The sequence below is a fragment of the Homo sapiens genome, chromosome 3 (assembly GCF_000001405.40).
Source record: "Homo sapiens chromosome 3, GRCh38.p14 Primary Assembly".
Classification (NCBI taxonomy): domain Eukaryota; kingdom Metazoa; phylum Chordata; class Mammalia; order Primates; family Hominidae; genus Homo; species Homo sapiens.
Genome location: NC_000003.12, coordinates 158991275 through 159910534, shown reverse-complemented (window position 1 = coordinate 159910534; position 919260 = coordinate 158991275). Strand labels below are relative to the sequence as shown.

At 39.0% G+C, this 919260-nt stretch overlaps 3 protein-coding genes, 3 long non-coding RNA genes, 1 other non-coding gene and 3 pseudogenes across 46 annotated transcripts, besides 15 other annotated features; 6 read left to right on the top strand and 4 right to left on the bottom strand.

The window, feature by feature from the left end:
• Positions 1-13175: 13175 nt before the first annotated feature.
• On the bottom strand, positions 13176-637291 carry SCHIP1 (schwannomin interacting protein 1). Of its 33 annotated transcripts, none has more exons than NM_001394291.1 (9): positions 178121-178150; positions 172634-172798; positions 145436-146092; positions 44254-44372; positions 24211-24328; positions 22630-22827; positions 21592-21715; positions 18345-18438; positions 13176-13812 (listed from the first exon to the last, which is right to left on the bottom strand). In NM_001394291.1, exons 3-9 carry the CDS (start codon positions 146072-146074, stop codon positions 13761-13763), a joined length of 1344 nt encoding a protein of 447 aa, NP_001381220.1. In that variant the 5' UTR covers positions 146075-146092; positions 172634-172798; positions 178121-178150; the 3' UTR covers positions 13176-13760. The 33 variants fall into 33 exon arrangements, 31 of the variants coding, with proteins under 31 accessions (NP_001381220.1, NP_001381213.1, NP_001381219.1 ...); NM_001394284.1 differs by having other exon boundaries at positions 145397-146092; positions 172634-172748; NM_001394290.1 differs by having other exon boundaries at positions 172634-172748.
• On the bottom strand, positions 13176-841216 carry IQCJ-SCHIP1 (IQCJ-SCHIP1 readthrough). 4 transcript variants are annotated; one of them, NM_001197113.2, is made up of 11 exons: positions 841094-841216; positions 664628-664692; positions 657728-657808; positions 647852-647987; positions 145397-146092; positions 44254-44372; positions 24211-24328; positions 22630-22827; positions 21592-21715; positions 18345-18438; positions 13176-13812 (listed from the first exon to the last, which is right to left on the bottom strand). In NM_001197113.2, the coding sequence occupies exons 1-11, from the start codon at positions 841100-841102 to the stop codon at positions 13761-13763; spliced, it is 1692 nt and encodes a 563-aa protein (NP_001184042.1). In that variant the 5' UTR covers positions 841103-841216; the 3' UTR covers positions 13176-13760. The 4 variants fall into 4 exon arrangements, with proteins under 4 accessions (NP_001184042.1, NP_001401342.1, NP_001184043.1 ...); NM_001414413.1 differs by lacking the exon at positions 145397-146092; NM_001197114.2 differs by lacking the exon at positions 657728-657808.
• Positions 37315-38514: an enhancer, noted in NCBI's record as "P300/CBP strongly-dependent group 1 enhancer chr3:159589810-159591009 (GRCh37/hg19 assembly coordinates)". NCBI's record gives its function as "activates an origin of replication core promoter dependent on BRD2, BRD4, P300/CBP, MED14 and CDK7 cofactors, with strong dependence on P300/CBP, by STARR-seq in HCT116 cells {active_cell/tissue: HCT116}" and the evidence as "EXISTENCE:reporter gene assay evidence [ECO:0000049][PMID:35650434]".
• On the top strand, positions 50534-74455 carry LOC124906299 (uncharacterized). Its single transcript, XR_007096145.1, has 3 exons — positions 50534-50631; positions 51997-52076; positions 74377-74455. It is a non-coding gene; the product is annotated as an uncharacterized LOC124906299 (long non-coding RNA).
• Positions 57361-57655: a silencer, noted in NCBI's record as "tiled region #8585; K562 Repressive non-DNase unmatched - State 22:ReprW". NCBI's record gives its function as "represses a minimal TATA promoter and a strong SV40 promoter by Sharpr-MPRA in K562 cells {active_cell/tissue: K562}" and the evidence as "EXISTENCE:reporter gene assay evidence [ECO:0000049][PMID:27701403]".
• On the top strand, positions 82710-111434 carry LOC101928351 (uncharacterized). 3 transcript variants are annotated; one of them, XR_241608.4, is made up of 5 exons: positions 85082-85257; positions 86182-86257; positions 105607-105824; positions 108030-108273; positions 111151-111434. It is a non-coding gene; the product is annotated as an uncharacterized LOC101928351 (long non-coding RNA). The 3 variants fall into 3 exon arrangements; XR_007096144.1 differs by having other exon boundaries at positions 82710-86257; XR_924643.3 differs by lacking the exons at positions 85082-85257; positions 86182-86257 and adding an exon at positions 96144-96586.
• Positions 101965-102119, top strand: RNU2-31P (RNA, U2 small nuclear 31, pseudogene; annotated as a pseudogene).
• Positions 135030-135575: an enhancer, noted in NCBI's record as "H3K27ac-H3K4me1 hESC enhancer chr3:159492749-159493294 (GRCh37/hg19 assembly coordinates)". NCBI's record gives its function as "activates a minimal SCP1, AML or CMV promoter by ChIP-STARR-seq in naive H9 embryonic stem cells {active_cell/tissue: H9 hESC(naive)}" and the evidence as "EXISTENCE:reporter gene assay evidence [ECO:0000049][PMID:30033119]".
• IQCJ-SCHIP1-AS1 (IQCJ-SCHIP1 readthrough antisense RNA 1) lies at positions 141923-145153 on the top strand. Its single transcript, NR_121669.1, has 3 exons — positions 141923-141961; positions 142036-142231; positions 144792-145153. It is a non-coding gene; the product is annotated as an IQCJ-SCHIP1 readthrough antisense RNA 1 (long non-coding RNA).
• Positions 145866-146443: an enhancer, noted in NCBI's record as "H3K27ac hESC enhancer chr3:159481881-159482458 (GRCh37/hg19 assembly coordinates)". NCBI's record gives its function as "activates a minimal SCP1, AML or CMV promoter by ChIP-STARR-seq in primed H9 embryonic stem cells {active_cell/tissue: H9 hESC(primed)}" and the evidence as "EXISTENCE:reporter gene assay evidence [ECO:0000049][PMID:30033119]".
• Positions 146542-146621: a silencer, noted in NCBI's record as "silent region_14851". NCBI's record gives its function as "represses an Ori minimal core promoter by ATAC-STARR-seq in GM12878 lymphoblastoid cells {active_cell/tissue: GM12878}" and the evidence as "EXISTENCE:reporter gene assay evidence [ECO:0000049][PMID:35858748]".
• Positions 146732-146951: a silencer, noted in NCBI's record as "silent region_14850". NCBI's record gives its function as "represses an Ori minimal core promoter by ATAC-STARR-seq in GM12878 lymphoblastoid cells {active_cell/tissue: GM12878}" and the evidence as "EXISTENCE:reporter gene assay evidence [ECO:0000049][PMID:35858748]".
• Positions 182701-182995: a silencer, noted in NCBI's record as "tiled region #6431; HepG2 Repressive non-DNase unmatched - State 24:Quies, and K562 Repressive non-DNase unmatched - State 24:Quies". NCBI's record gives its function as "represses a minimal TATA promoter and a strong SV40 promoter by Sharpr-MPRA in HepG2 and K562 cells {active_cell/tissue: HepG2 | K562}" and the evidence as "EXISTENCE:reporter gene assay evidence [ECO:0000049][PMID:27701403]".
• C9orf78P1 (C9orf78 pseudogene 1) lies at positions 188295-189185 on the top strand (annotated as a pseudogene).
• Positions 277943-278453: an enhancer, noted in NCBI's record as "NANOG hESC enhancer chr3:159349871-159350381 (GRCh37/hg19 assembly coordinates)". NCBI's record gives its function as "activates a minimal SCP1, AML or CMV promoter by ChIP-STARR-seq in primed H9 embryonic stem cells {active_cell/tissue: H9 hESC(primed)}" and the evidence as "EXISTENCE:reporter gene assay evidence [ECO:0000049][PMID:30033119]".
• RPS2P19 (ribosomal protein S2 pseudogene 19) lies at positions 523102-523779 on the top strand (annotated as a pseudogene).
• Positions 568926-569494: an enhancer, noted in NCBI's record as "NANOG hESC enhancer chr3:159058830-159059398 (GRCh37/hg19 assembly coordinates)". NCBI's record gives its function as "activates a minimal SCP1, AML or CMV promoter by ChIP-STARR-seq in naive H9 embryonic stem cells {active_cell/tissue: H9 hESC(naive)}" and the evidence as "EXISTENCE:reporter gene assay evidence [ECO:0000049][PMID:30033119]".
• MIR3919 (microRNA 3919) lies at positions 627801-627889 on the bottom strand. Its single transcript, NR_037483.1, has one exon. It is a non-coding gene; the product is annotated as a microRNA 3919 (primary transcript).
• Positions 636608-636808: a silencer, noted in NCBI's record as "peak4886 fragment used in MPRA reporter construct". NCBI's record gives its function as "represses an SCP1 promoter by STARR-seq MPRAs in K562 erythroleukemia cells {active_cell/tissue: K562}" and the evidence as "EXISTENCE:reporter gene assay evidence [ECO:0000049][PMID:32103011]".
• On the bottom strand, positions 644228-841216 carry IQCJ (IQ motif containing J). 3 transcript variants are annotated; one of them, NM_001042705.3, is made up of 5 exons: positions 841094-841216; positions 664628-664692; positions 657728-657808; positions 647852-647987; positions 644228-645320 (listed from the first exon to the last, which is right to left on the bottom strand). In NM_001042705.3, exons 1-5 carry the CDS (start codon positions 841100-841102, stop codon positions 645132-645134), a joined length of 480 nt encoding a protein of 159 aa, NP_001036170.1. In that variant the 5' UTR covers positions 841103-841216; the 3' UTR covers positions 644228-645131. The 3 variants fall into 3 exon arrangements, with proteins under 3 accessions (NP_001036170.1, NP_001184029.1, NP_001036171.1); NM_001197100.2 differs by lacking the exon at positions 657728-657808; NM_001042706.3 differs by lacking the exon at positions 644228-645320 and having other exon boundaries at positions 646788-647987.
• Positions 680862-681465: an enhancer, noted in NCBI's record as "OCT4-NANOG hESC enhancer chr3:158946859-158947462 (GRCh37/hg19 assembly coordinates)". NCBI's record gives its function as "activates a minimal SCP1, AML or CMV promoter by ChIP-STARR-seq in primed H9 embryonic stem cells {active_cell/tissue: H9 hESC(primed)}" and the evidence as "EXISTENCE:reporter gene assay evidence [ECO:0000049][PMID:30033119]".
• Positions 724501-724560: an enhancer, noted in NCBI's record as "active region_20753". NCBI's record gives its function as "activates an Ori minimal core promoter by ATAC-STARR-seq in GM12878 lymphoblastoid cells {active_cell/tissue: GM12878}" and the evidence as "EXISTENCE:reporter gene assay evidence [ECO:0000049][PMID:35858748]".
• Positions 847351-847884: an enhancer, noted in NCBI's record as "OCT4-NANOG hESC enhancer chr3:158780440-158780973 (GRCh37/hg19 assembly coordinates)". NCBI's record gives its function as "activates a minimal SCP1, AML or CMV promoter by ChIP-STARR-seq in naive and primed H9 embryonic stem cells {active_cell/tissue: H9 hESC(naive and primed)}" and the evidence as "EXISTENCE:reporter gene assay evidence [ECO:0000049][PMID:30033119]".
• Positions 857941-858131: a silencer, noted in NCBI's record as "fragment chr3:158770193-158770383 (GRCh37/hg19 assembly coordinates)". NCBI's record gives its function as "represses an EF-1alpha promoter that drives an FKBP-Casp9 reporter gene in an ReSE screen in HepG2 liver carcinoma cells {active_cell/tissue: HepG2}" and the evidence as "EXISTENCE:reporter gene assay evidence [ECO:0000049][PMID:32094911]".
• Positions 918966-919260: part of an enhancer, noted in NCBI's record as "H3K27ac-H3K4me1 hESC enhancer chr3:158708772-158709358 (GRCh37/hg19 assembly coordinates)", that runs on past the window's edge. NCBI's record gives its function as "activates a minimal SCP1, AML or CMV promoter by ChIP-STARR-seq in primed H9 embryonic stem cells {active_cell/tissue: H9 hESC(primed)}" and the evidence as "EXISTENCE:reporter gene assay evidence [ECO:0000049][PMID:30033119]".

Genomic DNA, 919260 nt, shown 5'->3' with positions numbered 1-919260 from the left:
CCTGGGGAAACTTACGACAAAGGCCATAGTACATTGCCCTGGTGGGCTACAAGATCATGTGTTCCAGGAGCAGCAACAGCCTGAGCTTTCTATTTCTCTCTGTCACATTCTTAGTTTGCTCAGTGTAAAATGGAATCAAATTCCAACTCTTTATTATCTGTCTTCTCCACTAGTGTGGAGGGCAGCACTTTTGTTTCTTTTATTCTTTGCTGTGTCTCCAATACTTGGAAAAATGCCCAAAACATTTTTTGTGATTGATGTACATGGTGCAATGATGAGGTACAAGTTTGAAGGATACATCTAAAGGTCATGGAAGAATGAGCTACAGGAATGGTCTTTACACTGCAGTATGCTTATCTCAAAAGAGTTTACAAAGACTTTCCATGGATGTGTGGGCATGGATAGCTTTGGGGGAATCAATTTCCAGATCCAGAACTTCCACATGAACAATTTCCCAAAGTTGATCTGTCTGAATGTCCACTGAGAGAGTTGTCCTGTCGGCTTCTTTCCCCTCTTAACTTTCTACACTTGCTCTCCTCTCACTTAAAGAACTAATGAATTTTTTTTTCTAGTCTTACTGAGATGCATTCTCTCAGGTGGTAAAAAGAAACAGAAGAAACCCTTGGTGGTATAGGTACAGGCTTGGGTCAGTAAATGGCTATAATGACTGGCTAATAAGATCCTGCCACTGCACTCCAGCCTAGGTGACAGACCGAGCCCCTGTTGCAAAAGAAAAACAACAAACAAACCCAATAATTTTTGATAATAGATCACAATGTGATTTTGGTATATAATTCAAAGGAAACTCAAAGAATTGATTGACATTGCCGTAGCAAGATTTTTCCCATTTCCATCTACTTATTTTAAAGTTTTCTCAAGGTTTACATCTATAAAAACAAATAATAGAAATAGAATTGATGGAGAACTCTGTCTCATTCTGTCAATAAATAATATTAATCAACAGATACATAAGTGAATTGGAAAGACAATAGGCTTCTTTTTCAACAAAAGGCACATTTTCAATACAGTTTTCCTATTTATTCTATGTAATTTTTATCAAAGTTTATAACGTTGTTATTTTAATCAAGTAATGATTAGAAATTATAATAATAACTCAATATAGAATAATTTTATTTCTTATAACTTTATGGTCACAGAAAATGTTAAAAAATTTAGGTTGATATTTATATTCATATTCTGGTGCAACAAAGTTTGATAGAATGATCAATAAAACATTTCTAAAAATGAAATAAAATTACATTAGGACTAAATTCTGAGGGGGAAGTGGAATGGAAATAAATATGAATTCAAGAATAAAGGATAAAAAATTTCCAATATTTAAATAATAACTCATTTATTCTTTTTTTTAAAAATTGGATATAATGGTCAAATTGCTCTGGTGTTTATATTCCATTGACTATATTTCAAAGATACATTGTATTGGATATATCAGATATCTTTAAAAATTTTCATATTGAGAGTGATCTGGAAATGATATTATTTGCAGTTCTTTAAACGTACGATAAACATTTTGAGGTCAACTTAGAAATATGTGAGTAGTATATGGCTTTGTTTTTTGTTGTTGAGACAGGGTCCAGCTGTGTCACCCACGTTGCAGTGCAGTGGCATGATCATAGCTGCCTGCAGCCACAAACTCCTGGGCTCAAGCAATCCTCCTGTGTTAGCCTCCTAAAGTGTTGCAGTTACAGGAGTAAGCCACTGTGTCTGGCCCAGCATATGGTTTTAAATATTTTTCTTTCTTTTTTCTTTTTTTTTTTGAGACAGAGTCTCACTCTGTTGCCCAGGCTGGAGTGTGGTGGCATGATCTCAGCTCACTGCAACCTCTGCCTCCCAGGTTCAAGCGATTCTCCTGCCTCAGCCACCCAAGGAGCTGGGACTACAGGCACATGCTGCCACGCCGGACTAATTTTTGTACATTTAATAGAGATGGGGTTTCACCATGTTAGCCAGGCTAGCCTCGAACTCTTGGCTTCAAGTGATCCTCCCACCTCGGCCTCTCAAAGTACTGAGATTACAGGTGTGAGTCATCGCGCCTGGCAGTCTTTAAACATTTTTCTGGGGGCTTTGCAAGCAGCAAAGTTTAAAGACCATTAGGCTAATAGTATAAGTGCGGCGTTCTAATCCTGACCCAACTATCGAGCCTTGGGAAATGCCCTTCTTAACCCCTCTGCATCCATTTCTCTTTCTGTAAAATAAAAATCACATCTGCTTGCTTTTCCTTATTCTTAGGAAACTTCTGAGATCATAAAAGATAATGAAATAATGTGAAAAGGTCTAAATTACTTCCTGGGGGCAAATTGAACACCTCTGGGAAGTTTCAATAACTTTTTCAGGCCAACAGGATACTGGTTAGTTCCTCAAAGAGTATAAATGAAAGGTATTCTTATTACTACTTCTACTTTACCACTTCCCATGTTCCCCAGCTTTGACTCAGCCATTGGCCATCCAACATCGTAGAGTTACTCTCTGCATCTCTGCACCATAAGGTTAGCAAGAAGGAACCTAACTGTATTTCAGGGCTAAGCCCAAGAGTCTACCCTGATGTTCACTAAGTTAAACCACAGAATTACACAACAGGAAAGCCAAAAAGCCTAAACTCCCTTCCCAAAGGGCAGTGGGAGCACATATTTCTTAGCACAGAAAATACTGATAGAAGTTCTACATATTGCCACCTATTCAGATAACCAGGAATGGTCAGCCCATATCACATGGGCCTTTTTCAGCTTGCTAGGCCATCTGTCATCTGTCTTGTACTCAATCCCTTTCCTCTTAAAAAGATGCTTATAATTTTGTCCATAATTAATGGACAGTTATCACTTGAGCCTGTCATCTCAGTTTATAAAGCATATTAGGTTCTGATATCTAGCAGGCTTAATACACTTCAGAATTGGCTCTGTTAGAGACCTTATGAGAACATTGAATCTCAAGCGGGGGCTTTGAAGACACTTGCCATCTTGAAAAGACACGGAGTTTTAAGTTGTTTCATAAGGTCTAAGAACTGGTGGAGAAACAGATTGGTGAGGAACTGCGTGGGTAGTGAGAAGCTAGGAGTAGAATTTCTCTATGAGATGGTATTGAACACTTATTTATTCACCACTTCAACATGTTTGTGAGTGTTTATTTAGGTCCTATTAAGTACCATTTTCTGGGCTGGGCATGAAGAAACACAGATAAATGACCTTCCCTGCCCTCAGGGGGTTTATAGTCTGGTTGTAGAAAGGCAAAAACAATGACAATACTACACACTTTCTGAAAGGAGGGCACAGTGGAAGCAGAGAGGAATAAAAGTCTAAGAAAGCAAAGGAAGGCTTTCCAGAGGAGATGGCATTTGAGCTCAAAGTAGACGAGGTCATCTTAGGAACAAAGAATGTCATAGGAAAAGTCCTGGAGGCCAAGGAGAGCTTAGGATCAACAAGGAGCTCAAATTTCTCCTGCTCAAAGAATGAAAAGGAGAGTGCCTAAAGATAGGTTGTACAGGGAGGGAAGACAGAACACAACAAGCCTTGAATATCATACGAAGCATTTGTATTTTATTCTGTGGGAGACAGGCTTTTAGGAAATTGGGCAGGGCCACGTCAAGATCAGACGTCTGCTAGAAACATTACAAGATCACTTTGGCAGCTATGTGGAGGATGGATTGAGATGATGGGATAGGACTATAAGATTAGAGACAACAGTACAGTCAGGATGCTTTCAGTCCTGACAGAAAGTCTATGTAAACTAATTCAAGCAAAATGGAGTATTATTGATGATTATTATAACAAAAATATTCAAGGGAGAAACTGGCTTCAGAGGAAATTCAAGAACTCACAGGGTATCATCAGGGCTCTTTCCTTCTCCTGCAGCATCTCTCAGCTCTGCTGCGGTCCTTGGCTTCTGTTGCGAACTCTCTCTCCTATAGTGGAAAGAGATGACTGCCAAGCTCTTATTTTCTCATTTTAGCAATCCCAGTATCCACAAACCAATTCCAGAGAAGCTTCTGATTGGCCTTGCTGGGGTTACATGCCCATTAATGAACCAATTATTAGTGGAGTGTGGTGGAATTCATGTTCTGATTAACTGCCTGGTTCATACCTGTGATAAAGGGGACAGGTCGCCAAGTCTGATGACAGTCCCAGTGTAACCACATGGGAGCTAAGGAAGAGATCCCCGAGAAAACAAGAAGAATGAGAACACGCATTGGCAACATAAAAACTGTAGTTAACACTGACCATGAGAGCAGAACTTAACTGCAATATGATAGTGAAAATATAGACAAACAAAAGATGTTTGGGGACGTATAATTGAAATCAGGACTTGGTTTTTATTCACTTGATCTTCCAAAACAAATAGATTATTGCCTTTGGCAGTTCCCTGGATGCTTCCCTGGGAGAAGATTCCAGGTGTTGGTAGACAGAGAGGGCTAAATAAATGTATAGATACATTTATAAATAAAAATAAATAAGAAAAAATTTACAAATAGATAGATGGATTTATTTACTTATGATACCTTTCCTGGTTCCCCAAAAGAATTTGAGGCAACTTAGAGAGTTGGTACAGCAAAGTAAGAGTCACATTATCCAAAGCTCTCATCCAACTTTTCATAGGTGAGCTGCAAATTTACTTCCTTGCTTCCTGGAAGCCAGCGCAAGCAGGATAATGACATGATCAGTCAAATAATTTACAATGATAATCAGAGACACTTGACTATTATTGGTATTGACATCTGAAAGGAATATCTCCCTCGGTGCTCATAAAGTTGCCGTTGTGTAATGTGGTAAATATCAGTCTGTCAGTAAATATAATAATGAGTTTTGTGGGGCTCTTTCTTAAAAGGATTTTCAGTGGTGACCAATGTCATATAGATAAAACATTGGTTAATAGAAGTAGTGTATTTTGTATAATAAATCCAGATATTTTGAAATCTTAGAAAAGCCAGGTCAGCCCAGGCCAGATAAGTTGTCAGTATTTACTTAGCAGTGAATCCCTTTTAGTCAGGGCATTTGCTCCTCATCACTCCTTATAGTCTTGCATCCAGCTTGCTTCAGTTATTTGTTTGTATTATCAGTCTGGTCCCTATATGCATTTATATTTGTGACCCATGGAAAGATGTGCATGACCAGGGTCTGTCTAGCCCTTTCCCTCTCTACACTTTTCAGCTTCCATATTAGTACACAGTGATTTCTTTTCCTCTTCCCAGCTGCTTCTGACAGTAGTTTTCTCAAATATTTCTTCCATTCTCTTTCAGTCATCTTTGAGGAAGGAGTGCTCACATTCACTCTCCTCCTGCTCTTGGCTTCAGAACCTGGAAGGTAAAGCCACTGACTTCCTGAAAACCTAGCAGCTCCATTTGCAGTGGCGTGTAAGGTCCATATGTATGGATGGCTTGCATGACTGGCCTGGAAACTGACGCCAAAGGAATTCCCATGAAAATGCTTTTGTCTTGAGCCAAGGAGCCTGGGGTAACTTTGAGTAAAGAATGACCATGACCACTTGTTTCAGAAATTTTAAGTAGCTTTGGCTACTTAAGATTTGGCTTTCATTTTCTAGTGTGATGTGAAAGAAATGCTGCTTGCCCAATTAATTGGTAGTAGAGGAAAATCCATGCAAGCACCTGAAATGAGAGTGATTTGTATGTGAACTTCCTACTTTCTTTAAAATTCAGAATTCTCAGAAGGACGAGTGAGTGCATTTGTCCCCAGCTAGCAAGTACTGATGCTCTAAAAGCATCATGTGAAGTCAAGGCAATTGGGATGTTTTACAGGAGCAGTTAACTATCTCGACAACAACTCTTTGATGATTTTATAGCCAAGAATTCTTGACAATGAGCAGAATTTAGGAAGTGACACACATGTGTGTACTTTTAAAAAAAGGAAGTAGGCATTTTGACTTTTCAGTGGATTGGAGAGGGCATTATTAATACAATATTGGCACACTGTCTGTCTATGTAAATTAGGGGACCGAACTGAAAGAAATGAGAGATTTTGCATGTTCTTACTCATATGTGGCAGCTAAAAATTTAAAAAGTTGAATTCATGGAGATAGAGTAGAATGAGGTTACAAGAGGCTGGGAAAGGTAGTGGGGAGTGGGGGACAAAGTGAGGATGGCTAATGGAGACAAAAATATAGTTAGAATGAATAAGATCTAGTATGCAGTAGCACAATAGGGTGACTACAGTTAACAATAATCTATTGTTTATTTTAAAATAATTAAGAGTGGAGCTGGAATGCTTCTAACACAAAGAAATGATAAATGCTTGAAGTGATGGATATCCCAATTACCCTGGTTTGATCATTACATATTAAATGCCATATAAAATCATTACATATATCTCATAAAGATATACAACTATTATGTACTTGTAATAATTAAAAATAAAAATAAATAAATAAGAAGGAAATAAGAATGAGACAGAGGAGACCGGAAATACAATTTAGATTCAAAACCAAGATGAATTAGCTAGGACTCTTTCTTGTAAGGAGCAAATGAACAACACATTTCAAAGGTGGCCAAAAAAGTATAATTCAAAACTTTCGTGTTTTATTGTTTATTGTTGACTGTGCCCCTTCTCTCCAAACCACATTCATTTATTTACACTTTTTGCATTATTCTTGCTTACGTGTTTGTGGGAAGGTAGCCCCCCAGATCAGCTTGGGAAGTAAGGGAACCTAAAAAGAAGTTTGTAGTTCAGGCTCAGCAGCTCATGCCTATAATCCCAGCACTTTGGGAGGTTGAGGCAGGAGGATTGCTTTAAGCCTGGATACCAGCCTCAGCTACAAAGTGAGACCTCATCTCTACAAAAAATTAAGAAAAAAACTTAGCCAAGCATAGTGGCATGTGCCTATAGTCCTGGCTACCTGGGAGGCTGAGGCAAGAGAATCACTTAAGCCCAGGAGTTCAAAGCTGCAGTGAGCTGTGATCATGCCACTGCATTCCAGCCTAGGCGACAGAGCAAGACACTGTATCTAAAAAAAAAAAAAAGTTTTTATATATTCACATATTGCCCCCTAATTCATTAAACCTCAGGTATTTAGCCCCTTCAAAGCTGCCGCTGACAAATGCCCTGTAAGCCTTAGCACACATGGGGTGGGCCTGGCTCTGAGCTTCACTGGGTCCCACTGTAGTGCCTGAAGAATGTCCTCACAGGAAACTGAAGATTGGTGACAGACGGGCCTGTCAGTGGCTCTAGTTTTTACTCTCATGGAAGCAAAACCCACCAGGCACTTTTTTGGCTAATGGGTTCAAGGCACCAAAATGCATTTAGAGGTGTTGGCCGTGGCAAGGGCTGCAGTGGCGCTGCCAAGTTCTGCAGATGCTGTCCCAGGTCCCCCTGGCCTCTCACTGAGCAGCTCTCCCATTCCTCAGTCCTCATGTTCAGCCAGGTTTCCTCTCCTGCTCTTATGCTGTCGCCCTGAAGGCCCAGCGCTCTCACTTGCAGTGTGGTGAGACTGGTTTGCAAACTCCAAAAAGCCCCATGTCTGTCTTACTCCCACTCTTAGTTTAGCCAGAACTGCAGGGAGATAGATTTATTACTCCCATACAAACATCCCCACACCTAATTATTCTTCCTGAAGCATTCATTACTTCCCTTAAAAAATTACTTAGAGCACCCGACTGGTGTTCTATTCTCAATCTGATTTGCATCAGAGACAATGACACATTCTCAAGTCAGCCTTCTTGAGCAGCAGGGACAAGAGTCCTTCACTTTGATGGAAGGAGGAAGTGGATGCTTTCTGATAAATAGTGAAGCCCTTTCTCCCCAGTGCCTGTAAAGGTCAACATCATTTTCACCTTGAACCCTCACCTCGAAATTGCTCTCAAGGTGAAGTATGGATTCCTGGCTGACTTTCACATGCCCTAATACATGGGGATGTTATGTGACCTAAAAAACTCCTGCACAAGGTGAGATGACACGTCATTACAGACTGTAATTTCTACTGCGAACTAACACACATCTGGAAGGAAGTAACTTTATGAGGCAGAAAATTAAAGCACTCACTTCCAGCTTTGCCTATGCTTTACCACAGTCAGAATACACACCACTATTTTCTGAAAAGCCAAAAAAGCAAATAAGGTATTGATTGAATATAAAAGAAAAGAGAATTTGGTAGTAAATAATAAACAAGAAAGTTTGAATGCCTAGTCTGGAGGGTGAAAATAAAATCACTTTCCCCATAAGTATCACTTTACTACCTTGTACTCTTGTACTGTGGTGCAGGGAAGTGGATTCAGTCGTTTTTAAAACAAGGACTGTGTTACAACCATAGGCAGAACATTGTTCTAGAACAGAGAAATGTACAAAAAGAAGTTTGCTACAAAAAAGAATTTCTTATGACCAATTAGTCTTGGTGAATCATTTCTTTCCAAAGCTACCAAATGAAATGGCTTTAGGATACTCACTCAGAAATTAAAAGGACATTTTCATTTTGCACAGCCAGAACATTAATTCATGAATTATTTAATATAATGTTAATTTATACTGACAACTGACTATAAGCCTCAATTAAAATATCCTGAAAAACTCATTACCCATCAACCTATCTCATAATGAATGTGTCACATCCTATTTAGAAAAAATAAATGAAGACCAGTGCAAATGGTAATTGTATATTGTATTTTGTAAGCATCAGAATTCAGCTGGTGTGGCAGTAATCAAAGTGTGGTCTTAAAGATCATAGAAACTAAGACTTTTCCAGCTAGACACCAAATAGGTTCTTGTTGTCACTTAACAATATTTGTGTTTCTGGCATCATCATAAATTCCATATTCTTGTTTCTGGCATGAATTGTTTGTTCATGACAAATCTCATTTTGATCAACTTCTGATTTCTGTCCTAATGGCTAAAGGAAAAGACAGAGCAGAGGAAAAGATTTAAACTAAACTGAAGAGGTCCATTAACTGATAAAAGGGTCAATCTCTGACCTAGAGATGATTTTCTATAGAAAAGAAGCAGTGTGGCATGGTGGTTAAGAACACAGGGTTTGTCTAACTGGGTCTGTGTTTCAGCTCTTTCTTAAAAGATTATGGCTGTCCTTGTTAAGGACTTGCATTAGTTAGTGTAATGTTAGCTGTTGTAACAGATTCAATGCAGTATAAAGGCACAAATGTAATCATAGTTTATTTTAATCATCTTTTTTTTTCCAGTTTGAGGTGAATCCTACTGGATGGCAGGTAACTCTCTCCATGCAGTGAGTCAGGGACCCAGACTTTTTCCATCTGGTGGCTCTGCATCCCTCTAGGTTCTTGTGATTGTAGCTGGTACAAGGAGAAAGAGAATGGAGAGGGCAAACCCTTTCTTTCAAGCCTTGGCTAGAATTAAGGCACTTCACATCCACTGACATTCCATTGGTAAAAATGTGTCATGGGATCACATCTAGGCCAAGGGGCAGGGGGCTGGGAATGTCTCTCTCTAGCCATTTCCCAATAACAATTTCAAAACTATAAACATGGTGGAGAGGCATGAGTTTTAGCAGATTGGTGGCTAAAAGGGCTGTTTATTAGAGATGACAAATTCTGTGGAAGGAAATTTTTCAGATCTTAGATTTGTGGGTAACTGAGGGATTTAAAAAAAAATCGACCAGTCGTGGGGGATTAAACCTGAGAACAGTGAGATTAAATCTGAAGGAAAGTCAGTCCCAGGGGCTCATCCCTCAGCTAAGAGGAGAGGCATTATACATCAGAAGAGTAGAGTGACACCAGTTAACAGAGGCGTCAAAAGGCAGAGTCCTAATGATTAGAGCTTCTCATTGGGCCAATCTTCAAGGGAGGACTGTCCGCTTGGTTCTGTGCTTGGGGCTACAGTTACAAGGGTGGCTGAAGTTTGCCTCTACCCTCAAAGAGGAAATAGAGAAAAATCTGTACTCCGGAGGCAGAGGGGAGTTTTTGGAGGCTCAAAGAGTGTGTGTGTGTGTGTGTGTGTGTGTGTGTGTGTGAGAGAGAGAGAGAGAGAGAGAGGCTCTAGTTGAAGATGAAAATGTGTTGGTGTGGTCCTCCGATTTCATTGCAAGGAATCAAACTTCTCTGCAATGGCCCCTCCTGGTCTTCCTACCTACCTTAATTAGCTCTCTGTACTCTGAAGTATTTAAGCAGTACCAAGGAATGGTTAAAGAAAAAGTGAGGTAATCACAGAATAAAAGGTATAAATAGATGTTAAGTACAAGCATAATTACTGGATCACTGTTTCTGGTGGCAGAAATCTGAAAAGATTCTTAATGTCCATCATTAAAGGGAATGGCTGAATAAGGTATGTTCCACCAACACTGGGGATTACTACAAAGCTATTAAAAAGAATGACTGGGCGGGTCGCGGTGGCTCACGCCTGTAATCTCAGCACTTTGGGAAGCCGAGGTGGGCAGATTACCTAAGGTCAGGAGTTCAAGACCAGCCTGGCCAACATGGCAAAACCCTGTCTCTACTAAAAATACAAAAATTAGCCGGGTGTGGTGGCACACACCTGTAATTCCAGCTACTAGGGAGGCTGAGGCAGGAGAATCGCTTGAACCTGGGAGGCGGAGGTTGCACTGAGCTGAGATTGTGCCACTGCACTCCAGCCTAGGCGAGAGAGAGAGACTCTGTCTCAAAAAAAAAAGAAAAGAAAAGAATGACTTTGATCTGTACGTCCTGACCTGGAAGGATGTCTATGGATAAAGTAAGCTACAGAGATCCTACCTTTGTATAGACAAATGGAAATATAAAACCCCATGCATGTGTATCTGTGTAAGCATAGAGAGATGTGTTAGAATGCATTCCAAGTTTTAGCACTTATTTGGAGGAGGGAGTGGGACTTGCAATTATTAACTTTTTACTTAAGCATCACTGTTTTGTAAATTAATAATTAATAAACAGGGAACAAAACTACAAGGATGCCTTAAATCTCAGAAACTGGTAAATTCAGAATTTTCCCACCACCTGAGCTCTGATAATTTACTTTTTATTCAACATTTATTTATTCAGTGTTTCCTGGGTGTCAGGTGCCTTTATAAACATTATTCAGTCTTTAGAATAATCTGAGGAGATGGTATTTACAGGTGATGAGATAAGACACAGACAGCTTTAGGAACTTGCTCAGGGTCAAATCTGTGGGAAGATGGAGTAAGCATTTGTGGTCAGTCCCTTCTGGCCCCAGAGCCTGCACACTTTCATCCACACCTCACTCTCTAAAAATGGGGAAGAGAAGCGGAACTTGATTTTTGAGGTTAGTCTAGCATTCTAAGCCTGATTAACTAGTAAAGGTCCTAGTTTACATGTGGAAGGATGATCTAGAGCAGGTAAGAATCCTGTTGGTTATAATCCCAGTCCTTGCTGACAAGCCTAAGCAAAAATACTGGAAAGACTCAATCTTGAAAGAATCCCCTTAGAGAGTCACTTGGTGACATTTCTACCACGGGCAGAGAAGGCTGAAAGGAACACCAGGAAATTGAATATAACTCTCCTCTGAGTATCTCAGGGCATGGTGGGAAGAACAGTTGTACTATTAGCTAGGCTTTGACCCAGAGGTATTCTGAGAGGCCCTTTGTGGGTATAATCTCATTTTCTCTCTTTTCTTCTCCAGTTGGGAGCTATTCGGTTACGATTATGGGCTTCAAACAATTAGAAGAGCTTAGAGGCCATGAATTTCTTCACAACATGCATTTCTAGCCAGAGACTGCATGGCTTAAGACACAGAGAAAACACATTTCTAAATTTTTACCGGAACTGGCAGTTCTGGCAAGGATTTTAAAATGTAAGTCTTTTGTGGTGGGCTGAGTTTTAGCGCCAGGGCTCCAGGTTGTGAGAGTCACCACAGGAAGTTCAGAAGGCCACACTACCTTCTCTTGCTTGGACACAGGCATTTTCCATAGCACTCTTTCCAGCTGTGCTCTCCCCACAGATTGCAAACTAATAGGAATATTATATTTTTTAATCAGAATAAAATTAGATACTTAGAAACATGGTTTAATAAAGCTAAAGAAAAGAAGAAAGTGGAAGGCAATGGTTCTCAACATTAAAATCTCCTGGAGACCTTTAAATGTCTCAATGCCCAGGCTACACCCCAGACCATTTAAGTCAGTCCATGGGGGTGGAACCCAGGCACCAGTGGCTTCTGAAGCTCTCCAGGTGGTTCCACTGTGCAGCTAGAGACAAGAGCCACTGGCTCACTGACCAACATTCTCACCCAGTAGAAGCAGTGACGATGGTCCAGCAGCTGTGCTTGGATTCACAGGGCTGGGATCACCCCAGGAGATCCCTGACAGCTGGTGTGGGAATTCAGGGCTCAGTTAGAGACCTTTGGGCAGAGAGGATTTAGGGCCCCACTCTTTAGCTCAGTAGTGAGCAGCAAGCTGTCCTCAACAGCCAACTCACAAAAACCAAAATATATTTACGATCTGTGTTCTTTTTCTATTCTGAATGGAAATAACTTGTTTGAGGCCCATAAAAAATAACTAGTGTTACAATTTAAGATTACCTATTTTGCTAAACAGAAGGCCGTCTAGGAACACTAGCAAATCTTTTTAATACTTTAGAATACTTATCTGAGTATTTTTGAGAAAGGAAAATGGAGACAGTTCTCTATCTTCAGATTACATCATGGACCTTGGAGTGAAACCAGGTGGTTTGTGGGTGGCTCTGGAATGTTGAATTGTTCATCTTTGCTTTAGTTTATGGTTCCCTAATCACTACATGAACATTAGCTAATTAAATCTATTTTCTGAAACTCTCCACTTATTAAGAAACAGTCTGTAATCTGCTTTAGACTTGGAATCTTCTTTCATGAGACCAACAGAATGGCTAAAAATTTGAAAATAGCAACAATTGGCCTTGGAGAAAGAGTAAGTGTAAACATCATTTGTTCACGTGGTGAATTTACTAAATGGAGTTTGATACAATCATAGTGCCCTAACAAGACCAGCAGCTATTAAATACTAAAGTGCTAAAATTCCAGATGAATCTCTTTAAGCAATAATAGAAGTGCAGGCTCTGATGCTACTGACCTTTGGTGTTCTTCGGATCACTCTCTCACACACACATACTCACAGACACGCACTCACGCTCATAATTTTCTGGGCAATTTGCCACTTGTGTGTCCTCTGGAGCAATTTGTTTTTTCACTGATAAAAGTTTCCTGGTGGGGAATTTAGTTGCAGAAGGGTTAAGCCAGTATAAGCCTTGTTAGTGAGCAAAAAGACATATGATATGAAACAAAGTTTTAATTTTTATTTTACATATTTATACATAAAACTTTCAAGGAACCCTCTGAATCCAACAGAATGTTAATAGCACATCTAAAAAGGAACTTCAGGTAGTCAACATTCACAAAATGTTGAAAACTGAGTAAAATATACATATTACGGAGAGCTACAACTTCACTACGAGGCAGGCATGTATTTTTTGACTTGTATAGCACCGTCATTTACAGTTCTTCTTTAAAACTACAGTGAAGAATGAAAAGTAGTCAATGGGAAAATACTGTTCCAACTTAAAATCTCTAAACAAATAAAAATAAAGTTAAAACTACTCTCTTTTATTAACCATGATTTGTGGTGGTGTCAGTACTGTACATTTTTTGTAACAATATTTTATTAAAATGCCTGATATTAAGTGGCACAAGTAAAAAATTAAAATAAATTAAGAAGCAAAGGCCAATCACTGGACATTAAGCTTCAGACATTATCAATGACTAACACTGATATTTGTTTCTGCGCCACCTTTAGCAACAGCATTTTTACAACCACAGAAGCAAAATAAATTCTAGCTTGTTCTCTGGTTGAATGGCTTCTTTTCACTTTGCAGGCATTTTCTCTGCCATGTGCTTCTGCTGACTTTCAGCATGTCTGTAAAACAATTAATACAATTATTTAGCATCATGTAGAGAGATCCAAACTGCTTTTCAATCAATAGCTACAGCATCCTGCAAACTGAAGTTCAGAGTTACTGACAGTGAAATAGATTAGAATCAAGAAAAAGTACCTTATTCAAACTCTTTGAACTCTGATTTGAACTCTTTAATTTTTACATATTGTGTATGATTCCTTTTATTTAGTAAGCCACTGGATGAATCTGAGACTTTTAGACATTACTACTTTTAAGAAGAAAAGTTCTGTTTGAAAATGAAAATAAATAAACATCTGGGATACTTTTATCAACAAATATTAAATATGTGTCTTCCATGGGTATTTGATGGTGAGCAAGACAGTGAGGTCTCTGTTCTCATGGGGAATATGAGACAAGAAAGGAATAAATAGCAAATAAGGAAATAACAGATGGAAATAAGCACGAAGCCAAAAGTCGAAACATGGTATTATGATAAGAGTAACTGAGTGACTACTTTATCTAAAGACCCATGCAGACACAGACCTAGATATTAACTAAGACTCCTGACAGAAACCTGGAGCCAAAAATCTAATTCACTCCTGCAAAAGCCAATGTCTAACAAATGGCAGGTCTTTGTGGATGTAAAGATATTCCACGTTTGCATGTTTTTCCCCCCAATTAATCCTAAGGGCATGGTCTTGGCAGTGAGGATAGGGTGAGTCTTCTTATTTATAAAGCTCTATTATGGGCCAGGTCCAGTGGCTCACGCCTGTAATTCCAGCACTCTGGGAGGCTGAGGCTGGTGGATCACCTGAGGTCAGGAGTTTGAGACCAGCCTGGCCAACATGGCAAAACCCTGCCTTTACTAAAAATACAAAAATTAGCTGGGCATGGTGGTGTGCGCCTGTAATCCCAGCTATTCAGGAGGCTGAGGCAGGAAAATTGCTTGAACCCGGGAGGTGGAGGTTCCAGTGAGCCAAGATCATGCCATTGCACTCCAGCCTGGGTGACAAGAGTGAAACTCTGTCTCAAAGAACAAACAAACAAACAAACAACCAAAACCAAAAACAAGCTCTATTATGACCTGTGAACCCAAAAATAGGCCAGTGAAGCAGCTAGACAGTGGGGCAGAGGTAGACAGTGGGGCAGAGGGGGAGGAGTGTGGCCAAGCTGTTGACATCACTTGAATGGTCACTTCTCAGAGAATGATGGGGTTTGAAGGCTGCAAAAGACAATGGTTTTAAAGGACGATTTTAGGAAATGATAAATTTGGCAAGATAAAAACATCTAGGGCTGTGGTTTCCAGCTATAATCAAACGTTTAGGAATAGTTTGTGTGTGCTGCCTGGACTTGGGTAGTCAGTGATGTCAAGTTGAACTCACTGGTTTTATGCAGAATGTGTCATATCAGGGAAGACAAACTACAAATACTTTCAGAAACAGGGGAGTGACAACAGTGTCCTTGCTACACTCAGCAGCCCATAAATAAATGGAACTATTCAACTAACAATAAAGGTACTCAGGAAAAAGTACCTTATCGATAGCTCTCCATTCCTTAAAAAATCTGTCCCCTTTAGCAGACCATCTTATAGCCCTGTTGATGTGTAACAAGAATCAAACATTTTCGTGACTAACTCATATGCCTCACTTAAGCAAATCCAGATCAAGATATTTTGATGCCCAGTGAACTTGATTCCACTGTAGCTAATTACAGTTCTCACAGTAATTTTTAAAATATACTACTATGTACATGCTCATGCACACACACTCCTATGCACATGCACGCACATACATCAAAAGGTTTTCTGAGAAGGAAAGAAGAGCAGATGGCACACAACTTCAGAAAATATTGAAAGCTGGGTAATTTTTTGAGACATAAATAAAATAGTGAATTTCATTAAAATTTTAAACAAAGGAGGGAAAGGGTTTCAGTCCATAAAACTAAAAGGTTCTTATCAGCAAGTTATATAAGAGTCCCTATTAGGATTTGTTTCACTGAAGCCCCACCAAAACTCTTTTTTTTTTTTTTTTAAAACAACAATTGCTATTGAGGGCTTACAATGTGCCTGGCAGGCCCTGTGCTAGGCTCTGGGGACACAGTAAAGAATGAAAATGACATCACCTCTGTTTTCAGGGAATTCATAGTCACGTTGGGAGAGACAGCAGACAAATAAAACACAGTGCCACTAGGCTCCACATGACAGAGATGCGATGTTGTTAGGAACACTGAGGAGAAGGTCTTAACACAGTCTTATGATCGAAAGCAGGTCACATAATTGCTGGTGCTGTTTTGTAGACCCACGACATGGCTGTTCATGTTCTGGAAACATGCCAGCATGGAATGACCCTGACACACCAGGGTCAACTCCCTTGGGAACAGTCCTGATTTACATGGAGGTGTAATAAGTTTAATGCACTGACAGTCCATATAAGGGGAGAATGAATGCTAAAGAGCCAAGTGTTTGGAGGTCAGGGAGGGCTTCTCCAAAGAAGCATCATCCAAACCTGTGGTTCTCAAATTTGGCTGTGCGTGAGAATTATCTCAGAGCTTTAAAAAAATTCTCATGCCCACGCTAGCCCACAAGGATAATTAAATAAGAATATCTGGGGTAGGATCCAGGCATCACTATTTTATAAGCCTCCCCACATGGTTCTGTTGTGCAACCCAAATTGAGAACTACTGATTTGAATGGACATCTGGAATAGTAGGAGTTGTACAGGTAAAGGGAAGAGGTGGACCACATGTCCCAGCAGTCCCCACAGCCACCCCCTCCGCCTTCTGAGATCTGGCTGCAGGACTCTGGGGCTGCTGCCTTTAGGGATGTTTAAGTATCCTCAGGTCCCTCCAATGAGGAAAGTTACTTTTCTGCAGCCAAGAGCAGATGTAGAAGCTTCTTCCCACCAAGAGGCAGGCTAGGCAAGGACATCATGCCCCTGGGGCCCATGGTAGGACTGCTCCAATTCAAAGAATGCCTCCAACACCTTTAAATTAGTGACTCCTCTCCTTTTAACTCCATGGTTTTGCCTGCCCTGTTTCCGATGGTCACACCATCTGAAAGTTATAAAAACATACACTGCAAACCTAAGTATTAGCCTAACACTTAGAGAGAAGAGGAGGGGCCTCTTCTTCTTGCCAAAAAAGAAATGACAATACTATTCTGAGAGACAGAGAAAAGATCTCTGCTGTCACAGGTAAATCATAGTTTACAAGAATTTATATATTTTTTTAAAAAAATGTAGGCCCTGATTGTATATTTCACCACCGATTTCCCATAATCTTAACACCTGCATGCAAACTTCTTAAACTAACAAAAAAGGGATGTTTTATAATTGCTGGTGGTGTAGTGCCTGAATACATCTTTAGATGGCAATAATATTATTTGAGTGTTATTGTGATATTTCAGATGCAGGCAAATATGTTCAAAGAGTATGAGAAGGCTTACTGTTTTGTTTTGTTTTTGGCTAGGGATAAGGCAATATAATATGTAAAACATACAAAACAGTGCTGCCCGTAAGTCTTAAAAAAGAAAGCTTAAACATATTTTTCCAGCATTTATTTTGCTACCAAAACTATTTTTTATATCATTGCAGCATTAGACAATTATTTTACCCAGCATTACACATTGAGATGAGGTCTATGGTAGGTGCTGGGAGCATTATTATCACTACATATGTTTTCGAGCTTCTCTGGGATTGTTGTAGACCATGTGGTTAACTCCTTACATCATTGTGCCAAGAGGTGTTCCTTCTTTGGAGAGCCTTCTACTCTCTAAATACTGTTTCTGGGATTAATAGCAATTACTGTCTGTTGGTTTAAAGATTCCATATGGACTGTCTCAGAAAAGATGCCATAGTAAATATGTGCTCATAGGAATGTTTACAGTATTCCAGGTACTTTATATACTTACAGTGACATGCTTTCCTGCAAGGAAATCTACAAAGAAGTGCAAAATTTTGACCAGCATTAGCCTAGTTTCCTTGTCCCCTAGGGAGGGAAGCATTCTTTTTACCTCTTTACAAAGAGGCAGTTGGAGCAAAGCCCAGCTAAAAACTCAAGTCCTGGAGTTTCCCCATGGTGAGAACAATCTGGTGGCACTGTGGCTGTAGAGAGATGCCAGTGTCCCTGCCTTCTGGGCATGGCAGAGGCGATCAAGAACTGGATCATACAAGAGCTTGTGCTTTGGAGAACTCATCACATGGCTGCTTGTGCTGGAAACATGCCAGCATGACATGGCTTATGCCCAGCTTCCCAGGGGACAGTCCTTCAAGGTAAAGTCCTCCAAAACCAGAACTAGACCTGATTTAGGCGGAGATGTGAGAAGTAATGCACTGACAATTCATCACAAGGGGGGGATGGTTGCTAAAAAGCATGCATTTGGTAAGGACAATGGAATTCTGCTTCCCCTCCATCTGAACAGCTGGCACCAGAAAAGGCTAGGTGAGTTATTTATGGAAGTAGAGGAAGAAGTTCTCTTGAGCTAGTTTTTGCCTAATTCTTAGATTTCAGACCACCCTGGGCTTTTCTTCTTTGGCAAGAGTGAAGCCACACTGACCTGGTCAAGTCTTCAATGTCCACCAGCATGGCATCCTGCTCTGTGTGCAGCTCATCTCGGATGAGAAGCAGCTGGACCAACTCTTCATTCAAGCCTGTGGCAAATAACAGAACATTTAAAAACAGATAAAACTGCCTCCAAGTCAGAATGTAAACTAGTTACCAACCAGTATACACACAAACAGCTACCCATAATAGGAAAGATATTTTTGTAAAAGGTTAGACATCGTATGTTGCAGAAACGTGTCTAGTTTGCATAATTATAGAGGTGTGGGAAGAAAAGGAGTAAAGTACGAACTATTTCCAATTACCTTCATATTAAGGTGGGAAAAGAAATTGTTAGCTGTTAGGAGAACAGCTTGTTAGAAAAAGCAGGTTTTGTTTTGAAGAAAAAATGTGAACAGCAAAGCCTGGAGCACATTAAGTTTTCCACCCTTCAGCTTCAGGGTGCTCCTGCCACGCTGACAGTCAGGAGGGGCCCCTCGGAGCCTGACTACTACATTAGATGCCCAGCTGAAAAGGAAGGTATGTCAGGGATGCTCAATGCCTTCACATGGCCCTAGGAAAGGAGAAGCCCTATGTGCAGATTGTTTTAGGAGAAAGTATTATCTGAAGATATTGGAAAGTCAGATTTGTAATATAGTTAGATGTGCAAGACCTGAAGAAATAACCCCTGAAATTTCTAAACAACAGGGTGCCAAGGAAAATATTACTTAAGACTTATACCAGGAATGAAATCTATAGAGACAGAAATCTTTCTTCCCTCCCTCCCTCGCTCCCTTCCTCCCTCCCTCCCTTCCTTCCTTCCTTTTTCTTTTTTTGAAACGGAATCTCACTCTGCCGCCCAGGCTGGAGTGCAGTGGCACGATCTCGGCTCATTGCAACCTCCACCTCCCGGGTTCGAGTGATTCTACTGCCTCAGCCTTCCGAGTAGCTGGAACTACGGGCATGTGCCACCAAGCCTGGCTAATTTTTTGTATTTTTAGTAGAGACAGGGTTTTGCCTTGTTAGCCAGGATGGTCTTGATCTCCTGACCTCGTGATCTGCCCGCCTCGGCCTCCCAAAGTGCTGGGATTACAGGTGTGAGCCACTGCACCTGGGCCCGAAATATATCTAATCTTCCTGAAATCAGTGCACTGGGTTAATTGGGCTCCTGCCACTGAAAAACATGAACAAGCAAAGGCTCTCTCTTGCTTTTTCCCTCAGAGAAGCTAAGCATTACAGCTGCTAGGCCCAGACACATGGAAGAGAGTACCCATTTAGCAAGAGCTCTGGGCAGGGAAACAAAAGATAGAATGGGGGTGATCAGACAGGTCCCCCTTGGAAATGCTTTTAGATATCCTGACTTCAAATGATGCATTTATCTGCCTTTAGGTCAAACTAGTTTCCATTTTTAAAAAGAGAGCCCCCCAAAAAAAAAAATCACACAAAGAGGTCTAAAATTTCATCTATTCCTGAAAAGGACTAGATGGCAATTTCAGTGTTTAAAAGTCTAAGGAAGATGTTTTAGTGGTAAAATATCAGAAAGTGCTTTTAGTCCTTGAAAGAATAGCAACTCTAGTAATTAATTTTCAACTAAAATTAAAATGCAGTTGTAGAATTTTTTTAAAAAATCCTGTGAATCTATGGTTTCTTAATCAAAATGTTTGACCCTTTCTCTTAATTTTAAAACAATATTCAATGTGTTAACTTGGCACTGAATATGTCCAATTTTTTTTATTTGGATCTTGTGGAAAAATTTCATTTTTTCCAGTGTGCTCTTGTGTAGCCTTTTATACTGTCACTTAGTAGAGTGTCTACATATCTGAACCCTTAATGCATAGAATTGTTTTTCCAATATGAAGTTTTAAGCTTTTTATTATGGAAAATTTTCAAACTGCTACAAAAGCAGAGAAAACAGTTTAATGAATTTCCATGTATCCAACTAGCTTCAACAATTATCAACTCATGGCCAAGCTTGAATCATTTCTCTCTCCGACTTCTACTGGATTATTTTAAAGCAAATTCCAGCTATCACATTATTTTATCTGTAAATGCTTCAGTAGGTATCTCTAAAAGACAGAGGCTTTTCTTTTCTTTCTTTCTTTTTTTTTTTTTGAGATGGTGTCTCGCTCTGTCACCCAGGCTGGAGTGCAGTGGCGAGATCTCGGCTCACTGCAAGCTCCGCCTCCCGGGTTCACGCCATTCTCCTGCCTCAGCCTCCCGAGTAGCTGGACTACAGGTGCCCACCACCATGCCCAGCTAATTTTTTGTATTTTTAATAGAGATGGGGTTTCACCATGTTAGCCAGGATGGTCTCGATCTCCTGACCTCGTGATCTGCCCACCTCGGCCTCCCAAAGTGCTGGGATCACAGGCATGAGCCACCGCGCCCGGCCAGCTTTTCTTTTTTAAATTCACATAACTGCAACACCTTTATCACACCTAAAATAAATCAATCCTTACTAAAACATTCAGTTAGTATTCACATTTCCCTGTTTGGCTCATAAATGCTCTTTTCTTTTTATAGTTGGTTTGAATGCATTTGTTTGGCATATCTCTTGAATTTCTTTTAATCTGTAATACCGTATAATTATACAGACTCATTCCTCCCAGGAGCTGAAGAGATTGTGAATTTATCGGCTTAACCACACTGCCTAAGTGAGAATGTTCTCTCTTTCATCAGGACAAGCAACTAACTGCCTATTCTCTGCATGACCAATCACCTTGAGTGAGCACCACTCACCACTCCCTGTGGCCACTTCTGTTAGAGGTCTTTCTTTATTCTGGGAAGAAAAGTCTGTATTTTGTCACCCTGTAATTTTCACATATTGGTTCCACATACTCCACCACCTGGAGTCCTAGGAAATGTGTCTAATTTGATTTTATTGATGATGATGATACCTACGATGAATGTGTATACAACTAAAGTAGAAAGTATACTTGTATAGCAAATGACTTGTAACTACTGAACTGTGTTCCAGAAACAGGTGTTGTAAGTCAGGTACATGCACTGTGCTAGGAGCTGGGGATTTAAAATAAATAGAAGGGACCTATAACTATTGTGAATCTTGAAAAATTCTTAAAGCTTCTGAACATTTTACAGCTAAAACAACAGCAACAAAAAAGAGCCTTGTGATTCTCTTATTTTCCTTGCAATCACACAGGAACCCAATGAAATGTTGTATGAAAAAGTTGGACCAAGGAAGCAGCATTATCCCATAATGTTTTACATTGAATATCCTATTTTCAAGCATATCTTACACTTACTTTCTATCTGGGAATGGAGATCATTGACTATCACTTGTAGCTGCCCAATAGTCATGTCTCTCAGGTCGGTGGGTTTTAAACTTCTTTTCATCAAGCATTCACTTATATGAGGCATGTGTGGCAGCTGAAGATACAAAGGAGAAGAAATGGAGGAGTGAACAGAGCCACAAACACACTGAACGTTAAGACCCAGTTTTCTCTTAAAAGACCCACTCACCCACCCACTGCAATTCAGTGATTAAAAGCTTTCCCAGTCTGTGTCTTTCCCAATGTGGGGCCCTACATCCACACTACATTACCTAATATGCAACTGGCATCAAAACACAACACTACCAGCATCAAAAGCTTTTTGACTCGTCTTTAATATGGGTTGTGAGTCAATGTTATAGCCACAAATGAATTATCAAGGAACATCAATAATATCAATGACATGGAAAAAATTAGTATCAGCTACTATTTAATAATTTATACCATGCTACAAGCACTGTGCTATGTGCTTTGAATACTTTATCTCACTGAATCCTCACAATCATACTCTGACACAGGCATTATCATCCCCATTTTATAGATGAGAAAACTGAGACTTAAGTAACTTGCTTAGAACTTCATAGCAGGTCAATGGCAGAGCTAGACTTAAACTCCAAAGTCCAGGACTCCTATTCACTATGTGATATTGTCTTTATTGAAATATGAGAATGACAATTATAGCAATAGTAAGTTTGCCAAGACCAATAGGTTCTTAGATTGAGATCGCTTCAAAGGAATTTAAATATTCCCGTGGCAGCTAATATTGTTGCTAAGAAACAGTAGACATCAATCAACAGCAAACTTTACTTTTGTGAAATCTATTGCTTCTGTATTTTTCAGTCCTACAGTAGGAAGGAAAAAGAAACAAACTTAATCATTTCTCAATGACAGGACTTTTTACAAACCGCCTTAGAGAAACACAAGTTTGCATAATTCTGGGAAAGGACTGGGACAGTGTCAACCATTTCTGGCTCCCAAACACTTCCTTGCATTTCAGCCTTTGCTGCTTACAAGATCAGCGACGGGAGACTTTTTCCTGTTCTGTTTCTCCACTTCTACTTGCATTTTGGCCATTGGTTTGGCCATGGCAAGGGCCATTTTGGCTTCAGCTTGCAATTTCTTTTGCCTTGTAAGGAAGTCCATGTCATCCAAGGATTCAGACTCCTCTTCAGTAGTGTCTCTATCAGAATAGGAAGAACTCTGTTTGCTCTGCAAAGGGAAAAAGAGCAGCCTGAGCCTTCCATGCATGCCAGCTAGCATCCACTTAGAGATGGGCTACAACATCCTCTGAGCCTTCTCTCAGAGCAGCTCAGAGTTCCCTCCCTCAATGTGACTTGCTACTTGAGTTGATAAATCTCAAGTAACAGAAAAAGGGTCTAGTTTAAAATAGATTTTAGCATAAACAGAGAGAGCAGTATAGTTAATAATGGGAAATATATTTACAACAACCTTGAAATATGTCTTTGATTCTTGGCCTCAAAACTTTCCTGAAGTGAACAGACATAACAAAATATTGACTCGAAGCCAAGGCCCTACGTAGGTTCTTTGCGTGGACAGGATCTCATGTATCCAGTGATGTTCTGATGTCGCACTGCACTCAACGACAACAGTTTCCTCTTTGTTGGTCTTTGGTAAAAAAGGCTATAGACAGACCTCACAGAGAGGAAAGAATTCCAGCAACAGGCACCCATGATTATTCAGCCAACTTCTGTAATGGGAAGGAAAGACATGAGCTAATATTTCTAAGCCCAATAGGGAAGAACTGGATTTAGCTTATTTTCTCTTTATAATTTTTAGAGCATATCTAATTTCTCTCTCTCTCTCTGATATGGTTTGGCTGTGTACCCACCCAAATCTCATCCTGAATTGTAACTCCCACAATTCCCATGTGTCGTGGCAGGAACCCAGTGGGAGGTAATTGAATTATGGGGGTGGGTCTTTCCTGTACTGTTCTTGTGATAGTGAATGAGTCTCACCAGATATGATGGTTTTAAAAATGTAAGACGTGACTTGCTCCTCCTTGCCTTCCGCCATGATTGCAAGGCCTCATTAGCCATGTGGAACTGTAAGTCCATTAAACCTCTTTCTTTTGTAAATTGCCCAGTCTTGGATATGTCTTTATCGGCAACATGAAAATGAACTAATACACTCTCTCTCGTTAGAGACAGGGTCTCACTATGTTGCCCCGGCTGGAGTGCAGAGGTGTCATCATAGCTCACTGCAGCCTTGAACTCCTGGGCTCAGCTGATCCTCCCGCCTCAGCCTCCTGAGTAGCTGGGACTATAGGCACCATGATCAGCTAATGTTTGTATTTTTTTATAGAGACAGGGTTTTGCCATGTTGCCCAGGCTGGTGATTTCTCTAATGGTTTAATATGAAAATAGTTATTAACTTTAAGAAAGCTTATATATCTCTATTTTATTACAACTTTGACTTTTTAATCATTGTCAAATTTTAGGAGCATGCAATTCCAAGAAACTTTTCTTCTTTAATCTCTGAAATGTTTGTTCCTGATTCACCTTACAACAGAAAAGAAGCTAAATGGCCCGGAAATCACAACACCGAGCTTCAGCTGGTGCTGTTTGGACTCACCATGGGAGACAAGGGGGTGTCCAAGCTGGTTTCAGTCTTACTGTCATCAGCATCACTGTCCTTATCACTGCCACTGTCGTTGACAAAGCATATCTGCAAGTTCATCCCACTCTGCAGTCTGGGCAGAAACAAACAGGACACTAGTTCTACTTAGCTGTTTGTTATTTGGCTTCAGCCAATAGAACTGTCTGATTTTGCTAACAGAAAGTAGTCTTATGTGTTCTTCACATGGAGAAATGAGCAACCAATATTACTCTCCACATATAAATAACTCTTAGTAGAGGATTTTCCAATGTTCTGTGAGTTTTTTCCTCGCCAGTTTCATGGTAAGTGAAAAATAATTTAAGGCCCCATGTTAGAGCACCCAGCACAATACCAAACAGATAGTTGGTGCACAATAAAAATGTGTTGAGTCTTTGAGTTTACAGTCCTGTCAATCAAGATGAATGGGGTCCTCGGGCAAATAAGGCTGCGTGGTGTCATCTAGAGAACCCGTCCCAGGGGGACAATCAAAGACTCTCTCACTGGAGCCAGCATCCCAAGGCCACAGCTCTCTGAAGAAAGACTCCTTTTCTCCCAAATAGACAGAATAGGGTCATCTGAAGGAAATCTTTAAGGCAGTTGCCAAAAGCCAACCAAGGGAGCTCATTTATATCATTAAGGAAGGAAAACACCACAGGTTCACACTTAAAAAAATGTAAGGAAGCCCCAAACCCAGGCAGTAAGGTGCAGCCTTAGAACACAGCAAGGTTCTGCAGACCACCTCCTGCACACAGAACCTCAGGGACAGAGACCTTTGGGAAGCCATTATATGTGTGGTGAATCCTGAAGCTCCAGGGCTGATGTTTTTGGAAGCACAGTCACAAAGGGTAACCTGGCCGTGTAGCTGCCACTCGCAGGCCAGGCTGCACAGCCAACTTTTTGTTCTAACCTTCTTTTGAAGTTGAACACATTTCAATACTGTTTGGTGATAAAGCATTTTTAAAGAAGTAGTTTTCCTAGCATCTCTAGTAGCCCCAGTCTCTGTGTAAGCTTAGGGAAAGAAAAGGCAAAAGGAGGTTCCTACGCAAGAAAAGATCCCAAGGAAGCTGACCTAAGCCAGGTTTAGGGCAGAGGATGCTGAATTTCTCTGGCATTATTACTGCCATAGGAAGAAATGCCAAGAACAACTTACCTGAGATTTGACTTTTCAATTCCAATGGTAGGAATGCTTTGTAGAAATTGATCAGATCACTCATTTAAAGTGATTCTTTTATTGAAAACAACACAGAACCCAGAAAAAGAAAATCTGATTTAACACGGGAACCATAATTGTTATGGGTATGCACTGCCACCTATTGTTAAATTCTGTAATTACTGAAAATCCCAGCTTACAACCCCTGTAAGAAAATGCAGCCATTCCCTCAATCTGCCCAGCTCTATTTGCTCCCTACCCTCATGGCACAGGCAAGGGGGAGCCAGGCCCAGAACTAGGGGTTAGAAAGCAACACACCCCACTCTGATCATCTGAAGATGCTTGGAGTGAGCTGAACTTAGGTTCTGAATCCTTACTTCTTTCTCCAGGCACATTACAAAAGCTCTATGACCCTCAGTTTTCCTCATCGATAAAATGGGTTGAATAGTAGCAAACCCAGTGTTATGCAGGAAGGATTAAAATAGTTCATTCAGAGCTTAGTGCAGGGCAAGTGACCTGTACATGTGAGTTGCTCTCCATTCTCTATTTACTGAAAGTCTAAACAAAAGGAACAGAATTTTAGAGGTGAAATGACTCTCTAAAGTCACTTACTCTAATACTGCTTGTCCTGTCACAATAATCCCTGATGTAGAATCAACTCTCTGAGACAACACATGGTCTATTAGGCAGTTTGTTCTTCTACTGAGCTGGGATTTGCCACCTTTTTACTTTTATCCATTGGATATACATACATACATAAACACACACACACACACACACACACACACACACACACACACAGACACAGACACACATATATATTTTTTTCCTGGAGAAATCTAATATGTTCAGGTTACCCTTTGATTCCATGCAGGTTTAGAAATTTTAATGTCTGTCGGTCTAAAAAAATAAAATCAACCCCCTTTTAATAATAATACTCAAGTTCTATGGATTGGAAGATGGTGGGAAAAAAGCTGTTAGCAAATTAAAAACAGACACATTTTAAAGACAAACCCTAATTTGAATCTAGGATTATGTAGCATTTTCTATTTATTGAATAAAGTCTTGAGAAGAAGGGTCTGGCTACTGGATACACAGATTATAAAAATGTAAAATAACCCGCAATACAAAACACAAAGCAAAATAAAGTTTACAATGTCCAGATATATGTATTTTCACTCAGAAGAAAGTCTGATCATAAATTCTGTTGTTCTGCGGCCACGCTGACTTCTTTTTGAAGGATTAACCCAGACTTAAACATCCCATATAGTCTAACTCAGGAAAGGAAAGAAAAAAAAAAGTTGGGGGAGATTTAGTAGTCTGCGTAAAATCAAAAAACGCCGCAGGTAGAAATTCAGAAAATCGCCTTAGTACCACATTATCCCCATAGGAAACTGAAGAGAGCTTCTTATAGGGTGAGACATAATTCCTTATAGTGGTAATCACCAAGAATGTTACTCTCAGGAAAAGGAAATTATATGACATAACAGCTAATGGTTCAGAGGGGATTTTAGTAAAGACATCTTAAAACGAGCTCAGGTTTCAAGAAGGATTTGTTTGCTTTTAGCCTTTAAGCGGGTTTTAAGATGAAGTCAGCTCTCGGTGAAACTCAACCACAGCTCCCAAGCAGCCTGAATGGATGAGTGGGGCCACCTGGTGCTGCTGAAGGCCTCTGTGCCCAGGGTGGAAGAACAGATAACCCCTGTTCCAGGACCCTGCCCACCCTGGGAGACATGGCTGTTCTTGAGGCTCACATCTGAAAACCACAGTTCCCCGGGCCTCTGTCCCTCACACTGCAGTGCATCTGGCTGCCCTCATAACCAGTCTTGCAAAATTCAGGCTGCAGGGTGCCTAATTTACCTAGATCTCTCAAGCACAGTCTGAGGTGAAAACAGAACACGATCCTCATCTTGTTAATTAGAGATATAATTTCAAGGTATCCAATTCAAGGTTACTTGATGTTTCAAGTGGCATTTAGCAGAGCACTGTACAAAGGCTGCTGGAAGTCAGCCTTGCCTGTCGATTTCATTTCTGAAAGGTCTGTCTTGGTTATCCCAGAAAGCTCTTCTCCCTTACACACCACAAGGCAATTAAAAACAACGCTGCTGCCCGGAGCTACTGGCAGGGAGCACCAGGGGTCTGGAAAGAAAGTGTCCTTGACGGAGAATGCCCGGAAACATGGAGAGATAAAGACTAAGTATGTCTTCTGGACATCTCAGTGTGAGCAGGAGTGGCCTCAGTGTGACAGTGCCTACTGGCCAGGAGCAGGAGGGCACTTGGTCGGGAGGCTGCACAGCAACCACGTCTGCTTGGCATTTATAGTGAGGAAGGCTGTTATTTAGAAAACACTGGTGCTGACTTCCAACTACTGTTACCAGGGATACTATTAAAATATGCACAGGAGTTGAGAGGATGGCAGAGACGAAAAGTTTTTAAGTATGAATAGAATATCTCAAAAACTCAGCCAAGTGGTAATATGATTTTATATAAAGGTAACATTTCTTTCAAAATACAGGGACAAGAGCAGTTTATTCCCTGAGAGAAACAATGTCATGGCCCTAAAGTTTGCTGGTGACTTCTAGAGGAGCAGTGGTCATTATGAATTGGGCCTTTGTTCTTGGCTTTGGGTTGTAGTGACCGGGATTGGGCTGGTCTGAGGCCAGCTCTGAAGCCTGGAACTACTTGCTTTTTTCTTGATTTTCTACTTGCTTTTCTACTTGATTTTAGGAATGGGAATCTCCCAGCACCTGCTTAGACCACTAGTATCTACGTATAAATGTTCAAGATTCATTGGTAAGATTTTTATCCCCCTGTCCACAGCACTTTGGTTCACTTTACTTGAACTGTTGCATTGAATTTTAAAGTATGTTCACTTACATTCTCTCCCGGGGCTGTATAATCACCTGTGGATTACAGGCAAGATATAGTTACTCAGAGAAGTCAAATGACTTGCCACAGACCTGTGACAACCTCTTTATAAAAATGATCTCAATTCTTCCTCTCCTTATACCCATCTCCTCTGTAATGTGACCCTGCAGCTTCTCCCATTGAGAAGTGGAGTCTATTTCCCTAGCCCTGGGCTGGCCTTGGAACTTGTCTTTGCCAGTAGAATGCAGAGGAAGTGATGGTATTCCAGTTTCCCCCTCAGGGAGCCCTGCCACCACCCTCAGAACAGGTCCAGGCTAGCCTGCTGGCGGTGTAACTTCGTAGCACAGAGCTCAACCGGCAGTTGTCTCAACTGAAGCCCTAGACACGTGTGAGAGCCCAGCCACCTCGCTGACCGGAGATGACTGAATAAGCCTGTCCAAGCCCAGCTCAGAACAGAACCACCCAGCTGACCTATAGGATCCTAAGGAGAAGCAAAACTTCATCATCGTATGCTACTGACGTGGATGGCTTTTTAAAAAAATTACGCATCATCATTGTGGCAATAGGTAACTGGTACAGGGTCACGAAGCAAGAGGCTACAGGCTGGACTTCTGATTTTAGAATCCAGTGGCCTTTCCCTTATACTACACTTAACATGAGGTTTGAATTTATTAGATCCTTTCTGTATCTGGCAATATAATTTTAAAGGAAATATGCCTCCTATACTTGCTTATAATTTTAAGGCAATTGTATGGCTTTCCTTAGGAAACAGAATGAAAGGGAATGTCCCATATGCCAGGGACTTCGAACATGCATTGCTCATTATCTGCCTACAACCAGTGTGGCTCGAGAGCCATTGGTCCTGCTATGCCATTCATTACTCAATATCCCCAACTAGTTTGTGGCTGGGTCATTAAAATACATTATTTCCATTTATTTTAAAGGATCTTTGATGCATGATTCAAAGATTTTATATATAATGAATAATTGCCTATATTTTTATACTATATCTTTTTCTGTTTCATGAGAATTTCAAAAGTGATGAAACATAAAATATGGATTGTAACTACTCAAGTATCTAAAAACACATTTCATTTTTCTGAGAATCTGTCATGAAGAAACAATGTGAGAACAATTGAGGTTTGGGTAAGCTTTAGATGTACTGCACGTGTGATGGTGTCGCTATAAAATGTGTTCAGTTAGGTTAAAATGAAGTACTGCTACTCCTTGTAAATTGTAAAATAGTTTTCCCATCCGGCAAACTCTGCTCCTTTCCCTTCTTTTCCCTACTGACTGTTCCAGTTTGATATTTACCTTGAGTTACAGAAATGCCTATTACTACTTAAAAACACAAAAAAAGAAACAAAAGGAAAAGTTTCTGCCTCACAATATTTGTTATGAAAATACAATGCTATATTTTAGCAAATAATGCTGGTCCAACAAAAATCATCACACACACACAATGACTATAAATGATTTTTATAACTACATAAGGTAGAGAAAAAAGAGTTACATGTTCATGCACACATTCATTCATTCATTCATTCATTGATGATCAGGCAATAATAGTTCTGTAAATTTCATGGCACCAATAGGCTGGTGCTGAGTAGCTGCTGTCCCCGTCAGCCAGGGCACACACTTTCTAGTTTGCTGCAGTCCCCAGTATTCTCTATTGCTTTTTATCTGCACTACTTCACTCACTTATGTTTCTTTTTGGCTCCTGAGGGCATTTTATGGTTCACGACCCCTACATTAAGTGATGCAAATAAAAACTAGGTCTTCTAACAGATATCAAGTGCTTGGATCATTAAGTCACAATGTATAAATAGAAATGTGGAATACACAGAGCATTGGAAGGGACCTCAAGAAACACTTAGTAGAATCTCCCTGTCTTATATATGGAAAATACTTTTGCTACCTGGACATTAATAAGGTGTTAACCAGAAGAGTGAAAGAGCAGAAAACTGCAAAAGGAAGGAGGTCTTGGTGAACTGAGGTTGGGCGGAATAAATACAGGAGAGAGATAGAAAAGCTGACCCTCCAGTAGTTATGTGCCCAGAGAAGTTATGGGTAGTTTCCAACTATATGCCAAAGAGAGGACTGGGGAGGACATTATGTCTCTTTATATCCTGTCCTGATCCCCACCTTACAGGACTCAGGTGTTCGGCTTCCTCAGCAGAAGCTGATGAAGGCAGCTCCAAAGGTAGTTGGAGTGTGAATGACCCTCTCTGGGTTTTCTCCTCCTAATCTTATGCATACTTTCTTTTTTCTGCTTGCTCTTCTAAGACTAGTTCTGGACCCTTCCATCTGTACATGTTCACATGATGGCTGGTAAGCACACCGGCCATTCTGTGGCACCACATAGCCACAGAATCTCCTCACTGACTTAGGCAACTAATAGAAAAGGGAAACTATCACTCACCAGCTTTTCTTTGGAGAAACATCGCCCCTGTATCCTAACCCGAATCTCCAGAGAGCTATAAATACTTGCATTCCTCAGACGGCTGTTGGTTCTAATTCTACATCAGTGTCCATTTCCTTCACTAATGACCACTTTCATGTAATTAAATTTGGAATTATAGGATCTTAATGTTGGGAAAATGCATTTTCAACTGAAATGTTCTCTAGCATGAATGAAAGACCAGAACGAGGCCTCTTCTGATACGAGGAATAAAACAGCCATCTCTCGTAGGCAGCAAATGTTATCTACTTCCATGTTAAATAAGGCCAAGTAATTTCCAAGTAATCTGTATTCTGAAATTAAAAGTTACTGTTTTTGAGCATCTACTAAGTGCCAGGCATTTTACTATTTTATGTCTAACCCTCAGATACACATGAAGCAGGCACTGTGAACCCTGTTTCACATATGAGAAAACGGCTCAGAGAGGTTAAATTACACAATATCACAACACTGATACTTTAGGAAAGTCCGTCTTGAGATGTCAGAGCACTTTAAAAAGGAGGAAACAAATTCATTAATGGTAGAAAAAAAGAGAAGAAAGAAAAAAAAAAGAAAGAAAGCAAAACAAAAACAAAACCAAAACAAAAAGCTGGCAACAACTTAAATGCCTAATAATAAAAGATTGATAAAGTATATTATGGTGAAATATATGATGGGCTATTCTGCAGCTAGTAGAAATACTAATCTTATGAATAAGATTAGTCCAATATTATTACATTAGATGAATCTTATGAGTAAGCTTAGTCCAATATTATTAGATTGGATGAAAGTTTCCGACTGTTAAGTAAAAGAAAGAAGGCTAAAAACAGTACCTATGCTATAATTCCAATTTTATAAACAAAAATATGGAGATATATGCATAGAAAAAAAGTCAGGAAATACATCTTTTTTTTTTTTGGTGAAAGAGTTTCAGTTGGCTTTGGATTTTCCTCTTTTGAGCACCTCTGAGGTGCTACATATGGGCATTTGGCAGGAATTTATTTATTTTTATTTATTTTTTATTTTTTATTTTTTTATTTTTTTATTTTATTTTATTTTTTTTTTGAGACGGAGTCTCGCTCTGTCGCCCAGGCTGGAGTGCAGTGGCGGGATCTCGGCTCACTGCAAGCTCCGCCTCCCGGGTTCATGCCATTCTCCTGCCTCAGCCTCCCAAGTAGCTGGGACTACAGGCGCCCGCCACTACGCCCGGCTAATTTTTTGTATTTTTAGTAGAGACGGGGTTTCACCGTTTTAGCCGGGATGGTCTCGATCTCCTGACCTCGTGATTCGCCCGCCTCGGCCTCCCAAAGTGCTGGGATTACAGGCGTGAGCCACCGCGCCCGGCCTATTTTTATTTTTTTGAGACAGAGTCTCACTCTGTTGCCCAGGCTGGAGTGCAGGGGTGCAATCTTGGCTCACTGCAACCTCCGCCTCCTGGGTTCAAGCGATACTCCTGCCTCAGCCTCCCGAGTAGCTTGGACTACAAGCACCCGCCACCATACCCAGCCAGCTATCTTTTGCATTTTTAGTAGAGACAGGGTTTCACCATGTTGGCCAGGCTGGTCCCGAACTACTGACCTCATGTGATCCACCTGCCTTGGCCTCCCAAAGTGCTGGGATTACAGGCATGAGTCACTGCGCCCGGCCTTGGCAAGAATTTAAAAAAGAAAAGGAAAGAACATGACCGAGTTGATGATTAGCATTTGTGTGTTGGAGAAAAGGTGAGCAGATCAGTGTTTGATGGCTGGAAGAGGATGGCTGTGTGTCTGACTCAGCCATGTCTATGCAGGGACTTTTGTTTTTGGCAGGGTGCTGGAGGTGGTGGGAGATCCGTGGGCAGCAAGAAACATATTTTCTTATAAGAGAACATTTCTGTGGATGGACTCTGATTCAACTGTTGACATCCCTCCTCAATCCAGTCTTGATTTCATTCTCCTCCTTGGATCTGCAGTAAATTACAGACTCTAACGTAATTGATATAAATTTAACTGTTTGTATTTTTAAAGCCAGGCTGCCTATTTATTCTGCTCAGCTCAGACAGAGTTTAAACACCTATCTACCCCACCTGCTGATGAGTTTCAGCTGTTGAGGCAATGAAGGTTAGAGAAGAAATACTTTTCCCCTTCCAGACCTTTGAAAATGTTCATGCGGACTGGGTAAAAAACATGACAGCGGAGAGTCAGTGCCTGTGTGTGTTTCTGAGGCATATTCCTGAAGTAGGCGAAAATCTTAATTGCAAATTCTTTTATTCTTTTGACCATTAAAGCACTGCTTTACCACTTTTTATGTTCATGTTTAGAAACATTTTGGGGCCACCATTTAGGCTTGGTTCCATGGTAAGCTTCATCTCAAAAACACTGGCTTTCATGATTTAGTTTGTGACTGTTTGAATTCTACGCAGTCGTGAAAAAGAATGCAGTGGATCAATAAGATTGCATTGATTCTATGAAGCATGGTTATTTACATTTTGCAGTCTTTATTTTTTATTCTTTGAAACAGAGTTTCGCTCTTGTCACCCAGGCTGGAGTGCAATGGGGTGATCTCGGCTCACTGCAACCTCTGCCTCCAGGGTTAAAGCGATTCTCCTGCCTCAGCCTCCTGAGTAGCTGGGATTATAGGCGCCCGCCACCACTCCTGGCTAATTTTTGTATTTTTAGTAGAGATGGGGGTTTCATCATGTTGGCTGTGCTGATCTTGAACTCCTGACCTCAGGTGATCCACCTGCCTTGGCCTCCTAAAGTGCTGGGATTACAGGCGTGAGCCACTGCTCCCAGCCTAAAATAGGGATGTATCTCAGCTGCTGTACCTCAGGTAGGTGGTGGCATGATTGCAGTACTTAACTCTATCAGCCCACAAACCAGGTAATAATCCCCAAGGAGGAGGTGGGCACTGGTTGTCCACTCATGCCTTCTGACAAGAACAACAAAGCTCCAGCATCAAACCTTGCAGATGGGGGGACGATGGCTTGGAAGGTGATGCACTCCATCTCCCGATGGCCCAAAAGCTGAGACATGGCAGCTCTCAGGTAAAGTGGTTAAGTGGAGAGCTGGAAAGTTTAGGACTACATTTGCCAACATGTTTCACCTTTTCTTCCTCTTTTTGTGCACAAGAAACATATGATAAAAGCGTATGTCCAAACAAGTCTAAAATTACTCTTTCAATAACTAAAATAAAAACTCTAAGTGTTAAGAAGGCATGTGTCACCGTTTAAATGGCAGTAGTTTTTCTTTTTTAGTGGTACATAAAATAACTATTTGTCTTACAATCAATGGTGTCTAAGAGTAAATAAAAAGGATAACGAAATACTGTAGCAGCACCTACTAATGCAGCACTGACTCTCGTCCAGGCACTCTTCTGAGTGCTTTGCTGGTCTTCCTCACAGTAACCCCATGAAGTAGGCACAATTATTACCCTATTTTACAGATGAGGAAACTGAGCCACAAGTGAAGCCATTAGTAAGTGCTAGTAAGCGGCAGAGTCAAGATTCCAAGCCAGACCCTCTGGTTCCCAATACCCCGCTCCTACCCACCACGCTACACTGCCTGCCTAGTGAACAGACCCGAAACATGTTGATAAGTGAAAAAGCATGGTGATTAACAGAGCATGTGGATACACCACCTCATGATCGATGGTGGAAGAACAAATACAAATCCTGGAACAGTGATTGTCTCTGGTGACAGAAGCAGGGAGACTGGAAGAATGGGGGACAAATATGGCAGGATCTGAGCTTTTTATAGTGTTTTCAATGACACTGATTTTCTAATGCCATACATAAATATTCTGTCTACTTAGAAAACACTTCACAAATTATAGCCATTGGATCTTGTTTTCCTCTTTGTAATCTGTTGATTGCACTAATGGTTTCTGTTCTCATCAGAAATCTCTTTCATGGTTTGTTTTGTTTTGTTTTGTTCTAGAGACAGGTTCTCGCTGTGTTGCCTAAGCTATCCTCAAGCTCCTGGGCTCAAGGGATCCTCCCATCTCAGCCTCCTGAGTAGCTGTGACTACAGGCACATGCCACTGTGCCTGGCTTTCCATGGGTTTTTAATGCGTGCAATAATCTGAATGAGAACAATCCAAGCAGGACAGAAAATTTTACAACAGGATTGAGTAAAAGGATGGTGTTAAACCTTAGATAACATGGCTCACCTGCAGTCAGTTAGAATGTTTTCTAGCAGCAATGAATGCTTTTGTGCACTCTCAATGGAGCACTGTCACGTGAACTGTGTGTGTCTAGACACATGTATAGGACCACTGTCCAAAGAGAATGCAAACTACAGTAATAAAGTCATCATAGCTTGTCAAAGATGATGCACCAATGAAAAATAATTCCTAGAAACTCTTTTAATTAAACATTCAGCTGTCTACTAGAGCCATTTTTAAATATAAAATGCAGCCCTGTGGTCTTTTTCTTCCTGCCTCCCCCTCTTTTGCAATAGCTCAGGCAATTGAATTCTCATTGGTGATAAAAAAAAATTCATAAGACAGGGTACAGCTGGTTATGCCTCTAGCAAGATGTCAAATTCAGCTTGCATAAAATTAATTGCACCTAATTAAACCAGGGTCATTGGTGTTATTGTAAAGTGAGACTATTTATTAGACAAAGAAAATTTCACAAATACCAATTTGCTTTTCTTTCAGGTTTGTGAAGGAGAAGAATTGCTTACATAATTAGATTTGTTTTGCCATTTTAATCTTATTACTCCTCAAAAGATCTACTTCAAATCTTGCTTCACTTTTGAAATTGTGTAATATTTTTGAATACTGGAAGCAATCCTTAGAGGAGGGGCATAAAAAATGATAGTTTTTGTTTTTTTTTTTTTTAGACTACCCAGTGGCCTTTCAAATAGTGAAAAAAAAGAAGTCATCATTAGCTACCATTTGCAATGACACACACCTTGGAAATACTTATATGAAGGGTTTTTAAAGCAAATCTTTAGTATATATGTATGAGACTAATATGAAATGTTAAAGATATGTTGCATGTTATAAATAGGTTGCTACAGTATGCATCTATTATTTCAAGAAAGATGCCACAGACAGGCAATTTCACTGAGTTGGAACTAGACAACCTCTTTCCTCATTAACGCTGGGCAGATATAACCGTTGTGCTTACTTCTTCCAGAAAATCATACAACAATTATTACTGTTAGAGACAAAAGGATGATTGACTTTCTTGGCAAAATGATGCTGGTTCGACCTGTGATTCGTGGCACATTGTATATACAGATTCTCAGTTCCTCACTTTTAAAGTCCCTGTGAATCCTATTTCTTTGAAGTCTCTCTGGATTCACTGTTATTGGTCCAGTTGATAACAGCTCCCAGTTAGGGTGCCCCCCACTCCTTGCCCTCCAGCCCAAACACAAAAGGAGATGGCAGGTGTCCATTATTGGCCTTGTCTCAGCCATTTACCAATAAACCTATAAGGCCAAGAAAGAAATGAGTTTTGATTGGGTGATGTTGGAATGGTTGAGTTAAGTAAACAGTAATCATTATTCAAAGCAGCTGCTCAAAAGTTCTCTGGGGAATTTCTGTTTTTCATAATATTCAGCCTTTGGAGAAAATGGTATAGCCTATTTCAGGTCACATCATCCCATTGCACACTTTATGAAAAAGACTGTGTTTATATGTATATGTATGTAAATAAGTTCTCTCTTGGGGTAAGGTAAGAAGAGAGGTGAGAATCAAATTTATTTCGTGGTTACTCTGAGAAAAGGTAAAAGGAGAAGGCAGAGAAAACTTCCTTCACAATGTTAGGTCAGGTTGTAATGTTTAAAAAATAAAAGATTTCCCAGATATCTATTAATAAAGACTATCTTGTGTTCCCACAGCAGCTAAGCCTGTTTCTATTCCTTTAATTACACTAAGCTATACAAGCTCATCATCTGAAACATAATGCTAACTGATAATTAGTTTGGCCAATGAAAACATATTTTATAGGAAAGTATCATACTAGTAATAATAGAAAAAATGTTTCTTCAAGAATATGACTAACCCTAATATTTCTTAGAAACCTTATTTCAAAAATAGATAATTCATTTTTCTCATTTCATTTTAAGCTTTAAAAAACTTTTTACGGAAACACTTTTAAATAGAAAAAATGACAAAGGTTATACAGTTTCAGTTTGTAAAGGGCTGATAATGTGTGGATTAGCAAATTTTGAAGAAAAAAATGACACTCTACTTGCCACATTTCAGTATAAGTCAAATTTAATTAGTTGAGTTATGAAGCAACATCAAATATTATTTTGCTGCACTATTAGGCATGAAATGTCTTTATGGGATTATTGTAAGCCTAGCTTTCATTTAACAACTTGTCACTCTTAAGAAGTGCTTTAGGAGATAGCAACATCTAGAAAAATCCAGTGGGGCTAAAACCCAACAGACAACTGAGAGGAACTCACGCTCACAGGAACAGTTGAAACTCCAGTCTTCCCAGACCCTCATGTTACTTGATAATTTCTCACATACTGTGCATGGAGTTAGTTTCTACAGGCAAATATACAGCCTTTAAAGAAACATAAACAGAACTCCATTAGTTTGCCAAAGATCCCACTCACCTCAGTAGGCCCTGCCTTAAAAAGTAAGCTTAGCATTTAGGAATCCACTGCTTGGTCAATTAATTTTAAATCTCCAGCCTCATTTAAAATTGGGCATTGAGCTCTTCAGAGTAGTAAATTCATATCAGGTTTACCTGGTTTTAATCTTATTACTCCTCAAAAGATCCACTTAAAATCTATTTCACGTTGAAATTGTGTAATATTTTAGAATACTAGAGGTAATCCTTGGAGGAGGGCATAAAAAATGATAGCTTTTCTGTAAGTTACCTAATGGTTTTTCAAATACTATTATGTGCTCTGGTACATTTTGGAGTACCATACTGGTGAACTCAATGTTCTGACATCCCTCAAGTACTTTTGTAAGTAAGAGGTAAGGTATTTCCAGTTCAATGAAGAATTTCAGGGATAGTGATGCAGCAGAAACAAATTCTAACAGGGATAGGGAGTATGGGTTACACAATTGCAACTGAACATTCTAAAGGCTTTTCTCCTACATTATTACTGATGAGGAGGATGACAGTCAGTCTTTGCAAACTTTAAATTTATAGGGATAAAGTGATATTTCTTAGAAATATGTAGTCTCATTATTAACCATCATTCTGAGAGAGATCCCAAACAGTCATCGTGTTCTCAGAAGATGATCTCATCCCAGAATGTGGAGATGAAAGTATCAGAAAGAACAGGATATAAATAATCTTCCTTATGGTGAGTCAACAAGTGTAGCTTGTTATGAGCTACTGTGAAATACATTTGTGTTTAGATATCCGTGTCTCCACAGGGGGCAGATGACTCAGTGATTTTCAAATTCTGCTTTGCCAGAAGAGTTTCAGGTAGGCTTCAGGGGCTTGTAGGGGAAGGATGGAGAGAGGTACCAAAGGGCAGGCATGGAAAGGGGCAATTAGGATGGGGGACACATTTTCTGGGCAGAGGTATTCCAGTCTCTCTCCTTCAGTCCTCCTGAACCAAAGGAGGACTGCCAAGCTGGGTTTCCACACAGGGTTTTAATCAACATATTTGTGCTATTAAAAACAGTGAAAACCTTCTAGTTAACCATGGCATATTAAGCACAAGTATCTACTCTCACTTCTGAAATCTTACTAAAATAATATTAAAGAAAAAAAGAAGGTACAAATCTATATGCACAAAGAAAAAGGAAATGGAAACAACAGCACACAAGGGATTTTGATGAAATTTTAGAAGATAATATGCAGATGGGTGGGGAGTATTTGACTTAACTACCTCAATCTACCATGTGCCCACAGGGGAGGCTGGTAGAGGAAGCACATGCATTTCTACTGCAGGATCCTCGAAATGCTCAGATACAGCTGAAAGTAGGGGAGTGAAGTAGGACCGAACACAAAGATTGATTTAACACCTGAAAGGACCCTCTTGCCCTGCTATCTGCCCTGACCACCTGTGGCCTGGCAGAATCAGGAAATTTATTGTCTTAAGAGGTTGAGACTGGAGCATGCTCAGGCACAGCTGAGGTGGCAAAGAGATGCTTTACTGAAATCAAGGAAATTAAGTAAAATTTTATATGCTACAGTTCCTATCTTTCCCCTGCTAGAGTCTTAAAACATTGGCAGCCAGGTTTAAAATGCCTCAAGATGAGGTTGGAGGGTTTCTCTCAGTCGCAATTCATAGCCCAAGAGAAAAGACTCCTAGATACTTTCAATTAGATGCATCCCAATGAAAGAGCTGTGTCCTTATTCAGCCATTCTATAGTGAAGTTCACCATTCATTTATTCAACAAATATTTAGTGATTATGTATTAGATACTATTTTAGGCAATAGTTACAGTGGTGAACAAAATAGAGACGAAGTCTTGCTCTCTTAGAGCTTATATTTTAGAGCTAGAGAAAGACAGAACAAAGTATATATACTACAACGTTAGGTTATAATAAGCCCCCCCCCACCCCCCCCAACAAACAAATCAGGGTAAGAAGATAAGCAGGGTAAGACCGGACAAAGTGATGGGTACGAGAACGTTTACTTTTAATAGGGTGGTCAGGGAAGGGCTCTCTAAGCAGATGATGCATGCCAACTAGCCCCAACCACAGTTTATAAACAGCTTTTAGTGTCTTATACTTAGTTATTGGTGGGCAGAAAGCAAAACAAATGAAAAATAAACTCAGAAAAAGTCATGATGGACAGGAAAACATTTTAAACAACTTAATTAAAATTAATACTTTCAGAGAAATGAGAAAACATCATGCCAACAATTTTGAAAACAAACAAAATGGACATATTCCTAGAAAAATATAACTCATCAGACTGATCTGAGGAAATAAAAAGTATGTATAATATTATAACCACTTAAGAAATGGAAGCTGTCGTTAAAGCAAATACACAAAGTAAACACCAGGCCCAGAGAGAAATGAGTCCTACCAAGCTTTATAGAAACAGATCATAAAAATATTATGTAAACTTTTCTTAGACAATATGAAAGAGAATACTTCCCAATCCATTTTTAAGCCAGCATAACCCTGATACTAAAACCAAGCAAAAATGTCAGAAGAAAAGAATACAATAGATTCATGTCAATCATGAATATAAACCTAACAATCCTAAACAAAATGTTACAAATAAAATATGAATTTTATTTATAATTATTTACTCAGATTTTATTTATAATATTAGTATCTGAAAAAATATAATACTCCAACAGTATCTGAAAAAATATAATACTCCCTAACCACTTTAGGTTTAGACTGGGTATGCTAGCATGGTTTAATATTTTGAAAATCTATAAATGTAATTCATTAATTCATATAATAGATTAACAGAGTGAAATTGTACTTTTTCTTCAACTCAACAGATGAAGAAAAAGCATGTGATACAGTTAAATACCCATTCATGATAAAAATTCTTTGTAAGTTATACCTGGGAGGGAACATCATCTCATAAAGAGAATCATTAAAGGAAACATAAAATTAACATCATCTGAAATGGGAAAACAGTAGAAACATTTCATTTAATATGAGAAATTAGCTAAGGATTCCAACTACTACTATTTCTAATCCTCACTGTATTAGGGTACCTAGCCAATCCAATAAGACAAAGAAACCAAAAGCATGAGAATTGAAAATGAATAAATAAAGCTGCCATTATTTGTAGATGATATCATTCTTTAAAAATCCCAGGGAATCTACAGACAACTTTATTAGAAATAATAGGAGAGTAGAGAAGTAATAGGAGTAATAACAAAGTGGCTGAATATAATACTAGTATACAAAGTTAATTGCATTTCTGTTCACCAGCAGCAAATGAGAAAGCATTACTGAAGAGAATTTATCAGAATAGCAAGTATCTAGAAATAAATATAACAAGAGATGTGTAATATGTCTAAACCTTATTAAGAAAGAAATAAATATAACAAGAGATGTGTAATATGTCTAAACCTTATTAAGAAATACCTAATAAGATCTAAATAAGGGGGAGACAGACCATATTCATGGATAGAAAGACAATGAGAAAATGTAATGCTTCCTAAATTGGTCTATAGAATCAATGCAATTACAGTCAAAATTCCAAGAGAGTATTTTGTTGAACTTGATTATATTATTTAAAGTTTATGTGGAGGAATAAAAAAAGCCGTAACAGGCAGCATACTTCTGAAGAAAAAGAATAACAAAAAGGACTTTCCTGTCCAGATATCAGGACTTATTTTGAAGCTATTGTAATTAACACTATAGTTTTGCTGCTGAGATAGAAACAATAATAAAATAGAATATATTTCCATTAACATACAGTATATATGGGAGTAGTCTATAAGATCAGTGAGTAAAAGAGGGATTGTCCAATAAATATGATAAAAAAATGGTCATATATAAGGAAAACGATCAAATTTGACTTCTCCATACCATATCAAGAAATCAACTTTTGACTGATTGCAGACTTTTAAAAACTCAACACTTTCGACTCTTGGTAGGAAATCTAATGAATGTCTATTGGATCTTGGGGGAGAAGAAAATTTCTTACACAAGATACAGAAAGCCATTGACTAGAAAAGTTTGATAAAATTCAGTATAAAATCAACCTATAAAATTCAGAACTTCTGGTCATAAAACACATATTAAAAAAGTGAAAAATAAGTTACAACCTGGGAAATGATATATGCAATACATACAGTGTATTAAGGATTAGTATCATGACTGAAGAACTTCGATAAGTTGATGAGAAAAGCATAAAGAATCCAACAGCAATTTGGCATAGGACCCAAACAGATATTTCACAGAAGAGAAAACAAATACGGCTAATATACACAATAAAAATCATTTTATACCTATTCAATCTTCACAAAAACTTAAAAGAATTGGCAATATCAAATGTTAGTAACGTTATGGATCCACAGGATCTCTGAAACATTGCTGGTAGGAGTATAATCTGTTGCAACCATGTTGGAAAACAGTTTGACATTATATTCTAAGTGTAAACAATCATGTATTTTCCTAGTAATTCTACTCCTAGGTATGCCCCAAAGAGAAACTCTTGCATATGTATAGCAGAAGACATATACAAGAATGTTTATACGTAGCATTGTTTACAAGAGCAAAACCTTTGAAATAATCCAATGCCCATTATCAGGAGAGAGGCCAAATAAATTGTGGTATATTCACACACTGGAATACAAATGCAGAACATGGGGAGAAAGGAGGCAATTCTAATTTCAGGACAAAAAATAAAATTTCTCAAGTAACCATAGTTTACTACGTGGTTCAGTGGGAATAATGCATAATTTACACTTGATCTTAGCTAAAAGGCTGAGAAGCGATGAATAATGCATAATCTTAATAATGTAAACATTAAATAGCTATTTGACTCTAAATTGTGAAATTACTCTAAAGGAAGAATAGAAGAGATGACAGTCTTTGGGAGGGCTGTAAAAAAAGAGCTAAATCACTATCTTTTTATAGCAGGTAGTCTGATGGTTAAAATAAAAACTAAGAAGATAAGCATTTTATTTAGAGATATGTAGGTAAATACCAGAAGAAACAGTTAAGGAGTAAAAAGTTATTTCTTCTGGAGAGTGGCACAAGGATAATATAAATATATCTGGAGTATACATATACACACACACACACAAAGACACATATATATATGTATACATCCATATATACCTATGTACATATACATATATATGGGTTATATATAGGTATGTTACATATAGATTAATATTAGCTAATATATACGTATGTTATATATAACCCATATATATGTATATGTACATAGGTATATGTGTGTGTATATATATAAAAATCATTGATTTATATATATATAAATCATTGATTTATATATATATATATAAATCACTGATTTTCAAAATCAAAACCTCTCATTTGTAACATGGATATGACATTGCTGAACAGAGAGATTGGGCTTCTAAAAGAAGACATTTTGGCACTCTGGGAAATATTAGAGAGCAGTAGCAGAGATCTATAAGATGATATGGTCCAATGCTCTCATTTCACAAAAATGAAGAAAATGAGACATGGTAAAACTAAGTAAATTGTTAAAGTTTCAAAATTAGAAGTGTACTAGGACTAATCCTCAGATCTCCAGGTTCCTAGGCCAAAGCGCCTTCTGCCACATCTGACTGGGAGGGGAAAGAGGTGCTCCTAAGGGAAAGAGGAGGGCTGACCATCCAGTTCTGGAGGGATGTGTAGGAACACAAGGGAATGTTCTGAGACAGAGCTGGCACCCAGCAGAGGAAGAGATGCTGGAACACTGTCTGGTGAAACTGGCACTCTTGTCTTGATGTACTGATCTGCCTGCAGTGCCTCACAAATAGGTGTATATGTGAGCATGTGTCTGCTTTCTGCTTTCCGATTTTTGCTGATTTAGAATCTCTCAGGATAAGATAGTAGTACAAACCTTACTGAAAGCCATATGGAATACAGATAGATATTTTAAAAATGCCTAGTTCCAGGCCTCACATGCAGACATGGAAGAAATATGTTGGTTAAATGGATGCATAAATACTATAATTTGTTTCCAATGCCTAGCTTAAGATGGTAAAATAACTGAGTATTTTAACAGAGTATATTTGCTTTTAGCCAAAAGGAAGACTGAGAGGAAACAGACATTTGGGGAGTGAGGGGAGACCATGAGAATGCTGATCAGTTACTATCATCTTAGTAAAAACATTCTACATGCTTTCATCACTTGGAATACCCGTATTTGTAATGCCTAATTTTTCAGACTGTCTATACTTTCACTAATCAAAGTAGCCTATGGAATGGCAGCATGAATATCACAGCTGGGGCTTCATAGAAATGGAGGATCTTGAGCCCCACCTAGATCTACTGAATCAGAGTCTTCATTTTAACAAAATCCCCAGATGATTCATAAGCACATTAAAGTTCGAGAAACTCTGGCCTATAGCACTGTTTTTTGGATAAAATTATAATTTAAATATCTTACTTGGAATTAGAAGCTACGCAAATGACCAATAATATTCTGAAATAAATTATGATAAAGAGTAATGATATCCTGAAATAAATTAAGATAAAGAAAAACCACCAGAAGGACAGGTTAAGAACTGTAATAAACATTGAATGATCAAAGCGGGAATTGTATTTCTCAGTTACGAGTATTTATTGCAATCAAATGTGTCAGGGGGGTGATTCTGGGTGATCTGGGACTGCTTAATGGGAAATTTGGTAGTCTGCCACATGTCTCTAATCATAAGTCAGCTTGCTTAGGAGTGTGGCTTGATTCCTCTATCAGTGTACAGAATCAGTATTGTGGCTAGAAAAAAAATGGAATATAAAAATCTGACCTCAAGTAGCTGGGAAATGAGCCAATAATAACAACAACAACAACAAAGAAACCGACAAACAAGTGGGGAAGGGTCTGTCTAAAACCCAAATAAAGATGGCAGTATTATGCGAGGGGGAAAAAAAAACTACAGAAGATTTAAAGGCTTTTTTTTATTAGAATAGTCAAGTGACAGAATCCACTGTGTACATATCAGAAATTCAACTCAAAAGAACACTCACCGGGAGGAAAGGCTTGGCTTCCCACTTTTGCTACAGCTGGTATAAATTCCTGGGCCATCATCAAAGAAGCTTCCAAGTGCCAACTTCTGTCTGATAGACTCTCTCTCATTTTTCTGTGCCTAAAATTTCAAGAAAATAAAAAATGCTGATAAGTGGGCAGATATAGCACAACCACAGGCAGTCTAACTTGCTAAGTTTCTTAGAACTGTAACATTAGATGAAAAACAAATAAATAGGCTGCGGCATAAGAGTATTTGAATTATTAAAAGCTGAAATTTTACCAGTCTCTTCTGGCTTGAATTTCAGTTCTTCAGAGCTCATTCTAATCTCTAGTCTAAGTAATCACCATCGTGGTGCTAAATGATTTTCACGAGGATAGAACTAGATTATTTGTCACGTAATCTTTCTTCTTCTTACCTGCTAGGTATAGGTAAAGTTGTGGAGGGCAAGTACTTTCTCCTGAATCAAATCACTTTGATCCCAAATGTGCCCTTTCCCTGATCTTGTCTTCTCTCTGCTTTACACGTCCCTTTAGCCAGCCCATTTTCTCTATGGCAAGAAGAGTAATTCACTTCACCAACATGCAGCCTCTGGGAGCTGGCAGATGCCACAATAAGGCCAGAAGAGAACCCAGGACAAGACAGACATAGCACCTGCCTCCATGCAGCTTACAGTCTTGTTGGGGACTGTTGTTTCCATTCAAGAGCTAGCCTCATCTCACCAGGTTTTAGAATGTGAGAAACCTTGACAATAATGTCCGGAATAGCTGGAGAATTCTAGTTGGGCCCATCTGTTTCATATTTTGAAGGGAGGTCAGGTCAGTGTGCATAGAAAAAGGATTTGGTAAACTACACTACTGTGATCATTTGGATATGTTTACAATGCTTGGCTTCTCATTAAACGCCCCATAAAAACTCACCATGCTGAACTTTTAAACCCTTTAAACAACAGGGGAGAAGATTAAAAATGATTTCCTTGGTTAAAAATGAAACTACTACAAAAAACAAACAACATGAGTCAAAAATCCTGGGCTAAGGATGAAATTTTAGTTTTGTGAGATGACAAAGGCTTTGAGAAGTACCATTTTATACACTGAGCAAGGGGTTGAAGACCACACTGAGCAAACTATATTACAAAATGCAGGTCATGTGACTGGGTGTGGCTACTAAAGGCTTGGTGATGCCTTCATTCTCCCAGTAGGAGGTTCTGGAGCATCACTGTGTCACAATGACAAAAATGCATAGCCTGTGGGAAGGGCGCACTGAAAATAATTTCATTCCCAAGTGAAGGACAGTATACAATAGGTTAAGGCTTCTCTGTCTAATATGGTAGTTACTAGTGTCATGTGGTTATTTGCATTTCAACTTAAGAATTAATTAATTAATATTAAAAATTCAGCTCTTCGGGCACACTACCTCATTTCAAGAGCTCAACCATCACAGGTGGCTAGTGGATACTGTACTAGACAGCACAGAATAAAATACATGACAGCAAAGTACAGCTAAGACAGTGGTTCCCAAGATCCAGCTTCAACAGGCTGCATTAGAATGCCCCAGGCTCTAGTGCCAGATATTTAATTTCAACAGGTTTGAGAACTAGTTCAAAGAAACCTCATCTCTACTCTCCTTTTCTCTCACACTTTTTAATCCTTGGACACCATAAGCATTCTTTCTACTGTACACACTTAGTGATTATCTCTGTCTATATATATAGCACCCCCTTTTAGCATGTATCAATGAAACTGCATCATACTAGGAGCTAGCATATGTGTGTGTGTGTGTGTGTGTGTGTGTGTGTGTGTGTGTGTGTGTAGTACAGCCATAAGGTGAAAGACTACTTTTATACAGATTTTTTGTTTTTTTTACAGATGTGAAAGACTGCTTTCATAGTTCTTATTTTTTGCCGGGCTAGCACAAAACCAAGCTTTAAGAAAGTAACCATAAGGTTATGGAGGGAAGCAAGAATGCCTTTTATTTCACTAACCACTTGCAACTGTACTGCTTGGAACCTTAATTAGGGCAAACCACCTTTCCGAATATGCAAGGCTGGCACTTGGGATGGTCCAGCCAAAACAGAATCACATCACTTGACACCTTTATTTAAAACAAGTTCATTTCAAATCCCCATATCTGCCAGGCAGATTTTGTACAGTCAGTGAACCTTTTTCTCAATCCATATCACAGACAAAAGAGATTCTCACCAAAGTCCTCAACAGGCAGAAAACTGTTGAGTATAGCTGAATATCCAAATATAAAATCAGTAGATAGCAACATGAATTTTAATGATTAATGTTCAACAACATGCTGGCCTGACATTAGCCTAGGGTCTGAAACAGGCTTTAAAGAAAACTCTTATCCCAGGGTATGAATGTGTGAATATACCCTTGATTCCATGTCTATCTTTCTTGATAAACTAGAGCTACAGATATTGGAGGAGACCTTAAAAATATTTCCATTTACATTAATTGCAGTTCTTTACACCCAAATACTTCACTAACAGTTTAAAGAGGACTGTTTTATAATACACTCTCTTTCCCCCTCTCCTTCTCTCTCTGTCTCTGGATACCACTGAACAAATCAAGAAAAGCTTAAAGAATATAAACATCACTCATAATCCCACCACTTAGAGAGACATGATTGCTAACATTTTAGTATATTTCCTCCTAGTTTTTATCATATGTGTGCATTATTTTCCTTTTTATAAAGTTGAGATCATATTATTTATTAGATTTTCAGAATTGCCCTTGTATCCCTTCAAATTATTTAAAAACACAATTTTAAAATCTTTTAAAATTTTTTCCTCCAGAGCAGCCAGAAAGGAAAAAAAACACAATCTTTAATGGTTGCATATCATTCCATCCTATGGAGTTACCTTCTATGGTTAGCCATTTGAGTTGTGTCAAATTAAAAATAACATGGAAGTTAGCCTCTTTTTTTTTTTGGTGAGATGGAGTCTCGCTCTGTCACCAGGCTGGAGTGCAGTGGCACCATTTCGACTCACTGCAACATTCACCTCCTAGGTTCAAGCAATTCTCCTGCCTTAGCCTCCTGAGTAGCTGGGACTACAGGCTCGCGCCACTACGCTCAGCTAATTTTTGTATTTTTAGTAGAGACAGGGTTTCACCATGTTGGCCAGGATGGTCTCAATCTCTTGACCTCGTGATCCGCCTGCCTCAGCCTCCCAAAGTGCTGGGATTACAAGCGTGAGCCACCATGCCTGACCAGAAATTAGCCTCTTTACATAAATGCCTGCCCACATGTCTGATTATTTCCTCAGGATAAGTTCCTGGAAGTGGAATTAGCAGATCAGCTAAGTGTGAACATTTGTTGAGGCTCTTGACACATTTTGTCACATTGCTCTCGAAAAAAGCTGTTCCAATCCACATGCCCGCCAGCAATGTAAGAGGGTGCAGCTTTCACTACATCCTGGCTAACACTGAACATTTTCACTTAAAAAAAAAAGTTTTTTAAAAAATTTCATAGGCAAAAAGTAGTTTTTAAATTTCAATTTATTTGATTACTAGTGAGAGTAAATATTTAAATGTTTTTAGTGACTGTACTTTCTTTTCTCTGAATTACTTATTCCTAGCTTTGCTTATTTTCCTACAAAGGTCTGAGAATTTTAAACATTTTATAGTAGAGTATTTGTCCTTTTGAGTTTCAACTGTAAATGTTATGTAGTTAAGTCAATAGCTTGCTTCATCTGTCATGCTGTCAGTGGCTTTTGTGCTTGGAAAACTCTTCCCAGTCCAGAGGTAAAGGATCTCACTAGGTGCTGGAAGATTAAATGAGAAAACTTAAGTAAATTACTTAGCAGCTGTACCTGACCTGTGGTAATGTAAGTCTGTGATAGATGGTAGCATTATAGTTCATACTCCAACAATTTCTGCTTTGAATATGAGGAAACTGAGGGAGATGAAAGGTTACCATACTGTTAGGCAGGAGCAGTAGGATCCAAGTCCATGCTTCCTAATACCAGATCTTTCTGCTTTTTCTCATCACTTTTCCACATTAAAGAGTAAGGTGTTCAGACTAATAATAATGGTGGGTACCATGCAGAGGATAAAATGTGGCACAAAGACTTATGGGTCTACTTCTTCCCTGAGATGGATGTGATGTTTTCTCAGAAAAAGAGAAAACACTGGCAAAGCATACATACTATGGGCTAAATCATAACCACAAATATCCACAATACAAATATCTTCCCATCAGGACCACTCTCCTTACCATTACTACTCAATCTGAAAATTTAACAATGAGAACCCAATTTTCTTTCAGTTGCCCACATGTGTAAAATATATGTGTGTGTGGTTTCAAGGGCGGTTTGTTCTCTGAGGAATTATACCTGCAAGGCAAATATGTCTTCCACCAGCCCCCTTAATCCAGCCAAGCCCAATACGCTCCAGGGTGAGAAACAGACAAGGGTACAGGAAAAGGAAGAGGCTGACTCAAAACACCACTGTCTGGCTGCACTTATGACAGGCAGAACCATGTCCACTCCTAAAACAGCCTTGGGAAATACCCTCATAAAACAAAAGTACAACATCTAAAATTAGTATTGCTAGCAAAAACAAAGGGCAACTGAGGAACAGGGCTCATCACTATCAGGCAGAAAAGCTATTCAAGCCCCAGATGAAAGTAAAAATGTGATTAGAAACTCACCGCTATTCAGCCCCAGGAAGTTTTTGTCCTCATCTGTTGCTAAATTCCCTACTGCCACCCGCTGTGCCTGAGCAGATGAGGCTCACAATGACTTTCAATGATGCCATGCAAGCCACCATGATCTTAGAACAGACCACTGAGCACTTGCAGACTCTGAACACCAATGCTCAGCCTTTCCTGATGTGCCCTGTTCTACTGCAATTCCCCAATCTGGACAAGAACAAAGAGGGGCATTCAGTAATGAAATAAAGAGCAAAATGTTCAGCATGGGTAGGTATCATCTATCTTCAAATCTAATATGTCCCCAGGACCTTTCCACCCTTTTTTTCGGCATATGGCATGGCCCCATCCCTTACACACCAAGATCATTCCTGCATCCCCTCCCCAGGTTCTGCCTTCCTGCCTCTGGCCCAGCCCACCTTACTAGCAGCATTGTGGTGTCTCTGAAGCAAGAAGCCTTCAGCATGCTAATCTGCACGTAAATTTACAAGTGGAAGATTGGGTGTTTTCTGCATTTTCAAAATCTATTTAATTAACAAACTATATTTTTTGTGGGAAAATCTGGGGGGCCTCTAGGGTTCTCAGGAACACACTTCAGGAAATAACATCCTAAACCTGAACCTAAAGCCATCTGGTGCTTAGGACACAACAAACAGCTGCTTCCTTCTGAGTCCTGCACAGATGATGAAACCCACAGAGCCGGAAAGGGCCTGTCAGACCAAGAGGAAGGGGCTGCTCAAACTCCCCTGAGGATGAATGGATTTAAGGAAACCTGGCCTAGGGAATCAGGGGATCCAGTAGATGAGAAAGGCACAGAAGTGGGAATAAAAGCAGATGTAAGATTTGGAGCAGGGACAGTTGTAGGCCTGGACAAGATTCAGTTGTGGGAAGGAGTGGGAGAAAGAAAAGTGTTTCCCCCAGTTTCCTGTCTTTCTGTTCTTCCCTGGATTGAGCTTCCCCTCCTCCCAGATGCATTTGTTTCTCACTTTTCACTCTTTGCCATGGGAACTGAAATAGACTTTTAAAAATTATCGGATGTACTTGTTTTATAATGCTCACTGTCTCAGTACTAATTCACTAATGACCCCTACAGATACCACGTCTAGCATCCTCTTTTTCACACTGCTAAGTTGTTACCTGGTGCAATGCTTCTCAGGCTTCAGGGTACTTATGAGTCACCTCAAGATCTTGCTAAGATGCATGTTCTAAATCAAAGACAGGGCCGGAGACTCTGCATTTCTAATAAGCTCCAGGAGTTGCAAAAGGTTAGAGGTTTTGCAGGAGATCTTCTCTAAGGTTAAGAAGCCTCACAGGACTTGACTGCTCTTTCTCTGTCTTTTACACTGGTGTTACCTATAGGCCCCAGGAAATGCTTGTTAAAGCAATGAAGTAAATACTTGCCACCAATGCTAAAAAGGAAAACAATATGCCATTGACAAAAAACTTCCTAAGGATTATGGGCTGCATCATCCCAGAAGCTAATGAATACACTGGTCCCCCGTGGCCCAGAAAGGAACTCAGGATGCCAGGGGTTGCTGAGACACTGGTTGGCCAAGTGGAGACCAGGGAGGAGCATGCATGTGCACACACGCAGACAGACAGACAGACAGACACACACACACACGCACACACACACACACACACCCTGTCACACATTTCTTTAAGCCAATAGCACTCAAACTTGATTGACTGTGCAAGAGGATTACCTGGAGGGCTTGTAAGTACACAGTCTATTTTTCTGTTTCAAGAAAGTCTGGGGTGGAGGTGAGAATGTGCATTTCTAACAAGTTCCCAGATGCTGTTGATGATGCTAGCATAGGCACTTTGAGAACCACAGCTTTAAACAAATTGAGAAGATCAAGTAGCTAGATGAAACACAGAGTTGGTTCTTCTGTAATTGAGCACACATCTGTTCCATGTGGCATGGCCAGACTCTGAAGCCAGGTGGATTTCATTTGTAGCAGCCTGGCCTCTGCCAAGGCCTTACCAGGATGCTTGTTTTGAAGCAATTAATGATCCCCTTGCTTCAGTGCAATCTATTGCCTAGTGATATCTGGCATCATCACCATTAGCAGCATCCGCCAGGGAACGTAACTGGGATTCTGAAGCTCTCTGTGGAAAAGTACTCTTCCTTTAGGAAAGTGGTAGTCGCTCTTATTTCTTCCCCCAGCTTATAAGACAGCTTTATTCTAACATTTATAGGTAGCATTACAGTGTGAGGAGTCTGAAGCTCTTAAACATTATGAACCAGAAGTATAGAACTTACTTGTTTGTTATGTAAATGTTATTAATTTTCTTTGAAATGAAAAGGCCAAAAGAAAACCCAAATATACTAATAGTACTTTCTAGTTATTTTCTCACTGAGACAAACCATGAATTTGTCACTAGACCAGAATATAAAAACAGCATTCTAGAAGAAAAGAAATTGTATGCTGTTGAATGTCAGGTGCACAAATTCTTGCACCATGCAGGTTATTTTAAATTCTTGAATCTTATTTTATCCCCTGAGAAGTGCTTTTTAATTGGTAGTGGAAGTAAATATAAGTTAAAAAATAGTATCTTTCAATTGCATCACTGAACGGATAGTAAGTCAGGACACTTTCTTTTCATTTTGTATTTGTGACATTTTCCATTTCAGTCACTTACACTAAACATCCAGAAAGGTCAAGATGAGCTGCCAAATACAGGTTTCCCGAAATGCTGTTGAAATTTCTTATCTTTGCATCCTCGTACCAACCTGCCTAAACATGTTTCCTTAAATAAGTGTCAGCCTGGGCTGCTGGGCAACAGTAAGGCCTTTGGGTGTAAATTGCTCAGGACCTGTACCCACGAGAGAGCTGGCCTCGGATATCTAAAGCCCAGGATGGGCACCCAAGGGGAAGGACTCTGGGGCCCTGTGTCTTCTGACACCTATTTTACTTCAGTATTGGCTGACATCAAAAGAACTGGGATGTCAGTACAGAAAATGCAGATATTTATTTACAATTAATAACTAACTGCATTTATAAATAAATATATTTATAATAACTAACTGTGAGGATGGTTTTGCCTAGTGTTGACTGCATTCCTTCTTATGCTACAGGGAAGTGACATAAACAGAAGCAGGCAGATAGAAATGCCGCTGCGCAGAGTCCACAACACTTGAATATTTCGATTGAGAAGGTAAGCAAAGGTATTTAACAAACACCTAGGGTTAAAGTTCAGTAGCCACTTACAATGGGAACCTTGCAGAAAGTGAAGGAGTCTAAGGTGCAATCTACAAAGATGGCTACGGTAGAGGAGGTGTTTCAACGTTAACTCCTCAAGGGATACAGTGGAAAACTAAATGATTGTCCTCCCCTGTGAGCACCATATCCAAAACACAAACAGCTGGGAACGAACCTGAGCTCATTCTACTTCTCAAATGATTGCCTCCCAGAGAATACTTTTTAGCACAAGACAGTGTTATCTGGCAACTCTATTTTTAACAGGTGCCATTTTAGAAGCCTGGAAACCCATCACAGTCATTCAGTATCACTGACAGGAACACAACAGTCCCAAACACCTACTGCATGGTTATGAAACAGCCAAGCCTTAATCAGCAGCCAGGAAGCTGGTGTCCTCAACCTCCTGTGTAGAATGGACCTAGGATCCGGGGGAGGTGGACACAGACTCATGGCCAGAAAGAAGGTGGGGAGGAGTATTTGGAGTCAAGAAGACCCTGCTTAACATGTTGACTCTGACATTACTACGAGTTACTGAGACTCTTGGAGCCTCAGTTTCTTCTTTTGAAAAAAGAAATAATACCTATTTTTAGGTTGTTTTAATAATTAAATGAAATACTATATAGAAAGTGCTTGGCGCAGTGCCTGGCACAGACAGAAATTTATAAAGTGGTAGCTGTTATTAATATTAAAAGGAAGGGGTGGGGAAGGTAGTGAGAAGAATGGAGAAAGGGAGAAAAAAGGAGCCAGAAATGTCTGGAACAGGTCCATTTATAAATACATAAAGTAAATTAGCGGTTGTCAGAGGCTAAGAGAAGAAAGGATTTGGGAGTGACTCCTGATGGGTACGGGGTTTCTTTTTGGGTTGATGAAAAATTCTGGAATTAGACGATGTGCACAGCCTTATGAATATACTAAAAACCATCAAAGTGTACACTTTAAAAAGGTGGCTTTTATGTATGTGAATTATATCTCAATTTTTAAAAAAGCCATACACACACACGAAAATGAGGAGAGCTGGAAGCCTAAGGCAACTAGCGAGGAGAAGGGAAAGAGACCAAGTAGAGAGTGCTGTAGAAGATGACCATGACATGGAAGGGGACATGTGTGTGCACGTTTGTGTGCATGTGTGTGTGAGAACAAGAATACATCTAACACACTTGCATTTCACCGGAAATTCTAGTTACCTGAAACAGCCCATTCCCTGACCATGCTGGCTAACCGAGGTGTGCCAATGGGGTGATATGATAAGAAACCTGAACCACGAGCCAGGAAGCTTTATATTTATAACATCTAAGACCGACCAGGCTAATTCTTTCTTTTTAAGAAAAGGAGAACCTGGCCCACAAAGCGGAAGAGATTTTTCCCAGGTGGCTGAGGTGGGGCTAGGTCCCAGGCTTCGGTAACTTAACATGGTTCTTCAAGCGTATTCAGCCCTCACAGGCAGGAAGACGTGAGGGTTAATGGAGGTCGACGGCTGTTTTTCCTCAGTAATTGTGTGGGGAGGGCAGAGAGCTTGTCTGGAATGGCAGCTGGCATTCTGTGTTCCTGTTTATTGCAGTTTATCTCAAGCAGTCATTTCCATTCACCTTTTAAAAAAAACATGAGGCGCAGCTGTGGCTTCACTTTAAATATTGTTCCTTCCAGCCTTTTAATTTTTTCACAGGGTCCTCCCTAATCTTTCACCATAATTGGATGCACAACACTAGAGACGGCACCCCTGAGGAACAAAGCGAAGCGAGCGGCTGGCCCGGCCCTGGGCCCACTCACCGCCCTGCTGTCAGCTCCCTGATTCTGTGCACAGTAGCCTAGGAACAGAAGGCAATACCAGATTCCCTGCATTTTCTCTGCTCTGGAACAAAGTTGGAGCCAGTCTTCTGCCATATTCTATATTAAATTTTCCCGATTTCCTTTTCTCTCTCTCCATTAGTGTCATTTAGATCTTTCCCTGCCCCAAGAATGTACACATAAACAACTCTCGTGTTTAAGGTACACATTCCTGGGGCAGGGAAAGATCTAAATGGCTGCACACTTTAGAAGTCCACACCGGCTATCTGGACACTCCAGGCAGCATCAGTTCCATGTAGTTTGTTCCTTTATGTGCCTCCCCCATTGGGACGGTCAGCTCCTGGAGGGAAAGCTCAGTCCCCCTTTGGTGATCCTAGAGCCATGCACAGTGCCAGGAACATGAGAGGGCTCTTGGAAAAATGATGGTGGAATGGATGAGGACACTGACTTAGATGCTGCATACCACGTTGGTCCTGAAGACAATCAGCTCTGTGGTTCTTTATCAGGGGATCAGAACTTGCTCACAGCAGGGCAGGGAAATAATGGGCTGAACACATACACCTCGGATTCTGCTAAGGTCTGCACTTTTCTTCTTAAACACTAAGATATGTTTTCTGTTGAGGGCAGTTTTACTATTACTATTGAATAAACCAGAGGTCCTTAATGAAACATCTTTCTTACAGTCAAAACCTTCCCCACGGAAAAAGAACAGAAGCATAATCTTTTTCTTCCTTTGCTTCGGTGGAATCTAATTTTAGTCATCAGAAAGTGACCTTTCCCCCTGAAGGCTGTTTGTCTGACTTTAAAACAACCCTGTAAAATAATCCCTATACACATGTGGTATTTATTAGTGCAATTGGTTCAGGGAATTCTATGGTACCTAAGCAGGGATGTATCAATTTTTTAATTGTTTTTGACAATTGACCTCAAAATGGGGTGAAAGTACCACAGGAGATAAAAAAAAAATTACAACTTTTACTTATATTTATATTTTAAACATTTTATTCTCTAAAATATCTATTTGTGTATATGTTTTACATACACACATTGTATTTTATAGTGGTGGGTGCTATTTCTGAATAAAATATATGTATATTACAGGCATGGACTCAAAACCATCTTACTGATGAATGCAAGGTCAAAAAAGCCTGCAGAGCCCCACTTTACGGCATCTAATTTAATTTTCTACTTAGCCAACAAAACAGGAAAAATATTAGCGAAAAAATTAGAAAAGGAAGATTCTAATTAGGGAAAGTTATTTTTATACTAGGTAACTATTTTCTTATTCCTCATATTTTTAAAAAAGTGTATGTTGCCCTGTTTCACTAGCTCATAGTAAAATTACAAAGAGTGGGTTTAAAAAAGAAGGATAATTATAATGAAGTCTTCATAATAATCACGATACACATAAACATTTGAAAACACTTTGCCTGAGGAAGGTATTTAAAAGGCCGGAATGACAAGAGAACAACCCTCATGTTTAAGATCCGGAACATAATGAACTGATCTCTGAGCACTCCACACATCTAGAAGTTTCATCTTGCAGTTTTTTTGTACTAACCTATCAGATACTGAAATCATATGCGGCATTCTACTGCCTTTGTTAGATAATGGGTTACACAGTGCAATTCTGTTTTGTTGTTGTTGATGTTTTAAAGCTCCTTGAGCCGTACATGTCTGTAGCTTTAGTCAGCCCTGTCTCAGGTTGCTGGTGTATCACTGCTTACTTATTCCAGGCATCTGGGTTCCCTCTGTTTCTAAGTAGGAAAAAACTAGAACAGTCATGACTTCATTGTTAATGCATTAGCAATGGTATGTTTCATTTTTCCTAAGTGCAAACTGACCTATCCTCTTCTATCTGAGAAATGGTCTGACAAAGGACACCATGACCAGTTCTTTGACACTGAAAATAGCAGAAGTATGAGATGGCTACACTTGTTCTGCAGAGCTGGATAAGCAATCTGACTCTTACGGCAGAGTGTCCCAAGCATCTTTTGCACATCGCTTCCGGCAGAAGCGGACAGCTGGGAAGTGTTAGGGTTATGAGACTCAGCGAACTATCACCTTGGTGCTCATTCCTGTCTTGGGGATCACAAGGGATGAAAAACACAAACGGCAACATGGCAGGTTACTGAAACCGCTTTCACATATTTAAGTTTCAGCTTGTGGAGAAAGAACATAAGCTGTTGTGAACTCCTCTAGGAAGTACAGTATATACTTAAAACAGTCCCCACACTCACACACACACATATATGTATATAAGATATAAACTACCATATTTTACATTACTATACGTAAGGATCTATCACGACAGAAGCTTCTTTCTATATGTCATTCCTGGGAAAAAAGTTAGTGATGTATTTGATCAAATTAAAAATTAAGTAGCAAGTTTTACTGTTCTATCATTAACTGATATTTGCCTCTGAGGTAAAGAGGTCTTCATTTCCAGGCCCATGATGGAAGGGATTTTATTCTTCATGTTATGCCATGTTGTGAACTACACTTGACTTGTGGCAAATAATGAAGAGGGAAGGACATAGTGTGTGTTTTAGGCTTCTGTGGACAGATAAGCATATACTTGTAGTTTAATTTCATGACCTCACCCATATAACTAAAGCTATTTTTACTCGGGCCTGTGATTACCAGAACATTACCATATAAAACATTCTCAAAATATATTTACTGACTTTCAAAAAAAAGGGCAGGGAAAAGATGAACAGATACTGTATCAACTTTTAAAAACCCCAAACATGTTAACTAAAACTTGATATTTTTCATTGCCAATAAAATCAAACAAAAAATTGGAAAAATAGGTTAAACATTCTAGTAATTTTTTTTGCCAGTGAACTGTAAATATATGTCAATAATTTTTAAAAAATTCCTTCACATAAAAAGCCTGCCTAGCAGTTAAATGCATAATAGAATTTTTTCAACTTCAGAATAACAACATGTGTGTTTTAGTTGCTGCTGTAACATATTAATGAACATAAGCTGGGAAAAGCAGAAAGAACTTTCCTAGCTTAATGCATTTGATTCTGTGCATTTAGTTTTTCCTGACTATATTATGGCAATAGCCACTGAGTGTGGAATTTGGCCACTCCTCAAGGGTGATCTTTCTCCAGTTAGAAAAATGGTTCAATTGTTTATAAACAAAAGAGCTCTCCCCCCTTACCTTTTTATAATTCCCCTCCATATCCAATGAGGATTCTTGACTGATGATGTCATCCATTCCATCACTGTCCAAATTCATCCTTTAACTCTTTAGAATTTCACTTAAGAAATAACCTCCCATGAATTCTGATAGGCTGATGTGCCAATTGCCCAGTTCCCTGGTTACTGCTCATACTGACATGGAGAGCTGGCTAAGAGGCTGTGCCCGGCCGTGTGTGTTCTTGCCCCACTCTGTCCCACAGACACTGCCCCGCCCAGCCTCCCTGGCCTTTCCTTGCTCTGGCACCGGGCAGCTGCTGTTTTCTGAGGCTCACTCTGCCCCTGACACTTGGCTTGCTGACTCCGGCCTTCCCACCATCTGCTGTCACCTTCCCCTGAATGATCCCGCCCCAATTCCTCTCCACAGCACCTTTCCTGTTCCCAAGAAAGGAAAAGAGAGGCACTCAGCTTCAGCCAGCTGATTCAACTCCGCGTTCAGGGCCGAGTGTGGACTGGAGCTCTGTGAGGAAACTAGCAATCTGAACCAGGGGTAGATTGTGTGGGATAAAAATAGATGTGAAAACTTCCAGCCCAGCCGACTTCACTACTGAGTTAAAAGCTGGGTATCCCATGACAAAACGGAAACAGTATAATTTAAAGGCTGACCTGTAACACAGATGTTTGCTTTTTTCCCCCTTTAACTGATCATTTCTTAAAATCTCATGTAAAAGTCTCATCTGGTAGGAGCTCCAGGACGAGACTGAAATTCACTTCCAACACAGAGAAGGACCCTTCTGCCCTGGGAGCAGTGCTTTGTTCTATTAATATAGGCAACAGAAAAAGATCCATCAACTTTTCTTTAAAATTCAAGCAGTGGCGGGCTTTTTCACAAAAGCAAACGTTCTTTTCTGCTGCTCTCTTTACACTTTTCCCATGGCTTCTGGTTTTGTTTACAGGCTTTACTAAAGAGAGGGAAAAGGCCCACAGCTGGAGGATGTTTTGGTGCAAGAAGCAGACAAGCAGAAGTGCACATACAAACACACACTCATCAGAATCAGCTTACTACTGTCATAAACTAAAAATTATGCCCAGTGTTTATTTCCAAAAAATAAAGCTACTGTTTGCAGGAGAAATAGGTCAGAAAAGAATTCAAAGGGCAAGCCTTCATTTAGCAACACCATCTTACACTCTGACAAGCTTAGATAAAAAGCAGCAAGTATACTAGTCAATAAATTTTCCAATATAGATTCTTGTGCAACCACAATACTGTTAAGAACAGAGTTCTAAAAGCAAAAAGGCTATTCAAGATAACCTTTTGGCATCTGAACTGCTGCTGACATGCTCACCTTCAGTGTCTACTTATTTCTCTCCACATTTTTTAAAAATTCAATTTGTAGAAGACTTGTGGCATAAATGTGTTTCAAAGTAGTTTATAATAGCCCTACTTCTATAAAGCAAATACTTCCCTCTGTAGCCCCCAAACCAAAGTGAAATCTTCCCTTTACTCCATTCTCATTGCCCCACCTCAGTTCCAAAAAGAATTAATTGCATGTTTGTCAGATGTTACAATAACAAGTTGTCTCTCATGAACCACATTTGCATTTGGGCAGGGTTTTCCCTGGAAGAGATCTCCCTTGTCTTACTCTCCTTCAAACCCCAGGACCCTCACTCCAGATGGGGGTCCCACTGTCTGCATGCAGGCAGCCCAGAATGCTTCCCGGGGCTGTGGCAATGCTGGCCACAGACTGCTGCTCCCAGTGCCCCGTGCAGGTGCTCAAAATACAGGAGAATTCACCAAGGCTAAGACTTTGGGGTTAAAGTATGCTCTAGTTTGAAGGACCCTGTGTATGTTAAATCCTGCCAAAGGAGGTTAGTTAAAATGAAGGAAGCATGCATCTTCTTACCTGGCATATATTAACAGCTACCCTTTATTGAGGGAGGGGTTGCTATGTGCCAGGCACTTTATATGTTCCTCCTACATATGTCTTTAATCCTCTCAATAATCTTTTGGAGTAGATATTACTATCAATTGTGTTTTACAGCAAAATGAAAGAGCTCAGTGAGGTTAAGGAAGATGAATATGGGCTCTCTGCCTCTGTGGCCCACACTCTAACCATCCCACACTGGCTGCCTCTGTAAGAAATAATTGTGCTGAATAAAATAATCAAGTATAGCTTTTATTTATTTATTTAGACAGGTTCTTGCTCTGTTGCCCAGGCTGGAGTGCAATGGCATGATCATGGCTCACTGCCACCTTGACCTCCAGGCTCAAGTGATCCTCCCACCTCAGCTTTCTGAATAGCTGGGACTAGATAGTATAGGGACTATAGGAGTGCACCACTATGCCTGGATAATTTAAAAAATTTTTTGTAGGGATGGGATCTCACTATGTTGCCCAGGCTGGTCTTGAGCTCCTGGGCTCAGGTGATCTTCCTATCTTGGCCTCCAAAAGTACTGAGATTATAGATGTGAAGCACCACGCCCATCCAAGCATAGCTTTTAAAGATTAGAGTTCAACACAGACAAATCTAGTAGAGCTCCAGATATGTGGTTTGGATCTGTGTCCCCACCAAAATCTCATGTTCGATTGTAATCACCAATGTTGGAGGTAGGGCCTGGTGTGAGGTGACTGGACCATGGGGGTGGTTTCTAATGGTTTAGCACCATCCCCCTAATGCTGCTCTGGTGATAAGAGTTCTCATGAGATCTGGTTGTTTAAAAGCGTGTAGCACCTCCCCACTCTTTCCCTTCCTCCTGCTCTGGCCACGTGAAGATGTGCCTGCTTCCCCTTTGCCTTCTGTCGTAATTGTAAGTTTCCTGAGGCCTCCCCCACCATGCTTCCTGTACTGCCAGCAGAACCATGAGCCAATTAAACCTCTTTTATTTATAAATTACCCAGTCTCACGTATTTCCTTTTTTTTTTTTTTTTTTTTTTTTGAGATGGAATCTCCAGCCTGGAGTGCAGTGGCACAATCTTGGCTCACTGCAACATCTGCCTCCCAGGTTCAAGTGATTCTTCGATTTCAGCCTCTCAAGTAGCTGAGATTACAGGTGCCCGCCACCACGCCCAGCTAATTTTCGTATTTTTAGTAGAAACGGGGCTTCACCATGTTGGCTAGGATGGTCTCGAACTCCTGACCTCAGGTGATCCACCCGCCTTGGCCTCCCAAAATGCTGGGATTACAGGTGTAAGCCACCATGCCTGGCCAGGTATTTCTATATAGCAGTGTAACAATGGACTAATACAGCTCCCTGTATAACAATATCAAGAGCTGAATCAACATTTTCCAGATCATACATCTGGAACACCCAGCACGTATTGTCGCATATCTCTTCTGATGAAGCCTCAAGAAATGAAATGGAAGCTACTTCACTGATGTCAGAACCTAGTACGCTATATGATGAATTTTCCTTTCCAGTTTACCTGGTGTCTTTTAGCACCACTGTTGCTTCTTTCCAACAGCCACTGTGGTTGCAAGCTCTTTTCTAAGGGGACAGGGATTTGTCATCTTGTTTACCCCATAGCATGTAGAACACTGCCTTGCACACGATAAGCGCACAATGAAGAGCTGTTGACTAAGTACGTGAACAGAGGAAATATGAACGTGCTGCTTAAAATGTTTCCTCTAAATGCTGTCCACAGTAGGAAACATTAATAGTGCTTTTCAACTGAAATCTTCTGTGGAACTCACATATGTTCAAAAGGAAAAAAGGGTCTGCTTTGATTGAATGAGGAGGGCTACCACACCCCACCTGGATGCTCTATTCTCCTATTATCCCAGCCCCAGCACAGCCTCTCAGGAAAGCTCTGTGGAAAGGAAGCCCTAGGACCCTGCAGACCCCACTCACTCTGCAGACTACAGCTTGAAAAGCTCTAAAGACCATACAAATGGCTCTTTCACAGTAGCAGCAAAGCAGTATTCTGCTCCTGGCTCCATGACTGTACTGATTTCCAGACCTCAGTCCACTGCACTTGGGGTTCAGCTACAATATGAATTTCATTCTTATCTGGGTTAATGTCGTAGTCCACTTAGAAACCTATAATCGATAGCTAACATGGATGAAATTATAATAATTTAGAGACTGCAAGACTCCGTAAGATACATAAAATGATATGCCTGATTACTAGTATCTTTTTACTTTAATTTTAACAGAGTGGGCTTAAATATACAATTAAAATGAGAAAAACTGAACTCTCATGATTATGTATATATACATACAGATTAATATATGTGTACTAGTAATATAGTAATGATATACATACACATGTATATACACATACATTGATAATATATTATCTTTTGGAGAGAGGCACCTCAAAATTCGAGATGGAAATTTCCCAACAAAACAACAGCAACAAGGAATAGTACTGAGAATACTAAAAGACCATTCCACTCCTCTACCTGCTAGCTCCTTTTTTGTCGTAAGTGTTCTCTAATAAGCACTATACAGAGACAAGTGATAGAACATCTGCTCCTGAAACATGAATGCAAGCAGTTGAGGGCAGTTCTCAGTGGTGGTGACATCACTGTGCACCCTCCCTAAAGAAGCTCAGCACGTAGATAAGCTCATAGCCCAAACCCTTTCCAGATGGAGCTGTGCCACCGTTTTCAGGATAGCTTGTGCCAGCTTAAAATATCTGAGAGTTTCCTATTATGTGTGGCATCACTTATCTGTGAAACTTTCTAGAGTTTTGCTACTCAAAGTGTGTTCTCCAAGCAGATTATCAACAGCACTGGGAGCTTTCTAGAAATGTAAGCCCTCCAGTCCCACTCCAGAACCACTGAATCAGAAATTGCATTAAAAAAAAAGAGAGACCCCTAGGATTTTTGAATATACCTTAAAGTGTAGAAGGGTTGCTCTAGAACTTGAAAAAAAAAATCATTATCAGCCATTATCCCTCTATTTCAAACCACATTTCCAGGCAGGGTGGCAAGACCTTGACTACATGCTTGGGATTAACACTGTAATTAATTTCACTTCCATGTGGTCCAAATGAATACAGGAATGGAAAACACAAAATAAAACACCACCTTGGCAGAGACTTGAGCTGAATGTAATGCCTGATGGTTTGCCAGTAGCTTGCAAATGGGGAGACAGCCACTCCTATCCTTCTATGGGGATTGTCTCTGGTACCTCCTCTGCTGCTGCCCTCTCTAGAATGAACTGTCCATGCATAAGATGGGCCCAGATACTAGCGCTCTCCCTTAGAAAACCTACTCACAGTCACTTAGAATCCCTGAGGTTGAAAAAGCCTCTTCCCACTCCCTGCTCTGAATTTCAAGGACTAGCATGAAGAGCTTTGGTTTCCTGTTGAGCCATGATCTGAATTGAAAGGCACATTGCTCACGTGAGTTAATGCTTTTAAATGATCATTATCAGCCATTGGTGGAAATTATTAACTCTGAGAACACTGACCACATTACTGGGAGATCACTTATGCACTGTCAAAAGATTTTCCTATCATACATGGAAACTCGATTTCATCCTGATTAACCCTTCATCTCCCACTGCCTTCTCCTCGGCCTTAACATCCATATTCCATGTATTAGATTTATAACCTCTTTTCAAATAATTTTTTTCTTCTGTGCAAAGTTCATCTAAATTTGGTTTGCTTTTCAATTAAAGTATTCTGATAGCTAGAAAAGCCATGAAAATATGCAGGCCATTTAAAGGACTTTGCTGTATAGATTTTTAAAAAATTAAAATAATGGTATTAAAAGTGTGGGGTGGGGAGGTGGCAGTGCTGGGAGTAGACAGAGTATCACACATTTTCCTACATCTAAAAGATCGTGGGCCATAGTTGTAAATCTTCCTGTCCAACTAAAACCAAGCACGAGAAACTCAACTGTGGTCACTCTGATGACCATCGCACAGCTTCCAAGTGGAACCAATTTTAATGTCCTCATTATGTTTCTCTGTGTGTTCTTTCCCCATTAATGGCTTTCCTACACTGATTGTCACTTAGGCCTCTCTGATGGTTGTTTTCTTTTGAATTCAAGCAGTTTTGTCAAATTACTTTCTATTTCAGGAAGTTTGGTAGTTTCTGATGCTTCTATATAGTGCACAGGGGAATACTAAGTACACCAAGATTTCAAACTTTCCCTTGTTATAGAGAATATAAATAAATAATGGGATATGACTTCAATGGGATAGGGCTCTATTAATGTTGGGCTTCTGTATGTAAAACTGTGATTAGTTCCCCAAGATTTTATATATTTGTGCGTTATGTATGTGCATGAATAGGGTGTCTCTACTTTCAAGCAAGCATCAATGCAATGTGATATTTTCCATAGAGATGCCCCATTTCCTTCCCACCCCCCATCACCACCATCCTTTCCAAGAATAAATACTAGACCTTTGGATTAAAATATGTTTCACATATGTACTTCTTAAAATCACTCGAAGTCTGAATCATGAAGTTTGAGGCCCAAATGCTACTTTAAATAGAAATGATGTGCTTGTACTAAATTTCTATTTCAGATCAGGCCCACAATGAAGCCCTGCTAATTTTTTTTTTCCATGTGGGGCTCTTATCATTGTGCTCCTTTTGTGGTAAAGCATATAAATTAGATTTTCAGACATCTGAGCTAAAAAAAAAATGCATATAAATTTATCTCCAAAATTTTTTTATTGATTTCAAAGGTTACTCCCTCTTTGGAAAAACAGAACTATATCTCAACAAGGCAGACAATAATTATACTTTAAACAGGCAAAACAATGAAGACCAAGTACTCTTCAGCACTATTAACTATAGAAAAAAAATTCCCCATCAAAAAAATCTATAGAATAAAACAGAAAATTGTCTCATTGAACTTATATTTAAAAGCCTCCATCAAATAGAGCACTAAAATGCTTTGAAATTCCCTTTTCCATTCTAATATCTTTTTCCCTGCTGTGGAAGAAACCAGGCTTAAATTGGGTGGAATCTTGAACTCAAATTTGATACTTTGTTTTCTCAATCACAGGAAGAAGGGATTGAGAGACTAGTCCTCACTTGTCCTGGTGTCGATAGGGATAGAATATATTTGCTTTCCTTTGTTAACCATTAATGACCCACTAGAATCTGGGCATAAAAGGCTGTTTACCACTTTCTCCAACAAGAATTTTAAGAATATCATGATATACTACTTAAACTGATATACTCCCTAGTTTTATCACTTAAGAGCAACACAGGGTGTCTTTTATTTTATGTGCTGGGTATGATACCTCAATTGGGCTGAAACATTTGGCCACAGAAAACTTCGGTATTCCATGCGGTGGTAAAATTATCCCTCTATAAGGCAGACGGATGTATTAAAACTTTGCAAAACTCATTATAGTAAGAAAGGCAGCTTGGAGATGAGTACTTGCAAAGCACTTGGGGACAGACCATGAGGTTCATCTTGGGAAAATTCTCTGGATGAAGAAGTAGGCATGGAGGTATTTTCTTAATGCATTGTCTCTGGGAAGGCTGGAATGTCTGTGCATCCCAGTCATTCATTTATTTTGTGCCTTGCACTGCACCCCCAATTCTGGCACATGAGATGTTTAAAGTGCGGGCAACTGGCCAAGAGGCTGAGAAGCCAGGTACATGGACTTCTGAGGTCAGCTTCACCAACTCCTTGTTACAACGTATGGATCTGAGCTTATCTCTGGGGTTACGATGGGAAACCCTGATCCTAGGGACTCAGAACATCAACAATTGCATAAAGTGCAATTCAATCCAACAAACATTTATTGAACACATACTCTGTGTATAAGGCAGAGACTTGTGAAAATTTAAAGAAGGCCCCTTGTCTTCAAGAAGCCTGTTGTCGGCCAGGCGCGGTGGCTCACGACTGTGATCCCAGCACTTTGGGAGGCTAAGGTGGGCAGATCACCTAAGGTCAGAAGTTTGAGACCAGTCTGGCCAACATGGTGAAAACCCGTTTCTACTAAAAATACAGAAAATTAGCTGGGCATGGTGGTGGACGCGTGTAATCTCAGCTACTCAGGAGGCTAAGGTGGGAGAATCGCTGGAACCCGGGAGGTGGAGGTTACAGTGAGCCAAGATTGCGCCACAGCACACCAGCCTGGGCAACGGAGCAAGACTCCATCTAAAAAAAAAAAAAAAAAGAAGAAGCTTGTCGTCTAATGGAGGAGACAGACCTATATGTAAATAGTTGTAAATGGGTTCTAATACAAGTAAAAACAAAATGTACTGAGAAGGAGAAATCTGGACTGAGAAATAAATGGGAAAAGTTTCCTGAAGGAGGTGGCATTTGAGCCTTGAAAGCTGCATTAGCCTGCAGTGGGTGGGAGCAGGTGGTGTGTGGGTAGGAGACATCTCAGCCTGAGGCATTGCAGCTAAGAACTGATGGCACTGTGAAGGCAGGAGTAAAGGGTCTGGAGCGAGAAGCATTTCTGCCTAGGGGTCAGAAACAAATGTCGGGCCTTGAAGGCCATGCAGAGGAGTCTGAAATGTATCCTAAGGAACAGAGGGAAGCATTAAAGATTTCTGACGGTGCTTCTCATGACCTGGTATGTGTTTGAAGAAGGGACTCTTTATGCTCCCAAGGGAGGAAAAAGATGAGTGTTATTCACACACTATTTTACTTTTTCTTCTTCAAGTCTCCATTCCCACAGTAGCTAAGAATGTCAGGGTGTGATCTATATCTGGGGCGGTCATAAGGGAATTTAAGCAATGGCAAGAAAGGTATGAAAGCATGTCATTGTTTTTATATACACACTTATCCCAAAACCCCACTCCAGGAAAGAGGGAAAAAATATTTAAGAGCTTTTAAGCAAAATGGACCCTTCGACCTAAACTTGTGCTTTCAAGTTTACAATATTTCTAAGCTGTCTATCAAAAACCATTTAGAAAAATGTGGCCTCTTGAAGGCTGCCAGGCCTGAAGCTGTGGGCAAGTTTCTTTCCTGAAGAGATTGGCTTCCTCCCAAGACTGGAAAATGGAGGTCGATAGCTCTATCTTTTAACAGGGCTAAGACCACAAATGACAACACATGCCTCAGTAACCTCTTTGCTAACATAAATCCTGTAAGGAAGAAAAGTATATGAAGATGACGACGATGTGAGCAGTTTTAAAAACAAAACAAACAACCATGAAAAATTCTGTAGGAGAATTCCTTCTGTTTATTCCTCCTTGGTTTACGTTGTTCAAAGAACAGTGCATACAAGCCCTTGCTCAAACAGGGGTGTTCAGGCTCTTGGTAGCAGCGAAACTCTCTTTTTCAAAACAAATCATCCATTTAGAAAAGCAATGTGTAAGAATCCATTGTATTTCTACATATTAGCAAGATACAACTGGGAAATGAAGTGAGACACAGTTTCCCTGGGCCGCTGAACAATCCTCACCAAACCCCTGATGTGCTCAGAAGAAATGACACAAGAGGAAGGGGGCTCTTAATTCATGATAACTGACTTGTTTATGCAGAAAGGCAGCCTCTGGCAGGGGACCTGGCAACTCTTATGCCAGGAAGTTAACTGGGAAAGTCTCCATTTCACAGATGAGAAAACTAACAAGAAACAAGGGGATAGATAACCAGCTCACACACAATGAAAACAGTGCAGGTTCATGGTGGGAGGAGGGGAAGGAGTAGGACTGAAAGTCATAAAACAAGAAACCAAAATGCCATAGAATGTTTACAATGCTTTTTTTTTTTTTTTTTTTTTTTTGAGACAGAGTCTTGCTCTGTCGCCCAGGCTGGAGCGCAGTGGCGTGATCTCAGCTCACTGCAAGCTCTGCCTCCCGGGTTCACACCATTCTCCTGCATCAGCCTCCCTAGTAGCTGGGACTACAGGTGCCCGCCACCTTGGCCGGCTGATTTTTTGTATTTTTTTTAGTAGAGATGGGGTTTCACTGTGTTAGCCAGGATGGTCTCGATCTCCTGACCTCGTGATCCGCAGCCCTCGGCCTCCCAAAGTCCTGGGATTACAGGCGTGAGCCACCACGCCCTGCCTTACAATGCCTTTTTTGTTAGTCAATTTTACAAATAGTAGACATATCCATCTGTATTACTTGAGGACCTATTCTAAGCACTGAGAAAGCAGACAGAACAAAGATAAAATCCCTGCCCTCATGAAGTGAGTGAGGGAGCCAGAAAATAGACAAATAAGTAAAATATGTACTATGATAAATGGCGATAAATAAATATAAAAATAAATTAGAGAAGCATGATAGAAATATTGGGATAGGCCGCGCTCATGCCTGTAATCCCAGCACTTTGGGAGGCCAAGGCGGGCAGATCACCTGAGGTCAGGTGTTCGAGACCAGCTTGGCCAACATGGTGAAAGCCAGTCTCTAGTAAAAATGCAAAAATTAGCTGGGCATGGTGGCGGGCGCCTGTAATCCCAGCTACTCAGGAGACTGAGGTAGGAGAATTGCTTGAACTCAGCAGCTGAGTTTGATTGCGCCACTGAGATTGCGCCACTGCACTCCAGCCTGGGCAACAGAGTGAGACTCCATCTCAAAAAAAAAAAAAAAAAAAAAAAAAAAAGAAAGAAATATTGGGATAGAACTGGAGAGCTGGAAGTTTACAGATTACATCCAGATAAGGCTTCACCTAGAAGTGACATCTGAGCAAAGACTCGCAGAAAGTGAGAGAGTAATGGATGGGGGTAGAGGCGACAATATAAGGTAAATATCTATAAGATGTAAAATATTAGATGCCTGGTTGAATGTGAATTTCAGATAAACAGTGAACAATATTTTAGTGTATGTCCCAAATGCTGTAAGTTATTTGCTAAATCTGGCAACCCTACACAGTGGGGCGGGGAGGGGGTGGATAGGGGAGGTGGGGGTGCATGCCAGGCAGAAGGAATAGCAGGTGCAGGGCCAGCCCAGCATGGTAGGAAGGTAGTGGAGGAAATCAGGAATGTAGGAGCGGAGTCCAAGAGGAAGCAGGGACGAGCTGATATAAAGCCCTGTTAGGACTTGGATTTTTACTCTGAGCAGGATGATAAACTAAAATTTTTGAGATATGGGACATGATCTGTCTTCAGTTTTAAAAGCTCATTTTGGAAACTGTGTTGAAAATAGACTATGGAGTGTGGGCAAGGGCAGGGGTAGGTAGAACACATAGAAGGCTATTATTGCTGTAATTATGATGACAATAACAACCACGACAACAATGATGTACATCTATACAAAAGCACAAAAATGTGCATGCAATTTTCAGGGGAATGGCCCCTGAAGCCCCCATTCATGGACTACCCATTAAGAAATCTTGGCATACATCATTTATGGGAGAAAAGGAATCAATATTTCAAATGAATTCTATCAACTGACTAAAAATGCTAATCTAAGAAATTTGCTTTTAACCACTGCAATATCATCCTTAAAAAATAAGTAAGTCCTTGTAAAATGGTGGGGAAGTTTCCGAAAGCCATTCAACTGCAGATATCATCAGTGACTACAAACATCAAGCTAAGGACTTCAAGAAAGCACCTTTTCTGAATCTAGTTGCATGTGGTGCCAGCTGGGTTCTAAAATGAAGGTTTCTAAGTGGGATTAAGATTTGGCTTCAAGGTTAATGTTTCTGTTTTTGCTGAGCTATGTATAAAGAGAGAGCACTTCAAAAGAACATACACATGTAGGTAGTTCTACTATAAAATCCCATGCAGATGCAAAATCTATTGACCATTATTACCCAACCAATACACTTAATTTTATTGTGAAAATAAGCAATAAATACTTCAAAACTATTAAACACATAATGACACTGTTATATATTGCAGCTCATGTAAAATAAAATCAATTTATCTTCCTTTGGAAGAAGTAGAATGCTAATATAACCCCTTCTCTCCAGATGAAATTGCTGATATTTGACCAATTTTCAACCTACAAAAACAATGCTTTTATGTTCAACCTAATGAAAAGACATATGGAATAATCTTATAGTAGTTTGCCCTTCAAAAATAAATAGATTCTTGGAAAAGAGAGAGTTATTTTAATTATTATAGTAATTCAATCACCTGGAGCCATGCCATGTGTAGATTAGGCTCTCTATGGATACTTGACATCCCCTACCCTCAAGTTCTGTATTATGTGTAAGTGACATGTTGGTTTTTTTCTCAGCATCTCTGACCCCTTTCTCGTGGAAAGAATTACTGTGAAGCATGACGCTCAATATTTAGGATCTATGGCCCTAAATGTACCATAAAATGAAAATACTATGAAATAAATCTGTAAGTACAAATTTCTAGTTATTAAGCAAGACAAAGTATATAAATACATTTCATAGGCACACGTTACTTAGCTGAGAAACCACTGCCTTGAGTCTTGTGAAATGTACTATTTTGCCTGCACATATTTACCATTGTGAAATCTGACCTTATGAGAAACACTTGCTTGTCTCAGGTAACCGACCTCACACAAGGAAGAAGCATTGTTAAGTTAGAGAATTGGTCTCTCAGAGATTCTAAACTCAGTCAGTTGAGTAATATCCCAATATTAACTCTCCAAGATTTGGACCAGCCCTGCCTGCTGCTGCAAAGAGCAATTTCTCTGAGAACATTCTTGCTGTCTGTTTTCAACAAAGATACTTTCTATGTTGCCTCAACAGTCCAAGTCCTACCAAGGAGTTACTAAACACTCTAGAGCTGATCTTTTGAAATTGTCTAAGTGTTTAATTCATAACTCCAGTAGCAAATTAGCATACAAATGAATATGAATTACTAAGATTTTTCTATTTGGAGTTTTTGATGCATGTTGATACTTTAATGCTTATTTACCAACCATTTAAAACAACATACTAGTAAAAATAAGTTCGGAAAGACACACAAGTGCAACTTTAAACATCAAGTGCATACTGGCTGATTTTTGAAAATTTCCAAGATTATCAATCGCGACTATCTATTTACATAATTTCTTAAAGATAGTCCTAAAAGCTGGATGTGAAGCAACTCACATCCTATGCAACGAGCAAAAATCACGTTTTTCAGTGTTATCGATGTGAGATTCCAAACAGATTTTCCTCTGAAATTCCCTTAAATTCAAATTACAGTCCAAAGCAATTCCTCTTTTTTGCAGACGTACAAAATATGCAAAGCACATATCACCTCCGTGAATTTCACAAATGCTTTAAAGGCCAAGGAAGCAGTGTTTTCTGCCCCATTACTCCCCAGAAAAGCTAATTACAATTCAGATACTGCACGTGATGAAGGCCAGGCGCGGAAGATGGCAAAATCCCTGAATATCCGGAAAGAGGCAACCTGCTGCTTTGGAAGAGGAAGGCCTCCTCTCCCAAAGGATGCCGGCCTCAGAATCAGGCTTTAAATTTTACCTGATACGAGCAGTTATCCTGATGTACCATCTCAGTGCATCCTAGGGCGCAGACCCCAACGCAGGACTGCTGAGCGAGGCTGCGGAGGGCAGGCGCGGAGCATCCACCGGCGGGCGGAGAGAACGCCCTGGTAAGGCAGGGGCTCCCCGCAGATTAAAATGGATGCTGTTTCGCTGATCAACCTGCGCAGTGGCACTGCCTGTGCCGGGAAGCGCGCAGCTAGCGAGCTGAGCTGCTCTCCAGCCCTCCGAAACCAGTGAGGCAGGCTTAGGAACATGGAGCTGGGACCGGGCTGGGGGAGGGGGCGCTCATCACCCGCACAATCAGCCAATTATATTATAGGCACAAAGAAAAGGATCAGTCTGGAGCTGGTGTGACCTTCTGGTGCTTTATGAAGGCAGTTAACTGATGTGGAAACATTCTAGTCCTCATTAACGAGAAAAAGGCCAGCGAGGGAGAGGGAGAGGGACAGACACAAATCAATGTTGCAGTTGAACATTTCTAACCTCCGGCATCATCCTTCCTACCCACTAAGGCTGCTTGGCTGGTGCTTATCAAAAAAAAAAAAAAAAAAAAAAAAAAAAAAGAAAAAGACCTTAAAGATAATTTTAGAACTTTTAACATGCTAAAGAGAGAACAATCCATTCTGAATACCAACAATGAAAGGATGTTTTTCTATGTTGAGTTTTTGAAGTGTTTGTCAACTTTATAACTAAAAGGTCTTTACTCTTTAAAAGGATTATTTTGTAATTCTTTAAATTCCCTGCTTATTTTTGGCTCCTAGCTTCTTTTTAAGTCAAATAGAAATAAGATAGAATAATTGCTGTTATAAGTTTTTTTAGGGAGAGAGCTTATTAAAATATTAAAGTCACTATAATTTACTTCATGAAAACTAAACTCTTAATTGGAAGGTTTTTTTTTTTTTAATGTAAGGCTTTGTACATATATTATTACCCAACGCTGTGACTTGAAAATATGGACACCCCCCAATGCAGCACATACAATTCTTGGAACAGACCCATCCTCCCTGAGACAGAGTAATTCTGGACTTGCGGACAATACTCAAAGGAAATACAAGTCAGACAATACATGTTTCTGGGAAAAAACTGGGGCCAGTTTCTGAGTGGCTTCAGGGCCACTTCAGGACTTGAGGATACACAAAAAGAAAAAACTGGGCTATAAATTCTTCAAGCTAATGTAATGAGAAAATTAAGGGGGAAAAGTTAAATAAAATTTTCTTATTTATATTCCTCAGTTGCCACAGGCAATTAGTTTTGTTGTTTCTTTTCTTTTTTAGCTTTTTTTTTTTTTTTTGAGATGGAGTCTCACTCTGTTGCCCAGGCTGGAGTGCAGTGGCGAGTGGCGAGATCTGAGCTCACTGCAAGCTCTGCCTCCTGGGTTCATGTCATTCTCCTGCCTCAGCCTCCTGAGTAGCTGGGACTACAGGCGCCCACCACCATGCCCGGCTAATTTTTTTATATTTTTTTTGGTAGAGACGGGGTTTCACCGTGTTAGCCAGGATGGTCTTGATCTCCTGACCTTGTGATCCGCCTGCCTCGGCCTCCCAAAGTGCTGGGATTATAGGCGTGAGCCACCGCGCCTGGCCCATGTTGTTTCTTAATAAAATAGCTCTGAGTACATAAATGGTACTTAACAAAAATGTGACTGAATTTAAACCATCAAATTAAAAAAATCAATAGGGACATTATTTTTAAGCTATTTTAGTATCTATCTGTCCTATGTTCTATTTATGTAGCCGTCTCAAAAACTCTTCCTCTTCCCATTAACCACGCAGTTTCACTGTGCTACTGACAGAGAAAACAAGTACTTTTTGCATGAGAAATGGAATTGACATGTTTGACAAGTTTTCCTATCAAGCACTCTCTTAAAAATGGTGGGAGTTTATGTTAGGATTATTTGCTAATGTAATTTTAATAACTTATCTGTTTTGTGGAATGAGAAAAACCTATTTTTATAAATATTCTTAATTTTTACTATTTGAGGTTCAAGCAGGAGCAAAGCCTGCTATTGCTATCTCAATTCGACTCCCTTGACGCACTCACAAGCACACTCATTTCAGCCTTCCTAGTGAGGAGAACGAAAAGATGGCCCTGAAAACTCAACTCCTGGTATCCTCAGAGGCTTCAATTTCAGCAGCAGGTTCAAAGGAAAAGTACTCTGGAGACTCACCGTGCAGAAGCTCACTGCCCTAATCCTTCCTAGTCCAGGAGAGGGGTGGGTCACATAACACGTGCAGGACTTTCTAGGCCTGCTCACTGGCTGCACAATGAAAGCTTGATGAATAAAGCAGAAGCCTGGGGGTAGGGAATGAGTCAAGATGAAGACAAGAAGATGGAAACTTTTCAGGGATAAGAAACAATAAACAATACACCCCCATCCTAAAACTCCATTCTTCTCTGAGAGAGACTTCTGTGTAGAGTGCCTTGCAATACAACCACCCAACAAGGTTCTGGAATTCTTTTTTTTTTTTTCGGGCGGGGGATGGAGTCTCACTCTGTCACCCAGACTGGAGTGGTGTGATCGGCTCACTGCAACCTCTGCCTCCCAGGTTCAAGCAATTCTTCCGCCTCAGCCCCCGGAGTAGCCGGGACTACAGGGGCGCACCACCACGCCCGGCTAATTTTTGTATTTTTAGTAGAGGCACGGTTTCACCTTGTTGGCCAGGCTGGTCTCGAACTCCTGATCTTGGGTGATCCAACCACCTTGGCCTACCAAAGTGTTGGGATTACAGGCCTGAGCCACCGTGTCCAGCCAAGGTTCTGGAATTCTAAATATGAGCAAAGAAGAGCAGGCCAAAGGAAAAAAGTTCACTTTGCAAGGTAGCAGATAAGATGAAGTGGAAATCTGTTTAATATAAAAAACACTTTCCAAGACAGAACAGCTCTAACTTCAAAGGCAGTTAAAACCTTACTCAAGTTACTACCTTGACAATCTATGACCCTAAGACTCAGGAACATGTTTCCAAGCTGTGCAAAGCTTAAAAAGCTGCTTCCTGGACTCTGTCTTTTCTGAAAACTGAAGACAATGGGATATATTACATAAGCTCCCAAAGACATTTATCATGTGTTGTTAAAAAAAAAAAAGTCTAAACATGATTCCACTCTTCACAGTTGCTGTTCCATAAATAGTGGAAATGACTCAGAGGTGGCTCTAGGGAGAACAGATTTCTGACAATTGTATCCCAAATCCTGTCAAAAAAACTCTCCCAAGAGGTATAAACAAGATGAAAAAAAATGAATATATTAGACAGGCTTCTCTTTATAGTCATTCATTGGAAACAACTTTGTGTTATAATTTGAAGTATGATTTGCTAGTGCAAAAAACTTTAAACAGAAACCAGCTGTTCCAAGAACACTTAAGCTAGAATAGTTTACCAAACTGCAGTAACATTTGTTATCTTTAACTAAAAAATATTGATGAACTTTTTATGTAAAGCATAGTCTTTGTAGCATAGGGATTTTTTTTTTCTTCTCAGATCTTCACAGCTTCCCTTCCCATAAAAAGTATTGAGTTTCAAATTTAGATGGGACCTCAAGAGATCATTTAGCCTGACACTGTTATTGTTCAGATATGGAAACCAAGGTCTAAGAAAGTTGTGGCATGCCCAACAACAAAAAGCCATCAAAGCAAGGAAAACAAAGAAACAAACATGATTTTCTGGGTTCATACCAAATAAGTGTGTTCCATAGAAAACAATGCTCCTATGGTCTGAATGTTGTGCCCTCAAACTTCATATGTGGAAATCTAATCACCAGTATGATGGTATTAAAAGGTGGGGCCATTGAGGGGTGATTAGGTCATGAGGGTGAAGCCCTCACAAATGGGATCCATGCCCTTTTTAAAAGAGGCCCAAGAGAGCTACCTTGCCCCTTCTGCTGTGTGAAGACACAGTAAGAAGATGCCATTGCCATCTATAAATCAGGAAACGGGGCCTCATGAGACACTGCCTTAATCTTGGACTTCTCAGTCTTCAGAACTCTAAGAAATACATTTCTGTTGTTTATAAGCTACCCAGTTTATGATATTTTATTACAGCAGCCCTAACAGACTAAGACGAATACTAACTGAGGACCCACCAGACTTGGAGAAATAAACCCCTTTTGACTGAGCCAACTGAGGCTGCTCTTGAAATCAAAATCTATCATAAAGTAAGAGTGAAGCTGCAGCGTGGGTCTACCTAAAACTCAATTCAAGGTATGTTTTAAGGGAAGAAAAATTAGATTATTTCCTTATTAAAATATTGTTTCTGCCACCTACAAACTATTGTGTCTTTAAATCCAGAAAAGCATTTTTTTTCAATTGTGGCAATTAGCAACAATAGAATGAAAGGGGGTTTTGGACAATAAATATAATAGTAAAAAGTTACATCCTCAGGCCATCGAGCATACAGTTTTGAAAGTGAATAGCCTGGGTCAGGAACTGACCCGGAAGGGGCATAGGAAACTTTCTGGCATAAGCTGTGTGAGTTGATTAAGTGTTTGGCTATACAGGTGTGTATATTTGTCAATACACATTGAATAAAACATTAAGATATGTGCATTTCTTTGTACATAAAATTTACCCCAAAAGAATAAACAAGAATAAACATGAACTCAAATTGATGATATGCAGGCTAAAGTATTTAGGGCACTTACTGATGTCTGCAACTTACTTTGAAGTACATCAAGTAAATGAGAGGAATTGATGGATGGGTAGATGGATAGGTCAATGGAAAGCTGTGACAAAGCAAGTTTATTAAATATCAGTTGTTGAATCTAAGTGGTGCAGCAATGGGTATTTGTGGGAAAAAGTCCACTTGAAAGTCAACTCTTGCACTTAACTCACACGGCTTATGCCAGAAAGTTTCATATGCCCCTTCCAGTCAGTTCCTGACCCCAGTTACTCACTTTTGAAACTGTATGCTCAGATGGCCTGAGGATATGACTTTTTACCACTATATTTATTGTCCAAAACCCCTTCCATTCTGTTCTTACTATGTTGTTACTACTCTGTTCAAATTGAAATGTTAGAAAAAATGAAGTATTGGGGGTGGGAAAGATGGGCAGGGAAGTCACCATCTTAAGTAATAACTTTTAAGCTTTTCCTCAGGAAATTGGGGAAAGCAAGTAGACATATAGCTTAAGTTGTACTTCTTTACTGGGCAATGAAAGAAAAGGAATGACGAGAAAAATTAATACTGTGGATATCAGGGAAACTAGGTCCTTGAATGCCGCACCCAAAGAATTACTTGTCACTACAGGTTGAGTAAACCTTATCCACAATGCTTGGGACCAGAATTGTCCTGGATTTTGGAATATCTGCATATGCATAATGAAATATCTTAGGGATGGTACCCAGGTCTAAACACGAGATTCATTTTTGTTTCATATGCACTTTATACACATCACCTGAAGGTAATTTTATACAATATTTCATAATAATTTTGTACATGAAACAAAGTTTTGACTTCATTTTGACTGCCACCTGTCACATGAGGTCAGGTGTGGAATTTTCTACTTGTGGCATCATGTCAATACTCAAAAAATTTGGGACTTTGCAGCATTTCAGATTTTAGATTTTGGGGTTGAGGAATGCTCAACCTGTATTGTTGCCACCAACAAAACTGGCATCATCTACAGACAATAAACCTTTAAAAATGCTTCGCAGAAACACAAAGTGTTTTCCTCAACATCTTCCTTGATTTTTGTAGTTGAAACAAGCTCCTATCATGTGCCATGTGAAGTAGTGTTTCTGCCCTCGAGAAGTTTGGTAAGAGAAATGAGGCAGTACACAAATGACTAGATATGACGAAGATGAGTTAAATGCCTCCGAATATTTTGTTTGCTCACTAGAAATTCAAGAGAAGAGAACGCTCAGCTAGAGTGAACCAGGAGACTGCAACAATCTTGTTCATTTGGTTATTCACTTATTTAATGTCTGTATTTTGTAGATCTAGATTAATGTGAATTTCCTTAGAACTTACATCTTGGTTGGTTTACTCAGTGCTATATCCCCAATGTCTGACATAGTACCTGGTTCTCAATAAATACTTTGAAACAATTGAATAAATGCATATGACCCTCATGGTAACATGATGAAATGGGAGTAATGTAAAACAGCTCTTACGTACTCAGGAAAGGAAGAGAAATGGATGTTTTCTTCTCCTAATTAAGAACAACATCAACTGTCCAAGGAATAGAGTCCTTTGGAGGATAGAGGAGATCATGGGAATGGAAGGGCAAAGACAGAGGGATGCATCCCAAGACACCAAAAAAGGAACTGATGGCACTTAGGCAGTGATCTACATGGGGGAGTGAGCAAGATAAGGAATTGTGAGGTTTTGAGACCATTACTGGAGTAAAACTGGTGCTGTGAAAAGAAACAGGGAAGTTAGCAGAAGGAACTGATTCTGAGAGGGTTGGGGTAGAGTAAGGAGGTTTAAATTTTCATCATAAAATTCGCAGTTGAAGGTGTAAGAGGCAGCTGGAGCTTAAGAGAGATCAGGCTGACAGGTAGAATTTAGGGGTCTTTTGCACAGAGAGGACAGTTGAAGCTGTAAAAATGAATTAGATTAAGGGAGAGATTGTAGAGACAGAACTAAAGAGAAACAAAGACATCACTGTGGAAGGCACAATAATGTCCCCTGTCTCCTGGGTCAACTGTCTACAACCTAATCCCCAAGCGGCAAGGTAAAATTATGATAAGCAGCTGTCTTTGAGATGGGGAAAGTAGCCTGGTTATCCAGATGAGCTCAATGTAATAATCACAAGGGTCTTATAAAGTAAAAGTCGGGGAGGCATAAGAGAAAGAACCAGAGACGGCAGTATGAGAAAGGCTTGGTCCAATGTTGTTGTTGGCTTTGAAGATGGAAGAAGAGGCCACAAGCCAAGGAAGGTGGGCTGTCCCTAGAAGATGGAAAAGGCAAGGAAACTGATATTTCTCTAGAGCCTCCAGAAAGAATGCAGCTCAGTGGACACCTTGATTTTAGTCCAGTGAGACCCATTTAGGACTTCCAACTTTTGATATTATAATACCAATAAATTTGTGTTGATTTAAGCCACTAAATTTGGAAGACTTTGTTATAGCAGAAATAGAAAACTAACTCAGTAGTCCCTCCTTATCCATGTGGTATACATTCCAAGACCCCTAGCGGATGCCTGAAACTGAAGATAGTACTGAACCTTATACATACCATGTTTTTCCCATACGTACATATCTGTGATAAAGTTTAATTTATAACTTAGGCACAGTAAGAGATTAACAACAATAACAGGTAATAAAATAGAACAATTATAACAATATACTGTAGTAACAGTCATGTGAATGTGGTCTCTCTCTCAAAATAGCTTAATATTTTCACACCACAGTTGACCGATGGTAACTGAAACTAAGGAAAATGAGACTGCAGATAAGGGTAGGAAGCCCACATTTAGAGAGCAAGGGGATGCAAAGGAGACATAGTCAACAAAGTGAGAAGAGAATGAAAACTAACACAGTGAGAAGTGACAAGAAGAGAGGGAACGCTGACAGAGCCTAGTTTCTTCAAATACTGCAGGGACGCGGAGGAGAAAAACAACCAGAAGCCATTAATTTGGACTATTAGGAAGTCACGAGTTATGCCAAGGGAATAATTTCAGTAGTCGTGTGTTAGGGGTGGAAGCTGGGTGGTTGTGGCTAAGAAGTTGAGGGTCTGAGTTGAGAGTTTGTGAACAAGCTTGTTAATAAATCAGAGCATTAGGCTGGTAGCTTGGAGAGGTTGCCAATGTAGCTGATGTTTAAGATGTGGGAGACCCAAATGTCTAGGTGGGCAGCAGGAAAGGAGCCAGCAAAGGGAGAAACTGATGATGGTGAATAGAAAATAAGGGCCAGGTGCTAGAAGAACTGGGTCAGGAGTGTCTGGCAGGCATTCATTCAGTCTTGGGACTGAAGATATGGTGAGTAAAGTTACAAATTAATGTCGAGTAAAGAGGAAGTTGTGGTGGCGATAGGGGAAGATACAGGAGCACAGATGGCTGGGTGGCCTTGATCTGGTCCCTAAAGCTGCTTGGTTGGAGCTGCTGCAGGTTAAAACCCCTAGGGCAAGGATGTGGAATCAGAGGCTGCACCAGTAAGAAATCTCTTTCCAAGAGATTTTGTAGGGGCTTTGTTGTATTATTTGACAACAGTCAATTCTGCTACAGATGAACAAGAAAAAGAAGATGGATGAAACTCATAAACGTGTGTTAAGTATAGATAATGACTATGTAGTAGCTTATAAGACACAGGTGAAATGTATGTGTTACATTTAGATAATGAGTAAGTAAACAGACATACAATCATTCCCCCTTATCTATGGTTTCGCTTTTCAAGGTTTTAGTTACCTGTAGTCAACCATGGTTTGAAACTATTAAATGGAAAATTCCAGAAATAAACAATTCATAAGTTTTAAATTCTGTGCCATTCTTCTGATGAACCCTCGTGCCATCCTACCCAGGATGTGAATCCTCTCTTTGTCCAGCATATCCACACTGTGGACACTCTACACCCAGGAGTCACTAAGTAGCTGGCTCAGTATCAGTTTGACTGTCTTGGTATCATAATGCTTGTATTCAAGTAACCCTTACTTTACTTAATAACGACCTCAAAATGCAAGAGCCATGATGCTGGCATATTGTTATAATTATTCTATTTTATGATTAGTTATTGTGAATCTCTTACTGTACCTAATTTATAAATTAAACTTTATAATAGGTATGTATAGGAAAAAACCATAATATATTGGGTTTGGGACTATCCACGGTTTCAGGCATCCTCCGAGGGTCCTGGAAAGTATCCCTGGCAGGCCAAGGGGGAGACTACTGTAGTCAGAATTCATGAGATGTGTTAAATATCAATAAGTAAGTTAGTAGCAGATTTGTTAAGCCTAGATCAAGTGTGTAGGTGCCAAGCATAGAAAGGGATGAAAAGACTAAAGAACCGCCTAATATTCATGACACACTAAATCATCTGAGCCACATGAGGCCCTCATTCATTAGATTTTATGTTGATTTCCCATTGATGACACCCATTCTGGTCCAATGTGTCCTCTGCCCAAGAAATGTAAATGCAATCCCCAGCTTCTCATCAGGCTAAGAGGCAAGCTACAGAGGAAGCCAGAGGGAATTGGCTCTGTCTCTTACAAAGCAAGTTGTGTGTCACTGGCAGATACCTTGTGTCTAAGTGGAACAGGAATCCTTTCTCAAACCTCAACTGTGGTTCATAACCATATCCTCAACAGGAAAGGCTGTTGTGGCAGAGAGGCTGGACATATAAATATTGTGTAACTCAAGGTCCTGCCATACTCCTGTGCCATATCCTAAGTAGTCAGCTCATCCCATCTCTTTCCCTTGCTTCTTGCCTTGCATTTTAAATAGAGGTAAAGAACTGTGTGATCTGAACATCTTAATTTGGCCTGTGACTTCTGGGATAGAATGTCTGGTAGTGTACTTGCAGGCTACTATTGCGTCAAGGTCATTTCCCACACTATAGATGTGGAACAGAGCCCCAGAAGAGGACAGCTGGTGTCAGGATACTTCTCCACTTCCAACAATACTCTGAGGCCCAAAAATAGAAAGTAAGGGAAGAATAAAAATGAGACAGGTTATAATTTTTTAGCCTTATAATTATAAATAAGAAATTTACCTGAGAGTCTTATAACCTATGTAAATTAATTTACTCAGAAGTTTGGACTATTCTGACCTTGGTTATGCTTATGTTTATTATTTCACATTATATGAAAAAAATAGTTTCCTGAGAAAATTATTAGTGTGAATCACTAATTGGTTGTCACTTTTTCTTCTATTTTCTTAAATACTAGAATTTGCTTTTAAAATGAAAATCAATATGAAAACCAACATGCAAAACAATCAAATGTTTCTATCAGGATAAAATTATTCTGAGTTCAAATCTATATTCATGTGTCTCTCAATGAGAACATGATGCTGTTTGTGATACAAAAAAAGAGAAAGCAGAATTTATAGATGTCAGTTATAATCTTATTCCAGATATAGCTTTACATAGAACTAAATGTAAAGCTACATCTGGAATAAGATTTTGTTTGGTTGTGCCACATCGAAAGAATCCTGTTTCACACAAGTAAGTAGTTGTAAATGGTAATGGTTCTTTTAATGGATTATGTTGCAATCTCTGCGTATTCTTCATTAAACATGTCCAGAATCTTAAAAGCAAAGTAGCAAGAAACTTATTCAAAATTGGTTTACTAACAATATATAGCAATTACTCATATTTCTGATTATAAACAAGATAAGACAGAGTACCCAAACTTACAATAGGTCATTAATCTATAACAGTACCTTCTCATTTGATATATTGGGTGTTTGCTTGTCATTGCACAACCGACTGTTAGGCTTGATGAGAGACTGTGCCAAACAGATGTGCCTGATCCTAACCTGGCACTGAACCAAGCTGGGCCTCTGGGCAACTTGCGTAATTTTATTGCTTGGGCATGCACAGGCATGAATTTTTTAGAAAGGCCAGTACAGAGCTACCACCTTCATGGTCAATGACACATATTTATAAGTTCGTTGATTTTGAGGACTGTGAAAGACTACTTCACCTGGCAGGATAAATTAAATATGCTGACGTCGAAAAATTGGGTTGAGAGAAATACTTTGCACAGATTATGAGGGAATTAAATCATTACAGTTTGGGCTGAAACGTTATATTCTTCTTACCACAGCTTTACAGGACTTTTCTCCAAAGTCCCATAGACTATCTCATTTGTAGTTGTATTCTGAATTATTTTCACATTTCACAACTCTTTAATTTCCAGTTTGATTTTTTTTGGGGGGCTTGGGGATGAGATGTTTAGCCGCTCATATAATAGGTACAAATTAATCTCTAAAAATATCTCCAGCAACCCTGGGTTTCTACAGACACAGTTTGAAATGTAATACATTAGGCAATGCTATAGCAGGCAGCCTCCCTTTGCCTCTAGAATAATGAGATGGTTTTATATTTCAATAGAATCTGCCAGAGTACTTGTTTATTGGACACAATCCTATTATTTTTCCCATAGTATTTTATGCCCAACAGTAACTGAAATTCACATGCTGTAGAAAAACAGCAACTGACGGATAGGTAAATCTGGGTGAAGTCTACATCGTTTCGTCCCCAATTTATGTCAACATTTAAAGACCATCTCTTTTACTCTCTGTTTTCCAGCATTTGGAGTCAGAGAACGCAGTGGCAGAAAAAGTGAAAAGTAGTATAAATTTGCCAGGGCTAAGGCAAGACTTTCCAAATAAAAATAAGTTGGGTTGTCATGTCAAGAAGGGCTAAGCTCAAACTAACACAAAGTTTGTGTGCATGCGTGTATGTGTGTAGGGGAATAAGGGTCATGCTTCCCCTTTATCATTCCAGGTATCTTAGCAGCACAGATAGCCTTGCCTACCAATACAAATGCATTTTGCTAAAGCAGTACATGGAATCTCTGACAATAAAAAAGCTTTTCAATGCTCCGAGGCGATAGTGGCTGATTAAAACCAGGTTAATAGAGTACTGGGGAAGAGAACAGACCGTGATGTTGAAGAAAGGTGCCCTCTAGTGGACTATTGTGTTTTTTAATCTGTTTGGGATAGTATTATGAAAAAAAAATGTCAAAAGTACGATACATTTTCTCATTAACATTTCAATAATACCTTTAATAACTGTAATATAAATACATAAATCTTCAGCTACATTGGTATGTATGTGTATGTGTGTGTATATATACATATATATACGTATATATATACGTATATATACGTATATATATACGTATATATACGTATATATATACGTATATATGTATATATATATGTATATATATATATAAAGGTTACACTAATGCTAATTCATCCAAAGTTGCAATCTAGGCCATCTTTGATGGTTCTAGAGTTGATAAAATTTTGGATCAAATCAAAGACCTGGTTCTGGACTTGACTGCACTTCTTATTAGGTGTGTTTCCTTGGGCTACTGCTTCATAGCTGTCAGCCTCTATTTCCTAATCTACAATATGAATTGAGTTATAAACTGCCCCTGCCGCCCACTTTCAGGCTGTCAGATGGCTGTCTTTTTATATCAATTTCATTTTATATCATGAGTTTTCCACATCAGCAATACAATATAACAATAATATATTATATATAGCATTGGGTGAGTCAACAAAAAAAAATTAGATTTCAATTGAAGGTCTTCCTTATAGAAATTTAATGAGAGTAAAGGTGATGAGTTTGTTTTTTCTTTTTACATTGATCATGGACATTTCAAAAACTAAACACACTAGATCATGAGTTCATTATGAAAATTGAATTTACTATGAAAATCAGAGTTACTATTTAAAAAAATATTTCCAGCGTTTCTATTTTCTTTTTTTTTTTTTTTGAGACGGAGTCTCGCTCTGTCGCCCAAGCCGGACTGCGGACTGCAGTGGCGCAATCTCGGCTCACTGCAAGCTCCGCTTCCCGGGTTCACGCCATTCTCCTGCCTCAGCCTCCCGAGTAGCTGGGACTACAGGCGCCCGCCACCGTGCCCGGCTAATTTTTTGTATTTTTAGTAGAGACGGGGTTTCACTTTGTTAGCCAGGATGGTCTCGATCTCCTGACCTCATGATCCACCCGCCTCGGCCTCCCAAAGTGCTGGGATTACAGGCTTCTATTTTCAAAAAAATTATTTTGTAGGATAACGTAAAATAGTAATGAAAAGAATTTACATAGCATACCTTTTCTGAAAATGTGTTTTCCTGGTATGTCACTGAACACAGGACAGAAACATAAAATTTATGACTAAACTGTTAACATCATCTCTAAGGAGCTATTAAATTTGTCAAGGGTCCCTAAATCTTTTTTCTTTTTTAAATACAGAGGTAGTGCTGAAATGCTATTGCTATTAGTTATAATGAAATTTCGTACTAAAGAGTTTCCTTAGGTCTGTTCTCTGACCAGCTTTTCTAGGGCGAGTTAAGCAGCGACATGGACTGTTCGTACATCCTTTCTCATTTTCATTCTCTCAGAAGAAATATTCAAATTATTTTAGTCATCTGAATAGTAGAAGAAACACTATTCTAAAAAGTTTTCTGAAGTAAAAGAAAAATGTCACAAAAACATTTGAGTTACTTAACTTGCTTTGTCCTAAAGCTATTGAATTAAGAAAGTTTCTCATCTTTTAGAAGTAAATTATTTCAGAATTATAAAGGTACTGATCAGGAAATTATGCTACTCCCAACACATGACACCAGGTAAACTCATTCTCAATGAGAAGGGTTAAACCATCAGTCACAGAAGATTCATACGCAGTAAAATCAATCTGCACATTAATCCCAACTCTTCTAAAACCCTCCAATTTAAACCAGTTTTCCCTGGTGAATAGCAAAGAGAGTCTCTTTCAGACACATAAGTTGGGCCCACAAAGTGTTCACTTGTTGAAAGTGCTGGGGCTTTTTTATTATTTACTAAGAAGGTCAAGATAGAAATGAGCAGTCCTTCTGAGTTTCAGCATCTTAGATAAACCTACCTACCTCATTCCAACATCTCTCTTCTCCCCTTATCTGAGATGATGCTAAGGGACTTTAGGGTTGGTTTGTTTTCACTCTTGACTTTCAATCAAATTTTTAAAATCTAGGAAAATGAACACCATCTACCATGCCCAAATATCCACACTTGCTTTCTTCTCATGGCCTCTGATTTCCAGCGTTAACTGTGAGGAAGAGCAACTGGCTGAAGAAGTACAAATTTGCATGGCAGATGTCAGTGGAAACTTGTACTGATGGTTTAAGCTACTTGGGCTATGTTTTGAGGTTTTTAAAATCAAATTTATTTTCCAAAGGACAGACGGGATTTCTGCAGCAGAACTGTCACTACAACTGAAGCCATCAGAACTTTGACCCTAATTTCAGATGGCACAAATTTAGCCCCACTCACTCACCCGGCTGCCCCTGATTCGATCATTTTGATGGTTTCATGCTCCTTGATTTAGTTCCCAAAGTGATACAAAAAATTAAGGGCTTGCCCTCCATTAAACCTTACCCTTTGTGAATTAAAAATACTTCTAAAAACATAATCAGATTTTGTCACATCTTGGTTTCAAACTCCTCGGTTTTCCACAACATTTAGGATAAAATCCTAAATCTCTAATGCTGTTATCCAGCATTATGTTATTGGCCCTGATCTACCCTCCTGACTTCTTTGCACCTCTCAAAATCTTGCTCACACAGCTCTAGGCACACTGGTGGCCTTTGAGTTTTCTGGAAAAGCCAAGCTCGTGCCTGCAACTGTCTCAGGGCCCTCACACAAGCTGTTTCTCAACCTGTAAGCCCTCTGCCTTCACCTGAGTCACCTCTCTTGCTTAAAGTTGGAGGTTTTTCCTTAGCCCCCTGTCTAAATAAGGTCCTGCTTTAAATTCACTTAGCATACTGTTTTTTTTTCCCTCTAATTTGTGGGATTTGTAACGTTGATTTGCTCCACTAGATTGTATGCTCCGTGAGAGAGCAAGGGCCATATGTATCACGTCAACCATTGCCCATCTAGCATCTGGCACAGTGCCAGGCATATAGTAGGTGTCCAAAAAATATTGGAATGAATGAAATTCTCGAGAAGTTCTCTCACTTTAGGGCCTTGGGATCGAGGGCAGGAGTGTGCCTGTGACCAGCTGTCATTAGTTCTATTGACTACCTGTGGGAAAGCTGGTCAAGTGGCCACTTGCTCACCTCAAGACAATGAATGAAGCTTTCCTGGATGCTAAGTGACTGCCACCTTGTGAGCTAAGCCTGGCAAGACCTTTGGGCTACACTTCCCTCCTCACTGTGAGCTGTGGCTTGGGCAGGCTCAAAGGGGCCCACTCACTCTGCAGATGTGCCTCAGGGACATGGATGACTCTGCCAGCTGCACTTGAGGGCAAAATAATCATTTACAGCTTCCCAGGTAAGGCTAACACTTACTCAACTGCAGTAACTAGATGCCCCCAATTTAATAAAAATTAGTTAAGAAGAAAAAAAAGCCTAGTTTTTTTCCTTTTCTCAATTTGTCACCTTATGTGATAAATCTTTAGTTCCAGAAATAGCCCAGCAAAACAAATAACTTAATATTGCCAACTTGTACACTTCAAAAAAGTCTATTGATAAGTGTAAAAAGTCAGAATTCTTATATCTAAAGAATAATAAAGTATCACAATTAGTTTTCTAATCAGAGAATAGAAGGCAAAATGGCCAGTAGGAAGACAAACTGGGTTTTTGAAAGACATACTTTTAAATTTGCCTGTCTACTATGGGGGTTTAGGTGAGAGAAAAAAAGTAAATTAAAAAGAAAAGAAAAAAAGAGCATATTTGTTTTCTTAGAGGAAAACAAACAAATACAAATGACAGTTAAAACCAAGAAACAACCTACAATTTAGGCTGTCGCTTTCCAAAAAGTATTCTAATGTTTGAAGAAGAAATTGTGGATGTGGTGTGAGTCTCTCTCCAATCCAAATGCTGTCCCTCTAGGAAATATTTGCTGTTTTATATTACAGCATCATTACTGTGATTCCCACATTAAATAACTACTAAAGTTTCAGTACTCCAGGCACTTGGTTGCCTGTCAAGGTGATAAATTAATTCTGAATCTGGGTCAAGAGTACATAGAGTACAGGTCTGGCCCTGCTGAACCTAGAAAGCCCGTGTGGACTCTTCATTTAGCATTAGTCACCATAATCTAAGTTTGATGGCTATATCTGTGTAGGGAGTTTGTTCTTCCCAGCTGGTGAGTGGAATGAGGCCAGTATGCCTTCTGTCCAGATAAATGACAAATGACGATCCAGTCTGGTATGCATGCCTGCCCTGCCCATGTTATTTCTTTCCTCATCTCAAGGCTACACCTCTTGGACATACACATTGGAGGAAACAGATGTCTGCTGTAAAATTAACAAGAGCACTTCTACATCCAGGTAAGAAATGCTCTAAAGAAAGAATTCAATGCTCTGTTTGGCATGAATAATAATAATTCAGTCAAGCTTCACTTGAAGTTAAGAATAACTTTCAGATTTTCAATTTATTAATATGAGGGTTAATGACAATAAATGAAGAATCTTTCTGAAAGAGATGATGTTTTTTCATGCTGAAAAAATAAGATTAAAGGTTGGGCGTTCATAGGGGTTTAGATGTACTCAATTACGTTCTTGTTTACAAAGGATATGGTTAAGGTGTTTTCCATTACTTTCAAAATACCCTTCATCCTGAAATGCTGACACATTAATGGGATGATAAATCAAATTACCTGACTGTCCCGTGGTCATGTTTCACCAGTTACTTAGTTTTTAGGGTTTAGAATGGGCACTTTGCAGGGCTCTGTGCAAAATGAAAATGGGGAACCATTGTTAAAACATTAAGAATTTTAGGGTGGTAACAGCAGAACATTAAACCAAGAGCAGGGCCTTTCAAAGCCTACGGAGGTCACATACCCATGAAGCCTGTCAAAGGTGGGCAGATGGAAGTAGAGAGAAACCAGACATACAGTCATTTATGTCGAGAATTACATAGGTTTTCAGTCTGGGAAGGAAAAGGCATCTTCGACTTTTGGCATGCAAATACCAATGGAAAGACAACTTCCCTTCATAGGAGGGGAAATTCAAGAGGGAGCTGAGGGAGGAGAGGAGGAAACTGACCTCTACCAAGCACCACTGCTGGGACCCACGCTGGCCCTGACATTGTCATCATTTGTCCTTGCTCCAACACTGAGCTCTACCATAGGATTAACTCCACACTACAGAAGAGGAATCTAACTGAGGTCGTTGATGAGTTTAAGCATAACTGCTTCAAGTTTAGAAAAAGCAGGTTAAGAGATGCAGGAACTGTAGGACACCTGAGGGGTATTCTGTAATTTTCGAGGAGGTTTCCTTCATGACCCTCATCCTCTTCATAAGACCACCTACCGCCCATTGCTGTCAGTCCAAAGATCCAGAGATCTTGCTCTAAGTATGAACTCTTCTCTTGCCTCCCACACTAGCACCTTTACGTCTACTGTCTGTCTTGGAGACCCCATCAAGCTTCACCTCAAGGTACTTCTTACTCCAATTTATACTCCTCAACTCCAGGTCATCCCTCATTCACCTCCTTATTCACTCTCCTTTCCATATGGCTCTGTCCAACCCTCTCTGGCCAACTCCTATTCCTCCCCAAGTCCATCATAAGTCCTTTCGGTGGGCCCTCTCTCATAAGCGTTCCTTTCACTGTCTTGCTCTAACAGAGCCTGAAGGCACTGCCTTCTCCTATGGCTCTCAAGAGGTGGCTGTTTTCTCTCCCACCTCCCTCTTGCCAAACAGCCTGTTGGATGAGTAGGTGTCTTCCTTGCTACTCTCTTGCTTGCAAACAATTAATTGTCTGTCCTTCCTAACACCCTGCTCTGAATCTCCTACCTGCAGACTGCTGATACCAACACCAGTTAGCCCTCCCCGTTGCAGCCACCTATTCCTCCCCAGATTACTCTGCCTCATGTCTTGAAGAGTCATTTTCCAGTGTTAGTTCTGTTACTAGGTTGGTGCAAAAGTAGTTGCGGTTTTTGCCATTGGAAGTAATGGCAAAAACCGCATCTACTTTTGCACCAACCTATATAAATCCTGGAAATTTCCATGTCTGTTAGATGGTCCCTGCAAAATTTTGGCCTGTAAATTCCGTCTTTTTCCATTCCATCTCAATTATACCTGCTCCCATGGCCATATCCTATTTTGCCATTACCAACAACTTCATGCCCTCCATAATTTCATCTTCAAGCCTCCCCTTCTCCAACAATCTTGCATTGTCATTCCAGTTCATTCTTTCCAACTATTCTTAATCCAATAATTCTTCCATTGCACTAGGCCTTATACCCCATATACTGTCCACTTTTCACCATTCTGTACTCTCAGGGTGTCCTCTCCTCTCTCTCTGTGTCTTAGATTCCCTTACCTATCATTGCAACCCTTAACTCAATCAATTATTCTCACTTGCCCCCTCACTTCATATTCACTTGGTTAAATCCCACCTGTGGATAAATTCAGCTGTTTGCTACTCTGTGCCTGCTCTCAGCTGACATATGTGGCTGGAGAAAAATATACAGTGTCTCCCCTTATCTGCCATTTCAGTTACCCACAGTCAACAAAGTTCCAAAAACATTAAATGGAAAATTCCAGAAATAAACAATTTATAAAATTTAAATTGAGTGCCATTCTAAATAGCGTGATGAAATCTCACACCATCCTGCTCTGTCCCATGCAGGACCGAATCATCTCTTTGTCCAGTGCATCCACACTGTCTCCAGTCCCTGCCTGTGAGTCACTTAGTAGCTGGCTTGGTGATCAGATGAACTGTCGCAGTATCACAGTGCTGTGTCCAAGTGACCCTCATTTTACCTAATAACGGCCCCAAATGAAAGAGTAGTGATGCTGGTAATTCGGATATGCCAAAGAGAAGCTGTAAAGTGCTTCCTTTAAGTGAAAAGGTAAAAGTTCTTGACTTAATAAGGAAAGAAAAAAAATGAATGCTGAGGTTGCTATGACCTACAATAAAACCAAATCTTTTATCTGTGAAATTGTGAAAAAGGAAAAATAAATTTGTGCTAGTTTCACTGTCATGCTTCGAACTGCAGAAGTTACAGCACAGTGTATAAGTTCTTAGTTAAGATGGAAAGGCATTAAATTTATGGGTTGAAGACATGGACAGAAACATGTTTCAGTTGATGGCAATTGCGTTCAGTACTATCCATGGTATCAGGCATCCACTGGGGGTGGTGGAATGTGCCTCGGTGGATAAGGGGGAATGACTGTATGATCACACTAACTGGTCTCATTTAAATTCATGACCACTAACCTCAAGAGCGCCCTCGGCACTGCCTGGCCCTCTCTACATTTTCCCTGTCTGTTTACTCCCACACTCTCCTAGACAACCACAAAACTCCTTGAAAGACTTGTCCAGACTTGCTGTCTACAATTTCTCTCTCCCCTTTTTTCTCCTTTGAACACTTTCCAATCAGGCTTTTGTCTTCACCATGCTACACCATCCTAAATCTTCCTCAACTAGATCTATGAGCAACGTTCAACATAGCTGGCTTCTAAGACAACGTTCTCCTCTGGTTCTTTTCCTTCATTAAAGGCTTCTCCTTTGCTCATCCCCCATTTCTTCCACTTTTACCCACTGGAGCTGTAGTCACTAACTACATGTGGCTATTTAAACTGAATAAAATTAAAAATTCAGTTTCCCAGTTGCACTAGCCATGTTTTAAGTGCTCAACAGCCACATGTGTCTAGTGGCTGTTGTACTGGACAGTGACGATAGAGAACATTTCCATCTTGGAAGAAAGTTCTATTGTATAACACTACACAATATCCAAGGATTAGTCCTTAGAGTTCTTCTCAATCTAAACTCACTTTCTGGGTAAGGTCATCCATTTTCTTGGCTAGTCACTTGTACCTCTAGCCTAGACCTTCTTCTGAACTCCAGACTCCTTTATCCAACCACCTACTGCTCATTTCCACTTGCATATTTAACAAGTATCTTAAAGGTATCATGCCTAAAAAATAAACTACTGATCTCTCTCAACCCTGACCTCCTAACACTCTTGCACCCACAATCTTCTTTTCTTACTTTTCTTCAGATTTCAGTTACTTTACTTCCCACTCCTATAAACTAAAATTCATTTCATTTCAGACAGACTGAAAGTTAAATATTTTAAAATATTCTATACCATATTGATAAACTCATTTGAAAATACATACATATATATTTTTCTTTAAAGGATCTGTGTGTAATCATAATTTGTAGAAATTTTAATCATTTCATCTCACAGGAAGAAATTATAATTTCAAGTGTTTAGGCTTAGTGTCTGATTTATCCTTAAGTGGAATAAGTTCCTAATACTTATTTTGATTAAGGTAGGGTTGTGGGGGCTGGAGGTGGGCTGTAAAAACACCTTTATTCTAGAATTGGTTCTGCTCCTTTACCCCCCAAATCACTTTAAACTACAGAATTAACTTTAGGGTTGCTCTTTTGGGGCCATAGAAGTCTTTTTTTCAGAATGTTCATCAGGAGTTTGGTCAGAGGGGTGGGAAGAGCCAACAGCAGAGTTCTCCTGGTTGCCAGGTGTGTGAGCCTTGTAACCTTGTACAGCTTTCATTCAAGTCTATGTGATCCCCCCAAAAAACTGCCAGAAATATCTGGCCAATCCCAACCAAGATCAACTGGCTCTGGGAGACATGGCTCCCAGGATCTGGTTACCTGAGCCATCTGGCCTGTGGCTAGGAATATCATGCAGGAATGAGCTGGGGGCTAACCCTCATCCTCTGAGGGCTACGCCTCACCTAAGGGTGACAGGAAGATGGAAGCACCTGCAGAAGAATCTGTGGAAGGGCCCAGGCACCAGCTCAGCCACCTGGTGGCTTCCCTTAGGCTACTGGCCTGCAGTACAAAGAATGGAAGTCAGTCCTAGATACACTGCCTGGTCTAGAGTCAGGGCTTAATCAAGAGGACAAACTATTATTATCTCTACACTTTCCAGTCCCCATAAATTCCTTTGAAAAGTAAAGATTTCTCTGCTATGAAAACATTCCTTATGAAGCAGTTTAGGGAAGGGGAAATGTTTTTTTAACTGGAGCCACTGGTGACCAGAACATGCAAGTGACAGTCAAGCAGATAAAGAGCAGTGCCATTTACTTTTAGTAGTGATGCTGGGCTTTTTTCTTTCTGTTTTTGTTTTGTTTTGTTTTTTGCCTCAGAAGATTTACATATATGGGTTGGGGAAGGTAGGTGGTTTTAAAATACGTCCCTAAATTCTTTGATATTCTTCCCTTGAAAAGGAGAGCTTAATTCCCTTCCCCTTAAGTGTGGGCTGGATATAGTGACTTTATTCTACAGAAACAAAAAGCAGAAGTGACATACCTGCTACCACAGAGGCTAGGTCAAAAGAGGCACAGCAGCTTCATCCATCCATCTCTTTCTTCCTCTCTCTCTCTCCCCCAAGCTCCCACACTCTTTCTTTCTCTCTGATCACCAGCACTGGGGGAAGTTATCTGCCATGTCATGAAAACACACAAACAGCCCACGGAGAGGGCCACGTGGTGAGGAATTGAGGGCTCCAGCCTCCAGTCATGTGAATGAGGAGGACCCTCCAGCAGTTCCAGTCAAGCTTTCAGATGACTGCAGCCCCAATGCACATTCTGCCTAAAGTGTCATGAGAAATTCTGTGCCACAAACACCAGCTAAGCAGCTCTGGGATTCCTGATGATCAGAAATTGTGAGATAGTAAATGTCTGTTTTTTTAAACTGTAGTAAACTATTATTTATACAGCAATACACAACTAAGACAGAGGGTAAGGACCACACAGTTAATTTTTTTTCAATTAAAATTAAGAACTTGGAATATATAATTTTGTTAATCTACAAAAGCCAAATGCTGTCAAAAAGGAAAAGGACCTGTGATATGACCATGGACTAGAGCAGGGCCTCCATGCTGGACACAGCTGACCTTTGCTCTGTGACCTTGGACAGGCTGCTCCAGCAAGTGCTGCTTGCAGTATGAAGGCTGCATAAGATCAGGATTGCAAAGCCCCTGGCACAGCTCCTGGTGCTGATGACAGACAGCATGCTGGTAGCAGGGGCAGTGGTTCCCTGCCCCAGGCTTCCCTACGGTCACACAAAGGCTCTGCTGCGGGCAGGTGGCCCCACTGGCCCTGCAGATTCCCAGGCAGTGCTCTACCACGGCTCCACACTGCCCCTTCCTGGGGAGGATGACACAAAGCTGAGGTGATTAGTAAATCCTCAGAGGGGAGATAGAGGAGAGAAGCTGGTGACAAAATGTCAGGAGGTTTCCAAGTGATCAATGCTGCACTTTGCCTGCTCTTTTCTACTTTGAATCTCAGAGTGTTATTGTCCCCACTTTAAAGTCTACCCAACTATTTGTTTACAGCTTTTCAACCACTTTCTCTCCCCAGAACTTTAGCATTAGGCACAGCACTCTGGGGCCATACGATAAGAGCATAGAAGGTGCTACTTTGATGTAAAATGCCTTCTTCATCTACATCATTTGAGGATGCATGAAATTTCCACACCACAGCAGCTTACTCCTCGATCCACACTCCTGTCCTGCTTGGGTGTAAGATATGCTGGCTTTGTGAACACTCCTTGGCTGATTATTGTGGAGAGGGCTGTTGTCTGACTTGAGGGTCTACCTCTAGGCTTCAGTCTACTGCAGCTGCTGATGGCCTGTCTCACCATTGGATAAATAAAAGGGGACTGCATGTTTATTTTTAAGTTTGGGTTTTGGGCTGTAGCACACTGTAGGTGGATATGTGTAAAAAGGAAAATCAAAACAATGAGGGCCCTAGGGAGGGTCTGGGAAACCTACTTTATTCCCAAGGCCGTTCAAACCAAGGCTTAGACTTAGAGCCTGTGACTGGCGGGTCTTGCACACAGTAAGAATACAGCGACAAAAGCACAATGAGGAATTTCACCAGAAGGTAACAGGTTACACTCCATTCCTTCTCTGTTGTCAGAAACAAAACAAAACAAAAACTCTAGCTGAAAAGAAGTATTAATCTACTCAGTACTTTGCCAAAGGGTCCCATGGGTTAACTTTAATCTAATCTAATTAGTAGAAGAAAGTATTCTTTTTTTTTAGTAATCCATGAAGAAAAACAAGCCAAAGTTCAGGCATTTTAAAAAGTCAGCTACAGAAGTACAGATACGGGCAAACACCCAGAGTGGCCACACAAAAGTGAGGAAACTGCTTTAAACCCAGCTAAGCACTCTAAGTGGTTCTCTTTCATTGGAAACCAGATGCAATTCAGTGTCCAGGTTGCTTTGTACCACAGTGAAGTCATTAGAATCTGCTCAGTGCTGCTGTCATTGACAATGCACCTCTCCTCGACCCCGCCACCCGCAGCCCGCCACCCCACCCCATTGCTTGCTTTTCTCCTTCAGACTTCACCAGCCATGCAAAGCAATCATTCTTAGTCTGCAAAAGAAAATTCTTTACCTAAGTATTGGTTATATTTCTGATGTTGATGGGTCACTATTAGCTTAGTTTTATTCATCATAGGTATTTAATTCCTTCATTTAATCCACGCATATTTATTAAGCGCTTGAGATAAATGCAGGCATGGTAACAGGCTCAAGGAATACAGAGATAAGACACAGTCCCAGCCTTAAGGCAAAGATAGACACATAAACAAAGAATTATACTATATATCATATTTATATTATTTATTTATAGCACAATATATATAATTGGTTAGGGCTCTAATCAAGCCGGGGGGTCAGGAAAGATTTTCTGGAGTGGGTGATGTCTGAGCTCTGCGTTTCAGTGATGAGTAGGAATTAACTGAGCAAGAAAGAGATAGAGTGGACAAAACATTTCAGGCAAAGGGTACCACAAAAACAAAGGCATGGAAGCTAGAGACAGCACGAGTTAGGCAGGTCAGCAGACTGGTTTTGTTAGAGTACAAGGGAGTGGTAAGAAATGAGACCAGAGGTCAGCAGGGCTGATATAGGAGTTATGTAGTGCTGAATTTATGTTAGGCTTTACCCTGAGGAAGTCATTACAGTGTTTGAGAATGAGACACACTTGAATAGGCAGTCAGGTAGGTAGATTAGGGGAGGAGCTTAAAGAGTACAGGATCAGAGGCAGAGGCCGGGCTGGCTCCCCTCTGTAATCCCAGCACTTTGGGAGGCTGAGGCAGGAGGATCACTTGAAGCCAAGAGTTTGAGACCAGCCTGGGCAACAAAGCAAGACCCCCATCTCTATGAAAATTAATTTTTAAAAAGCCAGGTGCTGTGGTGTTTGCCTGTAGTCTTAGCTACTTTGGAAGCCAAAGCAAGAGGATCCCTTGAGTCCAGGAGTTTGAGGCTGCAGTAAGCCATGACTGCACCACTGCACTTCAGCTTGGGTGTCAGGGCAAGATCCATCTCAAAAATGGATAAATAAAATACATTTTAAAAAAGGACCAGAGGCAGGCCGCACAGTGGCTCACACCTGTAATCCCAGCACTTTGAGAAGCTGAGGCAGGTGGATCACTTGAAGTCAGGAGTTCAAGACCAGCCTGGCCGACATGATGAAATCCTGTCTCTACTAAAAGTACAAAAATTAGCCTGGTGTGGTGGCATGCACCTGTAATCTCAACTACTTGGGAGGCTGAAGCAGGAGACTCGCTTGAACCTGGGAGGCAGAGATTGCAGTGAGCTGAGATTGCACCACTGCACTCCTGCCTGGGCGACAGAGAGAGATGCTGTCTCAAATAAATAAATAAATAAATAAATAAATAGGACCAGAGGCAGAGAGACTATGTTGAGGTTGAGGTGACAGTTAATAGCATTTGCAGAACGGGGGTGGCATCTGGGATGGGAAGGGGAGTGATTTGAGACACATTTGGAAGGTAAATTGGCAAGACTTGGTGACTGATGGGTTATGGGAAACGAAGACCAGGTAGGAATCATGGGTGTGTTCCTGGAGACCACCACCATCATGTGACATGGAGAGAACTGGCATAGAAGGGGAGAAGATGATGATGAGTTACTTTTGAACACACTGCACTTGAGAGGGTTTAAATAATTTATTCTCCTACTGTCTTCAAAAGGTAAAGGAGTATATATGGTAAACTTAACTGTGGTCTAAAATGAAGGTGGAGAATGCTGTTGTTAATGGGCGACATCACTAATGCATCATAGCACTCTTATTCCCACAGCCCAGACACACCTTCGGCGTCCTTTTCAACATATCATTTCATCCCCCCAAGGTGTCAACTATAAGTTCCAACACATGATGGCTACTACTGTTCCAAGGGAGAGTGTATGCCTTGGAAAGCCACGTTTCTCCCCAGTCTAAAAGCTTGAGAGAGTAACATTCTTTAAAACATACATGTCTTGAACACAGATTTGGAGGTATCCTTGAGGTAAATTACAGCTTACCAAATGTAAATAACCAAAAACACATCGATCATGAGTGCCAGCATCACTGGGAACTCTTCCGATATTTCTGAGACTCCTAACTTGGTTTAAGGTTAGGGCAGTGCAGACCACGGTAATCAAGAGAGTCTAATTTTAAATTTGTTAACTGTCCATTATGGGATGGGACAGGTCTTCTCAACATGACTCCAGCAAGATCCAGGCTTATTAATGCTCCATGGAGGGTGTCCGCAGCAAGAAGTCTTCCTGATGGGTTCAGATGATTTGGATTACACCCCCTCCTTAAGGAACTCAGAAGGAAAAGCAACATATAAAAGACTGAGAAATCCTCAGAAATCAATTAAACTTAGTTTGGCCTAGTGTCACCCAGACTTACTTGACCATGAAATCCTCCTGTCGCATGACACTCATGAAGAGCCCCTGAAATTAGGATCATTTCAATCCTCAAAGCATACCCATTTTTCAAACGAGAAATACAACTTCTAGAATCACAAAGCCACAAAATTGGCAAGGGAGATCTAAAATCAGATCTTCCGGTTCCAGCTTCAGGGCCCAATTCATAGGACTGCAGCTGAAGAGGACAGTTGGCAGTGAAGATGAGAGCTGATACCTGGGCTACACACCCACTTTACAAACAGAACATCGGGGGCTCGGCAGTATCCCTACTCGGCAAAATGTGCGGCACATGGGCCAGCTACAGCTTTCTGGGGGCTCCCCATCAGGGCTGACAGCTCATCCTGTCTTTTAAAGTCCACCACCATTGCCCTTTTCTTTTGTAGCCACTACAAAACACTACTCTGTTTACTCTCTGCTATACCCGCGAGAGGAATTCTGGCCTTTAGGGCATTTCCTGTTGCCTAGAAACCTTATAGAGCACTGGGTGCAGGAAGCTGACTCTCTGGTAGAGATTCACAGGCAGGAAGTTTATTCAGAGTGCTCTGGGGCAACACCTGTGAGGGAATACAGGCAGTAAAACAGGGCAGAGGGAGAGGCTGAATTCTGATGCAGCTGCAAACAAAAGCCTGACTGATCCAGGAGGATGCTCTGCAACGGGGCTGGGCGTTCAAAGTGGATCCAAGCCGGGTGAAAGGTCCAGGCCTTCATGTCCCAGCATCAACCTGTCTTTGGATATGGGTTGCTACTGCTCCTACCTTGGGCATCCTAGTTCTCCTCAGCCACAGGCAATCCCGAAGAGGGTCTCAGCTGAGCACTGTCAGCTGCCAACATTACCAGCAGCTGAAGAAGGAAGTCCTTCCCTCCTGGAAGCGGGTGGAGGGAGTGTTGTAGATCTGGGCTGCCTGACAACATCTTCTGCATTGCTCAGGGCGTGTTTCCCACTCAACTCTCAGGTCTGGATAGTTGTCTGTTTTCTATAGATGCTGCTAGAATCTAGAGTCTGGGCTGTGGCCTCCATTATATTAACCCTAGCTTTACTATGCTTCATATTAGTTTTATCTTGGTACCTATAAAGCTTTCCAAAAGTTTTATATTTCTCTTGTATCCTAGCAGGGTTTAAGGAAGTGATCAATAATCAATACAGATATAGAGGAAAGAGTAAGAGATTTGGAGCCTGAACTCCTAATTTTACTTCTTCTTCTTCTTTTTTTTTTGAGATAGCGTCTCACTCTGTTGCCCAGGCTGGAGTGCAGTGGTGTGATCGCTCCTCAGTGCAGCCTCGAACTCCTGGCCTCAAGTGATCCTCCCACCTCAGCCTCCTGAGTAGCTGGGACCACAGGAGCACATCACACATGGCAAATTTTTAAAACTTTTGTAGAGACGGGGTCTCCCCAGGTTGCCCAGGCTGGTCTCAGACTCCTGGGCTTAGGAGATCCTCCTGCCTCCTGGGCTCAAGAGATCCTTCCTAAGTGCTGGGGTTACAGGTGTGAGCTACTGCACTCAGCAATCACAGAACTGCCACTTATGGACGTATACAATTACAAACATCACTTAATTTCTGTGAATCTTAGTTTCATGATTTACAATACGGGAATTTTAAAAAGCCCTATTTTACCCAAGCTCCAGTGTTACTGTGAGAATAATAAGATGGTGAATTGAAAATGCTTTGTAAAGTAAAAAAAAACTAGAGCCAGTGTTTCACAATAGTGAGTACAAAATAGATAGCTGCTATGGTTTGAATATGGTCAGCTCCCTCCAAAACTCATGTTGAAGCTTGGTCCCCAACGTAATGGTGTTGAGAGGTGGTGGAACCTTTAAGAGGCATTTGGTTGAGGAATCCACCCTCAGAAAGGGATTAATACCATCTCTTAGTCACTGAGAGAGCAGGCTGTTATAAAGCAAGGCTGCCTCTCATGTTTTGTCCCTTTCTGCACACTCCTGCTTTCCCTTCTGGTTCTCGGCCTTTCTCTGCCATGTTGTGATACAGCATAAAGCCCTCACCTGAAGCTGAGAAGATGCCAGCACCATGCTTCTTGGACTTCCCAGCCTCTGGAATTGTGAACCAGACAAACCTCTTTTCCTTATAAATTACCCAGTCTCTCAGGTATTCGGTTATGGCAACAGAAAATGAACTAAGACAACACCTATTAAAGGAAAAAAATATTGAGCCAATACATGTAAAACTAGGTGTAAATTCCTTTTGCTAATAACACTTATACAAATCCAAGTGAATTTACAAAATATAAACAAAAATAGAATACAATTAATTTCAATTAACAATACTGATTATTGTGCCATGTGACGTTGTTTTATTGGCTTATATACATACGGTACTGACTGTAAGGACAAGGTTCATTTGGACTGGATATGCACGCCATGTAATAATTCGGTTTTCTCCATTGTTTCCACTGTGAAACTGTTCGTTTACACAATGCACCATTTGGCCTTAACATAGAAATATCATTTATGTATATTAAGTACACCTCCACTTGTTTAAATTTTCCATTTTATTTGGTGATAAGAATATGTATCATGAGTTCAATTTGGCCTTATGTATCAGAAAGTCCATATAACAGTGACTTGAAAAATTAGGAACAAAAGAAGTGCAAGACTTATACACTGAAAACTACAGGCCGGGCGCGATGGCTCACACCTGTAATCCCAGCACTTTCGGAGGCCAAGGTGGGTGGATCACTTGAGGCCAGTAGTTCGAGACCAGCCTGGCCAACATGGTGAAACCCCGTCTCTACTAAAAATACAAAAATTAGCCAGGCATGGTAGCACGTGTCTGTAATCCCAGCTACTCAGGAGGCTGAGGCACGAGAATCGCTTGAGCCTAGGAGGCAGGGTTACAGTGAGCCGAGATCACACCACTGCACTTCAGCCTGGGCAACAGAGCAAGACTCTGCCAAAAAAAAAAACAAAAACAAAAACAAAAAAAACTACAAAACATTGCTAAGAGAAATTATAAGAAGAAAGATCTAAATAAAGGAATTGGAAGACTCAGTATTATTAAAATAGCAATGCCCCTCAACGTGATCTATAGATTCAACATAATTCCTATAAAAATTCCAGCAGGCTTTTGGGCAGGAATTGACAAGCTGATCCTAAAATGTATATGGAAATGCAAAGGACCTAGAAAAGCAAAAACAATCTTAAAAAAGAACAAAGTTGGAAAACTTAAGACTTCCCAATTTTAAAACTTACTATAAAGCTACATTAATTAAGACTGTGTGGTACTGGCATAAGGGTAGACATGTAGATCAATGGAACAGAATTGAGAGTCTAGAAATAAAACTTTACATTTATAGTCCATTGATTTTTTGACAAAGGTGCCAAGGTAATTCAATGGGGAAAGGACAGTCTTTTCAACAGATGGTGCTGGGACAACTGGATATCTGCATGCAGAAAGATGAATTTAGATACCTCACACTATACACAAAAATGAACTCAAAATGAATCATATGCCAAATGTAAAAGCTAAAACTATAAAACTTGTAGAAGAAAGCAGAAGATCTTTGCAACCTTAAGTTAGACAAAGAGTTCTTAAACACAACAGCAACAGCATAATCCATGAAAGGAAAAACTGAAAAAATTGACTTCATCAAAATTAAAAACTTTTGTGCTTCAAGAAACATCAGTAAGAAAATGAAAAGCAAGCCACAGTCTGGGAGAAAATATACACAAATACTATTTCTGGTAAAGGATTTGTATCCAGAATATATAAAAATCACTTGTAAGTTAATAATAAGACAAGCCAATTAAAAATGGGCAACAGTTGAATAGGTATTTCACCAAAGAAATATGAATGGCTAATAAGCATTTGAAAAGGTGCTCAACATCATTAGTCGTGAGGTAAATGAAAATTAAAACTACAAGGAGATGCTATTATACTTCGTGCCCAGTAGAAGGAATATAATAAAAAGACAAAATAATTTTTGATAAGAATATGAAAAAACCGTAAGCCTCATACATTGCCGATGGGAATATAAGATAGTGTGCTTACTTTGGAAAACAGTTTGGCAGTTTCTTATAAAATGAAACATAAATTTACCATATGATCTTGCAATTCCTCTCCTGAGAATCTACCCAAGAGAAATGGAAACATACATCTACACAAAGATGTATATGTATTCATGCAACATTATTCATAAGGTCTAAAAAGTGAAGACAATCCACATGTCCATCAACTGGTAAATGGACGACCAAAATATAATACGGCCATACAATAGAATATTATTCAGCAACAAGAAGGAACTACTGTTATGTGCTACAGCATGGAAGACTATCAAAAACAATATGTTAAGTGAAAGAAGCCAGATGTAAAAGATTGGATATTCTATGATCCCATTTATATGAAATGTTCAGAAAAGGCAGATTTATAAAGACAGTGGATCGGTGGTTGCCTTGGCCTGGTAGTAGGAATGAGGATAGACTGCCAATGAGCAAGAGGAATGTTTTGGGAATAACAGAAAGGTTCTACATTTGGTTGTGGGGATGTTTGAACAAAACTATGCTTACTAAAAATCACTGTGCATTTAAAACAGGTGAATTTGAGGCCGGGCGTGGTGGCTCATGCCTATAATCCCAGCACTTTGAGGGGCCGAGGTGGGCAGATCACGAGGTCAGGAGTTCAAGACTAGCCTGGCCAACATAGTGAAACCCACTCTCTATTAAAAATACAAAAAATTAGCTGGGCGTGGTGGCACCTGCCTGTAATCCCAGCTACTCGGGAGGCCGAGGCAGGAGAATCACTTGAACCCGGGAGGCGGAGGTTGCAGTGAGCTGAGATCACGCCACTGCACTCCAGCCTGGGCGACAGTGCGAGACTCCGTCTCAAAACAACAACAACAACAAAAAAGGTGAATTTTACGGTATGTAAATTATATCCCTTTGGTTTATTTTTTTGAGACAGGGTTTCATTCTGCCACCCAGGCTGGAACTCAGTGGTGCAATCTCGGCTGACTGCAACCTATGCCTCCTGGGCTCAAGCGATACTCCTGCTTCAGCCTCCCAAATAGCTGGGACTACATTTGCATGCCCCAGCTAATTTTTGTATTTTTTGTAGAGACAGGGTTTCACCATGTTGCCCAGGCTGGTCTCGAACTCCTGGGCTCAAATGATCCACCTGCCTCGGCTTCCCAAAGTGCTAGGATTACAGGCATGAGCCACTGCACCTGGCTATAAATCATATGTTAATAAAGCTATTTTAAAAATTAGCTTCTTTTTTTTTTTTTTTTTGAGATGGAGTTTTGCTCTCATTGCCCAGGCTGGAGTACAATGGCGCCATCTCGGCTTACCTGATGGTGGGAACATAAATTAGTTCAACCATTGTGGAAGACAGTGTGGCAATTCCTCAAGGATCTAGAACTAGAAATACCATTTGATCCAGCCATCCCATTACTGGGTATATACCCAAAGGATTACAAATCATACTACTATAAATGCACATGTATGTTTATTGTGGCACTATTCACAATAGCAAAGACTTGGAACCAACCCAAATGTCCATCAATGATAGACTGGATTAAGAAAATGTGGCACATACACACCATGGAATACTATGCAGCCATAAAAAAGGATGAGTTCATGTCCTTTGCAGGGACATGGACGAAACTTGGAACCATCATTCTAAGCAAACTATCACAAGGACAGAAAACTAAACACTGCTTGTTCTCACTCATCAGTGGTAGTTGAACAATGAGAACACATGGACACAGGGCAGGGAACATCACACACTGGGGCCTGTTGCGGGGGGTTGGGGGCTGGGGGAGGGATAGCATTAGGAGAATACCTAATGTAAATGATGAGTTGATGGATGCAGAAAAGCAACATGGCACATGTATACCTATGTAACAAACCTGCATGTTGTGCACATGCACCCTAGAACTTAAAGTATAATAAAAAAAAAAAAAAGAAAGAAAAAAAAAGTTTCTTTTTTTTTGAGACGGAGTTTCACTCTCATTGCCCAGGCTAGAATGCAATGGCGCCATCTCAGCTCACTGCAACCTCTGTCTCCCAGGTTCATGCCATTCACCTGCCTCAGCTTCCCGAGTAACTGGAATTACAGGCATGTGCCAATACGCCCAGCTAATTTTGTATTTTTAGTAGAGGGGGGTAATTAGCTTATTTTTTGTATATAATGAAGTGTCTGCAGACAGCCACACCCTGGGCTGGTATAATGAGGGGTTTTTTGTAGTCATTAGAGACCCAGACTCCTTATATCTTTGCCTCCACCACGCTAGTATGTGTTCTTGCCCTCATGGTCATATCTCACCTTCCTTCCTGGCTAGATGAGGAGAAAGACTGGAGAGTGAGAAAGACATTGACCATTGCTTCTTGACCTTTTGTCTGAGATCAAATGTAGCACCTGCTCTTACCAGCTTAATACCTGATATGTCCTCTATCTATCTTAAAAGTCAGCCACTTTAAGGATCTTTCTGGGAAGCCCCATCTAATAGCTCAGATATCATGAGCTAAAACCTTGCCACATGAACATTTGTAACTGCAAGGGAGTCTGAGAAGCATAGGACTATTGCTGATTCCAGGCAAATTAGGGTTCTGTTAGTAAGGTAGAGGGGAAGAATGGATATTGGGTAAATTAGCTTGAAATCTCTGGGGGTTGAGAAACAGTTTTTGGTGTCAATGTAAACACAGATAGAACCAGCATTACTTATATCACAGAGCAGTCCTTGCTTATAAGGTGATGAACCAGAATATGCTTAATATTAATGGGTTCTTATCAAAATAAAAACAAAACAATTGAATTTTTAGTGAAAGCATAAGGGCTCCAGAGAAGCTATCTCTTACTCTGTTGAGAAACACTAAGCTGAACAAATGTTCCTTGTTGTTTGTATTTTTATTTCTAAGACAACAACTTGAGGGCTGAGCCATTTGGTATAGTAAGAAGAACAGGGCTCTTGAGTTAGAAACATCTGGATTTAAAAATTGGCCACACTGTTTAGCTATGCTTTGGGCACACTGCATAACTTAGCTAGGCCTCAATTTCCTCCTCTGTACAAGAGAAGTAGTACCTGCCTTACAGGGTTATTGGGAGGACTTAAGAAGGCAGCAGGTGTAAACACTTGCCTGTGTGTTTGCTTCTCTCCTTCACAACTCACACTGCAGTGACACAGCCCTGTCTCATGCACCAGCAAAGAACAAGTCCTCATTTTTTTCTTGGCAAAATTAAACAGCTGTCCAGCTGTATTTTCCCCACATTTCTCATGCTGAGAATTTTTCCCAAGAGAATTTTCCTACTTAGAGATCATCTATTCAGCACACACACACAAACACACACATAAATTATGATGTGGGGCAGAGGTAGCAAAACAAACAAAACCCACTGAAGATAAAATTAACACATGGAGAACAAAATTCTAAAAATACTCTTATTTTTGTACCCAAAGTTTTGTAATCTTCCTAACAGCTAATCTTTTTACAGAATCAGAGAGATTATGTACTTGGCACATTAAGAAAGGTAGGTGCCTTGTCAAGTGCTTGTGAAAGCAGGTGTGCAGGTGAGTTGGCTGGCATGAACCCCAGGTCATCCATTACTTGCCCGTTTATTCATACATCAGTGTGACTAAGCCAGCGTGGAGCCTCTTCCATCCACTTTCTCCCCGAAGCACAAATACAGGTTAAAACAGGGGACTGTTCAAATGGGTGGACTATGATAGACTTACAACTCTTAAGTGGTTTGCAACTTTAGTAGCTTTTAAAAGTCTCTGTTAAACACTGACTGAACAAAATCCTTATTTCTGCAAGAAGGCGATGTATCCCAAAGAAGGACTCTGAAGCAAAATTGTGAAATCTGTCAACTGAAATGTAGAACTAATATTTATTATCTATGTTTATTCTCTACAAAGTAACAAAATTGTAATAATGACAATCTTGATAACACATAGCATTTAGTTTACATAATTAAGAGACAAGTGCAGGCTGGCAAAACTGATACAATACTTTAGGGCACAATGTTACAGTGTGGTTTTCCAGTCACTCCTTTTCAATGATTGATTTTTTTCCCTATCCCATGACCTACCTGACCGCTATGATACTTATCTGCCCATTTTTCTCCTCCTCTGTGAAAAGGGGAAAAGAAAGATGGTGCATGCCTCCACTCCAGAGCAGGTCTTACAGGCACCACGCGAGTGGAGGGCCCTGCTCAGGAAGCCCCGCAGCTTCTCCAGTGTGAGCAGCAGCCCTGCCTGCCAAGACTGAACAGCTGTCAGGATTTCTACAGCTGTGGCTGCTGCTGTTCCCCAGAACTCGCCTTCAGCTCCCAGATTGAGAAATCCTCTCTGTCCTTTGGTGCCCTCCACAGCTAATGGCAGTTAACTTCTAATATTGGGTTTGTGCAAAGTTTCTCCAATCCTGAAAGCTGCCACATTTCACGCTTGAATTACAAGTCAATTAAGAGCAAAACAAAACAAAAACCTATTCTTTCTTGTCTTGAGTCATTCTATATTATAATTACCATGTTGTTGCCTTTCCTCTCTCTTCCTAACCCAAATCATGAAGCACAGGAGAAGTCCTGTTACCTGCCACATACAGACCAAAGAAGAACCCATTCTAACACAGCTTTGCCTACTGCTCAAAGAATTCACAGTAGCAATGTTGATCTGCTTATAATAAAAAATTCTGCTTTCTCTACTGACCAGATAGTGGGTATTCCACAACACAAAAGCAGCTGCTTAGATGTGTATTTGGGGTTGTTGGAATATTTTCCCATTCGTATAACATGCAGCTTCAAAACACAATTGATTGCTTAGTTGTCCTATTAGGAATACAATTGGCCAGGCGCGGTGGCTCACGCCTGTAATCCAGTACTTTGGGAGGCCGAGGCGGGTGGATCACCTGAGGTCAGGAGTTTGACACTAGCCTGGCCAACTTGGTGAAACTCCATCTGTACTAAAAATACAAAAATTAGCTGGGTGTGGGTGGCAGGCACCTCTAGTCCCAGCTACTCGGGACGCTGAGGCAGGAGAATTGCTCGAACCTGGGAGGCGGAGGTTGCAGTGAGCCGAGATCGCTCCACTGCATTCCAGCCTGGGTGACAGAGCGAGACTCCCTCTCAAAAAAAAAAAAAAAAAAGGAGTACAATTAAGCTGGTAGAGCTGATATTTATAAGAGAAAGCCATGGCTATGGAAGGGGAGAGGAAAGGAGAGCTGAACAACAGTTGGGTCTTTCGTTTACTCATACAAGTGTTTACTAAGCATGCAGGAGTTCAAGGTGAGGAGCTGGGTGTTTTGCACTTAGGCCCCACCCTCAAAAAGCACACCCTCTGTCTAGAGAGAAAGACACACTGTGGATGACAATTTACAGGTGTGAAAAGGACTACAGAGAGTGTTCTGAGGTTGCTGATCAGCAAGGTGAGGGAGGCCTAAGTCTTACAGTGTCTTTGGAAGACTTTCAATTAAACTCACTTACTCATTAAAGTACTTCTAAAGGTTTTAATTTGCTTACAACCTCCTTGTGTGTGTGAGTGTGTCACAGCCGCTGTGATTCTCATGAGAGGTAAACCCATGCCTCTGGATTCTAGAGCCGATGCTTTCCTCAGACACTAGGGGTCAGCAGCTTCCAAGAGTTGTGAGTCAGGCTAGGAGCCCCAGTTCCTTGGGTGCTGCTAGGAGTGGGTTGGAGCTGATTCTCAGAACAGCAGGAGTCTAATAGGCACTGTAGTTGCTCTTCCAACACCACTCTCCTTCTTTTAGTAACTACCTTAACTTTTATTTGAGCACCTTCAATTCCTCCTGCAAAGCCCAGGTGCTTGGGGGAAGTTGATCAGGTGGTAGGGCTTGTGGCTCATTATCCCATCCCCTGGCTCCACTTACGGGTTCAAGGATAAACACCACACCCTATTTGGGCCAATGAGATTGAGGAGAAATCTGCTGAGGATGACTGGGAAAATAGTTCCTGGCTCTTTTGAGAGAGTTCTTGGAAGTGACCATTTCTTTTTCTCCCTCTCCCTAGACAGTGATGAATAAACTCAAAGGAAAGGAAAATCATTTGGCAACCGGAAGGTGTGGGAGGATAGCTGTAAATGAAACTGACGGCAAAAAACAGAGCAGAGAAGTTTAAAGAAAAAAAATAACAGCATTCCTGGTGATGCCCCATTGGGCCAATGAAACAAACACATTCTGAAGCCTTTCCTAACCAGGAGCCAACCAATCTCATCACTGTGAAGCCAGGTTAGTTTGGTTTTCCATGATTTTCATCTGACTGAAGGCATCTCAAGTATACACCGAGGGGACAAAGGCAAGCTTTGGAAAATGTGGTAGCAAGTGATCTGCAAGCTACTATTTAATAAACTTTATGCCAGCTCACCCTACCCTGCAGACATCACAGCAGCAAATAAATGAGAGGGAGGGGACCCAGAATGCTTAACTGGGGAAGAAAAACTGAGGAAGACATTGTATACTCATGGCCTGCCTCTTTTCCAGTTGGCTGAGAAGCCCTTTTTATTAATTTGTTCCATTTCCTTACCATGTCCTTAGCAGTGGAGATATATTTTTTGGAAATGTATTGATCACAATTATATTTCCTTACACTGGGAGGACAAGGAGGCTCCCTGCAACAGACCTTTGAAAGTAATGAACTGACAGAGAGAACAGGCCTCCAGTTCCAGCTCTCTGCTACCAATCTCCCTCACCTGCTCAGCCCAAATCAGTCTCTAAATACTCAGAGCTCTAAAAGAGTGGGATTTCCTATAGTTCATTGTGGGGTTTTACCTCTAACTCAGTAAAGAATCACTGAGAGGGTGAAGGGAGCCCTATTACAACTGCAGGGACCAGGGAAAGTTGACTTGACCTCTCTGCTTTCCTTAGGTCATTATACAAAAAAGAAACATCAAAAGGGTCATTGTACTATTTTTCAAAGGTGTGAGGCCATCGTGATGCAGGGTATGGATTTGGGAGTCCAACAGATCTAAGTTTAAATCTTGGCACATCTCCTTACTAGTTGTGTGACTTTGTTTCTGAGCTTCTAAATCTGTAAAATGGGAATGGATAAAGCCTACCATTCAGGCTGCTCTGAAGCTTAAGTGAAATATACATGTAATTGGTTTGGCATTTAAAAAATTGTTGCTAGAATTATTATTTCAGTATTCCCCTGGACGAAGGAACGCTGTGACAGAAGAAAACAGAGAAGTAGCCAGGTCCCTAAACATTCCCAATGTATACATACACTTCCCTGGGTGCATGCCAATGAAAGCAGCACAAGAACTTTGAAATTCAACCCCCACATGCAGGGTCTGTATCTACGTTAGAGAGTTCAGACTTTCTAATGGAAGTCACAAGCTTCTGAAGTAACTGCAGGTTTGGACTTAGTGCATGATCTAATTCCTTAGGTAGGTCTTATTTGTAGTGAAGCAGTGTGCAAAGGAGCTGCTCAAAAAAATAAAGGATATGGTTATCTTTGCCTTTCTTTTTAAAGATGTGGGCTCCTAACAATTTTTATCATTCACTGAAAAACAGGTGCTCAGAGTTAAAGTTTAGGACTTACACCCACACGTCTGTTCTAGAATTCCTATCCTAGGCAAAGGACTTGGTAGGTATTCTGGAATAGAGGCTGGAATGGAAGTAATCTTTCTATGTTGCATGGTTAACTCGTTTTCATTGATTCTTTCTATGGGATACTTTATTAGTCTTTCCCCAATATATTTTCTCCTTTTTCCTTATTGATAGAACTCCCCCTGCCCTTTGCAACACACACACACACACACATACACACCTTTTAGCTGGGCATATGGATGCTTAGGATAAGAATACATTCTCCAGCCTCTCTTGCAGCATGTGTGTGAGGTCACAACCATGTGACTAAATTCCGGCTAACTGAATTTAAGCAGAGGTGTCACGTGTGACTTCTGGGAAGTGTCCTTAAAGGAAAGGAGATGTGTTCTTCTTCTTCCCTTTCTCCTTCCTACAGTCAATTACAACACAATAGCAGGTCTTTAAGGAGCCAACTTGGACCATGAGGCAGAAAGCCATGTATTGAGGATGAGCAGGATTGAAAAAAGAAAAAACCTTCAGTCATCTTGAACCTGCCTTAAGACTCCTGACCTCCACACTTCTTTTACATGCATGAGAAATAAGCTACTATCCTTTCTGAAGTCCTAGCATTTTAGATTTTCTGTCACTTACACCTAAACCTAATCCAAACTGATACTTTGCTATATCCACTGTTTATGTTTTCTCTATTCATCATCACGACAAGCCACTTACAAATGGAGTATGGATTCATCAGTCATTCCCATCATACTCCCAAAATCCCACTCACAACCTCCAGAATGAATTCCACCCACAGTATAACATCAGAAAGGTCACCTCTCAGACATGGAAAGAAATAGAATTCTTTTTTTTAAAATCAGGCACAAAACCCTTTTGTTTATTTTACAGAAAACCCTATCTATTGAAGATGACTGCTTTCTTCTACTGTAGCTGGCAATTTTATGAAATGAAGAAAATTTGCTCTAGTTGCAAGTGACACACACCTCTTAAATGTCTGCTATCAATTAAAAGTAAAATACTGGTTACTTGCAACTATCAATTAGATACAATGCACTCCAGGAGATCAGGAGCCTTGGCATTCAGACATAGGAGCATTTTTTTGGCTTTGCCATTTACTTGCAATGTGACCTTGGTAAGTGACTTAACCTCTTTTTCAGTTTCTTTATCTATAAAATGAAACCTCATACAGTACCTGCCAAAAAATAAAAATAAATAAATAAGCTAATATGGACAATGCACCCAGCACATAAAGGTGTTACAATAACAAAAGGCCCTCTTTGTTCTTTTGTTTTTTATTGGTATAAATGAAAGGTTATGGATTTTAAGTCCATAGACCTGTGATTTAATAAGGTTTAGTCTCTAAAATTGACTAATTTTATAACCATGGTGGCCTTAACTTCCTTAAGACTTAGTTTCTTCAACTGTCAATCACACTTATAATGACAATAGTGATATTATTAATTGTAGCAATAACAACTGTAAACACATTGTATGGTTAGCAGGTGCTGTGGGCTGCATCAAGTTCTTTTGTTTTTATGATTTCATTAAAATCTGAGTTTTTTTCCTACCTCGTGCAGATGTTTTTAAGGATATAAATAGAAAGAAAAAGTGATTATAAGGATACTGTGTGTACCAGAATTTTAAAAAATTGTAAGGTATATAGAAATATAGAATTTTTATTGAATAAATAACTCCCTTTAAAAGAAGATACTCTGATTTTTAGAAAGTGAAAGATTTTGATTATAACAGGAGGTTAATTTTTTTTCCTTTTCAAAACTTGTACTTAATTTAAGAAGTAATGTAAAATTTTATTATGCCAAAACAGAGGCACACACTTATGGAACTGCTTACCATAAAAGTGATAACAAAATGTCCATGCAGAATAGACTGGTTTTCTCTCTTTTCTACTTTAAATAGTCTTCATCATTTGATTCAGGAAAAAGTATCTGATAATTCCCAAGAAAAGTATATTATGTACTCATATATACTGGGTGTAAGTATGGATTTAATGCATCTGCATGTACTTTCTTTCTTTTACTTACAAACAAATGTTTATGTTCTAGAACACAGGTTTGTAAATTGACTAGACATCAGAAATTTCTCCCCTTAGAGAAACAACATTTATAACCATATCTTACTTACAGTAACTGTTACCATCCCCAACTGAAAATTCTTCCTGATATAAAATACTTGTATACAGAAACTTACTTTTGTATATAGCTTTTCCATAAATTCAAGAAAATTTTGGCTAAATTTGAGTCACTCGTATTTGATATAATGAGAGACTAAAGGACCCAGGACTGGGGAGTGAAAAGGAAGAAAAGCAGATGCCAGCAGTGGACGTTTTTACAAGGCAGCCTTGGAAAAGATAAAGGAAGAATCCAGCCCACAGATGATTAAAAACTGCATATTAAAAAAAAAAAAAAACAGACTTAGTTGCCAACATTTAAATATAGAAATTTTCACATAAAAATCCTATGACCTGCATTTTTGGTACAGCCACAAACAGCTGGCCATGCACAGTGCTATGGAGGTCCTTTTAGGCTGGCCCACTTTCACTCTCCATTTGTGGGGAAGCATCCCTCATTTAGAAATCTGCCTGGATTGTATTAAAGGCATATGAATTTAAGGTATCTGAGCTCGCACACATACCTCTGCCCTGTATAAAAATGAATGTTAGGGAAACTGCAGGTCATGGGCCCTTAACAACAAAAGAAAGATCTGGCATGGTTAGCTTTTCCTTATGTCACTAGGACCTTCACGGGCCACCAGTCAGTAAAGGCCCCATGTGGAGAATCACTGTCATGCAGCCACAGAGCAGCAATTACTATTGAGGTCACTGTTCCTCAGACCCAATGGTCTTGATGCAAAGTTCACGTTCTTGCTCCAGATACCATCTGTGTACCATAAAGCTCATAACAATATTCTGCCCCTTTAAGTGTCTGAGTTTCCGACCCTGGCTTTGAATTGGTTCCCTTCTAGTACTTGTTAGTGAGGGAGGGGGCAGCCCCAAAAAGGGCTGCTGGAGCAGGTGTGACATTATCCTGGTAAGAGATATCCCCAGAGATCTCTGCGCATTGGAGAGGTGGGCCTGAGTAATAACTGCTCAATTACACTCGACTTCTCCTTCTAAAGGTGGGTTCAGGGAGGTGGGTATCAACTTGGTCATAAAATCAGAGTGTTATCTGTGTTTTGTTTACATTCATTTACTCATAGACTCATCTGTGTTTTATGTTGAATGTAGCTCCACTGAGGTAGGGGCTTTGTTTTGTTCACTACCATACCCTTTGAAGTTAGTGCATGGCACATAATAGATACTCAATTAATATGTGGGGAATAAGTGAATGAATGAAAGCACTACTTTCTTCTTCCTGGAAGCCTTCCAAGATCAGTCCTCCATCATCTCTCATCTGGAGGACTTCAACTGGGGGTCCCAACTGAACTAGACCCCAGGCAATGGTGTAGCTACCCCTCAAATCTAATATCTACCTTAAGTTATCTTTCTAGAATCCAAATCTGTTGCATCACTTCTCCACTTAAAATGCTGCAATAAGTTTCTCACTATTCTTAGGATAAAGTCCAAATTTTAAAATGAGGCTGAGAAGGCCCTTTTAATCTGGCCCCAACCCATCCCTCCTGTCCTAGGCAGCCTTACGAAACTTCTGTGTGCCAGGCTCTCTCTTGCACTCCCACCAGACTGTATGGCAAGCTCCTAACTCACTCATCAGGTCTCAGCTTAAGTCTTCCATACGTTCTCACCACTACCACATATTCCCTTATTATCACACTTACACATATTCCCTTATTATCACACTTAAACCTGTTGGATTGTCTGTCAGTTGGCCAGCAGGCTTGTCCGTCTTGTGACAAGACACCTGTATCCCCGGTCACCCGTATCCCTGGCACTCCTCAAGAAGGCAGCAAGGAGACTTTTATTGGATAAACATATATTTTGTGTGCCAGGTTCAGTGCCATCCTCTTTGTAATCCTCTACTTCATTATTTCACAGATGAGAGAGAAGTTGATGCTCAGCGAGGTGAAGTAATTTGCCCAGGGTTAAGATTCAAATGCAAGTCTGGGGACCCTGAAGTCTGCTTCTTTTCACTGTGCTGCGTAGTGGCCTTAGCCTTTCCTTTCTAACAGAGAAGCCAAGACAGCATACCTGTGTCTGAGTGCCCCAGTGGTGTGCACATCTATTACCTCAGGAAGAAAGAATGTCTGAGGAGACGAAATTTGCAAACAGTTACAAAGGACTGCACACACAAATATGAATAAAGCCTCTTGAACACCAGAGTAAAGGAATGTAGGTCAAATAATTGCCCTGTTCAGTGTCTCCCTCTCCCTCTTCATTACCCAACTCCTCTCATTTGCATACATGAGGCCCCAAGTGGAAGATAACTTGGTGGAAAATTCCAGGAGCTTTGCAACTATCATTAAAAGCAAAAGTTCAAGAAATAAGGAAAGAATTTTAAATTCACTTTGTTTTAACTCATGATTATTCTAATTTAAAAGCTCAGATTTAGTAATGTGTTCAGAGCCAACTAGGCATAGAAAACTGTAGCAAGCCTCTGGAAAAATAAGCCTTGTTTGGCTGTTTTTTTTGGTTGTTGTTGTTGTTGTTTTGTTTTTGTTTTTTGAGACAGAGTCTCACTCTGTTGCCTAGTCTGGAGTGCAATGGCATGATATCGGCTCACTGCAACCTCCGCCTCCTGGGTTGAAGCGATTCTCGTGCCTCAGGCTCCCGAGTAGCTGGGATTACAGGTGTGCACCACCACGCCCAACTAATTTTTGCATTTTTAGTAGAGACAGGGTTTCACCATGTTGGCCAGGCTGGTCTCGAACTCCTGACCTCAAGTGATCCCCCCGCTTCTGCCTTCCAAAATGCTGGGATTACGGGCGTGAACCACTGCGCCTGGCCTTGTTTGGCTGTTATGAAAACAAAGTAAATCATGATAATGAAGAAGAAAAAGATAAGGAAAAATAACTAACAGTAATTTTGAGCCAGGTACACACATTGCCATTTAAACCTCCTAAAAAGCCTGTGAAATTAAGTAGTATTAATACTCCCATTTTACAGATGTCAAAATTAAGGCACAGAGATGTCAAGTAATTTGCTCAAGGTCACATGGCTAGCAGAAACAGAAAAGATTAAGATCCAGTCCAGCTATTTCCAAAACCTGCTCTTATTCCGCAAAGCCAGCTTTCCAGTTTGTGTAATACTAATTGTTATATAAAATTTATAGGAGGCCATTGGTTTGAACTGAGCTCCTGTATTAGACCCAACAGACCAAAACCAAAATAGAGTTATTCATGCTGAAGTTCCATGCCACCAAGTTGAAACTAAGTTGTTCATCTGACCTTTCAAGAAACCAGCAGAGAAACATAACAGCCAAATTACCAAACAGGCCAGTTTTAGCTGGCATAAGGAAGCCCCCTCTGCTTTAACCTTTGCAAAGAAAGTAACTGAAACAAACAATCAATTTTCTGCTGCCTCTTCCTGCTTTCCTCCACCCTTTCCTCTCTATAAAGTCAACTTCCTCTGCTCAGCTTATTGGAATACTCATTCTGTTCCATAGAATGAGGTGTTGCCTAATTCTAGAATTGCAAATAAAAACTAAAGATCTTACCCCATCTCTACTAAAAATACAAAAAAATTAGCTGAGTGTAGTGGCAGGCACCTGTAGTCCCAGCTACTTGGGAGGCTGAGGCAGGGGAATGGTGTGAACCTGGGAGGCAGAGCTTGCAGTGAGCCAAGATCGTGCCACTGCACTCCAGCCTGGGCAACAGAGCAAGACACTGTCTCAAAAAAAAAAAAAAGATCTTTAAATTTGCTTGCTTGTAAGTTTGTTTTTTGAGAAATGTAAGTGACATTTTCTAATCATTAGATTTACATTTGTTCCAGAAGATTTTATTTCAAAATATAGCACAGAATTAGACTAATAACATTTCAATCTTACCAATGTGTTCTTCACAATAAGAAACTGCATGAAGTTGGTATCATGCTTAATTCATTTTAAAGTAAAAATGGAAAGGAAGAAAGAAAAATCCTTTAGAGGAAGAATCTGAAGGTAAGACTGAGGAAATTACAAGTGACTGTATAAGCTCCACATTTTAACCTAAGAGAAACTAAAGGGCATTCAATAAAATCAAGTTTTACAGTGATGTGCTAGATACTGTTTCCAAGAGGGACAAAATAAATATTCAAGTTCAAAAGCATGCAACAACCTTACCAACTTATAAATAGTATGCTTTAGAAATGAGTGGTACTGTTGCCTCCTATTAATCTAGAGGATTTTACAAAACAAAACAAACAAAAAACACAGTCCTTTATGTAAAAAATAATTGTGAAGGGTTTGAGGTTGAACATGTAGATGTGGATCTCCTGGGCAACAGAAAGCTTAAGACCAAACATAACAGAAAAAGTCAGTTAGTCATGGAAAACTGTAATAATTCAGTAGCTGGTTAAGTCCTTGTTCTAACCAAATGACATCATCGGGAAGAAAGACACTGTGGTGCTTGTCCAGAAAATTTCAGTCATTTCCCTTCCTGTCATACAGAGTATATGGTTTTAGTTTTACCTCCCTTTCATGACTTTTGCCTTGATACTCTCCAAGGGTGATTATTACTTCACTTCCCCATGGTCAATGTCAGGTCTTTCTGTCACCCCCAAATATTTAATAGGTCAGTACTTTGCTGTAAGACAATGGTTCTCAATTCTTTGCATTGCATCTTATGCCCCAAATCAAAACTCCAAATTTTTTTACCATCATGATCATGAACTAAAAAGTGTCAGGAGAGGGGGGCTGTAGCTAAGCAGATGGCTTTCTCCCTGTCACCTGCAGATGTCATTGCTCCAGTCACGCTATGTTCACATTTTACATCGCTGCTTTCCTCTGGGAAATCTGGGAAGGCTGGGTGCATGATCACTCCTCCCTGGCAGGTCTCCCTTGCAAGCAGCACATCAAAGACTCACTGAGTTCCAAGCAGTCACTTTGTGCCAGCCCAACAACCAACACTCCTCCGATTCCTCAATGCTTCCCCCTTCCCTCTCCCCCTAGCTTCTGATGATTCAACGTGCTTTATATGGCTTGTATTTCTGCTGTTCTCTCTTCTACTGCCCCCAACTTGTCTTAGTTCGGGAGTACCTTTTCTTAAAACTAGTATCTCCCCACTAGAATGCATTCTCACCACCATCAGACACCACTCCCCAACAAACCTCTTTCATTCCATCTTCTACACTGTGTCCAGTGATCTATCTGACCTGCAGTGGCTCTGCCCAAATCCAAGCACCTTAGCATACATAAGGCCTGCTATGATCTACTTTTTGCCTCCATCCTTGTCTGTGGTTCACCTAATCTTAGTTCTTACACATTCATATGGCTTGCTTCCTTTAAAATGCAGTTTGCCAAACTCTAACCTCAGTGATTTTGATTCATTATGCCTGGGGAGAGGCCCAGAATCTGCACATCAAATGCTACTAATATATATCTGATGCAGCAAAACCCTGGAGAAACATTGCTCCACAGCCTCCCTCTTACTATTGGCTTCCGTCAACACATCCTACTCCATGGCCATATGGTCCCCAGAGCAAACTGCTCTTCCTTGTCTCCATAATTTTACACACGTTGTTCCCTCTGCCTGGAATATCTCCTTCCACATCCTCCTGGCAAATTTCTAATTATTTTTCAGGACCCAGCTCAAGATTCTCCTCCTCTAACCTACCCAAATGAAGTGAACACTTTCTTTGGACCACCACTGTGTCTATAGCATAGTTTTACCACATTTATTACTCAGTCCAGGGACTCTTTGCATGTCAGGAACCCCTGTCTGGGTATCAGAGGTATAGTTTCCAGTCCCAGCTCTGACCCCTTACTGGCCGTGATGTCTTGGGCAAGTTACTTAGCATCTGTAAGTCTCATCTGGAAATTGAGCCAACAGAAGTACCTATCCCATTCACCTGTTGGTACTATCCTGGGAAGTACTATTACTAGTGAGGAAACTGAGGCAGAGAGATTAAGTAAATTTCCAAAGATCACATAGCTAGTGAGTGGAAGAGCTGGGATTAGCCTTGAAGCAGTCTGGCTCATGCCCACATTCTTAACCACTGGAGACCTATCTTCCCTACTAGGAAATAGGCTGGCTAGGGAAGGTTAGTTGCGCTGCCAAATGTCTAAGTTTGGTTCTATCCTGCTCTAAGGTCACGGAGAGTCTTTAGCAGACCGTGTTTAGCAGAAGAATTGGAGCAGAAACAGGGAGGGCTAAGGGACTTATTAACCACATCTATATCGCAGCTCTATAGTACAGTTCACCGCTCCTTTACTGAGTCCCTGATTTCTGTCCTGCTTTCTTAGGTCTTCCCATTCTACCTCACATCTACCAAACGCGACACTTCTTCTGTGATAGAGGTCAGAGTCCCCAGGCCAATCAAATCAGAATCTCTAGGAGTGGGTCCCAGATGCTCATGCTTTTTAAGAGGACATCACCCCGCCTCCACCCATCATCCCAACAAGTAGCTAGAGTTGGAAACCACTGCCAGGAGCCTTTCCCCTCCCTTGGGCAGCTTCTTGCATCTGAAGGTCATCTTTGTGGTGAGACCTACCATTTTATTACAATACTATTTTTTGGCCTCTCCTAGGAGCTCCTAATCATTTTTGTGCCATGGAGGGCCCCTTTGGCACTCTGGGGAAGCCTGTGGACCCCTTCTCAGAATGATATCTTACATGCATATAGTAAAAAACAGGATTACAAAGAAAACCAATTATGTTGAAATACAAGTATACTGACCACTAGAGGTGAGTTCTTTGGCCTTGACCTTGAGGTCCGGAATCTAGTCTTTTTGTATGTAGGGGGGTCTAACACACAAAATTCTTGCTGGAAGAAAAAATTCAAGAATAAGCCACACCTACTCCCTGTTGAGAATCACTGCATTAGTAGCAGAAAAGTTCTCTACCTGAGGGAGACTTCAGCAATGCACCATTTCAGCACAATGAGACCCAACTGTTATGCAATCCACTTCTGAAACAAGCTATTAAAGCACCTGAAAATCTAAAAATTGGCAGCCTTTTAAAGAAATCATAAAATTAAAATTCTGAACATGGTATTATCACTTAAGAGACTTTACAAAATCTTCCTCTCTTACCCATCAGAAACTGTAGAGGAGGGAAGCTGTGGCTGACTCAGAGGTTTCTGTACTCAAATGAGAAAAAGTATGGATTTGAATTTTATTCTTGCTCTGGTAGGCAGAATAATGACCCCCCATCCTCCCATATGTTTATGTTCTGATCCCCAGAACCTGTGAATATGCTACTTCACATGGCAAAAGGGACTCCATAGATGTGATGACGTTAAAGACCTTGCTATGGGGAGACTATCCTGAATTACCCGGGTGGGCCGAATGTAGTTACATGGGTCCTCATAAGAGAGAGGAAGGAGAGTCATAGAGGAAACAGGATGACAGAAGCAGAAGTCAGAGTGAAGTGGGGCCATGACCCAAGCAATGCAAGCAGCCTCCAGAAATTGGAAAAGGCAAGAAAACAGGTCGGGCACAGTGGCTCACGCTTGTAATCCCAGAACTTTGAGATACTGAGGCAAGTGGATGACTTGAGGCCAGGAGTTTGAGACCAGCCTGGGCAACATGGTGAAACCCCATCTCTAGTAAAAATACAAAAATTAGCCAGGCTTGGTGGCACACGCCTGTAATCCCAGCTACTTGGGAGGCTGAGGCACGAGAATCACTTGAACCCGGGAGGCAGAAGTTGCAGTGAGACGAGATGACACCACTGCACTCAAGCCTGGGCGACAGAGTGAGACTCAGACTCTCCCCTAGAGCCTCCAGAAGGAATCAGCCTTGCCAACAACCTGATTTTAGCCCTGTAAGACCATTTCAGACTTCTGGCCTTCAGAAGTATAAAATAATAAATATGTATTGTTTTAACCCGCCAAGTTTGTGGTAATTTGTTAATGGGACAATATATAGCTAATACATCTGCCTATATCCAATAGGCAAGAAAATGGCCAACAGACACAATATAAGAGAAAGAACCAAGCACAAAGATTGGCTTTATCCTTTACGCCAGTGGTTTTCAATCCTGATTGCATGTTAAAACTACCTAGGAAGCTGAGAGAGACAGAGAGACAGAGAGAGACAGAGACAGTGCACACACAAGAGTACACACACTAATGCTAGGGTCCTAAATAAATCAGAATCTTATGGTGGGGGATGCGATTTCTTGGGTCTGAACATGTTAAACGCACTCAAGGATTATGATACATGGCGAGGGCTAAGAATCCTGTCGCATATTAACAAAAGTAGGGTAAGTTACAGTTTGTACACAGCTCTTGTCATCCAAGATAAAAATACACTGGTTGCAAACATTTTCATTAACTCTTATAAGACCATTGTGAGTCAAGGAGATGGCAAACACACAATGAAAACAAGCAGAGAGAATAAAACAGGTTGCTTAAGGCTATGAACAAATTCCTGATTCAGTTAAAAATTACATCCAAATTCTTTCTAAAATTTTAATTCAGTACTCTAGCCACTAGAACAGAACACATCTCTACACCCAACCCCAAATAAAATCTCCATTCCAATAAACAAACTATCAACTTGTAAGTAAATATGAAAACCAAAGGCCTGAAAAATGGTTAAAGCATTTGAATTTTTAAAAATTCTCTTGTTAAAACCTTATAAATGACAATCCAGCCACTTCAAATCCTTACTAGAGATGAGCAAGGGAACTGTAGCCATTTCCTTCTAGGCCAATGACTAAAAACTAATAAACAACTAAAATGCCAACTAATTGTGTGAATGAAATACAGATATCTAAGCAAACAAAAACTCTACTATTAAATTTTACAATGACTAAAAAGTCTGTACCCAAACCATAGATGATTATCAAAATAATAACAACATGTTACCATTTATGAAGCCTTTATTATGTTCCAGACAATTGTCAAGTGCTTTACCACATACAATTCTTTAACAGCCTTGCAGTACCAGTGTTCATCCTCACATCCAGGATGAAGCAACTGAGCTCCACAGGGTGAGACTCTTAGGCGGTAGAACTGGAATTCAAAGCCAAGTCTGTCCTATGCCCCAAGCCATGCTCTTCCACACCGCCTGAGTCTCCTCTGCCTCCATACCTTTGAGGCACAGCCTGGCACTTGACAGGCCCCCTAATAAAGACTCATTGAACTGAGCTGAATACAATACAAGGAGGGCACTATCAGTACCAACTCCATTATCTCCAGGAATGAACAAACAAAGGAATTGTACCAAAAAGAGATGCCCATGGAATTCTAATCTTTAGAAGAAAATGAGTCATTTTTTTTCTAGGCCCAAGATAGACACACACAGATGAAAATAATTATTATGGGCACACACGTTCATACCCCAAATAGAACATGACTTTTTAAAAAATGTCAAAAGTTAAATAAGAATATTACCCGGCATTCCATTTTCCAGGATTTTAAAAATAAATTGAGATTTTTCCTCATTAAGATAAAAGTATTTTCTAATAATCACTGGGGAATAATCTGTATGATAATCAAAAGGGATTAATGGATTCCTTTCCTTGTTCTTTATCAGTAACAGATTCCTCTCTCACTAATATTACCCTGTTTTATAGTCAGATAAGTGAATACAACTGATAATAAAGGCCAACAAGGAAGAGGGAAAGCAAAGGAAGCCACGGGCTTCTGCTCTGATGCTAAGACTGTGTGAAGGATGTTTCCCAGGCTCCTTTCTCACCTGGCTCCCTGCTAGATCTTGCCAATGGGAGGCATGGGGGAATGGCCAGCAAGAGGAGGGCCCAACTCCTGTAGGACACCCCTCCAGCAGCTGCAGAAAGCTGGCCCTTGGGCACCCCTGCTGTGACTTGACTGAGGTTGCCAGATGCCCCAAGCAGGACTCTGTCTCCCCTCCCTGAGGGCTATGCCTGAGCCACAGCAGGCACCTGCCGGGAAGGTTCTGGTAACATCGCCTCTTCCCTTTTGTTGTCTTGGTCCCAGGAGTGGTGGCTGCTTCTTGCCGTTACTAGTCTCTGTGTTACCTTGGTTTCCACATTTTGCTCTTTCTGTGTTTTTTTTCACTTGTTTAACTGATTCCTTGCATTAAATCTGCTCCCTGAAATTCTTAGAATGGTTTCTATTTGCTGATGGGCCCCTGGGCTGATATGACAATGAAACTGAGAGGTTAAACGTGAGACTGCACCTCCCTGCACTGAGTGGTTGAATCTACTTATCTGCGCTGAGGTCCCTATTCCTTTGAGGAAGTTCCAGGGCCACCTTATCCCCTTGCCTTAGGTTATCTATTCAATTGTGTTTCATAAGAAGTCCAAGGCAGGCAAGGTGTGAGGGGTCCGCCCAGACTCAGGCCACATTCTGATTTCTCAGAAGCGGTTTTAGGGCCAAACTTTCCATGCTGAGGATAATTGCAGGATTCTAAAAAAAGAATATTAAAATAAATAACATAAACACAACTTTTTCACAACACAATTTGGTTTAAAGGATTAAGAAACAAATCCCATTTTTCATGTAAAAATCTTAAAATAGCAATGATAAAGGCAGAAAGCCAAAGCTTAGGGGAAAAAAATGCTTCTAAGTGGACATGAAAAATTTTGAAAATATGAAATGTATAAGTATTTTTTCAAAGTCAGGTCCTCTCAATGTGCAGAGAAAGATGGAAATAGCCTTTTTGTTTTCTTTTTGAGACAATCTCGCTCTGTCACCCAGGCTGGAGTGCAGGGGCTCAATCTCGGCTCACTGCAACCTCCACCTCCTGGGTTCAAGTGTTTCTCCTGCCCCAGCCTCCCAAGTCGCTGGGACTACAGGTACATACCACCATGGCCAGCTAAATTTTTGTATTTTTAGTAGAGATGGGGTTTCACCATATTGGCCAGGCTGTTCTGGAACTCCTGACCTCAAGTGATCCGCCCGCCTTTCAAAGCGCTGGGATTACAGGCGTGAGCCACTGCACCCAGCTGGAAATAGTCTTTTACAGAAAGATTGTAACTTCACTCAAATTATTACCAAGAAAGGAAACCGAGCATATGAAGGACATACATTAACACATTCTAATGCTGCTCAAGTTCCTCTTTCATAAAAACAGTATAAGTTATATCCAATAAAAAGTTTCTGTAAAAGGTAACATTTTAATGATTCACTAAAAGCATTTCCAATTTCTATGAACTTTGAGCCCAGCTGCTGAGTAGAGTCTGAGGAGCAGAGAGGAGCACTCTTTCAGCCCAGTAAATACCAAAGCTTTCAACTGAAAACATCCATTCCTCCAAAGTTGCCCCTGTCTTAATCCAAGTATAAAGTCCAGGTAGAGGGGGGCCTTGGGCAGGAACTGAGAATATGACCCTTCTGGCGGTGGGAGCGGTTGCAGCAATTAAATCACCTGTTTTGGATCATTGGCTGGGATCCCCAGTTCCTTCCAATTACTGACTGCTCACCTTTCAGTGGAGCTGCCCACAGGATGGACTGCCCCTCCCAGGCTGACAGGATTGTTCTGCTCACCACCGTAGTTTTAGTGCTTATCATAAATCAATAAATTGGCATTGCTATTTTACACATCAGGTTTGGAATCATGGTTTACTGGGTACATCCCTGATAAATAAAATTATCTTTCTTATGATAACAAAATCAGTTTCTGGGCCACGAGGCTAAGGGTCAGACCCTGAATTATGTAATCTTATCATTCTCAAAGTATGATCCCTGGACCAGCAGAATCAGCGTTACCCGGGACTTGTTTGAAATACAAATTTTGGGGCCCAACCCTAGACCTCCTGAATCAGGAGTGTGGAGCCCAGCAATTGTGTTTCAAACAAGTGTTCCAGGGGATTCTGATTCCTGCTCAAGTTTGAGAGCCACTAAATTGAAATGACAGTTATTTGGAGGTGGGGGATTATGGTTAATTTTGTGTCAACTTGGCTAGGCCATGGTGCACAGTTGTTTGTCAATGCCAGGTGAGATGTTGCTGTGAAGGTGTGCTTTCGATGTGATTAACATTTAAATCAGTCAATTCTAAGTAAAACAGATTACTCTCCATAAAGTGGGCCGGTCTCATCCAATCAGTTGATGACATTAAGAGAAAAGAGAGGTCCCCTGAAAAGGACGAAATTCTGCCTCCAGACAGCCTTTAGACTCAAGATTGCAACATTAACTTTTGAAGGAATTTCCAGCCTGCTGGCCTGGACTTGCCAGCCCTCGAAACTGCATGAACCAGTTCTTTAAAATCAATCTCTCTCTCTCTCTCTGTATATATAGATACACACACACAACCTGTATACATACACATATACAGGTTGAGTATCTCTTATCTGAAATGCTTGGGACTAGAAGTGTCTCAAATGTTGGATTTTGTTGGATTTTGGAATATTTGCATTATGCTTACTGGTGAGGCATCCCTAATCTGAAAATCTGAAATATTCCACAGCATTTCCTATAAGCATCATGTCAGCCCTCAAAAAGTTTAGAATTTTGGAGCATTTTAGATTTCAGATTTTTTAATTACAGATGCTCAATTTTATATATATGTAAGGTGAATTATATATATATTATACCCTATTGGTTATGTTTCTCTGAAGAACCCTGACAAATACAGGGTTCATATGTTCATATGTTTAATGCATGTATCCTACATTAGGACTAGGATTTTATCTTTTTTTATTTTTAGCACTGTATGCTCAGTGCCTAGTATGTAGTAGTTAGGCTCTCCATGCATATTTTTGGTGAATGAATGAAGTGTGGTGAACTCACCAAGAAAGGGAATTGGATAATTTGGCCCTGAGAGGGGGCTCTTGGAAATCAGCCAAACCTGAAAATACCTCCACTGAATTCCTTTGGGCAATAAACCTCTCCTCAGGAATCTTCTAGAGTGTGTAGATGAACCAACAGGAAATCACATCCAGGAATTGTGTTGAGTGTCTCTGTATTTAATTTCTTACAAGTGAAAGAACGCTCTACACTCGGCAGGCCACTCTTCAGCTTTGTTTCTATCCACAGGCCATGATTTTAAGTGCAGTGACTGCATTTGGCACTTCTGTAACGCCTTGTATTTAAAACCAGCTTTTAGAGTAGATCCCTATCAGTACTTTGTTTTTCTGGAAAGAGTGAAATTGAAAACTTAGCCTCAAATATCATCTATTTTAGTGTCAGCCCCAATACCTTAATCTAAAGAAGGTGCTTTCCTGAGAGATGGGAGCAGACTTTGAGGCCGACACTCATCTCTACTCCCACGTCACACCCTCTGTGGGGCCAGCTCACTCAAAACAGCAGCAGAGCTTAGTCTCCAGGCTGCGGGGATTGTTGTAATGCTATTGAAGACGGGTCAAAAGTCATCTCGATAAGATTATTTTGAAACCTCTAGGATAGCAATTCCATCTGCTATATGAAATCAGAAAAAGTAAACATTCCTTGGTTAACCTTCATCATTCCCCTACATAAACCTCAATCACATTTCTTTGAAACCATGCCAGATTTTCAGTGCTGGCTAATAGGATTCAGGCTCAGATGAGGGAAGTTGGTCCAAATGTGTGAAGTGGACAACAGTGGCCAGAGGGGAGGACTTAAGGGCCAACTAATGCTTCTTCAACTCAGTAGCCAGTCCTGTTTGAAACTTTGAAAATGCTGTTAAGCTGCAAAGTGTTCCTTCCCTTAGAGAAGGAAAAAACTAAGAATTAGTTTGGTGAATTTGCCCTCCATTTACCTGGCAATTTGCTCTCCACAAATCTGGCATGATTTCAAAGAAATGTGATTGAGGTTTAAGTAGGCGAATGACAAAGGTTAACCAAAGAATATTTACTTTTTCTTATTTCATATAGCAGATGGAATTGCTATCCTGGAGGTTTCAAACACAGAATACAAGGAAAGACATTCATTATTTCACTAGGAATCCATTCCGCTCACTAAGCTCCTACCAGATGCTGGGGCAGCCTCTGGGGCAGGGCCCAGGTAAGGCTGACAGTCATCTAGTGTCCAGAGAAAGAACCGAAAAGCTTGAGCCAAGTGTGTATGAATGTATGTGGGGTAAAGTGTGATGGAAAAAGCCGAGGGAGATGACTCAGCAGCTTCCAGTGTTTACAAAGACAACCAACACCTAAACCAAACAAAAAGGACTGAAGGCTAGGCAGAGGCTCGTATCCTATATTCAGTCCATATGGGAGCTACTTTGAAGTCAATTTTAAATTAAGTCACCTGGGAGTTGGAATTCTAACTCAACCACTTACCAGCTATGTGGAAGTTACTAAATCTTCCTAGGTTTTAATGTTCTCATCTTTTTACTAAAAAGGGGTACAAAGTTTGTTGAGAGGACAAAAATAAGATTACATAGGTCAAATCCCTGGTATCTAATCAGACCCAAAGTCAACCCTCAACAAGTCTTCTCCTTGCCAGTCAATACCAAAGCTGGCCAGTCACGCACCTACTCAGACTCGCTTACTGTGAGTTCTTCTTTGTCTTCAAAACTGTCTTCAGTGCTCACTTTAATTTTTACAAAAATATTCGGCTTTTTAAAGGGGGAAGGGGTTACTCTAAATTATTTGTCTTGTAAACTGAGGCCCCAGGGAAGGATTCTACGTGCTGTGGCTGGTCCAGCTGTGATGCTTCATTTCTATTAACCATCCCTCCACTACACACAGACCACAATCACACCACAAAACACACACACACACACACACAGTGCACACGCGCAGACACACACACACACACACACACACACACACGCTTTGACTCAGAGTCACTTCACTGCTTATCTGACTAAAGGTGCGAAACTAAACTATGATTTATGACCATTCCTTCTCATTTCAGTTTCAGCAGCACGAAATCCATTTCTCAGTACATTTCAAGGAAGAATAGTCATTGATATTTAAGAAGCATTAATGTTTTTGAACAGACATATGCCAATACCTCTAATAGGAATTAATAACAACTCAAATCCATATGAATCCATTTTGGCTCAATTTGAATAATTTGAGAACTATAATAATCTTTAAAAGTATCTTTTAATTTCATTATACTTTGAAGATAGCAATGTTGATGTCCAGATGACCATCACAATAAGGGTATCATAGATGATTTAGAGGTTAGGAAATGTCTATTAAAACTTGCTGGAAAAAAAAGCAGACTTTTTAGATTGCTATATTTGCTGAAAAGGAGACCTATGTTTAAATCATTCTAACCAATAAAGAATTAACAGATTTTGCTTCATGGCACTACAAACAGCTGTTGAGTAAGTCTTCCAGGTATTTCCTGCAGGGTTTAAAAATCTTGGGATAAAAATAATAAGATCTTATAATGAACCTTATTAACAGAAAGAAATGTAATAAAAATTATTATCTTTGATTTTCCCCATAGAGGGAGGGAAAATATCAACTGCATATTTTAAATAGATGTTTAAAACAACAAAAAAGAAAATACACATACAACAAAAATAAGATGTTTTAAAATTTCCCAAACATATATTCATGTCCCCAAAATAAATCTGATGTTTCGACCAGTTTGTTTCATATAAACCAAACAATCGTTGTCTATGAAAGTATAAGCTGCCCCAGTGATGGATAGCTCTTTTGTTTCTACAAACAGCAGCATTCAGTGGGTACCCTGGATGTTTTGCTAAAACTTCTAACTAGCATTCTGTTTATTATTCAGATTGATTAGAAAAATATATTTTTCTTTTGACAGTTGGGTGGCTTTTTAAAGAATTACTTGTTTCAAATTACACACTTCTATTGCAACACTTGAATCTGACACCTCAAGCATAAGCTACAACTTGCTGGCTCCCCATCTCCCAACAGAAAAAAAAAAAAAAAACCAACAAAACTATGGCCCTGAGAGGATGGCTCTGTATTTACATTCAGCATCATATATCAGCATTTACCAGGGTGAGGCCAATGGCTGTCAACTCCTGGCTCTTAGTCAATATTTAATCACTGTTCAGTTATGTAGGAAGAAGGAAACATTCCATCTCCCGATAACATGTCTTTAATATGAAAAAAGCTTTCACTACATTTATGGAAGCTTGGTTATGCTTCTTAGAAAAACTATCAAATTGAGATGTTGCACAACTGTTCTGATATGGCATTTTAAGTGCATTGCCATTGGTAGGTGTATAAAATGAATAATACTTAATCATGATTTTTTAACAGTATTACAGAATTTTGGGTTCACCCTGCAACCTTTTTATTTTATTCATTTGTTTATTTACTAACGGAGAAAAGTGGCTGGAGAAAAAAATGTATGAAATCCTCGTCTAGTTCATAACCTCTAGCTCTGGTTCAGTCTCTGAGCTATGAAGCAAAGCAGCCATACCAAGGAAAAAAATTCACATTGGCTTTTTGACTGTTACTTAATTTAAAAGATTCCACAGTTTTGTTTTTTGATAGAGCTTTGTAAATAATTTCCTCAGACCTAGCACCGTGATTTAAAACCATTTACTTGGGCCAGGCGCAGTGGCTCACGCCTATAATCCTAGCACTTTGGGGGCAGAGGCAGGTGGATCACTTGAGGTCAGGAGCTCGAGACCAGCCTGGCCAATATGGTGAAACCCTGTCTCTACTAAAAATACAAAAATCAGCTGGGCATGGTGGCACGCGTCTGTAGTCTCAGCTACTCAGGAGGCTGGGGCAGGAGAATTGCTTGAACCTGGGAGGCAGAGGTTGCAGTGAGCTGAGATGGCACCACTGCACTCCAGCCTGGGCGTCACAAGACTCCGTCTCCAAAATAAAATAAAACCATTTACTTTTCCATTTATTCTACAGGATAACTAAAGCAGCACAAGGCTTAAGTTAAGGGAAAAGAGCAAACGACTGACGGGAAAGCCCACGTCACCAGGATTCCTTAGATTCCTACCTGACAAAATATTTCATGTTTCTTGTGTAGCACATAGCTATTCTAATGAACTGGTCAGCTGAGCTGGAGATGTTTTTACCATTTAAACAAGATCTACAATGTTCCATAGGGAAGGCTCATGCATTCCTTATAGTGTCAAGATGAAAGAAAAACTGCAGAGAAGGTGAAAGCTGGAAAGTGAAACAGAGTAATAAGTACTGAAAAATGTCTTCGCTCAAAGGCACAGAGTTTCTCTCTTTCATTCTTTCTGCTAACCCATGACCAGATGAACAGGTGTAGACTTGCTCAACGGGATGACATGTGGCAGAAAACATTTTCACTTCAAAGGTGCAAACCATATTTGACATTCAACAGCTTTTCATTGCGGTAGGTGGAAGAGGAAATTAAACTTTACCTCAGCTTGTTACAATTCATTGGTCGTGCTCTGACACGGTAATTATCCTTTGCTCCTAACCAAGACTCCCCAATCCAATCATCACATATGGGATGGAAGGGGGACTGCAGGGGTTTCTCTAACCTCCTTGGACCTGCCTGCAAAGCACAGAAGGGTTTTAGAAAGAAGCCCCGGGGTGGAGTGCTCATGTGGCTGGCATGAGAATACCTGACTTTCTGTTGGCACCTGGCATTACAACGCCTTTACTTCATCTTGGGTTAGTGCGCCTAAAGCTTCAGGTAAATCACAAATAACTCATCAGGAAAAAGGCTGGGACCTCTGTTTTACTATATTCCCAGCTCACAGCTTCCAGTAGACCTGGGAGAAAAACCCTCAAATATGCCAACTACTTTAAACCAAAATACTCAAGAAGTTCCTGGAGCCTTAGAAGTTTAACACTAATTCATTACTGGATTTAAACAGCTTCTTCCCACGTACTTCCCTAAAAGGCTCCATTCTCCACTCCACTCCAGTTCTCCAAGTATAAGAAGTGACATTTCAAGCATTGTGCCTGTTATTAAACTCCTTGCAGCATAAAAATATTTCAAATCAACTACAGGAAAATTGCAAGATTATTTTATTGTGCGCAAGATGGCTTTTAGGACTGGTGGAAAGTTCCACAAATGAAGTGCAGACTCAGATGCCTGGGATGTGTTTGTGAGGTAAGGGAGTGATTTTGGTGAGGATGCTCCTGGTGCAGTTTCCATGAAACTTTCCAAACTCCCTCTTGCCTGGGGCTGGGCAGCTCTTGCCATCCCTTTCACCTGGCTCCCAGAAGCTCTTCAGGTCTCCATTCAGCTGTCAATCCCTCAGCACTGTCTCTGCCTCGGCAGCTGGCCAAGTCAGTCTCCAAAGTCAACTGAATCACTTATCTTGGATGTTAAATAACCAACCTTGGTGTTTGTTTGATGTGCCTCTCCCTCAACAAAATAAATAGACCACTTGGGAAAAAATCCTAGCTAGGTTGACTCCCAAGTATCTAGCAGAGTGCAGCTACTGAGCAAATAAATGACTATTAAGTGAATAAGTAAATGAATGGGTAAAAACATTGCAGAAGGTAGTGGATTTCCCTGTAGCTTGTGTACCCTCAACTTCCCCCTTCCCAACCTTGTCTCCCTTCCTGGTCCTTCGGTGACAGTCTCTTTGCTGGACATGCTGCCGCAGATGAAGCTATCGCTAGATGTGATTTCAGGACTTCTGGGAGGAGAGCTCTCTGGGTGTGTTGAGGTGGCAAGGGCTCCCAAGTCATGCCCATCACAGCAAGGCTGCCTGTAACCTTAGGGATCTATAGTCATATTCTACATATAAATCAATTTACAAGGAGCAGCTAGCTTGATATCAGATGTCAAGAGAGCAGCGCACATTGAATCATCCTTTAACCTCTCAGAGCCTCTGCTAAACCTGAGGATCATTACAATCACTTCCAGCCAATATATAGAATGAGTTTCTAACTGAGACTTAAGATTGCATGGATTTGATAATTACAAGTAAGCACAGAGTGGTGGTGGGAACATTCAAGGCAGAAAGAAAGGCATAAAGCCATGCATTTATGTTTGAATGATTTTTTTTGCAAATTAAAAAAAAGTTTCCATTTATGAAAAAATCTTATATAGAAGTACATAGACATAAGAGGGTATTACATACCAAGAGATAACAGATATTCAGATGTGGCTCTAGCTATTAGCAAAGAGAAACAGCTATTGTGTTATTGTGTAATGAAGGTTACAGAGGCTAACTTCCAGCTATTTGGTATAGTAGTTTATAACTGAAAGTGGAAAGCACACGCACTCTCTCTGTGATTCCACCATAAGCTTCAGTTTCCCTGTCTATAAAATGGGATGAATAGTATTCACCTGCCCCAGTATGGGCATCTAATGAAAAGTAGGTGGCCCAGCACTCTGCCATAGCTTGAGCACCCTCAGCTTCCTCCTACCCAACCTTGTCTCCCTTTTTGGTCTTTCAGTGAGAGTCTCTTTGCTGGACATGCTGCCGCAGATGAAGCTATTGCTGGATGTGATTTCAGGACTTCAGGGAGGAGAGCTCTCCAGGTGTGTTGCCACCTGGTGGCAAGGGCTCCCAAGTCATGCCCATCACAGCAAGACTGCCCGTAACCTCAGAGAACCACAGTCCTATTCTACATATAAATTCAATACATAATAGCTATTATTATTAATTACCACACAATGTGAACATGCTTGCTTTTTAAAATAATTTCTGGCTGTTTTCTAGATTTTTAGTGGCAAGGGTATGAAGGCTACTGGTCCTGTGCCACAGAGAAGCCCTGTCCTGGGAAGGGATGACAAGTGACTCCTTAGGTCAGGTTTAGTGTGTGTCTGTCCACTTCTTGCACCATTGTCACCCTCCTGGGATGCACCCATGTGTGTTGATGTGATTTCTGTCACTCTTCCCTGTGTGACCACAAGCTCCATGACATGACAGCTCCCTGTCAACTTCCACTCCTCTCTGTACTCCATACCTAACACATAGTGGGCATTCAATCAATATTCACTCATTGAGTAAAGTTATGAAGAAAAAATAATGGCATATATTAAGAAAATTCTTGGCAGACATCATTTTGTGTGCTATGCTTTGCTGAAAAGCTTCACATAAGCAATTTAAAAATATAACTTATTGGCTGGGCATGGTGGCTCACACCTATAATCCCAGCACTTTAGGAGGCCAAGGTGTATGGATCACCTGAGATCAGGAGTTCGAGACCAGCCTGGCCAACATAGTGAAACCCCATCTCTACTAAAAATACAAAAACTAGCTGGGCGTGGTGGTGTGCACCTGTAATCCCAGCTACTTGAGAGGCCGAGGCAGGTGAATCGCTTGAACCTAAGAGGTGGAGGTTGCAGTGAGCCGAGATCATGCCATTGCACTCCAGCCTGGGCAACAAGAGCAAAACTCTGTCTCAATAAATAAATAAATAACTCTTGCTCCAAAATGGATTCAGAACATTTACCCCCACAGAACTCAGAGACATGCTACACTTAGAACTCACAAAAACAGTTTCTATAAGATAAGGAATGGTTAGAAAGCAATCTTTAATTCACATTAAAAATATAAAATTTATGCTGTAAAACTAGTTGTTTTTATCCCAATAATCATAAGGAGATGATGATCTGATTCCTGGAGCTGCTGATAACCACCTCCTCATGCACAGTCTCAGCCTCATCAAGTGGACGCATCTGAGCTGGCATCAGAGCACACAGGCACACCTGTGGATGCAGCTAGACGCTGACATTTCAGCTCAGTGTCTGAATCTTGGTATTAACACCACCAGAGTCACAGGTCGAATCCCTATGGGGGCTAGTTAGCTGTGACCCTTTCCAAGGTCACTGGTGCCACCCTAGGTTCTGCCCTGTCATCCCATCCCATTAAGTGGACACTATGGGTCACAGAGGTAAAGGAGTACGGTGAGGGTGTGTGGACAAGATGCCGAGACGAATGAACCCTGATGTCTCTATGTAGGATGCCAACTTGGCATGTTACATTTATGACACTTTGAACATCTCTTTCACTTGGTGTGTTTATTTCCTCACCACTGGAGGAAAGTATAGGGGTTTGGGCCAGATGAGCTTTAAGGTCCATTACACCTTCGATATTTAATGATTGGGCAAGAGAAATGTATTTATTAATACTGGGTCTTCAACTGTCATGGTTTGAACTTGAGTCCTAAGTCAAGAGACTGCCCACTGTTATTAATTAGGGTTCCCGACTTGCAAGCAATTAAAACCAATGCTGGCTAACAAACCCACAGAATCAACAGGAGGCAGACACTGGAGCAGCACTTTGGAAACAAGTAGAAACAAGGTCAGGAAGCAGAAGTCACAGCCATGGTCCCTTCATAGCATGGGTTTGGCAGCAGTCAACACTGCGAGGGCCTCCGACTGTCCCTGAGGACCTTGCTGCAAATGCTCTAGACATAAATTTCCCGGGAGCTCTTCTACCTGCAGCAGAGCCAGGGGAGGAGAAGGAACTGGAGCTGAAGTTCCCAGAACATGAGTCAGCTACTTGTAATTACTCTTCCACCAAAATCACACATGACGCGGAAGAGGTAGTCCCCCAAACGGAAGCTGGGAGCTCTTAGGAAGGGTAACTCATGCTGGGTACCAAAACCCATGAACATCCATCATAGGAGGAAGAACCTAAGAATATAGAGGAGGGTATTTCCAATATGTCCCATCCTCCAGCACAGCATGTAATGAACTTCAAGAGAATATCTAAGTTGAAGGAGCTATTCAAATTACTGTGGTCCAGAAAACACAATTTTCCTGAAAGAAATGTTGAGTTAGTGCTATCACAATCCACAATATATTGAACACATAATTAGTTAAAAAAAAATTAAACAAAAGGAAATTACCGATCCTGTTGGCAAAACCAGATGCTCTATGAGAATTCACTGAGTCATGGGGACATCCTTCTTTTTTTTTTGAGATGGAGTCCATGGAGTCTCATGGACTGCAGTGCCATGGTGCGATCTTGGCTCACTGCAACCTCTGCCTCCTGAGTTCAAGTGATTCTCCTGCCTTAGCCTCTCAAATAGCTGGGATTACAGGTGTGTGCCACCATGACCAGCTAACTTTTTTTTTTTTTTTTGGTAGAGACAGGGTTTCACCATGTTGGCCAGGCTGGTCTCCAACTCCTGACCTCAAGGTGATCTGCCCACTCAGGCCTCCCAAAGTGCTGGGATTACAGGCGTGAGCCACTGCACCTGGCCGGGGACATCCTTCTATTGGCAACAAAACTATGCCTGGTGCCCATTAGTGGTTTAGTTTTTGAAATTCTGACCATTCAATCAGTCAACAAATATTGAACATCCTGATGTGCCAATCTCCCTTCCCTTTTCCACTCCTGCAAGAGTCCCAAACCCTTTTCTATGCCATTTCTAATCTGTTCCTCATGACTTAACCCCAGTCCTTTCACATCCTGAGTGGCATTTGTTCCACAGGTTGCTTACACCTCTGTGAGTTGCCTATAATGTACCCTCTCCCAGGACTTCCACTGGACATTCATAGAGCCTTCACAATTCCACCAGAAACTTAACTTTAAAGAAGTAAACTACCAAGCTGAAAAGTTGTTTCCTACTTTAAAACAATAAAAAATCTGGATATCAGAGAGCAAATAACAAGTGAGAACTTGTGGCTGTCCACAGCCCAGATGGAAAGCAGACTGTGGGCAAGTTTATTTCTACACTTAAGAACTCACAAAACAGCCCCCTCACTGGAGATTCACCCTCCACAGGCCGTGTGTGCACATATTTCTCTCTTTATCTGCCCCTTCACTCCATCTGTCTTCTCCAGAGACAGCACCAGAGTTCCACCGAGGAGGGATAGAGGCAAGGCAACCTGATTGGAAGAGGAGGCTAGAGACTTGTCTTCAAAAGCATTTACATAGCAAATATATTAGCACCATGTTTACTTAAATTTCATGCCTGTTTGGGATGGCTTTATGGAGGGGCAGTGTAGAATGTGGAGGAACCTAACTCTCCCCTCCCTCCTCAAGTCACAGCCTGTGAGGATATATTACTTATTACAGTTGTCGAATAGTTTTAGTATACCCTTTTTAATTTCAAAGGCCAATATAAATCTCAATAAAGTTTGTAGGTTAGGTGATAGTATTGGGTAAATGTTCATTTCTTGAAAAATGAATAGCTTGAAAAATGTATCCTAGACATATAAGATATTAACATAAGGGGAAGCTGCTGAAGGATATTTGAGAACTCTGTGTACTATCTTTGTAATTTATTTGCAAATCTAAAATTATTCCAAAATAAGTTTTTTAAAAAAAAACTAATATAAAAAATGTTTCCTAGCCGGGCGCGGTGGCTCACGCCTGTAATCCCAGCACTTTGGGAGGCCGAGGCAGGTGGATCATGAGGTCAGGAGATAGAGACCATCCTGGCTAACATGGTGAAACCCCGTCTCTACTAAAAATACAAAAAATTAGCTGGGCGTGCTGGCAGGCGCGCTGGCGGGCGCCTGTAGTCCCAGCTACTCAGGAGGCTGAGTTAGGAGAGTGGCCTGAACCCGGGAGGCGGGTGCAGTGAGCCAAGATCACGCCACTGCACTCCAGCCTGGGTGACAGAGCGAGACTCTATCTCAAAAAAAAAAAAATGTTTCCTGTTTTTCTAAATAAAAGTGAATAAACCTCCTAAAATTGTTTAGTTTATTTGGAATCTATGTTAACTTTGTACTTAGAGCCAATAGTTCCAAAGAGGAAAAAAGAGTCCCAACCTTTATATTTTCAACAGGTCCTCCACTGTATTATGTACGACAGCTAAAATTAAATAAAGTCTCAATATGACTGAGCAATATTGAAGTTTCATTAGATTCTGTATAACAAGAAGTTTTATAAAGACTCACCACCACACCTTGGAATTAAGTGGTCTCAGATGAATTTCTAGCAGATGAAACAGCTGAGGCCACATATGTGTGTGTGTTTATATTTCAGATACTCTGTTCTTAAGGAGTTCTTCCCTTTTTATTATTAATAAATAATAAAAAATAAATCATGACACAGTTCCCTGACTACAAATAACAAATCAATTTTTGAACTGCTTTGAAGATGAAAGAGAAAAGTAAATGCTAAGTAATGGGATGTGTATAAAAATTAAGTGAAATAGAGGTGTGTAGTGGGTCTTGTTTTTTTCCTTTGGATGTTATTATTTCTCATTATTTTAAGCATTGAAAGGAGAAAAAAAAAGCTACTCTGGTGTCAATAAATAAGAGCAACACTCCTTCATGGGTTTTCCTCCTTAAGATTTCTTACTTCTACAATCTCACCAGACCTCTTGGCAAATGGTCCCACCTTGCCCCAACTTATCCTCATTTCAGGTAAGACATTTAGCCTCTTTGGATCTCAGTTTTCTCATATGAAAAGTGAGGAGGTTGGATTAGGAGCAAGATGGGTAACTGGTAGCCTAGGGGCAGTATTCTGGACAGCAGATATTTGTTAGTCTCACAAATGTATATGTATGTTTAAAGTTGTTTGCCAATATGTAATAGTCAAGATAGTTCTCATAACATCTCAGGCTTGGATCTTGGGCTTCTCCTGACACATCAGAACACTGACATCATGTTCTGGCATGGCACGAAGTCAGGCGGCAAGTGACAGCAGCTGCCCCTTTACCCCTGGGACATACCTTCCAGGACACCATGGTCCTCTCCCACTGGGCCCACTGCTCCAGTGGGTTATCTATGTGACCTCTGGAAGCATCCGCGTTTACCACCCTTGCTCTGGCCTCCCTCTTAGCTCTAATATTCTCATTCCCAGTGTGATTGTTTACTAAAAAAAGAGAACTTTAATTTGGCTTTCAGCACACTGGAACTCTATAGAGGTTTTAGTCACGTGTTAGTACAGACACAACTGTTCATCTGCTTTGTTTAGAGTTTCTATATGAGACACAAGAAAAATAAATCTAATATTTAGATCACTATACCACAGTAGAGCAGGTATTCAAAATGTTTTAAAGTTACTGCTGCCTAAAGTTGTTCTTCTAGAACGAGCTCTTATTTTAAACGCTATTTGGGTCAGATGATGGGGTCACTGTAAGATGGATAACAACTCTAACAGATTACTGGTTATACAATTCGAGTGTTCAAAAATAAAATGCCAGTGGTCTACTCTCTTACTCCTTGCCGAACCAATTTTAGAGTGGAAACAAAAAGGACAGAGCACTGGGCAACCCATTCAGGTCCCCTTCCACACTGTTGAAGCTTTGTTCTTTCGCTCTTCACAATAAATCTTCCAAAAAAAAAAAAAAAAAAAAAAGACAGAACACTTAAGATGTAGTTGTTCAAAATAAAATGTCAGACTAGGTCAAAATGGACCAAAAATTATGTAAGACTGCATAAAGAAAAAAAATTGTCTGCAATTTTCATTAAGTAGGGTAATTTTTAGCTACTGGTATCATGAAGAGAAAAACAGGAGACTGAATTGGTTCTGAAACTATTTGAAAACATGTTATTTTTATGAGTGTAGATTAGCATTTAGGTTCTTTTCTAAGATGATACTGTACCAGTTTCCTAGAGGTTCAGACTCCTTTTATTTTGGAAATAAGTTTAACACTACTCTTTCTTTAGGTGGGGAAAAGAGGTAAAAGCTATTATGCTGCTGGACTTGACATTAAAAACACCCTGGCATTTCAGAGCACAGCAGCTTTTCTGCTTTTGTTTTTATTTTTTAGTACTCTAACCTCAAATCTAAATTTACAACACTGCCGGAGATCTTAGGAATTATGAGGAAATTACCTCATTCCCTTTAAAATTTTTCAGAAAGCAAAGTTCTCTCCATATATGGCAAACCAAGAAGGAAGCAGAATCCAGTTACATTCATTTAGGAGCTGCCAGGACTTACCAATTGTTTTGTTCCAGGCACGCCTACAACCCACGTGTGAGCAGGCCAACACTGGCACAGCTGGGTGGCTAGGGAGTGCCTGCCCTCATCTCTCCAACAACAAACAGTACAAGAGTGGGCCTGGCAGGGGGTCCTGGCCACCAGAGGCACCCTGTGCTAGATGAGCCACTTTCTTAGGGACTTTGAATTGGTAACCTGCACAGGAGAGAAAGGCGAAACAGGCAGGCTGAGGACCACAGTGGGGAGATCTCAGAGGAGGAAGCAAGGGGTGTGTGCTGCTGAGGGGCAACAGCATGACCCAATCAGCTGGGGTATGCCCAGGGAGGCACAGACAGACCATCCGCTGTCTGCAGGCCTGGCTGGGAGGCTGCAGAGGGTTTCTGCCCTTTCCCAAGCATCCTGAAAAGCAGCTCCAGCAACCTGTGGCAAATGGAGAATCACCTGCCTCTGCACCTGGAAAAGCCCAACCCCACACACTTTCCTGATAGAAGCTTTTTGTAATACTTTGTAAAACAAAAACAAAAAACTAACTCTGTGAATAACTAAGACATTTATTTCTATACGGCAGAGTTTTGAAGGGATCAATCATCTCAGACATGGGCAATAAAACCCTCTTGAATTGATGAATTTGCAGAAATCAGCTGCAGACTAATGCACTGCTTCTTGGAATCCATAAAAATTGAAGCTTTTTGTTTGGGTCTACTATGCTAATATCCCAAGGAAGAAAGATGCACAGTCACTTTCATGAACCATAAATACTAAGAAGAGACTCTGAGAAATGGAAGAAAAAAAAGAAAAAAAATGATTAATGTGATATTGCTGATGATGGATAAGCCAAAGAGGTTATTTGATTACACATACATATGAAATGTTTGGGTGGAGATACAGAGGCATCAGTAAAATGTACAGATACAAGTGGCAATAATTGGAAAATCTGATACACAAAGTCAGACTAAGAAAGTTGGTAACTTTAGCTTTCAGTAAGTTTGGCTTTAATACAACCTCATATTGGTTAGAGGAAGCAAAAAAATGGGTTTACAAGTACCTTTTAAAAAACTATCAACCTGGGGCTGAACAAAACACTGGTTGGGATCATTCCTACCACCTGGGCTTTTCCTAGCCTAAACATCATCTTTTGAACTACCTACACTTTACGGGAAATATACCCCAAGAGTAGGAAAAAAATGAAAATAACATAAAATGATGCAAATATTGAAAAATCGGTCAGTGGAGAGAAAAAATTAGATTAAGTATATGCATAAATGAGAACAGATAAAGACAAGTGATAAGGATCAGTGGAGAACATGCTTGACATAATTATTTAACAGATATATATAAAGGGCAACAATTACTTTTTATTTTATTATTTTTTTATCTTCCATTTTCAGAAGACAGGAAGATAATTATTCACAAAAGGGAAGTAGTAGCCAAAACTAAGACAAAACAAACACACAGACAACAAAAAGAAGCAAGACCATCTGAGAAACAAGGAGAGCTCTTGCAGATTTTAAGAGAGACTTGGTAAGTGAAGGAGAATGATTATTATTACAACTATCCTGGATATGAAACAAATAATTAAGGACAGTTCAGCCCTACAAATTTAACTGGGGAAATACACAAATAAAAATCCAAATGTATTTCCCTGTCCTTATATTCATTTTTCTATTTCTTGCTCTCACCAGGGAACACTCAAAAACACTACAAATCAGCAAGCCTTTTAAATTCTAAGTACAAGTAAGTGGCATACAAGTCGGAATAAGAAGTTCTCACACATATTCTAACTACGCCAGGCATCTTAATCTAGACTATTTTATGGGCTGCTTCTGAACCCCACAAATACTTTCCTACTAGCCTTTTCTTGGTTTTGTTATTTCTCCTTTTGGAGGGTACTCTTTAGATAGAACAAAATCTGTCTTCACTTGTGGGGTGAGCCACACAGAGATCTTCTCTCCGCTAGCTTTCTATCATCCAGGGAGAGCACTGTTCTGTTGCTAGAAATATACACAGTGATGAGCTGAAGTTTAAAAGGAAGAAAGCAATTTTATAATTGTTCTGACAACATAGGTTTAAAAAAAGAAAAAAATCAACAAAATGAAATCTTTTCTATCAAATGATAAAAATTAGAATCTACTTCCAGTTTTGGAAGCTCTTAAATTATGAAACTGGATCTGTACTCCAAATTAAATTTGGGGAACACCCATTCATTTTTAAAAGAAAAAAAAAACAATTTAAAAAGGTGGCATCTGTTGAAGCACTGAAGTGGGGGCACAGGTCATTAAAAGTGGGAATTAGGAGTCGGGTGACTTGAGGCTGGGTCAGGCTTGGGCTGAGGAAGTTAGGTGAAGATGTGTAATCTTCACAGACCTTAGTTTCCTCCTTTGAAAATAGCATTTGATGAGATGATCTCCCAGAATCCCTGTCTATCTCTAAAATCCTATTACCCTTCTATTGAAAATGCTCAATTTCACAATTGACACTTGAATTTCTACAAAGGTTTAGTGCAAAATAGTCTCCCTGTGACAGTAGAAAGTGCATTTGTGCTGAGAGCACAGGGAGCATCAAGCAACTAAGGAAAAGCACCCGCAAACGCCCTTTTCATTAAAACACTAAGGACCGATTTTCAAAAGTAAGAAAACAAGACCATTCATCTCTTCAGCGACAGAGGTCCAGAAATAAAAACAAATTTCTATTTTAAAGTGCAAATGTAGGCCGGGCGCAGTGGCTCATGCCTGTAATCCCAGCACTTTGGGAGGCTGAGGCAGGCGGATCACTTGAGGTCAGGAGTTCGAGACTAGCCTGGCCAACATAGTGAAATCCCGTCTCTAGTAAAAATACAAAAATTAGCCGGGCATGGTGGCTGGCACCTGTAGTCCCAGCTACTCAGGAGGCTGAGGCAGGAGAATCACTTGAACCCGGGAGGCGGAGTTTGCAGTGAGCTGAGATTGCGCCACTGTACTCCAGCCTAGGCGACAGAGCAAGATTCCGTCTCAAAAAATAAATAAATAAATAAAATGCAAATGCAACATCACAGCATTTGGATAAGCTTTTAAGAAAGGACCTGGAATTACTACTTTAGCACTAATAAGAAAGTTTATAGTGTAGCAACTTTGAGTAAATTAAAGAACTAAAGAGAAAGGCTGGCACAAAATACATTAACCAACCAGATAACAACTGTATATAAAATGTCTACACTTCAGGGAATGTGTAATATGTGTTTAAGGGGGAGGGAGGACTTAAGATAGTTGGACTGTTAAGAGACATACCCATAAGAAGACAAGAGAGAATTCAAGATAAAAGTAGTTATGGGCCGGGCGTGGTGGCTCACGCCTATAATCCCAGCACTTGGGAGGCCAAGGCGGGTGGATCACTTGAGGTCAGGAGTTCGAGACCAGTCTGGCCAACATGGAGAAACCCCATCCCTAAAAAGTTAGTTGGGCATGGTGGTGGGCACCTGTAGTACTACCAGCTACTCCGGAGGCTGAGGCATGAGAATTGCTTGAAACTGGGAGATGGGGGTTGCAGCGAGTCGAGATTGTGCCACTGTACTGCAGCCTGGGCGACAGAGCGAGACTGTCTGAAAAAAAAGTAGTTATGATGTCACCAAAAGAGCCGGGAACCAAAATCAGAAATTGATGAGTCTGGCCTGATTTTTGTCAGGTGTAAGATTTCTGTCAGGAATGCCAGCAAGGAGTCTGGAACTGGAAATGCAGGCAGAGCAGGAAGGGATGGAGGGAGGTGAGGTGATGCCAGTGGTGAGTTGTTCAAGAAGCTCTTCAAGTGTGATGAGGATATCTGCCTCTGTTTTTTAGATGTGCATCCTGAAAATTTTCCTGAGGATGTCTTGAAGGTCCACTATGTACAAACTAATTGGTAGGCAAAGATTTATTTTAATCAAACTACATTTTCAAAGACTGTTCTAAAATACAATGCTCCATCCAATAATAACTTAATTGTATATACACATAGATAGCCCCAGAACTAATGGTATATTTTCAAAATTTTAAGAATTGTTTACATGTGGTTTGCCTGCAACCTAATTTAAAAAAAAAAAAAAACAACAAAGACAAAAACCTAACCATATTTCTTTGAAGTCTAGAGTACATGCCAGTAGACAGAGCAGCCTTTGCAGCTCTTAAGCAAAAATCATCATAAATAGGAAAGTAGGCAAAGAACTTTTCATTATAGTACTAGATATTTCAAGGTAAAAGGTTGAAACACAGAATACATTTCACCCTGGTAATTTCCAGTTACAGTAAAAAGAAAAAAAAATTTTAACACTGTCATGTCATGCTCTCTAACTAACAGGAATAAGTGATAGCTGCATTCCACACAGAATGTTTTCAATGCTGTGCCCCAGGCTGCAGAATCACACAACTTATTAAACTTATAAACTTTACTGTATTTTGTAGGAATACTAAAGACATCTTAATTCAGTCTACAAAAACAGACACTTGTGTAATTTAAACATAGCCCAAGTAACTAAGGAAATAAACTACTCAGCCATTCAAGCTACTTTAGTAGTGTGTCATTGATGGGGAAGAAGTAACTGGGCTGTAATTCTTACAGAATAATACATTGAAAATAACCTATAATTAGTACCATTCTAGGAAGAAATGTAGGTAATTTAAAAAGTGTGCTACTAGCTAATAGTATAAACAAATAAAAAGACACATTATTTTCAAGTACTTTGGAAATAACTTCGTCAGAAGAATTTGCTTTCAATTAACGTGTCAATTAAAATTGTTCTTATCTTCTCATTAAATGAGGAAAATGCACCTGTCAGAGGCACTAAAAAATAATAAAACTGCACTTAAAATGTGTTGAGTCTACAGCTAGAGCTCTTCTCTAATTTAAAAATGATTCCTTTCCTTTTTTAAACAACAGGAGTAAAGACTGGTTGGATGTGACAAGTGATCTCCTTGCTCTCTTGTTGTTTTCTCTTAAGAGGGAGGGAGCAGCCACCCAGCCACCTGAAGGGAGGTGTCCTGGAAAGCAGGATGCAGATGGAATAGAGCAATGGGAAAAGGGGAAACCTCTTTCAGTGATTTAAGCATCATGTGATGGCAAAGTAAAATAGTACTTCCTTGGAAGACAGGCAGCTTCTTACACAGGTAAACATACACCTACCACGTGATCAAGCCGTTCTTATTTCTAGTTATTTACCCAAGAGAAATGAAAGTGTATATTCAGGCCCGGCACAGTGGCTCACACCTGTAATCCCAGCACTTTGGGAGGCGAAGGTGGGCGGATTACCTGAGGTCAGGAGTTCAAGATCAGCTTGACCAACATGGTGACACCCCGTCTCTACAAAAATACAAAAATTAGCCAGGCATGATGGTGGCTGCCTGTAATCCCAGCTACTCAGGAGGCTGAGGCAGGAGAATCACTTGAACTGAGCAGGCGGAGGTGGCAGTGAGCCAAGATAGCATCATTGCACTCCAGCCTGGGTGACAAGAGCAAAACTTCACCCCAAAAATAAATAGATAAAGTGTATACATGTGTCCATAACAATGTTATTTGTAATAGCCAAAACCTAGAAACAATGCACATGTATAACAACAGATGAAAATGGTATATCCACAAAATGGAACACTACTCAGCAAGAGTTCAAACGAACCACTGATATATACAATAACATGGATGAATCTCAAAATAATCACTTTCTGAGTTAAAGAAGCCACACAAAAATCCACACATACTGTGATTCCACTTATGTTAATTTTAGAAGGCATAAACTAATCTATAACATAGAAATCAGATCAGTTGGTTGCCTAGGGACAAGATGGTGGTATTACAAAGGAGTGCAAGGATACTTTTGGGGATGCTAAATATGTTCATTATCTTGATGTTCATGATGGTTTCACAGGTGTGTCAAAACACATACATATGCCATACATATGTCAAAACTCATCAAATTGTACATTTTAACTATGTACAGTTGATGTATGTCACTTATACCTTAATAAAGCTATTTTTATTTTATTTTATTTAATTTTTGAGACGAAGCTTCACTCTTGTCACCCAGGCTGGAGTGCAATGGTGTGATCTTGGCTCACTGCAACCTCCGCCTCCTGGGTTTAAGCGATTCTCCTGCCTCAGCCTCCCGAGTAGCTGGGATTACAGGCGCCCGCCACCATGCCCGGCTAATTTTTGTATTTTTAGTAGAGATGGGGTTTCACCACGTTGGCCAGGCTGGTCTCGAACTCCTGACCTCAGGTGATCCGCCTGCCTTGGCCTCCCAAAGTGCTGGGATTACAGGCCTGAGCCACCATGCCTGGCCAATAAAGCTATTTTTAAAGAAAAGCGTCAAAATAGGCTGAGTCTCCAGAGACAGGGAACAGGCTAGACATGGAGGAACACGTCCCATGAAGGACAGGAAGCCTCAGGGACAAACACAGAGAAAAAGATGTGTAATTATATTCCATTTAGGAGGAAGAGTACACTGAGGCAGTGCCCCCCCTCCCACCCCACTTGGCAACAGGTCCACAGAGCCTTTTGAACAGGAGCAAGAGGGCTACAGTGATGCACTAAGGTCCTGGAGAAGCAGAAGAGAGAAAGCCGACTGTTTGTGGCCCGCTCTCATAAGAGGGAAAACTGTCCAGTCCTGTGCACCAGAGTTAGAGTAGGCAAGAAGATAAGAATTTAAGAGAAACATGAACTTCTGCAAGCAGGACTCCTAATCTGACATCAAAGGCACCAACCCCAGAACCTTTCTTTACTCCATCTATGGCCCTTGAATTTATTAAGAGTGTTCACGCACAAGACGGAATACAAGCCCAGGGCAGGACTGTGAGAAGCACACTGACACCAGATGAGCAGGGGCTGCCCATGGAAGGGGCACTTCTGGGAGTAGTTCTGGTTTTTGGGTAGAGCCCCTCACCCTCTCTGCATGTTTCAAGCATTTATTTGTGCCAGGCACAATGCGAACTACTGGGGATATGGCTGTCCCAGGTGATGACATCACAGTGGAGGGCTGGACCAGGTGCTGGAGGTCTGTCTTGAGCCCCCAGCTCTGAGATGGAGCAAGGATCCAGTCACTAGAGTGTTTCCATCAGGACTCCCCAGGCCCTTCCATGCTGTGACACCAAAGATAGTTCCTGACAGCATCCAAGCTCATCATCCTCCACAGATACCAAGAGAGAGATTAGTTTTCTAAACCCATCGCAAAGTGAAGGTCAGTGCTAGGTTTTAAATCCCACCTAAACATTGTGCATTTTTAAATTTGCCTCTCAATCTTATCTGAATTAGGGATAGCTGATTGTCATCCCATTTTTGAGACCTCAGTCATCCTTCTGCGTGCATCACCACAACTAAGAGGAAGGAAAGAGCACTGGATGTGGAGTGAGGAGACATGGATTCTGTCACTACCCTGCTCTGCAGAACCCAATAGTATGTCATTGAAACAAAACAATACAAAACCCTGTCTACAAAAGAAGACTCATAAGTAAGGGGGTTTTGATGATTTCCCAGTTTACTTATGTCCTTAATTCTAAGGAAGTGCAATAAGAGACTTGTCAATAGGAAACCCTTTAAGTTTCAGGGAGGTGGGAGCTCCTTCCTTTCCTTTTATTTCAAATTATTTTAAGCATTAAAAAAGGGGGCGGGGAACTAGTCTGGTGTCACAAGAAAGAACAAAACCCTGTTCATAAGTTTCTCACTGGGTCTGAGGCAAATCACTTAACCTCTCTGGGCTTCAATTTTCTCAACTGTAAAATGGGAGTTGGATTAGGTATGGGTTGTGTTGTTGTCATAAACATTCATTCATTCATTCATTCAATATTTGAGAACCTACTCCATCCCAGGCATGTTCCAGGCAATAGGTTATAGAGTTAAAAAACAGGCAAGAACTCCCGCCTACATTTCAGAGGGACCAAAAATAGAGGACTAAATAAGATAATGTCAGATAGTGACAAGCACTAAGAAAACAATACACCAGGAGTGCTGGAGTTGGGGTGCAGTGCTGTTACTTTACTTTAGGAAGGGTGGTGGGGGACAGCTTCTCTGAGCTGGTGAGAGTTGAACTGAGTCTGGAATGATGAGAAGGAACCAGACACTTGCTTCCAAGCAGAGGTTACAGAAGGGCAAAAGCCCTGAAGTAGGAATAGGCTTACTTGGTGAAGAGAAGCTATCCCCTTTTCATTGTATACCCCATTCCTAGTGGTGTGTATTAATGCCACTTAAATATATTCATACAAGACATTTTAAAGAGGAGTAAAATATCATTGGATTTGAACAGTTCCTTCAAGGCAGGCCTTCTCTTCCACACGGCTCCTTTGTTCTTCTCCGGTTTCTGTCCTCATGGTCATAAATTCCCTTACGTACTCCAGGCAGCACTAAACAGGATTTAAATCAGTGCTTTTCAATCTTTTATAACAGCGACCCATAGTGAGAAGTAAACTTTATGTTGCAACCCACCATACATATAAAACTAAAGTTTTAAAAATTACCAACTTTACTATGACTCCCTGCAATACACTATCATACATTCTATTTTATTTCATTTTTTTAAATGCTAAGGTGATTTCATGGGAAACTTACTGTTTGAAAAACAGTATTCTAAACCAACACTGACTAGTAATTTTGTTCAAACACAAACCAAAACATGAAAAAATCCACCATTAACCTCAAATGCTACCTCCTTCTCCCTTTTTTCTGTATACATCCTTGCTTTGACACAATGAAATCTAAATTTCTCTGTGTAACTTGTAGAGGAAATGACCAGAAGGGGCATTTCCAGGAAAGCTGGAAGTGAAGGAAAGAAACCCAAATATGCAAATATGCAAACTGTTCACTAGGTGAGGATACACCATTGGTTTCAAAGACTGCCCAAGAAGGAAAGATTCATAGTCTTCACAATAACCAGAAGATGCGTTGGGGGTGGGGGTATGAGGTGGTGCTAGGTAAGCCATCAAATTTTAAGTTCCTGGAGGGAAGGCAGTCTGTATCCCTACCCTTCCCTCACCAGAATTTCAGCCCCATGTGGACTGATGTGTAACTACAGCACTCAGAACCATCCCTGGCACACAGCACATACATGGGTGCTCAAAAACAATTTGTTCCACAACTTTTGAATAATGGAGCTCATTGTCACCATCAAACCCTAACTTTGCATGTATACCCAAGTACTAAATTTTCCTGGAATGTATAAATGTCACGCAATAGCAAACTAACCTCCTGCTTATTTCCCACTCATTGTTCAAGCCCAGGTATTAATGAGGTATTTTTCTCAAGCACAAAGTGGGAAAAGGATATTTTCTATTGCAAGGTATAAGAGATAGTATTGACTGTAATGGAAAGATTCCACGTCTGTTAATGGCCATGGTAAACTCCTAAACAGCTGGAATTAAAATGAGTATGCTAATTTATTAAGTAGTTTCCCAAGGGAAACTAACCAGCAGGCTCTGTCAGCCAAGGGCGCTCTCTGATAGAACCATGGCAATTTCTCTGTGAAACACAGTTACCATCCTCACCCCTGAAGTCAGAAGTGCATGCACCCAATTTTCAGGAGCCCCGGGGTCCTGGTGTCGCAAAAATTACACCCGCAAGGCAAGCATTTTCCCACCTGCCACACAGCTGCCACACACAGAAAGCAGCTCCTTTCAACTACGCCCTTCAGCCCTAATTAGGGTCATCATTAATGATTTCAAATTACAACTGTTGCTTTATCTCAAAGCAGTGCTAAACAGGGGAGCTACCTTCATGATGGTTTTCTTTTAAGTCATTTATCTGCTCTTCTCTCAGGGGCAAAAAAGATGTTGAGACAAGTGTGAACCTGCCAGTGCTTCTTATTATAGATGCAGCCCTCCTCTCCTCCCTCCCTCTTTTCCACTCCAGCACCCCTCCCTGTCTGGCTTTCCTGAATTGAGGCAGTAGCCTCCGGGAAGAAACTGTAAGTGGCTCCGTTATCAAAACAAGGAGGGATTCACAGCAGAGGGAGTGAGTCAGGCGACCGAGGGAAGAACCCCTCCCTTATCCTGACAGGTCCATTTACCCCGTTCCCCCAGGTCAACAATAACTCGGGTTTCATAAAGGAAGAAAGTCTTAGAGGAGGAAAATCAACCCATTCAAATACAGGAGCATCTGCTTAACACAAGACGGAACGAACCCCGCTGCCAGACCGGTGGTGTGGGCAGGCGAATGTGTGCGTGTGCATAGGAACAAGCCTATATATGGATGAGACATTAGTGGCAACGAGAGGAGAGCCACCACGATTGACAAAGCCACAACTATTACGATTTGAAATATCCCCCGCAGGCACTGACTTTTGGTGCCAGAATCTCCCCGGATTTATTTTCAGGCAAGTGACTCACAACCTGGTCTCCATAAGTAATTCCATTAAAATGAGTCGCCGGTTCCACTAACCCGACTTTCCGCTGCCCTCTGGCTGCTCCTCCTTCCTCTCCGCCCATCCTGCAAACCCAGACAGCTCACAGACCGAGCAACCTTATCCCCAGGGGAGCAGACGGCAGGCTCTCTGGCCTGGCCCCCACCCTCGAGGAAGAATGAATGGGGCCGCGGGCGGGCGGGAGCGCAGGGAGGGGGCGTGCGGGCTGTGCGCGGGGTGTGTACGCGTGTGTGCGCGCGTGGGCACGCACCCCGGCCAACTTACGGAGGTGGAGTTGGTCCTCGCCTGGCCCTGGTTCCGTACCTCCTGCTCCCGGAACTGCAGCCCGGCCAGATGCTTCTCCAGCGCCTCCCAATCCATAGGTGGCACCGGGGGCTCTTCGGGGACGCACGTCCCGCCGTCTGGGGGCTGAAGGCAGAGCCCCCCAGCCGCCGGGCCGCGGCCACTGCGCCGGCCCCCAGCCGGCTGGGGCTTTTGGATCGCCCGGCGGGGGCCCCGGGAACAGCTCGGCCGGCCAGCCACCACCACGTTGCCATTGTGCCTGAGGTCCTGGGGGTCGTGCTGGTGGAGGTTGCCGTTGGGCACCGGGGGCGGCATGGCGGTGGTGGCGCTCCTGCCCCCGCCGCCGCCGCTGCGGGTCCTGGCGCTTACGTCCCCCGGTTCCCGGGCCGGAGAGCGGTCATCCCGGTACCCTCGCTGGTCGCGCTCGTCCTCCTCTTCCTCCTCCTCCCCGTCCTCCTCCGGCGCCCACTCATCAATCACCTTCTTCTGGTAGACCGGGAAGGGCTCCTCATAGTCCTCCAGGGCAGACACCAAGTCCAGGCTGCCCCCCGGCGACGATGAAGATTTGCACTCGGAGCAAGGGGTCACTTTGGTGGAGTTGGACTGTGAACTGGCGCGGCTGCTGCTGCTGCTGCTGCCGGCGTCACTGCCTAGATCCATCCCATCCTCTCGGTAATCCTAGGGGGAGGAGGTAGAGAGTGAGCTGCTGGGCCAAGCCTGCTCCAGCCTCCCGCCACCCGCCCCAAATGCCCCGGCTCAGTGCCCCGCACCCTGCGCCCGCTGGGTCAGAGGTGCGTCCCCCAAGGAGGCCTGGGGGCGGGAGCCAGCACCAGCCTGAGGCTTCCCTCCTGCCCGCCTTTCCTCTCGCACAACCAGACTTCCTGCCGGTAACTAACCCTCAAATTAGCAAAGGGGTGCCCAGCCACCAGCGCGCACACTTTTCATACAAGGGGCCCCGCGGCGCGCGCAGACTTTGTATTAACCATTTTGCGCCAGGCGCGCCCCTTTACCCCGCCCCAAGGATTCTCCGAGAACCAGACACTTTCCCAGGAAATTATAATTCCCTGGGGGCGGGAACTGAGAAGGGGGTGGGCGGCTACTAATTTCGCATCTCGCTCTAGGCGCTGAGACCACCCCCCGCCCCGGCCCGGCCCGGCCCGGCCCCGCCCCGCCCCGCCCCTTCCCCGCCCGCGGCTGGGAGCCCGGGTCCGCGCGCGAGCTGAGCTTTACTTTGTAAGGAACCGCTGGCAGTCGGAGGTCTCACTCCCGCCTCCGCGTCTCCCTGGCCGGCCCCTCCTCCCACCCGCCGGAAGGCTCGGGGTGGGGGGCGCTCTCGGCCCACGCCGGGCAGGGTGGTCCCCCGCCTCCCCAAAAGGTGTGCCTGGCCGGGGCGCGGCGGCAAGTCGCTGCAGGCGCCGTCACCGCCCTAGGGGAGGGAGGACGCGCCCTCCTGGCGGTGGAGCCGGTCCCGCCACCGAGCATGCCCAGAGGCTGCCGGGCGCGGCGCAGTCCGCAGTCCCGGTTTTCGCGGCGGCAGGCTGGAGCAGGAGGCAGGCTGGGATGGGGTTGGAGGGGCCAAGATAGGCCCAAAAGAAGGGGGCACTGGGCGTTAGGGGCGCAGGTCCAGCCAGTTAGCAAGGGCGGCGCGCTGGGAAGAGTGGTGTATTTTCACGCCGACACCCGTATTTTCTTGGCTTGCCTCAAGCCGTCTCTGCGTGACTCGTTACCCCGCCGAAGCCACCCGGCATCCCAAAGCACGAGCCTGGCGCCTCCTATTCCACGCGGAAGTGCCCGAGTGACCCTGTGAAGGACCTCCCTCCCCTCACACACGCACATACACAAGCCCATGTGGGAGCCCGAGTGACGTGTGCTCGGTGGTCATGCACCATCATTTCCCTTCCACCTTCCTCCTCGCCGCTTCCTCTCCCTCCACCGCGCAGCTCCAGCCGCCTTGCCGCCGCCGCATCCCCTTCCAAGTTCAGGCTGTGGGTGGAACCTGTTGCTTTAGCTCACGTTTCCCTTCCCCTCCGGGCTGCACGCTGAGGATGACCTCAGCGAGGTGTGTGTAAGGGGAATGGAGGGTAAGTGCGAGAAAGGACTCCTGCCTGGCAAGGAGACAGGGGAAGCGGGTAGGGGCGAATGTTCTAAAGGGTTGGGCGAGCCACCAGAGACTCTTTCCGCCACCTCCAATCAAGGGGACCTTAAAGGAGGGGAAGAGGTAGATATCAGGTGAGGGTGCCCTTGGCACATCCGCTGCCTTTGCTTCCTTAGATATTTCAGGTACCTGAGTCAAACCTATGCTGGCGTTTTCAAAAACGTACGGGCTGCCTGAGTCTGGCAGCTAATCTCCTTTGGAAGAAGGTTCTATTAAATGAAAAATACCAACACTTGGAAAAACATAGATGCATCACAGAGCGCCTACTAAGGATTTCCTGTGAACCAACCATTCTGACCTGTAAGAACTGGGAAACTAGGAAATGCCCTTTTCTCTGTGGTGATTGTGAAAAATATTACTTAATTTTATAACAAATCGGAGAGAACCAATTTCTCTGAACTTCCAGATTTGGGCCTGTTGCTAATTGTTCCCAGTGAATTCTAGCCTGGACCAAATGAATTCCCTGGCGTGGCACAGTCCAGATGGAAGAAGAGGGGAATGCATGGGATTCCTAAGTAGGGAGTGGCTGCCACCCTGAGGATTCTTCTAAGCCCTAGTGGGATGTGGTGCTGAGATCCTTTTTGAAGTGATTTCTGTGAGGCACGACTCTCCTGTGCTAGGTAGACCTGAGCCAGGGAAGGTAATCTAACCTTTCAACTCCTCTGGAAGCAGCAATCTTAGGAATAACTGGAAAAGGGGCCTTCCGGTCTGGCCAGCTGTTTTGTAAAACGGTACTGATGATTATTTAAATTGTCTTTTATGGTAACATCTGTAAACAGCCTGTCTTGTGCTCCAAATACGGTTTGATTTTGAGATTGCTGTGGAGCCCTGCCTGCCACTCCAGCGGGGTGGAGGTGGCCCTGTGAGTAGGAAGATGTAAGTAGGAAACATTTGGTGTGCTGGGAATTAGATAGCTGTTTTTCAGTTCACCATATGACATGGCATGGCTTAGATCACAAAAAGCTCCCTGCTCTGTGGCAGGACACAGGTAGACAGATAAGTACTGATCACCTGGGGTGATGAGAGAGAGTTGTGGTTTCATTCCAAGTTTTGAATATTAGGACCTCCTCAGCCACCCACCCAGACTCCCTCTGAGCTCTGGGCTCATCCCCCTGTTGCCCAGATGGTCCATGTTCAGGGAATGCAAAATAAGGCCTAAGAAAAATGTTTGGCAAAGTAAGTCTAGTGCCAAAAATGCATGGCATTTCAAAGCCAAATATAAACATCTTTGAATTACCTGTACTTTTAAATTATTTTCCGACCAGATAATTTCTGGATCAGATGGGAAAGTACCAGGTTTCCCTTCTTTTCTCTTCATGCAAGGTGCCTGGCTAGCCCAGTTTCCTTTCTGTTTCCAGCCTTCCATCTCCTGCCAGGAACCCTCCCACTTTGGAACAGGAAGCCCTGCCAACTCCTAGGCCCAGCAACAGCCTGCAGATATGTCCAGCAGGATAGGGAGATGATTTGCAAAGTGATTGAAAGATTCTGTCTTCCTGTTTACAGGGACATTTTTTCAAGTTAGGAGCTTGGAGCTTTCAGACTTAGATTTGTCTCTTGAAACCTTTGTAAATTAGACATCAGAAGTGTGGGATAAGCACCTTTGTGCTCTGGCTCCAGCACCTTTCCCCATCAATCAACAAGTCCTGTCAATTCTACGTAAGTACAAGATCCCTCTCAAATACACACTGCCCCCACCCCAGTCTAGGCCGCTGTGTCCTGAAATTACTAAAGTTTCCCAACTGATTCCTGCCCATTCTCTTCATGCAGCCAGAGTGGCCTTACTAAAATGCAAATCTGAACAAGTTTCTCCCTTGCTTCATTAACTACTCCCCTACCCACCCAGGTCTACTCACTGCTCTTAAAGGAACTGTTTCTCCTCCTCCACCCCACTTCTTTTGGTAAATTTTTACTCATCCTTCAAGTCTCAGCTTAAATGTTACTTCCTCAGGGAAGGCTTGCCTGATTCTCTGTACCTGCCCTTACTGGGTCGGGTGACATTCGCACGTGCCCGTGACACTCACTGCATTTATCTTATGCACTGTATTGAGGTTGCTGTTTAATTGCTAATCTTCTCACTAGACTCATAAGAAATACTTTTATATCAAGACATAGGCCAAACATTCATATAAAAATATATGCAAGGGAAAGAAAGTTTCATAAAACTCTTATTTTGTAAAATCATATTCGAATTCATGTAAAACTAAATCTGGTCACACCTTACTGCATTGACTTCCCAACCCTTAGATGGGTCAGGGCTTCTAGTGTGAAAAAAATACTCTAAATTCCATGAAGTGGGGGACAATTTCCCTCATTCACGGTAATTGGAATGGAATAGGAGCTTAACAGGTATTTGTTGCTGGAATTATTAACGATAATATCTAATTCATATAATCCTCGATCCTATGAAGAAACTACTATTATCCCCACTTACAGATGAGGAGGCTGAAGACAGTGAGGTTAAGTAACTTGCCAAGTGTCAAAAAGCTGGTAAGGTAGATGGCAGAGCCAGGATTTGAACCTGAGTAGTTTGCATTCAGAATTCTTGTCCTAGTCACTCAGCTTAGTATCCTTTGGTCAAGGTGCATGTGAATGAATTTACCAAGCAAAAATGTCAGAAAGGGTCTCCTTGCAGCTACTTCAAACTAGATCTCAGTCTGCCCTGCAGAGGCTCCTTGGGCAGTATTTATGTCTGTGCAGTGAAGAAGGCATCTGGCAAGAACAGCTGTTCCCCTTTGCTCACATGTACTCAACCTCCTAAACCACCAAGTCTAGCAATATTTAGCAAGTAGGGAGATTTAATTGTATAAAGGAAGAGTATAGATACTTCCAAAAATGCAATTTCACATTGTTATGAACTATGTGCTGTATATCCCCCCCACCCCCCTGCAAAACAAATCCTTTAAAAAGAAAGCCACCATGAGACTGGGGTATTTATTTTGTCATCAGTAGGAAACTGTCTAGATTAATACTTAAAGATAGGGGTAAGAAGATCATGTTCCTCAGGGGTCAGTGCTATTTATAGGATTTTAATCTGTAAAGGCAACATTTGAGAAAGGACATGATTGAAATATTTGAATCAAAGAGTATGAATAGACAGGAAAATATTTATTTGCAGAATTTCCAAACTAATTCTTATATTATTAGCCCCGATGCTGAACCTTAAGTCGTGGCATTTAGAGTAATAAAGAAATGGCTGGCAAAGGGTTTGTATTTCATCTTTATTACATGAATTACATGCAGGTCACATGCAATACACAGATGCTCTCCTATTTAATCACCTGAATATAACTACATGGAGATATTTAACAGCCCTGTGGGGTAAAGGGTCCTGGATACAGAACATCTGGGGTTTGTTTCTGGCCCTATCTCTAACCAACTTTATGACCACAGATTCCTCATGAAGGAGCCCAGACACTTGATCACAGTGTTTGGCAAATAGTAACAATTAATTAAATGAATAAATAATGAGTGAACTAAAAAGCTACTTCCAGCTTGAAGACTATGGATTTCATTCTAGAAACAATGAGAAATATAGTATAAAAATGTCTCCGAATCTTTTCATCACCTTCCTTGTTGGGTGATACAAAGTTGGTTCCTCCACTAATTAAAAATCCAGATCTATCTCTATTAGACAGGTTGGCCTTCTTGGATGCATGGTAGCTCTCTTTTATTTCTGTAGAGCCAATGGGTTAATCTTAACTTACTAGTCTATACGTGTAGATACTTTGGAGATGGATTCTATGTACACCTAAAATTATTTTCTTCTCACTTTCACTTACAGAGCTATATTTTAATGAAAATATGTCCTTTAAAAAATTAACATATTAAATGTTTTTATTTTCTAGCAAACCACGAGATTATATTTGTTTTCTACATTTTCCTCAATTAAAAAAATGAAATGGCAAAATATAGGCAAAATGGCACTTAAAAGATATATCCAACAACCTATTTTCCAAACTTGAAACCAGGACACCTGGCTTGACAAACACTACAGTGCTTACAGAAAGTAGGTGAATGTATGTTTGAAATGAAGATTATCCTGAATGATCTGTAGATTGGCAAATGAAGCAACCCTAGCTGCAGCAGAGGGATGGTGTCTTTATCAGAGAAAAGTCACACAGAGGGTGTCAGTCAGGACCTCAGCATGTGGTTGCACAGATTGTGCCCTGTATAGTGCCAGGATTGTGAACTATACAACAGGTCTCCTCCAGGAGGGACCATTTGGCACCATTCACATAGATGGCAATGTGAATGGTGCCCTCTGGAGTTGTGCAGTGTACAATCTGCACAACAGTACACAGAATCTCTGCAAGAATTCCATTGGTAGGAAATGTGCTCTCTTGACAGGATTGGAAGAGGCAGCCTGCTGTTCTTTTTAAAATAAAGTCATTCCTCAGATTAGATGGCAATGACAAAAATTCAACCAAAATCTTGTTTTTTTCTTTTTCCAGAAGGTTTCTGCCACTATATTCTACTTTCCTTAAGTTGCTAGCAATTCTCAAAAATGCAAGTCTGGGCCACGTGTGGTGGCTCACGCCTGTAATCCCAGCACTTTGGGAGGCTGAGGCGGGCGGATCACAAGGTCAGGAGTTCGAGACCAGCCTGGCCAACATAGTGAAACACCGCCTCTACTAAAAATACAAAAATTAGCCAGGCATGGTGGCGGGCACCTATAATCCCAGCTACTTGGGAGGCTGAGGCAGGAGAATTGCTTGAACCCAGCAGGTGGAGTTTGCAGTGAGCCAAGATTGCGCCACTGCATTCCAGCCTGGGTGACAGAGCAAGACTCTGTCTTGGAAAAAAAAAAATGTAAGTCTGTAAGTAACTCTGAACTTACTTTTTGAGCTTCATTGAAGAGAATAAATTGAACAAAAGGGCATTTAGAAAAAGGTGGGGAAGTTTGTAGACAACTGCAAGGGTCAGGGAAGCATTATAAGTCATAGGCATGGAAGCTCATGTATACATGACTCTAATATAAGATGAAATGTCTCCAAAACCGCATGCCTTCTACTTTAAAGTGTTTAGCTTATCAAAGAGGAACATTTTCACAAGATACTCTAGGAATTTAAAACTGTTTTGGTCATGTCTTGACATAATTCTGGAAACCTTATAACGTCAGAAAATAGCATTGTCAGTGCCACACAGCAGGAGGCATGGAGGTAGCTTGGTGGGACAGAGGAGAACTCTTCAGGATACTTGGCTCTGCCTCTGACTAGCTCTGTGTTTATGGGCAAGACCATCCCTGCAGCTAGCTCTCTGGGCCACTGGCTTCCTCACGAAAGCAGAGTTGTATGAAATTGTCTGAGCCTTAGAAACTGCCAGAATTTCATGGGCTGTAACTTAGGTGCCTCCAGGGGCCAGGCGGGTGAGGTAAATGAGTGAAGGGGTCACCACCGGTGACAGGGAGTTCCAGGTCTGAGTCATTAAAGTCACTAAACCACACAGCACAAAGGCATCTGATATGGTTTAGCTCTGTGTCCCCACCCAAGTCTCATCTTGTAGCTCCCATAAGTCCCATGTGTTGTGGGAGGGACCTGATGGGAGATGATTGAATCATGGGGGCAGCTCTTTTCTGTGCTATTCTGGTGATAGTGAATAGGTCTCATGAGATCTGATGGTTTTAAAAATGGGAGTTTCTCTGCACAAGGTCTCTTTTTGCCTGCTGGCATCCACACAATATGTGACTTGCTTCTCCTCACCTTCCACCATGATTGTGAGGCCTCCCCAGCCATATGGAACTATAGGTCCAATAAACCTCTTTCTTTTGTAAATTGCCCAGTCTTGGGTATGTCTTTATCAGCAGCATGAAAACAGACTAATACAGTAAATTTGTACCAGTAGAGTGGGGTGCTACTGAAAAGATACCAGAAAATGTGGAAGGGACTTTGGAACTAGGGAACAGGCAGAGGTTAGAACAGTTTGGAGGGCTCAGAAGAAGACAGGAAAATGTGGAAAAGTTTGGAACTTCCTAGAGACTTGTTGAATGGCTTTGCCAAAAATGCTGATAGTGATATGGACATTAAGTCAGGCTGACTGAAGTGGTCTCAGATGGAGATGAGGAACTTGTTGGGAACTGGAGCAAAGGTGACTCTTGTTGTTTTAGCAAAAAGACTGGTGGCATTTTGCCCCTGCCCTAGAGATCTGTGGAACTTTGAACTTGAGAGAGATGATCTAGGGTATCTGGCAGAAGAAATGTTAAGCAACCAAGCATTCCAAAGGTGACTTAGGTGCTGTTAAAAGCATTACGTTTTAAAAGGGAAACAGACCATAAAAGTTTGGAAAATTTGTAGCCTGACAATGCAGTAGAAAAGGAAAAACCCATTTTCTGAGGAGAAATTCAAGCTGGCTGCAGAAATTTGCATAAGTAACAAGGAGCTGAATGTTAATCCCCAAGACAATGGGGAAAATGTCTCTAGGGCATGTCATAGGTCTTCATAGCAGCCCCTCCCGTCATAGACCTGCAAGCCTAGGGGGTAAAAGTGGTTTTGTGGGCCGTGGGCCAGGCCCAGGGTCCCTGTGCTTTGTGCAGCCTAGAGACTTGGTGCCCTATGTCCCAGCCGCTCCAGCCATGTCTGAAAAGGGCCAACATAGAGCTCAGGCTGTGTCTTCAGAGGGTGCAAGCCCCAAGCCTTGGCAGCTTCCACGTGGTGTTGAGCCTGTGAGTGCATAGATGTCAAGAACTGGGGTTTGGGAACCTCCACCTAGATTTTGAAAGATGTATGGAAATGCCTGGATGCCCAGGCAGAAGTTTGCTGCAAGGGTGGGGCCCTCATGGAGAATCTCTGCTATGGCAGTGTGGAAGGGAAATGTGGGGTCAGAGCCCCCAAACAGAGCCCCTACTGAGGTACTGTCTAGTAGAGCTGTGAGAAGAGGACCACCATCTTCCAGACCCCAGAATGGTAGATCCACCAACAGCTTGCACTGTGCACCTGGAAAAGCCACAGACACTCAACAACAGCCCGTGAAAGCAGCCGGGAGGGAGGCTGCATCCTGCAAAGCCACAGAAGCAGAGCTGCCCAGGACCATGGGAACCCACCTCTTGCATCAGTGTGACCTGGATAGGAGACATAGAGTCAAAGGAAATAATTTTGGAGCTTTAAGATTTGACTTCCCTGCTGGATTTCAGACTTGAATGGGGCCTGTAGACCCTTTGTTTTGGCCAATGTGTCCCATTTGGAATGGCTGTATTTACCCAATGCCTGTACCCCCATTGTATTTAGGAAATAACTAACTTGCTTTTGATTTTACAGGCTCATAGGTGGAAGGGACTTGCCTTATCTCAGATGAGACTTGGACTGTGGACTTATGAGTTAATGCTGAAATGAGTTGAGACTTTGGGGGACTGTTGGGAAGGCATGATTCGTTTTCAAATGTGAAGATACAAGATTTGGGAGGGGCCAGGGGCAGAATGATATTGTTTGGTTCTGTGTCCCCACCCAAGTCTCATCTTGTAGCTTCCATAATTCCCATGTGTTGTGGGAGGTACCCAGTGGGAGGTGATTGAATCATGGGGGCAGGTCTTTCCCATGCTGTTCTCATGATAGTGAATGGGTCTCACAAGATCTGATGGTTTCAAAAACAGGAGTTTCTCTGCACAAGCTCTCTTTTTGCCTGCTGCCATCCATATAAGATGTGACTTGCTCCTCCTTCCCTGCTGCCATGATTGCGAGGTATCCCCAGCCATGTGGAACTGTAAGTCCAATAAACCTCTTTCTTTCTTTCTTTTTTTTTGAGAGGGAGTCTTGCTCTGTTGCCCAGGCTGGAGTCCAGTGGCGTGATGTTGGCTCACTGCAAGCTCCGCCTCCCAGGTTCTTGCCATTCTCCTGCCTCAGCCTCCCGAGTAGCTGGGACTACAGGTGCCTGCCGCCACGCCTGGCTAATTTTTTGTATTTTTAGTAGAGACGGGGTTTCACTGTGTTAGCCAGGATGGTCTCGATCTCCTGACCTTGTGATCCACCCACTCAGGCCTCCCAAAGTGCTGGGATTACAGGCGTGAGCCACCGCACCCGGCCAGCCTCTTTCTTTTGTAAATTGCGCATCTCCGGTATGTCTTTGTCAGCAGTGTGAAAACGGACTAATACAGCATCCAAATTAAAAATCGGAATGAAAAGCAGGTTTCATCCTCAATTCATCCCTAGATCACCACTTGGACCCCAGCTCTTAGCTCCAGATTTCCAGAGTTCCAAGTCTACATGAACATGAAAGAGTCAGGGAGACTGTACATCTTGGCTTGGGCAGGATGGTCCTGCTTTATACTTGTTGTCCTGGCATAATTATTAATGGCACCCTCCTTCACTCTCAAAAGTGTCCTAGTTTACATGAGAAGTCTTAGAGCCATCCAAAGTCAGGGGGAATCAGTGACTAAACACAAACTTTTAGGAGCAAGTTCATTTATTCAAGTTTGTGCAAGCCTTCAGATGAAGCTAAGTAGATTTGGCATTGTTTTGTAAGTATAAAGATATTTAAATAAACTTCCAAAATATCCCAACAGAACGGTTCAATAAAAGCAGTATGTCATGAATTTTAAAATCATAGACAATATAGGAAAGGCTATCAATATGTGAAAAATTTTGAAATTCACTAATAATCAAGAAAAATTTCAATAACAATGAGGTAACATTTTGCCTACCAGAGTATTTAAAAATTATTTAAAACTCTAATACCAGGTGTCAGGATAGGTGTGATCAAAGGAACTCTCATATACCGCTGATAGGTTTATAAATTGACTGATACAAACTTTCTGGAATGATATTTGATAACATGTTTTAAACGTCTTTATGAAGTTTATATCCCATAACCTGTTATTAATTCAACACATACTTATTGAACAGCTACTATGTGTCAGGCACTGAGGGATAAAGTGGTAAGAGAGACAAATGCTATTTTCTCCAAGTGGGATTTAAGTCTAGTGGAGGAACAGACATTCCAGGGAAAAAATACACAACAATTTAAATTACAGTTTGCAATAAGTACCCAAAAAGTGGACTCAAATGATGCTAAGAGAGCATGTGGTTAGTGCATGCACTGGGGGAGGTATCAGGAAATGGGTTGAGCAGCTGAAGAGGGAGGGAAAGGTGAATAAAGTCTTGAATAAAGGCTTGAATAAAGGTTTTGAGGATGGAAGAAGCTTAACACATTGGAGTAACGGGAAGGAATCACTAAGCTGGAGTAAGAAACAGTGGTAAGCTGATGGTGGAGAGTGAGGAGGGGTTGCAACTAAGATCTTTATCCTAACAGCCACTCAAGGATTGTGAAAGCAGACTGGTATTTTTGAAACTTTCTGCATGGTGGAGAACTGAGAAATGAATAGGTCAGGACAAGGCTGGGTGCAGAGACTAATTAGGAAATACATACAGCAGTCCAGGAAGGAGATGATGGTAGATTCAATGAAGATTGGGAAGACAGAGAGAAATAGAAATACTAAAGATATTTAGGAAGTCAAATCAACAGGATCTAGTGACTAAATAGATGGGGGTGGTGAGGGAGAGAAATGTCACTGATGGGTTCCAATTTTGTATCATAAGCAACTTGGTGGAAAGATGGTGTCACTTTACTGAAATGGGCAGTAGGAGGAGAAGGTTTTGGTAGGGGAGAAAAAAACAGGAAAGACAGTGAATCCTTTTTGGACGTTCTATATCTAAGATGTTATAAGACATACAAGTGGAGATGACAAGTAGATATTTAGCTATGTAAGTTTGGAGCTTAGCAGAGAGATCTGGGGCTGAAGATATAAAGATGGGAATCATAGCATATGGATGGTATTTGAAAGCTTGGTTTTAGGTGACATGATCTTGAGACAAATATGGAGTGAGAAAAGAAGGCCAAGTTTCTAGTCCTAACGGATTCTAGCACTTATAGAACTAGGAGAAGAAGCATGAGTTTGTAAGGAAGATGAGGAGCAGAAGTGGGGAAGGGCCAATAGTTACTCTTCTAATAATCTAGCCTAGGGACACAGAAATGAGGATCTAGATTTATGCACGAAGAGGCTCATTGTAGCATTTACCGTAGTGAAAAATTAGCTTCAACCTCAAATGTCAAAAAATAGATGTTTACATACGTTGTGACACATTAATTCTGGGGAATAAATGAAGTCAAATAAGATGCTTTTGAAAATTATAACATTAAGTGAAATGATACGGTTTGGATCTGCATCCCTACCAAATCTCATGTTGAATTATAGTCTCCAGCTTTGGAGGTGAGGCCTGCTGAGAGGTGGTTGGATCATGGGGGTGGATATCTCAGGAATGGATTAGCACCATCCCCTTGGTGCTGTTCTCGTAATAGTGAGTTCTCGAGAGAGCTGGTTGTTTAAAGGTGTGCAGCACTTCCCCACCCCACTCCCTCTTGCTCCTGCTTCCACCATGCGAGACACCTCACTCCCACTTTACCTTCTGTCATAAGTAAAAGCTCCCTGAAGCCTCCCCAGAAGCAGATGCTGTCATGCTTCTGTACAGCCTGCAGAACTGTGAGCCAATTAAACCTCTTTTCTTATAAATTACCCAGTCTCCAGTATTTCTTTATAGCAATACAAGAACAGACTAGTACAGTGAATAAAAGAGGGTATAATATTATACATACAACATGATCACATTAAAAAAATTAAATGGTTATATGCCTAGAAAAAAAATGTAGTGGAATGTTAACAGATGTTAACTATGGATGGTAAGATTGCAAATGATTTCTTACCTTTGTATCTATTTGTATTTTTTAGTTTCTTTGCAATAATCACAAGATTGGTGGTGTTTTAGTCCGTTCTTGCACCGCTATAAAGAAAAGAGGTTTATTTGGCTCACAGTTCTGTAGGTTGTACAGAAGGGGAGGCCTCAGGAAACTTACAATCATGACAGAAGGTGAAGGGGAAACAGGCACATTTTACATGGCCAAAGCAGGAGGAAGAAATAGAGCTGGGCCTGGGTTGTGGGTGGGTGGGGGAGGGTGCTACACACTTTTGAATAACCAGATCTTGTGACAGCTCACTCACTGTCACGAGAATAGCCCTGAGGGGATGATGCTAAACCACGCATGAAGTATGTACGAAGTATCCACCCCTATGATTCAATCACCTCCCACTAGGGCTCACCTCCAACATTGGGAATTACAATTCAACATGAGATTTGAGGCTGGGCGTGGTGTCTCACACCTGTAATCCCAGCACTTCCTGGGAGGCCAAGGCAGGCAGATCATGAGGTTAGGAGATCGAGACCATCCTGGCTAACACTGTGAAACCCCATCTCTACTAAAAAATACAAAAAAATTAGCTGGGCATGGTGGCGGGCACCTGTCGTCCCAGCTACTCTGGAGGCTGAGGCAGGAGAATGGCATGAACCTGGGAGGCAGAGCTTGCAGTGAGCCGAGATCCTGCCACTGCACTCCAGCCTGTGTGACAGGGTGAGACTCCGTCTCAAAAAAAAAAAAAGAAATAATTGTTCAGAAGAGCTGGAATTAATTTCTATAAATTCTGTGATGAATCCCTTTATAAAACAATAATTTTATAGTTCCATAAATCATCCACTAATCTGAAGTTTTTGAATATCAGATTTTCTTTCCAAATATAGACTGCATCAGCACACTATGGGGTCATAACAGACTGAAGGAGAGGTTGGCAAACTTTTTCTGTAAGGGATTAGATGGTAAATATTTTTGGCTTTGTGAGTCATATGGTCTCTGTTGCATATTCTTTTTTGTTTTTTTAAAGCAACCTTTTAAAAATGTAAAAACTTGTAGCTCTCAGGCCATAAAGAGTAAATGACAGGATAGATTTGGCCCACTGGCCACAGTATGCTGACCCCTGGACTAAAGGATGAATGCACAACAATGCATACGTACTTTTTAAATAAAAAGCTAACATAATATTGGAACTGTAGGTGAATCTTCGATCATTAGAGTACTAGAACCAGTTTGTATCTATTTTCAACAGGAAGCCGACTAAATGGAAAAAGTCTAAAAGAGCAATACTTTAAAAAAAGTTTATGTGTTTTTAATGGGAAATTGATCCCATGCAATTATGTCAAAGAGTTGTTATTTTTAACCTAGAAAAGTAAAAGCTAAGGGGAATTTTTTTTTGTTTGTTTGGAAAATGAAGAGTCTTTTAATAGTTCTTCTAAAATCTTAGGTTTTTGATATTATGAGGGGAGTGTTGCTGTTATATACAAGAAGCTATTCAGTTGTTCATACCACAAATTTGGGAGCCATCCTTGTCTCCCTCCACCCACTGCCCCATCACCAAATGTGGTTAATGCTGGTAGTGTTTCAAGCAGATCCCTGTTCCTGGCTGCTGTATACACCCAACCCTACCCCCAGCTGCTGTGAGTGTTTAGCTGTGAAGGACACACAGGTGTCCTTTATGGTGAAATTTATTCCTCTATTTTCATCAGGCCAAGGATAGACTATCTGATTCCACATCCTACCTGGCATTTCCTCCCTGTCTATCCTACTTCTCTCACTTTCTCACAAGTTTATCGCTCAATAAAGCATCAGCACCCAAATCCCCATCTCAGGATCTGCTTGTAGGGGACCTGATGTAAGACACCAAGTCCTAATGATTCCACCTTCTAAATATATTTGGCTATACCCCTACTATGTACCCACAAAAATTAAAACTGAAAAGCAAACATATAAATTATATATGTGCATATATATGTATACGTGTGTGTGTGTGTGTGTGTGTGTATATATATATATATATATATATATATATATATACACACACACATACACACCTATATATATTTGGCTTTTTGACCAGTGCATCTGCTTGGACAAAGGGTATTGAAGTAATCTTATAACTTTATTCTACTCTATGAATAAACTTCTAAATTTAGTATATGATGTCAATACTGTTTATGAATATAAGGAAATAGTTTCAGTGAAGTGATGCCCCAATGATCTGATAAACAAGAACTCCCATAAGGATAACAAAGAACTTAGAAGAGGTTTAGTTTTCAACTGATATTACTATATAGAATTATTGCTAGTATTACTAGTACTAGTGAGTGGAAACCACTGTATATCCAATATTATCAATTTTGCTAATTGTTACTGATTATGTTTTAAAATTACACTAATAACTAATAGCCTATAAATAATCTTCTAAGACCTTTCCACTTTATTATACTATAATACGTTCATTGATGCTTAATAGGATGTGAATGTTTGCTGACTCCAAAGAATACCTTTATTAGAATATGCATATGTGTTCAATTTATCTTTTCAATTACACCTACATTAAAACCTTCAAAATTAAGTTTGCAAAAACAGGCTATGTGCAAGCTGCGGAGCCTCTATGACTTGTGACCTTCTGCTCTATTGCATTCTGGTTAATGATTCACAATAACCTTCAAGAATAAGCACCGAGTAAATCAAGGGGTTCTGCATGGCTCTCCAGGAATGTTGCACACAATGCCCAGCAACCTAAAGCGCGACCTAGTGCAAGATGGGAGCTGGGAGCATGATGAACACAAATCCACAGCAATGGCCAAGGAGATGGTGTTTCCCAATGGAAACCTCACAGCTTTCCTCAACTCCCTCTAAAATGGTTCTCTCTTCACTTTTCTTATTTTGGAAGTAGGAAATTAGCTGCTGTTGCTTCTTCTTTTTTTTTTTTTAAATTCTCTTTCGAGATGGGGGTCTCACTTTGCTCACTGTTGCCCAGGCTGAGTGCAGTGGCACAAGCTCAGCTCACTGCAGCCTTGACCTTCTTGGGCTCAGGTGATCCTCCCACCTCAGCTGCCCTTGGCCTCCCAACTCCCCGCTACCCCACCAGTAGCTGGGACTACAGTTGCATACATTTCCTCTCCCCCAGTAACTGGGACTACAGTAGTGCACCACCACACCCGGCTAACTTTTTGTATTTTTTTTATGGAGATGGGGTTTTATCATGTTGCTAAGGCTGGTCTTGAACTCCTGAGTTCAAGCAATCTGTCCACCTCAGCCTCCCAAAGTGCTGGGATTATAGGCGAAAGACACCGTACCCAGCTGCTTCTTGTACTTTCCCAGTAAAACACATTTTGTTTCAAGTTATTCTTAATCATTTTCATTGGTAACTATTGTAAAAAATAAAGTAGACCATTCTTTGGTTTCATAATCACTGAACTGTTTAGTGTTTGGTTACCCATTTTTAGTAACTAGATTATCCAGCAACAGAGACTAAAATGCTCTTTTTGCCTTCTTTACTTCTTGGAGAACAGGGTCAAAACAGAAACCTCTGAGTATCTTGTTATTTAAATAGGGGCAAGTCCAGATTATTCCAATACTTGAAATGAGTCTATTACCTAGGAATTCCTTTTGACTCTCATAAAATGACTTTGGTGAGTTACAGCCACATTCTTCATCCTGAGCATTAGTATAATTGCCCAAACGTTGCTCCCATGCTTGGTAGCCCAGGTAGGAGCTGGGCACAGTGAAGGAGGGTGGCAGGGGTTGGCATGAGCTGGCACATGGGGCCAAAGGGCAATATCTGGGCCTAGGCAGTTAGGCCAAGTCATTATCATGTTGGTACACCTCCATAATTTTGCCATATTATACTCCATCTCTACTTCTTATATAATTCTTTTCTTTGAATCAACTCATTTTTAAATTAAATTTATTCAAAAGGGAAACTTTACATTAGTACTATCAATGAAATATAAATATCACTTGCTAACGTAGAAGAGTTACGTTACACAGTAAACACATATACTGTGATTCATCAATTTTGAGACACACTTTAAAAAATAATTTTGATATCTCTGAAATTGGGGTGGAACTTACAATCAATGGCATCTAGCAATTATAATTGGCAACATTTCTCTTGTTCTTAGTGGCATATAAAATAATGTGCTTTACACATAAATGGCATATTAGATTTGATGAGACAAACTATAAAAATGATGTTATTAAACTTTTAAAAACAAAAGGTAAAAATAGTAAACAAAAAATGGAACAAATAAAATGGACATAAAATGTATGGCTGAAGATGTTTCTTATTAGAAGGATGAAACTTTATGATCAAAATAGTTGGATATTCTACTTGATAGTTTCAGACAAAGTTGAGGATCCACTTTAATGAGACAAATCTGTCCATTTTTATATTAACCTACATTAAAAATCTGAACTTGCATGGGGATGTGGTTGGAAAGCTCAAAAGATATTTGACTATTTTATGTGTTATAATTTAGTATACACATATATATTCTGCAACTTCAGGCAGTGACATTTCAACATATCACTGAATAAAACACACAGATGCCTGTGGAATTCAGTGTATGGGAGTCTTGCCCTGTTAGTGGTCCTGGCTGTCTATGCTTCTCATGGCCATGAGTACTGAACCCGTGGTCATACCCATGAAAAGCATAGACAGCCAGGATCACTAATAGAGCTTGGAACATCTGTGAATATACTTGGGCACGTCGTCCCTGCTTTATGAAGTTAGGGTAAGGTTGATTACCTTGGCCCTACCTATATTTGTCTCATCCTAAACAACATTCTGCATGAAATCACAGGTCTTATGTGCTAAGTTTTCGCCCAAATATAAATGAATGTAAATACAAGTCTGCCAAAAGACATTTATCTGAGTATCACTTAAAAATTACCCTCTCCTACACTCTGGGAAACATTTGTCTAGATAAAGCATTAAATAGGAAGGACTCACAGAGACAAGGAAGATTGGGTTATGTAGCTGGAGCCAGATGCATCAGGTGGGTTAAGGAGAGGAGTTTAGAGGAAAAGACTGGAGGAGCTTCTCAGATCCAAGACTGTTGGCCCAGACTTCTAGAGAAGTCCCTTGGTAGGGAGGTGCTACTTTAAGGAGATGACATAGTATTCATTTATCCATTTCTCTATTCATGCAGTTACTGTTTCATCCAAATATCTACTATGTGCCAGGTACTGGGTTGGATATCTGGGGAGAGAGAGCTGAAAGAGGTCAAAGAGTTCATGGCCCATAAAGGAAACAAAAAGTACTCACAGTTAACAGTTGGGTTTCAAAGTATTAGGGTGGGCATAGTAAAAGAGTGCTATGGAAAAGGTATTGGAGAGGTGTTTAACTCAATGTGGACAGCTCAAAGAAGCCTTCCCAAAGGAATCATACTTGAATTGGGTCTTGAGGTATAATCAAAAGTTGCTGAAGTTCCCCAAAGGCTGAAAGACAGAAGGATATTCCAATTTGGGGGAACAGTATGGTCAAAAGCTTGGAGATGTAAGAAACCATGGTCCATCTCCCGCAAGTGAAGGCAGTTTGGTATAGAATAGCTGGAAAGAGAGTGAATATTGCAGGATATAGGGAAAGAGGCTGGAAATGGTAGGAAAAGCAAGAGTGGATGTGAAGAATATTAAACTTTGCTTTCAACCTGAAATTGATAAAGACATCTGAAGGATTTTAAGACAGAAATCTCTGGATTATATGTGTTTTGTGTGTTGACTGATGTTGAAAAAAAACTAAATTTTATATCAAAACATAACCTAAAGGCCTTAGCCAGAGTGCCAGACAGTCAGCAGTATAGATCTGCACCATTTATAAAATGATTTAGAGTCTAATCAAGGAGTAGTGGTGACTGGAAGGGAGTGAGAGTGCAGATCATTAGTGTTGTGGATATAAAGCACTAGATAAGCCACACATCAGGACAATGTACTCTCCCACGTGAGAACTAGAGTTTTAAAAGAAAGGAAGAGAAAAAGCAAGTGCTAAACTTCTCAGTGAATGAAAAGAAATGGCTGGACCACTGATAAATGACAAGACAATGATAGGATGAGGTAGAGAAGGATGGAGGAATTCCCCTTCTGTAAATCTTAAGGGAAGAATTCATAGGGCCAATTTTATATCTATAATTCTATATTTTTTGCTTTTCTAAAAATAATTTTTCATTATGGAAACAGTCCAAGCATTTACGTAATTGTATAGTACAATGAACCCCATGTTCCTATAACCTCACTCTAGAGACTATCACCCCATGGCAATCTTATTTCACCTATTTGCTCATTGTAATTACCCCCACAGCCCAAGTCCCAGATATCATATCATTTTAAGACAGTGGTCTTTATTCTTCTCAGCCCAAACCTGTATCAGAGTCATAGGATATGATAAACCTTGCACTGTGACTAATTAGACAAACACCAAAAATTAACAAATATAGAGGCAAAATCTACTCTCTAATAAAGAGAAATAAAAACTAAGACATTAACATGACTGTGAGTCATTTGGAGAAGAGGATAAAATAGGATGATTTCTAAATAATAGTAATCTACTAAACAAGGTCACTAGGAAAATCCTACAACATGAATTAAACTAATAAGGTTAGATACATGAGCAGGGAATTAAAGGAAATTCAATTTTAAAATGTGTAAACTAAAGCATCAATGACATAAGCTATGAAATAAACTATTAGACTGCAGTGAAAAACCTGAAAGCAGAAAGAGACTTGGGCTGAGGGTGGAATGGGAAAGCAAATGAAGTGCAAGTTAGAATATGGCCTAACACATTTAAAAGAGATTCCAATTACTTCCTCCATTTGGTGATTATTACTAGGCATCTGCCATAGTAGGACACTGTCTGGGCTCTGGAATTTTTAGTAAACCATCTCTCCCGCTTAAAGAAGAGGCAACACTCTACCTGGGAGCAGGCAGGGGCATTTACCTGACTCTGCCTGAGTCTTATCCAGATTCTTTATTAAACACCCGGCTCCTTGAGAAATGGAGGCAACTGGAAGAGGTTCAAAGAAGTGGAACAGAAGATAATTAGAGGAAGATATTGATTTTAGCAGAAAGATCAAAGGAACCAAATGCAGGGAACTTGGCTAAGCAAGAGCTCAGGAAAAATGAGCTATTTGAGGCATGTAAACAGTGAAGTAAATAAGAAATATGGAGCTGGTGCACAGAGTGTAATGAACAGGCCTGTTATAGACATACACATAGGGAAAGGCAGGCTGAGGGCAGGACAAGCTGCTCACCTGGCACAGGATTGCACAGCAGTCCCACTGAACACTTTCTTCTTCTTCTTCTTTTTTTTTTTTGAGACGGAGTCTTGCTCTGTCGCCCAGGCTGGAGTGCAGTGGCGCAATCTCGGCTCACTGCAAGCTCCGCCTGGGTTCACACCATTCTCCTGCCTCAGCCTCCCGAGTAGCTGGGACTACAGGCGCCTGCCACCACGCCCAGCTAATTTTTTTGTATTATTTTTTTTTAGTAGAGGTGAGGTTTCACCGTGTTAGCCAGGATGGTCTCGATCTCCTGACCTCGTGATCCACCCGCCTCGGCCTCCCAAAGTGCTGGGATTATAGGCGTGAGCCAACACGCCTGGCCCCATTGAACACTTTCTGATGTTCAACAGGCTTCTGTCCAATGGTTACCATGAACACCAAGCTATTAGAATGCCAGCTTCCAGAGAGGTAGGCATCATTTTTAACCTTTCAACTTTGGACAGGAAAATGTGCTAAATCAGTACTGCTTTGGCAGGCAAGATAGGCAGGGGGAAAAGTATTTCTCTGAAATGTAATTTATAGATAAGTTCTAGTGCTCCTCACTCCTACAGAATTTTTTCTAGTCAGCAAAATTTTTACCAGTGAAGGCAGACAGAGAGAGAGAAAGAAAGAGATTGATTCTGTCTGTACTGGTTTTAATGGGTTATATTTTAAATTTTTGCCTAAGGTCTTATTGACCTCATTTTGGCAACATTTTAAAGTTTTTTGATCAGTTTCTTTCAGACACTGGGTCTTTATGTTTTAGGGAGAGTTAAAATTTATCTTTTTATTTTTAAATATACATACAAAGCAAAATATAAAAACATGTAGGTGTAGTTTAAAGAATAATGTTTAAATGAATGTCTGCATTTCTCACCTCTCCACTTTAAGTCAGAATATTTTGTTTGGTACCTTTGAGGCCTTCTGGGTGTTTCACCTTGATGACATTTCCTTTTCTACCTCTTCCCTCTTAGTACTATCCTAAAATTCACCTTAATTCCTTGCTTTTCCTCATAGTTTTACTATACAGTACAGTATATATACTGTTTAAAAATTTGGGGGGTGCTTCTTCTTTTGAGACTGTGAGTTAGGGGTTCATCTATGTTCATTTAACTAGTTATTTTTTAAATTAAACTTTTAATTTTGATATTACTGTGCATTCATATGCAGTTTTAAGAAATAATATAGAGAAAAATCCCTTGTGCCCTTTACCCATTTTCCTACCAATGGTAACATCTTGCAAAACCACAGTACAGTATCAAACCAGGGTACTGACATCGACACAGTCAAGATATAAGACATTCTCTTCACAGCAAGGACCCATTATGTTGCCGTTCATGGTCACACCAGTTCTCTTCTGCCCCCATTCTCTAAGTACTAATCCGTTCTCCAGCTCTTTACAACTTGATTCAAACTAATGAGTTTAAGTATATGAGCAGGAAATAAAAGGAAATTCAATTTTAAAATGTGTAAACTCAAGTAACCATTAATCTGTTCTCTAACTCTGTAATTTTGCCATTTCAAGCATATTATATAAATGGAATCATACAGTATGTAACATTTTGGGATTATTTTCTTCACTGATTATCATTCTCTGGAGATTCATCCAGGTTGTTGTTAAGTATCAATAGCTCATTCCTCTTTGTTGCTGACTAGTATTCCATGGTATGGATGTACCACAGTTTGTTGTACTGTTCACCCACTCAAGAACATGGGTGTTGTTTCCAGATTTTGGCAGGCTCTTTATTTTTTAAAACATAGAGATATTTTTAATGTGTATGGATATTTTTAATGTCTTAATGTTCTGTTTCTAATCCAGACTCAGAAAAACCAACTAAAATGACAAACACTAGAGCAACTACCCTTTAGGGAAAGATTAAGAATCCATTCAGCCTAGGAGAGATGAAGGCTCATAAGGAATTGATTGAAGCCTAAAGGCAGGAGAATATTAGCTTGTTCTTCATCTTTTACAGTTACAGCAGTTAGAAAGAAGATAGTCAGTTTTAGGAGGAATGCACTTGAATTCACTAGTCCTCTAAAGAGTGTATCCAAGGCCCGGCGTGGTGGCTCATACCCGTAATCCCAGCACTTTGGGAGGCCGAGGTGTGTGGATCACCTGAGGTCAGGAGTTTGAGACCAGGCTGGCCAACATGGCAAAACCCCATCTCTACTAAAAATCCAAAAAAAAAAAAAAAAAAAAAAAATTAGCTAGGCGTGGTGGCAGGCACCTGTAATCCCAGCTACTTGGAAGGCTGAGGCAGGAAAATTGCTTGAACCCGGGAGGTGGAGGTTGCAGTGAGCTGAGATCGGACCATTGCACTCCAGCCTGGGTGATGGAGCGAGACTCTGTCTCAAAAAAAAAAGAAAAAGAAAAAAAAGAGTGTATCCAAAATGAATCAGAATAAGGTTTATTATTGCCATTAACCCCATACTTATACCGTGGTCTCATGGTTGTCCCTTCCCTCACTACCAGGACAGCATGAAGAAGAGTCCAAAGGACTTGCTTCTGTATACAGTGGGCAAAAAAAATAAAAATAAGTGAGTTCCTAACACTTGCTACTTGAGTTGCAAACAGAGCTCAGAAGAATGGATGGACGAGCCTTATATGGCACATCACAATGATGAAGTTAGAGGCATTTGTTATTCCTTGCTTCATGGACAATATTTTGAAGAAATCCCCAGGGGATACCACTGGAGATTCCACACTTTTGGGGGCAGTGTCTTCTTGTCCCGGTCCTGCGATAACTCCCAGTGGCAGCATTTGCTCAGCCCTAGCACAGGAAGAAGCGCAATCAACTGCATTTCTTTTTTTTTGAGACGGAGTCTCACTCTGTTGCCAAGCTGGAGTGCAGTGGCACAATCTCGGCTCACTGCAGCCTCTCTCTCCTGGGTTCACACTCTTCTCCTGCCTCAGCCTCCCGAGTAGCTGGGGCTACAGGCGCCCGCCACCACACCCGGCTAATTTTTTGTATTTTTAGATGGGGTTTCACCATGTTGGCCAAGCTGGTCTTGAACTCCTGATCTCAAGTGATCCGCCCACCTCAGCCTCTCCAAGAGCTGGGATTAAGGTGTGACCCACCGTGCCCAGCCTCCTTTTTCTTTTTGACTCTTTTTCTGAGGCTGGAATCCCTCATGCACAGTGCTCCCTGATTAGTCTAAGACTGATCAAATATTTGGCCACTACCCAAAAGTTCTGACACTGCACCCTATCTCAGTCCCCTCAAATCCATACTCCTGGAACCAGACCTTGTTTGGGGTTGCCACCTCTGCTGCCCTCTGGGTTTCCACCCTTGTTCTCAGCACCACACCAGCAAGACTTTGCCATTTTTGGTAACTTGGCTGGACAGGCCAGAAGTTTGATCCCATATGGCCTTTTCTATGTTCTTTAGCAATTCTAATGAGGCCTTGATGGTTACATATTTTAAATAAATTAAAGGATCAAAGCTTATGAAGAAAAGGTGAAGGCAGCTTTAAACTTTTTGATTTGCTGTTTTCTTTATTCTGGGAAGAGCTTAAATAGGCATGCAGTTTGAGAGTAAGGAATCTAGAAATGTCTACTCAGCAATTTTATACTAGCTCTTTATAAATATAAGACATTCCATAAAAGCTAGGTAAAACTCTAGTATTTCTAAAATTCCATGAAACTGGTGCATGTCAGTGGAGACACGGGGTATTAGAAACTGTGATGTCTGAAAATTACTGCTATAATATCTGAAATCCCTCTTTCCTCTCTCTCCTTTTTTTAATTTTAAGGAGTCCAGAATCTTACGGCCAGAATATATGGTTTTAAGCAAAGCTTGCTCTTGAGCTTTGAATTAGCTTGGGCTCATTCTTCTCTATTTTTATATTCACATTATCCATTCATTCAACAATAAACATTTATTGAACATCTAATGAGTGTCTGGTACTCTCCAGACACTGGAGATTCAAAGAAAAAGCCATGATACCAATACCTCTCTTCAGGGAGCTTAAGAGCTAGTGGAGGGAGAGGGATATTCAAAGAAAAAAGGAAATACAGTGTTGGGAAAGGGGAGTTGGGTGAGGTGGATGACTTGGTTTGGTCTGCAAGAGGCTTTAGGGGAGTGTCGAAGAGCTTGAGCCAACTTATAAATCCACTCAGAGCACATCAGGGTCTGAAAAAACTTGATTCAGCTCCTTATTTCTGAAGCCCAGGAAGGTGACCTAGTTCAAATGTGCATACCTAATTAATAGCTAAGATAGGATATCTTAATGCAAAGCATTTGGTCTTTTTTTTTTTTTTTTTTTTCTTTTTTTTTGAATATACAATTCTGGTTTCCTTCCTTTTTTGGCTACACAATGAAGTGGCCTGTCTCTCTTAGGGGCATACCTGTGGCCCAGAGATGAAGGCAGAGATTCATTTTTATAGTAAAATAAGACCACTTGCTTTTTTAATTCTTGGAATCTTGACTTATGTAGCTTGTGTGATGGATTTAAATTAAAGAAGATTTCATTGGATTTTTTGGGGGCAGGGGGCTGACTCTATCTCCTTTCTGTCTCTCTTCTCCAGTTTCATCCAGAAACTGGAAGACAGGCTGTGGGTTGGCAAGCACCTGCTTTCCTCAGCTTAGTTGGAAGCTGTGGTGTGTTGTTCCACCTGCCCAGCATCCATTCTCCAGTGTTCCTTAGGTGACTCCCCAACTCTCCTCTCAGGACACAACAACCTTTTGGGGAAGACCTCATCCTGATTGCAGAGGCACCTACCACTCAGTGGAACCATTCACCAGTGTGGGTATGGCCTGCAGCCAGCTCCTCCCCACTCTTTTCTCGCCACCCACTTCAGCTCAGCCTGGGGACAGGATGCTCCTCCCCTCAAATGAGAATTGAGTTGTTCTCCAAGTGAACTGACAAGTTTCCACATTGCTGCTTTGTGAATCTCTGCATTTGCAGAGACACACTGAGGTCAGTCTGGGGGCCACTTGCTGTGGAGGTGCAGAAAGAAGAGTTGGCTATGAGGAGAGACGAGATGACAACAGTAAGAATTTTCTGAAGTCTTGGAAGCTGAGTTGCCTTTGTCAGGGAGGAGCCAATGCACCTGGAAAGTATTTGTGAGGCTTTAATGCCTAAGTAACATTTGTACTGAAATGCCTGAATCTCTGCAAGAGATTTTGATGTTCAATGTTACTCTTTCAACAGAATAAATGTAGACTTGGTCGCAGTTGTTCATGTAATTAGGCACCGGTTTAGTAAAATGATTTATGTAGGCTAATTCATATTGACCCTCAGAGAAAAAAATCACATATTGTTATTCAAGAAGCACAAGTAATTTTGTCTCTTTTTACAAACCCAAATCAAATAGATTACCTTTCTGAGCAATGAACAACTTGAAATGCAGATAGATATGCAAGGTTAAAGAGCAAGAAGATAAGGACTTGCATTTGAAAGAGCAAGGTCTTCTGTAATTTGGTGCCACAAAATTCTCTTAAATGAATGTAGAGGAAACCAGAGGATTCTGAAACTGAAAAAAATCTCTCAAGGAAAAAGAAAAAGATAGAATAGAGGTTTCATGGGAAACAGCATTTTATATGTTATTTAGCAGCCTTCTTCTTGAAGGAAAAACACTTCTCAAAACCTTCACCAATACTCCTCTTGTCTAGGCCACCGTCATCTCTGTTGTGGACACTGAAAAAGCTTCCTATTGAATGTTCCTCTTTCACCTTTGTCCCTTACAATTTACTCTCCACTCAGTAGCCAAAGTGATCTTTGAGAGATTGTCTTTTAAAGCTTGCAACTCTCCAATAGCTTCCCACTGTACTTAGGATAAAAATCAAACTTCTTAGCCTGGCTTTAAAGGCTCTTTAGGATTTCTCAATACAGACATTTTTTCCAGGACAATATGAGCAAGACAAATCTTGTGTGAGTCTATCAAGAGCAGTGCAAGATGTTTATCATCCCCGGTCCCTGTCCACTAGAAGCCAATGGTGTCCTGCCCTCAACTCTAGCATTGTATATGCAAATTGCCACCTGCACATCTTCAAACATCTTCTAGGCAGAAATAGAGAGGTTGCAGCACCCCCAGCTGAAACCCCTACTAGCCTACTCAATCTGGCTCCTATGGACTTTGAACCTCAGGATCTTTGCATTGCCTATTTTCTCTGCCTAGAATGCTCCATTCCCAGACCGACCCATGTTTGGCTTCTTTTCCATATTCGATCTTACCTCCTCAGTCAGGCCTTCCCTGACCACCTAAAAAAGAGCAAAACACACGCACACTTGTGCACACAAATACACACAGTTTCTCTCTCTCACTGAACACGCTTTATCACTATATACAATTTCCTTGTTTACTCATTTATTGTCTCTCTCTCTCCTCTCTGGAATGTAAGTTCCATGAGAACAATATATTTTGTTTGTTGTTATACCCCCATTGCCTGGGGATACATTTTTGTAAATATTTGTTGATCAAATAAAATAGATGCCATTAAGTTATATGTCATTTAATCACATTTATAATAAATGTTAGGATGCAGCAGAAAAACATTATTTAATTCATTGTTCATATAAAGCACTAAGACGCTAAAAATAACAAGTCCCACAGTGAATATTAACATGGAGAGAGGAACTAAACTAGAAATGTCATTACCTTCTTACTAAGTCATGCTGGATTATTTCAATATAAGGCAATCCATTAGATAGGTCACATTGAAAGACATAATATGCAAAGACTATAATTAACATAACTCTTTTGTCCCAGCCACTTTAGAGCAACATGCTTATGTTGGTTACTACTATCTATATACCAGTTGCATTTCTTTATTTTTTTTTTTTGTAATTTAAAGAAAAAATTTATTGAAGATCTGAAAAACAATTTCTAAAAGATTGACTTTTCCAGAAAAATACCTACAAAATGCATTGTGTCAATCATGTTAAAACATGCATTAGACACAAATACAAAAACCATAAATATTTCATTTCACTTTATAGTTTATTACACCTTCTCAAATATAGGCTCAAAAACTTAACTTTACCTTCCAGAGAAAGGAAGAGACAAGGAAATAAATTTATTGTTTCCTCTGGAACAAACTTAAATACATGTCTTTCAACTGATTCTAGGTCCTAACAAAATTGATCAATGAACAAGGCAAAGCATCATGTGGGGACAGCAAATACAACACATACCCATTGCCGCTCTCCACTCCCGCACCCGTGCAGTGTAGCTTAGCAGTTCTAGAGCTCTCTCCCACCGAGCACCCATCCCACCTGGGACTCCTCAATCCAGTGCTCCAGGCAGCTGCTGCCAATGAATTGGAGTTGACAGACAAGTTAAAAATCTATTTGCCAGCCCTGGAATCATGGAAAGAGTAAACACTTTTCACATAAATCTGAGTTTGATATCTTTTCTTTATCACTTGTGAGATCTTGGTTACTTAACCTCTTTCTGTTTAATGATACCAAATTTGTAGTTGAAATAACATGTGTCTTTAGCACAGTGCCTGTTACAATTAGAATTCAATAATAGTAGCACATAACTGTGGTGAGATGGCTATACTTCACCTCCAAAAATGGAAGAGGTATTATATAGAAAGGCAAGAGTAAGTACAAGTTACTGGGAACACTACAGTGAGATTTATTGTTGAACTAGAGGACCAGTTCCTGAAGTGTAGCCCCAGACCACCTGTAAACTTGTTAGAAATTCCAAGTGTTCCGGCCCCAGTCGAGACCTACAGATCAGAGACTCTGGGGATAGAGACTGGCAATCTGTGTTTTAACAAAGCTTCCAGGTAATTCTGATGTATGCTTTCTAGTTTGGGAGCCACTGCATCAGAGGGGCAAGCAGGAGTGGATAATAGAAGTGATAAAGTCAGGGGAGAAGGATGTCTACTCACCTGATGATTAATCAGGCCGAAAACAAGGAAGTGTTGCCCCTCACAGAGGCTATGACCATATCATCACTCCCCACTTTAGTGGAAATTTCCCATAGACAGGATATCAATTTGCCATAAACACAAAGGACAGACCCAGAGCACACTAAAAGAATGTGGTCTTTGGCCGGGCGTGGTGGCTCACGCCTGTAATCCCAGCACTTTGGGAGGCCGAGGTGGGCGGATCATGAGGTCAGGAGATAGAGACCATCCTGGCTAACATGGTGAAACCCCGTCTCTACTAAAAATACAAAAAATTAGCCGGGCGTGGTGGCGGGTGCCTGTAGTCCCAGCTACTCAGGAGACTGAGGCAGGAGAATGGCGTGAACCCGGGAGGCGGAGCTTGCAGTGAGCTGAGATCGCGCCACTGCACTTCAGCCTGGGCGACAGAGCGAGACTCCGTCTCAAAAAAAAAAAAAAAAGAATATGGGCTTGTATTACAAGGGTAGGTGTGGGGAGAACGTCCCCAGTGCAGCCCCGGTGCAGGCATGCAGTAGACTGAACTTCAGTCTCTCTCCCTTGGAAGGGTAGGTAGCCATGGTTCCTGATTGTTTCAAGTGCAGCTTTGAATGAAGGCAAGAAGCTGGTGTAGACTTGTTCAAGCTTCCCCAGCTTGGTGGTTTCATGAATGAATTACATCTGAAAAGCTTAAGGAGAATAGTTGGGGAGTTGGGGAAGAAGGGAGTCAAAGATGTATCAAGAGATTCAACTGCACTAGGATCTCTCATTTCAATCTGTTTAATGCTTTCCCCCATTCTAACTCCTTCTGCCAGTGTACCAGACACAGAAACACTTGCCTTGGGGTAAAAAGTTAAAAAATATTTTTAAGGAACACAGCCAATCCAAAACTCTTTGAGAACCAGCAGCTTTTAAGCCACATCTGCATTTGTAGGCTGTTTCCACAGTTAACCCCTGTAGCAGGTCTATGGTTGCCTCAGCATCGACTTCTTTTTGATTCCACCTAATTAGAAACATAACTTACATTTTTATTAAACATTAAATTTACACATCCTTAGAAACATATCCATACTTGCAGATTGTTCTAAAGTGTGTAGACAAGATCTGGGGCCATTACCTTATTATTAAGGTACAAGACTTTGTTAGACTATTGGGCATTCAGATCCAACATAATTACTGAGCACCTGTCCTGGCACATTTCATGCTTTCCCTGAACCACGTGCATAAGTGTTATTATCATTCTCATTATGCAGGCCATAGATCGAGGCTCAGACACATGTAGGAACTAGCCCAGAGTTTCAAAGCTACTTTAAGTGGACAAGTGTGGACTCTCAACACGTCTCCTGACAGAGGCTGTGTTAATCCATGACTAGAAGATGGGCTATGTGTGTGACCTGCTCTTCGTTTAGTTAAAAATGGCATACTTGATTCCCAGCTTATGTATAGGCTGGGATGTGAACTTCCAGTGGAATATTTCTGTTGCTGAAATTTGTCACCACCTTTCTAAACTGGTGACAGAATTTTTTTGGGTCATACACAGACTCATTGCAAGTAAGGCAAACCTACTCTTAAAGTGACCTAAACAATGAAAGTGCTGAAAGTAAGGATAATCATGTTCTTGAAGACAGCTGTGTGAATGGGTTAGGAGTTTTATAGAAAAGTAGCAATTGGGGCCAGGTGTGGTGGCTCACGTCTGTAATCCCAGCACTTTGGGAGGCTGAGGCGGGCAGATCACCTGAGGTCAGGAGTTCAAGACCAGACTGGCCAACATGGTAAAATCCCCATCTCTACAAAAATACAAAAATTAGCCAGGCATGATGACGGGTGCCTGTAATCCCAGCTATTTGGGAGGCTGAGGCAGGAGAATCACTTGAACCCGGGAGGCAGAGGTTGCAGTGAGCTGAGATAACACCACTGCACTCCAGCCTGGGCGACAGAGCAAGACTCCATCTCAGAAAAAAAAAAAAAAGTAGCAATTGGTTATTTTTGAAATACTTGTAAGAGGTGCCTTATGAGAACCAAAAAAGTTCCTTTAAAAATGCTTTTTAAGCTTATTATTGGAATAGACCACCTTTATAGAGATTCTAAGATAACTTATTATTGTTCTTTAAGACTATGGAGTAATTTTATATTAAAAGAAAACAATCAACAATTCTTCACGTCTCTGAACACAAAATAAGTGGAAGTGGGTTTGCTTTAGGAAGAGCTTTCAAACAGTGAGACTGGTTGATGATTAGGAATGGGTTTCCCAGTGAGTTGGGCATCCTTCTGTGAAGGGAATGGGCACAGGGGATGAAGTAACTGTAGTCCTAAAGCTGAGCTACACAGCTGGTTTCCGTTTTCAAAACTTATTTCCTTTGCCAAGGAACAGTGTAATTTCCCAGGCAATAGAAAAAAAAAAAAAAAAAAAAAAGACAAGAAAAGAAATGAGAAATAGCATTTATGGAGCCTATGCCGAGTTCTGGGGTCTTCTGATCCTAATTAACATTCATTCTTTTTACAAATAAGAAAGCTAAAGTTTAGACTGGCTGAGTAATTTGCCTATGGTTATGGAAATAAATGAAGAAACTAGAAATTTAACTCAGATCTGCTCAATTCTAGGCTGGAAACTGAGGCACAGATAAAGTAAGTGGCTTGTGTGAAGTTGTAAGATCCATATGTGACTGAGGGCGGGGAGAGTCATTGAGTGAAATGTTTGGGAAGACACATCTTTTTTTTCGTTGGAAATACCTTGACTTATCTTATAAAAGATAACAGTATGGGCTGGGCACTGTGGCTCATACCTGTAATCCCAGCACTTTGGGAGGCCGAGGTGGGCGGATCATGAGGACAGGAGTTCGAGACCAGCCTGACCACATGGTAAAACCCCGTCTCTACTAAAAATACAAAAATTAGCTGGGCATGGTGGCACGTGTCTGTCATCCCAGCTACTCAGCAGGCTGAGGCAGGAGAATCGCTTGAACCTGGGAGGCGGAGGTTGAAGTGAGCCGAGATTGCGCCATTGCACTCCAGTCTGGGCGACAGAGCAAGACTCCCTCTCACAAAAAAAAAAAAAAAAAAAAAAAGTAAACAATAATAATAATAACAATATGGTACTTTTAGAGATTTTTCAGCTTTAAGGATAGAATTTTGTTTTTCTTTGTGCATCTATATTTGAAAGCAATGTATTTGACACTGCTTTCTGGATTTGCTTGGTACAAAATGAAGCAAAACTATACCCATGCACTCTGCTGTCTTCCACATTGTGAATGCATAAGTTAACTTTTTGCTTGGGACACCAATGTTTCTGAATGAGAAAGGTCCAAAGTAAAGCCCTTTGTGATTTTAGAGTCAAGAACAGATCTTTCTTTTCAGTAACCAATAATCACCACTTTGCCCATCCATCAGAAGTCGGAGGAGAAGAGAGGAACCCTTATACTAACAAATCCCTCGTGATAAAACAAAATCTTTTTTCATGAACATTCTGTCTTTAGAAAGCACTAACAAGTGGATAGAGCACTTGTTAGTTAATAATAAGAAGAATTCTTCAGTGACTACTCAGATGAATGAATATTTTTAAAAGGCATGGAGTATGTAAGGAATTTTAATCCAGCCTTCTTGTTCACTCCCCCACACAACTGTAGAGAAACCACTGCCTCTGAATGATGAATGGACCTTGACTCAACTAGGAGGAAAGAGGACCCCAAGCCCTGTAATTTAGCATCTCTTTTTTTAAATTCCTGGGTGGACTCCTTTTTTGGCTGTAGGCTCAGTTAAACGGCTTTGGATATTACGTAAAATGACCATCAAGTGTTTCTCCTTCTATACTACACCCATCTCTTTTCAAGCTCTCAGTAAAATCCCAACCCCAGCTGTATATACATCTCAATCTTAGAGAGAAACACATTTCTGCTAGGAAATCTTTAGCTATTAAAAAGTTTTATTAGTTAATTTCAAATTAATATTGTACCAGGCTCCAGACCATGGAGGAAAAAAATTCAAGAAGCTGAGTTAGTAAATGACGGAGCAGTAATTAGCTTAAATGAGATTTCTTCCAGCCCTTTGCTGGAAGAAAGATGACACAGAAAATCTGAGATGTTTCTGTGGATGACACAGAAAATCTGAGCTTAGAAAATCTCTCTTCTCTGCATGTGGTACTATGAGGATGCCAGAGATGCATTTCCACAATCATAGTCTTGTTTATTTATTTAGTCTCCTACTGCAGTGCTTCACACATGCACCCCCACCTCCTGCTCTGTGGCAGCCAAACCCTAATGGCTAACAAGCCAGGCTGCAAAAAGGGTTAAGGCTGCAGCCTTCCAGGCCTATAGACATTCCAAACATTCATGTACTTTCTCCTCTGCAGTCTGGTCCTGTAGCTCCAGCTCCTGGAAAGCCTTCAGCACTTGCAGAAGCAGTATTTCCTACCAGCTATGTTTGGTTTTAACTTGCGGTTCACCAGGTTATATAGCTCAAGAGTCTAAACTTATCCCTCCACGGTCTTATCTATAATTTGTCCCTCTTCCCCAGCTGAATTTGTTTCCCCTGCCCTGCCCTGCCCTGGAAATGCCTCAGGGCCTTCTGTAACCTTGCTGCCTTCTCCCCACAGGAAGTTAGATGCATCCTCACTGGCTGCATTACTGCACATTTCCCTTGTAACCTTGTTTTTTCCTTCAACTCAAACTTCTCCAAACAGCACCATCTCTGCTGACCCTGAAATTCTCTAGCCCTTTCATACCAGTCTTTCTAACCCGCCATGAGAACGATTATAGAGGGCAAATTGCGGAGAGAAGGTTTGGGAACTCACCTGCACAGCAGCAAGGATCAGACACAGGATGGGGCTGCCCGCAAACTTCCCAGGGACTGTCTGCAGCCAAATCTCTTGGCCTTAAAGGGACAGGGCACTTTTCACCATATAAGGAAGACAATTTCACTTGACTGCTTTGGAACCTGTTTGGGCAAGAAGCAGCTCCTCTTGACATTGCCTGCCAGGCTTCAGCCTTTTGAGGAAATTTGGAGCCTGACAATTCACAAGTTTCTGCACATAGTAGGCAATTTAATAATTCCTAAATAAGGGGCCAGGCGTGGTGGCTCACGCCTGTAATTCCAGCACTTTGGGAGGCCAAGGCAGGTGGATCACCTGAGTTCAGGAGTTCGGGACCAGCCTGGCCAACATGGTGAAACCCAGTACCCAGTCTCTACTAAAAATACAAAAATTAGCCAGGTGTGTTGGCGGCCTCCCAGCTACTCAGGAGGCTGAGACAGGAGAATGCTTGAACCTAGAGGCAGAGGTTGCAATGAGCCAAGATTGTGCCATTGCACTCCAGCCTCGGCAGCAGAAAAAAAAAAAATTCCTGGATAAGGCACAAGAAAGATATTTGGTGGGCTAATTTTAAAGGCCAGAAAACCCTTTATGTGGGACTTATTCTCTTACAAAAATGGTTTCTGGCAACTGTGAAGTCTTCCTCAATTATATGAAAGGGCTTCTGCTTCTATTTCAGGTTTGGCTTCCTTGAGACAGAGGATCTTGCTCGCCTCAAAGAGGAGGGCAGTTTGCCCCCTTCCTCCTGACTCCAAGACAAAAGAGAGAAGACTGAAGAGTGGTAAAGCTTGTGGTGTGAGATTTGGATTGTTGTAAGACACATTTGCGCTGCATCCTGAAAACAGTGAAGTGGAGATGATTTTGCTCTTTCAGCAGATAGAGAGCCCTTCCGAAACAGATAAACACGCACAGTCCTCAGTGGAGGCCCTCTACCGGCCTCGTCTACTCCTGAGCACACCTCTTGGACTCCCTTGGCTAAAGCCCACAGCTGAAGCTTGAGGGTTCCTTTTACCTTCCAGCTGGCAGGGACGAGGATGTGCTTTAGCAAGAGCAAAGATTTTCTACTGATAATATTCAAATGCAAAGCTGTCCTGTTGATTTGGGGGTGGATTAAAAGTAATTATAAAATGTTAGATTCTAAGAAGAGAGTAGAGCCTAATTTGGTCATCACTTTTGTGGTAACATACTTCTTTCTTTGCTGCTAACTGGATATTGTCTTTGAAAATGCTTTGACGTCTGCCAGGTGGCTCCAGCCAGCACCTACTCTTTTTTGCTTAGCTTACTATGCCTAATATCCAGTGTCTGAATCACAGATTTGGGATCTTTTAAAAACGGAATTTGGCGCTTGATTATAGAGTCTCATACTATCTTCACATCTTACTTTCTTGCATAAATTTTGAGTTTTAAGGACAAAGGCCACTCCATATTCCTCCTACTCTGATTAACTCCCAGCATGGAACAAGCATGTAGTAGAGTGGGAAATCTTTGTTGGATTTAATCAACTGAATGGAACCCTGGGTTTTTGTATGATGTCTAGATAGTTTTATGAATAAAATAGGTGTTTACTAAATAATTGTTTAGTAAATGGCTAACCCATCCCAGCCTCACTGGGAAAGAGAGGGAAAGGGGAGCTCCTCTCCCTTTTGCTGTGGTCAAATAAATACATGATTTATTTGCTTTACTCTCTCTTTTATATCAACTAGTAATTTTCATATCATTAAATTTTCTTTAAGGGAAGAGGTCAAAGGAATATCTTTAAAAGGTAATTATTGTGATTACTCTTTGATCCAGCAATCTAATTTCTAGGAATTTAATCTAATGAAATAATTAAAAAGAGGCAAAACATTATATTAATAGAGCTACTCATTGCATTACTATCTATAACAGCCATAACAAGAAATGACTTAAAGTTTCTAAGGTTATTTCATACAGTAATAATAATAGCTCATGCTGATTGATTGCTCATCATGTACCAGGCACTGCTCTAAAAGCTTTATGCAGATTAACCCACTTAATCTGTAATCTCACTTAATCTGTCTCAATTCTCATGTCAAACCTATGAGGTAAAAATGGTCATCATCCCCATTTTATAGGCCAGAAGACTAAGGCGCAGAGGTTAAAAAATTCCCATTTGGATTGAGGTATTTTGGCACCAGCATTTACAGTCTTAGCATCATTCTTTGCTCTCATTAGGACTTCCTGAACATTATAATAGGCACTAGGGACAGACAGATTTATGAAACAGAAAGGACTCCACTTCATATAGCCATTAAAGATAACAATTATGAAAACTATGTACAAATAAGGAAACATGCTAATTTATATGGACATACATATTTATAGATACATTATGATGCCATTTATTTCATATGGATAGATATAGTGTAGATATAAATTGTGATCTTTTTATTTAACAACATATCTTGGATATTATTCCATATCCAGGCCTGCAGATCTCCTTTACTTTTTAAATGGCAGAATACAAGGCTGTCTTCTGGGAATACACCACAATTTAACCAGTGTCTTATTGATGTACATTCAGACTGTTTCTAGTCTATTGCAGCTAAAATAGTTGCGTAATGAATATCTTTATTTGCCATATGTGATTTCAACAATAACCAAGAAATCTTATTTTTGTTGCTATTACATTCAATTAATCATTTGATTTAGGGAAAGTTGACTTCTTTATGATATTTAGTCTTTTTATCTAAACACAGGGAATGCCATTTCATTTTATCAAGATTCAGTTACATATATTCTGCATGTTTATTGTTATTTTTATTCTAATGTATTTTATTATTCTAGAAGCCATTTTAAATGGGAACTTTTTCATTATGTTTTCTAACTTGTTTTTATACAGGAAAGTTATTGATTATTGCATTTAATAACCAGCTTTTGTACTGGATTATCTTATTGTTTCCAATAATTTTCTATGTGACTCTCTTTTAGCTATGCGATCATATCATCTGTAAATAATTATCACTTTGGCTCATCCTTTTCATTGTTTTATACATTTATTTCCTCTTATTTAATTGGGTAGTACTTAAACAATATTAGTTACATATGTTAAACAATGGCACCATTTCCTCACATTATTGGGAAGGCTTTTTGTATTTCATCATTAAACAACATGCTGCCTTGGAAAAAATAGGTAATTTTTTTACCACTACCACAATATTATAAAGAGAGTTTTATCTGGAACACTTCTATTTTCTTTCTTTTCTTTTCTTTTTTTCTTTTCTTTTCTTTTTTTTAGACAGAGTCTCACCTGTCTCCTAGGCTGGAGTGCAGTGGTGTGATCTCAGCTCACTGCAACCTCTGCCTCCCGGGTTCAAGTGATTCTCCTGCCTCAGCCTCCCAAGTAGCTGGGACTACAGCATGTACCACCATGCCCAGATGATTTTATACTTTTAGTAGAGATGGGGTTTCACTATGTTGGCCAGGCTGGTCTTGAACTCCTGACCTCAGGTGATCTGCCTGCCTTGGCCTCCCAAAGTGGTGGTATTACAGGCATGAGCCACTGCGCCTGGCCGGAACACATCTATTTTTAATGAGTAAACCTGAGAGCTTCAAAACCCCCTGGCCTGACTGCCAGGAATAATTCTGTTTCTAACTGTCCCCCACTATTTCTCCAGGGATCCAGGGCCTCTCAGAGTTCACCTGAGCTTTCCCAAGTCTGGTTTGTTCTCTCTACCCTGCTGCTACTACTGCAAGTGACTTTCACAAGATGCTTCTGAGCATAGCATTGCTCTGCTGTGACCACTGCAGGTAACCCATCCCAGCCTCACTGGGAAAGAGAGGGAAAGGGGAGCTCCTCTTCTTTTGTTTCTCCAACCAATGTGAGACAGATTCTTCCCTTTATCTCATAAGACAGCTGATGCCAGGAACCAATTTAATAAGACATTACTTAGGCATGGAACAACTTAACAAGACATTACTGGAAGTTGGCAGTGAGTGGGGGAGAAGTAGTATAGCACCCTCTAGACTGGTCTTAGGGTCCCCTGTGAAGCTGGTTGCCTGCCTCATTCTCCATCCTCCTTCAGATGTCAAGAGAATTTCTGCCTTTTGGAACTTGGACAATATTGGCCACCTACCCAGAGAGAGGAGAAGGATAATCCAGACATAAAGGTAAGGCCCACTTCCTTAGTCTTTATCCCCTGCCTAGGTGTGATCAACTCCCAGAATGATGGTGAAAAGATCCACTTCCTTCTAAGAGGTACTAATCTACCCACCCACTGGCATATGGTCTGTCCTTAAGGTACTAGTAAGACAATCACAGCATAATCTGACATCATGCAGCTTACATATTTTAAATGTGCCCTGGGGAGCTAACAATGGGTCCAGATTTATTAAAGTTACTCTTAAATTACAGATTGCCTTTTTAAAAAAAAAAAAAACAAAAACAGGATTTTAAAATTTGATGATGCCATGGCTGTGACCAAAAAACAAACAAACAAACAAACCAAAAAAAAAAACAACAAAAAAGTTTTTTGGAGCCTGAAAGAGCAGAAACAGGAATCATCTGGACACCCATTTAGAGGAAGGACTGACCAGTGCATGAGGCAGCCTAGATATACTGAACAGGGGCTTATTAATTTGTTGACTATCATGAAGGCTTTGCTAGCAGCCCTTTGTTTCACATAAAAATATAGGCAGGAAACCAAATGTATATTCCCTGTGTGTTGGCTACACTTTGCTTTGTTCCCCAGACCCACACTAGCTCAGGAAATCAAAGTCCAACCTAATCACTTCCTCCAGGAAACTTGATTCATCCTATAAGATAACATCCCTCAATCCTCCAAGGCCTTTATTGCTATGCTTAAGCACTTTAAAAAAATTGAATAAATATGTTAATGAATATTATTGATATTTGGGGCTTCATTTTCCAACCCTTGCGAGTTTATGCACCTTCTTAGGGTGGGAATTTATTCAGTCATTTGACAAGATTTGTTGACAGTCTACAACATGCTGGGCTCTTCAGAACTCCAGGGATACAGCAGTGGAAAAAAATAGGCAAAATCATAATACTCATGGAACTTATGTTCTTGTGCGGAGGCAGACCAGTAAATAAATAAAAAAGAAAATGTCAGGTAGTAATTAATTCTGTGATGAAGATAAAATAGGATACATGAAAGAGGTGACTGGGTGTTGATTAGGAAAAAACTCGGAATTCTTGAATTTTAAGCTGCTCACATCTTTCTTTTTAGAAAAGATTCTGCAGCATCTACCAGCCAGTTCACCTTGCAAATGATTGATGCTCAACAAGCATTATAGGATGGTTTAAAAAATATATTTTGGAGCCTGACCAAAGTTTCTTTTTCATGGCTTTAATGACATTAGTTCATAGAGGATTTGTTTTTTGATCTCTAAATCAGGTGGTGTCCTCAATGGGCTTTTAATGTAAGCTTCCTCTCCTATGTTTCCAGCATATCGCCAATTGCCACTTATACAGGTTACATAAAAGTAAATGCAAAAAATAAAGTGATCTCAAGTTCCGGTCAAGAAACACCTGCTAAATAGTTGGCATTATCCTTAGACAATCTTCTCTTCGAGCAATTTTGGAAACTCCCTAGTTGTACTTCTCTGTAAAGGTTTGCACCTGGGAAATGGCACAGAGGCTTTTATGAGAAATGCTATTATAAGCCTCTCAGTAAAGCTGAGAGACAGGAGAGGCTGCAGGGGGCCCTATTTTATAGTACAGTAAGGTTAGCCATTTACTGTTCCCATAAGCTATTTCACTTGCAATAAAGGTCAATGGGCCTTTTTAGGGAGGAGAGCTAGACCCCTGTCTAAAACTGCCATCTTCAGCAGTCAAAAAGACAGCTTGCTTTAGATTCTTCTGGAAAGTGGTAGGATTTTTATTTCACTGGGAGAGTGGTTCAATATGATCAGCTGATGAGCAAGGCAATAAGAATTCACAGACTTCAGAACAGAAGACTTAAACCCGAAGGTAGCTTGACCACAAAGCTAAGCAGGGCGTGTCAGCCTGCGGCTCTGCTTGTTACCTTCATGTATGAACTCTGCCAAAAAATGCAACATTTCTGCACCTGGAATTCTTTATCCCTAGACTTCCTGAGAAATTGGTGTCCTAAAAGACAGTGGTTTGCAACACGTGGAGCTGCAAATCCAGTACAGCAGAAGCCGTCCTACTAACAGTTGATTTTTTTTGTTAGCTTTTAAATAATGAAATCAAACTGAGTATTTCCTTAAAGACACTGGGCTTCAACATTTTTGTTCAATATCTCCTAGGGAATTTTGAAAAACTATATACCTTCATTCAGTTTTATGTTATAATCTAAAAGTTTTCATCAAAACTTCAAAGGTTGCAAGGGTGTAATATATGGTCTGTTGTAAATATTGGCTTTCAAAAGTAATACTATTACTCAGCTTGTTATAATATAGCTAATGGAATATAAGTAGTATAGCACCATCATCCACTTGATAAGAGGTGGGAATTTTACATCATTTCTTTTTCCCTTTGAATTCTTATTTCCATTCTTTTACAAAATTTTATTCTAATAAAAGATCTTTCTGTGCTTAGGAGTATTTAAATTTTACCTTAGTATAATTATACCTTAGTTTTCTATAATAAATATAAAGTGAAATTACAATTTGTTTCTTTCCTGTGACCATTGGCCCTGTTAAAAGACAATGCACCTGGATGGAGCTGTCATTGCGATTATTGCCAGTGGTACCTGTGGCAGAGACAGTACTGTGCTCACCACACCTTTTTCTTCTTGAAAGTCCAGGAAGTTTTTATTTCATAGTTTTCCACTGGGAGAGTGGGCAGAAATGAAGTCTTGTTTCCAATCCTAGGCAGTTAAAAGTGTATTGAGGCCAGGCGTGGTGGCTCACGCCTGTGATTGCAGCACTTTGGAAGGCGGAGGCAGGCGGATCCCTTGAGGCCAGGAGTTCGAGACCTGACCAAGATGATGAAACCCCGTCTCTACTAAAAATACAAAAATTAGCTGGGTGCAGTGGCATGTGCCTGTAGTCCCAGCTACTTGGAGGCTGAGGCAGGAGAATCTCTTGAACCCAGGAGGCAGAGGTTGCAGTGAGCTGAGATCACACCACTGCACTCCAACCTAGGTGACAGAGGGAGATTCTGTCTTAAAAAAAAAAAAAAAAGAAAAAAGAAAAGAAAAAGTGGATTTAGTTTCTCTCTCTCTCTCATCTTCCCAAGTGGAACTAGAAACTCTGGTGGCAGAGATACAAGATGGAAACAGAGGTATCTTGGTCACCCTTGGAAGAGAGTCCCCAAGAAGGGCTCCTCATCCGCATCAAACTGAGATGAATGAGCAATCAAGTTTGTTGTGTTAAACCATTGAAATTTTAGGTTTACTTATTACAGTTAGGTAGCTTATACTGTCCTGATGATTATGGGGCATAACTGATGAAAACAAGATGAATATATTACAACTTTAGACAGGTAATTATTAAGATAAAAAAATCAAACTCTTAAAATGCATCTCAGTAAAAACATTGAGAAATCTTGCTTGTGCAGATGAGAATGAAGGCAGCTATAGCAATGTCACTGAATTCCCATTGAGTTACATGCACAAGGTGATTCATAAGAAAACATTTTTAATAATCTGTCAACTGACAACTGAATTGTGTCTTCTTTAAATTTTATTGAAGGCAAAGATTTAGCAACCACTTGACTTGCAAAGGAATTTTTTTTACCCAGGGATTCGAGTCACTCATTTTCTTGACATCCTCCCCGATATTTCAAATTATCACTTTTTTGGAGCTCCAGAGTCCTTTATATCCCATTGTAAATCACCATAGCAAGATTTTGTGAAATGGGAGAAAACTACTGGAAAAGGGAGGTGGGTAAAGATTTCTCAGGCAGTCAATTTTATGAACAAGTTATAGGAAATTTGAAAATCCATAAATTAATTCCCTAAAAACTATCTATATCAATATACCCTTTGAAAGTCTCTATGAATGCCCTGGGGAAAAAGACGCTGGTCTAGGGAAGAGGGAGAGGAGTCAGGAGCTGCACTGTCTCCTGACCTAATCCTCCTTTGGCTGCAGACCTTCACCCAAACCCTTGGCCCATCTTTCCCTGCCCTTCCTCCTAACTCACATTAGCTCCCAGTAAAAAAGGTCCTGATCAGGATTAAAATCTGTAACATATAAGGAGTTATTTTAAATCAATGAGAAAAGTATGATTACTCCAACAAAAAAGATGAGCAAATGATATGAAAAGGCAATCAATAAGAGAAGAAATACAAATGGTCAATCCCTATAGAAAATATTAAAACTTCACTCAGAAATCATAGATATGCAACTTAAGACAATGAAATACCATTCTGGAAATCAAATTGGAAAAAATACAGGAACTTCTAGTGGTGATTAGGAGGAAAATAAACTGGTTCAACTCTTCCAGGTAGCAATTTGGCAATATGCATCAAATGTATTAAAACATATAAAATTGAGCTAGTAATCCCAATTCTAAGAATTATTCTAACAAATTATGAATATGGAAAATGAAGATTCAGCCTCAAGCTTTATCACAGTGTTTTGGTCAAGGTTCTTTTGGTTGTAAGTATTAGGTTGCAAAGTATCTTTCATTTGAAATGCCTCTTCTCTACTGCTTTTGCTGGGTCTCTTAGTTAAAAATTCTTGATTGATTTGGACTGATTGTTTGCTGAGTGCCAATAGATTAGCCTCATCCTAGCAGCTGTTTGGGAGAAGAGGTGTCTTATGATGTACAGGGTTGCTTCTTCCAGGTACTATATGGGGTTAGGGCTGGGTTCTTCACAATAAACAGGAAATGAAATAAACATAGCCTATCTAAAATGATGAAGAACAGAACTAATTTAAAATTCTGACCTAGTATGTGAAGCAAACTCTGACATCATGCAATAAGATATCATTAAAAATGTTCTTATGGAAGAACACTGACATCATGCAGTGAGATTGTTACTAAAAATATTCTTATAGAAGACTACTTAATAACATGGGACTAGACTTGTGATACTTTTCTATTTCTGGAGAAAACATAGAAACATTGCAAAAAATATATAGTATCATTTCATTTAAAAATTCTTATATTTGTAAAGAAACAATATGTAGCAAAACTGTAGTAATAAAAATATGTGGATGGTGGGATTATCAGCTATTATTAATTTCTTATCTTTATGAAACCATTATTTTCTAACTTAATTACAGTTAACATGTATAAGTATTTTGATAAGAAAAACACCATTAAGATTCAGCAAGAATTCTTCAATCTCTAAGAGGACTGAAAAGAAACAAAGTGGATCTCAAATTTTGGATGAGCTATTAATAATTAGGTTCTGCTCAAGGAGTCAGAAAACAGGCTGCAAAACACCTACCCAGCTCCTGGAAGCACTGAGCACACATGGGCTCTGCTCAGCAGCCACAGCAGGTTCCAATTGCTATAGCCAGGGGAGGAAGAGATGCCACAGAGAGGAGTAACCACATCTAGTCTTCCTGCTCCCCACTTTTCTCCAGGAATTCTAAATCCCTTCAGCTATATTTTATGATTTCTATATGAAGACATGTAGTTCAGGGCAAAGAAAATTGGACTCAGAAACAGAGGGTTCAAATCTGTTCTGATACTTTACTAGTTAATCATCATGAAGCCACGAAACCTCTTTGAGCCACAGTAAAATGGAGAAAAAATAGGCAACCTGTTTATTTATATGGTTGTTTCAACAATTTAACGAGACAATATGTGAAAGTACTTGAAAAAATGATATGCATACAAGCACACATACATGCTTCTCTCTCGCACACACACCCTCTCTATACACACACATACACATACACATGCACACACACAAAATATTGCGTCTCAAATGTATACATTAAACAATTGGGGAAATAAAAATTAGAAACCTAAATCCTTGATTAGACCTTGGCTAAATGTAAATGAAATTATAGATCCTGTGGATTTGATGAGATGCCTCGAGAAGAAATGTCTTGTTGACCTGAATACTTTGAGAAGTGCCGATTATTATTCTCTCTATAAGATAGAAAGAGAAGACTTTCTATTGGTGCCAGGCCAACTCAGAGTCAGAAGAGGATGAGCAGAACTCAGAGGAGGTTTGATTAAAACTGGAAGAGACAAGAGGGTGTAGAACTTGAGGAAGAGGCGCAACAGGCTGAGTGCTGTGGCCCTGTTGGTGGAAGAGAAGGTACAAGAAGAGACCACTCTAGTGGATGATCCTTTTCATATGAAAATAGGTGGTATGGTACCCACCATACAGGTATCCACCATAGTTTCCTAAAGAAACTAAACAAAAGGGACAAAGATAAAATCAGTGAAGAGGAAGACACTGGGGACATTGTTTTCTGCAGAAACCAACTGAAGGGATGAGAATGCAGACATAATAAAGTACGTTGAGACAGAGCTGAAGAAGAGGAAAGAGACTATGGAACATAAGGAACAGAAAGTCAAGCTGAAGAACACAGAGGACTGCCTTTATGAACTTCAAGAAAACATTTGTGTTTCCTCAGCAAAGAAGACAGAGGAGATGCTTTCTAGCCAGATGCTGAGTGGCATCCCCAAGGTGGACCTCAGCATCAATGCTAAAATAAAAAATAATATCATTTCCATGGAGGATGCCAAAGCCCAGCTGGGGAAGAACAGCAGAACAAGAAGAAAGACAGTGAGACGTCCTTCGTGCCTACCAACATGGCTGTGAATATATGCTGCACAACCGACTTTTATCATTAGGAGCTCAACAGCCTCATACATAGAAACAAAGAAGAGCCTTGAAAGCAGGTGACAGGGAGAAGCCAGAGCCTGAGTGGTCCTTTCCAAATGGCAAGCATCCTGTTAATGAGAAGGCCCCTGATGACTATCACTATGAGAAAAGTTCAAGAAGACGAACAGGCAGTACTGAGATGTGTAGAATGGAATGTAAATACCAGTTCTTTCTCTCTCCATCCCTTTCATGGAAAAATGCTTCCTGGATAGAAGCATGCTCATTTGCCATTAGACAGTTCCAAAAACAGACTTTCTTACTCCTGCTGCTTACCTGCTGGATTTTTCAAGCACTAAATTTGTAACTTTTTGAAATAAAGCAGTGCATAGATTTCCTATTTAAAAAGCAAACTCTATTCTTGTGGGCCCTAAATCCTGTTTGTAAATGTATTTATTGGTTTTCTCTTAACATTTGTTCTTGGTCAGAAGGAAGCAACTATGTGTCCATGGTATGCTATTAATAATACCCTTTAGACTGTGCTTTTATCATTATATATGCAATCATGTCTTCTACTTTCACATATTTGAAATGGGTTCAGAAATCGATCCTTCATTGTTTAGAGTGGGTCTAGCTGACAGCAGAAAAATACTAGAATATCAGTATTCAAAGCAATACTGGTATTTTCTAACTTTTACAAAGTATTTTATTAAGAAAGAAAAAGCAAAACTGTATATATTTTTATCACTTTTAGAATTTAATTATTAAATACAAAATGAATTTAAAAAATGAAAGATAAAGAATGTTTACTTTCTGCTGAAAACAGGAGCTAAATAGGCTGGGCGTGGTAGCTCACACCTGTAATCCCAGCACTTTGCTAGGCAGAGGCGGGCAGATCACCTGAGGTCAGGAGTTTGCAACCAGTCTGGCCCACATGGCAAAACCCCGTCTCTACTAAAAATACAAAAATTAGCTGGGCTGGCTGGCAGGTGCCTGTAATCCTAGCTACTTGGGAGGCTGAGGCGGGAGGATTGCTTGAACTCGGGAGGCAGAGGTTGCAGTGAGCCGAGATGGTGCCACTGCACTCCAGCCTGGGTGGCAGAGTAACACTCTGCCTCAAAAAGAGAAAAAAGAAAAAAAAAGAAAACAAGAGCAAAATAAACAAGAAACATTGCTGAAAGATAAGCTAGGGGAACGAAGGTCTTATTTAAATTTAAATTTTTTGCTATAGTGTTTAGAATATAATAAATTATAGCTCCTTCTAATATTTACTGAGAAGGGCAAGATGTTCTCTAAGTTATTCAATTTTTACTTATTTATTTATTTTTAATTTTTTTTTATACTTTAAGTTCTAGGGTGCATGTGCACAATGTGCAGGTTTGTTACATATGTATACATGTGCCATGTTGGTGTGCTGCACCCGTTAACTTGTCATTTACATTAGGTGTTTCTCCTAATGCTATTCCTCCCCCCTCCCCCCTCCCCCCACCCCACGATAGGCCCCGGTGTGTGATGTTCCCCACCCTGTGTCCAAGAGTTCTCATTGTTCAATTCCCACCTATGAGTGAGAACATGCGGTGTTTGGTTTTCTGTCCTTGAGATAGTTTGCTCAGAATGATGGTTTCCAGCTTCGTCAATGTCCCTACAAAGGACATGAACTCACTTTTTATGGCTGCATAGTATTCCATGGTGTATATGTGCCACATTTTCTTAATCCAGTCTATCATTGATGGACATTTGGGTTGGTTCCAAGTCTTTGCTATTGTGAAGTGCCGCAATAAACATACGTGTGCATGTGTCTTTAGAGCAGCATGATTTATAATTCTTTGGGTGTATACCCAGTAATGGGATGGCTGGATCAAATGGTATTTCTAGTTCTAGATCCTTGAGGAATCTCACACTGTCTTCCACAATGGTTGAACTAGTTTACAGTTCCACCAACAGTGTAAAATGTTCCTATTTCTCCACATCTTCTCCAGCACCTATTGTTTCCTAACTTTTTAATGATCACCATTCTAACTGGTGTGAGATGCTATCTCATTGTAGTTTTGGTTTGCATTTCTCTGATGGCCAGTGATGATGAGCATTTTTTCATGTGTCTGTTGGCTGCATAAATGTCTTCTTTTGAGAAATGTCTGTTCATATCCTTCACCCACTTTTGGATGGGGTTGTTTGATTTTTTTCTTGTAAATTTGTTTAAGTTCTTTGTAGATTCTGGATATTAGCCCTTTGTCAGATGGGTAGACTGCAAAAATTTTCTCCCATTCTGTAGGTTGCCTGTTCACTCTGATGGTAGTTTCTTTTGCTGTGGAGAAGCTCTTTAGTTTAATTAGATCCCATTTGTCAATTTTGGCTACTGTTGCCATTGCTTTTGGTGTTTTAGATATGAAGTCCTTGCCCATGCCTATGTCCTGAATGGTATTGCCTAGGTTTTCTTCTAGGGTTTTTATGATTTTAGGTCTGACATTTAAGTCTTTAATCCATCTTGAATTAATTTTTGTATGAGGTATAAGGAAGGGATCGGGTTTCAGCTTTCTACATATGGCTAGCCAGTTTTCCCAGCACCATTTATTAAATAGGGAATCCTTTCCCCATTTCTTGTTTTTGTCAGGTTTGTCAAAGATGGGATGGTTGTAGATGTGTGGTATCATTTCTGAGGGCGCTGTTCTGTTCCATTGGTCTATATCTCTGTTTTGGTACCAGTACCATGCTGTTTTGGTTACTGTAGGCTTGTAGTATAGTTTGAAGTCAGGTAGCGTGATGCCTCCAGCCTTGTTCTTTTTGCTTAGGATTGTCTTGGCAATGTGGGCTCTTTTTTGGTTCCATATGAACTTTAAAGTAGTTTTTTCCAATTCTGCGAAGAAATTCATTGGTAGCTTGATGGGGATGGCATTGAATCTGTAAATTATCTTGGGAAGTGTGGCCATTTTCACAATATTGATTCTTCCTATCTATGAGCATGGAATGTTCTTCCATTTGTTTGTGTCCTCTTTTATTTCGTTGAGCAGTGGTTTGTAATTCTCCTTGAAGAGGTCCTTCACATCTCTTGTAAGTTGGATTCCTAGGTATTTTATTCACTTTGAAGCAATTGTGAATGGGAGTTCACTCATGATTTGGCTCTCTGTTTGTCTGTTATTGGTGTATAAGAATGCTTGTGATTTTTGCACATTGATTTTCTATCCTGAGACTTTGCTGAAGTTGCTTATCAGCTTAAGGAGATTTTGGGATGAGACGATGGGGTTTTCTAAATATACAATCATGTCATCTGCAAACAGGGACAATTTGACTTCCTCTTTTCCTAACTGAATACCCTTTATTTCTTTCTTCTGCCTGATTTCCCTGGCCAGGAATTCCAACACTATGTTGAATAGGAGTGGTGAGAGAGGGCATCCCTGTCTTGTGCCAGTTTTCAAAGGGAATGCTTCCAGTTTTTACCCATTCAGTATGATATTGGCTGTGGATTTGTCATAAATAGCTCTTAATATTTTGAGATACATCCCATCAATACCTAATTTATTGAGAGTTTTTCGCATGAAAGGCTGTTGAAATTTTGTCGAAGGCCTTTTCTGCATCTATTGAGATAATCATGTGGTTTTTGTCTTTGGTTCTGTTTATATAATGGATTACATTTATTTATTTGTGTATCTTGAACCAGCCTTGCATCCCAGGGATGAAGCCCACTTAATCACGGTGTATAAGCTTTTGAATGTGCTGCTGGATTTGGTTCGCCAGTATTTTATTGAGGATTTTTGCATCAGTGTTCATCAGGGATATTGGTCTAAAATTCTCTTTTTTTGTTGTGTCTCTGCCAGGCTTTGGTATCAGGATGATGCTGGCCTCATAAAATGAGTTAGGGAGGACTCCCTCTTTTTCTATTGATTGGAATAGTTTCAGAAGGAATGGTACCAGCTCCTCTTTGTACCTCTGGAAGAATTTGGCTGTGAATCCATCTGGTCCTGGACTTTTTTTGGTTGGTAGGCTCTTAATTATTGCCTCAATTTCAGAGCCTGTTATTGGTCTATTCAGGGATTCAACTTCTTCCTATTTTAGTCTTGGGATGGTGTATGTGTTCAGGAATTTACCCATTTCTTCTGGATTTTCTAGTTTACTTGTGTAGAGGTGTTTATAGTATTCTCTGATGGTAGTTTGTATTTCTGTGGGATTGGTGGTGATATCCCCTTTATCATTTTTTATTGTGCCTATTTGATTCTTCTCTCTTTTCTTCTTTATTAGTCCTGCTAGTGGTCTGTCAATTTTGTTGATCTTTTCAAAAAACCAGCTCCTGGATTCATTGATTTTTTTGAAGGGTTTTTGTCTCTATCTCCTTCAGTTCTGCTTTGATCTTAGTTATTTCTTGCCTTCTGCTAGCTTTTGAATGTGTTTGCTCTTGCTTCTCCAGTTCTTTTAATTGTGATGTTAGGGTGTCAATTTTAGATCTTTCCTGCTTTCTCTTGTGGGCATTTAGTGCTATAAATTTCCCTCTACACACTGCTTTAAATGTGTCCCAGAGATTCTGGTATGTTGTGTCTTTGTTATCATTGGTTTCAAAGAACATCTTTATTTCTGCCTTCATTTTGTTATGTACCCAGTAGTCATTCAGGAGCAGGTTGTTCAGTTTCCATGAGTGGTTTTGAGTGAGTTTCTTAATCCTGAGTTCTAGTTTGATTGCACTGTGGTCTGAGAGACAGTTTGTTATAATTTCTGTTCTTTTAATTTGCTCAGGAGTGCTTTACTTCCTACAATGTGGTCAATATTGGAATAAGTGCAGTGTGGTGCTGAGAAAATGTATATTCTGTTGATTTGGGGAGGAGAGTTCTGTAGATGTGTATTAGGTCCACTTGGTGCACAGCTGAGTTCAATTCCTGGATATCCTTTTTAACTTTCTGTCTCGTTGATCTGTCTAATGTTGACAGTGGGGTGTTAAAGTCTCCCGTTATTATTGTGTGGGAGTCTAAGTCTCTTCGTAGGTCTCTAAGGTCTTGCTTTACGAATCTGGGTGCTCCTGTATTGGGTGCATATATACTTAGGATAGTTAGCGCTTCTTGTTGAATTGATCCCTTTACCATTATGTAATGGCCTTCTTTTCCTCTTCTGATCTTTGTTGGTTTAAAGTCTGTTTTATCAGAGACTCCTTGCTTTCTTTGTTTTACATTTGCTTGGTAGATCTTCCTTCATCCCTTTATTTTGAGCCTATGTGTGTCTCTGCACATGAGAGGGGTCTCCTGAATACAGCACACTGATGGATCTTGACTCTTTATCCAATTTGCCAGTCTGTGTCTTTTAATTGGAGCATTTAGCCCATTTACATTTAAGGCTAATATTGTTATGTGTGAATTTGATCCTGTCATTATGATGTTAGCTGGTTATTTTGCTCATTAGTTGATGCAGTGTCTTGCTAGCATCAATGGTCTTTACAATTTGGCATATTTTTGCAGTGGCTGATACCAGTTGTTCCTTTCCATGTTTAGTGCTTCCTTCAGGAGCTCTTGTAAGGCAGACCTGATGGTGTCAAAATCTGTCAGCATTTGCTTGTCTGTAAAGGATTTTATTTCTCCTTCACGTATGAAGCTTAGTTTGGCTGGATATGAAATTCTGGGTTGAAAATTCTTTTCTTTAAGAATGTTGAATATTGGCCCTCACTCTCTTCTGGCTTGTAGAGTTTCTGCTGAGAGATCCTCTGTTAGTCTGATGGGCTTCCCTTTGTGGGTAACCTGACCTTTCTCTCTGGCTGCCCTTAACATTTTTTCCTTCATTTCAACTTTGGTGAATCTGACAATTATGTGTCTTGGAGTTGTTCTTCTTGAGGAGTATCTTTGTGGCATTCTCTCTATTTCCTGAATTTGAATGTTGGCCTGCCTTGCTAGGTGAGGAAGTTCTCCTGGATAATATCCTGCAGAGTGTTTTCCAACTTGGTTCCATTCTCCCCATCACTTTCAGGTATACCAATCAGATGTAGATTTGGTCTTTTCACATAGTCCCATATTTCTTGGAGGCTTAGTTCATTTCTTTTTACTCTTTTTCTCTGAACTTCTCTTCTCACTTCATTTCATTTATTTGATCTTCAATCACTGATACCCTTTCTTCCAGTTGATCAAATTGGCTACTGAAGCTTGTGCATGCATCACGTAGTTCTCGTGCCATGGTTTTCAGCTCCATCAGGTCATTTAAGGTCTTCTCTACGCTGTTTATTCTAGTTAGCCATTTGTCCAATCTTTTTTCAAGGTTTTTAGCTTCTTTGCGATGGGTTCAAATATCCTCCTTTAGCTCAGAGAGGTTTGTTATTACTGATCTTCTGAAGCCTTCTTCTCTCAACTCGTCAAAGTCATTCTCCGTCCAGCTTTGTTCTGTTGCTGCTGAGGAGCTGCATTCCTTTGGAGGATTAGAGGCGCTCCGATTTTTAGAAGTTTCAGCTTTTCTGCTCTGGTTTCTCCCCATCTTTGTGGTTTTATCTACCTTTGGTCTTTGATGATGGTGATGTATAGATGGGGTTTTGGTGTGGATGTCCTTTCTGTTTGTTAGTTTTCCTTCTAACAGTCAGAACCTTCAGCTGCAGGTCTGTTGGAGTTTGCTGGAGGTCCACTCCAGACCCTGTTTGCCTGGGTATTACCAGCAGAGGCTGCAGAGCCACAACTATTGCAGAATGGCAAATGTTGCTGCCTGATCATTCCTTTGGAAGCTTCCTCTCAGAGGGGCACCCAGCCCTATGAGGTGTCAGTCATCCCCTACTGGGAGATGCCTCCCAGTTAGGCTACTCGGGGGTTAGGGGCCCACTTGAGGAGGCAGTCAGTCCGTTCTCAGATTTCAAACTGCATGATGGGAGAACCACTACTCTCTTCAAAGCTGTCAGACAGGGACGTTTAAGTCTGCAGAAGTTTTGCCTCCTTTTGTTCAGCTATGCCCTGCTCCCAGAGGTGGAGTCTACAGAGGCAGGTGGGCCTCCTTGAGCTGAGGTGGGCTCCACCCAGTTCGAGCTTCCCAGCTGCTTTGTTTACCTACTCAAGCCTCAGCAATGGCGGGCACCCCTTCCCCAGCCTTGCTGCCGCCTTGCAGTTTGGTCTCAGACTGCTGTGCTAGCAGTGAGCAAGGCTCCGTGGGCGTAGGACCCTCCGAGCCAGGCACGGGATATAATCTCCTGGTGTGCCGTTTGCTAAGACCATTGGAAAAGTGCAGTATTAGGGTGGGAGTGACCTGATTTTCCAGGTGTTGTCTGTCATGGCTTCCCTTAGCTACGAAAGGGAATTCCCCGACTTCTTGCGCTGCACTTCCCGGGTGAGGAAATGCCTTGCCCTGCTTCGGCTTACGGTCCGTGGGCTGCACCCACTGTCCTGCACCCACTGTCCGACAAGCCCCAGTGAACCCGGTACCTCAGTTGGAAATGCAGAAATCACCCATCTTCTGCGTGGCTCATGCTGGGAGTTGTAGACTGGAGCTGTTCCTATTCGGCCATCTTGGAACCTCCTTCCTTTTTATTATTTTTTATTTTTTGAGACAGGATCTCGCTCTGTCACCCAGGCTGGAGTGCAATGGTGCAATCTCAGCTCACTGCAACCCTGCCTCCTGGCATCAAGTTATTCTTCCCCCTCAGCCTCCCAAGTAGCTGGGGCTACAGGTGCCTCCCACCACGCTTGGCTAATTTTTGTATTTTTAATAGAGACAGGGTTTTGCTATGTTGGCCATGCTGGCCTCAAACTCCTGACCTCAAGTGATCCACCCACCTTGGCCTCCCAAAGTGTTGGGATTACAGGCATGAGCCACTGTGCCTGCCCAGTTATTTAAATATTAACAATAAATGTGACCATTAACCACAAAGTCTGAGATTACCACGAAGCTTGTAAAACACCTCGATACAGAACATTGTATTTGTTTGCTTTGCTGTAAAATATGTTATAAGAAATTCCCTTTGTTCCCAGCTGAATATGAGCTATCCATTTTGGAGAGGCCACCTATTCCTCAGTCACTAAACTCACCAGCCAAATTAAACCCCCACCATATGTATTGGCTAGGTTCTCTTATTAGTCCAAAATCTTGGCTCTAGCTTTCTCTGTATAGACCCCCTGAATCAAAGGATGCTTCTAGCAGATTCAACTTCCAACACAGAGAAGTCTGACTTATTTCATGTTATTCCTGGTTATTACATGTGGGGAGTGGCATTGGGTAGTAAAAGAAGATAAACTAAATTTTACTATATGCATTTATGTATTGTTGAAATATTTTATCAATAATTTACTACCTTTGTAATAATAAATACCTTTGTAAGTGCTTTGAATATAGCACACTATAGACACTGTTATTCATATATGAACTGGAGTGAGGGGTTGGGGCTTCATATCTTCCTCCATGCACTGAAGTGAACCAAAGTCTACCCTCCTGTTACTTGTTCTGAAGCTGAATCTGTTCAAAGATGCATTTCCTTTTTCTTTCTTTCTTTTCTTTTTTCTTTCTTTCTTTCTTTCTTTCTTTCTTTCTTTCTTTCTTTCTTTCTTTCTTCCTTTCTTTCTCTCTCTCTCTCTCTCTTTCTTTCTTTCTCTTTCTTTCCTTTTTCTTTCTCTTTCTTCTTTTTTTTTTTTGATGGAGTTTCACTCTTGTTGCCCAGGCTGGAGTGCAATGGCTCGATCTTGGCTCACCACAACCTCTGCCTCACAGGTTCAAGCAATTCTCCTGCCTCAGCCTCCCTAATAGCTGGGATTACAGGCATGCACCACCACGCCTGTCTAATTTTGTATTTTTAGTAGAGATGGGGTTTTGCCATGTTGAGGCTGGTCTCAAACTCCTGACCTCAGGTGATCTGCCCACCTTGGCCTCCCAAAGTGGGATTACAGGCATGAGCCACCGTGCCTGGCCTGCCTTTCTTTCTCTCTCTCTTTCTCTCTCTCTTTCTTTCTTTCTTTCTTTCTCTCTTCTTTCTTTCTTTTTCTTTCTCTCTCTTTCTTCCTTCCTTTCTTCCTCTCTCTCTTCCTTTCCTTTCCCTTTCTTTCCCTTCCCTTCCCTTCTCTTCCCTTCCCTTCCTTTCCTTTCCTTTTTCCATCACTCAGGCTAGAAAGTGGTGGCATGATCATAGTTCACTGCAGCCTTCAGCTCCTGGGCTCAAGTGGTCCTCCTGCCTCAGCCTCCCAAATAGCTGGGACCACAGATGTGCCACCATGACCTGCTAATTAATTTTTTTTTTTGTAGTGACAGGGTCTCTCTATGTTGTTCAGGCTGGTCTTGAACTCCTGGGCTCAAGTGATCCTCCTGCCTCAGCCTCCCAAACTGTTGGGATTACAGGCATGAGCCACCAGACTGGATCACAGATGCATTTTCTTGACATCAACTTTATTGGCCTGCCCATCCATTAATTTTTTAAAAATTGAATTAATTGCCAGCATTAAAAAGCTCAGATGATCTTTGCGTAAAAATACAATATGGTGAATAAAATGGATTTTTACTTTGCATACATTCTACATATTGTCACTCCCCACCCCCAGAGGCTGGATAGCTGAAAGGGACATTTCTAAGCTGGGCAGTCAGATGTGATTTAGCTTTAACTTTGACCAACGAGATGCATTCAAGTGAGATTTAAAAGGCAGCAGTCCTGGCTGCTGCTGGTGGTAGGCATGATCAGATCAAGCCTGCCTTGGGGTTTTTTGTAGCAGCGTTCCTGCCACCAGCTTTGTAAGGGTCAAAAGGTGTGTGGTGTCAGCAGCATCTTTAAGCTGTTGTTATTTTTGTTGTTAGTGTGACCCTGGATGGGTGAAGCATGGCTCTGGAACCAGCAGCAGCAGCAGCAGCAGCAGCAGCAATATCTTCCTAATCCCTAGGTCGTTCCCAGAGCAAACGGTTCAGGGGGAAGCTTACTGATTTCCGGTCCTCTGACTCAGGCAGAGTTGGCAGCTTCCTTCAGAGCCGATTCTTCATTGTTCCCTGTCAGCAAGTCCTGGAGGCCTGGCCTCAACACATAGTAAGCACCTAATTCCCTGTGTTGAAGCCCTTTGCCCTTTATGCTTAAAATAGCTAGAGTGGTTTCTGTTTTCTGTAATAGAACTCTAATACACAGGAAAAATAAGAGACCTAGCAACATCTGGCCCTATTTCAGTTCTGATAACAATAGGCTGGTTATGAGCAATAGGCTCTAGGTTACATAGTCCCTACCACACCTTATTGTAACCCCCAAATGGAGACCATTTGTCAAATGCTATTTTATCATTGTATTTTTTAGTGTTTGTTTTTAACAGACATCCATTTCTCTTCATTGTTTTACCTTCTTGCACTCGGTAGGCATTTGAGTTTGAATCCTTACTAATACCTACCCGAAGCTTGGTGGAAAACATTTTTTTTTTAAATTTCTTTTTTTTTTTTTTTTTTTTTTTTTTTTTTTTTTTTTGAGACGGAGTCTCGCTCTGTCGCCCAGGCTGGAGTGCAGTGGCGGGATCTCGGCTCACTGCAAGCTCCGCCTCCCGGGTTCACGCCATTCTCCTGCCTCAGCCTCCCAAGTAGCTGGGACTACAGGCGCCCGCCACTACGCCCGGCTAATTTTTTAAATTTCTTAAAGAATATTATTCTTTCATTTTGAACATACTCCGAAATGTCCCCTAATAAAAGTCAGAAAACTGGACACCTAAACTGCATTATTTAGGTCCCAGTTAGAACTGTTTTTACTGAACAATGAAACTAGTGTTATTAATCCTAAGGGTGTTGTTGAGGAAACTGTAATGTCACCTCTATAGGGACACAACAAAGAGATTTCTTTCAAGTCAAGTTTTATCTTATAATCACGTAATAGGTCACGCTTGCTTTTTGCATTGGCTGTTAGAAAGGTAGGGCCAGAGGCTACCTGAAGGGCTGACTTCTCACACTGTACATGGCTTTATTTAGGCTTTTATGTTGTGTACTAGCCCTACTCCTGACTGGGTCTCATGGTTACTATCCTGTTTTTCTCTTTAGCAGATTTATTCATATTTTAAAAAAAATTCCATTGTGCTTTTTTCTTTTAGTTTTATAGTTTCAGATCTTACATTTAAGACTTTAACCCATTTTGAGTTGATTTCTTTAAATTTAATTTTTGTTTCTTATTGACAAATAATTACATATTTATGGGGCAAAATATGATGTCTTAGTACATGTATACCTTGTGGAATAAACAAATTAGACTCATTAACATGTCTGTCCCCTCACATACTTATCATTTCTTTGGGGTAAGCACATTTAAAATCCACTTTTAGGAATTTTGAAATATACATTACATTATTTTAACTATAGTTACCTTGTGCAATAGATCATCAGAACTTGTCCCTCCATCTAACTGAAACTTTGTACCCTTTGACTAACATTTCCCCTCGCTCTGCCTGCTGCCTTCCCCTCCCCAACCAGCCTCTGGTACCAGAGAGATCATGCAGTTTTTTCTGTGCCTGGCTTATTTCACTTAGCAGAATGTTCCCTGGATTCCACTATGTTGTTTCAAATGACAAAATTTTGTTCTTTTTTAAGGCTGCATGTTATTTCATTAGGTATATCTAGCGTATTAAAAAAAAAGCAATTCATCTGTGGATGGTCACTTAGGTTGGTTCTATATCTTGGCTGTTGTGAATAGAACTGCAGTGAATATGGAAGTGCGAACATCTCTTCAACGTACAGATTTCATTCTTTTGGATGTATACCCAGAAGTGAGATTGCTGGATCATATGGTAATACTATTTTTAGTTTTTGGAGGAATCTCCATATTATTTTCCAAAATGACTGTACTACTAATTTACATTCCCACCAATAGTGTGCAAGGGTTCCCTTTTCTCCACATCTTTGCCAATACTTATGTCTCATCTTTTTGATAATAGCCATTCTACAAGGTGTGCAATTTTTATTGTACTATGTTTAATACCCCTATTAAATCTTCTTGTAACAAGATGGAGAATGAATATTTTAATAAACTGCCTTCACTTCCCCTGCTCTATTCCTTTGATTATTTCTAATAGACATCTGTTCCTTAGTTCCCTCTGCTTCCCTGTGCTCAATCATGCATTTCCTCCAGTGTCTTAACAGACCAAGGCTATTCATGGGTGTGTTTGGGATTTTGCAGTCTAACAAATATTCTAAAGATATGGTCAAGTCAAAGAGTGAGAAACTTTCAGCAGAAATCAATTCGTTCAGTGATTATTGCTAAGAATCACAGGAGCTACAGATTTCTGTGTAAATCAAATGGAAGACTCAGTTTTTTTGGGAAGCAAATAATTATACTTCTTTTGATGACATAAGACTGAGAAATATCCAACATCTGATCCTAAGCTAACCTTTTTTTCCTTTTTTTATTAAATATTTTATTTTGAAATAATTATAATTCACATGCTATTGTAAGAATAATACAAGAGCTTTTGTATAACTTTTACCCAGTTTCCCATAAGGAAATATCTTACAAAACTAGAACAATATCACAGCTAAGATATTTATAGAGATACAGTCAAGATACAGAATATTTTCATCCTCACAAGAATCCCTCATGTTACTCTTATAGCCATATTCCCTTCCCCACCAACCCCACCCCCTCTTCAATCCCTGGAAACCACTAATATTTTCTTCATTTGTATACTTTTTAAGTTTCAAGAATGAGCCAATCTCTTTGGCTGGCATAAATGTTCATCACCAGTAAGTACACTACACTTACCAGCACCCTTCCCCCATGTTGATCCATTATTTGCTCTTCTTTAACCTACTCTATGCCTGAGAAGGCTGACCTTTGAGGATCACATGACCCAGGCTCCCTGTTCTCTGGCTTCCAATTGGGTTCAGCTGTTGAAGGAACTCGCAGAAAATGGAGGGAGTGGGAGAAGAGAGATGTAAGAGTATTCATCCCCCTGTGCACCTCCCCACTCCAATTCCTTGTCATGATTAGGGCACTGGCTACATTAGCTGTGTTGGAAGATTGCAGCTCCAGTTAGGTGGTCCTACTTCCATGGCTTGAGGTTCTCTTTAGACTCAGGTCACTTGGTTCATTGCCTTTTAGGCCTAAGGGTGACAGCTCTCCATGCTTGCTAGTTCCTGCGTACGTCACCATCTCACATTGGTTTCCTTAACCCTGCCCATACCTCTGTAAATGTGTGAAGGTTTCATAAAACCTTTCTCAACCAAATTCTTTGAGTGGACCATTGGTGCCTGTCAAGTCCTCATTGATGGAGTGATTCTAAGGATTGGTTTAAAAACATCTGCCCCTGGTTTAAAGCTTTTAAGAGAGAGAAACTTTCATTCGTGCCTATTTCAATTCACCTATGCAACTTAAAAAAAATTCATCCTCTCTCTTTTCTTCTGTCCATCCCTCTTCATTTTATCTTCTTGACCTCTGTCCTCACTTCAAATGCTAAATCTAAGCAATTTAGGCTTCTCCTGGGGGACCTCCAACTTAGCCTTTTATCTTACCATCTCTCTTCCTTGGCCTTGGAGGAAAGGATCCAACAAGTCATTTCTGGAGACTCATCTTGAATGTAGGACCCATTTGTCTCATCACAATTGCCTACATTTGGAGTGAGTGTGTAGGTTTTGTGTTGAACTCTTGTCTTGTGCTTTCTTCTCTGTGCTTTCCCCTCTCCCCTTTGCCAGAATGGACCCAGCCTTTTTGTGTTTCCTGACTCAGGAGTTTTGGGAAGACTCAGGCCCACTTTGTGTCAGGCACTGTTCTAGCCTAGGTCATCAAAGACACTGGCTTTGTGTTCTGGAATATAGGGAGAGACAGAGATATTTTGAAGAGAGGGAGGAAGAATAGAAGGCGAGAAAGAAGTGGGAGGGAGAAAGATAAGAAAAAGGAGGAAGAGGAGGAGAAATACCAGAGAGAAGAGAGTGCTTCAGATGAGAAAAGGGACAGAAACCTTGGTCAGGTGAGTTGCCTGCTGTAAAGGGGTGAAGCTACCTTGGAAAGTGAATTTATCAGGCACCACTTTGATGAACTGAAAATTAGGGGGGACAAAGGAATCCAATAATCATTAAGATTGCATTCCTTGATCTAGAACAATTCTTTGATCTACGGGAAAATTTCCCTGATCTAGGCAAGAGTAATATTTAATTAGGTTCAAAGAAAAATGAAAAATTATGGGATCTCGTTCATAACAGATTTGTGGACCATGGTTCACACTACCTACTATTAATGATTTTATAATCCCAGCCTTAATGCTGAGATTTTCAGGATCCAAGAATGGACTGTTTTGTAGTTTAAAATGTTCTTGTTCTACCTTCAATAAATAACTTGTCATTGTCATTTCATGTCCATTTATGGATTATCACTAAAGTTTAATAAACACTACACATTGGCTTGGGCTAATCATTTTGCACCCCTTATTTCATTTATCTTAACCCTGTGAAATATATATTTTTCTAATTTTGCGGATAAGAACTCTTAAGTGCTGAGAGCTTAAATAACTTACCTAAGGACACACAACTCATATGTGGAAGGTATGGAATTCAGCTCTATCTTTTAATGATTATACCATATTGCTTTTTGATGAGGCGTATTTTATTCAATGATCTTGACCGCTCTTCCCTTTTCTCCTAGGTAGCTCCCACACATCCTTTGGATCTCTGATAAAGAGTCATATACTTAAAGAGCCATCCTCACATTCCTGCCCAGGTATACCCCAAATAAAAGTTATCATAGCACTGTGCATTCCTCCTTTGTAACACTTGCCACCATTGAAATTTTATTTGCTTGTGTGATTATTTTGTCTACCTTCTCTCCTCTAGACTGTGAGCTGCATGAGAGAGGCCATGTCTCATTTTGTTCCATTACATCTCCAGCACTTAAGAGTGCTGGACACATAACGAGTGTCTGACACATAACGAGTGCTGAATAAATGTTTGTTAACTGATAAAATGAATCCTTTGTCTTTATTTCATAGAATTAAAGATGCCTTGAGTCAGAAGTCACCCCATCCCACTCACCCTTTAGAGGTCCTTTAGCACCATTTTAACCAACTGGTCAACTAACTGATCTTGAACACTCCATTTTTGAATAGGTCTGACCACTAGTGGCAGCCACTATTCAGGGGAGTATAGTAACGAGCTCCAGTGTTCTCCCTTACCCTACAACTCATGAAAGACTTCACCCAAGTTTTTTCTTCTTTAGACTGTGTGTGCCCATTGCTTTAGACTACTCTCCTGTGATCATCCTGTCTGTATTCTCCTGAATGTGTGCCCCTCATGTTTGGTATTCAGGGAAAAGATCTCAACATTAGATATGGTCTGACCAGATTTATTAGATTCTGAAGTGATATTCTGCTAATTTAATCTCACTGCTAATTTATACAGAGTTTGCAGACAACTTCAACTTCCATTTAAAATACATATAATGGAGGTAGTTTGATCGCTGCCCAGTGTTTCCTAAGTACCTGTGCTGTGCCTCTCTCTTCCACACCACTCTGTTCCTCTTGACACACTGGAAGCCAAAAATTCTCATTCACCCTATTTAAAGAACTGGCAAGAGGCTTAAGGGTATCCTGGACAATTGAGAAATGGGGGATATTCATATGGGGCAGTATAGGTGGAGTTAAAAAAAAGTCTTGAGATACAGGTGAATGTTCTTAGGCTGAAAAAAACCACAGATGGCATGAGAACACCTATTGATAGAAGGAATAGCAAAATAGCCCCTCCACCCATGCTATGTGTAGTGCTCTTTCAAGCTATAATTAGTTATCTCAGCTTCCCATGAAAGCTCCTACATAGCTCCTACACATCCTTTGGATCCCTGATCAAGAGTCATATCCTAAGGCCTGGTGCGGTGGCTCACACCTGTAATCCCAGCACTTTGGGAGGCCGAGGCGGGTGGATCATGAGGTCAGGACTCCGAGACCAGCCTGGCCAAGATGGTGAAACCCTGTCTCTACTAAAAATACAAAAATTAGCTGGATGTGGTGGCGCATGCCTGTAGTCCCAGCTACTTGGGAGGCTGAGGCAGGAGAATTGCTTGAACCCGGGAGGCGGAGCTTGCAGTGAGCCGAGATCGCGCCACTGCACTCCAGCCTGGGCGACAGAGCGAGACTCCATCTCAAAACAAACAAACAAACAAACAAAAGTCATATCCTTAGAGCGGCATTCTCACATCCATCCTGCTACTGAACTCCAACAATTCTGCATGGTCTTCTGATGTTGACCATCTTCACCTCCACCAAACCTCTTAGTGGAGTGACTCCAGGTCAGGTTCTCCTCTCCCCTATCCCTGACTCCAAGTGCTGTTCTCTCTCTATATCTGTCACTTCTCCTTGAGGGGAAGCTGAGGTCCTGGCCCTTCATCTAATCTCTTTCTATTTCTATGTTATGATCTCTGGGGACCCTCAAGATGGTGCTTTGGTTCTCAAAAGCATGCTTCAGAGTCACAGAGCCAAACATGTACCATTTATTCTCTTTTATTCTCAATTTAACCATCCTACTTTCCTGAAGACAATGTGGTCACATAGAAGGAAGCTGGAAAAGAAAAACCCAAAATTAATTTTTGAAAATATTGTATTGTTGTCCGGGCACCGTGGTTCACGCCTGTAATCCCAGCACTTTGGGAGGCTGAGGCAGGTGGATCCCCTGAAGTCAGGAGTTCAAGACCAGCCTGGCCAACATGGTGAAACCCTGTCTCTGCTAAAAATACAAAAATTAGCCGGGCGTGGTGGCACATGCCTGTAATCTCAGCTACTCAGGAGGCTGAGGCAGGAGAATCGCTTGAACACGGGATGTGGAAGTTGCAGTGAGCCAAGATTGTGCCATTGCAGTCCAGCCTGGGCAACAAGAGGGAGACTCCCTCTAAAAAAACAAAAGAAAAAAGTAAAAAAAGAAAGAAAGAAAGGAAAGAAAGAAAGAAAGAAAGAAAGAAAGAAATAAAGAAAGAAAGAAAGAAAGAAAGAAAGAAAGAAAGAAAGAAAAAAGGAAGGAAGGAATAAAAAAGAAGCAAGAAAGAAAAAGAAAGAAAGAAAGAAAATATTGTATTATTACAATTGTGTTGCTGCTAAGCTATATCTCTATTGGTGCCGTGAATTCTTTTGGCCTCAATAACATAATCTGAACACTTTTGAATGGAGGTTTTCTTGGTGTTGAAGAGATTATTTTGTTTAAAGGAAATTCCCATTTTAATTTTCAGTGGAATTGCCTAATATGATATATAGTCTTTCATTAAAAATGCTCATTTATTCAAGAACCATTTATTAAGTGACTGCTAGATGCCAGGATGTTTGCTTTTCTACTTTCCTTATTTAAAGAGCATGTGCCTGGGAATTATCAGAATCTATATACTCTGATAATGAACAAGATAGTCTTTGTTCTAATGGACTAAACTTCTAGTGCAATTTTTTTTTTTTTTTTTTTTTTTTTTTAGAAAAAATTGCTGGAGCGCAATGGCACCATCTTGGCTCACTACAACCTCCGCCTCCCAGGTTCAGGTGATTCTCCTGACTCAGCCTCCCGAGTAGCTGGGACTATAGGTGCATGCCACCATGCCCAGCTAAGTTTTTGCATTTTAGTAGAGACAGAGTTTCACTGTGTTTCCCAGGCTGACCTTGAACTCCTGAGCTCAGGCAATCCATCCGCCTTGGCCTCCCAAAGTGCTAGGATTACAGGTGTGAGCCACTGTGCCTGGCCTAGTGCAATTTTAGTATGGATATATTCATGTGTTCATTCAACATGTTTTCTGAGCCCCAGCTTAGCCTCTGGCACTCAACGTAGGAAAGACATGGCACCTGTACTCAACTGTAGTGGACAAAATAGATAAATAAGACAATAATTACTTTAAAGAGTCTTTAAGGTTATTTGATGCAGACAAGGAAGGCCTTGAGTCAAGAAGAACTTCTCAGAGGATGTGAGCCTTTGGCTTTAATTGTGGGGATGAGAGGGAGTTTACCAAGTGAGGAAATATGAGATAGAGGCTTCAGAACTTGCAAAACACAGAGGCAAGAGAATGAAGAGTAAGTTTGGAGAATGACAACCTGTAGACCAACCAGAATGACTTTTGTCCAAATATAGTTCACCATGTAAGAAAGAATTTAAGTTCTCTGAATCCCTGTATTCCTTGTTTCTTAACAAGAATAAAAATTTGACAGCCTAAGTGGAAGCCATCCACATGCTTGCTGGTATGAATGAACTGTATCATGCTGAGACACTGGTGCCTCAGAAATGCTTCAGCGCACTAGAAAGCAGAGAAGTGTCAGGGGTTGGTTCTAGAAGTGAGATTGCTTGGGAATCTATTTTTTTTCCCTAAAATATTATGGTATGTCCTGCTGTGGGACCTCTAGTTCAATTCTGCAGTTTTTTTGTGACACAATTTACCCATATCTCTATGGTATATCAGCTACAAATCCTGGGAAAAATCCATACCAGGCATTGGTAGATATCACTTACTGTCAAGCATGACTTCAACTTTTCCTCTACCACGTGTTCTTAGGTTAATAAGATGAAATGCTTTTGAAAAGTGAACATTTATGGAAGACAGTTTGGAAAAACAATTTTCTTCAATGTAAATGGTTGATGGAGTTTTTATTTATTCAATCTATAAGTGCGCTGGGATGCTCCTTGGTACTGCAAATGAAGTTCTTGAATCATTTGATTCCTTGTGACTGACCCTTCTTACCTGCTTCAGTCTAAACAGAAAGGTACCACACTGGGTTCTAATCACTCGGCTGAATTAAGATCAATGCTATGAATTCAGCTCAAGATCCCAAATAACAGCCTCCTCCTTTACACCTCAGCACTCAGAGGATGACTAGTAGATAAAGAATAAATGTATGTACTATGTCAATTATACTGACAATTGTTTAAGGAAGAATTGCCAATTTTATAAATGGAAATGCAAGTAAAAGGATATCATTGACCTTTTAACTGATAGGTCTACTTGTTTCAAAAGGTCATCACAAAATTTTGCTATTTCTTGGTCTTGAAAATAGCCCTTTCATTGAACTGGAAAAATATTTTAAAGTTTTGAAATGTACAAACCTTGTATAATAAAGTTGGTATAGTTGAACCTTGGAAAATTAAGTGCATGAGTACAATTGCACTTTCTGTTTCAAATGCTTCACTCATTTTCTGAAAATTTCAATGAGAAACTAGTATCAGATCCTAAATTAACCTGCTAGGAGGAATCTGGACAAGTTATTTTCAGAGCGCATTTTTTCTTTACAGAATTCATCTCAGCTTCTTGCTCTTCGCTTAGACTTTGAAGCTCACTTCTTTAGATGTATTGTCAGGAGAAGATTAGGCTTGGCTTTATGAACTGTCATGGAAAAAGAGATGGCCAGAGGGTCTTAATTTACATAGGAAAGTGAAAGGAACAGGCATTGAGTAAATTTCTGTTATAATTTTGCGATTAATAGTTTCTTGGGGTATTAGGAATATTATGAGTGACTTAATAGATTACTTTGGTTTAGTCAAAATTTACTCACAAAATGATAACTGAGGAGAGATTTCCTTCTGCCTTTGGAACATGTAATGAAATGAAGAATTTGGGGAATTTCTTCTTTATCTCCATCTCATTTAGTGCCTCTGGAAACTGGGGTGATGAAGCAGTGATTCAGGAACAATGACCAATTACACTATGCCAACTGGAGATTTTATTTTAGCTAGAAAAGTTTTAAAAATAATTCCCTTTCATTACCACAAGTAAGTAAACTCTCTCAAGCTCATGTATTATTCAATGTCAAAATGGATTTATTTCCCAGTTAGAACTTTCAGGAAATTTGTCAGGATTCTGCAATGCCCCAACCTATACCCCAGGGTACCTCAAAAGTGTAGATTTGTATTGGGGTAGGTACAATGATCATCATCTACATTTTACAGATGAGTAAATTGAGACCAAGCTTTGGAGCTTGGACTTCAATGTAGATCAGTCTTCATTCAAAGAACATGCTAGTAACCACTACACTATTCTGACTCATATTGCTTGAAGTCTGCCCAATGTCTCCTATTACTCTTTCCCTCATGGTGCCTTTTTCTCATGTAAACTATTTGCATGAGAAAATAGAATATAAAGCAAAGAAAAAAAAAGGTCACTGAGGATTAAGAAGGCCACTACATAGCCTTGAAAATCTAAGAAAATTATAAGACAAATTACAAGGAAAATGGACAAATACATGATTGTGATCCAATATTTAAAAGTATATATAAAAAACAACAGATCATATAGAAAATATATAGAACCAGTATACAGAAAATATGCTTTCTTTTCAAGTATTTACCATGTATTAGGTTATAAAGGAAAATAAATGTTTAAATATAAGTTATTAAAGAATCAAGATCATCCAAACCATTTTCTTTGATGACTATGCAATTAAATATCAAATTAGCAGTTAAAAGTACCTATTTCTTTGAAAATTTAAAATCACACCTAAAAACTCATGGTTTAAAAAGGATATACTGTTGATAGTAGGGAAGGTTGTGCGTGTAGGGGGCAGGGGTATATAGGAACTCTGTACTTTGTGCTCAGTTTTGCTATGAACACAAAACTGCTCTAAAAAATAAAGTTTATTAACCATAAAAAAGGATGCACATACACTCATAATGAAAATGACAAAAATGTTAGAGTTGAATGACAATGAAAGGCAATTTAAAACAGAAAGGGTAAAAAAGTTTACCATAGTTCCTTCTGTAGATAGAGATGATCATTCTCGAAAGTCTGGTGTATATTCTGGAAGGATATATTGAATGTTTACTCTGCCAGGCCTTGTGCTTAATATTATTGTATTTAATCGCATAACATCCCTATCAGATAGGAACTTTAATCATCCTCATTTTAAGTTGAGGAAACTGAGTCTCATAGAGGTTAATTTGCCCAAGCATGTTAAAATCTAGGTTTTCTGATTACCATACCACACCACATCACACCATGCCATGACATGACATACATACCTACTGCCTGTAACTTGCTTTCCTTTCCCCCAACCTTAATTTATTTTTCTGTCTCAGAACTGCATCTCTCTTTTTTTTTTTTTTGAGTTGGATTCTCACTCTGTCACCCCAGGCTGGAGTACAGTGGCACGATCTTGGCTCACTGCAACCTCTGCCTCCTGGGTTCAAGCAATTCTCCTGTATTAGCCGCCTGAGTAGCTAAGGCACATGCCACCACGCCTAGCTAATTTTCATATTTTTAGTAGAGATGGGGTTTCACCATATTGGTCAGGCTGGTCTCGAACTCCTGACCTTAGGTGACCCACCAGCCTCGGCCTCCCAAAGTGCTGGGATTACAGGCACGAGCCACCATGCCCAGCCCAAACTGCATCTTTTTCTACCATTACAAACAATAAAGCAGTGAACACTTACCTACATACATCTGTACTCTCTTCTCTAATTGTTTACTTAGGAGAAATTACTAGAAGTTGTATTATTACACCAACTATTGATTTTTACATTAACATTTATTAAGTGTATTTTATTCTATAATCTATCTCCCCTTATTTCATGCCATTAATTTGCTGGAGAAACTGGGTAATTTATTTTTGGAGAAACTGCATCACTTGTCCTATAGAATGTAGGATTTGCCTGAGTACTTAATTTGCATGTCACTTAGCTTGTTTCTCTATTTCCTGTGTATACTGCAAACCGATCATTATGTGGAGGTTAGATTAAGTTTAGAGTCAATCTTTTAAGCAAGAAGACTTTATAAGAGCCAATTGTGTCTGGTGAAAGCAATTCATGTACTTCTGATGTGACAACATCCCATTTTATTAAGGTAGAAAAGTTTCTAAATGGTGGGTATGGTTATCTCTGAGGTCTGCACCCTGTGAAATGAGATGGCCTGGCATTATAGAACATTAGCACCAATTGCACCCATTGTATCTTTCTAGTTATAATTTTCAGGCACATGAGATCTCTTCCTAGTATACCTTCTCCAGCTCTCCTTTCCTTCTTTGCCTAACTTGGAAATCCTTTCTATTGTGCCTTTCATGAGTCACTGGGAGAAGCTCTAGCACAAACTGCTTGCCACCTGTTTCTTCAAGAGTATCTTAAAGATATTCTCACTCTATTTTCTTATGCCATCACTAGGTAGTGTTTGAAGGAGAATTTTCACATAATCCTGTCATACCTCATCTTAGTGATGAAGACTTGGAGAGAATTCTGCTAAGATCCAGTACTAAGAAGCTAAGATTCTCCAGGCTACCAATGTCACTGCTCATCTTCCCATATCCATCCTTGCCTCACCCTGTGTGGATGTGATACTTCCCACAGCCTTACAACCACAGTTTGCACAGCCCTCCAGCATAATCTTGGTTCTCCCTTCCTTGCTCACCTCTCAAGTCTGCATTTTGTGGGTAAACATCCCAGATGACTTCACTCAACACTCCTTCCTGGGTGTTACCTGCTTCTACTGGGTTCACTCCAACCCTCGGAGAGAGACCCAGCCAGAAATCCAGCTGTAACATAATGGTTAAAAGCACAGGCTCAGGAGCTGGTAGATCTAGGGTTGAAATTCACCAATAGCACTTTCTGTCAAGTTACTAACATATACAAGTCCCAATTTCATAGTTTGTAAAATGGGGATATTAATATTTATTATATAAGGTTGTCATGAAGATTAAATGTGATAGAGCAAATGCCTAAGTCAATGACTGACATGTGGTAAATGCCCAAAGAATAGAAACATTATTATGAGTGTTAGCATATTCCCATACTCATGCTATGTTCCTAGATCTTTAGCTTCCACTGGGCACAGAGACATAGTATATAAAATCTTGGTAATTAATAGAGAACATAAAATGATAAAGCAAAGTCAAATTTAATGAAGTCTACACGAAGTAATAAAATGTTTTTGAGGATAGAATAAGATCGTAGAGCTAGAAGTGGTCTTAGAAGTAACTAAACCCAGACCAGTGCGGTGGCTCACACCTGTAATCCCAGCATTTTGGGAGGCCGACGCAGGCAGATCACTTGAGGCCAGAAGTTTGAGACCAGCCTGGCCAACATGGAGCAACCCCGTCTCTACCAAAAACACAAAAATTAGCCAGGCATGGTGGTGCACGCCTGTAGCCTGTAATCCCAGCTACTCGGGAGACTGAAGCACGAGAATTGCTTGAACCCAGGAGGTGGAGGTTGCAGTGAGCCGAGACCATGCCACTGCACTCCAGCCTGGGTGACTGAGCAAGACCCTGCCTCAAGAAAAAATAAAAAAATAAAAAAAAATAAAGAACTAAGTAAGTTCAATTCCTCATTTTACAGTTGAGACAAATAAGACCTAGAGAGGTTGAGGGATCTTCTGTACCTATCAAGCAAGTGCATTGCAATGCGAACCCATGTCTGCCTTTGGCCAGGATGTTTTCTGCCACAATGCACTCGTAGTAATGACTCACTTGAAATTTATCTTTTGGCCTTGCACAAATGATGGACTACATGCCAAAATTCAAAAGTAAAATTTCTGAGTGGTACCTGTACTTTCTAGATATTTTGATGAAATGAAAGAATCAACAAAAATTTATTCAAGAGGGGAAAAAAGACATGCTTGAAAAATACTGGGGAACATATCCTTTCTTTGAAGAGTAGGACTGATATTTATTACCATTGCTGGCAGACACTGTTTGGTCTCAGGGAATGTATTCCCACATTTAAATGTTATTTCCAATAAAAGAATAAAAAGATTCAAAGAATTTCCTTTGAATATAATTATAAAATTACCATGATAATACACAAGAAGAGTTTTGTTGCCTCCCCACATATAAGTTCTGTGAGGGGAACCAGTGGAAAATCAAAAGCAAGCCACCATGACAGGCTGTTGCTGAAAGCAGATGTGTGTGGTGCCAAATGCATGGCTGAAAGGATGCTCATTTTTGGTTTTTCTTTAACTATCCTTTTAATCTCTTTGTCTCTTGCTAATTATTATGCATAGACAAATACATATATCAAATTTTAATTGCTCCATCACACTGTACAAATGATGATAAAATAGCACTTGCAATCTGCTTTGGTAATTTTTGGACTGTAACTATGCTTTAATTTGTACAAGTGAAATACATTTCATTTGTCTTCAAAGTAGTTATTATTCGGCCCAACTTTTTTTTTTAGATTATCCATTTCAATATCACTTTTCTAAAAACTATCTATGATCTGTTATTGTTACTTCTCAATTGTTGATGCATATCAGTACCACCACAATTTTTGTATTCCAATATTTTATACTAAGGAAGATTTTCAAATTAAATGTGATTGCATTTCACAGAGTTAATTAATTAATATTCATTAAATTCAATAAAATTACCAAAGCACCTACTCTGTTCCAGAAACAGTATCAGACCCTGGAGATGCAGAGGTGAATAATGTATGGTCCTTGCCTCACTAGACCTATAGCTTAATGGGATTATATCCATCCCCTTGGCCTTAATTACAATCTATATGATAATGACTTTCAAATTTCCAGACCTGCCTCTATTGTGTCCACTGAGCTTATCATCTTTCTGTCAAAACTGCTCCTCTCTCCATCCAAAAATTCCCAGTTTTACAGGAATGGCACCCCAAACTACCTAAATCTAAATATTTGGGATTATCCTTTAGTCTTTCTTCTCCCTCATGTCTTTTTCCTAATAAGTCAACAAATCCTGTTAATTCTACCTCATAGGCAGCTCTAAAGTTTGTCTACATTTCTGCTTTCCTACTGGTACTATCTAGTCCAGCCCACTAGCATCTCTCACTTGGATTAGTAACAGTGTCCCAATTAGCCTCCCTGCATCTCTAATGGGCAGCCACAGTGACCACTCTAAAAGGCATGTCTGACCATGTCACCACCCTTAAAATCGTTCAATGGCCTTTCCATTGCTTTAGGGATAAACAAATCTGGCTTCCTTAGACAAGGCTTTTACAGCCCTCCCCACTAGCCAGCACTGCTGTCACTGCTCCATCTTGCTGTCTTGCCAGTGCCCTACCTTTCTCCATTAATAATGAACTTATTTCAGTTACCTGAAGAGAGGCCCCATGCATGTGCTCTCTCATTTCTAGGCCTTTAATGGGCTGATCTCTTTTCCTGGTACATACCTCAGGCTCAACCAAAGGATGGCTCCCTTAGGAAGCCTTTCCTGACCTCCTGGATTGTGTTAAGAACCCCGACACCCACAGAGTCTTCTACTTTACCACCTATGATCCATCATTGTTACTTCTCAATTGTCTTTCTCCCTGCAATCCTGTAAGAACCAGAGAGTAGAAAACTTGTCTAAGTTGCCCACTATTGTAGGACACATGGGAATAAATATTTGTTGAATGAATAAATGAAACTGACTAAATAAATATGTTATTTATGGCAAGTGCTCTAGTAGAGGTATCTAGAGAGCTATGGAACCCAAATGAAGGGCGCCTAAGTTGGAGGTGGGGTTCAAGGAATACATGTACTGCTCTCAGCACAGTGGGTGACACATGGCAAACTGAGTTTGAGGGACTAATAAGAGCAGTAAGAGTTAACTTCACTATTCACAGAAAGAAGGGCATTCCAAGTAGAGAAAACAGTCAGTGTATGTGAGATAATGGAGGTGTGAATCAGCAGCAGGGGTTACAGGAGCTACACACTGTCCTGTATGGGTGACACAGGGATTGCATGGATGGATGGTACGGTGGTGGTAAAGGAAGCCACAAATGTGAGTAGGACCTGATTGTAAACCATTTGTTATAAACCAAGGAGTTTGAACATTATTCTGAAAGCTAAGGGGATTCAGAACACGAAGTGACATATGCTTTGGAAAAAAATGTGATAAGTTGCATAGGGAGAGATGAATTTGATGGGTACCAGTGGCGGCAGCAATGTGATGTTTGGTGATGGGTGTTGATAGGTTTGACTACTCAATGAGGTGGTGGGGGGTGCGGTAGGGCAATAAGTCAGGCCAGAAGTGATAAGAACCTACATAAGGCAGTGACAGTGAAGATAAGCCCATAAGGCTTGGTGAAGGAGTGGATGAGGAAGGTTAGTGAGCAGGAAGGGAATTGGATCAACTGTAGGTTTCTGGTTCAGGTGATTATATGGATAGTGGTCTCTTCACTGAGAATTCAGGCTGGCTTAGGGGGAAAATGAAGAAGGTAAATGGGCTGTATGGAACTTGGAAACATTTACCACTAGAAGCAATGGGACAAATAGTGACTAGATCCTCACAGTAGTACTACAAAGTTTTTTTAACCAGTATGTAGCCAAGGTGGAAATCCAAGTCCCAAATGGATTTATTGTACCCTGTTAGGCCCTGAACTGTTCAAAGACAAAAGCCACATGGTGCCTTGATTCTCCCTGAGTCTTGACCACTTCAAAATCCTCAGTGAGAAGAGAGATGAAGGTGGAGAAAAAAGTAACCAGGTATGAGATGGAGCAGCTAAGTGGTTCTAGGAGTCAGAAGGTAGAACGCAGGATTGGAGTGACAGTGGGAATCAAGTGGCGATTTACATGCTAACAGCAATGCAAGAAGAGAGTAGGGAAGACATAGGAGGAAGGGTCAATCATAGGGTAGGATCTTGGAATGTAAGATGAAAGCCTGTAATGGAAGAGGAAAACCTGGCGGTGGGCATTTGATAGCCACATTAAGGGTTTTGGTCACTGAGAATGGCCTGATTGAAAATCTTCTCTAACACTGTTCATTAGGCTTGGGTCCTTATTAGAAGCCATTCAAGGTGTTTAGTTACAGGGTCAGCATAGGATCTCTAGTGACAGCACAGCCCCCTGCACATGGTAGGCACTCTATAAATATTTGTTGGATCTATTAATAAATGAACACCAAATATACAGACGATGATTTCATTCAGAAGAAAATCTTGCCATAGGAAACACTGGAGCAAGAAGCTCTAGAGTAATTGGGGTGGAGCTTGTCTTCCATGGTGGGGACAAGTCTTCTAAATAACTCAGCCTACTAATTGCACTACTCAGCAATCAGTCAAGCATTGGGACCTGGTATGATAGATACGTTGAGCCCAATCAACCAATTTATTGAGAATCATAAGGTAATTGAGATGCTCAGTTGGAAGGGACTGAAGTGCTGCTTCAGGAACCCCAGATATGTAGTTTTAAGGCAAATTGAGCTGAAATATTTCCTTATTCTATTAGCCCAGTTTCTGGAATTAATGAGCCCAAGAGAAGACCTTTCTTGAATCAGTGACAGAGTTGTTGCTCAGTTGTAAATTTAGGGGATTTGGATTATTCCAATATGCAATCCTTTACTTTTTAAAAATATGTCATTGGTCATAATTCCTTTCTTTCTTTCTTTCTTTCTTTCTTTCTTTCTTTCTTTCTTTCTTTCTTTCTTTCTTTCTTTCTTTCTTGTCTTTTCTTTTTTCTTTTTGGCAGAGTTTTGCTCTTATCGGCCAGGCTGAAGAGCAGTAGCACAATCTCGGCTCACTGTAACCTCCGTCTCACAGTTGAAGTGATTCTCCTGCCTCAGCCTCCCGAATGGCTGGGATTACAGGCACCCGCCACCATGCCCAGCTAATTTTTGTATTTTTGGTAGAGACGGGGTTTCACCATGTTGGCCAGGCTAGTCTTGAACTCCTGACCTCAGGTGATGTGCCCGCCTTGGCCTCCCAAAGTGCTGTGATTAGGGTTAGGGTTAGGGTTAGGGTTAGGGTTAGTGTTAGGCATGAGCCACCGCACCTGGCCCACAATCTCTATTACAAAAATATTTTAGTATACCTCATGGGATTTGAAAGCCCAGATAGGGCTTTGTTTATTCCAAGCTTAAATGTTAAGTAGATCATGATATGGTAAGAAGGAAACCTTAGTTCTTATAAGAAATACACAGAATATCACAGATAGGTGAGTGCATACCTATATTCGCCTACAGGTGCTCACCATGGGCCTAAATTTACTAGCACAGGCTGAGTAAAGTACAAAGCGAGGATTCAAGCAGACAGAGCTGTAGTTGCTGTGGAAACCATAGCACTGATCTTCACGACACACGTACACTCAGCTCTACCATTCTATAAATGACTTAATGGATATTTACTTTTTGAAACAATTTCTAAAACTTATTAACCGAAATCTTAAAAATTAAGAAGGCTCTATAGTTTTGCTTTTGTAAATTTCAGCTCTAGGTGAATTTTTCTACATACTTAAGTCCTGGAAATTGGAGAATTTTCATTGTTGTTTGCTTCCTAGGCAGGTGTACAAAGTAAATGCTGATTTTATAGAACTGATGTGACCTCTACCTATAGTCACAATCAGGGATATGCAAATTCCTGGGTGTCTTGGCGTTTTCTTAATGCTTTCTCCAGTTCGTCTTATAGATATTTCAATTCTAGCTGAAAGAGACACTATACTCTCCCATCTAAAACATTAATAGCCAGTGTACCAAAGTGGAAGCTCAATTACATATGGATCAGGATCCAATTAATCCTTTCTGATAACTTTATCTACTTGGTCTACACCCAAGACTGCTGGCAGGAAAATCGTCTCTGAATTTCCTTCCAAATATAAAGTTGGCAGATTTCATTTACTCTCTTTGCATATATATATATATGTGTGCGTATATTTTATCCTTGGAAGAAAGAGAGATCTTAGAATTTGCATTCTTTTGTGTGCAAACAGTTTCTGCATCAATGAAACTAAAACTATTCTTAATAATATTATATATTGTACTATTTTTCAATGCTGAGTCATTTTTGAATTGTCAATTTATGGCATCAATTCTCATTAAAAACAGCCCCTCCCTACTGATATTCGGGGTGATATAATCACCCTTGCTGGTGTCAGTAGAGCACTCTTAATTTTGAGATTTAAAAAGGTTTCAGTCTATCTTTATAGCTACTAGTCAAGGTAAATATGTCTTTATTCAAAATCTACAATTATTGCAATAACACTACTTCTGACCTGTGAGAAGTGCATAGTAAATTAATTCAGTTTGCCAGTGACCTGCTCTTGAAACCTATGAACTGATGAAATCCTTATATAACAAAACTCTATGGGTCCCACATTTTTTTTTGTCCCAGGATGATTTCGTTCCAACAAATATTTTTGTTAAATATGTTTTCTTTTTGTAGGAACTAGATAAAAAGTTGCTCATACAGCAGAATAATATTTTGAAATATTATTGGACGTATTTTTCCTTCTTAGTAGTCTCCCTCTGCCATCAGCCTGAGAGAAATACAAACAGAACAGTGAGAACCGTCAGACTCTTACCTTTGAGTTTTAAAAGAGGGTTTTCCAATGCAAGGAAGCTAAGAACCTTGATAAAAGTTTAGAGGAATTGCTAACTAGAATAACCAGTTTAGAGAAGAACATAAATGACCTGATGGAGCTGAAAAACACAGCACAAGAACTTCATGAAGCATAAACAAATATCAATAGCCGAATTGATTGAGCAGAAGAAAGGATATCAGAGATTGAAGATCAACTTAATGAAATAAAGTGTGAAGACAAGATTAGAGAAAAAAGAATAAAAAGAAACAAACAAAGCCTCCAAGAAATATGGGACTATTTGAAAAGACCAAATCTACGTCTAATTGGTGTACCTGAAAGTGACGGGGAGAATCAACCAAGTTGGAAAACACTCTGCAGGATATTATCCAGGAGAACTTCCCCAACCTAGCAAGGCAGGCCAACATTCAAATTCAGGAAATACAGAGAACACCACAAAGATACTCCTCGAGAAGAGCAACCTCAAGACACATAATCATCAGATTCACCAAGGATGAAATGAAGGAAAAAATGTTAAGGGCAGCCAGAGAGAAAGGTCGGGTTACCGGGAAGCGGAGCTTGCAGTGAGCCGAGATTGCGCCACTGCAGTCCGCAGTCCGGCCTGGGCGACAGAGCGAGACTCCGTCTCAAAAAAAAAAAAAAAAAAAAAAAAAAGAAAGGTCGGGTTACCCACAAAGGGCAGCCCATCAGACTAAGAGCAGATCTCTCTGCAGAAACCCTACAAGCCAGAAGAGAGTGGAGGCCAATATTCAACATTCTTAAAGAAAAGAATTTTCAACCCAGAATTTCATATCCTGCTAAACTAAGCTTCGTAAATGAAGGAGAAATAAAATCATTTCCAGACAAGCAAATGCTGAGGGATTTTGTCACCACCAGGCCTACCTTACAAGAGCTCATGAAGGAAGCAGTAAATATGTGAAGGAAAAACTGGTACTAGTCACTGCAAAAACAAACCAAAATGTAAAGACCATTGACACTATGAAGAAACTGCAGCAACTAATGGGCAAAATAACCAGCTAGAATCATAATGACAGGATCAAATTCACACATAACAATATTACCCTTAAATGTAAATGGGCTAAATGGCCCAATTAAAAGACACAGACTGGCGAATTGAAAAAAGAGTCAAGACCGATTGGTGTGCTGTATTCAGGAGACCCATCTCAGGTGCAAAGATACACATAGGCTCAAAATAAGGGGATGGAGGAATATTTACCAAGCAAATGGAAAGCAAAAAAAAAAAAAAAAAAAGCAGGGGTTGCAATCCTAGTCTCTGATAAAATGGACTTTAAACCAACAAAGATCAAAAAAGACCAAGAAGGGCATTACATAATGGTAAAGGGATAAGTGCAACAAGAAGAGCTAACTATCCTAAATATAAATGCACATAATACAGGAGCACCTATATTCATAAAGCAAGTTCTTAGAGACCTACAAAGAGACTTAGACTCCCACACAATAATCGTGGGAGACTTTAACACTCCACTGTCAATATTAGATCAATGAGACAGAAAATTTACAAGGATATTCAGGACTTGAACTCAGCTCTGGACCAAGCAGAACTAATAGACATCTATAGAACTCTCCACCCCAAATCAACAGAATATACATTCTTCTCAGCACCACATATCACTTATTCTAAAATCGACCACATAATTGGAAGTAAAGCACTCCTCAGCAAATGCAAAAGAATGGAAATCATAACAGTCTCTCAGACCACAGTGCAATCAAACTAGAACTCAAGATTAAGAAACTCACACAAAACTGCACAACTAAATGGAAACTTAACAACCTGCCCCTGAATGACTACTGGGTAAATAATGAAATTAAGGCAGAAATAAACAAGTTCTTTGAAGCCAACAAGAACAAAGACACAACACACCAGAATCTCTGGGAGACATCTAAAGCAGTGTTTAGAGGGAAATTTATAGCACTAAATGCCCACAGGAGAAAGCAGGAGAGATCTAAAATTGACACCCTAACATCACAATTAAATGAACTAGAGATGCAAAAGCAAACAAATTCAAAACCTAGTAGAAGACAAGAAATAACTAAAATCAGAGCAGAACTGAAGGATATAGAGGTACGAAAAAACCTTCAAAAAATCAATGAATCCAGGAGTTGGTTTTTTGAAAAGATTAACAAAATAGATAGACTGCTAGCCAGACTAATAAAGGAGAAAAGAGAGAAGAATCAAATAGACACAATAAAAAATGATAAAGGGGAGATCACCACTGATCCCACAGAAATACAAACTACCATCAGAGAATACTATAAACACCTCTATGCAAATAAACTAGAAAATCTAGAAGAAATGAATAAATTCCTGGACACATAAGCTCTCCCAAGACTAAACCAGGAAGAATTCGAATCCATGAATAGACCAATAACAAGTTCTGAAATTGAGGCAGTAATTAATAGCGTACCAACCAAAAAAGTCCAGGACCATACAGATTCACAGCCGAATTCTACCAGAGGTACAAAAAGGAGCTGGTACCATTTCTTCTGAAACTATTCCAAACAATAGAAAAAGAGGGTCTCTTCCCTAACTCATTTTTTGAGGCCAGCATCATCCTGATACCAAAACCTGGCAGAAACACAACAAAAAAAGAATTTCAGGCCAATATCCCTGATGAACATCTATGCGAAAATCCTCAATAAAATACTGGCAAACTGAATCCAGCAGCACATCAAAAAGCTTATCCACCATGATCAAGTGGGCTTCATCCCCAGGATGCAAGGCTGGTTAAACATATGCAAATCAATAAGCGTAATCCATCATATAAACAGACCCAAAGACAAAAACCACATGATTATCTCAATAGATGCAGAAAAGGCCTTCAGTAAAATTCAACACCCCTTCATGCTAAAAACACTCAATAAACTAGGCATTGATGGAACATAGCTCAAAATAATAAGAGCTATTTATGACAAATCCACAGCCAATATCATACTGAATGGGCAAAAGCTGGAAGCATTCTCTTTGAAAACTGGCACACGACAAGGATGCCCTCTCTCACCACTCCTATTCAACACAGCATTGGAAGTTCTGGCCAGGGCAATCAGGCAAGAGAGAGAAATAAAGGTATTCAAATAGGAAGAGAGGAAGTCAAATTATCTCTGTTTGCAGATGACATGATTGTATTTTTAGAAAACCCTATCATCTCAGCTCCAAAACTTCTTAAGCCGATAAGCAACTTCAGCAAAGTCTCAGGATACAAAAATCAATGTGCAAAAATCACAAGCATTCCTATACATCAATGATAGAGAAACAGAGAGCCAAATCATGAGCAAACTCCCATTCACACTAGCTACAAAGAGAATAAAATACATAGGAATACAACTTACAAGGGATGTGAAGACCTCTTCAAAGAGAACTACAAACCACTGTTCAAGGAAATAAGAGAGGACACAAACAAATGGAAGAACATTCCATGTTCATGAATAGGAAAAATCAATATCGTGAAAATGGCCATACTGCCCAAAGTAATTTGTAGATTCAGTGGTATTCCCAGCAAGCTACCACTGACTTTCTTCACAGAATTAGAAAAAACTACTTTAAATTTCATATGGAACCAAAAAGGAGCCCATACAGCCAAGATAATCCTAAGCAAAAAGAACAAAGCTGGAGGCATGACGTTACCTGCCTTCAAACTATACTACAAGCCTACAGTAACCAAAACAGCATAGTACTGGTACCAAAACAGATATATAGACCAATGGAACAGAACAGAGGCCTCACAAATAACACCACACATCTACAACTATCTGATCTTTGACAAACCTGACAAATACAAGCAATGAAGAAAGGATTCCCTATTTAATAAATGATGTTGGGAAAACTGGCTAGCCATATGCAGAAAACTGGAACTGGACCCTTTCCTTACGCTTTATACAAAAATCAACTCAAGATGGATTAAAGATTTTAACATGAGACCTAAAACCATAAAAACCCTAGAAGAAAACCTAGACAATACCATTCAGGACATAGGCATGGGCAAAGACTTCATGACTAAAACACCAAAAGCAATGGCAACAAAAGGCAAAACTGACAAATGGGATCTAATTAAACAAAAGAGCTTCTGCACAGCAAAAGAAACTATCATCAGAGTGAACAGGTAACCTACAGAATGGGAGACAATTTTTGCAATCTACCCATCTGACAAAGGGCTAATATCCAGAATCTACAAGGAACTTAAAGAAATTTACCAGAAAAAAACAACTCCATCAAAAAGTCGGCAAAGGATATGAACAGATACTTCTCAAAAGAAGACATTTATGTGGCCAACAAACCTATGAAAAAAAGCTCATCATCACTGGTCATTAGAGAAATGCAAATCAAAACCACAATGAGATACAAATTCACGCCTGTTAGAATGGCGATCATTAAGAAGTCAGGAAACAACTGATGCTGGAGAGGATGTGGAGAAATAGGAACACTTTTACACTGTTGGTGGGAGTATAAGTTAGTTCAGCCATTGTGGTTGACAGTGTGGTGACTCCTCAAGGATCTGCAACTAGAAATACCATTTGACCCAGCAATCCCATTACTGGGATTATACCCAAAGGATTATAAATCATTCTACTATAAAGACACGTACACACATACATTTACTGCAGCACTATTCACGATAGCAAAGACTTGGAACCAATCCAAAAGCCTATCAATGTTAGACTGAATAAAGAAAATGTGGCACATATACACCATGGAATACTATGCAGCCATAAAAAAGAATGAGTTCGTGTCCTTTGCAGGGACATGGATGAAGCTGGAAACCGTCATTCTCAGCAAACTAACACAGAAACAGAAAATCAAACACCAAATGTTGTCACTCATAAGTGGAAGTTGAACAATGAGGACATATGGGCACAGGAAGGGGAACATCACACACTGGGGCTTGTCGGAGAGTGAGGGGCAAGGGGAGGGATAGCACTAGGATAAATACCTAATGTAATTGATGGGTTGATGGGTGCAGCAAGCCACCATGGCACGTGTATACCTGTGTAACAAACCTGCATGTTCTGCACACGTATCCCAGAACTTACAGTATATAAAAAATAGACAAAAAAGAGAGGGTTTTCCAAGTGAGATCTTTCAACTCTGACAGCAAAGTTCTGAATAAGAGAAATTTTTTTGTGGGGTGGGGGAGGTTATTATTTCTTTGTTTGTTTTTTGTTCCAAAACCTTGAATATCAAAACAAAGCCTGCAGGTCTCAGAGCATAGAGTTTATACAATAAACATAAAACAGAAAGAATTCTTCAGTAAACATAGAATATTTTCTTGCCATTCAGAGAGGGGACAGACTCATTTCTGAGATGGGTAAGAAGCTTGACAGAGAGGGAGAGGAGAAGAAAAAGAGCTCTTTTTTCCTATTTTGGTTGAGTCTTGGTGGGGAGAGGAGTGGGATTGTGAAAGAAAAAACAGACAGATAAGTTTGTGGATCTGATTGTAGAGGGAATTTTTCTCCTACTTTCTGTCTGAGAAAATATAGCTTCCTAGATGGGGATTTATGACCTGAGGCAGTCCATGCTGCACCTCCAGAGGGTAGCCCAGCCAGTGAAAATTTTCTATGTTTTCTAGAAGTACAGGCAAGGACTAGATACAAATCAGAGGACATAAAGAAGTCTTATAGTTGAGATTGACAGGAGTTATCAAGGGAGTGTGGGCACTTCTGTAGTGGGTGCAGTGAGGAAAGAGGCCAATAAATGCCTAAGAACGAAAGAAAGCAGGGTTAGTACAGAACAGAGAACAGAAGACCTCCCAAACCAAACTGCCCTCCAAGGATGTGCCAGACCCTGGAACTTAGATTAGTTCTAAGTTACTGCCTACTAAGTTATCATTTACCCAAAAGAGACAGAGTTTAATCTGGAGGTGACTGAGTTACCTTTAATCATGAATACATTTGTAATTTCCATTATCAGCAGAAATAAGGACTCAGGAGCTAAGTTCAATTATAGAAAAAATTTCTCATATGGATTATTATGTTTTTAGTTTCTAGAGCTATTTGCCTCTTTTTAAGAATTGCTTTGACATTTTTTATAGATTCTTGTGCCTTCCTGTATCTTCAAGCTTTAAAAATTCCTTTCAATATAATAAACATTTTTATTCAATAATCTGTGTGTGGTAATTCCAATATCTTAAGTCTGCAAATGTCTGATTCTGCTGTCTGCTGGTTCTTGCTCATGGTGCCTTGTTTCTTTGTGTGCTTGGCTATCTTTGATTCTGTGTTACTCGTAGCACTTGAAAACATATTTCTGAGGATTCTCAAAGACCTACTAATAGGAAGATAACTTCCTCTGGAAGAGGTTTGTATTTTCTTCTTTTAGAGAATTAGGTATAATATCATTCTGGTACTCTAAACTAGATTTTTGGCAGTAGTACAAATTTGGGGCTGCACATCTGGGCTTCAAATATTCCTGTGGTTACAGCCTCTCAGGGCTGGATTTCCTTTTTCTTTTCCTTATGCCCTGCTTTGTGCTGAGCTAAAACAACTCTTTCTGTAGTTGTCTGAGCCTGAAGGGAGGGAATGGGCTTACCTCTGGTGTAGCCTTTTGTGTTCCAGTTTAATATGGGGTTGTCCTGTTATATTCTCCACTTTTGGTGGGCCTTGGGATATGATTTCCATCTGCCTCACACCAGGAATCCATTGTAGCCATAGCTCAGTTTCACAGTCCAAATAGGCAGATGCCCTTGGAACAGAAACAACTTCTAGTGGTTGGCCTACTTTTCTGTGCTCTCATTTATTCTTGGTTTTGGCCTGATAATGCCTTACTTATGTTTTGGCATATTGATGTTTTAAATAAAGATTAAAACATATTTTATTCAGTATTTTTAGTAATTTTCAGTGAGAGAATTGGTCTGAATAAGTTAGCCCATCATTGCTGGACATCAGAAGTCATTTCTGAGTTATATGTGGGTAAAATTCATGTTCAGTACACTGAGTGAGGTAGGAAAAAAAAGGTGTTCTGAACTCAAGAAAAGGAAGAAGGAAACTGAGAAAGTAACATTTCCTCCTTTTAAAGCTCTTTGTACTTTTTGCAAGTAAAATAAATTGTTGGGTAAATTTGGGAATTTAGGCAAGCTCTTCTTATAAGGGTTGTAGAGATATTTAAGAAGAAAGTATGAGAAAAATTTAATTACATCCTTTTGATTACAGAATTAAAGAGTTGTAAATAATTGTTGTTTATTCTTTCTCTCTAAATTTTGGGTCGTTGATTCTAAACAGAATCTGAGATATGGGCAGGAAGCAGTTACAGAAAATGTTGTTCATAATTGTTTTTTAAATAGCCAGAAAATAAAAACCTTTTACTCTGAGTTTTAATAGTAAGACATGAAATGGCTTTGTCATAAATTTATGTTATGTTTTCTGTAATGAATGTAATTAATTACTTTAATAAGTCCTATGGGAAAATGCAAAACAAGTAGGAGAACAACTTCCTATTGTGGAATTTACAATCTATTTGGGGAAGTCATGCACACAAAGATATAAGTTCCTTGGGGGGCAGGGATTTTTGTCTATTTTGTTCAAGACTATGTTTCTGGGGCCAAATGCAGGTTCTGGTACATAGTGGTGGGTCAATAAATATTGGTTGAATAAATGAAATAAATAACTGAGACAAGTATAATTTAAGAATTTAGGCTGAACTTGCAGTGAGGTTACCTGAGCTCAGGATGTTAAAGACAATCTGGAGGCTGGCAGGTTAAGCAGGATCCAGCTGCATCAGGTTAAGCAGGATCCAGCTGCATTTCGAGGAACATTTTGAAGTTTGGTAATTATTGATTGTTGACAAGGAAGCCTTAAATGTGAGAGAGGATGCTTTTTTTTTTTCTTTTTTCTTTCTTTCTTTCTTTTTTTTTTTTTTGCAACAGAGTCTCACTCTGCCACTCAGGCCAGAGTGCAGTGGCATAAACTCGGCTCACTGCAACCTCCGCCTCCTGGGTTCAAGCAATTCTCCTGCCTCAGCCCCCTGAGTAGCTGGGATTACAGTTGCATGCCACCACACCTGGCTAATTTTTGTATTTTTAGTAGAGATGGGGTTTCACCATGTTGGCCAGGATGGTCTCGATCTCCTGACCTCGTGATCCACCCACCTTTGCCTCCCAAAGTGCTGGGATTACAGGCATGAGCCACCACACCCGGCAGAGGATGTTTTTCAATCTACCTGAGACTTAATTTATAGAGGTATGACTGACTGTAACATGGAAGGGTTAATGCCACTGAAAGAAGAAAGTATTACTCACCTTTCCTGAGAGAAGGGGCAAACACATTACACCTGGCCACAGTGAGAAAACACCAATGTTGTCAGGAGATAGTAAGGAGAAAGCCTAAGCCAGAGCCCTTATTAGGGTTTTTGAAGGAAAGACAAGGCAGGGCAGAGTGAACAGAAGGCAGGGTGGAGTAAACAGTTTAGGACTGGCTAGTTTGAATAACATCAGTGAGTTCTGGAATGTAGGGGTGGTCTCTAGTCTGCTACCTGGCTGCTGGGCTGCTTTAGAGCAAGAGAAATATTGGCTCAATCAGTGACAGTTAGATTAGGAGGTGTAGGTTTGGGGGTGTAGACTCACATTGGTTGGTTTTATATATAAAAGGTGTGCTCAAAGCCCAGCAGGGCCCTTTGTTATCTCTAAGAGTTTCATAGCCCTGGGAGAGGCAGTCTCTTCCTGGCCAGCAAGATTTTTAAGATATCAAAATATATTTAAGATACAGAAAATTAAAACCATGATTAATACAGAGAGAGAGAGAGAGAAGTTTTACACAAAGGAAACAAAGTCTTTGCAGACAGGGAAGGGGCATAGTAAATTTAATCTAGGACGATGCTTTTTAGAAGATTGTTCTATACACCAGAGTCTTATCTTCAGATAAACTTCATGTGGAAGCACAAGTGGAGCTCTGGTTGAATGGAAATAGAGGGTCATAACAATTCCATCTCCCACCCTGTCTCCCACAATAGTAGCCCTGATGGTCCTCTATGGAAACTCCAAAGCTCTGCTGAGCACACCTTGAGGGCATCTTATGTTGACCCAAGTGGACAACTCATGAGTTGGGAACAGGGCTAGTGAGACAGTGAGATGGCATTGGAAAGACAGAGGGAAGGCCTTTCACCATCAAGGGATAGGTCTAAACAGAATGAGGTGATCGAAAGGAGCCATGCCAGGTTCTCATTGAAAGAATGGCACGAAAAATCTAGAAGCTGAGAAAGAATATTACAAAAACGATTGAAAAAAAACGCAATGGAGCAAGAACACCAGCTAAGGATCTGAACTTTAGTGTTCATGTGAAAGATCTACATAGCACATTTAAAATGCAGATTCCTGGGCCGGGAACAGTGGCTCAGGTTTTTATCCCAGCACTTTGGGAGGTTGAGGTGGGCAGATCACTTGAGATCAGGAGTTCGAGGCTAGCCTGGCCAACATGGTGAAACCCCATCTCTACTAAAAAATATAAAAATGAGTCGGGCCTGGTGGTGTGCGCCTGTAATCCCAGCTACTCAGGGGTGCTGAGGCAGAAGAATTGCTCGAACCTGGGAGGTGGAGGTTGCACTCCAGCCTGGGCAACAGAGCAAGACTCTATCTCAAAAATAAAATAAAATAAAACAAAATGCAGATTCCTAAATCCTGCTCCCAGAAATTCTGAGTCAATAGGTTTGAGATGGGGCTTAGGAATCTGAATTTTTAACACCATCCCTAATAATTCTGATGTAAGTGGTCCGAAGATCAAACTTAGAGAAATACTCTTATAGCTGAATATTTCCCACTTTCACCCTTCTTATCAAGGTCACGGTTAAAAGTTTATCAGGAATAAGGAAAAACTACTTAATTCAACACTACATTACATTGAAGGCATCAGTGGAATATATAAATGAAACAATGGTTTGAATGTCAGTTGTGAAATTTGAGCCCAAATAAAATTTTATTATTTCTAGGTGTCGGTAGAAATAACCCCAGCTGCCAAGGGACCTAGATCAGGTAGGGCCAAGCTCAGATTCCACACTTCATCTTGTGTGCTTAGGTCACCAGACGCTCTGTCAATTCTACTAATTTTTCTATAATAATGTCCTCAGGAGACTTCTAGGAGAAGCACACAGTTTCCCTCTAGATTTAGAGTTTTCAAAGATTTAGCAGGTACCCCAACCATTTCCCATTTTGTACTTACCATCTACTCATTTAAGCTCTTTTTGAAATTTATAGTTCACTGATATCACTGTACCCAATATGTAAATAGGCATGATATAATTAAGCAGCCAAACTTTGAGTGGGTGTACCAGCCACCTTCCCATGCTACTTAGTTGAAGCTGAGCCCTTTTCTCGAGTCATTTTATGCTCAATTGGCTTTTCTGGCAGTAATTACTGAACCTCAACAGTTGTCTCCTTTAGATACTTGATATTTACTTAACATAGGACAGAAAAAGGGAAGAGGAAGAAACTAATATTTATTGAGTGCTTACTATGTGTTAGACCTTCTAAATATGTTATCTCATTTGGGGGAAAGATGAGGATATTAAACCTCAGAAAGGATAAGTAATAAAAGATAAGTAAGATGTGTGCATTAAAAACTCCCCAAATACATTTGAGGACAGGGCTTCTCCCTTATCATCCCTCCTGCACATAGCACATAGCACCTGTTAGTATCTCAGGGGAAGGTCTGTGGAATGTGGTTTGGGTAACATTGAGTTAATCCAAGTTAAGTTGAGTTAACCCAAGCTAACCTAAGTTAACATTGAGTTAACCCAAGTTAACCCAAGTTAACCTAAGTTAACGTTGAGTTAACCCAAGTTAACCTAAGTTAACGTTGAGTTAACCCAAGTTAACCTAAGTTAACGTTGAGTTAACCCAAGTTAACCTAAGTTAACGTTGAGTTAACCCAAGTTAACCTAAGTTAACGTTGAGTTAAACCAAGTTAATCTACATTGGAAGATTTTGGTTAAAGTCCAACTGATAAGAGGTCCAATGCAAAGAAAAGTTGAGGGAAATAGCCCAGGAAAAAGGGAAACCTCTCCTGAACATGTAAACTCTGTGGTACATAAGTGACTCCATGGACTATTATTCAGGCACAAAAATATAATTTTGAAAATGCTAAGGTAATATGGGTAATGTTTATAGAATATAATTATTCAGGGAACAAACCTTAAGGATACAAACTTTTATCCATGCTATGATTGCAATGAAATGAAAAATTATAAATGCATGTGAGCAGGAACTGGAGGGAAATATGTAATAATGAAAACAAATCTTTATTAGGGTCATAGTCTCAGCAAAGACTTTAAAGAATTCTATTACTTGTGATGATGTTAGTTTTACAATAAAAAGTAAAAATAAAGGAACGTTGCTTGAGAATTTAATTCTCCTTTCTTTTTCATTAGTCTTTTTTTTTTTTTCCCCATTTCTCCTCTTCTGGAAATCCAAATCTTCTGCAGGATAATAACAAATTCTGGAAACTGTGGCTGTGCTCACTCACTCCCACCTCTTATCCCTTCCTACCAAAAAAGAACTCTCGGAATACACTGTGTATCCCTCACTTGCTGCAGAGAGATTAACAGACACATACCAAGACCATGTGTGGCATATGATTAAAACATGGGACCCGTAGTTCACAGAGGAGCCAGTCAGTAGCCAATTCTTGATATACACAATATTCTGCTGCCTTCTTTCAGATAAATCAAAGATAAGTAAATTACAAAGCCAAGTTTCCAAAAGTTGATATTCGAAGCATATGTAGCAATATAACAGCTTTAGGATTTTCAGTCATATTGATACAAAATAAAAGTTTAAAAATTTATATTTTTAGACTAAACATTCAAAAAATAACCAGGCATACTATTCCTCACGGATCATGCTATTCATGCTATTTTGGGTAAAACCCCAAAGAATATTAACTATTGTAATAAATAACTTTGCCCATAGGTGAGGAGGCAAAGCATATATTATATATGTATATTATATATATACATATATTATATATAATATATATTATATATATACATATATTATATATATAATATATATTTTATATATACATATATTATATAATATATAAAATATATATTATATATACATATATAATATATATTATACATATATTATATATAGATATATTATACATATATTATATATATTATATATATACATATATTATATACATATATATATATTTTTTTTTTGAGACAAGATCTTGCTCTGTCACCAGGCTGGAGTGCAGTGGCATGATCTCGGCTCACTGCAACCTCCGCCTCCCGGGTTCAAGCAGTTCTCCTGCCTCAGCCTCTCGAGTAGCTGGGATTACAGGCACACCCCGCCACACCCAGCTAATTTTTGTATTTTTAGTAGAGACGAGGTTTCACCATGTTGTCCAGGATGGTCTCAATCTCTTGACCTCGTGATCCGCCCACCTCAGCCTCCCAAAGTGCTGGGATTACAGGCGTTAGCCACCGCGCCTGGCCCTGCATATACTATTAATAAATGTTCTAACATATTTATTTAGAAACATTTTTTGCGTGCCTATTGTGTTCCAGGTGCTGGGGATATGGTGGTGAAAACTCCCTGTCCTCACAGAGGTTATATCCTAATGGGAAGAGACCCAATGAACTGGTTAAGAAGTAACGCACGTAGTGTGTTTCTCGGTGGGAAGTACCGAGATAAATAAAGCACAGCAGGGAGCTTAGCAATACAGCAGGGACAGTCTCACGGAAAAGGCAGCATTTGAGAGAAATATCTGAAGGAGGGTGCTCTTGGATGTCTGGAGTGGAACACTCCAGGAAGAGGGACAAATGTGGGCAAAGGCCCTGGGCTGAATGTGTCTGTTGTAATGGCAGATGAGTAGAGAGAGAACACAGAGGCCAGTGACAGTGATGAGGGGCGTCGAAGCAGGGGATGGTGAGCACAGTACTGCTCTCAGGGGTGTGGAGGGGACAGCAGGAGGTGCGCCAGCGGGGCACACTTTCTTCCTCGGGGCCATCATGGAGAGCTTCTCCAGAGCCCTGTGCTCCTGGGAAACTGACAGTTAAAAAATCCCCCTCCCTTTTTGTATTATGACACAGGTGACTATAAAGAATCACTCTTCCCTATGTAATTTAGATAAGACTCGAGGATGATACCTCTGTTTACTCATGACAAGGCCAGACACGGATCCTCCAAATCTCCCTTTGTCTACAAAAAGATTAGCTAAACTATTTGTCCTGCTGAAATTAGCTAGATGTTGCCTGTGTATGATGGATAGAAATTCCCACTGTAAAATTACTTCATCTACAACTTGTTTACTCTTCCCCACAAGTCTGAGGTGAAATAAACTGTCGAGATGCTCTCAACTTCAGATCTGTGATCTCCTGAATGCAACTGGGAGAATAAAATTAATTTCCTTCCTTGTTCCATTTTTGTCTTTGAACATGGTAGTAGCTGTATTATAAACCCATTTGAGGGAGATTTTTTTTTTTCTTCATAACACGTTTGACAACAAGCCCTCTCTAAATTTTAAAGTAATTCTCTTGAGTTGAAATCACCTTCACATGGGCTTGAAGAGCAGAGACAGTCATGATTCAAATTTAATTACTAAATTCTAAAGTCACGCTTTGTGAGAATTAAATTGGGAGGTAGAGGAGATAGTTCATCAATCGAATCCTTTGGGCATTATTCAATATTGAGAAAGTAAGTGATGTGGTTTGGCTCTGGGTCCCCAGCCAAATCTCACCTTGAATTGTAATAATCTCCACGTGTCAAGTGTGGGACCAGGTAGAGATAATTGAATCAAAGGGCGATATTCTCTATACTGTTCTCGTGATAGTGAGTGAGTTCTCACGAGATCTAATGGTTTTATAAGGGGTTTCCCCCGCCTTTCCTTATACTCATTCTGTCTTCTGCCACTCTGTGAAGAGGTGCCTTCCACCACGATTGTAAGTTTTCTGAGGCCTCCCCGGCCATGTGGAACTGTAAGTCAATTAAACCTCTTTCCTTTATAAATTACTCAGGCAGTTCCTTAGAGCAGTGTGAGAATGGACTAATACAGTAAGTTTCCCTTCTACTTTTCCAGCTAGTGCCGTTGATCCGATACATAACCAATTAAGTTTAATTAGTTTACATTCTTTTACTGAGATATTTATTATATGGAATATTTTGTTATATTAGTTTTAGATATAAGTAAATTGTAAAATTAAAAGTATATTTTATCAATGTTAATAAGTTTTTGCTCTAAAAACTTTACCGATAAAAGTAAAAACACCTGTCTTGTTCCCAAAATGTGTCTACTAGAGCTGGCAGCTGAAATTACTCACTTTGTTTAACCAGAGCTTTTTGAAATAGTCAATTGTACTTGAAATAGTAAGAAGGGGACTATCAATCATTCATTTCTCAGTGTGAATTAGTCTCTGAAGACTGCTTTTCTTTCACTTGGATGAAATAATCTTCAATGAGGAAATGGGACTTGTAACAGACTTGTAGAGAAAGTGAAAAATAGGACAATTTATGGGAGTTCAGACCTGGGTGAGTGGAAATATTGGATTGCTTGCGAATAGCACAAAAACTGTGGATTCAAAAGAGGAGATGAAATAAACACAACAGACAGATAAGATTTATTTGGAATATTCCTGCCCTAATTACTAGAGCTTTCACAGGTTTGTGAAATAACTAGAATAATGGACACAGATCTGATAAAGGTTCTTTTGAAGATGGGCTTGAGGCCAAGCACAATGGCTCATGCCTGTAATTCCAGCACTTTGGGGATGCTGAGGTGGGAGGACTGCTTGAGGCCGTGACTTCGAGGTTATAGTGAGCTATGATGGCACCACTGCACCCCAGCCTGGGTGACAGAGTGAGACCCTGTCTCCAAAACAAAACAAAAAAGATGAGCAACTATAGATGTGCATAGTGAGAATTCTCTGTGTTCATTAAAACTGTTGAGGTGTAATCAAGAGGCAGCTCAGCTGGTCTTGCAGAGCCAGGTGATAGTAGAAAAAAAGGATCCCCCCAGAGCTAGAGATCTCCCTGGCCACTTTCATTTCCCTAACGCTGGTGGACTCCAGGACAGGGGTACAGATGGAGGTTCATCTGCCATGTGTAAATATTTAGAAGTTTTCAATTAAGCTACTAAATTGTTAAAATCATCTGTCCTCTTAACCTAACAAATGTACCTTCATACCTACCTGGAAGATTAGGTTTAAATTTAGGATCCTCAGACTTTCAGGGTCCACACCAGAACATGGCTGTGCAAGAACAGCTGGCTTCCTGATTCTCAGCCTGCAGTCCAACTCCCTTCTCTTCCTATCCCTGAACCATGGGGCGTTGTCTGCATGTATGTGAACACCTCCAACCCCTTACTACATGTCCAAGTTCCATTCATACTCAACATCAACAGCCCCCCTCCACTGGCCACTCCTTGGGCCTCTGAGTGTGCATACTAGTGGCACAGTCTGTCCTTGGAAGACAGGATGTGAGGTAGAAGGCTGTATAGGTCAGGGTTGTAGGCTTGCAATCAAATTCCCTCAAATGAATAGGGAATTCTAGGGTATTGGGTACCTGGATCATTGCCTAGAAGGGAAGGCTTGGGTTCCAGGTGGGCAAGACCTTTTGGCCCCTTGAACTCTTTGCTATGGGGGATGGAAGATGTGTCTGAGAATGTGGCTTTAGGATGGCCAGAGATGGTTCTGTAAAACACGTGACCTTTACTTGCAGGGGTCTAAGGGCAGTGTTGTTAGTAGGCATAACCCCACAGTAGTTCTGCCTCTACTGTGTGTAATGTGTTGCTGTAGACGTAATAATTGTTTACTAAATATATTTCACTCCATAATGTGGATTTATTTCTTTTCAAGGAACTATTATTGTCTCTATAAAATTCTGAGTAGGAAGACTTCCTTTGGGTTGCAGGGAGGTTGGGTGGTTGGATGATGATGGTGGTTGGATGACCACGGAGCTTGGAGCATACAGCCCAGGTGGCAGCCCTCTTGGGAAGAGCTGCTCAGTCGTAGACTACTCCAGCTGGCAGGGGCAGCAGTCTGTCCCACTTCTCCTCTCCTATCCTCCAGACATGTGGGTTTTGAGGGTTAGTCCACAGCTAGAGAGACTGCTCAAGGTCTGTTTACCCCGGAAACTCCATGTGCTGAAAGAATGTAGAAGACTTGAAGTTTCAAATATTCTTTGTGTTGTTTAAGGGGTCTTGAAAAAAACTTCTTTGTCACAGATTCAGGCCAACTCAGTATTCTATGTAATAAAAAGAAAGCTCCTCACAACAGGGAATCCCTAAAGCATTTATTCTGACAGTGAAATAGACATTTTTGAAGTACTCAATGAATTTAATTAGCCAAATAGTAATTAGCTATGATTTAAATGGAAGATTATTTCAAGAACTGAACAGAATACCACTGTTTATCTTCAGCATAATCTGAGTAATTGACTGCTCTTGAACTTTGATGTAGATAAAGGAAGCTACCTACCATCTGTTTCCTTAGGAAGAATATTTTTGAAAAGAACTGTAAAGTATAAACCCTTCTGGAGCCCAGTACCCCTCCCATATCTGAAGAAGTCCATAGATTTCATATGTAAAATTTTTTTTTGAGATGGAGTCTTGCACCGTCGCTCAGGCTGGAGTGCAGGGGTGCAATCTCAGCTCACTGCAACCTCTTCCTTCCAGGTTCAAGCAATTCTCCTGCTTCAGCCTCCTGAGTAGCTGGGATTACAGACACCTGCCACCACGCCTGGCTAATTTTGTATTTTTAATAGAGACGGAGTTTCTCCATGTTGGTCAGGCTAATCTTGAACTCCCGACCTCAGGTGATCCGCCCCCCTCAGCCTCCCAAAGTGCTGGGATTACAGGCATGAGCCACCACGCCTGGCCTCATATATAAATATTAACACACACTTCTGAGCCCAAACATGACTCCAAGTTTTCTGTCATGGACAAAGATGGGGAGACAGCACTTTTCTTTGCATAGATTTCAATTTCCAAGTAGGAGGGATTTTTACTTTCAGGTATGCCAGGGAGGATTTTTATGAAAGTAAAACTGGCCTAATAAGTGAAGATGCTTAGGGCTGTCAGCATTCCTGAACTACACTCACCAGAGCTTCTTAAACACATAATTCTCTCTAAACACTTTGTGCAGACCAAGCTCATGCGGGCCTGGAAGGCAGTTTCCTGGCCTTTTCGTGGAACCATCTCCAAAGATTTCATAGTGATGCACATTGTGTTCTTTCTACTAAGGTGACTATTTTTAGAGTGTGAAAAACAAAGACCATGATTTGACATTCAATTAAGTTAATTTACTCATCATACATAGTTGGGGATGGTGTCAACCTTCACGACTCATCTATACGTGTGTTTCAGAGAAGCATTAGAATACATCTGTAGCTATATTTTTTCTTAATTTGCAGGGACTGTGTAATTTAATATATGCATTTTCCTCTTCACTAGCATTATCAGCCATAGCAAACATGGGATTTTCCAAAGCATGGAGAAGTTGTGCCTATAAACTAAAAGGCCTTTCAGACTTGTACAGGAGATTCACTGGCATGTCAAACCAACAAGTTCAACATTTCTGCCTCTGAATGTCTAAAGCCATACAAACCAGCTACCTGTCTGCTGTTTTCTCCACCTCTACTTCTGTCTTTGTCAAGCCCTGAAGCTTGACTCTGAAGCACAGAAAACCGAGAGCACAAACCAGTCTGTGGCCTGGGCTCCTTTCTGAGCCTTCCTGGTCCAATGTAGGGTGTACATCAATGGCAGCCTTGTCCCTGGTGCTGGGGTTGGCACAAAGTTGCTCCCAACCTTAAACTCCGTAGATACTGCTGCCATTGTAGGGCTCTTCACCATCTCTCCCTGATCCCTGCTTCTATTTCATGAGTTATGGTTTCCAAGGAGACATGTGCCCATATATTCAAGAGGTGTGCCCAGTGGGTCCAGGTACGACTGAGTCATATCCTAATTGGAACTGGCCTAGCCTTTGGGATTGCATTTTTTTCTAGGTTCTCACTTAGGGAGCAGTGGCCTTGCTTATATACACCTTGCCTCCCTTCTTATCCTACTTTTAATTCAAATGTATTTTTCTAGGGCTAGCTTTTCCCAGCTTTTTTTTTTTTTTTTTTTTTTTTTAATCCTGACCCTATATGTAAGAACAGTGGATCAAAATCCTGCTATGCATGGACAGGTTTCCTCCAAAGACCGCTGCCACATGTCTAACCTTGATCTTTCAAAGACTGCCGGGACTTCCAGTTGTTGTATCTAGTTCACCTGCTGGATATGCTAGCAGCAGACACTGGAAGTTAGGCCCCTGGGCACTCTGCATGGGCTGTCCAGATGCCCTCTCAGGGGCACTTTCTGTAACTGGGCCAGTCCTCTCCAGGCCCTCTTCAACCAGTGCTGGGGACTTAGCTTGGTGCCCCTCTCCCTGACCCTTCTAGCCACAGTTTGTTGGGGATCAATGATTATGACTTGTGCTTAATTAATGTCACAAATAGGCCCAATTTTAAAAGAATTTGTAAGTTACATTTTATAAATATATGAAGGAGATGGCAAGGGATTGATGAAGAGAGTGAAAGTTTGTGGGATAAATGGAGCGTGCCCATTACCTGGTGCAGGTTTTGCAGATGAGTTATATTTGGAAATAACTTTGAAGAACAAAGGAAGTAGTGTGATAAAAATATGTAAAGAGACGGTTTCAGGTAGGTTAGATAAGCTCCATGGAAAGCATTGGGTAAACACTTTCATAACAGGGGGTACCAGGGTAGAAGGAACTGCAGGAGGAGAGAGCAGCATACTGGGAACATCCTGATGGCAGCGACTGGCTTGTTCATTTTTGTATCCTGGGCCTAGCACAGTGTCCCAAACATGGTTGGCATTTGGTAAACCTACTGTCATTGAATGAATGTTAAATGAGGCTGCACATGTTTTTTGTTGTTGTTGTTGTTGTTTTTAATATTAAGTCATTTCCTGGTGGGAAACAACATATTAGATAGCAAGTAACTTTCTCCCTCAGCTCTCCCCTCTGACAAAGGGCAAGCTGGCTTACGCATTTCTAGAGATAAATGGGGACCTCCTTTCAGGGGACCTAGAAGGATTTGCGGTAACTCATTTGCATCCCAGAGGAAAACTCCAAACTGGGCCTATATAGCTGCTCACATGAGAACTTTCCAAAGTTCTTTCCTCCAGGAACCTGTTGTCTAACATTACTGACAAGAGATATGGAATCAGGTGAGAGATTGCCAAATCAGCCTCAGCTATGCCTTTTTGATCAATTTAATCAACACATTCCAAAGCAATGGTATCTGCATACTGAAGAAATAGTCTATAGCAGTATCAAGAAGTCACAGACATACATGGCTATAGCTAAGCAGGATACAGGATCAGTGCATTTTCTTTGAAGTGCTGGAGAAGTAACTCCAGAGCAGGGCCATGCAGACTGCTCACCAGGCTCTGCACAGCTGAGACTTTGTACCTTACTGTTGCATGTTTTTTCTGTGAAGGTATTAGCTTAATTAAGGCAGAGACCCAGTGTCAATGATAACCAAATAACTAACAGAACAGAAACATTGTTTCAAGGCTGTGTCACTGGACAACTGGGATTTTTGTGTATTGGAGGAGGCGGGAAACATTGAGGAGCCTTTTTAGAAACCTCTAAAAGGCCAATACAAGAAACAAAAGAAGTAAACAGGTTTCGGTTACTTTTTTTCTTATTTGGATAACAAAAAGAGCTTATATGGTTCAGAGACTCTCTCATTCCTGTGGTGTGAATAGGGAGGGGCATGTTGTATTAGAAACTGCAGTACTCGCCACCACCACTTCTATTACTACTAGTGTAACCATCAGGGTTTTCTGTGCCAGAGACTCCACAGTGCACTTTTCATTTACCTTTACTTATATTTTATTTAAGACAAGCTTACAAGTAGGATGCTATTTCTTCTCCTTTCTAGAGATGAGGAGACTGAGGACCAGTAAGATTAAATATTCCAGCAAGGTCTCTCATAGAGCAAAAATTCTCAACCTTGGCAGTAATGACACTTGGGATTAAATGGTTGTTGTTTTTGTGAGGTGAGGGGCTGTCCTGTGCATTGTAGGATGTTTAGAATCCCTGGCTTCTGTCTATGCTAGTAGAATACCCATCAAGTATGACAACCAAAAATATCTCAAGACATTGCCAAATGTCCTGGGTAGGGGCGCAAAATTGCTCCAGTTAAGAATCATTACTCATTGTAGAGTAAGTGGCTGACCTGGGCTTTAAGTTCCAATCTTTTTTCTTGGCTTAGCTAGAAACTAAAGTAACATGTGGATGGTGTAAATAGCAGCACCCATGTGAAGAGACTGCCTTGCATGGCAGCAGAATGACCCTGATCTACTTTAGTTGTCACAGTAGTTAATGTCATTTCAAAATAAGGGAATATGTAGTAATAAGAGCTAACATTTATTGAGTGCTTACTATGTTCCAAGAATTGTGCCAAGCACTTACTATACTCATGTGCTCATTTGATTATCTCCATACCTTGTGAAGAATGATAAGCCAGCAGCCTCAGTAGATAATAAATAGATTCAGAAAAGAAAATTTTGCCACTGCAGCAGCAGGAGGACATTCTGTAATGACTAATAGTTTTTCAAAGTTCAATTCTGGAGTCCTTGTGAGATATCAGATTTTAGTGACATTTGAGGTTCCAATTATCCCCAACTTGCTCTGTCAAAGGATTGTTTTGAGCGATTTTCATGGAGTATATCAATTAGTTAATATGATCACACATTCTTTTTAGTACCAAGTGCTCTCCTGGTGTGGAATTGCAGGTCACTCCCTGTTTGGGGAAATACATGGAGGCTTCTGGGAAAATGGGATTCATTCAGAGCTGGGTTCTCGCATTTCTCAGACTCTTTGTTCCTTAATACTGTCTCCCCTAAAACGCCAAGGGTTTTGAAAGTGATTTTTAAATCAAAGTCCCAGTCTCAGGAAAAAAATATCATGAACTCATTAGTTTGAGTTAAACCAATGGCTTCATAGTGAACATTTTAGGGGGAGAAATTAAAGAATAATGCCAGCAGAAGACAGCTTAGGCATCTGCACCACACTGCCAGTAAATGACAGGCTGGCCCAGAAGCTGATCTAATAACTTGATAATAAACTGATCCATATTATGGTTCACATAGAGAAGACTTCTGACTTACAGATCAAGCAATCATGATAAAAATCTTTATTGAGTGCACTCTTGGGTTTATGAGATACAATGATTTGAACAAGGGATGGGGAGAAAGAGCCTTGGGAGTGAGGCAGAGAGATGCTAATTCTAAAGCAGAAGATACCTGGACCGAGAAGGAGGACAAAGGTGACCAGAAAGAAGAATCAATGAAGAAAAGCTGACACTGCCTAGGGCTCAGAGTGGGGACTATATCACCCAGATCCATGTCAGGAGATCTCCTGAGGCTTCACTGTGCTCACAAGGGACTTGCCCTGCCTTTCATAAGACACAGTAGATTACTTGAGTGTACATAGAATAGGTTGTGCAAAAATGTATGGTGTGACTTAGCTGGGGGATGGTATTGAGGAAAGCTGAAGTATCAGTGAGGGAGGGCTTCTAGAGCATATGAGGACTTGTGTGGCATTTGAAGCTCAGGACCACCTGCTCTGTTCATCAGCAGCAGGGCCAGGTCCATGGGTATGTGACCTGTGCAGCTGCACAGGGCTCTGTGCTCAGAAGAGTCCTATACTTGGTTTAATTGCTCTGTTGCTATCTTGAAATCCTTAATTTTTGAACAAGGGTCCTACATTTTCATTTTGCATTGGGCTTTGCAAATTATATAACTGGTCCCGATTACTTACACACACACACCCACACACCCACCCACCCACAGAGAGAAAGAGAAAGCAAGAGAGGGAGAACACTATCTGGATATACCTTTGTGATGTGCCACATCTACATTATTCCAGGACCCCAGGGAGGATGGGGTTGTTTGAGAGGAAGCTCAGTAGTAATGCACAGAATTCTTAGAGGAAAGCAATGAAGTATCTTTTTAAAAAAATTCTAAGATACCATCAAATATGACTCTCATTGGCTTGGTGATGGCCTCTTTTTTTCATAGAAAAGTAAACACATTAATTGTCCATATAGAATATCTGACATATACTGATTTAGTAAACATTGCATTGTGCAACAAAAAGAAAAGTGTGTATTAGAATGGCAAAAATACAGTTCATGATGAGTTTTCATATACCCTCAGATTGAATTTCGGACAGCAAAAGGAAGCATTCACCTTGCCTGACTGGTCTGTTTTCAGTTCAGAGAATTTTTCTGTGCTGTTTAAATTCAACTAAACATTGATATACTTTGTAAAAGTGCAATGAAAGAGCTCTTTTACTTGTGATTAGTTGGAAGATAACTAATTGAAAACAACTAGATACACAGGCTCTGAGATTTAATTTTGACAGTGAACATTAGTGAGAAGAAGCCATTTGAATATTTCTTCTTGATGGGTTTGTTTATTCTGCTTATCTTATGTCAAACTTTACAATCTCAATGCCTTGAATGGTCTAATCCAGCCGAAAAGCAAACAGATACATTTATACAACCAAGATTTTGCCTGCAAGCAGAACATAAAGTCCCTTTTCAGGATACAAATGTTCCCTACAACAGATCATTTTCTTAAAGAGTTTTGGTTGACATCATCCCTCAAGGTAGATTCTTCTTTAGCTGTCCAGAAATCGTGGCCTGGAAAATCTCATTTCATTAGAGAGCCCCTTACCAAGAAGCTTGTTGCTTACAATAGACACTGACTCACGCAGCTCCCTGACGACAGGCTCAGGCCCTGTCTTTCTCACATATGCCTCCTACCAGCTCTGACTTGAAAAACGATTCATCACATAGCTTCCTCCTAGGGCTTGTGGGCAGAACACAGGGGGTTGTCTCTGGAAAGGGCCTTGGCGTTTGCTCTTTATCCCGAATCACCAACCAAAGCATAACCTAGGTTTCGTGTTCAGTGTCATGGAATGGTCTAATATTTATCCATCTAGGAAAGTTTTGCTAAATATTAATACCTTCTAAGTACAGGGAGCAGAGTAAGTTGAGGGGTTGGAGAGAACTTGAAGACAAATGAAAAGAGTCTGTGACCTGGAGTGAGGTGGGAGGGCTCTTAATCTAGCAGAACAGAAAAGATCTGTGCATAAAATCTGTACCAGTGAAGGCAGTTGTCTAGATCCCACTTCCTGTAAACTGCTAATTTTAAGTTTTCACACAGAATCCTATCACATCACATCCGTTATCCATCTTAAAGACCTTCCTATTGGATAGACACTGGGTCTAATGATGTTTATATAGTGACGTGAATAGTAGACTGCCTCATAAATACTTCATAAGTGATGACGACAGTCATGATCCATTTCCTGTTTGGTTGCTGTCGAAATGAGCTGGGCTTTCTTTGGGTCTACCTAAAAGGAAACTTACGACTTGACAACAACTCCTCCTTTTCCTCAGATGACTTTTCAGCACCTTCATGTGCCTGGCCCTCTCCTTTGCTTTACGTACATTGTTCTTGACCTTTACAACACCACCACAAGTTACTTATTAATATCCTTTTCCAGAAAAAGAAATGGAATGTCAGAAAGTTGAGTAACTTGACCCGGGGGTGGAGCTGGAGTTCGGGCATGGCTTGCTCCTAAACACCCCATGCAGCCCTTCCTTAAATGAAAATTCTGGTCTCTTGTAGAACCTACTCTGGGAGCACTAGGGGAAAAGGGCCTGAGGGGAAAAAGACTGCATTGCTTCAAATGGAAATTGCAGATGTGAGGTAGAACTGTCTCATAATTTTTTTTTTCCTTTTAGATAAGCATTAGCATTCTGGAATAGCCAGAGCACTTATTTGCTTGTGAAAAAAGTACCATAACACTTTTATTTGAAAAGTCTAATGGCATGAAGTGAGGAAAAGGAAGAAAGTTCTATACTGCAGAAAGAGGAAAGAGTCGAAGGGAAAGCACTTCTAGAAAATTCATGTAATGTCTGAACAGTTATTAATAGTCTGAACTATTAATAGTTGTTCAGCTCTTTCCAGCTGATGGGAACCTGGACTCAACATCCTTAGAATATCTTCAGAGAGGCCCAGTGTGCCAGGTCCCAGCAGAGCGTGTGATCTTGACTCTATTGTTAAGAACTTGCAAAAGCCCAGGTGAAGATGATGAGACACGCCATCCACCTGGTCCTCCAGGTTTCCTTTTTCTATTTTTTAAGATTTTTAATTTTTGTGGGTACACAGTAGGTATACACCTCCAGGTTTCTTGAATGCCTACTGTGTATTATACATGTGGGACTCAAGTCCTTCATGGGACTCACTCTTTTTTTTTTTTTTTTTTTTGAGACGGAGTCTCGCTCTGTCGCCCAGACTGGAGTGCAGTTGCGTGCTCTCGGCTCACTGCAAGCTCCACCTCCCGGGTTCACGCCGTTCTCCTGCCTCAGCCTCCCGAGTAGCTGGGACTACAGGCGCCTGCCACCACGCCCGGCTAATTTTTTTTCTTTTGGTATTTTTAGTAGAGACGGGGTTTCACCGTGTTAGCCAGGATGGTCTCAATCTCCTGACCTCATGATCCACCTGCCTCAGCCTCCCAAAGTGCTGGGATTACAGGCGTGAGCCACTGTACCTGGCCGGGACTCACTCTTTAACCTAATTTGCAGTCACACAGGGTGAGGCCCTTGGCTGTTGCTAAGTGTTCTAATGAAACTTCTCTTTCACTGGCTTGGACCTAGGGTCCCCCAAAGTGGGCCTTTCTCCAACTTTTTCCTTAAAGCAATATTTTCAAAACTGAAATAAAACAGCATTAAAAAAATAGAATGGGTATGATAATGTCAGAATGCAGCATCCGTGGTGAGACTAAGAACTGTTTGGTGGAACTCTTGTTTAGTTCTATGTGTACTTGTGTACTGGGATGTGATGTAGAATATATTTCTCATTATAGATTATGGGCTGAAAAGGTGGACAAATAATTGAGAGAGCTCTCTGTCCTCTACTTCCTGACTTCTTTTTTGTCAGGCCCCATAAAAGACATTTCCCTGTGGGGATCGTGCTGGCTTTGTGCCTACTTCTTGGACTCAGTGTTCCAAACACTCTTTCCTTCCAGAGGTCAACGATTTAGGACTAGGACTATGGCTCCTGTGCACCCCATGCCCACTACCTGTGTCAGCCTCCCTCATCCTGTCACCCACCATGCACACCAGGCTGTGGCCTGAGTCTCCGGCCTGGCCAGATCATTGGATGCCCTGATCATCACTCAGGAATGACTCAAGAACCCACAACACGTACAGGTTCCTTTTGCATTTGTAGCAAAACTATTGCTAACCTAATAGTTATTTCTTTTCCATGTCACCCACTGGTTGCAAAGTGATGCTTTAAAGAAAAGCAAAGGCTTTCCTGAGGGGTGGAACTGGGCGTTATTCAAATTCTTGGGTACAAAGGCTGGTCATCTCAGGATTCCCCCAAAAGGCTCCTCACTCTGGTTTCTTTGCCCTGTCATCTCATGTGTCCTTTGATTTTAAATGATTCTTGTCTGCTTTGGGCATCTTGGTGTATAGCTCTAGCATCCGATCTAAGCTACAAGTTCTCACTCCCCCTCTACTATCCCAAGCTTCAACAATGAGAACAAACATATACTGAGGGCTTACTGTGGAACAGATGCTGTGTTAACACACACATCATTGCCATTATTTCATGCACTCTCACAGGCAGATCATGAGGTGGGTAACATTTTACCTCCATTTACAGGCCAGAAAACTGAAGCCATGCTAAGCACCTGGTCCAAGGACAGCTGGGATTTGAACCTAACTGGCTGGCTTAAATGCCTGAAACCTTGACCGATGTAGACATCGGGCAGGTTTGGTAGACATAGGTATCAAAGTTCTACCCTCTCACCCAGTCTCACCATTGCTCTCTGGCCAAGATGGGAAAGTACATTAGCTTCATGATGATACATTTCTTTAATGATTGAGAGTCAGGAAAAGGAGTTATGCTCTTAAGTTTTCATATGTTTTTATCTATTACCTATGAATTATGTAATTATGGTATTTCTCTATTTTGCCTTTGCTTCCAGAAGACTTAATTAAATTTAAACATAATGTTTATAGTAAGTGTGTTAATTCCATGGTTAGCATAATTTCTTTATCCTTTTCACTGTTTCAATCTTTCAATTCTATTTATGTGAACCTATGTACATATATAAATATAACTATAAACCACCTCAGATTTGTAACAAGGAAGGAAATAAACAAGCATTCTATTTATTCAGAAAGACATCTGATTTTCTTGAGCAGATGAGAATTTGAATAACTTAGAAGTCTTGATAGCACCGTTATAGAAAATTTTGTATAGCAGGGTCTTCTATTCCTACTTTGTCTTGGAAAAAGTGAATGTACAGTATTACCCTTTATTATTTGCCTGAGCAAAGCGTCAGTGTTGGCAGGGCTGTCACGTATAGCTGTGCAGATTATGTGCTGCACAACTTCAAGGTGCTATTCACTTTGCAATCTATGGAGTTGCTCAGTGTGCAACCTGTACAACTATATGCAGGAGCTCTAAGGGTTTAATTGGGCTCATACCACTCTGCTTTTCATTAACTACTGACTGGGATTGGAGTTCATTATTTGGAGGGGAGGTGGCTGTAAAGCAGGAAGGTGTTCCATTGCTCCTTTTCCCAGGTAAACGTATTCCTCTCTGCTCTGGATTAAAGTCCCAGGAAATGTAGGCGATAACGAGAGCTTTTCCCTCTGCAGAGTAGCATGGAGACTGGAAGGCAGGAGGAGGAAGGCAAGAAGCCCAAGGAGACGCCTAACCTGAGCAGGCAATCAATCATCTGAAAACCTCTCCTGCATTTCTTCTGACTTTATTTTGAGGACTAATGGGAAATGCCTGCCCCTTCAGAGTCTGTTTTCTCACTAGAAAGGAAAGAAGTTTCCAGCTAAGCCTGGGGATGCTGAAAAGAAATGAGACAACTTTTCACACTATTGGCATCCTCCACTGCTTATTCCTCCAGGACCTCACTTTGGGGTGCTTGCATGTGTGGGCTGTCAGTGGCAAGGGAAGTCCTGTGCCTACTGGGCTCCCCTATCTGGAGACCACTGGTCAGGGGATGGAGGGGATTTGATAAAGTGTGTTGACTGTATGGCCTTAAACACACACACACACACACACACACACAACCCCAAAAACAAAAAACCACCACAACAAAAAACAAACATATATAGAGTGTGTTTGACCCGTGTGAAATGGGAACAGGGGCTCGTCTGAGTGCTGCTATTAGAAAAGGGTGTGGGGGCCCATGCTCTGGGAGAGAAGAGACCAAGTTCTGCTTGATTCCATAGCACTGGCCTCAACAATCTTGCTGGGTTCATAATTGCTGAGAAAAGGTTTGTTGTTACTAGAAACGAAATGAAGGTAAAATGACCCCACTGAAAAATCATTTTAAAATTGGCTCCAGTTTTGGGAAACAGTGGGTCTGAGTGCTATTTTGGCACACACTATATCCCAATCGCGTTACAGATTATGAAACTTTAGTCTGAACCAGTAGTTCTAAACCTGGTCCTAAATTGAAATTATCTAGTGAACTTTCAGAAAATACCAATGCTAGAGCCCATCTCTCAGATTTAACTGGCTTGGGTGGAGCTCAGATGTCTGTATTCAAAGTCCCCCCGGTGATTGTAATGTGCAGGAGAAATCTTTCAGCTCGGTCTACACTCCTGGTTTTCAGGCCTTTGGAACCAAAGCATTAGAATCACTCAGAGGGCTTGTATAAAGCACAGATTGCTGGGCCTTCCTCCAGAGTTTTTCATTCAGTAGATCTGCATGGGGCAGAGAATCTGCATTTCTCAAAAGTTCTCAGATGGTGCTGGCACTCCTGGTTCTGGGTCACATTTTGAGAGCCACTTGTACACAGAGTGACTGACCATCAAGATAGGTGTTCTCTCCAGCCTCAGTTCTTGCCTCCTGCCTTTTTCATACTCTGTTCAGTCCAACCAGAATGTCTTATATGCCTCTTATAAATACATGGTGCTCTCTCTACCCTATAGGCCTCTGAACACACCTTCCTTTTGCCTGCAACACTTTCCGATGTGGCAACACATGTTTCATTAAGACCCCATAATTTTTACTAATTGGCATTAGAGTTCTTGCAGTAACATAAATTAGGAAAACTCTATTGAACTTATAATGTTAATATGTACACTTTTACAACATTTTTTTATTAAATAAGCTTTTATTTCCTAAATTGAAGTAAATAAAAAAAAAACTATGGCTGTTCATTTTTAAAAAACACTTGAGATGTTTTAATACATTTTAAAATAGCCACTCTATGCTTTTAAAAAAATCCGTAATCTTAAAGCAATGAATAAGGGACTATAACTACTATATTATTAATAATAGAATCACAGATGTGACATTGAGTGAGTATATATCAGTGTAAATATAAACTAGATTCTAGGTCTCTCCACCCTCTGCCCACACCAGGCAGAGACTCATTTCTCTCACAGTGACTTTGCCTCTGGGGAAAGGGCACTGTGCCAAGTGGGGAGAGATGAATGAAATGTCCTTTCCTCCTACAATTTTCTGTGCAAGTTTTCCTCGTCAGTTAATGCCTTATGACCCTTCTTGGCTTCCATTGCTTCCATTAAATCCTGTCAAAAGGACCAAATAAAAAGAGAGAAACAAACCTCAAATGAAGGAATATGAGATAGTGTTCAATTTAAACTTTGTTTTTATTTTTCACACCGAGTTAGCGATTTTAAAAGTAAGATTCTTATAAGGTCTGTCAAAATTGAGGCCCAAAGTAATTATTTTATACCTTATATCCTACTATATTGTGTTGAAATGAACAATTTTGATGTGCTTTTTGTGAGCGAGGAACTGCTGGATAAATGCAATTAATGTATATCATATATACCCCTCCTGTTACAATACAATTAGCTTTAATTTTTCTGTCCCGGGGCTTGTCCATCTAGGAAAAACAATTTGAAATAAATAATATTTGAAAGACTTTGTCCAAACAGTGTAACTAGCTTCTGCATATATCAGTTATTAATGTGTCATTTTTCTAAGTGATATGTGTATGTATGTATCATACACACAAAAACATATATTACCTCATTTAATCTTCACAAAACACTGAGTTAGGTACTGTTAATATCCCCATTTTATACATGAGGAAATTGAAGGTCTGCTTTCTGGAGCAGACACTAAATTGGAACTTGAGGACTGTTGAGGAGCTAGACATACAATGGATCCTAGAGACCCCATCCAGGTGCAGGATGTGTTTCCTCAACCATGTGAATAAACAGATTCTTCTCACTGAGCCACTCTGTCAGTCATCTGTCTTCTGCTTCTTGTGGGAGCTCACCTCAGAACTTCACCCGGAACCCTCCTCACCTGTCCTACCAACAGGCACACTTAGGTACACACTCCAAGGGTTACTCAGGCTTTTCAAAGTCCTGCCTCAGACCTGAGTTAAATTAAGTGAATGGCCTCAAGGACATTCATTTACACTCACACCAGGAAAGACCATCTCTATGGATTAGGTCCTGAGCTATACATGTTCCTGGAGACCTAGAATTCTTGGAGGTTAGATAAGGTCTTTCTGACAAAGAATATCAGAGTGACAAAACCCACTTCCTATTCCAACCTTCCAAGAGATCTGAGGAAAATGTCATCTGAAAGTGATTATGATCTTTCTACCCAAGACACACATCCCCCAGAACGTAGCTCCAATGCTGTTGATGGCAGAAAGGATACCCACTGTTGCTACATCTAGATTAAAGCAACACAATTCAATGAAAAGTGAACATTCTATTGTCTAGGTCATTCCATCTTTTTTAAAAAATTAAATTGACCATTTGATTAAACAGACTAAGATACCCAAAGAGGCAGTTTAGAATAACTTAACACAGACTCTAAAGTGGAGCTGAACTCATATCTTGGCTCTGCCTCTTATAAGCTGCATGATCTTGGGTGTGTTGCAGAGGAATACATAACAATTGTTAATGGGTTTGGCCTAGAGGATAGGAAACTAGGAATTTTGATTATATACCCCTTTGAGTGGTTTGATTCTTTTAAAATGTGCATATATTCTTGTTCTTTCCCCCCAAGAAAGTTTTAAAAGCATACACACAGAAGACAGCCAATTAAGCAAAAGTAGCTTAGTTGATTCTGATATGACTGGGTGTAGTTGATTTGTAGTTGATTCTTAGTTGATTCTGATGTGGCTGGGTGTAGAACCCAATAGGGCTGCCTCAAGTGGCATTTGGAGTGGTTCATAGGAATTAAATTGTCTCCATGTTGTTAGAAATGCTCATTCCTCAGTGCTGCACAGAAATAGTACTCAAACGTAAATTTAATTTTCTCAGCAAGGCAATTTTACTTCTATAGAAGGGTGTAGCTTGCAGATGGAGCAATAGCAAGAGCCCACCTGAACAAGGGAGGGGAAGGGGTTCTTATTGCAGAAACAGGTAGCCCCTACTGCTGTGTCATTCCCCTATTGTCTAGGGTTGGACTGCATAGTCTAAGCTAATTCTGATTGGCTATTTTAAAGAGTGCCGGGGGTATGAGCCAGAGTGGCAGCGTGAGCAGTTTGGCAGGGAAGACTGTTATGGAACAGGTAACTAAAGGTGACTTAGGTCAGAGCAGGTGACCAGGGGTGACTCAGGTCAAAGAAGGTGACCATGATGAGTCAGGATGGAGCAGGTGACCAGGGGAACAGATGTGAACTGCTTAAAACTGGTGGAAAAGATTGTTTACTGAAACTACGAGGAAGTTAAACTTTAAAATGGAGGACAAAGAACTGAATATACTGACATACTGATTCTTCGAAGAGAAATCTAGAACCCACTGTATCCAACAATGTCTAGATGCCAAAGTCCTGGAGGGCAAGGACGACTGAGCACTGACTTTGGGAAGTAAATTAATTTTCCCCAGCCTCCTTTTCCTCCCTTGGAAAAGGAAGGGCTTGCACCAGGATTCAGGGATTATTAACTCAAAGTCTTTGGACAAGGCTACAAGAGGGTGCCCTGGGAAACACTAGATGTGAAACCTTAACCCCACTCTCCCCATACATACCTAAGATAAACATTTAAATTAAACTAAGCAAAACACTACGTGTTTGGGGCACATTTCACTTGCAGGCCACCATGAATTAGACACTCTTTAATTTATTTCTAGGCTAACCCTACTGATTGTGTGTCATATGTTGCACGATATTAGTGGATAAAATGTATGTATTTGTAGTATACATTGTGAGGGTAAGATAGCTTCCTAGCACAAGGATTGGCACATGGTAGGGGCTCAAATAAAAATCTGCAAGTATTATTTGATTTGGGAATGGTCTATACATAGCTATGATTGGGCAGGAAAAAAGTCATTTATGTCAGTTCTTAGTATATGGAGAGATACATGGAAAATGCCTCTAAAACATTATAAATGATTATATAAGTTACATGGTGTAAATAAACAAAATAGGAAATTCAGCTTTCATGTAGCTTAATCTTCACAGAAAGGAGTTGCTTTCTGACTCCTAAAAGTCTGGAATCTTAGATAGCTTTGTGATGAATAATTATTGCCCCCTTTTTGCATACCCAGAGCCTGCTACTCCCTTCTTATCATAGCTCAGCATATGATAATCAAGTTCCAGGTTTCCTTGTTTCTCTCACCCACTGGGCTGAGACCTCAGTGAAGTGAAGGGTTCTGGTTTTTTATTTCATATCCACAGTACCTTGCATAGTGCCTGGCATTCGTATACACTCAGTATATAAACAGATGGACAGGTGGGTGGATGGGTGGATGGATGGATAGATAGATGGATGGACTGTCCTTTTCCCAGCTGCAGACTGCTGCCTGATTCTGTGGGCTGATTTCTTTCCTTTTCCCTTTGTTCTAATCCCTTTGGGCCAACTTCTAAAAGACAACCTGCAACAGATAATTTACGGATTGACTCAAGTACCTATTGATTTATCTTCTCTGCTGAACCTCTGAAAGAGAACTTCAAATTCATAGACTTCCTGAGATTTCATCTTGCCCTAATCACTTAAATCCTCATTCTTTATTAATTCGAGCCTTGAGCACACTCATCGTAGTTTTTTAAAAAAACATTCTTTGCTGCACTGTTCAAATATATTCATTGTATGTGTGCATATGTTTTATGTATATGTGTATGCATGTGTATAAAATATACCCACACACATTAGATCTGTATGTGTATATATGTATATATATATACACACACAGATCTACATTATGTCCATCTGATAGAAAATCTTACTCATGAATATTAACCCATGACAATCTATGCACAGCTAAAATAAACTCCGCTTTCATTTGGAACACTATAGCTATGCTTTTAAAAGTAGTTTCAGGGGAAAAGACAATGAGGAAAAGGTACTAAAGCAAAAGGTAGCTCTATTGGCTTTTATTTGTGGCCTACTCACAGACATCATCTATACTCGAAGCTTCCTTTCAGGCCATTTCATATCCGACTCCCATCATCATTTGCGTGGTAGAGATAAGGAGAGAGGGCACTAAATCAACTGCCCCCAGCACTCTTTCCTGCTTTCCTTTCTTCTCAGTGGCCATTCCTTCAGGATTTGGAGATTTGAGTTCAAAAATACTCTAATTCACTGGGCATCAAACATTCAGTCTTAACTCTCCTCAGCAGCTGCCAGAGTCAGAAGGAACTAAATATGGTGTCAAAAGATTTCAATATAATCCCCTCAGAATGACTCGATGGTGTCCTATGTTGCTTGAACTTCTATTAACCCTCCAAATGCAAGGAGATCGCCAGAATACACGATAGATCTGCCTGTCTTTCCAGAAGCCCCCTCCCCTATTTTTCACGCTTTAACCTTTTGCAAGAAGGGGAAAAAAATCGGTGTCTTATTTGAATTATTCATGCCACTTTCTGTTCTGCCAATTCCAGGACACATTTGAAATCATTAATATGTCATGACTTTCCTTCATCTAGCTTTCTCAGGTTTTTTTTAAACTGAGAATCACCACAAAAAGGCATGATTCATTAACAAGGATATTATATTTACATTTTTAGTTCACTATTGTCAGTCTTCTTAGCACAATTGAAGAAGTGCTAAATGTTTGATGAGGTGGCACTGAAGATTGTACACCTTCAGGGAGCTGTCGTAAGCAATCCTGCCAGACTCACAGTGGCACTTGGAAATGAAGCTGCATGGTCTGATGGTTCTTGTAGCAGTGCCATGCAGGTAAATATCTCATCCACTCCTGACATTCTCATAAACATAAAAAAAGGCACACCATTTAGAGATGCTGAGGGCTCATTCTTATCCCAGTGATTCTCACACATTCACAAGCAGTCTTCCTTCTCTAGTGAGCCTTGTACCTGGCCACCTTGTGCTGGCACAACAGAGAGCACAGCAGACATGGTCTCTGTCCTCATGGAGATTTCATGATCAGTCGGATCACCACAGCATGAAGGGTCCTGAAACCAAGCCCAAGGACATGCCAACTAGGAACAACAACAAAGAGGTAGCTAAGGGCTTCTCTGAAGCTTTTCAAAAATACTACAGATGAATGTGAGTCTGATCAACAAAATTCAGATTCAAATCCAGCCAATATTTTCAAGTATGTACTATGTGCCCGGTCCCAAACAGCATTGACAAATATAATCTCATTTAATCCACAACACAACAAATGCACCTACTAATATTCATTAAGTGAGAGAGGCATATGTCTAGGGGAATAAACTCTTGAGCTGACAGGTACACATGTTGGTATATTTTGGGAAAACAGAGTAAACGTTTGTTGGATTAGATGTGGGGCATAAGAGTTGAGAATGACTCCGAGGTTTTTGGCTCCTATAACTAAAATGGAATTATTTAGTGAGATGTAGGAGACTGGAAGAACAGGATTGTAGGGGGAAATATTAGAGATTCAGTTTTGGGCTTGCCTGATATGGCAGGTAGACATTCAGGTGGAGGTGTTGAATAGAGAGTTGGATATATAAATCTGGTATTTGGGTGGCATGTCCAGGCTAAAGATACCTATTTAAAAGTGGTCAGGATGTGAATGGGTTTTGGATGGGCTTAAGGCTGTGAGACTTGATTAGATTGCCCAATGGAGTGAGTATAAACAGATGAGAACTAAGGCTCAATGTCTGAACCAGGGACAGTCCAACCTACAGGATTGTAGAGATGAGAAGGATCCAGCAGGGGCATTGGGAATGGGGTATCTTGGACACAAGTAAAAGTAGGACAACAGTCCTTTAATTTTTCTCAGGTTCTCGAACTTTAATATGCATAAGAATACCTGAACAGTATGTAAAAAACTGGGTGTATTGTATCTGACTTGCAAATTCAGGGGTTTCCAACCATTATTTTAAATATCTGCCACTGTTCCCTTTCTCACTGACCTAAGAATCTAACTACTGCTCCCCAGCCTCAGATTTGGAAGTGACTCCATGATACTGTCACCTGGATATCATAAACATTGAATGGGGACTGGTGAAAAAGCCAGATATCATGTTTTGTCTTTGAATTGGGAAGAACATCAGTTCTTCTGATGTGTGTTCTGATCAGTGTTCAGAATGAATTTTATGAAATGAATTCACACGTCTCATCACAATGTCAGGGCTCCTGTTCACCCATTCTTCCTCTCCATATGCACAGGCAATTTTCTGCTCTTTCTAGTACCTAACAGAGGGAGAAGCTGGGCTAGGCACCACTCCTGGAACATTTGCCGGACATCAATGGCATTAGCCCACAGGCTGCTGCATCTGCCAAGGCAGTGCTGGAAGCAAAAACGCCTTTGGTGGGACCCTGGAAGCTTCATAGCTATAAGTCAGGGTGTGCTTCATGTGGACAATGACATCCTACTTCCAAGCATCCTGTGTTCCAGCTTCTGTCTCCTGGAGAACAAACCCATCACCATAGCAACTGCGTCCACAGAATGCACCTCCAAGGACCCCTCAAATCCTATCAGTTGCTTCTCCGCCATTGATGGCACTTATTAATTTAAAATTGGATCTAACAATTAGTTTATCTTCAGGAGGCTAACATCTCTTTTAATCCCCACTGTTAAACTTACGCCTGGAAGGTTCAGGGCCCTCATCGCTGTTCCCTCAAGAGTTAAATGACATTTAGGCAGCAGGAAACTTATGCCAATAAGATCAAAATCTAAACCGGTTGCCTTTTATTATCACTTAAATTATTCTCTCCACTTGACATGGATTTATTGGTCAGTTTAGACTGTGTGACAGATTTGGTTGTAGTCACATGGAGTGTGACTAACAGCCTTCACTACAAGCCTGTAAACGGAGTGTGATGCACGTGTACATTATCACCATCTAATACTATCTGTGGGCTAATTATATAAAGGCTAAAGTAAATGAACACAACAGTGACTGCACAAGTCCAGAGAGAGCCATAAATGTGCTTTGGCAGCTGACTTGGACTTTTCAGGTGGAGCTGGGGTAATTGAAGAGGTCACTGATCTGTGTCTCACATCATTTGTTAGCACCATCTCTGTTGGAAGATGGTCACTTACATTAATTCTTGATGATTTCATCTCTCCTGGAAGCTTATTTTAAACAAAATAATATAATGCTTCTGGCTATTTTAGTACATGTAGACTTAGAGTAGCACATGTGGTAGTACAGGGGAAACCATTATGCTTCTAGCCATTTATTTGGTGTGTGCATTCGAGATTGGCAGTATGCATGAGGAGGGACCCCTGCTCATTGCACACTCTGAACACAGGTATGTGACCTCAAATGCCCCTGGATGTCACTTGAGGGAGGTAGGTGAACAGGTGGACATACACTATTACAACAGAAGAGGATGGGTGGAGGGGAGTCAGAAGACCTGGCTTGGAATCCTTCCCTTGTCACTCTGAAGCAGTGTGTCTGGGCAGTTTACAAACTTCTCTGAGCCTGTTTTTTCACCTGTAAAATGGAGAAAGTACCTTATATATAAAACCTGAATGAGCTGCTGAAACTAGTGGCAACTCTGGAACCAACATTTACAGAACTATGTTCGGGGGCTTTCTAAGCACTTTATTCCTATGACTTAATTTTTTCTCATGGAAACCATATAAGGTGGGTACCACGTAATTCAGATGAGAAAACCGAGGCACAGAGTAGATGAATAACTTGCCCAAAGCCACACACCAAAAATGATTTGTAATCTACAGAACACCATGCCGTTGTATAGGATGTCTAACATTACTAACATTATTATCAATAGATTAGTCAGTTGCCACCTGGCAACTGACTAACAGGAGAAGCCAAGTGGGCTCGCCTTTCTTCGAGAACTCTCTAAGGTACAAGAGGAGGTTGTGGGGGCAGCAAGAAGAACATGGGCTTAGGAGTCAGGAACACCAAAGGGTGTAACACCAGTTCTGCACTAAGTAACTGTGAGATTCTGGAAATGTCAACCTTTATTGAACTTGGATTCCCTATCTGTAAGAGAGAGAGAATGATTCCTACTCATAGGATGTTTGGGGATTACTGAGTTCATGTATATGAAGTACCCAGAGCACCTGACAGATCGTAGGTACTCATTTAATGTAAATTCCATCCCCTTCCAATTTGCTTACCATAGAAGATTCTTCTTACCAGATCTGTCCTCAGGTCTCTGAAGTCTATGCCACACAATGAAACATCTGTTCTTCCCTGAACAGCCAGGCCATCCACAGCTTTTTGCCTTGGGACTGCTGTTCTCTTTGCTGGAAATACTGTTACCCCATCTTTCCTTCTGGAAAACTCTCATTCATCCTTGAAGAACTAGTCCATTAACTGTCAAAGCACCCACTCTAATGCTTTGCAGTTTCTTTACTTTTATTTTTTTTCTTCTGAGACGGAGTCTCACTCTGCCACCCAGGCTGGAGTGCAGTGGCACAATCCCAGCTCACTGCAACCTCCGCCTCCTGGGTTCAAGGGATTCTCCTGCCTCAGCCTCCTGAGTAGCTGGGATTACAGGCACCTTCCACTATGCCTAGCTAATTTTTTGTATATTTAGTAGAGATGTGGTTTCACCATGATGGCTAGGCTTGTCTCAAACACCTGACCTCATGATTCTCCCGCTTCAGCCTCCCAAAGTGCTGGGATTACAGGTGTGAGCCACCACGCTCGGCCTGCTGTTTCTTTCTCATTGGTTCTATGTCCCCTTCTCTCTTGGTAACATTCCTATCTCCAGCTTCTGATTCATCACCCAGCACTGAGAAGGACCAGGGACTTAAGTGTTGTCCTACCCGAGAGAGCTAAGCATTCCAGCCAGCCTCATAGTGCCTGGCCCCTTGTTAGTTCTTAATAAGTGGTAGCTATCATCATCATCATCATCACCATCATCATCATCATCATCACTACTACTACTGCTACCATTGTCGCATGCTTCAGAATCTTCTGCCCCAAAATGTCTTTCCACCTACTTGTTGACATCTGAAAATTGTTCACAGGCTTTCATTTCATACTTACAGATGCAAATGCAAGTTAATTAACACCAAAGTCTTATCAACTATACAACAGTAGTAACTGGTAGCATATTAAACACTTGCTATATGCCAGATATTTTATATTCAATTTTCATAAAACCTATGAAGTAAGTTTAGAGAATTCAAGTGACTTAGTTAAGGTCATACAACAAATAAATGGTAGAGCTGGGAGTTGAACCCAGAACTCATCTTCTTAATGACTATACTGTACTGTGCTCAATAGGGACAGTAAGTGACTGGCAGCACAGCCTTCCTGCTTTATGAAGGGAGGCAGTTCGTGGGCAGCAGACACTAAGGTGACATGAAGGGCCTCAGGGTAGCCAGTCCTATCACTTCTGGTCAGCACTGCTTACTGTCAACCAGCTGGTGACAAATCAGTATGTCACTTTGAATGTGTACAGATTGTCTTCGCATGGTTTGTGAGGATTTTTTTTTTTTTTTTTTTTTTTACTTAAAGTCATAGATCATGTTGTAAAGTAGCTTCATTTTTCAAGGAGGTAGTAATTGAAATTGAAGTGTCCCGTAGCTCCATCCATGCTGACCCCAATTCCCCATGGGCCCCTACTGACTCCCTGCTGTCCTGCCACCTCTGTGGAGCTCACATACACTCAACACCCTCCTTCCACCTGCTTTCATCACCTTCTTCACACAGACTCATATCCTCAAATTATAGGCACCAGACATATGCAGGCCAACACACTCAGGGAGTAAGGAGGTGGAGAGATGACTGATAATATATATAAGTGGGGGGTTTGTAGATAGTGAATTGTAGACCAGAAAAATGTTAGACTTGAAAAAGACTTTATAGATAATCTAGGCCAGCCACATAATTTTATAGGTGCAGAAACTGAAGTCCAAGGTGACTCAGCAAATTAAATGGGTCTGCAGAGTCAAACGGTAAATAAAAAGTGAGTGCCAAATCTGATAGAGAGTTGGGAAAAATGAACTAGTGATGAATAGGAGAGAGAATGAGTGAGGTTGCAAGGGGGAAAGAGCATGGTGCCAGAGTAAAAAGTGGTTCATTTTTTATTAATGTTAAAATTCTACAACTCAGAAGAGTATCTTGGAGGAAGATACTCTTGGAGGAAGCTGGACTAGGGAGTTTCTCTGACATCTTTATGCGATTTGCATGTGAATATCTTCCTAATTATTTGTAAGTAAGCAATTAAAAGAAAAAAATCTGTATTTAAAAAGATAAAAAGCAGGACATCAAGTATTAAAGGCAATTTACCCCAGAATGTATGATAGTATATTTTAGATAGCAAAATCTGAGACTAGACTCTTAAACTGATCATTTTTAGGGGGTACATGAGATAATTTAATACAGTCATATAATTTGTAAAGATGAGATGGGTGTAATTGGGATATCCATCACCTTAAATATTTGTATTTATGCTAGAAACCTTCAATTTATTCTCTTCTACCTCTTTTGAAATATACAGTAGATGAATGTAAACTAGATTCACCTACTGATCTATCAAATCTTTTTTTTTTTTTTTTTTACTTTAAGTTCCGGGATACATGTGCAGAATGTGCAGGTTTGTTACATAGGTATACATGTGCCATGGTGGTTTGCCGCACCTATCAACCTGTCATCTAGGTTTTAAGCCCTTCATGCATTAGGTATTTGTCCTAATGCTCTCCCTTCCCTTACCCCCCACCCCCCAACAGGCCCCTGTATGTGATGTTCCCCTCCCTGGGTCCATGTGTTCTCATTGTTCAACTCCCACTTATAAGTGAGAACATGAGGTATTTGGTTTTCTGTTCCTGTGTTAGTATGCTGAGAATGATGGCTTCCAGCTTCATCCATGTCTCTGCAAAGGACATGAACTCATTATTTTTATGGCTGTATAGTATTCCATGGTATATATGTGCCACATTTTCTTTATTTAGTATATCATTGATAAGCATTTGGGTTGGTTCCAAGTCTTTGCTATTGTAAATAGTGCTGCAATAAACATAGGTGTATATGGGTCTTTATAGTAGAATGATTTATAATCCTTTGTGTATATTCCCAGTAATGGGATTCCTGGGTCAAATGGTATTTCTGGTTCTAGATCCTTGAGGAATCACCACACTGTCTTCCACAATGGTTAAACTAATTTATACTCCCACCAACAGTGTAAAAGTGTTCCTATTTCTCCACAGCCTTGCCAGCATCCAAACAGTAGATCTTATTTCCTCTCAAACTGTATATTTGTACCCTTGATCAAACTCTTCATCCCCTCCTTCGCCATACCTGCCCTGGCCTCTGTCGACCACCAATCTACTCTCAAATTTTATAAGATCCACTTTTTTAGCTCCCAGAGATGACTGAGAACACACAATTTTTGTCTTTTTGTGCTTGGCTTATTTTATTTAACACAGTGATCTCCAGTTTTATCCATGTTGCTGAAGAAATAGATCATTTTTAAAGAAGTGAGAATAATTTATCATTACAAACTAGTCCTAAATGGTCAATTTTAAAGATCACCTCATCCTTGTTTTTCTCATTGTGCCTCCAATGCCTCACCCTCTTATGTGGCTTTTTTCACTCCTGCCCTTCTGGTTTCAGCTCAGATGTCATTTCAACAGTCGTCATTGCACACCCCTCCCCACCCATCTTATCTGTGAGGTCACTTTCCTTTATAATCACTCTTAGTATGTCCTTCATGGCACTTATTGGCTGTAATTGTCTTGTTTACATATCCGCTTCCTTGTTTGTCTCCCATTAGGACATGAGCTCCACTGGGCCAGGGACCACCCCAGCTTACCACCTGGCAGAGTAGGTACCCAAGGAAAACACAGGGCAGGTCTGGGTCCCCTATTGGCTTAGGTAAAGATAATTTTTCAAAACCTGAAAATTTGTAGTGACTGTTGGTTTTATTCCCTTCTACTTTATGTACTTCTTAACGGTGTCTAACACTACATTAAATATGTTAAAAAACCACCAATCACTACCTTACCAAGAAATAATAAGTGTAGCAAAAAATGCCTTACTAAAGATAAAAAATATAATTTTTCCTCCAATAATGTTGAAAAAGAAATATTGAAGGTGTTCTAACAAATCCTAATGAAGTTGGTAGCCTGAATAATGAATAAACTGCTTATAGACCATAAACATGAGCCAAATATAGCAAAAGCACATGGTAGCAATTTTTTTTTTTTTGAGATGGAGTCTCACTCTGTCAATCACTCCATCAGGCTAGAGTGCAGTGGCACAATCTGGGCTCACTGCAACCTCCACCTCCTGGGTTCAAATGATTCTCCCGCCTCAGCCTCCCCAATAGCAGGGACTACAGGCACGTGCCACCATGCCCGGCTAATTTTTGGTATTTTTAATAAAGATGCGGTTTCACCGTGTTATCCAGAATGGTCTCGATCTCCTGACTTGGTGATCCGCCTACCTCAGCCTCCCAAAGTGGACCTATTCTTTTAAAGTTAAATTGCAATGTATAATTTTGCTATACTTATGGTAATATTTTGAGTAGTTCAACAATAAAATGCTTTAGGCTTCCAAACTTACTTGATGCTAGACTTTTCAGTAAAAAAAGTTTGCTTACTAAAAAGTAATAGAAATGATAAGAAAAGTTGGGTGTAATGCTTTCATAATTATACAATTTGCCTTTTATCTTGCAACTGCTCTCTACAGAGGTGCTAATGGAAATTACCAAACCTTTGGTGCACTTATAGAAACAAAAATGCATTTTAATGTGATTGAGGCAATAACCAAACAACTATATTGTTAGTAATAATGGTAGTAAAACTGCTTAAGATGTTGTGCTTTTACAAATGGGAGAAGGATAGACACAGTCTTTGTCATAAAAAGGCTTCCAGGAGCTTTGCTGTCCACACTGCTCATCTATGGGAGATTCAAGTGCATGGGGACACTTCTAAATTTACCTGATAAACTTTACTAAAAAAAACTTCCTTGCTGTTTCTCTTAAGTTTCAGTCATCTGAATTGCAAAAGTAACACACATTTGTTGCAAGAGTTCAAGCAAAAGCAAAGTATCTATACTAAATTCATAAGTTTTGCTTCCTCCTCTAATTCTACTCATTTCAAATAACTGATGCTAGATATTTAGGTAATGAATTGTATATTTTCCCTTTTGCTTGTATAAACATAAGTAATAATAAAATGATAGCAAATAACACTTATGTAATGCTTAGGATATGTCAGGTTTTTTAAGGACTTTACATATAGTATACTATTCATATGATCCTATGAGACGGTACAGGTATTCATCTTACTGTATAGATTAGAAAGATGAGTCACAGAGAGGTAACATGATTTGCCTAAGGTCACACTGCCAGTGTGTAGCAGACACAACATTCAAATGGTAGTTCTGATTACTAAGCTATGCTGTCACTCACACTCAGCTTTTCTGGTTGGTTTATGTAAGGAAGACAGTACCACATGTTTCCCATAAATTTTTCACATACCTAACAAAATATCATTGACCTCGTTCCAGTGCAATAAAGATAGATTGAAGATACTCTTGCAAATGGCTGCATGACTTTCAGTCACCTGAATGTATCATACTTTGTCCCACTACTCTCTTGTCATGAACATGTAGACAGGTTCCACTTTTTTGCTGTTATAAACAACAATGCAATAAACAGCTTTGTACATAAATTCCTATGCACTAGCACTTTGCACTTTTATTTTTCTCAGAATTGGACTTCATGGGGGGAGTGTTCAAAGGATATATACATTTAAGCTCCTAATACTGCCAATTAATCTTCCCCAAATATTGTGGAAGTTTATAGCTGTACCACAGGTGTATCAGGTGACTTCTCTATACCCACTCTACATCTTTTCTCACTACCTAGTATTTTAAATAAAATAAATTTTGTGAATACGTAACTTCTACAACAATTTTATTTTGTAGTTTTTGATATTCTGTGCTATTTCTAAAAAATGTGTAGGCCAGTCAAAATAATTAGCACAAGTAAATTAATTTGATGGTGACATTATAAATAGCAGTTTGGAATTTTCCCTTTTTTCATTATTTCAAATATAGAGCATTTGTTTTTCCCTGCCAACAGTGTTCATTTCTTATTCATTCTCCTCCATCTCTCTCATGCTCCAGGGAGAACAAAGAGGGGACAGAATACCATCTGTCCTGGATAGTTTATACCAGATGATCTCTCAAAGTCCCTTCCAGCTCAATGATTCTTTGAGAGTATGAATTAAAAAATAAAAATAAAGCTACAGACTCTAGGAGGCTGGCTTGTGATTTCACAAAGCTTGTGTGTGGTTCTATGAAAAAGTGTAGCTATGCTATTAAAACAAATAGAATATACCTATGTCTTGGGAAAATAGAATTTCTGGAAATATGGCAGCAACCAGAACTTTCTGGAGGTCATATATTCAGGATTGTGTTAGGGGCACAGGATATTTGGATCCCCCTCCACTTTGGTCCTACTATTTTGATGCAAAGGACACTTTTATACATATACATATTTTAATCTGAACCATAACATTGATGAACTTTCACTGAGGACACGATTCCTGAAAGGCACTTCAACCCAATGGAAATCTCTCCATCAATCTTCCATATGATGTAGTCACAGCATACCTATTTTGTTCAATTTACATTTTTATTTTGCTGAAATTATTTGCATTGGCCTAAGTTCTTTTCCACTTAAATTTTACAGATTTGATTCTTCAATTAGTTTTCTGTCTATATACAATTGTACTGATTTTTATCTTCTGACTTTTTTTTGATGGACATTATTTCTCAGTTCATTTTGTGAGCCTACTTTTGCAGGTCTAAATTTTGTGATGATTTGGTTCTTTCGCTGTTTTTATTCAATGTTGACTTCGCTTTTACATTTTTAGTCATTGTCAGTTTTGTGTTTATTTTCAACCCTCAACATTCATTGTTTATTATAAATTTGAATAAAAGACTGATGGTTTGCATTTATCTCCTAGCTAATTCCTGATAAAATTGTGAGCACTTTTGGGGTAGAGAGAGAACAATGGCAAATGGAGACTGACAGAGAGAGGCCCAAGGTGAAATGACTGCAGTCTGAGACATCTTTGCTGAGTGAACGCACACAGGGGCCCAAACATCTACAAGTACAAAGCAATGGAAGCAAATGACATTGGGCAAATTACCTCCTGTCAAAATGGCAGGGCCCAGACCTCTTGTTTTATTGTTGAACAAAAGCCAGATATCTAATCTCTAGCTTCTCTCCCTGAAATCCTTCCATCAGAGTTCTTTACCAGAATAGCCAAGTCCCATTCTGTGTATCTTCCATCTCCAAGAACAGGAAAATGGAGGTGGGTATGTTAAGTAGGATTAGTTTCAGGTCCTAGTGACAAGAAATACAAATTAACCATAGCTTAAACAAGATAGAACATTCTCTCTCTCTCTCTCTTTCCCCACTCCCCTCCCCCATACAGGAAATCCAGAGAGAGGCCGTGAACAGTGTTACTTGGACCACTGAGAGCTAGAGCTATGGAAGGGGTGCTACCTAAAAGAGGGGGCCCGCCACAGCTAGAACCAGGCTGCTGGTATGTTCCTTTAGCAGAATCTTGGTGTAAGTAAGATAACAGGGAAGCCTGGGTAAAGTTGTCCACTGGGGTCAACTCCTAGGGCACAGACAAGGGCAGGGAGTAGATTTGGGGGTGTGTGTGCAAATGGAGATTATCCAGCATAAAAGGGAAAGATGATGAGGCAATGTTCAATACATATAAGTAGCAGTTTCTATAATAATACTATTAGCTACCATTGGTTGAACAGTTGTTATGTGTCTAGCACTGTGCTAAACATATTCCAGGCAGTATTTTGCTTAGTCCTCATGACCATCTGTTAAGGTAGGCATTATTGTCCTTATTTAAGAAATAGGAAACTAAGATTTAGAGTTGGAAAGAAACTCACTGAAGTTTATATAACAGGTGGTAGAGACAGGGCTCTAAACAAGGTCAGCCTGACCCCAGGGTCATGCTCTCAATCATGATGCTATTTCCTGCCTGAATGTCAGGCAGATGTGCATGACATCAGGGCAGAGGTGTGCAGCTGCCTCACCCTAACTTTCTGTCAAGGGTAAGGCCAACACTCTTTCCTGTCACTTTCAGAGAAGGGAAGTTGAGGCTGGGAGTAGAGAGGAGTGTGCCTGGGATAGACAATTTCAGTCTTCCACTTTCTATTTCTGTTCCTTTCAGGAAGCTCTTGCAGCCTCCTTCCTCAGTGCTGGCTTGGTAGCCAGTTTCTGAAAAAAACCTGGGCCATGGGCAGATTCAGCTCATTTGTTTAGTGGGATCTAGCGGAAGAAGTGGTTTGCCTCTTCCCTGTTTTATGAACTTACTTCTGGACCAAGATCTCCAGAAAAATCAGTTTCTCCATGACCCTCTGGAATAACAAAGCCTATTTTTGGGAGGGAGCTTCTTAAAGAAACATAATGTTTCTAAAATTTTCAAATCTTTTCTGCTTCCCAAAGAAACCAAATGGGAAGAAATACGTATTTAGTTCTCGTGGCTTTCCATTTTTGTTTCTGTCAGCAAGTAGACACAAGCTTCTAGACAAGATGAAGGAAAATGAACAGTGGTGAACAATTGTTTTATCTTGGACCAGTCCAGTGGGTAAAAGTAGTAAAAAGCATCAGAATATTAGCGATAATGGCTTTGTAGGACAAAGTGCAATGACTGTGAAGGCACACAATTAGCAGAGTCATTTCTTCTGACAGACACTGCTGGTACAGGGACAGAGTTGTCATGGGAATTTGCTTCTCCATATGAAGCTTACCGTTATTGTTTGAAATTCTCACAAGCCCATTATGTTCCTCTAACCCCAAAGGACCTGAGAAGGATCTACAGTCCCCTTCCCTGTAGCCTTGTTTTTCTTCTTCAATCCAGTGACAAGATTCTTGAAAGAGTATTGGAGACTTTGGGTCCCTACCTCATTCCCCGTTCAACCCTCTCCTCCTCCCACCTCCCCATGCTCTCCACTGAACTCATTTCTCTCATGGCCTTGCTTGGCCTTGGAAGTATTTTTCATTGCCTACGACTTCCTTATTTTTGGATTTCTCTCTCCTCTTGGCTTTTTCGATGACACTCTCTTCTGGTTTTCCTTTTGCCTTTCTACCTTTCCCCTTTGCACTAATGTCTTCTCTCCTCTGTCTTCCCTCAAATGGTGGTCTACTTTCTGGTTCTTCCCTTGGCTGTTTTCTCTCTTCCCTTAACACTCTTTATGTATTCCATTTCGGTTACCTTATCTCCTAGTCTTAACCTGACAACCACACACCATTATCTTCCAATCCTTAGCCCAGATCTCTCTCCTGTGTTCCAGATCTACATGGATATCCAGCTCCCTTACTAGATGGGGCAGACAGTGCTGGTGCACTGCCTAGGTACCCCTGGGTCCTGGGTCTCTTTTAGTATTCCTGGTTATTTTCCTCCTCAGCCTTGAGGCCTGCCTTTTCAGCTCTTTTTCAGAAGTCTGTCCTTGGATTACTGGATTACTGGAGCACTTTTGCCTGTGTGCCTGGAGAGTTATAGATTTCTGGGAGCCTATGTGCCACCCCCCAACTTCCCCATCTGTCCTATTGTTAGCTATTAGCCAGTGACTGTTATGTACGAGGTATGACAGACCAGCTCCCTTGTATTCAGGGTTGTGTTGGGTCTGCCAGAAAGCAGATGCCAAGATGGAGTTTGAAGTTACCTTATTACTATCTTACTGAAGGTAAGGCCTGTGAAAGGTTAAGGGGAGAGGGAGCAAGAGTAGGCAGAGAAAGCTTTTAGACCACGATGATGAGTTGATTCCTGTAAAGGAGAGGATGAAGGAAGGAGGGTGAGAAAGAATAAGCCTCAGACCGCAGTACAGCTCTAAGAAAGTCTGTCAGTCCAATGGGGTGTTCCTGTGCAAAGACTGCATGTAGAGAGCCAGAAGTGGTAAGACATTACACTGCCCCTGTGCTAAGCTGCTCACTAGAGGCTCTGGGAGGCATGTGGTCTAAGCTAAAAGCTGAGGCTGAAAGCACAAACAGCTAAGTGATAATAGCTAATCGTACCTTGTGAAGGTTTTCTCTTGAGGGGCATTCTGAGCTGCTCACATCCATGGCTCCATAGGTGGAGAGTGGTGAGATGCATCTTCCCCCATCAGAATTCCCCCATGGATCAGAGTAAAGCTTGTGCTCTGTGGAGTTTTTGCTTCAGATCAAGGCCTAGTTTGGCTTGCTCCTCTTCCTTGTCTTGCTTTGCCCACTTTCTGACTAATCTCCCCTGGGAGCAATTTTTAAATAAATAACTTGCACATGACATCTTGACTCACAATATGTTTTGGAGGACCCAATTTAAGACAGGGACAAATTTACTCTTATATTCCACAGAATCTTTAAACACAATGGTATCAAAATTGAATGTGTTTTCTTTTCATTTAGACTTTCTCTTTGCCACAGCAAGCAGGAACTCCACTCACCCAGTCACCCAAGCCTGAAATCTGGACACCACCCTTTGATTTTTTTCCTATGGTGATTCACCACATCCAATACATGATCAAGTCCTATTTCTTTTTGCTCAGTGGTATTTCTCTATTTTTCCTCTCCAACTCTATGGGCATGGACACAATAGACATCTTTTTCCTGGATGCCCTTGATGGCAATGGCTCCCTCACTGGTTTTGGCCTTTAGGATACCCTGCACAATCCATTCTCCGCACTCCTGCCAGAGGAGATACCAATACACGCAGAGGGTGCCTGGTAGAGGTAGAATGTGTAGACGATTGAAAGACTACAATGGTCATTCTGAAGGTTGCAAGCAGTCTATCCATTCTAGCATGTAAAATGGAATTTATTCTGAGAGTAACCTATCATTTTGTTCTGAGAAGAACCTTTTGAGTTGTCTTTTTTGTAGGATATAAGGCAAGATTCTACCCACTGTTCTTGCAGGAGTCGATGTGATAAGCACTTTTTGGCTAGTTGGCTCCCCAAGGAGCTTGGATATGTTGGTGAGTGTAATAGGCAGCCTGCCTTGTTTTAGATAAGCCTGATCAGAGGGTCAAGCCTGGGGGAGGAGGTGTTCTTAATTGAAGGAGGGTTTTTCTCAGGTTTGTGCCAGAGCCGTGGCTTCTCCAACTGTGGCTTACATGGATTGTGTTGCCTTCTTAAGAATTTCTAAAAGTGAAAACAACTACATTGACGTTTTCTTCCCGCTGGAATAATGATTTATTAGATAAAATAGGAAATAAAATCAAGGCAACTTGTTTGTATGTGTTTGGTAAAGCAGATGTTCTCTGCCTTACTTCTGGGGGATGCTTGTATAGCTGTGTTTCAGGGATCAGTTAGAGGGGTATCAAGGTGTATCAATATTTAGTTAAATATTCTCATTCCAGCCTTTGTTCCCTCAAACGAGAGTGTTAGATCCTTGGAGGCAGGATTTTTGTCTACTTTAGTTTTTATTCCCCCAAATTTCTGCATATGGTAGGTGTTCAATATTTTTGACTGATAGTCTCTTTCCCACGTTGCAGAATGCTTATACGTTAAATGACACAAGATAAGCACAGTACTTGAAAAAGTAAGGAAAATGGATAATCTTGTGATTTTGTAAAATAATGAAGTTAGCTTTTAATTTGAATTTAATGGGCATTATTCAATATGCAGAGTTGTGGTCTACCTTGTTTACTTTTGGAATAACAAGTACTTTTATGGTCCTGCTTATTGATCAATGTGAGATGAGCATTTTAGCTAATTGTTTCAATCTTTCTGTGGTCACCAATGTAAAAGAAAAGTGGCTCATACAAAACTCCAAAAGAAGAAAGAGAAAAGGATCAAGAAGAAATGTGGTTGGTGCATTTACATCACACTAGAATTACAGATAACCTGGACAGGGTCGAGAAAACAATCACTTTTTGTAGAAATTCATTCTGTCATACGTACCCAGATATTTACATAGTTCCTGATCAGTGATAAACCAATTTTAACATGTTTGATAGTCTGTAATAATGGGTCAAAGCAAGCAAAATGAAATTTAATAGAAGTAAATAAACAATACTACCCAAAAGCTAGAGATATTTAGTTTAATTTAAAAAGACAATTTAAGAGATTTAGTTTAAAGCTCAAGGTAAATCAGCAATGCAGTATTGCTGCTGACTTATTTAACGAATTCTCTATTAGAGTACATTACTGGAAGTAAAGCACCTGAGGAAAATGGGTGGGCAGGTTGCAGTTTCTGTGGGCCCCTCAAAACATACCTGGAATATTGTGTTAACTTCCAGGTATGGCTTTTTAAGATGGACATTGACAACCTAGAAATGTTTCTATGTTGAGTGGGGAAAAGCAAAGAGCATGTTCAAATTTACTGTATCTGTTATCAGTAAATAGGGTTGACGATGAGTGGTGCTCGCTGTCCTGTCCACCTACCTCTGCCCCTAGATAGAGAAACTGTGGAAATGAAATGGACTTCCCAGAGTCAAAACATCAAAGTCAACATATGTTGGATGAGAAGAGAGAGAGTTTAGGCCAGGTTCATTATGCATTAAACAAGTCTAAGGAAGAAAACATCAATTATTGAGGTGGATCATAGGAAAAAATGAGTCAGAGAAAATGATCAACCATTTCCCAGCCTAGTCCAGGGCAGAAGAGATTAAAAAGTTACAGAATTTTGCAAATAGTCAAGGACATTAGTATTATGATTAATGAATACAACCTTCTGTTGTAGCTTGATGCCATTAGACATTCAAATAATCTCTTTCCTCATGCCATGATTCTGTGTCCACCAAGCTACCCTCTGGTTACAAATTGACTTCCCACATAGGCTTGCTACAGGGAGAGAATGTTCTGATTGTGCCATGTGAGTATTCTAGGATGTATGACAGTAATGGCTCCTGTTGTAAATGAGTCTGTTGGTACTCTGTCTCTCATGGGCTTGGCTACTGCAAATCTGTCCTGCAGGGTCAGAGCCACTCTTGATGTGCTTACAGAATCCAGTTTTAGAAATTGCAAAGCTGAGCCACAGACTCTGGAGCATGGTAAATTCACCAAAGTAACAAATTCTACCTCATTGAGAATTCTTGGGAAACAGCCAGCATTGTACTTGGACAATTTCACTGTTTTCTGGAAATCAGAACAATAACCTTCTTGTGAACACCTGTAGCAGACATGTCATTTGATTCTTAGGTGTTGCTTCATTAAATCTTGACTTCTTGGAGGAACTGAGTTTGATTCCTTTTTGTGCCATTTACAATACCCAGCACATAAGATGTTTCACCAACCAACCAGTAGCCCTTTCCTCACCACCCTAGATCTGACTACCACTCTTCTTCATGTTCAGTGCTTACTCACCTTTACCTCCCTCCTCCCACTAAAGCAGGACTAGCCCCTTCCCCAAAAATCTCCTCTCATTCCCCAAGAACAGTCTAAATTCTATAGAATCGCAGCCATCTCTCTGTTCTCCCCCTACACTGTAGACCTGACACTCTCCTTTGTTTCTGTCTCTGAGTCCTTGTACTCATAGTCTCTCCTATCTGGCAAGCATCCTTGGCTTGCTGACTATAAGGTGGTTCAAAACACCATTTTTCCTATTGGCTTCACAATCTGCAACCCATGAGCATGTGGAGCTCTGTCCCTGTGTCCCCCAATATTTTATATCCTCAGATGTTGGATGTGATTTTTATTTTTTGCCTATGCCTTAGAGTTTTGAACCTCAGCTTATCTGGGAGAGGTGGTCTGGCAGTGCCTTCATAGAACCTTCCACATCATAACCCTTAATCTAGTGTTTGTTCATGGAATGAATAAATTAACAATATCATTTGAGTAATCTGTGAACATTTTAGAGGAAGTTAAACAGAGATGAGAAGCCACAGGAGGATGTAGCTGAAGTCTTCACATATTGGGTGTTATGCCATGTGAATAAGGAGTCACATTTGTTATGCCTTGAACCTGAAGGAGGTGCAGAAAGGAGTTTCCTGGAGGCAGAGGTGGTTGTCTATGTAGGGATAGGGGATTTGGACTGGATAATAGGGTCATACATACTTAGATCAAGGCAACATAAAAATCTCGATATCAGTATTACTCTTATCACTACTCATACTAATATTACTACACTGAAATTACAGTTTATTTAGCACTTTACAGTATATTGAGGGCTATTTATATGTATTATCTCATTAATCCTCCTAATAAATGTTGAGGTAATTTTTGCGGTGCTTTGTCGTTTTACATATGGGGAAACAGTCTCCCCATAAATTTAATCACTGATCACAGAGTCCATAAGTGGGAGAAGTGAGTGAGATTCAAAACCAGGTCCTCTGGCTCTAAATCTCCTCCACATTTTCCCTCAGCTGCACTGCTTACACAATAAGCCTGCAAAAATGAACTCTGTTTGAAGATCTAGTTCAAGTTGGATCAAAAGTGATGAAAATCATCTAATGTATTAGTATAACAAAATCATTTCCTTCTTCTGCTTTAATGTGGACTTCCTTTGTACTACAATAAACTGTCCATAAAGAATTCAGCACCAATATTTTATTTCTTAGAGACTACCATTTGTTTGTGTTTCTTGGTAAGTTATCCACTGTGAAGAGTGGGCCTTTGAGTATTTCCAAGTGTGCTGTAAACTGCACATGTGCCACCCATTTGGGTGAATTACACTCACTTAGGAGCCAAAGCAAATATCAGACATTCGTTCTTTAATCTATGCTTGTAATTTTTCTGAATTTCCTTTGAAACACTGCCCTATTTGAGTGTCATTTCTCAGTAGGTTATAAGATATGTTGCCATTTTCAAATGAACATTTGAAAATAAAAAGCCCTGTTCGTATCCAGGCACAGAAAACCATTTAAACTCATCTCCATGAAATTGATGCTAAAATTTAAGAGCATAACTGTATTAACTTTGGAACAAATGAGAAAATGGGAGTGCCTTTTGCAGAGCATAGCTCTATGCAAATATAATTAAATTTCATACAGAGGTAAATCTTTAAAACCTATCTTTGATGCAGTAAAATAATTAATACTGAATTATTATCCAAAAGATCACAAATCCAAATCCATGATAAATTGTTCTACAAGCAGAATTTAAAATTATTTTTGTCAAATTTCCATGTTGGAGGGATGAGATAGAGGAGTATAAACCCAAACAAGAACTTCATTTTATTATTTAATGCAGATTCAACACCTATTGAATGGCTATTACATACCAGGTATGGTCTAGAGAATTGTTAACTTCTGTTCTTTCAATCAGTTCTCCCCTAAAAAAATTTATGAGAATGTTGGATACCCTAATTTAGGCTTCGTTTTCCAGCTCACATAGATATTAAATGAAATGACCAGAATTCCAACGAAGGTCATTTGATTCTAAGTCAAAAATGTGTGTCCACCATGACATGCCACCTGCCAGATTATGCAAATTTAATCATTGTCTTTCTAATGTAGGCAAGAACTGCTTCAGAGCTGATTAACCTTATATGCATTTTTGCTCACAGGGAACTATCAGCTGGAGAAGCTGATCTTTCCACAGCATCTATCAATCCCCATGGTGGCATGCAGTGTGGGCTTTCCTGGCCAGTCAATGGTAATGAAACCAACAGAAAAGTTGGGGCTGTGTTTTGGGGAGACAGCCTCTCTGCATATCTGATTGTGACGCTGTGCCTTCTCATGGCCTGGCCCTTTACAGTAACCTGCTTTCTTGTTTTGGGGTGAATGATTAAAATTCAGGCCCAGTTTCTCATAAATTAAGGCAGAGAGTTGTAGAAGATGAAGTTGACTATCTCTGCCTTTTTTGTGTGTACACGTATACACACTCATACTGAATCTAATCTGGCCATATATGGATAGAAAAACCAACATTCCCTGCTTCCCTTGAGAAATAAGGTTTATCCCCAAAGATGGAGGTCAGAGGATTACGCAAGTCACCAAATGAAGAGGATTAGATTTGACCGCCCACACTCAGACCTGCATTGTGGAATTGACTCTGAGAAAGGATTTGCAGATCTATCATACACAGTTGCTGGTAGAATCAGGATTAGAGCACCTCAATTTCTCATTTGTACCTCATAGCTCAGATAACTTCATACCCTGGGAATCAATGTTCCGTATGCTGGAAGAGCAGACGGGCCTGCACAAACAGACTTTTTGTTGTTACTGTTATATTGTCAAACTATCTTATCTTTAATCTCTAAAATATAACAGGCCCTCAGAACATCATTTACTCCTATGAAGTTAAATAAAATTATCAAAGTGTCAGATTACTTGTATTAGTCAATAGAAAAATTCTAAACATTAACTCCAGATAAGATACTTGCTTTGTACTAAATGGGAAAAAAAGATACAAATCATAATCTTTAAGGATTTAAAAGCATAGCAAAAATATTTGCCATTTAATATCTGTTCTTTTCTGGCACAGAACCAAGCTTTATAAACACCCAGTCTTTACAACCATGTTAAGAGGTAGTGTCCTATTTTTCAGAATAAGAAACTGAGACTAGGAGGTTAAGCAATTCAGTTGTCCAGCGTCACATAATTAATGATGAACTCTGGTTTAAAGTCCTCCAAAACCTCTGTCTGTACACCCCATTACCTTCCAAACTACGTGGAGAGGCTAACATCTACAGTGGGGTCTATGAAGAAATAAAATAGATTGTTACAAACCATAGACTCATATGGTTCCTTTAATGTATAAATTGTTTATACACCGATGTTAAAGATGCTGTCAAACCTCTTTGGATTTACTGCTGGAACTCTAGCACACATTGTTTTAAATAGCCCCAAGGATGCTAAATATTTGCCGTTATTTAGCCATAAAACACACCTTTTCTATGGGTCTGATTTTTGGAAATGGTTAAAAATTATTAATGGCTTAATCAAGTAAATGAATTGAGTAATTAAGATGGGTGACAGAATTAAAAAGAAACCAAAAAAAGGAAATAAAATATGATTATAAAAATAAATGCAATTCTATACTTCCTGGAGTGTTTGTTACCAAACCAGCATTACTATCTTATGCCTCACATGCACGTGAAAAAGGATTTTCCAATAAGAAGAAAAACACATTTAAGATCCAATAAATGGTACAGAAAAATGAGGACTAAGGGTGAGATTTTGGAGAGCTGAGATGAATCAATAATTTTAACAATAATGATTTGATCTGATATGTGCCTGCTAAACTTGGCCTTCATTCACCTCTTTCATTCACAGAAAAAGGCAAAACTGACTGCCTCTCACAAAAATAACAAAACTTGGGGATTTTAAGAAATTTAAATATTTTACAATTTTTAATAAGCAGTTGAGAATTACAAAAGATTAAAGAAGAATAGATAAATTATGTAAATGTCTAGGTCATTCAGAAGAGCACTTTAAATCAATTGTCTCAAAGTAGGGCACTCGAGATAATCCACAAGAGTTCAGAAAGAATATTGGAACTTCAACATCTATTTTTAAAAATCTCATACTTTAAAGATTCTATTTGTTTGTTTTATTATCTACATGATTTAATAGTTCAATATTATGTGAATATTCATAAATACGTATGCATATGTAATATATAAATGAATATAAGTATTTATATATTGATGAGGTGGTATGTGATCAAAAAACCCTGGGACCACTGCTTTAGACCCACTCAGGAGAGACTAAGTGGGACAGGCTCAATGGAGACAACATAACGCTATCAAATGGCAGAGATCGCACCCCCTCTAGCTGTTTTTTTTTTTTTTTTCCTCTATAATAGGGCCATAGGAGGTTGTCTGGAGAAAGGTTTTTTAATGCTTTGGGTGTCTACCACCTTGAAGTCTTTCATATTCTTTGTGCACTCTGACTTGGGCTTGGGGTGATGTAGTTGAATGAGCAGCCCTTGCTAGGTGAAAACCTAAAAGAAGAGCATTGGTCTAATGTGCTCCACTTAGGGGTGGAGAAATACGATTATGACTCAGGTGAGACAAGGCAAGCTACAATTAATAAGACCCTTGATCTCCATAGCTGGGACTCTTGCCAAAGAAGTGGTTTCATTGACTGGTGTTGGGAAACTCATTAGGATGTCAAGCATGAAATGAAAATCTTGTAGAGTGACAGAGCTGAGAGACCTTAGAGGTTATCCAGTCTACTGTCTCATTTTACAGCAAAAAATTGAGGTACACGGAAATCATGTAGGTGTATCTCATTAATGCAGGAGGCAAGGACAGTCTGTATCTTCTAGGCCAGTCCAAATCTTAGCTGGACTCAGAAGGAGGACTTGGTACTTGAGAACATGAGACTATTTTACTTTCTAAGGAATGCACATTCCACATGACTCATGTTAGCTTTTCAATTTTCCATTTATATAGGGAAAACTGTTATGGAGAGACAATTTTGAAGAGTTCACATTGTGATACATAGATGGACTACATGTAACTCTTCTAAAAATATTCAAATATAGCACATTTCAGTCTTAATTCTATGGGCATAAGCATTTAGTATTTTATTTACCCTCTCAGGGACAGAAATTTTAAATATTATAGAAATATCTTGTAATGGCCAATGCTGGCATTTTCCCAAGCATTTTTATAGCTAATCCTTGGGAATTTTTCCATATATGTTTTATTGAAAGCAACAAAGAATATAATGCAATGATAACTCTCAAAAGGAAAATGTTAATTATTTCACTCTGTATGACTTTTCTAGAAGGAGATTTTGGGCCTCTGTGTGTCTCATTAATTTAAACACTAGATTTTCTCTAAGGAATTCCAGTCTGAGTTTATGCTTTTGCAATTCCACATGCATTTCCCGAGTTTTCATTCCCTCTTTCTGGCATGTCCTTCCTGCCTGGCTAATGTCTCTATTTCCTTACAAACTTTCTTAGCAAGCTCAGGGGTTGCTTAAGAGACTTTCTCTTGGTTACTCCTATCTCCCACCCTTAGCAGAGAGAAGAGTCAGGTGTGTGTGTGTGTGTGTGTGTGTGTGTGTGTGTGTGTGTGTGTGTGTGTGGCTGGGGCCGGGGTTTCTTTTGTTATGAAATTTCTCAGGTTTTGCTGAAATTATCTGTGGAATTGTCTGTTCCCCACAGTAAGTCTTGAGTTCCAAAATGACAGATTGTTTTTTATGTCTACATTTTCAGTGTGGTGATAGTCTAGCACATGGTAGCTCCTGAAGCATGTTATTAGAGAAACACAAATTATTTTCAGAATCTTATTAAAGAACAATGAAAAATATCCTGAAATCTAATGGATACTAGTTACAGTGATTTGCTATTTACTTCAAATGATCAACTGTTCTTACATTAAATAAACCAGTCAGTTGCTTGGAAAGAAACAGCCTTCATTTGATTCATATCAGTAGTGTAATATCAATAAGTTAACTCCCCTCAGTTTCAGATTGAGCTGAGAAAATTCTAGGTAATTGTTTTGAGAACATGAGTAGCTAAAACTACAAACTACAACTAATAAAGTATTGGAGAGGCAAGATGATACTTTGGCCTCAGTCTCTTCTTTGAAAATTGTTTATTTTGGTCTATTTCTATCATCTTACATTAATAGCTATAGTTCAAGAGGAATTATTACTTTAATATACTAGAATTCTCTTTTTGTCCTAGGCAGTCATGCAATGCATGCTTTAAACGTGTAGTCCCTTGATAAATTTATTTCATGCCAATTTCCCTCTGGATGAAAAATAAATGTTTTAACCTATGATGAATTCATGTTTCAGATCCTGCTGGGTTGGCACATTGTAGATGCCTATCACTTCTACATTTAAATTAAGAAAGGAAAACAGCGGTAAATTTTATGACCTAGATAAAAATCACATTCCTTTACAATTCCTTATCCTTATAGCTTGATAACTTTTAGGTCCTGAAATTGATTTTTTAAAAAAGTCTAATTTCTTCCTTACAATTTATGGATTTCTCTCCCTCTCTGTTCTTCAATTAGCTTCAGCAGAGAAAACAGAGTTACCAGTGTGGTGCTTATGGTTTGATTCTCTTGTATTAATTTAAATGTAAAATATTGCAAAATTAGGCTGGGTGCGGTGGCTCATGCCTGTAATCCCAGCACTTTGGGAGGCCGAGGCAGGTGGATCACTTCAGGCCAGGAGTTCAAGACCAGCCTGGCCAACATGGTGAAACCCCGTCTCTACTAAAACTACAAAAATTAGCCGGGCATGGTGGCACATGCCTGTTGTCCCAGCTACTCTGGGGGCTAGGCAGGAGAATCACTTGAACCCAAAAGGCAAAGGCTGCAGTGAGCTGAGATTGTGCCACTGCACTCCAGCCTGGGCAGCAGAGCAGGACTCTGTCTCCAAAATAATAAAATAAAATAATAAAATATTGCAAAATTAAAACACTGCCAATAAAATCTCCATTTTTTTTCAAAAGAAAAATGGTTAGCATGAGATCTTTTCCATTGCATTCCACACCTGCCTACAAAACTAACAAAGTACAAGGCGTATACTTTCCTCTTTCTCCCAAATATCTATTAAGACAATGATAACTTTTATCAAGAAAAGAGCATAGTTTGATTCCTGAATGTTTATTTCTAAATCTCTTGTCCTCACAAAGAACTGCATTTGTGATTATGAAATGTCCTTCTTTACCTAAGTTTCGGTATGTTTTCAAATGAAAAGCTTTCAAATGAGAGTAAGCTGAAATGTTGAAATGAGAGTAAGCTGAAACATTTAAATGTTTTCAAATGAGAGTAAGGAAGCTAGACTCACAAAGGAGGAGAAATAATTTGTCATTCATCATTCATTTTCTCATTCATATACTCATCCAGAGGAAACATGGTGTCACACAGAAGAACCTGAGTCTCAATATCCCCTCAAGAAACTTACAAACCAGAAGGAAGAAGAAGCTATATTATAATTATATTACAGGCAGGATGGGAATCCCACAGGAATGGTATTTCACTATGCATAGATACTGCTCTATGGGTGGTCAAAACACTAAAATACTTCCATGTCAATTAGGTACAGCTACTCTTCTGGCCTCCCAAGCACCATCGTTGCCCCTCGAGTCCCTGACTAGAGACCCCCCATCCCTACCACCTCTCCCATGGTCCAGCAACTAAAAGTAGAAGGCTTGTGCTGGCTAGGAGCTCCTGCCCGACTGCTCCTCTGCTTGCTTGGCTAATGCCTGGGCAGTTGTGGTTGTGAAATATTTGACTTATCACTCATAGATAAATGATACAAAGAGAACAGGTTCATTGGGAAACAGCCTCCAGATGGATTTCAACTATCTGCAAAGTTAGAATTGTAAAAAGCAGAGTAAGAGGAATTGAAACTCCATTTTACAGCCTAGATTTGCAGAATATCTTCAGAAAATTCTGGTTCTTCTTATAATACAAAGACGAAGGTTGTAAGCAGGGCTGGCTACTAAAACGTGTGCATTTACAGATCAGGTGGAGCTCTCAAAAAACACAGGCATGGAAGTTTAGTTGCTTTGTTTGCCACCCATGATTTTCAGCTTGTGTTGTCAAATTTGCATTTGAAGGCGCTATTAAGCCATGGCATCAAAATAATGATGACAGTTGCTGCAAAATATAAGAAATCAAAAGGAAAAGGGGGGGAAAACTTCTGAAGAGAAGAATGGCTCCAAATGCGGTAATTATGCAGAGCTGTGACGAGCCTCATTCACATATAATGTATACTTTGGGCAAGGGAAGAAGTGCTGTACAAACAAATCTGAGAACAACCTGCAATTCCCATCAGCCACACACAGTGCAGGGGCTGCTTTTGTGGTCTAGACAAGAGTGACTCAGAAAAATAAGTAATTTGCAGTGGAGCACAGGCACTAAGGGAAATTTGTCAAAATCAGTGTGGAAGTCATAACAAAAGGAAGATAAATTTGGTTTCTTTGCCTTTGTGAAACCAACGACTAAACTGAGAGGTGGGCCTCTAACTGTTCAGCATTTCCTATTTGTTTATTCTGGCTGGAAAAACTTGAATTCTTACAGATTTTGATGAAATCTGATACACTGGTTTAAAAATAAATATTTGTTAACCAAAGTAATACACTTACATAGTTTATTTCTTTTTTTCTTATTTTTACGGTATGAAACATTACTAAAAGTAAACTAACCCTCTTCCATTCTTCATTTCTACCTCCCAGAGGCAATCCATTGCAACTCTTAATGACTTTTTCTTTTAAAATATACACTCTCTCTGCATTTCTAACTAGCATCTTAATATTACTATTGCTTATGTAACACATTTTAAACATAATCTCTTTATTTTCTGTTACTAAGCTCTCTAATTTACCCCCTAAAATCCTTGAAAAACAAATCCTCCAAACTTCCCCATATCCCATCCCTTCATATGTCACAATCTTTGGTTAAATCTATAGTCAGTCTTTGTTTTTGTCGCTAAATATTACTACTAAGTTGACTAGTGTTCTAAGATTACAGGTTTTTTTGAGTTAATTATTGCTTTTTTTACTGTTATGCGTAGGTCCATGTATGTATTTTCCCCACTCCAAATATTTCAAAAAACCCTCTAATGCCTATCACTAATATTTTCCAAATATTTCATCACATCAGATATCTGATTGTTCTAACCTTTCTTTAGTGGAAACTCTTTTTTTGGTTTATTTTCTTGTTTTGCTAAAAATGAATTCTCAATGTACTTCCTAATTAAGAGTGTATAGGATATATATTTCTTGAGCCATATATATGGAAAAATATATTTCTTCTTGCTTGTGCACTTGAGTTTTGATACGTCTGGTAGAAAATTTCATATTAAAATTACTTCCCTCTGAATTCCCAGGGAACTACTCCATTCTTTTCATGCTTCCAGTGTTGCTATTGAAGAGTCTGATGTCATTTTAATTTTTGAATTTTGTATGTGATTTACTTTTCTTCTCTGAAAGCTGTTAGGACTTTTTCTTTACTCCCAATGTTCTGCAATTTCACTGAGATGGTGTGCCCTGTGGGTGGGGCCCTTTCTCTCTCTCCCACCTCCATTTATTGTGCCGGGCATTGGTGGTACCTTTCAATTTGGAGACGTGTGCTTTTCAGGTCTGCCACATTTTTACATATTACATCTTTAATACATGTCACCCTCTGGCTTTTCTGTTGTCCCTTGTGGGATGAGCTTCCTTACAGAATAAATTCAAGGTTTATTATATGTATATAGATACCTGCAGTAGAAAGTGTGATATCTCAAAGGAGAAAAACACAGGGAAAATGAAGATTTTGTGTTAAAAATCTGTGTCCCAACCCTTAGTTCAATTCTGAAATTATGAGACTGCAGAGTTTAAAAGCAAAAGAATGAAATTCCAAGGTGTGGAATTTCAGGGTGTGGTCTGAGTTTTCAAGGGTGTGGCCATAAGTTTTCTCAGACCTAGGAGAAGGTTTTCACTGTTGGTGCTTATTCCCTGGGGCTATAACTGAACTAAATCTAGAGTCAACCTTCTGATACAACCCTAGAAGAAAAGGCAACTTTCATCTTCAGCACCTTATTTAGAAGTCTCCCACATGTGCCCCTTAACAGTTAAGGAGCTTTCAAGCTAGGGGTCCACATCTCCCCACCTTGTGGTTTAAACCTATCTTCTTTTGAAATATCCTGAGTATCATCAACATCAGGGACAGATTTCCTGGGAGCTCATCATAGTCCGTCCTCCCCTGGCAGTTCAGTTGCCCTTCAGTCAGACCAGCTCAAGACAAAACCCTGAGCAAACTAGCAGTGCTCTAGGTCTTTGCTTGATGATCCAATTCCATGGCAGGGCCCAGTTCTAAAACTATTTGTTCCAAGTTTGAGATACATGGCTACAATATCATTTGTGCTTTCTCTCTGACAAAGGGAAGGAGAGCAAGGTCCAGAAGCCAGTTGCTAATACAACAAAATTAGCTTCCCTCCTTTCCCCAAAATGGGAAAAGCCTTGGTGCCTGATGTTTGGTCCTACACAGCCAAAGGCCTCGCCCTGAGGGAGAGGGAGTCCCAGGAAGAAACTAGCTGATGTTTGCATCCCACCTCCTATTCAGTGGAAAGTTGTTATCTGACTCTTCTAATCTCTGCAGAGTCCTTCAGGCCAGCTGGGCAGCTGCATTCCAAGGGAGAAGTGTCTCTTTGAAGTTGGCGCCTGTAGACGTCTTGGCCTACATGGGGCTGCAGCGCAGAGCTAAAGCTTTGCAGAAGGCTCACAATAATCCGGATTCAGGCTACATCTCCTCCAAGAGGTTTTCTAGGGCAAGACGACACATAGCCACATTTTTCTAGTCCTCAAACGAGCTGGTTGCAAGGTTGTTGCCAGCCCTAGTACAATCTAGATGATGGCCTCTCCATTCCCAAGGGACTTCATACATAGCTAAAACATAGATTTAAAAAATCTTACCATATTTTTTTTTGTTTTCTTTCTTTTTGAAAAGTAAAATTTAGAGTTTTTAAAAACATAGAATACATATTCATTAAGGAAAAAAGAATACAAATAAGTGGAGAAAGTAAGAGATGAGGTGGGGGGTGCATATCACACAGAGAAACCATTGTTAATATTTAGAGATGTTCCATTTTTTTCCACTGCTTATTAAAAAAATTTTTTTGTGGTAAAATATAAAATTTACTATTTTAACCATGTTTAAGTGTAAAATTCAGTGGCACGAAATACATTCATAATCTTGTATAACCATCACAACTATCTAGAGTGTTTCATTATCTCAACCAGAAATTCTGTAACTATTAAGCGATAACTCCCTATTCCCCATTCCCTCCAGCCCCTGGTAACCTCTATTCTAATTTCTGTCTCTGTCGATTTGCCTACACAAAATAGCTCCTATTAGTGGAACCATACAATGTTGGCCTTTTGTTTCTGCCTTATTTCACTTAGCATAATATTTTCAAAGTTTATTGACAGGGTAGCGTGTGTCATAACTTAATTCCTTTTTATCCTTGAATAATATTTTATTGTATGTATTTACTTTGTTCATTGGCTGGTCAACACTTGTTTCTACCTTTTGGCTATTGTGACTCATGCCACTATGAACATTGGTCTTCAAGTGTCTGTTAGAGTTCCTGTTTTAAATTCTTTTGAGTATATACTTAGAAATGGAATTATGGGTCCATATAGTAATTCTATGTTTAAATTTTTGAGAAACCATCAAACTGTTTTCCACAGTAGTCACACCATTTTACATTCCCAGCTGCAATGCATGAGGGTTTTGATATCTCCATATTGTTGCCAACACTTGTTATTTTCTGGGTTTTTTTTTTTAAGTTTTAGTAATAGCCATCCTAGCATGTGTTAAGTAGTATCTTACTGTGGTTTTTATTTGCATTTCCCTAATTACTAATGATGTTCAGCACCTTTTCATGTACTTATTTCTCCTTTGTATGTTTTCTTTGGATAGATATCTTTTCAAATTCTTTGCCCACGTTTTAACTTTTTTTTTGGTACTTTCCTTGTAATTCAACTTTGGGTGAAAATGCACCACTACCCAAATCAGGAGGTTTGAATACCACATCTAATTTTAACACTATTATTTTTTAAGATTTTATCCAATTTCTTTTATTTCAATAGGCTTTTGGGGAACAGGTGGTGTTTGGTTACATGAATAAGTTCTTTAGTGGCGATTTCTGAGATTTTGGTGCACCCATCGCCCAAGCAGTGTACACCGTACCTAATTTGTAGTCTTTTATCCCTCACCTCCCTCCCTTTTCCTGTAGTCCCCAAAGTCCAATGTATCATTCTTATACCTTTGTGTCCTCATAGCTTAGCTCCACTTATGAGCGAGAATGTTTGTGTCCTCATAGCTTAGCTCCACTTACGAGTGAGAACGTATGATGTTTGGTTTTCCATTCCTGAGTTACTTCATTTAGAATAAGGGTCTCCAATTCCATCCAGGTTGCTGCAAATGCCATTATTTAGTTCCTTTTTATGGCTGAGTAGTATTCCATGGTGTATATATATATACCACATTTTCTTTATCCACATATACTCGTTGGTTGATGGGCATTTGGGCTGGTTCCATAGTTTTGCTATTGTGAATTGTGCTGCTATAAACATCTTTGCCCATTTAAAAATTGGATTGTTTCTCTTTTGTTTCTAGTCACTTTTTTACATAGTTTTAAAAAAAATTCTGTAGATGAGGTCATACAGTGTGGAATTTTTTCTTAATTTTCCGCATAACCATTGAGATTAATCATATGTGTGTTTTTCTTTCATCAGATTGAGCCCCTGAAGGTCAGTGATCAAGATTATGTCTCTGCTTCATTTTATGTATTCCCAATGTGCATCTCATATTTTAGTAAAGGGGAAATTGAAACTTTACAGTTTCATAAATGTGTAATGCTCTTTCATGCTTCTGGGGCTTTGTACATTCTCTTTGGCTGCCACTGTCTTTCCAATTTCCTTCATCTGCCTTATTTCCTTCTTACCCCTCATAATCCCAGCCTTCCCTGACTTTTAGAACAGAGTTGATAAGTTCCTGCTTTGTTCCGCCACTTATAATAGTGTCTTGCAATACTTTATTTACTTGTCTGTCCTCCCTCCTGGGCTGTGAGGTCCTTGACTGCAGAGTGCATGCCTTATTGGTCTTTGTATTCTCAGTGCCTGTCAAGGATTCTGGAACACAGCAGATATTTAATAAATGTGTGTTGAGTGAAGGAAATGTGGAAATTTGTTTTTAAAAATACAGGATTTGTTTATAAACATAAATGAGGCCCAGGGCTTTCACATGGTCTATTTTGTTTAATCTCTACAACAGCCTTGTGAAGGAGGTGGAATTGAGCCCACTTTACAGATGCAGAGGCTCAGGGAGGCTGTGACTTGCCCCAGGTCACATGCTGGTAAGTGTTGTCCTGCAACAAGTCACTTTCATTCTGGAAATCACAATTTGCTGTTGACTGCAACTGCCAGGCCTGTTGATAGGCATGATTCATCCTTTAAACTAACTGCCTGATCCCTGAACAATAAGATTTGGTAGGAATAAAGTGTTAATTCAGAAGCTCAAAGATAAAATGAAAGGTTTTGTACCAAAATGGGACAGGGTGAACTCATCTTTGGAAAAGCAAATTTCTGAAATAAGCAAATGGAGAAGACTTAGCCAGAAAAAGAAAATTCAGTGTTTTGTTTTTGTTTTTCTTTTTCTTTTTTCTTTTTTTAGACAGGGTCTCTTTCTGTTACCCAGAGTGGAGTGCAGTGGCTTGATCACAGGTCACTGCAGCCTGGACCTCCTGGGGTCTCAATGTCTTCTTAAGAGAATAATGTAATCAAGTTGTGTGTGTGTGTGTGTGTGTTTTTGTTTAACTTCAAGTAACTTGATGAGTTACAGATACAGAATATATTATGCATTATCATTACCGTATTTTCAGCATGTATAATTGATAGAATGTACTCTTTTGAGTTTATCATCTATTATTTTTAGGATAATGTCTAAATAAAGGAAGATTCACTTTTTTTACCTCATCTTTTGTGTATTTTATAGAGACAATTTTTCTTAAAGAGTGGGCTTTGTCTATTCTCCACCAACTGTATGTTTTTATGATTTTATGTTGTATTTTTAGTAAATTTTTACACATAAAAAATCTTTAAAACATAATCAGGTGCTGCTTTGATATCTTTAATATTTCAGATTTTATGGCCATGCTATAAAGGTCATTTTGTGTTTTGTTATTTTTTATATTGTTTTATTGACCTTGTTTTACACATAGAAAATGCCTGTTAATAGCTATGTGTCTACATGTATTGTTGGCTTTTCCTAAATTCTGGGTTTAAATAAACAGGTATACCTTTGGGTTCTCATACATCTTTTACTTTCAATTCTTGTATTTTTTTCCATTTCTAGAATGTTTGTGTAATTCTTTCTTACAGATTCCAGGTCTTTGGTGAAATTCTATATCTTGTTTTGCATTTTCTTGAACCTAATAATCATAGTTATTTTAAAGTATGTCTGAAAAATCCAATATCTGCATCACTTGTACGTCAGCTTCCATTTTCTGTTTTTCTTCTTCTCTTGGTCCTAGTTCTTGGCATGCATGGTAACTTTAGATGAATGTCAGACACTGTGCATGAAGTATTGAAGATGCTCTGGATGATGTTAACTATTTTCCCAAATATATTCTGTCAGACAGGAGCAAACCTCCACAATTCGACCCTAACCCTCACAGCTCGTTCCAAGCTTTGTAAGTTGTTTCTTCTTCTGTTCACCTACATTTCTTGAGTGTAGGTCTCTAGTGTAAGTCCCTGAGTGCTTAGAGGTCTTCTCCTCTTTGGTGAGCCTTGAACTCCAACTTTGATCTCACAGCTCTACAAGACTGCTAAAAACTCCACTCCTCAGTTACTTTGGCTTCTTAGCCTCTTGCTCTTCAAAACTTAAGAATTAGCAAATGTCCTGAGATGAAAACTTGGTTAAAATGATGGGTTCACTTTTCTGCATTAATTTATTTCTTAGGATCTTGGTTCCCAAAGTTCTGACTGCTTTAGTAAGCCCAACCCTTTCCTCCAGCCAAATGAGGTTATGGAAAGCTCTATGGGTTTTATCTACCTTTCAGCAGCTGCCTTCCGTCCAAAACCACGTAAGAGTCAGCAAACACTTTTACAAGCATTGCAAAGCACACAATATTGACATTGCCTCAATAAATTTCTCTTCTCTTCGGGATCTTGGCCTCCAAGTCCTGGCAGCCTCAGAAACCCTCCAGTAGATTTTAAAAATAATTTGATTCAGCCTATCAAGTTGTTCTTCAGATGAATATTTTTCTTCATCATAGGCTCAACCTGGCTAGGCCATCTCACTAGGCGATGAACTCCCAGATAAGCAACATAGCACAACTTACTGGGAAGAATATGCCAGATAGACTTAGGTGCAAATCCTGGCTCAACCAGTTTCTAACCAATTTCTAGCTCTTGGGCAATTATTTTACATCTTTGATTCTTCATTTGTGTATCTGTAAAATGGGAATTATAATAGTACTTCCCTCATAGGGTGAGGATTAAATGAGGTAATTTGCTGAGAATAGTGTCTGGCAGACAGCCAGTGCCAAGTAAATGTTGTTTTCCTGTCTTTTCTCTGCCTGGGGCCATTCCTGTGGATAAAATATATTTGCCTCACCATGCAGTTTGAGAGAAAATAAAATATTTAAATAAATCTTTTACGGATAACTTAGAAGATTCTCTGCTACCATAGTGGCGTGGAGAAGTCCATGGTCTATAATTTCACTAATAATTACAAAAATGCCACAGTCTTTGCGGGGACATGGATGAAGCTGAAAACCATCATTCTCAGCAAACTAACACAGGAACAGAAAACCAAACAGTGCATGTTCTCATGCATAAGTGGGAGTTGAACAATGAGAACACATGGACACAGGGAGTGGAACAACACACACCGGGGCCCGTCGGGGTGGGGGCAAAGGGAGGGAGAGCATTAGAACAAATACCTAATGCACGTGGGGTTTAAAACCTAGATGATGGGTTGATAGCTGCAGCAAACCACCATGGCACATGTATAGCTATGTAAAAAACCTGCACATTCTGCACTTGTATCCCAGAACTTAAAAGCCTCAGTCAAATGGCAGCTGACTGGCAATATAATACTGTTTTGTCTAGGACACTTGCCAATCCCAATGCATGTACAAAAGGGAGGACAGGAATGCAATCTAGGAGACCAGCTTCTTCAGGGACTGCATCAGGGGACAACAAACCACACAACAGCCTGTAGAATCCTCACATGAGAAGGATACTTCTCACAACTGAATGGTCTTGTTAGTCTGGCCTGAATGTGAAAAAGCAAACTACTATCTACACCAGGCAAACTGTTATGTTTGCTAAGCTTTGTTTGGTGGATAAATTTTTTAACCTCTTGAGTTTACTATCACATTATATAATATAATGGGTCATTCATGCCCCAGACGACCCTTGTTGGACCACTGATAGAGAGCCACTAGTATAGAAACTGGTGACATCATGTCTGATTAGATCCTTCAAGAAACATGGGCAGGAAGGACTCCAGGTACCATCTGAGACAGTGGCTGTAAGTGATATAGCCCCTGAGGTGAAGGAAGATAGACTCCACAAGCCCTCATTCCCAAAGTAAATAACTTGCTTCCTTTTCTTTTGTTCTTTGGTTAAGGTAAAAAAAAATCTATCTATCTATCTATCTATCTATCTATCTATCTATCTATCTATCTATATAGATAGATAGATATATCTAGATATATATATATCTAGATATATCTATCTATCTATCTATCTATCTATCTAGATAGATAGATATATCTAGATATATATATATATCTAGATATATCTATCTATCTATCTATCTATCTATCTATCTATCTATCTATCTATCTATATAAGCTGCACTCTAGAGTGGGGAAGCCTTCAGTCTTAGTTTTAGAAGGTGCCACAAGTTTAGTATAGAGCAACTACCATCGCTGTTCATGTCAAATCCTCCTGAGGGGAAAGCTGCTGTTGACCCAGTATTGGTTTAACAGCATCTTTTTCCTATTCCACCAGACAGCCCTGTATTTGCTAGCTGGGTTCTTCTCTGTCCTCTACATGTAGGGAGAAGCACAGTTGATCTACGTATTAACTTGCTGAGACATAGGGAGGGTAATACAGAAGGGAGGGAAGCCGTGAAGCTTGAGTGTGAAGGATGAGTTTACTCTAGAGGCAGGTGGGTGGGGATAAGTTGGGAGTTAAGGAGAAAGGCTTTGGAGAAGCTGTGGGTTGGAACAGTGGTGTGCAGACAAACCAGCTTTCTGGAAACAAAAAAGAGCCCATTTGTAGCCTTTGCCCAGTTCCATGGTGTAAGAATTCCAACTACGGCTGATTGCAAACTACTAACGTGAAGCAAACTCGCTAGAAAAATTTAGTGCAACATTAGGTAGGAGGGAAATAAAGAGAAGAGAAAAAAGATTTAGTATTTTAATCATTTTAATATTCTTTGAGAAAGAGGACAGAACAATGCTGTTACTTTGGGCTCTTGAGGTACGTATTTGAAATGTAATGCTATTCGAACTGGTCCCCATAAGCTTCCTGGTTAATAAGGGTGACTCTCAGACCAAAAGAGAGAAACAGGACTTAAGTAGCTGAACACTTATTATGTGTGGGCTGTTTCACAAGCTTTATGCCATTTATGCCTCCCAAAACCCCTAGGAGGCAGGTGTGATTGGTATTATTTTACAGATGAGGAAATGCAGATTCAGAGATTCAAAGTGAGGCCATAGGGTTAGGAAGTGGGAGATTTAGGAGGTGGACCTGGTTTCTCTAGCTCCAAGGGCCAAGGTTTTATCAGCACACTGCGCTGCACAGACCCCTGGTTCCACAGACCCAAGGCAAAGGTGATTGAGTTGTCTTAAGTCTGTTGTTTGTTGCTTTTCCTCAAAAGACCACTGTTCTCATGTTCTTGTTTTCTCTAACTGCCTCTTCCTTTCCTGTAGTGGCTCCTTTTATTCCAAAATTCAATATATAATGCTGGTTCAAGTGCATTGCAAACTTTCATCTCAGTGTGAGGGTTTTAGAGGGTATAAACCTTGCACACAAGGGAAGCTACAAGTTTAGGCTCAGGCTATCCAGGGAGATTGCCAAAGCCAAAAATCCCAAACAAGTCCCTCAGGTGCTGTGACTCACAACCTTTTCGTTGGAAGGCTCTTCTAGTTCTTCCTTGGGGCCCTGGATCTCTGGGTCATGGTGGTTCTTATTAGCTTAGCTCAAGATTGCTTCCTTAGCCCAAATTTAGCTATTATTTGTAGCTGCCCTTTCAATCTCCAGCCAAGTAGATGCCTATCTGCCTTCCACCCCCAATCTCCACGGCCTTAGGTGTCACTCGTTAAGTGGGTGAGTCGATAATCCATGAATTTTGGGTAAAACACACACCTCTAGGCCCAGTTATTATTCCATCTTCTAGCTTCTTGTTCTCTGCATGGTTTCTCCCTAATTACCCTGCATTTCTCCACCTCTAGGATTTGTCTGTCCTGGACACAGATCACCTCCATGCTGGGAGAATATTATACCTTTGCCCGTTAAAGGCAATCACTGAGTTGTCCAGAGGAAGCCTGATAGACTTTAATGTAAAAATGTTAGAAGTACCTGGATGAGTACTTGGAAAGCTGGAGAGTACAGGTCTATTAAAGTATGGTCTTGGCGTCACAGGTTACTTTGATTCCATTTAACAGTGAATTTATTTTCAAATCTCATGTTCTTGATCTGGAATATGGAACTATTAATGGAACATATTTTAGAGGGTTGCTGTGAGGATCAAATGTGATAATGCATATCTAATTGTGCTAATGCTTAGCACAATTCCTGGGCCAATAAAGAGTAACCATTATATATTTTTTTAATTTTGCACTATACATATTTCACAAGATACCTTTGCCATATGAAATAGTAACAATTTGTTCTTTGATTGACTAGTTATACATTAACTTGGAAACATCAGATTTCTGCCTTGTAGGAGAATCTTGTCCCTCCTATAATCAAGAGGCTTAGACTCAGGTGGAAGGCAGTGGGAGTAGGGAACACCTTTTATCATGGACTTAGCATTCCCAAGTTGTCTACTTTTGTGAGAGAAAGAAAACGTGGGGTATGGGCAAAATAGAGATTCTTTTTAAATTAAGGCAGAGCTTAAATGTGATCCTAGGGTTTTATGGGGTACACTACATTCTCTCTGCAGGATTCTTTTACCCAAAATCTTCCAAATTTTATACAAGTACCCTACAGCCTGCACCTGAACATTTACTTTTCCTACTAAAGGTAATGTAAGAAGCAGTTTCCATGTAAAGTGGAAAACTCTTTGTTTATTTATTTATTTAGAGATGGAGTCTCACTCTGTCACCCAGGTTGGAGTGCAGTGGCACGATCTCAGCTCACTGCAACCTCTGCCTCCCAGGTTCAAGCAATTCTCTTGCCTCAGCCTCCTTGGTAGCTGGGATTACAGGCATGCGCCACCATGCCCGGCTAATTTTTGTGTTTTTAGTAGAGACGTGGTTTCACCATGTTGACCAAGCTGGTCTCGAACTCCTAACCTCAGGTGATCCGCCTCCCTCAGCCTCCCAAGTAAAACTGTTTATTACTTTTCTTGTTATTCAAACAACATTATAACAACTTTAAACACACAGAAGAGGTATATACTTCTCAAGTTTCCCATTCCTATGAAAAATTTTCTCCCCACTTTAAAAATATTTCCTTTCAGGTCTTGTCTATATACATTTATTTTTTCCACAATTATATCTATAGTATAAATACAATTTTGCAGTTTACTTTTTAAAACACTTATGCCTACTTGATGAGCATTTTCAAGTCTATTAAGCTTGTAAGTCTATTTCTGTTGCCTGAGGATCATTCATTTAAGAGAATTAACTATGGTTCAATCAATGTTTTTCTAATGGAAGGTATTCAGTCTGTTGCCAATCCTGCAGATGACACTACAACAAACATTTTTGAATATATATATTTGTGTATGCACACCTATCTATGCACATATGTTTCCTCCATGTAAATTATTTTCTTTTTATTTTTTTGAGACAGAGTCTTACTCTGTCTCCCAGGCTGGAGTGCAGTGGCACAATCTCTGCTCACTGCAAGCTCCGCCTCCCGGGTTTATGCCATTCTCCTGCCTCTGCCTGCCTAGTAGCTAGGACTACTGGGCCCACCATCATGCCCGGCTAATTTTTTTGTATTTTTAGTAGAGACGGGGTTTCACTGTGTGAGCCAGGATGGGCTCGATCTCCTGACCTCGTGATCCACCCGCCTCGGCCTCCCAAAGTGCTGGGATTACAGGTGTGAGCCACCATGCCCGGCTGTAAATTATTTCTTTACAAAAGATTATTGTAATTTGTATTATTAAGGGGAACATTTGTATAGAGGCCAATATTTTTGAGCATTCACTTGTAAGGATTAATGAAATTGCAAAGGTCCTTACGATCTTGAGATAAAAAGAACTCTAGTGATACTGTAAACCTAGTATATTACTCCATGAAATAAAGCTATGTTCAGCTTCTGGGAAAATTCATCAGAAACAAATAGCATTTCTTTTCAGATCATGTATCTTTTATGCCTACAGATGCTATTTGTTTATATAATTATCTTAGTTGAAATTGGAAGAGCCCTTTAACCCAGAGTGTAACTATTCCTGGCAGTCAGATGTGTTGACATTGCTGTCTTGGACTTGCACCTCACATGGCCCCATTCGTTTCTGGTCAGCTGTGCCCCTGCCTGTGTGTTCTGGTGGCACCTTGCCTGCTTAGGAAACATGATGTCAGCTTGCTAGGTTCAAGCCTGAAGCAAAGTAGGTTCTGGGAAGCCTGACTGAAAACAGAGCTGCTTTGGAATTGCCTTGTGAATCTCTGGAACTATTTACACCTTCACTTCTGTGATAAAAAGGGATGCCGCTGTGTTGAAGGGAAAGGGTTAGAGGTTTTGCCAGGGGCCTTGTGGCTTGGAGACAGATGCCTTATTAAAACATACATGCAGGGCTGAGCACAGTGGCTCACGCCTGTAATCCCAGCACTTTGGGAGGCCGAGGCAGGCAGATCACCTAAGGTCAGAAGTTTGAGATCAGCCTGGCCAACCTGGTGAAACCCCGTCTCTACTAACAATACAAAAATTAGCCAGGCATGATGATGGGCACCTGTAATCCAAGCTACTAGGGAGGCTGAGGCAGGAGAAACACTTGAAGCCAGGAGGCGGAGATTGCAGTGGGACGAGATCATACCATTGTACTCCAACCTGGGTGACAAGACTGAAACTCTGTCTCAAAAAAAAAACAAAGAACAAAAACAACAACAACAAAAAAACCACACACACATGCACACCCATTCTGCTTCAGCTGCCTTTAAAAAAAGAAGCATATATAGTTGTTATATTATTAGAAAATGAAAGGATTAGCAGCCTCATTGGGGAACACAATGGTTTCACTCCAAGTTGGCTTTACTGTAGGCACTGGAGATGCAAATGAATACTGTGAGATAAAGAGTTGGAGATATTTGAGTTATATCAGAATTGCAAAGATTAAAAACTGTTAGTGGCTATGAAGAACTTGTCTGTCCTTCAGAAGCCCTGAGTTTCTTCAGCTAAGTATTCAGAAAAAGAAGCGGTCTTTAATGTTAGCTTGAAATTGTTGAATTTCCTCCCATTATGGTACTTACAGTATACTTGGCATATACAGAGTTGGTGCTTCTTTGAAACATGTACAAGTCTTGCAGATTCCTGTCCACTCATCAACTTACTATTCTTCCCAGCTTTCTGCATCCCAGGAACCTGCAGGGTTTTAGGTGAACACGGGAGCACACCTGACAGTGATATGGTACCACATCAACAGTGTTTCTCATCACATAGCCTGCCGCTGATTTCCTTCCCATCATAGTGAGTAATAGATGACTCAGTCGGGATGTCAGAAAGGTGCTGGGCATTTGCTTACTTATAAAAGGCATGTTGAAATGTTATATTTTTAGATGCTTAACATATTTGTGCAAATACCAGAAAATACAAACTTAGAGCTACAATCCGACTGTCAGGCTAATTCCATGATTAGGTAGTTTAAGGGATGCCATGAGAAGAATAATTAAAACAATTTTTAAAAAAAGCCTGAAGCTATATTCAAGGAAAAGAAAAGGCTTTGCTCATGATCCTCCATGGTTCTGTTAGTTTTTCTGACATGGTCAACTGATCTCTACACCCAACAAGCCAAACACAGGCACCACATGCCCATGATCACACAGAATGTGCCCAGCACTGCACCAGGTGTGAGGACAGAACTGAGTGGGACCCAGTCCACAGCATCTGGTCTGCCTCCAATGGTGCCTTCTTACAATGTTCTGCAAAGTGTATTATTTCCCAAGAATTATAGGGTCAGTTCACTTGAAGAGTCTGGGCATGAAAAGAAAGAAGGGACATGGTTGCTATGTTACTTTACCAAACTTCTTTCCAGTCACCACAAAACTCGGATGAATGCCATTGTCTATTTCTTTATCCAGTTGAAATTGGGCTTTATGCATGTCATAGCTTCCAGATGAATCAAATCTTCAAAGGAACATGCCATTCCACAGAAGTATGCATGGCCTATCATGGAGTTCTTAGTGCCATTTTTCTTATCCTGTTTCCCATTTTCCATTTTGGACCAGAACAAAAGCTCTAATAAATATGCAACACTCAGTGGCATCAGAGATACATTTTAGTATTACAAAATTAGTAGGGCCTTGTCACACATTTTTTTATAGGGCCCTTCACATGAAGTGTTATGCTTCAAAATTAAATGAATCTCTTATATTCTGCAAGGCAGGGAGCAAGCACAGAGGGTAAGAACTCTGGGACAGTGACAGAGGCACTGGTCTATCTCCAGCTGATTCTGTGTTTCTACAGTGAATGACCTTAGAATGGGATGGGTCCTAGACTGAGTCAGTATACCTATCCATAAAATGAGATAAATGTATTTTCTACTCACCTAGGTACACTGTTGTTATGAAGGTAAATTTGATTTTATTAATGCTTTTACTACTTGGTAAAGAACTGCTTTATATACCATGGACTTCATGTTTTAGCATTCCCCCTTTCTAAGATTCTGTTTTGAAAATGATAAGGCAAATACCAAGCACTAGAAACCTCTAATATATGATGTTACACGAAGCACTGCCATTTGTTTTCTTTTTCTAGGCCAAATAAAACTAGAAAGCAAACCACAACAGTTCACTCATGCTGCAAACTTTTGGATTGCAGCCTAGATTAAAAACAATAACAACAAACAAAAAGTGTACAGTTTCCCCAGCTACAGAAATTTGTTTTATGGACTCCAATAAATTCTTGGCAAATAAATAGAAACAATCTGCAGCCTTTGTTTGGCAGAAGCCAAAGGTTATCCATTTACAGGGATGTTAAGACAGTTTTCCTCAAAAGAGATGGGTGCTGAGGTTTGAAAGGATTCTGGCTGGCAGTAGGAAAAAGCGTTTAAGCCCACTGATGCTGGTGGCTCAGTGGGGTTTCTCTTTCAGTGTCTGTTAATCCCTCTGTTTTCATAAGCAAGGGGGAACCAATGGCAATGGCTCCAGTTGCACTCCAGAGGTACAGGCTGTCAGGCATGCACGTCTGCAGCTGAAAGCACAGGGTTGGTGAGAAGCAATCTTTGGTGACACTGAAGATTTCTCTTTATTTCCAGGCATTACCAGAGAGGTTTATGAACCAGGCTGTTGAAGTGCTTCAGTCAGTTGCTCTTCATGGATGTTTTCTTTTTTTCTTTTCCATTAAAAAAGAGGAGAAAAGAAATACATTCACTTTTTAAAATCCAAAGATAAATGCTGATGGAAACTTTATTTTTTTGTATTTTCTTTCTTCTTTTTTAATTGAAGGGCTTTCCATGGTTGACTTGGTATAAATTTACAGCCCAGGCTACCAGCCCCGAAGTAAATCTACATACATATTTTATTGGAAGTCACCTTTAAAATTGCTGAAATGGTGCTGTTTACCCTGCCAAGGAATGCTGCAAAGGGAAAGAGAGGAAGAGTACTGAGGTGAGATGATGTGATTTATTTGGCCAATCAAAGGGGAAAACGGCCTAGGCCATGTGGCTTCCGGGATGCAATCAACAGCCCACCAGGAGCAGGCCCCCACACTCCCATCTCAAGCAGGACTCATGAAACAAGGGTTGCAGGTCAAAGGCTTATGGCCAGCACTCAGAGGGCTGGAGGACTTGCTGCCAGGGCCACAGTTTCCCCAACTCTATACGGAAAACAATGTTTCTGCTCCAGTGCTAACAAATGAGCAAGAACTGTGCACTGACAGTCTAAGTTTTGTTTCGTTTTGCATCTAAGAAGATGGAAAGTTGGTAGAAGGACTACTTCAAGAAAACAAAAGAGCAAGACGAATGCCACATACTTAATAGTCTCTTCATCATAGTTGAACACTTTGCACAAATTTTCTTCCGTAGATTTTCAGGGTTTCCAAGGAGCTTAATCACCCAGATCAGTTTCATAAACATAAATGTGTACATACATATGTTTTCTAAACAGTTCAGCATATGAAATAGACTCATTTCTTGTCTGTGTTCATCGTTGTTCATGCCTACAAAGGCTTTTAAATGAATAGTTTTGTAACTAAGCCAAATATACCTACCCAGCTTCTTTAAGGCCTTTCTGTAAAATTAGAAGTTAGAATTTGAGTGATAACATGGAACTGAAGAGTAAAACTTAAAAAACCTGGGAAATAGTATTTTCCTTCTCCATATAGAGCATCTCCAGTGCTTTGAGATCAGGTAGACCTCTGTTGGTCAAGTCACTTAACCACTCTGAGCCTCAGTTTCCCCATATTTAAGGTGGAAAGTACAGCATACCTACACAGGGTCATTTTGAAGATAAGATAGGATGCATAATGCAGATGTTGAGCCCAGTGAACATTCTGAGTTCACAACTTTTTGTGATATCTTGGAGCAAAACACTAAATTTTTTTTTCTGTTTTTCACATGTCCAAATTATGAGTTATTTTCTCCCTGTTCACACCCTGGATTATAATAAAGGTAAGGGGAAGGGTGAACTCTTGAAGTCATGAATGGGTATGTAGGGATGAAGGTCAAGTTTCCCCTCTGCCCGCTAAATGTTCATTGAAATGAACTGAAAGTAGACAGATCAATGGGAAGAAAATGCATAGAAAATTTATTGTTCATAAGCACGGGAGCTGTATAAAATATGAGACTCAAAGGCCTGGTGGTTGAAGCTTATATACCCTCTTCCTAGGGGGGGTAGTAAATGGTTTTCAGGAGAAATGAGTGAGCCTAAAGAATAATCATCTGGGACAAAGCTCTGAGCTCTGGGGAAGATGGTGGGAAGGTCAGGGCTGGAACTTGACTGTGAACAAAGATTGTTTTATTATGCAGATAAAATCTCCCAGGTAGTCTCTCAGAACTGCCCACAAAAGAAGAGATGAAAAGTCTATCTGAGTGTGATGAAGACTGTAAGTTTCTTCCTTTGTCTGGTGGTCAATCTTTCCTGGTTATTTAATGAGATTGTTAGGGAGGGAGTTTTAAGACAATTGCATTTCTCCTGGGAAAACTTTGCTTAATCAGATAAGGAAACTTCAGAAAAAGCTCCTTCTGGTTGCTTGCAGAAAGAAAGGGGATCGGAGAGACAGGGAGGCAGGGAAAGATCAGAAAGAGACCTTGGTTCTAAGGCTTATTTCTGAGGTCTTTAAATTCAAAACACTCAACATGCCAAAGCACCATACTCTGGGGTCTCTTTCTCTCTACCTCAACAGGTAGTTGTTAATGTTGCTTACCAGATATCTCTAGCTCTCTGTTTTCAGAGCACAGGAAAGAATTGTATTTTTTAGACCCTAGTGGTTGGATGGGACCACATGACATTTAATTGCTGGTACAAGAACCCAAAAGCATCAATGCTCTAACTCAGCATGTTGAGTAGAACTTTCTGTAATGGTGGAAATATTCCCCATCTATATTTTCCAGTAGAGTACCCATTGGCTACATGTGGCATTGAGCGCTTGCAATATGGCTAGGATAACTGAAAAATTAAATTTTTAATTTTATTGAATTTTAATTAAAATGTAAATGGCTACATGTGGCTAGGGACCACCATATTGGACAATGCAGATCTAGATGGCGGCTGTTCCAGATGGTGGCTGTTCCATTAGCCTGAATCCAGGAGTGAGGACAATGATGAGGTAAGGGAGAGCCTCAACCAACTTGCAAGGGACATGTTCCATGCATGAGAAACAAGCCTGTGTTGCTCTAATTTATTAAGGTTTTGGGGTTATTTGTGACCACAGCATGGCCTAGCCTAGGCTTTCTGATATACTATCTGAAGGAAGATATCACATTGACAGGAGTCTTCTATCAACCAATAATAAATGATTCCTCTTCTACGTGGCACTGTGTCTAGTCCTGGAGGTCCTGAAAGAAATCGTCCATGTCCCCAGCCCTCATATGGTTGATCATTTCCTTGGTAATTTCTGATATGGTTATGCTCTGTCAGAAGAGGAATAGGTCCTCTCCTCTTTCCCAGTTGGATGCAAGGGAAAGCCTCAGAATGCCATCTTGTGGCCAGGCGTGGTGGCTCATGCCAGTAATCCCAGCATTTTGGGAGGCCGAGGCAGGCGGATCACTTGAGGTCAGGAGTTCAAGACCAGCCTGGCCAACGTGGTGAAGCCCCGTCTCTACTAAAAATACAAAAAAAATTAGTTGGGCATGGTGGCACATGCCTGTAATCCCAACTACTCAGGAGGCTGAGGCAGGGGAACAAAAAACAAAACAAAACAAAAATGCTATCTTGCCCCAGAGCTTGTAAGCCCCAAACTCTACTCATAGTATTCCAGGTCAGCTCTCAGGAAAGCAGAATGTGCACTTGGCTCTCTGAGAGGACTTGTCCCCCACATTCCCATCACTGAGACTGGGAAAAGAGAAGCAACTCTAGGTTTGAAGGAGTAGGGGATGGGGTGCAGGCCTCAGATAGACTCTCTGGAGCCACAGGGCAACTGTACAGGGCACAGAGAAAGCTACATCCTAGTAAAATTAGGCACTGCTGATCATCAAGCGACCTCTCTGGATAGACAAATATGTTTTGATTTTTCCAGCACATGTACATTGAAAGCATTCATTTTGACATAGTTCTCTGTTCTTTCAAATCAATTTTTGTAATCAAATTTTCTTTCTTTGTAAATAGTACTGTCATTCACCCAAATTAGAAATCTGGGAGTCATTCTAGACTCATCGTTTCTGCATCTCCCACATTCTATTCAGTTCTGTCAGGTGAACCTTATTCCTCTTCACCCCCACACCATCTGCCAAGGTCATGACATGCTGCATGTGCTAAGCAGTTTGTACTCACACAAAGGAGCCTGGCTGAGGCAGGTAAGGGTCATCTTCAAGCCAATGGGACTTCTCAGTCCAAGGTGAGGAGGGAGGTGCCTTTTTCTAAATCCCATAAAGGTGCCAGGTAGGCCAACTGTAGCTCTCTCAATTGACTTAGTATACGCTCAACGTCTTTCACTCTAACGAAACAGTCTCCTAATCAGCCACCTGGCTGTCTTTTCCTCTACTGTTCAAGTTACAACCAGAGTGATAATTCATAAACACAAATCTGATATTAGCACTCTCCACTCTCTTGCTTAAAATCCCAAATTGCTTCCCACTCCCGTCAGAAAGTACAAACTTGTTTAAGTGTGGCCTCCAGGGCTTGGTTACCTGTCCAGCTCTTCCCTCTTCCTCACAACACTGAACATGATCTGAATGCCTTGTAGAACCCTGAACGGGACCTGTGGTTTTGGGTCTAGATATTTGTCCCTCTGTACCTTCTTCCTGGAATGCCCTTACCTCTACCCCGTTCTTGGGCTGGCTGCCTTGAAACTTTTCTTTTGAGAGTTAACCAAAGCATTGTACCTTTGAGGAAACTTTTCCTGACCACCACCAAGGAGAATTTATTCTTTCTCTTTCACATCCTCACTGAACCTACTATCACGGCACCTGTGCATTTTTAATTCTCATGTTTGTCTTCCTGTCCGAATCTCCTGGCTGTCCTGTGACCTCCTTGAGGACAGTCTGTCATGCCTTATTTCACTTCGTGTCCCTTGCACGCACCTAGCACAGTGCCTGGCTGATAGCAGGCTCTTCTTAAATATCCATTAAATAAACGAACAAAAGTCGATTCCATTTTATTTTTAGGGATCAAGTGCATAGTTTTCCAGTGAAAGTTAACAGAAATCAAAGTTATTTTAAATTTAAGCTTCCTTCTCACCTTTTCATTTAAACACAGCGGTTTAAACTACGCAATTGCCTTTCTGAACATGGTCACTTTCACAGTCTTACCAGAATTGAGAAGGGTTGAGATAGGTTAGGGATGAAGAAAACATAACTGAGTATATTGGTGTTATTCCATCACTCCTCTCACTTGATCTTCCCAAAATGCAAATGGAAAAAATAACAGCACCGTGGTTAGGTTAAAGAGATAAGGCAGCTGTGACCCACACACGGGGTGAAAAAAAACAAGATAAGGACATTAACCTAGAATTCTTAAGGTACACTGAATTCTAAATGGCTATTGTAGTCAAAAAAGAAAGGGAAACTTTAAGATGAGAAAATAAAATCCATATTAGGACACAGTATAATTTTGCCAAAGAAATTATGGCCTTTAGATTTACAGTTGCAAAGGAGTTGCCTTCCACATTAAAGAGAAAATGTATGTCTAAAGCTCTCAATTGGTTGCTGTAGAAAATAAATTTAAATTTCTGTATGCAATCATTTTCTTCCCAAAACCCACACTATTCTGGGGAGGCTGAACTCCATAGGCTTTAGAACCACACTACTTATATTCAAATCCTAGATCTGACATTTCCTAGGTGACTTTAAGCAAGTTATAGGACCTCTCTGAACCCTAGATTCCTCATCTGTAAAGTGGAGATAATAATGGCACCTACCCCATAAGGTTTTAGTACAGGTTAAATACGTATGCGCTTAGAACAGCGAGTGTGTCAGTAAATGTTAATATACATTATTGTTATTAATTGAAGACTGTAATAATTTATATATGCCAAGGAACACAACCTCGATGATCTCTGAGACAAATGATTCTGAATGAAATCCAAGTTTTTGTTGGAATGCTTTGTTTTATGTAATCAAATATATACATAGATAAATGAGCAAAAATGATCACATCTGCATGTTAACTTCTTTTTGAGGACCTATAGTTCCTCTAGCCTGGGAATGGGAGGACTAGCCAGTAGCTATCTGAACCAAGATCACCATCCTTTCATAGTAGATCTTGTTGGCTTCTCTAGCCAGATGGTTTGCTGCACAACAGTGGCTTTTGAATGAGTGCCCTGCATATTTTGCTATGGGCTGTCAGGATGCATCTTAAGTTCAACCCGTAGGTCATAAAATCACCTTAACAGGAAATTGTAATTAGTGAAAATGCCTTCAAACAGGAATATTTTAAACAATGTTTGAAGTTTTAAGTGAGATCAGATATACATAACAAAATTAGAGAAAACAAATTTTGACAAAATAAATTCATAAACCTATTGATTATTTACTTGACTCAATTTTACATTGGTTGATTGTTTTTATATTGCCATAATGTGCTTTATTATCTTATGATTGCTCTGAATGAAGTGTCTACTTCAATATTGAAATATTCTGTCTGGCCAGTAACATAAGACATAAAAAAATCAGATTTTGAGGACTTAAACCTCAGACTCAATTATTCATATAGATTCAAGGGTGTCTCTCATATTCTATCTTGCAGAATTTCAAAAATGAAAAATGAAGATTTTTGTCTTGGTTTATACAGTAAATCAATTTTTTTGTTATTTATCAGAGTGACAAAGTGTTTTCATTGCTTTAACTCTGTCATTTATATGAGTAATTGTCTAAGTCTTCATATTATGTGACCAAAAATGACATGTTGCCTGTGTTTATTTCTGACTGACTTTCATGATCTCTTTCCATTTACAATGACTTGGAAGTTAGTTTTAAAAATTGTTAAAGAATTTAATACTTATCTACCTCATCATATAATTATAGAAACACAATAAACTACATCTGGCTAATCATCTGATTAAATAAGGGAAAAATAATCTATCTCAACATCTTCATCTGAAAGAGATGAAAACTCCAGTCCAAGGAAGAGATTTTCCTGGCTAAGGAAATAATTTTTAGACTTTCAGATATCTGAAGTCTTTGGTAAAGGATTTTTAGTGTCGAGACACAGTCTCGCTCTTGTCACCCAGGCTGGAGTGCAATGGCGTGATCTCGGCTCACTGCAACCTCCGCCTCCCCGGTTCAAGCAATTCTCCTGCCTCAGCCTCCTGAGTAGCTGGGATTACAGGTGCCCGCCACCACACCTGGCTAATTTTTCTACTTTTAGTAGAGACGGAGTTTCGCCATGTTGGCCATGCTGGTCTTGAACTCCTGACCTCAGGTAATCTGCCCTCCTTGGCCTCGCAAAATGCTGAGATTACAGGAGTGAGCCACCGCGCATGTCCGAACAATTCTTAATATAAATATTTCAGTCAGAATTATGCCAACATTGAATTATTTGGTTCAACAAAGTATTTTCTGGAGTGAAAACCTCTAGGCCAGTTTAATTTCCTGATTAATTTTCTATAGAGTGCATTTAATGGTTTTTAATATTTTTCCCTTACCATTTTTATTTTACTAAAATTATTTTCACCAGGATCAATTCTTTTCGTTTAAATTTTATATCAGTATTCATTTTTGTCATTGATATCTTAAAAAATGATTATAGCTTTGGTCATCATGAGTTTTTCTCTTATGGCCATTATTTCTGCAAAGTACAGTTTTTTTGAGTCAGTTTTTTCCTAACTAAATTTTCTCAAGAATATTTTATATTTTCACTAATTTTTAGTTAATAAGTTTTATTGGGTACAGTTTTAATGCCTGTAAAGTTTTGATTTTAACAGCAATATTAATCATTCTTACCTGGAATAATTAATAATGAATTTTATAAATTATAATTTCCACTTATGAGAAAAATTATATGGAATTTTATAAGAGAGAGGGAGATTGAGAAATACACAGGGGGTCAAGGAGAAAGACACCGAGGAGAGGAGTGGAGTGAATGACACTGAAACCCAGCAATACAGGTGGGGTCAGAAGCAGAGGGTCTTCTGGTGTATTTGATGGGCATCTTCTTCAGTTCACTGCAGTTCACTCTTGGGGTCAATTTACTCATATGTAAAAAATTAGAGTGGGTTTACCTATGCTATTTTGGGAAAATAATGGCAGAGCTCTTTTTTTGTTAAGTTCTGGGATACATGTGCAGAACATACAGGTTTGTTACATGGGTATATATGTGCCATGGTGGGTTCCTGCACCCATCAACCCGTCATCTAGGTTTTAAGCCCTGCATACATTAGGTATTTGTCCTAATGTTCTCCCTCCCCTTCCCCCCCACCCCCCAACACGCCCTGGTGTATGATGTTGCCCTCTCTGTGTCCATGTGTTCTCACTGTTCAACTCCCACTTATGAGTGAGAACATGCAGTGTTTGGTTTTCTGTTCCTGTGTTAGTTTGCTGAGAATGATGGTTTCCAGCTCCATCCATGTCCCTACAAAGGACATGACTTCATTCTTTTTTATGGCTGCATAGTATTGCAAGAGCTCGTATTTTTAATCAGCTGCACCATGAGTGTGTCCTACAACTTCTCAACTATCTCATCTCTGACATTCATAAGAACTGGAATCATAAGCCTGGCTCCCCGGACTTGACTGTGCTAAAGGAGTTGAGTTAATTTTCTAGAAGTTCATGAAATTATCTACACAGAGTTTGTAATAGGAAGAAGCATTTTGCTTCTGAATTATATTTCTGCCCTGCCTGTATTGGCTTTATACCACAGAGTCCATGGCCAAGTCGCCTAACTGCTTGAACCTATTTCTTCTTCTGTATCTGGAGATAATATTCTTATTTTGCCTGCTTCTTAGAGTTATTAAGAGGGTAAAATGTCATAATAAATATGGAATTATTTTTAAATCTGTGAACTGCTAGATAAAAATAAGATATTATCACGTATGGAGGTTGAGTTTCGAAACACAAATACACCTGTCATGGAAGGTTAATTTGATTTTCAAACTCTTCCTCTGGATGTTTCATTGAGCTCTTCACTGAAAAATGACCAGAATTTTATATCTCCATGTTACAGCACAATTAAACCATCTTCCATGCAAGCTCTGAAGAGCAATAGAGATTTTTTAATACCATTCTATACCAGACCTCTGGTCCAAGCAAAAGACGATTTCACGCTAATGATAGCAGGGAGCAATATAACCAGTTTTCCAGCTTTACAAGAATATTGTCAATAGATTTTGTTTCAAACTCCAAAGGGTAGGTGTTTGATGTGGCAAAGGAAAGAGAGATACCCTAATGAAAACAGAGGGAGGTAGGAAGTCTTTGGAGACTTCCACTGCAAGGGTCTTTGAACCACATTTGGCATTCAAAGTGAGAAAACAAACTGAGCTTTGAAAAGAACAAGACAAATACAATATTGAATCCGACTTGGAAAAAAACCAAATAGGTCAGTGACAGAACATCACCCCCCACAAAATCTCGGATTCATGCCTGGAAAATGAATAAGTGAATAGGTAGGTAACTCCTCATTTTCCAGGGCTGTCAGTCAACGGTTCCTATCAGTTCCACCTCTGAAATGTATTTTATATCGTTTGCTGCTATTTACCACTGACTCCACCTCCATCCCATGTCATCTCTCATCTAGGGGGAAGTTGGGTGCAGAGGAGAGAACACTAGCTTTAGAGACAGACAAACTTAGATTTGAATTCCAACTTTGCCACTCAACCAGCTGTGAGACCCTGAGCATTTCTATCAAATCTGTCTGAGCATGGGATTCCTCATCTGTAAAATGGTAATAATATCATCTTTACAAGTTATGAGGATTAAATGAGACAATGCTTAGCAAAATAATGCTTAGTATAGTATGTGGCATAGGGCAGGCAGCCCCTCGTAGCATAGGTCCTTCCACTCCTGTCTTTCCATTTCATCGTTTCCCATCAATTCTTGCTTTCCATAATGCATGTCTGATTAGGTCATTTCCCTCTCTGCTTGCTGTGGTTTTCCATCGCTTAGCAAATAAATTCTAAATTCCAGAATGTAATCATATCAGTGCTGTAAAAAAAAAATACCTAAAATACAGTTGCTTAAATAGGACAGATGTTTATCTCTCACATAACACTCAGAGGCGAGTCGTCCAGGGCTCGTAGGGCAACTCTGCTATCTCCAGGTTTTAAGCGGCTGCTTCTGTTGGTTCCATCTCCCACCTAGTGGGAAGGGACAGGGCTGGAGGAACTCATATCAGGCTCTTTAGGGGGCACATTCTGAAAGTGGCACTTATCACTTACAATCTTTTTGGTTGAACCTTAGTCACGAGGCCACATCAAGCTGCCAGGAAGGCCAACGAGAAATACTTCAGCTAAGCGGCCACACACTCAGCTAAAACACAGGAGTTACTTCATTAAAGAAAAGGATCCTGGATATTTACAAACAACTAATAGCCTTTGCCATTAGCTGAGACATAAAGTGACATAATAGAGCATTTTTCTAACTTTATTTCACTTTTCTTCCCTTCTACGTACCTCATGGCCTATGAACACTGGACTACTCACTATTCAAATATACAACCTGCTTGCTCACTCCAGTTCCTTTGCACACGTGTGCTTCCCCCCTACCCACCTAGTTGGTTCCTCCTCATTGCTAAAGGATCGACTAGAATAGCTCTTCCTTTGTGGAACCTTTCTTGATGCCCTCCCTCCACTGGAAAATTTAGCCACTGCACTTGTCTTCTCTTGAAATTTTGATATAACTTGGAGAACTTTGTTTATGGATGCATCTTCTCTCTAGGTTGGAAGCTCCTCAAGAGTAGAGGTTATATTTTATTCTTATTTTGAATCCCTAGAAATTAGTATTTGCTTGGTTTATATTTATCTAGGTATGATGAATGGATGGAGTTTAAATAAAAGTAGAAAAATCAAGCCAGTGATTCCACTTTAACTGCTACGAAAGTGATGGCTGACTACTTGTAAACTGAGAGAGTGCCTGGAAGCAGAAGAAACAAGGAGACTTTATTGGAGTAATTAATCGGCTTGTTTAGGACACCAGCTATCTTTTTCTCACAGATCCTTAAACAACCAAGTACTTATTCTGTTCTTTTTAAGATGGGGAAACTGAGGCCCAGAAAGGCAAGAAACTTATCCATGGTCATTCAGGTCCTAAAAGCAGAGTTAGACTCTTGCTGAGGTCTCCAAACTTTCTTTGTAGAGCTACTTCCATTATATCCCAGTGCTCTAAAAAGAATTTTATGTGCCATTGCAAATATTGAAGTACTTAACTGGCTGACTGAGGTTGGATTTATTTTACAGCATTTTGAAAAATCTCTGGTAAGTTAGTAAGACTCTAAAACTCGGCCACAGTCTGACACATTACTGGCTGAAAGAGTAAAAGGGAACAGACGGACAGTGTTGTGTGCAGCAAAACAGTAACTGTCCTAGTCCAAAAATTGTAATAGTTTGTGGCCTAGTAAAGAATGCAATATGTCACTTTTTCTTTTTACTCATGACAATTTTCATGTATATATTTTGAGACTAATTTCTGAGAATATACATATTAAGCGATATGCTTATAAAATGTGGAGTATCAGTATTGGAGATAGCATGAACCTCTCAATCTGTGAATTGAGATTTTACTTTAATTCCATAAAGTTAGCAAGTTGAATCACTGAGGTCTCCTTGACCAATAGCAGATACATCATCATGGCTTTCTGGAATTTAGTGTTTAACTCAGATGTCCATAACGATCACATTGTCTTGCTGAGCTTTAAATAACTTTGCCTTGAGCCCACATCTGACTTTCTGAGGGCAGCCCAATGGCTTCCCCAATAGTCCTGTGAATTCCTGTGGCTCATGTTCTCTTGGTCCCTCACAGCTCCCAGGGTCCACTGCCTCTGGAATCTCAATTGTGCTAGGGGCTCTCCTCCCACACTGCCGACTTCCCGTGCTTCATGCTAAGCCACAAGTGGCACTCAGCTTTTTTTCCTTCCCTCAGACCATCCATATAAGACATTTATATGTATGTCAAACTTGACTGAAGTTTGAGTCTATGGAGAAAGCATTACATTATGGAACACAAAACCACTTGACATCAGATATCCCTCATTCTTCACAACCCTCTGTCCCAGCTACCTCACAGGGGGCTCCTGTTCTCTTCAAGCTCCGGCTGCACCTCATGTTGCTCAGTCCTCCTACGCTTAGGTTTCCTACCTCTTTCCTCCTGTTTTCTGACTCTTGACAACCTCTGAAAACTCAGTTTCTTTCATATTTTTGTGCTGCTAGGTTTTGCAGCCATTCTCTGTGGCCCTGGTTCTCCCTTGGATACCCAGAGCCTCATTAATGTTCTTAGAGAAAGAAAGGGCCCCCTCATTTTACCAGCAAGAACAACTGACAGAGGCTTAAACAGTTGAATGTCTTCTTTATCCCTCCCTTATCGATCTCTGTTATAATTTTGGAATTTAGCTTTCTACTGATATAAATATGCTACCTACCTCCTTCCTCAACAGAAGTAGCTAAAATTAGGTGCAGTTTTAAGCAAAAAAAAATTCTGCCAGATTGTTATATATGATTTAAGAAAAAAATCAAGAAGATAAGGTGTGTAAACAATTATTGGAACTGAATGACTAATGGTAGTAAATCCCAAACTTATTCAGGACAAGAAAGTTTTAGAGAGCAAAGTGTATGTGTATATAGAATTTAATTCATATATCAGCACTGAACTCTTCAATAGGAAAATGGCACTAGAAAGAAAATGGTAGTATAAGAAGGGTGGGCGTATGAAAACATTCTCAAGACTGTTCTTTTGCAGTTTAGCCCGTGAAAAGGGTTTTAAGTTTCTAAGAACTGAAGTGTTCAAAAGTAGAATGACCATCTACTATAATTCTGAAATTATTTGTTTTGTGTGAGTCTTCTCCTTTCCACTCCTTCCTCCTGTCACCAGATCCATCCTTCTTCACTTTGCTTTAGGCCCAGGAGGTTAAGCACTTGTGGGTCACATTATCTGGGCTCTCATCCCCTGGCTTCCAGTTGGATTCAGCCAATGGAAGGTCTAGCAGGAATCTGGAGGACAGGAGAAGTCAAGATACACCTTTTCTGTTCCTTCCCTACCCTGGGTAGTGTTTTCTGCAGATAACTGTATTATCGCATGATTATATTGTTTATCTGGTCGTTTCAACTCTCCTGGCTAGCCTGCTTCCTCCTCGAGTCCCTCAGGCCTGGGTGGTAACAGCTTCTGGCCCATGTTTACCATGGGTGTCCTGCCATCCTTCTTATTCCTTGAACTCTGCCCATACCTCTTAAGTAGCCCCTTCACTAAAATTTCTCAAACTATCTTGGTTGGAATCTGTTTCTTAAAGCTATTAGTAGATATTCTGAATAAATGTTTGTGGTGGTAGATATTTTCTGATGCAGTAAGATCATGATTTCCAAATGCTGTCTGTGGGCTGGTTGGAGATAACCCTGACAAAGGTTTCACTGGTCCAGTATGAAATGAAACTTTAAAAAGAAGGGCAATATAGATTTTCATTAAGTTGAATTGGTACTGTATTTTTTTTTATTATACATCTCCTTCCCACTTTTTTGAGGTGAAAATGATCCTTCTTTTATGATATAAATGTATACTTAAAAAATGTTCTTGCTTGGCAAAGTAAAAAGCTACCAGTGAGTGCTGTGAATTTATTTGAAAATGTACTAGTCCGTAAAATCTGAACGTTGAGGGACCACTGGACTCTATGCTTATGAATCAATTCCCCCAGAAAGACATTTGCAGAGACTGCCAATTCTGCAGTATTTTATGAACAGAACTACCTGGGGAGATTCATGTAAGAACACTCTGCCCTAGATGTCACAGTTCGAGTGCTTTCTGCTATGTGAGGCAGCTGTAGTGTAGATTTAAGATTTCTGCCGCAGAGTCCTGTGAGGTAGTTCCTGTATCTGAGTTTCTCACAAGCCTGTGGTAGGGACGTGGGGTGGAATTACTCTTATTGTTTTTCCAGGAGAGTGAGTCTCCAATACCTTAGGAGGTAGACTGCTCTAGGTTGTCCCCGCTGAGATCCTGTAGCTACCCACTCACTTGAGGTAATTTCTTTATATGATCAGAGTTGACAAGAATTGTTATCCTCAATTAAAGGATTCTAATTAATTATTTAAATAAGCCTTAACTTTGATTCATCAGTTTGATTATCTGTACTATCTCAAACTTTAACGTAGCTGTTTTTTTCTTCCCATTTGATTGCATTTTTAGGTCAGCTGGCATTTCATATACTGACATGTCAAAATTTTATGTGTGTCCTCAAGAGCAGACTGTTTTTTAGAACTGCCACTGCCATTAACTATCTGGGTGACCTTGCCTAAGTCCCTTAACCCCTCAGATACTCAGTTTCCTATCGTAGAAGGTGATAGGATTGGTCAGGAAGATCTCTACATTTCTTTCCAATTCTAAAAGTCCACGATCTAAGCCTCAATTATTTCCCAGCACTGAGTTCACTCAGGAGTTCAAAACCAGTTCAAACCCATAAATTAATTACTGGGATTTTAATTCATTTTTGCCAGTATTATAATGCCTGTCTGTGCATGTGGCACTGTGAAATTTAATTTGGCAGATTAGTAACATATATGATTAACATTCTTGTCAAAAAGATATGCTCCCTGAAGCCCTACATTTATTATTTCCTAGCCCACCCTCCTTCTAATGCTTCGCCCTTTTAAATCTTGTCTCTGATTATGAACTACAGGTTTCAGCCTCATCTAAATTTCAACTCTTCTAGCTTGGGCTTTCCTACTTGTCATTTTGGATCAGCCCTGTAGGTGCATGTTTTGTTCATCTCACGTCCCTTGATTATTTTTCTCTGGTAGAAGAAAAGTAATATTTCAAATTAAGTCAGTAGCTCTGTTAGCAAATGTCATTGAAAATTTCCTGGGTCAATTAGTAGCTGCTGCTTGTTTCACAATTTGGTCATTTTAGTGGCGTGAGGTTATGGCTGATCATCTATGAGAAATTAGTTTCTTGGGCTGTGTCTGTACTATGTTCAAGTGACTTCATGAAACATTTTAAATGTAAAAACTCTGATTACCTGTCAGATACATGTCATGCCAAATATTCTTATGAGAAACACATGAACTGTCAATAACATAGGCAAAATGTGCTGACAAAGTCTGAAATTTTTACCTTTAAATTGTGTTTAGATATTGAAACAACTTCAAATGTAGATCTGATTTATTTGCCTGTTTTTAGTTCATAGTGGAAAGGTCACAGTGACCCTCAATTGCTGGTTTACTTGAATAACTTCCCTAGTAAGCTGTGAATGAGCTGGGGCAGGCCACTGTCATCTGCCTTCACTTATCTCAGTATTTCCAGCCCCTGGCACAGTGCCTGGCACAGAGAAGCCACTCAGCAATGCCAGTTAAGTGAGCGATCTCACTGTGGTCACCCGTATCATGCTTTGCCCACTTGTGACCAAGTTCTTGGCATGAGGAGACAGCAAGGAGAGGGAGACGTGAGCCAAATTCATCTAAATGATTCTCTTGGGTCTGCAGACTTACTCAAGGGAAGATACAATAATCGTCATCAAAGAATGTGCCTGGAATTCTCAGGCTGCTTATGACTTCATTAGGAAATTGGGGATAGGCACACAGCACAGAAAAGACAAAGATGGATGTTGGTTTATTCTTACGTTTCACTCAAATGCCTCTGGAAAATTGCCAAAAAATGAGTCACAGTTACATTTACATTTTGGGTGAATTTTTCTCCTTCAACCCTGTACTAGATCATGGGGTGCTATAGCTTGAATGTGTCCCCCAAAAGTTCATGTATTGAAAAGTTGATCTCCAATGCAGCAGTGTTGAAAAGACCTTTAGGAGGTGATTCGGTTATGAGGGCTCATTCATCGATTCATGGCTTAATGGGTTATCAAGGGAGTGGGTTAGTGATGGCAAGAGTGGGTCTGTTATAAAAGACAGTTTAGCCATCCTTGTGAGCCCCTTACCATGTGATGTCCTGTGCTCCCTCAGGACTCTGCAGGTACTCACCAGCTATAAGCCTCTCACCAGATACAGCCCCTAGATGTTGAACTTCCCAGTCTTAAGAATGGTAAAAAATAAATTTCTTTTCTTTATAAATTACCCAATCCTAGGTATTCAGTTACAGCAACAGAAAATGGATTAAGACTTAAGACTATAGGTATTGGATAGGGTTAGAAATAATTCAATAATCAGGAAATTCCTTAAAACAGGATACTTTTCCTAATCATTGATACTGCAAAATATATATTTAGTCTTCCTCCCCAGTTTCCTGGCATAGCACTCTAAAATCCTTAAAACATTCAAAGTTATGTGTCATTTTGTATGTTAATGAGTTCACTGATGGCTGGCAGCCCCTAGATAGCTTCAGGATGGAGGCTTGTCACTGGAAACAACAAGGCAGGATTAGAGAGTTGGGACTTTCAGCCTCACCCCGCCACCAACCTCCAGGTAGGGAAGAGAGTTTGAAGGTTAAGCTGATCACCAATAGCCAGTGATTTAATCAATCATGTCTATGTAATGAAGCTTCCATAAATCCTTCAAAAGGACAGGGTTCAGTGAGCTTCTGATAGCCAAATACATGGAAGTTCCTGGAGGGTGGCATACCTAGGGAAGGCATGGAAGGAAGCTCTGTGTCGTTTCCCCCGTAACTCATCCTATGCATTTTTTAAATCTGTACTTGTGTTTTTTTGTAATACCCTTTATAATAAATGGATAAGTGTAAGTGTTTCTTTGAATTCTGTGAGCTACTCCAGCAAATAAACTGAACCCAAGGATAGCATTTTGTAAGGACTCTGATTTACAGCCAGTCAGTCAGAAGCACAGGTAAAAAAATCCCTGGGGCTTATAATTGGCATTGAAAGTGGGGGACAATCTTATGGCATTGAGCCCTCATTCTGTGAGATATCATGCTATCTCCAGGTGGAGAGTGTCAGAGTTGAATCGGGGAACACCCAGGTGGTATCTGTGGAAGTGTTGCTTGCTTGGTGTGGGGAAAAATACCCCACACATTTGGTCACAGAAGTCTTCTGTGTTGATTGTTGAGTGAGAGTATAGGAAAATAATTTTGGCTTGTTTATTCCTGTATTTTCAGAAAATCCAAACCTTGGGCTGATGTTTTGTTTGTTTGTTTCTTTCTTTTTTTTTTTTGAGATGGATTCTAGCTCTGTCGCCCAGGCTAGAGTGCAGTGGTGCAATCTTGGCTCACTGTAACCTCTGCCTCCCAGGATCAAGCAATTCTCCTGCCTCAGCCTCCCGAGTAGCTGGGATTACAGGTGCCTGCCACCACACCCAGCTATTTTTTGTATTTTTAGTAGAGACGGGGTTTTACTATGTTGGCCAGGCTGGTCTCGAACTCCTGACCTCGTGATCCACTTGCCTTGGCCTCCCAAAGTGCTGGGATTACAAGTATGAGCCACCATGCCTGGCCCGGCCTGATGTTTTCTTTTAAATTTTAAATAAGATCTGGATTCTGGTTCAAGATGGCTGACTAGAGACATCAGGCACCTGCTGTCTCCAGAAAGAAGAGCCAAAATTACAGACTATCACACCTCAAATAGAACATCTAGGAGAGAACACTAGAGTCCAACAAAAAACTCGTGGGAAACACCTGATGTACAGATGAGAACGAAACAAGTGGCCAGCTCAGCCAAGATCAGCCAGGAGCCTAGAGGAACGTGGTATTGAGGGGAAAGAAAAGATTAAGTGAGAGGGCTTCAGCAGTCCATATTTCTACCATAGACTGCTGCGATGTGAACCATGGGAGAGCTCCTCTATCCACATGAATCCCTGATACCAGATGGGTGGCAATTTGGAAACCCTATGAGGTTATTGAACCAGACAAGGAACTTGTTCTGGGTTACTCACCCTCCCCTATGAGACCTAAACGGGTATGGCAGAGTACACTTTTGGAGCACAGCCAACAGGAATAGCATTCTGCTCTCGGAACAATAGCCCTTGTATCTCCCCATCCCAGGAGCTTTTGCTGACATTACCCAGTGACCACTTGGAGGTCTGCAGCAGCATACCACTGGCTAGAGCCAAAGGTGCTGCAAAGTCCCCAGTACTCTAGTCCACAGGGAGTACTACACTGTGGGAAAAGGACAGTGCAATGCACCAAAAGGCATCTCCTGGGAAAAAGAAAACCAAAGTGTTTGCTTTCCAGAGCCCAAGAACTCCCTGTCTGGGGCTGTGGGAAATGACTCCATCCTCAGCAGCAGCACAAACTCTGGTGCTCCAGCTTTGCAAATGAAGAGTGACATCCTTTGCCACTGGCAGAGCAGCCTCTGTGCTTAAGCTCTCATATAGAGAATATGACCCCTCCTCCCCCTCTGCATACCTGATCCTACTGCCAACAAAGGCTAGGGTGGGTGGGCCGGAGGGCTACCTGTCTGAGGTGGTGAGTAACAACTACAACCTAACTGGCAGTATGGTCTCTGTGCTGAGACTTCATGCTAAAGCAGGGCTTCTCTCCCCTTCTGTGTGGTGCTGTGTTGCTGCTTCCATAGAGAGCAGAAAAGACTGATAATAGTGTATGGGGGGGTTGTTGGGGGTGATTCCATACCACAGCTACTGTCAATACCAGCCCATACCACTCAAGACCCAGAGGGTAGTCCCACCACTGCTACTGCTATCACCCACACCATGCAGGCTGCCCAGAGACCCAAGTGGGCCCACTGCTGGGCAGATGAGCAAGGCACCTGGAGCAAGACACTTGGAGGCTCAAGAATCATCCCACTGGTAGCTTCCTACACAAATGCCAGTGTACACCACCCTGGGGCACAAAGACAGGTATGGTCAGACCACCACTGCTACTCTTGGGACCCAAAGACTGGCCCACCTGGCTTTCCAGGCTTCAGCACAACTTCATCACTAATAGCCACACACTAACCCTTTGAGGAAATCACAGAAAGCACTAATACTATTTATAGTTAAATAAACCATGCAGAGAATATACTACTGCATGCACCCAGAATCAAAGCCAAAGGGCCCTACCCAACCAACATCACAGATATATCTTCAGAAAAATGTCCTTTCCTAAGTAAATTCAGAAATAGGAGATGTGATTGTTAAACCAGATGTGCAGATGTCAATGTAAGAGCACAGGAAATGTGAAAAAAGCAAGGAAATATGACACCTTCAAAGAAACAATAATTCTTCAGCAATAAATCTTAAAAAGAAAATGTTAAAATTCCCAATAAAGAATTCAGAATATTGATTTTTAAATAAGCTTAGTGAGATACAAAAGAATTCTGAAAAAAATACAAAAAATTGGGGATATGAGAAATTTACTAAAGTGATAAATATTTTGTTAAATAAACCAGAGTTTTTAGAACTGAAGAATTCATTGAAGGAAATGCAAAATACATTTGAAAGCTTCAACAATATGCTAGACCATGTAGAAGAAAGAATCTCAGAACTTGAAGACAGGTCTTTTGAAAACAACCCATCTGGACAAAAAATGATGAAAAAGTATGAGCAAAGCCTGCATGACAAGTTGGACAATGTAAAGCATCTGAATATACAAGTTATCAGTATCCCTGAAAACAGCAAATTAAAGGATTAGACAATATGAAATAGATGAAAACTTACATTTGGTCAGAGAATTAGACATTCATATACAGAAGGTTCAACAATCCCCAGGTAGATACAATGCAAGAAGGTCTTCTCTATGGTATGTTATAATCAGAATCCCTAAAGTCAAAGACAAAATGTGAGTCCTAAAAACAACATGAAAAAGGTGCCTAGTCACCTATAAAGGAAACCTCATCAGACTAACCACAGATTTCTCAGCAGAAATCTTACAGGCCAGAAGAGAATGGGATGATATATTCAAAGAACTGAAGGAAAACAGCTATCAACCAAGGATACTATCTCCAGCAAAATTATCCTTCATAAATGAAGGAGAAATAGTCTTCCAGACAAGAAAATGCTAAGGAAATTTGTTACCAATAGACTGACCCTGCAAGAACTGCTTAAGGAGTCCTACACTGGAAGTGAAAGGAGACATCTACCATCATGAAAACACATGAAAGCATAAAACTCGCTGATGAAACAATCACACAAAGAAGGATGAGAAAGCCTCAAACAGTACCAGTACTAAAATCCACCAGACCGCAATGACAATAAGATTAAGAGATACTTACATATGCATGTTGATAGAAGCACAATTTGCACTGCAAAAATACGAAACCAGCCCAAATTTCCCAATGAGTGGAAAAAGAAAATATGGTATATATACATAGCATGGAATACTTCTCAGTCACAAAAAGGAACAAAATAATGGCATTTGAAGCAACGTACATGGAATTGGAGACCCTTATTCTAAGTAATATAACTCAGGAATGGAAAACCAAACATTGCATGTTCTCAGTCATAAATGGGAGCTAAGCTATGAGGGTGCAAAGGCATAAGAATGATACTTTGGGGACTTTGGGGAAAGGGCAGGAGGTGGGTGAGGGATAAAACACCACCACATTGGGTACAGTGTACACTGCTTGAATGATGGGTGCACCAAAATCTCAGAAATCACCACTAAAGAACTTATTCATGTAACCAAACCACTTGTTCCCCAAAAACCTATTGAAATAAAAGTTTAAAGTGAGTATATAAAACAACCAGAAAACAACAATATTAAAGAAACAAAGCCTCACATATCAATAATAACCTTGAATGTAGAAGAATTAAATTCTCCACTTAAAAGATATAGAATGGCTGAATGGACTAAGAAACAAAAACCCCTCATCTTTTCAATAAAGTCACCTATAGACTGAAAGTAAAGGAATAGGATAAGATATTTTACTCAAATAGAAACCAAAAGCAAATAGGAGTGGCTATACTTACATTACATAAAATAGACTTTAAGTCAAGAAGAGTAAAAAAAAGCAAAGAATGTCATTTCCTTCTGTAATCATGTCATTATATAATGAAAAAGCAATCCAGGAAAAGGATATAACAATTCTAAATATATAAGACCCAACACTGGAGCATCCAGATTCATAAAGCATATATTACAAGATCTAAAGAGATCTAGTAAATCTTTCACTACATGGCAGTGCTGGAGTCTCTCTGAATCTGCTGTGATTCTGGGGCTGCCTGATTCATGAATCATTTATTGCTTAATGAAACTCCTTTCAATTTAATTCAGCTGAACTTTTAACAGGTAGATCCACTGATATCTTGCACCTTGTCCCTGGAAGAGCTGCAGGCACTCAACACCAGTCTGTGAAGGCAGGTGCAGGGGCTGTACCTGCTAAAATCACAGAAGCAGAGCTCTCCAAGGCTGTGGGAGCCCACTTCTTACATTAGGTGTCCTGGATGTGAGACATGGAGTCAAAGGAGATCATTTTTGAGCTTTAAGATTTAATGACTGTCCCACTGGATTGTGGATATGCATGGAGCCAATAGCCCCTTTGTTTTGGCCAACTTCTCCCATTTGGAACAGGAGCATTTATCCAATGCCTGCACACCCATTGTATCTTGGAGGTAACTAACTTGCTTTTGATATTACAGGTTCATAGGTGGAAGGGACTTGCCTTGCCTCAGATGAGACTTTGGACTTGGACTTTTGGGTTAATAATGGAATGAGTTAAGACTTTGGGGGACTGTTGGGAAGGCATGTTTGATTTCTGAAATGTGAAACGGACATAAGATTTGGGAGAGGCCAGGGGCAGAATATGGTTTGACTCTGTGTCCCCACCCAAATCTCATCTTAAATTGTAATCCAAATTGTAATCCCCAGGCATAGAGGAAGGGACCTTGTGGGAGGTGATTGGATCATGGGGTCAGTTTTCCCCATGCTGTTCTTGTGATAGTGAGTGAGTCTCACCAGATCTGGTGGTTTTATAAAGGGCAGTTTCCCCTATGCTCACTATTCTCTCTTCTGCCCTCCTGTGAAGAAGGTGCCTGCTTTCCCTTCCACCATGATTGTAAGTTTACTGAGGCCTTTCCAGCCATGAGAAACAGTCCATGAAACCTCTTTTGTTTATAAATTACCCAGTCATGGGTAGTATCTTTCACAGTGTGAAAACGAGCTAATACACATTCAATCCAGCAATCTCATTACTGAGTATCAACCCAAAGGAAAAGAAATCAATGTATCAAAGGGATATTGCACTTTCGTGTTTATTGCAGTACTCTTCACAAAAGCAAAGATATGGAAACACCCTAAATTTCCATCAATGCGTGAATGGATAAAATGTGGTATATATACACAATGGAATATTATTCAGCCTGTTTTTTAAAAAAAAGGAAATCATGTCATTTGCAGCAACATGCAGGAACTGGTGGTCATTATCTTAAGTGAAATAAGCCAGGTCCAAAAATGCAAATATCACATGTTCTCACTTACATGTGGGAGCTAAAAACTTGATCACATGTAGGTAAAAAGTGGAAAGATAGTGGACAGGATGCCTGGGAGGTGGGGGGAACATGAATAGAAATGAGTTAAAGGGTACAAACCTATGTAAGAAAGAATACATAAATTCAGTGTCTAATAGCAGAGTAGGGTGACTATACTTAACAAAAATGTATTGTACTCAGGTGATGGACACCCTAAATAGCCTCAATTTATCATTACATATTATATATACATTACAAAATTTCACATGTACCCCATAAGTTTGTACAAATAAAAAATATCTATATAATTAGTTTATAGTTTCCATATTTCATATTTTACAACCTTATGCCATTTGATTTTCACAATCAATTTATATGGTATGCATGCCCTGGGCTGTTTGTTTCCCCCATTTTCTGGAGTAGGAAACTGAGTTGATGGTGGTAAGAGAAGTCACAGTTGTTTAGAAAATGACTTATCAAGATTTAAATTCAAGTTCTGTAATTCAAGCCTAGGGCTCATTTCTTTTTTTTTTTTTAAAGATGCTTTTGTTCTGCTTTATTTATTTTTATTATTATACTTTAAGTTCTAGGGCACATGTGCACAACATGCAGGTTTGTTACATATGTATACATGTGCCATGTTGGTGTGTTGCACCTGTTAACTCGTCATTTACATTAGGTATATCTCCTAATGCTATCCCTCCCCCCTCCACCCACCCCATGACACCCCCAGTGTGTGATGTTCCCCATCCTGTGTCCAAGTGTTCTCATTGTTCAGTTCCCACCTATAAGTGAGAACCTGCAGTGTTTGGTTTTCTGTCCTTGTGATAGTTTGCTCGGAGTGATGGTTTCCAGCTTCATTCATGTCTCTACAAAGGACATGAACTCATCCTTTTTTATGGCTGCATAGTATTCCATGGTGCATATTTGCCACATTTTCTTAATCCAGTCTATCATTGATGGACATTTGGGTTGGTTCCAAGTCTTTGCTATTGTGAATAGTGCCACAATAAACATACGTGTGCATGTGTCTTTATAGCAGCATGATTTATAATCCTTTGGGTATATGCCTAGTAATAGGATGGCTGGGTCAAAGGGTATTTCTAGTTCTAGAACCTTGAGGAATCGCCACACTCTCTTCTACAATGGTTGAACTAGTTTACAGTTCCACCAACAATGTAAAAGTGTTCCTATTTCTCCACATCCTCTCCAGCACCTGTTGTTTTCTGACTTTTTAATGATCACCATTCTAACTGGTGTGAGATGTTATCTCATTGTGGTTTTGATATGCATTTCTCTGATGGCCAGTGATGGTGAGCATTTTTCCATGTGTCTGTTGGCTGCATAAATGTCTTCTTTTGAGAAGTGTCTGTTCATATCCTTTGCCCACTTTTGGATGGGGTTGTTTGATTTTTTCTTGTAAATTTAAGTTCTTTGTAGATTCTGGATATTAGCCCTTTGTCAGATGGGTAGATTGTAAAAAATTTCTCCCATTCTGTAGGTTGCCTGTTCATTCTGATGGTAGTTTCTTTTGCTGTGCAGAAGCTCTTTAGTTTAATTAGATCCCATTTGTCGATTTTGGCTTTTGTTGCCATTGCTTTTGGTGTTTTTGTCATGAAGTCCTTGGCCTAGGGCTCATTTCTACTCTGCCATGAAACCTATCTGGGTTCCTGAATTCTCAGTTGTGTTGTTTGGTTCGTTCTGAGGACAGATGAGTTCAGTTTAGTGAACAACAAATGAAAGCCATGCATTTTCATGGTAGATGCCAACCTTACTACAAAAGTACTCATAAATATTCCTCTTTAGGCTAGGAGCAAAGCAGTTTATCTTTTTATGTTTAAGTTCTGGTATTCTTTTTTTAAATAGTGGTGATTTAGGGGAATCATATCTAGTCTTAAAAATCTAGTTTTCATCTCAAGGGTACTGTTGACCATGTGTCTGATGGTGGAACTCTGACCATTGTCTTGTGTTTTGGGATCAAGGTTTGCATGGCTCCTGAAGGGCAGAGACCTCTTCAGAGGCAGGCCTTGGTCATCTACTTCCCCATGTTCTTGGGTCTCCTCTTTTATATCCTTTCCTAGCCTCCATGGCACCCACTCCCTTGATCTTGTCATTTCACCCCCCACCTCCCCTTCCCTTCCCTGGCTGCTGCTGGTTCTCCTCCTTCACCATTGAAGCAGGAATAACCTTCACTGAATGATTAGAGAACATCTCTGGACAGTTAAATAGGCCCTCCTGCTCCAATTCCTTGATTTGATAGCTATAGATACCTGTTCCTCTGTTTTGAGGACAGTTGGAGAAGCAGGGGCTCAGTAGGCATGAGAGTTGCTCTGTGTTTGCTAGCAGAAGCACATATAATCAGCAGTGTGGGGTCTGCCCTCCCTGGACCAGTCTTTATAGATGTTCTCACAGCATGCAATTCTCACCACTAGCAGAACATGCCTCAGTCAGTGACTAATTGAATCTCATCTGCTTTGTCACTCGCTGGGTGATTGCAGTCTTTCCCTTGAATTTATGACAGATTCTGGCCAAAGAGCTCTTTAGAAATTGGGGGATTTGGGGCATTTTAAGAGAATTAGGCTCTGGGTCTACACAGGGTTGGAGACCTGACATCCTTCCCAGTTTTCATCTCTACAGATCCAACAAAACAATAGTCAATTAAGTGAACAACCAGGCTTCCTGCTTTATTTGGGCACTGTTTCCATCATTGAAGGACTTAGCAGACTGAACAATTTGTGTATTTGGGGTAAATATATTTTAGAAATGAATGTACCCAGCCATCTGAGTTTATATTCAGAAATAAAATTATAGTTAAATATAGAAACAATAGGCTTGTCTCTATGCTGAAGATGTTATTAATGGATTTTCTAGAGATGAGCACCATCGCTTTCTGTATTCCAGTGATGTTTGAGATTGATGGTTTATAGATTCCTGCATCATTTGTGATGGGTACAGAACCCTGGATAACTGATGGCTGGTTTAGTGGAAGCCAAGCTTTTAGACATTATGTGCAAATTTAGGAGTCACTGTGGCTGTAATTTCAAGTGTCATATGTTACCTGGAATGGACTGAGTCCAATATTTTCATTACTAACTTCCTTCAATTGACTTTACTTTATCTTAACAGGCAAACATGTCTTATTGTCACTCAGTGTCCGAAGGCAATTAACCAACTAACATAACATTTAAAAAAAAGCTCAAAGACAAAGCACATTTGCTCAAGAAAAATTACTTGCTGATTTTCTCTTGTTAATTAATTTCCCAGCCATCAATGCTGGCCTCCAGCTTTTGTCTGGCCACTTTCCTTTTTCACCAAGTTGCCATTTCTTCCGCCTTGTAAACACAGGAAGCTAGTGAATTGATCTAGCCATACTTTGACAAAGAGATAAAGGCAGCTGCATCCTGGGCATCTGTTGCCTTCTGGAAATGTGTCAAGGTTCCTTTCCCTACACAGGGGAAACCGGGAGTTAGCAGACAGCAATGCTGTGAGCAGCTCCAGAGTGAATTTGTGAATAATCTTGGTGTTTTCTACTCTGTGCAGGTGAGGGATGGGGCCAGTAGCAGAGGTGATCACAGAGGCAATCAGGAGAGAATCACATCTCCCTAGCTGAGCCAGGAGCTCTGGATGCAGCCAGGGGGCTTTTGCCCTACACTACTTCAGAAAGAAACATTTTAGAAAGAATTAAACAGCATTTGCAGTAGCATGATCTATGCAAATTCTCTAATACAACCTGTCTGCTTTTTCCATTTGGACACTTGTTGAGAAGGGCCCAGCATTCCAAACATGGTCCCCTTCTTCTTCTTCTTCTTCTTCAGATCTCTTCTTCTACAATGGGTGGCAGCGGGAGAGTCAGGTTCCTTCTGTCCAGGAGAGACCTCATTTATCTTTGCTTTACATTGGGTCAGCTGATCTTTAGAGGGCAGCCTCTTGAGGACTTCTCATCACTCCACTATCTCTCACCAGAAGGGGCATTACAGATGAGGCCATGGAGGCGCAGAGAGGTTGGGCTACTTTCTTAGGTTCACATGGCTGCTTGATGATGGAGGCAGCTTCTTCCAGAATCCCCACTCTTGCTCTCAGGGACTGTGATATTCTGGGTTGGTGCAGCAGACCTCCTCCAAGTGGGGCCTAAACCAGATGAGTCCTCCAGTCAGGCTGGGTTAGGATGAGGTACCCATAAAGAGGGCAGCCTGTTCAGGAGGGGTGCTTCTCTGAGGCTCCTCGGGTGTGTCATTCCTCAACTCCAGAGTTGGGCTAAAGGCCTGTCTCTGATTCCACTTAAGTACCTACTCTTGTATATTGAATTTGTTTTCTCTAACTGATTAATGGCTAATTTTTATTAAATATTTACTAAGTGCCAGGATCTCTTCTACAAGCCCTAAAATAGTGTCTTTTTAAATTATCACAACAATTGTGTAAGGAGATTTCTACTCTCATCCTGCAGATGAGGAAACTGGAACTCACAGAAGGTAAAAATGTTGTTGGAGGGCACACAATTAAAAAGTGATAGAATTTGGACCTCCCTCTCCCTACTCCAGGGCAGAGCTTTCTGCATAACAGATGCTCGATAACTGTTAATTTGTGTCATCTGTTTTTATTTTTATAAGGTTAGGCAAGATCTTCCACTCTGGAAGAGCAGAGGGGCCAGTAGAGACTATTTTTGCTACTTAGATGAGCAGGATCCCACCCTCAAGCACAGGCCTATTGTTTCCTTTCTCTTCATTTAATCGAGTGTGTATTGTGCATTGCACAAGGACAACAGGCCGTGACTTGTGTTATGAGGAGTTGTCTGTACACAGTGTTATATGAACAAAGTAGAGGGAGCCATAAACTGCTGGGGGAGCAGGAAAAGATTTCACAGAGAAAGAAACATTGGACTTGGGTACTGCAAGATGTGAAGGAGTCCTCCAACTACAGGCAAGCAGAGGGCATGCACAGAGAGGAAGAGCATGTGCAAAGACAAGGTGGCAGGAAGGGGCCCGATGTGTTCACAGAAAGGAGAGGTTTGGTGTTACTGCAGGGTAGGGGACACATGGTAGAGATTGTAAGGACAGGATGGGGAAGGAAGGAAAAAAATCCAGCTGTGAAAAGGCCTTATGGTGTGTTAAGAAGTTTGGAAGGCTTATCCAATCTATAATTTATACTGCAGGATAGAATTATTATTTGAATAGGAAGTGGGGAAAAATTGTGGCAAATGTACGTTCAGAGGTACTTTCCCCAATAAAGCAGAGAAGGAAGGAGAGCCTTGGCAGCACAACACCTTGGAGATTACAGATTTTCATGGATCCCTTCTGTTCAAGTCAAAAAAGAATGGGAAATGAGGGATAAAAAGATCCCATTTCAGTTCAGTAGAACCCATACAAGGCAACAATTCTGTTTTAAGGTCTCTGGGATAGCAGCTGAGTACTTCAACTTGTGTTTGCTGCAGATGTGAGAAAGGGATTTGACCAGACCCCAAGCAGACTAAAAGCAAGCTGGGCCAAAGATAATCCACACTCAATTTCTTTCTTTCTTTCTTTTTTTTTTTTTGAGGGTCTTCTTTTTTTGAGGGCCCTCCACATTTTTTAGTTTTAATTTTAATTTTTTTTATTTTAAGTTCGGGGATACATGTGCAGAAAGTGCAAGTTTGTTACACAGGTATACATGTGCCATGGTGGTTTGCTGCACCTCTCAACCCTTCATCTATGTTTTAAGGCCTGTATGCATTAGGTATTTGTCCTAATGCTCTCCCTCCCCTTGACCCCAACCCCCCGACAGGCCTTGGTGTGTGATGTTCCCCTCCCTGTGTTCATGTGTTCTCATTGTTCACCTCCCACTTATGAGTGAGAACATGTGGTGTTTGGTTTTCTGTTCCTGTGCTAGTTTGCTGAGAATGATGGCTTTCAGATTCATCCATGTCCCGGAAAAGGACACAAACCCATTCTTTTTTATGGCTGCATAGTATTCCATGGCATATATGTGCCACATTTTCTGTATCCAGTCTATCATTGATGGGCATTTGGGTTGCTTCCATGTCTTTTCTATTGTAAATAGTGCTGCAATAAGCATATGTGTGCATGTGTCTTTATAGTAGCATGATTTATAATCCTTTGGTTATATACCCAGTAATGGGATTGCTGGGTCAAATGGTATTTCTGATTCTAGATCCTTGAGGAATCGCCACACTGTATTCCACAATGGCTGAACTAATTTACACTCCCACCAGCAGTGTAAAAACATAGTGTTGGAAGTTCTGGCCAGGGCAATCAGGCAAGAGAAAGAAATAAAGGGTATTCAAATAGGAAGAGAGGAAGTCATATTGTCTGTTTGTAGATGACATGACTATATATTTAGAAAACATGCTCAATTTCTATTGGCAAATACTAGGTCAGGCTCTAGGAATCCGAAAGTTCAGAATATCATTTGGGGGTCTTTACTAGGGTGCAAAAAGTTATATCCTCTAACAAACAAGAGCAGAAACCATAAGGAGAGGCTTTGTTTTAAAAGAAAACAGGATGAGGGTTAAAAAGGGCTATGAGTAAAAGAAGCCAAGTATGCAAGGAAAGTAAGAATGGGAGGTGGAATAAAAATTCATATTGAAGACATCAACATCTGAGTTCAAATGATAAAATCAAGTCCTGGACAAACTTAGGAAGCTTCCCCAGGATGCAGAAGAAAGGAAAGACAAATAAAAATGAGGTTGAGAAAACTGTAAACACAGAGGACAATAAATGGAACTCCAACCTAAATCTCTATGTTTACAAGTAAACTGGAAGAGTTAGAAATAAAAGAGTAATCAAAGTCATCATTACAGGAAACTTTCCTGAGCTAAACACTTTTTTCAGCTGATTGAGATATGCAGCTGAAAAGGCTACACAGGGAGAGGGATTTAACACACCATGCATAGAGATGGAGTTGAGTGCAGGTAAGGACCAGGACTGCTTTATTTTTATTTATTTTTTTCAAGATGGTGTCTCGCTTTGTTGCCCAGGCTGGAGTGCAGTGGCACAATTTCAGCTCACTGCAACCCCTGTCTCCTGGGTTCAAGCGATTCTTCTGCATCAGCTTCCCAAGTAGCTGGGACTACAGGTGTGCGCCACTGTGCCCGGCTAATTTTTGTATTTTTAGCAGAAATGGGGTTTCACCATGTTGGCCAGGCTGGTCTCGAACTCCTGACCTCAAGTGTTCCTCCCACCTTCGCCTCTGAAAGTGCTGGGACTGTGACTGCTTTAGGTGAATGAAAAGCTCTACTGGTTTGGTTCTTTAATGCGCTGGGCTGGGGTGGGTTAGGGTTTGACTTTGAAATGTGGCAGAGCTGTGCCAGATTCTGAGACACGTCAGAGCTGGTGAACCTTTGCCTTGACCTTGTTCCTGACCTGCAGTCTGGTCATGTATCTGCCCACCCTCTTCTTCTACCCTGAGCCAACACTTTTCAGCAAAGCATGGGGCCCCTCCTCCCAGGGCTGCGAGATTTAGCAAAGAAAAGCACAGGATTCCTAACTAAACTTGAATTTCAGATAAATTGGGACATATATTAAAAAATTATTTATGTGAAATTAAATTTGAAATCTGTATTTTATCTAGCCACCCTACTCTCTCACTTGCTCATACTTTTTCCTAACACTTGCCTTCATTTTCTTCCTTTCTCAGACTCTTGTATACATACTTGAAGGTTTTTTGGTTCACTTGTTGATATTTGGGCTAGCACTAACTTGAAAAATTCTGACATCTAATGAGACAGAATATTGCTCAGTAAACATAAACATTTCTTCACAGTATAGTCCCTTTTGTATCAGGTCCTATGGAGGCTTTTATACAATTTCTAATTTTGTCATGAAATTTCTGCCAAAGCCTGTCCTCAGAATCCATACTCTTGGTTAACAGAACGCTTAGTACACATGTGTAAAGTTTAGCTAAGGAAATAGACATCTATTTAAAATTATACCACAGCCAATATCATACTGAATGGGCAAAAACTGGAAGCATTCCCTTTGAAAACTGGCACAAGACAGGGATGTCCTCTCTCACCACCCCTATTCAACATAGTGTTGGAAGTTCTGGCCAGGGCAATCAGGCAGGAGAAAGAAATAAAGGGTATTCAGTTAGGAAAAGAGGAAGTCAAATTGTCCCTGTTTGCAAATGACATGACTGTATATCTAGAAAACCCCATCGTCTCAGCCCAAAATCTCCTTAAGCTGATAAGCAACTTCAGCAAAGTCTCAGGATACAAAATCAATGTGCAAAAATCACAAGCGTTCTTATCCACCAATAACAGACAAACAGCCAAATCATGAGTGAACTCGCATCCACAATTGCTTCAAAGAGAATAAAATACCTAGGAATCCAACTTACAAGGGATGTGAAGGACCTCTTCAAGGAAAACCACAAACCACTGCTCAGCGAAATAAAACAGGACACAAATGAATGGAAGAACATTCCATGCTCATGGGTAGGAAGAATCAATGTTGTGAAAAATGGCCATACTGCCCAAGGTAATTTATAGATTCAGTACCATCCCCACCAAGCTACCAATGACTTCCTTCACAGAATTGGAAAAAAACTACTTTAAATTTCATATGCAACCAAAAAAGAGCCCACATTGCCAAGACAATCCTAAGCCAAAAGAACAAAGCTGGAGGCATCACGCTACCTGACTTCAAACTCTACTACAAGGCTACAGTAACCAAAACAGCATGGTACTGGTACCAAAACAGATATAGACCAATGGAACAGAACAGAGCCCTCAGAAATAATGCCACACATCTACAACTATATGATCTTTGACAAACCTGACAAAAACAAGAAATGGGGAAAGGATTCCCTATTCAACAAATGGTGCTGGGAAAACTGGCTAGCCATATGTAGAAAGCTGAAACTGGATCTCTTCCTTACACCTTATACAAAAATTAATTCAAGATGGATTAAAGACTTAAATGTCAGACCTAAAACCATAAAAACCCTAGAAGAAAACCTAGTCAATACCATTCAGGACATAGGCATGGGCAAGGACTTCATGTCTAAAACAGCAAAAGCAATGGCAACAAAGCCAAAATTGACAAATGGGATCTAATTAAACTAAAGAGCTTCTGCACAGCAAAAGAAACTACCATCAGAGTGAACTGGCAACCTACAGAATGGGAGAAAATTTTTGCAATCTACTCATTTGACAAAGGGCTAATACCAGAATCTACAAAGAACTCAAATAAATTTACAAGAAAAAAAACAACCTCATTCAAAAGTGGGCAAAGGATATGAACATACACTTCTCAGAAGAAGACATTTATGCAGCCAACAGACACATGAAAAAATGCTCATCATCACTGGCCATCAGAGAAATGCAAATCAAAATCACAATGAGATACCATCTTACACCAGTTAGAATGGTGATCATTAAAAAGTAAGGAAACAACAGGTGCTGGAGAGGATGTGGAGAAATAGGAACACTTCTACACTGTTGGTGGTACTGTAAACTGGTTCAACCATTGTGGAAGACAGTGTGGTGATTTCTCAGGGATCTAGAACTAGAAATACCATTTGACCCAGCCATCCAATTACTGGGTATATACCCAAAGGATTATAAATCATGCTGCTATAAAGACACATGCACACGTATGTTTATTGTGGAACTATTCACAATAGCAAAGACTTGGAACCAACCCAAATGTCCATCAATGATAGACTGGGTTAAGAAAATGTGGCACATATACACCATGGAATACTATGCAGCCATAAAAAAGGATGAGTTCATGTCCTTTGTAGGGACATGGATGAAGCTGGAAACCATCATTCTCAGCAACTAACACAGGGACAAAAAACCAAACACCACATGTTCTCACTCACAGGTGGGAATTGAACAATGAGAACACTTGGACACCGGAAGGGGAACATTACACACTGGGTCCTGTTGTGGGGTGGGGAAAGGGGGGAGGGATAGCATTAGGAGATATACCTAATGTAAATTATGAGTTAAGGGGTGCAGCACACCAACATGGCACATGTATACATATGTAACAAACCTGCACGTTGTGCACGTGTACCCTAGAACTTAAAGTATAATAAAAATAAAAAAGTTATGTATTCACGTCAAATGTCTGGAAAAATTTCTCCAAAATGTTAGCAGTGATTGCCTCTGGGTAATAAGTCTTTTTTTTTTTTAAAGCAATTGTTTAGTTTTTTATTCATCTTGTTCTACATTTTTGAAGTGTTAACATGAGAATAAAACATTTCATAATAAATAATAAAGATACTTTCGTTTAAAAGAAAATTGTATTTCAAGATGATACATAATTCAAAAGTCTTGCTAGTAACTCTTAAACTTGATTGTGCATCAGAATCACATGAGGAGCTCTTAAAAATTACGAACTGCTTTCCAGGTTTTATCTCTTAGTTAATGAATCAGACTGTCTATCACTAGACCCAGGAGTCAGTATTTTGGAAAAGCTTCCCAGGTGGTTCTGATGGAGTCTGAGTGGCATCTGCCCTTGGACTGGCATTCAGCAGCCAGAGACTTAGAAACAAACAGCACGTGCAGTTTTAGATTTCCCAGGTGTGGAGAGAAGCTTCCTCTCTCTGCTGACACGTATATGATAGCCCTAATGAGGATAAATAACTACCTTTCTAAAGTTACCTGCTGCCAAGTAAATTTCCTAATTGCCATGGAACCTTTAGTTGGGCCGCTTTGTTTATTTTGACAAGAGCTGCTAAAGTATTTTAAAAGGAACACTTGGAATCTGTGATGGAAGGACTTCAGGCCTCATCATTCCAGCAGAGGGCAGCAGCCATGGGGTCTGCAGAGAAAAGCCCTGGACCATCCTCAGGCCTAGCATGGAAATTGGATCTTTCCTTTTTCTAGCCAACCCAGGGGCAGAGGCAGGAAATGAGATAAGCAAGTTAAAATCATCCTGGGTGACACGGAGGCTGAGCCTTATAGCATCCTCAGGGATCTGCTGTGATGCCATCCATTTGTAAGATGCTACGTTTAAATATTAAGAAAATGTTTTCTGGATACAGCATTTAATACAATGAGACAGAAGCAGGAGGAAAGAATAGGGTTAAAGGATTCACTAGGATGGTCAGGCAGCTGTAAAGGCAATTTGCATTCTTTCTGCATTCTTTCAATTCTAAGCATAGCGTTTTTAAAAATTTGCTTTTATTGTTGGGTCCTGACTGCATATGAAAATAAGGGTCCAGTCACTGAGGCAAAGCTGGTTCATCCTTCCAGCTTCAAACCTAGAGGAAGGGGACATAGCCCAGCAACCTTTGCTCCCCTGCTGGTGCTGCTCTTTATCTTTTGGGGAAGGCAGCAGGACAGCTGGAGAAATAGACATCCCTGTGGCCAAAACCACCTAGGGACGAATGTCCTTATCATTCAGTTTCCCTTATCTGATCCCTTACACATTTTTTTTTTTCCAATTGCAAATCCTCAGGCTTATCTAGCAGATTTAAGTTGAGGAAAAACCAAAGCTTATTAATTTATTTCTGGAGTTTCAAGGGACTGTTTAGTTATCTTAGAGCTGAATGTAACAGCCAGCCTGAAACTTACATTCTTCTCCATCCATCCATCCATCCATTCATCCATCCATCCAATAATATTATGCTAGGCACTAGGTAGGTAGGGATGATGAACAAGAAAGGATTCCCCTTTAAAAATTTTTTTCCAGCCTAGCAGGGAAGATATAACTATTAAAATTATGATAAAACATTCTAAATGCTAAAACATAGGTAAGACTTATTAATTTTGAAATGGTTTTATTAGATATAGTATAGCTGTTAAGAGTTATACTATAGGGTCAGATTGCTAATTCAAGTTCTATCTCTTTCATATACTTTCTGTGTGAACCTGGGCAAATATTAATCTTTCTGTGCCCCCATTCCTCATTTATAAAAGATGGATAAGTGTGCTATGTAATAAGTTTCTTAGGAGAATTAAATTAGTTAATATGTATTTATTTGAAAAACTCAGAAATCACAACCTGAAAGGCAAAAATACAATTAAACAGGGAGTTTACACAAACAGTTCTAACTTCTGCCCAACATCATTCTTGAACATTTTCTCTACCTTTTATCTCCATCCTTCCAAGTAGCACATGGAACAACATGAAAATGGAACAACAGGAAAATAATGGTAGGAGAATTGGCTCTAAGAAACGAATCTCCTGTGAAAGAAAATTACCAAGTTGTCTCTGGAATAGTGTTTTTATCCCTTTTAAGGTCATGGATTCCTTTGAGTATTCATTCACTGATTTAATAATTACTTAGTGAGTACCTACTCTGTGTTAAATGTTATTCCAGGCACTCAGAACAAAGCAAAGATTGTTGCCCTTGTGGAGTTAATATTCTGAGAGGCAGGGAGTTAGACAAGCAAAAACCATAATACAGAAGTCAATTATCTAGTATACAGGAGGTGACATGTTTTAGAAAAACAAAAAGCAGGAAAGAGAGGGTCAGAAGTGCTGGTAGATGCGGTGGGGCAGGGTGTAATTTAAAATAGGGTGGCCGGGGTAGAACTCATTGAGAAGGTAACATTTGAGCAAGGATATAAAGAAGGTAAGGGAATTGGCTGCACACATATCTGAGGGAAGTGTTTGAAGTCTGGGAGGTGTTAGTGCAAAGGTCCCAAGTCAGGGAATGCCTGGGGTGTTACAAGGAGGTCAGTGTGGTTAGGGCTGAGTGAGACAGGGAGTGGTAGGGGATGAGAGCAAACTACCTAGGAAAGCCACCCATCGTTTCTTTGGAGCAGTGATTCCCATACTTCAGCATGCATCAGGGCTTACTGAAACACAGGCTGTGGTAGTCCCATCCCAGAGTTTCTAACATTTCTAACAAATTCCCAGGTGATATTGATGTTGCTGGTTAGGGGACCACACACTGAGAACCTCTCATCTAATACATAGTTACACAATGATACGTATGTTTTGATGGTATTGCTGGGCCCCTAAAGTCTGTCCTGGACTTCAGTTTAGGAATCCTCTAGTAAAAAGCATGGTATTTGACCTGTAACTCCGGCTAGAAAAATTCCTGATAATGTTCCTGATTAAACTTCTTAACCACAATGATGGCTGTTTAGCTCTGCTGTATGTGTGTTTTACTTTCATTGAATAAGAATTTGTGGAGTACTTTGTTACAAACACAAATTTGAGCTTCTTGAAAGATAACGTTAAATAGCACTAGAAACCTTTCCACAGGGCACATAATTGGCTTGACATATTACCTTTTAAAATAGCATGTGACTCTGTCCATGTCTCAAGACGGGAAGATTAAAGACCCGGAGTTCCGCAGTGTATCCTCATCAGGATGGTACCCATAAATTAAGAAGGAGCCAACAAATCCCCTAGACTTCTAAATAACAAAAGGGTTTTTTGACTGTTTTTAAAGAGAAGCTGAAGCAGCACTCAAAGAACCAAAATGACCTGGCAAGTACCTGTCGTGAAGAGATAGTGGGGAGAATATTAAGTGAAAAGAGGGAAATGTGAAAGCTAGAATCAGATAGCTTAATCAGTGCAAGATGAGGTCTGAATTATGTGCAACCTACTTTGTATTTACTTGGTTTTGCAAATTAGATTGGAGTTTGATCTATAGGCTGGACAAGAGCAATTGTGCATTTCTGGGATACCTCAGAGAATAAGTACTCAGCGAGAGAATAAAGAGCCGATTGGCATGTTAAGAATGCAAATGATGAGGACACAGAAATGCTCCAAGGAGCAAGAGAGGACAACTGGGCAGTGAATAAAAACATGCACAAAACTAACGTAATCATTGCCTTATGATACTTACTGTTCCTACCATGGAGAAGGTTAAGCAGCCAAAAGATTCATTGACTCAAAGATACTGATTTCCAAAGATGACTAAGGCATATCAGGCCTTAGAGGGACTTAAATTATGAAGCAGTGGCTCATATTTTGAAGCAATTACCATGTCATTTTCAGACACATGTTTCTTTTCAGTTTTCTGTGTTTTCTTATGCTCTGGGTTTGGAGACAGTGCACCTTTTCCAGCTGAAGTCAAAGTGACTATACACTATCCATTTCAGTTAAACCCACATCTCAAATAAATGTCTATAATGTTTAGCGGATATTCTCCTTGTCAAAATAAATAGTGGAGCGTTTCTTTTAAAATAGGATTGTCTTTTGTAACAGTATAATCATAGGAGTATAATTTTCTAGTTAAAGCAATATTTAATAAATTGGACTGCTTTGTGGGTCTCAAATATTCACTGACAGGAAGTCAGATTGGTGATAGGGAAAAGTTGCTAAACTTAATGCTATGACATGTGAGTTAGTCTTTGTTGGGTTTCATGGTTGTGTTGCCTTAGAAAAGTCACTTACATACCCTAGAAAATCCGTGAAATGATTGCAGTTAAGCAGTTGTTAGAAGGTCAAATGTGATAGGTTGTGTAAATTTAATTTTAAATCCTAACATGTGGTACAAGTGTTTGATATTAGTATTATCTATACTTGAGGTTGAAATTTACATCATTTTTTCAGAAATGTTGCTGGAGGATACAAAAGCTTTTAAATAAATGAACTATTTACAGATCAACAAAATACTGTATTAAGAGTAAAATTGAGTTAACCAATTTTTGTGCTTATTGATTAAAATTGAATATAGGCCCTTGTATCAGAAAAGAACAATTACCAACTATATTAATTAACACTAATTTGCATTTAGTGGGGTGTCCTGAATTAATTTCCATGAGTTAAGAATAACGGATATTTTTGAATGTGTGTGTGTGTGTGTGTGTGTGTGTGTGTGTATATATATATTTCAGTTGCGTGTCTTATATTTACAGGCATACCTCAGAGATATTGAGTTTGGTTCCAGACCACTGCAATAAAAGAAATATCACAATTAAGCTAATTATATATATTTTTTAGTTTCCCAGTGCATATAAAAGTTATGTTTATACTGCAGTCTATTAAGTGTGCAATAGCATTATATCTTAAAAAACCTAATGTACGTACTTTAATTTCAAAATACTTATTGCTTAGAAACATACTCAGGCTGCCTGGCAAAAGTAAAATTATTAAAAAAAATACTTTATTGCTAAAAAATGCTAACAATCATCCGAGCCTTCAGATGGCTGGGTGTGGTGGCTCATCCCATCCTAACACTTTGGGAGGCCGAGGCAGGAGGATCACTTGAGTCCAGGAATTCAAGACCAGCCCTGGCAACATAGTAAGACATCATTTCTATTAAAAATAAAAAAAAAATAAGCCAGACATGGTGGCCCAAGCCTGTAGTCCCAGCTACTCAGGAGGTGGGAGATTTCTTGAGCCGGGAAGACTGAGGCTGTAGTGAGCTATGATCATACCACTGCACTTCAGCCTGGGGAACAGTGAGACCCTGTCTCAAAAACAAGACAAAACAAAAACAAAAAAACCCAACAACAAACAAAAAACCAACAACATAAAAAAAACCTATCTAGATCATAGACTGAATTTTGGCTTTGTATCTGGATTTTGACTTCACAAATAACACTCAAAGTATTTTAAAATAGAAGGCTAAGTATTATGTAAATATAACTCATGATTCAGTTTTAATTATATACTAAAATTATTTCTCCAATTGTGAAGATTTCGTATAGGGAAAAGACCCCTCAACTCTTCAGCAATATTTTCTATATAGACACAGCTTCATAAAAAGAAAAAATGAGACCTATGTGATTATACTGTTTATAGAATAATTTTTTCATTAAAACTTTCATTTTGAGATAATTGGAGATTCACATTCATTGATCTATATGTTTACCCTTCTGCCAATATCACAATATCCTGATTACTGTAGATTTGAAATCAGGTAGACTTTACTTGTAGTCTTGAAATCAGGTAGACTTTACTTTCCTTTTAAAAATGGTTTTAGATATTTGAGTTCCTTTCCCTTTCCATATAAATTTTAGACTGCTCTCCCCTTCTCTGTAGAGGGGTGGATAGTCAGGCTTTTCACATGGTGTCCTCTGATATCATGGGGGAGGCTATTTACCTCTTAGCGAGGGTGAGAATTACTGCATCTTATTTGGCTTCCTCTAACACCACCCTTGCGTTTGGCTCCCCACTTGGTCTTTGCTGGCGCGGGTGGGCATAGTATTAGGCTGAAGTAGAAAGGTTATTGTCTAAAAGTTTTCTCTTATAGGCTACTGTTTGCTGTTCTTTTAGCTAGAGAGAACAAGCTTTTGTTGAGCCTTTTCTGTGCCCACACCCATTGGTGGTTTTTGGTTGCCAGCTTCTTCAGCTCCAAGTCTGAAATGTATGAGACAAACAGAAAATCCAGGAAACTCAACACTGTCATTCTGTGGGTCCTGAAGTCCCTAGCCATTTTGCCTTATTTTCTCTGTTTTATATATAATGCCTAGGATTTTTAGTTGCACTTATAGAGAGGAATAGGGATAACATGTCTATTTCATATTCCCAGAAGCAGAAGTCGTCTTCCCCAAATTTTATTATTTATCTACAAGAAAGTACTATCAACACTGTTTATTTTCCAATGTGACTTGTAAAATAGGGGTAATAAAGATGGGGTGAGGCATACACCAAGACAGGTTTTTCAGAGCAGTAGACTGAAGTTCTAAAAAGAGACACAATTTTTCAGAATGCCCTGCCACCTTATGAATGCTAAATTTTTCCACATTCCTGAGAAGTTAGCATGGATCATGGAAAGTGCATGGGAAGGAACCCTGGCTTTGATTCTCTTTCTGCCACTAATTTTGATTCTAGAAAAGATAACCATCTCTTAGAGAGGTCCAACTAATGCTAAACCATTGGTGAAGCCATGTGAGAGCACTGGACACTTACAACTTGTATCTCAGTTCTTTGAAAAGGGGGCCAAATTCTGCTGGTCTCAGAAAAATGAAAAAGGGTACGTACTGTCTTCTGAGGCTGTGTCTTGACCAAACTGAATTTTCATGAAAGCAGGCATCTTTTTTCTAGCCTCATTTTATTTTTGCTATAAAATATTTGCTACCATTTGTGGGAAATTCTGTATTTCATCCAATAAATATTTTATGAGACATTTCAATCTTGTAAAGAGATGGTAGTTACTGTTCTGGATTGTCTGAAGCAGCCACGTCTCTCCGTCTGCCTTGATCATGCCTCACGCATGCACTGGCCTCACCTGCTTCTTCCTCCAGTTGAAAGAAATTGCTGTCCAGTCCTATGTGAGCTCCAGTAGTAACCAAAGTGTGAGGCCCTGTGTCTGTGCAGGCTCTGGAAATGCCTGGCACTTAGACATGCTTAATTAATAACCATGACAAAATAGGGCCTTGGATTTTCAGGCTGCTCCCTGCAGATTCCTCAAATCAGAATCCTGGTAGAGCCCTCAGGATAAAGTTGATATTTAATAGATGGATGGATGAATACATAGACAGAAGGATAATGTAGGTCTATGTATAATTTATAAATATGGAAATTTTCTGCAAGGGTGGTATATTTACACCATAACAGAATCTTAAATGTTTTGAAATGTATAGTAAGTTAGAGCATGTGCCTACAGTATCCTGAAAATAAGCCGGTTTCTATTCTACTGACAAGCTGGTTTATGGCTATATTTCTGAAATCTGAACACAAGTTATTTTGTGTTGAAGATAGGAAGTATGTGGTGAGAAAACTGCAATAATTTTCATTTTTTAAATTTTTTTCCCTTGCCCTCAGTTTCTGTGTCCTTTGCTTCCTCTACTGATCTAACTTCCAAGGTTAATGTTTAAGAAATAAAAAAAGAGGAAATCTCAATACTGCCAACATCAGTATTTATTACAAAATGTGCCTCTTAAACAAAATAGAAGACTTACAGAATTGTTGAACTCAATTCTTAAGGTATCCAGATTGAATTTATTTCCATTCTCAAAAATGCAGGTCAAAGTCCGCTTTTTCCAAGCAATCTTCCTAGATCATTTTGAGCTAAGACCTTGCCACACTGCAGTTATTCCTTCCTCTCAACTCCTTAGTATCACCACCACCCAGGTGATATTTTTTGTCTCCTATCTGGGCCATCTGCCATTGGTGTTCATGTCTTATTTCGCTGCTAGGTTGTGAGCAGCTAGAGTCCAGAAACATTTCAGCTCTCACGAATGTCTTCATATAGGAGTACCCCAAAATATTTTTCAATAAATTTATAAGCAATTTACTAGGAGAATCAGCTCTGAAAGTTACACTGTCTTTTAGGCACATTATGCTGTAAGTAGATTTTGACTCTTCTGCCCAGACTTTATCCTTTATATTCATTAATCGTTTAAATTCATTACCCCTCATCTACCAATTAATAGAAGGAATTGAGGGCCATAAAAATGTCTTACATTAGAAAGTGAATCCAGTATTCTGCATTATTTTCAATACTTACCACAAAACCTGTTTATATTACATTGAATCTATTCAGAAATTGGACTCCATTCAAAAATACATTTAGCTTTTTTAACCCTGTATTTGCATTGCGATACTCAAATAATAAAATACTTTATTTCATATTCCTGACTCCATTTGTATAGTGATTAGAGTACACAGCTAGGTATGGCATAATGCAAAATGGATGAATTATGTAGATCAGTATTGTCCAATGGAAACTGAAGTAGACAAAATCCCCGCCAAGATGTCCAAATCCTAATCCCTGAAACTTGTGAATATGCTATTTCACATGGCAAAGGGAATTTGTAGATGTGATTAAATTAAGGATCTTGAGATGGGGAGATTATCCTGGATTATTTGGGTGGATACAAGGTAATCACTAGGGTTCTTATAAGAGGAAGGGAGAATCAGAATAAGAGAAGGAGATACTATAATAGAAGTAGGAGAGAGAGAGAGAGACAGACAGACACAGAGACAGAGACTTCAAGATACTATGCTGCTGCTGACTTTGAAGATGGAAAAAGGGGCCATAGCCAAAGAATAAAGGTAGTTTCTAAAAGTTGGAAAAAGTAAGGAAAGAGTCTTTCTTAGTTTTCTGCTGAACCTTGATGTTAGGATTTCTGATCTCTAGAACTAATTGTAAGACTGTAAATTTATGTTGCTTTAAGGCACTGATTTTGTAGTAATTTGTTACAGCAGCAATAGGAAACTAATAGAGAAACAAAATTTGAGCCACATATGGAATTTTAAGTTTTCTATTAGTCACATTAAACACACTAAAGTATAAAGTGACATATATTTAATAATAAATTTTGTTTAACCCAATATGCCCATAATATTTCAACATGTAGTCAGATTAAAAGATGGCTTATTTTATATATTTTTCTTAAGTAAATCTTCAAAATTCAATGTGCACTTCACAGTTATAGTGCCTCGCAATCTGGATTAGCCACATTTTGAGTGTACAATTGCCATGTGTGACTGGTGGCTACTGTATTGGATAGCTCAAATGCAGATTATTCTAGTATAACCCATTTTGCCTGAGTCTTTTATGACCTTGTCACTCAAAATCAGGTTCATCAACAGCAACATTGTCACCTGTGAGTTCATTAGTTAAGGTTGCAGCACTCCCTTCCACCCCCCCAAAACCGGGTCCCTCAATCTATGAGTAGAATTTTCATTTTAACAAGAATGCTGGCAGTGATTCAAATGCCCATTAAACTTTGAGAAGCACTGCTCTAGATATTGGATAAAACTTTTGTTTTTGCTTGCATTATCCATATGAAAAGTTGCTTAAATATTTTGTTTCAATCACCTCTTTCTCAAATGATCAGTATTTTCTGGTTGATTGCTTTGAAAAATGTTAAGCATTGCTGGGAAACTCCAGGATTTTCTATGGCAAATCCTGCATTTTATCTGCTCCTTCACAGTGAAGAACTGTGACTGCTATAATCACCTGCAAAGGGATTAAATTTGGTCTCCCTTCTAGCTGCCTTCAAGGTAAAATGGTGAATGAGTCTATTCAAAAAGTGCTACCACCCACTGAATAGACCTGCAGTCATGCATGAGAACAAATTGCCTGATGATTTTCCATAATGGTGTGGACAGGTAGTCCACGGGAAATCTGTGGTACAGTTGCATCACTCCCACCCTGCTGTTCATTCATACACATAAAAAGGAGTTGTCAATGATGTGAAGGCTAAGGCAGGTGTACTTTCTCTAATTTTCTTACAATAACCAGCATCTTTTCTCTGGAATTTTGTGATATTCACACTTTGAGATGGATCACTCATCAGCAAAGTGAACACATTTGGGTGCTCAGAAAATGTTACCTGACAAAATTAATGCCATTTAAAACCTCAGATGAACTTCAGCAACTGTGCAAGATAAAGCACAGAGTGTAAATTCCATGAGACCCACACTTCCTCCTTTGCTTGGTGATTTGTTGTCTTGTTTTGCTTTGTTATTTTCTCCTTTGGTTCAGGGGAGGATTTGACAAATGAATCTTTAGCTAAAGTAGGGCAGAGCAAGTTCCTAACATTTAGCTAAAAGCAGGGAAGAGCAAGTTCCTGACTTTTTTTAATACTTGAAACGTACCTTAGGATAATGAAAATTATGTTCTTTAATGATCTAACCAGGACAATGGAAAAGCCTGAATCATTTAACTATTATAACAAAAAATATAGACTGCTTTTGGCAATACAGAAGTCTAGATTTTATATGTGTACCTTTAAGCTACAAAGCACTTAGATAAGTTGATAAAATGCAAGAAACACCTTCTCCAATGTTTATTTGAGATCACCGGAATATAAGGGAAATACAGAGGCAGAACCAAAATATAAATAGTAAGTGGATAGAGGCAGCTGTTCTCAGGTTAGTTGCCTATCTTAGTAAACCTAAGTGTGTGTTTCAACAGATGCATGCAGAAGGTTAGTAAACCTAAGTGTGTGTTTCAACAGATGCATGCAGGAGGTGGGCATAAGTCGGGGAGTTGAAACTGGGACCTCTTCACAAAGCCAGGATCATAGGAGAGTCACACTTCAATGAAAGGGTAGACTAAAACTTTTGTCTACAATCAAATGGTGGTAACAAAGTCGCTAATGGAAATATAAGATGGAGAAAATAAAGAGAATGTGGGAGAGTTATTCAAAAAGATACAATTTTGCAGAATTAATAAATGACTAGAGGCTCAAAATTAAGCACAACAAATCCCAAGCACATAAATAACAATAAATCCATAGGTAGATACATTAAAGGGTAACTGCATAACACAGAAGACAAAAGATCAAAAGAGCAGCCACAGAGAAAAGATGGATTATTTCAAAGGAATAACAATTAGATTGATAGCAGAATTCTCTACAGTAAACATGAGTCAGAAGACTGTGTTCAGAGTGCTAAGAGAAAATATCTGTTAACCCATTATTCAATAAAAATGGCATAATAGTCTTTTTAAAATTTTTAGTTGACATGTAAGAATTGTACATGTTTATGGGATATGAAGTGATATTTTGAAATGTGCATATGATGTGTAATCAAATCAGGATAATTAGCATATCCATCACCTCAAACATTTATCATTTCTTTATGTTATAAACATTCAAAATCCTCTTTTCTAGCTTTTTGAAAATATATATTTTATGGCAAAAAACATCAGTGAGTTTATCATAGTTAATTACTGAATGAACTTCCAAAGGCTATTCTTTCTGAAAATTAAATTGAGCCTAGAACACATTGAAATATGAGAAAGACTAATGAACAGAGTAATTAGAATACATGATGTAAAATATAAGCAAATACTAATTGCAAAAATCAATAACAAAATGATATTAACTAATCTGTGGTGGGGAAAAATAGTGGAAAAATATCGGAAATCAAAGTGAAAAGGAAGGAGGATGATCAAAGCTTTTAGGAGTGTAGAATTACTGATCAACTTTGACTTTAAAAGTAAACATTTTAAAGGTAATTAAAAAAACAGTGGCTGGGCACAGTGGCTCATGCCTGTAATCCCAGAACTGTGGGAGGCTGAGGTGGGAGGATCACTTGAGCCTAAGAGTTTCAGATCAGTCTGAGAAACAGCAAGACCCTGTCTGTACAAAAAGTTTAAAAAATTAGCCAAGCATGGTGACATACACCGGTAGTCCCAGCTATTTGGGAGGCTGAGTTAGGAGGATCGCTTGAGCCTGGGAAATTGAGGCTGCAGTGAGCCATGATTGTGCCACTGTACTCCAGCCTGGGTGACAGAGTGAGACCCCATCTCAAAAAAAGATAATAAAGAAACAGTGTGCAATTTCCAAGTAAGCAAGTAGAGAAAAGGAAGAAATAGAATAAAAATAACTCAATCTAAATGGTGAGAAAAGAAGTGGGGGAAAAAAGCATAGAAAATTTCAGGGAAACTAGCACAAAATATTATGATAGTACTCTAATAAAAATTATAACAAATATACATGGTCTAAACTTGCTAGTTAAAAGACAGTCGCAAGATGGCTGAATAGGAACAGCTCCGGTCTGCAGATCGCAGCGTGATTGACGAAGAAGACGGGTGATTTCTGCATTTCCAACTGAGGTACCTGGTTCATCTCATTGGGACTGGTTGGACAGTGGGTGCAGCCCATGGAGGGCGAGCCAAAGCAGGGCGGGGCATCACCTCACCCTGGAAGCACAAGGGGTTGGGGGATATCCTTTTCCTAGCCAAGGGAAGCCGTGACAGACTACCTGGAAAAACGGGACACTCCTGCCCAAATACTGCACTTTTCCCAAGGTTTTAGCAACTGGCAGACAAGGAGATGTTCTCCTATGCCTGTCTTGGCAGGTCCCATGCCCACAGAGCCTTGTTCACTGAGCAAGTCTGAGATCAAACTGCAAGGCAGCAGCCTGGTTGGGGAGGGGCGTCTGCCATTGCTGGGGCTTTAGTAGGTAAACATAGTGGCTGGGAAGCTCGAACTGGGTGGAGCCCACTGCAGCTCAATAAGGCCTATTGCTTCTAGACTCCACCTCTGTGGACAGGGCATAGCCGAACAAAAGGTAGCAGTCAATGTCTGCAGACTTAAACATTCCTGTCTGACAGCTCTGAAGAGAGCAGTGGTTCTCCCAGCACAGCATTTGAGCTCTGAGAATGGACAGACTGTCTTCTCAAGTGGGTCCCTGACCCCCGTGTAGCCTAACTGGGAGACACTTCCCAGTAGGGGCTGACAGACAACTCATATAGGCAGTTCCCCCTCTGGGACGAAGCTTCCAGAGGAAGGATCAGGCAGCAATATTTGCTGTTCTGAAGCCTCTGCTGGTGACACCTAGGCAAACAGGTCTGGAGTGGACCTCCAACAAACTCCAACAGACCTGCAGCTGAGGGACCTGACTGTTAGAAGGAAAACTAACAGAAAGGAATAGCATCAACATCAACAAAAATGTCATCTACAGCAAAAACCCATCTGTGGGTCACCAACATCAAAGACCAAAGGTAGATAAAACCACAAAGATGGGGAGAAATCAGAGCAGAAAAGCTGAAAATTCTAAAAACCAGAGTGCCTCTTCTCCTCCAAAGGATTGCAGCTCCTCGCCAGCAACGGAACAAAGCTGGATGGAGAATGACTTTGACAAGTTGACAGAAGTAGGCTTCAGAAGGTTGTTAGTAATAAACTTCTCTGAGCCAAAGGAGGATGTTCAAACCCATCGCAAGGCAGCTAAAAACCTTGAAAAAAGATTAGATGAATGGCTAACTAGAATAAACAGTGTAGAGAAGACCTTAAATGACCTGATGGAGCTGAAAACCATGGCACGAGAACTTTGTGATGCATGCACAAGCTTTAATAGCCGATTTGATCAAGTGGAAGAAAGGGTATCCATGATTGAAGATCAAATTAATGAAATAAAGTGAGAAAACAAGGTTAGAGAAAAAAGAGTAAAAAGAAACGAACAAAGCCTCCAAGAAATATGGGACTATATGAAAAGACCAAATCTACATTTGATTGGTTTATCTGAAAGTGATGAGGAGAATGGAACCAAGATGGAACACACTCTGCAGGATAGTATCCAGCAGAACTTCCCAAACCTAGCAAGGCAGGCCAATATTCAAATTCAGGAAATACAGAGAATGCCACAAAGATATTCCTCGAGAAGAGCAACCCCAAGACACATAATCTTCAGATTCATCAAGGATGAAATGAAGGAAAAAGTGTTAAGGGCAGCCAGAGAGGAAGATCGAGTTACCCACAAAAGGAAGCCCATCAGACTAACAGTGGATCTCTCAGCAGAAACCCTACAAGCCAGAAGAGAGTGGGGGCCAATATTCAACATTCTTAAAAGAATTTTCAACCCAGAATTTAATATCCAGCCAAACAAAGCTTCATAAGTGAAGGAGAAATAGAATCCTTTATAGACAAGCAAATGCTGAGAGATTTTGCCATCACCAGGCCTGCCTTACAAGAGCTCCTTGAAGGAAGCACTAAACATGGAAAGAAACAACTGGTACCAGCCACTGCAAAAACATGCCAAATTGTAAAGACCATTGATGCTATGAAGAAACTGCATCAATTAATGAGCAAAATAATCAGCTAACATCATAATGACAGGATCAAATTCACATATAACAATATTAACCTTAAATGTAAATGGGCTAAATGCCCCAATTAAAAGACACAGACTGGCAAATTGGATAAAGAGTCAAGACCATCAGTGTGTTGTGTGCAGGAGACCCATCTCACATGCAAAGATGCACATAGGCTCAAAATAAAAGGATGGAGGAAGGTCTACCAAGCAAATGGAAAGAAAAAAAAAAAAAAACCAGAGGTTGCAATCCTAGTCTGTGATAAAACACACTTTAAACCAACAAAGATCAAAAGAGACAAAGCCATTACATAATGGTAAAGGGATCAATTCAACAAGAAGAGCTAACCTAAATATATATGCACCCAATACAGGAGCACCCAGATTCATAAAGCAAGCCCTTAGAGACCTACAAAGAGGCTAAGACTCCCACACAATACTAATGGGAGACTTTAACACCCCACTGTCAATATCAGACAGATCAAGACAGAAGGTTAACACGGATATCCAGGAATTGAACTCAGCTCTGCAACAAGCAGACCTAATAGATACCTACAGAACTCTCCATCCCAAATAAACAGAATATACATTCTTCTCAGCACCACATCACACTTATTCTAAAATTGACCACATAATAGGAAGTAAAGCATTCCTCAGCAAATGTAAAAGAACAGAAATCACAACAAACTGTCTCTCAGACCACAGTGCAATCAAATTAGAACTCAGGATTAAGAAACTCAAAACTACACAACTACATGGAAACTTAACAACTTGCTCCTGAATGACGACTGGGTAAATAATGAAATGAAGGCAGAAATAAAGATGTTCTTTGAAACCAATGAGAACAAAGACACAACATACCAGAATCTCTGGGACACAGCTAAAGCAGTGTTTAGAGGGAAATTTATAGCACTAAATGCCCACAAGAGAAAGCAGGAAAGATCTAAAATTGACACCATAACATCACAATTAAAAGGAATAGAGAAGAGCAAACACATTCAAAAGCTAGCAGAAGGCAAGAAATAACTAAGATCAGAGCAGAACTGAAAGAGACAGAGACATAAAAAAACCCTTCAAAAAAATCAATCCAGGAGCTGGTTTTTTGAAAAGATCAACAAAATTGACAGACTGCTAGCAAGACTAATAAAGAAGAAAAGAGAGAAGAATCAAATAGACGCAATAAAAAATGATAAAGGAGATATCACCACCGATCCCACAGAAATACAAACTACCATCAGAGAATACCAGAAACACCTCTATACAAATAAACTAGAAAATCTAGAAGAAATGGATAAATTCCTCGACACATACACCCTACCAGGACTAAACCAGGAAGAAGTTGAATCTCTGAATAGACCAATAACAGGCTCTGAAATTGAGGCAATAATTAATAGCCTACCAACCAAAAAAAGTCCAGGACCAGACAGATTCACAGCCGAATTTTACCAGAGGTACAAAGAGGAGCTAGTACCATTCCTTCTGAAACTATTCCAATCAATAGACAAAGAGGGAATCCTCCCTAACTCATTTTATGAGGCCAACATCATCCTGATACCAAAGCCTGGCAGAGACACAACAAAAAAGAATTTTAGATCAATATCCCTGATGAACATTGATGTGAAAATCCTCAATAAAATACTGGCAAACCGAATCCAGCAGCACATCAAAAGCTTATCCACCATAATCAAGTGGACTTCATCCCTGGGATGCAAGGCTGGTTCAACATATGCAAATCAATAAATGTAATCCTTCATATAAACAGAACCAATGATAAAAACGACATGATTATCTCAATAGATGCAGAAAAGGCCTTTGACAAAATTCAACAGATCTTCATGCTAAAAACTCTCAATAAACTAGGTATTGATGGGACGTATCTCAAAATAATAGCTATTTGTGACAAACCCACAGCCAATATACTGAATGGGCAAAAACTGGAAGCATTCCCTTGAAAACCGGAACAAGACAAGGATGCCCTCTCTCACCACTCCTATTCAACATAGTGTTGGAAGCTCTGGCCAGGGAAATCAGGCAAGAGAAAGAAAGGGTATTCAGTTAGGAAATGAGGAAGTCATATTTTCCCTGTTTGCAGATGACATGATTGTATATTTAGAAAACCCCGTCGTCTCAGCCCAAAATCTCCTTAAGAGATAAACAACTTCAGCAAAGTCTCAGGATACAAAATCAATGTGCAAAAATCACTAGCATTCCTACACACCATTAACAGACAGAGAGCCAAATCAAGAGTGAACTCCCATTCACAATTGCTTCAAAGAGAATAAAATACCTAGGAATCCAACTTACAAGGGATGTAAAGGACCTCTTCAAGGAGAACTAGAAACCACTGCTCAACTAAATAAAAGAGGATACAAATAAATGGAAGAATATTCCATGCTCATGGATACGAAGAATCAATGTTGGGAAAATGGTCATACTGCCCAAAGTAATTCATAGATTCAATGCCATCCCCATCAAGCTACCAATGACTTTCTTCACAGAATTGGAAAAAACTACTTTAAAGTTCACGTGGAACCAAAAAAGAGCCTGCATTGCCAAGACAATCCTAAGCAAAAAGAACAAAGCTGGAGGCATCACGCTACCTGACTTCAAACTATACTACAAGGCTACAGTAACCAAAACGGCATGGCACTGGTACCAAAACAGATATATAGACCAATAGAACAGAACAGAGGCCTCAGAAATAACACCACACATCTACAACCATCTGATCTTTGAGAAACCTAACAAAAACAAGCAATGGGGAAAGGATTCTCTACTTAATAAATGGTGCTGGGAAAACTGGCTAGCCATATGTAGAAAGCTGAAACTGGATCCCTTCCTTACATCTTATACAAAAAATTAATTCAAGATGGATTAAAGACTTAAATGTTAGACCTAAAACCATAAAAACCCTAGAAGAAAACCTAGGCAATACCATTCAGGACATAGGCATGGGCAAGGACTTCAGGACTAAAACACCAAAAGCAATGGCAACAAAAGCCAAAATAGACAAATGGGATCTAATTAAACTAAAGAGCTTCTGCACAGCAAAAGAAACTACCATCAGAGTGAAGAGGCAACCTACAGAATGGGAGAAAATTTTTGCAATCTACTCATCTGACAAAGGGCTAATATCCAGAATCTACAAAGAACTCAAAACCCATCCAAAAGTCGGCGAAGGATATGAACAGACACTTCTCAAAAGAAGACATCTATGCTGCCAACAGACACATGAAAAAAATGCTCATTATCGCTGGTCATCAGAGAAATGCAAATCAAAACCACACTGAGATACCATCTCATGCCAGTTAGAATGGCAATCATTAAAAAGTCAGGAAACAACATATGCTGGAGAGGATATGGAGAAATAGGAAAGCTTTTAATTGTTGGTGGGAGTGTAAATTCGTTCAACCATTGTGGAAGACAATGTGGCAATTCCTCAAGGATCTAGAACAAGAATTGCCATTTGACCCAGTAATCCAATTATTGGGTATATACCCAAAGGATTATAAATCATGCTACCATAAAGACACATGCACCTGTATGTTTATTGCAGTACTATTCACAATAGCAAAGACTTGGAACGAACCCAAATGTCCATCAGTGATAGACTAGATACAGAAAATGTGGCACATAATACACCATGGAACACTATGCAGCCATAAAAAAGGATGAGTTCATGTCCTTTGCAGGGACATGGATGAAGCTGGAAACCATCATTCTCAGCAAACTATCACAAGGACAGAAAACCAAACACTGCATGTTCTCACATATAGGTGGGAATTGAATAATGAGATCACTTGAACACAGGGCGGGGAACATCACACACTGGGGCCTGTTGGTGTGTGGGGGGCTAGGGGAGGAATAGCATTAGGAGACATACTTAATGTAAATGATGAATTGATGGGTGCAGCAAACCAACATGGCACAAGTGTACCTATGTATCAAACCTGCACATTGTGCACATGTACCCTAGATCTTAAAGTATATTTAAAAAAAAACCAGTAATTGGATTATAGGAAACCCAAATGTAGTCTGCTTATGAGGGACACATTTAAAACACAGGGACTCAGGAAGGTTGAAAGGAAAAAATGCAAAACAATACATTGGGTAGGTTTCAACCATAAGGAAGCTTTTGTTGGTAAATTATTAGGTAAAATAGTTTTTAGGGCAGAAAGGATTTTCAGAGTTAAAGAGATAAAATGGTCTTTCTCTACCTCCATAATAAAGTCTCACTTCACTAGAAAGAGATAACATTTCTAACTTGTATATGTCTAATAAAATATTCAGAGATAAAATTTACATGCTAATGAGAAATTGACAAATCCATAATTGTTGAGGGAGATCTGAATACGATACTGTCAGTAATTGATAGACGAAGGAAACAAAAATTCATTAAGGATATAGAAAATTACAACAACATAATTAACAGCCTTGATCTATTGGAGACACACATACACATGCATGCACACACACAGACTTGCACTCACCAATTAGAAAATACATATTTTTTCTCAAACAACATGGAATATTGAAAAGAAAATTGTTGCAAAGTATTAAGAAACCAATTCCAGCAATCCATTAGAAAGTGCATCAAGACAGTTAAATTTATCTTGATAAATTTAGGAAGTAAGACTGTATGAGCATCTCAATAAAAGCAAAGAGGCATCTGATAAAATTGAGTATCCATGATAAAAATTCTCAGTGAAGTAGGAATAGAAAGAATTTTATTAAGTTTGTGAAATATATTGATAAAAAGCTTTTATAGTACATACATAATGGTGAAATGTTAGACATTCCCTTTAAAATTAGAAATGAGCAAAAAATGCCCTCTGCTTTAAGATTGTATGGAGGGGCCTAGTCAATGGATTAAAATGAGATAAAGAAATATAATGTTTATGCATCACAAAGGAAGAAATGAAATTGTTATTCTCAGATGATATGTTTTACAGCATAGAAAACCCAAGAGCATCTATAGTAAAATTATTAGAGTTAATAAGAGCTCAGCAAGCTTACTGGCTATTAGATCAATATAAAAAATTGAATTCCTTATTCATCAGGAACAAACAGTGACAATCTATAAAAATATAAAAAGAGGTGCCCTTTACAATGTGGCAACTGCAAAAATGGCTCCTAGAAATAAATCTAACAAAATCTGTACATGAAGTGTATGGTAAAAATTACAAAACTTTAATGAATGACCTTTTAAAAAACCTAAACAAATGAAAAGATATACCACATTTGTAAATAAGTAGACTCGATATCATAAAGACATTAACATTCCTAAATTCAATGCAATTTCAATAAAAATTCCAAAATGTTTTCCTATAGTACTTGAAAACAAGGATTATAAAATAGTCATAGGGGAGCAAAGGATTGAGAAATAACCAAGACAATTTTGAAGAACAGGGTGGCAGAAATCATCCACTTGTCCAAATTGTTCAAGTTTGGAATATATATTTGTGTATGTATACATAGCTATCAAGACTAATTATAAAGCTATAGCAATTAAGATGATGTAGTACTATTGTAGAGAAAAAAATTTGACCAACAAGAGAGGTTAAAGAATCCAGGAAACACATATGTGGAGCTTAACAAATTATAGCGCTGTGTTTTGCTAAAGAGGAAGGAGGTACTGAGACAGGTGGTTAACCCAATAGAAAAAAAAATCTGTCTCACATCATTCCAGGGAGACAGAATTCCTAAGTATAAAAACTAAAATGTTAGGCCATCAGGAGAAACAACAGAGATGGTGAATATCTTGTGTATATAAGGAAGTATTTCTCAAGAAAAAAAGGATGAACTGTAAAGGAAAAGATAAACAAATTTGATACATTAAAATGTAAAACTTCAATACATCAGTAAACACTGTAGGAACAAAGTAGACAAGTCACAAGCTTGAAGAATAGTGTGTTTAACAAAGGAGGAATATTTAGGACATGTAAAAATTTCACTTCAACAGGAAAAAAAGAAACAATGTAATAGAAAATTAGAATATAAACACAATTTATAAAAGGAGAAATCTGGAATGGCCAATAAGCAGATGAAAAGATCTTTAAACTCACTAGCATTTGAGGAAATATCCCAAATACTGCAATAGAAAGCATTTAACAAATACCTTGAAACTGTGATAGATACCATTTCATATCTATCAGATGTCCAAAAATTTAAAAGTCTGAAAATGTCAAGAATTAGAAAGATGTGAAACAACAGGAATTCAAAAGCTGATAAAAGTGTGAAAATGTACACTTAAGAGCAATTTGGCAATATCTAGCAAAACTGCAGATGTTCCCATCTTACAACCCAGCAGTGCCACTTCCTGGGTACACATCCTGAAGAAACTAGCACATGTACTTAGGGAGGTACGGCACTCTCTGGTCTGCTCCTGGTTACCTCCCTGATGCCGTTGTCTGCCATTTTTCCTCCTCGTCTGTTTTAGCCACACTGGCCTCCTTGTTTCTAGGACACACCTGGCACATTTCTACCTCTGGGCATTTGCACTGGCTGTTTATTCTGCCTGGAATGCTCTTCCTTAAGGTGCACCCTAGACATCTTCTTATTCCTTTCCAGTTTTTACTTGAATGTCAACTGTCATTGAGGTCTTCCTTGCTCCTTTATTCTGTATTCCCTTCCCAATTTCACTTTCTTTTACATTAGCACTTATCATTAACATAATGTACATTCTATTTATTTTCTTATTTATGTATGTAGATTTATGTAGATAAATGAACTTACACTCATAAAGGCAGGGTTTTGGTTTATTTTTGTTTACTGCAGTGTCCTGGTACCTAGAACAATACCTGGTCCACAGTAGTTGCTCATTAAATATTTGTTATATGAATAAATGTGCATAAAATGTTTATGACAGCATTGTTTGTAATCTTTTCACCTTTGTGAAATAAAGCAGGACAAATAACATTCTTATTTGTGCACTGAGAGGAAACTGAGACACAGAGAGGTGAGGAACTTCCCTAAATTCACAGGACAGGTGTCCAGCTGAGTGTCAAGTATATAAGGCAGCCCTGTCTCTGACTTGTATAAATTCTACATTGCAATGTTTTAGTTAAAAAAATGTTAGAATGGAAAATCAGCTTATTCTCTTAAATATTATGTAATCTCCTAGAACATGTATTACTTTGGAGATAATTTTTCCATTTATTTCATAAATAAGAATTACTTCAAGCCAAATTGAATGCAAAAGTTCTCAGTCATGTTTGCCCTGACATATATAGAGTAAGTGATTATCCTACTGTGAATTTTAGTAGTGAGAATTTAAGTAGTAAGATGTTCATTATATGAGGCATGTGAAGAATGCTGGGAATATAAATGTTGTACATTACATGCATTTACTGTAATCACATAATATAATATCATTTTATCTAAAAGGACTTTCTATTCTACTTTGTTTAAAGCCTAAAATGAAGGAAAGAAAAAATGTATTTAAGAGAATACAATCCAGCTTTTCCTTACAAAATGCAGAGGCCTGCATATTCCACAAAAAAACATCTGGCTATTAGTGTTAATGGAACTTATGAGCACATGTAAACACAAAGAAGTTTCCTTAGTGTAAAAACATTTAAGAACAGTCCATCCTGTATCCATAACTGTTCTCTCTCCTTGTGGAGAAGGAGAGAAGTGTGGAGAGAAAAACAGAATTGACATGCTGCCACTAGGGCAGGAAATAGAAACAGGGATGGATAGAAACATAGGAGATGCGCCAAAACCCCAGGCAGAAGTCCAGAGTCAGGTGTTCATATCATAACAAACATCTAAAGCTGTAGTCTTCAAGGAAGGTGGAAAATGGGGCTGATGAGTTGAAGAAAATGCTAAAGACTTAGTATAATGTTCTTGTTTACAAGAGACTTATGGCTGATTATGAGCACATCATGTAGACAAATAAAAATGACTTTCGTGTTCACTAGATGGGGTTAATGAGATAAAGTAAGCTATGCTAACTAAGCAGGTTTTAGGATTTGGAGTGGATGGCTCCCTACCTATGAGCTGAGCACTGGGAGTCAGGTGTGACATGGCTGTCCACCAGGCTTGGCATCAACATTGACTGCCATATGATTGACCATCAAAGAACTCTAGCTTGAGATAATTTTAAAAAAACAACATTGCATGTTTGTAAAACTATTTGAAATGATCTTCTAAAGCTAAGCACATGCACATACATGATCCAGCAATTCTACTCCTAGATATATACTGAAGAGGAAAATGTTCTTCTGTTCTCCAAAAGACATATGTGAGAGTATTCATGTCAGCACTATTCACAATAGCCCCAAACTGGAAATAAACCAAATGTCCATCAAAATTCAAATGAACAGGAATAATCATTCAATGGGATATTACACAGCAACAAAAATGAACAAAGTACTGCCATATGAAACAACAATGGATTAATCTTAAAATCATAATGTTGAGTGAAAGCCAGATATAAAAGAGTATACGCTGTACAGGCAAAAATAATCTACAGTGTTAAAATTCAAGATAATGGGCTGGCCACAGTGGCTCACAACTGTAATCCCAGCACTTTGGGAGGCCACGGCGGGTGGATCACCTGAGGTTGGGAGTTTGAGACTAGCCTGATCAACATGGAGAAACCCTGTCTCTACTGAAAATTCAAAATTAGCCAGGCATGGTGGCGCATGTCTGTAATCCCAGCTACTCAGGAGGCTGAGGCAGGAGAATCACTTGAACTCGGGAGGCAGAGGTTGCAGTGAGCTGAGATTGTGCCATTGCACTCCAGCCTGGGCAATAAGAGTGAAACTCCGTCTAAAAAAAAAAAAATCAAGATAACGGTTCCTCTTGGTAGAGGTAGGAGGAAAGTACCCAAAATGGAGCATGGGGAGAGCTGCTGCGTTGCTGGTCATGCTCTTGATCTGGATTTTGCTTTGTGAAATTCCTCCAGCTGTACACTTAGGACTTATGCACTTGTCTGTGTGTGCATTATCCCCCAATAAAATATTTACATTCACAATGTAACACATAGGCAAGTATATGTGAGTGCAGGGTACAGAAGTTTGACAAAATGAATTTTAGGGTGGGACTGATAAAGGAAAATTTGTTGAAGAAAGTAAAGTTTTAGTTGAGCATTGAGATTAGGAAAGTGCATGATTTGGCTGAGAAATGTGAGTGGCATAAAGGAGATAAAAATAAGAGTCTTGTATGTTAGGAACGGGAGAATGGGGCAGGCAGAAGGCAGTAAGTGCTTTGTTGAAGCAGAAATCCATTGAAGATACATAAAGAGAAGGTACGTTCTCATGTAAGAGATATGTGAGAGGACATTTAGATTTTGATATGCAATAGAGGATTGCTGTTTTTCCTTCTACTTTTTTTTTCTTTTTTGAGACAGGGTCTCACTCTGTCCCTCAAGCTGGAGTTCAGTGTGCTATCATAGCTCACTATAACCTTGAAGTCATTGGCTAAAGTGATTCTGTTGCCTTAGCCTCAGAGTAGCTGGGACTGCGGGTGTGCACCACCATGCCTGGCTGTTTTCATTTTTTGTAGAGACAGGTTTTAACTATGCTGCTCAGGATGGTCTTGAACTCTGGGGCTCACATGATCCTCCTGCCTTGGCCTTCCAAAGTGCTGGGATTACAGGCATGGGCCACCACACCTGGCCTCCTTTAGTAATTTTTAATTTAAAAAAATAATTATATATGTAGCATATATTACCTGTATTTATACATAAATTTATAAAACATATAAATCTAGGTATATCTAGGTATTTATTATATTTGTACATAAATATAACTATAGGTTATATAGATGGTATCTGTTCTCTCATCATGGAAAATTTTTTAAAATAGTAAAGTATATAAAAAGAAAATGACTTTTAACTCCATTCCTCTTACGTAACATTGTGGCAGCCTCCAAGTGTCTATATTGAGAATTGTGGAGACATAATTGAGGATTAATATTAATCACATGGAGGGATAATATTAAAGAAATGTAAGTATTACATTCATAGGGGTCTGATCTTCAAGCTTTGTATGCTTCCCAACTCCAACTTGCTGCCAGGGAGCTGACGTTCTCTGAAGAATGGCATCTGCAGATGCAGTCCTCTTTTTCTTTTTCCTCTCTCCTGACTGAGTTGTAATATCTCTACTAAAACAGACATATCTAAAGATGTCAAACACAGTTATAACCCCCACCCTTTCAAAATAAGTTTCCATGAGAAAGGTAAAGAATATTTGTCCTTTCCTATATGTTTTGTCAAATCTAGAATTTAGGATTTTAGAAGTTTGTCATGGAGAGCAAAGGATTTTGGCCACAATTTAGCTGAAATATCAAAGATTGGGTTGAGGTCACAGAACAAGATAAGAGACCTCCTAGGAAAAAAAAAGTAAAAATTGCACCAATTGTGGCACCCAGTTCATTAATTTTATCTCCTTAAGTATAATTTTCATACTTGTCTCCCATGTGGTTGCTTCTGGGAGAGGATGAATTGGGAAAAGACTTGTGAAGTCACTGAGAGTTGGCAACTTACAAAAACTTTATGGAAGTCCCTCCTGGGCACGGACTAGGGCATTACTTAACTCTTGTAGCTTGGGATACAGCTAAATGTAGCCAACAAAATCTGGACACTTAAAGGTCTCTGTCTTGATCGATTGTGCCACAGAAACCAGAAGGCGTAGTGTCAAAGGATCCTGGTAGCTGAGGCAAATTTACTTCACCCTCAGTTGTTTCTACACTCAGCTGATAGGTAGCCAGTTGGTACCTCCCTCCCTGAAGAACATTAGCTCTAAAGTTCTCGAGGCTGCCTCCTTGGAAAGGACATTAACCCACAGTGGAGGTGGGACAATCTTCTGGAACATAACTTGGTTACAAACTATACTTTCCTCAGCAGTGAGTATCTTAGAAATACCTTGCTCATCAAGGATAATTGTTTATTAGTTAGATTTAAATTCTTTAATGAAAGTGGAATTTGGCATATGTTGATGAAAACAGAGGAAGTAAATAATCCAAGGGCATAGTGGTGGTTAGTCCGTGAACTGAAAACGAGCAAAGGATTGAGAGAATTTAGGGTTGGTTCAAAGGGCATAAACTAGGAATTACAAAGCCTGCTTAAGGAGCATTCAGAGGCTTAAAGGTAACATTCTGAACTCTACCTCAGGAAATGCAAGGAAAGCACTTGTATATCCTTGTATGCTTAGTTCAAGGGTATTTGATGCACATGTGGTTTGTTGAAAATAATTCCTTCTGCTTTTCACAAATATAAAGCTCAAGTTTACTCTAAGGAAACAATTACTGGGAAAGGTAAAACCACTGCAGGAGAAGGGAAAGGACCTGCTATTCTCATATCAACTCATTAAATAATGGCAGAATTCTATTGCTCCAGAGGGGTTAATTTGTCCCTTTGTTTGACTGAACAGTTGCTGGGATCCCCTGGGTGGTTCAGAAAAGTGTGTCTTAAACCACCATCTACTTAAGTCCATTAAAATTGATGTGTCCTTCACACAAACTCATGCCTAGAGCCCTACATTTACAAATAAAATGTGGATTATTTGCATCATGAAAGAATTCTTTACACCGAGAAAAACTACAAGATTTCTTTAAATAGCAAATTACCCTGGTGTGTTTTACAACACAATTTCATGTACAATAATTTGATCTACGTGCAATTTTTCTAGGAGCATATCTTTAAGGTCAAGAGCAGAATGTCTGTATATTCATGACAGTTAACTGATATGGCTAAATGTCCCAGCACATTATATATTGGCATCTGATGAATTATTGGAATAGCAACTTCCTGACCACTGCAAGGTGTTTAAGAAAGATCCCAGTCTCATGGGACAGCTTTTATTTTACCTGTTGATTCAGTGGAGGAAAACCCAGTGGGGTGGGGGAAAAGTAAATTTTTCATTAGCCTCTTATAAAAGAGGTATTCTCCTGATTAGCTTCTGTACTGACTGGCTAAGCATAGTTATTCTGAGATTCTCCCTCACTGTAATCCTTGTGGACATTCTTCACTTAAAAGTGACAATCATAAAAATAATGACCCTAGTCTGATAATCATTAATACTAGACTCAATTAGACACTGTGTAAGAATACACTTTACAAAGAATAGAGCTATACAAATATCATAAAAAACACTGAATCTGGTGTGCTGTGTGTATAAACGTCAGGATTATTTCTGTTTCTGAAATACAGCACCAAAAATAAGTCTTCAACAGAAAAATGCTTTCCAGAGTATCAAACTCCAATTTAATAATTAAAAAAGGGAAGCCCATAGGTTCATTAACGAAAAAGCTGATGGAATGTTACAAGATTCACACACCATCGCAGAGCTGTCCTGTGATGAGCATGACTGAATTCTACTTCCATCTGCTCGGAGCACCCCATGAGCAAGCAACAAGCCCAGTGGTGCTGCAGGCCTCTCAGTATTGTGAGCACAGCTCATCAGCAGGAAAAATCATTAAGCAGCAGGAAAGAGAAACAAAAAGGGTAATAAGTGAAGGGGGGCAACTTGAGAGTGATGGGGGAGAATGGAAGGGGTGGGAATTTACATGAAGAAATGGCAAGTCCAATGATGGGAATAAAACATGAAATGATGCGTGGAAAAAGAGACATGGGGAGGGGCTGTAGGGGACTTAGCAAAGAGAATCCAGAAAGAAACTTAACTCAGTGGGATAAGGAGGAAGAATGATACCAGCTATTAGAAAACCCAAACAAAGACCACTGCAAAGATCACGTGTTGGACATAAAGATGCCACAGGGGTCAAAAACTTTCCATTTAATTTGCAAAACAATGGGTCGGAAAGCCACATCCTGCAGGCAGTTGCCATTTTAGCAGTCAGATTCACTCTCGTAAGCCATTAGGTACCATTCCTGAGCACAATTCAATAGTAACTCCCTACTCAGCTTCCCACTGACTTACAAGAAGAATCATAAGCCTTCCATAATTCTTAACTTACACACAGGAGTGGCAAGATGTAGTTATCGTATTTACATTTTTTCTAGGATATTAATATTATTGATAAGGAAGAATAATTGGCCGAAAAGAGCTTGTTAGTAGTAACAAAATCTGTTCTCTTTTTGTTCTGTGTTCTGAGACCAGTAATCACATGACTATATTCAGAAATTGAAGAACTTCCTTGACCCTTCATTATGAGACAAATGAAATTGCTGATTTATCAGGCAGAGACAATGTGTACTTTATTTCTTATCTAGGCTATTAGGTATGAATAAGCAGGAGAGGAAGATGACTTATGCAATAGAATAATTCTTATTTATCTACAATAATCAGTCATTTAAGAATGTTAACTTTTTGTTGGGTTGAAGCCAAATGTCCCTAAAATTTGGCCAACTACAAAGGTTCATCACTAAAGCCATTATTTGCACAACTCTGTCAAGCATGAAAATACTCTCATCTAGGAAAAAAAATCAGAGCTGATGACTCTGGCAGAGATTGAAGGGTGGGAATTGACTGCAAAAGGGCATGAGGGAACTCTCTGGGAATATGATAATGCTAGAGAGAATCTAATGTAATATATAATACTGTATTTTAATAGGAGTTAGGATCACACTGATTATGTATTTCTCAGAACTCAGCAGATGAAAGAAACTTAGCAGATATACACTTAAGATTTGTATATTACATGTAAATTTTGCATTAAAATCTATAAGCAAATGTTCTAGCTAATATACATACTAAAGTATTTCGGGGGAAGTTATGATGTTTGGATTTTGAAATGCATACAACAATGACTTGATGGCTAGACAGATTTGTGGCAAAGCAAGCATAGTAATATACTGATTATATAATTCAGATGGTGGATACATGTTGTATGTTTAAAATTTTTCATAATAAAATGTTGGGATAAAAATATGGAAAAATAGCTCACCTTGAAAATGACTGTACTGAAGATAACTCTGTATACTAATGGGAAAGAAATTTGAGCTAAGACCTGGGCTTTGAATGCAAATTAGAGACCCAAGCAGCCTTTCTCTATCTGTGCAGAGTTGGGTCTCTAACTCTTGAGAAGTCACTTCTGTTCTGAGAGAGAAACTTCTTTTTAAAAAATGTACTGAGCACTTGGCTATCCCAATCCATCTTGTCCCCATTCCATTCTTCTGTTCTTTTGGGACATTCCTTTGTTCATTCCTTCTGGGAATGGCACTGAGCTGAAGGGGCAACATAAGACATTGGATTTTGATTCTTTTTTAAAAGAAAACTTTTTAAAGATAGGGTCTCATATGTTGCCCAGGCTCATCTTGAACTCCTGGGCTCATTACTATATTTATAAAAAGTGTGTGGGTGTCATAGTTATAGATAATACAGAGTCATAAGGAAAGGAATGGGGTAGTTTCTGCTCTTAATGGGATTACAATGGAGACAGGGGAGGTGGGGTAGCAAATAAGACTGAATGACCTAATAACCAACTAGCTGATAGAAAATGCTTTCTCATATACACTCTGCTGCTATTATAGCATTTGTGGAGTCAAGGAGCTTGGAAAGTGAGCTAGTAAGGGGCTACCGATGAGACTCTGGTGTGAGCAAAGGTGCCCACTTCCAGATTAACTTCTGGGCTCCTTCTCTTTCCCAAGTCCTTAGTCCATAACTCCCCTTCTTGGCACTTTTCCTCCAGCTCCATGGATTTATTATTTTTCTTTCCTCCGTAATCCTCGAATTCTTCTTTCACCAACTAGGACACCAAGTTAGATGTGCTCTCCCCAGATTCTCTTATTGTCCTGGAAAACCCAGTAGAAATCTCTCCTGGATTCTCTTATTGTCTCTTATTGTCCTAGAAGAAGCAGGTTGCTGCTTCTTGTTTCCCTGCTTCTTCTTGTTTCCAGGACAATAAGCAAGAGAATATCTTATCTATTGCCAGAAATGCAAATAAAAATAGGTAATAAGCATGAAAAAGCTACAAAAGTTTAAGAAGTCACACATCTTCTTTAGGCCAAAGTTCCTGATGCATACTTCCCGTTTTTCTCTCTAGCTGGTATTTAGGAACCATGGAGATATACCTTCCAGTTTTATTCTTGAAAGAGTTCCTCAAACCCCCTTATGGCTTTTGATGCTTGTCTTCTGACTCTTGATACCTGGTTCCACAGGCACCTTCCTACATGAGCATCCCAGATGAAGATTCAGAGCTTACAATGAGCATCCCATTTAGGCTCAACATTGTTCTTGAATGGGGCGGGGAATTTATATCTTGCGGATCCTTCTCTGGCCAGTGATTCCCTTCATAACAGCCTTCGTATCTTACCCAGGAACTGCGTCCTTATACTTTTTCACTTGGAAAACTCGTTTGCACGAAAGACCTGGATGGGATTTGCCTTATTTTTCTAACTGATTTTAATCTTGTTTTGAGGAAAGTTTAGTTTATACCTTTTTCCTAGAGAAGAGACTATTTGCTATGATTTATTTTTCTTCTTAACTCTTAGAAGCATATTACTGCAGCTCAGAACAAAGGGGATATATTAAGGGGGCTATTTTAAGGGATCGAATTTTCAGCTTCCAGTTTAATCTGCATGTGAATTTTGATTATTTTTTAAAAGAAAACTTTTTAAAGATAGTGTCTCACTATGTTGCCCAGGCTTATCTTGAACTCTTGGGCTCAAGCAGTCCTCCCACCTTGGCCTCCCAACACGATGGGATTACAAGTGCGAGCCAGCATGCCCAGCCAAAATTTTGATTCTTAAATACCCGCTATTCCAGTATTATAACTAAGTAACATTATTGTTTTCCGAATGAGCCAATGACTATTCCATTTTTTCCTAGTCCTTCTATGGATTATGAAATAAGGCCAACAAATAGGATCATTTCTTAGAAGAATGAAAAGACATAGTAGGAGTCAATATCATGGGTTTTCTAAGACTAATTCTTATTTACAAACATTTTTCTCTTTAAAAATACAATTATAAAATGAGCATGAAATGTAGTTGAATTTTTATACCCTTATAAGAGTGATTACATAAGTACAATTTAAGAATCTTTTTTTTGGGAGGCTGAGGCAGGCAGATCATGAGGTCAGGAGATCGAGACCATCCTGGCTAACATGGTGAAACCTCGTCTCTACTAAAAATACAAAAAATTAGCCGGGCGTGGTGGCGGATGCATGCAGTCCCAGCTACTTGGGAGGCTGAGGCAGGAGAATGGCGTGAACCCGGGAGGCGGAGCTTGTGGTGAGCCGAGATCGTGCCACTGCACTCTAGTCTGGGCGGCAGAGCAAGACTCTATCTCCAAAAAAAAAAAATCTTTTTTTTTTAAATTTTTTTATTTTTTATTTTATTTTATTATTATTATACTTCAAGTTTTAGGGTGCATGTGCACAATGTGCAGGTTTGTTACATATGTATACATGTGCCATGCTGGTGTGCTGCACCATTAACTCGTCATTTAGCATTAGGTATATCTCCTAATGCTATCCCTCCCCCCTCCCCCCACCCCACAACAGTCCCCAGAGTGTGATGTTCCCCTTCCTGTGTCCATGTGTTCTCATTGTTCAATTCCCACCTATGAGTGAGAACAAGCGGTGTTTGGTTTTTTGTCCTTGCGATAGTTTACTGAGAATTATGATTTCCAATTTCATCCATGTCCCTACAAAGGACATGAACTCATCCTTTTTTATGGCTGCATAGTGTTCCATGGTGTATATGTGCCACATTTTCTTAATCCAGTCTATCATTGTTGGACATTTGGGTTGGTTCCAAGTCTTTGCTATTGTGAATGGTGCCACAATAAACATATGTGTGCATGTGTCTTTATAGCAGCATGATTTATAATCCTTTGGGTATATACCCAGTAATGGGATGGCTGGGTCAAATGGTATTTCTAGTTCTAGATCCCTGAGGAATCGCCACACTGACTTCCACAATGGTTGAACTAGTTTACAGTCCCACTAACAGTGTAAAAGTGTTCCTATTTCTCCACATCCTCTCCAGCACCTGTTGTTTCCTGACTTTTTAATGATTGCCATTCTAACTGGTGTGAGATGGTATCTCATTGTGGTTTTGACTTGCATTTCTCTGATGGCCAGTGATGGTGAGCATTTTTTCATGTGTTTTTTGGCTGCATAAATGTCTTCTTTTGAGAAGTGTCTGTTCATGTCCTTTGCCCACTTTTTGATGTGGTTGTTTGTTTTTTTCTTGTAAATTTGTTTAAATTCTGGGATACATGTGCAGAACATGTAAGTTTGTTACATAGGTATACACGTGCCATTGTGGTTTGCTGCACCCATCAACCTGTCATCTACATTAGGTATTTCTCCTAATGCTATCCCTCCCCTAGCCCTCCACCCCTCAACAGGCCCCAGTGTGTGATGTTCCCCTCCCTGTGTCCATGTGTTAAGAACAATTTTAAAGGAAATTCTTTGCCATAACACATGTCCTAAATTTTGGTTTGGAAAACACAGTCACCATAGAGATAGAAACATGTGTCCAAGATTACAGCAACATGCTCTTAGTTTTCTAATTTGAAACACAACAAAGTTTTTAGTACACTTATTTCTTATTATAAAGATGGTTATGAATGTCTGGTGAATTCATGCCCTTTAATAGAGAATGAAAGTCAAATTTAAAAAATCATACCTGACTCCCACTCCCAGTATATTCATACATGCAAAACACACACACACAAGAGAGAGAGAGAATTTGCTCATCAAGAAAGAGCAGTTAGATGGGTTACAAATTACCCAATATAATTTGTACCAAATGACATTTAGCTTTGCAGAATGCTCAGTTCCCACATACTGTGACCATTAGAAAACCACTCAGTAGTTTTAAGAAGTAGATGCTTTCAGCTCTGAACCCTGTGTAACAAAAGCCAAAAGTAAAAAGAAAATGTATCTAGGGCCAAATAACAGTAAGTCTAATGACCACAAAGACCATTAGGAAATGAGCAAACAAAATTAATTCTCAGTGGGAGTTTCAGGCTCTCCAAGCACATATTCTAAGTTTCATTAACCTCCTACCACAACCAGGGCCAGAGTCACTATTAATACTGGATCCTCCTTGTATCTTTTGGTAGTCAGAGAGGGGAATTAGCCCTACTCATGAACCTAGATAGAAAGATGGTAATATAATACAATCTGGAATCCATCTATTTGAGCTTTTGACTTAAAGCAAGTGTAAGGAAAGACCAATTATGCAGAGATTAAATGCCAATTTTTAAAAAATTAATATGTGTGTGTGGTGCTGGTATCAGTTTTACTTTTATTCTCCCTTTTCATTAGACAATGTATCCATGTCATTTTGGGTGTCTTCCTTTTCCTCTCCCATCCTAAGACTGCAGTCTCCTTGTGGCTTAATAAACAAACTGGAGGTGGAAGCATATAGGAGAAAGTGGGCTTAGTAGTATTTGCCACAGCAACTTGGGAAATAACTGGATATGCCCTAGCTACAAAGGTGTTAGAGGAACTAAAAGAGCAAGCAGGAAACACAAGGCAGCCCAGAGATGAGCAACTCCAGGAAGCCAGAGCCACTATCTTAGGGTTAGAGATACAAAGGAAAGAAGGGGCATCAAAGCCTGGAGCAGGGACCACTCAGAAGAAGCTAGAACCATAGTGAATCTACCTGGAGAAAGCTGGAGCCACGGAGGGAAGAAGCTGTTGATAGAAAAGCTATCAAAGCATGGTGAGAGGGGGAGAAATACCATGGCTTCTTACTTCCTTTTGCATCCTATCTCCTTCTAGTATCTCCCATTGACTAAACCTAGCTAGAAGCCAGTTGGCAAAGGAGCCTTGTTAATACGATTTTTAAGCCTCGGCACCCTAGCAAAGCAGGGGAAGGTAGGAATGTATCTAAGGCCAAAAAGACAAATAGCACAAAAGTGCTGGTGAGTCCCTTTTCTCTTTCCACTGCCCTCACTTAAAGCCCCAGTTTATATAAAACTCTTCCATGCATACATATATTAGGGAGACAGGCAGAGTACATGAAATTTCATGGCTAACTTTCTGCATTTCTATGGCATCCAGTTTTCATTCAGAACAGCACAATCAGGATACAGTAGATGTGATGAATTCTAAGAAACCAATTGCTTTAAAAATACTGACCGGGCGAGGTGGCTCACGCCTGTAATCCCAGCACTTTGGGAAGCCAAGGCGGGCGGATCACGAGGTCAGGAGTCCGAGACCACCCCGGCTAACACGGTGGCACCCCGTCTCTACTAAAAATACACACACACACACACACATACACAAACACACACACACACACACACACACACACACACACACACACACACACACACACGTAGCTGGGCGTGGTGTCAGGAGCCTGTAGTCCCAGCTACTCAGGAGGCTGAGGCAGAAGAATGGCGTGAACCCAGGAGGCTGAGGTTGCAGTGAGCTGAGATTGCACCACTGCACTCCAGCCTGGGCGACAGAGTGAGACTCCGTCTCAAAAAACAAAAAACCAACAAACAAAAATATCTATAAAATTACTGGCTGGGCGCAGTGGCTCACACCTGTAATCCCAATACAGTGGGAAAGACCAAAGTGGGAGGATCTCTTGAGCCCAAATTTGTGGTTGCAGTGAGCTATGACCATGCCACTGCCCTCCAGCTTGGGCAACAGAGCAAGACCCTGTTTCTATTTATGAGATAAATATATATAAAATTACTATTACATAACGTTGAGAGCAGGAAAAGAGTTTAAGTAAAACACAAAAGGTTAAACATCCTGTTATTAAAGTTCTATTTATCAGCATTTCTATTTGTTTTTCTTCTAGAGTAACTTAATAATGAGCAGACATTCAAACTATCAATAAAGGCCATACATTGAACATCTAGACAATAACATCTGTTCTTGGCAAGAAGAAACTGGAAAGTTATCCCATTACTGAATCTGTGTAAAACCTTTGCTTGAAAAATTGAAATAAAAATAACACTTTTCTCTCACCCCTCATAAAACAAATGGGTCAGTTTTTTTTCTTTTCCATGTCTTTTTTTTTTTTAACCTTTTCCATTTGAATGAGTACTTTTTCATAAATATATCCATTTTGTTTGCTCACATTAATCTAGTTGTGCTTTCAAAATCTGGCTAAATACATATCCAAATAATTTATATTTATCTAAAAATATTTGTAATTAGAAATATTGCCTGATTAGAAAGGAAAATTATTTGGTTTGACAATACCAAACTTAATAGGTATTGTCAGCCATGCACCGTCTTTCAGTTTTCTAATTCGTAATATGATAAGATGGCACTTTTTGACAGTAACTAATATCTATAGCCATACAGATATAGTCTCTTGGTTATAAGAAAGATTTATGATTCTGGTTATAAAAGATACTTTACTCCTCAGCAACATTATAGGCATGGCTGAAAGTCCAACAAAATCAAAATAAATGTACAGAATGAGCAAGCTTGTCAGGTAATAAAGGAAGTTCTTCAAATCAATGGTAAGGTTACATAAGGAGCTCGGCTTTGATTGTAGATATAATTTTAACACTACTTTATAATTTCATGTCAAATATTTCTAGACCTGTGTCTGCTTATGTTTAGAAAAGTAATTTTCCTTGAAAAAAGTAATTGAAAAGCAAGAAAGATGGATTAAGTGTTTTTAAAAACACTAATCACAAAATCCTGTGTCCTAGCATTTCTTTTCAGGGACACGGTGGCTATATGTAAAGAATGTTTCTAGAAATTTCTTCTATTCAAATTCCTTATTCTGTAAAATAGTCTTTTAAAGCTGAATGTACTGCAGTTGAACATGGAAGTAATGTCACCTTTAGATTCAGGCTTGGAAACTTAAAAACTATTTTTTTTTGTCGATTCATTCATTTCCAGAGAGTAATTAAGAAACTGAAGGTCAGAGTAGTTATTCTGTGGTCATTGTCCAAAAATAAAGGACTCTAATTAAAATGCAATGTGGGCCGGGTGCAGTGGCTCATGTCTATAATCCCAGCACTTCAGGAGGCTGAGGCTGGTGGATCACCTGGGGTTGGGAGTTGGAGACCAGTCTGGCCAACATAGTGAAACCCTATCTCTACTAAAAATACAAAAACCAGCTAGACGTGGTGGCGTGCACCTGTAATCCCAGCTACTTGGGAGGCTGAGGGCTGAGGCAGGAGAATCTCTTGAACTTGGGAGGCGGAGGCTGCAGTGAGCTGAGATCATGCCAGTGCACTCCAGCCTGGGCAACAGAGTGAGACTCTGTTTCAAAAAAAAAAAAAAAAAAAAAAAAGCAATGTGGCAGCTTAAAGGAATATCTGTTCACATGAAATTACCATACCACAAGCAAGTGCAAATTAGGTAATTTCACATTTCTCCTTTTGTAAGTATCACAAAACATTTAGTCAACAGTTGATTTTGTAAATCTTAATCCCATATTCTAGTAACATCAACTGGGGATAACTTACCTCCAATCTGAATTCTGGCATCCCTAATGTGGTTTCATGTTCCAACATAATGCAGATCAATTTGATCTCATAATTACTTTTTAGCCAATTTTATTCAAATTTGCTAAATCTTTTTTTTAATGAAAAAGAATTAGAAAAGCACAAACAACACTTTAATATAGCAGTATAAAGACCAAATCTCCATGGTGGTAAAACTTAACATTTGCCATATTTGAAAAATATATAAGCTTTAAACATTTTTATTGAGCAACCCATAGGCCTTAAAATGAAAGTATTATACAGTTCATTATTATTTCAAATGTTACCAGTGAAATAACAATTTTATAGATATTGATTCTACTGGAAGAAATCTGTTTTTCCTTTATAATCACAATCTCCCAATCTTGATGTTTTTTCTCAGTGCACTAAAGCTAGTGATAAAGGGGGAGGAAAAGAACCCAAGTTTATAGAAAACTGCTACGCAGCAGGCCATTTTAGGCAGTTTGTTTGAGATAACAGTTCAGATGGGATTTGGTGTGGTGCATATTATTATATTCTATTATATAGTTTGGCATACTCTTTTAAAAGTAAACCTCGTCAAAGCAGGATTCTGTAAAGGAATTGCTTCCCCTGTTTTATTTACTCTGGGGACCTGAATTCAGATACTGATGGGATACCAGGTGTTCTTAAATCTGGAGGGAATCATAGACTTTTTCAAGAAATAGATCAAAGCTTTAGAACCTCTCCCCAGAAAAATGTTTAGCCATCCATCTGTACAGAATTTGGTACTCACCCATGGCTACCAAAGCAGGATCTGTAGACTAGACTTCACGTTAATATCCTTGGTGTATTAGATAACTTATAGTGGTTCCTTATTTTAGGATTTTAAATAACATAATAAAAAGATCTCATTGAGAATAAATTTATGAAATAAAATAATATAAAGTTAACTCACAATAATTAGTTACAATAAATAAAAATATTACATAGTGAGGCTGACATTAATTTCTCATTGAGGCTGACATTAATTTCTCATTATTTACTGGTCTGGTCTAGGGTGCCATTTTGTTGTAGCAGTTTTTCTGGCAATAGTTAAGTCTGCCTCTACAACTGTGATTATTTATAGTTCACCCTAAATACAGAATTGAGTTCCATTGATTTTGCCATAATTTTGCCTTAGTATGCCAATCAATTATGAGATAAAAACAGGTTGGATACAAATTTGGATAAAAATATAAAAATATAACTCTATGTTATTTTAAAAAGACTTAAATATAAGGAAACAGAACACTTTTACTTTCTATATGGAAATGAAATTAATGCCATGCAAACACTAAGCAAAAGAAAGCTGGGCTACTCGACAATACTGTTAAACAATATAGTCTTTAAAGCAAAAAGTCTTAGTAGAGATAAAGAGGAGTATTTTATACCATTAAAAGAACTATTCTTTGGACTATAGAACAATTAAATCTAATAACATACACTTAAAATATATATAGCAAAAAATCAGAACTAAAAGGAGAAAGGCATTTTTATAAGCGTAGTGTGATATCTTAATAACTTCATTCAGTAAATAATAGAATAAACAGTCAAAAAATTTAATACAAAGGATTTGAAAAGCATAACTAATAATATTATTCATTTAATAATGTTAAAAAGAAGGCTAACAAGTCAATGATCTAAGTACATTTCAGCAGGTTGGGAATACAAACTTAGTAAATGAAGCCTCCCACACACATATAAAAAGAAAGATAATTAAGATAATTAATTTTCTTAAGATATCTTAAGATAATTAATTTTCTTAAGATATCTTAAGATAAGAGAAAAACAGAAATTAATGGAACAGAAAACAAATATACAGTGGAGAGAATAAACAAAGAGATGGTTTATTGAAAATACAAATAAAATTGATAAACATGTATTCTACTTCTATCACCAGGTAAGCTCCTACCAGACATGACTCTTCCCCAGATAATAAGTATAAACTTTGGACAAAATACAAAAGCAACAACCTGAAGTTGGAGAGTGAACAAAAACAAGCAGATTCTGGAAGGAAGTGACATCAGGAAAAGGAATGATGCAGTGTGAGTTGCCTGGTTTTATGGCTTTTAACCTGAGAATAGGCCAAATCAGGACTCCATGGTTGTATTAGTCTTCTCAGGCTGCCATAACAAAATACCATAGATTGGGTGGCTTATACAACAGAAATTAATTTTCTCACAGTTCTGGAGACTGGAAGTCCAGTGTCAAAGTGTAAGAAGGGTTGGCATCTGGTGAAACTTTCTCCTTAAATTGGAGATGACTGTTATCTCACTGTGTGCTCCTATGACCTCTTCTTTGTGCGTGTGTGAGGGAAGAGCAAGTTCTGTGGTATTTCTTCTTAAAAGGACACTAATCCTATCAGAAAGGGCCTCACCCTTATGAACTCATTTAACCTTAATTACTTCCTTAGAGGTCCCATCTCCAATTAAAGCCACACGAGGAGGTTAGGTCTTCAGCATATAAATTTTGTGGGGGGACACAAACATTTAGACCATAACAATGGGGTAGCTATAATTCTAATAGAAAACTCACAGCCCTTTGCCTGAAGAATCAGAGAACGGAGTTAAGGACAACCAGAGTTACTAGAAATTAAATGGGAAATCCCAGAAAGGAGAATGCCTGAATGGGGAAGTCTCAAATTCTATGTATAATCTTGGTCCAAATTTCTAGCTGACTACTGGGTCATGCATTGCATGAGTCAGACTACAGCTAATGATAAAAGAATTAAACTAAGCTTTGATCTGCCACTCAAGAGATAGAGTTTGCAATTTCAGTTCAACTAAGCTAAAGGTCTGCTAAAACAAAAACATTAATATTCTTCTGAGGAGCATAGCAGATTCCAGGGTCTTACAGCATAACAATCACAATGTCCAGGATATAACTCAAATTTCTTCAGTATATGAAGAGACAGGAGAATACGATCCATTTTCAACAGAAAAGAAAATCAATGGTGACTAAACCTGAGATAACTCAGATGTCGAAATTAGCAGCATCTAATTTCAAAGCAGCCATGATATCTATGTTCAAAGATGAAAAGGAAACATATTCATAATGACTAAAGAGATAAGAAATTTTAGTAGAGAAATAGAAACTAAATAATTTAATGGACTTCCAGAACTAAAAAAAATTTTAATTTAAAAACTAGATATATTTAGTAGAAGGGAAATGACAGGTGAAAGCGTAAGTAAACTTAAGAGAGAGCAATAGAAATAATCCAATAGAAAGAACTAGAAAAAAATTAAATATAAACAGAGCTTCAGAGATCTGTGAGACAGTATCAAAAGGTTAAGATATATATCATTGGAGTTCTAAAAGAAGATAGAGATTGAGGTAAAGAAAAAAATGATTTTTGGTAGGGGAGAATGAGAGAGAGAGCCGATATGACCAAGAAAGTAGTTTATTAATATAGATTCTGTAGCTCTTAGAAAAAGAATGAGCTGATGTTATAAGACACTCATAACAATAATTTTGAAAAAAGGCAAATTCCTAAAAATAACTTACCAAAACTAACTCAAGAAGAAATAACAAATGTATATAATACTACATAAAATTCTAACTACTATAGAAATTAAATGCATAAATAAATATGTAAATAAAAATCTTTAGAAAACTTCAGGCTAAAATGGCTTCTCTAACATTCTCACAAACATTCAAGATAGTTGTAATACTAACACCTTACAAGAATATTACAACAAAAAAATGTAATTTCTGGCCAAACTTACTCATAAACATAAATCTAAAAATCCCAAACAAAATATTAGAAAATTACAGAGTGATTTATAAAAGGGATAATGATATAAAATAGCAAAGATAAATTTATTTAAGAAATACAAGATTGGTTCAACATTAAAAAATGGATGTAATTCCTCACTTTAATAGAATACTACAGAAAATCATATGATTATTTTAATAGATAAATGAGAAGCATTTGTTAAATTCTACATCTGTATAGCCAAGACAATCCTAAGCAAAAAGAACAAAGCTGGAGGCATCATGCTACCTGACTTCAAACTATACTACAAGAGTACAGTAACCAAAACAGCATAGTACTTGTACCAAAACAGATATATAGACCAGTGGAACAGAACTGAGGCCTCAGAAATAACACCACACATCTACAACCATCTGATCTTCGACAAACCTTCCCCAGCAATGGGGAAAGGATTCCCTACTTAATAAATGGTGCTGGGAAAACTGGCTAGCCATATGCAGAAAACTGAAACTGGACCCCTTCCTTACACCATATACAAAAATTAACTCAAAATGGCTTAAAGACTTAAATGTAAAACCTAAAACTATAAAAACCCTAGAAGAAAACCTATGCAATACCATTCAGGACATAGGCATGGGCAAAGGCTTCATAACTAAAACACCAAAAGCAAGTACAACAAAAGCCAAAATAGACAAATGGGATCTAATTAAACTAAAGAGCTTCTGCACAGCAAAAGAAACTATCATCAGAGTGAACAGAAAACCTACAGAATGGGAGAAAATTTTTGCAATCTCTCTATCTGACAAAGTTCTAATATTCAGAGTCTACAAGGAACTTAAATTTACAAGAAGAAAACAGCCCCATCAACAAGTGGGCAACAAAGGATATGAACAGACACTTTGCAAAAGAAGGCATTAATGCGGTCAACAAACATATGAAAAAAAGCTCATCACTGGTCATTAGAGAAATGCAAATCAAAACCACAATGAGATACCATCTCATGCCAGTTAGAACGGCAACCATTCAAAAGTCAGGAAACAACAGATGCTGGTGAGGATGTGGAGAAATAGGAGTGCTTTTACACTTTTGGTGGGAATGTAAATTAGTTGAGCCATTGTGGAAGACAGTGTGGTGATTCCTCAAGGATCTAGAATCAGCAATACCATTTGACCCAGCAATCCCATTACTGGGTATATACCCAAAGGATTATAAATTGTTTTACTATAAAGACACATGCACATGTATGTTTATTGCAGCACTGTTTACAATAGCAAAGACTTGGAACCAACCCAAATATCCATCAATGATAGACTGGATAAAGAAAATGTGGCACATATATACCATGGAATACTATGCAGCCAAAAAAAGAATGAGTTCATGTCGTTTGAAGGAACATGGATGAAGCTGGAAACCATCACTCTCAGCAAATTAACACAGGAACAGAAAACTAAACACCACATGTTCTCACTCATAAGTGGAAGTTGAACAATGAGAACACGTGGACACAGGGAGGGGAACATCACACACCAGGGCCTGTCAGCAGGTAGGTGGGGAGAGGAAGGATAGCTTTAGGACAAATAACCTAATGCATGCAGGGCTTAAAACCTAGATGATGGGTTGAGAGGTGCAGCAAACCACCATGGCACATGTATGCCTGTGCCATACACCTGCATGTTCTGTACATGTATCCTTGAACTTAAAAAAAACTTAGCAAACTAGGAATAAAAGGTATTTTCTTAGCCTAATAAAAGTTATCTATAAAAATGTACAGAAAATACTACAGTTAATGCTAAAATATTATGTCTGTTCTCTTTTAACTACTCCTTTCCCCCAGAAATTGGATTAAGAAAATTATGCCTACCATTGCCACTCGATTCAATATTTTGCTGGAGGTAGAATGAGACAATAAAAATAAAACAAGGTTTGGCAAGGAAGAAATAAAACTATGATTATTCACAGATAATATGGTTGTATAAGAAGAAAATACAAATAACTGATTAACCATTAGAATTAAAAAGTGATTTTATCAAGGTTACCATGTAAACAAACATATATGCAATGAACACAAGATAAAACAAGTAAACAAAAATATCTTTCACAATAGCATACAAACAATAAATACCTATAAATACATCTTATAAAATATGTAACACCTCTACACAAAAAAATTCAAAATATTTTTGAAAAAATGTTTAAAAGACTTGAAGTGGAGGAACATGCTCAGTCCCCAGACTGGAAATTTTAATATTGTCAAGATATTAACTGTTTTTAAACTGATGTATAGACTTGTGTCAGTTCTCTAGAGGGACAGAACAAATGGAAGTGCAGAACCAACAGAGGGACAGGACTAATATATGTATTATACATATGTGTGTGTGTATATATACATATATATATAATATATAATATATTGTACAAAAGATGTACAATTTTATTATATAATACTATATATTATATACATATATATCTTGTATATATGTATATTGTATATATTGTATATATATTGTGTATATGTATATACACACACACACACACAGACATATATATATATGAAGGGGAGTTTATTAAGCATTAACTCACATGGTCACAAGGCCCTACAGTAGGCCATCTGCAAACTAAGGAGCAAAGAGAGCCAGTCCAGGTTCCAAAACTGAAGAACATGGAGTCTGATGTTTGAGGGCAGGAAGCATCCAGCACTAGAGAAAGATGTAGGCTGGGAGGCTAGGCCAGTCTCTTTTTTCACATTTTTCTGCCTGCTTATATTCTAGCCTCTATGGCAGCTGATTAGATTGTGCCCACTCAAATTAAAGTTGGGTCGGCCTTTCCCAGCCCACTGACTCAAATGTTAATCTCCTCTGGCAACACCCTCACAGACACACCAATGATCAATACTTTGTATCCTTCAATCTAATCAAGTTGACACTCAGTATTAACCATCACAAGACTTAGAGCAATTCTGATAACCCAACAGATCTACACATGTTTGGACATTTATGACAGAGGAGGCATTGCCTGGCACTATGTAAAACAATCTCTTCATGGTGTTGGGTCAACTATATATCCATATTCAATTGGGAAACATGGCTCTTGATCATCTACAAATATCACCTACAAATACCAATTTCAGGTGGATTACTTGTTTAAATGTGAAAGTGAAATGTTAAAGCTTCTAGAATGTAACATAGAACATTTTTATGATCTTGAAGTAGGCAAAGATTTCTTAAAAAGGAAACAAAAGATACCATATATGAAAAGATAGAAGCATTGACTACATTAAAAGTTTTAAAATTTCTCTTCATTAAAGACACATTTAACAAGTGAAAAGGCAATCTACATTATGGGAGAAGGTATCTGCAATACATATAGCTAACAAAGGGCACATATACAGAATATATAATGAATTCCTACATATCAATAAGAAAAAGAAAATGCAATTAAGAAATATTGGCAAGGAATTTAACCAGGGACTACATAAAAGAGAATATTCAAATTTTAAGAAAACATGAAACGATGCTTAACTTCATCAGTCTTCAGGGAAAATAAATGGATGAGATATTATTACAGACCTACCAGAATGGTCAAACTTAAACAACCTGATTGTACAATGATATTAAGCAACAGGAATTCATATGCTGATAGTATGCTGATAGAACTGTGAGTTGGTACAACTCATGTTGGAAAACTGGCTTTATCTACTAAAGCTGAACATATGCATACCCTACCACTCAGCAGTTCCACTTCTCCACTCCTAGGTATATGTCCAATATGTGTAAGAATGCTCTTGAAGCATTGTTCATGATACCCTAACACTGGTAACATACATAAATTGTAGAATACTCATTCAATGAAATTTAACATAAAAATTTTAAAAAGATTACATGGAGTAATCTCATTAATGTGGACTAAAATAGTTCATATATATATACACATACACACGTATTTTATATATATGTATGTATATATAATGCATGATGGTACGTATATAAAACTCAAAAACAAAACTAATCTATTGTGATAGAAGTCAGGCTAGTGTTTACCTTTGTGGATGAAGGTGAGGATAATGACTGGGAAGTGACCTGGTAGAGCTTCTTAAATACCAGTAGGGTTCTATTTCTAGATCTAATTGGTGGTTGCATGGTTGTGTTCATTTTATCCATCAAGCTATTTGCTTGTGATTTATGAGTTTGTGTATGATTTGTTTTAAAAGTGCCGTTCTATGGCAATCATTAAAAAGTCAGGAAACAACAGGTGCTGGAGAGGATGTGGAGAAATAGGAACACTTTTACACTGTTGGTGGGACTGTAAACTAGTTCAACCATTGTGGAAGTCAGTGTGGCGATTCATCAGGGATCTAGAACTAGAAATACCATTTGACCTAGCCATCCCATTACTGGGTGTATACCCAAAGGATTATAAATCATGCTGCTATAAAGACACATGCACACGTATGTTTATTGCGGCACTATTCACAATAGCGAAGACTTGGAACCAACCCAAATGTCCAACAATGATAGACTGGATTAAGAAAATGTGGCACATATACACCATGGAATACTATGCAGCCATAAAAAAGGATGAGTTCATGTCCTTTGTAGGGACATGGATGAAATTGGAAATCATAATTCTCAGTAAACTATCGTAAGGACAAAAAACCAAACACCGCTTGTTCTCACTCATAGGTGGGAATTGAACAATGAGAACACATGGACACAGGAAGGGGGACATCACACTCTGGGGTGATGTTGTGGGGTGGGGGGAGGGGGGAGGGGGGAGGGATAGCATTAGGAGATATACCTAATGCTAAATGACGAGTTAATGGGTGCAGCACACCAGCATGGCACATGTATACATATGTAACTAACTTGCACATTGTGCACATGTACCCTAAAACTTAAAGTATAATAATAATAAAATAAAAAAACAAAACAAAACAAAAAATAAAAGTGCCATTCTATTCAATGACATTAAATAGAATGACTTTTATATCTATATATATATATATATATACACACATGTATATATGTCTGTATTTATACACAAACATGTGTATATATATGTGTGTGTACATATGCATGTGTGTATATATATATACACATACACACTTAATGTCATTTTTTAAGTATCCTAGTTCCTGGCGCTTGGAATAGTAATCCTTTAAGTACATTCAAACCAAAAGAATTTGGAAAAGATCCCCAGACACCTGGGTCCATTGCTTTTATTAATTTTGATGCAGAAACAACTAATTTGCAATGTGCACTATTTATGTTAATTTCTTTATTTTGGTCTCAGTTCCGAAAGGCCCAACAGATCATTCAGTGGGAGGCATAGCTCCATTCCCTCAATTATAGGAATCATAACTCAATGGCATGCTCTCAAATGGCAGGTTCAGAAATTCCTTTGTGAGAGGATATAACTTATTAAGCATCCCATCATGCCTCATGCTGAATGGACCTGGAGGTGGCAGGATTCCTGTTATCACCAACTCAGTTCCTAGACTCCTTTCAACAGAGGGCCCAGCATCACCTAGCACTTTGTATATCCATACAATGGAATACCGCTCAGCAATAAAAAGGAATGAATACGGGTATGTGAAACCGCAAGGGTGAATCTCTGAGTGATTATGCTCAGTGAAAGGGCCAGACCCACCAGAGCACATACTGTAGAATCCCACTTATATAAAACTCTATTAATAGAAAATGCAAGTTAATATGTAGTGATGAAACGCATATCAGTCATTACTGGGGATTGGGGGAGATATTCAACAAGCATGTGCAGATTTTTGGTGGCAATGAGAATGTTCATTATCTTGATTGTGATGATGGTTCACACTGTATACATATGTCAAAAGTATCCAATTGTACATCTTATATACATTGTTGTATGTCAATTACACCTCGACAATGCTGTTTAAAAATAACGACACTGTGAAATAAGAAAGGCTATTTAAATGATCTAACAGAGGATTTCTGCATTTCATTGCTGTGTTTGGAGCTTCAATTTACTAATACAATATTAACAAAGCTTTGATACACCGTGTTTTCATTTATAAGAGAAAATACAAAGAAAGTAGAATTAAATAAGATAAACTAAATCCCAAATATCCCATCCCCAAAGGTTCCTGGAAGCCACTTTCATGCTAGAGCATCATAGAGATCTGAACTTCATCCATAAATTGTAGCTGGGCAAAGCTGCAGCCTTGAAAATGTGTGCGACATATTTCAAAGCAATTTTACAGCTCCCTTAAACTTTATTATTTCTGATTTTTTCTCCCTGGGTAAACCTTGAGTTTATCAGTTTAGGTAAAAGAGAACATATTCCCTCATACAAGGCAAACTGCATGGACTATTTTAACATTTGAAAAGGTTTTCATTCTAGTTCTAATACATTTGTGATCCAAAAATCATTAAAATTGCCTACAAAACAGGAATGCAGACTTGTCTCAATTAATTTTGTTCAATTAAGGAACAACAAAAATTTTACATGTACAGTTATTCTCATCCAGTCTCCCTCCTCTTCCTCCCCACTGCCTGCCACTTTTCCATGCTGAGATTTGATATGGAAAGATATCCATAAATCTATCAGCCACAAGGGAAATAGGTCACCTTTTCACAGGATTTGCTACAGTGGATCTATGAAATCTTATTTAAGTAACTGCTCTCTGGGAGGTAAATTAATCAGAAGAAAAAAGGAAGAGCTAGTTATAACTTCCCTACTTTTAATCCTTTCCCAGATCCAACTGCACATCTCCCATAAAAAGCTCCCTTTTTAAAAACCATTTTAGAATGTTTATGCCCCTGTAGCCATCTGCTCTAACTTTCTTTGTATCATTTTAGTTTATGAGCCTCCAAAACACATATTGCCCGTTTTCTGAATGGGCTTGCTGATACTCTTTGCTGTCAATTTCATCTAACTCCCAAGTCCTCTGTATTTGTGATTCACAAGGGCAATCTATGTGCCCATCATTTCCAACTGCATCAGCAGTTCAATCCTTAGGCTTAACCTTCTGTTGAGTGTCTTTATTACTCAGCTCCTCAAGAATATGGCTGAGGAGTGGGTATGCTGGTTCATCCGTAGCCTATTACACTAATGAGTTTCCATGCAGTATTTTATCAAAGCAATGTGTCAGAGTCTTTTTGTTATTGCTCCTTGTTTTGATGGGTTAGTGTTAGTTATTAAAGGAGAACACACATTTTTTTTCTTTCCCTTGACAGGCAAGTTGAGGGCTCTCAGTAATAGGTGCCAGAACAGGAACATCTGGTATACATTTAATGATGCATTGTTGCATTGTTAACTTAAAGCTGTTGCATGCCTTGATAAACACATAATGGGCCTCAAGAAATTAAGAGAAAATTAAAACGTAAATGTTTACCCAAACTATACTTCCCCTTTATTTCCATTCAGTTGTCTACACCTGCACCTTATATATAAATAAAAGGTTAGTGCAAAAATTCTCTTTTAACCCTCTATGGGTCATGTTGCCAGGAACTAAAGGAAAGTTTTATCTCTTCTGCATAGGCGATATAGGTGAGGCCAAAAGGTGCCGTGGTGGTCTTGGTAAGTTACTTGAAGGCTATCTGTGTTTCTGAAAATAAGATAGATAATTTAAAAAGTGCCTTCCCTTGGAGGCAGATTTGCTCCCCTCGGGACAAAGATTCATATGGGGTTAAAAATACTGTAAATATGTTGAAAATATTTTTATCACATCACTAGTTTTCAGCTCCAAATTTTGGTCATGGTTAAATGTTTAAAATGCATTAGCCCTTTTTGGCTACATTGCTGGAGAAGTGCACTAAATAGCCCTTCCTATAGTGAAAATGTACAGATTCAAGGAAAGAAAGTACCTTTCTACACTCTTAGCAGTGACTGAGCCTGTTTGAGATAAATAACTCTTTTTTAAAAAACATCAGGCCTACATATTGTACAAAAGGTGGGCCTCTTTCCCTCTTTGATGAAGGATATGATATAATGCAACGGGATGGTCAAGGAGATATAAAAGGGAAGTGGGGAAGAGGAAGGGAAGGCAGAAGAGACGAAGGGAGAGAAGGAGTAAGGGAGAGGTAATGGGAGAAAAGGAAAAGCAGGGACAAGAAAGATTATACCTGTATCTATAAAAAAATTAGACTTTTGAACTTCAGGGAGGGAGAGCAGAGAACAACATGTCTTTCCTAACTTTAAAGAAATTCTCATGTCTCTAAAATAACATGAAATGACTATATTTCCTAAAGAGGAATCATCTCTTTATTTCTTTAGTGTCCATAGTTCTCAATGTAAGATTTTTAGCCAAAATAGATACATATTTGTTTTCCTATCTGGTGCAGTATAAGTGCTGTAATAGTGTGCATGTTTGTTTTATTAGCTTAAAATGGGGGGAAAGCACTCAGAGGAGAAAATAATGTACAAAGGAGGTAGATACAGTAGATACCGTCAAAATGGAGAGTGACGTCCTATTGTGAGATCATTACTGAGTCATGCTCACGTGGTCCAGGACATAGTATAGATATTCCACAGATACACGAGGACTGTATATCTAGCCTCAAGGATCTGCCATTGTGGTGAAGATTCATGAAGGGGGAAGGGACAGAAATATGTGGGTCAAGCATACCCACAGCATTTTGCACTAACATCCAGCGGTTCCTTGCTCATCCCTTGCCTCACTCCCCACCTATTCCTTAACTCCATCTCAAGTCCATTCGAGGTTATTAAACTTTGATATACTAAATTAATTATGACATACATATTGTTTTCTCTTCTTTTTTCCTTGTTTTTCAGATTTACTTTTGTTCCAATATTTATGCTCTCTTGCATGCATCTTTGTGTGAATCTAAATCCCATTTGAATCAAAGATTGTTATAAATAAAAAATTATAACCCTAAGTTCTTTGAAAATTGATCCATATTATTGACTACCAAAAAGTTACAAAAAAAGATCTCTTTAGAGTGTAGACAGACTCACATAAATTTTAACTTTCAATGGGCACTGCGTTCTCTAATATGCCATCTTTATGGGTTCATATTGCATTATAAGATAAAGATTTTTATCCTAAAGCCTGAACCCAAGGCTATTCTTACTATTAGCCATTTGTAGGGATAGATACTGTTTGGAGGGAGGGTACATCCACTTATATAACCATCCATGGATGAGAGGGGGAAGGCAGGCAGAGGCTCTTATCTGTAAGATTACTTTGTTTGGATATAGCATGTTCTTATAGAGGCATAGATAGCATATATGAAAGGATTATTTTAAAAGAAAGACAAATATAATATGAAGCATCCAATAAGCCATTCCAAGTTAGACAAAGAGAACCCAAGAAAAGCAAACATAATGTTGACTTTTTACTTAATAATCTGGTCAATGAATGAAACTGTGGGCAGTTATATAAAATGTTTGCTTTCAGTGTGATGACCAAACCCAACCTTTAAAGACAGTGGCTTCGCAGGTACAGGCAAACAAAACCAATGCTTCCTAAAACTTAACTACCTCAGGCTACTGTCATGCTCCTTTTATCTTTTTATGGTTGTGCTTTCACTATGTCAAGGTTGAAGCTATGAAATATTTCTGTAGCTTCTTGGCTAATGCAAGGTATTATGCACAGTAAATTATTGCTACTGTCACACAAGAGGAGATGGTAAGTGTTTAGGAAAAGAAAAATCATATCCCTTAAAGTTCCCAAGTCCCAGTTCTACACAAAGGATTTGAAAGGGAGCATTAAAATATCTTTTCATTTAGCTAATGAATATTTTTAAAACACTTAATAAGTAAGGAAAATAACAAGGGGAATAAAAGTCAATTCCTCAAGTCACAAGTGGACAAAAACCATATAATTTTTAGTCAAATATTGCTTTCTCACCATCAAATTATTATGGCAGTTGTTTTTTTACTACTTGAGTTATTTGTGGCTGTATCCTAAAACTTCTCCCCCACTTTTCTTAGCAATTTTGGTAATGCTTAGATTACTTTCTTTAAAATAGCAACTCCTTGCACTACATGTTTTTTCTTAAGTCCAAGGGCTCCCATTGTAATCATTATAATTACACGTAAGTGATGTGCTCTGCTTTCGTGGTTTCTTTCCTCACTCTGGCAACATGGCTAATCTCCTTTGATCCACCACAGTGTACAGATCAGGCCACAAAAAATGATGATGTTTAACTAATTTGTGTCAAGAGTTAAATGAGTTTGTGCCTATTGGCTTCTGTACTATGTATCATTTTAATTTGATCTTCTGTGACTTGCCTTTAATACACTATGTATATTTTTTTCTACTGTTTATAAGTATATTTAGATTAGGTTGTTTAAAACTTCTAACTGTTAATTTCTTCCAAGCCCCTTGAAAATGCCATTCTATTTTTTATAAAAATACTTTTTAACAAATGTAAATGTAGCCATAAAAGTTAATCTTGTGCTCGCCCTTCCCTTCCATGGAAGCCATGTTTATGGCTCTATGGTTGGGTAGCTGTACTCATGTAGTAGATTAAAAAAGGGCATCAGCAGGGTTATTCAGACCAGAAAGTTTAGGGTCAGAGGACCGATCTCTCAGGCAAGGTGGGGTACAGCATAGCAAGGTGATGATTAGTATAGGAATAGCAAAAATTTATAATAAGAAAGAAACTCTGGAAGGAGATTAATCCAGGAGAGGGAAGACTGGAGGGAGACAAACATTGTTAGCTGTGATTGAAACAGGTTCATCATCCATGATATCAAACCAATGATGGGACAGGAAATCAAGGGAAGTCGAGAGGGCGAGTAATCCTCAGAGGCCCTGAGACAGGTGTTTGGTATTCAAGAAGCCTGGCAACAGGTATCTGGTAGAAAACCCACAGAGCCAGGATGGTTCAAGGTGTTGGGGCAATTCTACTTGGGGTGATGTTCCTTCAGAACTGGGGTGAACTGCAATCAGCACTCAGCTTCAGAAGCAGAGGTCCAGAGTCAGCAGAAATTTCATCCCTCCTTGGTCTGAATTCCTTTCTCTTGCCCTTCTGTGATGAGGGTTTATAGCTGCCTAATATCCTGCATTTCTTTTTTTCTGGCTTGTACAGGAGCAGTGGTATTCTGGTAAATGTTTAACAACTGGCTGTCTGGGTAAAAGCAAAACAAAACAAACCACCATGGCCAGTTTTAAACTACCAACATGACATTATTAAACATGGAGTTGGGAGGAGATGTGTAGCAATAAACCGCAATATAATATTTCTACCACACATGTACCATAGGCATAAATAACCTCAAGAGCTAGATGATAGTAAAATGTAGTGAAATAATTAGGAAGAGATGAGTTTTATGCATTTATCACCTTTGTTTTTGATATAATTTACTTAGCTGTGTATTTATATAATTTAAAGGATTCCTGAAAATGTAACAATTAGTTCTCATGAGCCAGTAGGGGCTGGCACCAGCTCACCCTGAACTGACCTTCCTATTTTGTCTTCTTTCCCTTCTCCCCTTGCTCCTTAGGTGATACCTCTAGAGGGATGGAGTCTTCTCTAACATTCTGCTTTCCCTTCTCCTTAGAACTTTCACAGTCTCTTTTGGGGTTGGGTGGATTAGGATGTTGGTAGATAGTCAGAGCTGGGGTTCCTCACATTCTTCTATTTGCTGTGGGAGACAGAGGGTATCTTGGTTTTTCCCTTACCCATTGATTTAGAAGTTGGTAAGAACATAAATAGGACCAAGAAATGTAAGACTCTGCCCTAGAAGAAGACTTTCAAAAGCTGACTGGCTAATTTCCATTAGGAAACAAATAACTTGGGATGAAAGTCAAGTTTGCAAGCTCACTAATTCATTTCTCTTGATCACAGTCCCCACTACATATAGGGACATGGCATGGATTGTTATAGTGATGGGAGGTGATTTAACTCGGAGGAAAATGGAATAGATATGGGGGAGGGGATTGCAGTGTGAACAGGGAATTAATCTAAAGAAAACTCTGTGAAAAACTTGCTAGTTTGAGCCAGGCTCTAGAACTGTGTTGTATAATTGAATTTTCTGTGATGTTGGAAATGTTCCATGTCTTTGCTGTTCAACATAGTAGCCAATAGCTCCATGTGACTATTGAGCAATTGAAATATGGCTATTGAGCTAGCACAACTGAGGAATCAAATTTTATATAACTTTAAATGATTTAATTTTAAATTTAAATAGTCACATGTGGCTAATAGCTACCATGCTGCATAGCCAGCTCTAGACCGGGAGTCTGCAAAGCATGGCTCACAGGTCACATGCAGCCTGTCATCTGTTTTTCTATAGCCCATGAGCTAAGAATGGATTTTACATTTATAAACAGTTGGAGAATACACACACACAGACACACACACAAATAATATGAGAAAGCAACTGGATGTGACCTGCAAAGCCTAAAATGTTTACTATGTGGCCTTTGGTAGACAATGTTTGCTGACCCTTCTTCTAAACATTGTAATTAACTACTTCTGTAATGACAGTGGTTATGATGAGGTCAATAAATTTTCCTAAGAGTCTACAATCCAACTAGTCTATGTCTTTACTCTATTACCCACAGGTCCCTGAGAAGGCCAAAGCTAACTTAGAGGAGTCCTGGTGTTGGTAATACAAGGCAGGAACTAAGCAGGGAGAAGCAAGGTACAAGACAGAAGGTAAATGGCTGGGGACCAGAGAGGCACATTTGAGCAGAACCAGGAGGAAGCAGGACCTGAGGACCAGCCCTCAAGGCTGATGCTCAGGGTCACTTTGGGCCAGAATTGCTGCTAGGCTGAGTTCACAGGCAGGAGTCAAGCTGACCCAGTTTCCAGGATTAGGATAGTGACCTGAGAGATCTTTTGAATAGTAACAAAACCCTCCATATACCTGTAGAAGAATGATGGGCTGGTGAATGAGTGGAGAAAATGAGAGATGAAAGAGGAGAAATCACCAAGAGTCATTGGATATCATAATGTATGCTAAACACTGTCATGGGTGTTTGCAAAAATATTATGCAATTTTGTTTACCTCAGTCATAATACTATGCTGTCATTATCTGACTCTCAATAGGGTGCCTGTTTCAGCTATGAATCCTGGTACATCAAGGGTGCTCAACGTGTTAAATTAAATATTGTACTCATTTCACAGTTGAGGGAACAGGGACTCAGAACAGCAGACAGAAATTGCCTTTTCTTCTGCTTGTATCTGAAAGGATGTGTTGTTACTAAACTTCTTACGAAAGGGAGAATTGGGAGAACTGCGAAATGTTTGTCAGATTTTGGGTTGGGGAGTGGATAAATAGAGAAGCCTTCATAGATACATAAACTTGGATGTAATGTCAAACTGTGGATTACATTTTCTTCATATCCCAAATTATCCACTGAATACAAGGTTTAGAAAAGAAAGCAGAATTCTCCTAAATCCGTCTTATACAGAAACTGACTACTTCATTCCCAATCTGTTTCCCTCTCCTTTGTGGCTTACAGTGAAACCACGTGACCACAGTTAGGTGTGACTGTTTCTGAATTCTGGTCAGTGGAACGTGTCAGGAAGTCATATACACCACTCTGGGGCCTGGCCACAGGACCCACACATCCTTCTGTTTTCTCTCTTTCCCCACCTGCTTGTTGGATGTTAACACCCAAGGCAACTTGAGAAGCACATACTGAAGATGGCAGAGGCTCCATCATCCTGGGTCTCTGAATGATGCATGGAATCATCAGCTCCACCTCCTGCCACTACCAGGATTTTGAGAGCAAGAAGTTAACTTCTATTGAGTCAAAACTCTATTTTATTGAGATTTCAGGTTTTATCTGCGATAGCAATCAATATTGTCTTACGAAAGCCACTCATCCACCCCAGCCTTCACCCAGTCTACTTCAATATCAACACCATAAACATTTGCCTAGTTCATCTATTGGTATGAATAAATATAGCTCTTTCATTTGGAAAAGGGTAAAAAGTAGAAGTAGAGAATTTTATCTTGGCAAGAGGCTGACCCTTGCTTGAATTCTACTGTAATCCAGAGATGTCTAGAAAAGGTCAAGTATTAAAAGGATAGAGTAAATGAAATAAACAGAATGTACATTATTAAAAACAATATTTTAGATTGTTGTCCAGTTGTCTTTTACCCCCATGGAACTTGCAATTGACTGTGATCTGCAAAGAATGAAGATGACCAAACCATTTGCAATAACAAGGAGGCAGGGTTAGCTTCTTCACATGAAGCTGTGGTTGGACTTTCCAAGTCCAGGCTTAGCACTATTGCTAATCACAAAGTTTTGTTTAAAAAAGTATTCCAGTGTACCTTCTCTGGCCAATTCTTGACTTAGATCCTAAAAATTAAAAGTTCCCTGCTTTCTTCTCTTTTAGCTATAAAACCCCAGAATTAGGGATACATTTTAATTGGCCTTGACTATGCTTACTGAAAACCACGTGATTAGAACTGCAGGGTTAAGAATCCATTGCTGACCTGAAGGAAGAGTCTTGGATGTTTCCTTGGAACTATGACCAAATCAATCCACTCACTGCCTCTGTATTAAAGAACAGAGAACAGAGATGTGGGGGGGCAGACAGAGCAGTGAGATGGCTTGTGAAGGAGTCAGTCCATCTAAGTTATGAGTTATTTCTCTGCCACATATTAGTTATGAATTTGAAAAGCTTCCCTTAATACCTAGAATGGAAAAAAGCCTCATTGGTTGCTGTGAGAAAAAAACCCAAAATAATGTATTAAAGCACCTTTCCAATTAAAACTCAGAGGCAACACCTTCTAGGAACACTGCCAACCCTGCAGGGTTGGGATGGTGTGCTTTTGCCTACTGCCTTCCTCACTTTGTCCATTGCTCCCCTTCACCTATGTGTTCTGGCTACATCAACCTTCCTTTGCTTCCCTCTGTTTTCTCTCACGGGGAGATTGCACGCCTGCTGTGCCCTGTCCCCTTCCCCAACCCCTTGCCTTGACCCCACCTACTGTCACCCCAAGTCTCAACTCAGACTTCCTCTGACCCACCAGCCTTGGTCAGCTTCCTTTGCCATGTGCTCTTTTTCCTTTACACCACTTCTCTCAGTTTGTAGTTTGCATACTCATCTGTGCCATTATTTGGAAAATGTACATTTTACCCAGTAGACTGTGACTCCATAAGACAGGCATAATCAACTACTAAACTAACTAGTAATGTAGTTAATGTGTGGCTTATTTTTTATATGGTGTAACACTTTGTATTGTCTTTTCAAGTTAATTTTATAACATACTTGTTGGTCATACTCATAAATAATTAAAAGTACCTTTTGTGACTTAGAGTTTGTTTTGGGACTTACAGCTCACTCAATACACAACTCTGCTTCATCTTCACTTGAAGTGTAAGCACATGGCAGCTGCTTAGCAGAGCCCTCCCATCAGTTCTAGTGATGTCATCAACAAAGTCTGGTATCCTGTTCAGACCACAGGGGGCATTTCCTATAGGCAGTGTAGACTGAAGTAAGCACTGTAGCTGGAATTTGGTCATGACATTGGAACAACACACCTCACCCCAAGAAAGCCTAGAGTATTATTTTTCTGGTGTATCTGTTGCTTTGTGTTTTAGACATTTTTTTCCTTTATGAAACTCCATTACATTTACTTTGTTTCTGTATTTTTTCCTGCAATTGAACAAAAAAAATTAAGGATAAAGATAAAAACAAATTTTTGAATACTAAATATGCTTATAGCATAGAAAATCATGACAAAGCTCAGATAATTCACTGTTTTGCATTTGCAGTGCACACATGAGTGAACCAAATGATGTTTAGATTTTTCTTGGTTCTTTCTCGGTAATGGGTCAGATAAATCACCATCTGATTGCCTATTACATTCTTGAGATTGCATTGGGAATGACTGGCAGTAAAAGGCCCCAATTCAGACTCACTTGTATGCAAACAATAAACATTGTTTACCATTTTTATATTTATGTCAATGATTATAAAATACTCAACAGCTAAAAGATACTTAGAAAAAAAGCGGCATCTTGCCTACAGAAAGAAATCTTTGACAAAAAATTTTTCCATTTCCACTTGATTGTTACTCCACAGCAAGACAATCATATGAGATATGCAACAATCCCCAAAGCCATTTATAGCTTTGCTATCAATTATAAAATAATAAGCTAGAGAATATAAACAGGCTGAATATTAAGGAAAAACAATACTTCTGTTTTGTTGACATGTTCTGTTTCTAAGTGCATACTTCAGAATCTCCAGATTGACCCAGTTTACTGCACAAATTTTTCCTGGGCCTGATTTTCCCCCATTTCATTGAAATAATAGTGGTAATTTCTAACATTTACATCATTTATGAGGCTTTTGCTCATTAATTCTCTCTTTGGTTTGGTATTATGCTTAAAAAATGGGGCAAACAATTTCTAAGACCTGTAAAATAACTTATCTAACGTTTGGTTAAATAGCCAAACAGAGCTTGAACTCATATAGCATTACTCCAAATCTGAATCTTTGCTCTTAGGCAAGGATAATACTGTTTGGTAAACTTAAGCTCAGGGCATGACTTTCTGGATCAGGTTTCTAGACTTACATACTTTTGCATTGATTGATTAATTGATAGATTAATTTTCTTGATCATTTAGTCACTGGCCCATCAGTTTTTGTAGGTACGGTATCTTGTATTCTGCAGAGAGTTTGGTCTTTTGTATGTAAGCTATCTTACTAAGTTTCATGAAGAAAACAAAGGAGAAAAGAGATAGCGTTAACTTAAAAAGAAATTAACAGTTACAAAGCAACCTCTGTGCAAGTGTTTGATAGTGGGACTGGAAGGAAAGGATTCCTTGTAAAAGGTGAGACTTGAGTCTTGCAAGGAATGATGGACTTACATTATCAGGGAGAAAGCAGACAGGCATCCCAGGTGTTGGAGAATGCAGGAAACATCTCTAGGAATCATTTGAATGGCTGCAGTGAGTAATTAATATGGTTATCCCCTAGTATGTCTGCACACTGTATTTTAAATGATAATCTGTGATTATAAGTAGTGTCTGATTCTCATGAGTGTCAGTTAAAATTATTCCATAAAGGTTTTATCAATTAAAAAATATCCAACCTCCATTATCATAAAGTTTTGAAATCTTTTAGGGTCTCTTGAGGTGAATGCAAGTGCCATATGTCCACAAACAAACAGATAGGTTCAATTGTGATGAGGCTCTGGATGATGGCAGTGAACTGTCAGAAGAGAGTTTTACTTCTGGGGATTTTTATAGGCAGAAATGTGGCTGATGCTATCACATTAAAAATCATCACTGGGCAACACAGAAGGGTACTCTTGACTCTTTGCATTTGGATTTCAACCTCCTGGTCATGTGTATTTTATAAGCAGAACCTGATAATATTCTGAGCAGGGCAGTGCCTACAGGGGACAGGGACAGAGACAATAAGGCCTCCTTGTCAGGGCATACACATGAAAGGGCAGCAGGAGATTCTGTGCAGGCTGGATGTGTTTGAGAGTGCAGGAAATGGGTTGTCTGTTAACATCTTCTGCCAACTCGTTACTCTTATTTCCGTGGAGCACTCCAAGGACACAGGGTAGAGCGAAGGTCAAAGTGAAATCCAAGAGCAAATCTGCTCAGTACATACCATGGTGAAGAGGGAGCCTGAATGAGCAAAGGAGATGGATATTTCCAGGAATCAGAAGGGCTGCTAGTGGAAGAAATTATAGAAGTAAGGAAAAGGCCAGCCATCTGCTGGAGTATAGGGAAGGGAAAGAGGGGCTGACACTCAACCTTGAATGAGGGTAGGGAGAAGGCTGTTGGTGCCATATGGTGGTCAAGCAAGCAAGAGCTCTTTCAGCAGCTCTTCCTCAGGACTGAACTTGAGGATATTGGTCCAGGTATTGTGAAGAGAGAGCTGGGAAGGGAAGGATCTAAGGATACTGGGTCATCAGATGACTGGGAGCAACTTCCAGACTGGAAGACCAAGAGAGTAGGTGGATGAGTGCTTCCCTGTTGGTGGGAATGTAAACTAGAAGAGCCACTATGGAAAACAGTATGGAGGTTCCTCAAAAAACTGAAAATAGAACTACCATATGATCCAGCAACCCCACTGCTGGGTATTTATTCAAAAGAAAGGAAATCAGTATATTGAAGAAGTATCTGCATTACCATGTTTAATGCAGCACTCTTCACGATAGCCAAGATATGGAATTGACCTAAGTGTCTATCAGTGGATTTTTAAAAACATGGTATATATTCAGAATAGAATACTATTCAGCCTCAAAGAGAATGAAATCTTGTCATTTGCAGCAATATGGATATAACTGGAGGACGTTATGTTAAGTGAAACAAGTCAGGCACAGAAAGACAAATATTTCATGCTCTCACTCATATGTAGGATCTAAAACAGTTGATCTCATGGAAGGAGGGAATAGAATGGTGGTTACCAGAGGCTGGGAAGGTGGGAAGGTGGAGGTGAACAGAGGTTGGCTAATGGGCACAAAAATACAGTCAGAAGGAGTAAATTCTAGTGTTTGATGGCAAAATAGAGTGACTATAGTTAACAATAATTTATTCTATATTTCAAAATAGCTAGAAGAGAAGATGTGGAATGTTCCCAATACAAAGACATAATAAATGTTTGAGCTCCTGGGAATCCCAGTTACCCAGATTTGATTATTACACATTGTATGCTTGCATCAAAGTATCACATGTAAGCCATAAATATGTATGACTATTATGTATCCATAACTTAAAAAATAAAAATAAAAAAAAGGGAACATGTAGGAGCCAGCAAAGGTGAGTAGTTTTTTGAATAGCTCAGATACCACATCCTGACTTGCAACTTGGCTTTTAATTTATGCCTTGGGACTCTCCCCTGGCTAGTAATTTGGTTTTCCTTTGACTTAACATTTTTTCAATATTTGTTCAAAATTTGTTTAGTTAACTAGGCGAAGAAGTTATTTTCTATCAATAGAACTAGCATATATGCAGTGAAGGATTTATTATGTGCCCTGAAGTTACCACTGTTTTTACCCATTTAGATATCCCTTTACTTCTATGGTTTTGCCATCACACATGCCTGAATAGTGTCTGGCATCACACTCTAAAATAACTGCAGAAATGTATATATATATGGTTATTATATACATTATCTATATATATTATCTAAGACTTATTACTGGCAAACAGCAATATTCAGTGTGTGAATTTTAATTGACTTTGATGGATGACATCAGAGGCTGTCAGGTAGCTGGTCTCAAGTTGGTGATCTACCCCAAATGTATACATTGTCATGTGCACATAGAAAAAAATTATTTAACAGAGATTGGAGTGTTCTGGTGAGGATTTTTATTGCAGGTTCTACTTTTCATTTCTTTCTTCTTCTGCCAACCAAATTAGCAGAACCAAATTAGATTTTGCAGATTACAGAGTTGTGTGTGAAAATGTGTCAGATGTTTTTCTGCAGTGATCCATCCTTTTGCCATTATGTTTCGGGGATGCAGGCAGCTGCCCAAACCCTTGTGCTTGACTCAGCTCAGGGTATGGGGCATTCTGAGGCTGATATGGCCCAAAAAACGAACTGTTCTCCAAAACGTGGCGAGGAAACTTTGAGGGGGAGATTTCAAGAGAGAGAGGTCTGGGCTATGTGTGTGGTGGGGAGAAGAAGGTGCAGGAAGCGACACAATTAAGCCAGGAGTGACTACATGAGAGAGGCAGAGAAAGAATGGAGTGCAAGTAGAGTCGCCACTGCCAGCGGGTCTCTCTCCATCACTAGCAGCGAGGCAGCAGCTGGCCCTTTTTCCTTCACGAAGGGAAGGGATCAGGAGTAGCATCTTGATGGTGGTGTCATTCTCCTCTTTTCCCTTCATGGAAGGCTACTGGCTGTTACAGCTTCACTGATCCAGATTTATATATTCTCAGCAAGGCTATTTTACCACTGCTGCTCTGCCTAAGAATGTAAATGAGTACATTTAAATATCCTGTTCTCAACAATTTTATGTTTTGTTCTAAGCTCAAAATAAAGTTACCCAGGTGTTCTTTTATAAATAGGACTGCATGAATTTAAACAAACCTTTGCATTATTCATTGCAACAAAGGAATTGGAGATCCTTCTCTAGCTGTAACTAATTTTAACATTTTTTAAAGTAATAAAAGACTGGAGGTAATTAGCACATCATTAGGCATTTTCTATAATAGACATATAAAATTTGACTTGGAAACCATTTTTTTGGATGAACAATTATTTTGAAATTCACTAAAAGTTATCTGTCATCACTTTTTGGCCACACTAACTTTATATTATAAATTGTTTTTAATTCAAGCCTTTGGCAAACAATTTAAATGAGGATTTGCAACATAACACTGCTAACCTCACGGCTGAAATATTAAGGCTTCATGCATGAAAGATTTATCCTTTTAATAAGATTAATCACATTGGACATCACTTACCCTCCTCAATTAAAACCCACTTAATTTGCAAACAAAAAAACTACTCCAAATGCAAATTAGCATAATAGATTTTCAGATCCATTTAAGATGGGCAACAATTGGCCATATATAAACTCAAGCACTTCTTATTCTATCAAAAATTCTTTATTAATAGATAACACCTTAAGTCAAAAAACAAAGCTTCTAATAGTCTTATAAAATAGGTACACCAAAGAGCATGCAGTAATGAACAATTTAATCCAGTGGGAATTTCCAGTTCTAAATCCATCAATGCTTACAACTAAGAGAGTTTTGTTGTTTAGTCAATTGTTTCTTAGTGTCACCGTGGCGCAGAGATCTTCTCTGCTGAAGGAATCCTTTCAGTGGTCCCTCTTAGCTCTGGATATATAAAGCAAGTGTTGCTTTCTTGGGAAGGGAATAACTACACATTTGTTGTCCTGACAGAGGCCCTGTTTTTCCATTCTCCTTGGTTGTGAAAATAAAACTTTGATGAGAAGAGAACAGGGGATATTTGCATGAGTATAAGGGATCCTTTTGAAGGAGAAGGATTAAGATTTTGATACACTGTTATGAGGTTGATCATTTGTCTTACATGAAGATGGCCCTGACAGAGATCAACTGTCAAGAGAACATCTCAGAAAGTTGTGAAAGGGAATTTTCCCTAAGGATGAGGGCATCTGAACCAAAGGGCTGGTTGTGACCACATTTTCCAGGCAGAACTAGAAACCTAGCACTAGGAAGATATGACTGTGTGTATGTCATAATAGGTGGGACCCAGAAGCATGGTGACATGAGATGATTAAGATAGTTTAAGACTGGAAAAGCGACCTTTTGTTCCCTTTTCTGCCCTGACAAACACTAGGCGGGACAGTATCAGATGGTCCTGGACCACCAGTCTACACTGAGCAGCAGTGCTTGCAGCAGTGTCAGCAGGGAAAGAGACCAGGCTGCAGAATGTCCACTTTTCTCCACAAGGTGATTGACTGTAGTGCCAGCTAATGCAGATTGCCACAAGCTTCACCTTCAGATATGGCAAGATGTTGACTGGTCCAGCATCAGTTGAATAACTCTATTAAAAAACAACAACAAAAACAAACAGGAGCTACTTTCCTTCCGCAGGAACCTATATCTCCTGTGCATGTTAGAGACCTAGGCCTGCATCTCTAATTTTATAACCTATCATTTGATGGGCACAAGTCAGCGTTGGAGTCAGCAGAAGCAGAAACCAAATAAAGACCTAGGAACAAATGATTTATGCTACCCACTCAACTTTAAACCCTTTAATACATAGTTCAATAAGTTATCTCAGGCCAGGTATGGTGGCTCATTCCTGTAATCCCAACACTTTAGGAGGCTGAGGTGGGAGGATCACTTGAGCCCAGAGTTCGAGACCAGCCTGGGCAACATAGACTGAAACCTGTCTCTACAAAAAATAAAAAAATTAGCCGGGCACAGTGGTGCACCCCTATAGTCCCAGCTACTTGTGAGGCTGAGGTGGGATGATCGCTTGAGCCCAGGAGGTCAAGGCTGCAGTGAGCCATCAGGCAATTCAGCCTGGGCAATAAAGCAAAACTCTGTCTCAATAAAATAAAATAAAAGGTTGTGTCATTTGAGGAAAAACATGTAAACATCAAAGAGAGAAAAGTGGGAAGTATTTTGCCAACATGAAGGACAGAAGAAAAGACAAATATATTGAACATACTAATGTAAGTGAAGTTTGTTTTCAGTGAGTTTTATGACTAACTCTAGTTATGAGTGACAGAAAAACTGTGAAGTGAAGGATTCCAAATACATTAAAATATGGTGTTACTACAAGGAATTAAATAAATACCTCACATTGAATTCAAACAAAAAGTTTGCAATTTTATTAATAGAACATTTTTTCCATGTGCTTATTAAATGAATGGTGAATGAATATGTGTAAAATAAGCATTTAAGGAGAGTCAACTCACTAGCCTGTCCAGGCTGTCCAATTGTTCTGCCTCCCCCTCGGCCTGCCCATTAGGAAATCTGGACTGACTTTAATGACTGTTGCTGCCCTGAGGTCCTAGATCTACTTCAGTCCATGAATATTTTAAATCAAAGGAAAATGCAAATGGTATATAATGATGCAGCCTTTCTCTCCAGCATCTTCTCCTCATCACGCTGTGTCTGGGCACCCTTAGCACATTAAGAATTTTAGCTGAATGGTGCTCTCTCAATGCACCAAGAACCTTCCCACACACTAGCATTTCCAATTGAGTTCAATAACTATATTAGATATGTGTTTGCTATGACCATTCAAGTATTGTGTGCTTCAGCACCTCAAGGGTAACAGTTATGTCTAACTTGGTGTCACACAAAGGGCTCCCTAATATTTTGGGAGAATTCACTCATTCATTCATTCATTCAGCAAATATTTATGAAACACATATGTGCTAGGTTCTGTTTTAGGCACTAAAGGTACAGCAGTGAACAAAATCGACAAAATCTTTGTCCTTGTACAACTCACATTCTAGTGAGGGAATGAGAAACAAATGAGAAATATCGTGTATTAGAAATTGGAGAAAAATAAACTAAGGAAATGGCATTGGAACAACTGGTATTACTGTATGCGTGTTATAATTTTAAGTAGGGGGTCAGGGAAAGTTTCACTAATAATGTGACATTTGAACATGCACCTGAAGAAGATGGGGAGTGAACACCGAGGATGCAATTTCCTTGGGAAGTTCCAAGGGGAAGAACTTCCCAGTAGAGAAAAGAAACTGCACATGCAAAGGCCTGGAGGTGGGAAGGTTTCTGGTATGGAAGCAGGGAGACCAGCCAGGAGGCCATGTCACTCATCTACAGGAGATATGATGGTGGCTAGGGGTGGGGTGTACAGTAGGGGTCATGAGGAGTGCTCAGATTCTGGAAATGCTCTGAAGGAGGGGCATGCAGGAGTTGTAATTGATACAGACTGTGAAAGGAGGAATAGCTCTGTGCAGAATGGCTAATGAGCTTACTGAGCTTCCCTGGATTCTGCACGTCTCTTCACTGCTCACATCTGCCCTTTCCTCTTTGGGTCATCTGAGACTTAACAATTTTCTTGGGCACAGTAGTCTCTTATTTACACAATCCCTAACATCACGTGTTTCGGAGGCTTATTCCAGACTCCTACTATCCCTTACAGAAGCCTGGCTTATATGTCTATGGGGTAAAATGCTCAAGGAAGGCAGCAATTTATAGGGCTTCTGGAGGACAATGCTGCAGGTCTTTGGATCTACTGAGATAGGTTTGAATGTTTAAGCAGAGGCTGAAGAAAGAATTTTCACTGACTGCAGATTCCCTTGATTGGAGCAATACAGGAATCTGGGCAAGATGAAGTCTGAGCAAGTTTGAGAGGGGACTTGGCTACAAGGCATTCTTGGCTTGATAAGAATGCATCAAAATTAGGTGTGAGCTGTAGAAAAGGATTACACACAGTTCTAGGATAGACCAAGGGAGAGAGAAGAGACTTTTCATTTTTTAATGAAGAAATAAGCACTCACTGTGAAACCAGTCTTTTGTCCTAAGAGGATGGCAGAATATCTGCCAAGAGCATGGACAAGTACATGCCAACCCATGCCCACCTCATGTGGCAGCTGGACATTTCTACGTGGTGCATAGTGAACCGGATTTCAATGAATCCTTGACGAACATAAGAGTTAATTGATGAGGGTGATCATGTATGCAGGTGCACACTGAGACCAGGATCTGTGCCTTCAGGAATCAAAAGTTTTGTAATAAGAGGATGCTGATATTTCTGCATCAGGAAATGCTGAGTGGGGGCTGGAAATAATCACCAAGGCCTAGAATGCCTGTGTTGACTCAGATTATTGGGGGATTCAGCAATTAAGCTGATTCAGAAATGCAGTTCTGAATTTGAGGAGGCAATTCTTTCTTTCCTGTGTGATTGAGCTGTAGGAATAATTGGAGTGTGTGTTACATTGTGTTTGTTTCTAGATCTGACTCCTAAGTGCGCAAGCAACTAGAGGGCAGAGATCAGTGTCTTATTTTACTTGGTAGGCCCTACTGGTTGGAGGATTACTGGCAAGTAGAGTTCTCAAAGTGTTAGTGAATGGATGGGTGGATGACGGGATGGATAGATGGATGGATGCGTAAATAAATGAATGCATGCATGAACGAGTAATCACACTGTTGCTAAATGTTCCTAAAAGTGATACTATATCACACACACACACGCACACACTTATATACACATTTACAGACATACACTATCAGACATCGATTCCTCTTTCCCTATTTTAATCAGATACTTACTTTTTAAAAGACAAAAACCTACTTTGAACTTTATTTCCAATCGGTTTAAATAATTTAAAACCCAATATTCTTTAAGAAATAAACTTCAAGAAAAAGAAAAGATGATGGAGGAGGAATCTATCCCATTAATGCAACATAAATGAAAAAGTAACAATTATAATGTACCTTATTTGAAACTTGATTTTTAAAAACAAGCTATTAAAACTATAACATTTATAAGACAACTGGAAGTTTGAACACTAACAGGATATCTGAAAATATTGAGAAATTAGTTTTTTCCAGTGTGATAATGGGAGTATGGTTATGTTTAAGAAAAATAGATTTTATTTTATTTTTTAGGGATACATTCTGTAACATGTATGGATGAAATATTATGATATCTGAGATTTGCTTCAAGTTAATACAGAAGGGGTGAAGGTGGTTGAGAGTATGGATATAGGAGTACTGGCCAATATGTGATAGTTGTTGAGGCCAGATAATGGGTATATGGAAGTTCCTTTATTACTCGGCCTATTTTTGCGTATGTTTGAAATTCTCTTTGATAAATAAAAACTAAAGTGGGTATTAAGATATAGAAAACTGATATAGCAGACACAGTGGTTTTTGTTTTGTTTTGTTTTTGTCTTTTGAGACAGAGTCTCGCTCTGTCGCCGGGCTGGAGTGCAGTGGCAGGATCTTGGCTCACTGCAAGCTCCGCCTCCCAGGTTCAAGGGATTCTCCTGCCTCAGCTTCCCGTGCAGCTGGGACTACAGGCTTGCGCCACCACGCCCGGCTAATTTTTGTATTTTTAATAGAGACACAGTTTCACCATGTTGGCCAGGATGGTCTCAATCTCTTGACCATGTGATCTGCCCGCCTCCGCCTCCTAAAGTGCTGGGATTACAGGTGTAAGCCACTGTGCCTGGCCCACAGTGCTGTTTTATGTTAACCACAGTAGACAGGCTTCTAAATTCTTTATTCATCTAATCTATTGCTACTGTACATGCATATTCATAGAGCAATAGATGCCTTGGTGAAGAAAGCATTTATTTTTATCTTGCAAGTCATTTAAATAAAACAAACCTTGGAAACCTTCTCTTTCTTACTTGTCATGTAAATCACTTTATATAGGACATCTTGAGACACACGCCCTATGCTTTACAAGAACTCTATTACTTGCAAACCTTAGCATAAATCCTCTTGATATGTTTAACTAAGATTTACTAAAATACAACCTTAGGCCCATTTCTTCTGACAAAGGTATGTGTTTATACTCTATCATTTGTTCCATTTTCTCCTGAGGGCTTTGCCATCTTTATTCTGCATGACTGTATTTTTGTTGCAATTGAAAAAACTTCATAACACCTATTTCACAGGCTTTAATTTCTATTTGGTCTTGCATAACTAACTGCCTGCAGAATTCTGACACCATGCACAGATATATGTCTAATTACACTTTTGAACTTAATGAAATGAATATATTTTTGTCCTCTGATCACAGGCTAGATATTTAAAATTTTTAATTGGCTATTATTTTTCCAAGTAAGCTTATTGCAGTTTGAGGTTGAATTAAATTGGAAAGTACATGTGAACAAAATCCTTGTATTTTAATATTTGCAATCTATTGTTGCACATATTTCTAATAATAGACTAGCAATTATATTATTTTTGGCTATGCGTATTTCACACATGAATTATGTATAGATATATGTAAACATATTATGGTAAAATATCTTTATAATGTAGAACTGGATATGACTCACCAACTCAGGGGCACAACATACTGTTATATTTCAGAGGTTAAGGTTTGATTTTCACTATATATAAATTTGTGTTACAATTCTGCTCCAGTATAATTTTACTGTTATTCCAGCGAAGAAGCAGTACTTGGAGTATTCAAACTGTCGAACTCAAATGCTGACAATGGCCAGGCAGGTAATACAAATGAGTGAAGGCACCTGGGTGAAACATATGATCACCTGGAGGTAACTCCCTGTCTAAAGGGGCAACCCCTCTCAGCTCCAGTCAGTAGTACCTTTCGTGCATAGTGTTTCCAGATGTTCCAATATTTCTAAAGAAGCCATAAATCCAGATTTTTTCTTCTGATTTTAAAATGTGAGCCAAAGACATTATACCTGTTATTTGCATGGAACAAATAGTAATCCAGGAAAAACAGCAGTAGAAGGATTTTGCCTCTGACTACTTGGCTTGCTACTGTAGAATTTCTACAACTGGCTTACCTGTTCAATACTTGCATTTATTTCTTCTGATCAGGATAAGAGTATTTATCCATTAACCATCTCTGTATGCTGACTATACATGTCCAAGGAAGACATGAGGTCACTTTGTAGATTCAGCTCAGCATTATGGACTGAAAATAACTAAGAAGGTGGGGAAACAGGCACTCTCCTCACAGGATAGTAAATGGGAATAACTTTTACAGAAAGCAAGTTGGCAATATTTTCAAAAGATTTTATTTTAATATGCTCTCTTTGACTTGACATTTACACTTCTATAAATTTATTCTTAGAAAATTACAGACGTTACATCACATGGGTTTAAAATCACAGTTCATATAAGGTTTGTCATCTCAGTATTACCCATGGTAGTAAATATTGAAATAACCAAAATGTCTAATGACAGCAAATTGGTAAACCAAATTATGATGAAATCACTTCTGTATGATGTAATAATTTCTGTAATTACGTAAACACAAATATTATTTTAGATGAAAAAAATAAGTTGTAGATTGATGGCATGTTTTAAAACATAAGGAGGCCCTAGTTCTAATTCATTAGGATGGAGAATTAGTTGAAAGTTGTCAGTGGCACTTGATGCGGGGAAATACAGGTAAACAGAGACAAAGAAAGCAATCAGTAGAACAAATGTGTCTAATGGAATGCACACTAGAAGACAAAAATGATTGTATGCAGGTCATCAGGCTGTAGTTTAATCTTGTAGGGTACATATGGAAGGCAGAACTTTATAGATTTGGGCTCTTCCAAAGCAGATGGTCATATCTGCGCGTGTAATGCTAGACTTCACACAAGTCAGATCTGGCTTTTTGAGCAGTCACATATTTGTTCCCCAATACCTTGCTTTGTAGGGTCCTGTACCCCCAAGACTGCTCACAGCTTTATGGATACGCTAGGCCGTTTCTTGTCAGTACCTTAGTCATTGCTGCTCATCTGCCCGGGAAGCTCCGGTCCTGCCTTTTCTCCATTAGCTGCTACTCACACTTTTGGGTCCAACTCAGGCTTCACCTCCTCATAAATCCTTAGCTGAGTCTCTTTCTCCATGCAGTGTCAGGTTCTATCTTCTGTGCCTACCTCCGTCTTTGCATTCTCACCTTGTTATAATTTTACCTGTTTATGTTTCTGCCTTCTCCACTGAGCTGGGAGTTTTTTTTTTTTTTTTTTTATTTGATGAGGGAGATTGTGTCTTCCTGGTATTTATATGCTGGCAATAGCATAGTGTCTGGAACCCAATACAAGTGAATAACTCTGTACTCACCCTGTCATGGTCTCTGTGAACTTTGCCATGGAGGGTTGTGCTGTGCCCCAGTTGTACGACTATACGTGGTGGCCCTGGATCCCAAGGGCTTTCAGTTCCACGTACATGCATACATACATATATATATATATATTTTTTTTTTCTTCATGACTGATAATGCCTTGAGGGCCTGCTGTCTGTCTTTACAGAGAGTAAATATCCACTACCCTCCTCCTAACCCCCAACAGCTAGTGCTCAAGATATTGTTTTGTACAATCTTAAGACTCATATTATTAACACATTTTTATAATTTCCTTAAACCTGAAACATTCAATGCTTTCATAATTTTACTTTAAAAAAAGAAAAGGGGAGCCATTAATGGAAATGCACTGTTGTTTACCACAAAAATAATTTTTTTTAAAAGTTTTTATGTATTGAAAGTGAATCTTCTGCAATCTTTATCCTAAATAATTTGGAAATGAGTGCAGCAGTTTGTAAAATTACAATGAGTTCTTGTTGGGATCTTGTGAAATTCTTACATTGGAATCTTTTAGACATTTAGAGTAAGCTGGCTTTTTTAAAAAATCAAGTACTAGTATATAATAATGAAGTCACATATTTTCTTCTTTCACTAGATCCTCGAAGTAATCTTATTTTCATTTCACAAATGAGTAAAGTAAAGCTATAAAAAGTTATAATGACTTGGCCAAATCAAGCCTGTAGTTGGATTCTTCTGACCACAAATCTTCTCCTTAACAACATATCCTAAAGCTTTCTTTAATTGCTTCTTCTCTTTTATTTAAAAGGGACTAACTTGGCTACTTCAATATACTTTAAATCTATGTTAAAATTTTTTTTTAACCTGATCATTTGGTTGGAGATTCAGTTATAAGCCTTTAAACTTGGACCACCTCTGGTAAGTTGGTAATGCTTTGTTTTATTAACTATTGCTTTGTTTGAGTTCTAAGACATACATTATTAGTATTATAGAGCTTGGTTTCTTAAATGGAAGTCATCTATTAAATAAATTAAGAAATATTTCCTCAAGTTAAATACATGTAAATATTATTTTGGCTTTGACGTGTAAATTTTCTACCTAATTTTTATTTGGGTCTCTAGGAAAAATCTAATTTGAAATCATCCTTGACACAATTTAATGAGAATAAATTATTTTATCTTTCTTAATGCATTTTTGTTTGATTTTCTTATGCATAGAAAGATATTTTCATACTAGAAATTGTTGGAGGAATATGGAAAGATGCCTAAAGTCTAAAGATGAGAATACAGTACTGACCTGCTTCCACCTCTGACCCCTACATTTCTATCTGCTTTTAGATTCTAGAGATTATATCTCTCTAGGTTGTTCAGCCATTCAGTATTTTATGTTTAACACTCTGAGAAAGTGTCCTTAATGAGTAGAAAAACACAGCACACACTTTCAGAAATCCACAGTCACTCCATGCCAGCTTTCTAAAATTAATAGAGCATCTCAGAATGTTTTTGCCATGGACATAAGTCTACGAGTTTTCCATTGTTGTAATTTCTTCAAAGGGATTTAAAAAAACATATTCAATAGTGAAAAATATATTTTATTATGAAATAATTCAGGTGCACAAGAAGATAATAAAATAAAAACCTATGTAGCCACCATCCAGTGTAAGTAATCAAACATAAAAATAACCATTAAAATCCTTTCAATGGCCTCCCCAAACCCCATTCTTCCTCCTCTCTTCCAAATGCAATCATTTTCTAAATTCACTGTGTCTCACTTTCATAGGTGTGTTTTTATTTTTATTACATATGGATGTATTTAAAACAATAAACTCAAGATTTGATATTGTTTCATATGTTCCAAAATGACAAATAGTCTCAACCTTTATATATCCGTCTGCAACTTATTTCTTCTTTTTTTGCCCAAAAATGTTTTTGAAAATTATATTATTGCATGTAGCTCTGGTTTCTCATTTTTGCAGTTGTATACAATTACATTATATGAATAGACCATATTTTTTGCCATTTCCATAGTGATGGATATTTAGGTTAATTCTCCTTTTGTGTTATTATCAATAATACCCCATTGAATATTTGCTTAAATCTGCATAGTTCCAAATGGAAAAAGTGCATTGATAGCTACACTTACTAAGTCTTTTTAAAATCTCTTCCACTAGTTATGCTAAAGCTGTTTTTTCTGTCTTTTAAAAATATTAGTTTCCTTTCCCTGAATATGTAGCTTCACTGAATGTTAATCAGTTGGTTTTGGAAACCATTAAGAAGGTTTTAGGGTGTACTGTCAATATAAATACATAAAGAAATAGGTAGATATATACTATATATATATATTATGTACACACATACACACAGATTTTAAAAACAATGAAAAATAGTTTTTAAGAAAATTTTTAAGCAGATTAGAAAATTTAATTCCAAGTTATTTAAGCATATAGCTTGGGCATTTTAATAGGTGACACACATCATATCAGTAATAACACCTTAACAATGAAAGCATTTCTACACTTACTTTCTTAAAATGCTTTATCACAAAATTTTTTTGAAAAAACAGTTAATTTTTCATCCATGATCCAAATATCACCTTATTTTGAAGGCATGTATTTATATCTTAAAATATGTACTGGGTAGCAGGGTCCCAGTAGTCATTTTTCCTCACAGAAAAGGCCAGAGATTTGGAAACACTTATCTTTCTTGAAAGAAAAAACTGCCAACTCAGCTTTAAGTTTGCCAACTCTTTTTACCAAACTTTTGTCTGACAAAAAGAGTTTGTGATTATTGCTCGTCTCAGTATAATAATATTTTTTCTGATAATATAATCCATAAAACACTTAACCAGCACTTTAGAGTAAAATTTGCCACAGTGTGCTGGAACCATGAAGGGGTGAGAGTAGCCCAATACTCATTGTTCTGGGGAACGTCTTCTCACCTTCAGAATACCTGCTGGCTGATACGCCACCTGAGAAAGGCATTTCACACACTGGTATTCATGTCAGCATCAGTTTGCATATTACATATTCGTAAAGCTCAGTAAAAAAAATAAACAAAAATAGAATTTTCTAATCTACTTCTGCCCCTAAATGGATTATCTCGTGCAGTTCCTGTAGTGCATACACCTTACCTTGAGGATCAGTGGCTAAAATGATGAGTGGATTTTGGATAGACTAAAGGCAGGGGTGAGGGCTTTTCTAGTGGGAGCAATTGTGAGCAGAAGCTCAGGCTGGAATGAATGATACATGCAGCAGGGACGACAACAGGAGGAGTCTAAGCAGTGGGTAGGAGTGTGCACTGGTGAGATCAAGATGGAAAAAAAGATTCGTGTCAGACTGTAGAGGGTGTTTATTGCCAGGATTAGGAATTATGTTAAGGGCCAAAGGAGGAGATCTTGGGATAGATGAGAGATATCATCAAAGCTCCACTTTTAAGAAATCCATCTAGCTGCAGAATGGAAGGAGGGGTTGGAGAGGGGAGAAGAGAGAAAAATGTTTTTAGAGGGCAGTTTCATATTGAGTTAGTGGACATGAGAAATGATGAAAGGAGGAGAAGGATTTGAGGAATTTTTATGAACACGAGTCTGACAGGCTGTATGTCTGATTCTCCAAGGCTGGAGAGGCAGAGCGAGGAGTCAAAGTACACTGAGGTATCAATCTTCAGAGGCCTTGTGGATGACGGTGTCCCACTAATGGGGCAGAGTCAGGAAGAGACTTGGCCAAAGGGAGTGGAGGAAGGAGTTCATTCCAGACACATGGACTTTTGATGTCCATATAGACAGATTCAGGAGCAAAGGGAGTGGGAGTCTGCCCTGGTCAGGTGAAGATTTGGGAGCTTATCACTTATAAGAAATAAATGAAGCCATCAAAGTATAGCCTGAAATCACCCACTGAGAGTTCAGGGAACAGGAGAAGAGGGCTGCTGATGTTTAAGATCCAGGAAGAAGGAGAAGAGGAGTCACCAAAGGGACCCAGAAATGATCTGAGAGGTAGAAGATGTGGTCATTCCTCACTCCCCTATCCAAAAATTCCCCCCCAATTCTTTATCTCCCCCTTGCTTGCTATGTATTTTTCACTTGGCACTTATCTACAAATACTATGTATTTTTCTCATTTATCTTATTTATTTTCTGTTGCTTTGCACTAACATTCAAGCTTTGTGAGACCAGGAGTTTTTGTCTATTTTATTCGCTACCATATCTCCTGTGCCTGCTACACAGTATGTGTTCAATAAATGCTTTCCAATAAAGAATAAAGAAATCAGTGAACTAACAAAGTGTATTGTATCCCAAAACCCAAGAGCTTTATGAGGAGTGAAATGTTCAACAGTTTCCCTGCTGCTGTTTAAAGATTTTCAAGTAGTTATTGCACTATATATGCCTTAGAACCATGCTATGATAAACAAGAATTTTTTCATTAAAACGGGCACTAATAAAAGCAGCTCCGTTGATCACAAAATGTATGGCAAGCAATCTATATATTTTATTTTATAATCATTTTATGCATTATTTCCATTTTACAAATGAAGAAATCAAGAAATTAAATAATTTGGCTAAATAAACTATGAAGTGACTGAGCTAGATTTTAAACCAGAAGCTGTGCTCTTCCAACAGGACCATGCTGACTTTGAGACCCAAAAATACAGCACATGACTCCTTTCTTCCTTTATTCATGGATTTATTCAAGGATGCTGGCAAAAGGACAAACGGAAATAGATGAGGTTAAGTAGGTATTGAGGGTCCAGATCTGTTTGTGTGCTGAATGGGATGAAAAATTATTAAAGGATTGTGAGCAGAGGAGTTCTGGATCTGTCTTAGTTTTTTTTTTTTTTAATAACCACTTTGCTGTGTTGAGAACAAACTAAAGGGGAGCAAGACAGAAGGAGAGACAGAAGTTTTGAGACTAAAATAATCCCAGCCAGGGGTTATGGTGGATTAAAACAGGGTCACAGTGTTGAATGTGCTGAGATGTGATCATTTTCTTGATGTGTTTTGAAAATAGATATGAGAGGATTTCCTGATACACTGGATATAAGGATACGTGGCTGTGATGTGAGGGAAAAAAGGAGTCTAGGGTAGCTCTGAAGTTTGGCCTAAGCAATGAAAGGTTAAGGCTGTCATTACTACTAGGGTGAAGATCACTAAAGAAGCAGTTTTGGGGTAAGAGTGGGCAGATCTGTTTTGGAAATAGTAAGGTTGAGACACCAATTGCACATCTTAGTGGAGATGCTAGGAAGCAGCTGGATACCAAGTCTGCAGTTCAGGGAGAGGCCCAACATATTGATTGTATTTGAAGTGATAGAGTGGGTTGAGATTCCAATTACATTTAGAAACAATGAAGAAATAGTTTAGTTTTCAATAAAAATAGTGTTTAATGTAAAACATTCTGGCTACACTCATTTTTACTCACAATAGAAGGTTGGTGACTAAAGAAACTCAGAGAAATCAAATAAGAAAAGTGAGCCACAGCTTGACTGCACTTCTTCATCGGCAATGAAGCTGACGCATTCATTCATTCAATATGGTAGGACAGTCGGGTATAGCCATGTTGACTGTGTTCATGAAGGACGAACTCAATTTGTTAATAAACCATGTATGCATGGAACTGAAGCTTGTTAGTAATTCATTATAAAGTACTTTATAAACAAATAGGTAATTTCTTTCAGGAATTTATTTGAACCAGCTGAATGTACTATAGTGACTAATTCCACAAGCCTAATAGTTGTGAAAATGTATCAGCAAAGAAGAATTTTAGTGTATCATCAGTTGATTTTTTTTGCATGTTTCTTTGCCAAACAAAAATGGACAGGCCTTTCCGACGCACATTCATAGTTTTCCATGACGGTGGTGGTTTTCCATTTCTTTGTGTTCTGGACCTGCCTGTGAGGGAAGCCAGTTTGCCTGTGGAAAGTGCTTGGGCTGGAAAAAAGGGCTGCTTTCCAGATGTGCGTAAGTTAATTCCAGTTTAAAACAATTATTGTGTCTTTCTGCCTAATGCCAGGTTCATTTCACGTCTTGCACCTGAATTACTATCAAGATAGCCTAATTTGTTTTTATAGGATGCTATTGTCCAACAGACACAATATTTTACACCTAGAAAGACCAATCTTTAATCATGCTCTGAGTGGGGATTTGGAACATTGCACTAGTGGCAAGGACAGTTACAATTAGTGCCTTGAAATGTGAAAAGAGGGAGGCTGATCAGGCTCCTGCCCCCTTATCAATGCATTTCTGCAGTCGCTTGATTGGGCGGCATGCAATCTCATCCCACTGACCCTCAGCATCAGCTGTGGAAACAGGCTTTCTGTGCCGTTGTCTGGAGAGTGCTATTTGGAGCAATTTGGAGCCCCTTTCTCCCTTCAATCAAGCCATTTCAGACCGTCTCCATGGCACCGATTTTTTCCCTGACACTGAGTGGCAGCCGGGCTGGAGGAAGTCATGTGAGGGCCAACCAGCTGGTTTCAGTCTTGGTTCTGTCATTCAATTAAGTTGGCTCAGGAAAGACACTTAATCTAAGTCTCAGCTTTGTCTCCTTAAAATAATGCTACTAAAAAGGCAAAAGAAAACAAGAAATGTGAAATTCCTTCTTATATAAAATATGAATAATTATGGTTAAGTAACCTATGCTTCAAACAGAAGAATACCTGAATCAAGCTTATCCAGGTTCTTAAACAAAAGTAACAAGGTATTTGAGGCATATAGAAAGGTATAAGAATAATATAACAAACATCTGTGTACCACAGCTTGACAACAAAATAATAAATTTATAGTAGAAGCTGTCTTTGTACCCCCCACATCAAATCTCCCCTCTCTGTACCCTGGATAAGAGTAACCACAATTGTGAATTTAGAGTTTATCCATTCAATGAATATTTAAAAAATGTAATTATGTATGTAAGTACTTCTAAATAGCATCAATAAAATACAATAATTTTGCATACTTTAAAACAAACACCTTATTGTATGATTCTGAAACTTTGTTCAATAATATATTTTTGAGAGTTATCCAATTTGATACCTGTGAGTATTAAATCCATTCACCTGCTGTATTTTAAGTTAAATAAACCAGGCACAGAAAGATAAGCATCACATGTTCTCGCTGATTTGTGAGATCTAAGAATCAAAACAATTGAACTCATAGAGAGTAGAAGGATGGTTACCAGAGGCTGGGAAGTGTAGTGGGAGGCAGTGGTGGGGAGTTGAGGATGGTTAATGAGCACAAAAAATAGAATAAGTAAGACCTACTATTTGATAGCACAGCAGGGTGACTATAGTCGATAATAACTTAACTGTACAGTTTCAAATAACTTTAACAATATGATTGGATTGTTTGTCACTCAAATGATAAATGCTTGAGGGTATGTCCCATTCTCCATGATGTTCGTGTTTCACCTTGTATGTCTGTATCAAAACATCTCATGTACCTCATAAATATATACACCTACTATGTACCCACAGAAATTAAAAATTAAGAAGTGCTGAATTCCACTGTATGACTAAACCACAATTTATATATTCTATTCTTTCTATGACAAACAATGCTTCATCCACAAACTTGTTCATGTGGGATAGGTTCTCTTGAGGCACTTAGGCAGTGACCAAATTGCTGGGCTATGAAATACTCATATTAAGAAGTTTGCTTTTTACTGTCAAATTGTCCTCCAAAGTGGCTGTAAGACTTTATATTACCTATAGCAATTCTAAATTACTGCCAGTCTAATGGGTATAAAGTGCTATCTCATTGAGGTTTTCAATTCACACATCCCCGATGAACGAAGTTAGCATTTTAAAATGCTTATTTTCTATTTAGAATTTCTATTCTTGTCATTTCCCCTCTCTCCTTCCCTCTAGTTCTCCCTCTCACTTTCCTTCTTTCCCTCTCTGTCTCCCATTATTTTTCTATATATTTTGTTGTTGTTGATTTGTAAGAGTTCTTTTTATGTTCTGGACACTAATTATTTGTCAGATATGTTGCTTACATTTTCATCTTTCTAGTGATGCTTTTGAAGCCCAGAATTATCAAATTCAACGCGGTCAAATTTATCATTTTTTTCCTTTGAGTTTGTGTTATTTTGGTGTGTTAAGAAATTCCTCTCTAGCCCTAATTCATAAATATATTCAACTACACTTTCCTAATAAAAGATTTAAAGTTTTGTTTTTCATGTTTTGGTTTTTAATTCATGTATAATTGATTTTGTGTTTATGGTAAGAGATAAAGTTCCATTTTTGTTTCTTTCTAGAAAATCAATAGTCTTAAAAATTTATTAGAATATCCTTTCTTCTGATCTGCAAAGCAGGTTTTGTCAAATGCTATGTCCACATACAAGCATACTTCTGCGTTGGGATTTTCTATTTTGTTCAGTTGATCTGTCTATCCTTGTACTGAAACCACGCTGTTAAAATTATAATGGCTCAGGGTGCGGTTCCAAGATGGCCGAATAGGAACAGCTCCAGTCTACAGCTCCAAGAGTGAGTGACACAGAAGATGGGTGATTTCTGCATTTCCAGCTGAGGTACCGAGTTCATCTCACTGGGGCTCATTGAACAGTGGGGGCAGGACAGTGGATGCAGTGCACCGAGTGTGAGCTGAAGCAGGGCGAGGCATTGCTTCACCCGGGAAGCGCAAGGGGTCAGGGAGTTCCCTTTCCTAGCCAAGCAAAGCGGTGACAGAAAGCACCTGGAAAATCCGGTCACTCCCACCCTAATACTGTGCTTTTCCAATGGTCTTAGCAAACAGCACACCAGGAGACTATATCCTGCACTTGACTGAGAGGGTCCAACGCCCATGGAGCCTCGCTCATTGCTAGCACAGCAGCCTGAGATTGAACTGCAAGGCGGCAGCGAGGCTGGGCGAGGGGTGCCCACCATTGCTGAGGCTTGAGTAGGTAAACAAAGCAGCAGGGAAGCTCAAACTGGGTGGAGCCCACCACAGCTCAAGGAGGCCTGTGGGCCTCTGTAGACTCCACCTCTGGGGGCAGGGCATAGCCAAACAAAAGGCAGCAGAAACCTCTGCAGACTTAAATGTCCCTGTTTGACAGCTTTGAAGAGAGTAGTGGTTCTCCCAGCACGGAGTTTGAGATCTGAGAACGGACAGACTGCCTCCTCAAGTGGGTCACTGACCCCTGAGTAGCCTAACTGGGAGGCACCCCCAAGTAGGGGCAGACTGACACATCACACAGCTGGGTACCCCTCTGAGATGAAACTTCCAGAGGAACGATCAGCCAGCAACATTAGCTGTTCAGCAATATTCACTGTTCTGCAGCCTCTGCTGCTGATACCCAGGCAAACAGGGTCTGGAGTGGACCTCCAGTAAACTCCAACAGACCTGCAGCTGAGGGTCCTGACTGTTAGAAGGAAAACTAACAAACAGAAAGGACATCCACACCAAAACCCCATCTGTATGTCACCATCATCAAAGACCAAAGGTAGATAAAACCACAAAGATGGGGAAAAAACAGAGCAGAAAAACCGGAAACTCTAAAAATCAGAGCGCCTCTCCTCCTCCAAAGGAACGCAGCTCCTTACCAGCAACGGAACAAAGCTGGACAAAGAATGACTTTGACGAGTTGAGAGAAGAAGGCTTCAGACTATCAAACTTCCCCGAGCTAAAGGAGGAAGTTCGAACCCATGGCAAATAAGTTAAAAACCTTGAAAAAAGATTAGACGAATGGGTAACTAGAATAACCAATGCAGAGAAGTCCTTAAAGGACTTGATGGAGCTGAAAACCATGGCACGAGAACTATGTGATGAAAGCACAAGCTTCAGTAGCCGATTCAATCAACTGGAAGAAAGGGTATCAGTGAAGGAAGATCAAATAAATGAAATGAAATGAGAAGAGAAGTTTAGAGAAAAAAGAATAAAAAGAAATGAACATAGCCTCCAAGAAATATGGGACTATGTGAAAAGACCAAATCTACGTCTGATTGGTGTACCTGCAAGTGATGGCGAGAATGGAACCAAGTTGGAAAACACTCTGCAGGATATTATCCAGGAGAACTTCCCCAACCTAGCAAGGCAGGCCAACATTAAAATTCAGGAAATACAGAGAATGCCACAAAGATACTCCTTGAGAAGAGCAACTCCAAGACACATAATTGTCAGATTCACCAAAGTTGAAATGAAGGAAAAAATGTTAAGGGCAGCCAGAGAGAAAGGTCGGGTTACCCACAAAGGGAAGCCCATCAGACTAACAGAGGATCTCTCAGCAGAAACTCTACAAGCCAGAAGAGAGTGGGGAACAATAGTCAACATTCTTAAAGAAAAGAAGTTTCAACCCAGAATTTCATATCCAGCCAAACTAAGTTTCACAAGTGAAGGAGAAATAAAATACTTTACAGACAAGCAAATGCTGAGTGATTTTGTCACCACCAGGCCTGCCCTAAAAGAGCTCCTGAAGGAAGTACTAAACGTGGAAAGGAACAACCAGTACCAGCCACTGCAAAAACATGCCAAATTGTAAAGACCATCAAGGCTAGGAAGAAACTGCATCAACTAACGAGCAAAATAACCAGCTAACATCATAATGACAGGATCAAATTCACACATAACAATACTAACCTTAAATTCAAATGGGCTAAATGCTCCAATTAAAAGACACATACTGGCAAATTGGATAAAGAGTCAAGATCCATCAGTGTGCTCTATTCAGGAAACCTATCTCACATGCAGAGACACACATAGTCTCAAAATAAAGGATGGAGGAAGATCTACCAAGCAAATGGAAAACAAAAAAAGGCAGGGGTTGCAATCCTAGTCTCTGATAAAAGGGACTTTAAACCAACAAAGATCAAAAGAGACAAAGAAGGCCATTACATAATGGTAAAGGGATCAATTCAACAAGAAGAGCTAACTATCCTAAATATATATGCACCCAATACAGGAGCACCAAGGTTCATAAAGCAAGTCCTTAGAGACCTACAAAGAGACTTAGACTCCCACACAATAATAATGGGAGACTTTAACACCCCACTGTCAACATTAGACAGATCAACAAGACAGAAAGTTAACAAGGATATCCAGGAATTGAACTCAGCTCTGCACCAAGTGGACCTAACAGACATCTACAGAACTCTCCACCCCAAATCAACAGAATATACATTCTTCTTAGCACCACACTGCACTTATTCCAAAATCGACCACATAGTTGGAAGTAAAGCACTCCTCAGCAAATGTAAAAGAACAGAAATTATAACAAACTGTCTCTCAGACCACAGTGCAATCAAACTAGAACTCAGGATTAAGAAACTCACTCAAAACCGCTCAACTACATGGAAACTGAACAATCTTCTCCTGAATGACTACTGGGTACATAACAAAATGAAGGCAGAAATAAAGATGTTCTTTGAAACCAACAAAAACAAAGACACAACATACCAGAATCTCTGGAACATATTTAGAGCAGTGTGTAGCGGGAAATTTACAGCACTAAGTGCCCACAAGAGAAAGCAAGAAAGATCTAAAATTGACACCCTAACATCACAATTAAAAGAACTAGAGAAGCAAGAGCAAACACATTCAAAAGCTAGCAGAAGGCAAGAAATAACTAAGATCAGAGCAGAACTGAAGGAAATAGAGACACCAAAAAACCCTTCAAAAAATCAATGAATCCAGGAGCTGGTTTTTTGAAAAGATCAACAAAATTTATAGACCACTAGCAAGACAAATAAAGAAGAAAAGAGAGAAGAATCAAATAGACACAATAAAAAATGACAAAGGGGATATCACCACTGATCCCACAGAAATACAAACTACTGTCAGAGAATACTATAAACATCTCTACGCAAATAAACTAGAAAATCTAGAGGAAATGGATAAATTCCTCGACACATACACCCTCCCAAGACTAAACCAAGAAGAAGTTGAATCTCTGATTAGACCAATAACAGGCTCCGAAATTGAGGCAATAATTAATAGCTTACCGACCAAAAAAGTCCAGGACCAGACGGATTCACAGCCGAATTCTACCAGAGGTACAAGGAGGAGCTGGTACCATTCCTTCTGAAATTATTCCAATCAATAGAAAAAGAGGGAGTCCTCCCTAACTCATTTTATGAGGCCAGCATCATCCTGATACCAAAGCCTGGCAGAGACACAACAAAAAAAGAGAATTTTAGACCAATATCCCTGATGAATATCGATGCAAAAATCCTCAATAAAATACTGGCAAACCGAATCCAGCAGGACATCAAAAAGCTTATCCACTATGATCAAGTGGGCTTCATCCCTGGGATGCAAGGCTGGTTCAACATACCAAAATCAATAAACGTAATCCAGCATATAAACAGAACCAATGACAAAAACCACATGATTATCTCAATAGATGCAGAAAAGGCCTTTGACAAAATTCAACAACCCTTCATGCTAAAAACTCTCAATAAGTTAGGTATTGATGGGATGTATCTCAAAATAATAAGAGCTACTTATGACAAACCCACAGCCAATATCATACTGAAAGGGCAAAAACTGGAAGCATTCCCTTTGAAAACTGGCACAAGACAGGGATGCCCTCTCTCACCACTCCTATTCAACCTAGTGCTGGAAGTTCTGGCCAGGGCAATCAGGCAGGAGAAGGAAATAAAGGACATTCAATTAGGAAAAGAGGAAGTCAAATTGTCCCTGTTTGCAGATGACATGATTGTATATTTAGAAAACCCCATCGACTCAGCGCAAAATCTCCTTAAGAGATAAGCAACTTCAGCAAAGTCTCAGGATACAAAATCAATGTGCAAAAATCACAAGCATTCTTATACACCAATAACAGACAAACAGAATGCCAAATCATGAGTGAACTCCCATTCACAATTGCTTCAAAGAGAATAAAATACCTAGGAATTCAACTTACAAGGGATGTGAAGGACCTCTTCAAGGAAAACTACAAACTACTGCTCAACGAAATAAAAGAGGATACAAACAAATGGAAGAACATTCCATGCTCATGGGTAGGAAGAATCAATATCGTGAAAATGGCCACACTGCCCAAGGTAATTTATAGATTCAATGCCATCCTCATCAAGCTACCAATGACTTTGTTCACAGAATTGGAAAAAAACTATTTTAAAGTTCATATGGAACCAAAGAAGAGCCCGCATTGCCAGGAGAATGCTAAGCCAAAAAACAAAGCTGGGGGCATCACGCTACCTGACTTCAAACTATGTTACAAGGCTACAGTAACAAAAACAGCATGGTACTGGTACCAAAATAGAGGTATAGACCAATGGAACAGAACAGAACCCTCAGAAATAATACCACACGTCTACAACTATCTGGTCTTTGACAAACCTGAGAAAAACAAGAAATGGGGAGAGGATTCCCTATTCAACAAATGGTGCTGGGAAAACTGGCTAGCCATATGTAGAAAGCTGAAACTGGATCCCTTCCTTATACCTTATACAAAAATTAATTCAAGAAGGATTAAAGACTTAAATGTTAGACCTAAAACCATAAAAACCTTAGGAGAAAACCTAGGCAATACCATTTAGGACATAGGCATGGGCAAGGACTTCCTGTCTAAAACACCAAAAGCAATGGCAACAAAAGCCAAAATTGACAAATGGGATCTAATTAAACTAAAGAGCTTCTGCACAGCAAAAGAAACTACCATCAGAGTGAACAGGCAACCTACAGAATGGGAGAAAACTTTTGCAATCTACTCATCTGACAAAGGGCTAATATTCAGAATCTACAAAGAACTCAAACAAATTTACAAGAAATAAAACAATCCCATCCAAAAGTGGGCAAAGGATATGAACAGACACTTCTCAAATAAGACATTTATGCAGCCAAAAGACACATGAAAAAATGCTCATCATCACTGGCCATCAGAGAAATGCAAATCAAAACCACAATGAGATACCATCTCACACCAGTTAGAATGGCAATCACTAAAAAGTCAGGGAACAACAGGTGCTGGAGAGGATGTGGAGAAATAGGAACACTTTTACACTGTTGGTGGGATTGTACACTAGTTCAACCATTGTAGAAGTCAGTGTGGCGATTCCTCAGGGATCTAGAACTAGAAATACCATTTGACCCAGCCATCCCATTACTGGGTATATACCCAAAGGATTATAAATCATACTGCTATAAAGACATGCACACGTATGTTTATTGCGGCACTATTCACAATAGCAAAGACTTGGAACCAACCCAAATGCCCAACAATGATAGACTGGATTAAGAAAATGTGACACATATACACCATGGACTACTATGCAGCCATAAAAAATGGTGATTTCATTTCCTTTGTAGGGACATGGATGAAGCTGGAAACCATCATTCTCAGCAAACTATCGCAAGGACTAAAAACCAAACACCTCATGTTCTCACTCATAGGTGGGAATCGAACAATGAGAACACTTGGACACAGGAAGGGGAACATCACACACCAGGGCCTGTTGTAGGGTGGGTGGGGCCAGGGGGATAGCATTAGGAGATGTACCTAATGTAGATGATGAGTTAATGGGTGCAGCACACCAACATGGCACATGTATACATATGTAACAAACCTGCACGTTGTGCACGTGTACCCTAGAACTTAAAGTATAATAAAAAAATATAAAAACATAAATTATAATGGCTCAACAATAAGTTTTGATTTCAGATATCACATGTCCCCCAACCTTGTTCTCCTTCGTAATTGTTTTGGCTAGTATGCTTCCTTTTCCTTTCTGTATAAATTTTCAGATTATCTTTCCAAATTATTTGGAAAATCATGTTGAGATTTCCATTGGATTGCATTGAATTCATAGATTAATTTTGGTAGATAGATAAAATGTTTAAGCAGGCTGACGTACATTGACTTATTCAATAATTTTGAGTGTTCACTTTGTGCCAGGCCCTGTGCTGAAGTTACACAGGAAACTTTATGACCAGGCTTGGTTTATCATGCCCTCCCACTCTACATCTCATCTGGCTGTCTGAACCCCAGCCATCAGGAACCTCTTTCCTATGAGCAAACGCACCTTGCTCTCTTCTGTCTTCCTGGTCTTTGCAGATGCTATTCCCTCCACCTGGAGAACTCTTTGCTCTCTCCTCATCTTGTTAACTCCTACTGGCCTTTGAATCTTCCTTCTTTGAGAAGGTTTCTTTGTCCCTTAAGTTATGTGTTATGCCATGGGCATCCCTGGCATCCTCCATTCCTCCCCTGGAGTAAGCTGCCTAACACGGTATGGAAATTTCCCATGTCCCCTGTGGACTGTCAGCTCAGTGAAAACGGGGGTTATTATATGTTGTTCACAGAGTTTTCTCCAGCACTAATGGGTTCCTTGTATCTGGCACATGATTGGTACTCAGTAAAAAAAATTGTTGAAAATATGAATATTGATTCTCTACATAAAGCTAGTCCTTGTGACAGGCAGTTTGCGAGGAGGGGTACAAAAAATTAAGCCCTCAGGAAAGGAGCTTAGAGTCTAATGGGCTAATCAGACTTGTATGTATAAATTATAATACAAAGCTAAATATAAGAATTTTTGGATTGAAGATAACCATAAGCAATGCTGGTGTGTTAAACTGCCTTCCCAGACTTATTGGAATTAGTTTCCTGTTGAATGTATGAAGATTTACTATCATTTCTGGTGTTTTAAGTCATTTTAAATGTAAATATACTTTAAAATTCCACTGATATTTTCAGCAACCACCATGATCTGTTAAAATTACAAAAACCTCTAATTCTATGGCAGGTTGAAATTGGTTCTGGCTTCATATGCAAGATATTCTGGGAGAAGAATTTTGACAAAATAATTTCTGGTTAGCTCCTTACATCATTTCTTCACGACACTTATAATCTCCAGTACTGAACTTAATGTTTCCTATAACAGGATTTTAAAAGAAGAGAAGTGATAATTTCATCTTTTCACTGCCTGTGTTTGGGCTCCTATCATCTTTCCTCCAGATGGTGCTCTGTCCTCTCTCCTCTGTTAATGGTCCTCCACAACCTGAGAGATAGAGTTCCAAAAAACAGATCTGAATAGTCATTTTTATACTTAACAGCCTCTGGCCAAAGGATCAAGTCTAAACTTCTGGTGCAGCATAGAAGGCACTTTACTTCTTGCACAAACTTAATTTCCTTTCCTCATCTCCCATTCTGTATCATAATTACTCACTTTCACAGTTCTCTATCTAGACTCTGAGTTCCTTAAATGTAGGAGCCTGTTATTCCCCCTTTTATCTATGATTCCTGGCACCTAAGGGTTACTCAGTAAATGTTAGGTTAATTACCTTTATGTGACTCTGGAGGTTTCTCTAAATTCTGAATGATTGTTGGCAACATCAAATTGAGAATGTCATGTTTCTTAATTGAATGTTGAAAAGGTATAATTGGTGTCATTTGGTCAAAGGAAGTTCATTTGGTAGAATTCTCAGTTATCCTTTTTACCTGAGAGCCATGTCATTAACAGCCACTCATGTGGCTAAACACTCTGAATAGCATATGAAAGGTGTGGCCTGTGGCTAAGCCAGAAGAACTGAGTCCAGGAGACCAAGGAGATCCCCTCATGGCTTTTACTGTCAGGTTCCTAGGATAATGATAGCCATCCCTGACATTTTGTCATATTGCCAGAGGGATATGTACATGTATTGAAAAAAATAGTATGTATAAATATGAAAGCAATATTTCCTTCCACTGCTTGAAGTCTGTATTATTATTTACCATGTGTAGTAAGAGTGATGAAAGGAAAACACAGACTATTTCATGTAAGCAAACTGGGAAGAGGGCAAGGTTTAATATTGTCGCATTTATCTTGGACTTGGTCAAAGAAAAGGAAAAGAACAAATAGTTTATGAGCTGTCAAAAAAGACATGTCACCATGCCTCCCAAATGAAGTGAGGCACCTTCAAATAGTACTAAGCTAGGGGGAGCCACCTGTAAGGGATACTATTTACCTGTCTTCAGATCTTGATTAATGTCAGTGAGACACACTTTACCTCTACCATTTCTCCCTGTCTCCATGGAACAAATGTTAAAGTCTGCTCCTCAGAAAAGGAAAGTATGGGAACACTTCCAGTGTCTCCTGGGGAGAGAAGGCATCACTTATCTGATTGGCGGGTCTGGAGAAAGAACTGAACATGTTCAATCTACCGCCTTTTAGCGTCTTTATATTTTAATAGGCATTTGCTTGTGTTTTCTGCCCTTCCTTGCTTAATCCTGCAGGGGCCAGTTGGCCCCTGTGTGGGAACCTGTGATTGTTCAAATACGCCTGCACTTGGCCAAGCAAATCTGTCTAATTAAGAGGTAGACGTTAGAAAGGCCATTGTGGCTGCACATTTCAGGCTTGTGTACCTACCCAAACCTTGTCAGAAATGAAGCTGATTAGGTGGGAACTGAACAATGAGAACACATGGACACAGGAAGGGGAACATCACACTCTGGGGACTGTTGTGGGGTGGGGGGAGTGGGGAGGGATAGCATTAGGAGATATACCTAATGCTAAATGGTGAGTTAATGGGTGCAGCACACCAACATGGCACATGTATACATATGTAACAAGCCTGCACGTTGTGCACATGTACCCTAAAACTTACTTAAAGAAGTATAATAATAATAAAATTTTTAAAAAAAGAAATGAAGCTGATTTTGGTCACTATATGTGGGTCTGCCCTGTAGGACTCGATTGGATTTGGAAGCAAAATAAAAGGTTGTCCTTCTCTGCATTCCCAAAACCACAATCACCCATTAGCCCATCTATGTAAACAATGTGCCAGACACCCATTCAGTGGCCTCTCTCAGGTCCCCAACACATGCACATAACGCACACAATACATTACGATCAAACTAAAGCCTGTATCTCTTTTGTTTTCCCTCCCTCCTCAGAAGTAATCAGTATGACGAGGTTAGTATGTCTTTGTCCCAAGTGAGCTTGAGACCAGGTTTATAGTTGGTTAGAAGATTTCTTTTCCCTTTTATAATTACATGTTAACACCTTTATTAAATTTGTTTCTTAAATTCATATTCATTGACTTTCTACAAACTGAAATTTCTCTATATCGAGTTTGCCAGTGGAACTAACTAGTGGAAGATTCATTGACCTGACTTGGAGTTAATGATGACTGCTGAAGTTTGAGAAATCATAGGATTAATGATCAGAAGATCTGAGTCAAAAGTTGCTGTATGACTATGAACAGGTCAGATTCTCATTCAGTTTCCTCATCTGTAAAATGGGAACTCATGTATCCAAATGCAACATTTGGTTTGTATGAGAACCAAATAATCATGTATATGAAAATACTTTAAATAACATAAAGTACTAGTCATTAGTGATGCCACTAGTTTTTCAAATAAATTAATATATCTAGGAAAAATAGTAGGTACTATACTATTCATTATAGGTGACTATTAAGTTTTAGAAATGCTATGTATGAAATTGAGTAATCATAATTTGAGAAAAAAGTATTACTCTGCTATAACACATGGTTTACTAGCAGAATATTCCAAGACCTGGTGAGTAGTATATGGGATTTATATATACCATGAGAATACCATGTGAGTTATTAACACATAAATGGAAGGCCATAGTTTTGTGCCATATTTTTAATTCCTGACACTGTTTATCTGGTTATCCTGGTCAAGTGGTAATTAGGCAAGTCTCCATCATGTTCTTTATCAGCAATAAAATGTAAATTTGCTTTTGGGGAAAATTAAAAGGTTTGGAGATGGCAGGAGTTGTAAAGGAATTAAATCTGTCACTAAATTAGTGAAGCTACAGAATTCCTTTTGTTTCCAAACTTTAGAATTAGGCAACTGTTTACCATCCTTTTTAATAGATGAGGAAATAAATGTCCTCAACTGGGGACCAATAAGCTGCGAGCAGTCACAGCAATAGATAAGAACACAGCCAGAATTAGATGTCATATTTCATGAGTTTCTGGTTTAAAAACCAAATAAACAACTCAGCTTCTTTCCCAGCTCAAGTGTAAAATATCACTTTGTCCTAGCCCTAGTTGGCTGAAATTTTCCAGAAAAGCATTGAGTAACTTCCAAAACTTTTTATTATAATAACCATTTGTGTATATGTCTACACACAAGTGTACAGTATAGCATCACTATTGTGTTGATTAAAGCAATTTATTAAAAAGAATTAAGGCCTAATTTGTGAGTAGGAACCAGAGTAAACTCCATAAGTAGAGTAGCTTTTAATTGGAAAATAGACAATTCAATATATAAGTATAACATAGAATTATGAAAAATATGGTTGGGGAAAGTTCCAGAATAACAGTTTGGTTCTTAGGCAAATATCCTAATACTAAAAGGGTACCAAGAATTTGCAACATATTAGCATATGGGGGTCAATAATATTTTTGGTCTCTTTTTTCTTTTTTTTTTTTTGAGACAGAGTCTCGCTCTTTCGCCAGGCTGGAGGGCAGTGACACAATCTCGGCTCACTGCAAGCTCTGCCTCCCAGGTTCACGCCATTCTCCTGCCTCAGCCTCCCGAGTAGCTGGGACTACAGGTGCCCGCCACCACACCCAGCTAATTTTTTTGTATTTGTAGTAGAGACAGGATTTCACCATGTTGGCCAGGATGGTCTCGATCTCCTGACCTCGTGATCTGCCCGTGTCGGCCTCCCAAAGTGCTGGGATTACAGGCGTGAGCCAACATGCCCAGCCTGGTCTCTTTTTTCTTTTAAGGGCATGAAATAATACCTGTTGTCAAGAAAACAAGAAAGTTGTGATACAGTAACTAAGCTAACTATTTAAGGAATGTCAACAATATAAATCTTAAGAGGGCACAGGTAAGAACAATTTGAAATGCCCTGGCACGTATCTGAGATTCATGAGTATTCAGGGGAAAACAGTGTTTTCTCCAGGAATCAAACACACATCCTGAGAGTGACATTTCGTGTATACGCATTGTTATTTTAAAATCAGAGTTTCCTTTGATTAAAAAAAAAACAAAAAAACAAAAAACTGGACTTAGTGGCAGTGTGGTGTGATGGAAATAGCCCAGACTGAAAACTTCAATATTTCAGTTCTACTTCAGGCTCTTCCATTAACTATTTGAGTCTTGGCAAGTCGCTTTCCTTCTCCGGGAGTCACTTTTAAAAAAAAAAATGTATAAAATGAGGGGATAAACTAATTGAGACTGATAAGCATGTGACTGACCAAGTAATTGAACTTGTGATTTATTACACTGATGTTTCAAAATGAGAAACCGGACTACGGAATAAACCTAAGCTCTTTAGCTTCTTTGAGCCTCAGTTTCCTCATTTATAAAATGGGTGTAGTGATACCTGATTGGGGTATGGTGATAGTTAAGTAATACTAGGCATGTAAAACAACTAGCATAATACCTTTCACTTGTTACATATTTAGAAATTGGTAGCTATGATTATTACTATGCACTAGATGTTTTGAATACTATCTCAGTAGCTCATGAATTTGAGCATGTATCAAAGTCACCTGGAGGTGGGGCTACATAATTTGCATTTCTAACAAATTCCCAGGTGATGCTGATAATAGTTATGAATACCTGAGACTGTGTGATCCTAAGAGTAGAAAGTGTCAGTCTATTTGATTATCATCTCAGTCGACTTGGCAATACCAAATATGTTTGACTTTTAACATAAATGTGGATCCGTATGACTACTTAATGTCTTCATAAGGATCACAGTATGATGGGGCTTTGAAAGGAAAAGTTACGGTGTATGCAGAAGAAAGCCTACCATACCTTAGGCGATGGAATTAAAGGCAGTAGAAATGGCCAGCTTCTTTAGAGTAGATCGTAGTATTTTCAGCTGGGAGAATAGATGTGACTGATCCTGAATTGTGATGGCCCATGACTCAGGCACTAAACATCTCTGTCAAAAACTTACAGACTGCTTTGAAGAGAAACTATTTAATATATGGTATGAGTAATTCAGTAGAGGAAAGAACTATGAGTTTAACCAATGCAGAAATGCAGACAGAACTTTGATATTCTTTCAAGTGCCTCGAAATTAAATGGTTAATCTCAAAGGTGTTAATGGGGGTGGGGTTGAAATCAAGGCCTGGGTTAGAAAAGCAGCATATCTGTGCTGAGCTATACAAGCTGCCCAGGGTCAAGGCACTCAGATGAGACTTTCTACTAGGAGAGCCAATGAAGACTCCACTCTTGACTGAAAGAATGTATAATTGCACAGATAAGTGGCAATATTGGTTAACAATATTTGGTGAATATTTCATATATATTTTTCCCCAAAGAAGCCTGTAAAATAAGATTGCTACTTGCAATCAATGACATCTAAGGATCAAAGAAATATGGCATATGTTTATACCATAATTTACTTAGTTATTCTCTTTTCGTTAGTAATTTCTAGTGGTTGCTATCATAAATAGGACTGCTGTGAGCATTTTGGTACCTATATATTTTTGATAACTGATTTTTTTTTTTTAGGCAAAGTGTGACTTAGTCTTGAGGAAAAGGTATTTTGAAGATACGTAGGTGGGAGCATAATTGTCCCTTTCCCTAATGTTGAAGAATGGACATTCCTAAACTTCCATGTAAAGAATCCACCTTAAGGCAGACTTCCTCCACTCAGCTCTGTTGGTAATTGCTTACGTCAAGGAGAAAACAGAGACTACCAGTTCTATTCCTTTTCCTTTGACATTTATCCACAAAAATGATTAGACTATTTTTAGTTAATCTGCCTAACCTTTTCTTTTTCTTGTAACCCAGAGCAATTTTCTCTTACAAGGAATTACTGGTTGTTCTTCTTTTGCATCTTTTTCATATTCATGGATAAAATTGCTGCTCTTTGAACAAGACAATTATTCCTTAAAAGATAGAAATGAGTTTACTTCCCCTTTGGTTCTGAAGTAATTATATAAACAAAATTTTAGAATGCAAGTGAGAATAACGAAATAGAGCTGTTGGCAGAGTTAATTGGCTGATCTTTTTATGTAGATCTAATTGGGGATGTCAATTGAATTTTTGGAAATCATTGCTTATTTCCTTTGACAATTATTTATTGCTCTGTGTAATTTGAATGTATAATACATAGTTTGTTCACTTCTACATTATGGCTTGATTGAGAAAAACTATTTCTATCAGGGAGAGAGAAAAAAAATTCAAATAAGTTTCTGCCCTTCCAGTAATGGTTTAGGGAAAATAATATACAGATGTAAAATGAGCACATAATGAATTGTTAGATTTGCCATGGTTAGTTATTTCTTGACATCGGAGAGCCAGCAGTGGCACGGTAGGGAGGGTACTTGGGTAATGTGAGCTTTGTTCTGGATTTTGCTACTTACTAGTTGTGACTTTGGCAAACTAAACTAATTTCTGCAGTACTCAATTTTAAATGTGTAAAACAACATAATCAATCATAGTGTTTCCTTCTTCCCTCACTCCCTCCTTCTCTTCCATTCTTCCTCTTTCGCTCTTCCCTCCCTCTCACCCTTCCTGCCTTCTTTCTGCTTCTGCTTGTTGTTCTTCTTATTCATCTTCTTTTAGGAGACAACACACTGGCTTCAAAATTAGATAAATATTGGCATCTTAATTCTGCCATGTGGTGACACTGGCAGTTTTCCTAGCCCTTCTGGGCCCCAGTTTCTTCCCTTGTAATGTGATAATAATACATACTTGGGGGTGGTTTTGAAGATTAAGTGAGATGGTCCATATAAAGCAGCAGGCGTGGCATAGACACATCTTAGGCCCTCAATAAACACTTAACTGTTATAATGTGGCTGTGAAGAACATGTGATAGAACATTTATCAAGGGTCTTTATTGATAAAGAGTGGTATCAACTTGAATATGAAGGAGTTAGCATGCACTCACCTTGGTAAGTCTGACTCAGTCTTTTTTTTTTATTATTATACTTTAAGTTTTAGGGTACATGTGCACAACATGCAGGTTTGTTACACATGTATACATGTGCCATGTTGGTGTGCTGCAGCCATTAACTCGTCATTTAGCATTAGATATATCTCCTAATGCTATCCCTCCCCCAACCCCACAACAGTCCCCAGTGTGTGATGTTCCCCTTCCTGTGTCCATGTGTTCTCATTGTTCAATTCCCACCTATGAGTGAGAACATGTGGTGTTTGGCTTTTTGTCCTTGCGACAGTTTGCTGAGAATGATGGTTTCCAGCGTCATCCATGTCGCTACAAAGGACATGAACTTATCATTTTTTATGGCTGCATAGTATTCCATGCAGTATATGTGCCACATTTTCTTAATCCAGTCTATCATTGTTGGACATTTGGGTTGGTTCCAAGTCTTTGCTATTGTGAATAGTGCCGCAATAAACATACGTGTGCATGTGTCTTTATAGCAGCATGATTTATAGTCCTTTGGGTATATACTCAGTAATGGGATGGCTGGGTCAAATGGTATTTCTAGTTCTAGATCCCTGAGAAATCGCCACACTGACTTCCACAATGGTTGAATTAGTGTACAGTCCCACCAACAGTGTAAAAGTGTTCCTATTTCTCCACATCCTCTCCAGCACCTGTTGTTTCCTGACTTTTTAATGATTGCCATTCTAACTGGAGTGAGATGGTATCTCATTGTGGTTTTGATTTGCATTTCTCTGATGGCCAGTGATGATGAGCATTTTTTCATGTGTTTTTTGGCTGCATAAATGTCTTCTTTTGAGAAGTGTATGTTCATATCCTTCGCTTACTTTTTGATGGGGTTGTTTGTTTTTTTCTTGTAAATTTGTTTGAGTTCATTGTAGATTCTGGATGTTAGCCCTTTGTCAGATGAGTAGGTTGCAAAAATTTTCTCCCATTTCGTAGGTTGCCTGTTCACTCTGATGGTAGTTTCTTTTGCTGTGCAGAAGCTCTTTAGTTTAATTAGATCCCATTTGTCAATTTTGGTTTTTGTTGCCATTGCTTTTGGTGTTTTAGACATGAAGTCCTTGCCCATGCCTATGTCCTGAATGGTATTGCCTAGGTTTTCATCTAGGGTTTTTATGGTTTTAGGTTTAAAGTTTAAGTCTTTAATCCATCTTGAATTAATTTTTGTATAAGGTGTAAGGAAGGGATCCAGTTTCAGCTTTCTACATATGGCTAGCCAGTTTTCCTAGCACCATTTATTAAATAGGGAATGCTTTCCCCATTGCTTGTGTTTCTCAGGTTTGTCAAAGATCAGGTAGTTGTAGATATGCGGCATTATTTCTGAGGGCTCTGTTGTATTCCATTGGTCTATATCTCTGTCTTGGTACCTGTACCATGCTGGTTTGGTTACTGTAGCCTTGTAGTATAGTTTGAAGTCAGGTAGCCTGATGCCTCCAGGTTCTTTTGGCTTAGGATTGACTTGGTGATGCGGGCTGTTTTTTGGTTGCATATGAACTTTAAAGTAGTTTTTTCCAATTCTGTGAAGAAAGTCATTGGTAGCTTGATAGGGATGGCATTGAATCTATAAATTACCTTGGGCAGTATGGCCATTTTCACGATATTGATTCTTCCTACCCATGAGCATGGAATGTTCTTCCATTTGTTTGTATCCTCTTTTATTTCATTGAGCAGTGGTTTGTAGTTCTCTTTGAAGAGGTCCTTCACATCCCTTGTAAGTTGGATTGCTAGGTATTTTATTCTCTTTGAAGCAATTGTGAATGGGAGTTCACTCATGATTTGGCTCTCTGTTTGTCTGTGATTGGTGTATAAGAATGCTTGTGATTTTTGCACATTGATTTTGTATCCTGAGACTTTGCTGAAGTTGCTTATCAGCTTAAGGAAATTTTGGGCTGAGACAATGGGGTTTTCTAGATATACAATCATGTCATCTGCAAACAGGGACAATTTGACTTCCTCTTTTCCTAATTGAATGTCCTTTATTTCCTTCTCCTGCCTGATTGCCCTGGCCAGAACTTCCAGCACTAGGTTGAATAGGAGTGGTGAAAGAGGGCATCCCTGTCTTGTGCCAGTTTTCAAAGGGAATGCTTCCAGTTTTTGCCCATTCAGTATGATATTGGCTGTGGGTTTGTCATAGATAGCTCTTATTATTTTGAGATACGTCCCATCAATGCCTAACTTATTGAGAGTTTTTAGCATGAAGGGCTGTTGAATTTTGTCAAAGGCCTTTTCTGCATCTATTGAGATAATCATGTGGTTTTTGTCATTGGTTCTGTTTATATGCTGGATTACATTTATTGATTTTGGTATGTTGAACCAGCCTTGCATCCCAGGGATGAAGCCCACTTGATCATAGTGGATAAGCTTTTTGATGTGTTGCTGGATTCGGTTTGCCAGTATTGTATTGAGGATTTTTGCATCAATGTTCATCAAGGATATTGGTATAAAATTCTCTTTTTTTTTGTTGTGTCTCTGCCAGGCTTTGCTATCAGGATGATGCTGGCCTAAAAAAATGAGTTAGGGAGGATTCCCTCTTTTTCTATTGATTGGAATAGTTTCAGAAGGAATGGTACCAGCTCCTCCTTGTACCTCTGATAGAATTCAGCTGTGAATCCATCTGGTCCTGGACTTTTTTTGGTCAGTAAGCTATTAATTATTGCCTCAATTTCAGAGCCTGTTATTGGTCTAATCAGAGATTCAAATTCTTCCTGGTTTAGGCTTGAGAGGGTGTATGTGTCGAGGAATTTATCCATTTCTTCTAGATTTTCTAGTTTATTTGCGTAGAGGTGTTTATAGTATTCTCTGATGGTAGTTTGTATTTCTGTGGGATCGGTGGTGATATCTCCTTTGTCATTTTTTATTGCGTCTGTTTGATTCTTCTCTCTTTTCTTCTTTATTAGTCTTGCTAGCGGTCTATCAATTTTGTTGATCTTTTCAAAAAACCAGCTCCTGGATTCACTGATTTTTTTGAAGAGTTTTTTGTGTCTCTATTTCCTTCAGTTCTGCTCTGATCTTAGTTATTTCTTGCCTTCTGCTAGCTTTTGAATGTGTTTGCTCTTGCTTCTCTAGTTCTTTTAATTGTGATATTAGGGTGTCAATTTTAGATCTTTCCTGCTTTCTCTTGTGGGCATTTAGTGCTATAAATTTCCCTCTACACACTGCTTTGAATATGTTCCAGAGATTCTGGTATGTTGTGTCTTTGTTCTTGTTGGTTTCAAAGAACATCTTTATTTCTGCCTTCATTTTTTTATGTACCCAGTAGTCATTCAGGAGCAGGTTGTTCAGTTTCCATGTAGTTGAGCGGTTTTGAGTGAGTTTCTTAATCCTGAGTTCTAGTTTGATTGCACTGTGGTCTGAGAGACAGTTTGTTATAATTTCTGTTCTTTTACATTTGCTGAGGAGTGCTTTACTTCCAACTATGTAGTCGATTTTGGAATTGGTGTGGTGTGGTGCTGAGAAGAATGTATATTCTCTTGATTTGGGGTGGAGAGTTCTGTGGATGTCTATTAGGTCCGCTTGGTGCAGAGCTGAGTTCAATTCCTGGATATCCTTGTTAACTTTCTGTCTTGTTGATCTGTCTAATGTTGACAGTGGGGTGTTAAAGTCTCCCATTATTATTGTGTGGGAGTCTAAGTCTGTTTGTAGGTCACTAAGGACTTGCTTTATGAATCTGGGTGCTCCTGTATTGGGTGCATATATATTTAGGATAGTTAGCTCTTCTTGTTGAATTGATCCCTTTACCATTATGTAATGGCCTTCTTTGTCTCTTTTGATCTTTGTTGGTTTAAAGTCTGTTTTATCCAAGACTAGGATTGCAACCCCTGCCTTTTTTTGTTTTCCATTTGCCTGGTAGATCTTCCTCCATCCCTTTATTTTGAGCCTATGTGTATCTCTGCATGTGAGATGGGTTTCCTGAATACAGCACACTGATGGGTCTTGACTCTTTATCCAATTTGCCAGTATGTGCTTTTTAATTGGAGCATTTAGCCCATTTGAATTTAAGGTTAGTATTGTTATGTGTGAATTTGATCCTGTCATTATGATGTTAGCTGGTTATTTTGCTCGTTAGTTGATGCAGTTTCTTCCTAGCCTTGATGGTCTTTACAATTTGGCATGTTTTTGCAGTGGCTGGTACTTGTTGTTCCTTTCCACGTTTAGTACTTCCTTCAGGAGCTCTTTTAGGGCAGGCCTGGTGGTGACAAAATCACTCAGCATTTGCTTGTCTGTAAAGTATTTTATTTCTCCTTCACTTATGAAGCTTAGTTTGGCTGGATATGAAATTCTGGGTTGAAACTTCTTTTCTTTAAAAATATTGACTATTGGTCCCCCATCTCTTCTGGCTTGTAGAGTTTCTGCTGAGAGATCAGCTGTTAGTCTGATGGGCTTCCCTTTGTGGGTAACCCGACCTTTCTCTCTGGCTGCCCTTAACATTTTTTCCTTCATTTCAACTTTGGTGAATCTGACAATTATGTGTCTTGGAGTTGCTCTTCTCAAGGAGTATCTTTGTGGCATTCTCTGTATTTCCTGAATTTTAATGTTGGCCTGCCTTGCTAGGTTGGGGAAGTTCTCCTGGATAATATCCTGCAGAGTGTTTTCCAACTTGGTTCCATTCTCCCCATCACTTTCAGGTACAGCAATTAGACGTAGTTTTGGTCTTTTCAAATAGTCCCATATTTCTTGGAGGCTTTGTTCATTTCTTTTTATTCTTTTTTCTCTAAACTTCCCTTCTCGCTTCATTTCATTCATTTCATCTTCCATCGCTGATACCCTTTCTTCCAGTTGATCGCCTCAGTTACTGAGGCTTGTGCATTCGTCACGTAGTTCTTGTGCTGTGGTTTTCAGTTCCATCAGGTCCTTTAAGGACTTCTCTGCATTGGTTATTCTAATTACCCATTTGTCTAATCTTTTTTCAAAGTTTTTAACTTCTTTGCCATTGGTTCGAACTTCCTCCTTTAGCTTGGAGTAGTTTGATCTTCTGAAGCCTTCTTCTCTCAACTCGTCAAAGTCATTCTCTGTCCAGCTTTGTTCCGTTGCTGCTAGGGAGCTGTGTTCCTTTGGAGGAGGAGAGGCGCTCTGATTTTTAGAGTTTCCGGTTTTTCTGCTCTGTTTTTTCCCCTATCTTTGTGGTTTTATCTACCTTTGGTCTTTGATGATGGTGACATACAGATGGGGTTTTGGTGTGGATGTCCTTTCTGTTTGTTAGTTTTCCTTCTAACAGTCAGGACCTTCAGCCGCAGGTCTGTTGGAGTTTACTGGAGGTCCACTCCAGACCCTGTTTGCCTGGGTTTCAGCAGTGGTGACTGCAGAACAGCGAATACTGATGAACTGCAAATGCTGCTGCCTGATCGTTCCTCTGGAAGTTTTGTCTCAGAGCAGTACCTGGCCGTGTGAGGTGTCAGTCTGCCCCTACTTGGGGGTGCCTCCCAGTTAGGCTACTTGGGGTCAGGGACCCACTTGAGGAGGCAGTCTGCCTGTTCTCAGATCTCCAGCTGCATGCTGGGAGAACCACTACTCTCTTCAAAGCTGTCAGACAGGGACATTTAAGTCTGCAGAGGTTATTGCTGTCTTTTGTCTGTGCCCTGCCACCAGAGGTGGAGCCTATAGAGGCAGGCAGGCCTCCTTGAGCTGTGGTGGGCTCCACCCAGTTCGAATTTCCAGGCCACTTTGTTTAACTACTCAAGGCCTGGGCATTGGTGGGCGCCCCTCCCCCAGCCTCGCTGTCACCTTGCAGTTTGATCTCAGACTGCTGTGCTAGCAATGAGGGAAGCTCCGTGGGCCTAGGACCCTCCAAGCCAGGTGCTGGATATAATCTCCTGGTGTGCCATTTGTTAAACCCGTTGGAAAAGCGCAGTATTAGGGTGGGAGTGACCCGATGTTCCAGGTGCCGTTTGTCACCCCTTTCTGTGACTAGGAAAGGGAATTCCCTGACCCCTTGTGCTTCCTGGGTGAGGCGATGCCTCGCCCTGCTTCGACTCATGCATGGTGTGCTGCGCCCACTGTCCTTCACCCGCTGTCCAGCACTCCCCAGTGAGATGAACCTGGTACCTCAGTTGGAAATGCAGAAATTACCCGTTTTCTGTGTCACTCATGCTGGGAGCTGTAGACTGGAGCTGCTCCTATTCGGCCATCTTGGCTCCCCACTGTCTCAGTCTTGAATGTGTGGCAGCTGAAGCTCAGCACTGATGTTACTGTCTTCCTACCTGCCCAGAATTTGCAAAAGGTCTATGTCCAAACTACTAATTTTAATGAGTTCATAAACATGTAAATTAAATGGGACATCTTATTATTGAATGACCCTTTAAAGGTGAAACTCAAGCCAGGATCTTACTTGGTAAAGTTGAGAAGTATCTTAAAAATCAGATTCTAAACTTCTTGGTGTAGAGCCATACTCACTGAATCAATTCTCCTTCCTTTCTTGGCATCTCTCTGTATAAGTAATCATTTTTCCAGTTATCTTACAAGTGAAAATCTAAAGATTAATTCCTCTCACTCCACCCTAGGACAACCCACAGCTTCCTTCTGTGGAGTTTGCAGTGTAAATCTTAGAATTTATCTCCTCTCCATACACGAGGGCTCCATTTTATATCCACAGCTTTGGTACACCTTAATAGGAAATCAATTAATTCAATATTAGATTCATCATTTCTCCACTGTATGTTTGTGTGCATGCACTTTGGCATTTATCTTAGCACTTGACAAGTTGTAGGCACTCAATAAATATTGCTTGGGTAACTCAATGAAGTTGAGTGTTTGTGTGTGTTTGGTAATGACACATCTAGCTATAAAAATTCATTGAACTACTCTAGTTTTCTCTTCCTGATATCCTTTCTTCTTTGTACATCAAGTCATGGCACTCACAGAACCTGGTTATTTGAAAGTAAAAATTTGCATATTGTTACATTTTTAAACCTGAAGAAGGTGAGATCTAAGAAAAAGTTAGCCTTAACATTCCATAGCAGTGTGGTGACAATAGTTAGCAACAATGCCTTGAACATTTCAAAGTAACTAAGAGAGGACATGAAATGTTACTAACACATAGAAATGGTAAATACTCAAGATGATGGATAGTCCAAATACACTGACTTGATCATTTCACATTCTATACATGTAAAAACTACTCACATGTACTTTATACATTTGTAAAATATTTGTATAAATTACAAAACAAAATCAAAAACAAAAATTACTCAGCAGTTACATGAATACATTCTCATTGTGAAAAACTCAAATTATATACAATTATATAAGCAAAATGCTGAGGACCTTCTTCATACTCAGCCCCTCTTCTCTCCAGAGGTAACTAGAGCTGATAATTTGGTGTGTATTCTTCCAATCTCCTTTCTACAAAATTACATACATATAAAAATATACAAATATATAATTTTTTTAATATAAAAGACACCAGACCATATGCATTGTTTCACCACCACCTTGTTTATCAACATGTCTTAGAATTCTTTCTATTAGCTCTGTACAAATAGATCATCTTTTAAAAATGCTATAGAATTAAATATAATTTAACCATATTTAATTAAATATATGTCTGTCTTGTTGTTTATTTGACCACTTTGTTCATAATAAACACATGCATTTTCCCCCAATTTTTGGCTGTTTCAATCCACACTGCAGTATTGAACATTCATTGTAATTCTTATGTACAAGTATTTCAGCAGGACAGATTATACTAGACACGAATGCTGGTCAGAGAGCATACATACTTAAAATATTGACATATATTGTTTTATCAGTTATTTACACTCTCACAAATAATGTTTTAGAAAGCCCAGAGTGAAGCATTTGTACTGTAAATTAAAAGATGGTTTTTATCTCCTTATCACAAGCATTACTAGACAAATTCAGGGATAGTGTGTGTATGTAATGAAATGAATTAGCACAAGATGTTGACTCCTTTCTATCAGGCTAATAGTAAAAGTCTTCTTAAATAAATAAATGTTTCTGGCTTAGTGGTCTAATTTAGTAGAACACAAATTCACAGAGATAGAGGGAGTCAACATGGGCAGAATGGAAGAATAGGGCAAATATTTTACTAATCAAAAAATGAGTATCAGCACCTCATTTTAAAGCCAAATTTACAAAGAAGATACACAAAACTATTGCATGATTAAAATAAAAGATGAAAAGGACTTTCTTATCACTTAATCAAAATTTGAAATTAATCAGTGCTATGGCTTGCATTCTATCATTGCATATAGAGGAGCAAGAACAATTAAAACATTACGTTAGCTCAACACTTATGAATTTGGACAATAAGCATGTACTAAAAAAAGACCCTAGAGAAACACAGGGGCTTAGAGTTATCTTCTTATTCAACATGTGCTCCATTATCTTGGGAATTCCAGAATCAGGAGCAGAATTCTCACAGTTGGCTAATTACTTTAATAAGATCTGCTTTATTTAAAAATAAATCTGAAGCAGATGCCAGAACTGGACCTGGTGACGAATATTTATCCTCTCCATAGTGTTGTTTTTTTCCTATGACATTGCACAGTTGGTTCCTGATCTCCACTTTGATGGCGCCAAGGGGCAGCATAACTTTTGCCAAATGCACAAGACAGAATGACTTTTTTATGGGGCTGCTCTGGCCTTCTTTCTGTGCAATTTCTCCCCAGATGTCTAGTTTCTTCTTGGCAGCCAGTGCTCACCCCTGTCCCCTGAGAGAGCCATCTGTCTCTCAGCTCTGCCCTCCTCAGACCTTTCCCTCTGTCCCCATGTCCCATCCCCTCTGTCAACTTCAGCCAATATTTCTTTTTTTAAACACATTATTTTTGTGGGTATATAATAGATGTATATATTTATGGGGTACATAAAATATTTTGATACAGCGATACAAAGTGTAACAATCACATCAGGGTAAATGGAGTATCCATTACCTCAAGCATTTATCCTTTCTTTGTGTCACAAATGATTCATTTATACTCTCCGTTATTTTAAAATGTACAATAAATTATTGACTGTAGTCACTCTGTTGTACTATCAAATACTAGATCTTATTCATTCTAGCTATTTTTTGTGTGTCCATTAACCATCCCCACTCCTGCCCCACCACTACACTTCCCAGCCTCTGGTAACCATCATTCTACTCTCTGATTTCATTTGTTTCGATTTTTTGCTCCCACATGTGAGTGAGAACATGTAAAGTTTGTCTTTCTGTGCCTGTTCAGCCAGCATTCCTTGATGCCTGATCTGTGCCCAGCATCATGCCAGGTTCTTGGATGCTGGGAAAAAGCACAATTCCTGCCCCCAGGAAAACTGTGACTCAGTGGAATTTTCTAGAGTTAATTTGATAAATGTATTTAAGATCATGTGTTATGGAAGATAAAGTCTAATTATCATGTCACTTATCATAAATAGCATCTGTAATTTAACAGAGACTTTAAAAGACTAACGTAAAAACTTTAGCCACTGGGTTGAAGGGAGTGCAGAACAATTTTTATTTTCCCTTGTGATGAGGGGAACTTTCATACTAAGAAGGTGATTCTGCCTCCCTTTAAGATCCCCTGTAGCAAACAAGAATAGACACTTTTCTTAGGTGGGCTTCTATCACACAGGCCTGCTATGGACATTAACATTTATTTTTCGTATTTATGGCTCCAATCTCAGTTTTATGTGTTTGATTTATCTTCCCTTCTCAGATAGAGCATTCACAGCAACACCTCAGGCCTGTGTGGAGTTGGGCCAAGCTTATTTGGATAGAATTTATATTTCAGTTGAGTGCTCCCCTGTTCACATGGAAAAAAGCAGCTCCAACTGTGAAATGTGGGTGGCTGCTCCTGCACTGCTGTGCTATGCCTGGCAGGGTGTCTTGTCAGCTAAAAAGAGGGTCCAGACCAATGTGGGGAACATCCAAAAAGTTTGTCTCCTGAGGGAGACAAACCTCCAGCCGTAAACCATGGGATACAGGAGTGTGTTTGCCTGGACACCTGAGGCACTTGCAAACCATAGAAAAATGAAGACGAACTGAAGCAATGAAACTGACGCAAACTAAAACAAACCAAAATCAATCACATCACAACAAAGCAACCACCATAGATATGAACTACTTCTCTCAATTGCACACCCACATTCCCTGAAAGCAGGAAAAGCCACATTGCTCCATATAATAGAAGACAGGTGAATCTTAGAATTGCTAGAATCTTAGTGCAAAGCCATCTTCTGAAGCAACCTGAGCAGGCCTCTGCTCTGTTGAAGGTGCCACCAGCTCATTGTCACCAGTCTATTCTCCAAGAGTTCAGACTACTGGAGACATTGCTAGCTGCCAAAAAATATCTACTCTCCCCTTCTCTTGTGCTCCTAGAATCCTAATTTTATTTGAGGCAACAATATATCCAATTAAATATTTATTTCAGACTCCCTTGCAGCTAGAGGTGGCTATGTGACCTAGATCTGGCCTGTGAGATATGGAATGTGTTTGCACAGCAGCCATGGAGACAAAAGCTACAGACTGAAAAAGAAACACCAGGTAGATGGAAGGAGCCCATGCCTGTGGTGGCGCTGCTGAGCCGCTGAACCAGCTTCACATTGCCTTCCCTGCATCTTCTGTGTGACATAAATAAATCCCCATATATTTAGTCTGGATTTCTGATATTTGCTGCAGAAACATATCACAAATGAGGCCACCTTCCTGAGGGAGTGCCTTCTTTTGGCATCAGAAGACATGGTGATTCTGAGACTTCAAAAGTCATGAGACCTGAAATCACAAAACTCCTAGAAGAAAACATACAGATCAAGGAATGTTTCCTATTACCAGTGAAATATTAATCTTAAAAAGAAGGAAATCTTCCCATTTGTGACAACATGGATGAACCTAGAGGCTAAGTGAAATAGCCAGTCACAGAAGAAAAATACTGCATGGTCTCATTTACAATTGGAATCTAAAAACCTTGAATTCATAGAAGCCGGGAATAGGATGGTGTTTACTGGGACATGGGGAAGAGGGTAGGGGGAAATGGGGAAATGTTATCAAAGGATACAAAGTTTCAGTTACTTAGAGGGAATAGGTTCTGGAGATCTAATGTGCAGCATGGGGTCTGTAGTTAACAATACTGTATTGTATACTGGAAATTTGCTGAGAGAATAGATCTTAAGTGTTCTTACCACACACACAAAGGTAACCATATAAAGAGATGGATGTGTTAATTAGCTTAACTGTAACAATAAGTTCATTATGTATACCAAAACATCACACTGTATACCTTAAATATGTATAATTTCAATAAAAATTCAAACAAAAGTCATAAGACTTTTGAGTTCCAAAGTTTGTGGTACATACACCTGGCACCTGGGAGGTAGGAACTGATAAAGATTTTTGCAGGTTGTAAGTGGGGTTTGGAAGAAGGCTTACTGGCCCAACTTCTAGAACAGCAAAATAATAGTGATGAGGTTTGTAGCTAATATCTACATAGTGTGTTATGGACAAGAAAATAGTTCACAAACAATGCACCTGCCATTTATCAAGTCCCTACTATGCATTAGGAACTTTATAGAAATTAAATTCTCTTGGTAACTCTGCAATGGAGGTATTATGCTGCCTGTTTTACAAATAAGGAAACGGACAACTTGCTCAAGATTATAGAGCTAATAAGAGGAAGAGCCACAATTCAAACCCTCCATTGGAAGCCAAAGTCCATGCTCTTTCAACAATATTTGCCATAAACATATTACTTTAATTTTCTCCTCACAAACACACATAAAGTGATTATATTCTCCTATTTTACCTAGGAGAAAGTAAGTGCTAAGAGATGGCCCAATATCTCACAGCCAATTGGTTTAATTTCCAAAAGCACAGCTCTTTCTACTCCACCAAAATGTTGCCCTTCAGAGATTTCCAGAATGTTTTTTCCCCATCGACATTTGCTACGTGCTTACTTAATAAGCCTGGTACTATGTGTGTTATTCTTATTTTATAGATGTTTTTCTTATTTTACTGAACATCAGAGATGAAGTAACTATTCAAAGTCACTCAGAGCAGTAAGTGAGCCACTACGGACCTGACCCCAGGCAGGCTGGCTCCTGAGCTTGTCTCATCCTCTCCTTGCCTCTTAGACATAGTAAAGCTATTCTGAGATGATTCTGGGAAAGTGTGGATATCCAGGAAGTATGAGGGAGCAGGGAAGAAAGTATTTCCTGAAATTTCCTTAGGACCAAACATTGATTTTGAGAACTCTGCTTCTGTTTGGCCAAGAGAAAAGTAGAAAAGTCTGGCGCTTGTTCTGTTCCTCAAGGTCAAATATATGAGATAATAAAGACAGAGTTATGAAATTACTATCCATGTCCTGAATGTAAAACGTCCATTTACTCTTTAAAAACCAAAAAGAAGAGGAGAATCCAACATGCTGAAAAACTAAACATTATCTTTCTTAATAACCCAGCTTGGAAATTAATGAGCTGTAGGAACCGAAAGAGTCACTTTGCTTTGGCTCAGACAGAAAACAATGATGGGATTCTGTGCCAATGCATTGTGGAGCTTTGTAATTGTTCTCCTAAATGGTCAATAGTTTTAATTTGTATATAATAACATGATTTTAATCAGCCTAGGCAACTGTTTATGCAGGTTTTTTTTTCCTCACAGAAGTTGCAACATGATTGATATTTAAATAGAGTTTCTCGTTTGACTTTTCAAAGAAGATAAATGCCCGCATTTAAGAAGACAGGAACTTTTCTTTGGGTTATGACAAAATATAGAGGAGGTCCTCTCCTGCCACATAATGACATACTCACTTGATTCTGATTCTGGCTTAGAAAAACTTATGGTGTCAACAGGCCATTCCCATTCATACCATGGAGATTTTTGTGGACTCTACCATGAGAAACTCAACTCTGGCCATAATTATCTAAGCAATGATAGTTCCAACTACACGGATTGCCTGAAAATATCACATTTTCCCTTAATTGAGTTTTTCACTTTTCAGTTAGTTTCAATGATGTCATATTGATATAGCCTAAGGAACACAAATTAAAATATACTTTCAATAAAATCGTAACGTTTTCATTTGTATTAAATGTTTGAGAAATGAGGCAACTGGTTAGTTGAACGTTCTGGTTTACCAGCTACCATGTAACATGCATGTTCATAATTTTCAACTAATTGGAGTACAGTATAAACTCCTATGATCATGCCTGTTCCCATGTGGTGTCTCTGGTACCCTCCCCACTCTCATTTTTAAATGCAGGAGAAAGCAATGCCTCTTTGGAACTCTCTTAGTTTGCACTGTGGTCTGTAAATACCTCTTTTAAATTTATATTGTAGGCTTTTGAGGGATTGTAGACCAGATGAAAATATTGTTTTTTTAAATTCACTACACAACAAAGTAACTCCACATTTGGATTTTTGTTTTACTTCCACTTATCACATCATCATGTGGGTTTGCTGTACTCAGTAATAATAATGGTTACTATCTGTTGAGCAACTACATTGTGCCAGAACACTGCAAAATATATGCATACATATTTACATGCATTTATATATGCATACAAATCTGTATATAGCCATGCATACATAGTAGTTCAAGGCTGTTATTGATACAGAAAACAAATATCTAAAGATTAAAAATGATCAATTTTATCACAAATTTCATTTCCACTTAATTCTGAATAGTGTGTTGATTTAATAAAATGCAAGAAGTTAAAAAGTAAGTTATATTTTATAATCTTTCTGGAAACTTTGAGTTTATGGAATATCTCCAAATCAAAAGTATTTTTTTTGTCACTGATGTTGGCATGCATATCCTGCTGTATTTTATCAGGGGCTCCTTAGCACCACATTTCAGCACCTGGCTTAATAAAGCATGTAATAAGCATCTGTTAAATAACTGTGAATGCCTGCAGGGTTCAAATGTCACATGCCAATGTTTAGTATCTATACTATTGGACAGACATACTTTCCTGTCCTTCAGGTTGTTCTCGTTTCTCCCACTGCTTTCTGTGGATTAAATAAAATTCTGTGTAGACCCAGTAAAGCAAATGAAATCATTATGTCAAGCAATCCCTTGTCTTTCGGATAGAAATCACAAAACCAGCATCTTTGACCGCAAAGGAGAAATAAGAGCAATTTGAGTGCCCATAAAAGTGATTCCTAAATTTGAATTCGTTTAGAAAAAAAATCTCCCAAAACAGCTGCTTGGTTAATGGCTAGTGAAAAACAGTGGGAGCTCTGTCAGCTATCCCCAAATTGCAGCTAAACTAATTGGTCGGGAGGCTGCTTTGAAGAGTGATAAGATATATATTGGTTTAAATTTTATGGAAAGTTACAAATAGTTTTAGGAATTTTGACCTGCCCTTCCTTAAATCCAGTCCAGACCCCTGGGGCCCAATGTCTCTTTTCTCCTTTCTGTTCTCCCACTGCCTGGCCATTTGACATTTGTTATTCAATGAAAATGTACTACTCACTGTTGGGCATTGCCAGAAATGTGACTGCAGGCTTTTCTCCACTGTCATGCTTATCCCGAGGTGGTAGTTGGAGAGTGTAAGGGACCATGTGGTTTCTGTTGACCTATAATTACTCTCCCATCTGAAATCCTCTTGCATTTCAGAGGTAGGAGATGGGAGGGGTGTTTGGCTGTTTATGTCTCTCTCCTTAATCCTTAGTAGCTAAAGTGTGCATATACTAGAAAAACAAGATTGAGACAAACTATTTCTATTATTGGTTAAGAAATACATATTTATGTAAACTAGTTAATAAATGCAGTTGTCATTTTCACAGTGCTTCATAATTAGTACCTTTAGATCAGGGTACTCAATAAGATGATTACATTTGTGAACCACATTCAGCTGAGTCTCTCTGGAATCGTGTTACATCTCAGTGAATCATTCAATGCTTCCATAGCTGCTTGTTAGAAGATTTCTCCTCAGGGCAACCTCAGAATTGAACTCCTTGCAGTTTAGGACATATTTTCCCTCTCTTCTAAAAGTATTCATACGTCCTTCTTGAAGGGAAGCCATGGGCAATAAATATAAATAGGTGTCTTCTTTTACCTATGCAGGCAAAGCAGAGGTAATGGCTTCTTGGAGAAGCACACTTAGCATTGGAGGGGCAATATTGACATCTGTGTTAAGCTACCTTGTCCCAACATACCTTTCTCAAGGAATGTTTCTGAAATAACATCAAGATGAAATACGTGATATGCAAAGCACTGTGCACAATGCCTGACACCAGTAGAAATTCAGTTAAGTATTAGTTTTCTAATCTTGTATACCCCATCCATGCATGCACCCATGCATATACACATACGCTCATACCACCTCCCCTAACACACAAATTGACCAAAAAATTAGCCCCAGCTTCCTGACTGCCATTCTATTATTTTTCTAATCACCCCACAACCTCCATTTCATTTTGTCCACTCTGCCCGATTTTCTGAAATTCTCTGGAGGAAGACACCTTGTGTTTTCTTATTAAGGTTAAAATGGAGAAAAGACATTCTCTTTTTCCATGATACAAAATAAACAAGAAATGTTAAGTATAGTAATTACCATTTTCTCAAATCACAGCATGCAGCAAAGGGCTTATAAAAGACACAGGCAGGAATTACATAGTGTTTCCTACCAGCTTGCCCTACTGTACAGTCAAAACAAGAAAAGTTACCTGGTCCCACCAAACTGGCAGTTACTCCTACCTCTCAGAACTCACTTACAGAAAAATGGGTTGGTGATCAGGTTGCCAGATTTAACAAATAAAAATGCAGAATACCTAGTAAAATTGGAATTTCCCATAAACAACTTTTTTTTAGTGTAAGTCCCAAATATCTTATGGGAGATACCAAAATTTTATTTGCTGTATATCTGAAATTTCAATTCAACTGGACATCTTGTATTTTATCTGCCAACACTAGTAAGTGTACAGTCAATACAGAACACTTAATTCACTCTATCTTAGTGATCTCTTCAGAGCTGTAGACTGTATCACCTAAAACTTTTTTTTAAAAGAAAATCATTTATATGGACATGGTTTTCATGCTTATGGTACATCAAGATCATCTGCAGGGCTTTAAGAACACAATTGGCTGGGTCCACATCTCCAGAATTTCTGATTTAGTAGGTCTGGGCTAGAGCCTGATAATTTACATTTCTAATAAGACCCCAGTGTCAGGCCTCTGAGGCCAAGCCTGCATGTGTACATCCAGATGGCCTGAAGTAACTGAAGAATCACAAAAGAAGTGAAAATGGCCGGTTCCTGCCTTAACTGATGACATTACCTTGTGAGATTCCTTCTCCTGGCTCAGAAGCTCCCTGACTGAGCACCTTGTGACCCCCGCCCCTGCCCACCAGAGAAACAACCCCCTTTGACTGTAATTTTCCACTACCTACCCAAATCCTATAAAACAGCTCCACCCCTATCTCCCTTCGCTGACCCTCTTTTCGGACTCACCCTGCCTGCACCCAGGTGAAATAAACAGCCTTGTTGCTCAAACGAAGCCTATTTGGTGGACTCTGTTCACAAGGACGTGCGTGACACCCAGGTGTTGCTGATGCTGCTGTTCATAAGAGACACCAAAGTGACCTTTCTTTGCCTAGGTTATCATGAGTCAAACCTTCACAATGAAAAATCTTGGTTTAGTCAAAGAGGAGGTGGGAAGGGAGGAGAGAGCAATGTTTAAAGCAGTCTCTGTTAAACGAGAGAGATGTTAGTGTTCTTTTGTTTTGAGAGAAGGGATTTATAATAAATGCTGAGAGAATAAGCAATAAGAAAAGAAAAACCCACAAAATTCCCAAAGAAATTATATTTTATATAGAGGTAAGATTAAATTATTCCAAGCCATCATCATTTTACTCTCTTTCATCAAGCCATGATTCAAATTGACATCAACCTAGAAACAGAGTGAGAAAATTGGATTTGTCTATGTTTTGGTACAGAGGGAACATGTGGAACAACTACTGGGCAACTTCCCAGGATCAACTACCAGTGATGGCATCTTCTGAGGGAGGAGTTTCTAAAAACTTGTGAGAATAGTGGGGCAAGAGATGATTATTATAACCACATACTCATACACTGTGCCAAACAGGAAGTATCTTCCACCTTTATCCCTTTCAAAAGCATTCTTTAACACCAAAGAAAAATGGATTCTGACCATGACTCACTCAAGTAGCTACAAGTAGAGGCAGGTAGCAAATGTGCCATATCCAAGGATATTGAGGATGGAAAGCCATGACCTTAGACAATAAAACCTGTTGTTTTCTATGTGTTAGAAGGCTGGTGGGCTTCAGAGTCAAATGGTCTACATGAGAATTCCAGTTTGGCTACTTACTAGCTGAGTGATCCTGAGAAATTCTCATAACCTCTGAGCCTAACAATTTTCCCCAACTCCACAGTATAGCTAGAAATAACGTCTTCATTACTGTGAGGTTATGGGGGTTCCACAAGATGATGTAAGGAAAAGAGCTTTGCATAGAGCTGCACATTATAGAGGCTCCATGAGTGCATATTAGTTCACAAACAACAAATCCATTGGGAGTACTTTGGACCTGAATCTTGAATGCTTGTAATCATTTTTCTCTCCTACATATCTCCTTGGTGTCAGTTTTCTCATCTGTAAATGTGGGTGGAGTAGAGGTGGAGAGTTAACCGTCCATTCAGGGAAATCCTTTTTTTAAGGTACAGCTTATATGTCTAAATATCCAGTGCAAAATGAAATTGAATTAAAACTAGCCAAGTAATTAATTGCCTACTATTAGGAAAAATAAATGTGTTTGTTATTTAGAAGCTAAATCAACTTGTCTAATTATATAAAGTTTTGATCTGACCGTATGTGAAAAAATTGACAGCCTTTGGAATACTGCAAAACTCATGACATAAAGGCTATTCTACATCCTGAAGACAGAATCATGTTGTCTTATCCTTCTTGCATATGTTCCATCATATACAATGACATCTGGGAATTTCAGCTTTCTCAGACCTGGCTTTTAGATTTTTTTTTGAACTTTATTTTAGTGAATGTTTGAAGTTTTTTTCTGAATTAAAGTATATACAAGAAAATTTAGAAAATTCAGAAACATATAAAAAGCATAATACTCATTAGTAATCTCACTAGAGATAATCATTGCCAAAATTTTAATCTTTATTCTGAACTTTTTCTGATATTAACATTGCATGATACACAAAATTTGGCATTCTATTTTTCTGGCTTAATATTATGTGAATTTCCTCATGCCTTTTTAAACCTTTGTAAATATTTAAAAAATTGATGCATATTAGGCAAGAGAAAAGACATTTTTATAGGAAAGGAAGAAGTAAAATGGTTTCTATTTGCTGATGACATGATTTTATATAGAGAAAACCCTAAAGACTCCACCAGAAAAACCTATTAGAGCTGATAAATTTAGTAAAGTTGCAGGATACAAAATCGTCATACAAAAACTCAGTAGCATTTCTATATACTAGTAATAAATGATCCAAATATAAAATTAAGAACACCATCCCATTTACAATAGGAACAACAACAAAATACTTAGGTGTAAATTTAACCAATGAGGTGAAAGACCTGTAATATGCTGATGAAAGAAATTGAAGAAAACACAAATAAATAAAAAGATATTTCATGCTCATGGGTAGAAAAAATTATATTGTGAAAATGTCCATAGTACCCAAAGTGATCTAAAATTCAATGCTATCTCTATTAAAATTTCAATGCCATTTTTTTCACAGAATAGAAAATACAACTCTTCATATGAAAACACAAAAGACCCTGAATGGCCAAAATGATCTTGAGCAAAAGGAACAAACCTGGAGTCATTGTACTTCCTGATTTTAAAACATATTATAGAGCAATTGTAATCAAAACAGCATGGTACTGGCATAAAAACAGATACATAGACCAAAGGAACAAGATAGAAGGCCCACAAATGAAGGCCACACATTTGCAGTGAATTGCCTTTTGACAAAGGTGCCAAGAACATCCAATGAAGAAAGAACAGTCTTTTCAACAAATGGTGTTGGGGAAACTGGTTATCCATGTGCAGAAAAATAAGAGTGGATCATTTTCTTATACCATAATAAAAATCAACTCAAAGTAGTTTAAAGATTTAAGGCTGGGTGTGGTGGCTCATGCCTGTAATCCCAGCACTTTGGGAGGCTGAGGTGGGTGGACCACCTGAGGTCAGGATTTCGAGACCATCCTGGCCAACATGGTGAAACCCCATCTCTACTAAAAATACAAAAATTAGCTGCACGTGGTGGTGTGTGCCTGTAATCCCAGCTACTCTGGAGGCTGAGGCAGGAGAATCACTTGAACCCAGGAGATGGAGGTTGCAGTGAGCCAAGATCATGCCATTGCACTCCAGCCTGGGTGACAGTGAGATTCTATCTCAAAAAAAAAAAAAAAAAAAAAAGATTTAAAATGAGACCTCGAAGTGTAAAACTACTAGAAGAAAACACAAAAAGTTCCATGATGTAGATCTAGGCAATAATTTTTTGAATATGACCCTGGAAGCATTGATGACAAAGGCAAAAATAGACAAATGGGATTATATCAAGCTAAAAAGTTTTTGCACAGCAAAGGAAACAATTAACAAAGTGAGGGACAACCCATGGAATGGGAAAAGTTGTTTGCAAACCATACATTTGATAAGGGGTTAACATCTAAAATATATAAAGAATTCAATAGCAAGAAGAAAAATAACACAGTTAAAGAATGGGCAAAGGACTTGAACAGACAATTCTCAGAAGAAAACATGCAAGTGGCCAACAAGTACATGGACAAAATGCTCAACATCACTAATCATTAGCAAAATGCAAATTAAAACCACTAGGAGATACCATCTCACACCTGTTAGAATAGCTTTTATCAAAAAGATGAAGGATAGCAAGTGTTGGTGAAAGTTCAGAGAAAAGGAAACTCTTGTATGTTGCCAGTGGGAATGTAAATTAGTACAGCTATTATGGAAAATGATATGGGGGTTCCTCAGAAAATTAAAAATATCATATGATTCAGCAATCTTACTACTTGTCATATATCCGGAAAAAATTGAAATCAGTAAGTCAAAGGGATACATGCACTCTGATGTTCACAGCAGCATTATTCACAATAGCCAAGGCATAAACTCAACCTAAGTGTCCACCAATGAATGAATAAAGAAAATGTGGAATATATACACTATGGAACACTATTCAGCCTTAACAAAGGAGAAAATTCTGTCATTTGTGACAATGTGGATGAATCTGGAGGACACTATGCAAAGTAAAATAATCAAGGCACAAAGAGATGAATCCCACATGCTCTCACTTGTATGTGGAATCTAAAAAAGTCAAGCTCATAGAAGTAGAGTAGAATGATGGTTACCAGAGGCTGGGGAAGGGGAAAGGAAGGAATGGAATTGTTGGGCAAAAGTTACAAAGTTTCAGATAGACAGAATAAGTTTTGAGATCTATTCCACAGCACAGTGACAATAATCAATAAAAATATATTGTATTTTTCAAAATAAGAGTAAATTTCAAATGTCTGTATACAAAATGGTAGATACATGAGGGTATATATGTTAATTAGGTTGATTTTATTCCACATTGTATGTACCTATCAAAACATCACATTGTAGCCCATAAATATAGAAAATTATGATTTGCCGATTAAAAATAAAATAACATTTAGAAATTGCTGTACATCACATTATATAAATTTACCATAATTTGTATTTCCATTTTTTAATGGTCTAGTTTTTATTGTGCTTTGTTTTTAGTTGCGTATTCTATTCATAGTGCACACTGATAGCTTAAATAAAAATTAAAACTACTGAGTCTACTCTTATAAAAGTTTGGTATACCTAAATATTTTGAACTTCTTCAACCAAATGCAACAGCTTACCTCTTCAAACACAAATGAAAATTCTTTTACAAGATAATCTGAAGTTGAAGAATTTAAGACATTATAGAATAAATAAAGCTAGAAATTCAGATTAAAGGTGTTATAAATATTGTGGGCAATAAACTCAACCCACTAGTATCTCAAGATCATATCAATGGCATACTATATATCATAAATTAATGCTAGTGAGTACAATACAATGGATTTTGCCTTATCAGCCCTTAACTGACGTTAAACATTTTGTATTCTCCCTTGAAGCCTCATTAAGATGCCTGTAAAGTCATTTTGAATGGTCAGAGAGGAGCTGCCCACTAAGAAACATAGTTGTTCTCCTGTGACTGGCCCTTCAACCAAAGATTCTTTTCAGTTTTTCCAACTCTGAGCTGTCAACTTTCAGAGGCTTCTACATCCTAACCAGGCCCAAGTGGCAGCTTCGAGGTACAGATCCCTGGTTTCTGGTTTACACAGCTCAGCATTTGCCTTCTCACAGACACAGAAATGTGGGTCCTTGTCTAAACTGAGGGTTACTTACCCATAGTTTCCTCTGTTTTTCCCAAGACCTTGTTATGAAAGCTTCAACTCCTGCCATAACTTTTGCCTTAATTCCTGTTTCTACTCCCAGCTCTCAAATGCTTCTTTTCCTAATTATATCCAACTGGAGTGACTCCTAGCTAATGGAAGAAAATTTTTGAAGTTGCCTAAAAGAGATACAGAATTGAGATCATATATATGAAAAATTTAAGTACAAGAAACTCCAAAATTAGTAATGGGTTTGGGGTTAAGAGGGGAGCTCTATGTTTTCAGCATGAAGCTAAAAGTAAAATAGATAATAAACTCACACCAAGCCTTTACTTTTATTGGAATATAATTTAAATACAATAAAATTCACTATTTTTAAAACATACAGTTCAGTAGTATTCAGTATAGTCTCAGAGTTGCAACCATCACCACTATCTAATTCCAACCATTTTCTTCACTCCCTGCCAAAAAAACCCTATACCTATTAGCAATCATTTCCCATTTCTCCCTTTCTCCAGCCCCTGGCAACCACTAACCTACATTTTGTCTTTATGGATTTGTCTATTCTAGACGTCTCATATAAACTGAATTATACAATATGTGGTCTTCTATGTCCAGCTTCTTTCATTCAGCATAATTTTCAAGGTTCATCCATATTGTAACATGTATCAGTACTTCATTCCTGTTTTATGGCTGAATGATATTTCATTGTATGAGTATACCACAATTTGTTCATTCATCAGTTGATGCACATTTGGGTTTTTTCAACTTTCTGTCCATGAGTAATGCTGCTGTGAACATTCATGTACAAGTTTTTATATAGATGTATGTTTTCAGTTCTCTTGGAGTGGAGTAGCTGGATGATGTGATAAATCTATGTTTAATTTTTTGAGGAACTGCCACTGCTTGCCACAGCAATGGCATCATTTTACATTTCCACCTGCAATATATGAGGGTTCTAATTTCTCTACGTGTTTATCAATACTTGTTATTATCCATCTTTTTCATAATAGCTGTCCTACTGGGTGTTAAGTAGTATCTCATTATTGTCAAAGCTTACTTTTTAAAGTAATTGTCAAAAACATCCAAGGATGGATACAGGACATATTCAATTTATCTGCACTGGAGGTCTCTGACTAGTGGTTCCTCAAGAGCCAAATTTGACCAGGGAATGTGTTTTGTTTGGCTATTAGGTGGGATATGAATTCTTTAGTTCTTCATGTGCCTTTAAGCTCCCTTCCCACCTAATCTTACATCTGGCTGGACTCACTCCTTTATGTTACCTGTCTGGCTCCTGTGGGCATGTGTTTGGGATCCCTATCTATATTTTCTGTTTCTGTATTTACATATATTCTATTATTAATAAAATAATGGATCTGGATACCGTTTAGAGAGATTTTGAAATAATAAGTTTTGGGGATTAAGCTTTCTGAAATGCAGAACTTAACCAATATACTTATTCATAAGATACTCTATTTAATCAGGACCTTAAAATTGCTTTGGCAATTTAGCAAGTTTTGGCACACCATTTTAGAAGTTGTCAAAGCTTTCAGAACAAAGACCAACAGGAACACACCTTGCAGACACAGTCCATCATCCCTAATTGTGTTGTTTTCAGAAATCTTGAAGTTTGCTTAATATGTTCGTGGTTTGACAGATTCTGTGAAATGGTCAAAAACAAAGCAAAGCTGAAACCATGTTCATAAAACCAAATAACTATTTGAAGCATTAGAGGTTGTTTATAAGCTGGGATATTTTGGTCTCATATCTATATAACAGGACTCTAGGACATCAAACAGATAGTGGAGAATAATTATTATTGAAAAATGCTTAAAAGGAGATCAATACACTTAATAAAAAGATAAGAAATAGCCTGTTTTCAGAGTGAATAAGTGTCCATCTGAAACCAGACATTTTTTATTTAGAGACAATTTAACCTGCATTTTGGAATGAAAAACTATCCTCACTGAAGATTGAAAGACAATTGGGGTGGGAGAAAAAAAGGGGATCAAATTATTTGCAAAGTTAATCTTTTCATGATGTGTTATGTAAACTATGTAGCACTTAAAATATTAGGCATACCTGTTTCCTCTTGATTTCAAGAATTTATTTTTGAAATTCTGTGTGCAAAAATCAAAAGTAAAATTTTTATAAATCTAGATGCTTTGTCCATCCAATATTTATAAACTTAGATTGCTAATGTTTTGGTTGTTTTCTTTTACTTTTTCTTTTCTTTTCTTTTTTTTTTTTTTTTTTTTCGTAGTTACATTTCCTGTAGGGTAGATTTCAGGGCATTAGAAACCCTTCTTGCCCAAATTCAATAAAAATAGGTTTTAGCATCAGACATTCTGCAACAATTGTACAGGGTGTAGCAAATTTTCTTTTAAGAATTAATAGGATTTCCCAAAGGATATATTTTCCTGTCAAATATAATCCTCATGATCAACAACTATAGCTCCAAGTAATTCTTTATGATTTCTTTTATTCACATTTTTCTAAGCTTATTCCTACATATCCTCTAGGGTAACTTTTATTACAGGAATTGCTGGCTTTTCTGCCAAATAAGAAACATGCGTTACATTTAGATGACAAAGTAACAGAGTCAATGCTTTTTTTTCCCATAGTGATATTTTTAAAAATATGGGCTATTTTATAATTTTTATTTTCCCCAATTGCAGCCTAAAGCATTGACAGTAAATTGTCTCTTCTGTTTCCAAAACTATAGATAAATTATACAACTTTTTAAGTCAATATTGTTCCAATGGACTTTAATAAGTAATTTAGCCTATAGCTATATAGCTTTGCATACAACTGTTATAACTGTTTCATATGGATCTGGGCAGTCTGTACTTTTTTTAAACTGAGTTCATTGACAAAACAGAAACACATCCAGCATTCTTTTTATTTTTCTATATAATGCAAAATAATGATCACTCACTGGGACTAGTAAATCAGGGTCCTTGCTACCTAATGTGTTGGTATAGATGAGCCCAGGTGAATTAGAGAACAAACATTTGACTCAACTGCATCACAACCCACTGTGTGACTCCACATATGTGATTCTTCCACTGAATCTTAACTACAGGAAGCCCTTCCGGTTCCCTCACCCCACATACACTCATACAGCACACCCATTAGCTTCTCAGCTGGTCAGGTCGGTACTGGTGGCTCCTTAAGTTTTACAGCCTCTGGGCAGCACATGGGCCAATTTCCTTTGGCATAGATGGGTAGTTGTGATTCCTTCACTGTGCTTCATACTTTTTATCCCTCCGCCGAGGGCCTCTAAATGTCTTCTACTTAAACATTTTTGAAGTGTGTATTTAAATAAGAATATTACAGAAAGATTGGAAAATAAGTCACAGGTTGTAGTAACACAACCACAGCTTAACATAATTACATCAGCTTCTCTGATTCAGGGAGCACAGCCGACTCAGGCAATATAGCATAAGAGGTAAAAGGCTGCTGCATGTAAATACCAGCAATTGCACTGTGTGACCTTGGGCAAGTTACTTAACCTCTCTGTAGCTCAAATTCCTAATTGACAAAATGGAAGTTGTGAGGTTGTGAGTATTCGATATTTAATGAGCTATCACACAACAGGGTCTTAGGACAGCCCGCGGCACAGTGTGAGCTGTATGAGCATTTACTGTTGTCCTTAAATAGTATCTTCTGTCTTTTTCTCTACACACAACTCTTTAAAAACACAGTTGAATAGATAATATGCATACAATTTTGTATTATGCTTGTTTCATTTAAGATCATAACAATTTCTTCCCATGCTGTTTTATAGTTTGTATAATTAAAATAGTAATGACTGCATACTATTCTATCCAGTACAAGAGTTAACATTCAAGTTGATTTCACTTTCCCACTGCTATAAGGTTTCAATGAATATCTTCATGTAAATATTGTCTTTCTTTATTTGAAATAATAAAGGTAAAAAAATGACCAGAGAAGGGAATACTTTTATACTGCATATATGTCTTTCTAAATGTTCAATTTTTTACTATCAGCAACAAGAGAAGAGCTCATCAGTGTCACAGTACACATAACAGGATAGCATGCTGTGATTAAAAATAACATGCATCTTAATATTTACCATATTAAAATGGTTCCATAAGTTGATTTCCACTAGTTACATTTACTTCTTTATGTTCCACTAGTTACGTTTACTTCTTTATGGCTGGTGAGATTAAGTCCTTTGCCCAATTAGTATATTACAGAGTTTTAATGTTTTCTTGTTAATTACATTGCATTGTACAATAATAAACATAGCTCTTTTTGCAGTTTTTACTGGGAATATCATCTTCTCATTGTTTTTATTTCTCTGTGGATTTTATTTGTATGGTAATGTATATTTTAGATGGTTGGATTTATTTTTGTCATTTATTTATAATATTTCTAAATTTATTAGAGTCCTGGCAAATGATTTAATTTTAAAGATTTGATACTGATTATCTAAAGTTGATATGTAATTTATTTTATTTTATGGTGTGAGTTATAAATCTAAATGGAAAAGCTGTTCATTAGTTAGTATTCTATGACAATTTACTGAAGAATCTTTCTCTTCCTCATTTTGGTTAGGCCGCTTTTTACTGCATATTCAATTATCATGTAGAATGAGGTTGATTTTGTGCTCACATCTTCTCTTCCAGTGATCTGTTTATCCTCTTGTAAATAAGCCACTGCTTTATTTCTTTTGCTTTGAAATACATTTAAATCTCTTGTAGGACTAAAGGCAAACAACTCCTTTCCAGGATGGACTTTTAATGGTTCACTTTTTATTTTTAGGGGTGTGTGTGTGTTGTTTTATTGTTCATTTAGATATAATACACACACAGTAAAATTTACCCTTCTATAAATTAGGACAAACTTACAGAATCATATAACCACCACCATCCCCAAAATATTCTCTTATGCTCTTTTGTAGCAATTTTTTCCCCTCTCCTCCAACTCAGGCAACCACTGGTTTGATTTTCTCCCCCTCTACCTTTGCCTTTTCCAGCATGTCATATAAATGGAATCATACATGAGATAGTCTTTTGAGTCTGGTTTCTTCATCTTAGTATTGAAGATATGAATTGAAATTCATCCATGTCATTATATATATATATATCAATACTTCATTCCTTTTTATTGATGAGTAGTAGTCGCAGTTTGTGGATGTACCAATGTTTGTGTTTTGGTTCGACAGTTGATGAAATAATGTTGCTACAGACATTTGTGCCCTGTGTTCTGTGTAGACAGACAGACAGATTTGAGAGGAAAGGAAAGGACATGGTTTGGTATTTTAGTCTTCTTAACCTGGAAAATAAATCATTCATGGTTCTTTTATTTTATCATGTGTGTATATGTGTGTGTGCCTGTACAGTTTTCTTCAAATAGGACATATATTTTCAATGTGAGATTATTACTGGGCCCATTATAGCTCTGTTGTTAATGTGAACAAAATCTTTTTAAATGATATTCTAAAACAGTATAGAATACAGAAATAGCAGATTTTTGTGTATTCATCTTGCATTCAGCTATTTGTCTGAATCATTTGTTATGCCAGATGGTTTTTTTCTTATACCTTTGACTGTCTGTGTATACAGTCATGCCACGTCTCTCTTCTTCTCCATGTATAAAACTATTTATGTTTCATGTCTTTGATTTAATATTACTTTGGAAATTATGTTCAATGCAATAATGATGACCATATCATTTTTGTTTTGTTTCTGATTTTAGTAAAAATGATACCAGTAGTTCATGATGAAATATAATATTATCTGGTAGTTTGTAATAACACCATTTAAGTTAAGCATCTTTTTATTATTTTTAGTGTTTTTAGGAAGACTGGTGTTAAATTTTATCAAAATCATTTTTTACATCTATTGATAATCATGTGGGTTTTCATGTCTAACAAGCTGGTGAAGTATTATATATAAATGTTTCATTGCATTGAACTATCTTTGCATTACTAGAATGAAACATACTTGGTTATGTTCATTATTATTTAATGAACATTGTTGAATTCTCATGGCTAGTATTTAACATTTTAACATTTATATTAACAAGGGGAATTGACTTTTTGTGATACATCTTTGGGTTATCTAGTTATATTTGCTTCATAGTTTGTACTGGGTAGCTTTTTCATGTGATTTGTTCTGGAACTGTTTATGATAAAAGTAACAATCACTAGTTCTTTGAATAAATGAAATAACTCATCAGGGACTCATGTAGAAGTTTTTTTCAGGATTGGTCTGAGGGAGAGAAAATTGTTTGATAAAAGTTCTAGCTTTTTAAAGATGCCGTTCTCCCCAATATCCCTGTTCCCCAGTGCTCATGGTGGTCTTCCACCAAGGCCCGCCTGCTCCTGCACATTTCTGTCCCCAAGAAAGGAAATAAATGAATACTTGTTGAATGAGTACTATCCATTTTTTGATATTAACTATCTCATTATATTCTCACAGCTACCTTCTCAGGAGAGTATTATTGTACTCCTATGAAATGGAAGCTCAGAGAATATTTAAGAAATTTCCCAATTTCACTCTGAATTCAGCTAATAATTATGCTTAAATTAGGATGAAGCCCTAGTTTTAGCTTGGCGGTGTCAGCACTAGAATTCCAATCCAGGTTACTTTTTCTATTATGCCATACTCCATCATTACTTAAAAACACATGGGATTTAAAATTCACCTCTTTCACCTTCTTATTTGTGTTTTATGTAGGTAATACTTTATATTTTCACATTTTGGCTTAATATTAAATGTCTTTCCAATAATGTTAGCTCCCAGGGGTTGCAAAGTCCTAAAATTGGTCTTGTGTGTGAATGAGTAGACCACAGTTGTTGATAATTCTGTTTCCTTAATAAAAATACTTGTGATTGGCCAGGCACAGTGGCTGATGCCTGTAATCCCAGCACTTTGGGAGGCCAAGGCAAGCAGATCACGAGGTCAGGAGAGCGAGACCATCCGGGCTAACACGGTGAAACCCCGTCTTTACTAAATATACAAAAAATTAGCCTGGTGTGGTGGTGGGCTCCTGTAGTCCCAGCTACTTGGGAGGCTGAGGCAGGAGAATGGCATGAACCTGGGAGGCAGAGCTTGCAGTGAGCTGAGATCACACTACTGTGCTCCAGCCAGGGCAACAGAGTGAGACTCCATCTAAAAAAAATATATATATATATATATATATTATATTATATATTATATATTATATTATATATATATATAAAACACTCGTGATTTCCCTATTGATTGGCAGTTCATATTCAACATGCAATAACATACCATGAAGCCAATTTAGAATAATTTTATTTTATTATTTTATTTTAAAATAGTTTATTTTTCTTTAGAATATTGACATTGTTTAATCTTTCTGAATGTTCACTCATATGTAAAATGAGGAGATTGGATTAAATATGTGCTTATCTAACTAGTGACACAAATAATACCGTTTTAATGAGTACTTTATAAAAATTAATTGTGAGGTCAAATCACTCTGTGAATGGTTGCATGTCATATAGGATTTTGGCACATACAGGTTTGTGAAAGTCCTTCAGTAGAAAAACCTGCTGTTTATCTATTTCCCAAATTTACTTATGTCTGCTCACTTATATATTTATTTTTGGATAACACATACGACATTATTATCTGGGGACATATATACCTTGAGGGCTAAACTTTGGGAAATAATGAACCATAATTTTTCTAGTTCTAAAATTTTACAATGATTTAAGGAAATTACAAGGTTCAAAAATTAGTCTGTTATACACAGACACATATTCAACAGGACAGAATCATTAAATCCAGCCTACTATGATAAATCTGAGAATTACATCAAGAAAATAATATAGACTTTGACAAATAAACCAAATTTTCCAAAATTAACTAGCACTAACAGGTCAAGAAATCAAGAAGCCGCACTTGGAACAATCAATCAGGTCACATTGACTGGAGGCTTTATATGCAAATGTGAAAACAAGACAACCCATGATTAAATGAAAGTAAATTACTCTATATATTCTAAGAAGAAATGAGAGGAAAGGAGAATTGCATAGAAGGGATTAAATTAGTACTAGTTCACAGGTCCTCTCTACAAGATATTTACAATCACTCAATTTAGTTCAACATTCCATAATAACTCATCAAAATGTCAGACAATTGTGCTGGAAAATCAATTAATTTAATTGTGTAGTTAGACATTTAAATTAAAAGGTTTGGTTAGTTTAATTGGCAAGACTTTATACAATAAAAACACCTCAATTTGATCATTTTTTCTCTCTTTTTTTCTATTGTTAAGACATTGCTTTATATAGAATTACACAAAATAACTATTTCTAATTATGTACTCCTATTTTTCATGCTTTGGTTTCAAACATTAATTTTAAAAGACTGGCTGTTTTATTTATTCATGAAAGTTAAGACTGGCCAGTTCTTTTTATTTTTTTTTTTAAGTCTTCTAAGATTAAAATGTGGTGATTTTACTTCTCATTTCTGGTTCTAAATACCAAAATTGTAAATGTGCTTTTGGTTCCTCTATTCTATTTCTAGTTATTTTTCTTAAGGGGATAACCATAATCATGTAAGTGGGCCAAAATGAATGTACAAGGATGCTCACTGTAGCACTATAGCACTTTTTTCCTAATAGAAAAAAACTGGAAACAACTAAAACGCCCACTAAAGAGTTTATTAAATTGTTATATGTATATGCAATCAAATGTGATATACTCATTTAAATATAATGAAGTTTTTCTTTGGTGTGAAAAGATATTTATGGCATATTGCATATTTTTGAGGGAAGAAATGAGATTAGACAAGTGTGTGTGTGTATGTGCAGAGAGAGACACACACAGAGATAGAGGTACAGAACGGCTTTTAAGGACCTTCAGCAAAGTATTAACAGGAGGTTTTATATTAACAGGAAAGTGATATTTTTTGTTATGTTCATTTTTCTTATTTTATTTTTAATGTTGTTTATTTATTATTGAAAGTGGTTTTTCATTTGGGGGGACTAAAACAAAACAGGAAGAAACAAAGGAGACCCAGAAGAAATAGTTGAAAAGATACTTTTAAAACTTGGAGCTAATGTTGGTATTAACCTAGGAGAGAATATTTAGAAGGAGGATGCGCTCAGGCCCAGGCTGAACAGATGACTGCTCTTTTATTGGCAGTTGTAATGCTCATCACTCCTCTTTTACAACTAATAAAACCCTATTCCTCAGTCAGCCTCTAGTTCAAATCCCACACCATTTTTTTGAAGTGTTGACAAACCATGAAATACAATTGTAAGAGCTCTTTTCTCTGGAATTAAGCTAAAAATAGTGCTTCATTCCAAATGCAGTCATATGTACTTCCTTGAGTTACCTCCATAAAAGAATTTTCATCTGTCACGGTAGCAATACATCATCAAAACAGCTACCACTTATGGAGTGTTCTCCTTTTGATAGGTACCTTTTCAGGGCTTTCCAGACCTTTAGTTCTTACTGTTACCCTATGAAATCAATTCTATTATCCCCTTTGTACACATTCGGAAACCAAGGCTCAGAAAACATTGTCAGAAGTCATAGTGCCAGAGCTAGAATTCATACTCATTAAAATTCCAAATCTCATGTTCTTTTTTTTCTTTCTTTCTTGAGACAGGGTCTGTCTCTGTCACCCAGTCTGCAGTGCAGTAGCACAATCATGATCTTCCCACCTCCCCTGTAGTCCCAGGTAGCTGGGACTACAAAGTCTCATGTTTTTAACAACTACACAATTCTGTATTTGCATGTATCTGCTCTTCTCCCCAATTAAATTGTAATCTTCTTGAAGATACATTTCTATACTTCTTACCCCCTAGCTAAATGATACTCAAATGTTTTATAGTTACTATGATATAGTTCTCCTTTGAAAGAAATTTTTTTTCAAAAAAATCCTTTCTATGAATTATTTCTCAAAAATTGTGTAACATAGCCCATGACATAAATGTGTAGGAGGAAAAATAATTAGCTCATTCACTCAGTAGGATCGTATTCAAACTTTTGTTAATTGTTCATTTTATTTAAGTCAATAATGCTTAATGTTTGTTATATTTATGTACTTTGAGCTTTTCATAAATGAATCTATTCATCTTCTATTTCACAATAAGGACTCAGGCTGAGCCAACATTTAGGCCAAGATCTTAATTAAGCCAAAAGTGATTATCCTTTGTAGCATTATGCATAAAAGAAAGATGCCTTAGAATTAGCTTGATAGTAATATTTTCTGCTGTGGCTTTGGATAATGTTTGATCATTAGCTATAACATAAAATCAATGTTTAAGTGTATAGAAATATTTATTGCAACTCAAAGGAAATACTGACCTTTGCTTTGCCTTAGTCAGTATTTATCCCCCAGGTAAATATATTTCAGTATTTACCTGAGCAGAAGTCAAGATCTATTTACTAGAAGCCTAGAACATATCATTTAATCCTCCACCACATAGCCACATATTATCCAGTGACTAACACAACAATTCAATAAAAATTGTTAAAACGCTTTCATCTCAAAATTCTAACTGTAGATTAAAATAAATGGTCTCTCTTTCTCTCTCTTTCTCTCTAATTTCCACACACACACACACGCACACAAACACACACACACACACACACACACAATCATACACATTAAGCTAGGAATGTAGAACAAGAGCATTACAATGCACATTAAAAGTATTATTTTCCCTATTGGATACTTCCTTTTGTTCAGATTTTCAGTTTGATACCTGGCCAAAAAAATAAGGAGTATTTCTGTAGAAAGCAGCAGTAGAAAACTTAGCTCCCTGACAGTGAGCAAAAATTTGCACTTCTTAGAAGAACTACTGTATAGGCAACACTCCTTTACTTGTGGAGAGGAGGACAGCATCCCTGAACTGAGCTCTCTGGGGGCTGGAAGAGTAGGAGGTGACTGCTTTCATGCAGGAAGGAAGGCTATAATGTCTTGCTTTAGGCTACATTCTTTCTGACATGAGAACGAGATCCAGACCCTTATATCACCCATAAAAAACTGTAGTTCTAGTGAATATTCTGCAATTTTTATACCAATATCTGTCATATGTCTATTCTAGTATTAAATGCTTAGAGGAAAAAGCAACACCATAGAGAAGATTAGCTGTGCCCTGTTCTCATGTATGAGCATGCGGCAAAGCAAACAGATGAGTTTGGATAAATGAAAATCAATACACTTGAAAAGACCTCTTTCATTCAATTGATTCAAGCTCCGTGGGTAATAGCACAGCAGAATGTGAAATGGTGTTAACGTGGCCCTGGCATAAATCCCATTTACAGGAAATACAGTAACTAAAGTGGATAAAAGCATGAAGGGATTTAATGAACCATAATGAACTCTTTACCATGAACCTTTTATAAATGCTTTTAATATGGTCTTATCACCATACCATTTGAACCTTCAATGAGGCAAGATAACCCTTTACAGTATGTATACATTTTTCAAAATCTAAGAAGTCAGAGGACCAAAATGTAATCCTTATCTTTAGAGTTAAGAAACATTTAGTGCCAGATCTAGAAAAGTCTGATTTTACAGAAAAAGAAATGTCACCTGTGGCATCATTTATTGTGCAAGGGTGCATAGCAACTTGTTGGCCAAGAGCTCACCAGAACTCACACAATTCATACCCCAGTTACCTTTTTCTACAAATCAATTTGGAGATGTTGGATACAAATGTGCAGACAGTTGCCAGTGCTGGTGAGGCTGTGAGTAGGAAACGAGGCCACAAAAGAATATAAGCAGCTGGTTCCTGAATCATATTCTCTCACTGCTGCTAAAATTTTCAGAAATTCTGATACAGGAAAAGGCCTATGTTTTTTTGACCTAGTAATTCTATTTCTGGAAATCTATCTTGCAAAAGACAGTCTCACATGTGAACAGACATAGAGTTAGACAAAGATGTTCATTCTGGTATTGTTTATAATAGCAAAATATACAAATGACATAAATGATCATCCATGGGGGACTGGTTAAATGATGATAGCACATCCATACAATAGATTATTATGAAACTGTCAAATACATTGAGCATGATCAATATGTACAGAAAAGGAAAGACGTATAGGATGTACATTTTAAATGTAAACCAATTCACAGAATAATGTAATATGTAAAATAATTCTGTTTATATTTTAAGAACCTTTATTTGTGCTATGTGTGTCTATCTTATATATATATATATATCTCATTCTGTTCTCTTCCATGGTTGTCATACTTGGGGATATGGGGACAAGGGAAGGTTTTGGGGAGAAGAGCAATTAAGTGCAGCTGTGTAAGACTGACAGAACATATTTTATTAGCTTGTATTTTTGGAAAAATGATACTTCAGTATTATGTAACATAATGCCTAAGAGGTGCTTTGGAATCAGAAAAACAGGTTTGAATCCCATCTCTGCCTCTCACTAGTGGTATGACCCTGGGAACACTTCTTCACTTCCCTGACCCTCAGAACTAAATGAATTACCATAGGTAAAACATCAAACAGAGTACTTGGCAAGTAGCCCACAATAAATGGTAACATCTATCATTGTGGCTGTGTTTAAATAAATTCAAATTAAATAGAAAATACTAAAAACAAAGTAAATATCAACTAAATTCTACTACCTAAAATTTGCCTCTATTATAATTTGATGATATCTTTCCCAAAAGCTCTGCAAATACATGCACTTTTAAAACATATTTACAAAAAAATTACAAAACCTACTGTTTGAATTGACAATATTCTATAGACTTTTCCCCATGTCTATATAATAAATGCAATGTGTATATATATGCTATGAACTATATACTGTATATATAGTATGTATATACTATATATAGAGATTGACAATATTCTACAGACTTTCCCCATGTCTATATAATATTGATTGACAATATTCTATAGACTTTCCGTGTCTATATAATAAATACAATGTATATATATGTACACATATATGTCATTTTAACAGCTGAACTGTATTCCATTGAACAACTGCATGTACCATACTTACCTAATTAGTTGCTTTCTGGTAAACATTTAAGTTGGCTTTAATTTTCCCCTATCATAGACTTGACTGTAATGAACATTTCATTCTTGTGCAAATGTCTTCTCATACCTGTTAAATTATCTAAAAAAGAGGAATTTTAATAGATGGAAATGCTTGGATAAAATGGTGTTTCTCTTGGAGAAAATAATATGAACAAGAACTGAGGGGAAGAAAAGTTCCCGAGGGAACAATGAAAAGTTTAGTTTTAGTTCAGATCATGGAGTTTGGCACTTTTTATAGGCAATGGGGAGCCACTGAAGGTTTCTGAACAAGGAAATAACATGATCAGAGCTAGACTTTAGGATGATTAATCTGGAGGCTGTGAGGTGATTGGTTGCAAGGAGGGAGAGAGAAAAGTCAGAGCCAGGTAGGAGGCGACTGCCAAAGAGCAGGAGAGAAATAATGAGAGACTTGACAAGAGTGATGGTAATGAAAATAGACTGAGAGATACCAGAGGTCCTGCAAATGCCAAAGCAAATGGGAGGGCTTTGCAACTTGCTAAGGGTCACAGTCAGTGAGGAGGACGCAGGGCAGGTTGGGGAGATCTCTTCGGTCAATCTTTGTATCTCCATCAGCAATGGTGCCCAGAGAGAGGACTGGCAGGCCGTTCCCCACACTGCTAACAATGGTACCTCTGGTGGTGACATTTCAGATGGTTTTATTTTTATTATTTTTTATTTTTTATTTTTTTGAGATGGAGTCTTGCTCTGTTGCACAGGCTGGAGTGTGATGGTGCGATCTCAGCTCACTGCAACCTCGCCTCCTGGATTCAAGTGATTTTCCTGCCTCAGCCTCCCAAGTAGCTAGGATTACAGGTGCGCACCACTATGCCCAAATAATTTTTGTATTTTTAGTAGAGATGGGGTTTCACCATGTTGTCCAGGCCAGACTCGAACCCCTGATCTCAGGTGATCCGCCCACCTCGGCCTTTCAAAGTGCTAGGATTACAGGCATGAGCCATCATGCCCAGCCTTCAGATGGTTTTATATTGCTCTTTATGTTTATCTGCAATTTAAGTTTTCTGTAATGATCATCTACTATCAATTTAATTTTTCCACAATGAACGTGTATTATCTTTGCTTGGAAAATAGTTACATATGCTTATTCTTTAAAAATTTAAACAGAGATGTATATAAAGCAAAAAGTAAAAGGACCCCCCTTCCGTTTCCCATCAGACACTCTCAAAATAGTAACTGTTAAGGGTTTGGTATACCGAGAACTGCTTGAACCAGGGAGGCGGAGGTTGCAGTGAGCCAAGATTGCACCACTGCACTCCAGCCTGGGCGACAGAGTGAGACTCTGTCTCAAAAAAAAGAAAAAAAAAAGAGTCTGGTATATATACTTCCGGATAATTTTTCCTGTATATTTGTGTTTATATATATCTGAAAGTACTTATATGTAATCTATATGAATATGAGATCATTCTAAATATCCATTGTTTGCAACTTTGTTTTCTTCAGCCACTTGTTTTCAGTGGCTGCAGTGTATTCCACAGCATGAGGGTGGGTGGCTGGAGAATGGCAGCGTCCTCAACAGACAGAAAGCAGTAGGTGGAAGAGGTAATGTTGGGGGAAGGTGAGCAGTTAAGTGGTAGGTATGGTGGGTTTGAAGCCCCTGGTTGGCAATTGGAAATGAAGGCATGAAAAGGTAGAAAAAAGAGATACAACTTTTAGAGGAAGGTATGCAGAGAGGATAGTTGAAGATGAAGAGGCCATTCCACTTACTAAGGGAAGCTTGTTAACCAAGAATCAACTAGTATTTTGGGGGCATTGTGATGTGCCCAGCAGAGTGCTGACCCTTGACCCCAGAGATCAGTGTCTCTGAGTCAGAAGTGTTGGCCTGGAACTTTCTGCTGCTCCCAATGCTACATAGCCCTCAAGTTCCACGAACTTCCTGAAACAGGTCAAGTTGTGAAAGGTCCATGGCATTTGTATGATTAACACGAAGTTCCTCTACCCTCCATAGAATAACATCCTACTAACTTACTTTGCAATATGGCAAAGGAACACTACAGATTTTTTTCTCTACTTCAAACTAGGGTGCATGAAAAGTCCTTTGCAATTAGTTTCAGCCAGTCTTTCCTATTTTATCTCCAGCCAATTTGCTTCATAAACCTTGCTCATAATTCCCCCAACATAGAGTGACCAACCACCCAAGTTTGTCCAAGACTAAGGGGGTCTTGGGATGTGGAACTTCCGTTTAAAATAGATACAGTTCCAGGCAAACTATATCTGCCAGAAACAAGAAGAGTTGTTCTCAGGATGTAGGACTTCCAGGGCTAAAACTGGAAATTTCCAGGTAGACAGGGACATGTTGATTACCTTACCAGATACAACAGACTCTTTTGTGCCTTCTGTGCCCTCATATATGCTGCTTCCTTTGTGTGTATTATTCTTTGAGTCCTTCTCTACAGAACACCTACTTATTCTCCAAGACCCACCTTAATTCCCCTCAGGGTTACTTTTGCTCAGCTTTTCCAGGTAGATTTATTTGATCACTTTCTGTGGGTCTTTGTTGGTTATCTCCATGCTATGCTCTACAACTATTCCTTGACCTTCCTTTGGGGACCTCACCTTATTCGGTTTGGATGGAACTGACCTCACCCACCCTCAGGGGTGTGTCCTGGATAGCTTCAGCCAGTCCACAAATTGCATTCCCTAAGCCACAGCAACTGTTCAGACAAAGGCATGGTAAAGAGTGGGAATTCTAAAACATGGAGAGCTACTAGAAGCTTCCTCTTGCTGCACTTGGATAATATAGTGAGAAATCGTAAAGTGTGGAACAGCTGATGCTATTTTGTAGCCCAAAGGGTGATGGTAAGAGTTGATGAGAAGCCGCCATGGAGCCTGTGACAGTGCCCAGTATTAGTTTGCTAGGGCTGCCATAACACAGGACTACAGACTGAGTTAAACAAGGAGACATTCATTTTATCATAATTCTGGAGGCCAGAAGTATGAGATCAAGGTGTTGGCAGGATTGGTTTCTTCTGAGGCCTCTCTCCTTGGCTTCTGGATGTTCCTTTTCTCCCTGTGTCTTCATGTGGACTTCCTTCTGTGTATGCCTGTGTCTAAATCTCCTCCTCTTATAAGGACACAGTCATATTGGATTAGGTCTCACCCTAATGACCCCATTTTAACTCAATAACATTTTCAAAGATCTATCTCTAAATACAATTACATTGTAGGTACTGGAGGTGCCTAGGATCAGCAATAATTCTGTTTTAGTTGTACAAGCTAATAAATTAGCTTTTTTGTTTGGGCTACCCTGAGTTTTAGTCTTACTTTGTGTCTTTGCATTGAAATATTTCTGTCTGATACAGCCGCATCACATTTTTTTTTGTTATATAGCATTTTTCACAGGGTACTATAATAACTTGTTCAGATGCTGATCTACTATAGTTATGTGTAGACTTTTTCAGGCAAGGACATTTCTATATCTCCAGCCCCTTAGATTTGGGCACCTAGTAGGTGCTCAGTGATATTTGTCAAATGAATAAAGGCTGATTAGCAGTATGAGCAAGAAGCCTGGAAAAGCAAGGCTCCCCTCAATCTTCATTTTATTAAATTTTTTGATTAGTATTTTCTGGGCCATAACCTTAAAATGGCTGCAGTTAAATCTCTGAGCTTTGATCCCAGCATTATAAAACCACCATGGGGCCCAGGAGACCATACCTGGGATAGCAGCAGTCGGAGCATGAGGACTTCTAAGAAAGTGAAGAATGTGAGTGAACAGCAAACATGATTGAGTGCCGAGTATGCAGAGAGAGTAAATGTGCCCTCATTATATATTGCATAATCAAAAAGAGAGAAGAGAAACTTATAATTATCTTCTTTGAATCATCAAATATACATGTAATTTTTGATGCCAAAGTTTAGAACAATGAAGAATAATATACTTACAGAAATAGCATAAAGGTATTCAGTGAAAACAAGTCCACATGAAGATGCATGTTAAACTGCATTAAGAATAAAACCCCTTATTTCATCAGAGCACAAGCTCAGGAAAGTCCCTGTACTTTCTAGCAAATATGTAGCTCCCTTAGGATTTTGTTTTTTCACTTTAAAGCAGATAAAAGAATACTTTTAGTTTTCTCTCTTTTAACTTTCTAGCTCCATGGATAAAAGATTAATTCCCTAATGGGATTTCCCCATCATTTATTGTGTTAAAATGTCATGAACTGTTCTTCTCTTCAGTGTGCAAGTTCTCTAAGCAATTACCTTCATGTGTTTTTCACTGAAGGTAAGTTTGGCTTCAATCCAGAAAACTCTTTACTATCTATTACAAGGAGCTATTACAACCAGCCCAAACCATTAACTCCTTTAAAAAAAAAAAAAAGAAAAGTCAGTTCATCTGTTGTGAGGCTGAACTAACTGTGTAACTTTTAAAAATTGCCCATGCTGAGTCCACTTCTTCCCTTGTTCTTAGTTTCCAGGAGCCAAAGAAGAAAAGAAGCTCAGAGGCCACTCTTGTGTCCTGAATACTTTGCCTGCTGAGATCGCCCTCCTGGGCTTGCAGTTTGTCTTTTGGGAGATGTAGTTAAACACATCCTCCAGGGAGTGCCCTCAGCAGCTAGAGTGAGGTCCTGGAGAGTGGACTTTTCTCAGGAGAGGGATGTATGTGGTTAGGCAGGCGTGGTCACCTGTTCCTGAGAAAGGACAACTACTGGGGAGGACAGAAGGGTTGTCATTGGATCAGTGCCATGAGTCACCCAGACACATTTGCATGAAGATAACTCATGGTGATTTCATATTACAATTATGTTTAAAGTTTCTTTTGGATTATTTCCTCAGAGCTCTGCATCACTTTGCAAGTATGTGCATGATAAAATGCTTAAAATTCCTTGCACAGAAGACATTCTCAAAAGTTTTATTAATTGCTAAGCCAGTTTTGAGGTTTAATATATTTTTGCCAACATTCTTTAAAAATACAGTAGTGCTCCTTTATCTGTGGTTTTGCCTTCCATAATTCCAGTTACCTGCAGTCAACTAAAGCCCAAAACTGCATGAGTAGAGAAGGGTAAGATATTTTGGGGGGCACATTTACATAATTTTTATTACATATATTGTTATAATTATTCTATTTTATTGTTAATCTCTTACTGTGCCTAATTTCTAAATTCAACTTTATCATAGGAATGTATGTATATGAAATAACATAGTATATACGGGGTTCAGTACTATTCACAGCTTCAGTCAGCCACTGGGGGTCTTGGAACATATCCTCTGAGGATAAGGGAAGACTACTGTATATATTTCTCTTTGATATGTCATATTTTCCTGAATGATATAACTCTGTTGAATCAACATCTAATACATGATATTTTAAATCAGATATTAATAAAACTAAACATTCTCTTTATAGCTTCCTCCCTTCCCTTCATCAAGGACTTCTCTTGCTCCTCCAATCCAACTCATACCTGCTCAGTAAATGAATTGTCCCAAAGCACAGCACCAATTTTGCAACTTCCCTACTTCCAAAATGTTATACACATAAAAAAAAAAAACAGAAACAGCACAAGCATAACAGAAATGATAATTACAAAGAATGGTAAGGACAAACATATTCACCATAATTCTACACCAGGATATCACTTTATACATTTAACATGCATCATTAGCACAACTCACAATTACATCCTAATTTGTTTATAATGATCTTCAATTAGATGAGCTATTATTCTTGGAAATCTCCTTTTTAAATGAGGAAGTTGGAGCTAATTATAGGCATGGTCATCAGTAAACACATCCAGAATTTCTCACTATCTCTCATTTTTAAAATACCACGTATAAATGAATATATTTAATTTTTACAGAGACAAATGGCATATGCAAGCTTTTGTAATTTGAGAAAAAAATTCTTATAGTACAAAAATTCCAAATTATAATTATAGTAAGGGTTTTATTTTGCCACGCTAATTAGATAAACTTAATTTGATAAATACACACCATGTGAACACAATGTTATGTTTTTAACAACCCTTCCTGATATTGTGTGCTTCTATAAAATCCTTTATTAAAAATCATGATCTTTAAAATTTTCTGCATATTTTTATGAGGATACACACTTATTTATGATGTGTGTATGTGACTACATGTGACTTTCTCACTCTTTGATACTTCTAAAGTCAGGTCAGGGTGACCAAGAGGTTTGGGAAGAAAAATCCCCATCAAGATCTTAACCAATTATTTTACGAAGTGGAAGCCTGTTACCGTGTTAAACTCTAATCTCTCATCATGAACATCTATTAACAACTTCTCTATACTTCCAAGTGCTCTTCCGCCCTCTTCCTTCTGTCCCCCAAATGATCTAGAGCAGCATTTATACATAGGCATACATGTATCATGTATCATTTAAAATGTGAGAAAAGATCTCTAACTTTCACAGGATAGAGAAAGTGAGGTACAGATTTCTTGTAAGATCTCTTTTTCATGGAGGAAAATTTTCTGGGCATACATAAGGCATTTAGTTGGGTATGAATTTTGTTCGTCTTTCCAAACCAAAGTATGAAAGCTCTCAGTATCCACATAGATGAAAAGATCGATATATCTGATTTTCTCTAAAATGAAGTCCACTATTCCATCATTCCCTCAACATAGAGAAAAGACACAGAAATGCTTTTATTCTTTATTTTAAACAATTTACTTAAGTTCCATAATATTCATTCGAGTTAAACAGAGACATAAACCATAAGGCAACATCACTCAAATCCTATCACTAGCCAACCCAGCAAGCTCCAGCGAAGGGAGGATGACAGAGCGGCTCAGGGAATGTGATCAGTCATCCTAAACTGGGCCTGAAACCATCTGATCAGAGTGAAAAATTCCATTAAGTTATTTTATTAGGTTGAGGCGATATCTGAGTGGTCATTTCAGAGACAGACTTAATACTGCTCAGCCGGCTCAGATGATCTTCAGTGCAGATACAACCTGGGCATACAGACATTCCAGAAACACTCATTAATTACGGTGGCATCTCTTCCTTCATTAAGGCTGACAGCAGCCCCAGGCCTCTGCCCTAAGTCCAACCACCTACTTACTACTCACCAGCCCAGGATGTCTCACACCCAGTCCTAGAACTGGGCTCACCAAACCTTCTTCTTTGTGCTGTTCTTCCTGACTCTGGCATCCTGGCCTCTCAACCCTGCCTGCATTTCTTTTACTTGAGGCATCTGTGGTGTGATAGTAAAATAGACTCTGAATGTGAAATAAGAACCTTGATCATTAGGATTGGGCCTATCATTATTTTCATGTCAGCTTGACAAGTTACATAATCTTGCTGAACTTACTTGTGCCACCTGTGAAATAGGTTTCTTCAAATCATGGGGCATTCCCACAGTGATTTTTCTCCCCAGCTTCTTAAAATAGCTTAAGTTGTTTCAACTTATTTTGTGACACTTGCTTGACTTGTATACTTTTCTGAGACATGGCTACTACAATGCCTTAAAGTGTTTTGTAAACTGTAAAGTGCAATGCTGCATATTATTGTTATTGCCTTGCTTGTCTTCTCTGGCCATCTGGGTCTATAGGTAGATTCCATCAGACTTTGCCCCAGTTAGCTGAAGTCCTCCAGGGATATGAGTCTTCTAGTGCCTCACTTCTGGCCTAACATTCACCTGTATGGAAATATTATTCACATGTTCTTGGCATCTGACTATATTGTGAGTCCTTAGAGGAATAAATACCCTGGCTCTAGGTAAAAAATGCATCCCAGCTAGGTGATTGCCCTCCCCAAGAAATTACAGAGCAAATATATTAGAGAATCTTAATTATCTCCTGGTAGCTGGGAAAAATCCAGTAAAATATCCAGATTCATTTTCTCTCTCTTTTTTCCTTTACAGTAAGTGGCAAATACCTGGGTCTCATCTGCTGGGGTTCCGTCCTTAACAAAGTATCTTGCTCTACAGTTTCAAAATGGAAAAAGAGTTTTAAAAAACATTTTTGTGAGTCACAAATTTTCTAAATAGTGATCTATTTTAAAAGAGTATTCCACATAGTTCTTGACTTCATGGCTTAAATACACGATATACAAATCAATTTCCTATAGGTCCATTGTTGGATGGTGACAAAAGACCTGTCCTCTGCTCTTAAGCCTACCTTCAGATTGCTGTGTGACCTTGGACAAGTCATTGAGGCTCCTGCCACCTTCACCTCTGGTTTTTTATCAGACTTCATATGTGGGAAAGAACAAGACTTCCAGGACCCAGAGTTGGTATAAATTTGTAGATGTGAACAAATCAGAATAAAGGCTGTCTTCTGAGACCATGGAAATTCTATTATTGTTTGCTATAGGGAAAATCATGTTCATTTTCTTTGACCATGCCCCCTTCCCAAACCCAGGGATAGAATCTAAACAATGCTTGACTGGGGACACCAAGATCTGGTCTTGTCATACCTATTTCTCTTTTTACTGAGTTCTGCTACCTGAGACCTGGTAACCCAATTGGACTAGGCTGCTATTTTTAATCAGTTTCCCTAGGATTTGGTTTCAGGACTTGCCTTTGTTGTAGATTCTGGCCACCACACCCAATGCAGGTGAGAGGTGGGTTGTCACCAGCCCCCACCCCCATCCCAGGTTACAACTTGGCTGGGAACAGCCCCCTAAGTCAGCGGTTCTCAAACTTAGCTATGTATTTAAATCATAGGAGTAGTTTTGAAAAATCCTAATGCTCACACTACCCTCCAGACCCATTGTATCAGAATCTTCGGGGGATAGTACCCAGGCATTGTTATTCTTTTCAGGTTCCCCTTGTGATTCCAATGTCCAGACAATGCTGAGAATCACTGCCCTACTTGAATCTTCCAGGAATGAAATGAAACAAAATCAGCTGTGAATTTTGAGAGTCTAAGCAACAGAGAGTTGCAGGCTGCAGATAAAGACCTGGAATTGTCAAGTTCTGAAAATTCATGGCCTAGCTTGGGCTTAGACACAGGATGGTGGAGTAGAAGGAGCTTGGTGCTGGAATATGATTTCTAAAATGATGGTCAGGGTAGAGTGGGCCACTGCAGAGTAGGAGCATGTGCTGTATTAGCGTTCAGTGGGCTAGAATCAGAGAGGCAAGCAGGACTTGAAGGATGAGCAGAAGGCTTGAAAGCTTAAAGATAGCAGCACTTGACAAGCTACATGTAGGTGGGTGGTTTAAAGGAAAGGGTCAGGCACTCAATCAAGAAGTCTGGGTCAGAAATCCAGGTGGAACCTCCATATGAGCATAACATTAATATTTATGGGGTGCTTTATATTTGTAATTTGCTTTTACATCCCTTTATCTTACTTGATTATGATGGTGAACCTCAAAGATAGGCAGTACAGACATAATTACAGTGTCCACTTTGAATTTGAGAAAAATGAGGCTTAAAAAGTTTCAGTGGCTTATCTGAGGCCACACAGCTAAGTGAAAGCAGCAATAAGAAAGGCCTGGATTACAAAAATTAAAGCACTTTGCCTCAGTAAGGGAGGTTTCTTGTTCAGGACAGAAACCAACTGCCGATGGTGATGGTTTTTAACACAGACACTCCCTGAGCTTTAGGCAGCGCTTTGCAGTTTACAGAGCATTCTCATATGGCTTATCTCCCTGGAAAAATCACAACAAGCCTGTGATGCAGGCATGGCAGTTTTCAGATGAGAAAACTGAGATGAGACATGACTTATCCAGGGTCACACAGTGGGCTAAAAAGCAACGCCTACACTCCAGGGCCATGAGGGTGCTACTTTTCTTGTCCCGTGCAGTCTCCAGCTGTGGCTGCCGTTGTACCTGCAGCTACAATTGGTTGGGAAACCCTAACTGGAGTGAGTAGCAAAAGATGAGAGCAGCTACTGACTGGTGGATCCTGACACTGTTGGGATTCAGTTGTAATTGTTGTACTTTTTCTCCCCAGTTTTTTTTAGAAGCCCAATTTTATTCAGAAGCCAGCTCCATGTGGCATGGTTTGCAAAGTCAAAGACAAATTTGGTTTTCTAGGCTGAGCCAAATTCTAGCAATTTATTGCCATCTGATATTTTATTAACTTTCTTTTTGCATTTAAAAAATTCTCTCTTGCATTGGCTGTGGAGAAGATCTGTTATAAAAGAAATGTTTTCAGACAGGAAACAACAACTGCTGGTGAGGTTGTGGAGAAATAGAAACACTTTTATACTGTTGGTGGGAGTGTAAATTAGTTCAACCATTGTGGAAGACAGTGTGGCAATTCCTCAAGGATCTAGAACCAGAAATACCATTTGACCTAGCAATCCCGTTACTGGATATATACTCAAAGGATTATAAACCATTCTACTATAAAGACACATGCACACGTATATTTATTGCAGCACTATTTACAATAGCAAAGACTTGGAACCAATCCAAATACCCATCAATGATAGGCTGGATAAAGAAAATATGGCACATATACACCATGGAATATTATGCAGCCATAAAAAAGAATGAGTTCATGTCCTTTGCAGGGACAGGGACGAAGCTGGAAGCCATCATTCTCAGCAAACTAACACAGGAACAGAAAACCAAACACTGCATGTTCTCACTTATAAGTGGGAGTTGAACAATGGGAACACATGGACACAGGGAGGGGAACATCACACACTGGGTTCTATTGGGGGATGGGGGGACAAGGGGAGAGATAGCATTAAGACAAATACCTAATTCATGTGGGGCTTAAAACCTAGATGATGGGTTGAGAGGTACAGCAAAGCACCATGGCACATGTATACCTATTTAACAAACCTGCATGTTCTGCACATGTATCCCAGAACTTAAAAAAAAAAAAAAAAAGAAGAAATGTTTTGAGACCTTTTTTGGCTTTTTATTGTTACAGCTAAGTGAAATTAGGGGCATGTAGGTGAAATAATTACACACAACGCAGACCACTTGGCCCATATGATTCACTTTCTCAAACACATCTTTGTGTCATCATCTTCATATTAAGATTAGAAAAGCTGGACTCCCCTTTCTGGAAAAGGAAAGAGTATATTTATTTGAGGGTAAAAATCTACCCCTCTTTTCAGTATGGACCCTAATCCCAGCTGCTCTTTGTGGCTTGCCTGATCTCTGTCTCTCTACAGGCTCCAATCAAACCTTTCTCCTCAGCTCTCACAGCACTTTATGTCTTCCTCCTAGAACATTCTGCTTTATATAAAGCAGAATGAGTCTCTACGTGCATTATTTTTCCTTCTAGATTATAACCTAAGGGCAGAGACAGTTATATTTATCTTAGCATCTCCCTAGCACCAGGCAGATTATTCAGTGAATAAACATGTATTGACTAAGCAATTGAACAATTGTTGACAAATTCAGATGCCAACTAGAGATTCTTGGACATGGATTTTAAAGTATTGATTTATTTTTTTCAGATGAATCCAACAGAAATGGTATAATCTAATTTACACCAAAGATCAGTTAAAGCATAGTTCATGTTTTTCTAATTGACTGTTTAGTTAAACCTAAAATGACAAAGTAAATGTCAATATCAGACATTCACAGTGGAAATGTGTGCTGTTAAAAAGAAATAGATGAATGGTTGTGATTCTCAAGTGGTTTATCCATAAGCTCTCCCTTTTATTTTGAAAACAGTGTCTTTGTCTAACACTCTTGCCCACTGGCATAGAAAGACATGTGTCATCAGAGTTAAGAGGGTTGTGTAAACATTAACATAAAAACAAATAACCACCCACGTGTACTTTAACATGTGCCCTTCAGATAGAGAATGGTGTTCCTAACTATGCTTGTGACAAAATCTTAGCTTATTACAGTGAATTAGTAGGATGGTTTTAAATCTCATAGTCATTACAAGAATACTAAATGTGGGCCGGGCGCAGTGGCTCAAGCCTGTAATCCCAGTACTTCGGAGGCCGAGGCAGGCGGATCACGAGGTCAGGAGATCAAGACCATCCTGGCTAACACAGTGAAACCCTGTCTCTACTAAAAATACAAAAAATTAGCTGGGCGTGGTGGTGGGTGCCTGTAGTCCCAGCTACTCAGGAGGCTGAGGCAGGAGAATGGTGTGAACCCAGGAGGTGGAGCTTGCAGTGAGCCGAGATCTCACCACTGCACTCCAGCCTGGGCGACAGAGCGAGACTCTGTCTCAAAAAAAAAAAAAAAAAAAGAATACTAAATGTGGAAAGTTAGGTATTTTGAACATTTTCAAATGTCATAATTTTGTTCATGTAAAGGCTTCAAAATTTTCCTATAGGATGGGTTTGGGGGAGGCTATGGAATTGAAGAGGAGAAAGGCACTTGGCTTGAAGGTGTACTTGCACAGCAAGTGCCACGCTCCTGCTCTGATTATATGTGTATTTGAAGAAGCTTTGGGGGCAGGGCTGAAAGAAATTATGAGAGGCTGTTTCACCACTATATAAATTCAACGTTTATGCTTTGTATTAGATGTGTTATCAAATGTGTTCCTTGTCTTGAATCTGACTTGACTTCCAAAAGCCTTAGTTACCACAAGTGACATTAAAGGCACTGCTTATGAGTGGAGCCATTGCTTATTGAAACTACGGATTTAGAAGCATGTAGCTAAAGTCTTCTATCAATGTAACACGCAATTCCAAAGGCATTCTGGAGTTAGGGGCATTTTGTTGACACTTATAAGCAGGCAATAGAACTTACGGATGAAATGCTGTTCATTTTATATGCCTCATAGCATCACTTAATTGTAAATTTATGGAATGAATCCCTTTCTGTGATTTTACTGTCCACCAAAAACATGGTCATGTAGAACATTATTGAATATGAGACAATATTTTAGCATAGGAAGAGTGAAAACACTTCTAAATTAAGTAGACCAATTCGTTGAACTTGAAGACTTGAACTCTCTTTGATAGAGATAAGTCTGATTTTGCCAATAAGAAAGATGTACAGTTTACTATTGAGAAACTGATTCTTCCAGCTCACTGGAAGTGATTTCTCCCCTCTCCTTCTCTCCCCTCTCTTTCCTTCCTCTTCTCTTCCCTCTCTTCTCTCTCTTTTTCTTTCCTTTTCTTTCTCTTCTCTTTCTTCCCTTTTTCTTCTCTTTTTCTTCCCTTCTTTCTTTCTTCCTTCATGCTTCAAGCTCACTTAATTTATCATTTCCCTTCCACAGACAACAATTTATTTTCCAGACTTGGAAATTGAAGTTCAACCTGTTTAAAGAAGATCAAGCTAAGATTTCCATTTCTAGTTTGAAATTAATCTAAATGGAATTCGGGCAAATCATTTTGAGTCAGGGGCACTTTGAATAGTGACCATAGATTTCAGTTTCTACATAATAATGAAATATTTAGGTTTAAGTTGCATTCAGTATCCCTGTGTTTATTATTTTATGATATGAAAAAAGGCATATATAAGGCCTTTTCTTATCCATATAATGAAAATATCCTCTGAAGTATTATGATGTATGACTGAAAAGAATTCCAACTATTTTGTTAGGGTATTTTTCTTCATTATTGTTAATGTCTTTGGGCCTATTGGAATCCTGAGCCTCACTTGCAACAAGGCATGTTAAATCACTATTGTCTTTAATAGTGCTTTAATAAAAAAGGAGGAGGGCAAGAAAATACGCTATTCCTTGTCAAGGAGACCTTCCCTCTTCTGCATTTATTGCCATGTCTCCTTCTTGATTTTGCTGCCTTGCAAATGGCTTTGATTCAGCTTGTAGGCTTGTGTTCTTATCCAAGATCTACACACCATTTTACAAATGGAGTCAAGAGAGGTACATTAGATTAAATATTGATTTAAGTGTAAATCTATGCCTTCTAGCATTTGAGCAAGGCAGAAGGACATCAGGTTAGCTGCAGGTAAGGCCATGCCAGCACAATGATTCAATCAGGGCATGATTATGCAAGCCAAGGGCAGCCAAAGCCTAGCAGTGCCATCTCTGGTATCCAGCTAAAGACATGGACGGGAATAGCAGTGTTTTAACTTCTTTTTTATTTCCTCTTCCCATCTTCCTCTAGAAAGCTTAGTTGAACAATATTTTTATGTAGGAGTAGACATGAAAGTTGACAGTGTTATATAAAAAGTCAGAAAACCCATATTCAATTCCTGGCTGTCATGCTGGCTGGACATGAGTAACTTCCCAAGGGCATCCATCCACTCCTGGACTACCTCACGATGCTGTTGTGAGCACCACATGAGTTCATGAGTGTGTTAGGGTAAGTTAAGATGATAGATGGTAGACAGCAGAAAGTTCCATTGTTTGTAGCACAGGGATGACACAATCTACAAAATGATAGTTTCGTTTATTTTACTTCTGTTCTTTGAGATTATTATCACCAAACATGGATCCTTGCAAAGAAAGTTCTCTTGGTTTCCTGGACACTCTTAACACATATTTTATGGCAAATCTTAAAATTATACAACTTAATCAGTACACAGCAGCCCAGCAGCCTCATCAGACATACTCTACCAACCCACTCCCCACAATTCCCTTACAACAGAACAATACTTTTTTTTCTTTCTTTGAGACAGAGTCTCACTCTGCCGCCATTCTGGAGTGCAGTGGTGTAATCTCAGCTGATTGCAACGTCCACCTCCCGGGTTCAAGCAATTCTCCTGCCTCAGCCTCCTGAGTAGCTGGGATTACAGGCGTGCACCACCACACCTGGCTAATTTTTGTATTTTTAGTAGAGACAGGGTTTCACTATGTTAGCCAGGATGGTCTCGATTTTTGACCTCATGATCCACCCGCCTCAGCCTCCCAAAGTGCTGGGATCACAGGCGTGAAGAACAACAATGTTAAAAGGCTTTTAGTTTGCCAAACTCTTACGCACTCATGAACTTATTTGATCCTCACAGTTACATCATCAGGTGGTCAAGGAAGAGATTATTATCCTGACTGGAAGCTAAGGAAACAGACTCAGAGTGGTGAAGTTATTTGTGCCAGCCAACACTGGAGCCAGGCATTGTTTTCTCAACTTCCTAAATAAGCCTATTTCCCTGTCTACTCTTGCCAGGATCCCTAGGCTCCTTGTTCCATAGCACACTATGAGACTCTGCATCCCTTAAGGGACGGGTAACCTTATAGCCCTAATGCCTGAGTAGTGCAGACTTGATATATATTTTAAAATGAATGCAAAAGGAAAAAAATTAATTGTGGACAGTTGGGAGTTAGGAGAAGAAGGTACTGGGAAACTGCACATTTATACAAGAAATACTACCCCCTTCACTCATATGTTAAAGTATTTTTGAAAATATGTTCAAAGTGAACTTGTTGTAACCATCATATTGAGCCTGGGAAGCAGGGTGGGAGAAGAATCAGTAAACTAAATCTCACAATGTATCATAATGAGAAGAATTCTCAGGGCTCATCTAAGCTCAGTAAAAAAGTGATTTGTTTGATTGGTAATACCTGTCAATCATATGGCACGGCAATGGGAGCCCAGATAATGATCTAGAACAGTGGCTGAACACTAGGATCTGGCAGGCAGAACTTGGCCAGGCAACATATTTTGTTTGGAAAGCCCAGACTCTCGTGTATTTTTTAATTTGAAGACCTTTTTACTCTCTAGTTCCCCACAGTGTCCATCACTCTATTTCCTACTCTTAGCCACCTCAAATTTTTACTGGCTCCTGAAGGCCTTTTGGATCATGATTCTGATCTATTGGCCAAATTATTTAGTCTGACTCCTTCTGTAGCCTGAATCCTGCTATCAAGAGCCAAGATTTTAATAAGTTATATTATTTAATCATTGCAATTATTTTGCAAGGTTGATCTTTTTACCTCCATTTTACCAATGAGCACACTGACACTAGGATGAGTAACTTACTAAGGTCACATACCAGTAAGTGTCTTTCTGACCCGGCATTTAAAAGGTCTCTTGTGTTTAGTTGGAGTCAGTACATAATTGTCAAATGCATACTGATAAAAGTTGATGTGGGAGGCTAGGTTTTTCCTTTTACACTCATATCAGAAAGAGTTGTCTCTAGTCCCAAAATATTCCATTCAGTTTCCCATTTTGCCACATGTATAAGTTGTATTGCAAGTGGCCTGAACACATATTTTTATTACAGAAAGCCCCTCATCTATAGAGAACCATGGAGAACCCATGTCACTGCTCATGCTCTTAATAACAGGTCACCTTACTTTTCTCCAAAAAAACCTTGAGATGGTTCTCCATTGCTTTAAGTTAACAACCCTTTTGGTTTCTTGGCACACTTCTAAATATTAAAATTGGTTTGGGGCAGGTTCCCAGTTGACAGTATTGAGAGGATTTGACCCCTAATCACTGAACTATTGGTTGCGTTTTGCATTTGAGGTATGTTTGAGATCTCCTTGTTGCCCTGCCTGTGCCTGTTTATATACACACAAGGCAATATGGTATTGCCTTATTGTATTGTATTACAACAATATTGTATTGCTGTAATGCAACAATATTGTATTGCTGTAATGCAACAATATTGTATTGCTGTAATGCAACAATACTGTATTGCTGTAATGCAACAATACTGTATTGCTGTATTGCAACAATACTGTATTGCTGTATTGCAACAATATTGTATTGCTGTATTGCAACAATATTGTATTGCTGTATTGCAACAATATTGTATTGTTGTAAACATCATCTCATTATTCTCTCCCACCTCTTTCTATTTGTTTCTTGCAAGTTATATCCTGTTGCACACTATGACATATGACCCAGTAATAGATGTTTATTGCCTGAGAGATACCATTATAACAATATTAGTGGGCATATGTGTGTGTGTGTGTTTGCATGTATGTGTGTCTCTGTTGCAGAAAATAAAAAAAGTTATATTACACCTGAAAGAGTTGGTAGCACCCCATATACCTGGTACACCATTGCAAACCACCGGCCTAAAGGGTAAAAGTTGACATCCTGAGCCTGGTATTGAAGACTTTTCACAATTTGGGCTCAACTGAATTTTCTTTTTATTATTATTATTATTATTATACTTTAAGTTTTAGGGTACATGTGCACAATGTGCAGGTTAGTTACATACGTATACATGTGCCATGCTGGTGTGCTGCACCCATTAACTCATCATTTAGCATTAGGTATATCTCCTAATGCTATCCTTCCCCCCTCCCCCCACCCCACAACAGTCCCCAGAGTGTGATGTTCCCCTTCCTGTGTCCATGTGTTCTCATTGTTCAATTCCCATCTATGAGTGAGAACATGCAGTGTTTGGTTTTTTGTCCTTGCGATAGTTTACTGAGAATGATGATTTCCAATTTCATCCATGTCCCTACAAAGACATGAACTCATCATTTTTTATGGCTGCATACTGTTACATGGTATATATGTGCCACATTTTCTTAATCCAGTCTATCATGGTTGGACATTTGGGTTGGTTCCAAGTCTTTGCTATTGTGAATAGTGCTGCAATAAACATACGTGTACATGTGTCTTTATAGCAGCATAATTTATAGTCCTTTGGGTATATACCCAGTAATGGGATGGCTGGGTCAAATGGTATTTCTAGTTCTAGATCCCTGAGGAATCGCCACACTGACTTCCACAATGGTTGAACTAGTTTACAGTCCCACCAACAGTGTAAAAGTGTTCCTATTTCTCCACATCCTCTCCAGCACCTGTTGTTTCCTGACTTTTTAATGATTGCCATTCTAACTGGTGTGAGATGGTATCTCATTGTGGTTTTGATTTGCATTTCTCTGATGGCCAGTGATGGTGAGCATTTTTTCATGTGTCTTTTGGCTGCCTAAATGTCTTCTTTTGAGAAGTGTCTGTTCATATCCTTTGCCCACTTATTGTTGGGGTTGTTTGTTTTTTTCTTGTAAATTTGTTTGAGTTCATTGTAGATTCTGGATATTAGCCCTTTGTCAGATGAGTAGGTTGCGAAAACTTTCTCCCATTTTGTAGGTTGCCTGTTCACTCTGATGGTAGTTCCTTTTGCTGTGCAGAAGCTCTTTAGTTTAATTAGATCCCATTTGTCAATTTTGGCTTTTGTTGCCATTGCTTTTGGTGTTTTAGACATGAAGTCCTTGCCCATGCCTATGTCCTGAATGGTAACGCCTAGGTCAATTGAATTTTCTAATGTTCCCCCAGCTCACCTTCACTCCCTCAACATCAGGTTAAATTGACCCAAACCTTGTCCTTTGCTTCCCATCCTCTGTGTCTGTAATGATTCTGCTTCATCACATCGAAGGTCCACCCTCTTCATTTCTGAGTGTGAAAGCCAAGTACTGCCTTCTCTGAGAAATCGTTCTGGAGTCCTTCCTATCTAGAAGTTGTCCCTGCCACCTCTCATTCTGCATATGATTTGCTACATCTCTCATCACTTTGTCTCTTGTATTAGACTTATTTGTAAATGAATCTTAACTCTGTTATTAGATTATAAGTTCTTTCAGAGTATGATCCATGGCTGAATATCTCCTCTGAATGGGTCCCTCAGAGAAATTCAATTAACCACTTTTAACATCATGGCAAGTTCTTTAAGATACTTGTGACTTTTTTTTTAAGGTGCAGCAATTAATTTTTTCCCATTCATTTTGTATCAGCTGCTGATTGTGTGCTGCCATTTCTCCAGGGACAATCCTGGAGGTTGCCTGCAGATGGTTCTTGTGTATACAAATGGCTTCTTGGGGGCATTCTCTAACTGCAGGTCCATGCCTCGCATGTGTTTGGGTGGAGAGTAGGCTGGGAGTACTGGAGATGTAGCCCCACCCTTGAAGTGACCTTCAGATGAGAAGTTGGTGGTTAAATGCTTCCTCTCCTCTCAGTGGGACAATTCTGAAGTATGTCCCACACAGTCTCCCTGAGGGTCCTCCATGGGATTGCGCTCCCCTTGCTCACAGCTGTGCTGCTCAGTGATGTACACTTCATTGCCTTTTCTCTCTTCCCATCTCGCTTCACCACCCCCTCTCAGTGCTCCCTAAATACACTAGTTGCTCTCAGATTCTTGTCTCAGGGTCTGCAGTTAGTTAGGGGACACAAACTAAGACCAGTTCTACTCTTTCCCTACAGTCTTCTGGTAGTCAGAAGCAAACCTTTCCTAACTGGTGTCTGGAATTACACTATGGAAACTGGTGAACCTAATTCATAGATACAGAAACTGGCCTCATCCTCTCAAGCAGATTCTTCAAAGTGGAACTCATACAGAGAATCCAAAAAAAGGCATCAGTGTTGTTAGAATAAGTTCACTGTAGGCTGGGTGCGATGGCTCATGCCTATAATTCCAGCACTTTGGGAGGCCGAGGCGGGCAGATCACGAGGTCAAGAGATCAAGACCATCCTGGCCAACATGGTGAAACCCTGTCTCTACTAAAAATAGAAAAATTAGCTGGGCATGGTGGTGTGTGCCTGTAGTCCCAGCTACTTGGGAGACTGAGGCAGGAGAATCGCTTGAACCCCGGAGGCAGAGGTTGCAGTAAGCCGAGATGGCACCACTGTACTCCAGCCTGGTGACAGAGCAAGACTCCGTCTCAAAAAAAAAGGGAATAAGTTCACTGGAACCATCAGGGCTGGCTGGGATGGAGGCCAGAGTTTTACCACAATGACTTCACCTTGAAATTACTGCTGTTTCCAGGGTTGAGAAAAGTGATTGGCTCCACTGAATAACTTGAAAAAAATACTCCTATTACTGTTTGGATAATAAAATAAAACTGGTTATCATATATTTAGGGGTTCTCAAATATGCTTGCTTATAACGCCAAAGATTTCAGAACCAGAATCTCAGCTGAAGATAGAACACCTGATCAGAAAGATTTATGTTCCTCCCAGTAATGACATTTTTACCATTACAAAAAGAGCAATTTACTTTTCCAACATCCTCTTCTTTCTACCCCAGCCTGTCAGAGAGAATCGCAGTCTCACACATGAAATATTTTCAAACTAGAGGTGGCAGGTTTATGGAAAATTACTCTGAATGTATTTGGGTTCCAACCAACTCCCTCAGCTCTATATTATTCATGATAAGCATGACTTCCAAGTCTTGGCTTTGTCAGATTTTCCTATTAATTGTTAATGTAACAGCTAAGTCTCCCTGGAGTGTGTGTTATTTTCTCATTTATAAAATCATAAGCCTTGGGATAATCCTTCATTAGATCAATAATATTCTCATCAAATGAATGTAACACTGTCTAAGCAAGGGATATTATAGTTAACTGCAGCAATGGAGTGCTGTTCTTACCACCCTGTGAGCCTGTCTCCTCACCTCCATCCCCACATTCACTCTGAAGACTTAGCAGTTCTCACCTGGACCAAAGCAGTAGCCTCTTAGCAAGGCCACTGCCTCTCCCACAAATGTCTGCAAACCTCCCTCCATGTTGTCATGGGCAGCCAGCTCATGGATCTGACCAGGTGGGTACCCAGTTCTGAAAGTGTAGATAGTTTCTAAAGACGAATTTTTTAAAAATCCACCCTGCACCCATTCTCCCTGCCTAGCAGAGTCCCTTTCCTTCACTTCTGGTAAATTACTCTTCCTTTTCATGTAAAACGCTGAAAAAACCACTGGATGCCTTTCCCAGCCTTATTCCCTAAGGCCTGGAAGGATAGGGGACCTAAGCTCAGCCAGCTGGGTGTCATCCTCCTAGACTCTGGATCTCCAACACATGATAGGGGACAGAAACAAAGGTTGGAGCGCTCCTATCCTGACCAGACTCTTCCTGCTGGGGACCATTCCTGATATTCCTCTTTCCTGCCTCTCTGGAGGTGCTGTTCTCCAAGCAATTCCTGCCAGTCTCAAAGGCCAGCTCTCCAGCTGACTTTGTAAGCTCCCAGTATACCTCCTGTGAGTTTACTTTAGCTCAACCTAGAGTCTGTTTCTTTTGCATACATGCAAGGAGCCCTGGCTGATACAGCTCAAAATAAAGACCCATTTACAGTCTCAGTTTTTGCCAGTTCTCCCATTTTCACACTCTACTCTAGCCACATCAGCCTAATCACTACTCTCTGGACACAACATATAGCCATACAATTGTTCATGCTGTTTCTTACAAAGATTATTTTTCTCCTTCTCAATAAGTTTTTCCCTCCTGCTTATAATTCCAGCTGCTCGGGAAGCTGAGGAGATAGGACTGCTGGAGCCCAGGAGTCCAAGAACAGCCTGGGCAACATAGGGAAACCCTATCTCTAAATAATAATAATAATAATAGTAATAATAATAATAGAATCCTTGCCTACCATTCAAGGACAAGATGAAAGGACTTCCTCTGCAAAACTCTCCTTGATCTCTCCCTCTGCTCTGTTCTCTCCAGCCAGACTCAATTCTTCCCTGTCCCAGGGCCCTATGCTTGAATGTTCTACGTAGCACCTATCACTCCTCATCAGATTTTTGTATTGGTGTGTTTGAGGGTCCCAAAGCCAGGGTCTATAACTTAGTGTTCTTAATCTTCATCTTTCCATGTAAATCCCATCAGGTAGAGGCACTTCACATGGTGGTTGAGAGTGCTGGTTTGAACTCTCACATAATACTTGGCTTCAAATCCCAGCTCTCTACTTCTCCTCCTCCCCCTTCCCCACTCCTGTCACCCCGCCAAAAAAAACCTGGCTGCTTGGCTTGTGCAAATTACTTTAGCTCTCTAAGTTCTCTCACCTATAAAATGAGGATGACAGTGCTTAATTTATATGATGGTTGTGAATGTAAAATAGAGTCTGAAGACAGTATTCATCACCACTAAGTACTCAATAAATGTTTGTTGAAAGAATAACTAAACAGGTCCATGCTATCTCTGGCAACCTGATAAAAACAATCCACAAATGAAACATGTAACCTGTAGAATCACCTAAGAGTAATGAAAAGCGCATATTACAAGGAATGTAAATATGTGTGTGTGTATGTGCGAGTGTGTGTGTGCATGCATATGCACACACAGACATGTGTTGTTTCAAGGCCTCTCTTTTGGTCAGAGTCTAGCAAACTAATAATGGGAAAGACAGATTTTTGGGGACTAATCCACATGCTTTTGCATGTAACAAGGAAGCTGGAAGTGCCTCTTCTATCACTGCGATGATTATATACAAAGATAACAACTTTCTTGTCTCTTGACAAAATAGTCTACACAGCTCTACAGTGTGTAGCTGGTCAGAAGGGTTGTGCTCTAGAAAACAAAGATATATTATTTTCTCCATCAGAGTGAGTTTTAGTTACTAGTACAGGAGCTGTTGAGTTGAGTGAGGATAATAACCCGCTCTGAGTATGTATGCTGAGTCAACCAAGTAAGCAATGGTAACTATAACAAAGGCTAGGTTGGTTTACCAGTGTGTCTATTTATATAATAATACAAAAATTCTGATTTAATTACAGTGTAGACGTGGAAAGTATGGCCATAGCCTACTGGGGACAATGTAAGTGCTCAAATGAGAGCAAATTAGGAGTAAAAAATATGGCTAGTAATGAATTAAAATTGGGGCAATTCTTAAAATATTTGGCAAAAGAGAGTGAACCCCAGTTCTAATTTTACCAAACAGAACAAGGCAAGTTGCACAGTAAAAATCACATCTTCATTTCTTGTCCTTCTTTCTTCAGACTCTAAGATGTAAATCTTGGAGTCTGCAGAAGTACACTTCCACCAGGCAGAAAACAATGAGGTGCAGCCATATCATTAAGCAAGCTTTTTGAGGGGGCACTGAAAAATGACCGCAGAAAAAGGAACAAGGCTGGAGGCATCATGTTACCTGACTTCCAACTACATTATAGGGCTACAGTAACCAAAGCAGCATGGTACTGGTACAAGAACAGATGCATAGACCAATGGAACAGAATACAGAATACAGAGCCCAGAAATAAGACTGCATACCTATGAACAATCTGATCTTTGACAAATCTGACCAAAATAAACAATGGGAAAAGGATTCCCTGTTTAATAAATGGTGCAGGGAGAACTAGCTAGCCATATGCAGAAAATTGAAACTGGATCCCTTCCTTACACCATATGCAAAACCAACTTAAGATAGATTAAAGTCTTAAATGTAAAACCCAAAAGTATAAAAAACCCTAGAAGAAAACCTAAGCAATGTCATTCAGGATATAGGCATGGGCAAAGATTTCATGACAAAGACACCAAAAGCAATTGCAACAAAAGCAAAAATTGACAAACAGGATCTAGTTACATTATGGGATGTAATTAAGAAACTAATGAGCTTCTGCACAGCAAAACAAACTATCAACAGAGTAAACAGACAACCTACAGATTGGGAGGAAATTTTTGCAAACTATGCATCTGACAAAGGTCTAATATCCAGCATCTATTAGGAGCTTAAACAAATTTACAAGAAAAAAACAACTCCATTAAAAAGTGGGGAAAGGACATGAATAGGCATTTCTGAAAAGAAGACATACATGTGGCCAACAAATATATGATAAAAAGTTCGACATCACTGATCATTAGAGTAATGCAAATCAAAACCGCAATCAGATACTGATATGGTTAGGCTTTGTGTCCCCACCCAAATCTCTTCTTGAATTGTAATTCCCATAATCTCCATAATCCTCATGTGTCAAGGAAGAGACCATCTGGAGGTAATTGAATCATGGGGTGGTTTCCCCCATGCTGTTTTTGTGATAGTGAGTGAGTTCTCATGAGATCTGATGGTTTTATAAGGCGGTCTTCCACCCTTCACTTGGCACTTCTCCTTCCTGCCGCCTTTTGAAGAAAGTGCCTTGCTTTCCCTTTGCCTTCTGCCATGATTGTAAGTTTTCTGAAGCCTCCCCAACTATGCTGAACTGTGAGTCAACAGAACCTCCTTACTTTATAAATTATACAGTCTCAGGCAATTCTTTATAGCAGTATTAAAATGGACTAATACAGATACCATCTCACACCAGTCAGAATGGCGGTTACTAAAAAGTCAAAAAACAACAGATATTGGTGAGGTTGTGCAGAAAAAGGAACACTTTTACACTGTTGGTGGGAGTGTAAATTAGTTCAACCATTGTGGAAGACAGTGCAATGATTTTTCAAAGACCTACGGGCAGAAATACCACTTGACCCTGCAATCTCCTTACTGGGTATATATCCAAAGGAATATAAATCAGTCTATTATAAAAATACATGCATGCATGTGTTCATTGCAGCACTATTCACAATAGCAAAGACATGGAATCAACATAAATGCCCATCAGTGATAGACAGGATAGAGAAAATGTGGTACATATACACCATGGCATACTATGCAGCCATAAAAAGGAATGAGATCATGTCCTTTGTAGGGACATGGATGGAGCTAGAGGCCATTATCCTTAGCAAACTAATGCAGGAACAGAAAACCAAATACCATGTGTTCACACTTATAAGTGGGAGCTGAATGATGAGACAATATGGACACATGGGGGAAACAACACACACTGGGGTATGTCAAAGGGTGGGAGGTAGAAGGAACGAGAACATCAGGAAGAATAGCTAATGGATGCTGGGCTTAATACCTGGGTGATGGGATGATCTGTGCAGAAAATCACCATGGCACACATTAACCTATGTAATAAACCTGCACATCCTACACATGTACCCCTGAACTTAAAAGTCAGATAAAAAATGACTGCAGAAGAGGAGCAGAACCCATTTCCTTCTGTCCGGTCTGTGTGTTCTTTGCAGGGAACGGGGGTAGAAGAGATGGGTCTTCGAAGGAGCTTGCTCTGGATTGAGGGGATTGAGGATCAGGTGATCTTAGTCCTTCTAGAAAATGTGGGCTTTGTGATGTGATCAGAGCTTCTCAACCAGGCTTCTGTAGTCTTAAGTGCTCCAAAGAACCCCTCAGGCATGGTCAGGGAGGAGCTCTGGGCTTAATCCCAGCCCTATACCCCATTTCGATAAGACAGATCTGCATTTATGTTTTATATGTGAACTTCTGTGGAAGGTTGTGTCAAACAAAAGACTCTGCAGCTAAATATTTAGGAAAATCCTGATCTAGACAATGAGTGAGAATGAAGACTCATATAGTGCTTATCATATTCCAGAGTCCTGTATAAGCACTTTACATATATGAAATCATCCTCACAACCCCTAAGAAGTACTATTACTATCCCCCATTTTATAGCTGGAGAAGCTGAGCTATTAAACAGCTTGCCAAATTAATAAAGCTTGTAAATGGCAGAGCTGGGATTTGAACCAGGGCAGTCTGTCTCCATGATTGGTGTTCTTGATGCCTATGCTATATTACTTCTTACTAGTATCTTTCTCAAAGATTCCATGATTAAATATGAGAAATTTAGTCTCAACTTTAATCATAAACCTTGTCTCATAAAACTAATCTTGGTATCCAAAATATTCTCCATTACAAGGCTTCCTTTGAGCAAGAATCCAGCTTACTGTGCATTTTAGCTAAGGGTGGGCAAGAGAATGACCTTGAATTCCCTTAGCAAGATGTAGATTTTTTTTTTTAAAAGACGAATGGAGATGAATTTCCCCCTCCACCGTCTCCTTCCTCCGGAATTTCACATTTACTGACTATCTGTCATGGGCCAGGAGCCAGACTAAGAAGTGGTGGTAAGGAGGTTGAAGTCACAGTTCCTGACACTAAAGACCTCAGAGTCAAGAATGAAATAAATATCTGTAACTCACAGAACATGTCCTGAGGCAGCCGTAGGACATTAATAAAGAAGAACTCAAAAATCCTTGGTTGTGAGAGTCAAGAAAAAAATCCTAGAGGAGGAACCTTTACCTATTAGAGGATGATCGCAGAAGGATTTACCCAGATAGACAAAATGGGGGAGGCCAACTTTGGCTAAGGTAGAACATATTCAAAAGCATGATGTGAGACAGCCCAGGATCCTTGGAGCCCCTCAAATATCAATAGCTGGCATGGCTGGCAGCTAGCAGGTATCACAGGCAGCAATGAAGATGTCTCAAAAGAAGAACAAGGGCTTGATAAGGGAAGTCTTTATACACTAAGGAGCTTGAATTTTATCCTTAGACAATGGAGAGTATCATAAATTACAGTATGGACCTAGCAAAGGCCAGCAGGAGTTAGAAGTGGAAAGGATGAACAATATTTATATTCCCAATTAATCATCAGTAATTGGGCATCTATAATTCAAGGCTAAGAATTAGAAGGAGTTGATCACCCTCACCATGATTCACTTTCCATGATAGCTCCTTAGAACTTCCTAGAGGACAAATAAAGGACCCTAGAGACTGATGGAACCATGAAGGCATAGACTCCTGGTATATACCATATTCACAGACCAGGAGGCAAACTGACATCCAGGGCAAGAAAACCTCACTCTCACTAAAGCTCAATTGTACCTGACACCTAAGCCATTACTGTTCACATAAGGAATGTGCTACTGGCCCTCTCAGTATTTAATTCCCTTTGCAGATACCTTTCAAGTAAACTTGGGTCCTGACCTTTCATTATTTTCTGTATTGTGGTCTAAATAGACTCTACCCTCCAAGTTTAAGGACCAATTAAATAACTGGGGCATTCATTAGGTTTGCCAAAAATTAATTATTTCAGCCATTAGTATTTGGAAAAAGAAGATGAATGCAGCCAAGAAAAGGTACAAAGCTCCTCTAGTACCAGTGAGAATGGAAAGGAAGGGACTATTATTGATCACTTTATATGGAGACAAATTCTCTGCTAGATTCTCTCTAGGAGTTAATTTCCCTTAATCCTCAAAGCAACCTGCTGAAGCAGGTATTATCTCATTTTACAGATGAGAAAACTGAGGCACAAAAATGTAAATATCATCCAATGAGTAGGTGCTGAAAAGATCCAAGCCCAGCTCTGCTTGACTGCAAAGCCTACACTACTACTTTTCATGCACACTTCGTCTTAAACGATTGGAAAAGATAAATGATTAAATGATTGAGTGCAAGAGTGTGCATGGGTGTGTGGAAAATTCCAGCATGATTATTTGGATACCAATGCTGATTAAATCACTAGCAATATTGTGGGGTTACTTTGGGTGACCACACCTGTAGAGCATTTTCAGCAGCTTTCTGTTCACTATCATTTTCCAGCTGAAGCTTTCAGGCTGAGCTGTCAGATCTCATCATTTAAGACACACACTTAGGAGGTTCTTATCATGCAAACAGGATTAATTGGCTCTTCTTCCCTTTGGCCTGGCTGTCTATATCTCTTGCTGGGTGATAAGATTCAATAAACTTGGGCTCTGAAAGAAATTGAGTTAGATTTTAGGAAATTATTACCCACCTACCTTCCCTCAAATATCTCCAAGTATTTGAGTCTTGTGTGAGAGAAACTCTCACCTGCTTTGCATGAGGAGCATCACACACTTGGCCTAGGGAGATGACACCATGCAGAGGGTGGCATTTCCAAGAGCACAACTGAACACAAACATGGTCTTATTAGCGTGTTTCAAATATTTAGCAAGATTAATGAAGAACTACATTTACATGCATAATGTCTGCAAGAATGTACCTTCTGTTATGAATGAACCTTGAAATTGTGAGGCGCCAAAGGCAAAGTTCTTCACTTGCCTTTACTGGTTCACATTCAATCATTTTGAAGATCCCAGAAACCCAAGGTGACACACTAAAACAAGAGCTCATGTGCTGGCACCTATGGGGAGAAAACTGACAACTCTGATAGCAGTGATTCCAGGATTCCATATGAGGGCTAGAGCTTATCCCTGTAGGTGCAGGATGAAGTGTTTGGGGCTTGTTTTGAATGTTCTGTTACTTTGATATGGTTGTTTGGATAGCAGAATTGTGTAAAGAGGTAATAATAATAACAACAACTTACAAAGAACATTCACCTCAAATCCTCTGTGAAACTAATCAGGCTATAAACAAAATGCAAATTACACGGAATATCACATTTAACCCACATAGCAACCTTGCTGTTGGGCATAATTATCTCCATTTAAATGATGATAACTCTGAAGCTTGGAGAAGACATGTGACTTGTCAAAATCCAAGGCTCTGACTAGAACCCAGACATATTGACTCCTAATATTTCTGTTCAAATGAGTGTTAAAGTGTGCACAGTATCTGGAACATAGTTATTATGCACAGAAATGAAAGCTGCTTGTGATCAAGCCTTGCTGTCCATGGTCTGTGGTCATAGATAACTGACTCTAAAAAGAAAAGCTGAATGGACCCTCAAGGACCACCTATTCTATCTCATCATTTTACAGGTGGAGGACAGGGTGAGGTTGAGTGCAGAGAATCACACAATGCCTTCTCACACTTTCTTTTCCTTTTAGGTCATGGGAAACAAGAAGAGTAAGAGTAGCCAGAGTTGTTTGACTACCCCAAAGCCATTCCCACTACTTTTTCCTCTTGCAACTTATTACAGGCTAAACAAAATAGAAACTCAATTTCCCAGCCTTCTTTAAAGATGAGAATGCCATGTGATCCCATCTTAGATGATCTAAAGTAGATCTACTGGAGAGATTTGGGAAAAGATATTCCTCCTATTAAAAGGAGACAGGCACATGGAAATTCCTCATGCCTCCTGCTTTTGGAGATGATGGGGATGAGGACATGCCTGCAGCTTTGGTAACCATCTTGCTACCTTTAGGGGAAACCCAGTGGAATTGCTGATACACTAACCTATCACCCTGACAACAGAGAGCTAATGAACCATCTTCAGAACCATCTAACACCAGACTTTTTTTTTTACTGGAACCATATGTGTCTTAAGGTTTAGGTCACTATTAGTTGGGTTTTCTGCTATCTGCTGTCTTAGACATCTTAATTGATATGGAGTAGCATCAGCAAACATTATGTATTGCCTTCCTCCTCTCTCTCTCAGTGTCCCAGAGGGACCCAGGATTCTGCAAACAGCTCTACAACATGGTAAACTCAATTAAAGCAAAGATAGTGTCTGTCTAGGTCATTGCTGTATTCTTGCAACTAGCAATGTGCCTGGCACATCGTAGGTGCCTAATGAATGTTGCTGATTAATTTTAATTAATCACTATATCCACAAACATTTATTGTGAACTTTTATAGAGTTCACTGAGATAAATGCTGATGAAAAAGAGATAAATAAGACATGCACTCTACCCTTAAAATAATTGCAGTTCAAGTGGAGGAGACAGATGTGGACCACAATTATGATACAGTGTGACAAGTACTATAACTACAAGTGTTACTAGAGCATGGAGGCAGGCAGTGGATGCAGTAGCTAATGCTGTAATGGGGACAGGTGTTTATCAGTCTTAGTGCTCAGTTCAAATAGCAAATATTTATTCGGCACCTACTTGTTGCACAACTATTCTTAGTAATAATTAAGAGTCATAAAAAAGCTAACCTTTGCAGTTCTTATAATGCACTAGTCACTGTTTTTGTGACTTACATATATTATCTACTTCTTCACAGCAGTCCTTTGCAGCAGGTACTCTTATTTTCCCCATTTTACAGACAAGAAAACTGAGATAGAGAAGGAGGAAATTAATTTCGACTGTGTCAAATCACACAGCTATTAAGTGGCAGAGTCAGAACTGAATCCAGGAAATCTGGCTCCAAAGACCATATTTTAATCAGTATATGAAAGACATGATCATTGTTTTCTAGGTATTTCCAGTCATTTGAGAATAATGGAAATAGATGTCTTCATCATTGCCCTGATTTCTATATTTGATCTAGACAGATATTTTCCTGGATTTTAATTCTAGTCAGGAACCTGGCACCAGCCCTGCTCTTAAGCGGTCATCCCTTTCTTGCAGAGCATACAAATAACCTAAAACATGACTACATTAATTTCTACCTTCATTTTAAATGTGGTCCACAAAGGACCAAGCCCAGGGTTGGGCTTAGAAAGTCTTTTCTGTCCGTGGAAAATGAGTTTAAAGACGCTTCCCACTAAAGACATTTTCTTTCCTTACAAAATGTGAGAAATGTGAAGTCTAATTACTTAGCTGTGCCAGATATGCTTTTTCAGCTTCTGCTAGACTCAGCTCAACACAAACTGTGCTTACCCTTGCATACACAATGAGCCTCATTAATTCCTTCTTCCTTCCAAGTGCGCTGAAGGAAAATGGTAACAAAACTGGGGGCAAATTCTTCTCTTTTTATTGTGCTATGTTAGAAGCTTCACCTCAAATCTGGCTCTTTTTACTTTACAAGGGCTGCCCTACTCTAAGCAGCTGGACAAGGGAGGTCAGAACTTACAGAAACTCTGTGACTCATATCATTGTTTCTCCTGCAACATACTACATCAAAGAGGACTCACTGAGGAAATCTGCAAAGAAATGGAGTAACACATGGAGCCACTGATGCATCCGCTCCCTCCCTTTCCCATTCTATTATCAATGCAAACACTGCCCTGTACTGTCTGAGGCCACAGCAGATACAATTGAGTGATAGTATGCTCTGAATATTATACCTTCCCAGGCATGTATATGCAGAACTATATATACACTTCATTATTTCACACCTAATGAATCTCAGATCATTTAACTACATCAAACATCTCCAGTGTGAGATTCCCCAAATTTCTTCATTTATCCACCTCAAGACCTAGTTGCCAGTGGTAGTTTTAAAAGCTGTCCACAAGTTCCTTGATACTCCTTATTTCAAGTGGTAGAGCCTGGTTCCCTTTCACTTGAGTGTGTCTCTACATAGGGAAGTACTTCTAACTAACAGAATGCAGTAGAAGTGAACATGTATGACTTCCACTAAATAATTTGTGACTTCCTTCAAGTCTAGGTCATTAAAGGATTTGAGATCTCTCTCTCTCTCCCTCTCTCTCTCTCTCTCTCTCTCACACACACACACACACACACACACACACACACACACACACACACACACACACATCACCTACTCTGGAGGAAGGCAGCTGCCATGTTGTGAGGGCTCTCAAGCAGCCCTATAGAGAGGTCCATGCAGAGTTCCTAAGGCCTCCCGCCAACAACCAGCAGTAACTTCTGTTGTGTGAGAGCAATCTATCTTGGATCCTCCAGCCTCAGTCAAACGTTTAGCTCCAGTCAACGTCTTAACTGTAGCCTCATGACAGAGCCCAAGCCAGACCACCCATACAAGCTACTTCTAGGTTCCTGACCCACAGCAACTGTTTGAGATAATAAATGCTTATAGTTTTATACTACTGCTTTTAGAATCATTTGTTAAGCAAAACTCATTAACATAATGCCAAGATAAAAAGGTAAATGACCTAAAACTAATGACATCTCATTTTGCAGACTTCCATCAGCAATAGTAATGCCCAAACATAATAAAATACCATGAATGATAAATAAGAAAATCATTGCTTTTACCTACTTTTTTTTTTTTTTTTGAGATGGAATCTTGCTCTGTCATCAGGCTGGAGTGCAGTGGCCCGATCTCAGCTCATTGCAACCACTGCCTCCCAGGTTCAAGTGATTCTGTTGTCTCAGCCTCCCGAGTAGCTGGGATTACAGGTGTGTGCCACCATGCCCAGCTAATTTTTATATTTTTGGTAGAGATGGGGTTTCACCATCTTAGCCAGGATACCTACTCCTTTTCATTGTTAACCCCACCTACTTTTTGAGTCCAATCTTTTCTGCTTCCTCCTGGTTTTTCCTCTATTATAGTAATTTGGATTTCAACCTCTCACTCCCTCTGTCTTTGACTTTTTGCTTACAAACATATAAACACCTCTTTTATCCTCAAACAACAAAAACAACCATCAGAAAATAAAACTCTATTCAGGCTGGCTACTCCTGCATTTTTCTGCCTTTTTTTTTCCCCTCACCTTTTATACCTCCTCTGTCTCAGCTACCTCTACTCCCTCATAGCTACTTCCATTTGAGCACTCCCCCACCACACCCTCCCACACACACGTCATCAAGGACACTTCCGATGGCCTCTCAGACTGATTCTCCCTCGACCTTTAAGGCCTCTTTTCCTGGCTTTGCCCACTTCACTTCTGGTCCTCTCCTAGCTCCTTTGTGGTTCCACCTCTTTGTGTTGTTTTGTGTTGTTTTGTGTTGTTTTTTTCCTCGCTGAATTAAATGCTCTACTTCTCAAATTCTCTTTAAAAGCATAAGAGCCCTTTTCCATAGGAGATGCTCACTGTGTACCTCAAACTGGTATTGAAGGTCCTGGTCCTAAGGTCGATTTCCTTCCTTGGACATGTTGGCTTCAACTCCAGCTTATTATTCCAGCTTTGAGTCCCTCTTCATTTCTAGGATCTCAAGATATCCCTGGCCTGCTTGGAGCACTGCTCTGTATTTTGGTAAATGTGTTACTATTGAGGGGCATTTCTATACATCATGGGGGACGGGCATGTGGGCCCCCTTGAGCAGATCAGTCCACTCTTTTGCAGACCACTTGCCCGCTCTATCTCATGCTTTAGACATATGCCTACTTGACTTATCCCTGCCCCTATCTGTAGAGTCCCTGAGGGCAGTGGCTCTGTTTTATTTTTCTTTAGTCATTTCTCACATGGGGCTTTCACCCCAGGAGTGTCTAGATGGGTAGAAAAAAATCAAATATTAAGTATCTTAATTTCTCTTTTGAACAAACCTATCAAGCCTAATAACAACTTGTTTCTCTCTCTCTCTCCCTTTTTCTATTCAATGCCCCAAGGAACCTCCAGTGCCCTCAATATGCACAAAAAAGTTCTGGGAAACCAGAGTAAGTGGAGAGCATAGAACCAGAGCAGAACGTAGCCTCAGGAAGAATTCTTTTTTGTCTGGTATAATCACTAGTTCTGATTACTTTTCTGGTTCCTGATTTTAAAAAGGTAGGTTGTATCTAAAATTAAAAGTAGATTACTCCATTTTTGTGCATCATAAATATAAAATGAGAGAAATTTTCCACATGCCTAGGCTTTTTTTCCATTAGAAAATAATAAACCAAATTTAATTGGTGGTTAATATCTAAATACAGACAACCAGAGCTTACATGAAATCTGATTATTTTTTAAAAATCAGAAATTCCTAATCAGATGCCCATTTCTAATCACAAACACATTCAGGAACAGACATCACTTTTTCTCTATATTTACAAATCTAAGTGTCATTTCACCTATGCATCCTTTTCTAAACAATTTTTCAAATTTTCTGTTTGGATTGTAGTGGAATGGGGGGAACTGAGAGTAACCACTTTAGTCACCTTTGCTCAGTCCCATGTTCAGAAACATTTAGCAATTTTTCCCTCTTAAGGCTCTTCCACAGCTTCCTCAGGAGCTATCAAATCATTGATATTCATGAGCAACCACTGTGACAGTTTAGTAAATAAATCCAACAACGAATCCATCTCTCCTGTCATATGGGATAAAAATTCTTCAGAGGCTTTATCTGTGCAATTTAGAGCTCTAGGCTCAAAGTATGTGGTAATTTTATTTCATGAAGGCCCCAGGCAGTGAAGTATTTATTTTACACTGTTGGACCTCATAAATGATACGGCATAACCTGTTCTTGTGTTTATCTTTTTGCAAATGAGTGACACAATATGGGGATGCCACCTGCTTCATGGTGGGGAGAAAAGGTGGGGAAACAGGAGGAAAGAAGTAAAGGATTAATTAGTTAATATCCATAAAATACTTTACAGTTGGAGGGTGATTTGCAAGCATGAATTTTCATTATGGTTCCCTGCTCTCCTTGGTGCCTGCTAGAAAGGCAAATACAAATAGGATAATTTATTGGAATGAGAAGCAACAGTCTAACTTGTCACTTAGATGCTTTGATTTTGGAAAGTAAAGTTCTCTGTGGCTTTTTTGGTGATGGGAAGATTTACCCCCACCTCATCTCTCTGTGGGAGAGATAAGGAATTTGTATTCTTCATAGCACGAAGTAGGGGACCCTATGAAAACCTTGTAGTCTCTTATGAAATCTTCAAGAGCTTATGACTATCACTGGATTCTATTGCCATGACATATTCTTTTTTTTTTTTTCTTATGTCATTTTCTTTTTTTTTATTATTATTATACTTTAAGTTTTAGGGTACATGTGCACAATGTGCAGGTTAGTTACATATGTATACATGTGCCATGCTAGTGGCTCCACCCACTAACTCGTCATCTAGCATTAGGTATATCTCCCAGTGCTATCCCTCCCCCCTCCCCCAACCCCACAACAGTCCCCAGAGTGTGATGTTCCCCTTCCTGTGTCCATGTGTTCTCATTGTTCAATTCCCACCTATGAGTGAGAACATGCGGTGTTTGGCTTTTTGTTCTTGCGATAGTTTACTGAGAATGATGATTTCCAATTTCATCCATGTCCCTACAAAGGACATGAACTCATCACTTTTTATGGCTGCATAGCATTCCATGGTGTATATGTGCCACATTTTCTTAATCCAGTCTATCATGGTTGGACATTTGGGTTGGTTCCAAGTCTTTGCTATTGTGAATAGTGCCGCAATAAACATACGTGTGTATCTGTCTTTATAGCAGCATGATTTATAGTCCTTTGGGTATATACCCAGTAATGGGATGGCTGGGTCAAATGGTATTTCTAGTTCTAGATCCCTGAGGAATCGCCACACTGACTTCCACAATGGTTGAACTAGTTTACAGTCCCACCAACAGTGTAAAAGTGTTCCTATTTCTCCACATCCTCTCCAGCACCTGTTGTTTCCTGACCTTTTAATGATTGCCATTCTAACTGGTGTGAGATGGTATCTCATTGTGGTTTTGATTTGCGTTTCTATGATGGCCAGTGATGGTGAGCATTTTTGCATGTCTTTTTTGGCTGCATTAATGTCTTCTTTTGAGAAATGTCTGTTCATGTCCTTTGCCCACTTTTTGATGGGGTTGTTTGTTTTTTTCTTGTAAATTTGTTTGAGTTCATTGTAGATTCTGGATATTAGCCCTTTGTCAGATGAGTAGGTTGAGAAAATTTTCTCCCATTTTGTAGGTTGCCTGTTCACTCTGACGGTAGCTTCTTTTGCTGTGCAGAAGCTCTTTAGTTTAATTAGATCCCATTTGTCAATTTTGGCTTTTGTTGCCATTGCTTTTGGTGTTTTAGACATGAAGTCCTTGCCCATGCCTATGTCCTGAATGGTATTGCCTAGGTTTTCTTCTAGGGTTTTTATGGTTTTAGGTCTAACATGTAAGTCTTTAATCCATCTTGAATTAATTTTTGAATAAGATGTAAGGAAGGGATCCAGTTTCAGCTTTCTACATATGGCTAGCCAGTTTTCCCAGCACCATTTATTAAATAGGGAATCCTTTCCCCATTGCTTGTTTTTCTCAGGTTTGTCAAAGATCAGATAGTTGTAGATATGCGGCGTTATTTCTGAGGGCTCTGTTCTGTTCCATTGATCTATATATCTGTTTTGGTACCAGTACCATGCTGTTTTGGTTACTGTAGCCTTGTAGTATAGTTTGAAGTCAGGTAGTGTGATGCCTCCAGCTTTGTTCTTTTGGCTTAGGATTGACTCGGTGATGCGGGCTCTTTTTTGGTTCCATATGAACTTTAAAGTAGTTTTTTCCAATTCTGTGAAGAAAGTCATTGGTAGCTTGATGGGGATGGCATTGAATCTATAAATTACCTTGGGCAGTATGGCCATTTTCACGATATTGATTCTTCCTACCCATGAGCATGGAATGTTCTTCCATTTGTTTGTATTCTCTAATTTCATTGAGCAGTGGTTTGTAGTTCTCCTTGAAGAGGTCCTTCACATCCCTTGTAAGTTGGATTCCTAGGTATTTTATTCTCTTTGAAGCAATTGTGAATGGGAGTTCACTCATGATTTGGCTCTCTGTCTGTTATTGGTGTATAAGAATGCTTGTGATTTTTGTACATTGATTTTGTATCCTGAGACTTTGCTGAAGTTGCTTATCAGCTTAAGGAGATTTTGGGCTGAGACAATGGGGTTTTCTATATATACAATCATGTCGTCTGCAAAGAGGGACAATTTGACTTCCTCTTTTCCTAATTGAATAGCCTTTATTTCCTTCTCCTGCCTAATTGCCCTGGCCAGAACTTCCAACACTATGTTGAATAGGAGTGGTGAGAGAGGGCATCCTGTCTTGTGCCAGTTTTCAAAGGGAATGCTTCCAGTTTTTGCCCATTCCAGTTTTTGCCCATTCAGTATGATATTGGCTGTGGGTTTGTCATAGATAGCTCTTATTATTTTGAGATACGTCCCATCAATACCTAATTTATTGAGAGTTTTTAGCATGAAGCATTGTTGAATTTTGTCAAAGGCCTTTTCTGAATCTATTGAGATAATCATGTGGTTTTTGTCTTTGGTTCTGTTTATATGCTGGATTACATTTATTGGTTTGCGTATATTGATCCAGCCTTGCATCCCAGAGATGAAACCCACTTGATCATGGTGGATAAGCTTTTTGATGTGCTGCTGGATTCAGTTTGCCAGTATTTTATTGAGGATTTTTGCATCAATGTTCATCAAGGATATCGGTCTAAAATTTTCTTTTTTGGTTGTGTCTCTGCCCAGCTTTGGTATCAGGATGATGCTGGCCTCATAAAATGAGTTAGGGAGGATTCCCTCTTTTTCTATTGATTGGAATAGTTTCAGAAGGAATGGTACCAGTTCCTCCTTGTACCTCTGGTAGAATTTGGCTGTGAATCCATCTGATCCTGGACTCTTTTTCGTTGGTAAGCTATTGATTATTGCCACAATTTCAGCTCCTCTTATTGGTCTATTCAGAGATTCAACTTCTTCTTGGTTTAGTCTTGGGAGAGTGTATGTGTTGAGGAATGTATCCATTTCTTCTAGATTTTCTAGTTTATTTGCATAGAGGTGTTTGTAGTATTCTCTGATGGTAGTTTGTATGTCTGTGGGATCGGTGGTGATATCCCCTTTGTCATTTTTTATTGCGTCTATTTGATTCTTCTCTCTTTTTTTCTTTATTAGTCTTGCTACTGGTCTATCTATTTTGTTGATCCTTTCAAAAAACCATCTCCTGGATTCATTAAGGGTTTTTTGTGTCTCTATTTCCTTCAGTTCTGCTCTGATCTTAGTTATTTCTTGCCTTCTGCTAGCTTTTGAATGTGTTTGCTCTTGCTTTTCTAGTTCTTTTAATTGTGATGTTAGGGTGTCAATTTTGGATCTTTCCTGCTTTCTCTTGTGGGCATTTAGTGCTATAAATTTCCCTCTACACACTGCTTTGAATGTGTCCCAGAGATTCTGGTATGTTGTGTCTTTGTTCTTGTTGGTTTCAAAGAACATCTTTATTTCTGCCTTCATTTCGTTATGTACCCAGTAGTCATTCAGGAGCAGGTTATTCAGCTTCCATGTAGTTGAGCAGTTTTGAGTGAGTTTCTTAATCCTGAGTTCTAGTTTGATTGCACTGTGGTCCGAGAGATAGTTTGTTATAATTTCTGTTCTTTTACATTTGCTGAGGAGAGCTTTACTTCCAAGTATGTGGTCAATTTTGGAATAGGTGTGGTGTGGTGCTGAACAAAATGTATATTCTATTGATATGGGGTGGAGAGTTCTGTAGATGTCTATTAGGTCCACTTGGTGCAGAGCTGAGTTCAATTCCTGGGTATCCTTGTTAACTTTCTGTCTTGTTGATCTGTCTAATGTTGACAGTGGGGTGTTAAAGTCTCCCATTATTAATGTGTGGGAGTCTAAGTCTCTTTGTAGGTCACTCAGGACTTGCTTTATGAATCTGGGTGCTCCTGTGTTGGGCGCATATATATTTAGGATAGTTAGCTCTTCTTGTTGAATTGATCCCTTTACCATTATGTAATGGCCTTCTTTGTCTCTTTTGATCTTTGTTGGTTTAAAGTCTGTTTTATCAGAGACTAGGATTGCAACCCCTGCCTTTTTTTGTTTTCCATTTGCTTGGTAGATCTTCCTCCATCCTTTTATTTTGAGCCTATGTGTGTCTCTGCATGTGAGATGGGTTTCCTGAATACAGCACATTGATGGGTCTTGACTCTTTATCCAATTTGCCAGTCTGTGTCTTTTAATTGGAGCATTTAGGCCATTTACATTTAAAGTTAATATTGTTATGTGTGAATTTGATCCTGTCATTATGGTGTTAGCTGGTTATTTTGCTCGTTAGTTGATGCAGTTTCTTCCTAGTCTCGATGGTCTTTACATTTTGGCATGATTTTGCAGCGGCTGGTACCGGTTGTTCCTTTCCATGTTTAGTGCTTCCTTCAGGAGCTCTTTTAAGGCAGGCCTGGTGGTGACAAAATCTCTCAGCATTTGCTTGTCTGTAAAGTATTTTATTTCTCCTTCACTTATGAAGCTTAGTTTGGCTGGATATGAAATTCTGGCTTGAAAATCCTTTTCTTTAAAAATGTTGAATATTGGCCCCCACTCTCTTCTGGCTTTTAGAGTTTCTGCCGAGAGATCCGCTGTTAGTCTGATGGGCTTCCCTTTGTGGGTAACCCTACCTTTCTCTCTGGCTGCCCTTAACATTTTTTCCTGCATTTCAACTTTGGTGAATCTGACAATTATGTGTCTTGGACTTGCTCTTCTCGAGGAGTATCTTTGTGGCGTTCTCTGTATTTCCTGAATCTGAATGTTGGCCTGCCTTGCTAGATTGGGGAAGTTCTCCTGGATAATATCCTGCAGAGTGTTTTCCAACTTGGTTCCGTTCTCCCCGTCACTTTCAGGTAAACCAGTTAGATGTAGATTTGGTCTTTTCACATAGTCCCATATTTCTTGGAGGCTTTGTTCATTTCTTTTTATTCTTTTTTTCTCTAAACTTCCCTTCTCACTTCATTTCATTCATTTCATCTTCCGTCACTGATACACTGATATCCAGTTGATCACATCAGCTCCTGAGGCTTCTGCATTCTTCACATAGTTCTCGAGCCTTGGCTTTCAGCTCCATCAGCTCCTTTAAGCACTTCTCTGTATTGGTTATTCTAGTTATACATTCTTCTAAATTTTTTTCAAAGTTTTTAACTTCTTTGCCTTTAGTTTGAATTTCCTCCTGTAGTTCGTAGTTTGATCATCTGAAGCCTTCTTCTCTCAACTCGTCAAAGTCATTCTCCGTCCAGCTTTGTTCCATTGCTGGTGAGGAACTGCGTTCCTCTGGAGGAGGAGAGGTGCTCTGCTTTTTAGAGTTTCCAGTTTTTCTGCTCTGTTTTTTCCCCATCTTTGTGGTTTTATCTACTTTTGGTTTTTGATGGGTTTTTGGTGTGGATGTCCTTTCTGTTTGTTAGTTTTCCTTCTAACAGACAGGACCCTCAAATGCAAGTCTGTTGGAGTTTGCTAGAGGTCCACTCCAGACCCTGTTTGCCTGGGTATCAGCAGCGGTGTTTGCAGAACAGCGGTTTTTCATGAACCACGAATGCTGCTGTCTGATCGTTCCTCTGAAAGTTTTGTCTCAGAGGAGTATCCGGCCGTGTGAAGTGTCAGTCTGTCCCTACTGGGGGGTGCCTCCCAGTTAGGCTGCTCAGGGGTCAGGGGTCAGGGACCCACTTGAGGAGGCAGTCTGCCCGTTCTCAGATCTCCAGCTGCATGCTGGGAGAACCACTGCTCTGTTCAAAGCTGTCAGACAGGGACATTTAAGTCTGCGGAGGTTACTGCTGTCTTTTTGTTTGTCTGTGCGCTGCCCCCAGAGGTGGAACCTACAGAGGCAGGCAGGCCTCCTTGAGCTGTGGTGGACTCCACCCAGTTTGAGCTTCCCAGCTGCTTTGTTTACCTAAGCAAGCCTGGGCAATGGCAGGCGCCCCTCCCCCAGCCTCGCTGCCGCCTTGCAGTTTGATGTCAGACTTCTGTGCTAGTGATCAGCAAGACTCCGTGGGCATAGGACCCTCTGAGCCAGGTGTGCGATATAATCTCCTGGTGTGCCGTTTTTTAAGCCCGTCGGAAAAGTGCAGTATTCAGGTGGGAGTGACCCGATTTTCCAGGTGCCGTCTGTCACCCCTTTCTTTGACTAGGAAAGGGAACTCCTTGACCCCTTGAGCTTCCCGAGTGAGGCAATGCCTCGCCCTGCTTCACCTTGCGCATGGTGCGCTGCACCCACTGACCTGTGCCCACTGTCTGGCACTCCCTAGTGAGATGAACCCGGTACCTCAGATGGAAATGCAGAAATCACCCGTCTTCTGCCTCGCTCACGCTGGGAGCTGTAGACTGGAGCTGTTCCTATTCGGCCATCTTGGCTCCTCCCCCTGCCATGACATATTCTTTACTCATCTATGCATATTTGTATGTTTTTCTTTTGGGAGAACAATCAGGTCACTTACAGAAGGGTGTTGGAACCTGAAATTCTACTCTTATGTAACTAATAGAATATCCTACATGTTTCCACCATAATTCCATGCACTAGAATGTTCATGGCAGCAGCATTTGCAATAGCCCCTCACTAGAAACTGCCCAAATGCCCAATGAGTGTTGAAAAGACAAGTAAATTTTGGTATACCCACACAATGGAATACTGTACAGCAATGAGAATAAGTGACCTCTAACTTTATAAATCCAATGCAGAATATATATCTCACAGATATAAGAAAAATGAAGCCAAACACAAAAGAGTACATAGGTATGATTCCATTTACATAAAGAACAAAAAAGAAGGGAGAACTAATCCATACTGTACTGCTGAGGTTAGTGGTTCATCTTGGAGGGTGGGCAGTGATTGGAAGGGCTCTTGAACTGCTGACATTTTTCTGTTTCTTGATCTGGGTGTTGTTGCATAGGTGTATTCAGGTTGTGGGAATTCACTGAGCTGCATGCTTGGGATCTGTGCACTTTTTAAACAACAAATGTCAATAAAAGATTTAATAAACAGTAGTATTAATTGATTCACTAATATTAGTTTAGCTAGGTTTCAAGTTGCTAGATACCCCTTATTTCGGGTGTGTAACTTGCTTAGAATAGCAAAGCATTTGCTAGATATATTTGGCAAAAATGATATAAACTGGGAGATTTTTGTGAAATTCAAGGAGTTTTTCAAAAAACCTAAGTTAGTGGATAAGTGGGTAACATGCTTCCATCCTTTTCATTTCCTACCTAGCAATCCATTGATGAAATAAAATAAGGCACCCTCAGACTTCTGCTTAGCATATTACTAACCACACACAATATATTGAAAAGCACACCAGACAAAATATCTACAGAATGTTTTCCCTTACAGAGGAAATGCTGAAAATGACCATTGGAATTTAAATTTAGCAACTAAATAACAAAATATAATGCAACTCTCACATAAATATATGCCATTCACTTTCAGAAGATAACACTGGAAAATCTTGCCTTTATTTAAGTTTTTTTCACTTAACTTACTTTCTTTCCCCGACCTCTCTTTGAAGTATCATGGTGCTAAAAAATTGCAACATGACTTAATTGTGTTCTTGAGGGGCTTGAGAGAAACATACAGTGGGCTCGGTATGAATTTAATTAATGAAGATAGGTGGTGGAGGGTTAGGAACTACTTGTAAAAGCTGAAATCCAGCAAATGAACTGATGTATCCAATTTGATTACTTTGCCAGAATATATAGTCCCAATCCCAAACTCCAGTGGTGAAGAGCAATAGAAAGAGTCACTTTTGTAAATCAAAGACATAAGATTAGGCTTACGTCTATTTCTGCCAGCTTTTGTAAACCAAAACACCATCCAGGCTATTTGTCAAGTGAAAAGACCTCCCCTGGCATTAGACATATCTGTGAAACATTGCTACACACATGTTGCACCTCAACCAATGTTAAGCATATTTTAACTTTATTTGTTCTCCTTTTTCATAGTATAAAGTCATAGATTCCTAGAGTAAAGAAAAAGCAAAGCCACAGATCCAGATACGGAACTTATCCCAGGAGTATATGATAGTCTCCTCCACAACATCCCAGGATTCCTCTTGATGAAAGCACTCATCCAAGTGACAGTTCCTCAAATATTTGAAGTTTGTAAAGTTCAGGCACTGTTCTAGACTTCCATGATACAGCAATACACAGAGCAGACTAAAACTACTGCCCTTGTAAAATATACATTCCAGCTAGGTAAGAAAATAATGAACAATAAATTTAGTAAATATGTATATTATATAGTATATCAAAAGGTGACAAATTCTGTGTAACAAAACCAACAACACAGCAGGTAAAGATGTCTAGAGAATGCAGGATCATAGGGGGAATGAGAGCAGGTTGCAACTTTCAATATCTTGGTCATGGTCTCAGGTCTTACTGCAAAGATCAGTCTCATCCTTGATGAACATTTGAAGACTTTAATGAGGTTTTCGAAACTTTCAGTTGGATGGGCTCTCTTTCTCAGCATCAGGCAGGCTTGTCTTAAGAAATTGCCTGAATCTAATCCATAAACAAATAATTGCTTATGTCTTAAAAGTTGTACACCATATGGCCAGGATAATACTGGCTCATGTGATCCTCAAAGCAGGTGTTACCAATTGCCCACTGTGGCCATAGAAATGTCTCAATAAAGCTTCTCAGTAACCAAATAAATCGACTAGCTTCCTGGGGTTATGAAATTGAACCAATTACATTTAAAAGACATCTGCCAAAAATAATGCTCTCCATTTCTGAGTGGTTGATAATTATGCCATTGTTTCCAGTAATAATCAGATAGCAGGACAAATTGTCTTTTGAGACCTCTTCTGGTTCTGAACAATCAGATCAAATCATCCATGAAGAAGAAATTTCCCTCCTATTCTCAATGGCCTAAATGGCAATCATCCACAAGCATTCACATCATTAACTTATGAATTAAAAATAAGGAGGGACATCCAAGGTGACTTTAAGGTCATTGTCTAGCCTGTTCCTAACTCTTGGTTTATTTACCACCCTATTCCCTTCACCTGGTGAACCTGATGCGTCAATCTAAAGAGGGTGCTTCTATTTTTTAATACTCTTCAGGTATTTTCCCCACTGCTCCATTGTTCCAACCATCCTCCATTCCAGAAAGATCGCGCTTTTCCCCTAAGTCCAATCCTCATTTCAAAGCCTCCTGATGTTTTTTCTCTTTTGCGAGGCTGTCTCTGAATCTTCACCCTCCCAGCCATTTCTCTTGTCTTTGCCCCCTGAAGCATTTATATAGTGTCTGCACTATTGCCTGGCATCAGCCACAGACTGCTTCACAGAGTTAATTACATTTTAAATCTATGCCCTGTTTCCCTGGTGATATTTAAGACCCTCAAGGGCTTTATATTTCTGGTTCTTAGCCCAGATTCCTTCACCTGTTAAGCTCTTAACGGATGGTCATGAAAATAGCAGTAGTGGAAATAATAAGTTTTCAGACAATAGGCAGAAATTTTAGACCTTCCTCAAATGGTCCTTAAATGGTCTTTGGAGTGAGACACAGAAAGTTTCCAGTTGTCCAGTCATGCCACCGAGTTTTTGCATGCACAGGCAATGACAATTACGTTATGACTGTGACCTGGCTGTCCACAATTATAAGATATCATTAATTTTTTTTTCTTAAGATGGAGTTTAGCGTTTGCTGCCCAGGCTAGAGTGCAATGGCATGATCTTGGCTCACTGCAACCTCCGCCTCCTGGGTTCAAGCAATTCTTCTGCCTCAGACTCCCTAGTAGCTGGGATTACAGGCACCTGCAACCACGCCTAGCTAATTTTTGCATTTTTAGTAGAGATGGGGTTTCACCATGTTGGCCAGGCTGGTCCTGGACTCCTGACCTCAGGTGATCTACCTGCCTTGGCCTCCCAAAGTGCTGGGATTACAGGTGTGAGTCAACGTGCCCAGCCAGATATCATCAATTTTAAGCCACAGACTATTTCCAGAGATGTGAAAATGTGGAGAAAGAATGTGCTCCCTAAATTAGATTAAATACTGTGGGAAGTGGGGAAGAGTGAGGTAAAATGACAACACAACCACTCATTTATGGTCAGGAGAGCCACACAAATAAAAGTACTAAGAAGTACCACTATTGGGAGTCCTCTGTGTGTCAAACCTTGTGCTAGGTGCTTCACACACAGCACCTCTAGTCCTCCCTCCAGCCCTGCAAGACAGATTTCATATCCCCATTCACAATGGAGGAAACAAAGTGCAGAGAGATTAACTGACCACACACAAGGTCACTCAGGAAGGTCAGCAGGAGGATGCACTGTGAGCCTTTAAACACAAGTTCGTGGTGCTCTTTTCACTTCAATATGCTTCCTCATTCCTGAGATGTGAGTTGTCCCAGCAGCTGCCTCATGTTTTTTTTTGTTTGCAAGGAGCAACAGATATGAGAAGTGGACTAGATTTCACAAAACAATAAATATCACCATTTTCTTGCATGGGCGAGAAAACTGAGGCCCATGAATTTCTATAGCATACTTAAACCCACACAGTACATAAAAGGCAACACTCTGATCAAACTAAATTCTGGGGAACCCCAAAGCCTTCGTTCTTTTCATTACCTAACATCAAAGAGGAGAGAATTTTATGAAAGGAGAGGTAGTTTGGTGGTTACTGATTCTGCCATCTGTTCCCCCTGAGGCTTCAGGCTATCACCAAGTCTTAGAGCTGAAGCCCTGCACTTCCAGTCCTTTATGGGAATTTCCCAAGCCAGACCGTCAGAGCTAATGAAGTCTGACCTTGAGGATATAACTTCTTGTATTCAGAAATAAACAAACAAAGAAAGAAAAGGCTCTGTATATCAAAACATAGTGATGACAATAGTCAATATTTTGTATACTTTGAAGACAAGAAACATTATAATGTTAGTAAAATTTAGAAGTTAATAAATATCAAATTCCTGTAACATTCTTTCAAAAAGATGCATTAGTTTTAGAAGAGGCTAGAAACCTTTCTCGTCCTTAAAATTAGATGGTGACCTGCACAGACAGTTTAGAAGCAAGTTTTTATGACAATAGTTAGCAAAATTTGAAATGCGCATCTTTTGATGTAGCATTTCTACCTCTAGAAATGTATCCTTTGGATCAGTGTGCCAAGTCTAGATATCTAGATAGATATCTATCTGGGATATGTCCTTGGCAGTGTTGTTTGGCTAGCAAAAAGCTGGAAACAACCTAAATGCCTGTCAACAGAGGATGAATTAACTAAATCAGAGCACTTACAGTACTTACACACAATGGAATATTTTGCAGTTAGTGAAAACAAAAAGGTAGGTCTTTTTGTGCCAATATGGGAAAAGCTCTAAGACATACGTATTAGTTACCTACTGTCACAATAATGTTGCTTAACAAATAACTACCAACCTCAGTGGCCATACAACAATGTGTTCATTCCCCAAGCATCTGGGGTCAAATGTGGGTGGAGTAGCTAGTAGTCTTTGTTGATCTTTGTTGATCAACTCATATATCTGAATGTTGTTGGCAGGCTGTTGGCAGGCTTTTGGTGTGGGCTGGGGTGACTGGGATCACTCAGCTCTGCTCCATGTGCCTCATATACCCTGGCAGGCGAGCTGAGACAAATTCTTAATATGGCAGTAGAGGTTCAAGAGAGCAGCCCCAATGCACAACACTATTTCAAACCACTGCTCTTTCAATTCTGCTAACATCCCATTAGCCAAAGCATTTGACGTGGCTGAGCTCAATGCCAAATGATGGAGCAGGTCAACTACCCATGGTAGGAAAGCACTGCAAAGTTACAGGAAGGAGTGAAGAATTAGGGCCATCATTGCAGAGTGCCATGCCCTGTAAGTTGAGGAATCGTATTCTTTGATTGGTCCTATCACTATCCGTCTATTTACCTATGCATGAGCACATATATCTAGAAAATGTTTAGAAGGATGCCAAGAAGACTTATAATAGTGGTTATCTCTTGAGAATGTGCTTTTGTGGAGGTGGGTGGGATTGGTTTTTAAATCTATTTTCCAGTCTCCAAGACTGTATAATTCGTATGCTTACCATGGATAAAGATTAATTTTAAAATTTAAGAAATACTTTTCTATCGGTGTATCAGAGTTATGAGATCCCGAGTGATTGCGTGACTCTTTACAATTGGCTGATTTGGAACCCCAAATTTCTTCTGCCAATTGAGTCTCCTAAGCTCTGAGCAGTCCTCCAGATCCTTGTGCTAATGACTTGGACCCCAGCTTGGGAGGAACTTCTCTTTTGGAGGAAGAACTCATTAGTGAACAGGATAAATCACTCCAGACTTGTCTTGAACAAATTCTGCCAAGTGAAGTGAACCAAAGGGACTGAAATATGACACTTGTAATAGCCAGTGCTGCGGAAGCTTTCTTGGCCTGAAATTGAACACCCAACCTCTGTTCATTTTCAGCCACATTACAGATTGAGGTTGGCCAGAATCATCACAGAGTTTATTTTTCTTAAAATGTGATAGTGTCTGACTGCAGCTTTCTGTCAGGGATCCACATTGGCCTTCACAAAGCTAAAGGCTGCTTTCCCTTGACGGAGCAACAGAACTAACCACACACAAACAGATCATCCCCTGTCTGATGCAGCCTCAGGTATGTTATTGGTATTCTGTTATTGTCACATAATTTAATGCCCTGCCCAGAAGCCCTACAAAGCCACACCATATGCATGCATCAGATGCTGAGAAGTTGCACAATTAATGGCTTCCTACTTCCATTGAATTCTTCTACTAAAAATACTAAATCCAGATTTTAAATGTAGAAATCAATCCAAATTTAAATTTACTCAAGGATGTTGATGAATTATTGAATGTTTGGGGGATTAGAAAGTGGAAAAAATCCAATTAAATGAGCAAAAATATTTATGGATTTCCTTCCAGTAGAATAAAGCAATTCAAGAAAGTATGAACAACAAAATGAAAGTCTGCTTATTTAGTCAGCAAGAATTTAAAAGCCTGTTATGTGCCAGACACTGTTGTAGGCTCTGAGGATACCAAAGTAGGAATAAGATGTCTATGTCATAGAACTGACATTTTACTGGGTGAAAATGGACAGTAAACAAGAAACTAAATACATATATAAAATAATTTCAGATAATGATAAATGCTGTGAATAAAATTAGTAAGGTAGATGGTAATGGATGGAGGTGGAGCCAGGACCTAAGATGCGTAGTCAGGGAGGCTTCTGTAGAGAGATCACATTTGCTCTGAGACTCAAATAGTGAGAAAGCACGAGCTTTGTGAAGATTTTGGAAAAGAGGGCACACTGATGCAAAGATCCTAGGATTAGAGAATTTGGGGAAATATTAAAAATGCCCAAGAATATTAAATAAAAGGGCACTGGTGTGAAATAAGTTCAGAGAGATAGGAGGGGCTAGATTATGCGAAATCCTGGAGGCCATCAGTTTGACTGTTTGCCATCAAATAGGTTTTATCCCATTATACTCTGATCAGCACCTTTTACTAATATGAATATAGCTGTAAAGCAAAGCAAAACAAAAGTAGATCTTCGGCATGTGCACTGAAAGTATCACTGTTCTTTCTTTTCTATAACATTTTTGTTACTAAAGTGTGTGTTACCTTAAATTAGTAATAACAATATTGAGTACTTACTATGTGCCAGGCACTGTACTAGGGGTTTAGTAATATTTTCATTTCAATATTTAATTTGTATATTTTTATTTAATCTTCACAAATATCTAGCAATCATTCACAATAGCAAAGACATTGGAATTAACCTAAATGCCCATCAGTGACAGATTGAGTAAAGAAAATGTGGTACATATTCACCATGGAATACTACACAGCCATAAAAACAAGATCATGTCTTTTGTGGGAACATGGATGGAGCTGGATACTATTATCTTTGGCAAACTAACACAGGAAGAGAAAACCAAATACCACATTCTCACTTATAGAAGGGAATTCAATGACGAGAACTCATAAACACAAAGAAGGGAACAACAGACACCAGGGTGTACTTGAGGGTAGAGGGTGGGAGGAGCAAGAAGAGTAGAAAGATGACTGTTGGGTACTAGGCTTAATACCTGGGTAATGAAACAATTTATACAACAAACCCCCGTGATATGATGTTACCTATATAACGAACCTTCTCATGTACCCCCAAACCTAAAATAAAAGTTAAACAAAATATCCAGCAATGCATTATTTACCTTGTTTTACAGTGAATAATACAGACACTCAGTTGGAGTAATTTGCCAAAGTCATGTTGCTATTAAGTGCCCAAACTAATATTCAGTACATATATAATTTAGCTTCTGAATCCATAGACTGTTCATTCTTCATGAACATGCTGGTGCCAAATCAGCTGTTTCCTCATTCATTTGGCTTAGCTGCTGGTCTGATCTCAAAACAAATTAATCTTCACTAATGTTAATTAGCCTAGTTAAGAAAACATAGGCTATAATCATTTAAGGCAGTCTGCGACCCCTGGGCTGCAGAACAGTACTGATTGGTGGCCTGTTATGATCACCTAACAGCAGGAGGTGAGTGGCAGGTGTGTAAGCTTTACTGCCTGAACTCAGCTCCTGTCAGATCAGTGGCAGCATTAGAATCTCATAGGATCATGAACCCTATCATGAACTGCACATGTGGGATACACATTGCATGCTTCTTATGAGAATCTAATGCCTGATGATCTGAGGTTGAACAGTTTCAGCCCAAAACCATCCCTGCCCTCCAACCCCATACCATTCCATTGTCTTCCATAAAACCGGTCCCTGGTGACAGAAAGGTTGGGGAACACTGATTCTAGGAGAATAGTTAGTATATTTGAGCATCTATACGTACTGGGCATGGTGCTGCATATTTATGCAGTGATCAGGAGCACTTCTATATGTTGTTGATAATATAGCAATACTACAAGGTTACATATGAACAGCCAACAGTAAAAATTGTGAATATATAATTAAATTTGGAATTTCTAAACTGGATTAAACATGTTAGGGTATCCCAAAAAGGAGAGCACCTGGAAAGAGTGTGGCTTCGGACTCAAATAACATCTACTTAATAATGTGCAATTACTTGGCCTCTTCCATCCCTAGTTTCCTTATCTTACAGCAGAAGACAATAATGCTTACCGGGTCAACTCCCTGTGAGGCTTAGAGGTCATGCATGTAAGTCATGGCATAATGTTGACGTGTAGGATGGGAATATTAAAGTTCATTTTCTCTCTCCCTTCCCTATATTAGCTTTCCAAATGTTACCAGTCCTGGTTCTGAAATAGGCTAATTTTCTTCTTATTCTGGAAAGGAGCAGTACTCTTATCCTTTTCTCCATTTCTGATGCAAGAATAGTAAGAAGGAAAATACAATTTCACTTTCAACTATAGTGCCCTGCCATTGTATGGTTTCTCTGAAATGTTGGTTCACATAACGCCCACAAAGAATTATCTGACCAAGATTGCTCTTCAGAAAGAGTAAGTCTTTCTGGTGTAGCTTTCAGAGGAGGCCACTGGATGGGTGTCTTACATGTTGGTTGCATAACTACACTTCTTGCTTAGCTCCTCAGTTGATATATGTGTTTAAACTTTTGATTTGCATTCTGAGTATAAAAAATATTGAATTGTGCTGTTTTGAGATGAATTTATATTTTTAACACTAAGATTGGAAAAGCTGAATAAAGAAAGGCATTGTCCTTCACACCAACCTGAAGAAAGTGACAGTAGGGCCATAGGATTTTAGAGTTGGAAGAGCCCTGGAAAGGTAGCCAGGTCAATGCCTTTATTTTGCACTTGAGGGAACTGAGGGCTAAAGAGGGGATATAATTTTCATGACTTGGAAAAACATTGTTTATATACGTTTTTAAAAGTGTCATTTTCCATAAAAGCCTTCAGACATACTCAGTAATGAGGTCAGAGAATTTGTTGTGTTTACCACTCATCCCCAGCTCCTGGAAGACTTCCTGGAACACTTAATGGGCCCTCAAGAAATATTTGTTGAATGAAGGTAGAAATCTTCAACTCTGAGAGATTAAGTGCTATGCCTTATGATGGTTTCAAAGAATATTGGAGTACAAAGGTTTTAAAAGTTCATTTTTCAGTTAATAAAAGTAAGTTATAAAAAGATCAATATCTGAAGGGAATCTGCATAACCGCCATTGAGGATAGCTCTGCTTAGCCCTGCAGCCTCATTTTGCTCTGTTCTCTCCCATCAAACCTCTATGCCTAATATGGTTTGGCTCTATGTCCCCACTCAAATATCACCTTGAATTCTAATAATCCACATGTATCAAGGGCAGAACCAGGTGAAGATAACTGAATAATGGGGGCAGTTTCCCCATGCTGTTCTCATGATAGTGACTGAGTTCTCATGGGATCTGATGGTTTTACAAGGAACTTTTCCTCTTTTGCTCTGCACTTCTCTCTCCTGCTGCCATGGGAAGAAGGACATGTTTGCTTCCCCTTTCGTCATGATCGTAAGTTTCCTGAGGCCTCTCCAGCCATGTGGAGCTGTGAGCCAATTAAACCTTTTTCCTTTATAAATTATTCAGTCTCAGGCAGTTCTTTATAGCAGTGTGAGAATGGACTAATACAATGTCTCTACCACCCATCTCTTGCCTCCAGACCTGCTCTGACATCCTAGTTCAGCCTGGACCCAGGCTAAAGATCCATTGCTGCAGATGTGTCTGTCACCTGTTTAGTAGAACTGCTTTCCTGCAGGGCCAGGGGCACTGGGAACTGGCTTTGTAAAGAGGTACCAGTCTTTTTTCGTTAACATAAAGGTTCTTGCCTCTGTGAAATTTCACAGTGCAAACTTGCTCCACATAGCCCCAAAGCACCACTTTGGACCCATACAATTCATTGGTCCCTTTCAAGCCAGGAAAATAGATTTTCTTCTAGTGCACTAGAGGTCTGTTAACACATCATTATATATCACAATGGTTACCCTGCAGGTGTTTGTGGTACACAATCTAACTTGTACACCCAATTACAATTACAAACTGATGTTAAAATTCTTGCTGTGTATGTATCATGTCAGGATGCAGATTGGAAAGTTATTAAATAGGATTACATATATCCTTGTTTGCCTGGGACAGTCCTTGTGAATGCCCAACAAAATTATTAATCATGCCTCCTTCTACTGTCAAAAGGATCTAAGTTTGATAATAATCCTCATAACAAAAGATGCAGTCTAATCTGTGGTAGACATTAACTAATAGTACATTAAACATGGAATACAATGATGGAATACAGTGATTAAGAGCATGGACTTTGGGTCCAAAATCTTGTTTCACTAGTTATTGGCTAAGTGGTATTGAAAGGAGTTGCTTATCCTTCCTAAGCCTCAGTTTCTCAGCTGTAAACTGGGTATGGATAACAGTAACTACTTTGTTGGTTTGTTTTGAAGTTTATACAAGACAATATATGCAAAGCAGTTAGCACAATTCCTGGTACAAAATAAGTACTTCAGAATTGTTACCTTTAGTAATAAAAACATATTGATAGTTGCATTAAGAGATAAGTGCCTAATTTCATGGCCTGATTTTGCTCTTCTCTTTCAAGTCTAGGCTTTTCTTGGTGACCTTACCATGTTTTCCTTATAATAAAATATATCACAATATTGGTCTTCATGCCTCCTGAATGTTGTCTGATTTAAGAACTCAAAGCGACTTTTGGATCAGATGACACAGACCTCAATTTTGATCACTGTTGCAAGGTTACATGAAAGTAATTCTCAGTATATGATTTGTGGCTCAGTGCCAAGCTATGAAAGTCCAGATAATGGCCAGATAACTGATTCAAATATGCAAGTACTTTGTTTTACTGTTACAGATAAATGACACAAGACTTCATAGATTTCAGTTTAATAAAGAATTAAGAGTTCATTATGAATACTTCTAAGATTTATTATTTATTTCTTGGATTATTTAATCATTCGGTGTATACTGGTGCATTAACATAATTTTTGACTTATTTTCCAATTGATACTCAACACATATGTGCTGCAGTTGAGGTAGAAATCACCCATATACTTTTTTAATTTTTAATTTTTAACATTTCTGGTCACAGAGTAGGTATACATATTTATGGAGTACATGAGATATTTTGTTACAGGCATACAATGCATAACAATCACATCAAGATAAATGGGGTATCCATCCACATCAAGCATTTATCCTTTCTTTGTGTTACAAACAACTCAGCTATAGTCTTTTAGTTATTTTTAAATGTCCAACAAATTATTGTTAATTGTACTTGCCCCATTGTCCTATCAAATGCTAGATCTTATTTATTCTAGCTAACAATATTTTTGAACCTATTAATTATCGTGCCCCCTCCCCCACCACAATACCCTTCTAAGCCTATGGTAACTATTATTCTATCCTCTGTCTCCATGAGTTCAATTGTTTTAACTTTTACTTCCCACAAATAAGTGAGAACACGCAAAGTTTGTATTTCAGTGCCCGGCTTATTTCACTTAACATAATAACCTCTAGTTCTATCCATGTTGTTGAAAATGATAGCATCTCATTCTTCTTCACGGCTGCATAGTACTCCATGGTGCATAAGTACCACATTTTCTTTATCCATTCATCTAGTGATGGACATTTATGTCGCTTTCAAATCTTAGCTATTGTGAAGAGTATTGCAATTAACATGGGAGTGAAGATGTCTCTTCATATACTGATTTCCTTTCTTTCAGGTATATACCTAGCAGTGGGATTGCTGGATCATATGGTAGCTCTATTTTTAATTTTCTGAGGAATCTCCAAACTGTTCTTTGAAATGGTTGCACTAACTTACATTTCTACCGACAGTGTACAAGGATTCTTTTTTCTCCATATCCTCCCCAGCATTTGTATTGCCTATCTTTGGATAAAGGACATTTTAACTGAGGTGAGATTATCTCATTGTAGTTTTGATTTGCATTTCTCTGATGATCAGTGATGTTGAGCACTTTTTCATAGGCCTGTTTGCCATTTGTATGTCTTCTCTTGAGAAATATCTATTCAGATCTTTTGCCTATTTTTTATTGGATTATTAGATATTTTTTCTATACAGTTGCTTGAGCTCCTTATATATTATGGTTATTAATCCCTTGTCAGATTGGTAGTTTGCAAATACTTTCTGCTATTCTGTGGGTTGTCTCTTCACTTTGTTGATTGTTTCCTTTGCTGTGCAGAAGCTTTTTAACTTGATGTAGTCTCACTTGTCCATTTTTGCTTTGGTTGTCTGTGCTTGTAGTATATTACTCAAGAAATTTTTGCTCAGTCTAATGTCTTGGAGAGTTTCCCCAATGTTTTCTTATAGTAGTTACACATAGTTTGAGGTCTTAGATTTAAATATTTAGTCAATTTTGATTTGATTGTTGTATATGGTGAGAGATAGGGATATAGCTTTATTCTTCTGCATATGGATATCCATTTTTCCCAGCACCATTTATTCAAGAGACTGTATTTTCTCCAACATATGTTTTGGGCACCTTCATCAAAAATGAGTTCACTGTAGATGTATGGATTTGTTTCTGGGTTTTCTATTCTGTTCCATTGGTCTGTGTGTCTGTTTTATGCCAGTGCCATGCTGTTTTGGTTACTATAGCTTTGTAGTATAATTTGAAGTCAAGTAATGTGATTCCTCCAGTTTTGTTCTTTTTGTTCAGGATAGCTTTGGCTATTCTGGGTCTTTTTATAAATTTTAAGATTCTCTTTTCTATTTCTGCAAAGAATGTCATTGGTATTTTGATAGAGGTGGCACTGAATCTGTAAATTGCTTTGGGAAATATGGACATTTTAACAATATTGATTCTTCTATTCCGTGAACATGGAATATCTTTCCATATTTCTGTGTCATCTTCCATTTCTTTCATCATTCTTTTATAGTTTTCATTGTAAAGATATTTTACTTTTTTGGTTAAGTTCATTCCTGGGTATTTTATTTTATTCATAGCTATTATAAATGAGACTAGTTTTTAAATTTCTTTTTCAGATTGGTCACTGTTGGCATATAGAAATGCTATTATTTTTGTATGTTAATTTTGTATCCTGCAATTTTACTAAATTTGTTGATCAGTTCTAATAGGTTTTTGGTGGAATCTTTAGATTTTTACAAATATGAAATCATATAATCTGCTAACAAGGATAATTTGACTTCTCTCATTCTAATTTGGGTGCCTTTTTTTTTCTATTGTCTGATTGCTCTAGCTAGGAATTCCAGCATTATATTGAATAATGGTGGTGAAAATGGGTATCCTTGTCATGTTCCAGATCTTAGAGAAAAGGCTTTTAGTTTTTCCTCATTCACTGTGATACTAGCTGTGGGTTTGTCATATGTGGCTTTTATTGTGTTGAGGTATGTTACCTCTATACCGAGTTTTTTGAGGGTTTTTGTCATGAAGGGATGTTGAATTTTATCCAATGCTTTTTCAGCATCAATTGAAATGATCATATGGTTTTTGTCTTTCATTCTGTTGATATGATGTATCACATTGATTGATTTGCATATGTTGAATTGTCCTTGCATCTCTGGGATAAATCCCACCTGGTTATAATGAATGATCTTTCTAATGTATTGTTGAATTTGGTTTGCTAGGATTGTGTTGAGGATTTTTCCATCAATGTTTATCAGGGGTATTGGCTTATATTTTTCTTTCTTTGATGTGTCTTTGTCTGGTTTTGGTATCAGGATAATACTGACTTTATTGAATTAGTTTGAAAGTATTCCTCTGTACTCTATTTTTTGGGAGAGTTCGAGTAGGATTGGTGTTAGTTCTTTTTTAAATATTTGGTAAAAGTCAGCAGTGAAGCCATTGGGTCCTGGGCTTTCTTTTGCTGGGAGACTTTTTATTATGGCTTTGATCTTGTTACTTGCTATTGGTCTGCTCAGGTTGTATGTGTCTAAGAATGTATCCATTTATTCTAGGTTTTCCAATTTATTGGCATATAGTTGATTATAGTAGCCTCTAAGGATTCTTTGCATTCTGTAGTATCAGTTGTAATGTCTCCTTTTTCATCACTGATTTTAAAAAATTTATTTGGATCTTCTCTCTTTCTCTTAGAGTGGCTAAGGTTTTGTCCTTTTTTTTTTATCATTGCAAAATACCAACTTTTTGTTTCATTAATGTTTTGTGGTGTTTTCTTCATTTTAATTAATTTATTTCTGCTCTGATTATTATTATTATTATTATTTTGAGATAGAGTCTTGCTCTGTTGCCCAGGCCGGAGTGCAGTGGTGTGATCTCGGCTCACTGCAAGCTCTGCCTCCTGGGTTCACGCCATTCTTCTGCCTCAGCCTCCTGAGTAGCTGCTACTACAGGTGCCTGCCACCATGCCCGGCTAATTTTTTGTATTTTTAGTAGAGACGTGGTTTCACCGTGTTAGCCAGGATGGTCTCGATCTCCTGACCTCGTGATCCGCCTGCCTCGGCTTCCCAAAGTGCTGGGATTACAGACTCTGCTCTGATTATTTATTATTCTTTTTCTACTAATTTTGGGTTTGCTTTGCTCTTGCTTTTCTAGTTCTTTGATGCATCGTTAAGTTGTTTATTTGAAGTTTTTCTTCTTCTTTGATGTAGGCACTCAAAGCCAAAACTTCTCTTAGTATTGCTTTCACTGTATTCCATAGGTCTTGGTATGTTTTGTTTTCATTATGATTTGTTTCAAGAAATTTTTCCATTTCCTTCTTAATTTCTTCATTGACCAACTGGTCATTCAGGAGTATATTGTTTGATTTCAATGTGTTTGTATACTTTCCAGACTTCTTCTTGTTATTTATTTCCAGTTTTGTTCCACTGTGGTCAGAGAAGATATGTAATATTATTTCAATTTGTTGAATGTTTCATGACTTGCTTTGTGAAGTAACATATGATCTATCCTTGAAAATGATCCATGTGCTGAGGAGAACAATGTGTATTTTGTAGCCATTGGATGAAATGTTCTGTAAATATCTATTGGGTCCATTTGGTCTATAGTGCAGATTAAGTCCAATGTTTCTTTGTCTATTTTCTGTCTGGATGATCTGTCCAATGCTGAAAGTGAGATACTGAAGTCCTCAGTTAATGTACTGGGGCCCATCTCTCTCTTTACCTCTAATAACATTTGCTTTATATATTGGGTATTTCCATGTTGATTGCATATATATTTAAAATTGATATATCCTCTTGCTGAATTGACCCCTTTATCATTATATAACGACATTTTTTGTCCCTTTTTATAGGCTTTGTCTCAAAATCCATTTTGTCTGATATAAGTATAGCTACTACTGCTGTTTTTGGTTTCCACTGACATAGAACATATTTTTTCATTATTTTTGGTTTATGTATATCTTTATATGTGAGTGTGTTTCTTGTAGGCAACAGAGAGTTAATTCTTGCTTTTTTAAAAATCCATTCAGCCACTCAGTGTCTTTTCATTGGAGAGTTTCATGAATTTATATTCAATGTTATTATTGATAGGTAGGGACCTCCTCCGGTCATTTTGCTATTTGTTTTCTAGTTGTTTTGTGGTCTTTCCTTTTTTTCCTTTCTGTCTTCCTTTTAGTGAAGCTGATTTTCTCTGGCAATATTGTTTTAATTTCTTGATTTTTACCTCTTGTGTATCTGCTGTATGCATTTTGATTTGAGATTACCATGAGTATTGCAAATAATATAACCCAATATTTTAAACTCATGACAGCTTAACACTGCGTAAACAAACAAGCAAGCAAAGTGAAAATTAATAAAAAATTTACACTTTAACTTTGTCCCCCCACTTTTTAACTTTTTGTTTTTTCTATTTATATCTTATCATACTGTCTATGTCTTGAAAAGTTGTTGTAATTATTATTTTTTATTGGTTCATCCTTTAGTCTTTGTATTCAAGATGTGTTTAGTTTACACATCACAATTACAGTGTTAGAATATTCTGTGTGTTTCTCTGTACTTACTATTGCCGGTGCATTTTATACTTTCAGATGCTTACTTATTGCTCATTAATGCCCTTTTCTTTCGTACTTAAGAATTTCCTTCAGCACTTCTTGTAGGACAGATCTGGTGTTGATGAAGTCCCTCAGCTTTTGTTTGTCTGGGGAAGTCTTTATTTCTCCTTGATGTTTGAAGAATATTTTTTGCCAGATATACTATTCTAGGATAAAAGTTTTTGTTGTTGTTGTTGTTTCATTCAGCACTTTAAATATGTCATGCCACCTTCTCCTGCCCTGTAAGGTTTCCACTGAAGTCTGCTGTCAGACACATTGGAGCTCGTTGTATGTTATTCGTTTCTTTTCTCTTGCTGCTTTTAGGATCCTTTCCTTAAACTTGACCTTTGGGAGTTTAATTATTAAATGCCTTCATGGAGTCTCTTTGGATAAATCTGTTTGCTGTTCTATAACCTTCTTCTGCTTGAATATTGATATCTTCCTCTAGGTTTAGGAAGTTGTTTGTTATCCCTTTGAATAAACTTTCTACTTCATCTCTCTGTACACCTCCTCTTTAAGTGTATTTAAATCTAAATAACTGTTAGACTTGCCCTCTTGAGGCTATTTTCTAGATTTTTTAGGCACGTTTTATTCTTTTTAATTATTTTTTATCTTCTCTGTGCATTTTCCTTTTCTTTTCTTTTTTTTTTTTTTTGACAGAGTCTCACTCTATTGCCTAGGCTGGAGAGCAGTGGTGCAATCTCAGCTCACTGCAACCTCCGCCTACTGGGTTCAAGTGATTCTCCTGGCTCAGCCTCCTGAGTAGCTGGGATTACAGGTGCGTGCCACCATGCCCAGCTAATTTATTTATTTTTGTTTTTACTAGAGACAGGGTTTCACTATGTTGGCCAGGCTGGTCTCGAACTCCTAACCTCGTGGTCTGCCTGCCTCGGCCTCCCAAAGTGCTGGGATTACAGGTGTGTGCCACCATGCCTGGCCTCTGTGCATTTTCAAATAACCTGTCTTCAAGCTCACCAGTGCTTTCCTCTGTGTGACCAATTCTGCCATTAAGAGACTGATGTGTTCTTCAGTATGTCAATTGTATTTTTCAACTCCAGAATTTCTGCTGAATTCTTTTTAATTATTCAATTTCTTTGTTACATTTATGTGATAGAATTAATAATTCCTTCTCTATGTTATCTTGAATTGTGTTGAGTTTCCTCAAAACAACTATTTTGAATTCTTTGTCTGAAAGGCCGCAAATCTCTATCTCTCCAGGATTGGTCCCTGGTACCTTATTTAGTTCATTTGGTGAGGTCCTGTTTCCCTGGATGATCTTGATGCTTGTAGATATTCATCAGTGTCTGGGCAATGAAGAGTTAGGCATTTACTGTAGTCTTTGCAGTCTGGACTTGTTTGTACCTGTTTTTCTTGGGAAGGCTTTCGGGTGTTCAAAGACACTTGAGTGTTTAAGATTTTGGTCACTGCAGCCATCTCTGCATTAAGGGACATTATAATCCCAGTAATGGAGTGGCTCCTACAGACTCACAGAGGTACCACCTTGGTCTTGGATAAGATGTAGAGGAATCATCTGCATTACCAAGCAGAGACTCTTCTATTCCCTTACTTTCTCCCAAAAAAGTAGAGTGTTTCCCTCTGTGCTGAATTTCCTGGAGGTGAGGGAGGAGTGACACAAACGCCTATGTCACTACCACCACTGGGACTGTGTTTGGTAAGATCTGAAGCCAGCACAGCACTGGGTCTCACCCAAGACCTGCAGTAACCACTGCCTGGTTTCCACCTATGTTTGCTCAAAGGCCCTAGGGCTGTACAATCAGCAGGTGGCAAAGCCAGCCAGGCTTGCATCTTTCCCTTCAGAGAGGTGAGATCCTGCTAGTCCTGGGTGGGTTCCAAGATGCTGTCTGGGAGCTAGGGCCTGAAGTCAGAAACCTTAGGATTCTACCTGGTGCACTATTCTACTGTGGCTAAGTTAGCACTCAGGCCACAAGACAAAGTCTTTCCCACTCTTCCCTCCATTTTCACAAGCAAAGGAGTCACTCCTCATGGCCACCACCACCCCACACCTGTGACAAGTACTTCCTGACTACTACTGAAGTTCATTCAAGGTCCCAGGGCTCTTCAGTCAGCTTGTGGTAGATGTTTCTAGGCCTAGGACGCTCCCTTCAGGGCAGTGGGCTCCTCTCTGACCTAAGGCAGGAACAGAAATGCCATCGAAGAGCAACGACCTGAAATCAGACATCCCAAGAGTCCACTTGGTCCTCTACCCCACTGTGGCCTAGCTAGTACCTAAGCTGCAAGACAAAGTCCCCTTTACTCTTCCCTCTGCTATTCTCAAGCAGAAGGATTCCTTTCCTGTAGCCACTAAAGCTAGGAATGTGCTGGGTCGCACACGAAGCCAGCACATCTCTGAATCTTACCCAAGGCCCACAGCAAGTACTGCCTGGCTATTGCTACTAATTATTCAGGGCCCAAGGGCTCTTTAGTCAGTAGGTTATGGATCCTGCAAGGACTGGGTTCTTCTCTTCAAGGTAGCATGTTTCCTTCTGGCTCAAATTGTGTCTAAAAATGTTATCCAGGAACTAGGACCTGGAATGAAGGCCTTAGGAATCTGACTGGTGCCCTATTCTACTGTGGCTGAGCTGGTAGCCAAATAGCAAAACAAAGTCCTCTACTCTTCCCTCTCCTCTCCTTAAGCTAAAGGAAGGAGTTTCTCCTGAAGCTGCAAGCTGTGCTGCCTAGGGTTGAGAGAGGGGTGGTGCCACCTTGGCTCATGTCTAACTGTGTCATATGTCCCCCAATTCCACTGGCTTCAAGCCAGAACATCATCAGGACATGCCCAGGAATTATAGTTTTTGTGACCTAGACTGTCTTTCAAGTTTATTTAAGGCCCCAGAGAACTTTAGCTCATGATGGTGAGGTTTGCTGGAGCTCAGATTCTGACTGCTGGGATGGGCAATTCCCCTTGATTAGGTCTGGCCTAAATGTTCCCTCTGTGGGCACCAGCTGAGTTCTTCCCAGTGTTGCTTTCCACTGTGACAGGGCAGCACAGAGTTCCAATGCGAAGTCCCTCAATCACTGCACTCTCTCTTCCCCTATTGCACAAATTCTTTCTCTGTGCCATACAGCCACTGCCAAAGGATTGGTGTGAGGTGGTGTTGACAATTCGAGACTGTTTTTTCTGTCCACTTCAGTGCCTCTTTACCTGACATGATGTTAAAACCAGGTAGTGTGGTTGCTTATCTGATTTTTTGTTCTTATGAAGGTGATATTTGGTGTGGATACTTGTTCATTGTGGTGTTTCTGTGGGGAGAGTTAAAAATCTCCAGGAAAATCCATCCATACTCTTGTTGTTACAGTAGGTGTATATTTAATACTCCACCCTCCTCATTTTTGCTTCTGTAAATACATTTCTTGATTATCCCTACATTTTATTTGCCCATTAAAGGAATGGATAAAGTATGTGGGCTGTGAGATCTTTACTTTTGTAAATGAGCTTTTGTCAGTTTCAGAGTCCCTGGCCCATGGTCTTCCATGATGCTAGTTTAGATACAATATTAGCCATATTTGTGGGAGGCTCTCAAGTTCATAAGTACTTAGAACTTACGGGGGAGATATTTCTTTTTTTTCTTTTATTATTATTATTATTATACTTTAAGTTTTAGGGGACCTGTGCACAACATGCAGGTTTGTTACATATGTATACATGTGCCATGCTGGTGTGCTGCACCCATCAACTCGTCATTTAGCATTAGGTATATCTCCTAATGCTATCCCTCCCTGCTCCCCCCACCCAACAACAGTCCCCAGTGTGTGATGTTCGCCTTCCTGTGTCCATGTGTTCTCATTGTTCAATTCCCACCTATGAGTGAGAACATGCAATGTTTGGTTTTTTGTCCTTGCAATAGTTTGCTGAGAATGATGGTTTCCAGTTTCATCCATGTCCCTACAAAGGACATGAACTCATCATTTTTTATGGCTGCATAGTATTCCATGGTGTATATGTGCCACATTTTCTTAATCCAGTCTATCATGTTTGGACATTTGGGTTGGTTCCAAGTCTTTGCTATTGTGAATAATGCCACAATAAATATATGTGTGCATATGTCTTTATAGCAGCATGATTTATAATCCTTCGGGTATATACCCAGTAATGGGATGGCTGGGTCAAATGATATTTCTAGTTCTAGATCTCTGAGGAATCGCCACACCGACTTCCACAATGCTTGAACTAGTTTACAGTCCCACCAACACTGTAAAAGTGTTCCTATTTCTCCACATCCTCTCCAGCACCTGTTGTTTCCTGACTTTTTAACGATCGCCATTCTAACTGGTGTGAGATGGTATCTCATTGTGGTTTTGATTTGCATTTCTCTGATGGCCAGTGATGATGAGCATTTATTTATGTGTTTTTTGGCTGCATAAATGTCTTCTTTTGAGAAGTGTCTGTTCATATCCTTCGTCCACTTTTTGATGGGGTTGTTTGTTTTTTTCTTGTAAATTTGTTTGAGTTCATTGTAGATTCTGGATATTAGCCCTTTGTCAGATGAGTAGGTTGCAAAAATTTTCTCCCATTCTGTAGGTTGCCTGTTCACTCTGATGGTGGTTTCTTTTGCTGTGCAGAAGCTCTCTAGTTTAATTAGATCCCATTTTGGCTTTTGTTGCCATTGCCTATTCAATAAATGGTGCTGGGAAAACTGGCTAGACATATGTAGAAAGCTGAAACTGGATCCCTTCCTTATATCTTATACAAAAATTAATTCAAGATGGATTAAAGACTTACATGTTAGACCTAAAACCATAAAAACCCTAGAAGAAAACCTAGGCAATACCATTCAGGACATAGGCATGGGCAAGGACTTCATGTCTAAAACACCAAAGCAATGGGGAGATGTTTCTATAAGTAACTCACAATGTGTATAGAGAGGGCAATGAAAAGTGTATGAGTCTTGGAGTCACATTTTCCTGGATTTAAGTACTGGTTATAGTACTTTTTAACTGATTGTACTTGAATAAGTTGCTTAACCTTTTGAGACATTACTTTTATTTTAAATAAGGATGAAAATAGTACCTATCACACAGGGTTGGTATTAGGGTAAAATAAAATTATGCCTGTGCCAGGCATATAACGAGAGGGTAAAAAACTGGTAGCTATTTTTATTACTATCTAAAATTATTTAATTCAACAAATAGATGTCACTCAACCTTGTTTACATTAGAACTACATCCCACTTAGTCTAGATGCCTCAAAGATAGAGTTTGTATATTTTCAAATTTGCACATCCCCTCACCACTAAATGCAAGCTCAGCATTTACTAGAAACCTGGATATTTACTGGACTCAGTGGAATAATGGTCAGTTCACTTATTACAAAGCATGTATTTATTTGTGTAATATTATTGGGTATGGAGATAGGAGAATGAATATCTTACACTTGAGGCCTTCAAGTTGCTCACTGTTGGTGAAGGAAAAGATAAAATCCTGTAGGATGTGCTATTATCACTTGCATTCATTTAGTCCTTATTATGTGTCAGGTACAGGGTTAGGATATTTGTAAACACAATCCCTTCTGATCCTCATTAACAGCCCTATTAGGCAAATACTATTATTATGTTCATTAACAAATGAGGCCACTGAGCTTTACAGAGATTAAATAACTGGCCCAAAGAAACAAGGATAACAGAAGATAGGGAAGACCTGGAAGTCTAGAGCCTGCTATCATCACTTGGGCCCAAGAGATGGATATTATGTGCTTATGTCTCAACATTGGAGCCCCAAATGAAAGGGGAGTTAGAGTGTAACTGAGGAAAGATGAGAAGTGGAGAATAAAGCCACAATCCATCAATTGTTTATTGTTTCCAGAGCACCTGATAGGTTCACTCCAAATTATTCAGAGGCTGGAGGAACCTGAGGATTTCTGGTAAGCAGAGGACACCACAGTCAGACTCATTCACTTCTTAAAGGCATGATACTGTTGTAGTAGAAAGAAAAGGAGCTTTGAAATTCAACAGCTCCAATAACAGACAAACAGTTACTAGCTGTGTACTGAGTCCAGCTATTTAACTCTTCTCCTTCATCAAAAGGAGATAATAATACAATTTTACAGATTGAAAGGGAGATTAGGATAATATACATAAAGTACCTGGCATGTAACAGGCACTGAATTTGTTTGAAATATTACTTAATGAATATTCAATACATCACTCTGTTCTTTGATAGTAACTAAACATTTCTTAACCAATTGTCTCTCAACCAATTATCATAGGTGAATACTCTCCCCTACCACTTTGATGTCCCCTTTCCTCAATTCTCACAAGTAACAATCATGTGCATCATTGCTTCTGGCACTTAATTGTCTTAATGTATTGTTACCTAATTCATGTTATTCTATATTGTTTTTTCTTCCTAGAAATGACAATCTGCTAACATACAGAAAAGTGTCTGTGACTTTTGGCAGGTATTAACCAGTAGTTGGATGTTTTCTTAAGTTCTTGCTATCAACCTGTGGTCCACAGACCGTTAGCATTGGCATTAGTGGAAGCTTGATAAGCATGCAGAATCTCTGGTTTCACATTCACTTATTGGTCCTAACCTGCATTTTTAAAATATGCCCAGGTGAAGCCTGTAATCTCAGCACTTCGGGAGGCCAAGGCAGGATGATCACTGGAGGTCAGGAGATCAATACCAGCCTGGGCAACATAGTGAGACCTTGTCTCTACAAAAAATTTAAAAAATTAGTTGGGCATGGTGGTGTGTGCCTATAATCCTAGCTACCCAGGAGGCTGAAGAAATAAGATTGCTTGAGCCCAGGATTTTGAGGCTACAGTGAACTGTAACTGTGCCACTGCACTCCAGCCTGGGTGACAGAGCAAGACCCTATCTCTAATATATATATATATTCATTCTCAGGTGATTCATCAGTGTGTCTAAATTTGAGAATCACTACTCTAAGAATCTGTTGCATTGTGGTAATGCAGGGGAGAGAGTGATTGATAGAAATAGGGGCTCCCACATGGAGATTCTGGTGCTTCAGTAAGTCAATAAAATGGAGAACTTTTGTGCTAAGCAAACATTAATATAGACAACAAATATTTATTGAGAACTCATTGTGTCCCAAGCACTGTTCTGGGCACTTGGGATACATCAGTGAACAGACAAAGATCCTTGCCCATATGGACCTTCCTTTCCTGCAGTGGGAGAGACATAATAAGCAATAAATATCATGAATAAACACATGATCTAATACAATACAATACAAGATGATAAGAACTATGAAATAAAGAGTAAGTAGAGCTAAAAAAGATCAGTAATATGTCGGGGAAGGGGCTGTGATTACAATTTTAAACAGTGTGATCTTGGTAAGGCCACATTGAGAAGGAGAATGAGCAAAGCCTTGAAGGAGATAATAAAATTGGCTGTGCAGATTTGGGGAGGAGAACATTCCAAGCAGACGAAACAGCCACTGACAAGGCCTCCAATCCAGAGTGTGCCTGGTGTTTTGGAGACTCACCAATGAAGCCAGTGTAGCTGGAGGGGAGTGAGGGTTTGGGGTGGGCACTAGAATATAAGGTTAGAGTGGGAACAGTTCTCTGGGCTGGGCTGTAGACTGGGCAAATTGCCCACACTTGTTTGAATAATCCTCTACAAATTTAAGTTCTGTATAGTATATCTGACTGTCTGCAGGACGTTTCTACTTGGGTGTCCTAAGGTACTAAAACTCAACATGAACAAAAACTTAACATATTCCCCTCCAAACCTGTCCTTTCTCCAGACTTCTCATTCTTATGAATGGGACATCTACCCACCCAATCAACCAAGCCAGAAACCTGGGAATCATTTTTGAGTCTCCTAATCTCTCACCCTCCTCTCTATCAGATTCAAACAATTATCAGTTCCTGACTATTCTACCATAAAATACCTCTCAAGTCCTTTCACTTTTCTGCATTTCTATGACCTCTGAGATCAAATCACCTGCAAAGAACCACCAGGATTATAGCTACTGCCTCCTAATTGTTCCCCCGGAATCCAGTCTTACTTTCATGCTAACATGCTACTGCCATAGTTACTTTTCTAAAGTTACTTTTACAAAAGTCAATTGAATATTTCATTTCCTAAATTAAAATCCCTCCATGACAACCCCTGACCTACCAGAACCTTCATCATGGCTCTCAAGTCCTTTGCCAACCTGCTGTAATGGTAGAACTCCTTAAAAAGAGTGCTGGCGAGGGGGAGGAGCCAAGATGGCCGAATAGGAACAGCTCTGGCCTACAGCTCCCAGCATGAGCGACGCAGAAGACGGGTGATTTCTGCATTTCCATCTGAGGTACCGGGTTCATCTCACTAGGGAGTGCCAGACAGTGGGCGTAGGTCAGTGGGTGTGCGCACCGTGTGTGAGCTGAAGCAGGGTGAGGCATTGCCTCACTCGGGAAGCGCAAAGGGTCAGGGAGTTCCCTTTCCTAGTCAAAGAAAGGGGTGACAGATGGCACCTGGAAAATCGGGTCACTCCCACCTGAATACTGCGCTTTTCCAATGGGCTTAAAAAACAGCACACCAGGAGATTATATCCCGCACCTGGCTTGGAGGGTCCTGCACCCACGGAGTCTCGCTGATTGCTAGCACAGCAGTCTGAGATCAAACTGCAAGGTGGCAGCGAGGCTGGGGGAGGGGTGCATGCCATTGCCCAGGCTTGCTTAGGTAAACAAAGCAGTCAGGAAGCTCGAACTGGGTGGAGCCCACCACAGCTCAAAGAGGCCTGCCTGCCTGCCTTTGTAGGCTCAACCTCTGGGGGCAGGGCACAGACAAACAAAAAGACAGCAGTAACCTCTGTAGACTTAAATGTCCCTGTCTGACAGCTTTGAAGAGAGCAGTGGTTCTCCCAGCATGCAGCTGGAGATCTGAGAACGGGCAGACTGCCTCCTCAAGTGGGTCCCTGACCCCTGACCCCCAAGCAGCCTAACTGGGAGGCACCCCCCAGCAGGGGAAGATTGACACCTCACACAGCAGGGTACTCCAACAGACCTGCAGCTGAGGGTCCTATCTTTTAGAAGGAAAACTAACAAACAGAAAGGACATCCACACGAAAAACCCATCTGTACATCACCATCATCAAAGACCAAAAGTAGATAAAACCACAAAGATGGGGAAAAAAAAGAACAGAAAGACTGGAAACTCTAAAAAGCAGAGCGCCTCTCCTCCTCCAAAGGAATGCAGTTCCTCACCAGCAACGGAACAAAGCTGGACGGAGAATGACTTTAACGAGCTGAGAGAAGAAGGCTTCAGACGATCAAATTACTCTGAGCTACAGGAGGACATTCAAACCAAAGGCAAAGAAGTTGAAAACTTTGAAAAAAAATTAGAAGAATGTATAACTAGAATAACCAATACAGAGAAGTGCTTAAAGGAGCTGATGGAGCTGAAAACCAAGGCTCGAGAACTACGTGAAGAATGCAGAAGCCTCAGGAGCCAATGCGATCAACTGGAAGAAAGGGTATCAGCAATGGAAGATGAAATGAATGAAATGAAGAGAGAAGGGAAGTTTAGAGAAAAAAGAATAAAAAGAAACGAGCAAAGCCTCCAAGAAATATGGGACTATGTGAAAAGACCAAATCTACGTCTGATTGCTGTACCTGAAAGTGATGGGGAGAATGGAACCAAGTTGAAAAACACTCTGCAGGATATTATTCAGGAGAACTTCCCCAGTCTAGCAAGGCAGGCCAACGTTCAGATTCAGGAAATACAGAGAACACCACAAAGATACTCCTCGAGAAGAGCAACTCCAGGACACATAATTGTCAGATTCACCAAAGTTGAAATGAAGGAAAAAATGTTAAGGGCAGCCAGAGAGAAAGGTCGGGTTACCCTCAAAGGGAAGCCCATCAGACTAACAGCGGATCTCTCAGCAGAAACTCTACAAGCCAGAGGAGAGTTGGGGCCAATATTCAACATTCTTAAAGAAAAGAATTTTCAACCCAGAATTTCATATCCTGCCAAACTAAGCTTTATAAGTGAAGGAGAAATAAAATACTTTACAGACAAGCAAATGCTGAGAGATTTTGTCACCACCAGGCCTGCCCTAAAAGAGCTCCTGAAGGAAGCACTAAACATGGAAAGGAACAACCGGTACCAGCCGCTGCAAAATCATGCCAAAATGTAAAGACCATCGAGACTAGGAAGAAACTGCATCAACTAATGAGCAAAATAACCAGCTAACATCATAATGACAGGATCAAATTCACACATAACAATATTAACTTTAAATGTAAATGGACTAAATGCTCCAATTAAAAGACGCAGACTGGCAAATTGGATAAAGAGTCGAGACCCATCAGTGTGCTGTATTCAGGAAACCCATCTCAAGTGCAGAGACACACATAGGCTCAAAATAAAAGGATGGAGGAAGATCTACCAAGCAAATGGAAAACAAAAAAAGGCAGGGGTTGGAATCCTAGTCTCTGATAAAACAGACTTTAAACCAACAAAGATCAAAAGAGACAAAGAAGGCCATTACATAATGGTAAAGGGATCAATTCAACAAGAAGAGCTAACTATCCTAAATATATATGCACCCAACACAGGAGCACCCAGATACATGAAGCAAGTCCTGAGTGACCTACAAAGAGACTTGGACTCCCACACGTTAATAATGGGAGAATTTAACACCCCACTGTCAACATTAGACAGATCAATGAGACAGAAAGTCAACAAGGATACCCAGGAATTGAACTCAGCTCTGTACCAAGCGGACCTAATAGACATCTACAGAACTCTCCACCTCAAATCAACAGAATATACATTTTTTTCAGCACCACACCACACCTATTCCAAAATTGACCACATACTTGGAAGTAAAGCTCTCCTCAGCAAATGTAAAAGAACAGAAATTATAACAAACTATCTCTCAGACCACAGTGCAATCAAACTAGAATGCAGGATTAAGAATCTCACTCAAAACCACTCAACTACATGGAAACTGAACAACCAGCTCCTGAATGACTACTGGGTACATAACGAAATGAAGGCAGAAATAAAGATGTTCTTTGAAACCAACGAGAACAAAGACACAACATACCAGAATCTCTGGGACACATTCAAAGCAGTGTGTAGAGGGAAATTTATAGCACTAAATGCCCAAAAGAGAAAGCAGGAAAGATCCAAAATTGACACCCTAACATCACAATTAAAAGAACTAGAAAAGCAAGAGGAAACACATTCAAAAGCTAGCAGAAGGCTAGAAATAACTAAAATCAGAGCAGAACTGAAGGAAATAGAGACACAAAAAACCCTTCAAAAAATTAATGAATCTAGGAGCTGGTGTTTTGAAAGGATCAACAAAATAGATAGACCGCTAGCAAGACTAATAAAGAAAAAAAGAGAGAAGAATCAAATAGATGCAATAAAAAATGATAAAGGGGATATCACCACCGATCCCACAGAAATACAAACTACCATCAGAGAATACTACAAACAAACACCTCTATGCAAATAAACTAGAAAATCTACAAGAAATGGATAAATTCCTCGACACATACACTCTACCAAGACTAAACAAGGAATAAGTTGAATCTCTGAATAGACCAATAACAGGATCTGAATTTGTGAAAATAATCAATAGCTTACCAACCAAAAAGAGTCCAGGCCCAGACGGATTCACAGCCGAATTCTACCAGAGGTACAAGGAGGAACTGGTACCATTCCTTCTGAAACTATTCCAATCAATAGAAAAAGAGGGAATCCTCCCTAACTCATTTTATGAGGCCAGCATCATTCTGATACCAAAGCCGGGCAGAGACACAACCAAAAAAGAGAATTTTAGATCACTATCCTTGATGAATATTGATGCAAAAATCCTCAATAAAATACTGGCAAAACCAATCCAGCAGCACATCAAAAAGCTTATCCACCATGATCAAGTGGGCTTCATCCCTGGGATGCAAGGCTGGTTCAATATACGCAAATCAATAAATGTAATCCAGCATATAAACAGAGCCAAAGACAAAAACCACATGATTATTTCAATAGATGCAGAAAAGGCCTTTGACAAAATTCAACAACCCTTCATGCTAAAAACTCTCAATAAATTAGGTATTGATGGGACCTATTTCAAAATAATAAGAGCTATCTATGACAAACCCACAGCCAATATCATACTGAATGGGCAAACACTGGAAGCATTCCCTTTGAAAACTGGCACAAGACAGGGATGCCCTCTCTCACCACTCCTATTCAACATAGTGTTGGAAGTTCTGGCCAGAGCAATTAGGCAGGAGAAGGAAATAAAGGGTATTTAGTTAGGAAAAGAGGAAATCAAATTGTCCCTGTTTGCAGACGACATGATTGTATATCTAGAAAACCCCATTGTCTCAGCCCAAAATCTCCTTAAGCTGATAAGCAACTTCAGCAAAGTGTCAGGATACAAAATCAATGTACAAAAATCACAAGCATTCTTATACACCAACAACAGACAAACAAAGAGCCAAATCATGAGTGAACTCCCATTCACAATTGCTTCAAAGAGAATAAAATACCTAGGAATCCAACTTACAAGGGATGTGAAGGACATCTTCAAGGAGAACTACAAACCATTGCTCAATGAGATAAAAGAGGATACAAACAAATGGAAGAACATCCCATGCTCATGGGTAGGAAGAATCAATATCGTGAAAATGGCCATACTGCCCAAGGTAATTTACAGATTCAATGCCATCCCCATCAAGCTACCAATGACTTTCTTCATGGAATTGGCAAAAACTACTTTAAAGTTCATATGGAACCAAAAAAGAGCCCGCATCGCCAAGTCAATCCTAAGCCAAAAGAACAAAGCTGGAGGCATCACACTACCTGACTTCAAACTATACTACAAGGCTACAGTAACCAAAACAGCATGGTACTGGTACCAAAACAGATATATAGATCAATGGAACAGAACAGAGCCCTCAGAAATAACGCCACATATCTACAACTATCTGATCTTTGACAAACCTGAGAAAAACAAGCAATGGGGAAAGGATTCCCTATTTAATAAATGGTGCTGGGAAAACTGGCTAGCCATATGTAGAAAGCTGAAACTGGATCCCTCCCTTACACCTTATACAAAAATCAATTCAAGATGGATTAAAGACTTACATGTTAGACCTAAAACCATAAAAACCCTAGAAGAAAACCTAGGCATTACCATTCAGGACATAGGCATGGGCAAGGACTTCATGTCTAAAACACCAAAAGCAATGGCAAGAAAAGCCAAAATTGACAAATGGGATCTAATTAAACTAAAGAGCTTCTACACAGCAAAAGAAACTACCATCAGAGTGAACAGGCAACCTACAAAATGGGAGAAAATTTTCTCAGCCTACTCATCTGACAAAGGGCTAATATCCAGAATCTACAATGAACTCAAACAAATTTACAAGAAAAAAACAAACAACCCCATCAAAAAGTGGGCAAAGGACATGAACAGATACTTCTCAAAAGAAGACATTTATGCAGCCAAAAGACACATGAAAAAATGCTCATCATCACTGGCCATCAGAGAAATGCAAACCAAAACCACAATGAGATACCATCTCACACCAGTTAGAATGGCAATCATTAAAAAGTCAGGAAACAACAGGTGCTGGAGAGGACGTGGAGAGGTAGGAACACTTTTACACTGTTGGTGGGACTGTAAACTAGTTCATCCATTGTGGAAGTCAGTGTGGCGATTCCTCAGGCATCTAGAACTAGAAATACCATTTGACCCAGCCATCCCATTACTGGGTATATACCCAAAGGACTACAAATCATGCTGCTATAAAGACACATGCACACGTATGTTTATTGCGGCTCTATTCACAATAGCAAAGACTTGGAACCAACCCAAATGTCCAACAATGATAGACTGGATTAAGAAAATGTGGCACATATACACCATGGAATACTATGCAGCCATAAAAAATGATGAGTTCATGTCCTTTGTAGGGACATGGATGAAATTGGAAATCATCATTCTCAGTAAACTATCACAAGAACAAAAAACCAAACAAACACCGCATGTTCTCACTCATAGGTGGGAACTGAACAATGAGATCACATGGACGCAGGAAGGGGAACACACTCTGGGGCCTGTTGTGGGGTGGGGTGAGGGGGGAGGGATAGCATTTGGAGATATACCTAATGCTAGATGACGAGTTAGTGGGTGCAGCGCACCAGCATGGCACTTGTATACATATGTAACTAACCTGCACAATGTGCACATGTACCCTAAAACTTAAAGTATAATAATAAAAGGAAAAAAAGAGTGCTGGCAAGAACATTTTCTTAAATCTCAGCCATGTTTACATGTAATCATAGAATAGTACTTTGACTCTGGCCTGATTGTGTTGACAGTAGCACTGCTTTGTGGAAAGCTCAGAAATGACTCTGCTTGTGTGAATGAAATAACTAAAGCTGATGACAGGCAACTAAGGGGATGTTTGCCAACTCTGAGGTGCTTCCAAAGATGTGGGCAGTGAAAGAAAAAACAAACAAACACCAAAAAGTCTTTTAGGACCTTTCTCTTTTCCCTCCAGAAGGAAAAAAAGCCAAAAGACCTGGACAGGTTGCCAGAGTCTCGCTCTAACCTTTACTGATGTTATGGAAACACACCAAACCCAAAAACACAGTCTGACATAATGAGTGTCATTGGATTTACAGCTGGAAGGCATGGATTTGCATCTGGCTGTTATGCCATTAACTTGCTGTGTAGACATGGGTAAGCCCCTTCAAAACTCCAAGCCTCAGATGCTCCATCTGTAAAGTATAGAAATTGACTTTAATGGTTGTTAAGATCCAGCTATGTTATTGTGTAAATTCATGATTTGGGGGTAAGTAGGCAAAGAAGGGCAAAGAGAAATAAAAAGAATTTATCTTTGTTCTCCCACTGATGGAACAGAATAATGCATAATGTTTTCTATGTGCTCATTGATTCAATAAATTCTTGTGCAGCTATTAGGAACAGGTTCTGAGGCTAGGACCTTGACTTAAGAACTAGACTGAAACAAAAGTACATTGAGTAGCAGGAATGGTTTTTATACAGATATACATTGTAAAACTTAATTGCTTTCAGGCAAATGCCCCACTGCGCCTAGATATCTAAAGGTTTTCCTTAGAGAATATATCATATTTTTAGCCCCACTGTACCTAGATATCTAAAGGTTTTCCTTAGAGAATATATCATATTTTTAACTCAAAATGTCTTTAGTATTATATGTTAAGTCCCTGCAATACAAGAAAAGAAGACCCTGAACTGCCACCTTGAAATCTAACATTTGGATGAAATAATTTTAATTCATGAATTCATCAGGATTGCTATCAAAATGATTGAAAGCAGTAAAAAAACTCTAGGAGAACTGGATCTTTAAGAACTGATTTTTTGTTGGCAGTAGAAACATGTCCACTATAATGGGACAATTTAAATGCATAACTGTTAAAACAAACTCCTTAAACTATTCCCTGCGTGTCCCCACATTCATCATGTTGACTACCAAGACATCAGTTTTTCATAAAATACTGTATAACTGAAAAGGAGACATTTAAAGGAGAGAAAAAAATTGAACTCACTGTTTCAGCTCAGGCTCTGATGATTTCAGCATTTTATAGGGTGATTAACTGATTGTATGAAAGGATAAAGCAAGTGGTACTTCACTGAGCTGTACAGATTGAGTTCTGTTTTTTTGTTTCCTTTCCTTAAGCACCTTAATTTTTTTCTCTCCCTGAGGCATTGCTTATGTGGCAAGAAGAATGAATGAATTGGCTGCATGACAAAGTCTACACAATTGTGCCTTCACTTCTGCCTCAACAAATACCAATGTTGATAACCCACATGTGGCCAAATGGATAGAACAGGGCAAGAGTCTGTTTTGTTGAAATTTAATATGATGATGCATTTTACCTTGGTAAAGGGGAAAAAATTTAAGAATTTTAAAAATTAAAAAATATTTTAAGGGCTATTCTTAATATGTTAACTTTCACAGAAGCTGAGGTTTGTTTGGTTTTGTTTTTTTAAATAAGTTCACTAGAATGCCTCAATTTTTTTCGTGTCCATAATCCCCTTCTCTTTTAGCATAAATTTTATCTTAGATCTGTGTTGAAGGACCTTGAGATAAGATGACACAGAACGTCCAGAAAACGTTTCTTGTTTTCATGTATAACAGATAAGCCTCATAATTATCCCAACCTAGAGTTCAACAGTATCACTAAATAGAATCTAATTCTTGTCCAGGGCATAATAAAATCCATTTTGATTTTAAATAAGAAAAAATGGTTACAGCCATAGCCAAGACCATGCAATAAAGAACTTCTTGTCTCATAAAAGTTAACCACTTTAGTATTGTACTGATCTATAACTTTCACAAAAGTCCTATCCTGACTCTCATGCAAATATAAAACAATCACATCAAAGTTTGTTCTAAATTCATAAATTAATCAGGGAGTCAATAATATGTTAAATAATGGTTAAATAACAAGTTCAAAGGCCAAATTGAAGAACAAACATTTTATATATATATATGCAATCAGGATTGTGAAATATAATTTGTTAATAAATGTAAAACTGCTTAATATTCCATGGAGCAATTAAATTTTATGTTTGAGATTATCTTTTTCCATAAGGCCCAAGTCGATTGTATTTATATGGAGTAATTCATTTGCATTCCTATGAACAGGAATCATTTGCATTAATATCTGTTTCTAAAACTTCTACCATTTCAGTTATAAAATAGCTTACTTAATAGAATGAAAAAGTTGCACCCACCTTATGGAATCAGATCATTCATGTAGAGTCACCATGGACAACTCTACTCCATTGGAAGAATATCCAGAAACCTCTTTTGCCTGTTTCCAACTCTTGGGCAAATTTTTTCAAACAATTTAAGGTAAAAGAGTAATCACATTTCTCTGTCTTATTCTTGGTTTGTAACAGTAATGCACTGCAACATTATTGTTCCATTTTTTTCTATCAGAAACAATACTTCTCTAATTATCCTTATGCATGTATTTTAATACATATATGCAAGTATTTATGCAGGAGAATTTTCTATAAGTGGAATTGCTAAGTCAAAAGTCATGATCATTTTAAAGAGTGACCAAGCAGCCAAATTGTCCTCCAAAAATTCTGTGCTTATTCCCCCTATGTAGATGAGGGTAATCTTATCCCCAAACCTTGCTAACACTTCATATTCTGAGTCTTTAAAACTTTCATCCATCAGATAGAGGAACATTTTTAACATGCTTTTCTAAAATGATTAGTAATGTTTGGAAAAAATATATAAAATAAAATTTTTGTGAGGATTAAATAAATAAGATGCTTTAAAAATACCCCCTGCCATGTAAGAAAATATTAAATATATGTAGACTTTGTTCATTTTTTTGGAAAAAATATACTTTCTAATTTCAATGAATTTTAGGAGCCTTTTCTATATTGGAGATATTAAGCCTTTGCCAAAATATGAATTGCTGCATATTATATATTGTGTCCACACACACACGCCCACCCACACCCACACACCCATATACCCTATTTAGATAAAATATCTCAGTATTTTCCTTCTTGGGTCCAGGATTGTATGGTGTCTTACGAAAGACATTTCCTAGCCTGAGCTTGTAAAATATTTTCTAATGCTTTAATAAATTCGTATATTTAGATTGTTAGGCCATCTGGAATTTATTTTATATATGGCATGAGGAAAGGATGAAGATTTATGCTTGTTTTCAAATGAATAAAATGATTGTTTCAAGATACTTTATGAAATAGTTTATCCATTTCCCGAGTTGAAATATTATCTTTATTACAAATTTCTTTTTATATGAGTTAACCTGTGAAGTCCATATTCTGTATCATTGATCTATTGTTTATTTTTCAAAACTACAGAACACTTTAAATTACAGTGACCTTACAGAAATTCTGATATTTGGAAAGGCAAGTGTCCCTCAATGTTCCTCTTTTTCACATTTTGCTTAATTCTGTCTTCACATTTTATCTTCCCACAGAATTTTAAAATCACTTGTCCACTTCCACAAAAGATTTGTAGGAATTTTGAGTGGCTTACATTAAATTCATAAATATATATAAGGAAAATTGACATTTTAAAATTACTAAATCTTTTATCTAGAAACTCAACAACCACTTCATTATTCTTGGTAGTATTTTATGTCCTTCAGAAAAATTTTGTGGTCCCTTCATTTAGGTTTTACATGTTTCTTAATTTACTCCTTGGCATTTTAAATTTCTGGCTTATTGTTAGTAAAATCTTTACTATTACATTTTCTAAGTGCAATTGGTGGTATATAGCAAAGCAATTGTTTCTTAATGTTTACCTTATTGTTGATTTTCTAATTTTACAAGTTTTGCAGTTGATAGTCTTAGATATTCCAGGTAGAGTTTCATACTCCTTATAAAAAAATTATAATTTGCTCTCCTTCTTTCCAATATTTATTCCACATTTTTTGCTTTTTTATTCCACTGCCTAATCATCATCACTGAATAATGAATGTGTACCAGGCATTCTTTTCATGTTCTTTACTTCAAGCCTAGCGGAAATTACCTTAATATTTTGTCATTAACTGAATAATTTCTTATGTTTCTAATAGCTCTTCTATTTTTTTCAGAAATAAATTTATATGGCAAAAATGGCAACTATTGAGATAACTGAATTTTCTGTCCACTCCCTTTAAAGTCTATACTGATATCACTTGATATTACTTAGAGTAAGCACTGGTATGTGGATGGTGTATTACAGGGATCAGCAAACTACAGCTCAGCCCATGGCCCAGTTTAAGCTCACCACCATTTTTGTGTATAATGTGTGTATCTGTTTGTGTGGTGTGTGTGTAAGAACACATGCTCAATTATTTATGTATGGTGTTTGACCATTATGCACTGCAATGGCAGAGTTGTATAGTCACTAGCAAGACCATGCAGCCTGGAAAGCCTAAAATATTTTACTATACGGACTTTTAAAGAAAATGTGTGCCAATTCTTGATGTATTGGATAATTCAATAGTGCCCTTAAGAAGTATCTGAATTCATTGGTCAAAAATACTCTAAAGAGCTGCCTGTCTGATAGAACACCAAAGGGCAAATAACACCAGGACTGCGGGAGGGTCTGGGAGCCTGCAGAGCTCACAGAAGCAAGACAGAGGTGAGTGGCTCCCAGTCACCAAGCTGGGCTTCCTGGTCAAGGACATGAAGATCAAGTCCCTGGAAGAGATCTATCTCTTCTCCCTGCCCATAAAAATGCTGAGATAATTGACTTTTTCCTGGGGGCATCCCTCAAGGATGAAAATTTAAAGATTATGCCCATGCAAAAGCAGACTCTTGCTGGCCAGTGGACCAGGTACAGTGGCCACATCATCTGGGTGTTAAATGTTTCAGGGAGGTAGCCACTGCCATCTGAGGGTCCATCACCCTGGCCAAGCTCTCCATTTTCCCCATGCAGAAGCTATTGGGGAATAAGATTGGTATGCTCCACATCATTCCTTGTGGAGTGACTGACCACTTTGGCCCTGTGCTGGTGTGCCTCATCTCTGCCCTCAGATGCACTGGCAATGTCTCTGCCCCTTTGCCTAAGAAGCTACTGATGATGGCCAGTGTCAATGACTGCTACACCTTGATCAGGGCTGCACTGCCACCCTAGGCAACTTTACCAAGGCTACCTTTGATGCCATCTCCAAGACCTACAGCTATCTGATGCCTGACCTCTGGAAAGAGACTGTTGCCAAGTCTCTCCATGAAGAATTCACTGACCATCTTGTAAAGACCACACAAGTTTCCACACACAGGACCCAAGTTCTAGCTATGGCCATGACATAGTGTTTTTATACAAGAAAAGTAAAGTGAACTAACTAAGCCCATTTTAAAAAATGCTCTATATATCTGTTTTGGTACCAGTACCATGCTGTGTTGGTTACTGTAGCCTTGTAGTATAGTTTGAAATCAGGTAGCATGATGTCTCCAGCTTTGTTCTTTTTATTAGGATTGTCTTGGCTATGTGGGCTCTTTTTTGGTTCCATATGAAATTTAAAGTATTTTTTTCAATACTGTGAAGAAAGTCAATGGTAGTTTGATTGGGATAGCATTGAATCTGTAAGTTACTTTGGGCAGTATGTTCATTTTCACGATATTGATTCTTCCTATCCATGAGCGTGTATCCACGAGCGTGGAATGTTTTTCCATTTGTTTGTGTCCTCTCTTATTTCCTTGAGCAGTGGTTTGTAGTTCCCCTTGAAGAGGTCCTTCACATCTCTTGTAAATTGTATTCCTAGGTATTTTATTCTCTTTGTAGCAATTGTGACAGTGTGATGATTTCTCAAGGATCTAGAACCAGAAATACCATTTGACCCAGCCATCCCATTACTTGGTATATACCCAAGGGATTATAAATCATGCTACTATAAAGACACATGCACACGTATGTTTGTAGTGGCACTGCTCACAATAGCCAAGACTTGGAACCAACCCAGATGCCCATCAATGATAGACTAGATAAAGAAAATGTGGCACATATACACCATAGAATACTATGCAGCCATAAAAAAGGATGAGTTCATGTACTTTGCAGGGACATGGATAAAACTGGAAACCATCATTCTCAGCAAACTTACCCAAGAATAGAAAACCAAACACTGCATGTTCTCACTCATAAGTGGGAGTTGAATAATGAGGACACGTGGACACAGGGAGGGGAACATCACACACCGGGGCCTGTCAGGGGATGGGGGGCTAGGGGAGGGATAGCATTAGGAGAAATACCTAATGTAGTTGATGGGTGCAGCAAACCACCATGGCACATGTATACCTATGTAACAAACCTGCACGTTCTGCACATGTATCCCAGAACTTAAAGTATAATTTTAAAAATGCTCTAAAATACCCTACAATAAGAAAGTGTTCATTTTTGAACAAGTGTTTCATTTTTGGCAAGTGTTTGTTGCCTGGATTAGATAGTGCTGATTATTTCTGGGTTTTTTTTTTTTTTGGTTTTTTTTTTTTTGTTTGTTTGTTTGTTTGCAGAGTCTTGCTCTTGATCTATCTCCCAGGCTGAAGTACAGTAGTGTGATCTCGGCTTGCTGCACCCTCTACCTCCCAGGTTCAAGCAATTCTCATACCTCAGCCTCCTGAGTAGCTAGAACTATAGGCATACGCCACCATACCTGCTAATTTTTCTATTTTTAGTAGAGACTGGATTTTGCCATGTTGGCCAGGCTGGTCTCGAACTCCTGGCCTCAACTGATCTGCCCAACTCAGCCTCCCAAAGTGCTGGGATTACAGGCATAAGCCATCATGTGCGGTTGTTCAACTGTTGTTTATTATGCAAGATGTGGGTAAAAGCTTTTCTCTCTTATGAACTGGTGTGATCTTATTAGGCAGAGAGAGCAATTTAAACTTTCACTTTTTCCCTTCATCACCAAGTGGCTTAGATCTAAGTTGTGGTATCAATACTTATGTTCACTTGTATCTAGTTCTCTATTTCTGATTAAAAAGATTACAATTCCCGGCTCCTGAGCTGGTTTTTTGAAAGGATCAACAAAATTGATAGACCGCTAGCAAGACTAATAAAGAAGAAAAGAGAGAAGAATCAAATAGATGCAATAAAAAATGATAAAGGGGATATCACCACCGATCCCACAGAAATACAAAAACTACCATCAGAGAATATTACAAACACCTCTATGCAAATAAACTAGAAAATCTAGAAGAAATGGATAAATTCCTTGACAAATACACCCTCCCAAGACTAAACCAGGAAGAAGTTGAATCTCTGAACAGACCAATAACAGGCTCTGAAATTGTGGCAATAATCAATAGCTTACCAACCAAAAAGAGTCCAGAACCAGATGGATTCACAGCCGAATTCTACCAGAGGTACAAGGAGGAACTGGTACTATTCCTTCTGAAACTATTCCAATCAATAGAAAAAGAGGGAATCCTCCCTAACTCATTTTATGAGGGCAGCATCATCCTGATACCACAGCCAGGCAGAGACACAACCAAAAAAGAGAATTTTAGACCAATATCCTTGATGAACATTGATGCAAAAATCCTCAATAAAATACTGGCAAACCGAATCCAGCAGTGCATCAAAAAGCTTATCCACCATGATCAAGTGGGCTTCATCCCTGGGATGCAAGGCTGGTTCAATATACACAAATCAATAAACATAATCCAGCATATAAACAGAACCAAAGACAAAAACCACATAATTATCTCAATAGATGCAGAAAAGGCCTTTGACAAAATTCAACAACGCTTCATGCTAAAAACTCTCAATAAGTTAGGTATTGATGGGACGTATCTCAAAATAATAAGAGCTATCTATGACAAACCCACAGCCAATATCATACTGAATGGGCAAAAACTGGAAGCATTCCCTTTGAAAACTGGCACAAGACAGGGATGCCCTCTCTCACCACTCCTATTCAACATAGTGTTGGAAGTGCTGGCCAGGGCAATTAGGCAGGAGAAGGAAATAAAGGGTATTCAATTAGGAAAAGAGGAAGTCAAATTGTCCCTCTTTGCAGATGACATGATTGTATATCTAGAAAACCCCATTGTCTCAGCCCAAAATCTCCTTAAGCTGATAAGCAACTTCAGCAAAGTATCAGGATAGAAAATCAATGTGCAAAAATCACAAGCATTCTTATACACCAATCACAGACAAACAGAGAGCCAAATCATGAGTGAACTCCCATTCACAATTGCTTCAAAGAGAATAAAATACCTAGGAATCCAACTTACAAGGGATGTGAAGGACCTCTTCAAGGAGAACTACAAACTACTGCTCAATGAAATAAAAGAGGATACAAACAAATGGAAGAACATTCCATGCTCATGGGTAGGAAGAATCAATATCATGAAAATGGCCATACTGCCCAAGGTAATTTATAGATTCAATGCCATCCCCATCAAGCTACCTATGACTTTCTTCACAGAATTGGAAAAAACTACTTTAAAGTTCATATGGAACCAAAAAAGAGCCCGCATTGCCAAGTCAATCCTAAGCCAAAAGAACAAAGCTGGAGGCATCACACTACCTGACTTCAAACTATACTACAAGGCTACAGTAACCAAAACAGCATGGTACTGGTACCAAAAGAGAGATATAGATCAATGGAACAGAATAGAGCCCTCAGAAATAACGCCGCATATCTACAACTATCTGATCTTTGACAAACCTGAGAAAAACAAGCAATGGGGAAAGGATTCCCTATTTAATAAATGGTGCTGGGAAAACTGGCTAGCCATATGTAGAAAGCTGAAACTGGATCCCTTCCTTACATCTTATACAAAAATTAATTCAAGATGGATTAAAGACTTACATGTTAGACCTAAAACCATAAAAACCCTAGAAGAAAACCTAGGCAATACCATTCAGGACATAGGCATGGGCAAGGACTTCATGTCTAAAACACCAAAAGCAATGGCAACAAAAGCCAAAATTGACAAATGGGACCTAATTAAACTAAAGAGCTTTTGCACAGCAAAAGAAGCTACCGTCAGAGTGAACAGGCAACCTACAAAATGGGAGAAAATTTTCTCAACCTACTCATCTGACAAAGGGCTAATATCCAGAATCTACAATGAACTCAAACAAATTTACAAGAAAAAAACAAACAACCCCATCAAAAAGTGGGCAAAGGACATGAACAGACATTTCTCAAAAGAAGACATTAATGCAGCCAAAAAAGACATGCAAAAATGCTCACCATCACTGGCCATCATAGAAATGCAAATCAAAACCACAATGAGATACCATCTCACACCAGTTAGAATGGCAATCATTAAAAGGTCAAGAAACAGCAGGTGCTGGAGAGGATGTGGAGAAATAGGAACACTTTTACACTGTTGGTGGGACTGTAAACTAGTTCAACCATTGTGGAAGTCAGTGTGGCGATTCCTCAGGGATCTAGAACTAGAAATACCATTTGACCCAGCCATCCCATTACTGGGTATATACCCAAAGGATTATAAATCATGCTGCTATAAAGACACATGCACACGTATGTTTATTGCGGCTCTATTCACAATAGCAAAACTTGGGACCAACCCAAATATCCAACAATGATAGACTGGATTAAGAAAATGTGGCACATATACACCATGGAATACTATGCAGCCATAAAAAATGATGAGTTCATGTCCTTTGTAAGGACATGGATGAAATTGGAAATCATCATTCTCAGTAAACTATCGCAAGAACAAAAAATCAAACACCGCATATTCTCACTCATAGGTGGGAAATGAACAATGAGAACACATGGACACATGAAGGGGAACATCACACTCTGGGGACTGTTGTGGGGTGGGGTGAGGGGGGAGGGATAGCATTAGGAGAATACCTAATGCTAAATGAGGAGTTAATGGGTGCAGCACACCAGCATGGCACATGTATACATGTGTAATTAACCTGCACATTGTGCACATGTACCCTAAAACTTAAAGTATAGTAATAATAAAATGAACTAAAAAAAAAAAAAGTAAGTGTGGCTATGTGACTTATTCTAGTCAAATGGAAAAAAGAATGAGTAGAAGTGATATGTGTCACTATTAGGCCGAAGCATTTATGGCTACAGCTCAACTCTCCAGCTCTCTTTTTCCCACGCTATAGTGACCAAGAAAGCTGTGAAGCAAGGAGACCTGTTCAAAGGATATTACAGAAATCCAGGCAAATGGCTGGACACAGTGGCTCACGCCTGTAATCTTAGCACTTTGGGAAGCTGAGGTGGGCAGATCACTTGAGAGACCAAGAGTTCGAGACCAGCCTGGCCAACATGGTGAAACCCGTCTCTACTAAAAATATAAAAAATTAGCCAGGCATGGTGGTGCATGCCTATAGTCCCAGCTGCTTGGGAGGCTGGGGCACAAGAATCTCTCGAACCCAGGAGGTGGAGGTTGCAGTGAGCCAAGATCATGCCACTGCACTCCAGCCTTGGTAATGGAGTGTACAAAAAAAAAAGAAGAAGAAAAAGAAATCCAGGTGAGAAATGATGATGGCTGAGACCAGGGTGTAACTGTAGAGCTGGGAAGAAGTGTTCATATTCTCCATAAATCTTTAAGGGCCACCATCAAGGGTTTTTGGATGGATTGATTAGATATGTGATATAAGACAAAAGGTGTCGAGGATGACTCCAGGTTTTTTGGCCTAAACTAAATATACTAAAAACTTTTTTTTTGAACAATGCAAATCTATTGTAAATAAGATTTAATTCAGAGTTTTTAAAAGAGAAAGCTTCCATTTACTGAAAAGTTGATATTGTGAAATACAAGCCAGTGATCTGTGCATCAGGGTTACAAACAGGAATCAGGACTCTTTAAGTTCAAAAGTTTATTCTCAGCCCTCTTAGTACACTATGTCTACCTCGTGTTTCAAGCTAAATTTGCTTGACATTCTTGTTTGAGCGGGTATTTTTTTAATCCACTCCTTGTGTAACTCTAAAAATAAACTGCCCTAAATGATTCACCTCACACAAGAGCACTCATAAACAAACTGTAGTAAATTAAGCATCTCCTTGTAAATGCAGTTCATGAGGTAGTTAAAATTTGCCCACATGAAGGTGACACTTATTTGCACATTTATAGCATTAACAGAGACTAAAATAGCAACCACTCTTTAAGCTCTGTTATGAGCTGCTGCAGACTGTGTTTTTCCATATACAACACGTCTTTTACTAGAGCGTGGTCCACTGCTTGAGAAAGAGATGCAGTATGATATGATAAAAACTACTTGAGTTTTGGAGTCAGACCATACGGTATTTGAATCTTAGCTGTGCTAATTACTAGCTATGTGGCACTGAAAAAGTTGCTAAATCTCTTTGGGCCTCATTCTTTTTCTTCATCTGTAACCCTGGGACAATAATTTCCATCTTGTTTGGATGCTGTGAAGATTTTAAACAATGTATATAAAGCCTGGCACTTGGCAGGTGCTAAGCAAATAGAGATATTATTATAAATGCAATATACTAGTATTAATGACCATCATATATTATTGTATAAAGCTATATTTTAATATTACCATTAATGTTTTATGTTAATATAATAATGGTACTAGTATAACAATGACATAAGGAAGATTAAAAGCAGAATTAATCTTATTTTTTACGAAAAGAAATAAGTTCTATCTGACCATGTCATGTCTAGAATTTGGGTGGCCTACATATCACTAGTGACTCTTATGGAAAGAAAACACATAAATTGAAACTATGTCAGCCTTCAACACATCAACAACTGATGGAAAACAAAGCAACCGACAGCTGTTTCCTGATGTGGTGGTGATACTGCAAGAGCTAGAAGAGGGAGAAAGACTGTACAACCCAATGCCCATCGATGAATGGGATTTGTGCTGTCAATCACCTTCTTGGGAGTGTAGGACTGCCTATCTTTAAAAGTCAAGTTTTTTCAATGAAAGAACTTCACAAATATTTCCAGGAACTTTTGGACACTCAAGGCAACTTTACTCAGCATTACAAACTAGATATAGTTTTTAAATTTTTTCCTTTCTGCTGTATTTTCTCTAACATTGTTACATTTGGATCTTAGTTAAAATTAAATCCACATCTTAGGCATCGAACTAGGGCTCTGCAATGCAAAATTGTATTTGTGACTCCCTGCTAGAAAACAAAGAGAAAATATAGTTGAGTACTTCAAATGGGCCACAGCATTCTTGATTTCTTTCATGCATAGTACATGGTAGAGCTAGGCGAGAACACGGACCTCTCTCATTTTCCCAGAGAGTCCTCTCTCCATATTTCTTCTCAGAGTTGAAGGCACTGACCTTCTTTTTCCCACCCAACTGTTTCCCCAGGAAGCCAGGCAGCTTTTCTTTTTGTCATGTGGTTGAGATCAACATTGCCACTATGGTGTCCATAACTCTGAGTTAGAAGAATAATGTAATCCCCATTAAAGGCCTGAGGAAAAAGTCTATGGAACTTGTAGGTGTTGCACACTAATAGGGGTGATTAGTGTTGCACACTCATCAATGCACTACATAAATCTTCAGAATCATATGAAAGCCCTAAATATCTGTTGGGGGAATTAAAACTAGTTATTGGCTGGGCAAGGTGGCTCACGCCTGTTATCCCAGCACTTTGGGAGGCCAAGGTGGGCAGATCACCTGAGGTCAGGAGTTTGAGACCAGCCTGGCCAACATGGTGAAACCCTGTCTCTACTAAAGGTACAAAAAATTAGCCAGGCATCGTGGCGGGTGCCTGTAATCCCAGCTGCTCGGGAGGCTGAGGCAGGAGAATCGCTTGAACCTGGAAGGTGGAGGTTGTAGTGAGCCAAGATCGTGCCACTGCACTCCAGCCTGGGTGTTGCAGTGAGACTTTATCTCAAAAAAAAAAAACAAAAACCAAAAAAACCCACCTAGTTATTCTAGTTATTTCCAGTAATTACATATTATATCACTCCATTTATGCATGGATGGTTAAAAAGCCACCACAGGCTATAAAATCATTGGCTAATGAAAAGAACATCCTAAGGTTTTGATTTATTGTCCCTGCTATCAGAGACAAACACAGCCACTGTTACAAATGTGTAAACAACCTCAATGAAGGTTTAATGTGCTTTTATCACAAGCCTCCATTGTCCACTGGCCGGGAGATGAAGCTTTGTGCTCCTGTGCATTGTGTAATTAAAATCCTTTCACTCAACAGAGAAGCAGAGACAGTTATCAACTAATTTATGAAAGAAACAGGAAGAATCTTATATTACCAGCAAGAGCAGCAATAGGAATTTTGATTTAGGTTTGGGCATTATTAATTGCCACAGTGACTTTAGAGGCAGACTTCTCAGATACAAAGCCTTTACAAGAGGCTGTGTCTGCGTGATAATAACAGGTGATGGTGAACATATCCAACTTCCAGAGTTGCTTTCAGTTACTTGCTTTTCTGCCTGAGAGAGCTAAGAGGCTTCCTGAGAGTGCTATACCGGGAGTTCAAAGAGTGAAGTGTGAGTGTGACATAAAAACAAGGGAGTCAGGAGCCTGTAGCTTGACACCAATTAAGCAATCACATAACAGATGCAGATTTACTACCTCTTCCTCCTTAAAGAGCTTTTGTCTGTGCGATTGGTCAGAGATGAGATTTAACAGATCCCAAATATTCTGAAAGTTAAAACAACAACAACATCAACAAAAACAACCACCCAAGAGTCAGTGATCTGTTTGATATTATACCTCTTAGAAAAGACCTTTAAAAATCAACAACACACCCTCATAAAGAAATTATTCTTTTTGTCCAGATACCTCTACATGCCACCTTATTGTGACTGGAACTGATTGTCTGATGCATTAAACCTGAGTGGAAGATCCAGCTCTACAGAATGAATTACTGATGCCACACTAATGCTGAGATTAACCTTCAATACTGCCTGGGCTGCTCCACCACGTGCTACAAATTAGGTAATAAGAATACAGATGTATGTGGCTACTGAAGATAGCCTTTTTTCAGCCTGAAGTCACCTAAGAAAATACTTTTGCATTTGAAGAGTTTTCATTATTGTTACGAATATATCCTGTTTTCCAGGGAGAGTCATCAATTCTGCCTTCATATGCTGTGAATCATTCCAAAAGCCTATCCTATTTTCTGGCTCCACACTGCTCCCACATAACAGGGCCTTGCAGCAAATTTACCAAAGACAGTGCCTGATGATTAGGAACAGAAGATGTACATGTCCATCTTCCTGAGTCTGGATGGTCATGGTCACTTCTATTGTTCCTCTCTTATACTCTTTTTGTGGTTGTGCACCCCTTCTTTTGGTTTATAAATTCTAAATCAGTAAAGATTTCTCCTAAGAAGCAGGCTTATAAATAAGACACTTTTAAAAAAGTGTTTAAATACCACAGGATGATGAAGAGATAAAAATATGAAATTAATTTTGCATTATTTAGTTCCAGATGAAAAAATTAAAATTACTCGAATGTAAAGGATTCACAATCCCCAGGAGAAGTATTTGTCTTTCATTACCCATAAACCATCACTTCCTGGAGTCACTCAGCATCTCAAATGACTAACCAAAAGTAGACGACTGAAACCTTCAGCCATCTTCAGCCGAAGTCTGAACAATGCAATAGATTCTCCATGGCCTCTTCTTCCTATTTAATTTTATTTTCCACGTGCGGGACATAGGTCTGTAGATTACAACAAATCATTTGCAAAAGAAAAGTAGATCCAGTCCTCCACTGGAGTAAACCTATAGAACCCAAAGTACATCCATGAAGAAAGCACTTGGAAGACAGTGATTCCGGCTGTTGCTCTTTGGTAAATGAGACCCAGGATCAGACACTGGGCTCCTTGGTGACCAGCTAAAGTTGTCTACCCAGTCTTGATTGGAAACTAAGCAAGTTAATAGACATGTAAGGAGAATAGGCTATTTGTATCAAAGGAGGTGGTGCTTGGCTTTTAGAACTACTCATTCCATTTTTCCACAATCTAGCTGAACGGTTAATCTACCTCCAACCCCTGGCAATCAAGACTACTTTTTAGTTCAAAAAAACCAAAGAACTGAGAAAGAATAAAGTGAAAATTGAAGCATTCAGACACTTTTGAAGATTCAACTTCGGTATTACAATGAGTCAATTAGCCTGTGAAGAGAGAATCCAAGCTTACAAAATTAATCAGATAGCACATTTAAAAACTATAATAGCGAGGGTTAAAAATAGCCTTTGCAACAGAAGCCACAAGTTCTCCTGAGTTCTTATAAAGCGTGCTTTTCTCAGTGAGTATTTTCAATATGGAGCCCAAAACTGGGGCTACTGATGGAGAAGTAGGGGTGTCCAGGCCCATAAGCTGCGGTGCACTGGCCAGGAGGTGGGCAAGTACCAGAATCACAGTGTGCTTACTGGAGTAGGACAGGCCTGAGAGGTAAAAAGAAGGGAGAAGGCCTGGCCAAGAATATGAAACACAGCACTTGGCAGATGTGATGAAAGAGAATGACAGGTGCCCATTCAGGTGATACTGAGGTTCAAAGTAAAGTGCTTTTCCAAAGCCTAGTTATCAGACCTGGGATTTGAGGTTAAGAACACATATGAAGTGATATCAAGCCAAATAACATGCTAAATTAGGGGTCCTTAAAGTGGTCCTTACTTAGGAATCAATTGGCTCCAGGATGAAGGGTAAAGTTGAAGTTTTTGGGGGGAGGCAGGTGGCCACAGCTGTTGGCAGAATAGTACTCTGCAGGCAAAAGCTAAACAATGGTTGTGCCAGGTTGACCAACTTCCAGTGCAGAACTGGCCCAGAAACATGATTTATTTACAAAGTCCTTGAGGTTATGGTCATTTGTCTCTTTCTCGTGAAGACTGCATAAAGCATGAAAAGCTGTATGCTGGATGGTAGAATACTGCTTCCTTTTTGCATAAATAATTAGTGAATTACAAGCTGAAGTAAGTAGCCTTTTTCTAATGGTTGCATCCTCCTGAAAACCTTTTTTCCCCTGTTACCTAACAGGGCTTTTTGGCTTTTCATCACCTTTCTAAGCATTATTTATATTTCATATACCACACAACATTGGGCACTCCTCCTCTGTTTGAATAGTTTTAAGTTAGTTGATTCATGGAACAATTGCAAAGGAACAATCAATATCATTTCTAGAATTCACATTAGGCTGTTTTGGAGAAGGTTCATTCCAAAGCTTGTAAGTGCTTCTTCAACATTATTGGAAAAGGGCACATTTTTAGATAAAGACCAGATCTAAATTTCCTCCAAGTTTTCCTTAGTGCCTGACTTCCAAATCCTTTCATTGATGATTCCTGCCTGTCTAGCTTTACTTTTCCCAACTCCAAAAACCCATCCTAGTTTTAAATGTATCAAACAGTTTATTTATTTATTTATTTATTTATTTATTTTGAGACGGAGTTTTGCCCAGGCTGGAGTGCAATGGCATGATCTCGGCTCACTGCAACCTCCGCCTCCCGGGTTCAAGCGATTCTCCTGCCTCAGCCTCCTGAGTAGCTGGGACTACAGGCACCTGCCACCACGCCTGGCTAATTTTTTTGTATTTTTAGTAGAGACAGGGTTTCACCATGTTGGCCAGGATGGTCTCCATCTCCTGACCTCGTGATCCACCTGCCTCGGCCTCCCAAAGTGCTGTGATTACAGGCGTGAGCACGCCCAGCCATTATATCAAACTATTAATAGTTTTCCAAATATGAGAAGCTACTTCAAACTGCTGTGACATTGCACATGCTGTATTCTCTAGCTGGAATGTTCTCCACCTGACTGAAGGTTGCCTCCTGCCCATCTGTGAAAATTCAGCCCAGGCATCACCTCTCACTCCAGATTCCCTCTGGAGCCCCTCCTGGGCTCATCTGAGCATCTTCTTTGGATACTGTCAAAGCAGCTCATGTTTACTTGATGGTCACCTGTCATTGCTTGTTTACTTATTGATCTGACTAAAATGTGAGTTCCCTGAGGACACTCTCTTTTATTCCAACATTGTCCAGTGGAAATACAATGGTAGCCATGGGTGTAATTTGGCATTTTTTACTAGCCACATTATAAAAGGTAAAAAGGAACAGGAAAAATTAATTTTAATGACATTTAATATGACCCAATACATCTAAAATATTAGTTTTTTCAAAATGTAATACATATAAAAACTTATAGTTTATAACAAAAAAGTCTACATTCTTCTTTTTCATAGTAAGTCTTTGAAATTCAGTGTACATTTTATACTTAGAACACATGGCAGTTTTGACCAGCTACAACTGAAGTGCTCTATAGCCACATGTGGCTAATGGCCACCAGACTGGACTGCTTATTTCTATTACTTTAGTCCACAGATCTAGTGAAGTATCTGGAACCAAATAGATACTTAGTTGATTGTACAAATGAGTCTCAGGCACAAGCAATATTAAGTAATATATCTATTAATACATCTATTAAGTAATAGAGTCATAAGGTTGAAAGTTCCTTGGGAGGTCATTATGATAGATAACTGTGAAATTACATATTTCTGTAACTTCTAAATTCTTAATAATTTTTGGTGCATGAATTGATTTTGTCATGTCTCATCATTAAGTAACAGTATGACTAATAACCTTACTGTGCTTCTGCCTGCTTCTTCGTGATATGTGGAGTGACCGAAGAAAAACAAAAGCTTTTCCTATAACTAATCTACTTATTAGTACCCACAGATTCCCACAGGGCACAGAGATGTGCATGCCTCTTTGACTCTAATTTGCTCAATTTCTTTTTTTAAGTAAGTGTTTTCTGTTAAATCAGTACTTTGCCATCACCCTGCTCACCTCCTCTACCCTTCCTGCTTATCCCTGTTTGCTCCTTTTCTCAGCTCCACTAACACTGCTGAGTCCAGAGCAAAGTACAAATAGAGCCCCATCTACCCTATGTCTAAATACTTAAAGCTGGAAATCAAGTCAACAAACTATTGAACATGTTTTAACATGTTCATTCCTCCTCCATTATCAAACATGCAGTCAGAATATAAAAATTTTTAAAAATGTGTAAAGCTATGATTTTATATATTGTATTCATGGATCCGTGATATTTAGAAGAGTAACAAAATTTAAAAATATTTCAATGGGAATGTAAATTAGTACAGCCATTATGGAAAACTGTGTGGAGATTTCTCAAAAAATTAAAAATAGAATTATCATATGATCCAGTAATCTTACTTGTGAGTATTACCCAAAAAGATATGTAGTATGTGGAAGAAATGTCTGTATGCTCCTGTTCATTGCAACAGTGTTCATAGTAGCCAAGTTATGAAGTCAACCTAAATGTCCATCAACAAATGAATAATTTTTTAAAATGTGGTGTGTGTGTGTATATACATATATATATACACAATGTACTATCCAGCCTTAGAAAAGAAAGGAATTTTGTAATTTGTGACAACATGGATGGAATTGGAGAACATTCTGCTAAGTGAAATAAGCCACAGAAAGACAAATACTGAATGAACTTCTCATTTACATGTAGAAACTTAAAACAAACCCAAAGAAGCAGAGAGTAGAATGGGGATTACCAGAGGCTGGGAATTTGAGGGAAATAGGGAGATGATGGTCAAAAGGATACAAAGTCTCTATTTTCTTGGAGATAGACTCAGAGCTTGATGAATACAATAAATAATAATGTATTATACATGTCAAAATCCCTAAGAGGGTAAATTTCAAGTGTTCTCACCTCAAAATTGATAAATATTTAAGGTGATGGATATGTCTATTAGCTTGATTTAATTATTCCACATTATATTCATAAATTATAACATCACTTTTTATCCCGTAAATACATACTATAATATGTATATAGTATAATTGGTATTAACTGTATAATATGAATAATATGTATACATTCATATATGTATATAACTGTAATATATATTAATTACAATTTGTCAATTTATAATAAAAGTATGTAGAGGATATTAAGAGAGCTACATTCATATGCAAATTCAAATATTTGCATATTTTAAATTTTTTCTTCTATTTCAAAATAAGGTATGTTTCTGTGGCCTTGTGTTTTTCTGTTTTAGGGCAAATAAAATACCCTTTTTTCAGAAAAATTAAAAACAAATTTAAATTTAAATGGATAAATGATTTGCTTATAAAAGAAGTTATTTTTGTGCTCTATTGACAGTAATGATCTAAAGCAGGAGTCAGCAAACTTTTTCTATAAAAGATATGTGGTAAATATTCTCAGCATTTTGGACTATAAGGTTTCTGTTGCCACTACTCACCTTTGCTGTTGTAATGAAAGCAGCTGTAAACAACATGTAATTGCACAAATGGTTGTGGTTGTGTTTGAAGAAAGTTTTATTTATAGACATTAAAATCAGAATTTCATGTAAATTTTACATGCAAAAAATATTATTACTCTTTTGATTTTTCCCAATACTATTTAAAAATGTTTTAAAGAGAAAAACCCTCAAACCCATTCTTAGCTTTTGTAGGCTATATAAAAACACATGACAGGCAGATGTGGTCTGCAAAGCATAATTTGCTGAACCCTAATCTAAATTACTGAAATCAAAATGCAATTGATTTCAAAGTGTACAAAGTTTAAATACATTATAAAATGTAAAGTAAATGTGAAAATATAAAAATAATTTCTCACTTAAAAAATATTCTAAAATATTTAAAATCCTAAAAAATGCACATTTCAATCAAGTATAAAAACATTAAATCAAAATTATTTAAACATTTTTAAAATTATCTATTTCTACTTCAGCCTCCATAAATCTTAGCTCTTTATTAACGCCAGTGCCAAACATGGGTCCATTTTCAGCTTTAATTTGAAATTGAAGGTCTTTATTTTAAGCTCCTTCTGTTCACTTCCCAATTCTAATTAACAATTTGTACACTTGAGAAATATAGCATGGCTTATTTTAAGACTAATTTTTTTCAGTGTCCTACTTAATTTGTTCTCAGCCTGAGAAATTAGAGATAACAGCTTTTAATTACTGAAAAACAGATTTAAAAATGCTGAGGCATGCTATTTCATATGTTCATTGACATATATTCTTTGACCAATATGAATATTTCAATTCTGAGAAGCTATTTCAATAAAATTCAAATGCATATTATTGTCTTTTGTCACAAAGTTGCATCATGGAATATCTTGTGAGATGATGCCATTGGGAAAAGAAAAAAATTAACACAGGTAAATAATAGTACATATACAGTTGGCCTTCTGTGTCTGTGGGTTCTGCACCCATTAATTCAACAAATCACAAGTCAAAAATACATTTTTAAAAATTGCATCTGTATGGAACATGTACAGACTTTTTTCTTGTCATTATTTCCTAAATGAAACAGTATAATATCTACATAGCATTTACATTGTACTAGGTATTATAAATAATCTGCAGATGATTTAAACTAGATGGGAGGATGTGCATAGGCTATGTGCAAGTACTACCCATTTTATATCAGAGTCCTCAGCATCCGTGAATTTTGGTATCCTTGGTAGGTCCAGGAACCAATCCCCAACAGATACCAAGTGATGAACTGCACTCTATTGTTGCATTAATTTGCAAAGCACTTCCATATACACTATTTCTTTTTAACTTTTAAAACACTGTGATGTAGGGAATGCCCTTATACATGACCCCTCCCTCCCTTTATACAGACCTCTCTCTAGTCTCATCCAATTGATAAATTGCTATATAACTCAGCTCAAACATTCTTTCTTCCGTGAAATCTTCCTCAGTCCCTTCTGTAGAAGAGTTAGTTAGGTAACTACAATGTGGAGGTTGGAACATCTATCTTATTAAACTTGCCCGGTTGTTTAGGTAAGGGCTGGCTTACACCAACAGTCTGTGACCTCCCCTAGGGTTAGGATTCCAATTTATTCACCTCTGGATTTTCAGCAACCATCATGATGTATGGCAAGCTACACATGTTCAGGACATATATTAATTCATCTACTCATTCAACAAATATTTGTTGAGTGTCTTTTATGTTCCAAGTGTGGTTCTAGGTGCTGAGAAAACAATAGTGAATAAAATAGATAAAAATCCCTGCCCTTGTGGAGCTCTCATTCTAATCAATCAGGAAAGACAGACAATAAACAAGATAAGCCAGTATATTATTCTGGGTTCTCCACAGAAACAGAACCTAAAAGAAGATTATGAGAATTGGTTCATGTGATTATGGAGGTCTAGATATCCTTCCATATGCCATCTGCAAGCTGGAAAACTAAGAAAACTGGTTGTGTAATTCAGTCTGAAGGCCTGAGAACTAAGGGAGCCAATGGTATAACCCCCAGTCTGATTCTGAAGGCCTGAAAACTGGGGAGGTGGGAGGACAAGATAGGGCACTGATGTAATTCTGGAGTCCAGGGGACCAAGAACCAGGAACTCTCATGTCAGATAGCAGGAGAAGACAAATGTCTCAGCTCAAGAAGAGAGAGAGGATTCATCCATTTCTCCACTTTTTTGTTCTCTCTGGGCCCCAATGACTGAATGATTCTCACCTGCATTGAAGAGGTTGGATCTTTTTCACTCAGTCTACTCACTCAGAAAGATTCAAATGCTTTCTTCTGGAAACACTCTCACAGACTCAACCACAAACAATGTTTGACCAGCTATCTGGGCATCCCTTAGCTCAGTCAAGTTGACACATTAAAATTAACCATCACAGCCTGTAAAATGTATAGTATGTTTGATGGTTATTAGCGCCATGGAGAAAAATTGAGCTGGAAAGGGCATAAGAAATGTTGGGATAGGGCTGCCCCATTGCAAATATGACATTTAAGTAAGGAATTAAGCAAGTATAGAAATGAACCACACCCATGAATACCTAGGGGAGAAAAGGAGGGAGTGTGCATGGTCTGTTGGAGGCCAGCATGGCTGAGATAGAGTGAGCAAGTGAGAATCGGGGAGATGAGAGGAGGAGGAGAAATGGGAAGCCAGATCTACAGCCTCAACAGCTACTGCAAGACTGGTCTTTACTCCATTTGGAAGCCATTGGAGGGTTTCCAGCAGAGTAGTGACATATTCAATTTAGGTTTTAACAAGATTACATTCATTTATAAATGTGCATGTGTAGAAAATGATGCCTAAACAAGAAAGAATTTTACCTGAGGTCACACGGTTGGTACTTGGAAAATATGGGACCAGAACTCATGCTCCCTGGCCTAAGTCAAATTCCTTTTCTATCATTGCTCACTCAGAAACAGTTCTCAGAAATGTGAATATGGTTGAAAAGAATGATTGTTTCCTTTTAAATTGTTAATTGCTTATGTCTAGGACCAGTTGATTGATTTCTTTTTATTTTTCTTGAGGGCAATCAATCCTCTTATTTTAACTAGATAACCTCAACATTCTACATATGTTGAATATTTAAAATGTCCATGTGTCTGTCATTGTTCAGACAAAACATTTGGATATGAGGCTGAATTGTTCCCCTTACATTTGGCTGCCCTTGGGTGGTTATTAATGTACCAAACTGACTTCTTCAATTTTATTTATATTCATGACAAGTATCACTTGGGGGCAGTTATCTATGAATTTAAAAGCTATATGGCATTCCTTTCTTTCCAAAGAAACAATATATCTTTGCATATAAGTAATATCAAATAAATTTATTTTATTCCCCCCCCAAATTGAGATCCTTTTGCTGTAGATGATCAACCTGATAATGTTGATTGCATATCTCTCTGAAAAACTATCTCTATTCTTGAGAAAGAATACTCACTTATACAGCTGACAAAGAATACATACCACAATGAAGTAGTACCAATATAACAATATTGCTAAATTGGCATTATTGAAATAAAATTCCTCAACAGTACATTTATGTTATTATTTTATTGAAAAAGGATTTTATGGTTTTAAATAAATTATTAAAATAAATAAAAGTGATGCTGGACTAGAAATTTCAACAGAGGAATAGATGTGAATAGTTAACAGGTTGTTACTGAAGATAATGGACTAAAAAACTGAAAATTGTCATTGATATCATACAATTTTTGAAACTAGAGAAAAAGGCTCTCTGTCTTAAGGTAAAAATACAAAGTCTCAGAGAGCAGAAGCCCTCCATGGGGCAGGGACAGGCCATGACCTAGCCCCAGATACCATCACTTCTCTTACATTGCTTGTCCAAAAGCACCGGGTACCCAAGTGTAACGTCAGTAGGATTTAATCAGCTGCAGAATAGTGGTTGTCCTGACTTACTTACAAAGTGCAGTCACACACATCATTTGTTGATGTATTAATTTGGTTACACTCAATAACTTACCTATTATTATAATCAGTAGTTTGTGTCAAGACACGTCTCTCCAGGATTTAGCACTTGCTGACTTCCAAACTCATCTCTCACAAGCCTCAAGCCCTACTGGACCTAAAGTTGGCAAAAACTGAGCCGCATCATTTCTCTACCCCTATCTCTCACCATGCCCACTAACGTAGGGATTGTTAGACATGTAGTGTGCATGTCCTAGCAACACTTCCAAAAATAGTTTTTAATGTTACTGTTAGGGGCAAAGGCTACCTTAGAGGGTTGTCAAATTTTTATTTCATGAAGTAATACAATTTTTAATAGTACCAATGTCTAGTACCACCATTTTAATTCTGTGGTCATAACCGATTCAGTAATTCGTTCAACATTAGCCAATATAAGACTCTTCAGGACTTAAGCATAGGTCTTCTGACTGCTAGGCCAGTGCTAAAAACTGCAGTTTAATTCTATAAAAATCACAGGGATGGTAACTAAAAGTTAGTATGGCTAGATGTGTGAAATAAGAGAATAAATGTGGTGGAGGTGGAGAAAGCATGGGGAGCTAGGAGATGGAGCTTGACTACCCAAGAACAGTTTAGTCAAGGAAGAAGACAGAAGCAGCATCTTACAGTAGCACAGAACAAGGTAGAAAGGGGCTGTCAGGTAAGCCAGTAATTGGGAGTCCATGAGAAGTTGTAGAGGATACAGAGAATATGGCAAACAACAGGAGGTACTTAATGGCAATAATTGTGTTGGGTGCACTTAAGAAGTGGAGAGGTTTGATCAGAGGAGTTGGGAGGACTCAAGACAGGAAAAAAAGGAAAAATGTTTGACATGGAGGTTAGAAAGACTCCTCCTAAGATCAGGAGTTAGACAATAGTTAGAAAGTTGGAATATAGAAATAGAGATAGGGGAGAAATATATGAAAGCAGTAATGTGCTATCTTATGAACAAGTTAATACAGACATTAAAGGTGTCCACTAATTCTGAGTTACCAAAGCATGGATTTTTAATGCCATTCATTTGGCAATTAATGATATGCTATCTTGTGACATTCTTTATATTGTTATTTGAATAATTATTACTTCTTGCATTATTCAACTTTTTATCTAGTAATGTCTTACCTCTTCAGGATATTCTAGGGTGAGGGCATTTTGGATGAAGCTAGCTGGTGGGAGCAAAGTTTCATAACTCTGTGTGAGAGAGAAAAAAATCTGATGTATGGATAAATTGTATTAGGAATATCCAGGAAAGCCCATGTGTCCTAACTCTATGCAGGCTATACAAGCAAAGTATCTGATATGCAGTTATGCATCTATTATTTGTTTGGCAGTGAGGATATACTAAAGTTAATTAAAACAAATCACAAGCTACAACATATGAGTCACGGAATTTCACAGAAGATTGAAGTTTCTGACAGAGAGTAGGATTGACCATTAGAAAGTTTGGTTTAAAGGAGACTACAGAATTTTTCCTGGAGACTTTTTTTTTTTTTTTGAGATGGAGTTTTTGGTCTTGTTGCCCAGGCTGAGAGTGCAATGAATGGCATGATCTCGGCTCACGGCAACCTCTGCCTCCCCGGTTCAAGCAATTCTTCTGCCTCAGCCTCCCGAGCAGCTGGGATTACAGGCATGCGCCACCACACCCAGCTTATTTTGTATTTTTAGTAGAGACGGGGTTTCTCCACGTTGGTCAGGCTGGTCTCGAACTCTTGACCTCAAGTGATCCGCCCGCCTTGGCCTCCCAACCTGGAGGCTCTTAAAGAGAGTTTGAGATAGGTTGGGTATGGCAAAGAGGAGTTTTCAAATGCCAGCCTGTGGGCCAGTGTTTATCTGTACTACATTTTCATAGGTCTTCAGTGAAATGAGAAAAACATAGATGGCATGGTTCAGATATTGTTGCTAGATCTTCATTTTTAGGAGGGCTGTTTGTTCTGTATTTTTTCTAGTTTCCAGGGGCATTGAAATATTTTTTATTGAAATCATAGTGATAGCACAGATTGGTATTTCTAAATGTCATTTGTTAAATAAAAAATAAATAGCATTCCTGTGATGTAGACTCTTTTTTCCTATCAAAAGCATCTTTTGAAATGTTGCTGTCCCATGCAATCTACAGGCAGGACTCCTCTAGGTTAACAGGCATAGTGGGAGATGTGGGCAGGGAGATGATGTGGCTGAGTTTTATTGGATGATTCTTAACTCCAAATCCAGTGTTGCCTGTGCTGTCACAGGTCTAGAGAGTCAGCAAATGATTAAGCCTGGAGGGACAAGTCTAGACACAAATTATTAGTGATAGTAACAGGAAGTGTTTATTGAATGCTTACTCTATGCCACCATGTGAAGTGGATATTATTAACTAATTTTTACAGATCAGGGAACTGAATGGTAGGGAGTTTTAAGTAACTTGTAAAGGGCACAGACGCAAGTGCTGACACAAGGATTTGAACCCAGGTTTGCTTGAATTCAGTGCCCAAGTTCTTACTAACTGTTCTATACTAATAATATAGTTTGAATATTTGTCTCTGCCCAAACTCATGTTGAAATGTAATCCCCAATATTGATGGTGGCACCTGGTGGTGGGTGGGGTTTGGATCATTGGGGCAGATTCCTCATGAATGGTTTGGGCCATCGTCTTGGTGGTAAGTGAGCTCTCGCTCTGAGTTCATACCAGATCTGGTCATTTAAAAGTGTGTGGCGCCTCCCAGCCCACTCTCTTTCTCTCTTGCTCATGCTTTTGCCCTGTGACATGCCTGCTCCCTCTTTGCCTCTGCCATGATTGGAATCTTCCTGAGGCCTTCCTAGAAGCCAAGCAGATGCCAGCACCATGCTTCCTGTAAAGCCTGTAAAGCCATGAGCCAATTAAACTTCTCTCCTTTATAAACAACAACCCTGTCTTGGGTGTTTCTTTATAGCAATACAAGAGCGGTCTAATACAACTGATTTTCATTAATATTTAAGTGGTTGTTGGGAACCCAAAGTACAGAAAAGCCTGCCAAAAGGATCAGTGTAGAAGGATAAATTAAAAATCAAGAGAGGGGGTCTTAGGGGTGATAGCAAGACACAATGATAATTCACTCTGTCCAATGTGTGAAGTAGCTAAAGTACAGGAGCTATTGCTTTGGGCCACACTGAGGTCACTAGAGGTGAGGGGCATGCATTCTCTATGAATTTGCTCGGCCAGAAGTCATCCTGGAAGGAATAGAGGGCTACTGACAGACAAACTGCACCACTGGATTCCAGGGGACGACTCTAGATCAGGGCAACCAACTCAACCATCTAATGTAGTGCGTAGAAAGGAACTTAAAGCAAACACAATATCCATGCCAGGCACTGTTCTAGACACCAGGGTATAGCACTAAACAGGCAGACAAACTCCTGCCCTTATGGTGCTTACATTTATATAAATATAATACATATGTTTTATATATATAGTATGAGAAAGTGATCAAGACAAAGGGATAAAGAGTAATAGAATGTGTTCTATTTTAGACACTTAGCGGTGATACACATCATATGCCCCTGACAGTCAATTTCTACTTCCCAGAAAAAAACGCATGTTTCAATATACCACTCCATAACGAAGCAATATCATGTAATAACCTGTGACATATAGTTTCTGTTACAGAATATTCTGAAAGTGGAATATCTGTCTCTGGAGCAATATCAATAGAGGCAGGCCTATATTACTATACTTCATATCAGGAGACATCCCTGTCAAGACTGCCGTCTCTCTGGTACCCGCCCCAATCCTTCCTTCTCTTTTCAGGGTGTGGAGATGGTAATGAATTCAGCACGATCCAGGCATTGCTCCATGGCATCACTGTCAGCCTCAATTCTTGCCATGAAATAAAATACCAGATTTAAGAGCTAGTGTGTGGAGGATGCCTTAACTCCAAGCCTATTAGGTGCTTCATTTTGCACTGAAACAATTTTGAAACATTATCAACAAACCAAGAGCATCCAAGGCAATGAATGAACAGCCCCCCAACAATCCTGTGCACACACAGGCATTAGCTATGAAAGTATCTGATGACATAAATTTGATAAGGACTACCTCAATTCTATTCCATCCTGAAGGGAAAGGGCCACATCAATTCCCACATAATGCAGGGATGAATTAGTCAAGTGGAGGACTTTTGGTGAGCTTTGAACCCGTGAGTCACTTTCACATTGCTCTTCCCAATTCCTTGCAATGGGAGCTGTTTCCCCAGTTCTGCTGCCCAAACTTGCAGAGGTGACATTCAATCAAACCACAAAGCATTTCTAAATCTCTGACAGTAGAATTGAGGTAATTGAGAGTTGTGCCTCTGGGGTAGCCACAGGGAGAATATTATAAATATTTTCTGCTATAAATTCATTTAACAAATGTTCATGGAACACCTACTATGTGCTACACACAAGTCCTAAGATGCAAACTTCTCTTTTGACATGCAAGAAGCAGAAACAAAGATTTCTTTCTCTGTGGGTCTTGATTTTATTGCTATTGATCATTTATATGCTATTTTAATTCCTAGATCAGTAGTTCTAGGAAATCCATATATTCTAGGCCACAAAGTCCTTCCTAATAACCTAATAAATCAAGAAGTATTTTTATTGAATGTCTACTATGTGCTCACTTCTAAAAGTAACATTCTCATATATTATTTTTATTGGCCATTTAGAAGACTGCATCAAACTCCAAATCCCTGTTTCCAGCTTCCCTAATACGCAGTTCTTATCTTGAGACAAGCTGAAAGTAGTCAAAGTCATGATAAGATGTGCTGCCAACAAAAAAACAGTAAAAATGTTCTTCCTTTGAAAAGTTATCAAAATCTGTATTTTACTATTATTACATTATTGGAACCAGTAACATGAAAAACCAGAAGTGCAACACTGTGAGAAAAAGAAAGAGAAAGTTTGCTATTTTAGAATTGCTTTGTCCAAAGAAATTCAATTTTCATTTTAAAAATGTTGAAGAGTTTCTGTGTATTTTTCCTATTTGAATTCAGATATATTCTGATTTTCTCTTTTATTCTTCCCCAGGTACAAGGTAAAAATAGAACTGGTTATCATTATCAAAAAGTATCCTTTTATTTTTCTGGCAAAATAGGGACAACTGACACCAAACAAATGACCTTCACATGACAATGTCAGTTACAATCCCAAACACCACACTTGGAATGAATTGGTATTACCTGACTAAACGTTAGGGATCTGTGGAGCAGAGATGTCAGATAATCATCTTGTATTGTAAAAATAGTTGTTTGGAGAGTGATTGGGTTGGTGGGTGTTTTGTTGGGATCTCACCAAATCCAAGATAGTAAAGCATGACAATTTCATCCACCAAAGCCTGCCAGATGGCTACTTGCACAGATGTCTATCTGTCTGGTGGGGAGGGGCAATGGCTATCATATTTATTCAATATTTTATGATCAGACAACCTGTGAAAGCCCATTGGGTTCATCCTTTGGGCTCATTACTATTGCATTACTAGTTTTCAAACCAATGTAGCAGCTGCTGTACTCATTTATCATCTTTCTATCCATATTTCACTCTGCTCTTTACAAAAGAGGAAATTTTACTTACTACCTAAGGACATGGTTCTTGATTATTTTTTATTTTCTTACATACAACATAAAAATAACTATTACTTATTAAAATGCTTTACTTATTAGGCCAATTTTTGTATTTTGAATCACTTGATGCTACTTTTTACACTTTTTAATTAACAATTCTATTGTGTCTGTTTCTTTTTGTTAACCTCTCCTAAAGCAGACCTTGGTCATCTCCAACTATACATACTCAAGGGAGAGTAAGAAGAGTAAGTATACATTTGTTTTCAAAGGGGTTGCCATTGGGAATATTTGGAAGTAGAAAACTGAGAAGGGAGAGAGGGAAATGGGGTAAGTGGCTGTTACTGAGGCTCTTTGAACCACCCTTCCTTGCTCATGCAGCTTTCTTCATAAGGGCCCAGTTACCCCAGTACAGCAGAAGGCAATGGCATTGCTGATCCAGGGGTGGGGATTGCTTTGTTTATCAGGCAAAAGCAGAATTACTGGGGAGTGTTTTCTTAAAGTGACCAGTCTTCAGGGGCCACCTGTGTAGAGACAGCAGTATATAGAGAGGAAATGGATGGGGATAAAGCACAAAGGTCATGATCCCTCCTGCCTGAAGCACATGCTCAGTGTTAGGAATGACAGGCTCATGGCCGGGGGGGAAATCCTGGCCTGTACTCTATGAGAGGCAGCTATTCCTGGGCCTGACCAGTTTTCCTGCAGGCAATTGAGGTGGAGTGGAGGGAAACAGTTGTTTGAGAATGGTGTATACAGGAGCACATAATGCCCAACTGAACAATGAGGTTGGTTTGGTTTCACAGGGAGAAAAAGCAGCTCTTTGTAAAATGTATCTAATCATGTATCACATGAAAGATCTGACTTATTCCAGAATCATGGCCCTACTGGGCAACTTAATAATCCAAACACTTGAGAATTTGGAGGTGCAGCTGAAATATAAGCAATTGTCTCCCGTGCTGTGCAGAAGTCCTTAAGTAAATCTCACTGACTGCCTTCTCCCTCACAGCCAAGACTACAAAATTCTGCACCATCCTTTTCAGTAAAATTTGGATGATTCCTAACTCTAAATCCAGTAAGTCCTTACCTTACATTCACCATTTGACAGAGTTGGCCACTCTCTCCTTCATAACACCTCCTTCACTGGTTTCCAGAAAACCTCATTGTCTTGGATTTTTTCCTGCATTTACTGTCATCCTTCTAGGTATCTTCAGCTGGTACTTTTAATGTTGGAAGGCTCCAGGCTAATCGTTGACCCTCTAACTTTTTCTATTTACAGTAACATGATAGATGATCTGATCCAGTCAAATGACTTCACCAACTATATACCAAGAAGTCTCAAGTATCCCTAGATCATACCTCTCTTCCAAACTCCAGATATAACCCAAATGTCACATGTCTAATATCTCTCTTACATTCAACATGTCCTGATCTTCTTCCCTCAAATCTGATAAATTCATGTCTTTCTATTTCATTTGATGGGATTTCCAAACTTCCAATTCTTTGGGCCAAAAATAAATGCAGTCATTTTTGAATATACATTTTTTAAATCACAACCCACACCCAAACTCTTGGAGAATCATGCTGAATCTACTTTAAAATATATCCAGAATCCAACTCTTCTCCTCCCACTGTGAATAGCATGGTCTGTACCACCCTGGTCTCTCTCCTGGATTACTGCAGTTGATTCCCTGCATCTGCATTGCCCCCTACAATCTATTCTCCAAACACTTGCCAGAAAGGTCCTTCTTAATGTAAGTCATATCAAGCATTTTGTCTTCTCAAAACCCTGCAGTGGTTCCAATTTCCCTCAGAGCAAGAGCCAGATTCTTTACAATGGTCTACTGTGGTCCCATGTGATCTCATTCTCCATCCCCTAATTATTTTCGAATCTCATCTACTAGCCCCTTGCTCTCTCTGCTTCAGCCAAGGTGACCTTCTTGCTCTTCCTTAAACTGTGGGCATGCTCCCACCTCAGGATCTTGGCAGTCTGTGTCCTCTACATGGGATACTCTTTCCCAAGGTAACTTCATAACTAATTGCCTTTCTATCAAATATTTGCTAAAATGTCACTTTCCCTAAAAATGTACACTGCCAATTATTTAGCAACCATATCATCCTGTAGCACTCTCTTATCTCTTTCTACTTTATCTTTTTGCATATCAATCATCCTTCACTTTCTAACATACCATGCAATTTATTTATTATGTCTATGGTTTATTATTTGTCTTCACAAGCTGGGCTGTAAAGTCCATGAGGACAAGAATTTTGGTCCGTTTTGGTCTGTTCTGTTTTGCTGGTTTTATCCCAAGTGTCAAGAATGGTGTCTGGCACATTGTTCATGTTCAAATGTTAAAAATATAAAGATAAAAGTAACCCCGATATTGTCTGAGGAGGATAGAGAAATCCATAGCAGAACCTGGCACCAGAAAGCAGCTGATGGAGCACTTCTTGCCTCTTGAGAGTAGAGACAAGGGCCTCTTACTTACAAATTTCCAGCATTGTACACCATAGCCTGATTTAAAAACAAATGGTCAGTAAAGGATTATGGAATAAAGCTTAGTTCCATTGATGAAAGAAAGCTACTGATGCCCTTAAGAAAGGCCTAATTTAAAAAAAAAGCATTTATTAGAACATTATCTTGTCAACCTCATGTCACAAAGAATGAACAGAAAGCATATGGTTGGCCAAAACTAATCCTGTCTCCCACTGAATCTGAGCTTAGCTTACTTTTGATAGCCTAGTCTGGATGCACTTTTATAATAGCTTGTAAGGTTTCATAGCTCGAAACCTAAACCAGCAAATGACTACATAATTGAACAATTCCCTTTATATGACATTTTGGACAAGGCAACACTATAGGAACAGAGAAAAGACCAATGATTGCCAGGAGTTAGGGATAGGGGAAGAGTCTAACAACAAAGGATAGACACAAGGAAATTCTTTGGGATATTAGAATTGTTCTATTTCCTGTTTGCAGTGGTAGTTACAAGAATCTATGCACATGTTAAATAAAATGCATGCAACTGTACACCAGAAAAAGTGAATACTACTATATGTAGTATACTAAATACAAATTTTTAAAAATGACATTCCCCATTTAGAAGATACTGCTGATGCCCTGCTAAAATCTAAGCTGTAAGACTACATGCTCATAAATTTGAAAGAAAGTGAAAGCTTAATGGTCCCTGGGCTCCTTATGATGTTTGCATTGAACATCTTTAGACAACCAGGGAGGGCTCCTCTGGGTCCAGCTATTTACATTTGTCCATTCATGCACTATTTGGCAGTGAAAAGTTTTGTATACATGTTTGCTCTAAGGTGTCATTTATTAAACCCACCCTGCCCTGTCACCTCTGTGTTTGTGCTGTCAGCTAACAAACAAGGGAGAGTACACAAAACTTATACCTATGGGTCGCTGTTTTCACAACAGGCCTGCTGTTTGCAATAACTGCATGAGACTAGATCTGCTTTCTCTTCATAAGACTTGCCTACTCAGGTATTTTATGAGTTGTTCTTTTACAGGAGGATCTTTTCTTAGAGTAGCATTCAGCCCTTTGATTATTGGCTTAAAGCATGAGCTTCCTTCTGTTTTGATTATTGATTATTGGCATTCAGTCCTTTCATTATTGGTTTGAAGCATAAGCTTCCTTCTTTTACTATCCCCACTTTACCCCACCTGACATTTTTGTTCTACTCTAATTCCCAGTTCATACAATGTATTATTTATTTAGAAATAAATTCCATTTTGGAAATTTTAAAGTTATAAAATTAACGACTTTGATAACACTTATCTTTAACATGTATCTTATAATTTACCAAACACTTTTATCTGTGTGACATCTTTTAATTCTCACATTAATTAATTAAGTAGACATGTGGGTAGTATTTTCATTTTTAAAATAAAGACTCAGGAATCCAAAGTGGTTAAGAAACTTTCTCAAGGTCATATGACCCATCAGAAAGGCAGGGCAAAGACTAGATTCCCATTAAATGTAAGGGGTCAGTAATCCTCACTTCTTTTATGAAAAATTAATTTTCACACCATTTTATGTGGCTGTGAAACCTATCAGCATATAATTGTATTTTTCTTTGCTTTGTCCTTTAAAAATCAATGAATGCTGCTGGGCGCAGTGGCTCATGCCTGTAATCCCAGCACTTTGGGAGGCTGTGGTGGGCGGATCACGAGGTCAGGAGATCGAGATCATCCTGGCCAACATGGTGAAACCCTGTCTCTAATAAAATACAAAAAATTAGCTGGGCATGGTGGTGTGCGCCTGTAGTCCCAGCTACTCGGGAGGCTGAGGCAAGGGAATCGCTTGAACCAGGGAGGCGGAGGTTGCAGTGAACTGAGACTGGGACACTGCACTCCAGCCTGGCAACAGAGCAAGACTCTGTCTCAAAAAAAAAAAAAAAAAAAAAAAAAAGGATGCTAATACCGTATGATATTCCATGTGCACTTTAGCTTACAATACCATGCTTGCATTTTTATTTCCATTACCAAGGGAGTCTCTCATAAGCGCAGCCTAAGCACGTCCCAGTCATCTACATCTCACCTATTTTCTAGGTTGCTTTGTGGATTTTTCACGGATTATATAATTTTAAGCCTACATGACATACAAACTGTAGTTAGGTCCAGTTTTTAGGCACCTGTGTTTTGTTTTTGGCACATATCTTTGAAACTCTCCAAAGTCTTTGGTTGAGAAGCTTAATAGTCAACCAAGTTCTCATTGAAGCAGTTTTATCAGTAGCAGTGTGGCTCTTTTTGGGAAGTGCAGAGACTGTGTTAAGGCCTTGGCTTTCCCACCAGCCCCTGCAGCACCTGCTGTGCAGAGTAGGTAATCCTGTCAGAGGCATAATCTCCCAACAGGTGAGGCCATGGTGTTATAGTTCATGCTCATGCTTCACACTCAAGCCACAAATATCTCTTGCCATTTCCCAATTATACTGCAGAGTTTAGCCTTTACTTAGGCTGTTTTCTCTGCCTGGATTGCCTTTTCCTGCTGTGGTTCTGGGGACTGGCCAGATACCCCTGTCTACCTTTATGAGAGCCCCTCGGGTTGGGAATGATTACAGTAGGTGCTGGGGATAATCGAAGACACTGGAGCAGCCAGGCATGTCCAGCAGAAATTTCTCATCTGACCCTGTGACTGCTGGCCTTCCCTACCCTTCTTACCTCCCTCTCTTTAGGGCTTTGAGTTTGCTTCCATGACAGCCATTGCTGGCTCCTGGTTTTGCACTAAACCAAGTGCCTTCTAATTTTGTCTTTTGACTGCTATTCACATACCAACATTCCACAGATGCCAAGTTTCATCCTTCAAAGTTTGGTTTAAATATCACCACCCTTACCTTCTCATATCTACAGCTTTCCCCTCTGTGTGCCCCTTGGGGGCAGAATCAGCTGTTCTTTAGCCTGAGCTCCCAGGACTTTCTGTATATCATCCCTCATGGCACTTCCTGCATTTATTCCCCAGTTCATCATATCTTGTAGTCCTGCTAGATGGTAAGACTCCAAGGGGAGTGGCTGTGTTATATTTATCCATGTTCTCATCAGATATCCGGGATAGAACCTGGTGCTTCATAAATTCTCAATAAATGTTTCTTGCTTCAATAAATAAATAAGTACTATTTTACTCCTTCTTATGAGGATTTGTGCATATTGATATGATGAAGAAAAAAGCTCCAATGAAGTAAATATGGTGACTCTAAAAACAGGATGAATAAAGGACCTTTGTTTCAGAAAATCCCCTATCAGAATTCATTCATGATCTTTGATTAGGTATTTGAGTCCTTCTAGTCTACACAGTAATTTTTCCTCTGAAACAATCTATTTGAAGAGGCAAGAGTTCCTGTCCTCTCATTGATAGAACTTACCTGAGTCTGTCTTCACTGATTTTCCAGTCTGTGTGCATTTGTACATGTGTGTGTGCACCCAGGCTGATTTTGTGCCAAGCTCATTACTTGAAAGATACATATCACCAAAGAATTTCAATTATTATCTTGAAATACATCAGAAAAGGGCACTTTCTCCTTAGTCTCTTCTGTGTCTCCATATTTGCATATATGTAAATCCTAGTAAATTCTGTGGGGTCTCTCTCCTGAACTTAGATTCTCTTAGGTTTATTTTAAAAACAAAAACCCCACATTGCTAGACAGCGAAACATGATGAATACAAGTGATATTCAATTACAGGAAAGCTATCTCTCCATGCTGAAACAAGTCACTTTCTCTCTCTTAAAACTCATTCTACAAATTTGTGTTAAGGTGTTTTATCTTAAATTTGATCTAACCAAATTCAAGTAATGGGAGTGTAGTGAAATTATGGGAATGGAACACATAAAACTAGGTTGGTTGTTCGGATTTATTTTCCTTTGGATATTCAATTTAGTTTAAAAGAATTGAATTCATTTGCCATGTTCTCTTTGGGAAGCATTGTGAGAAGTATAATTTAGAACTGCTCTCTCTTTTGCATGGCCTCTGCAAGGCATAAAAGGGGCTCACAGTGCATGTTTCTGCTATAATGAAAGCTCTGTTCTATCTGTCTGCCTCCATGTGAATTGCTCCTTCAGACAGAAAGTGAAAACAAGAATGAGTCAAAAACCTCCCAGGGCCTAAACTACTCTAAGAGAGTAAATTAGGCATCTTTGGATGCTTAACTCTTTCAGACCCTGGCACACATTTTTAAAAGTTGTTAATGGTTCAAGAAATTTGATTCCACTGTCAGAAATGTCTAATTAGTTAATTAGGAGTAGTTAAGCTCAGGATGTTCTCATGACTATTTTCTTCCATACTAAAATGGGTAATTTAGACGCTAACAACAAAATCAAAGTTTTTTCAGGTTTCTCTGTCTACCACCCTCACTAAAGAGGTAGAAATAGGGACTTGCTAAATAACACACTACCATCCTCCAAAATAAAACAAAAATCCCCATCAAAGCCCGAGCACAACCTATCATTCTGAGGAAATATATGGTCTCATTACAGAAAGAAGACAGATAGGCATGGCCAAAATGGGCACATGTTATACTAGACTATGTTTGATATTTTCCTTGCCTAAAATAGTATATTCAAGGTGTAGCATAGGATTGAACGATAACAACTTAACCCTAAGAAGAATTTTTCTTTTTTCTTTTTTTTTTTATTATACTTTAAGTTTTAGGGTACATGTGCACATTGTGCAGGTTAGTTACATATGTATACATGTGCCATGCTGGTGCACTGCACCCACTAACTCGTCATCTAGCATTAGGTATTGGTGGGACTGTAAACTAGTTCAACCATTGTGGAAGACAGTGTGGTGATACCTCAGGGATCTAGAACTAGAAATACCATTTGACCCAGCCATCCCATTACTGGGTATATACCCAAATGACTATAAATCATGCTGCTATAAAGAATTTTTCTTATGAACAGAATCAGCCTTCATTAAAGATTTTTGAATTAAACTACTTCTAATTTCTAAAATAAAGCAGTGAAAAAAATGATTTTATAATGACTTTAGTAAAAACAATAGTATCCTAACTCACTAGAGTTTATAACCCCATAAGGAAATTTCAATTTAAATTGTCCAGGTCAAATTTAGCCTCGCCAGGAACAAAATAGTAACGTAGAAAATGGCAGAGACTTGGTAACCACAGGGAGGGGGTTTTGATGGGGTGGGGTGAAGGGGTAAAGAGAGGAGGGGCCAGGAGGAATCAATATTATTAAGGGAAGAAACTCTTTCTCCAAGAAATAGAATATAATTTTGAATCCAGGATAAATACATAGTACCAGAACCACAATAGATGCTTATCAAGTTTCTATTTCATGCATCTGAGGAAATCAATTTTCAGATTTCTGAGTACATAGCTATCTGATCTTATATGATGTCACCTTGTGCACCAAATATTTAGATAAATGTCCTCATCCCTGGCTGTTTTGATCTAGTAATTTCCTTGTTTTTGCTCTGACACAGTAACAGCGTTGGGGGGTTCAATGCAAGAGAGATGCTGCATTGGGATGAGTGTCATTGGTTTCTGCCCTCTGACAGACTTTCAGGGAGTACATTGTTAGGTCCCTTTTATCATTTTGGAAGTTTTGCTCATTTCTTTAAACTCTTTTTTGGTATATTTGGTGGTGTAGGGGGAGGGAGGTTTGTATGTGTGTGTGCATGTGTGCCTGTGTATGTAAAAAAGCATCTAGCTGTCCTATCCAGCCTGAATTGTTGTAATGTCTGCAAGGTATGACAACTCCAGAGGGCTGTTGATGTGACTCAAAGTCTCTCTTTACCTATAAGCTGAGTACAGCAGTGGCAAACCTTCTAGCTGCCCTGGAAAATGCTTCGTCAATAAATACAGCCAAAAGTTTAGAATATCTATGGGAGGCAATGGATTCAGACTTGTCAATATGTGTACATTTAGCATCTTAACAGGTTGGAAAAGGCAAGAAATCTTTCCAAAATAATCATTGCTTTCTGCGGTTCTTTTCTTTTAATACTGCCATGAAGAATCAAAATACAGTGTTATTTGCCTTTTTCTATCTAACACAGATCTAGTCCTCGATGTGAAACAAATGCTATGTTTCTTTCTTATAAGTAGCTATTGTACTTACCATGCATAAAGTTTAAAAAAATGCTAACCCTCCTAGTTCTCTTAGTGTAGTTTCTCTCCTTTTCCTGCCAGTCAGATTTGGAAATAAGAGTTACTCAGGCATCATCAGTCCTTCTTCGATGTAATTTTAAATCTCCATCCAGCCATTTTCACCCATACTCTTTCCTCAGGAGAATAATCACTCTACATTCTTCAAAATTCCAATAAGAAGAATGTTATAGAAATCCAGTTTATAAAATTTAGAGCATGAAATGAAGCTTTCTTCTTTCCCAAAATAACCATTGAGAAACTTCAGACACATTTTTCTAAAAGAATATGTACTGCCTCTCTTTATAATATTCAGGGGGAAATTCCTATGAATTAATGCAGTGATAAATATTACAGATATAGCTTCTAGATATATAGTATCATGATGTGTCTAATTAGGATGCAGTAAGATTCTCAAACACAAAATTGTTCTTTTATATTAAGAGCCAGAATTAGAAGATTACACTAAGTCTAGCACAAGCCATTTCCATTGTGCATTTTCAGTAAAAGCTGACTAAATTTATTTCTTAGAATGTAGTGAAATTATGGAGTGAATCTAGCTGAAATAACAGATTTGTTTTTAGTCTTATAAGTCAGTGAGTAACAATTTTTCATTCAATTTTGTTGTTATTGTTTAGAACTTCATGGGAAATGAAAACAAAAATTTAAAATAACTCTAGTGGTAACAGTTCGTTTTCATGAAATGCAATTTGCACTTCACTAGGAAATGAAACAATTTGTAACTTTGAATTCACTGTTAAACTAGTAAAATTTATCCTAAATTAAATAAATGAAGTAGCTAACAAAGAATTATTGAATCCTAATTTGTTTACAATAGGATAGAAGGCGGCGTTTAATGGAACTGATGTTGCATTTCAACTGGACCAAAACTTTGGATTTTCCATTCTAGTTTACCAGATAGAAGATAAATATTAATAAATACATCTTGGTTGAAAAATTTATTCTTATTACTACTACAAGGGCTACCTTGGCAAAGTAAATTTTAAAATACCTGTACTTAAGCTCTTTTTAAAAATTGTATTTTCTTTAGTATCACACAGGACGAATGAAACAAACAATATATTAGACCTAAAGAGTCATGTATTTTTAGCCCCGATTTTTATTTATTTATTTACTTTTGTATACGACAGACAAGTAAGTTTTGTAGACTTGAACAGATTCCTCAAGAACGAGCAGGTTGTTTTTTTCATGCCTTGTGGTATAACTTAAAATCTCTCAGTTATTCTAATTCTACCTCATTTCTCTCCTTGATTCAGTAAGAACTAAGTACAAGTAGAAAACCAAAACTTTTTCAATGAAAACTTTCAGGGTTTAGACTCTGCCTGTCACCTGGTAATTTTCTATTGTACTAGAGAGTCAGCCAGGGTGTTTGTAAACTCTTTTTTTTTAATTTTATTATTATTATACTTTAAGTTTTAGGGTACATGTGCACAACGTGCAGGTTTGTTACATATGTATACATGTGCCATGTTGGTGTGCTGCACCCATTAACTCATCATTTAGCATTAGGTATATCTCCTAATGCTATCCCTCCCCTCCTTTGTGCTTGATCCACCATGCTTGCTCAAATGTACAGGGGCAACTAGCTGGTTTTATAACTAAGCCCTAACAACTGGACTGGAAGTATTGGCTTGGAATGCCTAGCCACATTTAAAAGTTACTCTTAGCATGAAAAAGGGTTGAACAGGTGGTCTTCCTCCCCTTAACCGTTTATTCTATCCTGTTCAAATTTGCTGTCCCCCAAACGCATCATCTACCACCTTCACAATTTTCATGAAAGCTGTGTACCACCTGAATTATTGTTTACTCACCATGTTTCTTTAAATTGACTACTTTTTAAAAACTTAAATATCCAAGTTATTTTGATCCCAAGCAATATCTCTGAAATCATGGTTTTAGAGGGCTAATTTTTCCCAATACATGTTAAAGTAAAAAAAAAAAAGCTATTAAAATATTCATCTCCTAACAAAATTATAGCAATAGGAAAATCATTTGTGGTTCCAGGTTTTTGGGAGGGAGAAAAGGGGAGATGTGACTATAACTACAAAGAGTAGCATGAGAGAGCCTTGTGATGGAATGGTTCTGTATCTTTCTTTATTGTGGTGCTTACACAAGTCTACATAATAAAATTCCATCACGCACACACACACAGAGTTTGGAAAATTGGTGAAATCCGATTAAAGTTGCTGGATTATACTGCTGTCAGTTTCCTGGTTTGATTTTGTGATATAGTTATGCAAGATGTTACCATTGAAGGAAATTAGGTAACGGATACGCAAGATTTCTCTATCACTTATTTATTACAGCTGCATGTGAATCTACAATTATGTCAAAATAAGAAGTTAAAAGAAGAGAAGAACCTACCTACGTAAGAGGATTACAGGCAGTGAAAATCGCATATGCAGAGGGCCTGGGGCAAGAGAACACTTGGTATATTTAAGGAGCTGAATGAAACCTATGAGCATGATGGGAAATAGAGCAGATAATGAGCTGTAAGAACCTGGGACTCCTGGGTATGCCCCAAAACATATTAGAGGTGTGATCATCGTGATGCCTGCTACAGCTCCACGCCCCAGTGCTGAAGCACAAGGTCCCATAATGACCCCATAAGCAGCGGGGCTGCCGAAACCCAGATGAAGCAGGGTTTGGCCAACTACAAAAAAACACCTTTTATTCTTCCATGTGTTTTTCTACAGTAAGAATTTTAAAAATGCATAAATATACCAGTACATTAAAAAAATTATCATCTCAGTAGCACCTCAAATTGCCCAATATACTGGTGGTGATCTGCATTTTCCACATTGGTAGGGATAATGAATGAGTTCTTGCCTTACTCTGCCCTAGACAAGCTGTGTGACCTGTCACCTCTCCCTTCATATCTGAGGTCTCAGTTTCCTACTTTGTTATAGCAAGAGGTTTGACAAACTAAGGTTCCTTCAGCTCCTATGGTCTATGATTTATCTACCCGTCTTGCTGTGCACTCACTGTACCATAAACTAGGACTAACCCAATGAGAAATATTAAAACACAATCGATGCAAGAACTTATCTTGCAATTTGATCTTGTACTTACTAATGTATGCCATGGAATGCATTGATTCCTACAGAAGCAGCACTAAAATAAAAATTTTAAAATAAGATAAAAATTTTAAATAGAAATATTAAAATAAAAAGACTGGTAGCACTAAAAAGTCCTGCAGTTACTATGTGGTAACTGTGCTATTAAGGACACACAATGTTGACCATTTTCCCCTAACTCATTGAAAACACAGAAACATAAGTAATTATGTGTTGGATTATTGCAAGAATAAGTGGGAGGTATTGGAAAATGACTGGAGTTGACTTTGAGAGATCTGAGTCTGATTCCACCCCCAAGAATTTGAGTAAGTCACTTCACCTCTCTGAACACCGACTTCCTCATCTGCAAAACAGGCATATTCATACCTGCACAGCTGATATACTGGGACACTGCAATATTGCCTGGGAAACCACAGGCAAATTGAAAGCATAATCATCACAAATTTGTATATCCTCAGCTCTACAGAACTGTAAGAGCATGAAGGTATCAGGAACTGTTCAAGGCAAAAATTCATACATTAGTTCCTCCATTGGTTGTCTGAGAATCTTGGGTCTCTAAAGAGCTGACATGATGCTTTTCTTACCCAGAGAATGAATTTCAAAATACTGTGCAGATATATTTTTTAAATTTTTATATATTTATATTAGGTAATTCCTCTTAATCTCTATTGAGAGTAGCACAGTTTACAGATTTTGGTTTTTTTTAAATGAAAAAATCTTAGAAGTATTCATCAATTTTTTCCCAACAGATTCCAGCTTAAAATCATCAGGATGAATAAGTCAAAAGATGCAATGTACTACATGAGGGCTATAGTTAATAATAGTGCATTGTATTCAGGATTTTGCTAAATGGGTAGATTATTGCTGCTCTTGCCACCAGGGGAAAAAATGAGTAACTATGTGAGATGATGGATACCTTAATTTGTTCCTCTATAGTAACCATTTTGCTATATATTTGTATCTTATAGCATCATTTTGTATACCTTAAATATACACAATAAAATTTATTTTAAAAAAGCATCAGGTAGTCTTACCATCCCTTTTCAAAAATAAATATTAAAAATATCAAGTTCATTGAAAGGAAAAGACCAGTTTACTCCAATTCCTATTTTATCATCATCATCTCTAATTAAAACAGAGGAAAAAAATTGAAATATTTTCTGGTGATTTTCAGCCTGTCAAGTTTAATAGCCTCGATTTCAAATTTTAGCATATTTACAACACAAACCCTTTTTTACTATACAATCTCTTATTTTTTGCATAAAAATTTTCACCAAAATGTTCAAAAATTCATTTAAATAACCAAGAATTAAGCCTATGCCATATGAGATATTGTACAGTGATGGAATGAATGTGGGCTTTGAGGTCAAAAGGAGCCGGGTTTTTAACCTCAACTTTCCCACTTTCTTGTTTCTCTGAGTTTCAGTTTTCTAACTGCAGAGTTATTGTGAAACTAAAATCAGATGATATTAAATACAATAATATGTGTAAAAAATGCAGGAGCTAAGCACAGAGTGCTTAATAAATATCAGCTATTGAGCCACCATGAAATGTACCCAGCATTCCTGTGGATTTTCAGCAATCTGAAAACCTCCTTACACCTTGAGAGCTAAGCACTATTTTATAGAATTATTTACACAATGACAGATATAGAACAAGTGCTCACCAAATACTGACCCACCTCACAGAGTTGAAGAGGTAAGGTGGCTAAAATGTTTTGATAGAGCTTAAAAGTTTAAGCTTCCAACACCACTGTTTAGCTATGGAAGGATTCATTTTCTAGAAAGTTCAAACTGGAAGGAATTTTGACTATCATCTTTAAGCTTCATCTTCTATTTAAACATAAGGAACATGAGGTTCAGAGATGCAAACCCCGACCCGAAGACCCTAGAGGTGATGAACCGAGATACCATCCAGGTGCTCTGACTTCCAGGTTGTCACTTTCTCTATCATGTCACACATAAGAACTGTATTTGATAGAAGCTATTTAGTAAAGTTTGGGCAGATTAGTAACCACAATGATAATAAAAATAAGAACAGATTGTAGTAGGGACACCTTATATTTTCTGAACCTTTACCCATGTTAGGCAGTGGGGTGAGTTTTTGACATACATTTTCTCCCTGAATTCAGAGAATAATGATTGGCATCATTGCTACCACTCTTCTAAGATGTGTAAATGGATTAAAAAGGTTTTAAGAAAATTGCACACAGAATTAATAAGAGGCAGAGCCAAATTCAAATCCTGTTCTAACTCCACTGTGGAACTCTAAGATACTTTTTAATGTATAAAGAGTTAGCTTATTAAATAAAGTAGCATATAAAGTACCTCTCTAGTATCTATCCTCACATACATGTGAAACTATGAACATCGCTTGCACGACATGGGTGAAAATAAAGGTGCTGTCTCATATCACTGGTAAAAAAATCAATGAGCTTCTGGAAATTTGGTTAGCATACCAATCATCACCAATCTTGAAAATTGTAGCTCTGAGGATGAATGTTATCTTTGCACTAAAAAAGATGGCATTCATTTAAATAAAATAGAAGATTCTTGCTCTATAATATCCCAATTCTATGACAGTCACCTGTCATTAACTCAGCACATAGCTCTTTCATTCAAGATGAATAATGTTCTGGAAAACTCAGCCAGACTACTTAAACATTCATACCTATGTTGAGTAGAAATTCATTTTTTCAACCACTGAATACTCATTCCTTATGGACAGAAATAGTAAGATATGAGTAAAATATGTATTGAAGAAAAGAAAGAACTATTTCCCCAGGACAGTTCAAAATAGGTGGAAAGCACTATAGTAATTTCCTTGCAATTGCATAGCTCCTTTGCTTATTAAATTTTGAAGAGGTTATCAATTTGGAAAATAACCTAAAGAGTTTATGTTTCATAATTTTACTTTATTGCTGAAATATTTATGCAAATATTCAGTGTAGGAAGATGCTGCCAGATGGAAATGCAATGGTTGTGGAATTCTTCCTGGCATTTCTGACGGAATATATAATATCGAATCACTTTATGCTAATGTTTTGCAATGGAATACATATTTTATAGCTACTTTGAAATGCAAATTTAAAAGATCTAAACAGTTTAGAAATCATGCCAATGCAAAGTAAACTAATATAAAAAGTACGAGTTAGATAGATAAATTACAGCCATGTCATATCAACTGCATTTTGGTAAAGTAATGAGCCATGTCTTTATACTCTTTGTGTAAATATGGTTTAATATTTAGAAGTAAAACTGCGTTTGGTAAGATTAACATTAACTAACCTCAAAATTTATATGACATCTATCAAATATCTGACTTCTAAAGATACTTAACTTTCTTACTACACTTCCTCACCCTAATTTCCATCATTGATAAATTCTCTGATGGCAGGTATGTGGTATCTTTGCTACATTCAATACTGAATGAAAAATACAAGGTGTCTGTCACCAATAAGTTTGAGTTACAAGAGGATTAAAGTTTTTATTATTATTAAAGAACATTGAGTCTAAAATTTGTTAAGTTTTTACAACTTGTCAAATCAATTTCATTTCACTACATTACAAAAACTTCTAAAAATGAATACTGTATGCTGAGCCTGTCATTTCTTAAACTTGTGGTCAGAAACTCAGTGTTTAAACAGTGAAATATTCTTAAAAGACACCATAAAGCACAATCTTCTCACTGAATCCATTGAATAATTTCCTCTTTTCAAATTGGGATATATTTCATACCAGGATTGTGAATAAAATGACATCTTTTTTTGAAAGGCATGATTGTTCTTGACAATGCCTTCTCTCCTTTGTAGGGCTATTTTAACACCAGTCATAACTCAGGAATTGAATCTGGACAAAAAAAGGAAATTGTGAGCTTCTTGTGAATGATTAAAAATTATAGACCCCAAAGCTTGGTTAAAAATAATTACGTTGGCTCATTAGAGGTCCAAAAAACCTGGAGTATTTTCTCTTTTGCCTCATTTCTCCTGAGTTTCAGAAGAGATATTTTAAGACATCAATGCCACTATCTTTTATTCAGACCATAGAATGTTCAAATCCAGTAGAACTAAAAAAAAGTTTCTGAAGTCACTATTAATAAAGTATTTCACATTCTGACCATTACAAAATATTTTCGTAGCCCTTATTCCACTCATTCCTTACAACTAGTGTGGTAGACAGGTATTATCGTTTCTTTCCACAATTGGACAAATTAACTCACAGAGGTTAAGTAGTTCACCCAAGTCACACATCCACGGAATACTAGTTTGTTTTTTTCTCTGAAATGTAAGACTTCGATAATTAAGGTTGGGTTTAAATACATGCTGAGATTATGATCTGGAATACTTCAGTGTCAGTTTCACTCTGCTGAACAAGGAGAAAGTCTTCTGAACAACTGCTACCCTTTGGTGCACCTTGTTTTCTCCTACTGTGGTCATAAATGTAGAACCATATGTACTGGTGTACTTCCTACAGTACTATGGTATGGTACAATGTGCACGTACTATCGTCTATAGATGTGGAACATATGAAGCATATATATTTGTGGAGGACAGAGTTGGTGAGAAATTCAGGTCTGGTCATGAAGCCAGTGAGATGTGAAGCTGCGGAAAAAAAATAAGGGAGGCACAGTGTAATTCCTCCACTCGGATTCATTGGAAGTCATGACTGCCACTATGAGTGGATCCTTGTCTGGCAGTATTTCTTGGCCCTGACACCTGGCACTCAAATGTCATCTTGCATTTGCAAACCTGAAACTGATATCCCCCAGATTTTATTTATTAATGAGGAAACACTAGTCTATTTCCTTTTTGAGAGTGCACACATTAACGTTTTACAAAAAAGTCTTGTTTATGCCATTAGAATTCCCAGGTGAATATCTGTAAGACACACCCACAAATGCCACTGACCACACCCACACACACGTATTTCCCTCACCCAAAGGGGGTGCTGTGGGTGATTATTTTTCATAACAAAATTATTATTCTCTACGATGCACTAAGTCAGGCTAATCCAAAATGAATCATGCGGCTCCCAACACATTTGAGGTAAATTAGGAATCACCATCTGGCAGAAAGCTTCTCTTCTTAAAACTGCTCTCTTTTTTTAATTAAAATGTGTTTTAATTAAAAATAGGCATGTCAAGAAGCACTGTATATCAATTATATGACTGACAATATGCTTTCATTTTTTTCCTAAACCATATGAACCAGAAATGGGATGTCATGATTTCTCTCAAGAGAAACAGTAAAATATAGGACAGAGAAAGGGAGGAGTGCTACTGGGAGCAGTTTCGGCTGTAGCAAAATCCTTCCAAATCTTTCATTGAATGTTGTATTGCTTTTTTTTTTTTTTTTTAAGAAAAAAAAAACCTGAAAGGGTGCTTATTCCTCATTGTTTCTGATGCAACTAATGGGGTTTTTCTTTTTTTCTTTTTTCTTTTTTTTTTTCTGAGACAGAGTCTCATTCTCTTGCCCAGGCTGGAGTGCAGTGGCACCATCTTGACACAACCTCCTCTCCCAGGTTCACGCAATTTTCCTGCCTCAGCCTCCCAAGTAGCTGGGACTACAGGTGCATGCCACCATGCCCAGCTAATTTTTGTATTTTTAGTAGAGACAGGGTTTCCTTCTGTTGGCCAGGCTGGTCTCGAACTCCTGACCTCAAATGATCTGCCCCCTTCAGCCTCCCAAAGTGCTGGGATTACAGGCATGAGTGAAAGCGCCCAGCCAACTAATGGAGTTTTTCATTCATTCCATACTATTAATGGTTTTGGAGAAGTTGTCAAATGTTCTTAGCCAGCTTTCTCTTAGTGGCCCTGGGATGTTCCAAGACACATCCTCAGGCCCAGGCCCTCCTCTTAGCCCTTTCCTGTCTGCACTCCTGTCTGAGAAGCACAAAGTAATACATACAGATTTCTTTTGCCAGAAGTGCCATCAGGGAGAATAAAATAGGTGAGGGTGAGATATAAGGACTCAGAAGCAGTAGGAGAGAACAGAAACCACAGTGAGGATCGGTGGTACCTCACAAATGAGCATGAGGGTGTGAGTGAATGAGTGAGTGAGAGAGAGAGAGAGAGAGAGAGAGAAAGAGAGACACTGCTGTAAAAAAAAACTGAGCTTCTCTTCCATTAAGACTAACATTTGAACCTTCCTGGCTCTGCCTTGGGGAGTCCTAGGGCAATTCCTTCAGGATGCCCAGCTCTAAATGTTTAAAGGTCAAATATTAATGATCACAGTGAGACTAAGATAACAATAGTCATATCGTTTTTAGCGTTGATTGGTTTCCCGAAGTGCCACAATATTTAGTATCAATGCAATTTTCTTTCTTAAAAATTTTTTTTTCTAGTATTTGGCTTTGGCTTTTAATTTCTTTATGTCACTGCGATTTAGCATTTTTCTTTTTTTTTTTTTTTTGAGACAGAGTCTTGCTCTGTCACCCAGGCTGGAGTGCAGTGTCACGATCTTGGCTCACTGCAACCTCTCCCTCCCGAGTTCAAGCAATTCTCTGCCTCAGCCTCCCCAGTAGCTGGGATTACAGGCACCCACCACCACGCCCAGCTAATTTTTGAATTTTTAGTAGAGATGGGGTTTCACCATCTTGGCCAGGCTGGTCTTGAATGCGCCTCAGCCTCCCAAAGTGCTGGGATTACAGGCGTGTGCCACCGTGCCCAGCCAACATTTTTCTTAAGTAAAACTTTTATTTTAGAATAGTTCTATATTTACAGAAAATTGTGAAGACAGTACAGAGTTCCCATAACTCCCATACCCAATTTCCCTACTGTTAACATCTTAATATTAGTATGATACGTTTGTCACAATTTATAAACCAGTAAGGACACATTCCTATTAGCTATAGTACATACTTCATTCAGACTTTCTTAGCTTTTAGTTAATGAACTTTTTCTATTCCAGAATTCTATCCAAGATACCAGTTTACATTTAGTTACCATGTTTATTTAGGCTCCTCTTGACTGTGACAGTTTATTAGACTTTCCTTGCTATTGAGGACCTTGACAGTTTTGAAAAGTACTAGTCAGGTATTTTGTCAAATGTCTCTCAACTGGGATGTGTCTGATGTTTATCTCATGATTAGACTGGGATTGTGTGTTTGGGGAGAAAGATCAACAGACATGAAGTGCCACTTTGTTCATCATGTTAAGAGTAAATACCCCCAATATGACTCATTGCTGTTTATATTAACTTTGATGAACTAGTTGAGGTAGTGTTTGTCAGGTTTCTCCACTGTTTTCATACTTTTCTCCTTTACTGGGGAATGGTATTAGAAACCAAGATACAACTTAATTTTTTTTTTTTTTTTTGAGATGGAGTTTCCCTATTGTCGCCCTGGCTGGAGTGCAATATCACGATCTCGGCTCACCGCAACCTCCGCCCCCTGGGTTCAAGCGATTCTCCTGCCTCAGCCTTCTGAGTAGCTGGGATTACAAGCATGCGCCATCATGCCTGGCTAATTTTGTACTTTTAGTAGAGACATGTTGGTCAGGCTGGTCTCGAACTCCTGACCTCAGGTGATCTGCCCGCCCCAGCCTCCCAAAGTGCCTGGATTACAGGCATGAGCCACTGCGCCTAGCCAATACAATTTAATTTTTATATTTGTGTATGTTTGTTACTAAGTAACCTATCTTGTTTTAAAATAATTTTAAGCCTTATTAGAGTTATTCCTCCAAATAATAGAAACCCATTTTTTAATTTAAAAATTACTATCAACATTCAAATATTATCCATAAAAACAGAAACACTACTTGATAATTTATAATATGCCTCTGTTTATATTCTGTATAGATCTGAGATATATATACACACTGACGTGCAGATTAAGCATGTGCAATATTGATAACAAAGGAAAACATTCAATCTATAGCATTGTCCAAGTAATATGTGATAGATTGAATTTGTGTTAGAAATACTTTCTTCATTCTCCCTTCTTTCTCTTCCAGATGACATATACTTCCCTGCTCCAGTGACTTGGGACTTGGTCCTGTGATTTCCTTTGGTTAATGGACTGTGATACAAGAAATATTAGGCAAGGCTGCATGGTTTGGATTGTCTGCTTGCCCTCTTGTGATTTGCCATCAAAAGAACATGCCTTAGGGAGATGCTGGCCCAAGAAGAACATGGTGACACATAGAGCAGATGTGAACCCAGTTCTAAGCCTGAAGCCAAGCCCAGCTGACCAGCAACTTGAAACAGGGTCTCCCTGGCTTTCCTACACTCCTACGATCAAGAAAAATAGATGCTGATTGTTGAAAGCATTGAGTTTGGAGTGTTTTATGACTTTGCAGAAATAACTAATTAAAATGTATGTATGTCAAGAACAACATTTAATACTAGGTGTCTTAGAATGTGACTACTCAATACATAAAATACACTGGAGAAGGAGTATGGTTAAGTATATTGAAATTAGGTCTGAGTTTAAACCCTTGCTATGCAACTTACTAGTTATGTCTTAGACAAGTTGCCTGACCCCTCTAAACTCAGCCTTCTCATCTCCAGAATGTAGATAAAAGGAAGCTTATTTCATAGCGTATTATGAGGGTGAAATAAGAGTGATCTTGTAAAGGGCCTGGCACAGCGGTTGGCACAGAATAAATTGCTTTACTGAAAAAAAACAAGACATTTATAGTTGAGCATTGTAATTGTTTGTCTGGTTACCTCCAAAGTGTTTTGAGGATTAAAAACTATTTCATTTAAGTTAGTTTTTAGTTCTCCATTAATTATGGTTACATAACTAATTTACATTATAAACAATGGGTATTAAAAAAAGAAAAATTTTATTCTATTTTCATCCCAAATAATTATGTCTTGAATTAATAAAGACTAAAAGAAGTAATAACTTTTTCTACTGTGGACTGTCTAGTCATTTGGCACCATGTGAAGCATTCTAAAATAAAATAAACAATATAGCCAAAATTTACTTGCAAATAATTCTGCTAAATTGCTGTTCATTATCAAATGGCAAAGTCAACAATCTTTCTAAAAGTTGTTACCTTTCTTCTTTGTCTGAGTAATAAAAAGCGGTTCTATAACCTTTAAAATCTGGTTGCATTAAATGTTATGTAATGAAAACTTTGGTTTTAAAAAAAGAAAATTGAGTAAATATTGTATTATAGGTGATATACTAAAAATGTAAAGATATTTCCTGCACTATATGTCAGACAGTGTTTATTTTGGATCAGAATATTTCACACTGCTGACTTAGTAAAGCAAAATTTGCTGTAACAATTTCTTTTTTCCAGGAGCAATTCTGAATTCTAAAATGGATTATATTTGAGTTAGAAATTGAAACTTAGCTTTATCTAAATCAGGGATATTTAAAATTATACATCTTTAAGATGAAAATTACAAAATTAACGTGTTAGCTTCTAAGATCTGTTCTTTAAAAGAGTTCTAGATTAGTCAAAATGCCTGAAATTTCTGTCTAGTGAGAAGCTGACAAGGTCTTGAACCCTCTGTTCCACTCCAGGCTGCAGAAAGGGGATTGGAACTGAGCCCAGAAGACCCACAGTGTGAAGCAAAGCAAAGCCAGTCACCCACACTGCCCTAATCAAGAAAGAATAAAAAGATTACCTTTGCTATTATTCCTGAGTTCACTCATGTACTCCCAATAGAATAATGAAGAACTATATATATTCCCTTACATATTTTTAAGTTGACATCTAAAATTTTTCATCATAAGCTTAAACAGTTCTGAAGGATATAATTCTTGACATAGTGTTTATATAAATATTTTAAAATCAAATCAAAATGTCATTTTTAGGTGAAACTAATGGAATCTAAATGCCAAATGATTTGATAACCACAATCATCAGTTTTAATACATATTTGAACAGGACTTTTGGTTTAGATACAGAAAGTAGCAAAAGATCATCACTCCCACCCTAACAAGCAAAAAGTTTAAATAAATAAATAGATAATAAAATAGGCTACAAAAAGCCAGATCAGTTATAAAGATGTCTAGGTAAACGAAGCTCGAGAAAGTGGCAAACCCTTCAGGGAAGAGGAAAGACCTATGGCTCCTCCCACAGATGGGGGTAGAAAGAAGCTAGCCCAACACTTAACAACTACTGAACAGCCCTGTGTGAGCTGGCTTGATGGATGGTACCCTCAGGAATCCCATGACCCTGTGACCATGCATCTACCTGCCAACTTTCACTCACAGGTCTTAAGTAGGTCACAGTATGAGGGGTAATTTGCCCAAAGTAAGGGGACCAGACAAGAAAAGCTGAGAAAGAGTTTTTCTTTAAGGTATTTGCCCAAAGTCAAATCCCCTTCAAAAGGTGAGGAGTGTTGGCGGGGCACACAGCAGGGGAGTTGAGAGAGGCACTCTAAGCTTTCAACTGCTAAGAGAAACCCTTCCAGGACATTCCAGGTCTTCAGAGAGCATAGGGCAGTAAGGCGGCAGCACTTCAAAAGCTAGGAAAGGGACCATTAGGCTTAAAGATGTCTCCCCAAGTGCAGAAAGCAAGGGGAGGGTGAGATAGCAAAGAAAACACTCCAGGGACTCAAAATCATGCCAGCTGGGCCGTAAGCAGGCAGATATCACCCACAGTTCCAAAATTTGGCAGCTGAACTCTAAAACTCAGGAAAGTCTCTGGAATCTTTCCAATGCTCTGATACCAGGCTCTGTTGAAAGAGAAGTTGATCATATCCTCAAAATATTTGAAAACAGTGGTGAACCAAGTAAAACCACCAGTGCAAAAAAGCCCTGAGTATTCAAATATGGTTCAAATTGCCTAGGTTCCTACTCTAGAAAAAGGAATGTTTTACTTTTTGGAAGAAATTTTATTTTCTTCAGTTTCTACTGATCTCTTACACAAAACATTCTCTGCGCCCCCCCAAATTATAATGCACACAGAAAAGCAAAAAAATGTGACTCATGCCAAGAGAGGAAACAGTCAATAGAAACAGACTCCAGGATGGCCTGGAGGCTGGAGTTTTCCAAGAGAGAGGTGAAAATAACTGATAAAAATGCTGAAAGATTTAGAATAAAGGTGGACATATGAGTGAACAGATGAGAAACTTGACATTTTACTTTATAGAATTCTATCTGAATTTATTGTAATTTTTATGCATAAAAGTCTTTTATTGATTACTCAATTTTATTTCTCTACATAAAATGTGAATGCATTTTTAGAATTTATTTCTTATGGCTATAAACTTTCAGTATTTAAAATTTCCTCTAGTTTTAATAATCATAATTATATGTAGTATATAAAATTGATTCTTGAAACAATATAAATTGAATTTTGATAATTATTAGAGATAAAATTATTTTTATTGGAATTGCATCATTTAATGAGAAAAATCACATCATTTTTCTGTTAGTTCATCTATCTTTGAATGAGTATTACCTCTTAAAATGAGAGAGGGTTTTCCATCTATTCTATTCTTATTTACCAATTTTAATAAGCCCTAGAAAACTTATTTATATACATATGTAGATGAGATTGAACAGTAGTAATGTTGCTCAAGTCTCTAAAATCCTTCCTAGTTATCCTCTTAAAGTCATTGTCTGTCATCAAACAGTATATTTAATGATCTAGCAACTGAGAGTTGATTAGGTCCTCTTCAACTTTATTAAAAACTAATAATTGAAAACTGACTTGTAAAATAATTCCTGGTTATTAGAATTATTCTAATAATTCTAATAATTCCTGGTTATTAGAATTACTACCTTTCTCAAAATCATCATTGTATTTTATATCTTAGACGTTTTGCACCTTGGGAAATGCAACACATTAAATTTTGAGTGGATGAGAGCTATATCTTCTTTTCAGTGGACAAAAGCAGTAATGAAAGAATAAGTGAAAAAGGAGAAATAATCTGAAATACACTCTCAGGCAGATTACTTCTAGAGAAAAGTTTAACAGGAAGCTGAAATTTTAAGAAGTTTTATCTATTAAATTCCAACGTGCCCTCACACTCCTTGAAAAATTGTTGTATACCCTAATTTTGAATACCATGGACTTAAAACATCTGTTAAATAAGTCAATGCATGAAGGCACATCTATCAAACTATTACCCAAGGGAACTTTTTTCTTAACTGAAGCTGCTGCCTGAAATGCAGTTTCATGTTTCAAGAAGTTTGGTAGAAAATCAGAGATCTTCTATGTAAGGAGAAAAACTTCACATTCTGTTCCCACTTCTTAATGAAACTTCTTATAAAAGTGGTTCTGAAGAGAAGGTGATGCTTCTGACCTTGGACAATATTTCTTTCAAGCCTGCTGACAGGGACTAACAGCAGTGCTTGCTGATGTGAAAACAAGGAGTTTCTTTATTTACCAAAATAGCAAAAATCAGATGTGTGACCAAGCATCACAGTGCTGCCATTTGAGTAAAGAACACCAAGGTTTTTTTTTTTTTTTTTAATTCTAATGATGTTATGCTTGGCAAAGACAATTTTCATCATTTGAACATGTCAAAGGCCTTTGTAGTTTCTGAAAGGGGCTCATAATATAGTAATTCTTTGATGGAATAGCCATGCACAAAACAGATGAAAACCTGGAGATGGCTTCATTTGGTTGTTTCATCAGTCTGCTGTAAATGGCCATGGAACCTATGAATATTTACATTATTGGCTACAAAATGTTAGGAGAAATGTCCTCATTAATGGTGATGGATTGTGTCATCTGCTTGAGGCACCACATTTTAGGTTTCTTCCTCAGTTATAAGCTATAGATGTCACATTTTCCAGTGTATGTGAATTCAAGATTATATTAGTGACATAGCTTCTTTCACTTAGAATTTCAGCATGGATGATACAGATTCCTCAAGCACAGCCTTTTGTATTTGGTGAGATCCAAACATTGGTAATATTCCAGCATGTGGAAAATGTCTTAAAAACCATAGCATCCAATATATTATCAGAATGTTCACATAAAAGGTATTCCTTCAGCTTGGCTGGATTCATGTTTCCACTGGGTACCAGCCTGATTCAAGCCACTATTATCTCTTGCTTGGATTACTATAACAGTCTCTAAACTAGTCTTTCTGAATCTACCCTTGGCCCCAAGTCTATGCACTGCATAGAAGATAGAGTAGGTCCTATCACATCACTTCTCTTCTCAAGGCCTTCCAATGGTTTCCCGTCTAGAACAAAACCCAAAATCATTAAAGTGGCTTATAAGGTTCTACACAATATAGTCATAACCTCATCTTATACCATGTTCTTATTCACTCTGTCCACCAGACACCCTGGCACTTTACCGCTCTTCACTCATGACGTAGACGGTCCTACATCAAAGCCTGTACACTTGTTTCCTCTGCCGGCAACACAATTACAGAGGTTTCTGCAGGGTTTGACATCACCTTTTACTCAAGCATCACCTTCTCACTGAAGCTTTCCTTGTCCCCACTATTTAAGGTTGTAACCTCTTTCCCTGCTTTATTGTTTATAACACTTTGCATTTGAAATATTACCTATTTCAATTATGTATTTTCTATTGCCTGATCCACTCCCAAATTTTTAGGATTGTAAAGGCAAGCATTTGTGTCTGCTTTGTTCACTGCCGTATCCCCAGCATCTAGAAAAGTTCCTGGCACAAAGGGAACTCAGCAAATATTTGTTGAATGCAAGATTTCTAGAAAGGAAGGAACCATGCTCTTACTTCATCACAAGTCATAATGAAGTTAAGATTGAAGGACATGGAAAGTTTTATTGAGTGTTCTTTGACATTTTTCAGGCAGACCCATGGTAAACAAAGATGAAAGCTCATTTACACAGTAGCAGGGCTTAATTACTAACAATGAGAAATATTCTGGATGTCTTCAGACGAAGAAGATAATGATTTTACAATGCTTGATAGTCTTTAGGAGTATCTCATGCCACCACACACTATTTTGGATTGAAACAGGGCTAATATTATAAATTGGAGAACATGTTCAAAGATTTCTTGGTGGAACAATTTGGGTGGAAAGTTGCCACTGGTGGTCCCTAATGGTACAGAGGACAGAAACATGATTAGAAGACAGGACATCATGTCCCTTGTAAGCTGGATTCCTAGGTATTTTATTCTCTTTGAAGCAATTGTGAATGGGAGTTCACTCGTGATTTGGCGCTCTGTTTGTGTGTTATTGGTGTATAAGAATGCTTGGGATTTTTGCACATTGATTTTGTATCCTGAGACTTTGCTGAAGTTGCCTATCAGCTTAGGGAGTTTTGGGCTGAGACAATGGGGTTTTCTGGATATACAATCATGTCATCTGCAAACAAGGACAATTTGACCTCCTCTTTTCCTAATTGAATGTGCTTTATTTCCTTCTCCTGCCTGACTGCCCTGGCCAGAACTTCCAACACTATGTTGAATAGGAGTGGTGAGAGAGGGCATCCCTGTCTTGTGCCAGTTTTCAAAGGGAATGCTTCCAGTTTTTGCCCATTCAGTATGATATTGGCTGTGGGTTTGTCATAGATAGCTCTTATTATTTTGAGATACATCCCATCAATACCTAATTTATTGAGAGTTTTTAGTATGAAGTGTTGTTGAATTTTGTCAAAGGCCTTTTCTGCATCTGTTGAGATAATCATGGTTTTCTTCATTGGTTCTGTTTATATGCTGGATTACGTTTATTGATTTGCGTATGTTGAACCAGCCTTGCATCTGCTCAATGAAATAAAAGAGGATACAAACAAATGGAAGAACATTCCATGCTCATGGGTATAAAGAATCAATATCGTGAAAATGGCCATACTGCCCAAGGTAATTTATAGATTCAATGCCATCCCCATCAAGCTACCAATGACTTTCTTCACAGAATTGGAAAAAACTACTTTAAAGTTCACATGGAATCAAAAAAGAGCCTGCATTGCCAAGTCAATCCTAAGCCAAAAGAACAAAGCTGGAGGCATCACATTATCTGACTTCAAACTATACTACAAGGCTACAGTAACCAAAACAGCACGGTACTGTACCAAAACAGAGATATAGACCAATGGAAAAGAACACAGCCCTCAGAAATAATACCACACGTCTACAACCATCTGATCTTTGACAAACCTGATAAAAACAAGAAATGGGGAAATGATTCCCTATTTAATAAATGGAGCTGGGAAAACTGGCTAGCCATATGTAGAAAGCTGAAACTGGATCCCTTCCTTACACCTTATACAAAAATTAATTCAAGATGGATTAAAAACTTAAATGTTAGACCTAAAACCATAAAACCCTAGAAGAAAACCTAGGCAATACCATTCAGGACATAGGCATGGGCTAGGACTTCATGACTAAAACACCAAAACAAATGGCAACAAAAGCCAAAATTTACAAATGGGATCTAATTAAAATAAAGAGCTTCTGCACAGCAAAAGAAACTACCATCGGAGTGAACAGGCGACCTACAGAATGGGAGAAAATTTTTGCAATCTACTCATCTGACAAAGGGCTAATATCCAGAATCTACAATGAACTCAAACAAATTTACAAGAAAAAAACAAACAACTCCATCAAAAAGTGAGCGAAGGATATGAACAGACACTTCTCAAAAGAAGACATTTATGCAGCCAAAAGACACATGAAAAAATGCTCATCATCACTGGCCATCAGAGAAATGCAAATCAAAACCACAATAAGATACCTTCTCACACCACTTAGAATGGTGATCATTGAAAAGTCAAGAAACAACAGGTGCTGGAGAGCATGTGGAGAAATAGAAACACTTTTACAGTGTTGGTGGGACTGTAAACTAGTTCAACCATTGTGGAAGTCAGTGTGGCGATTCCTCAGGGATCTAGAACTAGAAATACCATTTGACGCAGCCATCCCATTACTGGGTATATATCCAAAGGACTATAAATCATGCTGCTATAAAGACACATGCACACGTATGCTTATTGCGGCACTATTCACAATAGCAAAGACTTGGAACCAACCCAAATTTCCAACAAGGATAGACTGGATTAAGAAAATGTGGCACATATACACCATGGAATACTATGCAGCCATAAAAAATGATGAGTTCATGTCCTTTATAGGGACATGGATGAAGCTGGAAACCATCATTCTCAGCAAACTATCGCAAGGATAAAAAACCAATCACCACATGTTCTTACTCATAGGTGGAAATTGAACAATGAGAACACATGGACACAGGAAGGGGAACATCCCACACCAGGGCCTGTTGTGGACTGGGGGGGAGTGGGGAGGGATAGCATTAGGAGGTATACCTAATGTTAAATGACGAGTTAATGGGTGCAGCACACCAACATGGCACATGTATACATATGTAACTAACCTGTGCATTGTGCACATGTACCCTAAAACTTAAAGTATATAAAAAAAAGACAGGGCATCTATTAGAATGACTAAACTAAAAGAGACTGGTCATGCCAAGTGCAGGGATGTGGCAGAGTTGGATCTCTCATATGCTGCTGGTAGAAGTACATGGTCCAATCACTCTGGAAAATGGTTTGGCAGTTTTCAGAGTGCCCCAAGGGTAAATAACTTAGTTATTTAGAAATGAAAACATTTGGGAGGCCAGGGCAGGCAGATCACTTAAGGTCAGGAGTTCGAGACCAGCCTGGCCAACATGGTGAAGCCCTGGCTCTACTAAAAATATAAAAATTAGCCAGGTGTGGTGGCACACACCTGTAATCCCAGCTACTCAGAAGGCTGAGGCAGGAGAATTGCCTGAACCCAGAGGCAGAAGTTGTCATGAGCTGAGATCGCAGCACTACACTCCAGCCTGGGTGACAGAGCAATACTCGGTCTCAAAATTAAAAAAAAAAAAGAAGAAGAAGAAGAAGAAAAAGAAAACTTATGTCTACATAAAAACCTGTACATGAATGTCTATATCTGTAGTTAAATGCTGGAAACAACTAAAATACCCTTAAATTGGAGACTAGATTAACAAATCTATTGAAATTGTATGGTACAACCATACGATGGAATACGACAATATAAAGGCACAAACAATTGGTGTATGCAACAATGTGAATGACTCTCAAAAGCATTATTTTAAGTGAAACAAGCCAGTCTCTAAAAGTTACATGCTGAATAATTTCATTTATATGTCTTTTCATAGAAGGCATTGGGGTTAGGGGATGATTTGACTATAAGAGGCAGCATGAGGAAATTTTGGAGAGTGTATGGAATTGTTCTATATACCTGTTGTGGTGGTGGTTACCTGAATCTATGCATGTGTCAAAACTCATAGATGTGTATACCAAAATAATAATAGTAATACTGCATCTAAATTTTTAAAAATCACCAGTTTGTTTCTTAAAGGGCAGGATTTTCCAGCACTGATATGGGAGCAAGCTTGAAGGCCTATGATGTGCATATCAAACCAAATATATAACTGTCTCTTATAGAAAATCTCTATAGATTATCTTCATCGCCTCTCCCTTGTGTCATGAGTTGACATGCAAAATCAACTGGTCAGACAGTCTCGCCAACAACCTCTTCGTACACTTTCAGATGATCTGTCAGGTCAATTTGGAATGAGCAGATATCATCAAGCAATATTTCCATATGATAAAGATGATTCTTTAATGACATATTTTCTTGTGGCTTTACAAGTTTAGGGGTATGTAATATTGTTTTGTTTTTCTTTTCCCCATAAAACATGATCTTTGGCAATATATTTGACTAAGATATTGAGCTATATGTTTTAAAACTGGTAGGTATGTGTTATTGCTTGCTTTCTTTTCTACTAATTATCTTTTTTGGCTCAACAGGGAGATATCGTTCATTCTTAGAACTTAGAATTAAATATTTGAACTACAGGTCCAGCCCATTAGGACTAAAGATTAATTAATCACCTCCTAAATTCCAATGTGTATTTGAGAAATCACATGAATGTTTGTTAGTACTTCCTGTCTCCAATTTAATATGAAATATTTTTTTTCCACCGACAGAGCTGGTTAACAGAAAGGATCCTATGATATTTTGTTGATATCAGACTAATGCAAAGATTTAAACTAAAGGATAACTTCAAGCAAATACCTCTGAAACAAGTATTGTAAGAAGGCCCATATGTGTAGGAGTAGTCTTTGCTATATTCTACTTGTCATTTGTATCTGCTGTGTTCGTTGAGGATGGTATTGTATCTGATAAATCACGAATTTTAATTTCAGCCTCATAGGAAGAGTCAGTGGAGTGTGTGTGTGTGTGTATGTTTGTGTATGTGTGTGAAATTGCTAATAGCTGAACTCTGATTAATGTCAGCATGACAGAAGAACAAGATCTCATTCAGCAATTGTATTTCTTATAATAATGTGAATAATAATCATAGCAAACATTTATTGACTATTTACTATATCCCAGATACTACTCTAAGTGTCTCACATTTATTTTGTCATTTATTCTTCCCCTAAATTCTTATTTGAATTTTCCAATTCTTATATTTTTTATCAGGGATCCAATGGACCCAGAACTTACATGGATGTAAAGAAATGTACTTTGCAACTTTGAATTTATAAACAACTTAATAACTTTTTTATATAAGTAAATTGGCATTTTCTTTTATGTTATGCAACACTAAAAAAATAACCTTTTGTTAGACTGACATGGTTTTATTTGGGGAAATTGTTTCCTTATAATTTCCCAGGTACATGATTTATTTGAAAAGTAACAGTCTTTCAGTATCATCTCTTCTTTTTTGCCTTTTATTTGTTCCTAAATCCAATAGTCTCTCTGTGTCTCCAACAGGCACTGAAACTGATGCAGGCTGTCCAGCATGGACTATGATGCAGGAGCAACTCTTCCAGGAGAACTGGATACATAAACAGTGCAGTAAAAACCCAGAAACATATCTACTTAACTGCTTTGTAATTGATGGATAATCATTTCACTGTCACAATCAGTGATGTGTGAAAATTTACTGCTTATATTTCCAAATTGCTTCACCCTGCCCACCCCCAAGGCCCTCATATATATCCTTTTGACTGTCAAACTGATGGATACTCATTGAAATTCCACAGCTTAGATGCATCACAAACTAACCATGGATATTCATTCCCATGATCTAACCCAAAGCATAAAAATTCCACTAGAAAGTCATAGGCTCTTCTCAGCAGGCTCCACACCAAACCTTGCAGGGCTCATATTCCTGGAGACTGAATATTTATTGAATTTCTAGATGCCACCTGTGAACACATTTATTTCTAGAAAAATAAAAAGATTAAGGCCATTTAATTTCATAAACAGTGAAATAGAAGAAGTATCTAGAGCATTACAATGTAAAAATTAACATGATTTAATGGAAAGAATATGGACTTGGGAGACGGATTTGAGTTCAAATCCTGATTTGATCATTTATTAGGTCTGCGATCTTGAGCAAGATGTTTGGCCTACCTGACCTCAAAATTTTTGCCTGTAAAGCCAGTAATACCTACCTTATAGGACTGCTTTAAGGATTACAGAGGCTTATATAGGCAAATTGGTTCAGCAAATATTTATTGAGCACCTATTATGAACAGGTATTGTGCTAGGTGCTAAAAATTTGACATTAATATAGAGTCACTGCCTTCAGAGAACTTAACAGCTGAGTTGAAGAGATAGTCAAAGAAGGAGGCAATAACACTGTGGTATGCTAAGAAATGTGAGCAAGCAAAGCCACATTTGGGGCAGCTGCACAGCTTGGGATGGGGAAGGTGAGGAGTCAGGAAAGGACACCCTCAGGAGGTGACACCTGAGCTATGGTGATGAGCCAGGACCAGGTGGAGCCTACACAAAGACCCAGGGTGGCATGCACAGTATATGGTGAGGTGGGAATAGTGATACGGGATGATATAAAACCATGAAGGACCTCACATGCAGTACCCTGTGCTATCATCAATGACTTTAAGCAGAGAATGAACATGGTCAGATTTTCAGTTTGGAACCCTCACTCTGTCTATAGGAAAGATTATAGGTTGGTGTGACTCAAGGCAGAGAGAAAGTCAAGAGGCTAATACAGAAAAGTGTGGGGAAAATACTGGATTTCCAGTGTGGTGAGAGAAAAAAGTGAACAGAGTAAGGATCTTTGAAGAGATGAAATTGATAGAATTTCATCCGTGAGAGGAAGTAGGGGGATGGAGAGGGGTTCCTGCCTGGATCAAGGAGTACACTGTAGCGCATTCTCCAGGATGTAGAGGAAAAACAAGTTTGGGGAGCTAGGGCTGGATATGCAGAGCTTGATGAATCTGTGTACACTCAGGTGGAAGTGTCACTCTCAGACACTGCAGTGCCCTGTCCTCACCTATATCCCTTTGGCCTCACCTTGTCAGTACATACACCTGCAACTTTCCACCTGAAGGCTTTTGCTCCTTTTTGTGGGAGGGACATCCGAAGGAAAGAGTGACCATTTAACACCTGCAAAAGCAGTCTTCAGGCAATGACAGATGGAGCTGGAGGATCAATGACCCCACTCCCCAGCCCTCTGGAGGATCCCTCTGGGGGAGGTTAATTCTAAGGTGTCTTGTGTCCTGTCTCCCAGAGCTCCCCATCAGGACTGAACTTCAGTGGCCCCCCAGTGGAAATCTGCCTCACGACGAACTCCTGATTCCCATATCACATCTTCCCTCCCCTACCAGGGCCTATGGGACACTTTCCCAAATTAAGTACTTGCACTCAAACCCTTGTCTCAAGGTCTGCTTGTGGGGAAATCCCATCCAAGACATACCTAATAGGCATGGAAGCATTGAATCTATGTATTGGAAGAGATGTCTGGGGAGGAGATATAAATTTAGAAACTCCTACATATAGGAGTTAGTTGAAGCCCAAGGAGGGAACGAGCTCACCTTGAGGAAGGAAGTAGAGGGGAGCTACTGGGATGTAAAGTAAAAGAGAAAAAAACTCAAGCACAGTGTACAAAACTGGACAGACTTAATAGGGACCAGTTCCTTTTCAAACAGTGATCTGTGGCAGGGAAGTTCTTTTAAAAAGTTGTCTGGAAATACTGGACTAATTATTTTATAGTTATGTAATCAATTTAATTTATAGTTCTTCTGCTGTACCTTGAAAATTGAGTATATACTGGTTCTTTATGAGCTGTAACATTTTATGACCTGTCAGGGCATTGACTGATACAGTGCACTGAAAAATAATCATATAAGATTACCTTAAAATACATATCAGTATCTGTCATTTTGACAGTGGAATCGCAATACTATAAATCTACAAAGATTAAAAATTTTAAGTGGAATGCTCTAAGCCGAATATTTATTAGGATACCTCAACTGCACCAAAAGAAGAAACAGAAACAAAATACTAATTTGACTTGAAGAAAATTTAGCTCTGGAATTCTAGGACTACAACAGGCCTCATATTTTTTATGGACCTTAAAATTATCCATCATTCTTAATACATTTCTCATGACAAATAATTGCCAGACTAGTATGCAATCTTACACAATGCCATCTCTCCAATTACATTTCTAAGGAACACATAGAAATAGAAAAAAGAATTACTGATCTATACATACTTTGATGTCTACATTAAAAATCAAGAGAAAATGTATATGACTGTAACTGCCTCTTGACAATCTTAAAGAAAAGGTGATGTGGTTGGTTTTACCCTTCCACATATCACAATAGTCCTGATAGGAGCCAGTGATAAACAGTGTGTTCACCTCCTAGTGTCCTTCTTAATTCATTCTCAATGGACCAAGTATTTTGAAAGATTATGCATCAAACTGCACATATTGACAATTAGTTTTTCAGTGTTTTATTAACAGGAGATAAATGCTACTTGGAGCTTTAGATCAATAGGACATAACCATTGTCACCACTCTAACTTAATAGAACTTAAGCCAAAGTTTGTTTTTGAAAAAAAAAAATACTAACGGTGCTGTGCCTTTCACTTTTATTTCCACCTGCCATGTTCTAGTTGAGAGTTTTCAATTGGGAAACATTGCTATAAATTTACAATGAGAACTAGGCTTCTTGTGTACTACATACAGTTTTCGATTGTTAACAGAAAATAGGAAATGTTGGAAACTAAAAATGGAAGGAAGATTATGACTATAGAAAAGAAGCAGGATTTGGTATAAAATCTGAATATAGATGGCTTTTTATGTCGATAAATAGGAAATCTAACTAACTCCACAGCCAGTGCTCCATATCTTAGACTTAATCCTCATGCCCTCACTCTGAACCCCATCCCACTGTGCCCTCTCATTATGTTGCCTCCCAGCCAGGGAGTCCCAGGGCAGCCTGTTGGAGAGGAGGGAGGTTGAGGGGTGGTTACCTATAGGCCCCATCTCTTGCTACTTCATGACCACACCGGAGACCATCTTTTCTTTCCTGCCCTGTGGCAACATCATCTTCTCCGGTTCCATCAATTCTCTGCTTTTAAGCACTCATTCTTTCATTGAAAATGAAGCAGGAACAAACTGTCCCACAGGTTAGTTGATGCCAGTCCTCTCACTCATAGCTTAGACTATCTCCCTGGGCAGGAGAAATTATGTGTGTGTGTGTGCATATGTGTTAGGTGTTAGTATGGTTGTGTGTGTGTATGTATGTTTGGGGTGTGTGTAGGGTGTGGACATAGTTACTTGTGTCCTTGTTTTACTCATCCACACAGGCCCACTCCCTGCTCTAAGCTCCCCGGGGGTACAGATAAACCTCACTCATTTTTGTTTCCCTTGCCACAGTAAGGCCAAAAGGAAAAGGATCTAAGACTCTTTGGCCACCTGCTATGTGCCAGGAACTGTACTGGCTGCTTTACCTACATTATGTTATTTTATCCACATATCATTCCTATGAGATGGAGATAAGTCTCATTTTATACATGAGAAAACTGAGACTCACAGGGGTTAAATAACCTGACCGAAGACACAGTAAAATGTGCAGTGCATCCCATTGGAAACAAACTCCTAGCTTTTTCCATTCCCATTCATAGAAATCTGATCACAAAATTCATTCTCTTGTTTAAAACCATTCGCTGATTTCTCACAGCCCAGAAGACAAGTCTTGACCCCTGGTGTGGTGCCCAAACACCCAGCCTGGCCCACCTGCCTCTTGGGGCTTAGCTCTGGCAGCACACTCCAGCCAGGCTACAACAGGGGCATTTCTCCCAACGCTCCACACTGCATCTCCCTTCTTGGTTCGCACTTCTACTTTTGCTTATAATGCCTTTTTCCACCCTTTTCCACCTGAGGTAAAACTACATATCTTTTAAGACTCTGATCATGTTCCACCCTCTACATAGCCTTTTTGAAAAGCTGTTCTTCCTTCATCCTACTATATTTGACCACTGTCTCTTTTAGGCCTCATCACCCTATCCTCAGTTCCCACAACAGTGTGCTGACATACTTCTGTCACAGCCCCACTAACTTTCTTCCTTCCTTACATGTTCCTCTGCCTTCTAAGACCATAAATTCCTCAAGGGCAGGAGTCAAATATTGGTCATCCTCATACTTCTAGGGCACAATTGTCCAAGAGAACTTTCTGTCATAAAAAAAAATATTCTTCTATGCCATCTAATATAGTAGTCATTACACACTATGTTTTGTGGCTTGAGAACTTGAGAAATAGAGCAACTGAGGAATTGAGTTTTTAATTTTATTTAATTTTCGGTAATTTAAATTCCAATAGGCACATGTGGCTAATGACTACTATGTTGGATGGTACAGCTGTAAGGCTATAAAGGATCTGGGACATAGTAGGTATTAGTAAGTATTTGCTGAATTGGACAGAACTCATTTAGTTCAGGTCGCTCAGGGTTTCCTTCTAACCAAGTCCAAGAACCTTTGCTATAGTTTTAATTCTGTTCAACTACTTCACTGATGGAGGCTTTCTGGACCACCCTTTATCTTCCTCATATACCCTCCAGGCCTGGCTTGAAGAACACACATTGCTGTCTTGGAACCCTTTCTGACCACTAATTTGCTTCCTTTGCTTTTCTTCTCTGCCTCTCATTTCTACAAAGGCTATAAAATGGGACTGCATTTCCACCAGAGTCTCATTCCACAATGTGTAACCATAAAACATAGAAGCAGAGTTATTAGGGCCTTGAGGGAAAATGTATGAAGAAAATATCAGCCTGATTCATTATGAACAGTTATTATAAACAGTGGGCTTGCTAGCAAATGACAGGAAAACTAATTTGCATTTGCAACAAAATTATGTCACACACATCTGCCACAGCTCCCATCCCCCTTACCAACATATTACTAGGACTCTTTAATTAAAGAAACCCTGCTAACTCCAAAAGTTTTGGGGTCTGTGACTTGTGTTCTTGAGGGCTTGACTTGAAATCTTTATTAATAATCTCAATATTGCCTGGATTTCCAGTCCTCAAACTACCCAAGGGGAGAACCTGAGCCAAGAATTACTAGGCACTTGGAACATTCTAGACACTGTGCTAAAGATTCCCTCTTGCCTGACCACCACCCAATAACTTCTGAGTAGGTATCAATATTTCTATTTGACCAACGAGGAAGAGGAGGATGGGACAAGTTACTACTTGCCCCATGATCTGGCAATGCAATCCTGGTTGCCCAGCTCCAAAGTCCATGTCCTTCCTGATCTACCTCTCTGTCCCTTGAAATTTTAAACCAACAGTCTAGCAGTTAACAGCTTCTAGAGCAGGTAATTTCCTTTACTAGGGAAATTTTAAATGCAATTATATTTTCCTCCGTATAAAAACCTTCATGATTATAAATCACATTTTTAAGGCTATCCTTTAGATTCTTTATCCTCATATTAAATGATCCTATCTATTGCCAGTTTTTAAAAGTTTCTTATTTTGTAAAGTCACCCAAGATCTCCACAATCATCATAAAAGATGAAACTCTGGAACAGGATAATTCTATCTGGATCTGCTTGGTGCCTAATACAATTGGGTTTATAGTTTTACTCCAGCCAAGTAATGCTTTTGTGGAAATGACCCAGAACTAGCTGTAAAAGTACCCAGTGCAAATCTATCCTTAGCCAAATATTAGTTTGGGGCACATCACTTTCCTCCTTGTTTCTCAGCTCCTTCACTCACAAAATGATCAAGATAATAACTAGGACCATAGGGGAGGTTTGTAAGAAGACCAAATGAATATAATATACATAGGAAAATAGTAAAATATTAAATCTAACCTTAATATCATCTTCATAATTTTATTATTGATATGTATAAATCATAATTAGCATGCATTCTTACTAAATTAATAAAATAACTGGACCTTAAAAATGGGCTATGTTGGCAAGGGTAGGGCAGAGATGCAAAAAGAGATAATTCAGTCTATCACATAATATTTGGACATAATTGTAATCGTTAAACATATGAAGAGATAAATTATGTATAAGAGAAATGAGTTTCACAGCTTCTTAGCTGATGTACTTTTGGAATACTTATTTTAGCCAATAGAATAAGGTAATAGTACAATAATACTGAGTCCAGGTTCAATATTCATTAGATAGTATTTAACTTACTATACCTCTGAAGTCTAGATAAGAAGTATTCATCAAATTAAGCTGCATTTTCACAAGAAGGAATGGGTAATTCAAGAAATAGAGTAGAGAAGTAATCAAGAACCAGTCTGTGGATTTTAATTTAATCCTAATTCCCCTATTTGCTTACGGCCTTGGGCAGGTAACTTAGCCTCTCCGTGTCTCAGTGACATTATCTTTAAAATGGGAATAACAGTATTTCCTAACCAATAAGGTTACTATGATGAGTAAAGGAATTAATACATGTAAAACTCTTAAAACAATGTGTGGCACATTACAAGTGTCCAATCATGTTGTCTGTCATAAACATTAAAGAAGAACCAATATAGGCATTTTAGCTGTAAAAAACCATGACTACAGTAATGCAAACTTTTCAACATATAAAGCTATTACTATTACGAGCATTTTAGGAGGATGATAGTTCTTTCTCTCAAAATCAGAAACACTAAGAGAAAAAAATATAAATAGTAAATACATCAGTATCAGAGGATGTGTGCTTTGTTTCTTGAGTAGGAGAGCAATTCAACCTTCCTATGACCAGATCCAGGTGCTTTTAGAGTAAATTGACAATTAAAAAAAAGAAATTTTCAAGGGGTGATGGTGACAAGAAAAGGAAGAAATAATGAGTATAAAAAGAATGTATCCCACATAAATTGATGTATTTATTACAAACACATAGATGGAGATGATAGAGAGGCTTAGATTAAAAGGCCATTTGGATTCAGAATCACATCAAAGCAATTCCAGCTTTCATAATGCCCACAGAAGCCAACTTTCCCAGACTGGTAAGACAAATTTTGTTTTAACATTTTCTGGGAAAGACATCTGATTGCATGTGTGTATGTGTATGTATAACCTCTCTTCAAATATCAAAGATTGTGGTGTAAACTTACAGACGAATGATTTATGATTTACTTCTGGCTTACAAGTGTGTTGCTTCAACTATCAAACTGGAGACATTAAAACAAATATTTTTCTGGAAAGAAAATCTTCAGAAATATCAAAGCAGAGTTGAGGAGAAAGTGTAAAATCTATGGAAAAATACTGCTAATTCTTATCTTAATAATTACGGTGACTTGAACAGGTGAGGATAAGGTCTCGGATAAGGTCTCATTTCTTTCTAAAATCTAGTGTTGTGGCAGAGATACTGTCTACAGTGTAGGACATATGGAATTGATGCATAAAGAAGTTACCAAACTCAATAGGACCTTAATTAGTGAACACTATTTGGTCTCAGTTATAAACACTAATACATACAACTTCATGAAGACAGAAACATTTTCCAAATGCAAATACATACTTGGTCAGGACTATTTAAGATTATACTGTATGGAAAAAGTATCTAAGATAATATTCATTGTTTTATTATTGCTTTTTTTAGATCACTCAGATAAGTAATAATTCTATTTCTGATGTCATAGTTGAATATCTCAAGATTCACGTAGAAAATGAAAGCAAAAATGGATTAGAATTCCAGATTAAAACTCTGCCTCTATCATCAATACCTTTAGTCCCTCTATTATTAATCCTCCATAAGAGAAAAAGATAGATGCTGGTTAGAGGTGTTTAAAAAGAAGTTAACTTCTCTAATAATCTATTCTATTCCCCAATATTTTAGACATTCCCAGGCCTGATTCCAAATTGAATGTTTTAAGGTAATAATTCCAGAGACTTACTCTGTTATCAATAACTTCCCTGGCCTGGGAGCACTTAAAAATATGCTAATAACAGAGACATGAATAAATATTTCACAAAGAAGAAAAAAAATTATTTAACACATGAAAAAACATTCTCAATCTCAAGTATAAATTAAACTACACTGAGATATGAATTTTTACCTATCAGACAGGCAAAGATTTAAAAAGTTTGGTAATATACCCTGTTATATCCCCAGAAGAGTATGGGAATTATAAATTTATCAAATTTTGTAATTGGTCAAAACATACATAAATTAAATGTCATAAATCTTTGACTCAATTCAACTTTCAGGAATGTATTTCTAAAATAAATATTTTATTTGTAGTAAGTATATACCATATTAAATATATACAAATATATTCACATAGGTATTGAGAAACTGAATATACAAATGGACAATAGCTGTACCATATATAAAAATGCAGCTCTGACTCACAGGCTGCAGTAACCCGCCCAGGAAATTACTCCCCCCTTATCTATAATAAATAACCTGTTATAAGTCAGACTTGCAGGAAGCCAGGTTGCTATCTCTAGTAACAATCCGGGAAGGTAAACACTAACTCTGTAGCAATCACCCAAAAAGGGCCAGTTATTGATTAATAACTGACAGTTTCTCTATTTTTTGGTCCCTGCTTTCAACTTAGGATGAACCAAAGAAAGCTAAATATGCACTCCTAACCAACTCCATAGGATGTCCCACTTCTAGTTAGCTCACCGATAGCATTCCCAGGCCAACAGCCTCCAATCAGCCTTTATACCTGAAGCCTTCACTTTTTTCTAGTTTAAAGATTCCCTTTTCCTCTGCCAGCCTTTGATACTCTGCCAAACCAAGTGACAGTGGCTGATTCCTTACTACAGCAAGCTTTGAATACATAGCCTTTGCTTTTCTCATTTGGTTGGTCTTTATTTCCACAGTGTGCAAAGATGTATGTGAAAAGATATTCATTACAGCATTGCTTAATAGAGTAAAAGACTGAAGACAACTCAAATGTTCATCAATAGGAGACAGGTAAAATCAATTACTGCCCATGCATAGACAGACTACGGTGAAACTATTAACAAGAAAAAGGTATATAAATATGTGTGTACACAGACCAATCACCAAGACATATCATTAGAAAAAACCCACAAATTCTAAAAAAGGGTGCAAAGCAATGCTTATGGTATACAACCATAGATGCCTACATATCTCTAAATTGGTACAAATGGTTATTCAGAGAGACAAAGTGGGAGACTAAGAAATAAAACTAGTATGCAAAATTACTGTGCACCTGTATCATTTATTTCTTTTGGCTTTGGTATTATCTGTATAATTACCTATTTAAATATAATCTATTACTTTTTAAAAATCTAAATTTGCAACATTTGGAATAAGGGGAGAGCAGTCATTTCCCCATTGAGATATCCAAATTAGTATATAATTTTCAGGCTTAAAAATATGGCAACATATTACAAAAATAATTTTAATGCCAATCTTTTGAGTAGAGAAACCAAGCTAATCAAATACCACACATCTTCCCAGTCCGCCGCTATCAGGAATGCTGCCCTTGCAACAGAGTAGTTACAGTTGGAGCTGTGGGTGACAAAGAGGATATTGCCCATTAACTGTGATGGTCACTGAGGAGTCACGGACAGAAATCTCTGGTATTCCTAACTTTTATTACTCTTTCAGAACAGAGTTCCATAGCCTCATATCTGTTCAATAACAACCACATTATTATGAGAGAACTTTGTTGCTCTGCCAGCCTTTTCTTTTTTCCACCTCAGGAAAGGCCAGACACCCCGCATCCCAATTAGTAGAGCAAGGAAGGACTAGGGAGGATGTTAAAAGTGCAGATTCCTGCCCTGAGCCAGGTTTAACAAGCATCCTGGAACATTTTTGTGCCTAGTGAAGAAGGCAACCCCACCCCACCTCACACTCCAGAATAAATTATCTAGTGATATTCCTTTCTAAGGAATGGGCTCAGCTGGGGACAGGCCAGATCTTAAGCCGAATATTTTTTCACTTGGCCGTAGACTCAGTTGCGCCCCCTGGCGACCCTGCGGTGGTGAGTGGCATTCAGCACTCTGGGTGGGTGGTGAAGTGGAGGATTGATTCCTCGTACTCTGACAGCAGAGCTGGGTTATCAGAAAGTTAGCAAAATGGGCCAGAGATCCCATAGCTTTCAGTAAATTTCAAGAAGTCAGAGAGACTATATTAAGACAATAGTATGGTCTGTTTCCACCTGATAATTTTGATTTTATGCTGTTTTCACAGCCCCCACACCAAAAAATAGGCTCTGCAGAAAATAAATTTGGCTCTGTTTTGTTGACTGACATTGTTGAAACACCAAAATGGTGTCTTCCACACGGTGGATGCTCAGTTAGACAATTCAGGAGCACTAGTGTCTCACACTCAAGGTTAGGAAACTGGACTTAGCTTCTGTTAGCTAATCAGTCAAATCTAGTTCTCTAATTCTGCCCCCAGTGCTATCAAGCTTTAGTATCTTCTGCTTGGACAAAGTGATATGAACTACTGGCAAAGATGTAGCCTGTAATACTGCTTTCCACACAGATAAAATGCATTTAAAGCAAAAGATATGTATTATCTGACTAAAATACTGCTTAGAAAAAGTAACTCATGAAATATATATTCCTACTAACAAAAAGAGTTAGTAATATAATTTTGAAATAACACTGTTTTAAGAGGTTTATTAAAAGAAATTCAAAATCTTCATTATTTTATAACAATGTTTAGGATGCATGCCATTATCTAGAAAACGTTAAAGATGTTCCTTTTTCTTTACCTGCGTAGGTGATGACTTTATCTTTTCTAAATAGTACAGATTTATTTAAAAAGAAAACTAAAAGCCAATACAAATAATCATTTTAAAAAATAAATAACTCGTCATTTAGCATTAGGTAGAGTTTCTGCCCGCATGGCACATGTATACATATGTAACTAACCTGCACATTGTGCACATGTACCCTAAAACTTAAAGTATAATAATAATAAAATTTTAAAAATAAAAAATAAATATCCACTGCTTTATACTTCAATTCTTGCCTGAAAAATTAAATCACTGGTGTAATTTCTTAATATTCAAATATTTATCTTAACAGAATCTGCTTCATTAAAAAGAAGCAGATTATGTTCAACCATCTCTGGAATATCAGAAGTATTTATTTCTCAGCTTCCTAGCTATTTATCCAGCTGAAATGCAGAGATTTTGTCATTGCAGAAAGGAGAAACTTCTCGTTGAGGACGCAATGAATACATGAGGGAGAGGAGGTGTTTCTTGTAATTAAAATAACCACCAAGTCCAGGCATGGTGTCTCACACCTATAATCCCAGCACTTTGGGAGGCCAAGGTGGGCAGATCACCTGAGGTCAGGAGTTTGAGACCAGCCGGGCCGACGTGGTGAAACCCCGTCTCTACCAAAAATGCAAACATTAGCTGGGCGTGGTGGCAGGTGCCTATAATCCCAGCTACTTGGGAGGCTGAATTGGGAGAATTGCTTGAACCCAGGAGACCGAGGTTGCAGTGAGCTGAGATCGTGCCACTGCACTCCAACCTGGGTGACAGACAGAGATTCTGTCTCAAAAAAAGTAAAATAAATAAAACTAACCACCAAGTATTAAGTAGTCACTCCATGCCAGGTACTTTAAATTTATTGCATCTCAATTTGCATAGCCCCCCAGGAAGATGATACCACCTTTTTTTTTTTTTTAGATGACAGAATGAGATTAAATGGATTTCCAAAGGCCACATGGCTGAGAAATAAGGGAGCTGTTATTGAAAGTGCATCTATGATACTGCGTGGTGCACACTTGTTTCATGCTGTCCCTTGTACATTTTTGGAAATTGTAGAAATTAAGAAATTACCCTATAAACAAAAATGCACTTCACAAATAGGAATGCCCAGGATTTAACCAGCCAAGGTTTTACTATTACTGTAACAGGGGGAAAAAAAAAAGGAACTTACCACCATATGTCAGATATAAATGGCTCTTAAGTACAAAATGCCAAGAAGATCTGAACCTGAATTTGATTGATGGTCAGAGCTGAACCACCAGAACCAGGTAGCCAAAGTGTCTTACTCAGTTTAGGCTTCTATAACGAAATACCATAGACCAGGTGGCTTATAAACAACGGAAATTTGTTTCTCACGGTTCTGGAGGCTGGAAGTCTGAGATCAGGGTGCCTCCATGGTCAGGTTCTGGTGAGGGCCTTCTTCTGGGCTACAGACAGCTGACTTCTCACTGTGTCCTCACATGGTGAAAGGGGCAAGGCAGCTCTCTGGGGCCTCTTTAATAAGGGCACTACACATGTTTTTTCAGTCTCTATCAGTTATAATTATTTGGGCAGAAAATAGAATGAAATTTTTCTTTGTTTAATAACAGTTGTTTATAATGTAAATTAGTTATGTAACCATAATTAATGGAGAACTAAAAACTAACTTAAATGAAATAGTTTTTAATCTTCAAACACTTGGAGTAACCAGACAAACAATTAAAATGCTCTGTCTTCGTGACCCGATCACCTCTCAAAGGCTCCACCTTCTAATGCCATCACATTACTGATTAGGTTTCAACACAATGAATTTCAGGGGACACAAAGGTTTTGAGCATAGCACCAAGCAAACCTATGTCTCATTATCTGTGCCATGATGTGATACTACTAGAATATCAACAGAGCAGATCTGTGAAGTGCTAAAACACTTAATTGGCCAACACTAAATATTGCTTGACAGATTCAAATGAGGAGTAAACCATGATTATAAAAAAGGAGGAAATGCTTTTATCATGAATTTTACTTGAAAACTAGGAAACAACATGTGGATAGATGTTTTCAAAAAAAAGAGCAACAAATTTCAAAGCAAATAGAAAATGAAGACTTAATGCCAGAGAAAATATCTGCTTATCCAACCAGACTTTAAATATTAACATCACTGCCCAAGAAAATGTTTCTCTCATTGACATTTTAATAGAACTTTAACATATCCATTGAATAAATTGTCTGGTCCAGTTCTCAGTCACAATCCATGATCTTAAAGGGTCACCCTAAATAAACATAGAGACTTGCACAGACATTTGTAACAGATATTTAAGTTACCAATGTGCAGATATGTTTCTGTCAGAAGTTTTTGAGTCCAAATAGTCATTTGTCTTATAATGAGCTCTCTCTTTTCAAAACAAACAATGGAGCTTTTCATGCCCCAACCTTTGTTACACTGACCTTTATTGCTGCTCACAAGTATGAGTTTCAGCCTAAGGAGAAAATGAACCCTTTTCTCCAGAGAAGTGTCCATATCTCATATCACCAAAGCTCACATTCAGATGGTGAGTGGGGTCCAGAACAGGAGAAGGCTCTGCAACAGATCCAGACTGCTATGCAAGCTGCTCTGCCACTTGGGCCATATGACCACTGGGCACTATACATTTTTTTCAGTCTCTATCAATTGTAATTATTTGGAAAGAAAATAGAATGAAATTCTATTTTCATTCAGATCCAATGATGCCTGAGGTGTCAGTGGCAGATAGGGATGCTGTTTGAACCTTTGGCAGGCTCCTATAGATTAATCACAGCAGAGGCCTCTAGGATTTTGGAGCAAGGCCCTGCCATCTTCTGCAGATAACTACCTTCCTTTTGAGAGACAGCTCATGGCCTGTTACTGGGCTTTGGTGGAAACTGAATGTTTGACTATGGGTCATCAACTCACCATGCAACCTGAACTGCCTATCATGAACTGGGTGCTTTATGACCCATCTAGCCATAAAGTGGGTCATGCTCAGCAGCATTCCATAATCAGATGGAAGTGGTATCTACCTGATCGGGCTCGAGCAGGCCCTGAAGGCACAAGTAAGTTACATGAGGAAGTGGCTCAAATGCCCATGGTCTCCACTCCTGCCACCCTGCCTTCTCTTTCCCAGCCTGCACTGATGGCCTCAGGGGGAGTTCCCTATTATCAATTGACAGAGGAAGAGAAAACTAGGGCCTGGTTCACAGATGGTTCTGCACGATATGCAGGCACCACCCAAAAGTGGACAGCTGCAGCACTACAGCCCCTTTCCAGGACATCCCTGAAGGACAGCAGTGAAGGGAAATCTTCCCAGTGGGCAGAGCTTTGAGCAGTGCACCTGGTTGTGCACTTTACATGGAAGAAGAAATATCCAGATGTGTGATTATATTACTGATTCATGGGCTGCAGCCAATGGTTTGGTTGGATGGTCAGGGACTTGGAAGAAGCATGGTTGGAAAATTGGTGACAGAAATTTGGGGAAGAGGTATGTGGATGGACCTCTCTGAGTGGTCAAAAACTGTGAAAATATTTGTATGCCATGTGAGTGCCTATCAGCAGGTGACCTCAGTGGAGGAGGAGTTTAATAATCAAGTGGATAGGATGACCCATTCTGTGGACACCACTCAGCCTCTTTCCACAGCCACTCCTGTCATGACCCAATGGACCCATGAACAAAGTGGCCATGGTGGCAGGGATGGAGGTTACACATGGGCTCAGCAGCATGGACTTCTACTCGCCAAGGATGACCTGGCTACAGCCACTCCTGAGTGCCCAATTTGCCAGCAGCAGAGACCAACACTGAACCCTCGATATGGCACCATTCCTGGGGATGACCAGCCAGCTACCTGGTGGCAGGCTGATTATATTGGAATTCTTCCATCATGGAAAGGGCAGAGGTTTGTCCTCACTGGAATAGACACTTACTCCAGATATGGGATTGCCTATCCTGCACATAATGCTTCTGCCAAGACTACTAACCATAGACTCACAGAATATCTTGTCCACTGTCATAGTATTCCACACAGCATTGTCTCTGACCAAGGCACTCACTCTACAGCTAAAGAAGTGCGCCAGTGGGCTTGTGCTCATGGAATTCACTGGTTTTACCATGTTCCCCATCATCCTGAAGTAGCTAGACAGATAGAACAGTAGAATGGCCTTTTGAAGTCACAATTACAATGCCAACTAGGTGACAATACTTTGCAGGGCTGGGGCAAAGCTCTCCAGAAGACCATGTATGCTCTGAACCAGTATCCAACATATGGTACTGTTTCTCCCATAACCAGGATTCACGGGTCCGGGAATCAATGGGTGGAAGTGGAAGTGGCAACACTCACCATCACCCCAGTGATCTACTGGCAAAATTTTTGCTTCCTGTTCCCACGACATTATGTTCTGCTGGCCTAGAGGTCTTAGTTCCAGAGGGAGGAACACTGCCACCAGGAGACACAACAACAATTCCATTAAACTGGAAGTTAAGATTGCCACCTGGACACTTTGGGCTTCTCCTACCTTTAAGTCAACAGTCTAAGAAGGAAGTTACAGTGTTGGCTGGGGTGATTGACCCAGACTATCAAGATGAAATCAGTCTACTACTCCACAATGGAGTAGAGTATGCATGGAATACAGGAGATCCATTAGGGCGTCTCTGAGTATTACCATGCTCTGTGATTAAGGTCAATGGGAAACTACAACAGTACAATCCAGGCAGGACTACAAATGACCCAGACCTTTCAGGTATGAAGGTTTAGGTTACTCCACCAGGAAGAACGCCCACAACCTACTGAGGTGCTTGCTGAAGGCAAAGGGAATACAGAATGGGTAGTAGAAGAAGGTAGTCATAAATACCAGCTACAGCCACGTGACCAGCTGCAGAAACAAGGACTGTAACTGTCATGAGTATTTCCTCCTTCTTTTGTTAAAAACATGTTTGTGCATGTATATACTTGTACTAAGAAAATATCTTCATTTCCTTTTCTTTTATCATGTGACGTAAGATTTATTGACTTCATATAAGCCTTTAAGTATTGTTAACTTTATGTAATTGTACTTGGGTTTGGGATTGATGCATTTCCAGTTGTACGAAGGCTGGTTGTATTATGTTAGGTGTAATTATTACCTCATTATTATCTTTATTTGAAGATTATGTATGATCTCAAGAGATGTGTACAGGTTCAAGTTGACAAGGGATGGACTTGTGACGGTTAATACTGAGTGTCAACTTGATTGGATTGAGGGATACAAAGTATTAATCCTGTATATGTCTCTGAGTATTGCCAATAGAGATTGACATTTGAGTCAGTGGGCTGGGGAAGGCAGATCTACTGTTAATCTGGTGGGCACAATCTAATCAGCTTCCAGCAAATATAAGCAGGCGGAAAAATGTGAAAAAGAGAGATGGGCCTAGCCTCCCACCCTACATCTTTCTCCTGTGCTGGATGTTTCCTGCCCTCGAACATCAAACTCCAAGTTCTTCAGTTTTGAGACTCGGACTGGCTCTCCTTGCTCCTCAGCTTGCAGACAGCCTATGGTGGAACCTTGTGACCGTGTAAGTTAATACTTAATAAACTTCCCTTTATAGATATATATATATATCCTATTAGTTCTGTCGCTCTAAGAGAACCCTGACTAATATGGATTTGAACCAAAGAACCAAAGAAATCCTACCATCTAGGTACCTGATCTCCAGGGGTCATAGGCAATGATTTGAGCCTTAGGAGCCCTCCTTGCCTCAGACTTAGTCTCACGGTCTGATGTGGATGACAAGAAATATTTACATTAAAAGAATGTGAAGAAAGTAGGAAAATCTTCTAACTCCATTTCCTCACTTTACAGATAAGCCCCCTACCCCCTCCCCGACAAAAAAATAAGTGACTTGATGAAGACCCTTCTTTTCACTGTGCCTTTTTATGTCTCTCCTACTGATGAGTATGTTTTATGTCTAACATGTCATAAGTTGGAGCAGTTTCTGTCTTTTGTTTTAATCTTGCTGTTCTACTCTACAAAACAAAACCTACCCTTAGAAATAGACTAGAGCTTATTTATAGAACAACATACACTTAAGTTTAATATCTCTCCCTTCTTATTTCTCTTACCTTCTACTTAAGTTTGCATGACTATTAACTGTCTTCTAATGGTTTCCCAACAATTTATACTTAGGCTATGGTTCTAAAATGATAAAGTATATAGACATTACTTTAGAACTGATATAATTATGAATATATATATAAAAATCATTAGTCACAATGTGATACTACTATACTTATACAAGCATTAGAAGTCCTAAACACTTTGGGAGGCTGAGGTGGGTGGATCATGAGGTCAGGAGATCGAGACCATCCTGGCTAACACAGTGAAACCCTGTCTCTACTAAAAAAAAAAAAAAAAGAAAGAAAATACAAAAAAATACAAAAAATTAGCCGGGCATAGTGGTGGGTGCCTGTAGTCCCAGCTACTCAGGCAGCTGAGGCAGGAGAATGGCGTGAACCCGGGAGGCGGAGCTTGCAGTGAGCCCAGATTGTGCCACTGCACTCCAGCCTGGGTGACACAGTGAGACTCCATCTCAAAAAAAAAAAAAAAAAAAGAAGTCCTAAAAAAAAGACTGATAGTACCAAGTGTTGACAAGGACATGGAGCAACTATAACTCTCATACATTTCTGGTAAGAGTGTAAATTAATATAAACCCTTTAGAAAAGCTTTTCGCAATAGCTACTAAAACCTAACATGAACATTGTTTCTAACTGAGCAATTTCATTCTTGGCTATATGTACATGCAAAAGAAATGTGGACATTCCAACAAAAGACATCTATTAGAATGTTCATAGCCGCACAGTTCCTAAACAATAAAACTGGAAATAATCCAAATGCCCATTAACAATAGAACAGATAAATAGGCTGTAATATATTTGCATAAAAATCATACTTTCCTTAAAGTGGTGATATCAGCTATAAGCCATTGGGATCCAAGTAATTGAAATACCAAAACTCAAATTGGCTTAAACAATAAAGAAATTTACTATTGCTCGTAACTAGAAATCCATAGGTAGGCTCAGTACCATGGTTGATTGGAATGACAGCTTAGTAATATGATCAAAGATCCAGGTTCTTTCCTGCTTTTGTTTTGCTGTTTTCAGTGTTGGCCTCAGTTTCATATTGGAAACAAAATGGTAGCCACAGTTTTAAGCAATATATCCAGACATACCTATGTCCAGAGGTAGAAGGTGAACTATCTTTTACTTATTTTCCCCTATTAAGAGAAAAGAATTTTTCCTTAGGAAAACAAGAGCATGCTTCCTCTCATATCTCATTGGCTACAAGTCAGTCACATACTGATTCCAAAGCACATCACTAGCAGAAGAAACGGGATGATGAAATTTGACTAAGACTGATCTTCTAGAATGAAATGGAGTATTGATCTTCTGACAACTAACAATAACAGTTAATATGAAGAGCACTTATTTGAACTCCAAATACTGGACTTCCAGTTTCTGCTGAGATGGAAACAGTGCTATTCTCAAGCTTACGACAAAATTACTGACAAACAGTAAGTTTACAAACTTCTACCCATCAGAATGCTGAGGTTGTAGGGCCAGCAACTACTCAGAACCTAGGGAAAAGCAGGTGTCTGCAGTGAAAGATAAAATGCAAGCACTGACCCAAACTATCTCCCTGAATATCTATTAATTACAAAAAGAAAAATAGTACCTTTACCATAAAGAAACCTGACAGATATCACTTTATACAAGTGAACAAAGATAATATCACTAGTGATAAGTCAGGGTAATATCATGTGGCTCCTTATATGACACAGCAAAGCACGCACTTTACCTCTGTGGTATTCTCCCAAACTCATAACCTAAGTCTAACCCTGAGAAAACATCAGGCAAACCAAAATTGTGGGACATTCTACAAAATACCTGATAGTATTCTTCAAAGGAGTTAAGGTGATAGAAAACAAGGCAATAATGAGGACCAGTTGCAGATTAGAGGAGATTAAGGAGACATGCCAACAGAATTTAATGTGGGATCCTGGATTAGATGCCAGAACAGAAAAAAAAAATTAGTGGGAAAAATAATGATCTAAATGAAGTCTGTGGTTTGGTCAGTTATATTATGCCAGTTTGAATTTCTTACTTTGATAACTGTACCTGGCTACATTAGATGTTAACATGAGGAGAAACTGGATGCAGGGTATACAGAAACTCTCTGTACTAGGATTGCAACTCTTGTGAATCTAAAATTATTTTGAAATTTAAAATGTTTGCATACAACTACTTACTTCTATTCTTATTTCAGGACTTAAAATCTTCAACAAATATTATCAAAGTTTCACATATTTTCTCAGTTCTCTGCAGCAGTGGCATTTGTGCCAACAAAATGTAGTGGCTGTCATTATGGTCCCTAGGCACTAAACAGAAAAACAAACAGAAAGTGCCCAAGTTTAGGGAGGCACAGACCAATATATGCCAGTTAACAATAATTTAAATGTCATGAAACCAAAGAACTTTGCTTTTGTACTATTTCTTTCTTTCCTGCGTATCTTGCTTCAGAAGTAATTTCCTCAACTCTTCTAGAGCTCGTAAATCTTCTTCTGTAATCCTTATAAATCACTGATAAAGAAGCTTTTTGTTGTTAACTCCATTATATGCTTTAAATAATAAGGACTATAGAGTATTTTACTAAGTAGCTTCATAGTTGCTAATCTGAGCTACAAGAGACCAAACAGATTTAATAGGTTCTTAATATGATACAAATACTTTGGCAATTTCTCAAGATGAATAATAGCAAAAAAGAAAGGATATGACATTTGTGATTGAAATTAAAGAATAATGCAAGGATCTGCAAAAGCAAAGGTAAGAAAAATGCTTTCTAGCTGACTATTGATTATCTGTTTTTCCCTGTTGAAAAATGCCAGCCATGGTGTTTATCCTTGTTCTGCTATGGTTTGCTGAAGGTACAGAGGAGGGTGAGTTGATAATTTTTGCCTTTTTAATTCATAGGTCAGCAGGTGGTAAGAAGCCACCTCTGAAGCTGTTAAGTTGGACCAGGCACCTCCCAGAGATTCTAGACTCTGAAGTCCACGCAGGGATTCAGATTTCCTCATTCTGCCTAAAGGATGAAGTGTGAAATGAGTGCTTGGTGACCAAAATGGGGAGAGAGAGAGAGATTGATAGGTGCTCACCAAACCCCATTTCCACTTCATCCTGAGTAGACAGTCAGAACATGGTTCCCAGTTCCCCTTGCAGTTAGATGGGATAATGAAATTGAGTTTTGGACCTATGTGGGAGGAGGCGATGCACGTCACTTGCGAAATTGGCACAAAATTCCATGCAATCCTCCACACACTTTCTCTTCTGACATTTTTTTGGCTGACTGTTTTTAACCTAAGGCTTCCTTTCTTGTGCCAAGTTCAAAAGAAGGGAACCTTTGTCTGCCTAGGTTACTGAGCCATGGCCCATAGATCACCACTTTCTCACCAATCTGTGATGAACATTGATGTGAGTGAGAAATGAACATTTATGGTCTTATGCCACTGAGATTGTAGAGTTCCTTTTTATAGCAGCTAGCCTACCCTAGCTAATACGGGATTCCTTATGACTTAGAAAATATTAATATAGGAGATCCCTGGCTCATAACCTGCTAAGTGATATACTGTATGTCGTGTCTAGAAAGACCAAAACCAAGCAAGCATGCTTGAATGTCTTTCCAGACACAATGTACAATACTCTGTCTTATAACTTCCTTGCCCTTTTATGTTGTGTTGTCTAGGCTATGGTTTTATTGTATTTGAGATTTTTGGTATGACTATATCTTCCACCTTTCCTGGGATAGTGCTAGCTTATGTCTTTTGCCCCAGCATGATGATTAAACTTTCACTCTCAAAAGTTTGGAAGATAAATTATATGGTCACTCTAACTATAAGCCACCTTATCTCCTTCTTGGGAGTGAATGAGACATAAATAAGAAAATAAATAAAACAGATTGATCATGAAGAGTATCATAATTTATGAGTATTTGAAGTTGCATTTTCCCTATTATTTTTTAGATAGTCAAAATATGGTACTTTCCAGTGCATTGCACAATATGATTTCTTTGCAAGTATACAAATCACAATAATTAGAAAAAGATTAAATGAGAAGCTCATAGAATACAGAAATTCTTTCAATGATTTAGAACAAATATTTTGGTGTATATTACGTAATATATTATTGCAATATTGAGTGTTGCATTTGATTATTAAATTTAATAATTATAGATTATTAGCCATAATCATTCTGAATAAAGAAATCCTACACCAAAACTTAGGATTCTCAAGAGAAATACAACTGGAAAAATGATCTGGATCACATATCACACCTGGGTAGCTAGAAATTTAAGTTTGTATCAAAGGCTATGCATAAAAATTAACTCCCTTTGATTTTTTTCCATTAAAGAGAATTTCAAACTGATGCAAAATATTCTTCACTGGCAAACTGGGGGTAATTCTTGATTTTCTGCATCATTAATTGCAAATAGATGTTTCTTCACACTCCTTAGAGATAGCTTTAAGAAATCACTTTAAACCATTTTTTCCAAAACAGATTTAAAACAAACAGCAAAAAGGAAGCTCTAATGACTATGATTCACTTCGGGTTAATTATAAATTAACCTTAAAATAGCTTCATTTAAACAATTGCAGAGAAGAAACTTCCCTTTAGGAAAGGAGAGCATGGAAGTGGGGGAATGTGCTCTAGTAAAGATGGCATTATAAAATCATAAAAACTATCATATGATATGGGAAGGACTATGAATAGGTAAGTAGAAGATTCACCTTTGCTATATCTCCACAATCATCCAAACCCTTGTCATTTTGAAGATGGATCATATCTCTATTTCAATTCCGGCATGCAAATCTTATCAATTTTATTCAGGTCACCACCTGAATCTATATTACCAAAATCTCCCTAACCTTAGCTCTAATTTATTGTAAAAAATGTCATTAACCTTTCATGAGAATTAATCACAAAAGATGTAGAAATTTTGTGTGATAGCCTGTACCTGCAAACCTATTTGAAACGTGCTCTACCACATTGAGTTTCTGTCTGAAATAGCTGATTTAAGCCCTTGATATAGTAGAGCTGGTACCCCATTCATTGTGTTATCATTTTATACAGTCTGTCCATAAAAACCCCAAGAGAAGAATGCACTGTCTGTCCATGAAATATAACCCACCGTCTGTGGCTTATGGAAACAACGACAGAATTTTAAATACTTTGGAAAAGCCAGGCATAGCCATTTACATGATTTTTGCCAGCCTTCCTCTGGTTGAATGGCAACATTCAAATATAATGAACAGAGGAACTCAATTAAATATGCACCCTAATGAGGAACAAAAAATAGATTTTTGTCATTTTTTAAAAAACAAAGCTTCTAAAATTTAAAATAATGAAGTAACATGGCTGCGAGAGAGAAGTAAGGGATGCATTACTAGACACAGCAGCAAATGTCAAATATAATATACTACAGCAATATTCTTCAGTTTGACTGTGGCTCTTTTATTTCTTGTTCCCATGTATCTCCTGCTGTTAACTGTTCATCTCCCATCAATTTTATTCTCATCAGTAGTTGCCCTGGTCAGGCAGAAAGACTGTCTTGGTTTAATTAAATGCCCCCACTAATAAGAGGACGCATGCCTCTTGGCAGACTTGGGCATGCCTAAAGCACCAGCTCTCACATTTGAGCAGGTAGTGACAAGCCTTGAGCTTACACTGAACCCTGGATTTTATATTTGCTTGAGTTGAAGACTCAGAAAAGTATTCTCTCTAAAAATATCTTTGAGTCTTGAGGCTTTCCCTAAAGAATGAAAATAATTTACACCAAGGTAATTATTATTGATTCTTGCTACATGGAACTCTATCATAATGACTTCAGATATATTAAACACTCAATGATTTTCCTCTTAGTAAAAATGTGATTTGAATATTGCATGGTGGACCCCGCAAAGTGCTCACCCAAATAAAGTTTATTAGAACTAAAGCTTAGGTTTTGAAACATTCCAAGAAGTTACTGGTTGTTTGCAGGTCAAGGGATAAATAATGCAGGCATCTTTAATTCATCTTTAAAAATTTTAGTCTGATAAGAGGAAGATGAACAAGGAGGAAGAAGAAAAACAGTAGTGTATGATCTGATAACCTGGAAGGTACAAGATACCTTCCACATGTGAGCAGGAATCCAAAGGACCAGGCAACACCATCGTTATCATCAGATGGGCATGATTCTGCATACCCATATAGCATGAAAATGAGTCTAACTCCACATTTGTCTTGTGGAAATTGTGTGAACCAGTGAACGGTGGCAGATTCTCAATAGTTCACGAGCAGTAGGAAACACAGAAGCGTCAGTCCCTCACAGGACTACCCTGAGAGAAATCATCATGGTCCATTTGGCTGACTTCACTTGTTTGGAGTGACAGGAGTCTAAATAAGAGATAAATTTAATTTATTTTAAACGTGACTAACCTTAATATTTTAAATACGATTTCCTTTTTCCATTAGTTGTTTATTTATTGCATATATGTCATGTAATACAATTTTTTCCCATTTAAATATTTGGAAGTATATTTATGTTATTTTGTCCATTATAATTGTTTTTTTTTAATTTTAACTTTTATTTTAGATAGAGAGGGTACATGTGCAGATTTGTCACATGGGAATACTGCAATCCCATCACCCTAGTAGTGAGCATAGCCCTCAATAGGTAGTTTTCGAACCCACCCCCCTGCCACCCTCTCATAGTCCACAGTCTCTATTGTTCCCATATTTATGTCTATGTGTGTTCAATGTTTACCTCCCATTTATAAGTGAGGACATGGTGTATGTAGCTGCTTTTTGTTCCTGCATGAATTTGCTTAGGATTATGGCCTCCAGCTCCATTCATGTTGCTGCAAAGTACATGATTTCATTCTTTTTATGGCTGTATAGTATTCCATGGTGTATATGTACCACATTTTCTTTATCCAATCTACCATTGCTGCATACCTGGGTTGATTCCATGTCTTTGTTAGTGTAAATAGCACTGCAATAAACATACAAGTGCATATGTCTTTTCGGTAGAATGATTTATTTTCTTTTGGGTATATACCCAGTGATGGGATTGCTGGGTCAAATGGTAGCCCTGTTTTAAGTTCTTTGAGAAATCTCCAGACTGCTTCCCACAGTGGCTAAACTAATTTACATTCCAATGAACAGGGTATAAGCACTCCCTTTTCTCCATAGTCTTACCAGCATCTGTTTAATAATGGCCATTCTGATTAGTATAATATGGTATCTCTTTGTGTTTTGATTTGCATTTCTCTGATGATTAGTGATGCTGAGCGTTTTTCCGTATGTGTGTTAGCCACTTGTATGTCTTCTTTTGAGAAGTGTCTGTTCATGTCCTTTATCCATATTTTGATGGGGTTATTTGATTTTTGCTTGTTGATTTAAGTTCCCTATTGATTCTGGATACTAGGCATTTATCTGATGCATAGTTTGTGAGTATCTTCTTCCATTCTGTAGGCTGTAGATGACACAAATAAATGGAAAGACATGCCATGCTCATGGACTGAAAGAATCAAAATCAGAAAAAATGGCCATACTGCTGAAAGCAATTTACAGATTCAATGCTATTCCTATCAAACTCCCAAAGTCATTCTTCACAGAATAAAAACTATTCTAAAATTCATATGAGACCAAAAAAAAGAGCCTAAATAACCAAAGCAATCCTTAAAAAAAGAACAAAACTGGAGGCATCACACTACCTGACATCAAAATATATATACTGTAAAGCCACCGTAACCAAAACAGCTTGGTACTGGTACAAAAACAGACACACAGGTCAGTGGAACAGAAGAGGAAACTCAGAAACAAACCTATACACCTACAACCATCTTATCTTCAACAAGGCCAACAAAAACAAGCAATGGGGAAAGGAATCGCTAATCAATAAATGGTGCTGGGATAACTGGCTGGCTATACACAGAAGATTGAAGCTAGACCCCTACCTTCCACCATATACAAAAATTAACTCAAAATACATTAAAAACTTAAATACAAGACCTCAAACTATAAAAATCCTGGAAGACAGACAACCTAAGAAGTACTCTTCTTAACACTGGCTTTGGCAAAGAATTTTTGGCTAAGTCCTCAGAAGCAATTGCAACAAAAACAAAAATAGACAAGTGGAACCTTATCAAACTAAAGAGCTTTTGCACAGCAAAGGAAAATATCAAAAAAAAATTTAAATTAAGCCACAGTTTTTCTACCCAAAGGCATCAATTATTTTTTCTTTGTCCATATTCCCTACCAGCCCTTGCTCCTATGCATATGTACTAGATATGTGTGCCTGATGCTGTCCCAGGCACTGTCCATAGTTGCTCATTTAGTCCCCACAATGACTCTGAGAGTGTTGTCCTCATTTTAAAGGGGAGAATGAGACTTAGGAAAGTTAAGCAACTTGCCCTAGGTGGCATGACAAGGTAAAAGATCCTGGGATCGAGTCCAGGTCCAAATCTAAACCCTGTACTCTTGGCCATTAACATGTTCCCAATCAAGTTGTGAATAAACTTTTATGTCCTGCTCTAATTTTTTCATCTTGGTAAATTAACTTATCATTTTCATTGGCTACCTGCAAGTCACATGAAGAAATGTATTGTAATTTAACCTTTTCCCTATTTTTGGATATTTATGTATATCTCATTTCTCTGCTTCTGTAGCTAGCACTGCAATGAACATTTTTTCTCTTTGCATAATCTGTTTTTTCTCTTCCTTCTATTGAATTAGTTCCTAAGGATTAAATCCCGAGAGTAGTATTATTTTGTCAAGGGATATAAACATAAAATCTTTAATTATTTGAAATACATTTACATACCTTACAGAGGTTTTAGGGGACTTTCATTGAAGGTATAAGAATTACCATATTACATTGTTTCAGCACTTTTTATAAGTTATTGCTACATGCTGTACACTGAGCTTAATGTTAGATATACAGAATCATCAGAAGATCAGACTCCTGCCTCCCTGGTACTTACTTCTACTAAGGTAGAACATTACATATTTATTTTAAATATACATCTTCTCCATAAATCATATGATGTCAAAATTTGAACCAGATCCTTAAAACATTATTAGAAATAAAGAAGGCTAAAGTAGTGAGGTGTTTGTATATTTTTTTCATAAAGGAAAATAGCATTTTTAGGCGCTCAGTATAATTCTAGATCCCACACATGATGGCATGACCTTGGCCAGTTAATCTCTCAGTTTCTTCATCTGTGAAATGGATAAAAATGTATTGCAGGATTAGTGGGATAATACTTCTTGGCATTTAGAATGCTGAAAACACTTAATAAGTACTCAATAACTGTTAGCTAATACAATGGTGTACTGGAACCAGCTCAGAAAGTCTTGTGATTGTTAAATTTTTAGGATTTTACAAGAAAGTTATTAAACATAGGCATTATTAAATACTCCTCATGGTGGGAGTATTTCACTATAGAAATTGGCAAACACTACTAATCAAAGATCTTTATTCAGAGAGCAGTTGTTAAACATTCATCATCATATCACTGACTGTTATTATTCATGTATATAGTATTACCCTTCCTGTGAAAAAAGTTACTGCAGATGGTGATTAATATCCACAAGTCAAGTGGGTAGCCAAAGAAACCTGGTCAGCAAGGTTTCTTTCTGCATTGCTGACCAATCAAGTGCTATCTAGGTTGGGTAAGAAGCTCCTGGTTCCATATTCAGTGTGTAGATACATCTTAAACAATCCCACAGAGACAACTCATTAGCAAATCAGGTTGAAGTAGAACTTAAGTGATTTGTTACTCTATTAAGAAATATGATTGTGAAGGGAAAGACAAGTGAAATTGGAGTGGGCTAATAGGGCAGCATTCATGGTTTTGCCATTAGACCAAGTCAGTTTCAATTCTGGCTCTGCCACTTACTAACTTAAAACTTTGGTCCATTTAACCTCCCTGAATCTTGGTTTTCTTATCTAAATCAAAGAATAAAGATAATAACACCTAACTAATAAACCTGTTATGAGGATTATATAAGATAATATATTCTCAAGTAACCAACATACAGTAGGCACTTATTATAACTCTGTCTTCCTTTCTCCCTTAAGATGGGAGAGTCTTAAGTGTATCTCCATGTTGAAAGAAGGAACCAGTGGAAATGAAAGAGAACTTATTATTGATGGGACATGGTCTCAGAGGAATCTGAATGGGACAGTATCAGTGGAAAGTAAAAGGATTCGCTTTAGACAGAAAAAGGAGCAATACTTTCTCTGAGAAAAAGAAGAAGAAAGAAAGGCAGGATTTAAAGAAAGACAAATTTACAGGTATGGAGTGGGAAGATCAAGAAGTTCACACCTGTCAGCCTCTGTTTTCTCTGAGATAACAAAGGAGTTACTGTTCAAGAGCCAAGAGCTGAAGAATACAGGTAGTCAGGGACATGGGAGACTGGGGAAGTCCCTGAGAGGGAAAGGCTGCTGAGAAGCCTGAGGACACAGCTTGGATGGGAGGCCACATTTGTGAGGTATCCCCTGCTACTGGACCCAGCAGGGCTCTGGGCCAGGTGTGGGGGTGGAGACTGCATGCAGGTGAACTGGCCCAGGGTGAGCATTGGTAGGACAGGGCAGTAGAAAGGTGAGGCAGGACAGGGGGCTGCTGGAAGAGGGGATGAAGGAAGTCACAGGCATAAGAGGGAAAAGCTGGGAAGTTAAGAGCTGGTTTAAAGATTTGAAAAAAAATGGGAAGAAGAGATCTCTATGAGCTCCATCAGCAGCAGGGAGGGATCGGGGTTTGAGAGAGACACAAGGGTGTGTATGGGCTATTGTCAGAAGCTGGGAACAGAGGCAGGGATTTCTGAGGTGAAAGTCTGGGTGGTAATAAAGATTTTGGTCAAACCCAATGTTATTTAATGCTAAGTCCTCTAAGGCAGGAAGTGATGTGGCTAAATAATGAGAATTGAGGATATAGACAAGACACAGGCCAATATTCCCAGGTGGCAAAGATATATCTGAAGGCATTACAAAGAAGAAAACAGATCCAAACATTCAAAGTCATTAAAAATGCCAGCAAGATAAGTAAATGCTTCTCCGAGGAAACACTTTTTGCTTCTTTAAAGGAGACAACACACACTTGGATATGTTAGCATGTGTATGTTTATGTGAAAAATGAATCTTATTCATAGCCACATGGAAGCTAAGAAAAGACAAAATATAAGACCCATATGAGAGCTAGCTGGATTGTGGGAAAAATATAAGCCTGAAGATGTCATTCTAGCTTCATTTATGGAAGGAAAACGTTAGAAATATTAACGAAGTATAATGATTAAGGAAATTATGGACTATACCCAGGATAGATACCCAACACGGATATAACCTTCTGTAATGGTTTAATCATCCTTGGAGAGCTGTAAAGTTTTAAAACTCTTGTCCAAATTCTGAATCTTAAAACCCCAGATAATGTATTAACTGGTCTTTAAAATGATGGTTATAAAGACTATGCAATAACATGGAAAATACTTATAGTAATAAATTAAGTAAAAAACAAATGCATGATTTGGATCTATAAGTACACTATGATTTTAGGTGTGAAAGAATCATCATTCTCAGTAAACTATCGCAAGAACAAAAAACCAAACACCGTATATTCTCACTCATAGGTGGGAACTGAACAATGAGATCACATGGACACAGGAAGGGGAACATCGCACTCTGGGGCCTGCTGTGGGGTTGGGGGAGGGGGGAGGGATAGCATTGGGAGATATACCTAATGCTAGATGACGAGTTAGTGGGTGCAGCGCAACAGCGTGGCACATGTATACATACGTAACTAACCTGCACAATGTGCACATGTACCCTAAAACTTAAAGTATAATAATAAAAGAAAAAGAAAAAAAGAAACAAACATATGGTAAAAATCCAAAATTATAGCATACTTTATGGAAGATTTCTCCATTTTCCAGAATTTCTTATAATATGGCTATGTTATTTTTGAATTAAAAATTATTACTGTGCAATTTCAACTCCCTCCTACTGCTCAGGAATCCTCTTGTTGGACACCTGTGGATTTCCTAAAACAGCTCAAGAAAGGAGCTTGTAAACCTTCACAGCTTTCCCCTAGCTCTCAATCCACCGCTCAGTAGGTGACCTTGTCTGTGACCCAAGAGGTTAAATCTCTCCTAGGAAAGCTTCTCCCTCCCTTCCTTCCTTCCTCCCTTCCCTCCTTCCCTCCCTTCTTCCCTCTCCCTCTCTATTCTTTTCTTTCTCTTTCTTTTCTTTTCTTTGTTCTTCTCTCTCTCTTTCTCTCTCTCTTTACATTCATTTGTACCAGTACCCCCCTATTAGGGAAAAGGGCTCCAACCTTTTCCCTAAAACTTACTCCTTTCTGCCTCTGGAAAAAGAAGGTTCAGCCCATTCTTCACTCCAGTCCACTGCTTGTGTGATCACTACAGACCACTGCTTGTGTGATTTTCCCATTTATAAATGATACTTTCATCTCCTTTCTAACTCTTACTTTTGCTCACTTTTTAAAGCCAAGATGTAGCCATCTAGCCCCTCCATGATGTCTTCCCCAGTGCTCCCATCTCTGCCTGTCTCTGCTCTTAGATATCTTTCCATACAGTGCTGATTGTAGTGTATGCTCTAAAACCAAACTTTCTGGGTTTAAATTCTGGTGCCTTCACTAACTAACTTATTTACCCTTACTATGTCTCAGTTTGCTTATCTTTAAAATGGAGATAATAGTATAATACTTACCTCATATAAGCACTCAATAATGCAAGCTTTTATTATTTGTGTTCCTTATTAGGGTGTTCAACTTGTGTTCCTAGCCACAATGAAAGTGTTTGGACATAATTTTAGTCTTATTTGGTTTTCTCTTTGTATGATAACCACCGGTCTCAGTTTGCCCAGGACTGAGGGGTTTCCCAGGACATGAGATTTTTCAGTACCAAAACTGGGGCAGCTCCAAGCAAACTGGGATGGTTGGATCACTCTGCATTCCTAAGACAATGTTTTACTTGTAGCAGGTGCTTAAGGAATTTTTAATCAGTTTGAATGTAAATTCCAGGCAACATTATGCACACACAAATATTTTCTGTATAAACTCGAATCTACAAACCTACTTTCATAGTGGGATAATTTCGAAAATAGTGAAGTCTCTTTTCCAGTGTTGATATGGCAACTGACATATTTAAATAAATCCCCTTTTGGACAGATAACATACCCTGGCATTAAAGGCAGGTTTTCCTTTTCTCATTTTACAGCACTGATATTAACTTTCTGTAATGGTTTAATTATCCCTTGGGGGAAATGTAAACTTTTAAAAAATCTTGTCCAAATTCTGAATCCTAAAATCCCAGGTACTATATTTACTTTCCGAGTTTCTTCTACCCTTAGAAAACTACTAGATTACAATAAACTTATTGCAATATGAGTTATTTCTGCAAGTTGAAACCAAGTACTTTGCTAATTGCTCAGGACTGAGATTTCCTCATCTCAGAAAAATCCTAGCCAATAGAACATAGGGTTGAAGCAACTTGTCACCTTGACATCACAGGCTTAATTCTCCTCACTACCCCTAGCAACCAATATACAAGCATAGCAACAGCAGCTGGTGCACCGGAACAGCATTGTTTAAAATAAACACTCTTCCCAGTTGGCATTTGCAAGTGATCTTTTTCTTTCCATAGTTTAAAATATAAGTGTGAACATATCTTAAGAAAATGTAAAACAAATGAAAATGAAAACTACTTGGAAAGGTATGCAAGAGAAGAAGAATCATGAGAAAATGCTAACTTCCAGTACGGATTTATGCTTTGCCCTTTACCATCACCAGAAATTTCAGTTTCAGATATAATGAAGTTTTTTCCCTAAGGGTTCCTGTATTAGTCCGTTCTCCTATTGCTATAAAAACATACCTGGGACTGGGTCATTTATAAAGAAAAGAGGTTTAATTGACTTACAGTTTCACATGACTGGGGAGGCCCCAGAAAACTTACAAACATGACGGAAGGCAAAGGGGAAGCAAGGCACATCTTACATGGCAACAGGAGAGAGAGATTGAAAGGGGAAGTGCCACACTTTTAAACCATCAGATCTCATGAGAACCCACTCACTATCACGAGAACAGCAAAGGGGAAATCCATCCCCATAATCTAATCACCTCCCATTAGGCCCCTCTTCTGACATGTGGGGATTACAATTCAAGATGAGATTTGGGTGGGGACACAGAGTCAAATCATGTCAGTTCCCAAACGTGAGAATTCTATGACCTCCTAAAAAAACTCTTCCCATGTAGTTTCACTCCTCAAGTGTTTGAAGAGTGCTCACCATGTTCCAGGAGCCACAGGATGCCAAGAGGGAAGAAAAAAAAGTCGTGTTAAGTACATAAACAACTCCAAAAACACAAAGGAGCTATGTAGAGTAACAGTTAGGAGCATGGTCTCTGGAACAAGACTAACCAGGTTTGAACTATGGCTTAGCCACTTAGTAGTGGTGTGACTTTGTAAGCCACTTAGCCCTTCTGTTTTTAATTTCCTCACCTGCAAAATGGGGGGTAATAGTGACACTTCCAAAAGTTGATATGAGGCTTAAGTGTGTTAATTATGAAAAGTGCTTAGAATAGGGTCTGACACATATCAAGTGCTATATATATGTACATATATGTACTATGTACTATCAATATGTGCTATTAATTTTATTAGTGGTACTACATAATAGTACATTACATAATTAGCACATTATTAACAGTAAATATTATTAACATATACCATTAATTTTAAGATAGAATGTGACAGGTGACATAAGGCAGGTTAAGAAAACATCATGGATATTTAAGAAACAGCATATCTCACAAAATCTGCAAAAACTTTAAGGAGGAGGTGATTTGGTTTTTCCATTGAGTATGATAAGGACAATGAGAAGTGTAAGCGAATTAACCCCACAGAGGGAGAGAGGAGGAATTATGGCTTGAGAAAGAAGACAGAGGGTGCATAAAAGAGCAGGAAGGGAACCATAGGGCATTATCAGATAAAGTGGCTCCACACTGCCTCTTTCAAAATAAGCAGGACTTTGCAAGGCCTGAAGATGAAAACAGGCCATTGTAGTCGGTGCAAAAGCTCTGAATTTTGATGTAACTCCGTGTGTTCAGAAAATGTTAAGAGTTCAGTTTTGGCCAAATGTTAATTGCAGGGAGTTGTGGGTTAAGTGAAGTGGGTGCAGGAGAGGAGCAGAAGAGGGAGCTGGAAAAATTCACCAATACCACGCTAAGGGACTCGGCTTTACTATGTAGGCTGGTGCTTTTTGAACGTAGCAGGCATTCTCCTTGAAGTCTCTGCCTTAGAACCTATTGAAGTGTTGGTTAAAAATGCAGATTTCTGCTTGAGAACAGGAATTACAGATGAGTCTGGGCAACATAGTGAGATTTCATCTCTACAAAAAAAAAATCTTTTTAAAAACTAGCTGGGTGTGGTGGTACTTGCCTGTAGTCCCATCAACTTGGTAGACTAAGATAGGAGGATTCCTTGAGTCCAGGATTTAGTTTGAGCTGCAGTGAGCTACGATTATGCCATTCGCACTCCAGCCTGGGTGACAGAGTGAGACCCTATCTCAAAAAAAAAAAAAAAAAAAAAAAAAAGCAGCTTTCCCTGGGAGCCAGAATATTGAGATTAAATTGAGAGGGCTACAGACAAAGGAGGCAAATAGAGGTACCTCAGGGAAAGAGGACACTCCACAGTCACCTTCTGAGGCCCCTGCTTCTAACCTCTACCTCCCCAAGGTCTTGCTTTACTCTGCAGTATGAGGGAATGACATAGCCAGACAGGACAATTTATAGTCTCCTACTGTCCCCCATGGGTTGGCAATTATCACAGGAATGCTTAAGTGTATGTTTGAACCTTCTTTGAGATCCAGTGTGTGGGACCTCACTCCCTCACACGGTAGACAAGGCTACGTCAGGGAAGAAACAAGCCCATGGCCATTTGTGGGCATCAGAAATACATTGTGGAAGATCAGGAGTGGCCTGCAGACAGTGTGGGATCATTGTGAGGATGCTCGCTCCACACCAGAGCAACCCATCCAGACAGCCAGAAAGTAATGCAATGGCAACAGAAGCCCTCACAAAGATGTTGAAAATATAAGCTGCAGAGCCAGGAAAATGAGGAACACACATTTTTCTTTTTTTACGTTCTGGCAACAAATCTAAACAACCTTTCTTTTTGGTGTAGTAAATGCCTATGTCACCTTGGTTTTATGGGTGTCCCTTCAGATTCTACTCTTGCCTCACTTTTTTGTTGTTGTTGTATTCAAAGGGCCATCTGTATCCTTAATTTGATAGAACAGAGGCTGGGTCTGTCGTAAATTCCATTACTCAAACCAGCACCTGTATAGACTTCCTATTCACATTCACATGAGTAAGAGGATAAAACAGTCCCTGTTGAAGCTCAGACTGTTAGAGATAAAGAGCACTTGAGTGACTGAAACATAAGGGGTGCATCTTCCTGTGCAGACTAATTTGACAGTTTTGAGAGAGCAAAGTATACACACCCATATACTCAGTCAGCCAAATAATCTTGTTTGTAAAATCAATAAAGAATTCAGTAAACCATATGTTTTAAAATTAAATAATGATTTAATGCTCTTTCTGTTAGAAGGCTTGGAAAGTTTCTGACTCATTATAAAGCTTTGAGAATTTGTATTATGAGAAGGTAAATCCTAGAATTTTCAACAAAAAGTTTTTTGTTGAAGACACTCATGCACTGAATGGTGAAGCAAAAGGTACAGAGAGGAGAGGCTTTACAGAGATGCAAGAGGGCTGGAGTAGGTGAACTGGGGCCAAAAACAAAAAACTCTCCAAAATGAACTTTCACAAAATGTCCATCTAGCTTAATCCAGAAAAGATGTGGCATGGGCCAACGATGTTTATTTTAAAAAATTTGATTTTTTTTGTTTTATTTTCTATTCTTTCAGTCCCCTTTACTATTTCTGATGCTTGCCTTGCAGTGTTATTGCTCCTTTACAAACACTTCTACATTGTTCTTCACGGAGGCTTCTGTAGCACTTGGCTTTGGGTGTGAAGTGTTTGAGTGGCTTCAGGTGCAGATCTGATCTGCAAAACTAGGACTGAGAGCTCTGCAGGCAATACAAGAGTGTCCGTGTATTATATTATTCTATCAGCATCTAACTTACAGGGCCCTTAATAAATGCTCCAAACATAAGCTATCAGAGTAGGCAAGTTTGGTAATGTGAAGAAATCAGCAATACAAGTTTTTCTTTTTAATCTATAAGTTGTGTGCTGAATTGTGTGTAGTACTACAAAGATCCTGGGGAGCCTGTAGGTGACACGTATGATTTGCTGCAAGAAATTTCACAATTAATAACAATTCTAGGTCTATATGGTTGATTTGTGATAAAAGTCACCTATGGCAAAAACAAGAGAGAAGTTGTAGGGAGTAGTTTGGGAAGTGGTAAGGTGAGCAAAGGCAGGAATCTTCTGGACACCAGGAATGTAAATTGGGGGAAGAAAAATATTCCAAATTTTCTAGTCATTGAGGAACTGCCAATAGCATTAATTATGAATCATCTATGTGAGCTGTAGAATGGTCTTTTCTGTGTTTGTTCATCCATTCAATAAATACATACTGGGGGTGGCCATGTGCCAGGCACTCTCTGGACAATGAGGATACATCAGTGAACAAACAGAGCAAACTCCCTACCCTCATAGAGCTTGCTTACATTCTAGTGAGCAGAAGACTGGCACCACACAAATAGACAAATATCTCATGGTGTGTCAGATGGGGATGCATACTCTGAGGAAAAATACAGTATGTTGAGCCAGAAAGCTTGGTGGGTGGGGATGGGGCTGCTGATTTACACAGGATGGTCAGAGCAAGTCTTTCTGACAGATGTCATTTGAGCAAAGACCTGATGGAGTGACAGGATAAGGGCGCAGCTACTAGGGGGAAGATCATTCTAGGTACAGGGAAGTTGAAAGACCTCAGGGTGACCCTAAGTTGATTGGAACTTACAAATCCTGCCCTTTTCTGATTGACAGTGCATTAGTGGCATCTGAAATATAGAAGCAAACTTGTAAAAGAAAACTGGGCTTTCTTTGACAGTGGTGTGTCTGCATATCTTTTTTTTAAAAAAACATTTTACCATCATCATTGCTTAGGAAGGCAGTACAGCACATTAGAAGAGCTAGGCCTTTGGCAACCCACACTCCTGAGTCCAGATTCTGGTCCCAGCTCTATTGTCTGTGGCAGGCTGTGCAGTGACTCAACCTCCCTGAAAAATGAGAATAGCAATGCCTGTCTTAAAGTACCAAGTGCAACTGTTAGTGGAAATGTAAATTGGTATAGCCATTATAGAAAACAGTATGGAGGTTCCTCGAAAAATTAAAAATAGAACTATCATATGACCCATCAATCCCACTTCTGGGTTTATATCTACAGCAAATGAAATCAGTGTGTCAAAGAGGTATCTGCACTCTCATGTTCACTGCAGCATTATTCGCAACAGCCACACTATGGAAGTACCTAAGAGTCCATCAATGGATAAATGGATAAAGAAAAGGTGATTATGTACACACACACACACACACACACACACACACACACACACACAATGGAATATTACTCAGCCTTAAAAAAGGAAGTCATACCACTTACAACAACAATGGATCAACCTGCAGAAAAATTATGCTAAGTGAAATAAGCCAGACACAGAAAGACAAGGCATGATCTCATTTATACATAACATCTAAAAAAATCAAACCCATAGAAGTAGACAGTAGAACGATAGTTGCCAGGGCCTAGGGAGTGAAGGAAATAGGAAGATGTTAGTCAAAGAGTATAAATATTTAGTTTATAAGATAATAAATTATAGGTATCTAATGTACAGCATAGTAACTATGGTTAATAATGCTGTATTGTTTGCTTGAAATTTGATGAGAGAACAGATTTTTTTTTTTTCTTTTTGAGACAGAGTTTCACTCTTGTTGCCCAGGCTGGAGTGCAATGGTGCGATCTCGGCTCACTGAAACCTCCACCTCCCAGGTTCAAGCAATTTGGCCTCAGCCTCCTGAGTAGCTGGGATTACAGGTATCCCCCCACCATGCCCAGCTAAGTTTTTGTATCTTTAGTAGAGACGGGGTTTCGCCATGTTGGCCAGGCTGGTCTTGAACTCCTGACCTCAGGTGATCCACCCACCTCAGCCTCCCAAAATGCTGGAATTACAGGTGTGAGCCACCACACCCAGCCTGAGAGAGCAGATTTTAAGTGTCCTTACCACACATACATATAAATACACAAAATGGTAACTATGGGTGGTAATGTGTTAATTAACTTGACTCTGGTAATTGGTACACAATATATATGTATATCAAATCACCATGTTGTACACCTTAAATATATGCAATTTTTATTTGTCAATTAAACATATTAAAATAAGAAAGTACTCCCTCTATAGGTTCTGGGGTACTTGGGAAATTCAGAGCAAATTCTGCTAAATGGAGAATAGTCTTAAATCTATTTTTTATGTTCACATGTGAAATAATTTCGGCTCAAATATTTTAACAAGTAAACATATTTTACTTCCAAAAAAAAAAAAAGAGCAGCAAGCATAATCCCTGACTCCTCAAATTTCGGTTGTTTTCCTCTTTCCTCCTCTCTCGGGAATGACATTATTTATTATTGGAAATTAAGGTTTGAGGCAATGAAACCTAACTGTGCATCCTAGTGCAAAAAATGAACACTGATAATTTCTGAAGTTTCTACTCTTGTTTCTTCTTTACATTTAACCTTCATTTTACTTCATTTTCCCGTATCATTGACATATATGTGTACATTATTAATTATACATTAAGAAAGACTAAATGCAAGTGAATTCAATTCAAAAAATTTATGGAATATCCATTATGTAGAATATAATGCAATAAATACAAAGGTCAACATCAACCACGTCTGTCTTCAAGTTTACAGTCTAGAAGAAAACACATAAGCATATATAGTTTTAACACAGGGCAGGGGCAACATGAACAGAAATCTATACAGTAAATGCCAGAAGGGCTGGCAGAAGTTAAAGCACTATTTCTCAGAGCCTGAGAGATGGGACCTGGAAGCAGGCCATGCTTGATGGGAGGAAGGACTCTATAGGTGGATATGTAAGCAGGGATGAGAGAGGATGCTGCTGGAGGCAGAAAGAAAAAATGAAGGAGCCTGAGGAAGAATGTGAGGGAAGCAAGAGAGTAGAGAGTGCTGAGAATAATATTTTAAGATGGGCAAATCTTATTATTGATTGATTGATTGATTGATTGACTTTTGTGAGATGGAGTCTCGCTCTGTCACCCAGGCTGGAGTGCAATGGCGTGATCTCGGCTCACTGCAACCTCCACCTCCCGGGTTCAGGTGATTCTCCTGCCTCAGCCTCCTGAGTAGCTGGGACTACAGGCGCACACCACCATGCCTGGCTAGTTGTTTTTTTTTTTTTTTTTTTTTTTAGTAGAGATAGAATTTCACCATATTGGCCAGGCTGGTCTCGAACTCCTGACCTCATGATCTGTCCACCTCAGCCTCCCAAAGTGCTGGGATTATTAAATTAAATGAGAAGAGCAATTCTGGGGAATGTTGTAAACTTCTTTATTGGACTCTTCTTTTATGTGAGGTTTGACCTTTATATTGAATCATTTAGGCTAATATGCTGTCGGATACATGTCATTTCTATCTGCAAAGTCTAAATTTGGGTCAGTTGATAAGAAAAAATTGTAATGAGGTAAGGACTCAGGAGTAAACTACCTTTCCCTTTCGGGTAATGATCTGATTCTGATCCACTCTAAGATGCTTATGAAGAGTATTCCTAATTCTTATGAGCCAGTCAGACACAGGTCTGAAACATCTATGGAGACTCAGTAGTTCAAGTTGCAAGTAGAGATTTATTGCCAACCCAGCCCTTCAATGTAGTTTAAGACTCTAAAATCTACTTCATCATCCTCTGAGAAAAGACAAAAACTTGGTCTCTTTCATTTACTTTTTCCCTTCTCTGAAAAGTCCAATCTTGATTCTATATGGAGACTTTAAAATGTTTTGAAGGAGGGAATCTGAGTCACAGAAAAGTAACTGTAAATACACTTGGTAGAATTTGAATAATTTTTCAACTTTCTGCATTTCAATTGTCTGCATATGCAGACAATAGCCAAATAAAATTACAAATCATGGTGTGCCACTTCAGAGTTTTGTTGAAAGAAAAACGTCATGTCAAATCTCAGCCAAAAGGTGGGCTATAAATAAATACTCATATTCTTAAGTTACAATTTCCAAAGTTGTTTCACTATACAAAAGGGAATATTTTTAAAGCATCTCGTTGGCAGTTCCAGCTTGTGAGAGCTTATTGAGAACCCCAAATCAACTTGATTATATTAGTATTTGTCATTTACTATTGAGGCAGAGATGGAACCACACAGACATTCTGCTACTATTAAATAGTAAGATGAAAATAATCCACATTTTTCTTATCCTGCTAAAACAAATATTTTTGAGTTTCAGAAGCAGGCCACTTGCCCTAGCACATGAAGCCATCATACTAGAATAGCAGTTTCCAAAGATCCAAATGAGCAACTAATCCAACCTCCTTATCATGTTTGTGTAGAAGCAGAGTCCTAGAGTGGTTAACTTGTCCATGCTGTCCAGCACAGGCACTCCATTCAAGATGGATAGTTACATAGCACCTAAGACATGGTACTCACAGATTACTGTCTTTGGACAGTACTGGGAACCATAATCATCTTGCCCTGTAGTATCTGGCCTGGATTTCTAGCACGAATCTAACAGTAATTTGTGGACCCCTTGGTTCTTGGAAGTCCCCTATGTTACTTTAATTTTCTTCTAAAGAAAAAAATTATCTGAAAGAAGTTGTGTGTGCTCTGTTTCCCCTTCCCTTCCACCTCCGAGAGAGAATTATTTTTTGCCCTATAACTATTGAGTTAAATTGTCTGAAAGACATCTTGAGAATAATAGGCTTTTAAACTCCAGCAGCTAATCTGATATCAGGACAATAAACAGAGGAAAGGAAGTATGGAGGAAAGACTTATGTCTCCTATTTGTCTGAGATTCCTTTTGCATTAACCACCTGCTCTTTGGCTCATTTATAATTCTTCCTGACAGATTGCTACTTGGCATTGTTAATAGTGACCTATCAGAATTGCAGTGTAGCTTCAGGCCACAGATTGGAGCAGGTGAAGACAAGAGCAAGAAACAAAATTGTGACCTCCGTACCACCTTCTCACCCATATACCACCTTCGTGCCTCTATACGCTGATGCTCCTTGAGATGAATGAATGGAGCAAACTTGGTGGCCTGTATAAGTTCACAAATGCCTCAAGGACACTTTTCCTTGCGCTGACCAGCCCTTTTTGAAAATAGATGTTTTCCCTTCAGATTTGGTACCCATATCCACATGGGAACATGGCTGGGCAGATCTTGGGCCATTCTTACTATTAGAGGACATAGTGAATATTCAAACAAAGAACTTCAAAGATAATGCTAGAATTTTGTTCTAGCATCTCTATTGCATCCATTTACCATAGGTAATGTACGCAAATATTAAAACAGCCAACCAAATTGAAAAAATTGTTTTAATTATTGGTTATCATGTGACCCTGATGAAATGTTGCTTAACAGCTATTATTTTTAATCTACACAAAGTGATGTTGATTATGGACATCATTATATGGTGTTGAGATGACCATCAGATAACATGGTCATTGCAAAGATGCCCCGTATTGACAATCAACTCCAGAAAAAATACAAGGGGGTAGCTATAAACAGGATGAGAAAAATCTGCCCAGCCCAAGAAAGACTAGTGCTTTTAGAATAGAAACTCTATATACATCCCATGATTCCCTAAAACAAAACCAAAAAAGTACGATGCCAATATCCAGAAATCTTTGTACATTGTATGATGATATATTAATTAAAAAGAAATTGAAAATAAAGCAAAACTGAAATATGGATAATGTAGTAGGGAAACCGATTACATATTAAAAATCATTTTAGTTATTTAACTAGCACGCACATTCCAGTCATTGCTGCAAGCACTTGACAATCACTAACCTCTCAGTCCTCATGACATTCTTATGAGGGATGTACTACCTTGAATGCTGAGTTCTACTTTCTGGGTTCCCCTCCTCTCCTAGATCTCAGCAAAGTAATTGCTCCCTTTCTTGATAGTTATTTCATGCCCCCCTTTAAAGCATTATAGTCCTAATGTCTTTATATTAAATAACTGGCAAATACAAAGAACACATATCATTATAATGAGGAATAAAGTATTTGTCTCACCTAACTAGCCAACTAACCAAGACTCTGTTTACTTCACCAAGCTATAAATTCAACATTCTTATTTCTCTGAAAAATTTTAAATATACAAAATAGAATGTTGCAATGAGCTCTCATGTATCCATTACCCAGATTTTAACTATTATTAAGATTTTCTTATACTTTACATCTCTTTCTCTGCCTTCCCTCCTCTCTCTACCTGTCTTCCTCCTGTCTCTTTTTCTTTCTCTTCTTCCTTCTCAACTATTTTTAAAATAAGTGCCAGATATCAGGTTATTTTACCCCTAGAATTTCAATATCTATCTCTAAAATAACATGGAAGTTTTCTTCAATAATTATGGCCTATGTTGTCATCAATACAACTAAGAAAAGGATTAATGGTATTTTGATACTATCTAATACTAAACTTTTTCTAATTGTCTTGGTTTGTTTGAGTCAGAAGCCAAACAAAGCCCACATACTGTATTTGGTTGTTACATCCTTTAAATGTCATTTAATGTAGAGTAGCTTCCTCTTTCTTCTTTTTTTAAAATAATTTTATTTTTCATCCCATTGATTTATTGAAGAACCCGAGTCAATTGTCTCACAGAATATCACACATTCAGTTTTTCAGTTGGCTTCTTTGTCATTTAACTAGATCCTTCACCTGCCATATTTCCTATAGTGGAAGTTAGCCACAAAGACTCGATTAGATTTGGATTTTATTATTTTTACAGGGATATGTACTGTGGTGATGCTGTGTACTTTGGGTTGAATTACAGCAAGAAGATACACTCTTACTGATGCTGAGATTGATGAATAATTGGGTTCAAGTGATGACAATCTGATGCATCCTTGGTATAATTTCCCATCAACCTTTCATCTTGTGGCTTCATCCATTCATGATTGTCTTAGATCATAATCTATTATTTCATTGGGGTTGCAAAATTGTGATTTTCTAATCATTTCACTTTTCCTATATTTATTGCCTGGAACTTTGTAAAGCAGAAATTGATCTTATTACCTAGGTTTATTTGGTTTCCCAAAATATAGTTCATGCTGGAGAAACTTAATATATGCTTAATTTTTTCATATTAATCACATATTTTTAAAGAGTGTTGCTCTTCTTGTTACAGTGGTGTCCAATAATTTCTCTCCTTTTATAATTTTATTATAAACACATAGGCTTTTACATATTTATTCTGTTGCCAATAATTGCTTTCATTATCTTTTTTATGCCCAAATATTCTCATCTTTGGCCAGAAAAACCTCTGTGTACTTTCACATAACTCTATTGGTCTTTGGAACCTTCCTTGTGTATTTTGTATATTTTTTGCCTGAGAGCTGGAATCAGCCGCTCCTCTAAGTAATTCTGGTTTTTACAGACTGGAATAGTATTTGGAGACCACAAACTAGGTGCACTAATTTCTGTTGAGTTATTTTCTTTTATGCTTTTTCATGGAAAAGAACTAAGAATATACATTTTATAAATAAAATTTTATGCTTATATTGCTATTTTATATTTAATAATGCAGAATTTTACATATTTTACATAATGTTTTAGCTTTATACTGAATTTCTTTTCTCATATCTAAAAATCTTGATTCCTTACAACAGTAAGATAATTACTTGCATTATGTAAATTATAAATTAAAACACTGTAAAATAAGTACAGTATAGTAATGCCAATATCACTATTGAGTAAAGTTTAAGATTTCCTTGTAGTTCTGTATTCCCTTACATAATATTCTTTTAAAGAATGTTTTTCTTTAAAATCTTTTACTGGTAGTCAGAATATTATGTCCCAAAGTCACCTGAAATAATTTTTTTCTTTGTGTGGTTATGGCACAAACAATTAGATTCATTTGTTTTCATTAATTTTCTGTTTTTAGAGATTCCCTTATTTTGTTTTTTATTTGGTTTTCTTCTATGAATATATTTACCTTGTTCCAAGTTCAAAACTTTAAAACCAGGTATATTCAAAGAGGTTTTATTTTCATCCCTGCCCACTTTGCTATGCTTCCTCTGTCCACATATAGGTAAACATTTTCATTAGTTCCATTAGGTTTTCCTTTTGTTGTTTCTTTTTTGGCAAACAAAAACATACAAGTACAGACACTTATTTACCACCCCCTTCCTGCTGTTCTTACATGAAAAGTAGAATACTATATATTCCTTTCTGACTCTTTATTTTGTTCTTTCAATAATACATCCCAAAGATCACTTTGTATGAGTAAATTAAGATATTCTTCACTCCCTCTTATAGCCGCATAATGTTGTATTATGTGTTATCCACCTTTTTTTTAGTTGTCTTCGATGGAAAGCCTATTCTAAATTACTTAGTTCCCCATTACCAATGTCATCGTCTTAGGTCTGTAGATAAAAAGTTTGTTTGACAAGCATAGCCTCATGCCCCATATTTGGTGTTAGGAGGCAACTGCTTAGTGTAGCTTCGTTGGGTGCAGCAGAATCTTTTCTTACCCCTGCCCTCTGGCATTCTGCTCTAGTGGAGTATAAAAAAGACCACAGTGCTATTTGTGAATGTTCCCAAGATTTTCCGTCTATCTTACCCTTCACTTGTAAGAACGTTGAAATGTGCCACCACATTGAAATATGCCGCCATTTATTTCCTCTCCTGTTGTTTCTTGAGGGCTGCAGCATCTGGTGGATTCTCTGATTCATTTGTTCAAGAAATGTTTATGTAGTATCAACCCTTTGGCAGGCCCTGCGCATTGACAGAAACTAGGTATGGTCCTTGCCCTCCTGTGGTTTTAATGGAAAGACAAACAATATAAACAAGTAAAATTATTAATTAAGGAGTGATAAATTATGATAAACAAGATAAAGGAAAAACACTAGCATGCAGTTTGAGAGAATAATGGTAGTTGTGAAGAACTTCTATAAGGAGCTGCCACTTAATACTCAAATCATGAGGGAGAGGCTGCCAGATGAAGAAGAAGGAAAACACTCCAAACACAAGGACTGTGATACGCAAACCTCTAAGGCAATAAATAAATAAATAAATAAATAAATAAGAGCTTTATGTGTTTGATGAACTTATAGGCTGGTGTGGCTGAGGCAATATGAAGAGAAAATGACCAGATCACATAGGACTTTGGAGTTAGGATATGGCAAGGAATTTGGATTTTACATAAAGGGAAATTTGATGCTACTGAAATAAGTAGGTAATATTAATGCAGTTTAAGTTTTAATAAGTTCACACTGGGTGCTTTGTGGAGATTAGATTAGAGCAGGCAGGGAACTCAGTGTAGGAGGCTATGGTAGTGATGAAGGTGAGAGATGACGGTGGCTTAGGCCAGGGTGTTGGCAATGCTGATGAGAAAAAGTTACATATTTAAGATACATTCTTGAAGATAAAGTCAACAAGACTTGGTGGTTGATTAGATGTAAATGGGAAAGATGGAATAGTGGTAAAGAAAGGGAGGAAAGAAGAATGAATTCCAGCATTTCTCTTGATCAGCTCAGTATTGACTTACATAGGGAAGACTGAGGGGAAGAAAGTTATTAATGTGACTAAAGAAAGGTGGTGCGGTGTATGGAGCATGGGGAGGGAGCAACAAAAATCTGACTACCCTCACCACAATCAGACCATTCCCATTCACCTTGCCAGTTCAGATTTTGAGGTTGCTTCATTCATGAGCTGAAGCATGTGTTCTCAATGTTGTCCACCTTCATTGATTCTTTCTTTCTTCAAGACCGAGTTTCGCTCTTGTTGCCCAGGCTGGCGCAATCTCGGCTCACTGCAACCTCTGCCTCCAAAGTTCAAGCAATTCTCCTGCCTCAGCCTTCCTGAGTAGCTGGGATTATAGGCATGTGCCACCATGCCCAGCTAATATTGTATTTTTAGTAGAGACTGGGTTTCCCCATGTTGATCAGGCTGATCTCGAGCTCCCAACCTCAGATGATCCGCCCGCCCCGGCCTCCCAAAGTGCTGGGGTTACAGGCACCTTCATTGATTCTATTGTCAGTGCACATGCCTCTAAGATCCTAGCAAAAGGTTATCAGTCATCTGTGATTTCAATGGTAATATTCATTTTCATTTTTTACTGTGACTTCGTAGGTATGCTAATGGAGAATTAGAAGCAGTTGCATGAGGGGATACTAGCTAGGCATCGTTTTAAATTAGAAATATGTTATTTATTTTTTAAAAATTATATTGCTAAAAGTAACTTTATTCATGTGTAGGAGTATAGCTGAGAGTGTGGTTGTCTTTGATTTCTTCTTTACAGCCTGCACATAGACTGTCCTTCAGACTCACAGTGCAGAGGGAATAACACTGGACTTGAACTCGTATGACATGATTCTACAATTTTACTTCATGTAGTATACCTCAAAGTGGTATTGAGAAGATCAAATCGGACACCATATGCCACCTCTAGCACATCAATACTTTTCTTCTTCTCTTTCTCATCTTTTCCCTACTTTTATCAAGCAAGTATATTATGTTCTGAAAGAAGTCAAGAAAAATACCAAGAAATTGATATCATACATGAAGCTGTTTTGAACCCTACAGAAAACAATTTAATATTTTCATTTACTTTCCTATTTAAGTTGAAAAATATTTGTTTATTAATAGTACAGGCATCAGAGCATGGAAGTTAAGATCCAGCATGCTGAGCTGGCTGCCTTTTAGCTTCACTTGCCACTCTCCATGTAGTCAGAAAAAGTTACTTAGCATCTCTGTGACCCAGATTCTTCACCTGTAAAATGAGAATAATTACAGTTCCCATTTTATAGGATTGCTATAATTATAAAAGGACTTAAAGGAGTTAGCATATGTAAAATACTTAGACGAACGCTTAGCATATAGCAATGCGGTATAAATTTTAGCTATTATAATTATCTTGTGCTAGACAGTAATTTAAAATAGAATGCGGTTTATTCTCCAATAATAATATAAAAATAAAAACTATATATTCATTAAAATTTTCTTCAACACAAATTACTAAAAGATAATAAAGCAATAATTATGGAATATTTCAATGAATCATGAAGAGTCAACAGTTTTATACCCAGCCCAGCTAAAATTCATGCACAAGTGCCCCAAAAACACATTATCTGATATTCAAGTATATAAAGATTTTTTGTCTGTCTCAAAAAGTGAAATAAAATAAAAATAAATATAAGAATAGAAAAAGTATAGTATAAACAATAGTTAAAAATCCTTATACTATATATAAGAATCAATTCAAAATGGATTAAAGACTTAAGTATAAAACTTAAAACTATTAAAACAAGGGAAGATAACCTAGGAGATATCATTCTGAACATAGGACCTGGCAAAAATTTCATGACAAAGATGCCAAGAGCAATTCCAACAAAAACAAAAATTGACAAATGAGACCTAACTAAACTAAAGAGCTTCGGCACAGTAAAAGAAACTATCACCAGAGTAAACAGACAACCTACAGAATGGGAGAAAATATCTGCAAAGTGTGCATCCAACAAAGGTCTAATATCCAGAATCTATAAAGAACTTAAACAAACCATCATGCAGAAAACAACCCCATTAAAAAGTGGGCAAAGGACATGAACAGACACTTTTCAAAAGAAGACATACATGTGGCCAACAAGCATATGAAAAAATGCTGCATCACTAATCATTAGAGCAATGTAAATCAAAACCACAATAAGATACCATCTCATACCAGTCTGAATGATCATTATTAAAAAGTCAAAAAATAACAGGTGCTGGTAAGATTGCAGAGAAAAGGGAACACTTACACACTGCTGGTAGAAATGTACATTAGTTCAGCCACTATGGAAAGCAGTTTGGCCATTTCTCAAAGAACTCGAAGCAGAATTATCATTCTACCCAACAATCCTATTATTAGGTATATACTCAAAGGAATATAAATCATTCTGCCATAAAGACACATGCTCATGTATGCTAATCGCAGTGCTATTCACAACAGCAAAAACACAGAGTCAACCTAAATGCCTGTCAATAGTAGACTGGATAAAGAAAATGTGGTATATATACACCATGGAATACTAAACAGCCACAAAAAGAATGAAATCATGTCTTTTGCAGCAACCTGGATGCAGCTAGAGGCCATTATCCTAAGTGAAGTAACACAGGAACAGACAACCATATACCACATGTTCTCACTTATAAGTGGGAGCTAAATGATGAGAACACATGGACACAAAGAAAGGAACAACAGACACCAGGGCCTACTTGAAGCTGGAGGGAGGAAGGAGGATGAGCATCAAAAAACTAAATTATCAGGTACTACGCTTATTACCTGGGTGGCAAAATAGTTTATACACCAAACCCCCATGACATGGAATTTACCTATATTACAACAAACCTGCACATTTACCCCTGAATTTAAAATAAAAGTAAAAAATACATGAATAAACACAATGAATAAAATATACACTAAATCTAATTAACTGTTGTTAAAAGATCACAAAACAATGCATATGTCAAAAAATAGTTCTTGAAAGATAAGTTTTAAATATAAATAAAAGAGATATAGAAACAACAAACTGAGAAGTGAAAAGGAGAATAATGAGATAGGGGAGAAACTAAAGAGAATAGGAAATGCCTCTATCCTGGTTTCTATTGTACTCCCAATGCTAGGTCAATGCCCAGCAAGGAGTAGGTCCTCAACAAATGTTTATTGAATGAGTGAATATTCACTTAAAATATTGCAGAAGGATAAATTAACATGAAATTTTAGTTTTTATTATTAAAACTAGATACATGTATTATTATTACACATCTGTAATTAACTACCAACAGAATAAAAATTGAATGTTTCTATTCCAATTTATTTGAGACAATAAATAAAATAAAATATAATTGATATGAGAAACAAAAAAAGCAATGAAATATGAGAAACACAAAACAAAAACAAGGCAAAAGAAGATCAAACTTAATAATAGCTTGTTCTTATGTTATTAAAATGAGCTCTTGATTAGTGAAAACAACTTGTGTTTATGTTTAAAACAAAATTCAGCTACATACTGCTTATGAAATGATCAGTTAAAATAAAATAACTCAGAAATGTTGAGAATAAGTTTTGTAACTTATCTATCAGTTATCTGTTATCTATTAGCAAATAGATATCTATCTATTTGTTATCTATCAGGGAATCCCTGTTATCTATCACGGAAACAAAAAATAAAGTAGGAATCAAGAATGTGAATATTTGATTAATTAGTTAACATAAGAACTCTTTGTACCTTAAAAAGAAAGATCAGAAACTCTTTTCAAGTATCAGTAGAATGTAGGATTATATTTCTATATGAAACTAAAAAACGATCCCTACACAAATACCCCAAAGTAAAAATTGTAAAGGCCATCTTTGATGGCTTCAATTTAACAAAATAAGAAATTATTGTCTTAATATTTAACATTTTTAGAATTGTCATTAAACAAAAATTTTAAATGTTTCTATAATAGTTGAGTTATAGGAAAAAATATGTAATTACAAAATCTTTACAATATAAAGAAAATGAGGATACTGCTTATTAGATCGAGAACACAACTGAATTAGAACAAATTCAAAACCTTAACTTTGTTGTTAAAATATTAATTCATCAAAACAAATAAATTAACTATGCATTAAACTGAAGAAAAAATAAATGGAACAACAAAAATACACCTAAAGTTGGCCAGGCGTGGTGGCTCAAGCCTGTAATCCCAACACTTTGGGAGGCCGAGGCAAGCAGATCATCTGAGGTCACAAGTTCGAGACTAGCCTGGCCAACATGATGAAACCCAATCTCTACTAAAGAAAAAAAAATACAAAAATTAGCCGAGTGTGGTGGCGTACACCTGTAATCCCAGCTACTCAGAAGGCTGAGGCAGGAGAATCGTTTTAACCCGGGAAGCAGAGGTTGCCCTGAGCTGAGATTACACCACTGCACTCCATTCTGAGTAACAGAGTGAGACTCCATCTCAAAAAAACAAAACAAAACACCTAAAGTTAACAGGCAAACTAAATATTACATTAAAATATCAAAGTGTATTAATTAGAAAATACAGAATTGATTAACACAATAGCTGATTCTTATAAAATTTCAATTAACAAAATTATAAATATTAAAAGTAATAAAGGAGTATGCAGAGAGAAATTTTAAACAAAATAATATGATAGTTAATCTCAAGATATTCACTTATATATCTTGGAAAGTAAGTAGCAGAATTTACTTATGATATTGTAGAAAACCTGAATATCTAATAACCATGGAAGAAATGAAAATGTTATTTTAAAGTATTTATAAGAAAAGACATTGTGGCTGTACGGTTTTATCAAGAATTTTTTTCAAACTTTCAAGGAACATGTAATTACCATGCTATATGAAATTAGAGACCAAAGGAAAATCTAGGAAGCTTTTCATTTTACGAAGCTTGCACAGCCCTGATTCAAACTTGAAAGAAATACAAACTACAGGTGAATTTCGTTTTTAAGCAGAGATGTAAAAACTTAAACAACATACCATAAAATAGAAATAAAAAGCAACATATAAAGAACTACCCGTTAAAACCAAACAGCAATACCACAATGCAAGAACAGACCATAACTCATCGCATCAACTATGGATAATAAGACAACCTATTTTGCTTAGGTTGAATTTTCTAATCAATACAATAAGACTTTTGGAAAGGAAGAGGCAATTTAGTATTATTTGCAGTTGAGAAAATTACATGGTTAACAACCTCGAAAGAATCCACTAAAAAAATTCTGAAGTACTATTAAGAGATTTTAATAAATTGAAAAGATACAAATCAATACAACAAAAAGCCATCGCTTCCTATATTATAGTAATAACCAATTAGAGGTGGAACAAAAGGAAGGAAATAGCCAGGCGCGGTGGCTCACGCCAAGATCGCGCGCCATTGCACTCCAGCCTGAGCAACAAGAGCGAAACTCCGTCTCAAAAAAAAAAAAAGGAAATAATCCATAATCCATGTACATAGGAACAATCATAGTAAGTAAAGTAAAAAATATGCCGGGCATGATGGTTCACGCCTGTAATCCCAGCAGTTTGGGAGGCCAAGGCGGGCGGCGGATCACCTGAGGTCAGGAGTTCGAGACCAGCCTGGCCAACATGGTGAAACCTCGTCTCTACTGAGAATACAAAAATTAGCCGGGCATGGTGGCATGGGCCTGTAATCCCAGCTACTCGGGAAGCTGAGGCAGGAGAATCACTTGAACCCAGGAGGCGGAGGTTGCAGTGAGCTGAGATCATACCACTGCATTCCAGCCTGAGCGACAGAGTGAGACTCCGTCTCAAAAAAAATAAAAAATATAAAACATATGAAATTTCAAATCTTTCCTGATATCTATATCTATTCGTGTTCTTATGCATATTTAGGTCCTTATCAATATTTATTTATCTACACAGCGTTCCTAGATGGTAAGAACAAATTTGCAAAGGTATCAGTTCTTATATTAGTTTACAGATTTGATGCAATTGCTATTAAAGTCTCTAAATAATTTCTTAACTATACAATTGTAGAGTTTATCTGGAATGAGTCTGACCATCCAAGAACATGAAAATATATGAAGTGGAGAATTCCCTGCTAGATATTAAAATTCATCATATAAATGTAATATTTAAGACAGTAAAATATAGGTACTAGAATAGACATGTGAAACCATGTCTATTCATGAAGGTAGTTCAGAAACAGATTCTAATGGATTTATTTTTAACATATGGTAAAGATTCCTGAGCACCATTTACTGAGTCCTTTGTTCTCTGCTACGAACTACTACAAACTAGTAGAGAACAAAGGACTCAGTAAATGGTGCTCAGGTAAAGGGTTAACTACTTGGAATAAAATAAGACTATTATTTCTCATTATGCCATACACCAAAATTTCAATGAACTTAAGACAAATGATAAAGTTGAAACCAGTTTTCAAAAAACACAAAAATATATAGGTGAATGGGATACTAAGTAGGTTTTATTTCCAAAAAAAAATTTAAAATTCTAAAGATTGAAATATGCAATCTAGGAAAATATATCTCACATATACGAATGCAAAAGCTTAATAATATATACGTAATATTTAACACATAAAATCTCAGTGAAACAATAGACAATTCACAGAATAAGTCAACATGGCCACAAAATGTGAAAATGTTAAGCCTCAACAACTAAAAAAGAAATTCAGGTTTTAAACACAGGCCACTTTCAATCTATTAAATTAACAGAACTAGCACAACAGTTCTAGGGATGTAACAATATATATCAATATCCTTAAAAATGTTATATAAATTTTTATTATACTTACAGTAATCTCTTGTAAGGAAACAAAAATATGAAAATATATGAACACTCAATGTTGACATTGATAACTATAGTGGCATAGTTCAATAAATTATATGTCTATGTGATTTCATATTACTCATTCACACTGTACCATAAAACTTTAAGAAATTTTAATGACACAGAAATTAAAATATTAAGTTTTTAAAAGCACAGTGAAAAATGTTGAAAATATGTTTAAGAGCTATATTTATATATATTCATACTAATACCTAGTGTATACACATTTCGGAATCTCCAAGGAAATTCACTGAAATGTTAACAATAGGGGTCTTTGTTGGATTAATGGTGAGATATATTTTTTAACATTTCATATTTTCTAAAATGAATATACACATTACAACGATAAATGAATAGGCATTGCTATAAAATGAGACAGAGAATATTACAATGTAGTTTAGAAACAATGCCATTCAAAATGTGTTGACTGAAAAAAAAGTAACCGTCCATTATTGATAGATTTCATTTATACAGAAGCCTCATTTCCTGTCAGTTTTTGATAAATTAGTGATCACTGTACTTTGCTCTAAAATGTAAATAGCTCCCTTCTTCCACTGACACAGCACAGATTTGTAGGTCTTCATGAAAATACAAAATGTACATACATTAAGAAGTGTAAGCACATTCATTCAAAACTATACTTTTTAGCTCTTGACACTGAAAATTTATCATCTTTTAATATATAAAGCATATTATTTTTTAAATATATGTGCATATGTGTTTTAGGCGCATATGTGGAATCCTATGTATTTGAAAATAATTCTTGTCCAAATAAAGTAAACCACTTAGAATATTTCGGTGTAATTATGATCACATAGCTTAAACATTAATTACAGGGAATGAATAAATGTTTCCCCAGATTCTAGCAGGTCTTCCTGCCTTTCTCTTCCTTCCAAAATCCCAAAATGAAGTTCCAAGAGGATGTATTTCTTTTTCCTAGCTTCTAATTAGCCCAGTCTTTGGTTTAGTTGGCAAGGGCGACTTTTGCATAAGCAATAGCTCTCTTTCAAAAAAGACTGATGTGGGAGATTGTGAAAGACCTATAAAGGTCCTGTGATCTTCAGTAGGGTCCATCCAAGCACCCAAACAGAAGCCTCCACAGCCACGATTGCCCCACATGTCACATAGGGAATGTATTTAACACATGCAATCGTGGATTACTCCCTTCCCATCATCCCTTTTCTACTGGCACAAGTCAGAGGTGCTGTTCCAAGTAGAAAATGTGGGTTTGCACAGCAATTTAGAGTGTGCATTGCTTTTTTGTCTGTTTGTGGGACACTGGAAGATAGGCCTGGCACAGTTCATCCTTCGCAAGTGCTTAATGCCATCCCTGGGGACAGGAATATCACAAGCCCAGAAAAACACAGCTTTTAGCCACTTGGTGTTGAAAATTTCAGGCAAAATTCCAAAAGCCCTCAAAGCTAATGTTGAATTGACAAAGTGCCAAAACCTCTCTGGCATTAAATTTCCACTCTTTATTTTCCCCCTTCAGGTTAACAGCTTGTGAAAATAATAATGTGATAATGCCACCCTGTGTTCCAAATATCTCGAAGCACGATCTTGTTAAGCTTTCGTGTCCCTTTGAGACTAACGGGAATTGAGCCGACTTATTCATTTTACAGATGAGAAAACCCTCCAGGAGATGAGTCAAATGTCTGAGCGATGGCCCTGCAACTTATCACATAGGTCCCAGGTCTAGATTAAATTCTCCAAACAAGGCCAAGTGTTCTAGGAAAGGACCTGAAAAGCTCAGCTAGCATCAAAAAGGGCCAGAGAAAGATTCATAGAGATTACTAGGCAGGCTAGTATAATAAACCAGTGAAAGTGGTGGAAACACACATTCCAGGAGGGGCAACAAGGCATAGTCTAGGCATAGCAATAAAGCATAGTCTAGGCATGTGGCCAACTGGAGTCAACAAGAATCACCATGGTCATCAGAAGATCTAATGTGACATCAGGGGCATTTTACAACATCAGGGACACTGGAGTTTGGCTTTTCTTTTTTAGTTTATCTGAGACCCTCTCATAATTACAGAATACACTGCTATGCATATTACAGTAAGCACCAGGACTCTACCCCCCATTATAGAAGAAATTCCCTTCCCTGAATTCTAGCAATCAGGCCTGAATGCATGATCTAAACCAGTCAATGGCATGGCCCAGTTCAGGACTTTGGATCTGGAAGAAGTGTCTCAGAAAAGTGAGGGGTATTTTTGAACTGTGTAACCATTGCATCCAATGTACTGAGGCCAACAGCATTCCAATAATGTTGCCTCTTGTGTGTGCCTTTCCATGGGTTTCTGGCCAACCAACTTCCTTTAGTTCCCTTTTTCTGAGCCTGATTCTCTAGCCTTCCTGTCAATTTAGTGAGTTATCTGTTGTGTTTCTAATAAATTATTTTTCAGCTTAAATTACCTAGGGTCAAGTTCTATAGTTTGCAACCTGAAGACTGAAATTAGCAATGGTCAAGGCTGCAGTAAAATTAACATCAAGCAGATCTAGCAGGCTATACCAGGTTTACAGCAACAGGAACTGTGGGTTTGGAGGAAGAAGTCTTCCCACAGTAGAACAGAAGTCCAGGTATGGCAGAAAGTACTAAGTGCTCTAAAATCTATTTTATTTTCTTATTTCTATGTAACCTGTAGGATATTTCTCAGCCTCCCTTGCAGTTAGGTATGGCATGTGTATTAGTCCATTTTCATACTGCTATGAAGAAATATCCGAGACTGGGTAATTTATAAAGAAAAAGAGGTTTCATGAACTCACAGTTTCACATGGCTGGGGAGGCCTCACAATCATGGCAGAAGGTGAAGGAGGAGCAAAGGCACACCTTACATGGCAGCAGGCAAGAGCGTGTGTGCAGGGGAACTGCCCTTTATAAAACCATCAGATCTCATGAGACTTGCTCACTATCATGAGAACAGCACAGGAAAAACCTGCTCCCATGATTCAATTACCCTCCATTGGGTCCTCTCATGACACATGGGGATTATGGGAGCTACAATTCAAGGTGAGATTTGGGTGGGGACACAGCCAAACCATATCAGCATGTGACTGGGTTCAGTCAAAAGAATGTGAGTTGAGTGATGTGTGCCTCTTTCAGAATGGGCCCACTAGAACCTCCCACATGTGCCCTTTTTCCTTTCTATTTTGCTAGAAGGGAGACAACTGTAAGGTGGTCTTGAGAGCCATGTGTTGAAGATGGCATAGCTCCCACCATCCTGGGTTCTCTGAATGACTATATGAAGAAGGGTCACCCCACTGTATTGCTTCCCCTTTCAGTACTGATGCCTAAACAGGAAAAAAACTGCTGTTTGTGAGCTATTATACTTTTGGGGATCCCTTCGTTACAGCATAGCCTAGATTCACCATGTATGATAAATTAATCAAGCAAAGATTCAAATTCAGAGCAGGGCCAGTATCTATGCTGACTTGATATTGACCCCTTGAATTGATGGTCTACAGCTTCAGGATTTCTCCCAATTTATAAAAGAATAGATGACAATTGGAACAGAATCTTTAAAGGTATATGATGCAGCTATAGCTATACAGATTGAAAGGATACAGGCGAAAGAGCAAAAAAGCTCATTAGAGATTTGACAGTCCTAAATAGAATCATAGAATTGATTAGTGATCAATGAATTCTAAATTTTTCATTTCTTTTTTATGCATTGTAGTATCTCTATGCTAGAGATAATGAAAAGATAAATTATAACTCCAGTTCTGCTTTTTTCTCCTTTAACCTAGTTTTCCCTTCTCAAATAGATCCAAGTGATGCATCTTACTCTCCCTCCTGGGTTTTTCCCAACTCCTGAGGTTTAAAATAAAACCTACCTGGGGTTTTATTTCCCAGTTTTCCCCTTACTCCTTTTCAAGTGGGTGGTTTCTCAAGGAGCTCAGGGAGGATTAATCATCTCAGTTCTTGTAATCACAAGAGTATGTACCCAGTACATATTTGTTGAATGAAGAAATTATTGCTTTCTTTTTTAAATGAGATGACACTGCACTGATGACCCTTATCCATGTCTAAGTTGGAAAAGACCTTAGAGATCACATAGCCCTTCTGCTACACATGCACACACACCATTAGGGAGTCCCCTTCTATAGCATCTTTTATGTGGGTCATCCAGTGTGACTCATCTTTCTGGTGATGAGAAGCTCAATGCTTTATTCCTATACCGTTGAAAAATAGCTCCATCCTTTTTTTTTTTTCTTTTGAGACGGAGTTTTGCTCGTTGTCCAGGCTGGAGTGCAATGGTATGATCTCGACTCATTGCAACCTCCACCCAGTGGGTTCAAGTGATTCGCCTGCTTCAGTCTGTAGCTGGGATTACAGGCACCTGCCACCATGCCCCACTAATTTTTGTATTTTTAGTAGACAGGGTTTCATCACTTTGCCCAGGCTGGTCTCGAACTCCTGACCTCAGGTGATCCACCCACCTCAGCCTCCCAAAGTGCTGGGGTTACAGTCGTGAGCCACTGCACCAGCCTGTAAATATTATTTTTTAATTTCTCCATAAATCTTCCACTGATTGCTCAGTGTTGAGGTCCCTTACTAGTCACATATTCTGATAGAAATTCCCTTGCCCAGGGGTCAGTAAATTGGTTTCTAGCTCCAAATTATTATTCCATTCACAGGTCTTTATCTTCTCCACCAAGACATCAGAAAAAATTCTTCCAAGCCATACTAAAGTCCAGATACAATGCTTGTATTTATATTTCCAGGAATCTTAACAAAAATGAAACATAAGCAAATTTGTATGAATTGCACTAAGGCACTGAAGCTTTATATTCTTTTATATCTACTGTCACATCATTAGGCTGAGTCTGTCTTTGACTGCTTTTAAAAATAGATATTTACTATATCATGGGTAATCAATGTACATGCTTTCTATACCAACATTGTATTCTACACAGTACAGTTCCATCAGTTTCAAAGCACACAAAATGAAACCGGTGGAGAAGTGGGGTTTTTTTTTCCTGCCATTGTGGTGCACAGGAGTCAGAGATCGAGCACTAAAACAGCATTCCAGAGAAGCATGCTACTGAGGTCAATCCAGAATGTTGGATTCAAAATGTGTATTGCATCAAGATGGGTCTTATTAATGGAATCAGGCACTGTGTGATGTAGTGAGTCAACTCCAAAAGTGTAGATGAGATGGTGTGAAAAATCCAAGATGAGAGTCAGAATTACAGGACAAATTAGGCAAGATGGAAGTGGGCTGACTTCGTCCCTAGGACTGGCTGCCTGGATGTGTACTTGTTCTTTACATGCTGCAACTTAAGTTTACTTATGGGGGAGAGTAAAATCCATTTAGAGGGACTGGAATTTGAAAAATTAGTCAAAGTGAGAAAAGCATCATATCCAGACATTTCTATTTGGATAATATTCCTGGACTTTCAGCAATGTGTATATCTTGCATGAAAAGTCCCTAAGCTCTTTTCTATTCTCTGGAAAAGGTAAGATTACTCCATCATTTCTAGTAATATTTAATGTAAATCTCAAATCAGTCAGGTCATACCTAGTTAGGTCCATCATGTAATACAAAGTAGGAATGTACCTTGCAAATAAAATTGGGACAGAGAAAGGAATAACAGTAAAATGTAGTAACTGAGGACAAAAATCACTTGATAGAAAGTTTTATGATGAATCATCAATCTATAGTGATTCTCTGGGATGCTAGGGTACCTCTCTTGAGCCTCTAATGTCCACTGTGCCCCTTGTAGTGTTAGAGACATACTAAACAAGCCTAGAACCCATTTGGAATCAATCAGCATCCTGCTCACTGAAATAACCCCAAGGATCCCTATGTCCCTCTAAGAAGCTACCATTTAGGACCTTCTTGCAACACATTTCAGTTTCAGGCTCTTCCCTACTGGAACTTCTCCTGTTGGGACTGTAGCTAGGGGAGTTGCTTCTACAGGAATATGTGATGGAGACTGATGCAACAGAGATGAGACTGAATACCTTGGATGTAAGAACTATTTCCAAGATGAACTAATCTTTCTTAGTGCCAAAAGGGTTAAAATCAGCAGTAAAAACCACACCCGCCAATTAGCTGCCTCTATATTCAGCCACCCTGCAAAGCATCCTAACTAGGGTGGCTTTCATAAATAAATATGCCCCTACATTCTTTGTAGCCAAAGGTTATAAATCCCTTGCAAGGGTGGGTGGACCACAGTAAAGAGATCTGGGAGCATATTTTTACATTGGCAAGAAAAGCAAAATGTCACTCAACTAAATTTAAGATTGTTCACATACATCTGCTACCACCAGAATGTTATTTAAAAAAGAAAAGAAAGAAAGAAAAAGAAATGTGAATATCTAACAGTTTAGCTCTGAACATTTTTCTACTGTTCAGGTGACTGTTTCAATAATGATTGAAAGGCTATCAAAACAGAAGCAAACATGTGCTTGTAGTTTGTCATACAGCAACAATTTCTGCTTAAATAAATACATAGACAACAATATCTCAACTACAGAAAAATGTGTGTGCTGGATAATAGTTATAAATATATCACTAAAATGTTTGGAAAAAAAGCAGCAAATATAAAAGTTACACTTCTGACAATATCACAAATGAGTCACATCCTTCAGAGAGACAGAGACAAAGATCAAATAAATTTCTGAATCAGAATAAAATCTGACACCATTTCACAGCAAGCAGATGCGTTTTATGACATGAGTCTTGGATTCTTCTGGATTAGAATGTACAATTTAATAAACCAGAATGATTTGTTCAAAGTTCATCAGGGGCTGCAAATGGATACAGTTTGCCATAAGGGAACAATTTAAGTTTAAAATCACAGAGGTACATGCAATGGTGTGTGAAAAGTCCTACTTACCTATTAAACCAAAGCAGAATAATAAAATTTTGGGAAATGAAACTTAAAAAAACTGAAATCATAAATCTACCTTTCATTCTTTTCAAAAACTGAGGCCTTTTAAATACTGACATCAATTATGGAAATTATCAGTGGATCTATTGAGCAAAGATGACAAAAATGTATACTAAGGTCTCCTTTATATAAAATTGTTACATCCTCTAAAATTATGCACTTCATACACTGTCAAAATGTAAGTACCATTTATCCCAAAATCAAATGCCAAATTACTGAAGAGTTAAGAAGCAACAGTAATTCACTTGGAAATTATCCATAACAGAAAGAATCCATTATATTTGAATTGGAGGTCAAGCTGAGTAAATTGCATTTACTACTGGTTTTTAAATATGAAGAAAACTACTAAAGGAAATAAATTTTATAATACAATTATATAAAAATATATTTTATTAGGCTTTAAAATAAATGATTCTGCATAAATAAATGTTCCAAACTAAGTTTAATTGGCCTGAGAAAAGAATCATGATTTGTTAAAGTTACTTTTTAATGACAATATGTTCTCTTAGAAAAAAATTTGAATAGCTAATCAAAATATCTGTTGGGGTCATTCTGGGTAGTAATTCAAAGTATTATTTCTTCGTTGGTTGTGTCATATAATAATATCATAGAACTACAAATTTGATAGTCTAAAAGATGGAGTTAAAAGATGTTTTTGAAGAAACCATTTTTTTTATTTCTGGTTTGAAGATTTAAATTGAACATTTTGAAACTAATTATTTTCAATAATGCTAAAAGTACTATTTCAATAGCCCATATATAATTTTATAAAATTGTCTGTTATTTCTACTTATAATAAGCTGCCACTCTATACATTTCATACCAATAAATTTGAGATTTTTTAAGTCATCAAATATCTCCCATGTATTGACATTAGAATACCTAGACATTTGTTCTTTTGGTAACTGAAAGTATAATCTAAATTGAAAAAGTTTAACACTGATCTTCCCAAACTGTACAAATCAGGAACTACTTTCCAAAGAGAGTCTTGTGCATACAAAGGGCAACAGATTGTACATTTGGAACTATTTACATGTGTATATTAAAATGCTATTTCCAAAGTCCACTGCAATGCAATTAGTTTTGGTGCACTACAAAAAAGAACACTCAAACTTAGATTCTCAAAATTCAAAGCACCAAATATCCACATACTAACTATGCAATGAGAAAGTATTTTTTTCAAATGAACATTCCAATATACCTTAAATGCTTAATTCTGAATTTAAAAATGTAATGAAGGCCATCAGCTTAAATTTAAAGTTACTTAGTTCGACTTTGAAGTTTTCTCTCTTCATTTGTAAAAATATGATACACCTAAAATAGATGGTAGACATTTGTAAAACTTACACTGTCAGAGTGCTTGCCCTGGTCACAGTCCCACGTTGTAACACGCTGCCCGGACCTCTCCATGGTGCTGAAGAGTTACTCTTGCCCATTTGAGAGGGAAGAGTTGTTTATTCAAATTGGCTTTGAAAGAAATCCGTAAAGGGTCACCTGGGTTAGCTAGTAAGGTTGTCTAAAAAATTTCTATAACACACACTAAATAAGTGATGCTTTTGCCCTTCGGTTATCAACCACCATGCTCAAGCAGCTCAAAGTAGATTTTGGAGCAGAAATCTTCAAGTATTGGCAAAAAAGAGCGAGAGCTTTTTGGGAGATGAAGTTTGCTGATTTTTGCCAGTGTTCTTCAAATTGATAAAACACACAGAGAAGACAAGGCTACTCGGAGAACAGAGGATTCCAGAAAAGTTCTTGATCTTAATGCAGAAAAGAAGATCCCATTAGTCCAAAGCAGCCGATTCACTTCATGCTATCATCTGATCTACTTTTCGATTAAAAATAATACAATAAAATAGAGTTAAGAATTCCACAAGGCACTGCACACACCATGTAAACAGGTCTGCCTCATTCTCGCCCCAGCCTCGGTCTGCTGAAGATTATCACAGCAGAAATCAGGCTCTGTGGCTTTCACAGATTATCTCTTTCTGAGGCTGAAACGTATAAAGAGCCACATGACACCCAATGATGTCATCTCTAAAGCAGGTCACAGTTGCTGCTGTATATAGATAAAGTCCTTCTAGTGAAGTATTTAGCATAGTGATTTTCTTGAAAATCTACTTATATTAAATAGCATGGTCTTCTATCAAAATACTTAACCCTATCGATACAGTGCCATGAAGAGAAAATCAATTTGCTGCTCATATGTGAGATGAAGCCTCCCCTTTAAGCTAAGATCAGCTTCTGGTACTGCTTTAAAAAATGAATAACTGCCATTAATTTGTGGTGAATATAGTGAAGAAGGGCTTTTCCCTGGAGAAGCTGCTGTGGGAACTAGAGGCTCTCTAAGGATATAGAATCTACTTCTAAACACCTCTCAGAATATTTAGCATGTCCAAAAATTATTTTTTAATTCAATCCATAAAGATTGCAAAATAAAAATTAAGGAAACCATCTTCAACTTCTAACAACAGTTTATGTAACAAAATTAAAAAGTTATATAAACATAAAAACATCTTACTATCTCTGAAACGATTGGAGTATATTTTCAAGTGTTGGTTAAAGAAAAACGTTCTTTAACTCACTATTTTTAGATGTTTTTCAGTTCTGAATAAAGTAAAAATAGAAAATTAGCTATATTATTACTAATCTGCACACCTAACTGGTAATTCATAGTACACATATTCTTTTAAAGAATGTTTAAATGAGCAATGTCCATGATCATTCTTTGCAACATATTTTTCTCTTTCTATTTAGTCATATGCCATAATTTATGATTTTCAGCCATAATTGTCATTTATGCCAGTTAATAAATTATCTAATCCCCTTTCATGCCAACTAAACAATTCTTATAGCCCAAGTGAAGAATAACTTGAAACTAATCTAATTAGTGCTTATTAAATGTATTCCCTCCCTTAAGGCCAAATGGATCAAACAAAAGCAGCTTTCCTTTAAGAGCACAGTATTCTGTCATATTTTTGAGAAAAAACCATAAATCTGAGGAGAAAACAATTTTCCACACAACCAGTGCCACTGAACAAATTCTATTAAAGCAATGGTGATTGTTCTGGCATCTCATCAGGAAAATATTGCCTCACCAGCTTCTCACCGCGTATCTAAAATATCCAAATAAAAATTGAGAATGCTAAAATATCCAAATAAAATATCCAAATAAAAATTTATTTGGATAAATTTTTATCCAAATAAATTTATGCTAAATATCCAAATAAAAATTGAGAAAAATATCCAAATAAAATTTGGAATATTTTATTCCAAAGGCTAAAATATCCAAAAAAAAATTGAGAAAAAAAATTGATCATCTAAATGTTCTGATCCACTTCAGTTTCCTAAATAAAGCAGATATTTTTGGTCAATTTCTACAGTTTAGTATTTTCTACACTTTAACAATGATGAAGATTATCTGGGGAATTTTTAAAAATTTAAAAGTCCCTGTAATCCCAGCACTTTGGGAGGCCAAGGCGGGTGGATCAAGAGGTCAGGAGTTCAAGACCAGCCTGGCCAAGATGGTGAAACCCCATCTCCACTAAAAATACAAAAATTAGCCAGGCGTGTAGTGGGCACCTGTAATCCCAGCTTCTCAGAAGGCCGAGGCAGAAGAATCACTTGAACCCAGGAGGCAGAGATTGCAGTGAGCTGAGATCGCACCACTGCACTCCAGCCTGGGCAACAGAGTGAGACTCTGTCTCAAAAAAATAAAAATAAAAATAAAAGTCCCAGGCTGCTTCTCAGATATTCTGACATGATAGATCTGTTGTGGTTCTGGAATATGCATTTTTATAAAAAGTTCCAAAAGTAATTATTATTTGGAAAACTCTAATTAATATATTACTATATAAAAAATCATATAAAAATCAAACTGACTAAAAAGTATTTGTGATTCTTAAAATGATTTTTTTTAAAAAGCCCAATTTTTGCTTCCTGAAGTATCCAGTGTTGGGCACCCCCTTCTTATTTTCTCAGGCTTCCATAAGAAAGCATTTTCCTAAAGACTCCTAGCCTCTGATTTCCATCCTTTTCTCCTCTCTACAAAGGTGGAAAGAGCTACACTGATTGGAGGATTAGGCAAAGGAACTGGGCATCTACAGCTCAGGATCACCCTTCCTCTGTCTCTGTGTGGGATCCAGCTCCCTGCACAGGATTCACACTGGCTTGCCCTGTGGGTGAGACTGGTAAGTTTCTCTCATTTCAAAGTTCAATAGTAAGATGTCAAATGTTGCCACAGTCAGAGTTACACCCTCCAATCCAGCTTTGACCGGAAATAAAGTTGAGATTTTGATCTCCCTCTGCCTAAATCTCTTATTTCTGAAAATAAGTTTCTAAATCAAGAAAGGAAAATGAGTTATTTATTGACTTTCTAAAACTCCATCTTCCAGTACTATTGTTTTGTTGATTAGATTTGTTTTTTATGTAAACCCTACGAGCCAGTTAATGCAACAAGTTTTATCTGTGAACTTAATAAAATTTTCATTTGCATAATACAGCTCTATAGATAGAGGCCTATAAAAAGGACATGTATATAAAACTTTCATTGGAAGTTTTGCTAAATGCATTGTTCAACTCATTAATTGCATTATTGAGCCACTTAGAGGAAAATTCGAGTTCTTGGAATTTTCCTTTAACAACTAGTAACTCTAAGATAATGTTTCTCAAAGTGTGTTCCATGGATCCATTAAGCCCAGTAAGATGTGACTCATTTCAGGTTTCATGCTCAAAGAAGCATAGAAAGTGTGAAAAAAATACAGCCTTCCTGCAGAATCAAAATGTGTAGAAACTTAAAAAGGCTCGAAGAAGTCGTAAAGTAAATAAATTGACTCATTTTACCTCTCTTCCAGTTAACATTTACCAACGTCCTGTAAAAGTAATATTTCAGGTACCACATTCAGAGAAATTCTGCTCTAGAAGATGTTTCAGCAGTAAGATTTTTCTTAATAGTAGCACCTAAACCTTCTATACAATTAATCAATTAATAGTTATCATTGCCTATGTTATCAACAGCTCTGTTACAAGAATTGACAACCATGACTGAGGAATTTGTAAATTCTGCAAGGGCATAGGTTGTTTTCTTTTGGTGATCATTGTATCCCCAGTGCTTGGCAAAGGCCTGGCACACAGTAGACATTCAGATAGTTGTTGAACGAGTGAATGAATGTAGACCTAATCCAGGGATGTGAATAATTATCCCCCACCCCGAAAGATGTCTCATTTACAAAAGACCCTTAGGCTAATGAGCTTTCCAGAAGAAATGTAATACAATGATACATCACTCTCCAGTTTCACTACATCTAATTTCTCCTCCGACCCTAAAGCGTCTTTTATACCCATTCAATGAGTGGAATGTTGGTTATGTTGGTTTTTTGTTTTTTTTTTTTGCAGATATAGTAGGTGCATATATTTATGGGGTACATGAGATGTTTTGATACAGGTATGCAATGTAAAATAATCACATTATTATCCGTTAAGTAATCACGGAGAATGGGGTATCCATCCAAGCATTTATCCTTGTGTTACAAACAATTCAATTATACTCTTATAGTTATTTTAAAATGTACAATTAAGTTATTACTGACTATAGTCACCCTGTTCTGCTATCAAATAGTATGCCTATTCATTCATTCTTTTTTTGTGTGTACCCATTACGTTAACTATTCTCAGTTGCCCCCCTCCAGGCTCCCACTCCCTTTCCAAGGCTCTAGGAACCATCCTTCTATTCTCTCTGCCCATTAGTTCAATTGTTTTGAATTTTTAGATTCCATAAATAGGTGAGAACATGCAATGTTTGTCTTTCTGTGCTTTGGAATGTTTATTTGTAATAATAAAACTGGATTTATTATGTAGGTGCACTCTGTGTCTAAATTAGAGATCTAACAATTTATCTCACCAAGCCATAGAATAAAAACAGAATTTATATGAGGACAAATGCCAAGAGTGGACTTAAGGTAAACTACACAGAAAACAAGTTATTTCTCAACTATCTTTATCAAAGGTGACATACTTGATGTCTAGATTTTCACATCTATACTCATAGGTCATTAAGTGTAGAGACTGCTAAGGAAGATTTATTATGTTACTATGGATGAATGAATCAGTGATCAATTAACTGTCAATTTTGCATATCGTTCTGAACTCACGCAATGTTTAATATTAGCAGTCCTTTTGAAAAAATTTTAAATCCCCAAACCAGAACAACATGTTTATTTTTAAACCTATCAAGAAAAATTACCCTCAAACCATGATGTTAAAAGGATAATTTGGGAAAAGGAATCTATATTATCAGCCAATATTTAGAGACATAAAAGGGAGAGGATGTTTGTGGTATAAAGATACTATTTTATATAAAAATAGATTTATGCATACTGTCATATATGTTTATATATTATATAATTTGTAAAACTTTGGAAAATGAAATACTCTCTCAGGCTCTGGTTTGAAAGAAGAGGAATGTATCTACTTCTAAGTAAATACTAAGAAGTCTTCTCTTTTTATATATGGTTAATATATTCTCAGAACCAAAATTTGGAACAAATAGACAAAGAATTTGTGCTATTTGGGGGTCTGAAAGGAAGGATGAAAGATAATGTTTGGGTACTAAAACATTAGAATTCATGAGACCTAAATTTATAACAGCTGAGCTTAATACTGTAACCTGTCCCTGACCTGGAAAATCTAGGTTATTAAATTATTAAGTAGCACAAAGCTTACATTCGCTATAGTTTGTTTTTTGTTTTTGTTGTTGTTGTTGTTGTTTTTGAGACGGAGTCTTGCTCTGTCACCCAGGCTGGAGTGCAGTGGCACAATCTCGGCTCACTTGCAGGCTCTGCCTCCCGGGTTCAAGCAATTCTCCTGCCTCAGCCTCCCAGGTAGCTGGGATTACAGGCGCACACCATCATGCTCAGCTAATTTTTGTATTTTTAGTAGAGACAGGGTTTCACCATGTTGGTCAGGATGGTCTCGACCTCCTGACCTCAGGTGTTCTGCCCACTTCAGCCTCCCAAAGTGCTGGGATTACAGGCATGAGCCACCACACCCGGCCCATATTCTCTATAGTTTTAAATATCTCAAAATTGTATTAGAAGGGGTCCCAGAAATCCTCTTTCAGGGCTGAGTTTTCCCCCAACCAAGTGTGACTTTGTAACAAGACTTTCTCCCTAATTAGTCACCAGAGTTTTCTTGATGTATTTAAAGCCTGGAGGTTGTAAATCTGAAAAGGGCAATAAAGCTTGAGGATAATGAAGCAGTTTGAATGTTGGTGAATACGCCGCGTTCAACAGCAAGGGTAAGACTGACTTTTAGAAGTATATTTGGAAAGGTTTGGTGGGTCATCTGGCTAGCTGTTGAATATCCAGACACTCTTGCTAAATGCCGGGACACTTAAGCAGTGCTGTTAACCTAAGCATCCCACAGCCTTCACGCCAGAAGTAACACTCAGGTGTTACTTCACACCTGAGGTAACAGTCTTCAGCTGGTCCAAATCGGTGGTTTTGACCCTGCTCAGGACTATAATTCCTCTTGACTAGGAATGAAGTAAGGTCTGCTGGTAGAAGTTGGGCAGCTGCAGGAATGGCACTTAATTCTGCTTTCCCCAGTGTCCTAAGAATCTGCCTGTTCCTTATTCATCAGGTCTTGGAAGGAAGGAGAGCGATCTATGCTTGCTTTTACTCTGAGTGTGGGGGTGGTCTCTCAGAGAAGGTCTACCCATTTAGATGCAAAAGGACTCAGTTCATCTTCAGAACTGGAAAATCAATCTTTAGTAAGAGCAACACTAAAATAAATGCTTAATTTATTACCTTCGTAATGTACAGTTCCAATATATATATTCATATTCATTCTGGGGCATGAGTTGATTCTCATGGATTCACTTGGGGAATCACAAACAAGTACTGTGCCCCTCAATCAGTGTCAAGTTAAAAATTCCATCTCTGCTCTCCACAGTTTTTCCACAGCATTTTGAATAAACTCACTGAACGTTTTCAAGAGCAGATTCAAAATCAACTAATATTTAGTGAGAGCCTTCAGAGTCCCAGGTTCTGTGCTGTAGTTTACATGCGTAGTGCCGTTTAACCTTCACAGCAATCCCAATCCATTTCTGAGGTGGGTATTATTTCCAGTTTCAGATGAGGAATGTCCTCTCAAATGATATATCTTGGACACATAGAAATAGTGGCAGAGCTGCTATTGTAAGTCACATCCTCCTACCCAGGCAGCGCCTCATTCCATGAGCCACAGTGCCCCCTATAGGCCAGATCATAATAATATGGGAACCAATGGGAGAGAGAGGCGTGACCGCAAAGCAAGGCCCAAGCAGGAGGAAACAATTCTAAGCCAAAAGAGATTGAGAATGTCTCTAAATAATCCCAAAGATTTTTCCGGACTTATTTGTAAGGTCATGCTAATAATTTCTGAAAAGGTCATCAATCTTGGAGTTTAGAAAATACCATGCTATAGTTTCTTTCCATGATAATCCTATTAGACAAGCTACAGATCTCTGGGAGCTGGAAACGAAAAGCGTTAAATATTTTATGATATGAAATTGATTAATAAAAAATACACAGGGCATTTCCTACTGTTGTCCTTTGTGCAATAACTAATATTTTTTAAGGAGAGAAGATTACTCTTTTTAAAAATCATTTTGATATCCACAAGCTCCATTCCCTAACAGTTGCTATTCAAAATTCCTATTTCTAAAACAAATTTTTCTGTTACCACATGATACATTGCAGTGTAAGGGCACTTAATATGCAAATTGCTAACATAACTTAATATTATCTTCCCTTCTGTTGCTCTTTAATTTGGCATTGAACAGCTGAGGTTTGAGGTTTTAATCAAGGAGCATTGAATGAAGCAATTTATAAAATCAAATGAGGGTTTTAAAAATATTGTTTCATTCACTGTTTGTAACTACCAAATTGTAAAGCAGTCTTAGAAATGCATGAACTGATTGCTTGACCGTGTCTAAATGCAGCCTTCTTTTCAAGTAATATAGTGGAAGAATAAAATATGGAGCTCCAACCCAATGGGTGGCCCAAGAAAAGGTAGTTATCTCTTTAAGTCTCTTTTTCATCACCTGTAAAATGGAGATAATAATAGTGTCTTTCTTTGTATGATCATTGATAGGATTAAACAAGATAATAGCAGAGTGCCTGGCACATAACAAGTGCTCAGCTTTTATTAAGATAATGAATTTGAGCACTCATACTTAAACGTTACTTTTGTTATATATTTTAAGGCAGAAATGTTCAAAGAACCACATTAACCACTAGGCCTAGCCAAAACAATCAGAGCAGAAGCATGCAAAAGCATCATTATCAGCTCCACACAGGAACTCAACCAGATTAGTGAGCTGATTTCCTGTGTAGTGCATGCCTGGGGTAGATAGTTGAGATAGGCAATAATTGCAGTTATGGGCGTGGGGCTGCAGAGCAGCTGGCAATGTCCAGAAGTTAGGTAAGGGCTTGTTGGCCTCCATTAAGGTTGTGTTAGAGGTTAGTAGAAGGAAGGAAGGGACTTGGGACAAGACAGTCAGTTGATCAGATATGAGAAGATAGAAAATTGTCTAGGCAGTAACAGCAATAGATTAAACCCAGAGAAAGAGGGCTGAGGTTCAACAACCTGGAAAAGATCAAGCAAGAGGCAGGGCATAAAGAACTCCCCAGGGACACAGCTCACTGACAACATTTGACTTGGACTGAAGGCTTTTAACACAGAAGTTCCAAATGGACTCATGGTTGTTAGAGGAAGCTCATTTCTTGATGACAGGCTTAGTCAGTGTAGGCCAGGGATCATCCTATTCCCTCCATAAACTTGAGGTCCATTCACTGGAGGGTGAGAAAACCAAGTCTTTCTATCTGGGGCTCCTTGAGAGTATGTATGAACCCAGTGGGTCTGGCAAGCTGGTCAAGGTAGAGAAGAATCACCTTCCTTCCACCAGGCAACTTGTCCCCAGGTGACTGCAACCTCCAAGAGATGTAAGGATGAATCTTCCCAACAGGGGCCCTGGCAAACTGATGATCACAGCAGATAAAACAAGCTTAGCTCACTAAACTCCAAACAACTACATATAAAGTTTTCTTTTAAACTGTGACTTGGATATTTTACCTAAGTGACAAACCAGAGACTTGGAAGCATCCCAACATCTTATATTTTCATATTTTATTTTTTACATTTAATGTCACATCACTGTCATTATCAATATTTAAGTCATTGTTATAATCAATAACTTCTATTAGAATTCTGGGCAGGGCCTGCTTGCTTTCTGACAGCTAATTCTTTTTGAAAATCTGTTCTGATTCTAATTCTTTTTTTTTTGTTTTCCCCTCTGTCATCCAGGCTGGAGTGCAGTGGCGCAATCTCGGCTCACTGCAACCTCTGCCTCCTGGGTTTCAAGCCGTTCATTCTCCTGCCTCAGTCTTCCAAGTAGCTGGGATTACAGGTGCATGCCACCACACCCAGCTAATTTTTGTATTTTTGGTAGAGACAGGGTTTCGCTATGTTAGCTAGGCTGATCTCAAACTCCTGACCTCAAGCGATCTGCCCACCTCAGCCTCCCAAAGTGCTGGGATTACAGGCATTGATTCTCACTTTTTATAGGCAATCATGGGTGAGCCAGACTGCCATTCACTGAATACAGTCATCCTCAGCACATGAGCACAGAGCTAAAGGATGATGATATGGTGGGGCTACAGGATGCACCCCCAATTCAGTCTGATATACCTTATGGGAGAACAAATTTCTGGGAACATTTGAGGGAGGAAATATCTTCTACTAAAAACCAACAAGGAATCAGGAGGCTAAGCTAAATTAAATAAAGTAGAACTGTTAGTGAAGCTGTGCAGAGATATAAATGAAGTTGATGACTCATGAACAGGGAAGAACATGCATTTATGCACAAAACACTTATGCTAGAATCGAAGCAGTACAGCCGTACAAATATAAAACAAACATATATTCTCATAGGAGTCCAATAAAACCGAAAGGTTAAGCACCCTAAAGCAACACTAAAACTTTTAGATATCACTGGATTCAGCAGCAATTGAGAATTGTCGTGAATTGGGGCTGTGAGAAGGTACAAAAAAAGTAAATCCAAACATTTAACTCACAAAGTGATTTCTAATATTGAGTTTCCATCATTCAAATAAAATCCAAAAGTCATCTAATTTGCACTTTCTATTGGCATTTACAGCAAAGACATCTTAAACATTCAATTCTCACTTTAGTTTTTACCTCACAAATCATGAGTTAGACACAAACGAGAAGCCCTGGCATTTTCCAGTGTAGTTCACGAGTGCCCTCTAGTGATAGTGAGGTCAGTTAGGATAAGCCATTCCCCTAAATAATTGTTTTAAAAAGTGAAGATTCACTAAATGTTCAATTTCTGCTGTCAATTAAAAATGGATCTTCTGCCACTTTTATTTGCACTGCTATAAACTCAACTTATTCTCTCTCTTTAAATCCATATCTAGGCAAAACCATTTATTGAAGAATATGCAATGCAACCATCTGAAAACATTTCAAATACAGTAACTTTTACCTGATCCCAAAAAGAATACATTGCGTTGAGTGTTGGGAAACCTTTTTACCACAGAATAAACATGATAACCAAAAGTAAAAGAAAAATTTTTGGAAGTAATATACTTGTGTAATTACTTCATTTCTCTAACTTTTCAGCATTTCAGTGACTGGTTACAAATTATCACAATGCTTAAATCCACAAAATCCTGGTTCATAAATCCCTCATCACTGATTTCTTCCCACTTTTGGTGTTTTTTAAAAATAAAGACTTCCAGCAGATTCCCTTATTCCTTAACTCTCTATCTCAGATTTCTTAAACTGGTGGCCTGTAGGTCAATTGTGGTCTGTAGGCATGCTTACTTTACCTTTTAAATTTTCTTACTGGCTGCTAACACTTAAAAATGCAGATTTCTGACATGTCCTGAAGAAAGAAAATCACATTTGGCCATGCCTGCCTGTATCGCCACATGGTGTCACATTGTCAGGAGCCAAGTGCGCTGCCCTTCAGGTGAGGTCTATGTTCTCCGTGTAGCCAGGGGCACAGCTCAGCCACCTCAGTCATGAGGGTGACTTACCTGGCCCCTGGAGACATTTAAGTTGCAACCCCTGAGTGTGTGACCACTTTCAATTCTTCTGGTAAAAGTTCTCTTTCTACTCCTTATAACCAATCTTATCTTCTATCATATTAGCACCACACAATAAAAGAAACACACAGCACATACTAAAAGAAATATGCTATTATAAAGAAAAGCAAAAAAGATACCTCCATAATAGAGAAATGAGAACACATAAATGCAATCTATTTTCTCCAGACTTGATAAAGTTCACTTTGTGCTTATGAATTGTGTCTTTATTTTGAGGTGACAAAACTCTCACCATGGGTTCCTGGGTAGCAAATAAGCTACATAGATCTTCACTGTCACAAACCACCTGCTCACATCCCAAGATTTCTCTCTTAGAACCAAAGTCTAGGCTTTCAGTTGAATGTCAAGTCAGGACATAGAAAAAGAAACATGACACTCACGGGTGTGCTGCTGTCGGAGAAGGTGTTCATGCTGACAGAGCTGCTCAGCTTCTCTGAGGAGACAGAGGGTGGGGACGGGCTCCTCTTCCCCAGGGGCTCCTGCCGCTGCAGGTACTCTCGCCATGCTCGCTGAATGCTGAAAAAACAAAACAAAACAAAAAACAGCACACACATGATTACTGTTGGATCATGGTCCACAGACTCAGAAACTCACAAGGAGTCTGAAGGAATTGGCTTTGGTGCCAAGGGAAGTAGAACATACAGAATGTGATGTAGTGAATCAGGAGACCTGAACTTTAACTTCAATCCAGCCATGGAGACTGTCTCCCTACCTTACTGGTTTGACTTTCACAGACTTGACTGCACTCAACCGGCCTAAAAGAGTCAACTTAATAATAAAATTCATCAGTCAAAACAAACTAGTTTGCACAGGTAAATGTACTTTGATTTATGAGACAACAAATTCTTTCAATTTTTCATCTTATATTTTAGATGAGAATAATAAATAGGCTGACTACTACTGCATGCACTCAATGTGTGATTTTTGAGGGGCCATTCTGTGCCAGGGTCAGCTGTAGACTCTGAACAGGGACTCTGCCGTGCACAGCTCCAGAGCAGTCCTTTGCATGACTGCAAGGTGAAGGTGTCAGTGATGTGCAGCACAGTCTGCATGGCCAAATGCAGTGGCCCTGCTGTGGGGCACAAGGCAGGCGAGAGCACCACATCATGGGTTTTATATACTGTGGAAGGGAATAGGAAATGGACAAAGATTATAAATAAAGAAATGGACAAAGATTATTCAAGTGTTACGTACTACTCAGAGAATTAATGTAATGTCATTAGGCAGCTATTTCAGGTTTCGCCTAAGGAAGTTATTTTCTGTGATTAGTATCAGAAAAAATAAATTATCTTCTGCTCAGGATAACGGAAACCTCTTCTTAATATAAGCTAAGTGATTCCCCCATGGACTGTGTATTAGTCCGTTTTCATGCTGCTATGAAGAAATACCCGAGACTGGGTAATTTATTAAGAAAAGAGGTTTAATTGACTCACAGTTCTGCATGGCTGGGGAGGTCTCAGGAAACTTACAATCATGGCAGAAGGCACCTCTTCTGAGTAAAGGGGGAAGCCCCATGTAAAAGCACCAGACCTCCTGAGAACTCACTATCAACAGAACGGCATGGGGGAAATTGCCCCATGATTCAATTGTCTACATCTGGTCACACCCTTGACATGTGGGGATCATTACAATTCAAGGTGAGATTTGGGTAGGGACACAGAGCCAAATCATATCAGACTGGCTTGTGATCTTTGAGATTAACATCTCGATTTTCATAGGGGGGGTCACTGAACACAGTCTAACCTCTTCTGGGAGTTAACAGTTCATGCGGACTAGTTGTTAGGATTCAGCCTTTTAAAATAGTTTAAGATAGCTGTATTAATTCTATCACTATCTCTTCTAAACTCCTGGAAGCATCTGATCTCTGTAATTCTTTCACACACAACCTATGTCATTAAAGTTGTTTCTGAATCAACAAACTTATTTATTCTCATTTGGCTGGAATAGTTCAAAGATCATCAATTCTCAATGGTCACAGCATATAAATAACAAAAAAAATGTGACCACATTATTGAATCTGTATGTTTTCCCTAATTTATTAAAGGTCTGGGAATTACAATGCTCAAGGAAAAGTCCATCAACTGTAGTGAAAACAATACTTTTGGGTCAGTAGCCAATTCCCTGAAGCTAGGAAACTTAAGCTTTAGGGGTTCTTACTTAAAGGCCAGGAGCCTCTTCCAAGATCCTGATGAGGGGCTCTTCATGATTTGTATAGAATTGTAAAAATAAGATACTTTTAGAGTTTTTTTTTTAAAGGACTCTTCAGATTATACATACTTCAAGCCTCACTAAAGCAGAATCTGGCCCAAATTTGAATTATATTTGGTCACTGTTTTATTACGAAATCTTGCTCAAAGTGCATTTTTATTTCTGTTTTTCTTTGGCTTAAAGATTTTAAGCAGAATGGGAAAGGGAGTCCCATAAGATTGCCTGCCTGAGTTTGGTGGTCTTCTTGCTTCTTCAAGACCCGTTATATCAGAGAGGAGTGAACTTAAGGAAGCTGTCGGTGATGTTCACATCCTCTGAGTTGCTTGGGGTATCCCAGAGCCCAGCTAACAAATTCTGCTGCTTGAAGGTTCCTAAAGTCTCTAAACCTGCCCGTCAAGAGCTCAGAATGTGTAACATTTTAAAGGCTGTCTAAAAATTAGAAAATGTTGACAACCAATAGAACACCCACAACTTTATAGGACTTTGAGGTATTCTACACTGTCCTTTTTTCCCTTTAAATCGTCTTCATTATTCAGAACATACAAAAACAAAATATAGTGGCCATTTGAGATACTACATTTTAGCTTGTTGAACACCAGAGGGCGGTGTGACACCTCTAAAGAACCAAATAACATTGGGCAAAACTGAGATGAGAGGTTTGCAAAGGAATTTGCACTTAAACATCCTCTTCTCCCTCCTGGTTTTATGGAATTTGGAAATTGGCATACCAGTTCTCCTTAAGTCAGATATTAAGAAGACAACATTATTTTCTTCCTAGTTAATGGATATCCTTTTCTTTTCTAATTTATAAGGTGACAATATTAAGTACTTTTAAAATATGTATTTAAAACATCTGTGCACCCACTGACTTTCTTAATACAGGAGCTGTTTTTTTGTAATATTTATTTTATAGTCATCCACATATGTGAAAACAATTTATTACACGATCTTATTATTTTTAAAACATACTATGATATATATATTTCTCATTACTACTTGTCCTTCATAATTACAGTTTTGAGGACTAGATGATAAGCTGGACAAGTCTTTAAATTAGCATTTGGGGTCAAAAAATGACAGGGCCATCATGTCACACCAGGCTATTACCCAAAATTGCTACATTGTTTTTTAATGATGGAACTATGCTATGTTATTCTCTGTATCATAGAAAAGTGTTTACATGTTATTTACTCCCCTTGGCGATTCCTACAACATGACCTTCAAAGATTAAATTGTTCCAGTATTAAGCTGTCTTAATACCATCTCCAGATGTTATTTTACTGTAAGAGGGAACTAAAGTAAAATTTAGAAGCACCTCATCTCTCAATCATAAGGAATCACTTTCAGCCTTCTTCTCCTAGATTTACCATAATTCTTGTTCACAAGTCTCCTTTGTGGCTACAGAGTAAATTACCCACTACCTTGACATTTTTTTTTTGAAACTAGACAATGCTATTCATTATAATTATTTAAAGGCTTGTTGAAGTAAGAAAGCACATGTTGTGTGCTCCTATATTTTGAATTATAAATAAAGTGTAAGGGTTTACTTCTAAACAGATGACAAATACATTTTCAACAATTTTTCTTTTTGCTAGGTCAGTTCCTGTGTATCTTCTCTTATAGCAGGGGTGGCACAATCTGCCTGCCTCTGCCCTTTTTCTGTATATCCCTGTGTGTTTTGCAGTGCGGTTGGCTCTGTCATGCACTCACAGCCACTTGGGGGACTCACAGCCAGTGCAGTCCGGGTTGCCAATGCATATGTTTATCTAGAAGAGGAGAGGAGAGGGTTCCCAGAGAGCTAGGGTGCTTAGAGAAGGCTTGAGGGAGTCCTAGTATTTTAATTAGTCCTGAAGCATGGATGGGATTGAGATTGATGGAGAGGAAGAAGATCTTTGGGCAAAGGCACAGAAGTGAAGACACCAGGCAGGAAGCAGGAGGATCCCAGAGAAGAGCAGTAAGTCTGAGGCTACAAAGATGGCAAGAGGCTCTCAGAAGCCACCTGGGGTCAGGCTGGGGGCAGACTGTGCAGTGGGGCACAGACTGGGCAGTGTGGGCAACCCTGCTTTGGTGCAGTTGATAATTGGTTTCAACTTTTCAAGAACAGCCAGAAATCTTGATTTTTTATGAGAAAGTACTATTTTTTATATGTTACCAAACAATTATAAAAAATTCAAAATACATTATAACTCAAGTAGGCTGAATTTAGGGATGGACAAAAGAGGACACCATCAGAGAGGATACATTGAATCTGAGTATCTTGGAAACAATAGCTGACATACATAGAGCTCTTTTTTGTGTTGATTCTCTCATTCAATCCTTACCACAAGTGAACTGTGAGGGAGGCACCATGATTATCACATGGGTAGATTTTGCGTGCCCAATATTAATTTCTCCTTTTCATTGGTTTTGCGGATCCACCAACTCTTTACCCACGAGCTTTGGATGAAACAGATCCTACCCTATCACTGTAGAGGGTGGTCCATTCCCCCGGGCTGACTAGCCAGAGGGCCGTGGTTGGTTCAGTTTGGAGATGCACACATGGTTCAAGCCAGGTCTATTAAAGGCTGCTCTGGGGATTGTACTGAGACTATGAGAAAAAGGCCCTCTTTTTCATCTAAAGTTTCAGCAAGTAGAGCTGAAACTACCTGCAAGCCTAGAGCTGGCAGTGGCCACTTTGTTGCAATGTTGTGAGAACCCACATGAGAATGAATCATGGAAAGAGCAGAGTTTATAGAAGAAGAAAGACAGATGCCTGATAACCTTGCCCAATCGCCCGGGTTTCAGTGTGCTTAAAGCACGTTAGACCATGGGTATTTCTGTTATGTGATTCAATATGATCTTTTTTACATCTATAAATTAGTTTGAGCTGAGTTTCTGATACTTACAACCAAACAGTCCTGGCCGGTCTCAGGAAACAAGATGGGAACTGATCATCATTCCCAAAACTCAGAGCAGATCCCTGCCTCCCCATTACGTTTGTTCCCTCCTTACGGTTCAGCAAAAGGCAGAAATAGAGAAACAGGATGGAGACAGTGGGTTTGGCTTGTCATATACTGACTGTGAGTGGAGAAGTAGAACCCCTACTTATTTCAGTCTGTTAGTTGATTTTTCTATATGCAGCTAGCTAAAAGCTATCCTAACAGATATATCATATTTGCATCATTTGTTATCTATCCCAACCCTGTATCCTGATACAAACTTGTTCAAATGTCAATACGGGGCCACTGCATGCAACAGGCAGGTTTCCCACAGAAACTGCCCTCTCTTTCCAGCCTGCTTCCCCTCCACTCCAGTATCCGCCCGGTTTGTAGCTCTCGACTTCACTGCCACACTGATGGATGATGCTTCCTACGCACCAGGGCCTATGCTCTCTTGGCTCTTTCCATAGGTCTCTTCTCAAATACCCATAACTTTGCAGACTGTCAAGAATGTCAATGTTCTCACACATGAGAATTTGGGCAATTTGGGTCCTGGATCTATAACACTCTTTTCTTTATGAGGACTGAGAAGGTGCTTCAGAAATAATGCACCCAGGGTTACTGAGTCTAAGAAAGAAAATAGTGGTCCTGCAATACTATTAAACATCCAAAAAGAAGAGTATCAGATTAGGCTAATCCAAATGCTTCTTTTCAAACAAGTCCTCTTCCCCCACTAGAATGTAAAATCCTTGAGGGCAGTGACCACTCCACAGTTCTGGGATATATGACAAGTAGGTGATTAACAAATGTAATTCTTCTAACATTGCATCCCAGAAATAGCTCAAAGAAGAAAAAGTTTTATCTCATGATAAAGTATGCTTAGAGTCATAGAGGTTCTTGCCTAGTTTACCTCTCATGAGCTGTAGCTTTAGACAAAATACTAAACACACTGGCCTCCCTCTTTCTTATCCATAAAATAGGAGTAAGAATAACTTCTTTGTAACCCCTGCAAGAAGTCAAGGATAATGTATGTAAATTACTTAGCCCAAACTTGACAAATAGAGCTCCTAGATAAACTATTATAATTACTTAAGGAAAGGACATATCAAACATTTTCAAATACTTTGAAGTCACCTGTGCAAATCATCTAAGGATCCCTCCTGGCAATATTTTATTAGCCCAAGTGGACATAAAAATATGTTTGAAAAAGGTATGTTTGCATGGAAAAAATACAGTAGACTAAATGTCTAGTCTTGAATTTTCTCATTGAAAGCTGACTACAATTTAATAAGACATGTTAGCATTCTCGTTTTACAGAGGAGTGCAACTGAGGCCCAGAGAGGCCACTGGTGTTCCCAAGGTCACACAGCAGGTAAAAAGCAGAGCTGGGATTTGAACCTAAGTTACTCAAAGTCTGTGCTCTCAACCACTCTTCTCTCATATCTTCTTTTAATTAAATTTTTGACTAAAGTAGAAATGTATTACTCTCAAATGCAATTTAATAAGGGTTTACTAAACATCTTTAAAGTTCTTTTGGGAATGCTATCTCTCTCTGTCTCTCTGTCTTTCTCTCTCTCTCTCTGCCCCTCTCTCTCCTTTATAGAACCTAAATGTTGTTTCATTACAAAATCAAATATAATAATAAAAATCAGGAGAGGGATTGAGCATATTTATTGAGCTGACTTTCAAAAAAGCAATTTGTATTCAATACATCTCTATGTTGTTCCATCACAAAGTAAATACATTGTTAAAAATGTATGGAAGGGGATTGGGGGATCGCACATAGCTAATGAACAACTTTTACATGAGGGTTTGTATTAGGAAGATCTGTTTTAGATCTTGCTACAACATGAAAAGAGTGAATTACAAGGTGGAGGGCAGCAGCCTGTTGGGGCTGGGGGAGCCCACCTCTGCCTGTGCTGCGAGGCCTTCTCACTAAGCCTGCATTCCTTTGCTGTGCACCTTCATCCCCCAAAGCTTGTTCCAGCCTTAAGGCTCTTAGGAACACATTCATCTTTAGCCTTAGAGTTGCTCAGAGAGCCTTCCTTTTGGTGCTTTCACTATTACTTTTACTTTCACAAATTTTCTGATTTGAGAGGCTTGCCTTTGTTTAATCTTCAGAGAACTTGCCTTTTACCTCCCCCAAATGCCTTTTCATTAATAGCCATACGATCTTGATTGCTTTTGCCCTTTTGATGCACTCTTTTGATCCTCTGGTCTAATACTCAAAATTACCTCTTAACAGTTGCATTCATGAACCAGGTAATGGACCCTTTGTGACACTCCCTTCAACTTTGATACAGGCACCCTCCCCGACACTCACACATTTTTTCACTGAGCCACACTTTCTGACAGGCCTCTGCCTCCTGCCACTGATACTTTGCATTGCCACACGCAGGTTTACACTTTCTTATAAATTCTTTCCTTTTCACGATGTCCTGAGTACGAGGAACCATCTGAGACCCTTTCCTGCTATTCTGACCCCATCCTGGGATTCCCACAGGTAGACAGTGAAGGCAGTCCACACCTGAGAACAGGTCTCATCTTTCCTCTCTTTTACATTCAGAGATTGCCTTGCCACAGCACCTCCATCCCCCTCAGGGCTTGCAGACACTAGACTAGCCAGACACCCTGTATGGGAACTGTTTACTCTTTTCTCATCATGGAGGGGAAAGGAGAGCCTTCAGGAGAGGGGATTTTATGGTGGACTGACCCTCACTTCCCTCCACCCCCAGGAGAAGATAGACTCTCAGTTGGTCCCCACCAAAAGAAGTCAAAAGACCCTAAGAGAAAGCCTGTGATAATACAGGGTGACCGTGGTACCTGGGACAAGGGCACATTTTTTATACCCAATGCTCTTCAGGACTAAAAAAACTTATCTTGGAAAGCAGGAATGAGAATATCCCAAGATTGTCCCTGTTGAAGATGCCACGGTCAGCTGGAGGAAGGCACTGCTTGGTGCATCATGGGGCAAAGCCCCCGCAGAGCAAGGGGCACAAACCCATTGAGGATGTGCAGCCTATACTATTGGGGGGATTACAGGAGACCCAATGGCCCCTTCCCTCAGAGTCCCAAAACATAGGACAGTTGTTAAAGGAAACAACTGCTGAGAGTGAAAGTGTCCGCCATCTATTCATAGGAAACCTGGGGCAGTCTTGGTATTTAGTACATGGGGGTGGGAGAGGTAACACTGATAAAGGAAGGGAGAAGGAGGGAAGGGAGAAGGAAGGAGGAGAGAAGGGGAGATAGAAAGAGGAGAGGGAAAGGAAGGAAGCAGAATACTCAGCTGTAGAAAAGGTCTCATGTATGCAGAGAGGAGATTTTCAACCTGCCATGAGAGTTAAGAATTTAATAACCACATCAGACAAAAGTCACTGAACTAGACTAAACTCTCCAATGGGACTCAAGTTCTATTGTTGGGCAAGATTAAGTTTTCTCTCCTTCCTTTCTCTCCAGTGAGCAGAAATGGGATTCAGAATTATTAGAAGAGATAAAAACCATTCTGTTTGCACCTCATTGAGCTGAGACTCCTCCAACAAATCAACAAATATAAAATCTCAGGCTCTCTGAGCTGGCTGGAATCTGAAGCACAGAGATTTTTTTTCTCTGCCTAGTCCTTCTCCTGGTACCTACCCCACAGCCCCTACATATTGAAGGTGATGGGAACTGAAAAAGACCCAGGAGTTTTTCTAACTTAATTTCAGCATTCACATTAAACACTCTAATTTGTCATACACCAACTTTTCTTTCACCAGCACATTTTCATTTAACAGGACCTTATCTTAATGAGAAAATTCCTAATGATAAAGCAACCTATGTTTGCCAACTAATGTCCTGTGTAGTGAGGCTGACACACTGCTTACACAAAATGATTCGATAGCCTGATTCATTATGTATTTAGTAAGTGTGACACAGAACTTTGTAGCTGGGCACCCCACTGGTTCAGAAGTCTTGTTTGGACTTCATCTTGAGGGGTAGCCTTCTATGCTCATGCAGAGGCAAGCTTTTTACTGGTGACCAAGGTTAACATAGATTTACAGGGGTATGTATTGGTATTTGCTCTTATCCAGCAGGATATTATGTATTTGTGTGATTTCTGTTTTAGTTCCTAAGTCCAGCAACAACTTGGTGTTGTTCAACGTTGTACACACCTCAAGGTGCCCTTCTTTAGGGCGATTTCTTTTCTAAAAGATTCCTCCTTGCACGTTAAAAAACAGATCAGTGATTCTGGCCAAGCTCAGATATGTTAACATTCTCGTTTAAATTCTCATGCTTCTCGGAGTGTTATACTGAGTGTGTGAGTGTGTGTGTGTGTGTGTGTGTGTGTTTGTGAGGGAGAGGGTGGGGAGAGAGATTAAATATACACTCACTGGCATTTCTCATATATGCTTCTGAAGGAAAATCAGAACAGGAAAAGATCTCGGAAAACGGTCATAAATATTTTTGAAATTGCTTCCAAGGTAATTATAACAGGCCCCTTCTCTACTTAAAATGGTTTTAGAAGGTTAATATTTTGTTCTATAATAAAGTCTTTCTCAATTTGGATCTTGTTAGTTTCATTTTGTTAATATTGAGATGTTGTTAGCACTATTTTAAGGTAATAGTCATTTATAATGGGGGAGGAGGCTTACATTTGGGTATCTTAACAGACAATAAGAAGAAAAGGATAAGAAGTGAGAAAAAAAGAAGAGAAGAAACATTTTCCCAAAATAATTGAAAAGAAGCTGAAATAGAAAGAAGAGGATTTTTAAAAGGGTGTGTGTGTGTGTGATACATAGATGGCTTGAGGTGGAAATAACCAAATTGTTCAAAGATAGAATTAACCACCAAGTTACTAAGACGAAAGGCAAAGGAAAATGCTAGTGGAAGTTAAAGGATTGTACTAGACAAGAAATGGAAAAACCAAAAAGTGGTGAAAATAATGGCAAGCAAATAATTCCCTGTACTACCCAGTAGATGGTGCTGTGTACCCAAAGTAGCTGTGTTCCTGCTTAGAAGAGGGAGGAAATAATATGCAGCACATGAATGTAAAATAAAGATGCATAACTGTTGTGCCCGAAAATTCCAGATTTATTCAGGAATTCATAAAACTAGAACTAATTGCTTAATTTATACTTTGAAATAACTTACATTTTCACCTTTGATTCCAAGGGCTGTAGATTGAGGGGATACTTTTCAATATTATTCTCTGCATCCATGGCCAGCTGGTGACTAGAAACAGAAATAATGTCTCAATATCTCCCAATCCAGAAGGTTAACATCTATAGCAATAATACTGCTAATTTATACTTATGTGTAAAATAAGATGTAGATTCAATTTTGTTTATTTTAATTTATTAAAGTTCCTGTTGATGGATGATGGATGAGTAACCATATCATGAAAAAAAAAATGTGGCTTTGACTTTTATTTCTGTTGTCCTTTTGCTGTTCTCAACTAACATTCATAGCTATGGTATGAAAATCATTTCCTTTAAGAGAAAAGAAAAGGAGCATATTGGACAATTTCAGGGGGAGAAAAAACACAAGGATATGGTTATAAATTCCATGATACTGGCCAACTAGTAAGTTGTAGAGAAGACCTTACTCATCCCCAGTAGTACCACTGCCACTGGACCTTTCCTCCTTTCATTTGTAAGCCGTTTCAGGGCTTCCACTGGGAACAAAGCATGGATCTCTGACCTGTAGAAAGGCAGAGGGCTATAGAGAAATGATCACTGCTTTCAGTGAGCTTATAGCACTCTTAGTGCTACAACGATCAAGAAGGGCTTCATGGAGAAGGCAGCTCTTGGGATGAGTTTTGAAGGACGGATAGGAAGTAGGTAAGTTGAGAGTGAAGGGCAACATATGAGGAAGACAATAAAACAAATAGAGGTGAAAACATTCAAAGGATATTTTTAGAAAATAAAGAGAAATTTGGTCGAAGTGGATGAAAAAAATAGGAGAACAAAAGGAAATAGGCTTTGATAAGCAGAAAGCTAATAGTTACTGGTCTCATAATGTGTATAACACACTGTCATAGGCATTTTATGTGCATTATCTTATTTATCACAGTAACTTCCATTAACTAAGTCACTTTCCCCACTGTACAGCTGAAAAATCTGAAGCTTGGAGAGATAATGTTAAATTTACTGTACAGGAGGAACCCCATTAAAACTCACATCTCACTGCTCTCTCCACCAGAAGGCACTGGTTGGAGTATTTTAATATCAGGATTATTAAACTTAATCCCACTGACTGAAGTTTTCATAGGTAATATATTTAACATCCCAATTCAGTACTTGTGCATGTGGTAAGGTAGGGGTGTGTGTGTGTGTGTGCAATAAAAATTTCAAGAAACATTACTCCCCCAACTACATGTGATATACTTTGATTTTTGAATTATATTTGAAACTTTTTTTAAAAGGTCAGTGGTGACCCACCAAATTTATTTAACAAACCATCAATAGATTATGATCTACAGTGTGAAAAGCTTTTCACACTGTAGATCATAATCTATTGCAGCAGGGAGCTCCATGCATTTGGAGCAGGGAAATATGATAAATGGAGGGTTTAAGGATGATTTGTGGTGGGAGTGAGCAAGGAGAGTGACATAAAACTAGTTAGAAAGCTATTCAAATAGTCCAGGTTATGAGGACTAGGAATATGGTGGTAGTAAAGAAAAGGGAAAAAAAGAAAAAAATTGTGCTGGAGAGATCCCTTAGAATCACAAATGTATTTTTTTCTTTTTAGAAAGGAATGTCCTGGCGGTAGGGAAAACATAGGAGAGCACATAAATTCCTACATGACAAGTAGGTGGTGTCAGCACCCCAAGATAGCTTGGGGTTACTCAGCCTGATTGTTGAGGGGCAAGGAAGCACTCTTGTTTACTCTGTGCCATTGGTATTCAGGGTCCATTACTAATTAATTGTTAATCACTCATTCTACACATATATTTAATGTCTCTTGTGTGGCAGGAATGATGCAAAGCATGGAGGATAAAATGGTGAAAACACTAGACATGGTCCCTGTTCCTGTGGTCCCACAATCTAGGAGAACATGAACATTACACAAGTATTTGCAAGTGTGACAGATATTATTAAAGGAGAATCACGGAGGAACCTAATCCTGGGTAGGTGGGCATAGAAAGTGATATGATCTGGCTCTCTCCCCACCCAAATCTCACCTTGGATTGTAATAATCCCCACATGTCAAGGACGAGACCAGGTGGAGATAATCTAATAATTGAATAATGGGGGCAGTTTCCCCCACACTGTTCTCATGATAGTGAGTTCTCACAAGATCTGATGGTTTTATAAGGGGCTTCCCCCAATTGCTGGGCACTCATTCTCTCTCCTGCTGCCCTGTGAAGAGGTGCCTTCTGCCGAGATTGCAAGTTTCCTGAGGCGCCCCCAGCCATGTGGAAATGTGAGTTAATTAAATCTCTTTTCTTTATAAATTGCCCAGTCTCAGGTATTTCTTCATAGCAGTGTGAGAAAGGACTAACACAGAAAGTCTTATTTTTATAATTCTATATATTATATATACAGACTTATGACAAGGATACTTTAAGACTCTTGTTACTTATTAATTACAAATTAAGCAATAAAGTTATATATTGTAGGGCCTGTAGATATGCAACAAAGACAGACCTAATGTTTTCATAAAGAAAATAAAACTTTCATAATATTAACACGTTTGCTAATTTGGGGGTATTATTTATATATCCTCACCAAACTATAAACTACCAATACCTGTTGGTTTAAATCTGATAGCTTTAGTTCATTCCATCAATAATTGTCTGTGGGTAATAAAATGATTACTCCTCAGTACAATGTGTGACTTGCAATCACACATCTCTTACCAGAAACCCAGGCTGATTTAATATTTACAAAAATATGGCAGTCAGCCTAAGGTCTTACTTAAGTTAATAAGTGATTTTCCTAAACAACGGAGTCATAAGTAGCCTTCCAATTAATGGCCTTACCAATTGCTCTTCTCTGTTTATTGGCACATGCCAAGCTTCGCTAAGCTCGTGTGTGTGTGTGTGTGTGTGTGTACACAAATGCACTTGATTGGCTCTGCCAATGGTCTCAGATAGTATGGAGCTGCAGCTTCCCTCCCCTTCACACTAACTGTCTACCACAAAACCCTGTTGAGCATTCAGAATAAATGTAATGTTCCAAGGGGGAATAACCAATCAACTGTTCTGACACCACTATCACTTAACTTATGGTTATTTCAAGTAGCTGAGATGATTTACATCAGCACCTAAGTCAGCTGCAGCTATAACGAAATGCCTAATCTGCTCACTCAAAGTACACCAATTTTTCAATCAAATTTGACAGCATTCAAGGACGTAGTCCTGACCTGAAACAGACCAAAAAAATCTCCAGAATTCCAGGCAAATGGGTATAGTTGTTAGGGCTGGTGGTCACTGCTTGTTTTCTCTCTGTCCTGGACAAGCATGAAAGGAAAGGTTACCCCCATGGGCCCATGTGCTTTGAAGGAAGTATTTAATTCCCATTGCTGGAATTCCTCAATCGGGATTGAAAAAAAATAAGCACACAAAACAAACTGGTCATTTCCAGAAAGTTTTAGCTTTCTCAGTCCTCTGGATAATAAAGCAGAAAGAGTAGGGTGGGGCAGATGGAAACCCACGTATATACCATTAATTTTCAAATATCTTCCTGAGAGAAGACAGTTGAGAAAGATACATGCTGGTGTTAGTGAGAGGTTTAATATAGAATTGTGGTCAGTTAGCAGAACAAAAAAAACTTCATTTCCTACGTTAAGATCAATAATGGGTTGAGCGCAGTGGCTCACGTCTGTAATCCCAGCACTTTGGGAGGCCAAGGCGGGTGGATTACCTGAGGTCAGGAGTTCGAGACCAGCCTGGCTAACACGGTGAAACCCTGTCTCTACTAAAAATACAAAAATTAGCCGGTGTGGTGGCAGGCACCTATAATCCCAGCAACTAAGGAGGCTAAGGCAGGAGAGTTGCTTGAACCCAGGAGGTGGAGGTTGCAGTGAGCCAAGATCACACCACTGCATTCCAGCCTGGGTGACAGAGCAAGACCCCATCTCAAAAAAAAAAAAATCAATAATGAAAAACCAGCATGGCCAGGTTTAATAAATAAATGGGCCAAACATCATACAGAAAGTGTGTCCTTGGAGAATTAAGCTGCATGAGGAGATTATTGAATAAGTGAAATGAGCCTAAAATATATTTTCACTACTGGTTCTCAACCCCAACTCCGTGTTAGAGCTACATGAAGGAAGATGTTAAGAAATACTGATTCCAGGGCCTCATCCCCTGAGAATCTAATTCAATTTTTCTAGAGTGGAGCTTAAGCCAGGGCATTTTTATTAAGCTCCCCAGCTGATTCTAAGTGCAGCCAAGGTGAAAAATAACTGATCTAGACCTAATGTCATTACAACAGTAATCTCTATAAAAGAAAAGTCTTCATTCTACTGTCAGCAAAAAACTCTTTAGTTATTGTTTACATATAGCTATTGACGGTGGTGGTGGAGGGAAATTCTACTATTTTATTCTTATTTATTCATATTAACGAGAGCAGGCATAATAAAAATAAATGAACAGAAACTTCATTTGGTCAAAGGGCTGAAACTTCCTTTCAATCTGATGACATGCCAGATTCTTAGGATCGTGCAGATGGAATGAACCTTTGAGATTGTCTTGCCCAAACCCTTGCCCAGATGGAAAGGAAAGGAGCCAGCATTGAAGGTATCAGGCTATTATGGGCTGTCTCATTTAATGCTCTCAATAAGACTGTCAAGTCAAGACTACTATTCTCATTTTTAAAGATAAGTATAGTGGGGCTCAAGATGGTTAAAAATTTTGTCTGGACTGACAAAGCTAAGAAAGAGTAGAAAGAGGCATCAGACCCAAAGTTTTCAATTTTCCAGGATATTTTTTAACAACATTTCAGATGTATGGTCATTTACACTCTTCTTGGGCACTTCCAGTATCTTATCAGCTACTGGGGCTCAGCACATACTGTAAAGTATGGTGTTTGGCATGCTGAGTTCTTTGAACCGAAGGAGAAAAGGCCTCAGAAGCAAAGTCACTTTCTCTCTGACCTTCTCTTGCCCTTCTGTCCCTGTCCCTCTTTCTTCCATGATGCAAGCCATAAAAACCAGAATTCCTCTTCCACAAGGCAGGTCATAGAAACTAGAACCCTTCTCCCCCAAACAAGCTACAAAAACTAAAAATATTCCTCTAACCTTCCCCTGCTTTTCTGTGTAAAATCTGGTCATAAACAAATTCTCTGACCTACCTAGTCTGACGGAGAGTCCTAAGACCCTCATTCCAGAGGTTCTTGCCCCATGCCCAAGAGGAAGGAATGCTGCACAGAGAGGCCAAGAAGAATCTGAACTGACAGCCTTGCTGGGTTTTCCCATCTCATACAGTAGATCCTTCCTTTTTGTCCAATCACATTTCTACAGGGCTGTCCATTCTTCATCAAAACTAACTATTAAAGTGGAAAATTTCCCTGGTTTTCATTTCTGAAGGATCCCATGTCACATAGAACCCTGAGTAAATAGACCGGCGCGGTGGCTCACACCTGTAATCCCAACACTTTGGGAGGCTGAGTGGGTGGATCACTTGAGGTCAGGAGTTTGAGACCAGCCTGGCAACACGGTGAAGCCCTGACTCTACTAAAAATACAAAAATTAGCCGGGCGTGGTGGCACGTGCCTGTAATCCCAGCTTCTCAGGAGACTGAGGCAGAAGAATCACTTGAACCCGGGAGGCGGAGGTCGCAGTGAGCTGAGATAGTGCCACTGCACTCCAGCCTGGGCAACAGAGTGAGACTCCACCTCAAAAAAATAAAATACAACAAAATAAAGAACTCTGATTAAATAAGCTTGTTGTGCTTTTCTTTTGTTAACCTGTCTTTTGTTACAGGAGTGTTGGCTGTGCTCCTTATAATGAGTGAGGAAAGGTGTGATGCCTTTCTGCCCCTCCACGGCTCACTTCTTAACAAAGTTCATTCTGTTTGGGGGTAGGTTGAACTTTTACAAAAGTTTTTCCTTATCTGAGTCACAATGCTGTTTCTCCATATATCCTACTCATTGACTCTTGTTCTATTTTCTGGAGCACGAAGAGCAACTTAGCCTCTCTTTTATAGGAACATCCTTCAAATGTTTGAGGACAGCTATTACATTTCTTCTGAGACTTCTTTTCTCCAAGCTACACATCCTCAGCTCTTTGTAGTAGTTTCACATGGTTCCAGAACTCTCACAATTTTAATTGACCTCTTCTAATACTCTTGGCAATGTCAATGTGATTCTTAAACGTGGTGTCCAGAGCCAAGCATGACACCCAACCAGCTTGACTAGTCCTGAGTACATTAGGGCTCAGCCAGTGATTGAGAGCAAGGATTCTCGAGGCAACCAAACCCGGGTTTATTTCCCATTCTCACCACTCACTAGCTGAGTATACATGGAGTTGCTGAAACCTCGCTGAGCCTGTTTTTCCTCATCCGTGAAATGGAAATAATAATGCCTATATCAAAAGGCTATAATCAGAATTTGATGAGTCTCTGAGTGTTCAACAGTACAGGGTATATTATAAATATTTACTTTTATCTCTGTTCAATTTCATCTCTTCTTTTTTGCTTTATTTTAGCTCAGTTTTGTCCCATTCTGTAGTGTTAATTTGAATGTTCAGTCTGTTAGTCTTAGTGTTAGCTTTGCACTTTTTACAAATTTTATGCCTGCCTTCTACAAATGTCCCTGATTAAAAGACTAAGACAGGTCAGAGTTAAGTTTCAAGCCCTCAGACATACCACCAGAAACATCTTCCAGGCATCATATTACTCTGTTAAGCAGTAGAGCTTGTTTTTCATTGCTCAACTAGTCATACATTTATCTACCTATATCTCAAATGAGCCACATTTCTGGGCTCTGACCACAATGATAACATAAGAAACTGTCCAATTTACTTACTTATTTTTACCAGAAAGATTTTCTTTTTACTCAAGCTTTCCAACCTTGCAGATGATTTAACTTAATACTTTTTACTTACTTTTCAAATGAATATTTTCCATCATTAACTTGTTCTAGAGGATTCTGCAATCTTTTCAGTTCTTCCTGTGAAAAAGAGAAGATATATCTTACAAATTGTCACCAGCTACTTCCGAGCAATGCTATTCAAGCATAACTGTTAGCAAAATTGATACAACACAACATTAAGAGTTCTGGACTGCACTTTGGGAGGCCGAGGCGGGTGGATCACGAGGTCAGGAGATCGAGACCATCCTGGCTAACACGGTGAAACCCTGTCTCTACTAAAAATACAAAAAAATTAGCCAGGCATGGTAGCAGGTGCCTGTAGTCCCAGCTACTTGGGAGGCTGAGGCAGGAGAATGGCGTGAACCCAGGAGGCGGAGCTTGCAGTGAGCCAAGATTGCGCCACTGCACTCCAGCCTGGGCGACAGAGTGAGACTCCATCTCAAAAAAAAAAAAAAAAAAAAAGAATTCAGGACTTTGTGATGGTTAAGTGTTTAAACACACAAAAATACAACATGATCCTTGATCAAGTTAGAATATAATATTGTCACTCAAATTGTGTGACTTTTTTTTTACTCACTAATGTTTCCTATCAGTTTTTCAGAATTTGGATATGTTTACATAGATCCACCCACACTCTTTCCAAATTCACTTTCTCAACAGTATTGTCATTGCTGGTTGCTGGGTAAGAGACTCTAATGACTGCATGCTGCATTTGGCCATTCAGCAACCCTTCTCTCTTGTCTCTTAGTAACTCGTGGCAACCTCTTCTCCATAGCCCACGTGCTCAGACACACACATACACACACACACGATCCCTCAATTCCAGGCATTTGTAGTCTCTGTAATCTCATTTCTCTGGCCACAGAGGTGTGACAGGATGTGGCCCAGCTTCCTGGTGAGACTCCCTTCTTCAGTCTTATCAATCATGGCAGGATTTAAGGAAGACTCGCAGAACTCTGTTCCTGGGAAGACCACCATTCCCTGAGGCCACACTATCTACCATACCATTTACCACACCACTTACCCCCCACCAGAAATTGTCAAAGTGACCAGTCCCAAGGGGAAGGCGCAGTTAGAAATAATTATTCAATTACATCCAAAAGACCATCAGGACTAGCCTCTACATGATTATAACCCACCAGACACCCAAGTCTCCTAGATCACCTCTCCCATTATGCAATCTCTTAAACCCATACTGCATTCCAGAATGTGGCCTAATCACCCACTTCTCCCCAATCCTTCCAACCTTTCCAGTGGGTCCTTTACAGTCTGTCATCAGCAAAATCCTGTATCTCCCCAACTTCTTTGAATATACCCTTAATTATGTTGTTCTAACTAAACTATGCCTCACTATTCTGGGACAGCTAAGTTTTTGTTAGAGCAGGAAGAGCAAAGAATTGTTCAGAAAAGAGGTCTAGTATATAGAGGATTTTGCAGATGAAAAAGTTGGCTGAGTCCCTGAGCCCACCTTCTCCCCTGCAGTCCTCTTAAGAGATGGCCATTTCTTCCCCACGTGCTACATACTACATGGTGTGGAGGTTGAGTGGGACCCTCTTTGCTCCTCATTGCTGTTTTCAGATCTTCCCCACTCCTACAAAACCTCTGGAAACATGCCAGCTGCCAGTCCCAGCCATCTGTCCTCTTCTCTATCTATCCTAACTCTTCAGGGGATCTCAGCCAGTCTCACAGCTTCTATTTTACATTTGTATCTGATCTCTTCTCTAAACTTCACTCTTCTACTCGAATATGATATCCACCCTGCCTACTCGACAGTTCCATGTACATGTCTGACAAGCATGTCAAGCTCAAAACCAAAATGTTGATTTCTCTGCTCATACCCTCCTACCCAAGCCTCCTTCTTCACTGCTTCTTCCTCATTTTAGCAAATGGTATCACTATTCACCAAGCTATGAAGAGTTAAACCTAAGAACCAGACTTTACTCATTTCTTCCTCTTACCATTTATAGTCAATCAATGAGCTAATCTTATTGACCCCACTTTCAAAATATATTTGGAACTTGGCCACCTCTCAGTCTGGTCTAAGCCAACCATGGTAATCTTCTAATTATTGCCCTGCTTTCTAGGTTAGGCTACATCAGTCACTTCTCCATATAATAACCTGAGTGGTCTTGTAGTACCTGGGTTTTCTTTTTTAATTGGAGTATAATTTACAAAGTATGAAATGCACCTTATAAGTGTACAATACAGTGAGTTTTATCAAATGCTTCCATTGGTAGAGTCACAGCCGAAACAATATATAGAACATTTATCATTCCCAGGAAGTTCCTTTGTTCCCCTTTACAATCAATTTTCCTCTCCCAAAGGCACCCCTGTTCTGATTTCTATCTGTGTAGATTAGTTTTGCCTGTTCTAGACTTTCGTATAAATTTATCTATTCTTTTGTGTCCAGCTTAATTAACTCAACATTATATTTTGACATTTGTCCATGCTGTCTGTTGCATGTATCAATAGCTCATTTCTTTTTATTGCTGAGTAGTTTTCTATTGTACACATACACAACAATCCATTCTCCTGTTAATGGGCATTCTAATTGTGTTCATATCCATATGGCCTAGTATGAATAAAGCTGCTATGATCATTGCTGTGCAAATCTGTTTGCACAACAAGTCTGTTGTGCAAGTGTGTTTGTGGATGTGTTTTCATTTCTCTTCAGTAAATATCTAGGAGTGAAATTGCTACCTCATGAGGTAAATACATGTTTAACTTATAAAGAAACTTCCACAGTTTTCTAAAGTGGTTGTGCTATTTTATATTCCAACCAGCAATGTAAGAGAAGTCTAGCTGCTGTACATTCCCACCAATATTCAATGTCAGTCTTTTTCACTTTAGTTATTCTCCTGGATTTGTGATATCTTATTGTGATTTCAATTTGCATTTCTCTGATAACTAATAATGTTGAGTATTTTTTGCATTTGTTTTTAACTGAGTTATATGTCTTATTTTTTGAGCAGTAGAAATTCTTTATATATTATGGGGTACAACTCTTTTGTCAGATGTATGTGTTGCTAATATTTCTTCCCAATCAATATATTTTGACAAGCAAATCTTTTCATTTTGATGCAATATAATTTATTGTTTTACTTTATTTTTGTTATTTAGTATTTTCTGTGTCCTAATAAATATTTTCCTGCCCCCAAATATAGTCTCCTATATTTTCTCTTAGAAAATGTATAGTTCATTTACATTCAGGTGTATGGTCAATTAATTTTTGGGTATGGTGTGTGGTAAGAATTGAGATCAATTCTTCTTCATATGAATATGAGCATAAGTCTACTAAATGGGGCTTCCATATAAACTATTGTTTTTCTGATACCAAAAAAAAAAAAAAAAGATTCAGCTGGCATGTGGCTTTTAATGTTTGGTCTTCCTTCTTCTTCCTGCCTGGATCATAGTAGTGAAATCCAGGGTGCAAAAGCCATTGTGCCTATAAGGAGGAAAACCACACATTAAAGATAATAAAATAGAAAGACCGAAGGTACCTGGGACCCTGATGAAACCATGGAGCTGCTGCTTCAACTCTGATCTACCAACATCTGAACATGCTTGTCATGCAAGATCAACCTACTAATTTCTTGATTCATCATAGTTAAACAAATATAGATAAGTGATGTTTTCTTCTTCATAATTCAGTGGTTTTCCATCACTTTTGGAATGAAATCCAAACTCATCACCATGGCCTATAGAGCCGTATGTAACACGAACCCCCACCTATCTCTCTGACCTCATTTCCTGCCACCCTCTATACTACAACCCACACTTGTCTAGCCATATTGGTCTTGGGGTGTTTCAGAAACAGCCACGGTTGCTCCCTTTTAGATCATTTATCTTCGCTGTTCCTTGTACACAGAACATTAATTCTGTGCACAATTACAATCAACATTACCCTCACATGGCTTCCTCACTTCATCCAGATATTTGCTCAAATACTGCCTTCTCAAAAAAGCCTCCCTTGATTGAACTCTCTAAAATGTCACCCATCACTTGTGGTATATTTACCATGCTTTATGCTCTTATTCACTTCTTTATGACCTTCATCACTTCCTAATGTATTTGTGTTTGATTGTCTCCACTCACTACATTGTAGGCACCATGGAAGTAGGTTTTTTGTCACATCCACCACTATATTTTCAGTGCCTAGAATAGTGCCCAGCACATAGTAGTTGCTCAACCAATGTTAATTATTTAAACTTTACCTTAGGATTTGGAGAAGAACTTCAGTTTATTCCTCTGGATTCTGGAGTGTTAGGATTTTGAAATGTGAGGGACACTGGAACTGTGACAGAAGTATTTGCATCTGTGACAGGTACTAACTGAAGGAAAAATATAATACAGCAAAGAGGATGGAGACAAAGGAAAAAGAGACAAAAGGCCAGAGCCAGGGTGATGCTGTGAACATCTGTTTCAAACTGGAGCTTGAAACCAGCACATTGATGGACTTTTAAGTTTCATTCTACTTATTTTTTATTTTATTTTATTTTATTTTTATTTTTTGAGACAGAGTGTCACTCTGTCACCCGGGCTGGAGTACAGTGGTGCGATCTCGGCTCACTGCAACCTCCACCTCCCAGGATCATGTGATTCTCCTGCCTCAGCCTCCCGAGTAGCTGGGATTACAGGCACCCACCACCATACCCAGCTAATTTTTTGTATTTTTAATAGAGATGGGGTTTCACCATGTTGGCCAGGCTGGTCTTGAACTCCTGACCTCATGATCCGCCTGCCTCGGCCTCCCAAAGTGCTGGGATTACAAGCATGAGCCACTGCTCCTGGCCAGATTCTCTCACTTTAAAAAAAACACTTTCAGTTGGGGTTTCTGTTTTGTTTTGTTGTTGTTTTTTATACAAGTAAAAGAATCCTGAGAAGTTACCATGTGAGCCATAACCTAGGACTAGTGAATACAAAATTCTAAGATGAGCCATAGCATTATAAAAGTTCAGAACTAAGCTGTTGTTTGCTTGCTTTGTTTTGGCCATGTCTTTTAAAATGTCTTTTTCAGAACACTGACGGGGCCGGGTGCGGTGGCTCATGCCTATAATCCCAACACTTTGGGAGGCCAAGGTGGGTGGATCCCTTGAGGTTAGCAGTTCAAGACCAGCCTGGCCAACAAGGTGAAACCCCCTCTCTACTAAAAAGTACAAAAAAATTAGCTGGGTGTAGTGGTGCACTCCTGTAGTGCTGGACCTCGGCCTCCCAAAGTGCTGGGATTACAGGTGTGAGCCACAGTGCCTGGCCGTGAATTACTTTTTATGTATGTTGTGGTGAGGTAGGGATTGAGATCTATTATAGAGTGTCTATATAAAACACTGGATCTCTTTTTTATATAATGGAATTAAAGAGAAATACAATTTAGAATTTAGTAGTAGGGTATATTTGCCCCTTTTGATGTAATAGTACACTACTTTTCATCAATAATAACAACTCATAAGTCTTAACGAGGTCATTTGTTTTGCTTTGGCTGGTAGAAGCTTAAGCAAAATTAAATATTTAATTGCCACAAGGATTCTTTTTAGGCAGTTAGAACAATCATTGCCCACCTCTTTAACTACATGATCTATAAACATCTTTATTTTTAACTCTGTTATTACATTTGTGATATTCATAGTAAGTGAAAGCTAATATCTACCATATAGGCAGAGTAATTATAATAGGTAGAAATATAGAGATGATAGATGATAGATAGATAGATTATCCTTTGCAATATTTAACATGTCATTTTATTTTTAGGGTAAAACTTACTCTTTAGTCCTATAGACTCTGGTTCCATATTCTAAGAATAAGCCTCCACATTTATCCCCTATTTTCCCCTACACTTCCTACCTATTTTTTTTAATCATATCACACCCCACCTCCAATGACATAAGTAACAGATCTAGGTCATATATTGTCTCGTGTTGCTTAATAACAAGGATATGTCCTGAGAAATTTGTCATTAGGAGATTTCATCATTGTGTGAACATCAGAGTATGCCTACACAAACCTAGATGGTATAGCTTACTACACACCTGGGCTATGTGATACAGCCTATTGCTCCTGGGCTACAAACCTATAAAGCATATGTTACTGTAAGAAAATTATAACACAATGGTAAATATTTGTATATCTAAACATATCCAAATCTAGAAAAAGTACAGTAAAAATATTGTATTGCAACCTTTGTAATGTTATGTTGTTATGGGTTGTATATGTGATCAATATTGGCCAAACGGCATTATGCAGTGCAGGACTGGAAATGGTCAAACTTGAAGCTGCTCTGATACAGAAAGGAAATAGTTTGAATGAGAAATCTTAACTATTCTTAAAAACCAAAGGTTAATTTTTAGGTTGTAATTTTTTCTTCCCCCTGCATCATGATTAGAAAAGAAATGGAGCTACTGCCAGTCCTGGCACTTTCTTCTCCAAGATGTGGCTGTGGTATGCTTTCTTCTATTTTTTTTTTCTCTGGGGACTTAGGGGGCATAAAGAAAAGCATTTTTGCAATTTGTGCCAGCCACTCTCCTTTCCTTGAATATTTCATTGCAGAAAGCTTGCTGGGTGGGGAGGGCTTTGATGCAGTACTTTATTCAATATCTGACTATCCACATTCTAGGAAATCATATTAAACATAAGGTCAATGACTAACAAGAGCTTTCTGAGCAGCTGCTCTGCTGACAATTTGGAGGATTGATTTCATCATTTGGTTATTTAAGCTAGCTATACAAAAACACTTCAATTCAATTGGCCTGGAAGTTCCAAACCATGTCCTCATTTTCTCAGAGATGGATAAGCAAGTCATGTTACTCCACAGATCTTCACTCATAGTTTCATCCTTTGAGAAAGCTTTGTTTTATTTTACTATTAAAAGCAAACACAAATAGATCTACCCCATCATTGGTTTCTCTTGCTAGTCCCATTTGTCTCTGATTTTATATCTGGCAATATCATTTTCTTACTAGAAGACAATGCCATTTTTCTACTAGCTCCCTGTTGCTGTCAGGTTAGATTCCAAACTCCTCAGCCAAGGTCTGTGTGACAAAGCCCAGCCTGCCTCTCCCCACTCCACCTCATTGGCCCCTGCACACACTTCTTCTCTGAGCCCAGTCAAATGATTCATAACAAAATCCCAGAACTCACGTGCCCACTGGACATTTCAGTGACAACATGCCTCTAACTCTTCTACTGATCCACACCATTCTTCTTTCGGGAAGACCCCAATTTTCCCCTCCTTCAAGCAGATATTTCTAACCCAAAAAGAAAGTTGGGTACCCCACCCTCCTTCCTCAGCAACCTCTGGTGATCCTTATTTTTAATATTTACTCTTTACCTGCCTCCCCCACTCAGCTCTTCAAGGTCAGGGATGGTAACTTACTCACTTTGATGTGCTTATTCCCAAAATGAGTTATTGAAGAGGTGCTTGATATTATCTGTTGAATAAGTAAATGTGTTATTCTAAGAGGAAAAGAAACTTTAGTAGCTTAATGGCCCAAAAAATCCCAAGTAGTTTTATATCGTCTGCTATTGTCTGCCTGTCAGATACAGTCTTTACTCTTCTCCATTCTTCCCTGTGTCTGAGAGGCTCATAATTTTGGACTTTATCTATTAGACCCTTTATTCTATGGCCCTGGGGAATGTTTGAGCAGAGGGAGGCACTGGCATGAGCCCAGAGGGTAGCAGAAGAAAGAAGTTGAATATTTTTTCTCTCTGTTCTCCTCTCTTGCTGGAGCACGGTTGGACATAACTAATGGCCATAGTTTCCATAGAGTGGCCTTTCCCACAAGATAGTGCATATTCCCATAACTGCTCCATTTTCTCACCCCTCCAAGACCTACCCTTCCTTCCTCTCCCTTCCTTTGCCCCATTCAACTATTGATAACCCCAGATGCTTCCTTCTTCCTTGTGGCTTCTCCTCTACTCTGCCACAACTATGTAAATAGTCACTTCATTAAACTCTCAGTCGTCCTTTTACATGAGTTGTCTCTGAATCCAGAAACTTCAAGAACCCTAAGTTTCTTTTGTTTGCCCTGTCTTTGCAATTCTTTTTCTATAAACCAATAAACTTAACTAATCATATTAATTAATCATATTATTTACCAGAAGAACATGTGTGTTTGATAATTAATCTTTATAGGAGAAGCTGTCACTACTCAAGGACCTGAACCTGGTTCGGTTAGACTCACCAAATAACAGGACAATTTCTACTATGCTCTATTTGCTTCTTTTCTTTTAAATGTAGGCTAGACCTCTCTGCAAAATACAAGTTGAATTATTCAAGTACAATCCAGACACACAGCATTCCAGAATCCTTAATCCCATTTCTCCAAATGAAGTCTGTGTTATGAGTGGCAAAGGAATCTAGGCTATACTGTTATGGTGAAAAATTACTGACTACTTCCCAGGCTTCCCACTGTTATAAGAGTTGTTCTAAAGTAACTTGGGTGTGAACTATTAGAATGAATGGTGGGTATTGAATTTTGTTCTTTTGTGTCTGGCTTTACCCTCCTGTCTCAATCCCGCAGTCTTTTCTTCTGTCACAGACAGTGGAATAGCTAAGAGGTTAGACAAGCCCATCACTGTGGCTGCTTAGTCAGCTCCTTGACCTGCCCAATAATAAAACACTGTTCTGGTTTGTTTTTTATTTTTCCTCCTTTTTCAATCTCGACCACTTCTATTGTCTAAGCAAGCAGCGTATGTTCTTTGGACAGGTTTAAAATCAGAAATCCAATCAAAATTGCTTTTTCTCTAAAGTACACTTGTTCACTTGTTTCTAAATGCCAACCTTTTAACTTTTCTGACTAACATCATGATCATTTAATCCCAACATATCCCAGAGCATTTAAGTTAACTTAAAATGTGAAAACAATCTGCAATTTACTTCACTGTGTAGCTGTGGGTGACAAAACCTGTGCCACTTACATAAATCAGGTTTTTGTGTCTTGGAAATAATTATATATTAACCTAAGGGCAACTATTTAACAAAAATTAAAAACCAAAATCACTTTTGATGCTTTTGACCATTCAATAATTTCATTATATATTACCAGGCTTCCTCACCTGCTCCCCTCCATCCGTTTTTTAATGGAAGTGTAATAAGGGCACTAAAAAAGGGGTTACTAATGTTTGCATAATTTGGAAAAGTAGAAGACATAAAATCTATAGTAATTTTAACTCTGCATCATTAAACATGAAATATTGATTATTGCTCTTTGCAACAGAATTTATGAAGCTAGCTAGGCTGCTGTGTCCACATTAAGTGATTCTGATGCTTTGCCCTCGGACCTCAGTGGCTGTAAATGATGCTCCCTGGTGACAACTGGGAGGCTGGCATTCTGATCCACAGCCTTAAGAGATACATTTCCCAGATTAGACCAGGAATGACCCAGCTGCACAGCCCAACTTCAGAAAATTAAATTGGAGGGAGTCCAAACCTCTGTTGAAATAACTGTGTGAATTACAATGCTTCCACAGGCCTTGTTATAATGTAAATGTGCTTTACAATTTACTGCCACTTCCCTTCTATCCCTGCTGTGAATATGGGCATTAATAGTCATCTCATATATTTAGAGGCAAAAAGGCATCAAAAATAAAAATGCAAGATTCATGTATTCTCCCTTTGGAAAGCAAGGACTAAATTCCTTGGTTTTTTTTTTTTTTTTTTCAAAAGGAGCATACATTTTGTTTATGTATTATGCATTAATGTTTTCTATGGCTGGCAAACCTGTAAATTTCACACAGGGAAGTTACCTTGCAGCTAAACACGAATTTCTTTAGGAGGAAAAAAATGGCAAATAGGACATCAACAGCTCATTTAAAGGATTCATTCAGTTAAGTTATGGTCACATGAAGCATACATGAGGTAGTAGACTTAAAAAGATATTTGCCTGTTTCTAACACTTTAAGGACATTTTGAATGTCCAACGAGATTCAGAGGGACTGTGATCTTACAGCAGTAATCACTGAGTGAGGTAGTCCTAGGCCTTACTACACTTGTCGACAGTGGACTTATTATTAACATTAGCTGCCTTCTACATTGTAAACTTAGAAACTTACAAACATAAGATATGCCTATGAAAATTGAAAATTGTTGTGATAGCTCATTGTTCTTGTTTGACCAACCAGACTACGTTCATAAACATTATTAGGACATAAAAGCTTTTGCTGCCACATGCGAAAATGTCAAACACCCGATCTAAGTCGAAACATAGCAAGTACAAACCTAATTTGGACTGGTTAAGTCATTGTCCCTGGTAACCTTGGATCTGAGATAATTTCAGTCCCTGAGATCCTCCAAGAGTAGAAGGGTACTTCTGGAAGGGTACACTTACAGCTAGATCATTCAAGCCAGCTCTTTGCCCTAATCTGAATAAGCACCAGCAAACTGCAATCCACTCGCACTGGATCCAGGATTGTTAGACAGGATAAGCCAGCCCAGTGCTATTTTGAAAAATACCCTTCAGGCTTAAATATTCCCCTCTCCTTTCCATAAGTAGTACATGGTCTCAAAACTTTTGCTAGTTTTAGATCATGACATTCAAAAACTATCATTATAGAATGAAGAACTGGCTCATTACAAAATGTCTAACCACTTCCATTAAATCTAGGATACAAGAAATTGAAACACTACTAGTAAAATTTTTTAAGTGGTCTCTTTGCTCAATGTTAATTCAGCTTAACAGCAGGACAACTATAAAAATTCAACTGAGATCAAAATATAGGTATAGGCACAAGAGTGTAGATATTTTTACATTTCATGTATTTCTGCCTTCTGAGAAAATTATCCTAGAGACCATGCTTCAAGATGAGAACACAAGTACAAATAAGCACAGAAGCCAACAAATAAACACCTCTCAGAAAGCAGACAGAATAGCAAATGTGGATACGTGAATCCATACACCAACTCTGGGTTTCTTGCACCAAAGCACAAAAAAAAAGTGCAGGCAATCAGAACAACATGTAACTCCCAAATTGTTTATACCTGATTCTGGAATGCATTTTGTTGTAGTGTAGCAAACACCATCCAGATTAGATTTTTTTGCTTAGCAGGGTTAGAAAGTGAGTTTGCATTTCTTATGTATTTACTAAGTGATGTTGTGAAGAAGCAATCCAAATGCATGCTGGTAAGAGCTCCTAAAATGCCCTGCAGCCCTTCATACCGATCTATCTCCCCCTTTCTATCCCCTCCACTACCACCCTTGTTCAGGGCCTTGATTCTTCTCTCTGGGACTATTTCATTGTGCTGCCTAATTGCTTTTCTTTAAGTACATATTCAACAATTTAAAACATTATTTTTATTATTGTAGAGACAGGGTTATACAGGCTGGTCTCTATCTCCTGGTCTCAAGCAATGTTTTTGCCTTGGCCTCCCAAAGTGCTGGGATTACAGGCATGAATCACCGTGCCGGGCCCATCTCCAATAATTTAACTCTTCTGCTCATAAACACTACTGCTAACTTAAACAAAAACAATCTTCGGGATTAAAAACATTCCTAACTCCCTAGCCACAGGATTGCTTCTCTTATACCTTCTGAAATTCTTCAAAATTCATTTGAAATGTGATTTTATATATTTTAGTATTTCCTTCTGCAACTAATTCTATGTCATTTCTTTGAACTATTTTTATTACTACTAACATTAATTGAATTTTACTAGGCTCCAGGCATGTTGCATGAATTATCTCTTAAAAATTATCACAGAAGCCTTATAAAAATAGCAAAATATGCCATTATTATTCCCATTTCTTGGATAAGAAAACATACCTAGGAGAATAAGTAACTTGTCCAAGGTCTTATAGCAGAAATGAGGTGCCAATATAATAAGCAGTCTGATCCCAGAATCTAAACTGTATCATCTGCACTCTTTTCCCATGAATGACTTGGGACTTACACCAGTGTGAGTAGCAGCAGTATCTCACTCATGGCATTTGTAAAGAAGTTGTAATGTTCTGCAAACTGCTCGGATTTATCATTTAAATTAGATGCGTCATCTAATTACTGTCTGATCTTAGAAAGCAACTCCTTCCATTTAGATCTCAGTTTCATCATGTGTAAGATGATGATGGCAATGCCTCCTATACAATACTATGTGGGGATTAACTAAAATAACATATTTAAAGGTGTTTTGTGTACTCTAAAGTGCTGGTCATCCACAGAGAGATTCCTTAAGTGTCACACCAAGGATAGCAATTATGTCTTACTTGTCTTGTCATTCCTGTGGTGTCCAGCTCTGCTCCATTCCTGTGTAATCTTGGGCTGTGTGACTCCTTTGAGCCTCAGTTTTATCATCTGTAAAATGGGGACACTAATTGTACCAAATTTCAAAGCTTGATGATTAAAAATTCAGTCTTGCACCAGGCAAATAGCAGGTGCTCGATGACATTAGTTATTTTAACTATCACACAGATTTTTATTATTATGTATCTCAGACTCTTCAAAACATGGATGTTAACCTAAGTATCCTCCCCTGGCTCACTCTCAACCCATTTCCCATTAGTTACCCAGTTTTGCCAAATGGCCTCTGGAACACCATCTATTCTACTTTCCTTATTTGAAGACTTATTGCCTGCCAGAAGGAGCAACCTGAAATGCCAAACTCATCAGGACAGTCAACTCCTTGGAACCTTTCTTGACCCCCCTCACCTAGCAGATAGAGCCTAAGCCCCTGGGCCTGGCAGGACTTCATACCAAGTTCTGTGTGACATGCCCTCTCTTTCCATCCCCAACCGACTTAATTCTCTTGGAACATAAACGTGTCATCAAAACCCAGAATGAGATCATGAACTCAAAAACTTGGGATGACTCAGTCCAGATGTGGGTTCAAAAAAAATCGATAAGAGAGTCTTTTAAAAAAGAAAGAAAAGGTTAGTAATATATTGCAGTGTCTATATTATCATTAAATAGCGCAGCATTACCTCAATTATCTGGAGAGCAGTCTCTAGGAGAGCATTATATATTGGAACAAATCTCTATACCTGGATGTTAAGTCCTATCTGTCCCAGAAGATCTGTCACACAGCTCTCAGCCAACCCCCACCTATTTTACCTGAAAGTTTTCATTTAAAGTCCTCTTTAGGAATGATTCTTTCCCACACAACAATAGTGGGAGACTTTAACACCCCACTGTCAATATTAGATCAACAAGACAGAAAATTAACAAGGATATTCAGGACTGGAACTCAGCTCTGGACCAAGTGGAACTAACAGACATCTACAGAACTCTCCACCCCAAATCAACAGAATATACATTCTTCTCAGCACCACATAGCACTTACTCTAAAATTGACCACATAATTGGAAGTAAAACCCTCCTCAGCAAATGCAAAAGAACAGAAGTCATAACAAACTGTCTCTCAGACCACAGTGCAATCAAATTAGAACTCAGGATTAAGAAACTCACTCAATGAGCTGAGATCACACCACTGCACTCCAGCCTGGGTGACACAGGGAGACTCCATCTCAAAAAAAAAAAAAAAAAAAAAAAGAAAGTCTCTCAAAACGGCACTACACGGAAACTGAACAACCTGCTCCTGAATGAGACTACTGGGTAAATAAGGAAATTAAGGCAGTAATAAATAAGTTATTTGAAACCAATGAGAACAAAGACACAACATACCAGAATCTCTGGGACACAGCTAAAGCAGTGTTAAGAGGGAAATTTATAGGACTAAATGCCCACAGGAGAAAGCAGGAAAGATCTAAAATCGACACCCTAACATCACAATTAAAACAAGAAAAGCGAGAGCAAACAAATTCAAAAGCTAGCAGAAGACAAGAAATAACTAAGATCAGAGCAGAACTGAAAGAGTTAGAGACACAAAAAAATCCTTCAAAAAAATCAATGACTCCAGGAGCTGGTTTTTTGAAAAGATCAACAAAATAGATAGACCACTAGCCAGACTAATAAAGAAGAAAAGAGAGAAGAATCAAATAGACATAATAAAAAATGATTAAGGGGCTATCACCACTGATCCCACAGAAATACAAGCTACCATCAAAGAATATTATAAACACCTCTATGCAAATAAACTAGAAAATCTAGAAGAAATGGATACATTCCTGGACACATACACCCTCCCAAGACTAAATCAGGAAGAAGTCACATCCCTGAATAGACCAATAACAAGCTCTGAAATTGAGGCAGTAATTAATAGCCTACCAACAAATAAAAGCCCGGGACCAGACAGATTCACAGCCGAATTCTACCAGAGGTACAAAGAGGATCTGGTACCATTTCTTCTGAAACTATTCCAAACAAATAGAAAAGAGTGACTCCTCCCTAACTCATTTTATGAGGCCAGCATCATCCTGATACCAAAACCTGGCAGAGACACAACAAAAAAAGAAAGTTTCAGGCCAATATTCCTGATGAACATTGATGCAAAAAACCTCAATAAAATACAGGCAAACCAAATCCAGCAGCACATCAAAAGGAACGATTCTTAAACAAGCTTAATTTTATTATTTCCTAGCTTGCAGGAAATAAAAGAATTCATAAGAATGTGATTATCAGAAAACAAGAATGAGATAAGGTGATCACAGATTAGATGTGGGGGGAAGAAACAAGAAACTAAAAACCAGATCCTAAACTGTATTTTCACTGAACACATATATAAAGATTTCTACTGTCTGGAATGTCATCTCCTCTTGAAATGTCTCCAAGTTTCCTCATTTGATGTAAGCTTTCACTCCCTGAACTCTTACAGCTGGATGTGGCTATGCTGGGTAGAGCCCTTATGTTGCCCATATAAGATGCCTGGTTCTCCTTACATAGCCTAAATGTTGGGAGCAGAATCTTTTTTCCCATTAATTCTAAATATCTTTCTAACTTACAAACCCTGCTTTGGCCAACTGGGGCGTGCCAGCTTCAAACTAGGAGTATGTGGAGCTTGTGGTCAGGCATACATCTTCCCAGAATATCAAGTTTACTTCATGAACAGCAAAAGCGTGATTTCAAAATGTAGTACAAAGTTTGAATTAATTTTAGAGCTAAAATAGGAGGCCTCAAATAACATTTAGGTTTGAATATGGCTATTTTTCCTACACACCCCCAACAATAATACACATAGTCACTATTTTCTGCCTTTGAGATTTCTGGGTGGAGAAGTTGACAAACACTACCCTGGATAAGACAGAAAGTGAATATCGTGTAATTTTTAAATTAATATGGCTAGAAAGTATGTAATAGTATGAGTTCTATTTACAATGGATAAAGTTTTTAAAAAAGTACTTGTGAAGGTAGCATTCTTCTTTTAAATGCCATAGGCCTTTATTATATTTCCTCATCGCTTGTCAGGGAGGAAGGTGAAATCCATCTATGTCTAATGCCTTCTTTCTGTGTGAGATTGTATGAAGCAGGCATCACTGTTTAGGGAAGGGAAAGCTTACTTCTACACTTGATTGCTTATCAGACCCAGTAGATGCTGGGTTTTCTGAGCTTGTATTATAATCTCCTGGATACATCAAGTATCATAAATTTTAGCATCCAGCATAATTCTTAAGTGCATACAGCAATAACTTAAGTGTTAAGAGGAATATCCAATAGATATTCATTAAAAATATCAAAAAAGACACATGCACTTGTATGTTCATTGCCATGCTATTCACAATAGAAACGACATGGAATTAACCTAGCTGCCCATCAGTGATAGATTGGATAAAGAAAATGTGGTGTATACACATTATGGAATACTACACAGCCATAAAAAAGAATGAAATCATGTACTTTGTAGAAACCTAGATGGAGTTGAGGCCATAATCCTAAGAGAATTAATGCAGGAACAGAAAACCAAACACTACATGTTCTCACTTGTAAGTGGGAGCTAAACATTAAGCATACCTGGACATAAATAGGTACAATAAACACTGCAGATTATAAGAGGGTGGAGGTAAGGAGGAGAAGGACATGGGATGAAAAAGTACCTATTGGTTAGTATGCTTACTAACTGGGTCCAATATACCCATGTAACAATCCTACACATGAACCCCCTGTATCTAAAATCAAAGCTGAAATTTAAAAAAAAATTAACAAAACTGTGGTTGAGGTGGCAAGTAATTTTAACCCGGAAAAAGGAAAAGAAAAAGAGGAGGAGGGGAAGGAGGGGGAGAAGGAGGAGGAGCGGGGAGGAGGGGGGGAGGAGGATGGGAGAGGAGGAGGAGGGGGAGGAGGAGGGGGGAGGAGGGGGAGGAGGATGGGGGAGGATGGGGGAGGAGGAGGGGGAGGAGGAGGAGGAGGAAGAGACTTTGGGGTTGAGTAGAAGCCACAACACAGAAAGCATGAAATTAAAAACAGAAGTTGAGAAAGAACATGAAAAAAAGGGCCACAAGCAAGAAAACTTTTAGTCATTTAATCATTGTTCCATTCATTGTTTAACAAAAACGTAATCAAGTGTTAGACACTGTGCTATGGATGGGGCTGCAATGGCCGAAGGGGAAGCTATTAAGAAGACACAGCCCCTGTCTTCCTGCAGCCTGAAAGGCCCAATATAACCAGAGCGAAGGAAAGGAGTTGCTGAAGACTATTTCTATGCAAAAACTGACTTAAACATTTTGACATTCAGGACAGAATGAGATCAAAGAAGCCTGACTGTTATATGCATGACAATGGAGCTTGAAAGTGAATATTCTAGATAGGGCCAAGAAAAGGCTAAGAGTGGACCCATGTGCTCACCGCTGGGGAGTTGCTCCTTATTGGCCGACTGGAATGGCATGCCTGTGTGCAGAATGTGGAAAGAGTGATAGAAATGCCACCAAAGTTAAAATGTAAAGTTCCAGGGTGTGGAATAGAGGCTTGTTCAGTAAAAATGGCATTTATTGTCAGAGACAGAGACAAGGCAGGCAGATAGACAAGAAAACAAAAGACTGTGGCCAAATCTGCTTTGTCATGTGATGAGGCTATAACACCACTGTGGATTAGAAGTTCCATTTACCCCCTGCATATTATAATCTATTAACAACAACTGAGTACCACATCATGTCTAGTAACATCAAAAGTAGATTGTGCAGAAGATTAAGTCTTTCTTCTATAGATTTATCCATTCTAAACCACATATTAATTTTCTTAAATAGAGATACCCATACCAAAGGGAAAATATTAGGTTTATGTAAACAGGCCATCACTTTTTTTTTTTTTTGAGACGGAGTCTCGCTCTGTCGCCCAGGCTGGAGTGCAGTGGCGGGATCTCGGCTCACTGCAAGCTCCGCCTCCCGGGTTCACGCCACTCTCCTGGCCACTGTCCTGCCTCAGCCTCCCAAGTAGCTGGGACTACAGGCGCCCGCCACTACGCCCGGCTAATTTTTTGTATTTTTAGTAGAGACGAGGTTTCACCGTTTTTAGCCGGGATGGTCTCGATCTCCTGACCTCGTGATCCGCCCGCCTCGGCCTCCCAAAGTGCTAGGATTACAGGCGTGAGCCACCGCGCCCGGCCAGGCCATCACTTTTTAAAGTCCACAAGAAATTCCCAATGAGATGACTTTATTCTGCTCATATGTGAAATGCCCCATTAGTGCACCATTACATTTCATAATCTTAGTGATTGCCCTAAATTGCTTCATAACAAGTAGGCGAACAACATTGATAAGGAGAGGTATTTTATTCTAAACCGAGATATGTCAGAATTGGTATTTTTTTCTTCAGACAGCTACAGCAGCATGTTCAGAAAGAAAGCCTACATCCCAAAGAGGAAATTAAATCTCAGCTGAGCTTTCTGCTATTAAAACTACTATTACATCTTTTAGACATGTAATCTCTATGTGCTCAAGATATTGACACAACTGTTATCTAAAAACCAAGTGGAAATAACCAGGGGAAAAATGCTTGGTTTTCTAAAGGTAGAGGATGAGGAAGGAAAGAGATGGAGTAAGAAATTACTGGAACAGAACATGGAATGGAATCTCTACTATTCAGAATTGCCTAGAATTGTGGTGCTAACCCTGCAGTGCACAGTTCACTAAAGCTCTCATCCCCAGCCTGATGACTACTCTTCCCTCTTCTCCCTATTTACATTAAATTGTCTTGCTGACCATTCTTTACCCCTATCTCTTCAATGCGAAATACTCATGCTTAATATCTGTAAAGTCTTAAAATTGAGGATTGCATCCTGTATTCTCTGCAACATCCATGTTCTCACCTGTATTGGAAAGGCTCTTCCGAAAATGCATTCCTTTTTTGATAAAACATTTACAACATAGTCTTTGGGTAAAGGCTCTCCTTTGCTATGTAGAACTCTGGAATAATCCTCTTTGAGGAATGTTCCCGCCAGAATTAGAAAGAAAAATGTGATGCGTACAATATGCTCCGTCTAGCTAATATTTGTTGAGAGTCCATTCCAGACCTGGCTACTTTCTGCCATCAGCAGCTTTGAAGTTCTGAGGTGTGGAGACAGCCATTGAATCTATAATGTCACATTTGGAGTCCATTATAATAACTTACAGCATTTACCCAGTTGTAACTTGAACAAAGCCCAGTGTATTCTTGGATATCCCCTTAAAGGAAAGAATCTTGATATTTCATCCCACCATCCCCGATACAAAATAATAAAGATGCTTACTCTAGGTAAGCAGGTCTCAAAAATATCAATATAAGTAGTTATAAACTTTAATAGACCTTGAAATCCAATTATCTACAGTTTCATGGTGGCTAAATAATTTATGATAATTGCAAATTCATTAGATTATAATTTGCCACGGCCAAACCTATGAATTTCCTGATATCTTTAAAAACATGCATTCTCATGGTGAAACATGGCATTTTCTTTGTTCGTTGCTATCAAAATTGTCTAATTATAACAATTTAGAAAGCATCCCATTACTTAAACCTGGATCATTTGGAGGTTTTCCCTGTTAATGCAAAGACATAAACCTAAGAGCATTGCACCATCTCATTAAGCCTCCTGATTTCAGCAGCTGTCTGGTATTAGCTGGAAGCAATCTACTGTGTGTGCTTAAATGGCATCCTGTTCACCTCTGCTCCACAAACAAAAGCAAATTTAGAGAATGTACACATACATGCACATGGACACAACACACACAATCCAACATAAAACACTTACATAAAACATGTATAGCTTGGTGAGTCATCAGGTAAACTCCTGTGACCATCACCCAATCAAAAAATAGAACTTTGCCAAACATGTCACAAGCCCCTTCATATGCCCTATCCTGATTACACTTCCCTCCCTGTCTCCAGAACTAATCAGAACCACAACTTACAAAGCAACTACTTTCTTACATTTCTCTGTACTTTCCTCACCCAATTGGGCATCCTGAAATGTTATTTAGTCTTACCCATTTCTAAAACTCTTTATTTAAAAGTAAGATTCGCAGAAGTTCCAGAAATTTACGGGATGGTCCCACACACCTTTTACTCCTCCTCCCCCAATATTAGCATCTTGCATAACTGTAGTTGTGATATAACTAGAAATATATATATTTGGTCTCTTCCTGTGGTTCCTGACACAGAACTCCTAAAACTCTCATCATTTCCTGAGTGATAGGGGTGATAAGAGCATCTTTCGTTATAATATTTGGTCTTAGCTCCTGGCTCCATACATAAGAACTTCTAAGACCCTTGGAATCTTCACAGTGATGAGTGTCCTTCAGTATTCTAATGAGATGACTGGCACCTGGGCCCCTACATAGCTTCATGATGAGGGCTGGTTGCAAGAGGAACCAACCATGTGAATAGAGGATTAAAACTTTCAGCCCACCCCAGACCTCTGGAGACGGGAGAGGGACTGGATATTGAGTTCAATCACCAGTGGTCAATAACTTAATCCATCCTGCCTAGATAATGGAACCACCATAAAGCCCCTAAAAAATGGGGTGTGAAGGGCTGGTGAACACTTGGAGGTGCTTGGAGGGTGGCATGCCTGGATAGGACATGGTAGCTCCACATCCCTTCCCACATACCTTGCCCTGTGCATCTCTTCTATTTGGCTATTTATGAATTGTGTTCTTTATAGCAAACCAATAATAGTAAGTAAAGTGTTTCCCTGAATTCTGCGAGCTGTAACAGCAAATATCAAACATGAGAAGGGAATCATGGGAATCCCCAGTTTGTAGCTGGTCAGGCAGAAGTATAGATGGCAACCTGGGATTTATGAATGGCATCTGAAGTTGGGGTAGTGTTGGATTGAGCCCTTTAACTTGTGGTATCTATTGCTAACACTAGGTACACAGCATTAGAATTGAATTGACTGCACCCAGTTGGTGAATTGAATGAACCGAGTTGGTGTCCACAGAGAACTGGAGAATTTCTTGGTGGTGGAAAAAACACCGTATTTGGTGTCAGAAGTGTTGTGACTAAAAAGAAACAAGTTTTATTCTTTAATAGTATACCACGAAAGCCATGAAATTGACATTGATACAATTCACAAACTATATTTTAATTTTATTAATTATATATTCACTCATTTGTGTGTGTTTATAATGTTATGATATTTACATCACATACATATCTTTGGCTAACAACTACTACGATCAAGATGCATAACTGTTCCATTACCATAAGGCTCCTCTGCTCCCCCCTTACAGCCATAACCACCCCTCCTTTCCCAAATCCTTACCTCTAGTAAATATTACTTTTTTCCATCTCTATGATTTCGTTATTTTAAGAATATTCGAGTGAATTTATACATCATGTAACCTTTTGAGGGTGGCTCTTTTTTCACATAATTTTGTGGAGGTCCATTCACTTCGTGTGTATGAATAGTACCTTTTTTATTGTTGAGTTGTATTCCATGGTATGGATGTGTCACAGTTTGCTTGATCATTCAACCATTGAAGAACATTTAGGTTGTTTCCAATTTTTAGCTATTATAATAAAGCTGCTATCAATAGATATAGCTTTATTATAAATCTATCAGGTACATATTTTTGTTTGAACACAACTTTCTATTTTTATGAGATAACGCCAAATTTTATGGGTTATATGTTTTAATTTTAGAAGAAATTGTTAAACTGTTTTCCAGAGTGGCTTTACCTATTTTATTTTCTAATGAGCAATACATGGGTTAATCTCTTTCTCTGCATCCTTGCCAGTGTTTTGTGTTTCCCATTTAAAAAAGAATTTGTTATATATTTAAATTTTTTAAATGTACAGATTCTCCCTTTATGTCTTTCTTTTCCTTGTAATTAGTTTGCTCAAGAACTCAGGAAGGTTGACCTGTAGAGTTTGCCAGTCTGGATTTTACTGAGTGTATGCTCATGGTGAAGTTCAACAAGAAACTAGGTTCAAAAGCTTGATTAGATTCTACTCTGATCTTTTGCAGAGGCATTAGGTGGTAGTGTATACTTCCATCAGGAAGTTCATAGTGGTCTACTGATCTTATATCTCTGTTGATAGCAGCTTTTGAAGTTCAATACCTAAATCCATTAATTTATGCCAGATTGAAAATGGTTCTATGTTAATTATGTGATTATATTACATGAAACAAATTTATAAGGAAACTTTTCTTTATCTACTGTTTGCTTATTCAGTAGTATATTCACACAGAAGAAGGACAAATCTTATTTTCTTTTACCAGTTTTCAGGATGAAGTGGTTCTTTGTTATCCTGCAAAGGTGGCCTGTTCTCTTTTTAACATCACTAGGAGTTCATGAATGCAAACAAATTTGATAGTTTTATCTTCTTATTAAATATTGGGTATTTCTAATTACTATTATTTCTCCTATTACTATAACTCAAATTGTTCTACTTTGGGGCAGTGGGAGCCTCTCCAAATTGTCTCCTAAGTCCTTTTGACACAACCCTCGCAGCCTCAGCTAACTTTGTTGCTATTTGCTCTGACAAAATGGTCCAGGCTTATATACTTCGTGTCACACACCCAGAGTCAGCCATTTCTTTAAGTCTTGTTTTTTTTTTTTTTAGTGGGAAATGATATTTTAATATTATAATCTGGGGTGTATAAATGATCATTACAGGTTGAGTATCCATTATCTGAAATGCTTGGGACCAGAAATGCTTTTAATTTCTGATTTTTTATTTTAGAATATTTGCACATACGTAATGAGATATCTTGGGGATGGGACCCACATCTAAACACAAATTCATTTGTGTTTCATATACACCTTACATACATAGCCTGAGGTAATTTTATACAATATTTTAAATGACTTTGTCCACTCATCACATGAAGCATAGAATTTTCCACTTGTGGCATCATGTTGGTGCTCAGGAAGTTTTGAACACTGAAGCATTTTGAATTTTGGATTTTCAGATTACAGATACTCAACATGTATTACTGCACTGGTCATTATTTCTAAGACTTTTTGGTAGACAGAGCTGGAACATATATGGTAAAATGCCTCATGGGTGCATTCTGATATTTCTAATTCAATTTCAGGACAGCAGGGTTTTAACTAAGCCTTTTTTTAAGGTATGTCTGTATCTCCATCTTCCAAACCAGAGTCTTAGTTCTCAAGGATACGTGAGGTGATAGAATTAGAATATTACTTATTCATTCTGCAATTATGTCATACACATAAGAACTTACACATGTAACGTCACTAATACTACCACCACTGACTATGATCAATAAAAAGTCACATTTTTACATATATTATACTCCTTTTTATCCCCCATTTCTTCAAATAGTTTTGTTATATCTATATAATTGCATATGGCCGCTACCTATTATATTCTTTCCTTTTTGACACTTATTTCATCTGAACTTTTTAGTGAGTATATATTGAATGCTTGCCATCACTTCATAGGCTCACATCTCTCTCATCATTTTGGTTGTCTGAAGCTTAGTCTCTAGCAAATTCCTCAAGGACTCTTAGAAGCAAAATCCCTAAAGTTCTTAGATGTTTGTAACAGTTTGTGCTCTGTATACTTGGAAGTCTTGTTTTCAAGTATATAAAATCTTTGGCAAACATGTTTTTTCCTTGAGTAGTATAAATATGTTGCTCCATTTTCTTCTGGCATAATGAAAATTTGATGATAATCTAACTTTTCCCCCTAAGTCACATACACTTTCTGCACAGGTATCTAGTGGCTATTTTTCTTTTTCTTTAGAGTTGAATAACTTTACTAGAATATGTCTTGGCATTTATTATTCTGGGTTGGTAATCTCAGGTACATACAGAGGTCGCTGTTTATAGAAAATTTTTTATTGTATTAAGGCGTACAATATGAACTTTTGATTTACATATCCATAGTGAAATGATTACTATAGGTAAGCAATTTAATATATGCATTGCCTTCTGTAGTTACTCTTTGCTTTTGCTTTTTTATTTTTAGGCAAGAGTACCTAAAACCTACTCTCTTAGCAAATTTTCAAAATACAATATTAGCTATAGTCCTCCTGCTGTACATTAGACCTCTAGACCTATTTATCCTACATAACTGCAAGTTTGTAACCTTTGATCTTCATCTGTCAATTTCCTCCCTCTCTCCACCTCTGGTAATCAGCATTCTACTCTGTTTCTATGAATTTGACTTTTTAATTCCACATACAGGGGAAAGGGAAACCTGCAGAAGTTACATTATGCAATATTTTTCTTTTTGTGCCTGGCATATTTCACTTAGCATGATATCCTCCAGGTTCATCCATAGTGTCACAAATGGCAATATCTCCTTGTAATTTGTCACAAATGGCAATATCTGCTTCTTTTTAAAGGCTGAATAATATTTCATGCGTATGTGTAGAACACACACAATTTCTTTATCCATTCATCCATTGACAGACACTTGTTTCTGTATCTTGGCTACTGTGAATAATGCTGCAAGGAACATGGGAGTGCAGATGTCTTTGAGGCACTGATTTCATTTACTTTTGGTATCTACCCAGAAGAGGGATTGCAGGATCATATAGGAGTTCTATTTCGATCATTTTTTATTTCAGGAAAGTTTCTTGTATTACAATTTTAGTATATGGTTCCCTTGCTTTGACTTTTTCTATAGGGATTGAATATGTTGGATCTTCCTTGCATGTTTTTCAATATTAGTCAGATTCTCTCAAATCTCTGTTTTCTCTTTGTTTTTTAGTTTAAGATTTTTTTCTTTTTTAACCTTTTATTTCTCTTAAAGCACCATCTGTGTGTTTATTCACTCTTGTGTGTCTTCCAGTTTAGTGTTCAATTCTAATACAATTTCTTTCTTTTTTTTTTTTTATTCTTTCTTGGTTCTGTCACTTCCCTGGCAGAAAGGCTGACTCTAGGTTAAGCCCACCATATTGGAAGAGAGTGAATGGAGTTAAAACTGCTTTTTAAAACTGCACTGGTAAGGCTTAAGGGGTTGAGACAGCAGGGCCTTGTCTTTTAACTTGGAAGAATTTGGACCAAGAGGGAAAAATGTAGAAAGCTGACAGGTGATCCACATTCACATCTCCAAGCTGTCTCTGAGATGCTGAGCAGAATATTATGTGCTTTTAAAGTACTAGTGTTTTCCTCTACTTAAAGAAAATTGTAGTAATTTATCATGACTTTATTCTCTGCAGGAAAATACTCAAGGGCAATTACCTTCAGGCCCTTCCCTTCAGAATTCTAGGACTGCAGCAGAGACCATTTTAAAAAGAAGTTTTCAGAAAAGCCTTACTTAACCCTTTAAGGTCTCATATGAAGCATCTGTGTTGTTAACGAATGAGGCCTGGAACTTTTGTAGCAGCTACTTCATGCCAGGCACCTTATATTGATTATATTATTAAATTCTCCCCCACTATTTTAATAATCACCATTTTAAACGAGAAGAAATTTAAACTCCAAGAGGTTAAGCACTTGTCTAGGATCACATAGAATGGTGGACATTTGAATTCTGGCCTTTTCTAACTCCATAATCATAAACCACATTGTCTTCTGTTTGAGATTTGAAGGAAAGAAAGTAAAACAAAACAATGAAACAGGTGTTGTTTTTCTGACTTCCTAAATTACCTGATCTCTGCTGCCTTATTCTATTTTTCAAATGCTGTCAACCTTACATTTATTCTCTCCATGGCACATATATTCCCTTGTAATGTTAGGTTTCTGCTCTGAGCTCAAATTCTGAAATAACCCAGCATGTAAATGACAGTGGTGTGGGAGCAGTGTGGGTCTGTAATGGAAGCTTTAGTCCAGAGGACAGAAAACTTTGGGCAAGTCACCTGAACTGTAACTTTGTTTTCTTGTTTCTAAGAAAGAAATAACAAGCCCATAGTTAGTGGCTAGGCTGTGCAGCTCCCAAATGTTAGTTTCTAAAACCACAAGGTGAATGTTTGCTCATGTTCTTGTTCATCGGGGATCCTCCATTAGGGTGTGGTATTTTTGTTGTTCTGATCCTGGAACCCAGGACAACAGAGCAGCCACTTTCTGGAGTGTCTCCAGTCCCCACGATAGGAGAAAGAAGAAATTCCATTAGTTTGCTAGAGCTGCTATAACAAAATATGACAGACTGGGGGCTGAACCAATAGAAATGTATTTTCTTACAGTTCTGGAGGCTGGAAGTCCAAGGTAAAGCACAGGTACAGGACCGGTTTCTTCTGAGGCTCTTCTTGTTGACTTGCAAATGACAGCTCTGTAGCTGACCCTTCCTCAGTGCCCACATTTCCCTGGTGCTTCCTCCTCTTCTTATTAGGACACCACTCTTACTAATTTAGAGCCCCACTGTATCACCTCATTTAAACTTAATTACCTATTTAAAGGCTCTATCTCCAAATACAGTCACATTCTAAGGTACTGGAGATTAGGGCTTCAACATATGAATTGGGGGTGGCAGGGACACAATTCAGTCCATAACAGAGGCCATGAAGAGCTGTGTGCTTGACTGTATCCCCATAACCCTTTTCCCATTTTTAACCTGCTGCAGAAGATACCTTTTAAAATCTGACAAAGTGAGAGTAAAAATGGATTATCAAAGACTCTTAAGGGAGCACATGTCATAGAAATCTGAGATATAGAAAGAATGGAAGCACGCCACTTGTAAACTTGCCCCTCATCCATTGGGTTTTTTTCATGCCTCAACAGAGAAAAATTTCAAAAACATACAGGGCAAAGGGAAACCTGTCAAACTCCTCCACAGATACCACTGAGTGCAGAGGAAAGCAACCCACTTAAGTCGGCTTTCTCCTTCACTCACCCAGGGCCTTGTCCGGTGGGACTGACACTGAGAGAGCACTGCAGGCTTGGATGTGAAGTGGAAGTTACGAGGTCTTTCCAGCTGAGACCACAAGAGTCATTTCCCAGCTGTAGAATATAGGTCCACTAACATGTATCTCCCAATGAGACTAGCCCCTCCATATTGTTAAGACAGGCCCGCAAGTCAATACAGTCAGAAGAAAATTAAAATCTCTAGCAAAGGAGAGATCTTTAATATTTTTACTATAAAACCATTGTGATCCTTTTGAAAGATCCGGAATTGACTCTCTTTTCAAGTAACCTTTTTGAAGCTTGCTAATTCATACCTACAAAATTTACCTTCTCCTCCTCTTCTGAACATCAAATGGTCTTGTTTCTCCTGAGTGTCAAGAGGTCATGTCCTCTGCTGACCACAGGCCAGTACACAGAGTGGACGCTAAAGTATCCCCATATAGAGAAGGCGGCCAGTAACTTTTATGTGTCATAGAATTGAAATGTGGTATTTTCTAGCCTCTGGCTGAAGACTTCCCTCCATCCTTCCTATGCCATAATTCTTATAAAGAGCAGTTTTTTTTTAAATTCTAAGTTTGAAAAAAATTCTGAGTCTGTAGTTTTATTTCCTCAGTACCTCCAGACAGACAGAATGTATGGGGGAGTCCTTTGATCAGACATGCTTCTCCTAGAGATTTTTGATGTAAGGTTCTAGTAAACAGAGTAATGGTCCCTAGAGATGCCCCCTAGAACTGTGAATTTGGTACCTTACATGGCAAAAAGATCTTTGCAGATGTAAGTCAAGGATTTTGAGATCGTGAGATTATATTGGATTATCCAGAGGGGCTTAATGTGATCACAAGAGTCCTTCTAAGAGGAAGGCAGAGGGGTGAGAATAAGGGAGAGAGATTTGAAGGTGCTATGCTGCTGGCTTTGAAGATGGAAGAAAGGATCATAAACCAAGACATGCTGGGGTAAACGAGTGAATTGATTCTCTCCTAGAGCCTCTGGAAGGAACGAAGCCCTGCATACACCTTGATGTTAACTCATCAAAACCCGTTTCAGACTTCTGACTTTCGGGACTGTGAGATCATAAATCTGTGTTGGTTTAAGCCACTAAGTTTGTGATAATTTGTTACAGCAGCAATAGAAAACTAATACAAAGATTCACTCCAAACAGCCCCCAAATGAAATCTGAAGTAGAAAATTCTTCCTGCTTTATATTCACCGTCACTGATAATATAAACACTTCTTCAACCTAAAAACTCTCAAATCTTCCCCAGCCCTGGTCACCTATGGAGTTTCAAACGGTCCAATTAAATCACAGGCATATTCTGACATTACTTCTTGTCCTCTCTTCTTATATAAAAGACAAACTGGTTCAAAAAACTTCTGACACAGTATTGTAGTATTTTTACATTTCTCACCTGACCTCTAGACCCATCCCAAACATGTCACTGACTGACTTATGATCTTGCATCTATCTGTATGTTTGAACTTCTGATATGTTTCTTTTTCTCTTATACACACACACACACACACACACACACACAAAGAGGGACTCTATACTCCCTCTTACATAGTTGTTTATTCAACAATATTTATTAAGAACTCATGGACTCTGGGGCCAGAATGTCTGGGTTCAAATCCCAGCAATTCCCCTTGCTAGCTGTTTGACCTTGAATATTCAATTTAATAAACTTTTTAAAAACTTCATTTCATCACATTTAAAATGGAAATAATAGCAATAACTACTACATAGGATTGTTTATGAGACTTGTCTAAATAGATAATATTTATACTTAGGACAGTGACTACCATGTACATAAGTGTTTGCTATTATTATTATTATTATTATTGTATATAATATTATTATATATTGTTGTTATTACTACCATGTGCCAACCACCAAAGCTGTAATAGTGAAGAGAATGCAGCCACTGTCCTCAAGGAGCTTTCTTTCTAGTGGGAGATTCAGGTAAGAAAATAGGCCAGTGTGATTCAGGGCAAATATCTAGAAGGAAGAACAGGCTCTGCGAGCCCATAGGTGGTTACAGAACCCAGTGTGGGTGAAGAGGGAGGATACTCAGGTAAGGCTACTTAAGGAGGTAATATTGCAGGGAAGACCCAGGAAATGAAGAGTCTGCTAGGTAAATGGAGAAACTGGGGAGGAGGGATTTTAATGTGGAGTAGACATAAAAGAGAAAAGGACAAGAATGTCTTGGCAGTGGAAACAAAGTAGAAGAATGTTCCCTGAAGGAAGGACAAGATATGTACAGGAAGGAGAGTACCTCTGGTAAGAAGTAACATCACCTTGATTTATTAGAGCTGTGCAGGTTGTATTTTGTTTTGAGTACAATACACACATTCAAGATTATTATTCCCAAATAATAAAGATTGAGTGGGAATCAACATTCCTGATTCTTATATGGCAGAAATTATGTCTTACAAACTCTCATGCCACTATGATTAAGTGCAGCCAAGCATGTGATAACACTCAACCAACACAAAAGATATAATTCCATTTTTTAAAAGAAAAATATCTTGAAGGACTACCTTGAAATCTGGATGACAACTCAGTCACCCAATAAGAAAACAACAATTTAATACTATTTATAAGTGCTATAGTGCAAAATTTCTACAAAGGTTTTCAACACTGATTGGTCATTAGAATTACCTAGGGAGAAAATTACCTGTTCTCAGGCCTCATCCCAAACCAATTAAATCTTAATATCGACAGATTGGACTCATTCAACAGCATTTTTTAAAACTTCCTAGGTGGTGATAATGTGCAACCTGTGCAGCCAGGGATAAGACTGACTGACTTGGCATTATCTGCAAGATTTTAAGATTTTTGAAATATTTCAAACTTTTTAATTAAATGATCTATTTCAATTCAGAGTACTCAAATTTGTTGGACAAAAAAAGGAGAGATAATTGAGCTATTAAGTTGGTAAAATGGGAGCTACTATTTCCATTATTTAATTGATTTTGCAGTTTGGATTGTCTTTTTGACTTCATATATACTCACAAGTCAAGTTATTGACTTCTATTGTTTTAAGTCACTTTATTTGTTTTTAAAGATAACTTCAAGGGTTGTTTTGATAACACCTCTCTGACATCCTATTGTATTGCCAACTGAACACACCATTAATGGGAAATGGACTGTGCATTTCTACAAGCTCATTTTGGGAAAAAAAATGCATGTATGTCAGTCAGTCAAGAAACAAGTCACAGGTTACAGAAAAATATCCCGCTGAACAGAAAATTAGGCAATGGGCAGGAAACAAAGGGCACCATAATGGAAATCTTTCAAGCTTGAATTAAGTTACCGACTAATGAGAATCCTGCAGGGTACAGTGATAAGGGGGCTGGATGTTTATTAAATAACTATTCTTGCAAATTACCTGACTGATGGTGTTGCTGGCAATGCCCTGAAGATCCCCCTGATAAGGCAGGACCTAAGGGGAAGCAGCCATTAAGCAATTTACATGCAGAAGCATCTGAAAAGAAAGTAATTATGAATTTTCTTTATGCGTATTCCAGGAGGAGAAATAGCATTATTTATCAAAAGAAAGATACTTCAGCAAATATGCTTTAAAAAATTAGACCTGGTTGACAGACAATTTAAAAAGAAGGATCTCTCATTTGCTATTCACCTACATCTGTGTGATGCACTGATGACATGTTGACACTAGACAATCGGTGGCAAGCCCATTGGATGCCTGGAGTTAACAGGAGGGAAGAGTGTAGGGAGCATAAGAGCCTCAATTCTTTCTCTCTCTCCATCCACCCACCCCCCGCCCCACACACACACACGCTTTCTTTTTCTCAAAACTTTTCCCTCTTCAAGGGAAGGGAGAAAAATCTTACAGTTAGAGAGACATTTATGCATAAATTTATTCCATATGCACTTAGTGAGACATTTCCTAATATAATGTAAGTAGTTCTAGGCCCTGGGTGTACAGTGGTGACATGAACACAGCCACTATTCCTGAGAGGCACTTGATCTTGTAGGGGAAACAAACATGAAACAAATCATTACAGTGTAATGTAGGAGAAAATTGTGCTTCACTAAAAAAATAATGCATTGTTAACATCCAGCACATCCTTCTCAACTGAGTCCAGCTGTTCATTGCCTTTGAGCTATTTTTCAAGTCTGAAAATTGTAGATAACTGATAGCAATGCAAAATAATTCTTGCCTACAGATATACAAATACTGTCCTGTCTGGTGGAAGTTCAATTGACTTCTCTCTCCTACTATGGAAGTTCATTTTACCTCCATTTGCACACTCATTTAAATATTCCTGATTTATAAATGTGTCTGGTTTTCTACTTCTTTGAAACAGTTGTAACGCCTTTGCTGGTTTTCTCATTGTATGTTGGTTTTTAAATCTGTATAAGAGTTATGATTTTACTCTTAATAGGGTTGAGAACAAAGTATCGGAAAATATGGCACCTTGGCATTTCAATATTTTAAGCTGAAGGAATATGAGAAACAGCATGCAGAAAGAACTTTCTGACCTTCACCTGAGCAGGTCATTAAACCTTCATGGTAAAGGTGTCCTCCCTAGTCCTGGAGGAAGGAAGCTTCCCTGTCTCTGAAGAGGAAAAGAGGAATCTGAAAAACAGGACTTGCTAAGTTTGGTCTTTCCCCTAGTTTATTATGCTTACTTCATACTTCCATTGTCTCAGCCACATTTCTCCATGACTTTCCATTTTTCATCAAGCCCAGCATAAACACACTCAGGTATAACCACTTCTTTGAGTCTTCATTTCCTTGTGAAGGCTCCCAAGTAGTGTAAAATTTACACTAAGTAAATTTGTACACTTTTCTCTTGTTCACCTGTCTTTACTATAGGGGTCCCAGTCAATAACTTAGAAGGATAGTGGGAAAAGATTTGTTTTTCTCCCCAATATCTTCTTTTGAAATGACCTTTTAACAGCAGACTTCCCATCAGGGTGGCAGACTGAAAGGGGGTAACAATATGCCCTGTGGCTCCAAACACATAGACTTGCTGGATACAGTTTTTAAATAATAGATACATAGCCAAACTCAAAAATAAGAAAGAAAAACCTCCAGCTGCCAGAAACAAAGAAAGAACAAATAGTCATAGATATGAGCCAGAGCTGAAATCCTGTAGCTCACAGGAAAGGTAGATTGGACGCATACTTCACCTTATGTCTGTGCAGGCCCCACACTGGTGCTAAGATGGAAAGGGCCTATGTTATAGGGCTGGGAGCTAGAAGGAAGTTAGAACATATGTGAATGGGTGGAGGAAAATCATTGCCAGCATCCTGCCCTGGGCCACATGTAGAAATTGAGTCATTGAAAGACAGGGATCTAAAGCCTATGCTATGTAGGTGAAAAGCCTGAATCTGAAACATTCATTTGATTAGAAACTTCAAGCCAAATAACTAAATTAAAAAACCAGTGAATCCTGTAGGACCTGAATAGGAAGGTTTTTGGAGTAGTTCCAGCAAGATATGGAACTAAGGAACTAAGGCAACGACAGTGAGGATCTAGAGAAGGTGGGGTGAAGCCAAGAGATCATCAGGAGGCCAAACAGCTGGAGCTACCCCCAGGTTGTACCAGGAAAAAAGGGAGAGTTGTCTATAATAATTCTCAACTTCTTTACTCCATTAACGGAGAGAATAATGGTGTCATTTATAAGAATGGAAGGAGGGAGAGTGAACAGATTGAGCTGGGAATGGAGTTGATAATGTTTTGTGTATGGGTCATGTTGAGTTTAAGGTCTAGATGGACATGTCCAGCAAACAGGTCTGCAACTTAGGGGAAGGTCCAGGTTAGGGATAGAAATTTAGGAATCAGCAGGAAGTAATAGGAATGAATAGGATTTCCCAGGGAAAGTGTGTCAAGTAAGAACTAAAAAGGAATAAAGACAAAACTTTGAGGAACATGAACATTTAAGGGACAGGTTAAAGAAAGAAGCCCCAAAAGTAGATTGAAAATCAGCAGCCAGTTAAGTAGGAGGAGAAAATGGGGTCACAGAAGTCAACTTAGGAGTTTCCAAAAAGAGGCCACAAATGATAAAGAAGTTAAGAATGGAAAACTGTGATGACATGAAACTGATTTGAGGAACTTGAAAGAAGGTGATTGAATCTAAGATTTAGGAAGTCATTTTGGAGACTTTTAAGTTAATATTTGGGGTCCATTGCTTTAAAAATTCATTCGTAAATTATGCAGCAAAATAGCATTATGACTAGTGACAGAGCTAAGATTCAAGGAAGGTGTTTTGTGTCTTTTTTTTCCAGAAAGTAGAAGGCATGAAAATAAAAATTTCTCATACCAATATGAAGCATAAACAAGTTCAATTGTTGACATAAACACAAACAGTGATAGTTCTTTATACAGTACTTTGCAGTTTTGAAATGCTTCAATATATATAGTCTCCTTTAAAACTTGAAACTCCTTAAAATGCGCCTTGAGATCCATTTCATCTCTGGAAACAGAAATGAGAAAGGCCAAACACCTTGTCCAAAGTCATGCAGCTTGTGATTGGTGGCAACTAGAATAAAACCAGATGGTTTGACCCACTTCAGTGTCAGCACCCGTGGAGACAAAAGTGGCTCCACCTTGAATGCTAATCTGCTATGTTGATTTCTGATTAGCTTCATGAATGCCTCCTGGTTTTTACTTTATTGACTGTCAACTAGTGTAAGAACAGAGCAAACTTGATGCTGTCCACAAATTATGGGCTGCGACACATATGGCATTCTTACCTGTTCTGGAGGATTCCCTTTAATCGTCTTACTGGAGCAGGCATCCCCTTTCCCTGTACAATAGAAGCCTTGGGTCTGAGGAGCAGCAGTGTGGAGATCTACCTGCCTTGCTGCTGCCTAAGACCACACTTCTGTCTGTAAGTTCGCTCAATAAATCACCCAATATCAACAAAAAGAAAAAAAGAAAGAAAGAAAAGAAAAGTGTTTACTGGTGTTTACTACAGAAGGATGTTTATGGTGACAACAAAAGTTGCTCCTCCAGTCTAGTCATATACTGAGGGCAAAAGTCAGGTTTTAGTGGTTGAGGAGTAAATTCCTCTTTTCACAGCCTTCTGCCACAAAAGTTGGCTTAATATTTTCCCTTCGAGTATTTTCCCTTTCAAAGATAGAGACCTGAAGAGATGAATTGCCAGCATTCATTCATTCATCCATTTAATCCATATTTATCGAGCACATACTATTATGAAGAACTCAGCTAGACAGTGGGCTGTAGAAATCTGTGAGACCCAATCTTTAGTGGAAGGAGTTTAATATGAGTGGTAAATTAAAATAAATCATTACAGTGTAGGGCATGCTATACACAGGGCCTTATTGGAGGATGCCCCATGATAGCCTGGAAGTAGAGCCAGAAATTGTTCTCAAGAGGAAGTAATTTCTTAGCCTAGTCTTAAGCAATTGCTAACATTTATGTAATACTTATCAGGATCCATATTTCATCCTAAGTACCAAACATTTAATTCATTTCATCTTCACAACCACTGCCCAGGGTAAGCAATATCATGACCCCCATTTTACAGATAACAAGACTGAGGTGCCAAGGTTGACTGGCATAGGACCACGCAGCTACAAAGTGATAGTGGTAGGACTCAAACACAAGTACTCTACTTCCAAAGTTCATGCTTAAAGCCATCACACTACACTCTCTTTTAAAAGATAGCTCAGAATTTATTCAGCTAATGCAGGGGGATAATTGTTCCTATCCAAAAGGGCACACACGAAGACAAAGAAACACAGAAGAACACAGCACAGTTATGGTGGCTTCCATTCACAGCTACTCTGTGGAACAATATTCTCCCATGGGCTTGCATCATTTGGTCTTATCTAGTATCTAAGTCACATTGGGATTTTATTTTAAATTCAGGATATAGATTTATTCTCTCAGCAGTTAGACACTTTTCTACTGAACTCAGCTGCTCTCACCCACACCGTCCACCACATACATTTCTCTGCCTTCTCCAATACTTGGCATGGCCTCCCTTTCCATTCTCCTTGATTTGACTCCAGTTTTGATAATTTTCAAATTTCACCCTCAAACTTCTCTTCTGTCTACATTGTATATCGTCACTCTAGCATTCCTTTCAAAACTGTCAAGCAAAGAAATAGAAACTTGATGATCCACACCAGTGCTTTTCTTCTACACTACTCATCTGCAAGTCCAACCAATGAAAAGAGTTGCACCTTATTGCCATTTAAACAGACTCATGGTCTCTCTTCACTACTCACTGGCTATTTAATATTAATTCACAATTGAAAGTAAAGTTGTCAATTGCCATTCTTACTACTAGGCAATCCTTAATATTCATCTCTTTAGAACTAAAAACAGTATTTCAGATTCTAAATTTTGTTCTGTGTGGGCACAACTTGTCCCTCATCTACAGAGTGACCAATGTGAGGGACACCTTTGAGAGGGAAAAGAAGTTTTATTAATGATGACAGTGGGCAACCACTTAAACTGAAGCTTTCCTCAGCAAACCAGAATATACAGTCACCCTAATAATCTACATAACCTCCTTGTTTGCTGCAAAGGTTTTGTTAAAATGCTTTTCAAGTTGGCTAGGATAATTTTAAGCAACAGATTTAAATTTGGAGGAGTGAACCAATGCTTATCTACTTCCTGGCCTTCCTCATCCACAACGGTGTACTTCACATATTTGACACCCAGAAACGATCATTTTTTAATACCTCCCCCAATACAATATTTTCAGAAATAGCCATTGATAATCAGTAATAATCATACTGATTTGCTCTTTAGTTTTCAATTGATTTAAAATAATTCATTTCATTTTTAAAGATATTCAAATTCAGTAAAATATTTTACTTATGAGTTAAACTTGCACTTACCTAACACAAATAGTACTCCTTGAAATTTGCACTCTATTTCATAGTTTTAAAATTTGAGGCCGGACACGGTGGCTTATGACTGTAATCCCAGCAACTTGGGAGGTAGAGGTGGGCGGATCACCTGAGGTCAGGAGTTTGAGACCAGCCTGACCAACATGGAGATATCCCAACTCTACTGAAAATACAGAAAAATTAGCGGGGTGTGGTGGCACATGCCTGTAATCCAGCTACTCAGGAGGCTGAGGCAGGAGAATCACTGGAATCCGGGAGGGGGAGGTTGCAGTGGGCCGAGATTGGGCCACTGCACTCCAGCCTGGGCAACAAGAGCGAAACTCAGTCTCAAAGAAAAAAGTGATCAATCACAAATAAAAATTCAAAATGGTTGCATAGAGTGATACAACTGAAGTAACTGAAGCTATTTCCTTGTCTTTAGAATCCATGTGTGATTGTTGCTTCTTATGACTCTATTATTCACACACAGGGATATGAGTACCACAGGAGTCAGAGACATAAACACCACCCAAAATGACCTCAAACCATTCCTTACCATTACACACTTAATCTCAAAACAAGCACATTTCAGGGGCCAACTATATAACTCAAATTAACTTCTACTAGAGTACAATGTTTATGAAAGGCTAAGTGACAAAAATGGGTTAATTGGAGGTTTACACATATAGTATTAAAACTCAGCAGTAGTGCAGCAATTGTTTAAAACTTACACAAATGAAAGATTTGTGGGGAGGATCATTTTATTACTGACATTGTTTCAAATTGTTGGCCCTTGGTGATAAAAAATAAAAAGCAGAGTGATTTTTAGCTGATTTTATTGTTTTCTTACATTCCCTACAGACGAGGCACTCCTTTTTGTCTGCACTGGGAAGATCATTCCCATCGGCCACCCTTGGTTGGGCTCTGCTTCCTTCAGATCATGGCAGGCCCTCCAGGCCACCCAACTGTCCCTTCCTCTGGGTTCATGGCCTCACTTTTTCTTAGTTTTATCAGTTTATTTTGGTGTGCCTTGTGTCTGTCCTCACAGTTAGCTTCTGTAATAACATGACATTTAAAAAATGTATTTAGGCCCTGTGCTATCAACTAAAATACAATATAAACTACTCAAGGGTGGAGGCAGACCCAACCCTTCTGAATCTCAGAGTGATGTCAGCAGGGTTGCATCCCTGCAAATGCTCTACAGGAGGATCTTTGGCTCTTCTGATGGCTCTGAGATGGGAGAGTTCCCTGACACCCTTACAGGACTTGAAACAGAGGTGGCTTGTTTTGCTTGGCTTCCAGCTCAAACCCCTTGTGGGAGGGAGAGCATGCAGGTGAGTGGGTGCAGGAGCTGTGGTAAGTGCTGTTAGGCGCTGGCAGGAACAACCCCCCGTACCCGCCCACAGCAGTGTCTAGTGGTTGCCCATGACCTCTGGAGCCCCAGAGGACGTGTGTTACAAGCAGTGCCCTTTTAGCAGTTGCTGTTTGTGGATAGCTAAGTGTTAACCAGCTCAGTGGAGGGTCAGGGTGACAGACACCCTGCCCTTTTGGTACCTGGCTTCTCCTCCAGCTTCTCAGCCATCCGTCTGTCCAGGAAGAATCAGGTCACACAGATTTGAAGGGTGGTGAATGGGGAGACTTCATTAAGCAGTGGAAGTGACTGTCAGCAGAAGGGGAGCCGGAAGGGGGATGGTGCGAGAAGAAAGTGATCTTTCCCTGAAGCCCAGCCATCTCTGGCTGGGTTCCTCACCAAAGTTGTGCCATCTGAAGTTAAGCCACATCTACTGTAGTCTCTGATGCTCAGTTGCTGCTTCTCCTCCAGACATTCAGCCACTTGTTCTCTTCTCTTCTTCTCTGCCACACCCCTCTGTTCCTCTGCCAGTGGAGTTTGGGGTTTTTATGGGTACAGGATCAGGGGGTGTGGCAGATCAGGGTGGTCTTGGGAAAGGCAACATTTGAGTGGGAAAACAGGGATGTGAATTTCTCATTTAGGGCCGTGGGTTCAGGCTTGTGAGTGAAACCCTTGCCAGGGACTCTGCCCTCTTCTACCCAGTATTTCCTTTCCTTCTTTACTTATCAGCTCCAGGTGTTTCTTGGCATGTGTTGACATCATTCCAATGTATTTCTTTGTCTTCACATGGCATTCTTTCTGTGTTTCTTCTTGTGTCTGTCTCTTCTCATCTAAGAATACCTGTCATTGGATTTAGAATACTCCCTAATCCAGGATTGTCTCATCTCAAAAGATCTTGAGATCCTCAATTATGTCTGCAAAGATTCTTTTTCCAAATAAATTCACATTCACAGGATCCAAGGGTTAGGACATGAAAATATCTTTTGGGGAGCCATTATTCAACCCACTACACAGAGTAACAGTATTGGGTTAATCCAAAGACCCCTCACAATTAAGAAGTTGGAGAAAAGAAAATTCCCCTTTGCAAAATGAGGATTGTTAGGAATTGAGTAGACCTCAGTCCATTATTTAAGAATCCTGGATGAGGACAAGTACCCTGGAAAGGGGCTGAAAAATATCAAGATCCCAAGATGCCAACAAAGAGGCTTAGGTTTGCACCTTATCTCATCTCAGAGGAGAACAGTAGGAGCCAAAAATACCACAGAGAATACTGTCAGTGGGCAGAGTGTGGGCAGACCAATCTGTGGACTCTGCAGGCACATCAGCTGGGGTAGGTGATGGCTGACCTGGTCTCTCTCGACAGAGGGAGAGAGAGTAGAGCAGCTTGGAAACCGCAAAGCATTCCACAGGACTGGCTGGGCTGGGATGAGGTTGGGAGCAAAGGCTGAGCATTGTGCAGTTATTCTGAGGATGGATTTTCCTTGAGGAATAGTCTGGGCCCTTTCTATCATCTGTCAGGAGCTCCCCAGAGGCACTAACAAAGGACTCTTTCACACTGAAAGGTCTCTGGACTTGATGGTCCATGAAGACTCAATGAGCTCATTTTTTTTCTCCCTTCTAAGTTGCTCCACTCCCATACCGGCAAATGCACATTCATTATCTTGTCACAACTCTGCTAAAGGATAAATTTTAAAATAATGATGCTCTGCACCATAGCCCTAATTGCCTCCAAACTATTGTGTATTTGCTTTGTTCGAATGTGTACAAATGAAGTCAGAAGATCTGCCTGCATTTGTTTTTCAGCTTGTTCAGCTGGGAATGCAAACTGGAAAAATCAGCGTAATTTCTAAGTGCCCCAAAGGTTTGAGATAAAGTTCGTTATTACCCCTCCCAACACCAACCAGATGGAGCTAGATTTCTAAGAACTACCACAAATGTTTTCAAAAAGGTCTTCTTAAAACAACTTTCTAGCCTTGTTTTGCTGTATTCCCTAAACACTGAACTTCCCTTTTTATCAGCTTTTGATGAATGATCAGAAATCTTATTTACAACTTCTACGAGAATATGACTCCATTAGGCCTGCTTACCCCCACGACACCAGAGCTGCAATAGTTTTGAAACCCATCAAGGCAACAACAGACAAGTGAGTTTCAAAGTCATCTATTTTTTTTTTCAAAACAGTATATTGGACATTTATTTTTTGCTTTGATCATTTTATGGTATCTTGAATTTCCCCATAGCTCTTCATTTTGAAATGCTATAGCTCTTAACTTTCATATTTTATTAATAGGAAAAAAAGCTGGCAGAAAGTAAAACAATAAAGCCTTTTTCTACAGTTTTTCATGACTATATACAGTTGAATGCTGTGGCCACTAGGGTTTTGAAGCAAGAAGAAAATTATAGAATGTTAACTATGAAATTAATTGTTTGGCTTTATGGCATGAAAGCAAAAGGAAGTTACAAAATAGGGGCTGTAAATAGACACTAAGTGTAACAATGCCTTCCACTAGCATTGCATGTAGAACAAAGGCTACTGGGCTCAGAAGCTTTGTATAGTAATTCTAGGTTTCAGTAGAAGTCTATTTGGATATTGGCTACTGAGTAATAATACCCCAGAATCTTAAAGGAAGGCAAGATACAGAAACCAAATTAGTAGGGCTCAAGAATGGAGAGAAGCCTAGATTAGGGAGTCAGCAAATACAAATATCTCAAGAAATTTGGAAGTGATAAAACAATACAAGACTTTAGAAAAGGTACAGTACCTTTCAAACTTCAAATTTACTTGAAAGATCTAAACTAGAAAATTTCAGTAAATATTAGTTTTACTTATCTCCTTTACTTTATATGTGATTAATGAAGAATCAAACAAAAGGGGCTATCAGAGTTCTTTGGTTGCTAGCAACAGAAGCTGACTGACTGACTTACAGGAAAAGGAAGAATGTATCAAAAGGATATGGGGTAGCTCATAGAATTAAAAGAAAAGCTTAAGAATTAGGTCTTGGGAAAAGACATGAAAAAGGCAAGTTTAGGGAATGTGGTAGTAGAATCTAATATGTGACCTGTTTTATCAGAATCACAAAGATGAACACACATTATCCACTTTCAATCTTGATTCCTCAGCTAAGACTCCAGTTTCAAGGAGAGAGACCCTGAATAATCAGCCAGGGTCACACAGCAAGATCAAGGTGAACATCTTGATTGACAGTTCCAACAAGATTATTAGTCCTAAATTGGACAATGCATTTTTTGCAAAATTGGGGTGTTGCTACCTAAAGAAAGGGAACAGATACTAGGTACACAAAAACAAGGGGTCCCACCATGCCATGCAATAGTGTTTGGTAAACTATTCAGCACCACATAAATACCAGTTGCAATCATTGTGATTCTATTGGTGGAGAGGGCTAGAAAAAAACGGAAAAGGAAGAAATTGCTTAGTTTAAAAATGGAAGATAGTGAAATACTGAAAATGGTGGCTAGAAGAAGAGTTTGTGGGTTTTAGCATGTTCCATTGAAAAGGGAGAAACTGAAACTGAAAACAAGGAATAATTGAAGAAGAAAGATTCAGAGAAGTGAATGGAAGAAGAAATTTTCAGGATGGAGGGATTGGCCCAGGCTAACACTCCCATCTCTACCCAGTCAGGAAGCAAAGAATAGAGAAGATAAAGAAAAGAAGAAAAATCTGTGGCAGAGAGAAATTAAGGCACTGCCCACTCAGTTCATTCTCTTAATGTTTCTGACAAGTGAAAGGTGGTGTCCAGGGTTGGGTAGGGGGCTGCAGAGAACACTGAAAAGAAGAACAGAAACAGGAGAAGCAGATGGAGAAGGAAAAGAAACTTGAAGCATTTTATAATTTGGAAGCAGAAACAGTCAATTTGCCAGAATTTGCCTGCCACAGAGAAACATGTCATCCTAATTCCTGGATGTCACAAAGAGTACTCACATGAAGCAAACCCCTCCACATAGCTTGCTGCCTTCTCTTTATCAGACTGTGTAGTAAAGGATTTAACCCTACCAAAAAAGATGTCTGGCCTTTGCCTTCAGCTGCTGTGAGGTAATCTTTATTTGGCTGAGGCCCTTGAGTTAGTCAAATTAGTAACAATATTATTGGGGTTGGGGCTGGACACTCCAGGAAGACCTTCAGTGTAATTTAGGTTGGGGCTCTGGGTCACACAGTGTTAGTTGACCTGAAGACTGAGATCAATCACATAGACAATTGATCAATCATGCCAACATAATAGAACCCAATAAAAACTCTGAACATTGAGGCTTGGATACAGTTTCCTGGTTGGCAGTACTCTGAGTATGTTGTCACACATTGATGCTGGGAAACTAACATGTCCTGACTTTACAGGGAGAGGACACAGAAGCTCCATATTTGGTACTTCCCTTACTCTGTCCTATGTTTCCTCTCTTGGCTTATTTTAATCTGTATCCTTTCCTTGTAATACACCATAATCATGAGTATAACTTCTTTCAGTGAGTTCTGTGAATCCTTCTAGCAAATTCTGAAACCTGAGGGTAGTTTTCAGAAGCCCCCAAACTTGTGGTTGGTGTCAGAAGTGAGAATCTCTTGGGAATTCTTCCTTCTGTCTTTGCAATTGGCCAAACTCCTTGCAGAGAGACTTTGCATGGTGCAGAACTACTTGCTGCTGGTCAACCTGGAAACAAACATGTGAGACCAGGAGGAACAGGTCCAGAGTGGAAGATAAGGAAGACCTGCCACCTCATGATGTGCAATCTGACATCCATAGCAGGACATCCCTGGCCTGCTACCCCTTCAAAGCATCAAGGACACAGGAGATGCAGAAAGTAAAGTGCAAATTGAAGAGGCACATATTCTTTTAGTCCCATTCAGAAACTTCCCTGTTTTGTCAATTCTCCTACCTTCATTCACACTCACACTCACAGATTCTGTCCTCTCAAATTACCTGAAGACCTGGCCCTATTATTTATAAGAAGACTCATCCATCATTATGGCAGATTGAAGATGGCCATAAATTCTTTGACACTTCTCTCATTAAAAGAGGAAATCTATGGTCCCTCTCCAAGAACCTGGGCCAATTCTGTGACTGCTTTAACCAATACAATATAGCTGAAGTGATGCTGCATATTTTCTGGACTCAGGCCTTGATAAACTAACAGCTTCCACTTCTTGTCTTTTGGAGCACTGGCTCTGGGGGAAGCCAGACACCACATAAGAAATTCAAACTAGCCACTTGAAAAGATGACTGGCCAACTTCAACTGTTCTAGCCATCTGAGCCCAGGTGCCAGACATGAGAGAAGAAGTCCCCTAAATATTCCAGCCTCAGCAGGTGCAATCTAGAGAAGAACCAGGAAACAGCCATAGCTGAGAAGACAGATATATGGCCCCACTAAAACCATTCAATCATCTACAGTTATTTGAGCCATCGGAGCTGAGGCTGCAGTCTAGAAGGAGCAGAGAGAAGCTATCCCCACTGTGCCCTGCCCAGTTTTCCAGTGCACAAAACTGTGAGATAAAATTAAACAGTCATTGCTTTATATTACTAAGTTTTAGGAAGTTTGTTATGCAGCAGTAGATAACTATTTCATTGCCTCATAAATGGAGTCCAGCCTTTCATAGGTGGAGACTCAGCTCTTTTGTACCCATGGGCCTTGTATTTCTTATGCCTACTGGGGCCTGGTTCTCTCTCATACACAGAGCCATGACCTTCTGATCACTGACAGCTACAGAGAACTGACCCTGTTAAATATACAAAAATTCAACCCTCTCACTTGAGGAACCTGCCCTCTTACCACACAGGGACACAACCTTCTCATAGCCACAGAAAACTGCTCTTGACATACACACAAGGACTGAATATCCTCCCATCTGGGGACTCAGACCTCTCACACACCTGGTACACCATCTTATAATTACACCCACTTGGAAAGTGGTGCTCGTTTTGGTGACCTGCCCTCAGAGGTGCCTCTGTCTCTCATAAGCAGGGCTTAGCCTTGCTCAATCCCTCTGTCTCCTCTCCCACCTCCCCGCTTCTCTCTCTCACACACACACTGATACAGCACCCACCTCCTCCCCTGTCTTTCTCTTTTCAGCTACAATCCACACTTAACAGTGCCTTGTGGAGACTATGAGGCTACCTTTAGAGTTTGATGCATGAGTTACTTCTAATGACAGAAATTTCAAACCTCTTAGGAGGGGAGGGTGGTGATGGGGTAGACGGCTGGGAAAGGGAGTGGAATTGAGTGTGATGTTTGTGGCCATGCTGTCACAGAAGGAGCACACACTAAACCAGAAGACCTAAGACCCAGAATATCCAGCCCCCATTACTGCTGTAAATTTGAATTCTTATCACTCTTCAGCTCACTGAGCTGCAATTTCCTCACCTTTAAAGGGAGCACAATCACCTCACAGACCACACTCTCCATAACTGCTGCTGACATGCTCAAATCCATGCTCTGAGTCCCTTCAGTAAACAACTCCATACTAGATGACCCAAGAAAAGGGAAAACTCCCTCCCTAAATCCTCCAATGACACCAGGAGCTTACATCTTGAATGAAGGAGGAAAAGGAGTTATTTAATTTCTGGGTAAGAGAAAATAGCCAGGAGAAAGAGATTTTGTTAATGACACACTTCCAAGAATGCTAGATCCACTAACAGTTATCAGGTATGGGTCAAAAAGCAGTTAGAAATGTAAGAGTCAATTAAAAACCCATTGTACCTTATCAAAAAGAATCTATGTTACTTGTCTGTGGGCTCAGCTGTGATCACTGAGCTGAAAAGAAAGCTGACTGAGGTGGCTCCCTCCTTTCCTCAAAAGGCACACCCAGCAATCTGTGAAATTATGTTCTACAGACCCAAAACAAGAGTAGTGATTTGGTATTTAAAATTTGCTTGGCTTAAGTTGGGCACGGTGGCTCACTCCTATAGTCCCAGCTACTCAGGAGGCTGAGGCAAGGTGGGAGGATCTCTTAAGCCTGGGAGTTTGAAACTGGCCTGGGCAACATAACAAGACCATGTCTCTAAAAATATATACATAAAAAAGAAAATAAAAATTGCTTAGCTTGCCACTATAGAACATTCCGCAGGCTTTGGCAATAGAGGTGCAGATTAGGAAAAGCCAACAGGACCAAGAGGAACCATGAAGGAACAGCCACCGCTATATCCTTATCTGCTTCAAGAGAGAACCCACTTGGGCACCTAGAGCAAGAATGTGAAAGGATCCATAGGAAGCACCTGGGAAACTGAGACAAATGGATGGAAATGCCTCCAGAGGACAGAAACTGAGGAACTTGCTATTAAATTGCATCTTTATTTTTCTATTTGCTTCTGTTTTGATAAAACATCTGGCCCTGAGTTTTGTGTTTAGAAAATGATGCTGATTCACCAAATTATCTTCACCTTCTTTCCAGGTCTCAGGCTGGCAACTGTTCTTGTTTTGGAAGATTTCAAAATGGGAACTGGGGTTTAAAACTCAGGACAAGTTGTAGCCACTAGAATCTTAAAGAGCCTTTAAAGTTACAAATGGATCTTTGAGAGGCTGATGAAACTATGGACACCCTCCCCCAGATAATATATACATACATGTACACATGAGTTTGCAAACAATTTCAGGCAACTTGAGTCAATTGGACTCAACCAATAAGAAGTGAAATGAGTTGCCCAAGTTCACATACTAGTTAGAGGAAACCAGCATAGAACCCACCCATGTCTTCTGTCTTCCAGTGTAGTATATTTTGTGCTCCACGTTATGTGCATTGGAAAACAGGCCTTTCAAACTATAAGCTCCACGAGGGCAAGTCCTATTCACCAACCTAGCACCAAAGTGCCCAATAAATAAGTGACCTGTTCACTTACTGATGGAAAAGAGTAACAACAACAACAACAGAAAACTTCCAAATCCACAATAAAAAAAGCAGATTAAGAATCATTATCAGGCTGAGGCAGGTGAATGAGGCAGGTGAATGGCGTGAACCCGGGAGGCGGAGCTTGCAGTGAGCCGAGATCCCGCCACTGCACTCCAGCCTGGGCGACAGAGCGAGACTCCGTCTCAAAAAAAAAAAAAAAAAAAAAAAAAGAATCATTATCAACAGTTTTGTTTCTATTGTTTCCAGTTCTCAGCAGACTTGAGCTTCCATTCAACTCATTCCAAAATAAATGGTTTTTACACACACACACACACACACACACACAGAGATACACAAAGAATCACCCATTGGTGCTTACATAGATGCATTGATAAAAATATCATAAAATCATATTTTAGTAATATTGATAATGTTTTTTCTAAGTCGCATTTTTTCTCCACTAACGTGCTTGTTTACAAAATACCTTTGTTTGGCATTTTCTAAATCACACTACCATATAAAACCCAAATCTTCACTTTTCAAAAGAATTACAGAGTAGCATCTGTTGTATGTAGCACTACTAAATCAGGCTACAATTAATTTTAACTTATGTGGGCATATGTACATGGTAAGTACAGTTTCTTATACAATTATTAAATGTAATCAGCCTATTACTTTTCAGTTTCAATCCTAGTGCCTTTTATTCTTGAAAAAGCACACTCCCTAACTCTCTTACTTCATGCCCCAGCCAGGTCAGTTTCAAGCCCTCTGTGTGATTACTGATGAAATTTCTCTTAGCTTTTACTACATATACTTCTTTACTTCTTTCTTATATTTGTCTCTTTCCAGGCTCAGTTCTACAAATATCATTAATCTATACAGGGAAACTTCTCATCAGAACACAGAATTTCCTATATTTCCTTCTTTAATCACCTCCCCCAACTACACACTTCTATCTCACTCAGCTCAGCCACAGGTGGGACCCCGCCCTCAGCCTGCGACCAACACTAGCCTTCTCCCCTCATCTGTCCAGGAAGCTTTTTAGAAATCAGTAAAGATGTGATGTAGTCTTGAGTGTAGTCTTGCTATGCCAGGGATGCCAGAAGCCATATCCTTTTCCTCTCTGTCCGAGTACAGCCAGGAGAAAGGCATATGACTGAAGCTCAATGAATTAGATGTTCTCTTCCAGGACTTTGAATCTTGAGCTGGGCGACACAAGGACCAAACAATCAGATTACTTAGTGCTCACACCCTAACCTGTCCCTTCCTGCTGGAGGATGGTGGTTGGGGCTTCTGCTTCCTAGGTCTCCAGGCTTCCCGTTAATTCTGCAAGTCCCCTCCCTGCATCAACACCACCTAAGCCTATCAAATTCTCTTTCATTTAAGTCAGCTCAAGAAATTCCTGTGGTTGCAGCAAAATAACCCTGACTGATTCATGAAGAAATCCAGGGAGCAGGCTAAACCAGGCCATTCCACTTCCTCTTTGATGCCACAGTCATGATCATACCACTAGAAGGTGGTTAATTGCTTCTCCTCCACCAGCTACTTCAGAAGGTCACTTTGTCAACAGGGAAACAGGCCTCTTAATCAAGAGATAAGACATCTGGATACCGGCTCTGGCTGTGCCAATAACCAGCTATGAATCTCAATGTTATCCACTCACTCTCAACGTGGCAAGTAGTAGTGCCAGCTTATACTTATTAAGGACTTAATACATGCCAGGCATTGTTCAAAGTGATATATATATATATATTTATGTATAAACACATACATACATATATGCACACACATATATATATAATTTAGATTTATATATATATATATATAGTCGTTTACTCCTTATAACAATCTTATGAATAAATTACAGTTTTCCCTATTTTTCAGAAGGAAAACTGAGGCATGGGGAGGTTAAGTATCTTACTCAAAGTTACACAGCTAGGAAGTAGCTTGAACCCAGAAAAGCTAGCTCAAGGATATGTACTCTTAGCCACTATACTATGCTGCTCCTGTGGGTCTTGGTGTCCTTTTCTCTAAGTTGTAACTGGACTACTTTGAAGATACTGAGATTTATACTCTAATCATTAGACCATTGTGACCCAGTATCATGGGTCCAGGACTGCTCCACACATAATGGTTTAAGGTTTTAGCTCTTTCAGAAAAGCCTTGGTCCCTCCTGTAAGCTCCAGATGAATGTTTCTTCTGAGTAGTACCCTCATAACCCATCTAATCAAGATAGAGACCAGCTTTCCTCCCGCCACATCAATGATTGTCGCTTTAACTGTATTTTTTCCTATTGCTGCTGTAATAAACTGCCACAAACTTAGTAGTTTAAAACAACACAAATTTATTCTTTTACAGTTCTGGAGCTCAGAAGTCTAAAATGGGTCTCACTGGGCAAAAATGAAGGTATTAAGCGTCTCTGTTTCTCCTGGAGGCCTTAGGAGAGAATCTGTTTCTTTTCCAGTGCATAGTGGCTGCCTACATTCCTTGGCTTGTGGGCCCTTCCTCCAACTTTAAAGACAATAGTGCATCATCTTCAACTTTTTCTTTAATTATGACACCTGCTTTGGTCATTACATCTTCTCTGACTCCTTTAAGGAACCTTGTCATTACATTTAGGGCCAACCCAGATAATGCAGAATAATCTCCTGGTCTTAGGGTTCTTAATCAAATCTGCAGTCTGTTTGGTCATATAACATATTCACTTCCTGGGAAGATTAAGGTATCAAAACCATTGAGGGGCCATTATTCTGCCTACTACAACTATCTGAATACACAACAGTTAAACTTACCACCACAATGTTTCCTGTTTTAGACATCTGAATCCAGAAATAGGAGAATTCCACATTTCTTTGAATATTCTAAGTGAATATTTCTTAAAGGGTCTAATCCTTCTTCTGACTGTGCCAGGTAAATGGAGGCAGATACCCAGAAGAAGAGAAGATCATGAGTTGGAAATCTGTCTGATCAAACTGCAAAGATTTTCCAAGACTCTATTGTTCAATGTATTCTTCAGTCTCTCTTTTTTTACTTAAATTCAGAAGCAGTTGGCTTTTAAAGCCCAGTGAAGCCCCCAGTTCCTGGATTCTAAATTTCTACATTTCCTTCCATTTTGAATCTCATACCAACCAATTTTTGCTTGATTATCTTGTCTAATACAGCAAAAAGAAGCCAAGACACATTAATAGGCTCTTTCCAGCCAATACCTTTCATGTGACAGTCTTAACAGGCAAGTGGTCTAACTCATCCCCTTCCTAGCTATGTGGTCTCTGATGAGTTACTTTATTTCACTGAACTCCCTTTTTTGATGAAAGAAATTGTTCTCTTTTCCATTTACCTAACAGTCTAACTACTGGTATCTCAATGGCAAAGATAATAGCTTTTCATCATTTTCTTCACATCCTCATGTCAGCCTATTGCTTATATGAAGAATACACTCAGGAAGTAAATGCTCCCTCAGGTACATTTCTAAAAACCATATTTATTCTACCAACCAGCATGCTTTGCATATACTAGATGCTCAGTAATGTTAGGTATCATTATTTTCTCCCTTCTTCTTTTCCATTTGTTCAGAATCAGAGAAACTTGCCTCTGCAAGGAAATGGTGGTACAGAAAAAAGCATAGTACACATGCTTTTCTACTTGATTAAAATTTCACAGTCCATCTAGTTACCCTATAACCATTGAGGAAACTTCCCAATTTCTGCCACACATTCTTTGTTTAATAGGATAAAGGCTCATTTCAGAGATTGCTAGAAAGCACTTTTCATTACGACCTACTTTTAAAATTCATGGCCTCAGGGTATTTATAATTCAACCAGAGAATCAGAGTACATGGAGGAGAAAACAACCTTCCTTAGACCACTGGTTGCAAACTAGAGGCCACAGAACACATCAGCCCATGGGCATGGTTTGTTTGTGTGTGCTATAATAGTAAAAAAAAATTTTTGATTTGGTTTCTAACATTTAAAAACCAAAAGACATCATATTAAAATTGAATTTCTTGCTTCTGATTAAAAAAAAAAACAGGAAAAGCTGACCACATTGGGTCCACAGTACCACAAGGTAACAATGTGCTTACTTGAGAGTAGCTGCTCCCTTTGCACAGGGCTACAACTCTGCAGTTTGTCTCAGTTCCCCCATCTCTCTTAATCCCCATACTCTCCTACTTGGCCCTGTAAGCAACTGAGTTTGTGACCCTTTGTTCTGGATCCTATGATCTGCAAGGTATAACTAGACTTTTTATTTGCATAGTCTCTATTCCTTCAGGAGAAAATCTGTTGGATCAATGCACATTATTTTCTATGTTTTCTAATATTCTATGCAAATTATCCCTACATTTGGAAATGTTCCTCTCACCAGCTGATCCAGGGAAGGCTCGGATGCCATGGCCAGACCTGTGTTTCAGCCAGCTTTAACTGGATCAAAGACAGATTGAAGGGAGGAGAGAATAGTTAAAAACTAGAGCAATAGCTTAGAAGAGAGGGAATGGAGGTTTGAATTAGGGCAATGGTAGTGACAATGGAGAAATGACAGATGTGGGAAATTTTGAAGAAGCAGAATCAATAGGAGGTAACAACTGATTGGATTTTAGTATTTAATTACTCTTCACTTCCTCCATGAAGCTCTTACTGGACTTTCTACACCCACTTCCTCACTTTAGTCAGACTCTACTGCTCATTCAGAAAAGCCTTGGTCCTTCCTGTCAGCTCATATTTTTATCTCTGCCTAATGTTCTGATAGACTGCTTACATACAAGTGGCAAAGGAAGTAGAAGAATTCAGGATCAATCTTAAATTTTAGGTGGAAAGACCAACCAGGTGCCTTTAATGAAGACAAAGAGTACAGAAAATGATCAACATTTGTTTTCATCTTTGGGGGGTGGGTGGGACACAGAAGGCTGGAGATAAGGGAAATTAGGAGTTTAGTTTGGCACATAAAATTCAAGCAATGGATGGCGATATCTATGTCTAGTAAGTAGTGGTATTGTTTAATGGTCAGTCACATGGACTAGAATCAGAATGCCTAGGTTCGAATCCTAGCTCTGCTAGTTCCTAGCTCTGTGACATTGGGTAAGTTACATAACATCTCAGTGCCTTGATTTCTCTGAAACATGGGAATTAATAATGTGTCTGCTTCATAGGGGTAGGGCAGTAATAAGACTGGGAACTAAGAAAGAGACATGAGCCATTACAGTTGTAGACAATGAATGTGCTCCCTTAGGAAGACCCTGTGGAGAGGAAAGGAAGCCAAGTGCAGAGCCCAGCTGTGAGGCAGAGTGGCAGATGGGGCCCAGAACATCAGTTCTCAAATGTGGCTGCATATTGTAATCACCTGGAGAACTTCCAAAAAATACTGATGTTTGGGTCTTACTCCCAGATATTCTGACTGAATTGTTCTGGCATGTGGCCTGAGTGTTGGGAGTTTTAAAAGGTACCCAGGCAATTCTAACAGATACCAATTTTGGGAGCCGTATCCCTAAAGAAAGACACTAAAGACCTAGGATTTCTTATTTTAAAATGGGCTCCATCCATTAAAATGTAGATTCAAATGTAAATTCTAACAAAGTCCTTTTTTTATAACATTATTATATATCAGAGACTTGTTAGAAGATACAATAAAAATAATAGCTACCATTTGCTAGCAATTGGAGTGAAATACTGTACTGATTGTGAGCATGGGCTCTGAAATTAGGCGTAGGTTCAAATCACAGCTCCACTACTTACTTAGCTGTGTGGATTTGGGAAATTTCCTTATGTTATGTTGCTGTATTTTACTTTCCTCATCTAAAAAATGGGGATTATATCACTATTTGCCACACAGGGCTAATTGTAGGGTAAGTATACTAATGTGTGAAAATAACTTAGAACAGTGTTTGGCATACAGAAAACATTTAATAAAGGTTTGCTATGATTATCCTGATTGTCACCATTGGGTGTTTATCCTATGCAAGACACTGTACTGTCCACTTAATAAGCAACAGGTTGAATTACTGAGATATTATTGGTGTCTTGTCTTTCTGCTACTGAGGACCCATCAACAAAAATAGACTAATTTTCCTTTTTCTTCTCAAGAGATGGTCTGATAGACCTTCAAGTCTCAATTGCACTACGGGGGTGATAGCTTTTATGTTTCAGGCTCAACTGGGAAGATTAAGCTGGTCTATACCAGGATGCTGAAGAATCAGGCTGAGTACTTAATCGTAAGGATACCTGTGTTCAGAGAAGGCTGAATTCACTACCCTAGCAAGTTTACAACAGAAGAGTAAGGTACTGTTTGGGAAGAAATAAGACCCTGAAACTTGTAATAGGGACATCAGGTCTGGCATATTTGAAACTCTTGGAACTCCAGATCACACTGAACCATTTAAGCTTACAGAAGAGGCCCAGTCCTCCCTGTTAAAGGCTACCACTCCTCCATTGTTTGACCATAATACTGCAGACTATTTACTTGAAAAACAATATGGGCTTCATCAGTGTCTACCCCCATCTCCTCTCTTGGCCACCAAACCAATAACCAGGGTCAAGCTCTAACATAACCAGCTGGAGAAGCACTGGGTCTTCTAAGAGAAGAAAGGCACTATGCCCTGAAGGAGCACAGGACCTAGCAATACATACCAGCAGAGTCAGCACAGTATGTAGGACTGGATCCTCAGGGTGCTGGATCAAGGAGTACAAATGAGGTTGAATTAAGGAAGAGTTTATAGATATGGAAACGTGCTCCAGTGATACAGATTTTTTTTTTTTTGAGACAGAGTCTTGCTCTGTCACCCAGGCTAGAGTGCAATGGCGCAATCTCAGCTCACTGCAACCTCCGCCTCCCGGGTTCAAATGATTCTCATGCCTCAGCCTTCTGGGTAGCTGGGATTACAGGCTCATGCCACCACACCAGGCTAATTTTTGTACTTTCAGAAGAGATGGGGTTTCACTATGTTGGCCAGGCTGGTCTCAAACTCCTAACCTCATGGTCTGCCCACTTCGGCCTCCCAAAGTGCTGGGATTACAGGCGTGAGCCACCACACCCAGTCGTGATACAGAATTTAAATCCTGCCAAGGACTTTGGGGGATGGTAATAATACCCTTGTAGGATGACTCTAGGAAGCTTGCATGGTTCACAATAAGTCATGCCATAATTGCCATGGCAGAAGATGGAAGAAAAGATCAAATGGTTCAAAGAAGTAGGATGCTAAAATAGATATACTATGCAAGGCTAGAAAACCCATCAGTCAACTATGTTCAGTGAACCCAGAGGGATCAAAGGATACTCTGAGCATCTAAAATGATAAGAAATGCACTGCTAATCAAGCTACAAGCACATCAAGAAGCTTGACAGTGGCCACCTTCTCTAATCTAGGGCTAATTGTAGGAGATATTGTTATAGAACAACAGTGTTGGGCTCCCTTACAGCAATGGATCTGACAGGAATCATCAGAAACAAGGTGGGTACAATTATCATAGCAAATGGCGAAGTCAGAATGGCTACCAGTGGCACTTAACATACAGAGAGCTATCGACATGGTTAATATAATGCAGTGTCTCCAGGGCAAGATAGACGGGCAGCCAACCAGGATATTGATGGCCAAGTAATCAAGAGAAATTAAGGATGGATTATCAGGAGGTCAAGGGTAATTCTTCAGTAAAAATCTCTCACACAATTTTCATCAATTTCATATCTGAGCAAGTTTTCAGACTAGAGCCCATTGATTGAAGAAGAGGCTGAGTTACAGAGCAAAAGGATTTTGTAACACCACAGCAAGTGTGTATGGTAATTACTTCCTCAGTTCTTCCCCCAAAAGACCTATGACCATTTACTCAAGTAACCATACACAGAGGGAAGAGGAATATCAAAATGTCTGAAGGGTTTTTGGACATCTATACCCCTTGAAAATCAAGTAGACAGGATTTGATGTAAGTCAGCATCTGTCATCAGCCATACCAGTTTTGGCACAACAGTCACAAAACAAAATATCCATGGTGGTAGAGTTGGAGAGTACACATAAGCCAGACATCATGAGGTCCCTTGTACTAAGTCTTATCTAGATTTCACTGCTGACCAACGTCCCGCCTGCCAGTGAAAAGGACCAGTGATCCTCCATATGGCACTATCCCTTGAGAAGACCAAATATCCAACTGGTGGCAAGTTGATTACATTCTAATAGAAAGGGGTAGTGAATAATTTTGACTGGAATTAACACATATTTTGGGTATAGATTTTCTTCCTTTGCTCATAAGTTCTTAGCCTGTACCACCATACAAGATTCTTACAGAATCTTTGATCCACCAACATGGAACCACACATAACATCACATTAAACCAAGTAAACCACTTTAGAGTGAAGCAGAGTTGGGAAGAGGTAGAAATACTCAGCAGCAGAGGGCATACTCATATGGGTATACTCAGATGAGTATGGGACCACTGCTCCTATCACATATCAAACATCCCAGAAGCTGCTGGACTCAGCTGACCTTTGGAAGACTCCCTGAGGTATCAGATTGGAAATAACACCTTTCAAGGCCAGTACACCACCAGTACTTAGAATATATGGATCTAGAATCATTAGGTAGATGGAGAAGTTGTCCCACTATCATCACTGTTAGTAACCCACTTGGTGAAATTGTGTCTCATCTTCACAACTCTAAGCTCTTTAGGTCTGTAGGTCTTGGTTTGCAGAGAGAGATATTTTCCGCAGACCATGTGTCTACTAGGGTATCTGTCAGTACTCTCCTACCCAATTTTGAAGGTCAAATGTAGCAGTTACGGACTGAAAAGGATGGTGACCAGTGTTTAAGACCCCTTAGAGATGACCGTCTGGGTTGCCTCACAAGATAAGCCACTTTGACTTGCAAAAGTGCTAGCTGAGGATGAGAGGAAACTAGAATGGATCTTAGAGGAGGTAAATGGTGAGAGTCAGCTGTGACCCTAAGACCAGCTGCATTGCAGGGCTGAGGTTCTTCTTCTAACCTTCTTCTTGTAAGCTTCCCCTTGAGAGAGGCTAACCAGAATTCTTGAGGACCTGTTCCCAGATGAGGTAACTTAATATTTCAAGACAGTGAACCTGAGCATGCAAGGAATAACCTGTAGTGCATGCTGTGGTGTGTTGTCCAGGCCACCCTTCAGGACCAAGACACACATTTCCCCAGACGCCAGGCAATGGCCACTGATAATGCACAATATAATTTCTCTAAGGAATTGCTCTTGGCTGAAGAGGGCCTCCTTGCCTAAGGTTCCGCCCCCTTCTACAGGCAATCAACTGCAATGGCTGATCAAAAACCAGGTCCTTTTGTCTCAACTCCAAATAACTCTGAAGGGCCATGCTAGCTCCAGAGTTCCCAGTAGGACTAGCTGAGGTCTTTGTCACAATTGCTTCACAGTTCAATTTCTACCTCTCCGCAACTCTGCTTCCTTCACTCTCTTATGTATGTGGTTCATAAAACCACTCCCCAAGAAGTTCCCTGCATGCAAATATCCATCTCAGAGTATGAGGGACTGGACCTATAGCACCAGGATACAAGTTTTGTATGTAATGAACACAAGAAAAACTGCCCTCCACCCCAAAAATTGCCCTTGATAGGAGAGGTAATGCCTGGATTCTAAAAAGAGATCTGTCTCCAAAGCACATAAATTATCAATAACATTTAAACAGAGAGAGATGCCAGGGAGAGTATGCCTAAAGAAGCCAAAATTCTGATTTTTACCAACAAGATCATCTAGAAAGTCACCTTGGACAGCAAAGTCTCACTAAAGCTTTTGGCATAGTCATGCATGAACTTTTCTAAGAGCATAGATTTTGCTCTCACCTCTTGAACTTATAGGACTGTCACTTCTCTGAGGAGGAAAGGTCAGTTTCCTAAGGGAAATCATTTTCTGATGAAAATGTATGGAAGGGTTTCAATGGCTTCACTGGTCTCCTTTATGGAGGAATGTACCAAAGATACCAACAGGAAAATCATCATAATGATAAAATACAGATTTCTATATAGTCCCTAATGGGAAGAATGGGAAACAGAGCTTGTGTCCAACTGCCTCCGTTTCTCAAATAGAATTTTTAACCTTGGCCAGAGTATTTCCAGAATGGCTTTATACTAACTTGTACCAGAGATAAAATCTCCCTGCTAAAATAGCTATAATATTAGTCACCTTAGGGGGATGCTGTCAGGCTTTGTAAAGTACTTTGTAGCTCCTCAGATAAAAGCAGAGATAAAGCTGCAGTGTTATTATTTCTCAACTTGGAGGGCTATTTGGCTAACCCTCTGCATGAACTCACTCTAATAAACTGACTCAAAGCCTTATATAGGCTATAAATCCCATCGCCCACTTCATTTCAGCAATGACAGGGAAAACACGATGACCACTTGTTCTGTCGGCCTCAGGAAGTATCACCCTCCCACCCTGAGGAAAAATCAAAACTGAGCAATGAATTTCAGATGGTGTCTAATGAGATATACCATTTCTGTCCCCCAAATCCTAATGTCTTTAGACAAAATCATCTTAGGTCCTCAGTCTGTAAACCAAGATGCTCCATGATCCAACCCCAGCCTCCTCCTCCTCATCTTCATCATCTTAACTGAGGCAGGGATGGCTAACTGTACACCTAAACCCATGCTCCTCCAACCTGAGCCTAGAGAAGGTGCTGGGAAGCCTCCGTCTAGCCAGGAACTGTGTTTCTCACTACCTACTGCATCCAACTAGGGCTGCAGAACCCGTTTCCACCAAAAAAAGAAATGTTATTTTCAGGCCTATGTAAAGGCTAGGAGGAGTTGCGTTTTCCCCACTCCAATTGCTGTTGACTACATGTCAAGGGCACTGAGATTCCTGGGGGCAGTAAAGTCATTGAATTCAAGAATCCCTGAGAATAGGAACATCCGCATAAGACTGAAATATGACTAAAAATAGATATTTATTGTGTTAAGCATTGCAATGTGGAGGTTTATTTGGTACAATGTCTAATGTTCCCCTAACTATACAAGAACACCTTTTGAGCCACTGCTATGTGCTAGGAACTTTTCCAAGAACTTAACCTAAATATCTTTTACTCCTGACATTAAGCCTACAGGGTAGCTACTATTATTATCCACATTTCTCATATTGGAAAATGAGGCATGGAAAAGTTCAGCAAAATGTCCAAGGTAGCAGTGAAGCTAGAACCGGGACACAGGTCCATCTCAGTTCAGTGCTGCATCCTTAATGACCCCAGGATGCTGACTCCATTGACCTCCCTTCAGCTATAGCTTCATCCAAGTATGTACCTCACGGCTGTCTTACTGCCAGGAATGACTTTCCTTTCATCCCTCAATTCCTGTCAAATGCAACAAGGCACTGCTAAACTTCCAGCTGCCTCTGAAGCAGTCCTTCCTACTTATGATTCATGCGCCTCTCCTCAGCTTCACCTTAACACTCATGTGTCCTTCCATTACCAGAGAAGAATGCATTCCCTAATGAGACTGTAAATCTCGGAAGTCAGCACTACCAAATCTAGCCCAGAGCTTTAAACATGCCCTGGCAGAAGTAGGTGCTCAGGAAATGTTTGCTGAATTGAAAACTTGCATTTGAAACACAGGGCAGTGAGACAGATGGCTGTTTTTCTTGATTATATGCTGAGAGAACTGCAAGATCCCAGGATCAAATGATGGCACAAATCCAGAAGAGTCTTGGTTGAGAAAGGAGAGGTTTTTCCACCCACTGCAGCTGAGCAGGGTGCTAATCCTCTGGTCACACACAGGGAACTGGTACTTAGGGCCAGCCACGTATCAGGAACACTGGGATGGAAGGGATCCTGCCTAAAACTGTATCTATCCTCCATGCCATAGACACAGTTCATTGAGGCCTGAATCTTTATGATTAAGGGTTCACTTCTTGACAAAGGGTGAATATTTTCAGGCATTCCTATCTTGATACAAATGGGTTTGTTAGGCCCTTTCCTGAGTGAGTTTTGAAGAACCCTAGCATAAGTGCAGACTTGAGGAGGGAGAGATCAGAATTCAGCAATGAGGGGAAAGAACAGTTAGGACTTGGAAGTCCAGGTTTGCCTGCTTCACAGGAGTGCTCATGGTTTGTCTGAGCCTGAGATTGGATCCACAGAAGATCAGACACCTCTTTTCAGAAGGGGAACGACTAGTGACGGCCTCTCTGCCTTATCCAAACCTGAGTCTTCTTGAAAGAGGATTAAAAATTCCTACTCTTGGCAAAGACTAAACACCAATGTTCTTTGGCAAAGATGCTGTGGTGGGTGGGAGTATATCAGCCACTAAAACGACCCTAGGGCAGCAAAGTACACACAATTAGTTTCTAGAGCTTCATTGTCTACTCCAATCAGTTTCAGGAATCACCTGTCACCATCTCCCTCTAGTGCCAGAGAATGAAGTTTGTGCAGAGTAAAATGATGAAAGAGCCAAAATTTGCTAGAACAATACTGGTCTTGAATGTTCCAGTGCTAAAGGTTATAGGGGCTGTTAGCAAACTGTAAAGGACTAAACGTTGATTTGTTAATTATAGATAGCTAAACCAAAATAAACAATATTAGCAATCCTTGTCCCCTTGTCCCCAGCCTCAAAGGGTATGAAAAATGCAAATATATCTATATAACTTTTTATCATGTACTTGAACTGCACCCTCTCTTTCTAAATTTACCTTTCCTTTGGCAGGATGAAGCAAGTTACCCGTAGTCACTATTATTTATTTGGCTAGTAGTTTTCCCTCCCAAACATACCACCATAGATGGCTATCTTCTGCATCCTACTCTCTATCATGTCAAAGTTCTGCCCCATAATGTGGAACCTTACAGAGGCTTGCATCTATAGTATGAATTCAGATGTGCCATGAAGTCCCCAAAGGCTAAATACAATATTCCCTCTCCCAACCCCATCACTACGTCCTCCCCCACAACTGAACCTGTAATTTCATGCTCAGAGCACTGTCCCCTCTGGCTTCAGATTCTAGTTTAAGGTATAAATGCTCATGAAGGGAACATTCCTAAAACCATTAAATGAACTGAGAATACAAAAGTCAGCTTTTATTATTCAACGAATAATTTCCCCAACTCCTACTATGAGCTGGGCACATTGATTTGGTAAAGTTAACCCTAGATTTTAAGTCACAAGGAGAAGGGGGAGATACCAAGGCAAGTAAGAGAACTGCCACAGCCAAGACAGGATGACTAGATGTAATAAAGTATCCTGAATGGAAGCCTCAAAAAGAAAAAGACATTAGGCAAAAATAAAATCTTAGAGTACAGGCCGTACTTAATAATAATGTCTTAATATTGGTTCAGTAATTGTAACAAAAGTACCATAAAATGTAAAATGTTAATAATAGGGGAAATTGGGACTGGGAATAGGGGAAATATGGGAACTCTATGTGCTCTTACCAATCTTTTATGTAAATCTAAAGCTGTTCTTAAAAATAATTTTTGTTGTTTTTTTGTTTTTTGTTGTTGTTTTTGTTTTTGTTTTGAGATAGAGTTTCACTCTTGTTGCCCAGGCTGGAGTGTAATGGCGTGATCTCGGCTCACTGCAACCTCCACCTCCCAGGTTCAAGCAATTCTCCTACCTCAGCCTTCCAAGTAGCTGGGATTACAGGCGTGTGCCACCACACCCGGCTAATTTTGTATTTTTAATAGAGACAAGGTTTCACCATGTTGGCAAGGCTGATCTCGAACTGCTGACCTCAGGTGATCCACCCGCCTCGACCTCCCAAAGTGCTGGGATTACAGGCATGAGCCACAGCGCCCGGCCAAAGTATTTTTTTAAAGTGAAAGAAAGAAAAAGGCTGAGAGCACCAATGATGGTGGCAGAGGCATCCATAACTATTCCTGTTCAAATAGTGCCCAAATTTCCTTTAAAAAAATCACCTCTCTGGTCGGTAGCTTGGGTGGACTGACCCATGCCCAGCGCCGGTGGAAGAGTTCTCATTGGCTTAAGCCTAATAGTGTCCCACCCACCCAGCCACAGTGATTGGTTTAAAATAGGTCATGCAGCCAATCAGAGCAGCGGGATTCCAGGTCCTGCTTGCTGAAGCCTTAGGGAGGAAAAGCTTTCACTCTCAGGACAAGAATGTGAGAATTATGGGGCGTCAGATGCTACACCTCCCTTGTGACCATGAAGAGAAGGACACCGATGGACACTGTGAGACACAGCTCACATCCAAAGGGAACTATGCTGAAAAACGGACCCTGGTGCCATCCTTCGAGCTTCCCTGATAACGTCTGCCGTTAAGAAGAGCGACTTCTAGGTTCCTGCCATCTACAGCATGGACAATTCCAACTCATCCTATGGACTGACAGTTACAGCATGGCTTGTGGCCGCCTGACCGCGCGGAGCATGGTGCACCAGGAGCGAAGCCCTGCCGTGTTGGTCACAGGACCTGTAGCAGAGACAAGTTCGTTGAAAAGGACGTGTAGTCACAGCTTTAATAGTGCTTGCTTATGAATTTGAAAGTAGAGCAACAAGTCGAATGAGGTAGCGTTAGGCAATAGGCCCCTTGGTTTCATTCCAAAGAGTCTATCAAAAGCAAGTTATCTTCCAGTTCTGGGCCAGACCAAGTAGAGGTCAAAAGTCCAAGGCCTTATTTGGGTTCTGTATTGGGTTTTCAGCCAAGAATAAAAAGCTGGCCCTTTATGGGCCTCAGAGGCAATAGCCTTTTCTCTCTGTTCACCCTATATTCATTCTCAGGGCTTAGCACATCAGCAAGTTTCTAATAAGAGCTCAGTAAATACATGCTGAATAAAATAAATGCTGAAAATGCTTTTATTTAACTGTAGAATACGTTATCTAGATTTTTAAAAATTCTGTTATAATAGCTTGTCTAATCCAGTGTCTTCAAAGCAGAAACTTTGAGGCAAATCACAAGACTGGATGCCCAATGCCAACATTTTAATGGGGAGCTCAATAAAGTTCTCAAAACTCATCACCTGAGCTACAGAATGCCCTCACCTCGAGGCTTGTTTTTCACTCTTCAGAAACCTAGCCATATGATTCAAGAAAGCCTTTCAAAGATGACCAGTCTGACATCCCGTTTTCTCTCACCAGCAGCATGTTCAAAAGTGCTGTGCTGGTTTAGACCTGCTAGTTCAGATTGATGAGTGAGAAATTTGCTGCTGTCATTAACTGCACCTTGCTAGACAGGAAGCAACTTTTTAAAAATAGCAATTCAGTATGTTGAAGAAAGAAAGTAAGACAGAACAATAACAGTCACCTTTCCTCCCATCTGAATTTACTGAGCCAAGAGCATGAGCACATTTTCTGCTGCTCAAAAGTAATGGCTGTCTCCTTAATAACATCTAGAGCATGTGGGGTGATTGACCTGCGCTTGACTGGGGCTTCTACTTGCTGATTCTGAATAACAGATGCATAAGGGGTTCAAATTAGTCTTCCACAATGTTTGGATTTTGTGAAGTGTTTGAAATGCTTGTCTTACTGTTAAGGAAACAACTCACAGAACTAAATGTAACCAGATGGGCCATGTGAAACACCATATTTGAAGGATTAGTTTAATTATGATTTAGGATCCTAAAAATTAGAATGTATTCATCCAGCCATCACCTACCTATTCAAAAAGTCCTTCATTCCTTCCTTTATTCATTCACTAGTCTTAATGTCCACTAAATAGTGTGGCATTTATGTCATGCTAGGTGCTGGGGATATACAATTACTCTGGCTGACATAGACCAATCAGACTCACCCCATACCCTAAAGTTCATCCCTCACTAAGTCAACCTTCACTGTAGCATTTATTTGCTTAACTGTTTATTGTCTCTCTCCCCTTCTCCATTAAAATTTCCATCCTAGTCCCTATCGCCCTGCCCTGTCAGCCCTTGATAGGTAAAGGTAACCATGGTGGTTTTTAAACATGCCCACAAATTCTGTAATACTCTTCTCTTCAAAAGTTGGAGTCTAATTCCCCTTCTGTTAAAAATGGTCTAGAGTTAGTGACTTCCTTCTAGCAAATAAAATATAGCAGAAGTGAGAGTCTGTGACTTCCCCAAGATGAGGTTTTAAAATGCTTGTGGCCTCCTCCTGGTTCTCTCTCTTAGAGCTCCTGCTCTGGGGAAGCCAGATACCATGTTTTGAGGACAATCAAGCAGCTTCATGGAGAGGCCTACAAAAATGAAGAATTGAAGCACCCCAGCAAGTGAAGAACTGAAGCCTCTTGCTAAAAGCCGGAAAGGAATTGAGGCCTCCTGCAAATAATCATGTGAGTGTCATTTTGAAAGTGGATCTTCAAGCCTCAGTCAAGCAATTTCATTGCAGATACTGAGTCAGAACCACTGACTAGCACATTCTTGAGTTTCTGGCCCCGAGAAACTATGAGATAATAATAGTTTTCTGTTTTGAATTGTTAAGTTTTAAAATAATTTGTTATGCAGTAATAAAAAACTAATATGACAATGGTCTAACAACCATAGCTTTGATGAATATAGTGGATTGGCACTCAGGATCCTTTCTATCCTTCTTTTAGACTGCCCACCATACCACAGAGACTAGAATGCTGAAAAACACACTATTACTACATTTTAGAAACTCCCTTGCAGCTAGGATTCAAAGAGTGTTTAGATTCTACCAATCAGAATGCCCTCCTGTGAGATATGGAAGGGGCAGGCAAGGAAAGTCTTATTTCTGTTGCCTCCATTAGTAGGCACATTTGTAGAGGGTTGTTTTGTGGCAGTTCTGACAGAGGCCCCAGCATCCTAGTTTTCTGATTACCAAGAATCAGGATTCAGAGTATTCATTTTTCTGTTATGGATTGTAATGGGCCTGATAGGGCTCTGGAGCTGACAGAAGTAGGGGCAAAGGATTTAAGATTATGAAAGGTTACTGATGTTGGATGCTTCCTGCTTGTGGCTATGCGGCCATGATTTTGAAACCAGCAGCTAAAGTGGAAACTTCTGAATTCAATAAGTAACTTCTTATCATACAAAAATTAGTGGTTCTTTTGGTGACATGGCTCCAGAGTGGAAATTTTGGAGATACTCTTGCAAATTCAATCCAGAGCCTATTTCCTCAGCCCTCTTAAATTTAGTAAACCTGTACTACACTTTAATAAGCTCCCTTCTAATTATACTAGCTAGACTAGATTCTGTTCTCTACAACAGAAACTGGATCAATATACCAGATCAATTTCAAGATTCATCCAAATATGTCTACCTGATTTAAAAAGTAAATAAAATGATGGACTCAGTCCTCAAGAACCATGGAATGTAACAGAAGTAGACATGTAAGAAATGTGCAAAAATAGTTGTGGATGTTGTTTATTCATATTCATGGATGTTTAGTAAGTCTCCTGTGTGTTAGACTATTGTAGGTTTGGGGAATACACCAGCTAAAAAGTAAACAAGCAAACAAAAAGACACTGTTCTTCTAAAGTTTACATTTTAATTGAGAGAGGGAGAGAGAGACAATAAACAGACAAGCAAATAAATGCCTCAATAAGTTTAGACATTGAGAAGAGCTATAAGTTATCAGGAAATGATTCAGGGGCCACTTTAGAATGAATAATCAGAGAAGGCTTTTCTGAGGAGGTGACATTTAAGCTGAGACCCAAATAATATGATGGGACCAACCACAGGAAGATCTGGAGAAAGAGTGTTTCAGATAGGGTAAAGAATGAGTTTAAAGGCCCAAGGTAGAAACAAGTGTATCTTATTTTAGTAATATAAAGAAGGCAAACATAACCTAAGTATAGTAAGTTAGGGGGAGAATGATGTAAGATGAAGATGGAGAGGTGAGCGGGGGTGAATCACACAAACTTTTGTAGAACATAGCAAAGAGTTTTTATTTTATTCAAAGTTTAATGAAAAATCACTGAAGTATTTTAAGTAAGGGTGGGAAAGGGCCTGATTTAGGTTTTACAAAGATCTCTGGCTGCTGCGTGGGCAACTAGATTGTAGAGAGGCAAGAGAAAAGGCAGGAAACTCTATGGTCATTTGGGCAAGCAATGGTAGGGTCTTGAATTAAATAGGAATAGGGATGATCATACATAGATGGATTCAAGAAACATTTTGGAAGGAGAGCTAATGGCAGGGGATAGTGGATATGGAGACAGTGGTGAATCGAAGATTACTGTGAGACATTTGATGAAGCAACTCAATGGATAGTAGTGTAATGTCTCACCTGATCCTCCACACTGCCTTTTATGTGTATTGTGACAGTATAAAAAGATGGAAGAAGCTTGGATCCTTAAGTTACTTCTTGAAGGAGAGCTACTCAACTAGCATTGGACTGAGACATGATCAAGAAATAAAACTTTATTGTAACAAGTCTTTGATATTTCAAGGCTTATTTGTTACTGTCAAGCCTAGCTAACCTTGACAGTTGGCTGTGAGAGTCTGGAGCTAAGAGAGGTCTTGTCTGGAAAAACAAAATGGGGAAGTCATTGGCAAATATGTGGAATTTAAAATTTGGGCCTGAAATAAGATCACATAGACAGAAAGGAGCATAACAGACAAAGTATAGAGAGGGCATGAAGAAGGGAGACATTACTCCTAGGTATAGTGGTAAGATGCTGGGAAATCAGTCAAAAAAGACTTCATAATGAAATAAAAACCTATATAAAGTATGAAGAGCTGTGCAAATACTCATCATAATTATTTAAAACAATCTCAAAATGAACCAGATATGTGAATGAGACATATGCAATAGAAAAATAATTATTTCCCTGAAATGTCCTTTCATCCTTTTCTAACTCTGAACCACCTCCTCTTGACTTTGACTTTGCCCTGCAGTGGCTGTATCTGATGGCTATCCTGTGCCAAATCAAAGGAGTCCTATGAATACCTACTCTTCCAGACATGAACTAGAACTTTCCCTACTCCTATCACCTTCATAACATACTTTCTGTACATACCAAACACTCAGAGACCTCCATTGCTACTACTAAGGGAGGAGACCACCCCTCATATTGTCTTATGCCCAATTTCTGCCTCCAAAGAAAGAAAAAGTAAAAACTAAAAGGCAGAAATGAAATCCACAAGCAGACAGCCTGGCGCCACACCCTGGGCCTGGTAGTTAAAGATTGACCCCTGACCTAATCGGTTATGTTATCTATAGATTACAGACATTGATAGAAAAGCATTGTGAAAAAAAATAAAATAAATAAAAATAAAGATTGACCCCTGACCTAATCGGTTATCTATAGATTACAGACATTGATAGAAAAGCACTGTGAAGATATCCTGTTTTGTTCCGATCTACTTACTGGTGCATGCAGCCCCCAGTCACGTACCCCCTGCTTGCTCAATCGATCACGACCCTCTCACGTGCACCCCCTTAGAGTTGTGAGCCCTTAAAAGGGACAGGAATTGCTCACTCGGGGAGCTCGGCCCTTGAGACAGGAGTCTTGCCGATGCCCCCGGCCGAATAAGCCCCTTCCTTCTTTAACTCGGTGTCTGAGGAGTTTTGTCTGCGGCTTGTCCTGCTACACTACTTAGATAGACATGTAATTCATTAAATATTTGCTGAGTTCTTGCCAAGGACCAAGTAAGGTGCAGAACTCCACATGTAAAGGTGAATGAGATAGATTTCCTAGTTTCAGAGCTCCCATGTGGAGAAAGAGACAGGCTTGAAAACAAATCACTTCTACCCACCATGGTGAGTAAAGAGTGCTGTTGGGGCACAGCTGTCATTGGGGGTATAGAGAGGCTTTCCTGTTTTTTTTAAAAAAAGTATAATTTTGTTGGTAAGAATTAGTAGGAATAGCCAAGCCAAGAAGTAGGGAGAGAATATTTTTAAAAAGGAAAAAACAGCAAGGAAACTGAGGTAAGGCATTTGTTGAGCTACATGCATGTATATAATGAGGCGTACAGTTAAAGCAAATGTAGAGGAAACAAGGCCAGTGTGCAGGGGTCAAGTCACATAAAGCTTGGTGATGCATGTTAAGAGGCTGGGACTTTGTCTTATAGGAAAGATAAGAGAGACACTTTAAAGGAATTTAAGAGGGGAATGGCATGATTGAATTCTTATTAAATTGTTCACTCTAGTGGCTGCATGACAATGGACCAAGCACAAGTAAGGAACATCAGTTTGGAGATGGTGCAAGAATTCAGAAAGAGTTGATGAGAGCCTAAGCCAGGGCAGTCACAATAGGAACACAGAATTGGACAGATTAGAGAGGTGGAAAAGAGAAAGTCAACACAACTTGGTTTTTATGGATGTGGAAGGATTCTAGAAGGACTCTATGCTTCCAGCTCAGGAATCTGGGTAGATGAAGCAATTCACTGTGATAGGTAACTCAGGGAAGCAAGGGTGCCTGAGTGGAATGGGGAAGCTGAGAAGGAGATGGCAATGATGAGTTCAGTTTTTGCATTTTGCCTTGAGAGGACTGTGGAAATCCCTGGTGGATTTCCCAGTCAGCCATGAGATTCTGAGCCTAAAGTTCAGTTCAGGTGACAACTCAGGGATAAAGAGGTAGATTCAGAAGTCATTCTCACTGGGCAGGAAGTCTAGCCACTCACTTGGTTTTAACAAGTTAAAACCAAGTGAATGGCTAGACTTCCTGCCCAGTGAGAATGCCAGCAAAAGTAGAGCACAAACTAAGAACAGAGCACTAAGGAGCATAGTGCTTAAGAAATGGAGAGGAAGAGAGGCCTGTGAAATTGCTTAAAAGAATCCTACTGAGGCAGGAAAGGCAGCAGGAGAGAGTGGTGCCAAGAAGGCAGGAAATCTCAAGAAGGAAATCAAGGCAACAGCAAGAGGTGGACTGAAACATGTCCACCAGACATGGTGTTCGTTTCCATTGCCCAGGCAGGTTCCATGGAGAAGTGGGGATGATGCAGATCTTAGTGGGTAGGAAAGTGAATGGAAGTTGAGAAAGTAGCAGCTACTCTTGAAGATACTTAGCTATGAAGGGAAGAGGAGAAGACAACATGTACGTTTAATCAAGAATATATTTTTTCATTGAGGGCTTTTATTGATGTGATAAAATGCTTGTGCCACAGTGCTAAGTGAAAAACAGCAGGTTACAGAGCTGGACATATAACTTGATGACAAAATGTTGTAAATTTTAAAAACATATATCTAGAAAAAAGACTAGAAGGAAATGCATCCAAATGTTGTAGTGTATTAATGTGGCTATATCAGATAGAGTTATGGGTTGTTTTTATTTACTTATTTTGCCATTTCTGAATTTCCCATGTTTCTCTCAACTTTTTAATGGAAAATTTAAACAAAGAAAAGTTAAAACATAGTATAATGAATACCCATATATCCTTCATTTAGAATCTATATTTATTAGTTAACATACTACATGTTTTTGTTTTCACTCTCTCTCCTGCCCTATCTCTCTCCATCCAATTATTCACCTATTTATCAATCATCTATCTATTCATCCATTTACTATACTCTTTTTAAAGAGCAGTCTATATACAATGTTTAAACATATATAAATATACACTTTCTGCTGAATCATTTTTAAATGGCAGATATCATGCCACTTTGCTTTTTAGTGTTTCTAAGAAAAAGGACATCCTGAGGCAGATAATTTTAAAAATCATATTAATTATACTATTTGCCTATGTGTGCACACAATCACTAGGAGTGTGTATATGTGTGTGTGACAGAGAGAGACAGAAAGAGAGAGAGAGAGAAATGTCCTGAGTTTTGACCCATGAGTCAAGAAATGATTTCAAATAAAACCTCAAGAGCCAAAATTTGCATGTGTTGTTCTCTGCTGATAATGCAGAATCAATGTTCCATTTAAGCATATTTATATTTATAGGCTACAGATAAACATGCCTGTCTATTACAGGAATACTACCTTTCCTTCCAACCCCACCTCAGGTCCCACGACCTTCACAAAGCCTCTTCTGCCCTAGCGCCTTCTACCAAGTGAAAGCTTTGCTTCTTCTAAAATCTAAAAGCACATATGCTCACCCTCCTCTTGTGGCTCCCATTTCACCTGCCATGAACTGCTATTTCTCCACATGCTTAGTCTTTTCTCAGAGCCCCTTGTATATCTTAATCTACTTGAGAAAAATGTCTGTGTCTTGATCACAGAGTCATGGCCATGGCAGGTCTGAATTTGAATTGGGCTCTTCCACTTTTTGACTGAATGTTATTTAACCTCTAAGTCTCAGTCTCTCATTCAAAACTTCCTCAGAAGGTTGTTGTGGAGTAAAGAAAATAATGTATTAAAGGTTGATTCTTATTAAATGCTTAATAAATGGTACGTATTTTTATAGCTATTGTCAGTCTCTTTTCATAGAAATGTGCTTAAGTAAAACTGATACTGGCCTAATGTCTCACATAATTTTTCCCCACATCTATGATAGATATTTTAATCCAAGAAGAAAAAATATGAGACATAATAGATTCCAGTGAGAAGATGATTCACACTTTTGAGAGCCTTTTTATTTTCCCTAAAGTAACTGCATCATGGTAACTACTACTTATGTTGGTAAGATCAATATTGCTACCAGTCCTTCAACCCTTTACCAGTTTGATAGGTTCCTGGAAAGTCCTTGAAATCAAGAAGAATCAGGGTGGATATAAAGCTTCCAGGGTCACTGCTGCTGTAAGTAGATGCAGAGGTGAGAACCTCTGACCATGAAAAACAGTTCAAAACCAATAGTTCCAAACTATTAAGTGAACTGTTAAATAGTCCCAAACTATTAACCTCTTAAACACAGAAGACCAGGGAGCTACCATCCTACTGTCCCTGGTTCCATGTCTAGCATCCAAACTGCATATTAAAATATCAAATGACATGAGGGCAATGATTAGCGTTTGAATAAAAGAAGGAAGGATTCCTTTATTTAACACCAGTTTGCATAACTCCTGTTCACGGACATTGTGCTAGAGAGTGTGGTGTCTGTTGCCTGTCCTCCAGTGTGGAGGACAGATAACATGTAGGTTTATTCCAAAATATATTTTTTTCTAGCATAATTATATGCATGTGCGCACACACACACAAAGATATGTCAGCACCCACAGCATCTGAAATCAAAATCAAAATCAATAATGAGGCATCATCGTGCAGGGGTAAGTGCCCTGATCAGAAGACTCAAACTTGAGAACTGATTGTATCTTTTTCCTGTTGAGCAACTTGGACAACTTATGACCCCTCTGGACCTCCTGTTTTCTCCTACAACTGAGATAATAACACTTCCCCTGTCCACTGTATAGAGCTGTTTGAGGGTTAATGTACTCTAAAGCTATTAAATGCTAGGCAAACATAGCTGCTGTTATCTACCTGGCTAACTAACCAGCCCACTTCCTTCCAATAGAGCAGAACACAGTGAAAAGGTGAGAAAGCATACAACGCAAGGGTGCAACATGAGGGGCATGGAAAGAAAAACAGTGTTGGTATAGTATGTATGTGTATAAGCTCAAGCTACACAGAGGATGTTGCATTCTGAGAAAATAACACTTTTGCAGCTGTCTGAATATTCACCTATACCAGGACTCCCACTGTATTCCCATCAGGAATGACTTCTGGGCTGATCGAAGGACTGCAATGCCTTCAGTTGTCAGAGTAAGTGGTTTCATTACTGGGTAACAAGTCATTCACCCAAGATTAAGTGGTTGTCAGTCAAGTCGAAGCCTATACGGAACCATCAACACCAAGATGTGCAATATATCTTAGCACATCCTCATCCCATGATAGTTTCCTTTCTATTGCTGCTAGTAGCAAGCCATTCTTTTACTTCATGTCACCTACCTTTCAGGGAATTCACTCTGAGAATAATGGCATCCCAGATATGAGAAAGCATAGAAATAAAGAAATCTTTAAAAGTTTCTACTATGTGGTATCCTTCTGAACAACATTCTTGGATTTGCTTTCAAGCAGCAAACATTCTTAGAACTATATTTGCTTTGCTTCAGAGAAGAGCGAGTTATAAAAATGTTCATCATATGCCTGCATATGTCTCACAAAAATGAACATTGCTTCTTGAAGTTAGCAGCCAGCTGTGTCTTATTCACTATCTATCCCTGACACAGGGTAGGCACCCAAATGTGAATTTATTGAGTTGAACTAAATTGAGGCAACACTGATTTTCAGGTCAAATCCTATTACTTGTATAAATTGGTACTGTATTTATTTTCATACTTTCTCCCTCCCCTCTTTTGGTCCTAGCATTCACTAATTACCCAATACATTTTTAAAACTTCTTTAAAAATTGAATAACATCTAAAATAACGGTTATTCTTTTCAGTGTACAGATGTATGCATTTTGACGAATGCTACAATCATGCAACCACCAGTGCAATCAAGGTAGAGTTCTACCACCTCAAAAAATTCCCCTGTGCTTCCTCATAGTCAATGCTTCCCTCCAGCTCTGGTCCTTAGCAATCCCTGAGCTGTGTGAATTTCGGTTTCCATCTCACCTCAGGAAATACCTGAGTGGGATTGCTGGGTCATGTGATAAATATATGTTTAACAAACTAACTTTTTAACTTTGTTTCTTTATAAGAAACTGCCACACTTTTCCAGAGTGGCTGTGCCATTGTCTTTTTCCACCAGCAAAGAGTCTCAGTTGCTTCAAGTCCTTGTCAGCACATGGCGTTGTCAGTTATTGTTTGTTGTCAGTCATTCTAATAGGCATGCAGTCACCCAGGAAATCTTTATATAAGGATTGTTGAGCAGGGTGAGGAAAGAAGAGGGCACACCCAGTTTCTTATATTGTGTGGGAATTTTGTGATAATCAAACCAAGGAAGGCAATTCAAAAAGATCCCCATTGATATGGATTATTAAACAATAATATTGCTCAACTATTAATTCTTTGGCCTGGAAAAAGAAACTTGGATGTGGATTTTCTAGCCCAAAGCCTCCCCACTGCTTTCTATTTAATGATAAAAGTGTTACTAGCAGGATCTTTTGGGATCAACATCCACTTTCTAGCATGTAACAATCAAATACAGCTTTACTGAACTACCTAGTAGTGTTTCCAGGAAATCTTCAAAGATGAAATTAGCTTTTTATATTCTCCTGGCCACACAGTTGAATCTCATATATTTTATCACCACTTTGTACAGTATTGTGGATGCTGTAAGAGCTTATTCAATTGAAATAAAGTTTGCCTTTTCTCTAGAACTTCCCTGGTCAATATGGTACCCTCCCCCAGCTACATGTGCTACTGAACACTTGAAATGCAGCTAGTGCCACATTAAAAATTTTTTAACTGGAGTATATGAAAGAAATAAAGTATCTCATTAATTTTCGCATTGAGTACATGTTGAAATCATAGCATTTTTTATATGTTGTGTCAAATAAAATATATTACTAAAATCAATTTTACCTGTTTAATTTTTTAATGTAGCTACTAGGAAATTTAAAATTATATGTGTGGCTTGCATTCTATTTCTACTAAAAACACTGTCCTAGAAAACAGTGCTATTACTGAAGAGTTAAATTTTACTTTCACCTCCAAGACCCACAAACCATTTCAAAATCTAGTGTTGCTTTTAAATATGTATCACTGTTAAGTGTAGTAAGATATGTATTTAATAATTAAATATTGGGTTTTAAAAACCTGTTCATTCTATATCAGTATTCTAAAATGGGTATATCAATTTCTAAGGGAAAAGATATTTTAAAAAATAAAATAGACAACAGTAAAATAATAACAAACTAAAACTAGAAAAATTAAAAACAACTTTAGCTTTTTAAAAAGGTACTGTAAACAAGTGAAAAAGCAAACCAGAGACTGGGAGAAGATATTTGTAAAACATGTATCTTATTAAAGACTTTTATGCATAATATATAAAGAACTTCTACAACTGAATATTAAGAAAACAAGCAGTTTGGTTAAACATGGACAAAAGATTTGAAAAGAAACTTCACCAGAGAGCTTATATTAAAGGCAAATAAGCACATGAAAAGATGTTCAACAGCATCATTCGTTAGGGAAATACATACACCAACTAAAATTGCTAAAATTAAGAAGACTGACCAATTTCAAGTGTCAACAAAGATGTGGAACAACTGGAACTCCCATACATTGATGGTAGGAATGTAAAATGGTACAGCCATAATAGAAAACAGCTTGTCAGTTTCTGATACACTAAATACTTACCATGCAACTTAGTAGTTCCAGCTCTAAACATTTATCTAGTGCATACAAGGACTTGTAAGGTAAATAGAAGCTCTATTCATAGTAGCCCCAAACTGGAACCAAACCAAATTTCCATCAGTGTTGATCAATAAGCATATTGTAGAGTATCTATATGAAATACTAATTAGTAATAAAAAGAAACAAACTATTGATATACGAAACAACCTGAATGAATCTCAAGAGCATTAAGCAAGCAAAATTCCAACAAAGGGAAAACTCTGATGACTCAAGCAGACCAGTGGTTGCTAGGGTCCAGGAATGGGAAAGGGAATTGACCACGAAAAGGGATGAGGGGAACTTACTGGAGTGATAGAAAATGTTCTGTTTGTTTTGTTTTGTTTTGTTTGAGACAGGGTCTTGCTCTGTTGCCCAGGCTGGAGTGAAGTTTTATAATCACAGCTCACTGCAGCCTTGACTTCCTGGGCTCAAGTGATCCTCCCACTTCAGCTTCCAGAGTAGCTGGGACTACAAGCATGCGCCACCACACCTGACTAATTTCTTTTGCTTTTGTTGAGATGGGATTTCGCCATGTTGCCAGGCTAGTCTTGAATGCCTGGGCTCAAGTGATCCACCTGCTTCAGCCTCCTGAAGTGCTGGGATTATGGGCATGAGTCACTGTGCCTGGCCTGCTTTCTATCTTAATTGTGGTGGTGGTTACATGACTGTATACATTTGTTAAAACTCATAGAATCGTACATTAAAATTAGTGAATTTTATTGTATGTAAATTGCTCCTCAATAAAGCTGATAAAATTAAAATCAGCAATGCAAGTATCAATGACAACATAAATAATGGCAATTCTATATTGCTGGTGGAAGAGGGTATAAATTGGGGCAATCGCTTGGCTAACAACTTGCCAATATCTAGTAAAGCTGACAATGTTCACAGCTTATGACTCAGCAATTCTATTTCAAATACGTTGTCTTGAGAGAGTCTCAGACATATTTATGGTGAGATATGTACAAGAATGTATGACATATGCATTATCATTTATCTCAATAACATGGCTAAGAAAAAAAAATACTACAAAATAATGCACACAATAAATCACATTTGTAAATTTTGAGAAACAAAATTATGAATAAATTTCTGTGTAATATATGTGTACAAATATGGATAAATGTGGATAAGAAATATTATCCCCAACTTTAGGATAAAGATCAGCCTTTCTAAGAAAGTTGCTATCTTCTTGATTTCGTTAGAGATTTTAAACAATTTTTGATTGATCAAATATTTGAAGCAAAAAGAATGAAGTTAAAGATAAATAAAATTATATTTTAGATATATTCTTAATGATCCACTTCTCTAAAAATGATTTGAAATATTTATGACAAAATTTTACTGTTATTTTTAGTGATGGAAAGATGAATATTTGTATTTATCTCTGTGCTCCTGTGTACATTAATTTTTTAAGTGGAGAATAATGTTTTTAATCCACCCATTTGCACCTTGAGAGAATAATTTTCAAAGCTATTTTTAATCATATAATATAGGTTAAAAACTCTAACCAAAAGGAAATGTCACATTCAAGGGCAGAGAAATATTTGAGCAATCAGAAAATTGCTTAAAATCTTTAGAGAAATCTGGAAGATGGCAACCATAAAACAAGCATAGGAGCGTATGAAACAAGAACAAGAGAATACAAAACTAGAACTGGCCAATATTAAAAAACAAGAATTATAAGTTTTAAAAATGAAAAAGGATAGTCACTGCAATTTTTTAAAAATTCTCAGAGGAGTTGATTGAACATAAATGTTATGAGATAACATTTTAATGAGTTAAAAGCTACAACTGAGAAACTCTCAGATCATGGAGTAAAGAAATATAAATGGAGGAAAATTATGAAAGAATTAAGATACATATAGGATTTAATGAGAAGTTTCCAGATATGTCTAATAGAACTTTCAGAAGGAATAACAGCTAAGGATTTTTTTAGAATTAGAGAAAAATGTAAGTCTTCAGATGGAAAAAGACATGCAACAAGAACAAAAAGATAAAATGTAATATGCTTTCATACATTCTGTAGTAAAATTGAAGAATATCAAGAAAAAAGAGATTTTCTTTTCTTGCCTTTCTGGAGAAGGAAAGAAAAGATTATCCATAAGGAATGACAATCAGTTGGCAGCAAACTTCGCTGCAGCAGCGAGGGAGTCAAAAGACAGTAGAGAATATCTTCAAAGTATGAAGGGAAAATCTAGAATTCTCTACTCTAATTAATTAGAAAGGGTGGAAATAATGACATTTGTAGGTGCATAAGAGAATTAATATCCACAGATATCTTTGGCAAGAAGAGAAATTATTCTGAAAGGGTAACGTAAAACTATCCTGCGATGTAGGAGTGGAATAAAAGAAACAACAGTCAGCAAGTAAATTGGTAAAGTTTGTTTATAAATCAACACGTTTCTACTAAAAATAATAATAGAAAATATACCCTCCAAAATACAGAAAACACTTTGAAGATATATAAAAACCATCTGAGTTCCAAGGACAACCTATTTCTGAACATTGTATCAGTGTCAACAGCTTAGAAAATAAACTATAAAAATGATTGGTACAATGAAAAGAATCTAGCATTAAGGAATGCTTAAAGACCAAGTGTGGTATTATACACATTTTTGACAATTTAAGCTCTGTGCGATATTCAAGGTCTGCTCACGGTCTACTCCTAAAGATGGCATGGCCAAAGCTGAAGAGGGTGTTTATGATAGGCAATCTAGTAATAAAAAGGTCTGGAAAGTAAGATTGCCCCAGGCCATCTAAGTCTTAGATCTATTTTACTTACAGTGAGCAATCTCCTGAAATAATATTTCCAGTCATTTGATTTCCAGTCATTGGGATTTGATCTGTTATATATTGTCTTACGCAGTGACTTAGGAAAGTAACTCTCAAAACTTCTGGTGAAACAGTACAGAATGAGGATATAAATGGAGTTTCTTATAAATCCTTCAGATATTGAAGGCATAGTGAATAGAGATGAGTTTCATTGTATGCTCTATCATTCATCATAAAACCAAAAAATCAACATCTCCCCCACCCCCACCCCCCCGCCCGCCTTTGGCTGCTTCCTGCCTACTAGGAACCTTTAAGCTCTTTCTGTGTCACCTCTGGGTAATTAGCATCACTCAGAAAATATCTGAGCAGGAGCCATAGTAGAGAGGGCATGTGCTGTCACTCAGGAAAAGTTGCAATTAGGATCTGCAGGCAAATGCAGGATTCTTATGAATTTTATTTCAAACCAAGATAAAGCCACATTATCACAAAGAGAAATGGTAATGAGTAATTTGATGCCAACTATATATATATGTTATATATCATATATGGTGCTGTTATACAGTTGCAATTATAGTTATAAAATTGATAAACACAGTCAAAGAAAATTTGGAAGGAAAAAAAAAATTCCATCATCTTAGCATGACTTTTATTGCTTTAGTTTCTTTCCTTCTGATACTTTTTCTATGTATACTTTTTCATGGTTGTAAGTCACAACATTTATACATTTTTTATTCAGATTTAAATCAGAAATGCTTTTCCATGTTGCTAACTTTCGCAGCTATCATTTTTAATGACTATTCCATTATGGGGATATCCCATGATTTATTAAGCCAATCACCTACTTACGGACATTTTAAGCTTTATAATATTTTGACCATTATAAAAATCAATTCTGTGAACATCAAGCTTATAGCTGCTTTCCGTATCTATTTTCTTCAGATAGATTCCCCAAAGCAGAATTACTAGATCAACAGGCATGAAGGTGTTTATGATTCTTAATATATATATTGCTACAATATTTTCCCCAAATGTGACAATTTGCAGTGACACCATGGAAGTGTTATGATTCAGTCAGCCATCACACATCATGAGAATCTAAATTTTAAAGCAGCATCTCTCAAAATGTTGTCCTTGGACCAGAAGTATCAACATCACCTGGGAACTTGTTAGAAGTGCAAGGTCTCTGGTCAATCACACATCTACTAAATCAGACCCTCTGGGGTTGGGGCCCAGAAATTTCTGTTGAGCAAACCCTCCAGGAGATTCTCATTCACACCCAAGTCTGAGAATCACTGGTCTAAAAGCAATGGCTTTCAACTTTAACTGTACTTAAGAATCACCTGTGGAGCTTTTAAAACCTACTGAAGCCCGAGAAATAGTCTCAGAAGTGCTGATTTAATTGTCTAGAGTGCAACAAAGGTATCAGTATTTTTTTAAAGGTCTCCTCTGGTGATTCTAATGTGCAGCAGGCCTGAGAACCACTAGTCTGAAGCAGGGCTGATTGACGCATGATTCTTGAATCTGCAGCATCAGCATTACCTGGGAGCCTGTTAGAAGTACAAATTCTCAGGCCCTACCCCAGAATCTTTAGGGTGGGTTCCAGGAACCTGTGTTTAACAAGCTGATATCTGGCTAATCTCTGAGAAGCACTCATGGGCTCTTTGGATAAGGACAGTGTCTCTGACGCACAAATGCCTATATACCCTGCCATCTATAATGTCTAAATATGTATACCTGCATTCTATACTCCTACATTCATGTACGTAAACAAATGGAAAAGTACATCGATAACACTGATGTGGACAGATAAATATAGATTTAGATAGAGAGAGATGTTGGCTAATTTCATGGGGGAGTGCTGTTTAATAGTACCTCGTTGCTGGTTTTGTTTTTTTTTTTAATAACTAGTGCAACTAAACACTGGCCATATTTGTTTACCTACTGGTTTCTGAGAATAACTTTAAAGATGGGGTTTGGATGTTTTAGTCCATGCAATTTTTAAAGAATTGGCCGATTACTAAATTACTAGCTTATAAAGAGAAAAGGAGAAAATTTTCCACAAGTACATGAAGAAACTGGAGAAGTTATTTAAATACAATCATGCCTAGGAGAATGACTAAAGAAAATATTGCTCCTTAATTAGCTGGGAATGGAAAGCTAATATTAGATGAAACTAAAATGACAGATGACTTCACTGTTCTTTTTTAACTTGGGCTATGAGAAAGGAATCCACAGCTGAGGCTTTAGGGCTGTTTGCCACCATGCATGGGATGTCTGAGGAGCTGAAGTTTCCCACTTTTGTTGCCCGTGGCAAAGACTGGCCATAGCACATTACCCCAGCTAAGGTAATCTTTGACTCTGACCATCACAAAGCCAAGCGAAAACAAGAAAAAAAAAAAAAGGGTGAGGAGCTGGAAATGGCTGAAAGAACCATAGGCTGAGTCAGGAGGAATGTGTGGCTTCTCATCTTCTAAAGATCGTAAAGTTACAAAAGTTTAGTTTGGTATAAAAAATGTTCATTAAGGGCCTGTTGGCTGCAGTCTCCTTTCAAAATAGCAAACCGGCCAAAACTGAATGTTAGTGTCCATCCTACTTTTTAGAACTGCCCCAATTAGACAAATCTTCAAAAATTATTTACATAAATTGTTATTCTAGCTGGAGGAGAAGCAGTTGGGGGGTGTTGATATTGTTTGACATTTCATGTCTTCTTTTCTTCCCTTCCTCTCTCTCTCCCTTCCTCCTTGCTTTCCAATATGCTTTATAATCTTGAAAAAAAATACTGAAAAACGTTTGTCTATGACACTGAACATCCCCGAAGATTTCTTCCTAACTTGAGTTCCTTGACCTCTCAGTGGAAGCATGGATTGGCTTTAGGAAGTCTCCAAATCCTTTAAAATTATAAATAATGAGTTGTATGCAAGTGTGTTGTGCATCTTTTTCTGAGTGAGATCACAGCTTCTATCAGATGATCAAAGACATCTGTGCAGCAAGGAAGTTTACTAACCACTTACTAAGGGAAAGTAAACTTCCTTCTAGGACTGAGTCACCAGAGTACATACAAAAGGTCAGTTCTAGAAATGGGTGGAAGACAATCTGCTTGCAAGTTCTGAACTGGAGTGATGAGGGGTGGAAGTCTGAAGTTGGATGGGTACAAGTCAGGTCTGGGTTTTCAAACTTCACCCCTATAAACCACCCAGGAACTACAATCAAAGGCAGGTAAAGTCCTCAGGACTCTTCCCACCCTCTTGCAGTGCTGCCTCCACACACACCCAGAATCTGACCTTCAAAATTACCCTCAAGTTCAAGGAGTACAATTGGGTCCAACTGATCTAAGCTGGAGTCAGGAACTCTGAAGGTGGGTGAAGCAACAAGCCCAAAGTTCTTAAATGCCCCTCTTTTTCATTTTTATTCTGGTAACTTGCTACAGCTATGCTGTGATTAGGAACATGGGCTTTGGCAGGGTGCGGTGGCTCATGCCTGTAATCCCAGCACTTTGGGAGGCCGAGGCGGGTGGATTACCTGAGGTCAGTAGTTTGAGACCAGCCTGACCAACATGGTGAAACCACCCCGCCTCTACTAAAAAATACAAAAATTAGCTGGGTGTGGTGGCATGTGCCTGTAATCCCAGCTACTCAGGAGGCTGAGGGAGGAGAACTGCTTGAACTCTGGAAGCAGAGGTTGCAAGTGAGCCGAGATCACACCATTCCACTCCAGCCTGGACAATAAGAGCAAAAACTCCATCAAAAAAAAAAAAAAAAAAAAAAAGAAAGAAAGAAAGAAAAGGGAAAAAAAAAAGAACATAGGCTTTGTAGTCATTTAAACTCACCTTCAACTTTTATTTCCAAGTTATACATTCTTTGGCAAGTTATGGCAAGTTACTTAATCATCTGAGCACTGGTTTCTTCAGTTATAAGAAAGGAATACCAATAGTATCTCCTTTATAGAGTCAAAATGACAATTAAATGAGATAATGTATAAAAAAGAGATCAGAATGGTGCCACAGTGTCCTTCAGAGAGTATGTGCTAAAATAAATAGCAGGTATTTATCATCATCATCATCATCATCATCATCATCATGTCTTCATCGTCATGAGAATGATGGCCTGGCATGATGAGAATTGTTCTCTCTGCTGCCAGGCCAACAGAGAGAACAATTCCCATGGAAGAGTAACTTCAGGTATGTGGGTCCATTGACTCTATGTTAAACTAAGTTTTTGTTCTTTGGGTTTTTTTTTTAACATATGGCTTAAAAGTGTTTTGTTTCAAGAGTAGAAACCAATGAATGTTATGGAATATTTCATGAAGATAAATCAACTATTAGCTATACTAGTACTCATCATCACTGTTAGAAATAAGCTGTTTCATTAACAATGGGGGGTAGACATGCAGAGTCCTTAACTACTAATCTCATGGATGAAATGACATACACAGGAGTCAGTGAAAAAGTCACTTACATGCCTACTCAAATACAGTAGTTGATTTTGTAACATGAGTGTCTAATCAGGTATGACCATTGGTACCATTTATAAGATCACTTAATTGTAGTGGTTATGGTGGAGGAGGAACCACAATTATATTTGACTGAATTTTTAATATAAAAATTTATATTACAGGTATAACTGACAAAATCTTTTAAAACCATTGATCATTAGTAATTTTTCAAGTCACGAGATTTACACAGTATTTTTGCTGCAGGAGGACAGTCTCTGCCTGTTAAGCGTTCCTGTTTTAAAAGATTTTTTTCAAGAAGTTTCTTCAGTCACTAGGGGACTCAAGTTCATCCCCAGCCTAGTCCTTTTCTAGGGCCTCCCCACTGGCCTTCAAGCACTTAGCTCACAGTGAAAGGAGACTGGTAAAGGCCGGATCCCTAGCAGTGAGAACTTCTGCAGATGTACTTTGAAACAGGACTGGTTGTTCTCACATCCAGTCTACTCAACACCATCAGTGCCCTCTCACCACACACTGTGGCCCCCTCTCTGAGGCCACAGATGGTCCTAGAATTGGGGGAAAAAGGCCAGCTCACCTGGGCAAGAATTTTACTGCCAGCATCTACCAATCTTCCTTACCTTCCCTGCCTCTGCGGGCCCATCTAGGTGGTGCAAAACTTCTCTGAAAAGAAGTGACAAAGAATAGTTTGTAAACCTATGGAATTAAGTTTTATCTCTTGTCTTCTCTTCTCTTCCTCCTCTATCATGGCCAGCATTTGATAGTCTTACCTTCACAGCAAAGGCAACCTTAGATATAGACAAAATATATCTATTTTGTAGATACAAATGAGCTACCTGGGACGTAAAATACATAAAGGTAGGGATTATGTCTGTTTTGCTTCCTTCTGTAACACCAGGGCTGGTAACCTGGTAGAAACTCATCCAATATTGACTTACTAATTAATTAATTCAAGAATTCTGCCTGAAAATACTTTCTTCCATCTTCAAAACAATTCATGACGCTTTAAATGTCCACTTAAATATAGCATTATATTCCAGGATTGAGATTCAAATGTTATCTGTAAAGGACAACATTTTAAGCTAAGATGACCCAATGAGAATTTAACTCACTTTATTTTAATGTATTATTAATCAATCATTTAGCAGGGTGCACTAAAAAAGAGATGCAAAACAGAAATTATGAGCTGCAATGTTATGACTAGAGCCCTAAACTGAAAGTAGAAAGTTCTCGGTTCCAATTTCAGCTCCGTGACTTGGATGACCAATTTTCCTTTTCAGAAAATGGAAATCAATTATTCTGCTTTGCTTTATCAATAGTGTTGCTATAGGGAGGCAAATGAGATAAGGACTATGAAAACTCATGTTATAAAAAGCTATAGAAGTACAAGAATTTCACAGTAGCTGAATCCAGTAGATTTTCATGTTCAAATGGCAAGAAATACCTGTGCTGGTATTGATTTCTGGGCAACAGGAATGTTGGGTGAGTCCCCAGCAGAATAAATAAGTAGGGGTCAAAGGCAAACCTTGCCAATTTTTAGTTTGATCAATGGCAGCCTTGTATATGCAAGTCCACCAGTCAGACTAGGAAATACCAGGGTTGCCTCCTACAGAATTTAATTTTATGATATAGGCAGGATTAAGTTTCCAATATCCCTAGTATTTGCAGATGCATTAGACACATGCCCCATAACAGTATCTACCCCAGCTTACCAGCGGCCACTCCCAACAGCCTCTTGGAAGACTTGCTGAGGGAGCACACCTCGAATACTAAAATATTCTTTAATATTTCCTCTAGGAAGAATTCTGAGCCTTTGTCTTGAAATCAGCTACTGGCTGATTAGAGGGATCCTTCAATTTTTCCTTTGCATAAAGTACTCCTGTAACCTGAGGAAACCATCCTCCAGCCTCCACACAGAAGAAAATCTGATAAATATATTTAAATGCTCCCGAATGCACACTGCTGCACTTGGTGCTAGAAAGGGTAATATCCCCAAATTCTTGAGCTAGTTCTTTTATATTAAATCACTTAATTTATTTGGGGGAGTAAAGGAGCTAGTGTTAAAGTTTAATTACAATCCAGTGCCCACAAAGAATCCACTTTTCTGAAGGACCCAAGACTTGTCCCAACATAATTTTAACTCCAAAGACATCAAAGACAGATTATAAGAATTCTCATGTCAATGGATGTCAGGTTGGCAAAGCCATAACTGAGAGTACAGCAGGATTTCTAACTGTTATGTGTTATGCTCCACGGTTAGCTTGACCCAGATCTAAAACTGCATCTTTGAAGATTGTGCCATTGTTGATGAAAGTTACAAAAGAGCAGGAAACAGAAATGGATGATATAATTTTTGTAAATTATATAAGTTTGCTCAAAGTTGGATGAAGAGTTATCTAATTTATCACATGCTGCTGGTATTTAAAAGGAAGGTTTGTTTGGATTTTTTTTTTTAAACAGTGGAAACGGTTGCTTAGCAACTCCTTCCTGCATTGCATGAATCTGTTAGGATTTCCACCTGCTGGAGAAAAACATCAATAAAATTATTTCTTTGAAAATCAGAAAAGTAGGAAAATGAGCCAGCGACTCAAATGCATGATGCACTTGCAAGATGCCAAAGACTTCCAAAGACACATATGTATTTACTTCAAAACAAAAAAACAGATGCTTTGGCCGGGCGCGGTGGCTCATGCCTGAATCCCAGCACTTTGGAAGGCCTAGGTGGGGAGATCACGAGGTCAAGAGATGGAGACCACCCTGGCCAACATGGTGAAACCCTGTCTTTACTAAAAAAAAAAAAAAAAAAAAAATACAAAAATTAGCTGGGCATGGTGGCACATGCCTGTAGTCCCAGCTACTCAGGAGGCTGAGGCAGGAGAATTGCTTGAACCCGGGAGGCAGAGGTTGCAGTGAGCCGAGGTCGAGCCACTGCACTCCAGCCTGGCAACAGAGTGAGAATCTGTCTCAAAAAAAAAAAAAGAAGCTTTAACATTTTATAAAATATACTTTAATAGAATTTAACAATAGCCCCAGCTTCACAAAATGAGGCTTGTTTCAGTATAGTTTCTGTTGTAATTGAAAATACAGACATAGCTTTATGTTCACAGAGAATACACAATTGCCTGTGTAATATAATCTGAGGGATAAACCAAAGTCCTGCCATCCCCCACATCTGTCTTTCTCTGGCACATAGTACCTGAAGTTACCACTCTTGGAGTCAGTCCCTGAGTTGAGCATTTGTATTCAGAAGACCCTGTTAACATGATGTGCCATCTGGGTGGACTAATACCTTAACACCTTGTGATATGTGCTATCATCACAGTATATATTTGGACATGCAAATAGAACATTCAAGACATTTATTTGCCTCATGAGGCAATTGAGCTTAGGGTATGTGTCCCTAGTGATGCTTCAATCATAATTAAGGTAACTAAGTAGTTTGTGTAGCAAAGGCTCCTAACTACAGGCCTACATCCATTTCACCTTTCTTTCATAGCAGTAAAATTCCTACTTTTAGTTTGGTACATTTTTCAGTTTCCCTTGCCTGTATGTAATCATGTGCCTAATTTTGGTGAATAAGATGTAAATACAAGTACTGTATAGCACAAAGCTGCCTAAAATAAAGATGTGGTTGATGGAGCTCTAGCAGCCACATTAGACCATGAAGTCAAGAATGAAATGTGAGAACAGTGGAACTAAGATCTAGAAAATGCTTAATCATGGTATACCTTCCAAAAGAGCTCTAGAGAAAAATAAGACTTTATGATATTTAATGCACTGTTATTTTGGGCTTTCTGTCACACGCAGCTGAACCTCTTTTTTGGGGGGGAGGGGATGGAGTCTCTCTCTGTCACCCAGGCTGGAGTGCAATGGCGTGATCTCGGCTCACCACAGCCTCTGCCTCCCAGGTTCAAGCGATTCTCCTGCCTCAGCCTCCCAAGTAGCTGGGATTACAGGCATGTGCCACCATGCTCAGCTAATTTTTGTATTTTTACTAGAGACAGGGTTTCACCATGTTGACTAGGCTGGTCTCGAACTCCTGACCTCAGGTGATCCGCCCACCTTGGCCTTACAAAGTGCTGGGATTATAGGTGTTAGCCACCGCGCCTGGAGAGCTGAACCTAATTCTAATTATAGTAGGCTTACACAATAAAGCAAAGCTTGACTGAGAGTTTAGTAAGCATTTTTAAAATACTTTTAAAGACAGTAAGACAAAGCAATAAACCTGAGATTCAGTAGCAAAGAAAATATGGCCACTCCCTACTTTGTGAACATCTGATTTGTACATACCTAGTACTGTAAAAGGCAGGTCAGTGGGGAAGCAGGAAGTATAACCTGAGAGTTTCTTATTGTAGCAAAAAGGCCAGGAGTGATCATAGCTCTGGCAGAGAACCCAAGGACAACCTTTTGACATGACTCATTTACTTTTGGGTTTTATGATCCCTTAGAAGTTTTATAAAGTAAGTTTAAAGGGGTTACCACTTGGGTGAATTTAACTTGCCAAGCTATTAACAAATATAGCACAATTATACTTTGAATTCATTTCTTGATTTTTTTTCTAAACTACTTTGCATATTTAACCTAAAGATTAAAGATTCCCAGATTTGCACTCAGATGGATTTCTAAGCTTTTGTAAGTTAAGGCAGTTAATCACCATGTAATTATGGTGAAAGAGAATGCTCTCTGCCTGGTACACATATGCAGAGAATGAGGCCTGATGTGCTCATACCTCAAGCGTAGTGTATGCAGTGTTCAGGTGTGGGCTTTGAAGCCAGACTTCCCAACCTCCAGTATGGTTCTGCTACTAGTGTGTGACCTTGGGCAGATAATAAACACTCTTTGCCTCAGTTACTTCCTGTAAAAGGGGAGAGATAATCACATCCTACTTTCTAGGATTGTTACAAGGATCAAGTGAGATAATACATGAAAAATGAGGCTGGGCATGGTGGCTCAAGTCTGTAATCCCAGCACTTTGGGAGGCCTAGGTGGGAGGCTTACCTGAGCTCAGAAGTTCAAGACCAGCCTGGCCAACATGGTGAAACCCCATCTCTACTAAAAATACAAAAATTAGGGCATCCCTGTCTTGTGCCAGTTTTCAAAGGGAATGCTTCCAGTTTTTGCCCATTCAGTATGATACTGGCTGTGGGTTTGTCATAGATAGCTCTTATTATTTTGAGATACGTCCCATCAATACCTAATTTATTGAGAGTTTTTAGCATGAAGGGTTGTTGAATTTTGTCAAAGGCCTTTTCTGCATCTATTGAGATAGTCATGTGGTTTTTGTCTTTGGTTCTGTTTATATGCTGGATTACATTCATTGATTTGTGTATATTGAACCAGGCTTGCATCCCAGGGCTGAAGCCCACTTGATCATGGTGGATAAGCTTTTTGATGTGCTGCTGGATTCGGTTTGCCACTATTTTATTGAGGATTTTTGCATCAATGTTCATCAAGGATATTGGTCTCAAATTCTCTTTTTTGGTTGTGTCTCTGCCCAGCTTTGGTATCAGAATTATGCTGGCCTCATAAAATGAGTTAGGGAGGATTCCCTCTTTTTCTACTGATCAGAATAGTTTCAGAAGGAATGGTACCAGTTCCTCCTTGTACCTCTGGTAGAATTCGGCTGTGAATCCATCTGGTCCTGGACTCTTTTTAGTTGGTAAGCTACTGATTATTGCCACAATTTCAGAGCCTGTTATTGGTCTATTCAGAGATTCAACTTCTTCCTGGTTTAGTCTTGGGAGGGTGTATTTGTCAAGGAATTTATCCATTTCTTCTAGATTTTCTAGTTTATTTGCATAGAGGTGTTTGTAGTATTCTCTGACGGTAGTTTGTATTTCTGTAGGATCGGTGGTGATATCCCCTTTATCATTTTTTATTGCGTCTATTTGATTCTTCTCTCTTTTCTTCTATATTAGTCTTGCTAGTGGTCTATCAATTTTGTTGATCCTTTCAAAAAACCAGCTCCTGGATTCATTAATTTTTTGAAGGGTTTTTTGTGTCTCTATCTCTCTCACCACTCCTATTCAACATAGTGTTGGAAGTGCTGCCCAGGGCAATTAGGCAGGAGAAGGAAATAAAGGATATTCAATTAGGAAAAGAGGAAGTCAAATTGTCCCTCTTTGCAGATGACATGATTGTATATCTAGAAAACCCCACTGTCTCAGCCCAAAATCTCCTTAAGCTGATAAGCAACTTCAGCAAAGTCTCAGGATACAAAATCAATGTACAAAAATCACAAGCATTCTTATACACCAATAACAGACAAACAGACAGCCAAATCATGGGTGAACTCCCATTCACAATTGCTTCAAAGAGAATAAAATACCTAGGAATCCAGCTTACAAGGGATGTGAAGGACCTCTTCAAGGAGAACTACCAACCACTGCTCAAGGAAATAAAAGAGGATACAAACAAATGGAAGAACATTCCATGCTCATGGGTAGGAAGAATCAATATTGTGAAAATGGCCATACTGCCCAAGGTAATTTACAGATTCAATGCCATCCCCATCAAGGTACCAATGACTTTCTTCACAGAATTGGAAAAAACTTCTTTAAAGTTCATATGGCACCAAAAAAGAGCCCGTGTCGCCAAGTCAATCCTAAGCCAAAAGAACAAAGCTGGAGGCATCACGCTACCTGACTTCGAACTATACTTCAAGGCTACAGTAACCAAAACAGCATGGTACTGGTACCAAAACAGAGATATAGATCAATGGAACAGAACAGAGCCCTCAGAAATAACGCCACATATCTACAGCTATCTGATCTTTGACAAACCTGAGAAAAACAAGCAATGAGGAAAGGATTCCCTATTTAATAAATGGTGCTGGGAAAACTGGCTAGCCATAGGTAGAAAGCTGAAACTGGATCCCTTCCTTACACCTTATACAAAAATTAATTCAAGATGGATTAAAAACTTAAACGTTAGACCTAAAACCATAAAAACCCTAGAAGAAAACCTGGACATTACCATTCTGGACATAGGCATGGGCAAGGACTTCATGTCTAAAACACCAAAAGCAATGGCAACAAAAGCCAAAATTGACAAATGGGATCGAATTAAACTAAAGAGCTTCTGCACAGAAAAAGAAACTACCATCAGAGTGAGCAGGCAACCTACAAATTGGGAGAAAATTTTCACAACCTACTCATCTGACAAAGGGCTAATATCCAGAATCTACAATGAACTCAAACAAATTTACAAGAAAAAAACAAACAACCACATCAAAAAGTGGGCAAAGGACATGAACAGACACTTCTCAAAAGAAGGCATTTATGCAGCCAAAAAACACATGAAAAAGTGCTCCACCATCACTGGCCATCAGAGAAATGCAAATCAAAACCACAATGACATACCATCTCACACCAGTTACAATGGCAATCATTAAAAAGTCAGGAAACAGGTGCTGGAGAGGATGTGGAGAAATAGGAACACTTTTACACTGTTGGTGGGACTGTAAACTAGTTCAACTATTGTGGAAGTGGATGTGGCGATTCCTCAGGGATCTAGAACTAGAAATATCATTTGACCTAGCCATCCCATTACTGGGTATATACCCAAAGGACTATAAATCATGCTGCTATAAAGACACATGCACACGTATGTTTATTGCGGCATTATTCATAATAGCAAAGACTTGGAACCAACCCAAATGTCCAACCATGATAGACTGGAATAAGAAAGTGTGGCATATATACACCATGGAATACTATGCAGCCATAAAAATGATGAGTTCATGTCCTTTGTAGGGACACGGATGAAATTGGAAATCATCATTCTCAGTAAACTATCGCAAGAACAAAAAACCAAACACCGCATATTCTCACTCATAGGTGGGAATTGAACAATGAGAACACATGGACACAGGAAGGGGAACATCACACTCTGGGGACAGTTGTGGGGTGGGGGGAGGGGGAAGGGATAGCTTTAGGAGATATACCTAATGCTAAATGACGAGTTAATGGGTGCAGCACACCAGCATGGCACATGCATACATATGTAACTAACCTGCACATTGTGCACATGTACCCTAAAACTTAAAGTATAATAATAATAAAATAAAATAATAAAATAAAAAAATAAAAATATAAATCACAATTACAACAACAACAAAAATACAAAAATCAGCTGGGCGTGATGGCACACATCTATAATCCCAGCTACTCAGGAGGTTGAGGCAGAAGAATGGCTTGAACCCCAGAGGCAGAGGTTGCAGTGAGCCGAGATCACACCACTGCACTCCAGCTTTGGTGACAGAGCAAGACTCCATCTCAAAAAAGAAAAAAATAATAATAGAATTATGTTGGATATGTGGTAAGTGCTCAAAAAATTACAGCCATAATGAGTACCTCCTCCCCCGGATGAAGGTGTGAGTGTTGGTGATGGAAACAGGGCAGCATCTCTCCCAATATCTTGCCTCTGTGCTAAGTTTTGCCGAACCTCAGTCCAGAAGAAAGGAAAATAGAAAATACAGAAGAGTTAGTCAAGTAAGAAACTGTCTCTCTTGATAGCTTTATGTCATTTGAGCCATTTGATGAAGACCATGGTATCTCTGTTAGTCAGATTTGCAAAGGAATACCTGAGGATGGGTAATTTATAATGAAAAGAAGTTTATTTGGCTCACAGTTCTGCAGGCTGTATATGAAGCATAGGGTCGGCATCTACTTCTAGTGAGGGCCTCAGGAAGTTTACAATCATGGTGGGAAGGTGGGAAGGTGAGGAGGAGCAGTGTGTCACATAATGAGAGAGAGACAGAAAGAGAGAGAGAGAGTAATATAGAGAGAGGGAAAGTTGTGGGCTCACTCACTCATAACCAAGGGGATGGCACCAAACCATTTACGAGGGATCCACCCTCATGGCCCAAACATCTCCTCTAGGCTCATGGCCAACATTAGAGGTCACATTTCAACATGAAATTTGGAGGGAACAAAACATACAAACCATAGCAGTATCCTTTTCAGGATAATGTTTTTGAAGACAGAAAATAAATTACATGGGTTTACAAAGGAAGCTAATAAGAATGGAATATAGTTATTAAAATACTTTTAAAGCACAACTATGATTATGTAGTACCTGTGCTTATTTATCAACACATAAAATAACTATCTAGCTGTATTGACGATTTTTAAAATTTTCTGTGTGCTTGATGCGCTGGTATTTGAAGCCTTGATCATGGAGAGACTGTACCTCCCAGAGCTAGCTAATTCCTAGAAAGAGCAAATTACCCTCCTACAAACACACCTTTGATATACTTGAATATACTTGATATACTTGACTTGATTGATTACAATCAATTCAGAGCCCACAGCCCCAACCTTCTCCTTTATCAAGCTCTCTCTCACCCAGCCAATATTCTCTCTGTCCTGAATTACCCCATAGCCAGGTACCAGATAAGGAGGGACCACCTCTATAGCCCAGAGTCCACCAAAATCATTCAGACTATCTAATCTTAGCTTACTCAGCACACCCATGCTGCTTCACCTCTTTCTTCCTATTAAAACTACAACAAAGGGGTTTTCCTTTAATGGGCCATGCTCTCCCCTCTTGACCAACCCCAGTGCTTCCCATGTGGCTCTCCTGCCTCCTGACCAATCCCAGTGCTTCCCATGTGGCTCTGTGTGGCCTACTGGGCCTCCAGTTTCTAGAGACCTGTGGGTATGAACCTCTTCCTTCATGAAAATCATGTCTGTGTCTGCTATCTTACCATACCTGATTAAAACAGATTCCAAGTATAAATTTTAGGACACTAGGAGTGGGTCAAATAACTTCACCATTTGACATGATGATGAATGTAAATGATGTTTTAGAATATTTGCAATGACTATAGTGTGACATGGCTACATCCTTCATTTATTTTAGTAACAAAGTCACAGGTACTGCCAATTCTACTCTGGTTTTACTTACAGTTGTTATTGAAGAAAATGTTTCATTTCACATAGAGGTTAGTAAAAACAAAAATGTATTTTTTCCCACCCAAGTTCACCAATCCTTGACTTCAACAGTCCATGAATCCCAGGTTAAAAGCTCCTGCAGACAAATATAGCTGGCATTGTACTAATCATAATGCTGGCATTGTACTAATCATAATGCTGGCAGCTCTCCAAAATTGGGTTCTGAGAATTCCGGAAACCCTTTCAATCAACCACCAGGGAAGGAAGACCAATGACACCACTAAGAAGCTTCACCACCTGAACTCACAAAACTTCTGAGTAATTGTTCTTCATCAGAAGAACTTTCCACTTTCTCAAGGACGTATTGTTCTGCCTCCTACAGGGCTTCCAGCATCATCACTGCAGCTGTCACTGGCCTCTAATACAATGGCTCTGTAAGATACATCAGCCCTGCAGCTTCTAGAACTGCTGCTTGTAAGGGAACATCTCAAAATTAACTTAAAAAGATTTGTAGTTTTTCTACAAAACAGTACCTTTAAAACATTTTATAACAGAAAAACTGGTTTAAAAGAAAATTGCACATATAAATATAAGGCAATTTATATTAAAATGACAAATAAATATTCTCTTTGACCTAGTAATTCTACTTCTGAAAATTTATATACACACCTACTTGCACAGGTGCACAAAAAATATTCATTGTTGCATTGTTTGTGATAGAAAAGGATTGGAAACAGCCCAAATGTCTCTCAGTAGGGAATTGGTTAAATAAACTGCTGCCCAACCATATGGGAATATTATTTGGATCTACACAAAGAATAAGGAAGCTCCCTCTGCACTGAAGTGTTTTTAAGATATGTTATATGAGAAAATAACATGCACAATAATGTAGGCGTAGTATGCAACCCCATGTGTAAATAAGAGGAAATGAATATATGTTTGTATGTGCATAAAGTGGAAGGATATATGAGAAATTATTCTAATAATAGTGGTTATTTGTATGCTGGGCCATGAGAATCATGTAGATGTTAGACAAGGGCAGAAGGGAAATTGTTCACTTTTACCTTCACACATTCCTATATCTGTATCTATACCTATAGGTATATATTAAACTGAGACCATATAAATGTAACATCTATTCAAAACATTTTTTAAAAAAGTTTTACCTTAGACCTAATTGTAGGCTACAATGAGTTCACTACTCATCATATAAATGTTTGCTTATCCATCAACATTGCCTAAGGCTTCCACTGACCAGAAACATTGTCAAATGTTTGTTTTTGTTAAGAAGATAAAGACAATCATGAGAAAAAATGATATGGAGGGAAGAGGCGAGAAAAGAAAAGGGAGCCACTTATAAATACATTTATTTTAGCAGACTGACCGCAAGTTGAAAAGTGATTCTGGTCAATTGGCCATACCATAGTTCGTTGCAATTACTTGTGAGGAGATGTCCACAGATCAAAGATGTGTGATGAATGCCAAAGCCTGAGCCAGCTTCCCTGGACAACAACCCTTCTCCCTTATTTTTTCTTCTCAGTCTCCTCCTCCTCTCCACAACTATCCAGCCATTGTGTGCTTGGGAAATGCAAATTAATTTCAGTATTAGACTAAGAAAAACACAATTAAGAAGGTAAATCTGCCAGTGGAAAGATCAGGCCACACAACACAGACTCAAATATAACTGACTTTTGGATTATCTACAGCTTTGAAATGCCAGGTCCATTGGTAAAAACAGCCAGGTGTAGGTTATAAGGACTTAAAAAGTTGAAAATAGTCTAGTAAGCCCCCTGGCTGGCCTCCTTCTCATAGCTGAATTGGAAGATGAATCTTTATATGTTATTAATCATTGGATAGGCTCAAATATCTTTAAGGCCTTTTTATTGATTGGGGCACTGGTTTTTGCATGTTTATTTTAGTACTAGAACCCTTCTTCTAAAGAAAATTTTATGCATGAACTTAAGGGTATGCAAAAGTGGAACACCTGGAGCTCTGTCTCTTTACACCTCTTCTACCTGCACTCCTTCCCCAAGATATGACCAAAGTCATCTCCAGAAATGCCTTAGTGTTGAAAGAAGCTTTTTGGAAAACACCCATCAGGTTCAATCTGCTTAGGCTCGCATTCAAGGCTTTCTAGAATCAGAATCTCATCTGCTCATTTCACCAACCTTCTGACCCATTCTCTTCTACAGGAACACTCCACTACAGCAAAACTTGTCTCTTTATTGCTCTTGGAACGTGCCATACAGCCTCTTCTTTCTATTCTGCTTATTCTGCACCCAGAAGGCCCATGTGCCTCCCCTCTACTCCTCAGGAGTCATACATGGCCTTCTAAACCTAGCACAGGGCCCCCATCAATGCTCACCTCCTTCAGGAAGTCTTCCTAGTTATCTCTTGCTTCTTCACACTGTATTTTATTCACCTCTTTCTAAACATATTCAATCTTCCCAGTAAAATTAGAAACTCCTCCAGAACAGGATCTAGTTTTGTCTTAGATTTCTCTTGTCTCCAAGATCTAGCATAGCACATAGCAGGGCTTAAGAAATATTTGATGAAAACATGTAGGGATTAGATAAAATTGGGAGGCTATGTAAAATGCATACAGAGTGCTAAACGTGTATATATTTAGAAGTCAGATGGCACGTGTTTAGTGTCTCTGCCATTCCTTTCAGGTATATATGTTATAACTACAGTTCAATTTTCAAAATAGGTTGGTTAATTTTAACACTGGCAAGAAAAGCCAAATTTCACTACCTCAGAAATGATCTACAACCACTTAATAAATGTACACTGAGCGCCCATCTGTTGTCTGCTATGTCATTGGTTTGCTACATAACATGGTAATATGCATTATGTTTAAAAGCCACAAGTCCAGGATTGCTTTATTTTCCAAAAAATATTACCTTTTTTTCTAGAATTTCAAGTGATTTGTATGTACATTTTTAATCCCTATGACATTTAGTTTCTACAATCCTTTAAAAAGGCTAATTGAAATTGGCATACTAAAATCATCCTGAGTGACTGGAAATTCATCATTGGCATTTATCTTCTCATGTCAGAAGTTGAAGTAAAAATTACTTTGTTTAAAGTTTTCCTGTAATCAAATATATTTTTGTTTGATATTATAAAAGACTAGATAATGACTTAATATTTTAGAAGCATATTGTATAGTCTTCTGTAAAGCTCTTAAGGTTACACAAGTGGAATCCATGTTAGCTAACTGTTAGGCAAAAGTAAATGACTGAGGCCAGGCATGGTGGCTCACGCCTGTAATCCCAACATTTTGGGAGGCTGAGGCAAGTGGATTACTTGAGGTCAGGAGTTTGAGACCAGCCTGGCCAACATGGTGAAACCCCATCTCTACCAAAAATACAACAGTTAGTCAGGTGTGATGGCGTGTGCCTGTAGTCCCAGCTACTCAGGAGACTGAGGCAGGAGAATCTCTTGAACCCAAGAGGTGGAGGTTGCAATGAGCTGAGATCATGCCACTGCACTCCAGCCTTGGTGACAGAGCAAAACTCTGTCTCAAATAAATAAATAAATAAATAACTGGTTGCTGCCCTTCACTAAAGATCGGCCAGAAACCTTATTTAACAAAGATCACCAAAGAAAGGGGAGCCCGTGTTCAGTGTAGGCAATTTCTGCTTCATTTCATACCAGGGTCTCAGTCTCCCTGGGCCTGGAAGAAAGATAGAAATGGGGATGGCGAAGGATGGAGAGGATGAAAGCGGGGGTGGGAAATACAAATGTGAAGGAGAAAGAATAAGATGGAAGACAGGGAGTAAAGGGGAGGGAGAGGAAGGAGAGGCAGGAACAAGAGAAGGAAAAGCTGTGAGGAAATCAGAAAAGTAGTCGATGTATTAGAAGACAGTAGTGTTGAGCACGGCCATTGGCTACAGGGGTGACACCAGACATTGTGACTGCAGTGCTCAATAACATTGATCAGAGACAGCCTGAATTCACAGTAACCTCAGAGAGATTCCAACCAAAGAGCTTTGCTTGGAGCTCCCAGAGGCAGCAGGCTTGAAAGGACTTCTTTGAGTTTGAAAAGGCTTTGCTTGAAGAAGTGAGTAGACCAAACCTCTAGACCAGAGGTAGAGGAAACCCAGAGAAGCCAAGGGTGGGCATGAGGAGAAGGCCCCCTTGTAGAGGTGCCTGCCAAGTTCAAAGGCCTCACATAGTATTCGAGAAGTCTCTTCATCCAAAAAAAAGGCAGAGCTGATACAAAGTTGGTGAATCAAAGTGATTACAATTAAGAATCTTAAAAAAAGATTCATAAATAATTTAAATATTTTATTCTAAATAAAAACTTATCAATGTGCATTCATCCTCTCATCTCTTGATGATAAATCAAGGCCTCTCATTGTGTTTGGGTCCATGGATTGGGCCTTCATCATTCTGTGTCCATGCCTACGGTGCCACAGTGCTGATTTCCAATTTGGATTTCTTTAAAGTGGAGCAAAAACTAATGTAAAAAAAATTATGAAGCAATCTAAGTGTGAAATCTTTCTAATGATTTTTATCATCCCCTCAGTGTGCACAATTGTTTTGCCCACATAAAACTTGACAATTTGGGGGTTTAGATTTTTTGGGAACTTTTTAAAGGAACTTTAAGGTCTTTCCAGAGGATTTTTAATAGTTGGGCTTCCTAGTGGCAAACAACAGGATTTATTATGGCTAATTCATTAAGAAAAGGAATTTATTAAGAATGATTTGAGACTTACAGAATTTGGGGAGGAAGATGTGGAAGCAGGCTCAGACTAAGCTTCCAAGAGTTATACCATGGAACCAGTCTTCTGTGGGAACTGACGCCATAGCCAACTCTACAACCACAGACAGCTCCGCAGTGACAGCACTAGGATTTTCTCTGCTACCACCTAGTTAGCAAAACAGGTATACTCAGCCCCATATACATTAGTTACAGGGGCATCTGATTGGTAGAACCTATGTCACAAAGGAAATGGAAACTTGAGACAGAGAAGAAATTTAAAAGATCTTGGGTAGTCACAAAGGACAGATGCCCACTATAGCTTTTCACTTAATCTTCATGAAAATCAGCAGTTGGCCTTTCACATTTATTCTTCATTAGTTGATGGAATATTCAGTTTACATAATTCCAAAAGTAAATACAACTAGAATACAAGGAACATTGGTCATTGCCGTATCTCTAATATCTAAAGCAATGTCTAATAAAGTATGAAAATAATACTTGTTGAATGAAGAAATGAACGGGAATTAATAGCTATGATAACCAGCCCTCTTGACAAGCACACAACTCCACTGGTTGTAGAAGACATTCATAGATGCAATAACTCAGAGCCTCCATTGTGCTGTGGGTATCCATTAGAATATTGTATAGAGGAAACAGAGGGTTTCCGTTATTTGGGGGAGTTAAGGGAAAGTTGGCTAACAGAGCTCCTACAGGAAAGTTTCTTAATCTGCCATTAAAGGATGCATTGTAAGGATGTATGGTAAAATTTTGATTTCATTTGTTCCTTAAAGTTTATGTATTAATATAATTCTACATAATTTTTATAATTCCGTCAGTATGCCAAATATTATCTTAAAAAATAAAAATTAAGAAAAGTTTAATGTTTCCAGATTTAAACTGTCCTAAATATATTATATACTTCTCTGACCCTTAAACATTATTTAAGCTTTCCTGAAATGACTCAGGATTATCCTATGACTTATTAAGGAACTCAAAATAATTTTTTCAGTTATGAAGTATGAGTGACATTTGCCTTTGTGCAAAATGGCCCTGACAGCTCTCCAGAGGTGGGTCACTTATGGCGTACTACCTTATCTCATCTTTTTGCAGATTCTTTGCTACTTAGGTAGGAGAAGCAAAATAGATTTTATTGAAAACTGCATATCCTGTTTCTGAGGAAATTATTAATTCACTGAATCTATTGTTACATTTATCAGATTATTTTGTAATATATTTTTCTCTCTCCCTTACTAGAATGTGAGTTAGAGATAGGAGCAAAGATAATGTCTAATTTTTCTGTGTGGCCACCCCACCAAGTTTAACACAATAACCTAGGCATAGTAAGTACTCAATGATTGTTCACAGAATTAATTCTCAAAAAATACAGCAAAGCAAGGGCTACCCACTTGTTCCAGGTGACAAAAGTAAGCTGCAGAGAGGCAAAAATCACACATTTAGTGAGTGGCTGAGCTAGTATTTAACCCCAGGTCTTTAGTCTGACTTTATTAACCCATGGTCTCTCCTAGTTCAGACACATGGTAACGTACATTGGAGGGTCCTGAGGAGCCACATACCACCTCCCTCATGCCATGAAAGGGCCCCAGAGAACATGATAGTGGATGCTGGGATCTCAGAGAAGGGAAACTATGGCCTTATGTAGCCAGAATTAACAGCCTTTTTCAGCTCAATATTTACTTCCAAGCACAAAAGAAACTCCCCCTGATGCCACAGTGACCTGATTTCACAGCCATCATTACGTTACGGAACAGCTCTCAGGAACAGTTCTTCACTAGCTTCTACCATGGGGACCTACTTGATGGCCATTTTCCCCCAATCAGATGGTGGGTCCTGGAGGCGGCAATCATTGCTGTGCCCACCTCACCTCCCTCACCACTGCCCCATCCAGTAGAGTGCTTTGTAACATTCGGAATTCACCAAATCGAGCATGGATCACAAACCTAGAAATTAGGTATCTGGCTGGGAAGGGTAGTGGGAACAACCTTGGGTCACAGAATTGAATCTGATATTTAGAAGGAGTCTTAAAAATAATCTAGTCTGAGCTGGGTGTGATGGCTCACGCCTGTAATCCCAGCACTTTGGGAGGCCAAGGTGGGCGGATCACGAGGTTGGGAGATTGAGACCATCTGGCTAACACAGTGAAACCCCGTCTCTACTAAAAATACAAAAAATTAGGCAAACGTGGTGGCAGGCACCTGTAGTCCCAGCTGCTCAGGAGGCTGAGGCAGGAGAAAGGTGTGAACCTGGGAGGTGGAGCTTGCAGTGAACCAATATAGCGCCACTGCACTCCAGCCTGGGCGACAGAGCGAGACTCCGTCTCAAAAAAAATCTAGTCTGACTCTCCTTAAATTTTGTTTTTTTGTTTTTGTTTTGTTTTTTGGGAAGGAAACTGAGACCAGTGCAGGTAAGTAACTTGACTGAGCTCTCCTAGGGCCACAGCCACAGGAGGGGCAGCTCCACAGAGGACAGGCTGGGGAGACAGCAGGCCAGAGCAGCAGGTGGAAGGTTGGAAAGAAAGACAGGCTGTCCAGCATGCTGAAGAACTCAGTTGGAGAGAACAGCAGTGCTGAGGACAGAGCCGAGCCAGTCAGCCAAACTGGAAGACACAGGCCAAATAGGCTGGATTCTAGATGCTCTGGCAGGAAGTGCTGGCCTCCGAAGCACAGGGCCGGCTGGCATTCAGGGAGGGAACACACAAGGAGGGTGTGGGCTGACAGAGCACAGTGGCTCCCCACGCCACCAGGCTAAGATTATTGTTTCCAGGAAATGGCTCTCTACCCATTGCCTTGGAGTTGGGAAGCTTTCTGGTGGAAGAGATGTTCTGCTCCTTCCAAAGAGCCGGGCTCTGGGAACATCTGCCACCCAATCCAGTGTGCTGCAAGGAAGGTGGAAGGTGACACAGGGGCTAAAAGTTTGACATTGATTCTATCCCCACTACCTTCCCACCTGCATTCCCACACAACTCCCAACATTGGCTACCTCCACCTGAAAAGGCCTGACAGAGCAGCACGCAGGACCAGGGGATGGCACGGGCTGCAATATTTATCCATTCATGGAAAATCAAAGCACCAGGGTAGTCATTCAGAAACATGGATATGACGCTCTGAACCATGAGAGCTGAGTAGGCAGATGAAGGTGCCTCAATGATTGGCAGAATGTGCTTATGAGGAAGCACTGGAAATCAAAACTCAGGATGGGGCAGTCTAACAGAGGCACTCAATCATTCTACACTTGCTACTTCAACAAATGTTCACTGAATAGTTACTGTGTGCTGAGTACTACATTAGGACACAAAGGGTACAGAAATGGACAAGCAGTTTCTTACCCTCAACCTACAGAAGCACAGCCCCCAGAATATGTGTGTGTGTGTGTGTGTGTGTGTGTGTGTGTTGGGGACAATGCAACATATGCTATTGGTGCCTGATACACACCCTCCGTGGCTCTCACTGCTCCAGTTTATGCCTGTGCATCCTACTGAGCCCATCTGCAATTCTCCACCAGTCTTCTTTTCACAGCATAGCACAGGCCAGACTCACAGGGATTCATTCAGTACTTCCAGGAGCAGCCCTCAGCCCTCAGCCAATGGCAAATGGGAACCGGAAGACATACTTCAGCTTGCTCCTCCCTGGATGGCCTAACTCTACACTGTCACCCAGAGCTCCCCTGCAGGGTGAGCTTCAGTTGCTCACAGTGGCAACTGCTTATGATACAATATACTTTCTATCGGTTTCCATCCCTTCCCTCTCTCACTTACCCACTACCCTATCAGTATTTCCTGGAATCACTTTCCAAGAGACTACTTGCATTCAAATCCCTGTTCTGGGTTGGTTTCTGGGGAAACCCTCCAACCCAGGCAATCAACAACCATCTTGGGATTAGGGGAGATGAGCACTAATCTAAGTTCAAAGGATAAAGAAGTAGATAAAAGCAGGGAAAATAGGGTGTTGGTGGGTGGGAAGTGCTAGGCATTTTAGGCAAAAGAGACAGTGCAAAGAAGAGACAAAGAATCTTCCTGGTGGATGGGAGAACTTAAAGGACTTTGGCATACTGGCAGGTAAAGTGAATGAAGGAGGCAGGGAGAGATGAGTCAGGGGAGAGATGGAGGGAACACACCTCCCTGCCCTTGGAAGCCTCCCTAAAGAGCCTTGTTTTTCTCCTGAAGGCTGAGAACAGATTCAATGCTTGGTGTCAAATGGGATATAAGAACAATAGGCTTAGCCGAGTAAATCCTTCAAATCCAATTTACTTGTAGTTTAGATTACAGTGAATGAGAATAAATGTTAACTGAGTCTCCTAAACAATGCTTACACCAGGAGACTATGCTGAGATTTTCAAAAGCTGCTTCAAAATGAAGGCTTTCCCAGGAATATCATATTCCCATTATATTTCTCCATTCTCTTCTCTTTTACCTGCAGAAATCTTAGCAGTAGCCCCCAAACAGCCTCTTAATGTTTAACGTTTTGCTAATACAACCCCACTCAGAACTACCAAAGAGCAATTTGGAACAGGAAAAAAAAGCTCTATTTTTAAAAGGCCAGCAAAAAAGACACTGCCTGTGAAACTGTACGATAGAAGCTGTTCACATCTAATATCTGAAAGAGCTACCGTTCATATGAATAATTCAAAAACAGCTCCAGACAAATGATCCTGGGATTATATGGAAATAGAAAAAACCTCCGGAGTCTGCCGTTCCTTTTATTAAAGCCTGGTTCACATTGAACACTGTTTTCTCTGGGGTTATTTCTACTACAAATGAGCAGTCAATAAAGCAGAATCTGTCCAGGATTGTGCCCGTGTGAGCACCGGAAGAAAAGTCATTTTTATCTACTATTCATTTTTACCTTGTAAATTATTAATTAATGTAGATTGGATAAAAATTAAAAGTAAGCAAATTAGTCATTTGTTTATTTTAATTATTTAGTGGGCTCACAAACCACTAAATAAACTAAATATTTCTGCTTGCTGCACAGATCTGACACAATTAAAAGGTGACAGAGGTGCCATCCATAGTGACCCAGATCATACTGTTGATGTTATGCTTCATCCTGACTTTCTTAATTATGGTATTGTTGCCAAAATGTGTCAGAGGCACCTGAAGGAGTGGATGCGGCACATTTGAATTTTCCTGAAAGCTGAAATTTTATATAACCTTTGACCTTATCCATCTTAAATGAAAGCACTTGTTAAAAAAAATCCATCTTTTACAATCACATTTGGCTGTCAATGTGTTAATAAAACCATTAGGCAGAGGTGATTTTGCAATTTCAAAAGGAATGACTTTGATGGCAAGGGAATCTTTGATGAAAAATGTCACTGCCATTAGGAAAAGATGGTACCTATAAGAGGTAAATAGGACTTCTCAGTTTCAATGTATTTAAGTTAATGATCACTTTGTACTAGAAAGATGTCAGTATGTGGGAGCTATCAGATAAAATGAGCCTGGATATTTAAGCATATATCTTACAGATTCTTTCGAGAATATCCCAAATGAAGTTTTTACTTTGTGAATAAAATAAACATATTGAGAACTGACAACAGGAAATCCTGTCAGGGATATTCACTTACTACTCATGCCAATGAACAAGTTTGCTTACTTAATACATCATCTTTCAAAATAGTTCACATAAGATAATTAAGTGGGGAAATTAGGACAAAGGGAAAATAGGGCAGAAAACAAAAACAGACATAGGAAGGAGGCTGGAAGATCTGTATAAGCCTTCAAATTTGGCTGTGAGATTCCTAGCAGCCAAAATTAAAGAGGAAAACACGATTAGTTAAAGAGACACAGAATCCATAGGAAACAAAAACATTAAGTGAGGAATAAAGTACATATATCAGTACAGCCAGGCAATCTACTTTCCTAATGTAAGGTGCTATCCAGTTTGAGTTCAACAATGGACATACTAAAATGTGTAGCTTATTGGGTTCCACCCCTAGAGATTCTGATTCAGCAGTTCTGGGGTGGGGCCCAAGGATTTGCATTTTGCACATATGCCTAGGCGCTGTTGATGCTGCTGGTCTGGGGACCACACATTGAGAACTACTTTTATAAATGAATATCTTAGCAGAAAGATGTATAAACAAATTCACGATTCCACGATTCTCTTGCTGTAGTTAGTATCCTTGAAAACTTTGTCATTCCTCTTTTAGTAAGTTTCAAAGAGAGATTCAGATGTAAAATTATGTAGACAAGATAACCATGAATTATGTTGACAAGATGACCATACAGAGTTCATATATTTGTTATCCTGGAATAAACTGAGATGATTGATAAAAAAGTTCGGTAACAGTAATTGCTTTGTAATATTAATTATTTTGTTACTTCCATCTTCTTAATTCCCCTCCCCCAACCACACCTTCTTCAGAAAGAAAGAAAATTGTTGGTCTCACTGAGATTTGCTTAAGGTCACAATCAGTTCGCAGGATGTTTCAGGATCTAGGTCAAGCTCAGTCTGCTATTGAGAGTATAAAGTTCTGAGAAAGAAGACAGATATCCATGGAAGTTCATATTTATTCTTCAGAGGTCTCATATCTTCTGTCTTAATCTGAAAACGTAACCTATTATTCTGTTTCATGATAGAAGTTATGAGGAAGAGGAGAAGCAAAGGCTGTGATTGAAAAGGGAAGTGCTCAGCATCAGCTGGTCACATTTCTTACGACCTGCTGAAAATGATAGTCTTTATGCCTGAATGCGTATTTTAATCTCAGCCTGAATTCCAGGAACAAATAAATAAATCATTTCCCTTTGCACTAAACAAATGCTTCTGTCTATTCTCCCATCCTTAAATTAAAGGAGCTCAAATGGAACCTCATTTTGATATGAAAGCATGACTTTAGTAAAAATTAGCATAAATTCTACATTGGCATATTAAAAGGAAATTACACAAATGTGAAAAATGAATAGAATGTTCTCAAGGCTAAATCCTGGCAGACAATGAGCAGTGTGACTTAATTCATAGATGCTGAAAACCTCTGTGTAAAAAACAGGGATATAGCCGTTGTTCATTTATTTTAATAACTGACATAGATTTTAATTATTTATAATTCTTCAAAGTGTATTTTTAATAGTAATGAAGTCTTAGGAAGCTGAGCCCACCTGACAGCCCTTGACTATTTAATCTTGGCTGAAATATGTGATGGAATCACAAAGTTCTCATCAGTGAGGAGATACAGCTGATGAATTAATAAAGTGAGAATTATCATATTTCCTTTATTCTGAAGCTTTTATTTACATATTTGAAAATATATGTTAAATTATTACGGTCCTTTCCAATTCTAATATTGTGGTCTTATGGAATGTTTCAGCTCATAAGTTGTTTTGCCCTGACAGATGGGAAATCTAAGGTTCCTGGAAGTTAAATGACTTGTCTGAAGTTAAACACAGTGTCAAGGCCAGGCTTGAGACATGAACACACCCTTGATTCTTGCCCCTCACCATCTATGCAACCAATCCCGTGTAAAGACAGGGTTAAAAGAAGCTTGCATCGTGAAGTGAAGGAATGGAATACCCCTCTCCTTCTTCTTTTATGTGGCTGAAATCTAAAGTAAGCTTCAAAGGGGCACAGGAGGCAAGAAAGGCCTAGAAAACAGTGCCTGTGACTGCACTCCACTTGGTTTCCATTCTGTTGTATTTACACTGCCTCCTTTTTTTTTACTTGGATTTAGAGCAGCTCCAAATGTTTATTTCCAAAGCCTTCTTACCCTCACCTCCACTCAAACAAATGGCATCAATTTGCCACATCTTCAAACTAGAGCTAACACCATGTCCCAAGTTCAGCTCCTGCCTTTCAAAGGCCAATGATGTGAGTGAATAGTGGGATGGTCTCTACTCATGTTGTTAATCTTCAATCTGTAAAGGAGGCCAATGTAATTGCCCCTTTCCAATCACAATTGAATGCACTTCCCACAGGTTCTCTTCCTCTCCATTCTACTTCAATGTACCTATCAAAATCCTGTATGTCCTTTAGTTTTCTCCCCAAATCTACTTCATGTAGCCTTCGAAGAAATAGCTACTTGTTGGCTCCGATAATTATGGTACAATAATAATGGTTCTTCATTTTGATGTATGCGGGTCTAAATTTTCCATCCTGTTCCAGGTTATGATCACTCTGAGGACAAAGACTCTACTCAGTTCTGCATCTCACTTTGACCTATATGTTTTCTTGCATGTTTAATGCCCAAAACATATTTGTTAAATTTAGTAATATTCATTGAATGTATCAATGTATAGCTGGAGCCTGGAATATAGGATCAGTAAGTATTTTTTGAATGGAAGAATGGACAGAAAGTTGGAGAGATGAAAAAATAAGTGATTGATTAAAATTTATGGATACATTCACTTTTTCTCCGGAAAAGTCTCTCCTATGATGTCAAGAAATATATTTAGAAAAAAAAAAAAAGCATACTAAAGGGAAACTATTTCAAGAATCAAAATGCTTCTGGTCACAAACATTTTTTTACAACTCACACTCATTATTCCTGTGAAAAAAAAATCTCTGGAAATTTTAAGGCTACTTATGATACAGTTAGCTGTCTATGTGATAAAAGCATTTCATTGCTTCTTAAAATGCAAATAGATTGTTTGTGATCACTATGGATGAATTAACAGTAAACAGAAGAAGACATTTAACTCTATGCATGGGTAGATGGGTCAGAAATGCCTTCCACAGTTCATGTCTTTTTCCTGGTTTGACCCTTTCTCCACCATTCTTTTCAACACACTCTTTTCTCTCCCTCATTTTCTGTCTACATCAGTAGGGAAATCACCATAGCAACAATCTGAAATAAATCAATTCAGCTACTATTTTCTGGATGTTACAGCCTTGTTCAGAGGTCAGATTTCAAAGAAAGCAAAAGACTGAAACTCCTGACAGATGAAGGAGGCAGAATTTTCTGCTAACCTGAATAACACCAATGAAAGGAAACAGAGGTGATCTCATTGCTTCAAGCTCAGTGATACAGCAGCAAAAGAAAAGGAAAAAGAAGAATATGATCACTCAGATGCTTGCTTTCCTTCTGAGGAGACTTTTAACCATCTGTGAGCAGTACTAGAAGAAAAGGTGGAAACAATTCAAGCAAATTAATAGAGGATGAAAATGTTCTTTATTAGAAATGAGGCCATTTCTTCGTATCTGATTCTTTAAGGATAAAAAATTTCATTTAATGATGAATCATTGCTTTATTTCCTCCTTCAGGTACTGATGTTGTCTTTTCTACCCAAATAAGATACCAAGATCTTACAACTCTCTATGTTACACAATGATTTGAAATGCAGCAGGAACTCTGTGTGTGTGTGTGTGTGTGTGTGTGTGTCTGTGTGTGTATGTGTGTGTACGTCTAGATAGAATATGGCAGTAAGACTGAAAAACAGACCAGAAGTCAGAAGTCAGGTGATCTGGGAATTTGTTGTGGCTCAATCCTTCAGCCAGCAATGTTGCCAGGAACAGGTCACTTAACATTGCTGATTCTCATCTATCTGTTCACCTTAGAGGATTTATGAGGACTGGTGAGAAAGGAATTGTCAACTACATGTTTGTTCAGCCTAGGGTTGGTATCAGAGATACTCATGATCCCTAAATCATGCCAAAGATGTGCCAGCTATCTGTGCTTGAACACACACAACCTTCAAGTCTAGTGTTCCTGCACACAACTGAAGACTTTTTAGACAACTATATTGCATAAGGATAGTAAGAACAAAGGTTCAAGAGGCTTGGGTTCAGTCCTGGATCTGCAACTGAATAAATGTTCAAGCTTCTTTGGGTCACTTCATCTATCAGAACATCAATTTCCCTTTTGGTTTCTAGTATACTTTGCTGTGGTTTGAATGTTCGTGCCCCCTCCACAATTCATGTTGAAACTTAATTCCAAGTTCAACAGAATTAACAAACAGGTCCTTTTGGAAAGTGATTATAGCATAAGGGCTGCACCCTCATGAATCGATTAGTATGCTTATAAAAGGACTTGAGGGCACAGGCTTTGTCCCTTTTGCCTTCCACCATGTGAAGATACAACATTGAACCCCTCAGGAGGATACAGCATCCCAAATGCCATCTTGGAAGCTGAGACCAGGCCCTCAAGGGACACCAAACTTGCCAGTGCTTTGATCTTTTGTCTTGTAGCCTCCAGAACCATGAGAAATAAATTTCTGTTCTTTATAAATTACCCAATCTCAGATTTTTTGTTACAATAGCACAAGTGGACTAAGACGTACCTCCTGGCTCCAATATTCTTGTGAAGCACAGAAAGAGTTGACTGGCTATAATTTTGAAGTAAACACTGCCATTTATTTTAGAGATAATTACTGACACATGGAGATTCATGACCTTCTCTCCTTCCTCCAACCTGTCAAGACCACTCAGGAAACTAATGTTTAACTTCTCCTGCCCAATCCTTGTCTGCTTCTCTGAGAAGAACAATGACCCACGCTCTGGGTTTAAGGCAACAGGAGAATAATACAGCGTCCATGGAGCTTTTGTGGTGAAGAGAGAATATAATGTGGTATGTGACCATGAAGAAAAGAGCAACGAAGGGATGAGGAACTAAATGATAAAGAAAGAGATCAACAGAAATGAGAAAAAAGATTCTTCTAGGGTAGTGGGGTAAGGAACTATTGAGAGGTTCAAGCTCTTCAAGAATAGAAAGAACCCTGAGAATTTGTATGGAACAGTACTTGGACCATACTTAAGAGAAATACTAATAAAGATGTGATTTAGGCCCTGAATCTTTAAATGTGGTCCTGCTGTGGACTATGTGAGTTTTATAAGCATTGCTACCAAAGATGCTGTGATTTTTTCACACTTCATCATTGGCTATGTGATGCTGAGATGGTGACTTCAGTGTTTTGTTCCAAAAACATGAATTTTCTTTCTTAAGAGCTGATGTACGGATATGACTGTACACACTTGATGGTTAAAAAATGCAGCAACATACACAAAGCAGTTTGCCCAAATGTGACTGGATTTTGTGTTTTCACAGAAATTATTTTGGGCATGATAATGAAAAACAAATGGCCATTTAAATTATCAAGACCTAATATATATTAATTACAGGAATATATGCTGAAGGCTTACATATATATCAATTATAGCACCCTCTCAGGCTGTTTTTCTAACACTTAAAAAATTGTAATAATCAAATTATTAAGACTATAAAAAGACTCAGTGGGATGTGAGAAAGCCAATATTATGTATTTTGGGCCATAATTTGGCATTACGTTCCAAAAATAAAAAATAAAATAAAATAAAAGACCTGCCCCCGGGCTGGGTACGGTGGCTGACGCCTGTAATTCCAGCACTTTGGGAGGCTGAGGCAGGTAGATCACCTGACGTCAGGAGTTCGAGACCAGCCTGGCCAACATGGTGAAACCCCGTCTCTACTAAAAATATAAAAAATTAGCCGGGCATGGTGGCAGGTGCCTGTAATCCCAGCAACTCGAGAAGCTGAGGCAGGAGAATCGCTTGAACCTGGGAGGTGGACATTGCAGTGAGCCAAGATCACACCACTGCACTCCAGCCTGGGTGACAGCGTGAGACTCCATCTGGTGGGGGGGGGAAAAGACCTGCCCCTCAGTGCACTTACCATCATGGATATCTGAACAACGCAGCTTCTCACGGACAAAGCCCGTGGGGCCTTGGAGACCAGCTATGAAGAACACAAGATCTTATATTCTCTTTGGGTACACACCTCAAGCAGTTTTTTGCCTCTGAACAATCCTTGGGAATGCTCAGGAAATAGATTTACCATGTTCAGTTCAGGACACAGTAACAGGTTTTTGACTGTGACTGCAGACTAAAAAACAAAATCAAATCAGATATTTATGCTCCATTTCAAGGAACTGTGACAACTAGCTGTTCAAATGGAGGAAACAGAACAGTAACGTAATTAGTCTACAGAGGCAGGACTGGTGAGGGCTCTGAGAAATGCAAGGTAAGTGATTACTCCATGCCTCAAGGTATTCAAACCAACTTAAGAACAGATAGACTAATGCTAATCTTTTATCTTCATTTCCTTTAGCAACAACAAAAAGGTACAACTGGAGCTGATAAAGTTGCAAGTACAGTAATCATTGGGCAATGGATGATATTCTAATATGTTATCATAAATAATTTGTTCCATAAAAGTAGATAAATAAGACAATATAATTAATGCTCAAGTGTATGGGATGTCTCAAAATGATTCTAGCAGGATTTATCAGAGTACCTTGCATATAGTAAGTGCTCACATAATTTGGAAGAAAAATATGGCTTTGGTAAGTAACTTACTTATCAAAATCATACATCTAACTTGTAAAGATAATTTATTCAAGTACTAATTATAGATATTAATTAACAAAAGATTTGTATTGTATTAACAATATTTGAAGAGACTTTCTACTACTCTCTTAGCTAATCAGAAACTTATCACAAACATGGACTGTATTATAAATGATGTAAGCTGCTTTTGCCTTATTTGTAGTCATGGTTACAGGTGGAAAATTCATCTTGATTGTCAAAATTCTAAAGAGATTGTTATTATTCTAATAAAGTCTCACCTTTACTGCTTAAAACTCTCCAGTGGCTTCCCACAAATCTGAGTATACTCATTAAAACCCTTAATACAGCCTACTGGGTCCTGTGTGATCCATCCCTGCTTACCTGTTCAATCTTATCATTCACCTCCACCTCCTCATTTAATGCCCCCCAGCCTCCCTGGACCTCAAGATTTCCTAGCCTGACAATGCTCATGCTCTCACCTCTGCATATGATCTTCTTTTCCAAATTCCTCTTTGCCTGGATAACTTCTATTCACCTTTTTTAAATGCACTCTCCAATACAATTTCTCAAGGAAGCCTTTCTGGAACCTCCATATGAGATCTAGTCCTTCTTGGGAAACAGTTGTTCCTGGCCTCTTGTTCTCTTATGTGTCTTGCTGAATAGGTCAACATTGCAGGGTCCTGTTTACTCTTTCACTGTTTAACCAGGCCGTTTCTCAGGATTGTTTATACCGAATAGCAGTCTTGAGAGGTGAAGTAGTGTATTATGGACAGAAAGCAGCTTCCTTACTGCTTGCTATGAAAAGTGCAGGGCTCTTTACCCTGATTTTCTTAGTTCTGGCACAAACCCACTGGGTGCGTAGCATGCATCTGTGAGACAACACATTTCTGCAGTTTTAAGCAGCCTAGTTTGGTGGGCTCATTTGTTGTGGCAGCCTTAACAAACTGATATAGGTAGGTACCATCATTCTCATTTTACAGATGAAGACATGGAGGGACAGAGCAGTAGAACAACATGCCTAATGATTCACAGTTGCTGTGTAGCAAATTCATGAGACAAACTGAATCACTTTCATTCCAGACCCTGCACTCAGAACCCCTATTTTATCCTGCCTCTGTGTCACACTCTGTCTTTCATGTTCCTTGTTTGCTCTTGGGTATCCCTGTGAAAACCATCTAATGACTTCACACTGTGGACTAGCACAAAATTTATAACGTGATATTTTACATATAGTACTATTCAAAAACTGGAAGATACTAGAGGCTTGCAACCAGACCAGTGTGACCCACAGACCTGAACACACATCCTCTCTGTTGTGCTCCATCCACAACTGCTCATCTCTGGACCTTCTTTTCCTTCTCCAGGGGTTACTGGGGCAGCTGAAGTCACAAGGAAGAGTCACTAGATTTGGAGTCAGAAGGCCTTTATCATTGCTATTTAAAAATTTAGTGCAACTATGCTGTATGATACTATAATGGTAGGTACATGTCATTATACGTTTGTCAAAACACATAGACTGTACAACACCAATCGTGAACCCTAATGTAAACTATGGACTTTGTGTGCTAATGATGTGTCAGTGTAGCCTCATTAACTAACAAATGTACCACTCAGGTGTGGGATGTTGATAATGGGCTACACATGGGGGTGAACAGGGGGAACATGGGAACTCTTTACTTTCTGCTCAATTTTGCTGTGAGCCTAAAACTTCTATAAAAAATTATCTATTTAAATTTTTTAAAAAAATTATATCCTATCTTTTAATGACTTTAGAGTGCTCAGTCAGAAGACCTGGGTTTGGATCCTGGCCCTGTCCACGGCTAAATGTAGAACATTTAGCAATATTTCTTTATTAGGCAAATGGGCATAATACCACATCTTATATCTAATCCTCACTCAAAAACACTGAGTGCAGGGCCTTGGAGAGATGGGCACTTCTCAATAACTATTTGCTCAAGGCCCACCTCCTTGCCCGGTGCTTCAAATGGAGGTGAATGCATGAAGAGAGAATCTGTTGAGCAGCACCCTGGCAGGTGTCCCAGCCCACTGCTCCTGGGATCCTTAGCAAGCCCACAGGGCATTTCTCCTGCTGGTCTTCACAGTAACAGCCCCAACAGCTGGCAACTTGTTACCACCTCTGGCTGCTGAACAGGGTCAGCCTAGCCAGGCAGAACTTTGGCAAGTAGACTTCAGCTGGGGGAAAGTGCAGTGAGCCGGACCTCATGAGAGAGGACCGCTTGGTGACTTGACAGTAAATATATGTGTAAATAATACCAGGGAGAAGAAACCAACCATGACCAGGAGTGAGAAGTTGGGGTGCATCCAAGTCACACAGTCTCACAGCAAACAGGCTAACAATATGCTGTCACACAGAATACATTTTTCCAAGTAAAGTTGTTTTCAAATATAGTTCTATTAAAAAAAACAGAAATAACCAATTCATTTCTTTTAAATTTTGTTACTTCAGGACCAAACTGTTGACAGAACTTAGGATTCACTTTTCATCACTATGTCAATGCACAGATGTAAATAAAATCTAACATCCTTACAACACAGAATCCAAGAAAGAAAAAAAAAATGGTCCTTGATTTCATCTTTCTCTCACTCAGGTAAATCCATTTTATAAAGATATGAATATGAAGGCATAGATTTACTTAAATGTTAGTTTGGCTTCTTTAGGAAATAAACTCATTTGTTTCCAAGCACCAGAGAAAAGAAAATTGTTCAATTTCAGGCTGAGTGACAAATTTTCCCTAGGTCTTGTCCTCAGGATTTCACTGTTGTAGGCAAATAACTGTTTTTCATATAAAAGTCAATCACTACTTTATGACAAAATCCTCAAATTGTCTCATTACAGAGCTCCACAAATAAATATGTATAGAAAACTATGAAATACCAGATTAAGTGTATCAACCCCAAATACAAAAGGGAATATTCTCATCTGAAAGCATTAGAACATACTTACCAGGTGAGCTCAGATACCAAGAGTGAAAAAAGATTGAAGGTGAACATGACCATTAACACGAACATATTCACTCAATCAGTAATGCACACAACCACCACACAGAGCCCAGAGTGATGACCAATTTCTCCTCACTTTATGTATTGTCCAAACCAGTACAGGTGTTTACTTAAGATTCACTGTTTAGCGTAATACAGGTATGTCTAAACACACACGGAGTATTTAAAAATAACTTTTTACTTTGAAATAAATGTTTTTAAAGCACAGAATTGTGATCTAGAAGAACAGAGGCTTGAATTCAAATTTTATGGTATTAACCATGAACTCCTGGATAAGTCTCATAGTCTCTCAAAATTTTATGGGTTTTTTTAGCTATGAAAAGGAGGATAGTAACATGAACTCCAAAGGACTATTATGAGAATGAAGTGTTTAGGAAGAAGGTCAAGTGTCCAGAAGATTTCTGGGAACCTGTAGAAGGCTCTTCCTTCATTAACGGACTCTGACTGCCAGTGTTTTAGTGGAAATATTCCTATTAGTGTTTGGTCAGCAGAAAGAGTCAGGAAAAACCAGACTGTCAGTCTTTGTGAAAAGAACAGGCCTCCAACTGTCCCGTCTGAGCTGTGGGGCAGGAACACGTCACTGTGCATCTCAGAGCCTCTGTTCCTTTATGTGTAAACTGAAGCCAAGTAAACCTAGTTACATTTACTTCCAAGAAATGTGGTTAATATATTACATAACATATGTAAATGAAATTCATCTATAAATTTCCAAGTAATCTGTAAGCATTGTAATTTGCATTTTATATATAAAGACAAAAGGAGAGCTATACAGATATACAGAAATCTAAAGGGTTATGTTGGAATGGTAAAAATCCCTTTCCTATTTATTTTGCTTTTAAAATTTTATTTTACAAATCTAAGTTTAACAAAAACCTTGGGGTTTATTTTTTAGAGATTCATTGCACTTTTTATAGTGAGAGCATTAGAGATGAAAAATAGGTTTCTTAAAGCAGAGTCATTTGTTACTGATGCTAGAATCATGACATTCATAAAATAGGCACTAATAAGCTCATGGTGCAATCCAAAGAGATCAGGTATATGGTCATGATACTTAAATAAGAAAGTCAATAGATCAAAAATAAAGAATAAAGTTATACAGTTATTTGCTAAATGTAATTAAAAGGCTGAAACAGAGATACTGTCCCAATTTTTTTGTTTTATGTTTTTAAAGGATCATTGTCTTATGATGAATCTGACAAAAATCTGAAAATTCAAGGGAAGAGTTTAAAAGGCAGATCTTTAAGTATTTTTCAGAAACTGAAACATGAAGTATAAAGGTCAAATCACTGTGATATAATTCTTTAATACTCTGTAACCTTCACTCAAAGAAGTGTGAAGGTCACATGAATAGCTTTATGCATTATTTTTCAATAATAAGTAAATGTGAATCATGTGAAGGATTTTCTAAAGCTTACTGTATTTCTTTTTTTTTTTTTTTCCAAGATGGAGTCTCACTCTGTTGCCCAGGCTGGAGTGCAGTGGCACAATCTTTGCTCACTGAAACCTCCGCCTCCCAAGTTCAAGCAATTCTCCTGCCCCAGCCTCCCGAGTAGCTGGGATTACAGGTGCCCACCACTGCATCCAGCTAATTCTTGTATTTTTAGTAGAGATGGGGTTTCACCATGTTGGCCAGGCTTATCTCGAACTCCTGACCTGGTGATCCACCTGCTTCAGTCTCCCAAAGTGCTGGGATTACAGGCGTGAGTCACTGCGCCTAGCCAGCTTACTATACTTCTTAATACCAGTGGTCACTGGCATCACCCGACACAGAACCATTCTTTGTATTTGTGCTGTCAATTTACACCATACTTAAGACCTCAAGATACTTTGAAGGTAACAATATCTACTCTTCCCTTCTTGGATTAAATGATTTGCTATAGTCTGAATGTTTGTGTCTCTGCAAAAATCATATGTTGAAATCCTAGCTTCCAGGGTGATGGTATTAGGAGGTGAGACCTTCAGGAGATTACCAGGTCATGAGGGCAAAGCCCTTGTTCAATAATTTTAGTGGCCTTATAAAAGAGACCCCAGAAAGACCCTCGCTCCTTCCACCAGTGAGAACCCCGCTGTCAGGGAAGTGGGCCATCATCAGACACTGAATATGCGGGCACCTTAATCTTGGACTTTCCAGCCTCCAGAACTCTGAGAAATAAATTTCTACTGTTCATAAGCCACCCAGTTTATGGCGTTGTTATAGCAGCCCAAATGAACTAAGACATGAGTCTTTTGCCTTAGATATAATACAAACATTTTTGCCTATAAAAGTAGCACCAAAATGGTCTCTAAGGGGAACACACTCAAATCGCCATCCAGAAAAACCAGATGTGGCCTGAGGAACATCGAATTCAATTCAAAGTTGAATTCTTCCCAAAGGCCATGGCAATTTACTGCTTCTGGTTGTGTGATTTGGGGAGGTCCATTAACTTCTGTGAACTGTACTACATAATCTATAAAATGGGGATAATATTGTTTTTTCTCAGGGGGCTGTACTAAAATATCCAATTTTCTTACGAATAAAAAGGTTTCATTCTGATAAAAGGTCACAGTACTGATAAAGAGTCAGCATAGCTATGAAACACATACTCTGAAGTCAGGATGCCCAGATTCAAATTCTCACTCCAGCCATTTACTGGAGCTGTTGTCTTGAGCAATCTACTTAAGCACTCTGTGCAATCCTGATCCCTTCTGTAAGTGAGGATAGTGACAGTACTTACTTTATTGGGTGGTACAAGGATTAAATGAATTATTATTTAAAAAGCACTTAGAGTAGTAGCTTTAACATATTAAGTTCTGCGTACTTGTTTACTACATAAATAATTGATTACTGTCCCTTTCCTTAAAGGTGCCGCCCACCAAGCATGAATGTGGGTATAAATTCATGGCTGCCTAAAGGTTACATGTGGCAGAAACTGCTGCTAAGTTTCCCCTTCTTCCTGGCCACATAATTATACTACATTTCCCAGACTCCCTTGCATTTGGTATGGCCAGCGAAAGAAGTGATCGGTATTACTCCATGCTTAACCCATAAAACCTAACCCATAAAACCTTCCATGTACACTCTTCCATTATCTTTCCCTCTCTATGTCTTGATACAGATGTACCCAGTGATGGAGGAAGTCATGTGTTAAAGATGGCAGAGACACAGGTAGAAGGAGCCTGGGTCCCAGCATCACTGTATTTTGAGAGAGTTGCCTGACCAGGAACATCTGCCTTATCCTCAGGTGTCTATAAGCAATAAACTCTGACTGTTTATTAAGCCTCTGGGGTTTTGTTACAGCAGCTAGTTATGCTGTCTTAACAACACAGTCCAGTATTTCTTACTTGAGGCTTCAAACTGAGGTAAAGTCACTACAACCTTCAGTGCCTAGAGGGGATGGCTGGGTCAAAATTGTGGTTGGGCTGGGATTAGATGCCAGGAAAGCATGGATGACATAGAAAAGCCTTACCCAGAAAAGAAAGCAGAGTTATGCATAGGACAGAGGTAGATACCAAGTAAGCCTTGCAAGAAATGTAAAATCCAAAGCTTAAGCAAAAAATCTAGGAGAAACTATGGTTGAAAGATGGCCACAGTAATCACAGCTGTCAAAATCATAAGAACAAGCACATGAGTCCAACTGGCTTCAGATAATTTATAGAGGATGGCCTCCCTCTATTGGCCAGCCTTCCTATTCCCATCAGCACAAACTGTCCTGGTATATAATTTTCTAGGTCTGACATTTTTAGTATAATGTGCCCAAACATTTTCCCAAGTAGACTTACCTCAGGGACTAAAATTACCGTAATTCTTACAACCCTGAGCTGACATAATGTTGCATGTTTTATTATCATGAAAATGCAATTCATGCTGAACAATAAATAAGGTAATTATTCACCCTGAATTTATGAGTTTGTATTTCTATATAAGAGCAGTTTTCCAATTGCTTATAGGGTCCAAGGGAATGGAACACAGTACAGGTAATTGTTGATGGTGGAAGTGGGGCTGGTCTTCTGTATGGACAGCTACCAAGAAAGATAAGTTTGGTTATGTCACTTTTTAGAGAAATGCTAGTCATCTGAGTGTTAGAAAGCCATCTGCTGAGAGTCCCAGGAGGACAGAAAAGGTCACTGAAAGAAAGATGTATAAGCTTCTTTCTATAAATGATGTATACTCTTCTTTGTATAAATGTGGTTCTGGTCACTCTTGGGTTTGTTCCATGGCCCTCTCTCTACAAGCAGAACTATTCTAAATGTGTAATCATAAAAGCTGAGTTAATTCATGCCCTTAGATTCCATGAATATTGGAGAGGCTTATAGGTGGCTCCCCTGTGATCCCCACTTACTGGTGTTCACGCTCTTGTGTAACCATCTATTCTTGAAGGTAGAAGAGACCTATGACTTGCTTTTAACTTACAGAATGTGGCAAAGGTGATGGGCTATTATTCCCATAATTGTGTTTTAGTATATTAGACTCCATCTTGCTATCAGACTTACTCTAGAGACTCTTCTTGTTGACTTGATAAAGTGATCTGCCACAGGAGAAAAGCCAGCATGGCATGGAGCTGCAGGCAGCCTCTAGGAACCACAGGCAGCCTCTAGGAATGCCAGATAGCCTCTGAGAACAAAGAGCAGCCTCTAGCTGTGACCTAGCAAAGGTGAGACCCTCAGTCTTCTTCTGCTTTTAAGAGTGCAAGAAAAATAATTCTGCCTGCAAATCCAAATGAGCTCAGAAGTGAATTTTCCTCAGTCGAGCCTTTGGAGGAGAAAACAGCCTGGTGGATACCTTGATTGCATACTGGGAGGCTCCAAGCAGAAGACCCATTTAAGCAGAGCTTTGACTCTTGACTCGCAAAAATAATGAGATAGTAAATTGTTGTTTAAAGCTGCTAAGTATGTGGTAATTTGTTACATAGTAATAGATAATAAGTACATTCTACTAACAGAAACAGTGACCATCAGTGCCTTCCACTCTACTAAGGTGGCTCTTGTAATATTATTCATGTAATGTTATTCATGTAACATTAGTGGAGCACTGGTACAGAACCCCATTCCAGCGAACTATAAAATGTTCCTCCCACTTCTCCTGTCATCCTCTGCACACGTTTAAGCCCCTCAAAGATCCCATGTATTTTGTTCTTGGAGGCCTCAGTCCATATGACATAAATAATATAATGTGTACCCACATCACACATTAAATATCATTTTCTCTGCAGGGAAATTAAAATGAAAGGTTTTTATTTACAATTTTGCCTTGAAAATTAGTTGGCTCAAAAACTCATTTAATTTAGAATGTCAGTGATTTCTTGGCAGTTATCATGCAGACTTGGGAATTTGTGAAAGAACATCTCACCTTCACATGTTTTCTAAGACAATGAAATTTTTATAAATACTAAATTGAACAAGGAATGAAGCTGACACAATGTTATTTTTAGGAGATGTTTAAATATTTATTAATTTCATTTGTGAAGGATTTTCTAAGAATTTTGGAACCAATGATTTCTTATTCAGGTCTTAATCTGTTCTGGTTTTCCCTGAGAACCACATGTGTCCTGGGCTGTGTGCCAATAATACCTGGTGAATAAAGGGCCCAGCTTTTCTTACATACCTCTTTTCTTTTCTTATTAAATTTATGATTTTTTCACACAAGCAAATGTCTTGCATGGTTCAAAGAAGAGAAAAGAAAAAGAAAAGTAGAATTCAGACATACACATGTAGAAAAACTGAAACCAAATATTATAGTTCTCAGAGCTTGTTGGCTCAAAACAAAGAAAGGAAGAAAGAAAAGAAAGCAAAGAAAGAAAGCAAGCAAGAAAGCAAGCATGAGCCCAGGGAGGCAGATTTCCTTCTTAATTTTAAACGGAGGGTCATGTAGATCAGTATTCTCACGTTTTTGCTTTTCTTTCCAAAACAGTCAATGGAAATGGTAACCTTTCTCTACTCAAGGTTCTGAGATCAATAGCAACACTTAGATTATGCTTTTGAATTCATTAGCCATAAAAACTAGATACGACATCTTCCTAAATGAGCAAGTAATTTCCTAAATTTGAGCCTCACACAGTGGCCTTATCGGTTAGTAAGAGGAATCGATTGGTGATCAGTAAGGCTCTTTCCATTCCTAAAATCCCAGGAGTCTAAAGCATCCAAAGGCAGGAAACAGATTGAATTAGACTCCAAATATTGGCAACCACATTATTTGTCTCTGGTCACACAACTTCATTACTCACCCATCTTTCTCCTACTGGAAATTATATAATAAAAAATCATTTGTGATTACCAGAGGAGATGCTATAAAATTAATTGTGTTAACTCAATCATTTAGGGGAAGAAAAATCCAGCCAGAAAGATCTTCAAATGACAGCATCTTAATCCATGCCTGGATATCGTGGGAGAAGAGCAGGGGTTTCTTTTAATTTTTCTCCAAATCACACTTCTTAGTTACTTAGAGCTTAAAAGGATTGGGTTATGTATGAAAAAGAAGCTGAAGGAGACAACCCCAAGGTAACTTCCAATTCTGAGCCTAAATCTTAAAAAACAAACAAACAAGAAACTCCAAGACCTTCTCAACTGAAAACAGCAGGCTGTAAAAATCCCAGGAGAAGCTCTGCTAACTTGCACATGATCTTTCTTTAGCATTTAGTACAAAAATACAGATAGTTTCCAAACAGAGGGTGAGGATCTATGGGTCAGCTGGAAGGGCTGACAGAGGCAAATTCATGGCAGCATAATCTCTGGATGGGGAAAACAGGCTTGCTCTATTTGTGTGTGTGTGTGTGTGTGTACTTAATGTAAAAGAGTGGATTTGATGTAAGCCATAAGGAATAAAAAGAAGGTACTCTCTGCACAAAAACTAAGCAAAATCATGTAGACAAATGAGAGCCTGAGAATCACTGTTTATTATTGTGTGCCAGACCCAAGGCTAAATAATATTCATTTATATTTAAATTTAATCCCTTCCCACCTGTACCAGTTGGGATCTTGGCAGGAATAATAATTAGCTCAGCTGGTTCAAGGGAACAGACCTTAATGAAAGGAGTGCAGAGGTGCAGAGAGGAAAAAGTGAACTAGTAAGGGATGGTGAGGCATCCAGAAACTTACAACAGTAGACAGCTGTTATCAACCTCCAGGAAAATATAATGTTACTAAAGCTCAGTGAGAATTGCACCATCTAGGAGGGTTTATCCTGGAGACTGAGTTCAAGGAGGGGCACAATCCTTGCCAGATACTAGGCACAGAAGCAGAGAGAGCAAAGAAGTGCCCCAGCTTCTTTCCCATAACTTTCTGATTTGCCAATGCCTCTCATTGGCCAAATTTAATTGACAGCTAACTGGCCAGGGAGCTGGATGAGGCATTCAGAGGGATCAGGCACCCAGAGCACAGAGAAAAGGAGAAAAGTAGAGAGGGACTTGGGTGGGGGTGAGGCGGGGGGTGGTGTGTAGTGCCCAGAGCACAACGTTAAGAGAGAGACATACTTATGTGTGATGTCATTCTTATTTGACATGTCAAGAAACTGAAGCCCCAAGTAGTTGAATTACTTGCTCCGAGTCACACAACTAGCACCATGTGGCTAATACAGGATTTGAACCCAGGACTTCTACCTCCAGGTATGTGCTCATTCCTCCATGCTGCTCTTGTGGTACCTCACATTCACAAGCTCTTTGCTGTTTACCAATTCTTTTACATACTTTGCCTTCTCTGTTCTTCCCAAATTCTTTCCCTAGAATAATCCTGAGAGGTAGGAAAGATAAAGTTTTATTTTACAGATGAAGGAGTTAAGGATTAAAGGAGCAATTAACACTTTTCTTCTGAAAGATAGGTGATAATTAACAGCTTGGATCAATAGCAGAAGGGAACAGGCAATAAACAAACAAAAAAACTATATTTCTATAGAAAAGTAAATCGGACTAAATTATGCTTTATTGCTGCTTTTGTATGCTTTCTATAACCATACTCCACTTAACTAAAAGAAGTACATATTTCTTAGAGATTAATCTACCCTTGCTCACCTTTGTATCTGACCCTGGTGCTTCCTGACATACAGGAAATGCTCTATAAATATTTGTGAAATAAATATATACCTGAGAAGCTACAATGTTTCAAACTATACATGCCAGGCAAGGTACACAATGTATTTTATTTCATCTTCTCCTCAACCTTATGATGTTGATATCACTATCATCCTCATTTTACAGATGAGGAAACATCTTACACAGTTAGCAGATGATGTGGCCAGAATGCACTCACATCTCTAGTTGCTCTATGTCAAATATTATCTCATGCAATGTCACATGTACCTCTTTTGCCCCTTAGAGATCTAGGTACTGTGGGCTCACAGTTCCACCAATTCTGTGGTCTTTGAAAGTCAAAGCTCTACCTACAACATCTCTCAATTCCTAGGAACTTGCATTCCATCACATACTGCCTCCCCGTGGCCTAAGTTGTAAAAGCAATAGCAAGCAGCATAGACTCAAGATGACATTAGAAAGACAGATGAGGTGCTTATATCACAAAACTTCCCAACAAATAACTGAAAATTTCATATTAAAAGTTTACTGTATGATTCTATTTACATAACATTCTTGAAATGATACAATTATAGAGGTGGAGAAAAGATTAGAGGTTCCCAGAGGTTAGGGATGGGGAGGGGAGGGAGATGGTTTGCTACAGGAGTGCAACACTAGAAATCCTATGGTGGAACTGTTCTTTCCCTTGACTGTGGTGTTGCTCACACCAATCTACACTTGTGATAAAATTGCATAGAGCCAAATACACATCGGCATCTGCACACACCCACTTGTGCACACACACACAAGTGCATGTAAAACTGGTGAAATCTGAATAAGGTCAGTGGATTTTATCAATGTCAGTTTCCTGGTTGTGATACTGAACTGTACTTATCCAAGATAATACCACTGGGGGAAACTGGGTGACATGCCTAGGGGATATCTCTGTATTATTTCTTACTGCTGTGTATGAATCTACATCAGGGATAATGTATATTAGTTCAAAATGAAACAATTTTTAAATGTTTCTATATGCTAAAACTGCTCTTTATTATGAGGTTTTTCTTTTAGACCACACCCTTCCTTCCATACAAATGATTTCCCTTTAGTTCTCATTCCTCTCCCCTGAACTTTTCTTCTGGGAACTTTACAACTCTTTCCCCTCTATTACACAGAGAAATTTGGCTTTTTTGAGCTTCTACCACCACAGATGCTCACCAAGTTTATGACAGTGCTGAGCAAACAAAGAACCCCACCTCTAGTCAACTTGTGCCACAAGCTTAGAAGGCAAGGAGGTTACAAATAATGGAATATATTTTCAGGTGCAATTAGATTTGCAGATGTTACTTAGGGGGAAATGGCTAGCTCTATAGGACTAGCCCTGAGCTTCTCAAACTATTAAGTGAAAACAAGAGACAGAAATGAAAATTTTTTCCTATTTCACAAATCAGCAGATTTGGTGTAGACTTGTTATCATCCCAACTTTCTGCTAGTTACAGGATGTGTGGCCCAGGCAAATTATTTAATCTCTTAGGGCCTCTGTTTCCTTATCTACGAGATGGAAATACTAATAATTATTAATACATCAGAGACTTGTGATTGTTTTCTCCTCTATTTTCCAAATTATCAATGTTGTTATAGTAATTTTTCATAAAAGTTGAAAAATTTGTTGTTATTGTTGTTGTTGAACGTGTGATGAGTTGGTATGCGTGGTTGTTTTTAGCAGTGGATAAGATTTTAGCAAACAGAGATAGGGATAAAAAAAAGAAATAGAGTTCTGAAGAAACAGGATGAGCAAAGACAGAAACAGGAAAACAAAGGGCATATGAGTTCTGAAAACAAGGGGCTACATCATTTGGATGGAATATGAGGAAGTATTTAAGAATTGTGCAAGACTTGGGTAGAAAAAGATGAGTCAGACTATATTGTGAAGGAGAAGTTTGTTCTCAAAGCACGGTAGGAAGAAAGGGTGCTTTATAAACTTTGGGAAAGGGAAGGGTGATGTGTTGGGAGCAGATCTTTAGGGAGACTAATCTGGCCACACAGGCAGGATGGACTGGAACGTTAGTAAGCTGGAAGATGAGAGAGGCTGACAGAGTCCACACAAGATTTTACACAGAGGGGAGGTCAGTCTAGAAACGAGGGGCATGCGTATCAGCACTACAAAAAGTGTGGGATTTGTGGATGAGACGCCAAGATTGAGAATGGGTATCCCAACAGACATTCCTAGAAAAATATTTGTGAATTCTGCTTGTGTATCTTCAGAAAATGACAGAGGAAAAGACATATTTCTAACATCGATTCCATCACCAGATGGATGAGAAGATTCTTGTCTGCACAAGTGAAATGACATAGCCAGTCTGAAATTAATTCTTAATGTCTGGATTTCTATCCATTCCTCTGGCTCATATATAGACATATCAACAACCAATTCTAGTTATTACTTTCAGCCCTAGAACGTACTTGAAATTCACAGCCTCCCAAATTTCTCTTATGAATGTATTCTCTGGTAATCTCAGCCCATTGTCCCATGAATTTTTACATTTACCTTTGCCTGATAATAAAACAGAAGCATCTTGTTAGACTGTGGTTTATTCAAACAAAATGAAATAAAAAAATTCTGTGTTGCCTTACAGTATTATGAAGATGGTAACTAGGAAGTGGTGATTTCAGATATTTCTCTCTACAGTCTTTCAAACACACTATAATAAAAGTGACTGAGGCCTCTTTTTAAATAGACAGCAGCAGTAACTTATGAAAGATCAATGATAATCGTTTATCACATAAATGAGCACTGTGGAGTAACAGAACTCCCAGATTAAATGAGAAGCATTTATTACACTTCTGCACTGCAGCAAAATCTTTGGTACATGTTGTACAAAAAAACCCAAAGGCAGCCCCCCACTGATTTTTAATTAAGTGTCATTCCCACTGAGTTAATAAGCGTACTATCAATAATATGACTTTCTTCGAAGTTTTGATAATAATAGTTCACGCTATATTTTGTAATTACTGATAATAGATTTGATAAAATTCTCTAATTGCCACTTCTTCTCAGTCAACACGACTAAATGCACTATGCTTTCTGTGTCCAGGAACAGTCATTTCTAGAGCCTTAATAAACATAAATCATGTGAAATTGATGTGCATCTTGAGAATAATATACAACGAGGAGGTTCACTCTTGAAACACAAATAGATGCTTTATGGCTAAAAAATAAGTGCTGCCAGGATTAAAAACAACTAGAGTTTCCTGAGCTCTTACTTTGTACCAGGATACATTATAAGCATTTCATGAGCGCTCACTGCAAATAAGAATCAAATACAACATACAGGGGTGTAAACTTGGAGGCAGAAAGATTAGGTTTCTGGCCCAACTTTCCACAGCTGGTCAGTGGAGCCAGAATCCCAAAGCCTGTGCCCTTGCCAACCCCTGCCTCCCCAACTCCCTCTGCCTGGTGGAAACTTTGTCCTCTCAATGACAAATGAGAAAGGAAGAAGGCAGTAATGGGCTCCAGATGAACTATGGCTTGGTTAATATCACATTCACTTGGCTATGATGGTGCTCTGCCAACAATCAACCTTCAAAATGTGTTTGTCAACTGCATGGAATTCCTTGTTATGAAATTAATAGAAACCTGTCAGCATCATGCCCATTTGTTTCACCTCTGTGCTCCCTAATCTGTGCCACACAGGAGCCAAAAGCAGTGCCAGGGCCCACTGTGGCTAATGGCCAAGCAAATCTGCCCAAGGCTTCCAGCAAGGGGATGTCAACCACCGGCTGACCCACCTATGTCAGTCATTGGTCTTTGGCTTGCCCTCATTTTCTGCCCTTCAAGCAAGATCAGCCGAGGCTGAAAACAGGTGCACTGCAGTGGTGAGTTGATTTCATTTAACTTGGAAGCACTGTATCAACAGCTGATGACCAAAGTCCTTTATCAACAAATGAAAAAAAAAGAAGGTCAATGTGCTCCTGGAAAGATTGCTTCGACCAACACTGACAGAAAGCCTAGGGTGCTCTCAGAAGTCATTGGGTGTGCTCTCATCCACTTCTGTCAAATTCCCTAAGAGGAAACATTATTTGAAAAACACCCAGCTTTTTCAATTCAGCTTAATTCAGTTCAGTTAAATTGATGATTTATTCAGAACCTACCCTGTCCTTTTTCAAGCACTGGAAATACAAAGATGAATTAAACATAGCCTGTTCCTTCAAGAAGTTTGTGGTCTTGTGGGGACACGGTCATGTTTATGACTAATAAGAAAGACTGAAGCCAGTACTTAATAATGGCGTGAGAAATATGCTGACTCCAGAGAGAGGAAATTGGGAAGGAGACACACAGAACTAACTCTTACTTAGCATTCATTTTGTGCTGAGCTGGGTACTTAAATATTCACCTTTCTCTGTTGTTCTTCACAGCCCTAAGAGGTAAGAATTTCTATCCCTGCTTTTTAGATGAGCAAACTGAGACTCTAAGAGGTTGAATAGCTAGCCTGGGGTCACATGCCCAGGACTGGCAGAGGCAAGATGCTCACCCATCCATTTCAAAGCACATGCTCCTCCACTCTGACTTCACACTGCCAGAGTTCACTTTTTCTGGGAGGATCAGAGAAAGTTTCATAAATGATACGGATATTGGAGCTTATACATGGAATTTCAACAGAAGGAGTTGAAGGAAAATCCATCCAGATGCCAGCAATGTGCCCCGCCCTGCTCTCAGCATAACTTTCTGGGAGAAGCCGCTGTACTTGCCACCTCAGACCAGCCCAAGTTTGAGTGTAGGGATTGTCTTCACTTCTGATTTGCCATTGCTTACAACCTTCTCCAACCTGGTTGGAATACGGATCCCACAGCACACCTGTGACTCTGCTCCTACTGGAGGTGCCCCAGGTTGGTCCCCTGTAGGGGTCAAGGCTGCCATTAATCAGTTCCATATTTGGATTGATTAGGCTGAATTTGAACTTGAAATTTGGAATGTTGTCCTATCTTCCAAGGATAGCCCTAGGGAAAACCTCACCAGTTAAGAGCAAGGAATCTGGTCAGATGACAGGGCAGTGAATTTTAACTATATCCATTTCCAGCTCTGTGACCTTGCCTTTTTAAAAAAATAAATTTCAGCTTTTAGAACAGTTTTAGATTTACCAGGAAAAATACAAACGTAGTACAGAGACTTCCCATATACCCCACATCCAGTGTCCCATCTTATTGGCAACTTACATTAATATGGTTCATTTGTTGCATTTTATTGCAAACCAATATTGAGACATTCGTATCAACAAAAGCCCATGCTTTATTCAGATTTTCTTAGTCTTTACCTAAAGTCCATTTTCTGCTCTAAGATCCCATCTGGGATGCCACATTCCATGAAGCCATCATGTCTCCTTAGGTTTCTCTTGGCCATGATAGTTCCTCAGACTTTGCTGGTTTTGGATGACCTTGTTAGTTTTGAGAAGTGCTGGTCAGGTATTTTGTAGAATGTCTCGGAATTGGGATTTGATATTTCTCTTGTGATTAGTGTTTTGGGGAGGAAGATCACAGAGGTAACACACCATTTTCATCATATCATGTCAAGGACATGCACTATCAACATAATGACCTTGATCACCTGGCTAAGGTGGTGTTTATCAGGTTTCTACACTATCAAATTACTATTTTTCCCCCTCTTCATACCACAATATTTGGAAAGAAGTCACTATGTGCATCCCACACTAAAGGAGTGGGTACCTTGCTTTTTTGTGCCTTAACTTTCTCATATATAAAGTTGGGGATAAGAATAGAATGTACCTTGCGAGTATGTTGTGCTTCTTGAGGTAATCAATGTAAAGCACTTAGCATAGTGTCTGGAACAGCATAAACCATAAGTATTAACCACTCTTATTGTCATTTTCCTTATATACTATCTTCTTTGTGGAAAATCACATTGAGTCATTCATACATTTATTCATTCATTCAACAAACATGTTTTGAGCATCTACTCCATGCCAGATGCCATGCTAAATCCTGGTGTTGCAACGGTTGCAAAAATAAATACAGCAGCTGACCTTATAGAACACAGTAAGGTCTATAAGAAGAGAGAAATATTAAAGAGATAATCATGCAAATGAACACATACATCCAAACAGTGAGGAGTGCAGTAAAGTCATAGGGTGCTATGATGGCATGTGTCAGGGGAACCTGCTTATCTCTTCCCTGAAGAGGTGAGAGTTGAGGTGAGAGTTGAGCTGACAGCTGAAGAATGGGGCCCTTGGGAGCACATGACTAAGGAAACAACCATGAGGAGGGCAGTACAACAGGGTGCAGAGAGTGAGGAGGAGAGTGATCTGAGCCTGGGGACCACATTTTTGGTATTTACTCATAGTAACCATTGCAGCCAAGCAAGGAGTGACCTGATTCAACATTGGTTTGAAAGACATTACTGTGGCCACAAAGTGGATCTGCGTCGGATGAGGTCAGAGTAGATGTGGGAAGACCAAAAGCTCCTGCAGTAAATCCATGTGGAGATGATGATAGCCTTCCCCAGACAGGTGACCAGGAAGAAAGAAGAAGTGGAAGGAGTCCAGAGCACCTAGTGGCTGACTGCAAATAAGGGCGGAGGGAGCTGGAACTAGGAAGGATGACTCTGCTTTTCTGCCTTGGAGTGATTAGATGGCAGGTGGTGATATTTAAGGCAAGTGGGGCATTGAAATAAGATACATAGTATGAGACACAAGGTGCATGAAAGGATATTGCAAGAGTGTAAAGAGGTTGAGGTTAGGCAGTGATGGACCCTGAAAACTACTGAGAGTTTGGACTTTATACAGTAGAACCTAGGAAGGAGAGAAACATTTAAGTGGGTCTGTCTCTAATATTCCCATAGCTCAGAGCGAAAATCTAGATGAAGTTCCTAATTCCATGTGTCGTGAAGCTTTTTGTCACCCCACTAAATCACAGACAGGCAACCTCTATCTTCACAGAGGCCCAAGGTCCTCACTCCTGACAGCATTGTTTCCTTAGGTTCTTTAAGAGCTTGGAGCTGGAAAATCAAAATGTAGAATTCTAAGACCTTGTGGAGTTTCATACTTAAATATGGAGGTGTGGAGTGATCGGCCCTTAGTGCCTAGCCCCCAGCCCCTGTCCTGCCCACCCATTCTGTTCCCACCCCATAACCCATTCTGTGCCATGAGGGGCCTCAAGTGCAAGTCAGTACACAACCCAACCCACCCAATCAAGCTCCAAACCACCCACCATCATCACCCTTAGGAAAAACAGCTGTCCCTTGGCCACCTCCACACAGATCTTAGAAGCTGACTGGGCAGGGGGTGTCCAGGATCCTAAACATCTGCAGCGAGGTTTCTAAGAGGAGCATGTATGTCATGTGGGCAGTGTGAATTCTTCTCCTATGGGGAAGGCCATGACTGTAGCAGGGTCTGAGCAGGCTTTCTAGGTGAGGAGACAGAGAGCCCACACTACTCAGATCTCAGGGCAGAACTGACTTTAGGTGGTTATTTTGAATAGAGATGTGGGTCATTCATATTTTGGATATGAAGTCAAATATACTGCCATTGAGCAGAATTATACTGAAATAGAAAGGTGTCCAACCCGCTGCTTATTTTATTTCAATTACATTAACACCATTGTTGTGTTACCTCAAGCATAACTTTTTTACTGCCTGTCACATTTAAAATTTGCTATTTTGAAAGAAGGGAAAATTCTAGTTCCCCTGCCTCTCCAAATTCTAAGACTGACCGAGATAAATGCTGCTTCCCTCTGAAAGTTCAAATAAGAGAAAAACCATCATAATAATAACATCATCACCATTCATCTCGGTAGTAATTACCCATTCATGCCAACCCCTCTCAAGATTTAAACTCTAGTTAAAATGCAGAAAGATGAACAGATTGAAGAATGTAGCTTATTTATTTACTTCCAAAGTGAAAGTGCCATTTTGCCACCCAAAGACTGTAAGACAAATCTGACAGCATAAATTACTTCCTACCAAAAGAAATGGCTTTTGTAGAATAAGACATTAATAAAAAATCTGGATTTTTCTCTTTTATTTTCACTTTATTCACGTATCATTTTTATTCTATATTTCAAAAGACAGCTTAAGATAAAAATCATATACAACAGAAGATAGTTAAAAGTGAAGAAAAGGAAACTTTTCGAAGAAAAAAGGAAATAATATTATCAGGAATCTGAAATGAGAAATGTCTTATTCCTTTGAGCACTAAATTGGCTCTGAGTTTCCCAGCAGCCAAGACAAAGAAAAAAAATGTGCGAGGGAAGTCAAGTATCTCTCAAAGCCTTCTAAGGAGCATTTCTCAGTTCTTTAAAAGAGATACGTCTTCCCTTGTCAACGAAGTCTCATATCGAACAGTTCCTCCAAGTGGCAATGTTGAGTGTTACAAAAAGTCTTCATTTAATCTGCATGTAATCTGTTATGAACTGAATATTTTTGTCCCCCCACTAAACTTAAATGCTGAAATCCTAACCATCAATGTGATGGTATTGGGATGTGAGGCCTTTGAAATGTAATTAGGTCATGAGAATGGAGCCCTCATGAATGGAATTAATGCCCTTTATAACAGGGACCCCAGATAACTCTCTATCTTACCACAGCACAATGAACCAATAAAAAGCCAATAAATTGGAAGCCTGCCCAACCCAGAAGAGAGTCCTCACCAGAACCCAACCATGCTGGCACCCTGATCTTGGAACTCCAGACTCCAAAGCTGGGAGAAATAAATTTTTGTTGTTTATAAGCCATCCAGTCTATGACACTCTGTGATAGCAGCCTGAACTGAGTAAGACATAGTCTAAATGTATAATAAGAAATGTTATTTGTGGATAATAAGCTAATGTCAAGTACATTGTTTTCTAAGAACCAGATTTTTGCAGGGTTCAATATTAGGGAATCCAGAATATGGAAGTCAGAATATCCTTTCTGCTCCCTTCAAACATCAGTTGCCCCAGGTGCGTTTGGTAACCAATACAAGACTGAGCTTTAAATGCTAGCTCTCATGTTTACTTCGAAAATGTGTTTCAAAAGGCTTCTATGATAGTTAACCAAGAGGAAATAACATGTAAACAATGTCAACCTCAAAGAAAATATGGCTTAATTTTTAGGCCAGTTATAAAAGATCCCAGCAGCCAACTGGAGCTCAGACAAAAAATTGAAAAGGCATACATACCAACCTCCTTTCACCAGGATGGACTTAGGCAGAGACTGAAATTTCTGAATTATCAAATGGCTGCAGACTGTAATTTCCCCCTTCTTTCCCTCTGCTTTGTTCAAGTTGATAATATGCTCAGCTTAAGCTGGGCGCAGCGGCTCATACCTGTAATCCTAACACTTTGGGAGGCTGAGGTGGGAAATTGCTTGAGCCTAGGAGTTGGAGATCAGCCTGGGCAACATGGCAAGACCCAGTCTCTAAAAAAAATTTTTTTGATTAGCCGGGCATGGTAATGCATGCCTGTGGTCCCAGCTATTCAGGAAGCTGGGGTGAGAAGATCGCTTGAGCCCAGGAGATCGAGGCTGCAGTGAGCCATGATCATGCCACTGAACTTCAGCCTGGGCAACAGTGCAAGACCCTAATTAAAAAAAAAAAAAAGAAAAAAGAAAAATGCCCAGCTTAAAGACTCCCTTGCAGCATAGGCTGGGTATATTTGTCTTGGGATAGTTATGGCCAAGGAGATTGGAGTGAAGGTCTACCAGAAGGGACTTCAGAGCTACTTGTTAAATGGGACAGGCTCAACTAACATTTGCATTTGCATTTTGCTTTTTCTGTTCACCCTTCATCTTATTTGAAAAAAAAAATGTCTGGAGAAAGAGCAGCCATCTGGGCACAATGAATATAAACCCAGAAATAGGCACAATGAAAAGGGAGCTAGAAGGAGCTTGGGTGCTTGATGCCTCTAGCAGCTCCGACAGTTCTAGACTGCCTACCACCATACTCCTTATGACATAAGAAAACTAAAACCCTTTACTGTTAGCCACTTTAGGTGAGTTTTTGTTAAAATCAGCAGAACATACTCCCTACCTGTAAACAGTCATATACCCACCTCTCTAAATGCCACATTCAACAAACTTCAAGTCCAGTGATACTGGCAGGAAGACAGTCTCTTCTTCAGTACAGCATTGATTTATGTGGCAGAAAGGATGCTATATGTTCACCAAGTCCTGTTTTCCTAAACTCCTGGGCTTCCAGCTTTCCCCAGATATGGCTATAATGGCTGAGTTCTAGCCAATGGAAAAGAGAAGGAAGTTATGTATGCTATTTTCAGGTTTGATGCATAAAACCCTTCCCCCAGATTCACCACACTAGTTTATTTCCCATCTTCCAGCTGATTGTGTAGGAAGAAAACTTCTGGAAAGCAACAGAACCATGCAAAAGGAGAAGCCTAGGTCCCTGAACTATGAAGCAGAGCTCTGCAACAGCTGGAACTGGATAGGGATACACACAAGAAGAAATGTTTAGTATGTTAAGCAAGCAGCATTTTGAGGTTGCTGTTACAGTAGCCAGCCTACTACAAATATAGCTCTAGGACCCTCTCCAAAGTGCAGGGCCAGCACTGCTGGGGGTATGCATGATGATCCCCTGGGGTACAGGGAGAAAATACCGCAACTTCTACTTAACTGCATTTTTGACTGATTTAACTAATTTTTGACTATGTAGTAATGCACATATTAATAAAGTACTACATGTATATAACAAGTAAATATATTGAAGGCATGCACAAAAACATTTTTTACTAATGAAATATACAATTCTAAAAAATAATGGATCTCATACTAGAGTAGGGTTTTTTAGATATTTTTAAGCCACAAAACTCATTCTTCAAATGAGAATTTCCATATAAGGTGAATACAGAAAACAGGTGATGGTAGTACTTCTCTGGTCAATGAAGGTGGGGAAGCCCAAAGCCCCACTCATCTCTTCCCCAACCCATACGGAATGGGGATACATGGGGAAAGGAGAGGCTCAGTATTGAAGTTCTGCATGAGATTTTGATCAAAAAGGAGATACATTGCTTATTTTTTAAAAATCACACTTTATAGAATCTGTGGAGCAAAACAATGTTGACAACATTCTGAAGATCCTTACAGTTGATATATCTCTAGTCTCCTTTCTCTTGGCTTTAATTTTCCAAAGTGCTCTCTATATACAACTTTACTACTTCATGGAATGTTTTTTTCTGATGTTTTACTAGTAAACATCTTCAAATGTTCTATGAAAAAGCAAGAAATTTATATAATTTTTCATCTTAAAAAAGGCATGGGCCTAATATCACATTCAACATTTGTGGACCGTTTAAACTGAGACTCATTCTGCATCTTTGATTTTAAGTTTTGGTAGTCTGCCGCATGTTCAGGGAGCAGGGAAAAGTGATTAGTTTTATAAGACTGAAGATGGCAATGCACACAGTTCAGAACAGATCCTCAGCACCCAACTAAAATGTCATCTACCATTTACAAGGAGTTATGTCCACTTTGAGCAGCCTCCTAGGCTAATTGATTATTCTAAGGTCTTGGTTTTGAAATGCTGAGCTTCTGGAACCAGGGGACATTGCAGTAGGATAGCCAATCCTCTGCCACAGCAGCAAACAAGAGCATACCCAGGTGTAAGTAGGAATGGGCTCCCATGGAAAGCCCTTGGATATAGCCAAAACAGATTGCCAAGGCTCGGTTCTCAGAGCTGTGACCTGTTTTTATGGAAAGCATGAGTAAATATAGCCATCAAGTCTCTGATATCCTGGAAACTTTCTGCAATTCATCTCTCCTCCTCAACCTCAAACTCCATTCTAAGAACATGCTCCAGAGTGGTTAGTGAGAAGAAAGGCTGTTGTCTGGTCGCTTTTCCTGATAATGATCATTTTATCAAGAGCTATGAGCGAACCTTCCTTCAGTATTGTAGATTAGGCATAGACTCTGCTTTCAAGGGGTTTCCAATATAAGGAGAAGATGCCAAAGATGTTACTAACAAGATATGCCAGGATTACCTAAGTTGAGACCATAGAAATGGTGTTCAGTATGTGTATGGTTTATATTTACAGACCTACACAGAAGCTGAGGTCGGGGTAAGAGCAGTATAGCTCATTATTAAAAACCTAGGCTTGGAAGCCAACTGGTTGAATTCAAATCCTGGATCTGCCACCAACTAGCTGTAACCTTGAGCTAGTCACTTCACATCCCTGACACTTGCTTTCCAAACTATGAAATGTGACTGATAACTTTTACCTCTTTAGGTTTTTGGAGATTTTATGAGCCGATACATGTAAGATGTTTATAAAAGTATCTGGAAGGTTGTAAGCATTCATAAATATTGATTGGGGTCATGGTCGTTTTTGCCATTATTTGAGTAGTTCTCTGGAGACAGAGGTCAGAAAGCCTTCAATAGATTCCTTCTGGATCAAGGGGAAGTCTGCTGGGAGCATCTACCAACTAGTTCTGCTTTCTGTTGTGCCCAGGATTTCTTGTTCTTCTGCAGGGAGCCTTGTAAGTCATCTCCCTTCTCCCCTCCAACAAGCCTGATCGCTTCCCCATTTCTCTCTTTTAAGCTAACACCTACATCATTTGAGTTTAGTACCTTAAAATTCCATTTTATAATTGCTGATGTTATGAAACTAAAGACATAGAAGGTTTAGTATTTTGCCTCAGGAAAAAGTTAATACACTTTAGCAGTGCTTTCAAATAAATTTTGAGTGAATGAATAAAATTACTTTTTACCATTTTTATGGAATTATTTTTTAAACTACTTTGCACCTCAGTTTGATCATCTTAAGGCAGAGCTGGGGGTAAGGCGCATCACGGAGTAATTATGAAAATTAAGTGAAATGATGCATGTGGAAGCTCCTAGCACAGTAGCTAGTAAACCTGATGCCGGGTAAGTTATAAACGTGTAAAAACTGTTTCATTCTTTTAAATAAGCTGGTAATATTATTGTGTCTTCTCTGATAGATTGTAAGCTCCCTGAGGGCAGAAACTGTCTCTACTATTCAGCACTGTGTCTCCAGGCCTAGCAGGGTACCTATCACATAGAAGACACTCAACAACTATTTGTTGAGTGAATGAACCGTTGAGTGGCTTCCTGGTGTCCCACAGTTTATCAATGGAAGATCCAGAACCAGAACCAGAACCTGAGCCAAGAGCTTTTTCCACTATGTTCTATGACTCTTTACTAATTCAGCTTTTACAAAATTTTAATCACTTTGCTATGCCTGGAGTTCCTAGCATATGCTTTGTACATACAATGAACTCAACGTTTTATTAAATGATTAAATAAGTGAAAGGACTAAACGGGAAATAAGGCCAAAAAGGATTAGGCAGAGAACCACAGAATCTAGAGCCTGGAATTGGAAGAGATCTAAAAGGTTCTGGGTCGGAAGCGCAGCCCTTTCCTAACACATGAATTCTCCCCATACCATCACAACTAGTAGTTGCCCGGCTTCCTCCTAAGCCATCTCCAGCAATGGAAATAGTGGAGGAGAACCTGGACAGAGCAAAGAAGAAGAGAGCTTCAACAATCTGTAGGTTTGGGATGAAAAGGCTACAGAATGCAGTGACTAAGGGGATTAGTGACATTCATGTGGGCTTTAGTTGGGGGTTGTGGTAAGGATTAAGGAATTAGGGGAAAGCAAGGTGGCAAAGGCAGCAAGTAGACATTACTCTTTCAAAATGTTTTACGGAAGAGTAGTATAACAAAAATGTAATTAATTAGCAAGAAATAATTCCTTAATGTTAACTAAAGTATTTTCAGGCTGCTGAAACTTCTACTTTCCTTTCCTCCCTACCTCCATTCACCCCAGGTCTCCTACTTCTGCTCATTCTTTCTCAGGGGCTGGTAGCAAACAGTGATCCTTCTCAGGAACATCTCAACTTAAACAGAAAGCTCAAGAAGAGACTTTTAAGACTCAGATTATTTCCAAGTGTTGTGCTTGTGTGGTTTGGTTCTTATTTTTACCCTTTTTCAATTGCACAAAAGATCTGTGAAGGTTTACAGAGATGTTTAGATATGCAAATGTTCAAGATGTTCAAAATAAAATAAAAGAGAGCAGATGAGAAAATCTAGATGAAGGGTGTATATATATATATATATATATATATATATATATATATATATATATATATATATATACATATGAGCAGGATGCTAAAATAGAACAAGAGGTATAGCTCTTTCATAGAAATGCATGTTAACAGATTCTACAGGTGGCCTGAGGTGGAATGTTAACTCAACTTCAAAATGGCAACAGTGCAAAGGGTAACAGACTAACTTAAGAGATCCACAATCTTCTTGAACTGAAAATACAGCCACTGCTGAGGAGAAGATTAAATTTCTTCCAAAGATCTTTTAAAAAGAGACAGTGTTGGAGAAAGTGAACAAAGACTTCCATATATCCCTGAACCAGATACCAGTGAGAATTTTGAAAGATTATTTTTCTTCTTTGTCTTCCTCTTCTTTTTCCTCTTATTCTTCCTCTTGTTCCTCTTCTCCTTCTCCTTCTTCTCTTTTTTTGAGACAGAGTCTTTCTCTGTTGTCCAGGCTGGAGTGCAGTGGCACTAACATGGCTTACTACAACCTGACCTCCCAGGCTCAAGGGTTCCTCCAATCTCAGCCTCCTGAGTAGCTGGGACCACAGTTGTGCCCCACCCATGCCCAGTATTTATTTATTTTTAATTATTATACTTGAAGTTCTGGGGTACATGTGCAGAACATGCAGGTTTGTTACATAGTTATACACATGCCATGGTGGTTTGCTGCACCCATCAACCCATCATCTACATTAGGTATTTCTCCTAATGCTATCCCTCCCCTAGCCCTCCCATCCCTGACAGGCCCCAGTGTGTGATACCCATGCCCCCTGCCCCAAGCAGTGTCCATGTGTTCTCATTGTTCAGCTCCCACTTATGAGTGAGAACATGTGGTGTTTGGTTTTCTGTTTTTGTGTTAGTTTGCTGAGAATGCCGGCTATTTTTTAAAAAAAACATTTTTTTAGAGATGGGTCTCCCTATGTTTCCCAGACTAAAATTACCTCTTGTAGGATCCCCAAATACAAGACAATTGCATGAGACAAACATCAGTTGCAGAAAAATTGATTCTGGAAGAACTAAACAAGACAAAGAGCTAGCTATGTTGGTCAGACAAAAGGCAAATGAAGTATATTTCACCATGGCTTCCAGTTGCTCCTAATCTTCCTCACTAGAATGAGTAAGACAGAAGGCAAATTTTACTATCTGTGGCAGAGAAAGTGTTACGTGTTCACTACAACTTACACTCTTTCTGGGTGCACAGCTAGGCTCCCAGCCTTCCCTGAAGTTAGTTGAGGCTCCCAAACCAAATTTTGACCCATGGAAATTGGGCAGAAATTAGATATACCACTTGTAGGACTTGCCTCTAAATTAGCCCATGCAATCCTCCATTCTCTCACCTTTTTCACCATCCATGTGTTAATGGGGGTGGGGGTGTTGAAGGGATGAGGCCTTGCCTAGAAGATGACAGAGCCATGGAAGAGAGGAAGCCTGTCTCTATTCCTTCACAAATCCAAAACGGAGAGTGGACAAGAAATAAACTTTTATTATATGAAACCACTGAGATTTGGGGATTGCTTGTCAACAAGCAACTTTCCTACTCAAACTAATACACTACCTCAAGAAGGTGGTTGAAAAGCCCTTTCTAGATAGGGTGAACCATATTATGTGCTTTCTAGTTAAGGGACTAGAAATATGGAAAATGTTGAAGTACTACTTGAGCTAACTATTCCAGATTTGATGTGCTATTTTTAAAGCATGAATTACACACTAACCCTTCCTCACTAGCCCCGGGGGCAGGGGGGCAGGAAACCTGACTACTAAAATTTGCATGATTTTACTGACAAATGTCTTCAGCTTTATTTGAGCTTCCGGAGCAGATCAAGAGAAATAGAAGAGAGGAAATGGTAAAGCTAAGAGAAGGGGGTATTGTTTTGGCAGTTTGGAAACCAGGAGCAGCTTTGAAGTCTCAGGCTTCTTGTGGCAGATGCGCAGAGCACTCCAGAGCAGAGGCTGTGGCTCTCCAGCTTACGAGTTCCATTTTCATTAGGTTGAGAGTGCAAAGGGAGTTCCGAATTTCGCCCAAAGAGACCACTTAAAACCTTTTAGGGCTGGGTGCAGTGGCTCACATCTGTAATCCCAGCACTTTGAGAGGCCGAGGGGGGGTGGATCACTGGAGGTCAGGAGTTCGAGACCAGCCTGGCCAACATGGCGAAACCCCTTCTCTACTAAAAATACAAAAATTAGCCAGGCATGGTGGTGCATGCCTGTAGTCCCAGCTATGAGGGGGGCTGAGGCAGGAGGATCGCTTGAACCTGGGAGACAGAGGTTGCAGTGAGCTGAGATCATGCCACTGCACTCCAGCCTGGGCAACATAGCAAGACTACGTCTCAGAAAAAAAAAAAAACATTTAGAAACAAGAAGTCTTGTGTGAAATTAAACCTATGTCACTGATAAGTGTGAGATACAAAAGATTATTCATACACCAAAGGAACTTAGAAAATACAGTGCACTGTTCCTATGGGAAGATTGCCTAGACACCCAGTGCATGCAGACAATGCGAGGTCAGCTTCCATCCTTCCTCAACTCAGAAAAATCAGGTCAGCAAATTAGCAAGTGCCAATTTTACACTAAATTACCAGAAATTACCTCTGGCTAATTTCTTCTTTTGCTTCAGGGTGGGGAGAAAGAGAAGAAAATAATAACAAAATCACCCTTGGCAGCCAAGTACAGAGCTGAAAGGAATAATCCACTAGAACTGTTCTTTGACTTTCTATTGTCTGATGTTCTCGAATATTTGCATCTGTTCTTAAACGATCACTGCCTCCTCATTTTTCAATGTATAAAAAGAAATGTTTTGGGGTCTTTCCCTCTTATTATGATATCATTCATCTTATTCAGTATTTTAGGCTCCATAGAGTTTGCACAATTTATATGGTCAGAGATCATGGAGTAAGCAGTAGTTAATTAGAGTTATGAGTCTTCCATCACTAAATGCTTTCTCCACTCTGCCTCGGCACTTGCCTGCCCCAGCATCTGACAGGTACTGATGATGTAATTACTATCTCAGCCTGTTACACTAAGGTGCCAAGAATATCACTTCCCATTGTAGGTGTTGTAAGGGCAGAGCTATCTTTGAACTCAGTATTGCTTATTAAACGAACATAAAGCAACTCAAAGGACAATAAAAAGCAATTCTTTAAATGGAATGTCCCTGTAAGAATATTCATTTGCTTCTCTGTGACAGACGCTGTCACAAGGCTCATATGTAACTTCTCTTTCTTTTCCTCCTCCTAAATACATTTGCTGTCCTGATGATAAATCTACAGTCTACGCTGAGCAAAAGAAAAACGGCCAGGCCTTTTGTGTACGCCAAGGCTGCAGGTCACATCTATCATCCTCTTGCTTCTGTTTTTCTTTTAATTATCTCACTTAAGTCAGAAACTTGACTTCAAATCATAAACCTAAGGAGAAACTAGATTTTAATTTACAGAAGCACAGCTAAATATTTTTATTCTAAGACTATACTTCACAATAAAGGTGGGAGCCCCAGGGCTCTTTAAACCAAATGGCAACCATAAACATTTTTCTTCATGGCATGGTTTTTCACTTCAAATCAAACCTGAGTTCACCTACAGCCCATCAACCAAAAAGTTATTATAAGATTACATTCCCCTTTTCCAACATGTCACCCAGCACAGAGCAGCCCAAATTAATCACACATTACAGAGAAATTTTCTTAAATGTACTGTTTCTTTGGGAACTTCTGAAGTTGATTTAGGCCTCTAGTTGGGGCTAGTTGACCATGTCAGAGGCTGGTAGTCTCTACTCCATTGGGAAAACACCTTCTCTTTCCATTTCTTTCCATTTTTCTCCAGGTCTGCTGGTCCCACTCAAAGAAACTAAGGAAGCTAGTAATCTGGGCTACATTAAAATTGTTCAAACAAGCTCACTGATTCATTAAACATAAGGACTGCCCTGAGGACCCCAGTTTGTGTCTCCCATAGCTGAGTAGTTCCTGCTCCCCAAAGCCCCCAACGAAACGGTGTGCGAGGCTACGGTCAGCATCCAGGTCTGTCACACTGCAGGGGCGATTTCACACCAAGAGAACTAATGGCCTCAGGATCAGAGACAGGGAGGCTACTGTTAACATGCTTCAGCCTCTGTCTAGCAGCCTTTGTCAGAGATATTAAGGTTCTTTCCAAAGGGATGTATTAGTTCTATATGTCCAAAGGTCTAGGTTAAGTGCTTTCCTTTTATTTATTTTCTTTCAAGGAAAATAAAAAGACTACAACTTCCAACAAGAAAGGTTGAGTTTGTGTTTCAAGAAAACTGATTGAATGTACTCAAATATGGCATTGTTGTTGCTGATGTCTAAGAAGTTGAAAAAAAAATCCAATTTTATGGGTCAGGATAGGTGGCACAGTGAGGCAGAAAAATAAACAAATGGCAGAAATCTCTGGGGTTTCTTGACTCAAATTTTAGAGATGGAAGGAGCTAACGAGATCCTTAAATCCAAGCACTTACTTGGTCATATCAGCCAGAGACTTGCTCACAAGCATGTGGCAGAATGAGGGCAAGACCCAAGGGCTGTCCTCATATCATGAGGATTTATTGAGTGCCTATGGCATACAGTGTGCCATACAAGAGGCTATTTGGTCACGGACAAACTTTTCCAGAAAAGTCAGCATCATAAATGGAACCCATTGCAGCATTTCTCAAAATGGACTGGTTATATGATTAGCTTTCAGACAATTGCGGGGAAAAAAAAACCCAAGACACAATGTCACATTACATCAAAAATTATGTTATTTAAGTATGTATAAATGTAAAACTAAACCCATATGCTTATTGCTCTTTTAAGCAAGCATCACACTAAAACAAATTTTAAAATTAAATGCAAATAAAACTACAAAACCAGTAAAATCCAACTAATAGTATTACTTTAATGTGACCAATTTATGTGCTCTTGCTGAAACTGAATCACCTCTGGGAATGTGAATGCAGTGCTGACTGCTAAGGTGCAGGTTCTTTGGGGTCAAGCAGATGCATTCCACCATGTGAGGGGTGATGTCATTTGGCCCCTCCTGGTCTTTCTCCTTAGAATAGGAAGTTGTGATCATTTGGCGCCCACAGGAGCAGAATGCAAGCCCAGTATTCAGTTACAGGATGGTCCAGAAGATGCTCAGATTAGCTGCAGACTATCATCAGAACAAAAGCCCTAACCTTCAAGATTCTCCCAGAACACACATGTAACCCCAAGAATATAGCCCCAGATCAGTTTGAGAAATACCGGTCAACTTATTATTTCAAGTTTTTTTTTCATCATTTTCAATTTAAAATCATATAATCAAAGAGAAGAGAGCTAGTTCAAATACAAGTATGTTCAATATGATATGACTCAAGACAAAAGAGTTTTTACTGGATAGTTTTGTATCACTTCAAATTAGAAAATCATTTCGATACTGGAACTTCTTTGTCTACAACAAATGTTTTTCATCCATTTCCTGGTAAAAGATTAGAAGACACCCTCTGTATTCATAAAGGTTTTGTTCTAGAGCTTTCTGAGAATATTAAAATTATAAATGTACATCAAAACTGTGTGACAGTTACATAAAACGTGGGAGCATCAGCAGCAGGAGGCCTGCAGCCAGAGAAGTGAGGCCCAGGGCAAACATCTGAAACTATTACTTGCAAAGCCACACCAATAAGGTTTGCTGAAAGCCTCTTCTGTTATCATAAAGGATCTAGTCATATTCAGGTCATTTTCTTTTCGTCTCTATTGTCCACAATGTTGCACTAAAGTCCCTTTAACCACAATTTCAGACTGGATTTTGTTTTGTTTGCTTTTGTTTTTTAAGCATAATGGATCTCAACTTGATGCAGCAGGTGGAGAGAAGGACATGTTTATTGTTAAACATCCCCGATTCTCAGATTCAGAATCCTTGGGCCCGTTTATGCCAGATGCAGAACAGCTTGTGTCTGTTAGAAATTCAATTGAGTAATCATCCATGGAGTACCCTGTCTGCCAGGTACTGCGCTGGGTGCTGGGGATACAGTGATGAATAAGAAAGACGGCCCCTCCTAACAGTCACGGTCTACACAAGGAGACTGGTCCTGTAAACAACTATCATGGCAGGGCGTGTAAGGCCACAGAATAATCAAGTAAAAGGTGAAGAAGGAGCATTAAAGAGGAACAAATCATTGTGTCTGGGTTGGACATGAAGAAAGCCTTCCTGTAGGAAATGACATTATTTAAATAAATGAAAAGGAGTTTGCTGGAAGGAAGACCAAGTGGGGAAAGATGCAGAGGAAACAGATGCAAAGGTACAAAGTATAAAAAAGTATCAGGTGTTGATGATGCTGATGATAATCATAATAGCTAACCTTCACTGAGTGGTTCTGTGTGCCAGGCACTGTGCTAAAAATAAGCACTTTGGGACTGTTTCATTCAATCTTCACAAGAGATTCATCCCCATTTTATTGATAAGAAATGTAAACCTTAGATAAATTAATCTGCCCAAGATCCTATAGCTATTAAGCCACAGAGTTCAGGCCAAACCAGGAATGAGGTTTTTGAAGCCTACATTGTCCACCTCTCCACTCTAGTGTTCAAAAAGCTATAGAAAGCTATAAATAGTCTGATATTGCTAAAGCATGAAGTTGAAGGCAGAGAGAAAAAACACATCTGATTGCTAAAATACTACATTTTTATCAACACTGATCTGTGTGACTATTAAATATAGTAAAACCTCCAATGTCACAAAAGTTAGGAGTGATGCTCCATACGCAAACCACACGTTAGTGTATATAGGTATTAGTGACCCTTGCTGTACCAATCCCTGATTTCACCCTTGTCAGAACAGGTAGGACTTTTTGTGTTTATTTATCGTTTTAAATACTGAAGTGGAACATCTTAAGATGTTCACCTGTAAATAAATTCACAAATCAGACAAAATCCTTTTGCAGTCCATGTGTCCCAATCCCATGTTTGGAAATCACAACACACACAGAGGCATTTGAATGTGAAGGTGCAGGACACACACACACACACCCACACACCCACACCAAAGAAAATCCCAAGGCTGTCTCTAGAAACCAGTAAAGATGATGATTATTTCTTGCTAGACAAGCGGAGCATTTAATTGGCAAAGCAAAACAAAATGACAACTGGTTTTTTTTTTTTTTTTTTTAGTTAATACAAGTAAGGCTACTCTACAGCCTTATGTGCTTTCTTAACTTTTGAGAAATTTTGTTTGCTGTTTTTTTAAATGTGGCTATTTGTGAGTTAAAATGCAGTTGTCTCCCAAGTCAAGAGAATGTGAGATCATTAACTTAAGGCTCCTTAAGGCTCCAAGTAACTCTTGTGGGCTGTGTGATCATTTCTTTATAAATGTCTTGCCCTCAAGTAAGCCTGACAGAAAGGTGGATTTACATATTCAAATTACCACAGTTGGAGAAAGGTCTTTTATGGGAACTAATACCTTCTTCACTGCAAAAGGAAAACCATAACAAAACAGCACACATGGAAACAACTTTCCATCAACCTACTCAGTAAGTACTGGGTGCAAGATTTATTCAACCTGGGTTCCACTCAGCTCAAGCTGCCATAAGCCTGGAGATCTCATGTCTAGAGCTTTCAGTTCAGGGCTTGTCATTGGTAAATTGAGAGCAATTATACCTACCTCTATATGTTGTTAGAAGAATTAAATTAGATAATGTGTTTAAAGTGTCTAGTACAGTCCTGGGACCCAGGAGGCATTTGATGCTGGTTGGCCCCATCCTCTTTCCCACACAAAACCCACTCCCTCCTCTACCATCTGGTCATGAGTGCCATTTTATATTACAGTAGTTTCCTAGACAGCTGAAGACAAAAATAAAAACAACAAAGCACAAGGAGTTGATGGTATAATCTTTTGATGTTTTTGGTGATTTCAAATAGTTGCTACTGTGACCAAGTGGTAGGCATATGAAAGTATCAAGATGATGGGAATTTACTGCTGTGCCCAGTCTTGGGGGATGAAATTTACCAATAAATTATTGCTGCAGAGTTTCACAGCTAATACAGGTATGTGAATCATTACATTAGTTTCACAGCTAATACATCTATGCAAATAACTGAGAATCTTTTTCTTAAGAGAGGCTCAATGTAAGTAACTGATAGAGTATAAGGTATTTTTACAAACAAACCAAAAATAATTGTTTCTTTTCTTTTCTCATCACCTATTTTATGTAAGGAAGACGAAACTCCCCTTTGATCCAAGAAATTAAATACCTAAGATGACAAAACACTGCCTTTACTTTTGAATAAGTGGAAACTAGTATAGATTTAAGCTTTTATCTCTTTTAGTGTTGATGCTATCTTTATTTGCTGAGATAAGAAAATATTCCAGTTTATAAGGAACGAATGATTAACAAAATAAATGCAAATGAAGTAACTAATTTTAACCAGATCTTCAGTGTCATTATTGCTGACATAAAAGGAGAGCTGGGAAATTTAATTGCAATTTGTCAATATTTACAATCTCTAAATAAAATAGCAATCACAGTGGTAGCTTCTTGGGACCTCTGGCAGGCCACTTACATTGTGCAAATTCTCTTTTCACTAACCTGAACTAGGGAGTAATATCCTCTCTGCCAACCCTATATTAAAGTTCTTTTCATGCCCATTGGTCATTTTCTAGAATTTTTTTTCTTTTTTTTTTTTTTTTTTTGGAAAACCATAGGTGCAACATGCACAATCTCAATTCGCACAGCTAGGGTAAGGAAGCCTGCAAGCAGGAGCAGAGCGTGGCAGTGAGTTCTTCAGGGGAGAAGCTGCCTGTTATGCCTGTCTGTCCCCAATGCTCAACTTGTCCAGGACATCCAGTGAACGAATAAAGACAATCTTGTTGGTTAGAAAGCTCAGGCGTTGGGTGCTCATGTCCCCCACTTACTAGATGCTTGATTTTTGGTAATGTGCTAACCCTCTCTGTACGTCAGTTTCTTCATCCATAAAATGGAGTACCAACTGAACTTAGCTCATTGGTTGCCCTTAGGATTAGTTAATAAATGTAAAGCACTTAGAGCAATGCCTGGCAAATGGCAAATGCTAAATAAATTATTATTAATAGTATTATCAGACTCAGCCACACCGTTCTTAAATGAATTGGACAGAAGCTTCATTATCTGGTAGATTGTCACTTCTCAGAAAATAAATTTAAAGGCTTTAAGCCCCTTAAGCAGTTAGGTAGCATCTCAGTCGCCTTGGGGTCATATAACAAAATACTATAAACTGGATAGCTGATAAAAAAATTATTTTTCACAGTTTTGGAAAGGGAAAGTCCAAGATTAAGGTGCCAGCACATTTGCTGTCTGGTGAGGTCAACCTCCTGGTTACTGGAAAGTATCTTCTAGCTGTGTCCACAAATGGCAAAAGGGACTAGCTAGCTCTCTGGGGTCTTTTTTATAAGGTCACTAAGCCTATTCATAAGGGCCCTGCCCTTACCATTTAATCACTTTTCTGAAGGCCCTACCTCCTAATACTACAGCCTTGGGAGTTAGGATTTTTAACTTATGAAGTTTGGGGTAGAGGAGACACAAAAATTTAAACCACAGCAGGTAGGGCAGATAAAGGAATGAGAGTTTTACTTGAGAAAGAAAGGACACTTTGAATATGAATAACAACTCTAAGAAAAAAAAGTAGGGGTCATAATTTGCAGAACAACAGAATATTTGACTTCACAAAAGTAATCCTATCTGTACAGTCAAAGTAATAGGACCTGTGGCTCCTATAAAGCAGACTTGATTTATAAAATTATAAACAGCAAATGAAAAAGCATATACATTAGCTTTAAGTAAACTATTTTCTGTGAAATAGAATAGTTCTGTGAGCCATTAACAAATTATCAAACCCAAAGAAGGGGTCACGGGAACCCCAATTCATAGCTGGTCAGTCAGAAATATGGGTGGCCTAAACTTGTGATTGGTGTCTAAAATGGGGGCAGTCTTATGGAAGTGAGCCCCTAACTTGTGGGGTATGACACTAACTCTACGTAGATAGTGTTATAATTGAATTTAATTGTAGGACACCTAGTTAGTGTCTGGAGAATTACAGGCTTGTTGGTGTAAGGAAAAACCCCAAACATTTGGTGTTCAGTGGGTGAAATAAAGATTCTAATAGTAGTAAATATCTCTCTCTCTCCCCGCTTCCCCCACCCCACTCCACCCTCCTACCTCAATGGCCATTCCTTCAATCTCTCTTGCTGGTTGCTCCTCAAATTCCTGACTAAGTGGTGAGGTATTCTGAGGCTAAGCCCTCCACTCTCTTCTCTAGCTTCCCTCACTCCTTGAATGATCTTCTCCAAGGGTCTGGCTTTAGCACCATCTTTATACAGACAACTCTCATGTTTATATCTCAAGATCTAACCTCTCCTCTGAGCCCTGGGCTATTATTCTAACTTCCTACTTGACAAGGTCTCTGAATGTCTAGCAGATATCTCAAACCAAGCATGTCCAAAACAGAGCTCCCAGCCTTCCACTTGAAACCTGCTCCATTGTAAGCCTTTCCCTCTCATTCCCCTGTAGTCAATTCACCTTAGTTCCTTTCTCTCACCTCCCCAATTCCATTCTCCTCTTCTCCTACATACACACATTCCATGAACTAGCAAATGTTATTTGCTCTACTTCTGAAATGTATCCAGATCTGACAACTTCTCACCATTCTTACAGCCACAACTTCAGGCTGTTGAAATAATCTCCTAATTGGTCACTCTCCTTCTACTCTTTTTTCCCTTATCAGCCAAACTGATCTTTTTGAAAACATAGATCACATAACTCCCTGGCTTAAAAACCTTCAGATGGCTTCCTGCTACACTTACGATGATATCCAAAGTCCTCATCATGTCCTATACGGCTGCGTGTGATGTATCTATCTATCTGTCCACTTTATCTCCTCTACTCCCACATGTGTTCACCAAGCTGCAATCTCAGGGGCCTCTTTGTTCTTCCTTATACCACCAGACGTGTTTTCCCACCCTCCACCCCAGCCCCAGTGTTTTCTCTGGATCACTCTTGCCTTGGATTTTTTCATGGCTGGCTCCTCCTCATTCACATCTTTATTCAAATGTCCTGACCAAACAGTCTAAATATCCACTACCAGCAGAGGCTCACTCTCAAGCCTCTTAACATCATCCACAACTCTACCTTTACTTACTCCTTGTCTCCCCCCATGAGAGTGTAAGCTCCACTGAGACAGAGATTTTGCTGGTTACCCCTACCATTGTGTCCTGAGATAGTACCCAGGATGTAGTAGATGCTCAATAAAATTGTCTTAATGAATTAGTCTGTTATCTTCCCCGTCAGCCTACAGCTCCAGAAGAGGTGGACAAAGCAATGGTAGATATCCACAGGTAGGAGGGTGGTAATTGTAACAAATTCATCCATGAGAAAAAGCCATACTTGAGTCCCCAAAGGCTTCTGAGTCTAAAATATGACCATACAGAGTCAGATAAACATGTGTTCAAATCCCAACTCCATAACTTATATATATGTGACTTTAACAATTTATTTTATCTTTCAGAGCTTCAGTTTCCTTCTCAGTAACATGGAAATGCTATTACTTACTGGTTGTGTCATTGGGTGCACTAAGAACTTCTTGGATTCAGTGGCCATGTCTTGATTTCATTCACACATTTGTTTATTCAATCAACAAAACATTTTTATCGAATATCTACTATGTTCCAGACATTGGGCTAATTACTGAGAAGTGAACCATTCAACCCGGAGGAAGGCAGACATGAGCCAGGCACTTGGGAGCTTATTGACTAGTACAGCATTATAACAATGTGTGACCTTGGTTTCAATAAGGAAAGTACAGGGTATAATAAGCACAGAACAGACGGTTAAACATATTCTGAAGGGAAGATCAGAAAAGGTTTCCTGAATTAAATTACATTTAAAGAGAAATCTAAGGATGTATAATAATAAGTGCTACTTAGGTGGTGCTCACAAGGGCAAACAGGAGTTGCAAAGATCTTCTACTTCTTTAGAGGAATGCAGAGAAGACATTCCATGGCTAGAATGGCACGGTGTGGAAAAATGGCGGGCGAGGAGGCCACTAAGGTGGGCAGGAGCTCCAGGAGAACAGGTAAATAATGCATGGGGGATTTATTCCAAAGCAACTATGCAGTAGTAGAAGTAATGAACTGGCTATACATACATGAATAGATATTTAAAATGTATTAAAGGGAAAAGGTAAGAAAGAATAAGAACTATAGCACATTAACACATACAATTACACTTACACACAGTGACTATGTATTTTATAAAGAATCACACATCACTGTACTCATACTGAACACATTCTAGTGGGTGATTTGGGGAAGAGGGATGAGTGTTATCATTAGGAGCTAAGAAGAAAATAAACTCACAAGAGAGGGACCTTGCATGGACTGTCAGTGAAAGTGTACAAAGAACTAAGGAGTGGGTTAGCTCACTTCTAAATCCAGGTCCCAAGAGAAGGAACAACAAGAGGGCTGAAGTGGGAGAAGGCCAGAGACTGGATCACCAGCAGTCCTAGGAAAGAATATTTATGGGACATTTGGGGAAGAGTAAATGGCCCTTTATGGCTTGATATCCCCATGAGGCCACAGCCCATATCTGCTTTGCTCATTTCTAAACTATCCACTCCCCATCAACCAGCCCTGCTGAGGCCTATAGGCCAAGAAGCACAGAGACTGGATGAAGGCTCTCTCTGCCTCACTAGATGGGGCCCCAAAAATGAAATGAAGCAAAGAAATCCACATAGGTGTATGCAATTTGAATATACATTAAATTAAACCAATGCAGTATTTCCATTTCAAAACGGAAAACTACAACTACCTAGCATTATTACTTCTCAAAACAATGTACCTATTCCAGATTTAAGCTTCAGCAGTTGCTGGGCATTTAAAGTGTTCCTTTCTGATATAAAGAGGAGAGTGCTGCTTCTGTCCCAGCAAACCAGCAACTTAGATGTGAAACACCATGGACAAGTGGGTGATTAAATGTCAGCACTGGAATGATTCCTGGAAAGTTTCTATGAGAAATATCCACATTATGGAATTTTAGACTTAGTCCAGAAAAGGAAAATACAAAACTTGTTCCATAAATATTTTATTTCAAAATGGTGAGCTTTAGTTTGGGCTTTTTGTCCTAAATTGTCCTGTAAAACATGTTTGCTCTTTAGATGAGCAGAATGTCGATCCTAAAATACCCTTAATTCAAGCCATAAGTTATGACAACTCCATTTTGTGTTTAATTTAGTCACCAAGTACCTCAAGAGTGGAGTATGACATATCTCAGGAAGCTTTATAAATGTCTATCAAATCATATGACAGTGCCTAAAAGGGGAAAGCATAAGTCAAGTCAATTTACCTACAAAAGAAGTAATTCTCCAGGTTTTTAAAATGTAAAAGACAGGAAAACCACGTATTTCCTGCAAATATACAAATATTGTGTATACGTTTTACAACTGAGAGGACATTTAATAACATTAAACATTACGTTTATACTAATTTGTAAAAAATCTTCAGGTGAAATCTTTGTGAATGAAAGTGGATAATTTTCCATGATGTGAATCAGAGACATAACTGAAATATACCATTAATTCACAATAGACAGACCTATGTAGAAATAAATGAAAAGCCTAGTGCTAGAGGCTAGTGTAAGATACAGAGATGCTTGAAAATGCACTTTGATTTGAAGCAAAAATGTGTAGAGGAAGGCCTGTGGAAATGGCAAATCATTTTATGTAGCTTTTATATCAATGAAGTTAGATCAATACAGGATGATCATATCAAGAATAAAATCTACCACCCCTGGTTCATCTGAGTGGGGAAGTTGGAGATCCCCTCACTCAAGGCAAAAATGTCAGAAGTCACCAGGAATTTTAATTCCTCATACAAAATGAAGAGAAGAAAGCACAATATCTATACCAACTAAAAGTTTGGGCACTAGCTACTATTCTCAGCAGTCAATTCATTAATGATGGTTCTGATTGCACATCTCCTATCAAAGCTAACTATTTATTTTTTAAAATGGTGTTGCAACTTCAAAGCCATTAGTGCCAATAAACAGTAATGTATTAGAAATGCCACAGGTGAGTATCAGTGCTCAAGAAATTCAGTTTAGCCAGCATTCACCCATGCAGACCCATGTGATTGGTATGGGACATTTCAGTAGGAAAATTACTACCTTTCCCAATCAGAGCCTAAATAGAAGCCTAATTCATGAATTAATGCTTACTCTTTCCTGTTACAGATATTAGTTGCTATTCATTTCCAAGCTTTTACCGTACCCAATCTCTGCAACTATTTTTTCCTGAAATTTTGAATAGATTTGTCTTCTATCACTCTTCTCCTTAGGTGCTTAGAAGGATAATACTATTACCAAGGTGTACTGTAAAAGTGAATACATTTTAATAGGATTATGATAACAGAATCTTTATCCAGTGACTACTGCAAAGAGAAGAGAGAAGATTTCTGCTTTCAGATTAGAGTACAGACTTTGAAATGAAAAGCAGATTATCTTATTAGCCTGACAACTGATGTACAGCACTCAAAGTCCTGTTTCTTGTTTGTAAAAGGAATCATTTTAGGTGAACATGCTTTTGACTGGCTACTAGTATGACATTCATTATAGCGAAAGAGCAAGAGAAAATACAAGGACTGCCATTCTGCACATCTCACACCAGATGTGATTACTTTTTTCTGAAGCTGAAAAGCAGTCAAACACCTCAGTAGCTAAAAATGTGCAGCTGCTGTGTGTAAATAGCAGATACATGAAATTGTATACTGAAGTATATGCTCATGGAGATTGGATAGAAATGTTTTTAATTCAACTATAAAATAATTTAATGAGTCTAGTCTTTCCGACAGTTAAGAAAAACCATGTTAACTGAGCATGAACTAAGGGCTGGGGTCTTGACATTAAGAAAGTATTGATCTCAGAAAGACTTGGGGTTGTATCTGGTGAAACCTGAACACAAAGAAGATCAGTCAGAAACACAGTAGATGGGCTTGAGTCCATGTCCAAAAAGGAGAATTGTCAAGAACAGCTAAAGCCAGTTCCTGTGAGATCACTACCCAGAGCTCTGTTGGCAAAGATGAGGTGCAGAGAAGATGTCAATGAACAAAGAAGGTTGCCGTTATAATGAAACACATGGGGATGATAGTTGATGTCCACTGAGTGGCTCTCCCCTTCCCATGAAGCAACCTTGCCTCCAACAGGACCAACCACCAGTGTTCACAGAGCACCTCAGGTACGCCAGGCTCCCTTATGCTTGATTCCATTTAAATTTTCCTCTTGGGGGAGGAGCCAAGATGGCCGAATAGGAACAGCTCCGGTCTACAGCTCCCAGCCTGAGCGACGCAGAAGACGGTGATTTCTGCATTTCCATCTGAGGTACCGGGTTCATCTCACTAGGGAGTGCCAGACAGTGGGCGCAGGCCAGTGTGTGTGCGCACCGTGCGCGAGCCGAAGCAGGGCGAGGCATTGCCTCACCTGGGAAGCGCAAGGGGTCAGGGAATTCCCTTTCCGAGTCAAAGAAAGGGGTGACGGACGCACCTGGAAAATCGGGTCACTCCCACCCGAATATTGCGCTTTTCAGACCGGCTTAAGAAACGGCGCACCACGAGACTATATCCCACACCTGGCTCGGAGGGTCCTACGCCCACGGAATCTCGCTGATTGCTAGCACAGCAGTCTGAGATCAAACTGCAAGGCGGCAACGAGGCTGGGGGAGGGGCGCCCGCCATTGCCCAGGCTTGCTTAGGTAAACAAAGCAGCCCGGAAGCTCGAACTGGGTGGAGCCCACCACAGCTCAAGGAGGCCTGCCTGCCTCTGTAGGCTCCACCTCTGGGGGCAGGGCACAGACAAACAAAAAGACAGCAGTAACCTCTGCAGACTTAAGTGTCCCTGTCTGACAGCTTTGAAGAGAGCAGTGGTTCTCCCAGCACGCAGCTGGAGATCTGAGAACGGGCAGACTGCCTCCTCAAGTGGGTCCCTGACTCCTGACCCCCGAGCAGCCTAACTGGGAGGCACCCCCCAGCAGGGGCACACTGACACCTCACACGGCAGGGTATTCCAACAGACCTGCAGCTGAGGGTCCTGTCTGTTAGAAGGAAAACTAACAAACAGAAAGGACATCTACACCGAAAACCCATCTGTACATCACCATCATCAAAGACCAAAAGTAGATAAAACCACAAAGATGGGGAAAAAACAGAACAGAAAAACTGGAAACTCTAAAACGCAGAGCGCCTCTCCTCCTCCAAAGGAACGCAGTTCCTCACCAGCAACAGAACAAAGCTGGATGGAGAATGATTTTGACGAGCTGAGAGAAGAAGGCTTCAGACGATCAAATTACTCTGAGCTACGGGAGGACATTCAAACCAAAGGCAAAGAAGTTGAAAACTTTGAAAAAAATTTAGAAGAATGTATAACTAGAATAACCAATACAGAGAAGTGCTTAAAGGAGCTGATGGAGCTGAAAACCAAGGCTCGAGAACTACGTGAAGAATGCAGAAGCCTCAGGAGCCGATGCAATCAACTGGAAGAAAAGGTATCAGCAATGGAAGATGAAATGAATGAAATGAAGCGAGAAGGGAAGTTTAGAGAAAAAAGAATAAAAAGAAATGAGCAAAGCCTCCAAGAAATATGGGACTATGTGAAAAGACCAAATCTACGTCTGATTGGTGTACCTGAAAGTGATGTGGAGAATGGAACCAAGTTGGAAAACACTCTGCAGGATATTATCCAGGAGAACTTCCCCAATCTAGCAAGGCAGGCCAACGTTCAGATTCAGGAAATACAGAGAACTCCACAAAGATACTCCTCGAGAAGAGCAACTCCAAGACACATAATTGTCAGATTCACCAAAGTTGAAATGAAGGAAAAAATGTTAAGGGCAGCCAGAGAGAAAGGTCGGGTTACCCTCAAAGGAAAGCCCATCAGACTAACAGCGGATCTCTCGGCAGAAACCCTACAAGCCAGAAGAGAGTGGGGGCCAATATTCAACATTCTTAAAGAAAAGAATTTTCAACCCAGAATTTCATATCCAGCCAAACTAAGCTTCATAAGTGAAGGAGAAATAAAATACTTTATAGACAAGCAAATGTTGAGAGATTTTGTCACCACCAGGCCTGCCCTAAAAGAGCTCCTGAAGGAAGCGCTAAACATGGAAAGGAACAACCGGTACCAGCCGCTGCAAAATCATGCCAAAATGTAAAGACCATCGAGACTAGGAAGAAACTGCATCAACTAATGAGCAAAATCACCAGCTAACATCATAATGACAGGATCAAATTCACACATAACAATATTAACTTTAAATATAAATGGACTAAATTCTGCAATTAAAAGACACAGACTGGCAAGTTGGATAAAGAGTCAAGACCCATCAGTGTGCTGTATTCAGGAAACCCATCTCACGTGCAGAGACACACATAGGCTCAAAATAAAAGGATGGAGGAAGATCTACCAAGCCAATGGAAAACAAAAAAAGGCAGGGGTTGCAATCCTAGTCTCTGATAAAACAGACTTGAAACCAACAAAGATCAAAAGAGACAAAGAAGGCCATTACATAATGGTAAAGGGATCAATTCAACAAGAGGAGCTAACTATCCTAAATATTTATGCACCCAATACAGGAGCACCCAGATTCATAAAGCAAGTCCTCAGTGACCTACAAAGAGACTTAGACTCCCACACATTAATAATGGGAGATTTTAACACCCCACTGTCAACATTAGACAGATCAACGAGACAGAAAGTCAACAAGGATACCCAGGAATTGAACTCAGCTCTGCACCAAGCGGACCTAATAGACATCTACAGAACTCTCCACCCCAAATCAACAGAATATACATTTTTTTCAGCACCACACCACACCTATTCCAAAATTGACCACATAGTTGGAAGTAAAGCTCTCCTCAGCAAATGTAAAAGAACAGAAATTATAACAAACTATCTCTCAGACCACAGTGCAATCAAACTAGAACTCAGGATTAAGAATCTCACTCAAAGCCGCTCAACTACATGGAAACTGAACAACCTGCTCCTGAATGACTACTGGGTACATAACGAAATGAAGGCAGAAATAAAGATGTTCTTTGAAACCAACGAGAACAAAGACACCACATACCAGAATCTCTGGGACGCATTCAAAGCAGTGTGTAGAGGGAAATTTATAGCACTAAATGCCTACAAGAGAAAGCAGGAAAGATCCAAAATTGACACCCTAACATCACAATTAAAAGAACTAGAAAAGCAAGAGCAAACACATTCAAAAGCTAGCAGAAGGCAAGAAATAACTAAAATCAGAGCAGAACTGAAGGAAATAGAGACACAAAAAACCCTTCAAAAAATCAATGAATCCAGGAGCTGGTTTTTTGAAAGGATCAACAAAATTGATAGACCGCTAGCAAGACTAATAAAGAAAAAAAGAGAGAAGAATCAAATAGACACAATAAAAAATGATAAAGGGGATATCACCACCGATCCCACAGAAATACAAACTACCATCAGAGAATACTACAAACACCTCTACGCAAATAAACTAGAAAATCTAGAAGAAATGGATACATTCCTTGACACATACACTCTCCCAAGACTAAACCAGGAAGAAGTTGAATCTCTGAATAGACCAATAACAGGCTCTGAAATTGTGGCAATAATCAATAGTTTACCAACCAAAAAGAGTCCAGGACCAGATGGATTCACAGCCGAATTCTACCAGAGGTACATGGAGGAACTGGTACCATTCCTTCTGAAACTATTCCAATCAATAGAAAAAGAGGGAATCCTCCCTAACTCATTTTATGAGGCCAGCATCATTCTGATACCAAAGCCGGGCAGAGACACAACCAAAAAAGAGAATTTTAGACCAATATCCTTGATGAACATTGATGCAAAAATCCTCAATAAAATACTGGCAAACCGAATCCAGCAGCACATCAAAAAGCTTATCCACCATGATCAAGTGGGCTTCATCCCTGGGATGCAAGGCTGGTTCAATATACGCAAATCAATAAATGTAATCCAGCATATAAACAGAGCCAAAGACAAAAACCACATGATTATCTCAATAGATGCAGAAAAAGCCTTTGACAAAATTCAACAACCCTTCATGCTAAAAACTCTCAATAAATTAGGTATTGATGGGACATATTTCAAAATAATAAGAGCTATCTATGACAAACCCACAGCCAATATCATACTGAATGGGCAAAAACTGGAAGCATTCCCTTTGAAAACCGGCACAAGACAGGGATGCCCTCTCTCACCACTCCTATTCAACATAGTGTTGGAAGTTCTGGCCAGGGCAATCAGGCAGGAGAAGGAAATAAAGGGTATTCAATTAGGAAAAGAGGAAGTCAAATTGTCCCTGTTTGCAGATGACATGATTGTTTATCTAGAAAACCCCATCGTCTCAGCCCAAAATCTCCTTAAGCTGATAAGCAACTTCAGCAAAGTCTCAGGATACAAAATCAATGTACAAAAATCACAAGCATTCTTATACACCAACAACAGACAAACAGAGAGCCAAATCATGGGTGAACTCCCATTCACAATTGCTTCAAAGAGAATAAAATACCTAGGAATCCAACTTACAAGGGATGTGAAGGACCTCTTCAAGGAGAACTACAAACCACTGCTCAAGGAAATAAAAGAGGAGACAAACAAATGGAAGAACATTCCATGCTCATGGGTAGGAAGAATCAATATCGTGAAAATGGCCATACTGCCCAAGGTAATTTACAGATTCAATGCCATCCCCATCAAGCTACCAATGACTTTCTTCACAGAATTGGAAAAAACTACTTTAAAGTTCATATGGAACCAAAAAAGAGCCCGCATTGCCAAGTCAATCCTAAGCCAAAAGAACAAAGCTGGAGGCATCACACTACCTGACTTCAAACTATACTACAAGGCTACAGTAACCAAAACAGCATGGTACTGGTACCAAAACAGACATATAGATCAATGGAACAGAACAGAGCCCTCAGAAATAATGCCGCATATCTACAACTATCTGATCTTTGACAAACCTGAGAAAAACAAGCAATGGGGAAAGGATTCCCTATTTAATAAATGGTGCTGGGAAAACTGGCTAGCCATATGTAGAAAGCTGAAACTGGATCCCTTCCTTACACCTTATACAAAAATCAATTCAAGATGGATTAAAGATTTAAACGTTAAACCTAAAACCATAAAAACCCTAGAAGAAAACCTAGGCATTACCATTCAGGACATAGGCGTGGGCAAGGACTTCACGTCCAAAACACCAAAAGCAATGGCAACAAAAGACAAAATTGACAAATGGGATCTAATTAAACTAAAGAGCTTCTGCACAGCAAAAGAAACTACCATCAGAGTGAACAGGCAACCTATAAAATGGGAGAAAATTTTCACAACCTACTCATCTGACAAAGGGCTAATATCCAGAATCTACAATGAACTCAAACAAATTTACAAGAAAAAAACAAACAACCCCATCAAAAAGTGGGCGAAGGACATGAACAGACACTTCTCAAAAGAAGACATTTATGCAGCCAAAAAACACATGAAGAAATGCTCATCATCACTGGCCATCAGAGAAATGCAAATCAAAACCACTGTGAGATATCATCTCACACCAGTTAGAATGGCAATCATTAAAAAGTCAGGAAACAACAGGTGCTGGAGAGGATGCGGAGAAATAGGAACACTTTTACACTGTTGGTGGGACTGTAAACTAGTTCAACCATTGTGGAAGTCAGTGTGGCGATTCCTCAGGGATCTAGAACTAGAAATACCATTTGACCCAGCCATCCCATTACTGGGTATATACCCAAATGAGTATAAATCATGCTGCTATAAAGACACATGCACACGTATGTTTATTGCGGCACTATTCACAATAGCAAAGACTTGGAACCAACCCAAATGTCCAACAATGATAGACTGGATTAAGAAAATGTGGCACATATACACCATGGAATACTATGCAGCCATAAAAAATGATGAGTTCATATCCTTTGTAGGGACATGGATGAAATTGGAAACCATCATTCTCAGTAAACTATCGCAAGAACAAAAAACCAAACACCGCATATTCTCACTAATAGGTGGGAATTGAACAATGAGATCACATGGACACAGGAAGGGGAATATCACACTCTGGGGACTGTGGTGGGGTCGGGGGAGGGGGGAGGGATAGCATTGGGAGATATACCTAATGCTAGATGACACACTAGTGGGTGCAGCGCACCAGCATGGCACATGTATACATATGTAACTAACCTGCACAATGTGCACATGTACCCTAAAACTTAGAGTATAATAAAAAAAATAAAATAAAATAAAATAAATTTTCCTCTTGATCTGTCGTCTCTATATTCCAAAAATAAGCAGCTCCTCTATCAAGCATACAGGAATAAGAACACTGTCTATACACATTTACTATTTTAAATTTAAAAATTAAGATTGTGATTTTTCACTTGATGTCATGGTTTTGAAATATAGCTTAATGGTCGGTTTGCCAACTTCTAAGGTATAAGGGTATTTTAGAGTAAGAATTGTGCAATTGATTGGCAAGAAATTAAGAACTACAGTATAATAATAACTATAGAAAAAGAGATATTCAAAATATGTGGCAACCAGTGTCCTTGCTGCACCAAGAACTAATCCTTGGGTTGCTGGATTTGGAAGTGGGAATGGGGAAACCTGTCCCAGGGAAGACACTGAGAGAGCAGAGGTGAATGTTCTCATGAGGCAGCAGTTATTACTACCTGATGTGGAATAACTTCAATACTGTAACTACTGATACAGGTACATATTAGATAAATATCAACTTGCTTATGATGAGAATGAAGTTACATCAACCAACATGGATAATAAAGAAGATGCCTCTAAAATACCATTCATTATTTGACCCATCCAAGGTCAAGTCCTATTTCCCAAAACAAAAGTCCATGAAGTTAAGACCTGATAGAGATCACACATCTTTTACCAATTCTAATCTCATTTTTCTGTTCTAAGGATTCTAAGGGATTCACAAGGATTCCCTGTATTCTCTGCTTCTCAGTGAACTCATCCCAGGGTGACACATTGGCTCTCTCCATTTTGTAGATGTACAAAGAAAGACAACATTGAAGGATGGAATCGTGTAAGGTAGGGTCTGATATCTGTCCTCCTAAAACTTCCCCAGACCTATGCTGGCTCTAGAATCAAAGAAATTATCATGGACATATATTTAAAACTTCCAATAGTAAAAAAAAAAAAAAAAAAAAAAAAAAGCAGATCCTGTACAAAAAACTGCAGAGAATTAAAACAAAAAAGATCCTGAAGACCACTGAGGTGCCTCTGAAGAAATTTTCCACCTTCCTTTTCTATAATATCAAATCTCTGCTATCTAATATCTGGTTTCTACAATATCTGTAATATCTAATATCTAGTTTTTTTAACCAAACATAAGAACCTTGAGGCCAATATTTGTCTTTGTCCCCAGTGGCTGTCGTGGTCTGGACCTATAGCAGCTTCTCAATCCATTATTGTGAATGAAGGAAATGTCACTTTGAAGATGGCTAGGAGCATAGATTTTGGACATTGCCAAGAGAAAACATGTAAAGGAGAAAAAGCTCTAGTCAAAGAGCCAGGAGGCCCAAACCCTGTTCCTATCACTAACCAACTAATTACCTGTATGACTGACAAAGGCTTCTTACTGGCTGATATGATTTGTCTGTGCCCCACCCAAAATCTCATCTTGAATTGTAATCTGAATTGTAATCCCCAAGTGTTTGGGGAGGGACCTCATTGGAGGTGATTAGGTCATGGAGGAGGTTCCCCCATGCTGTTCTTGTGATAGTGAGCAAGTTCTCAGGAGATCTGATGGTTTTATAAAGGGCTTTTTCTCCCTTTGTTCTGCACTTCTCTCTCCTGCTGCCATGTGAAGAAGGATGTGTTTGCTTCCCCTTTCGCCATGATTGTATTAATAAGTTTACTGAGGCCTCCGCAGCCATGCAGAACTGTGAGTCAATTAAACCTCTTTCCTTTATAAACTACCCAATCTCAGGCAGTTATTTATAGCAACATGTGAACAGACTAATACACCGGCTTTCCCAGCCTCTACCTCCTCATCATGAAAATGAAGGTAGACCCTGTCCTGCCAGGCTCCCCAGGTTATGGTGACATCAGTTTCGAGGGCAAGGCACAATACAGCTAACTGAGGTCATCACTCAAAAGTGGAGCATTTTATTGGAAATGTGGGAGCCAAATCTTGACAAAAAGATGTAAAACCTTTATACAGAGAATATCATCTATTATCGAAGAATTAGTTAGCAAAAGGAGTTGGAAGTGGTGATATAAAAGCTCCTGACTTTTCTCTTTGAAAATGATCAATCTCTAGGAAACTGAGGTAGATTCATTTTCAGGCAAAGGCTGGCTGGAAACAAGGAAAACACTAAATGCTTCTTGCCAAATTGTCACGAGAGTCTAATAAAATGGTAAGAATCCTACAGGTTTATATGCTAACCTACACCTGCTGACTGAGATGTGAGTAGAAGATTCTGAAGGACACAGATTAATACAAATCCAGACATTTGCTTCATTGTTGCTAAGAAGGTATGGAGGTGAAAAGGAATCAAAAAGCAGATAAAAATGGGAGTCAAAGTTTGAACTACCACCGAGGGATTTAAAATGAACTATCATAACCTTGAGAAATAAGGAAAGTCCAAATAAGTCACCAATAAATTAACAGTCTAAACCAATTTTATCAGCTCATAAGTCCACTGAAAATTTAGGTATTTGAAAGTACACTGTAGAGATCGTGAAACTTCACCCCTAAATACCTCAGCACATGTCTCCTAAGAATAAGAGTATTCTCTTACATGACACAATATACTATACTGGCTAAAAAAAAAAAATAGTTAATTCAGAAATATTATCTTATAACAGTTTACATTGACATTCCCCCCGTTGTTTCTAAATGGTGTGTGTGTGTGTGTGTGTGTGTGTGTGTGTTTGTGATGGAGTCTCACTCTGTCGCCCAGGCTGGAGTGCAGTGGTGCAATCTCGGCTCCCTGCAAGCTCCGCCTCCCAGGTTCACACCATTCTCCTGCCTCAGCCTCCCGAGTAGCTGGGACTACAGATGCCTGTCACCACGCCTGGCTAATTTTTTATATTTTAGTAGAGAGGGGGTTTCACCGTGTTAGCCAGGATTGTCTCCATCTCCTGATCTCGTGATCCGCCCACCTTGGCCTCCCAAAGTGCTGGGATTACTGGCGTGAGCCACAGCGCCAGGCCTAAAATGTCTTTTATGGTCTTTATACAGGGTAGAGAGGAGAATCCAGGATCCAATCAAGGTCCACATAGTGCATTTGGATGCTATGTTTCTGTTTGGTCTGTCCATAGCTATAACAGTCCCAAAGATACCAGCCACTTGTCTTACAAAATATCCCACATTCTGGATTTGTCTGACTGTATCCTTGTGATTATATTCTGATTTAACATTTTTGCCAAGAGTACTATGTAGGTGATATTGTATTCATCTTACTGCAACTCATCAGGAAGCAGATAATGTCAAGTGGACCCCCTCTTGGTGATGCTAGGTTGGGGAAGGTGATGTCCTCCAGAGCTTTCCACTGTAGAGGCACATTTCCCCCTTGTGGCAATTTAAGTCATCTGAGGGGTGAGACTTTGAGAGTATGAGAATATTCTGAATCCCTAAAATGATTTTAGCATCCATTGACACTCTTTGCTTAATTTATTAGAAATTTCAAAATAGTTATTATCTAATTCTATTATTCCTTCTACATTTATTAGCTGAAATTCTATGAAGCATAGCTTTCTGCACCACTCTTTCCTCCTTTCTCTTTCTTTTTAGAATCACTATGAACCCATGGGCTTTTAAAATTTTTATTAAAAAGTTACAATATTTTAGTGCCATTATCATTCTGATACTCAAATTGTCCCAAATTTTAGCCAAAGGAAGTCCTTCAAGCTGCCGTGTGTGTGTGTGTGTGTGTGTGTGTGTGTGTGTGTGTGTGCATGCGTGTGTGTGTGTGTGTGTGTGTAAATACCCCTTTAGGTTCTCATAACTGTCTTGATTTCTGACACTGCAGACTCACTGCTATGGTCTGAATGTTTGTGTCCCTCTCAAATTCATCTGTTGAAATTCTAATCCCCAAGGTGATGATATTAGAAAGTGCAGTCTTTGGGAGGTGATTGGGTCATGAAGGTGGAGCCCTTATGAATGGGATTAGTGCCATTAATACCATTAGGGACCCCAAAGAGCTCTCTATAACTCTTTCCACAAGGTAAGAATACAACAAGAAGTTGAGAAGTCAGCAATAGGCAACCTAGAAGAGGGTCCTCACAAGAGCCCAACCGTGTCAGCACCCTGATCTTGGACTTCTAGCCTGCAGAACCAAGAGAAATAATTTTTGTTGTTAATACGGCACCCAGTCTATGTTATTTGCTGTTAACTGCCTGAATAGACTAAGATATTGTCTCTGCCCTACACCTGTATTCATGCATTTCATCCAGGAGCATTCTTTCTAATCAATGTTATTGTAGCAAAAGATGATGAATTATGAAGATGACAGAACTATAGTTCTTAAAAAAAAAGGCCCTAAGAAAAATTCAAGTTAGGGTTTCCATAGGTCAACATTAATTATATTAACATCATTTTGAAAACTTCCTCAATTAATGCTTTCCACTATAATTTAGGGATTTAGTTTTTAGCTACATCTGCAGGAATTATAATACAAATCAACTGGGGAAATTAAGAAAGAACAAAACCACATTTTATCCCTTATTCCTGAAAGCTGGTAAGGCTTTTATGTTATGTCCACATGAAACCAGACAACTGAACAATTTTGTCGATTCCTTCCAATTGATTAATTTTGTGAAAAGAAAAGGTGGGAAGCCCAAGTCTAGGTCAGGCAAATGGGCTGTGAGTCCCAGCTCTGCCTTTCAAGGGAGAGGCCTGGCTGTCCCAGACCCTGTGGAAAGAGAGGCCGCTGTACGCTCTCCACAGCCCTGGACTCAGCTCATTTCTCCTACTCTCACCTCAGCTTCCTCACAGCTGACCTTCATTTCATTTCCTCCAATATGACACACCCATATGTGCCTCCAAGTTTTCAGCCCTGAACAAGTCTGACTTCCCTCCCATGGTCCACTGACTCCATGAATAGACCTGGACCAGCCCCACCCACCAACTCTACGGACGATGTGCTTCTCAGAACTGACCCAGCATCCAACAATCTTGTACAAACAGAACTTATGTGAGGGTGGAGGAGCCAAGATGGCCAAATAGGAACAGCTCCGGTCTACAGCTCCCAGCGTGAGCGACGCAGAAGACGGGTGATTTCTGCATTTCCATCTGAGCTTTGAAGAGAGCAGTGGTTCTCCCAGCACGCAGCTGGAGATCTGAGAACGGGCAGACTGCCTCCTTAAGTGGGTCCCTGACCCCTGACCCCTGACCCCCCGAGCAGCCTAACCGGGAGGCACCCCACAGCAGGGGCAGACTGACACCTCACAGGGCCCAGTACTCCAACAGACCTGCAGCTGAGGGTCCTGTCTGTTAGAAGGAAAACTAACAAACAGAAAGGACATCCACACCAAAAACCCATCTTTACATCACCATCATCAAAGACCAAAAGTAGATAAAACCACAAAGATGGGGAAAAAACCGAGCAGAAAAACTGGAAACTCTAAAAAGCAGAGCACCTCTCCTCCTCCAAAGGAATGCAGTTCCTCAACAGCAACAGAACAAAGCTGGATGGAGAATAACTTTGACGAGCTGAGAGAAGAAGGCTTCAGATGATCAAATTACTCTGAGCTACAGGAGGACACTCAAACCAAAGGCAAAGAAGTTGAAAACTTTGAAAAAAATTTAGAAGAATGTATAACTAGAATAACCAATACAGAGAAGTGCTTAAAGGAGCTGATGGAGCTGAAAACCAAGGCTCTAGAACTACGTAAAGAATGCAGAAGCCTCAGGAGCCGGTGAGATCAACTGGAAGAAAGGGTATCAGCAATGGAAGATGAAATGAATGAAATGAAGCGAGAAGGGAAGTTTAGAGAAAAAAGAATAAAAAGAAATGAGCAAAGCCTCCAAGAAATATGGGACTATGTGAAAAGACCAAATCTTCATCTGATTGGTGTACCTGAAAGTGACGGGGAGAATGGAACCAAGCTGGAAAACACTCTGCAGGATATTATCCAGGAGAACTTCCCCAATCTAGCAAGGCAGGCCAACATTCAGATTCAGGAAATACAGAGAACACCACAAAGATACTCCTCGAGAAGAGCAACTCCAAGACACATAATTGTCAGATTCACCAAAGTTGAAATGAAGGAAAAAATGTTAAGGGCAGCCAGAAAGAAAGGTCAGGTTATCCTCAAAGGGAAGCCCATCAGACTAACAGCGGATCTTTCGGCAGAAACGCTACAAGCCAGAAGAGAGTGGGGGCCAATATTCAACATTCTTAAAGAAAAGAATTTTCAACCCAGAACTTCATATCCAGCCAAACTAAGCTTCATAAGTGAAGGAGAACTAAAATACTTTACAGACAAGCAAATGCTGAGAGATTTCGTCACCACCAGGCCTGCCCTAAAAGAGCTCCTGAAGGAAGCACTAAACATGTAAAGGAACAACCGGTACCAGCCACTGCAAAATCATGCCAAAATGTGAAGACCATCGAGACTAGGAAGAAACTGCATCAACTAATGAGCAAAATAACCAGCTAACATCATAATGACAGGATCAAATTCACACATAACAATATTAACTTTAAATGTAAGTGGACTAAATGCTCCAATTAAAAGACACAGACTGGCAAATTGGATAAAGAGTCAAGACCCATCAGGGTGCTGTATTCAGGAAACCCATCTCACGTGCAGAGACACACATAGGCTCAAAATAAAAGGATGGAGGAAGATCTACCAAGCAAATGGAAAACAAAAAAAGGCAGGGGTTGCAATCCTAGTCTCTGATAAAACAGACTTGAAACCAACAAAGATCAAAAGAGACAAAGAAGGCCATTACATAATGGTAAAGGGATCAATTCAACAAGAAGAGCTAACTATCCTGCATATATATGCACCCAATACAGGAGCACCCAGATTCACAAAGCAAGTCCTTAGAGACCTACCAAGAGACTTAGACTCCCACACATTAATAATGGGAGACTTTAGCACCCCACTGTCAACATTAGACAGATCAATGAGACAGAAAATCAACAAGGATACCCAGGAATTGAACTCAGCTCTGCACCAAGTGGACCTAATAGACATCTACAGAACTCTCCACCCCAAATCAACAGAATATACATTTTTTTCAGCACCACACCACACATATTCCAAAATTGACCACATACTTGGAAGTAAAGCTCTCCTCAGCAAATGTAAAAGAACAGAAATTATAACAAACTGTCTCTCAGACCACAGTGCAATCAAACTAGAACTCAGGATTAAGAATCTCACTCAAAACCGCTCAACTACATGGAAACTGAACAACCTGCTCCTGAATGATTACTGGGTACATAAGGAAATGAAGGCAGAAATAAAGATGTTCTTTGAAACCAACGAGAACAAAGACACAACATACCAGAATCTCTGGGACATATTCAAAGCAGTGTGTAGAGGGAAATTTATAGCATTAAATGCCCACAAGAGAAAGCAGGAAAGATCTAAAATTGACACCCTAACATCACAATTAAAAGAACTAGAAAAGCAAGAGCAAACACATTCAAAAGCTAGCAGAAGGCAAGAAATAACTAAAATCAGAGCAGAACTGAAGGAAATAGAGACACAAAAAACCCTTCAAAAAATTAATGAATCCAGGAGCTGGTTTTTTGAAAGGATCAACAAAATTGATAGACCACTAGCAAGACTAATAAAGAAAAAAAGAGAGAAGACTCAAATAGATGCAATAAAAAATGATAAAGGGGATATCACCACCGATCCCACAGAAATACAAACTACCATCAGAGAATACTACAAACACCGCTATGCAAATAAACTAGAAAATCTAGAAGAAATGGATAAATTCCTTGACACATACACTCTCCCAAGACTAAACCAGGAAGAAGTTGAATCTCTGAATAGACCAATAACAGGATCTGAAATTGTGGCAATAATCAATAGCTTACCAACCAAAAAGAGTCCAGGACCAGATGGATTCACAGCTGAATTTTACCAGAGGTACAAGGAGGACTTGGTACCATTCCTTCTGAAACTATTCCAATCAATAGAAAAAGAGGAAATCCTCCCTAACTCATTTTATGAGGCCAGCATCATCCTGATACCAAAGCCAGGCAGAGACACAACCAAAAAAGAGAATTTTAGACCAATATCCTTGATGAACATTGATGCAAAAATCCTCAATAAAATACTGGCAAAACAAATCCAGCAGCACATCAAAAAGCTTATCCACCATGATCAAGTGGGCTTCATCCCTGGGATGCAAGGCTGGTTCAATATATGCAAATCAATAAATGTAATCCAGCATATAAACAGAACCAAAGACAAAAACCACACGATTATCTCAATAGATGCAGAAAAGGCCTTTGGCAAAATTCAACAACCCTTCATGCTAAAAACTCTCAATACATTAGGTATTGATGGGACATATTTCAAAATAATAAGAGCTATCTATCACAAACCCACAGCCAATATCATACTGAATGGGCAAAACCTGGAAGCATTCCCTGTGAAAACTGGCACAAGACAGGGATGCCCTCTCTCACCACTCCTATTCAACATAGTGTTGGAAGTTTTGGCCAGGGCAATTAGGCAGGAGAAGGAAATAAAGGGTATTCAATTAGGAAAAGAGGAAGTCAAATTGTCCCTGTTTGCAGATGACATGATTGTATATCTAGAAAACCCCATTGTCTCAGCCCAAAATCTCCTTAAGCTGATAAGCAACTTCAGTAAGGTCTCAGGATACAAAATCAATGTACAAAAATCACAAGCATTCTTATACACCAATAACAGACAAACAGACAGCCAAATCATGGGTGAACTCCCATTCACAATTGCTTCAAAGAGAATAAAATACCTAGGAATCCAACTTACAAGGGATGTGAAGGACCTCTTCAAGGAGAACTACAAACCACTGCTCAAGGAAATAAAAGAGGATACAAACAAATGGAAGAATATTCCATGCTCACGGGTAGAAAGAATCAATATCGTGAAAATAGCCATACTGCCCAAGGTAATTTACACATTCAATGCCATCCCCATCAAGCTACCAATGACTTTCTTCAAAGAATTGGAAAAAACTACTTTAAAGTTCATATGGAACCAAAAAAGAGCACGCATCGCCAAGTCAATCCTAAGCCAAAAGAACAAAGCTGGAGGCATCACACTACCTGACTTCAAACTATACTACAAGGCTACAATAACCAAAACAGCATGGTACTGGTACCAAAACAGACATATAGATCAATGGAACAGAACAGAGCCCTCAGAAATAACGACACATATCTACAACTATCTGATCTTTGACAAACCTGAGAAAAACAAGCAATGGGGAAAGGATTCCCTATTTAATAAATGGTGCTGGGAAAACTGGCTAGCCATATGTAGAAAGCTGAAACTGGATCCCTTCTTTACACCTTATACAAAAATCAATTCAAGATGGATTAAAGGCTTAAATGTTAGATCTAAAACCATAAAAACCCTAGAAGAAAACCTAGGCATTACCATTCAGGACATAGGCATGGGCAAGGCTTCATGTCTAAAACACCAAAAGCAATAGCAACAAAAGCCAAAATTGACAAATGGTATCTAATTAAACTAAAGAGCTTCTGCACAGCAAAAGAAACTACCATCAGAGTGAACAGGCAACCTATAAAATGGGAGAAAATTTTCACAACCTACTCATCTGACAAAGGGCTAATATCCAGAATCTACAATGAACTCAAACAAATTTACAAGAAAAAAAAAACAACCCCATCAAAAAGTGGGCGAAGGACATGAACAGACACTTCTCAAAAGAAGACATTTATGCAGCCAAAAAACACATGAAAAAATGCTTATCATCACTGGCCATCAGAGAAATGCAAATCAAAACCACATTGAGATACCATCTCACACCAGTTAGAATGGCAATCATTAAAAAGTCAGGAAACAACAGGTGCTGGAGAGGATGTGGAGAAATAGGAACACTTTTACACTGTTGGTGGGACTGTAAACCAGTTCAACCATTGTGGAAGTCAGTGTGGCGATTCCTCAGGGATCTAGAACTAGAAATACCATTTGACCCAGCCATCCCATTACTGGGTATATACCCAAATGACTATAAATCATGCTGCTTTAAAGACACATGCACATGTATGTTTATTGTGGCATTATTCACAATAGCAAAGACTTGGAACCAACCCAAATGTCCAACAATGATAGACTGGATTAAGAAAATGTGGCACATATACACCATGGAATACTATGCAGCCATAAAAAATGATGAGTTCATGTCCTTTGTAGGGACATGGATGAAATTGGAAACCATCATTCTCAGTAAACTATCGCAAGAACAAAAACCCAAACACTGCATATTCTCACTAATAGGTGGGAATTGAACAATGAGAACACATGGACACAGGAAGGGGAACATCACACTCTGGGGACTGTTGTGGGGTGGGGGGAGAGGGGAGGGATAGCATTGGGAGATATACCTAATGCTAGATGACGAGTTAGTGGGTGCAGCACAGCAGCATGGCACATGTATACATATGTAACTAACCTGCACATTGTACACATATACCCTAAAACTTAAAGTATAATAATAATAAAAAAAAAAGAACTTATGCATTCCCCTTGATAACAAGTAACTAGGATGTGCCTCCAAGACCCGAAAGACAGGACTAGAGTAAATCCCCATCAAGACTCAGGATATAAAACCTGGGTCTTAATGGGGTTACCTCCTCTGTCATTTTCATGAGTTTTTCTAGTTTCTGCCAAAACTTGAAATGATCATATTCCTGTGCTTTTATTCAGTGCTTTTCTTTCATGCTGGAGGGAAGGTAACCTCTGGAGTCACATAGACTAGCTCCTCTGATTACCAGCTGTGTGACCCTGGCAAGTTGCTTAACCCTTCTAGGCTTTGGTTTCCTCATCTGTAAAGTGGATATAATAATAGTAGCTACATCATAGGATTGTTGTGAAGAGTGAATAAGGAACATGTCTACAGGATGCACAATGTCTCACAGTGATAGGTCAATTATGTGAGCTCTTATTATGATTATGGCTTTATTCTCACTCGCTGGGCAAGCTCATCAAAGACTTCCCTATTTTTATGCAAACAACTCCCAGATTTACCAATATCTTCAAATTAGTCTTCCATTCTTCCACTCTAAAACTGTCCTAAGAACATGCTACTAGACTTCTAGCTTCTCAAACTCAACATTTCCAAACCGAATTTATCTTCTTTTAGTACACTCATTTTTCTCCCTATTTTTTTTTTTACTTATTTTTAGATAATTGTAGATTCATACAATTTTTGTTGTAGGAAATAATAGAGAAAAATCTTGTATACTCTTTCTCTAGTTTCCCCCAATGATGACATCTTACATAAATATAGTATAATATCACAACCAGAAAATTGATATTGATACAATCCACCAAGCTTAATCAAGTTTCACCAGTTTTACACGCACTGTATATGTGTGCGTGTGGTTTTAGTTCTATATAATTTTATCACATATATGGGTTCATGTAACGACTACCACAGTCCATATACAGAACAGTTCCATCACAAGGATCCCTCCTTTTACCCTTTTACGGCCCACCCGCCTCCTTCCCTCTTCTTTTCCCAACTTGTGGCAACAATGAATCTGTTCCCCATCTATATAATTTTGTCACTCCAAGAATGTTATATGAATGGAATCATACAATATATAATTTTTTGATACTGTTTTTCTTCACTCAGTGGAGAATACCACAGAATGATATTCCAGTTTATGACACACCACAGTTTGACTAACCAGTCACACATTAAAGTATACTGGAGTTGTTTCCAGTTTGGAGCTATTAAGACTAAAGCTGCTATGTACATTTGTGTACAGTTGTTTATGTGAATACAGTTTTCATTTTTGTGAGATAAATGTCCAACAGTGCAATTATACTGTTGCATGGTAAGCACATTTTAGTTCTGTAAGAAATTGCCATATTTTACTCTAGAGTGGTTGTACCACATTATATTCTCACCAGTGTCTGAGTGGTCCAGTTTTTCTGCATCCTCATCAGCATTTGATGTTATCACTACTTTTAATTTTAGCCATTCTGATTTGATACATAGTGATATCCCACTGTCATTTTAATTTGCACTTCACCAATGGCTAATGATGTTGGACATCCTTTCATGTGCTTATCTGCCATCTATATATCCTCTTCAAGTGAAATGTATGTATATGTATTTTGTCCAATTTCCAAAAGGATTATTTGGGTTATTTATGGTTGAAAGAGTTCATTGTATATATTCTAGATACAATTCCTTTGTTAGATATGCCATTTGCAAATATTGTCCCCCAGGCTATAGCTTGTCTTTTTCTTTCTGTTGACAAGGTCTTTCACAGAACAAAAGTTTTTAATGTTGATAATGTCCAATTTGACAGTTTTCTTCTTTTATGAATAGTGCTTTTGGTGACAAGTTTAAGAAGGCTTTACCTCATCCGAGGTTTCAAAATTTTTCTATTTTTGTCTACACTTTTTATAGTTTTCCATTTTACATTCAAGTCTGTGGTCCATTATGAGGTAATTTTTGTATAAGGCATGTGGTCGAGGTTCGTGTTCTTGCTGAAGGATATCAGATTTCTCTCACATTTTGAACAATGACATTGCTATTCACAGAGGGGTTATAGAGCCTGTGGGTCTCCCTCTTCCTTTTCATGTCCTCCCCCATCTAATCTGGTTGTCTCTATCTGTCCCAGAATCATTTTCTTAAAGCCACATCTCATCATGTCACTCTCCTGCATAAACAACTTAGATGGGTATTGACTCATGATGACAGACCTCTAGCCCTTTAGCTGGGCATACACCATTTAGACAACCCAACCACAGCTTCCCTTTCCTTAACCTCCACATATTTGCACAGTGCTTCAGCCACACAGGACACACAAAGGTCTTTCAGAGATGCTTTGCAGATGCCATTTTTCCCCACTACAAAGCCATTTTTTTTTTCCTGGGCCTCTCGCCTCAACACTAGCTGGAAGGTCACCTTTTTCACATATCTTTCCCCTAAAACACTTGCTCCCCTAACTTCCCAGGAAGAATTGCATCCTCATCCAAATTCCCATGAAACTCTCCTTATGCTTCTTTACTGCCTCTGTTTTTTCATCTGTAAAATAGGGCTAACAAAAAAAAAAAACTTATAGAGTTGTTTGGGAACTAAATGAGTTAATACCTGTAAAGCAAATAGAAGCACAATCTAGGCCATAATCAGTGCTCAATACATTTGTTATTGATGTTATAATTTTCATATATCTTTGTTGTATCTTATGTAATAGTTTATTATAGATACTTTTTCTAAGTTGGTTATTTATTCTTCTTCTCTACCAGGTTGTGTAAGATTTTCTATAGCTCCTCTTACTTTCCCACAATGTTAGTACATCATAGATTTTGATGAACATTTGAACTAAATTGGCTGTTCAAATTTAATAAGCCAATACAATGAAAAAAATAACTGACCTTTCCCCTTGAATCAACAAGTTGTTTTACTGAACTAATTATTTTGGCAGTTAATGGACATCCCTCCACTTCAATTTTTGTTTTGTTTGAATACAAGCATGAGGGTTAAATGAATTGCTGAAATACAAGATGATCAGATTATTTATTAATGACAGAAAAGTATGTTTATTCTACTTAAGTCTCTCCAATAAGACAATACTCTTTTTTGTTTAAGGGCAAAAATTACACTAACTCTAATAGACAGGGAATATTGGGTTCTTCTTCATTTTGCATTAAAATCATACTTTCCCCACATTCTTGGAAAAAGTCGTATTCGGAAGGACTGTGAAGAAGAGTTAGAATAGATGAACATTTGGGTAAAGAAGAAGAATATAAATTATATTGGAGAAGGTGATGGAAATGGGAAGGATTTGGTCAACCACACTGAAAAAATGATGTGCTCATTTGTAGTTGGTAGCTATATAAAAATAAAACCATCTAGAAAAGCAACAGTATACTTTTATACCACTGAAGAATCCCAGAATATATACACAATTAACTACAAAAAGAAATCTCAAAATCTCTCGAATGCTGTATTGGCAGTATTTTTGGTGGTTCCTCCTGCCACAAAGCCTGGCTCTGATATCAGCATTCACCCTCCCCAACCTCAGGTGAATCTTGGCCTAAGTCATTCCCAATGCCAATGTTTGGTTTAGGAAGGGGCCTATGGCACAGTCCTGGGCAATGAGGCGCCAGAGAGAGTCTACTGGGAAGTTTGTCTTGCTCTTACAAAAGAAAACGGATGTGTGAGGAGGAGCCATTTCATTTTCCTGTCTCTGTATTCATGAAGATGTTGCACTCAGAGCTTCTGAAGTCATCACACAATAAAAGACACCTACAAGACAGCACTGAGAATGGCAGAGCAGCAAGATGGGGGACTTGAGTCCATGATGAAATCACTGAGCCTCTGAAAAAAGGCAGGAGTCTCTCTGTCTCAGGATATCTTGTTACCTAAGACAATAAACTCTTTATTGTCTGGCCAGTTTAGCAGATTTTCTGTTTCTGGCCTACAAAAGTTTCTAAACAGACTCAGCATTCTGAGTGCTCTAAGTAAACCTGACATACTGATTTTAAGAGGAAACCTGCAGTTTAGTTGGCTAAATACTTACAATCACTATTCTAGAGGAGAGACAGTCAGACTTCTACAACCAGTGAGAAGGAACAGTATAAAGAACACAGACTCCCGAAGCAGGGAGCCCAGGTTCAAATCTCACCTTTGCAGCTCACTAGCTGTGTGGCCTTAGGCAAGATACTTTATTTGACTGAATTTCTGTTCTTTCACTGTAAAATGCCTACGGCAATACCTACCTCATAAGTTGGTAGGGTATATTAAATCCAATAATGTAATAATAAACGGCCTGTCAAATAGCAACCCAAATAAATGTTAGTTTCTCTTCCCCTAATTAATCCTTTGCCAAGATGAAACACTAACGCGGTTTATTAGACCAATTATTCAGATGCCTTCTTTCCAGCAGGAATTACTCTGACAGCGGGGCTGGTGTCATCAAGAGTAATTTCTGCTGAAAAGGTTCCAATCTTCATGTTTCTACTGTGAAGCCTAGTGTGGTGGAGAAGGGATCAGGCAGGGTTACTTCCAACCATAGAGAAAATTGATGTGATGATAACCACAGTGGAAGAGTTTATACGCCCCTGACTGTTTTATTCTCACACCTTAAAAAGGGTATGTGGGTGGAATTAATGGGTTCCAGGGAAGTGTGCTCATAGTAACTTTTCCTCCAAATTATTTCTACATTTTCCATTATATTCCACCAAAAGCAAAGTTTATTCTACTGATCATGATTACCAAGCTCCTAAATAGAATTAATTAACATACTGTCTTAAGATATATTGTGTTTGGATTATAAAAACAAAAGTAGGAGTTGGTGTCAGCAAGAAATCTTCTTTATTTCTGGTGCAGCAATACAGTCTATTGTAAAGGTATTCAACTTTTGCAATAAATAAATGGAAGTCATGTTTACCTAAATAGTCATTAATCATATGCTTGTACTAATAATGAGGGTAAAATTGGCAAATTTAACTGGAAGACAATTTGACATCAAAACCCTTTAAAATGCATTTACTCTTTGACCTAAAAATTCCACTTTTAGGAATTTATTTTTTATAAAAAAATAAAGATTTGTGCAATAATTTTTCAAGAATTTTTCTTGCAGGAAGAAAACAACCTAAGCATTTAAGATCCAAAGATTAAATTATGGAATGTCTACCCGATCAAATACTAAGCAACCATTGAAAATGAAATCATAGGAAAAAATGTATTGACATGGAAAGATGTACATGATATATTCCTAGATTTTGAGAGGTCATAAACTGTGCATTCAGTGCTTTAGAGTTTTCGTTAAAACATATTTATTTTTTAAAGTTTCAATGGCTATATACCAAAATGAATATGAAATGCTTCTAAGGATTTTTATTTTCTTTCATCTTGATTCTGTATATTTTTTTCAGTAAGTATAAACTGTGTAATAAAGAAAAATAATTTTTAAAAACTCAGATGAGAAATTAGTAAAATACTTTTAAGCTAAATAGCTAGCAAATAGACCTTTCATTGCTTATTATCTAGATTCTGAACTCTGGCTTCTCAGATTTCAGCCAAAATCTGATTTTTAAAGTTGAATTTTAGGAGGCTAAAGACCAACTCCCCAGAGCAAGAAGATCATCAGGTTGCCCTTTTAGGGGAGGTGACTGCTCCCTCGTCTTACTGTTGATCATAAACTGGAAAGGTGGTGAACTCTGTTTTAAACTGGGGGTATTCTCTTCAGTCAGAAATGCCCAAGCCCCCACAATGACATGCAGGGAAGTTTAAAGTAGCTTTCCTGCCCATGCTTAGTTGGTTCTTTGTGTTTCCAGGGAAGAATCCTTCAAAACAGAAGAAGCTGATTGGCACCCACTCTGGAATGCAGCTCCTGGCTGTCACCTCCAAGTAGACAAAAGTTCTGGCCTCTATCAGAACCCTGCCTGCCACAATGACCTGGACCCTGATTTAGTTATCATATTATTAATAATTATTATTGCCATGGGTGTTTATTGACCCTCTGCTATCTACCATGCACTTTGCCAAGCACTTTTCACACATTATTTCATTTAAAATCTTAACAGCAGCCATGGAAGGTTAAAGCTATCATTATCCTCATTTTATAGATGAGGAAACAGTTTGCCCAAGATTATATGGCTAGTAAGGACTAGAGGCAAAATGAGAAACTAGATCTACCTGGATTTTATTAGAGGTTCCTTAACCAATTAAATTAGGATGTTTATAATTCACTTTGGGGAGAAAGTTCAATTTGCCATTCCTGGGTCTTTCTAGACCAGAGTTAAAAGTAATTCCAAGAAAATACTAAACCACTTCACATTTCACAACCATAGGAGTGATTCTTCTGTATAGCCATGCCCTTGACTGCTGGTGGCAAAAAAAAAAAGGCGGGGGGCGGGTGGGCCAAGACACAGCCAAGAGTCCTTCTGTGTTCAGCTCCATGCTGACTTGCTTGTCACTTAACTTTTCCAAACCTCAGATCCCTATGTAGAAAATGAACTTTATTCTTGTCCTAAATACCTTGTTTGTGAGTATCAAATAAGACAATGTGTGTATAGGTACTTTTGAAAGTACAAAGGGCAAGGAACCTTGATTACTCCTCATGCAAATTACTTCCACCCTCAAAACCCAAAAGCAATGTAACTTTTATATAGCATTTTGCAAAAGACCGAGTGAGGGGTTTTAGAAATACAGACAAACCTTAATGTAAAAAAGTCCCCTGTGTAATATTTCCCCATGTTTAGCATTAATAAGTCCTGAGGAAAAGTCATTGACTCAATGCTCCTTGCCCCCATCTAATGCTTTTGATTTAATGTTTCCTCTCTAAGTGCATGAATTTTTGAAATGCAGGAAATTTTGCCACAGGACTTAAGAGTCTCCTGTGACTTGATGTTAAGGTATTTCCTTAGTCATTTTGGTCTGTGCTCCCTGGGAGCAAATTAGAGCTTTGGCCGTGAGTTGATACACGTCCTGTTTTAACTAAAGATGATAGTTGGCTCAATTACTCAAAAATATTACATCAAGGCTTAGGATTACATTTGCAAGAAGGACTAATTTTTTAAAAAAACTAATATATGGCAGTAAAGGGAACAAAGGAATTTTTTATTGACTATTTTTAAAAATAACTTTTTTTAAGTTGTAAAAGCAATATATGCCCATGTTTTAAAATTCAAAGAGGGTACATAAAGTGAAATGGAAAAGTACTCACTCCACATACATTCTACTTTCAATGGTAAACACCAGTTTCTCATACATGCTTTGAGAATTTTACTATGACTATACAAGCAAATGGATGTAAATATATAACTATTTTTAACACAGTATCATTCATGCTATAGACTGCCCCCAAAATGCTTTTTTCCTAAAAGTATGTTTGTATACTTTTTAATATTCTCATGTATTGCTCAGTTTTAAGCTCTCTCCTCTGCAGTATTCCATTGCATGGATATAACATAAATTATTTCAATATTTTTCTCTGGCTGAATACTTAGTTGTTTATGGATTTTTAATAACACAAACAATGCTGCAACCAAAACTTCACCACATGTCTTTGCTCAGTTATGTGAGCTCACCTGTAGAAAAATTCTTATAAGTAAAATTGATAGGTCAAAAGGGAGGTGCTAATCAAGTGTTGATAGATTTTTTAAATGCAAATTACCATCTAAAGCTGGTTGTACTAATTTGCTTTTCCCCCACACTTACTATTGAGAGCCCCGCCTTTGCCAACAATGGGTATAGATGATATGAGAACCTATTAAACTAAGATGGATACTATCAATTTTCAGCAGACACTGGATTAAAACAAGTATTGTTTTAGGTCTTAGATAACAAGAAACTGGAAATGCCTGCCCCTAAATGTACTGTGAATCTCCAGGCCTTGAGCTCTGAGAAGAAATCACGTTGAAGTGAAATAAATCTCAAAAGAGGGGCTTAACACTCATGGAGTGTCTATTGCATGCCAGGCACTGTTCTAAGTACTTTATATACCTTAAGTCTCCTATAATTCCCAACCACCCTATTAAAAAGGTGCTTTAGTCATTTCCATTTTATAGACAAAAAAACTAAGGCACAGAGAAGTTAATTCCCCAAGGTCACTCGGCTGATAAATGATAATGCTCAGATTTGAGCCTAGGAAGTTTGGGTCCAGGGTCAGGTGCTTTTATCCACTTATGCATTCTGTCTCTGTGCTCCTAATGATATGCTAAACACATTTATTGAATACCTACCCTATGCCAGGACTGACACATGCACCATCTTATCCTCACAGCAATACTAAGAAGTATTATTCCTGTTCCAGAGATATTAAAGTGGCTTTCCAAAGTGACAGCAAGGGGATGTGCACTGGGGCATGTCTGATTCCAAAGCCTGTATTTATTCCACTACACCATGCTTCTTTTTAGGAACTAGTTGTCATAATATTCATTTTACAGATAAGAAAATCAAGACTTCAGAATGAGACATATAAGGGGTTTTAAATGGGGTCATCCTTGCTAACAAACAGAACCTACCAGGGAGCTCCATCACATCTAGTTCTTCCTTCATCAGACTGCTATATAGTTGGAATATTCATGTATATTTAATTACATATACATGGTCATAGAGTAGCATATAGTGGCAATTTGCTATTTCCCATAAAGTATGAGCTCAAATTGTCCAGTGTGGACTAAAATTGAAGGCAGAATTAAAGTCTCCCAATTCAAGTATCAACAAAGCCCATTTTAAAAGAGTGATATAGTTAGGTGAGGATGAGCAGATGGACTCCCACACTGCAGAGACATACATCACTAGAATATGGTAGCAACATATTTTTAAGCTCAGTGAGAAATTCATTATCAGTCCATCAAAAAAATAGGTTTGGTGCTGGTTCCTGAATTTACAACTGTATTTCCTTACAGTATACAGGAAAGTTTGAGAGCCCAGGAAAGGTAAGAAGAGCGGCCCAAGGATGGAGAGCTTCAGAGAAGAGCCTTCTGGGTGGGCAAACCCTACCAGCCAATCACTGCTTCTGCTCACACCCTCCATGCCCAGCTCAATGTCTAAGAGCTCAGGCCCTGGGTCCAAATCCACTCTGCTACTTGACCACTGTGTTACCTTCAACAGGTTATCAAGCCTCTCTAGCAGTTTTCCTCATCTGTAAGATAGGCAGTAACCAACAGTGCCTGCCTCATTCATCTGCCATGAAGATTAAACATCGTCCATACAGATCGCTTCCCTAAAGTTTTGAGTTAGAGCACAGAATTACAAATGTCTACATACACAGACCCCTCCCTTTTATGTTTCAGTATCTTATTCATTTTTTTTAATGAAATCAGGAAAACACATTGTCCTATGTCTAAGTCTGAGACAAAAAAGGGAATTTATACTCATTGGCTTACGATAGCTCTATGCTCTGGAGGTCAGAGTGTGCAAATCCTGTATTTCTATGTCTGGCAGCCCTAGTGAGGAATGAGGCATTAGATCTCTGTTATCACTGTCACAAAACAAACAATATGTTACCAGCTTATCTTTTGATTGTCACAGCTTGTTAGGCACAAGTCAATGTAGGCAGTTATTCAGTCAGATTTGGAGGTTAATTTGATTATCTCTTAAAAAAATTTTTTTTGTACACCATGGATACTAATGTAATATTCCTACAAGGGTTTTCCTGCACTCTACAGTAAAACAAGTCAGCCTGGAAGAATATGCAAATGTGACTGTTATGTTGTTCAGTTTTCAGGGCAATTAAATACTTGCTTTGAGCTTCTCATATTGCATTGCAAATTCCTATAAAACTTACTATTCATTTCTGTACCTAAAGCTTATTTAGCGTCAAGTCTTTGCCATTATTTCCATTTTATTGAAAATTGAGTTTTTAATTATGTGTCACAATCATGTATAATGTGAATCTTTATTTGCAAAGTCTTTTTTGGTTCATGTTAAATCAATTACCTTTGTCCCTTTGTTAGTTGGGCAGTGGGAGGCAGCAGTTTCAGATTTCCTCTATGAGAAGATGTCTGCAACTCATGATAACAGTGTTGGCTCCTCTATCTACCCCAGGAACAAAGAACTTTAATTAGATAGGCCAGTCTTGTCAGCCTCTGCTGGGCAGGATCAGGTCTGTATGAAGCCAAACAACTTCTTAAAAAATAAAATATAATAATAATTCGTTACTCAAACTGGCTGTAAGAAATTGTGTGGATCCCAAAAAGGTGTTTCTACAGTTGAAATTTAGAAAAAAGAACCTAAATTTTGTTAGAATTGTTGGTGTCTGTAAACATAACTTTTGTCTTTGATGCCTTAATCTTTTGTTTAAAGGATTATCGTGAAAATCTCTAAATGACAGTAAATTGAAAATCAGGCAAAATTTGAGGAGTTGAACGAGCAGTGCCTGAGATGAAAGAAAAATGAAAGATTTGTGTAATATTCATTTGGGGAAATAAATGAGATGGTTCATCTGCAGACACCTGTTAGACCCTTGTCATCTTTCCTCAACAAGATCTTCCTCCTGTCCATTTCTGGTTCTTATACATAAGTCTCCCATCACTCAATTCAAATGTTTAAGTCCCTTTTGAGTACTATCTTCCCCTCACGTCTTCTTTTAATAAGACTTAAAATCCTATTTATCCTTACTTCATATTTTTCATGTCTTTTTTATTTTTTACATTCCTAACTCAAGACCTCATTTCTTCTCACCTGGAATAGCAACACAGCCTTCTTACTGGTCTCCCTGACTCCTGATTGCTCTCCATTCAGTGGAGCCTCCACATCACAGCCTCATTCACCTTCACGCAAGCCTATTTTGATCATGTTACTTCTCTGATCAGATCCCTTCAAAAGAAAAGTTAAACTCCATGACCGCAGTTCTTCGGCCAGCTCCAATTTACTTTTGCAGGTATATCTTCCATTAATTTCCATATATTCTCCAAATTTCAGTGAAACTACCCCCATTCCTTCTAATCACCTCCAAATCATCTGATTCTGCTTCCTCCATATGGGAAATCTTAACTCTACAAATTCCGACACAACCTTCAACCCCAGAATTAAATATGACCTATTCTATATTTAAAAATAAACAATTCTAATGTTCCTTACATATAAGCATTGAAATTGCTTCAGCCCTCAGTCGAGATTGTCCATGCAGTCAGATCACACAGGGTCTTTACATGCCACAGAAAGAACCTTGGAATTCATTCTTTAGGCTACAGGGAACCAATGAAGAGTATTATGCATTGGAATTATAAATCAGAGTGGTATTTAACATAGATGATGCTGTGGCAGTGGAGAGACTGAATTGGATGGGAGCAAAGAGACTAGTGGGAGGATGCACTGAGCAGTTCTTGGATTTTCCTGAGAGATAAGACTGAAAGAGTACATTTGGAGGGACTATGATGAGATCAATTCTAAGTGTGTTGAATGGGAGGTTCTGGGGACTGGGTGAGACAGGCAAAATGCCTGAGAGTGCAAAACTTAAGGAGACACTTACTCTGAGGTGCCCACTCAGCACTTGAATGACCCAAAGCATAGGTACTTCCTTAAATTCTTCACCCTAGGCACCTAGCTCACCTTACCGCTAAGTTCCTATGATACATTTTGTAGAGATATCACCTTGGCAGCCAGGGAGGTACACTGCTCAGATCTTCCTTCAAGAAAGAACTTGCTATTCAGCTGCAAGAAGTGCAGTTAGCTGACAACATCCAGCTACAGGACTTTCAGGATCTTCCTCAACTTTTAAGCCACAGCCATGCTCTTTCGGGGAGCCCCCAGCCAGTGATTGAGCATAGCAGGGGTACTAGGCCTGGTCATTTCTGCCCACTGTGAGACTCCTTTAATGGGCAATCTTCCCTCCAGAGGTTGCCATTGGGTTGGGTGAGATTTTGTCATATCTGCATTGTGTGGTCAGAAGGCTCTCCCTGCCCAATTTTGCTTCCTTCCCCATTTGTCTTTACTCTCAAATAAACCACTTGCACTACTAATTCTGTCTCAGAATCTCTTCCCAGAGAACCTAAATGACACACCCAGTGAACAACTAGCCATACCAGTCTGGACCTGGAACTAGAGATGAAATAAGCTAACTGTGATTTTTTTGTATAGTGGCTAGAAGGCTGGGCTCTAGAATCTGGGTTCAAATCCCACTCCTCCATTTCTGACCTTATACAAACTCAGACAAGTTAATTAAACTTCTCGGTACCTCAGTTTCTTCACCAGTAGAATGTGGATATTAATAGTCAATGAGGACTATATAAGATAGTGCATTTAAAGTATTTAGTGCAGTGCCTGGCCCATAGCTGGCCCATAGTAAATACTCAATAAATATGAATTAAAATTATTATGTAGATTTTAAAATGCATTTACAGAGGTTGTTTGGCATAACAAAATAGGAGAAATGTTTACTTAATCAAATAATTTTCCACAGACTCTAATAAGGTTAGTGAATATTAATTTTGAAAAATTTAAAGCCCAACTCTGTAATTTTTTTTAAATTTGATTTCCTCTTACTTCCAATACGGCTCCTCTCTCCATACAATGCCATCACCTTCTTGTCTCCTCCCGTGATTTACTTCTCCTTTCTTTTCCATCCACTCCAAATTCTCCTATTACTCTCCTTTTTATCAATTTTTGCTAATAACCTCCTCCCCCGCTTGGTTGAGAACTCATCTTCTCCAGAGAGTCTTTCTTGACCAGCATGCCCTCCCCACCCTAACTGTGATTGTTCTTCTCTATTGGAAAATGCTCCCAAGGATTTTGTCCTTTTGAAACTAAGTAGTACAAAAAACAAAAAATCCAATGCAATTCTCAAACCATATTGAAGGTGTCTTGCCTCCATAAATAATGGTTAATAATGAAATAGCAGGAATGGTATCTTTAAACAGGAGCTTCCCTCCTTGACACCTCCTTTTGTCCCAAAGCTAGAAGCCAGCTTGGCAATGTGATGCTTAATAAATGCTTACTTAAAGGATGAATATTTTCAGCTATGGATGCATGGTCAGCCTACAAATTATATTTTTTATGTCTTCATTCTATATGTGAGCCTTAAAAATAAAATGTTTGTTAAGACAGTCCTGGTCACATAATAGGGAAACTATTGTATGAGGGGAAGTAAGTGTTTTACAATCATTTTAGGTATTTTGGGGTAATATAAATTTGTTTCATAAAATAAAGGCCTGGTCTACAATATGTCTAAAGCCAGTAGGAGGTCATACTTAGAGACAGATGGCAAATGCAGCATTCTTTCCTCTCACTTTTTAGTACATATGATATTCACTACAAAATGGCACTGAATGTTTTTCTTTTACCACACAGTACTACATAAGCTCTGAAAAACAAAACCTCTTTTTACACCTATGAAACCTCAAACAAAATAATTGACTTCAAAAGTAAAGTGAGGGTATTTTGTAATGTGATTGAAGGCAAGGAATATTTTTACATAGATTAATATTTCTATATATGTATTTATGCATATATAGCACGTGAAAAAAGGTGCTAGTAAATCTTTAGCCATCCTATTCATTCAATTTAAAACCTTCATTAAGATATTTACATTCAAGGCAAGATTCCTACATTGAATAAGACACAATCTTAGGTTCATTTACAACATTGGAAATGAATAGGACCTAAAATAGAAATCAGTTACACACAGAACAATATATGAGTATAACATTAATAGCCTACACAGATTTTTAATGGCTCCTAATATAATATGCTGTTTTAAGGGGCCATTTCTACATACTGAAATGCATTTTTACTGTACTATTATACTTTAATTATAAATTGAACATGGTTGATAAAATCAGCATTTAGAGTTATGTAAATTTTTAAAAATATACATAATCCTCTATAAGTACACAGCTCTATATGTGATAAAATATTAGATCTTGGATGCTAAAAAGTAAGAGTAGCTTTCACACTGACCTTAATAATATTCATTTTTATTGTTACAACTCAGTCAACTATTTTACTGAAGTTTACAATTGTCCACAATGCGAAGTAAATCCAATGCAATTGTTGCTTTTATAATCATTATCATGAAGCAAAAATAATAGCCAATATAAAATAATTAACCTATTTACTACATCATCTTAAATATATTAAGAAACTACAAGATGGCATTAATACTATCCTAATCTGCTCCACTTAACAAGCTAATATTTAAGATGCTTCCATTTTCAAGTATCACTACCCAACGTACATTTAAAAAACCTACTTGTGAAAAACTATTTTAATTTCTTAGAAAACTACTAGTTCAAAGAAAACCTACTTTGTGAATGCTATTTGACTTGCTACCTCATTTTCTCTTCTTTACAAAAATTAGTTAATATTGATCTCAAAAAGAGCATAATGCAAAGTGAAAGAATTATTATAATCTGAAGACCAGAAAACAAGTTTCTATTACAAAAGTAAGCAATACTCAAGATCAGTTATTTTTAAGCATATAGCACATTGTAGTCATAATTAGCTCACCACCAGTTAGAAATATACATACACATTTTTCAAAATAAGTCTTTTAAATATAGTGTTGCAAGTATCTTTCTAGCTTAAGAATTTGAAATAGCAATTAAGTATGAACCTTAAATAATTCATCTTTATAACTAGAAGAGCAAGTCCCAAGGATGTAAATCTCACCCAATGAGACAAGGGATGCTGAATATATTATTAATTGCTAAGTAATCTCTTAATCTTAGAATCTAGCACCCAACACTAGCAAATAAATAATGTGATTTATGAGCCTGCACTCTCACGCTGCTTTACTAGAGTTCAATAAACACATGCAGATCCTAAATGTACAGTGTGAATGTGATTCCTACAAGCCAGAAAACATAGAAGGATTTGGCTATAGCAAATCTACCCCATCTACTTATTATTCAAGCACTAGTATTTAGAATACCTAAAATTCCTGCTGAACACTGCGGATCAACGTCCCCCTGAGGTTCTCCAAAGCAGAACCACATCTCTTCCCCTCAGTGCTTACTGAGTTTTAAGAAGGCAGGTAACATGGGGTAGAAATTCTCGTGCAGCAGCAATATAACTCTTCTCTCCCAATTTTCAAAAATCAACACCTCCTCCCCATACACACGCACACACACACACACACACACACACACACACACACACACACACAAGAAAGGAGGGCTTTTTAAATAAGTGTTTAAAACATACCATTTGCATGGGTGTGAAAAATGTATTTTTCCTCTACTTGCTGTTGTTGTGTAAGATATTTACAGATCTGACTAGAAAATCTGGATGTTCATAGGAAGTGTTGCTTTCAATGAGATTCCTTTAGTGAAATCTGTCCGCACAGACACATGTATACATAAATAATACATATTTATGCACACATGCCTACATTAACAAGGACACATGCACACGCACCTAGACCAATAATTAAGCCCACACTGTTCTATAAGCTCTTTTTGACATTTTTTGCATACATGTTAATTCAGAAGACAGATTTTTAAAAAATAATAAGCAGCTGCATATAATGCACATCAAAGTGGCACGTTTAGAAAAGCAAATACATTACCAGACGCATTTTGAAGTTTCTGGAACACCTGCAGGTGAAAGGAGACTGGATCGGATGCTGGCACACTGTATTCCTCAGAATCACAGAGCGCAATGTGACTGTGGGGGAATGTGAGGCGAGTGTGAGGCTGGAAACCTTTGAGTTGAGCTCACTCTAGGCATCAGAAAGCCTCAAAGAGGGGAAAGAAAAAGGCAGCCCACAGACAGCTAGATGAGAAACTTCTGGCACCTCTCCAGCTCAGGAATGAATTCTCTGTAATTTGGAGACGTATAGTGATGGAAATGAAGAGAAACTTGGATTTACGGGTGAATTTGCTCAGCCATGCAGAAACAGGCAGGTAACAGCCTCTCAGCTCATTTTAAAACAGTCATTGAGAAACAAGACTGAATCAAAAAATTAAGAGGCATCCTGCTTTTGAAAAAATGAAAAGGCTACTCCAGCCAGCTTCCCTAGATACCTTTACAAACTTCAAATGGATCATTCCATCAGCTATTTGTTGCGCATTTTATTAATCCCAGTGCAGAGGTAAACTGGAAAATCTAATTCCTTTTATGTAGAAAACTAGATTTATTGCTTCTTTTTATAATGCACTTTAGACATATAAACACATAGATTTACTTGCAGAGTTCTCGTTTCTCATGTAAAACCACTACTGTTTGGTCCAGATAAAATGCTAAAAGGCTTGTTCACAGCTTTTCAAGGAAGTGGAGAAAAAAAAATGTTTAATACTCAGAAGCTGAGCTGAGTACTGATATTTAAATGTACAGTTTGAAGCAAAGAGAATATAAAGGAAGAGCCCTGAAACATTAAGTGGTAGCTAAGAGGTACGATTATATACAAGCATTGAGCAGGCAGGTGGCTTAAGTCTATAAATTTATACATAATTAAGCATAGGAAGAAAAGAGATTTGGCAAATTAAGTTATTAGAGACAATAGCTGTTATTTTGTTTAGGTTTACAAATAGGCTAATAATTTCTGAGGAGTGCACGTGGACATCACCTTGTCTGAAGAACTCCTAAACCTCACAAATAGAGAGCGAGGTCGAAGGCATTGCACAGTGGCAATCTATATTCAAATGTAATGAGGAGGAGGACAATATTACCATGAAGAATGTTGTCATATTACATTGTGCCTGTGTGGCTTAACTACTCATCCAACCTTGCAAATGGCCATTTGCCTGGACTCAATAGCAAACGTGCTATTGATGGGTGGGAGGAGGTGGGAGGCTGATTTTATTTGTTTTACCAAGGACACTCCTTTGGGAGGTTCGGGGATAAAATGCCTGGGCTGAGCATGGGAGTCATTCTGTTCAAGGCCACACATGCCTATAGTAAATTTGAAGTGGAATTAATGATGACCAATTAAGCTATTTATTATTTTAACTCTTGAGGTCAAGGGCAGAACAGTATTTATGTTTATTGATAAAGAGTCAATGGTCAGACTGCTGCAGAAGGCCAGACTCACCTTTAAGCACGCTCGATTGATACGTATTGACCGAGGCACCGCCAGTCCCCCTCACATTCCACTGCTCAGGCCTGTTTGCCTAGATTCTGTTCTTAGCTCTCCACTGCCATTTGTTTCATCCATTTGTTCAACAAATATCCACTGAATTACACATCAGATGCTGTGTAGAACACAATGACCCTTAAGATGAGAACTCCCTCAAGGGGCTTACCATTGTCAAATAGTACCACAAGGGACTCAGCAGGGGATGGACACAACAGAATTACTTACAAAATTCATGCTCACTGCCATCTCTTGCACTGTGGATTACCCTAGGTAGCATGAGGCAAGCAGAGTTCGGACATGTGTTTTGAAATTCTCTCCAGGCGATTCTGATGAAGTCCTCCCTCTCACCCATAACAGCAGCTGCAATTCAAAACTGCTGTTACAGAGCCTTGGAGTCTTTCAAGGAGGAAGGCATCCCATCCGCCACTGCCTCCAGACTCAAGCAACACAGCTGCTCAAGCTGACCTGCACTTCTGCTCTTGTGGATCCCTCTACCACAGGAAGGTCTGGATTTCCTTGGTTCACCCAGAGCCTGAGGGCACAAGGCTGAAAATGGATTTGGAAGCCAAAGCTGAAGGCAAAAGAAACCCCAAATCTTTTGATTCATTTGTATAACCTCTCTGGGCCTCTGTTTTGTTTTGGTTTGATTTTAATCTGTAGAATGAGAGGGACGGGCAGGCTTTGAGTCTATATATCCTCTGCCAAAACATAAGAGGAAGTCAGTTCTGTGGCATCCCGGCCCTATGCAAGAGCACACCTGAGACAAGAACTCAGAATTTCTAACTTAAAGGCACCCAGGCAGCAAGTCAAATCTGGTCCCTTCTGCCTGAGGAGCGAGAGTCCCAGCATTCTTCTACCCTTCTTCATGGGAGGACCACTGAGGAATTTGCATGAGAAAGCACATTATCTGCCAATTCCCTTCATCCTTTGCTTCAGCATCTGCCTCAGCTTCAGACCCAAAGGACCTCCTAGTGAGTAGTAGATCCTGGCATCTTCAAGCAAGGGGTCACATGCTGCCAGAAGCCTGGTTACCGCCCGGCTCCACCACAACAGATCCTCTTCAAATGAGTGTAAGAACCTGAGGAGGGGGTTCAGTGCCCACAAGAACAGCTCTATTCCTAAATCTCTGGTGGTGGCAGAGTGTCCCATGTCTCTCCTCAGAAACATAAGAGAAGAATATGGCCACAGCATCCTCCACAGCTGGTCTGCCTGCCCCCTGCCCAAACTGTCAACACCGCCTGATCTACATCCTGCAAGCTCATCCACAGTAAAAATAAGAAAAGCTCAGAATAGCTCAGAGCAGAGGGTTCACTCTGCTTCCCCCACTCCACCTGACTGCCCTGCACTCAGCACTACCTTCACTCACTCAGGAAGAGTCTAACCTTCACAGGTACTGTCTTAGTCTGTTTTATGCTGGTATAACAAAACACCTGAGACTGGATAATTTATATTGAACAGATATTTATGAGCTCATGGTCCAAAGGCTCAGAAGTCTAAGATCAAGGGGCTAACACCTGGTGAGGGCCTTCTTCCTGATCATAACATGGTGGAAGGATGAAGGGCAAGAGACAGTGAGAGAGAGAGAACTGAACTCACTCTTTTATGACCGCACTCTGGTGATAACAGCATTAATCCATTCATGAGGGCAGAGCCTTCATGGTCTAATCATCTCGTGTTAGGCCCCACCTTCCAACACTGTTGCATTGGGGATTAGGTTTCCAACACGTGCTTTTTGGGGGACACATTCAAACCATAGTATTTCACCCCTAGCCCCCCAAATTTATGTTCTTCTCACAGTGAAAAATATGTTCATCCCATCCCAAATGCCCCAAAGTCTTAACTCATTTCAGCATCAGTCTTATCTAAAGTCCAGAGACTCATCTAAATCAAATACAGGTGAGACTCAAGGCATAACACATCATGAGGCAAATTATTTCCAGCCATGAGCCTATGCAATCAAACGAGCTGTCTACTTCCAAACTACAATGGTGGGACAAGCATAGGATAGATATTCCCATTCCCATTTTATGAAGACAAAGCTCATCTGACCAAATAAATGTAATGCAAACCATTTAGTAACTTTACTTAAAAAAAAATGTGTTTTTCAATCTCCTCTAGTTCTCTATTAAGAACAAGCAGAAAATCCTGACATTGAAACACCAAGAGATAAATGTTCAAAGGTGGTAGCACCAACAAGATTATTGGAGACAGATAGGTCCAAGTTGAAAGACTGCATTCTCTATTTAGTAGCCATGTGTCTTTGGGTAAACCATTTAAATTCTCTCATACTGTTTCATGCTCTATAAAGGAAAAAAAAAACACCCTATCTTATGAAGTTCCTTTGAGAGTTAAAACTCTGAAAAGTACTTGGCACATCATAAGTCACTAAAGAAATAGTAACTCCTAATAACCAAAATTTCTAATTACCTTTGATATTCCCAATAGCCTGAAAGCTCCATGAGGACAAGGACTATGTCTTAGCCACCTTCATATCCCATCCTTCATATCCAGAACATCATGGGCCTCTACATCCATTCCAAAAATGTTTATTGCCTACCTACTTTCACTACCACATTCTGAGGTATGTGCCAGAGACATGGCAGTGAACAAACAGGTGTAGCTCCTGTTCTCATGTGGTTCACAGTCTATTGAAGAGATCAATGTTAAGTAGTGCCATAAATGACCAAAAATCATAAATGAATTAACTAATTAGTTAATAATAATCTTCTTAGCTTTTTATTGAAAACAACCCAGACAATGTCAAGGGCACAAATGGAAGAAAATTTGTGACTGCTTCAGACAATTACCTTTAAACCTGGGGGGCTGATGGTCTGTCCCTCATTAAGTGGCAGGTCTCTCCCAGGAGCTGTCTCCTGAGACCTCTCAGGCTAGGCCAGGCAACCCTTTGATCTGTTCACAGTCCCTTATCCCACCGGCAAAACGTTCTGGTTCCTGGCTTCACTGTTTTACATCCAAGCTGTCTGAAATGCAATAACATTTTTTAAAGAGCAACAAGGATTTTAATTAAAGTTCCAGGGATCCAGCCAAGGATATTTTTCTAAAAGAGAAGCAATATCTGTTTTTGGAGACAGAACATTTCATAACAGAGATCTCATATACTGTGATGAATGACAAATAGTGACATGGGCTATATCCCCACAGAAGCGTGTATGCATGTGTGTGTATGTGTACTTGTGTGTTTAAACTTATCCTGCCTAATGACGACAGAGACGGGGAGACAAGCGCACTCTAGTTATTTAAACCATTCAGATGTTTAAGGCAGACAGTTAATGGAACAGCATAAGGGCCTTCCTCTTAAGGGTAGGGGATTACTTTTTGTTCTCTCTGATGATTCCCTTTGATTTAAAAGGCTTTGGCTACAAGACTCTCAGCAAACAGCATTAGATAAGAATTCAGCTTCTACAAGTGCTGATCAGCAGATGTCTATCACACACCTAAATCCAGGGAGGGACCACAGGGCATACTGTAATTCCATGCCACTTGCACCTGGGGGTAAATGGATTTAAAATTAAATGAAACCCAGAATATCATAGCTGGCAGTTTGGCAAGATTGTTCCACCTATGGGTTTTGTTTTTTGTAAACTCATGCTTGCTGCTTGGCAAATTGTTGATAATCCCTGCTCATCAAACCAGTCAGGGGCTGTACAAAGTGAACTCCAAAGCCACCCAGTTTCTTCCATTAACCTGAAAAGCCTACACTCATGTCAGCATGGGCAGAGGTAGGCTCATGTCCATTTCAGGCTCATCTGGGAGTCCCTTGATACTGTGAGCAGAGGCATTAGAGGGAATTCTGTTAGAAGCTGGCAGGCCATGTCAGGCAGAAGGGTTGGAAACTTGGATGTTTCTGGTGTCCACCCATCCCCAGAGGCTTTGGCACTGCCTTGGGGCCACCAATTACAGATGTTTCCCAGGCACAGATGGCTGAGGGACAGACCACCATGGATCTGCTGAGAAGCCTCAGCCAAGGTACTGGCCATGGACTTGGAAGAGGAAGCTAGATGGGGATAGTGAATCCTATTTCCCTGACACTATGGATGTTATTTCTCTGGATCCAAAGGACAAAGGATAAAAAGGTGATTTTATGAGAGCGTGATAGCGCCATGCTAGACAGACATCTCCACCCTAAACACTTACTCATCTAAGGGAAAATTGATCTGATTCCCCTTCCCCCCAGCAAACCATGAACAAGTAGGCTAAACTGTTACTAGCCTATCTTTTTACATCAATTTTAGCTGGTGATAATAAATACAAAAATCACAAGAAAATATAGTACATACGCACACATATGTATCATTCTATATATATGGCTATACCTTTTGCTATAAGACAAATATATTTTTGTCTTTAAGTGACAACAACAGGTGACAATACTTTTAAGCCTCGAAAGGCAAGCCAGTGGACATAAATGAGAGCAATGCGCAAACACCACCCACAGAAACCTAAGGCATGGGAAGTGAGTAACTAGGGGCCAATTACCAACTCAGAATCAAAAAGTAACATCTGTGTGGCTCACTGATTCTCAGATTGTACAGCACACTGGGGGCTTCCACAGCAGGCACAACTGACCCTCATGACAACGGAAATGGATCCATGTGCCACCGGTGTAGGGGATAAGCACTGGTCAGAAGGATCTCGGTTGTTGTTCCATCACCTACCACTGTGACCAGAGCCTTAAGTCTCCCATCGCTACAGAGGGACCAGTGTAGGAGGAAGTAGTGCTCTGCCTGCTTTACAGTGTTGTTCTGTAAAAACCACATTATGTATGCCAATTTGCATACCAAGTGAAAAGCAGTACACAGATGTATTGTATCCATACTGCCCAACCTCAGCCCAAGGCATCAGAGCATCACCAATAAATCACTACTGTTTTATCAGCATAATGTCCTAGCAAAAAGGAAAGTGCCCATAAGAACCCTAAGAGGGACTCTGTGTATGGAGGATTAAGCCATATGAAAAAGAAAGCAAAAACATCAAACATCCCCCATGCCTGACAATGCAGCCCAGTCAGGGGTAGTACACTTCAATTAAGTGCTAGGCTTACAGAAAGCCTTGCAGATTGACTATCAAAGTTCCTGCTCAACTGAACTGAAACCTTACAAAGTGGCCACCACTAAGACTCACCAAGGAATTCCTCATATAAACAGTAGTCGATGTCAATTAACCTTTGTGAACACGAAAAATAAATGGAAAGGTTGAGGAATTAACAAGGAGACAAACACAGATGCCAGGCGCAAGCATGATGTTACTGTAAATGGTACAATCACATGGTGGTTAATTTTAGTGTATTATGAATGGCTCTCATGATAAAAGACATTCTCTAAAAATGGAAGTGAATTAGAAATAAGGACTGAGTCAAATTCATATCTTCCCCTATAGCACTCTGATTTGTCCCACATCTGCAGTGAGAGTGCAAATATTTAGTAATACCATAGTGGTGCCTTCTGAATGTTTGAAGAATCAGTAAATATACTGCATTCAGCTCTGTATCATTCAACTTCTTTAACTGAAGATCCAAGCAAAATTAATTAAATTCATAAGTTATGAAAATATCTTCCCCCTAAGGGGAAAAATATTCATGGAGTACAGAATGGACTGAGAACATCACTGGGTCCAATATTAGCCCTAGGGCAATGATGGAGCTTCCCACCACTCCCCCTTGGCTTAGCGTCCTTCTATTCATGTCCCCACCTCCATCCTGCAATAGCTGGAGCCTCACAGGCGTGTGTATGGACAATCCAGAAGACAAGTCTATTACTCTTCACACCACTATCCAATGCCCACAAACACCCTCATTGCACACCCTGTGGGCCTGGATATGTGGACACTAGTTATGTACTCACACCCTCAGGATTTTAGACCCAGGCCATAGGAGAGAGGTCTTCACAGACCTTGGAAACAACCTGAGAGTCACTTACACGGGGACTTCTGGAGTCTGAGTTACGGGACCACGCACTAAAAAGGGGGCCAAAGACTCCAAGTGGGCATGTCCTCTTGATTCCTTGAATCCTTCATACCATAAGGAAAGCCACTGACCAGAGAAAGCCACAAGCCAGGCCCTCTAAGATACAGAGTCAGGGCAGGGCAGGGATCCTGGATGCCTGGGTCTAAGGAGGTACTTATTGAACCCAACACCCTTCCAGGGGAACTCTTTCCCCGCTGTGATTCCCTTAATGGTAAAACTTGATGAGCAAACAATCTATATCCATGGTTCTATTTATCCATTAACTTTTTTGTTAAAGCCTTGATTTTTGCCATCCTCAGATTATAATCTGCGTCTTTACCATGTAGTAAAACTATTTTCACTAAGAGCACCTAACTTTCTTCATATCAAATTTGTTTGCCCATTTAATTTGAGAAGTAAGTTTTTTTTGTTTTTTGCTTTTAACTACTAATATCATTCTCCATCTAGACCTTATCTAGCCTTGCTCTTTGCATATGTGCCCTTGATCCTAATCCTATTAGACTGGTGCAAAAGTAATTGCCATTACTTTTAATGGCAAAGACCACGATTACTTTTGCACCAACCTCGTGGTCTTTGCCATAAAAAGTAATGGCAATTACTTTTGCACTAACCTAGCATTTCCTCTGCACCTACTTTTCTTTCTCTTCCTCCTACATCCATTCTTTGCACCAGGGATTCTTTCAATTTTACACAAAAATGTTCATCTATTTCCATAGTTAGCAGCTCTCAAACTGGGGAAACCGATTTTTTTAAACACTTGATGCTCATCTTCTCTATAAAGTATTTCTACATTAACCCCACTAAGAACTAATCACTCCAGATAACACACAATAATGCTAAGGTTGGGGTTCTATCTTTGTACAAGTGAAATGGAGGAGAACACAGAGATGGTAAAGGGGGTTCCTCTTATTTGCCAAACCCACTGACTAGTATTATGTATTCCTAGAGTGAGTGATGTTGCACACACTTTTGATGTGCACAGGAATCATCTGGGATCCTGTTAAAATGCATATTCTGATACAGTAGAGCTGGGTGGGCCTGAGAACGAGCATTTCCAATAAGCTCTCAGGTGACGCTGATGTTATTGATCAGCGGGCCACACTTCAAGTTCCAAGTGCCTAGAGAGCTATTTTACAAATTTTTCTGAGTATGAGTTTGGATGTAGTAGTAGAGAGTGTCATGATTGATTAGTAATGCCTGTCACGAGCACAGGAAGAGTGAATGCCAACATTGATCAAATTATTCAGTGATTCACTGATTTATTCAACACACACCTATTGATTAACAATGTGGTACACAGTATGCACAGAGTAGAGGCAGAAAAAGTCACTGTCTTTGCAAAGCTTACATTATAGTAGGTAGAGGGACAACTGAAAAGCAAACAAGATAATTTTATACAGTAGTAAGTGTTGTGAAGGTGACGTAGGCAATAAACAGGTGATGCACAGAGAGTAACCGGAGAAAGCTACTTCCAATCTTACAACCAAGGGGTCAGAGAAAGCCATTCCACTGAGGTCATGGTTAGACTGATGCCTGAAGAATGGAAACATCCCAGATATAAGGACATTAACGGGACAGCCTTTCACCAGGAAGAACAGAAAAAAGCAACAGCCCAGAATCAGAAAGGGGACCACACCGCTGCATATTTGCCATTCTCAGATAGTAAAAAAAAAAGCACAGACTTTAGATTCAGGCAAATGTATGTTCTAGTGCCAACTGTCCCACCATGGACAAGCTATTTAACCCACTCTTTACTTTTTATTCTTAATATTCTTTATTTCTTGCTACCTTGTCAGAACTTTGCTAGATGCCAGTGATACAATAGTAAAAAAGATAGATGTGATCCTGCTCTCATGAAGCTTCCATTCCAGCCCTGTAAACCTCTTTCCTTATCTATAAAATGGGTACAATAATACTGACTTGGTAGAGTCATCAAATGAAATGACATTTTGAAAAATTTAATGTATAACACTTGTCACCAGTAATTATTAGAATCTCTCTTTTCCTTATATATTTAGAAATATGTTAACAAAGTTCATATGTCATTTGTGTATTTAAGATTTGTCTTTTGTAATCTGTTTTATATTTCTCCTTAGATTACAACATCTTGAAATTAGGAAACATAATCCTTTACAGCTGCTTGTCACCTTAGAGAGCACTTCACTCATGCAATTGTTCAACAAATATTTAACCAAGTGCCAAATACATACATAGGTAAGTTGTTTAGCAATTGTGTTATATATATTTTTTAAAAACTGGAGCAAGCTAAGAGGAAGAGGGAATGATGAGGAAGGGAGAAATGTTATTATACCTAAGGGTGGCCACAGGAGGTCTCACTGATAAGGTCACATTCAGGCTGAGGACTGAGGGTTGAGGGTGCAGTCCATGTGAGTTTCTGAAGAAGGATTTTTCAGGCAGAGGACGCAGCAAGTGCGGAAGTCCTGACTGTCTAGTGTGTTTGGGGAACAGCAAGAAGGCCCATGTGGCAAATTCCTTCATTTTATGAAAGAAGAAATTGAGGCCTGCAGAAATATCTTTGGCAGACCCAAGTGTATCAATTACGTTAAACTTAGCTGCTGTAACAGAATTAACAAGGATTCAAACTTAAAAGAAGTACATGTCTTGTTGAGGTAAATTATTATACCAGTGCCCCAGGGCACCACAGGACTCTCCTCCAAGCACTGATTCAAGGACCCAGGCTCCTTCCATATTATGTCTGCCATCTTCAACATGTGTCTCCCAGGCTCACATTGTCAGTCTCTTGTGTCTGATAGGGAGAGATTATGGAGGATCACATATAGGAGGTTTGTAATAGGGCCAGACTGGTGGACTGTGGGGTACATCACTTCTGCTCACACTCATTGTCCATAATTTAGTCACGTGGAGCCACAGTGGAGCCTGGGAAATGCAGTCCAGCCGAAAGACGAGAAAAAGGAATTTGGTAAGCAGCTAGCCAGTCTCTACCAGGCCAGCCCTCTTCCTGCTAGCCCTGTGTTTTCTTGGTTTGCAATATACATATGCATCACAACAAAATTGCTTATAAAGTGGCCTCTATGTTAATGATAACTGGCCACTAGTAACAGTGACAAAATGAGACCAGAAATAGAGAATCCCTAATTATCTGCTGCCAGCCAAAACAATTCCATTGGTCAAGAAGTTTAATGTTACCAAAATGGGAGTAATGGTGAAAGAGATATGATGAATTGAAGGTATTGATGCAGACTCAAACAGGAGACAGTGTGATGAGAGGGGAAGCGTGCATAGACAGAAAATCATATCACAGCCCCTACTTCACCTGCCTCCATAGGTTCACAAGATCTAGCTGTAACTCAATAACCAGTTGCTCTCTGAATTTCCTCATCTCAGCTTTTTACATTAGCAAGATTGTTGAGACTCATATGGAGATTACATAAGCAAAAATAAAATTGAGGCATCATAGTTGTTACAAAATTAAATTATAAATAATGGAAAGAAAATATCAGTGTTAGGGAGGCAAGAAATTAGAGTCAGACAATGGAATTGGATTACTCTGTGGAAAGTCTTTTTAGATATCAAAAACAGTTTAATTAAAACTTTCAAAAGCAATACACATCTAAGAAGAACATGATTACTAGAGAATAGGTCGGGATGTAAATAGTCTCTAATGAACAAAGTATATGGTTCAAAAATTCTGCCCTTTCATCTTAAACTAACAAGCCAAAAAAAAGCCTTTTTAAAAATAGCCTTCTATAGTTGTAAATTTCTTAGGATGGGACTAAAGTTATATAATTATAGTCAAATGAGCCCATCCCATGTGAACATGTACAATAATACCAGTATCATAATTAAATCAAAGTTTTGAGTGAAAGAAAATGGTTCAGATACTTCGACAGAAAATGTTACTTAAAATGCTATTAGTCTGGGTTTTAATACTCATTAATGATTAGAAAACATTATATCAATTAAATCCACTATTGATTTTAAATTGAGTAATGCAGATAACAACTTGAAACCCCCTCCCAAAACAAATAAAAGTCATGAAAATATTTGAATAATATATAGCAAAATGTTAGGAAAGTATCTATCAACTTGGAAAAAATAATAAAAGCTGAGTCAGTATCATTTCATGTTAATAACTATTTGCTGACTCACTGTGAGTACTTTATGCTGACCACCTCCTGCAAATGGCCCTATTAACACTGATATCTGAGAATAGTCATAATTTCTCCAAATCTGGCCATGAGCTTCTAAGCCCTATTTACATCTGGTATCAGATTTTTCCTTTTACAAGGACAGGTTAAGGATGATATGGAGAATTGCCATAGATTTGGAGCCATGTTTGATGGAGTTAGCTAAGTAGTAATGGATAATATAGGGGCAAGGGGTATACACAACACAAAGAGTTCTTTCTCAGAACTCATTACTCTTATGTCCTGTTGCACTGATTTGCCGATTAATCATTGATCATGTGCTGCCTGTGACATTTCTTGTCTTGTCAATCTGTATTAATACATTATTCTTATGTTGCTTTAATTTCCTCATCTTGCTTTCCTAACACTGAGAACAGAAAGCATATAAAATATACATTTTAACTTCTTTGAAAAGCACTTTTGCACATAGTAGGTGACAACTTGTAATATCTGTCAGTGCAATGAATGATTCATAATCTGTGAATCATTTTAGATTAGTCCACCCCAAATTAAAATTAGGTCAGACCAAGGTAGAATATAATCTTATTTCGATAACTGAAGCTCTCAGGCCTCTGTTGGAAGTGTTGAGGTTGACTTATGTCCATAATTACATGCTGAAAAGCTTTGCGTAGAAGGAAATACAGGGATTGGGTAGAAAGAATAGACTGGAGGAGAGCAGGAAAGACCAGTGATTTGAAAAGCACATCACAACCAGACCTCATAAACTCCACCTACTAAAGAGTTGGCTTTGCAATGGCAACAAAAGACAAAATTGACAAATGGGATCTAATTAAACTAAAGAGCTTCTGCACAGCAAAAGAAACTACCATCAGAGTGAACAGGCAACCTACAACATGGGAGAAAATTTTCGCAACCTACTCATCTGACAAAGGGCTAATATCCAGAATCTACAATGAACACAAACAAATTTACAAGAAAAAAACAAACAACCCCATCAAAAAGTGGGCAAAGGAAATGAACAGACACTTCTCAAAAGAAGACATTTATGCAGCCAAAAAACACATGAAAAAATGCTCATCAACACTGGCCATCAGAGAAATGCAAATCAAAACCACAATGAGATACCATCTCACACCAGTTAGAATGGCAATCATTAAAAAGTCAGGAAACAACAGGTGCTGGAGAGGATGTGGAGAAATAGGAACACTTTTACACTGTTGGTGGGACTGTAAACTAGTTCAACCATTGTGGAAGTCAGTGTGGCGATTTCTCAGGGATCTAGAACTAGAAATACCATTTGACCCAGCCATCCCATTACTGGGTATATACCCAAAGGACTATAAATCATGCTGCTATAAAGACACATGCACACGTATGTTTATTGCGGCTCTATTCACAATAGCAAAGACTTGGAACCACCCCAAATGTCCAACAATGATAGACTGGATTAAGAAAATGTGGCACATATACACCATGGAATACTATGCAGCCATAAAAAATGATGAGTTCATGTCCTTTGTAGGGACATGGATGAAATTGGAAATCATCATTCTCAGTAAACTATCACAAGAACAAAAAACCAAACACCGCATATTCTCACTCATAGGTGGGAACTGAACAATGAGATCAAATGGACACAGGAAGGGGAATATCACACTCTGGGGACTGTGGTGGGGTGAGGGGAGGGGGAGGGATAGCATTGGGAGATATACCTAATGCTAGATGACGAGTTAGTGGGTGCAGCGCACCAGCATGGCACATGTATACATATGTAACTAACCTGCACAATGTGCACATGTACCCTAAAACTTAAACTATAATAAAAAATAAATAAATAAATAAATAAATAAAATAAAAAATAAAAAATAAATAAAATTCAATGGCTTCATTCTTAGTGAAAACATAAATGAAAAAAAAAAAAGAGTTGGCTTTGAAGAAAAGAATGAAGTAGGCACAATAATGACACCAAAGATGTCCACATCCTAATCTCTGGAAACTGAATATCTTGCATTAAATGGCAAAGGAGAAATAAGGTTGTAGATGGAATTAAGTGTGCTAATTGACTGACTTCAAGATAAGGAGTTTTTCTGGAAAATCCAGGTGAACCCAATGTAATTACAAGGGCTCCTAAAAGTGGAAGAGGGAGGAAGAATTTGTGTCACAGTGCTGTGATGTAAGGAAGACTCGACCAGCCATTGCTGGCTTTGAAGATGGAGAAGGGCCACCAGCCACAGAATGTGGGCAGCCTCTGGAAGCTGAAAATAGATTCTCCCGTAGAGCCTCTAGAAAGGAATGCAGCCCTAAGGACACCTTGATTTCAGCCAGTGAGACCTGTGTTGGATGTATGGCCTCCAGAAACATACCATAATAAATTTGTATTGTTCTAAGACACTAAGTCTGTGGTAACTTTATAGCAGCAACAGAAAATGAATACAGACCAGGTGATGTGGTTCATGCCTGTAATCCCAGCACTTCGAGAGGCCAAGGCGGTTGGATCAACTGAGGTCAGGAGTTCGAGACCAGCCTGGCCAACATGGTGAAACCCCGTCTCTACTAAAAATACAAAAATTTGCCAGGCATGGTGGTGCACACCTGTAATTCCAGCTACTTGGGAGGCTGAGGCAGGAGAATCGCTTGAACCCGGGAGGTGGAGGAGGTAGCAGTGAGCCAAGACTGCACCACTGCACTCCAGCCTGGGCAACAGAGTGAGACTTGGCTTCAAAAAAAAAAAAAGGAAAGGAAAAATGAATACAAAGGCCAAACATTTTAAAGCCTTCAGACCACTATTTATTTGACATTAATCACAAATTCACTTACAACAAAAGGAAATAAAACTGTACAATTAGAAGGAATAGTTTGTAACATCAATAAAACAAGTGAACCAAAAACAAGAGTAATAAAAAAATAACAAGAAGATTCAAATAGGATAATATGGTTCTTATTTCCAGGGGAAAAAAAAACTGAACTAAAACCCAAAAGAATGTGTGTGATTTTAAATCTGCCCTCGTTGGGCTACTGTGTGGCTCTTTTTCATTCACAATGAGGTAAAGTATAAAACATCTTTTTTTAAATGTGATGAATTGTCTCTGAGAAAAATGATATCTTAGATCCCCCTCTCCCTAGTGTATTGCTTTGGTATAGTCCTAAACCTTACTGTGGCTTTAATTTTAAATAGCATAAAATAATAGTTGCTTCAAGTTCTCTGATGAGAAGAGGTACTGTACTAGGAATAGCAAGCAGGTAGACTGTGACAAGGTCAAAGTAAACTGTTCCCAGGGTAATAGCAAAACTCCAGCTGTTCATCACTTCATCACATGCAGTGTCAGGGAGAGAGGGAGGGGAATGGTACTTATGGTTATCATTGATTTGCTGAAGTTGAGTTTAATTCAGTCTCTTAATTTCAAGAACCTCCAAAATTCAAATTCAAATTCCTATATTATGTTTAACTACAAATGAGACATATAAATGAGCAAGCAGATACGTAAAGGGAATAGTAAATCCACTTAAACAAAATACAGGAAAGCAGAGATCACTCTATTACCAAGGACATCATCCATAACTGGCTACAAGAGAGTTCAGATATGCCGTATTCTAAATTGACAGGTTATGTCTAAAAAGCATCCTACTTTTATGTGTTTTTAATTACGGAGAGAGGGCACAGAGAAGAGATTTGGGATCAGGAGACCCAGGTTTTAGTGCTGTCTTGTCCAATATTGATCTCTGTGAATCTAGGTTTTCTAGTTTGAAAACTAAAGAGATTAAACTAAATTAATGTGTCCCAAAGTTTGAGATCTATATTAGCAGAAGTAGTAGATAAGTTGGCAAAAAGTATTAAATACGACTGAATTTCAAAGTAAGAAAATTATTTTCTTATCAATGTTCTTTTTAACTTTTCTATGAAAGTCAAAAAGAAAGTCTCAGTTTGGTGCTGGTATAGCTTTTACACATCCCTAATAGCAGCAAATCTCCTTTATTAATGAAGAGAGGGCAGACTTCAAGTTTAGGGCCTTCCAAAGGCAAAGTCTCTAGCTAGAATTTAACGACCGTTTTATCTTTATTGTATCTGATTTTATATTTATAGCATATGAGACTGGTTTCTTTTCATTCATGGTATAATCTGGTTTATTTAACTAAAAAGAAGAAAAATATTAGCGAAATAATATATAGGTGTTAACTACATAAATATAAGAAACATCTTGAAAAAGCAGTATCAACTGACTTCAAGTTGAGAAACCATGAATAAAATTATTCATGAAGTTCTTTCTCATTCTAACATTCTATAAGCCAATAATAAAAATCTGGCCTCCAATGTTAGGACAATTTTTTGACACACAATCTGTTTTATTTAGTTGTTAATGTAACTCCTGGAATTTGTTTTATTATTGAATTAATGTGTACATGTCTTGTTTTCCAAGATAAATAGTACATTGCCCAAAGACAGGAAAAGCAACATGTATGTCTCAATATATACTGAATAAATAAAGGGATCCTTGCTTCTTATATGGATGTTTCTGAACCCAAAAAGAATCCTGAATTTAAAGCCAAAACTGAGTCAGAATAGCCATACTGGTTTTTTCCTCTTCTTGGTTGTTTTGTTTGTTTGGTTAGTTGGTTGAAATATTTAGAGATGGGGTCTCACTATGTTGCCCAGGTGTATTAGTTCGTTTTCTTGCTGCTGATAAAGACATACCTGAAACTGGGAACAAAAAGAGGTTTAATTGGACTTACAGTTCCACATGGCTGGGGAGGTCTCAGAATCATGGCAGGAGGTGAAAGGCACTTCTTACATGGTGGCAGCAAGAGAAAAATGAGGAAGAAGCAAAAGCAGAAACCCCTGATAAATTCATCAGATCTCGTGAGACTTATTCACTATCATGAGAATAGCACGGGAAAGACTGTCCCCCATAATTCAATTACCTCTCCCTGGGTCCCTCCCACAACACATGGGAATTCTGGGAGATAGAATTCAAGTTAAGATTTGGGTGGTGACACAGTCCAACCATATCATTCTGCTCCTGATTCCTCCAAATCTCATGTCCTCACATTTCAAAACCAATCATGCCTTCCCAACAGTCCCCCAAGGTCTTAACTCATTTCAGCATTAACCCAAAAGTTCATAGTCCAAAGTCTCATCTGAGGCAACTCCCTTCCACCTATGAACCTGTAAAACGAAAGCAAGCTAGATACAATGGGGGTACAGGTATTGGGTAAATAAAGCCATTCCAAATGGGAGAAATTGGCCAAAACAAAGGGGTTACAGGGCCCATGCAAGTCTGAAATCCAGCAGGGCACTCAAATTTTAAAGCTCCAAAATGATCTCCTTTGACTCCAGGTCTCACATTCAGGTCATGCCGATGCAAGAGGTGAGTTCTCATGGTCTTGGGAAGCACTGCCCTTGTGGCTTTGCAGGTATGGCCTCCCTCCTGGCTGTTTTCATGGGCTGGCATTGAGTGTCTGTGGCTTTTCCAGGTGCATGGTGCAAGCTGTCGGTGGATCTACCATTATGGAGTCTGGAGGACCTTCTCACAGCTCCACTAGGCAGTGCCCCAGTAGGGACTCTGTGTGGGGGCTCTGACCCCATATTTCCCTTCTGCACTGCCCTAGCGGAGGTTCTCCATGAGGGCCCCACCCTTGCAGCAAACTTTTGCCTGAGTATGCAGGCATTTCCATACATCTTCTGAAAGCTAGGCGGAGGTTCCCAAGCCTCAATTCTTGACTTCTGTGCACCCACAGGCTCAACACCACATGGAAGCTGCCAAGGCTTGGGGCTTCCACTCTCTGAAACCACAGACTGAGCTCTACATTGGCCCCTCTCAGCCATGGCTGGAGCAGCTGGACACAGGGCACACAAGTCTCTAGGCTGCACACAGGACGGGACCCTGGGCTCAGCCTATGAAACCACGTTTTCCTCCTGGGCCTTCAGGCCATGAGGTCTCTGACATGGCCTGGAGACATTTTCCCCTTGGTCTTGGGGATTAACATTAGGCTCCTTGCTACTTATGCAAATTTCTGCAGCTGGCTTAAATTTCTCCTCAAAACATGGGTTTTTCTTTACTACATCATCAGGCTGCAAATTTCCTGAACTTTTAAGCTCTATTTCCCTTTTAAAATGGAATGTTTTTAACAGCACCCAAGTCATCTTTTGAATGCTTTGCTGCTAGAAATTTCTTCCGCCAGATACCCTAAATCATCTCTCCCAAGTTCAAAGTTTCACAAGTCTCTAAGGCAGGGGCAAAATGCCACCAGTCTCTTTGCTAAAACACAACAAGAGTCACCTTTGCTGCAGTTCCCAACAAGTTCCTCATCTCCATCTGAGACCACCTCAGCCTGAACCTTATTGTTCATATAATTATCAGCATTTCTGTCAAAACCACTCAACAAGCCTCTAGGAGATTCCAAACCTTCCCACATCTTGTTGTCTTCTGAGCCCTCCAAACTGTTCCAACCTCTGCCTGTAACCCAGTTCCAAAGTCACTTCCACATTTTTGTATATCTTTTCAGTAACACCCCACTCTACTGGTACCAATTTACTATATTAGTTCATTTTCACACTGCTGAAAAAGACATACCCAAAAGTGGGAACAAAAAGAGGTTTAATTGGACTTACAGTTCCACATGGCTGGGGAGGCCTCAGAATCGTGGCGGGAGGCAAAGGGCACTTCTTACATGGCAACAGCAAGAGAAAAATGAGGAAGAAGCAAAAGTGGAAACCTCTAATAAACCCATCAGATCTCATGAGACTTATTCACTATCACAAGAATAGCACAGGGAAGACTGGCCCCCATGATTCAATTACCTCTCCCTGGGTCCCTCCCACAACACATGGGAATTCTGGGAGATAAAATTCAAGTTGAGATTCTGGTAGGGACACAGCCAAACCATATCACCAGGCTAGAGTGCAGCAGTGCAATCCTAGCTCACTGCAGCCTTGAATTCCTGGGGCTCAAGAGATTCTCCCACCTCAGCCTGCTGAGTAGTTGGGACTACATGCATGCACCACTGCACCCAGACTCTTCTTGGTTTCTCTACGCACCTATGTTTCTATCAAGTGATAAGCCTAGCCAAACCCAAACAGTCCATCTGGAGCCAATTGTTAAGAATTGTTTATGGTCCTGGAATTACCTGCATCTCTTTTTATATTTTCTAGAAGGCCCACAAAGATAATAGAAAATACGTATGATAAGCAAGTTCTTGGAGAGAGTGGATCCCAGGCCAACCACATTTTTGTTTTTGAAGAGGTAGTTCTGAAAGTGAGATTTCTAAATTGGTTGGGAACATGATCCCTATCTTCACAAGACTCTGTAAGGAGGTATATGTTCAATAATCAAAGTAAATTTTAAACAATACTCCAAAAAATCCAATATTAACTGTGTGCTACATATACACTACACTATATATAGTATATATATATACACATACACACTATATGTACACTATCTATAGTATAGTGTATATGTAGCACACAAATTACCTCCTAAGTATATACACCTACTATGCACCCACAAAAATTAAAAATAAACTTAAAATTTTTTAAATTCAGATTTCAAAAAATAATAATAGCTACCACTTATTACATTCTAGATCTTGTGTTAGAAATTTCATATACATACAATTCTGAAAAACAAAACAAAGTAAAACTTTCCCAAGGTAGATGTCATCTCCATTATAAAAATGAGGGAACGAAGCTCAGAGAAGTTTATAAATCGTCCAAGATCATGAAGGTAGGAAGTAGATCTATGATTGGATGTCAGTCTTCCTGACTCTAAAGTCCATGCTTTTTCCACTATGCCACTTGCGCCTTATAATAATAACGATAATTTTTTTTTTCTTTTTGAGACAGAGTTTTGCTCTTGTTGCCCAGGCTGGAGTGCAATGGCATGATCTTGGCTCATTGCAACCTCCGCCTCCCAGGTTCAAGCAATTCTCCTGCCTCAGCCTCCGGAGTAGCTGGGATTACAGGCATGTGCCACCATGCCTGGCTAATTTTGTATTTTTAGTAGAGATGGGGTTTCACCATGTTGGTCAGGCTGGTCTCGAACTCCTGATTTCAGGTGATCTGCCCGCCTCAGCCTCCCAAAGTGCTGGGATTACAGGTGTGAGCCACTGCACCCAGCCAATGATAATAATTATTTATTAGATTCAAGATGACTTCAAACAATTCCACCATTAATTATAATTTTTTATACTTCAGCCATATGCCAACGAAATTCCATTGGTCTTTAACGATTAGAGTGAAAATATTATTTTAATTAATATTAATACTAAAACATGGTGAAAGTTAACGTATAGTGGTAAAGGAGGAAATATGCTCAAATACTTATGCATATTTCCCTGAAAAATAAAGAAAACAAAAACATGGATGAGGTGGGATAGGGAGTACAGTAGGAAGGCTGTCAATGTGTTGTGGTGTTTTGTTTTGTTTTATGAAACCACCTGAGAATAATTAGACAAATGAGTTTATTATTGAGACAGCAATGCATCATTAAAGTCAGGCCATACGTGTTTTAGAATTTGATGTATATCCATAATTCTATTGGACCCCTGTTTGAAAGGATTATAGCAAAGGTATTGAAATCTGATCCTCCTGAGCACTTGTCTTAGAGATTAGTGTATTTTTCTAGTGGTATCTCATCAGAGCATTTCTTCAGAGAATAAGAAATTCCCTCAATATCTCCACATAATCCATGATGCTAAGCTATGTGTATAAACTGTGATTCCTTCCTAGAATCCTCTTCTACCCCGAAGCACCAAAATCTGTTATGGATCCCTGTGTGTAGCGAGGTTGATCAATCCTCAAAAAGTATAGCTATACGTGTATAGATACAAGATATGGATTTAGGTTTCAGAAAATATACAGCATTAGTGAGACAAAACTAAACAACAGGAAATACTTCTTCCATAATGAAGGATCATGTTAAATCTAGCATACTGTTGAAGCCTATAAGTTTTCTAATTTACATTAGAAATGGTTTACATACCTTGGGAATGTTAGAAAGATAAATAGCTTCAGCCATTGTCTCAGATCTCAAAGTTCTCCAAAACCATGTACCCCAATACCATTTGAAAGCCTGCAACTCAGAGTGATACTTTACTACTGGTGTGCATTATTTTTCTTTCCATAATAGGGAAGGTGTAAGAAGGTAGATTTCCCATACTTATTTTGCTTACTTTTTATAAGGCTTTAACCTATCAAATCAATTCAGACAGTACAAAGTCAGGGGAAAGAAAAAGACATGGAGCTGGCCAAAAGGGAGGCCCAACAAGAAAAGCTGTGAAGTACAGGAACATCGATGCCTCCTGTGCGCCTTGAAGAGCAAGGATCTGTTGCATGTATTGGGGTGGGGAGAAGGCAAAGATTTGAGGCACAGTAGATCCTGAGGTTCAAAATGGAGGCATTATCCTACTGAGCAGAAATTAGGTAATTCATGGGCCAGGCTGCCTAGGTCAAGTACTTGCCAGTTGTATAACATTGGAAAAGTTGCTTAACCACTTCTATTTCAGTTTCTTCAGCTGTAAAATGGGTTAATAGTAGTATACACCTTACAGGGGTTTGCAGGGGACTACAGTCACATTAGTACATGTTCAGTGCCTACAGTAGTTTCTTGAGCATAGTAAGTTCATGTATTGGCTATCATTGTGGCCCTTCTCCATTGCATGGTCGTTATCTATTTGAAGGTCTTGCCCTGCTTTATTGTACCCACAAGAGGCAGAAACTGTACTTTATTCACTCTTATTTCCAAAACGTTGAAAAATCCATAGCATGTAGTTGGACCTTAATAAATTTGTGTTGAATTTGTTAATTAACAGACCAATGTTACTACAGTGATTTTTATCAATACGCATCCCAATCCCTTTAAGTGGGTACATTAAAATGTGTACTCATTAAAATTAGAAAAAGAAAAAACGACTTAATTCATCCCAGTAGGACTTGAGGCTTATTTTTATGGAGGTGAAGAAAACTTAAAAACACATACTGTGCATCAAGAAAAATAAAATGATAGAGAAGAAAGAGTGGGGGAATGTACAGAGCATTATCATTTTGTGCCAAGAATTGTAAAGCCAAATCTGGTCTTTCATACACACACTGTAGAAGATAAATAATTTCTCCAATAGTCCTTTATTTTTCTCAGCGTCACTAATTAACCTGACGACAGAGACTTAGCCAAACTGGCTTGCACAGTACAGAATTTGGATAAGGACTTGATGAGGGACATTGTTCTCATACAGCCAGCTGAGATTTTATCCTCAATGTGTTAAATAGTCTCTTCAGCCTTTATAATGCCGCTTCCTCTGACTCTCAGAGCTTATTTTCCAAAACACTGTGCCACTTGGACTTACTCTCCATTTAAAGTATTTTCAATGTTCATGCCAGATTTTTTTAAAGAAAATATGTTATTTAACTTTATGATTCTAAAAGCCATAAGGAGGAGATAATGTAATACACACAGTATTTTTACAGTATATTTTGTAAACCAAAGCTAGTTTATCTCTTATGTGACATAGTCTCTTTTTGTGGTGGTGGGAGTGGGAGGAGGATTTTAAATAATACTTTAACTGAATGCCAATAGGTGACAAACTTTGTTAGTTCACTTTGTTTAAAGCTGAACCTAGAAGAAAAACAACAAAAAGTCTCATTCACCTCCTGGGAGCTAATTAGTGGGGAACGTGCATGTTTAAAAAAGTCATCTCCAAGCACCACATGTACTTCATTTAAAATCATAATTTACCTCTCTCATTTGAATTTACCAGACAGTTCTAAAAATGTGCCAATCTGTAGTTGTTGGAAATTAGTACAGTTTAATATTTTCTTAACTTGGCTTTCAAATTCATTTTGCAAAAATCTCAGTCATTTGCTACCGTGATCGCAATAGAAAATGGCCGCTTTCTCTTTGCTTGCTACCATTTCCTCTGAGAAGATGAAATACAAAGACCTCAAACCATGGTACAGGTCTACTGTCATTTAGAACACATAACCACTCTTTACATTATTTCTGCCTTATGAATTAATCAATCTGTGTATTAAACAATACCAGATAACAAAGAGGTAATAAAGTCCCTGAACCTCAACTTTCACCCATTAAAATAGCCTTGACATAGATTCAACAGCACTTTGTTGATATTCTTATTAAACATGACTTGATCTCTAAAATGTACCAGTACTAAAGGTATCAATCCAAAGTTAAAAGTAGCCTTGAGTCTATTAATACAAAGTTTTTGTGACTATTACAGTATGCAATTTGCTAATAAGAAAAAACTCATTTGGTTGGCTCCACAGAAATTTCTAACTGGCTCACTTTCAAGGTGTGAAGTTTCAGAAATATAAATACCCTTTACAAGAAAAACATTTGATGATCGTGATATATTCAAGTCAGGGTATCCAGTGTCAAAGAATAAAAGAGCATGTGATGATTCCTGAAGTTCAGTGAATCATCGCACTAGTTTACACAAATGGAAAAATATCTCAAAACATTTGTAAAATAAAATCTAGACATTTCTAAAAGGTATTCTCATACAATGAGTATCATGAATATCATCAAATAACAAGCATAACTGGAAGGAAATAGCACTTTTTAAAAAAATTAACTTCATAACTAAGACCGAGGTCTTTCCCTAGGATATTTGACTCCTTTTGTTTTACTCCTAATATATTTTGCTTCAAACCTGCAACCCTTTTGCCTAGCAGGAGATGGTTTCAATAGCATTTCAAAATATGAATTTCCCTCGTCCAGGTTTTAAACCCCAGAGCAGTCTCTATTTCTGCATTTTTCAAAGAGAATGTTTGGGCAATGCCAAAGGTCTAAATGACTCCCTCTATATCGGAACTTACAGTCTCACATATTTGCCAGGAAGATGGCTGGAAATAATTAAGACCCTCAAGATCATTTTTCTGGGTACACTCAGACTTCTGCCACTCAACTTTTAATTATAAACTGACATCTAATAAAGCAGAATGTCAGAGAGCTACTGCAACTACACTTGCCTTGCAGTTTTACTGTGGACCCGGTTGTATCAAAAGCCTGCCTTGCCAATCATTTTTAATTAAATAAAAGGCAAGCCATCCCAGAGCAAGAATTACAAAGAAAGTCTGCTTTCCAGTGGAGCAGCTGTGTAAACGAGTTCTAAAATTAGTCCAGTCATTTCCAAGCTGTGTTTTACAGCTTCAATGTGTCTTCTGCAGCCCATGTCAGGATGAGAAAACGAATTTTCTCAAGAACATCCCAGTCATTTTAGGTTCAGTTCATTTTAATGGTGTCATAGCTAACTAACTCAAACCTCTCAGTCCTAAGCAGTCTGGGCACAGGGAGACATGATCAAAAGCTGCCATTCAAGAAGAGTGTTTGCTTTAATTTAGATGATGTTGACAGAGCCATGGGTACTGTGATAAAACCACCCAGCCTCTTGCCCAGGGGATATATAATCTAAACAAGACAAACAGTAATATAATGAACTTGGACTGACAGACAGTAGTGCTAGCTTCAGATTTCAGACTCCCTGGGAAATCTTCATTAGGACGGTAAGGAAGACGTCTTCAGTTCCTATTTCTAATTCTCTCTTTTTTTGCAGGCACCTCAGTGCCATTATGCCATTATCCCTTTACTACCGATAAAAATTAAAAAAAAAAAAAAGTGAAGTGATATTTAACCTTCTCCTAACCAAAACTGAGTTGCTGTCTTAGAAGATTAAGGGAAAAGGGAGATAGAGTGGGGAGAGAACAGGTGAGGGAGGACTGCAGCAGAGGAGAAGAGAGGAAGGAGAATGAAGTTGGCATTGCACAATAGAACACTATCAAGAACTTAATTTATATTTCTGAGAGCATTCAAATTATACATAACCACACATAAGTGATCGTTTTGCAGGAAGCACTTAGCTTTCTTATCTTTTATTAGTAATAATCTAATGTTGCTAATGCATATGACACTATGAGATTCCTAGATAGAAGTACCAGACCTTGCAGGATAAAAAATGACAAATTTTTTCTTTATAGAAACAGGTATTCTAAGGCTGGGAATCCAGATTATGAAGTTATAGCTGACCTGACAGACAGACAGAGAGAGAATCAAAAGTCACTAGGGCAGAGAGATAAGGTCATGTCAAAACCACACACTGGCCAGTAAAACATCTTTTTAAAAATGTGATGAAGAATTGTCTCTGAGAAAATGGTAAGGAATCTTCGATCCCCCTCTCCCTAGTGTATTGCATTGGCATAGTCCTAAATCCTACTGTAGCTTTAATTTTAAAGAGCATAATATAGTATTTGCTTCAATATTATATGAATATATAATTCATATAATATATTCATCCTGGATTCATACCAGAAACCTAGAACCCATTCACGGTAAGTTGCCAGACCACCTGCCTGGGCAGGAACTTTTCTTGTAGACCCAGAAGATCTAAACCATGCCTTACAAGGACCAGGAGACTATAAAGTGGCCCTTTTGACATGTCTGTGGTGATCCTTTGACATGTATTTTTAAGTGCTGCTTTATCTTACCACGTAATGAGCACCGCAAACACTAGGTGCTCTAAGTCACCTGAAAAAAGGTGAACAGAAATAGATCTACTGAAGCTTAAGCTTCAAGGCCTGTGATATGCACCACCCTGTGAAATCTTGGAGTTCTAGAATGTTCCAAGTGGGAGAGAAGACAAGTTACAGTCAGGGGTGTCTGGGAAGTTTCTCAAATAGATCTCAGAAGAAAGGGACTTGAATCCCCAAGTTTCCATTAATTTGTTGTGACTTTTTTCTTGTATTTGAAAAAAAAAACACTTTGATATTGAATGTATTCATAATGTCATGTTCTTTTTCTGAAAGAGGGCCCTCAACATTGCATAACATTTGGGGCCCACAAAACTTAGATCTGCCCTTCATGGTCATATTGGGCCCTTTCAATACATTTTTATCAGCCTGTCATCTGAGAAGCATGTAGCTGGGGTGTTGTTCTGGACTAATTATTACTAGTGCTCCTTTTCATTTTCAAAAGTGTTGGCAAACATGTTGGCCCATGCCTGTAATCCCAGTTCTTTGGGAGGCCAAGGTGGAGAATTGCTTGAAGCCAGGAGTTCAAGACCAGCCTGGACAATATGGCAAGACCTCATCTCTTAAAAAAAAATTAGCCAGGTATGATGGCAAACCTGTAGTCCCAGCTACATGGGAGGCTGGGGTGGCAGGATCGCTTGAGCCCAGAAGATCAAGGCTGCAGTGAGCTATGATCATGTCACTTCACTGCAGCCTGGGCAACAGAGAGAGACTGTCTCAAAAAAAGCGGGGCGGGGGCAGGGAAGTGTCTTGGTTTGAATGATAAATTATGTGCTCACTCTAGGTATAGCATAATCTGTAAGATCCCAAACTCTGGAGCAAACTATTGTATTTAAAACCAATAACAGTCACTTACTAGCTATATGGGAATAACTGAAAAATTTATTTAGCTTCTGTCATGGTTAATTTCATGTATCAACTTGACTGGGCCATGGGATGCCCAGATATCAACATTATCTCTGGGTGTGTCTGTGAGGATGTGTCCAGAAGAGATTAGCATTGGAATTACCAGACTGAGTAAAGCAATGACCCTCTCAATGTGGGCAGGCATCCCCCAATCTTTTGAATAGAACAAATATGTGGAGGAAGGTTGAGTTAACTCTGCCTGACTACTTGAGTTGGGACATTGATCTCCTGCCCTTGTTGCCCCTTATTCTCAGGCCTTCAGACCTGGATTGAGATCTACACCATCAACTCTGGCTCTTAGGCCCTCAAACTACACCATCACTTTCCTGAGTCTCCGGCTTGCAGACAGCAGGTTGTAGGACTTCTCAGCCTCCATAATCACATGAGCTAAAGCCTTATAATCTCTGTGTCTCTCTCTCTCTCTCTCTCTCTCTCTCTCTCTCTCTCTCTCTCTATATATATATATATATATATATATATATATATATATATATTTCCTGTTGATTATGTTTCTCTGGGGAATCTTGACTAATACAATTTTTTCTGCCTCAGTTTCCCCATCTGCAAAGTGGGGATAATAGTACATACCTCATAGGATGCCTTATATCAAATGAGTTCATGTATATAAAACACTTAGGGCAGTGCCTGGCACAGAAGAAACACTATATGCTAGGTTTTGTTCTTATTATCATCAATATCACTACTGATAATTCCTAACTTATATTTAATTCATTTCTCTCAATGTGTACTTGGAAAATCATTCCTTTTTGTGAAACTTATTTTTAATCATTGCTAAGAGTGGCAAACACACCTACAGAAAATCATTGTATACAAAGTAACTTTAGGAATTACCTAATCCATGTAATTGCTCCAGGAGTGATTTCATGGGATTAGGTAATTCCTAAAGTCATGGCTCAGAGAGAGTAGAATTGAACTCAAGATAAATAAGAACTTTCCCAAATTGAATACTTTCCACCTACAGTCTACATTGGGCTGGCTTGTGAAATGCTGAGCTCCTAAACACTGAAAGTATACAAGAAGTGACTGGCTGACCAACCACCAGGAGATGTGGTACCTGGATTCTCTAATAAATAGGTGGCTTTACTGATGATTTCAAAGATCATGGCCAATTCAAAGAATCTATGTTTCCACCGCTCTTAGGCAGGACCTTATATATTGGACAATTTCCTTCCTGTTACCACATACTCGGTTCTCCTCACTGCTGCATGTAACATTATGGGTTTATCACATTCTACCCTGAGGGACACTTAGCTTTTCAGTTCACCCCATCCTTGTGGGAGAAAATCTTCACAAGTGGAGATTCAAAATTCGCAATAATGCATAGAAAAATACCAAGATTCTCCAAACTTACAAATAACAGAGAAAAGTAGAAATGGTCAAGTCGTTCAAGAACTTTGTAGCAAGTGAAAGTTTTAAATATTTAATGTGCTTTGCAAGGTCTTTTTAGAAGAGATTAATATTATTCAAATGCAGTTTGTTTGTATTAAAGTATTTAAATGCTATGCATTTAGTATAAGATACATATTCTCACTTCTTCCCTGATGCAAAGTCACACTGGGAATTATGTGATCATGTGTAATTTGTTAAATGGAAATCACTTTTTAAATATTCATATACCAAATTTGCATTTTTTAAAATCGGAATTTTCAAAAGGGAGAGTGAGAGCATAGGAAGAGCAAGATCTAAAATACTTTCTACTGAAGACACCAAAGAAAAGAAAGTGATATGCATGATAGACAAATTTCTGCAACTATTGACAGGACAACCAGAGAAATTTGCACAGATATGAAAGATTAGGCTCACATTAACAGATGTATCAGAACCTTGAAGCCAAATAGGACCTTGCTAGCTGTCCTTGCCCCCTCATTTCATGAATGAGGAGATAAAGGTTGAAAGAAGCTAAATGGCCTGCAATTTGGAAGACCAAGAGGACACAGATACAGACAGATTATATGATGGATGTCCAAACAATTGACATGCCCTCATCCCTACATCTTTTCACTCCTCACTCAGTCCAGCACTTTCTGATGACTTGTTAAGTAGACTTGGTAGAATCCAAAAGCAGAAAATCAAAAATCAATAAGAACACTAGTTGCCTAATAGATGAATGATAATGCCCAGCGCTGGCTAGGATACCCTGAAATATATTCTTACATTGCTGGCAGCAGTTTGAATTAGTATAAATTTTTGGAAAGCAATTTGGCAATCCTCATCAAAAATCTTAAGTGTGTTTACACTTCAGACTTTCCAGTAATTCCAAATCTAAGTAAGTGCAAAGAAATAATACTAAAACTGAAAATACTAAAACTGAAAAAAAGTCTATGCATATAGAAGTTTATTACAGTATTACATATCATAGCAGCAAGTTGGAAATAGTTTAAATGTACAACAATGAAGGAATGGCTAAAGAAAGTGTGATTTATTCTCATTAGGATATCATATTGGAGTTAAAAATGACAGTTACATCAAGAATCTATGAACTTAAAAAGCTTATTAGTGTAATAAACAATGTTTTTAAGGGTGACCGCACCCACAATCTGGAATAACTACATAGCATCTACCTCATATTAACTTCAGCATAGATAATTAAAACAACCCAAAGCATAGCTGGTGGGAGTGTGATATCAACATCTAGTTTCTGCTCAGTAAGAAATTGATGAGAACCGTTAAGCCAATGGTGGTGAAACTTCACCTGTGAACAACCCATCACTCAGAGAGTTTCTCAAAATTCAGATCCCAATTGGTGGGTCTGGGAAAAGGTTCAAGAGTGGACATTCTTCAACAGACATTCTTGGTCCCCATGGGTCAAGAAAAAGGTCTTTTTCTCCTTCTAGATTTTTCTTCTGCAAGGCTTCACAGATTCTCGTGCTCTTACCCAGCAGACGAATTTGTAATTGAGGGAACACTTGCATTAGGGCTTGTACCTCTAACTGTGCTGTACAAATGTCTTGGCTCAAAGTTAAAAAGGCAGAGTTACAGGTAATTTTTCCTAATTTTATGTCATGTTTTATATTAATAAATTTAAAAATACATTTTCAAAAAATTTTGAAATCAGGTGTCTTATAGAACCATGCCTAGATCTAATTTTTTAAAAGTTTACTTAATAAATAAACTGCAGTGAAACTATATTTTTCAATTAACTCCCTGGAGGAATGCTGGAAGAGAGGAACAAATTAAAGAATGTTATGAGCTGGTATGCTTTTTCTTGAAGACTTAATATTAAGGTATTTGTTTATTAATGGAAAAGATCATATCTTTGCCCTCAGTTTTACATATTTCAAGTATAACATACAGGATAAGTTATTTTCTTCAGTGAAAATTGAGTAAACCTGACATCCTTTTCCAGCAGTATGATGGACTAAAAGTAGATACTGTGAATGACCCTCCCATTAAATATAACTAAATCATAGATTTAAAAACGTATCTTATAAAGCATTTTCAGGGTCAGGAGGTATTCTCAAGAACCAAGAAAGGGAAACAAAAATGGTGAAATGAGTTTTGCATGGTACCAGTAAGCAAACACAGATGGAGAAGCAAAGTCAGAGAAATGTCTTGGAATAAATGCCCACAGGTATCTGGAATCTTGCCCATGGCAAGATGAAGGAGCTGAATCTGATATTCCCATGTTAAGCACAAACACAGACTATACATGGCATCATTTGCAGTTGAGAAAAATGTAAACAAATGTAAAGATGCAATATTAAATCATAATGCATAAAATTAACTGTAGTATACACTGTACTACTGTAATAATTTCATAGACACCTCCTGTTGCTATTGTGGTAAGCTCAAGTGTTTTGAGTATCCGCTTAAAATGCCATGTAATGCTACTCATCACCACACGACCTGTGCTCTCTCCAGTAAATTGTGTATCACAATAAAAAGTGATCTCACAGTGTTAAAAAAAAAAAAAAAATCCAAGATTGGCAGTACCTCCTGGTTTTCAGCAGATGCAAACTCAAATTTCTCTCCAGAGAAATAATAAAATTTATGCCCTCAGTTCTTCCACAGAACAGTCAGTCATACATGAGCTCACAATCAAAACCCACCAAGCACACAAGAAAATAAACCTTCAGGAATAAGAATGAATAGATTTTTTCAGTCTCCAAAAGCTTCCAAAGTGGGAGATATCAGACACTAAATACAAAATACCTGCGTATAAAAATGCTTTAAAAATTAGTATAAAAAATGAGCACAGGACAAAAGACTATAAAAAATGACCAAGGAAATTTGAAAATAGAACTCTAAGTAATAAAAAACATACTTTTGAAATTAAAAGCTCAGTTGAGGAGCTATATAGTATATATGATACAGCTGAAACTAATGACTTATAATTGATCAATTGTCATTACAGAATGCAACTTGGAGATAGTGATGAAAAACATAAAAAGGACATAATGGACAGATTGAGATTACATAGAATATGTTTAGTTGGAATCCCTAAGAAAGACAATGAAGAGGATGTAGAAGTAATTTTTCAAGAAATAACAGTTGAGAGTTTTCCATAATTGATCAGAGACATTGTATAAGTTATCTTTTGCTGCATAAAAAAAAAGTCCTGGGAAGGAAGGTCTAAGATGCAAGAAGGAATGTTTAGCATAACAAGTGGAAACAGAAATCAAAATCCAAACCGATATTGTAGTAACAAAAACATGAAAATAAAGTCCAGCTTTAACAACAAAAATGAAAGAACTCTATAACAGACAATGTTTGCATGTGAACCAGTCAGGAAAAGAGTGACCACACTGTGAGTATTTTTAGATAACTGTATGCACGTGCATGTCTGTGTATGTGTGTGTTTTATTTTTGTCAGAGGCTTGACATACTAATAAACCTCAGACTTTGTTGGATTGTTAAACATGCATGGTAAGATTTCAAGAAAAAACATTAAAATAGTAGAATATACTATTTCCCCCTCAAACTCATGGAGGGGGAAAATTATAAAAGAAAAACAAACTAAGCAGTTTAAAAAGAGGTAGAAGGAAAAAATAGCATAGACAAAGTAGAAGCTATACACATATAAACTCTAAGATGGTTGAAAGAGTTTCAGGTATTATCAGTAATAAAATAATATAAATAAAATTAACTTGCTGGTTACAAAACAGAAGTTGTCTAATTGCGACAGAAAAATTAATCTATTAATATATCTTGTTAACAAGATACATACCTAAAAGATAAGGCTACAGAAAGATTGAAATAAAAGTATGGAATAAGATATGTCATGTAAGTACTAACCAAGAGAAAGCTGAGGTAGCTATATTAATTCAGTAAAAAAAGAGAGAGAGACTTTAAGACAAAGCATTTACAGCAAATTATCTTCTAGACAGACAAAGCCTCACCTAAGGAAAAATTGCTGGAATAAAATTAACAAATTTGGTAGGCAGGACACTAGTGATAATGTAGAAAGAAGTTTCAAACACACAGTGAGGGAGAATTCAGAGGAAGCAGAACCCGAGAAGTACTACAACAGCAAAAATACTACATGTAAAGGTAAGAGCACTTACTTTGAAGACAAGATGTCTACAGCGCTAGGAAAAACAGGGCTGGAAATGGAAAAACTTCTTCTTTCAAAACTAGGGTTTGCCCTGAGACTGGGAAATATTAACAGAGAAACCAAGTATTAAGTGTCTCACATTAACAACACAAGAAGGAGTCTTTAATCTCTGAAGGGATGAAAGCTACTTTGGGCAATTTCTACCTCCTCCTCAGAAATCTTCTCCTCATAGCCCAAGAAAACCCATCTCACTTAAACACGATGGGGGGAAAAAGGAATATATTCTATAATTTCGAGCAAAATCATTGCCAAAAAAACAGAAAAATAAACTTCAAAATATCTTAACAGACAATAAGAACAAACCAGAAAAATGTAATATTTGAAAATGAGCTAAAAGAAATAAAAAAAATAGTTTTGGAAAAATGTCACAAGTCAGAAATGAGATGATAAATAAATGGTAAAACGAGGTGAATAAGATTTAAAATTTGTCAGAACTCAGAAAGAATTGGAAAATAAATAAACGAAAGGAACAGAAGAAAATAGATCCCCTAAAAATTCAGGGAGCAAAATATGCAATAAAAAGGAAAATGTAAAATAAAACAAACAGAATTAGAAAAAGCAATTTTAAAAGAACCTGTGAAAAAGAAAATATAGGCAAAAACATATTCCAATATGCATATAATTTGAGTTCCAAAAACTAAATGAAACTAAAAAAATAAAAAATAAAAAAAGATGAACAGAAAAACATTTAACAATTCAAGAAAACTTGCCTGAAATAAAAAAAGACTCAAATCTTCATTTAAAAAAAGCCATACAGTATACCTAGAAAAATTATCCCACAATAGTTATCACCAAGATATACACTAGTAAAACTACTGGACTTTAAAGAAAAGGAAAAAAGTCATTTGGGTATTAAACAAAAAGACCAGGTTACATACCAGGGTCATATAATCAAATTGACATCAGACTTTTCAACAGCAACATTTCGTGGTAGAAAACTATGGAACATTTTAAAATATACTCTGGGAAAGGAAAATATAAGGCAAAGATTTTATATATACCTATGATAAATTCTTCAGCCAAACAGTGGTAAGTATGCAAAAATTTAGGGATATTAATTCCATTAGCCCTTCTTGAGTATTCTACTAGAAAATGAGCTTCAGACAAATAAGAAATTATTGCAAAAGCTTTGGTATAAATAATGGACTAAGCATAGAATATATTTAACAACATAACTAAAATTAAAGATGAGGATAGTATGAAAATGTTATATACTCTGATAATGTAAAAATGATACAGCTAACAAAGCTAGCAGGAAAGGGAAAGAGTCAATAGAAAGCAGAATAAGATTACTGACCATTTTGTAAGTATTGGAGCTGACAAATCAATATACTAAGAACTTACATATAATTAAGTGTTAACACCAAGACAACTCCATAGTGAGTAAACCTGATAGTGGAAAAAAGGCAGGTGGAGGAAGAAAAGGCAGGTGGAGGAAGAAACTGTAAGCAGAGAATTGCAGTATTGCTCATGTTCAGTAACAATACTCAGTATATAAATGAAGATGGTACTATAAACATATTTCTATAAAAGTCACCACTATTACTTACAAAAATAGAAAAGTTTGCAACAATATACTTAAATAAATATGAGGAGGAGACGGAAAGAAAGGGAGAAAGAGAGAGCAAAAAAGACAGCAGACCACATACTACAAGATCTTGTGTAATTGAAGTTTTTTTAAAAGCATATATAGCCACTATGCTGTATGCTACTTTTTCATTTATATAGTGTGTTCTTTTTCACATAAAAGACATATAAATTTGTGCACATATTTATTTGTATTTTTAAACAAACATTAGAAGAATAAATCAAAAAACAATTTTTAACTGTTACTTATAAAAATGGAGAAGGAACACAGTTGAGGGAACAAAGATGGAAACAATACCAGAATAAATACTTGAATACATAGTTCCCACTTTGGAATCACGTAAATTATATGATTTTGTATAAAAGTGAAATAAAAAATTTAAAGTCTCCGAGATTGAAACACAGAGTGAAAAGATGAACCTAGCTGTATAATAAGATGGTAGCATAACCAAACAGAGAACACAATTCTTTCTAGTGACTTTAATACATAGTCATTGGAAGGTACCTCCATTATAAAATATATTCTGATAGAGAGAGATACAAACAAATTTTAAACTTTATTCAGTAGGCATCATGTTAGTAGTAATATTGACATTAATTGACATTAATATTTAGAAAGTATTTTATTTATATTTTAGATTAAATTTTTGTCAGTGGTTTTAGGAACCAATGTTTCATGTCCAAGAGAAGACATACACACATACACCAAAATAAGAAAAAAAGTTCAAGGTTAAATTTGAATTGTAAACAGTATGAATTCATATTTTTTTCTTTTTTAAAATACCTCTTTCCTAGTTCTGCCCACCAAAAAGAACTAGAAGCCAAGATAATTCCCAATGTCTAGATTACCATCATCAAGTATTATTCCCATCAACAGGAATGATAACTTCTTAGAGGAAAGTCTTATTAAAGGTCTGGGGTAGGAAATGTATAAGCTACCCAAGACTAATAATGTCATGTCCATGGTAACCCCAAAGAACATGAGTCATCATGAAGAGACTCCCACTGGACACTAGAAAAAATTATGATAGCAACAGATTGAAACATGTTAAACGTATAGAAGTTCATGTGCTCATTTAAAAGAGAATTAAAAATGAAGAAAAAATTAGAAACAGCATCCTATTGGTCATTTTAGGAGAGAACAAGGGCACCAAATCTATACTCAGAAAATTACCAAGAAGAAAGAATTAAGTTTTTTTCTCCATTTCCTGTACAAACCATATTTTAGTTCCACAGAAGGAAGTGTAGAAAAAATGATTTAAAAAATTCCCCCTTTTGACATTTCAAATGAAATAATTGATTCAAACCAAAATCATCAATGGATGAAAGCATTAGGTAAAACAGTAAGGAGAGGAATCTGGCTGTTACCACCTCAAACCACCAATCAACCTTAGCATCAACTAGGAAGTAAACTTGCTTTTCAAAAAAATGACCTAAACTTAGTAAAGCCTTTAGAATAAATTCTTCTTACCATACCAAATGTATGGAGAATGAAAGAACAAGTTAAATGACACCATAGGGGACAAATAGATGAATAGATGAATATAGCACAGGTGTACTATAGAATGGGCCACATTTGGAGGATGTGGGGAAAAATAAGAAACAGTTCTATATATTTGCAAACTACGCATCTGACAAAGGTCTAATATCCAGTATCTATAAGGAACTTAAACAAATTTGTAAGAAACAAACAACCCCATTAAAAATTGGGCAAAGGGCATGACAGACACTTTTCAAAAGACATACATGCAGCCAACAAAAGGGAATTAAACAGTGAGAACACATTGACACAGGGAGGGGAGCATCACACACTGGGGCCTGTTCGGGGGTCGGGGGCTAGGGGAGGGTTAGCATTAGGAGAAATACCTAATGTAGATGATGGGTTGATGGGTGCAGCAAACCATCAGCAGACCAAAGGACAGACACTTTTCAAAAGACATACATGCAGCCAACAAGCACATGAAAAATTGCCCATCATCACTAATCATTAGAGAAATGCTAATCAAAACAACAATGAGATACTATCTCACACCAATCAGAATGGCTACTTTTTAAATGTCAAAAATAACAGATACTGGCAAGGTTGCAGAGAAAAGGGAACACTTATCCACTGTTGGTGGCAGTGTAAATTAGTTCAACCATTGTGGAAAGCAGTGTGGTGATTCCTCAAAAAGCTAAAAACAGAATTACCATTTGACCCAGCAATCCCGTTACTGGGTATATACCCAAAGGAATATAAGTCATTCTACCATAAAGACACATGCATGCCTATGTTCAGTGTAGCACTATTCACAATAGCAAAAACATAGAATCAACCTAAATGACCATCAATGGTAGACTGGATAAAGAAAATATGGTATATACCCAAAGGATTATAAATCATTCGACTATAAAGACACATGGTTTATTGCGACACTGTTCACAATAGCAAAGACTTGGAACCAACCCAAATTCCCATCAATGATAGACTGGATAAAGAAAATGTGGCACATATACAACATGGAATACTATGCAGCCATAAAAAAGGATGAGTTCATGTCCTTTGCAGGGCATCCTTTGCAGGGATGAAGCTGGAAAACATCATTCTCAGAAAAATAGCACAGGAACAGAAAACCAAACACCACATGTTCTCACTCATAAGTGGGAGTTGAACAGTGAGAACACATGGACACAGAGAGGGGAACATCACACACTGGGGCCTGTTGGGGGTGAAGGGCTAAGGGAGAGATAGCATTAGGAGAAATACCTAATGTAGATGATGGGTTGATGGGTGCAGCAAACCACCATGGCATGTGTATAGCTATGTAACAAACCTGCACATTCTACACATGTACCCCAGAACGTAAAGTATAATAATACAGAAGTTTAATAATAAAAAATAAAGAAAATGTGGTATATATACACCACAGAATACTATGTAGCCATAAAAAAGAATAAGATCATGTCCATGGATGGAGCAGTAGGCCATCATCCTTAGCAACTAACACAGGAACAGAGAAAAAAATCTACATGTTATCACCTATAACTGGGAGCTAAATGATGAGAACACATGGCAACAGACACTGGGGCCTACTTGAAGATGGAAGGTGGGAGGAGGGAGAGGATCAGAAAAAAATAACTATTGGGTACTAGGCTTAATACCTGGGTGACAAAAGAATCTGTACAACAAACTCCTGCGATATAAGTTTACCTATATAACAAATCTTCACATGTACCCCTAAACCTAAAATAAAAGTTTTTCTAAAAAAGAAGCTTAACAAGGGCTGGGCACAGTGGCTCATGCCTGTAATCCCAGCACTTTGGGAGGCTGAGGCGGGTGGATCATGAGGTCAGGAGATCCAGATCATCCTGGCTAACACAGTGAAATCCTGTCTCTACTAAAAATACAAAAAATTAGCTGGGCGTGGTGGTGGGTGCCTATAGTCCCAGCTACTCGGGAGGCCAAGGCAGGAGAATGGCATGAACCTGGGAGGCAGAGCTTGCAGTGAGTCAAGATAGCGCCACTGCACTCCAGCCTGAGCAACAGAGGGAGACTCCGTCTCTAAAAAAAAAAAAAAAAAAAAAAAAAGAAAATAGCTTAACAACTATATTAACTATAAGGAATATGTAGGCCCTGTTTGAATCCTGATTAGAATTAACCAACTGGTTGTGCATTTTTTTTCTAAACAAGGTCTTACTTTGTCACCCAGTGCAATGACTCAATCATAACTCACTGCAATCTCAAACTCCTGGGCTCAAGTGATCCACCCACCCCAGCCTCTCCATTAGCATGACAGATCAGTATAATAGATTTCCATATAGAAAGAAAAAAATGTGAGCCAAATTTCATATACTTCATATCACAGAGGAAAAAATCAATTCTGAATGGTTTTAAGACTTAAATGTGAAAGGCAACATAACATTTTTAGAATAAATATAGATATCTTTATGATATCAGTATACAGAATAATTTCTTACAAAATCTTTTACAAAAAGATACAAAATAGCTCTAACCATAAAAGATAAATTCAGTTGCGGTAAGATTAAGAACTTTAATTCACCGAAAGATGTCATAAAGAAAGTGAAAAGATAAGCCACTAATGGGAGAAGACATTACAGCACCCATAAATGGCAAATAATTAGCATTTTTAAAGCACAACAAATTAAAGGCAAAAAATCCAATATTTACAAAAACACACACAAAAGAAATAAACAGGAGTTTCCAAGAAGTAAATATAAATGGTCCATAGATTTTTTTAAGTATGCCCTAATGTAAGTAAATGAGAGAATAAAAATTAAGAGCCACAAGTTATCAGTTTATACTTAATTTTTTTAACGAAGAAGTCTATCAGTTTTAGTGTTTGCTAGAAAGAAGGGCCACAAGACTCTTACACTCTTACAACATGAACAAATCTTAGAAGCATAATATTGAGTAGAAAAGACACTTTGGAAAGGTTACATTCAATTTGATGCTATTTTGTATAATGCTCAGAAAAGCAATGCTGAACAATATAATGCTTAGGAATACACATGTTTTTCACATTTAAAAAGAAAAATCAAGGAAATGAAAAACGACATTCAAGGAAGTGTCTACCATATTCTGGGTGGCAGAGAATGAGATGAATAAGTGCACACAGGAAATTTCGATATCACTGGTAAAGTTCTCACTCTTAGGGAGTGGATTCATAAATGTTCACCCTAGTACTGTGCTTTATAGTGTACTTTTTGATGCATATCTTACAAACTTTCCTTTACAAGTTTTTGAAGCACCAAGATATCATCACCTCACACCCGCTATCTATAAATAAACACTACTAAATCTAGCCAAATATATAAAATTAAATAAGCCTCATGAATGATCAGCCTTCACAAACGGATCACTAATGTATATTTGAGGGCTTCTTTCGCCAATGTGAATACTACAAGGATCTAAAAGAAAGTCTGCACTGATAATAACAGTACATCAGTAAGCACTCACTGCCTGGGAAAATATGTGTGTATGTATTTGGCAGGTAAATCAAAGTTGAAGGAATAGAGTTCTTAGAGAAATTAAAGAAATTCTTTAATCTCTTGTGGAATAAGAAGAGTTCTTTTTTTAGAATTAAAATTGGCCTGATACTTGGAAAGCCAAGCCAATTGCTAAAGTATTTGGTTTTAAACCATGCCTCAAATGTTGTAGAAATGGAAGGAAGCCTGAAGTAATGAAAGTTCTTGCTTTTGGGTTAAGACAAGTACCAATGCTCTCCAAATATGTCTTAGTAATTAGTGGCTGGCATGACTCCCTTCAAGTCTGTTGCTTACCATCTGTGACGTCTTTTGTTAATCTCTAACTCCTTATTAAGAAAGATGACTATTCAACTAAATGATATTTTGAGCTATTGATTACTGAATCAAGCCCCAGTACTATAAAAAGGGGCCATAGTTCTTAGTCTGTGGCTTCTGTGAAGAAAGGGGCTAGAGAGATATATGAAAGAGAAGATGGTCCACTTGGCAGTGAAAAAATACAACTGGGTCTTGTCTTTCATATTTGACTTCTGGAAAAAATGCATTTGTAGATGATACATAGACCCCCTCAAAACTGCCTTTATATGCACATTTTCATGCCTCACTTGAGTAATAAACATGTAAATCTATCACACAATGGCACTGCCTGCTCACAGCCCATTTCGTTTTGGCAGTCACCATCTTTATATAGCAATTTGTGCAATTATGTGAATACTTTTACTGCATTTTGTCTTGATTGGTTTATAAGATGAGTGGAAAATGTAAAAATGAAAGTGCAAATACTAGTTTGAATAGGTAATTAGATTAGAAGCACAATTCTCATAAAGTTAATGTAATTGGTACAAAGTTGGAAACCACTAGGTGTGCTGGAAACAGTGAATCTTTGGGCTCAGCTGGAAGCTCACTGGACTGAAGCCAGCTGCCTGTGCCTTCAACTGTGAAGGCAAATAAGAAAATTAAAGAACATGCATGAAAATGCTGGCACTGAATAATGAAAGATAATGTCAACAAGGCAAAGTGAAATTAGAGATTTTATGTATTTTATCTCTATTATAAAACAGTGGCAGTAGTAAGGGTTGTAATAGTACCTACCATTACCTGCCAGGTTCTAGGTTGTCTTTTATTTTTCTCCATGGCTGAGTTCTCTCTCTTTTCTTTTCTTCTGCTTGACCTCTCAATGCTGGAGGCCAGACATAAGCCCTTTTTTCTTCTTCCTCTACACCTTCTCCCTGCATGATCACATCCATTCCTAAGGCTTTAAATGCCATCTACATACCAATGATTCTCAAATGTCTGTCTTTGGTCCTGATATCTTCACTGAGAGTCAAATCCTGTATCCAACTGCCTACTTGGTATTTTCACACAGCTATTTAATGTCTAATAGACATCTCACACTTATGACTAAAACAGAACTCTCAATTTCTGTATACTGTACCCATAGTATATGTGGGGTCCCCCTAAAAAGTCTGTCTTCTTCATCTTAATAACTAGTACCCAACCAGTTGTTGCTCAACCAAAATATTGGAGTTACCACTGATTCATCCCTTTCCATCTTTTCTTACATTAAATCCATGAGCAATCCTTTAGATTCTCACATCTAAAACAATATTTAAACTTATCTTCTTACCTTGGTCTCCACTACAACCACCCCGATACAAGACACCATCCTCTCTAGAATTAGATTATTACCGTGGGCTTTTAACTGGTCTCCCTGCTTTCATTCTTATTCTTCTCTGATACAAAATAAGACTATGACTAATACCCAAACTGTCATGTGAAACTTCTGTGAGTTTTCAGGGACAAGACAAAATAATAAATAGTAAGGACTTGACCATAAAATGTAAGACCTGAAGTGCTCATGTTCACACAATCGCAGCAAGAAGTGTGTTGGGGTGCCAGAATATCTCCTTCCCTTTCCTTTCACAGATTTCTGGGTTGTTTGACACCTTTTTCAGGTATATTCTTTTTCTCTCCAGGTTATCCTCAGCTTTAATTTTAATAATACTTCACCAAAACAGAAATGTGAGAGGAAATGGGTAGAAAGGGGATATTAGTAAGCAGGAATGTGTTCTGAATTTTTCCGAACCCTTCCCCCAGCCAAGGACAGCCAGAACCACAGATAAACTGTCCTCAAAATGACCAGTGATGCAAGCCAGAAAGGTGTGACATTTTCTTCAGGCTCCATAAGGCAGAACTTGGGTCAAAGTAGTATTAAGGCATCCTCTCCAAACAGGATACATCCATTTAGCCGAAGAGCAAAAGAAAATCATCTCAAATGATATCACACTGCTGGTAGAAACATCCCAACCATCTCCCCACCCTAGTGGTGTTAACAAATGTTGTGAATAAAAAAGATCACAAATCACCAGCCACATTCCTCCTGGTTAGTTAGTAATGGTGAGCCATTACAAACCCTGAGTAGCAGAGCATAGGGTTCTTAGGCATTGAAGAGCTCACACAGCCCTCCAAAGCCATTGTAAAATCAGAATGGAAGGCACTTGGTGTCTAAGGAGAGACTGGGATCCAAGATCATGAGGAAGGTGGTCTGTGGCAGTATCATCAGAGACGGAAAGAAAGGAGGCTTGACTGGAGGAAGGGTCACTCACAGTTAGCTACTGTCCAGCTCCCTTATCAACTTCTGTCCTCCTTCTGAAGTAGTTTACTTCCAGCCCTCCCTTGACAAGCACCCAACTTTCCCTCACCTCTTCTCAATCAGTGTCTTCTGCCTGGCTGCACTAGGAGGGAGAATTGGAAAATGCTGTTTTACACTGATAACCTGATGCTACTGCCATCCAGAGACAACCCATTCAATTGAAAGAAGATTTTAGTGATTTTAGGCATCAAGGAATAAATGGAAGGTAAATTCCTCTGCTAAAGCAGCATCCTTAAACTTCTATGAACATAATCCCCTTCCTTTTTTTCGTTCCATCTGGAGATGATTGGACAGGGAAAGGAGAGATGGAACTAGAAGCTATAATATGGACAACTCAAATAAGAAATGAATCTATGAAAGCTTCCAGGCAAGCATGTGCTCTGAATGCCTGGAGTTCTGCCTGTGGGTGGAGTAGAGACAGCCCCACTGCACCGCAACCTCAGGGAAACAGGCCCTTTTCTTTATCTGCTCAGCTGTTGATGGACACTTACGTTGCTTCCAAATCTTGGATATTGTGAATAGTGCTGCAATAAACTGATTCCTTCTTTTGAGTGTATACCTAACAGTGGGATTGCTGGGTCATATGGCAGTTCTATTTTTAGTTTTTTTGGGGAAACTTCATACTGTTCTCCATAGTGGCTGTACTAATTTACATTCCTACTGTATTTGTCCATTCTCACATTGCTATAAAGACATACTTAAGACTGGGTAATTTATAAAGAAAAGAGTTTTAATTGGCTTATGGTTCTTTCAGCTGTACAGGAAACATGATGCTGGCATCTTCTTGGCTCTGGGGAGGCCTCTAGAAACTTACAGTCATGATGGAAGGCAAAGGGGCAGTGAGGTGTCTCACATGGTGGGATTGGGAGCAAGAAACTATGAGGGGGAGGTGCTGCACATGTTTAAACAACCAGATCTCATAAGAATTCACTCATTATCAGAAGAACTGCATAAAGAGAATAGTGCTAAACCATTCATTAGAAATCCACCCCCATGATCTAATCACCTCCCACCAGGCCTCATCTCCAACACTGGGGACTACAACTACACATGAGATTTGGTGGGGACACAGATCCAAATCATATTACCCACAAACAGCGTACAAGGTTCCCTTTTCTCCACATCTTTGTTAGCATTTGTATTGCATGTCTTTTGTATAAAAGCCGTTTTAACTAGGGTGAGATGATATTTCATTGTAGTTTTAATTTGATTTTCTCTGATGATCAATGATGTTGAGCACATTTTCATATACCTGTTTGCCATTTATATGTCTTCATTTTAAGAAATGTCTATTTATATCTTTTGCCCATTTTAAATTGGATTATTTAAATTTTTTCCTATAGAGTGGAGTTCCTTATATATTCTGGTTATTAATTCCTTGTCAGAGAGATACTTTGCAAATATTTTCTCCCATTCTGTGGGTGTCTCTTCACCTTGTTGATTGTATCTTTTTGCTGTGCAGAAGCTTTTTAATTTGATGTGATCCCATTTGTCCATTTTTGCTTTGGTTGCTTGTGTCTTTGGGGTATTTACTCAAGAAATATTTGCTCATACCAATGTCCTAGGGAGTTTCTCCCAATGTTTTCTTTTAGTAGTTTCATAGTTTGAGGTCTTAAAGTCTTCCATGTACTTATTGTTGGAATTATGCTCTCCCCTGTCACCGGCCCAGGGCAGGAGGAGAGCTGCTACTGCAGCACCTTCTCCTGGATGGTGAGACTTGCAGTCAGGGCCAGCTTGGTGACCTGAAACCAGTCTCCCTATGTTATTGCTGGGTGCTTCAGCCTGTTACCCTGAGGTTGCGGTGCAGTGGGGCTGACTCTACTCCACCCACAGGCAGAACTCCAGGCATTCAGAGCACATGCTTGCCTGGACTAGCAGCCTGAGTTGCCCCATGCTTCCTGGGTATAGATCATGATACAATAGGGCCTTCTCTGCCACATCCCCAGGCATATGTCTAGGCATTCAGAGTACCCACTCACCTAGACCAGCAGGCTGTGCCACCCTATCCTTCCTGTGCATAGACTGTTGTGCAGTAGGGCCTCCTCAGATACCACCCAGGTAGATCTCTAGGCAGCCAGAACACCCATTCACCCAGATCAGCAGCCTAAGCTGCCCTACCCTTCTTGTGCAGAGATTGTGGTGAAGCAGGGTCCTCTCCAGACCATGCCCATATGTATCTCCAAGCAGTTAGAGAACCTGTATGCATAGATTACCAGCCTGAGCCTCCCTACCTTTCCTGTGCAGAGATTATGGTGAAGCGGGGTCCTCTATACTACAGGCATCTGGAGCACACACTCTCTCCTGAATTGGGAATTTAGACCACCACCCTGCCCCTGCAGAGAACTAGGGGCTGAGGAGGTTTCCCAGCACCATGCCTAGGCATACCTTTGGGTGCTTGGTGGCTGTCCATTGGATTCTCCCTCAGTTCTGGTGCTGGTGCCTGCCATCAGGGAACCTGTAAGTGGATCTGCAAGGTTTGGACCTTCCCATTTTGTACACCCACTGCCACCCCCCACCCCCCACCCCCCAGGGATGAACAGAGAGCTCAGACCACTGTGGACTTCAGAGAGTAGTCCATTGCCTGAGGCAAGAGAAAGCTTTTCCCCATAAGCAAGGATCAAGTATATACCCAGCCACATTAGCCACAGCTGGCTATTACTCATAAGCATCACCTATTGGCTTGTAGGTTAAACTGCATCACTCAATATAAAACCTGCCAAAAGACGTGCATACGGCCATAGAAACAAAGCCAAAAGACCCTACCTAGCATTCTCTATAGTCACACCCCCTAAGGACTGGGGATATGGAGGGAAATGGAAATTTAAAAACCAATAATATTATAAGGAAAAAAAGAAAAAGAAAAAAATCCTGCCTGCATGAAAGTAATTACAAAAATTAGAAGTACTGGCATCTTCAGATAAGAAGAAACAGAAAAATCTGAATGTAGTGACACTACTAAAGGATCATACCAGCTCTCCAGCAATGGTCTATAACCAAAATGGAAACTCAGAAATGACAGAGAGAATTCAAAGCATGGATTGCAAGGAAGTTCAATGAGATCCAAGATAAGGTGGAAAATCAACACAGAGAAACTTCTAAATTAATCCAGGAAATGAAGGAACAAATAAACATCTTAAAAAGAAATCAGTCAATCATCTGGAATTGAAGATCTCACTTATGGAATTTCAAAATACAACTGAAAGCTTTATCAATAGACTAGACCAAGCAGAAGAAAGAACTGTGGAGCTTGAAGACTGGTCTTTTGAATCAGATAAAAATAAAGAAAAAAGAATCTTTAAAAATCAACAAAGTCTTTAAGAAATATGGGATTACATAAAGTGACCAAACCTGTGAGTGATTGGTATTCCTGAGAGAGAAGGAGAAAAAATAAACAACCTGGAAAACATATTTAAGGAAATAATTCAAGAAAATTTTCCTAATCTTGCTAGAGACATAGGCATCCAGATATAAGAAATCCAGAGGACACCCGTGAGATAGTATACAAAATGAACATCACCAAGGCATATAGACACCAGACTATCCAAGCTCAACACTAAACAGAAATCTTAAAGGCAGCTAAAGGAAAAGGTCAGATCATTTACAAAGGGAACCCCATCCGTCTAACAGTGGACTTCTCAGCAGAAATCTTGTAAGCCAGGAGAAAATGGAGGCCTATTTTTAGAATTCTTAGAGAAAATAAATTCCAACCATGAATTTCCTATTTCATCAAACTAAGCTTCATAAAGCAAAGGAGAAATATCATTTCCAGATATTTAAGAGCTTGAGAATTCGTTACCATAAAACCAGCCCTCCAAGAGATCTATAAGAGAGTTATAAACATGGAAGCAAAAGAACAATATCTGCTACCACAAAAACACTCTTAGGTACATATCCCACAGACCCCATAAAGCAACCATACAATAAAAACTACAAAGCAAAGAGCTAACAACTTCATGATACAATCAAAACCTCAGCAAGTTAATATTAGCCATGCATGTAAATGGTCTAAATGTCCCGCTTAAAAGGCACAGACTTGCTAGTTGGATTAAAAAAAATAAAAGATTCATCCATCTGCTGTCTTTAAGAGATGAGTCTCACACATAACACCCACAGGCTCCAAGTAAAGGCTGAAGAAAAATCTATCATTCAAATGGAAAACAAAAAAGAACAGGGGTTAGTATTCCTACATCAGATGAAACACACTTTAAATGAGCAACAGTAAAAAAGAACAAAGAAGGGCATTACATAATGATAAAGTGTTTAATTCAACAAGAAGACTTAACTATTCTAAATATATACGCACCTAATATTGGAGCACCCAGGTTCATAAAACAGTGACTTCTAGATCTATAAAAAGATTCAGCCAGCCACACGATACCCCACTGACAGCATTAGATCACTGAGGCAAAAAGCTAACGAGGAAATTTTAGACTTAATTTTAATACCTGACCAATTTGACCTAATAGAAATCTACAAAACACTTTACCCATCAACCACAGAATATACATTCTTCCCATCTGCTCACGGAACATAACTCCAAGATTGACCACTTGCTCAGCCATAAAGCAAGTCTCAATAAATTTAAAAAAATTGAAATCATACCAAGAATACTCTTAAACTATAGCAGAACAAAAATAGAAATCAATACCAGGAAGGTCTCCCCAAACCACATAATTACATGAAAATTAAACAACTTGCTCCTGAATGACTTTTGGGTAAACAACAAAACTAAGGCAGAAATCAAAAAATTCTTTGAACTTAATGAAAACAGAGACACAAGATACCAAAATCTTTGCAATGCAGCAAAAGCAGTGTTAAGAGGAAAGTTTATAGCACTAAATGCCTACCTCAAAGAGTTAGAAAGACCTAAAATGCATGATCTAACATCACACCTAGAACTAGAAAAACAGAAAAAAATTAACCTCAAAACCAGCAGGAAAAAAAAAGAAATAACTAAAATCAGAGCAGAACAGAATGAAATTGAGAGCCAAAGTCCACACAAGTATCAGTGAAACAAAAAGTGGCTTTTTGAAAGGATAAACAAGATCAATAGGCTGCTAGCTAGATTAACAAAGAAAAAAAAAGATCCAAATAAGCACAATCAGAAACAACAAAGATGACATTACAATGGATCCCATAGAAATACAAAAGATCCTCAGAGACTATTACGATCAGCTCTGTGCACACAAACTAGCAAATCTAGAAATTTTCTAAAAACTTTTCTAGAAATCTAGAAATGGATACATTCCTGGAAACACACAACCACTCAAGATTGGATCAGGAAGAAACAGAAACCCTGAAGAGACCAATATCAAGTTCTGAAATTGAATCCATCATTTAAAAAACCTACCAATCAAAAAGAGCCCCAGACCAGATGGATGAATAGCCTAATTCTACCAGATGTACAAAGAACTGGTACCAATTCTACTGAAACTATTCCAAAAAAATTGAGGAGGAGTGACTCCCCACTAATACATTCTACAAAGCTACCTTCTAGTATTAGAGCTAGCATCACTCTAATACCAAAATATGGCAAAGGTACAACAAAACAAGAAAGTCACAGTCCAATATCCCTGATGAACATAGACAAAAAAAATCCTCAACAAAATAACTAGGAAACTGAATCCAGCAGCATATCAAAAAGTTAATTCATCATGATCAATAGGCTTCATTCCTAGGATACAAGGTTCATTCAACACGTGCAAATCAAAAAATGGGATTCACCACATAAACAGCATTAAAAACAAAAATTATTATCTCAATAGATGCAGAAAAAGCCTTTAATAAAATCCAACAATCCATTATGAGAAAACCCTCAGCAAATCAGGCATCAAAGGAACATACCTCAAAATAATAAGAGCCCTCTATGACAAACTGACAGCCAATATCACACTGAATGGGCAAAAACTGAGAGCATTCCCCTAAGAACTGGAATAAGACAAGATGCCAACTCTCACTTCTGTTTGACATAGTACTGGAAGTCCTAGCCAGACCAATCAGGCAAGAGAAAGAAATAAAAGTCATTTGTTGGGGTGATCAGACCCAACACCAGGTCATGGGGGTGATGAAGTCCGGCAGAGTCAAAGGAATGAGAAAAGACAGTTTGAGAGAGAAAGTGGGTCCAGGGGGCCAATGCAAGTATGGAGGCTGCAAAGGCTCTGAGCTCTGGAAGCCCAGACTATTTATTGGTGAGCAAACAAAGAAACAGGTGGTGAGAATGTGGGGATCAAAAGTGCAAGCGCATGATCTACAGCTGTGATGGTTTAGCATTTCCTTTGAAGCAAATGGAACATATTCTGCTACTTGAGATAATGGGGAGCATGTTCTTCTAGTTTAAGCTAGAAGCAAGGAGCCAGCAAGTCTGGACTCATTCCAGAGGCCACGAGGGGTTTTATGCCCTGAGCCCTGGACATTATGTCAAACATGCAAGCCCTGCCTCAGCTTTTTTCCCAACACTCAGCTTTTTCCCAGCAGTTATTCATATAGGAAAACTAAGAAGTCAAATTATTTCTCTTCACTGATATGATTCTATACCTAGAAAACCCTAAAGACCCATCCAAAAGGCTCTTGGAAGTAATAAATGACTTCAGTAAAGGTTCAGGATACAAAATTAATGTACAAAAATTAATAGCATTTCTATACATTAATAATGTCCAAGCAGAGAGCCAAACCAAGAATATATTCCCATTTACAACAGTCACAAAAGAAAAGACCTAGGAATACACCTAAATAAGGTGTAAGATCTCTGCAAGGAGAACTGCAAAATACTGCTGAAAGAAGTCAGAGATGATACAAACAAATGGAAAAATATTCCATGCTCATGGATTGGAAGAATCAGTATCATTAAAATGGCCATACTGCCCAAAGCAATCAACAGATTCATTGCTATTCCTATCAAATTACCAATGTCTTTTTTTATAGAATTAGAAAAAAACTATTCTAAAATTCATATGGAACCAAAAAAAGAGCCTGAATAGCCAAAGAAATCCTAAACAAAAATAACAAACCTGGAGGCATGACATGATCCGATTTCAAACTTACAGTAACCAAAACAGCATGATTCTAGCACAAAAACAGACACATAAACCAAAGGAACAAAATAGACAACTCCAAAAAAGAGCCACACACCTACAACTATCTGATCTTTGACAAGGTCAACAAAAATAAGCAATGGGGAAAGGACTCCCTATTAAATAAATGGTGCTGAGTTAGCTGGCTAGACATATGAAGAAAAAAATGAAGAAAAATGAAACTGGATCCATACTTTTTACCTAACTCAAGGTGAATTAAAGATTTAAATGTAAGACTTCAAACTATAAGAATCCTAGAAGAAAACCTAGGAAACACCATTCTGGACATCGGTCTTGGGAAATAATTTATAACTAAGTCCTTGAAAGCAATTGCAACAAAAACAGAAGTTGACAAATGGGACCTAATTAAACTAAAGAGCTTCTGCACAGCAAAAGAAACTATCTACAGAGTAGACAGACAACCTACAAAATGGGAGAAAATATTTGCAAACTATGCATCTGACAAAGTCATGATATCCAGAATTTATAAGGAACTTAAACAACTCAACAAGCAATAAACAAGTAACCCCATTAAAAAGTGGGCAAAAAATATAAGCAGATATGTCTCAAGAGAAGACATATTAATACAAGTGACCATCAAACATATAAAAAATGCTCAACATCACTAATTATTAGAGAAATTCAGACCAAAATGACAATGAGGCACCATCTCACACCAGTTAGAATGGCTATTAATAAAAAGTCAAAAAAAAACCAACAACAGATGCTGATAAGTCTGCAGAGAAAAGGGAATGCTTATATACTGTCGATGGGAATGTAAATTAATTCAGCCACTGTGGAAAGTAGTTTGGAGAGTTCTCAAAGAACTTAGAACTACCACTCGATCCAGCAAATCCCATTACCAGGTATATATCCAAAAGAAAATAAATCCCTCTACCAAAAAGACACATGCACTCATTTTCATCACGGCACTATTCACAATAGTAAAGACGTGGAATAAACCTAGGTACCCATCAATACTGGATTGGATAAAGAAAATGTAGTACATAAACATGATAGAACACTATGAAGCCATAAAAAAGAACGAAATCATGTCCTTTGCAGCAACATGGATGCAGCTGGAGGCCATTATCCTAAGTGAATTAACACAGAAACAGAAAACTACCACATGTTCTTACTTGTAAGTGGAAGCTTGTATTGGGTATTTGTGGACATAAAGATGGCAACAATAGACACTGGGGACTATTAGAGGGAGGGAGGGAGGGTTGCAGGCAAGATTTGAAAAACTAACTTGGGTACTTTGCTCACTACCCAGGTGACAGGATCATTCATATCCCAAACTTCAGCATCACACAGTATCCCCATGTAACAAACCTGCACATATACCTCCCAATCTAAAATAAAAGCTGATATTATTTTTTAATGTGGTACATATACACAATGGAATACCATTCAGCCATAAAAAGAATGATATCCTGTCATTTACAACATGAATGGAAATGGAGAACATTATGTTAAGTGAAATGAGCCAGGCACAGAAAGACAAGATTCTCATGTTGTCACTCATTTGTGGGAGTTAAAAATTACAACAATTGAACTCTTGAAGATAGAGAGTAATGGTTACCAGAGGCTGGGAAGGATAGTGGGGCAGGGGAAGTGGGCATGGATAATGGGTACAAAAAATAATTAGATCTAATGAATAAAATCTAGTGTTTGACAGGACAATAGGATACTACAGTCAACAAAAATTTATTGTACATCTTAAAATAACAACAGTATAGTTAGAGTGTAACACAAATAAATGATAAACACTTGAGGTGATGGATACCCCATTTACCCTGATGTGATTATTACACATTGTATGCCTATATCAAAATATCTCATGTACCCATTAAAATTAAATATTTTTAAAAAGAAGTACATGGAAACATGGAAGCCTGTTTTAGTTTGTTTTGGAGGTTGAGTTTTTTTGGGGGGTATTATTGAGTTCCTTACATTTATACAGTCACTGTGAATCCGTGGTGCTAAAGGTCAAAATAGGAATCACCTTACGGAGAAATAGCAGGTGATTATATAATGAGGAGGGAGTATGAGAGACCCTTCTGAAGTTCCTTGATCTGGATGGTGGTTACACAGGTATATGTATAAACTATTAGCTGTACACTTAAGATTTGTGTTCTATGCTTTATGTAAGTTATAAATTTAAAAGTAATTTTTTTAAAAAACTTGAACAAATGTTACCCAACAAAGTTTATCATTTTACGTAAAATACTATGAAAAATTGTATGGTAAACTTAAACATGATTAAGAAGTCAAAATCTTGAGCTAGCTTATAGAAATTAGCATGTCCTCCTGAGGCTAAACATAACTCAGAAAACAGCTAAAAGTGATTCAGAATTTCTAGATGTAAATTCTAGATGTAAAAAGTGTCACAATATGAATAAAGGTATGCTATTTTCATTTAATTTTAAACAGTACATTTGAGGTAGTGCTAAGCAGCTTCCCTTAAAAGTCAGCTAGATGTGTTTAAAAGATAGGTGGGTGACAACACAAATCATCCCTCTAACCTCTCCACCTTTGAATATCTTGCTTTCTAGAACTGGGATTGGCCATATTCATAGCCTTCGATATCATTGCTTGGCTTTGAATAAGCAACTTCTGGTTGCTAATAATGCTTGATTTCAATGCTGCATCACAGTACCATCCTTTTAGAATACATTTTAACCACAACTAAAGATAGGAATCTGAGTTAAAATTCAACAGAGTGTGGTATGATCAGATCCCAGAGCTCAGCTGAGGTGATAATTGGATGAACAGGTTCTGCCCAGGCTCTGTCCACACATGCCCCAGGCCTTGGCAAGTCTATCTCAGCCCACTCCTCTACCTGGCTGCTGGTAGGAGTCCTTGAGAGCCATTGCAAGGTAGCTCTTGAAATATCTAAGCGTTGGAGAAGAAAGGGAAAGAGCAGGTCTTAGAATGGAAGAAATCAGTGTAGATAATCACACTAGCCATCTCCATTTATTCACTTGCTGTCATACTTAACACACTCCAGACAGTCTTCTGCCCCATTATATCTCAGAACTGTACTCAGCAAAATCACTAATGGCCTCCATGTAACTAACAGAATGAAGACATCTCTACATTCACAATGCTTGACCACTCAGCAGCTCTCGACCCTTTGTTGACCCTTCCCAATACTCCTTTCCCTTGGTCTCCATGACACCGTGCTCTCCTAGTGTTCCTCCCATCTCCTTGGTTTTCTTTGGTGGCTTCTTCTGCTCTACTTCTCTTGGTTGTTAGTGTTCTTTGAGGTTGTAACTGACTGCTCTCTTCCCTGTTTCACTTTTGTCCTTTGTGATTTTACCCCATTTTCATATCTAAGCCTCTGAGATTCTACTTGTAATGTAATGAAAGAGAAATCCAGATATATTGATTTAATATATCACAATATATTGGTTTGGAAAGGGAAAAAAGAAATGCAGCAACTCTTAATCTATGTATCACCCCCAAGCTTCTCCTCCTCCCCCATGCCTCATCTTGACCTATTGACAGGCTAAAGACTGCCCATTCTCTTTCTTTACAAGTTGAACTACGTGTCTTCTGATCAGTGGTGAATGAGAGAAAAAAAGTGAACTACAAACTTAAAGATTAGGTGTGTGAATTCTGGCATAGATGATGACTAGGAGGAAGGGAGTTGATATGAAAAGGAAAAGGAAGAAGAGAAGAGACACAGATAAGGGGAGAGATTTGGGATGAGCAGGAATATTAAATATGATTGATGAATACAATACAGAGCTGATAATGAATTTGAGAATAAAAACCTTTTTGCCTACTCAAAATCTCATGGCTGAGCTCCACCACACCACCTCAGATCTTTTCCAAGGAATTAGTCTTATTAGCAAAGTGAACAGTGTGTGAAATGATGCCCAATAAATATGATTTTTGATCCACGAGGATACGCTCATAAGGAAAGATTACTGATTTTAACTAGTACCCTAAAGGCATAAAGAATTAACTTTCAGATGGTAAGCATTTTACTCCTCGTTCAGTGATAGGATTAGGTCCATTGCCTTTAATATGAAGAAATTATATTGTCTATCAGTAGTTTAGCAGATTAACACAAATTAATTTTTTTCCATATAAATTTTTTTGGCAGAGATCCTTAGGAACTCTTAGAGGGGTGAGGAGCAAGACTAAAATGGTCATCATTCAGTTCATGTTTTTTTTAAAGAACCAATGCTTATTTCAGTACAGAATGAGTTATTCTTTAATATTGTCTTTTTTTGAGTTCTAATGTCCCACAGAAGAAATACACGATAAAGATTAGGAAGATTAATTCATGCAATGTCAATAACATGACTCAGTAATACTCAGCTATCAAAGCCAGAATGCTTTAACCTTCTTGAAAGAAGGTTGGAAACGAATAGACTGAAAAAGTAGGAGACCACAGTTTGAAAGCCAAGTGCATTGTCCAACTCATTGTCCAAGAATGAAACAGATAAAAGTATGCAGCAGCCAAGAAATAAATAACAACCTGAAGACGAATCTTTTACATCCAAATTTTGTTCCAGTACTCTCTGCCCATCACAGACCGAGACCCCACTGTCACCACTACCAGGCTTGCACTGACCACTCACATCTCAAGATCAGATGCTTCCTTCAGAGCCCACAATTATTCCACTTCCTCCTCTATTTGGTCTTCAATGAATTATCACCAAAAAATGACAAGACCTGGAACCAGCAGAAGTCACAACCACCAAAGCCTTCATTCAGGTTAGTATGTTTATAAAATAAACACAAGCTTTGGTGCTGCTGGCAATCAACAGCAGGAGTAACTCCTCTCTCAAAAGCAACCACTACATATAGCCCAAATCTGAGTTTCAGAAGAACATGTGGACCACATGTCATCATGTTCTATAAATGGGCAAAAGATGGCTTCTGTGGATTGGTTCTAGGTTGCATATTTCTTCACTGCAGCCGGAGACCCATTAGCTCAAACGTCTGTCAACTCCAAACTCAAATTTTTACACGTCCATTTATTTTTTTAAAACAACCCAAATAAGCAAATTTTTAGCCATCAAGAGCCTGCCTCCTTTGCAGACCCCAAGAAACTTCACCCAATAGCTATTACCTGTTGGTAAGAAAGGATCTTGTGATGATAAGACCTCCAGACCCTGCTGCCTGTCAGAGCTCCCTGACCAAGAAACTCCCATGGTGTGGCTGAGCAACACCACTGGGTAACCACCTTCTCGGATCCCCCTCTACCCTGGGAGTTCCCTTGTTCTCTTTCCCTTTGGAATGGGTGACTCCCCTCACCATAAGCCTCTGAATGGTTGTATGCCGAAAGGTGCTTCCCCTCTCATGCAACCCTGTCCAAGTACCACACAATAAAGCTGGTTGTATATTACTGCCTCTTGCAGTCGTTATCTTTTTCCTAGATTACACTCCAAATCCCTCAATCTCCTACACACTATTTCATTTCATGATTGAATTTAGTCAAGTAGCCAGCTGACCACTAAGGTCTTCTTCCTATTTATAGGGCAACATGTTAGGGAAGGTACAAGGTGAGGTTCCTGTCACCAAATTTCATACTCTCTAGTTGAGGGGGTAAAGAAACTCACAAGTACAAGTAGACATCCATATGCTTTGAAGACCAATGGTCAAATCTCAGTTCCACCATTTATTGGCAAGATGAAGTTCCTTTACTCCACCAAGCTCCTGGCTCCTCTTCTGAAAAATGGGATAATGTTACCTCATGCATAGGGCTGTTGGAAGGATGGTATGAGCAAATATGTGCCCAGTATTTGGTAGAATCTTTCATACATTTTATAACCATTCCCTCCTAAAGATAGTCAAACAAATGCAAAATGAGTAGGACCCTCTCATTGTCCAGTTTCTCTCCTTTCCAGAACTAAGGATAATAATTAAATGATTAGGCCAGGCGCAGTGGCTCACGCCTGTAATCCCAGCACTTTGGGAGGCCGAGACGGGCGGATCATGAGGTAAGGAGATCGAGACCATCCTGGGTAACATGGTGAAACCCCGTCGTTACTAAAAATACAAAAAATTAGCTGGGTGTGGTGACAGGCGCCTGTAGTCCTAGCTACTCGGGAGGCTAAGGCAGGAAAATGACGTGAACCCGGGAGGCGGAGTTAGCAGTGAGCCGAGATCACACCACTGCACTCCAGCCTGGGCGACAAAGTGAGACTGTCTCAAAAAAAAAAAAAAAATTAAATGATTAATTCTCTAACAGGTTTTTAAGAATCTGTCTTCTCCATTAGAAAATTAACTCCAGAATAAAACAAGACTATCATCTGTCTTGTTCCCTCAATACAACAAACATAAATTATTTACGGAATGAATGAGTGAGTGAATTAGTAAAGACAACAGATACTTTTGGATCTGAAAGGAGGGAATGATCACTGAGGAATGACATGAATAGAGGTTTATGAAGGATCAGGACATGACTGAGATTTCTTGAAGGATGGCTGGGATTTACCTTCATGAAGTAGGGCAAGAAGAAGGCACTAAGGCGGGAATGGCCCATTGTCAGTTGCCAGAAAGTGGACAGTCTGGTTGAGAACATCCTCTCCATGGGAATAATTACAATAAGGTTAGGGAGGAAGGTTTAGGACTGGAGTTTGAGGCCCATTTTTTTAAGATTCTCTCACCAAGTAAGTAAGTAGAATCCAGTCAAGCTCACAAACATCCAGAAGGCCTGAAACCACACCTTCTAAGCCTACCCAAATCCACTTCATTCTCCACGTTCACATTGTGAAATAAGAAATACCAAAATCCATGTCCTCGGACCAAGTTACAACATACTATATTAATTACATTAACTGAAATCCAGGATGGAAATCAATCCTTATTACCAGATGCCTTAATGGAATTTCCTGAATGGATTCAGGCTTTTTACCTTTAAGGATTTAAAATTTACTGGGGCTGGCAGAGCCGAATCTTGATAACTTAGGTGCAAACATCAAATACCTTTCCATGTCTGTAGGGTAATTACTAAGATCTTTATTCTCCAAACTAGATGCCATCTGAAGTCATAAAAAGAGCAGTTAACCTAAAATGTAAAATACTCAGGTCTCCTCTGAGACTTAATGATATGATATCCTGTTAACTAGTAACCTAATCACTAATTCTCCCAACCAAAGACAGAAAATAAGCCCTTAAACTATTCAGGAGGCCCAGCTCCTGAACACCCAGCACATTCTCTTTAAGGAGGAAAGAGTTTGCCCAGTTTTGTTTGCATTCACTGATCTTTCGGTAAACTGTCCGTTCTGATGGCTGCAACCACATTTTAACAATACTGATTTTTAGGGGAAATTCTACTACGGTAGGAATTATGGATGAGCCATCAGCCTGGACATGATGGTTAAGGACATGGAGCAGGAATTGTTTTTTGAGGGAACGTGTGTGGAAAGACACAGAAAGAGGACATATGCCTGAGTTTTATGAGACATCTATGTGTGGAAGACCAAAGAGGTGTCTCACTTTCGCAGGTGACATCCACGTGGGCTTTCTCATGCCACTTCATAGAACTTGAGGAACAAGGGAAACTGACACAAACAGGAAACTGGTATTTCTTGCTGGGCCATGACTAGTAAAGTCCTTTGTCTCTGATCCAGGCATCCTGTGTCTTCTGCCAGCATCCATAAAACTGTAGCAAGCTTATTAGCTTGCAAGTAGGATAAAATCTCAGGCTCTGTACGGTTCTTGACAAATAGCAAGTAAATTGGTCAGAATTATACATACTAAAACACCCTACCTTTTCTCCAACCAAAATATTTTGTTTATGAGTCTTCATGTAAATATCCCAACCTGCTGTGTGACTCCTAAACATGCATAATCAGAATTTTTTTGTTTTGTTTCAACTAAAGACTTCACTGAGGCAGCTTATGCATATTATTTTCTCTTCTGAAGGCTCTCTGGGGCTTCTATGTGTTCTTCTAATTTATCTCAGACCAGTCACTTGGGGAGTTGATGATCTGGGATGGTAGTGCCATTCTTCTTTTCTGTATTACGTAGCATAAGTCAAGGACAGTTAAGCAGTTGATAAAGGATGTATTGTTTTTCAAAAAGGCAAACATAAATATAAAAGTATAAAAGGTTATAACCAAAATTTTAAGAGTAAATATCTCTGGATGGTGAAATTATGGATTTTTTTTTATTTTTATTAATTCATATTACCTAGTTTTCTAATATGAACACGAATTACATTATATAATGTTTCAAAATAAGACAAAAGGTTAACTGAAACCATAGCTTCTCACCTGGAAGGATAATACCTGACTCATGGACTCCCATGGCCTTTATGCCCCAGTGCCAACATGTAAATAATCCTTCCAATAGTCTCACCTCATCCCTTCCTCTAATCCCTCCCCTGATCTCCTTACTGGGGCTGAGGAGAAAGCAAAGTGCAAATAACTAGGTATTAAAGTAATATTTGGTGATTCAAATTAGTTTAGCCAATATAACCTTTACAGGACTCTTGTTAAAATGTACACAAAGACTTTTATCGATCCCAAGCACAAATACAAGATTCAATTTAAAACATCTTGTGTTTCTGCTGAAGCCAAAGCAATGACAACCCCTGTAAATTCCCTAAGGGAAGACCAGAAATGCACTGAGTGATATATAATAGCTATCTCCCAAGAAAAGAACAAGAAGCCATTTATGAAATCTTACCATGTAGGAAGACTAATGTGTCTATTAAAAGCAAAAATGTGAACTCCAGGTCTTCTCATTGGGGACTGATTTAAATGCAGTTTTGCTAAATTAGTGGTAGAAGAGATCTAAAGTAGAAGACTAACAATGAAGTCACATAAAACAGTACATCCTTGGTAGGAATAATTTATATGGTACAATTCCTACACAAAGTAGACGAGTAAATAGGTTAGACAATTGTTTTTCAAGGTGCTACTATATAGGGAAGCAGTGCTTTTTTCATCAAACCCACATCATGTTAATAAGAAATTGTTTTCAATATTCACTTTATTAAGAAGACTAACTCATTTTAACAAAGTTAAGCATTCATAAACATTAACTGTACTTTATAATTGGAATTTTTTCTAAACTATATCTGATTTTTACTCCAGAAAGCCAATATTAAAGGCCAACATGATATGAAGAACAGTCAGCAAGTGACTTCTAATCCTATCAAACAAATTATAAATGCTTTGCAACATAAACATTTTCTATTGCCTCATTTGTTCTCACTTATTTTCTCAATGTTTAGAACCCTTTATCAGGCTTTTAGGGAGCAGTATCTGTCAGTCTGTCAGCCACTTTGGGTTAAATTCAAGCTCATCTGTGCCCGCTGCACAAACAAACATAAAAGTCTATTAGAAGCATGAAGAAATGTGCTTATAATCTCTTATAGAAACCAGAAGTCTTTCCTATAGACATGACTTCATATGCATACTACAAGGCTACAGTAACCAAAACAGTATGGTACTGGTACCAAAACAGAGATATAGACCAATGGAACAGAACAGAGCTCTCAGAAATAATGCCACATATATCTACAACTATCTGATCTTTGACAAACCTGACAAAAATAAGAAATGGGGAAATGATTCCCTACTTAATAAATGGTGCTGGGAAAACTGGCTAGCCATATGTAGAAAGCTGAAACAGGATCCCTTCCTTACACCTTATACAAAAATTAATTCAAGATGGATTAAAGACTTAAATCTTAGACCTAAAACCATAAAAACCCTAGAAGAAAACCTAGGCAGTACCATTCAGGACATAGGCATGAGCAAGGACTTCATGTCTAAAACACCAAAAGCAATGGCAACAAAAGCCAAAATTGACAAACGGGATCTAATTAAATTAAAGAGCTTCTGCACAGAAAAAGAAACTACCATCAGAGTGAACAGGCAGCCTACAGAATGGGAGAAAATTTTTGCAATCTAATCATCTGACAAAGGGCTAATATCCAGAATCTACAATGAACTCAAACAAATTTACAAGAAAAAAACAAACAACCCCATCAACAAGTGGGTGAAGGATATGAACAGACACTTCTCAAAAGAAGACATTTATGCAGCCAATAGACATATGAAAAAATGCTCATCATCACTGGCCATCAGAGAAATGCAAATCAAAACCACAATGAGATACCATCTCACACCAGTTAGAATGGCGATCATTAAAAAGTCAGGAAACAACAGGTGCTGGAGAGGATGTGGGGAAACAGGAACACTTTTACACTGTTGGTGGGACTGTAAACTAGTTCAACCATTGTGGAAGTCAGTGTGGCGATTCCTCAGGGATCTAGAACTAGAAATACCATTTGACCCAGCCATCCCATTACTGGGTATATACCCAAACGACTATAAATCATGCTGCTATAAAGACACATGCATACTTATGTTTACTGCAGCACTATTCACAATAGCAAAGACTTGGAACCAACCCAAATGTCCAACAATGATAGACTGGATTAAGAAAATGTGGCACATATACACCATGGAATACTATCCAGCCATAAAAAATGAAGTGTTCACGTCCTTTGTAGGGACATGGATGAAGCTGGAAACCATCATTCTCAGCAAACTATCGCAACAACAAAAAACAAAACACTGCAGGTTCTCACTCATAGATGGGAATTGAACAATGAGAACACATGGACACAGGAAGGGGAACATCACATACTGGGGCCTGTTGTGGGGTAGGCAGAGGGGGGACGGATAGCATTAGGAGATATACCGAATGTTAAATGACGAGTTAATGGGTGCAGCACACCAACATGGCACATGTATACATATGTAACAAACCTGCACGTTGTGCACATGTACCCTGAAACTTAAAGTATAATAAAAAAAAGAAATGACTTCATACGTCCCACTGTTTCCATCCCATCCTTTACTCACCAAACTGCCCAAACAACAAACACACACGTACACACACTTTAGATTTTAAAACATAATTAAGAAAAAGATACTGAACCGTATGAAAATATTCTTTGACAGAGGACATAATTCTCCTCTATACAACAAAACAAAAACATCTGTTAATCCAGCTCCTTTATTTCACTTTTACAATAAGAAAGCTCAGAGGTTCTGTAGATGTCAACAACAAACACATGCCCAAAGGCATAAAAAGATGAGAAATGCAACCACCAAATCAGCAGCAGCAACACCAGGTAGGGAAGGTACCCTGGGTACTGCTCGAGGCAGCTAGCAGCCTTCAGTGTTTCGCAAGCCATCAGACTTCGTTAGAACAGATGTTACTTAGCCACCAGAGAGGTCTTGGTACCACGCATGCCTGCCTGCCCAGCGAAGGAAACTTTATTGTATGGAAGAGTTAGTATACTCTGTTCAAGTCTCCTTTCTCTTTCTTCTCAGAGGTCCTGAAAACTAAAAACAAAGGCAAAGAGAGTGAAGTGAGGAAGAAGATGATCTATTCTGAATTGACTGTCAGTAAAGAACATGGCTTCTGCTCTGGCTTTGTGGAAGAAATCACAAAAATATGACGGTCCAATGTGTTCTTGGGAACAGGGAGAAGAATATTACCTGGGAACAGCCTGGGACACTGCAAGGAAGAGAGCGTCCACATCATTTGAATAAGCTACAAGTGATAAGTCATTTTTCATTAATTCAGCTAACAAACATTTATTAAAAGCCTACTATGTGCTGGTACTGTTCTAGGTGCTGAAGATACAGCCTTAAATAAGGTGAAGAAGGTCCCTGCCCTCAGATGTGTACATTCTAGTCGAAGAGACCTAAAAAGCTAGGAATAAATAAACTCGGGTAATGTAAGTGCTAGGAAATAAAATTAGGCAAGATAAAAGAATGGAAAAGGTCCAAAGGTGGATGGGCAGGGGTGCGAGGGAAGGAGGCTGATGGTTATTTTAGATAGGGGGGTCAAGATGGACCTACATACACCAACCAAGATTCCAGCAAGGTCAACCTTTGGCTGCCTGCTAAATGTGATTTAAGATACGCTGCCAGGAAAGGACGCATCCATTTATTCATTCAAAAATGTACTGCTGGACATGACTAGTGTGTACTGGACACTGCTGTGCATTAGGGATACAGGGTAAGCAGAAAGAAACCAAAACAAAACATGCTGCAGGAAGGTAGCCCTTAACCAGGTAAACGGCCAAATAAATAAAGGGCTATCACTGGTGACTTTTGCCAAAAGTGCAACAAAGGAAACTGCACTTATTCAAACTGAAATAGCTAGGCGCTAAAACCAACAGAAGCCATCCATGCTCAGAGGTTTTCTGGCTTCTCAGCTAACAGAGATTTGATGGCAAGTGGGAAGGGGAGGAATGTGGACAGGATCCAAGCCTGAGGTTACTGAAAGTCTGGAAAGGTAAGAAGGCTTCCCAAGGGTTGAGAAGGTCACAGAAAGGGGTGTGGGTATGAATCTGGAGGTTCTTGGAGGTGGAAGGTACCTTCAAGTAAATTAAACAAAACCCACACCCATTACTTAGGTGAGGCAACCAAAGCCCAGAGATGTCAAACGGCTTGCATAAGGTCACAGAACTAGATCATGGGATACCCGCAAGTAGAATCGCAGTCTACTTGTCAGTGAAGTTAAGCATTTACACTGAAATCTATATTTCACTTGGGGTGGGTAGGGAGGGTGAACAACAGGTATGTGTTTTCCCTCTATTTTCAAAATCTGATGAAAAAGAGGAGGAATTAAGAGGAGAATTTGCGATTAGACTCAGAGAGCTCACAAGTCTCAGAAATAATCTGTAAGTCCTCTTTAAAATAAATCGGGATTTTATTTAAACACAAAGTCAACCTTCAGACACAGTAGACGTGAAATCCTCCTGTTAGGGCAGGGATTTGCTGGAGCTCATTAATTCTGAGCAGGGTTGTTTCCCGCCCAGCTTTCTTCAGTGTGTACAGTATTTTCATTTTTCTTGCTCTTACTTTTTTGGGCACTGAGCCCAGCTCTGAGACTCCTGGGTACAGGCATTTACAGAGAAGCTGCTGTTGGGCCTGCACGCTGGTACCATCCCACAGCAGAAGAAAGGGAAGATAAACCACCATTTATTTCTAAGTGTAAACCTTTTAGTTACTTAGAATGGTGATGCTCTAAATAGCCAGAGTGTTCTAAGTGGTAACTTATCTTCATTCTCCTGACACACGACATTGTCAGCACAGCCTGTTTTGGCATGAGAGGAGTCCTAGCTAGGGGCAAGATTCCTCAGGATAACCTGATGTTTAGCAGAATGATTACCAGTATGAATATTTTATCCATATCTCTTTGATAATCCTTGAGACAGAGTTTCACACTTGTTACCCAGGCTGGAGTGCAATGGTGCGATCTCTGCTCACCACAGTCTCTGTCTCCTGGGTTCAAGCGATTCTCCTGCCTCAGACTCCCAGATAATCCTTTTAAGGGTAGGCAATGAACCTAGACAGTCACTAATGAGGTTTGGGTAGTTTGCTGTTTTTTTCTGGAATTTCACATCAGTAGTCAGTGGCCCAAGCTCAGCTTCATTGGCCACAAGGCAGAATGCTTTTAGATAAGAATGAGCTTGCACTCTGCTTTCACCAAGGAATTCTTTAAAAAAAAAAAAAAGGAAATAAAATAATAATAATTAAAAAAAAACCTCCAGATTTTCTTTTGCTTGTTTTTGTGTGTTTGCTTTTTACCCTGTTTTCTGGAACTATGTGGAAGTTGAACCTATCAAAGTGAGATGGCCTCAGCCAGATGCATGGGCCAGAGTCCCACAAGAGATCTCTAGATTCTACATAAGAAGGGAAAGCAGGGGAGTAGGGCAAAAAAAAAAAAAAAGAAGGGGAAGCAAAATACCCCCTGCCTTCAGGGTCAGCCTCCCTTAACTAACTTTCTGTTCCCTGCCTGGAAAAAAATCAGCAAGGGGGAAAACTGGGATACACAGATTTTATTTCACTGGCTTCCTTCCTTTACTTCCTCTTCCCCAAATTTCCCAAGGTAGAAAAGGGTCAGGCTTTTTTCTTATCTCCTCTGCTCTCCAGGCTTCTTCTACCATGAAAGATATAGAAGGCAGCCCCGTGGCTTTGCTGTCATAGGCAGGAGTATCATTTTTGGTTCCTTCCTATGTTGAAGGAGGGAGATAATGATCTTTTCAAAATCCTCTCTCCAGATAACAGCCTGGCTTTCCAGGCTATCACCTTGCTGGGTGATCCTACTTTGCATATCAGAAACTAATAATGCTCTCCTCTCAGGTAGATGGGCTTCTCAAACTAACTGGAAATGCTTATGGACCCAGAGAAAAGAAGCATGCCCAGGAATAATATTTTAAATATTATCCCTCTGACTTGTAGATGCTACCTGGGTGATGGATGTTTACATCGTTTCTTTCTTTTGCTATTACAGATATTTCTGCAAGGATGAACATACATACTTACCTGCATGTGTAAGTATGTCAATAAGATAAAATCCTAGATACAGAATTGCTCAAACTTTGTATTTATATATAACGTTTGCAAAACTTAAAACACAAAATGGAAAGTTAGGTGAAGATGAGTGGGAAGAAGTGAAAGTCTTTGAAATTGTGTGGGAGAACAGAACTCCAAAACATTACCAAAACAATTTATTCAGACTGCACTCACATTTTTCATGCCAATGGTACAACTCTCAGAGAAAAGTATGTGAGGTGTCAGCTTCTTCATTTCAGCAAGTCAAATTTCTCGTTCCATTTTCTCATTCAGTTCATAGTTCCAGAGTACCCTGGACCATGTTCATTTGCCCTTCAGATTTTCTTTAAGATGACTGACAAAATTGCTAATGGGATGCAATGGCTTTAGACTCTAGGTCACTGGTTTTCATGTCAGTGAGTCCCATAGCAGTGTTTCCTTTTTTATTAATTTTGTTTTTGAGACAGGGTCTTGCTCTGCCACCCAGGCTGGAGAGTAGTGGTGCAATCTCAGCTCACTGCAACCTCCTCCTCCCGGTTCAAGCGATTCTCCTGCCTCAGTCTCCTGAGTAGCTGGGATTACAGGCAACCGCCATCACGCCCAGCTAATTTTTGTATTTTTAGTAGAGACAGGGTTTCACCATCAGGCTGGTCTCGAACTCCTGACCTTGTGATCCGCCCGCTTTAGCCTCCCAAAGTGCTTGGATTACAGGTGTGAGCCAAGCAGTGTTTCTTATAGAAAATAAATGACTAGACAATCACCGTGGTTACGTATTCTCCTCTAGTTCATTTCCTTCCTAAGCTCATTCATCTGTGTTTCTACATTCTTCCACAACAAATTACAAATGTTAAATTAAAATTTCCTAGAACTTTTTCTATGTCTATATATGTATATATTTTAACTGGAAAGTAATAATGAACATACTCTTCCACACTTGCTTTTTTCCACTTAAGAACATATTTTCTGTATTTTAAATGTACAATCTTATCTTACTAATGAGATCTAACTAATTCATTTAATATATGCATAGAATTATGTTGTATGGAAGTGGTAACCTATGTGGTTAGATTGTGATAGGACCTCCATTTTGTATGTTTTATCTGTCTGTACTGTTTCATTACTTCGACAATATAATTTTTATAAAAATTGATAAATTTTTATTTAAAATAAAATAAAATAAAATTTCCACTATATGATTATTGTTGTAGATTTTTCTCCCCTCTGTGTTAGGCTCAGGATGCTCATAGTAACCTCCCCTGTTTTTCACTCTCACTCTCTAAATGTCTTTTACTTGTTTACCTTCCCCACACTTACTTCCTCTCCTTTATCTAGGTCTGTCCACTGTAATTCATTCTGTCACCCCAGCAAACTTCCACACATACGTTTGTCTCTCTTACTCTTTTGGCACAACTCCTTAAATGTCTAAAAACTCCTCTTACATTCTTCTAACATTTACCCCATCGCTACTTCCACCTACAAATTTAAAAAGAAATAATCGTTTTATCCTTTTACCAGTTTGCACTTCTGCTGTGTATATTCCTACTAAAATTTTCTAGAGGATTATAGTTGGGGAAGGAGAGAAACAAAAAAGCAGGAGAGACCCACCTTAGCCGTTTAAGAAACTAAACCATAAAATACCATATTCAACCTTTTTGTGAACATTCTTTGATATGCTGCACTGCTCTACTCCTTTAATTAAAAATAATGGTCAAATAAAAATACTTTCAGAAATTGTGAGATGACTCAGTTAAAAGGAGGATATCACTGCTGATGTATAGATAATACAATTATCTCATGACAAGGACATAAACCCCCTGAACCAGATGGCCCTGCAATTGAATTTCACAAGAAATTTAGAAACTTATTACAGGAACCACCCTGTGCTCCCAGATAGAGACTACACTTTTTTACCAGAGCATAATATGTCAGAAACAGCCAAGTGATTGAGTTTTATGCAAATCAAATAACCATAGACTAAGGCCTCTTCATCTCCATTTCCTAAGATAACAATGTAAACTCTCCTAGAATGGAAGGAGAAATCAGTTTGATTTTTGCAAGGCATGATCCACTATGTCTTAAGCGTTGCCTGAATACAGGCACACAGAATGTTAGAAGGGGGCACAAAGGGGTGAGGAGCGTGGAAAATACTCTGAGCAAAGGAAGGAATAAAAAAAAATTCTTCTAAGACTAGGAGACTGAAGCTAGATTGACTTAAGATAAAAACAGCTCTAGTCTCTCCTTTTCATCACCTTTTCTTAGCATCACCCCCATCTCATACGCATCCCCATTCCGTGCCCATCTCCTGGTCTTAGGAAGTTGTGTGTATGTACATGTTGTGTTTTTACAGGAATTTGCCCTCTCTAGCTTTCTGGCCATCCCTGTGCTGACAATTAACCTTAAAGAAGATAGAAAGCCATATGTTGACCGGCATGGTATTGGCAGCTAGAAACTAAAGCCAGAATGACCAACCATCCCAGCACTCAACCCCACACTCACACGTAGCCTTGGAATGTCATTCACAGCAGCAGAATGAGAATATGTTCAACCCACAAAGTACAACAGATTTATAAAGCACAACAGATTTCAAGTGTGGGGCTTAGTATACAATTTGAGGATAGTAAAGAATTTTTATGTACACTATGCCTTTTTAGATTTCTTGCTGATTCTTGGAATATTTTACTGCCACTTAAGCCAGGACTGAGTCCTGGCTTTCTTACATGGCGGTAGCAGCGGTTCTGACAAGAACTGACTTACGTGAGCTCTGCAGAGAGGGAGTTTGCAGATCTGCAGTGATGGCATCCCATCTCAACCTAAACTAGGTAACTCTGTCCTGGTGCCTCTGTTGCCTCCTGAAATGGGATTTGAGATAAGCCATGCAGCTTTTCTCACAGATAGTCAACATGACACCCAACTACACTGAAATCCTCAAGATTAGAAACTCCTTGAAAGCTGAGATGGCATTTGTTTTTCCACCATCCTCCAGCTAACAAAGCCCTCAATATCTGTTTAAAATGAATAAATTATCCAAATAAGCAAAAACAGAAGAACATTTCAGATGTTCCCATGTGTGTTGAAATAATCTCTTTCTCATCCCAATCCCCCATCAGCACCTACTCACTATGAGGATGAAACAGATAAAGAAGATATTTTAATAATGTCAATTATACCATTATCATTACTATGCATTATTATATGAATATTAGTTTATTTAAATGCATGCACACAAAATAATGGATACTTTTTAAAAACTAACTAAAATATACATATTAAACATGTTGAAATCATTGTCTATAGGTAAGGAGAAGGGAGTAGAACATAGGGATAAAAGGAAATTATCAATTAAGCAATCAGTATATAAATTAATACCTAAGTAGCAATTAAATTCAGCAGTCAAGGGAATTTGGAGTGAAAAAGTCCTTGGTCTGGAGAATGGAACAGATTCTTGGGGGAACCAAGATAGATGCTCAATGATGAGTGTTACAGAAAGGAACCCTGGACATTACCCACCCCCAGGCAGAGCCCACATGTGGACAAGGGAGGAAATAATAGGTAAAACAGCACTCTTCCCAAGCACAGGAAGGAAGCAAGCCTTGTAGAGACACTCTCCTGCCTTGCAGGGCTAGTGAGCAGTTTCATAGCAATGTCTACAGAAAGCCTGCCACAAGTTCATAGCCTCTGAGCAAGACCTAAGAACCAAGAAACATTTTCCCCTCTGTGACCAAGAGCCACAAAGACATGCCACAAAGGACAGCAGACCCAGTGGCCTATGGTAAGAACAAAAAAGATCCTACAGAAAATGCCAGAGAAGACTGACTACCAGAGGCTAGCTGGGAGCTCAGATATCTCAGCAGATGCTGGCACAGAGAGGTGATGATGCTTGAGGACCAGATGGGAGGATGTTCTGCTCAGCAGATGTCAGCCTGGACAAATGAACCCCATAGACCTGGTGCTTCTCTTTAGCCCACCCCAACAACCCTAGGTGCCTGACTCTGTAAGGCCTCTGGGAATTCCAAAGCAGCTTTCATGAGAAGGATGGTAGTGGAAGAAAATGCTGAATTGACTGAGAAAATAAAGAATAAGTGTATTCCAGGTTGACGTGAGCTTTTCCCATCAGGCAACATGGAACCATGAACTAGAAATTAAGTCATCCAATTGATGTATTGGGAATTCATTCCTTCTATAATAATAGCCAAAATTCCCCCATAAATGACATGGGTCAGCTTCTTCATGTGAGATGCCTTTGGAGGCTATCACAAGTGATTTTTTTTTCAGATTAATAGTGGCTGCTGTAAACTTTAAAGAAAAAGAAACTCATGTACTGAGAGAAATGAGAGAAGATGTGCAATTGATGCAAAGGATACAAATTTGCAGTTAGCAGGCTTGGGTTGGAAGCCAGTGCTTGCCCAATGACCTTGGGCAAGTCACTCAAATTTTCCCTGCCTCTATGTCTTCATTTACAAAGTGGAAATGATGATGATAATAATGCCTGTTTCACAGGGCTTCTATGAGAAAAAAATGAGATAATGTATGCAGAAGTGCTTTGTAAACTATAAAAAACACATAACTGTTAATCATTTTTATCATCATCTATGAATAATAAGCAGCTTTATAGAAAGCATTTGTATAGATTCTGAACATCTAATATATTCATAAGGAAGTGCTTACGCACTGGAAGAATCTGACTTTTCTCCCCTGTTTTGGTCTCTTTGAAAAATAGTGCTAACCAAAATCAATTATTAAATGGATGTGCAAATGGAATGTCCAATGACTAAAATAAATTAAGAATAAGATTAAAATTTAAGTCCAAGTTCGGAATCATGGAGTTTTTTATGACCAACAGATCTTATCAGCTTTTAAAATAGTGAAATATTTACTTTATCAAAAATCTAGAATATTAAAAACGAAAACCCAGAGTCACAGGAAATTTATACTAACCTTCTTGCTGACATTCTAAATATCATGTATGAATGTTTCACATTTGATCAAACTTTAAAAATGTGGCAATGACAAAGTAAGCTCAAAATTACTTTGTTTTAGTTTATTCTATATTACCTAAGCATCATATAAACTCAAAAATGACTTTTAAATGTAGAAGAGCAGTGATTTTTTTCAAGAAAGGAAATTCAATCAGAATTTGATGGAGAGGTGAATCATTCAACTTTTTGAGAGAATAAGATTCATACATTTAATTTTAATTATGTGTCATGACACACCTGCAAGACATTCAGGAAGAGATGCTCAATCTAGAAGTGGAAATCAGGTTCTCACCCTCAGAATAGGGATCTGAGTCATCAGCATATGAGTATTTGTGGATACCCTGGATAAGTGAGAAATCCATCCAGTGGAGGTCTTGGGGAGAACTCCTTTAATGAACAGATATGAATAGTTTACGTTTAATAAAGTTTTTTTCTCTCTGCATTCTCAGACTTTTGATGTTCCTTACCACATTGTTTTCTTATTATCTGTTTATCTACCTCCTCTTAGCTTAATTATGAGAAACTGTAGAATGAAGTCCCCTTTCTCCCATCTCTTTGCCTAAGTGAGTGTCAGGTATTTCCATATAAATACATGCTTCCAAGTTGTATTAAAGATACTTGAAAGATGCTTGAAAATGTCCTTTTTATTTCTATTTTATCTAAGCATCAGAGAGGCACAACAATGACTTTTGAATGTGGAAGTGTAGTGGTTTTTTTTAAGGAAGGAAATTCAATCAGAATTTAATGGAGAGGTTAATCATTCAGTTTTTTGAGAGAATAAAATTCACACATTTGAATTTTATGTTTCCATGTAACGCATGCTTCTAAGTTGTACTTGAAAGACGCCTGGAAAATGTCCTTTTAGTAGCTTTAAATATGCCCTCACGGTATTGTGTATAGGTTAATTTTTTTTACTTAATCCTTTCTTCATAGTTTAAGTAGAGGTGAAAGTCCACATAGACTCCCTTAAGGTAATTCTATAGCCCACTGTAGAGCCTGAACTGTTTTAGAGCTCAGAAAGAAAGTCTTCTACCTGGAAAGTTTCTGGCAAGAAAATATGCTTTATATTCACTGTACTCCCAAACATTTTACCTTTAAAAATAAAATTACAAGTTAGCAGGCTATGCACATGGCAGGCATACAATAAATACAAAGAATCAATCCATTGTAGGATTCTTCGTCTTCTTCTAGTTCCAATATAGTGCTTAGCACATAGTTGGCTCTCAATAAATGATTGTATAATTAATTGTATTAGTTAATTCAGTGCTTAATAACTATTTGCTAAGCCACACGTTGTGGCTCATGCCTGTAATCCCAGCACTTTGGGAGGCTGAGGTGGGTAGATCACCAGGAGTCAGGAGTTCGAGATCAGCCTGGCCAACATGGCGAAATCCCATCTCTACTAAAAATGCAAAAATTAGCCGGGCATGGTGATGCGCACCTGTAATCCCAGCTACTCGGAAGGTGGAGACAGGAGAATCACTTGAACCTGGGAGGCAAAGGTTGCAGTGAGCTGAGATCACGCCACTGCACTCTAGCCAGGATGACAGAGTGAGACTACGTCTCAAAAATAATAATAAAATAAAATAAAAATAACTATTTGCGAAAAGAATGGCCTTTAAAAGATGACACCTCCCACATTATTATCATCACACTGGCCCCTCCCCTGATAGCTGAACCATAGTTCCAACCATCCACTGGACATTTCAACTCAGATGCTCTGCACGCAGACAGAAGTGGAAGCCAGTAAATCAGAAGAGGTGAAAATAGGTAATGGAATAAGAAAGCATGAGTTGGTTCCACAGGCTCACAAATTCAAGTTGCTATGAATAAGTCCATACTGTTTTGTCCCTCAGGAAATCATATAGGCAGCATTCAAGATTTTTCTCTTAAAAAATGAAGAAAAGTCTATCATTAAGTAGATAAGCATGCATAGAGTGATTATTCGGTAGAGCAGTAGGACCGAGAGTGTTTTTATTTATCTTTTTATGGTAAGTATCCTTTATACTTAAATTTTTCTTTTATTTTTATTGGTCCTCAGGAACATGTACATTATCATTTATTCTTACAGGCCTTTCTCTTGTCTGCTTGATTGTTTTATTCCCTTTCATGCCCATTTTTTCCCTATAGGAAATTATGATACCATGTTGTAAAATGTGTTGCTTTAATATATGTAATTTTAATTATATAAATGGTACTATGATTTTTTTAAATCTCACTTTTACTTTTTTCATCCATGACTATATTAAGATCTATCCATAATGTTACATGCAAATCTTGTTCCGTGCTTCTAACAACTTAACAGTGTTACACATATATCACTTTTATAATTTAAAAAAAAAACTTTTAAAAGACCTTTAAAAGCTTTTTTTAAAAAAAGCGAATTTTGGGTAAAACAAGTAAGAATAGATAACAATTGAAGTCCGTCATATTAGGCAGTTTTTAGAATTTTGGTCTATATTACAAATCACTTTTCCACATAAGAAATTAGAGACTCATTGATAATTGTTTCATTTTAGCAAATTTTGGGGGATTGTACTCTGCTTTTATACAGATTTTACAAAAACCTGGTCATTGGTGCCAGGATAGCAAATCCTCCTGGAGCAATTTCACAAATTTTAAACATAAAACTCTGGTGGAAAAAAGATAAGAGCAAACATCACATGGGCCAATTTGGTTAAACGCACAGTCCAACTGATGTTTTGACTGAACTAACCAACTGAAGGATTATCCTATTATTTGTAATGCTATGTTGATGTCAGATGAATTCTTAAAGCACAGTATTTTCACTGGTCTGTTGGTCACATAAGATTATGTCCTGATGGAAATACCAGGCCCACCATTCTCGTAGATTGAAAGTTCAATTTAGACAACTAAAAAGGAATTATTTCCTCTCTCTTAATTGACCGTATGTACTCCTTGTTTCAACAAGGCTGGATCCTGGGTTGAAACTCCCACTTTGAGGGACAGGCCCAAGGTGTCATGTCAGAATAAATCAGATTCATTAAGCTAAAAAAGGAAAACCTAAGAAGTCAACTCAGATCACAAAACTGGGATCAGAGATATTAGAGAGTAGACTCTGAAATGAAGAAAGCACAGCAGTGCAGATTTAACCAGGCCTCAGCATAGATCTAACACAATGTTCCAGCCACTCTCTTCCCTTTCCTCCTCCCCATCTCTCCCCCATGATCATGGAAAATTGCTCATATGAGAAGTTTATAATGTGTGAGCTTTTGAACGTTGGGTATCTTAAAAATTTTATTAATCATTTTCTCCAATTGCTTATATGCTTAAATACCTAGGCTTTTTCTCTTTTTTTGGTGGAGGGGTAAATAATTTTGGATTCTTTTCACAATTTTTATAGCTACTTTATTTTTATTATGCTAACTATAACCTTTTAAAAGTTAGAATTTGCCTCATTTAAAACTTCACCCCAGTGTGGAGTTTTTTGTTGTTTCTTTTTTTTTTTTTTAAATAAAGAATGAGGTTAGAAATATTTAGACTACAAATCCCAAACCACAACTCCTACTTTCAACCTGCAGATAAAATTGTCAAAGAACTTACCTGAAGGGACCTAATGATTCAGGTCATCTACATCTAATACATATGAATATTTAAATTTATTGAACTCCAACAATGTGCTAGACACTGTTCTAAGGTCCTTACATGTGTTCACTTATTTAATCTTCACAAAACACTATGAGAGGGATTTTCTTATTATCTCATTTTATAGATGGGGCCCCAAGATCACCCAGCTCATTCAGTGGTGGTGCTGGGCTTTGACCACAGCTGACCTTCTAAACCATTAGACTTATACCACTCAGCATATAAAGGATTCTGCCACACAACTTGGGGAGTTTTTATTTCCAGTGAAATCTCCTCAATGTCAAGGTGAACTTTGCTTCACATCTGCAAGAACGACAACTAGTGACTTTCGTTACAGAAAGTAATGAAGAATCTTGTGCCAAATATAAGATAATTAAATATATGGTGAGCTGTGCATGTGACAATATACTTCTCATTGACACAAATGACAAGGTTGGATATCATAGTAAAATGGGAGTTTATAATAGAAATCCTGAAGGGCTTGAGTATGTGGCACTAATAAGAAGCAACACTAATTCTACTTATGCAAATTCTCTCATGGTTCCTAAAACAGGTCTAATAAATGATGTTACTCCCTGAGAACTGCATGTTTCACTTCATATACTGATTGGTTGATGGAGTGAATGAGAAAGAAGTAAATCTAATTCTTATCCTCTGTTGCCTAGCTGCTTATTAGAACCTACAAACTTCAAATGTCAGGGTTAGCCAGGACACAACAATATGCCTTCTGCAGTAGACAGCTGTAGGGTTTGGCTTCAGCAGTTACTTCTCTTTCTGGCAAAAATGTTCTGATTTCCTTTTGGGGCACTACCCCCTTCCCTCTTCTCTTTTCGTATGGTTCAGGCATGGTTTACCCCACCTGTAATATCTGGGGGTACATGACCAAGGTCTGGCCAATTAGCATACTCCATCTCAACATTCTCAGTAACTGGTTCAAGGATAGCATCCCAAGGCAAGCCAGTCAGAGTCAATGAACATCAGCTCTAGAACTTCTGCTGGAACTCTAGAGAAATAGATACACTCCTGCCACTAATGCTGCTAATCTAGAAGAAAGAATGCAAGTCAAGAGAACATTTGCTGTGGCTTAAGGAGAATCTGCATGAAAATAAAACCAACACAGAAGGAAGATTAAGGAAAGCATAGAAAGACTCCTGGCAACATAATTTGCGTACCTAGGTCCAGCCATACTTGAACTCAGATACCCCTGGACTCTTCAGATAAATGACACCTGCACACAACATGCACACAGAATACATGTGAATATACTCATGCTCACTTTCTTTTCTACATTAGCTACTTCACCTTGGCTTTCTCTCCCTTGCAACAAAAATCTTCCTTCTAAATTACCTGTCAAAAATCATTAAAATGATGGCATGAAAAATAGGACATGAAGTTGTAGAGGAGACAAAATTCCTCTACAAATCTCAGGTTTATTGGCTGGGCCCCATAAATGAGATTGACAAAAGACAGATTAACAAGAAAAATATATAAATTTATAATTTATGCATCATACATACACATGGGAACACTCAGTGATGAGTAACTCAAAGGGGTAGTTAGAACCTGGGCTTGTCTAGCATCTTAGCAAAGAACAACAATTTTATAGAGAAGCAGCAAGATAAAGGAAAAGAATTTTGAGCTTCTAGGGGCAGCAAATTGTGGAAAGGAATATACATGGGGAAACTAATGGTATAAGGGCTAGTTACTAAGGTTTATTTGCATATACTTTCCTGCTGCCTTCTCATCTCCAGTGATAAGACTGCATCTTCTTCCTAGTATGGGAAGTGTGGGGGTCACCTTCACAGGGGGAATTTATATTCTATTTTTAAATGAATAGGGGGAGGTCTGAGAGAGCATACCATGTTTGCTTTTCCTTAATTGCTCTCGGCTCCAAATAATCCTTGTGCCAGGGTGGCATATTTTTGGATGGCATACTCTGAACCCCTTCAGGGCAGAGGAGGGAGTATAGGGTTGAGGTCCCCCCCTCAACCACTCAGTATGGAACCAGGAAAATTATGCTACTCACAGCTTCTACTCCTCTCCCTAGAATGTTCAAACAAATCAAATTGTTTATAAGCAACAGCAAAAGCAGCCTTGTAGTGGAAAAGAAATCACTCAAAGACAGATTGAACAATATATCAGCAATGGTTCAGGACAGATAGATAGCCCTGGATGGGGAGATGGGCTGACTGAGTGTATAAAACCATTATTTCAGGACATCTCAAATACTGGCTGGCAGAACCACTTCTACCTTTGCCAGGCTGTTTCCTTGACTTAATGCCTCAGATTGGCATTACTCACTGTTGCCCTCCATCCTAACTGTATGAGTCCCTATTTTTCATGGATGGCCCTGCTATGGGCAGGTAGCTCTGCTCTAGACATACATTTCTGAAGTGAGTAGACCCCACAGGTTTGGGGGTCTGTGGGAAATAATAGACAGCTGGAGGTAGATGGAAGGAATAAAAATCATTATCTTTACAAGGTATATGTCTAAAAATATATATATTTCTAAAAAAAAATTAAAGGAGCAAATTCTTCTGTGAGCTCAGTAGAATCCACCTCCAGAGGGCCAGAATGCCTCCTCCTTTTAATCCATAGACGATGATAATCTTTGCAAGTGGCAGGAATAGATCAAGATGCTGAATCAGTCCCAGAGTTCTAGACAGATATTCCAAAGCCACAAAGGGAGGTAAGCACAGGCTCCCCGCCCACAGTCTTCCAAGGTCCCTGAGGCTCCTGTTCTCCCAGCTCCCTCCCAAATCAACTATGAGGGGATTGCCTCACCTTTTCTATTTTTATTTCTTCAAATCCATTTTTACTTGATATTTCTTAATTTTTACTTGTTTTCCAGGCCATCACTTCAATTTCCAAATGATTTACAATCTTTAAAATTCTCATTTAGAAAGTGGTTGCATCTATTAATCACCTATTATTTGTCTTCACTTTATCTCTGCTTCATGCAGCTTTGAAACAGAGCTGGTGAACTTTGTATTTATTACACTTAAACCTTCCCTAAATGCTTGTAACCTTTTACTAATATCTGAACGTGTCTGACTAGCAGAACTTGAAAAATAATAACCAGTCTTTATAGCATGATATAGATTTACAACATTTCTTGAAGTGAGATCACTCCTCCTCAATCAGAATGGCATAAAAATCCTACGGAAAAATAAAGGGAAAAAAAGAGATGTGTGGAACTCACACCAAATTTACTGAGGTATAACTGTCAGGGGAAGAGACCCAGAAATCTGCAAATCGAACCAACAGGATGTGACGCTGATGTACTCTAAAGTCTTGAGAGGCTTGTGTGTTGAAAAGGGGTTTAAAACAAATCAAATAATGCTCTGGTTGAAGAATCATGCAGTAGGCATGTATCAGTCAGAGTAAAGTTATGTTATAGTGACAACTTTCCTTCACATTTCAGGGACTTGAAACAATACTTTATTATTTGCTGACATTATATGCCCAGCAGGCATTGGTGGTGGTGCAGGTGAAGGTGAAGAGAGAGCTCTGCTCCATATCCTCTCACTGGAATCCATGCAGATGGAGGCTGCACCATCTGGAACATACCTGGTTACAGCAGCATGGGTGTAAGAATGCTGGAGGTCTCCCACTAGCAGTAAAGTGACACACATTACTTTTGCCCATGGCTCATTGGCCAATACTGGTCTCATGGTCCCACCAAATTGCAAAATTGGGTGGAAACTGCAAACCTCCCACAAGCCCAAAAGGTGAAAAGAACTAGATATGAGTGAGCTGAGCAATAGAGATTTCTACCACAGGGAAGCATCTCTATTTTTTCAAAGAATAATAGTGAGGGACAGAGAAGTAAAGCTCTTTGCACAAATCCATACTGAAGTCAATATTGGAAACCCTCCTTTCTTCATTCTTTCCACCTGTGTCAAGGGGGTAGACACCCTTAAAATCTTTCCTATTTCAGTTTTGCTAAAGTGCCAGTTAACACAAAGGACAGATGGTATTCGAATTTAAATGTCATTTTCTTTCTGAAGCAGATTGCCTCGTATATAAACAGATAAAAGAAACCAGTTTGCAGCTGAATTAATCATCAGATAAACATATTACATGGATGTGTCCTGCTAGCTGTACTGTCTAAGGACTTCAATCAAACTGTTACGTGAATACCTACTATGTGCCCAGAGCGATGCTAGGCACTCTCTAATAGCATCAACAGAATTTTGTCTGGCCCACAGATCAGCTCAGCCAGTTCTTCAAAGAGAAATGTTGTTCCTGTTTTTCTTGCTATTCATCTTCCCTTGCCATTTTGATGGGCCCCCTGGTCAGACACCTAACCCCAGACATCCACAGCCACAGAGCACAAACCTGCCATAGTACCATGGAACCATGGAACCACTTCCCAGCTCTCTGTAAGCATCAATCAGAGTTGTCAAATCTTCAACTTGGGAGAGCTGTTTGAGCCTATAATCAGGAATAGATTTGCTCAAGCACAAAAGGAAAGATCCATGTGGTGTATCTGTGCCCCTCTGCCATGTTAGGACCTTTGCCTTATACTTCCTGGGATAGATGGCAGATAACTGCTTTGATGCTTGAACAAATTGCAAGTGGATGAATTCTAGTTACATATGACATAAGGTATATAGATAATTATTGCAGGTTGCAAATGGCAACAAACCAGACTCTGCTTCTTCAAACCTACAAATTTTTTGAAAAGGATAAAAATATTATTCATTTTTCCAGTGATTACCACAAGTAACATAATTCTTAATATATCTTATTACAGCCGTTACCCTTTTCCTTTGAGCACAAACACATCCCTCTTTGTCAGAAGCAGTTTACTGGTTCAATCTGAGCTCACCTCTGCCCACAATACCCCATGCTTTCCATTATTTTATCTAATGGCTTTTGATGGAAAAGTCAACATTAAGCATAACTCTACTAGTGTCAGTAGCATCAAAACTACCAATATAATTTTATTTCATGTAAACCATTCTATCTATAAGCTATATTACTACTAATCTGACAGTTATCTCTCACTGTAAAATTTTAATTTTATTCCATTATGTTTGCCACTGGTATATAATCTCTTGCTATCAACACAACTCTCTGTGACTTGAATTCTAGCACATTTTCACACCAAAGTCAAGTCTTGTTATCATACTGTCCTTGAGAACCCATGGCAAAGAATCGTGCTTAGCCATGGTATTCTCAATATTTCCTCTAAGAATCCCCTCCAGTGAGGCCGGGTGCAGTGGCTCACACCTGTAATCCCAGCACTTTGGGAGGCCAAGGCAGGTGGGTCACCTGACATCAGGAGTTCAAGACCAGCCTGGCCGACATGGTGAAACCATGTCTCTACTAAAAATACAAAAATTAGCCAGGCGTGGTGGTGATCGCCTGTAATCCCAGCCACTTGGGAGGCTGAGGGAGGAGAATCACTTGAACCCGGGATGTGGAGGTTGCAGTTAGCCAAGATCGTGCCACTGCACTCCAGCCTGGGCGACAGAGTGAGATTCCATCTCCAAAACAAAAAATAAAAAGAATCCCCTCCAGTGAAGTCTCTATATGCAAATCTTCATGCCTTCCCACATGGCTCTATAGCAAGGCTCTGGTAAATTTAAAATAAGTGGCATGCAACACATGCAGTCCTTCCTATTACTTCCGAGACCATTTGTCTTATTTCCTTTCTAATATGCTTTGTGCCTGCTTTTCATTGTATTAGAGGCTAGTACTTAAGTGAAAATGGAGGAAAAAATAAACCAAAGCATTTGTATTGATTTATTTTGATCTGGGTCTTCAATCAAACTGCAGGTCCAACACTTGTGTTTTCAAGATGCTTTTTAGCCCCTGTTTTTTCTCCTCTACCCCTGTCCCATGAATCCAGGCTCCTTATTTTCCTGTTCCATTAAAAGGTTATTACCTACTCTGTGTGTTCTTTAAACTGAGGAGTCAGCAAAATCTTTTAACACAGTTTCATTTACCCTTCAATTAAGTTTAGACATGAGATAAACCCTATTATGACTTTGACCTGAAACCACCATGAGACCTGGAAACAAATTTTTAAACTTTTATTTGCTCTAATACACATATTGGTTCCAATTGAAAAGGCTAAACTTAATTTTTTTTCCAAGGAAACAACAATTTTTTAAACCAAGTTTTATTCTTAAAGCCCTAGAAAGTTTTAAATAGAGTTATAAGGGGATAGTGGGGGGAGGGGGAGAATGGAGTTATTACTAAATGTAACCAAAAATAAATGCTTTTCTCACCATTAGAATCATATACACCTCTCCCATACTCTCCACCTCTAATATGGGAAAGGAAGGCTTTGAAGCAAAGTCATATTATGTTAGAACTTGGAACCATTCATACCAGCCTCATTTGCCAAATGAGGAAACTGAGGTTCATAATGGATGGGTGCCTTAACAGTAATAATAACCAAGGAAACAAAAGCCACTATTGTGCACTTACTATTAGCTAAACAAAAACTTTGCCTACAGTATCTCACTAAGCCTCATTAACAGCCATCAGAGATGAGTACTATCACAAGCTCCATTTTAAAGATGGAAAAACTCTGTCTTTTTGCTGGCAAGATGGCCAAATAGGAACAGCTCCAGTCTGCAGTTCCCAGCAAGACTGACTTAGAAGGCAGGTGATTTCTGCATTTCCAACTGAGGTACCCAGTTCATCTCTTTGGGACTGGTTGGACAGTGGGTGCAGCCCACAGAGGGCAAGCTGAAGCAGGGTGGGGCATCGCCTCACCCGGGAAGCACAAGGGGTTGGGGAATTTTCTCCCCTACCCAAGGGAAGCCGTGAGGGAATGAGCCTGAGGAAACGTGCACTCCAGCCCATATACTGCACTTGTCCCACAGTCTTCACAACCCACAGACCAGGAGACCCCCTCTGGTGCCTACTCCACCAGGGCCCAGGGTTTCAAGCACAAAACTGGGTGGCCATCTGGGCACACACCAAACTAGTTGCAGTTTTGTTTGTTTGTTTGTTTTCCATACCCCAGTGTTACCTGGAAGGCCAGCGAGACAGACTGTTCACTCCCCTGGAAAGGGGTGCTGAAGTCAGGGAGCCAAATGGCCTGGCTTGGTGGGTCCCACCACCAAGGAGCCTAGCAAACTAAGGGCCACTGGCTTGAAATTCTCACTACCAGCACAGCAGCAGCCTGAGATTGACCTGGGATGCTCAAGCGCGGTGGGGGGAGGGGCATCCGCCATTGCTGAGGCTTGAGTAGGTGGTTTTACCCTTACAATGTAAACAAAGCCACCTGGAAGTTCGAACTGGGTGGGGCCCACTGCAGCTCACCAAGGCAGACTGCCAGATTCCTCCTC

What these genes read in the sequence shown, in the direction of transcription:
- IQCJ (NM_001042705.3), bottom strand. An exon ending in GGAAAATATTCATTTGAAAA is followed by an intron (nt 657,809 to 664,627) that starts GTAAGTAAAAAG and finishes TTCTGTTTCTAG; the next exon opens with TCACCAGCTGGCCATGGATG. An exon ending in TTGGAATCAAAGGTGAAAAT is followed by an intron (nt 647,988 to 657,727) that starts GTAAGTTATTTC and finishes TTGTTTTTTCAG; the next exon opens with CATTCAGCGAGCATGGCGAG.
- IQCJ-SCHIP1 (NM_001197113.2), bottom strand. An exon ending in TCTCCGACAGCAGCACACCC is followed by an intron (nt 146,093 to 647,851) that starts GTGAGTGTCATG and finishes TCCTCCCCCTAG; the next exon opens with GATTACCGAGAGGATGGGAT. An exon ending in ACACCCCCTTGTCTCCCATG is followed by an intron (nt 22,828 to 24,210) that starts GTGAGTCCAAAC and finishes TTCCCTTTGCAG; the next exon opens with AGCAAACAGAGTTCTTCCTA.
- SCHIP1 (NM_014575.4), bottom strand. Translation starts at nt 636,714, where the DNA reads ATGGAGAGGTCCGGGCAGCGTGTTACAACGTGGGACTGTGACCAGGGC. An exon ending in AGGGCAAGCACTCTGACAGT is followed by an intron (nt 146,093 to 636,651) that starts GTAAGTTTTACA and finishes TCCTCCCCCTAG; the next exon opens with GATTACCGAGAGGATGGGAT. An exon ending in ACACCCCCTTGTCTCCCATG is followed by an intron (nt 22,828 to 24,210) that starts GTGAGTCCAAAC and finishes TTCCCTTTGCAG; the next exon opens with AGCAAACAGAGTTCTTCCTA.